This window comes from Ostrinia nubilalis, chromosome 14, assembly GCF_963855985.1.
Source record: "Ostrinia nubilalis chromosome 14, ilOstNubi1.1, whole genome shotgun sequence".
Taxonomy (NCBI): Eukaryota; Metazoa; Arthropoda; class Insecta; order Lepidoptera; family Crambidae; genus Ostrinia; species Ostrinia nubilalis.
Genome location: NC_087101.1, coordinates 7,732,552 through 8,824,484, shown reverse-complemented (window position 1 = coordinate 8,824,484; position 1,091,933 = coordinate 7,732,552). Strand labels below are relative to the sequence as shown.

Below are 1,091,933 nucleotides of genomic sequence, written 5' to 3'. Positions count from 1 at the left end.
TAAAGTGATCTCAATCGTATTTTGCTCAATGAGTGTATATTTTTTTCTTTGTATTTCTTACTTTATTTAATAACAATGTGTATTATGTAGAGTTGCAAAATTTCGCTACAGGCTTTTCCAATTTTTGAAATGGAATCCTTGGGTACACTTGAAGGAATCTCTAATGTCATGTGGCATTGTATTTTACTAAGAAAACTTTGGCTCTTAATAATTTTGGTCCCATATGTAATGACTTGAAAGATATTTTTTTCAACTTATTGATTTATCATGAAAAAAGTCCCACTTTTAAATCTGCCAGTCTGCTATATAATGCTATCTGCATTAAATAAAGTCCTTGATAACTAATCTTAAACCTTTTTATAAGCAATTATTATTGTCTCGACATGTTTATACAGGGTGTCCTAAAATTAGCACGTCAAACGACACTGGAGGTAGCTGGGCCTAAGATGCATCGAACAAGCCTAATGTCCATAGAAAAGTTTCAATTTTAGTTATTAATTTCCATGTAAATTTTTGATAAGTTTTGAAATATGCCCCATATTAGTGAATTTTTAAAAAGGAACTTATAGACTTGTTCGATCTGTCTTAGGCCCATCTACCTCCGGTATTAGAGTGACGTACTAATTTATAGGACATCCTGTATAAATTAATTTTGTTTCAATTTATAGCTTCTTTAAATACTTTCTGCTCAAAACTCTAGTATTAATAAGAGAATTCTTTTTTATTATTATGAGTACGCAGCCATTCCTTTTCATTGCTCAATATATTATCATGGAGTTGTATTAATTACTATTTACGGTAACGAAACAATAATATTATAATATTAGAGTTGTATGTAAAAGGTAAATATAATAATATTATATTATTAATATTTATATAGGTGTACATAACTTTATGTAAAGTTTGCAAATTATAACAGGGTTCCTAATCAGAATCCAAATGTTAAAAGTTTGTTTTAGCCATAATATAATATCTATTTATTTCATTGTGTAAATTATAAAATAGGATATATTGAATTGTTGTAAGAATTTCAGGCTTTATAGGAAAATATAGTACACGCCTAGGAAAACGTATTAAATATAATCGGTAAATAAAAAATCCTTAATATATCTCTCTACGTGAATTTCGTGTTAAGAGAGATAATTAAATGATGAATTATTAATAATATTATGTAAAATGCCAAATAATAATATGTAAATCCGCACCTTTGTTTCATATTTTTTGTACATATTGCAATAAGAATTTTGAAATATTAAACAGAATAGAATATTTAGTTGTATTTTAGTGAAGTGTACAGTAAGTGGCAACTTATTGAAATATCAATACAGTCAGGTGAATTTTATATTATGTTTTTCAGCTGTCATATTTTATAAACACGCGGAATGTATGAAACTGTTGAATCGCGACATGTTGCGTAGTTGATATGTTTGTATGGTAGTGTTTTGACTTTCTATGCGGAATTGTGATGATGATTTAAAGTATTCTGTTTTTAATTAATTGTTTTATTTTAAAATACCCTATTTCTCATAAACTGGATAATCAAAAGTTCTGACTTCATAAACAATTGATTGGAAATCTTTCCTTATTTAATTATGGCTCAAAGAAAATAACAACCTATTAACACTCTTTTAATTAGCTTTTCGCAAAGCCAACAGTACCTTCTTCAAAAAATAATTATAAAATTAATAATCAAACTTAAATATTATATCAGAATAATGCTCTTCTACTTTCTGAAATAGGGTTAATTAATATTACGTAATAAGTAGGTCACACAATCAAATTATCAGCCTGTATTTTTGAAAAAAAAAAAACAAATAAAATCAATGCAAAGCTAAAAGACAGTTCGCAAGCGAACAGCATGAACTTAACAAAGTGGAACAATACAGAAATAACAAAGTTACAAACAAACTTTGACTTGGACAGCCACACCAAGAAGTAGGTACAGTAGCGGACACAATGCGATCGTCGTTTTTGTCTTCAGCAAATATCAGGGTACACTTCTCTTTGCTGTAGCGTATTGAAGAAACTAGTAGAAGTAACAACATCAGCTATTTGGAGTATCTCAATTTATTAAAGGTGCCGCTTTAAGTATTGTAGTGTAAAGTTTTTGTAATTGAGCAGTTACAGAATCATTATTTTTTGTTTGATCCATACTTAAAGCGACACCCTGTATAAAATCCATTTTCTTTCTGTGTTTCTTGGGGGAAAGAAGCTAACTTAAGTTTTGCGATTTTTTTCTTTAATAAAAATAAATTCTCAGATATCTCTTACGAAAATACGTCTCTGTTAAGACGCTATATTACTTTTATACCTAACTTAATTTCGTCTATTAATGTACCATTATTTTCCTTTATAAATCACTTCGCTCACGGTTGGATGAGTAAAAATAAAGACGATAAGTAGCTGCGTTAATAAATTATTATTATAAGACGTAGTATATCCTCAAGACTCAGATAAATTGATTAGACCCAGGGGAGATTAATGTTTTCTTTATAAGATTGATTTGTAGGGAGATTTTGGCACCTTATCGAAAAGATCATTATGGAATTATCCACATTAATATGAAGCGTATTACGTAAATAAGATACTTTTATAACTAGTGATTTATGTTGCTCTGAAACAAGATCAGTATAATTTTATAATAGTGAAAAGCAAACTGGAGCAATTCCAACAAATTGTGGCAATAGACTATTTGACACCATTCCCTATAATAATTCAAAATCTTAACTTTTTTAAAAAAGGCACCTCATTCTGGTCTTAAAAACTTAATTAAATTTAAATTACCTGTAAATTAAATTTTTGTTTGCATTGTAATTGAAAAAAGTAGTTTAATTGAGTTGACAAAATACTGACGTCACTTGCTTGCATTGCCATACAAAATCTATGGGAGAGTCTCGTTTTCAATCGTTTTGACAGTATTAAAAAGTAGGTCAATTGATTGGTGGTGTTAACACGTCTATTGGCTTTTAAATAAATTCATTAAATGACACTATTTAATAATTTAATAAATAATTTCAATAATTGTTAACTAAAAATTATTTAAAAATTGTTTAACATCTGACGTCAGATCCGGCAACTCGCTTAGTCGATTCACTCACTCATTCAAGTTCAATTAACTACTCATTCGGTAGTCACTTAATTGTAAATAGAGCAACGGACAGTCAGTCGCTATCCAACCTCCGCCGTAAACGGACGTCTCGAGGAAAATAAAGTGTTTGTGGTGTGTTGGTGGAAATAATGCAGCTCGAGCAAACCGAGGTTAGTTATTTTTTATGTACAATTATATGAAATGGAATATTAGTGATTGTATGATTTTATTTATTCATTTCAAAACTATGTTGATCGATTTGGTACGGGGCTTTAACCCGCGCCTCTCGTTCCCACCGCTGCAACCCCTCCTACATCGTATGTATATTTAGACGAACCACTTGGAGCCACTTTTGATCCCTCATCCCTCTAAAACTATTTCGCATTAACACGTTGAGTGCGAAACCAGGTCTATAGACCTTGTGTACGTCTCGCTTACCGTGCGGCTAAGAAAATTATAGTCTTCCTTGTCGTGCGAAAGGCATAACTTCAATTGGGTCCGGTGTAGGAAAGTGATGAATATATATCTATGATGTATTCTTAAAATAGAATCCAATGATGTACCTACCTTAATACCAGGTTTTTAGACCTGGTACCGCACGGAAGTAATAAAATGTCTTTACAATGCGAAACCAGGTCGAAGCACCTTGTACCCTGCGCACCTGGTACCGCACCTCACGCTAGCTTCGTGCAGCCAGTGTTGCCTCGCATTCGTAAGAAACGCACATGTCGACATGGCGTCAACAGAAACAAACAAAATCAAAACTGCAAATTGATTATAATTTAATTTGCTACACGATTTATTGCTTATTTAAATAATGTTTTTCGTGACAAACATTTGAAGTTGTAACTAAATGTTATTAAATAATATGTTTTCTTTAAATATAGCTTATTTAAGTATTTATGCACGTATGTCTTATTTGTAAAATATTTAGACTAAATTATTAAAACATCTTTGTTTGTGACTTTTTTAAATTTTGATTAAAACATAATTTAAACTATCGATATTTGTATTTCACATCCCTAGAATACCCACCAGACTTCCCTACTTCAGTGCGGTACAGGGTGCATAAGCCTTGTATTTTGAATATAGCTATAATTTTTATACTAAACAAGTTATTCACCAACGCCTTCAGGTGTATGTCAATAAATGCATTATTATTAATATTCAAAGAAAAAAAACACAATATCTATTAACATGAAGCCAAAAATAAAATTAATATATCTTAAATATTACAAGGTCTTTAAGCCTTGTGCCGCCACAATGTAAGTTTTAATACCAGGTTTACAGACCTTGTACCGAAGGAATGGAAAGTATTAGAAAGTTACTGCCGCAGCAAAGGTGCGTCAAATTTGGCTCATGTGTTGAGACTTGCAAGACAAATATTAGCTTCAAACATAAATATACCTCTACACTGACACTAAATATCGACACATACATAAAGCAGACAATACGCTACACACGGAAAGAAATAAACGCCATAATAATACACCTACTTCAGCTATTTATGGCCAGTCTAAATAAAGTATATCTAAAACTTATTACATCTTTAAGGCAATGCATCAACTCACTCTCATGTAACAATAGTTGAGAAAATGGTCCGTAAGATGTTGAATTGTACGATCTGTGATCATACGAAGGAAAGCCGCAGCCTGGAGATAATGCTGGCAACACCGCCTATTGTTGCGTCTCTAAGCGGGTGTTGTGTGGAGTGATTCTACTTTTCTGTTGTATGTGCTCTGAGGAGCTGGCGACAGCGTTTAGAGTAAGAAAAAAAATTACAACGTTCGTTTTTCAAATATTTTAACACCGCAAGTCGTAATAAAATTATATCTTTTGTGCGGAGTGATTCTACTTTCATTTGTGCTCTGAGGTGCTCTAAAGAAAAAAAAAGACTGTTCTCTTCTCAAAATTTGAAACACCCAAAAAGCCAACCATCTTTCTCTGTGGTCTCAAAGTGCTGTCAATAAAAATCTTTCGTCTTCTGGTCGATAGAAACCAAAGTGATTTTAATAACTTCTGCTGAACATAGGGCACTAGGTAAGTATAGCAAAACCACTTTGATCACAAATCTAATAATAGTAACGTGACCAGACATAGAAGTTCTCACTAATATTTTATAAGTAATAAGATTTTTGAGCCGCCTTCTTTTTCATGATCCGCTGCAAACAAAAATCACCTCTAAAGTATCTCATACTTACATAAAATGTAAATTCTTCCATTTCGAACCAAAACAAACGGATCAAATATCTCTTAGAAATCGTATTAAACTTATCATTTATATTTAATATCGCCTCAGTTTAAGCCTTCAGCTCCACCCGTCGGATAATGGTCGAGTTGTCTCGAATCCCGAAGTCAATTCCGGGCATATTGTCCCGGGAGAAAGGACTGGGATGACGTCCCGGGGGACCCACACTAAATGTACTTTCATGACAATTTTATTAGCCGCTGTAAACTAGACAGGATGTCCCGGATATTGTGGACGTAATAATGAAAATATCGTAATTTATTATTGTGTTGCTTAAAATTTTCATTTACCCGTAAACGTGCTTCAATAAAGTTTTACATAAGGCGCTTTATTTTGTTGTCTCGTAAAACAGGTCAAAATAATCCAAGAAACTACACAACGTACCTACTTCTGTTCAACATGTATAGGATAAGTATATTACATAATCCCAACTAATATTATAAATGCGAAAGTAACTCTGTCTGTCTGTCTGTCTGTCTGTCTGTCTGTTACGCTTTCCCGCTTAAACCTCGCAACCGATTTTGATGAAATTTGGCATAGAGATAGTTTGAGTCCCGGGAAAGAACATAGGATAGTTTTTATCCCGGTTTTTGAAACAGGGACGCGCGAGATAAAGTTTTTCTGTGACAGACAAAATTCCACGCGGGCGAAGCCGCGGGCGGAAAGCTAGTACATAATATTTATTAAGATGAAACAAAATCTTTTTTTTTTCTGAACTGTAATTTACCGAAAAAGAATTAGAAGATTAGCCATTAACTGCCTTAACTTTAAATCTAGATGAAATCAAAAGACAAAGTTGCAATAAAAAGATAAAACAACTGCTACTTTTCAGTCGCAAAAAGAATTTCAAACTTGAGCTCCTGAAAAGAATATCTGAATATTCTTTCAAATAGAGTTAGCAGAAAATATTTTTCTTGGTGTATTTTCAGAAAACTAGCCTAACCTATTAAAACAAATAGAAGAAATAAATCGATAGGTATACAGGGTGTTAGGTAAATGGGTATATGAGCCGACACTAGCCCATGTTAACATGGTCATATAAATGGTATGGTGAAATCAGAAAATTGATATCTTCGTTTTAATTATTTTTATTTTCATACAAATCGGATTTTATAAAATTTATTTTTTATTTACCTAACACCCTGTATACCTATATTTTTTCATAAATTAATTATTTGAAGAAATTCGTGTCTTTCAACGGTTTAAACCTTCGGTACGGAAAATAAAACCTTCATTGGTTCACAGAAAGAAGTAATTAAAACATTGCATTTTCATATTACCTTTCTTGCAGAAGAGTGAAGAAATCAAATTTAAAATTTCGTTCTTTCACCACTTTTGCCTTTTAAAACTTGTGCTTGTGTTTTTAATGCAAAAAGTGAATCTACAACACAAAATTGTCTGTCAACAACAGAAAATTGAAAAGCTGAGTAGTGAAAGTATAAGTGTAAGAAAATGCACAACGGATTAGTCTGAATTTTACATCAATTTATTTTTAATACCAACTAGAAACATAATTGCTGTTACTGATTGTAGGTATTCTAACTATAACTATAAACTATAACTATTTCTGAATAGAAGCTCCCTTAGCAGCAAATTAATTTCATTATTATTGCTATAATTTCACTCTAATATAATTATGTTCAGATTATCACGTTTCATATTAAATTGGATTAAACTAACAATAGGCAGTGTGCATGTTCCACGCACAGAAAGGGATTTAAACCAAGATCAAATTCATTTTAGATATTTATTGATATTATACTAAATATATCCAATTACCATTTAATGTTAATTGTAGTGTAGCGTAATTAATACCACGTGTTTTAATTGTTCAATTAATACTCCTTCGACCAAAGTTCAATCCCAACTAATATTATAAATGCGAAAGTAACTCTGTCTGTCTGTCTGTCTGTCTGTCTGTCTGTCTGTTACGCTTTCCCGCTTAAACCTCGCAACCGATTTTGATGAAATTTGGCATAGAGATAGTTTGAGTCCCGGGAAAGAACATAGGATAGTTTTTATCCCGGTTTTTGAAACAGGGACGCGCGCGATAAAGTTTTTCTGTAACAGACAAAATTCCACGCGGGCGAAGCCGCGGGCGGAAAGCTAGTATCGAATAGTTTGAAGTTCGATAGTTTGAAGTTGATCTTGGTTGAGTTTGCTAAGCCGTCGTTTTTTTCGACCTGTGCGCGCCGTGATATACTTTATCGATGTCAAAATATCAAAATCGATAAAATGGCGTGATAATCGCTTATCCCGGCGCGCATCCTAGGCACAGAATAAGTAATAGTACAGGTACAGAAGGATTACTCCGCAAGACGATTTAAATAAATGCGAGTCTTGCTACGACGCGATACAGTGGAATTCAGCTCGCACAGCACTAAGTACCTACAATTTTATTCACCTACAAGTTTTGTCTCTTTCTATCGCGTGCCTCTGAACTCTTCTTACGCTGTTAGGGTTGCTGTCTAGTAGTGTCTAGTAAAAAAATAATTAATCTACTTATTTGTAATGAGGTACGTATGTAGGTAAGTACGCATTGATTATGGAAAACCTTGGGAGAGGCCTTTGTCCAGCAGTGGACGTTATTTTTGGCTGAAACGAACGAACGCATTCTGAGCAGTAGACATGGTAGGTTAGGTTCCTATACTATCCTAAGTCGTAAGAGGCGACTTAGGGACTACACATCAAACAGAGAATGGGCAGCAGCGCTCTCTGAAAAACATCAATCTTTTAAACTGCGATCTCCAACCCGCCTGCCTAGCGTGGAGATTATGGCAAAACCCTCCACTATAGTGGAGGAGGCTCATAGTCCAGCAGTGGACTGTAAAGGGCTGATGATGATGACTATCCTAAGAATTATTGATTACCTACATGGCCAACATACCTTTCAGCATCTTTGGGAAGCGAAAAAAAAGATAAATCCGGTAGATTTCTTTTCGAATTTAAACACCCGAACGCCGCACAATAATATTTCTTTCTCTTTATGTCCATTTTTAAATAATACTTCGATCATAGAATTAGGTAGGTACTACAACGCACGCCAGCGTCCTGACGGGCGCGCGCGTGACACTCGACTGATATAATACCCGCCGGCGGGGCGCTTCGCTGTAGGTAATTATCGGATGTACCGCGCGGAGTGAGCCAGGCCTGTCCTAGGCCTACAGGCCCAATTTGAGCTTCGTAGAAGGTCCTAGTTTTTAAATTTTTGTTTTTCCGGCAACTGGGCCGACCGTTAGACTAGACGCAGACCACCGATTTTTAGTTGGCCGATAGTTGGGCCCGATTTTAATTTGTATGAAGAATCGGCCAAATCGAATAGGCGTAATGTGCGCACATAGGTACATGTCCATACTGATCAACTGCCCGACTAAACTATCGGCCGACGAAAAATCGATGGTCTGCGCCTAAGCTTAATGTGCTTAAAAATGTCGGCCGCTTATAGCAGCTATGTTGAACAGAGTTGATACTACAGAGCTTGTAGAAAAAAAAACACGCAATCAAAAAGTCATGATTATGATTAGGTACTCTGTGAAGTCTGTGGCTAATGCATCGTAGGTACAAAGTGTCTAATAAAAATTAAGTGTAATGTGTAAATCGTTAATCTTTGACAATGCGCTTCTTTTGTTTAACAAAGGACGCCTTGAGGGTGTTTCTGCAAAAAATCGTTGATTTTCACCGAGCCGTGGAACCTATTGAATATGAAACATTTTTCCCCCTCAATTTGGTGGGCACCGGGCGTGATACATTTGCTTCTTAACTTGGTTACTTCATAAATGCTGGAATTTTTGAACTCACCCGTATCGACTACAAGCTTTTGCCCGTGGCTTCTCCCGCGTATATTAAGTTTGGTGTAGATCTTTATAAATCATAGCCTATGTTATCTGTGAACTGCATTCGACTGGAAATAAAGCTGTGATAATTAAGTGACAGTAATACCGTATCAACAATAACCATTATTAAAATACATAAATAGAGATTTAGCACGTTCCTCTGTAACTTAAGCCTTATCTTCATAACAATTTGACTTGATCCCGCGGTCTTTAAACTTAGAAGGACTTTATTATTGTTTCCTAGAGCTATCTAAATGGAAGCTTAGGGACACTTTGGGACACATAGGGATTTTCAGAAGTTAGTGGCTACTACTACAATGAAAATTATTCAGGATTAAAATTCGGATTCTGGTCATAAATTATCGTATTTCAATTTTGGAGAATTAACCTAAAATGTGTGACGATATTTCAGTTCTTATGGTTATGTAATTAAAATAGCTTGGTGCTCTCTGCTACCGTTTAATAAATTACGATAAATATTATACATAATCATACATTATTATTATTATAGCCACGATAGCCAAACGGTGAATGAGTCGGACTTGCCGACACGAGATCCGAGGAACGCGGGTTCGAATCCCACCGCCATCGACTATTGTGGTGAGCCCACTCGTAACACAAGCCTTATTTAGCTTAACACGAGGGGCTAACGGGACTATTAGTAATTTGAGCAATACCAATTGCTAATAACTGAATAGGTTCATTCAGGAAGGTTGCAAACTCAAAAAATTACTCCTCACAAAAGGTGTTATTATTTATTGCATGAAACTTAACGATTTTAATTGGACAATAATCTTAAAGAAATACAAGCAGTTCTAAAACACATACTCCAAATTAACACTAATGAAGTAATTATCTGACAAGGTCATTGTATAGACCATAGAGTTTTGACAGAGACTCCATAGCTAGACAAAAGCTGTCCTATCTTTTCTACTTTATTATTTATAAATTAATGATCATTAATCAAGCTGCCAGCGCCATCCCGTTCTAAGCACTTCGCCACGACTTCGCCAAGTACTCATCACTGACACTATTTTCTTAAGCAGTTAATAAAGTAGGTACAGTATCTACTTTCATTACTCCACTACATAATCCTGGACTGCTCATTAGTGCTTATATTTTCACTTCATTACCGCCATATTTTGTTTCTCTCGCAGCCTCGTATTTTTACGAGGTGCCTCGTGAATAAAATTTGCCTTAATTAAAATATGGCTAATTGAGCCCGTAGCAAGTTACACCTGGATGTTTTTATTTACTTGTTGATGTTTGGCTTAGGGATCCGTGGGTAAAGGTAGTAAATAAAAGCATTATTAGCTACCTCTGTTCGCGGTAAAGAACTCTTTTAAGTGGGTAAATATGTTTGGACAGTAAAAACAAGGAAGGGACTTTTTCATTTCAATTGACTATCATAAAAAGTGTGCTATTGTTCTTCTTAAGATATTTTAGGCCTTGTCCAGGGGGGCGAATTTAACTAAAGAATTTCATGGTTTTGGATGCAGTCTGCAATCAGAAAAAAATTAACGTATCCAGAGAGAAAAATCATATAGAGCAGGGTTTCCTAACCTTTATTTCTCTATATGTATAAATGAACCGCCTCTGTGGTCTAGTGGTAAGACCACCTGCTTCAGTCGCAGAGGTCCCGAGTTCGATTCCCAGTGGGGGCAGATTTTTCTGTTCGGTTTGGTTGGTGGTAGGGCTTGTTCTAAGTCAGCCCGGCTAGCTACCACCATCTTACCTAAGTCTGTCGCCATAACAACAATGTTAACAGCATTGTTGTGTTCCGGCAGTTAGAGATAAGATAGCCAGTTCCTCCGTGGTTGAGGATTCCGGGTGAAGCTCGCTTCCACCTTCGGTCTGATCGTCACTTACCATCAGGTGAGATACAGGCCAAGAGCTTCCTTGTTGTGGATAAAAAAAAACCTAATCTAGCAAAACCAAAACAAAGCATGCTTTGAAGAATTCTCTTCCAGTCAGTCATTGGTCAGACAGTACCACTAACTTTGCAGTCAAGAAGCTACATCTAACCAGTCTCTACACTTACCGTAGCCACCGTACTATAAGTAGTTTCAGATTGAATCAACGCTTAATTCAATCTAGCAATATTAATCATGGCTCAGATGACAAGGGTCCTTCATAGTGTTCATTAGATCCCTTGTTCGGCGAGGCGCGACTAAATTACAAACTATAGTTGAGTTGCATTGCAATAATTATGCACAATATAGTATTAGAGGTTATTCGCTTAATTATGACTTCAATTTATAAACAAGATTTAAGGATATACAGGGTGGAAACGATCAGAGATCTCACTCGATTACTTCTAAACAAGATATCGAAAAACTGGTAACTGATCCTGAAAGGCTTCACGGGTTCTATCAAACGTTATCAACTATCGGTTTCAGAATAAACTGGATCTATACGAAAATTCAATGTTTCAGGCAGACAGTTTTCACCAATAAAGTGTAAATACATCAGAATTATACGAGTATATTGACAACCCCTAAGAATAAAATAATACGACCATATTCGAAAACCTCGCAATAAATTAAAAATCCTTTCGCAGAAGCCATTTACCCAAAGGAGCAAAATTAGCCTGGAAATTATTGTTCTACAGGGACGTAACACGGTTTTTTATCATATTACCTTATTAACGTGTTTAACAGAGCCGCGATAGGAGGTCCCACGGGTATAATCAGGAGCGTATATTGGACAATTTAACGTTTTACATTTATTTTTACATCGCGAAGGTTACATAAAATATTTTGTATTTGTTTCACGCTCTGGAAATTACATGAATCATTTTATTAAACGCTCGGGTGGTTCTGCTTATCAAAGAAATACTAGGTCGTCTCTTGGGAACTATAATGTTGGAAAAAGGCAACTGATTCGGCGGCAGTCTTTCAGACATTGAAAAAAGCCTTCGTGATAGTTAAAGGGTGATTCTTTGAACTCGGAGGTTCTAGGTTCAATTCAAATCAAATAAAATCATGTGAAATTATTTATATTGAACAAAACAAATAGGTACTACGAAAGTCTGAGTAAAATTTAAAACCCAATACCTACAACAAAAACACTTTTTAAATTGAAATGTCAAGTGCATGGATAAAATATTAAATACTCACGACATAAAGGTTTATGTACTCCCACATTCATAATTCTACTAATCTCTTTCAACTCAGTCGTTGACTTCAACTAGAAAAACAAATTTCACTTAATCCAGTGCAAAGCTCAGGCAGCTCTGAGTTAGCTAGAAAAATGCAAAATTGAATCTGCATCTCAAATCGTTTTCGCTTGCAACTGTCATTTTCCTACCTAATTGTCTGTTTCATTTGTGAGCCTTTGAGCGTTTTAGCGTAAATTTATTTCGTTCCATGGAAATCTCTTTCGTCGTTACTTTGATATTCTGTCACGTGAACAGCAACAGTCATGGGTTTTAATCTATTTTTTTGATAGTATCATTTCATAATATTACTAGCTGTGTGTGCGACTTCGTACGCGTGAATAACCCTTATCAGTTACCTAGGGGTATAAAAAATAGTTCTCGTCTTATCCTCAGAGGCTCAGACCGACTGAATTTCATAAGAATCGGTCAAGCCGTTTCAGAAGAGTCTTGTTTGGAAACACTGTAGCTGAGATTCACCGACTTACTTTAACCTTAACTATATCAATAACTGGTGTCTTTTGTAAGAACTTTGACAGATTTTTGACGTTTGTTAAAGTTAAAGTAAAATGTTGCAACTCAGCCTGAACATGAAAATGCTGATATTAGAAATATTTCAGTTTCATACTGTTATGAAGTCATAATCATTCCAATCCGCGGAGCAAAAATTCAAATTAAATTTTGTTTCATTTAAAAACTAGTTGCCTTATTTTAACGAGAATTCGCTGTTTCTATTTAATAAACTTATGAAAAAAATAATTAGGTAGCGAGTTCTAATAGAGAATTAGTTAGATACGCCCGTATTCACAAACATTACTATGAGGTCTCACACTGCGCGTTGACGCACAGGGTCACAAACGAAAATCACAGAGCTCTATTCAACTCGATTTGCTGCTTCACTTAAGCAAGCATCGTTTGTGAATATGGGCGTTAGTATCCAGCTTCATCCACTTTACAGAAACATTGGCAATCCTTTTGTTTTAAACATGGGGTAATGTTTCGCATTTGAATATTCGCCCACATTTTCCTTTGCCGTCAAAGTAAATGCAAAATTCTTCGCGACCATGCTAATAGCGGGCCGCAATATTTGGTTTATATGGGCAGTGAGAGCCTATGTACATAATACATTCCGTATTTATTTTGCCATTGCACAATGCGAATAGAAAAGCTTGGCCACTTGAAACAAACGTAGGTACCTCATCATCATCATCATCATCATCATTATTTCAGCCATAGGCCTCCCAATCATTTCCACGATGGCCGGTTTGTGGCGGCCTGCATCCAAAGCCATCCTGCTATCTTTATGAGGTCTTTCGTTTCAGCCAAATGACGTCCACTGCTGGACAAAGGCCTCCTCCAAGGTTTTCCACAATGCACGGTCCTGCGCTGCCCGCATCCAGGCTCTTCCCGCGACCCTTACGAGATCGTCGGTCCACCTAGTAGGAGGCCTGCCCACGCTACGTCTTCCAGCCCGTGGTCGCCACTTGAGAACTTTTCTGCCCCAACGACCATCGTCTCTACGAGCTAAGTGCCCCGCCCACTGCCACTTGGTTTTAGCAATTCTGCAAGCTATGTCGGTCACTTTGATTCTCCTGCGGATCTCCTCATTTCTGATTCCGGAGGATTATGGCCCGCTCCATCGCCCTTTGAGTGACCTTGAGCCTTCTTATGAGGCCCATAGCCCATAGTAAGCGACCACGTTTCAGATCCATAAAATTTTACCATAAACTTTATGAGGTACTTACCTATTAAATTAAAATAGTGAAAATGGTTTATTTGTACCATTATTTGCATCATGGATTCTGTAAATGTTCTTTTTAAAAGTACTTTTATACCCCAGTGTTACTTTAGCCCTACCTACCACTGCATAGGTAGTACCACTGCAAGATAAGAGGAAATATTTTAACATATTTTTACTAGTAAATATAAATCAATCCAAAATATGAATTTTAATGTTTCTTTGTTCGCTAGCTATGTGGATGCTAAGCATCTAAGCAAGCGAGTCAACAACACTGTTTTTTCTTATTCATCTGTTCTGCCAATAAAAATCGTATTATTCGGTAATCAGATGTAAAAAAAACTAATCCCACTCAATATTGAGTCTACGACGGACGAAACATTTTCCCAAGTGACGGAAAAGTACCGTACCAGTGGCGCTTCCGTTTGGGATGTGGCCAAAGGATGAATATTCAGGGACCGGACTCCTGAGGTCGTCAGGAGGTTAGACACACCTGCCATGTTGCGGATTAATTTCAATGGAGAAAGCATAAAATTTCGTGTACTCGGTACTAAATTTACCTCAGGTTTGGGATCCCGATCCATTAATTTGGGTCCCTCTAGTTTGATTATGATTGCTACTACGTAAGCTTTTAGCCTAGACACAGACCACCGATATTTAGTCGGCCGATAGTTGGTCCCGATTTTAATATGTATGAAAATCAAATTGGTGTTGTGGGCACTTCCATACATGCCCAATGTCCATACTGATTAACTGCCGGACTAAACTATCGGTCGTCAAAATCAGTGGTCTCAAAATCTTCTACTTGGGCTTATTGAGATATTCTGTTTTCAGCCAGATCCCGTTTATAAGTATTCGTCAATTAAACGTTCCCACAAATATCCCGTTTGCAGTTGTTGTTGTTGTTCAGCCAAATGACGTCCACTGCTGGACAAAGGCCTCCTCGCCGTTTGCAGTACCTTGTAAAAAATCGATCCGTTCGATCCATAATTACTGTATTACTTAATCCTGCAAAACTGTGTTGCCGTGGGAGCAAGCCTTTGATGAGTAACTCTAGATTTCGTTTTATTCCATGTTGTTCAAATGAGCGCTCGAGTAAAAAAGTAAAATAAACTTTTTTCACGATTTCAGCCAAATCAAAATTGATTCAAAGTTATCGCGGTCGACTGGCCGACCGCCTCAACCTTAAAATTACTTCCAAGATTTATGTTGCCAAAAATTCACTATATCAAATATTCCACCAAAGCCCGAGACACGAGTTCTGAGTAAAAGGAGTCGATAGTTATTCGTACTATCTATACCGAAATTTGCAAAAGCTTTTTGCCGCAGAACCGTGCCTAAAATTCCTTAATGGGTTGTGGTGAGCGGCGAAGACATCCCTTACATATTTGAGTTATTTCAGTATATTGGACTATGGAGAATATAGGTGTAGGGCGTAAGGGACAGGTTAGCAAAAACTGTTGTATTAGTTTTTTGGATGGATTTGAAAACTTAAGGGCATTTTTAGTAACCTAATTTGTATCACCATAAAAAATAGGCATTATTTGTAAAATGCATAATATTTAGACCTGATTGTACTTTATTAAAATAAGTTAAGGGTGTTTTTCAACTTGTAATCGAACTTATAATTAGATTTTATTCGTTAAGTAATAAATGAGATGAGTAAAATTAATTAGCAATGAGACAGATATTGTTACTAACGTTTTTGTATTTTCCTGGCCACAATTTTCTTCTTTTGCATCAAGAAACCATAGAACACATTCAGTCTGACAAATTACGGACAGACGGACATGTCATTCGACGTAATTGATCTACCGAAGTCTTTATAGTCGGCGGATTTTCGGAGAATCGCCTATTTGTCATTTTCACAATTTCTTTTGGCCATTTATCTACTGGCTATACTTAATATCTCGGTTTAGTATAATCGGGATTAAATAGACTGTCTATCTGTCAATATGTGAAGTAAAAATTAAGCTTACTCAATAACAAATGCCAATACACCTGATTAATATCAACGGCTAACATTTGCTCTTGAAAGCACATTGTAATACTGGTTCTCCACGGCGGCAACATTTTCAGAGTCTGCTGGGTCGAGCGATAAAATATCCAAGTTTACCTCCTCGTAGTCACAAAATATAACAGAAGACAAACTCCATACTAAACGCGCTCGAGCCACGCACACATAGACACCGCTCGAGCAAGACTGTCTTGGACGAATGCGAGCGCGACGTGGCGCGACAGACAGACGTTCGCCACACGTTCCCTGTGGTTCGCTTGAGTCACGCGCCGGTCAACCGCCTGTGATATTATTTTGTTTTGCGCAATTGACGAAAATGAGTGAACAGAAAAAGTCGTATTTTAATTGTTCGGTATTTGGTTGCTTAAACTCATCATTAAATGCCGAATTTTCATTTTTTAAATTACCAGTTGATTCGGGGAGGTAAGTAAGTTATTTATTTGAATTTCAATTGAAATTGAAAGCCAACTCAATTATTAGGAATATCGAATTGTTTAGAGAGGTTTTAGGAATTATTAGATAACTAGCTTTTGCCCGCGGCTTCACCCGCGTGAAATTTATGATAGTTTTAGTTTGTCACAGATCGTCATAAATTATAGCCTATATATTATTCAGGGTTATAAACAATAATACTGTAAAGTTACATCAAAATCCGTTCAGTAGTGATCGCGTGAAAGAGCAACAAACATCCAGACATCCAAACTTTCGCATTTATAATATTAGTTGGATAATAGTGTCAACCACTCAACTAAATACTACTTCCTTCTCGTGTATTTGTTTGCAAACTATTACTATAATAACGTACTAAATATAAATAAGTATACGTGGATATCTGTTATTGTCTTTCTTGCATAGTATTAAGAGTTACATTTTTCTATCATAACGAAATAAACGACATGACAAGACAACCCTAGCGCGACGGCCGAGCGTGCGAGCGAGAGAGGTATGCAAAGCGAGGTACATACATGAGTAAACTCATGTATGTACCTCGTTCCTTCTGTTATATTTTGTGTCGTAGTCTTTGAGTGTAGTCACTAGCTTGTTTTTACGCGCTTGAAGCATGTCCTCACCCGCCGCAGCCAATAGAATTGGATCATTGACGAAGTTCTCGATACGTGTGATTGTTCCTTTGAGGTTACCTCGTTTGTTCCGCAAGCGTCTCAAATCGTCGTCCGGCATTGTAAACCCAAATCTGCACCACTCTTTCCGACTTATTGATTCGGATGTTCCAAGGGGGGCTCACGAAAATGGCCCACGCACCGACGCTCACACTGCTGAAAACGTGCACCACAGCACTCAGCCTTTCTGACACTTTTTCGTTGTGTAATACTTTTGACGATAGCTCAATTGCTCGAAGGACCACTCAGTCTGTTCAATAAATGAAACAGACTGGAATTTAATTAAACTTATAGAGTTTATTTTGTAAATTTGGTTTTACAGGAATGTGCATAGGCACAGAGAAAAATGGCAGAAGCGACCATTGCCAGCATGAAAAAATACATTTTGTATTTCTTATAGTGTTACCATACTTAGAACTAAAAATAACTACTTAAATATTTTATGTTCAATAATTTATTTGAACAGCTCTTGAATACATAACTTCTAATGTACACATTAAGGATTTTCTCCAACGAAACCCTAAAAGGTTCCAGCACGAGCTCGGAACTTTCCCAGGGCGAGTGGTTAAAATGCAGAGGGTTCCCTTATAATAAATCGAGGGGTGACCTAGTGACCCTGCTGCAAGGAATTCCCGTCATAGCCAAATAGACGTGACGCGGAAAATATTCATTGCCCGATTATTTAGAGGACTGCTTTAATTAAAAAGCGAGTTCATAATACTCGCGATTTATCAAACACAATGACTTTGCGTCACTTAAATGAGTTTTTTTATGCGGGTCGCTTGATGCAAGTGATCAACACCGCCCGCGACACCTGAAAATAATGTGTCGTTTACGGCTTTTTTTAAAGAAATTCGCGGGCTTTGTTCTATTAGATCTCAATACTGCATTGGATAGGTTTATAGAAGTTATTTCACACTAAGAGTACGTATTTTCTCTGTCTTTGTTTTTAGATGGTTCTTAAAAGGTTGAAATATATTAATAGTGATTTTACAATATTCAAATTTCAGTTCGCTAGATAAACAAATGAAAAATATATGAGCAGTTTCTGTAATTGCATGTCTTTGAATTTCGCATTTTATTTCTCTGAAACTATAGAAACTAAGGAACCAACCAAGCCAATCTTAAAATTCCAGGTAGAAGCAAGTATATGATGTCATACATTTGATAAGTTTAACTCGCAAGAGAATTTCCTTTGCAGATGGCATTTTTGCTTTGACTTAAATATAAAATGGGGACGAAAAGAACAATAATATTCGTTTGTCCTACACTCGTTTAAATAATAGGTACCTATTAAGATAATATTATTGTTAGTTACTTATTTAATATTTTTTACTCATCTTACTACCTTACCTACCTTACTAAAAAGTTAAACACGCGTTGAACAGAAGTTTAAAACGACATTTCTAATTAAATTAGTGTTGAGCTTGTGTGTAGCTGAAATAAAAATTAGTAAGGAGATTAGATACAATGTTAATGAATTAATATGCCCAGGCATAAACACTTGTACGTATCACACTAAAACCTCGCCTCGGGTTGCCTCGATCAGGATTCAAACCCGCAACCGCATCTTGCGTCATTGTCCGGTCCCGGGCAGCCGTCAAACATCCATTGTGTCTCGCTACAACGATTCTAAGATTATTATGCATGTTTTACATATTTGCGGGATAAGAGTTTCCCCTGTGACGGTTCGGGCTGGAATTTGTACAGTCGACGGCACATCAACCTCCCATAAAACGAGAAAATTCTCCATTCCATTTTGAACTTTATGTCATTGACTTATGACTCAAAATCGATTGAGGAAATTTGATATTTTGTCATAGATTGATGTGTTGAACACTGTACGTTATCCTTATGCGTAGAATATTATGTGAGGTATTTCGAGGTACGTTTCATGAGGTAAAAGGATTCAGCTAGTGATACAAGGTAGTAAGAATAACAAAACACGCTGTTACAGTTTTACTCTATCGCTTTTATTTTAGCCTTTTAACCCAACAGATGAGAGGAATGTATTTTGTATGAAATTGAGTTTAAAACGAGCAGTTAGGATCTCTGCTTGCGTTAATGTGCTAACCTTAGATACTTAGCAAGTGTCTAATTTTTAGCAATTCAAATAATAAATACTCCAACCTGAATAAGTCCATAAGTCCGTCTCTTCTAGAGTTGTAAGAAACTCGAGTCTTAAGACTCGGACTCGTTAGTCACACGAGTCCGAGTCCTTTGAGTTTTCTGAGTCCTTTCGAGTCTTTTAAGTTCTTTAGTTTGTTTTATTTACTTCAAACTACAGCTAAGGATTTAGAGGACTCAGACATGAGATCTTTTAAAAAACTCAGTATTTGAGTTCTTTTTGGCTCGTCTTTTTACAAAAGTCTCAAAATTATGAGGGACTTGAGCTCTAAGTTTTATTTATAAGATTCGAGTCTTCAAAAATAAGATTCTAATAATCGTTTTTCTTAAAAACACTGGTATTTTCAACGAATTTTGAATAAGAAATAATACCTTGTTTCTTAATACAATTGTCAATATTTTAGATAATTCGATATTCCGTCAGCCTGTGAAACACAATACTGCTTCTTCACGTCTCAACGTCGACCTCTATCAGCGAAATAAACAGTATTATATTATTAAATAAACACTAACATCTTTTGGAGTTGTAAAGGGTGCTATATTGCAAGAAAAAAATAATATAGTCACGATGACTCTACCAATTATGAATAAATCTAACTACTTAAATATTGGCAATAGCTTGGGAACAAGACATCCCATCTTTAGCAGGAACTGTTTTTTGCAGGATACCGTTTAGTAGTATACGTATTTCAATATTCACATTCACACGAAAATCCCATTTGCAATGTCCAACAAAAAATCAAATTTCAAACACTCATGTTACATGTTTGTTCGAGTTTTGCAGGATCCTGCATTACTGGATACCGCAGAACTGGATTCCCAGGGGAACGAACTTTACACTACGCTCCTTCGCGCAACTCAGTTCATTGAGAACGGTGTGCTGACTCACTTCTTTAAATTTGGAACAAAGCGCAGGACCAGAAGAATGCAAAAGAAAGGTATTAAGTTGTGAAATTCCCTCAGGATTCAATAAAATTGACTTATAGAGTCGGCACCAAACAATCTTTATGTCCAATTCGCAAAATGTCCAACAGTCCAATTCTCAATAAGTCCAGTTCGCATTTGGTTCAATTTGCAATTGGTTACAGTTCGCACTTGATCCTGTTCGCAATTGGTCTAATTCGCGATTAGGGGCGTCATATACATATTTTATTTATTTTTAAGTGCCAGTTACATTTCCATTTTGTTACGCCACGGCACAATTTTGAGGTAACTCAATGGACCAAAGCAGGATGCTGCGCCAGAGTGACGTACATCTCTGATCCGAACAAGGCAATATCCGAGCTATTGACTCCATGGAATCAAACACGCCCGTTGCGTGTAATGCCTCCTCAAGGGGTCACTTTGCAATAATTTAGTCCGCACCACGTCAGTGGGCGGAGTCAGGAGTTTATTTGAAAAATCTACTTTGAAGCTTGCATTTGAAATAGGTATCTTTGCAACATGAAGGAATAAAATTTTCAGTTGTAAGTATTTGCCTTTCTTCGTAGTGCAAAAAATAATAAATATTTTAAGTGGTTTAAGTATTTGCTGATTAAATTCTGTAAGATTTTTTTAATAATAAAATTCACAGTTTATCTCAAACATGCGTAGAAGTGTAAACCTTAGACAAACAGTTGATAAGATAAGAGGAGATAGTATACTTGCTTACGTAACGTAATAACCGATTACAATAGCAACAATAAAAAAACAGTTTCTTAACTGCAGTTTTTTTTTTCATATTTGAGGCGTCTAGTTTCAAATCCCGCTAAAACGATTTTCATAAGATTTCGAGAAATTGAAAAAAACCGCTTATCCATATAGCTTTGGCCTTAGGCAAAAAAAAAAATTATACGAATTATTATTGTAATCTGGCAATACTAACAGTAATTGCTATTTATCTTTAAATTAAATATAATTTGAATTATAATGAAAACTATTTTCATTTTGGCGTATTTTGTTACGAACATTCGGTTTTGATGGGATTTGAAACGGACATGTTGTATTTTAGCGGGATTTGATAAGAGCAAATTATGAAGCAACCACGTTATAAAAAAATCTCCATACTGATTTCGCAGTCACGTGACTAAAATACCGTGCTACCATTGGTCAATCAACTTTTAGAGGGTTTTGAAAGAAACGGACGGCGTTTTAGCGGAGTTTGTAACACAAACCTAATTTTAAGTGCTAGTTTAGTGGTCTTTTCGTGTATTTTGATCGAAAATGATTGAACAGTATGATGAGAAAATTGCAGTAGCATCATTTGAGGATATAAACAGAAATTAGTTGCAGGAGCGTTTTAGCGGGTTTTGAAACTAGACGACTCATTTAAGAATAAAGTGTATCAGTAATAAGCGCCCTGGAAAGGGCCTAAGTACTAAATAAAAGCTTTGACTTTGTAGAAAATCCATAATTTTATTTATTTATTTATTTTTACCAACTTATATCAACTAATATATCTAGGCATATCTACCTAACTATTGGTAAAAATAACTGTAAGAAAAAAAGTAATTTAAAACCATTTTTTTACTTAGTCGTTACTCTATAACCCACATTCACTCGCCAACTTTCTATTTATCTCGACGCTATATTTGCGTTGCTTTCAACACATCGCCCGTTTCCCCGTAAATCTATAGGGCGAGTGGCCCATTTGAGGCCCTTACTCCGCCCCTGTCGGCCCGTCTTGTTTACTAGCCTCCTGGGAACTTTCTTTACGACCGCTCTACGAACGCATAATTGATAATGAAGCTGGAGGAGCCCCTCACTCACACTTATGAACTGCCTGTCAGTTATTTAGTGGGATTAGTTTTATTTAGGTGTTTAATGCTCGTTATAAGGTTAGTGGGATTTGGGGGATTAGGGGAATGGGGAAATTGCAAGATTGCCTTTAATAATAGACGACGGTACGTCAAGATAATCACTGTAGTATCTTGTGTAGTTGTTACATGCTATTTTGCAACAAAAATGAATAGTCTGATGTGCTGCTGCACTTTTAATGTATGTAAAACTAGCTTCCGCCCGCGGCTTCGCCCGCGTGGAATTTTATCTGTTACAGAAAAACTTTATCACGCGCGTCCCTGTTTCAAAAACCGGGATAAAAACTATCGTATGTCCCGGGACTCAAAACTAAATTTCATCAAAATCGGTTCAGTGGTTTAGGCGTGAAAGCAAGACAGACAGACAGTTACTTTCGCATTTATAATATTAGTATAGATAGTATAGATTTGTTTTATTTCAATTACTCGTAGAAAATGCCAAATGAAGTATTTACCACCCGTAGGTATTCATAACGATGCTTGCTTAAGTGAAGCAGCAAATCGAACGCACAGCGTTGAATGGAGCTCTGCGATTAGTTCATGTGTCGCCCTGTGCATCCACTCGCACTGTGAGACCTCATAGTAATGTTTGTGAATACGGGCGTAAGAGTCTGGTAAAAATAACTGATGAAGTGTTATAACTTATAAGTGTCCAGAATAGGTAGGTACTTAATTTCATTAAACATTTGACAACTCCAAAAGCCCAACCCTTCGTATCCTGATTCACACTTGACGAATTTTGCTACTCAATATTATAAAATCGCTCCAATAGTTTCAACTTGGAATAACTCCAAAAACTTATTGGTCTTTTGAAATCAAGGGAACTTCTTTCATCGCTTCAAGATTTCAATTTGAGCATTTTAATCCGATCCCAATCAATTGATTCGTCAAAGGACCTCTCATTTCGATTACGTGCCTTTTGTATGATTACTTTCCTATTTCAAGTCGATTTGTCCCACTGAAAATTGATCAGTCGAATCAAAATTGGAAACAGTGGATACCTAACGTTTTTGAGAATAAAGTAGATAGTATTTTTATACTTATTTAAGCCTAAAATACCTATACAGTCAAGTAGGAAGTGTTTTTTCGAGTTTTTGAAGGTATGGTCTCTTTGGAAGTTTAATTACATATCGCACCTTTAAAGTTAAACCGTTACTAAACGAATTTTTCGCAAAAATGAGTTATCAACGCCATCTTACTAAAGGACACGTAAACTACAAGATAAAATAGACCACTTCTTCAAAATTGCCTTCTAACGCCATCTAGCGTTAAAGCATAACGTTACTAAGCCAAACTTTGAACGGCTCGCTAAATACAATAACGGGTCTATGCAAGTAAGAACGTGTTTGTTGCGGAGTGATGACGAAAGTTTAAATTCATAGTGTGATTATTTGGATAGTAACGGCCGTTCGTCACAAAAAAGGTAAGTTGTTTAGTTTTTTTAATGAGTAAAGTGTGACTATATATTTAAACACAGTTTTCGTTTAAAAAAAATACACAATTCATTATAAAATTTCTTTGGTAAACGGTAACAGTTGGTATAGTCACAGTTTGCCTTTATTTTTTTAGGTACTTATCTAATAATATTTATCACTAAAGGGTGCCTATTTCGTTAATTACAGTTTTTCAATAAGCAATGAGTAAATTTTATGATAGGTATGCCTAGTTACAATAGTGAAACATTTTTTTTAGTCTATAATAAAATATAGATTAAAAGCATTTATTTGCTCCAGGTGATGTCGTATTTCCGGAACCCACGTTTGGCTCGCATTATGGAAGCTGTGGACGCTGAAAAAGATTCGTCATGTTTCGAAGAACCCAAGCAAACATCTATGGACGAACTTAATATAATTTTACACAAGATGCAAATCCGATACGTCATTCCGATCCGCGGCTTGCGCCAGTTCTCGTTCCCGAAGGAGAGCGGCGTGAGGCTTTTGTCAACTGCCGCAACATCACGATGCATTCCGCACTCATTGGTAAGGAAATAATCCCTGAGACTGCACACTTCACAGTTGTGGAGGTTCTTGGCATTTAAAAAGCCTCGACCTCCCCACTTCCGTGGAATATACAGTCTCATTACAGATGAGCGCGGATTTAACATGCGATGTTGTGTGACTGCTGACGTACCTTCCTATCCAGGGCGTTAAGCTCAGTCAGAGTCCATCTTAGTATGCCGAAGGAGTATATTAGTAGAGGCATCACCCAACCGTTGAAAGCTCTTGCTTTGTTGCCGCCAGACAAAAGGCTATTAAGAACTATTGTCAGTCGGCTACAAAAGCGTTCTTTCACCGATTTTTTTATGTCTTCTACCGATATACCTAACGATTCTGACATACCAAGATACTTATAGGTCTCAGTTTCGGAGAGAGATTTGAGTGTCATTGTCTCAGAAAGTTGTAAATTCGGAGAATTCACAACTTTTCCCGGTCTACATGTAAGACCGCACACTTGTCTACAACAAACTCCATCCTGATGGCGTTGCTAAATACCTGTGTGGTTTTTAGCAACTTCACCAGGTCTTGTCGTTTTGTTGCGAACAACTTGAGATCATCCATGTAGAGCAGGTGACTAATGACCTCACCCCCTCTTCGTAGCCGATAACTAAGCCCTGAATCCTTTAACAGAGTGCGAAGAGCATTCAGTGCTAGGCAGAACCACAAGGGACTCAAACTGTCACCCTGGAAATGCCTCGCTCAATCCTTATGAAGTTCAATGGATCAGGAGACCTCTCACCACCACCTGGCTGCCGAAGGACTGTAGTCCACTGCCCCATGCATGAGCATGAGCGTAAAAAGGATCTCAGAGTTGCATCTACTTTATACAACTCTAAGATCCTCTCCCGCCATGATTGAGGCACCGAATCATAGGCCTTCTTATAGTCAATCCAGGCAGCAGAGAGAGCTTTCCTGCTCCGCCGAACTTGTTGACTAATGGTTATTTCTATGAGGAGGAGCTCTTTAGTACCACGAGACTCAACCTTACATCCATTCTGAGCAGTGGCCACAAAATATTGTTCATTATTTTTATTATTCAGTGATTTAAGGTAGGTATGTGAACAACCTTTCGAGGGTAGGGAAATAATGCTGAGATTGTTACTTGAGTTTAATATATCTTTTATGTATTTTTTGTAATTACTAGGTGTGTTTTTTTCTTATTCGTTATCAGTTATACTTCCTATGATTTAAAGGTACAAAATGTCTTAAGACTGATTAATAAATAACTAGGCTAAATGCTTGTATGGATATCTTTAATTTGTAATAAAATATTGTTGATTTCGAATGTTTGTTATTTTTTAAATATTGTAACATCATCACAAATACCTACTCTATGATATAAAATTTAAATGTATAATAATATCACCATTATCATTGAAATTTAAATAGTTTTCAATATAGTAACATTATTTGGACTGCAATTTGAATACTAATTTATTTAAAAATGAAAAAATAGTAAATGGTAAAGTGTTACTATAATTATATAAATCAAAATAAATAATACTATACATAAAAATATTTTATTTTTGTAAATCACATAACATAGCGTTAGCACATATCTATCATATAACTCATTAAGAAGCCTTAAAATACTATTTCCTTTGACTGTATTGAAAAAAAACATTGACTTTTTTCTTATTTTGGCTCTCCTGCAAAATTTCATAATTTCGTTTAGTAACGGTTTAAATTTAAAGGTGCGATATAATCTTAGTACATAATTGTACATGGATGATAGGGTATTTCAGACTCAAATTAACCTGATAGTCTAAGAAATAGTATGTTATTTCGTGCTTCAGAACAGAAGGCACGGAAGCATGGTCGTTGGAGAAATTGAGTTGACCCCAATGAATCGCTGCTAAATAAGTAAATCTTAACTAAGCTTTCCAACGAAGTCGCGCCCCACCAATTTTTGGTTGAGGGAAGCGCGGAGTGCGGGGAGTTTGATCCGAATAACCCGAGCGTCATTATTGTAGTGTGCGTGTTACTCATTACTCATGGATAATTTTAAATTTAGCGTGTACCGATAACACTCAAACATTGGCGGAAGAATGGTGGGGCGCGTCTTCGTGGATGAAACAGTTGTTAGCAATAGAAAATATAGGCAGGTTCTATATGTGACTCAGAATTTAAGAATGCAGAGTCAAATTGACGTACTACACTTACCTCTTCTATGTTTGTATGCACATTTTCTCCCAGTCAACTTGAAACCTTATTTTGTCGCACGTATCCGCGTCACGATCCCGACGTCGCATAAAATATTCATCCGCAAAGCTGGAAACCTGTGAGGTACGGAACCCAAAGAAATGCGGTCGGGCGGTGCAACGGTGTAAATTGCATCTGATACGTTACTGCATCTCGGATGGAAATATTGGATTGGCACCCCGCACTGAATATCAACGCGGGAAATGTCAGCTGGTATTTTATTTGACATTTAATCGCGTGTTGGATATTCCAGCTGAGGTTTTGAGCTAATGATACATTTTAGTTTCTATCGAGCTGAGAGAGATAGAGCTGAGAATTAAATTATAATCTAATTTGTTTGTCTGGTATTTTTTTAAGATTTCCGTACAATGAGGGTTTTAACGAATGAAAAATCCGCCAGATGGCAATACGTAGACGCGAGGTCCAAATGCTGCATGTTTGGTTATTTTTGACATGACATTGACAGATATGTCAAAATCCACCAATCACGCAGCAGTCAGACCCCACATCCACGTCCCGCCATCTAGCGGATCTTTCATTCACGAAAACCCTCATTGCTTTCACGATTTTGATCTCTAATACAATATGGTCGGTATATTGTTTTTTAAAACAGATTTTGGGCTGTTTTCCAAGTTTAGAAAGTTATTGTTTCATTTTAATGATACAATTTTAAGTTTTAATCAACTTAAGATTTGCTCCACTTACGTTTACTTGATATACCTACGTACGAGTATTTACCCGTACAAATATTTTTTATTTAATTTTTAGTCACTTAGATGAGATAGAATTAGATCTTACAAATTACTCTTCATTTATTCAAATGCTTAATACCACCACAGGAATATTCTAATCAACACCAAAATACATAATTATTACTCTTCTTATAGGATCTTTGCATTGATCCTGAATTTAAACCCAGATCTTCGGTACTTATGCATTGTATAGCGTTTAGCAGACGCTGAGATAACTCCATAATACTATGATCTCAGGGGAAGTCGCAATTTCCCGTCAAGAAACCACAAGAATGCAGCTCTGAGCTCTGGTTGGGCTGGCTTAGTGGATGCACACGCGACGCTTGAAGCGGGACGCTAAGCGGTGGATGAGATATAATCTGATGTTGCCGTCACTACCTACATAGATAAAACAAGATAACTTTAAAAAAAATTAAAACCGACTTTAAATGCGCGAATACAAAAAAAAACTAAAAATTAAAAATATTGCGTATAAAAAAGTTCATCCCCAATTTTCCACCCTTGGGGGTGAAATATTTTCTTCAAATTCGCATGAAACCACCCTTTTGATAATACCTATTCAACAAAAAAATAATCGTTCAAATTGATTTATAATCGGCGGAGATATTGCGTATAAAAAAGTTCATCCCCAATTTTCCACCCTTGGGGGTTGTTTTTTCTATTATTAAATTTAAATGGGACCACCCTTGAGGTATTACCTATACGCCGAAAAAAGTTTTGTTCAAATCGGTTCATAATTGGCGGAGTTATCGCGTAACAAACATAGAAAAAAAAAAAAAAAAACATACGGGTCGAATTGAGAACCTCCTCCTTTTTTTGAAGTCGGTTGAAAAGAAAGAAAGATGCACACAAAAGAATCATAAAACAAAGTTCTCCGTCGTGTCTGTCTGTCCTTAGGTGATAATCTCAAGAACTAATTCAGAGAATTTAGTGTGAGTTTACATTAAACGTCGTCACTAGTGAGCGCGAAAAAATGTCATTAAATGTATGACGGATTGTACAGCGCCCCTAGCGAAAACATTCAAGAACTAAAACTTTCATATATTTTTTAACGCGCTCACTAGTGAGGACGTTTGATGTAAACTCACACTATGCCCTCAGCAAGTATACTTACTGAACTGGTTTTTATAAAGTTGGTGACTTGATTCATACGGAAGATTTGACAAGAAAAAAATCATAAGCCGGGCAAAAATAACTTACGAAAGGAACACTAAGCGTTTTCCACATTGTTTGACCTTTAAGGAAAATTTAAGAGAACTAAGGCTGGGTTGCACCATCTTACTTTAACTTTGACAAACGTCAAAAATCTGTCAAACTCCATACAAAAAACCGGTCATCCTTATAGTTACGGTCAAAGTTAGGTGGTGCAACTCAGCCTATGACTTCCACACTATTTGAACTTTTACTAACATTTAATATAACTAAGCTGATAAAGGTATTAAAATACTTACACAAACAAAACGCTATCCGCTTATGCCAGATCGCGGCCTTAGATTTAGACTTGGCTAGTGCTCAGGAATCCAAGATGGCATTCGCTTATAATTATCCGCTGCTTGTAAGATTTTGTGTGCTGCAGTCTAGCTTTTGATAATCCAGATTTAGCTAAGTTCAAAAAGATTATTTAATTTCGTGAACTTTTCGTGAAATTTTATCAAAGAACCTAATAGGTTTGTATTATTGTTAGGAAGTTTGTATTAATTAACAATCAATTACCTACTCACTTTTTTAAAGGATGCAAGTTGCTACCAACCGGTCAATCAAGAAATCATTGTGGAGACCTAATGTTTAGCAGTGGACGTCCTGTGGCTGAAAAGATGCCGATTATGATGATGAAGATTCACTAATTCGGCATAATTCAATAGCTGCTGTAAAGTAATAAATACACACGATTTAAGTAAGTAGTCTCTCTGCTGATTCATTATCATCATTTCAGCCATAGGACGTCCACTGCTGAACATAGGCCTTTGAGACCAATGTTAACAAAAAAAAATTACTGAAAAAATAGTTATCTGTCATAGTATTCATTACTTTCTACTGCCTGGTACACGGTTTAAATCCATTTGTTACAAGTCTTTCATAATTTTTTTGTCGAGTGATTTCGGGCTTTTGAGTAGACCCGCAGTTTTAACGGCCAATTTTAGAAGAGTGCGCAGACTCTAGCGACCCAAGCTTTACTGGCTTACTGACAAATTTAGTAAACGAGGCTTTCCTGGAATGCCAGCTCTCTGGCGCAAGTTTTCAAAAAGTTATAGCGTAAAATGTTACCCTGGTCTACTATAGTAGTCCGCGCGTGTACTCTAGTGTTAAATCTATTCTTGAGTTTAGACTCCGAGTTATCCGTTAAAAACGCCCAAAAGGACAAAAGCTATTTTTGGAACATGCTAATGACATAATTATGTATTAATGTCCACTCCTTAATTCTTGCGAAACGTGAAGATTCCCACGTCCCTCATGATCCCCTAATCGGAGTGATTACGCGTGACCGATAACCAACAACCTTACGACCATTAACGTTGTTGGTGGATGGCCTAAGTCAACAGTTGACAGGGCCGAGGGACCGATATTCATAATCGCCTAGTTTGCCTGCGGTAATTCACGCCAAATGTGTGGTAATGGCTATTAATAATGGCTCCATCTTGGAATAATTAATTTTGAGTAACCAGATTAGGTTTCACTTAGTTACACTTGTAATGGAAATTTCAATTTGGTTACATAGTAGGTCTGTAGGGAGAATTCACTAATGCTTGAATGATTCAAATCGAATACAAAAGATCAATGAAGTTGTCGTTGTTTCCTTTTCAGTATTTCATTTGTTTTTATTAAAATTCAAAAGGTATATTATTAAACTAAGTAAAATCTAATATGTACCATAAAAATATCACATCGTATCATAAATACTCACACAAAACACTTTCAGAAGCAAATCTATATGGATTTTCCTGTAAATAGCTCCTTTTTATGTCTCTGCGACCTTGTGAATACTTACTCGAATAGAGTTTTCCACTCAATATAAGTAATTTCTTCTTGCTGTGATTGGCCTACACTAGTCATACCAACCAAGACAAATCTTATCAATAAACTATACAGTGTGTCTGCTGATTTCGGCTTGACACTATTTTTTGGGATACCCTGTATAACTAACCAAAACTCTGAATAGGGTAATATTCCATACAAGCTCTAAACCAAATTGAAACTACCAAATTCGCATTTCAAACCTGCCCTTTCAGCAAAAGCCGTTAAAAATTCATGTTTGGGGTCGGCTGCTGAAAGATTTTTTAATAAACGCAAACCTTTTGTCGAGTTCTCATTGTAAATTCAATATTTGTCGCGTTTGAATTGAACGCGGCACCTTTCTTTCTGAGCATTATTGTTGAGCGAACAATACAGATATCTTCGCGAGCCAGAGTCGGCTCTTACAATAGTTCTTCAAGAGAGCAAAAGGAAATTTTAAGTGGTAATAATGGTCTAGGCTAGGATTAAAAGATAAGATCCAATTGTCGATGAAATGAAAGCTGTTAAGAGTGAATGCGCTTTAGTTTTTGGATTTGTTATCTTAATGGAGATGACACTAGTTTAAACTTGAAATGTCTCATTTCTAGGTCAATCACCTAAGTGATTTTAACCAATCCAATTGGCTGATACTTCACTTCTGATACCTCTCAAGGAGAGCCAAAGAGTATGATTTCAAGCTTCATTCTGATGAAAAAAGTGGCTGGCAAGACCAACATTTGGCAAGTGCTAAGAAAAAGCGCCGTAGTTATACCTACGTAGTGTCCATATTTAAATTCGAACTTTCACCATTATCATCTTTACAGTCCACTGCTGGACTAATGAGCCTCCTCCAATTCGCACTTTGTTCCGTCACAAAACACCTGAAAACAGGTTAACACGTGGATTAAACAAAAAAAACTTGTAAAGAGTACGGGGTAAGTGAAAACGAAAGCCATTCGGAAACTATGAATGCGATAATGGGGTCATTCAGAATAGCGGCAGTAGCGCTGAAAGGTATCGAACCACGAAAACTAGGAACTTGACTGACTTTTAATAGCAAACTTATTACTGTTAATTGTGAAAAATATAAAACGTTAAAATAGCGGTATCGTTATAGCCAATGAGATGCTGTCATAGTGACATTGACAATACGTCAATGTCACACGAGAATCAAACGTCAGAATAGAGGGACGCGCGGAGACGACTCCGCGCGCTTTTGTGCTAAATGATGAATTGTAATTAAAATAAGGCAATATAATGTGAAAGATGAGTATCCAGTGTTTTATTTATGAGAATAGATCGACTGGCCTTTAATATTACTAATAATAAGTCTTTTAACAAATTGTTTATTATTTGATAAGTGGCCTGTATTTAGTACTTCCCGCGACTTTCTCTTATTCGTCGGTTCGTCTAGTGGGAGGCCTGCTCCCACTACATCTTCCTGCCCTTGTCGCAACTCGAGGACTTTTCTGCTTCAACGGTCATCAGCTCTACAAGCTATGGCGTGTCTCGCTGTGCTGAATGCGGTTGCGGGCAGCCCAGATCCTTGACTGAAATGAACGAATGACGTTCCTTAACCGTTAAAACTGTTAGGCTGAGTTGCACCATCTTACTTTAACTTTGACAAACGTCAAAAATCTGTAAAACTCCATACAAAAACCACCGGTTATCGTCATAGTTACGGTCAAAGTTAGGTGGTACAACTCAACCTTAATATTTTGATGTGGATGTTGTTAATTTTTCTGGCATTTGGCACATCATTACATTGTATAAAACAAAGTCGCTTTCCGCTGTCTGTCACTATGTATGCTTATTATCTTTAAAACTACGCAACGGATTTTGATGCTGTTTTTTTAATTAGAGTGATTCAAGAGGAAGGTTTTTAAGTAAGTATTATACATTGTGCCTGTGCGAAGCAGGGGCGGGTCACTAGTAAAAATATATTTTTAATAATGTATTGATTTGATCTGGTAAAGGTCGCGGGAAGAGCCTGGATGCGGGCAGCGCAGGACCGTTCATTGTGAAAAACCTTGGGGGAGGCCTTTGTCTAGCTGTGGACGTCATTTGGCTGAAACGAACGAACGATTGATTTATGTTATGTCAGAGAGTAGGGTTCGTTTCATATTTTGTCTTTTCACAGGTTCTTGGTTTTAGTGTTCTTTTATACTTTAGAGGGTCTGCCAAAAAGTTTAGTGCTGAATTACGAGGAATTAATTAATTGAATTCCGTTCAGAAGGCATTCATACTATTCAGACACACGACTTTGTTCTTTCAGTGAACGAGTAGGTATGTTTATTTTTTGTCTGTAGCCAAATAGTTTTAGGCCAGGTAGTGGTGCTGGGTAGTTCATTTGTTTCTCTTTTAATCAAAATAAATGTATGTACAGATGCCAGCACATCAAGCTAACGCTGTGGGTTCTTAACTAGTTGTAATAAGGTTCAGTTTGCAAGACAAATGTATAATCTGATGCGCTGTTGTCTGTACACTAGAGTGGAATTTAAGTAAGACCTTTTTGCAATACATAAAGAATGTCCATTAATCTAAAACGTTTCGTCGCATCATTTTACTTGTTTTAAGTTGAATCAAATTGTAATGTAGGTATCTAAAATACAAATTAGTCTCAATTTTTGTGATCAAACATTTAGAAAAATTGTTGCAAATGCTTGGTATTATACATTTGGCAAGAAATCTAGTTCGCAAATGTTGGTTAATTTGGAAGAAGTGAGCCAAGTTTATAATTAAACCCTTCCACGAAATATTTGGGCAAATGGTAGTGGTAGTTTTGAAGCTTTGTGTCCCAAATTTCCCTCGGGCGAGTCCGATCTAGCGGCTGCTCTTAATCCCGAATTCCAATATTTGGCAGGAAAACGTTTCGAACCCTGGCAAATTTTTATTCCAAGTGTAAGGTCTGAGTTATATTTGATGTTAGAAGTTTGTTCACAATTTTTAACTCCTTTAACAAGTTGCGTTCTTGGTGGAGAATTTTAATGACTATTGGGATTGTTTGATGTTGCTCTTTTTTACACGTGGTTTTTATGGTATAATCTAGTGTTTCCTGTCCTATCCTGAATGTAAATTCGTGTGCCATGAGAATGAGAACGTAATCATTGCTATTAAATTTAAGATTTTAATATTAACTGGGTTTTTTTTTTAGAGAGAGCAGAATAGATTCTCGCAATTTTCTACGAGGAAACTGAAAAGGCCAATACGCGAGACAATTTTACTAGAATGATGATGATGATAATGATCTAACAAAGTAAAAATCCTGTTAAAACTTAAATTAACTCTGGTGATAAACTACAAGACAGAAAAAAATACTAACGGGGTAACTAATAACTGCTGGATGGAGTAGTGGCGCTGATATTAAAGTCTATCACTCTAATAAATAACTCATTTTGTTATTTACAACAAACAATTTGTCATACAAAACCCCTCAAATTGAGAGTTCATTCTCCAAGTTTGAGGTCTTTTGTATCGACATTTAGTAAACGTTCGCAACTCAATCCAAGAGTTGAGTTTAGTTGCTGTTTGACTTCCTTACCTGATGTAAATACGAGGTTTTGACACGGAAAGCCTTTCTGAATTAGATTTAAGGGAACTCGCCTTCGTTGTAGAGTTAACCGGTGGAACTTCTTTTGAACTACGTGAATTTTAAGGATTTGAAGAAAGTTTGTTAGGGAGCACTGATTTAAAACTGTTTACCTTTTTGTCTGAGACTTTTTATTCAATGTTAAGTTAAATATCATTAAAACTTTCCTATCTCTGCGCTTCTGCTAGATAAGTTTAGGAGTGAATAAATTGTTATCAAATGGTCTGATATTATTTCGATGGCTATAATGAATAAACATAAGTCAAATTAGAAATCCTGCACTGCAAGTCAAGAGCTTCCTCGTAGTGGATTAAAAAAACTATGATTCTCAGTATAGACTGAGAATAGACTGACTGAGAATAGACTCAGTATAGACTGAGAATCATGGTATGAGTATACCGTGAGTAGAGGGAGGTCTATAGAGACCTGCCTCTACTAATATGCGAAGTATCAGCAAACACGCAACCAGTTTTACTTAAATCTTCTCAAAAAATGTTAAAAATATTATTTAATGTTAAGTAAAGATTGGTATTATTTTAAACATAAGTTAATAATTAGTCAAAACTTTCACAATATTCGCTAAGAAAATTCAAATATTCTCAGAAAAGTGGAGTCAAATGTACGAGCCCCTGATAATACATCAGTGTCAAGCGTTCCTACAATCCTAGTCTCAGTGTCCTACTCATTTGTTCTAACCCTTTTCAAGTAGAATAGACTCTTGTCGGCTAGGTGCTTGACTGGATTTATTAGATTTGTAAAATATAAAACTGAATATAAAATAGTCTTATTTTGATAGTACACTCGCGAGCAAAACTATGGAATCACTTACATGAAGTTGTTTCCACGGGAACTAGTGTACTAACGAATTTGTTAGTAACAAAAAAAGTGGCACCATTTTAAAGATTAAACTTTTATCTTTAAATTGATACCAAATTCATTTAAATCACACCAGTATTTAAAAAGATATCCCGGCTGATGTGAAGAAGTAACGAAAAAGACATGTATGAACTGTTTGATACGTCGCGAGTTGCGGCCTATTTACCCCCTATAAAAGCACGCGTTTTTAGATTTTTGCTTTCATACGTTGATTCATACACATCTCCGCTTCTTTTGACACTTTACCTGGGATTCTACACCTTCAGAAGCAGCACAAATCGTTGCACTATTGCAAGAAGGGCTCAGCCAGCGGGCTGTCGCACGTCAGCGCCACATAAGCCAGTCCTGGGTTTCGAAAGTTTTAAGACGCTTTCGGGAGACTGGTGGCTTTATCCCGAGACCAAGTTCTGAACAGCGCCGGCGCACGTCGCAGAGGGAAGACCGTTTTTTCATGTCAACCTCTCTATGAAATCGTCATTTGACTGGAATCGATGTCCATCAAGAGCTCAGAAATGTTCGTAAGATAGCTGTTAGCGAGTGGACAGTTCGTCTAAGATATAAGTAAACAATAGAATTTGACTCCAAAAAGGCCTGCCACAGGCTCGAAACTGACGGCAGGTCACCGATAAACACCCTTTCAATTTGCTCGTACACATCTCGATGGTAAGGCGAGTAATGGAGGCGAGTTCTGTTCTCCGATGAATGCAAACTGTGTTTGCAGGGCAGCAGTCGAAGAGGTCGGGTTTATAGGCGGCCTGAGGAGCGATTTCTGCAGTGCTGGTTCGCTGAAACAGTGGCTTATGGGGGTGGCTTGCTGGACTTAATATCGAGATGTGTACGAGCAAATTGAAAGCGTGCTTATCGGTGACCTGCCGTCAGTTTCGAGCCTGTGGCAGGCCTTTTTGGAGTTAAATTCTATTGCTTATGTCTTAGACAAACTGCCTACTCGCTAACAGCTATCCTACGAACATTTTTGAGCTCTTGCTGGACGTCGATTCCAGTCAAATGACGATTTCATAGAGAGGTTGACATGAAAAAACGGTCTTCCCTCTGCGATGTGCGCCGGCGCTGTTCAGAACTTGGTCTCGGGATAAAGCCACCAGTCTCCCGAAAGCATCTTAAAACTTTCGAAACCCAGGACTGGCTTATGTGGCGCTGACGTGCGACAGCCCGCTGGCTGAGCCCTTCTTGCAATAGTGCAACGATTTGTGCTGCTTCTGAAGGTGTAGAATCCCAGGTAAAGTGTCAAAAGAAGCGGAGATGTGTATGAATCAACGTGTGAAAGCAAAAATCCGAAAACGCGTGCTTTTATAGGGGGTAAATAGGCCGCAACTCGCGACGTATCAAACAGTTCATACATGTCTTTTTCGTTACTTCTTCACATAAGCCGGGATATCTTTTTAAATACTGGTGTGATTTAAATGAATTTGGTATCAATTTAAAGATAAAAGTTTAATCTTTAAAATGGTGCCACTTTTTTTGTTCCTAACAAATTCGTTAGTACACAAGATCGCGTGGAAACAACTTCATGTAAGTGATTCCATACTTTTGCTCGCGAGTGTAGAAGAAAATCTAATTTTCCAAGAAAAATAATTTATTTGGCTGAAACGAACGAACAAAACAAAATTTCTTACCTCGTTCAGCATAAAAGATTGTCCTGTGAAAACTCTTGTAATTTTTCAGCAAGTTGAACATTCTTCTTCTTCGTCACTACATTCTGATCGTGTACTTGTTGCAGTCAAACTCATTAATCGATCAAAACCACTAATTGACTGCAAAAATCAGTCAAAAGTGATATTAACCAAGGGCATCAGCCAAAACCACTTTTGACTGGAACATACTAAAGGTTCGCACAATCGTGTACTAGGGGTTCATTCATACATTCGTTTTCATGGGCAAAACTATTTGAAATGCGCAATCAAAAGCGTTGATTAAACACACTCTAACTTCGAAGCACCACATTTAAAGTGTGAAGTAGGTACTTAATAACAGCCCTATTTCACAACAAGGGTGCCGTATTTTCCAAAGACCCTACAGAATTCAGATCAAAGCCTAATAGCACATAATTCGTCACATCCCATTCGAAAGCTTGTCACGCGAATGTAGGCTTAACCGTATGAAACTAACATACGAGATCGTACTTAAATGTAATTTAATTAAAGAGGACATAATATATGCGAATTAAGCGGTGGTTGTTAACTTAACGACATGAATGGATTAGTAATATTCTTAATGGGCACAGTGTAGACTGTGTAACAGTAACAATAACGTGTCTATTTTGTAGGTAAAATGTTTTACCTATTTAAAAGTAGGCTAGGTTCTGAAATGAAAATGTGTACATTATCTGTGTAGGCCGGTGTCGGCACCGGCCCGGTCAGGGTAGAAACCGCGGCGGTTCGTCAAAACACGCACTTACCGGTACTTATTGTGATTATATTCATAAACTAGTTTTACCCCCTTAGGGGTAGAGTTTCGTAAAATCCTTTCTTAGCGGATGCCTTCGTCATAACATCTACCTGCTTGAATGCCAAATTTCAGCCCGATCCGTCCAGTGGCTTGGGCTGTGCGTTGATAGATCACTATGTCACTCAGTCAGTCAGTCAGTCAGTAGTATTTGAGTTATATGTATATATTTAGATACTTGTTATTTACGCCGTACTCGTTTTACAGTAATTATTATTTCTGAATTCCTCTTAAATAGGACCTGAAAGATTTCTTAGAGAGTTGATTACGAATTACAAACTGAAGATATTTTCTTTGAATAAATTGTTTATTTAGATATCCTGATAACTTACTGAAACGAAATATTTTACTGTGGCACTGCTATCGCATTCATTTTCATTGTAACGCCATTAACTCATATTAACGAGACTAGTTCGGGTAATTTATAGAAGTGGAGAAACGACACCCATTTTCAGCACAGGTAATTTAAATTGCTTAATAGACTGAAGACAATAATTTAATTGCAGTTTTTTACAACGTGGGCAGGCCTTCCACTAGGTGGACCGACGATCTGGTGAAGGTCGCGAGAGGTGCCTGGATGCGAGCGGCGCATGACCGGTCTTTGTGGAAATCCTTGGGGGAGGCCTTTGTCCAGCAGTGGACGTCTTTCGGCTGAAAGGAACGAACGAACGTTTTAGAGTTTTTATTTGACCTTGACTAACCTTGTTTAGCAAGCTATGAAGATAATATAACCTAGTAGAACTAAACATCCAATTTTAATATAAATTGTATCTAGAAGTATCGTCAAAATTTGCATGATCCAAGCCACCTGTATCTCATTCAATCATTTTTCGTAGTAAAATATCAAAAACTAAAACATAATAAATTATTGTCAAATTGTTGCGATACCAAATGCGAAGAGAAGTCTGACTACTTTAGGTATTGGCTTTTTCATATTAGAAGCAGCATATGGTCCCAAGAATTAATCTGCTTTGCTTGTTAGAACAAAACAAATACCAGCCCAAAATCTATGCTACCAAGGAAAGTAGTAAGTAAGGTCTAAAGAGACAATAATTGCTTGCACGATTAAGTAGCAAGCTAAGCTGTAACGTCCAATAAGATCCGGCAGAGTGCGACTAGAGATTGCAAATATTCGATAGTTTTCTATTTCGAATATTCGAATATTTTTTCAGTGATATTCGAATATTATTCGAATATTCGAATACTTTAAAAAAAAGTAGTTAAATTATCAATGTTTTATTGCTGGTTTTATTGCTTTAGGAACTATATTTTAACTATTTAACAATATAGTTTTTAAAACAGTTATAAAATTCTCATCATCATCATCATTTCAGCCATAGGAAGTCCACTGCTGAACATAGGCCTCTCCCAATGACTTCCACAATGACTGGTTGGCAGCGGCCTGTATCCAGCGCCTTCCCGCTACCTATATGAGGTCTTCGGTCCACCTTTGTGGGTGGACGTCCGACGCTGCGCTTTTTGGTAGGTGGTCTCCACTTCAGAACCTTGCTGCCCCATCGGCCATCATTTCAGCGTACTATGTGATCTGCCTATAGCCACTTCAGCTTGCTAATCCGTCGGGCTATGTCAGCGACTTTAGTTCGTTTACGGATCTCCTCATTTCTGATTCAATCTCGTAAAGAAACACTGAGCATAGCCCTTCCCATAGCACGCTGTGCAATTTTGAGCTTATTTATAAAGCTTATTGTAAGAGGCCACGTTTCGGAGCCGTGTGCCATCACTGGTAGAGGTAACACACTGATTGAAGAATTTCGTCTTTAGGCACTGAGGTGTTTGGACGAAAAGATGTTGTATAGTTTCCCGAACGCTGCCCAGCCGAGTTGGATTCGACGATTTACCTTTTTCTCGAAATTTAATCTACCTAGCCGAATCGTTTGTCAGAGGAAGACATACTTGTCAACACAGCACAACAGTCTCGAGAATCGAGCTCCAACCGAAACATGGACGTTGGACCTAAGCTTCGTTTTGTTCATGTTCATCCGAAGGCCTGCCTGTTGAGAGACTTGATTAAGGTCTTCGAATATTGTGCCGAGGTCTTCAAGCGATTCTGCCATGACCACAATATCATCAGCAAACCGAAGCTGAGTGATGTACCTATTCGCTATTGAAAGGTAATTATGCCTAATCCTTTCCATTCAAAGAGCTTGAAAGCGTCTTCCAATGCAGCGGTCAATGGTTTCGGAGATATAACATCTCTCTGCCTCACGCCTCGCTGCAGAGGAATCGCCCTCGTGCTCTGCTCCTGTACTCGGCTCGACATGGTAGCGTTTCTGTACAGGCATTTCAGCATCTCGATATACCGATAGTCAATACGGCACCGCTAAAGAGACTGCAGCACTGCCTAAGTATCGATCGAATCAAAGGCCTTCTCATAGTCTAAGAAAAGCATCACCACGCTTCTATCCCATGCCTCTGGCGTTGTTCCTTAGAGTAAGACGGAACGAGTTTCGGTGTTCCACCCGCATTCAGAAGCTCCCAGGTTATTCCGTCATCACTCGGTGCCTTGCTGTTCTTTAGCTGTTTGAGAGCCTTCCTAATCAATCTCGTATAGGCTGATATACGGGATGTCTTTGGTATAGTGTCGCGTTAACCTAGCTCTTGCATCTGTTGCGGAGTTATTAACAGGTTTGGAGGTATGTAGCTGTCCATAAATCTTTTCGATCTCACCCAGAACCTTGGCTTTTGTTGACGTTACCGTCCGCCGTCTTCAGCATCGTTAGCTGACTTTGCTCAATAGTTGTCTCTTTCAGGTAATTAGGAACCTTGGTTTCGCAAGACAACTTAGTGTTCACCAATGAAGTCGGAAGCATCAATGACTAGTTCTTTTAGTTGGTGATATGTATTTGATGCCTCCGACCACATTTGCAAACACTAAGTTGTCTTCGTTCTATCTTTTCTGTTTATTTTTTTAATATTCGAATATTCGAATACATGTTAATTTACTATTCGAATATTAAATTTGGAATCTAAATTCGAATATTCGAATATTCGAATATTCGATTGCAACCCCTAAGTGCGACACACGGGCGTTTTGCACGCCGCGCTCGTTAAGAAATCGTCAGCGAGTTTACACGGTTCGATACGTTGACGATTTGATTATGGTTCTATTAAGTAGTTATGTGTACCTACCTAGAGACAGGTCAGCAAATTCCACTCTGGAATCACCTACATTGTGGTTCACATTGAATAGAAAAACGTGAATTTTTCAGAAAGATAATGATGTTTTACAACTTTTACATTTCATAGCTCACGACATACCCAATGTAATAACAAGATTTTATTTCGATGTAGGTAAACTAAGTACTAGTATCGCTCTGTGAAGAAATGTGATAACGATTTTGTCAATTTAAACAATGATAACCGTTTCAACAAGAACTCAAAGCAAGTGGGCATTTATAAAAACGCTCATACCACTTTTTTCAAGTATCAAATTGTAAAATAATAAAATCGTAACGTGTAAATGACACAATAGGTATTTAGTTGGGTGGAACCAATTAGACGAAGCAGCTTCTCCGTCGTATAAACATTTCTGCACTACTTCTACATTGCACAGATGTATTTACTTAACGGTATCAACGCCACATGTTGTCATTTGTACATAAAATAATATGTTTCTATAACATTGCATCGATAAATTTTTTCTTAGTACATAAAGAACAATGTAAATGTTTTATTTTACTAGCGTTTTCATGACTCATTACAATGTCTACTAGGTACTTACAATAATTTATGTAATATTAATAACCATGAACACGTATTTTGCATTTTCTTGTTTTCAAAGTTTTTATTTACTAAGAAAATAATTTAAAAAAGAGTCACTTTTATAATTAAAAAAGGCAACAAAAAACAATGTTGTATGGTATTAACTAAATTAAATTAGTAAGTAGGTAAATAAAAAGTTTAATTCAGTTACTACCATACAAATTGATGCTGCTCGCTTCACGACATCTCAACTAATCAAATAACTATTTATCTACAGATATTATTGAAAAAAACTATAACCTGAGTAAGGTACTTTTTATTGAAACCACGATAGCTGCAGGTGAAGGGGTTGGAACTCGCACTAAGCCCCTGAAGACCGCGGGTTCGTGCACCGCCACCGCGTCGACTAATGGTGAGCCCAATCGTAGCACAACCATTTAGCTACTAAGCTGAATATGCTAACTAGGGGCTAAAAAAATACTTGCTAGTAAAATTCAACGTAGGACTTTTGCTGGTCCTATTCTCGTTAAGCATTTCGTCCTATCGTACGAATCTAAAACGCCCTTTACGCGTACCTAAACCCTTGCATCTGGGCATCTGTGAGGGATGTCGGCGACAAACGACCAACATAAATTAGGGACTTACACCCGGTTCGGAACAAGCCTGCTATAGGTATGAAGGATACATCGAACGGTTACCTTGGATTTATGGGGCTTCGGGAATAAGGTCAGGACGACATGAGACCTTTATTTGCGCAAAGACTTTAGGCAGGATGATGAAAATAGGTATGTTTACCTGATTATGTAACTAACATGAGTACCTAATCGTGAAAAACTTTATACGATTAGGTACTTTTAGTTTCCGATCATCCACTAGACCTCTTCCCATTAACCACTATTAGTAGTACGACATAAACACATTTCTACGGCTACTACTCATATTTATAATTCGCCATCATCATCATCATCAGCTACAGGACGTCCACTGCTGAACATAGGCCTTCCCTTATGATTTCCATAGAATTTTGAATTGGATGAGTGCTGTTGTATGGATAACGTATCACAGAATAATAATAAGTACTGAACGTATTCACTAAATAAAAGTTTATCAATCTTTTTGCTCTACAAAAAGGTTCCAACACCTCCTTTTTAAACCACTGTCAAGTCCTAATGACATCCTTGTCAAGAATTTCGGCCATGTCTCACGACAATGCCACGCTATTTTTATTTATTGTGTTTACTACTTGCCATGAATGGGGCATTTTGTTATGATTATATATCTGATAGAAACTCGCAGAACAATCACGGGAGACGATTAAGCAAAAAGTTTAGGAACCAAAAGGCAGGTGACAAGCGATTCGTTCACAAAAATCGTCCGGAATATGAAATGGCTGAAGAAAAAGAGCCCTTGGCCCAAATCGACGTAGCCAGCTTTATACAGAAGCCAGACGAGTATTCCATTGATGAAAATTTACCTTATGAACTTGAAAATAAGGGAAGGTATGTGAGATTTATGAATAGTAAGGATGATCGTAAAACAGACTACAAGTTGTCATGATATCAGGTTTACCACTAGTCCACGGAGAAGTATACCTAAAAACTCGAGTCATCATTATTGCGCCGCATTCTCAAATACAAAATTAGCATAATAAATTAAACGTTTTACGTATTTCTAAATGCCTATTATAAAATATTTCAGGAATCCAAAGTTGAAGCACGAAAACGACTACGGATCTTTATTGGGATATAACTCGGAAGGGTACATTATGAAGAATACCAACAGAGGCCCGTATTATTTGAACTCCAATTCAGATAGCTCGTTCGATTTAGGCCCCAACCCACTTCGCATAAAAGACCCGTTTAATTCGCGTCATTCGAATTTAGATTCTATGTCGCTGTATGGGCTGGGTAACGAAAAGTTTGCGAAGGATTCGGAAAACAAGGCCTATTCAAACAATTACAAGAACGATTTATATGAGACGAACTCTAATCTCATTCATAATCCTGAAAAGAAGTGGTAAGTGGGACTTTAATTCTTATTTCAAATGAGTAATTCTACTTAATTCTAAATATATTGTTCCCAAAATTGTTTCCACTTAGACTCTAAAATAATTTGCGCCATTTTTTCAGCATAAGGAAATATATGAAGTTCCCGTTTTTTTCCCATAACAAAACCGCCACGACAAAACCGAAGAAAGAGAAGAAGAGAAAAGTATTCTGCTTTAACTGCTCTAAGAAAGAAAAATCAAAAGATCAGAGTGTAAGTATCGTGATTCGTGAAGCAGCACTAGTGTATTAGTAGTTTAACCCGGTCGCACAAACCGCGTAAATATTTATTTCTATTGTGTCTCGATTCGCGGGGCTTGAAGGGCTACATATTAACAATTTAAGATGCCACAGTCTTTTTTGTATTTATGTGATGGTTCCATACAAGAATATTAATAATATTTATTTGACACGAAAATACAAAATAATGAACCAATAAAAGAAGAGAAAAGATTTGAGTACGTAATATACTACACATACATTAACTTAGACATTGTGTATTTAGCTCTATAGATACTAAAATACTCATTAATACTTTTCAGAATGACCCTAAAGAAATAGGAAAGGAATATAATCTAGAAACACTTAATAAGAGTTCCATGAACGACCCATCTGACAATTTAGAAAATCTTAAAACTAAATCAACTAGAGGCAAAAGAGATGAACTATCAGACGCTAGTGATAGAGAAAGACAATTGAAGGAACTTGATGAGATACAGAGAAAAGTAGACAATTTGGAAATTACGTCATCATCATACCAAAAGGCTCCATAATTTTTTAATGTAATCCTATATAGTCAGTGATTTTGTTTTAGAAATAAATGTATTTAAGATTAACAAATCTTTTTTTTATGTGTCTCATTGTATGGGCGGGCGCCTTCAAATTAGTGCACAACTACAATTGAATCAATGTTAATACCTATGTTATCCTTGAAATTGTAACTATTATAATAGCCATTGAAGCTATTGATGATGAGGTTCTGTGCGTTATTCGTAAGTCATACAAGCCTCGTTTTATTCATCTCAACCATTTCACTTCTAGATCCACAGGACATAATAATATATAAGCATGACAGGTACTTCATTAGGGTTTAGGACATTGGGTTGGGTGGTAGTTATGCCTGAATTATTTTAACCTAATTGATTAAATAACAAGTGGTTTCTAATAGTATGTCGACATAATTTTGAAAGCTTAGTAATATTTTATTTGTTTACCTTAAGATATTTCAAGTGATGCTATTTCCAGAAGAAATTAAAAATTGTAGGCAATAGGCATCTCAAGGGTTACAATTTGTTACTTCTCTACATTAAGACGCCAAATAGTATGCAAATATTTTGTAAATTCCAATTCAGACACCAATAATAACATTTTGTCCATTAAAAATAGTAAGTTGAATCAACGCTTAACATTTATTTTTGTAGGTAATTCATTTTGTATCTACAACTTTTCAACAAAAGTGGCAAACGACGTATCCAAAATAATAATATTTTCTTTATTAAAAATCACATAAAAATCAACATTAAAACTGAAAAAATAAGTATATTTTATACTTTGAAAAAAAAAATTGAAACGTGCCCATTTTACTGCATTACAAACTTGCTTGGTTTTTACTGTAAGTACTACACATAATTTAAGTTTATATAAACTTGCTAATTAATTCTTATTACATACAACTTATTACCTACTTGCTAACAAAAAATTACATAAAATAACATTATTTTTACGAAAACTTAAAATCCGAAATTTTTGTCCCTGCCGCTAAGCAAACATTTTCTAAAGAAAATGGTCCATCTGAAAAAAAAAGAAATAATATTATGTAAGCCTCATCAAAAACCTTATTTAGCATACTAAGACAACAGATCCAATAAGCCAATATAATACCTATTTCAAACCAAGTGGTAGTTGAGATTCCAGCATCGGATCTTGCTGATGTCATTGCTGCTCTTATAGCCAAAGGTACTGATACTGACACACACATCGGCGGTTCTCCAACAGCTGTAAATTTAAACCAAAAATCAGAAAAAGATCAAAATTATAATTTGAAAACACGCAAACAGTAAGTACACTTCAGGCTTTGCCACACTGGATGCTTTCTGCGGGCAATGGTCAGGTCAATGTGAACGCAGCCCGCATCATACAGGGTATCCCAAATTAGCACGTCACACTGACACTGGAGGTAGCTGAGTCTAAGACGCATCGAATAAGCTTAATCTGTCTATAGAAAAGTTTCTTAAGTTTTAAGATATGACCAATTTTATTTATCCATTTCTATAGAAAAGTTTGTTAAGTGTTGAAATATGACTCATATTAGTTATTTTAAAAAATGGACTTAATATACTTTTTAGATGCGTCTTAAGCTCATTTACCTCTGGTGTCAATGTGACGTGCAAATTTTGGGACACCCTGAACAACATTGTCGGTCTCGATACATTTTATATGTATTATACATTATTATTAGATATTATAGCAGTCACGTATAAAGATACATGAATGCTGCCCGTAGAACGCACCCAGTGTGGCAAACCCCTTCATTAAATAAACGCTACCTTTCGATCCGAAAATAATTGTTTCGCCATAAGAGTTCTTTCTGAAGTAAACCCTAAAGTCTTGCGGTATATCTCTGGCTTGCGGTACGTGATAGTTCCAAGTTCGGTCAGTTAATATTTCTCCAGTATCTGAATTGTATTCTAATTTTTCCGTGACCCAATATCCTAGACCCATGATAAAAGCACCCTCTATCTGCAAAAAATAATAATATTATATAATTGCAATTTAAATTATTAATGAAAGAAAGAAAAGTGTAATTACAGCTGTAAGACTATTCACTGAATGTGTTTGGCTTTTGCTTTGTGTTTATATGATATTTCTATTGACAAAGCCATATTTTGTTCTAACAGTTGGCGACATATTAAGTCATCAAGCGATTTCACTAACAAAGTGAATACTCTGACACGTTGACGACTGTTTAATAAATAGGTACTTACTTGACCAATATCAATTTCAGGACTAACACTGTGGCCAACATCTTGTACAACATCCACTCGTAAAATTTCTCTTTCTCCTGTTAGTATATCCACTTCAACTTCCGCTAAACCAATCGCAAATATATTATATTCCAATTCGCTTTCAGAACCAGCAAATCCTTGTACTTGCAAGTTGACGTTCGAATCAAATGCTTTTTGAATGAGTTCTGCCCAAGAATAACCTGTTTCCATTTGCTCCCGAATTGGCTTTAATCTTTCTAATAATTCCAAACAACATTTACGAACACCAATAATTGCATATTGAGTAGTCAAGCTTCCACCAGAAACTGACACATTTGGGGATATTGTGGTGCTATTTGGTTTAACTTGTATCTTGTCTAGTGGAAGATTTAAAAGATATGCACATACTTGTACAGCTTTAGTATTTATACCTTGACCCATTTCTATACCACCATGTGATATGATAACAGTGCCATCACCATGAAAAACTGATAATAATACATTAAAGTATCGAGGATTAGTTTGAACCCATTTTAAAAGGGAAGCTCGTAGACCCCTTTTCTTCCATCTATTCTCTGTATTAAATTTTTGTGTGGCTATTTGTCTTGTATTGTATTCGGCTCGATCTTTTATAATGCTAAGTACATCCAATATGCCGTTAGAAGCCGATTCGTCCAAATTTAATAATCGAACTTCAAGTGGATCCAAGGACATTTCATATGATAAATGATCCATTATAACTTCCACTGTTGACACAGCTTCCAAATGACCTGTTAATGATTTTATTATTGTTAAAAAATTGGTATTGTAACCAGATAATTATTATTTATCAGAAAAAAATCATATCCAAATAGGATAGCTAATTACCTGGTGCTCTGAACCAAGAGTTTTTTGCAGTATCGGTAAGAGTATCGAAATTTCTGTATTTCCATCGTGACGGATTATAACAATTATTATATGAGCCTATAGCTAAGAAAGTTAAATTTTCATTAACCATAAATCCATGGTCTTCGAACGTATCTAAATTCATGTACTGAATTATTCCTTGGGAGTTAACCGCAACCTGCAAAAAGTATAAAGAACTTATTAACATTTTCGAAAGGTCTAAGAAAAATAGTGCATAAAAAGAGATTAATACTACGGTATCAGCACATTTTATTGAAAAATAAAAATAATTATTCAACTCACTTCGTAATCAGATGAACAAGGGAACCTTTTGCCTAAGGCTCTGGTTATCGAGGTTAAGGGCATAATGAGCCGACAGGGTCGGTTCAACTTATACGAAACGAGACTGCAAGCGACCGCAGAGAGTGTGTTTCGAGATATTTTCAATCCAAAAGAACCTCCTAATCGTCGTACATGAACATCCACCCTAAAATTATGATTTACTGTTGTTTATTAAACATGAATACAATAACTATATTTAATTAACAGATTTTTCCATTTATATTCCCATACCTGTTTTGTTCAATAGCTAAAGCTCTTGCTATCATTGACTGAGGTGCGTCCATCCACTGGGTAGTAGTATGAACTTCTAAGCCTTCTTCGGTTGGTTTTGTTATACAAACAATTGTCTCCATTGTTATATGAGCCTGTCCTCGGACTGTATAGTTAGCTTTAATGACTTTATCGACGTCGTTTCCTGTTTCCGTTGCATCAATTTCTTGCTTTAAACTGACTCTGCTGGAATCGTTTTTAGCAATTTTAACGTCAATAATCGGCTTTTGAACATTTTTGTATGTAACATCGACCATTTTAGCAATTCTATTAGCTATATGTTTCTTCTCAGCAGCAATCACACCAATGGGTTGGTTGAAGTATTTTATTTGCCCACTCGAAAACATTTCTTCGTTTGTTAAAGCAAAAGGATCTTCAGCGGGTGTAAATGAATTCAGTCCCGGTATATCTTTGGCAGAGTAGAATGCGATTGCTCCTGCTTGTTTCTAATAAACATAGAACGTTTTATTCAAACCTAACGATATGATTATCCATAAAATAAATAGCATAAATAGTATTTACTCTTTAAATAATACAAATAGTCTTACCAGCGCACGACTTGGATCTATAGATAAAATTTCACCAGTTCCTACTGTACTTAGTACGAGTGCTGCGTAGACCTCATGAGGATAGGTGGCGTGATCTTCTGTATATAAAGCCTCACCTGCACATTGAATCTGTAAAATTCAACACATTGTAGCCGTTTCAACATTAATTTTGTCTTTAAAACATCGACATTAATTATTATATTTAATTTTTAATTGAAAGTGAAGTATTAAAACAATGAATAGTACATAATATACCAACCAATGCCTCAATTTTTGGTATAGGCTGAGTAAGTGGGTACGTTGACGGATCAGTGTCGAATAGCTGTCGTGCTTGTGACACTGGCCTGGATTCAATCAGTTTTGATGCTCCTGATTGAAACCTGGGATTGATCAATCTTGCAGGACATAATGACAATAAACTCTGAAAAGAATTAGAAGAAACTGTAAAATATTACACTGGTAATGTTTAACAAGCTAAATTACCGGAAAATAAACGAACATCAAAAACAGGCGAGGTAAGAAATTCAAAAAGACACAAGTCATCGATAAAAATATTTAGTAGTTATCTACTCGTACCTTGTAGAACAAGGCAAGAGCCAACTGCTTTCGGTATGCCACTGAAGGTTCACCAGGAATCGCTTCCACCTTGAGCTCTGTTTCCAACATTTTTAATGCGGACTGTAACGTATCATTTGTAAATAATTCCTTCTTGAATAAAAACAATTCTGTAGATTTAGCTCTCGTGAAACTAGGTGAAAGTCCACTGTAAACGATTCTTGATTCTAACACTTTGTTGTTAGAGGCTTGGTATTTATAAAGGAATCCAGCATTCACCACTGCATGCGCGTTTTGAGCACGTGGCATTATCTACAAGATATACAAAATTAAATATTAATTATTATTGGGTCCGTGGCCGAGTCCCCCTGTGTTCGACGCACCCGTGGTCGACGCCCCCGGTCAGATAGAAGCAATTTTTAATAAAATGTACAGTCAGTCACAAAAATATTTATAAACGAATAAATATTTATACTGATAGTACAAATAAATGTTTAATATTATTTTACCATAGTGATACCTAAAAATATAATAGGTTTTATTTTAACCTATCATATTTTATCATAGGTTTTATTTAACTATAATAACATGTAAATCGTTTTATCTAATCAAAATAATTGTAACAATCAGTCTTTAAAATAACTCTACTCTCTCTACATTTAACTAACTACAAATAAAAGTTTTAATTATAAAAGTATTAAGTATTTTTAACAAAAAAATAAATACATCATTTTAAATAGCGTCAAACATGCATGGTTTTCGTTGACTGTACTTAGTGCAAAAGCCGAAAAAAATATGATATTAAATTTATTTAAATCGGGGGCTTCAACCACGGGTGCGTCGAATACTGGGGGACTCGGCCACGGACCCTTAATTATTGTCTTAACTGATTCCTTGAAGTAACTCTTAATAACGATGTAAAATCATACATAATTGAAATAAATATATCAGTTGATACGTTGACTATAGTTATGAAAATAATTTGAAGATCGCGTTAAACGTGGGTGTTTCTGTACAAGCTTCGAGGAGAGGAATCATTTTGACAGCTTATAGAGTGTATCTCAATTGACTGGCGGTGTTCAACCCTCGTATACCTTACCTTATATGTTACGACATTATACATTTCGTCATTGAACGGAGGAAAAAGTACATTTAAAATTACTTTTCCTTTCATATCTGTATTTAGAAATTGCTGCATGGTCATTATTTTTGTTACTTTTGGAGAACACACTGAAATTGAAAATGACATCATGAATACTGTGAAAAATACACGGTGCTACTTTGCATCCTTGCCATATTCACAGAGATAAAAGTAGCGAACAATACCTATTATTTTAGACAAACAAGAGACTCACATAAAAAAAACACAAAGTGTTTAGTAAATTTGGTTTTGCAGTACAAATTGGAATAAACTATTTTTTTCTCGCACGTTCAACAGACGCAATTGGAATAAACCTAGTGAGCGTCAGTTTTTACAAAAGTGTAATAATGCAAAGTAACATCGTGTATATCCCAACTAATATTATAAATGCGAAAGTAACTCTGTCTGTCTGTCTGTCTGTTACGCTTTCCCGCTTAAACCTCGCAACCGATTTTGATGAAATTTGGCATAGAGATAGTTTGAGTCCCGGGAAAGAACATAGGATAGTTTTTATCCCGGTTTTTGAAACAGGGACGCGCGCGATAAAGTTTTTCTGTGACAGACAAAATTCCACGCGGGCGAAGCCGCGGGCGGAAAGCTAGTTGCCTATATGTAGGTAAATCATTTTTAAATAAATTTCAAGACAGAAGAATCCAATTATTCTTACCTATTGTTACTTGCGCACCAACTGTTTCAAGTAATAGGTAAATATCTGACGGAAATTCATTGTGCTGATGTTTAATCATCAAATTGCCTCCAATAGTACCCAACTAGAAACAAAATGTAAATGAATATTTTAATAACTTTATCAATAGAATGACCTTCAAAGAAAAATGTAATTTGCTACAACCATTCATACTACCACTTAAAAAAGTGTTTATATTATTATAAACTTACATTTCGCACTGGAATATGTGCCACCAAATCCAGATGATCACGCAGAACTCTTAAATATTTAAAATAATTTTGTTGTGAAAATTCGTCAAATATTTTTAGCAATGCTGTAAGAGTTGTGCCCGAACCACAAACTAAATTTTGATCTATTTCATATGTTTTTAGTTCTTGCACGTCACTTATATCGATAATCATATTTGGATATTCTTCTATAGGGTACGCACCTGAAAATTCAATAATAATAATATTGTTCTCAAATTAATAATTATCAAATATTTGAATTCTTATTTAAAGACTTAATTTTATTGTCTTACCCTTTGCCGTATTTCCAGCCACGAGCATATAAGAATCTGTTCCTTTTGTTTTAAAAATATTAAAAATATCGTTAACATTTTGTACTCTGTACCAACATTTGCCATCCTCCAAATGTATTTCTTGTATATTCAATTCATCTACATCATTGTGTGATACAACACACCAATCATCATCATCGCATTTATGTTTACAAATGATCCCTTTCTTCGTGCATATGTGCAGGTCTTCTATATCATTAATATCTTGTGGTGCTGGAGCATCTTTAGCAAATGTTTTAAAAGCCTCAAGAATGGGCCGGTATCCAGTGCATCTACATATATTACTGCCTAAAGACTTTTCTATTTCAAGCATTGTTATATCCGGCTTACTTTCCAAGAGGCTAGAAGAAATTACATTTAGTTTGTTTCAAGAATAAGGTTAATGAAATTTATTTAAATCTTCGTCTTTCAATCGAAATACGTCTAATGCTGGACAAATGCTGCTTTGCACTCCCCCTGAGCCATTTACAACTACTACGCTAGCTATTATCTTATTTTATTGTCTATTTACGTACTTACCAATACATAGACATAACCCATCCTGGAGAGCAATGCCCACACTGTGTGCCATTATGTTTCGCCAGAACTTTCTGAATTGGATGGTACCCATCCAGCCTGTTTCCCAACTTTTCTATGGTTGTTATGTCCCAGTTCTGGCATGAAAGTATAGACACCATGCACTGTAAAATTCAGATTAGATATTACACAATTTTGTAACCCAACCAGTGTCATTATCTGAGTTATCAGTATCTCAATCTCTGGGCCCCGGTCATCATGTAGCACCATAAAGCTTGGGAAGTAGAATCCAACGAACCCAAACTCGATAAGTTTCCTCCGCTTCGTTTAGGAGTCCCTATGGCCACCTCTTGACTCCATCATCAGGACCCTAGACACCATCTAGCACTAAACTGCTCGAAAAGACAAATCCAACGAACCCAAACTCGATGAGTTTCTGCCGTTTCGTTTAGGAGTTCCTATGGCCACCTCCCGAATCCATCATCAGGACCCTGGGCATCATCTAGCATTAAAGTACTCAAAAAGACACATCCAAGGAACCCAAATTCGATGCGATTCCGCTGTTTCGTTTAGGAGTTCCTATGGCCACCTCCTGACTCCATCATCAGACCAGCTCAATGGTACCATAAAATTGCATTGTCATCGTACTTACATAAGTGTACCAAGTTTCCGCTCAATCGGTTGAGGAGAAATGGTCTTAAATTCAGTTGCAAGATTTGTCCCACACATACTAACAAGTGAAGTCAATATAAAGCTTGTAATAATAATAAAAAAACAATCTCCCTAGTTTCTATTTAACTATTTATAATCATAGCATAATTATTGCTCGGAAGACCATGTAGCCCTTTGTATACCTTGTTATAGTAACCTACTTGTGGTTCTCAATAATTCCAGATTAGATCATAAATCGTTTTGTTCGTGTCATGCTAGACTGACAGATTCGGGATTCGAACCCACACCTACGCTGTGTATGATTCCGGTACACGAGCTGCCCGGTTTCAGAGAGTCTCCAAAGTTATTTATATACAACAAAAATAAGAAACAAAATAGGTACAGAATTCACAGCCTCCGGTGTGCAGCCTTCGCCTTTGACGACGCTGACAATGCAAGCTCCGCAGCCAGCCTCCAGACACATGTACTTAGTTCCGCGAAGACCCGCTCTGTTCCGCAGGAACTCGACCAACGTCATTTGGGAGTCCACATCGCAACCCACTGTGAAAAACAAATGACAGTCTTCTATAAACCATCTTCTGCATCTCGTCCCAAAACGGGACTATTCCTACCTCTCGTTCCCACCACTGCAGCTCCTGCGCAGCCAGGATCTGCAGCTGGACCGCTTGGTATTCATTCATACATAATGCTGTTAAATTCGAAGTTAGAAGCCTATAATACAACGCATAATATGTACTTAACCCACTTTATACTACCGTCGTTTTAAAACAACACGTAGAAACAAAAAATATTGGAGAATATGTAGGTACTTTTGTTTTTATTTATTTATGTTACTTGACAGCGGAAGGCTTTGTCGTCTTAGTCTATGTGGCAAATCTTAATAATTCTTTAGGTTCTAATTAATATTTACTAGTTTATTTAGCCATTTTCAACGATGAGTTTTTCAAGATAAGTTATAATAATAAGTTGCACAATTTATTGAGATAGTTTATATAAATCGTGATGTTAGTATCATAAACTACATATAAACATCAAATCACACTGATTCAGAACCTTTGGTAAGAAGTTATAACGAAACATAACTGGTGTTGTTTATAAACGCCAGCAGTAAAATGTACTACTTTATCTTTCAAGAAATTATTCTTTTATTTTTTACTGTAGGACACATTATCGGCCTCTGAAGCTTCATGAAATCGTCGAGGAGCTGGAAAATGACGATAATTTTTCAGTGCTAGATTGTCTGATCATTATCGATACAGTAGTTAATACACATTATATAGATATAAACAATAACAACACAACTAGAATAAAAACAATCACTGAGCCACTGCCCCAATAGGATTATTCCACTATGTTCACCTCGATGATATCACCTGGGTGAAGAAAGTGTTATTTTTCGTGTTCTCATTTCACCTCAGAACCATTTCACCCCCACCCAGGTGATATTGTCCAGGTGACTTAATTTGACTAAAGCAGTCGCTTTTGTTCATCTAGGAATTAATTCACCCAGGTTTTCGAATTTGTTTACCAGGGTGAATTAATTCCTAGGTGAACAAAGGCGATAGTTTTAGTCGACGCCATCCACCTGGAAAATGAAGCTAGGTGAAATGGTTCCGAGGTGAGATGAGGACACTAAAAAGACAAATAAATATTTCTATTTCTATTTTACTTTCTTCACCCAGGTGAACAAAGTGGAATGAAATGATCCCCCCCCCCCCCCCCCCCAATAGGCTCCCCGCTCAGCATTTATCCTGACATTCTCGTAAGGACATGTCAAGAAGCTGGTCTACCTAGGACACGCTTGCTTTTAGCATCGCACATCCTTTCGAAGAGACATCGACTCGAGTTCGATATCCCTCAAAAGGGTGCGCAATGCAGGGAAATATCGTGGTACCTATCTCACGTTATGTATTTTTACAATTAAAGAAACAAAAGATAATACCAAAAGTAATAAATTACTTAGTTTTGTCACAAAAGCCAAATAAAATAAAGGACGGTTTACTTTATGCAATGCATACCTCAAAGTAGTGCATTTTACTACTGTTATAAACGACACCGCTTTTCCGAATTTCCATGAGGGAAATATTTTTTTTCTTATTTTTCCCATGTTATTTGTCAGTTTTTGAGCCTCATATACAAATATCATTAACTTTGGAGATAGTAAAATGTTTCAGGAGTATCTGGGTTAAGATTCATGTTTAATTTGTAAAATATATAATGTTGAACGTGCACCTGGCAGATAACTAAATTTCAGCTCGTAATTTTAAAATGTACCTACACTCGACGTCAAATAAATCGCACCTCCCGCAACAAGCATTTTCAAACGTATGCATCCCCACTTCCCACCAATATTGGTACCATTTAAAAGCCTAGTTCTAACCTTCATTTCATTAAAGAAAAGGTTTTTACCCCAAAAATGTGTCTTTAGAAGGATCCAGAGTCACTTCTTCAAAAAATAGGTAGTTACGCTAGAGCCAACTTTTATGGCTATAAAACTGTTAAGTTGGGTTTAATTGCTATCCATCTGTTAAAGAGGACACGTGAAATCATTATTTGGTTTTATAACCATAAAAATTGGTCTAATTGATCCCATAGGTGGGCCCAAAGTGAGGTATTTTTTCAAGTTACATTTATGGTATATGTTAATCATTTATTAAGAAATTAAATGTGTTTTTCTTTAAGCATATTTATTGGGCTTTCAAATAACACCAATATTGTTGGGGTACCATGATTGTGTCAGAAGAAAATCGTTAAAGTTCGCGTCGCGGAAGGTGCGGTTTATTTGATGTTGAGTATATTTAAATAAAAATGAGTTGGCAACTTAAATACATAGAATGGCAAGGTTAATTATAGGTAATTGTTTTTGCTAAAAGAAGCTTAGTTTTATCAGCGCCGAGAGATTGTATGCAAAGTGTTTGAAATAACATAACTCTTTCATACTTTCGTCTTTATCATCTGGTATAAGCTATATTATGTAATTGTTTTTCTGAATAAAATAAAATTTAAAAAACTGTAATCAGTCAGGTAGATAAACATGAAAGTTTATTTTTTTCAGGATGTTTTCCTTGCGAATGTTAACGTGTCTCCATGTAGCTTATCACATCAAGCTATAACATTTTGTTGCAAAATAGCCCATAAAAAACTACGTATATACGTAGTTTTTTATGGGCTATTAATATGCTACAATGAAAGTGAATATTTTTTTTACACATCAACCAAATAAAATAGTGAAAAATAAAATTTTTCTACCTATCTATTAAGACCGCCAAATTATTATGTCATCTCTTTTGTGTATTTTTTCTTATCTTGTCTTGTGTATTCTATTTATCTACTTACAGAAGACCCCACGTCGAGCTAAGCTCTATGGCATCAGTGTTATCTAGTATATCTATAAAAGCGAACGGTCACTAACTGACTGACTGACCGACTGACTCACTCACTCATCACGAAAACTCAGAAACTACAAATCACTCAGGAGTCTCAAATTTTTCATTGGGATTCCTTTTAGAACACTAATGCCCGATTTCACCATCAATCCCAAAATTTTAAGTGACCCCTATTTTAACACTTAACAGGTATTTTGTTTTCAAAGGGGTCACTTAAAAATTAGGGATTGATGGTGAAAACGGGCATAATTTTAGACGCTCACTAAGTTGGGATTTTGCAAAATTCATCTCTAATTGGGTAAAATGGGGTCTACGCGTATGAAGTCGCGGGCGGCCGCCAGTTTATTTATTTATTTATTTAACATACACTGGTCATCACAAAAATCGACCCTCCCGCGACAAGCACTTTCAAACTTATGCATCCCCACTTCCCACTAATATTGGCACCATTTAAAAGTCTAGTTCTAAACTTCATTTCATTAAAGGAAAGGTTTTTACCCCAAAATGTGTCTGTAGAAGAATCCAGAGTCACTTCTTCAAAAAATAGGTAGTTACGCTTGAGCCAACTTTTATGCCTATAAAACTGTTAAGTTGGGATTAATCGCTATCCATCTGTTAAAGAGGACACGTGAGATCATTATTTGGTTTTATAACCATAAAAATTGGTCTAATTGATCCCAGAGGTGAGCCCAAAGTGAGGTCGTTTTTCAAGTCACATTTATTGTAGGTATATGTTAATCGTTTATTAAGAAATTAAATGTGTTTTTCTTTAAGGATATTTATTGGGCTTTCAAATAACACCAATATTGTTGGGGCACCATGATTGTGTCAGTAGAAACGAGCTTTCCTGTAAAACGTAGGTGGGCCGATTTTTGTGATGACCAGTGTATTATGAGATATTTTTGCAACACAAACGTATAATGTATTGTAATCTGTAAAATGTATAATAAAGTCAGTACATACCAGAATACGGCTTGCCATTTATCTTAAACTGTACTTTTTCCATGTCTTATTCGGACCAGTCGATAACAGTTACTGGCTAGAAACAGTTTACGAAATCTATTTATTATCAAAAAATCCGCCTAGTGCAAGATACGTTCACATGTAGTGCAACATTAGCACAATATGATACGAAGATATTAACATATTTTTTATTCTTGTTTGAAACAAAACAGAAAGTGTCTTTTAGCGCTCCTGCACACGACGCCGTCACCGCGCCGTCGCCGCGCCCCTACACTGTTCATACGCGCCGAGTAAAACCGCCGCCGCGCCGCCACCGCGCCGCCGTCAAAGCATAATTTCGCCAGCAGCGTGGCGGCGGCACGGCAGTGGCGCGGCAGCGGTCTTCACGCGGCGCGTATAAACAGTGCAAAGGCGCGGCGGCGGCGCGGCGGCGGCGTCGTGTCTCGTGTGCAAGAGCAACAAACAAATAGAGACATCTATTTGCTGACTGATTTGATACACTATTGCCCTAGCTAGAGGTCGTATTGCATACCATCGTCATAATTTCAGCTACTCCGTCTACTGCTAAACATAGACCTCCCCCAATGATCTCCAAAATCTAAACACGCGGTAGCGTATCAAGCCAAGTTCAAATAACAGAACTAGCGAGCAGCGCCGAGTGTAATATTACACAATTAAAAATAACTTAATTTAACAGTGGAGAGAAAGTTTTGTAAATAATATAATTCAAAAATTTTTGGATATTTTTTTAATCTGATATCACTCAAAATACTTTCTAAGATTAAGATAATAACGGTTTAACAAGTCATAAACTATAAACAAAAACCTACTCGATAATTGTATTTCCATAGATATAAGAATACATTTAATAGGGATTATAAAGGGAAATCCCTGCAATACCCATCCCTAATTACAAACAGTTTTAATAAAAAAACACACAGTACAAATTCTATTTATTTAAATGCCTTAATTTCCTTGCTGATTACATGCTCGTGTTTGAATATTTACTTAGTTAACTACATCGAATAAGACAAGGCCATTTTAGGGTTCCGTAGTCCTTACAAGGAACCCCTATAGTTACGTCATGTCATGAGTCCGTGGTTTTGCTTGAAGACTGTTATCGTGTGATTTTTATGAACTTTTACGGAAAAACATAGATCAGTTCTTTTAAGAGTGATTCGTTCGACTTATGTATTAGCATAACTAATAAAAAGCTTTAGAAGAAATATTTAAAGTTGTGAACATAAACTTAATTAATTACGAGTAGGTATAATACAGGGTGATTGGGATAGGTACTAAATTTATTCGTTAAAAGGGGTTATACTAGAGGTCAAAAATAATAAATTAAGTTAGAAAATAAAGACGCCCTTTTAAATATACTGAGGTAACGACAGGCAACTACGGAACCCTACAATGTGCGTGACATGACCCGCATTTGGCCGGTTTTTTTATGTATAATTATGGACGATCAAAAATGGAAGTGTTAAATTATTGATACTTCCGCTAACAATCCCACATAAATAATAGGTCTCGGTTGATTAAATACAACATAGTTGAAGAATTATAAATATTTATATTATCTATTAACCGCTTGAGTCCCAGACGGCATTCCTTAATGTCATAACAATTGATTATTCTATTGTGTCTAGATTCGCGGGCCTTGAAGGATTAAGGTACACAAACTCTTAAAATTAATGAAAATAAGGATGTAAGTAGTTACGTAAACTTAAAATTCTCAAATTTTGTTTCTGAATACATGCATATTTTGTCCAATGTCCAAGATCCATCTGAAAAAGAAAATAAAACCTTCACTGGTTGAGTTTCATTGGAGGCCAAGCTTTAGATCCTAGTTATACAGGAGTTGCAGTGGTGGGAAAGTACCTAGTCTGGTCATAAGTTCTGTCACATGATCATAACTTTTGAATTTTGAATGAAGGTCTCAAAAATATTTATTAAATTAGATTTAGAATATTTAACGAAATTAAAAATGTACACGTGCAATGTGCAATGTTTTTAATTTTATTTGTTTTAAAATATGTAGTGGACGCATAAAGAAGACCGAACATCAGTTGTCACGCTGCATTGGTGCGATTACGCACCAATTGTGCTGAAAAAATTGAATTAAATATCAATATTACGTTTATCGTTTTATCAAACGATATAATGAAGTTTTAAGTGTAGAAGACGCAAAACAAAAGTAATTGTCCTTGCACGGTTAGGACTCCAGCAGCGTTAAAAGCTGCGAAGGCGCGAACTCAAAAAAATTCCATGCGTTAGCAGACTTTGCCTGCCCTGGAGGTAGGCTTAAGCACAACCAGGGTGAAATTGGTATTTATGAAGAATCAAGGCTTCAAACTTTTTGAATAAAAATCAAAAATTACTTTGATTCGCGTTTAAAAGACCTGAGATTGAAGAAATCCCACTTTTTGATTAAGCGGTACGCGGGAAAAAAGTACCTTTAAATTTTTTTTTCCAATTTTTTTTTTACCATGGAGGAGAGCTACAAAAAAACAAAATGGTAAGTTGGATGCGTACATCAATGAAGAAGCACCAGCTTAATTTCGGCTGTCCAGCTAGGCCAGTTTTTATCGTCACTCAAGGTTTGGTAACATGTCTCAAAATTGGGCTTTATTGAGGTATTTTTTGTACGAAAGGCATAAAAACGAATGCCATTCTGTATCAAAATTCAGTTCTCACAAAGCTTATGGAACCTTTTTCACATACCATGCTCAATAACAGACACTGGAAGTTCCAGCAGGATTCTGAGCCAGCTCATAGACCGAAAAGCGCGCAAAACCCGCTCGTAGGACGTAAAATTGACCTCAGCCGGCACGAAGTCTGGCCCTCATCCAGTCCAGACTCTAATCCGTTGGATTACAAAATACGGCAACATTTAGAGAGGAAGGCCTGCTCTATGCTTCATACTGATTTGGAGTCCCTCAAAGCATCCTGTATTAAACCAGCCGCCGATATTGATACGAAACTCGCTCGTGTTTCTAGAGACCACTGACCACGCAGTTTGAACCCTTGTATTCATAATTGCGAGGAAAATTTGAAATATTTTTTATAAGCATAAAATTTTTGTTTTAGTACCTTTCTATTGGTATATAAATGATTACCGTTAAAACAAATATACTATCAATTATTTCACTACTAGCTTTCCGCCCGCGGCTTCGCCCGCGTGGAATTTTGTCTGTCACAGAAAAACTTTATCGCGCGCGTCCCTGTTTCAAAAACCGGGATAAAAACTATCCTATGTTCTTTCCCGGGACTCAAACTATCTCTATGCCAAATTTCATCAAAATCGGTTGCGAGGTTTAAGCGGGAAAGCGTAACAGACAGACAGACAGACAGAGTTACTTTCGCATTTATAATATTAGTTGGGATAAACATGTGACAGATATTATGACCCGACTAAGTATAATTAGATAGGTCCTGATTATTTTCTCTCCGCTCCTAGAGTAACTTGGCATAATGTAAGTTAAACGTGGCATTTCATACAATTTGACAATCGACTCCTCGCGTGTTAAGCGGGCTACCTTTCTTTGAATAGAATAGAAAGTATTTATTTGTCTCAAAATGACCACACTACGTCATAATAAACAACGTCGGGAGGGTAAATAGGTACAGGGTGTGGTTTTGTAAAACAACGCCCAGTCTCAGGGGTGGTAGTATACACAACACTGTTTTATTTTCATAATCTCATTGATTTTATATTTTCATTGAAAAATCCATGAAAGGCCCCTGCTCTCCCGGGGCGGCGGCCACATGTGCCCTATGGTGTAGCGAGGTAAGCGGGAGTGGTGCGGGCGGTAACAAGCGCATTCTCGAAAGTTTTAGGAGACGTTTGAACAAGGTTTTTTACTAATGAAGTAATAGTTATAATTTTATTTATATTTTTCTTGTAATTACTTTTATGTGTGCTATCACCCCTGAGATGGGCGTTGTTTTACAAAACCACACCATGTATGTATATTATGTTTGCCTTTATAAAAGTGTTTTGTTGCAAAAATCACTTAACAGTGATAACTACATAATATATTTTATCATTGATAAATTGTATGGAACGCCACGGCGCCGCGCCGTCTCTACACTGTCGCCTGTCGCCGAAGATTTGCATTTATACAATTTAATTATTAGTTTTATCTGTTGCATGAGTAATTAATTTGATTTAAAAGTCATTCAAATATGCCAGTTTTGATGTACGATGTAATTGAAACATCGAACAGTATCAAAGTGGTAATGATCTTACCAATTTCGAAGTATTGAGTCTTGGGTATTTTCATATCGTAACGAGCTGAGGTAATGGCCTCTCTTAGAGCATACGTTATTACGTTTGCCAGACACGCCGGTGGTTCGCCAACAGCTGCAAATAAAATAAATATAATTTGTTAAGTACAGACTACGTATACACTGTGTAATTGTCATAACACCAATAATTTCGCAACAAAGTTATTTTAAAAGAGACCCGAAACTTTAAATTGAATAAGTAGGTACAATCCAGATAGTAAAACCACAAGGCAAAATCAAGGATAAAAAAGACCTCTTAAGAAGAAAGCAGTGGGCAGGACCTACGAATTGCATAAAACTCTTAGGCTGGGATGCACCATCTTACGTTAACTTAGACAAACGTCAAAAATCTGTCAAACTCCATACAAAAAACAGAACCATTAAAGTTACGGTCAAAGTTAGGTGGTGCAACTCAGCCTTACATAGATAAATTAAAGCGAATAAAAAATCTAAACTTAAGACTGCGATAGGTTATGAGTTAATAATTAAAATGTATCAATTTACATTTGGTTCCCAGGATGGTGTCGTTGCTGTAAGAATTTTTCCTCAAGTATACCCTAAAATCACGAGGTATGTCTTTCGCCTGTGGCACGTGATAGTTCCAAGTACGGTTGGTCAGAATTTCACCCGTCGTCAGATCTCTTACCACGTTCTCAGAAGTCCAATATCCTAAGGCCATTACAAACGAGCCTTCAATCTAAAAATGAATGTTATTAATCTCATTATTATCAATTTCCCCTTATTGATGGCTTTGCATCTAGCGGCTCCAAAAATAGATAATAAATCAATAAATAAACTTTAACATAATTATTTTACTTCATTCATAACATCACAATGAATTTACTAATTTTATCAATGGATTCACATAAAAAAAGACTTGAATGTTTACCTGACCAACATCTACTTCAGGATTGACGGTCCTTCCTACATCTTCCAACAAATCTACCCTCAGCACTTCATGCTCACCAGTCAGTATATCAACTTCAACTTCAGCGAAGCATACGCCGTATATGTTGTAATTCTGAGCGTCTGAAAAATTCACGAAACCATGGCTTTGAAGATCGATACCCTGATTATAAGCAGCAGTAATTATTTCTTCCCATGTCGCGTTAGGTGTTGCTTCTTTCACTGGTGCCAACCTAGCATTTAATTCTTCACATGCTCTTTGTACTCCGATTCCAACATTTTGAGATGCAAGGCTGCCACCACTGATGAATGCATTAGGTCCAATAATAGTATTATTGCCTTTAACTTTAATTTTTTCGACGGGTATTTTGAGGAAATATGCTGCAATCTGGATTGCTTTAGTGTTTATTCCTTGACCCATTTCTATTCCAGAATGGGTGATGGCAACAGTGCCATCACCATGGTACACTGATAAATTCACGTCCAGGATCAAGCCTCCTACTGGAGTCCATCTCATGAAAGCAACTCTTAAGCCTCGTTTCTTCCATCTGTTTTCAGTATTGAATTTCTGTACTGCAGCTCTTCTTTCCGTCAAGTCAGATTTGGATTTTAATGTCTGATACATTTCTATTATATCGTTATGTGTTGTTGTACCTATCTACATTTGCAATACGCACTTCAGCAGGGTCAAGATCTAGTTCGTAGGAAATGCGTTCAAGTATATTTTCAGCCATAGCAACGGCTTCTAATGTTCCTAGAAATGAATATCATAAAATATTGAAATAATGTAAATATGTTTAAAAAAAAAATTATATGTAAAATCTCAAAGTACCTGGCGCTCTACACCATGTGTTTTTATGGGTGTCAGTCAGAACGTTGTATCCTTTGAAGGTCCATCGGGAACTGTCGTAAAGATTGTAGTATAAATCACTCATAAGCAAATAGAAAGTTTCATTAATCTTGTATCCCTGATCTGAATAAAATTTGTAATCCACGTGTTGAATGACACCAGACTTGTTCACACTCACCTGTAAAATATTTTTTGAATTCCAATAATTATTATTGTATTTAGGTAGTTATCCTAATTGTTAATTCCCGGATATTTTATCTAACATATTTATGCTAAGTTTATACTCTATATTATTATGAATTCTAGAAGCCGATAGTGAAAATTCTCTATCATCGTTTTTAGAAAAATGTTACATAAAATTGATCCCTGTGAAAATATAATAGCAGTTACTTAGTAAGACAAATTGAGTTGAAGAAAAATTTGTGTCTACTTTAAAATAAAGTGGCCAAAATATCATGTTCTTAATAAAATACTTGATTATTTGTGTTCTTGAAGATAATTCAATGAAATTGTGTAAGTCCTATTTAACCAATAATTATGTATAAATAAATTACCTCGAAGTCAGTGGAACAAGGTAATCTTTTTCCCACTGCTCTCATATTTGTGGTGAGCGCCTGTATGAATCTTACGGGACGGTTTAGTTTTACCGCGACGAGACTGCTTGCTATTGCGAGTTGGGTGGAGCGCGATATCTTTATACCATACGCACCACCCAGCCTTCGGACGTAAACATCTATGCTGAAATAAGATATTTGAGATATTAAGGAAAGATGCAGTGCTACCATAAAAACATAGTTTTTTCACTAATAAAAAAGCTGTTTTCTGCTAAAATCCACAAAATTATTAATTTTCAGTAGGTTGTCTTTTTAGGAGCACTTTTACGTGTACCTTTAAATCGACCAACCTATCCGGCCATCGACCCTACTTTGAACTCTGTGCTCGTTTAGTATGAACTTTGTTTGATTAATATTTTTTTCTTTTTATAACTAACCTGTTTGAATCTAAGTTCAACGCTCGCGATATCATGATTTGCGTTCCGTCCATCCACTGAGTAGCACTGTGAACTTCAACACCATCCTCTACTGGTCGAGTCACGCAGACCAGTGTCTCCATTGTGAAATGGTACTGAGAATAAATCGTGTTCTCCCCTTTGAACGTCTTAGCGATATCAGTGCCAGTATTCGTTGCTTCATTTGAGGCAAACTGCGTCAACCGATCCGGATCTTTCTTTGCTTCTTTTACATCAAGTATTGACTTCTTCACATTTTTATAAGTAGCATGAACCATCTTAGCAGCTCTATCAGCTAAATGTCTGCTATCAGCTACTATTATCCCTATAGGTTGGTTGTAATACTGAATAGCGCCGCTACATAACACTTCTTCGTTGGAGGAGTAAAGGACACTGTCGGCTGGTGTGAAAGAATTCAATCCTGGGATATCTTTAGCTGAATAAAACGCTATTACTCCTGGCTCACTCTGCAAATTTAAATCAAATCGTATACTCATATCATTTGATATGATTTAAACATTACGTATCTATTGAAGCCTTACCAAAGCCCTTGAAGGATCTATGTTAATAATAGTTCCAGAACCCTCTGTCGAGAGTACAAATGAGGCAAACACCTCATGTGGGAATGCAGGCAAATCCTCCGTATACGGTGCTTCGCCTGCGCATTGAATCTGTAAGATAACATTTTTAGCTTTATGAATTACAAAACTAGAATTAGTTCTCAAATTCCATTTTGATTTTCATTTAACTTAAAATTACGGATATTGAAGCCTCCTGCAGATTAGTACTTCATGGTGTGTTTCGTTTCAACTAAACGACGTCCACTGCTGGACAAAAGCCCTAAGGATCTCCACAAAAACCGGTCCTACACACCGCCCACATTCAGGAGCTTCTCGCAATCTTCAGCCTACCCAGTACCTCTATTCAATCCAAAAAGCTCTAATAAACGCAAACTGCCTACGCTTCGAAACAAAACGCCAGGATAATTTTGTCGTATGGTGTATTGAAGCTTGAATTTCAATGCACCAAAACCAGTATGAAAAGCAGTCATCTCTTACCTATTTGCTTCCCTTAAAATATTAATATCATTTGATGTTAGATTCAAAGTGTTTGAAGGTAAGCAGATTATTTAAAAACTTTCGCTCACACCTACCAAAGCTTCTACTTTCTGCAGTGGCTTGGTGAGAGGCCACACAGACGGGTTGGTGTCAAAGATCTGCCGGCCATCGGAAACTGGTCTCGTTTCGTGTATTTTGGTTGCCCCTGATTTGTAGAGAGGGTTCAGAATCGACTCGGGGCAAAGTGCAAGTAGGCTCTGAAAAAGAACGAACACAGAATGTGCTGGCATTGTAAAAATAATAACAAATTAAATAAAACAGTCAGCGTCAAATTAATAAGTTGGCAACACGTGTTTGTTGCAATTGGAATGAGGTTGTGTTGTCAACTTTTGGCCACTTTTGGCTGACTGTACTTATAAAATATGTGAGTTTGTAAACTGTTTGCTCTTTTTTTTTTCTCTTGATAGTTATAATATTTTCACGAACAAATTACGCCTTATAACACTTTAAAAACAGATGGTAAACATTGTTAGTTGCATTCATTAAAAATTACAATTTCATTACAAATTGGATAACATGTTTTATCGTGACTTACCTAAATACCTGTTTTTGTACAAACAGATGAAACAAGTGAATTAACATTTTCTTGATAATAATTATCTGCCTTTTAGAGTTCCATCATAAGACTACATGGAACCGTGAACGGTACTTGAAAATAAGTAATGTCGTATGTATTTACAATAATTATAATGCCCACCTATTTAGGCTATACTATTAAGATGAAAGGTGTACCTATGTGTGAAAGACGAGTACGGAACCCTACATCGATTGACCCGACTCCCACATGCCTTTTTATCTGTCATGCTTGCCTTTTCTATCTTATATGTGCAGTGCAACCTGACTTGATAAGAAGCAAAACATTTGAGCAACTTAATGAGTTCATGTTTTTCATCTAATTTTTAATGAACTCTCAATTCTACGACGAATATCCGTTATCATAGGAGTTTCATCTACATATTAATAGCCTTTTTTAAGTCAGAAAAGATACTTCCGTATCTTTTACAAACAAGTATAATTAGTCCATGTTTGTCATCTATTTTTCTACTGTTATCTAAATAGGTACCTAAAGCCTTTTTTGCGTCAGAAAAATGCATTAATCGTACAAAACAAGACGTATTTTTAAGATAAGTTAATTAGGTCATGTTTTTCACTTAATTTCTAATCATTATAGTATCTATCTATGCGAAGTATTTGCGTCAGAAAATGGATTTATCAACAGAACAGAACATTAGTCCATATTTTTCATCTAATTTTAAGTGCTCAATTCTAATCCTTCTTTAATTTTTGTTGTCATTGTCTTTTTCGCGTCAGAATAAAAAAATAACGCATTTAAATTACGCCCTATACCGTGGCATAGCCGTTAAGTTACGCGTAGGTTATGTTTTCTGAGTTTGATCTAAAATAAGAATAAGAATAAGAAATTTATTCATAATGTTCATTACATGTCAAATTTTCAATATATTTTCTTATTAATAATAAACAATTGCAGTATTAATAAGAAAGAAATACACATCATGTCCAAATAAATTAATAATACAAATAGAATTAATGTCAATTAAATGTCAAAATAAAAAATAGTGGGTAACAGTGTCAATAATAATTAAATTCCAAACAGTTCGTCAATTTTATAGAACGCCTGCTCGATCAACCACTTTTTTAATTGAAATTTGAAAGAATGGATTGATACCGCTTCTTTCACTATTTTAGGCAATCGGTTGTATACTTTAGGCCCCAATACGTGCGTCAAAGAGTCAGACTTTCGTAGTCTACCTGCAGTCGATACTAGTGCTTCGGCGAAGCGAGTATTATAGTTGTGACGATCCCTATGTCTCACAAATGAGTCCAGGTTCTCGCGCGTGTATATAGCTACCTGGTAAATTACTATGGACGGCAGGGTGAGTATACCTAGGTTTCTGAAGTGAGGCCTAACAGTTGTTCGCTGCGATACCTGTACAATGGCCAATGAAATAGGTTCATTGAAATACAATAATACATACAAACCTTATAAAACAGCCCCAGAGCCAGCTGTTTCCTATAAGCTGGGCTAGGCTCCGGTGGATTTTCCACCGCGACCAGTTCATGGGATAAAATGTTCAATGCTGCTTGAAGAGTTTCATTGGTGAAGATCTTTTTTCCAAACAGGTACTTTTCAGTGAGGGTCGCCCTAGTGTATGGAGATTGTAGTCCACTGTAGACTATTCTGCACTGCCTCAGAATGTTGTCTGAAGGTCTGATGCGGTAGAGGAAACCAGCATTTACTATTGCATGGGCGTTTTGAGCTCTGGGCATTATCTGAAAAAAAAATTGGGTATTTATTGACAGCTGTTTACTACATGCATGATTGACAGAAGATAAATAATATACAGTATAAAATGTAGTATTGAGGATGTCACGCACTGTATAAACGACGAAGACGTTAACATAAATCATTTTAATGAAAGGTTTATTCATCTCTAGGATATAAAGCAAACAATATGTAACTGAAGCTATTGTAACATGACTATAGCTACCGTGACTACATGAATGTCTTTAACCATACAAATCATACAAAAGACTTTAGTTAATTAGCACTATAATGCTTTATTTCTCTTTTTACTAAAGAAAGAAGATCTAGAGAAATAAAGTACTGTAATTAATAATAACAATCTCAGTTCAATTTCAAAACACCATATTAAATAATTATCGAAGCTTATTTAATAAATACTTACTTACATCATTACTTATTCAAAATTTACCTCATCTGATCTAATTTCTCGACTTACAATAATTTCATCTTCATGCTAATTAGAATGTCAATATTAATTTAGTAGAGCGTTACCTAAAGATAATTGACGTCAATTAACTGCGAATTCGGTTTAAATGTGAATAGATTATGTAGGTTTGATAATTATCGCCAATTTGATACATATTTTGCTCAAATAAATATAAATATCCCTGGACATTTTACACTACGCTTCTAGTCCCAAACTAAGCAAAGCTTGTACTATGGGTACTACACAACGGATATAAACATACTTAAATACTTTTTTTTGTAAATGCATACACTTATTATACATACATAGTAACACCTAGCCTCATCACAGAAATTAAAATTCATCATTTAAATTTCTGCCCAGCCCGGAATCGAACTCGGGATCATACGGAATAGTAGTCCGTTCCGAACCATTACCCCAAACGGCCGACAAAAAATCAAGTGGCAGTGGGCGGGGCACATAGCTCGCAGAGAATGGCCGCTGGGGCAGAAAAGTTCTCAAGTGGCGGAAGACGTAATGTAGGCAGGCCCCCCACTAGGTGGTGAAGGTCGACGACGATCTGGTGAAGGTCGCGGGAGGTGCCTGGATGCGGGATTTATCTACGGTCGCGGGAGGTGAAGACAGCGTTATGAAACAATACTGCTATTTAAAAAACCGTAATCCGACTGACTGACGTTTTCCAACCATTTAGACTAGGCGCAGACCACCGATTTTTAGTTGGCCGATAGTTGTGCCCGATTTTAAATTGTATGAAGAATCGGCCAAATCGAATCGGTGTAATGTGCGCACTTCCATCTGATCAACTGCCCAACTAAACTATCGGCCGATAAAAAATCGATGGTCTGCGCCTACTCTTAATTAGATTAGCGATAACGCTGCCTGAACAATCTGCGTCAGGATTTTAAAGGCAAGCGTTCGCGTGGTGACTTGGAGCATCGGGCGGTCCCGAAACGCCAAACGCTTGGAAAATGCTTAGTGCTTCAGCAGGAAAAGGACTTTTTCCTGCTTTATTCTTATTGCCATATAGTGGTACTCATACCATGCCATTGGACATTCTTTGCCAGTTAACCTTTGGGTTTAAAATTTATTAGATGATGTAGATAAATTTAAATTATAGGTTGTGAAGTTCAGGCAATATAAACTTGTTCTATCAATGATTGATTCAATGTTGAGCGAAGGATTCATCGCATAATTTTCAATAGAGGGACAAATTAAACGCTTGCATTATCGTGAACTCGAGTGTCATTTTACTATAAAAGGAACTTCCAATGAAATGCAACAAAATTGGCAAAACATTCAGATAATTTTATGCCAAATTCCAAACAAACGTTTCAATTAAAATTCATTATGTGTATCATGCCTGACAGCCTAAATTTGAAAGCAGGTTTAAGTCATTATCTAAGTGTGTACATACATTATCATTATTAATGTATACGCACATATAGCAATTATCTTGCACTTGTGAAATACCTACGGATTTAGGTCACTTACACCACGTACCTACTGTTGAAAATATAGTGTGTTACGACACACACAGAATCATGAGGTTCTTTCTGGGAAATTAATTTATTAAAGCATGTTAAAATGATTTTTCTATCGGATACGAAAATCCGAATCACGAAAACGTGAGAAAGGGTGTACATTATTAATTGTGACAAAGATAAAATCATCGATATTAATGGAATGTAGGTACTTACTTTGTATGTCTTTACTCTATATTCTTTGTTTAACGGAGGTAACAGAACATTGAGAATGACGCTTCCCTTCATGTCTGTTTTCAAGAAATCCTGCATTGTCACAGTTTTTTTGAATCCCCGTCGTGGATCTAAAATAAATTAATATTAAGTTACTAAACAAATCAAACACAAATGTTAAGACTCCCGCAGACTACAGTACCTCTAGCATGAACAACTTTCGTCTTCGAATCTTTTGCATATTCGACTAAATTCGATACTCAACCTTCGAATTAAACGGTAACGTGACAATTTTTATTGTCAAAATAAGTTTCTTGCAACCCTTTCTACTAATAAGTTCACTTTACGACACGTTCACAAGGGCGCTGTTGTAGTATCCGTACTAAATCTTTAGATGGCGATTCGAATACGCAAACGATTCGAAGTCGAAAGTTTTTCGTGCTAGAGGTACAGACTTTTTGTCGGCCGATAGTTTAGTCTGCCTGTTGATCAATCAGTATTAGCCGATTCCTCATACCTACTGGAAGCCTACCAAACTTCGACCGACTAAAATCTATGGGTTGTCTAAAGCCGTCTGTTAGCTTGAACTTACATATCGTTAATTGGGCACCGACAGTTTCAAAAAGAAGAAAAAGGTCTGAAGGAAATTCGTTATGTTTATGCTTTATCATGAGATTTCCAGCGATAGTGCCAATCTGGAAGGAAAACGACATTGTTTAATTTGACGCACAAAAAAAAGTTGTATGTGATTAAATAAACAATTTACAATCATTAACACCATTCAAACGATCAATGAACTGGTACACACGTAAGTAATTTACGTATCCGTCGCGTCTCAATAATAAAATATAAGTGATGTTTTAACTCAATAGGTAGAAACTGAAAGTTGTTATTACTCGAAAATTATTAATTCTTCAGGGCAAACCGTTTATTTGGTATCTCTTTTATTTAAAAAGTTCTACTTAGTAGGAATACAAGACATACTTTGTATTGTGTATTCTATTGTAATCCTATTGTAAAAACATATTTTACTTACATTTCTAACAGGAATATGGGCAACCAATCGGAGATGATCATAAAATGCACTCATATAAGTAAAATCGTCATCTGTGCTGGCGGCTTGGAATATGTCCAACAGCTCACTCAGTGTAGTCCCTGCGTTCACTACTAAGTTCTGGTCCTTCTGCCAGCCTTTTAATTCCGATACTCCGCTTATGTCAATCAATGTTGAAGGGTAGTCGTCTATGGGATAAGCTCCTGAAAAAGCAGAAAAAAATTACGACTCTATTACACCCACCTCCTCCTTAGTCTAAACTACTTTTTATTCAGGGTGGAATTTTGTCATGCCACCTGGAGGGAAAGTACTCTTAATACTGTAGGTAGATAGAAAATGTTAGTCAAAGAAAACATTCCTTTATTTTTGAAAAGAAATAGAACTGGATTCAAAGATTTGTAAAAATTTGCATGCCACATCCGGGTATCGAACCAACTAAAATCTGTCAAAAATTACATCCTGTATTTTTATTGCATCGAACGTTAGGGTTAAGTATAAGGATGAAATCTCTTTAACAAACTTGATAAATCAAATGAAAGGAAAACCATAAAGTCTTAAATTATTATACATTCATTATTTATTACATATCGTGCAGACTACAAACTTTTTTATCGGCCGATAGTTTCGTCCGCTTCTTATTTGAATGATGAATTGGCCCGGCCGGTACCAAATCAGTGTACCTAGGTGCTGTGCGCACTTTCATATTTGTCCACGCTGATTGACAGCTCGACCAAACTATCTGTCGACAAAAATTCTGTAGTCTGCAAGGACTCATAGAGTTAGTTACTCACCCTTTGCTGTATTCCCAGCAACAAGCATGTACGATTCAACTCCTCTTCTTTTAAATACTTCAAATATATCACGAATCGATAAAACTCTGAACCAACATTTGCCGTCCTTTAAATCAATTTCCAATATGTTTGGATAATCCTCTTTTGTAATAACGCACCAATCGTCTTCATCGGTACATTTTTTAGTACATGGCGATCCGTTCTTTTTACATTTGGGCATGTCTTCTATATCTGCCAAATTGATACGTTTCGGTGCATCTTTTGCAAATTTTTTGAAGGCATCCAAAATGGGTCTGTATCCAGTGCAACGACAAACGTTACTGCCAAATGACTGTTCAATTTCGAACATGGTAAGGTTGTTTTTACTTTGCAGAAGGCTGTAAAAATACACGGTATTATGACGCCAAAGATTCGAACTACTCGCACTTGTATATTAGGTATGTAAATCAGTTCATAATCATAAGAAGTTTACAGTGGATCATAAGACTGGTTTTTGCTAGCATATTTCTTACTTATTTCCTACGATTCAGTCGAATTTTGATCGCAATTATTTTACTACCAAAAAGCTCAGGATTTGCCTCACTGGATGCGTTCTGTGGTCTGTCAGGTTAAAGTAGACGCAGCCCACATCATGTTTGAACAACATTGTCAATCTCTATACATAAACATATTTTGTATTGTTGCGATCTGACAGGGCGAGCATGAGCAAAGAACGCAAACTGACAGGTACGTGCTGGTTTTTTACTTGAACGCAGACCGCAGAACGCATCCACTGTGAGAAATGCTTTAGGGCTTAAATTATGGTGTCACTTTTAAGTGACCACAGAGTACCGGTTGAGGTCGAACCCGTAATCAGGGCACTCTCGCGCACTGACCGAACGCACTGCACTTTCATTTTGAGGATAACGATCTGATGGCGCATGTATCCGTCATATTATTAAGTTCTGTGTTTCCAAGTTGAATCAATTCAGAAAAAAATATCGAGTTCAATTCAAAAGACATCATTCTGTCTGACCCCAAATGTCTTAAAAATTATTCGACCTACAACTCAAGTTAAAAAAACAACTTGATGCTTTTCTTTTTTTGAAATTCAAAGGCATGCCTACCTACATTTTATTTGAAATCAATCAAGTACCTACGGTACCTATACCACGTTTTAACTTAGTGCCTAAAGATAAGTATAAATTGATATTTTGGAATGGAACTTGCCAACCGTTGTCAACGATGAAGATTATTTATTTAATTTATTTACTATGATGGGATAACTTTCATAATTACCTATATAAAGCCATAACCCATCCTGGAGAACAATACCCACATTGACTACCATTGTATTCCGCAAGGGTCTTCTGTATAGGGTGGTAGCCGTCATGCCGGTTCCCAATCTTTTCTATGGTAGTGATGTCCCAGTTGTAGCAAGAAGTTATCGATACCAAGCACTGTGGAAGAGAAACCATTTCATTATACTGTTGGATCATCCAATTGAATTCACATTTTTCGGAGTATTTAATTAAATCGATGCTGAAACTGTCATTAAACTTTCTTATCTGCATCTAAAACTAAAACACAGTTAATAATCGCAAGGATCCACCATCAGCATTAATGGTATACAATACATATAATTATAATAATTTGTGCTTAATATACCAACGACAGCAAAATTCCGTTAAGGTCATTTGAAAGTTAAGTAACATTGTTTTCTCACAGTCACAAAAAGGTTACTTTCGTACACAATTGCCAATTAATTAGTAAAGGGAAGCGTACTGTAACCGCGTTAAAACAAATGCATATCTAAATTAGGGTATTCTTACAGCGTTAACGGAGGTTGGCGCGGCACCAGGTGTTTTGACTACAGACACTATGCATGCGCCACAGCCACCTTCTCTGCACATGTACTTAGTACCGCGCAACTCCAGGTAATCTCTCAAGTAGTCCAGTAATGTCACATGAGAGCTGACCTCGCATCCCACTGTAATAGGTAGGTATAATAAATTAGTTCATTAATGAACATACTGTGGCGGCTTTTATTTAATAACTAGCTTTCTACTCGCAGTTTCTTCCGGGATTTTTCCGGAAATTTTTCGAATTTTTCTTTTCTTAAAAACCATCCTTGGATTTCAACGAAAATTAAAAAAAGGAATTGGTAAAATTGGTCCAGGCATCTTTAACGCATAACTCATGAGCTTTTACTAACGCATTTTGCGATTCATTTTTATAAATAAAAGATTACAATTTAAGTGCGATTTAGCTACAAAAATATGTCATCTGATCGCAACAACACAAGTAGAAGTTCATTTTTTGTCCATCATTTCCAGTGGGTAATCCAGTTTCAACAAACTAGTCTAGAATTTATGAAAGCAGTTATCTACAGTTAGTACACACTGATGTATGATCTGTATAACTGTACTGCTGCTTTCTCAATGTCCAAACATAAAACAGACTATACCTATACCTACATATTTAATGACTATTTTTTAATGAAAATGTTTTTTCAAAAATGTAGATTTAACTCCACGCAGCTAACCTATTAATTTATCATCATCATTTCACCCATAGAACGTCAACTGCCTAGACCTCCCCCAATGAATTTTCTGCGCCAACTAATTGTTAATTACAAAATAATGATTGTGCTATTGTAGTGTTAATTAGTTTACGTTTTGTTACACGAGTTTACGCATGTGTAATTTTTTGTCCTTGTAAATTGTATTTCTTGTAAAAAAAAATACTACCTACCTTAACAAATAATTATTTGTACCTACTTACCTAACTTATTTCTACCTCGAGAATAAAACTTTTATCTTTTTAACTTTTACATTTTGTTAATGCAATTTATTTTTCTACTTTTGAGTGCACTTTTTGGAGTTAACTTAAATTTATTTATTACTTGCTTTTTATTTAACCTTGTTGTTAACATTGAAAAGGCATAACATATTATAACCTTCACACATAAATAAAGAATTATATCTTCCTGCACATTTATGTACAATTAAATGCTGCTCAAACATTGTTAAACAAATAAAATAAAATATCACAAGCAATTTTCTAATTTTTTGAAGGACAGGAATCTGCCTGATCTAAAACTATTACGAGTTGTAAAAAAGTTTAAAATTTTAGAAAACTATATCGTGACTTTTATTAATAAAAATTAATCATCTAAATTGGTTAAAATCGACGTATAAAATTGGGAAAATAAATTTTACAAATGCGTATTTTCAGGGTTCTGAAACTTCGAGTAATTGAAGAACATAAAAATATTTACTTTTTTTTATTTCATTTAATAGGTAAGAATTGAACCCACGACCTACGACACGCCTACTCTTACCATTAACCTACGGACATTGGTTAACCAATATTGAACTGATTCTTACGCTGCAACACCATTTTATCAATGCAAGGGTAAAAACTACATGACACTGAAATAAATTATTAATTAATGCATTCTGAATTCAATGTTTCAACATAGTAGGTAATAGTACTCATTCAATATTAATGTTTGAAACACAGACTAAATATTTACAAATAAAAAATAATACGTCCTAAATGGCTGTCCAAACAACGCGACATGGTGCCCAGAATGCTGGCTCAATATTATAAATTAACATTTCTATCCCTAAATTACAGTTATAGCTACGTATGACACAAAACTTGATAATTATGTTTATATTTTTTTATTTTATTTTTCCTCGCAAAAGTGTAGGTATAATAATGCAGTGCAATTATTATAAGTATGATAGATAATTCACGTAATATTCTAACCACTGCCTTAGTTATATTAATATTTATTTTTACTGGATATTTATTTTTTACCGCATAGATAGTTTTTATGTCTAGTATCGAACTTAACAAAACAAAAAAAAAATGCTAAAAATTAATAACATAAACAAAAGTTACATAAATAACCGCAACAACATCAAAGCTGATTATCTCGTTAAACATCTCCTCAAATTAATTAAAAATCCTTGATTAATTAAAAAACAAAAACTTACCGTAACACTTCACTCCGTTCACAGTGAAGTATATCCTGTCCATGACTGAGTGATTCCACCGTATGTCGGTGACTGGTTCATACAAAAACTTTAACTTGATGCATCCAACGAAAATGGTGTAAACACACGCCTTTAAAATGCGTGCCGGCCCGCTGAATTTAGCGTTACAATAACAACGTGTATAAAAAGTATTTTTTGTCTAAAAAACTTAAGCACGTCCAGAAAATACTTTTAAAGTTTTCTGAAATCAATTCTCTTATAATAATATAAAATATTACCTTATAAGTAGTAAAAGAAAGGTATCCTGCTTCCTACTAATATTACTTATAAATGCGAAAGTTTGTATGGATGTCTGGATGTTAACATGAGTTTGTTACTCTTTCACGCAATAACCACTGAACGGATTTTGATGGAACTTTACAGTATTATTGTTTATAACCCAGAATAACATACAGGGTGGAAACGATAAGTGATTTCACTCAATCATTTCTAAACTATACAATATATCAAAAAGCTGGTTACTGATCCTGAACGTGCTTCACGAGCTGTTTCAAACGGTATCAATTATATCTTACAGAATAACTTGAACTATCTGTAAATTCAAAGTTTCTAGCTTTCCACCCTGTATAGGCTATAATTTATGACGCTCTGTGACAAACTTTTCACGCGGGTGAAGCCGCGGGCAAAAGCTAGTAGAAAATAAAACAGTTTCAATGTATGCTAATGTTAAAAAACATGTTTATAAACCGCGGCTTTTATTTACTCCATTACAAGTGGTCTAGGTATTTAATAGAATTTATTATGCATCTAGTAAAACGTCGACGAGTAGGTATTTACAATATTATATAGGTTTTTTATATGGGAACAGTGCGTCCCTTTACTGCATTTCTGTGTTATTTCAAAGAAACTCTGTCAAAGGACACAAAAATTCAATTAATTTGATTTGTTACAGAAACACGCTCGTGAAATCTAATTTTATTGCCATACAGGGTGGAAACGATAAGTGATCTCACTCGATTAGACTTGTTTTCATGGATATATTTGGCACTATATTCCAATTCAATTCTTTGTTGCTATTCCACACGTTTAAGGATGTCCTTTTCAAGTCTTTTGCGAAAAATAATGTAAATCACAAGTGTAAAATTGTAACGGAGAAAATTATATCCGCATTAATATTTCCACAGTCATGTTGTGTGACGCATTTTCTTTAACAGTTCATAAACTCCTTTAAGTATGTATGTAAAAATGCTATTGACTTGATTTAAGACGACTACAAAGATAGACCGATAACAAGCTTACGTTTTTACGTAAAAATGCGTTAAAAAATATTTGCCAACAAGTCGACACAAATCCTTCAACCTGCATTAAATCGTAAACTGCAGATCTTATCACTCTTCTTGATAACGACAAAAACAAATATGAAAAATAATGTTTACAAATTCTTTCATGAAGGCACGTGGAAGTTTATAAGCGCGTATGACACTAGGCCCGCTTACATTAAAGGATCGTTCGTTCGTTCGTTCATCATTTCAGCCATAAGGCTGCTAAACATTATAGATCTCCCTAATGATTTCCAAGTTGATCGATTGGTAGCGGCCTGCGTCCAGCGCCTTCCTGCTTACCTTTATGGTGTCGTCGGTCCACCTTGAGGGTGGACGTCCCACGCTGAAAAAGTTCTGAATATGTCGCAAATAATTATTATTACGGATTTTATTTATTTATTTCAAACTTATTTGCACATAGAACAGTGTAGATAAGGCGGACTTTTTTTTCGGATTTTGTATTAAATGGGAAAACACATTGTATAAATATGTATTTTATTGTGCTTATGTTATGTCTAGAGTTTGTGTTTATGGTCATGTGGTCAAAAGTTGAATAATAGTATCTGTGTAAACATAAACTATTATTTAAATAGGAAATTTAATTTGTTTACATAAAATAGACTGGGTAATCCTACTATTGCAGCATCATTATCATTATCATCATTACATCTAGTTATTTAAAACCAAGTCGCTTTCCTGTTTGTCTGTCCATAATGTAAGATCTTTAAAACTACAGAACGGATTTTGATGCGGTTTTTTTTATTACATAGAGCGATTCAATAGGAAGGTTTAGTTTAGTTATATTATAGAAAAAAAAAGCCGAGAAATTCCATTGCAACCGTGCGAAGCCGGGGCGAGCCACTAGTTTAGTCATAAATTTTACCTTAGTGCATAAAGTTTTCTTTAGTTCGGGGTTGGCATTCAAATTGCTCTGTCACTTGTATAAGAAGTTTGTAAGCTACAATTCGAATTTTTCAACGAAAATAAGTTCCGTAATTAACCGAAAAACGTGTTTTGAACAATACGGATAATTGTAATGATAACAAAACTACGGTTGCGTCAATTCTTTCGAAAATTAGAATTATTGTGTTTACAAACGATGTTTAAAACAGTGAACATAAAATAATAAGTAGGCAATTCCTAATAAAACGTCATGGTCGAAGTCATTGACCGAGCAAGTCTAGGTTGTAATAAAAACAAAAAACAATCGCACTTAACGGCCAGTGAATTAGAGATTAAGTTGCCTAGTTATAATCTACTGATAACTTTTTTGTTTTTAGCGTCTAGTTGACTTGAGAAACAGGTTTCATTCGTAAACATACTATTAATTTAAACACTGGGTTTACCTCTGGTGTACTTTTTTTTTAAGGAAAAACAAAATTAATAAACACTGATAATATTCGAGATCATAATCTTGATCCACTGTAAACCAAATTGTTTCAAGACACATTGTTAGCACTGTGTAGTGTACCTATAACTTGAAAAACATTGGAATCACAAAAACAAGTTTTTTTTATCCAAAATTTTGAAGATCATCATTATGTATTTCATAATTATTGACTCGTATAGTTTAGGTTTCATTGAGATCTATAAAGAAGTGCAAATCTTTTCTTAAGCCTTTAATGCATTATGTTTCCAAAAAAGAATTTGTAATCTTAGTTAGAGTTGAGAGCAATGAAAAAATTGGTTCATTCAAGCAAATGTCAATGGGAGACGGTAATCGCTTAGCGTAAAACAGCTCGTGGTATAATAACGATTTATTTCCTCATTATAAATTATTTCATTAATTATGAGAGAAAAAAACAAAAATATGCTAGTTAATTCTCATCCAAAAAAATTTACTTATTGTGTTTTAATTTATTCTAACACTAATTAATTCACTAGTTAATTAGGTATATTTCTTTCATTTTTTAATAACACAATATTTTCTATCCGTCGTATTTAAATGGTTTTCAAATAACTTTGAGAACTCTCCTTGTAATAGGTACTACCTAATATTTGCTAATCAGTATTTGAACAAAATGTTTTACAACAGTTTATTTTTTTTGTTTTACTGAACTTTTTCTTTTTATCGAATGTGTATTTTTTGCTTTTCTAAAAAAGTATCATGCATGCGTGCCAATGGTGAGAAATCAATTTGATGCAATATGAGTAGTGTAATAGTATTCCGAATGCGATTAATATCGTGATTATACCTACTATTCGGAACAAATTGCTATGTAAAATGCTTGTCTTTATATCCTGAGATTTACCTCATTGTTCAATGAACATAATTATTTTTGTTAATTGTATTCGATGAATGCCGTTGCCTCCCTAACACGTCTGGCCAGTCCAATCCCCCATTATCTAGCCTCTGGTAATGATTTTTATTAAGAAAGAATATTTGTGCGATATAGTATCGCACAATTAATACTAAGGATTAAGCAAACTGGATGCGTTGCATGAGCAGGGGCGTAGGTACTAAGGGGCAAGGCGGAGCAGTGCCCCGGGGCCCCCAAGCTCAGGGGGAACAATGTTTCATCACCTATGTTTATGGACTGTTTATAAACTTTTTACAGAGATGATGAAAGATTGTTTATGAACAGTTTATAAACAGTGTTTATCAACAAATGTTGCCTAATGAATACATGGCTTAAGGCTCATAATTTATATAAGTCCCATTTAACTTACACACTCAATAGGTTCACCATAATAGCCCAGCGGCGCGGTGGGGTTTACCAGCATTCCCGGATCTCAAGTCAGCCAATCCGAAATCTTCACCATAGAGCTATTGTTTTGTGAGTCTCTTGGAGTGGAGACTAAAATGATGATGATGAAAGTCGTTGACTATCCAAGGATGCGCGTCATGATAAAGTCTTATCGATAACGACAAATGTATGGGCTTATCGTAATAAATCGATAAAACACCACGATAAAAGTTTATCGTATCGCGTCCAGGCCTACTCGACTCTGTATGTCAATAGAGGACTATTATTTAATCAGTGGACCTTATAGAACAAATGCTAATGAAAGAACTCACCTCCTCATACTCGTAACAATTTAGCTTACATCTGGTCAAACAATAAAATAAAATATATCCTTTACCTGTAATTGACATAATACGCAACATGTGTTAACCGTGTTAAAATGTATGAACTGTATGTAACTTTGTTGGTATACCTAATACTCGTAGTCCAGTCATTTGGTACAAAATAATGGCTTTACCTGGAAAGTTTTCCAGAAATAAACCGGAAATAAAAATTGGTATTTCTATAGATTTCAATGTGCTCTTTACTTTCAACTTTGCGACCTCGTATGGTTGCCGCTCGCGCCGCCATATTGGAAAAATGTTTTGGATAAATTTTATTTCAAAACATGCTTAGAGAAACTAAAACTAGAGAAAATTTCCTATTTTTAAAGTCTATGTACCGGTATGCACAATATTTTATCTCTGCATATTTATTTTGATCACGTTCACAGTGTCAGCACATTTATCACGTATAGTGTTGATGCTGTGACGTCATTTACCTTTAATCTATATCGTATAAATACTCACGTAGTTCACGTTAATAAACAGACTAACAACAACTCTTGTCTCATTCATACGGTCCCCTAACATGGCACAAATTGGTGACCCCGACGAAGAAGTCGAAACCGACGAAGCCGACAAAGCTGCCGAAGAGGGCACAAAATGGTGACCACGACGAAGAAGATGAACCAAACGACGATGGCACAAATTGGTGACCCCGACGAAGAAGACGAACCCGACGAATCTTCGTGCCATCTGGCACAAATTGGTGATCCCGACGTACCCGACGAACCCGATGAAGCCGACGACGAACCCGACGAACGACGACGATGTGCGACGTAACCTCCATCACCACCATCTTCAGCATCAGCCTCCGCCATCCTCATCATCTCTGCCATGCCTCAAATTGGTTACCCCGACTGAACAGAGCAAACGCCTCTGTGTCATCAACATCAATCAGCAAAAATTATAGAAGTCTTAGCAGTCAACGACAACATCAGCAAAAATTCAAGACCAAACAATGGAAAATGTGCTAACTCAGCTACAATATGTGCAAATGGAATAATAATTGTGCCATGAAGAATGACCGTGAAAATTTGCGACGCAGCAGTTACAGGGGTATTTATATCGTCGAACCAAAGGCCAAGGTTGCCCAGTCAAGTAAGAAGATTTTGCCATCATCATAATTTTAGAAGATATACAGAAAAATGCGAAAAATCATGTGATTGGAAACAAACGAACCAAGGAAATTAAAAATCGCACAGCCAACATGGCCTCTGTGCTATTCCGTCTAACCGCCTCATTGTTACCGACTGAAAAAGTGGTTTGAGGTTTTTTAATCGACACGGGAGCAACATATCAGGAACAAATCCTACAGTAAAGCAACAATGCCAAATAAGCAATATGTTATATACCACGAATGGTTCAAAGATAAACACTTACGGTGAAAAAACGCTGACTCTTAACTTGGGATTTCAATCATTTAGAAAAATGTGAGTCCCTCCAGAGCGAATAAAATTTCTTAGGTTATCCGATAACGAGCCAAAAAATCGCCCAACAGAGCAGAAATACAAAGCAATCGACGAATTGAAACACAGTTAGAGTAGGCGCACACCGTTGATTTTTCGTCGGCCGATAGTTTAGTCGGGCAGTTGATCAGTATGGGCATGTATGGGGGTGCGCACACTACGCCGATTCGATTTGGCCGATTCTTCATATAAATTAAAATCGGGCACAACTATCGGCCAACTAAAAATCAACGGTGTGCGCCTACTCTTAAGGAATTGAGAAAATTACGCAGCCGCGTATCAAAGTATTCATAACTAGCGGCCGCCCGCGACTTCGTACGCGTGGATCCCGTTTTACCCCCTTCATCTATCTTACGCGCGCGGTTTAGATTTTTTCATACAATTGTTTTTTCCCGCTAACTCGATTTCCCGTGGGAATTTTGCAATATCCTGTTGTAACTAAGCTTTAAATTTACTAAGGTAACTGCATGCCAAATTTCAAGCGTCTAACTTAAGCGGTTTAGATTTTTCATACAAAAGGATTTTCCCGCTAATTCCCGTTCCCGTAGGAATTTCGGGAATTCCTTGTTGTAATTAAGCTTTCATGAGTGACGAGTTAATGAGTGACTTTTTTATCTAGACTACTAATACATACATCACATACATGTCATCTTTTCGTGTCGACAACAAACCTACACAGTGTCAGCCCAAAACTCCGCCACAAGAATGGCGTTGTCAGCAGCACTCATCAGATCCTCCTGAGTGCATAAATCCATTTATCTTACGGTAACTACCTATTTATAATTGCACATTGTACTATAAACTAAGTCAACTGTCCTAATTCAATTTAATTTATTTATTCATAAAACTATACAGTCATCATTTATAATGTTACACCCAAACCTCTAACGCCTCTTAGTAATTCAAAGATGTTTTTTACTTTAAGATGAAACCTTAACTATTTAAAATAGGCGCAAGAATTTTCATTCAGTTCAAGCGTTTATGTTTTACAATAAAAAGCAATACATGCGTGTACTCAACTACCATTTTAGGCAATAGTCACTTCTGGTAGTAAACTTCTCTCAAGCAGCACAGTGGACAATCTCTCGCATTTTTTATAGCACTGACTATCCTATCTTCATGAAGATTTTAACCCGTATTGAAGTGTCAAATATTGACCTTTCCATATCTCGCTGAGGTACAGTCAGAGGGCTTAGAGTAGGTTTACATCAAAAGTCGTCACTAGTGAGCGCGTAAAAAAATTACATTTTGTTTATGACGGATTGTACAGCGCCCCTAGGGGAAACTTTCAAGAACTAAAATTTTCATATACCTATTTTTAACGCGCTCACCAGTAAGAACGTTTGATGTAAATTCACACTCAGCCCTCGGTAAACCAGCTTTTTTGACAAGTCCTCCTTAGGTTCTTAGATCCGGCTCCTTTTAGGTCTTCACTGGTATGGAACCGGACTAAGTAATTGCCTTGAATTTTCTAAAAGGCGCATTGCTTTATCTACAAACGTTACTGCAAGTCGGCCAAAGCAAAATATTAGGTATTATGTTACATAGAGCCAATATAAGATATTATTTCAGATATGTAAGGGTACCTACATGAACCATGTTAGTATCAAACAGAAAGTCGAGAGCTAGATAAAAAACTCCTTTCATTTTCCTTTGTAGTAAAGTCGAATATCTAATACATCAGGATTACTTATCCGGAATAAAATATCCATTCAGAAACTACGGAGGTGAAGGTCGGAACTATATCCTTTCTTGTCTAGTATCGCTTGGACCATCTTCGCAGAGTTATCCGCTCCAAAACCACCAAAATTTTGCTTCGAGTTCTCTAGGAGAATAATAAAATGCTTAAGATTACATAAAGATGAATCCTTTTTATTTAATTTTCTCATAATACACATATTACATATTCATACTTTTAGGAAGAGATATGGTATTGAACGTTTCATCCACGAAGACGCGCCCTACCAATTTTTGGTCGAGGGAAGCGCGGGGTGAGGGGAGTTTGATCCGAGCAATCCGAGCGTCATTATTGTAGTGCGTGTGCACTCATGGATTTAGCGTGTACCGATAACACTCAGACATTAGCGGAAGAATGGTGGAGCGCGTCTTCATGGATGAAAAGAGCTAGTAGGTAAGTACGAGTATACTCCTAGATGAAAACTCGGTCAAAGAATACGGATTTTCGTGGAGATTACGAATTCCAATCTCGCTTGGGTACATAAATGTAACCGTGATAAGCATAAGCACTTAGATATACACGACGCCACTGACGTGTATTGTATATTAAGTGATATTATTTAAGTATTTTTGCTTTTCAAATCCCATACTTATGCTCTATTTACTTTAGGGCTAAGATAAGATTCGTATGATAAATTAGTCATCATCATCATTTCAGCCACAAGACGTCCACTTCTGAACTGAGTTCTCCCCCAATGATGTAGAGACTGGCCGGTTGGTAGCGGCCTGCATCCAGCGCCTTTCTGCTACCATTATGAGGTCGTTTGTCCTGGATGGATATACTACGCTGCCAATACGTAGTCTCCATTCCAGAACCTTGCTGCCTCTTTGGCTGTCAGTTTTGGGTGCTAATGTCTTTTGCCACTTTAGCTCGCTTTATCAGACTATATCAGCGAATTTAGTTCATTTGGCAAAAGTGCTATGACGAACCTGGATAAGATCTGGGAAGAACAGTGGTATTCGTCGTACAACTAAGATACGATTGGTCCGAGCCCTGGTATTCTCCTTATTTATCTCGTATACGGTTCCGAAACTTGGAGCCTGAGAAGCCGCGATAGCAGTAAGATCGATGCTTTCAAGATGTGGTGTTGGCGGAAATAGCTCCGCATACCCTGGAGTTCCATGCGAACCAACGAGTCCATATTAAAAGAGCTCAACATCACCACGCGGCTCTCCACTATATGCCTAAAGCCTAGGTACCCTCTGTTTCTTTGGACATATTATGCGGTCTCCAAGGCCTGTTCTGGAGAAACAAATTCTCTTGGGACAAATGGAAGGCAGACGTGCTCGGGGCAGGGCACCGACGAGATGGTGAGGAAGGCGGTGGGCGGGAGTTTGCATCGTGCGGTCCACACAGCTTATGACCGCAGTCTGTGGAGGAACACTATCTGTGGTCGCGATCCTCATCAGTGAGGGACCGAGGAAGAAGAAGAAGGTATAACATGAAAAATCTAACAAGTTGAATTATTGTTACATAACAGTTATATTATCTGTTTATACAGAAACTGAATAAACAGACAGAAACAGACAAAACACACAGTTATTTGAAATCCATTGTTACTGATCTAGTCTGCGCACAACAAAATGTCAGGTGGTATCAACAGCAGGGCCTCGCCTTACAATTACTGGCAGTGAGTACCTTCAAATTGATAGTCAAAGCAGCTACTTAGCTGAGTCACTATCTGGAATTAGTGTGAACTTTACGAGAAATATAGAGTTGTGGGATGTCAATTAATTGTCTCGTGTTTGATTGCCTAAGCGTAGGAGTAATTTCCTTATTTTGCAATAGAAAAGGGAGTACTTTGAGCCCGACAAGTATCAGTCAATAGTGATAAGTATAGGAAGCGACAATGCTAGTAAAGTCTGACAAATTTAGGAAGCGACAATGCTAATAAAATCTAACAAATGTAATTATTTGGCAAGTCGTCTGGGCCAGTGGATCGTCTGTCGGGTAGAGACTATTTGGGAACACCTCTCGTTCCCACAGCTGCACCTCCTGTGTAGTCAGGATCAACAGCTTGACCGCTAATAAAAACCCAACCAGTGAAGGTCCAGGAAGCTCCAACAACTTATAACTGAACTAGGCTAAGTTAAAGAAAGAAACGAATTTGAATTAGAATTTGAAGGGGTTGCATTGAACATTTCTTTATCCAAGGATATTAACCCACTTTTTAATACTTTTAAGTACAGTACTGACAACAATTTATAGTTGGTTTAAATAAATGTTTTAGGATTTGCTTGTCATTATTTTTTAACATAACATGTTGACATACATATCAATTGGTCAAATCTAACTCTGACTGTGACCTTGACATTATTCTCACGAATTCAAAGTCTAAAGTTATAATGTTAAGAAATGATTAAACCAAATTAGATCACGATTCCCTTTTTAATGTTGTTGGTAATACGTATTATTTCCTGGTTTCATAAAATGAAACTTCAGTAGGTACAAATAATTGCTTTTTTATCTTTTTAAAAAACTCACACAATAAGTACCAACATGGCTTGAAACATTGGAATATTCAATTATAAAATTACACGGAAGAAATAATAAGCAAAGATAATTCACCGTCATTATTTAACTATAAATTGTTATTACTATTGGAAGCGGCCACACAACAAACATTAGGAAGATTTTAATGCAAAATATTACAGACATTTTAGGATGAAATTCATATTATTTCATCTACTTAGCTCTGCAATTCGCGTAGAGAACGCACTATTTCCGCTTTTCTATACCAATTTGTAGTGATATTCTGTTCTACTTCTACCATAGTCCTTAGTTCTTCTGACATTTTATTTATTTTATTATTTCGTACACTTCAACGCGTAATATGTCCAATCTGCTTCTGATTGAATTGTGTGTGGATTTCAGAGTCCAATACAAATGGGCTGGATGGAGGATCTGCTGTAAGTATATAAATCTTTCCATTAGTTTCACTCATCGTAAATCTTTGTTCCAGGTAAACTATTTCCTGTTGATATATTATTATTTTGTCTCGTTATAGTTTACTACTTTTGTTATACAGTTGATTTAGTGATAAATCAAGCAATGTCTACTAGAATGTCCAATCTAATATTGAAAATAACTTACACATGATTTATTATTCACAAAAATAATAAAAACTGTCAGTGGATACATTGTATTCTGTCTTATCTAGAAGCTTTTTACTTGTATAAGTAAGTACATTTATAAAACCATTTGTTTTTCTAAAAATACCTATGCCTATCATAATTATGCTGAAAATCATCAAGAATATACGTTATGTTGGTCTCTTTTAATGTCCGACTTCGTAATGCCTGTGGACTCCGAAAAACCCAAATATTTTACGGAACCCTATTTTTTAAATAAAATTAAGCCTATGTTACTCGTGGATAATGTAGCTTTCGAATGGTGAAAGAATTTTTGAAAACGCTACAGTAGTTTTTGAGCCTATTCATTACAACCAAACAAACAAAGTTTTCCTCTTTATAATATTAGTGTAGACAAGGCAAGGCTGGTATTTGACCGCTGTCATTTGCCAAACTCAAACCTGTGGTGATTTGAAACCTCAGCATTCAGTGACGTTGCAAAGGATCTTTGATTCCCGTTCAGATTAGCTGGAACCATCGATAAGACTCGAGTGCGATGAGACCCAGAGGGTGGACGCCGCCATATCGATTGCCTTTGACACCCGATCAAGAGAGGCCCCGCTAGAGTATCTTTGTAAAACATCCATGAACTTTTACATGTGAAAAAGAGTCTTTATGTAAACCAGTCTTGTACTTACTATATTTTTTAATTATATTTATGTACCCCTCCCTGACAATCCTTACTTAGGTAGGTACTAAAATATTTTTTTTGTTATCCTATATTTTACTTGCTTCATCTGAAAACTCCTTAGGAAACATAAAATCATCACCTTGAGCAGCTTGTTTGTATCCTTACAATCTTTTCCATTAGGTCGACCTCTGTCATGCTAAGATTTATTACATCAAAACTGTTTTGGTTTACTTATGTATGTTTTTCCCACCTTTATATTTCATTTAATTGAGTCACTTCTAATTATATTATGTTTACTTTATCTTAATGTGTTTTAGTACATTTTGTAGGCTACAATATGTTACATACAATATGCTAATGTACAAAAAATTTAAAGTCACCCGTTTACCGCAACCATGCATACATTTCGATTGGATTAACCGATAAGGAGCAACGTAATCCCCTTTTATCTTAAAGTTAATTTCCGAGTGGTATCTACTTTAGTCGAGGATCTCCTTATTTGAAAAAAAATCACAGCCTTATTTGCTTTGGCCAAAATTATGTAGAGTTTAGGAATAGAAGGGCTAGGTGTAGAATTTCAATACTTTGAAACCCAAATATAATAGTTTCATATTATGTACCTAAATGTTATATTCAATGAATCATAGTCTTATTGAACAATTGTTTTTATACGTAACTATAGTAAAATTGAATCGGCCTTATAACAAAAGCGAATAAATTGTCATAAGTTATTCGACTAAAATGAGTGCGATATGAACGCCAATTATGATTACAAAACCGTTAGCTTCAGTAATATAAAGTTAAGTGTGGAAAACTTAAGCCTAGGTAATTAAATCATCATCATCATCAACAGCCCTTTACAGTCCACTGCTGGACTATGAGCCTCCTCCACTATAGTGGAGGGTTTTGCCATAATCTCCACATAGGTAATTAAATAAGTCTTAACAATTCATAAAAAATATTTGCATGAAGTTTGCAAGTGGCTCTACCTCGATTGCTTTTATGCATTTATTGAAATTAGTTCAGAAAATCATCAAGAAAGTTTTGGGGACATGTTCAATTTTTACATAAGCTTCGAGCTGCGTCATTCTTTTTCGAACAAAAAGTCGCACGTGAAACAGTCGAATAAGCTGTAACAGTGAATCAGAGCAGCGTACGCGCCGACGCGTCACCTCATTGAGCGACTGTCAAGTTCACTGGCAACCGTTTTTGCGGTGTTGTGCAACCTTGCCTTATGATCTGGTACAGTAGACAGCAAATCAGGTGTCCATTTTTGTCGCAAAGTCACCCTTATTATAACTACAGAAGATGCCAGTGTTTATATTGTTAGGCCATTCGTACAAATTCAATTGTAATGTTGTGCCAGGAATAGGGAAATAGGCAATTGAATATGTTATTGAAATTTTAAAATTATTATAATATAGAACCCACTGAAATTATTACAGTTTGAAACCAAATCTAAAGAATCTAACTGAAAATAAGTAAGACTCATTCAGCATGTAACCGCAATCTTGAACTTATAAAATAATAAATAATAATAAATAAATATCTTTGGACAATCTCACACAGCGCCATCTAGCCCCAAAGTAAGCAATTAATATGCTTGTGTTATGGGTGCTAGCTTAACGGATATACTACTTATATACTTTTTTTTTAAATACATACATATTATACATAGTAACACCCAGACCCGTCACAGAAATTAAAATTCATCATTTCAATTTCTGCCCGGCCGGGAATCGAACCCGGGACCTCTCGGCATAGTAGTCCGTTCTGAACCACTACACCAAACGGCCGACAAAAACTTACTCGTACTCAAAATTGGATTAAGACTAATCAAAGTTTCAAGCTTTTTATTATTGGGTTTAAAAAAATCGATCAATACGTAATACAATAGTTATCGTTTTAGTTACCTATCGTTTTATTTCAATCACTTTCCTTATCTATAAAACCAATCGCTCACAATGATTGAAATAACCATTAATCACAAACAAAAACATCCAACAAAAGTCAATATTGAAGTAACTCTACATTGTTCCCATTTACTATTATTAGCAAAGTAAACCAAGAATAAGTCTTAACTAGAACTTTAAATCAAAATTACCCCCATTAATAGTCAAACAACAAGTCATATTCTCAATGGCACACAAGTTTTGTAACCAAGTCGCGTGACACGAGACTAGTGACCGACCGAAACATGTTATTTTGCCGAAACCGAAACCGAAACCGAAGGTTCGGTTTCATTGTAATTTCGGCCGAAACCGAAACCGAAACCGAACCTTTTATAGAATAAAAAAAAAGTCCTTAAAATGTCGAAAAAATGTTATAAGAATCTCATGGCAAATAGGGAAAATAAACTTTGTTGAGAGCAATACTGGGGAAATTGGAATAAACGATCTTGATATTGTTTAATTTTTTACTTTTATGACTTTAATATTAATGAACATGAAGTACGAGTATACATTTTAGGTAGGAATGTGTATGAAGAATGTAGTATACATAGGGTTTTTAACATAGGAAAATGTCTTGAAAAATAAATAAATCGTATATTACTTTAAGTAACTAATTTTATTATGAATCATACTTTTAACTTATCACTTCATTCAAAACTAGAAAACGATTCTAAGAACTCCAATTGCATTTCTTGTTCTTCAATAGATGATCAAGATAAAGAGGTATTGTAAATAAATTGCTCTTCCAGCATTTCAATGGAGAAGTTTCCTGATGTTAAAAACACTATATTTCTCTGAATGGGATTAAAATATATACTAAAACTAAAAAGACGGTGAATTTTTTTTTAAATCGATCAAGAAATGTCTGGGAAATTAATTATTTAAATTACCTACATATTTTCGCGTGGAACTGAAACAGGCGGTGCCGTTCTTTTTGTATATGGCCAGGTCTGGGATATTTAAAAAGGTTACAAAATTTTACTAAGAAAGAATCTTGAGTGACCCTAGCTGAAAAATTAAAAACTGCTAGATTTAAAAAAAATGGATCTGTCAACAGCACCGGATTAGGGGTGATTTACTGTTTGTACTCCGAATGACTGTCGTGAATACACCGATCAAAATGGCGTGAATAGTTATGCGCAACTTTAGGGCCCTGTAACTTATTCATTTGTAGAGATATTTTCATGATTCTTTCACAAAGACAATTATTATTATTAGTTTTACTTATATTTATTTCAAGTTTATTTAAAGAAAAAATTGGAAACTTCTCCATTATTCAATCTTGCTTGATGAAATCTTTTTCATTTTTCTTTAAATGGTCATAACATTTTCCTCTGCACCAATTTGTGAGATATACCTGAAAACCCCGATAAAGCAGCTATTAAGTAAGAATAATATAATAAAAAACATAACCCTCCTTCTGACGCAGTTGGGTAATAAACTAAATGTATCAAAACATTTCAGTCCAACTTACTGTCAACTCGACGACGCGCTTTAGAATCAAAGATTGACTTTGAATTATGCCTCATTTTAAAATTCACATTGAAAACAATATGACCTGCTTGAGCTTTTTCGACTTTTTCACAAAAATAAGAAATAGTCAAAAAGAGATTACAAATTTTTTGCAGCGGCTGACAGATTTCATAATTTTCATTGACAGGTGACAATTAAACCATAGACAATTGCCATAATTATGAAAAACACACTTTTCCAATATTTTTGTTTGCCATGAGATTCTGGTAGACCTATAGTAAGCCCATTTTTTTCTAAAATTAATATCTCGCCGACCTATAATTACAGGTTTCTACTTTCAAAGATTTATCACAATGAAATTTCAGCACAGTTACAGAGGTTCTGTTTGAAAATTTAACTACCCTAAGGTACGATGTTGTAAGTTTCGGCGCGGCCGAAAGGTTCGGCCGTTTTTGGCCGAAACCGAAACTCGGACCGAAACTTGATTTTTTGGCCGAAACTGGCCGAAACCGAAACCGAAACCGAAATTTCGGTCGGACACTACACGAGACACATTGCATTAAACTAAACATAGTGTGTGAAACTTTTGTAAACACCACTGTAACTTCGAAGTTGGTGTATTGTGGAGTGTATCCGAACTTCATGCGACTCATAAAATCTTGAATGGTATTAGTCAGCTAACCGAATTTATGTTCTGAATTGGAGTAATTTAGGTGGCTACTTGGACGCTGTATCGGATATTGCCTGCTCTTGTAGATTTTATTGACTTAAGTTGTTATTAGTTTAATTAACTTTGCTTAAATGTTGACTATAGGAAAATGAAGTCCAATCATAAAGTAGGTATATTAATATTTTTTTAAAATACAGAATTAACAAAGTTGGCTCTCGATCGAAAACTACCATCCTCCTTGTGAAATATCATAATATTTTTAAATATTGATACGCCGATTGTTCGGAAAGTAACAAAATGTAACCGTTGTGACATAAATCTTACAATAACTGAAAATATATTTTAGTGATCCTATAAAATATACTACTGTCTAACTAATACAACCCTCGTAGCTTCTATAAACGGCGGCAAATTCCCACGTACACTCAACACATATTCCATTATCATAGTCCTTACACTAAAATTAGTAATGTTCCATTGATAGTATCAAAAGTGTGTTTTGATCCTCATAACACCAGTGTTTCTAGAACCTCCAATTTGTAGCTCATTAAGCCCCAACTACTTAAGTTAGTGCGAGGGGTTACAGAAATACACTCGTACGTATTTGATTTTGATGTGTGATAGGCGTCTGATTCCCTTACACGTGTTTGGATTTTACCACCTAAATGCCGAGTGGAGGCCAAATTAACACTACTTTAATAATATTAAGGGAAAAGTGCCTGTTTCGGAATTCAGTCTGTTTGTTAAGTTTTTACGCCTAAAGCTAATTAATTTTGATGAATTTTGAAGTATATATTAACTTTGAGGGACATAGGCAGAAAAACATGAAGGGGAGGGATAGAAAAACAGCGAAAGATATACATAAGTAGGACATAGGTAATAACCAGATTTTTGCTCGTTGAAGTCCTTCTGTGATAGCCCATGGAACCTAGCGGTCGCATGAGACCGCGGTAACAATTGATTTCTTTTGTGACTCGATTTGCTGGTACTTAAAGGGATAGATGGAAATTAATTCTGCGAAGTCGCGGGAAAAAGTTAGTACTTAATAAATTTTTTACTTAAATTATTAAAGAACATTGTTTTCGTGATATAACCCCAAAAAGTGACTAATAGGCGTGAAAATTGTTCTTTTATAGCAAACACACTCGAAATAAATGCAAGGATGTATGCCGTATTTGTAATAGCAGTATTGTACACTTCACTGTTCGTGAGAACTGTTGCATAATGGAATAAATTACCAGCTGTTGAATATTTCATTTGTTAATTTATCAAAACGTATTAATTAAAATACGTTAATTAAATTGATATAAAATGACAAGCTTCTGTAGTTTTAAGTACATTTATTTTTAAGTGGAAATAGATAACATTAATGATAATTGAAACAACATAAATTCATTTCAACTATAGGACATCCACTGGAACCATTTTCAGATTGGACGGTTAGAAGCGGCCTGCACCCAACCTTTAAAAAGACATCTGTCAATCAAAATTTGGGTAGACTGCCCCGTAGGCCGTCAGTTCTGCCTGCTATGTGCACTGCCCACTGCCACTTTAGCTTGTTTAACTTTTGACATATGAATGTTTAATTGGGATAATAACTGTATCAACACATAGGAGAACTTCGAACTCCTCCTATGTTTTTCATTGCGGGTCTAATGACAGTTTAACTTTCCCCCGAGACAAACTTGACCTTCACTGGGTGGGTTTTTATTTATATTCGTTTGAAGACTAGTACTTACCTACTTCCAAACAAAACTAATGCTCTCCACTCTAATCGTGCTACAGATTCCTTAACATAATCTGTACCTATAATAATTGTACTTTAATATTATTATTATTAGCCTAATATCTCGGAAACATAATCATAGAGAATGATACATTTAATGTAACCTTTGAGCTTTATCTCTAAGAAAATGCCAATGTTTTGAACAAAGAGTTGTATGAATCACTAAGGTCAGTAGGGCGTTAGTAAGTAAAGCAATGCATAGTAGTATAGCACTTACACAATATGTACGGAGTTAGCAATAGCATAGCAATTTTTTATCTTTGTTTACTAAAAATCTATACTTATAATAAATCTGTAGAGAGGTCAATTCTGTACATGAAATATATTTTCAAAATAACTGTCAGGGGGTGATTAGTGATCGATACTGATGCCAAAAATGCAATCAGTAAAATTTTTGTCTGTCTGTCTGTCCGTCTGTATGTTCCTTATAGAAACAAAAACTACTCGACGGATTTTAACGAAACTTGGTAAAATTATTCTTCATACTCCTGGGCAGGTTATAGTATACTTAGGAATTCCCACGGGAACAGGAATTAGCGGGAAAATCTTTTTGTATGAAAAATCTAAACCGCTTAAGTAAGACGCTTGAAATTTGGCATGCAGGTACCTTAGTAAACTTAAAGCTTAGTTACAACAGGATATTGCAAAATTCCCACGGGAACGGGAGTTAGCGGGAAAAAACCTTTGTATGAAAAAACTAGCTTTCCGCCCGCGGCTTCGCCCGCGTGGAATTTTGTCTGTCACATAAAAACTTTATCGCGCGCGTCCCTGTTTCAAAAACCGGGATAAAAACTATCCTATGTTCTTTCCCGGGACTCAAACTATCTCTATGCCAAATTTCATCAAAATCGGTTGCGAGGTTTAAGCGGGAAAGCGTAACAGACAGACAGACAGACAGAGTTACTTTCGCATTTATAATATTAGTTGGGATCTAAACCGCGTAAGATAGATGAAGGGGGTAAAACGGGATCCACGCGTACGAAGTCGCGGGCGGCCGCTAGTATATCATAATCATAGAAACGCGTAGGGGTAGAAAAGTTCACGAGCTGGATAAACAGTAGGTAGTCCTTCTGCTCGGTGGACTAACAATCTGGTGGAGGTCTCGGGAAGGACCTGGATGCGGGCAGCGCAAGACCGGTGGTTGTGGAAATCCATGGGACAAGCCTTTGTCCAGCCTAAGCCTAGGCGCAGACCACCGACTTTTAGTCGGCCGATAGTTGGGCCCGATTCTAATTTGTATGAAGAATCGGCCGATGCCAAATCGGTGTAATGTACGCACTTTCATACTTCTCCATACTGATTAACAGCCCAACCCAACTATCGGCCAACTAAAAGTCGGTGGTCTGCTAAGCTTAAACGACATTATGTCAAATTGAGTATTAAACTTTATAGATTAATTTATTCTAATATCGCTTTCAAACTAATCATAATCTGCTAGTTAAAAGTTTAAAAGTGCACCGATATAATTTGAATGAAACTTTAGGTACTTCGGTAGTTCAAAGTGTGTTAGGTTTCCTTGTAACATACTGCTAAGCTTACAATCGATAAATTGCTCGTAGCAATCCAAGGTGCAAACTCTAGTAAAACTTTCTTTACGTATTCATTTAAAGACACTTTTCAGTGTCGTCAATTCAGTGTCTTGGAAACACATCTGACACAATTCGAGTTGTTTGTTTATATTAAAATCAATTTCTTGGTTCTAGACCAAACAACATTCGTCATAGATTTCCTTGATAATGTCAACATGAGATGAACTCCGTCAGTTTATAATAATGAGATAGTAACCAACAGTGTGTTGGGTTAGGTTACAATGTAATCGAACTTACGTCAGTTTATAATCTAACGGGATTCACAATTTTACGGTGACAATGACATTTCGTACATCTTCTGTTATGTACAAAACTTGAGAAAATGTCACGTGTCTTACGCTACCTACAATCTATCTTTGTTCTATGTAATTACACTGACAAGTAAGCAAATATGTAAATTACACTTGTTACACAAACTAGCATGTGTCCTAGTAAACTTAAATGTCCCAAAGCTATGGTCAGATGTAATCTAAGTTATAAACTTGCTAAGTGCCTCGTACAAGCCTCTACTACTTGGAATTACTATTACGATTCAGAGACTAACTTCAACATTAAGAAGACATTATTCCCACTTGTTTTAGGGATTATAGACAGCTTTTGAGATATAAATGATCAATTAATCAACATAAGAGCCAAAGCACACGATGCGTTGCGTTGAAAAATTTCGCCATATCGCGCGGCGCGCCGCACCGCTCGTGTGTCCTCCACAGATATTCCTACCTATGTAAGACGACGCAGCGACACCGCTCCGGCGTCGCATCGCCGCCGCAAAGTATCATGTGCTTTCACGCTAAGTCCAAGTAACTCTAATATAATATTTTGGCGCATCCACACATGCCGGGCGGCACCCGGGCGGCGGCCAACCCGGCGGCCAAGACGGCACACGGGCAAGGCATTTGAAAGCCAGCGGCAAACCCGGCGGGATAAGCCGGCGGCATGTGTGGATGCGCCATTTGGATTTAATATAGTCACATTAATTTACATGCCTACAGTTATTTGAATAGTCACTTCCTACGACATCACGGGAAGAATCCTTTTCTGTTCTGGCAGAACCAAACACCCAAGACCTGGGAAATTCTTGGGAAACAAAGCAGAGCTTTGAGCGAAGGTTGCTCTTTATCATATAACTTAAACGGATATACGCGGTAATAGACACGTAATACTGATCAATATTGTAGTATCCAAGATCACCAGTAATTGTCCATAATAACCCAGCTATGATTGATTTAACAATAAATTACTCAGTGATGTAAGTAATATGTTCCCATAAGGGTATTCGGCTATTAATGATTCACCGTTCTTAAGTGCTATTACGGTATTACTTAAGTAATAACCGAATTAGGTGTTTGATTTTCCAGTCACTTCATATTCCTTTGAGCCAGACATTGATTTGGGTTACTAATTACTATTAAGACCACTGAACTATACAAAGAAAGGCTCTATAGTTTGACGTAAACATGAATAAACCTTTACATGAGTAATAATAATTAATCGGTAATAATTTTCCATAATAAACTTGTGTCGGTCCTTCAGTTACGCGTGATCAGCTCATCGTCCATCTACCTGTATTATGTCGTCCGTTCTTTGATCGTGTTATCTCATGATATACAGGGTGATTTTGCAAACAATATCTTTAATAAGCTCTATAGAACAATTTAACAATACTACTTTATCTTAATTATTTCTAATCGTGGTATTTTTCGCAAAAAAAAATACTTATTTAAAATCGAACTCTCGGTTGAAGGTTAAGGCCTATTTTCTCGCACCATTTTATCTATTAAGCTTTGCAGTTACTTGTGTGTACTTTTTTTTCTATGAACGAAGTAAATTATTCACCTGTGCCAATTCTGACACCGCGGCATGACAGCGAATAAAAAAAAAAAAATGAAAAAAGAAAAAAAATATTTACGTAAATAAATTTATTCTGAGTCGCTCCTAAAAATTTGGACACTGATTGCAAATTCACCCTGTATCTTATAAGAGGTCCTTATAAAATCTCTCTCACCTCAGATCCTCAGCTCATTGCCACGTCCACTTTCTAAGCTTTGGCGATTAAACCTAATCAGCTATAAGGCTAAACATAGACAATGGACACATGGCGTATCTAAGCGATTCGCCGGAGAGCCCCGTGCTATGGAGTTAACCAAGGTGATTGCCGCCGAATATTCACACACATGGTAATGATTGTTGTGTGTCAAGGTCAAGTGCGTACGCCACTAAATGTTTAGTTCCGTTACACCTGCTCCTTGAATAAAACTGCTACTTCTTTTAATTAGTGTAGATTTACTTTTCAAGTGCAGCTGACTTAATAGTGGCTCTGGATTTGATTCCCAGATGGGATAACAACATCATGTGTTTGTTCCCTATTTGGTTAGGATATCATTTATCGCGACAGTAACTTACGTTAACGGTCCGATTAAGCCATGTCAGATGCCTATAATTATTTATTAGGTGTTACAATGTACATGAGAGAAGAAAATTAGTGAAAATGTACATAATAATAGTTTTGTTCGTTCGTTTCAGCCGAAAGACGTCCACTGCTGGACAAAGGCCTCCGCCAAGGATTTCCACGAAGACCGATCCTGCGCCGCTCGCATCCAGGCACCTCCCGCGACCCTCACCAGATCGTCGGTCCACCTAGTGGGAGGCCTGCCTATACATACATACATAAATAGTTTACTTACAGCATAAAAAACCGACAATAGGCGGAGCACAGTCGAGCACGAGCACATTAATGTATGAAAGGCGCTCGTAAGTCGGACCACACTACACGAATTTTGGCTCATCTCGTCAAGATTAGACCTAAATAAGACCATCATAGTATTTGCTATGCACTTTCGAAATTCGTGCAAACACAAAGGATTCCTATGCAGGTACGGATGCCTGTACCATCAATAAGTACCTACCTAATACAACGGACAAACAAAACATGACCTCAAAAAATGAATCATATAGCGTACTCTCATAATATCCTAGATAATAAGAGGTTTAATCATTTAATTGTAGGTATCGCTAATAGCGGTTGATCCTACGGGTGTTATTAGGTACTTAGATAACTAACACGGTCATTCTCACGATTAGGCGTTCTTAGCCTAATTACCATATTATTTTTGAAATTTGGCTTAATTGACTTAAACGCATTTAAATATGAAACACATGAAAAGTACGAATTTAACAATCGTTAAGGCGTCAAATTATTCCAAGCGGTTTTCGCGTAAATGAGACCCAAAAATTTTATGGTCACGGTAATTAGATAAGGCTAATACTTAATCTAACGGCAATTAGAAAAAATATGTAAAATAGCAAGAAAACAATATCTTGCATTGATAAATTTGTATATAAATATATAGCGTCATAAAAAACGCTGTAGGTACACTTAATAACCCTTTGAAAAAAGAAAAACACTCATTTCTATTATTTATTGTATCAAGATATTTTCAGTATACTGCAATAATCGAGGCTATAACAGGAACACTTAGTTTCGGCCAGAAGGGGCTACGTGTCACATTTTTTCATCAAAATCTTAATCATCATTTATTTGATTTCAATGTGATACAAACGATTTAACGTACAGATAGTGGATCAGGAGATCTCACTAATTTGATTTTTCGGATATGCATATATCGAAAAATTAATTAATGATTTAAGTGATTTTTCCTCTTTTTAATCTATCTGCGATCAGCCATCACCCATTATCAGATTAAATTGAATTTGTAATAATGACAGTTCCAGCTCAGCATATCCCATGATTTGTCACCTCGATTCTTTTACAATAAGTTTTCAGATTGATGCTATTCGCTTTCTCCTGAGCCTAAATGCAGAATTCTTAGAATTTAGAAGGGATGCAGCAAATATATTGCATGAAGGTCTAGTCTTTGGTTGTAAGCTTTACAGGATTTTCCACACCCTCTTTGACGTTTGGTATCACTTCAGTGGACTTTGTAAACCAAGGTGCACAGCTCAAGATTTTTAAAACTTTATTTTGAAAACGTTAAAGTATTTCTACATTTGCGAGGCTAAGTCGATGCCATATCTACAAGGGTTTTAGGATCCATTTGTATTAGTTTGTTTTCCAAGCTTCTTCTGTCCAGTACCCATTGCATATCACGAAGTTGTTTCTATGCATAACAAAGCAGGTAGGATGCAGTTTAGGATGGTACAAAGTGCCTATACACTCTTGCCTTGAAAAGTCCCATTGTCTGTTGATTTGTTCTCTTTTGTTCTTAATGTGATCACGCCAGTTAAGTGTTACTGTTGGAAAATCTCATCTTCTTAGAGCAAAGGTATTATGGATAGATGTTAATGGTATTATATTAGAATTAATTAATGATTTAAGATGTTAATATCAATTATACTAATAGTAGAAATAAATATCTGGTACGAGACATGTTTCATGCATTTTCATCTCCTGGCCATCAGAAAGCCCCGATTTCACTCCAGGTAACTTCTTTTTGTGGGGTCACCTTAGGGGTTAAAATATACTCTTAAATCCAACAACCATGCAGCAACTGAAGCTGAACATTTGTCATAAAATCGAATCTATTTCGAGGTTACTCTAACGAAAGTTTTTTAAAATTTTTATTGTCAGATTGGAAGAAAAGTCCGTACAGTTGTTATGCGAAAGTCTTGGTATATTTCATATTTTATCATCATACTTATTCAATCGTGAGTGCAATTTGTAGGTAATAATTTCATACAACGGTGATTATAAATATACGGTAATTAGTACATGGAAATTATAAAACGATAGTTTTTCTTCAAAATCTCCAAAATCTTCAGCGTATGCAAATACTGTCTTACTACAACGTATGAATGCCAAAGTACTGAATCTATTTAAATTAACAACGTGGATCTACCTTCAAAAATCGAGTATAAAAATAAGGACATGGTAAATAGAAAAATTGAAAACCAAAGATATGGTAATTATACTCTTACGCAATCGACGGTACGCCAACGCAATAGACGTCTACTTGCTAACAGGTCTTAGAACTAACTAAGGGCTCGCGCCGCGCGCGTAAATGATGTGTCAAATATTATTATTTAGGCTTGTGTGCCCAAAAACAGAAAACGTCACGGGAATTAGGACTTTCGCTCGGACAAGCAGTTTTTTAATTCTAATTATTTACAGAATGGTTCTATTGAATAGATATTTTGCTATGCGTAAGACAATCTTTTGTACTCTTTAAAATGTTGAATGGAGTAAACCAAATCTATACGACATAAAAATTACAGCCTAGTTTTAACATTAAGTCGGTGTGCGGACGCGTAACGGTAATTAGAGAACAGAGGTTCATGAAATTAATTAAGTCACAAATACTTAAAATAGAGGCCTATGATTTAATGCACAACTGGATGGGGTTGTTAAGTAACATATAAAAATATTTGCATGTCTCTAATTTGTCATTTTTAACGATTTAACAGCCCGGACACGCAAAAACTAGCTCATCTGAGAATGGCCGAACAACATCTAAAGATACCATATTTCAGTAATCTTACTAGGTACTTTAGTAGATATATTAGAGAATAGAGAATCTTACTACTTACTAGAGTAGATAGATCTGTCATATTCATTTAGTATAAGGTTTCTAGTGCACATAGGCACGTTAGAACATTAAATTATTGTTTTTAACATGACATTGTTTAGAGCTAAATGCCGGCGCATGATTGGGAAAGCCGAACCCGCGTAAGGGATAAGTAAGGCGAGGCAGAAGTGGAAGAAGATTTAAGCTGACATTGTGAAGTAAAAAAAGTACCTACTTAATCCACTAACTTCAAAACAGCTTTTTTTTCATAATTAAATGTATTGCTTATTTTAATATTCGGAAATGAAAATACAAACGGAATGGAAATGGAAATGTCCTAAGTATGTTTTTACACTAATCACATTCTCTATCGGCCATTGGTCTAACCCTAATTACAAAATGCAAAGGTGACCAAAATACCACTACCGAAGAATTTCCAACAACGCCATTGACCTTTCCATTATCTCACAAAACAATAGGATCGCGACTGACTATTTTAGGGGCTTGGCCGATCACTTCTTTCACCATTTTTTGCAAACTTACTCCAAGGCCTGTAACAGTACATAAACTCACCAATTCTTCAACTGTAATTAGGTACTTCTAATTAAGTAAACAACTATTTTCGACGCAAATTAGTGAGAGGATTTTTTTCAGTAATTAGCCCAATTTCAATAACGTTTTTGTTTGTGCGTTATTGTTTTTAAATTACGCGGAAAATAATTAAGATTTCTAGATTAAAATCATGTGTTCTGATTTTTGCAAGTTAATTGAGATATTTTGCAAATTATTCACATTTTATCTGTAGAAATATGTGCGTAGTATTTTTATTCTACTTACAATATAACTCGTGAATTATACACATTAAGGGATATTAAGTTACGTTAAGATTCTCTCTAACTCTCACTATGTATCTTTGGTAATTAAAATGACTTTTTTCAGGAAATTATTCATAACTATTTTAATTATTCCTTGCTAAGTATCTTGATTTAAAAAGTTGAGCTAGTTCTAGATCACAGCTAGAATAAATCTAACGTTCTTAGGAGTCGCGGATCGAACGATTTATCATGCGATCGCTGCGAAACGGTGGTAAGCTTTGATACTGTTTCCAATGAACATTACGACCGACTATTGTTATTGAACCGTAAAAAAGACGTTAATAGAAATTTTGGTGTAAGTAAAAGCGAGACCACCGATCTAAATTAACACCAGCATAACTCAGACCAGAATTTGGGAGTCTGAAAAAATATTGTTTCGTTTCTGATTTCAATGGAGAGAGGGTTACCTCGTCGTCGTCGTCGTTTCAGCCGAAAGACGTCCACTGCTGGACAAAGGCCTCCCCCAAGGATTTCCACAAAGACCGGTCCTGCGCCGCTTGCATCCAGGTACTTCCCGCGACCTTCACCAGATCGTCGGTCCACCTAGTGGGAGGCCTGCCCACGCTACGTCTTCCAGCTCGTGGTCGCCACTCAAGAACTTTTCTGCCCCAGCGGCCATCAGCTCTTCGAGCTATGTGCCCCGCCCACTGCCACTTGATTTTAGCGATTCTGCGGGCTATGTCAGTCACTCTGGTTCTCCTACGGATCTCCTCATTTCTGATTCGATCACGCAGGGAAACTCCGAGCATAGCACGCTCCACGAGGGTTACCTACTTAATATTAAAGAAGGCTTCGAATGGATCTATCACAAGATGTAAGGTACCTTTCAAAATCATAATATAATTAGGAAAAACCTACATGAAAATGACGAGATACAAAAACCGGGAACAAATGAAAACACGCTCTTACCGCGTGATATCATCGCGGATCCCGTGCCCCGATAGCAGAAGCGTTACTACGACGATTCTCACTCACAAGTGCTGTAAACGACCTATAAATCGTCCTTCTAGCTAAAGGCCTCCATAATCTATACTTATAATAAATCTGTAGAGAAGTCAATTCTGTACATGAAATATATTTTCAAAATAAAATAATTAGTGATCGATACTGATGCCAAAAATGCAATCAGTAAAATTTTTGTCTGTCTGTCTGTCTGTCTGTCTGTCTGTATGTTCCTTATAGAAACAAAAACTACTCGACGGATTTTAACGAAACTTGGTACAATTATTCTTCATACTCCTGGGCAGGTTATAGGATACTTAGGAATTCCCACGGGAACGGGCATTAGCGGGAAAATCCTTTTGTATGAAAAATCTAAACCGCTTAAGTTAGACGCTTGAAATTTGGCAAGCAGGTACCTTAGTAAACTTAAAGCTTAGTTATAACAGGATATTGCAAAATTCCTACGGGAACGGGAATTACCGAGAAAAAACATTTGTATGAAAAAATCTAAGCCACGTAGGATAGACGCTTGAAATTTGGCATGCAGGTACTTTAGTAAATTTAAAGCTTGGTTACAACAGGATATTGCAAAATTCTCACGGGAACGGGAGTTAGCGGGAAAAAACATTTGTATGAAAAAATCTAAACCGCGTAAGATAGATGAAGGGGGTAAAACGGGATCCACGCGTACGAAGTCGCGGGCGGCCGCTAGTTGATAATAAATTAGTTATCGTACCTAATGATAGAGTCTAACATAATTATCATTGTCGATTTACACCACCGTTTCCAGGTTCTTGGAGATCGTGTTTACGTAAGATTTGTTTATTGTAGACAATGTCTAACCTCTTACAATTAGCACAAGGATCTTGACAAGAAAATCTCTGACATAAACTAAATAAGAACATTAATTCCGATTCCTTACAACACACAATGTGTTTTGAAAACGTTCTCAATAATCAGGAATCGTTTGAGATTTGCCCTTTAACACCGAGGCCACTAACTCTATTATGCTGTTATCAATCTGTTACTGATCGTAAATGTAAATAACAGCGCTGTAAAAATAGTTTAAAGCTTAACTTCTGTCATTAAGAAGTGGACAAAAAGTCGACATATCCGAGGATGGCCACTCTAAGATCACAAAGTTTATTAATTTTATCTATTAAATCATCAATATTGAGTGGCGACCACTAGCCGGAAGACGTAGTGTGAGCAGGCCTCCCACTAGGTGGACCGACGATCTGGTGAAGATCGCGGGAGGTGCCTGGATGCAACCGGTTTTTATGGAAATCCTTGGGGGAGGCCTTTGTCCAGCAGTGGACGTGTTTCTGCTGAAACGAACGAACAAACGATATTAAATCATCACTTTCCATCAGGTTAGATGTAGGCTAAGAGCTTCCTCTTTGTGGTTATAAAAAACGTGTACTACCAATAAATACCATGAGTTCTGACGAAGTATGATAGAACTGCCCCCAGTCGTGTAAAACTTGAATAAGGGACAATACGAACATCAGGCCTCCCCAAACCATCTAGCCAGTCGGGGAAGTGTAGTGAAAATTTAAATTGGCCTCTGGTAAATTACAGAGTAAATACTCAGTCAGTTATCATTTGTGTTCTGAACCAAACAGGATTTCCTACTGAAGACAAAATAGATTAAACTGTAATTATTTAACTTTTAATCCATTTTATAAGATTAATCAATCTACCGGCTTCGACTAAAGACCGGATAAAGCCATCACTTCAGGCAGATGGTCGTCCCACGCTTCGCTTTTCGATGCGCAGTCTCCATTCAAGAATTCCATTGAATGGGTGATCCGACTAAAGCAACCAGCATAGAGCAAGGAGCCATTTGACTACATGCATGTATGTTGTGTATATCGGACAGAGTAAAACTTAATAGAGAGTACTAATGTCCAGCACTGGCCGGAAGATGTAGCGTGGGCAAGCCACTTGCTAGGTGGACCGACGATCTGGTGAAGGTCGCGGGAGGTGCCTGGAAGCGAGCGGCGCAGGACCGGTCTTTGTGGAAATCCTTGGGGGAGGTCTTTGTACTGTAGTGGACGTCTTTCGGCTGAAACGAACGAACGAACGAAGTATTTATGTTGACAATAACCGAAAAGTGAAGGTAACAGACTGGCCGTCTCGAGATCCGAGGAACGCTGGTTCTAATCCTGCCACTGGACTACTGTGGTGAAGTTACAAAAATTCTTTCTCGATTCAAGAATCATAATACTTTCGTCATTGTCTCAGCTTAATAGTAGGGGTAATCGGTACGTAACAGGAACATTTTCCCATTTACCCGCGATCCTTTGTATTCGATCTTGGTGGGCTCGATAAACACACGACCGCGCCTTTGTGATACACCCAATTTCTTTGCCATCGTATTTCAGCTCTTATCTGTTTTGGACTCTCCAACGCAATACATTATGAGAGACAGTACACTAATCCTGAACTCTTAGAGTTCAAGGTCGCAGTAAATAATGTTATTTTTTACTTTTAGCATTGTTAAGCTCTATGATTTTAGGGTAACGCCTCCATTTTTCATTCGTTAAATTAAAATTTACTGGTGTATGCTCATTAGCATAAAAAATTCTTACTTGCGTGTAAGCTAAAGTTCTACAACCTCTTAAATGCTTTGCAAAGAAGATAGATGATAAAATATTCAAAATTCTGTTCTAAATTGATATAAACTGCACTGTGAAACTATTCATCAGTTCACAACAAAGATATCGCTTTATGTTGGCTACTTGAAGAAAACCTTCCATTTGTTTACTCACACACAAAATCAGGTCATCTTCTCAACTTCATCCAAGTTTGGAGTTAAGGTTCTAAGTTGCAACAAAACAAACATTACGTGAAGGTGTGAACAGAATACAGCTCATAACTAGAGCGACCTTACCAAGGACGCGTGCGCACCGATACGGCTTTTTGTTCAAAAACCTTATGTCGGTGTGAGGTGAGGTTTATTCACAAAAAATGACAATATACTTTGACAATGGACGGTGTAGAAATCTTGGACAAATCAATGCCAGCATTTTCCCATAAAGTTTTGTCCACCATATCGTTGCTATAATGATCAATCAACAGGGTTTTCGTTCCTTCCGAGGTTACATCGTTATAAATTACTTTGTTAGAGTTACCTAAACATAAAAAACATTGCCGTACAGTAATTAAGTTATATTTAGTCAAGTTTTCGTCATATGACTTATAAAAAAAAACCAATAAGATCGTCAAATTAAGATAATATTATTATTGTTAATATAATATTATACGGGATCAACTCAAAAACTAGCTTAGTAATTAATTTTTGTAAGTTTTTGTGTTCAGCGTTAGATTTTTGTTTTTGAAGGATGATTTATGGGCGAAAACTATAGGCTTAGTTTTTTTATTTTCTTCCATAAATTTTTATGAATGTAAATCTGTTTATTATAAATGAAATAAATTATGGAGGTCGGAAACGCCTTCAAATTTTTTGAAGCAAAATTGTTGAAGAATATTTTTTAAGCAAATAAAGAAACGGTTTCTGTTGATCGATTGATGGATAGGTACTACCTCACAAGGCTGGAGGCCTCAGGATAAAGATGAAATATGGAATATGGATATAGATGGATTACAAATTCTAGATTTCACAAAACACGAATAACGCGTCGAAGAAGAATCCAATACCTAGTTGTTGCGTGTTGCGTAAACCCAAGGAAGGCCTAACAATCCTACAGCTCTATCTCCTAATGGGATCTAGGAACATATTGCAATTAATACAAACAATGTCTGCGAACGCAACGGTTCCTAGTATGGGAGGGATAATCGTTGTGTCGAAACACAATTTTGGCTTGCCCCAGATTGAAATTCTTCAGACAAATCGGACTTGTTTGATGATTATTCTTCGAAGGGCTGCGTGGATTTGACCGTTTACTCTGCTATTGCAAAAGGTTAGCATTGTTCGAATGAACTTCAACGATTTAATTAGCACAAAGAACCTTTATGAAACCCCGATATAAACATGGAGACTGTAAGATAAATCTTCATCAGGTTTATTTTCACCGAAAAAATGATCCCCCAATAACAATTATTGTGGTATGAACTTACAATAAGAAAATAAATGGAAAATTAGTTTTTAGGGTCAAAATACTTTTTCTATAACATTGTTTTATTTTATTTTAAAAAGATTTCAAAAAAGGGGAGGTTCTTAATTATTCATATACAAAATAGTGTTTTAGATGACAGGCTGAAGAGGCAAGCATTCCTAATATTTGGAGGTTGACTACTTCTAAATCTAAAACCCAGCTATACCGGTGTCCCTTGTTACAGTTTTTTCTTCACCGAATCCCCTATGCATACATACATACACCGACACCACCTGGTACCTAAGATTGCAAACAATTTGTTCCAGTACTATTAATCTACAACTAACTAGTACTTAACTTGCTAGTTAGTAATTTAATTAACTTTATCTAACACCTCCAAGCCATGATAGTCATCCATTGTAGTAATAAAAACGACCCAGGTCATCATAATGGGCTACATTATTTAATTTATAATGGAATAATCATTTTGTGAGTATGAATGTATGACAGATATGGATGAACCAGGTGTCAAGTTGACACCAAGTGGGATTATTTATTACTTCGATGCATTTAAAGTGCAGCATTATGCTGTTGAAATTAGATAAAAAGTTTAATTTACTTATTCGGATTTCTGATTCTACTAGAGCTCTATGATTTAAGATGCTCTATGTTGAACGAAGCGGTCGGTATTTAGGTATTCATAAAAGTTCCTGTTAAAAGTTAAACGTTATTCATTATTAAAAGGTTAAAATTTTATTAAATTTTTAACTTCTATTTAAAGGATACTTACTCTATTTCCTACTTAAAAAAAGTCAAATACCTGTGAAAAGCACGAATGTTTGCAAAATCTATTATTAGATCCCTTTTTGCTAATAACAGATTCAAAATTTCAAACTTCAAAATTTTAATATCCACTTTTAATTATTACAACCGACATATTCGTCACGACCCTTTTTTAATAAGCGGGGAATAAGTAATCAAGCACTGGGATTGTAATTAAGGCAACTTCCGCTTTATTGTTTTAGGTTAACGACTTAATTAAGCTTAAACTTTAATATTAAAAAATAACTTCCAAGCGGTAGCTCGTAAGAGGAATTGAAGGAAAGCAAAGACTTACGAACTTAGGACTTCTATTTTTAACTTTTTCAGTTTTGAAAAGCTTCCTTACCTAATTAATTACATACTGCTCATTAGAGATGAAACGGATAGTGGTTTGGCCGGATACCGGATACCGGATATCCGGCCAGCTGCTAGGCCGGATAGCCGGATATCCGGCGGCCAGATAGTTAGCCCATTGTCTCGTTGCATGTCGTGACGAGTTTAGCGCCGCACAGGTGCTTCTAACGCGATCAGTATCTATTAGTAGACTAGACTAGTCACACTTTTAGAAAATCGAATCAGTCCGAATAGAATGTCAGATTTTGCCACTTGTCTAGGGGGCAGATCAATTCGGGCGATTTCGGTTGCCATCGTGAGTGTATGATTGAATAGCGAAAATTAAATTAGTTTACTTGCTGCGTAATCTGACTGAACTGCATCATGATAACATCAGATCATCAGTGAAAAAAAGATCGCCTATTTTATTTGGCAATATTTCGACTTAACAGATATTTACTATTTATGTATTCGTCATTGGAGTGAATAGCCCAGAAAAAGAAATTGGTTTTTCTAAAGGCCTTAATTATGGCTTTTTCTAACTTTTTGGACTTAATAAAAGCCGTCATTATTATAAGCCATTTTATTGATGTTTACCTCAAAGATTCATTTTAATAATAGGAAATTGTCGTAGTTTTTTAATATCCGGTATCCGGCCGGATAGTGAGTTACTATCCGGTATCCGGCCGGATAGTAAATATAGGCTGGATATCCGGCCTACCGGATAGTTACCGGATATCCGTTTCATCTCTACTGCTCATCGTGACGCAAATATTAAACCTAAATAGTTAAAGATGAATAAAGGGGTCCCACGTAAAAACTTACATTATATACCTACTAAAAAGCTGTTCTGGTCAGGGATAAGACTTGTTGATTTTCATGAAAGAATATCCAGTAAATCCTGAAAAATAAACATAAACAACTGGGTCTACCACCCACACGTTTTCCCACAATTTCTTCCGAAGATATCCCTCGAAATCTGTTTATTTTGCAGACCAATATTTTTTTGTTACCAATGTGTCCTTTATAAAAGCTTCTTTGCTGTTTAATCGGTCTTTAAAGCTTTACAATATTAATTCAGATCATCTATACGCTATCAAAAGAATCACATCATCCCTCACGTAACTCCAATGCATCAGGTATCCTTGGCAGCAGAAAATGTACAAACTTCAGCACATCAAGCTGAAACAGACCATCTTATGCGGTTGCAATAGTTTCTATTTTGCAACAAAATGTACAGTGTGGTGTGCTTTCGACTGTACAATAATTGGCGCTGTACACTGGCCGCTTCCAGCACATAGTATAAAAGCAAACTGCGCTAGAGCCTGTCATCAGTCAGTCAGTGTTCAGTGCTGTGCAACTACCTAAACATACAACATGAAATTTTTGGTAAGGATTTGTATTAAAATAGCGGCAAACATTACACTAAAATCACACCAGAAAAATATGTACTAACATTTAAAAAAGTTTAAATAAAAACAATATCTCACATTAAAAAAATATAACTTTTGCTTATTTTTCGGTAATTTTTATTTATTTTGAATTTTTGTGGCGATATGGTCACAAAAATTGTATTACATAGCCATACACATTTATACCATACTATATTTTAAATACAATTTTATTAACATAACTAATTATAATATAATTATGTATGTAGTAGGTCAATCAAAATACGCATTTAGGACATAGGGCGCCGCGCCCTATGCGTGATTGATTGCAGAAAATAATATCGCGATATAACCCACAATTAATGTATGTACTAACGTACAAATAAATTGAACCACTTCCTTTCACAAATCATGCCTTAGCTTTGACATTTGAACTTTTCCAAATGTAAATGAAACTGAAAGTTTACGGTAAACTGAATTTATAAATATTATCCTTCCTCAAAAGTTAACTAAAGATTAGTTTAGGTGAATCTTAACAAAACAACTTGTTGTACGTAACTAATAATCATATTGTTGCATGTAACTAATAATTGTCTTCTTCCACCGAGTCAATTTCTTACATCGCATCAATTTGTAATGTATGCTATAAAACATTAAAAAGTTTCATCAAAATCCGTCCAGTTGTCTTTGCTTGAACGTATAATAAAAGCTCTAAAGCATTCGCCTTTACAATGTGAGTATAGTTTAATATGTATTATAGTAACAAAAAAATAATTAGTAATACAAAGTTCGCTGTATGTTCGATGTTATCTATCAATTTATTAGATTCAAATCACTTTTATCGCACTAAAGTATAATCATTACTTATCGTAGCATATCATAACCAAAAAAACATTGCGGTTTAACAAAATAGATTTGTAAAAAATCTTATCGCCTCAAAGATCTTGTTACAGTAACTATAATGTGTATTCTTCTTTATAATTTGAACTCAACAGAGCATAAAATAACATAATTTTGCTAAGATCTACCAACTGTGCCATAATCTAGATAAACTAAAATAGTTATTAACTGCTTGTTTAAGATCTAAGATAATAAGCTGTCAAGAGCAGAATGTTGTTATTTTGGCATCTTAACTATTGTTTAAAAACTTAACTGGTAGTTTCAAAGGTTAATTGAAAACCAAAATTCATTATTTTCGTTCAACAACTTTCTTCTTTCATCTTTAAAAATAGCTTATAAAATTATTTTATAAATAGTCGTGCCCACGACTTCGTACGCGTGAAAATAGTTTGAATAGTTATTCCCGTATTTGCAACATTTTTCATTAATGGTTCATATTTTATAAACTATAAACGTTCCTATTGGTGGTAGGGTGATACTATTTGTACGTATAGCTATCAATCTATATAGCCTTACTCAATAAATGGACTAATATATAACAGAAAAATATATTTTCAAATCGAACCAGCAGTTCCTGAGATTACCGCGTTCAACCAAATAAACTCTATATTTTTAAAATAGTATTAGTATAGCTCAACATTTACTTATTTATACTAAATATTACCTACCAGAGCCTGCCTGCATATCTTGAATAGGGTGAAAAAGTGCATGCTAATATGCATCGAAACGACAATCACACGTCTATTGCGATATCAATCATGATTAGCCGTAGACAATCACAACAAAGAGTTAATTGTCTGCACCAACGGTAAGGCTTTTGTAGCCTCATATTGTCCTTTGTCTAAGTATGCATCGGAAGTGTGGCGCAAGCGACAAAAGTGTCTGGTAAGGTGACACACTACAAGCTGTTGGCACATAGGCTTCAATGGTAATACCATACCATATCCAAATAGCTGTGGAAATGTAGCAGGCATGAATGAATTTGCAAATGATTCATGATTGTAGGACTGTATGTACGTACGTATTGGCAGTGATTTCTGAAACTAGCATTTTACATAGCTCATGTATGCTCATAATTTCAGCCATAGGACGTCCACTGCTGAACATAGGCCTCCCCCAATGAATTCCACATCGCACGATTGGCAGCGGCCTGCATCCAGCCCTAAAATAGTACACGTTGATTGGTCAAGACAAAACTATTCTGAAAATATTTTTTTCAAAGTAGAGTTTCGTACCCTTAAAAAATAATTTCACTCTTTTAGGTTTTCAAAATTGAAACTATTTTTTCTAGATCCAATCTACTACGAGTATGAGTATATTTCAAGATTAAGATTATTCAAAATGATGTCTGTGTTTTGTCTGATCGTGAAACATATCATACAGTGGCTAGTAAAAGTTACAGTTTGTATGTCATAAATGTTAAAAACCATGTCATATATTAAAACCCTGTGATTAACACCGCAGAACTAATTAATAGTAATATTTCACTTACAATAAAGTCACGGACATTTTTAAACGCATACAATGCTTGCTAAACTCATAAACATCATCAAGTTGAGATTTTAAATTTACATGCAAATCAAACCCCATTGTAATTAATGTTGTCTTTAATTTCAATGGATTCAATTATAATTAAGTGTCCTCTCGTGGCACGGAATACAATGATTGCATACCTCCAGCAATTAATTAATTAGGAATTTTTAATTACTGCTGTGCGTATTTCTGGTTATATTAAATTAATTTGTCATCATTGTCATTGATAAGACAATTTATTGTTTCTGAAATAGGTTATTTTTGTTTTAATAAATTAAATGCAAATCATAAGTTGTTTTGTTAATAATTACTAAGAAATTCTGTAGTAATTTATATCTTTTTAAATTAAATTTCTTAATGCCCGTTTTCACCATCAATCCCTAATTTTTAAGCGACCCCTGTGAAAACAAAATTCCTGTTAATTATATGTTACCATAGCGGTCACTTAAAAATTAGGGATTGATGGTGAAAACGGGCGTAAGTCTAATAAAAATAGGCTACCTACCTATCTACCACAAGTCCACAACTAATCTTGAAATGGACTAATAAAGACTTCAAGGCAATGCGATCTTTGCATCCAAGGAAAATTTTCTAGATCTAACATAACTCATAATATGTACCTAGATCATTAGTTACTTTCATTTATTTCAGTTTTTTTACAAACTGCTAGATGGACAGATGCTTAAATGCTTAGGAACATTACCCTTATATACTAAAACAACCGCTTCTTCCAACAGATCGTAGCCGCTCTTGCCATAGCCGCCGTGTGCGCGGAAGAAGCCAAGAAGACAGAGAAGCGAGGACTAGCCGGGCTCGGCTACGGAGGCCTCGGCTACGGCGGCCACGGCGTCGGCTATGACGGCTACGGCTACGGAGGCGGCTTGGGATACGCTGGAGGCCTCGGCTATGGCGGTCTTGGATATGGTGGATACGGTAAGCCAAACCTCACTAAATCATCGCCATCATCATTCAACCGCCTCTGTGGTCTAGTGGTAAGACCACCTGCTTGAGACGGTCCCGGGTTCGATTCCCAGTGGGGCAGATTTTTCTGTTCGGTTTGGTTGGTGGTAGGGCTTGTTCTAAGTCCATGACAACAACGTTAACAGCATTATTGTCTAATTTATTTGGAGGCAAATGTAATTTAACCAACACTTCCCGCGCCTGGCAGGTTTGGGAGGCCTAATGTTCGCATATTTGTCCCTTCATCGTCTTTCAGGATTTCCACGGGTAGAGAAGCTATTTTATTCCAAGGTCTGAACAACACATTGAAAAACCTACGAAAATAACACACAAATTCCACTAGTACCTGAGAATAAATAGTATTTGTTGAATAACTTCTACAAGCTGATTTTCTTACAAATTTTATAAAATACAAAGGAGTAGCATGTTTCGTATAACGACGTTACCGCGGTACAGCATAAAGTGCTACCTTAACCCGATTTATAGCTGACATCTAACTTTCTTCTAAGGCTTTTTACAGGAAAAATCTTATATTATTAAGGCGGAAACTTACTAGCATAGTTCGTGATTCAATTTTGAATGAAATGAATCTGCAATTTGTAACAATTCAATTGGGGAACTACTCTTAAATTCCTTGGATATCTGTAAAACTTGAGTTCGATTCAGTTCAAATTGATATTGACCAAATGCTTTTAGTTCTGAAAATTTGATTTGGAATGATTAATCTTTAATTTACGCATTTAAAATTACTCCAAATACTGTGAACCTACGAGTACGTTCCTATTTACACCAACAATTTCAATTTCACACTAATGGTTACTCGATTGCAACAGTTCGGATCTCCGGCAATTAAAGTTCGAAGTAACGTATAAATTTTAAAACTCAGATCCCAAAGCGAACAAGGGATACGATAAACCAACATTAGTAGTGCAATAAAACAGCAGTTAAGTGCACTGAGAGCAGGGCAAATCGTTCCAAGAGATTAATACCGGAGCAAAATGAAATGGCCGTTTCCAGTGCTCATTATCTCTTGCGAACTATCCCGATCGCGGACAACGTTTTATTCCACTTTAATCGCTATTTCGAAACAATAAGGGTGTGTTGAACGCGATTCAGAAACAGGGGCAGCGGTAATGGTCGGACATTAGAATGATTGCTTGTCATCCATACTTACTATTAGACATTAGACGACTTCATGAACGTGCTCATTATATACGGCTTTGCTTTGACTTCCACTTATCAAAAGGTGAAAAATTTAACTTTATCAAAAGTTTAGGTACCTACCTGCATTCGTTTTTATAACTCTGTCATTCGTTATTTTTCTTTTATGAAAAAGATAGTAGACTATCTTTCTTCCAGGTTAAAATTATCAACATATCAAATGTATAGGAACAGCAACTTTGATAGTAGAAAAACTATAGATCCTTGGTTGGGACCAGGTTTTGTACGTTTCTTCAATAGTAAATTTCGAGACACGACTGGTAAAATATCAATTGAGAGGTATTCAAGTAAAGCCAACTAGGTATTAAATCACTGTGGGGGCATTTAATAACTGGAACAAAACAACTTAATTAATTCATACATTTGTAATAAGCTTAACCACATCTAGAGCAGTTCACGAGCAGATTACAATGTAATGATATAATTTCATACGCAATTTAACAACTCCTTCATTAGAATTCATTGCATTCATGTAATCCTGATTTAGCGCCTTCATGTAATTGGAATTTTATAATTTAATGATCATGGGAATCTAATATGACAAAATGACTTGTCATCGAATGATTGAAGAGATTCAACTTCAATGAGACTATGAGCTTAATAAATAATCATTATTTTACAACATCTATAAGGTCAGGATGACGTTGATGACGTATTTTTAATACTTTTCAGAAAACCATTGGATTAAAATTTTTGTTTTTGGGATAAATTCTTAACCAACAGGACACATCTTTAAAAAAAGTTTAGGCTGAGGTGCACCACCTTATTTTAACCGTAACAATTTTTGACAGATTTTTGACGTATGTCATAGTTAAAGTAAGATGGTGCAACTCAGCGTTAATTATGTACGGGGCATCCTGTATAATGGTTACAAGAGTTACAAGTCCCCGCTGACCGCCACCGATACAATGTCACAAGGTGTAATGACATGTCGTGGGAATATTACAATCCTTGGCATACAACTGGCATAATTACAGAGTGACATAGTAGCGGCTAGATAATTTGATTTTGATGAATTGTCTGTTTATTGTCATACTAGCTTTCCGCCCGCGGCTTCGCCAGCGTGGAATTTTGTCTGTCACGGAAAAACTTTATCGTGCGCGTCTTTGTTTCAAAAACCGGGATAAAAACTATCCTATGTCCTTTCCCGGGACTCAAACTATTTATATGCCGAATTTCTTCAAAATCGGTTTAGTGGTTTAGGCGTGACAGACAGAGTTACTTTCGCATTTATAATATTAGTATAGTATAATACCTAACTGGAAAACGGTGCTGTATTGATGGAAACCAGTGGCCTGAAATATGGTAGTACCTAGGCTAGGTACTTATTGCAACTAAAAATATGGCTATGTCCCTTTAATATCCGCCACGATAGTCGAACGGTGAATGCGGTCGGGCTGGCCGACTCGTGATCCGGGGAACGCGGGTTCGGTCCCTGCCGCCGCTCGACTATTGTGATGAGCTCACTCGTGACACAAGCAAGCATATTTACCTTAGTACGAGGGGCTAACGAGAGTATTAGTAATTTGTGTAATAACAAATACCAATAATCTTTTTTTTATAAAAAAAATATGTAATAAAGCCATTTCCGGGAAAATAATTTTATCAGTATCCCGGAAATGGGATTATTATTTGGCTAACAAATTACCTATTGACATTTTCATTTTCTACGTGTAACTTCTGAGAAATTGATTGGATTGTTTATCCAATCATAAAAAACAGAATAATGCTTTCAATTACCTAAGTAATTCGTCAATGAACAGCTTGTATAGTCACGTGCAAAAATATTATACTCCAATAGAATTTAGACCTTATTTTATCGGGATAAAATACGTAACATTAACTGCTCGTGACTGTACCTGAGTATCTTTTGTTTAAATTACATAACCTTACAAAGTACAGCAGCGGTCACGCGAATAAAATACAATCTATTAAAACGTTTTTCCGGTTAAAATTTTGTCGACCTTCACATTGGCTATTCGATTATACAAATTCGGCACGCTTTGTTCTCCTTCACGGACACTTTAGCTTAACCTTTCCAAGAATTTCTACCTGAATGAGATTCAGGAAGTAATAAAAACACTTTTAGACGGTTCCTAGGATAGTTTAGGTCGTAACACGCTTCGGTTACTTTAATTAGGTCGAAAGAAGACTAACTTCGAAGAGTTAAGATAGCTATCAGTTTTTGAATATTGTCTTGCTAATGGTCTGTACTTATACAGACAGACTTTACAGTCAATCCGTGCCGTCATCTCCTCACTTGTAGACTATTTATTTGGGATGATCAACTTTCTCATCAACTTTTGGGATAAATTCAGTAACTAAGTGTTACTGAAAGAAAAAAAGAACAAAACATTCACTTTTAAAACCATGAAAATTCTTTCAGCAGCTGCCCCAGTGGTCAGCAAGGTAGCGTACACAACCAACCACGGTCTCGGCTACGGCGGCTATGGCAACGGCCTCGGCTACTCCGGCCTCGGCGGCTATTCTGGCCTTGGTAAGTATCCAACGTAGCGTGGGCAGGCCTCCTACTAGGTGGACTGAAGATCTGGTAAAGGTCGCGGGAAGAACCTGGATGCGGGCAGCGCAGGACCGTTCATTGTGGAAAACCTTGGGGGAGGCTTTTGTCCAGCAGTGGACGTCATATGGCTGAAACGAACGAACGAACGAAGTATCCAACCAACGTGGGAACCGCGTGAGACCCTTCAGCACAATGCTACATATACCATTCAACCACATGAGAACTCTATCAACGCTTCATCATCATCATCATCATGTCAGCCATAGGACGTCCACTGCTGAACATAGGCCTCCCCTAATGCTTTCCACATTGATCGATTGGTAGCGGCCTGCATCCAGCGCCTCCCTGCCACCTTTACGATGTCGTCGGTCCACCTTGTAGGTGGACGTCCCACGCTGCGCTTACAAAGCCATATTGTTTTAAACAACTGACATTGTTTGCCTGGAATCCAATTTTAACAGTCGAACTTATTTACGTGCACGGCCTATCGGTAGCCGAATTGGACAGGTACCAAGGACCGAATTCGATTACGTTGCGTATCCGTAATTAGAATTTGATCCGATAACTCCGATTGTTTTGGGGCGGGCGATATCATCTGGCCGCTGAACGCGTGATTGGTATCTATGAACTGGGGTTGGACTGTCGCTTTCCATTGTCTTCAGACAGTAAATGAGCAGTCTAATTGTTCTTATTTACTTATGTATTTGAAAATAATACTTTTTTTTTACAATTAATATAAAAACCTACTCAGATATACTAAAAAATACAGAAATTTTCTTTAACCTAACTATGGCGTTATAGAAAGCAGTGTTAGTACGATTTCATTCATTAATCACTTGTAGTGCCTCAATTATCTGGTGATTTATAAGTAGCCAGTAAAAAGGATAATAGTTGTTGCAATTCACGAAGGAGAGTGAGCATTACATGTGTGGTGGCTGGTGGCTCGCTACTGTTCGTTTTTCAATAGTTTTGATAATTTTCAAACGTTTTGATACATTACACTATCGTTATGTGCATGTACACGTACACACGCAAGTAAAGTCACTCGCCTTCGTGACTTGGAAGAACTTATACCTTGAAAATAGTGCGTTTGTCCATCATTAATCTACTCCGATCATTAATTGGTATATCATTCAACAGGCTACGGCGGTAACGGCTACTACGGCGGCCACGGCTACTACGGCGGCCCCGCTGTCAGCTACGCCAACCAGGTCGCCTACCCCGGCTACGGCGGCTACGGAGGCTACAGCCACGGCCTCGGCGGACTTGGCTACTACGGACATCACTAAACAATCGACTAAAAAAAGTGTTCTTCAAATTAATTCTAATACTCAACTATAAATCAAATTACACTGCCACGTAACTTATTTACTAAATGCACGATCTTTGGCCGGCTGCGTTTTAATGGGCTTAAATCAACAAATATCTCAAGATCGTCACAGCTGGCCAAGGGTAGTCTCGAAACGAACACTATTTTATACAACGAATTGTACGAGCTTTGTAAATATTATATGAATATACGATAATGTAAAGTACTACGAAGTTGTATTCCTCCATGTGACCCACAATATTGGTATATTTTTTCCATAATCACATATCGATACTTCATGAAAACCCAATTATCTTGAGAAATTATTCACATACCTATTGCATATTGCCAAGAGATCAAGAAGATTGATTTTCATCAATCTTTTCAGATTCAAATTCTCTTAATGCTCCAAATAAGTATTTATTCTGCATACCTATTTACACGTGAAGTAGGTACATTTCAAACAACAGAACTTGGCACGCTAAGAGACCATAAAAACAAAAGTATAAATGCCGGGAAAAATACTCCAAACAGAACTCAGAAAGTAATAAATAATGTATTATTAGCATAACAATATTATCTTTCACCACGTTTCCAGCCAATGCCCTGGAGTAACCCTTCGAAAAAATGTGGGAAAAAGTTTTATACGACTACTATTTATCAGATTTAATACAAAATAGGCTGTCCATCAAGCTGTCAGTATGAAATTACATCAGGCCATATTCAGATCGACTGTATCTAACTCGGCCCGGGTGTGTGGCAAACGGTGGATTAGCATAAATGAATTATTGACACCATGCAAAATAAGCGGGTCTCTAAGAAAAAATGTATTATTCAGAAAGGTAAGCCGCGAGTTGCGGATAAAAAGCGGGGTAAATGGTGTGTGGAGTACACTAAAGAGAGTTTGAAGCCTTCGAAAGTTCCGAGTCTACTGATATTCCAACAACTTTTGCGATGTTGAACTGTATCCTTCGAGTGGCCCATACCGCATTGCTGAGTACACTCGTACGAGTGTTTTTAAGTATATCTTTGATGTGAAATTGCGGGTAAAATTGCAGACTGCACGCTTTTATCTTGCAAAGAGCAGCGTGTGGCAATTTAATAAAGTTGGCAGAGTTTTTAAATGGAGCTGTGTAGCTCAGCAACAAATGCGCATTCTGCATCTGATGCACGTAGCAAGAAAGAAACAAGTCTTAATGAGGACTAAAAAAACTGTTTTTAGTTTTATTTTTTCATAACCTTCGTTTTTTCGCAAAAGTTTAAATAAATCGCACTAAACTAACATTGCCACTGACTTATGATTAGGTGCTGTAAAATATCGCAATGAATTAAGAAGTTAGCTCATTTGTTTATGTTTAGTAAAAATATTGGGAAACAAGTTTAATAACTCTTTATTATTATTACCTAACATTATAATTTCAGGCATGAAGTATGCTTTATTTATCTAGGTACAATTATGGAAAAGAATGTCAAAATACGGTACTTGCTCGCTTCTAAAGCAATTCTGACAGTCAATAACCTATCTCAACACTATAATATTGAATTTGATCTATCGAGACGTTAGCGTAAGCAGTTCAGGCTTGTGTTTGCGTTCCACTTGGTTTATTAGCGCAGCATACAAATCCCAGCGCAAACTGAGACCACTTGATGCAGAGGGTTGATATAATTGAATAAACAATATTAATTAATAACTCAGCGATAATGTAGATGAAATGTAGCACTTTCAAAAGCTGATTTAGCTTTTAACTTAATCAATTAGTATGATATACCTATAAAATATAGTTAAGAGTGTTTTTCATAAATGCTACTTTTGCCATTTTAGTAGCATAGATTACTCCCCGGTTCAATTTCAGATTTTTTAGAAGAAAACTGCTCTATTGCACTATTTAAAAGCTAGTCAGTACGAAACTATGTAAAAATGTTGTTCAAAGTACCTAGCTACGCAAAGGTTCGTTGAGCCTCTAAAAAGGTGACTGTGAAACTAACAACGAAAAAATACTCAAACACTAATGTAAAAGAAACAAAAGCTTTAGAGATTAGCATCGCTGGAATAACACAGGGGAGATTGTACAAAATACGGAGCTACCACATTGGCAAGTTGGCATGCACGCTGGCGATATGATAACGCCTGAATAAAAATAACAGGCAAAAACACGTTGGGAAAGAGCGAGAGCGTTCTCACCATTCTCACAGGCGCTTGTAAAACCCGTATGAGATTTTTTTAATTAAACATGTGTATGCACTTCTAACGTGCACTGAATTGAATTTCAGTGGCAAATTGCTTTTCCGACCGGTAAAAAGCCATGTTCCCGTACGGGTGTTGCTGAAGGATCTTTTCAGTGGATTTTTCTAGTCGTTTAGAGCTCTTTCGAAAAAAGTTCTTTGATCGCGTTGATCGTCGCACAGTGCAACCACAAACTCGGTAGTGACGTTTAAGAAGCAACAGGTTGTGTGGTTTACATTTTACAACGATATTACTCAACAGTTAAGTCCGAAAAACCTCTCTCATAAATACGGAAGCGATTAATTCAGCTTTCTGTTCGTCTCCACCTCATTTACGAGAATAAATTCAATATGCTTAAGTCTAGATCATTATAATAATATTTGGATCGCAAAAACACGTCATTAGAGACAATCCATTCATGTTAGCATAACGACCATCGTCATGTTTGTCGCCGAGATAACTCGCAAAAAGTATCCTGTTCACTTAGAGAGGCGACAGCGAAAATGACTCCGACACATCAATGTTACACGCCATTAACATTTGGAATATCTTTTTTAATATTTTACTCGAATGCTCAGGTTAAGGAGATAGTATTTCAAAGGAATGCTTTTAATATTATTATAATGAACCTGAAATCCCAATTGCAAGTACTTTTGTTTTACTTTGTAGTAAAGCATTTCAGCTAAATAGTTTTCCCGATAAAGTAACAAATACTTTACTTATTTTTAGTTTTACTGAAAAGAATTAACCTGTATTATTACAAGACAATTATGTGATCGTATTCAGGTAGGACAGTTATTAAAAACTTAACGTTAAAAATTTAATAAGAATAGAACTCGTACATTTACTATCTTCCAATATTTAACAGCTTTAAGCCCAAAAACTCCACTTCAGCTGCTCTCATTTTGCAGATAAAAATAACGAATAGCAATGAACTGCTTATAAATTAAACTCAGGTGTTGCCATAGCCTAAAAAATGCACTGTTACCGTAACATTTTTAATTAAATTTTCACATGTCATTCCGTTCCGTGCTCGGCTAAAAGGGTTCATAAAGGCAAGGGTTGATAAATTACTACCCGACCGCTTTATTTAGTTACTAGTAAAATATAAGGGCAGTAGGGTCGACATCTTACCGCCCCCGTATATTAAAAGCATCCTGGTACGTTTATTGCTCCATGACAGGTAAACACAAAAAGGTGCTTGACTCGACAGATTTTATTCGTGCCTTTGATGAAATCTAAACTCATTCTTTTTGTTTTGGACGCCTTTATCTTTGAGCTTTAATAAAATATATTCGGGTTTTGAGGGCGTAGTAGGTATTTAGGTGAGGATCAGGGACAGATTTATTATTTCGAGGTAGGCAGTTTCAGGCAGTTTGTCATCAATAATTGCAATTATAACGCTGCCTAATTAATTGTATTCTCTACTCATACGCATGCCCTTAGTAGGGGCTTATGCTTTTGTAAAATAGAAAATTCGTAGGTGTTAGGGATATATTAAGTCCGCTACAGAGCAATAAACACAGTGGTTGGTAGTAACATAATAAATATATTGGTATCAAAGCACACGTAGAATATTTACAATAGAGAGTTCGGCACAGCCATTACACAGCTAAAAACAACATCACATTTGAATATAAATGACAGTTCTATCATAGCGGTTCCAGCTAGCCAGCTCTACGTTATACAGCATGAAGGTGCTCATCAACACACCCCCTCAACTCATGCTTTATACAAGGCACTAGAGTACGCGCAACCCTAACCCTTTACTCAGCAAGTGATGCCTTATACGAGGCAAAGGTTTGGTGAAAATATCTGCCAGCATATTTTCAGTTGCCAAATGTTCTAAAGTTATCGACTTATTGTCACGCAGCACATCCCTTATAAAGAAATGCCTAATGTCGATGTGCTTACTTTTCGCGTGATAAACACCGTGATCTTCAGCTAGACAGATAGCAGCCAAGTTATCAGCATGCATGCTTACCTTAGACCAATGGTGAAGACCAAGTTCCTTCAGTAAGCCATTCAAATACACTGCTTCTTTCATAGCTTCCGCTAAACTTACAAATTCAGCCTCACAAGTCGACGTCGCAACGATGCGTTGCTTTTGTGATGCCCATGAGATACCTGCTCCGCCTAAAATGAAAACATAGCCGGTAAAAGATCGTCTATCTGTTTCACAGTTACCCCAATCTGCATCCGCATAACCTTGAATGCACTTACCCATCGGTTTAAATGTTAAACCCTGAGTAATCGTACCTTTTAGGTACCTAAGGATCCGCTTTGCAGCTCTCCAATGAGTTTCCTGAGGATTCTCTGAAAATTGTGCGAGTTTTGCCGTCGCGTTCGCGATATCTGGTCTAGTCGCTACGCTCAAGAACATAAGTGCTCCTATGAGTTCTCGGAACGGAAAAGACTTTCCTCCTTCATCCTTCTCTTTGCCACTCATAGCTATCTTTCCCATCTCCATTGGAGTTTGTACAGGATTACAGTCCTCCATGTTAAATCTCTTCAAAATGGTCTTTACATATCTCTCCTGTGACATGTGATATTCATTACCATTTTTCTTTATGTCGATCCCTAGACAAAAGGTTGCTTGGCCAAAGTCCTTTAGTTCAAACCTCTTTGCCAGTTCCTGCTTGAATTTATTTATGGTTTCTCTCTTGCGTGAAGCAATTAATATATCATCAACATAGATAACGACAAATAGGTCTGCTCCATTATTGTCACATTTATGATACATACAAGGTTCACTCACTGCTGGGCCCATAACCCTTGTTAGGGATATATTAAGTCCGCTACAGAGCAATAAACACAGTGGTTGGTAGTAACATAATAAATATATTGGTATCAAAGCACACGTAGAATATTTACAATAGAGAGTTCGGCACAGCCATTACACAGCTAAAAACAACATCACATTTGAATATAAATGACAGTTCTATCATAGCGGTTCCAGCTAGCCAGCTCTACGTTATACAGCATGAAGGTGCTCATCAACAGTAGGTAATAACGAGTACATAAGTTAGATTTGAAACTGCGCAAACTGTGTCAGTGTTAAAAATGAACTAAAACTGTTTAAAGCCTTATTAAAATTAAATTCATTTAACAACCTTACTTAAAAACATAATTGCTAATGTGACGCTATTAACCCTAATTTATGAGTAGTTAATTCACACAATTTTCAAATTGGAAGCAATTTGCAAAATCCTGCATCAATCAGCTTATTTTATGCATAATTTAATTTTAACTAGCCATTGCAAAAGTAGAGTTAGCTATATAAGATCTAGACTTTTACAGTCTTTCAAATGTAATACTTATGGAGAGTTTAACGAACAGAAACCTACAATTTACTTTCCGTACATCATTGAAGCTTCCTAATTAAAAAATCTCGTAACAACTATTCCCAAACCGTCAAACTTTGAAAGAGTTCCGAATTACAACGCGAAAGCGCCCTGGAGGCCCATTTGCAGAAACAAACAATACGAATGTAAATTAGGCATCTATATTTAATAATACATCACTAGTCTCGGTGGGAATTTGTAACGGACAGACGCAGGCCCTCCAATTTACGGGGTATAAAATATTGCAGTGTTTTATTATCGAAACAGTTTCCTGGGTAATGCGAGAACGCGAGCGTGAGGCGCGGAAAAGCACTTGAGACAAGATTTGAGGCCACTAAACACGTGTTTAAAGACGTGTTAACTAAAAATTAGTTAAACGGCAAAGAAAATCACAAAAAATACTCAAATTCCACTGCTGAACACAGGCCTCCTCCAATGACTTCCATGATAACCGGTTAGTATGTTCGGCAGTGGACGTCCTATGGCTGAAATGATGATGATGATGACTCAAAATTTGGGAGGACCTTACAAACTATCGTTGCAAACTTTGCAGAGTAACACTTTATCGTTTAACTTTTGTAAAATTTAATATTGCATTTAATACTCCAATATAATCTATATACCTACCTACTTATAATAAATCTGTAGAGAGGTCAATTCTGTACATGAAATATATTTTCAAAATAACTATCAAGGGGTGATTAGTGATCGATACTGAAGCCAAAAATGCAATTAGTAAATTTTTTGTCTGTCTATCTGTCTGTATGTCTGTCTGTCTGTCTGTATGTTCCTTATAGAAACAAAAACTACTCGACGGATTTTAACAAAACTTGGTACAATTATTCTTCATACTCCTGGGCAGGTTATAGTATACTTAGGAATTCCCACGGAAACGGGAATTAGCGGAAAACTCCTTTTGTATGAAAAATCTAAACCGCTTAAGTTAGACGCTTGAAATTTGGCATGCAGGTACCCTAGTAAACTTAAAGCTTAGTTACAACGGGATATTGCAAAATTTCCACGGGAACGGCAGTTAGCGGGAAAAAACATTTGTATGAAAAATCTAAACCGCGTAAGGGAAGGCGTAAGGGTAAGGCGTAAGATAGATGAAGGGGGTAAAACGGGATCCACGCGTACGAAGTCGCAGGCGGCCGCTGTTTAACATAAAAGTGTATCTATAGCGACATAGCAAAACGGTCCTGTTACATTTTAACTTAGGTGTAGAGTTTATTAAGTTATGTAATAAGCTTGACTCTACATGAGATGATAATAATAATATATCATTGCCACCACTTTTAAAGTTGTAATATTTTTAAATCGCTGGTTTTGAGGCCACTAAACTAGCTCCATATTGTGCTTTACATGCGGCGGTAAGATGCGGTCTCTGCCACGACGCTATATTCTAAATCAATTTCAAATCAAGAGCAATGTCGCCTGATAGCGTTTTTGCGGAGTATTTTTTTTACTTCGATAGGATGTCTTATTCAGTTGATAAGTTAGTTGTAGTAAGGTGCTGTTAAGTTCAAAGCCAGTTGAGGTCAAATGTTAGTGTGAGAAGTTCGAACATTCATTCCCGAAGCTTTGGAAGACTTGAATTTTTAAGTGTGTCTATCAGTTATCCAGTTATCATAGAGATTCTACTTAGTAATTGGTGTGATATTTCATGTTCATAATTTATAATTTTTTAGCTTTATTTGAGTTGAGTATTTTTAGTTCAATTTAGTGTTAATTCATTCCACTATCTTTAATCGTCGTGCTAATTTATTCAACTATAGCAGACATTAATGGATTGAATAACATACGAAGACACTTTCACATCTAAGATTAGTATTATAATCTACCTAACATAATATATCACAAATTATCACCCTATTCACAAACGATGCTTGCTTAAGTGCAGCAGCAACGCTGTGTGAAGTAAAACGCACAGTGTTGAATAGAGCTCTGTGATTGGTTCGTGTGTCACTCAACCACTCAAGTATTGTCTATGAATAGGTCTTGGGACCCTGTGCGTCCACGCGCACTGTGAGACCTCATAGTAATGTTTGTGAATACGGGTGTACCTATGTGTTTCCTCCATTACATGTTGATAGCCGGCTCGCAACTCCAGATGTCTGGATCATCTTCAATACTAAAATATTCAAAATAGTAGTTCCTATTTGTACCTCTTTCAGACAAATAGTCAAGGCTCTTAAAATACATAGTTACTATTTATAGTGTCGCAATTGAAACTTTCATATGAGCAGGGTAATCTGGCACAAACCTAATTTACCGGCCTGCATCCTTCGTTATTTATTACGTCCACTATTGCATTTTGCGGAAGTGTCCAAGGCGTAAATTGCAGCGAGTAGAGCAATAAAAATGTGGAACAGGTAATAATCAATGTAATCTGAAGATTACATATTCAATAGTATTACGAGTATACAAGGTGACAGGGAAACTCGACCTATTCCTTAAAAGGGATTATACTAGATTAAGTCCAGTGAACCAGAGGTCAATGAGGGGATGCTGGTGATGATGACTAAGTTATTTGATTTTATAGAAATTTCTGACTCGTTACCAAAAACCATTAGGTAATTATGAATAAACTACTCCACTTTAAACATTGAATTGATACTTTTCTGAAAGCTGAAAAATTGAATGAATAGATCTTGTTTCCCTGTCACCCTGTATGAAACATGCTATGAGTTATACACATCCTTTGAATTGAGGTTTGGTCATTTCATCACCTACAAAGGACTCCATTTGCTGAACATAGTGAGGTTTAAAGTTTTATAGAGAAAGAATTTACCGACAAGTTTTCCCTATACGATTTTCAGTAGCTCATGCAAACCTTTCAGCACGTAGTACTACTAGTACTACTTTGTACTTACAATTAGTTGAGTCTAAAAGATTTCTTATAACTGCATAAGTCGGTGTCTTAGACCACACGTAAACTTTTACCTGGCGAGCCACTTTCCTTGTGAGGGCGTAATTTAGGCCTTGTCATAAAGCCAAGAGATCATATTTTGTTGATCACGTGTTAATTTACTACCCCTAAAACAATAATAAATACCTGCATGTAATCCACTATAGTGGAGGAGGCTCATAGTCCAGCATTGGACTGTAAAGGGCTGTTGATGACGATGATGATGAAGCATGTAATTCAAAATTACTTACCAAAGGGGGCCTTTTCATATAGTTAAAATTGTACGTGACACTTAACTCTAATGTTATTTATTATTTTCTACTTTATTTATGAAATCGTACATAAATAAAATAGTGTAGCAACTCTTAGTAGCTTAGAATAAGTTAATAAAGCTGGTGTAATATACGCTTTAAGACTATGCTGTAAGGGTATTAATCTCTTTATCTCCATACATAAATTTCGCGCCAAAGTTAAACACTTGTAAATAATTAGTTTCCAGGGCAGAGAAAAAGGCAAAGCGAACGTGAATTGTAAAATTAGTTTCGCCTGGAACGGGTCGGAAAAAGGCGGGATAGCCTTAACACCGTTGTGTAACAATTAATTAGAATGTGACTTATACAATTTACACTTTAGACGCCTCTCTTGGTTTTTATTAGACGACATTTGCTTATTATGAGATAGATATTCTTCTACGATTGCGCAAAATTTTAACGGCACCATTGGAGAAGCTTTATAGCAAGGACGCAATCTCTTTCAACCAACAGTTAATTTGAGTACTGTGGATGACCTAGTAATACTAGAAGATATGATTTCGTAACAAAAATGTAAGTATAATCTGATGATTGGTCATACTTATAAGAAGCCTATGTCCAAGGATTAAAATTTCAGTATGATCGTTTTATGGCTTAGGCGTGAACACGGATCTATACAAGCGAACAAAATGACTATATTTACAATACCCTAACTACTTAATGAATTACTCTCTCTGTATAATATTGCGGCGTCTCTGACACTGCTTAGTCTAAGAGCAATTAAAGCTAAGCTGAATCGCTATATTTTTAAGTTCCACATTTTTTCTCAGCGACTGCGAGTTCACGTTGCTTAATTTATGTAAATACAAACTGAGGGAGCTTGTAAAAGTTAGTTCTTTCCGAAACAGCGTGACGCAAAAAACGCAAGCTCAAATAAGATTAAACTGCAGTTTATCAAGGAAAGTTTAGCAGAAAATAAATAGAGATTAGCAACTAAATGCTTTGAATGCAGTCAAATTGGTAAATATTGCTAATTTCCCGTTGGCTCTATCTGCACATCTTTCATACTACAGTCAGCGTCAAGTATTTCGTGACACCCGAAGTAATCAAAAAGTTAGCAACACGTCTTTGTTACACATTGGAATAAGGTGCTATCAACTTTTGGTCACTTTGGGTGTCACGAAATATCTGACGCTGACTGTACAAGCGTTTAAAATCCCAACGCTGGTTCTTCTTCTTCTATGTTGTGAATTGTAATACGGTGTTCCGTATCGTCTAATCCAATAAATATATGTCTTTTATCAGGTCTTCTTAAGTCGCAATTTCAATGCATACTCAAGATTTTGTAATCACTTACTGAAAGTTAAAACACATTGAAATCATCAAGTCAGTCACATTGAAGTATTGACTTTTTATTCCTATTATAATCCGATTCGACTCTCATAGTCAATACATTCCCACCTCACACGTAACACTGGACTAGTTGCACCACAAATCTAATTGGCAGCGGGATCAGAAAGGTCTCCGGACCAGTAAGATCTCAATTTAGGTCCGTGGCATTTCGCATTACGACACTGTTAACATACAAAAGCACGCATGTGGGCACATGGCTGCCACGCCTTGCAGGAAATGTGTAGGGTACGTGCGGTGGGGTGGCCAAACGATTTGATTTTATAGGACAAAACAAAAGTTCGTACGTTCGTTCGTTTCAGACGAATGACGTCCACTGCTGAAGGCCTCCTCCAAGGTTTTCCACAATGAACGGTCCTGCGCTGCCCGTATCCAGGTTCTTCCTGCTTCCAGGACTTCCAGGATCGTTCATTGTGCAAAACAAAAGTTATTAGAGTAAAAATAAATCGTTCGTTCGTTTCAGCCGAATGACGTCCACTGCTGGACCAAGGCCTCCCCGAAGGCTTTCCATAACGACCCGTCCTGCGCAGGTTATTCCCGCAACCTTCACCAGATCGTCGGTCCACCTAGTAGGAGGCCTGCCCACGCTACGTCTTCCGGCCCGTGGTTGCCACTCGAGAACTTTTCTGCCCCAACGGCCATCGTCTCTACGAGCTATGTGAGTAGTTAGAGACTGTACCTACATTTCTGTGTATTAAATTATTAGATGCCGATTAATTTTAAATAATTCATTCAAACCTTCGCAATACACGCTGTTATCACAAAGACGAGAATTGCTAAGAAAAAATATAAAAAATACATAGGTAGTTAATTGTCGCCATGTTAAAAATAATAAATGAATTATTGAACTTGGCTTGACACGCTGCCGCGTGTCTAGATGTGTGTACGTAATTTCTTGCATATAATTGAAAACATTTTCTAAATTACAATATTGTGGTTACCAGAATATGCTATATTTAAACACATATGCAAAACTAAACTGGATTTTATATAACTGACTAGACAGGACTAATGGACATTATAGCGTCGATTTATACATCTTTTAGTGCATAATCATTGTTACTTTACATGATTAACTTTTCGTTAATGAACATATACAGAAAAATGCAAAAAAAATGCATTAGATCTGTGGGTCTTTTTTCATATTTTTAACTTTGTAAGAAAGGCTATTAAAATTCAGCTCCATCAAAACTATTTTACTTACTACTTTTTACCCGCTGGTTATATCAGTGGTTTTTATCTCTTTTGACAGGATTTATAATCCCGTGTTAACTATAAATGTAGTTTAAATACCTAGTACCTACCCCGAGTACTAAAACTAGTTCAGTAAGTACGAAAACTAGCCATTATCTGGAGCATGTGAGCTCCCCGTGTGCTAACCACAACATTTTCAAGCTCTAAGACCGCGGAATGTTCTACTCAATTTCAGGGTCTACGTAGGTATCTTTAGCTTAAACGTTCGTGAAGGTACAATAACTTTTTAATGTATAATTTTGTAAAATACAAATTTTACCAAAGTTATTTAATTTTTAGCGTTAAGAGTCGCATCTTAAACTAATTTGAAAATTATAAATAACTTGAAAAAATCGAACTGGGTGAATCGTGGGTTCAATCCGCCTTAGGCAGTTCGATTTTTTCAAGTTATTTATATTTTTCATATTATGCCAAACTTTAGTAACTTATAAGTCATTCATTATTTACTCTTTTGATTGAGTCAAGAGGTACATGTTTTACTTAAAATCTTTATTTATATGAATTTATTTATGATACCGATTTATGGCTTCAAGAATATAGATACAACTGAGTCCGTGACTGACCTCAATCTCCCTGTAATTGTAGGTTCTAAGATGAATCACGCCTGCCCAGTAAGAACCTAAGAATTTACTCGAGATGCATAGATGATAGTTATTAAAGGAATGCGAAAAGCCTGAAACTGTTAATAAACTCCTGTATTTTCAATGCTTTTCTGTTTCCTTTCCTTGACAACATTCTTAATTCTCTACAGTTAGATTAATGACTTCTCATACAGATATAAATATTCAGCAAACTTATAGAACATGCCAGTAACGGGTACGGGAACGTGTTGGAAGTTGGAACAGAACTTTCAATTATTTTTATTTATTTAGAAACTTAGTATAATCTGCAGACCCTTTTTTTAGTTTAAAAATTTTTGAAGCTTAGATTGTTACATAAAGCTTTGCTCCTTAGGTGGTTATAGAGATGGTGGTTTGTAAATCTATCACTAGTGTACAAATCGCCTTTTTATTTTTTTAACAATGTTAGCTTAAGAACTTTCCATTTCAGCAGCAAAAATACCAGCTTTGAATCCAGTTCCCATAATCAACCCTAAGTTACCCTGTGAAGTGTCTATAAACAATTCCAAACACTAACATACGACTCTCGTTCGCTAGAGCCCGTTATAATTTTACGGACGATAAGCCCAGGGCCACTTTATGAGACAACTCCAAGTGCGAGCTTACTCCCGAATTACGCCCCCAATTATACCCACAACTACACTTTATTGTTGTTACGATACCTCTTAAGATGTGTATATTATATGCATATGGCGAACGACGTCTTAGTGCCTGTAGAGTCAGTAGTGTGGTATACACACTGGATTAGTGTGACTCACCTGAAAGTATGGTGCTGCTTTCATAAGTTTATAGAGATATATTGTTTTAAACTTTCACGGTCACTTTCATAATTATTATTACTGACGGGATTGCTACCATGTACCTTAATTTTGAGTTTCCGATATTTCGGCACTGTTGCATGCGCCATGGTCACGGAGTAACTGAAGAAACTTGCGGGCGAGATGTTATACCCGCAAGTCAGTTACTCTTAAGTTTCTAGTAGTCTGGAATATAGACTAGTGACTTACTCTCTGGACTCTGTAGTCCTATTTTAAATAAGGTCAGAAGAGTAACTAATACCCATTACCTACTAACAAAATTACGAGTAGGATTAGCTTAGATTACTTACATTTTTTACTAATAAGAAACACAATACTAAGCTGTAAATTGAAACAATAACTTAATTGGAAAAACTAATTATTTTTTCAATTATTAATGTTCTAATAGGTAGCTACTACCATAGACCACTTGAAAAACGGTCATAATTATACCACTTGTGATTAGTGTAGAAAATTCCGTAGCACATTTTCAATATAAAAAACGATTGTTGTAGGTAAGTTATTATGTTAGGTATTATGTAACATATTATAATATTATGTTAGGCTTTTACGATATCACTTATAACAAAAATGTATTAAATACTATACAAATTGAAGAATTCTTGAAAGAATATACATAATATTATGTTATGTTACCTGTGGTGTCCTGGTGGACAAACAAAATTAGAAACGTAACGATCATAAAGTTTTTAACAGAACCCTCAATCACTTAGAACTCCAAAAAACTAATTCCATTTTTCAATTGAAAAAGTGTCCCTTTGGTGTAATAATTTTCTACGAATTTATAAAAGAGAGAAATCTATAACACTCTTTAGATTAGATTTTGAAGTTCAATGGAGACTTTCTTTCGTCCTGAAAATAATAATAAGGCTAAAGTAACGACCGAAATTATTGAGATTGACAAGAGTGACAGGGTCAAAGAATGTAAAAACTTATTGCTACATTGAGAGTTAATAAAAAATGACATATAATTTTAAGATTTTAATAATACTATGATTGTAAGGAACAGTTAATTTTAAAAACCGGCCAAGTGCGAGTCGGACTCGCGCACCGAGGGTTCCGTACAAACCTGCAAGGTTTACAAAGTTCGTTCATTACGACAATCGAGTCATAACTATGGTATTTTTATTGCAAAATGAAATTCATAACATTACAATGGGGAAAGTAACTACTTAAAAGGAGAATGCCCAAAAGTGGTATCGCTCGAAATCTAATTGTACATTGAGGGTACCACACCGTAAATTCCTTTCTTCATTTGTAATGATTTGCGAAAGTATTAAGAAATTGTAAAACCTCCGGAATAAAATCCGATTTTAATAAAAAGTATTGTAACAATGAGCTGCAATCAGCAACACCTATCACCGAGCAACGACACTACGTAGTTCGCACGGTTGTCAATAGATGGCGCTGTTCGTAGTTAGCTCGCGGTATCATTTGATTTTTTCCTGTCCTTAAGTAGTCAGGGCTAACCACAAATCCCTTTCCCCTTGCAAAATGGTATAAATAACATTGGTAATATTGGTATGCACGCAAGATTATTTTGTGTTTATAATTATCTGATCCTTATCAAATAACGCTAGCTTTGGCGTAGCTAGGGTTTTTTTTTAGGCAGGGTAACTATCTACAAATATAAAACAAGTATTCTAAGGTAAAACCTGTAGCTATGCCAATGGACACCATTCATTTCACTTAAACCAAAATTACGTCAAAGTCCGGAGTTTTATAAAAAAAAAATATGCGGTATGATTATTTTTTATTTATTTATTTTTCCTATATTTGCATTATAGGTAGGTACCTACCTCAGCGTTTTGAATTTTTGCGTTGATTTAGAATTTCTCACAGTTTAGAGGCAATTAGATTTAAGAAGTGTGTGATATGAATTTCAACTTTAATATCTCTACGCGTTCATGTGAAAAAGGGTAGGTAGTAAGTTTATAATTATTAAAAAAATATTTTATGTCATGTAAGCAAAAATAATATTTTAAATTTTATATAACTTCAAATTTATCATTTTCGCAATTTTTCCTTTATCTGTACTATATAACGTTGCTTCGTGCCGAATTTCAAGATTCTGAGTTCACAGGAAGTACCTTGTAGGTTTTGATTCCCTAGCGTGTGACGGAAATTCGTCTAAGGTGTCGGTATAAACTGCTGTATCTTTTGATCGCGTTAACTTAGAAGTTTGATTTTTTTACTTCTTAAAGGGACAATAGATTTAGGTATTTGGTATAAATTTCAATTTGATACCTTTATTCGTTCGTGAGAAATAAGGTAGTAAGTTTCATTTTATTAAAATATTTTTATTATATTATATAACTAAAAAAATGTAATTTTCGCAATTTTTCCTATATTTGCATTATATGACAATGCTTTATGCCAAATTTCAAGATTCTGAGTTTACGGGAAGTATCCTGTAGGTTTTGATTCCTTTGCGAGTGTCGAAAATTTGTTGAAAATATCGACATAATCGGCTGTATCTTTTGATTGGCTTGGCTTAGAAGTTTGATATTTTCACAGCTTAAAGGGACAATAGACCTGAGTATTTCATGTGAATTTCAGCTTGATACGTTCACGCGTTCTTGAGATAAAGGGTCTTGACAGAAGGACGGACGGACAACAAAGTGATCCTATAAGGGTTCCGTTTTTTCCTTTTGAGGTACGGAACCCTAAAAAGAAACAAAGCTATTAAAATACTTGTGCAAACAGACAGCACGTTTGAGCTAATCACTATGATAACTAAATAAGCAGTAAAAATATTCAAATATTTACTAGGTAAGTACTTCTTATTCTGAACCGCAATCACAGTCAATTTTATTGTCCTGCCAAATGCGTAGAGATTGTGATTAATAGATACCCAATACTATGACCAAACCAATTAACAGATTAGGGTTTTGACAGACAGCTATCTTTCCCACTGGTATCTGAGCAGGCAGTTTCATAATTGTAAAAAGTTATCAACTAGATCCTAAATAAGCAATATCATAAATTTTTGTTACCTTTGTATCATGGTAGTCTAAACGAACAGCATTACTAGATCCATTACCAAAGTATCAATTTCCGCGAAAAACTAAAACAAAAGGCCCACTTGGAAACAATTACACGGGTCATAAGAAACTGATTATCGACATGCGCAATGCTCTTTCCAGAAAACGAAGCGACTTACACAATAACGAAGAAAATCAAGTGTAGATTTCTGATTTTACGAGTACCTATTAAAAGGTTGTTTCGTATGGACATTTTAAAGGAGATTTATTTTCAACACATTTTCAGTACATTGACTATAACTTTAATCTGTACCAATACCTTATGTACGTCTCAAAGGGCTACTCTAGTACATCAGAATTTATCAAAATTGATTCAGTGGCTTAGGGTCGATTGGACCAAACAAGAGTAAATATTAATCTCAGAAGAAATCGTCAGTTTTGACATATTTCCCATACTGTCAATGTGCCAGTTATACCAGGAGTTATTCTCGGATAAAAGTTTGGTCGAATTGGGCCTTAGGCGTAAAACAACACATGGAGGGACAGAGTTTATCTTGCATCTATAGCATGGCACCTAAAGCTAAAACTAGTTTTCTTTTGCTTTTAATGATTTACCATACCAAAATAGACTGTACATTATAATGTAACGTAAACCCTAACCTAACGTAAACCCATGGGAAACTCACTGTATTTTATTTTTCCCAATACCTAGCGTATTTCGAACGTGCGTGGCTGAGCCGGCCGCAGAGATACCGAATCAAATTCCACAGTTAAAGAGAGTTTATACAAGCCTTTGCCTGAACTTCACCTACAACAAAAAGGTTCAATATTGGGTCGAGAAGCTTCAATCATGGTAGCGTTTCATCCTATGAATATTTTTGCATAGGGCAGACTTTGGCTGAAAGAAATAGCTTTCAATATGATATCCAAGTACCTCAAGGGGGAAGAAAGCGGGAAGATTGGGAAAATATGTGCGATAATATTTAGATCATCTGTCTATAAATTCATGCCAAAGGCTTCACACGAGTGTTGCTTTCCAACACTAGTATGATCCTACTTCCTACTAATATCCTTCCTACTAATGTTATAAATGCAAAAGTATATGGATGTCTGAATGTTTATAACTCTTTCACGCAAAAACTACTGAACGGGTTTTGATGAAACTTTACAGTATTATTGATTATAACCCAGACCGATTTGAAAAAATATTTGCTATTAAAATCCTACATTTTCTACTAAGCATAGGCGGTACGAAGTTCGCCGAGTCAGCTAATATACTTTATAAGTAACAATGTTCGCATGCGTTCAGATCAGAATCAAATGGCTGAGAGTTGTCTCTCGATACTAGGTACGATTCCCAAGTAGGGCGCATTTTATAATCGTTCATTTCAGCCGAAAGACGTCCACTGCTGGACAAAGGCCTCCCCCAAGGATTTCCACAAAGACCGGTCCTGCGCCGCTTGCATCCAGGTACTTCCCGCGACCTTCACCAGATCGTCGGTCCACCTAGTGGGAGGCCTGCCCACGCTACGTCTTCCAGCTCGTGGTCGCCACTCAAGAACTTTCCTGCCCCAGCGGCCATCAGCTCTTCGAGCTATGTGCCCCGCCCATTGCCACTTGATTTTAGCGATTCTGCGGGCTATGTCAGTCACTCTGGTTCTCCTACGGATCTCCTCATTTCTGATTCGATCACGCAGGGAAACTCCGAGCATAGCACGCTCCATCGCTCTTTGGGTGACCTTGAGCCTTCTTATGAGGCCCATAGTAAGCGACCACGTCTCAGAGCCATACACCATCACTGGCAACACACACTGGTCAAATACTTTTGACTTGAGACACTGTTTGACGTGAGAATTTCGCGAAGCTTCCCGAACGCTGCCCAGCCGAGCTTTCTCGAAGTTGGACCTACCTAACTGGACTGTTTGTCCCAGGTATACATAATTGTCAACAACTTCGAGTATAGTGTCTCCAACCTTCAGAGGAGTGGGTACAACACGGGCATTTGACATAATTTTTGTCTTGTCCATGTTCATTTTAAGACCCACTTGTTGAGAGGCTCTACTGAGGCCATCGAGCATTGTGTTTAGGTCCTCCACGGTCTCAGCCATGACTACGATATCGTCCGCGAAACGAAGGTGGGTGATATACTCGCCGTTGATATTTATGCCGAATCCGCTCCAGTCCAGAAGCTTGAAAACATCTTCCAGGGCGGTGGTGAACAGTTTCGGAGATATGACATCTCCCTGTCTCACCCCTCGCTGCAACTGGATAGGTTTCGAGTTCTGATCCTGGAGGCGGACCGACATTGTGGCGTTTTCGTACAAGCCCTTCAGCGCTTCGATGTATCTATAGTCAATTTGGCACCGTTGGAGAGACTGTAGCACTGCCCAGGTCTCGATCGAGTCGAAGGCTTTTTCATAGTCCACAAACGCCAGACAAAGTGGCTGATTAAATACTCCTCGGTCTTCTGTATAATCTGCCGTAGCGTATGTATGTGGTCTATGGTACTAAAGCCTTTTCGGAAACCGGCTTGTTCGGGAGGCTGGAAGTTGTCGAGCCTGCGTGCGAGACGATTCGTGATGACTCTCGAAAACAGCTTGTAGACATGGCTCAGAAGTGAGATGGGTCTATAATTTTTCAACAAGGTTTTGTCGCCTTTTTTGAAAAAAAGTATCACCACACTTCTGTGCCATGCCGTAGGCGTTTTTCCCTCAAGTATGACGGAATCGAACAGCCTCTGAAGAGCCTTTAGTACCGGCGTTCCGCCTGCTTTCAGAAGCTTAGCCGTGATTCCATCATCACCCGGTGCCTTGTTGTTTTTCAGCTGTTTGAGAGCCATTCTAATCTCGTACAGGCTGACGTCCGGGATATCTTCGGTGTAGTGTCGGGTCAGTCTAGCTCTTGGGTCTTCGGCTAGATTTGTGACAGGTGTACGCACACTCGTGTATAATTTTATAATAACTTTTAGTAATCAACATTTCTAATTAATAGTAACAACTAGGCCACTCTTTCAAACAAAATAAAGAAGAATATGCTCGACACTTTAGTATTAGTAACAAAAGCAACAAGTTTGTTTATTTCAAAATGTATCACTTATTAAGTAACACTGCCACTCTAGATAGACTAACTGATGGACTTTTTATTCTAGTTTCAGTCTAGTTTGAGTAATTTTGTGATAAAATCTAAATTTTAAGTGGTTCACGTTGAACACATGACCTTCAGATTAAAAACAAACTACATTTAAATGCTAAATTGGATTGGTAATAATTATGTTACAAATACCTATTGAAATAATACAATTATTGATAGTACAATCATTATATTATAATAATAATATAATAAACAACGTAAACATGCTATTATTAACCGACTTCAAAAAAGAAAGACGTTCCATGTTCGACTAAGTATACGGTTTTATTTACAGTTAGTTTTGCCATTATAAGAAAATCAAATTGGTTCACCATAGATACAACTATTTGTACCTATAATAGCTTATACCAGATACAACTTTATTGCTCTTGACCCAAATAAATCCATTATCAAATCCGTCTACTAATTTATAGTGGAAAAAATATCAGAAACCTGTCGCTAACGAGTCTTCTAGAGATGTAAAAGTAAACTTGCGGTTAAAATGTCTTACATAACACTTACAATTACTTACCGGTTTCGAGTTTCATACATTACACTTGTGATGAATACCAAATGTAAAGCGTATCGTGAGAAATTACGGTTTTATGAGCCCATTAACAAATTGCCAGATTAAACGTAAGCAAACCAATTAAGGCTTAATGGCAGATGTTGCAGCATAAGGGCATCCTAAGTTAAAATTACGATGTTTTTCATTTAGTCACTGCGGTGCTGGCAATTTATGTTAGTGCCACTGCCACAATTTTAACTTTATATATTGTTAGATAGACAGACTTTAAAGAGTTAATTAGTATTTACTAGATAATGTAGCTCTAGACCAAAGTGATTGAGTACATCTGATCTCTTCTCTGAAAAGGGTAAATTGAAAACTACTCATCCATTCTGTTTTTATTTCTGTCAAATCTAAATATAAATAAAAAGGTAGCTCGTGTAGAAAAATAGCTCATCCAATTATTTAAAAGCATTTTATATTTTTTGGCGATCGTCAAGTTTCTCGATAAGGAGTCAATAAACCGAAATTCATTGATCATTTACAGTTAAGGCCCTTGTCACACTGACGACAATAAATTATAAAAAAGTAGAGTTACAACTGAATACGAGTTGGCGAGAAACAAGTGTTTTTTAATCCGATAGATTTGTCGCTGGGCTAATGAAAATATACGGGAAATCTTCGCTATAGAGGTTGATCTCTTTTAGATTATTCTGACCACCAAGCGAGTAGGTACTATCTTTGAAAGCTCTTGTCACTGCGACAGACTACTAGAGACGAGAATCTTAGTTGGCCGTCTACAGCGATCAACTATTTATGTCTCATAAATAAATACGGCATATCAAGCTAATCAAACTTTTGTAATAATTTGATGTGCTGTCTTTACGTTGAGCCTTGAGCGACAAAATAATCGATAGTAAGTCGCTTTCTTATCGGTTGAACAAGTGCCATAAAGATAATAAATCTCCCGGATTCAGGGAGCTCCGGCCTTCTAAAATTCGACAGACCACCAATCTGGAAAATTCGAGCCAGTGATCTGTTAAACTATATAACTCTTTTTTCACGCAACGCCAGTCCGTGAACAATTTCAAATATCACCATTTTATTTGTAACAAGATTAATCCTTTATTTTATCATACGAATTGGCATTGCATTGGATGTACACGCGAAATGGTTCACGCTCACTTTATACGTTTGTTTGGCAATAGAACTGGATAATGTTATCTAACATAGAAGCATAAAGAAGTTTGTTGAACTGCCAAAAAGGTGCAATAGCAGTCTTTGGATATTGTATTGGCAAATAAGTGGTATTATGCGTACGATCAGGTCCTGATTTCAGATCATGCTAAATGCTCCTAAAAATAAGCGCTTAATGATTTGAATTTGCATTAAGCTGTAGTCTAGTCTGAACTGATGTCAAGTTACGATAAAACTAAATAATTTTAGATTTTAAAAAAATGTAGTTAATTCCAGGCAAATCTAGACGCTCCTTATAGGTTTGTTAAAATACTTTCTATATATTTTTTACTTCAAAATATACCAAAATATTTTTATTAACTTTGTAGGTTTTCTTCTAGTCATTTCTATCGCATAGAGGAATGCAAATCCGCCTATAAATAGTTTCCTACCGAAAATCCTCTAAATTGCGTAACCGAATTTAGTCCGCCTTGTTATGGGGACAATAAATAGTGCAAACGTACTATGTAATTAATTACATTGCGTTAACGTTAAACCAAATAAAACTTTAGGTACATTTAATTGTGATACGTAACTAAATAGGTATGTATATTATACTAAAAACTTAGAGGAGTTTTTTATTATAAAGTGGTTTAGAATAGGATGTCATTGGCATGCATGGGCAAACTTATCTGTGATCCAGATGTTTGATTAGGTATACCTAATAGGTTCGTAGAAGGACCATGTATACGAACTACACCCGAAACTACGAGTAGTCCAAGAATAAATAAAATGGTTTAATTCTATAGAAAACACGTCAACCTGGTGGTTAATTTGACTATACTATTAAGATATCGTTTTGGCTTTCCCGTTTTCAAAAGATAAGTTTTTGCAGTAATAAAAAAAGTTTCCATGAAGATAGTTGGCAACTATAAATGGAAGTGTATTTGTAGCTCCAAATATTTACTCCTGACATTACGACCCACTTATTTCAAATACGTTATTTTGTGTGCTTATTGTAGTAATGGAGGAGACAGTACGTAAGACTAGTGTAGACATTACTTTGATTTACTGGGTATAAATTGAATGAAAGTACATTTAAAGTGTACCCTCTGGTTTACCTACTTGTGTCACAAGTGGCTAAGGAATATAACAGATTTATATACATCATTTGCAAATTAATATAAGCATTTTTTTAAAACTCCGAATATCAACTTTATCAAATTTCCCACTCAGCTTTTGTCAGGGACCACGACATCAAAAAGTTGCGGCGCATGAAAAATAAGCACTTATTCATAAGAATTTCTATTAAAATCTCTACGTGTACCCATGAGTTTATGCCAAAATATGTGGTAGTAAAACGGCACCAGCCGATGTCCAAAAATAGATTTATCAATACCACTTCAATTTCTTTGTGGCACACTATCGAAAACACAGAAAAAGCCTTTCACCTATCCACAACATTCCTTTCGCTCCTGCTTCCAAATAGACGGCAGAATTGAGTTATAGCCGATTCGTCGATAGTCGATACGTATGCTGTTCTCCGATTGTTACGTCATCGCCAGCTTCACGCCAACTAAATTGAAACATGTACGGACTTTTACACAAACTCAAAACTAGTTTGTTGACAAAAAAATACAATACGAGATGTAACAAATCGAGTTCATTGGAACTTTTCTTACAGTCCAATTATCAATGGTAGAGTAGGTACAGTATTAGACACGACGACGACGCAATGTCCTAAGAATCACATTTCTATTCTTTAGGTTGATTTAAACTATTCCCTAATAAAAACACAAAGTGATTTTCATGTGTCCTATTTGGCAATCGATTCCTGGACCTCCAAACTCAAGAGAACCAAATTCTGAAACCTGTACCCTATTTTCGCCGTAATGGGATCAGGAAGCCCATTATACCCTCTATGTCTCTACAGAGGCTAATTAAAAAAATATTGTACAAACTCACGCGTATAAAAAACAAAAGGCATTAAAAACAGCACTTTTCATTAGCAGTGCCATGTCTTTGCTATTAACTCTGCCAAGCTTTTAAGTACTAAAAGTAACAAGTACCTAACGGAGTAGAACACTGTGCTTCCAAATGGTATGGTGCATTACAGCACTACTTATGCCATTTACCAAATGCTCGCACTAAAAGACTTTTAAGTGAAATGCAAGTGAATCACAGGTGCAAAAATCAGGTTCCCAATGACAAATCATTAAAACAACAAGCACAGTCACAGATTTTATCAAACTCTATTCAGATTCTATCAGATCAGAAGGCATTTCGACAATAGTAGCTAATTTACTAATCTCTATCTTAATCAATCGCTGTGACAACATAACTATGAGACACACGCCCGGCTTTGCACAATCGCAAAATGAACCAAATATGATGATTTTAATGATTTCGTTTATTGAAATACTTTTGAAACGTTGATGTAAAGATTATTTGGTTAGGTTGTTGACTAACATTATTGAAATCGTCTGTTATCGAGCCAAAATTAACTAGGTTACCTATAATGACCTGATTGAAAGATTCTAGTTGACCAAAGAATGACCTAAGAACAGAAAATTGTGGGAAAGACTGAAGGTAGTGAAGTAATGATCTTCCAAGTATAATAAGAAATTGGATAATCAATCATTTTCATACGAAGTGACTGGCAGCAAATGAAAAAACTGGTAGGGTACTGGCGTGTCTTGGCGTATTATGTCTTCACTAATTTGTGTTGAAACTTCAAATCTATACTAGAGACTAACTCCCGTATTCACAAACATTACTATGAGGTCTCACAGTGCGCGTGGACGCACAGGGTGACACACGAACCAATCACAGAGCTCTATTCAACGCTGTGCGTTCGATTTGTTGCTTCACTTATAGTGAATACGGGCGTAAAGCAAGTTTCAACTTATTTCATAGTCCGGTTTTCGTGGTCCGGGTCACATATTATTCTCACAGTAAATAGTAACTTTACCTTAAATAACCGCCTTTAATTTTATTTGCCCTAAACCACAAACTGTATTCCTCCATTTTCAATAAATAGGAAAATAATTACTCCAACCACACATTACTCCTCAAAGTTCAGCCTCACAAAACCATTAATTCGTGTTAGAGCATGAATGGCAATCATTTAAGTGTATGAGAACGTGTGAATGTCCACATTAATCACGCCAACGTGACATAAGCAGGAAGAATTAATCTTATAAGTAACTTGTAAGTAACATTACTTAATATGTTTGTCACACAGTTATATTAACTATCGAGATTAACCAATAGGTTAATTATTTTGTATGTTATGGGACTAGTTTCACTGCTAGGAATTTTGTTTTAAGGTTATATGAATGGGTCATTTTCAGAATAAGTAAAGAAAGCAATTGAACCTTTTAGCTTGTGAACTTTTGAGCGTTGAAGATTTCCCATTTGTTTTATTTTTTTATGCTTGAATAACACTTATGGTAAGTTAATTTTGCAAAGTTATGAATAACTAGCGGCCGCCCGCGACTTCGTACGCGTGGATCCCGTTTTACCCCCTTCATCTATCTTACGCGGTTTAGATTTTTTCATACAAATGCTTTTTCCCGCTAACTCCCGTTCCCGTGGGAATTTTGCAATATCCTGTTGTAACTAAGCTTTGAGTTTACTAAGGTACCTGCATGCCAAATTTCAAGCGTCTAACTTAAGCGGTTTAGATTTTTCATACAAATGTTTTTTCCCGCTAACTCCCGTTCCCGTGGGAATTTTGCAATATCCTGTTGTAACTAAGCTTTAAGTTTACTAAGGTACCTGCATGCCAAATTTCAAGCGTCTAACTTAAGCAGTTTAGATTTTTCATACAAAAGAATTTTCCCGCTAATTCCCGTGCCCGTGGGAATTCCTAAGTATCCTATAACCTGCCCAGGAGTACGAAGAATAATTGTACCAAGTTTCGTTAAAATCCGTCAAGTAGTTTTTGTTTCTATAAGGAACATACAGACAGACAGACAGACAGACAGACAGACAGACAGACAGACAGACAAAAATTTTACTGATTGCATTTTTGGCATCAGTATCGATCACTAATCACCCCCTGATAGTTATTTTGAAAATATATTTCATGTACAGAATTGACCTCTCTACAGATTTATTATAAGTATAGATTTACTGACAGAATGTAATGAATGTATTATCACACACAAGCTTTTATTTCTTCTTCCTAGTCGGTACACTCTTGTCAGAGTGGTCGTGGACCGTGGTCATCATTGTGTATAACGATGGGTGATGTTCTTTGCAATACGGCGCCATTCCTCGCGGACTGCTGCTTTCCGCGCACTTTCGTTAACCGAGTACCTACTTAGTTGCGGCCTTGATCTGGTCTGTCCATCTCATTGGTGATTTACCACATGGTCTGATAGCTTTTATATAGTTTTTTTTTTTCTGGCGTTAAGAGTCGCCTCTCGATCGATTTTTTTAAGTTATTAAAAAACAACACACTTAGAAAAATACTGGCACACAGTAGTAGCTGTGGTATTAGTTACTACTACGAGTATAAAGAGTAAACACAAAATCTTGTTTGAAAGACGCGGTTATTAAGTCACCTAAATGCACTTGATAGTTAAAATGCCAGGTCATTACAACGTTACAGAAATCCCTAAACACGTTGCAGATACACACGGGTACGTAAAGGACATTGTCAGAAACCGCCTTAGATTCCTGGGCACAGCAGTAAAGTATCAAAATTAATCTCTTACTTTTTGAATACTTAAATATTAATTAGATTGTAACGGACACTTGAGGATTAGAAAATGAAATAATAAAAGTCTTTTATATGTATTCCATAATACTATGACGACATCCGGACATTTTAGGGCGTGGCCTGCTCCATATCCTATGAAGTTCCATAATTTGTGTCGATAAAATCTATGTAAAATCGGAACAAGGCAATGCCGTACTTCATTGTTAGGAATCCATGTAATAGTGATGTTGACTGCGGTCATCATAGACAATAAGATACCGATCTTGTAAATAAAATAAATCGTCCATATTGCTACAGTATGACTAGATTTTAATTAAAAGTTAAAAAATATATTGCACGATACTACAAGAAGCTATCTAATGTGTCCAACTGGTCGAAGGTTATGAATAAAATAAAAATAATTGTGATCATAACACTGATATAGACAATGACAACAATATGGGATCATCTTTAATATATCTGTAACAGTTTCAAAATCCGATGAAAAATCCAATGCCGCTTAAAGTGAGAGAAATGTCTAAAGTTCTAATAGAATTGAAAGTTTTATTCGCTCAAAATGCTTATAACAATAATTGGTAATACATTTCAAATATTAAGTACCTTTATAATGTATCGATAGAACCAAAATGATGTCCTCTCAGCTTGGAAAGGGAAAACCCAGGATTGGGGGAGCGCTCCAGGCAATGTTCAGAACATTTCATAGGTAGTAGTAAATAATATTTATTTTATTATTAAAATTGAATATTTTGATATTGATAAAATTGAATATATCTTTCGATTCAAATACCGAATATTTTTCAATCGATAATAATTATCGAGAATTGTTAATAATATTCAATTAAAAGTTGTTCAATCCCTAGTCATGCATAGACTAAGACGGTAACCATGGAGATAGTTAGTTTGGTAAGTCACGTGTTAAATGTCAAGAGTGGAAAGTAAACATAGGATTCATGTTATTTATTTACGTGCAAAATGTAAGTAAGTAAATCATAAAAGTGGAACGCCGAGCTATTTCCAAAACCCGTCCAATATTATAATACAATTTGGCTGCGACAACTACAATACAGAACATCTCCCAAATCGATGTGCATAAAATAATATAATACAATACTAGTAAGTAAGAGGTTATGATAACAATATTGCTATCAATAAGTTTATAGAATTGGTCCGCCAGGAATAATTGTTCTTACATAAAGATTTGTGTCATTTAGAACCTAGAAAGTATTTTTTCGGCACTGTTGATCTAACGGCGAACAATGTATGGAGAACGAACATTGTCCTTTCGCAAAGAGGTCACATATCAAAAATAATACAAGTAGACTAACTAGAGCGCTGGTAGAGACGCATGCCGGTCGCTGGTATCGAGTGACTGTTACTTAGGCACAGTGGACTTTGACTAGCCGTGATAGCGCCTCATACGCGTGACATACGCCCGTATTCACAAACATTACTATGAGGTCTCACAGTGCGCGTGGACACACAGGGTGACACACGAACCAATCACAGAGCTCTATTAGCTGCAGCAACGCTGTGCGTTCGATTTGCTGCTTCACTTAAGCAAGAATCGTTTGTGAACACGGTCGCTATAGTTTCCAGCCAACTAAGACCTCATGTGAAACACCTAATACGAGTATAAAACAGCTTCCAGTAAAAGCATAAAATATATCTGAAACTAATATTTTTACGTAACTAATAAATCATATTATTGTCATGTGACTACTCTATTTCTTTTTGACTGAAAGTAATGAGAGAGGGCATTATAAATTCTTCCCTTTACCCAAGATTCTTCTGAATAAGATCTGTCATTTTAACATTTTATCCCGTTAATACGATTCGCACCAGTCATAAATAAATTCGCAATTAAACAGTAATAAAAGTCACAGCTGAGAATATTTGAGTGACCTCCCTAAGCTTGGGGACCGGTCCGGTTGCAGCGATGTGCAGTTATTAAACGAGAATCTTTTGAAACTAATATGACACATCATCCGCATCGAAATTTTAACTACACATAATAAATGTATTAGGTATAGTAAGAAATATTGTATTATGTATTAGGTATAGGTATAGTAGCTCGTATTCTGAAATTATTTTTACTGAAGGAACTATTAATAATACTTATCACTGACTGCATCTGAGGTTGACTTTGAATCGGGTTTTAAAGACGTTTTCGATATAGAGCCTTAATTTTACCAGTTAATCTCGAAAACTTACAATAAAGGATAAACAACATCAAAAACTCCAATCCAGCAAACGCAGCTCACTTGGCCTAGGCCCGTGAGTCAGCCGTTAACACCGGAGAAATTATCTTTCTTCGAGGTTTAATAAAACTTAACAATAAATACTCTTTATTGCACATCAAAGAACAGAACAGAAAGAAAAGGAACACATATGGTACAACTAGGCGGTCTTATCGCTATGAAGTGATCTCTTCCAGACAACCTATGGAGAGGACAGTTACTAGGATCTAATAAACAAGACTTTGTGATGAGTAAGTAATCCATTACATCACTCTAGTTAATACCCAAAACTATCTATGAAACTTTAACTAACAAGTCTATTACAATTAAAACTAGGCCAGTGCTTAAATGCCCGATCCAGTTTTTGATAATTTAATTTCCAACTAATCAACCAAACATCATTGCTTCTTGTATTATTCGGTCAGCGAACATAAGCACAATTACCATTAATTTTGCACAGTTATAAACCTGCCACACCTATGTGTATAAATATTTTACATAACCGATGAGCTTTCGTTGAGATCATCGACCCGTTACGACATAATATCATAAAATATGTAGAGCACTTTTTGCTAATATACATCACTCGTGCGCAACAACTTATGTGACGATACCGAGGTTTAACATCGCGGTTTTTGAAAAATCTCATCATAAATATTGTGATAGAGGTAAAAATTATTATGATTACATAATATTTTTTTAATTTTAGTCTGCACTTTTAGTAGACTAGCATACTCGTATTTACTTGAAAATGAAAAACTCTCCTTGACATAAAAAGTAAATCTAAGCTGATAAGTTTGTGAGACTACAGATTCTAATGTTATAACTCCTTCTCGCAAAAACAACTGAACGGATTTCGATATAACTTAATGATAATATCGCATAAACATCAGAATATCACTTAGAGCTTACAATTAGTAACTATGAACTACTTTTTATCGAAATCTATGTCACGGACAAAAGCTCTAAAGAAATGATGATGATTTAAATAACGCGCTTTAGGTTTCGCGCCTACTATCACCACATTTGTTACAATTCTTTTATTACTTAGGTTTTAACAGAACACAATTTCAAAGCCTCATCATTTCTGATACAAAGACCGATGAGGTCTGAAAGTGACCTACCTTGCTGTTTACTTCGTAGAAACGAGCTTTTAAGTAAGTTTCCACCTGGCCAAGTCAATTAGCGATGAAGAACGACAGACGAGAGCTTGGCGGATGTTTGGCAACGCGGCCACGTGCTTGGCAGTCCGACTGGCGTGGATTGGCACGAGTTGGCGTTAAGTAAATTAGGAATTGAAACAAGTGAAGTGAAGTGAAGTTTGAAGGGCCAATAGTAAAGTTACTTATTAGAACCTGCAGAGTCCTACAAACGGACTTTTATCGGCATTTAGTTTAGTCGGGCTGTTATCTATAAATAAGTTTAAGTATGCACATTACACCGATTCGGTATCGGCCGATTCCTGATACAAATTAGAATACTACCAAACTATTGGCCGACAAAAGTCTCTAGATAGAAACAAATGAAAGATACATTTACAGTCAAGCAAGAATCTTCGTAAAACGGCGTAGTAAAGACTTTATTTTAAAAATGGAAAATCGAATGATGGAGTATTCATAAATGAAATTGTCAAACGATAGGCCGATTGAACTAAGTGGAAAAAAGGTAAAGTGGTTCGGCCCTTCAGTGTGAGTGGTTTGAGACGCATTAAGTGTACTTGTGCCTTCGAAGATATTAAATGAAAACACACTAAAACCCTTATTCGCAAAGTTTTAAATAATACGAAATATTTTATTTAAAATCGATTAACAAAACATGTTCATAATTGGCAAGAAATAGAGAAAAACCATTTCTTTACTTTCTCTCCGCTTATATTCAGTATCAAATTAAAATTAACATAATTTGGTATTAAATCGTATTCCCATTAAAACTAATTAATTCCAAATCCAATTATTTTCTAGGGATAAACAAATGTTTATTATTTAAAGGAACTACTCGTAATAGTTTTCTTTCTAGTGCCAATTTATCACGGAGGTTTATGTTAAGAGGCAGAGTGCCAAGTCTCACGAACACAACTTTTTCGTGTTGTCTGCATTCATCAATTACACTCAGCGGCATCTTTCTCCAGTATTAGCAGACGTTCTGTAAAGCCTTTGCCACACAGCTGTGTGACATTTTCATACAAATTACCTACCCAGAACCCTGTAGACGAAGTTAATTTTCATAGAGCCGCAATACTACATTCTGTTCGCATTGCAGTCACAGCTGTATGACAGTACTTTTTTTAACAAAACTAAATAGAGAGAGACAGTACACACTACAATAGTACATCACACAATACAAGAAAAGAAATAAACAAAAGAGACGGCACAATTTAAGCGTTATTATAGCTATAAAGCGATCCCTCCCAGACAACCTAGGGACCGCTGTATGTAATACATAAGTTACTTAATAAAGCCCTACAATTGAATCCTATGTAGACAAGCCTTCTGCTGGGAATAAGAAACCCTTCAAGGGTTATCTACATAATACCTACGTTACAAAATTTATTGCCCTTAGTAGAAGTTGTTCTATAAGTCATCGTAGGTATACATAAGATCCTAAAAATTAATCTAACTGTATAAAAATATGTTTAAACGGCCATTCCATCCAATCCTCAGTGCACCACCCTATCAACCACTCCCAAGAGCATATAAGCACGTCATCCCACCCGGCGTGCGCAAACACAAACCACACGCGAAGCTGCGCACGCGTCGCATCGAGTGCGCGTAATCGAGTGATAGTGAAATGAAGTTGACGGTTAGTCGATTCCTTTTTTAGCTCAGTGCAACGAAAGTATCTATGTTTGGGTTGCGTAATTCTGATATAAGACTTATAAAGATGTTGCGAATTAAGAGCGATTTAGGTGCAGTGATGTGTTAATAATTAAGCATAACAATCGTGATAACAATAACAATGGTAGATGATGGTTGTTAAGAAAGTTGACTTCTGCTAATTATTACTTTTTAAAGCAAAAGCTTTTAAAAAATATCAAAGCTTTCATTCAAAATACATATCTTATGCGATGTTAAGGGTGGTACAATATTATAGGTACAGTGAGTGCGTTTTCACATTTCCCCGCTGAAATCCATTTCAGGTCAACAAGTTTCAGGATATTATAATGTATCATGATGACCTGATTAAAACTGAGAGGGCGCTCTTTCCACGGATAATTATTTTCTTTTGAGTTTTTAACTTTAAATCAAATCAAATCAAAAATATTATATTCAAAAACCAATATTTTGCCACTTATGATTTAATTAAGTTTTTAGATTGAATGTGTGTGTCAATAGGTATTTTAAGTTTAATATTGACTTTAATATTTCATTACTCAAAGTTTGCTATAATGTTCTTAATGTTGCATCAGGTGAGTTTACTGCTGCTGGCAGCAGTGGTGCATGCGGCAGAAAAGACACCTTCTAAAACCAAACAGAAGACAGAGGATGCTAAGACTGACAAACGGGAACTAGCCGAAGGAAATGCGGCAGTTGAGAAGAGAGCTCCAGTTTTGCCTACAGGTAACTAATTTACACTTTATAAGGCTGGGTTGCACCATTTTACTTTAACTTTGACAAACGTCAAATATCTGTATTAAATAAAAAACACCGGTTATCGTCATAGTTACGGTCAAAGTTCGGTAGTGCAACTCAGCCTAACATTTGATAATGATGTTTTAATGATAGGCTATAAACTGATAACAGGTCTAAAAAGTTCCAATTACAATAAGTAATATCAATTTGCATTGTTATTAAGACATTTGTGTATTTTCAGTAACTATCCTAATGCTAAGTTTAATCATGTAAAGTTAAATAACTAACAATAATGGTATAATTATTCAGAGCGAATGTTTACGATGTTTATATTGTTTTTTTTTTCTTATTTTATAAAACATACAATCCATTGGTTTTAGCTCTACCACCAGTGACGCCGGGCATCGAATACGCTGACACCAAAGATTCGCAATCCGAAAAGTCTCCGTCACAGGTAAGCAATTACTATTTTTTATTGAAAGCATTTTTTATCGTCAGATAAAAAGCACATGTAGCAAATACATATATTTGATCTCTTTGGAGCTTAGTTTGATAATTTGTTTTTATTAGAGTTTTGTCTTGTCAAGTATTTTATTTCATCTTTAATTCTTAACACCAAGTAAAGAGTCAATAAATTAATAATTCCCATGGTAAAAAAAATAATTATAAGTAGTATAAAGTGATTATGGATCAGCCAAGTTCATTTGTTTTTCTATATTTACTGAACTAAACGAATTAATACACCAAACGTCGATTAACACATAAACCTTAATTTGTTCTACCGAATAAATAAACTATAAAGAACTTCTAATGATAAAAATCAAATCGGACTCAGCCAAGTCAATAGATTAGTTTAATCATCCATTATTGCTTTCGAGTTCGTCACACTCCTTTGTATGACATATGTCACCGTAAGATTATAAACATCGTTTGATTACAATCTATCTCGTGAGATTGTAAACTGTCGAAAAATTGTGAACCGTAACATATGATTGCAATTTAACGCATTATTTTTCGCTTTATTGTAATCTATCGATGGGAAGCGGTCAAATTGTGATCTCAGGCGCTGATTGGTTGAACGTTATGTGCCCCCCCGCCGCCCCGGCACTCGCCATATTTGTTTGTTATTTGGTTTGTTGTTAAATGTAAACTATGTGTTTTTGTGATTATAAATTAATTTCGTGTTAAAAATAACATATCTATTTAAATAATTAGTTATGTAAAATTATTGTGGACGTAAAAAAATCTGTGATAAACCAACGAATTAGTGCTAGTTTCCGAACATAACGTAAATTACATAAATTTTTCGTGTTTAATATCTGTATGCGTGTGAACTTAAGTGATCTCATTGAATACTATTTGCCATGTCGGATATTGAGCCTGGTCAACAAAATACCTCTGAAAAAACAGGTATTGTTAATCCGAACGAATTTACCATAGACGTACAAGAATATTACAGTGGACATAGTGAAAATAGTAAAAAATTAGAATGGACAAATCAAAGAATACAAAGTATAATAAAATTGTTAGACGAGTACAGCATAATTAAATCTCAAGGTATTTTAATTTGTGTTAGAGGACAAAATGATTGATTTTTTATAAGTTTTTTTTTTTATAATTTCCCAATTTCAGTTCGTGTTTGAGGACAAAATAACCATTTTTGTGGTTAATTTTATTTTTTGTTACATGACAAAATATTTTTTATAAAAGTGTTTTTTTAATATTTCCAATTTTATTTTGTTTAAAGACAAAATAATTGTTACCTACTAAATAATAAATAAATACTTGAAGAATTTTTGAAGTGTATTTATTTTATTTAACTAACACCTCTATTTCATTTCTAACTCTGTGGGGACAAAGAACGGCTGGTCGCTCTTACAATAAGACCGACCAATCAGGAAGAGCTTTCGGACAGTTGACAATTTGACGCGGGACAGATTGTAATTTTACAGTTTCACTTCGATAGATTACAATATAGCGAAAAATAATGCGTTAAATTGCAATCATATGTTACGGTTCACAATTAATCGACAGTTTACAATCTCACGAGATAGATTGTAATCAAACGATGTTTGTAATCTTACGGTGACATATAGGTTCAAAGGCATTCTCAAAGCGTAATATGAAATAATTGAATCTATGAAGGCATTCAGTCCATGTTTATAATGCTAAGTTGTTCTTGACACATGTTGATAAAAAATTTAATAGATTTTTCCATTCTTCACCCACGTAACTGTCACAGAAAGTCTGTAATTCGCATCAAATGATCAAAGTCACATTCTAAAAGCATGAATATTAATTTTGTGACAGAAATAGTTACTTTTGCATTTATAAAACCAGTAAACTAAGGACGCCAACATCAACTTTACATAAAAAATTGTTTCATCATAGTTTCATTTAACTCATCAGGTGTGATTGAAGTCAAATACCTGCTTTGTTCTGCATAAAAAAGTGAAAGTATTGAAGATCATGAAAGTACTTTAATATAAGTTTTTGCGTTTTAAGAATTTGAATTGCTAAAACTCGTGTTTTTAAAAGTTATTATACTTAAAAATCCTGCACATTATAGTTTTAAACTTACTCATATAAAAAGCTTTTACTGACGTGATTTCTGCAGTCTCTCTTACTGAGAGTTGGCTTAATAAAACTCTTAAAGTTATAAAAATATGCTAATCTGGAGCCATAAATTTGTGCGTTAAAAGATTTAAGCGTTTTTATATGGGTGATAAAGATAGTAGAAAAAAGATAAGTACCTTTAGATATTTTGGTACAGCCCATATTACTACCTACTTGAAATTCTCAGCCAAATAATTTACTGAAAAAAGGGCTCGGTTCGATCTAGATTAGTGTAAATTGGACCTAAAGTAATTTTGTACAACCTTCTTTTGGAAAATATCTAGTATCACTGTAATAAAATATGTAGATAGATAGTGGGGCCAATCCTAAAATATGTTACACTGATGTAAAAATACTATTAAAATTGGGTTTGACATTTTATACGTCATATTAAGCTTTCGTAGACAAAAGTACAAAAAGTTAATAAGTTTAACCAAAGAACAAGAGCTGGCACTGGTCGCATTAACCCATTAGAGGTCAAACACAAAGTACAAACATATTTATAAAATTTTCTTTATTTTCATATTGAAATCAGAGCAAAAAAACACAAGATACAAGAAAATGCTGAAAAAAAGTTATTTTCATGAAATTACAGGGGTGTACTCAATTGGGTACAATGACCTCCTAAGTATGCTAATTTTCAAAATGCGCCTTTGCAACCAAAAATGTTTTAAAGGGACTTCTTATACTGCCAACACACTGTTGAATGACAGAGAACATACCCCAGCTCTTTTTCAGTTTTTATGGGATATTTTCCAACACAATTTTGAAGGAAAACCATCAACTATGTGTACAGCCAGGCGAATTTACTTTGTTTACTTAGCATATCTCTTCATCTAGTGACCAGTAAAGTACAATACACTGTCTCTCGAGGTAGCTTGTGGTACTCAGATAGTACCAAAACCCGTAAATAGGGCTTTATAGGAATCCCAAGTGTATTGTGTTGATTGGATACTGATATGATTATAGCCAAAAGAAATATCACAGTGATAATGAGAAGCATCGTAGTTATCTATTGGATATAAAATATGGTCAGTATTTTTTGTTTTTTCAAATACTGTGCAAGTTTGAGGCCCTTCATAAAATATAGCAAACTTATCACCACAGACTTTACGATTGAAGAATTACGACTTTTGATTGGGTGCGGATTCAGAGCGGATTTGTGGGAACCTTTCGTCTTTTTTTTACGCCAGCGGTTCATTATTGCTGTCGTCCTATAAACTGCCTTTGCTGCCACTATTCCTTCTGTTCATAAATACCCGTTAGTACATCTTATGGTATGAAACACGCTGCCATATTTTTTTTTCAGTCAACGCACTTGTATCAGGTGGTACAATTATTAGCCAAAATACATTCATCGTCAATAACTATCCTGTAAATGGCTCCAATAATTTCTTCAAGTCCCTTTTAGCTCTTTTGAGCTGTAAAATGTTACAAAAAAGCAAAAAAATTATACAGTTTTTTTACTTACATATGTTGTCATTGTACCCAACCGAGTACAGTAACTTTTACATGACCCTAGTTTTATTTGAGATGTAAATATTATATTATATTGTGCCATATAACTTACTCTGAAATGTATTCTAAAGTAATTAAATAAAAAAATCAACTTTTGAGCAGTAATTGTTATAAAAAAATTAAAAATTAAACATCTACCTCCACTACGTTTCAGTGACACAACTTCAACTGATACTTTTTATCAAAAAAAGTCCCACTACCCGCGTAATTTTTGTCAATATACTTTAATAGTGTCATAATGACGTAAAATAACAAGTCAACCCATGTTAATTTTGTGAGATTTGCAATTAACACGTAAAAATATAGCTGTACCCATTTGAGTACAGTGACCTCTAATGGGTTTAATCAGTGATACTGATCAGACATAATGAAGCAATACAAAGGCGAATACCCAATAAAACAAGCTGTTTACCGATCGTTAAATGCTAGCACAGTAACCAATACTCTCGCGTACGATAATAATCCATCAGAGTCGAGTTTCACCTTTATCGTGCCACTTGCCCTCACGACTCCACGTCAATCCAAATCTGATCACTGGAAATCACTGGTGAGATAGTAGACCTGTCACGTTCTCGCTGACACGATGATAACAGCAAAGTAGGACCTGTGTTAGTAGTCGTGAATTTCTAGATTTACTGAAATAACGTGTCAATGTACATAGTGGTAGGGTTGAAATTTTGAAATAGAATTTACTTGGTAAGCTAAAGTGTCTAAAGTATATTATAACTAAAAAGGTGCTTACGCAAATAATCTTATTACCTTGAAATTCGCGTAATCTCACAAACAATGCTTTTATAATATTTCGTAAAGAAGATGAGAACTTTAATGTACAACATTATTAAAAGGTTTCAGCTTTGTTTTACTATCAACGACGATCTAATGAAGGTCGCGGGAAGCACCTGGACCCATATAGCACAGGACCGGTCGCTATGGAAATCCTTGGTATAGATCTTAGTCAAACAGTGGACGCCGTTTGATTAAAACGAGCGAACAATATTATCAAAGATTATTTAGACTTTGTAGTTAAATATTATGTTCTCAGTTTGAAGAAATTCTTAGTAAGGCTTTTTAGACAAAACAATAGTAATTAAGGAGCAAAAACAGCGTTTTAATTGCCTTAATTTGCCTGAATTTTATAACTATAAAGTTGTTTTAAAATCAGGTTAATTTCGCGGAGGAAGCTCCAAGTTTTGATGCGCAGTGAATCTGCACGGCGCCGGCTCATTCGGAGTTTCATTACTTCGGAACTTGCTTCTACTAGGAGGTTATTAAATTATTCTTACAAAGTCATCACTTTCAATGAAACAAAACGTACCATCCATTTATATGCTTGGAATTAAAGTTGCCGGGCGATTTACCTTTGACTGAAAAGCATATTTTATGCTTTTAATTAAGCGTATTTTGTGACCGATTCTATTAAGTCAAGGAATTGAGCTTTCAAAAACTATATAGTTTAAAAGTGTTAATGTAAAGATTCAACACAATATTACGCCTCTACAATAAAGCTATCATATTACTAGTCATTCCCGAGAAATATTCCTTTATTTGCGTGTCAATCCAGACCCGTAATTTTTCTTCGTTTTCCCTAAACGCACGTTCCAAAGACGGTCGATCTACATTTCCATGACCTCGAAGAATGACATCGGAACAATGCATCAACTGGCATGACGCGGGCACCTCAAAAGGAGACTTATGAGGGAAGTTTCGACCAAAAGAAATTTAATATAAAAGTTGTTGCCGCGCCTCAACTGGGCCGATAAATTTTTGTTGCGCAAAATTTTTACGGCTGCCAGTTTTATGAGCGTCGTCGTTTTTAATTTTCGCCACGGTTTGAATAGTTTCGTTTGGTCTGCAAGACGGAGTTTGGTTCGACTTCAAATTAACTTTATTTCAGTTCCTAAAATTATCTTATCTATATCTTATTATGAATATCTTTGTATGGCATTTACATGGACATAGGAACTGATTATAAAGAAAATACAGTTTGCGAAAAACAAGCTATGTTTTGATTTAAGCTAGTTTTTCACACGTAACAATTTCCAAAACAAAAACCTATGCTTTGCCTATTTTATTGCCTTATTTTTTCATCTGCAATGAAAGCTTGACTGATTTAGGCAGCATAATAACAATAAAAAAGCTAACAAATTCCCATATTCCCAGCCTGAATATTGTGAAAATAAATACAAATATATACACAACATCAAGTTGCACAGTTTATTCAAACAACATGCATGTTCCGATATGTTGGAGGATCCAATATAACGATACATCGTTAATCCACAAGCAAACAGAATATGATACGAGTGCGCCGAACGAATTGTATAAAACATTTGCACCCCAAAAATTTGATCAAAATAAAAACTAAAATATTTAACACGAAACAAGTTCCCAAACCTAAACCTTTGAAATGAAAATTCCTTTGTAATAAAAATGAATCGTGGTCAACAGAGAACATAGAGGATGCAACTATTCCCAAACTGCATTGCTGACTTTTGTGAGGCTAAAGAAGAATTTATAAGCCCAACGAATGGTCGCTGCAAAAAGTCAAAGTCAAACTTCATGCGGCGCTCTTTTTTGCAATGTGAACGGATCACGCGGGACTTTTTTGCCAGAAACTATCAATCGAAACCTACGTTATGAATTTCTTTGTTATTCCAATTTTTGATGCGTGTGTACAAAGTTGGCTAGGAATAACGTGTACACAAGCCGCTATGGAATATACAAAAAAGATAGAGCTGGTTTAGCAAAAATATTTTGAGATTTATTCGAGAATAAATTTTATAATAATACATTAACTTAAAATGACTTAAAAACTAAAATTTAAAAATTTTGAGATTGTTTTCGATATTCTTCGATCTAAAGTAACAAAACAATGCCTGAATGATTGTTTCTTTTATTTTTTTAATATATTTCTTAGGTAATACCTCTGGTCTGCCCGATCACTCTATACAATGTATAGGGATATGTGCAACCATAAAAACATAGCGTTGCCAACTAATGACACATTCTCCAAGAACTGTTCACAATTGTCGAGGTTAAAAAGTAACAGCAATGGGAACTGGCACATAGCTACAACGTTGATAATTACTGCCAACACAATAATAAATGTTACATTACCATTATTTAGGTAGAAATGTGACACATAAGTTCATGGTTTGTACAATAACGCCTGTATTCACAAACGATGCTTGCTTAAGTGGAGCAGCAAATCGAACGCAAAGCGTGGAATAGGGCTCTGTGATTGGTTCGTGTGTCACCCTGTGCGTCCTCGCGCACTGTTAGACCTCATAGTAATGTTTGTGAATACGAGCGTAAGTAACAGTCACTAGTGCAAAATATTTTTTTTATTGTCAAGTCGCATCTACTTTTACCACATTAAGACTTTTAAAATATGGATTTCAGTTTTAAAATTGCTTATTTGATACTTTTGTATCAGTTACACCATTCGGCATCGAGTTCTCTACCCAACTTTTACAAAGCACAAAACGTTATTCAAATAATATGCTGAAATGCGAAGAGTTTATTGGGAAAGGATATGTATAAATAAATCCCATTGTAAGTGGCAAACCCCTTCAATTAATTGAAATAGCATAGATTAATTTAACTTTTCCGGAAACGGATGTGTACTCCCGAATTTCAAGATGGCGATTAATTATGAGAGAATTCGCTCTGTTCTCTATTAGAATGACGTAATTGAATTGCGTAGACATTTTTAGCCATTTGAGTTTTACCTACTTGGCCCTTGATAACGTTTAATAAAAGTTCAGAAATGAACCGCTAGTTAAATAGACATTGGTTTTAAATTTCCCAGAAAATAGTTTTCTATTTTTTGGAGGTAATATTAGATTCTTTGTGAGATATTTTCAAATGTAATTACAAATTCTAGTCTCAATGATGAGACTTTTGTCTCAATTTTGGCCACCAAAAATTCAAGTGTTTATTTTTCAACAATGTCAAAACGGTATTCACGTCTCTACAATTATTTCACTACAAAACTCTCCCTTATTACGTCTGAAATAAAGGTGACCTGAAGGTTCAAATAATAATTCTGATGTGCGTTCTACGTACAGGCGACAGCACATCAAGGTTAAATACTGTGGCATCTATGTATTTGCAATAAGGGCGTTTTTGCAACCAATATGTTGCTGTCAACTGTACAAGGACGGCCATGATGGATCATGCGATCATATTATTGTTCACTCTTTCCTCAACTGTCAGACGGAGATTACAATATGACGGTTTATTAGAAAAAATAATTAGCGCAGGACGGGTAAGGATTCTCTGAAAGGGAGGTTCAGATGCTTGATGGTTGTTACTATGATTGTGGCTATGTTGGTAGGTGAAATTCCTGTCCTATACTACTAATCGTTAATAATAATATGTGGTAAACAGTATAATATTTAAGACAACTTTGAGGGCTTTTGCGGTAACTTCAGTTATAATATTATCAGACATATTCAGAATATAAATGGAATCTCATGGTTATTTTGATACAAACTCATTATGAATCTAAAATACTCTTCAAAACCTAATTAAGCATGTTTTAAAACTATCGTGGCACTCATTAACTTTTTTACCGACTTCAGAAAGGATTCAGTTTTTAATTCGACTGTATGTTTTATGCCATCAAAATCTCTTATGTCTGGTGAATTTCTTCGTAAAGCGGTAAATTTCTCCGTCAATATCCCATCCACGATTGTGGCCAATCACTCACCCGGTATATTAAAAATAAAATGATGAATGGGACAGAGAGGTCTGCATTTTTGAATCACTGTCAAAAAGAAAGCTTAATTACCGGAGCTCTTACTGTTATTAAAGGGCCTATAGAATAATCGACAACAATGCTCATTCCACGATTTTAATATTCTGTTTTAAACATGAAATAATTATGTATGTTGGATTAATTTCATTAAGGTACAAATCTCACTGAAGTATGTATATCCTACCTATACTTTAAAATTATCAACAATTTGTGACTTTAATTTATTATGACAACTGAATTTTGACTCGATGAGTAGTTGAACGTCAAGATACCTACTTAAAATAATTTCAGACAATAGGTAGGTACTGAACACGAAAATATTTTAAAATTTACTTAAATGGAGCTGAAATATCGCTTAAATTCTTATTTAAAGTTAATTGGTTCAACTGTTAAAATCTTTCCATCGTTACAAAATAATTAGGTACACACATTACACAAAATATCCAAAGCAAATAGCAAATTACAAAGATCGTTTGATCTGAACAGCCAAAATACCAGTCTAGACTCAGATCGATAGTTAGCCTTAAAGGTTCTAACCTTTATCCATTCACGAATGCCATCACATTATACAATCTAGACTCAAAGGTAGCCCTTCTTTGGAAGATGATACAAATATCGTTTTACATAGTTGTTCAGAGCATAAAGACCGCCACTGAAGGTACTTTAAATAGAGAATGAGAAAAATTTGACATTATTACATTGTATTTACATGGCCATTATGTTCTTACATACTTGTTATTTTTTAAATTCATAGACCAAATTAATGTTCTTATTAAAAGTTAACTTTATAGTTAATCTGTCGTAAATTAGTGTCTGCCTTTTGAATTGAATGAACCTACGCTGCGACCTTTCAGAGAAAATGTTTCTTCAGTACTCAGCAGCCTAACCTAGCCAAATGCTATTTAATAATTTGTAGAATTCGATTGTCGATAACGATGACAAATCGAGTTGAGGTAAAAGACATTCGCCAATTGTAATTTCGACTACGAGTAGGTATATCATTTTCATCATTCAGTTATAAATGTGATGTGACACTAAATTAGTCGACTAGCTAATTCTACATTTTTGATTTGGCAAAAGCCGCTGATTATTAATCTCAAAATCCCTTCATAATCACTACACAACTACACTAAATACTGTAAATAAATCTGTAAAGCAACTGGTAGTGAAATTATTCGCCTGGAAAGTGAATCGTAACATTACTTTTTACTGCTGACCTGGAATTAGCCGCGAGAGTGCCCATTGAAATAAATGTCAAAAACAACCCTCAACTTGTTCCGTTTGATCATTTAATTTGTGATAACGAAATAAACTGCTAACACAACTACTTGACCCTCTGTCAGAAACAATGTGTGTCAAGCTAGAACCGTTCCTTGGCTAACCCCTTATTTGTGTTTTCACTTAATATAATAAGGCATCTTTAAAGTAGACAGTTTCAAGAAAAGCAATTATATTGTTATCGTTACAAAGGATTCCACATCTAACGCATGTAGGCCTTTGATGCAAATCGCGAAATTCTAACGATACAACTACGCACACTTAGCAACTATGATAGCCACAATTACTATCAATATTAACTAAGGCTCTGGTCAATTCAATTCTACAATAAATTCCTAATTAAAATTTGAGGGCTATGCCCAGCAGTGAAAGTTCTGAAGTGATGACAAAATTACAAACTACAACGTGTAAAAGGTGGCCGATAATGACCCTATAGAAAGTATTAGAGTAGAGCACCAAAATTGCCTTTCAGACTGGACAGTGGTTTTACATTCTATATGTCGCAGGCAAATTGTATGATTCCGCATTTTACAAACGGCGTCGTCAGTTCACAAACGCTCGCTGTTCTATGAAATGCCGAAGGCAAATTGGCGACTCGTTCAATTGATAATTTCGACTATGATTGTTACAATAGGGTGACCATCATAAAACACATGTTGGACAAATCAGACTTTATTTTAGAAACCAGGAATCTATGTATTCAAATAGGACAAACTTAAAATTCGTGCTACTCCTAAAGTAATTAAAATATTTTCGTAACAAAAACAATACTAAACTAATTTAAACTGATGACGTACCTAAGTAACAATAATACAACTTATAAATAATATGGTACTTTCGATTAAAGACAAACAGATAGGTAGGTACACAAAACTATGACACAAAATAAGTTACGATAGTCAGTTCTTTAATTAAGTCCTAGACTGCATCCCACTTAACACCAGATACGATTGTGGTTAATTACCTGCCTTGTTATGCATAATTTTTTTTTTAATTATACCTAGAAGAAGCCATAACACTATATTTTTTATACCAATAATATTCCGCAGCAGTCCTCCGAGCACCAGATTCCATTGTCACCTTAGCGTTTTTTACGTGCGGGACTTTTTCATTTGTCCACGGCTTTTTCACTGCTCCTATTTGTGAATCGTAAAATTTCCTCAATTCACTATAGTAAATGTCTTCAAAACAATGCTTTTTTTGTGAAAAGTCCTTAGAATAAGTACGTTTTCTGTATCACAATACCACTACTCGACGCCATTTTTCTTGTTATGATAAGCAGCGCCTCGCGTGGTAAGAAAAAGAACTAAATACTTCAATTTGCCGCGGCATTTTGTAAACGGCGATTGAATTGGCTACCAAATTTTGTGGCATATTATAAAGTGCCAAGGCAATTTACATTTTGCCTTCGGCGTTTCATAGAACAGCGAGCGTTTGTGAACTGACGACGCCGTTTGTAAAATGCGGAATCATACAATTTGCCTGCGACATATACAATTTATGGAAATTGACACATACTTATTTATACTTATACCATAGTGTGCGGCAGTGAGCTACGTAACCCAGTAACCCCGCGTTCCCCTGATTGCCCGCGGATCCCTACGCGTATACACCTGTCAGTTATACGTAATTGGAATGAGTTAGAAACTTTGTGCCTACATTTAACATGTTTGCTTTCACGGCTCGACTTGAAAGACCGACTTTATCAACTCTAATGGGTTAAGGGACCTGTAAACGAGAATTTAAAATGTTTCTTCATTTGGTTCGTTTAGAAGCCCTTCTGTCTGGGGGATTTAAAATTCAGTATCATTATGAAGTCGTATGGTAATTATGTAGATCTAGTTATCTATCTTAAAAGTCTCTGTCTGGCAATAATGTTCAAAAAATACATATGTTTTTGATCCACTGAGATTCACACAATTCATCTAATCACAAAAAACATACGCTCATACAATTCCACCCCATAAAGTTGACTGAATCCACTCACCATCAATCAATCTGAGTTAACATACAGCTGGTATATTGCATTTTTTACATCGCAATATACGATTCGACTGAGAACCGCCTATTGTATGTAGTGATATATTCTCTGATATTTATGTAAGCGCTGGAACTTGAGTATTTATTAAACTGCTGAAATAAAGTGAGTGTTTACCCGATTGCATTGAGAAGGGTCATGTTTGACTTCAGTTTGGTGGTAGGTAATAAGACCTATAAGAAAAAACACGGTCAAGTAGTTTTACCAACGCTAAACTGTGTAACTAGGTGGTGTTGTGAGGAAAAATACCGCCATTGTACTCTCTGGTAGAAGGTATATTTCCATCGCATTGCAGAATTTGTAAATGTAATATGTTTTCGTAGTCTCTAACTAAGCCAATGCTGAAAAAATCCCACTTCTGAATATGTGTATACTTCGTCTAATTACCTTACAAACAGTAGTTTTCCTACAAAGATTAGGTTACGGCTTAGATCCCCATTTTTTTCCAAAGAGTGAGTACATTCAGAGTCTTCCGCTAATAAACAATTCACGCGGCTCTTTTGATACGTAACATGTTTTCCCGAAAATTGTATTAGGTGCTAAGTAAACATCCATCTACATCTTTGGCAGTATACTCGTACTATGTACAATCGACGGCACATAAAAATAAACACCGTGGCATTTTATGCTTTTGTAATAAGTTCGATTTTGCAAAAACACTGCAGTCTTATGTGCTGTCGACTGTACGAGAATAATAATAAATGAATTATTATGCTTCCGGGAATACATTTATCCTTCTTAAGTGAGAATAAGGGTGATTACAATATACTGCTACTTTGCGTGACTCGGCGCTGCATCTGCTATCCACGTTGTGCCATATTTCAAATAGTTTATCTCACATATTTTCATCAAATCCTAAATCTGACGTTTTCAGCTTAACGAGCAGAAACTAAATTCTAGGGTATGCAAAAAGCACCCTTCGTGCTTATCTATACTATTTTCAGGGGCGATTCAACTGAGAAAAACGATCGCGATATTTATATGTTTTATACTGGTTAATCTTAATTAACCTTTTAATACCCGCGAGTTTACCTATAATACTATCATTAAAAGGGCATTGTTTTAAACTGCAACGCAGCGATTTGTTAAAGCAGAAATTTTAAATTACCTTAGGTATAACTAACAGATGCAAGTATCAAGTGCCTCCCGTAGGACTTACATCTGCTTCTACAACCCTGATGTACTTTTACTATTTGACTACGGTTCAAATGTAACTTTAACTTTATCTTTTAGGGCTTTTTGAGCTTTATTCTAGTATTTTCACATTTTCCGTTTCAAGTAAATACTTTATTTTACACATAAAATTAACTTCGTAAAACTTCAATCAAAGGATGGGACAAACTAAGTCACGATAACAATGCAAAATGAGTGCACAATTTGTTTCACAGAGTAGTCGTGTACAGAAATGATCGATTCTGATATTTTACTAGTCTTAAATATACGAGTAGGTACAGTATGAGTGTTATTTTGATAACTAAATCCATCGCCAACCTCATCCCCCATCGCTCGCAATTTGACTCGAAATACGAGCAAACTCATGATAGCTATCACATCCTTCATTGAGCAATATTTTTGTTCAGCACAGCCTGTCTTTAGAACAACCTAAAATACTTACTGCTTACGTCATTTTCTTATTACCATCGATCATAATTAAACACCATAACACACGGCTGCGCGTACGCCGCTAGTGCGCAACACATGACCGGTACCACTTTCACAGACACGCCCAGATCTGTATTTGAATTGCTCATATGTTGATACAGGGTGTGCGGTAAATTGAGCCCTTAAACGTTAAAGCTTCTTAATTAGGTATCCCAGCATCTGTCGCAATCATTTTCAGTTTAGGATATCCTGTCCATAAGCAGCTAATACAAATCACTACGAATGTGTATAAACCAGTATAATTTAACTTCGCCCGCGGAATTTCAGTCTGTCAAAAAATGTCATGAAACTTAATATGAAAAGGCCACTTTAATTGAAAATAAGCTGAAGCTCAAACTAATTCTCATTTTAGGGACAGAGTCGAAAAACTTCAAAATCTTTAACAGCCTACAACCACTGGCATTGTAACAATCTGAAGCTGATAAATCAATAAAAACATTCGGCATTAAATACACACTCGTGATCATTTTGTATGGATTCTTTCATTTCTCACGACTTCGATGTTGCTTCCATACAATCAGCTTTATTCGGCTGTAAAAACTTGACTTTTTGCATTGTTGTATTGTACTGCAAATGGGTAATCGTGAATACTTAAATATCACTTACCTGCTATGATTAGTAATCTTATAGATGTTGATTTTTTGCAAAATTACCATATTATGTGACATTTTTATATTCGAAGTTGCATGTGAAGGAAACATTATAAGCACTTACTTAGTTACGAATGAAATTTTAAATTAGTGATAGTACTTGTGTGGTACTTGTCTCAATATTATGCAACTATACATTCTTTTTCGAAAGGTCGTCTGAAAGAGATCGTTTCGGTCCCTCCAAAAATTCCTAAATTATGTAACTTTATATCATATCTTATTAACATTACACTAAAGATCATTCTCAATTGCGAATTTAGGTCATCCTGTACTATATTTGTCAATCATATGGTAGCTCAAAATCATAATTAGATGCTTACTCCATTTATGTTAATAGAATCTACTTACAGCTAATCAAATTAAATTCGCCCACTTATACTCGTAATAACATCAACATAGTATACGATTGTGTAACATGTAGGATGTGATTCAACCGAACCAGTTCTGGTGGACATGTCGATGAAAGTTTTTATTAACATTACACCGTTTAATTACCACACATGTATGATTCATACAACCGTGTGATCAAAGTTGAATGTAGACATCATGTACTTACTAACCCTACGCAATTTTATATCTGTGTCATACGACATAAACACCCGTATTCACAAACGATACTTGCTCAAGTGAAGCAGCAAATCGAACGCACAGCGTTGAATAGAGTTCTGTGATTGGTGCGTGTGTCACCCTGTGCGCACTGTGAGATGTGTGCGATGTGTGCGATGTTTGTGAATACGGGCGAAAGTTCACATCCTATCAATTAAATTGTAATAAAGTTTTAAGATAGTATTCGCTACAATAAATTTAATTTATAACAAAAACACATGGCTCCGTTAGTATAAGAAATAAATAATTTTATCAACATATACAGAGCGATTCAATAGATCTTTAGATAAAATGGGCAAAAAACCTCCACCTTTTTTTCTCAGAAACAATGAAATCCGGTGCTACGTTTCCAGCTCTGGCTCAGCTCTGTAAACATTTAACGCTTTAATAAAACCGTCTGGTTGATTTACAAAACCAGCCATCCCTCAGACTAATTGTCTTTTTGGGAGATAGCAAAGAAGTCTGCAAATAAAGCACCGTTTGTGCTAAAGAGAAAATGCATGTGCAACAAAGGGAACGTCAGTTGAAACTAATTAAAATTCAGCCCGAATCGCTCGGGAACCTCAAGAACTCTAAAGGATAAGCACGCCAGGAACAACAATTTTAATGGGAACAAAAAAATAAAATGACTGCTCTGGTATCTGGGAATTAATTGTGCAGCTTTTTGGGCAGGCTTAATTAGTGAAGTTAGAGTCCAAAGAAGTACAAGCACTACATTTTACACACTGTGCCCAGGTTCCTGAATTGAAAATTACAGCTAGAGCGTAAAGTTCATACTTGATTCGAAGGTGTATTTATCTTCTTCGCTCAAGCTTAAAATCTCAAATCAGAAACCGGAAAATGTAGCATTTTCATAGGTCCATAGATACTAATAAAATTGAACAACGAAACTTCATATAAACCAAAATATCATCAAGTTTGAATTTGACTATCGCTAAAACAGTTTTGTGCTTACATTTCCTAAGAATTTGTTGCTTTCCATTATAATTTGAAATGTTAGTGACGTTAACATTAAAATATATTCTTGGATCAATTTATAATTCAAGCATTGTTTAGAGATTCTCTCTCTAACTTTATGTCTATCAAAATAATAGTATCCGAGATCCTAAACTCCAGACAGGTGGAGGTTAGGATCTTCTGTCTCACGAATAAAATAATATTGCTGTGACAGACTGAAATGATGTTAGCTTAAAGCATTCAATGGGACCTATCCCACACTTTCCCACCACTAAGACTCCTATATAGCCAGGATCTACAGCTTGCATGGCCTCCAATGAATCTGGAGACATTAATCCTTAAAAGCCTTAAAGTAATTATTAAAATCAGCTAAAGTGACTATAAATCACTGCAATAGGCATGCCTGTTTGTTGCATAGTCACATCTAAGTCAATGAACCAATTTTAATGAATTTAGATGTCAACAAGGATTAATTTTACAAAGTTAAATCTTTGAGAGAAGGGCTAACTAAGTATTGATGGCAATCGGGAAGACTTCATAAGAGGAATCTTTCAGTTCTCATTACCTAGTTATGAATTTAACATTTTAACGTTGCTTATGCTGAAAATGCTCATGGGACGCTAGACAATCACTTTCTTCCAGGGATTTTTAATATTAATTAGTAGCTAAGTATTGAATAAATAAACTGTTCTCTCTTAACTTTGGCGGTGCTCCAAAATACCTAGCAGCGTTTCTGTGAATTTGTCACTGGCCACCGCCAGACGGCGCTGCGATATTAACGCGCCCTTTTATCAGCGCCTCGTCGGAATTCTAGACTGATGAATTTTGATGAATCCACTGAGAGCGCCCTCACTCAAATATATTTGACAAATTGAAAAACATATTACTGCGTCGCCCCTTTGAACTTCCTACGGCACGCTCTGTGTTATACTCAATGATTTTTTCCGTAAATTATACGTCTAATCATTCTGTTTCGTGTTCCGGTTCAGCATTTATTCGCAAATACGAATTAGCAAGTAATTTAATTTTGTCTTTTGCATTCTTAAGTTGTTTAACAGAATTTAAATTGTCTGTTTTAAAACTTGCTAAGGTAGCTTTGGCTTAGTCGATTTCCTAGTCGTCTTTCAGTATTGTAACATAAAAACCAAAATTACGGAACAAATGTTCACGGTTTTGCGGCAAGAGTCGTTTCATTGAGTTAACTACTCTCTATTACACAAAAGGGGAAATCATTGATAAACCTTTTTAAGTAACTACGCCTCTGAGGTTAATATAATCATGATGGTACTAAATATCTATTGACTTTCCGTACCGCCCTAATGATATAATTAATTATCCTCTCTAATGGTTAATAAAAATTACACCCGAACACGAAAGAATGCTGTGCTGCGGTAATTATCCCGACGAGGGAGTAATCTCCCGGATCTTTTTTCGGATAAATCTGTCAATTTGTCCGGTTTTCTGCACAACACACTCAAACTCGATGCAAAATACTTAATCCCTTTATTTATTAGTCAGAAGCACATATAAAATGAATCAATTAAAGAAGTCAGAAATTGTGAAACATTTCGGCTTAAATGTCACATAAATGTGTTTGAAATGTCACATTAACTTGATGTAACAACACTTACGCAGATCATAAAACTTAACAAGTACCTACTCATATAAAACAGAAACGAATGTGAAGTACGTAGCTTGGTGAAGGGTAACGTAATTTGCCGCCGTTATGGCTCCGGGAACCCCAATAAAAACACGGCCGTTAACCAAAATTCACACGATCACTTTATGAATTACTAATGTCACTTACAAATTAGCAATGCTATGAGAATTTTCCTAACACTCTTTTTATTATCTCAAATCGAAAGTGCATTCGAAATTCGATTTTTATTCCAGATCCGGATCGCTTCGCTATGTCCCTAAATTACTTAAACGAACGACGGCATATCAAGCTTAACGATGACATATTTTTATTTAGTGGTTATGTGCAATTTTACAACAAAATAATAATAATAGCCTGCCATCTGCTGACTGAACAAAACAAAAGAAGAGCGATTCTACCTAACTGAAATCTCAATTTTTATTGAATAGAGTCACACAGCACAGCCTATAGAAGAAAATGTGCAACGATTCGCAAAAGCATTTGAATATAGACCGATATCCCTCGCAGCTATATTTTAATCAGAGGAAAATTAAGAGGTCTGCCGGGCATAAAGTCAACTGTGCATTTTCGCTAACAATGATGTATTATACACCCAGCGCTTTCATTCCGACTCGCAAAGAGAAAAAACGCCATATGCAAGCACTTGAAAAATATTTTCCATTTTCCTCCTCCTACTCGAACGACAAAGGCAAATTAAAATGGTTATAGAATGTAAAAGCATCCAAGGTGATTAATTAATTATACCAGGAAGGATTCCCATTTGTATTGATTAAGAGCGAGCTTCCGCTTTTACAAAAGCCTTAATACTAAATAAAACAAATCCACTTCCAAGGAAACTCGTATTAATTCGTACAAAGGCACACTAAGCAATATAACCCAAAGAAATTCTTCAGCGCCAAATACTCCGTTGACAAGACAGACAATACTCCAATAAACCTACATGTGTACATACCAACATTTTCGACTTGACAAAATTACAATAAGACGATGTCGGCATTCATTAAACAGACGTAGGTTTCACCCTATCCCTTGTCATTTGCTATAGCACAAAGCAGTCTTAATTAATTTCAAACTGTACATTTGTAGTCTCCATTTAAACGATTGTTCGAGGAAAATCGTAAATTAAGCTGGATCGTTCTGTCGCATCAAAGACAGATTTGTAAGACTATTTTTATTATCAGCCAAGCCCGTATTTCCTTTTTTATCGTGAGTACATTCTCCGCATCTGCCATCGCTATTATTTTTTAGGGTAGTCGATACGTCGATACTTTAATGTATTTTAGGCCCGTTATCGGCTGTACCGTTGGGAATTAATTGTGCCTACTAGACAGTTATTTACAGCAGAAAAAAATCACGATCCTTTAAATTCTCAAGAATTGTTTACGCAGTCTTACAATCCTTCAATTAAGAAGTCCCAATGTGGGCTCATTAGAACTTTTTTCACCCTTCCCGTTATTTCAGGTAGGTAAGTACATGAATAAAATATAATCAGATGGTCTGAGGAAATGTGGTCCGTGTAATTTGCGGTACGGAAGGCGAAAATCGCTCGAGCACTCCCTCTCAAAGATTGCGTCATAATCCCTCAGAGCGTCACGGCCTCTGCCGTGCCCGTAAACCCTGCTAGTTATTGCACTCCACCAAAAGAAATCCCCGTTCCAACGCAATTTCGGCCCGAATAGCCCCAACTTTACAACTGGGTAGGGACAATTTGGCCCTCATTGTCGACTTATAAGAGCTTTAAACGGTTATCTAGTGCGTTATAGGCTTAGTGCCAAATTTTGCATAATAAGAGCTCGTTTACTTTAATCCCTACGGTCCGCATTCGGGATTACGTGGTCACTCGATGATGTTTTAATGATACGGCTGAATGTGCATTCCTATGTCAATCATGATCATCGCTTCATTTTGGAAATAATGATTTATGCAATCAGCTCGGATGTTCCAACAATGCAGGTTACCAGTTCAAATCCCTCAAGAGGCGTTTGTGTGATGAGGTAGATCAATAACGTATAGGTATTTGTATACTACTTGCTTTAAGTATTATGCTCTGTATAGTTTGGATAAAATGATTATAAGGAAATAATCGCTTGCTCTACATAACTATTCATAATTATCGTTGTTAAATTAATTGTGCACACCTTCCAACAGGTTTAAGCTTAATTTACACCAGTTCCGAAACGCACAACTAAATTAGAGTTGAACTGCATCTTTAGAAATTAATTATCTTACCTGCTCTATTCAATCGTCTGCAGTCTCTGCAGTTTTATGCTTGAACTCTTATTACAAACACCTGAGGGGTCAATATTGAATGAGAGGACAGTCGAACGTTACTGCTGGCTTGGCTGTGAACCTAGATTTCCCTGGAGCTGGAATTATAATGCTATTAGGAACCGCAACGTGGCAATTTGTGGCGGTCTAATGTTTGCCCGATTGTTCCCGCCAGTTTTGGTCAGTGTAATTTTAAAGGACTGATCTGAAATGTAATTCAAAATTGGCGTGTACGTAGATATTGAGTTTGGTCGTGATTGCTGAATTTTCGTGGTTTTTATGCCCATGTTTCGTTACTCTGCCCCTACCGGGCTATAAGATTTGCAATATTGCGGTTTGGTTTCTCAGAAAATAGTAAATGCCACATGTAATTATCCTATACCTAATGGCACAATCACACAGAATAGGGTATCCTCTGATACATAAGATTACCATTGAGTACGCATAACGCCGTTATGCATACACACGTATCTAAAAAAATAAAAGAAAAACGCTTTTCCTTACTTTTCTTAAATGGAAAGTCACTTTTACGCAATTGGCACACAAATCACGGAGAGGCGGTCGAAGGGCCGTATGCATAATCTAATCTCAACTTTGGACAATTTCACATTTACGAAAAAGATTCACCGCTCCCAATTTTGATACATAATAATTTATTTTAATATTCAGTAGGTATAAAAAATAAATTACACAAGAACCTTAATTCCTATGTTTCTTTAATTAAGATAATCAAAAAGAACAATACTCGGTTTTACCTTGTACAGGAATAAGGCGTTTCGTAATAAAGTATTTTTTTTTTCATAAATAAAATTATCATAATACCGAAAAGAGAGAACAATTCACGTCTCTGCTTATGAATACGGATCCAAACAACGAAGTCTAAAAAGATTTCACGTCGAAAAATAAAAAGGAGACTGTACTTAATATAAGTCCCTAAAAAGCTCTGTCCATTTACATCCAGATTGATAAGGGACAATCAGCCTACTACAACAATAGTTTACTAATAATAAGGGCCTATAAATAAGTGCTTAGTACTAATAAGACCCAATCAGAAAAATTACTGTAAGTTCTATAAGAAATAAAAATATTCCTTATTTATTCGACAAAAAGGTTCGATAAATATTGTTCTAAATAAAATTTGTATTCCACGGAATTCTTGATAATACTTACAGCCAGATTTCCGAGTACGTAACACCCTTTAACTCACTATGTATTTTAAACACATCAAATATTTTTTAAACCTACCAGTTATGAATCACAATTGAATTCAATGAGGGCTATCGTTTTTATACTTCACAGTTGGCACCCCTGGCGATTGACAGGACCTTACTCTACAGTGGCGCCATCTTGATGAGTGCAAATGCGATAGTCCTCCTACCACTTTCGCGCTCACCAGTTGGTGCCACTGTCTTCGCTACTAGCAAGTGACAGGACCTTACTCTACAGTGGCGCTAACTGGTGAGCGCTAAAACGATAGCGCCCTCATTGAAATGGTACAGTGAAAAAAATATTTGAAAAAAAAAAAGAAAAAGAAAAAACATTGTTATTAGGGCAGGTTCATAAACAAGAATACCAATATACCCAAATACAAAAAAAGAAATTGTCTCATATGCGACAGATTCTGTATACTTAATGATGCTATAGACCTTGTACCAGTGTACCATATAACCAGCAAGGCTACGGCCCGTTTGGCCGCACACGTCCAGCCCAAAGTTCGAGTAACGTTCCAGGTTTAGTATCCTTTGTGCGTGAAACTTATTAAAGTGATGACTCACAGTTTTCGCTTATTAGGAATTCCGCAGGCGAAATTCTTGAAACCTAATTTATTGCCTATTACGGGCTAGTACTTAAATAAGCTTTGAGAAAATGTTTACTTAATGATTGTAGCTCTACAACGGCAAAATTTTGACAGTGGGCCACTTAATGAATAAGCTATTTATCAAAAGGGCCAATCTAGTTCCTACAATATAAATCTTATAATTTATGGCCCGTATTTTGGATTTCTTGAGTGGATACTTCATTATATTTGAGTGAGAATTATGAATGTGATTAGGAAATAGGAATTAAATTGAACACAGGCTTGAGTATTGAGTGATCTTTCAAAATACAAACTTTCTTACTTTAATAATATTTAGATCATAGGCAATTCCTATACGATCATCGCCTTGTAAAGTTTGGTACACCAAACATACAAATCGCGTGACCTGTCATTGGTATGATGGCGCCGCCGGTGATGTCGATCTGCACGCGTTGGTGTGGTTGAAGCTTTAGTAATTTAAATGAATACATATAAAACATCAGCTGTTGCAAGATATCTTTTTTATCTCGGCCAGATACTAAAGAAATTAGTTCACGCCGACAATCCTGGACGAGTTCCGTGACACACTCCAGCCCCGGGTGTAATATTATGACACTAATCGCCTTATCTTGCCGGTGGTGGAAGGCCCTTCGTCCGCGCCCGGCTCGCCAATGATTTTCCCGCTTCGAAATAAATTTAACAGCTACGACATTGTAAAGGTTCTATAAGAATTTTATTTAGGAATTGGAGCTATTAATAATAATAATAAATCAGAGTCAATATGCAAAAACAAAGAGCACACTACAATAGTCCGCTTTACATCATGCGACCCATATATTTTCCACATTTGCCCCCTATTTCTATAAAGAGAGAATTCAATTCTATCAAATATTATTGGAGTATTCCCACTAAAAGTTATGTCGTGATGTTTCATAGGGGTGAAATTGAAATCAAGCTATAAACATAGGCTCAGATTGAACCGCACTGCTCATAGATATGAAATGGATGAAATATAAAACTCATACAAAATATTTTATCCTCGTTATTCTTTACGTTATGTTTCCACATAACCAACTCACCATTTTTTTTCCATATTTTACAAAATTGATTTATAATCGCCTTTCTTTTCTCTAGCCATCTATTATATAACTAGCGGCCGCCCGCGACTTCGTACGCGTGGATCCCGTTTTACCCCCTTCATCTATCTTACGCGGTTTAGATTTTTTCATACAAATGTTTCTTCCCGCTAACTCCCGTTCCCGTGGGAATTTTGTAACATCCTGTTGTAACTAAGCTTTGAGTTTACTAAGGTACCTGCATGCCAAATTTCAAGCGTCTAACTTAAGCGGTTTAGATTTTTCATACAAATGTTTTTTCCCGCTAACTCCCGTTCTCGTGGGAATTTTGCAATATCCTGTTGTAACTAAGCTTTAAGTTTACTAAGGTACCTGCATGCCAAATTTCAAGCGTCTAACTTAAGCAGTTTAGATTTTTCATACAAAAGGATTTTCCCGCTAATTCCCGTGCCCGTGGGAATTCCTAAGTATCCTATAACCTGCCCAGGAGTACGAAGAATAATTGTACCAAGTTTCGTTAAAATCCGTCAAGTAGTTTTTGTTTCTATAAGGAACATACAGACAGACAGACAGACAGACAGACAGACAGACAGACAAAAATTTTACTGATTGCATTTTTGGCATCAGTATCGATCACTAATCACCCCCTGATAGTTATTTTGAAAATATATTTCATGTACAGAATTGACCTCTCTACAGATTTATTATAAGTATAGATAGATGGCTAGAGAAAAGAAACTTTTAGTGGGAATACTCCAATAATAATTGTATACCTACCACATGAATTAAAGCAATTTATAAGCGAGTCTTACCAAAGTCTTTTTATACATTCGTAAGCCATGCCATATCCACTGATTCGGTACTGTTTTGGTACATCATAACTCTGAAGGCAGTTTATTTCGAATGTGCCACATCGCTTCTGGAGCGGTTGCTTTTTATTTTACACTTTGAGGTAATGTAATGTGACAGGTCAGGTCGCAGTTGGAATAACTTTTTTTTATGTAACTAGTCCTCTCAAGGAGTCACGACTTTTTTATATTTATTGAGCGACCCTTTTGCACCCATTCAAGGCTGAATTTACCACAGGATCTTTTAGTAGGGGCAATATAAGCTAACGTGTGTTTTATTGTAGTTGCTTTTCGGAAGCACGTACTTTTCTTCACATACAATTTGCTTCCCGCGTTACGTGGCAACAGACTATTAGTGCTATGTGTATCTACGGCTGTTTTATTACGACAACCGACTCTAAGCGCGCGTTATGTTAAAACAAAAGGTGAATTCCGCTCTCTTTTGTTTTGTTTAGTTTTCCTTAAGTACACCCGATACGATTCATTTCTGTGTCAGCGGAAAATTTCAAAGGTACAGATGAGATTTTCGTGAGACCAAGTCAGTTTGGGAACGTTCTGGTTGTGACATAAATGTACGTGGCCGAAACAAAAATGAACATTGGACCGTGAAATGGAACAAACGGGGCATAAGGCAGCGCCGGTGCCGACGTGCCCACTCTTCGGTAATTGCCTTAAAGGATCCTTTGCTTGACGACTAGGAAATGATAAGTTAATTCATTGCGATGCGTTTTAATGGAAAAACTAAAAGGCAGATTTTTTCATGTAACTAGGTAGTTGAACTTAAGCTGTTTTAGAGATCGTCAAGAACTAAAAGATTGGGCCCTAGGAATAGGCGGATAAATCGTAATGACTTGAAATGTATTTGCGCTATAAACGAAATTTAGGTCGTTGGTGATCACGTTAACAAGGGACAATGGATTAGTAAATTTATTGACTCTTGAAACCTCGGAGTTACCGAAGCGTACCCACAAAAATTTGCATAGAATTTTATCACCCTAATCCCATTACGAACGCAGCACCTCTGCGCCTTACTCTAACTTGTCTCTTGTGTTCACTAAAATAGAGTTCTTGTTACAGCAAATCTACGCGACTCCATTGCCTCAGATCGCTAAGATTTCTGACTTGCTGAGTGGACAGGGGCCTCCATTCCAGGCCGCTATAGCGAGCCATCTCTACGCGCCCGTGTCAGTCTACCAACCGAGGGTAAGTTATTGCCCCATGGCATAAACATTTTTACTGCCAATAAATGCTGATAATGGTGCTTTGAACCCCGTATCCTGTAATGCAGTCGTAGTCGTAGTTCCTCCATTGATTTTCCTTATCTTGTACATTTTTATGAGCTTGCAATCTAAATCAATATTAGTTTATCTACGTCCTTCTTCCAATTCATCCTAACTTTATGACTATCATAAAACATTATTGAGATACTTACTTGTTCGTCGAATAGAGGAAAAGTCTTACGTTTTATCAATAGCCTACTCTAAAATGTGTGACAAATTCCAAGTTATTCCCAACAATAGATTCGCAAAGTTTCAAAACAGTTCAGAGGGACATTCAAAGAGCAACGAACTTTAAGCAGCATTAACTAGCGAAGCTTTCTTGTTTATCTTCTAATCTAAACAACTTTATTACAGCTCAGCGCGCCGACAACTTACCAAGTATCTAATCCGATACCATCGCAATTAGCGTACAGCGAACACAAGATATCGTACCAGCCGCCACAAAACGCTATACAGTACAGCCAGCCGGTTCAATACAACCAGAAACAACAGGCCCCTAAGCAACAGAACTTTGCCAGGCCAATTAATTACCAACCTTACCAACAACAGATTTTCGTTCAACCGCAGCCAGTAGCTTATACTCAGCAGCCGCAACAAATAACATACTCTCAACAGCCTCAACAAATTGCTTACTCTCAGCAACCTCAGATTCTGCAGATCCCTCAGCAAGCCTATCAGCAAATACCCCAATACCAATACCAAGTCCAGAGGCCGATACAGTACAGTCAAGATCCTGCCCCACAACAGTTTGTTCAGCAACATGCGTACAGTTTACAGCAAAACTTGGTCCAAGTCGCTCCTCAGCCAGGGATCACATATGCTCGCGAAGAAGAAATTGAAGTCCAGATTCCTCAAAAACGGCTGAAATCGCAGGAACAACGTCAAGAAACCAAGTCTGCTGAACAACAAGCACCTGCTCCTCGGAAGGTACACAAATTAAAAGTTTTTAACAGACTGTATATTATAATAACACAGTGGACTACTATTCCACTTTGTTATTCTGATATACATTCTGTTCCAAATCTTCCTTACAGAGTCACGTCTGGATATATTCTTAAGATTCTACAGTAAATTATAACATAAGAAATTACTCAAAAATATAATTCCTCCTTCCTTCCTTGAATATTATTATACCTGGTTGATTTATTGTGATTTTTAGGGGAGCATATTACTTTATAACTATCAATATCAAAACAACAAAAACATCTAACGAAATATTATTTATCTATCTATTCCAGAACTACAACTCTCAACCCCAAGGCGCGGTGAGCTACGCCAGCTTCTCGCTCAGCCAGCAACCACAGTCGTTCTCTCAGCCTGAGAGATCGCAGCCTGCACGTGCTCAGTACCAGTCGCAGCCTCAACCTCAATACCAAGCCCAGCAGCTGTACCACCAGCCTCAGCAACAGCCTCAATTACCCGCCCAATACCACATCGAAGTCCAGCCCCAATACCAAACCCAGAATACCAAACAAGAATCAATTGCCACTGCAGCAACTAAGTCCCTCCCTGTTAACCCTGCGAGGCAGATCGCCTACTTCAGACCAGGTCCATCTATTCAACAAATTCAGCCTCAGTACCAACACCAACCTCAGGCGTTTCCCCAAGAACAGGTCCTTATTCAGAGTCCCAATCATGCTCCTCAACCTTACGCAGTAGCTCCTTCGTTTCCGCCAGTTCAGTACTTCGGAAAGTTCGCCCATTCCATATTTGGTGGTCAACAACATTAATATCAGCTACGAGTAATACAGTCTTTTGCTATTGCATAAGCAATTGTAGTAAAATAAACATAGAATACGTCATATCCTTAATTTATAGACTGTATTTATAGGTAGTTAGTTAAGTAAGTTAAAATGCGCATCATTTTGAAGTAATGTAAAATTAAATGCAACAATATTTACGAAAGTATCGAACAAGAAGGGTGCTAAAGTAAATACTAAAATTTTGATGCCATATTTTCTTTAGTTATAAGTGTTTTTAAGTAAAAATTGAAATCCAAATTATTGTTTCATTAAATAACTGAATCTACGCAACGCTTTACAAGGGGATTATAACTCCATCCCTTGCTTCGACAGTAAATCAACATTCCACTGCACTATCAGGCCATCCTAAAACAACAGACTATCCGGAACACAACAAAGATTGTTCCTAAGTTCAAAACAAAAAATCCTTGTAAAAACTTTGGGAGCTCCGTATTTATCGGTTACTTCGAAACTCGGTCGATTTATCCCAAACCTATCGGGAAACTTCGAGTTCCGGGTCTCCTGTAACCCGGAGGGTAGTTACGGGTTGAATTTACCCCAAACTGGATGGAACTTTAGTAAATCTCCACGTGGCGCCTAAGAAAATCTTTATTGCTCCAATGAGTGGGTACATTGTACCCATCTCATGTTTGATGAGGGTAATAATACACTCCTTTTGTTAAAAAATAATCACACAGAATGATCTCCTCATTTGGTTCAAATTTTATCATTTTAGTGGCATATAAAATCTTTTGTAAATGTAAACTGTAAATGGTTATGGTTAGGCCTCGACTACACTGGATGCGGGCGGCGCAGGACCGGTTGTTGTGGAAATCCGAGGCTTTTGTCCAGCAGTGACGTCATTTGACTGAAACGACCGAACGAACATTATCAAAAGAAACAATCACAATAAATAATACGTCTAGAAGAGTCACGTAATAAGTAACTAAAATGTACGAAAAAAAAAACTAAAATAAAACTAAGAAGAGCTTAACCGTAATTACCAAATATAAATTAAGTTCTTAGACAGGAGTACCTGTACATACTCTATAATAAACACGTATAAATAGCGTAGTGGGAAATCGTACTATACTTGCTGTCCACATTATAGGCTGTCTCAAAAAAGTATCTTACTGGATGTGTAACGCGTATCTGGAAGAAGCTTGGAATGCAAAACCTACATAGGTAAATTGGAGCTATATTGTAGCGGATAGAAATACCTAGTATCTATCTATTTAGATCGAAATTTTACAGCACATACATGTAATACATAATATCGTCTTTGTTTGGGATTAAACCCGTGATTTATTGGTCAGAATTGGTCCTCGGGCTTATTACTCATTCATGGAATTGTAGCGGTTGTAATAACAAAAACCTGACCAGGACCATAGGCAAAATCTTCGGGGCACTGAATGCGAAGTACAGATAATAGAAATCCCTTTCCCTTTGTAACATTGAGCCAACAGGCAATTTAGACGAGCCAGTGAACTTGAACATTTACTATTTTAGCTAAAAATTATAAGTAATTTCATCTAAAACAATGTTATTAATTTTACAACTCCCACTTTTCAGTTTTTAGTAGCAAACTAGCGGCCGCCCGCGACTTCGTACGCGTGGATCTCGTTTTATCCCCCCTTCATCTATCTTACGCGGTTCAGATTTTTTCATACAAATGTTTTTTCCCGCTAACTCCCGTTCCCGTGGGAATTTTGCAATATCCTGTTGTAACTAAGCTTTAAGTTTACTAAGGTACCTGCATGCCAAATTTCAAGCGTCTATCTTACGCGGTTTAGATTTTTCATACAAATGTTTTTTCCCGCTAACTCCCGTTCCCGTGGGAATTTTGCAATATCCTGTTGTAACTAAGCTTCAAGTTTACTAAGGTACCTGCATGCCAAAATTCAAGCGTCTAACTTAAGCGGTTTAGATTTTTCATACAAATGTTTTTTCCCGCTAACTCCCGTTCCCGTGGGAATTTTGCAATATCCTGTTGTAACTAAGCTTTAAGTTTACTGAGGTACCTGCATGCCAAATTTCAAGCGTCTAACTTAAGCGGTTTAGATTTTTCATACAAAAAGATTTTCCCGCTGATTCCCGTTCCCGTGGGAATTCCTAAGTATCCTATAACCTGCCCAGGAGTATGAAGAATAATTGTACCAAGTTTCGTTAAAATCCGTCGAGTAGTTTTTGTTTCTATAAGGAACATACAGACAGACAGACAGACAGACAGACAGACAAAAATTTTACTGATTGCATTTTTGGCATCAGTATCGATCACTAATCACCCCCTGATAGTTATTTTGAAAATATATTTCATGTACAGAATTGACCTCTCTACAGATTTATTATAAGTATAGATGTGCCTCCCTTTGAGAATAAATAACTACTCACACGTTTGTTGGTGTTTGTACAGGTTTGGATCCTGCTGAGATCAAAAAGTTAGATTTATTAAGCACAAGCACTTATACCTGGAGTATATTCTTATGTCGCTATGTATAAGTAATGTCTAATTGTGACCTATTTACCTTAGAACCTTAGAAGCTCTGATTAATATGTAAGTAATGTAAATTAAGATAAAATATATTTTTTGTTTCATTAATATCTGGTGCTAACTTTACATAAATAATAGATCCTGTTGAAATGAATTCCAGAATAAAGTTTCTTATTAATAAGGTACTTACAGCAACCCTAATGCTTACGTAGGCGAAGCTAAATAGGCCCATCTTAGAACTATCGCACTAAGACCCACACCTAGATTTAATTAAGCTGATTGAGTTTCAAGCGAATCACAGCGTCCCTAACGCGGGAGCGAAAAGGTTTGGGCGCGATCAAAATATCATTCTGATGCTAATTGTACAGGCAGCACATGATCCTATACATATTTGATGCAAAATAGCACTTATTGCAAGTAGATAAGATGCCACAGTATTGAGCTTAACGTGCCGTGGTTCCTACGCAACCCGTCCCTCCCAACAATAGACCCAAGACAATATGCAGACCGCTTATATCGCAAATGTCTCATAGTATAGTAGACTAGCTTTTGCCAATGGCTCCGCGCGCGTGAAATTTTGTCTGTCACAGAAAAACACTATCGCGCGCTCCTTGTTCCAAAAATCGGGATAAATACTATCCTATCTCCTTTCTCTACCAAATTTCATCAAAATCCGTTCTGTGGGCGTGATAGCGTGACAGACAGGCAGAGTTACTTTCGTATTTATTATTATTGTGCCGAGTCGCACTCCGTTAAGCTCGCGTGGAGTGTTGACACTTAAGTGTATTTCTAGTGCCTCGGCTATTTGTTGGTACCTACTTGGGATTAGCGGGATTTGGGATTTTGATTCTCAAAAACCCAGTGTCACGGAAATGATATGCTGAGAGAGCAATGTTGGTAGATCAAATACAAAACAGCAAAAATTTAATGCTAGTCGTATAACTTTAGATTGCTTCAAAGTCAGAACTCTACGTTTAAATAAGTAATTAATTTAAATCTGCCCTAGTGTAACAGCAATAACTGAGTTTAAAATGCTTAAATATCAACTACTTATAAATGTAGATAGTAGGTACACCACATTTTCAGGCACCGTTGATCCGCGTTGAGCCCGAAAAAAAGCACAGAGCTTAATGAAGCCGAGCGTGCAATTTTAATTCACACGTTTTTCATAACGCTGTTCAACGAAATACCAAAAAATATTTAATCAACAATGTAAATTATATTATCATTAAGCCGTCAGTCCACACTCCTTAATAATGAAGGTAGCAAAATCACACATTTGGAGTCAGTGGTTTTGCATTTGAGACGGCGCTAAGTTCCATTTGCATTGCATACAATTCTAATCCACACCTACCTCAATATTGCGATCCGTCACCTTGCTTATGCGCACATGCTAAATTCTAATTTAGTCCTTTTAAGAAAAAAAACTTATTTTGAAAAAATATTCTGGTATCTGTGATTCTTATTGTTTCATTTATATGTATTTTCACGCACACAAGACATAGGTCTTCTTGTAGGTATATACCTACCACGTATACTACATAAGATAACGCAATAACGACGCGGCGACGATTTTATTTGACTGAATAATTAACTTTTTTTTGGTTTCATTACATTAGGCATTAGGTATAAACATAACAAATATAACATTTCTATTGCTAACTGTTATGCTAACTAATTAGCATGCGATTAAGCTCAATCTAATTGAAATATTGGTGTTATTTCTGACTACTTAGAAGCTTTCAAAAGTAAATCAACAAGCCGTCCTTCTAGATTCAATTTGAAATAAGAGTTCAATTTATTAAGTAGTTGACATTTCTATTCCTTTTCGTGCTTAACGCTCAAGTAGAATTTTATGTTAGCTAGTTTTGCTTCAGTTTTTCATCAAAATAGAACAGCACTAAAACTGGCATAAAGCCAGGTGAACAATTTATTTGTCAAAGTGGACAGTTTTATTTATTCTGCGGACAGTCCTCAAAGTGTTACTGGTGGATGCATGCGGCTATTTTATCTTGCGCCTGAAACAGCTTTATTTTTGTTTTGTAACGATATCGAATAAAATAAATAGCTTACATAGTAAAAATAACTAAAAAGTTACATTTTGAAAGAGCATATTATTTATTTACAAATAAAAATCTATGATAAAAGTTCACGAAAAGAATACCTATTTAAGTTTCTAATTTGCTGTAAAATGCGATATTCAATAAACAGTCATTAAGTTAATAGTAATTTCATTGGCCATAGGTTCCGTAAGCCACACAAAAACCGGTTTTGACAGCTTATGAAAAGTAGGTAATGTCAATTGACAAGTTATTCTAGCAAACTACCCTTTACTTCTTGTAGGCACATACTAAGTTATACTTATTTCTGTAATAAGTAGGTATGTACTTCCATTTAAAGAAAGTGTTGTTTTCCAATCCTACATCCAAATGAAACAGAGTCCTCTATGAATTCGATCTTATGAGATTATCTTTCGCTTTCGCTTGTTTCCCGCAGACTTTCCCAATCCAAAGGTCCGTCCCTTCCATAAGTTCACCTCTGCGTTGAGCGTAAAAACGCGGCGGGCACCTGCCGTTATCAAATGTTTATATAGTTACATGCACATACTTTTTAACCTTTTATCCTGATAATGGAGTGGGTGATGCGATAAATAAAAAATGTATTTTACGAGTCTACAATTTAAATGCCAGTATAAATTTTCTCTCTGTCTTGTCCGTTACGTTGGATGAAACCGCTGAAAGTGATTTTTGTAGAGACGGGTGAGCACGGTTTTTAACACTACATATAATACTCGTATTGGTAAACACGGATGATGACTAGGTACTGTGTGCTTATCATATGTTTACATTAGGAGAGGGTAAGTTCGCTAGCAACTGCTAAAATCTTCAAGAACTAAAATCTTCATAGATTTCTTGACGCACTCGCTAGCAAGCACACATAACGTAAACTCAAGCACAGTGAATCTTATGGCGTCAAATTCAAATTCAAATTATTTATTGCATGTCACATGGGTAAGGGTTGACAAGAACATAATATTGAACATGTGACGCCTAGTGAAGGCGTTGCAAAAACTTAAAAATAACATTAAAATAGAGAAATATTTGTCAAACTAAAATAAAATTAAATAAACATTAAAATCATAAAATTAAATAAACATTAAAATTATAAAATTAAATATTATAAAATTATACAATTACATTATTATTATTATTGTATAAACAAAGACAGACCATTACATAATATTTTCATTAAAAAATTCAGAGATGGAACAATAGCTTTTGAGAGTGAGAAACTTCTTTAATTGTTTTTCATATGATGATATTTTATCTATATTTTTAATTTCATTTGGGATGTGGTTATATATTTTTATTAACATTGAGTGTGGCGCGGAAGAGTATAATTCGAGTTTAGTAGTTGGTACCTTCAGTTTGTTTTGATAACGATTATTGCGTCTGATTAATTTAACAGGGGAGTAAAATTCAGGGTGTCTTCTTACGAACTTACAAGCTTCAAAAATGTATAGGCTAGGTAAAGTGAGTATATTAAATTTTATAAAATGGGGCTTGCAGGTGTCAGTTTGTTCTATATTAGATAAAATTCTGATACATTTTTTTTTAAGTATAAAAATTTCTTGGATTGCACTGCTATTTCCCCACAATATGATGCCGTAAGAGAGTCGCGAATGGGCATATGCATGATAGGCGGAGAGAGCAGTTTCCAAGTTGGTAATCCGTTTTAGTCGACCCAGGGCATATATGAAAGATGACAATTTGTTTGATAGCTTCTGGATATATGGTTTCCAATTTATATTTGTATCAATGTCAATACCTAACATAGAAGTTGAATCTACCGTTTCTATTTCCTTTGATCGATACTTAAAGTTAATGTCAAGGGGAGTTTTTTGGTATGGTCTGAATTGAATTAGTTTGGTTTTTTCAAGATTCAAGTGAAGGTTATTATGACTAAGCCAATCCATAATCGAGTCCAGTGCTACGACCAGGTCCGTCTCAAGCGTGACTGTATTTTTACATGGCAGGATAATCGATACGTCGTCTGCAAATGAGACACTATCGAAGGGAATTTTCTGAGGCAAGTCATTCACATAGGCCAGGAACAGAACACAGCCCAGGACGCTTCCCTGAGGGATAGAGCCGGTGATGGGGATAATGTCTGATCTTATGTGTTCAATGCGTTTCGTCTCAAAATCTGTATTTTCCACCTCAACATACTGATACCTGTTTCTGAGGTATGATTTGAACCAATCAAATGGCGTACCCCTTATACCAAGTCCGTAGAGTTTATCTAATAAAATTTTGTGATTTACTCTATCGTACGCTTTACTCATAACGAGTAACAGACCCACAGCGTATTCTTTATTATTAATGATGTCTAGTATTCTCTGCACGTACTTATATATAGCCAAAGTAGTAGGTACTTCTATTTTTTCGAAAGCCATATTGGGTATCGTTAAATATTTTAAATTTTTCAAAGAATGAGGTAAGTCGTTTAGCCATTGCCATTTCCAGTATTTTAGCGGATGTTGGTAGCAACGCGATTGGGCGATAATTATTTGCATCGGATTTGTCTCCTTTCTTATGGACTGGCTTAACCAATGATATTTTTAATGCATCAGGAAAGCAGCCCTCCATGAATGACTGATTTATCAGTAAGGTATATGGATATACTAGTTCATCAGCGCAATTTTTCACTAAGCATGGGGGGATTTCGTCTATGCCAAAACTTGTTTAATTTTTAAGATCATTTATTATTTTACGAGTTTCACTTTGTTCAATTTGTTGCAAATAGAGGGAGTTTTGTATAATGTTATTCTTACTCAGGGTCTGAAAATTACCTATAGGCTGTGTATTGCTTATTGTACTGAAATAGTTGTTAAAATGGTTTGCTACTATTTTTGGGTCTTTGTGTAGTGTTTGATTTTGTTTTAGGATAATGTTTTGCTTAGGTGCTCGGGGTCTGGAATTTATCTGGTTATTTATAATTTGCCACATAGCCTTACTTTTATTTTTTGAGTTTATATATTTGTATGAATTATTTAACTTTTTAGACATATAGAAAGCCTTTCTTAATATTTTACTATATGATTTATAATAATCGTGAATTATTTTACTCTTTGTTTGTGATTTAAGGTATTTTAAAAGTCTTTTATTATGGCAAGACCTTTTTAGGCCAGGAGTCAGATAAGTTTTTCTTTGTTTGTTGTACGATTGGTATATTGTTTTAGGGATGTGCCTATTTAAAAGGTTTTGCAGAGTAGCATTGAAGGCGTTGTAATTACAGTTAACACTATTTCCAGGTAAGAGTATATCGTTCCAGGCAATAATTTGAAGTTCGTTTTTAAATTTCTTTATATTTTCATCGCTAAAGATTCTTTTTACCGTTGTGAATTTTTTTGGGATTTGTGTACATGTGGACATGGTAAATAGAATTCCCTTGTGATCAGAACACCCATAATCTTTTACTTCTAATATATGTTTGTCATCCTTATAATTCAAAAAAACAAGATCGATACATACATACATACAGCGTCGTAACGCTGTTGTAGCATTGCTGACCATACATTTTGACAGAAACAAAAGACGTGTTACCGCCCAACGCAGCGGATGGCCTAAAGGGCGTAGCAACGTTTGGTGAACACAGCTCTATGTTAATTCAACGCGTATGTAAATCAAAGTGACCTCCCTTTCAACAAAGTCGACCTCGCCATTCTTTGTCCGATTAGCTTTTGGACTAGGTAAGTAGGTTTTAAGGTTCGCAGATTGTGCGACAGCTTTTAGAGATATTCAATAAATAATAATAGAGGCCATTACTGTCATGTAATTTAAAGGCTTCGCCAAATAGAACGCGTCTCCGCGCTTATAGTTGCAGAGCGTTGCGTACTGCTAGTGCCGACTCTGTGTTTGACATGAAATTATCCATATTCTACCAAATCAACACAACACGACACGGCTAACGCTTTGCGCATGCTAAATACGCATTACATTTGGCAAAGCCTTTAAATAAGTAAACCTACAAGCTGTCCTGTATCTGTCAATAGGCCGTATAGGCCGCGGCCTAGGGGCGGCAGATTTCAGACGACGCTTACTCGATTTCAGAAGATAAAAGTTAAATAAAGATCCAATCCCACCCTAGCCTACGGGCGGCAAAACCGTAAATCCGCCACTGCCTAAGTGTATTTTAGAAAACTGAAAAATTTTAATCTTTTTACTAAAATGGTCAGCATTCATTTACATAATGGAAGAGCACAAGAAAATGATATCTTAATCCTTCATTCCTTTTACTACCTCGAAAGCAAAAAGCCTTCAGTGAGGAAAATCTACCACTCTACTTAACAAGGTTAGCCACTGGTAACGATAGTAGCGTCTAAAAAGTATTTAACATAGAAAGGTTTCAGCGAGCATGCTTAAACTGTGGGTCTAGACTAAGTGCAAATTATAATCGCAAACCAGTCGATAAGTGGTCGAAAAGCCCCTTTTTTGTATGGAGTTTTGACGGATTCGATTTTCGATTCGATCAAAAAGTGCGTTTGTCTAGGGGGCAGGTTTGGTTTTACTTCTAATGACAATCAAATTTTAAGAAATTCGTTGCATTAGTGAAAATATTTTAGCATTTTTCAGTAAATATAGGTCCAATATTATCCGTATTTACGAGTACATTCACGCAGAACGTTGAGAAAACTTTAAAGGAGAAAAATATTACAAAATATTTCAAATAGGAAAATGCTCTCTTCTGATATACCAAAGGTATGGAGGGAAATGCATTACTATTCTGCACTCACGTTGAACTGAGGAATCGAATAACACCCAGTACCGGATGAAATTTTCATCGGTAGAGTGCGAATGCAAAAACGGCCGGAAATGAAACTACGAGCCGTAGCGCAATAGATACTTGCGTTAGCGAGACCGCTTGTTGATTTCTTAATTATTAAAGCCAAGTGCGAGTTACATTCACCTAAAGGAGAGTTCTGTGCATCATCAGATTAAAAATTTGCGATCGCAGTCCAAAATTGGCTTTATTCCAAAATTCAATTTATGTTTTACTAGTCTTCTACAACACCTTCTATTCCAAGATGGACATGATGACATGACATGCATGCATTATAAAAACTTTACCTGTGGGCAAAGAAAAACAACGGAGAACATTCATGATTTTAATTAACAGTTCAGACAAATATTTACATAATTAATTCCCAAGCTTGGCATAAAAAAGTACACCAATTTCAAACTACCCATCTCATATTTTATGTTGACGTAGCTGTGTTACGTTTTGTAACAGAAAATCGATGTCAATTAATATGGAAACATGACAACATAGCGCCAGTCGCCGCTTCCGACTGACGTATCAACACGTAGTACAGGCGGAGATAAAATTTTCATCGGCCGACTGCAAAAAAGAGCGGAAATGAAACTGAGGCGCACTGCAATAAATGCGTCGGACAAGATAAAAACAATCGCCCGTCTGTTTGGATGCGGGAGTGCTCGGTGGATTGACGACTGACGTTTTATTATCGAGGTTAAAAGTTGAAAGAGAAAATGGCGGAAGTTTTCTGCACAGATATTTTCAGCACATGAGTAATTTTTTATGTGTTTTCTGTATCGAATTGGCTTTGGAGACCATTTTATTTTGAAGTTACTAGCAGTGTAAATAGATTGGCTAAGAGCTAATTTGTAGTAGTATTTTTTTGCCATTTTTCTACTAAGACCTAAGTATGAACTTAAGAACATTTGACTACTATAGTAGTCGGTAGTAGAGAACATAATTTACAAAACTTCTAATCAACTGCACTGCATTATAAAGGAATGTAGCACTTTTTACGCTCTTATTCATCTATGAATAATAGGTTTTTTCAAGTTAATTTCTTTTAAATTGTTGTGATTACAGAAAGAGTTCATCCTATGTTTTAACTAGCTCAAACAATTTTGACTCTACACTCGTCTATCCAAATATATGCACGTACTATGGAAGTGAATTTATACCCAAATCGAGTACCAATTCGACCTGAAGGACAACCGATATCGGCCTTTCCCCAACACGTCGCCAGCTCTAGTTAAGTGAGGCCACTAAGTGCGTCGGAAAACAACAGTTTGGTATATTAATAAAGGTAAACAAAATACGCAGTTAGTCTTGCTCTTCCTCTATTGTGTAGAATAACGGCGAATGTCAAGTTTTATAAGCCTTGCCTTGATGATCGTCAGTCATCAAAGTCGAAGTTTAACAATCTCTACGATTTATGCCAAAACTGATGGATGCATATACGTACAATTGAATCATATTCAGTTGTTTGTGCATATTTTCTTTAGCTTTTTATTTACCTTAACATTTGTTAAGCATCTACTGTATGTACGCACGTTAAGTAGTTTTCTATCACTATGTTACCTATTTTCTTTACATACCAAATCTCTGGCGGCATCTTTGAAACCCATCGTCAAAAAAGACCGGTAAAATGTAGGTTTTCGTCAAATACTTAACATACAAGCAGCATATTTTAATGCTAAATCTAGTAATTTCCTTCTCAACTAAGCTTGTGACATTTGCATTTAAGTATTAGACTGGTCTTAGTACCTAGTTGCTCTAATCTAGGAGTGAGTTAGGCCCAAAAAATACAAAAATTGTGACCCACACAGCAAAATAATGATTGTTGTGAAATATGTAATAGCAAGTGCCGATTGCGCGGTGAAGTGATCGATCAATCCATTTGAAAGTAGAATCGATTTGAATGAAGGCTTAAAAACAAATATCGGTGACCTTCCCTTGCTGGATGTTATGTTTGGTTTTCATTAGATGTAGGTAGATTTGACAAAATGTTTTTACTTTTAGATCCTTCATTTTCACGGTCATGGCATTGTGAAGGTAGTAGATGGTATCAATAATTTCGATAACACTGACACCATTTTGAAAATCTGTTAAAAGCTGACCCAGAATTGGCAACAAAAGTGGAATGTAGCCCAAAAATAAAAAGACAAATTATCGCCCAATCTATCTTTTCGATAATTTCGGATACAACGGCTTAAGCTGCAGTGGGCTATCCGTTAACTGGAACCAGTTAGAATCAGTGATAAATGTCCAGCGGGTCGATAAAATATAAATTTGTATCCTCAAGAGTTGTAGCCCCACCAAGGTGGCCGGCACCCGGTCGGAGTCAAACCGCAGACGCCGCGCGCGTGAGCCGGGTGCACCGCCAGATATTTTAAGAATGTGACAGTTTTAATTAAAATATTTTTCTGTTATCAAGAAGTGTCATTGTTTTGAAGGTGCACTTTTCAACGGTGAGTGATAACTAGCGCGGACTCTACAGTCATTCATAAAGTCGGTAGCATTTGGCAATAAAATAAATTATGATAAAAATCTACTGAATCAGATAATAAATTGAGTCAGTGTTATAAACATGAAGTATAAACTTCACTTCGCAATCAGCAATAGGTTTCTTAATGTCCTCTGGGCACATAGACCATTCGGTACTAATTTGTTTGCAAGATTGCCAGTTACTATTGTCGTGGACTCCCATCACTACTAAGAGTAGTTACTATGTGCCGACTACAGTTAGGTACATCAAGGTAAACAATGTAGCTTCATTTAGTTATTTGCAGTGCGATACTTATTGCAACATTAATGTGTAGTCTGATGAGCTGTTGACGGTACAAATGCATGTCAATCCAAAAATGTATAGCTAAGTTACGAGATTAATGGACATGAGACTTTACCCCTACCAGATTACAGTCTTTTATAAATTAGAAAACATGGTTGACAGGTCGATTTACTGAAAACGATTTTCGTGCGGTCAAAATTGCGAGCACTGCAGCTAATCTTATTAAACAATATTAAATGGGTATTGTACTTTCCGTCGCGTTTTTAGTAAGTTAATTTTACGAGCATTTCTATCTTTATGTATTGTTTACATCTAATAAGGTAGGTATTGTTCAATTAAGCACTTGATTAAATCGTTAAAATGAAAATAGATCAATGCCTGTCGAATTTATGCAGGAGGCCCTATTAAGGACTTAAATACATACTTAAAATTGATTCAATTTCGATCCGATATTAAAGGCAGCCATAAAATTCGTCGCGGATGAAAATAAAACCTTATCTTAAAAACAAATTACGCACTAACCTTTGTAATTTCGATAATCCGTACATTTTTGTACAATCGTTATCATTCGCAAACCATAATCTCAGGATTAACCTATGGACTTAAGGCACACTACTTGTGATTAAATCCTACTTACTCGTAATTACATAATATTTTTAAATAGTACGGGTATCATACTCCTTTATTAACCCCTCTCGTCGTCCACTTTATATTATTAACTAGCTGACCCGGCGAACTTTGTTCCGCCTTAATGGCAATAAATAAGCAAACTTTTTTTTTATTTCGAACGGGATAAAAAGTATCCTATGTCCTTCTCCTGCCTCTAAACTACCTCCCTGACAATTTTCAGCTAAGACAAGGTTCAGCCGTTCTTGAGTTATAAGTGGAGTAACTAACACGACTTTCTTTATATAGATGTATGTATGTATTAGTATAAGTAGTATTACAGTATGTTTATGTATCATCATCATCATCATCATCATCATCATCATCATCATCATGTATTTTTTTTCTATTTGTATAGTTACTATTTTGCACCGCCTACTCAAATTCTCTGTTTAGCTTAAAGGTTAACTGGTAGATAATGCCACACGGCATTAAGTTCGCATTTTCTACCGCATTTTTTTGTGTGGACATTACACCAAACACTTGTTACCACCGGGAGTCGAACCTAACTACTGTTATATTTATAGTTAATTACAAACCTTGCACCCGTCGAATACACATCACACATAATGGAGCTATCTGTTAAACATATATCTACATATATTTACAAATAGGTACAGCCTAAAATCCAATTATCATTTACCTAAACTGCCTATCTCACACATACCCGAATTGCATGCGACCGCAAATTGACCAAGTAATCAAACCCACCTGGAATCCTTGCAATACCTGGGTATTACCCAGTATACCTAGACGGTAATCAAGCATTTAATACCTCTGATCGGATTAACTGGAACTGAGAAACTTTGATGAGGGTAGGAATTCAATATAGAGTATTTAATGGTTAACTATTACCCTATTACCAAATAGCAGTCACGAAGTATGTTTATATTTAGTTGCTGACAGTGATATCAACAAATACATAAAAGTAAACCTACCTATAAATAGAAGTGATACTGTTTGAAAATAAGCATAGGTATTCCACATCCACTTTTTTATACAAACCAAATTGAATTTGGTACATTAGCTTTAAATTAAAAAAAATATGTGTGTCACCAGGACTGGCAGAGTTCAATAAAATATGTTTTTCAATGTTTCCTATGAATGTACTCGTACTCGTATGTTACCTAAACTACTGCGTACTTTTATTTTATTTACATTGTTTGATACCATATTACCAAAACTGTAGATAACAGAAAACTAGTCCAAAACTAAAAATCAGGGATACGTTTTATTATGATTAGAACTTAACATTAACCTTTACTAAAGTCTTTTAAAAATTAGAGCTTTTTAGTTAACTAAAACCTGTGCTAAAACTGAGAGTGAAGACAAAGTTTATCCCAAAGAAAAGTTTAACTATCATTGTACGCTACAAAACTTAATAAGGGTTCGAAACTTTAAGAATCGACTCTACAGTCCGTTACTATAGTAGTATGACCTCAACCTTGATGCTCGAATGGATGCAGCGTGTCCCTTAAGGTACAGCATTCCGCATACACCAAATACGTAAAATTGAGATCTTTTAATATCGGTATCAAAGAACGTCCTTGCTTTTCGACCGTCGAATTTGTAAAGTAGAGCGCCAAAGCCGTTCGCAACCTGTTTGTCCGATCCATTATTATTTATGCTAATATTAATTACAGGCAATGACACCGAACGGTGAACAGAGGTGATATATTGTTGCGAAAATAAATCAAAATAGAATGGTGTAAGTGTGAAAGTTTTAAAATTAACTTATACACGACTTTGCACTTTCTTTAGTACGTTTAAGTTTAATTTACAGATTTCTTGCATATTGATGAAGTAGAAAAGCTGCCAGTTCTTTGAAATTGTATTGTATTCTATCTAATATCTATTAGATCTTGATATTTAATGCCAGGCAAAAAAAAAAAACATAAAAATTTTATAATTGTAGATTTCCATTCCCACACGAAATGGCACAAATTACTCGTATAGGTAACTTTAATTTTAATCCAAACGACCAAAATCTCCATTTGCATTAGTAATTTAGAGCAGTGGAGACCAAATGACTTGATGACAATGATCCAAAAATATCCGACTGAAAAATGCTTGTTTACAAATAAAGCACAATAAGGTACGCACTTACGCAGTAATGTCATGTTTGACCTTTGATCATAACAATTACACTTGATAACGATTGCAAATCGCTTCTCTTGTGTGATTCAAGCTGATAACGAACCAATCGCTATTGTATCCAAGTGTGTATCGATAACTATTTTGATAAGTGATAAATCAAATAAGTAATTCATAATAATGATAAATACAAAATTTATTCCATATTTTACTTGTGCTGGCTGTTAAAAGGCCTAACCGTATGTTAGGGAAATGGTAATTTAATCTACAAAGGTACAGAGAGACCCGACTACCAAAGGGCTGGATCATAAATAATGTAAATGCTTACTACGACGACTCATCGGTTTTTCCATAGATCTTTGAGTTATTATTTACCTACGATTTACAAGGAACTTCTGTTCGAGACAAGACTAATCCTTATTTTTGGGTAAGGACAATTGCGATCTCTTAGCGATGCCTATAACCTAAAATAAGACAATATGTTAAGATAAGAATCCCAAAAATATATAAAACCTTCAAGTTCATTTAAGGAGGGCAAAAAATTTAGCCTAGCATTCCTTCTCCCAGGTTCATTTGTCCTATTTAAATTATTGTTTATGTATGTACTTGAAAATCACAATGTTTGAAATGCATGCTCCAGCTGGGAATCAAAGTCAGAATATACAGACAAGAAAGTAAAATGCTGTAACCAGTAGACTACAGAAATATTACAACACATAAATAATAATTTTAGGACAACGTTCTTACGTCACATTACACAGATAATGACGTCTAGCCTGACCATTAAATACACTATATCTGTAAGAAATACTAAGCTGGTTAGTCCCATTAAAATAATCACAGCTCGTTTGTATTAATAACAGCAAATTACATCAACTGCCGCAACAAAAACGAAGTCTAATTACTTACTCCCAATTTATCTGCATGTGTGAGACAGGTTAATTATTTCGTCTAGTACTTAAATATGGGGCATAATATTGTATTCAATACTTAGGTTGAGTTGCACCACCTAACTTTGACCGTACTAGGTAACGATAGCCGGTGTTTTTTGTATGGAGTTTGACAGATCTTTGACACGCGTTTGTCAAAGTTAAAGTAAGATGGTGCAACTCAGCCTTAATCTCTTTTTAGTCAAGTTGCGCACCTATTGTCCTAGGTAATACTAAATATCTATTAATTGTTTTATTTATAACAAAACAGTAAGGACAACTTAAGAACTCAAGTAGGTAGGTTCAAAGTTGATTTAGTTCTTATCCAAAACATTATAAATAAATATTATTGTCCATTGACAGTCGTGCCCGCAACTTCACGCGCTATAAATCGTTGTCTCTAAGTATTTTATTATCAAGGATTTTTTTTTGTTTACCAGTCTACCGATTATGATATTATTGCAATAAGGACTAATCCCTACCCTCGTTCCCAACAATGGACTTCGACAATTTTATAGTTACCTACATTCAACAAACCAAACCTAAGAACATACTGATAAAATTCCTGGGACTAATCAGTGTCTCATTTTTAGTTAAGACAAGTTTTATTATGAGTAAAGATAAGTAGGTACTAATAATAAAACTGTTTGCAAAATATTTAATCAGAAATCGATACTGAAGATAAGACTTAGATAGCAAATTAAATCAATATACTAAAGTCCACACCACCTAGTTATAACCAAACTAATCAATAATGATAACATTGATGTGTTAAACACTTGTGTTTTTCCTTACAGATAATGTCAAGACTCATAGTTTTGCTGTTAATTGCGCATTTGCAATTAGTTATCAACGTGCCTCTAAGCCCCAATGAGAAGCAAACACAAACCTTCAAGATTGACCATAGCAACCCACCGAATGCAATCCCAAGTCACAATAATGAGAAACTCCCAATACTAGTTCCTGTGGTCCAGCTCCATCACGTGACGTTCGTAGAGCCGAAACTGACAAACGTCAGAAAGAAGAAAGGCCCGAACTTCCCTCTAATACACCACCATCTTCTGGCACCAACGACTTTGCATGTCATACCGATACACTCCAATTTTCATCAGAACTCTATACATGCTGGCATCAACCACATAATTTCAAACAATAATGTGCCTATCGTTTCACATTCGTATTCACATGGTAGCTCAAACGCAACTCATCCCACACAATTGATACCAATTTTGATACCGATACATACACACCTGGTCCCGTTGCATGATTTGACGGTCATACCATTGCATAGAGATGTGCATCATGTTGAGCAAAAGCTGAGCCATTATAGAGCTTCCATGGAGAAGAAGGACGCGGATGAGGAAGAACCAATAAACAGATTTAGGTCGTTCTATGGCGGTTTTGGGAACGGACTCTACATCGGAGGCCATGGCGCTGGTCATGGATTTTACTCCTATGGTTAGGTTAATGTATGAAATAGATGAATATGAAAATAATTCAACATGAAGTTAAAAATATGAATAACACGTGAATTTGTATGTAACTAATATATTTCTATTATTGTCATATTGATGCTCAAACTTTTTAAATTAGCTTAGTGTAGTCAACTACAATAAGTACGACGCCTACCGACCACTATAGTTGACTACTTTAATCTTTAGACAACGTTGATATGTAGTAAAAGAAATAGATCCTATCAAAATATTTAGAAACCTGTCTGAATTTTAAGTTTGTAATTAATTGTTAATTAGTTTAAGTATTTATTGAATAAAATGGTTAAAATATCTGATGAATCATCTTATTTCACCTCAATAATACTTTGTAAGGGCACAGTAATCGATTAACTATTAATATTTCAAAGTATAAAGCTATTAATGTTTCAATACATTTTGTCCATAGATGGATTCACTTTCAAAAACTTTCATTGGCATGATAAGCTTATTTGTTTCAATGTCATACCTACTTATACCTAATGCACTAACCTTGCTGATAACATGATAACAACAATCGCAATATCATGGCTTATGCGGGCTACTATAAAAGTGTGAAATGTAACAGTTTTCTAGCCACTTTAGCGATGACACAAGATAGGTATAATGAATAAAAATTTATTCCAAACATACAGCTAGAAGCTTTTTTATAATCAATATTTTTTTTATTATTTAATCTTTGCCTCTGTAGATACTAAGTTGAACTTTGTGCAGAAAGTCATTGATGGCTGCATTTCTGACTCATCTATTGATAACAACATAATATTTTCCTGAATTAGTTCAATATCTACCGATTACAGTGATAATGATAATCGAATAATATCAAAGTCCACTGGAATAAACAGTCAACATCAACACAAAATATAGATAAACTAGCTGACCCGGTGAACTTTGTTCCGCCTATGTTCATTAGCAATAATGGTAGTCCAGAACGTTACTAAATAAGTATTTCAAATACTGAAAAGTAGCTTAATTTTAAACTTTTAAGTGGCTTTTAAGTACTACTTTTGGGAGTTCAATTCATGTCAGGGTTTTTTGTTGAGCATCAGCTAGTTAAATTGCTGTTCTGATATCTAAGTGGAGACTTTCAAATCTACTAAGTTGAGAATTGAACAAAACGGTACTGTCGTGTCTTTGATTCAAGCTAGAAATAAATTTAGAAACAGGGGGTACACGAGAAAAATAGTGATAATACCAATCTGTTGTAGAGAGACCGGAATTAAACGGTTTATCAAAAAGATTAGACTTTGATAAAGATTGCCTTCATAATCATGAGTCGCATGAAATATTATTTAATTGAAGTACAGTTATCACAGCACATAGGTACGTCGCTTTAGTTAACTTATTTTTATTCGGATTTAGTCGTGTTAAAACATCACCATGATTACCATAATTATAGTATTGATTGTCATCGTTACACTTTATCTTTATAACACAAGAACTTTTAACTAACTATTGGAAAAAACTAGGCATAAAATATGAGAAGCCTACAATATTTTTCGGGACCATGGGCCCGACATTTCTAAAACGAAAAAATGCCATCTAAGGTTTCATGGAGCTATACAAAAAGTATCCAGAAGAGAAAGTCGTTGGATATTTCAGAACTAGTAACCCAGGCTTACTGATCAGGGATCCGGAGCTAGTTAAACGTATTCTAATGACTGATTTTGTACATTTCTATGAGCGCGGAATCCATCCTAATAAAATGGGTATCGAGCCGATCCTAAGCAATTTGTTTTTCGCCGAAGGAGAATATTTGTGGCGTTTGTTAAGGCACCGCATGACCCCTGCGTTCACGAGCGGCAAGTTGAAGGCGATGTTCCCGCTGATAGTGGAGCGCGCAGAGCAGCTGCAGGCGCGGGCGCTGGACGCCGCTCGCAAAGGCAAAGCCATCGACGCGCGCGACCTCATGGCGCGCTACACCACCGACTTCATCGGCGCCTGCGGCTTTGGCCTTGATGCCGGCTCCCTCAACGAAGAAGAATCCGCTTTCAGGAAACTAGGTGCTGACATTTTCAAATTCGACCTCCGTCAAGTGGTCGTTAATGTACTAAAAGATAATTTTCCGCGTTTAACTCGACAACTCAAGTTTTTGGGTCATCTAGAGAACCAAATAGTTACAGTAGTAAATGATATCCAGAAACAAAGGAATTACCAGCCTTCAAATAGAAATGATTTTATTGACCTGTTATTAGAATGTAAGAAGAAAGGCATAATCAAGGTAGAGTCATTAGAGAAAGTGAAACCTGATGGTAGCCCGGACTACGCGACTTTGGAGTTGGATGACTTGCTGATTGCAGCTCAGGTGTTTGTGTTCTTTGCCGCTGGCTTCGAGACGTCCTCGTCGGCTACTAGCTACACCTTACATCAGCTTGCATACTATCCTGAAGTCCAAAGAAAAGTCCAAGCAGAAATAGACGAGGTGTTAAGCAAACATGATAACAAGTTATCGTATGAAGCTGTGAAAGATATGACTTACCTTGAATGGACTTTCAAAGAGGGTATGCGAAAATTTCCATCACTGGGATTCTTGTCACGAAGATGTAGTAGGAAGTATACCATTCCTGATCTAAACATGACTATAGATGAAGGTGTAATGATTGCAATCCCCTTGCAAGCTTTGCAAACTGACCCTCAGTACTTCGATAATCCGACTGAGTTCAGACCTGAAAGATTTGACCCTAAAAATAAATTGGTGAAGAAGTTCACATATTTACCGTTTGGTGATGGACCACGAGCCTGTATTGGTATGTTTATTTTTATTTAACAAACATAGTTACACCTATTAATTAGTAGTTAACCGTATTCAGGAAACAATTAACATTAATGTTGCATTTAAATAGATACATTTTATTAACTTATAAATGACAGTGAGAGCCTTCTTCCTTCCCCCGATGGCTGATCTGATTTTATCTGGAGAACGCTTAGGTTTCATGCAGTCTCTGGCCGGTATGGCGGCCATCTTGTCCCGGTTCAGCGTGGAGCCGGCGCCCGAGTCGCACCCCGTGGAGCCCAAGTTTGACGTCGTGCAGAGCATCATCGATGGAATACCGCTCCGATTCGTAGAAAGGAAGAAAGTAAATTAAATCATAACATAAGTATTACAAAAATTGTATGATTTTAATTGAAAGGACAATGTTCGTTCTCCATACATTGTTCGCCGTTAGATCAACAGTGCCGAAAAAATACTTTCTAGGTTCTAAATGACACAAATCTTTATGTAAGAACAATTATTCCTGGCGGACCAATTCTATAAACTTATTGATAGCAATATTGTTATCATAACCTCTTACTTACTAGTATTGTATTATAATATTGTATGCACATCGATTTGGGAGATGTTCTGTATTGTAGTTGTCGCAGCCAAATTGTATTATAATATTGGACGGGTTTTGGAAATAGCTCGGCGTTCCACTTTTATGATTTACTTACTTACATTTTGCACGTAAATAAATAACATGAATCCTATGTTTACTTTCCACTCTTGACATTAACACGTGACTTACCAAACTAACTATCTCCATGGTTACCGTCTTAGTCTATGCATGACTAGGGATTGAACAACTTTTAATTGAATATTATTAACAATTCTCGATAATTTTTATCGATTGAAAAATATTCGGTATTTGAATCGAAAGGTATATTATTATTCAATTTTATCAATATCAAAATATTCAATTTTAATAATAAAATAAATATTATTTACTACCACCTATGAAATGTTCTGAAAATTGCCTGGAGCGCTCCCCCAATCCTGGGTTTTCCCTTTCCAAGCTGAGAGGACATCATTTTGGTTCTATCGATACGTTATAAAGGTACTTAATATTTGAAATGTATTACCAATTATTGTTATAAGCATTTTGAGCGAAAAAAACTTTCAATTCTATTCGAACTTTAGACATTTATCTCACTTTAAGCGGCATTGGATTTTTCATCGGATTTTGAAACTGTTACAGATATATTAAAGATGATCCCATATTGTTGTCATTGTCAATATCAGTGTTATGATCACAATTCTTTTTATTTTATTCATGACCTTCGACCAGTTGGACACATTAGATAGCTTCTTGTAGTAATAATAATATATTTTTAACTTTTAATTAAAATCTAGTCATTAGTCATACTGTAGCAATTTGGACGATTTATTTTATTTACAAGATCGGTATCTTATTGTCTATGATGACCGCAGTCAACATCACTATTACGTGGATTCCTAACAATGAAGTACGGCATTGCCTTGTGCCGATTTTACATAGATTTTATCGACACAAATTATGGAACTTCATAGGATATGGAGCAGGCCACGCCCTAAAATGTCCGGATGTCGTCATAGTATTATGGAATACATATAAAAGACTTTTATTATTTCATTTTCTAATCCTCAAGTGTCCATTACAATCTAATTAATATTTATGTATTCAAAAAGTAAGAGATTAATTCTGATACTTTACTGCTGTGCCCAGGAATCTAAGGCCGTTTCTGACAATGTCCTTTCAGCATAAAATTATTCGAGTCATACAACTAGGTACTGCTTACTAAAAATAATATTAGGAATTTGCACTTGATTAATAATAATTAATTAAAGGTATAAATTCAGCAGACGATGTCGTGTCATCACGACCCTGGTCTTTTAGGGTTCCGTACCTCAACAAAGTGATCCTATAAGGATAGGATCGATTAGCAATAGACAAATTCTAATTTAATGGCACCGTGCTCTTTTATTTTCATTTTTAAACATATAATTCGAAAGCCTTTTGTTTAACAACAAATTTTAATCTTTGTACCATAGACTTATCTATTGATAAATCTGGGGGCACGGCAGTGCCCCCACCAAGTCGAGCAAAAAAGCGGCACGGCCGTACCATCCTTTTCTCGAAGCAATTCAGGCCATTTTCGACCGCCTGTAACTTCGTTGTGGATAAAACTAGAAGGCTGAATTTTCATTAGCTATGCAGGCATTGTAAAGACACGGTATATTTAAAATTTCATTCAATTTGAACCAGTAGTTTAAGAATTATAACGGGTCAAAGTTACTTAATTTTGTCACTCACTGACTCACTGACTGACTCACCGATCATCAAAATTCTAAGGCACTTCTAGCAGACCTAGAAGCTTCAAATTTGGAATATAAGTAGTGTTTGGTGTATGAATCAAGGAAAAACTAAAATATTTGGGGGCACGGTAGTGCAACCGCCAAGTCGAGTAAAATTTTTCAATTTCGGTCCAGTTTTCTAGATACATAACTGCTGTCTACAAAATACAAAAAGAAATGAGATCCCATCAAAAACAATACTTGTCAAAAAAACCAAGTCTCGCAACTCAGTTGTTCTACGGTAAAAAGTTGTGAGATCCATGTAATACCAAGTCCAGGCCAGGAAATCTTTAACGTTTTACATAAATATATTGACTTGGCCATCGCATGAAAACACGTGTAAATTAAATTATTTAGTGCGATGGCCAAGTCAATAATTTATGTAAAACGTTAAAGATTTCCTGGCCTGGACTTGGTATTACATGGATCTCACAACTTTTTACCGTAGAACAACTGAGTTGCGAGACTTGGTTTTTTTGACAAGTATTGTTTTTGATGGGATGTTTTACTGTTATGTAAGTAGGTACAAATTCCATATCTGATAGTGGAGGGAGATATGATAACAGGATGGAATAATATCAAAGTCCACTGAGTACACACGATACTCGTAAATAAATCACAATAATGATTACAAGATAAAATAGAATTTGTCACAAAATGTTACATAATGGATAGATCCTAGTTTTTTTATTTTATTGACTAGGCACACAAAATCATAAAGCATGATTTTTTTCCATTTTCTGGCTAGGGATTTGCCAAAATACTCGTAGAGCCTTTCAAAATTTCCGTATATTTTACTACGGTCACAGGTTTGCTACCGTAGACCGTATATTTACTTTCAATTACATAATATTGTCCAATTTTATAATGAGTACTCGATGAGTACATTGCGGTAGCACTGACAACGCTGCAGGTATTAAAATGACCCGCTTCACGCAGATTTTACATAATACAAGTGCGTAAAATACAGAAGAAATTATCAGTGATTAGGATAATTAATAAAATTGATAAAAAGCCAAGAGTACTTCATTATATGATTGAAACTGTTGGTTATTATTTAGTCGGTGAACAGCTATCACAATATCAATACGTCAATTAAGTTCTCCATTTACATTCGGATTTAATTGTGCCCAAAAATTACCATGATTAACATAATCATAGCTTTGATTTTTATTGTTGCTGTTTATTTTTATAACGTAAGAAATTTTAAGTACTGGGAAAAACGTGGAGTAAAATATGATACGTGGGACACTATTTAAGTTGTGAGCCTAACTATGAAAACAAAGTAGTTTATTATTAAAATGGTATTGATTGCGTTTATTGGTATTGTCTTTCATGATTTATGTACTTTTTAATGTGTCCGAAATACTTTTCATAGCATTTTTTCCACTCAGCTTGAGGCACCTCTAAAGCATGGTTTTTGACCGCACCGTCTGTTGCTTCTGGCTACATAAATCGCTGTTCACGCATTTAATTTTAATATATGGGTACCAAAAGAAGTGTTTAGATTCCAAGCAAGAATTTTGTAGCGTTGGACCTGTTTATTTCATATTTTGAGTGTTCAAATAGTCAGTTGTTTGACGAGACGTGTAAAAGCTCACATTTTCGTCACGAATGGCGATTCGACTAAGCTGGTCAGTTTCCCTTATTAAACTGAAGACTTTTGGGAAAAAAGTGGCTGTTTACTATTAAGAATTAACCATTCTAAATTTCTCTAGTGACGTTTCTGTCACATAATCGGATATTTCGGAAAAATAGGCGACCGTAAGTTTCAAAGTGTTCCGAGCGCATGGGACTTTTGTTGGAATTGGTTCATCTTAAAACACCTCCATAGTCGATAGCTGTTTATTTTCAGGATCATTATGCATAGATCCTTAATTCGTCAACTGTCACAATTTTAAAAACGGCTCTTAAAGCTTTTTAAACTTATTTATCAAACATTTCCAAGGACTAAACGACACAAGCGTCCTATTGAGCGTTTGAAAAATTTTGTGACATCCAGCGAGAAAAAAACGTATTAACCATAATATGGTCATACAATATTTTATTACTGCTGGTGGAATTAATGCCTAGGATTATCTCAATCCTACGATATATCACATGACGAGGTTTCTCTTCCATTATTCTGACAACATCAATGTTTTCCGCCACAATTATTCATTTTGGACGACTTTCGCAAAATTCCCTGATGAGCCAATGACGAAAAATATTATACTTCTTAAACTAGCGTTTTACAATGGTAAAGGATATATCTTTATCACCAAAAGTGAAATTTAGCTGACCGCTTCAGTTTTGTATTGATTAACCACGTCGAAAGTCATAATAAATCTTCGCGCAAAAGTTTCCGCAAGTCAATTCCATGTTTTTGTAGTCAAGATAATTTTCAATTCAATGTTAATAATACAAAACGTGCTCAAATGATAAAAAGTTTTGAATAAGGTTATAGTCAAAAATGTCAAACTTTTCATTAAAAGTATCAGATGTCGTCTAACAACACGTTATGTTGTCGAGGCTCACAACTTAAATTGTGCCCTAGTAAACCTGTAATCTTTTTCGGTAGTGCTACCCAGACTTTATTAATGCGCAGAAGTATCACTCAGACCTTCGTGGATCTATACAGAAAGTACCCAAACGAAAAAGTTGTTGGATTTTTTAGATCTAGTACCCCAGGCTTACTAATCAGGGATCTGGATCTTATAAAGCGAATTCTTATGACCGACTTCGTGTATTTCTATGAGCGTGGTGTACATCCTGATAAAGGGGGACTTGAACCACTTCTCAGAAATTTGTTTTTCGCTGAAGGAGATTTGTGGCGTTTGTTAAGGCAGCGCATGACCCCTGCGTTCACGAGCGGCAAGTTGAAGGCGATGTTCCCGCTGATAGTGGAGCGCGCAGAGCAGCTACAGGCGCGGGCGCTGGACGCCGCTCGCAAAGGCAAAGCCATCGACGCGCGCGACCTCATGGCGCGCTACACCACCGACTTCATCGGCGCCTGCGGCTTTGGCCTTGATGCTGGCTCTCTCAACGAAGAAGAATCTGCTTTTAGAAAACTAGGCGCTGACATCTTCAAATTCGATCTTCGCCAAATTGTCGTCACTGTTCTAAAAGACAATTTTCCACGTTTAACAAGACAACTAAAGTGTTTGGATCATTTAGAGAATCAAATAATTACACTAGTAAATGATATCCAGAAACAAAGGAATTACCAGCCTTCCAACAGAAATGATTTTATTGATTTGTTATTAGAATGTAAGCAAAAAGGCATAATCAAGGTAGAGTCGTTAGAGAAAGTGAAACCTGATGGTAGCCCAGACTACGCGACTTTGGAGTTGGATGACTTGCTGATTGCAGCTCAGGTGTTTGTGTTCTTTGCCGCTGGCTTCGAGACGTCCTCATCGGCTACTAGCTACACCTTACATCAGCTTGCATACTATCCTGAAGTTCAATGTAAAGTCCAAGCCGACATAGACGCAGTGCTTAGCAAACATGATAACAAGCTGTCCTATGAAGCTGTGAAAGACATGACTTATCTTGAATGGACTTTCAGAGAAGGTATGAGAAAATTTCCGTCTCTGGGATTCTTATCACGTAAATGTAGTAGGAAGTATACTTTTCCTGATCTGAACATGACTATAGATGAAGGTGTAATGATTTCGATCCCCGTGCAAGCTTTGCAGACTGACCCTCAATACTTCGATAATCCTACGGAGTTTAGACCTGAAAGATTTGACCCTAAAAATGGATTGGCGAATAAATTCACATATTTACCTTTTGGTGATGGACCACGAGCTTGTATTGGTACGTATCTTTTAAAATTATTTAACATCTAGCTATGTGGATTTTGTATTTTGGTAATTTAATTTTTAATGCAGAAAATTTGTATTTAGTAGGTCGAAGTTATTAATGAGGTTTTTATTTTAGTCTACAATTTAGTGTCCAAATATTTAATTTGAATTAAATCAAGTAATTTTCTTCGTAAAAAAAGCATGCATAAAGTTGAAACATGTTGAGTCTGATCTTGATTTATCTATCACCTTTCTGGATGTAGGTAGGTGCCTCCCATGTTTCTGTGCAAATAAATAAATAAATTAACTATTTTTATATTCGTTGCAGGAGAACGCTTGGGCTTGATGCAGTCCCTGGCCGGCTTGGCGGCCATCTTGTCCCGTTTCAGCGTGGAGCCGGCGCCCGAGTCCCACCCCGTGGACCCCCCCGTAGAGCCCAAGTTTGACGTCGTGCAAAGCATCACCGGTGGACTGCCACTCCGATTCGTAGAAAGAAAAAAATTGGAGTGAATCGTGAAACTTTCAATTTTAAAAGTATTGTTTAAATGACATCAATATTGAGTATACTGCTACGCTAAGTAATTTAATATTATGCTCTTTCTTTCTGCATCTCATTTTATTCATTGTCGGTTGTTTTTAAACGGGTCTATTCCACTTTGATCACCTGGCTTTGATGACCCAGGTGATCAAAGTCCACTTCCAGCGACAACTTAGTGTCCTTTGATCACCCACGGATATGATGCCCTGGGTGATCAAAGTGGACTCCAGTTAAATTATTATTTTAGTGTCCTTTGATCACACCTACATACAAATCACACCTCCTCTGAATAGACACGACAAACATTTTCTTAATATACAGGGTGTTAGGTAAATGGGTATATGAGCCGACACTAGCCCATGTTAACATGGTCATATAAATGGTATGGTGAAGTCAGAAAATTGATATCTTCATTTTAATTATTTTAATTTTCATACAAATCGGATTTTATAAAAATTATTTTGTATGAAAATTAAAAAAATTAAAATGCTGATATCAAATTTCTGACTTCACCAAATCAAATCAAAATCAAAATCAAATCAAAAAATATTTATTCAGTTTAGACCACAAGTGGCACTTATGAACGTCAATAGAAAATAATAAAAAAAGAAAAGGTAGCCCTTATGGGGCACTTTACATGTCTCCTTATCTTTTGGGCCCTACCAGCGCTTCGAGACAAACATATGGCAAGTGCTGAGAAGAAACGCCGGAACAAACTCAGTCACCACTTATTGCCAGGAATTATCTAACGGTAAGAATAGTCAAATTTAAGTACATCAAATATGTGCAGACTGAACTGACCACGCATCCTTGTCATCAATATAGTCTCGAACCTTGTAGTACCCTTTGGACATAAGGGTATTTTTTATATGTATCTTAAATTTGTTTATTGGCAATTCGACAAGGTTGTGTGGTATTTTGTTAAATATGGTAATACATTTCCCCAAGAATGAATTACCTATCTTATGCAACCTAAATGATGGAACAGCAAGTTTATTCTTATGTCTCGTGTTAAATGAGTGGACGTCACTTTTCTTAGTAAATAAATGTATATGTTTACGGACATACATAATGTTATCAAATATGTATTGCGAAGCCACAGTCAATATATTGATTTCTTTAAAAACTTCTCTAAGCGAGTCACGTGGTTTAAGACCGTATATTGCCCGAACAGCTCTTTTCTGTAAAATGAAAATTGATTCTATGTCTGCTGCTGAGCCCCACAGTAAAAGACCATAAGACATAATACTATGAAAATAACTAAAATATACAAGCCTTGCTGTTTCAACATCAGTCAAGTTTCTGATCTTTCTCACCGCAAAGGCAGCTGAACTAAGTCTTCCCGCCAAGGCAGCAATATGGGGGCCCCATTGTAATTTACAGTCTAGGGTAATACCTAGAAAGACAGTAGAGTTTATCAGTTCAATGCGTTCATTATTTACTGTAATATTAGTATTAACTTGTTTGACATTAGGCATAGTGAATTTTAAACATTTAGTTTTTTTTGCGTTTAATAGCAAATTATTAGTTGTAAACCAGTCTAATACTTTGGAAAGAGCATTATTCACGTCGTCAAATATTTCCTGACGCCTGTCAGTTTTAAAAATTAAAGAAGTGTCATCAGCAAATAATACTATCTCACAAAGGTCCTTTGAATAAAAAGGTAGATCATTTATATAAATCAGAAAGAGCAATGGTCCCAGTATTGAGCCTTGGGGCACTCCCATTTTTAGGGGGGCGCCCGAAGAGTTAGTTCCGTGAATATTTACTTTTTGTAATCTGTCTGAGAGGTAAGAGTGTAATAGGCTTAAGGCCTTGCCTGATACGCCATAATGTTCTAGCTTAAATAACAGAGTTTGATGATCAACACAGTCAAACGCCTTCGATAAGTCACAAAATACACCAATAGCATCCTTTTTCTCCTGCCAAGCATCGAAAATGTGTTTGATAAGAGCAACCCCTGCATCGGTCGTACTTTTCCCTTTTGTGAACCCATATTGTTTTTCATGAAACAGTTTATTTAAGTTAAAATGAGACAGTAGTTGATTGAAAATAATTTTTTCAAATATTTTACTGAGCGCAGGTAGTATCGATATAGGTCTAAAGTTGGATGGGTCACTTTTGTCTCCTGCTTTAAATAATGGTATGATTTTACTATGTTTCATCAGGGTAGGGAACTGACCTTCGTTAATACATTCATTAAAGATATGAGCTAAATGGGGAGCTATAAGAGGAATGATGGGTTTTATTATGTCTGTTGATATGCCCCATATATCCTCTGTCTTTTTTATATTTAGTTCTTTGAAAGTTTTTATAATAACTATGGGGTCTATTTGTCTAAATTTTAATGGGCTATTGCAAACATCAACACAACCCTCGAGAAGAGACATTGCCTGATATGAACATGAATTAAGATTGCTTGTTGTTATGATTGGTACATTTGAGAAGTAACCTTCGAATGCGTTTGCTACCTTATCATTGCATTTAATATACTTATTATCAATTTTTAATGCGAATGTGTCATCCCGAGATATAATTCTACAAGTTTCTTTATTAATACAATTCCAAGTAGATTTAATTTTGTTGCCAGAGTTTTTAATTTTGTCACGTATGTAAATAGATTTTGCCATGGTACAAACTTGTTTAAAAACTTTTGAGTATTTTTTTACATATTCTATAAAGTCCGGGTCGCTACTATAGGCTTTTCTACCATATAATTCAAACATTTTTTTCCTACTAATATAAATACCTACTGTAGCCCAGTCACTGAATTTAGTTTTATTGTTTTTAATAATAATTGTTTTCTTAGGAAAAGTTTTATTGAACTCATTTTTAATTAATTCAAATAATTGCTCATATAAAATATTTATACTACAGTTAAAATAATGCAAAAGTGGGACCTTATTAGATATTTGAGATTTAAATTTGTCTTTCTGGGATGCAGTGACTGGTCTATATTCTATTTCCTTGCTCGATGGCACAAAATGGTGTTGAAATGACACTATTTGACCGCAATGATCAGAATTAACAAAATTTATTATTGATTTCTCTAGCACTAAGCAGTTACAGAATATATTGTCTAACCATACCATTTATATGCCCATGTTAACATGGGCTAGTGCCGGCTCATATACCCATTTACCTAACACCCTGTAGACAATATTTTTAGCGTAAAATATTTTAAAGCGTTACTTACCTAAATAATGTTTGTCCGTACATTAATATAAGAGGTAGGAGGCTTAGTTACAACAGAATATTGCAAAATTCCCACAGGAACGGGAGTTAGCGGGAAAAAACATTTGTATGAAAAAATCTAAACCGCGTAATCTTACGCGGTTTAGAATCTATCTAGATGAAGGGGCTAAAACGGGATCGAAGTCGCGGGCGGCCGCTAGTTGCTTATAGGTATTAGTGTGTTAGTCACAGTCATAAATACAATCTTAAAGCTCTCGTGAGCAGAGCGGGTCGATAGGTGTCAAGTAGGTTTGCTATCGTAGAAGTCGTAAAGGATGATGGGCACTTTTCTATGGAATCTGGGCGTAAAACCAACAGAAATGTAACTACTATTATTTGTTAGGACTTAATATCAGAAATATATTTTCATATAAATAACTACCAAAAACTCCCGGGTTTGCTTGGAAATTGACATAATGTGTAATAGTAATAGGTGCTTTATTACGCAAACAAAAAATATTATTAATTAATATACTTATCTACTTACAATTTTAAATACATTAGGTTATTTATCCATTATTATGACCAACAGTTCAGGAGTGGGGCCAACAAATGGTTTATTTAAACCATGTTCTACATTATAAGCGTAGGACCATATCTAGGTACCATTTAGAGAAATGACATGAACACAGTCATGTTTCAATGGGATTTCTACCAGTTAAGTTGTTGTGTTGTCACATAATCGATCACGGATCGATATTTAATCGAATTGCCAAAATACGATTTTTCGATTAACAATTCGATTAATCGATTTTATTGATTACCATCATTACTATCATTTAATTGTTAATTCAATTCCTTATTTTCAGCAATATAATCGATTATTGCAATCGAATAATCGATTATGATTTATTCGGTATACATACTTACTAAATCGATAGTAAGATATGATAAAATACTCTCAATATGATCGATAAAAGCAATGTAATTGACCTAATACTATTTTTATTACCCTAATGTGATGTGAAATACTATGGAAACTTTGCATATTCAACGACCTCTATCTCCGTATCCCCGCGTATTTCAGGGTTGTTGTCGTACTATGAAATGAAGTACTAGTATTAAGCTTTAATTTAGTATACTTTTTGTTTCTGTTGGTTTAACGCCCAATATGCCCATCATCCTTTCCTTTTAATTATGTCTAATTTCCGTAAAACACGGCAATCATCTTAGGAAAGGCAACGCTGCAGGGAATAAAATAGTTAACCCGCTTCATGCAGATTTTTACATGTACCTACGTATTGTAAGCGTGCAAAACACAGAATAAGTTATCAGAGTGATTAGGGAAATTAATTGATAACAGCCTTGATAATGATTGAGACTGTTTGATATAATTTAGTCGGTGTAGAGCTATCAGAATACTTATACGTTGATTTAGTTCTCTATTTTCATTCGGATTTAGTAGTGTTGAAAAATAACAATGATTACCATAATCATAGCTCTGATTTTTATCGTTGCAATTTATTTCTATAACACAAGAAATTTTAAGTACTGGGAAAAACGTGGAGTAAAACATGATAAACCTATTATTTTTTTCGGTACTGGTCGTGAGACTTTTTTAATGCGAAAAAGTATTACACAGAGCTTTGTGGATCTATACAGAAAGTACCCAAACGAAAAAGTTGTTGGATTCTTTAGATCTAGTACCCCAGGCTTACTAATCAGGGATCCGGAGCTTATAAAGCATGTTCTCCTGACAGACTTTGTGCATTTCTATGAACGTGGGATACACCCGGATAAAAGGGGTCTTGAACCACTTCTGAGCAACTTGTTTTTCGCCGAAGGAGATCTATGGCGTTTGTTGAGACAGCGCATGACCCCTGCGTTCACGAGCGGTAAGTTGAAGGCGATGTTCCCGCTGATAGTGGAGCGCGCAGAGCAGCTGCAGGCGCGGGCGCTGGACGCCGCTCGCAAAGGCAAAGCCATCGACGCGCGCGACCTCATGGCGCGCTACACCACCGACTTCATCGGCGCCTGCGGCTTTGGCCTTGATGCTGGCTCTCTCAACGAAGAAGAATCCGCTTTCAGGAAACTAGGTGCTGACATTTTCAAATTCGACCTCCGTCAAGTGGTTGTTAATGTACTAAAAGAAAATTTTCCGCGTTTAACCCGACAACTCAAGTTTTTGGGTCATCTAGAGAATCAAATAGTTACACTAGTAAATGATATCCAGAAACAAAGGAATTACCAGCCTTCAAATAGAAATGATTTTATTGACCTGTTATTAGAATGTAAGAAGAAAGGCATAATCAAGGTAGAGTCATTAGAGAAAGTGAAACCTGATGGTAGCCCGGACTACGCGACTTTGGAGTTGGACGACTTGCTGATTGCAGCTCAGGTGTTTGTGTTCTTTGCCGCTGGCTTCGAGACGTCCTCGTCGGCTACTAGCTACACCTTACATCAGCTTGCATACTATCCTGAAGTCCAAAAAAAAGTACAAGCCGATATAGATGCAGTACTAAGCAAACACGATAACAAGTTGTCGTATGAAGCTGTGAAAGATATGACTTACCTTGACTGGACTTTCAGAGAAGGTATGAGAAAATTTCCGTCTCTGGGATACTTGGCACGGAGATGTAGTAGGAAGTATACTTTCACGGATCTCAACTTGACTATAGATGAAGGTGTAATGATCTCAATCCCCTTGCAAGCTTTGCAGACTGACCCTCAATACTTCGATAATCCTACGGAGTTCAGACCTGAAAGATTTGACCCTAAAAATGGATTGGCGAATAAATTCACATATTTGCCTTTCGGTGATGGCCCACGAGCCTGTATTGGTATGTTTCTTTTATAAATTTTTTTATGTCTAACGTGATTTTGATTTTGTTTAGTTTTTTTATCAGTATACTAAATTTATATAATGTTTCATGACTATAACGCAAAAAAAATCCGTGGAGTACCTATTTATTGAATGGCTTAACATTTTAGGGCGGATTTGTTAATCAATTAAGTAAAGTAATATCAATGTTTCTAATCATCGTTATCTATCACCTTTCTGTATGTTTCTGTGCAAATAAGTAAAGTATTATTATTATATTCGTTGCAGGAGAACGCTTGGGTTTGATGCAGTCCCTGGCCGGCTTGGCGGCCATCTTGTCCCGGTTCAGCGTGGAGCCGGCGCCCGAGTCGCACCCCGTGGACCCCCCCGTGGAGCCCAAGTTTGACGTTGTACAGAGCGTCATCGATGGACTGCCTCTCCGATTCATAGAAAGAAAAAAAGTGGAGTAAATAAGAAAGATTTATAATATTTAAAAGTATTGTTTATAATTTACAATAAAAAGGTACAAGTTGTAAAATATTGTTGTAATGCGGAAGTTGTTATTCTATAGCGCATTCATTTCGATTGAAAATTAAGATTACGCTGTAATGGTTTGTTTCCTTTTTTGTTGTGCCTGTATTATTGTAAATGTAGCAGGCCTAATGTAGTCATTTAGTCATAGATACAGACGTCTCTACATTATATAGATACGTACCTACCTAATTGCAAATCTTATCTACTGATTGCAAAATATATTTTTCCATTAATAACTGATTAAGGAAATAATCTCCTAGTTTCTCTAGTCTAGTCTACAAATCTACCTCGTCATGTGATATTTAATACGAATATCTTAGTGATTGTTACATTTAATTTTTTTACAATCTTCACTTATCGGTATATAATAATTAAAGTCTGCATGGTGTAGTAATCAGGCCCCAATCCTGCTTTTTCAGCCAACTATATTCTTGAGGTCGTCGGTCTAACTTGCAGTTGGACATCCTATAGCCTACCTATCTACGTTTGCCGTGATTAGGTGGAAACCCAGTTTTCCCACATATTAATACCTACTTAACGACCTTACCTACTTTCAATGATTTGATAGGCATATTAGAAAAACACATGTTTCAAAGTAATTGCATTGTTAAAAGCATTAAAGTGTATCACACACAGTGTGAGTACACGCATAAGAGGAGCGGATCGTTTGTAGCTACTCCTTTTCAAGGTGTCAGTATTTTTCATGAATGAGCAACAATTACCGCGGAATTTATAATGTCAATAACCTTGATCACTGATCAACGAAACTATTCAAACAGAGAAAAAAAACATTATTGAAAGATCGAAAACGAAAGAAAAGAAAAATTAAACTTTTCAAAATCGTTTAAAATGTTGTAAAAAAAATGAAGACAACCGTAGCCGATACCGTTCTGCATCCGACCCGCACACTCTTGTGCGGTCCTTTAACTTTTAGCGGTGCGTGTACTTATACTGACAAATCTAATACCGTTTACTCGACCTCATCCCGCTCCTGCTTTCAGTATGTGTAGCGCCTTATTGGTATCGCAAATATCGCAAATTCTGTCATGTCCGTGACTTATGCGGGTTGGATCATTTTTGCAATACTTTACCTGATATTATCACCCTACATAAAGCAAAAAATAGATATCACCTGCTCCAAACACCGCTCAAAAATGGAATGAAGCTGTTGGTTTCCAAAAAGGAGAGATTTGTGGAGGCTTCAATACGGTTTACAGTAAGGTAAGGTAAAGTAAATTGGAATGTTGAACCGTTATCCCAACGAGACTTTGCTCAGTTGACAATCGCTTTGTCTTACGGATGGACCTGTGAAAGAAAGTAAACACTCGAACGCGAAAACTCGTTCTGCTTACACCGAAGCTAAGTGTTGGTTTCCAAGGTGGCAGGGTCACAAATCACTCTTTGTAATTAATTTAATAACATCAAGACTTTTGGGTAAGTTATTGCTTTTAACTACTGTTATTTTAGAATGCGGTCAGATAAAACGCTTTTTATACTGTTTTGGTTCGGACGATAGCATATAAAAGCTAAACACTGTGTCCTCTTATCATTTTAATTTGTGCGTATTTAGAACTAATTGTAATTAAGTAAGTCTACTGTGTTGTCGAATGTATTCTACTAAATAAACCGAACATTTAATTAGAGATATTGGAAAAGTTGGTGTCAAAAGAAAAAATATCTGTGAAAAACTGAAAGTTAAAATTCAACTTTATTATTAGGGGAAGACAATTATTTCCTGCTGCAGTTAGCCCTCAAGCAAGCTCAAAATACTTGTCGGAGCCCCTCCATCGAACTAACAACATGAGGTAAATGACAAGTTACAGTAACATTAAAGTGCCTATTTGATTTATAATAATTAACATGAAACATAAGTAAGTTAATTTGTTTCAGAACTTTTGGAACATTTATCTTTCTAGTCTCCATTGCGTCAACTCTTTGCGATGTTCCAAAAGGTACGAATTATAAAAACAGTATTATTATAGTACCTATAGTTAACACAACTATTTATTACATTATCAACTCTAGGTAAATAGCGTTTAGTTACATGTTAAAATAAGTGCATTCTATTAGAGCGATACAAAACTTCGCGATAACCGCACGCTTTGATAACCTTTGAGAATAACATAACAACAACCCGACTGTTTATTGTTATTACTTATTACCTGTTGTAGTATAATGACGTCACATAATATTTACCTATTTTCGTTCTTTAGATTACATTGGAAACCCAAATGACAGTCATGGGTACAAATTGATGTATCATGCCAAAACATGGACGGAGGCTCGGGATGATTGCGCCAATATTGGAGCCAAATTGGCGGTGCCAAAGACCAGGGTTTGTATAATAAATTATTTTCCTTGATTATTATGCAGACAGCCTACTTAAAAAGCGTCCTACTTCTGAATGAATGGTTTAAGCAATTGGCATGACGGTTCCATGCTTTATTCTCATACAATATGTAGAGCATCTCCAAATAGTAAATTATGGATAGGTACATTTACGATTGATCGAACGAAAACCTTTTTTTTTATTTTCTTGTAGGTACAAGAAAATAAAAAAAAAGGTCGAGTATCGTTTACACAGAGTAAGGTACATTTAAATTTGTAGAGATACTTAAATCTGCGCAGGTCATTTCTTAACAGCTAATTACTGATAGGATCCGGTTCGTATCGTACCTATCTCTAGCTTTATCTCTTTTATTTACGTTCGATAATAACAATCTTATTTATTTTCAGGATCAATTTGAGTTTATCCAGAAAATAGTTAGGAGCATGCAGTACCAGAGTATTGTGGGCACGGAATACAAACTCTTAGTGTGGCTTGGCATTAGCAACCTAAAAAACTATCAAGTCTGGGCGAATGTTGACGGTAAATCTTGAATTTTACTAGTAGGCCTACTTTACTGTATTTGGCTTAAACTCAAGCTAAAATCCGAAATGCCTAATTGTTTATTTTTGGTAACAGGTGAAAACATAGAAGACACAGAATTTCACACTTGGGCTGGACAAAACGGATTGAAAAGGTAATGATGAATTACGAGTAAAAAAAACAAATACATACGAACATATGGCATAGGTACACACATGCACATAACTTATATCTTTATCAGTAGGTAACAACAGAAATATTTTTTTTAAATCCGTCGTTTCGTAAAAATTTCAGATGTGCCAGAGCAAATTACTAATTTGTTTTTGACCTACTTACATATTTTTAACAAATAACCAGCGAGCGCAAAAAACAAAAGAACATGCGTAAGAAAGAAATGATGCAGGTCACACGTAATACGTAACATCTCATAATTAAACAACCCAAATACTGCAGGCATTCGGTTCACATTTGCCTGCACGCAGCATCCTGCATCTCTTACAAATAACATAAAATTAAGATTGGTTTTTCAGTGAAAACCCTGCGGAGCCGCATTGCGTTGGGATGGACTCTATGAACTTCGGACTTCGCGACTGGTGGTGCCACCAGCGTCAGCCGTACATTTGCGAAATACTAACTGTTCAGAATGCAACACAATAAATTATAAATATCTTCCTATCCAGAAAAAAATATATTTTCTGTAATTCTTTCTAAGTACTGATATCTATCCGTTGATTGATTCTAAATAAACAAGGGTAAAATACTTGCACGAACGGTATTATTAAAACACTTTAGGTACTATCTACTTATTTATCTTTTATTTACTTACCACCTTTATGAAAAAGCACATTGTGTAAGTAACTAGATTGTCTTTTTAGTAAACTTAATAAAAAGACAATCTACCTAGTTAGTTTTAATCAAGTTTTAATAAAGTTTAAGATTAACTTGTGAAACTTTCTTTGTAAGTACCTACACAATCTAAACTCAAACTCAAATCACAAAAATTTAAAGTAAATAAAATCATTAAACTTTAAATAATCCTGCGTTGATTTACGGGCATAAAGTAAATTGATTTAAAACTTTAAATTATTTATCGCGCCAAAAGCAAAACAATTTAACTTCTTCTTTTTTTTGTTTAGAGCGAGAGAGATTGTCTTCGTGAGGTTTGCATATTAAAATTTGATCTTGAGAGAACTTGAAAAGATATTATGCACTGTTTTGTTTCTATTGCCTACACTCATGCACATTTTAACTGCTAAACACTAAACACGATGCTTCACTTTCTCGCCAAGTCCCTTTTTTATTAGGTCAAACCTTACTGGTTAGACTTCTTTGGCTGCAGACGAAAAAAAAGTAATGAAACGTCAACGTCAGTGTCAAAAAGTTAAGCTGTCAATGTCAAAATTTTAGGTTATGTTGTGACCCATTGATATTTTATTTAATATTTCTGTAAAAACTGAACAAAATTACAATTAAACTAACAAGGTAAGTATTGAATTGATTTTAAATGTAAAGTCATACTCGATTACATTGTATCGAAGACTACTAATGATAAAAATGGTTTTTAGATGAACGTCCTCAGGAAAGGGCTGTCGCTTCTTTCAGTTGGTATTAAATCTCAAATACATCAAATAAAAGGTATTTATACAATCAGTTTTACTTAATAAACTTACATGTTCACAATAATACTGTGTGCTAGTTAAAAAAAAATCTGGTAAGGTACCTACTTACCAATAGGTATTTCTATTTTTAGTTCACATTTAATTATTGTCTGATTTCTTAATACTAAATTAACGAAAGTTTAATAACAATAAATCTTACTTCACTATTTTTACGTACAACACTGCAACTAATTTCAGTTCCCGTTCCACCTTCATTGGCCTCTGTTCTGCCGAACCCCATAGCTCAGATTGCTCCTGGCCAAAGTCTGTTGTCCAGGGCCATGGCATCCCTGGCTCAGATGCACAGAACTGGACCCCACATTAAGGATAGGAAATCAAGAAACCCACTCAATGGAAACCCATTTGCAAAGGTATACAGATTTTATTAAAAATCATGAAATAATCATAGATTAATAATCATGAAAACTTTAATTACAGACTGGTAAATAAACCTGGTAAAACTTAGTTTTACTTGTAGTTTTTTGTTGTAGAGAAACATTATATTACAAATTACCTACCTAATTTCTGATAATCAGAGTAAAACATTATCACTTATTCCAATAAGATGGTTCTAAATGTTTCAAAGTTCTACAATGCCTTGTAATATCTATACTTTAAATTTCAATTATTATTAATAATAAGCCAAATGACTTCTTATATTATAATACTTATGCATTTTAACAAAAAAATTGTTTGTATAATTCCTGTAAATTGTAAAAGATACCTGACTGCTGCTTAAAAAAATATTCTGACTGTCTTTATCATTCTTATCTTTTTAATTGTTACACTAATTGCTGTCTCTAAACAAGCATATTAAATGTTTCCAGGGTGTAGTACTGAAAACATTAATCAAGAAGCCCAAAAAACCCAACTCGGCCAACAGGAAATGTGTGCTGGTACGCTTATCTAATGGTAAAGAGATGGTGGCATACGTCCCCGGCATTGGACACAATCTCCAGGAGCACAATATAGTTTTAGTTAGAGTTGGCAGGTAAGAAAACGAATCAATCATAATTTAGTATTTCATAAGAATACAATAACATTTATTGAATATTTTTTTTGATGTTGATAATTTTCAGGCCACTTTGTACCATTTTCAATAAGTTGACTTACTTAATATTAGTGGATATTTTTGGTATGATATTTATATTTTATGTAAGTAAATAAAAAACAAAACTGCAACAAACTTTTGTGTTGCATTTATTAGTTTACACAGATCATAGCTAGATGGCGCTAACAGTCTTCAAGGGTTCGCGCTTTGCACGTCGTTTGTTGATAATATTGCAACAAGAATTTTATTACAATAGCATTCTTGTAAAAAAAAATGAGTTTTCTTCATTTTTACGAATGACGCCAAAATACAATAGTCAAAATTAATTTACCTATACGATTTACATTATTAGCTGGCACACAATGGCCCAATCATGAGGCTAAGTGCGGTATTCGATTGCCCTGCAAAACTAATTAGTAAATTATTGGTTGATCTATCCACAACTTTTGTAATGCCAATATTTTTAAATGGCTTAAAATTCAAATCAAGGCACTACCTCAAGTTTTCATATTTTTTAAATGTTTCTCCTCTCAATTCCAGGCTAAAGGATTGTCCCGGAGTGAAGCTGAAGTGCGTCCGCGGCAAATACGACCTGGCCCACGTCGTCAAGCAGAAAGTATAAAGTAAAACCACTTTTGTTACTTCGGTTTAGTCAAATTATATAGGAGATTAGTTTAAGAGTACACACGGTTTTTTATTTTCAATTTCCCAGATAGGTAGTGTTTGGGATTATACAGTGTGAGTCACGTTAAAGTGTACATATGAAAAAAGATGAAACTAGACCTATTTTTATCGACAAAAAAGAGGTCAAAAAATTTTTGAGATTTTTTTTTAATTTTTTATAGATTTTTTTTTCTTGAAATTACTTATTGTAAAGAAAACGTAATAACTTTTAAACTAAGCGGTATATCCTGATAAAATAAAAACAGTACTAATGCTAAATAACGGGCGATACTAAAAAAATACATAAAATACACAAAAAAGGCCAACAAATAATAAAAAATTATACTTTTTGAAAAAAATCTGCTGAAAAATTCGTGTTTTTTTGGTTATTTGATAAATTTCTCCAAAAAATGCCCCTATAACCGGTGGTTTTTATTACTTTGTATTATTCTCTATCGTATTGTCTTTGTAAAACCAAAAATCACATGTCTCTATCCCTATCACAACGTTTGCAATAACCGTTTGAACTAAGCCTCTCCGGGCGCGCCATTCAACGCTTCGTTAACAACAAAACTGAAAATGGCTCCTGATTTGTAATTTTGATAAAAACAAGTTAGATTTCAAATAAAAACAAAAGATTTCGAAGTAAAATAAGCATTTTAGTTAAAATTAAAATTGTCTCTACCTGTAGCGGAGAATAATGTTGTGGCTGGCCTTTGTTCAAACGATCATAGCAAATGTTGTGATAGGGATAGAGACATGCGATTTTTGGTTTTACAAAGACAATACGATAGAGAATAATACAAAGTAATAAAAACCACCGGTTATAGAGGCATTTTTTGGAGAAATTTATCAAATAACCAAAAAAACACGAATTTTTGAACAGATTTTTTTCAAAAAGTATCATTTTTTAATATTTGTTGGCCTTTTTTGGGTATTTTATGTTTTTTTTTTAGTATCGCCTGTTATTAAGCATTATTACTGTTTTTATTTTATCAGGATATACCGCTTAGTTTAAAAGTTATTACGTTTTCTTTACAATAAGTAATTGGAAGAAAAAAAATTCTATAAAAAATTAAAAAAAAATCTCAAAAATGTTTTGACCTCTTTTTTGTCGATTAAAACAGTTCTAGTTTCATCTATTTTCATATGTACACTTTAACGTGACTCACACTGTATTATTATCCATAACTTTTAGCCTAGGCGCAGACCACCGACTTTTAGTAAGCCAATAGTTAGGCCCGATTTTAATTTGTATGAAGAATCGGCCGATACCAAATCGGTGGAATGTGCGCACTTCTATACATGCCCATACTGATTAACTGCCCGACTAAACTATCGGCCGATAAAAAATCGATGGTCTGCGCATAGGCTTAAAATCGGGCACACATAAGTACTAGGATTTCATTAGATCAGTGGTTCTTAACCTTTAAGTCACGAGGGACCATTTTACCAAATTTCTGTCTTGTCAGGGGCCACTTTTTTTTTTTTTTCAAAATCCTATGAAAAGGGAGGTCGATTTCTCGCCCACTGTGCGCCGTTTGCGTTATGTTGACTCGACTCATCACGTCACATCACTTGTTTATTACGATGTCTTCGTGGACCACTTGGAATGCCTCCAGGGACCACCATTGGTCCGCGGACCACCGGTTAAGAACCACTGCATTAGATAGTATCTATCTTGCGATCATTGCATTTAGTATCTAATGCAACAAATAATGGAGGATTACAACGACATCTTTTGATGAACATTTTGACCACCTGCACCTGTCAGTTCGCATACAGAATACAATGGCGCGCTGCGGTTGCGGGTTTGAATCTTGCAGGAGGCAAATAGATTTGTGATAAGAACGAAAAAGTAGGGTATGTGCCTAATAAGTCGTAATGATTTAATACTATTTATTGACATGATAAAAATTGGGCCTAAGTAACGTTTTTACAAAGACGAAACATTTCATAAATTCTACTTAAATTATTTTGATAGGTTTTCTCATGTTCTAATGTAAGTTTACTTGATCTGATAATTCTAATTTAGGGTTCAGTTTTAAATCTGCACTTACCGACTTGTACATAATAAACTCTTTCCACCCTTTAGCTTACACAAAACTGTATACAACAAGTAAATAGGAAATTGCAATAACTGTCAATATAGCGGACTCGCAATGCGAAATCTAACATCTGCATCAGATTGGCAGATGTATATTCACACACTTGCGATTTAGCACCCTCTGTGTACTACATAGAGTATGTTTTGGCTGTGGTCATTTTTTGCACAGTGGTCAATAATAATATTTGTTGGTCGCGCGCCTGTCATTTGGAACCCTTCCGCGTGTCCCGGATTATGTCCCCGGAGATTTGGGATGGCAAAAAAAGTAGAATTCGAAACTAACGTAATGGAACCGTTTTGTTTGGGCGCCTTAGAAATATAACACCTAACGGTATTGGTGGCGATAAGTATCGCTTTGTCTTACGGATTTAGTGTTTGTGTGTTGTTAAAACATTCGTGGTCTTAAGAACACCTACAATGTTACGTGAATGCCAAGTTAAAGTTATTTGCAAAATATTAAAAAGCGACGTGGTCTATGTAGACACGTACTAGGTACGAGTATATTTGTACGATTCGTCAATGGGACTGTTAGCAGATTGCATAATCTATTAAATCTTTCTATGCTTCTTTCCTAACATATCTCAAGGTTAAATAAATAACTTAAAACTTAAAAAATCTTCTGCCATTTATGAACTTAATTTGTTCTGTAAATGCAAAATGTAGGATGATGATACCTGCTCAAAGTCCAATGGAACTAAAATTATAAGGATATTACCGAATGATATCGATAGCAAGGTCTTATTTATGCCTTGTTATATCTAAAAGTCATTTTACAATCAGTATTAAAAACAGTTGTAATTACCTACAAATACAACTGTATTTACCACCTCCCTACTAGGTTTTATTAACATAAGATTCATTTCCTGTGTAAGCCTGTATGCTATCTTCTATCTACTAATCTAAATAACAGCGCATTGATAACTGGTAGGTAATTTTACACTGTATTTTTAGTTCGTGTTGCAAAAACAATACTAATAACGCCTTAAATCGATAAATCGTCTGAAGAGGATCAGCTTCTAAAATGATTTATATCTTAGAAATAGGTTCTACCATTTCCACAGTAGTATACATAATATAACAGCAGATACAGAATAGAATGAGCAAGCATCCCGAACTGACCAACACTACAAATCCTCACCATTCACACCTCATTGTGAGCATTGTCGCTCTTGCATGACTTGAGATTTCCATTTGCGATTACGTACACCAATTTTGGAGCCTTTATATTCTTTGAACGCAAATTTGACTCTTACTCACAAAAAATGTTGCGAATTGGTAATTCCTTTCATATTTTTCATTCCAAAAGAGATTGTATGGTCAATACTCTTCGTATTTTGCACTATGCGGTCATTTGACGAGTATATTTCTTAGAATATTAATTTATGAATGGTTATTATTGCAGATGCTTCATACACCTTGCATTGTTTAGGCTTAGCACTCAATCCAAAAGAACTAAATGACGCATTTCATAATTTTATATTAATTTTAGACCTAGCGCCAACCTCTGAAAAGATAAACTTATTTTAACGCTTGCTTTCTTCTCAACTCTGTTGAGAAAATCTTTAAGACTAAGCTCGTCCAGATATTATTTAAACTTTACTAATATTTAAAGTCGGCCTTTTGGTGTAGTGGTTCAGAACGGACTACTATGCCAAGAGGTCCCGGGTTCGATTCCCGGCCGGGCAGAAATTGAAATGATGAATTTTATTTTCTGTGACGGGTCTGGATGTTACTATGTATAATATTTGCTTTGCCCGCGGTTTCACCCGCGTGAAATTTAGTGTCACAGATCGGCATAAATTATAGCCTATATGTTAACTGGGTTACAAACAATAATACTGTAAATTTTCAACAAAATCCGTTCAGTAGTTTTTGCGTGAAAGTGTAAGGCTGGTTTTAGAGTCACGCTGACCGTCAGCGCTGACAGCCGAAATGTATGAAGCGTCGGCGCCGAGCCATCAGCGTCACTCAGGAACGTTCCCTTCAATTACATACATATTGATCTGTCAGCGCCGACGATCAACGAGCGGTCAGCGCGATTCTAAAACCCGCCTAACAAACATCCAGATATCAAGACATCCAAACTTGACGCGAACTTTAAAGATTTTTTTCTGACACAATCATAGTGCCCCAACAATATTGGTGTTATTTGAAAGCCCAATAAATATCCTTAAAGAAAAACACATTTAATTTCTTAATAAATGATTAACGTATACCATAAAATAATGTGACTTGAAAAAGACCTCACTTTGGGCTCACCTCTGGGATCAATAAAGTTGGCTCAAGCGTAACTACCTATTTTTTGAGGAAGTGACTCTGGATCCTTCTAAAGACACATTTTTGGGGTAAAAACCTTTCCTTTAATGAAATGAAGTTTAGAACTAGGCTTTTAAATGGTGCCAATATTGGTGGGAAGTGAACGTATGCATCCCACGTTTGAAAGTGCTTGTAGCGGGAGGTGCGATTTATTTGATGTCGAGTGTTTAAAGCTGTCTTCAGAATAATGATGAAAACTATATCAAACTAAAGTTATCTTCTTAGATTTGAAAAGTAACTACATTAATTTCAAAAATAATATTTTACAACCATAACTAAACCCAAATTGAAATCAAACGTAGGTAAACGATCACCATTTACAAAAATAAACCCCTTTGACTATTTTCTCTACCGATTCCCGTATACAGTTATGTGTGGTCGTGGGACCTCCCCCGGCCGAGCTTTCTCATAAGCTCGCATCTTTCACATGAAAGCTCGCATGAAGCGCAAGTGATGCTTGGCTTAATATCCGCATGGACAAAGCTTTTTGTGTCCTATTAATACGGAAGTTTGTAAATATCTGTTTATAAATAGCGGGAGGTGGTACTTTTGTATTTGTTTTGTCGCTGCCCGCAGCTTAATGATGGCATTCAAAAGGCATTGAATGTTTAAATTACTTATTGACAGAAAGTTGTAATGTAATATTTTGTGTAGTGTTATCATGACCTCTAGATTCTATTACAATTAATGACATAACTTATTGTCTTTTATAAATAGGTATTCCTTCAGGAGAATTTTAGAACCGTGATATGAAATGACGTATAAATATAAATGCAAAACCTCCAACTGCCGAAACAATAATTTTATTAACGTTCTTATCTTAGTTGTAATAGCGTCAGACTTGGTTAAAATAATGGTGACTAGGCGGACTTAAAACAAGCCCTACCATCGACTTATTTGAACAGATTTTTCCCCCACTAGGAATCGAATCCGGGATCTCTAGGTCTGAAACAGGTGATCTTACACCTGATCAAAGAGACAGCTAAACTACTTTACTTGCTTTAGATAATCTTTTTAGTGCCTAATTTCAAAATTGCCATAGTACTTACCAAAATTCATTTTCTCATTTGAACCCAACAAAATAAACATTTAAGATCCTTAAATTAACTCAAATTACTTCTATTAAATAATATCGTACCATTATTTTGAATAACTGCAATAGAGACAATTGATACTAATTATCTTGTTTGTCGAATCCCTGTCAAAACACTTTAATTTCCTAATGAGCTTTAGTTATTTTCAATCACAACACTGCACCGTACTTAATTGGCATTAAGTACCTACTTTTTACAGAAAAACAAGGCTATTAAGAGCCATTTTACATTTTCGTGCGAATTTCTAAGATTTTGGAAGCATGAATTACTATCTTAAGCAGTGGCGGGGCAAGACCTAAATTTGATGTGGGCAAGACAGATTTCGCGAGGCCTTGTTCTGTGGCGACCTGAATACGGATTTTATGAAATAATAAAAAAAAACGGGTCAATGGTCTATTCATTGACAGTTTCTGATTTCTTGATTCAGTGATTATTTTTAAAGGAATTTTGCGCCAAGGAATAATGTTTGTCACTTAAAACCGTGTTGTTGCTTAATTTTGTGTCTGATTATGGCTGAATTTGTTTGGATAAAAAAAAATGTTTTAACTACATTGTTTAGCTATCAATAATTTATATTTAATAGTCAATGTCTATTCGCGCATCGCTTGCAGATGGACGTGCCATCTGCTATTATTGTTTAATAATTATTACAATGCAGACAACAAAATCTGTGTTAAAATAAAACTGTGCCGGCGCATGCACTGTCATGCACTTATGACACACTTACCTAGTGCAGTGTTGTTAATTGAATTTTAATTAAAAATGGAGTCCCTTTAATCGAAGTACAATGACCAGCCGAAGCCCGCCTCCACCACAGAGAAGACCAACTGAAGAAGATTCTACTCCCGCGACATCAATAATTGAAGTTGTATCGACCGAAGAAATCCAGAAATGGATATCCTCCATTGAGAAATGCCTTAACGACATATGCTATACATCAGGAGAAGGTAAACTGAACACAGAACAGAAGCTGAGAATCAGCAACACAAGCAGAAACGTGTTGGGTGGTGTCTCTCAATTGGCTGTGCAATATCAGTCACTAAAACAGAAATATATCTCAGGCCAATCAATGATCAAAACATTAATTGATCAAAAGGAGTCATCTACCGCACTAGGAGATCAGATCGAGGACCTAAAAGTATCTATTCGCTCTACCCCAAAGGTTGAACAACCGAATGTATCTTTTGCCGACGTGCTGAGAACCAGTAAGAGCTCTATAGTAAGACCACCAAGCACCAGTAACATTGCTATTTACCCAGCTAGCAAAGATAAGACCAGTGAAGAGACTAAGAAACTTATTCAGACCATCATCAAGCCGGAAGAATTAAAACTGCATATCCGAGGGATGAGAAAAACCAGAGGTGGGGGTATTATAATCAGCGCTGAAGGCAAAGATGACCTTGAAAAATTGAAAAAATCAGAACTGCTGAAAACATCAGGTCTCAACGTAGAAGAGACCACAAAACGTAGGCCCAAAGTGATTTTGTTAGGAGTGCCCACCAACACATCTGAGAAGGATGTTTTTGAATGTCTCTACGAGCAAAACATCTCGGGTAAATATCAACACATTGACCGCAATAAGTTCTTAAGTTCTATTAAACTAAGCCACAAAACTGGCAAAAAAGACGGGCCCTACTGCAACTATGTGCTAGAACTTACTTCAGAACTGCGAAAAATTTTCATAGACCAGGAGAGAGCATACATTAATTGGACCTCCTGCCCAGTTAGAGACTATACACTTGTTACAAGGTGTTACAAGTGTCATCAATATGGTCACTCAGCAAAATTCTGCAGAGAAACTGAATCCACTTGTGGACACTGTGGCTGCGCTGGACACACAATCAATGCAATGGAATGCTCAAAATTACTAGCACCTTCGACCTGTGCCACGTGCCGGCGCTTCAATAAACCAAGCCAGCACAATACGGGAGCAGAGAGCTGCCCTGCAAGAAAAATTGCTGAAGCAAGATACATGAGCTCAATTGATTATGAGGGCGCATAGGGCGCCGCAAAGGCCGTTTACTTAACGCAGTCCAAAGATGTGCAATTACACTCTTAGGAATATTTAGTTATGTGACTCGCGATCGTATTATTTGTTTACACACAGAAACTATTTCAATTGTAATAATTATTTATTTTAAGAGTAGGTCAATGTAAAAATAATGCTTAGTAAGTAAGTAGTTAAGTATAGCAGTAAACTTACTTATTCTGAGTTTGATAATCTATTCCAATATTGTATAGTCAGCACTTTTTAAACAGATACCTAAGATACAGGCAATAAATTTTGCTTAGTTTAGGTATCATTAATTACTTACGCACACTAACCTTAATTTAATCGAAACCAAACTTGTACGTGTTTAGGCTAAGTTTTTATACAGTAATAAATTTATTCTTAATGTTTCAAAATTTTTGATGCGCGAGGCCCCTTGTTCCGCGAGGCCGTAGGCGGTGGCCCACGTCGCCTACGCCTTACGCCGCCTCTGATCTTAAGCAACACCCAGATATTATTGAATAACTGCGAAAGATAGGTCAATCCTTAGTGTTGACCATTAATGAAACGGATTTACTAAAACTCTTTTGCTTAATTCTCAGTGCCCCATCTCCCACAACCATTTTACGGAAAAATTGCCGCAGACTCAATTTCAAAGTCCTGTATCTATTATTTATGCTCATATAATAAGCTTAAAAATATATAATAATCATCGGACATATATTCTTGTTGTCCATTAATGAAATGGATTCTTGAATTTCACTACCATTATTGAGTAAAATTTAAAAATAATTTGGCAAATTTGAAGATTAACGTCACATTTTGATCGTGGTTTTTGGTTCAAAAACACAGCAATAACTGCAATAAAAGTATCCCAAAATAAAGAATATGCATTGTAGAATAGATTTCTACAGTTATTGTTTAAATATTAGTAACCACTTTGTCAAAATATTGATGTGAATATCAGTATAAATTACAATACGCAAGCCGACATCGATTAGTATGGCGCGAGCGCCCGTCAAGGCAGGACCTGTGTCACTTTTCCCGCCATGACGTTTACGTGCGTTCGTGTCGTGAAATGGTGATTTATACGGCGACCAAATACATTTGATACTATGCCGAGAGGTCCCTCCCTGTTTCAAGTCGGCCGTTTGGTGTAGTGGTTCGAAACGGACTAATATGCCGAGAGGTTCGATTCCCGGCCGAGCAGAAACTGAAAGGATGAATTTTTTTGACGGGTCTGGGTGTAACTATGTGTATTATGTATGTATTTATTTTAATAAATAAATTATTAAAAAAAACCGGCCAAGTGCGAGTCGGACTCGCGCACCGAGGGTTCCGTACAAACCTGCAAGGTTTACAAAGTTCGTTCATTACGACAATCGAGTCATAACTATGGTATTTTTATTGCAAAATGAAATTCATAACATTACAATGGGGAAAGATGGAGGAGCATAAATTTAAGACAAAGATCTCTTTATCGTTTAAGTAATCCTTTATTTTATAGTATTTGATATGAATTTCAACTTGATAGCTCTACGCGTTCATGAGGAAAAAAGTAATAAGTTTATATTTATTAAAAAATATATATTTTGTAATGTAACTAAAAATTTAAGGTTTTCGGAATTTTTCCTTTATGTGTGCTATAAAACGTTGCTTCATGCCAAATTTCAAGATTCTAGGTCGACTGGAAGTACCCTTTAGGTTTTGATTCCCTTGCGAGTACTTGCGAGTTTCAAAATATGCAGCTTAAATTGCTGTTTCTTTTGATTGCGTTGACATAGAAGTTTGATTTTGTTACAGCTTAAAGGTATTATAGACCTGAGTATTTGGTATGAATTTCAATTTAATACCTCTACGCGTTTATGAGGAAATGGGTAGTAAGTTTAAAATTATTAAAAAAAAAAATATTATGTGATGTAACTAAAAATTTATGGTTTTCGTAATTTTTCCTTTATCTATGCTATAAGACGTTGCTTCGTACCAAATTTCAAGATTCTGAGTTCACGGGAAGCACCCTGTAGGTTTTGATTCCCTTGCAAGTGTCGAAAATTTGCGGCATAAACGGCTGTATCTTTTGATTGCGTTGGCTTAGAAGTTTGATTTTTTCACAGCTTCAAGGGACAGTAGACCTGAGTAATTGATATAAATTTCAGCTTCATACCTCCACGCGTTCCTGAGAAAAAGGGTCTTGACAGACGGACGGACGGACAACAAAGTGATCCTATAAGGGTTCCGTTTTTTCCTTTTGAGGTACGGAACCCTAAAAGTATGTAAGTGGTATACTTATCTGTTACGGTTAATGTGATAAATTGAAAATTATGAATAATCGCTGGTTAGTATGAATAATTACCGACAGGCGAGGTAAAAGTGATAAAAATCATCACATTTATCAGTGATTATTTTATCATGTAATCTTAATACTAACAAATATCATAAAAGAGAACACTCGATCGTGTACAGCGCTCATGTACAGCCTCACATTTTGAACATTTTGATATCATTTATTAATATAATTTGGCATAGTGAGTTTGGACTTTTTTTTGCGTAACGTTACTTTCCCATAATGCCTATAAAACATTGTTTTGATTTAAAGTGAAAAATAAGTTAAGGAGCGGCGGGGGTGGCCCTTGGGCCACCCCTAAGCCGCCTATTTAGATTTATACACACATAAATGATCTCATATTAATCACATTTACCAAATCATGAGGTAATTATTCATAATAACCGGCGATTATTCATAATTTTCACATTTATCATATTTACCGTAACATTTATATTTTATGCATAATTAATTTATTAACTTCTAAAATATATTTTATATCCTATTAATACACTAGTCATCATAAAAATCGACCCACCCGCTACAAGCACTTTCAAACGTATGCATCCCCACTTCCCACCAATATTACTATACTATATTACTATTTAAAAGCCTAGTTCTAAACTTCATTTCATTAAAGGAAAGGATTTAACCCCAAAAATGTGTCTGTAGAAGAATCCAGAGTCACTTCTTCAAAAAATAGGTAGTTACGCTTGAGCCAACTTTTATGGCTATAAAACTGTTAAGTTAGGATTAATCGCTATCCATCTGCTAAAGAGGACACGTGAGATCATTATTTGGTTATATAACCATAAAAATTGGTCTAATTGATCCCAGAGGTGAGCCCAAAGTGAGGTCTTTTTTCAAGTTTTTCAAGTCACATTTATTGTATATGTTAATCGTTTATTAGGAAATTAAATGTGTTTTTCTTTAAGGATATTTATTGGGCTTTCAAATAACACCAATATTGTTGGGGAACCATGATTGTGTCAGTAGAAACGAGTTTTCCTGTAAAACGTAGGTGGGCCGATTTTTGTGATGACCAGTGTAGATTAAGTGCTTCGTATTTTAATAAAATTATTACCTGACTAGGTTAAAAAGGTGTACAATGTTATTTTGGAGATAACTTGCTTCCATAGAGAGAGATGCTAAGTAATGCGCTGAGTTCGAAACTCAGTGTCGCATTAGAAATTCACACACACAAAGAAATCAAATATGTGCTCATTATCCACTCTGGTATTAGTATTTAACGTTCGAATAATCTTTAGTACTATGCAAGCAATGTAAACTGTTTACATTATGACGTCGCTGCTGTCATCATTGCTTTCACAAGCAATATGTTCTGTTTTTGGGCATATTGTTGCGACACCGGCTCAAGGCTCAAGGGGGCGGCTCTTGTCACATCTCCCTTTAGTTTCTGTGATCTGTGCTTGCTTCTAAATTGATGTCAATTAAATATTCCTTAGAGCTTTTGATTTAAATTATTTTTTTTATTTTGACACGTGTTTGAAAAATCAAGGTCAGATTGCAAGAAAACGTAACATTGCAACTCGATTGTAAAGTCTGTATTCGTTCCTAGGATTCCCCTAATACCATCAAATTAAAGAGAATTCAAGAGAGTGCAGTTTCCCATCTCATGCTTAGGGGCCACGGTTTAAAATAGCGTGGTTGCATAGAGCCTACAACGGGCAATCACGTGCGCTGCTCATACCAATTTTCGATACAAAAGCAAGTGTTGGCGCCCCTCACGAGTTTTAGCGGAGTGCCATATGGTAGCGGGAGTAGACTTAAGGGAAATCTATGCTTCTCCGACGGCCAGTTGTATGTAGCATGCTCCAGAGTATGCGCACAATTCTGGTCAACGCTAGGGATGGATAAGTGTCGCTGTCGCTGGCGACAGGGTCTTCTTGTTCAGGGTTCATGGCGTAGGTCTCAGGCAAAATGAAATGCACTCGTAGAAATTAATAAACTCAGTATATTCACGAGAATAATTACACACAGCACTAGAGTCGTATCGGAACTGAGTGAACCAACGGTTTTGCGATAGGAACGTCCGACCCGAGTGATAGTTGAACACAGACTGCCTAGTACTGCTGTGCTGTACTGTAAAGTTTCATCAAAATCTGTTCAGTAGTTTTTGCGTGAAAGAGTAACAAACATCCAGACATCCATTCAAACTTTCGTATTTATAATATTAGTAAGACTAGTAAGAAGTAAGATAGATGAAATATTTTAGTTTTTGTTTAATAATAATAATTATTATTTATTTATTTATTTCTTAGCTCTGTCTGATAATGGATCTGGAGGAGTTGCAATGGCCACCTCCATTGCAACTCCGTAACAAAACAATAGAACCCCATGGAGTTTGGGCTTGTGTGATTCGCCTTGACGAATACTTCGTCCCTAAATGATATCCAGGGCCCGATGATAGAGCTGTAAGAGGGCATTTTTTTCACTATGTGACTGTCTTTATTTTGTACTTAATATATATTTTACATAATAATATTATACCTATTCGTGTTTCATTATTATTAATCGAAATATAAAAATTTTTGAAAGATTGTTACATAAACTCTATTAAAATTTTAAATTAATTTATCAAGTTTTAATACCTTATTCTACCTTAATATTAATAACTTATATCAAGTCTTAATACGGTCACGGCTCAAGATTTTTTTGTCCATTTCGGCGTTCTTTTTACTCTTTTTACGTTGCGTTGACAGTTTGTACCTAAATTCGCGCGGAACTTTTTTGTGAAATGGCTCTTAAGGTTTTTCAATAGATATGCATATTGTTTGTTTGTCTAAAAAAGACCACTGGGCTTTTCTATTCACCTTTCAACAGAATAGTTGAAATCTGAATATGAATATTTATGGTGGTTAATGGTTTACTGTAACCTACCTGGTGTCACAGATTAGTTTTTTGCCGGGACTATGCCCGCTTAGATTCCAATCAGCCGAGGTTTTTTATCTACGTCCAACGATAAAAAAAATATGTCCGAATCGCAAACTTTTTTCCAAATTATTTAATGTAAAATATTTCATTTACACTACATGAAATTGCATTCTTGAAAAAGTTATGTCAGGAAAGAATAATTAGTTATTTTGAATAAAAATATCACTTATGAAGAAGTCTGCATGTCTGGCAGAACTTAAGGCTTTCTCAGAAAAATATAATTTCCAAAACTAATCCTTCGCACGCAGTCTCCTACTGCGTAATATTGGTTTGGGATTAAACATTTATAATAACTTGTTATTTGTTATAACCAAACTGTATTGTAAGTAGCTGAATCGACAATTGCGAACGGAGAAAACTGCACAATGGTTCCCTGCTTTTATCAATGTACTGATAAACTTGTGTTTTTTTAGAACTCCTTACACAAATATGATTTACGACGTTTCCTAGGAAGGCACAATGTACCGGTGGCTCAACTCTTGCCCATTGTCATTCAAAACTTGCAGTATATTTTGAGCTCTATGCCATTGTAATAAGTGGGATGAGAGCGGTCAAAAAATAATTTTAGATCTGTCCGTCATCTGTGGACAATGCCCACTATTAGCGGATTATAACCCGCAAAAAGAGCAGGTATGGTCCATAATTTGCACTTGCAAAGTATAAGCGGTGGAGGTTTTCTTCGTCATTTAATTTGTTAAGTAGGTAAGAAGGATCTATTTCAAATTGGCCACTTTAGTCTTTCCTTTAGTGCCTAACAGGGACCCCATGGCTTGACCATTTCACTTGAGTTGACTCTCTCTCACCGTTGCTCTATGACATTCATTGATGGTCAGCCATGGTACTTTTTCAGGATAATAGTAAGAAACCAGGCTACATATCGATTAGATATTGTCTTTTTCTTGCCCATTATTTTCTTATTTCATCTCCTAAGAATTGCAGCTGTTTTTGAAAAGTAAAATTAGTTAAATGCACGTAAGATAGAAGTCCGGCCATCGAATCACAAAAATAACTCGAGAACCTTTCGTTATTTTCAAAGGTATTATTTAAACGCATTTTAGTTACTAGTGACAAGCCCATATAAAATACTTGTCATATCTAAGCGCAGCTAGTTTAAACGCTATCAGACTAAAACTTGTCCCAAACCAAACTTCGTTAGCAGATGCAAAAGCCTTTCGTCCCACGGGACAGTCTCATCCAAAACAACGCCGCTGGTCACCACAAACGTGACTTACCGACCAACATTGCGTTTGTTATTTTACTGGTTACCCAAATAATTTCAACTCCTGAAATCTGGTTTGGCTTCTTAGAAAATATTCAATTGTCATGGATGTGAAAGAGCCTAAATAAACATCAAGCTAATTTATTATTTATGAGATAAATGGTAACTGGAAGCAAGATTATCTTCCAGCGCTAATTTCGGCTGTTATTTGTAGAAATTACCCGCGATGAATCGGTTCGGACACTTTGATTCTTAGTACGATCAATTATTTAAATATCCTTTATCTATTCGAATTGTGCCTGAGTGTATTTCAGTTGCAATAAATATTATATCAGTTAAAAGTTAGAGAAAAAAGTTCTCGTTGGAACATAAGCAATACTTGGTGTTTTAAAATTTAATTACAGTGCTATATTGCCTAAATGGTTGTGTAGGATATGAAATTGAACCTACGTTTACCTAAACATAGAAACTGGATTAGTGATTAGTGAACTAGAAGCTTAGACTACAGATAAATAGCGAACAAGTACCTAACTTAGCAATCCGCTTACATTTCATTTTCCCTAAATATCTAAATTGAGTCTAAACTCTCAATTTTTTTCAACATTTCCTATACCACTTGCAATGGGCTCACAGCGGGCGACGTCAATCACACATCACATCCCGCTATCTCGCGCCTGCGCATCAAATCGCGCCCTCGAGCCTTCAATGCGCTGACACAATCGGTGTTACGGCAACGCCTCACAAATGCTGCAATTGTTGCAAACAATTTCATTTAACGCAAATCCACGCCTAACTGTATTCTTTTAGAGCTATCGAACACAATGCATGCTCATTTTTCTGCAGTTTCTGCAACCCTTTTGGATTAATTTTTAGGGTTGCGTTGAAAAATTGCGAGACCAACATGTTCCCAGACTCTAGGCAAATGTCTATAACACAGCTTTATTGATCTGCATTAAACCCATGTTATAAACTGTGCTAGGTAACTTTGTTTAGGTATTGGTATGATATCGTAAATGTCACGTATTTTCTGAAAATAGACTTTATAGGGCTTTTACAAATTGTAATAACATTTTCATACTATACATACCTAGATATCGCCAGACTTCGCTCTATTTATGTTTAAGTATCGTAGATCCTGACAGTACCGGTACTGTCAGGATCTAAAGCCCGGGCTTTATTCGGAACCTCATATCAATCATGACTGTGTGCACTTGGCAGCTTCTGAAAAGTGCTTTACAATTTCACAATTTATAAAAATGGATCGTGTGTACTTCACTTAAAGTTTGATTTTGTTTATCTTTGTTTGTAACCGCAGATAATGCTATCCAAAGCTGAAGGCTGTATCTGATCGGTGGATAATCCGTGACTCTACATTGTGAAGTTTATCACCTGCGGATTTGTGAACGCCTAACGGTATCACGAACCAGTCTCTTCCTAGTTTTATCAATGGAATTTATGAAGAAAAGGCCTAAATAGTTTAATCGGAGATAAATCTATCGCCTATCCTCTGTTTAGCCTCATGATTCGCGCATCTAGCGTAGCTAGAAGAAGCGTAAAGAATATTTTAACAATTTTTTTTTTCAAATTTTCGTATAGCTTAGGCCCGGTTTTCCACCAATGCCGAGTAGAGCGGAGCAGAGCGGAGAAAATGTCGGGCCGTCAAATTTTTCTAAGAATTTGACAGCTGCGGCGGCGCGGCTCGGAGCCGAGAGGAGAAGTGAAAATAATTAAATCTGATTGGTTATTCAAAACACTTCTCCGCTCCGCTTTGGTGGAAACCGAGCCTTACGCTGTAACTTTTTCACTATATTAGTTTACTATAACAGCGTTAAGCTCTTTTCAGTTTCAGCTCATAATTTTCCTTGAGTTTCGGTAAATAAATATGACTTGATTGAATCGAATCTTTGAACGTAATGTATCCATAAATTACTTAATTCTAAAATGTATTACCTAACTGGAAAGTGAATAGGTACTACTGCTCTATGGTTTTATAATATCAGTGTTACTGAAAAAAATATTTATCTAAGTGTAACTTTATGTGAGTAACTGACTAAACCTAAATGTCTGAGGCAGGTCAGGAATTACCAACCACTTTCTGATACATAAGTTTGTATTACTTAATTATACTTTTATTTTTATGATTATTATAGTGTTTGTGTAGTGTAGTGTGAGATGTGTAGCAAATATGTTGATTGGATTAATTATTTATGAAAAGCAATGGGTAAATGAAAAATATTTATATTTTTAAGTGAAATTGTATTTATTTACAATTTACATGATCAGCTTCCTAGACTAGATTTACCTTATAACTATTTTATAGACTTAATTCTAAATACCTAATTACATGTACCCCTTTGGTACCAAGTACTTAAGTACTAATACATCAGTCTTTATAAATTAAATTGCACAATATCAATATCAATTAATTATACATTGCAAAAACTTATTACCTCTACGGTATTATCAAAAATATTACAACTATTGAGATTGCACAAGTCATGAGTAGTTTAGGTATACAAAAGTCTTAACATAAGCAAAGCGCTTGACATCGACTGCAAGCTTTAGACGCCAATTTTGCTTTCAAATTGGCAACTTCGTTCTTGAGGAACGACACTTTCAGAGCCAAGTGGATCTCCCTCATCTTCCTCCGGTCCCTGCTCTGCTTGGCTGCGTAGTTATTCCTCTCGCGCTGCTTCCTATACGCGTCGTTGGCCGAGTCTTGGTTGGTGGACCGCACAGCTCGACGCATCCTTGGGTTGTTCCCAAGAAGTGATCCACCATTCTTCTCCGCCATAGCCCTCAGCGCATCCCTTTCGAATGCCTGGAAGTCGGGATCGTCTGACAGCGCGTCCACATCCATACACAGACGTTTCGAATTCGCTAACGGTGATTCAGGCGGCGACGGCGGTCGAGCTGGGTAGTTCCCGTACTGTGGACTGCCAGAAACTGGCGGCACTGGTGCTTCATAGCTGGAACAGGTGCTGCCGCCTGATATCGGTGATATCTGAGTTTGGGGCACCACGAAGTCATGTCCAGACACCGGCGACGGATGGGTTGGCGGCACCAAATAGTCACGAGTGTAATAGTAGCCACTGTAGTATGCTGGATGTCCAGCAGGCACCGTCGGATACGAGTGATATCCATATCCGTACACTGCAGGTGGAGCTGCACTTTCGATGCTCGGAGGCACCTCGGGCTCCGGTTCCTTCTTCACTTCGGTTTTACTGAGATCCAAAGCGACGTCGTCAGCGTACGGTGTCCACAGTGCCATGGTAGCAAGGAATTGCGTATGTCCGTCTCGAAGCGCAAGATGCGAGTAACTAAAGCTTCACTTGCCCAAGCGTCTCTCGGTTAGTTGGGGGCGTGGCTTATCTCGAGGGGTGGGTTTACCCCCGCCGGCTCCCTAACAAAGGGTTAGTCCGCTACCTGCACCCCGTTAACGGGACCGCAATAGATAAGAATGACCACGAGTCACTGTTGACATTTGCAATTTCCTTACCAAAATTGCAATCTAGACTTGTTTTTATTTAGGACCTTTGACAAGCTTACGTCTGCTAACGTCGGTATCGAAACAAATTTTAAATAATACTGTCAATGCGGAGCTTATAAATATACCAATACCCACTTAGAAATTACATATTTTGTTTACTTACATGTAATTAACGATCGGCGTAATGAGTTTGTTTGTGAAGTTGGTCTCATCCTTAAAGCTTTAAAACAAACATGAAAATATAACACGAATCAACATTAAGAGATTGCTAACGGTTGAAAAATTATCTTAGGGATCATTTCACCATGCCATATGGCATATTCCCAGAAACCATATTACACAATTAAATGTCCGTTTCCTAATAAGTACGGAAAGGACAACTCTGGATGGGTGACCATGTTTAGTATATAAAAACATGTGGAATTAGAACCTTCGTGCATTGGTTTAAGAGCTAGATCATTTACCGTGGCATGTGTAGGTAATGATGCGAATGTCCAGTCCAGTACAGTCATTGAATGAAGTCGTCGATGCGTTATTAACGATGCAACTGTCGCTATGACGGATCTATTCGGCGCATTGTACCCCAGTGCAACTTCCGGAGATTTGGAGTAACTCTTTACTGTGACCAATAATGATGTCACGGTGGTCTGCCATAATGTTATTCTGTTATAAGGAGCCGGATTTCGTTATTGATACTGTATTGAGACGGATCTTCTTGAGTACAACTCGGAAGATGGAGCGACATTGTCCGACATGAATATCAAAATGATGACAATCGCTTCAAATAACGTCATTATTATTACATGTAGAGAAGAGTTATTATAAAAAGATGAATAATAGCAACCCAAAAGTTTCAATTAACTAAACCGCTTAAAAGGGAAGATACCTAAATAATTAGTATGCTCAATTTAGCCCTATTAATGTATTAACATTTTAATTGTTAATTTTTACCGTACTAAATAAAACTCATAAAACTCATATCATACTCAAAATTTCAAACTCAAGTTTAAATAAATCATAAACAAAATAGGTTTACTAATACATAGTTATACCTACCTAAATCTAGAATCTAGCATAGGTTTAGTAATAACAAACGGCAAAGAAACAACACCTGCGCCTGAGTGAATGGACAGCCCTGTCATAAAACTGGGACCTTTCAGATTACTGTCTCCAAAGACGCAGTCATGCGGGCTCATTATTCATATTTCGTTACTTCAATACCTTTTCCCAAATGCGCAAACTCAGTGCTCCTAATAAACAATAGACGGGCCCAGGCGCAGGTAGATAGCGGCGGCCGGCGCGTGCTTCTGAAGTCGCGGTAAAACACTCATAAAGAACTGATAACAATGCCACTGTGCAATAAAACTCGCCCAAAAAGGATTACATTCAAAACAGATTAACAGTTAGGGAATTCTACGGGAGCTTATTGTGTGCAGCGATAGTGAAATAAAGGAAATTTTAATCCCTGCAATAAAATGTTCGTTAAATGCTATTTTAAGACCACTTCAGTGTTTTGGGCTTTGTCTAGGGGCCATCCATAAAGTACGTCACACGAATTTCGTGATTTTTTGACCCCCCCTCCGTCCTTGTCACAGGTGGTCACATTTCTGAGACCCCCCCCTCCCTAGTGTGACGTCACATGTTTTGCAATTTCACATCGAAAAATTATTAAATTAACAGCAGTTCCGAAATTAGTTTTATTTCCATTTAAATTAAGTAAATTTTTTTATGAAATCAACTTTACATAAAATATTTAAAACAATTGAAATGTGATGTCACGAAACTTAGGACCCCTCCCACCCCTTGTCACACCATGTCACACTTTGTCAACCCCCTCCCCCCCTCTTTACGTGTGACGTACTTTATGGATGACCCCCTAGTTTTATAGCAGGATGACATTCATTAGCAGCCTAGTCCACATTTGTTAGCACTAAGTACTCACGTCTATTCTGGAAACTTCTAAGATAAGTTGTTAGCATTGATAATTACATTATTATCTACTGGCTCTTTATAAAATGTAATAGAATTTATTATCTACTGGCTCTTTATAAAATGTAATAGAATAGGTATATAAACCGTCACTTCTAGAGTTCCTACACTGATTGTGCCTAAACAATTTTATCACTTGTCCGTTCCTATTTTGTTTGGCGATATAAATAAAGTCAAAATTAATAAATATGGAATACCTAGGTACTAACCGAAAAGAAAGGTCTCTAAAGTAAATTCTAAATCCGGTCTGAGTCAATGCAATGAAAATTAATGTTAAATGACCTAACCGAACCGACCGTTTAGGGAGGAACCGTTGTAAATCAACACTCAACAAAAAAGTATGGTTCCTTTACCTTACTACTTTTGATATGAGAATAGAAACTTGTAATTTTTTTATGTAACGATTCGCTAGTGACCTTTTTGGGCGTTTATGCGCTAGTGATACTTGACAGTTATTACCGTTAAGTGTTATTAAACGTCTCAGTAAATATTTTGAACCTAACTGATTTAGGATAATAATTTGGGCCAGTTCAATGGTGAGTAGAAACAGCTCAAGAAATTATATTGTCGGTCTGTTTTTCAATTTTTACCAATATGAGCAAGGCAGTCATAATATTCTAAGATTTTGTTTACTATAGTAAAAATTCTCACTGAATAACTATTAAATTGCTATTTCCTGGACCACCAAATGCAGTTGATGTCACATCGACTTTATTGTTGACAAATCGATTGATCAATCAGTCTGGCACTTAGGTAACGGTACACCCAGTGTGGCGCTTACATAAAGGCGGGCGATTCAATAGGTATTTGTGGGGAGGGTGCGCCCGCGCATCCCACGTCTCTGAACATAGATTGATGAAGTGCGATCTGACCACACGCAAGATTATTGCGATTATTACAAATTTTATTAAATGCAGGAGTTACGTAGCTTTGCCCTATTTCAGAACAGAGCTTAAAGCTCAAATAAATTGCAAGCATAGATTGAGGCTTTTGATTTGTGGAACCAGATTTTAACTGATATTGAATCGAATTTAAATCGATGTTTTTTGTATACGGATCGATAAAGTTATTAAGAATAAACTTTATGGTTTTGTTTTTCCCCCATTTTGAAAATTACGCTAGTACGAGTAGGTAAAAAGCACACGACGTGTTCGCAGATTTATGATTTGTTACAGTTTTTCGATATTTTATGTTGTCTCGATTTGATTAATTACAAGCTATACCTATTTCGGACCTACTACTTATAAATGTCTTGAAAAGGGTCTGCATCACAGGTTTACTATAGTGAACCCATTTAAATACATTTCTTTGCTGACGATTCTGTTTTTTTTTTTCTATGAACTTTTGGCCAAGTCTTTTGCCTGTTGTAAGCCGTTATAGGCCTATTTATCATATTTCTAGGATAGTGACGAAATATTTAAGTTAAAGATGACGTAGGTGGTCAGTTAAAATCCCGTTGTGAGTTGTGTCTCGCCTTCAAAAAGCAGTTTCGCAAGCCTTAGAAAAAAGCCAACAATATGCAAATAGCATCGCATTTCTGCACATTGTCTCTGACATTTGCTACGGATTATAATACAAAAGGGTTCCTTGCCTTTCCTATAAACAATGCGGGCGTCTGGAACGATTCGCAAGGCAACGGTACCCGGAACAAAAGCGTCGCCATTTCTCGCCGATATGCAATCCCTTGGAGGACACCCCAAACAAAGAACCCTTTCTTTTCACTGCGAGCAAAGTTTTAGGAAGTTGTGCGTAAATTGGGCTTAATTTTATTGCACTGGACCTGTATCTGAGGAATTCATAATACTTTTACTACGTGTGGTATTTTTTGATGTTTTAGTAACGGTACTTCGGGTAGGTAGCTGCCTGAGTGATAGATACTTTTATCCCACATTAAAACATTTGACTGGCGACTGCTGTGCAATGTAAGATTTAACATACAGTTATACCTACACAAAAATGCAAAGTGCACAGGACATATTTGTAGGTATTTTAGTTTACTAATTACTGTATTTGATTGAAAAAGAGGCTGACAAAGGTGACCGAGTTTCTTCCGCCACTTCTTCTCAGCACCCAGCCCATATTATGTTGTCCCGAAGTGCCCTGGAAAGGGTCCATGTACTGAATAAACTATTTAATTTCATTGCACTCGTATGATTATAAAAAACATCAGCGCGTTAGCAAAAAGCTTTAATTTTTTCTAATTTCAATTTCATTACAGGCCAAGAGCTTCCTCGTTGTGGAAAAAAAAATTGCTTCAATTTTTTTGTTTATTATGGTAGCTCATCCACTTCACCGTTCTTTTGATACAATAATAGCAATAGGCCAAAGGTCTCAAGTGTGTGACCCCGCAATATATTGTGCATGTTTTTGTGAAGCTGCCAACAATAGCTGAACATAAAGTTGTGCAACGCCCTTTTTAAAACGACCCTACGGGGCGAGGGGCGGTGTCTTTGTATTTTCAACCAATAGAAGTGAGATTATAAAAAGCTGCTATGTAGAGCTTTTTTATTTCACATATGAAACTAATATGATTGAATACGTGATCGATCCTTATCGATTTCAGTCTAATCTATTCATCGTCATCAATAAATTATAAGTTTTACTTAATAATATAAGTACTTAATTAAGTAGGTATGTGTTTTTAAGCAGTCTTTAACTCCCATAATAACAATGCAAAAGTAACTTCGTCTGTCTCTAAGTTTTTCACATTTAAATCACTGAATCGATTTAGAGGTATAGAAATAGTTTGATACCCAGAAATAAAATGGAATAATTTTCATCCAGTTTTTTAAAGGATGACGCGTGATAAAGTGTTTCTATGGGATACCTAAATTCACTCTTATTTATATCGTACAAAATTGTCACGGAACTAAAAGTGCGGGGTCTATCTCGGCCCAGGAGCCCCCATCACCCTCGGAATTGGAAGGGTTACGTATTAATTGACTGACGCGAACGCACCCCTGCGCAACACAGGCACCCCACGACAGAGTTATGTAACGTAACTAACTTATCGATCGCTAGATAATATTGCACACTCTTATTTCGTCTTTTCTTCGTCTATCAAATTTATAGGCTGATTTTTCAACCATCGGACAACTTTTAACTGACAGTTTCAGCATGGCTAATATGTCAAAATACCAAGTATTCTTCAGTAAGAAGATATCTGACGATTTAAAAATCAGGCCCAAAACAACTGAACTTAGAACCCTAATAACATACTTTACGAACCGCAATATGCGTCTCCAGTTCTCCACTCGTATTAATTAGTACGGACTTTCATTACTTGACCAAATATTATGGTGTGGTACTATTTATTTCCTTAATTAATTAATGTTACCTACTACGGCCCAGATCTTTTAAACGTAACTACAATGCAAGAAAACATAGAAAATTCTATGTGATCTGCAGTTATGCAGAAAGATTTGCATCGGCCGCTCCGCTACATCTGACATGACGTAGATGTCACTGTAGATTTTTTCCCACAGCTGCGAAAGATATCAGTGGGTCTAGACAAAGTGCAATTATAATCGCAAACCAGTCGAAAAGTGGTCGAAAAGCCCCTTTTTTGTATGGAATTTGACGGATTCGATTTTCGATTCGATCAAAAAGTGCGTTTTGTCTAGGGGGGCAGATCTATTGTAATATCATTTTGGGCACGAGAGCTGTCGTGTGCACAATCATAATAATCCTTTTGCAGGTGCAGTAGAACCCGTTGTTTTTATAGCATGCCGCGCGGACGGAGCCGCGTGCCAATGTTGTCTTTGTGACTAGGAATATGAGATGTGACAGATATTGCGGAGAAAGAAAAACTTTGTGGAAGCTTTGAAACTAAATATTTTTGGTGCGCACGCGTAGTGAAGATCAATTTCATCATCATAAGCCGGTCCTTAGTCTGTAATTTACCGAATCAAAGAATCATAATAAATGATACCTATTTAGTTTCCAGCTGAGCAGACATATCATAGAAACTCGTTACCATTGAAACAAACAAACGTTCATGAAAATGGATAGATTTAATCGTTTAACATTGCGAGAATCGAACCCGCTACCAGAATATTAATAATTATTATTACCTCAACCCGCTACTCTTAATGGTATTAAAGTAAATCTATGTCTAGACTCAGATCACATAGTTATGTGCCAACTTCTAGATAGGAACATAAAATTAACGCCATTTCTTCGATTACAATCATTTATTATTAAAAAATATTATGGTATTAGATCGCAGAAGTTAGTAATTTCGCTACGAGTATGTAAGGTGGCATACACGGTGGGCGCGGTCTGCGCACACGCCTCCAACACACACACTCGTCGCGAATCGCTACGGCTACGCGGCTACGACGCTACGATACCGCTACGACGCTACACGGTGTTTTAGGGGTTTTTCAGTCATTAGATGATTGATGATCTAATCCGAAATCCGTGAAAACTCGTACAAATTAAAACAATACTACTGCTGCTTCTAATCGACATTTACGGATTCGGTTAAGATGCAGTTATCGATCTAACGATAGCCAGATATCCATTAGCGTAAGTATATGAATTACGTGATCGAAACAATTTTAAATTAGTTACATTAACAAGATCTTTTTTATATGAACTTAGCTATGTAAATTTCGTTTTCATAGATGATAATACTAATTGATTTTTTATTTTATTTTAATAGACATGTAGGTAGGTATTATGCTCATAAAATAAAACAGAAAGAATTTTTATCAATTAATTTATTTACAATACATTTTTAGTAATTTCTACAAACTCACAAAAGATACATTTTTCGTTGAAAAATATTTACTTAATATCACAATATTGTAACATTATTTCCACACCAATTTTATGGGCATATGTATCAATTAAAATTAACAATAATTTACTAAATCTTAATTTTACATGTATTGTAAGTTATTTTACCCGTAACATTTTCAAATGCGACTTAATACGACTAGAAATTCATTCTGCGACATCGTTATTAATTTAAAATTTACTTCGCTAATCGCTTACATTACAAACATTGCACAAAACCAATTTCATACGAGTAAAATCAATTCATCTTACACTTAAAATTACATCCACTACAAAAGTTTATCCATTTCAGCACTCGCACACTTATTGACAGCGACCACAAACCCCGGCGGCCAGACGCGCTCTCAAATCCGCCATTTTCTTCTTCAAGAAAGTTACTTGAAAAGCCAAGCGAACTTCCCTCAGCTTCCTTCTGTCCCTGCTCTGTTTCGCGGCATAGTTGTTCCTTTCGCGCTGCTTTCTGTACGAGTCGTCAGCCGTTTGATTTGTCTGCACAACCCTGCGCATGCGAGGATTGTTACCGAGAAGTGAACCTCCATTCTTCTCAGCCATAGCGCGTAAGGCGTCCCTCTCGAAAGCCTGATACTCTGCGTCGTCATCCAAAGATTCGAGATCGTACAGCTCAGGCGACTGAGGCGGCGATGGCCCTGAACTTATAGACTTCTGGCGGTACGCTTGAGGAGACCAAGGAGTACCGACGGATTCCGGTGAAATCTGAGCTGATGGGACACTGTACGCTGCCGGCGGCTCCGGATAGTTAGCGTAGTATGGAATGGAATTCACTGTCACTGGCAGCGGCTGCGGTGAGACCGGGAACTGATGATACACGTACTCGTTGTAGACCGGCGAAGTGTTAGTCACGGGCACTTTTTCCAGGACCGGCGACGCCGGTTCCGCCTTGATAACGGGTGCGCGACTCAAGTCTAAAGCGGTTTCTTGAACGTACGGCGTCCAGAGAGCCATTGTCGCAAACTTGTCAACGGGAGATGCAATTCGCGTAAACCGTAAGGAAGGATTGAAGCACTGTTGCAAAGCTTGCCCAAGCGTCCTGCACGAAGGGGCGGGGCCTCGAGTGGTGGGGATGCAGCGTGCCCATTGCAACGGTGCCCAAAGGGTTGTTTGTTACCTGCTACGCATTAACGGGATTTCGCAAAATGACGCATTTGTTTTTTTAATTTTGTAAGTATGAAGATTGTTTTTCTCAAATTTAATTAATGATAACATTTGTTAATACATATCCTATTATTTGTTTCTGGAAAATATAATGCCACAAAAATACAAACAATAGGTCTTAATAAACAACATTAGCTAACATGGTTTTTAGCTTAAAATAATTGAAATCTACTTATCTTACAACTCTTATGTAGGTAAATAAGTAGGTAGGTAGGTAACTATGCACATTTTAAACTTATAATAAGTACTTATATCTATTCCAAGGATTTTTGTGTTAAATAGGATTAATACAATTAAAGCTACCTACTTGAGTTCCTACTAACCCTAGTCATAATATTCCTAAGAAATTAAAAAGTGCTAAGCTATTGACACCGTTTACACTCTTTGACAAATTTAAATTTGAACTAGTGACCCGCCCTGGCTTCGCACTGGTGGTAAGAATAACATAATAAATCTACCTCTTGAATCACTTTATCTATTTAAAAAAAACCGCATCAAAATGCATTGCGTAGTTTTAAAAATCTAAGCTCACAGGGACTGACTTTTTTATACTATGTAGTGATATAGCGATATTAAAACATTGTTAGTGAAAATGGTACTTCTTTTAAAACTTTGTTTATACATTTTATGATTAATGTTTTATAATGAATCAGTGTTTTAACTAAATAAAATTACGGTCTACGTAAAATACCATAATCTACAGAAGCAATCCCGCATCTTCCGTAGTTTTGCAAGTGCAATAAACTCAGTTCTTAGTGCAGTCAGTCAAAGTTAATCCGAATGAATGCACATCTGAGATTAGGGATAAAGTGTCTGTCACACAAATGCTAGCTTCGCCTCACTTGAATGGATAATTCGAGGCTTTTATGCCTTTCATGTGGGATGACAATCAGACGGACCACCGTGACATCTTGTTAAGTATTTAAAGTTTGGTAGAGTTGCCCAAGAATGGCAATGGCACGGAAGTTGGTGATACAATGTTAGAGCAAAGAAATTGACAGTCATCTCTATTGGTTTTTTAACACTACAGTGAGTTTTATAGATACCTACATACAACCCTAAGGCTAAGAACTAACGGCGCGATTTTCACCCGCGCCCGCGGCGGTTAAGTTGTGGAATTGCGGTTTTATTTCAAAACTCACGGGAGCGGTTATTTGCGCGGTTATTCTAAGAACTCACGTGAGTTTGTGCATTAGTTTTTACTTAAGTATCTGCATTCAACAGAAGCTGAGGGCCCGCAACCGCCGCGGGCGCATGTGAAAATCCGCGCCATGAGTTCTTAGCCTAAGTTGGGAACAAGCGTAAGTAAGTAGGTAACTAAGTAACTATATTAAATAACTAACTCACTAGCTAATCTCATCTAATCTTCAACTACGAATAATAACGCGAGCAAAAGGTGGGTTGTAGGTAAAAATCATTGGGGAGGCCCTTGTTCTGTTCAGCAATAGACGTCCTAAGCTGTGGCTGAAATGATGTATTTTATTTATTAGGACAACCAACAAGACAAACACGCATACATGGAATTACTATAACTAAAAGTGCTTAAAACTAAGTGTTGTCTTAATTAAAGGTAGCCTTTCAAAATAAGCGTCACAGACGCAGCGTCTTTAGCTTTGGTCTTGTGCCACCAACGCCGCGTCACTAACTCGCTTCGAAAGGCTAAAGACGCTGCGTCAGTGACGCTTAGTTTGAAAAGCTACCTTAGAGGCTGCCACGGCATGCAATGTGGACAGTTGGATATTTAAAAAATAAGAAATAGAAACACAATGATGATGATGAAGACCTACATGCTCCTGCACCTGTATTAGCAGTAGTTCGGTTTTTAGTCCAGTTGACCGAACTACTGAAACTTTTCAGTTGGTGTTTTCGTGTCCCTTACATACATAGCAAGTGATTAGTAAATATTTTTTTCTAGCTATCTAGCACAGTGTTATGGTTATCGCCTTAGCTAAAAGCGAGGCCTTACTTAATTGTAATATTCGGCCTGATCGTCACTTACCATCAGGTGAGATACAGGTAAAGAGCTTCCTCGTTGTGGATTAAAAAAATATTTATTTAATATTAAAAATAAATAATAATTCGAAAACTGTAACCTCATAAACCGGGCGATTAGGATAATTATCATTGGGGATCATCAATATACCTAGGCCATTTTCAGCACTGCTGAATCAGCAGTAGGTAAACATCCTGTGACTGAAATGATGATACTAAAAAATTAATTACCTACACTAACAATGAATTTATTGTGTTCTGTCTGTGGTTCTGTTCCCTATGTTAACTTGTTCAACTATTTCTTTTCAAAGAATAATAGAATAAGAATTACAAATGTGGCGATTCACTAGAACCTCAAATGTTGCACTGATTTGTTTTATTTGCCTAAACTGGTGCATAATATTCACGAACACATAGTTATTAAAGTACCTAGTTAATACTTAATCCACCAGTTGTAATCATTAATAGTCGGCGAAATTTTTTAGAAAATAAAATTACAGAACAATGCGATTCCTTTACTTTCCCGCCAAAAAGAGCCAGCTAAATGGAGCCATTCTTAAATTAAATAACATGACGATTTAGGAGGGGACCCCTCTTCTCCTATGTCAACATGTCTTATTTTTTCTTACAAGCGGGTGAGAGGTTCTTACGTAAGATTACAAAAATGCGCAAAGTTAAAATTATACTTTGAAAAATGCCGAGTTGCGCTCGGATGAGTATGTAAACGATTTCCATTTCCATAGCAACGGACGGACCCACGCCACCTACACTGCGCCTCCCGGGAGTTCCCCGTTTCTTTTTTATTATTTTTCCAAAAATACGCTTTTCTCTTAATCTTTTCAGTTATCCCAACTTTTTACTGAATTCATTTTATTTATTTTATTTTATTTATTAGGACAACCAACAAGACAAACACGCATACATAAAATTACTATAATTAGTTATAGTAATTCAACAAAAATTAGGTTTTTTTTTTCACCTTGATCCCGTGATTCGCACCCTTTCTAAACTGGCTAAATACTCAGAACTCCTGGCGAAATTTTTACAATAATAAAAAAGTAAAATGACAAATTTGACAATTGTATTGTTGATTGTCAATATTGTCATTTTCGGGGTTTTTGTGACTTGTTCAAAATTGTTTACATTGATCAATACAAATTAATTATTTAACGTTTTAATGATAATTACTTAACTTATTAAGTTCATAAAAAAGTACAACTAAAAGTGATTAATATGGATCTCAAGCTGTGCCGCTTATGTGGAGAAACAGTCGGAAACGTAAATGTTTTTGATACCGACCAAAGTGGTGTCTCGATATGTTCAAAAATCATGCATTGCTGCTCCAAAATCAAAATAGAAAATTATGATGGACTGCCTTCTGTTATTTGCGTCTGCTGTGAACAAAATTTGGCTACAGCTTACCGATTTATATTGAAATGCGAGGCCACTGATAAGACTCTGCGGTCTCAATATTTGGAATCCAAACACAACACTGTATTGACTAAAATAGAAATAAAATCTGAAGATTATGAATTTAATAATAGTGATCATGACCTGTCTATGAATTACAACTCGTATGATGAATTAGATGTGCCTCTTGCAGTTGTAAGCAAAAGAATAAAACTGGAAAATACAAAATCATGTAAAAACAAAAGTAAAGGTTTTCCAAAACGTAAAAAGAAAAGAAATAAACAGAAAGGTCCTGAGAACTGTTCCGTGTGTGGAAAGGAATTCGCTAACCCTTCCACACTGTTAATTCACATGCGATCTCATACTAATGAAAAGCCCTACCAATGCGAATTCTGTGATAAAAGATACAAAAATGCGGGTAGTCTAAAAAGACATTCAGTCAGAAATCACATGAAAATAAGAGCCAGGAGATTTATCTGTGAGAGTTGTGGCAAAGGGTTCTACACAAAGACAGATATAATAATCCATTTGCGGACGCATACAGGGGAAACTCCGTATTCCTGCTCAGAGTGCCAGGCTGTGTTCACCCAGCTGAGCTCGTTGATAAGGCATAAAAAGAATCATCTAGGAGAAAAAACAGAAGCTTGTGATGTATGCTACAAAAAGTTCATTACAAAAGACTCACTAAGAAGACACCAAATGGTTCATACTAGCAGTAAACAATATTCATGTAATATTTGCCTAGGAATATTTAAGTATAAACAAAACCTCACCAAACATTACAAGGTCCACTCTGAACCGAATAGTTTTGTATGTAATCATTGTGGCCGTACATTTAATTCGAAAGGGAACCTTAAGACTCATATGGACAGACTACACTCGGAAAAGTCTGGTTACTGCAATACATGCTCTAAGATTGTTTCAAACCTTGAGGTGCATATGTGGAAGCACACTGGAGAAAGGCCACTCAAATGTGAACTTTGCACTAGAAGTTTTTGTGAAGTGAGAGCGCTTGCCCACCACATGAACTTCCGTCACAATAAGACTGATAAATTCAAATGCACAGTTGAAGGCTGTCTATGTGGCTTCCCATCCCGCCCAATGCTCGAATATCACATTGCCAAAGTACATGAAAGTTGCTTTAAATATCCATGTGACAAGTGCTCCAGAGGTTTCTACAGAAAAAATGATTTGGTCAGGCACAAAATAGGAACTCACAAGGAAAAGTTGATGTAGTTATGATTTCTTGTATTTGTTTAAAGAAACAATAAAATTCCAAAATAAAAATGTACCTATTATTATTTTTCACCTAATCATGTACATAAAGGTCTCATAAAGTACTACACCATTACCACAGTACCACTACCGTGACTACACCCTGTATTTTAGGTTCTCAAAATATGACATCCAACAATACATTGTAAGTTTAATTAGGAAATGTAAAATTTATTGTAGTGTAGGATCTAACTTTGCTTTATTCCCATTGTACACACCAAGTTTGTTGTAATGTAATGCTGTTTTGGCGATCATATGCGTAGATCGTATTAGCACCAAACTACTGATTTTCATGAGCAAGCCCCCTATTGATAATAATTTGTATAATGAAAATAAAACAAAATTATACTATACAATAATATTTATTTAGTGCTGATGAATATCATGATCAAAAAATAAACCATATCACAGTCCACCACAGAACTAAAGAACAGAATCAATAGAAAGAGAAAGAAACATTGAGTACTTCTATACAAATGATACTTTGTATTGTTGATTAGTTTAAAGGTGAAATTTATAGACAATTAATAATATAAATGGTTCAATATAACAGTAATTCCATAATAACATCATCATGGACTGCTTAATAATTATTTTTATTACATTCAAAAATGTATTTATGTCCTTCATAGTCATTTCATTTATTAATTTATTATAATATTATCAACACAATATCCTGCATGTTTTGTACAAAAACAATAGTGTTACCTTATTACAATATTTATAGTAATAAATACATTGCATTCTAGTCCATTATTTACATGGAATCTATATAACATTTTGTATGTAAATAAAAATAAAAAATTGCACATGTTACAATCAGATTTTTGATCCAGTCAAAATGTATAATCGATAGTTTAACCTAAATAAATAAATCATACGCAAACATCATAAATTATTCAATCATCAGTCAACAGATTATACTATCTAATTACATCAACATTTATAATAGTTACAAACAGACGCAATTGTGTATAGTGTTACAGGACAACAATCACAAAGACAGGACAAACTATCTGTAATACCGATTAGGCCGTCGGACTCGCGTTGATCCCGTAGTGACTTCCTAACTATGTACAATACCACATTAGTTGACCAACATAACAACAAGAATTCTGGTAAATTCAGAGCTGATGCTCTGGCGTCGCATCACAACCGACACTTCGTCACAATCCCGTGATATTTCTCTACATGGTACACACTGGCAAACTACAGCTAAGCATGTGGTTTGTGTCATTTAAAAACAATTTCTTGTAGCCCTATTTCATTATTACTAAACTAAACCGAAGAAATGAAATGTTAGCACCAGAGAAATTTATGTTCATGTGTAGTTTAATAGTATTTTTCGATTGGCCGAGTCGAATCGAGTTGTGTCGTTGTCACCGATTTTTAGTTCATGTTATAAATTAACAATACTTATAAATATGTATTTACATTAACATTAGCGTTTGTTACAACCAAATTTGAATAACTATTATGTATATTAATGAATCCTAAATGGTCAGACGAATTTAGCTTACAACCTCCAATAATTAATTTGTATTTTAGGTTAAATTAAGGCAACATTTCTCTAGCTCTCATTTCTTTGTCAAAATAAGTATACATACAATACATACATCTATTAAAAGTTAACCATATCAACACCCATACTTTATAGAAAGCAGTGATTTAAATATGCGTTTTGATAATTTAAATGTAAAAACTCAGGGCTAGATAATTTGTATAGAGTATATTTCAGAGAAATCCCATTCGTAAGACATAGATCTATTGGATTTCAAAACGAAATCACTGCTAATAAATTCATAATATCTATAACAATATAAAAACATATCATAAATTAAAACATTCTTAAAATAACATGCACATTGCAAACCAGCTCCCTAAATATTGGCAGTAGCAGTCTATATTGCTATTTTATTTTTTCCCTGGTACTGTCCACGCATACAAGCATATAAATTTCGTTGTCAGTGAACTACTAGCCTTAACGTGGAAGATACATTATTGTGAATTTCATTAAAAAATACAAGTAAACATGTCATAGAATTAATTTAAATTGCTTCACTTTTGAGACAGTATAATATAATATGTGCAGTATAATGCAAACATTGTCCATGTATATGAATAAATAGAAAAATAATCTATTTAATTTAAATTCTAAAGTGGAACTATACCTACACCAATACATTTTAAAAACTGACTTGTTTGGAACTAACATCTACTGAACATCGAAGTGAAAATTCGATCAATAGGAAACGCCATACGTTATTGTTTTATACATTATAAAAACTTCGTCGCCAAAAAAGCGTAGTGTCACTATAAATCTGCTGTAATACGTTTCCTTGATTTTATATTTTGTTATTGTAGTGTTTCTAATAGTCAATATCATGTTAGTCCCAAAAATCAAATCAAATTATGGTTGCAATCCTTTTGTGCCATTTCCTGAAATTCTCTCCCAATCAAATGACAAGAGACAAGACTATCAAATAACTGTTACAACAACCAGAATATATGTCTGTTTGCTGTATTAAAACGTTCTCTATAGGCTGCATCAATAGACTTCAGCAAATTATTAAAAAAAATTTTTTATAGAGAACTAATGTTCTTTACATTTTGCAAATGGATTGCAAGATTGCTTACTTCTATTGGTGCGGACAATAGAAGCTATTTGACAGCCACAACCTGTCTTTTGTCATACCGATCATAGAAAGTGTTGTTTACCTTTGTCTAGCACTGTATCACTCAACGCTAGTTCCACAAACCCATCAACTGATCGTTTCCATTGGGGCTGAAAAGTTCAAGTTTATCTGGCACAGGCTAGTTCAACTGCCACCGATTTCAACATCCTCAAAAATGAGATAATTTTAATGTCTGGCACCGAACTAGTTCAACTGTCCGATCTCATTTTGCCCGCTGGCGCTTAAACAGATTTCGGAGTTGGGACACTAAACTTGTTACCGTTCCAACCGTCCATAAAAGTTCCATTGGTGCTAAAAGAGCTGTATACTGGCTTCTCACTCACCAGCTCAATTGATAGCTTGTTCCGTCATCTGCAGACACAGCGCATCCAGACTCGAGTAGTCGTCGGACAGGACGGACGCGGGCGGAGGGGGGCGGGGTATCGCGTGAGGGGGGAAGGGCGGGTAGGAGTTGGACTTGGGCCGCGGCAGCAGCGGCCCGCGGCAGGCGGGTGCCCACGTCCGCCTGTGGATAGGCTTGTAGCCGTTGTGAGTGCCGACGCGCCATCTGTGGAGTGGAAGAGGCAACGGTGAGTAAAATTTCGATGTAAGACTTACCACCTCGGCCTAATAACAAACTATGTATTTTAAATTCTGGAGTAAATAGAAGATAGAAAAAAAATATGTTGTTACAAAGCATTGAAGAAAACAGTATAAGTATGGCCAGGCCTGTTCATCTCCGCGAGTTTACATCGAAAACAAAACACGCACGATGTCCCACCTACAGGATACCATTCGACAAGGCCTCACTGTCATACGAGCGAACATTGACTCACGCACGCGTATTCTTGACCTGAATGTCTCCAACTTCCTCATTGGCCCTAGAGCAATTCCAAGTATACCATCAATAAAAGCCTAATTAGAGTCATCAAACCTCTCAGTCATTCAATTAGAGCCATTAGAACTTCATAACTATGAGTTGTTTTCTGTGTGTAAGCTGAGGACACGTGTCCCCAGCTGACACATCTGTATCTTCGTAAATATTTATGCTACGATAATGTATTATACCTCAAAAATTACAGTCGAATCCAAATAGTAGGCTTTCCAATTTTCAAGACTTTAGCTCAAATACTGTTAAAACCACGATCAAAAAACTATGTGCGAGCTGGAGTACCGTGTCTCCAGCTTACACATCTGTATCTTTGTAAATATTTAAGCTACATCAATGTTTTATATCTCATAAATTAAAGTCGAATAAAAAAACCCGACTTCAAATCTTTCAAAGCTTTATCTCGAACCGTTTTCGAACTACGAACCGATATGTATGTGTAAGCTGGTGACACGTAACACACGGTGGATTATTAAAACCGTATAAGTTAGAGTTGCGTTTTAAAGATCAAATAATTCGTTATAATTAAAGTACACACGAGACATAATTTCAAATCTCTAGGCCTCTTAGTTTCAGAATTAAAAGCCAAAACCTATTTTCCCGCCAAATAATTCAAATAATGTGGGTCGACTGCGACGTTGCCGTTCCGTGCGTCCACTAGAGCAGTCGAATTTGAACCTAAAAACTAGTAGCGTTTGAATCATTTTTATTTGTAGTTTAAATCATTTAATTTCGATTATAAGAATTTTAGACTAGGAGCCGGCTGATTTGTGTATTGAGTACCTAATAACCTATATTTTATAAATAAATAATAATAATTATGGTTGAGTCCCGGGAAAGGACGTAGGATAGATTTTATCCCGGTTTTTGAAATATGATAAAGATTTTCATCATCATCATAAATCATCTGAAAATTATAAATAACTTGAAAAAATCGAGTATTCGGGTAGCCCTAGTGATACTCTACCTCTGGGCTTCGGCTTGACAGTACTTTTTGGGAAACCTTGTATAGATGACCCACGCTGAATCGGTAATCCGGTATTGACGGTGGCGCCCCACTGTCAATGTCATCGACAGGACAGTCCAGTATAGTTCCAAAATACTGGACTGTCCTGTCGATGACATTGACAGTGGGGCGCCACCGTCAATACCGGATCGCTGGTTCAGATTTTAGCCATGTTGGAAACCATATAGTTGAACGATGGTAGCGCCCCCCTGTCATTGAGTTTGGTGGGACAGTTCAGCGTGGGTCATCTATATTTTGGAACTATATATGTCGTTATGTTTGCTTATTCTTGTAGTTAATTTTTTTTTATTTGATTCTTCAACAAAAGAAGAAGAATTCAATGAGGGTTTTCGCGATTGGAAAATCCGCCAGATGGCAATACGTAGACGCGAGGTCCAAATGCTGCATGATTGGTTATTTTTGACATGACATTGACAGATATGTCAAAATCCACCAATAACGCAGCATTTGGACCTCGCGTCTACTTATTGCCATCTGGCGGATTTTTCAATCGCGAAAACCCTCATTGTCAACTGTGTTTGTCATAGAGCAAAATCTGTTTGTAACCATAGAGCAAAATATAGTTGTTGCCCATTTTTGCCACTTGACGTAGCAGAATCGTGGGACTTCACGGTATTTAAATAAAAATTAAAGTGGTTGCGTTTAGAAACGCCACAAATATTTGAGCCTTTGGAAACAAGTTCGTTACTTGTATATTAAAATATAATTTTGTTTTACCTAGCTTTTTCTTATTAATAAAATATAGGTTATTAGGTACTCAATACACAAATCAGCCGGCTCCTAGTCTAAAATTCTTATAATCGAAATTAAATGATTTAAACTACAAATAAAAATGATTCAAACGCTACTAGTTTTTAGGTTCAAATTCGACTGCTCTAGTGGACGCACGGAACGGCAACGTCGCAGTCGACCCACATTATTTGAATTATTTGGCGGGAAAATAGGTTTTGGCTTTTAATTCTGAAACTAAGAGGCCTAGAGATTTGAAATTATGTCTCGTGTGTACTTTAATTATAACGAATTATTTGATCTTTAAAACGCAACTCTAACTTATACGGTTTTAATAATCCACCGTGTGTTACGTGTCACCAGCTTACACATACATATCGGTTCGTAGTTCGAAAACGGTTCGAGATAAAGCTTTGAAAGATTTGAAGTCGGGTTTTTTTATTCGACTTTAATTTATGAGATATAAAACATTGATGTAGCTTAAATATTTACAAAGATACAGATGTGTAAGCTGGAGACACGGTACTCCAGCTCGCACATAGTTTTTTGATCGTGGTTTTAACAGTATTTGAGCTAAAGTCTTGAAAATTGGAAAGCCTACTATTTGGATTCGACTGTAATTTTTGAGGTATAATAAATTATCGTAGCATAAATATTTACGAAGATACAGATGTGTCAGCTGGGGACACGTGTCCTCAGCTTACACACAGAAAACAACTCATAGTTATGAAGTTCTAATGGCTCTAATTGAATGACTGAGAGGTTTGATGACTCTAATTAGGCTTTTATTGATGGTATATTTGGAATTGCTCTAGGGCCAATGAGGAAGTTGGAGACATTCAGGTGTATTCTTGTGTATGATGGAAGAAAATAAATAAAATGGTGTACTAAATACTGTGCAGTATTTAACTGCCTAAATAATAATAAAAACGCAGAATGTACTTTTTTAAGTTGCCTCAAGACTCTGAGAGGTAAATAAGTAGTTAATATTATTCATGATAATTCATGCTAAATCATGTATTTCCTCCGCTATTTTCCGCAGTTTGGCACCTCACGTCACATCATTTTACCGAAGTCAGCCCTATAGCTTCGGCGCAATACCGATCACTGACGTTTGTCAACAAAATGGTGCTTGACTCTTGATACAGGCTAAATTACACCATATTGTTAATGACTTTGAGCATAATTTTTTTTAAATACCTTCGCGAAGTAAAACTTCTGCACGTAGTACCAGGCCTGTTCATCTCCGCGAGTTTACATCGAAAACAAAACACGCACGATTGCCCCCTACAAGAGTACTATTCGACAAGGCCTCACATACGAGCGAACATTGACTCACGCACGCGTATTCTTGTGTATGATGGAAAAAAATAAAGAAAATGGTGTACTAAATACTGTGCAGTATTTAACTGCCTAAATAATAATAAAAACACAGAATGTACTTTTTTAAGTTGCCTGAAGACACTGAGAGGTAAATAAGTAGTTAATATTATTCATGATAATTCATGTTAAATCATGTATTTCCTCCGCCATTTTCTGCAGATTGGCACCTCACGTCACATCATTTTACCGAAGTCAGCCCTATAGCTTCGGCGCAGTACCGATCACTGACGTTTGTCAACAAAACTTCTGACAAACTTGCTTGACTCTTGAGACAAGCTAAATTACACCATATTGTTAATGACATTGAGCATACATTTTTTTAAATACCTTCGCGAAGTAAAACTTCTGTACGTAGTACTTATTATTATTTTGTGGTAGTACTTATTATTATTCTGTGGTAGTACATACCTGGGCTTGGGACACCGCCTGTTGAGCGGCATGTCGCTGACGTGGTGGAAGAACTGTCGCGGCGGCAGGCGGTGCCGCAGCCGCTTCAGCGCCGCCTGCAGCTCCGGCCGACTGAACGCCTCGTGGTGCAGCGCCTGGGAGAAAGAAATCCATTGGAGGACGATGGATAGCTGGAGGACTTTGGATAGCGTTGGCTATCTATCAACTATCCTATAGTCATTATGCTACAAAACTCTATTAGATAGTTGATTATGACGGTTAAAAAACTGGAGGACGTTGGATAGCTGACTATGGTGGGTATCAAACTGGATTGGAATATGTGTTAAAAAAGTGTGTGTGTGCTTATGTTGAGTTTAAGACTCAACATAAAACGCAGAGGACATTTGAGGTATTGAGGATATGGATTTTATAGATCCAGGAGAAGAGGTCAGAATTAAAGCGAATACAGATACGAATATCCGTAATACCACAAAATATAACAGAAGGTAAACTCATGTATGTACCTCGCTTTGCATACCTCTCTCGCTCGCACGCTCGGCCGTCGCGCTAGGGTTGTCTTGTCATGTGTTGCGTTTATTTCGTTATGATAGAAAAATGTAACTCTTAATACTATGCAAGAAAGACAATAACAGATATCCACGTATACTTATTTATATTTAGTACGTTATTATAGTAATAGTTTGCAAACAAATACACGAGAAGGAAGTAGTATTTAGTTGAGTGGTTGACACTATTATCCAACTATCCAACTAATATTATAAATGCGAAAGTTTGGATGTCTGGATGTTTGTTGCTCTTTCACGCAAAAACTACTGAACGGATTTTGATGTAACTTTACAGTATTATTGTTTATAACCCTGAATAACATATAGGCTATAATTTATGACGATCTGTGACAAACTAAATTTCACGCGAGTGAAGCCGCGGGCAAAAGCTAGTTATCTAATAATTCCTAAAACCTCTCTAAAACAATTCGATATTCCTAATAATTGAGTTGGCTTTCAATTTCAATTGAAATTCAAATAAATAACTTACTTACCTCCCCGAATCAACTGGTAATTTAAAAAATGAAAATTCGGTATTTAATGATGAGTTTAAGCAACCAAATACCGAACAATTAAAATACGACTTTTTCTGTTCACTCATTTTCGTCAATTTCGCAAAACAAAATAATATCACAGGCGGTTGACCGGCGCGTGACTCAAGCGAACCACAGCGAACGTGTGGCGAACGTCTGTCTGTCGCGCCACGTCGCGCTCGCATTCGTCCAAGACAGTCTTGCTCGAGCGGTGTCTGTCTATGTGTGCGTGGCTCGAGCGCGTTTAGTATGGAGTTTGTCTTCTGTTATATTTTGTGGTAATACCCCCAAAGGCCCGGTTGCGATCAAGGCAGAGCGGAGCGGAGAAATGTCGAACGGACGAATTTTTCTATAGAATTTGAGCTGTGTGGAGTGGATAAAAGATGAGGAAATAACGAAATCTTATTAGTTATTCAAAACACTTTTCTGCTCCACTTGGTGGAAACCGGGCCTTACCCGGTACCATCACATAAATTAAATTAAATATAGATTTACAACACGCCTATGATTGTTACGAATAATATTTATTTAGTTACCTTTTCCACCAGCCAGCAGTGCAGCGACAACGGGTCGACGGGCAAGTCGAGCTCGCTCTCGTCAGGCGGCGCTAGCGTCGGCACGCGAGCGGTCGCGCCCGCGCCGTTGCATAAACTCTTTGATGCTGGAATTAACGTTTAGTTAATGGCTGATTTTACAATCATCAGTTAACTTTTAACTGAAGAATAAACTTGTCATTTTGACATATTTCCCATACTGAAACTGTCAATATGCCAAACTTATTCTTCAGTTAAAAGTTATCCGATGATTGAAAAAGCAGCCCTAAATGTAATTTATTGTCTATTATAGCTAATAGATCTTTAAATCGTAATGATTAGCAAGATTGACAATTTTGGTTCGGTACTGATGAGACTCAATACCCAATTAACTGAGATGTTTGGCTGTTTCTCTGTTTTTTTTTTTTGCAGAAATTTTAATGGTTACATCTCACATCTTCTAAATGTACATAAATTAATCATTTATCAAACCTGGTCCCAGTCACAACACAAGTAATAGGACAGCAATCTACAAGTTGTTTTGTAGTATTTTTTTGTAAGTCAAATTAATTACTTGCTTTAAAAAAAACCACTAACCTATTTTAGATATAATGAATTTAATTTACTATTAAATTATAAAAAAACTATTCACCAGTGTCCAAAGCGCGTACTATCGCGACGGGCAGATCCGAAGTAGGCAGCATAGGGCTCACTAAAACCCCCCGGAGGCGTTCGAGAGCCCTTGCCGCGGCCGCCGCCGACACGCCTGAAGATAACTCCGTCTCCACCGCTTCCAATGTTGCTAGGCGTTCGTTTAACTTCTTTATTGATAAGAGCAATTTGTGGCGAGCACCTTTTGTTACACCTAAAAGGATAAAAAAGTTAGATTTTACCATTTAGTAGTTAGTTTTGAATTTTTTAGTAATTGTTAAAACACTCACCTAATTCTTCAAGGTACTTCTCATCTATAGCCATCATTTGTTCATAGGTGATATTCGTAAAAAGCCAAACATATTTGTGTAACCTCAAACTCTTTAGCCACTGTGCAACGGTCGACATGCCAGGATGTTCCGTATAATTATTTGATTTGAGCTCATCTAACCTTGTTTCGCTTCCTGTCGTCCCGTACATTATACTTATTGGCCTTATCTGGCCTAAACTATGCTCACTCGAGAGTGAAAAACTTCGCGGTTTCTGCACGAAAGGCTCGTCACTCAGATTCTCGGCAGAGGAAGACATTTGCATAAAATTTGTTGATGGAGGAGTTAAACTATTCGATCTTTGAGATTTCGGCTGAGATATTGCCGCGTCAAAATTCAGTTTTTCACCTTCTAAACTAAGATCTACATCCCTGCCATTTTTGGAAAAGGATTCCTGTAATATATCTGTATAACATGACTCTAATGTGTCAAGCATTCCTCTAAATTCAACATTTTTGCCTATTGTCCTCCTAAATGAATTGCTTGTGCCCCAAATGTTTGTTTCTGGCAATAGGCAAGGCTCTATTCGCTGTTGCCATACTGATTCTGTATTTCTATTGCCTGAAATGTGATTCTCTAGGTAACGTAGCCATTGTGTTAATGTACTGCAACAAAAAGAATATTAGAATTAGCAATTCTAATTAATGAACCCAGTCCTCATCTAATTCCATTCAAAATACAAATAAATAAATAAACTAGGTATTGTAGGTATTTTTCTATTACAAAATGCAAGAGTCAACAATAATGACAATACCTTTGGTCATGAGCCGTTAAGGCTGGATGGACTAGTAGGTACGAAAGTAGCTGTCGACAAAGTTCGGGTGCCACAGACGACCGCCGAGGCGCGTCCACGCACCTCTGAACGAGGGCAGGGGTGGCAGTCATATACACATCCTTGCCCCGCTCATTGTCGGTCCGGAGGAGTGGCAAAAGGGTCAAGAGTTGCAGGAGTTGCTCACCTGCGGAAATATAGATTGGTCTTAGCAGAACAGTAAATAGCTAAAACCGACATAAAATCTGACACAACTAGGTACAAGTAAATTAAATTGTTTTATTGAAAGATGTAGAGAATGCTTATAAATTGTTGTCTTTATAATGTTAAATGTTATTTCTTTTAATATATAATAATAATAATTTAATCATAATGATTATGATAATGTTAATCTGTCATTTGAAACATAGCTGATTATTATTTAGAATTAACCAACTGCATTGATAAGAGAGTTCATTGATAACATGGATTATATCGGGTGAAATCTGTTCAAACACTGACAAACAGGTTTTACATAGAAATAAGATGTAATCATTTAAACATAGCATTTTATTGCACAGGGAATAACATTTTCACCAAAATTTTTTATTAAATAAATTCAAAATCTACCTACACAAAAAAGATTAGCAAACTGCACATTTAGACTAATATTAGTTGTAAGTAAATTAAGAAGAAATATAATGGAATAATATGTAGATTTGAACCTAGGAATATCTCATCAGATTTAGACTGAAATAAATAGGTTTTTTTTATTTTTTGGTAAATCAAGTCTTACCCTCATCCTCGTTATCATCCGTCCTAGGCGTGAGGAGGCTCGCCAGCAACGTCTCGTCGTTCGCGTCTCGCTCCAGACGCTCGTCCTCGACGTGGTGCTGCAGAGCCGCCTCCACAGCTCGCTGCACCAGCTTCAAACCTGGCCACGGCACTCTTCGAGCTAGGGCACAAGCTAACACAGTCTTCTCACATGCCCCCCATTGCTCGAACATCCCGGCTACGCCCCCCAGCTGCTCGTAAAACGTGCCGCTCATCTCGACAACAGCATATCAGCCCAACAATATCAGATTTGTTTGTGTTCTACACGTCAAAGGTCCCTGACAGCTGATCGTCGAGGCAGGATTCAGCCCAAAGTAGGACGATCCTAAACTCGAGCAGGTACGTGGACGACTGGCACGAATGTTTACCGCTAATTCAAAACTTATTTTACACAACAAAATTACAGGTAGATCAAAAAACATTACTTTCGGTTGCTGTTCATTATATATCGAAATCCAAAATGGCTGTCCACAGATTATCGAATGATTATTTTTTTAAATCAAGTGATTTTGTCATTCTGTCATCTGATACTTTTAAGGGTAAGTTCTTCTGATTACGTTATATTCAATAAAATAACGTTACTGGATTTTTTAATTATAACAACTTTCCTAATCAATATTTAGAATAAACACATCCATTTCGTAAAATTATTTTTCAAAACAAAAATTCTGACTGACTGAATCTAATTCTAGCTTTTATTTCGATGGATATTCAGTGTGTACAGACAGCGCCATCTCTTTAAACTAATGCGCGGCAAGATAAGTTGAATTCATGCAAGTTTTGCGACTAAAGTCAACTAAAGTTCTAGACACGCGGGTCGCGGTAGCGTTTCAAGCCAAGTTCATTTAAATATATCTAAAAAAATATAAAAACTTTTTTTATGAAAGCAGCAGTTTATTTACAATAATGGCTGAACAATAGAAACAACGGTAGACAGGCGATTTATAGAAAACAAATGAAAATGTTTCATCTTAGTTCCAGTTGCTATCGATTTGATTAAATTTTGAGTTATCTTTTTTCCTGGAATTTCTTCCGATTGGTCCTGGTTCTTGACGTAATCTAAAATATCTTGCGAGGCTTTTATTTTGCACATGTTAATAAATCCTGATAGCTGTTGGTACGTTTCGAATGGGAATACTCCTGGAATAATAGGCACATTAATTCCGGCGGATTTAGACCTCTTGATAAAGTTCTCATATATTTTGGACTCGAAGAAGGCTTGTGTTAGTACGAAGTTAGCGCCGATGTCGACTTTGTGTTTTAGTTGTAGTAATTTTTCGTCACTGCAGTCGGGCAGGCCTGCCACCCCAATGCAAAAGTAATCTCCTGTTTCATTTCTGATTGTTTTGATTAGTTCTTCGCTATTTTGAAAGTCTGACGATTGTGGATTGAACCCTTCTGAAAATTAAAAAGTAGAAAGTTTACTAGACTATCCAGTTACATACCTAAGAACAGGGCAGAGCGCTTATTTCGAAGCTTCTCGTAGTAACGAGCTGATATTTTCACGTAATAAAAAGTTTAGACTTTATTGGGCTTTAGGCGGTGTTGGAAAATGTAGGCAAGTCGGCCAGACTATCATTAGGTACAACTTGCTTAAACTTGCATAATAAATCCTAAGCCTACAATATTACCTACCTACCTCTCATGTGGGTGGCTTCGCTAGATCTGTAAATAAAACATTGTACTTACCACCTAAAACAACAAACAGGTTGCAAACTTTTATTTCCTTAAAAGTATCTAGTAACTGGAGCAAGAACTCCTTCCTGAGCATATCGCACGACAGATGCATCAGGACCTCTTTATTTTTATTTCTTAGATATCTCGCCAATCGCAATGGGGCGATGTCCAGGTTTTCATTCTTATGGGTCTTCGCATGCCAAGTTATGGAGTAGAACAGTGGCTCTATGGATAGACTGTCCAACTCTGATGTTGAAACGTCTGGGGTCACTTCGATAGAGAATGTCACCTTCTGTTGGTAGCAGTTTGCTATCAAGTCAGCGACTTTTGCCATTTTCAATTATCTGTAACATGTTTCATTATTTCTTATTCTATACGAGTAGGTAGTAATGCTTAAGAAATAGTTATTTAAGTAATTGTAAAACATCTAAAAGAAAAAAATATCCACGTTTCACCTAAACTAAAATGCAGATCGTAATACTAAACCATAAATCCGTCTTTATAGATAAACCCAATCGATAAATAAATTCCTAAGTTAGTTAATTAATCTAAGCCTAAGCCAGTGCATTTTATTGAGAGAAAAAGGTTTTGATGAGTTAATTAATTCCAATTCACTGTTACTCCACTGCGGACAACAGGAATCATCAAATTAAAAGAGGTACGACTTATGTTGCCTTTCACTAATCACAAACGTTATTATGTCTGAAAATCACTATCTACCACCATGATCTTACCTAAGTTTTTTCATTTTGTAAGCATGTTATATTATTCACTAAGTAAACAAATTACCTATCTCCATGCACTTGTGCAATTGCCTTTAAGCATGCAGTAAGTACCTATGACTTGTCTTCCTAAAGAGCTATAAAATGGGATGTTCTCACAAGTTGTATTGAAATTAAAGTCACATAAATAAGCTAACTCTACATTGGTATATAATTATTGAAAAAACTCACCGAGCAGAACAACCGAAGCCACAAACACGCCGCAAGAGTGACTGATTGATAATGTAGTAGATCATTAATGACAGTATTTAACAACTGATAAGAACGTTTATATTTTTGTGTATCTTAATACGTACGAGTATGTGGCCGATACCGCGTACCGACATTATTGTACCTACGTCTGAGTAAAATTACTTGCATTTCCTGAATACCTTTATTGTACGAAGAATTCTACACAGGATTGGTTAGGAAAAAGGTGCGGAATATTATGTGAAATAAAAATCATAATTATTAATGACGTTCTGTATTATGACTGTTCCATACAAGATATCAATCAGTCATCATACATTATCACAACCAAAATTACAATAACGTAAAAAAACATTCGAACCCACTACTTAAAAGTAGTTAATAAAGCTGCTTAAAAGCCGTGTAATTATTTAATTTGTCTAAATATTATCGTTTATATAAAATTGACTACTTATTTAATCATCTAGAGAAGATTATACTGCGATTACCACAAACATTGCTTGGTTATGACGGACTATATTACAATGACAATATTACTAATATTGTGTAAAAGCATCCAAACACCTAACACTACGTTTGTCTAATACGACGTCTTATTGAAACTACTACTATTCTTACGTATGTAAGTTATTGTTACTGTTTGGTAAAGCTTCGTGTGGATCAACGAACCAGTCACTGATCGATGGCAGATAATACCTACATAATCTACGTAAGTATATTGTATTGCGTCACGCAGTCCCTTTAAAAATAGGGAATAACCTGAGAGAGTGACTACACTATATTCAACTTCTATAATCGTCAGTAACGAGGTAGTGCTTGACGAGTGGTTAGGTAGTGGTAGTATGTAGTTGTTCAAGAGTGAATAAAATAACTACGTGTAGTTAAAGTACTTCTCAGGTACATGACATTAGACGCTGGTAGAAATTATTAACTTCATAAGATAATTTTCAAACAACGTACCAAAGGTAGGTAGGTAAGTGTCTGGATAAGTAATACATTAGTAGTTCTTTTTACCTTAAAACACTACGCCTTTGGAATGTTTTAAGTATTTTATGCCTATCACAACGTCATTCAGAGCCGAAATATGGAATGCCAAGATCGTTATCATTTACCCCATGTTATAAAAAACCTTTTAGCCACTTGAAAAAAAACAGAGTAGCACAGAGAAACACAGACATTAGAAATAGTAGGTACAGATTTTCACACCTTAATTACTTTAAGTAGCCTTAAATCTCTACTTAAGTACGAAAATGTACTTTTACATTGTGTGTGCTTACTTATACGACAAGAATTGAGTAGTACCAAACATCACACATTAACAATTTAAAAAATAGTGTGACAATTAACGACAAAAACAATAGAACCGTGAAGAAAATTACAATAGTCTAATTGTTATTAATATGAACAGATTAGTTACACAGATTAGTTACTAAATGGACAGTAACAATTTAATTAGGTGCTGAACATTTACTTTCTCGTTTATATTTTAATTACTGGCATTATTTAACAGCCGTGACAATTCTAATTCAACAACAAACACTACTTATGAACTAAATATTATGTAGTTTGTTAAAGCCATTTTCTGCTTTACATGTTATACATGCCTTATTACATATTACCACACGACCAAGACGTAACAACTAATGTGTTGTGATATGTCTAATTGTCTAATTAATTCTTACACTAATTTTATAAAACGGTGTTTATATTAACAGCCACGCAAAGGAAGTGTGATAATATTCATTTGCCGGGCTTTGGATGCTATACGAAAGGTAGACCGATTGAATTACACGAAATAAATTATACCGAACTAATAAAAATATTTACGTAATCATCTTACACAATTATTATTAAGCTTAAGATACGAATTAGCAACAAAATAAATAGTAATCGCATAGTAACAAAACTTATTAGAAAATGCTTTTTGGTCCTCAATAATTTTAACACATTTGAATTAAAATACTTTCATAGGCAGTATAACTTTCACAGGCAGTTTTGTTTAACACTGTGACGTTGTTTTTTGTCTTTTTCTTGAAAGGGAAACGCTACAATTTTAATGTATTGTATTTAGCAATATCTTTGGGAGCATTTTAGCCCAGCTACGATTAAGGTACAAAACGTTTTAGTTATTTATTCGGCAAATGTTTTAATTTAGTGCTCCGTCAGATTTCCAATGACGCTTGCGACGGTAACTGTCGGAATTGACACCGCATTCAGTCTTGTCTTCAAAAGTAACTTTATGAGAGGTAGTTTTATTTACAAGGGCTGTCCACAAGGCGAAAGTAACTCGAAATGTATCTTACAAGCGTAGCTTTCGGTGGGAATAATACTTAATATTAGGTTTTAACACCAATTAAAATCAAAACCACTCTGAAAAAGAGCGGTAGCGATTTAGTCCTTAAACGGTTACGCGAAATAATTCAGTTACTTATTCATTAACTTTTTGTACTATATTGAACCTACTCATTTAAAATATGACGTCATAATACTTAATGCTATGTATTATTGCTTAATTGCTTCGTGAAAACTGTAAAAAGCAGTCTCATTCACGTAGTGTGACGTAGTCGCTTCGTAGCGCTCTGTCGTAGCACTATCTGTCGTAGCCGTAGCCTCGTAGCACACTCGTAGGTCGTAGTTGAAAGGTCGAGGTATTGTAGCTACGAAAATCTAAAGACGACCCAGATTTTTTTTATTATGAAAACGTAATATAGGGTGTTATAATGAGAGTTTTAATAATAAAAAATTAAATAATTGTGTTTTAATAATAAAAAATCCGAACGATTATCTTAGAATTTCATCAGATGGGTCATAAAATTCGAGAGCACGACACCTGAAGTTATTTTACCAAGTAAATACCCGTTGCCTTGTCAGTACAGCACAAGCTCAATACGAGTAAATTAGTAGATTTATTGGCGTATTAGAAGCTGCAGAAAATTTAACAAAAAACAAATGAATGAGTTACGGACGCTTAACAATGCGGTTTCTTCTCACTTACGTCTAACACAGCCAGTAATAATAGACTTAAATTCATTTCGGTATCTTTGATTGACGAATGGATTACGATAAAGTGAATGAGTCGCAGTTATTTTTACTACTAACACGAATCTGAAAACGCAAACATTTCAAGTGACTTTCTCCTTACTTTACTGAGCCACTGAAACACGTTGTAAGGAAATAGCAGTATGTAAACAATATGTACAGTCCTATCAACTTAAGCTGAGAATTGCATTTGTGTGAGTGATCGCCAAAAGTACCGTTAGTAAAACACATACAAATAAAATTAATGTTTTATTAAAAGGAAGTCTATAAAACACTTGCTACCAATTGGGCCGATGTAACGACACTTGACACATCCTTTTAATTAAATAAATAAATAAAAACAGGTCCTCGCTTAGCATATGCCAAGGCACGAAGTACCTCGACGCTGATATTCTGCGAGCACCGTTTATAGAGAGGGCGTCCAGCCAGCCTTATAAAATACAACGAAAAGACTTGAAACTTTATAAAATTACAAAATAAAAACAGACTAAAAACTTTTCGTTCACACCTTTAAAATACGTATTCAATTTGCATAAAATTTCTTTCACTTAATGGATTTCGTACAGGAAATTCACTTACAGTAGGAGCCATTTCACTAATATTTGGAACACAATTACATAAAATTACACGTATCTGCTACCAGTACCGGGGATGAAGTGAAGTATGTGAGCGGCAAGGAAGCGGTGCGTGGCGGACGCGCCGCGCTTCAAGCCGCTTGCTATAAATAAACCGGTTTAAACCATGCGCGGGACGCGCCGCGCTTCAAGCCGATTGCCACTCTACACTATCGGTGTGCACTCACACAAATGCAATTCTCAGCTTAAGTTGAGAGGACTGTAGGTATAGTAATACTAACTTCTTCCAAATTTTTATTACAAACGTTACAATGTCAATTAACTTTGAATAATTGTTGTATTAATATCAAATGAGTATCAAACATTTTGTTTCGTGACTCAGTTTACAAAACATTTGATAATTTATTTTGTAGCTTATCCTAATTTGATATTGTCTCATCGTTTATCACTAATTTAGTATAACTTCTAATTTTATATGACTTATTATAGTGTGTTACTAATATTACGTTTATAATATGACGGTATGTTAAAATGCTTATAAAGAAACTAAAATATTTATCGATAGTGAAATTGATGTATAGAATCTACTTAATTTTTATTGGCTTTTTTAACTATTTATTGCAGTTTTGTTGTGTTTTCAAAGTTTGATGTTAAATGTTTGTATCTGTACGAAAATATTTGAATCACATTGGCAGCAAATTATAATCAACATCTAAACCACTATTACTGATGTTTATATAAATTTATTTAATACGAAAGAGTAAATAGATCTAAAATATGAAAAGACTAAACAGACACACACTTACATTGTTCTTTAAACGTAGGTAGTGAGCTGTAGGGCAACTTCCAATCAATGGTTTCGTATTTGCTTACCTTGCTTTCTTTTTTACTCACATAGAGATACTGACATGAGTGACAGAGACAAGCTGACCAAACATATTGAAACAGATTAGGGAGCCCTACAGATCATGTGAGACTAAAATGTACAGGGTGTAGCAGAAAACAGTGCAAGCCTTGAGACTATGTAAAAAATTGTATAATATGAATGTAACTGCCTGTAATTATTATAAAGAGCTATGGACGTTTACATTGTTTTCAATCATAAACTTACTAATATGTAGTCGCCATAATACAAACTATTATAATTTAATTTTGCTTGCACATTGCATCAACATCTAATCACACAGTTTCAAGAACTGCTTTATTTTCTTTATAGTTCTTGCAACTTAAAGGCGAGTGAGATTTACTTGTATGTGTACGTGTAGGTACATGCACATAACGATCTATCAAAACTTTAGAAAAACGAACGGTAGCGAGCCAACACACATGTAAAGCTCACTCGCCTTCGTGAATTGCAACAACTATACACCCTGTATGCTATTTCTTTCGGACACAAAAGGCAATGTTGCCAACAGAAGCGTAACGTTCTACTTTCAAATGGACTCCATCTGTTCGGTCAGCTCGAGGATCGGGCTCTCGCTGAGGGGCAGCATATTGGTGGAGGGAGGCAGGCTGTGCCCCTGCCAGTTTTGCTGCAATAGACAATTTTTTGCCTTTAATAACCATTACCTTACCTGCCGGTGATATACACTTATCGATGATTTTAGACGTCAAAATGTATGGGCTTATCTTATCGCGTAAAATCGTGAAAAAAACATCCCATTTCGAAACTTGTCAGTATGAAACCTGCTTTGAAGTGGGGTTTCTTTTTTGCACTTCGTAGCCTGCTACGAAAGGCTACGAAATGGTTCAAAATCTACCTTTGCGACCTCTCGCAGTGTTGCCAGTGGGGTCTTGTCAGAAATTACCAGAAATATAAAAAAATGTAACCTTTTTGAATAAAAAGTAACCTTCATACGGGGGGGCGGGGGGGTGCGGAGCGATTGTGTAAGGTTGTTCATGGATAGTTCATGTTTACCTAAATTCGAAATTTTGTCCATTCCATGAAGACCGAAAAGTGACCGTTTCATGGATTTGCGTTTTATTATCGAAAAACATTCGCTAAAACTCATTGTCTTTAACAAATAATAAATCAAATTCATGTTTAAATGCAGTTTATGACATAATTTTTAAGTTGTCACTATTAATATTTTTTACTGAATAACCTGTAAAAGTTAATTCTACAATTTCTGAAAAATCACCTAAAAGTAACCTTTTCATTAGTGTAACCTAAAAGTAACCAATGCAGTTCAAAAGTAACCTAAAAGGTTACAAAAGTAACCCTTCTGGCAACACTGACCTCTCGCGACCCCCCTATAGAAGCTCCGCGACCCACAGGTTGAAAAACACTGCTCTATCTCATGCTTGATACCTGTGATAGATCGATCTTCATCACAAAATTCTCTAGCATAATAATTAATTACAAAACGACGGGGATGTTTTATATTCCTATTTATGAACAACATTAATTTTCTTTTCGGTTTATTCCAGCCTGTAATATCATAAGCAAAGAAACAAGTTATAAACACTCGTAAGTGGTTTTTAATTTGTGTACTTATGCCACTTGGGAATCGAACCCAAGACCGAAAGACCACCATAAGACCACCAAATTACTTTTATTACTTTTAGTAATGAATTTAATTTAACTTAATGTTCTTTTGACAGAACAGGGGCAAGCGATGTGGTCACAGTAAGCAATCACCGACTGCAATCGTTGGCCTCTTTAGGTATATCAAATAATACTTATGTTTCAAAATATTCACTGTTCGTTTCATGCTCGTGTATTGCTAACTACTTTCTCAATATCATGCGCGACAGCTACAACTGCAATCTAGGTCTAGCAAAACGAAATAAAAGGTGACGAAATAAAACAAAGAGCTATTATAAATTTTACAAGTACTTGTATTTAAATAAACTTGATTCTAAGTAAAGCTATCACATCTTACATAAATAGTTTTATCAGCAAATAATAACAAAAACTATACAGACTTTTACATAAAGTACAGAGTCATAATTCATAATAATAAATAGATATCTAACTTATTATAATGGAGTAAAACAATGGATATAATATTATGTAGGAACATTCTCAAGTGATGTTTAAGTAGTAAAGGTAAATGTATAAGTATTTAGTACATTATTCTAAAAATTATACATTGGCAAGTATCTTTGCAAAATGTGGAATAAATCATGTGCACAGTTTCTACAAACATCCATTTTAGGAATGAAAATTACAACAATTGTATATTGAGTAAAAATTAATTTATTTCTTGAGTGCAAGTTCAAAGTTATTGAACACACATTAATATTACCAAAACTTCCAACGAATCACTTGAAAATTACTTTATTTTCTAGCGGCAGTTATATCTATGTAGTGTTTTACTTTGCATAATGCTATAGTGTAATACACAATTTAAAATCACTAATTTATTGTCATGCACTCTACCGAATCCATCGATGCGACCATACGCATCGTCCACACAACGCTTACGGCTTAAACTACACGAGTAAACTACAATGAGACCAATCGTCGATCTAGCGTATGTTTCAGCGCGTGAAGACCGAGTTTAAAGCTAAGATTACGATCTTACGCTGCGTGCACACAATTGACTACGACACTACGGCTCTATGCTCAACGTGGGGCTACTATAGTCTGGTCTGTGAGCACGTAGAATTTTGTCCAATGACCCCAAGCTACCCATCCTTATCGCTCGCGCGTAATTATATTGCTGTCGCGACTGTGCGACGGGCGCCGGCAGTGAGTGAGCGAGCGCGACAGCAACATAATTATGCGCGAGCGATAAGGATGGGTAGCTTGGGGTCATTGGACAAAATTCTACGTGCTCACGGACCAGGCTTTAGTTGATCTGTTGGAATACCTGGAAGCAGGGCTGCGGCGGGAACAGGCCGGCGCCCCACTGGCCCGGCCACAGCGCCTCGCTCGCGTCGCCCTCCTCGCGCGTCTCCCGCGCCGCCTCGCGCCGTCCCAGCTCCGAGATCTGACACGCGCTCTGCAAGCTCGACGGCAAGTTAGACCAGTTCTCGCTCCCCAACCTGTCCTTGTTCATTATGCTTATCTCCATCGAACCCTGATAAGCAAACTTCGCCACCTCGTCCTGCTGACCCTCCTCCGCTTTCGGCTTCGGAGACCGATTCGGACCCTCCACTATCGCCTGGAAGGCGAGCAAGTCCCTGTTCTCGGTCTCGGTCAACGGCAGCGGCGGCAGGATCTGCTGCTGCTGCGCTATCTTGTAGCTCTGCTGACGGAGCATCTGCCTCCGGCTGAGCCCAACTTGGAGATTGTGTAACGGTCCCATATCGTGCGTGGGGACATTCGGGGGAGTCATCTGTTTTTGCAGAAGTTGTCGCTTTTGTTGGAACAGACGATGCTGCATCAGCTGCTGCTGGAGAGGAGGTTTCGGGCTGATTTGGGGCACCGAAGTACCGTGAGGCAATTCTGAGGGCTCCTGGAGCTGTGCGACCATCTTAGGACTGGCAGGCATCGGCGGCGAGGTACTCGAGTAATTAAACGTTTCTGGAAGACTGATCCGTTTGGTTGGAGTTTTTGACTCTATAAAATGTGGACTGAAACTAGCCGCAAATTGATTGTGCTGCATTTGTCTTTGGGTCATTTCTTCGGCAGGGAGCGTAGACTGGTACTGAGTTTTCAACTTCTGAGCCTCCTTTTGAACCAGATGGAGTTCTAGAACACCTTTGGCTTTGCAGTTTTCATTGAGTCTTTGACTATTAAAAGCTAAGCTGTTTTTTTGTGATTCGTTCGATTGTGCTGCTTGCTGTGCCACCAGGCCATCGCTGGCCCGACGCCCTTCCCTGAAGTCAACAGGGCTCCGTGTAATAGCGCGAGGGCAGTTTTTGTTAGCTGATTGATAATTCAATGGGTTGTGTCGCGCTATAAATCCAGTGCCACTAGGCTTATTATTATAGGACGATATATAAACGCATGGATGCATTGGACTAGTATTTACTAATGAGCTATTCTCGTAAGCCAACTTATCCTCGTTAGACGTGCAACTGGGTAAACTGCTGGCCAGTTCACTGGAACAGTCCGATGATAGTTGGTAATCCAAACTTTCGAACGTCGAAAAATTACTTTGCGATGAATCACAGCTTAGGTTTTGGCTCAGGCTTTTGTTATTAAAAAATGTAACGACTCCGCTGCTCGAGCTGGAGCTGGCATAAGAACTCAGTCTGTTCTGCACCCCACTGGGAACGCTCGCTACGTCCTCCATGTCCGTCTCACAGCCTTCGTCGGTCGACGATGAATACTGTTGTTGAAATTTTGTCGCTTCAGCCGGATTTGTCTGAAGATTTTGAGTATACGTTTGACCCGTAGTGTATCTGTTCAGCGAAAATTTACTGTCCGGCCGGTACAATGAGTTCGGAAATAAATCACCCGCAGTGGAAGTAGACGTCATAGAAAAATTTGTCTCAGCTGCGTTTGAAATGGGCGGCAAAACTGTATTTTGTAAATAGGAATAGGCTGGAAGATGATGATTCATGTAGTCTTTGAATGGGGGTGTACTTGTTTGCAGTCTACTGAGGTCCTGCTGCTGGGCCTGTGAAACCAGCCGGCTGGATTCCAGGGGCTTCGGTTGCTCCAAGACACCCGTGATTTTTGTGTCAGTGAGTTGTGTTGGTATGGGACTAGTACTAAGGTTCACGGTGCCTTTCAGAGGTAAAGGTGACTGTTGTAAAGTATTCATAAGTTTAGCAGCTTCAGAGCACATAGTAAAAGTTGTCGAATTGGGCAGTTTCATAGTGTCTACGTTGAAATTGGTGGCCGACGCCGAATTTTGGAGAAAGTTAGCAATTACGTTGTGGTCAGTCGCAGATGAGCTCCGGCCCCCGTCTATCGCACACTTGGAATCGAAACTAGATGAGGTGAGTAGTCTAGTTCCGTCATTGGTGCTCTTGAGGGTATCAGGGCCAACTGTAGTTGATTGCTGTAACAGCCGCCTGCAGTCCTCGCTGGACTGTTTAAGTATGTTTTGTTGCTGCTCATAAGTTGAGGTGAGCAGTCTATGAGTGGGGACGGGGGCTTCGTTCAGTTTGGTGCCTATCCTTTGGTTCGACTGGGACACTTCAACGTTCCTCATTGAGAGGAGCCTCGTGGACTCGGACTCGTGGCTCCTGCTGGATGCGGCGTCGATGCTTCCGACTAGAAAGCTCCTATGCGTGTCCGACGGGTCGGAGTTTCGCTGGAGCAGTCTTTGTTCAGTCATGTTCACACCCGCGAGGGACAATAGCCGCTGCGTTTCAGCAGACGACGAGTCGGCTGGGGCAGCAGTTATCGTGGGTGTCGCCCTACTAAAGTCTCTTGTTTGAGAATCACCGGAATGGAGCAACCTGCAATTGACAAAATATTTCTCATTAGTACATCTGAAGTCAAGAATTTATCTAATGTAATCTCTATTTAGATATGAGTAAGGTCGATATTTACGGGACTATTCCCACCTCTCGTTCCCACCACTGCAACTCCTGTGTAGCCAGGATCTACAGCTTGACCGCCACAAAAACCCAACCAATGAAGGTCAAGTTTGTCCCGGGGGAAAGTTAAACTGTCATTGGACCCGCAACGAAATTAATCAGAAGAACATAGGAGGAGTTCGAAATTAAGGTTCGACTTCCCTCCATTGCAAAGCGGATGACAGGTGACAAACAAAGGTTTAAAACCTTTAAGAGCGTTGTCACATTTTTCATGCAGAAATCGAGAATTTGGCAGATTTCGAAATGATTTTAGTCATATAATTTATTGTTATAGCTTCTTTTGAATTATATCATCGTAATTATCATACGTTTTTACGGAATGTCTATTGACAAAATCTCGTTCAAATTGGATTTTTGCCTACGAAAACAGCGAATTTCGAAAGCCCGATTTCCAGGTAACTCGCGAAGGCACAACTTTGAACTAATATTACAACAAATTTATTTCTAAGTAAGAAGATAGAATGTATTCATTAGAATAAGCATACCCTGAAGAAGAAAGTGTATTGAGAAAATTTTGATGTTTAATTCATTAAAATGCATTTTTATCATGTCTAAGATAGTCAAAATTCGAGAAAATTACTGCAAGAAAACAGGTCACATCTCATAATCTAAAAGTCATTTGGCAACATAAACTACTTTATACTTAAGAAGAAACATACTACTATTATTGTGTGAAAAAGAAAAAATATCTATCTTCAATCTTCAAATGAAAAATTAATTTGAAAATACTATAAAATCGGGTGCATCAAATGGCATAAATCAGTCGTGCTTTGGCACTCGTAGACGCCGGGTCTATGTCAGTTGACTGCCCACTGACGTATATGCGTCACGCGTGATTTTTTCGTAAATTGTAGTATGATTGAGTACTTTTGATCCGCAAGTATTTTTAATTTATTTGTTTAGGTAAATTGGACTTGTAATTTCTTTCTTTTCAAACTTTTTATTATTTTACTTACAGAATATGGGTAGAATAGACAAAAGATATTATTATGGTATCTGTTTGATCAGGAAAAAATAAATGACTGATAAAAATTTTAACAGGGTCTCAAAACATAAGTCTATGCTATTGTGTTTCTACCAACATAAAATATACTCTTCCTTACTAATAAAAGTTGAATAGCGTCTGTATGGTCACACAACGCTTCGTCATGTTTTTCCGAAAGTTCAATTACTGACGACTGAATGAAAGAAATTGGTGCGTAACTATTCATCTGATATTTAACGTTTAGTAATAAAGGGGTAGGTCAGGTAAATGGCAAATCCACCAGCGGTCACTCGATGACACTTAGACAAATAGTTTTATAAAACGTCAACTAAGTTGGTTAGGTATTTGTATTGTAGATACTTATACAAATGAACGTATAAAATGAGTTTATTTTTAAAAGTATAGGTACAGGGTGGAAACGATAAGTGATTTCACTTGATTTTTAATTATACAAGATATCGAGAAACTGTTTACTGTTCCTGTAAGTGCTCTTTAAAACAATAACAATAAATAGGTCAAAGAATAAACTGGACCTATGAGAAAATTCAATGTTTCCGTATTTCATTCTAAATGTATGCCGCCAGCCATACCTACCATATTAGAAGTGTTAATTTTTTAAATTTAAATTTTTAATTGAGTAATATATTATTATAATAATCAAACAACGAACTCGTAAATTGCATTCTTATTTAAATTATTTACGGAAAACATGATTTTAAGTTTAACTTGCTACAATATCATCAAGAGATACTAATTAATAAATACTAAATAAACAGATAAAGGGGACGGCATTAAGGCACTCAGAATTCTCAGAAACCATTGATTTCGTGTTTGTTTGTAACTGTATTAAATGTATGAAAGCTGGAAATATAGGTTTTTTTAATAGATTCAGTTCGTTATTAAACATATTATTGATGCCATTTGCTAGGTCTCATGAAGCAATTTTTCAGTAAGTAACCATTTGTTCGACATCTTGTATACCTACTATAAGAAATATTCGAGTGAGATCACTTATTGATTATTTTCGTCGTCCTTATTTGTATTAAATTTAATTAAAATACACTAAGGCTGAGATGCACCACCTAACTTTGACCCTAACTGACAATAACCGGTGTTTTATGTTAGACAGATTTTTGACATCCAAAATTTAGATATCAATGTTAAAGTAAGACGGTGCAACACGGCCTAACAAATGTATCGTAGACAGTACTTTTTATTTTCTTCATAAATCTTTCTTTTCTTTGTAAAGCTATCTACAAGCTTTTATTTACTTTGACATATGGAGTTGTAAAATCTTGCAACTTAAAATTTACTTACTTCCCGTTTTCCCATTGAGCTGAAATTTTGCATGTCTACACAGGCATGCAAAATTTCGTTTCATTTCGCATTAAATAATTTAATTTACACGTGTTTTCATGCGATGGCCAAGTCAATATATGTATGTAAAACGTTAATGATTTCCTGGACTGGACTTGGTATTACATGGATCTCACTACTTTTTACCGTAGAGCAACTGAGTAGTGAGACTTGGTTTTTGACAAGTATTGTTTTTGATGGGTTTGTATTACAGAACGCATGTGTACCTAATGGGATAACTGTTTAAAAACACGATTAGATAAATTTTGCTCTATGGATAAAAATCTTAAAGTTACCTCTGATTTTTTAGCATTATACGACCGTGGTTTATAATAATAAATTCTATAAAATCACAATGATATCAGTATTTACCTCTTTGATTTCCTGACTTGTTTAGATTTACAAAAACTAAATATTTATTATTAACTTTTAGATAATAATGTGAATGGCGCTTACGATGTTTAGTTACGAGCTCTTTGATGGACAATATTATAGATAATGTTTAAAAAATGGCACGCTCGTTTTCATACATTTCATTCTATTTATTTAACCTATCCATATTTATGTGACGTTTTTATTATGTGCGGAAACGTCACAAAATCAGAATAAATTTTAATTTTTCCATCCCGCATCATAAAAACTAAAAAGTCAAAAGTAAAATTTAAATAGTACCTAAATATTTTTCATAAACAAGCTTTTGATGCTGTAAAAAGAATAAAATAAAACATAAATTCTTTCAAACCCATCAACTTATTACTTTAATCAATTTAAAGATTAAAAACTTGTCGCGGGATTTACTAGTGTAAAAAATACATTAATTACGTAACTTGATTTTGCTAAAAGTCTGATCTGAGAAAAAATCAAATAGGTAAATTATACATTATTTCTTTATTATTATGTATGATGTACTGTCTTAGGTACGATACAACTACGGATTAAGATCGTTTAGTCGACGCAGCGTTGAAATTGTACAGATAAATGCAGTTTGCGCACTCACTACGCGACGTCAAGCAATAAAAACCTAAAATTCGAATGCCAACTTTTTGCTACAACGCTCTTAAGAAAAAGATTATGCACCACGGACAATAAATTAAATTAAGGGGGCCTATCTTATGAGCAATTAGCAACTACCTGCCAATAATATTTTTCACAAAATCGCTTAAAAGCACGGAAATTTTTCACGAATTCAAACTAGTTCCGTCTCCTTTTTGCGAGTGTTCCACTGATGATGTCAGTCATGAGCAGTCTGCCCATCATATCTTGTGGGAGTGTGATCTTTGGAAACATGAACGTGATATAATGCTTAATTCAATAAGGTCGATATTTACCTGTGATGTTCTCGCCTGGCATCGTGTGCCTCCCTGGCGAGTGCTTGGTCAGCTACAGATGAGGGCCGGCGAGAGGGCCTAGTGCGGGCCTCAGAGGTCGAGGCGTTGGCTCCGCTAGCTGCCCGGGCCCTCAAGCGTTCCAGAAGCAGGAGATAGATTGCCGCGTGGTGGTCATAGCTATTCGAGCGAAGACTCTGAAAGAAAAAGACCAGTTTTGAATTAACCTTCATGTGCAGATGCGGTATTTAGTAGATACATACAACACGTTATCGCTAAACCACATTACGTTAGTAGATAAAGAAAATAAACGGAAATTGTGTGTCTGTCGCACAATGTTTTTTGAATGTTACTTTTAATGATAAACAAACAGGTAGTTAACTGCTATTAACTGCTAAAATATAGATATATTTTGTTTTATATGTTTTATGCAAGGATTTTCCCAAGATAGTTAAGATTGTGTAATTTCGACATGATGTATCATAAAGTTAATCATGTCAAATTAGTTCATTGTTTGAACGCGAACACGATATGCAAGCTTACATAACTAAGATATCCAGAATCCACCGCAAAAATTGTATATTTTAGGAGATTGTTTACAAAAGCCACTGGTTACAAATTGCAGATTTAATAAACATATATCGAACCACGTAACTCTTTGTCCAAAAAACAATGGTACAATGTAAAGACAAAAGAATATAGCCTTGGACACAATATAATTACATCATTAAATTATAATTTATTAATGATTACTCATAATGTCAAAAGATCGGGTCACCGGAGTTCATTTTAAACTTGTGTAAAATAAATTCATTCTCTATGCAGTATTTACAATTTACCTTATAGACTCATACTTTTTTATCCTCGTTAGGAAGCGTTTGACTTGCATTTCACCTGATGGATCTAATCTCACCCGGAATCCTCAACCACAGAGAAACTGGCTATCTTACCTCTGACTCAAGTGACAGCCTCAATTTAAACTATGCCACTATGTACTCGTGAAGGTTTATTGACATCGAGTGACGTCAATCAAGAGTTTTTTATGCAGAAAAAATCAATCAGACCTGATTTTAAGTGAGCTGCAATCTAGGATGGTACAGCCAGCGTCAAACCAAACATTCGTGACACCCAAAGTGGCCAAATAGTTGACAACACAAACTTATTCCAATTATAACAAAGACATGTTGCGAACTTTTTGACTACTTTGGGTGCCATTAAGTTGACGTTGACTGTACCCTACTGTAAATGCCTATGCACTCTGGGCCTTTAACGGGCCCGGAATATAGTGTCTTAGAGACATACCTCCTTGGTCTTGACAGGGTCGATGCCCAGGCTCTGCATGAGCCGGAGCACCTGGTCGCTAGGGTCGAGCTGCGCCGGCGCATGGGCAGGGCTCCGCATCGGGTCCCCGGCCGGCGCGGGCGCCACGTACGGCTCCGCTGCCATCCAGCGGTGCTTCTTGATCTGTTCTATGGTGTACCGCTTCATTGGCTCCAGTACTAACATCTTCCGGATCAGAGATTCGCAGTCTGGAACGAAGGACATTTTGAATTTAATAAAGGCCTTATATTTTACTGAATACTTAGGCATACATACTGACTTAGTCAAACAACAATTAATATTTAGAGAAGGAGACAAGAAAGTATGGTACACAATAGGCTATCCTGTTGTAAAATTACAAATGAATCTTCTATAGATAAGAGAGATTTGTCGTATCCCAGCATTTCTAGGTAGTAACGATTTGCGATACTATACTATGATAAAACCGTTTACAATCAGAACAAGAGGCCTTTGTCCAACTTAGATAATTTCTAATCCTCTATAATCCCATCCGAAATCCTACCTGAAATAATAGCAGAAAGTGCTGCAGCAAACTCAAGCTATAAATAAATCTACAAGTCTAACTCAATACATAATTGAACACCTAAGTTCGTCGCCGGGGAGTTCTGAAATTCTTCTTTGAAAAGTCAAATTTATTAATGTGTGAAATGTACTAGACCGAAAAGGTTTGTTTAAATATTTAATGGCCAGTAACCTCAATAACAAAGGAAGGACAAAGAATTATACATTACGCACGCTTTCGTCCGCAGACACAGCACACAACAGCTGAAGACAGCGTGACGTAAATCGGACGACTGGCGTACTTACTACGTAACGACATCGGCTGGACGCACATACAAATGCTTAATTACCTGTTCGTTTAGGGAGGTAACCCCGAATGAGGTGGGCAACCCCATACGACCTACACCTACGCCTAACTTTAGAATGTTTGCTATTTAGGGTTGACACGTGACCACAAACTAACACAAACTGTAAATGGCAAAGGTAAACGCGTTACCTGCCTACGTGTACAAGCGAACAAGTATAGAAACCGTCTTCTCAATTCAATTCCATTTGTATAAATAACTCATTACCTAACAACGACCCTGATTATGCGAAAACGTGTTTGTTTCCCTTACTTTTCTGTAGGGCAAATCAACGGATGTGCTATTTTTATATTATTATCGTTAGTTAGGGAGAGGTAAGTTTCATCCTGTGGCTGAAATGAGGCGAGCTATCTTTGAAGAAGACTGAAAATTGAAAAGAATGCCGGGAGTAGTACCTACTTACAATTAACTGCGTGCGAACCGTCAGTATAAGATATGACAATAATATTTGCCATCAACATACATTCTAATTTGACCCTACATTGCATAATAGGTAGCGATATTCGTAAATACTGGCAATGTCAATTAAAACTCTCGATATTTCCATTCCAGCAAATGAATGCAAATGTATTCTCACTGTTCAAACATATCCGTTCCATTGCACACAATCCTACCTGTGTAAATAGTGATGCGTATGGCTATATGCGTAAGTATACGGTGATATCGGTTTACGTCAACGGTGGTTAGAAAGTACTGAAAGGTCACGGGCTGGGGTTGCCTCTAACGTCACTTCGGCGGCGAACGTAGGTAGGAAACGCAAGGGAACAATTTCTTCCGCCAATTCAATACGATAGAGACGGGTAGGTAGTTCAGCACGTGACAGAGCAGTGTTCGAGGAGAATGTTTCAAAATAGCTCAATCGCCTGAAAGGTAAGATACCTGAAAGGAGCTTTAATCTTGGAAGATCATTTTACACTTATATTTTTAGCAATGAAACTGATGTAGAGACTATGAAAATGTAAAGCTAATTTATAACGTTTTCTCATGTAGAAAGAAATCGAGCAGACGGTCTACTGATTTACTACTTTAGTCACGCGTCTGGCTCGGATCTTGTCACGTCTCGCACACACCCCACTTTCATCCAAACAAAGATAAGTTTAATTAATAATTGATCAAATTGCAACCGATGCAATGTAAACAGAGATAAGTTTTACACACGTCTCTACGACTTTCTTCAAGGCTGATATTAATGACCTTCGTCGCATTATCATTGTAAACAAATGGAGTGCAATTGCGTATGAATTACTTACACTATTACCTATTCTGTGTTAATAACTTCAGAGTATACGAGTACCTAGTATGTTAATAGGTACTTGCTCGTAACCTCTTCACAGCATTATGGTTACATCATAAAAACAAAATCTTGAAGTCGCAGTCGTGAAAGAAAGTACCTGTCTTTCAGGCATAAGAATAAATATAATATGTATAATTTATGCTTCGCAAGATGTTACTTACATTTTTTAGGTTTAGTTAGATATTCCTACTTCCATAATATTTATTCGTCTCTATTTCGAAAAGTACGTAATTTTTTGACAGTTTACTGTAAAATCAGACATCCTTCTAACAACCAGATACCTACAACGTGACCAGACTTTGCGTTTGCGCAAGTGTGGTTCGTTTCGTTCCTATAGACGAAATTACACGTACCTAGTCTAATACCTATGTCATTACCGCGAGGATCTTACCTACGTCAATCGCACGGCGTGACCGTCAAGGTCTGGTGACCGATACACGGAAATACCTTACTACTATAATAGTACAGGAACTTGGATAGAGAATCGGTAACAGCAGGACAATGCAAGGTGAGCTTAACAATACGTATGGTAATACGCAAAAAGTACGCATCACATTCAATTTCGCGGTAGCGACTCAAATTGAAATAGGCTAACGACCCGTGAAGAGTTTAGTTGGTGCCAATTATATCGATCATCAGTCAGAAGAATGAGCGCAAATCAACAGCAAATATTTTTTTTATTCCGTAGGTACATATTTTTTACTCATCCGTTATTGACAAAGGACTTTTCAAATTCGTCTTTCACAAAACATCGGGGTCATGCGTCATTTCACCGAGAATACGAGTAATTGCTTTCATGTGTCGACAGAGTGACGCCCGAAAATAATCTTATGTAAATATTTTATTCATACCAATCGATCTTTACTTAGCTTTAACAAACATAGTTGAGATCTGAGTGACGAATCCGATTATAAATATTCGCTTAACCTCAGCGCGTCTGGAAATAGCGCGTCCGAATCCGCGCTGCGAAAACAAAACACGGCGCGCATCAATCCAGAGTAATTCCTCGGATACTATTTTATTTACCTTCGTTCAGTTCTTTCTAAAATAAAGTCGATGAGTACAGTTTTCGCCAGGCGATTCTATTAATAATCGCTCGGACGCAAATATCGCGTGCTTTGCTTAACCATTGACGCAATCGAGTGAAAAATGCGCGGGTGTTATTTAATAGAACGGTGGAAAGTTGGGTGGGCGCTAGCATCCGTGAACTTGGTCTTGGCGTCGCGAGGCGCATGCCTTGCTGCCTGCTGCCAACCCGGCTGCTAATTGCCACCCATAAAACCCATGTAAACACGCCAGACTCGATGACGCATGTTGAACGACATCAGACGCTGAATATGTTTATGATAAATTTTACTAAACAGATCGCCATAGGTAAACATTCTTGCACTTGTTTGCTCTCTCGCTGAAGGATTTCAGCGATAGAATGTTGCATATACCTCTAGCTTTACCGTAACTCTTATTCGGATTATTAAACCATATACCTAACTATCAGAAATATTAATCTACATAAATCATCAATAATTTAGTGTTAGGAACTAAGTACGATCGCACCGCTTGACTGGTTCTCTTCCGCCGGCATTTTCTATTTCTTTTATTTTGCTCATTTACATGAATTAACAACTTTGTAGACTAGTCTCAAGAATGTTATGTTGTCTCGCCGTGTTTTGTTTGTATTAACATATATGGATTAGCAAGCGCTTAGCTACAATTAACTTTGTGAAATCCAAGTCTACCTTATACGCACTTCTCGTAGAATTCTAACTTATACAAATTAAGTTACAATTTGTTTAAACTAAATAACAAGAAAAGTAAATAAATAGTCGTGCGCACATCTCTGTTAGCATACCAGTGGCTAACCGTCAGGCAATGTCATAAGTTACATATCATGCTCAGCAAACAGTCGTCAACAATATTCGTAAACATCAAATAAAGGACACGAAGGAGACTTTTCTCAGTTTAGCATTAATATGAAACGCTAATACGCTCCGAGAATGACGTCAGCGCCGACCGATCGCCCGTTCGCCCCTGAAAGAACCGACACTTTTCTCAATATTTTCCGCTATAAAGTTATCACGGCATACTACGTGCGCACTCAACCCCGGCTGCCATTTTTGGAATGTACTTACGCACAACCTTATTTCACAGGTATTTGGCTTTTAAAAACACATTCTATTTTTGAGCTAACGTGTCGGGGTCGTTAAGCGTTGCCCAATTTGGTATTTAGCCTGCTCAAATACCACGCGACTATAGTATGCCTCACATCGTTAAAAATAATCACTCGCCTGAAATGCAGTAGGTTATTAAGGTTAGTTACACAATTATAAGTAACAAACGTTAAAATAATACGCAATTGTTACGACCCCATTTTGATTTTGCGTTACACACGTGACCTTAGCAAACACGGATATAATAACTTTCAAATGTACGCAATAAAAAAATAATTACTGTACGATCATCTTTAACTACCTTAACAGTAAATAGATTAAATTGATTTACGGTTTTTACGTCAAGCCATATGATTGAACATTCGTCATTAAATCATAAATATTAGTTACACCAGATACATTATTGTCTAACATTTACGTAGGTATAATGTAAATCTTTGAAAGAATACGTAGGTAATGCAATGTACGTGTAAATTGAAAAGTGAGTTACATTCACCATAAATACACTTTCTGACACTGCAATATAAAAGCACGCAATCCAGTTTCCTGTAACGAGGTTCATCACGCTATTGTAGGCAGAAATAATTCTTTACTACAATGTGAGGCATACTTTGTATAGAAATTAAGTTGTTATTTCTTTACTCCAATGTGAAAAGCATACCTACTTTGTAGAGATTAAGTTATCGTAAACATAATTTTGAGTAAATAACAACGCTCTAGAATTCGCATCTGGGCCCAATTTTGGTCCAGATTAAAATCAAAAGCAAGTTACAATCTGTATTTAATTTGTGTACGAGTACCTATGTTAGAGAATTCGTAGACTAATTAGCAATAGGTATCAAATAATGTTTGCTCTATATTTCGAATTAGTAAAGACCGAAAAAAGTATTTTTATAAATGGTTATAGATGGACATCAACATTAAACATTACCCTCGTAGGAAGCAGGGAAGCGCTGGACACAGGCCGCTACCAATCGATCAACATTGGGGGAGGCCTAAATTCAGCAGTGGACGTCCTATGGCTGAAATGATGATGAGACTCGTAAACCTAGGTTAATATTTTAGTTTTAAACGTGTCCTAAGGAAGGCAGGTGCAAGTGTATTTAGTCGTTAATTAGGTAATTTGTAACGGAACTGCAATGTTATGTTTCGTAATGAAGCGTCACTGTACTCATAGTTAATTATTGGGTTACCTAAATCATTCGCGTTATGGCCGGTGCTCGCCGGATATCCGCGGTTAAACACGAACTCTTTATGCTCTATCAAGGATAGATTGCACAATATCATGTGTGGATAGTACGATAGATTAGACATGAAACAATCATACGATTTCAACTTATCTTGAAATGTAAGTTGTATGATACGCAGCATCTTTTTCCAGACAAAGACCTACCTATACCTACCTACCTACACTGTAGCATCATTTATGTAACAGGAAGGTGCATTTAGCAAAAAATACGAGTATTATGATCTGTCCATTGTATATAATGGATACTTGCATTGCTTATGCATGCGATGACTTTTCGTAAATGCTTTCATAATGTGTTTGGCGTCGACGGCCGTTAACAAAGAACTTTGTATTGAATACTTAATGGAATCAGTAATTCCAGAATAGCAAATCGTATTTTCAGTTCAATGCACAGGTGGAGTCAACATGGTAAAGGAAGTGGGTTCTCTCCCGGCGACAAATCGAGTTAGCACAACTTGTTTGGGTTCGTGCGATCCAGCGGGGATCCTTTAATATCGTCACCAATAAACTCTCGAAGACACGGCCGAATTTTCCGCGACGCGAACTTTCTATTAGGTGCCTGAATAATTCATAAAATCGTGCCAGTTGATACATAAATATAAGCTCGTTATCGTTAGACTTTTATCAGCGCTGACATCGCCTAAGTGACAGGCAACCCGTAAATTGCTTTACGCGTAAGTAGGTAATGTGCGATAATATTAACTGTACCTATATGCTTTAAAATACGTCCAAATGTAATGGTAGAGTCAAGTTTTTTCACTGTTACTGGCAGTTATTTGCATTTAAAGAATACTGCCTAACTTTGCAGTACTAATTTCTCTAGACCTTAATCTGAGGCGTACGTGGTACAATGATAATCATCCCTGCCTGACCTGAATCCTTTAAAACGTAGCTAGGAGCGAAACTCCGGCGAAACCTCTCGTTAGCAACATCGGACGATTTCAGCAAAACGCAAAACCTCGCTCCAATTTGAAGATCTTAATTTGCGCCTAGACGAAATATTAATTATTCAAAACACAGACGAGTGCCTCTGTAAGCTTCAATTACGATTCGTTTTAATCTAATTAATCTGAAGTTTAAACAGATATCATTGTGAAAGGTTTTCATTTAATATGTACGGGCCTAGATTCAGATGTGCCCGAGGTGAAGGCATCCAGGGCGACAAGGGCACAGATGAGGTGGGCGGAGGTCATAAATACACGGGACAACAGAATTTAGGGACAGGTCGTATGCTCGACCGACTAAATAGGACGCCCAAAATACTTCGTAATTAAAATAAATAATATTGTACTCCAGACACAAAGAAAGTAGATAATTACATTTGAAATTACGTTGCGTTACTTAGAAAAAAATGGATAAAGAATATAACAAGTACACATTTATGTATTGCCAGCTGCTTACCTGGACTATACCTAATATGTAGGTAATTTATTTTACTCTCCTTCACTATCATACAAACATTTGGCATTTAACATGAAAATAAAAGAAAATTTCTACCCATTTCTTTCAGCATACAGCCCTTCATCCTTTAAAATTCTCAGCTGTAGACAGTAAACTTTGAACTTAATTTGTGCTCATAACACTAAACTATTACTGGCTGGTCTGCAAGGACTTTATGTCTTTCTACCACGAACCTCCTGAATAAAATAACTGTATCGTGAGACGTATTGTTACCGCAAAAATAACATTCGCATAATGAATAAGAACTAAAAGCTTTCGCACATTCACCTTCGAGACATCTTCATTATCTTTGTACAGACGGCACCTCAAGGTAAATGCGAGCCTCTTATATCCTTGTAAAAGAGGCGATTTTGCAATAAATGTTTAGTCTGATATGCTGTAATCTGTACGAGTACTACTTGCTGCAAAAAATTACGAAGTAGCAAATAGCAATGTCCTCATTATAACGTTATCCATCTTAATAAACAGTTTTATTTATAAAAATACTAAAAACGTGAAGCGGCATGTGTCGTGATATAAAATGTACGAAAACGTTTTTGTTTGTAAATAAAAAAAAATATAGTAGTTATAACGATAACGCAGTTTCAACAGGGGGTCGACAGGTCACCTGGGGCAAAAGTGATACAAAAATTACATTTAAATAAATATTTTTCGTGCTGCGTTTCTTAGTATGAATAACGGATAACTTATACATGTTATTCGTAAATCTGTCATTATTACTTGTGTACAATTAAATAAATTATGAACAAAATCTTAGGGTCACTTATAGCACCGTGATTAAGCTTTAAGTTTATAATACCAATGTTATATCCGTCGAAATACATGAGTATTTGAATTCGATAGACCCGAAACGATAATAAGCTTTAATTAACTTTGAAAATACATGTTGGGTTCTCTTAATGTGACATCAAACACAAATCGACAAATCATAAACACTAGAATATTTGAATGTAGAAGTGTATGGATACGTGGAATCCTCTATTCATTAAACAGAGCTCATACACATAGTTTAGAGGCATATTATTATTATGTTGCGTCAAAGGCCACCACAAAATCTATCGACAAATAACTTTGTGGGCATAAAATATGAATATAACACATATCACTATTCCTGGCACACTCGTAATTATCAGTCTGTATAATTGCTAACCCTATTCATTAAAAATTAAACAGCTTTTTACCTTTTTTGAATTTTTAGCTAATGAATGCTTGAAGTATTGAGAAAAAAACAGTTGTTTTTAAAATGGCCTTTGAGACTATTTACTTATTATTTTTCTGTGCTATAAATAACGGGTAGGTACCATCAATAATGAAGGAGCTTACTGAAATAAAGAAACATATTGTTTCTTAGAATTCCACAATAGATTCTGCAAGGTTCTGTTACCTACTTCTATATCTAGACTACTCAATACCCGAGGGATGCGTAGTTCTTATGTAACTGAAATTCAGGTGTAGAGAACAAACATTTTATATTAGAAACAGGTAATAGGACTAAGATAAAATTCTATATTTCGATTGTGAGCTATCTTTAAATTACACGCTCCAGATTATAGTTCACTTAGCTACCGTCTAGAGACTAACTTTTCAGTGAACACCCTCCACCAGATGTTTTCTCACATTAAACATTTTTTTAAAATACTTAAGTAATAAAATAATTTAATTATAAAGACCAGAAAGAAACAATCCTCGGTCCAAATTCTATCTGGAGTAGGCACTTATTAACAGACGTCATTTGATCATAATACGTATGTAATAAAGATAAGTTTTAAGGATTACAATTATCTTGTCTGTCTCTAATCGTACATAGATATAAACTTATCTTTTTAGTTACAAAACTGAATGAAGGCAACAGTAAAGTAGGTATTCTACTTTGATTTCTTTATGCAGTTGTCATAATGTACTTGAATATAATGCAAATGGTAAGATTGATAACACACGTTACGGATCAAAATCGTGTATAATCCCTTAATCACATTTCCATTTGCGTCACTGGTCGGAATCGAACCTTGAACGTGACGACGGTTCCTAATCACAACGATAAACAGTTATCAATCAATCACAAGTTAATTTTATTTCTGTGTTTACCATAATATGAGGAATTCCGTCGAACAAAAAAATGGAATCGATAAAAGGTTTATTTCAGGCTTTACGTAGAATTTGGGGAAAATAAGTAATTTCATACCTTTTTAATAACATTTTCATTTTTCCGCTTACCACCTCCGCAACTCGACTTATCCTAATTCGTTTTACGACGAAAATATAGGTAAAGTAGAGTTTTCCTTACTTACACAATTGTATAATGTAATAATGTGTAGGAAATATCTACTTATGGTTTAATTTTAATTATTAAATAATTTATTAAATAAAAACCGGCTCTTGGGGAATAAAAAAAAACTTAACATTATTGTCCTGATTAATCCTTAAAAAATCAATAGATCAATACTTTTTCCAAAGAACTGCTAAAAATCGTGATATTATTTCGACTAAACATTTTTGTGAATATCAATTTTATTAGTCAATCAAGTTGCAAGATTATTTCCAGAGCTTTTACAAAAAGTCCAAAATCTAGAATAAAAATTGATTCTACATGTCATGTGGTTCTTTGGCAATCAAATAAATTCAACTTGTTTGAGAGTAAACAATTCATAGTTTTTTTTGGTTGCTCCCAAAGTTTGCTTTTAACCGACAGCACTCTCTGTAACATACTCTGTAACGATAAAAGTTAGCTGTCGGAAGTTAGTACAGGATGGCTGTGAGTTTCAAACCTGGACATGCATTCCACATAATGCAGTTAGTCAAGTAGTTTTCAGGCTCGTAAAAAACAGATTGAGGGAACCAACAATTGTAACTACGAGTATACATTTGAGTAATTCTTTCAATCGATATTTTCATAAATATAATGAGGGAAAGAAACGTTTTCTTGTGTGATTTATACATGCTACAGCTACGGTGGTATCTATTGGAAAATACATCGTATCGCCGTAACCAAACCCGGGAGAGCGCGTATTTTCCCGCGGCTCTACGGTTTAGGTAACTTGCGGCTACGACACACATTACGGTGCGTTTCTCCGATATTATATGTCGATGAAGATAATGTCACTTGAAAGATAGAATAATAGCTAAGCGATAATAGTCTCTATATACTAGGATGTAGGGAAACAGAATTCTTGATGTTCGTAGCGGTATTCGCTACGCTTCGTCCGACCACGGGATGCATGATTGAACATGCCTATGACGCAAGCGGCTGTCCCCTTATCGATTTCATTATTTTTTATCTTTCATGTCCGTGCACTCATTTCTAGGCTAGTTTCAGCTGTCTAGGTAAGTTTGATGGTTAATTAAAGGCTTAGTTGGTAAAACTTTTCCCACTCTACTTATCTGTAGAAAAATTTTGCTAAACGCATAAGTAGGTATAACAGACTAATAGTTTAAATGAGTAATGACTTCAGTATTATTTCAAAACAAATATGAGCAATTTATTGGCCTGACACTTGTATCAAAATTAAAAGACCGCGCAGGATCTTATTGCTAAAAGTTATTGTGATCGAGAACCACAAACATTAGGTACGTTGCATTGTGGTTTGGCGTTCATATCTACGTTTTACTAAATATCAGTGAGATATGACAACAATGAACTAGGTAGAGCTGTATAAATGAACGGTGGCGGAATTGTATTATGCAATAACCACATTTGGCCGGAGTGCCGAGATATTTGCTGTCTACCTTGTACTCCTGTCTGGAATGTTCGGGACGTGAAAGCTATGTAGACCCGAACTAATATAGCTACATTTCTAGATTCAGATTTTTCTTTATCTAAAGGTAATATAATTTAAGTTTTTTTTAAAAGACATCAAAAACAGAACTTCCACCCTATTTTGTTATTCGTGCGTTATCCAATCCAACTCGTAGTCCAAAATTATATGAATTCTTAACTATCACTTTCATTAAATTAGGAAAAAAACCTATAAAAAGCATATTCCATAATTTATTACACAGAGCGTAGAGAAATTAATCTTAACAAGAGCTGTAGCCTTTGTATACTAACTTAGTGCGAAGTAGGACAAGCCGAGATATTTGTTGTCTCTGAGGAGCACTCCTTAGGGGAATGCTTCAGGCGTGTTATTAAAGCTAAGTCCGTACTGATGCAGGGTCGTCACTTAACAGATAGCTGACCCGGCGAACTTTGTACAGCCCCAAGTGAATGGATCTTATGAGATAGAAGAACAATTAATTTGTGACATGGTGTCAATTGCCATGGTGTCAAATATTTAAAAACATTACATGAACTAAGTTTTTTGACGACCTTTTTTGAAAAGATTCTATCGCCTATGTTCATCAGGAAAAAAATTGACTTCTAATAGTCACTATGATGAGAAGCCAATTATTAAGTGAAAGCATTTTTCAAATTGGTCAAGTAGTTTCGGAGCCCACTCAATGCAAACAAACATTCCAATCTCTTCTATTAATATTCGTAGTAAATGTTCTAAGTAATTCGAGCTGTCACTTACTTTAACCAAAAGAAGTGTTTGCCGACTAGTCTGTGTCAAGTAGAAGTCGACAAATATTTGATTTATTACACTATTTAATAAGACTGCTAACGTAATTGGAGTCCTGATAAGAAAGACAAATACACGTCAGACTAATATTTTAGCTTTTACAAACAAAAAGCTATCTCACTCGCGTAATATATGTTAACAATTATCAGGTTGTCACGGTGAAGATAATTTGATATATTAGCACATTTTCTACAATCGTCTGTAATAAATTTCGAAGAACCATTACGCACAAGGAATTTTAAGGAATTCGTTTAAATTCTAATGTGTAACTGATTGATATAAAATTTTAGTATGGCATGATGATTGCATTCTCAAACAAAATAAATTTTAAAGTATATTAAACTTTTGATTTTTTATTGTATTTTTGAGTTCACTTCACTTCGCAGACGATACACAGAAAGTCTAAAAATACTTAACTACTGCATTTTTTATGTTTTACTAGTTTTCAAGGCTCAAATCAACCTGAAAATGCCTTTCTGCTTACGAATTCTTCCGCGATTGAGTCGTATTGGATGCTTATGGAATCTTTAAATTTCTAGATTGTTACAGTCGATAAAAAAACTTGTTGTGACGGCATAAAATCTGTTGGCACTTTTCTGTTCAACTGTTTACATAATACATGCGTCTGTCAAATTTCAGACGCTAGTTTTTTGACCTAGCAAATAGGTACCTACTAAGGAGACTTGTTAAACAAGTAAGCAAACATTTGAAATCTTGGTATTTGTTTGTCGTCATTTATTAGAACCTAGGTTCTAAAATCTAACTTCACATAACTAAAAATTCCAAAATGAGAAAAAAATAAAATTGATAATTTATGATTTTGTATTAAAACTTTATAACTGTTACACAAAATACATCTCTGTAAAAAACCTTAATGATATTGTTGAACAAATAACTAAGGGAGACCTTTGTCCAGCAGTGGACGTCTTTCGGCTGAAACGAACGAACGAAATAACTAAAAAAAAATAGTTCGAGTATATTGCTTGCATGATGTGTAAAAAAGTTCATTCGTTTCCGGGATATCTAATGACATCCAATTTTTAAAGTGGTCATTGTTAAAGTTTTTAACAACCCATCCCTTGCATGCATGGAATGGCGAATTCGAAATCCGAAGCAAAAAAGTTTTTTTTTTAATTTCAAAAGAGATTTTTTTTTAGAAACTTGTAAAAGTTCTGATTGGCAGCCCTAATGCGGCGGGTTGGGACCGTTCCTTGGACCACCCTTCAAAGCCACTCTCGATGTTTATTCTGAGGCACAAACGTGTTTTTCACAATTTCCAACTTGTTGACATTAAACTCGCAAATGGAGCAAAATATTTACGCCGAATTTATAAATCAAATATTCGTGACTGAAAGCTGTTTTATTTTGCTGAATTTATGAATTTGGCTTTTAGAAAATGAATTGAGGATACACATTTCAGTCTTTTCAGGAAGGAAGTAATGGAACATACAAAATCAATCGACACGTTTCATACACGTTTTCAAGTTTGAAAAAGTGATAATACTTATAATCTACATAATAACATAATGTAGTACATTTGTAGTACTTAATACATTTTTAGTTCACAAAAAATGTGGAAATATGGCCCACGGCGTGCTTGACGAAACGTTTTATACTTAGACAGAATTCAATGAGGTTACATAAGAAAGCTCGCAAACGGCCTAATATTTTTTATAAATGAAGCATAATGATACAAATATGTATTAAGTCAACGCTGTTTGATTATCCAGCGAAAATCGTATTATATTAGACACTGCTCGATATTTCTAAAACAATTAACATTACATCACTACTGCGGTAATGAGGAACGCATGCTTGCGTAATAAACCGAATTATGAACCTAAAATTGGTGTAATAAGATCCACTTTACGAGCATGGGTGTTGAAATTTACGTGCATGTTGTGAAGCGAATAGGGTATTTATGCACGAACAATTAAGTTACATAGGTACGTGTTTATTAAAAATTGATTTCAGAATTAAAGAAGTTAAATTCAATTTGTTTAAGAATAATTCTACGCTCGCGTGTCAGCTGAAATGTTTTGCGTTGTAATTTAATACAACCACAATAAAATAGCAAAAGAATTTGCGTCTTATGCTTAACATTTTTTGCCTTATGTACCTAGGCATTCGTAATGTAATCGTTGAGGTCAAAACGGGGTAGACGAGCGTCGACACAAAAAAACTCGAATTAACTTTGGTTATTTTATTTTGACTTTCATGAGCTCCGACCGTCTTATTTATTATGGAACGAAAATTCCATTCATGAAAAATACATACACTTTCCTTAACAAGTCACGAAGAAAACTGGTCGATTAAACAAAAAATTTGTTCGAGATTACTTCGAATATTTTCGGGGCATGTAAGTATCTTTTACGAGTGGAAAGGATCGGGGCAATCTTCAGCGAATCTTAATTAGAAGGAAAATGGGCGAAGTTGGTCTGACCGACCGCCGTTTAATATCTTTCTAACACTTTGAGAGCCGCTCGCTCACTTTCATACCAAATTACTTGCGTCAATAGCTCCGGCGCGTGATCGCATTCAAATACGACCTTTAAATGCATAATTCAGCGATTTTCTAATGAAATCAATCTTCAACTACCTTCGGTCTGCCCATTAACATCAACTCAAATGGTTTAAGTGAAATAGTCTGATTAGCATACGTGTATTTTCTTGGCTAGTTAACGGTGTAAAAGCAAACAATACCGTAAACTCGGAGTAGTTTAAACAACACCGTAGACTACTGCGTTTGTAAACATTGAAAATGACAACACGCATATTAAAAACCACTTTACAGCTTCCAAAACCGTATTTGAGTTCTCAACATCCCACCAAACTTTGTTTGCGAGGCCTAAAAAAGGTAAAAATGTTGCTGTAAATTTTATGTAGCACTTACCTTCGCTCATAAAGTAAGGTATCCTAAATCTTCCCGAGAGCACTCGATCCCGCAACGACTGCAGTGTAGAGCCATCGAAAGGTAAAGCGCCGCACACCAACACATACAGCACCACTCCCAGACTCTGCAACAAAGCTCATTAGTCAACCATTTGCGGAAGGATAAAACGGGACGCCTCCACCAGTCCCACATCAAAAGGCAACTCATTTAAACACGACGATTGATTTGTCAAAATTAACGAGACCTTTTCCAAAGTTAAAACTAAACTACGCTGATTCCGTCAAACTTCACTTCACACGGCAACCATATTCTATATATATAAAAGAAAGTCGTGTTAGTTACTCCACTTATAACTCAAGAACGGCTGAACCGATTTAGCTGAAAATTGTCAGGGAGGTAGTTTAGAGCCAGGAGAAGGACATAGGATACTTTTTATCCCGTTCGAAATTAAAAAAAAGTCTGCTTATTTATTGCCATTATAAGGCGGAACAAAGTTCGCCGGGTCAGCTAGTTATTCATAGAATTGAATAAAAACTAACCGGCTCGTTATCAACTATGCATGAAGGCGTATTAGAAATACGATTACGTCAAACGTTTTTGTGCTCGGATCAATTTTAATGAATCATATTTCGATTCGATATTTTTATTAAGTATGCCCGCGACTTCGCTCGTGTGAATTTTATGCTTGTTCGTTTGTCACAGAAAGTATTTATCCGCGATAAAGACTTTTTGTCACATCACGCGATCAAACACACGACGATCGTAAAGTGTAAAATATTCTGAAACACTTTTTCTTACTAAAAATATAGTAAAGTATGAATCTTCTGCTAACACTTTGCTTAGGTCCTTTGCTAAGTAGGTAGGTATCTCGATACCGAAATTGATCAAAATTACTTTTAGACGTGAAAACGTAACAAACGAAGAAACAAATAGAGTTGCTTTCGCATGTATAATAAGCATAGATAAGTTAGAATATAGTGAGGCTATTTTAAAATCGTGTTATTTTAAGCAAAAATATCTTACCCAAATGTCAATTTCGGGGCCAGTGTATCTTTTCCCCTCGAAGACTTCGGGCGCGGCGTACGGAGGCGACCCGCACCAGGTGGCCAGGAGTTCTCCCGTGGCGTAGTAGTTGCTGAAGCCGAAGTCTGCGATCTTGATGTTCATGTTCGCGTCTAGCAGCAAGTTCTCCGCCTAAAAGCAAATGAGAAAATGTAAATAAACGATATTAGCAAACTCTAAAGTTCTAATAAATCAATTGCTACAATTTAAGAGGTCTACCTATAAATACAGGATGTTTTTTATACATAGTTGATCAAACAATAAGGCTGTATAAAACAATTTCGTTAAGCAGAATTCTAGTCATAAACTGTCTGATCCATCATCGATCTAGGGAAATCGGCAGTTAAACCAGGCATCAAACCGTCTCCGCCTAAATGGAAAAAGTTCCCTTGTTCACATGTCATCGACTCCTGAGTCGATGACTCTTGAACGGTAGAGCTCCGTCTTCATGTTTATTGGATATAAATAGGATTAAGGAGTTTGGCACTCGAATTGTCTCAGAATTCGGCAGCTGAAGGAAGGTACACAATTTAATCCTTCCCTAAGTATTTTGTTTACAGAAGGCTTTGTTTTGATTGGCATTATGCTACGGAAAAACAGCCTATCAAAGTAATCTTAAAAAGCAGTGTTCGTTCCATTTTACTGCAATATTTAATAAGCGTATTGAAATAAATTACTATATTTATGTATCCTGTCTTTCAATATTGTAAGAATAGGTTGAACATATTAAGTATGAAACTGTGTTCAGTATCATGTTCGTCTCTATAAACTGGTGTAATACATATGTTTCCAAATGATCGCACTCGAATAATCAAGGCTTTGGCCAAATACCAAATGATAGAGCAATTGAAGGTTTACGCGGGTCATATACTTTCCTCGGCTGAAAGACGCAACATATTTATAGTAAATTGCTTGTCTTTTATTACGTTGTAAGCATACTTACTTTTCCCTATTTTATTTTATATTTGAAGGTGACTCATTCATAAGTATTCTTAATATTCAAACACATTCAAGCTACCAACAAAAGGTTGACAAATATTTGGTATGCGAATTATCAACTTTATTATTACTATTGTTCTGTTCATTAATAAGAGCAAATACTCCCACTCTAGCATGGACTGATATCACTACAATATTTCACACATAACCGTCCTAGAAACAAGGTTAATAAAGACATATACGGCACCATTTGTCTGTCGGTGTTCCGGTAAAGGGAAGCTACAGCTACACGTCTTGATTAAGCGAGTATCCACTAGGCCTAGGATGCGCGCCGCGATAAGTTTTAGTCGCGCAACTTTTTCGACTTTACGCGATAAGCCCATATATTTGTCGCCTCTGAAACCATCGATAAGATATTATCATGACGCGCATCCTAGCTCGGGTTTAGTGCGTGAAAGTTATGACGTACCTTGAGGTCTCGATGGACGATCCGCCTCTCGTGGCAGTACTCCACGGCAGACAGAATTTGCCAAAACTTCCGCCGGGCAGCCTGCTCCGCCATTCGCCCATAGCGTGCGATGTAGTCTGCACATACACGCAATCACATTTAATCACAATATTATTGAATTATATTGGGTACAGTAAATGACATGTTGTAAGTATGATACAGGTAGGAACATCTTTCTGAAAACACGTTTCTAATTTCGGAAAATAAGTTACTAAGAAGACGGTGACGACATGCAATACTAGAAGTTGAAAAAAGCGGACTGTATGCAAAGCTCTCGAGATGTTTTATAACATTTTGTGGAAATTTAATCACATGTCCAAATTATATTCTTTTTATATTCCGAGTAGTGCATTGCCACAAAACCACAAACTTAAATCCGGTTAGTCGTCTAGTATTTGAACTTTAAAAGAACCATATAGGACTTTCCAACGTATTTACATTGCGTTCATAAAAAACACCGACGTTGCGTTTGTAAAAACCATTCATTTATATCGATAGTTTTTGCTTGGCTGAATGAAAACCCGAGTTTGCATTTTTTATCTCTCTATTCAGTGTACTGGGAATGCATAAAACCAGTTTTCTGAATAAGCAAGCAACGAAACCGAGTTTGCAATCATTTACGAATTTAAATGCCACTGCTCCCCTTTGTTAAGTTGTGTAAATAACGAAAATTATTCACTTTATTTACATGGTTCCCTGGAGTCACGAATATCAAAAAGTGGAACGTCAAGCGATATTTAGGAGACTTTTAACTCAGTGTTATTTTAACTCAACTGTTTTTACGTTATTCTAAAGCAGTGTTTTACAACCTTTTTCATGACACGACCCCCCTAGTATGAAAAAATATTTGGCGACCCCCCGACCGTTCGCTTTTTTTTCATGCATTTTATAATGTTACAAAGATGTTTAGAGTGTTAATTAGATTTCGGATAAATCTGTCTTTATAAGTAATGTTTTTTTACTGAAGTAGTGTTTACGACCTCTCGCGACCCCCCTATAGAGGCTTCGACCCACAGGTTGAAAAACATTGTTCTAAAGAATATTGATTAAATACATTTATAATTTTATAATAGGTGCGTGTGGTGCTGTAATAAAATGCAATTTTTTACACAAAGATTAGGGTGATTAAAAAGAACGTAATAAAAAATGCCCTTAGTCTGGACTAAAATTAGAATCTTATTAAGATTATGAGGAGTGATTTCGCATGTTTTTCCATTAATAAATAAATTTATTTATATTCAAAGACGGAGCTAATTACTTGTGAAATCCAATTATCAAGCAGTTGCTAAGGTAACCTTCAGCCTAATACAATATGTACAAGAGGTAAGCAGTCCTTTGTCAAAAGTTATTACTCTACAATGTGGGTGTAGACTCTACACTGACGCATTGTGCCAATTAACAAGTTTTTTACCTATAGGTTTACGGTATTCATATTCCACGTGCCTTCGTCACGAGTTTTTGATGTGAATTAATTAATATTGGAAGATCTTTAGCACTGATATAAGAAATTAGGAGTTATCTATTTCAAGCAAAATTGAAACCAGGACATTGCGATTCTGTTTGAGTCTTGCTCTTGTCTCGGCGAGATGTATTACCAACGGGACTAAGGTCTCGCGACATGTCTTTGTGTCACTAAAGTTGTCAAGTGACGTCACACTCGCACAACAAGTTTCGTGACATAAAAATGGACGAGCAAAGTCAGAGGCAGCGCCTGGGGATGTATGTCAGAGAAATTTTAGCCAAAATAAAGCTTTGAAAAGCCGACCGATCAACCTTTCTTTGAACAAATCAGATCGCATTGAAACTTCAAATGATTTTGCGGTAAAAAAAAATAAAAAAATTGACAATATAAGCTGTGGGTAATTCTATATTTTTATATTGCTCAATGTGAGGTAGGTGTAAACCACGAATGATAGAAATAAATCAGTCTTGTTCTAGCCAGCTTGTTTCACTAACGCGCCCCGTCCCTGACACTTTAACATGGCGCAGTCGGAGGTCGTAAAATACGAAAAGAACTTATGTTAGCATTAACATAATGCAATAAGTGAGAATTGATGAAGTTCATATGTGTTATAACAACATTTATTATCAACAAAGAAGCCTCAAGCAATAATTATGGAGTCAATTCTGCAACCACCGCAACCGTTTATTTTTGAAAATGATATAACGAACGTTACTTCTGGAAATCTGAGTAAGGATTGGGAAAAGTGGAAAAATGCCTTCAAGATTTATTTCGAAGCCTGTGAATTACAGAAAAAGGATAATAAGGTACAAATAAACATCTTATTGCATATCATAGGCGAAAAGTGTCGTGAGGTATATGAGCAATTCAAAGGCGACATTAAAACTATAGAGGATTTATTGAAGGAATTCGATCGATTTTTCTTACCCAGAAAAAACATTACGATTGAACGTCATGCATTCTTTACCCGGAATCAGCGAGAATTGGAATCGGTGGAACAATATGTTTTCGAATTGAACAAAATAGCGGCAAAATGTGAATTTGAACAACTGAAGAGTGAATTAGTACGAGATAGAATGATATGTGGAATAAGGGATGGAGCTTTACGTGAAAGATTATTAAGAGAAACGGAATTAACATTGTCAAAAGCGGTTGACATTTGTACTTTGGCTGAAATATCAAGACTACAGGCGAACAGCATAAAGACAGACACCCAGATGCATCATGTCGACGAAATAGTATCTGATCAGCGGCAAGATGAGACCTGTGTACACTTTGTTAGACGCGGCGGACCGCGTAACTCGCCAGCAGCTACGCATCGAACTTCAAAATGGCGGCAACCTGCGCGACGTCGCGATAGCGGCTCCGGTTCCGCGCAAACGCAAGTGTCAACGCACAATCAACAAACAGTGAGGCGGAAAAATGTGTTTTCAAATAATTATGAACAATCCACATCCAAAGGCAATAAAAACATAATGTGTAGAAAGTGTGGAATAAATCACAACAAATTCAACTGCCCAGCTTTTGGGCAACGCTGTATTGCTTGCAATAAAATGAATCATTACGCAAGAATGTGCCAAGTTTACGAGGTCCAGGAGGAGTCCAGTGATCAGGTAATTTATACAATAAATAACAATTCTAGTAATAATGACTGGTCAGTTGTACTATTGATAAAAAATACACCAATCAACTTTAAATTAGACACTGGAGCCGATGTTAACATCTTACCAAAAACTTACTTAAAAGATCTCAACATTTTAGACAGGGAATTAGCTAGGACAACCCTGAAATTACAAGGATATGCTGGTAGCAAAATTGAAGTACTAGGCAAATGTTTTCTTAAAGTTATTTATAAACAAAATGTATACATACTGAGATTCATTGTTGTTAATACTCAATCCCCACCAATATTGGGAAGGAGTTCTTGCGAAGAAATGAACCTAATTCAGCGGGTCATGGCAGTTAAACATATTACAAACACCAGTGTCAACATTTTAGATAAATTTCCAGATTTGTTTTCAGGCATAGGTTGTTTACCAGGCACTTATAAAATAGAATTAAAAGAGGACGCACAACCTGTAGTGCACGCTCCTAGGAAATTACCAGTAGCTTTGAAAGAGCAAGTTAGGAATAAATTATTAGAAATGCAAAAGGACGGGATTATTCAAAAGGTTGAGGGTCCAACAGACTGGGTTAACAGTATGACAGTCGTAAAGAAACCCAATGGTGACCTCCGTATATGTTTAGATCCACGTGACCTAAACAAAGCAATTAAGAGAGAACATTTTAAGCTGCCTACTTTTGAGGAAATAGCAGCTAGCTTATCGGGTGCTAAGTACTTCAGCACATTGGACGCCAAACAAGGCTTTTGGCACGTTAAATTAGATGACAGCTCTACAGACCTATGTACGTTCAATACGATATTTGGTAGGTTTAAATTCTTGAGAATGCCCTACGGTATAAGTTCAGCTTCAGAAATCTTTCATAAGAGGCTATACGGACATTTTGATGACATAGAAGGAGTAATTCAATTTATTGATGATATTTTAATATACGCTAAAACTAAAGAAATTCACGATAAAATATTATATTCAGTCTTACAGAGGTGTAGAAAAATAAATATTAAATTAAACAAACAAAAATGTAAAATTGGATTAAATGAACTAACTTATCTTGGTCATAAAATCACAAAAAATGGCATCAAACCAGACGAGAAACATGTTTTAGCAATAAAAAACATGCCCAAGCCGAGTAATGTAAAAGATGTTGAACGATTTTTAGGCATTGTAACATATGTAAGTAACTTTATCCCAAACTTTTCTGAAAAAACTGCTCCTCTTAGGGAATTGTTAAAAAAAGATATAGCATGGCATTGGGATCACACACACGACTATTGCTTCAAATTAATCAAAGAACAGTTAACAAGTCCTCCAGTTTTAAAATATTACACATTACAGAAACCAGTTGTTATATCAGTGGACGCTAGTAAAAATGGGTTAGGTGCATGCTTAATGCAAGACAGCTTGCCTGTATGTTACGCCTCAAAGTCGCTTACTAAAACTGAACAAAACTATGCACAAATAGAGAAAGAGCTGTATGCGTGTGTATTTGCATGCGAAAGATTCTATATGTATATTTACGGCCGCCACGACGTAGTCATAGAAACAGATCACAAACCACTAGTAAACATTATAAACAAACCGTTAGCGAGCGCACCTCCGAGGCTACAAAGGATGCTAATGCGATTGCAACCCTATTCATTCACGCTAGTGTATAAACCAGGTAGGTACCTATACATAGCAGACGCGCTGTCTAGGGCAGTCGTACCCGGCAATTACAGCAACACGTCGCCGCGCGACCATCTCGATGCGCAGGCGCAAGTATGTGCAATATCGGCAGATAATCCGCTCACCGACTCGCACTTCATACAAATCCAAAAACACACGAAAGAAGATAGGGAACTACAAGAATTACTTAAAGTCATTAAACGTGGTTGGCCTACACATAAAAGTGAAGTAAGTGATATTGTAAAACCTTATTGGGATAGCAAACAAGATCTCACAATAAATTACGGCCTGGTATGGAAAGGTAGCAGGATTGTTATACCTAAGTCTATGAGAAGTGCAATGATTAAAAGCATTCATGTGGGTCATTTAGGAATAGAAAAGTGCAACCTTAGAGCTAAAGAAATTATGTTTTGGCCGAACATGTCATCACAATTAAAAGATCATTTATCACGTTGTCAAGCTTGTTTAACTTATAAAAAACAAAACACAAAAGAACCACTTATATCGCATGAAGTACCTAACAGGGCGTGGTACAAAGTTGGAACGGATCTCTTTCACTTTGGCACGAAATGTTATTTAATAGTCATAGATTATTTCAGTAAATTTATAGAAATAGTAGAATTGCGTTCGACAACGTCAGTAGAAATTGTAAAACAGTTAAAACAAATATTTAGGCGTCAAGGAATACCGCAAATTGTCATGTCAGATAATGGTCCTGAATACTCATCAAAAACTTTTAGAGAATTTTCAATAAACTGGAATTTTAAACACATAACTTCCTCACCCAGATACCCTCAATCAAATGGGCAAGTAGAACGAGCGGTTCAAACTGTTAAAACAATGATGAGGAAGACGGCCTATGATAATTCAGATTTCAATTTAGCACTATTAGAGTACCTAAACACACCAATTAATAGCGACTTGCCCTCCCCCGCTGAATTGTTGTATAATAGGAAGTTACGCAGCATTATTCCTTGCACACCACGGCTTTTGTTACCTAAGGTACATAAAGATATATCAAATAAACTAAAAGAGCGTCAGGTATACCAAAAGAAATATTTTGACAGAGGTGCTAGAAACTTAAAACCTCTCAAAATAGCACAAAAAGTAAAAGCCAGAGTTAACAATCAGTGGATTTCTGGCACTGTGGAATGTGTTTTGGATAATAGGTCATATTTAATTAGACTAGAAACTAACAATGTAATTCGTAGAAATAGGAAACATATCATAATCGATTGCCAGGAGCGTGCACGTAATGAGTATAATCATAGCTATGATGATATAACTGTCAACTCCTCAGTTGCGTCCCAGCCGTGTCAGCGCAGGGAAGGCCAGCCCGCGCAGGCCCCAAGCCAAATAAACACAAACATAGGCTCCAGCGTTCAGTTAACATCTCTGTCACCGATATTCAGTGATAATAACAATAATCAATATATAACTCGTTTTGGCAGGATAGTGAGACCACCTGATCGCTTGGAATACTCTCATCCTGGAATTCCAATACCAAGGTAATGATGCAAGCATTTATGGTAGATATTCATTTAATCTCACTTGCAAAAATCTATTTATTATAACTGAAAAGTATTATTTTAGTGTTATTGAAATTTAATTATGTATAAATGCAATATTTTAAATAAAATATTACACTATTAAAAGTTAATTATGTAAATGTAATGTTTTGAATGGAATACTGAATTATTGAAATTAGTTATGTAAATGTAATATTTTAAAATGGAATATATTTAACAATGTACCTATTACAAAACATCACCAATATACACAATACAATCTGCTCACGATGAAATGTTTCAATTTATCTTATGTATCGGAATATATTCAAAAATGTACCTATCATAAAACATCACCTATGTTCACAATACAATCTGCTTACAATGAAATGTTTCAATTTATCTTATGTATCACAAAACCAAGACCTCTCCTAACTTTAAATAACTTATGTAATGGCGGAGTTACATTAATAAACATAAAAACGATAGCTCGTTCGCACGCGTCGAGGCGATGGGCGCGACTGGTCAATAAGGTCGAGTTTCGCGGACCACAAAGCGCGGCGGCCGTTGAAAAGAGCGCGCCGGGTGAGCGCGCGAACCCGCGAAACTCAAGCCCGCCAAAATGCGAATCCGAGCGTCAGAGCACAGATAATACAATAGTGTTTGGAGGGCCGTTACATACTCCCCCTCTAGTTCGAACACAGCGTCCTCGCGTTCGGACTAGGACTATACCTGCGTGGGCGTCCGCGCCTACGCTTCTCCCTAACAGGGGCCTCTACGTCACCGATGAATGGGCTTAGGTTGGATGCGTGATAGCGACCTATAAGTTCGCTGTTCCTAATCCCCTCCAGCAGGTAAGTCGTAGGACTAACAACCTCGCGAATGCGATAGGGTCCATCCCTGCGGGGTATGAACTTGGCGGTCTGGCCAGGTGCGGCGTCGTTGGGCCCTTGGGTCTTTAACAAAACAAGGTCACTCACCTTATAATCCGGGGCTGCGCGCCTACCTTCGTCTGCGCACGCCTTCTGGGTGGCCTGCGCGCGCTCGTGCACGTCGTGGGCCTCCAGCAGCGCGGTGGACAGCTTCCGCAGGTAGGGTGTGATGCTCGCCACGAAGTTGTCGCTCTCCGCGATGGCCTTCATATCAGCCACCGCGTCAGACGGGGCTCGCAGCTCTCTCCCGAAGGTGAGGTAAGCTGGTGAATGTCCAGTACTCGCCGTTACAGCGGAATTCATCGCGAACCTGATGGCAGCGAGGTGGGCATCCCACGATGCGTGGTCCTTCCCTACGAGTATCGCCAGTTGGGGCTTCAGGTCGCGGTTCTTTCGTTCAACGGGGTTCGCTTCCGGGTGGTACAGCGGCGTCAGCGACTGTTTGATACCCATCACGTGACAAGCCTGCTGCATTACTTCACCGACGAACTGCACTCCGTTGTCGCTGATCATCCGTCGGGGAACTCCGTACCTCAGGAACACTTCTGCGACGAGGACCTCGGCACACTCGGCGCTAGTGGCGCTCTCCAGGGCAAAGAGCTCAACCCAACGGCTGCAAACATCTTCAATTATCAAAATCCAGCGGTTTCCCTTCGCGGTCTTCGGTAAGGGTCCGAATAAATCCACAGAGACGACTTCAAATCTCCGGGTTGAAGCAGGGGTCTGGAGTAGTCCGGCCGGCTTCCTGTTGTCTGCCTTGTAACGCTGACATGCAACGCACCGTTTGATGTACTCGGTAACAAAGGCTCTCATGCCTGGCCAGAAGTAACGGCTCCGGATGCGTTGTAGAGTGCGATCGACGCCAAAGTGTCCTGCGGTTGGAGCGTCGTGTAACTCGGCGAGTATCTGCTCTCTCTCGTGTTGTGGAACTACGAGACACGTGCAATCTTCATCGTCAGACTCAGGTAAGCATCTATACAGTATACCGTCGGATATCAGGTATCCTCGGTTCGACCAGTTCCTCCCCCTGAATGGATCGTCGATCTCTTCCAGGTCTTCGATTATCTTCTTCAGCTCGGGGTCCTTCAGCTGGTTTTCACGCACGTCAGCTGGTGTCCTGTGCGGTACGTCGACGGTCACCAAGCATACTTCGCATCCCCCTGGGTTTTCTTCGCAACAGGCGGGGCGGCTCAGTGCGTCGGCTATGACGTTAACCTTCCCGGGCGTATACTGGATCTGCAAGTTATACGCCTGGAGCGTCAGCGCCCACCTCGCCAGGCGGCCGCTGGGTGATTTTAAGCTCATCAACCAGCGCAGGGGTTGATGGTCGGTCTTCACGACGACTTCCGATCCCTCGATGTAGCCTCTAAATTTGGTCACCGCCCAGACGACGGCAAGGGCTTCTCGCTCGGTGGTCGTGTAGTTTCGTTCTGCAGGTCCTAGGAGACGGCTGGCGTATTCTACGGGCCTCTCGTCGGGGCCCTCCCCCTGCATAAGAGCGGCTCCGAGGCAGTACCCGCTGCTATCCGTCCTCAGGGTAAAAGGCTTCGTCTCGTCCGCCTGGCGCAGTATCGGCGCGGTGACGAGGAGCTCCTTGATCTTGTTGAATGCAGCTTGCTGTTCTTCGTTCCACACCCACGTGCTGTTCTTCTTGAGAAGGTCAGTCAGCGGCTTAGCAACAGCAGCGTAGCCTGGTATAAACCGCCGGAACCAGCTGGATGTGGCCAGGAAACCCTTCAGCTGTCTTTCATTCTTCGGGGCAGGCATGTCTGCGATCGCTGATGTCTTCTCCGGGTCGGCTCGTAGGCCTCCAGGCACGATGATATGGCCCAGGAACTTGACAGAGTCTCGGGCGAAGCAGCTTTTCTTCCTGTTTACGCGCAAGTTGAACTTCTCTAACCTGTCGAGTACTGCTTCAAGGTCTTCTAGGTGTCCAAGGAACGATTCTGATAATATAATTATATCGTCGAGATACGCTAGGACGTTTACAGGCCTCCTTTTCTGCAGAGCAGCGGTGCCTCCTCCTCTGTCCTTTAGCTCAGCATTATCTCCGTTAACGAACAGGTTCGTTTTGAATCTGTCGATCAGTCGCTGGAACGTGGCGCCAGAGTTGCGAAGTCCCATCGGCATCCTCTTGAAACGGTAGGTACCGGACGGCGTAACGAAGGCGGTGACGTCACGGCTCTCATCAGCGACGGCCACTTGAAAATAGCCAGATTGAAGATCTAGCGTTGTCATGAAGCTGGTGGTCTTGGCTGCATGAAGAACGTCCTCAATCCTGGGCAGCGGGTACCGGTCGGGTTCTGTCACGGCGTTCAGCTTGCGGTAATCTACGCACAAGCGTACTCCACCATCTTTCTTGTTGACAAGAACCACGTTCGAAGCCCAGGGGGACTCACACTCTTCAATAATATCAGCCTGCAGCAACTTCTGAAGCTCTTCTTCCAGGATCTCCTTCTTGCCTTGTGACAAGCGGTAGGGCGGTGAGGCGATAGGTTCCTGCCTCTCATCGACCCGGATCCGGTGCGTAGCGTAGCTGGTAGGTGGGCCAACCTCGGCGAAGCGGTCGGCGCGGCGCGCTAGCAGCTCGTTCAATTGTCTTCGCTGAACAGGTGACAGCTTACAACCCTCGTCATCTCTCAGCGTCAGGGCCGCGGCATCGAGGCGCATCAGCTCTGCGGCGTCGGCGGTCGGCGGGGGCGCTGGTGTCAGCAGGTCGTAAGTATCTACAAAAGAAAACTTCTGTTCAGGTAAATTGGAAAATCTCCAGCTACGTTGTGGTATATCTAACATGACGTCAGCGCGCACTATAAAATCATGACCGAGGAGGGTACGATTCTCAGCCCCAAGTATCACGTAGAAAGTGGTAGGTATGCTGCGCCCAGCCAGCACAACGGCGGTATTACAAATCAAAACATCTCGTACCTGCGAGGTTCCATCGGCGAGTCCTACTGTGTGACGTGCGGCGTGAAACTTAACACCATTCTCCAGAAGGATCGCGTACAGTCCAGGGCTAGCCACGGAGTGAGTAGCACCGGTATCCAGCATCGCGACACCCGCGCGGCCGGCCACCGTGATGTTAACCAGTGGGCGCGCGGCGCGCGTGTTGTCAACAATAACATTCTGAAAGTCAACTTTGTTACTTTCCCTACTCACACTCGCACTTTTATTCGCACAAGTGGTACATTTAGAGCGCACTGTACCTTCCTGACCGCATCCATAACAATATAACTTACCTGCCGGTCGGTTATTAGGAACAGGTGGTGAAACATTCGCTTTAGCAGGTGTAGGTTTCGATCTACATTCATCGGTGACGTGCCCAAAACGCTTACAGACATTACAACGTGGACGATTACGTATAGATTTCGCTGTGTTCGTACTAGAAGAGGCCGTGCTATTATGATTGTTGTCAACATAACTAGACTGAGCACGGGATGGGTTAACATGTATCGTGGTATTGGATTCACGCGAAATATCTTCAACACACCTCGCCTGCGCGAGTAAACAATCAAGGTTAACAATATTGTTGCGCGGCACTAATTTTTTAATGTCATTATTAAGTAGGCCGTACACGATGTCAACTTGCACTTCGTCATCCAGTTTGTATGGTAATCTCGAGAGATTAGCGCGCACTCGCGATATAAACGAATCGGCGTTTTCTTCGCCTTGTTCCGAGGCGAAAATGTCCCGGAACACGCGGTAGGCGGGACGAGGGGCGCCGTACATGAAGCGTAGCCGGCGTATCGCGTCGTCCCAGGTCGTCACGGTGGTCCGTACGCCCTGCCACCACACGGCGGCGTCTCCGGTCAGCAACATGGCGAGGCCGCGCAGCGCGTGTTCGTCACTCACTGCGGCGCATTCTTTGTACACGACGATGTTCTCGATGAACGCCTCCAGTACCTCGGCGCTCCGGGTGGCACCGTCGAAGCGTGCGGTGCACCGTGTGAAGTTGCCGCCTTGCGGCGCGGTCGCGGTCGCTGCCGCGGGGTCGGTAACTCGGGTCGGAGTCGCCGGCGACGGCCCGTGTAGGTCGCCGGCCGGGGTCGGAGTCGGTAAACCTCTGATGACATTGGTGATCAGTCTCGCCAACTGGTCCTCTGTGATGCCGATGACGTCGTTGCGGCTGGTAGTAGTCGGCGTCGTCGCCGAAGCTTCGCGGGCGGGTATGGCGGCGCCGGGCCCCGCGTTCACAGTCGCGTCGTCGTTTTCGTCATCGCTGGAATAATATCTCTCCTCTTCTTGGCTATCTTTAGCCGTGCCTCGGCGTGTCTTCGGTGGCATTTTCTCACTTCAACACAATTTTCAATCAACACGACTCACTGGGGTCGCGGTACTTGTGGTTTCTCTCGAACGTTCTCGAAGTTAGAACGCGAGGCCACTCGTTGGGCGCAATTGTAATGGCGGAGTTACATTAATAAACATAAAAACGATAGCTCGTTCGCACGCGTCGAGGCGATGGGCGCGACTGGTCAATAAGGTCGAGTTTCGCGGACCACAAAGCGCGGCGGCCGTTGAAAAGAGCGCGCCGGGTGAGCGCGCGAACCCGCGAAACTCAAGCCCGCCAAAATGCGAATCCGAGCGTCAGAGCACAGATAATACAATAGTGTTTGGAGGGCCGTTACACTTATTATTTAAAGTTGCCTTAAGAGGCAACACAAATTAATGTGAAACAATAATAATGTAATGATAGTTAATAAGTTTAATAAATGAAAATTCCCAAAATGTGATAAAATTAATATAATAAATAAAATCTAGAAACAATACTATAAGTTAACATTCAAATAAATACGAGTTAATTACCGTTAACTAATTATTTGTAATTAATTTTGTTGTAATAAAATTGCATGATCTTAATTTAATCATTATTATTTAATAATATGTAGTGATAATTGCATGTTTAATATTATAATTTGATGAATAAGCCAATTCTGTAATGTATTATTTATTTATTCGATTTAAAATCAAGGTGTACAATATATTTGTGATATTGTTAATGTGTAACTAGTTTGAAAGCAATAACCAGAAAAATTTATTAATTATTAAGGTGTAATTTATTCGTTGTAAACTCAATCATAATATTAATGTGAATTAGCATCTGTGGCTATAATAATATAATCACAAGAATGCATTCTATGTATTTCATCCAAAGTCAATTAACTATAGTGCTCACACATTTCATATTGTTGCATTCCACAATAACAAATTTTTATATAGTTTTTGTTTGGAAGGATGTTGTGGGTAATTCTATATTTTTATATTGCTCAATGTGAGGTAGGTGTAAACCACGAATGATAGAAATAAATCAGTCTTGTTCTAGCCAGCTTGTTTCACTAACGCGCCCCGTCCCTGACACTTTAACATAAGCCGCTCTACCTCTAACTCTAGTGTTTCGATTTGTTTTAAAAAGTACATAACAGTAAGCAACTGCCATGTATAACATACCACTATAACGATATGTTATGTTGCATTAGCTGCAATACAAGGAAGGAAGTTTTGTCCCCAAGTAAAAATACGCTGAATAATTTCAACAGAACGGTAAGTGCATCGACGTAGCAGCCCCGATAAGATTTATTCCCGCGAAAAACGTCCCCGATCTTTTTCATTCAGTAAAAGCTTGCTTTGTATCCTATTTTATAAGAAAAGAGGACGACGAAAAGAACTTCGTAACTAAAGTGCCTATAGCACTGTTAATTAATTAAGTAGTAGGCGCGTAGATTCATTTAGAACTTCTTAGATTCTTTGTGTTACAAGATGTTTACACATACCTAGTAAAAGATTGTTCGACTGCCTTCAGAAATAGGTTTGTAATCTTAAAAACAAGAGACGTATCACTTCCATATCTTATAACTGATCGTTCGCATGGTAAGATTAACTTCACCTGAGACTTCGTTCATATTAATGTTAATTTTAGTATTAACATGCACGTCTAGGTAAGCAGTATATTAAGTAGGTATTTCGTTCATTAACGAGCAACGCGCGTGACATCACCTGCCTTCAAGCAGGTGGAATATAATCATGTTCCACTCAAAGCACCTGTTTATAATTCGACGTTATTAGCTGTTTTGCATCAAAGTTATTAAGATGAGAATACCATAAAAGAAACACCACTTATGTTAAGATACTCCGGACGAAGTGAAGATAAACAGGTGCGGTCAAATTAAATTAGCAATTTAGAGTTGCATCTTGCGTGTTATCAAGTACAGAATTAAAGATGGGAATCGCTAAAATTATTTTCAATTACAGAAGAATATACTTTTTTAATCTTTATTGGTTGCGTCAGTCTCATAATCCGACTTAAATTTTCAATGCGATGCGTACGCACGCGGACGCAAGTCATCCCGTGATATTTTCAAACCGTTTATATTCATGGAAAGATCACTCGGCTTTTTGGGACGAATGTAGTCAGCTGTGCGCGAAATTGCTTTCCCCACCCCCTCACCCTTCACAGCCCCCGGATCCCTGGCCAGTGACGTCACTGACGCCGTGCTTACGTCATGGACGGGGCGACCACGAACCTACACGCGGCCTTAATCGATTCCGAGGTTACAATAATGCGCCCGTACAATGCTAAGGAGATTTATGAACGCCATGTCGCTATGTACAAAGTACATAAATATTGTGTACAGAGGGAATTTTCGACGAAAAGCCGCTTAGGAAAAGACCGTTAAGGAAAATTGGTTTGACTAAAAAGTCTATATAATATTACGTGGCATAAGATTGTAATATTGTTATTTTAGGGCGTCAAGTTAAATACGCAGAGTTCAACCCTCATCACTATTTAAGTGGATTTGATATTAATATTCGAGTAAGCTTTTGATATTAAGGTTTAATTAAGCGGCCTACTTTTAACGAAAAAACCCAGATAGAATACGAAAGGCTTAATTTATTAATAAAAGTGTATCGTAAAATAAATTGTTAAAAAATTGGCCAGTGTAAGCGACACTGGAGAATAATTAATCAATCTTTTTAACCGTTACCGGCCCAACCCTCTGAAGCTGAAAGCCGCAACGGCAGCGTTACGGGCCGGTACATTTCTAATTTTACGGGAAAAAAAGAAATAATCGCCATATTTAGGTACTAAACCCTATTTAAGGTACCTACTTAGATATAGACAGTCATATTTTTGAAGGACCCAGAGGCAAAGTATTAGTTGACTAAATGGTTTGTTTTGGAGGAAACTTACTCTATCATAACAAGTTGATTCATTGCATGAAGGTTGGGTATAAGACGCGTGATCAACTAAACTGTACAAACGCCTGATGGATGCTATCCGGCTGTGCCACACGTTTCACAACTGATCAAGCAAGCTTAGAATGGAACTTACCAAAAATTTCTCCTTTACTCGCGTACTCTGATACTATGTAGATCATATTTTTCGTCTCCATGACCTGAAAAGAAATACATGAATAAGAAAACTAGTTGAGTACATACGAATACATATAAGTATATGACCATTTTTGTTTACAGTGGTGTGTCAATATGTCAATTAGTGTACTTAGAATAATTAGATTCGTTCACACTGACGATGAAGCAACAGTTGTTGCGAAATAGATAAATACCCTATTGTTTTAATCCCACTTATTTCATGGCATTGACCCGGTGCCCTATCTGCGAAATGTATTGTTCAATCATACCCACTCAAAGATGATAATGTAATAATGAAAATAATTTTATACGTCTTTGATGAACTTTATCTGAATACCTACGAAAAACTGTAATGCGTACTGCCTATTACGATTACTATAATGTCATATACATATTTTGACTAATATGCAGACTTTGTATAGTTAGGACTGGTAGAGTTATGCCCGTTTTCACCATCAATTCCTAATTTTTAAGTGACCCCTATGAAAACGAAATTCCTGTTATGTGTTACCATAGACGTCCACTGCTGAACATAGGCCTCCCCCAATGCTTTCCATGTTGATTGATTGGTAGCGGCCTGCGTCCAGCGCTTCCCTGCTACCTTTACCATAGGGGTCACTTAAAAATTAGGGATTAATGGTGAAACGGGCATTAGAATCTTGAATTGGCTCTACATAAGTCATATGGCAACATTTTACATGAAAATCCTTTTGGTGAATTAACATAAAATAATCGCCAATCTGTTTCGAAATAATTTATACGTATAAAATGTTGTAGGGAATTTTAATTTACATCCAGTTGAATTGGCAATGACTTACTCGTACACAATTCACGGTTCACATGATATTACACACATACACATATTTCTGCCAATAAATTTGCATTTTCAGCTTTAAATAGCGTATCATGGAAAACTATTATCCTTGAAAATTTACCATTAACACTCCATGAGCGTACATAATTAACTACTTTGCAGTGAATTTACATACACGTTTTTTGCTTGTCCGTTTCCGTAATCAATCCAACTAATGAACTTTGTAGGTGTAATTACTAAAGCTAAGATTGTCTCTTCCTTGTATAATTCACGGTATAACAGATAGTGCTTTAGGAGCGGCCACTCTACTCTAGAGCTCTTAGCTGTAATTGAGTGGATTAACAAGAATGGAGCTAGAAGGCGAAGATTCGAAGGAATGGATTGACTTTGATTTACTTGCATTTTGTAGTCTGTAACTGTTATTTACGTACATTTTAATGTACTGGAAGCGTTAATGAAACTACATCATGTGCAGTCTACGTTCTAAAATAACCTTACTAAATTACATAACGGAAGGCAACTGCTCAAAAATTGCTCGAATGATTTTCCGCAAGCCATTAAAAGACGCCAAATCTATAAATACATCCTTGATTTCAATTCCAGCTGTATTTCCTGTTACTGTTTCCGAATATATTCTCGATGATCTTGGCTTTCTAAAGTAAAAAATAGTGTTTTGTTACTAAGAACATCTATCTACTTATAAATAGTCATACTCTCACATAATCTGTATTAAAATTAGTTGAGTAAACTCACTTATCGTAATGTGTTATAATTATGTGGAAATAAACTCAATAATATAGGTTACAAAACATAAACATATTACAATTAAATACCTAAACAAAACATATTATGTAGAATTGTAGTTATTTTAAACTATGAGTCGATGACACTTTCAAATTAAACAAACCAGGAAAATTAGCTACATTGCTTGAAAAATGATTACTGCGCTATTAAAAGTAATATTGATTGATTAATAGGTACAATTATATCACCATCGTAGTTAATCAAAAGAGAGCTATTTATGTTTCATACTGTGTTATTATTTTGTTGTCTATTACTCATTGCTGCACATTAGACTTCTCGGGTATTTATTATTAATACTGCGTAATAAACTCAATCAAATGTAAAACAATTTTCAATTCAAAACAGAACAAAAGACGCTCTTCATGGAAATAACTGAGAACAGTTTGGAAGTTTTCAAGACAAGATCATATTGCTTTTACTTTGATGGACAGAGCCCCGCAATAAATCTCTAATATAAAGTTTTGTGAATCCAGGATTTCAGGCCAGCTGAAAACGATTTGAGTGTTTCAGGAGTAATTTAAAAAGTATTACGTAGTGACACTGCTAAGAGCTGTTGAGTTGTAGAAGATCGATTTTGAAGTATTGAGAATTTTCTTGAGTAGGTAGTAGTAGGTCTTACGAAAAATGCCTTCCATTAAAAATGATTCGCACTTTTGCAGCAGTATCGATATGTATATTCGATTCTGATACATCAATAACGACATCAGCGTTTTAACGCGTTATGATTCTGTCGTAGAAGGCAACTACGTAGAAAATGCGAAGTCTGTTATCGGAAAATGAGCAAGCAAGTACTTTTTATATCGACATTTCACGCACGAGGTAAATAATGATAAGTAAGGAAATTGTATAATAGGGTAAACCGTATAGCTATTGCCCACTTACGGATTTCAAACAAACTGAGATGAAAAATTAAAGAAAGTATTTTAATTATCGACCATTTATGACTTTTTTCTTATAACTCAATAAACTGTTAAACAGAATATTAACAGTTTTTAGTTAAAACTTACGTAATTTAGAAAATATTGAAATAAATTTAAAATCCTCCAAAAAGTACAGTCATTGCCCATTACTTACACTAATTGCCCACATCAAAGCACAGTAATTGCCCAGTATCTTAAAACAAAATAATCAATTTTAAAATGACAAAATATGCTTTAAATAAACAAAACAAAACATTAAACTTAAATTCTAGTAGTACAGTCTTCAAAATTTCAAAATTAATTGCGTTTGGCCTTATTAACTATGTCGGCTCGTCAGGGATTCGAACCTCAGATATTGTGGGCGAAATAGGGTACCGTGCAATGAGAATGAGACTTGTGTTCGAACACTTTTAATAATCGTCAAACAGAGTTCAAAATCAGCACTTAGTTCTTAGTACTACAATCTAGACTTCGTCGAGCGATAAAATAGGCACTAGGTGAAACGTGGGACAGTTCCGTGACGATGTCTTCTCTTGTCGGCGTCCGGAGCGAAAGTGAGTTCGATCCGTCCCGCCGTGACCGTTACGACTCTGTCGAAGCGCGCCAAAGCGGTGTTGCACCGATTCGCCGCTAGGTGGCGCACTTGCGTTTCACTTTAGTGTCCGTACTCATGACCGTCTGCGACACGGCCATCCTGCGTGTCACACGTCCTCGTGTGATCATCTGAAAAAAACCAAAAGAACAGCACAGTATCCGCTCGGCCAATCCTATTTCAAGCAACTTATGTGCTTTCAGAAATGAGGAAACTAAACTGTCAGTACTACTAGATACTCTTTCTACAACTACTAGTTACTCTTTCTACAACTACTAGTTACTCTTTCTACAACTACTAGTTACTCTTTCTACAACTACTAGTTACTCTTTCTACAACTAGTTACTCTTTCTACTACTAGTTACTCTTTCTACTACTAGTTTACTATACTCTATCCACTCTTCCAAATAAAAGCCATCCAAGTAGATGTCTAGTGTTTCTAACTAGTAACCATAGCTATCTATTAGAAACTACCTAGCTTTTAGGAATCCAATCACTACTATTCACAATTCCTAATAATTGCTACATTGAAGTCACTAAGACCATGTGGTAAATCATCATTACCAAAAATTACTTCAAAAATTGAATGAGTCCCAGGTATCACAATCGCGGTCAACATTTTGCTACCCTACCTCGGGAGCCTAAGTCAATCAACCAATGACTTTATGATCTTAGCTACACACTGCCAGATCCTACTGCACCACCCAGAACTATCGCACTACCGAATTCCCACGGACTACTCAGAGCAGATACCAGTTTCTAATAGGCTACGGCTACGGCATCCTGGTACAATTTCCGACCAAACAATTGAGAAACCTGTGCTTGTAATTAATTAGATGGAACTTAGTCATCCAACTCGTTTCCCTCACAATCTCAATAGGTACTGGGCCTTCAGGGGTCTTCCTAACACGATCATGTGAATACTCAATACACGTTTGTTAATTAGGGATCTTAAAACATAACGGTCACCATCATAGATTTCCACAATTTGAAACGAAGGTAGATGGGTTGACTCATTATAAAGTGGGTCTGACATGGCGGGAAAACTCGAAATATTCGTCTCTATTTGCAGTATAGACGTCTATTCCCACAATCAATTAGAATTGAATACGAAGTAATCAACGATCAGTTAGATTTTAACGGATGACTATTCGGAAACACGTACGCTACTATCTACCTAGCGATCGCTTGATACATTATCAAAACACAATAGAGATTAAGGTCCATCAAAACTCAATAAACTACATCATCATAATAACTAAGGTCAGCAAAGCAGTAAACAATACTCTTCATCTCCATCCGATTGTTTCTTACACCATATCACAAACATGGGCTACCTCCATCCGGTACCCGAATACAACACATCATGGGCTACTTTCATCCAGTACCCAAATACAACACAATCATGGGCTACCTCCCTCCGGTACCCGAATACAAACAATCCGGTGGACTCACAGCGATCGTTTACACCTCCCCGCCAAACGCATGCCATTCACAGTCATGGCCGCACTGCTACGGGAAATCAGGCCCGATTTACGCTTACGACTACGAATGCACGGGAGATGCAAGCAATCTGAGCGACTTGCATACTACGATACTGAGAAAAATAACTTTAAAATAATTGAGTTTTGATCGACTAATCCTACAACTGGTTTAAGGTCCTTCTCCATATGAATGTAGGAGATTCATTATCATCCATGAAAAAGCAATGTACCTCCATCAAGTACACTCATCTACCAAATACTTTATCTAGCATTTTTGTACTACATTAGACACGTCTACCTCAGGCGTTCTAATTTCATTGCAATCCAATGTTCATAATTACACTACCAATCGCTACCATAATCACTGCTATTAAAACATGAAAGTAAACTAACTCAATCCTAATTATTTTCTAAAATCGACACTTTTTAAGAACATAGAAGTAGCCAGGGCTATGTAACATGATCATTAACTTCAACACTTCAATAATGTTAGTCACTAATAAATTCGTAGGACACTCGAGTATCTCCATATGCCACAGTAATCACCATTACTGAAACTGTACCATTAAGTACCATCACAACACTGTGTGCATCACCCACGGACTACACACTACGGTCTACCAAGACCACGTCCTCTGCCACCGTGTGCATCACTCACCGACTACACACCACGATTTACGGCTCAAGAGCAAACTCGAGTTCCCATTACAGAAAAAAATAATCCTCATCACCACAACTGTGATCAGCATGTACCTCGACTTCAACTTTAGACTGGTACATAACCCTATGGCATTCTTCTCAATTGATCATGAATAGTAGGTACGCAAGTGCAAAGTGGCAAGGCTGCTACTTTCCTAAGATGAAATCTTATTTTAAGCTCACCGCCCGTATTCTACTAAACGAGTAGGTACCTACAAGGTAAACCGACAAGGAATTCAGGAAGTCTATTTAAGCAATTCTAATAGTTTTAGTCTATTTACATCCGTCACGTACGTCCGTATCGATAATATTCACATCAGTGGTGAACCTACCACCTAGGAATCAAATAATTTACAATAACATCTTCATTCAATGTAAACTCAGCTGAGGTCACGCGTGATTGAGCACGTGACGTAATTTATTGCATGTTCTTAACGGCCCCCTTTTTTTGATACCATTTGTACCACTGAGCCAAACCAAAAATTATTTTGAATTAAGATTAAATTATCACTCGATTGGACGTAATACTAATTGGCAAACAACTACCTTCTACCAGATGGCAAAACATGAAAATTCATCAACTGAAAACTACCTTTGTCCTATAAAACGTACTTTAACGAAAATACTAGAGAAAAGCCAAAAAGTACAAGTGCCTTTTAGTCAAATTTAAAGAAATCATCATGAATAGTAGGTATGTAAGTGCCACAACTTTGAAAGCCATCCCTGTGACTCTCAAAATGAGTGAATGTTATCCCTGTAACAATCACTAGTAATCATCCCTGTGATTACAATTGCAATTATCCCTGTAACTGCACAATACCCAAGTCATCCCTGTGACTATAGGTTTCAAAATAAAGTAATCATCCCTGTGACTACTATTGCAATTATCCCTGTAACTGCACACTACACCCCAAGTCATCCCTGTGACTATAGGTTTCAAAATAATGTAATCATCCCTGTGACTACATTACTAATCGCAATCATCCCTGTGATCACGATATCGTCATAAGTCGAAAGTCTATGGTCCGTCATCAAGTCAAAATTATGTAATCATCCCTGTGATTACATCACACATCGCAATCATCCCTGTGATTACGAACATAGTGGTAGTCATCCCTGTGACTATCACTCAGTGGCCTCTACATCACTAATATCATTACTCAAATCATCGTTATTACTAATCAATCGGCACTCGACTGATGGGCATTCCTCCAATTCGATCGTTAATCATTAAACAACATAAAATGTATTCTGTGCAGACTACTTGTGTTTGACCTATACCGGTCATTATAGTAACATTATTGAAACGTCTGCCACTCAATCTTGGCGACAATCTTTAACCAACATCAACAAATATTCAGCAAAAGAATCAAATGAAAAACAATATCGCTCACCCTTGTGATCTAAAGTACTCGCGGGCAACCTCGTTCCGCGCCGCGCCGGTCCAGTGTCCTCCACTTAACCGCCGCCGCCGTCCATTGCTGTGAGCTTGACCACCACCCCGCGCCAGTCCAATGCTGTGAGCTTGACCGCCGTCCTGCGCCGGTCCAACGCTGTGAGCTTGACCGCTGTCTCGCGCCGGTCCAACGCTGTGAACTTGACCGTCGCCCCGCGTCATCTATCCTGATTCTTCATTCTTCTGGCCAGTTATATTCCGGGCATACCCTCAGCTCGACTTTGACACCACTGTTCCGCCCTCAGCGCGGTACTAGCCCACCGGGTGAGACGACATTGGTCGAGGCCCAGTGAACGACCAGCGAGCGAGCGGTTCCTGGATGCCAAAGGAGCTTGCCGGTAGTAGGTATAGGTAGGTATGTTCTTATTTTGTTGGTCCAAAATAGCACGTCGCAAATGTTGGCCTCTTCATTAGCGTGTTGGTTCCAATATCGTTGAAAGTGATCTCAATTGCACGATTCGATCCCAATTCTGATGTCGGCTCGTCAGGGATTCGAACCTCAGATATTGTGGGCGAAATAGGGTACCGTGCAATGAGAATGAGACTTGTGTTCGAACACTTTTAATAATCGTCAAACAGAGTTCAAAATCAGCACTTAGTTCTTAGTACTACAATCTAGACTTCGTCGAGCGATAAAATAGGCACTAGGTGAAACGTGGGACAGTTCCGTGACGATGTCTTCTCTTGTCGGCGTCCGGAGCGAAAGTGAGTTCGATCCGTCCCGCCGTGACCGTTACGACTCTGTCGAAGCGCGCCAAAGCGGTGTTGCACCGATTCGCCGCTAGGTGGCGCACTTGCGTTTCACTTTAGTGTCCGTACTCATGACCGTCTGCGACAACTATATTATCAAATATTTCTTGAGCTGATGTTGATGAGTCAGAATCGGTAGAGACAGAATCATCTACTTCAAAACATAGATGACGCAAAAATTTGAATTTTATAATATGTAGGTATTTATTTTTTATCTTCTTTGATAGCAGTTCACGTGGTTGCTCAGAATGTTCAATTAGCTCTTGGTTATTCTTCCCTAAAGTTGTATCTATTTCCTTACAATTAACATTTTCACTAGTAGATTTAACATAGGATTTTCATTTTTTGTATTTGCGTTTGAATTTTTTTTAATTTTTCAAGCCAAACCATATTTTTCAGCTTTTTAATTAGCTTTCAGCTTTTTTATCTTGTAGATAAATTGTTGGATACATCTTGTACAGCTTCGATCGCTTTTTGCAAATTTTCTATGCTATATTGAACTTTTGGAGTCTTTGGCATACTGAAAATTAAACATTAAAAGCCATTTCAATATTTATGCCTGTAAATTGCAAAACAAGTCTAGCAATGAGCAACTTAAACACTGCTACTGCATGGTGGCAACACTCTAATAATAATTGCCCTGGGCAATAACTATACATTAATATATGGCAATAACTGAAATGATGGTGGGCAATAACTAAAAATATACATATTTACGTGCAGTGATTACCCACCGTTAAAATGACCGTTAGAAATCAAAATTTATCAGTTATTTTCATTGATAATGGAAAAAACACTTATAATTTCATCATGACTATACACCATTAGTTGAATATTAAATAATTTGTAAAAAAAAATTAACCTCTAAGCAAGTGATTCCTTAGTAAAATCGTTAAAGTCTTACCTGTTTGAGTAACATTTTCACCCGTCTTGACAAAATCCGCCATAACTGTTTTTTTTAGTGTTTCCTATTGTAAATTTTAAATCTACTGTACATTGATCTCGGAGCCATCTACTTAGCAAATTCAAATCTAACTAGAGTGACTCAAAATCAGCACCTGACAATATTATTCTTAAAGCGGGCAATCACTACCAGTGGGCAATCACTCTCTGGTTTACCCTATAATACTTTTTCATGTTATTTTCCAGTTACCATGGTGGCTGAGATGAAATGACGTAGGCACAAAACGCGAGACGAAAATATACTTACACAGAAATAAAATTATTCTTATTCAATTGATGAAATTGCTACTGAGCAATAGGTAATCAAAGTGCCTTATTAGCGACAAATTGAGTCCATTCATCAATGTCTATAAAGAGACAGGTAAATTGTTGCTGAAGCTGAATTAAATTACTCAAACAAATACATCAGGCACGGCCTAATGAACATCGTTATTACATTAACATAAAAATGCGATTGCTATTCAAAACTCATTTAACTTTGCTAGGCTTCTGTATTGTTATCCCATTTGTTCAGGAAACCTGAACTTGTGATTGTCAAAAACTTTTGAATGAACCGAAACCATTAAAAAATGGTTGGACGGAATGTTTGTTTTAAACACGCCCGTGAACCATTCACGGCCGCAGTAAAAATGTAAACTGCCACTAAAAATATCCACAAAATGTTTGTGAGTCACGAGCGCCGTCCGTCCGGCAGACGCTTGAGGAAGCGCTCTGAAGTTCAACTACTAATTCAGCCAATTAATTCATTAATCCAGTATCTATAAAAACGAGATAATAAATACAAGTTTGTCTTTCGATCATACAGAAGGTTGTTGTAGTTATCTTCCACCTACGTTACATTGCACCTAGTTAAATAGAACTTTATGGATTATTTATTTTGTAGTGTTGTCATTGCCCACAGTTTCACTCGCTTTTACAGCAGTGTTATATGACAATATTATGTGTACAAATAACTTTTTTAACCTTTCGCAAAGCTGTAATAAACCGTAATACAGCTGCGCGTATGGTAAAACATTTAACTGTTTATAACCAACGTTAAACCACAATAAAAACCGGTAAGTTCCCTTTCGCGGTTAGTCCAAAGAAACAAACAGTGTTTCGGTAATTAAGTAGCTACAAACAACGGATATGGTTACATTGTTCTATGCAATCGGAAATCCCTTCAACAACGAACCTGCTTAGACATACCTAAATTATAGAGAACAATGAATGAACGATTGTATTAAGAAGTACCTACTACCAAGCTACCAACTAGCCCTTTTCTTTGAGAAGTAGTTAGATATAGGAATTATTAAAGGTGAAGTGAAAAAGTCAATATCTCCGGTAATTCTGTACGGCTATATTTTCTTCTCTGAAAGTGACTCGTAAAGACACTTTACATAGCTACATTTACAACAGATTTCTCACATAATTCAAGGAAATTAAAAGAAACATCAATTTGTACGTTATTTATTTATTTATTTTATGTGACATGTAGTATATAGGCAAACGAGCAGACGGATCACCTGATGGTAAGTGATTACCGTCGCCCATAGACACCCGCAGACCCAGGGGCGTTACAGATGCATTGCCGGCCTTTAAGGTGAAGAACGTACAGCCAGTATAAAAATTAAGATCTTAAGAGTCTAAAACGTTATTTTTACATTGTATCTACCTAGTTGTCTTATGCTCGTTTTAACCATCAATCCCTAATTTTTAAGTGACGCCTTTGAAAACAAAATTTCTATTATATGTTACCATAGGGGTCACTTAAAAACTAGAGATTGATGGTGAAAACGGGCATTATTTACCTATAAAAAAGTAGAGTCTGATGTTCTGTTAACTGGACATACAACTACATAATAGGGACAGTTGCTTTCTTTCTCACAGCAGCCATTCAAGATGAAGTCTGTTTGAACACAGGGTGTACCCCATTGAGCTTATAATAGTAACCCATTCATACATCGGCACGTGTTACGAAATGTTATGCAAGAGTCATTGTTCATACGGAATTGTTGTGACCTATATAAGATTGCTTACCATGTAGAGTTCATAACATGCCGATACGATGGGTCATTGGTGGGAGCGCTTGGTCAAATATAACTTTGCCTTTTGGTTTACTACGCTCTCGGTAAAACCTTTAGTAGTATAGTCGAAGATTGTTACAATTCTCTACAGGTTTAAATCAACTTATTTTTTTTAGATTTACGACTGCTAATTTTAGTCACAACGCTGACGTCATTTGCAAAGTTTATAGGAATTAAAGTATAAGGAAGCTTATTTATTTAAGTAAGGACCATAAAGTTCAACGTACTCCAATACAACCTACTCACAATTTAGTCGATCCAATAAAACACGTCTCTACCTACAAGAATGCTTCAAATTAATATTATATTATGTTTTAGGCACAAAATATTGTATGGTTCTGAATGTAGGCTTATGATATTTTTAATTACTTAACTTATACAATCTTCTTACATTTTCCCAACAAAATAAACACAATATTGTTACCTACTCTCATTGTGGACACTTCAATCGTCACTCAGACTCAATAAAAACGTGTTGATAAGCACCATTGTGTCCACAAAGATTTCCCCCGGAAAACACAGGGAGGTAGAGTTTAACAACATCGTATCGAATCAAAGGTTATAATGATTCTTGTGTTGTCAGGTGACGGCCACGTGAGTGAGGTAATGCGGGCGTGTGACGCGGCGAGACTCATCGATTGTATTAATGTTGGCCCGTCACACAGTTTTGATTCCTACGCGCTATTAATAAGAAACTAGACCAGGCGATATGCAAATAACTAATTTCTCTTTCGAAAAACAGGTGGAAGTTGTAGGTACTTTTCCTTTCAAATACGCCGTTTAGTTTAATGATCAGCAACAGTTCTGATTATTGTGGAAGAAAGTGAAACCATAGCAACATTATCCCATTCTGATACATTAGGTAATGATAGGTAAAAGATATTCGTGAGACAATTTATTCTGTTAATTGTGTACACAATACAAAATATTACATTACAAAATATTTGAACAGTTTCGTTATAATAATGGATTTATCCAGTACTTTGCTCATCAACACTTACCGCATAACAATGAGTTAACCACAAACAGTTACACTAGTAATTAACCCTATATGTTGTTTCATAACAAAACAAAACCGGCTATTTAACAATAATAAATTGGAGGAACACGTATAACGAGTGTCGATTACGAGGTCCATAACTCGAGCCACTCCAAATACATACTTAATGTGATGCATATTTTTGTAACTCATCCAGTTTACGTGAACTATTAGATTGCAACAAGCGAACGTAGTAGTTATATAAAGCCTTTTAGCATCGCCTATGAGGTCATTAGGAGTTGTGACAAACATCGTAATTTTTCGGTATGCGTGTAACTATTTTCATGTGTAAGTGGATACGTCTGTATGACGTCAAAGCCTAATCCTGACGAACGGACAAAAGTAGATTGTATTGTATAGCTTATCGTTTACTCAATTGTATGATAATTATTTCGTCAAAAATTCATTAGCATTTGCTTGCGTAAAATACTAAAATGAGCAGTCCTACCTCCGGCGTTTAACAAGTTTGAGGACTTTAGTTAACTTATTACTGGACTTTACTCCCAAAGGCACGGGTCCACCTACCGGTGATTTCAACTTCTAACTAGATGTGGAGATGACAGGCGAGTTTCGAAGCCAAATACAACAAATTAGCTTGTTATAAAACTTTCTAACTTTCAATAAATTACGAGTTTGGCTACGTACGGCCTCGTAGTCAATTCCCGTGAAGTTCGTAACGGCTGAACCTCGTAGTCGGCAAATTGAACACATTACGGACATTTACGGACGCATTCGGAGCAAGTCGCGTATCGACCGTGTCCCGTTTGTAACAATGTAATGTTACACATTACACTCGAGTGCTGCTAGTTGTCACTGTTCTGTAGAGTTGGCTCCACCAGTTATAGAGTAGTTTCTCCTTTGTGTATTGACCTCTTGGAATTGTAGCGCAAGCGGTAAATTGCCGCATGAGGTCGGAGACCTTAACGATCACGAGCCCATAAGACCTAGTATATGTCATGTAAAACTCCACTTTAGCTAAACTTGTGCAAACTCAGTTAAAGAGTTTTAAACTTAGTTTTTGTCTTAGATTAATTCTTTTTTGGGCAGAAGAATAAATAAAAGGTGCGTATTAGAACACGTGTACATAAATTACAATAAGAATATTGAGCTATTTTTAAACTTTCAAAATACTAGTAGCTATGGAAAATTTGAATAGAAAATGACCAAAGAATAATTTACTATTTATGTGTTTCGTATCGCACATAAAATATGTAGTAATTAGTTAGGCTAGTTACTTAACAAACTACTACAACAATAACTCTCTTACCAACCTAAGTTCTAATTTCATCAAAACTTTCAGAAACCTTTCACACTGGAACAACTTCGGTATGCCCTTTGAGGATCAAACTAATTATGTTGACTACAAAACCGAAGCTCGTGCTTGTTTGATACCCAATAACGAACCAAATACATGTTGTTGCTATAATACGTCTGTGACAATAAATATTCCATTGAGATTTATTCGAGCGACGTAATCGACCACGATTGAAAGATAACATTGAATTTTTATTGGCAGAAAAGCATTATGTCTTCTCAATACAGTCTGATTAAGCCCTATCCAATCTTGTATAGAAAGAAAAATATGAAGTTTCGTTGTAGCGAAATTGCCATCTTCAATGGGCTCTGTGGCCGAAATCTTCTGATATTGGAAATGTTATGAAAAAGAAACCAATATAGAAACAAAATAAGTTCACTCACCTGGTAAAGCTTAATAATATGAGGATGGTCCAGCCTCTTCATGATGTCGACTTCTCGGTACACCTTCTGAAGATTGCTGGCGTCTAATTGCGATTTATCTATTATCTTAATTGCTACCTGTAACAAAGAAAGAGAAAGTTCAATATTATATTTTTAAACTAAGCACATTTTACGCATCTCTCCAACTAGGCTATATTTTATTCATTGCACACGGGCACTCTGAAGCGAAGCCCTCTATCAATTCAATAGACCTTTTCAGTAAAGTAGACCCTTTTTACATTTTAACTAACTACATCGTAATTGACTATTCAAATACGTCATGTATTGGGCTGATTAGTTTAAGAGTACCTACTCATCTCCTTGAATAGGTACTATAATTTTATCTTTGGATTAAACTAAGTTAGTTATTCCAATCTTATACCTCATCACACTCAAACAACAAGGAACGTAAAGTGCTGTATAAATATTTTCAAGTATTAACCCTTACTTTTTATTACCATGTTATCTGTATGTATTTACTTAACGTATATTTTTTAAGTGTCAACCAGTATTATTTAGTAGTTTAAGTACATTGTTCAATGCTCATAACGGAACAATACCGTTGGTTTCCAGACAGACAAAACGCGTATGACGTCAAGCCAGCGTCATCTCTGAACGATTTGAGCCAATTGACGTGATTGGCGCGACCGCCGCGCCACAGTGCAGATTGGCTCAAGTATAACGACCTAGCTAGTTGACGAATCGCACGTTACGTTACAGTATCAAAAATAACTGCATATTTTTAGGAGTCACTTATGCAAAACTGAAAAAATATATGTAACTGCGATGGTAGAGTTCGAATAAGGCAAGTCAACAATGTAAAAACCTTGAACCACTTTCTTAAATGAGAAAACAATAGTTTTATGCAGAAAAATATCCAACAACTACAAACTAATTGTTTCTCTTAGAAGACACTTTCCGTATTCTCTGAGAAAAGTAGTTTTTTGTTCACAGTTAGAGGTCTTGAATAAAAGAGAAAGAAACTATTGGAAAAATCAATGGGTTTTAAATATTTTTAATGTTTGCAAAATAATATAAAAACTTGGCAAAAAGTCTATTCAAGTTTCACGCTGTAGCTTTACTGTATTACTACACTATGGCTACATTCCTCATGATAGAAGTGGGAAAGAAAAGCAGTGGAATAGATCGGGGAAATGCTGAGTTCCACCAAGTGGAACGTGACCGGGGAACACGTGAGCAAGTGCGCAGGCGAGCATCGAGCGACCTTCGTAGGAAGATGGGCTATTAATAAAACCTGTTGTTTATGGGTCATCAAACACATAAAACCTTCCGAACGACTTTCCAAAATGATGCCGGTAGAGTTTGTATAATTGAGATACCTTTTTAGGGTTCCGTAGCCAAATGGCAAAAAACGGAACCCTTATAGATTCGTCATGTCTGTCTGTCCGTCTGTCCGTCCGTATATTTTTAAACAATAAAGGTAGTTTTTGTTTGTTTCCCGTTTTCCCTCAACTTTCTTAAAGTATTAGATCTGGTCAAAAACGCAAACTTAATAGTACTTACGATACTAGGAGTTAACGTTAAAGATTACGAGTAATGCCAGAGGCTGTTGCAAGTTTAAGTCCCGCTAGGGGCCAAACCAATGTTAGTAATGGGCACGTGCAGTTACAGGACCTACAGTCAGCCGATTTATTATAAACGAGTTTATTATTGTTTTGACATGGTACCTACAGCAAGTAACATAAGTTTTGGGCTAAGTAAGTAGTTGGTTTGGAGTATAGGTAATTAATATTCTGAAACAAATTATAAAATTAATTACATAACAACTTATTAACTGGATGTTTTTGCGATTTAATATTTATTTTGATTAAATATCGAATTATTGTTCTAGCAATTAACCAAACAAATGGTTTACCGTTCACTAAGTACGTACGTCAGTAGAATTAACACTTACAAACGTAGAGTACCTCCTAACAAGCGAACACTTACGAAATATCCACTTGCTGTTATAAAAGATGATAGAAAACAGGATGCAGATACGTAGCTAAATGTGTAATTGCAGCAATATAGTGATCTACCGGTCAGCCGAACCGACATTGACCTCATTGCTGCGATAGCGCATTACGCACATCTTTACGTCATCAACACTCCAGCTCAAGACCCTCGTTAACAAAATAAACTCGAAATTATCTGCCGAGATAAAACAAACGACTGTTGCGATGATAGGTGGGCCCTGGCCGCCTCACGTGACCCTGCGCACGAGGGTCACTCTTCGCGGCATTCGAGACTCGAGAGGTGCTTATGAAGTAAACCAGTTAACCGTTAAAGATGCGCCGACGTCGGCTACACTAAATACACAGTCATAGTGCATTTAAAAATATTCTCTAAATAGACTTATAAATGCTGACATACAAAGTCAAACTCAAAGTAACTTACAAAGCAGTCAAGGATGAGTGAGTAAGATAGTCTTCAGTTGCATAATATGTGCAAATGCCTTACAATAATGCTTATTTAAACTACTTAGATAAACATACATAGTTGTATGATATTATGATTTTCTCTCATTATCGACATTATTAGCGTCTCTACATTTTTTATAAGTAGTCTTAGCTAAAAATGAATAGAGCGAAACACTTGAGGTCTAAAACCTTGGCTTGATGACTCGGTCCATCCGGTCGTCTGACGGAGGTACTAGCCAACATTTTACCTGACCTCCTGACGAAGCGTTTTCCTTAGTCGTTAAAAGCAATAACTTTAGGCCATTGCCCCAATGAAAACTCTGTTGAGGATAACGGATGGGTGAGTACCTACCTATGTATACCAAATGAGGTCAATTTATTTGGCTGAATAGAGAAAACAAACATTTGTCTAATTAAATTACCCCATGGTATCCGAGTACAAAATGATAGATAACGGTCAGTAAATCATACAAATAGTAATTCTCCGACGTGTATCAGACTTTCCTCATTGTGTTTCGTATGATCGTGGGCATGGGAAACGAAGATTTTCACTCGAACCGACTTCACAAGTTTAATCATTTATCAACTCTCTGAGCAAAAAGTTCTTAACAAATCTAACATACAAAAGTTGGTAATAATTTATTTAACACCGTCTGAGAATCAGACACCTAATAAAAAATCACAAGCAGCTAACAGACTACACATTTTTGTAGCAAAATCTCACCTCTTACAAATGCACAAGTTGCTACAGTGTTCAGCTAGCCTTGATGTGCCATTGTCGATAGTTGGTACTGAATAGAGATAGTAAGTAAGCAGATACTTTAGTGTCTAAACAAGTCTCATTATTTTAACATAGGATGAAGAATAAAACGGACTTTTTGTTACAAGACTCTACCATACCACTTCGGTTTTCTTTTACAGGAGCACAATAAAATTAGTGTGTTAGGTCACCGGCAATTTGATGCCACAGATTTTTAAATCTGATGCTGTTTTTGACGCTATCATTGAGACAGTATATGAAAATCTAGCGAGGCACAGTGTTTGCTAAAACTAGGTAAGTACATAAGTAGTTGAAATGGATAAAACAATGGCATAACACTCCGAAGTGTGTAATTCCACTCACAATAATGAGGAAAATGCGTAAAGGAGGACAAAAAACAAGAGTTTTTTTTAAGTCACACGGTGCACGTAAATACGTGTTTAACTCCATCGCCCCGTCACTCGGTCAGTAACCTAATGCTATTGAACCGACGGTTTTTAGCGTATGACGGCCATATCTCAAGCGATACGCGCAAGCGGATACACTTATGTAGTGGCTTTTTAAAGATAAATTCGTAAGTAAACATGCTTAAGAAGTATTTAAAGATTTGCTTGCAAAAAACAAGCAGGCGAATCACAAAGTTATATGTTTTGATCAAAATCAACCGCAGTAATGTAATACGCGTAAAATATGTGAATTTCCTGAAAAGAAAATCTTGAAACTTGACATGCAATTATTATCATCAATGGGTACATACCTATCCAATATTTAACTAACTAGGTACATACATAACTGATTTACAGATAGTAACAAAGTGGCCTACATAATAAAGAGATCAAGCTAAAATATCTAAATCAGGCGATGAAGATTCTCTTTCGCAGTAACCTTCAGTATAGACATGCGAACTATAATAAAATACACCTTTGATGCGATGTTATAGATGCAGTTGATAATAGAATCTATGATAACAAAGCATTACTTGTGTTAGTTTTTATTTGCGTCAGTTGATATCTTTTAATTATAATGATTGATAAGTGATAAGCCTATGAACGCACAATTTATAGACGTACATTTTCAACGAAGGTACGGTATACCTGCTTATTACCTACACGTCACTTAGTGGGCATAACCTACCTATCTCTGTGTTTTTATAAATTAATTTTGATATAGATAGAGCTTTGTAGGATCAAAGAATTTATTTATTATTTAAAATATTTGACTTCAGAAAAACGGCCATGCGTGTCTGTACCAAAATTAACGCAATTAGCATCTACCCACGCCACGTGCAGTAAGACCGTGAAATAAAAGTTCATTTGTGTTTTTTCTGCCCAAAGCTGAATTTAGGGACGTCATGGTTCACCCTCGAGTCGCGATCAACAAGTCTAGACGGCGATCAATATAGTCGGCAAAGCGAGACGGGGCGTGGGCGTAAAGAAGATAGATATACCGCCTGCTTTTCCTCCTTCACAGTAATCACAAAGCCTCGCGTGAGTTACACCAGTTGAAATTATAGGACCCGTGAAAGACGTGAATTGACATCTGCCTGTACTCTCCAATAACGCCACTTTATTCCTAACAGGGGTTAAAGGTTGAGATCAAAAAGGAATAGCAGCTTAGAGCTAGTTAAAACAATAGAAGACTTAAAATAAACCCATAAAGAGTAAGACCGTGTTTATTCAAGCTAATATTTAATAATAGCACTCTCAGTTAGTGTCTCACTAGATCAGACGGAGGAAAATCCACCTCATTCCCACCCACTGGCAAGGTTCTACGAATTGTAGGGTTGCGAACGTAGTATCCCCCGTTCTAGTACCCCCCTTCCATCACTTGTCGTCCCGGGCACTCCAGACAACTTTTTTCAAGTATTAAAGCAGATATCACGAAGAAAATACAATTTGTCGGCATTATTTTGTCGATACGTATTTGGGGCCAGCATTTTAGCAATTCGAGCTTAGATTAAATCTATGATTTCGAGAAAAATTAAAAACAAGTTGTCCATATCGTTAAAATATTGAACAACAACAAGAATACAACAACAATAAGGTACAACAAAATACGTGTTTCATTAAAACAAAAGTGTTTAATTATATTATCAATTAATGTTAAACTAAGATGTTAAATTATCAAATTCAAATCATCGTGCAAATCTTTAAAGCAAATCATCTACGGATTTAGCAATTTTTTTTAACAAATTCGTAATAATTATGTATTACTTACTCCAACAACAGTCGTAACATTTTCTAGCTTTAATTAATACGTTCGATACACATGGACAAAATTTTTAACAAGTTTTTCAAAATTTGAAAGCGATTACAAAAATTAAAAAAATATAATTATGTCACGCACGTCACTTCCGGTGGTCAGCTTGGAAATCTTCTCAACAATAGATGGCGCTGTTTAAAGATTCCTATTTTCATTAATAATAATAATACATCGGCAATACTGAATAAACATTTTTCTTTATTTCTTTCTTTTAAAAGTTCAGCAATGATCGAATTTAAAAATATTTTTAGAAATGTATCGTTTAATAACTTTCCACCATTTTTTGTAATAATCGGATAATAATATCAATAGTCCGGGAGCCCATACCCAATATTCCAAGCACTACAATAGTCATTTTTATTATTATTTTTCAGTTACGTAAAACGTAATAATAACATGACTCCTAAACGAAGCGGTACGTCCGTCCGTCCGTCTGTCTTCTTACAGAAACTATCAGACTTAGCAGCTGTCAAAATACTTATTACTTACTTTAATAGTCGGCAATGTCTTATAGTCATCTTGATTTGAAAACCTTTTATTGAGCAGCTTTTTTAAGCCTCCTACAGCAATGGTCTTTCTTTTGACACAAAGTAATGTCTTATTTCATTCAATATGTTTGGATGTATTTGCCAATGATACTTTTACCTCTTTCTTGAGTCGGACAGCCTCAACTGTGCATACTGTTAGACTTTACTTGAGTTAAATGGTTTGAGGTAAGTATTGTGGATAAAATAAGAAAAAAGACCTCCATGTTATAAGTATTTTGCTCAATACATAGTCTTACGAGCCTCATAAAGAACTGTTATCAGCTCCTCGAGATAACCATCTTGAGTCTTAAATGAACGATTGACGTCATTCCTCGAGCGTCACAGTAAGAGGTTTTTCTTATCAAACAATAGTCTATCTTGTTATTATTTCGAATATTAAATACATTGCTATTTCTCTAAAAGCAGCTAACACCAGCTTCATAAAATGCTAAAAAGAGTTGATACTATAAATGTGCGTAACATTTATCTCATCTGGAGTTTGAAAGTCGCTGTTTGATGTATGAATCCGTCGCTGCCCGAAATACATGTTGGCAGAAACAGACGTCTAATATGGTGAAAGTCACAAAAAATTCAGATGGCATTCGGAGGGTGACCGCCAGACTGCAAAACGCAGATAACACCGAGCTACTGACGCAGAGCTCCAAAATAGATAACGCATTTGCGTCAAGCGTACATTTTTCAAGCGGGGCCCAGAGCAAACTCAGCACGTGCCATACGAAATGATTTCCTGGCAAAATATTTGCCAGATGTATACCTGCTCCAAAATGTTCACACACACTTTTTCTAGAAGACTAGACTAGACTTTCAAAATTTATAACAATTTTTTTTATAATGACCTGCCATCTTTCTCCAAATGCATTGTCTCAAATTCTAATTTTGAAGTTAAAAGATGTGCTAGAAATAGTTGAAATAGGCACATCTTTTTTTGTGTAACAAGAATATCCTCCACACAATATTTATTAGTACCTACCGGTTTAACATATTTACATAAATTATCACATTTATTATAATATGAAAATCGATACCTTTTATTACCAAACAAATAATAATTAATATTAATAGTGAAGAATACATTAGCGAAACCCTATTACCTACTTTGTTTTGTACGATATGTTAATGTTCATCACAGAGCTATTAAACATTACCAAGGGAACAAGATTCCTTTACATTCAGTACACACAAAATGAGTTAACTTTGGATTTGTATTAGTAATTTACCGCCTTTTGTTTTGTCTTTTACATTGTGGACAGAGGTGATTAGGTTATTGATGGCACTGCATATTATGCTCTCTCTATGAAGCTTATAAACAAGAAAACATTCCATCGACACATCAAAGACGCACTCAATCAGAGAGTGACGAAGGCCGAGGGCGTTCGTTGTGTTATTTTGGTGCATTCATTCAATGTAGCGTCCTCGTATACTTTCTGTTATGCGTCATCACTACTGAATTTCCCAAACAATCAACAATGGTTTTAATCTTCGTAATGTTTTAGCTTCAAAACGCACAAAGTTTTCCTATAAAAAATAATCACAGCATTCAGGTGCTAGAAAGTCGTCCATCCAAACGCACGCAGTGAGTCACTTGCGACGACGCCACAGTATTCGGCCAATGACCCACTTCGTTGCCGTAGGTAGACTACAGCTAACAGTAACAAACAGTAGTAATAAAACCATTTAATATGTTGTAATAATCATAATGTTAATATTGTGCCGCCTTGCTAAGGTTCTAACTAACAAGTTGAGATAGCTACATACAATTTTGAGTGAAGAGTTAACAGTTAAACAGCAATAAGTGTAAGATGGCAGTAGGTACATATGTATATTCCGCAAGATGATACGTAGATAACTATTGTAGAGTCCATTCTAATCTTAATTGAATGCAGGTTGTCTGGTGGATTCAGCTCCTAGTTCATTTTCAGATAATCTATTTAAAAGTAGGTCATACTTACCCATTACCTACACATCAGCCACGTAACGCACAGCACGCCACAGTAAGTACAAATAGAAAAATGACCTTTACAGAGACGTTTCGCGACTCTACAGTTCTTTTTAGTGTAGATCCCTATCTAATGCGCAGGAGTGTTATTATAATCATAGACACTTTATAAAATACTTTTTAGAACGGAGACAGTCTCATTTAAAGTGGGTATAAATGAAATAAATATATCTCAAAAAATCCTATACTATGTAGGACTATATTTAGGTACTTTTAGATTTTTTCGACTGCCTTCAGGGCTTCTGTCGTTAATTTGAATGATAATAATTTTATTTTAGTGCAGATATCCCAGGCAAGTGTTTAGGTCTTTAAAATCTCATTTATCACGTGTTGACTGTCGTTATCTCGAATGGCCCCATTGTTTGGAATGTGGTAAACTGGTAATTTACACCTGCTTGCAGCAACGTAAGATACCATAAGGTAACATAAAGTATTTATCAAATTGTTTAACTCTATCAGCTCATGTTGTAATGTGTTTTACCCTTAACTGGATTCGTATAATATACCCGGGTAGATTAAAATAAGGAATTCCTTGATTCAAAAACTTTTGTGTAGGTGTTTCTTTCTTCGAATTCCCAAAATATAGTTGGGTGTAGGCACTTCTTAAGTTATGAATTCCTATTAGACTCTGATAAGACTCTGAAGTCTGGTTGATTAAATTCACTCTTTGGTGCGTTGATAACGTTTGGTGTTTAATGTAGGTAATAATAATATTCTAAATTATTAAGTTAGTAACATTATGAATACATAGTAGGTATTATTAACATATTTGGATATAATATTACATGGGGTCAAAAGAAAGACTAAAAACTTGTAGGGAGAGTGATGTGGTTTATTAAAAATATTTCGCGGTGAACATAATATGTATATTTTTGTAGCCTTACCTCAGTCTTCGTTATTCGATGTCGTGCTAATTTAACAACAGCAAAATTTCCCTTGCCAATGGTCCTCTCGATGTCATAAAAACCCACCCTAATGGGGGTTTTCGCAGGACGTTCCCGATCCGCCATTGTAGATGTTTATTCACCAACTTAAATAGATTCTTTGCATTACACTGAATCTGAAAATCTTGAAACTATGTCACAATGTACGGACACATTATGTTCATCCATTAGTGGTTAACACTACTCACACTGGCGTATTGGTTAGGTGTACTATTTATTGCATCAGGGTCTACAGTTTCATGGATTTAAAAATCAAATTTTCATCACTAACCCGTTTTTTAATAAGTACACTGTTATTTTCATTTACCAAAGAGACGTCTTGCATTTATTCATTAGTAAATAACGTATCAAAGGTCCGCGTTTTATGTTGTTTCGAATAACAAAAGTTAAATATTGTTTAAATAAGTTTACGTGCACACCTAATAATCTTGATTAAAGCAGAACTTGCTATTGTACACAAGAAATATTTACAATGAGTAGAAAATCGCGCAGAGGCGGCGTGCGCGTATAATACGATAAGGGCACCACGTCACACCGCCGCCTCACCGGCTGTCAACCGGGTACTGAACTCGAGTCCGAGAGCCGAGTCGATCGCGTCGAGTACGTCTTCAAACTCTACAAAGCGAACACACTAGGTACCTGCGAGCTACGACACGCGCGCGCTTTCAGCAGCCCGCCATGTTTCTCCTGGCCGTGACGTCAGCAACACGATAAGAATATCATACATTTATCAAATACAGCGGTAGCTTGCATACATTATAGCTATTTGTACACAATAACGTAGTATTCAACTAATACGTATAAAATAACAGATTTAAGCAGTTAAATTAATTTACAAATAGATCAAATAAGTGAAAAAAAAATTGTATTAAAGTAAAAAAACGCTCTATAAATATCTAAAAATAAACAAGTCTCACAACATAATCTGAGGTTCTGACTCTGAAGTAGTTTATCCTAAACGGAAGTAGAATAGTAGTTACAAACAGTGGGACTACTCAACAATAGATGGCGCTTATTAACAATAAAATAAGGTTACCACAGTACCACACTTTTTGCACACATTGCATGAATTTTGAATTAGTCACCGTCCATGACATCGAAATTCGTCGAATTTTCTCTGTGGCAGAACCAGAACTGAGGACAGAACTTACATTTGAGATTTAATCCAATTTGAGCGAAGAGAATTTATTTTCATTTACATTTTTTTTGTACAGAAACTTTCATGTTCTTTCACGAATCTCTAATATATCATCAACAGTAATATATATTTTTAACAATTTTAAATATACATTAAGACGTAATACAGAATTTTTCATAAAAACAATCAACTTTTCCAAACAACAAATCATGGAATGCATGACGATCATGACCATAGATGACGATTAATGATGATTGAAAAACTTAGCTAAAGCACAATACCCAAAGCTACGATGAACAATAAAAAAAAACATATTCGACAAAGTCAAATGTCATTTTTCCAAGTGGTAACTCGCCTCGCAATCGCATTTTTTCCAATGTGATTGTGGAAGGCGAACTAATTGCAAATTTCTAATATTTTCAAGAACTATTTTTTCATATTCTTGTTTCTATTTCACTGTTTTAACAATCCTTTTCAATTTATAACCTAAGAAACGTACATTTAATTTGGTACATTGGATCGTCTTGCTACCAAAGTTTACACTGTACTTGGCAAGATGTCGGTGATACTCTTCTGCAATTTTGACAAGGAAAGAATGTATGTATCATCGTAAAAGCTTTTATTGGATTTTATATGAGCTTATAATCGTGTGAATGTGTAAATAAAATAGGTAGAAATACGCCAATATGCATCAAGTCGCGGATGGTAATGTACAAAGCATCAAATGCAGTCAGATGAATGCGAATGCGAAAAGCAAGAGCAAAAAGGCCAAAGATCCTTCTGAAACGACTGACGATATAAGTATATTGGATCAAGAGAAGCTAAAAGAAGTTTTAGCTAATACTCTTCATATTAACAATTTGAATAATAGTAACCTAACTAATGGAACAAGTGATCACTTGAATAAAAATGATGTCTCGAACAGTTCGAGTGTGATTCAAGCTCAAGACGATGTAGTAAGTGATCTTTCGAAAGATGTAAATAGTGTACAGTGTAGTGATGCTGCCAGTGGGCAGACTGAGGAACCTGCTTCTGTCAGGCACCCTTCAGACACCTTAGAAAGCATGGAAGACAGTGCCGACACGCATGACGAAGCTCCAAGAGAAGAAATCGAAATAATATCGTACGAGTCGGAGCTTCAAATGCCAGAGATTATGCGACTTATACAAAAAGATTTATCAGAACCTTACTCTATCTATACCTATAGATACTTTATTCATAATTGGCCTAAACTTTGCTTCTTAGCGACTCATGAAGGGACTTGCATAGGTGCCATTGTTTGTAAGTTAGATATGCATCGCAATGTTGTCAAGAGAGGCTATATTGCCATGTTGGCGGTGGATGAGAAGTACAGGAAGAAAAAGATTGGATCTAGGCTAGTTCGGAAAGCAATACAGGTAATACTTTTCTCATTTTTTATACAATAAGTTACCTTTTGTATAGTTGACAGCTGTTAATATTGGTTTTAATTGTATACTAATATTAGTTTTCAATTTCAGGCAATGATAAATGACAATGCAGACGAAGTGGTCTTAGAAACTGAAATCACAAATAAACCAGCTCTCAAGTTATATGAAAATTTGGGCTTTGTACGGGACAAACGCTTATTTCGATATTATCTCAATGGTGTAGATGCATTGCGATTAAAGTTGTGGTTAAGGTGAAATAAGTAGGTAACTAATGGGAAATTCTCAATGTTGTGTTATTATACTTGTGGAGGCTTACTAGTCTCAAGCATATTTTACATATAAGTGATCCCTACTGTTGTTATATGGTGTAACCTTCTATTGCCATGAGGATTTTAGCCAAATGTATAGTTTTGTTTCAATTATTTTAGTCATGTGATATGTTTATTTTATGTAATTTATGTGTTGAAATTGTTAATGAAATATTTTCCTCAAATTGATTTTATATCTTGTGTATAAGATTATAAATGGTTCATTTCCATCCAAAAAATACACAACTTTGAAGAATTAAAATTATAGTCAGTGTTTATATTTTCACCCTTCACTTGTAGCTTTTGTCACAGATGTAAGAATATACTGACTGAATTTATCAATTCTTTTTAATACTGATTTGTATTGTGAAGTCGAATCATTGAGTGAATTGATAGTAAATAGTGTTCAAAACATCTTCTAAAAGTTTGTATCATTTAACTCAAATCCATACTAATCTGTCTTGATTCCTTTTCATGCTGAAATTACTGAACAAATTTTAATTTAGTTCAGTACAGATAAGTAATATTAGATACCTTGGAGTTGGATAGGCTACATTTTGTCTTAAAAGTAAAGCTTGAAGGGGATCAAAGTTTGGAGAATCAATCATCCCTCATGTTTGCATTACGAAATGTCATTAGCTTTTGTAACAATAAATTATGTTTATAAGTCGGCAATTGATTGCTTGGGCGATAAATTTTCTGACTAGCCCAAACCACTATGGTCAAGCTATAGGCAAATTAGTTCCCAATAAATATTTGAAATATAAATAAATAAAATGCATCTTGCTTCACAATTTATTAATTTTTCTGATTAAAAAGTAAATGTTGCAGTGTTAGTTGAAGATCCATCATAGATAAACATGTTATTCACTGGCTTATATTGTTTGGTGATTATTTTAATTGCCTCATGTGCTACACAGCCACCTAGAAATGCTGATACACTGTGTATCTCAGCTCCACCATACCGACACATTTCATGAATATGATCATCTTTTGGGAATGGAGAACATGATATATCACTGAGTAGTTTAGTGACGCATGATTTCAAATTAGAAATGTCACTTTCAGGTTCCCAGTCACCTGGGGCTCTACAGTGTTGTGACCGGAACATTTCAGCTGCTCTCAGTAGGATGTAGTGCACCATCATGACATCTGGCTCTTCAAGATACCGAGAAATATAAGATGCCACTGTTCCCCCCAACTGATATTCAGTAGCTATGTTAGAGCCTATGATTAAATACAGATCATGGGCATGTCTACAAAATAACTTAACATCTGTCTCGCTAATACTGTCACAGTGCAGCTGGGCAACAATCTGTTGCACTTTTCTGTATACTATTTCTGCATCCATGGCAGCTTGAGATCGGTATATGTTCTGCAGCTTCACGAAGTGCTCTGTAGAGGCAGTCATGTCTGGCAGCACACCTCTTACAGGCAATTTCCCTTTGCCTTCAGCCTCAACGAATCCCCTCAATGCTGAACACATGATCCAAAATGGGGAACTGTCCTTGTTTAGGTTTGTAGCAGAACTGCAGTACAGTAAATCTTGTATCTTCACTGGTAAGAATGTTGGAACTAGGGCAGTATTGACTGCTCTAAGTGCCTCTTCAAAATTCTCCTCACTTATAGGTACACCATTCTCATCTTTCCTTATAAATCCTTGAATAATCTCTTTTATTTCATTTTTCTCTTTTCTACTCATAGGCCAGCTATTAGAATTTGAAGTCTGCCATTTCTGAACAGCTTTGTACAGAATTACAATCCATGGTATATGCCCATGATCTTTCAAATCTAGTGCTTCAATATCAAATGCATTTAAATAGTCAGCCAAAGGTTGGAATGGAACATCCAGTCGTAAATCTACTTGTTCATTATCAGGATGAGTTTCAATAACAGCATGTTCTTTGAGCTGTATTCTAAACGATCCCAAAAAGCCAACAGATCGGCAGAGAATAAAAGGGACATTTATATCCCATAAATGTTGTGCCAAATCTTGTATAGTTTTCTCACTAAGTGCTGTAGCTATGACTACACTGAATGATTTAAAAAAGTCTGGGTTTTCTTGAAGTATCTGGTCCGGCGGCTCTTGAACAGCATGACCTTGAACAGCAGGATTCAATTCTATCAGTAAACGGAGAGCTTCTGTTCCCCTGTTTGAACCCTTACTTGAACATTCTAAGAAGAAGTTACTGCCAATATCTTCGTCACTAACAGTGCTATCGTCAACGATCGTAACAGAACCCACGCCAGGGAGGACTATGGATTTAATTATTTCTGTACCCAAAGCATTTGCATTAATCAAACAAATATGACCATTTTCAAGAGCAGCTTGCCCATGGTCACCCCAAAGTCGAAGTTGCCGGTCGTATTGTTTCGTTTTCTCATTTTGTTCAGGAGATTTCGGAGATGGAGATGCCATGGCCACGTAAATTATATTAATATCAGTTACACTTATGAATAATTCTACGCGCTGTTCAGTACTTTTTCTTTTAAAATCAATTCAAGATCTATTTTGGAGTCTTTTTCCCCAAATTCGATTTTGCAAATTTTTTGACATGCACTGGCTGACAGATTAGACTTTTTACAAAGTCTACTCAAGCCCAGAGAAAAGCAGTTTAAGCTACTTACTTAGCAATGGCAGTGGAGAAGTCATAATAGCCAATTCTCTTTTAATTATTATGACGGCAACTTCTGTCTGTCTGTATGCCTTTTTATTTGTAGATAAGTCGATTTTTTCACAATTAATTTTTATTTCACACTTCTAGTTTTTGATTGATTAAATAAATCATTTTGTGTGAACAAATGGGTTTCTTAACAGAACTCGTTAAGTTTTGACGTCTCCCTTTGTGTCTATCTACTAGTTCATACTCGATGTGGTTTGTATTTTTATTGACCACCGGCTGCTTGAGGTGCTCAAAGCTGTAACTGTGTGAACTAAACGGTAAAATAAAACTACAAAGATGTCAAACATAATGTCAATCTGTCTGTTTGTCTTTTGCGGAGCAAAAAATAAAGTGAATTCATGATCTTAGTTTTGTAATTTATTCTCAAGAAATTATTTTATGTTAGTTTAAAGTTAAAGGTATTTGTTTAATATATTATCACAATGTCGTAATACCGGATGCCATTTGTTAATGGGGTCAATTTCAATTATGTTTGTGATTCCAGATTCAACTTGATGTTTTGAGCTATTACAAATAAAACCAGTTGTTAAAGTGAAATGGTAACAAATACATCTGGGGCGAATGTGCATGGCAATGAATTTACAAACGTTATTTCAGGATTTCAATCCTAGGTAACTATAATAAACTGATATGATTTGATGGATACCCTTAGATTAATAAAACCTATGTAGCTTTAGAGTGTGGTGATTGTAATTAATTAAATTACCGTTTCAGTAAGTTCGTGGTGCACACCTGTTTGCTAATATTCACGGCGCTGTTAGCTTTGAAGTTAGACAACTCAATAACATGGTCTTACTGGGCAGTATTCACACCCATATGGGTCTGGAAGTTTCTTGTAGTCCTGGGGGCTACTGTCGGTACATATGTGTGGTGGCAGTACCCTCATTTCAGGTCAGTAAGCTCAAATTAACCATATTATAAGATAGACTACACTTATTCTTGTATAACACATGAAATGGCATTAAAAAGGTTTTAATATTATGCCAATCATTTATGACCTTTCACTTTAGAGATGACCCTGGTCATAAGTCATAGTCAATGCTGTACTCTAATAACCTGAAACTGAGCAATGAGGATCAGTACTGTTGTAGAAAATTCAATAAAACTAGTATCTACGTTAATCTTTAAGACATAAGAAAGATATATCTTTTTGAATTATCCAAATCGGACCATTACTTACGAAGATATTAAGTAATAAACATAGGCCGTTTTTGCCGCTAAAAGTCAACGTACGCAAGGCCGCGTGACGTCATTATATCCGAATCGAGCGCAGCCGGCGTACTAATGGGATGGAAAATATTTTTTTCCGGCTAAACTATCAGTTTTAGAAAAAAACTTTTAATAACATTTATTCTTCAAAATAAAGTAACCTATCGACGAGTAATTTTTAAAAATAAAAATTGTGAAAAATAAGTATTACTATGTCCAAAAACCACATTTTCATAGGATTCGATGCAATGCGGAGACGCGGTTGGGGTGAGTGTAACTTAATGATTGTTTGTATTGAACATAATAATACATAATATGATGCTAATACCCAGTTTCTGGCCTGGGGGGGGGGGGGGATAAGTCATACCCAGCTTATAGCCTGGGGGGAGGGGCAAGCCTTACCCAGCTTCTGGCCTTGGTGGGAGGGGGGAGAGGCAAGTCATACCCAGTTTCTGGCCTGGGGGGGGGGTAAGTAATACCCAGCTTCCGGCCGAGGGGGAGTCATACCTAGCTTATGCTTATGGACTGGGAGAAGGGGCTAGCCTTACCCAGCTTCTGGCTTGGGGAGAGGGGGGGGGGGGAGGGGTCAAGTCATAACCAGTTTCTAGGGCTGGGGGGAGGGGCTAGCCTTACCCAGCTTATGGCCTGGGGAAGGGGGGGGTCAAGTCATACCCAGTTTCTGGCATGGGGGGGGGGGGTGTCATACCCAGCTTCTGGCCGAAGAGGAGTCATATCCAGCTTATGCTTATGGCCTGGGGGTAGGGGCAAGCCTTACCTAGCTTCTGGCCTGGGGGGAGGGGGAGGGGTCAAGTCATACCCAGTTTCGGGCCGGGGGGGGGGGGGGGGGGGGGTAAATCATACCCAACTTCTGGCCGAGGGGGAAGTCATGCCCAGCTTATGACCTGGGGAGAGGAGAGGGGCGGGGTAGTCATACCCAGCTTCTAGGCTAAGATTAAATAGATTTCCAGCACGGAGCGGCTGTCCTTTCCTGCAGCAGCTGGCCCGCCCATGGGAACGGCGAATAGATAGGTAGGTGCGTAGGTTTAACTCAGAAAAACTAAATAACAGGTAGGTATTATATTAAGTGTACATCGAAATGATTTTCATAGCAATGTCTTATTGTTAGAAGTTATACCTTATTGTTAGAAGTAAATAAATGAATACTTATACATTTTTATATTTTACTTGGAAGAAGAATGACTCTAACAACACTTATGTACACTTTATTTGAATAAATCGCCAAATATACCACCGCGGAGACCCCAATCGCGTCTCTGCGTGCCATTGAATCGTATGAGCGTATGGATTTTTTGCGTTATTTTTCACAATTTCCATTTTTAAAAATTACCTATCGATAGCTTACTTTATTCTGATAAATAAATGTCATTACAAGTTTTTCTCTAAAACTGATAATTTGGCTAGAAAAAAATATTTTCTATCCACGCAGTACGCCGGCAGCGTTCGGATCGGATATAATGACGTCATCGTCCCCGCGCCGGGCGGTCAGTGAACTTTTTTAGTAATTTGGCCATAACTTCGTCAATTTTTGTCGTAGAACAAAAATTTTTGCACTGTGTATTAATGATTTCTTAGCCCTATAAATCTGCATTCACAGCTAAAAATCGAAATGATCCTCATTTACTAGTGTACTAAACTTTACAGATTTATTGTTTTTGTAGGTGACCATTTGTTATAATTATGTGATTCTGAATCTCACTATGTTCAATCATTGAAGATATCTATCATAAACTAACTTGCACAGTTTCTGTAATAGAAATAACCATCTGAAATAGCAATTACAATAATATTTATCTGTTTACAGGTTAGAAGGTGAAGCCTACATTCACTACAAAGCCATGCTGATCAGTCTTGCCATACATTTGATACTGCTGATGTTCGAGCTACTTGTGTGCGACCAGTTGACCACCAAGCGCCACATATGGATACTGGTCTTTATTCCGCTGATCTTCATTAGTATAGTCTCAATAGCTATATGTATATGGTCAGTGAAACACGACCGTAGCTATGAGGTAAGGATAATTTATGTTTAATTAATAATTATGACTCATTAAGACTAATAAAGTACTATTAGTACGTACATAAAGTACTGTAAATAGACTGACACTAAGGTTGAGATTTTAGTTGTTACTTTTCACAATACTAAGATAAGAAATAGATCTACAAGTTAAACAAATTAGAATGATTTTAGAGTGTATTTGTATTTTTTATCTCTTAGACTGTGAATCTTAGGCCCCACTAACAATAGAAGATTTTGGGCCATACTTTGTGGAATGCATAGTAGACAATTCATGTCATGGTCATTATACCAAAGAAATACCTTGGAACAATTTTACTTAATTAAGAATACAATGGGCATGTTTGTGAACTTCCACATATCAAATTAATAATTCTGTCATAATACATAATTTAAATAATTTACATCTATTTTCATTAAATGATCTTCTTTTTATTTATTTCAACCATCTGACTGTGGTGTCTGAGTTTGTTGTGGAGCTTTTTCTCAGCACTTGTCAAATGTGTATGGTCTTGAAGTGCTGGTAGAGCAAAAAAAGTATGAGACATTCTGTAAAGGTTCCATAAGAGCATAACATTTTTTTTATTACTCTTTTTTATATATTTCACTATTTGTAAGCTCCATTTAATAGTCCATACAAATAAAGACATTTTTGACTTTAAAAATTATAAATAACATGAAAAAATCGAACTGCCTAAGGCGGGAATTGAACCCACGACCTTCCGCTTGCCGGGAGACTGCTCTTCCAACTGAGCTACTTAGACACTGGATGAACCTGTCGAAATTTTCAAGTATAATACGCTGTTACGGCCAGCGTTTGTTTCATCAATGTTGGGTATACCTACCCTTAAACATCTAACAGAAATTTTTGACTGTGACTCTATTTCCAGTTGGAGCTGTTCTGCGCGGTGAACATACTGCAGTTCATTTTCCTGGCCCTGAAGTTGGATGACTTCATCAACTGGTCGTGGGAGGTTGTGTTTGTGCCTTTGTGGATACTCATGTGTCTCAGCCTAGTAGGTGAGTGTATGTATTTCTTTTATCATTTACCATTCATGTTTAGTATTGTAGACTAGTGAAATATCACATGCTTTATATTTTGCACACAAAATATTTGTATTAATAGCTAATATACTTATAGTAATGTAAGTAAAATCTGTTCGTTTCAATACTAAATGTTTCACTTTTTTTTATGAAGTAGAATCTGTTTAGCACGACGTCGCATATAGCGATCGACCTCTTTTAGCGACGCATATGCGGCGTAAATAACTTCTTTAGTACGACGTCCGTATAGTGTGACGTAATATCATCGGTCCCTTGAGTGTCGTTCGTATTAAGGCGATTAGAGTCCTCAATGACCTTGGGCGTTTGACCTTCACGCCGCGAGCAACACCCGCGTACCCCGCACCAAAAACTCCGATTTGACACCGGTCAAAAATACACGGGCATAGGTAGATACAGAATAGAAGCTCTTTCTTCATACATTACTGCCTATTATTTTAAACTTAAATTGATGAACCTTGATGTCGGTGTCATTTAACTCAGGCGTAAAGGTATTTAATAAAAATAACAAAATCCATGAACATTTTGTACGGGATAAAATTTTATTTCATTTTTCGTAAATTTTCTAATGCTTTTGTCGGTTCAGTCGTTCTCGAAATTTGAACAAACCTATTGGAACGCATTAGTACCTAGTATTATCCATGGCCTAAAAAAGCAAATGTTTCTGCTTTTGTCTATTGTCATTCTCTCTGTGTCACTTATGAAGAATAAACTGAAAATGTATTAATGTCTTTTTATTAGAAATCCTTCATCAATTGATTGAGTTAAAATTTCGGATATACATGTAATTCGGGTGACAATGCAATATTGTGATGACATGGAGCTGATCTGATGGTAGAGCTGGAATGCCAGTGGCCCCATAGCAACTCCGGGATTAAACGATTCCATCGAGTTTAGGCTCGTTTGATTTGTATTTATTTATTATTATACCTAAATAATTTCATTACAATTTTCTAAAAATGCAGAAAAACTTAAAAATCTTGAAAACGGTGATATTTTTACTGGGGTCAAAATTGGACGTTAGGGAGACCATGGCGAGGCCTATCGATGGTTGAAGGGTTATCCATTGTTTTTGGGACACCCTGTATAAGCAAGTACCTAATGTTATGTAAGTACGCTACTTTGAAAATCATGAGTCTTCAATTCTCTAAGGTAAACTGCAGGGTCTGATGATGGATCTGGAATGTGGCCATAAGAATAGGCTAGTTTCTTAAAAAAAGACTTTTGGTCCGTCAATTTTACATTATCAAAAAATATTGGACACAGGATATTTTTATTTGTCAATTAAACAAGTAATTACGAAGATATGATGCGATGAAATTCCGCGTGACGACACAAATCGCCACATTTTTAAGCATGCCTTGACGTCATGTGCCTCATCTTCTGAACTTTGGTGCGCTTCATCTCTTTAAATTTTCATAAGTTTAAAAATGTGAAAAATACATTTAGAGTTTGTTTTTGGTAAGTTCACCGACGGACTAATTCAAACTCTTGCTACTTTCTTGCTTTATCCACGAAACATCCCTATTCTTCGAAATTATTACGATCTACAAACGGAAAATCTCTGCCACTACGCCGCAGTAAATTCCCCATCATAAATAAAAATGTTTTTTTTTAAAACAAGCTCTTGTATGCTAATAATTTTGGTTTCATGACATGCTCTTAAAATTCATCACCTTATAAGAGGATTTCAGTTATTATCTGCGAAACTTTTTAATAATATAGGTACGTTTCATGGTTAGGTAATTTAGGGAAGTTTATTTGCACTTAACATGAAAAATATGGTATCAATGTACTGTGTACCTATGCACCTTCAGTGGCAACAACAAGGTCTACTGAGTACCTATAGTCTACTAAAGGCATGAAATAGATTAATTTCACTAAAAATTAAAACCAACTCCAAAACGACTCACCAAAAGGTAGGCTGCCACCGACTCCGAAAATGGCTAATTTTGTAATCAGTATCCAAATTTTTTAATAAGCTCTATAGAACAATTCAATACCACTTTATCTTAATTTTTTTTAATGTGACAGGAGGCAAACGAACAAACGGATCACCTGTTGGTAAATGATTACCGTCGCCCATAGACACCCGCAGACCCAGGGGCGTTACAGGTGTTATTTTTAATTGTGGTATTTTCGCGAAATTCTTTTTTATGTAAATGAAATTTGATAAGTTTGATTTATAATTTTGCATGCCAAAAGGTGGAAGATACTAAAATACTTGTAATACCTACGTTTACCCATGTTCGCAAAATAAATATATTTGATTTGATTTGATTTGATTTGAAGAAACATACCTATTGAAAATATAAATTGTTTTCTTCACGTAAATCGATTAAGTTACAGATTCTGACTAGCTCCTGATTTGGATACTGATTGCAAAGGCCTAACTAGTAAATAAATAACGTAATAATTTTTCTACTTGTATTTATCTAGTGCAGTTGTTTTGGAGTCAATTATAGTTTTTTTACACTAATAGATTCTATTCAGGTAGAAAATAGCGTCTGAGCGCGTCATAATTCAATTGTATCATCTGACTGCACGTACTCTATGAACAATTCTGACATAAAATCTATTGTCGAACAAAAGCTGGGTTGCACCATCTTACTTCAACTTTGACAAGCGTCAAAAGTCTGTCTAACTCCATACAAAAAACACCGGTTATCGCCAAAGCTACGGTCAAAGTTAGGTCACGTCAGGTGGTGCAACTCAGCCAAAGAAAAAATTCATTTTGATCGCTAATGTCAGTTTGCAGCGAGTGACACAACCTGCCCGTCTGAAGGCCAGCGGCCGACTGCCGCCCGCACCCCGCGAAGGCCCCCTCAACAGCAAAACGTTCGGAATTTATCAAAAGTAAAATTTATGAATGAAAGTAATGTTCGATTGAAAAACGCAACGTGTCATTTAAAGATTAAAGAATTCCTAATCTATTCGTGCAAAAATCTTTTAAATTAACATAGCCGTTTTGGAGGAGTAGGGAATTTAAGTAAAAAATCGATGTCCCGTATTTATTTTTTTAATCCAAAACAAAGAGACGTAGCGAAAATTCAAACGTCACAAATGTAGTCCTTGAACTGTTGTATAACATATATTTTTTTCAACTATTTCTATCCAGCAGTAAAAGAGGAGTAGGCTTTACAAAATGCCCATTTGGCGCGGATTGAGGACTCTAATCGCCTTAACATAAAAAACTTTACTTGCTTTGTCTCACATATTTTTTTTAGTGTCAGCACCATGTAAACATTTTCAATCAACTAGGGGCGACTCTAGGCCTCAAATTAAACAATTATGTTTTCAGGTTATCAGAAGTTATGTATGAGCCACAATATGTGAATTAGATGTGATGTATGACACCATAATTTCAGTATTTATGACATACCATAGGCGAATTCCACATCTCGTTTATACAGTAGGTTTATGTGTCTTGTAAAACATGTAATGAAATAAATTCACATGCCAGGTGTGCTAGTGAGATAAGCTGCCCTTTTCTCTATTATAAGACCACTTTTGCGCTGCAATATATCTGTGAATAAATAATCTTTGTACTAAACCTAATAAAAAGAACCTCTACATTCTGCAAAAGTTACTTATCAATCATTGTAACATGTCACTCTTGAGAATCGATCCCTGACTCGCCATAAGGGTGCTGTATAGCATAATCCTCGCCATAACTAACGGTGACAATGTTTCCAAGGGTGCTGTATAGCATAATCCTCGCCAACGGTGACGATGTGTTTCCAAGGGTGCTGTATAGCATAATCCTCGCCAACGGTGACAATGTTTCCAGGGGTGCTGTATAACTGTGTTAATCTGGTCGCCATTCTATAATGTTCACTCGGACCGAATTGAGGGTGTCCAGAGAAAGTTTCTGAATATTCTTTGCTTCAGATTGGGTTTGGGTCGCGAATATAGGTCATACAGGGCAAGGCTACAGCGCTTCAAAATGACGTCTCTGGCCTCCAGACGTGAATGTCTTGAACTGGTCTGTCTGCACAAGATTTTGCACTCTGAACTTGATTCACCAAATCTTCTTTCCCTTCTTAATTTTAACATTCATTACAAATCCCGAAACCCTATCAAAAAATTATTTTCGCTCCAAGTCTACAAAAACAATACCTCTTTTTACAACCCTATAACCAGAATGTGCAGACTTTATAATGACACTGTCACTGAACACTCTTCTTTGGACATATTCTGTTCTAAGCTATCCAAATTCAGGAGAGATATCCTGAATATAAAGTCAAGTTGTCCTTTGTAAACTTTAATAACACTTATTAACATTAAATACTAAGCATAAAATAAGTTAAACTAACACTACTTACCCTCTTTATTTCATTATTTTCAATTCATTCTGTGCACACATGTTTAGAGTTGCGGTTTAGATTAATCTATGGAATATTATCTGTGCCTGAATATGACTGTAACTTGTTTTGTGAGCCTTAAATAAATAAATAAATAAATAAATAACATAATCCTCGCCATAACTAACGGTGACAAAGTTTCCAGGGGTGCTGTATAGCATAATCCTCGCCATAACTAACAGTGACAATGTTTCCAGGGGTGCTGTATAGCATAATCCTCGCCATAACTAACAGTGACAAAGTTTCCAGGGGTGCTGTATAGCATAATCCTCGCCATAACTAACGGTGACAATGTTTCCAGGGGTGCTGTACAGCATAATCCTCGCCGTAACTAACGGTGACAATGTTTCCAGGGGTGCTGTACAGCATAATCCTCGCCATAACTAACGGTGACAATGTTGGCAGGGGTGCTGTATAGCATAATCCTCGCCATAACTAACGGTGACAATGTTGGCAGGGGTGCTGTATAGCATAATCCTCGCCATAACTAACGGTGACAATGTTTCCAGGGGTGCTGTACAGCATAATCCTCGCCATAACTAACGGTGACAATGTTTCCAGGGGTGCTGTATAGCATAATCCTCGCCATAACTAACGGTGACAATGTCTCCAGGGGTGCTGTATAGCATAATCCTCGCCGTAACTAAGGGTGACAATGTTTCCAGGGGTGCTGTACAGCATAATCCTCGCCATAACTAACGGTGACAATGTTTCCAGGGGTGCTGTACAGCATAATCCTCGCCATAACTAAAGGGTGACAATGTTTCCAGGGGTGCTGTATAGCATAATCCTCGCTATAACTAACGGTGACAATGTTTCCAGGGGTGCTGTGTAGCATAATCCTCGCCATAACTAACGGTGACAATGTTTCCAGGGGTGCTGTATAGCATAATCCTCGCCATAACTAACGGTGACAATGTCTCCAGGGGTGCTGTATAGCATAATCCTCTCCATAACTAACGGTGACAATGTTTCCAGGGGTGCTGTATAGCATAATCCTCGCCATAACTAACGGTGACAATGTTTCCAGGGGTGCTGTATAGCATAATCCTCGCCATAACTAACGGTGACAATGTTTCCAGGGGTGCTGTATAGCATAATCCTCGCCATAACTAACGGTGACAATGTTTCCAGGGGTGCTGTATAGCATAATCCTCGCCATAACTAACGGTGACAATGTTTCCAGGGGTGCTGTATAGCATAATCCTCGCCATAACTAACGGTGACAATGTTTCCAGGGGTGCTGTATAGCATAATCCTCGCCATAACTAACGGTGACAATGTTTCCAAGGGTGCTGTATACATAGCATAATCCTCGCCATAACTAACGGTGACAATGTTTGCAGGGGTGCTGTATAGCATAATCCTCGCCATAACTAACGGTGACAATGTTTCCAGGGGTGCTGTATAGCATAATCCTCGCCATAACTAACGGTGACAATGTTTCCAGTAGGCCTAAGATGCGCGCATCGACAATGACATGATATGATAAGACAATTTTCGATCACGTAGATAATTTTATCATTTTCCCTAACATGGGACCATCGATAGAAAAGTCTATCGACCGCTATCGCGTGATAACCGAATTATTGCCATATTAAGAAAAAATTGCGTTATTATGTTGGCCAACCTTGAAATATTTTAGCTCATTCGTTCAATCTCGTTCATTTCTGCTACTAATTCGGCTAAAAACACATATCTTAAAGCAGTGAGAACGTCATTAAAAAAAGTTATGTCAATTTTGTTGACATTACATGACTGCTTGATTGTATTTTGTTTGTGTTTTTAAAATTGTATTTTTATGTTTCCAGTCTTATTTTTAATATTTCTAAAGTACGGAAAATATCAAACGAAGAGATAACCAAGTTAAAGAAAAACAATGAAGAATTCCTAATCATACCGATAGTATTAAAGAATGAAGTCTTCAAAATTAACAGAATAACCGAACTCCACTACCTACCCCATAATGCGAGGTTTACAGTAATTATTCAACTTACATGAAGCAGTCAGAAAGTTTATTGAGATTTGAGAAATAAAGTACACTCATAAGTAGCAAAGTAAGTACCTAAAGTCTAAAATATTAGCTATACTCCGCAGATCTTGATTTTCATAAGTAACAGCACCGGAGAAAAGGAAAAATATCTTTATTCCTACAAATAAGCTTTCACCTTCTTTCCTATATTTATTTCACATAGTTCTTTCACCGTGTAATAATACTGTGATCAATATTTTGTATGTAAACTTAAAATACAAATAGGATTAAGTAAATGTTTCTATTTATGAACTGTTTATGTAATTGTAATATTTATAATAGTGTTTAAATAATATTCTTTCTTTTTTCAGACAGTGGATGAAGAAGTGTGGGATTATGAGTGATTATTTCATTCTAAAGCAGACATAATCAAGTCTTGCTCACTATCATGAAAATTTACAATAACAATCAGCAAGAAAAACTTCAAGGGGCTAGGCTAACTAATTCATGGAATTCTGTTTGTATTTGAAATTATAAATAGCTATTGTAAAACAAAAGTTTTCCAAATAAAGATTTTGTAAATAATGGTTGAATTATTTTGAAATTACACTGCAATAATGAATTTATTGCCTGCGTCCAGCGCCTTTCTGCTACCATTATGATGTCGTCGGTCCACCTTGTGGGTGGACGTCCCACGCTGCGTATTCCGGTACCCGGCCACCACCCCAGAACCTTGCTGCCCCATCGGACAACATGGAAAGCATTGGGGGAGGCCTAAGTTCAGCAGTGGACGTCCTATGGCTGAGATGATGATGAATTTATTATAATGGAATAAATTGTACAAGATTATCATCCTGTCACATTAAAGCCCTTAAAAAAGACCACATGGAGGAATTAGATTGATAGTAATGTGGAATGTATGTATGGTATCACCAAGTTATAAAATTAGTAAAATTCATTTATTCTCATTGTTATTATAGCAAGTTTGATTACACATCCCACCCAATGCTAATTTCTGACAATGACCTTGCCACTGTTTGATGTAGACACAAGAAGCTCGGTCACCACATTCCGCCCCATTTTCAATAATTTTACAAGATTATGTACAGATGACAGTAGGTACTTAAATCAAGCTAAACACTGTGGGGTATCTCACGACATTTGCAACTTAATATGTATTGTCTGATGTACTGTTGAATGCCTACCTAAGTAGGTAAGTAATGGTTATTTTACAAGGTAGGTAATGTAATAATTAATATGTGGGTGGGACTGTGGGAGCACTAAGATTTTGCAGCTAGCGATTATAAACTGTCGCAAGATTCGCCTCACACTTAATCTAAGCTCACACTCATAGATGTTTTATTAATCTAAGCTCACACTGATAAACTCTTGAACTAGAACTCAATCTCCACCTAGAAGTAAAAGTATCACAAAGGTGCTAGATTCCTTTCTTTGAATTTTACTAGCCTCAAATTAGTCGTAAAATGTCATCTACCATTATAAATGATAAATAAATAGAGTTAAAGTAGCTTGCAAAAAAGTTAATCTCCTATCGTCTTGCTAATCGTGGGCAAGGATCGAGGACGATAAAAACACCACATCCTATCCTATCGTGATGTCAAAATATGATATAGTTAGCGCTTCATGTTAGGGCTTGCCAGGTTTATCACAAAAAAAAAAAACAAATCTATCACTATCACATTTTGACAGATGACATGATAATTTTCGGGGTGCCATGTTAGCGCCGGTAGATAAAACGATATAGTGACGTCAAAATCGATATAACGCCGCGATAGCAGTTTATCACGGCGCGCATCTTAGGCCTGCAGGGGTGCTGTATAGCATAATCCTCGCCATAACTAACGGTGACAATGTTTCCAGGGGTGCTGTATAGCATAATCCTCGCCATAACTAACGGTGACAATGTTTCCAGGGGTGCTGTATAGCATAATCCTCGCCATAACTAACGGTGACAATGTTTCCAAGGGTGCTGTATACATAGCATAATCCTCGCCATAACTAACGGTGACAATGTTTCCAAGGGTGCTGTATAGCATAATCCTCGCCATAACTAACGGTGACAATGTTTCCAGGGGTGCTGTATAGCATAATCCTCGCCATAACTAACGGTGACAATGTTTCCAGGGGTGCTGTATAGCATAATCCTCGCCATAACTAACGGTGACAATGTTTGCAGGGGTGCTGTACAGCATAATCCTCGCCATAACTAACGGTGACAATGTTGGCAGGGGTGCTGTATAGCATAATCCTCGCCATAACTAACGGTGACAATGTTGGCAGGGGTGCTGTATAGCATAATCCTCGCCATGACTAAGGGTGACAATGTTTCCAGGGGTGCTGTACAGCATAATCCTCGCCATAACTAAGGGTGACAATGTTTCCAGGGGTGCTGTATAGCGTAATCCTCGCCATAACTAAGGGTGACAATGTCTCCAGGGGTGCTGTACAGCATAATCCTCGCCGTAACTAAGGGTGACAATGTTTCCAGGGGTGCTGTATAGCATAATCCTCGCCATAACTAACGGTGACAATGTTTGCAGGGGTGCTGTATAGCATAATCCTCGCCATAACTAACGGTGACAATGTTTGCAGGGGTGCTGTATAGCATAATCCTCGCCATAAATAACGATGACAATGTTGGCAGGGGTGCTGTATAGCATAATCCTCGCCATAACTAACGGTGACAATGTTGGCAGGGGTGCTGTATAGCATAATCCTCGCCATAACTAACGGTGACAATGTTGGCAGGGGTGCTGTATAGCATAGTCCTCGCCATAACTAACGGTGACAATGTTGGCAGGGGTGCTGTACAGCATAATCCTCGCCATAACTAACGGTGACAATGTTGGCAGGGGTGCTGTATAGCATAATCCTCGCCATAACTAAGGGTGACAATGTTTCCAGGGGTGCTGTACAGCATAATCCTCGCCGTAACTAACGGTGACAATTAGAGATGAAACGGATAGTGGTTTGGCCGGATACCGGATACCGGATATCCGGCGAGCTGCTAGGCCGGATAGCCGGATATCCGGCGGCCGGATAGTTGGCCCATTGTCTCGTTTTATGTCGTGACGAGTTTAGCGCCGGACAGGTGCTTCGAACGCGATCAGTGAGTCTAGTAGACTAAACACTTTTAGAAAATTGAATCCGTCTGAATAGAATGTCAGATTTTGCCACTTGTCTAGGGGGCATATCAATTCGGGCGATTTCGGTTGCCATCGTGAGTGTGTGGTTGAATAGGGAAAAATAAATTAGTTTACTTGCTGCGTAATCTGACTGAACTGGATTACAAATGTTTGGCCAAAAAACGTTTCCCAAATTATCACATCGCAAACTTTTAATTCGCAAATGTCGTTTTTGGCATATTATTGTTTAACAAATTATTGTTTGGCAAATTGTGTTTTGCCAAATGTTTCATTTGGCAAAAATATTTCACGATAAACTATTTACAAAATAATTTGATTGGTGCATAGAATGGATTACAAATTAGCTTGTGGTTATTATTTTGTTTAGTGGGTAGTTAATATAAATTTTGTTCTAAATTAATTTTCATATTTCGTTATTTTTATCGAAATTTCCAAATGATTTATTTACTATAGAGGTGATTCTAGCGCTCGGCGGCCGCTGCCGCGGCACGCTCACTTCGCTCGCTCCGTTCGCTCGCCTTCGCGCGTTAAGGGTCACTGTTCTAACCTAACCTAACCTACTATTTTCTGCAATACCTACTTTTTGCAACCATACTATTTTCTGCAATCTCTTTGTTTTACATAAAATTCTTGAAAACCATGATCATGTGCCTTATGCTTTGATTTGTGGGTAACGGTGGGTAAGTATGTGAAGTGTCAATTTGACCAAACAAATTATTTGGGATATAATATTTGGCAAAATAAAACATTTGCTATGTAAACATTTGCCAAGTAAAATTTTGCCAAATGATAATTTGACCAAATGAATTATTTGCGAAAAGTACAGTTGCTAAAAGTTCATTTGGGAAATAAAACTTTGGCGATAAGTTGTTTGCGAAGTGAAATTTGAAAAGTAATTTGGCCAAACGGAAGGATACCGACTGAACTACATCATTTCATCAGACCATCAGTGAAAAAAAGATCGCCTATTAAATTGGCTATATTAACCCGACTGCGCCAGAAGGAGGGTTGTTTTTCGACATTAACAGATATTTATTTATTTAGTATTCGTCATTGGAGTGAATAACCCGGAAAAAGAAATGAGTTTTTTGAAAGGCCTTAATAAGGCTTTTTTTGTAACTTTTTGGACTTTAAATAAAAGCCGTCATTATTATAAGCCTTTTTATTGATATTTACCTCAAAGATTAATGTATTTCATTTTATTAAAGGAAATTGTCGTAGTTTTTTAATATCCGGTATCCGGCCGGATAGTGAGTTACTATCCGGTATCCGGCCGGATAGTAAATTTAGGCCGGATATCCGGCCTACCGGATAGTTACCGGATATCCGTTTCATCTCTAGTGACAATGTTTGCAGGGGTGCTGTATACATAGCATAATCCTCGCCATAACTAACGGTGACAATGTTTCCAGGGGTGCCGTATAGCATAATCCTCGCCATAACTAACGGTGACAATGTTTCCAGGGGTGCTGTATAGCATAATCCTCGCCATAACTAAGGGTGACAATGTTTCCAGGGGTGCTGTACAGCATAATCCTCGCCATAACTAACGGTGACAATGTTGGCAGGGGTGCTGTATAGCATAATCCTCGCCATAACTAACGGTGACAATGTCTCCAGGGGTGCTGTATAGCATAATCCTCGCCATAACTAACGGTGACAATGTCTCCAGGGGTGCTGTACAGCATAATCCTCGCCATAACTAACGGTGACAATGTCTCCAGGGGTGCTGTACAGCATAATCGTCGCCGTAACTAAGGGTGACAATGTTTCCAGGGGTGCTGTACAGCATAATCCTCGCCATAACTAACGGTGACAATGTTGGCAGGGGTGCTGTATAGCTTAATCCTCGCCATAACTAAGGGTGACAATGTTTCCAGGGGTGCTGTATAGCATAATCCTCGCCATAACTAACGGTGAAAATGTTGGCAGGGGTGCTGTATAGCATAATCTTCGCGGGTATCCTGCTTCGCACGCCGGAGGTCAACGTGCAGCAGCGCCGGACAAGCTTCAACTCGGCGCTGGCCTACACGTTCACTGTCGTGCCCATTTTGGTGTTCCAGGTATGTCATCATCATCATTATCATCATCATCATCATTTCAGCCATAGGACGTCCACTGCTGAACATAGGCCTCCCCCAATAATTTCCACAATGGCCGATTGGTGGCAGCCTGCACCCAGCGCCTTAATGCTACCTTTATGAGGTCGTCGCTCCACCTTGTGGGTGGACGTCCTACGCAGCGCTTACGTCCTACGTTCCAGTTATGTATGGGCTGAAAATCAATCATCAAAAATGTTTGAACACAATATAGTCTTCCGCCGATATCTGCCTAAGTTTGGGACTATACTAGATCAGAATAGCAGAAGATAGAGGTCAGTAGAGAGACTTGGAGGAGGCCTAAGTATGTCAAGAGAATCAAGAGGCACGCCGAATTGCGAGGACACCTTCCTGATACTATAACAAATAAAGTTGCAAAGAAAATTAGCAGAGAGTAGGAGATTTAGAAGAAATGGGGTTTATTATTATTATTTAATTATTCCTACAAGTTACAATATCTATCTATCTATTAAATATTCATTTACTCACATAAACTACGAATCTCCCTACCTCGGTATACAATATGATAGTACTCAGAAAGCTGTCGAGGCTTTTCTTCATACTACACTTCGCTTCGTGAGCACTTTCATAAAAGCTATAACAAAAATTTCGCAATGTGAACGTTTTAGCGTGAACAAAAGTCACTCAATGAACGTTTTCGGACTGATAGTAACTTAATAATAAAATACTGAGAAATTACTATTAATTACAGTAAGAAAGATGACGAAAACATTCAAAGTTAGTCTGTGCGTTTACCAATATTTGAAGAATTTGCTTGGTTTCCAAATAATATTTTAACAAACCCATGGCAACCATTTTAGGCTAACAACGCCAACGAAACTTGCTGCATGTACTAATTTGCGTTTTAAATGTTAATTTACGGGTTTTTTTTTTATTTAGTTTTTGTTAATAAATATTAAATCTTTTGCAGGTGCTATTGACGAATAAGTTGGACGACGGCCTCGCGTTGTCATACACCGTGGTAGTCAGTCCTTTGTTCGTCAGCTACGCTACATTGATTATCATGTCGTTCAGCTCAAAAGGGGGCAATAAATGTAAGTGCCCATTCATTATTGTTGTTCACTTGTTTTTTACGGTTGAGCGGCGGCATTCAATTGTTTTATTCAGTGTCATGTTCTATTTTGTTTTGTTATTTATTTTATTTTCGGCCATTGTTTTCTATTTGTGTCAATCGATAGTTTGCATGGTCTACATTGTGCATCATGCTTTTATTAAGATTGCAATGAGATTAAGAAGTATGGAAATTCAAAATTAGCTAACTAAGGTATGTTTGGCTTTTTTAAACATTTGATAATGTTTATTTTCAACAAAAAATAAATTATTGTATGATAATTCTTTTTATTTTCAAGGTTTTTTGAATGTTCATTATGTTTAACGAAAAATAGACAAGATTTTCTACATTTAAAAGATGAATACAATGGAACTTTAGGATGTAATAATATGTTGCATGGACTAGGAAAAACAATTTGATTTGTAGTTAAATTTAAATTTTCCATAATTTTTAAAACAATCTTTCAACCGTTAATTAGTGGCTAAATATAGTTTTGTAGCATCTTAAGCACAAGTTGCTTTACATACCATAGGATTACTAAAAATCCCAATGAAATGTTCCAGGGTGGTTCGGCATCAGGAAAGACTTCTGCCAGTTCCTGCTATCAGTGTTCCCTTTGCTTCAAGAGTACGCAAACATAGCTTACAACAACGGAACACGCGCGTCCGAGCCCGCCCCGGAGCCCTACCGCGACGAAGAAACCCACAAAGTCAAAGAGAAAAAATCACACAAAAACCAAAAGAAAAACGAACACATGAAACCAGTAGTGCCTGTTACGAGCATAGACATGCCAGATTGATTCGCGCCGGGCTTAAGCAAACTGTGTGTTCACTCGTTAGTTATATTGTAAATATCGGGCTTCTAAAACGCAACGGAGCAATATTCAACGTTTGTTAAGTTTGTATAAGTGCTAAGCTGTTCCGTGAGTAGTTGTAGTGTAAATTGGTAATCTAACGGTATAGTTGTAGGTTGGTTTGTTAACTTTTAATACTGTACAGTTGTTTGTTGCAATTATTCGAAAGCTACACGCTAAGCTTATTGTTTGAGTCGATCTGACTTCTGAGTTGATTAGGGTGTAAAATTACATTTAACGAAGTTTGATATTAGGCATTCGTTTATAAAAATCCTGCTAAAAAAATTACGACTACAGAATATACGACACAGGCAAAAAGTTTTGCCTCAATGTGTGGAACCAAATTATTATGAGACGGGCATGAAATTATTCGTTGATCTCAAGCTAATGTTAAAAATAAACAGATATTCTATTATATTCATTCGGAGAAACTTAAGTTGATCTTATTTCAAAATATGAGAAGCCTTCTTTAAATATAATTTTACACCCGTAATTTGTGATAGAGTATTAGATAACTAAAACCTGGTCTTTGAGCACGTAGAATTTTGTCCAATGACCCCAAGCTACCCATCCTTATCGCTCGCGCGTAATTATGTTGCTGTCGCGCTCGCACACTCACTGCGGGCGCCCGTCGCACAGTCGCGACAGCAATATAATTACGCGCGAGCGATAAGGATGGGTCGCTTGGGGTCATTGGACAAAATTCTACGTGCTCAGAGACCAGACTATAGTGATGATGAAATTGTATTGCCACAAAATGAAATAGTAATCTAGCTGGATTGTTACACTATTTGTTATTACCCCAGTTTTACTTGTTTTAGGTAACTTAAGTAGGTGCTATTGTTATTTTTTAAGCTTTATTTCCCGTGGGCGTTAGAATCAGATGAAACGTATCACCAGGCGATAATGAAGTGTTCTATAGATAAAAAAGTTAGTATGTTAACTGTACGTAAGTCATATCAATGAAAAGCAATCGTATGGGTGTGTAGACGTAGTTTCGTCGTGAGTAGAGTATGTTATGGAACATATCGCTTTATATTTCGCGTTAGGAAATCTCATATTCGCTGGTTCATATTGTGTACTAAACAAAACACTAAGGCCCAGAACAGACGGTGAAACGCAACGGAGAGACCACACATGACTCGACCAGTTTGAAACCGGTTAGAACTGGTCAAACTGGTTGCGTCATGTGTGGTCTCTCAACGGACGCTATGGCAGAAACTTAGATGCAACTCAAAAGTAACTAGAAGTTGCAGTTTCATTGCAATTGCGTTTCACCGTGTGTTCTGGGCCTTACGTGTAGATATTGTTCTTAATAAGTGCAAAACCATTACCTCCCGTGAAAAAGGATTACCAATGTATTTTTTGTACATAATTTGACTGTGTTTTGTTTTATCGAATATAATTAAGTATTTCTCAAAGTAGTTTCGATGGTTAAAACTTTATTATTGTTGAGGCTATTGTTCAAATCTTGAATATTATTATTGTGAAAGGAACTACTTCTACTTTTCCTCACTAGTTTCATGATACTAGTTTTATTAAAATACTAGTACGACTAGTAGACCCAGCTGTTCATTCGTAGGTACTGGGAATTATTACAATTCTTGCCTTCTTCTCTCAACTTTTGTTTCTAAAGAAGTTATATCGTTAAATTTTGACAATACGCGAGTTGTTCGATGTTAGTGATAAAACTATACAAGGGCAAATGGGGGCCTTTGTAATTGCGTTAAGCTATTATGAACTCTATTATAATGAGCAAGTGTTCCAAATTTCACTGTCGTTCGTTAGTGTTTGTAATGAAATTTAGCTGAATTTGAGTGGTGTCACTTTAAGTATTGAAGTTTAGTTATTATTTTGGGTGTTGTATTAGCGTGTTTAAAAATATAAAATTAGATGCAAGTGTTAAATGCACTTGCCTTTAAAAGATTATTTATTCTAAATCATGTTTTTTAAGACGTCTTCTCTACTTCATTAAAAAAAAGTATTTTATCAAAGTAAATCACACGTGGGAGACTCGAGTAAATAATAAATTCATAACAAACATGCATAATGGAAACATTGCAATATATTTTGATATAAAATTAAGTTTTTGTTACTTTTTTATCCTATGTTCAACATTATTTGATTATAATTATAGCAAAAAATACTATACAGTCTTTTGTTTACAATATTCACTTCAAATTACAAATGATTTATCATTTCGTGACTACCAACAGTAAAACCAGGCGGAATAAATAAAGGGTGCGATACATCAAACCGTTCGTGACGAATATCTCACAATAAATGTCGCCGTATACTATACCACGTACTATACACTCACGCACTGTATACTGAATGGGTTGTACGCTTTGTTTTTGTTTTTTACATCAAAAACTCTGATTCATAAAAATAAAATAGTTTCGTAACAGCGTTTTAGAGTATAAATTCTCCATCACTTTCTGACAGATAATCACTTCAGTATGTTAAACAAAGACAACAGTATTTTTAGGTAAAATCATGTTATAAAAATGTTTTGCTTTTTATGAATATGGAGTCAAATATTTGTCTATAAAGTGATTTTGTTCTTCCTATTTAAATAACTATGGTTTGTAGATAATTTTAGTAGACAATAAAATCAAGTGCTTTATCATTGGATTGTATAAATTGAGAGCAATAAATTAATAACAAATAATGCTAGTAAATTATGATAACTAAATTAACATATTTCTAATTGTTTCTCATTTTCAAAATACTCAAGCTGTCTCATCAGTTTTTTTGTTTCTTCCTTGACTAAAAACGATGAACATGTAAATGCTCCGATCATTTTTATTCAAATATAAATTGATTTGAAAAGAGTTAATCCCACTTATTTGTATGATGTAACTTAATTTTACTGTTACAATTAACAAAAATACATCATGTATTTATTTTCACTGTGATAATATACTCTTCCTATCGCCTATTACAAATGAATTGAGTACCTATTAGCTAAATATTTTATTAATAAAACTATTATTTTTACTGGATTATTGTTTCGTCAAAATTAAAAGTTTCAACTGTACATGATATTTGCGTTTTTGTTACCTAATTCCTGTATCTAGACTAGAACAATGTATGTATGTAGGTAATCAACTTAATTTATTAGATTTCTCATTTGCATTTTATGTTCTACACTTTACGATACCGTCTTGTGTCTATTGATGTATGTGTGTCTATAACATTTGTACCAGGTCACATAAACTATTAATTTTGACCTAGTTTTCCCAAAGCTCGTGTTACATTGTGCTATCATTTACGTCAAAAGTGTTATATAATTTTGCGCTATCCGAGGGCAGCCGAGCCTCGTCGCCTTGACCTCTCTCATGAAAGTATTATCTCCCTCCATAATCGATCGTATGCTAATGCGGCAAGATTTATGTATTCTATATGCTATCGCATAATGATCGTCCAAAAATTACGACGGTATTTCAGAAACGAACACATTTGCAATAACTTTTAGTTTGGCAGTCGTAACTTTTACCAATACCACTTTGGTTTTCGGATAATGATAAAAATATGTAAAGCAGATAAAGGATGTGCGTAAATTGTATTATAATTCAGATTGAGATGACAAGCATTATCTAAAAATCTAGAAAATTAGGACATGATTCAAGCCTAAATTTAACCAATATTAAACCACGTAGGCTTGAATGTACTCGTATGTTACGAATTTAAATCTAATTTTGAGCTTCGTTTTATAATAAGAGCCTTATGAGTCGTAAATACCGCGGAGCCAAGTATAAAGATACAGCAGTTACATTAATTTACGATAGCCATACCGGATATCGTCCATAAAACCCAATTTTATTAGCGTAACAGCTGATATAAAAAGCCAAAGTTTACTAAAGCACAAGGAAACTCCGATGAAAAACCCTTGCAATTTCCCTGGCACAAATAACACTAACTGTTAATGAGTTTATAAGACTACAATACGAAACGCCTAGTCGTAAATTGAAGGTCGACTTTGAACAGCGATAAAAAAGTTTAATGGTAGCAATTCCCGGTTGTCGTACAAGCGCTTCGACGCTGCCCGACTGGCACCGACGTCGCTACACATCGATTGGCCCGCCGCTGCAGCAGTCGCCACGATGAGCCCTGCAAGTTAACACACCCCAAAACATTTTTGTTTACTTTATTAGATAGATGACTTAATATGTCCGCGAAGGTGCACAGCAAGAAATGGATCAGCGAAGAGACTTCGGAGGAGGAGGAAGCCTTCAGCCATGGCAGGGAGATGGAAGCGATCTGTTATGCTGTCACCAAAGTCATTTTGGACTTGGATAACAAATGGAAAGGCTCCTTGAGGAAAAGCACCAGCCATACCTTATCCAATCGTAGCTATATTATGGAGTTAGTTAATATACAGGTAAATGGAAAGTGTGCTTATAAATTAGGAGTGACTTAACAGCTGACGCGTTTATTTGAAGTTTTTTTTTTGAGGAAAACATTACACAAGGATACAAGATGTGTTTTGGATAACTTTTCAAGTTTCAAAACCTTGAAATTTCAGGTACTAGATCAAATAATAGAATATCTATCGAAGTTAGTGAAGTCATTCTACAAATTGAACCCGAAGTTGGCAAGGTTGAAACGAGACAATGGCCTGGTGGAAAGTAAACACGAGCACGCGTTCGACCAGCTGTGCGGGTCCCGGTTCATCATGCTGCAAGCTGTGAGCGGGCTCATCACGACGATACTTAGCACGTGCCTGCATAGGGAGGACTCTAGGAAAATGATTGAATGCTGTTTGAGGTAAGGACTGTATTATTTAACTTGTGAAAGGCTTTTCCAACCCATCACGCTCACTATGGAACTAATTCGGACATTAAAATCATTTTTTGACAATATGTATATGGCGACGGGCAATTTTCGCGGACGCTTTCGCAGACACTTCTATGTATTTATACAGTGTGTCTGGTCACCGGTGTCCGACCCGTTAAGGTGCAGTAATATGATCAATTTTATCGACAAATGCACTGTAATAACTCATTTTGTCCCTAATATTAAAAAATTACAGCTATTTTTTTAGTTTCTTAGTCCGAGTGGATTCATTTTAACGTCCTCCAAAAAATTTTCTAAAAGCAGAAAACTACCAGACATTTTAACTTATTTTGTTTCAGCTTAGTATCAATATACAATCACCTGATTGGGCTAAGCTCGAAAAAGTTCGCAGCCAAATTCAACGTGTGCAGCAATACCTACCCAAGCACAATCAGCGAAACTAAAAACATCACTCTAACTAAAATAGTTCAAGTAAGTCGCATTTTATTCAAACTTTAGTCTAGAAAATGCTCTGAACTATGTATGACTCATGTTAGAGTATAGTACTTAAAACTTTTGAAGCTTGAATTTCCTCATGACCTTCTGAAGTCTTCGTCTTGCTAATTGTTTTGAAATTTTGTAACGTCGCTGTTTTGATTAGTTTACTTTTTCTATTTTCAGATTCTTGCCAAAAGTCGCGTAGAAATCAACTGCCACCGACTTATAAACTGCCTGGTAAAAGTGTATAAGCCCGAAGATAATTCTGATAATGAATCGAGCTCAAGCACTGCTGAAAGCTTGGAAATCTACCAGTAAGTATATTTTACTCCTCCCATTTTTTATACAGGGTGGAATTTTGAAATGCCACCTTGAATGTTTTCTTTGAGTAAAATTTTCTATCTACATGATTAAGAGTACTTTCCCTTCAGGTGGCATTACAAAATCCACCCTGTTAGTAGGTATAACATACCTTATTTAATGAACTGACCCGAGCCGACCCGGCCGAATACTTGACGGTTTCTCAATTTCGAACGAACATTTACAACCATTTAGGTAATATCAGTAATATTCAAAGCTAACTTTTTATCATAAGTTTATTCAGAACGGCCATGAATTTTAAACTAAATGGGAAAACGCCACTTGGTCTTGTTAGAATGACACTCAGAATCCATAAGGGTCTAACAAAAAATATTTCAAGTAAAAAGATATTTCAAGTTATAAAAATTATTTCGTTTCAGCACCCTAACAAAACACATCACCCCGCCAACCTCCACGATATCCCGGGAAATGACAGTCGAGAAACGCCGGGAGGCCTTCATAGAGAACAAGAAAGCGAAGATGAAGCAAGCACAGAGCTTGATTGAAGTTAAGAACAAACAGAACAAAAAGTTGAGCGATATACTAAACGCGCAGAATTCCGATTGTGATATCACGTACGCGTCTCTGCTGACCAACGAATGTGTGTTGGAACACATCTTTAGTAATGAAGGTATGATAGATTTGCTTTTTGTATAATTATGTCCCTAACACCTTTGGTATGATATCACTTTTCATCAGGTACGATGGCTGGCCAAGAGCTTCCCCTTAGTGTTTAAAAAGCATTCGTTTTACCAGAATTTATCCTATTTAAAGTAGATGTCGCCACTATGTTTTATTCTTGTTTCTGGCTTTCGTGTTTGCGTGCAGACAAAGTTGCATACTTTTTTGATTGGTTACCGTTAGCTACATGATTTTACGTTTTGACGTCACATAAACTAAACACTGGCATAGAGAACATTATCTTGAGCTACAAATATTGTTTTATTAAGTACATTAAATTATTATTCCACAAAAATAATTGTCTGTAGTTAAACTTGATAACGAATATTGTATGTGATTTCAGAAAATGTAAATGGCATTCTGCAGAGCGAGGAAATGTATATAGAAATTCTACTGGACACAGTAGCTAATATGTCTGCACCATTACTGGGTACTAATGGAACTAGAAAATTAAAGTCAGGTAAATAATCCAACTATCTTTACCAGAAACTACTGTTATTTTGTTATAGTCATATAGTCTTCTTATTGGATCCAATGAAATGTATACAGGGTGTAGTAATAGGACAACTTACGTTTTAGGTAGTCTTCATTACTTTTATCATCCTCCAATTTCAAATTATTTCAGGTCGCATTCAAGCCAGCAAAAAAGCTGCTCATAAAGTAACAGAATATTACCAAAACATACTGTGGGGAGACGTGGGCAGCTGCTTAGAACATATTCTTCTTTGGTGGTCGTCATACCCTTTAGCAATAAGGTAAAATTAGTAACTTGCAATAATTATTATTAATAGCATAAAATAGCGAACTATGTATTAACTCTGGCTGAACCAAAATAACAAAATACAATTTTATTGTTTTTTTTAGATCTCCAAACACCAGTCAAAATCTACGTGAATGGTTATTTGGCACGTTCAACGTTCATAGTAAGTTTAAACTTAACTTTAACTTTATTTTCAGTTAAGAATATGAATATTCAAGCGTAATAATAAAAACTCTGGTAATTTTTCAGATACACCCGAATTGATTTTATCTGCGTTGAGGATACTGGCCGATGCTTTAGGATGCCACGTCACAACCACATCTTGGGATAAACATTTCGGGTATGTATTTTAAAGAATAGTCCTTATGTATAATGTTTTTAAAGGCCTAAATAGTACATTATATTATTATGCAATTTAATTCAAATTTCAGAGCCACATTGACGACCAATCTAACAGCAACTTCTCTCAAACTGCATCCTGAATTATCACTGTATGTTACTGAGGTAAACAAAACACCAATTTTTGAAATCATTAGATTTTCGGACATTTTCTCATATTTTTTTTCTTATATAGCTAAAAAGTCCAGAAAGACCTTTATTCAGACTATTTTGATTCTTCTAAAAAAAACTTGAATGAAATCCATTATGCTTAGATTCATTTGTGAGAGCAGTTCTTGTATTTTTTCTTTATTTTTTTTTGTTCACTGATTATTTTGTTTGAATCCAGAGTACGGTCTCGGGATCAAACTTCGCGTTGATGCTGCATGAGCTGGTGACCCTCAACAACCAGTGCGAGGTCACGTGGGACTACATACTCGGTGCGCCGATTGAAGACCTGCCCATTGTTGAGCAGATACCCATACTGCATAGATTGGGTGAGATAACGTTTCATTTTGTATTTGGAAAGTTTTTATTTTTATTGTACCTCACCTCTAGGTCTCTTTATAAAGATGATTTTAAGGTCGATTCACACATATCAGGGAAGCCAGTTCCGATGCCGTACCGGTACACTGCGAAATATTATTTCACACATTCTCTATGTGACGCAGAGATCTGATTTCCACCAAAGTGGTGAGATGCGCTTGAATCATCAATCACATTTCCGAACCGAAGCTGAGCGGAGATTTTTTTTTATCTACTACGAGGAAGCTCTTGGCCTTGATGGTAAGTGATGATCAGGCCGAAGGTGGAAGCGAGATTCACCCGGAATCCTCAACCACGGAGGAACAGGCTATCTTACCTCTAATTGCCGGAACACATCAGAACAATGTTTACAGCATTGTTGTTATGGCGACAGACTTAGGTAAGATGATGGTAGCTAGCCAGGCGGACTTAGAACAAGCCCTACCACCAACCAAACCGAACAGAAAAATCTGCCCCCACTGGGAATCGAACCCGGGACTTCTGCGTCTGAAGCAGGTGGTCTTACCACTAGACCACAGAGGCGGTTAAAATAAAAGATGATGTGGAAATAAAATCTCATCTCTTCTCAGTTCTCCTATCCGCTTTGGTGGAAACGGGCTTAACCCACCGCGCCTGATCTGCGGTCTCTATCGGAGCGAGAACGAAACGTATGTTCTAAAGAAGCTGTGTTATTATCTATCTATATAAATAAAAATGAATTGCTGTTCGTTAGTCTGATTAAAACTCGAGAACGGCTGGGCCGATTGAGCTGATTTTGGTTTTAGAATGTTTGTCGTAGTCCAGGGTAGGTCTAAACGGTGAGCAAATAAGGAAAAATTGCGATGGCTTATTTATTGCCTTTAAGGCGGAACAGAGTTCGCCGGGTCAGCTAGTTGGTAAATATTATGTTTACCTGTTCCAGACCACTCCATCCACACCTACCGTCTATGGTGCTTGGCAGAAACGCGGCGGCTGGCCGGGCTATGGGCTGTAGACGACTTCTTCCGCGTGGCGCACAACGACATGCGCGCCTGCATGGAGCAGCTGCTCGGGCTGCGTTTCGCCGACCACGGCGCCGCCATCGAGGCGGGTGAGTGGGACCGTGGCCCACGCCCCACAGTGGGACCAATGTGGCCGGACTGTGGGCTGTAGACTTCTTCCGCGTGGCGCACAACGACATGCGCGCCTGCATGGAGCAGCTGCTCGGGCTGCGCTTCGCCGACCACGGCGCCGCCATCGAGGCGGGTGAGTGGGGCATCGTGGCCCACACACCCCGGCTTTGGTGCCACTGTGGCCCAAACGCCTCGGCCATGGTGAGAAGAAGATGCGGCGGCTGACCGGGATTGCGCCGTGGACGAGTTCTTCCTTCTTTATCTTTAGGGCTTGATTTCCAACAACGGTGACGTCGGTTGCGTACGAAAAAACACTACGTTATACAGGGTGTCCCAAAAACAATGGATAACCCTGTAACCATCGATAGGCCTCGCCATGGTCTCCCTAACGTCCAATTTTGACCCCAGTAAAAATATCACCGTTTTAAAGATTTTTAGGAGGACATTTTTTTTACACGATGGCTGATCAAAAGTGCAAGACAATGAATTAATTTTTCCTTCTTCTCTGCAATTTCTTAAAATTTTCATACTTTTAAACTAGTTTGTTGAATTTTAATCTTTTCTTTTGATAGCCCAACTATCCCTTGTGATAAGGAAAAAAACTAGATTGAAAAGTATCCTCATTTGTAGAAATGGCATGAGAAAAAGTAATCGCAGGTGGCAATTTTCTATAAATGCACAAAAACTTGAAAATCTTGAAAACGGTGATATTTTTACTGGGGTCAAAATTGGACGTTAGGGAGACCATGGCGAGGCCTATCGATGGTTACAGGGTTATCCATTGTTTTTGGGACACCCTGTATAAGACACCGTATTGCGACGCCATTAGCGGCATTTTTCTATGTGCATGACTGACGTACGCGTCCGCATCCGCGACTTTAGGGTGACGTTGGTCGCGCATACGACTACAGGGTGGAAACGTTAAGTGATCTCACTCGATTATTTCTAAACTATACAAGATATTAAAAAACTGGTTACTGATCCTGAAAGTGCTTAATGAGCTCTTTCAAACGGTACCAATAATAAGTTACAGAATAAACTAGATCTATCTGAAAATTCAATGTTTCCAGCTTCCATACTAAATGTATGCCAGACACACAATATTAGAAGTGTAATTTTTTTAATTTAATAATAAATACTTAAAATAAACTCGTAAATTGTATTCTTATTTTAAATTATTAATGAAAAACATTGGTTTTAGGCTTTACTTGCTATAATATTGTCAAGAGATGAGTGTCATGACTGTGGTAGTACTAAATGTATGGAAGAAGGAAACATTGAATTTTTGGTTAGATCCAGTTTATTCTGTAACTTATTATTGATACCATTGGATAGAGCTTGTGAAGCACTTTTAGAATCAGTAATCAGTTTTACGATATCATATGTAGTTTTTAAAATAATGTGACTTTACCAAATGTATGGAAGCTGGAAACATTGAAGTTTCGGATAGATCCAGTTTATTCTGTAACCTATTATTAATACCGTTTGATAGAGCTCATGAAGCACTTTCAGGATCAATAACTAGTTTATTGATATCTTGTATAGTTTAGAAATAATCGAGTGAGATCACTTATCGTTTCCACCCTGTATACATTATACATTGGGTGTATTTACATAATATTTAGTTTACTTACTCAGCTTCTTATTTCAGGTAAAATTGGCGTTCATGAAAACGTGTGCGCAAAAATGAGGGAAAAATTGGTTTCTGAAGTAAAAGTTAACATACAGAAACTGAAGGTAAGAATGAAATACTTGTCACATACAACCTTCTCATACGTTGCATCATCTTATTGCAAATCGCTCACCACGGTGTCACGGTGTTTAACTTATGATAGCTATCTGCTGCTGCTGATACACATAAATATTTTAATAACCCTTATAGCTTCTTCTTCAACTGTTCAAATAAATTCAAATCATTTTAGGAAGCGACAGAGGAGATAGTAATCGTGCTATCATCCGTATGCGCGACTACAAGTCTAGCGCACCTCACGATGATCTTCCCGCGGCCGGCCGCCTGGCGCCGCGTCACGCACCCGCCGCGGCTGGATCACTCCATCTACGTGCACGAGTTCCTAAGTGAGTCTAGACTTATATCATAGACGACATAGTGTCTATGGATCGCGATAAGCGGTGTGTGGTAGGTACTTCATGAAGCGACAAAGAGACAGTGTTCGTGCTATCATCGGTATGCGCGACTACGAGTCTAGCGCACCTCACGATGATCTTCCCGCGGCCGGCCGCCTGGCGCCGCGTCACGCACCCGCCGCGGCTGGATCACTCCATCTACGTGCACGAGTTCCTAAGTAAGTACAGACTTATATCATAGACAGCATAGTGTCTATGGATCGCGATAAGCGGTGTGTGGACTTCATGAAGCGACAAAGAGACAGTGTTCGTGCTATCATCGGTTTGCGCGACTACGAGTCTAGCGCACCTAACGATGATCTTCCCGCCGCCTTCACTCCATCTACGTGCATGAGTTCCTAAGTATGTACGAGTACACTGTACAGATTTATATCTACACATAGATAACATAGAATAACGTCACTAACGTCCTGAAAATGCTTCGTGAAAAGGAATATCCTACCTCTCGTTCCCATCATTGAAACTTGCGCTGCCAGAATGACATGTTGATGTTTGTTAGCGAGTTAGCAACCCTACCCTTGTTCAACATGAACATGACCGAGGAAACTCTGTGCAGATTCTGCCATACAGAAGAAGAAACGGCCATGCATGTTCTTTGCTCATGCGGCCCGCTTATGAGCAAAAGAAGTATCCATCTCGGGCGACACATCATGCACCCGGATGAGATAGCAGATATCACGCTCCAAAGAATCTGGAAATTTATAGACTCAACGGGACTAAGCAGTGAACTCTAAAGACAAGGGCTGCCACAATAGATCAAACCGGGTCGAGCTGGAGCAAATGAAGGCCCAAAAACCAATAATAATAAAATACTCTTGTTCCCTAATGAATTTTCTCACTAGTCCCGATCCCGGTCGTCTCCCCTAGCTTCTGAGTGGGAATTTTTCCTGAAAAAAAAAAAGATGACGGCCGGGAATAATCTCCCGGTCGCACAGTGATTCGAGTAGAACAAGCTAGCTGGACAATATTATTTTTTTACTTTAATGGGTTTAATACACGCATTACTTACTTTTTTGTGCAATTTAAGATTAATTAGGCTTGTTATTATAATTATTATAGGTAGGTTTAAAAAAAATTTTTTTTTTGTAATAAAATATTTATTTCCTAAAATCAAGAGAAACAGACTAAAAAGGACAGAAGAAACTAACTTTACAGTATAATAATAATTGGTCTTATGATGTATTAGGTGTTAAAGTATGAAATTCCCGTTTTTTATGGAGAATTTAATGAAAATCAATTTTTCGATATAAACATTTTTGCGATTTATAATGGAACAAAGAATCTCAGTTTTTTTTAATTTAGTGGGTAAACTGGGACAACATTAATGACTTGCCAAGTTGCTGTGGCCAGCAGACATTTGCGCTGCAGCTTCAGCAGCCAATATCAGTTCTCAAGTACTTCTTGAGGAAATGAGGTCTAAAAGTCTTCTTCTTTTCGTCTTTTTGCTGGACTCGTCGAACTCCTTGAGTGGTCGTCCAGGTGTAGAATCTTTCGACGTGGAAGACTGAACTTTATGAACAGAAACATGTAACACTATGGCTCCGGGAATCCACTCAGTTTTGTTTTTCATGAAGCGTTCCCTGTTTTGCCGTATTTCGTCCATTGAAATGAAATTGAAATGCGACTGATGCTATTCTTCAACTCTCTCAGCGAATTTTCGTGATCCCAATACATCACATTTTGAGAATATAAATTAAAAATCATGCTATTCTGGTCACTTTTTCAATGTTTTAATCATTAATCAAAAAACTTGATTTTTTATTAATCTGAAAAAATAAAATTGTTGTGCAAAAGTGTGCAAACTGAAACTGGTATATTTGAATACTAGAGGGTTACAGCTACAATATATATAAATTCCAGACTGGGGTCAAGTGGGGGCATACAACTTCTAGTCTTCCAAACATAAAATTTTGAGAAAAATATAAAGGTCAACATTTCGCCATACTTTTTAAAACTATGTGCATAATTATGCACCTTATTGTACAGAAAATAAAAAGTACTTACTCTTATCTTCAAAATCCATCACACAAATATTTGGTCACCATAGTAAAAAATAATGTCAGGTGTTGTCGAAAGTCGAGCAAAATTAGGAATTAAAAATTACACTATCCTCATATCCTCACTTACCCTGTTAATTACTCACGACTAGGTAATTAACAAAGTAAAAAATTGTGGAATCCTTAATGTCTGGGATGTTGTTTATCGTTTTTTATAAACGATAATCAGAAATTCAACAATGACTTTTGTCCAGCTAGCTTGTTCTACACGAATCACAGTGGGTCGTCCTGATTTGAAGTTTTTTTTCGTGTGTATTAGTGCTCATTTTAGTTATCTGTTTTAGATAAAATGCTACTGCCAGTTATCAAAGCGACTGATGATATAACGACTTTGAACATGGTGCTAAGAATAATGTGTGAATCCTGGCTGCATCACATATACGTAGCCAAAGTTAGATTTAGGTAAGAACCATCACTAATAATACGTTTTACTTCCACAATTTTAAAAGACAATTAAATGAAGAATATAGATATTTCATTTATTTTAGTCTTATAACTTCTCTTTCAGTAAAGAAGCAGCAGCGCAACTACTAGCAGATTTCAACGAAGTGCGTAACTGGTTGAACGACTGCAACCCGCTGTCAAATTTAGCCAAGAAACAAATGCTACAAAACGAAGTCCTCAGGTAAGAATTCATTACTTTAGCATGACCAGCTTTCTGCGCGAAAAATGTTATGATTAAATGCCGCTTAAGACAGTAGACTAACAGGTTACCAGACACAATAACTGAAGTTTAAACTGTTTTACTAACAGGCGGTGCGAAGGTGTGGGACGGTTACTTTTACATGCGCCTGGCGACCTCATCTCCATGCAAGACTCCACTATGCAGGCCTCACAGCATGTACGAAAAGACGGTAAGTTCTTTCCATTCCATTCTATATAAAAGTATAAATAGCCTTGCCAAAATGCCTCAATCTTATGCAAGACTGTACTTAAGTGTGGTAAGTACAATAGTCAAAAATCTCGGTCTTTATCTAGATTCTAGCCTCAGCTGGACAACCCACGTATCTGAGATAAGTCGGAGGGTCGTCGCCACATTCCGCTCCCTTTGCAGACTGAAATACTTCCTTCCAATTAAGACCAAAATCTCCCTTGTCCATACCCTTATTTTTCCGGTCATAGATTATGCTGATGTATGTTGTCCTGACCTAAACTAAATTCATGTCAATAAGCTAGACCGGCTCCTCAACAACTGTATCCGGTTTATATTCTGCTTGCGCAAATTTGACCACATTTCCTCATTCCGGTCTAAGCTTCAATGGTTACCCTTTTCTACGAAAAGTCAGAATCCTTTTAACACTTTTTTCAATCTTAAACAATCCAAATTCTCCTTCTTACCTAAAATCCCAATATACGCTCCTCAGTTCGACTCACTCTCGTCAACTACGTTCCTATAATACGCTTCTTCTTTCCACTCCTCATCGTACTGGTTTTCTTTCCAACTCTTTTCTTCTACATTCCATTCGTCTTTGGAACGGTCTCCCTGAAAACGTCAGGCAGGCTCCCAGTAAGTCCACCTTTAAATTTCATGTGCGCAAACATTTTCTCGCTAGTGTTTCATCTTCATGATTTCTGTTCAACCTCCTTTTTTTCCCTTTTTTTTTCTTCTCTTTTTTTTCTCCCTTTGTCATCCATCCTATTATTATATTATACATATATGTATGTGTCTATGTATGTATTCATATGTTATTTATATAATTATTTTTTTCGAAATTCATAATAATTCTATACCGCCTACTTTATTCTCAGTTTGGCCCTAAGGTTGACTGGAGGAAAATGCCGAAAGGCATTAAGTCCGCCTTATGTACACCGTTCTATGTGCATATAAGTTTAAAATAAATAAATAATAAATAGTAACCGGTCTCGTCTCAGTAGTTGCCCAGCATTTGTGGTGTAACCCATGCGCTTTGATACGGATTCAAACGAAAGTGACGTACGTTTTTTCAATAAACCAGAAATTATGATGATGCACGATGAACACAAAAATTTGTTTTCATTCAAATCAAATGCAAAGTATTAATGATAATATGCTCGTGTTTGTTTTATTGCAGACAAAGAAAACGACTCACCCGAGCAGCTAATGCCGGCAGAGATGTACGTTCCAAACCAGAAGCAATGGCTGACGTTACGCGCCGGGCGCTTGAGCGGCCCGCTTGCACTCACTTGCTGCGTGGCTCTCAGTTGATAAATACACTATTCTTATACATTCTGTTGTTTCATTGAACCTATCTAACTCCTCACCTAATCCTCTAACAGTCCAAATATTCTAAGATATATCACGTCCCAACCAGAAGCAGTTGCTGACTGGCTCTGCTGCGTGGCACTCAGTTGATGCATACACCTCTATTCTTATACATTCTGTTGTTTCATTGATTGAACCTGTCTAACTCCTCACATAATCCTCTAATAGTCCAAATAGTCTAAGATATGTCACGTCCCAACCAGAAGCAGTGGCTGGCTGGCTCACCTGCTGCGCGGCGCTCAGTTGATCAATACACCTCTATTCTTATAAGAATGTATACATTCTGTTGTTTCATTGAACCTATCTAACTCCTCACATAATCCTCCAACAGTCCAAATAGTCTAAGATATGTCACGTGCCCACCAGAAGCAGTGGCTGTTACTCACCTGCTACGTGGCACTCAGTTGATCAATACACCTCTATTCTTATATTAATTATTTTGGAAATTAAAGATATAATTCGAGCAAGTATTTCATCTTTTAATCGCAAAGTATCACATTTACCTCTTAGTGCTAGATTAAACTTAAAAGATATTGATTTTGTCAAATTATAAAAATTTATGTGATTTGAAATGTTTGCTTAAAATTACTTTCTTGAGAATTAAAACTTAACTATATCACATCTACTACGCGTAAACATAAAAACATATTTGATTATGAGCACTGATTAAAAAGTCTTCTGAAATTAAATTTTGTGAAATCTAAAAATCGTCATCGGATTCCGACCGCATGCACTTCTCCTTGAGTTTATCGTACTCGTTGCGCCTGATTAGGTCTTCCTTCAGTCTCTCCATATCGCTTACTAAGCTGCTGACTTTGACATCTTCTAACCGATCTGTATTAGTTTCTGTGTCGCTGTCTAGACCGGAATCGTCTCCGGACTTAGCCGGTTTAGCCTCGTCGTCGGACAGAACCGGCCCGCAGCTTTCGTCCGAGCTGTCCGATTGTTGTTGGTCCAAGCGGTACGCTTTGGGCACCCTGTCGTCCAACTTCATGCGCTTGAGCGACGCCTCTCGCTCCGATAAAGTCGGACTGGCCCGATCTTTCTTGGACTTCTTCCTTTTTATACTCTTCGCGATCACCCGCTTCTGATGATCCAGTTGCGGGAATAACTCTGTGAATGCAAAATTGATCTATTAATATCAGGTAAATAATACATTTTAACACACAAGCCATACATGACAACATTTGTGATTATTTATAGACCAAACTGAATATTAAAAAAAAAACACTAGTAAAGTAATGCGCTCTTATCCTCCTTACCACTCCTTCTTTGGACACCCTACTAATATTTACACTCAGAAAATTATAAATAACTTGAAAAAATCGAACTGCCTAAGGCGGGAATTGATTTATAATTTTTAAATTAGTTTGAGATGCATCTCTTAATGCTAAAAATTAAATAACTACACTCAGAAAGTTGTTAATTTATGTTTAACCGCCAGATGCATACATTCGCTTTATGCACTAGTATGTGATTACCATGCTGCTGATATAAGGCACAGTCCTTTCCCTGTGTAAACGTTGCTCTCAGGTTCTCCGTCGTGTCACAATAACATAATAAAAGTACATACCATACGCTAAGTCATCCTGGTTGTTCAATACCGACTGTCGTCCGGAGTTGCGACCGGCGCACGCCTCGCGTTTCGCTGCCGCCACTACGATCCAAATCGCGGCCAAAACAAACAAAACAGCACAGTGTTTCAGTATGAGAGCCAATCAGAAAGAGATCTAAACGATGGTCGCCCGGGTAAAGTTAGTGGCTGTAGGCAAGGAGGCCTCTTGAAGTCTGCCGTCGATCTTTCTCCCTGATTAAGTTCAACAGTTACTTGGTACTACTACTATGGTGTGAAATGAAATTTTGACTAGCTAGTGATACAGGTGCAGTAACACATACCATGGGCGCTGTGGAGAGTTTAGATACTAGTCGATTCTAAGTTGCGTGAGATTTTATCGCTATTACCTTACCACGCATATACAGGGTGCAAACGTTAAGTGATCTCACTCGATTATTTCTAAACTATACAAGATATTGAAAAACTGGTAACTGATCCTGAAAGTGCTTCATGAGCTCTTTCAAACGATACCATATATGGTGCAATAATAGGGTACAGAATAAACTGGATCTATCTGAAAATTCAATGTTTCCAGCTTCCATACTAAATGTATGCCAGCCACACAATATTAGAAGTGTAATTTTTTTTATATAATAATAAACATTGGTTTTGGCTTTACTTGCTATAATATTGTCAAGAGATGAGTGTCATGTCATGACTGTGGTAGTACTACCTAAATGTATGGAAGAAAGAAACATTGCATTTTTGGATAGATCCAGTTTATTCTGTAACCTATTATTGATACCATTGGATAGAGCTTGTGAAGCACTTTTAGAATCAGTAATTAGTTTTACGATATCATGTGTAGTTTTTAAAATAATGTGACTTTACCAAATGTATGGAAGCTGGAAACATTGAATTTTCGGATAGATCTAGTTTATTCTGTAACCTATTATTAATAACGTTTGATAGAGCTTATGAAGCACTTTCAGGATCAGTAACTAGTTTATTGATATCTTGTATAGTTTAGAAATAATCGAGTGAGATCACTTATCGTTCCACCCTGTATTAAGCGTACGCATTACGGGATACTCAGTAAAGAACTTGCGTGCAAATCCCTTCAACCCAAGACCTTTAGAATATGGTTTATTGTCTGAGCAAGCCCGGATAGTTACAGAAAAAAAATATTTTTGGGTAAATTAAGAAAACCTGTCAGATTCAATTTTTAGAAATTATAGACGCCATTATTGTATTTTCATTTTTATGTTTTCATCTTTGTTTTATTGCGTAACCTAAATCTATAAAAACTTCTTAAACGATTAAATCAAAAATAAACATTCATAATTAAAGCAAGAAATAAAGAAAAATCTTTATTTGCAACAAATATACATTCAACAATAACAAAGAAAAAAAATGTTGCCAAAAAGGTCACCCACTCAGTACAAATACCTCCTTCTTCAACGGTGCTAATTTTTACCATTATCTAAACAAAGCGCCTAAATAAATACATACACACATAGACATCAGCCTCTTATACTCCTGCTTGCATGCGCATGCCATACGTCTCGCTCCCATCGGGAATCGAACCTGTGACGTACGGTACCGTGGGCACTATTTAGCGCTTCCTCGGCGGCGTTCATCTTGGCCTCCTGAATGAAGTGGCCGACCAAGTACACACCACACTGTATACAGTCACGTGTTCTACCACCCACTTATTTAAGTAATACTCCTCTTGATCAATAAATCCAGGCAAAGCGTCTAAATAAAATATAGACATAAACAAATACATACACAAACGTCAGCCTCCTATACTCCTGCATGCGCATTTTTGACGCTCCCGACGGGAACCGAACCTGTGAGTTTACGTTAGGTGTGCTCGCTAGCGAGTACGTTAAAAAATCTATGAAGATTTTATTTCTTGAAAGTAGCCGCTAGGGGCACTGCACAATAGACTAAGAGCTAGTGAACGCCAGACCTACGTCATTTTATAAAAGCTGAAAGTTTGTCAGCGTAGGCGTATAAGTTATACCAAAGCTGATTTTTATGTATAGTATTTGGGCAATAATTAGAAGTAGTTTCTCGCGTTCACTAGCTCTTAGGCCCAGAACAGATGGTGAAACGCAACTGCAACGAAACTGCAACTTTCTGATGATTCTGATGAATGAAACTGAAACTGAAAGTTTCAAACTGGTCGCGTCATGTGTGGTCTCTCAACGGACGCTATGGCAGACACTTAGATGCAACTCAAAAGTAACTAGCAGTTGCAGTGTCGTTGCAGTTGCGTTTCACCGTCTGTTCTGGGCCTTAGTCTATCTACAATATGTCATTCATTTAATGTCATTTTTACGCAGTTAGCGAGCACACCTAACGTAAACTCATGTAAGCACACTACGTACCGTGGGCACTGTTGAGCGCTTCTTCAGCGGCGTTCATCTCAGCTTCCTGGATGGAGTGGCCGCGCGACTTGATTAATTGCAAATGATACTCCTCTTGATCAATAAATCCAGGCAAAGCGTCTAAATAAAATATAGACATAAATAAATACATACACAAACGTCAGCCTCCTATGCTCCAGCATGCGACGGGAACCGAACCTGCGAGCTTACATTAGGTGTGCTCGCTAACGAGTACGTCAAAAAATCTATCAAGATTTTATTTCTCCGCTAGGGGCGCTGCACAATATGTCATACATTTAATGTATTTTTTTGGCCAGTCGCTAGCGAGCACACCTAACGTAAACTCATGGTAAGTATATTCTACGTACCGTGGGCACTGTTCAATGCCTCCTCGGCGGCATTCATCTCGGCCTCCTGGATGGAATGGCCGCGCGACTTGATTAATTGCAAATGATACTCCTCTTGATCAATAAATCCAGGCAAAGCGTCTAAATAAAATATAGACATAAATAAATACATAGTACATACACAAACGTCAGCCTCCTATGCTCCTGCATGCGACGGGAACCGAACCTGCGAGCTTACATTAGGTGTGCTCGGTAACGAGTACGTCAAAAAATCTATGAAGATTTTATTTCTGCGCCAGGGGCGCTGCACAATATGTCATACATTTAATGTAATTTTTACGCAGTTAGCGAGCACACCTAACGTAAACTCATGGTAAGTACACTGTACGTACCGTGGGCACTGTTCAACGCCTCTTCGGCAGCATTCGTCTCGGCTTCCTGGATGGAGTGGCCGCGCGACTTGATTAATTGCAAATGATACTCCTCTTGATCAATAAATCCAGGCAAAGCGTCTAAATAAAATATAGATATAAATAAATACATACACAAACGTCAGCCTCCTATGCTCCTGCATGCGACGGGAACCGAACCTGCGAGCTTAGATTAGGTGTGCTCGCTAACGAGTACGTCAAAAAATCTATGAAGATTTTATTTCTCCGCTAGGGGCGCTGCACAATATGTCATACATTTAATGTAATTTTTACGCAGTTAGCGAGCACACCTAACGTAAACTCATGGTAAGTATACTGTACGTACCGTGGGCACTGTTCAATGCCTCTTCGGCGGCGTTCATCTCGGCTTCCTGGATGGAATGGCCGCGCGACTTGATTAATTGCAAATGATACTCCTCTTGATCAATAAATCCAGGCAAAGCGTCTAAATAAAATATAGACATAAATAAATACATACACAAAAGTCAGCCTCCTATGCTCCAGCATGCGACGGGAACCGAACCTGCGAGCTTACATTAGGTGTGCTCGCTAACGAGTACGTCAAAAAATCTATGAAGATTTTATTTCTCCGCTAGGGGCGCTGCACAATAAGTCATACATTTAATGTAATTTTCACGCAGTTAGCGAGTACACCTAACGTAAACTCATGGTAAGTATACTGTACGTACCGTGGGCACTGTTCAATGCTTCTTCGGCGGCATTCATCTCTGCTTCCTGGATGGAGTGGCCGCGCGCCGCCGCCAGTCGCGCGCCGCGGAAATACACGCCCACTGTGTAAACGCGGGTGTTGGTCGGGCCCAGGCACTCGATCACTCTGCGGAGTTTTTAAAGATAAAGATATTTATTTGCAAGAATAGGTAAGTACAGGTTATTGTTGATGTTACATGTATTAAGGACTCTATTCTGTTAAAATATATTAACATGCAAATTTACGGGTAAGGAATTCCCGAAAACTGTAGAAACAAACAGTAGTCAGCCATTCGCGAAGCTTTTTCACCATCAATTTTGTAGGGCCATTTTTATATACATCAGGAATTTTGTTATGAGCATATAAAGTTTTGATAGTAATAATGAGACTTAGGGAGTGGTCCAACCGCCGACGATGAACGAGAAACGAGTAGAACTATTAACGAGTTGGCGATCAGCGGGAAGCGAGTGTGTAGTTTCGATAGTTTTATCGTCGGGCTATAAGCGAGTGTGCGAGTGCGACAAGCGATTACTCGCGCTACTCGCCCGCGGTCGCTCAGTCCTGTGCAAAGCTTTATGATCAAGCGAGCGAGCATCGCTGAACGAGTATCGCTGAGCGAGTTTATTTATGAAAAACAAGTCGTCGCCGGCAGTGAGAACAGTCAGCGATTAACTATTTGTATATGCATCTCTTTTGTTCACACGGAATGGATATCTTTCGTACGTTTCTTGAGCGAGAAAATAGCCGATAGTTAGTCGTTTACTCGCCGGCGGTGGGACCACTACCTTAAGGCCCGGTTTCCACCAAAGCGAAAGAGGAGAACCAATCTTCTGTGTATTCCTGTATAGTTAGTAGGGCCTACAGTTTGGCCTCCAATGAAACCAGTGAAGGTTGAGCAGTACCGAACACCTTACAGCTTAAAGAAAAGAACAACTGATAAAGTGCGTTTAAAACGCTAGTGTTGTGCCACTATCGATATCTTACTTGTAGAGCGGTATGTCGGGCTCGCCGCCCTCCATGGAGCGCAGCGTGAGGCAGCACTGCTGCAGCTTGGACTTGGGGTCGTTCCTGCTGGTTCATGGTGAACTGTGTCCTATGCTACTAGTGTTAAGGTAGCAAGTGGCAGCAGCACTCACTTGTAGAGCGGTATGTCGGGCTCGCCGCCCTCCATGGAGCGCAGCGTGAGGCAGCACTGCTGCAGCTTGGACTTGGGGTCGTTCCTGCTGGTTCATGGTGAACTGTGTCCTATGCTACTAGTGTTAAGGTCGCAAGTGGCAGCAGCACTCACTTGTAGAGCGGTATGTCGGGCTCGCCGCCCTCCATGGAGCGCAGCGTGAGGCAGCACTGCTGCAGCTTGGACTTGGGGTCGTTCCTGCTGGTTCATGGTGAACTGTGTCCTATGCTACTAGTGTTAAGGTAGCAAGTGGCAGCAGCACTCACTTGTAGAGCGGTATGTCGGGCTCGCCGCCCTCCATGGAGCGCAGCGTGAGGCAGCACTGCTGCAGCTTGGACTTGGGGTCGTTCCAGTCCTGGTTCATGATGAACTCCTGCAGACGTGGGAACAGGCACGCTGCGCAGAACGCCTGGCAGTATTCTAGGTTCTGTAATCAAGTACTTGATAACATTAACACTTTAAGACAAGCGAATAAGGTTCAAATTGTGGGAACTATATTCCCACTGCCTTAGAAACGAATCTCTTTACTAAATCTCTGGAAAAAAATATGTCGATTGACTATAATGTCCTATCTTATTAAGTAGGACACCCTAGTCTAGTTAGTGTAGATCCTGGATACACAGGAGTTGTAGCCATGAGAACGAGATGTGCAATGATGTGCATATCAAACGCTAATAATATTATTATAATGCAAATATGTATTTACCAGTCGTCACTGCACCTACGAGGGGCGGCTGAAAAGTTTTGAGCCTAAGTATCTTCAAGTGTTATTATTGACTCGCACTAAATTTAATTAATTTGCCAATAACCTTCTTAGTATATGTACAAAGTTTCATTTCATTAGCGTCATCACGTTTTTAGTAATTAATCCGTAAACATCATCATGTCTCAGTCATCCGCGCAATGTACGAAATTGAAGTACACAGTTGTCATAAAATGCCTCACAAAGAAGAACAAAACGCTGACGGTAATATTTGCAGAGATGTCGACAGTTTATGGGGAGTCTGGGCCTTCATTTTCCACCATGAAAGATTGGATCCGATAATTCAAGCATGGCAGGGAGTCGCTAAAAGATGACCGCAAGTCAGGGCGGCCAGATTTCGCCATTAACGAATAAAATAATGAAAAGTTAAAGAATCTTGCTCTAGAGATCCGCGAATTAAGCTGTGACAGATAGCTGAAGCCATAGGCATTAGCAAGGAACGTATCGGCGATATTTTTCATACTCATTTGCACATGAAAAAGGGGTGTGCATGGGAGTCAAAAATGCTCACGCCACTCGACAACCAGCATCGAGTCACAACTTCGCAGGAGTTTTAGAACATCTTTGGCCATAATCCTAGCAATTTTTTTTCTCTCATTGTCACTATTGATAAATAATAGATCCGGCAGTACAATTCAGAGTCAAAACAAGAGTCAATGCAATGAATTGAAAAGGGAAAACGCCGCCGCGGAAATTCAAAGCGGAGCGATCGACACCCAAGCTCATAGCCACTATTTTTGGGATTGTGGAGGAATTTTATTCATTGACTACCTACTTAAAAAAACTACAATAAACGGGGATTATTTTCCTGTACTGTTGATAAGAGTGCGTCAAGTGGTTGTCGAAATAATAAGAGGCAAACTGGCGAAAGGAAATCTGTTATTGCCAGACAATTCGCCCGTGAACACCGCGCATGTTGCACGGCTTGCCCCGGGTAAAACTGGATTTCAAGAAATTAATCGCCTACCACACAGTTTAGTCCGGATCCTTAGCTTTTTTTTCTAATTCTCAAATTGGAAAAATGACCTCCAGAAACGAAGATTTTTGAGTGACAAAGAAATGAAGGCGGCGTTAAAGGCTCATTTCGGAGGCAAAGATTGCGAATTTTTTTTCAGTGGGTTAAAAGCTCTTTTACACAAATGTAAGAAGTGCGTTGTAGTAGAGGGAGATTAAATAGAGAAATATATTTTTTATACTTTTCTATCGGCATTTTTAATACCCTAGGCTCAAAACTTTTCAGCCGCCCCTCGTACACCTGCCTTAATCTCCATTAAGTATACTACAAAAGAGGGCGACAATGATACTCTAAAAATTATTTAATAAATATAGTTCTTAGCTTACCTTATCAATGAACAAGGCGCCCAAAAACGCTTCAAGCAAGTCAGCCTTATGCTTCTTGGTGGTCGGCTTGGCTTTAGGATTGTTGTAAATGGCGTAAGCGGACATGTTCAGGTCGTCGCACACCATTGACTGCGTGCGGTTGTTGACTAGAGACGAACGGAGCAACTAAAACATGTATAATAGAGATTATGTTAAAAATTAATTAAAAAACATACAGCAATACAATTCTCGCTCATTAGAAACTAAACATTTACTGTTTCTGGCAAGTTACGATACAAAAACGATTTCTGACCGTTAAAAAAATTAATAGGTCGCTTTCTTCTGTTTATAAAATGAACAACTCTTGCTCTGACGCAGTCCAGAACACTATGTAGTTTACGATTAATCAATTAATTTCATTTACAATACACATCATTATCGTCATCATAAATTCATACATGGCAGGCCACTTTCTAAGCCAAAGTAACGCCATAAAGCATGTTTATCACCTCAGTTTTTATTATTAATAAAATCGTCAGTCCACCTTACTTAGATGGCACTGGCAGGCCACTTTCTATGCCTCCCCAAGGAACGCCATAAAGCATGTTTTTTTCATATAGCTTCTATCACCTCAGTATTTATTTATTTATTAAATCTCAGTTCATCGACTTTAAAGTTACACAAATATACTCACCGACAGATGCCCTTCGTGGTGGTCCGGGAAGTGTCTGTACAAGCGGTCTGACACCACCAGCTGTAGGACTGTATCCCCCAGGAACTCCAGCCGCTGGTTGGAGCCTAAGGTCAGGTGGGTGAACCCTACGGAGCGGTCCGTAAACGCTCTCGCTAGGAGACGGATATGTTTGAATTGGACACCTGTTTGAAGATGATAAGACATGTGTAAGTTTTCACAAAGCCGTCAATAAAGCGAATTTACATAAAACGGTCATGGATGGTGTTTCCAAGGTGTGATGCAATAAAAAAATAACAGGACGAGAAAATTTAAAGTAAATTAAATTCAAATGGTCTCGACTAAGCTAAGTCCATATTCTCGGTGGATAAAACTTGGACCATTTACTTTTTTACTTTATTAGCTTGACGCAACAACAAAATTAACTTCAATGAAATATTCTAACAAAGTACTGATTAGGAGCGTTTAGCAGAAAAAAGCGCTTAAAAGCAAACATTATTATGCTAACTTCAAGAGTGACGTGTTTCATTCAGTTTTTATTCAATGACAGTGCTTACCGCTTAGCGATCGGCATTTTTCTTATAAGCGCTTTTTTCCACCAAACGCACCCATTTACTAATAATGAAAATACCAAATTATTCTCAGGAGACTGAAGTATATTTCATTAAAATCAACTGGACTTACCAATGGAGTCTTCAAACTCGGTCAGCCGCTGTAGAAACTCAAAGTCCTTGATGTACTTCCGATCGCCCAGCGGTTCCTGCTCTTGCAATGGATGCGCGCGTTCCTTGGACCACACCTCTAGCATTTCCTTCTCGTTGTACCAGAGGGCCAGCGAGAAAACTTGGTCTGCCACCTGTGTGAGAATTTTTATTATGATTTATTTACAACATTTTTGTCCATCTATGGTGATGGTTGGTTGATGAAGCTATAAAGTAAGATTACAACTCTAGTGTCAGACTTCAGGAGCCACCATCGTGCCACTATCTTGATTCAAATTGTACTGAGTTAAGTGTTGTCAATCACATTTAGTTTTAAAAAGGCTTGATCTACTCACCAGAGTAGATCATAGGAATCACAGGTCCTCTAGTCAACAATGCGAGAGCATGACCTTCCCTATCTGACAACTCATCATCAGGTGGTCTAGACAAAGTGCAATTATAATCGCAAACCAGTCGAAAAGTGGTCGAAAAGCCCCTTTTTTGTATGGAATTTGACGGATTCGATTTTCGATTCGATCAAAAAGTGCGTTTTGTCTAGGGGGGCAGGTCATTTAGACACCACTGGCGGAGCACGATCGTCTCTAATTTGCCAGATGCAAGGGTTGGAGAATGGAGAGACCCGATGTTCGCATATTTGTCCCGTTGAATCCATAAAATGGGCAGTGAGTATCTATTCTACGCTGTTGCTACTTTTGGATATAGCATATAAATTGACAACGTATCAACAATTACGGCTTAAAATAAACGTATAAATTAATTAATGACTCCCATAGTACCCAGCAATGCTGGGATAGGCCCAGCATTCATTGCCAATGTATCAACAAACAAAAAGGCCTAAAATACAGAGCATTTAACTTACATCAATACCAGCATCCAAGAACAGAGCGCCCATGAGCGCCTCGAAGCAGTTGGCCATCGCGTGCCGCATCACCACCTCGCGGCACAGGTCCGAGCCGTGGGCATACAGCATGTACTTTTCCAGCTCGATGTTCTGGGGAAAGGAATGCCATAATGTTACGAAAATATCTCTGTCTTATGCCTGTTTTCACCATCAATCCCTAATTTTTAAGTGATGGTAACACATAACAGGTTTTTTTTTTCATAGGGGTCACTTAAAAATTAGGGATTGATGGTGAAAACGGGCATTACACTATTAACCTGTCTAGATCACACGCCATAATAATTGAGACATGGGACCTAGAAGAAAGACAGAAGCTCCATTTTATTTTATAGAAGGTGAATGTGATGAAATATGTTTTAGTAATAAATAAAATAATAAATAAATCTTTGGACAATTTACACAGCGCCAGCTAGCCCCAAGCTAGAATATGATGTGTATGCCCACCTGCGTACTTCTGCGTCACAAAAACTCCTCAGTGTCATGGAAGTCGAAGTCAGTTACGCATTGGCATAGTTAGTTAGGATAGGCTGATTCCTATTCCTATATTTTCTCTGAACTCAACTTTCTTCTCCTTTTCACTACTCCTAATGGATTCTGATCTGAATATGTACTGAGATCAAGAGCGTATTTTAGACAATTCTTTTCTTCGCCTATTAAATAACTTACCTTTGCTAGCTGCGCCAAATGCTGATTCTGGACTATCGCAGCCCTATAGGTAGCCAGACCACCCTCAGCTAAACCCGGGAACATTCGGAACAGATGTATAGACGATAGGAACTCCACCACCGCATCCCCTAGGAACTCTAGACGCTCGTTGTGTTTTATCTCCGACTCTGTCTCGCTCCGTTTGCCGAAACGGGACATGATGTTTATGAGGGTCACGATACCTGAAACGCAAACAAATATTTCCTAAGTCCTGACTTTTTAATCGCCAGATAACTTTGGATGTTCTCAATTTTTACAAAGAAAAATTTCAGTTCGTTTTGTTAGCAGCCTCAAGGGGATTAGGATTTTAAAAAGTGAAAGTTATTTTAATAGTTGAGAGCCGTCGCTTCAACTGATTTACGTCGACTGCTGAACAAAGGTCTTCCCCAAGGATTTTCTCAACGACCGATCTTCAGGAGATCGTCCAGAGTCAGTGATGTAGTTGTAGATTTATCCTTTAAACTTTCGCTATGACAACATTATATCTCATGAAGACCTAAAAGCTTGCCAGTTTCATCGTTATTCCGTAGTACATAAAGGCCACAGGGAACGTCGCTGCTTGCCACTTTTTCTTCCAGCTATCTTCGTACGGTCGATTGAGCAAGTCTCCAGTCCAACTAGGTAACATAGCCACTACAGCATAACCTACCTTTCTTCCTCGTATAATGTATCCTCCTGTCCCCATATTCGGGCTGCCTAATACCGCAGTTGGTGAGACTGTTCCTGGCATGATCAGGGTTGGTCCCGAAGTTCTCCCGGTACGAAGGGTGAGTTAGGGCAGTCTGAAGAAGCAGCCTTTGCTTGAACACGTAGCCCATCTTGCGTTCTAAGCTATCCAGGGACTTGTGGAAGCGTAGGTGACGGACTAGTACTGGAATTAACATTGCGTGCTGGAAACAAAAGACGGAGGTTTTTATTACAACAATAGATACGCGATAAAAACCACTAAACGAAGTTTTTGTTTGTTAAAAATGTTTTTTTTAATAAACAAGGTATAATATTTACGAAATAGACAAACAGCTTTTGCCCGCGGCGTCGCCCGCATTCGGTTCGCAGTCGATTTCGGTCTATGCAGAAAGTTTTTGGGTTTTAGACGTAAAAAGGTATTTAAAGTTTTTTTAATAGACCAAATAAAAGTTTTCACAAGATCTTTTTTACGTTGAAACCTTTTTCAACTTCCTGATATATGAGTATGCTGATCTTTATGAGTGTACTGACCCATACCTTTGACATGAAACGCGAAAGTTTTTTACTTCAATTGAAAACTTTAAAGACTCACTTGCACAACGTCACACATAAGCCCCGTAGTGTGAAACCCTTCTGAGGATATCGCGACGGTGACGTCCCTTTTCATCTTGCTCTGGGTTCTCATTTCTTGCAGCTTCACCTCCTTTGCCGTCAGCTTCTGACGCTCCTTGAAAGACGGCTTCGCCATGTTAGCGATTAGGTGACGATACTTGACGTAGTAGCGCCAGGCTTTTTGGTATCTGAGAAAGAAAATGTTGACTTTAGGACTGTGATATTTTTGTATCATTAATGCAGTTATGCTTCAACCACACCAACGCGTGCAGGTCGCCATCGCTGGCGCAATCACGGCGCGATCATAGGCCAATGACAGGTCGCGCAAACTGTCATGGGTCGCGCGACCTGTCATTGGCCATTGATCGCGCCGGTGATGGCAATCTGCTCGCGTTGGTGTGGTTGAAACTTTAAAGATTAGCTAACGCTGTTATAAATAAACCTGAATAAGAAGTTGCAATATCTATGTATATTTCATTTTCTGAACATTTTGAAGTTTTTTTTTGTGTTTGAGCTAATCCACTTTGCAAACAATAGTGGGCGTGGTTTAAATGTACAAGATACCGTATCATGAAAGTTTCAAGTAAGCATAGACAAGACTTTGGCATGCGTCTTAAATTGCAAAAATTCTAATAACTAAAGCATAGACGCGGTTTTACCAGAATTCTATCTCGCGCTACAAAGTCGAGAAGAGAACGTGATATACATTACAAACAATCCCAGCAACTGTCTTTTAAATATTTATATCTAAGCCTAAAAAAATCATAACTCACTCTGGGTTTCCAGCGTAACTGAGCTGGGGTGGTCGGATGCCAAAGTGCACAATTTCAGGGTAATACATCTTCGGGTCTCTGGGCCTCTTTTCTTCAGAACTGGCTGGCGGACTCCTGTCTAGCTGATCCACGCGAACGGAACACGGCTTTTTGCCGGGATACGTCACTATCATGCCTGAAAAAACAAAAGAAAATTAGACAGCTATTTAAAACAAGGAGTTACATTATTTTGTGAAATTAACAATATGATATTTTTACCTTTGATTCGGTCAACGAACTTTTGCCACGTATAATGATCCATTCCGTGTACATCCGCTAATTTTTCTGGAGGTATTAACAAATCGCTCTCATCAAGCAGATACTTTAGTACCTCACACATTGAAAGAACCTATAAGTAAAGCATACACAACTTAAGTACAGTTTTTAAATAACAATTTACAATCGTATAATGAAAGGATTCTTACCTCACAACCTCCTTCAGGTAAATACCGCACAAATCTTGGCAAGAAATGGAATTGAGAACAAGAATTTTCTGTTGCTTTACCCAAATCCAAGTCAATCAGTTCCAATAGTTCATAAAATAGATATTCCTCTGGAAAACAATAAAATATTAAATAAATAAATATAATGAAGGATAAAGTATTTAACTCCACATGTTTTTATGTAAACTCACCAAATAAATCCAATTCCCGTACGGTAAAATTTTTCGGCGCCGGTTCCTCGACATACAGTATGGTGTATTCAATATTGAACCTTATCACTTTGCAAGTAGGTAGCTTTGCCAACTTGTAGTGTGAGAACATAGAGAAACCGGAGAATAGGAACTCGTGCTCATCGTGGCCGATGATCGTTGGCGCTTTTATCAAGAAGTTCGTTGGTGGAGATACTGTGATTCTAGAATCAAACATAAATAAAATAAGGTTTTATTTACAGTGTAAGGAAAGACAAGAATCATGACGTGATAGAAAAGTAACTCGATGGTGGATTTTGAAGGAATAATGGTCAGGTATGTAGGTATTCCCTAACCAAAAGACGCCCACTACTGGACAAAGGCAACAACGATCGGCGGGGTTACAACCGGTTTCTAATTGTACAATAAATTGCAACGCGACTGCGAAAAATGTATGGAAACTAGCGCCATCTGTAATTTAACGCGGCGCTGTCATTGATTGGCGTAGCAATCGCTATTGTAAAACTAGCAACTGGTAACATCTGTAATGCTTCAACCACACCAACTAGTGCAGATCGCCATCGCCGGCGCGGTCACGGCGCGATCAAAGGCCAATGACAGGTCGCGTGAACTGTCATAGGTCGCGCGAGCTGTCATTGGCCTTTGATCGCGCCGGCGATGGCGATCTGCACGCGTTGGTGTGGATGAAGCTTAATACGCATGCGGGTCTGCGCAGTTTAAGCGCAGTTTAAAAAAGCTTAATAAATTGTAAAGGCGATTACAATACCTGTAATGATACAAGCGGTCAGCATTGCTCTGGTCGGGTATACACTTAGGATAGGACTCCTCGCCGGTGTACACGCCGTGTCGCATGCCGAAGCGTCGCGCGCGCGCGCTGCATCGGCAGAGCGGGCCGCCGTTCATCTCGCCCGTATTGTTGAACCTGTAAGGTAGAAGTTGCAATGGCAAGGCATGTTTAACCCCTCAGGTCAAAATCGAATCGAGAGTGTACTTGCTAAACTTGGTAGACAGGTTTATTATATCGCCACAGCAATGTAACAACTAGGATAGTTAATACAAAGGTTAAATACGCGTGTCGCTAAAACTTGCACACCGCGATGTAACTTGCACAACACAGCGACATCTATTGACAGATTTGCGAACTAAATGCTTAGAAAAATTTAGCTTAGCACTAATGTGTGTGGCTTTCTTAGCAATAAAATAAATTCATTAGACAGCCTAGTTTATATGAATGTTGCATTAAGTACTTTCAAAGTTTGTCAAACAGTGACATACCACATTTCTGGATGCAGTCTCCTGGGGTGACTTTGTTTCCTCTGCAACTCCAGCATAATTCTGTCAGTGTATCCCTGCAATCCATCTTCATCAAGTTCGTCCTCTTCACTGTCTGATGATGAAGAACTCTTGTCTTCCACTGGAATTAAGGAAAAACCACTTCTCAAATGGGGCATGTTGTTTGGCTGCAAAGTTGTTATCTTTCCAATATAAAACTGTTAGGCGGTTATCACACTGCCCCGCGCTCCGCCGCGGAGCGCGTGATTTTCATATAAAAAATCACGCGCGCGGACGCGTTGTCAGTGTGAAGTGCCGCGCGTGTTTTCTATACAAACTGAGGTACTTGCATACAATGATTAAATCTGTCGCCCCGCGGAGCGCGGCGCAGTGTGATAACCGCCTTAGATAGCTAAATGACACATTTTTATTTTATTTATTTATTAACAACATTTCACTGCCATGACTGGATAAACTGTGACAGTGAAGTAAAGGTATTTTGTTTTAATAACTTACATCTATGTTTGCACATTTTTGCCTTGGGTGGCTTCAGAGGAGGCAGTTCATCAACTGCCGGCCGAGCATTTCTACCTCTTTCTATGAGGTTCTTGAAGAACTTGTCACAAAGTTTTGTCAGTTTGGCAGTTTGTTGGACCCCTTGCTTCTCTGGAATTGCTTTGTAATACAGTTCAGCTGGTGAACTCCTGTACCACATCTTTGGTGTCTGAAATCATAATAATTACAATGAAAATAAAGATAACATTTGAAAAATGTTTGCTTTTTATTTATAACACAAGTAATTCATATAATAAATTACTTTTACTTAAGTTTTAAAATTAATTTGTTCCTGTAAAAAGTGTGAATGTTTACTTACTTCATCTTCATCTGAGTTATGTTCCCTGGACCATTGCTCTATCTTCTCAATGAAATCTTCAGATGTTTTGCAATAGTTTTTCCTAAACAATTAAAGAGTTATTTAACAATCACTTTACATTATAAAATACTGAAAATAAAGAAAATACCACTGATCTCACTCACCTATATTCCTCTAGAATTTTCTCCCTGTCTGTTAAAGGCTTGGGAGGTGGGCGCACAGATGAGGATCTCCTTGAATGCTGAGATAATTCTCTAGAATGACTAGGTTGACGAGAGTCCCTACTGGGAGACCTGTAGCTGTGCTTACTCGGAGATCGGTAAGTACTCCTTTCTCTTTTAGGCTCATGGCTTCTGCTCTGACTTCTGTAATCCCTAGGAGGACTATGCCTTCGTTCATGTTCATATCTTCTCCGTTCATATTCCTTTTTCTCATAATAAGCTTTGTCTTTGTAATACCTTTCCATGTCTGCTTCTCTATGACTGTGCCTCGATGGGCTTCTACTGTAACGAGATCTGGGTGGAGGACTATATCTTGAAGGACTTCTGCTATACCTGCTTCTGTGCGATGGACTACGCCTAGACCGGCTCTCATAATACCGATCCCTCTCGTATCTTTCTCTGTCCCTCTCATACCTTTCCCTGTCATAACTTGCCTCCCTGTGTGGAGAGCGCCTGGGTCTGTAGGCTGAGCAAGTAGAATGTGCTCGGGAAGGTGCTCTAAAATGTGGTTCACAAGATTCCCTGGATTCTTTTTTGACTATAGGTTTGTATTCTTTGTAACTCGCGTAACTTTTTTCGGATCCTGTAGGCGAGTCTGATTTCTCGATTTTGATGTCGTGCAACAATTTGGCGGCTGCCGTTTCGAAGCTTTCCAGGGGTGGGGGTACTAGGTAGGCGGGTTCACGATAAGTGTAGTCAGGAATCGGCGGCGGTGGGTACGGCGGGGGCATGGACGGCGGCGGGACATTCACATCGGGTGCGGGGTACGCGGCCATTGACGGGGGAGGCACGTTCATCGGAGGTAGACACACCGAAGGATGATATTGACTTGGATCCATAGAAACTGGTGGCGACGGAGTATAGGGAGGAGGATGACTGAACATCGGAGGCGGCATTGAGGGAGAGTTAACAAGCCGCGGTGGTGGCAAGGAATAATCCATCGGTGGTACAGACATCTTTCGTTATAACATAGGCTGCCTGTTTTAATTATGCTGATATATGTACCATAATTTTAATTATTTAGCACGATAAAGGTAAACTATTGTATACATTTCGTCAATTTTTCACAAATTAATCAATACCAAACAAAATAAATTTTCCCTGCCTGCTGATTGTCAAAGTCAATGTCAGTTGTGCTGTCAGTGTCAGTGCAAATAATTTGTTCCTTTTGTAGGCCAAGGCACTATCTTATACGGCCAAGTTTTCAATTTTTATTTTTTTCCTTTATTGATAAAGTGATTTATCTTATAATTAATGAATTAAATTACTTTGCCGCAGTCAGGATTTATTTTAGTATTTTCATTCGACTTACATCTAGGATTCTAAGAGACGATACCCATTGACCGGCGCGCGTCGGAGTGCATTTACACGGCCGTAAAGAATTAATTACAGTTCTTTTCTTAGAGTCGTAATTGCTTTTATGTTACAACTGATTAACTGACATTTCAATCCGGACGGATGCGCGAGCAGGCGTCAGAAGCCGGTCGAAGATCTAAAAACTTATCATCACAAACTAGACAACTCTTGCAAAAACCATATAAAACTACTAAAATAAAACTAGTATAATTGTTCAACAACAAATTTAATTTAACTATGACTAAATTAACAATTTATTAACTATTTACCTACTTGGGTAGGAATAATAACAGCACAATCAGCACACCAAAACAAGAATTATTTAAAATTAATTAAATTATGGCATATGTTTTTTATTTTTGCACTACCAAGACATTCGCCGTCTTTGTACAATACACCAAACTGACCCTCTGTGATAGCTCTCAAATTACTTCCTAGCAATATAGTAAGCCCTTCTGCATTCTTCACAATTCTACAGGAAACCAATGGCTTTGTATGTTGAAACCGAAAGTAACAGTTAAAGATATTATTGTCTTGTAATTCTAGGGGTTCACTATGGATCCAATGAGGTTCTCCAGTGAAGCACAAATTGTTCCATATAGCCGGATGTTTTGTGCCAGGTACCTGAAACAAATAAATTAAAGATTTTAAAACTACTTGGGCAAAAAAATCAAAAAAAGGAAATTATTGTTTTTTTTTTACATATTTAATTTAATTTATTAATATTGGCCTGTATATAATCCAAATTCTATGACTATTAGAATTTGATAATTTATTAATTACTCTCAATCTAAAAAGAAATAAATAATTTGTAAGTTAATTTCTTATCAACAGAAAATTTCCACATACCACATAAATATTGTTTGTCTCTAAATCTTTCTTTAACACAAAGTAAGCATCTTTGTGATCAGCTAGACAGCATCTTTGTCCAACAGTCCATTTGTGTAGTCCTCCATGCTGCCCTACTACTTGTCCCGTGTCTATATCTATGAAGGAACCTTTCTTGGTTTCAATGTACTGTAAAAAGAAAAACATGCTGATTTTACAAGAGATAATTTAAGGTACTTCATATTTTCTGTAACCATTAATTTAATACCTCTTCAATAAAGTCCTGAAATCTCTTTTTCCCAATGAAACAAATCCCAGTACTATCCTTTTTATTAGCCACATTAATTAGACCTTCAGCTTTAGCTATCTCCCGAACCTGACTTTTCATAAGATTTGCTATGGGAAACATACATCTTCTCAAAGAAAATTGTTTTACTTGTGATAGGAAAAAAGTTTGATCTTTGTGCTTGTCAGCTGGCTGTAACAATCTTACACCTGAAAAGAAATTTAAATTAACTTATTCTTTTGCTTTATAACAGTTTCAATTTTTTTTTTATAAAAGTATAGAAACAAAATATGAAAAACTTTAAATAGCACTCAATACCTTCATCTTCCGAATACTGTTCAAGGAAAGGGCCGAAGGATGTATTAGCATAGTGACCAGTTGCTATAGCATCCACCCCTAAGTTATTCCTGCAATGTTCGAAAAAGCTATCAAATTTAATGTATCTATTGCACAGTATATCGGGATTCGGTGTCAGTCCCGTCTGATACTCGTTTAACAACACCGTAAAAACTTCATTCCAGTACTCTTTGATGAAGTAAACCCTATGTAGAGGTATTTGTAGCTTACGGCAAACAAACGTTGCATCTTCGAAATCTTTTTCATCAGAACAAAAACCGGCTTCATAATTATTATCCCAATTTCTCATAAATACTCCTTCTACATGGAAACCTGTGAAATTACAATGTTTTATCTTCAGATCAGACATAACCACACTATTTTAAATTTATACTTAAACTACAAGTTAAAATTAGTTACCTGCTCTTTTTAAAAGAAGTGCTGCTACAGCACTATCTACACCTCCCGATATACCTAAAGCTACTTTTTTAATCATTTTTTAGTAATTATTTGTACATTTTTAGACTAAAATTCAGTCACAACAACATCATAACCTCACTTCTGCTTCGATTGTCAATGTCAATCAGTGACATTTATTTTTTTTTGTGTCGTAGTGAGCGAGCGGTAGTGAGACACCCCGAAACACTCCCACTCGCCCTATCTCGTGGTCTCTCTTTCGGCTAGAGTAGCCCAATCTATATGATTATCAAGTCTCTGGTACTAGTATGTAATTACTTTTATTAAAATAAAAAAATCTTGTCTATGGAATGAGTTGACAAGTTTGTTGTACAAGAAAGGTTAATTCGCATTTTGTTTGCAGTTTTTGATTGATATTACTGTAAGTTTTTGCTAAAAATGTCGAACATCAACTTACAATGTTTGCTGGGTATACAATGCAATGATTTTGTTATGATTGCTGCTGACCAAACCAACAGCCACAGTATTATGGTCATGAAAGATGGTAAGTCACTCGAGAATCTACTTTTCTTTTACGGTTTTTATTGAATTTGCTAAAAAATACTGTTTGATTTTAGATGAGGAGAAGATATTTAAGATTTCTGATAGACTGGTGATGGGTGTAATTGGTGATTCTGGGGACACCACTCAGTTCGCTGAATATATTGCCAAGAATATTCAGCTGTACAAAATGCGCAACGGCTACGAATTGGGTCCGACGGCTGCAGCCAATTTTACTCGCAGGAATCTCGCTGAATATCTGCGGAGCAGCGTAAGTATACTGAGATTTGGAAGTTTCATCATGACTTGCCAATAAGAGTATTTAAAAATATAAAAGGGGAAATATACTTCCTGACTTGATTCTGTGTCAAGATGAATATAATTTTATACTTAAAAGAAACATTGAAGATAAAATCTTTGATTCCAGACTCCATACTTTGTCAATTTGCTGATGGCTGGGTACGACAAGGAGAATGGCCCAGAACTGTACTTTATGGACTACTTAGCATCGAGTGTGAAGGTTCCATTTGCTTGCCATGGCTTCGGCGGGTACCTTAGCTTGAGTATTATGGACCGTTATCACAAGAAAGGTTTGTAAATATAAATTGTGTCATCATCACTTCAGCCACAGGACGCCCATTGCTAAACATGAGAATCCCCAATGATTTTCAAATTGGCCAGTGGGCAGCATGAATATTTTATTTTTTCTAGACCCTTCAATGTATGTCTACCATTACTAAGATATTTTGTTTTCAATTCATAACTAAATTTAAAAAAAAAGCTGTATCCAATGTATTGTTATACCTACACTTTCAATGTTTTATTGTTATTTTCAGATGCAACGGAGCAGGAAGCGTATGAAATACTGAAGAAATGCATTACAGAAGTCCACAAGAGACTGTTTGTTAGCCTGCCCAACTTCCAAGTAACAGTTGTCACCAGGGATGGCATCAAGACATTGCCTGTTATCAACTCTGCGTCACTAAAATGATTTTTTATTTTTTAAGGTTAAATAAACAACAATTTCATAAATATTTTTGTTTCTATTGTTTTAAAATCCCTAGAAACTAATTTTGGCTGACATTAGCACTTCGCGGCTAATAGGTACGTTATTAGAGTTCGATCTAACGAACTATAGGCGATATGCCGCTCTAAGTGGACAGTCCATATAAGCCTAGGCGCAGACCACCGACTTTTAGTTGGCTGATAGTTGAGTGAGATCGATTTTGATTTGTATGAAAAATCGGCCGATACCTTATCGGTGTAATGTACGCACTTACTATACTGATTAACAGCCCGACTCAACTATCGGCCGACAAAGTGTAGTCTGCGGCTTAGCTAATGGGGACACGGCCTGAGTCGCCTTGTGTTAAAATCACGCGTCTGTTTCATGCCACTGATACATGGGAGTTTAACTAATGAGGTTTTATCTATTGCTTTATTATATTGTGTAAAAGACGAACTTAATGCCATATGGCATCCTCTTCCAGTAACAATAACAATTTAATGAATACTAGAAATATAAAAAATACTTTTATTAAACCTTACTGTAATATCTTACATTATTTGAAGTCTACTTAAATAACTATCCACCAGCTTTACTTCTGTCAGGGCTTGAAGGTCCTGCATCCTGGTTTTCAGACTGAGATGCATTTGGGTCATTATCGCCACCATTATCACCTTCATTGTCAGATTGATCTGAAAGAAAATTCATAATGATTACAGTCATTTAGAAATGTCAGTAATGCTGATATATCACTGCAAATATACAAAAATGTGGTTAGATGCAGCTTTGCTCATATAATGCTGCATAAAAGGAGACAAAAATGTGGTTGTCTAGCAGCAAAATAATGTTTGTATCCTTTTATGAAGCATATCACCACAATTGCTTCAGACAAATTGATATAATTAGTGTGATACTCAACAAATGCGTACCTTTCTTTTCTGTAGGCATATCTTCAGTCCGGTTAGCTACTTGGAAGTGGTATTCCAACTCATCAAAGTCAAACACTTGATCTGTTGGTAATAGGCATGGGAGGTATGCTGGAAATGTTGGCTTACAGGCAATCACTGGAAGAATAAAATGCAGTATGAGATAAAGTGTCTGTATAAACTTTCATAATTAATTTGATGTTGTTTAACACTTTCCATGACAGTGAACTGCTATAGCAGTCATAACAATTAAACTTCTATTGTTGTTTAAGTGATGTTTTTTTTATTCTATACTCACATGGAAAGACTGTATTATCTTCAGTATTAAATAAGTTGTGTGTCTCGCTGGTTTTAGCTAAGAACTTTGTCAAAGCTCTTTCAATGTCCCTCTTCTGTGATGCTGCTTTTTCCCTAATCGCTTCATATTCTGTGACTGGTTGTTTATGAGTCTGAAAGTAAAAAATATAAAATTAAATAATGTGACCATATTAGACCCATTATTTTACATCCAGCTAGACACTGCTATCATACAGTTGTTATAAGATTGACTTTCAAATATTAATCCATGGTTTCATTCATTTCAAATATTAATTTTCAACAGATACTATCTAATCATAATGTGCTATTGCTATACAATTGAATACTTCTGGAATAATCCAAAAAAGCATTTATAGAGCCACTTACAGGTGTCCTAATATAGGCATGAGGATCAGGCAATGCTGGCAAGTGGAAGGGTATGTGCGGTGCTGGCTTTGCTTTGGAGCCTGCAGAGAGCATTGCGGGAGTTCTTGGGGCAGGTGCCTGCTGTGGTGGCTGAATCACATGTCTATTTGGACGGGCAGCATACTGTTCTATGCCTTGAAGACTTATACCTGAAATTGTAGTACCGAATTAAAATCTACGAAAATAAATAGATGTAAAATCCAGATGTTTCTCGAGAGTAGAATATTGTTCATTATTTATAAATGAATCGTGGTTGTTAAATAATTACTGACCACCTGTTCTGGATGTTAATTTAATCCCAAACTACTTACCCATGTTAATAAGTGCCATTACAACATCACCAGGAACTGGCTCAACTCTCCCAGCTAATTCACAGTATCCTTTTGCTGAGTTACCAACTTCTGTCAGAACTGGAAACAGAATAATATGAAATGTAAAAAACTATGTAGAGAGAAACTTAGTTTAGCTAGTATTTTCATGACAAAATAGATAATTTTGTGAACAAAGATTAACTTACAACACTGAAGCATTTCCGTTAGTGTTTCTAATGCCATTTTGTCAGCAGAATCAAAGCCAGTCTCCAAGAGAACTGTGGAAACCGCGATGTTGAGGATCCGTCGTCGAGCATCTGCGGCATTTTCCACTTTTTCAGTATTTTCAGACATCTTTGTTACTTTATGAGATTAAAGTAATATTGTGAACAGTTTTACTGATCTACAATCAATAAAAATACATTTTAAAATATTAAACAAACCAGAAAAACTAAAACTCAAACAAAATTGTTTTTTCTGTGGTGGTTTTTTTTGGAGCTTACTGTCAATGTCATGAATGTCACGCACCACAGATATGGATTAGAGTAGATACAGCAAGTTGATCGTCAAAGCGTGCCATTCCGATATGTCCAAATGGACATACATGGTCGAGTGATGTTCATGTAATCCGATTACAACAATCGGTTACGATGATTTTACGAGGACAGTAGTACGAACACGGTAGAAAGAAGAAATTATTTACGGATTGAGAATTGTAATTAACAGCACAAGTAACAAATAATTAATTAGAATAAAGTAGCAGTAGAAGAAGTGTAAAGTAGCATTGTTTTTAATACATATCCTGCGATGTACTCTTAAGAGTTAAAACCATGGTCCCTGTATGTGGTGCACTCATACCGATCCCAAGGAACCGTACTTACTCATAACAATAAGAAACACACTGATGCATGTATTCATGCACTTGACAAATTTATGTCTTGAAACGCTGGTAGGGTAAAAAAAATAACGAGATTTGACGATTTGTAAGAATTAATTTATTTTAAAAAGGTAAATAAAGATGTTTTTGGTTTTGTATTTAACAAATTATCAGTTTTATCGGAATTAATTAATTTTCGAATCGAGTCACACGATATCATTCGATGACTTTGCAAATGCAGTACGATGATACGATTACTTTTACGTTGCGGCAATCACTAAAATTCGCTAAAATGACACTAATGACGTTTAAAAAGTGGCACGCTCGGCTTCATACAATTTTTGACACATGCTGCATCTATCCATATCTGTGGATAGATTAGATTTCTTATTGAATGAATGATGAACGAATGACTCAATAATAAAAATTGGTATTCTCGGTAAAATTAATGAATCTTTTACTGGCAACACTAATCTGGAGATTGAGCACCGATCGTTAAAATAATAATCGGTCTATCATTCGCTTGGCTACTTCATTCATTCTTTTTTTACACAGATATGGATTAGAGTAGATACAGCAAGTTGATCGTCAAAGCGTGCCATTCCGATATGTCCAAATGGACATACATGGTCGAGTGATGTTCATGTAATCCGATTACAACAATCGGTTACGATGATTTTACGAGGACAGTAGTACGAACACGGTAGAAAGAAGAAATTATTTACGGATTGAGAATTGTAATTAACAGCACAAGTAACAAATAATTAATTAGAATAAAGTAGCAGTAGAAGAAGTGTAAAGTAGCATTGTTTTTAATACATATCCTGCGATGTACTCTTAAGAGTTAAAACCATGGTCCCTGTATGTGGTGCACTCATACCGATCCCAAGGAACCGTACTTACTCATAACAATAAGAAACACACTGATGCATGTATTCATGCACTTGACAAATTTATGTCTTGAAACGCTGGTAGGGTAAAAAAAATAACGAGATTTGACGATTTGTAAGAATTAATTTATTTTAAAAAGGTAAATAAAGATGTTTTTGGTTTTGTATTTAACAAATTATCAGTTTTATCGGAATTAATTAATTTTCGAATCGAGTCACAAGATATCATTCGATGACTTTACAAATGCAGTACGATGATACGATTACTTTTACGTTGCGGCAATCACTAAAATTCGCTAAAATGACACTAATGACGTTTAAAAAGTGGCACGCTCGGCTTCATACATGAAGCTAAAGATAAAATGGAGGGCAGAGTTGGAACAAAAACTTGAGTCAAATACCTACTTATATCTATCTCGCTCTCTGCGGCCCTACCTCTCTTTTTAGTGTGAACTGTAGTATTGCTATCTTCTGATTTAAATCTCCTTGTAAATTCTTCGAAATAGCCAATTCACTAACCAAATCAGAAGTTAAACAAATAAATAATTAATATTTGAAACTAAGATTACCTAGTTAAATAAAAAATCACAAAATTGTCGGCCATTTAGGCTTAATGTGTTGGCGAATCAGGGAATTACAATCCCAATTCCTGGGTAATCGGTACCATGATGGCAACATCGGCCCAATCCGGCCCATCATGGCGGTTGTTTACTATTTTGTTTATTAAGCAGTTAATTTCGTTTGAGATTGTTTACAGGCAATAATCATTGTTTTATCACAAGAATTGGTGCAAAATTTTATAGTGCGTGGTTGCGGTAGTACGTGGTGTCCTGGAAGTGACATAAGATTCCACGCGTAAGTGTTTATTTCGTGATTTCCGACATTGGATCATTGTAAACATTTTTCACATTTTTTACAGTAATTTCTTCCTAAAACGTTTTACCAGTAATTACACTTATCATTTTTAATGATACCTATGTCAAGAAATAAAGATTTTACATTGGTTTCATTGAATTTGAGCAATTTTATATTTTTTGTTTATTTAGAAAGAGCGAGTCTGCCCACAGAGAGCGAGATAGTGATACTTAGTTTGTGCTTCAAGTAGGTATTTGGAGTGTGGCCTCCATTTTTATCTGTAGCTTCATGGCTTCATACAATTTTTGACACATGCTGCATCTATTCATATCTGTGTCACGCACACACGCTTGATGGCAGTTTTACTTTTAACTATTCACCCCAAATGCTGTACTACAATGTAAATCAAGGTACTTACTGATGAAAACATGATTTTCAACAAGTTTTTTACCAAGCCTTCTGCGCTTTTCGGCCGTAAAATTTTGTACAGCACAATGTTGCTAACAAACAAAAGGCAAGGAATCAATTGGGGTGAATGATGAGCTATTTCATTGTTTAAGCATTTTTTTTAATGTAGTTGCAATCTTGCAATGCTTTTCTGAACGTAACCGAAAAAAAACACTGTCAGAATTTTGACATTCATGACGTGACCATTGACGTTTCTTCTGCGTAGCTCTAGCCAAGTCAGCTTCAATTTAGAATTTACGAAATTATTTAATTATTGTATTAATAATTTGCACAAATAATAATTTATTTAATATTTCCCTGTAACAAGCTTATAAATACGTGAGTATATGTCAATATTATTGTAAATAAAACAGATGTTTGGTCATGAGGATTAGTCACTTTCATTCAACAAAGCTTTCACTTTTAATGCAATTTTTGTATCATCCCTAAGATTCACAGAAATAAAATACATTGCAAGAATATTCAGCGAAAATGTCAATTTCAGAAACAATCCGAAATTGTAATTTTAAATTACACAGAATAATATTATATTATTAAATACTCACTAAAATACCTGCTAAGCACTTTATTGCTACACCTTACTTATTTTTGAAGTACCAATGTAATACTTAACCTAGTGCCACAAAATATTCAATTACCGTTTTGTATTTTTATTGAACAATATATTTCTTTAGATGTGGCATTTAATTATTGACTCTTCATTAATTACCTTTTTGAATTGAACTTTCAGATTCTGAACACCTCCACTTAAGTTCAAGATGGTGAAACTGTATGCGATCTTAGTTCTTTACAAAGGAGTTAACAGTGGGACACTGCTCAAATCTGCCTATGATTTGCAAAGTTTCAGTTTCTTTCAGAGAAGTTCTGTGCAAGAGTTTATGATGTTTGTCAGCAAAACTATGGTAGAAAGAACACAGCAAGCTTCCAGGCAATCATTCAAAGAAGGAGAATACATGTTACATGTGTATGTGAGGGCAGACAACCTTGCTGGTGTGCTTATATCAGACCACGAGTACCCAAACCGAGTGGCCCATACTTTGATTACAAAAATTCTCGATGAATTTAGTGCTGCAGTACCCGCTAGTAATTGGCCGACTGCCAATGAAGCTACAGTGGACTTCCCAATCTTGCCCCAACATTTAACTAGATATCAGAACCCCAAAGAAGCTGATGCATTAACTAAAATACAGAATGAGTTGGATGAGACAAAGATCATATTACACGACACAATAAAAGCTGTTTTGGAGAGGGGAGAGAAATTGGATGATATGGTTGCAAAATCCGAGAGCTTGACTATGCACAGCAAATTGTTTTATAAAACGGCTCGCAAAACAAACAGCTGTTGTAATTTCTGAGGAATTTATGTAATTCCTTATTGAGAATGGCCATAACTGTTACGGCAAGAGGAATTTAAAATAGGAAAAATGTTCTATGTACCTTGTTAATCTGTGTGTTTCATGAACCATATTAGCTTGCATAGGTGTGATTCAATATGTCCATACATAAATGAACATAATTATAACCTGTATGGGATAGTTATACACATTTTTTTTACTTGAAATTATAATATTTAGCCACATTATTTAGTTTTTAGATTTAATGTATTACAATGATATTGTATGGTAATGTGAATTATTCAAAGTTATATAACTTGTTAATGCTTAGGTTACATTTATGTTATTATATTTTTCCAAATGCTAGAGTGGTGGACCTATATTTTGATAAGACTATTTTATCAAGCATTAACTTTGAATGTAATGCTAATAGTTAAATGTTATTACTGTGCTAATTTGTAAAGTAATCAAATGTATGATGGCAATGACTGAAAGTATTGTATGGGTCAGAGATTGCTTGGCAACTGTTATACAATGGTGAAGTATTAATACAAGAGGAACATAAATTTAACAAACTTGAATTCTTACTTAAATATACAAAAAAACTAATCAGATTGTTGTCTTTATAACAGAAAGTTATAGAAACATCTGAATCATTCCTCTGTCTTTCTTTAACAATTGTCAGTGTAGTCAGAGTGAATCATTGCCTAATCTAATTAGTAAAAACCATTTAAATATTACACGGTACTATTTATGGAATGTAATGTAATTAACCCTCAAATTGCCAAGGTCAAGAATGGAATCTATGAGTTAGAATTGGTTTATAAAACATTCCTGTGAGAGACTTCTTCTTTAAGTGGCCTTTTTTCAATGTCAGCTTGCATTCACAGTGCACACTAACTTAACAATAATAGACAGTTAAGGGTACCCTAAAATGTTGTGTGAGCAAAAGCCACTGCTTTTCTAGAGTGGTAGTAAATTATTTTTGCCAAGAAAGTGGTATTAAAAAAAAACTCAAAATTACACCTTTGATCCTGTAGACAACATAGCATTTTTGGGTAACCCTTTTCATTCATGTATGGTTATTAATTTAATTAGGAGCTTCATAATGATGCTGAATTTTTGTTAGCATTATTTACATTACTGCAACTATTTTATCAAAGGTATCTTATTAGTACTATGTGTAGAGTGAGAACAAAGATTATGAAATTAAGTCGGTAACATCACACACACGTGCTTATAAAAACATTATTACTTATTTTATTTATTATTTCTGATTTTTAATTTTTGTTTGTAATAAAGCAGGAGCGCAAAGTTAGCATTTATAGGTATCTTAAAATGTATGTAAGAACGAATGGTGAAATAATTGTGAAAACCTGAAACACAAGGGTATCATCAAGTTGAGATTGCATATTTCGAATATAGTCGATAAAGGTCTTCTACGCTGCGTGTGTAGCTGATTCCGAGGGTGATACATCCCTCGGGCAACGTAGAGGATTTTTACGTTCGCCCACAAACAGTCGTACGTCATCGGTCCACGGAATTCGCTCCACGCAGCGGTGGACATATTTTTTTTACCTAACTTTCAGTAACAAAACCCATTTCGTTATAACATGATTGTTCTGTCAGATGAAACTATTGAGGTATGATTATTTTAGCAAAGTTTATAATGAATGTTTTATTTAGGTCTGCTCTGTGTATGTAGCTAAATTGGTCAAGCAATAGCTTTTACGTGATATTTGTGATCGTAAATAGTTATTTTTAGTTAGTTCAGCATGCAGTAGTTGTATGCATGCACAGGTCGTTTCTATGTTCTCGAATCAACGTACTTCATAAATACAGGATGTGAAGTCGGCAAAAACTATTGAAGTCCAAACACCCACTGCCCGGAACTCGTTATCTTTTTCGGAAATGCAAGTAATTTCTCCTTATTTTTTCTTTTTCGCACTGATTACTACTTCGATTCTTTAAAATAATTCACTAAAGTTTCACCAGTTTTAAACTCAGAAGAATGATCTCCTGAAATCAATGTTATCTAAAGTTTAGATAACATTGATTAGATTCTAAACTTTTGCCAACTACCTTACAGTCTGTATTTTTCTCGCATATGGTAACGCCATCTACATCACTGAATTTGAATCGAAGCGTATCTACGCCCCTCGGCGCTTTATCAGTTTGTTGTTTCTTCTTTCTTTCTTCTTCAATTAATAAATTAATATTCCAACTTTTTGTGACAGATGATATTTATTTTACTCGTACAAGCGACTGCCACCGATTTGCCCCACCACACGCTGCTCGTTCAGTAAGCTTCAGATAACATGTTTATAATATACTATTAGTAATGTATAGAAACGTAGCAGTATTGGTTGGCCTATGTTTAAAATTTACAGGGAAAGATCACCCTGTGTATAGTATTTATCTGTTACAATATTCGGATCGATTGATAAGTAGGTATTGATGCTGTTGCGTGCATGACATACTACTTTATATCCGAAGGTTTTTACCATTGTGTATAATCTTTGTAATAAATTGATGTATGTTGTATGTCGATGTATGTGGGTTTTGACTATTTTGAATACTTATGTAGGTATTCACTTTGAAAGTGTATTATAAAGTTGTATACTTATGCTTGGACGTGTTAGTAAATAAATAATCGATATTTACTGTTGAATCAGTTGTTGTTATTTTGAAGGCAGGGTATCGCTTCTACTTTAATAAAAGACATTTTGAAATAAAAATACATATATTAATTACATCAATATTAAATTACAGCCAACATAACTATGTAGGTTACAATAATAAAAATATACCTATATAATTTCCATTGAAACAAAATAAATAATAAAAACAAGGTATTTTTTTTTCTTATTAGTAAACCTATCCTAAAAATCATTTGACTAAAAAAACGTGATTAATGAGGTAAATTCCATTTAAGGTAACAGGTTTATTAAAAAAAACAGCTACAAGCAAGGGAGAGCTCACTTATAGTAACATTATTATTATGGAATTCACTCATTAATTCTAATAATTAATAGATAATGAGTAGCAATGTCAGCGTAATCTGCGCACAGGTAACACGATAAATGGAATCAAAATATTTATTCAAGTCGGTATTTAATGAAATTCTTGTTTCTCTAATCTGACTATGGTTGTTTCAAAGTCCAACATCGGTGGCCGTCCATTTTCACCTTTGTCTAAAAGTGCCTTATCGAGGTCTCAACATAAAATATGATCATTATTTCAATGTTAGGGCTTTCTTACAACAATAGGCACGTTGACATCACCAATCAATGGACACTTAGGGTACCTTCAAATTAGAGACGTAGCCACAGTGGCGCCACTGCAACGCTTCTTCTTCACGCCTCTAATTTGAAGGCGCCCAAATAGTCAAAACAGTATTTTAGAATCAAAACATTTTTTTTTATGTAAGTACAAAAACTTTAAGAAACCAGAATGATGTGCCAGTTGACTTCAAAAAATTATTAGGGTGTCGTCACTTTTTTGTCAATTGGCTAAAGAATAGTATTTACTAACATGATTTTGAAAATAAACATTTTCATTTTTTCTTTTGAAGATAACATCTTTGGAATTTAATGTTTATGGTCTCAAAATCCCTATTGAATAAATATAGAACAGTTGGTAAATCATGCGCAAACTCCGCTGCCATCCGTGTAACCTAAATAGAAGGAAATTTGTATCTTTACTGAATAATAGAATTTTTGCAGCTAAATTTTTGGCATCAAGCAACGAAAAAAGAATAGATAAAGAAAGCTTTGGAATAGACAACCAGTGAGATTGTGATGATAGTAGTTATTTTAATAGCGTTGTAAACGGCTTTGGTGGTTTTAAAACTTCGTTCTTTATTTAACTTTTTCATTGCTGCATAATACAGTATCAAGATGGGGTACTTTGTATGGATATATTGAGTTTTTCACCATCCCGTACCGTATTAAACGTGTGCTCTCATAGAAATGCACGCAATGTTACATATTAAGATTGTAGGAGGAATGTAAATATCAGTTCCCATCGAACGCAGGAGCATTCGAAATAAACATCTAGCCGTTTCAGATGCCTTCTTATTAGGATAATGATCTCACTGGCAAGAACAATAATTTATTAACATTATCAAGACCTACTCACAAAAATAAGAGTTCTATGTACAACATAATTTAATATACATCAACCGAAGGACAGACGAACCTAATTGAGAGATACATTGTAAGAAATAGTGAAGACAGAATGAGATAGGTACAAATTGCAAACGTATAAATGCCCTTTACAAACATCCACGCGGGAATCACAACGTTAATATAATAAATCTTTATTTCATAAATCCGCACTACTTAAAAATTATGTTTCTAATGATAAAGAGATTTCACTATGACATTCATACAATATATCTCTTTGCATTCAAAGTGTTTTTGTTACATCTATGCACTAATATTACATTCAAATATGTTACAATGATCCCACTTGTTTATTTTTATGTTGGCTGACGCAATGGAAAATAATCGCAATGTGGTAAGATCCGGAATTGACACAGGTACTGGACAAAACAACAAATATTTCACTTCTGCAAAATCAGTCTTTTTGTAAAAGTACTGAGAGCTCTTGCGAATTCAGTAAACCAATTTGAATGATCGAAGCCAAAATGCAATCGATAAATCAATTCCTTTAAAGGCATGGTTTTATTATCTTCATTACAAATACAGGCTAAGCTTAGCCAGTTCATACAAAATAAGTCTACTGCTGACAAACGGCTCAAATGCATTTTACAGTATGGGATTCATAATACTTGTATATTCACCACCACGGTAGAAGTGATGGCAAAAGTGAGCATCAAGATTTTAGTTAAAATTTTTGTGATGAAATTATTTTGACTATATATTTACGTCAAATGGCTGTTGTATCTTTTGTGGTAATACGGTGCTCACTTTTGTATAAGAAGTGAACACGGTATGATTGTAATGCACGCCTCAACTGGCCTGCACAGACACTATTCACAATGACGATTTTGTTTCATTTTCTTAAATAATAAAAGAATAATTTAATATAGACTCTACTTTTATAACAGTTATAACAATTAAAAGTAAATTGTTAAATAAATGCTTTTTTAAAATAGCCAAAAAGAAACTTAATCGTAAAACAAAATCGTACCAGCCATACAAGTTAATGTTACAGACATCTGGCACTCACACCATTTCAATATTAATGCTACCAAAATGAGACAAATTGGGACAAGTTACGTCCCGAAGCAAAAGGAAATATATCGCTATTACCACAATCATGAGTCTATCGTCGATCATGATTCACTTACAACTACTTACACATTATAAAAGGCATCCTTTGATAAAAAATATTCATCATAAAATCAATCGAATACAGCAAATCACTGTTTAATATACATTAAAGGAATATCTACTGCAATCACGACACAAGCAAAGTAACGACCAATCGGCGATCACTAAACACAACGATACTGACATAAATGGCGCGGGTCACACATCTACGTTGCGCCGGACCGTCGCTTTGTACTAAGTGGGGGACACTACACGGCCGCCGCCGGCAAAGAAAACTCCGTAACGTAACTTTGGTGTTCGTTCTTAGAAATTACTTATAAAAATGCACCCACGGTTCGGCTCGGCCGGAGGGCTGTCGACTTGATCCAGGGGTCCCGGGGCCGGGTTCATTTGTTGGGGACGTGGATCTTCTTGGATCGGAAGTCGTAGACCTTGCGGCAGAAGAGAACGAGCTCGGGGGACACGGAGGGGGGCAGCCTGACGTCGTTGGGGGCCAGCGCCGGGTTGTAGTCGGCGGCCGGCAGCGGCGGCACGATCGACGGCGCGATCGTCAGGCCCTCCTCGGCTGCTTTTAGCCGTTTTCTGTATCTGTAACATTATTAAAAGAACGTTAGTTATGCTTGTTTTTAGTGCTTGTGAATATGAACGTTACTTCTACTTTCTGTGTAATAGATTATTATTCTGTGGTAATACTTAGTTATGCCTATACTACGGAATGTGCCCAAGCGCAATGATACGTGCATAAAATTGCGTTCTTCCAACTAAAACATTGGACAATGATGTTGCTGGCACCAACAAAATAGGAATATTGCCGCTACCAATATGTTGACCATACTTGTTATGAACTGTCAAAACGCATTTCTCGCAATACATTTTGTTAAGCAATATGACGTCATTCGTTAACTTAATAGATATGACACCTTTTTATGAGTTTCTTAATTTATGCCGGCTGTACTCAATCGCAGAGAGCCCACGAGACAGGCTAAGAGTGTACAGGGGAGCTCTCGCCACCTCTCGGGATGTCTCACTATCGCTCCCGTGTTGGCATATGAGCTGTCTCGCGAGACATTTGGATGAGTCAGGGCGAGAGATCTCGGATGAGACTTTGACGAGAGTGATACAGCTGGTATATTGGTGGTTGTAACGTGGACTCACCGACAGTACTCGTTGAAGGTGAGCACGTAGCACTTGTCCTCAATACAGGCGACGGAGTTGGCGTCGCGGTGGCGGGACGCGAACACCTCGTCGGGCGCGTCCACCGCCTGCCGCCCGTGCTCCGTGTGTTCCGGCCGGTAGTACCACACAAGGGACACCATCATCTCGCCTGGAAGGGATAAGGGACTGTTAGTTTGTGTCATATGTAAAATCTTCTTGCTATGTCTTTCATCTGGTAATCTGTATAAACTTTTTGCTATGTCTTTAAAACTCGTCTAACGTTAAGAGCCAGCGCAGACCTAACGAGGTGCGAGGAAGAGACCAAGAAGAAAATTCGTTCACTACTCCACTGTTGGCCAAATGCCTTTAAGGATTTCCTTAACGACCGGTCCTGCGTTGTCCATAAGAAAAGGACCAAGGAGAAAATTATTGAAACAAAGCCCTATTTTTGAAATCATACGGGATATCAAGCGAGAGCCGGTACACGACTACTCCTGCCGGTGCCGCGCTGACAGCTCCTCCCAGTGAAATGCGCCTGCGACGACGCTCCGCTAGGAGGCTTTCGACTAAAGCCCGGTCTGTGAGCACGTAGAATTTTGTCCAATGACCCCAAGCTACCCATCCTTATCGCTCGCGCGTAATTTTATTGCTGTCGCGACTGTGCGACGGGCGCCCGCAGTGAGTGCGCGAGCGCGACAGCAACATAATTACGCGCGAGCGATAAGGATGGGTAGCTTGGGGTCATTGGACAAAATTCTACGTGCTCACAGACCGGGCTTTAAACACTGTGTAGTGCCTCACCGTCGTCGGGGTTCTGCCACAGACTCGCGACGCGCGCCACGAAGGGCTGCGCGCGCGCGAGTGAGGCGCGCAGCAGCACGCAGTCGCCGCGCGCCACGCTGTCGCCGCTCGCGTGATCTCAGCTGTGTATCAACTACCTACTACACATGATTTAGTGACTCACCGTCGTCCGGGTTCTGCCACAGACTCGCCACGCGCGCCACGAAGGGCTGCGCGCGCGCGAGCGAGGCGCGCAGCAGCACGCAGTCGCCGCGCGCCACGCTGTCGCCGCTCACGTGATCTCAGCTGTGTGTCAACTACCTACTACACATGATTTAGTGACTCACCGTCGTCCGGGTTCTGCCACAGGCTCGCGACGCGCGCCACGAAGGGCTGCGCGCGCGCGAGCGAGGCCCGCAGCAGCACGCAGTCGCCGCGCGCCACGCTGTCGCCGCTCACGTGATCTCAGCTGTGTATTGACAGTGACTCACCGTCGTCCGGGTTCTGCCACAGGCTCGCGACGCGCGCCACGAAGGGCTGGGCGCGCGCGAGCGAGGCGCGCAGCAGCACGCAGTCGCCGCGCGCCACGCTGTCGCCGCTCACGTGATCTCAGCTGTGTATTGACAGTGACTCACCGTCGTCCGGGTTCTGCCACAGGCTCGCGACGCGCGCCACGAAGGGCTGGGCGCGCGCGAGCGAGGCGCGCAGCAGCACGCAGTCGCCGCGCGCCACGCTGTCGCCGCTCACGTGATCTCAGCTGTGTATTGACAGTGACTCACCGTCGTCCGGGTTCTGCCACAGGCTCGCGACGCGCGCCACGAAGGGCTGCGCGCGCGCGAGCGAGGCGCGCAGCAGCACGCAGTCGCCGCGCGCCACGCTGTCGCCGCTCACGTGATCTCAGCTGTGTATTGACAGTGACTCACCGTCGTCCGGGTTCTGCCACAGGCTCGCGACGCGCGCCACGAAGGGCTGCGCGCGCGCGAGCGAGGCGCGCAGCAGCACGCAGTCGCCGCGCGCCACGCTGTCGCCGCTCGCGTGCGTCATGCGCGCCCAGCAGCGCGCCGTGCGGTCCAGGCGCGAGTCGTTCTGAAAACCCACAATACTTAGTACCTAATCCAGTCAGTAAAATAACCCTAGATACGCCAAGGGCCCAAAGGACCCCAAGGGCACAGAATTTGCCACTAGCCTCGATGCTATACCTAGTTACACCACTGAAATCAGTTGGAAACTATTCCAGCCAGCATGGGTACGATAATGAGTGTCCTATTTAAAATCGGAATTTCTTGACAATAAACATAAGCATCTACTGTGTAATCGTAGTTGGCTCGAGAACTCTAACAAATACGAGTACCCATAGGGCACCAACATAACTTATTTGAAACGAGATTAGAGCTTCGTTTCATTACTGTCTCAAATTGCAAAAAACGGTTCTGTTTGACGTGACGGCAACGGCATCACTCATCTCTTTTTATCACACAGTGTTGCTGATAGTGACATCTCGCTCGGTCAGTTCTTTGTTAACTGAGGTTACCCTATTCCGCTAGGTATAATAACTTTGTATCAAATCAAGAAAGTCTCTAACCATTGGAGCAGTCTGGCGATAATGTCATAATTTGAAAAAATTAAGTGTAGGTTATGTGATACTCACATTGAGGTAGACTTTGGACAAGTAGTGTTCGCCGTCGAAACTCCAGCCGTTGCTCCAGCGAGGCGGCGCGCGCGGCTCGCTGGCGGGCGGCGGCGGCGGCGCGGGCGGCCGGCGATGGCGCCGCACCACCAGCCCGCTGCGCCGGCGCCGCGTGCGCCGTACCGACCCGCTCGTCGTACAAGCGTCTTCCACCACCAACGCAGCTTCATCAGCCTTCAGCCCCGGCTTCTTTGACACCAGCAGTTTCACCACCTTATCTTTTAACTCCCCCTTCCCCTTTCTTTTCCCCTTCCCCTTATCCTTCTCTTTTTCCTTCTCCTCCTCCACCTCGCTCCGCTTCTGAGATTCTTCGGCGTCCGTCTTCAAAACCGCCTTCGCTTTTGGCTTCTCCGCTTCGACTTTATCCTCCTTCGACACTTCGACATCCTTAACCGCCTCCTCGCTCTTCTCCGGAACCACTACGCAGTCCTCGGACGACCGCCTCTCTGAGGGTTTGCAGTCGTCCTCCGACGACTTCACGGTGGGCGTTTTTAATACTGATTTGAGGTTGTGCGTTATCTTCGAGTCGATCTTCTCGACTTTGCAGGGGTTTTTGTACGCGAGCTTCTTCCCTATGAGCTGGCTGACGGCGGCGATGGTGTTGGGCCGCACGCCGTTGACGGGCGCGTTGGCGCTGTCCACGACGTTGTTGTTGATGTTGGTTTTCTTCGCGCAACTCTGAGCGACGTTCTCGTCGGGCGAGAGGAACAGCTCCGCCGGATTCAGATTTCTCTCGGACAAGCCCTTCGCGTCAGGCCTGTCGATGCTGTTCTTTCTGATGAGGTTATCCAGCAGCAATGCACTCTTAGTTTTCGGCTTAGGGGCCGCAAGGTCTTCGGGGACAGCGGCTACATTCTTTAGGCGCGGGTCTTCGTTGGCTGTCTCAACGAGTGCCTTCTTTGCCCGTGATCCGGCCGCCACGCTCTCCAGTTTTCTTTTGAGCGGTTTCTTTTCTGTCGACGGTGTTTTAGGCACTCTTTTAGCCGGCGACGTTTTCTTCTTAGGCTCCTTCGTTATAGTTTCCAATCGAACGTCAGTCTGTTCCCCTGATACTTTTCTGCGCTTTTGCAATTTCACGTGTTCCCCGATGCAATTCGTTTTGCAACCATCCTCCAGTTGCGTATCCTTCATGTCTATTTCCAGCTTCGGCCTGGAATATCGCCTTTTGACTGCTTTCGCGGAATCCGTGACGTCCATGTTTTGTTCAGAGACTGCTGTGCAGTTGTGTTCTCTGAGAGCGAGAGCGTCGGTTTTACGCAATAGCGCGTTAGTGGGGCCCTCGTTTTCTTTTTTGACGTCAACTAGAGGGGTGGATCGTTCATCGGAGGAGGAGAGATCAATGGGAGCGCAGACTGGGGGTGAGATCGCCATGACGTCATCATCGGCGTCGCTGCTGTGGACCAGCAGGGGAGCTTGGGGTGCGGAGAGGAGTAGTCCGGTGTCGTCGCCGGCAAGAGATTTCCGCGCCATGTCCTTGCCTAGGCGGGCCCGCCTGGGAGCCGCGGGGGGCGGCTGGGGAGCGCAGGCCCCCGCTGAGCCCCTCGCAGGGGAGGGCGGGCCAATTGGCTCAGCGGGGCCCGGGATGTCCCCCACCAGACGGAGGTTGTCGCGGACGTCGTACAGTTCGCGCTTGGGTGATGCGCCTCCGATAGCTGGTAGCGGACAGGGGTGTGGAGCGTCAGCTGCGGCCGGTGGTTCTGACTCCAGCGGAGGGTCCTGGAAGAAACGACTGGGTTAGTCCAGTACTCTGTAGATCCTCTGATCCTCTCCCTTAATCAGTTTCTCTTACTAGTGGAATAAATGGAAATAGATTAGAGTATTATTTACGCAAGCACAGAAATCAAGGCATATAAGTACAAGTTTGGACAGTCATAATAATTAAATTATGTAGGTAAAGCCTGGTCCATGAGCACGTAGAATCCCGTCCAATGACCCCAAGCTACCCATCCTTATCGCTCGCGCGTAATTATATTGCTGTCGCGACTGTGCGACGCGCGCCCGCAGTAAGTGTGCGAGCGCGACAGCAACATAATTACGTGCGAGTGACAAGGATGGGCAGCTTGGGGTCATTGGACGGGATCCTACGTGCTCATGAACCAGGCTTTAGATGTGTTACCTTCCCGCTGCCGTGTGTGTCAGCGACAGCGTCGAGGGCGCACGCCCGCACCTTCGCTCGGAAGGCGCCCCCGGGCGGCGCGAGGGCCGAAGGGACGTCCGGGCCGCCACCAGCTGGGGCTTTACCAGTAGCGGGCCCAATAAGGACGTTTTTTGGACACGCGTTTAGTGGGCACGGGCATCCGCGATATTCTGAAACAAATCAAGTTTTTTTAAGTAATACATGCGATGGGCATCGCAATAAAAAATAAAAAAAAACACTATGATACTAGAATTGTAATACCTAATTTAAAATTCAGTCGCACGGAAAAACATAATTGCATAATAAAATCAGTTAAACACAGTGATAAATGCTAGAAAGCCTCGAGTCTACATTATTCATTAGCTTTCTGACCTGCGACAATAAATTTCCTGCAACCCTACTAATTCACATGTAGGTCGAGTTGATTAGGAATTGGATAGATAGCGCTAGCGTACGGAATTTTTTCAGGCTTTATTTAGCTAACAAACAATTTTCACCGTGACCTTAAACATCGATTGAATGAAAGGTTTGCGTGACAATAAGCATGATTTTAATTGCGTAGATATTTCGTTATTCAACCGAACGTTATCTAATCAGTAGTTTAATTATACACTTTATCCGGCGATATAATTATTGCTTTATAAATAAGCACAGTCTGAAGATTGCCAATAGATCAGCAGTAACACGCGGCTAAATGCATCCACACGTTGTCGCGTCGACAGAACGAGTAACTATAATTACTTTAATGGAGCATAGATAGGTGCACAGCGAGTGAATCATTTATGCCGAGGGTGATACATGTATTGCGAAATATTGCGCAGTGCATCCTTGCCTACAGGATAATTGCAGGATATTGTTCAGATTCAACCGACCGTGAAAGCCATCCTTGACCTATTGGAATATCGAACTATCTCAGTCTACCAGTCTACCGTATGTTATTTAACGATTAAACGGTTGATCAATCGTGGTCAGAAGCTCTACAATTTCGTAAATGGATATAACAATTACGATGTCGAATCATGTCGGATGTGTGATACAATTTATGGACTGCGTTAGATCGATATGATAACGATACAAATCTTCATGATTAAGCTACAAGCCATATATGGTGCCGGCTCCGAGACTATTGTTGCGGAAGGAAGAATGTGTCAGTCAGATATTAATAGTAGATTCGCCTTTTGTGTTGTGTCTGCTAGGCCAAAATAGGTCGTCATTAGCCAGCGCAAATAGATCGCCTGCGCACCGATGGACCGTGGGAGGGAGCTATTTAAGTAGCTCCATTGTGAATTGTCCATATGTTCGGGAATAATTGCTATTGCCAGGATAAATATCCGCACTTAATTGATGTTATATTTCAATTAACGGGTAATAAATATTTCCAAATATAATTAACGTTGCTCTGTGATCGTAATAAAGTAAACTAACGTGAAAATTGTTTATTTGTTCCTCGATGAATGTGATTTGTAGTCGCCTTTTGTTTGGTAAAAGAATTATTTATTGGATCAATCAGCTCGAAAGAAAAAATGTGTGTATATTAGCTCAGAAAAATATTGGTTGTGGAAATAAAACAAATACTTTACCACGTGTAGGTAAAAGAGTAGGATGATGTGATTACTGACCTACGTATGGTATCCTTTGCGGCGAGTGTTGGTAACATGGGGGAGTACCATAGTATTGTGGCGGGGGATAAGGTTCGCTGCCTACCCCTACCATCTGTAAAAAAACAATAACAATTAGTTAATTAATAACAACACATAAAGTACCTACAAGTTTAACAAAATGTTCTAGTGGAACATAAACCACAGACAGTGACAGTCCGTTAGCTAGAGTATAAAGTGAGAGGCGTATTAGGTACGGGAAAATCATCTAATGAAATCTATGGCTTAAGTTTCCAATACGATTAACGAAAATTTTGCTTGGCTAATAAACAAATCGGCAAGCACTTTCCAAATTGCGTGTGTTAGGCACATTTCAAACCACTTTGCAATCTGCTAACTGATTTTAGTGTCGATTTCCACCAATTTGTCGACAAAATTAAAAGGATAGACCCCCTGAAAATTGCGCACTCAGGGGAATCGGCAGACATCCCGCCCCTTCAGATTTGCGCCTGGGGCGATTATTCAATCGAGTCTACCCTACCATCGGTAAACAGTTAGCGATTACTCATTTCTTAGTTGACAAATTACATGCGATTAGTTAGTTAGAAGCCAAGATTCAGGTATGATATGGAGCATTTATATTTTGTAAAGCGATAAAATATTGGCGGGAAGAATTTTCAACATACAACTTAAAAAATAATCTATAGGGTTATAGGATTTGATAAATATAGCTGCGGTCATAAATGAGAAATTACTAACGTTTCGCTATCGGTAGAGCTCATATTCTTTAGATCTTATGTCAGCGAACTGATACCAACATCAAGTGAGTTTATAATTTTTAAGTATTCACTTAATTAATGTAAGTACGAAAGACGCGCGCAGCGTGAAAAGGTGGACTGATGACCTCATAAAGGTAGCAGGAGGCAGGTTGCCACTGTGGCCGTGGCCATTGTGGAAATCATTGGTGGAGGCCTATGTTCAGCAGTGGACGTCCTATGGCTGAAATGATGATGATGATGATGATGAAGTACGAAAGAAGTGGGACTTACTGGAGCATCGGGCTGTGGAGGCGGCATGTGGTATGGTCCCGAAGGCCTGTAGTACCGGCCGTAGCATAGTTCTGCCGCCGGATAGTACGGGGCGCCGTATTGCTGTAGCACCTGCGAACAACCATTTCATGTGATATACGGTTACCAGACAATCAAACTCTCTGAACGAGGTTTAAACAATACCAATATAGAAGGTAAATTCTGTCTAGGTCTAGGTTCACCTTTACCATTTTCTGTATTTGGTAACTCCCGACTTTCGCAACCTCTGACCTACCTTTACTAATCCTATAAGTATTTAACGTTATGCTTTGGCCAATTCAATAGTACCTACTTAATTTGTTCATAAAGACCTTTCAGTTCTTAAATGCATGGTCGTCACTGCGGATATCATTCGAAAAAATCTTGTAATCGAAAATATTTTGGGATTGATCTGTACAACTTGTCTGCCTGTAAAATATTAACACAAATTCTACAATCTACAAGATTTGCGTTTTGACAGCTCATAAACAATATCTTAAATCTCAGTTGACTCAAGTACGATGGCGTTAAGCTGCCTTAATTAGCTGGCAATAATCTTACGACATCCTGCCATTTAAACTCGTCTAGCCAGCGTGGGGAGTGTAGTTGAAGTTCAAATCTTTTTGGCTGTGGTAAATTAGAGATCTCGATGTTGTCACTGATCTGATTTGAACTGATGATGCGATTGGCGGTCGAGCTATAGATCCTGGCTACTAAGAGTTGCAGCGGTGGGAAACGGAGATGAGAATAGTCCCGAATAACGATGGTGGTACTCACGGAAGGGTGCGGCGCGTGGTAATGCGGCGGCGGGTGGTAGCGGGCCAGCGCGCGCTCGGCGTCCGCGCCGCTCTCCTTGATGAGCGGGCCCGCGGGCTGGTAGTAGCCTGTAACAACAATGAAAACACGTTACAATGGGTTATACTATGCAACTATAATTATATTTAAGTTAAAATAGCTCAAAGGTAACGGGCCGGCTGATTCGATAGACTAGATAGTAGATACCCGGTAAGCAACCGCTGGACTAAGATTAGAGCATTTTACGTTCCCAGACTTCACCTTTTCAACTGCCTTTAGATTTAGAAAGCCCCATCATCAGTCATCTCCCCAAGATATTGTTTACTAGGTATAAGACCGTGCCGTTCCAGTGTTTGTAGTAAGTGTCAATTTCGTGTAATGTAGATGGATGCCTAATTTTCCTTTCTAAACCATGCGGCTACGGTTTCTATGGTTTTAATAATCTTAACTCTACTAGGTAAATGTTTTGTCGCGGACGTTTTTTTCGCAACTATAATTTCAATTAAAATGCGTTATAGAAGGAAGTTATGTACTTATTTCAATATTACCTTGAGTTATCGTTATTTTTGTAATAATTGTAGCCAGCGGACGGGAAGTGCACAATCGCTCCTGCAGAAACAATGCGGTTGCAACCGCTTCCCGTTTCGCAATGACGTTTTTCAGGTAAACCGTAGTTATTTAATTATTAACAATAACTACACAATTTAGGTAATAAGGTCCGGTTGCAAACAAGTCTTTCCAGCCTACTCTTGGTATATTTATGTTGTCAAAATTGGATAGATAGAATGCAAGAATGCAATTAAGGATTGGGTAGTCAAATCGAAAATATTGTAGATGATGTAGATTGGACTCTAGCTATATGTATAGAGTATTACTTATAAATTATTATTTATGAATATCAAGTTTTGTCATTTAAACCGTAAAACATAAACTAACTCTAGGGCGCTTAAAATTGCTTAAAAAAGTGGCCCAATTAACATACATAGTACATAGTTTTAAGCGAGAGTTTCCTGGTCAATCAATCGTATCAGAATCCCAGCGGTCAAGGTTGTTCACTCATTTCGCGTAAACGAGCATTTTTATTTGATAACGTTATCGTTTTTCCACTCGTTGCAAAATATCGCAGCTTCGTGTTTGTACCACGTGACGTCCGAATGATAAAGTTGCGGTCGCGACCGCTTCCGTTGTGAAAACTAAATGGGTTTTCGTTGAAATAAACTATTCTTGTAAATTGTTGTTGGCCTAGTTATATCATGGTTGGTTTTTTGCGGTTTTGTTTTTTATGAACGATGTTTTTATTTGATTACGAGCAAGTGCTTACTTTTCTGTTTTGTATAAAATATTATTTGAACGCTAACTTTTTACAGCTTATTTCATTCATAAATAATTCAGGCAAGACAGTTTATTTTTTAAATATGAAGGCTGAGAAGACCTAGCTGTAGGTAATAATTTAGAAACAAACAAATGAACTTCATTTTTTTAATTTTTAAAAACACTCAAATTCAAAACTTCATTCTAAAATAATTCTGTTAGTTCGAGCAAATTCCGCAGCGCTAGTGCGCCGTCACCGTTACGCGCGCCGCGAGAGGCGGCACTAGCTTGGACCCGCCTTCGATCACGAAATCATTGCCACTCATTGCGGAGTGTGAACAGCTTTTAATATCTGCGGCGGCAAAGTTTTGATACTTTTGATATTATCACTTTATAATGAAGCAGGTTCTAGCAGCGATTAAGTGCTTGTTTTATTCGCGATTGCAGTAAGCGGGTATTAAATAATTACATTGATATTAGATATAATATGATTGCACACTTCGCAGAATTGTTTGAGTAATTTCTGTGAAAAGATAATAATTATAATTTTAAGACTATAGTATACGTTGAATAAAATTATTAAATCAGTACAACATCGAATGGACTTGTGTTTTTGTATGTTGTAACATTAGGTAGGTAGCCAGCCACTTATTGGCAACTTACTGTTACTGTTTGTACTTAAGTTAAGTATAACTAATTATCTTTATCTTGAAGTTAAAATACAAATTAATCATTAATGAGCAATAAACAAACAAATTCCACAAATTATTTCTGTTAGTCATGCTTATCATTTCAAAGTAGAGCATAAACAATCGGCATCTTTACAAACTCTTCTAATACCTTTTGGGATTTGCCAGCTCGTTTATCGAAAACAAATTCCCCACTTGAAGTAATGAATAGAAATCGCCGGGACATTCCTCGTGGAACAATAAACTGGCGTAACAGCGGGCCGTTAAAGGATAAGGACAACACTAATTGGCGCCGGCCAAGGCGAGAATGCACAGCAAAAAGTACAGTCGGACAAAGCAAACAAATCGAGTTGACGATTGGTAGCCGACTCTCTCTAGGCTAGAAGCTATAAGAGACGCTAAAATTGTTAAGCAATAAGACACTGTACAATCTAGACACTAACCCCTTATTAATAAAGAGTGACACCTTGTTGAACACTGTTTTAAAGTGTCATTTCCATACTAAACGTCACTTTAAAACAGTGTTCAACTAGGGTGTATTAATAAGGTTGTACAAGCTTAGTCTTAGGAGACACAGTGCCGATTGACGGAAACATGTATCGTAGTTTATGTTAAAAATGACTTGCATCTTTTTAACGAATTCTATTAACAGTAACCAACTGGGTTTTGCATTATCATCGTCAATTATGTTAATTAAAACAGTTGACACTCTTCTAGTGCAAGATTTGCGTTTACAAGTTCCTGATAAAAAGGTTTACGAGAAAAGTTTTATTATTTCAGTTTTTAGTAGTAACCTGGTTTTAAATTCTAACCTTGAGATCATGGAATAAAAAACACTGATGAATTCCATCTTTACAAAATTAAACACGTTTATTTCCATTTCTGAGGACAACTAAAAGTTTTCTCTTGATGCAACCGATCAGCTCTTCTTTGGTAAGATTTCTGTTCGTTAACTTTAACCGACATAAGCAGTTGTCAAGTAACTAGACCTATTACACTAGATATTACTCGCATAATCCTTTATAATCTCAGTAAATATTCACAGCTAATTGCGGAGGTCAATATTCTTACTTTATTGCCTAGATAATTTACGGATTTAGTTGATCCGCTTACGATATGGATGCGGTAGCCGATGCAAAGGCGGACTTGAAAAGTGTAGCTCAGATTAAGGCTGAGTTGCACCATTTACTTTAACAGTAACCATAACTTTAACCGGTGTTTATTGTATGTATTTGACAGATTTTTGACATTTGTTAAAGTAAGATGGTGCAACCCAGCCTAAGAGTAGCTCAGTAAGTAAGTGCAGCTCGCAAAGTTAAGTGAAAAGCGGGACCAGCTTGCGCCCCGCTCAGATGGTGCTTAGCTGCCCATTAAATCTGCAGGTCAGTCTGTGCACTAACTTTTGCAGTAACTTTTTATGTATAAGACGAGAAGTTTCGCGTAAGATTCAGCTGATTATGATAATCATAAGAGAAGAAATAACTAGAAGAAAACTCTTTCTAGTGACGTTTTTTTCGTTTACTTCTATTGGAGACCAAAGCGCAAAGGTGTTCTCTGTAAGATTTTGGAAAATCTAAGGCCTCGGGCCTTGTAGTAGAGATTGGGATTTCTTGGACGTCACGTTATCTGCGTTTTCTAACCAATAAGTTATAACTAGTGTCATTTTAGGTATGCTATCTTTATCTAATGCACGTCCATTCATATTTTCAGTATCAACGTGTACTAAGACAACATCCCGTCCGCTCAGATAGTGTGCATCAAGATTACGATACAATCTTAAAAGGGTTTCAAATGTCACTGAGTCATCATCATCACAATAAATAAAATACCATCTACTTTAATATTAATAACTTATTGCACCGGCCGTGTCCATTCATCCAGATCGCAATCACGCCATTAAGGCATGTGGATGTAAAACGAAATGTGCGATGGACGAAAGAGATGGCTGATTTATTTAAACATCGCGTCGGAATGAAACGGCAACAAAAAGCAGGTGCATTCAGTAATGGCAATGAAAGAGGCATCGGTACTATTTGACGAGACTACCTAGGTAAAAAATGAGATATCTACTAATAAATCTTCATTGCAAATACTTAGACAGATGTTAGGTTTAGTCGTTAGTTTAAACTTTAAAATACTTTGTTATTTTGTTAGATATTCTTCTTGTATTTTTAGTAAAAAAATTGCTGCAATTTTTTTTCTTTAGCTTTAAAATCACGATTTTTAAATACAAATTGTAAATGTACTGGTAATTACTGGTTTATACTAGCAAGGCAGGTATGCCACCTATCACGTAGAGTTATAAATCACCCGACGGGAGCATTCGGCGTGTTCAATCAGAAGTAGGACAAGCGACATTAATAGCAACGATATGATCGTTTAAAAATAGCAGGACTGTTATTATTACCCAAGTGTTTTAATTAGGATTGGTTTATGATTCGATTTGATATGAATTTAATTAGACACAGAATAAAATTAGACACCATTTTTTAACACAAAACCGCATGATTATTTTAAATTTTAACAAGTTCTACATGGCCTCAAACTTACGTAGTAAATTAAAATTTAATGAAGTGTTTTGCAAGGATGTGTTAATAAAGAATAAATCAATTTACCGATTACAGCTGAATATAAAACTTATTTTCGATCCATTAAAATTACCGGTTAACGTGGGATCGATCATCGCCACTCCATAAATAGACTCGAAACTTGTGCGCGCCATTGTAAGCTCTAGATACTTTAGAAAAGGAAGAAAAAAAATCTCGATTTACGTTGCAAAACATGGCCTAAAAGAAGCGGGCGGTTTGCCTTGAGCGGCAGCTGCGAGGGGGTTATTCTGAGACCGCTTCTCGAGTCGTTTATCTGCCGGCATTGTGCCGGTTGCTGGACGATATGTGCTAATCGCGTGGTGCTAACGGAAATCTGATTGTCAAGATGAGCCGAGGGCTTTGAAATGTTATTGTTGACGTGTTACACGGAGAGTTGTTTTGTTAGCAAGGCTTTTTTTGTCTTGTTGTGTCGTGTATTTTAGCAATTTATAAGTAAAGTTATTTGAAACGGTTAATAGACTTTAACAGTCGTCTTTGTGTAACAATACCTGACACTAAAGGAAAAATTTTACTAGTTTGGTGGGTGCACCTTTTTGTGTTTGTTTAGCGACAACGCCTTTTGATGTTAATTTATTATTTTTTCCTAAGCATAATTTTATTTAAATAGCTCAATCCCTTTATAAAAAGCTTTAAAACCAAGAATTAATCCAACAAAGAGAGTGAAACATAAAATGTTTGATTAAAATTCTAAACTTAACCCTTTTCCAGGCCTGTGTAATGTAACATTGTTTGTTAAGGTATAAATCGTTGCAAAAATGAGTTACGTCGCAAACGAGTGAATCGCGAATTGTTTTTCGGTTCGCGGTCGGGTTGGTTAGGACTTAGAGCCCTCGACTCGTGCCAAGATGTTAAGACAAATAATGGAAGTTTTATTGCCCTCAGCTCATAAACACGCGAAAATGTTGTTCCGTCGTAACTCGATGGTAGATATTTGTTTTTATTTGTTGACTCCGTAACATGAGTGAGCGAGCTGAAAATAAAAGAGTAACTTTGTAAATGAGATTGATTTGTATCTACCATACGTTTGATAAAAACGTCGACTTTGTTTTTTTTTGGGAAGCTTTAAAGTAAACTTTTAAGTTTGTCATTGACACGTCTTTTGCATGTGTTCTGTAAAAAGGACTTTTCAGCGATACCAATAATATTCTAACAAATGTTACAAACAATATTTTTGATGCCGATTAATGTATTAGCGAAAAAATCAGTGCCCATAGTAAAAAAGGCGCGTAATCGTTTAACAAACACGGCAAAGACTGGTTGCGGGCAACCGTTCAATTAGACACCGAGTGTGCAATTAGGCCCGCCGCACACCGCGCCGCAAAAACCATTGCCTGGCCCTGCAAGGCGATAGCGACTGTTCGATCGCTATTCACCACCAAAAGCGTCACAGTAAAAACGCTGACAGTAGTGCTTGCGAGAGATGAAGAAGAAAATGTTTGGTTTCCTTTAAAAGTCATTGTAAAGCTTTTACTGTCAGGTCAATAATGATTATTCGAATCTGTATTTGTATATGTATAACTTTCACTATGAATAACACTACAGAGTAGTAAATTATATCGGGATGTCTACCATTTTGTCTTTTCTCGATTAGGTGTAACTAATTAACAATTCAAATATTTATATCACTAAAAGTATTTTGTTTCTCGCTTAAGACTGGAATTTGCTTCCTGATGCTTGTCTTATTGAATAGCCTCCGGCTGGCAATAAATAATAAACGGCAAGTTTGGACGCGTGTGATTTACACTAAGTGGTATTTTGTCAAAATACAGAAATCTTTTAACGAGATTCGATCATCGGCATTTCTCACTAACCAATCTCTTCAGAACATCATGTTTAACATTTCAATGGTATAAATTTCAGTTTTCAAACCAATTACTCGATTGGACGTACGAAGAAGGGTGCAATTAAGGTACAGAAAGCAAAACCAAGGGTGCAATTAAGTTAGGGCCGCATTCTCAACGGGCGATCGTCCGATAGCCGCCGGTAATTGGAGCGGGTTCCGTTTACTGATACACGTGATACACTGCAGACACTGGGTTTAGTACTAAATAGTACATTAATTGGGCAAACACGAAAAGCTTATCGGACGGAGACGTGCAAGAAGACCTAATCGCTATTTAATTAGAGCCTGCTAGCTTGCTTTGTATTCTGAAACTACACTCAAGTATGAATGTACAAGGATAGATTCATCATTCAAACCTCCTTGGTCTAAATTATAAAATCACTTGTAGGCTCATTTAAGAAACCAAAACCACCACAAATATTCGTGCAATAAAAAACTTTAACCAAATCGTCGAAAAGAAAGAACGAAGATGCGCAAAAGCGGAAGGAAACTGTAGAGGCTGTAGAATTATTTGGAAGGAAAAAAGTTATGGAATCCCCAACATTTAGAATAACTTGGCAAATTACCTTTCAGTGGAGACCAAGTTCGGTTCCTACCTGTTGTCAGAGCCGTTACGGCGAAACTTCAGGGCTGAACAACTTTTGATTGTCCGCTCAAATGTTACATCCGTTGCGTGTTACGCAGATAGTAAGTATTTTATTTTGAGATGGATTTGAATAATTTATTAGGTTAAGTAACACCAAATGAAGATGATTACTTTGATACGTCCCCAAATAATAAGATAAGATATCAATATTCCATAACATAACTACCTTAGTAAAGTTATACCAATAATAGAAAGACAGTGTTTGAGAAAGTCAATGAAATTGAGCAAACAAAAGCACCGATAAAAAATCTTTTAGTAGATTCGAATTTCAAAGCAATCATAGGCACAAAACAGAATGATAATAATCGTAACGATGAACAAAGAAATTTGAAATTGGAATGCGCTGGATTCTGTAGTTAAATTACTGTAACCGAGTGATTGAATGGAGGAACGAACGGAGGCGTAATGGGTCCCTACCACGGTAGCCATCTCGCAACCGGCATTTTAGAGAATAACCTAGCCTCTCGGAGAGCCAAGGCGTAATTTTTCAAATGCGGATTCGTAACGGTCACTAGTAGCATAATGCACGGACCACCGAAGATGATCATACCCGTGACCGATTCTAAACATTAGTGTAATCGATGTCGTGGTTATTTCTTCAACAAATACAAAACGGAGTAAGTGTGCGCCATTGGCATTGTTTCTTTTATTATTTTTAAAATTTTAACATTAACTTTTCTTCAACTATCCTCGTCTTGTGTGTATATTCATTAATTTCATCTAATGAAAAAGTAACTCACGCTTTAACTAGCGTTCAAAAAGTGTCGACACCATTTGAATTTTAAATTTATTCGGAATAATTTGATTTGAATTTAGAACGGCGCCACAGATTTTATTCGTGTATTAGTAACTAGTAGGCTTCAATACGTCAATCAATCTCTGTGTTCAGTCGTGGTTCAGTTCCGGAACCATTTATGTTTTGGGTTTTCGTTCGTTCGTTCGTTCGTTTCAGCCGAAAGACGTCCACTGCTGGACAAAGGCCTCCCCCAAGGATTTCCACAAAGACCGGTCCTGCGCCGCTTGCATCCAGGTACTTCCCGCGACCTTTACCACCGCGTTTTGGGTTTTATTGTTTACAAATTGCTAGTTATTGACATTTAACTTTAAAATATTCAGAAAAGTTTAGCAGATTATTCTAAAGAGGTTTTTAAACAGACATATTTTTTTTAAAGTAAATCCAATATTGATATTGACTTCCCGGGAAAACAGGAAAGCGCGGGAATAAAAGGCGCGAAACATAGACCGTTGTGTCTGTTTATTCATAAACGTTACGTTGAAATGTGTAAGGTCGATAAGGCCCGAGGCACACGGAAGGTTAAAGATCGATATCGCGGGCTCATTAGGCCGTGAACAGCTAAGTGTTAATTGAAACGTGTCCCCTTTAGTTAACTTTAACAACACGAGCCGTGACTAACTCGTACTAATTAGTTTTCGCCTCTTATGAAAATAAGACCGAACCGATTACCGAAACAGAATGTGTTACGTAATTATGTTGACCAACAGCACTATAACTGTGCCTATTTATAAAAAAATTCACAATGTAATCAAAGATTAGGCTTCAAAGTACAACTGCAGTTGTAAAGTTGCTTGAAATAAAATGTAGTGACATGTTAACTCGCATTTTTATTTTCACTTAGTTAGGCGTCAAAACACTGAAAAGGGTGCGTTAATAATCATAATTAATAATCAGATACAAAACGTACAATTAACATTAAACAAGTGCGTGTACTCTGGTAAAGACAACATCTTACAAACACTTGCAGATATAAAAAATAATTGCAGAAAACGCTTGATATTTTTGCAGTGTTAGTTAAATGCATTTTTAGTCGGCAATATCAATTTTCACTGTCTAATTGTAATTACAGTAACACTTCTACTTAGTTTTTGCTGGTAAACATATTGATCTTGCGTGTTATGAATAAAACAGGCCGGTCGTCCAATGAGGTTGACTTTTGTGGTGGTAATTGGTTTTTTCTAACGGCCGTCCCACTCCGGCGGGTATTCCCACGGGCTCTCGACCGAGACCGCGCTATTAGCCCACAAACTACACCGGCTATGGAAGTCGACGCTTTTGAGGATTCTAATGGGGTCATCACTGTGACAAATTAGGAACAAATACATTTTGTAGGATAAACAAAGAAAACAGAAAGGAATAATAGATAAGGTCACCTTCTTCTTTTGTTTAATGGCAATCAAGTAGCTATGTAATAGATAGCTGTCAAATGTTTCTGGGACAAAACTTAGCAGTAATTAAATAAATATTTAAAATGACTTGAAATTATTATTAAGAATAGAAAACTTATTTACCTGCAAGTAGAACAGTTGCCTGACTTTCTGCTACAAATACAAATCATCAGTATATTAATTAGAGACAAAAACAGAGACTCACAAGAATTTTAGTAGGTATTAAGTATTCGTCCCTGATGGGACTGAACACATGAAAGTTCGCGAGATTTTCCATTAATTTGTTCTCAGAATTTGTCCCATACAGTTAGCATGGTGATAATTTGGGGATAGGAATTTCGTGCATATTATTCTGTACCTGGAAAAAGTAACTTACTTCTTGCGAGTCAAATCTAATAACACTTCTTACACGTGTAGGTATAATCCTTCCTTTTCTATTAGTAGAATGTTGAAAGCAGTTAGGAAAAGGTTTAAGCAATAAGCATTCATTCCGTAGAGAGTCTGGAAAAAGAAGAAGAACACTTATCCGTAGGGTTTCTGCTCGAGCTTTCTCGAACTCGAGAAAACTCGAGAAATTTGGCTTCATTCGAGACGAGAAAAAAATTACCGGAGCTCGAGAATTCTCGAGTTTCAATTTTGAAGCTTTAATATTCTTGAAAGCCTATTTTCTTAGACAAAAGTAAGTTTTTAATTATTTAATAGGTCAACGTTGCTTTTAGACTGGCCTAGTCTTTCCTTTTTTAACTGATTTGATTTGCAAGTAATGATCTCAATCGAAACTAAGTAATAATGTTCACCAACGAGTATAATATTTGTATGTTTAACTCTGACTGATTTAAAGACTGAAAATTTTGTTAACTAGACAGTTACCTTACCTAACAGACGTTAGGTTAGGTACTCGTGCCTCCTCGTAAAGTTTATTCAAGTCGCTATCTGTGACAAATTTAAAAATTTATTAAAAAGTTTTTTTTTTGTTCATAAAAAAAAATATTTATCGTAATTTTGCTATTTGGACTTGTGTTCTTTAGAAAACAAGTGATTCATTTGTAGCTCCAGATTTTTATTGTTATTTATTCTTAAAGTACACGCGGCTTAATGACTTTTGTTATGATTATTAGTAAATATTAAATATGAAAGAAGATTTTATTTTTTGTTTGTTTCCTTACCAAAATAAGTGGTACTAAATTCTAATATTGATTTTTGTGCATAAAATTAGGTATATTAGATTAAAAAACCCCGTGTTTTTATTAAATTTCAACCGATTTCAGCAGTTTTCATTAAAAGACTCGAGACCCGAGAAAACTCGAGACTTTGGCCTCGAGAATTCTCGAAACTCGAGAAAAAAAATAAGTCGAGAAATCAGAAACCCTACTTATCCGTTTATGTAGCCTACCTACTAGCTTTCCGCCCGCGGCTTCGCCCGCGTGGAATTTTGTCTGTCACAGCACAGAAAAACTTTATCGCGTGCGACCCTGTTTCAAAAACCGGGATATAAACTATCCTATGTCCTTTCCCGGGACTCAAACTATCTCTATGCCAAATTTCATCAAAATCGGTTCACTGGTTTAGGCGTGAAAGCAAGATAGACAGACAGAGTTACTTTCGCATTTATAATATTAGTACAGATTTACGAAAGCAATGATAGAGACTTGATAAATTTTTTGGGTAGAGATATTCACATATTACACTGGTCAACAGTGGTTTTGGTGCCAAGGAACTGTATATATTTTTTGATTAAGGACCTTATACTGGTTGCTTTAGTAGCAAATTTGTTGATTTCCTACGTGTGGTTTTCTAGATTTTGACATGTATAGAAAAATACAAAATTTCACCAAAATCAGCGTTTATAATATTTTGAAGTGCTTAAAAACTTTCTTTTCCACGACTTTTGTGAATGAGGTGTAATGGAACTATCACGTTACATCCTCCAGCAGTAATCAGCCATCATATAGCTATCCCATCTGCCTTGGTACCTCTCTTCCAATGGTTTTTAGGTCTTGATAGCATCGCTCTCCCTGTTCTTAGCTATAGCATGCTATAGTGACCCAAGATTCTATGGGAATTGGTCAAGATGACTGTGGAGGTAGTGCCCTTTGATTTAAATTATTACATCCTGAGTTTTTAGGGCATGTCTCACAATTTCATAGTAGTTACTAGTCCTGTGATTTCCGAAAAAATTTTTAGTAACTTCAACGAACGAAGTCCACGTAAATCGTTCCAAACGTCCATCAAAGTTAAGAAATCAGTATCTTTTATTAATATTCTTATTTGTGGGCCATCAAAAATTTACTGCTTTAACATTTTTTTATGCTCAATCCAGGATTTTTTTTTGTTTTTTCCTCACTTTTTCCACTCTGAACTTCATGTTATGGCTTCTTTGACCATTGAAACATTGCCTCAGTGATCACAGCAGATTATACAAACAATTTCGGGTATCCACAGCTTGAATACAACCACAATTTCCGACTTAAAGTAAAAAAAATAAGCACTTTTTATTAAAATTTTGTCTAAATTTTTGAAATTCTTAACTGTGTACACATCACAAATGTAACAAATTACATTTGGATCGTTGAGGCAACTTCTTGGCAATGCAGACATGATATTAAAATAAATTTCGTTATAAAAATATACCGATAACATTACAAACTGTGCAACCAAAGTACCGATTAAAGCTAAAATTTAAAACTGACGGTAGATCAAAAACTACACGTAGGAAAAAAAAAAGAAAAATATTTTTATTATTACTAATACACACCTAATAATAAACTATCAACAGAATCTCGGCACCATTTTAATTTTGATATTTTGTTGACCAGTGTTATCAGACAGATATCTGACAGCTTAGAAAACTTTAAAACACAAAAAACGGTAAGTAAACAATAAAACGAAACCTCCGATTCTGTTGATATAATCGCAGACTATAACAGCATCGTAATTGATTTATAAGTGATATTTGGGACGGAGTCGGGTCACCGCTGTCAATGACCGCTTGTGCGATCGTACGGCGAATAAATTATACTAACCGAAAGCAAATACGGAATAGGACATTTCCATTTAGTGCTGGACAATGTATTCATCGGGAATGTTTAGGGAAGTTATTATGTCATCCGTAGTAGGAATTTCATGTATTTGTTATGCAAATATCTCGTTTAGTACCTACCTCCTACCTACGAGTAAATGATAAAGTTGCGGTGAAATATTCAGATAATATGTTTGTTAGGTAGGTATAAGAAGAGCTGATGAGCAATGTTTGTTACGAGCAAAGTAAAAAAACTGAGTGAACATTTCATGTGTTTGTGTTACAACAATGCAGCCAGGTTTCATTACGTATTCAAAATAAAAAGAAAAAAAAATCAATAGATGAAAAAGTATCACACACCGTTCTAAAAACGCGGGAAATTCCACTTCAGATTAAAAGGCACAGACAACCACAGATTAAACGAGGCTCGGCCGCGACCAGAGAGCAGAAAAGAATTGTTTGGCGCGCTAATTCGCGAGGTCATCGTCCCTGGATCAGTTAGACACGATCAACGCTTGTTTTTATAGTGTTTTTTCTTTGTGGTTTTTGTCGCGCTCGCGTGCGTTACCCCCGTCTATTTGATCAACATATTGGGTCTTCTTTACTGCAACATAGGTAGGCTCTATTGTGATCATATCTGTGACCTTTGAGAGTTCGCTAAGTCTTACCTCATCATCCATCAGATTATTTGTTTTACAAAAACAAACAATGGCGTGTAGTTACTTTCTAAAGGATATGGATTATCTTTAACAGTACAGTATAAAATAATTTATCACATAGGTCTCTATTTATTTATTGTAGGCGGTACTATTAATATTGATGGAATTGGCAAAGTGCCAATCATAGACGCCAAATTAACAGACGCGTGTTGGTAAGTAGGTAAATGCGATAAGTATGAAAGTGTTAGAAAACCTCTATAATTTGTTAAAAGTTAAAATAAGATCTGTTTGTTTCTGAGTGATTTATATTCAAATTAATTTTAATCAATTTTTTCTCTCACGTTAATATTTCAAGTCCGAACTAAACTTGTGTTCTGCATCATGTTGGACAAATTATTTTTATGTCAGACATCATCATAGAGATCTTTTAAATTAGCTAGGATACCGATTTGTTATAATGTTGCAATAGGAAAATCAATACTTCGTTATTTAATGGAGATAAAAACAATTCGCAATTACGCTTTATAGAGCACGATACTACGAGAAAATCCTTAACTAGCGCCTTATCGCAGATGTCATATTTACAAATCGACGCGCAGTAAAAACAATTCCGATGATCACTGTTTCGCGGAAACGTTCATAAAAGTCATTCGGTGAAGCGAAACGAACGGTGGAGTTCATACATTTGCCTCATGACTTCAGAATAACCCACCGAAGGCGACACTAACTTGGACTGCCGTTTTATGCATGGCTAGGGTAATTGCGCCGGTTTTCCGTCCAGCTCCTGTTTTCGTCCATTTGACCGACTTGCCACAAACAAATACGGAAAATTAGAATACAAACCTAACTTTCCGTGCAAGTTTGGACTTGTTACAATCTATAATATCTAAGTAACAGTTCTGCCTGCATGAAAATGTAATTTGACAAGTAATAAATCCAAAAAAATCTACGGAAGTTGCTGCTGCATACAGGTGAATGGAAAACGTCGTCTAGTTAGAAAAAAAACGTGCCGGTAGGGAACTTTCATGGAATGTTTAATTACTGTTTTAGCTACTTTACGTAATGTTTTTGGCACGTATGTCTAATTATTAGCATAATAAACACTATTTTAAGGGTTTATTAAAGTTTTTGTATAGAAATCTTAGATAATTAAGTGGACTAATACTAGCATAACAATTTTGCAAGATTTTGGTTTTCGTCCACGTGGACGGAAACCCTGACACCTAGTTAATATTTTTAATAATCATTTTACTTCAATGGACCTACAAAATACAATGTTTTTTCTTCCAATATGATCTTTATTGCTATTACATTAAACATTTTAGTTTACGTCCACTTTTTAACAGTGATAAACCCATAAAAACCGTTAAAAAGATGTGGACGAAAACAAAAAACAGCTTTAAACGTTGTTGTGTTTTCGTCCATGACGTCATGAGCAAGCACTGGGGTGGACGAAAACCAAAATTAGCTATTCCTGTAGATTAGTTTTCGTCCATTTGTCCTTCGACATATTGAAATATTTTCCTAAATTTAGGTAAGAAACTTATTTAAATCTTTTTGATATCATTTGAAAGCTAACAAAATTACCTTTCAAATGATATACCACAATCCATATTTACTGTATTGTAGAATTCGTTTTAAGTTAATAATTCAACTGCACCCTTTTTTCTACACAGTGGTCGAAAACTAGCGTACACTAGGACGAAAACTGATTTTTTTGGACGAAAACTAGTGAAATCGCCTCTTTTGCATAAAATATTTTTTATAAAAAAACCCGTGGTATTTACTTATTGTCATATAATATTAACGTAAAGTAGACTATATAAGGACTAAAATGACATATGATACATATGAGTAAGGGTATTTTAAGATATTCATTTCGCATCACAAAGTTGGCAACTCCGATAATTGGACGAAAACTAGCGCACTTACCCTACTTACTTACTGCGTCGTTCTTAAACTCGATTATTAGGATCCGTCCGTTACTTGGAAAGAAATTTTGAAAAAGAAGTTTAATTATATTTTTGGCGGTTTTAAAAATAACCCCTTATCTTCAGTGAGCTAGGTACGTGTCATGTAGAGTTGAGTTATCTTAACTATTTTACATAATTAATACAATGTTACAAAAACACTATGTATGTAGGTGTATAGGTACTTGTAATTATTCTTTCACTTAATTTGTAATTCAAAATCAAATGATAATAATTTGATTTGTAAACAATTCGACTCCAGTATAATTAATAACGGTACGATTATCATTAGTCAAAACCATATAATATAGATTGCAACTAATAAAAACGAAACAATAAATAAATGAAAGATGATTCACAGTACAATTTGTTATACATAAACGTAAAGTGCATTGAAGGTACCAACCAACCATCGACATACAAATGTAGGCGACCAGCTATGTGCACAAATAAAACAGAATTAAAAACTCATCGTAGGGTCAGAACTTAGTTTTTCGTTCTTATGTTAACGGTGTTAAGGTTTAAATTTGTGTATTTAATTGTTGGCTGCCAGTGCTCACCCCAGTGACCTTGAAGCGAGGGGTGGCCCCCTTAGTGCAAGCCGATTGAAGAGTGATATTTTCGACGCAGTAAACTCTACCAGTTTTAAAACGATCAAGCTTTTTTGTTGCCTAAATCTTCAAATCCTAGCTAAACACTATTTATTTTTTCTTCTTTTAGATTACATTATTGCCTCTAGAGCTTGACAACGCATGAGTGATAAGACTTTTGATGATTATGACTATGTAGAGATCACGTTCGCTGCGTTACAACATTTAATACGAACACTTCAAAAAATTGCAAAACAATAGGTCATGCTCACAATTTTATTGAATGGAAATCTATAACAACTTTTACATTGTCTGAAGTTCTGAACGTACAGGGCTTAAAGCGCTTTTAAAAAGCCTAACTTAAAAAAATCAATAGCTTCGACTTTTACAGCTTGCTATTGAAAAACTAGGTGCATGCAATATGAACTAGAGCTTAGGTTAGGTGATGACTTAATAAAATAGAAAAAAAAAGACGACGACAGGGAAAGGTCTTCGACATATCTTCATGATTTATTGGAAACTCTTAAGGTTAGCCTAGGATCGTTTTTCATTATCTAATTCTTCATTAAGGTAGAGCCAAACATCCTTATCAGATACCATAATAAAACACTTTCTTAGAAAATTCTCCTGAAGAAAACTCCCGGAAAAAGCTTCTGTACTACTTAGGGGCTGTTTCCATGGAAAATTACGCAAAAGTATTATGTTGCTCTGCCCGCTTTCATAAAAAGTTTAGTTACCGCACAGATTTATTATGGCTTGTTATTTTTTGATACAGTAAAATACCAGACGTCTATTTTTAGCTAAATATCGAAGCCGTTTTATAGAACTTCGTCTCCTGGCGTTACTCCAGAAATGTAAGAGTTATTTTCTTTAGACACACAGGTATTAGTTTAATTAGAGACAGCATAGTGTTTGCCAACAACCACAAGCTGTTGTGATGTACTAAACAAACATGGATGCCAATTAATATGGTGTGGACAAAGCCAATATACAACAGGCACAATACGAAAATTTATTTAGGCAAGTAACAAAGCGACTTGGTCCTTAAATTAAATAGTAGATTGAATAAATAACATTGTTTGCGTTAATTTTGAGTTAGACTTGATAATGATCCGTCAAAATATCCATGAAAAACAACAACGTTTATGAGCTCAGCTGCCGAGTTCCGAGAATTTCTGACTCTACACGTTCATTAGAAGATATCAAAGTACATAATATTATTATGATTCTAGTTAATTCGTGGCTGATAAACGTTCGATACAGATAATATACTAATAGATATCGACAGCAAAGAGAATTGGTTGAGAGGGTGCTTCGCAAACAGAGCATTAGTGGCGCGCTCGGTTTGCGGTCGGCGCTGACTGCTGCGTTCTACGAGCATCTAATTGACTGCGTTGGTCGAAAACGGGTAATTGTTTAATGCAACCATCACTTTGGGCATAGGAAAACACATACAAGTAAGTACAGTCTATTTATCAGCGTATGGGGTGTCAATTTAATTACGCATGATCTAACACTTTTGTTAATTCAGTCAGCTAAAATAGACTATGGTTTCTGAACAGAGATTTTTGACATGAGCGTACTCATCTTCTAATCAAGTGTGGACTTTTCATATTAAGCTAATCCTTAGGTAGACGATGAGCACGCTCAAGCTGATCTTTGCGTTAAGATATAAAACAGTACCATCAGTGTTCGCCATTATCTAGAAGTTTCTGTATGTAGCTTTATTATTCAAGTTGCTATAAGCTTTAGGTGTACCTATGTGCTTCAAACACAATGAAGCCGAACTCAGCGTAATAAAACCGAAAAAGGGAAGTATGCCAACGACCTTAGTCTATCGACTAGGGCTGCCGGCCGGCGAACTCCCGAGGCGCCGCCCTGGCCTATATCCTGGCCAGGGTTGACAACCTGTTAAGTGACTGCGAAAAGTAAGATCATAAACATGAAATAAGATAAAGTACCTACTTATTTATTGACTACGAAAAGAAAACTTGAACAAAGATTCTTCTCTTTTGTATTTCTTATTCTGCTCTTGAACTGACATAGATAGGCAATTAGATATTCTTAGCGCTGTGAACAGTATCAAAAGTTTAAAACGTTGCTAAATATTTAACTTTTTAAATCTCAGATAAGAACTTTCACTTTTCACATCAATTTATTACTTCAACAGCAATTAAGAACAGAGTCGAGACTTACGCCCGTGTTCACAAACATTACTACGAGGTCTCACAGTGCGCGTGGACGCACAGGGTGACACACAAACAATCACAGAGCTCTATTCAACGCTGTGCGTTCGATTTGCTGCTTCAAATAAGCAAGCATCGTTTGTGAATACGGGCGTTAAATTATGATGTTTCGTACTATTTAAGTAAATTGACAGAACATCAAATTGTAATTTTTGGAAAATACTACCTCTACATGCCTCAGAACTTAGCTTCCGTACTTGTTATACAGAAACATAGTAGCAGCCCTACCAAAGCAGACACTTGAGTGATCAGAATGAGCTGAGCCGCCACAATGCCTATCGCAGTCAGACTGATGCCTCACACCGCTTGCTGACGCTAATACAACGTCAACTCCACAAATTACTTCGCCACACCATCCGGATGAAAAGAAATACGTCATCGAGGTATCACAGATAAAAAATTCAGTCTTTTGAGATTACGGACTGTTTTTTGATATGGAAATGGGGCCGCGTCAAACAAGGCCAAGGGTGAATTAGTTTACATTTATTATGAAGTATGTACTCGTAGACTACTTTTTGATAGCAATTTAGTTAATAATGTAGAGTGGGAATTTTTGCTATTCAATGCTTGAATTAATTCATAACAAAAAAGCTATGCTGTTTAAATAAATTCGCATTACCGAATTCTATTATGAAGCAATACATTAAAGAAAAATAACTGGACTGATCTTGAAATAATCGAGAATATACCTAATCCGGTCTATGATACAATTCAGCAATACATACATTCTGAAAATGACAAATTAAGTAATATTGAATTGTATTTAAGAGATTTAGGCGGTAAGTTAATCATAAAGCTAATTCGATAGCGTGGGGTGAACCGGCAGGAAAAATATAGTATTCTTGCGCAATATTTTTAGGCTCTTGGACCAATTACGCAACTTTATTAAGCCTATTATGACAAAACATAACCATAAAATGCGTTGAAACGTCTCTGATCCTCCGATAATATAATGATTGTTTCGCAATAAATTCGCGTTCCCAAGGCCGCGGTCAAACACTTGTACAAACAACTTTTCGCAATTCTTTGTTCTGAACGAGTAACTGAAGTTTGTTCCTAGGCATTTTGCATTTTTAAGTACGTAAATTACATACATTTATTATAAAACAATTGGTGATGTCGCTTTTGGCGGCCATCATTGCCTAATAGTATGTCTCTATGTAAATATAACTGGTTAAAGCTGGTCTCATTGCCGGTCCTTTTTACATAATTGCAATAATAAGAATAGGCCCATGGTCAGCCTTACATAATAAGACCAAAAGTAAATCATTATACAACAATGAAAAAAGTTATTGATAGTTAACGACATTAGGAGTTAGAGCTACCAAGAAAACAATGTTATTTCAATCAATGTGTATCAGTTCGCAGAATCAAACAGCTTTACCGACAAATTGTTACTTGAGTTGTAGAGTCGACGAAAAGGTTAATAATGCCAGCAAGTCGAAGAAATAGTTATTGAATGAGGTCTAATTCGCACAGGCTTTCAACGTAAAACTTAATCAATTATACAACGTAATTTACAAAGACAGTAAAAATAGTTACACAATTTTATTAAAAGTAAAATATTCTGCCTGATGTCGACAATTTCACCAAAACCACATGCTCTCTATTCAGAGAGATTCATAAAGTATCTGTAATCTGTATGTATATTGACATAGATTTTGTACTTGTACCTCATTTGTACCTATTATCTTTGTAAGAAGGTAACAAGACAAGTACTGGCCAACTTTTAGAAACTTTGGTAGAGGTCTCTACGTTATGTAGCGGATTGCATTCCAATTTCGTGGCTGACATTTGTGTTGTATGAACGTAGTCATTATCTTCTTGTACAGTTCGTGCATGGGCCATGGGTACGATTATTACGAGGCCGCGTTCTAGTTGTAAAGTTTATCTGTGTTACCGGGACGCGGAGGCGGTTACTTAGTCCAAATTAAACACTCGCTCCATACCGAACACCGAAAGCGATGCCCGACTCGTTGATTGACTGCGTGGGTGTTCAACTTCTCTTTGTATTTTTGCAGTGACACGCAAAATTAGGTTGACAAACAAAAACGACGGAAACACCCAATACAATATTAATGCGTCTCTACATTATTCTAATCAAATTATGCAGTCAATGCATTATTTAATGTCGACGCTTTTTGATCTAGAACTTTTTATCCTTTTTGAATATTGCATGAAGAAAGCACTTCGGAGAAAAAGGAATAAATAAAATATGACTTCCATATCCGATCGCAAATTGAATGCAACGGTCGATCTCTCCGAATCGCGCCAAAATTGACCGAACTTTTTACGGCGAGTTCTTCCGTTCGCGATCGTTTTCGTTTCCAGTGCGAGTAACAAGCAAAAACGACGCATCAAATTCATTCAAATCAAGATGGTGGATGTAAAAAAGTATTAAGAATTCCGAACGCGCGCCGAAGTGCCAAATCCGTGACGGGCCGCGAATTTTAAACGCGCGGTTATTGATAGTTCGCTGGTATTTTATTTGACATTTTGATGCTTTAAAACTGTGTTAAACCTAAAACAAGGTTATCCGGTATTATTTTAGATGAAAAAACATAATGTTGACACGTGTAGGTACCTTATTATTTAGCATTCGCGAAAGCAAGATACCTACTCGTATCCCTGTTCATATCCAATTAACTTTTGAATCCACTGCAACAATGACAAAGGTTTAATGGCTTGTCCTTTGTAAAGTAATGGAGAAGGAAATACGTGTTCCTTGCTAGACATGCGATTAAGGCGACAAGGTCGATGCGCGGTGGCGGAATGGCGGCATTTACGAAGAACGCACAATGCGCTCGCGCAGAACATACTTTACTTACAGCCCAGAGCGCACCCGGACACAGTGTAAAGTTGCTGAAGCAGTAAGTATTATTAATATGAAAGTGACACTACACACTCGTAGAGTAATTTTCATATTAAATGATCATTCAGCACGATTTGCAATGCAATAAGGGTTTTACGAGTGGCCTGTAATGTAACATTGCAGTTTAAAGCTACATTCTAATCTAGCTTTTTCATTTTCTACTGCCCTTCTAATTTAGCAACTTTTTTTATTGTTTCAAAAAGGTTAGAGCTGAAAATAGAGATTTGAACGTGGCGCAATCGACCTACTGAATCTTTAAAACGATAAAAAGAAGTTACAGCACTTCTGAAGTAAATGCTTATTAAATAGTAAATGCGTAGTCGAGAGTATTTTTTTCCATAAACTGTCTAACGCCTCTAGTTATAATGTTGGCTGAGTCATTAACAAGCTAGAGCTACTGCTTTAGACTATTTATACTGTAACCATACTTTATGAACACAAAGCGCGCCGGGCCGTTGTCAAGAAGTGCTGCCATACGCGTTTATCATGTTAACAGCCTATTCATTAAGGTTGAGCTTGACTCATTATTATACTCCACTGATTCTTATCATCCAATAATATTGCCATTTACTTCAGTATTTTATTATTTTTAGTATTGATACTCGCATCAGTGCGCAGCTAATAATTGAATCGCCGGTAATTATACATATTTTAAACCCCGACAGCGTTCTACTGATACGGTCGAAATTAAACGTTTGAGTTTAAATAATTGCTTTGTAAGCTCGTTCTAAAAAGAAAAGAATGAGCGAAGGGCGATGTATGCAGAACTTATTTTTATTAAACTACAGCAACTTTTAGCATTATCATTTTTAAGTACATTCCATTTTAGCATTACTTTAATAAATTATAAGAAAGTAGAATTTAGAAACAAGAGTTTACTCAAAATAGTTTTACTTACCTATTTTTATTTTTTAGGTTTGCGAGTTGAAATTAATTTTGTTTAATAAAACATTTATCTTATCTCACGGCACGGTTAAAGGTTAATAATACCACGACCTGTCGTTGAAGTTGAATGAAGTCTAATAGTAGAGAATAAACCAAAGCACATGTAAAATAATATGTAAAGAATTACAATTTGTTACACGCTCAATATTGAAATAAGTTCCGCATTACAAAACCATCGCATGCTGACATTGCCGAATTAAAAATGTGAGTTGCAAAAATGTTAAAAAATCACAGTTACATACCTAGGTCAGCACTCACTGCACTTATGCTATTGACTAATAAGTATTGTGAAACTTCGACAAGACTATTCGGGCAGGTCAAGATCCAAACCTTGCCCAATATGCAAATAAACAAAAGAAAACTTACTCGCAGCGAATTTCTTCCACATTTGTTTATACACAACGTCCACTCGCGAGGAGGTTCTAGAGAAAAAGCGTCGATCACAGAACTGCGCATATCGTGATATCGTACTGATAACCGCCGAGGTCGGTTTTCGCGAGGTCCCACCGACGCGGCCTTCGCGAAATTAGCGCGATTACATGACTTAACTTGTTCGCACATCTGGTTGATAACGCGCAGCTCAACAAGGAAGCAGTTGGCCTGCCTTCATTCATCTTGCGCAAACGCCACCCTATGGGCAAAACGTTCCAAAGACTAGTTCTTGAGTAATAATGCATTTCGCTAATAAGAAGCACTTTGCATTTCTTACCGTTTACTTTCAGCACGCAAAAAACGTGTTTGATTTTCTGTTGATTGGTAATACACACGAATCGCTTATTCTAATGATACTTCTTTATAATCTACGACTCTACGTGAATATGCAATTATTGTTTTTAACATTTTCTTTGTATACAATAATTATTGTTTAGGTATCAAGTTTAAACTTGTTGTTGACCAAGGTCAGTAACTAGATTAATTCTAGCTTCTGATTTTATAATTACTCGTTGGTCAATTGCCTAATCTGTGTGCGTAATGAAGCGATTTAACCTACATTCTAATTACCAAATTCCACGCCTTCAACTTATGGTCATGACATTTGGCTGCATTGCTATCGCTATGTACGTTTTATTTATCAACAAAAATATTCCGTCTGGGCTCATTTAGTTACATATCTGCGAGACTGACGCATTTTTATCAATACTTAGAAGCAGTAAAGTCCAAAATAGATATTTTTATATTGCCAGATGGGCGATAAACCGATGATCATTAAACGTTGAAGAGACTAACCAAATCACAGTTAGCAGACGAATAGATCGAGCCACCAACATCTAATAGTCTAATTATATCAGTCAATCGAGAGTGTCGCATGCACCGCTATTATTGTGCCTGTAGAGATTTCAATTATTTATTCCGTGCGACGAGTGGTAGAATACCGCCCCTGCTCCCGGTCTTCAGTTAATATTATTTATGTGCGCGTATGCGGGCCAACTACGCACTGGGGAACTTATTCATTATTTATATTGATGGTACAAAACGACATTTAACCCATCAAATGCCGTAGTGCCAATGTTACGCTTGCAACAAGTCGATGTTCAAACTGACTTGGAATTTGATTACCGTTCACATTTAGCCGAGCAATTAGCGTGCGGGATTATTGGGCTGACATCAAATTGGTATAAGCCGAGACTGATTGAGACGTGGGGAACATAATACACGTACTGCTCACGAAGGTCGGAACGCAATCTGTGGCGTTTGCATTGGAACGTGAAGGGATTAGGATTGTGGTATAGATATTTTTGATTGACTTTCTAATTTGGTTAAAAGGTCGATTGTAACGAAGGAATGGAGGATACGATTGTATAATACGTCTATACTCTTGGACGTGAAAGTCTAATTTCCAGTGACGACCGAGTTTTATTTTTGAACAAAGACGGAGTAGATATGATAGGGGTGGAATATTTATTGGTTGCTTTTTAAAGTCGGTTGTATTTGTGAATAATGTAACATGGGAACGGCGGGAGCATGCGGGCGACGAGTCGGAACGCCCCGCTGACCCAGTCGCCTGCGCCACTTGATTACTGCACTGAGGATTCAATTGAACAAAGGCTGAAAACGCGGCTAATGCGATTATATCCATAACGCTCCGTTGCGCCGACAGAAACTGCCAGCGCGAAATATGCAAATCGCGTTCCGTATTTACATCCCTGTTCTGACGGCATTGGTTTTAGTTAACGAAAAGGTGAAGGTCGAGGCTGTTGGCGATGGCTGAAGCTTACCGTACGGATAGCGCGTCATAGTGTCGCACAGTCTGCAGGTGCATGCCGCCTTACCTGGAACAAACAATCGGACTTCTAAGTAATTGTCGATATTTTATTGACACACACAATGAGGCTAATAAAACTAAACACGACAGCTAAGTATCTGACGAAAAGTATACCCGCCAGTTCTTGTAAATTGTGACCTATGAGCATTAATATGTGAACGTAATTACTGTAAATTAGCTAAACATGTAAAATATAGATAGATAGGTAGAGTAGGAATTAAAACTACATATTTACTGGAAAAATAAAATATAAGGCCTTCATCCGGTAGGCTAAAATGAAATAATTATGTAATTTATGTTTCGATTTCGTGTGCGGCGTAATAAAACACTTTTTATGCAATAATTAATGACGACAGTGATTGATTTAATTTATATTTCTACGGCGACTCTACTGAGCTATTTATTCTGTTAAAATATGTATAAACTATTTTAAATCACTCATTAATAAGTTATTTTTATGAAACACAATAAAATAAGATTATCTGTGAAACAAAACACTGGCGTTTTTTCTTTGTGCGCAAGAGTTTTACCGATTGCGTGAAATATCGTAGACGAAAAAATAAATCAACAAAGATGGCCTTTTTAAGATGGACTTTCTAAAAGAATTGATTGCGATGTTTGTAGTGTTGTGCGGTAGAATCGTCGCGGTATCGAGTAAACAAGCGATCGCTGTGATTCGCGATAAATAATTCACCTGCCAGCGACATCGGGCCATTCAATAAACACTTTATGTTTTCATAGCTTTTTTCTGTCCACTAAACTTGTGTTTTATTTTTTACACAGTTTTTGTAAGCCAAATGCTTTTGTAACTTTTATTGATGCTGTTAGCTGAATACCAGTCAACTGTCGCTTGTATTTATTAACTAACATTTTAGTCATGCCTTTCAATGTGGTCTTTTGAATGCTTCAGATTTTAATTACACTTACATAAGGAAACAATTCTATTAGAGTAAAAGTAGATATTTTGGAAGGGAAACCGAAACTGTTCGGGAAATCAGATGGAGAATAAAGTCAAATTATTAATCGGTGTAAGTAGGTACATATTATGTTTTTTATCCATGATATTCTTATTCACGCTTTTCTTTTTTTAGGAACAATTCTATTAAAGGTGTGTATTAATGTAATGAAATAAGTAATGTAGGTATGTTGGATGCAATTAAATAGGTATTAATAAGTAAAATTACATTACTATTGAGATGAGCAAAAACATTATTTTCTCCCACTGACGTAGACGGTTTTCCGCATTTGCGTCAATGGATAAGTGTTTTGTGAATATGCAAAATACCTACATAAGGTGTTATTGTTTATTGCATTACTACAATATTGTTGTTTAAAATATTTTTAGTTTTGTACACAGATATTTTTTTGTTTATTCAGGCCATAATAAGAAGGTGTCTATGAATAAAAGTAAGTTTAAGAACTAGGAATTTCAATTTAACAACTAATCCCCGTTTTCCGAATTGAGATTTTAGCTTCAGCGTGCAATTTTTTATTTAGCTTGAACTTCAGGTTACAAATCTACGAAGATAATATCTAAGGCTGAGTTGCACCAACTAACTTTGACCGTAACTATGACGATAACCGGTGCTATTTGTATGGAGTTTGACAGTTTTTTGACGTTTGTCAAAGTTAAAGTAAGATGGTGCAATCCAGCTTATTACATCTCTACAACACGTAGCTGACTAGTACAACGTAAATACACCACAGATAGACACAAAACAACACTAACTAACTGACGCTGGGCGAGGGGTGCCGCTCGGCTGATTATTGTTTTAGTTAACTTTTTATAGCCCGCGCCGCCCCGGCTTTGAAGGGTTGAGCCACTTGTGCTGCGAGTGTTAACTGTTAACGCATGGACGTTAAATTAGGAGGCGAGGAATAAAAGATAAGTGTTCATGTAATAATGTACAAGTTTTTTTACAATAAGTACATTGATTCCATTTTGTGATCAGTTCGCTTTCTTATGTTAGGGTCCGATCGCCAACAGATGAATTTTAGTAAATTATGATGTTAGAATGTTATCTTGTCTAGATTTTACAGGCCTCCCCACTAAAAGAAATCCCCACTTTTTTCTATTTTTAACAAGGCTGTTGTTTTTCCATTTTTACTTGACATTTAATTTTTATGTGCGATTAATTTCGTGCGAAGAAACAATAGCAGTCGATTTTGATGATTAATCATTTACTTGGTACTTATTACAATTGATTTATATTTCAAGTTTTTTACCGTATATTATCAACATAACCAGCCATAAAATAAAATAATTGATTAATTATATTATATCTTTAATATGAATAATTCAATTTGTTTCAGCAACGTTGCACAAAACAATGAATGGTACAACTGAAATCACTTTAGTAGTTTAGATCACGCATTTTAGAAATAAATAATGTATTAAGTAGGTACTTATTTATAAAAATTACTTCTTTTCTTATTACGAGATTCACAAAAACGACCTAACAAACATACAATACAAGTAAACCAAAAACACGTAAGACCAGTTCACTATTGCGAGTGTATTCCAGATGCTACTAGAATAGTCTCTAAGTTCTCCAACATAAGGCGTGGAACGTTCCCGTACGTTCTCGGCGTTCCTTGAAAGATCCCACAGCTAGTCGTAAAGCACGCTTCGCCTAGCCTCGGCCGAGAGGCGGCATTAGTTTGGAGCGGCCATAACGAATGAGATTTTCATATTGCCTAATGCCTAATTAGTCCAGTCAATAAAGCATTATAGATGGAAAACCGTGGAACACAATTTCTGACTTCGAGACTTTATTTAGGTTAGTTGGGAGGTGAACATAGCAAAAGTCCCCGCCTTTTGCCCTTGAGCCGGCGGGGAGAGGGGGGTTTAAAGGTACCACTTTTCGGTTTTTCGCTTAATCCTCGGAAACTATGCGTCCTAGTGACATGACTACTATGAACCAAAAAAAGCTTATTCAATTTGCTACAGGTGAGATACTCAAGTTTTTCTATATCTTGTATAGTTTTCGCGGCATCTGCTCTAGAAGGTCTGTAATATTGGCAATTTTATTTTTGTCTTACATGTTCCCATCAGGAGAAAATCGACTAAATCAACATTGAGCTAATATTATAGACACGCGGGAGCATGTTAAGCCCAGTTCCAGGAAGGGGACTGCACCGTGCGTATATTTAGACGAACCACTTGGAGCCACTTTTGACTCCTCATCACTCAAAAACTACTGTGCATTAACACTTCAAATTTGGCTCATGTGTTGAGACTTGCAAGATAAACATCAGCTTCAAATTTCATAAATATACCTCAAACGGTTCTTTAGGTATTGACGTTCAATAATCTATATGTCTGACCTATAGACCAAATTCTAACCACTTCCAGATGACCTTGAAGGTTCAAATTTGGCATCCAGATAGGTAGTTGTGTAAATACAAAGGAACAAATAAAAAACCAGTAAATTTTAACATTTCACAGGTGATAGACAGATTTCAGTGTCCTAAATGTCGATATTTGAACGTCAATACCTAAATAACCGTTTGAGGTATATTTATGAAATTTGAAGCTGATGTATATCTTGCAAGTCTCAACACATGAGCCAAATTTGAAGTGTTAATGCACAGTAGTTTTTGAGTGATGAGGAGTCTAAAGTGGCTCCAAGTGGTTCGTCTAAATATACGCACGGTGCAGTCCCCTCCCTGGAACTGGGCTTAACATGCTCCCGCATGTCTAGAATATTAGCTCAATGTTGATTTTGTCGATTTTCTCCTGATGGGAACATGTAAGACAAAAATAAAATTTCCAATATTACAGACCTTCTAGAGCAGATGCCGCGAAAACTATACAAGATATAGAAAAACTTGACTGTCTCACCTGTAGCAAATTGAATAAGCTTTTTTTGGTTCATAGTAGTCATGAGACTAGGACGCATAGTTTTCGAAGATTAAGCGAAAAACCGAAAAGTGGTACCTTTAAACCCCCCTCTCTCCGCCGGCTCAGGGGCTAAGGGCGGGGACTTTTGCTATGTTCACCTCCTAACTAGTCTAAATAAAGTCCGGAGGCCAGAAATTGTGTTCCACGGATTTCTCTCTACACCGTCGTTAAAGCATTCATTGACTGGACTAAATCATTAGTTATTTGGTGCGTTTCTATTGATATTTACTTTAATGTGCATATTAAAATAAGGTATTGTAAATGAACTGAAATTTTCAGTAGGTAAGTTACTTTTTTTCTTTTTGCAAGAAAATTACAGATAGGAAGATGTAGCACCAGCACAACAAAATAAGATATTTTTGAGTTAACGCTAAAAATTAAATAACTAAGATATTTTTGGCAAAACAACACCTATTTATGACTTACATAGGATGCCATTGTGTTAACCTTGAAGTATCGTCATAATAGACAATAGGTACGATGTTAATTTTAGACTTGACCCGACCTTTTACTAACTTTTGCAAAATTACCAATTTCTAATGCCGCAGAATACAATAACTATACAAAAATAGATTACCGACTGAAAAAATATGAATTTTAAAAATAGCAACAAAGTTGTAAAGTTTTGTAGATTTTTGTCTATCTCGAGTCAAACTAAAAATGTTAGCTTATCGAGTTATCGACTCTATAATGTAGAATCGAGTTAATGTTTTTAAAATAAATTATGTTACTTGTCTTACGAAATATGCGTTGAAAACGAATAAGTTGAGTATCAGAGATTAGCTTACAAAGCTTTTTAGTTACGACCAGTTTCAGAATTTTTGTAAAGAATGAACCTGAATTTTATTTAAAACAACGCAGAAAATTTTGAATTCGTAGGCATTTAGGCATCCCCTTCAATTCTGAGAATGTAAGAAGATCCACTAGACCCCTATTACGTACGACAATGTTTTAATTTCGGTCTTTCTATTCGTCCCTTTCATTCATAACAAGATGCAATGATGAGTAAGAGCGACAGATTGAGTTAAGCATTCGAAAATAGGGTTTCGGAATAGTAGCCCTTAGGTATAATACCGGCTGCCCGCGGGGACGTGATGACTCACGGGCGCGGGAGAACCCGTGACGTCATCCGATTTTAACTGCGCAGTTAGCGACTACGCGCCACTATTTTTGGTACAGCCAAATTTTATCTGAACAGTTAACTAAGCTGACATTTGTTAATTATAGAATTCAACAACTCAATTTGGAAATAAGTTCTACCGTCTCAAAAGACTAAATACTTAATTTCTAAACTTTTTAAGTTAAAGAAAGGTTAAATAATATTTATAACATTATTGTAATTTAAATTGTATTTTCGCATAAATTTTACTTTGATCAATGTTATCTCAAGGATGATAACTTGATAAGATATAAAAGAAAACGTGATCGGCACTTATCAAGGTTAACTTTACATACAGTAGACTCGATTTTCATAATGGAATCATTTGTAAAAAATAATTAAAGTTGTTCTAGTTAGTTAACTTTAACAAAAAGTCTAATCCTGTGATCCTGCCTAAACGATGGCACTTAATTACTCCACTTTATCTCGGACTGTGACGAATTAATTCAGATGTCTTAACAACAAGATCTTAATCAAAAGGTACAAAGTTCCATAAAACTAACCTCGTCTCAAGTCTAAACACCATAAACATCGTTATTACTTGTTTATTTACCTTTTATCAGTAAGTCAATATTTATCAGACAGATTTAAGAGCCGCTCTAAATCCGATAAGCGTAATGAAAGAAAGTGTCCTTGATAACTTTGTGAATTCAATCTAGCTATCTTCACGATTGGATTAGCATTGATAAATGTTTATCTAATTTATACATTATGTATTGTGTTGCGTATCAGGAAGTCAGAGCTAGGAAGAGGTAGAGAAACCTTGCTGACAATTTAACTCTCATGAATCGTCCTCGCTTCGGTCTTCGTTTGTTTTTGCTGCGAATTGCGATATTTTGGCACAACAATTTGCAACTTTGATCTTTCTAAGTACTACGATTTTATCTACTAAGTATCTCCGCTTTGGTTGTATTTTTCGAAACTGTAATTACTTTGACATTTACGACGTCTACTTTATAACGCGCTGAAAAATGAGGTCATCTTCAAACGTTATTATCTCGCGTTGGATATTTTTTCGCTTAGATATCTTATGTAAGATCACATTCCTGTCGACTCTATTAAGTAATCTGCATACTAAAATGCTTTTTGAGGTAACTTACTTATTCAGGATGACATAGCAAATCTCAAAGCGTACTCGGTCCACTAATAATGAATCATTGCCCTCCCTTGGTATTTTTTATTACGTTCCCAAATAAACACAGCTACTTTTTCTACAACACTATCATGTCTCAGTTAGACTACTGTAAACCTCAGCTAGTTACTGGATGATACACACATAAAGCCGACAATAAAACACATGCTAAGGCCGTCTTGTTTGGGCCGCGTTATTGGGCCCATAAATTCGTTCGACACCAGCGCAAATCCGGATCGGATCACGGATCTATCCGAGGTCGATACTCTCGTCTAGCAGGGCTGGTTACAATAATTGCGATCGAAATACACGGATGGAGGTAATATTATACCTACATTTCAAGATAATATTTAAGGATAATTAAAAAATGTTCTCGTGCGACTGCTAAAGAAGTCATAATTTTTTATTCCTGATATTTTTTGCACTTCGGTTGTATTCCTCAGATAAAGATATTCAACAATTGAAAATCGAAGAAAAGCTATTAGTCCCTCAATCAGTAGGTATATCAGCTCAATAACATAGGCAAACTTTTTCACCTAACTGAAAAAAAGATACATGTAAAATTTTATTTTGTAGAGCTCGTGTAGAAAGTCGACTAATATATTAATATATTGTATTTTTAATAATTTTCCCGAATGAAGATTATAATTATCAGTTTTACCTATTCTTTTTCCTGAATTACATGAACTGCTTTAAATCAATTTCAAAACACTGACAGAAGCAGCGAAATTCAATTCAAACGCCAAGTCTAGATTTTCCCATAAGTGATTGTTAAAAATAGTGCGGTCGAGCAAACCAGCCGGATATTAAACGTCTGCCTATCGATAACTTATATTAAAACTTGTCCGCAGAATCGCACCAAAACGGAAATTTTACGAGCTGTTTTAAACGATACTTATGACTGTTATTGGTAAACCTCGTGCAGCAAAACGTAGGCTTGAACATTCTGGTGTTAAATTTTATAACTCATTCCAGTTTCGAATAACTGACTGGAGGAGTTAACTGTTTTTCGGTCGGAGAAACGGTAGTAACTATTATAGATGTTGATTTTATATTCACATTTCAACTGCCTGAGATGCGCGATGTAAGTTCGCGGTCGCACTGATCGAAGAATGAATAAAAGCAGTAGAAACATCAAAATACAAAAAAGATAATATGCAGATAAAAGTCATGTATCTACTCGTAGATTATATGTAATACTTAGGGTGGGTTGCACCATCTTACTTTAACTGTGACAAACGTCAAAAATCTGTCATACTCCATACAAAAAACACCGGTTATCGTAATAGTTACCGTTAAAGTTAGGTGGTGCAACTCAGCCTTAGTCACTGAATAAGTAGATACAAGATTAGTTTCATTCAATATATTCCACAACACTACAGGTATAGTGCTAGTGTTAATTTCATTAATAAGATGGGTACCTACATCCTACATTATACTGTCTACGTGTAGGCACACAAGTCAATGCTTCGTTTGTCTTCGCATTAGACGATGATGTCATCGTAGACCATACCTGTCACATCATGGAAAAAAGTTTAGGTAAATTGCCTCCTTTTTCTCTTCATTGACGCAAATTAAATTTCGCATTTAGCGCAAATGTTTAAACAAATGACGTAATTATTTTACACGTATTATCAACAGTTCAAGCATGTCACACCTACAAACTGATATGATTTCAATTTAATTTAGAGCCCGAGTTCAAATGTAGTAAATAAATTACCTATTTATAGCAGGTTACAAATTAATTTGAAAACATTATAGGTACTTAACCTTTATTAATAAGCATGTTGATTTACGTGGAATGAATATTTCATCAACCAAAATACCATCGAGAAACGTTCCAAAGAGAATGTAGAGCGGCACTGGCTCAAATTCAAATTATTACTCTTACAATTCATGCCTCTGAAAAGCATTAACTGATAACCCACAAACATTCACCTTACATAATACGGCCTTGCAAATACATTGAACTAAACAAAAGGGTAGCTGACACACTAGTCAATTAAAAAAACAACTTTTTATGAGCTGTCAAACACAACTCTCCCTCCTAGTAAAGAGGATTATGGCATCACCTGACCAGTTAGCGAATTAATGCATCTTGTTTTTTTCAGGGCTAGATTGAAGTATTTAGAGAAGCTGTTTCTTGGTTGAGATCTAATTGGTTAATGAGTCAACTACCCAATTAGGTATGCTAATACTATCGTATGTTAGTGAGTGTTAATCAGTTAGTGGTACTCCGAGCGACGTGCACGATACTCACCGCTGGCGTAGTAATCGTGAAGCGTATAGAAGGGATAGTCACCTAGTTTGAGCAGGTACGCCGACAGCAGAACTGCATCGTGCCGAGGATCTGGCCTTGCCGGCAGAGCCCCCGGCCTCATCAGCGAGGATATAGAAAAGTCCGTCGTCTGAGCGGGCCCACCCCACCCGTTCACACTACACAATTTACACTCCTCCTTCATTTTAAACACTAATATAAATATCTCTATAATCCGTTTTTTTTTGTACTCGGTTTGTACTGGGCACTGATAAATCACATATAAAAATATCCGTGGGCTGGCTCGCACATCACAGAAGATATCACAGCGGCGTTCGGCATCGGCGCCTGTAATCCATTTGGTAAGTTAACTTCCACTTTTTTGACAAAAATAATATCATCTACTAAACTATTCGTTTGTTTACCATCTTGTTTCTTAGTCACGTCTATGATTGCAAGTCAAATATATTACGGTATGTAAATTTGTATACAGTCGAAGCGAATCGGTTTATTACTTCACATTTATGTCGACCTTTTAATTCGACGTTACTCTAACTTGAAATGTGAATCTGATGCGAATCTGTTCAGTAGTTAATGGCTTCAATCTAATGCCAGGTTTATTATGTAATTAAAATATAATGGTGCAGGAATTTGTTCTAATGTAAATTGAAATGAACTGTAAATTATCATAATTACGATTTGACGATAAAATTATCATAAATTGAAATTACAACTAAAGCGATTTGGGATTCGAATAGGAAAACAGACGTTGAAATAAACACGAAAGAGAATGCGCGACAGAATGAATTACACGAAAACAGGAGAGAAATGCGAATATTAATATCAAAGGTTGTTTAAAATTCTTTGTCAGTTTTATCCGGGCATAAAGCTGTACAGCAGCGCGTTGTAAAGCCAATTAGGCAAGTTATTACGGTCGGGAAGGTTTATTAAGAGATGGCAGCGATTATGCATGTGATGGTAAACAAACGTTGGTTGTGGTGCCGGCGAGCGCGCTGCATTGCGGGTGCGGGTCAGAGGTGCAATGCCGTCGGCGCACAACACACCGATGCGCCATTGTTTCCTACATTTTTAATAACCGATTAGTAACGTCACGGCATTGTGGTACTGAGCCCAAACTTGGATCTCAATGTCTTGCTCTAATTCAGCTGGTGATGTTGGCGTCTATTTTTAGAAACCCCTTTATTCTTTTGTTAACTTGTGTGCGGTTTACAAATGAATAATCAAGCATTTAAAAGATATTTCCATGCTATGAAGAACTAACAAGATCTAAAATTATTCTACGCTAACTTCATAAGCAAAAAAAAAAAAACGTTCGCGTCGATCTATATTTTGAAAGATAATAAAAACTAATAAAAAGCAGTCCAAGATTTATACAACCATATCTTATCGCATGTAAAGTAAGTTATCAAAATCAGTTTGTATAAATTAAACTAAATTTGTGATTGTATAGGTTAAACTAATTTCAACGAATTGGTGGCTGAATATTAAATTTTTATTGCGTCTCAAGGTGATTGACGATTCTTTTGACCTATCGTACTTTGACGTCAATCCGTTTGTTTATTACTGACACTAAAATATTTTATTGGACAGCCTGTGCTACTGTGCCCATTATTTTGTAAAACATGTCTTAATTAACTTCTTACAATTTAGAAGTTAAGTTTAAGCTTGAGCTTAATAATGTTAGGACTAAACACCAATGGATAAAAATATTATCTTTGGCACACGAAAACCGTTAATCCTTTAATAGTAGTGCATCTCTACTTTCTCTAGTAAGAGCAACCACAATCCTAGAAGCAGTGTTTTGTTTATTCACGGAAACTTTTAATGCATGTTCAACAATATATTCTGTTTACGCGAGTCCCTGTTTGTTCCCTAGAGCCTTGACGTCTTCTTGACCCGATTGCTCTCAATAACGCTTCGAAATAGACCGCTCTAGGTAATAACCCACTTCGAGTGACACTTACGTCTTACACTTACTGTTGTGGTACTATTAATAGATCAAAGAACCCGCTCAATTCTATAGTAGGCCGTTTTATAACTGATTTACTATGCAACATTAGGTAGAGTTTGTTTGGCAATTTGTCTCATGTAAACGGATTATCTTGAAGATACTTGAATGCGATTAGGATCGCATGAGCCGATAAATTGCCTATCTATGCTGATTACTTTAGATAGCAGAGATGCTTTCATGTAAACAGTTGCTATAAGCTTTGAAAACTTAAAATAAAAAGTTTCCAAAACAGTTGAATGCAACCTTTTTCTGTGATTTACAACTCTGAGAAGCTTTTGTGTCCGAATACTCAGACCTCTTAACCTATTGATGATCGTGTTTGCTTTGTTACAAACATTTGCTAACCGTTACATTAATAACCGTACAAATTATCCACGCGCCGCTAATATCCAGCTTTAGACTAATTTCGAGTTTAATGCAAATTGAACAAGCGAGCTGGAGGTGTATTGTGCTTGTTCAGCTCAAAGTGCACATCTGCGGCTAATAACAATCATCCATCAAGTTATAACAGAGCCGTGTTTTGATGTAGCATTTCATGCCAATGATTCCTTGAATTCTAAATTATGTAGTGACTCATCGATTTTAACAGATTATTCTGGATCTAATGCTTCACTGTTTGTATTTCAAACCTGGCGCGTAATAGATTGTAATTGTACAAACAAACTTATTAATGTGATGAGTTTGTCAGTGTAAAATATTTATGAGTACTCTAAAGTAACATAGCTAACTAAGATTTGATAATTTTGACGTTTTAAGTGCATAGCTACAAGATTTATGGCTTCCTAACTAACCGCCACCTATTCAAACCTATTTCCAGTTTGCTTTTTAAAAGGATGTGTTATTTTGTATTCAGCCAGCACAACCACTTTATAGTTTTTTTAATGGCCAAGTGGCGGGTTGACTGATGACGTCACCGGGTTGACAGGTGTTATTTTTTCGCGCTAACGTGCACCGAATATGCGGCGCAGTGTGCACGGCCTTGAGCCGGTAAACAAACGTCACGTGTTCCGATCGGCTCGTTGTGGAAAATGGCGCGGGTCTATTGCGCGATCGCATTTTGTTTTCCTCATTTTTATTCAAACGCTCCATGTAAAACGTGAACGCTTCCAGGAAAATACGCAGTTTGAACAATCATATTAGGGAGTTTTGACGAAAAATATTAAGCTGGTTATTGTGAACAATGGACGGAAAATAAATTCATTCCTTATTTGGAAAAAGTTAAAATTTTAACAGAACAACAGAATTTCATAAGTCAAGTTTGATAGGTCCTAGACTCCTAGTCTGACTTCTTTTGCTAAAAACAGCAACAAATATCAAAAGTCCAAAACTAATTAAAGTCGTGACACACCTTATTATCAAAGCCAACGTGCCATAATTTTCAGTTACATTAAACACAATAAGCACGCATACTTATAACGTATCCTTATTCAATCGCGTAGAAGGGTCGTTATTTGTATTAAATCAGCGTGTTTAAAGGTGCTGGCAAATCCTTTCTCACCGGGAATCTTCCGGAACAATTCGAAGACGTAAAAAATTTACCTTAATAATAGGTGTAGCCGCACGTGCGCCGGCGCAGGCAGCTGCCGTGACAGATGTCGCCCCCCGGCCCGCCGCCCCTCGCTCGCCTACCTGACTACCACCGGCAACATCAATTCTAAACCATAACATAAACAACCGACCACTTAATTACCGATCCTTAACGGCGATTAATAACACATAATATACCAAGATGATTCAATCTATGTAAGACAAAGACTAGTCATTTAGTCAAGCTGTACAACACGCTTCAAATTATTGACAAAGCTGAAGGATCAAGGAGTTTTTACCATAATTTAACATCAGACCTTGCAAATTACTTCGGACGTATAAACAAAGACAATGTTTGCTCGTTCATTAATCTACATTGCCAATGTACACAATGCAGCATTACCATTATCAAATTTTAAATGAAATAGGGACGTTCTTACAAGGAGATTTAACGCGAGTTTACGTCGGTTAAAATTGTTGGTAAGCCATATAAGAGTTCCATTCCAATGTTGGATGTTAGCAGTTTCAACGCCGTTGTTAAATATTTGGCAATGTTTTCTGGCGGACACCCAGTCCGACGACCAGTGCTCAATATGGTTCATATAACATCGAGTAATGCCCACCATTACGGCCCATATTGCCCGCGTAACTTGCTGGATATAGGTAGAGTTTTAACTGAAATTTGGTGTAAAGAATCAACGCGCCTATTCGTGTTGGCAGCTCTTGGCAGTTGGCACATAGCAGACACAATGATTCTTTTCGGAAGTCTTACAAGTGTAATCAATTCAGCAGATCATAAGATCCTGTCAGAAACGGTTTAACAGATGCTATCAAGCGACGGAAAGGGCAGCTTTCTTGGATGCAGTTGGCAGGCGGCGCTGGCGGAGGCCCAATTGCGCCAACTACGGTCGCGACTGGAGGCCGATACTAGATTATGCTGCTTGATGGATTGTTCGCTATCGCTAACTACGGATAGCACCGCTAATGGAAACTAATAGCGTGTCAGCCACGATATAAATCCGATAAGTAGCTAACACACGCATAATTTCAGAACTGTTTTACATCTTGAAGCGAATATTACTGTATTTACAACAAAAAAGAAAATTCCTTCGACGACCTTATCATGGTTAGTTATTATCAATATCGATTACCATATCGTGACAGCGCGATAACTTGATAAGCACATAATGTAATCTAGGTAATACTTTCTATCGGACCACCTTTGATTTAGCAAAGCCGACCCGTTGACTTGAATCGTTTGTCTAACGTAAAAATGGCTCGTAAATACCATTAATCAACCCGAGATAATTGGTGTTTTCAAAAGAGAACGTTGAGTTGAGAAATATGTGGCAACTGAAATTTAGATTTCAATGCTTTCGCGATACCTTTCATAACGGCATCACGCACTCATTAATCATTATTACCAATTGACCGATGCGGACTCTAGTTCTAACCGAGACGAAAGCGCTCGTTCGTTTCACAAGAATCACCAACTGCTTACATAAGGCTTGCGTAAACCGACTTAGGTGCAGAGCTAAGTTGGCTTTAAGTTCACGTACGCTGGGCCGTGTGAAATAACAAATCGATTATCTCGCTCCTGCACTCGATTGCCCAATCTCGCAAGTACTTATTCATATTCGTTCCTTCAACGCGACCTTTGTTTTTGCAAATTAATGCAAATGTCAATTCATATTAACGCAATCCTTCGCTCTTTGTTTTGTTTCTTCAGCATTGTCCATGTCACTCATTTGAACTTTTACGAAGTCCTCTAAATTAAATATGTCATGCATGTGTAAACTTAACCTTCTGGTACACTACACAACCGTTGTGCGGCCTACAAGCGGAATTAGTTATAAAAAATCGGATGTCGAACCAATAACGGTCCCCTTTATACAATAGACATGAGCCGTTGCAATTATATTATCAACAAACAAAATTGTTCGTTTGAGCTTGACAAGATTGATTTTGTTTGGACGCGTGTGGGAATAGTTAATGCAGATAGATATTGCTTTACATTTATAACCTTCTCTAAACCGTTTTAACAGCTAAACGATCGCACCAAGTTTGTCAACTTGAGTAACTGATGCGCTTCTAATAATATGCGAAGGTCTTGCGAAGGGAATGTAAATTTATTGCCGCCTAAAGTTGAGAAATTCCAGCACTTGGCTAAAGCGACGCCCTAGAAGGAATTATAGGCTAAGGAGTTAGTTAATTGAGTGGTGTATTTATGTTTTATTCACTAACTAGCTTTCCGCCCGCGGCTTCGCCCGCGTGGAATTTTGTCTGTCACAGAAAAACTTTATCGCGCGCGTCCCTGTTTCAAAAACCGGGATAAAAACTATCCTATGTTCTTTCCCGGGACTCAAACTATCTCTATGCCAAATTTCATCAAAATCGGTTGCGAGGTTTAAGCGGGAAAGCGTAACAGACAGACAGACAGACAGACAGACAGACAGACAGACAGACAGAGTTACTTTCGCATTTATAATATTAGTTGGGATTGTGCGTGAACAATAAAACCAATTAACCTTAATTATTGATAAATAAAGAAAAAACTGTTGAAGAGTTTGATTTAGTTTTCTAAAACAATTTATCCGCGTAATCGTTTCGATCGCTGGTTGGAGAGTGTGAAATTTTGCAATAGAGCCATATCGTGTGGAGGGCCGCAGGGCTAGAGAAAGTGAGCCTTTCACTCGCCGCTACGCGCCGGGCTAATTTAAACAATAGCACGCAATCATGCCTTTTGTTGCTTCCACTTATTTATCCTGCGTTTGGCGATTTGAAAATATTGCTTGTAGCTAGAATTTAAAATCGCGAGTAAATGACAGCATTGTCATGTAAAAACTCATACACATAATTTTACGTAGCTTCCTACAACTGATTTTATTAACTTGGTGCTTTGTTCAACATTTCCTCCTGGATCCAACATGTTCCGTTTTCATGTTATACACAATTAGGTGAAAGAGACTATTATGCTTTTAAACGTCGTAAAGCGCATCATCTTTCGCTATAACTTTAATGCCAACAAATAAATGCAGTTACATGACTGTTTGTAAACAAAGTCCGCTTTATATCTGTGTTCAGGACAACTTCTCAAAGGCAATCACTTTACAGAGCGAAAGTGAACAGTTGCTTTATCGCTCAATCTAATCTTGTAGAGTTGGTGTGTAAGTAAATCCAGAACACGGTTTCGGCGGCTCACCTAACAGAATTATTGTAAACGTGACGCATTTTCTTACATGTGTCAGACCTAATCCATTTATGTAAATGGCGCGATAAACTTGTAGAGAACGTGTTAAGTTATGACACGGTTGTGTTGAGGCGTGAATTTACTGGATTGCCGTGCAAACAAGCTAAGTACGGGATTATCTCGGGATCCTCGGGGTTAAGTTTGAGGACCGCAGAGGATTGTGTGCAGCCTGCACTGATGGACCGCAAGCCCATGAAGGCGAGTTTATTTGTATTCGGGTTTAATATTCGTTTAGAAACAACTCAAATTGGTGAAGTGCTATTTGATAATTTTGGTAGGAAAGTTTTTTGTAGTTGGAAGTTTCAGCTTAAAAGACTTTCTAGGACTTATATTTTGGAATGCTCTGAGGCTTATAATGAGGCATTAAAGTCAAATGTTATATTTCAATACTTTGCCCCTTTTTATTCAAATTACTCGTACTTATTACCGATCACAATAATTTAATTCTGGATACTATCCAATAAATATTGTTGAATGAATGAGAAGACTATTTTTACCTTCTGAATATTAACATAATGTAGGTAGGTAGGTATACTGTTTACGAATGTTGTTCGTTAGTGAACTTTGCCCTCTCTAGTCTCTACCTACATAATCAGGAAAGTTTTTAAAGATGTAAAAGTATGTTTTACATTGATTGGATAAATCAAAAGCCTAGTATCGGAAAGTAGTAGGTAGGTACGTCTATATTTTATATCTAGTTAACATATAGCCTTGATAAACAAGTAAGTTATCAGGAACGTCTTTTTATGTCGCTATAATAAGGATTTGCGGTTATCTGGTTTACGCTCAAGAGTTACGCGCGCTATGTGGTAGGCAGATATCATCAAAAAAGCATCTGCTCGTATTAGCATAACAAGTCTGAAAGATGGATGATGATTTTGTTTACACAAGGCTCCCTGTAGCTAATAAACTAGCAGTTTACCTGCGCTTGTTTATTACTTTTATTAGCTAACGAATTCGTTGTTTGTCTGATAATTACGTCGAATTTGATACAATTAGTGTAATACAAGGAATGTGTCTGTCAATGGAGTGGGCCATTTATGGCCGGTTCTCTTTACAAGGAGCCGATTACTTGGGTGGTGTATAGCCAATAACAGGATTCCGATTCACCCCTGTGTTGGGCGTAATAGCTAGTTTGCTGGCTTTTGTCTATGTAGGGCAGTGCCACGATGGCATTAATTGATAGCATTGACAAGCCGGCTCACGGCAATCCAGACCGCGCGAAGGCGGGATACACTGCGCCAGGGATCTCTACCAGATCACACGGTTTAGTCGCCGTAGTATAATGGTCAATCGTGGTGAAACATATCTCAATTAGCTTAAATTATTGATGAAATTTGTGTTGTTACAATTTAATAAGCAGTGTAGGTTAAAATATTAAATCTACTTAACGAACTTATTTAAATTGTGGCTTCATTAATTATAATAATAGTTATACCCACTTGTTGATAACCACACGTTATTCATGAATATTCAATAAGATAACATTATAGGTTACGCTAAATACCAATTTAGTAGTGTTATGAAATGTAAAAGATAATCATCACGATTCTGGACAACTGAACAGATTGAACGCAGTTGTGCGCTGACCGAATGAATATTTAATGCGTTGTTGACATTTCGTGAAAATGGTAATGTGACACCCTCGGGCTATCTCCGTTTGCGTTACCGAACTGAGTGTCGAACGCCGATAGCATTTAACATCATAGACGACGAAAGCCGGCCGGCGGCATTCGGTAGCCTTATGTAGATTCGGTAGCTTCAGAACCGGACGCAACCCGTTTCGCACAATACCACAATTTCTTTTCGCGATCTGATCGACACTCGCCGGACACCACACCGTGAGATACAAGTGACATTTATTTACATGCACACGAAGTTGCGTTTCTCGATCCACACACGTCTCAAATGATCCAATGGTTTGGCACAACACTACACTGCGGAATGGACGCTGAATTCAGGTTGAGTCGCGATCGGAAGCGTGCAGATAGTGCGTCGTGTTTACAGTTGCGCGGCGTTTTGGAGCGTAGGGTACGTGCGCTCCGTTCAGCGGTTGACAGTCGACTAGCGGCCGGCGGCGAAAGAAAGCTGCGTCGTAGCAGTGGGGATGTGGGGGGAGGCGGAGGGGGGCGGGGGGCGCGGCGCACCTGCGGGTCTCGGCTCGAGCGAGCTTCCCGCTGCTACGCAATAAACGCTCGATAAACTTTCTCATTAGGCGCGCCTAACCGTGTGACCGTAAGCTCGTTTCTGCGTGCACATTAAATGAAATGCAATACGACAACACTCGTGTAGGTACAATTCGCACTTCAGGCAGCGGAGCTTTCGGCCTGCGCGCGAGTCTGCGGGCGCCACGCTGCGCCTGCGCACTTTATGAAATTTCACGAGCAAACGGCTAATTTGACCTTTTACATAATGAAAATGGCTAATTACGTCGCTTATCGAAAAATATTGTTACATAAAATTAATTGTTTCAGTTACCTACTAATAATTACTATTACAACTTTCTTCTTAAACTTTAGAGCTTTTACTGCCTTGCCTTGATTAAATAAAGCTCTTGAGTTCCGTAAAATTTCTACTTTTTAACTAAGTAGGTACCTACCTAATTCTTTCACATAATAATCGTACTATATTGATGCACATTGCACACACTAATACACAGTTAATCATGACATGTTAAAGAAATCCCATGTACAAATTCTTAAATCATCGCAATTATCCGAGTTTTGTAAAGAGCTTTCTGAAAAGCGCTCTCATTTTCAGCTAAAATAGCGAAGCTCTAAATTCTCATAAACACAGGACCTCATTTTAATGCCTATGCTTCGCTGGAGTGGCTAAATACTGGGTCAGATTTTCCGATACGTCGTTTTGTGCCGAACGCCAAATGGGATAGCTGTCAGTCCAAACGTAGCTCTACTTTTTGGCATGTCTATCGGATTTCGTTAATAGTCTTGACCTAGATCTAGGGCAAAAGAATATTAAGGTTAGGGCAAGAACTGTTAATGTAGTTTTTCGGGTGAGAACATGTTCGTGAAAGTTCGCTACGTGTTTTAGTTTAGGAGTTAATTACATTGAGGAACTTGTTATTTTCTGAACGTAATTAGGAATGATGATTAGGTCTTTTAAATATAGGTTTTTCCAGAATTTAGAGTAAGCACTGAAGATTTTTAGAAAAACACCTTCGCAGTTGGCTCTTAAACCTAAAATCTGTGTTAAAATAAGTTATATTAGTAGTTCTTTAATATTCTTATCTAATTTTCAACAGTTTTGATGCTGTTATTTTGTGTTCTACCTTATTTGATATTTGGTACAATATTATGAAGACTTTAACTTAAACATGATGAGTTACATCAGTGCAAATCGGTCCCAGTAAAATGATAAAAGGTCAAAAGTTTGCGTTTTGCAAGTCTGCAAATAACATATTTCTATAATGTCTCGCTCGTAGACTCGAGCGGCATTTCTAAACCAATTTCACGAAGCTTGCATTTCGTTGTAAGTAGGTATATAACGATATTTACGACATGTGACTTGCATTCATTTTGATGCATTTGCATTGATTTTTCCGATTTTATCCGCAAAATATGTTGTTTAGAAGTTTTGTTACGTTAACGTTTTTTCCTTTATTCTCTCTCTCTTAATTTTTTCAGTAATGTGGTTATCAAATAAATAGTTTTGTTTACACGTGCTCATGATATACGATACTTTAGCGAGAATAATCATGTGGAAAGATGTTTTTAATCACTTATTATTTTTAGGAACCAGTCATCATTATTGGTGTCGTTTAATTTAATATATTGAGGTAGTCTTTTGGATTTGTCCGTTTAATAATAAAACATAGGGTCATAAGTTACGTTTTCAGTTATCTACTTATAATTATTAACACACTTGAATCGAATGCTCTATTGTACGTAATAATATAAAAAAAATCAATACGAATAAAACTAAAAAAGGTTTGTTACGAAAAATCAAAGACCTTGAAACGGCTCTACCAAGTTTATTCTGTTCAATAAATTAGTCGGCCAGTCACCCAACCACATGAAATAAGTTTATGTTGTTTACCGCGTCACAGATTACCACACCATGCCGACTATCAATTTCGGGCACAACATAATGAAACAATATCCGTAAACATTGTTCGGCCATCAAGCGTGGTGCATGTAGGGTTGCCAGGTCCAAAAACACAAACTCGGTGCTAAAGCTGGACATTCATGGGCGTAACCCGCGGAAAATATTGTTTATGTGCTAGCAAATTATTTTGTGCTCTTTTTGGTGCCCCCCAGTGATCCACACGTGATGCCCTTTATTTTGGTTATGGGAAAATCCGGCACTGCCTACATGACTCGTTAGGTGTAATGTCAGTGTCTTCAAAACTTAGCACTAAAGGTCCTGCAGCCACATAAAATGCCCAACAAAATCCGGACAGGCCGGACGAGAGAATATTTGGCCGGACACGTCCGTAAAGCATGTCCGGCTAAAGACGGACACCTGGCAACCCTAGGTGGACGGGATCTCGGAAGCGGATCTAATTTTGCTATTAACTCCCGAATTTCGGTCAAATCCGTTTAGAGACTATGGCGTAAACAATGTACGGCTTTTTATGGGTTAAACGTTTGAACTTGTTGGTTTATTGTTACGCTGAAATGAGCTAAATAATTATTTATAGCACATTGTAGAGGTAGAGTTCAAAAAGTTTAGTGTAGGATATTGAGTGAATTAGTTTTTATGATATTTTTTTTTAATATTATTAATTGTTTCTTAGAATAAGTATTTACCTGCTTTGTTTCGTGTTGCAGCAAAACTTTTACAATTAGTAATAATGAATTTACGGTTTATGTAATGAGAAACTGATAACATCTGCAATTTCTTATTGTGGTTGTAATAATTAAAACTAATCTGAGATTAAGGCTGGGTTGCACCATCTTACTTTAACTTTGACAAACGTCAAAAATCTGTCAAACTCCATACAAAAAACACCGGATAACGTTATAATTTCGGTCAAAGTTAGGTGGTGCAACTGAGCCTAAGTTACAGAAAGTTAAATGTAGAGTCACTTCAATTCATATAAGAAGGAAAATAATCGTATATTAGCTTAGAGACGGTTATTAGGTATACGTGATTTTACAAGGTAACTTATCGGAAAATGTTTTGAAACTTTTTTTCCATATTTTAATTGTATCGCTAACTTTCACTCGATTTTCTTCTTTTTTTCAAATAAATTATCATCCTTTACATATTTTTTAAGGATTCTATTCGCTATTGCATTTTATTCTAGATCTAGGCACAATGTCGGGCGCGGATGATCATAAAAATACTGCGTACCCTCGCACGTGGAGAGGCCACGTGGTCTGTACACGTGCGCACGTCGGTGTAGTGTTGCCATATTGCGAGTAGGTATTTGTGATCTAAGGACATCCCGCGCTTAAGCTACCACATTAAGGTTCAGCCAAACCAACGCGATCAGCCGCGTGCAGCGATCAATGCATTTAAGTCTGATCGCCATCGCTGGTTTAGCGTGTGCCGGCACAATAACAAACCAATTGTTCTAAGTGCACTGCTATAGGTAATCTTGGAATTTACTATTGAAATTAAGCCCTGGAACCAATATTCAGAACTTTGTGAAAGCAATTTTCTTTTCGACAAATAGGCTTTTGAAAAAGCTCTGTTATTGACCCTACCAGAACTTAACCATTAATTCGTAAAGTTCACATTAAGCATTTGGTGACAGTCACTTAATGCAAACACTTAGAGCTCATTTCATTTGTTATAAAGCACAAAATTGCTGATAGCCAAAATGAAATATTGGCAGCCATGTTTCAGAGCCACTTGAACCATCGGAATTGGCAATTTTAGTGCATTGAAACCGCAACATTGGCCCGTTCAGTCAAGTGCAGTTTATTGCACGTGAAGGTACAATAATATTTATGAACTACCGATATGAACAGCATAAATGACTGCTGAAGTGTTTGTACACATTATGTGCTCAGGTTTTTTCATTGATGTACAGAGATGAATAATTAGTAAGTATTCGTATGATAAAATTTTGGCAGTGTTACATCTCTTATCTAAATTATGTGGAAATATTAGCTTTACATTCGTAGGTTTTAAGTGCAGTAATGATATTTAATGAAACTTTGTAGACTTTGGAAAACAAGCATTTTTTTATTTATCTGAAATACTTATCAGCAAAACAAGGATGTAAGTTATCAGAGAAAATAAGAGTTTTATAAAGAATAACTATTTCTACTCAACTGACTTTTCAATCAATAAACTTAGTGCATCTATTGTCTAGTATATTGTTATAGCAATTACCAGTATTTATATGCAAATGTGTTTATATTCCGGATATTGCTTACATATTTATTACATTAATATTAATGGCGAGAATAGAACATGTAATTCCACAAGGAAACAATCAATAAATCAATTGTAATAATGTTCTTTACGCGGATATAAAAATGAAATAATTAGTGCTGCAGAAAAACAAACAAATAAGATAAGAAGAAATGCGGAACATTATTTTATTATTTGTTTAGAGATTTAGAAAGTTCGCATTTCTGCGGTCGTTCTTTTCGAGTCTATCAGCAGGATATGGACTAGATTATGTTATCTATTGATAGCCCGTCATTTATTTTCTCTTGCAGATATCAAGGTTTAGATTTTAGCATTGAATCCTAATTGAAAATTCATGAAATTGAAAAACGACCCTGAACCATCACGGCGATGTATTTCTAAACAGAAACCTTGTAAAACGTTGCATTTTGTTAATTGTTTGCCAAAGTAGTTACGTGTGAGCGTACTTTATAATAATTTACTTAATAGTTAATATTAAACCAGTGTTTCTTCGCTGACAACTGAGGCCATATCAAGGCTCTGTTTGTTCCTCTGAAGAGAAACTTGTAAACAAGCGAGTTGCGAAGTTAGACCGAACACCGGCTGGAAAATAACTGCGACAACAATTCGTGGGGAAATTGAAACATCATGGATAAATATTTATGTGGGGGCTTATTACTTCCTATTTGCGTTTCTAAAATTAGTTAAACCATAACCTTCTCAGCCTTTCATTAACTAGGTATAATTCTTCGTTGATGTAACTATTAAAAGTTGTTAATTAAAAATCTTGTTCACGCGACACCTATGGACCTTGATTAATGGCATAAATATTAATTAATCAGTTGACAGTATGCTTTTCTTATCTTGCTAACAAGTAGGCTTTATGCTGTTATCTTCATGTTTATGTCAAGTCATTTGCAGTTTTTAGTTTAGTTATTAAAAAGAATAAAAATTTCTTTATCAGGTCGTCACCGTATTTGATTGAGTCCCTTTGATTGTTTTTTCAGCAAGAAACGTTTATTATGCGTAGGCGCCTTAGCTACCAAGATATTTGCTGTATGTACTTAATAAAAATATGTCGAATAACAGTAAACTGGTATTTAAAAGCAGGTCAAGTAAACAGGTGCACGGTGTTATTATGTTAATAGAGCTCTCATGTGACATGAATCCTTGTTCTACTGTCATTAATTAATGTGAATATAAAGTACCTATGTATTATTAACGCATTACAAGGCTTTTAAGTTACATTTTTTATAAAGGGGGGGTAAATGTTGATGTACCTATTATGTGATTAATGATAAGCAGCAACTGCTAGAAGTGTACAGAAGAATTAAGTGTTTCAGTGTGTATTAAAATTAAAATTTATTTTGCAAGTGATTTAAAATCGCAGTTAGACAGAATAGGAGTAAACAGACTAGTCTACTTTTTATTCCAAGAAGTAGTACCTACAAGCAAGAGTCGCCGCGTGCAACGGGCAGTTAAAAAAACGCATTTGATCAAAGATCCCCGCCGCTATGTAAAAACATGGTTTTTTTCTTCCCTTTCCATAACATGGCGTAATGAGTTATGTCTTCCTTATCTGCTTCGGAATGTGTCTTGTCGCCGTTTTTGTAGTAGAGGCGGTGTGTAATGACAGCCGCTAATGTTTTCATCGGCTAATCAGCTGTATCATATTGTAAGGTAAATATGTAGTAGGTATACATACACATAGATCTTTTACACCCAATACTACTATTTCAGGACGATATTGTGGGCCAGTAATGAGAGAAAACACTCAGTTACTGTTATCAGGCATTTTGGTCAGGGTCAACACATATTTTGCAAGTATTCTTCATAATAAAATGAAAATGGCGACATTTTAAAAGTTAAAAACGCATGCGATTTTTGACATTTTAATAGGCTTAAGTCAATCGATCATTTCAGCTCACTTCAGACTGTTCCAATTGGTCAATCGTGGATCTCAACCGCTCAATTATTCTCGATTAAATAATTTTGTAAAACCAAGCAGAAACTAGATAAAACGAATTATAAGTAAGGTTTACTTAGTATATTCTTTGCTTTTAAAATTTCTGTTAGAAGAGGGAATACGAGTAAAACATCTGTAATAAGATATGATGCGTTACATCCGCCCTTCCTTTGAATGAATATTCAATCCCTTCAGCCCGATTGCAGTGATAAACTCCCCATCCCATTTTGATTTTAAAATTGATATCATAAAACAATTAATTGTGGCCATTGGAAACCATTATTCCCACAAATTACGGGCCCGCTAAGGCAGAAGCATATAATTCAACACGCATTCTACTGAGACGTATGCTTCATTAACATTTTCCGTTCCCATTACGGAAACAGGCACGGGCTGTTCGGAGCTAAACTGCGCGAAACGAACCTCTTTTTTTCTGTGGAAAAAGAAAAAAGTATAAAAACACAAAAGTTCCAGCCAGCTGCGCCCGAGCATCCTGTCGACGTCACAACCTTTTTGCGTCAATTGATTACGACGAACCATGCCTGTCCTTTGCTGTCACATGTATTCGGGCTGTGTGTGAGAGAGATGACAAGTGGCTGCTGCACGTGAGATAATAACGGCAGTCTTCCGCAAACCGCCGTGTTCTCTGATAAGTGTTCTGTTGGCAGGCTTGTTAATTTTTAATAGTTAACTAGTTTTGGTTGGAGTATTTGAAATTGACAGATAATATCATATTCTCACTTACTTACATAACCATGGTAGAGCCATTGCTTACCAGTTGGCAAATGTTCAAGAGCCTTTATACTCTATGTTAACTATTCTATTTCAAGATGAATTGTTATTTATAAGTATATCATACCACACATTAACTAACAAACTAAACTGTTTTTTGGCGACATTTTTTACTTTATTTTGTTATCTTGTTATCAGAATTTAGACGTGTTATCTTTGAACACAAAGTCTTGTACAGTTGTTTTTTGTAGAAAGGCTATTCTTATCTAGTATTATCAAAATATTTGTTCGCAGACTTGCCCTCCTTCCCGCGCTTAAACTTGACCGATATTGGTTGACAGTGACAGGGTCGCGCTCCCGCCGCCAGTCGACCATTAATTGTCATTGTTGTGACACTTGTGACAGACCGACTCTCGAATGTCCCGTTGGAACCACCCGAAACACCTTTACAGTCATAACATTTAACGACTTCATCTTGGGTTGTGGGCGACGGGTTTTATTTTGTTGTTATTGATTTTGGATACAATGTTGCACTGCGAGAATATGAGGAAAAAGTTACAGACACATTGACACACAACTAAAGAAGCAAGCTCTTGTAGTTTTTGATTTATTTGCATAATGAAATCGTAAATAACGATAGTTTAAAATGTAGAGCAAAGCTGAGCGGGCAGAGCAAATTTTCCTCAAGAACTTAGTTTTCTTCAAAAAGTTTTTAATTTTTTTCACTAATTGAAAACTAACTGCCGTCTCCGATTCATCATCATCATCATCATCATCATTTCAGCCATAGGACGTCCACTGCTGAACATAGGCCTCCCCTAATGCTTTCCACGTTGATCGATTGGTAGCGGCCTGCGTCCAGCGCTTCCCTGCTACCTTCACGATGTCGTCGGTCCACCTTGTAGGTGGACGTCCCACGCTGCGCCTTCCGGTACGCGGCCTCCATTCCAGAACCTTTCTGCCCCATCGGCCGTCAGTTCTGCGTACTATGTGCCCTGCACATTGCCACTTCAGCTTGCTAATTGCCACTTCAGTTTCTTTGCGAGATCGAATCAGAAATGAGGAAATCCGTAAACGAACTAAAGTCGCTGACATAGCCCGACGGATTAGCAAGCTGAAGTGGCAATGGGCAGGGCACATAGTACGTCTCCGATTGTCTTATTATAAATAATAGCATAGTTAACCGTTATGTAAGGCGTTACGTTTGTCAACAAAAGACAATAGGCGCTTAGTTACGAATACTTTTCACACACTCGTGTACCGTACAGTGTACTCTTAGTACACGAAGCTAACTTAGTTCAGATTAACGTAGGTTAGTATTGACATTTGTTATACATAAGTGACGACAGTAAGATAATATATTTCGACATTGAAAAAATAATCTTTACGCGTCAGTTTGTCGCCGTTTAGTATACAAGACGAAGAAGGTGTAAGCTAAATTAGCTGTCGTGGTATGAATGACTACGTGGACAGTAAGGTTCAACAAGTTATTTCGTTGAACTTTACTGTCATGTCAATTAGTCAACAGTTTTGAGTATCTGCGTAGCTTTTCTTTGTAGGAAAGTTAATAAAGAAGATAGAAACTATGAAAACAGTTTAGAGTCGGATGTTACAGAACTATAAAACATGGAAAAATGTGCAGACGGCGAACTTACACACTAGGCACAGGGCAGACTTTGGACCAATAAGGAATTAAAGTAAGTGGAGCTTTAAGCTCTTTTGAGACTACAGCCGTTGATTGTAAATCAAACAATTCCCTGTAGTAAATTCATTTAACACATAGCTGTAAGTAGTAGCACAGAATATTAATAAGTACTACGTAGCAGTCTCAGTTTTGCACGTAAACTTTCTAGTACGAATTCAAGTTAAATTCCCGTTTTCAGAAGCACTTGGCATACCGCTGTAGGTTTGAATAATAAACGCGTAGTATTCTTGGAAGCAGCGTTCCACTGAGTTCCAATTCCATCAAACTCGCCTAAATCCCATCATGAATCTGAGTACCGTTTATAGTTAGCCTTTGATACCTTGATTATTAAAGGCATTTTAGATAAACTTCAATCACTTTTCAATTAGCTGTAAAATTTGATTTTCCATAAAAGCAATAAATAGTAATAATAGAGTTCGCAAATTAGTGACGTCAACGGTTTTTTGATTTTTGCAATTTAAAATCTATGGATGCGTTGCACTTCCGGTTTTCAAGCTGACAAAAATATATGTCTTTTCAGGACACTATACGTCCCTTAAGCTTTCCCTACCACCACTTTGGGACAACATATGGTCTGGTGCTGAAAAGAAGCGGCGGAAGAAATTCAGTCACCTTTGTTATCAATTTGTCTCTGGTCATCTTCAACGTTACGATCGTAAATTAAAACAAAACACGATTGCAAGGACTATGATGATAAATTTTGAACATCGCTGTTTATACTTGACTGATAGTGCCGCGGTTAAGGTCAGTCCGTATCTTTGTGTGCGGCGCACGCGCGTAATAAATGCTCGTGAGTAAGAAAACGGATGACATCAAAATGGTTATTAGATAAAAGATAAAGAAAGTACCTACGTAATTAAAATAACAGATTTTACCAGAAGGGATATCCTGGGAGTTTTTGATTCATGACATTCATCTATAGAAAATGTATGTTCTTGGGAAAACCCAAGGAATACCTACATTTGGAAACTATGATATAGGTACATGTAATAATTTACAATTTATCATTAGACCTTTCTGTAATAGTCGCTTCTTCAAAATATTCGCAAGTTTTAATATAATGCTTCAAAAGCTAATTTTCGTTCATCATTTTACAATAAGTGCATTGGACCTACCGTACATAGCATATCTATAGAATCAGTGCAAAACGGGGAAGAGGAAGCCACTATCAATCAAGGCGAGGCCCATTGATTTATCATAGTAATAGTAATGGATGGGTCCGCGTTGTGCGGTGTAAACAATCGTGCTGATGTGTACGATGACGTTATGGGTCCAGAAATAAGTGCTTTATTACGTATAATATTAGTAGGATTAAAGGCAAGTCTTGTAAGCATCATCAAGAAAGAAAGAAAGAAAAATTATAATTTGGTCCAAAACAAACAATTATTATTACAATTTTACAGTTAGAAAGTAAGTACTTGTACACATGTTTGAACCAAAATGGCATCCGCTCAGCATTGTGTGAGGTAGACCCCAGAACAGGACGCTGTTTGACTTACTTTACTACAAGACATACCTACACTGTTTTAGAAAATATTTACATTCTAATTTAACAGGTTAAGTGCCATCTTAATTATAGGCGTTACACAAAAAGCTTGAATATATTATCGGATGTTTAGTCACTCTGTGATTTACCAGAGGCAAATTACCTGTGCTTGTAAGTTTAATATAACGTAAATAGATAACCCTATTTGTTTGATAAACTTATGAGCATAAAAGCAAACTATTAAGTAGATAAGATGGAAAATTCGCGAAGTTTACATGGACTTGAAACTATCTCTATGAAAAAAGTAAAAAGTTATTTATTACACTGTGAAGCTATGTTGATATGTTTGTATTATTATGAATAAGCATTAAGCAGCAAAAAACTTATGTAATTCTTCTCATACCACAGAATATTACCTCACAATAATCTCCCCGTTGGAGTAACTTAACATCACACACTATAAACTATACCTGAGTACTAATCGGTTAATCCAGTTCTGTAATACCATCACACGTATTAATATTACCCCGAATCAGGTCAATTTGCCCGGGAATAGACTGCATTGGCCGAAATCGTCGTAATTCTGCAATAATTACCCGAACGTCGGCCAATGTCAATCGAGCTAGTAAACACTGTAATTTACGGCATACAAAACGCCCACTTAATAGTAATTCGAACGAAGTAAATTCCATAATTGGGAATCAGGGACGCCAACCGGTGGTTCATCGAGAAATCGTTATGTAAAAAAGTCGGTTAAAAAACAATATTGACAACAAATAGTACCTACCTACCTACATTTTAAAATTGCGTAATGCGCAAGTCAATTTTTTTTTCGGAAAGTAAAAATTAAGATCCCAAACATGTTATATCTCGGGGAGTTTTATGATACCGAAGTAAATCTTTCACCAATGTTTCTAAAAATAAAAATTAGTCATCATGCCTAAAAGTGACAGTAAACATTTTGCATATCATTTAATAACTACTTATAACACTTTTGAGGGGCGGCAACCCTATTCGGAGGATACACCAGTTAATACTAACGAATTATGGTATTGTGCCGGTTAATAGGTTTAAGTGTGGGTTGTAGTAAGTTAGTTCGATGTGTCTCGGTCAATAGTATGCAATTACTTTACTACACACACGACAACGGATGCGTTTTAAGGGCTGAAGAAGTTTTGTTGCTTTAATTGTCGCAATCGGTAAACGAGTCATCTACAATAATCAAATCGGTAGCGTATCGGATGCAATTTAAAAAGAGTAATCGAGAAATCGTCGATGTTTGACAGATGATTAACTGCGAAATCATTCGTCGCTTTGCCGACAGGAGCGAGCTTATAATACCGACTAACTGATACAACGATAAAGCTCAAAGACGCTTGATGCTTCAACATAACGGAACATTCAAACTCCGTTTAAAAAGCTCTAAAATTACACAGAAGCTTGAATTTTGCATCGATTTCTGAATGAACACGAAAGCTCAATGACGCAAAAAAGCTCGATAAATGGTTGCGAGTTTAAAAGTTTGAAAAGAACACGTTTTGTGGATGACGTCAGTCGATATGTATTCATAAATGCAAGATTTTGTTTTGTAACTTGAAGAGCTTTTTGTTTTAGACGTTGAATGAAATTCTAAACTTCATTTACATTATACATTTCATCAGAAGCTTGATTTGACTAAGTAAGTACATTTCAAAAACTGCTTTAAATATACTTTTTTTTTCAGTTGAAATTGATTCATTCTAGATTTTACTAGTTATTGAGTTCTAATAATGCCGCATTTTTTAAATAGCGGGCTCTTCTTTACAGCATTAAATTGGCAAGATTAAAATTATTTTCTTTCAATTTAAATCTTTCCGTTTACTCTGAGAAGTTGTATCATTAATTATTGATAGTGCTACATGTGAATTATTGATAATGTTTCAGTACTAATGATTGCCGATAATAATGCATACATCCATGAATAAATTATTGACCACTCGCTGCTAAGTAGTCTGAAATCAACTATGTAATTTACCTCTTGGGGAACTATTATTGATATTTTACCTATCGTCTTTTTTACGAAAATATTTTTTTAAATCTGATATTATATTACCAGAATCAATGAATTTTTAATCGGATGTTATTATGAGGTTTTAGTTTTATTGATTTTTGAGAGAATATTTTATAATAGTTTCTCGCAATTTTCTACGAGCAAACTGATTGAACATCTTTGTTATTTTAACTAGGATAATTTAAATACACCTAATCAATTACGATAAGCAAAACATCTTAGGTTTATTAACACTTACCTAGTCGATTGATTGAAGTGAAACATCAATTTTGAGACAAAAGTAATGTCTTTGACTACTTTATTAGTGAATCAATTGACCCTCTAGTTATAATACGTACCTAATTGTAATAAAAACTATGTAACTAAACTATGTATGTCTGTATCTTTCATATCGCGAGTCATCACATCAATGCGCCGGAGTGATGCGTCTGGCTGTGACAAAGAGGGATGCGTTTTTACTCCTCATTGTGACACAAAGAGTCCAATAATACCAACAATCGAGCATTCACTCCCAGAGCTAGGGTTGCGCCCCTGCCCAGAAAATAGTTTTAAAAAAGTTTTTTTTTGCTTGAGAGTAATTCGATTTTTAATAAAAATTTGGCCAACTTGTACAAGCTGTTGGAGCACCTTTTGATAAGTTAATAAAAAGCTCAAAGGACTTTTCCTTCTAGACTAAGGACATCAAGTTTCATATGAGAAAGATGATTCCTTGTTTCTGCGTGAGAGCGTTAAGCCTTTAAGCCGTTTGCCCCGGTAACTGCCTAGATAGTGCTAGATACACACAAACTGTTGTCGCCCTATGTTGTCGCTCATAAAGTTTACAAGTAGGGCTGCTACAGAAGGCTTGTATCTTTCTTGTACGAGTATTATCTCGTACATGCTATAGTAGTGTGGAGAGTTACCAATATCATCGTATTAGCACTGGAGTGGGGATGCATTTGAGCTTACATATTATGTAAATCAATGTTACTTTAATTATGATTAAAAACTTCATTCATTTTGATAGATATGTGTTGTAAGAAATGCAAATAGTGATAAAGCAACATTCTGTTTAAAAAATATCGAATTCACGTGTGGCAGCCCTGAGCATCGCCAACTTTTCTATAGGGCCGGAAAATCACTGCGACGCCGCCATAAAGCGCGGCGGATATCCGAACTTCGCAGCGTCCAACACTCTAGGACCACGTGCATTATGATAATGCTTTCTGAACGACATCTTTGATTTGCGTATTCTAATATTGAAATTTGGCGCGTAAGTGGAGCTTCTTGTTTATGAGATACTAGCTTTCCGCCCGCGGCTTCGCCCGCGTGGAATTTTGTCTGTCACAGAAAAACTTTATCGCGCGCGTCCCTGTTTCAAAAACCGGGATAAAAACTATCCTATGTTCTTTCCCGGGACTCAAACTATCTCTATGCCAAATTTCATCAAAATCGGTTGCGAGGTTTAAGCGGGAAAGCGTAACAGACAGACAGACAGACAGACAGACAGAGTTACTTTCGCATTTATAATATTAGTTGGGATATAGTTGGGATACTATGTGTAAGAGTAGGCGCACACCGTTGATTTTTTGTCGGCCGATAGTTTAGTCGGGCAGTTGATCAGTATGGGCATGTATGGGAGTGCGCACACTACGCCGATTCGATTTGGCCGATTCTTCATACAAATTAAAATCGGGCACAACTATCGGCCAACTAAAAATCAACGGTGTGCTCTAACACGTCTTTTGTTACTTATACGATTCATAAAGCAGATAGTACGAGCTCGCAGCGGCCACCACTCTAGGTCCACGTGCATTATGATAATGCTTTCCAAACGACATCTTTGATTTGCGTGTTCTAATATTGAAATTTGGCGCGTATGTGGACGTTGGTTTTTTATAGGGTACATACGTCTTTTGTTTGTTATATGATTTGTAAAAGGAAATACCTAGTAGGTACGCGCTAGCAGCGTCCACAACTCTAGGTCCACGTGCATTATGATAATGCTTTTCGACGTTTTCGACCGACATCTTTGATTTCTTGATTTGCGTTAGTTGAATTATTTTATTCGGTGCATTAATTCATTAGATTATGTTCTCCCACTTCTCTTGAGTTTCAGTTATGATGTGCTGCTAATACTTATGACGTTTAAATTGAGCGATTGCTTTTTATTTCAGTTAAGTTCTTTAGATAATATTAAGATTCGTAAGGCTGATATTACGGTATGCACTTTTCGATTGATGATGATAGCATCGTAAAGAGTAAAGATCTTAAAAAGATTAAACTCATGTGCAAGTGCATCCTAAGCTAAACAATATGTATGTATCTACGTAACTGTGTTTTGGTAAATCATTTAGTATGATTTACTGATGAGACTTGTCAACTAACCGCAGCAGTTACACTTAAAATCTTATGACAAGTTGTTATTTTTTATAGCCGTAATTAGCCGTGTATTAAGGACAGTATACTTGTTTTTTAAATGGTAAAATTAATGTTCAATATATAATTTATTGCTTTCATAAAATATTAAGTATAAATCTACCATTTCTATGAATACGCGAATATTTTTGAGCTTAACTTGTAATGCACTCTTGAAGAATTCCTAGTTCGCAATCGAATTTTGTTTGGTGCAAGAATTGAAACTGACACAGGTAATAATACTACCTAATCATGTAACATTTCAATTAGACACGAAATTTAAAAAAAAAAATGTAAATAAAGGAGTGACGTGCTCACTCTTAATAGCTATGACACAGTTACTTACGTACTATTGTGTGAGTCGTATTGCATTTGCATGATGCAATCTTAATATGGCATACTGAAGCGATCGCATCGTAGTTTTATTAATACACACTACTGAAGGTTAAGGTCAAACGCACAGATATTTATAAAGATTTTTTCTTTTGTTACCTACTTCGTGTCAGGGAACAAGGCCTAAGAAAAATTTTCAAAGACACCCTTTTCTTTAAAACAATCAAAATGTGTTTTCACGTTCACAAGTTTCAAGTGCGTCCTTTTGTACAGTTACCTTCATCCGTAGGGTTTCAGCCGGCGCGATTTTTGTCGACTTACCTGTAACAAGGAGCATTGTAATTAACACGGGAGAAAAGGAAAATGTTAAATTAGGACCATGAGGATATTTTTCAAGGCCTACTCTTAAGTAGGGTAAGATTTTGATTTGTTCTTACTTCTTGGTCAACTGAAACGCTGAAAAGGCAGATATCAAACATTTTCATTCGAATTACTACAAGCACACCATGTTTAGCAAATAAATATAGCGTTCATTCCATTACATTTCTATTACTCTTTCCTTTAATCAAAGTTTCAACTTTAAGAATTTTTGAAAAAATTCAATTGGAATAGCCGTTTATATCAAGAATTTGGTTAGAGCAGTGGTGGCGAATGCAGAAATATTTTTATTTTAAGTTTCACTAATTCAACCTACATGAGATAAGACCTGCATGTTCAGTTAATAAATAAACCTTTTTAACATAGTTGATTTATAATGAATATTTACACATTTAAGTTCTTTTGCTTGTAGATACTCGCATAACATTTGTGGCATTAAAAGAACCGTTCCTTAACATACGAAGCTTTTGTAAACTGTATTTTATCAAAGAGAGAATAACAGTTTAGTGATATTGATATTATCATGTCTACAATCCTGTGTAGGAACTAAGGTTTGACCTTATTCTCTCAAGCATACTTATCTTTTAGGCAGCTTTATATTACCGGGAGGCTTCCAAAGTGGGTATACGTAAGAGGGCGCCGACCCTCCGAATACCTAGTTCGTTGACCTAATATGAGTTCACGGAGTTTTAGTATTATTGTAACAAAGCTTTAGGAGGCAATGTACTATGTTAGTATTAGATATAACTCATTAAAATTTGTACAGTACGTTCAACTCGCTGAAAGTTGTTTTTCATTCCAAATATCCTGATTACATAATTAATTTCTGTGTGGATAAAGATAACAGGTTCAGATTACTAATTTTAGGTAGAGACTTCTAAAGGTAGGGATATCTTACCCAAATTAATAAATTAACGCTTTCAAAATATCTATTAAATCATTTATAACTATCGTAATGTATGTACGAATGACACGAGCAGTGGACACATGGCACTTCAAACTAAACCTGTGCGTACTGCTATATACCAATTTGCCAATTTGTGTTAAGTAAGTTTCGCCCGTATTCACAAACGATGCTTCCTTAAGTGAAGCAGCAAATCGAACGCACAGCGTTGAATAGAGCTCTGTGATTGGTTCGTGTCACCCTGTGCGTTCATGCACACTGTGAGATCTCATAGTAATGTTTGTGAATACGGGCGTTTGTTACTCACTAAAGTCAGTCTTAGTAAGTTCGTTTTCTTCATAAATCTTTTAGGAAATGATTTTCACACTGTATGATTAGATGCAAGCACTGTTAAACTAAACGGTATGCTGATTCCTTGATGATAATAACCGAAGCTCTACGAAGTCGCGGACGCAAACGACTTTATAACTTTCAGCTGCGTTTCGAGTTGCTAGTAAGGACTAGATCACACGGTAGGTTTAAGTGCAGTATGTATACCATCATCATCATCATCATTTCAGCCATTGGACGTCCACTGCTGAACATAGGCCTCTCCCAATGATTTCCACAATGGCCTGTTGGTGGCGGCCTGCATCCAGCGCCTTTATGAGGTTCCTTTAGGAGGTCTTCGGTCCACCTTGTGGGTAAACGTCCTACACTGCACTTTTGGGTACGCGGCCTCCACTCCAGAACCTTGCTGCCCCATTGGCCGTCAGTTCTGCGTACTACTAAATGTAATACTATATTATAGTTATATAATACGAGTTTTTTTCTTTAATTTTGCGCACAGGTCCTAAACTTTACCACCTACCAAATAAATATTTTTTCTTTCTTTCTTTCTTACTACTTTTCATATTAGCTTTGATAACCTTCCACAGAAATAAGCAAGCATAATTTTGATCTAAACCATTAAGTTGTCATATCTTATGATAAGTATTCGAAGTCTTGTTGGGATTGGCTATTAATCTTAGCTTTTATGGTGTAATAGACGTTGGGGAAATAGTACTACTGTTGAAACTTACAGATATCTTTAGTTAAGTAATATTAGTTTCATAGTCATATACCTACCTACAGATGTCTTTTATGTTCATACACCACATTTGACTGATTGAACTGAGAAGTATAAGAAACACAAACAGTTGGAGAAAAAATAGCTTTCTTATTTCTAGGGGAGCATAATTTGTAAAGAGAATAGAATTAAAAGTTCGGAATTTTTATTGTTTTTTTTTTTCAGTTGACGTTTCAGTAGAGACAATTGAAATTACAGCTGTGCATGTGTTCCAAGCTTTAAAATGCATTCTGAGCTTGTTAAGGCGGTATCATAATATTTATGGTAATCTCTCACGCGAATCTGCACTATTACAAAACGAATCGAGTGTGTGACAGTGCAGCCTTTTGTTTATCGCCATATTCATTACAAGGAAGCCTGTAATTTGATTTTGCGATAAACACAGAAGTTATTTTTAACTATGTTTGCTTGTGGTAATTGATTTGACCCTTAATGGGCATGAAACTCGATCTTTTGCAAGTTACGAGTACATTGTTTATTTTAAGTTTGGGTATGGAAGGTCTTGGAAAATTCTGTTACAGTTATTAGGGAACTTTTCAAGACCTTGTAATGTTAACGGATAGGATATGATTAACATTATTCAGCTTTAGAGATGTATTTTATAAACGGGAAAATTTTTGCTAACACATTTTTAACAAGAAACATTGATGGGAGAGTATGAAGTATCCAATTAAGCAATATTTACGTTTTCGTTGTAACAACCTAACTATATTTCCATTTACCAATATTTCTCTATAACCTAGGTACATACCTACTTGCTCTTAGTTTGAAATGGAAATAATAAATTGATTCAAGCTTGTTATCCAAATATTGAAACTCAAACACTCACAGGCTCAAATACTTAATATTCTTGAGTTTCGATTTCGTAAACGACATAGATTCGTAAACGACAGCAAATTGACTACATATTATTGTTGCAAAAACATTCCTATTACAAGTAGGTACCTACTTTTTTTTTTTTATTTTTTTTTATTTGTGTTGAGCGGCTATTCTAGTTCAATAAAGTCCTAGTATCACTGCGACCGTTATCGATCTATTGTGATCGCCGCTGTTTTCCTTACAGTTCGCCTCCGAGTCCTGCATCCATTAGGAAGTGCAGTATCTTTTGGGGGGCGATATGTTTTACATCTTGTGGGCTTAGGATGTGTTTGCCCAGGTGTAAGCTCCGCTTGCGCATCAGAGGTCCGCAGTCCGTGAGCATGTGTAGTGGCGTTTCATCTGCCTCTTGGCACATCCTGCACGTTCTTGTTTCGGACAGTCCCATAGTGGACAAGTGCTTGTTTAAGCTGCAGTGTCCAGTGAGGGCTCGAACTAAGATGCGCATTTTGGTCCTACTCAGTCCTATGATCTGCTTAGAGCTTTTTCGATCATAGGCTTTTATGAGAGCTTTGGAATGAGTTAATCCTGGCGTGTCTGACCATGCCATAAAGGATTTGTTTAAATAGATGTTCTCCAGGGTCATTCGAGCGAGACTTTTGGGAACACCACAAAAGGGTTCTGGACCATATTGTGTTCCCTCCGCTCCCGCTCTGGCTAGTTCGTCGGCATTTTCATTGCCCTCGATTCCCGCATGACCTGGAACCCATCTCAGCGTTACTCTGTTTCGTTCTCCTAGAGTATTTAGTCGACTCATGCAGTTTTCTACCAACTTTGAGGTGATTAAGTTGGAGTTTAAGGCCAGCAGCGCGGCCTGACTGTCTGAGTTAATGTAAATTATGTGGTTGGCATAATTTTTTCGCAGGTTAGCTTCCGCACATTCAATAATGGCGTAGACTTCTGCCTGAAAGATAGAGGCAAATTTGCCCAGGCTTTGAGATAGCCTAAGCTTCGGCTGCTCTCCATACACGCCAAAGCCTACGTTAGGGCCCATTTTTGACCCATCAGTAAACCATATAAGGCTGCCCTTCTCACAGGTGACTTGCTTGTTCAGCCAGTCCTCCCTGTGTGGTATTTCCACTTTGTAGTTCTTTTGGAAGCTACAACTTGGAACCATGATGTCAGAAGTCATGCAAAGAGTAGGTGTGCTCTTTATAGCCTCCAGTAATGTTCTCATTCTCTGGGATATGCAATGGAAGCCCCCCTGAGCGTCTATCCTGTAGGCACTTGCTTCCGCCTCCTTAGCAATGTGCATACTTAGGGGCGTTAGGCACAGTAGTGCGTTCAGGGCCGCCCCAGGTGCGGTTGACATTGCCCCAGTTGCCATGAGACAGGCAAGCCTTTGCAGACTACCTAGTTTAACTGTTACTGTCTTTTGGCTGGTTTTGTGATACCACACTACAGAGGCGTACGATATAGTCGGCCTCACGATAGTGGTATACAGCCATAAGACAGATCGGGGATTCAAGCCCCAATTGTTGCCCATCATGCGGCTACAGGAGCCTAAGGCAATTTTTGCCTTTTGTATGATGTTATTAAGGTGAGTATTCCATGTTAGTTTCTGGTCGATAGTGACGCCCAGATATTTGACTTCCGTGGAAAACTCGATCTCTTTTCCATTTAGAGAGGGTTTGACTAGTTTGTTCAACTGTCTACGCCTGGTAAATGGAATAATGACAGTTTTATCAGCGTTAACTGATAAACTGTTTCTTTTGCACCACCCACCTATGGTGTTTAGCGCTCTTTGCATTATGGAAGATATTGTACTTTGGCAGAAGCCCCTTACTATGACAACAAGGTCGTCAGCGTACCCTTGAGTGTCAATGTTGAGGTCGGCCATTTTATACAGTAGTGTATCAACCGCCAGAGTCCAGAGAAGGGGCGAAAGCACGCCCCCTTGCGGGCATCCTCTGGTGGTTGTAACTTCCATAGTGGTTTGAAGCAGAGATACCTTAGCTCTCCTGTTGGAGAGCATCGACTCCACCCATCTCGTGGTCGTCAGGTCAAGGCTTTTTGCAACCAGACCTTCGACCAGCAGTGTAGTAGGAGTGTTGTCAAAAGCTCCCTCTATGTCTAGAAATGCGCAAAGCGCGATTTCCTTGTCTTCCAGTGCCTTTTCGACCCTGTCAATCAGGCTGATCAGGGCTGTTTCCGTAGATTTACCTCTGCGGTACCTACTTACCTACCTAAAAGCCACAGGTGTTTCAGCTTGTGGGTTTGGTCCCAGTATTTATTGAATTAATTGTTCATTTTCAATTACTTATAAGCATTATTAGTGTTGAATCGTATTAACGACTATGAACATGCTAGTGGTAATTATTACCAGTGGTAATTTATCGCCGATCACTTGAGAAACTATGATTTATACTTAGATTCTCTAAGATTTGCGCTTCGATGTTTTTTTTCTTCTTGATGTAAATTGGTAAATTACCAATAGTTAATTACTACTTTGCGTTGACTCTATTTAACATTGATTGTCGAAATGTGTAGTTTATAATAAGCATTATCATCACCCAATTCCGAATATTATCAACCCAATTAACATTCGCTGAACAGAGCTGATAATATCGATAAAAATACCAATATTAACATCATATCGAGTTATTCGACAGCCCGATTGCGTAACATTTCACTTTCGTGTTGAACGTAAAGTCGAACAAAAAATCTGGGGTTAATTCAATGGAGTAGACAAGCGAGGCGCCGCATTCAGTATTCAGCTACAAAAATATTTATTGTGGGAAGTCCCGGGACGCTCCGGGAATTCCTCCCGCATTCTGGAAGCTACCTGCGCGGTAGGGTTGCCACGTTGCCAGCGCCGACAATCGCCCGAGATTCGAGATTATACACACAATATTGTAAGGGCGACAACAGATTTTTTTTGTCAGAGGTTTGGACCCAAAAAGGTCCGGCGGCAGATGTTTGCCGATGATTGTTTTTTGATTGAATGAAACGTATTGTCTGTGAGGAGAGGAAGCCAATTAGAAACGCAGCAGATGACAAATGGTTTTCGAAGCAAGTTTGAATGTGTCTACATATTTCTAATGGTCACTTATACAGTTAACACTCTTCGAGTTATGTTTGCATCACATAAAATGTAAACTGTGATTCATTGACTGAGTAATTTGGCAGACAAACTGTAAAGGCCTTAACTAAATAAAAACTCATAATAATGTTCTTAAGACATTTTTTGATTTTGAGCTGTAATCTAGCAACCCTAAAAGTATCCGATCGAGAGAGCTTGAGCGACTAAACCATCGATAACACTTAGTTCAGTGTCTTGAGGAGCTGCAAAATTCGGATTCAGCGGTGTTCTGAGGTGCAACCGATTTGCGCTGCAGTCGGTTTACGCCATATCCAGTTGAGTTAAGGTCACACACATCAATATCGTGTCCAACAGGAAGAAGATATTGGATTGCGACCCGGGTTACAGCCATCTGTTAAATATCACACATAAAAGGGGAATCCCAGGGAAGACATGTGTAAGCTTTTTAAGTAAATACTAAGAAGTGATAAGGGTATACTGGATCTATTGATCCACTTCATGGAATGACGAAATTTATGTTATCTGTAAAGTTTTAACATAAAAATTGTCTAGTTGATGTTATGCTAATTTGGCGTGTTACGTCGATGATTTTGTTCTTTGCCGTATAACTTCGTAAGTTCCTTCAAAGAAACGAGCAATCGCACGTGTTGGTTTGCTGAGCGACCTCGAACAGATGAACAGATGCAAAAGATCATAATAAATATTGCGTGTCAACGTTTCGATTTTAATTCCAGTTTAAAATATAGCTTGCATAACTAGGGGAATTGTGACCAAATTTTTCTTGATCGGAGATCAGTCCAGTCTCCTACAAAAATCTTATAGTAAGTAGGAACAATATTGGATGAACGAGTGTCGATGAACTACTTCGGAAATTCTATCTCGGAAAACAAATATTGTTAGCAAATGAAATTAAAGGAGACTAATCTCAACACCATCACGAATTGCATTGTATTCGTCGAGTTGACATGACAGTACGAGTACGAACAGTGCAGCGTGACGCACGATACGATTCCACGATTCGTCACAAACCTGCGCCTGCGCATCGCATCTAAAAATAACTTGATTCCTTTTGTAATGTTTAATTGCGCAAGATTACATTAATGGAAGTGCATTTGTTACATAAGGGCATAATTTCATAGTAATCAAAGTGATAGACGTAAGTAGCAGGCGATTATCATAAAAAATGGTAAATAGTTGAGATAAAAAAATTTAAAAAAATGGCATCAAACTTTACCTACTAAAAATCATTTCTACTATCGAATCAACGAAAAAACGTGAGTGCACATTTTTCAGTAAGATAAAGTCTGTAATTAAGATGTTTCAAATGCAAAAGCGAATAATTATTAAAAGAATTACCACGATAGACATTGAGCAATTATTACAAATATGTATCAAAATTCAGACTAAAAAGATACTTAGTTTCTTTTTATAAAAGTCAGTTCAAAGTGAATGCGCCAATACGGTAATGTAATAAATGATTGAGTTTTGAAGTTTGAAAGTCAAATAATTGAGTGTTAAATTAAAATGAACGCAATAGGCATCCGTTTATAATGTTCGATCCATCGCATCGGGCAGACTTGCCAGTATAAATAAAAACAAATAAGAAAAATAAGGTTTGATTAAACGAAACACTAACGCCCGTATTCACAAACGATGCTTGCTTATGTGAAACAAATCGAACGCACAGCGTTGAGTGATTGGTTCGCGTGTCACCCTGTGCGTTCACGCGCACTGTGAGACCTCATAGTAATGTTTGTGAATACGGGCGTAAACTACGTATAATCTTCTGTGCCCGGCACCCTCCCTTGGGGAAATCACAAATAATACTCGTGTTTAGTGAAAATGACTCACGTAGATAAATCTGAGTCAGAATATTATCGTATCTGTGGCTGGTAACTGCCTGATAAAAACATATTTTGGCATATATTTTTACAAATAGGAAATAGAATGAATCATACTTATCCGAGTACTAATTAACCCGATAAACTTCAAAGTTCAATTAAAAAAATTGGCGGTTCTTAAAGTTCTAAGTTAATTGCAATATAAATTTCTAAACAAACATTTGACAATATTAGCTAGCTAATAATTTTGTACCGAACTTTGTTATAGAAGTTTTCATATGGATCCCTAACTTTTTTGAAAATACATACTTATTCTATCGCCTTTGTTTATCAAGGACAATGTAAGATTGGCAGGGCACATTGCACAGATGAACCAGGATCGCTGGGCCAGAAAGACCCTGGAGTGGAGACCCCGCAACAACACCAGCGGCAGGGGAAGACCGCCTAAACGATGGACAGACGATATCCGGCAGCAGGCTGGAGTGAACTGGATGCGCGTATCAGGGACAGAAGTCGGTGGAGGGTTGAAGAGGAGGCCTATGTTCGAAGGCGAACCCAAAGGCTGACATAGATAAAGTGAAAGATTTTTTCAAACCGTCTTGTAGTTTTAAAGCCTATTCAATACTAACAATTATGGTATCAATTTGTGGTAAAAGAAAAGTAAGTGAAGCCATCTTTAAATCGGTGTGGTAATCTGAGAAATGCGTAGTAAACATTTGTAAGTTGCACTTGAATGAGTAAGAGATATAGAGTATTATACATATACCTAGGAGGCGCGTGTACATAATTTATTATTGTAATTTACGCAATAATGTAATTTCCCGTTACATATAATTGCTTAGTAACATGAATATAAAGAGCATACTGTATTTGTAGAAATTCAAACAATGTTATTACTCTCTTGCTCTACTATTTTTTATTATGTTATGTTATTACTGTACTTACATATCCATAAGTAGTTCATCAATTTTATCGCCTATCATAAGGAAATAGCTACTAAGATTAAAGAACTAATTAAAAGTATATTATCAAGATAAAATTACCTTTATTTACATCACTTGACATCAACCCTGCTGTTAGGTATCCCACAATCAAACAACACGAATCACTTTCGTATATCAAAACAAAACCCGAACCAACTGCGTCTTAGTAACTACGACTTTATTCGAACGAGTCGTACCCCGGCGCGGAAAAACACAGAAAAAACACGTCCCACAAAATCCTGGAATCGCGCACTTCACAGATAATGTATTTACATAATATCTCACGTCAATGTAACAAGAGTATACGAGTAAAACCTCTTTTTGCGCTATTCACTTTACTTTGTTTATTTTAACCGCGAATGTCCCAGGTCCAGAAGCGAAGAGCACGTGGTCCATCCAACGTAGTCGACACTACACTGCTACAGTATTAGTATACTGTATACTACACGAACAGCATGCTTGTGACTCATGCCCTATATCTGTGTGAACTGTGATTGTGTGCGTGATTGAAAAATTCGCGGAAAGATTAGCTTGACTGACCTTGGTATAATACTGTAGGGTCCTGTAGGCAAGCAACTTATTACGTAAAACGAGTTTGTGTTATACCAAGTTAACTACCAAGTTGGCATTTTTTATTTTTTTTTATCTTGTTCAGTTGACACACATCTATTTTGTTAGCATTACAATCTTTATTTTGTATAAATAATCTAATCGATCTTTACCACTCACATCGATTCAATATTGAATTATCAATTCAGACTATTACTACACGTGTAGTTACTATTCCATTCTAGCTCCGATAGAACAACACATATTTTATTCAAGATATTCAATTGTAGCCTTTTCCTTCTGAAAAGAATATGAAAAATCAAATGCACTTTGTGTTGTAAGAGCACTTAGGGCACGCTACAAAACAAAAGGGGATCAGAAATAAGGTGGGAGTTTGGAAGAGAGGTAGCAATAAAATGATTCTTTTACCTATTCTGGGAACTACTACAGTTCTTTACTATGCAAGAGTTCTGGATGTCTAACTGCTTATTTTTTAACACGTCATTCTACAAAAAGCATGCAATCATTTATTAATTTTGGGTAGGTACCAATCTATAATCACAAGTATCAAAATGCGCATTTGGGTGAGATCGTTTTTGGTGGACCTATCTACAATGAATGACTCATTCTAACGATAATTAAGTAAGTGTATTTAATGTTATTTTAATACCTTGGCCACACTTTATGTTTGTTTAACTCTAGCTAGAGCATAAATATAAATTAGCAGATACTTGTTTTCTTCGCAAACAAACAATTTTATTTCTAAGCCTTCTTTTGAGGACGCGTGTCGCAAAACATAGCTCTTCCCTAATATCACGTCAGGGACTATAATCGGCGGGTGATGAGAAGAAACGACGCCGTAAGGCACAGTCGAAATTACATCAGACTATATTTTTTTGCGAATTCACCCCTATTACAGCTTAATAAGATTCCACAGTGTTTACCTTAATGTGACGTCTGTACAAGTCAGTCAAGCCTTTGTTCGTGTATCAGCAGGGCTACTCCGAAACGCTGTTTGCGTAGTTTGGAGTCTATCTGTCACCGTCGCTCATGCTGGCATCCCGCTTTGCGTGAGAGGAATGACAACATTCGAAATTGGATAACGCTTTTCGTAGTAAACCCTCAGAGGCTTATTTTACATCGAGTCGTTTGCATCACGTAGTACGGGCTCGAACAATTTACAATTTCGAGCCGACCGGTGAGCTGGCTGCTCGAAGCTGTGCAATATTTATCGGCAGCCCCAACGGGCTCTCTATAAAAGATGATAGCGATTCAAAACGGAGGCGCAGGTGGAATACCAACTACATGCACAGCTTCCGAGTATTTGCATGAAATGCCTTTTTCGGGGGTTAGCAGGTCGTTCGAAAATAAAATTACTTTGATTTTTAGATGAAAAGGAAAGGGTTCGGTCTCGCCAGTGATGAGAAATGAAAGAACGATATTCCAGTCTTGTTACTAAACGTGTAGTGTATTTCAGGAAATGTTCTGGTAGAATTATCCAACTTTGGCAGTAAGAAATGTAAAAAATATTATTCATTTTGATTGCTTTCCAAATCCGATCGACAAAAAGCCAGAGGATTGATCCGAAGGTCCTAGGTTCGTATCCGAATTGGAGTGATAAATTAAAAATCACTTGACGTTTCTTGCGTCCAGCATTGAACTAAATTAAATGACTTGGTGTTCGGTTTCGACAAGGACTGACACTAGGGCTACCTAACATCACAGTTGAGAACAGTTTGATTCACTCGATAGTAAGTAAACTCATCTAAATGAGCAGATCTATTCGATAGCGTTGTCGTTCACCGACTTGAGAACAGCACTTGACTTCATCAAAAAATAAAATGTTCTTTTCTCACTTTAACATTTTCCTCGGAAGTAGAAGAAACAACTAAGGTTTCAGTAAAAGTCGAGGTTATTGTAGTACTCAAGACACTTCTATTTTTACACGAACTGTCAATGGCCCGGCGAATCCCGGGCTGGTTGGAGGAACAAAGCTTTGATAAAAATTGTAGAGGTTCTCAACTAAGGAATAAATTTACAATAGCCCGCGACACAGCTGACGGAGTTTTGTGACTGACAAATACTGAATTGTAATTGGCTTTAAGGGAAATGTGATGTCGAATGAGATAAGTGGAAGAGTTTGTTACGTAATAACCAAATTTTATCCTTTGCATTACATTTTTCATTATGTATTCAATTCATGAGTTTTAACATAGGTACTTTACTAACATAGTTGACGCGTTACTTATCACCGAGGGCGATATCTTCCAGTTACACTACAGATATTTCAGTAAATATAATAGTCCATCTAATCTAAATAATATAGAGCTTGAACAAAAGATGGAGAAGTACAATCGTACTAACAGACCGCAAATGCAAAGTTGGAACTGAATCTTCTCTTTCTAATAAAAACATTGAGACGTCTTTCCAAAGGACTGCTCGTGGCCACAATAATATACCAGCTAAGGTTTCAATTGGAAATCGGGGTCATTCAAGCCGCAATTTTCACTGGAAAACCTGAATCCCGGACAGTTACTATCCGGACGCGTCCGGCGTCGCCGGGCAAACGGGCCGGACTCTGATAAAAATTGCAGTGGTTTTAAATCACGGTCCGGCCCCGGGGCCAGTTTACGAGTGTTCGCTATTGTTTAGTTCCGTTTCGCTCGTTTATTTGTTAATCGCATTAACTAAGTGAAGCGCAGTTACTGAGGAGTGATACTGCGGTTTGTTTGGACCCGCGTTCCCGGTTTTTGTACACTTTTTGCCATGCGGAGTACGGGTTAAATAAGGCGCTGGTAGAAAAACGGGAAGGTTTTTTAAGTAGGTACACTGAAGTTTGTGGAAATCCTTGGGGGAGGCCTTTGTCCAGCAGTGGACGTCTTTCGGCTGAAACGAACGAACACTGAAGTTATTTAAGTAGGTTAAATTTAAAAACTATTTCGCAGACAACAATTTATAACAGATGTGCTAAAAAGGTTTTTAAATTAAATATGCAGGGAAATAACAAAATTAGGCTTAAAAAACAGCCTTTTCAAGTTCCAATATAATTTAAGCCTACCATTATTACCTCAGGATAATAATTTATGAACGAACGAACGAATAATTTGTGCAAGTGCTGAGAAAAAGATACAAGAAGCAAACTCCCTTTTGATAATCCTATTAGTTATTAGTGTCTCAATTTAATATTCGATGCTTGTCTAACTAAAATTATGTGCTATAACTGCAAGTAAATAACACAGACACAAAGTAAAGCCAATAATATTTCGCGCATGTGAACTGCAAACCAAAACAAACGAATGTGTTCGCTCGTGCATTTTAAACTGCGTTGGCGCTGCGTTTCTATCGAATTAGCGCCGTAGTTAGCTCACATTGTTTCGTGTCATTATACATGCCTGCCACATATTTGTAGCTAGCATTTAGAGGTAAATAATACAAAAATTTAATACATATAATGTTGTAAATAATAAGTAAACTCGTATTTTGATGACTGTAGAGGGGGATAATTGAGAGTGTTGTGTAGAAGTAGAGTTTTAAGAAAGACTACATATTATTTTATACTCGTCTTATTCTACTCTGCTTTTTTACTCGTTCTAAATTTCATTTACTATCGATTTCCCTGCAGAACTGTAAAGTAACTTTTTGGGCTTTAACTTTTAGTAAGCAGGTTTGATAGAAAAAAAAACTGTTGCTCTACCAAGTGGTTTTAGCAAGTAAATTATACCGATCTTTGTCTTATTATTAGTCGGTTACGCTTTTGTTGTTTGTTGTAAGTGCCTCAATTAGTAGTTGAATGAACGTAGTATTTTCTAAGTAGAGTAAAGTTTTACAGTCGAAGTACGAAGTTGCTGAACTCGACCGCGCTAAATAGATAACCGAAGCAGGATTTAACCCTGAAAAGGCGTTTGTTTCGACGGACCCCGCCGAATGCATTGTTTCTAGTTTGAGAGTTAAGCTGTGGATATTTTATTTTATACGAAAAGTCATTTTATAAATATTTGTGCTTTGCCTCGAAGTTTATGGTTCTAGGTACTACCGTACTAACCGCACATGTTTTTGTCCGCCAGAGAGATTCTAGGTATGTGTGTTTTATGCTGAAAAAGTAGAGTATGGATGACTATAACGTAATAGTTTTCTATTGGTAAAAATAAGTATTTTAGAAACGGACGAGTAATTTGAAGATGATGTGCGGGCGGGTAAAGCGGTTTGATGTGCGTATAAAGATGTAAAAAAAGTTAACTAGCGAATAAAGGTCCAGTAAATGAAATAGAGTAATACTTTTTCGTAAATACTTGCAAACATTGATTATAGATTACCCATATAAACAGACAGGCCAGGCTACCCAAAACTATGCTAAGAACACTATTTTTAAGGCCCGACCCAACTTATACTTTTGACTTTTATTCCAACTATTTAATTTATTCGTGACCGGCTCAACCGACACTAAGCTAACCGGTGTTAAGCCGGGTGGTCGGCGGCAGATAACAGCGCGGGCTTAACCCAAAGGAGGCGTGCGGAACCGCCGACTTTTTCACTGAACGGGTTAAGTGTTTGCTGACACAATCGCGAATCGATTCGATTTGTTTTAATTATTGGTATATAGTCAATAGAACATCAGACCATACATTTTATTCGCAAAATAGCACTTATTACGAATACATAGCAGTGTTTTACCGTCGTCTGTACTGAGCTAACCGTCGTTAAGCCGGGTGGTCGGCGGCAGATAACAGCGCGGGCTTAATCCTAAAAGGAGGCGTGCGGAACCGCCGACTTTTTCACTTTGAACGGGTTAAGTGTTTACAGACATAATCGCAAATCGATTCATTTTGTATTAAATATTGGCATTAAATACAGTCAACAGCTCTAGGAGTTTTGTTGCAAAATAGTCTCTATTATAACTACATTACATGCCACAGAAATCGATACATGTTTCAAGTAAACTTAGCTGGAAATCATGACAATCGTTCGTGTCATGTCCCAGTGCATAATTTGAATAAAATACCCAATAATTCAAACTAACTGAACGCTCATGCAACTTCTCTGGAATTTCTCTACAAAACACTATCGTTGTGCTTATTTTAAACTGCATCTATAGATGCCACAGACGTGTACTAAAGTTGCCCTTTGCAAATCTGCATAACAAATACCAGAGATTTGAATTCAATATGAATGTGGAGGGACATGAAGCCGGGCTCGACTATAGCTTGACTAGTGCTTACAGAGAAGCAATACATGAATTATTTAAATTATAACCATTAGGTAGAAGGATATATTGCATCCTTTACCAAAAACATAGGTTTCTTAATTTAGATTTGGTTTTTTTATAATAATATCAGCATCCTGCTCCTGACTCAGATTTTATGAGCCACGTGATGCTTCAGACTAAAATTTAAGAAAACAAGGTAAATAATGTGCCTTTTTTAATAAAATATACATTCTTGGCAACAAAAATGTATCAGATGAGCTGTCGATTATGCATCGACTCACTGGTGGAGCTGATTCATTTCCTTAGCATTTCTGTATCTTTATGAATACCCTAGATGGTCAAGGCTCATTCCAAGATTAGGTAGTAATGTCCTAATAAAAGAGTGAACTTTTCAGTTTATTTTCCCTCCCCGACGCAAAACACTCGTGATTAAGCAATCTAACTTTTTTATCACCGTGAACTCGCTTTATTGACTCGCGAAACAAGTGTGAAGACTCCTTAAAGAAAATTAAATCTGTTTTAAACCAGTTTCGGATGAAGTCATTAATTAGAAAGTTACATAACCGAGTTTTGTTAACAAAAACACTTGAAAAACAACTTTCTTACTTCAAACGAACAGTGGCGAGATTAAATAATTGCCTACCTCCTCTCAGAGTCCATTAAACAGAGATCAGAACAAATGGCGCCGTATTCCTTTACAAAAAGATATTCTAAAATGTTTTCTCTCTGTAACTAGGATACGGAGGAAATATCTGGTTAACTTTATTCCGTATTTTTGTGACTTCAAGGCTTAATAGAATGTTGATTACTTTTATTTTGTATTTCCTATTTCATTTTGTATTGAAAGGTGATCTTCACACAAAATTCAAAATCAATAGAATTACAATTTATTAGGTACCTACTTACAAGATTGTGTTTGATTTACACTTACAGTGTAAGTTCTAGTACTACATCGTATTTAATAATTATGTGCCTAATTAATTAGTGTTTAAAAGGATTGTGTAAATAACATACAGTAAAAACAGAACTTACTTTACTTTATTTTCATCTACTAGCGCGCTTAGGTATATTATAGGAAAATAAGGTTTTTAATAAATTTTGTTGTTAGTTGGTGATGATTTTCATATTTATAGAAAGGAGTCCATCGAATTTATCAGCGTGAAAGTCACTTGAGATGACACGTGGGTAATACGAAAACCGCAATAAATCATCCATGTATCTATGTCACTCACAATTTAACACTTTCATCTCAGCTCCAAATCTCTATTCAGCCTATATTTGTTTTAGAGCGAAAGTATGGCTCGCAAAAACCGTGTTTAGATATTCCACCATTGTCGCAAACAATAGTGCTGCTGTCACTCATACAATGGCACACGCACGCCCCCTGGCGGAGAAAGTAACTTTATACGTAAGCCATCGCCGTTATGAATCAGACCGTGCTGAATGGACGGTTTATATTCAAAGATCACGGCGCATTCGAGTTTCCAAAGGGGCTTTTGGCAGGATTTTCCAGGATGACGAATAGGGAAGTTCCGTTGTTCGCCGCCAGATGGTTAGCGGAGTAGTATGCCGGTTTGTGAAAACTTTACGAGTAAAAATATAATGCAAACCATACTTCTGAGTACTGTAACTGTACCTGAAACAATAAAATAAATAAATTATAATAATAACAAGCTTTTACTAATCTGTATGTGTCACGGATACGAGGCCTATGTCTGTTTTCAATTAATGTACTGTAATGTACATTCGTCAAAGGTTTTGCAGATAAAGCATATTGTATGTAATGTATTTAAAAGTCAACCTTGTACAATGTAGAATAAGTTTAACTTTGAACTTTAATTCTTTCAAGATTCGTAGTCCTGCGTATAAAAGACTTCAAAATTAAAAATATCTTTCGTGAATTGAAATTCTCTAAACAAGATGCAATTTCGAGAAACAATTCGCACGTTGGTATTGAATATTACAAAAGGCGGCTCTCATTGCCCTTCTTACCTTACGCAAGAAAAAAATCTATTGTGGGCCTCCGAAAGCTTCCACAACTTTTAATTATACAGAAAGCTAAATTAAAAAGCACCCGCCCGTACTGCAAAGGAGCTTCGCTATTCTGCTAAATGTCTGTTTGTTGTTTTTTACAAAGCTTTTGTGCGAACAATTGGACAAGACGGTAAATAGCCGTGTGGTTGGAAGATAAGCTCAGAACGCAATGCGTGAACTGATTTTATTATTTTACTAGCTTTCCGCCCGCGGCTTCGCCCGCGTGGAATTTTGTCTGTCACAGAAAAACTTTATCGCGCGCGTCCCTGTTTCAAAAACCGGGATAAAAACTATCCTATGTTCTTTCCCGGGACTCAAACTATCTCTATGCCAAATTTCATCAAAATCGGTTGCGAGGTTTAAGCGGGAAAGCGTAACAGACAGACAGACAGACAGACAGACAGACAGACAGACAGACAGACAGACAGAGTTACTTTCGCATTTATAATATTAGTTGGGATTACCCAATTACATTCGTTTTTTTTTTTTTTTTTTATGTGATAGGAGGCAAACGAGCAGACGGATCACCTGATGGTAAGTGATTACCGTCGCCCATAGACACCCGCAGACCCAGGGGCGTTACAGGTGCGTTGCCGGCCTTTAAGGTAAAGATACGCTCTCCTCTTGAAAGCTTGCAGGTCGTATCCGTCCGGAAACACCGCAGACGACAGTCCATTCCACAGTTTGGTTGTACGGGGCAGGAAGTTTCTAGAGAAACGTACTGTTGTGGACTGCCAACCATCTAAGTGATGGGGGTGGAAGTGCTGTCGGGTAGATCGGTGGCGAAAAGTGGCGGCAGGAATAAGTCCTGATAATTCTTCGGAGCACTCCCCGTGATACATGCGATAGAAGATGCACAGTGAGGATACATCTCTACGCAGCGCCAAGGGGTCAAGCCGATCCGAAATGTCCTGGCAGTCAACGATTCGAGCTGCTCTCCGTTCAATGCGGTCCAGAGGGAGAAGCTGGTACTGGGGCGCACCTGCCCAAAGATGAGAACAGTATTCCATATGAGGCCGAACCTGCGCCTTGTAAAGTTGCAGACGATGGGCTGGAGTGAAATACCGTCTCGATCTATTGAGCACACCAAGCTTCTTCGAGGCTAATTTAGCCTTACCCTCTAAATGACCACGGAACTGGACTTCGCTCGATATGTCGACACCAAGGATTCCGATATTGGCTGAGGCAGTTAGGGGAGTGCTCTCGAAACAGCGGGATACGACAAACGGCAACTTTTTGGCGGTGAACGCGCAAACTTGTGTCTTTGTAGGGTTAAATTGGACCAAATTGCGTCGACCCCAGTCTGAGACCTCCTTCAAGGAGGTTTCAATTTCGGACACAAGTTTGTTACGGCTCTCAATGACGTTCTCCCGAGAGATATTTGCGCGGCCGGTATAAGCGGCATCAACCGTGCTGTCGTCCGCATAGCAATGAATGCCGCTAATTTGCAGCATATCATTGATATGCAGAAGGAAGAGCGTAGGCGATAGCACACAGCCTTGGGGGACACCAGCATTCACAGACATAGAGTCTGAGCATTTGCTGTCGACAACGACCTTAATGCTTCTGTCTGCTAAAAAGCTGGCGACCCATCCGCATAATTTCTCGGGAAGCCCATAGGAAGGGAGCTTCGAAAGAAGCGCTTTGTGCCAAACCCGATCGAAGGCCTTCGCCATGTCCAAACTGACCGCCAATGCTTCCCCCTTAGTCTCGATCGCCTGTGCCCAACAATGTGTCAAGTAGACCAGAAGATCACCAGCCGAGCGACCTCCACGGAAACCGTACTGTCGGTCACTTAGCAACTGGTGGGCCTCTAGGTACCGAAGGAGCTGGCTGTTGATAATGGATTCCATTATCTTCGAGAACAAGGAGGTGATTGCTATCGGCCTATAGTTGGACGGATTTGAGCGGTCACCTTTTTTAGGGATCGGGTGCACCAAAGCTGTCCTCCATGAGGTCGGGACTATGCCAGAGAGGTAGGAGAGCCGAAAAAGGCGCGTTAAAACCGGTGCTAACTCTGGAGCGCACGTCCTCAGCACGATAGGAGGGATTCCATCGGGCCCACTCGACTTATGGATATCCAGGGAAAATAGAGCCAGACGTACTGAGCTTTGGTGGAACCGGATATCCGGCATACAGCTCTCACACCTTGGTATAATCGGTGGCTCATGTCCCCCGTCATCCAGTGTCGAGTTGGACGCAAAGAGTTTGCCCAGAAGATCGGCTTTCTCCTTTGCATCGTGGGCCAACGAACCGTTTCCCATGTGCAGGGGTGGAAATGATGGCGTGCAGAAATTTCCTTGGATAGCTTTGGCAAGAGACCAGAACGCACGAGTTCCAGAAGGAAGGCGCTCTAGCTTCCCACCAATTCTACCAATGTGCTCCGACTTCGCCCTTGCAATGACTCTTTTGAAAGACCTAGAGGCAAAGTTAAACTCCTTTTTTAATGCGCTGGTGTTTTCATCCCGTAGCTTCGCTGCATTTGCCCAGGCTTGGTAGGATTCCTGCTTCCGGCGTAAAACCTTTTTGCAGGATTGACTAAACCAAGGCTGAGATTTGCCACCAATGGGAACAACAGAAGACGGTATGAAAAGTTCCATACCCTGCAGCACCACATCAGCAACAAGATCAGCAACGACGCTGGGATCATCCTGCGTGAAGCAAACCTGCCTCCAGGGGTAAGATGCGAAGAAGGACCGCATCTCATCCCAGTCTGCTGACCTGTAGTGCCACACGCGGCGACTGCATGCAACTCGTGGTCGCGGCGAGCACGTGAGTGGCACCGTACTCCGGATAAGGCAATGGTCCGAGGAGCCCAGAGGGGCGCCAACGGATAGCTGATAGCCATCCGGATGGGAAGTCAGCAGAAGGTCCAACAGTGAAGGTTCTTGGCTCTCTACATCTGGGATTCGCGTGGGCGTAGTAACCAGTTGTGTCAAGCCATATGCGAAGGCGAAGTCGTGAACAGATCTCCCTGCATGATCGGTTTGGGCCTCCGGTACCCTCACTCACTCGGCGAAACACAACACAAGTGCTGCTTCACGCCGGTTTTCTGTGAGGCCGTGGTATCACTCCGGTCGAGCCGGCCCATTCGTGCCGAAGCATGGCTCCCCACGGATATTCTTATTGCATCCCATTGCCATTTACATTTAAATTACATAATGCTGAATGAATGTTTAATCAAATTCTTAGCCAAGAGTTACCTCTTACATATTTTATAAAAGCTTTCACAAAACTGAAATTCAGTCTTGAACTTATAACGGAAGCCGTTTGCTTCCGTAAAAACAACTTGAATGCACCGAATGCGTAACAAAATCCCAACTAATATTATAAATGCGAAAGTAACTCTGTCTGTCTGTCTGTCTGTCTGTCTGTCTGTCTGTCTGTTACGCTTTCCCGCTTAAACCTCTCAACCGATTTTGATGAAATTTGGCATAGAGATAGTTTGAGTCCCGGGAAAGAACATAGGATAGTTTTTATCCCGGTTTTTGAAACAGGGACGCGCGCGATAAAGTTTTTCTGTGACAGACAAAATTCCACGCGGGCGAAGCCGCGGGCGGAAAGCTAGTATTACATAAATCACCAGTAGTTTACACGACGCTAAATGTTTGTTTACATAGGTGTTCGTACAACTTGCAGGATACAGGGAAGGAGCGGGAATAATTTATGGCCCAATTAGGGAACCCTTGTCGGGAAAAAATACCAAAATCTGACCTTAACAGACCCGATAATTACTTATTTAAGGGAGCGCGGGACTTGGGACGTGATGGCCTGGTATTTGCGTTGGTGGACTATAATATGAGGTATGTTCATTACACGTACGTAGTTACGTAGTTAGTGTTAAATTGATATTCTATTGTCACAACATTCACTTTGTTACAGTCTTTCATCGCTAGAGCTAGAGGTGAGAAGAGCTGCCATTGTTGTTAATGGATGGGACGTGTATATTAATTATTGTGACTGTTTACTCGACTAAAATAACCGTTGTGTTACTTCTTACAGACAATTTACATAACCATAAAAAAAAATATAGCTTGGTAAAAACCTATTATCCAGTGCTTTATTAAAAATGTAAAGATTACTTAAGCCTTGTCTAGTAGGGTACTAGAGCAGCGTCTACTCAACAGAAAGTATCGAGCATTAACATCGCAACAGAAGCATCGAATTCTCGATACTACTCAGGTGAAATTACACCACTTTTTGCGGATACCGTAGAGGCGTATACCGCCCGCCCGCGCGGCTGTTGTGTCAATATTGCTTTCTCCTTTTCGCGACGTCGGAGTTCATAAAATATTGAACTTTGTTGACCTGCGACCCAATTGCGTAGGCCGGCAATTTAGCAACTGTAAACTTCGGAGTTCATGACTGTCAAAATTAAAACGATTACGATCCGAAAATTAACAAATGAACACGGTAACTGGTACAGTAATATTAAGCCTATGATACTGTAGGTATACGGACGTTAGAGCACTTTCTCATTTTACAAAAACAGTACCTGCAAAGCACGGCATACTGCCTTATGAGGGTTAGTAGTAGTTTCGCACGAAATTTGTTCGCACGAATGTGCGAAACGTCCCCTTTCAATTATAATATTTTTAGTAGGTGTTTCGCCCGGCCCCGGATCCAGTAAGTAATGCAGGATTCGGCAAAACTGGATTGCTGTGGGAAAAGGCCCCTGTGGTAAACACTGTGTTCATTTTATGTACCTAGTTGTAGTGTGTAGGTACTAATTTTCACTATTTTCATAAATAATTTTACTATTTATCTGTAAATAAACCATTTACATGTTGCTACTTTGCCAATACAAGTAGGTACTTCAATCTGTTCAAAACCTCGGATCGTATTGTTGAACTCGAAGAAAAGATAGCGTGACCATTCGGCAAGTATTTTAGAGCATTGCCCGAAATAGAACTAGCCAAAATAGCTTTTCAAACTATCCTTGGCTGTAAGTTTAAGGTTAGATAAGTTTGTATTGATATTTGTTATTTCGTACACACAGAATTGTAGTTAAAACATAAATGATCTTTTAACTACATTCTTCATAAGGTTTAGAGATCACTTTTGCCTTTCGAGTGCTCTTCAAGTCTCTTTCAATGTTAGCTATAAATATGTAATTTATATGCAGTTATATAAATTAAGGTGAGTTTCTTTAGAACGATATCCTTTACATTCGCTTGTTATAGTTTCCCACAAGATAAAAGAAGAACATTCGTAACTACTTAAAATTAATAACAGACAAACAAAGTTCTTTCTTTGCAAAGCTATCAGTGATTGGTTTCGAGTGATTTACGACTTATTAATGTTATTAGATCAACATCACTCAACTAATAAGTGAGATATTAATTCGTAATTGATTAAGTAGGTATTTAGGTATTTACTGTTTACTTACTCATGAATTATGTTGGTAGTTGAAACTTGACTTTTCCTTATCTTTAACGCTTAATACGTGTATAAATGTATGCGGTCTATTTATTTAACTATAAAATGCAAAATAATAAATAATCCTCCTTCTGGCGCAGTCGGGTAAAAAACGTGTTAGTTCTGTCCAAACTTAGCTGGGAGATGTTTTCGTGGTTTACTTTTGAACCAATAATGGTTTAAAATGGTACAAATAGGTACGAATCTGACTAAAATTGGTACAAATTCGAATGCGATTAATATTCGAATGGTGCAAAAATTTATCTCCTGGTCGTACCGTTTGCAGTTTTAATGATAATTTACTGCTGTAAGAAGGTTTGTACTAATGCAGAGCGGATTGTGCATTACAATAGGATTACATCGGCTTGTGACCGCCGCATTATTACTGTTGGAATCGGTATGACCGGTTGTGCGTGCCGTATCACTTTTCAATTATGCATAGGGTTTACTTTTGGGTTACAGTACTTTACTGTGACTACTTTGTTTTAAGGCTAAGCATACCGCAACTTGAGTTTAAAACGAATGTAACAGATAATAAGCTGTGTATTTTCGTATTAAAGTCAATTAACAAATAAATAATTGTTGTTTATTGTAACATACATATTTTATGGCAACCAATTGACATTATTACAAGTATGTTAGAAATCGAAAATATTTATTTGAAAGAAAGAATTTTTGAAGTAAGTATAAGCTGTAATTACAGCTTTATCTGTAACTAAAAATAATAAATTAAACATTTCAGCCTCACTTAATCGCTGTCTCATAGAGATTATCACCAGGCATTTAAGTTGAAAAATATTCCTGATGCATAAAAGACTAAATCAATCAATCAATGTTCTTCCAGTAGTCTTCAGGAAAAGATTAATCCTTGTTTCCGCAAAAACAGTAATTAAGCTCGGAATAAGCAGGCCGAAATTGATAAATATTTACTGGCCTTAATGGTTTTTCTACGGAAATCCATACAATAGTCGGGTTCTCTGAAGCTATCAGTAACCCCCAGTCCCAGATGTGTCAACAGTTTATCTGCAGATTCTTTTTGTGGTGTGAAACGTTGGCTTTATTATTTCCGATTGCTGCTAAAGCTGCACAAAGATTATCGACAAAAAATATGAGATTCAAATCTAGTTTTCTATTCTTTCTTACTATAAACTAATGTATTTATTAATTAGATAAGTGTACGATTGCTTAGTTAAAACCTAAGTATATACTTACTTACCCTAATAAAAGAGTTTAGTCGGCCGTTTGGTGTAGTGGTTCAGAACGGACTACTATGCCGGGAGGTCCCGGGTTCGATTCCCGGCCGGGCAGAAATTGAAATGATGAATTTTAATTTCTGTGACGGGTCTGGGTGTCACTATGTATAATATGTATGTATTTAAAAAAAAAGTATATATATATAAGTAGTATATCCGTTAAGCTAGCACCCATAACACAAGCATTAAGTTGCTTACTTTGGGGCTAGCTGGCGCTGTGTGAAATTGTCCAAAGATTTATTTATTTATTTATTTATTTAAAAGAGATTTATAGCAAAGTAATCTATACTAATATTATAAATGCGAAAGTAACTCTGTCTGTCTGTCCGTCTGTCTTGCTTTCACGCCTAAAAACCACTGAACCGATTTTGATGAAATTTGGCATAGAGATAGTTTGAGTCCCGGGAAAAGACATAGGATTGTTTCTATCCCGGTTTTTGAAACAGGGACGCGCACGATAAAGTTTTTATGTGTCTCAAAAATACACGCGGGCGAAGCCGCGGACGGAAAGCTAGTATTTTTATATTTAAACTTCCTCCTTGCCATAATCAATTAGGAATGTTTTTTTTTAATTTTTTCACTTGAGTTCCTCAAATCAAGTTACAACCCAATCTAAACATAAGTTTATTTTATCAAAAGTAGTTTTTCAACTAAATATTTATGTACCGCATGTGAGACAGAGCGGGAGGCTGGCCCATTGTGACGTTATATGCCGTCAATGGAGATAAGATAACGTTGTCTATTGAAGCCCACTCGCTAAGCTCCTGATAAGTGACTGATATGATTCTACTGACAGATAGCAGTCCTTTCAATTTAAACCACACACAGTTTGACGTATTTTTTGGGTCCTTCCACAGATAAAAGTTAATGATATGACATAATCGGTTTTGAAAATTCAAAACATCGTAGGTTAAATAGTGATGTATCTAAAATGTTACAAGTCAATTGAAATCCCCAACCCTAATATTATTTCTAAAAACCGACCTAAAGACTTTAGAGTCTTTGTTTGTTTTTCTGTCTGTCTTTGTCTGTCTTTGTTTAGACAAAGACATTATTAAACCTGGTAGTTACGTATACGAAAAATAATAGTAATTATAGGCCCAGTAAATGTAACCCACAATTTAACTGCGAGGTGGAGGACAAACTTAGAATACATTATTATAATGGCTTGTAAGCTCCGGTTATTATTCCAAATCAGAAGTTCTCGTGCACAAATTATCTGTAGCCAATACATCATGTAAACGATAGCGAACTAGACAAATAGGTCATTGGCATAACCGATAGATTACTTGCTATGTCTACAACGGATATAGACGCAAGAAAAAATCATAGAAGCGGCTCTAGCTAGTGGCATTAAGTAAAAATCAGGGTTGATTGGCAATTTATTTATTAGGTATATACTACAGTTGACAATCAAGTTTTGTTAGTACATAGATACTTAAGTACACATGGAACAATTTTTAAGTAACTTCAGCTATATTCCTGAAAGGAAAACTACTTAAGTACTTATTAACCTGCTGCGGTCTACGACGACAACAAGCTGAGTTGCACTATCTTAATTTCTAACAAACGTCAAAAATCTGTCAGTACATACAAAAAACACTGGTTACTGTCATAATTATGGTTAAAGTATGTTGATGCAACTCAGCCTAAGCTAGAATCTCTACAATCTTATGTAGAACTTATATTATTGTCATAGTTACAAGTCATTGGTGCTTCGTCAATTTTGGTTTGATTAACATCATGCTTTGATTTGTAGAAAAAAATTGGAGGAAGCCTATGTTCAGCAGTGGACGTCTTGTGGCTGAAAATACGATGATGGTCATGAGGATGATGTATCTATACATGTTGTTATAGTCTGGTCCGGGAGCACGTAGAATTTTGTTCAATGACCCCAAGCTACCCGGACCAGACTATATCTATGTGTATCGAAATGAATCATTTGTCATTAATATACTTCTATGCTTTTTCAACACGATTATACAGTTCAAGTACGCCCATACAAGGCCTAATTGTCCTTTGTGTAGGTACTAATGTATATCTGTGTATATGTATACTATAATTGTATATCTTAGTTAATATTATCTGAAGCAATGACCAACTACAACAGCACGTGTGCGCTTGGGAAACACAAATCATTTGTAATTGTTGATATTGTACATTAATTATTAGATAATTAAATAATTAAGAGGCTATTATGCTACCAATAACGGAAAGAACAATTGATATGAAATTGAATTAGCCTTAAATATACGTAAAAAAATAAATGACAAAAGTCAAGTCAATTAGAAAGTATTTTGCAATTCGGAATATCTAGATAACTATTCTACAAGTTATTGTAAAGTTAAGTTAGTAAATCACTTATTTAGAAATAATATAAGTACCTCATTTAAGTTTATCAAAATAGAACTTTAAAATGCATAACCCTATCCTAGTTAGAGCTTACAACAATCGTTAAAACTGCTGAACTTTTAAAACTCCAAACTAACAGGTTATTATCCAAAGCATAAACGCCTTCACGTTTAACTAACAGCGGCGATCCTGATAGGATTCCATCGACTGGGACCGCAATTAACTAGGACCGCGGTCCCAATCGCCGGATCCATAAAATTAAATAATTTTCTTACGACGACTGGGACCACTCATGAATTGTAGTAGGCTGTACCGATTTTGGTTTGATATTTGTTTTAAGTATTATCTATGAGTGGTCTTAGTCGCTGGAAGAAAAATAATATTTTTTAATGGATCCAGCGACTAGGACCGCGGTCCCAGTTAATTGCGGTCCCAGTAGCCGGAAACCTTATCCTGGTATCGCAAAGTTCGTTAGCACCTAACATTAAAAGTCATTGCAAGTCGTCGGGAAGTTTAATTTAATCAAACGAAATATTGCAATAAGTTGGTTATTAAGGGCTGAGGGAACGAATAAAGTTGTGTTACATTTCGGCAGGGGGCCAACGAAGTTGGATGCGATCCGACTGAGACTCGCGCCGAGTTCGGAAGCGATTTGGAGAACTGCTTGAACGATGGAAATGTTTGGAGTTTGCAGTGTAATGATTTGGTTATTTTCTACTAGCTTTCCGCCCGCGGCTTCGCGCGCGTGGACTACATTATCTACATATCTTACAGAACCCTATTTTTTTCCTAAATAAAATTAGCCTATGTTACTTGTGGATAATGTAGCTTTCGAATGGTGAAAGAATTTTTAAAAACGGTCCAGTAGTGAGCCTATTCATTGCAACCAAACAAACAAACAAAGTTTTCCTCTTTATAATATTAGTATATAAGTATAGATTATGTGATTTAGAATGACGTCTGCCTGGTTTAGTGGTACGCGAATCGGACCAACTATGCCAGAGGTAGCGGGGTCGATCCCCGCACAACAATAGCTGAAAGAGTCTGTATTAATCTTTCCTTTCCTAAAAAATATTTTAGTAAGACAAGTTTTGCTCATTTAGGTCTAGGTACTTACCCAAGTAGCATTTTACTCCATTTAAGAGTTCACATTTAGTTCCAATGTGTACTTAAAGCATTAGTACAGTTCACTCGTGATGTATAAGCTGTATTATTGCAATTAATTACACCTATACCTGTCTAAGGGACTTATAGGAGTGTAGACTAGTGTAGAGTTATACTTTTATACGATTGTTGGTGTTATAATACTCTAACAACTATCCTTTAGTCAGCCATCTGACTAAGAGCATTATAGGAGGGTAGACATACGGTAACCGCTGTTTAACGGCCTACTTGTACGATGTTATAGAGCTAGCATTTTAATAGAACACACGTGGTCATTTATAAAGCCAAATGCTGTTATGTTTACTTGTTTTAGACTGTTATACAGCTAGTAGCTGTAGTAGGACTTGTTTGTGATAATTAAAATAACCTTTTTTTACTATCTGTACAAAAGTGTTTCAATGGTTCGCATGTACACTGTAGGCTGTTAAAAGGACTATATGTGTTGTCCATTAACATCAATAGCAGTTTATTTGTCCACAAGTACTACTCTTATTTGCTTTAAGCTGAACATGAATGTGATATTCTATTACACATTTCCCCAAGCCTGTTTTTAGTTGTTCATGGTGGTTCTGTACATGATGCAGAGGAAAATATTATGCCTGAACCTGAAATTTCCCTTCAAAATATACAGATATCAGAGTGTAATGATTGCAGTTCTAGTGATAGTGAATATACCATTCTGATTTGGACAATTATTTAACCTTTCGCAAAAAAATAAGAACATGGGCTATTGAAAATCGTATTCCTCATTCCGCTTTGAATAAATTGTCAAGCATAATAAACGAATTTAAACCGAGAACACTACCGTCTGATGCTTTAGGTATTCATACTTGACTATTAGTACCTGGGCTAGGCGATTTAACGGACATTAATAGTTTTTATTGCGGATCTCTAAAATTTCAGTATTTGAAAGAATTAAAGATACACAATTGACCTGAACTAGGTACATCTTAAAGCTGTACATAAGTTCACATTAGAATAAATTTATAGACATTAGCGCTGTAGTGGTACAAATGTGGAACTTTATATAGATAACAGCATTCTAACAGAACACATGTGAACCTAATATACGCTCACCGCATTAAATTGGCGTTATAACAGTTCACATAGCCGTATTTCATTTCCACCATTTTGTTCTACATAACCTAAAATATTTACCAAATAAGTCTCCAAAATTAATGCAGATTTATCACAAAATTCGCAGATAGAGCGATTGAGTTTTGGTTTCATGTTATAATTAATTACCGTAATATAATTATAATGCCAATCCAATATCAAAAACTGAAAATTGTAGATTTCCTCTCAGCCAGTTTTAAATATTTTAAAATGAATATCGCGTTTTTACAGAGGCGCGTAAATATTTTAGCTGTAAATATGTATACATTTCACGATAAAGTTGCATTCCCAATGGCATTAACATTATTAAGTATTTAAAACCCGTGTTATTATTTGCATAAATGATTATCCGCCCGAGTTGTTTCCCTCTTGGCACTCACGTACAAATACCAAACTAATATTAAAATGTGGAAATAATTTAAGACACACGTGAACTTTAGGTAGCATTGGAGTACTTTTGTCGGACTTTATAACTTTGAAAGCTGTGCATTTGGCCACTTGTTACTCTTTATTACACTCACGTACGTTGTATGGTTCACACTGCGTCCCATATAGTGCCGTAAGTCAGCCTTAAGTCCGATGTTACTACTTAAACTGCTATTATAATGCTATTATACTGCTAATGTACAGCCATAGTGAACTTAAGGCTGTAATTTGTGCCCAAACTGGTTCTATAAAAGCATTATAGCAAGCTATACAGCTCGTATACAGCTGACATACACAGCTTGTGGAGTACATGTGAACGACTATTGAACTCTTAAATGGAGTAAAATGTTACTTGGGTAGCGCCGTGTAAATTTTCAAGAATATTTATTTGCTACAAGATATTGTTATCTATCATCCAGATGTGGTTCATTAGCTCAATAAGTACTTGAAGACAGTAAGTAAGCTTGCTAGCTTGCGTATACTTACTTAGATGGTAAGTTAAATAACAGCTTCCTCCAGGCAAACGCTAAATAATGATGCCCTGACCATGTTATACCATGTTGGATATAAACAAAATAAACTTAAATGACTACGGAATTTTAATACGAAGCGAGTAGGTATCGTTTTATTGATTTAACCAGTGATGTCATATAAACGTTATGTGTTTGCTTACCATCTTCCATTTATAACAAAGACTTACGAATGACTTATTTAGGCTTGTTTCCTGTCCTGCGATTGTTATAAATCTATCAAATGCAATGGTTACTCTTTCTGTTTTTTATTATTGTGTAATTATAGTTAATTTATTTTTCAAAATCCGAACTCCGAGATGGAGATTAAAAAAAACCATTTCTGTTTGTTTCTTTATTAGGTTTAGGGCTGATTTTTCAATCCTCAGATATCTTTTATCTGAAGGATTTCCTTGTCATTTTAACATATTTCCCATACTAAAACTGTCAAAATTGCCAAACTTATTCTTCAGTTAAAAGTTATTCGCCGATTGAAAAATCAGCCCTTGCACGTCTAACTGCCTTATTTTATTAATTTTGGCATCGAGATCTATTAAGCTAGACAGGATTTTTAAGCCCTAAAGAAAGTTAAAAGTCTAGTCTATATTAGGAGTAAAGATATAGTAGATTAAAGGGTGATCTCTACACGTACGAAGCTATAAGCTACATACCTTTATTAGTATTATACACCTCTTTACAAAAGTTTTTCGATATCTAGATAGTTAATAGTTATCTTCATTCAATACACTCTCGCGAGTCGCACAGCATACAAACAAACGCTAGCATAACTGAAATTAGTTTTACAGTTCGCAGTAAGTTCCAGTAAAAGTTAAGAGAGTGGATTAAACGTTTGCTGTACCGGCTAAACATTCACTAATTCATTATTTTTCTCATCTTTTACAGCGAATGCACTATGTGATTAATTAAGTACTAGTGCATTTCAGGGAAATATTCTTCATAAATCATGATATTTATCTAGTAAGTACACGGTTAATGAAGATAGCTTAATCAGTAGTAGCTTAGGGCATACAGTGTTCTGCAAGGATTTTGGTTTGTTAATAATATGCCACGAGAGAGATGATTTTCGTATATTGCATGCTAGAACGTCTGGGGGGAAATTCAGATTTCAGACTAATAAAAATTACAAATACCGCCGACCCGCCGACATGAGTCGTTGACTTTTGACATGTTGTCAAAAAACCAGAAGTCTTTTCTACACTAATATTATAAAGAGGAAAACTTTGTTTGTTTGGTTGTAATGAATAGGCTCAAAAAGTACTGGACCGTTTTTAAAAATTCTTTCACCATTCGAAAGCTACATAATCCACGAGTAACATAAGCTAAATTTTATTTTGGAAAAAAATAGGGTTCCGTAAAATATTTGGGTTTTATGGAGTCCACGCGGGCGAAGCCGCGGGCTGAAAGCTAGTTTGAAATAAAGCCGCCGACACCAAGCCGGGCTTGTAGAGCCCTTCATAGAGACTTATTATTTGATAAAACATGCCACAATACATGCCCACGATAATCTCTACATAAGTACTTACGTTAAATCTTTCATTAGCCAATTCTTGTGGGTCGTAGGGACCCTCGTAAAGGACATTATTGGCCATTCATAACATCCAACGTTGGCCTTGATATTTACGATGTTTGAGTTTTCCACAATTGGTTGTACGACAGCACGTCGGCATATACATTTTTGCTGTAAAATGACCCTTATTACAAAGACCTAAGGCCTCAGTGTCAAGCTTGACGTGCCGTCGTCTGTCCTCCGCGTGGACGAGGTCACATTTTTGTTTAATATAACAGCTATTCATTAGGTTTTAATATGATCGGAATTTCGAATAAGTTATAAACAAGGCGTCTACTATAAAAATATGCTAATAAGATATGTCGGTGAGCTTGAATGGACACACATTTTGATCCACAATCAAATAAATGTTATTGATCCACATTTAGGTAGGTTAGTCTCCAATGAAAATGATACAGACTTTAATATTTTTTTGAACACACCAGTTACCGACTGAAAATTCGTTGCCAATAAACGTAGATACAGTCAGGGAATTGGTGTCAATGACAAAGCTTCTCTGAGAGCATGGAAAAGTGGACCCTATTGTATAATGATGTCTAACATTCAAAGAATATTTTGCAATAACGCCGAGTGGGCAGTCGGGTCGAATCGCGCGGTGTGGTGACGACAAGAAGTTAGGGTTGCCTCTTCTGGATGATAATATAAAGCTGGTGTGTTTATCAACATTTTTATTCGTTTTAAGCTTAGTTCGTATTAAACTTCAACTTGTTCTTTATTTGTATAAATTTTGTTGATGATAACAAGCACCATATTAAAATTACCCTATGATCTACATATTCACCGTACCTACGCCTCTGTAAAAACAGTAAACGACGAAGATCTATCACATTCTTTGCCTTTGAAGAAACCCAATAAGTGACTGATTTATTTGGTAAAGCATTCGAAAATCTAGGAACTTTTACCCTGTCCGATTTTTTCCCACGCCTGGCAACCCTAAGCGGGGCTAATCCGCACGTCACAATATTTGGGGCGGAAGCGCCATCGGCCGATCCGAATTGGATTTGCAAATGACAAATACGCTTCCACAGATCTTGCTTTGGCATGTGCTTTGGCTTATGTTGTGATCTATGTGTGCTTGTAATCTTTTTATTTCACTAATACAGCCTCCACAAAGAAAATGGTTTTAGTAATTTCTAGTGTTTTAATTATTATTATGGTATTTACAATTACAGGCATTAAAATTATTGCCAAAAATTTTCAAAATACAGACAGTTTCAAAACAGATTTTAAAAACTTCAAACTTATGTAGTATCATAATGTTAATGTACGCTTTTCATGTTTTCGAATTTAAATTTATGCATTACATACATCTATTGTTTTAATAAATATACACATGCATTACATACATCTATTGTTTTAATAAATAAAGTTACGTTATGTTACTTAATTTAAGAACTTAACAAATATTTTATTTTATTTTATTTTATTTGTTTAACAATGTTTTAACAGCATTAAATTGTACATAAATGTGCAGGAAGATACAACTTGAACATAAGCCAATTAAAGAAACACATTCTATTACTAAAACATTTTTAAATAAGTTAACGTGGGTAGGCAGGTGAACACTAAAACAATTCAAAACTAAGTAAGCAAATTACATGTGAACTGGGTGTGAAATTCCGAGTCACTAATCAAATAATAATTATGTATTTACATAAACTTTATAAATGTGAAAAGAAATATTATAAATTAAATTAGACTAAATTAGATTAAAGTAAATTAAACAAGCATTATCGCATGGTCAGTGTATTGCAAGTGTGTAGTGTATGGTAAAGTGTCATAGTGTGTGTGATGAGGTGTTACGGTGTTAGGTGTTAAATATGTTACAATATGGAATTAATGGTGATCAGGTACATTTTTTTTAAAATATCTTTGTACAATTTCACATAATATTGTTTAGTAGAGCTTAAGATTCAGCTGGGCTTTATCCTTAAATAAATGTGATTTTTACAAAAGCAACATATTATTAATTAAAGTAACTAAGTAATTTTCTTAGGAATCCTAACTCAATTAAGCCCCAGCCCAGCGAGCCTACGTTTCAGCTAATCTAACTTATACTAACAAAACCTCGCTAATCAAATTTGTTCAGAACTGACTTTAACAAAGTTACTTGTATGAAAAACTAAAACAAGTAAGTTATAACTAATAGAAGACGTGTGGTGTAAAGTTATGATATAAAATAACAAAGAGAGCCATTATTTTATCGAATATTCGCCGAGTGAATATTGAAAAGCCTTGTTAGTTCAAAGTCCAATAGAATTTTCGGAATCGGACTATTGAGTTGAGACCGCGAGAAGCTGTTAGTGACCCTCTTACGTCAACACTCGACACTCGAGCTAACAAAAACATTCTTGTAAAATGTAGGACGAAATATCGGGTTCAGACCTTTGATTTTGGTCGAGTTCAATTACTTTGGTTCAATAGTTTTATCAGAAAGAGGTTATGTATCAATATAAGTTTTTATCGCTAGTTTTTGCCTTATATTACTAATATTATAAATGCGAAAGCAATGATGTATGTTTGTTTCACGCAAAATCTACAAAACTGATTTTGATGAAACTCTACACTAAGTACAGTATTATTGTTTATAACTCTGTATATCTATCATAATTATATGTATAGGCTATAAATGTTAACGATATGTGACAAACTGAATTTTACGCAGGTGAAGTAGCGGGCAAAAGCTAGTATTATAATTATCTATATTCAAACTATAGCTATAGGTATACACAATCTTTGTTTTGTTTGAAGTCCGAATTGGTAAGATACTAGATACAAAAACATTTTGACGTAAAATTTAATTTAATTTATTGCCACGCAAATCACAATTCCTCAAAAGAAACGGCACTTGTTATTTCCAATGATCAAGTTGTTTAATTAAAGTACGTAATTAGTAATTGAGTGTGATAAGCGAAAGTACGAGTAGTTAAAATATACCGCTCTTTTCAAATTACCGCTACAATCTAATTAACAATATATTTTACAAACAGTGTAATTGAGTCAAATTAGTTTACAAATTGGTGCAGTAAACACTATCAATTATTATAATAGGAGAAACATTAATTACGTAATTGTACTTTCAGTATTTTTGTGACTTGTGATCCAAATAGTGATGTTCTAGTGACAATTAAACGACTTTTAAACTTTTATGTACGAAACAAAAGTATCGTTAACACATTTCATTTTCCGTTGTTTTTCAGATTATTAGAAAACGCAATTAATACTTTTACAATGTACCAAGTAGTAAAAGTTGTTTACAAGATCATTAACAGATTAATAAACAATGCATTAGCAAAGATTTCTAACGTCTGAAGCACTTTCACGTACCGGACCGTAAACAATATCTAAGGCGCCACGCACACTCAAGCAGCGGCCATCAGATCAAACCATTTGTTATTAATAGTTATTAATAGTAGACTTCAACTTGCAAGCGATAATATACATATATCTGAGTTAGAAAATATGTATTGGCTTTATAATTTTATTGACGTTGTTTATTCTTATAGAACAAAACACTGCAAAACAATTTGTTAGTTTAAATACGCCCAAGCAATTAAATTGTAGCACTGGCCAATTGATATATTGGTTGATATTGCTTTTATTAATTTAATGCCCTTGTAAATAAATGGAAAATTAAAAGCGTCAAGATATTGTCTTCGCAAAGCATTAGTTTTAAAACTGGTTTAAGTCTGTGAAAGCATTGACAGTAAATAAATTCGATTTAATAAGAGATTATTAGTTTTATAAATATGGGTTCCAATAATTTAAAGTAATGACAACCATCATCAGATCATTCAGTCTCCACTGCAGGAGCACGACCTTGTCTAACTTACTAGAGGCAAATGGAAGATTTGGCATGCACTCCCTACGCTCTGATCAGCCAGGCAAAATCTTATCGACAATTTTAGACGAGATGTGCATCGTGCATAATCGATAAAATGCCGCGATAAAAGTTTATATCGTGGCGCGCATCATAGGTCTACTAACGCGTTTGGGGAAACGTTAATAACAATATTTCTGATTTAAAAACTAGTATTTTTTTTCTCAATAAGTAGATTACTAACCGATGCTGTTGAGTAATCGTCGCCGCAGGAAAATACCACTTAGGTATTTGTGATCGTTTGAAGCAGCGGCGTAGCGCTGAGTCACTCAAATAAGATGATCAAATGAGGTCAGTTTACTAAATTAGTTTATCAATATACAAACATAAACGCAGATTTGAAAGGGAGTTTGTTATGATTACGAATTTCATGTTAGGCAATTCTGCCTATTCCTTCGGCTTGCTCATCTCTTTCCATCAGGTGAGTGAGATGCTAGCCAAGAGTTTCCCCATGTTGAAACAAAGAACTGACAAACTGAAAAGTAAACTAATAGCATTAAATTAAATAACTCTCAAACCATTCAAGTCTCTCTTCAATACACAGCATAGAGTCTAAATAAAGAGAAAATAAAATAGAAAATAAAATCTGCTAATTGATTGATAGTGATAGATTCAATTCCTAAAGTGTTTAGTGTGCGGCCTTCCGAGCGGGCTAATGGAGTAGTGGTGTTCCAATGAGAGCCGTCACGGCACCAGATCCACTGATAAACTCAATCGAGACCCGTTAATTTCTTTGTTACTGTTAGTTTTGTTCTAAATTAAGATGGTTTTAGATTAATCTAGCTGTAGCTCGATGCTTTGTTTTAGTGGATTTTGTTAGTCACTTTAAAATTAATGTAACTCTAACCAAAATACTCTCTGACAAAGTATGTCTAATATTACGTAACACGCAAGTAACTTTTACTTTGCCAACAAGTCGAAACACCAAGCTTTAAATTTTGACACAAAGGTACATGTAGTATCATATTTTATTATTATAATCTATATGTTAGTAGGTAGGTAAATGCGAATTAAAACAGGAAAATATTGCTAAATATTTTCCTGATTACTAAATCACATATTTTTTTCAAGGTTACAGTGTGGTCAACTTTAATAGTATAGTTTAACCCTTTATAGGACGGCCCATACAAAGTGGCCAGTAAACTGGACAGTCACTTTACGGACGATAATTCAATGATTTTTGTAACAATGTCGAACCTTATGATCATAAACGATTGCTAATAAAGCACACTGGCCTAGAAAGGAGCCAGCGCTCAAGGACGTCACACGCAATCAAAAATTCGCGCTCTTTTTTAAGGTGGCCTGTCAACTGCCCACTGTGCACATCCGTACTAGTATTTGCTGCCATTGCAAGCAGACGATACATATTTCCGAGTGTAGTTCAATGTAAAAACATATCTTCGTAAAGAAGATGAGTAAAATAATAATGTTATAGTATATACTTTATCATCACGTGAAAATATAGTCGAAACCCTAAAAATAAACACGTTATTTTTGCAATTAAAAACAGACTAGTGTGTTGAAAAAGCCTTATGTAGAAATTACACATGTGAATTTGAGGTGGTCTCATATTTATATATTTTGATTTTTACACACAAATTATATCGTTTTATACTGAGTATATTATTAATTTTTATAATACAATAACATAATAAGCCCAAATATACGGGTTCGGTAGTTATACCCCATTATTATAACTGTTTAGGTATTTTTTCATACAAAATTAGGTATATTTGTGCATAATGTGTATAATAATCCTGAGTTTATTGAGTTTTCATTCACGTTTTTTTATTTTATAACATAATGTTGTCTCTAAATTATTATTTAATGTTTAATTTAGTTGACAAAACTTTTAATTTTGTTTGTTTCATATTATTTTTGGCTCAGAAGAAGAAATACAATCATTTTATTTGATAATTTGTTGAATATTATGCTTTAAGGCTAATTAAAGATTGATAATTAAATACGCAATCATTTTATTAAGTTTAATAATATGTTATTTACATAAAAATAACCCGGTTTTTTTATAAGTGTCCAGTTTACTGGCCAGTGATTTCACAGGAATAGTGGTGGTTTTAGTGTTGCAGAACGGTCAGTGGTCAGTATACTGACCACTAGTTTTTTTGGATTTTCTCGTAAAATATCTAGTTTCTGATAATTTTATTAATACATGTTGTTATAAATAACGCTATAGAATATATATCCACATAGAAATATAGCAAATTCAAAAAAAAGTTAGGGTGTGCGTTAAAGGGTTAATATTAAGTTCTAAACACCGTTTATTTATTCCAGGCTACACAGACAACTAAAAAACTCTTTTATGATCACATAATCGGCCATATTTTAACCACAATGGTTTCTGATATACTGAATTTTACATTTTATTTTATAAGATTCAGCCATGTATCGAATAACTCCAATGAAACTGTAAGCCACAAAACTTACCGCAAATTACTGAGAAAAGCTTTTTCAGATGTAAACATGTTCGTCCATGCCTAAATGCTTTTGTGAATAATATTCTTATTCCAAATACCTTTGTTAACTCTTAAGAAAAGAAATACGTAGGTGTAGGATATTAATAGGCCTTTCATTAAAATGTTTTTGTACTCTTTTTGGAATTGTTTACCATTCATTTTCGTAGATAAAACCTATCATAACGTAAGTATTCTATTGTCTGATAAAAATGTATCCTAATATTTATTTGTTGCTAAATGTAACAGACTCTACGCAGCAATGCTTGGTAAAACTCATAAAAAAAACTCAAAACACATTTTATTTTTGCAAGTACACTTTCAAAAGCATAATTTTACACGTACTCGGTAGGTTTTTAGTTACTGGAATCACGACCCTTTAATCGTTTGGGCAATTTAAAAGCTCACATAGATTGATTAGCTTTTAACTCGCGGACAATAAAGCTCAGTTAAGCTTGGCAGTGTAAAGTTTAGAATGGAACAACATGGACTGGGTTTGTGCGTTTCGGAGCGTTTGTTATCAAACACGGACTCAATAACGTTGGTGCCCTTTGAAGTGCCGTTTATTTAACAAGGCTTAAAGCTGGCGATGTAAATGAGCACCTATTAACATATTACGCTACGCGAAAACGGCGGGCAATAGTTTTTAGGCCTAATAGAGGTACAGATTGTAGATTTAGGAAAATATTTATGGGAGAAAATAAAATAAAAAGCGAGAGTGTTTGAAAATAACTTTGTATTTAAAATTTAGATACATATAAGTATTTAATTATATTATTTATTATAGTTATAAATCATATAAAATGATATTTATATATTTATATTTAATAACATTTTGTTATCCAACCAAATATTCTATGTATCAAGCAATTATAATATTATAATTATAACAACAGTAAATAGGTATTGCATTACATAATACAATTAGTTTACCTGACGAGCTCCGTCCGGGCCCGCAGTCGGCCAACAACTGACCGCCTCTGCTTTTTTTTTTTTTTTTTTGAAGGGACGCGCGCTGGTAGCTTGAGGAGCTTTTCCAGCTTCCCCGCCTCTGCGCGCTGCAGGCGCTTTTATAATACGATACAAACAAGCGGCAAGGCAAGGTGGGGAGAACACGTAATGCTTTTTGTCGTTGGAATAACAAGTCGTTTGTAAACTCCTTGTTTAAATTTAAATTAAGATATTTTTTTTAATAAAATAAATTAATCTCCCACACGGCCATACTGACGAGCAGCCGACACAGTCAGGCTCGCGAATAACACTTTGCAAATAAATTATTTAATCATTTTGATATATCAAGAAAATCAACAACATAATACAATCATTGACAAAAATGTGATCATTCACATTATTTTTAAATCGTATGTATCAAGTTCGGCCTCGGTAAAAAACGCCGAATTATACGGCACAGCCATTGATGTGGGCCTCGGTAAAAACGCCGAATGTACGGCACAGCCTCTTTTTTAATGTGTGGGCCTCGGTAAAAACGCCGAATGTACGGCACAGCCTCTTTTTTAATGTGTGGCCTCGGTAAAAAACGCCGAATTATACGGTACAGCCATTGATGTGGGCCTCGGTAAAAAACGCCGAATGTACGGCACAGCCTCTTTTTTAATGTGTGGGCCTCGGTAAAAACGCCGGATGTACGGCACAGCCTCTTTTTTAATGTGTGGCCTCGGTAAAAAACGCCACAAGGGCACGGCCAAAAATTTACATTTGTGCTCATTACCCTGTATACATCCAGACATCTGGCCAGGATTCAAGGAGTATACAAAACGATGAGCTCAAATCACGAAACTTTAAAAAATATAATTTTCAGTACTCAAACTAATTTCAATTCCCGCCTTAGGCAGTTAGATTATTTTTTTCAAGTTATTAGATATATATTTTTTTTTTCAATGCACGTTTATCAAAAAAAATTTTTTTTAAGCTATTGCTCTTCAAACATTTTAATCAAGGCAACCAAAATAAATAAAAAGAGCAGAGGTGGCAGGAGGTGTTCGATGGCACCCGTCAAGTGGCTGGAATGTATTGAATAAACTATTTATTGCTCATTTGAACTGTTGTAACCACATCTTTCCAGCCCCTTGCCGAGGTGTTTTAAATAAGCGTGAAGCAATAATTGCAGTCAGAACCCTCATAAGACCTTAGACTTGGCTGTTTGCGTGCCTGACACCACTAATTTCTATTATAAAATGAAGTTCAATATTTATTTATTTATTTATTGGGCTATCAACATGTGATACAGTATTAAACACAACAAAACAAATAGACCATATTGTGGCAAAAGTTTCACAATTCCTGTGCCTGTGTGTGTGATGCTGCCTAATTAAACTTTGTACAGATGTCCGACAATAAACCGTCCCAGCAATACATTGACAGGAGGGCGCCAATGACTATACTAAATTATTAGTTACCTATTGTTATTACTTAAAACAGTATGACAGTCCCTTTGAAAATGTCTCAGTTAAAAACATCTTTGGAAACATTGATGAACATTATGTTACACTAGATAAGTAGGGGAAGAGGTACAACGATTGGTAGTGCCAATGACTAGGATTTCGAACAAATACCGGGAATAATCAATGGTTCCCGACTAAAAACATATTTCCAACTACTTGTTGTAACAACTGATTTTGCTATAAACGGTTCTAAATTTACCTATCAACTAAAAGAAACAACACATCAACCAATTTTAAATCATAAAAATTGAATAGCAAAAATGTGTTGGTAAGCGCATAACTCAACAACGCTTGTACCAATTTTGTCCAAGGATGGTTTTTAAGACGGAAAAATTCGAATAATTTCCGGAAAACCTCTAAAAAATAAAATCGAAACTCGAGGTCGCTAGTATCAAATAAAAACAAATTTGAAACTCATCCAGTCTAAGCAAATTTTCATTATATTTCGCGAGAAATTTGACGTAGCGCATCACCATGACAGAAAAGATATTTTTCGCGGTATTTCCAGTTATTTCGTTATCACTATTTTGTGTTGTTACTAAATAATAAATTCTTCATTTAGAATTTTTTTTTCTTATTTATTATTTATTAGTCAGTGAACCTTAATATTTGCATAAAAATCTCGGAGTGCTGATCACTAATGGGTGCCAGCATTAGCACCCGTTTCCCTAATTACCGCGCCGAGGTGTTGCCACTGAACTTAAGGCCACAGCCTTAATCGTAGCTCTAGTCATTTCAGTGCTCTACGTGACGCGGATCGAGTGACACGGGACGAAAAAATAGCAAAAATGGGTAAATGCGCAGTGAAAGAGTGCGATTCAAGATCACAAAAATATCTGGAATTACTTTCCACATGTAAGTCTATTGTATCTGTGTTTATATCATAGTAAAAACACAATAAAATGAGGAATTGTTTCTTTTAATATTAATTTCAGTGTTTCCACTAGGTAAGAACCTAGTTTTAAATGTTGTAGAAATCGAAAAAGAGATACTAGGTGCAATAACTGAATCGCCGTTAAAGCATCAAATGAGGAAAATAACCACCACAATTCACCGTTTTAAAAAATGTATTGACTAGAAGACTAAGAAAAATTAAAAATATTCACAAAGAAAATGTCTTAATTATTTGAATAAACTTCTAATACACATTCAATAAGAAATTTATAAAATTATTTCACTTGACGTTTAACGTCTTTTTAAACTTTTTTTTTATGACTCAAAAAGTTAGGTAAACTTTGTCATGGGTAGGAAACCTCATCGCGCCATTACATGTCTTAGGGCACAGAATAAGTAATAGTACAGGTACAGAAGGTTTACTCCGCAAGACGATTTAAATAAATGCGAGTCTTGCTACGACGCGATACAGTGGAATTCAGCTCGCACAGCACTACGTACCTACAATTTTATTCACCTACAAGTTTTGTCTCTTTCTATCGCGTGCCTCTGAACTCTTCTTACGCTGTTAGGGTTGCTGTCTAGTAGTGTCTAGTAAAAAAATAATTAATATACTTATTTGTAATGAGGTACGTATGTAGGTAAGTACGCATTCATTATGGAAAACCTTGGGAGAGGCCTTTGTCCAGCAGTGGACGTCATTAATTTGCTGAAACGAACGAACGCATTCTGAGCAGTAGTCATGGTAGGTTAGATTCCTATACTATCCTAAGAATTATTGATTACCTACATGGCCAACATACCTTTCAGCATCTTTGGGAAGCGAAAAAAGAGATAAATCCGGTAGATTTCTTTTCGAATTTAAACACCCGAACGCCGCACAATAATATTTCTTTCTCTTTATGTCCATTTTGTAATAATACTTCGATCATAGAATTAGGTACTACAACGCACGCCAGCGTCCTGACGGGCGCGCGCGTGACACTCGACTGATATAATACCCGCCGGCGGGGCGCTTCGCTGTAGGTAATTATCGGATGTACCGCGCGGAGTGAGCCAGGCCAGGCCTGCTTAGGGGAGGTTACACCAAATAAAAAGATATTAACTTTGACAAACGTAAAATATCTGTGAAACTCCATACAAAAACACCGGTGGTCAAAGTTAGGTGGTTCCACTCAACCTAATTGTTTCTATTGCATTGTAATATTATAATTGCGAAAGTTAGTATGGATGTTTGGATGTTAACATGTAAGTATGATTTTTTTCTCTTTCACGCAAAAACTACTGAACGGATTCTGGGGAAATTTACAGTTTTACTGTTTATAACCCAGAATTAACTATAATTTATGAAGATCCGTTGCAGACTAAATTTAAAGCCGTGGGCTAAAGGTATTCTAGTGGTTCCAAGCTATGTCATCGCGTTTCAGTAGCAACATTTTTAACACATTTTAATGAGGTTTGTTTCTCTAGTTAATAAATAGCTCAATGTTTTGCAACGCTGCAATTTATGTTCAGATTCCATTTCTTTACAGGAATAACATGATCACGATCAGCATCAGACACTGGCTATTTACGTTCGTAAGAATTCAGGCTTTGTATTACTTGAGGTAGATAGACTCAACGAGACTAAGCAGTGAACTCTAAAGACAAGGGCTGCCACAATAGATCAAACCTGGTTGAGCTGGCGCAAATGAAGGCCCAAAAACCAATAATAATAATAATACTTGAGGTAAGGTTTTAGGTGTCAGTCGCAACAAGTCCGATCAAATATGAAAGTCTGACATACCTGGTATTACGGCTTCCACCAAATGCGATTCAGTCACCTCCATGCCAACTGCCTTCATTTGCGAGTTACGTACTCTGCTAGGTTGCTCGCCTTATCGCTAGTGCTTGAACCAGCACTTCGGCCGGCCAGCACCATGCGTGCTGGAAGCAGGCCGGTGGCGCTGAAGTCCAGGGTCAGGTGACTCAGGCGTCTCGGCTGCATCATTCAGGCTGATGCTGTTGACTCGACATCGTGCTGCGTCTCTGAAACTCGTAAACAAGAATATATGTGAGCAAGATGCCCTAATTTTGTTCAGATCCCACTTCTGATATGGGAGAAAATAAAATAAAAAGCGAGAGTGTTTGAAAATAACTTTGTATTTAAAATTTAGATACATATAAGTATTTAATTATATTATTTATTATAGTTATAAATCATATAAAATGATATTTATATATTTATATTTAATAACATTTTGTTATCCAACCAAATATTCTATGTATCAAGCAATTATAATATTATAATTATAACAACAGTAAATAGGTATTGCATTACATAATACAATTAGTTTACCTGACGAGCTCCGTCCGGGCCCGCAGTCGGCCAACAACTGACCGCCTCTGCGCGCTGCAGGCGCTTTTATAATACGATATTTTTGAAGTAATGTTGATAAAAAAAATGTAAATAGGACGTGTAATAGTGCTTATAGTAAAGCCTTTTAAAAGCTAACTTACAGTGTTATTTTGTAACTTTCCTACTTTTCTGAATAAATCAATATTTAACCATTTTAGTCTCCCTGAAAATCAGCATCTGGTACTTCCCATGAAGTTATGTAAAAGTGTAAATTGATAAGTAGTGTTTCGTGACGAGTTTTACAAGAAGTGGGTTTTTTACGATTCTAGTTTACTCAATCGCTAAAGATGTCAAGAAATTATAAGTCCCACATTATCCTGAACCCTAAATATGATTTAGCAGTAAATTTAGGGCAACTATTTCTAGATCCCAGGGGAAAGTAAGAACAGACAAACAGGGTAAATCGGATCATAACTTATGGTCCCACGGGATCTGGCTGATCGGCTAATAGCTAATGTTGATTTAGCAAATAACACACCGTGTTAATATAATTAGTGTAATTGTTTCGCCAAATAAGCTTCACAGAGCTCTACAAAATGTTTGCTTCAAGTCATTTGTTACTTTTATTTGTTAATTTTAAATTATCAAAAGAAGACCTTTAAATTAACATTGTATATTTTCAAACATAACAGTCTAAAATTATCTATCTAACTCATTCTTGACAAAGCAAATGAAATTTAGCTTTAAACCTCTGTCACCATTAGGTACAGTGGTAATGACATCATCATCATCATCGTGTCATCATTTCAGATAATTTTTGATGTCGGTCATAGAAAGCACGATCATATGAAAAAGCGAATCTCTTTTCTTACAGTTTCTGTCAGCTATCTTCTTGAGATAGCCAGTCCAACGTGCGTAGGCGTCCTACACTACGTTTGTCGTAAAGTCGTGAAGAAGATCCATTCCAGTGGTAGAGAGGCGGGACGCAACTCAACTTTAAAGTAAGTTTTTACTACATTTTTAATTTAATTTTCCACTTGAGGTAAGAAAGTACACAAATAATGGCTACAAAAGTTGGCAAATAACCGGGGCTTGGGCAAACAGCATCGATCTCGAGGAGTGCATAGTGTAATGGCGCGGACAAAGAGACTCCCGTATTTCGTATCGGGTTCATAACCTGACAGGGTTGCCAAACATGTTGCCCCAAACAAACACTTCAAATCTAATAGAAACTACAGCATACCTACTATACGCTTTAAAAGAGAACAAAATGCAAAAACTTTCGTAACACTTTGAAATGGATAACTTCCATGTTTTAACAGTTAGTACCCAAATAGAACTTAATAATAATGCAATCGATCTGGTAGAATCTACTGTATTTCTGGGAATTACCCTGGATTCAAAACTCCAGTGGGGCTCCCATATAGAAACTCTGGCGGGAAAGCTCAGCTCAGCGGCTTTTGCAATAAAAAGGATACGGTCATTAACCGATGTTTCAACAGCTCGCTTAGTCTACTTTAGCTACTTTCATAGCCTAATGTCATATGGAATCATGCTATGGGGCAAAGCTGCAGATTTTGAAACAATATTTATTCTGCAAAAACGTGCCATAAGATACTTGTATAAAATGAAAGCAAGAGCGTCCCTTAGAGAATTGTTTAAAGAAATTAGCATTCTCACGGCCGCTTCACAATACATCTTAAACTGTATTCTATTTATTCAACAAAATATTAATGAATTCAAAAAGAAAAGTGATATTCACCAAATCAATACTAGAAATAAAAATAAATTGGCTATACCCGCTTTTAGACTTAATAAAGTGTTTGCCACCTTTATGGGACAAGGTATCCATTTTTATAACAAAGTCCCTGATAAATATAAAGAGCTACCGTACAATAAATTTAAAGGTATAGTTAAAGATCACATGCTTAAAAAAGCCTATTATACAACTCGAGATTTTCTTAATGATAAGTCATCCTGGGAGTAGGATTATGGTCCTCTCATGCTCGCACTAAAAAGAATTAAAATCGTGCTATGAAAAGTAATGTATAAACTAATCTAATTTTCTAAAATGTTATAGTGTCATGCTTCTCAATCTGGACTGTTACTTAGCTTTATTATTGTTTTTTTTTTTTCTCTAAGAGATAACTTGGTATTGTCATTCTCACTAAAATGTCTCTGGGGTGGTGGCGTAGTGAGGCGGGTCGTTACATTCCCTCTAATATGGTCGAGTGAAGCGATGGCTGGTTCACTCGTCATGTCTGTGAACAGGCGCTGCTTTCGGGGACTGGTCAATCCAAGTTATTCCAACTTATGTATGCGAGTCATTTCTACAAGTATTTAAGTATGTAATCTGTAAGTCTAGATATTAGCACGTCACTACCTTGTTTAATATACCACGCAATTTTGTATACCCATTCTTATAAGATACACTATACAAGAATGCATGGTAAATTCAGTGAACTGCTCCTGAATCGAATGTACCTACTACTGCTATTTCTATTTATTTATATTAACCGGCAGACAGTGGTGACTGAGTTTGTTGCGGCGCTTCTTCTCAACACTTGCCAAATGTTGGTCTCGAAGCGCTGGTAGGGTAAAAAGATTATGAGACATGTAGAGGCTCCTTAAGAGCAAAATGACGATTTGTAAGAACTATTTATTAGTCTAAACAAATAAAGAAATTTTGACTTTGACTTTTGACTTTTTTATTACCATTTGTGGACCCTGAAGCTTTTAAATGGAAATATTGTAGATAAGCCCTATAAGTTTATAGTTACCATTCCAATATATTAGCTATTTTCGCTACGGCGATAAGCACGCTGAAATCTTTTGCTGAAACCTTTCCAGTTCATAAAGAATATCTATAAAAAATTGAATGATTTACCTAATATCATCAATGTTTTGCTATTACGCCCTAAACCTTGTGTATATATCTTGGTCCTTCTACTACTAGAGCGGTAAAAGATAATAAATTAGTAATCCTGGACAAGAGGCAGCCCTGCGCCGGCACGTCAAATAAATTACCGGTCAGATTGACCCAGAAACAAGAACAATGCGCTACATTCGAACTAACAATGTTATTCGGGAATACTCGTACTGCCACGGCTGATCAACGGCATTAGTGAATACATACAGGTTTTAAGCATAAAGGTTTTCCTAGCTGGTGGTTGGGATATACCAAATGTGGTTGCGGGTTTGAATCCCGTTTGGGGAAAATATTAGTATAATGAGCATAAGTATGCAAAACTGACTGCCGATGGGGCAGCAAGTTTCTGGAGTGGAGGCTACGTACCGTAAAACGCAGCAAGAGACGTGGGGCAAGGAGGACTGACGACCTCATAGAGGTAGCAGGAAGGCGCTGGATGCAGACAGCTACCAACCAGGTAATATGGAAATCATTGGGCGAGGCCTATGTCCAGCAGTGATGATGAGTCTATTTTTTTACACAAAATCTCACTGTGTTAAAAGCTTGATGTATCGTCTACTTCCGTACAAAAAGCACACCAAAAATTGTCATGTATTTATCACAAAGCGTGCCTCATTTAAAATGAAAACCATTAATAACTTTCAAGTATTAACAGCAACAATGTTTTGTATTTGTATCACATTGTAATGAACTGCACGTTACTCATTATTCATACCAGAATAAAGCTCATTGTCCCGATGACTAATTCAATTGACAAATTGACCGAGTCTATGGCTTCGACACAATGAACTAGCATAACTTTCAATTTAATAAGTGTTATTTATAGTGGCATATTCTGTGACAATGTTTAATAGACTAAGAGCTAGTGAACCAATATACAATATTTGGGCAATAATTAGAAGTAGTTTCCTCATCAGCCAGACAGTTTTGACAGTTCCAGCTCCTGGCCAGACAGTTTTTTTAGGGTAGCTCCCAAAGCCACCATGACCCAAACTTCATAATTCACCAACATTCTAACCTATATTGGGAGCATACGCTGACAAACTTTCAGCCTTTATAAAATGACGTAGGTCTGACGTTCACTAGCTCTTAGTCTATGATGTTTGTATGGGAAATACGGAGGGTGTAATCGGTGAGTTTATAAAACATATTTATGTAGAAACAATAACATCTGATATCTTAAGTACGATACCTAATAATGATTACTCATTATCTTAAACTATCATAAACTATCTGTGCCCGCGATTTCGTACGCGTGAAAATGGTTTGATTCCCGTTTTTGCAACATTTTTCCGTAGGGTAATATTAGCCTAAAGCCTTCCTCAATAAATGGGCTATCCAACACAAAAACAAATTTTCAAATCGGATTAGAAATCAACAACAACAACAAATCAATCTCTTCAGCTTTTTTAATATTGGTGTATTTTATTCCTAATGCCCCAAATAAGAAATGTTTTTTAACACTATGGCGACTAGATGCCGGATGATGTGATATTTTGTCTTCGGTGAGATTTGGACCCATAATAGCAGGCCTTGTAGTTCGGTAAACTATTAGTAAGTCGGCCGTTAAAATAATGATGTAAATGTGAAAGTTACTATCGACTCTGTGTGTGTGTGCGCGTACCTTTGTCCTTTTTTGGTTTCATTTGTTTTTCTTCGGCTCTATACAAATACACCGTATCGAGCGTCGTTCACTGCTACGTCTACGTCTACGTTCATTTGTTTTACGCTAAAGCCCCGAGTAAAATTATTTCGACGTTGCTATTTTGAGAACAGTTTCATTCAGTGATATAAATACGCTTGCTTCGGGCACGTGATACTCAACTTTGTCGCCTGTTCTGATGCCGTTTACAAATAAATTGCTATCGGTGTTTTAATGAGCAAACAATGGCATCAGTGTAGCAACCGCTTATAGGAAAATAAACTGATTTCGAAGCGAGCGGAAAGTAGCTCCGAACGTTTTAAGTGCTTCTTTGACAAATTTGGGTCGAGTTAACCATAAGAGTATTAGGAATTTGTGATGATTGACTTCTTAAAGTAATTTAATTGTAAACAACGGTAAGAATTAAATACTTTTAAAGAAACGGAATTAATTTACCTAGCCCTAAGTACTCATCTCCCATGATATCCTTATTAACGAAACTTAACACAATATTGTTTTATTGTAGGTAGCTGCACAAAACGTTTCGCCTGTGCCAGTTTGCAGTTGTTGAGCAAATTTGGCTTTACAGTCTGTAACATACGGTGTAAAATGTAATCCACTGAATGTATGAGAGATGCATGAATAATGTATGCTTTTGGCGCGTAATAATATTACGATACGCCGCGTCACTTCACTTACATAACGCATCAATGTATACGCTCAATATGCCGCATGCCGGTGCTCCAAGGGTTAAGTTATTGTTATAATCTCACTGATGTTTTATTAGGTATCTCTTTTTCTCAAGATTTTTTTAGGTTTAGGGGTGAAAAGCATTATGATAATAGAAAATTCTGATATTATAAATTTGCTAAACCACGGCCTTACCGCGTGAATTTCCTAGAAAGTAAAGACTTACTTTTATTTATTTCGTACTCCTTACATGAGAAATAATGGGGTTCCTTATAAAACATAATTGTATCTTCTATTCAAATTATTTTTAGCGATAAATTAAAAAATAGTCAACCGAAAATCTGATCTGAGATTTTCGGTTACACTTTCAAGTAAATCTTCAGACCATATTCTTTTTACTATAACACTATAAAACAACAAACTAAGTTTCGCCAAGTCAGTTGTATTTTACACAAGTATACTTTACAAGTTGTACGCAGTTTAAAAAGTACTTTGTCATAGTTTGCGAGTTTCGCGTAACAGCAGAGCTGATGGGCGCAGGTACGTTGACTTGTTACTTTAAATTATAGTTTCTGTAACAATCATAGTTAAAAACATAGGCTTTCTAGTTTTTTTTTTAAATGACAGATATTCCTACGGCTATTTTTGAGTAGGCTAAAAGTTCTCTGTCGTCTTTATTTAACTAATATTAGCTGTTTATTTTAAGAAACACACTACGGATACAATTTATATTTTACGAGTATTAAATCGATACATTAATACTACTTAATGCTTGAAATTTAAGAAGATATAACACACAAAAGTTAAAAAAAGACGAAGCTAGAGGCATTAATTAGCATTTGTAATTTGTTGGTAATTTACAGCAACTCAGTTCTGAATAATTTCCCCATATACATACTTAACTACATACTTCAATTTTGTAAGAGCCATAGAGACAAAGCAATATGAGCATTCACATACGTATTTACAAAATTAATATCACGATTAGCAGCTGCACTTGAGAGCATAATCGTTACCACAACACGGACGATGGACCTCGTACTCAAACAAACAAAATTGTACTACAGCCAATGAAACCGTAATACGGGGCTCGTATCTGGAATGAGCACGGCCGTAGGTATATTAGTGCCGACGTAGTGTAAAGCTGGTTCCACACAGTGTTACAAGTATCTTAATTTCGTTTCAGCCGAAAGACGTCCACTGCTGGACAAAGGCCTCCCCCAAGGATTTCCACAAAGACCGGTCCTGCGCCGCTCGCATCCAGGCACCTCCCGCGACCTACACCAGATGGTCTCGGTCCACCTAGTGGGAGGCCTGCCCATGCCACGTCTTCCTTCACGTATCTTAAGTTAAGCCGTGGCAATGTATCACCAGAGCTGCATGTATTTGCCTAAGTTCATGCGTATTGCGCTCACTTTACGTTCATCGGCTAAATCTATGAAGGTAGATTAACAAAGCTTTAATAACTAGATATAAATGTAAGTAGAAAATATAAAATTATGGTGGAAAATAATTATTAAATTGCCACGGTCTAGACTGAAAACCATTTTACAGACAGACAATTAAAATATTTTATGCTGAAAATGGGAATCTAAATTACTATTTAACTAAGATCACTAGTTGTTAACGTTGTATGAAATTCCGGATCATACTATTTTGAAATGTAATTTCGAAATATAGAATGTTAGACGTAGAGTTAAAATATCGGTTACATTAAAAAATCATTTCACGTAAAATGAAGACTAACACGTCAGTGATACAGAATTACAGTGATACAGTATTACAGTGATACGATACGCCCACGCGGAGTGTGACCTTAGCTTTACTTCAGAGGGGGGACCGTGGGCGGGTGACGTCCGCCGCCCACCACCAGCGAGATTAGTTCTCTTTTTTAATACTTTTTTGTTGATATCCAACCCATACGGCGCTAAAGCCGTTTTGCAGCGATCACAGTTCAATCTAATTATCATTCAGCCGTTTTGATATTCGCTATGGGGAGAATCACTTTTTGCTAATGAAAACTCGGCAGTTATGTAACCGGTTTATTTTCCACTGAAGGATTATTTTGGAATACGAGAATAGCAGCGAAGTTTAAGTTAAAAGAGTACATACCTACTTATGAAACGAGTACCTATTATGATTTGTATTAGAATAAGTTAAATATTGTGTAGGCTAGGTATATTTAAGAAGTGCATGTAATTTGGTGCCAAATAAACATTTTTTCTTTCTTTCTTTCTTTCTTTCTTTCTTTCTTTCTTTCTTTCTTTCTTTCTTTCTTTCTATGCGGTAGATTAAATCAGGATCTATAGCAATTGATCTCGTCAGCTAAATCCTTTTGCAATTTATCACCGCAGTAGCTGGGAAAACATACCTGTAACAAAGAAAGATTTTGAATTAGTAAGATAAATTCAATGATAAAACAAAATGTCTGCTTTTGTGCTTCATACATACTCGTACCTACCTACTTATTTGTCGACTCACAAAAAAATATATCACAGTTTTAGCAACCAAAATCACAAACACCTTACGATCTCAAAATCTAATAAAAATATGAATAAAATCAAGCCAACAGGTAAAAAGTTGACAACTACAAGGTGTTTCATCACGGAAAATACGATTATAAAATAACAGGAGCAGCTAGTCCTGTATATTGCCATATATTTTATCCTGATGGAATCAAATTAAGTTTAGCTTTGATGTCATGACAATTTTTAAAATAACTCCACCTGCCGCTCCATTAACTGCCCTCGTGAAAAATATATTTGTAAAATTATATCGGGGAAGTAAAATTGAATAAAACACTTGTTTATATTGAAAGGTTTGGTCATCCAATACATATTCCGAGGCATTCGAGCGAGTCCCAACGCTAACCAAACTTTGTATATTCCATTGTTAGTTGTTCATAGTTAAAATCTGGTTCTGGTTTTTGCTGTTTGTATTTTGAATTCCAACAATTGTATTACAAATGTGAAAGTGAGTTTGTTTTATTTACGCAGCACTTGTTTATGTGTTTTAAATTTTGTTATGTTAATGGAGTTACACTTCGGCGGCTCAGAGGGAAAAATACAATTCAAATTATTTTCATTTATATTTTATCTGAAACGAGCTATTTGTTATTCTGAAACAAAAAGCTTCACTGTTATATAATTGTGTCGCTAAGCTGCTTACACCCGTATTCACAAACGGTACTTGTTTTAGGGCCGATTTTTCAATCGTCAGATAACTTTTATCTGAAGAATAAACTTGTCATTTTGACATATTTCTCATACTGAAACTGTCAATATGTCAAACTTATTCTTCGGTTAAAAGTTATCTGACGATTGAAAAATCAGCCCTAAGTGAAGCAGCAAATCAAACGCACAGCTTTGAATAGAGCTCTGTGATTGGTTCGTGTGTGAGCCTGTGCATCCACGTGCACTGTGAGACCTCATAGTATTTTTGTGAATACGGGCGTTAGTATATTTCCAAAGAACCACAAAGTAAAGAAATGTTAAATAAATAAATTCTAATATCCCGCTTTTCAAATTCGCCAAATACAAATACACTAGTCTTTCAATAATGTCCCAGTAGTTCAGTTGAGTCCCTTTGAGCCCTCGTTTGCAAAACATTGAATGGGGAGCATCGCTGTAATCCGATACGCGGTATTGGATACTAATCGGAATCGAGTTGAGCCCTGCTCATCACGAACTGGCGACTGTCGTGAACTAGTTCCCATGCACAGTGTAAATAAACAAGCTTGGTATTGCTTTTGTATACGAGTATGTCAGTGATATCGTCGTTTTCCATTATGTCTATTATGTTTGATATGAGCCTCCGTGGTCGAGGATTACAGGTGAAACTACAAACTTCTAGAACCTAATTGAAAATGAAGATTAGGACAAATCCATCTTTTCGTCAGGTTCTAGGAGCTTTACAGTTGTGGTTAAAAAATATACCTCCGTTATTATGGTGACAAAACACACATTCAAAATTTAAATTCGTACGTTGATGCCAGCTTCTTCGATAGTTTACGATGATACTTACTTTGATCAAAATCAAGCTTAAACGAGCAAGTATTGACAATAAAAAAAGCTTTTGGAGCGCGATAATTTAAATAAAAATAAAAAATAAAAAAGTGTAAAATGAGCGTGTAGCGCATCTTCTACTCCTTTGTATTTTGTGTCGCTGGCGGGATGCCGAACTTTTGTTTACTTTTCGTTCGTACTGTTTATAATTTACATCAGCAGGATTAAAATTTTCAGTTGCAGTTTGTGATTCAACTTCTAAACGGGTATTACAAAAGCTGAAGTGACTGTTAACTCCGTTTTCACGAGTTTTACAATCAAAATTAAGGCTTATTTGGACTGAAATTGCTGTTGCGATACAAAAATTTTAGTAGCAGCGTAACCAAAATTTTAATAAAATGATCAAGGTAAAGTTAAAGTTATCATAAAGGCTTGAACAAGATTTTGGAAAATACATTAATAAATAATTATGGGAATTATCTTCATTCCGGTGAATTGACGATTTTATAGTGGTACAGGTTTATGGGAATACATTTTTGTATCGGTATTAGCCCTTTCCTTGGAAAACCTTGGAGGAGGCCTTTGTCCAGCAGTGGACGCCATTTGGCTGAAACGAACGAACGATTGGAACGATCTTTTTTCAGCAATCTAACTAAAATATTAGATAAAATATAAATGAAAAATGGGCTTAAACTTGACAAAATGTATTTATTAACTTTTAGCAACTCGTAACCAAATACAGAACAACCGCCATGACAGTTAGAGAGAGAAGACGATATCTCTGTCTCACTCGCACCTAGACCATATTACATTGCACATTATTAACTTTTCATAACACCCCCTCTCAATGTAATAATCTGGATACTTAATTACTATTAACTTAAACTAAATTATCTACTGAGAAATGAACTTTGCAATGCAACTACTAAAACAATAGGTACTCTAATAACATTCTATGCAGTTGAGTTACTTTAAACCATACATATTTACAAATTTTAACAATGTATTATTTTTCAAAGGTTTGGTCAACATATCAGCAATTTGCTCCTCAGTTTTCACATATTTAAGACATACTTTTTGTTTCTCAATAAGTTCCCTAATAAAGTGATACTTAATATCTATGTGTTTTAATCTCTTAACAGTGTTGGTATTAGCAATAACCATGGCAGACTGATTGTCACAGAATAAGATAGCTGGAGTTAAATTTTTTATATTAAAATCGCACAACATATTGCTCAGCCAACATGCCTCAGCTCCTGCCATACTCATTGCTACATATTCGGCCTCGGTGGAAGAAATACTAACTGTGCTTTGCTTCTTTGAGCACCAAGAGATCAGGCAGTTTGCATACTTAAAACAGTAACCTGTGGTAGATTTCCTATCTGTCAGGTCTCCTCCCCAATCAGCATCACAAAATCCTACCAACTCCTCATCATTACAATTATAAATCAATTTATAGTCTAATGTGTGTTTGATGTATCGCAGAACTCTTTTCAAAGCTACTAATAACATGTTACTAGCTCTATCTTGATATCTACTTAAGATTGATATTGTAGCACAAATGTCTGGTCTGGTACCACAAGCTGCATACATCAAACATCCAATTATTTGTCTACATAAATTTTCAGTTTCAGTTGAACACTTATTATTCTCAAATTCCTTTACATTAAAATTCTGGTCCATAGGTGTGCTAATTTGTTTACATTCATACATATTGAATCTTTTAAGAACATTTTCCAAATAATTTCTTTGACATAATACTGTAACACGAGTTTCTAAATTTTGCTTTACATTAATTCCTAAAAAATCAGAGACCAGACCCAAATCTTTCATTTTAAATTCCTTTTTTAATACTGACTTTAAATGTGACACAGAATCTTCATTACTACCAAAAATCAATAAGTCGTCAACATATATAAGTACATAAATCTTTTCAGTTTTATTACATTTAGAATACAAACAAGGATCACATTCAGATCTTTTAAAATCTTCTCTAATTAGCACAGAGTTGAACTTATCATTCCAGTACTTTGGTGACTTCTTTAAGCCATACAATGCTTTATTTAGCTTTACAATACAATTGGAATTTTCATAGGCTCCATCAGGTAATTTGATGTATACACTTTCATTTATTTCCCCATATAGAAATGCTCCCGTAACGTCCATTTGATATACAGGTAAGTTGAATTTTGTTGCAATAGCTATAAACAGTCTAAAAGTAGCCAACTTAGCCACGGGGGCATATATTTCACTATAACTCAATACATTTTCCTGCTCAAAACCTCGTGCTACCAACCTAGCTTTATATTGAATATCATTGTTGTTTTGTTTTATTTTAAATACCCACTTAGTACTAATTGCTTTCTGATTACCTGGTAGATCACTTACTGTCCATGTATTATTTTCTTTTAATGTTTGTAGTTCCCTCTGGATCGCTTTCTTCCACTCAGATGCCTCTGGACTCCTCATAGCCTCCTCATACGATTTAGGCTCACAATCTTCTACCAAAACATTATTACAATTAAAGAATTGAGTTTGCTTTCTGACACGCTTGTTTTCATGGTTTATGGGTGGATTTTCATAATTTTCGCCTTCACTACTATCACTTGGTTCATATAAGCTGCCCTCAGAATCACTCTGCAAGGTATTCATTGTGTTATCATCTTCTTCAACAAGTTGCGCTCGATCTTCAGCATCCTCCTTCCCTGCATCATCCGGATTGAACTCCTCCACTTTGTTGTATACATATGGCACTGTTGTCGACTCTGGTTCTTGTTCTTTATTTTCTTTCACAAAAACAATATCTCTTTTTGTTTCTACAGTATTCAAGTGTGGGAAAAATACTCTGTATCCTTTAGTTGTCTCTCCATAACCAACTAAAATACCCTTTTCACCTTTAGGGTCCCACTTACGCCTCTTTTCTTTCGGTATATGGACATACACTGGAGTACCAAACACTTTAAGGTTGTTGATATCAAATGTTTTGTTTGACCATAACTCATATGGAGTTTTTCCATCAACTGAGCTTTTTCCAGTTCTGTTAATTACATATGCTGCTGTATTTATCGCCTCTGCCCATAGTTTGGTAGGTAAATTTTTTGCAAATAACATTGATCGGGCCGCTTCTAATAAAATTCGATTTTCTCGTTCAGCTCGACCATTTTGTTCTGGAGTAAAAGTAGGGATTGCAAGTCCCGGTACTAAGGAGTGTTACTGAATTACCGGTACCAGGTCTAAGCCAGTACCGGGAAAACCGGGAAATTCGGGAATTTCGGTACCCACGTGAATGGTTATTAAAACAAATTACCTAATTTGTACGTAATTTTAATAAAAATGTGAATAGGTTAACAAAAATATTAAACTTTTTCTGTTCAGTTCAATTGGTCGGTTACCTTAATAATAAATCAGTCAAAACAGTTACACAACACGACAAAACTAGTTATATATGCCCATTAAAAATCGTAACCGCCATATTCATAAAAAGCAATAGGTAATCGTTGTAATCAACCTATTTTAGTTAAAATATGATTTCTCACTTTCTATCAATGTCAAATACTGGCAGCGACAAGAGTTAGGGACAAAACATAAATTTACTAAATTAGGTTTATAAAAAAACACGCCATCATAAGAAATAATAAGTAGTACCTAAGTACAATGAGTTAGATAAAACAAACAGTCTTAAAAGGATAGTAATGAATTAAATAGTAAGTGTTGACGTAAAAAGATGATGGCATCTAGTCAAAAAATTGTTATTCAAAAATAAATTATTGAAGTCCCGAAAGTACCGAAAGTCTCGGGAATTGCATCGTCAGTACCGGAACTAGATAAAGGATTAGATTATCGGGAATTCCCGGGAAAAATGAGTACCGGGATTTCCCGGGAGCAAACCCTAAGTAAAAGTCACTGATGTTTGATGTACTATTCCTCTTGCCTGAAACATTTCTCGTACCTCGTTATTTACGAACTCAGTTCCGTTATCAGTACGAAAAATCTTAATTCGGTTTCCAGTCTCATTTTCAGCTCGAGCAATAAAATTTCTAATACACAGTTTAATTTCATGTTTTCCTTTAACAAAACACACTTCCCTGTATTTTGAAAAATCGTCCTTGAACACGACGAAATACCTCGAACCCCCAATAGAACTCTCTTCCATCGGTCCGCATGTATCTGCATGAATTATTTCACATGTCCTGGAGCTAACATTTTCACTTCTAGGGTAAGGCAGACGGTGAATTTTACCCTTCATGCAACTTTCGCATGTCGCCGAGTCGGACAATTGAGTACAAATATCAACTTTATTGTTCTTCAACACTTCTTTCACATAAGTCATGTTTTGATGCGCCATTTTTTCATGCCATTCGTGCAAAACTGAACGCTTTATTTCCGCAACGTTGGCTTCGGACGTATTATGGTAACGAAAGTTCAAATAATACATGCTCCCATTACGCTCAGCAACTGCCATTACCATATTTTCTCTATAAAACTTGCATTCATTTTCACTTGTCACAATAACATAACCTTTACTTGTTGCGCGGTTCACAGAGAACAAATTGGTTGACAGTTCGGGAACATGTAGTACGTTGTCTATGGTAGTGTTGATCCATTCGTTCCCGTTCCATACTTGTACTGCCACCTGTCCGCTGCCCTTGACACTAATTTGCGTTCCGTTTCCCACAGTTACATATTTACCTTCTACGGAACAATATGAATTGAATAGTTCGTAATCACAACACATATGTTCGCTTGCACCCGAGTCCACCAGCCATTTTGTTTTATTAAAATATGCACTAGATTCACTAATTTTGTCCATGACCACGAATGCATTACCTTTTTTGTCCTTTCTAAAACGGCACTGACTTTTTATATGTCCTGGCTTATTACAGTAATAACACCTCACTTCCAAATGATGATCCTTGGAATTACGAAAGTCATCAGTCTTATTAAATCGGCACTCACTTATATAATGTCCTAGTTTATTACATTTAAAACACTTGACAGTTTTTCTGTTTGTTTTTTTAGCCACAAACGCTGCCGATGATTGCGAGCTTCCGCCTTTTTCTTTAATTCTCTCTTCTTCTATTAACAACCTGGCGACTAGGTTATCATAGGTTTGCTTATCGTCTGGAGCGGATTCCCAAGCCGAGACAAAATGTTTATAATCTTCCGGTAACGACATCAAAATCTTAGTTATAACAAACTTCTCAGATATTGCTTCGCCGAGCTGTTTCAGGTGGTTTTGTATCTCCTGTATCTTCGATAAAAATACGGACATATCTGAATTTTCATCGTATTTGAATTGGAAGAAACGTTGTTGTATTATGTGGATGCTTGTTTCGGATTTCTGTTCATAGACACTCAGTAATTTCTGCCACATACTAGCTGAGGTCTCACACGAAATGATATGTAGCATGACTTCTTCCGACATTCTTGTGACCAACAACATTTGAGCTTTCGCATCCTGAGCCTCCCAACGACTTCGTTGTACTTCATCCTCAGGTTTAACTGAAGTTCCATCCACTATATTGTAGACACCTTGACCCCGCAGTAATACGGACGTTTGAAATTTCCATATGTTCCAATTTCTGGCACCTTCCAGTTTTATAGTAAAATGATTGTTCTGTACGGACTCCATTTTCTTCCTTCCTGTAGACTTTCCTGCCTTGTTGAACTTTTTCGAACAAGTAATTTCCTTCCCGACTTAACCTCAAAATTTTTGCTGCCAACGCTCGCCGGTTTTTGCACTATTAAACTACAGTATTTACTTTCCTTTTAAACTCTTACATTTTTCTGTTTTAGTTCGTTACCTGGGCCCATAACCAGATAAAATATAAATGAAAAATGGGCTTAAACTTGACAAAATGTATTTATTAACTTTTAGCAACTCGTAACCAAATACAGAACAACCGCCATGACAGTTAGAGAGAGAAGACGATATCTCTGTCTCACTCGCACCTAGACCATATTACATTGCACATTATTAACTTTTCATAACAATATTACTTTAGCTAAAATCATCAGGCAGGAATCACATCAGCGTAATGATGATGTTGATTAAATGCTGGGTGATGGAATAAACCCAAGACGCACTTCTAAATAAAAAATTAACAGGTATTAATAGATAGATAGATAGATTTTGTCGGCCGTTTGGTGTAGTGGTTCAGAACGGACTACTATGCCGAGAGGTCCCGGGTTCGATTCCCGGCCGGGCAGAAATTGAAATGATGAATTTTAATTTCTGTGACGGGTCTGGGTGTGACTATGTATAATATTTATGTATTTAAAAAAAAAAAAAAGTATATAAGTAGTATATCCGTTAAGCTAGCACCCATAACACAAGCATTAAGTTGCTTACTTTGGGGCTAGCTGGCGCTGTGTGAAATTGTCCAAAGATTTATTTATATTTATAGATAGTCATTTATTGTCAAAACTGTGCATACATTGTTATTAAATGGATGTTAAATAACACAGGAACCAATAGTTAATGGCGGTATTAACAATAGTTCAAGTCTCATTAGCAGAAATAAAAATCTCTCCAGACAATTGAAAAGCAACGTCTAGTTGACTCGATTGAAATCTTTTAAATTCTAGTTAGATTTGCGAAAATAGCGCAATGCAGCAAGAAAATGTGAAAGTTCGTTACGTGCAGGATCCTGACTGACCTTTCGCGACGTGGGCGTGCACGTGTACGAGAAAAGTCTGCCTTTAATGCTTTCAGCTGCTGCTGTATAAAATATGCCTTATAGATAGTAGACAAATAGTATCCATGATTTTCCAAAAATGAGAGGAAAAACTACATAGAGCTGCAAAGCCCTAATCATTTGAAATAAATATGATTACTTACTTCATCAGAGAGTGTGAGTACGGGGTAATTGTCAGACAATTATAGCACATAACATCAGATATCAATTTTTTGAAGGGACGCGCGCTCTGGTAGCTATAAGAGCTTTTCCAGCTTCACCGGGCAAAGTGGCGAGTACAGAAGGTACTCTAGCCGTCTGCCGATCGTCGGTGCGCATGGAAATTTTACGATACATACGATAGAAAATTCTAAGTATTCGCCGACTCTTTGGCGATAACTGCCTAAGTTTGTAATAGGCGAAAGAGCTTTTTATTTATTCGTTATTTACAATACGACATACATATTAGATGCGAACAATATACCCATTTCAAAGTCCCCGTATTAGAACATTACGAAATTAAAGACCGCCGAAGGCATCTTATCAGGTAGATAAATAGCATAATCGATCGTAAAAATACGCGGCTCCATTATTGGCTTGGTTTATTATAATTGGTCCACCCGTAATAGGTTTTAAGCCCAATTAAGAGCTTACGGGATCGTGGGCGTGGGCTCACAGCTCACTGGTGGCAGTGTGGGCGCTTGCGTTGATTTAATACTTCGGTCGGAAAATAATGACATTGAATTGTTTGTACAGTAGTTTTAGTTTGTTTAAATAGATGACTAAAACTTAAAACGGTGAAGCACCTACTATGATTGATTTTCATACTAATTAAGTTATTATAGCTTCTATCAGATGAGCTAATAAGACCGCAGGTCCTCCAAAGATTTTTGAGTATGTCATTAGACTTCGTATACCTATGTCTAGGACTACATACTGGGCCTGGTGTTAAGTGAGATGCAGTCAAGGATGGTACATTACCTGCCCTGAAAGTTTCTGTTCACTCTCGCCTTGAAAAGACTTTCGTCGTTTGAGAACGACTGCAGCAGGCAGCAGTAGGTCGTAATTAAGTAGAAATAATACACATTTATTTAAATATTCGGACATAATTGTGGCAAAATATCCTTAAATCTTCGTTCTTGTTTCAATTAAAGCGTCTTCTAAATTCAGCCAGGTGTCTTATTGCCATCTGAATCAGCCCTAAGTACTTCCGCTTATAAATATTTGAAAGGAAGCAAATTAGGCTGCTTCAAGATGATGGCGTTATTACTAATTAAAAGGCATACATTGTATAATGGCGTGTGGGTGTGGGCGTTCTAAATTAGTACTGACATTTAACCTCAGTGAGAGAATCTTAACTCGCTTAACATGGAATAAATGGTTTATAATGTGCTAGCTTTTGCCCGTGGCTTTGCCCGGATTTTGGAGCTTAGTTTGGGAATAATGTCGCTTTCTACTGGAGCAAGAGTTGTTCCCGAGATTACTTCTGATAAACAAACTTACATACTTTACTTCTTATAATATTACTTGTGCAAACTCACATTGGTTCTTTGTGGGGTTGGACACCGCGACAATAGATCGTTTCATCCGCGAAGACGCGCTCCACCAATTTTTGGTCGAGGGAAGCGCGGGGCGCGGGGAGTTTGATCCGAGCAATCCAAGCGTCATTATTATAGTGTGCGTGTGCGCTCATGGATGATTTAGCGTGTACCGACAACACTCAAACATTAGCGGAAGAATGGTGGGGCGCTACTATTCATGTATGAAACGATCTACAGGGTGTTAGGTAAATGGGTATATGAGCCGACACTAGCCCATGTTAACATGGTCATATAAATGGTATGGTGAAGTCAGAAAATTTATATCTTCATTTTTATTATTTTATTTTTCATACAAATCGTATTTTATAAAATTTATTTTGTATGAAAATTAAAAAAAATACAATGATGATATCAAATTTCTGACTTCACCATACCATTTATATGCCCATGTTAACATGGGCTAGTGTCGGCTCATTTATACCCATTTACCTAACACCCTGTATACTACTGGCCTTGCAGTCCCTAGCAAAATTCACTAATCAAAGCCGTTTAAAAACTGACAATGAGCCGTATTAGAATTCATCACCATTGCTAAATATAAAGGATTCCCATTATTTTGCGAGAAGAAATCACAGGCCAAGATGAATTTTATTCAGTAGCTCCAATATCGTGTTGAAGGTTATTTATGAAGCTTCGTGACAAAGTGTCTAAACTAATTGAATTATTGATAACAGAATTAGATTTTTGTTTGTGCAGCTGATTGATAGTTTGCAGATGGAAGTTTTTAATTGCATTCGGTCTTGTATCAAGAAATGTTCTTGATTTGAAATTACTGCATTGTTCGATGTTCAAAGATGCTGTTGTTATAAGGACGTTCCCTCGGAGACGTTTTTTGCAGGAACTGTTTTTTGCAGGACCCTGTTAAGATATGCGCGGGACTCTGCATTACTGGACCCCCCAAATTTGGATTGCCATGGGAATGAGCCCTAACAATATTTACATAGTTTTACTAAATAAGTGATTTTGTATTTGCCCAGGTATGTAAGTTAAATCAAGTTAGTAGGTATAGAACCTTATTGACTGGTATTAAGGGTACCCTTTTCAGCCTATCCAGGCTATGAAGGGTTAATAGCCGAAACGCGGCGTAAAAAGCCGCGTGAATAATAAAGGGTACTCGAATAATACTCGTACTACAGTCACCCCTGATTTAATTTAAAGCCGTTGACCTTTGTATTCGCTCAATTTGATAATTGTATTCATGGCCGTCAGTGAAATGTCAGAGTGACAGTGGGCTTAGATTTATTTTGTGTAAAATAGAACCTTATTGCAAGGACACATGGTTTCTGTTTGTATCCAACGGGAACCATCCCCGGTGGGCCGTAATTAACAGGTTAGAAGCCCGACCGTGGGCGCTTGCGGTCAGCGTGGGCTTTTCATTGTTTGTTTTACGTTTGATTCACTGTGGATGAAGATATACCTACTGTTAATAACTTAATATATTCTAATTGATAAGTGCCATTGCCATTTTTATAAGTATTCCTTAATTTTGCATAACAAAAAAACGCAATTTAGTGCAAGATCAAAATAATGTTTTTGCGCAGATCAATTGGAGTTATAGAAGCCCAGTCGTGGGCGTCTACCGACAGCGTGGGCGATTCAGTGTTAGAAGTCAGTGCACTGAGATATATTTTTGTGCAAAAAACAAACACGTCCAATCCGACCGAGTTTACATAGATATACAAGTTTTCGTTTCAGCCAATTAATTTCCACTGATGGATAAAGGCTTATACAAAGATTTCCAAATTGACCGCTCTTATAAAATTGTTCAATACAAATTTTAATGGTGGCATTAAAATAATGTAGGTATGTAAGTAGTTATCTTATATTGATCTTCTAAATCTCCTGAAAGTAAACGCTTTCGGCTGTTGGCTTTGGTTGGATACGTTTATAGCGCGTGGGCGTTTGCGGTCGGCGTAGGCGTTGCATTGTGTTGTCTACGTCGAATCACTAGGATGAACATAGTTCTGAAAAAAATTACGTCCATCCATGTTGGGAAGCCACTAATATTCGTTAGGACCCTAACAATCCATCCATTTTCAACAACTAATTTGAAACAAATGTGTAATATGCGTGTCAGTTTTCTGCTTTTTAATTTTCCCAAAAATAAATCTATCCACTTGATTATAAAGACTTGTCGGCATTTAGTTCCGCGGAGTATGGTCAGTCGTACTGAAAACTAAAAAAAAGTTGTTAAATTCGAGTATTCAAGTCATTATGAAGGGAACTGTATCTCTAGCATGAACAGCTTTCGTCTTCGAATCGTTTGCGTACTCGATAAAATTCGATACTCAGTCTTCGAATTAAACAGTAACGTGACAATTTTGATTCTCAAAATAAGTTTCGTGCAACCACATCTCATATTAAGTTCACTTTACGACACGTTCACAAGGGCGCTGTTGTAGTTTTCTTACTAAATCTTTTGATGGCGATTCGAGTACGTAAACGATTTGAACTCGAAAGTTTTTCGTGCTAGCCGTACTGAATTTTTTTTTCGTCGAATTTCTTGCTCGGTAAAATTTAATCCCAAAATATTGGGATATTACTCTTTAGTTGATGCAGAGGATGAGGAAATAATATTAGATTTTTTTCGACTGAACTTCACAACATTGGCTTTCTTCTTTAACTTCCTTAAGGTGGTCTTAATACGTGAACCTAAAAGTTAACAGCCTTCTATCATTAACTTTTCCCCACTTAAGAGGTGGTGGCTCGTTTTAACACCAGCTTGAGCTAGATAGAGATCAAGCTATAAAGTTTTATAGTGATTTTATTGCCGCTTCCTCAAACCAAAGACATTCGTCCGTAGTCAAAGCGCTCTTAATCTGGACGCATAGAGAATGCTTGTTCTCCACCATTCTCAGTCCCATGTGCTTTGGATTATCCCGTCGGATAGAATTCACACTAAATACTGATGGCATCTGCTAGTGATGTGTTATTGTGGTATCTACAACTCGATAAAAGAGGTCACCTGTCATTGACAGAACTAGAAGCTTTGAATCGTATGTTTAAACGGCTGTAATAATCGATTTTGTTCTATGTTTATTTAGCCTTTATTGACATGGTGTCATTTGAAGGATATATTCTACCCTGTCAGGTTAATTAGGCTTTAGATAGTCCTCCGTCCAGTTTGTTTACTATTTATTTATCAATTATCATACAGAAAACTTTTCAATGGTATCTTATTCCATTTCATTCATTCTGGTTTCTTTTAATAAACACTGACTATTTTTACTATGGATATGACGTTGACTCTTATCAAAACACCTTTTTTAATTGATTTTCTATATTGGGTATCCCGTAGATTGTATTGAATTTATTAAATTTATTCACAATCCATCGATAAGATCTATTAAAACAATCAGTATCTACGCTTTATAAGATATCCTGTCGTGTCAGCACACCACTAAAGCCAGTTCTCACGATAACGATCGGATAAAGGTTCGCTGGTAATCTTACTACCCTGCCAATTTCAGGAGTCTTGTAAGAGTGAAAGCACACTATGCGTTGCAGCGCGGCACCGCAAAGATTTCGCTGTATCGCGCCGCACCGCTCGTGTGCCACCGATATTTCTATGTAAAGCTTCATCCACACCAACGCGTGCAGATCGCCATCGCCGGCGCGATCATAGGCGAATGACAGGTCGCGTGACCCATGACAGTTCACGCGACCTGTCATTCGCCTATGATCGCGCCGGCGATGGCGATCTGCACGCGTTGGTGTGGTTGAAGCTTACAGCGATACCGCTCCGGCGTCGCACAGCCGCCGCACCGTGTGCTTTGGCTCTAAGCTCGCTCTAGTGACAGGACCGCCAAGGGCTACGCAACTTGGACGTGTAACATCGGAGCCGGAGGCATCGCCTGATGAATTTGATGAGATCTTGATAATGAGATCTTTATAAAGATAAGCTAACTAGTGGGAAGGTTTTATGGATGTGAAGGAGGTGGCGATGGGAAACGGATGTAAGTGTTAAAAATATATTTTAATTTACAGTGCGTAAGAGGATGAAAAATCAATGATTCACTTTCTATAGACTAAAGAATGTGGCAAGGTTGAATGTCAACACGCACTTTTGTATCACCACGAGCTCCGGAATTACATTCTTTACATCTTTATGTAATTAGATAAGACACATCCTTCGAGTCGAACTCATCAATCTGGAGGCATTTATAACTTAAAAGATTCATCTACTGAACAAACCTTTAGGGTTCAAATAAAATTATGTGATCAAAAAGCTTCTTCAAGTAAGTAATTTACTTAATCATGTAAACATCCCATTAAATAAGATCGCAGGTCATTGATCTCGATGAATGTACATTGTGTACAAGGAGCTTAGGACTGGGCCTAAATAGCTTTATTGGAAAGGTCAGCTTTACTTAACAGAATTTGCTTTTATAGATAGTTTCGTGGAATTTAAAATATCTAATACAGATTTCTATGAATTATATTTGATCAGTCATAGAAGATTTATCAAGGTTACATAAAGTTATGTTAACGGGCAAATACCTCATAATTATTTTTAATATTAGATGTGAAAGTGACGCTGTCTGTCTATTTTTGACTTTTTTACACAATTTTGGTACAGAGATGAATGCCCCCGGAAAAGGCCTGAAAAGTCACAACGCTTTTGGTGATAGTCTATATACATATATAAAAATGAAACCCGTTTTCCGTTGTCACGACATAACATGAAAACGGCTTGACCGATTTGGCTGATTTTTTTTTTGTAGTTTTCTAATACTCTGTACAAGGTTTTTACGGAAAAAAATATAAAGAAAATCTCTCAGAAAGATTGAAAAATATACATTTTATTTTGCATATTTTAAAAAACGCGCGTAACGAATGTCAACGTCATTCAATTTAAAACAAAAAATCTGTGGTAATCTGTGACACCACATCGATAACCGCGCTGACAAATGTCAATGTCATTCAATTTAAAACAAAGTAGTGCATCAAAGCTACGCTAGAAGCGCGGGAAACGTCAAGCTAGGCGGTTGTCTCAATTTTTGCTTTTGCGATTTTTATAAATTATCTAGTAAATAGAGATCAGTTAAGTAGTGGAGTGTAGTATATTTATGTTTATCTTTCTATTTATTTATTAGTTAGTGATTTTGGCAGTGCTCTGGTAAGTTTTTACCTTTTTCTCTGGTTACATGAACGACCCAGACGAACCTGGGGGCTCTGTCCCCCAGGTTTCGTACAATGTCACTATAGCTAATAATTATTCAGCATTAGATACTGAAAGTTCATGCACGGATGGCTCCGAACATTCTCAAAATAAATCTAAACGTTTAAAACGGGCCTCTGTACCTAAGTATTGTAAACACTGTAATAAAAAGAGGAGACGTCATCATAAAAGCTCTACAGTTCCTTCGCTTGATTCATGTGAATGTCACTCGGAATCTCATTCCGACATGCTAATTCAGCCAAAACAACAACCAAACAATTTCAATGATACTATTGCTAAAAAGTCTGTGCCAGTGTCAAACTCACCAAACTCACTTGATGTTGAGTTTGAGAACAATAATTTGAATTCTCAGCGTCTACCAATTGGTAGGAATCTTTACCAGGCATCTGATGTTTCTCCATATGTCATACACATACAAAAAGAACAGACAACTTCCAATCAAAATACTTCAATTCACCCGGTTTCTCTTGGTTTGTTTTTGAAAAAGCATGGTTTTAAAAACATAATAAATGGCAGTTTAAAACGTATAGGCAGAAATCGTGCAGCTATTTCCTTTTCTAATTATGAGGATGCCAATACATTCATAAGTAGCACTGTCTTGACCAATAATCACTACAAAGCGTTTATTCCAACATCCAATGTTACTCGCATGGGAGTAGTGAGGGGCATTCCAACCAGCTGGACTGATGAGGAAGTCATACAGAATATTACAGTCCCTATAGGTTGTGGCAACATTCTTAAAGTAAGGAGATTGAAAAGGAAAACTATTGGAAAAGACACAGTTGAATACATACCTATAGAGACTGTAGTTCTCACATTTGATGGACAAGTACTTCCAAGGAGAGTATTTATGTGTTACAATTCTCTGCCCGTGGACTTATACATTTTCCCCACTATACAATGTTACAAATGCTGCAAATATGGTCACATTAAATCACAGTGTAGATCTCTTCCCAAATGTTTTAAATGTGGTCATGACCACTCGGGTGACAGCTGTTCAGTTGATGAAGAGTTTGTTAAATGTTGTCTGTGTACAGGGTCTCACTTTGCAACTAGTAAAAAATGTCCTGAGTTTTCCCGCCAAAAGCAAATTAAAGAGACAATGGCTAAGAATTGTATTTCTTATTCTGAGGCTTTAAAATTACACCCTCCTCTTGGCAAGTCTTATGCTGATGCTTTGACATCAGTAGCCCCAGTTAACACAAATAGACCAGTTTTGAAAAATTCATCTGATAGTATACCCAGCAGGAGTTCATATAAAAAAACAGTATTTCTTAAGCCTAGATCCCCACCAGTAATTAGTCCTGGATATGATAAGGCCTCTCATGATGCTCTTACTAAAGACTTCAACATAAACTTTCCTTCATCTGGCACTGCTTATAAAGATTCAAGTAAAGACTCTTTACTGTCTGATATTATGTCTGTTAAAGAACTTATTATTACACTTATTAATTCATTGTCTCATTATAATTCAAACTTCACACCGCCCAACGCTGCCTCATCCCAAAACCCTGTAAGTGACAAAAATAATTATTCATTTGATAGTAATTTTATAAATAATAATGAATTCGGTGGTAATTCAATGGAATTGCCGCAGTATTTACAGTAAGAAATCTGATTTGTTCCATTTGATAAATAAATATGACCCGTTAGCCATTTCTCTCCAAGAGACTTGGCTTAAATCTAGTAGTTGTTTTAAAGTGGCAGGCTATGCCTGCATTAGAGAGGACCGTCTAGACGGTTATGGCGGTGTTGCACTGCTGGTCAAGCATTCTTGGCCTTTTAAACATATTCCTATTCCCGTTCATAACGATGATTATTCCATTATAGCAGTCTCTGTAAATGGTATTTGTTTTGTTTCCATTTATATCCCACATCCATCCTCTATCATATATGATGAAATTTTACTTAATATTTTACCGTCCCTTCCAAAACCTATTTTAATAATGGGAGACTTTAACGCCCAGCATGCTTCTTGGGGTAGTTCTTCCTCTAATTATTATGGTTCAAGAATCTTAGATTTTTTAGATGTGAATAATTTATGCTTACTGAACTCCGGGGAACCTACACGTCGCACTGCTAGTTCTGAAGGATTCAGCGCTCCTGATTTATCTATATGTTCTCCTTCCTTAGCGTCATCTTTAACCTGGCACGCTCTTAGCTCTTCATATGGCAGTGATCATTATCCTTTATTTATAACTTTACCATTTTCTGACAAATCAATCCCAATCCGTCCCCCTCGATTGAAGTACCAATTGATTAATGTTGATTGGAAACATTTTAAAGAAAAAGTGGAGGAAAGATTAGAGTCACTTCCTTCCTTACAATTAGACAATCATAGCAATTGTGCTGATACTTTCACTCAAGTTTTAATTGAGGTGGCGGACAATATTTTTCCTGTTAAAAAGAATCGTAGTAGATATATTCCTCCTCCCCCATGGTGGGATGAAGAATGCGCTGAAGCTATTAAAAAAAGGAAATTAGCCGAACGTGCGTACAGAGCATTTTCCTCTTCAGAAAACCTAGAAACTTTGTCTGAACTTATAAACAGCACCCGTAAGTTATTTAAACAAAAAAAATGGGAAGGATGGAAATCATTCTGCACTTCGATATCACCAGACATTTCCCCATCTGAGGTATGGAAAAATATTCGGAGATTTAGATCTTGTTTCCGAGAGAGCACTCCCTCGTTCATAGATAAATCAATTGCTGATTGCTTTCTAGATAAATTAGCGCCTCCTTCTGTTCCTCCTATAGATATAATACATCATGAATTAAACTATCCTATTTGCACTGAAAACCTTACAGATTTAAATGCTCCATTTACTTTTTCTGAATTAAAAGGCATTTTGTCGTACGTGAAAGATTCGGCTCCTGGTATTGACGGTATTCCTTATTCTTTTTTCATTAATTTAAGCGATTCTTGCCTTTCATATTTTTTATCAATAATTAATTCCATTATGATTAACGGTAACATGCCTCCGTCATGGAAATCTCAAGAGGTAATTCCAATCCTCAAACCGAACTCTCCTGTAGGTAACTCCACTTCGTATCGGCCTATTGCTTTATCGTCTGTTCTTCTCAAAATTGCAGAGCATTTAGTTAAAAATAGATTAGAATGGTATTTAGAAAGCAAAGGTATATTAGCTACTACTCAATTTGGTTTTAGAAAAGGGAAGAGTACTATGGATAGTTTAGGAATTTTTACTACAGATATTCGCTTAGCCTTTACTAATAACCAATGCCTCCTTGCTGCCTTTCTTGATATCACAGCCGCTTACGACGGTGTTAATTTATCTATACTTAAAAATAAACTGGTAAAGCTACAAGTACCGATTACCCTAATCAATTTCATTATTAGTATGTTATCAGAAAGATCTATTAACGTTGCTACTCAAGATTCAACAGTTTTGACCCGAGTTCTTTGGAGGGGATTACCCCAGGGGTCTGTTTTAAGCCCATTGTTGTATAATGTATATACGTACGACCTTGAATCTGTTTTTATTAATAAAATTAATATTCTACAGTACGCTGATGACCTTCTTTTGTATGTTTCTGGTTATTCAGTAAGCGAATTATGTCATTGCTTAACTTCAGCTTTAGGTTCCCTTAAAAACTGGTTAGATAATAACTGTCTTTCATTATCGGTCCCCAAAAGTTCTGTGGTACTTTTTAGTAGAATGCGGATGCCACCTCCGATTTTTGTTTACTATGATAATATCACTATCCAAGCTTGTAAGGAGGCAAAGTTTTTAGGTATAATATTAGATGACAAACTATCAGGGGTTCCTCATTGTTATTATGCCACGGCCAAATGTGAGCGTCTATTAAATATTTTGCGCTGCCTCTCAGGGGTCTGGTGGGGTGCTCACCCTTCCTCCCTAAAACTTCTCTATAACGCCATAATACGTAGTGTTCTTGATTATGGAGCTTACTTCTTGGAACCTTGCAATCTAGTCGGTCTGAAAAAAATGGACAGCATCCAATCAAAGGCTCTTCGTATTATTTCTGGTACAATGAAATCTAGCCCTATTAATTCTTTACAGGTTGAATGCACTGATCCTCCTCTTAGATTGCGCCGTCAATTCTTATCTGACAAATTTGTATTTAGAGTTTTACAATATTCAAATCACCCCCTATTTTTAAAATTACAACTTTTATCTGATTCTATTGGGACATCTCCTTACTGGGCTCATAAAAACCTCCCCTGTCTAGTTTTAAGTTACCGTAAATTTATATCTTTTCAAGCTCCAACTCACAGAACTCCAAAATTTCCCATATTTTCTGCTAGTTTTGAGTCGTTAGTTCTTTCTCCTGAAATAATATATGATTTAGATATCCCAAAAAATTCACTTGACGCTAAATATAAATTTAACTTAATTATTGAGGATAATTGGGCCGATTGGCATCATATTTATAGCGATGCATCCAAACACTCCAACGATGGTGTGGTCGGAGTAGGGCTTTTCCATCATCAGTATGGTATTCATGAAAAGGTCAGATTACCTCCTGAAACATCAGTTTTTACCGGGGAGTGCTGTGGAATTTATAAAGCCATAGAATATGTCCAAATTATGAAACTGAAAAAAACAGTAATTTTCGTAGATTCAAAGAGCGCTTTACAAGCCTTAGAAAGATTTCCATTTAAAAGCAATAGTCAATATCCAATCGTAATCCAATGCAGGGAATTGCTTCATAAATGTTCTACTTTGGGGTTCAAAATTATCTTCGCCTGGATTCCGAGTCATAGCCATATTTTTGGTAACGAAAAAGCAGATAAATTTGCAAATGAAGCTGTTGTGAATGGTGATATGATCAGTTATAAAAATTATTGCCATGACCTTTTGTCCCTCCCTAAGTCCTACTTGCGTGAATCATGGGAATTGGATTGGGCGCACAGTAGTGCAACCAAAGGAAAATGGTATAAGTTCATTCAACCTACCATTCCTATAAAACCATGGTTTTTTAAAATGAAACTGGGAAAGGTTTCTACCTCTAATATTATCCGTATGAGAATTGGCCATGCTTGTATACCTACGCATCTTTTTAGACTTAAAATTGTTAATTCTGATTTGTGTGAGTGTGGCACTGGCACAGGTGATTTAAATCATCTGTTTTTCATTTGTCCATTACATGACCGATCCTCTTTCATCGAATCCCTTATATCTTTAAAAGTACCTTTTCCCACTTCCATAGCCTGCCTCCTAAACATGCATGATAATATTGATATTTATAATACCCTATCTATATACAGGGTGTCCCGTAATGTAACGTCAAGCCGGAACTGGGTGTTGAGGCAAGTTGTGCTGGTTATCAGAAAAATATAAAAAAAAATCTATGTGGCATATTTTAAAAATAATAGGCATTTAAAAAAAATCAAAAAATTCTACTCCAGGTGACGGTCCTTTTGCTCGTGTTGCCACAAATCTTCACTTTTTCCAAATTTTTTTTTTGTTATGTAACCCTGAATAATGCTTCTCTAAATTGTTATCAAAATTACAAAACCAGCTGCTCCAGCTTGGATGAAAAAAATACATTATTCCCAAAAAAAATTTCAAAATAAAAATTTTGCTAAGTTTAAACTGACTGTACTGAAAAAAAAATGTACTACGCGAGTGTGGCAAGTGACGTCATAATTTGGCGCATTTAGTAAGGATTCCAAAATGGTATAACACTTGGTAAATTTTTGCTATAATTGTCGACAATTTTTGTTTTTTTGGAAATAGTCCCGTTTTTAACTTTATCTACCTTGGTTAAAAATTATTATTCTAATGTGCCCAAAATTCAAGTTTCTGTGACTGACTACCGTACAGCCAGTCACAGAAACTTTTGTCACCATGACAGTAATTAGTAGTTGACATACTGTGACAAAAGTCACCCGTGCGCGCGCGCCTTTACTACCTGCTCTGCCTGCACTTGTACTTGGTAACAGGGATAATAAGGATATGAAGTTTCGGTTATGGATACGGTTACGGATATTAGAATAATATTATACCGGTTTCGGTTACGGTCACGGATATGAAATCATTTCAGATTATCCGAAAGTTTCGGATAATTTCGGTTACGGAATTATTAGAATTTCAAAAATGTAGGTATAATACAAATAGCAAGATGCTGCGTGAGCGTGACCCACATAGCTACTTTATGTACCAACTAAGACGACACCTATGTATGATAAAGGTAAAACAGGCTGGCATATTAGATGGTGCCAGCGAATGCCAGACAAGTTGGTAACAAATATTAAGATTTAAGGTACAATTCCAAGACGGGCCGCAGACCGCAAACTGCAACCGCAAACTGCAAAACTATGAAATCGGCAGCGCGGCATTGCAGCTGCGGCGTGTATACTGCAGATTTCATAGAGTTTTGCAGTTTGGCCTTTATCCGAAACTATCCGTAACTTTTTAATCAGTTTCGGTTACGGTTATGGTCATTTTTTTATTTCGGATATCCGATAGTTTCGGTTACGGTTACGGATATCCATAACATCCCTGCTTGGTAAGATGGCCCTCTCCGTCCCGCTCATACCTTTTAAAATGGCTTCTCCACCTCACTTAAGCCAGAAACTTGAATTTTGGGCACATTAGAATAATATTTTTAACCAAGGTAGATAAAGTTAAAAACGGGATTATTTCCAATAAACAAAAATTGTCGACAATTACAGTAAGATTTTACAAAGTGTTATACCATTTTGGAATCCTTACTAAATGCGCCAAATTATGACGTCACTTGCCACACTCGCGTAGTACAATTTTTTTTCAGTACAGTCAGTTTAAACTAGGCAAAATTTTTATTTTGATATTTTTTTTGGGAATAATGTATTTTTTTCATCCAAGTTGGAGCAGCTGGTTTTGTAATTTTGATAACAATTTAGAGAAGCATTATTCAGGGTTACATAACAAAAAAAAATTTGGAAAAAGTGAAGATTTGTGGCAACACGAGTAAAAGGACCGTCACCTGGAGTAGAATTTTTTGATTTTTTTTAAATGCCTATTATTTTTAAAATATGCCACATAGATTTTTTTTTATATTTTTCTGATAACCAGCACAACTTGCCTCAACACCCAGTTCCGGCTTGACGTTACATTACGGGACACCCTGTATATGAATAATAATAACATTAAAATTTAATTTGTTATGTAATTTAATTTTTATGTTTCCGGATTATTTATCATTTTGTTCTCTCCTTTATTTTCCTGATCCTTTGCAACCTTTTTTTTTCCGTTTTCCATTTTTACTTTCCTATACGTTTCCCAACCTTTACCTTACTTCGTCGTGGCTGACGCACAAGCCGTGCATGCCATCATAGGAAAAAAAAAAAAAAAAACGCTACGCTAAGGCGGTACGAAGTTCGCCGGGTCAGCTAGTATGCAATAAAAATTGTCTGTGAGAGACCAAAATTCACGCAAGTAAAACATCAGGCACAAGCTAGTCTTACTGGCGAGGAGAGTCTCATTCAACCCATTAGTCGTCTCCATCAGCTAGTATAAGTAAGCATTTCCCAACGTAAAATAAGTCCTAAATCCTCTTGACACATCACTAACACATCTACACCTATTCGCAAAAGTGGGTGAGCTCATTAAAAGAATAGCCCAGACGTCATGAAGTGGTGCTGACACATTTTAATTTCCTGAGCGTGGGGCGATAAGAATTATTAGGGCGCCTAGCTTGCGCTGGGGCTAATTCACTGCGAATGGGTGATAAGATGAATGCCCTGATATCAAATAGAAAATTGATTGTAGAGGAAGTTTACAGGGAGAAAGTAGAATTGATCATCAGTCTGATAGAAAACGACAAAATCCCTAAATTAATCAATCTTATAATAATGACTTTGAGTTTAAAATCCATTGGCGAAATTCGGCATTTCGTGGAAGATTAATATCCTGTAATCTGTAAAAAAAGCCCTTCTTCCTGGTATTGGCTTTATAGAGACATGAATTTAAATTTTTCGGCTTCTTCAACCAAAGTGATACACAAAGTGATTATCTTACACTATGTGTTACTTTGAAATCAAACCTCTAGAGCCTTCGTAAGGTCTCAATCTCTTAGCGCTGGACCATAGAGGAGTCCTTAATAAGTACCTACCTATATTATTTTTATTATGTGCGAATAGGCCCTAATGCTCCCTAATTAAACATCATTGTTCTTTTACAAAGATCAGTCTTCTTAGTAGTCGAATAAACAAAACCAACATCATAAAGAAAGCAATATTAATTCACCAGAAGGCGGGGGCTAATTTAGCTACCTATTATTTTCTTTTTCATTCCCAGAAGCTACTAACAAAGAAAAGGAGCGTAATGTTTCAGTAAGTGCGACAAGATTTAGTGGGAAACCAACTGGGGCAAGTTAATTCGCTGCAAATGGGTAATGGGAAGAATGTCCCCACCGTTTCGCCCCGACTTCGGGGAAAAATTGGGCGCGCCTGATTTAGATGTAAAAAGTTTTTTGTATTACGTTTTCCGGGAATATTTTGATTGACGTTATCATGAGGATGAGATTATTATTTATTATAAGAATGTTTAATTACACGCAGCATATTTTATCACAAAATTTTTATTTCCTCTCGGCTTGAAGGTCATGGGATCGATTCCGAAATGGGATAGGCATAGTGTTAATTCACTTTGAGTAACTATTTGCTTAGTCAATCTTGACATTGCTATTATCATATGTATATCACACATTGTGCTACAGCGTCTTTCCGTTCTATACATGGCCAGAACGCACCCATAGGAAACTGCTCGTGTATATTTTGTAGTGCCCGTTTGTAAATCTGTGACTCCAAACTATACACGAATTTTGCGTACTGATCGTGTATAGTTTGGAAGAGCTCAGTAAAAAAAGTCATATCCAAACTATACTCGATTAGTTTCTACTACACCACTTACACTTGACTAGAGTGTGTTTAGTTAATATTGATTTAGTAAAATATGGAATTATATTTAAAATTACATATATTCGATATTATTACATAAAATATTATTATTTTACTGAATCTATAATAAATCTAGATTTTTAACACTATTGTAAGTGGTTTTTCAAATTAAATTGATTAGGTAGATTTCAAATTAAATAACAATTATTAGTGTAATCATAAATTCATTTAAAATGAGAGAGAGTGAGAGAAGAAAGTTTAACGTGCATTATTAATACATTATGCGAGACTTTAAATGCTAGGTTTGTATTATCGGCCGTTTGGTGTAGTGGTTCGAAACGGACTACTATTCCGGAGGTAGCGGGTTCGATTCCCGCACAGTACAAATATTTGTGTGCATGAACATTTTATATTTGTTTGTATTGGACTGGGTGTTTTCTATGTATAGTAAGTATGTATTTACAAAAAAAAAAAGTATTTAAGTATGTATGTTTAATACTTAGTATTATGTACAAGCTTTGCTTAGTTTGGGACTAGAAGCGCAGTGTAAAATGTCTAAGGATATTTATTTATTATTTATTTTATTTATTAACTTTTATCTCAATATTTCATACCTACCTACATAATTCTTAATTTAAGAGTTATTCGAGAATTGGTGAAAATTAAATATCAGCCCCAAAACAAATATCTTTTATAAGGCAGAATACGTGTCGAAAGATGATTCAATGTTTAAAGTAGACACGCAGATATGAATTAATATGTAATAGAAAGAGAGGTCAATAAGACAAAATGACTAGCATGCAACTACTCGCGTATAAATTGTAATCACGCACTTATTACAATACATACATGATTAGTCCGTATGCGTACTGGCGATGTATATTTTGGAGTAAGATAATTGACCTAAGTCACTACAAAGTATACGCGAGCAGTACGCAGCATATGCGTACTGGTCGTGTATAGTTTGGAGGAGCTTAGTAAAAAAAGTCATCTCCAAACTATACTCGATTAGTTTCACACCCTTGCGTTCTGGCTATGTATAGAACGGAAAGACGCTGTGCTACAGCCCATACGATAAAGAACGAACCTCTTTTATTATTACGTGGAACCTAAAACCATTTCACAAATGATATGCAAAGCATACAATTTAAATAACTCAGTCCACAACAAATGACCGCAAAGAGCTGAGAATTATGCGATATCTCATCTAAGTCCTATTAAATTATCTTGAGGCGAAAGCTCAGGCCATAAACAGCCAATTTACAGGCGCAGCTAACTGATCTACCTAGGGCGGAGTCTTAAATGGAGCTGGAGATCTGGAGTAGATCTTAACGCGACCGGTTGTAATTGTCTCGACATATCGAGTTATAGTGATGTGGCAACGTTCTGGATTAAGGGTTTCGTACCCAAACGGAGTCTTCCAGTGACTTCGCCCACTTTTAGTCCACGGGCCATGTCGCTGGATTGAACTTCAATGTTTTTATTAATAAAATAAATTACCATCAGGTGAGATACAGGCCAAGAGCTTCCTCGTTGTGGACAAAAAAACCCTCAAATCAACAAAAATCTACTCTAGAATCTTAGATTCAGCCCAGTTGTTGCAAGAAAAAATATTTCAAAATTCAATTCAGTGACTTGGCCCGTGGACCAAGCTAAAAGTGGGCCAAGTCACTGGTAGACTCCTCAAGAGGACAAGGATAAGGAAAGGGACATAGAGAATAGGACCCATCACTTAGAAGCAGTTGTTTGTTCGTCTGTGAAACGTAATAGATGGACAGAAATAAATACCTCTACTTATTAACATTATTTTAGTCGGCCGTTTGGTGTAGTGGTTCGAAACGGACTACTATTCCGGAGGTTGCGGGTTCGATTCCCGCACAGTACAAACATTTGTGTGCATGAACATATTTGTTTGTATTGGACTGGGTGTTTTCTATGTATAATATGTATGTATTTACAAAAAAAAAAGTATATAAGTATGTTTATATCCGTTGTCTAGTACCCATAGTACAAGCTTTGCTTAGTTTGGGACTAGAAGCGCAGTGTAAAATGTCCAAGGATATTGATTGATTGATTGATTGATTTTTGACGATTAGATCTACAATATCAACGCAAAACAGAATAATGGATTTCAATCTTATTTAGGTACGTCTATTTTTATCACAATATTGTTATTTTTTCACAGATTTCGAAGAAACCAATTGTTTCTTTCACTAAATTCTTATTTTTGATTCTCTCTAATTAGGCTGATGTTACAAACAAAAATTGTCCTCTTTAGACTGAACACATGCTCGTACCAGAATATTGTTACCTTTTATTACTGTTTTTGGAAATAAATGTTTCAACTCAATTGAACTTGAAATGTTAATGATTCTCACCACAACACTAGTCGTCTGTAATTGAATAGCGCGAATATTTGTGTGCATTACAAACTTCCCATTAGGATTATAATTTAGTTGTATGCAATAATTTACTTTAATTATCGCTTAGCGTTGCAAATGACAGGCTATGATGGGCCAGGTGTTGTTATGGTGGTTTGACAACCTTATATTATGTGGATAATGTTGTTCCGAACACGTTTGATGTAGTTAGTTATGTTAGTTATTGCCTGTTAATTATTTTCTGCCTTAAGCAGAATGTAGTGTGATTAAAAAGCCGAAAGATTGATCAAGTAATTTTTATTGACTCCCTATTTAGATAGATGATGACTTCAATGCCTTCAATAAATGCCCTAAACACATCAGAAGATTTATAAAATAGTGTATAAAAAATCCCATGTTTTCAAGTTCAATATTAATAACTCATCGGATAGGATTTAAAGACCTAATATGAAATAAACACATTCATCAGGATACGAAAATCTTCTAATATTCATATTTTGTGTCCTTGTCAAAGTATGATAAGACACATAAAGGTCACCGCGACCTGTCCTGTCTGACCCAGGACGCCCGATTAATACCGCGAAAAACGACGAGTGTATTCAATTTCATGTCATAAAGACAGAACAATACCTCTGAATATAGCCTAAAAGGCGAACCTTGTACTAATAAAACATAGAAAACAATGTGCGGGAGGCGGGAAAATTCGCGCGTGAAATTCGCTTACTAGCATGATCGACCATTCGAGTATGAACTCTATTGTGGTCTATCTAAGTTCATAATGAATTTCGATGCTGCAAGCCAGTGTGTGCGAGCATACAAATTGGGTAACATATCGGCGCTAGCGCACTTACAATGGTGTGGCCGTTTCTTATCCTATTGAACCAATGCATAACGTTCCTTTTGCTTTCTCATAAGTTTTGGATTTGTATAACAGCAGGACACCAATAAATCAATTAATGAACTTTTTAGATGGTGTTAGCATGCGACTCTCATAGATTGTGTACGAGTGTGTGCAAAGGGTACATCGTCATTAGTTCTCAAAATCTATGAAGGTTGAAGTTGTGCCTTGGAATTATTGGTCAATGGTGTAACAAAAGTTTTTTCAACCGACTTCAAAAAAGGAGGAGGTTCTCAATTCGACCCGTATGTTTTTTTTTTTTTTTTTTCTATGTTTTTTTACGCGATAACTCCGCCAATTATGAACCGATTTGAACAAATCTTTTTTCAGCGTATAGGTAATACCTCAAGGGTGGTCCCATTTAAATTTAATAATAATAAAAAAACCCCCATGGGTGGAAAATTGGGGATGAACTTTTTTATACGCAATATCTCCGCCGATTATAAACCAATTTGAACGATTATTTTTTTGTTGAATAGGTATTATCAAAAGGGTGGTTTCATGCGAATTTGAAGAAAAACTGGTCATGGTAGGTACAACTCCTTAATGCTTAGGAGTTGTAGGATAATTCTTTAAATATTATAAGTACAAATAGACCAACAGTTGTATTCTTTCATGTTTTTAAGGTGGGCTGACGGTTTAAGGTCTTTTTAGGTTTCCTATATGGTAACCTGTATTTTGTAGGGAATATTATTTTACACTAGACATTAAGAGTATGGTCTCAATGTACTGCCTACTTTCAGTGGTAACATCAAGGTAGTAATTAGTTAACTAAAAAGCAAGAAATAAGTAAAATTTTATAAAAAAAAATAAAACCGACTGCAAAAACCCTACACTAAAAAAAGTAGAAAAATAATTACTAATTACCTACTTATTTATTAGGACGAAATATTAATATTTATGTAGGTATACCATGATTGATACTTTTGGAGTCGGTGCAGGCAAACTTTACATGTTTCATAATCTTGGCACCGACTCCAGAAGTATCAATCATGGTATACCTACATAAATATTAATATTTCGTCCTAATAAATAAGTAGGTAATTAGTAATTATTTTTCTACTTTTTTTAGTGTAGGGTTTTTGCAGTCGGTTTTTTTTTTTTTTCATCACAACTTCACAAGTAATAAAAATTTCTGTCTTTCCAATCTACGAGATGCCCTAAAACATTATATTCATCCTTACATCATAATGATTGTCAGATCTTTCCTCTAGCTCGCTACTACAGCTAATATAATACAATCAGCTGCCTAACAATCGATTGAGTCGAGTTATCACAGTTTGAATGGATGTTCCGTTGTATTGAGGCGCAGGGCGGCCGAAGGTCGGCGCGACCTGCGCCCCAGCCAGCAGTCAGGACGTGACCTTCGAGGGAAAGTGTTGCTTTAATAGATGGCTTTACGATTGTCGGAGACACGAGATGATAAGTACTTAAGAAGTGGCGTCAAAGTTTTTATAACGTGAGTTAAATGAATGTCAGAAGTTTAAAGACCTGTGTTGATGTAAAGTTTCAGATAGAGGGTAAGTCTTTGTTATATCTATCGTATTCGAATCGGCATTCACGAGCTAAAAAACGAGTCGCTAAATTAAGTATCTAAAGTAACTTGCAACCGTGAAGCTTAAAAAGTAAACAAACTTTTTTTGTAAGCGATAATTTAATGTAAGCCGAGAATTCTTACCATAATACAGTCAAAAACTTTGGCAAGAAACTTTAGGTCTTCTCGGAACCAGGAACTGTAAGAAATCACGTTTGCAACTTGTACAACGAACGAGTTTTCCAAACATTTAATTAGGCTTCATAGACATCAGTTACAGAACAAACTTCGTTTCATATTTAACTTCCCAGAACTCCAGAAAAGCTGATGATACGGTCGTCAACATAAACTTTACCAAATAAACAAGGCCCGAGTCAACCGTCACACTCGTGATCGTAAGATTTTTCGCCGATCCGCGTTATCTGTTGCGAGCGTTCATCCATGAAATGTTTGTCATTTCGTTCTACGTAAATCGACGCGAAAATACTCGCTCCACATTGTAAACAACGAACGACGCAACAAGTCGCGGGAGAGATTCGCCCCATGCCCACACGACCTTCGCTCTTTTACGATCGAGGATTGAAACACTATCCCTAATGAGGGTTAGTGACGCATCGCTGTCACCGCCCCCGGCGTCATAACATCTCCAAACAATGCTCCGCAATGACCTTCAAAACGAGCGGAGTTTACGCGCGAACCACAATGCGACTGCAAATGACGCAGCAGCATCTGAAAGGTCACGAAAAGTTCATACGTATTTATCTGCGCAATTGCTCGTACGTGGTTACTTACTACGTCATAGCATACGGGTGATATGTACCGTTAGAGTGGTTGGCGGCGTTAGGAGTGCGTTGCGCGTTGCAGCGGGTGGTGTAAACTTCCATCGCGCGCATTGGTAGAGGCGGGAGGTCAGCGATCATGGTGGCAGGACGCTGCGGTCGCGGGAACTGGCGCGGCGCGCAGGGCCGACTGGCGCGCAGTACGCGGGAAAGGGACGGGTAAGTGTACGCCTGCGCGGACAAAACGCGGGAAGCACGTTCTAGAATACGCTTCCGCAAACATCTAAGCCGGTAGCGGGTAACCGCGGGAGCGTCGCCGATGCGGTAACGGCCCACGCATTGGAATTCGTTTCATCGTTTGGTGGTTGCTGTTTAAAGGCTTTAAATTTTACAAGTAGTGTCGTATGTCGTGGCTCTACATGCGTAGGTTTCGAATGTGTTAGATTGGTACAAGTAGGTAATTTTTATTGGCGTCAGCATTTTTGTACACGAGTTCCAGTTTATATTTATTGATCTCTACATTGTGCAACAAAATAGATTATAGTAAACTCTGTAACAAATGGAGCAGAAATATTTTTATTTCATAATCGTGTGGTAATTTCATAACAATTATGTAAGTATGTATGACAAAGTTTTTTTAACTGTCAGTAGGTACTAAATAAATTTTCGCGGTCCAGAATTCAGCCTTTTAGACTCAGTAGTATTGAACTGAAGAAGTTGAAAGACCAGTGAGCAAGTCAAGATAAAGTATTTCATAAGTATAATATAACACGCAATATTCCCGAACTCCATTATATTAATCTTTCATAAAGCCGCTAAACCCAATCCAACACGAGCAAAGATTGCAGCGAGAACTTCTATCGAAAATACTCTTAACTGATTTTATCTGAGCAAATTAGGAAAGTTCGCGGGTAGCAATGATTATGGAAAACAATTTCCAAGGAAAACATAATTGATTCGTATCAACTGTGGGGAATTTCCGAAGGCTGTCGCAATAAGTAGGACAGCGGGTCAAGGATGGCTCCTGTCCCGCCTTCCCTGTTTTATTAACCCTGTAACTCCTCTATACAGCTGTTATAACGACTATTCCACCCTTGAGAGTTACGTAAAGTTATCTGCTTGAATATGCCTTTTAATAACTTAATTACGAGTGAACGCGCCTTTTGAGAATCAATTTACAAGACGCTCGCCAAACGTAGGGTTGGTAAAAATTTCAACAGTAAACCCAAATTACTGTAATTAACTTGATACCGTTAGACATTTTAATGAGAAACTTTGTTTGTTCATCGCATTTTTATTCCTCAATTACATCATTTTATGTACCGAGTGAGTCACGATGTTTACCCAGTTTTTAAGTTGAAAGACTGGAACAACAACTGAAAAGAATAAAAAAACTATATTGTTTAGGCAGTTTTATCGGTAGGAAGCGATCTCTTCCAGACTTAAGATTGATCGTTCGGTTGATCGAAAATTTTCTTGAGATTATCATAACGAACTTAGTCGTTAATTTCGTGACAAGCTTAAAACTTACTCTTAAATAATTAAGATTAAGTATAATAATGATCTTTATTGATACATGAATTAATTAGCGAGACTAAACACAAAACCAAAATAACTGTGAACCTTCGATCATTAAGAACAATCTTAAGTTCTTCGAAGGTACCCGACAGATGTAGATGTCCCTTAATCACCACTTAAGCCCCGCTTAAACAGCACAATAGCTCCAAACGGCCTTAAATAAGAACACAGCGATTTTATCACACGTCGGGCCAAATTATCTTTTGAGCCGTCTCGCTGAGTGGATCGTAAAAGACCCACTACAGTTATATTAGGGTAATATCTGTGATCTTGGTCATGCAAAAAGACCTTTGGGGATGGCATCTGAAGGAGATTACTTAATACGGGATTATTAGTATTTTTGCAGAATATTATGGGGACAACTTCATTGGTTAAGGTACCAACGTACTTACAAAATGAGAAAAAAATAAGCTTTTTTCGGGTAAAAGAAATAATGATATCGAATTCGGAGTGTGGTCCAATTGCTTACATAACTTTGTAACAGTTATATTACACCTATTAATGAAGACTTTAATAAGTACTTATACTTTATGGCGATAAAATATATTTTACAACGAATCAGTATAAAGTTTCTTTTAATTATTGTGTCCACTAAAATAGATTATTACTTCGCGTAACTTTATACAGCATCAAGTTTCTCAAAACAAGCAAGTCATGATCATGAGCCTAGTAAGATTGTTTTTAGGACCTCATAATGTCTAAATAGGGTAATTTAACTTCAATTACCTACTTGTAGATTATAAATTGCAAAGAACATTTACCCTTTTTATAGACCACGTCCATTACCAGTAGCTGATAAGATACTGTAAAAGCAATAAATTTATGTAATTTATGTAGTTTATCTTTAATTTTGCCGTCTAAATTAACCCTTCAATAGGGGAATAAGGTTAAACATAAGGTGGGGTACATCCCTATTATTAAGGGCTAAGTCGGTAAATCGGTTTTCCTAATATCGGTAATCGTCCGACCTTCAAACTCGTCATGGAAAGAGAAGAAACAAACAGTTCTCGCTCTTAATATAGATCCCATCGCTCAAATTACACCCGATATAGACCGAGGGGGGATATTTTTGTCCTCCTATTAATAACTTCATTTTCATTAGGCGCATTGTACACGATTAATCAAGACTCTTCAACGAATATTAGAGACTAGCTTTCCACCCGTGGCTTCACCCGCGTGCAATTTTTCGGTTTTTTATATAACCTATGACTATGTGGTTTTCTATTGGTGAAAGAATTTTTAAAAACGGTTCAGTAGATCCCGAGATTATCCCTTACAATTTAAAAAATAATACAAACACAGAAACTTTACCTCTTTATAATATTACTAAAGATTAGTAGAGTAATCATCATTACACTGATTTAAATATTCGGATTTAGATAAGTGTTTTAGGTTTTTTTTTTTTTATATTAGTGCTACTGAAATGCACATGCAACTGGTGCTAACGGTTTACTCCAATTGCAATGCGGTGTTTTAGATGGAGATTTTTTGGGTGTTCATTTATTAAAATCTTTCAGGCTGTTTACTATATAGGTTATGTATATTTTAAAGCTATTGGTAGTTTCTTCTTTTTTGGTTATATCTATTAGATTGTAAGGATTTACGTTAAGCAAGCGAGAAGTGGTTTCATGGATGTGGCGTTGTGTGACGAATCTAGGGCATTGTGTAAGAAGATGTTCCCATGTTTGTGGCGTTTGGTCGTCACAAGGACAGTGGTCATCTGCGACGATGTGGAAACGTTTTAAGTAGCTTTTGTGATATCCGTGGTTGGTTAACACTTGGGTAATTGCGAAGTCCGGTCGGATGATCTTTGTGAACTCCCGTAGGGTGTTAAACGAAGGCAGGAGAGATCTTGTATGGACACAGGTATTAGGGTCCATATATAATTTCTCGGCCGATACTTCGCATATGTGTCTATTATGGTGTTTAACCAGGCTAATAGGGACGGCTCGGTAGTCCGGTGATTTATGCATCTTGGCAGCAGCCTTAGCCGCCGAGTCTGCCTCCTCATTGCCGTCGAATCCAGTGTGGGCCTTGATCCACGCGAATTCGATGTCTAAGCTGGATGAGCGGGCTTGGTATAGCAGTCGGTGAATATCAACGGCCAACTGGTTATGGGTGCTGCCATTTTGCAACTCTGTGAGGCCGGATCTGCTATCAGAGAGTATGAGTGCGTTTGAGAGTTGAAAGTCAAGTATGTATTTACAAGCCCTCTGTATAGCGAGCATTTCTGCTTGGAACACTGAGCAGCCACCATGAAGTTTGAGCCTCTTGACGACTGGTGGTTGTGAGTTGGTTGAGTCTTTGACGACAAATGCAGCCCCTACGCAGTCGTCAATTTTGCTTCCATCAGTATATATGAGCCAGGTATGATTGGCACCAGCCTGATTCAGATCTGATGAGGAGGTGATTTCCTCAAACTGAATGCCGATCCTTTCAGACGGGTGGAGAAATTTGGACGGATGACAGGGTTTCTCGATGTTGATATCTCGGGGTAGAAAAGATGTTGTACCAGAGAGTTTAGTGGTCTCAATATCAGCAACCATTGCGACCTTTGCTGGAAGCGGGGTAAGCTGTGAGAGAGTGATTGCAGCGGCGGTGCTGACCGTTCTGAAACCCCGGATGATCTTTATTGCGAACAGTCTTTGAATAGAAAGGAGGCGTTGAGTAATGTATTTATATTTTTGGGCACATGTCCAGATTCCCGCCCCGTAGCAGATAATGGGCTCTATGACGTGTTCATAGATTGTACGAACGTTCTCTGAATGTACGCCCCAGGTTGGCCTTATGAAGATACTTAGTTTGTTGTAAAGGGTTTTAACCTTATTGATGATATAATCCACATGTTTTGTAAAAGTGAGTCGCTTGTCTATTATAATGCCGAGATATTTAATGTGGTCCGTATATGTGAGCCTAAGGCCCTTCATGAACAGTTTGCATTTGGCGGCTTTATTTGTAAATGCTATTGTTTGCGTTTTGTCTGGCCCAAACTCCAGCTTGACGCTTTCGCCCCAGCTGGTAATTCGGTCCAGTGCAATATTGATGATATTTTCGAGTATGGTGTGACTTTTAGAGTGCGCTATTAGAAATATATCGTCAGCGTACGCCTGGAGATGGCATCCGTCCGGTAGAGGTGTTAAGAGCAGTTGGTCCAAGATAAGGTTCCACAAAGTGGGGCCAATTACCGAACCCTGAATGCATCCCCTAGACATAGTCTTGCTAACTTGACTGTCCGCGAAATGTATACCAATTTCTCGTTCCTCGATGTAGTTCAGGAGGATGTTGTATAAGTTGCTGGGGCAGCCAGTTTGAACAGGCTGTTTTATTTTAGTGTTTGAAGTCGAAGAAAGAAAACACGAAAACATTTTTTTAAAAATGGTGTGATAATGGGGATGAGTGAAGCCCACACTCGGCCTCGTCGGCACGCGCACGGACGATCGCCAAACGGCTAGAGTTCCTTCTGTACTCGCCACTCTGCCCGGTGAAGCTGGAAAAGCTGGAAAAGCGCGCGTCCTTTCAAAAAAAAATGGGTATGAGTTTGTATGACAGTTAAATTGTTGGTTCAACTCAAATCAATATTCTCTACTTGAACTTGAACTAAAAGATCACTTAATTGAATGTCTATCAAGTTTACGCGTAATACTATTCAAATATTAGCAGATGTCGATAGTCTTTGTTTGAGAATACACACAGGCAGCGCCGCGCAACGCTAATAACTTATTTATAAACATATAAGCTTAACTGAATTAGAGTTAAATAGAAAAACGAAAGAGTGCCTTTTTATTCGCACCGCGGTGCGAAGTTGGGGCGTGCCGCGGGACCTTTATAGAACCTACAAAAACGTGTTCTCATTGAAACATAAACAGACAGTTATTTACGGCTTCTTCGGATAAATAATGGGATCGGTAATCGCGATGGCTTGAGACACCTTGCGCTCACTCGTGAGTTAAAAAGAATAGGGATGCATTTATTTGTGTAATATTGTCTTTGAATAATTTGAAATAGACGAATATGTTCCAATATTTTTGAGCTTACAAATGTGGCGAATATTTGCAAAAAGTAGAGTTATTAAACTTACTACAAGGGGTAGAGTTTATTAAGCTCTCTAGTAGTTTATTTCTAGCCTAGAGAGTTACTTTGCGAATGCTTTCATATAGTTGTGTATTAACTTAACTAAACTTTTAAATAATGCATAATGCTGTAAATTAATACGAGTGTAATGAAAAAAGTAAATAAGTAATCGAGTAATAATCGACACATCACTAAAACGCTTCAGCGCATCCCTAGCGGATACTATTTTGAGGGATCCGATGCTCATGATCACGTAATGCTGCGATTATGGATCCGTCGGCTAATGTTAGGAAGCACGCCTCGATTGCTTCGCCGACTGATAAGATTGTTGTTATCAACCATTATCGTGAAGCTAGTGGTTAATGAGGGAAAGGGGCTATTTCTAATGATATCATTTCGGTTGACGGCGTATGAGTAAAAATTTACCTTATCACCCATTTGTGTTCTTTTTCTGTTAATATAAGGGGGTGACCTACGGGACAGAATAATAGGGAGGCCTATTGAGACGCCCTATGGCTGAAATAATGATGATGATGAATGCAATAAAAGCACACGTACTTAGGTAATTAATGCTTAATTCAATACAACATACATCTGTTTCCGCAATTTATTACACCGATCTTGTCGCGACAAGGAAAAATTTCCGTGCTTTTAAGCGATTTTGTGAAAAATATTATTGGCAGGTAGTTACTAATTGCTCATAAGATAGGCCCCCTTAATTTAATTTATTGTCCGTGGTGCATAATCTTTTCTTAAAGGTTTTAAACCTTTGTTTGTCACCTGTCATCCGCTTTGCAATGGAGGGAAGTCGAACCTTAATTTCGAACTCCTCCTAATATGTTCTTCTGATTAATTTCGTTGCGGGTCCAATGACAGTTTAACTTTCCCCCGGGACAAACTTGACCTTCATTGGTTGGGTTTTTGTGGCGGTCAAGCTGTAGATCCTGGCTACACAGGAGTTGCAGTGGTGGGAACGAGAGGTGGGAATAGTCCCGTACTTAGGTAATTAGACATTAAAAAATCATTTCTCGAGTTTTAAAAACATTTTACATTGATGTGCCTCTTGGATGATTTAGGTCAAATGATCTATGGTCGAAATCGATTACGTAGAAATATTATCGGATTGAGATTGAAATTACCTACAGGACATTGCAGAATCAAGTCTCGATATTTATGTATAATAAACAAAAGTGTCCTTTTCTTTTTTTTTCATATAAATCGGTGTGTTTCTACATTGTCATTAATGTTTGCAGGTATGCGCTTATGGAAATAAAAACAAAATTATGTTACACTCACCCGAATTGCAAATCGACGAATTATGAATTGGTCAACAACGGCTTACCTGCAACAAAAAATTAAAATATATAGCGATATTATAACAGAACTAAGAAATCTATGAGTTGTTAGATGCGCATGCAGTGGCTTCACTTGGTCTAGATCAGGACCTAAGAAAAATAGCATTGAACGTTATTTACTTTATTGTAAAGGTTAAAAGCAGCATTTTTAGGTTACTTTCAAATATTCGCTGAGATGGAGGAAGGGTTTTATGAAGAGAAAATACGACTTTTTTTATTTCATACAAGTTGATTCGACTTCGTAGGGAAAGCTGCTATTAGAATCTAGACTATGTCACAGCGTATAATAGATAGATTGGACGTTTGAGAAAGAACCAGTTTACCTTTTGTTACAAAGAACCTTGAAGGGAGTGAAAAATGACTTGAAAGTTTATACGGAGCACCCATTATAGCTGTGGGTAGGAGCTAGTCTATGGAACTGTTAGAAAAATCACTATCACTAATTCACTACATATTATAAAATTAAGTCGTTTTCCTGTCTGTCTGTCCCTATGTACTTATGCTTAGATCTTTAAAACTACGCAACGGATTTTGATGCGTTTTTTTTTAATAGATAGCGTGATTCAAGAGGAAGTTTTATAAGTATTATGTATAAAACATGCCTGATAAAGAAGAGAAAAGTCGGGAAATTTCATTGCAACCGTGCGAAGCCGGGGCGGGTCGCTAGTAAATCTAGTAATGGTATAAAATGGGTATCAATGTCTAATAATGCAGTTTACCGACGACACAATATGGGTCATGTTTGCTTGACGCCTCTTGAGCAAGACGTCAAACGAAGTCAACCGGCAATTAGTTCGACAAGTGGACAGACAGCTGTGATATAATGGCCACAGGATTTACGTTCATAGGTGTTAAATGTTAAAGGTGTGTTTACGTTTGTTTGTTTAGTATTGTAACTTACGTGTTATAGAAAATAATACTCTACCAATTTGTCCAGAAGATAGTTATTTGCATGAACTGTTTGAGACCGAAACTATAACTGGCGCTAACTTGGTATTATTAAGCAAGCTATCAAGCGGGCAGTATGTCCAAATGTCCATGAGTAATTTGTCTAGAATGTCAACTAATAAAACAGTTTAGACCTTAACTACTATTAAGCAAGAGGCTTTTAAGTCTTTATTATACGTATTAGTTCATTAGAATATAAGTTTGCCACTAGTTAAAGTTTGTGTAACTTGCGATTGACTTTCAAAATCAAAGACTTTAACCTACTTGACAAGAATTAACTCTCAATCGACTAAATTATTGAACTGTGGATAATTTGCTGTAACTTGTTGAGCAATTTCTCAGTATCACACAGCCTATCTAAACATGTGTTTAGATAGGCTGTGTGATACTGAAATTAATAAGTCCTTCTATGTAGAAGGACTTATTAATTTTGACTACGTTTTGACACATACGTGATACTACTGTGTTAAATTTAACTGTCACATCCAATAAACCGGGGGTAACGAACTGTAACCGGGAATCTACATAAAACAAATCGTGTAATAACGAGGGATTTCAACAATCGGATTGAGCAATGGATACCGATGTTACGGAAATATTCGGTTTTCTTTCTTACGATAGGGTTAATTGGAAAGTCTGGATGATTTTCCATTTATTTCCGTAGTAGAGACCTTGGCTTTTTTATTTATAAATCTAGGTTACAAGATAAGAACTTGAAAAAAGCTTTTTAGATCCTCAAAAGCTTAATCAATTTTTAATCTCATGTTTTTTATACTAAAGATTATTTTTTACAATTTGGGCGATAGTTGGAACAATTAGGAATAGAAATAACTTTTTCCACTTAGTTAAATACCTATCAAGTTCACTGTAATATCTTTAGTGGATAGGAAATGTTTACTTCCTTTTAATTTTTCAGTATCGATAGGAAGTAGGAAAATTTTCAAACATACTTTTAAATTATGTATTGAAACTATAACCTTATTTACACAGCGCCACAGGCATTTACATATCGATACCTCTGGGCTCAAAGGTCGTAAAGGACAAAATACCGAAAATGAGTTTTTTACACAGTTGTACTCAGAATTTAATTCTCTATCGATCTGTATATTTAGTTTGTCGAAATTCTCAAAAAAAGTGCCTTTACGACCCATCATATTTGATAAGCTAAACAGAATTCATCGTGAAAATTGGGATGTAAATACCATTTGATTTTTTAGTACAGTTAGCATGGTAGTAAAGAACAAGTAAACACAAATTTTTGGGCGTATAATGTACATGTAGCATAATCTATTGTCCTATACAACCTAAAATTTTCATACCAAAGTCTAAATAATTTGTCCTTTACGCCCTTAGATTATCTAAACAAATATTTCAAAAATCTACAAAGAAAGGATATTAAAACAGCTGATTAAGTTTATTTTATAGGCGTTTCTTATTTTATTTAAGTATGTGCGTTTAGAACAAACGAAAGAACTAAAAAATCATCAAAAATATGTTATACAACTATTTTAGACTGTAACGTTTATGTGATTTGTACATTAAAAAATGATGACATCTATCTACATCGGGTAAAGTAATGATGCTTTTTATTATTTCTCATATTTGACGAAACTAGGCATTTGTCAGGTCAAAGGTAATTAAAAGATAATAAAATATAAAGAAATGAAAACATGCTATAAAATAACGTATTACCTAATTAAGAAAGGATAGTCATCATACAAATTTGAAAAATGAAGAAGCTAGATGAGAAAAAGAAGTCACCTTACTGTAGTACCATAAGGTGTCATTATTACCCGACTGCAGAAGGAGGGTTATGTTTTTTCGAGTGTATGTTTGTTTTGTATGCATAAATCACACAAATGCTACGCTTTACAATTGTTTGTAATGATTTCCTAGTAATTTTGACTAATGTTCTTTTGAGTTTTGACTGTAACAATTACGTATACCTAATAAATAAGTATAGTTTCTAAAGTTATTTGGATCAGCTAATAAAGTATAACTATGTAGTAGGAAAAATATTTACGCTTAACATGGGAAAATATGTGAATGCACTTTTTTTCGAAGTTATATTTTTATATTAAAAATAATTTGCTTTTAAAAACTGTATTATGTAAGAGTAAAGTAAGTGGATGTACTTTACTGGAATGAAAAACTTGCTACTTGTAATCTTACTTACCTAACCTTTCTACTTTTGTACCAAGTACAATGACATAATTTCAAGCTATTATGAATAACAATGTTTAATCTATGTAGAATTTAGAATAATTATAGTTTAGTTTTCGTTTGTCCTTAATAATTATATCCTATCTGCAGTGTCATAAGGTCAACTGGTTGACAGACTGCCCTATGGAATTAATTCCACCATTTGTAGTTTTTCGAAACAATAATAATTAATGATTAAATAAATAAATAAAATGAAATTGGTTTCGGCTTTTCGTGTAAAGTAGACATTATTTTGAAGTTTTATTTAAAAACTTCATAATATTTATTTTCTAAATTCGTTCTTATATCAGAAATGGTATCTTATAGTTCGAAGATATCAAAACTTCTGCTTGCTTAAATAATAGTTTCATAAATTGTGTGCATTAAATTATGAAGCCACGAAAATTCATTTTATTTTATTTAAAATACCATAATTCATTAAAAATATGTGAAGAAATGGTATATTACATATCAAATACCATAAAACATTAAATATTTAAGCTAAATTATCAATTTGCCCTTGCATAATACCTTACCCGGGTGTTCCGTTACGGCCTATGAAAACCTATAAAACTATGTAAATTGTCCTTTATTACCTTGGTTTTGTAGTTTTGTAAAATAAAAATAGACTTACGCCCTGAGTAACTTGCCTAGGACGAATATTTTAGGGGCGTAAAGGTCTTTTTATTGTAATTTTGAGGGCGTAAAGGAAACCTATCTCAGTAAATACTGCCCTAGTCCAGTTTTTCAATACTTCCTCGGAAAATGCTGTGAATTCTAAGCACTTTCTTCTTAGGTCATATTTTAATAGCACAAAAAACAAAAAAGTTATTGTCGAATAAAAAAATAAAAAATCGTTTTTTGCTTCTCCTGAAAAGTCGTACTTTGTCCTTTACGACCTTTGAGCCCAGAGGTATCGATATTTGGTAAGAATAATTGATATGACAACTTCGATATGAATATCGATAAAGTCAACCATTTGCATAATAACCCGATTACTTAATATTTCAAATATGTACATTAAACACGACCACATAACTCCGATGCATGTAAAACGATTAAATCGAAACCAATAAAACTTCAACTTCTTAGGAAATTATAGGAAGTATAGAACTTAGGCTGCCTGTCCACTGAAGCGGAGTGAGGCTGTGGAGCGGGTGAGGCTGTGGAGCGGAGTGAGGAAGTAATGCGGAGAGGAGTTGTAGACTGTGTCTGTCTTTAGACGTGGAGTAGAGCTAGGAAGCGGAGTGGAGAACGTAAGCGTTATTGTAAGCGTTTCTCCATACGCGGAGCCAGGCCGCGAGCACGCGACGAGTCATTCATTTGTTTTCCCCGCTCCGCTTCTTGATTTTGGATGAATTTTCAAACTCGCAACTCCTTGTCCACTGAAGCGGAGCGGAGGTTTTATGCAACTCTATCGGTGGATTTTTCCGCTCCGCTCCGCTGCTGTGTACAGTCAGCTTTAAAGGGGACCAAAATACCGAAAGTAGGTAAGTGGAAACGGCAACATTCCGGGCTCCCAAACATAATTTCCATTTCCCAGACATTTGTGGGTCAAAGGTCGCTCCAAAAAGTCTATAAACCAGGAGATATGGCCGGTATCGATGATGTTTGTTTAGGCCCGCCGTAAACTTAAATTGCTTCGCATGATATAGTGACTACGCGTGGGCACTCTCGATAGAGATTCAATTACGTGATCCGTTAGTTCAAGACATATAGCGACCTCTATTTACACTGTAGTAGGGTCTCATTAGAGCGGATTGGCGGAATGAATAGTGGCGTAGTAAAATATAAGTTTATGAGAGACCTACGGGCAGTTTAGTTTATTTGTATGCTAAAGTCACGAGCAAAGTTGCTAAGGAAAGCCTTCACTACTACGATGAGTAGGGTTTCTGCTCGAGCTTTCTCGAACTCGAGAAAACTCGAGAAATTTGGCTTCATTCGAGACGAGAAAAAAATTACCGGAGCTCGAGAATTCTCGAGTTTCGATTTTGAAGCTTTAATATTCTTGAAAGCCTATTTTCTTAGACAAAATTAAGATTTTAATTATTTAATAGGTTAATGTTGCGTTTAGACTGGCCTAGTCTTTCCTTTTTTTAACTAATTTGATTTGCAAGTAATGATCTTAACCGAAACTAATAATGATCACCTACGAGTATGCTATATTTTATTAAGTTCGTATAACTGACTGATTTAAAGACTGAAATTTTTTTGTTAACTATCTGTTAGTTTAGGTACTCGTAAATACGTTTATTCAAGTCGTTATCTTTAAGTTTAAAAATTTATTTAAATGTTTTTTTTTTGTTTGTAAATGCAGGTTTATTATCGTAATTTTTCAATTAATTTGGACTTGTGTTCTTTGGAAAACAAGTGATTCAATTGGAGCTCCAGATATTTATGGTTATTAATCCTTAAAGTACACGCGACTTTATGACTTTTGTTCCTTTAGTTAATTACTAAGTTATAATTATCCTACTAATATTATAAATGCGAAAGTTTGTGTGGATGTCTGGATGTTTGTACCTTTCACGCAAAAACTATTGAACGGATTTTGTTGAAACTTTACAGTATCATTGATTATTACCAAGACACATTATAACATTAATAAAAACCCGTGTTTTTATTAAATTTCAACCGATTTCAACAGTTTTAATTAAAAGACTCGAGACCCGAGAAAACTCGAGACTTTGGCCTCGAGAATTCCCGAAACTCGAGAAAAAAAATAAGTCGAGAAATCAGAAACCCTAACGATGAGTTAAATTAATTAATAAATAAGGTTTTTTTAGGTACCTATCTATACAATTTATAATAATCAAAGGTGAGGTTGTTTACCACAGTAAAAGTGCTTTAATACGATGTAAATAAGGGAACTTCTCAAGAGAAAAGAACTCATTTGTTTTCACCACTACGAGTAGCCAATGGCCAGTAGGTCACAGGTCAGATATCAATGGCGGACGTCACAGCGCAGCGTCACGATAAAAAGCGTAATTCCCCGAGTAATGGGCCCTGCACCCGACAGGCGGCAATTACAAAATCATTAACAAGCACCGGAATATGAAGTGGGGAATAAAGCCCGTTTTCCACCGCTAAAGAGGAATGAACTAGGAATGTTTAGCGAAGCGGTCTTCGTGTACATACACACCTGCTTTTCCACGAAGAAAGAGTTCGGGAGTACGAGAGATTCGATGAGCGCACTCATTTTTATGGAGAGGACTATGCTTGGTGTTTCTTTATGAGATCGAATCAGAAATGAGGAGATCCGTAAACGAACTAAAGTCGCTGACATAGCCCGACGGATTAGCAAGCTGAAGTGGCAATGGGCAGCGCACATAGTACGCAAAACTGACGACCGATGGGACAGCAAGGTTCTAGCATTCTAGAGTTGAGGCCGCGTACCGGAAAGCGCAGCGTGGGACGTCCACCCACAAGGTGGACCGACGACATCATAAAGGTAGCAGGAAGGCGCTGGACGCCGGCTGCTACCAACCGGGCAACATGAAAACCTATGTTCAGCAGTGGACGTCCTATGGCTGAAATGATGATGATGACTCATTTTTACCATTTTTGCCCTCTTTGTCATTTTCATGTGACTCTTTGTTGGTGGATACAGATGTATGCATTTTCATATTGCGAGGTAAACAGAGTCATGAATGGGCCCGCTCCGCTCGCGATGGAAAACGGGCTTAAAGTAGAGCGGTCAAATTGCTGGATTGCGGCTGTGGTTTATTTGCGACGGAATGTTGTGAATGTGCACATCAAACTATACATTTTTGTTGCGAAATAACTCTTATTGCAATTACATAAGATAAATCACAGTGTGTTGCTTGATGTGCTGTCGTGTAGGAGGATTATGTTGCGTATCTCGTGCAGTTAATAATTAATTATTTATTACGTCAAACATTTGGGCCCCAGACGAGCACCTAATTTGTAGCAAAAGAATACATAATTATACAACATTTCGCAATTTACATCAGTCCACCTTTTTGTTGCAAAACCGCACTTCGATTATTTGTGCTACTCGTAACTTGTCTCCAACCCTAACGTAAACAAAGTGTAGCTCTTGACTCTTTGTAGATCCCTTATCACAAAGAGCGCAAAAGTGCAACACATATTATTACCTCATATCCGTGCAAAGGGGATTTCTGATCCGGCATAAGAAGTAGGAACGGCGAAGTGGCGTTATAACAAGCTCAGCGGGGCTACGTTATTCGAAGTTTTCAATGCTTCCATCCTTCTCACGCAAATCGAGATGTCAGCATGAGTAACAGTGACAGATAGACCCGAAGCTACTGTTGAACCGCTTAGCAAAATGCCGCGTGTACACTTGGTTTTATTGAATACTTGGGGGAATTATTTGGAGATTTCGGATGACATGCGATTTCGCGGTGAATTTCGAATTGATTAAACGTTCAGTAGTCAGTGTCATGAGGTATTTTATCGATTTTAAACATCATCGGCTTAATTATTTGTCGTGTCTAAAATCGTCGAAAAATATCATAATGGCGCGCATCCCAGCCCGATTATGAAGTAGTCAATAAAACGCTACAATTATAATAAAAGGTGTAGGTTAAGAAGTACAAACAACTCTTCTTTATTGATTTAAATGGGTTACATTAGTAAGAATAACAGCACATTATCAAGATAAATACAGTACGGTTGCAACTTATGAAGTTAAAATAGGTAGCTAAATGCTTCTACTAAAGTAACAAAAATGTATGTTTCTTGCCATTGGAACTGTACCATATAATCTGCGAGGAAAATTTTTGATCTCCGGCTTAAGAAGTAGATGGTACGAACGACGTACGAGCTGTGATGTTATTACGGGCTCAGGATTGCGAGGCGAGGTCTGTATTCATATGGGAGGAATGCCGCTTGTGTGAATACCTCTTTATAAAATATTCCGCGGATTTGTTTTGGAACCTTCGGATAAAATACTGCGATTAATTCTGAATCGATTATACATTTGGATCAAGCTTATCTTTGAACGATACGTTGTAATGTTTGTGTTTCGTTGTTCGAAGTGTTATTTACGTTTATGAATTTAATGGCATGATACATAATTTAGGATTTAATATTTAGAGCATTATCTAACAGTTAAATTCTACCAAATAGGTCATATTAATGTTAAAGTAGATAAAAAATGTTATTATTGAATTTAAAAATTAAAGTTTCTAGGCGCAAAACTCGAGAACGGCAATTTTTTTTTGCTTTTTAGGGTTCCGTACCTCAAAAGGAAAAAAACGGAACCCTTATAGGATCACTTTGTTGTCCGTCTGTCCGTCCGTCTGTCAAGACCCTTTTTCTCAGGAACGCGTGGAGGTATGAAGCTGAAATTTATATCAATTACTCAGGTCTACTGTCCCTTGAAGCTGTGAAAAAATCAAACTTCTAAGCCAACGCAATCAAAAGATACAGCCGTTTATGCCGCAAATTTTCGACACTTGCAAGGGAATCAAAACCTACAGGGTGCTTCCCGTGAACTCAGAATCTTGAAATTTGGTACGAAGCAACGTCTTATAGCATAGATAAAGGAAAATTTACGAAAACCATAAATTTTTAGTTACATCACATAATATATATTTTTTTAATAATTTTAAACTTACTACCCATTTCCTCATAAACGCGTAGAGGTATTAAATTGAAATTCATACCAAATACTCAGGTCTATAATACCTTTAAGCTGTAACAAAATCAAACTTCTATGTCAACGCAATCAAAAGAAACAGCAATTTAAGCTGCATATTTTGAAACTCGCAAGTACTCGCAAGGGAATCAAAACCTAAAGGGTACTTCCAGTCGACCTAGAATCTTGAAATTTGGCATGAAGCAACGTTTTATAGCACACATAAAGGAAAAATTCCGAAAACCTTAAATTTTTAGTTACATTACAAAATATATATTTTTTAATAAATATAAACTTATTACTTTTTTCCTCATGAACGCGTAGAGCTATCAAGTTGAAATTCATATCAAATACTTAGATCTAATTGCCTTTAACCCGTGAAAAAAAAACATAGTTATGACTCGATTGTCGTAATGAACGAACTTTGTAAACCTTGCAGGTTTGTACGGAACCCTCGGTGCGCGAGTCCGACTCGCACTTGGCCGGTTTTTTTTATATGTTCGTTATGAACCACGAATTGCTTTTCGTTCGTTCGTTTCAGCCGAAAGACGTCCACTGCTGGACAAAGGCCTCCCCCAAGGATTTCCACGAAGACCGATCCGAAAGGCTTTTATAGAGAGAAAAACATAAAAATTGCGAACTGTGAGTACTGTGACAGAACGAAGTTCAAAGCTAGTCTAGTACGCAATGAAATATTTCTGTTAAGTGAAAATAAACTATTGGAATTGAGATTTACAGCTTGATCGTGCTCATTTTCTACTGAATTATGAATTAACAGGCTAGAATAAAATAAATACTAAGAATGTGGAGATTATAACTTTATCCTTTGTTATTTCCAGTCACTCTACATCAGGGATGTCCGCCCTTTTCCCAGCTAATTAGCGTCCATTATTATTTATTTGTTTTCCTTTCCTGTTATCGCCATTTCTTTGAAACGGGAAAATGACCCTTATTGCTTTGGAACATTTATATCAGTGTTATTGAAATTATTTATAAACATTTTATTGGATTTTCCACTTTGAAACAAGAGAAGAGAATAAAGGAATAAAGAAAAATAAATAGTTTAAGTAAACATCTGTTGTCCGCGTTTACAGAAATAGACGTCGATTTTATGTGTTTTTACATAAAATGTTTTTTTTTTTGGAAATCGGTCAAAAAGCAACTAAGGTTTTACTAAAGTTATTGTCGTGATTTATATTGTGATGTTTTTATATTTAATTTTAAATTGAATGTTGAGCTCATTGAGGCAGCTTAATGGCTACAAGAAAAATGACATTTAGATAACGGTAACGTACATACTATTTACATGTAAAACACTTTAAAAAACTAAGGAAAATCAAAACTGACAGCAAAAATACCAATGTATGTTAACGATCACAAAACCGTAACATGCCTGCCTATTCCATTTGCTATTCGTAAAATGGAAAAATACTTTCGAATTTAAAGTCGGCGTGTTTTTGTCTTTCTCTTTTTTTCGCATAACTCACGAAGTTTTCAGTTAACAGTTTTCCGATGTTTAGAATTTTCGTAACACAAAATTTTTATAATTGCATTGCTAGTTAATTATACGGTGGCTTTAACTATGCTTTGCAGGTAAATTAACGATGTTAACCAGTTACTAATTTTGGGTGCTATAATATTAAATAAATGTGAAAATAGTTCTGTCTGTCTGTAACATTTTCAGATGTTAAAATTGCGATAACTATTTTGAATTTGTGGTATGAAGATAACTGTGTGCTTACCATGAGTTTACGTTAGGTGTGCTCGCTAGCGACTGCGTAAAAAAATGACATTAATTGTATGACATATTGTGCAGCGCCCCTAGCGGCTACTTTCAAGAAACAAAATCTTCATAGAGATTTTTGACGTACTCGCTAGCGAGCACACCTAACGTAAACTCATGGTAGGTACACTGGCACTTAGGTAAATTCGTACGGAGAGTCTGTACTGAATTGTCACAATTAGTGAAATAATTAAGAGGATAAAATAATGAAGAAGACTATATGATAAACCAAAACCAATAATTGCTCAAGAGTATCCTTTGATGAGAGATCAATAGTGTGTTTGATCGCGAGCAGCTTTTTCAGACAGGCCTAATATTTAAAAGCTAGTGTTCACGTATTATCCTAACCGCACTGACCTCTAAACATATTTCATCTGGGTTAAATGTGACTTGTGTTCAATGTCCAAAGCCATAAAAGAGAAAATGGCTCAATTGAAATAAAAACAAGCCAGTGGCAATCACCACGTAGCCACCGCCTTTAATCCTGCGGGAGTAAAAATATTTATTTGGTGTGAAAATTTTACGGCATGAGCTGTTATAAAGTCTTTGTGACCGGCCAAAGGTAGCCATTGAAAAAGTCGTAATTGTGTGACTTGCGTGGGCAGAGAATCAATTTAAGAAGACTAAAAAGTTACTTAAAGATTTAGAGCATTTATGCTTAAATATGGTAGCTCGTTGAATTCTTATTTTTATCTGAGGTAATCTGCGTAATCACTTAAGTTTCAATCATTATTTTAATCGTGCCCGAATTTCGGATTGCATTTGAAGGCGCAATATAAGGTAACATGGAAAATACTGACTAATGATTTAGTTGTTAAAAATTCAATTAACTAGATCTAGTAACACAGATTTTGCGTTCAAGGCTTCAAGTGCTTTAGGACTCTTTGTTCAGTCTTTGTCAAAAACCGCTTATAACTACTATTATTTTCCTCATATTAAGTTGATGCAACATAGCTTAGCACCATGCTTAAAATCTTACATTATCCATTAACATTATCTACTCCATTAGGTTAAAGGGCTGATTAATCGTCGAATTACTTTTAATTGAAGATTACAAATTGTTATTTTGACATATTTCCCATACTGAAACTGACAATGTGCCAAACTTATTCTTCAGTTAAAAGTTATTGAAAAATCAGCCTTTAATAGCACAGCATTAACAGATAAAACCACCAGAGAGCGATGTCACCGAAATTACCAGGAAGCGACCCGCCGATGTCATGATACGTGTAAATATCCACCGAAATGAGATTTGCTGCTAATGAAGTTTGGGCCTAATTCAGCGGATTTCGGCCAGCCAGCGCGTTGGAAATTATGCGACAGCGAATTTAGATTTAGTTAGTTTCAGCTGCAGAAATAATGATCTAAAATGGCAAGCAATTCCTAACACATTTAAGATCACGATTTTACTGCGTTTAAAGATAAAAATAAATATAAATTACCTTTGTTGCCTATGTTAGACCTTTGTCATTATTTTCAATTCAATCTTAACTGCCAGCTTAACTTTGCTTTTTGCTAGGGTTGCTGTACACCAGTCTTTGCCAAAGTGGGCGATAACGCCCCCTTGTGGGCGCTGCAGGCTTAAAGGGGGCGGTAAGAGACCCAGAAAAAAATCGGGACGTTGTGTAGAGGCTTGGGAGGCGTCATCTACTAGGAGGACTCTTAGACACCGACTGAGCTCGACTCTTGACTACAAAACTGGGGGGCGCTAAAAATAATTTATTCTCAAAGTGGGCAGTAGACTAAATAAGTTTGGGAACCGCTGCTGTACACTTTTTAAAGTATAAATAACTAAACGGCTAAGTTCAACTTACAATTGATTTAAAATTATTATTCGACTCAGTGTGATTATTTAAAAATTTATATGTTTTTTTTTGAAATATTTACATTGAATTAAACATTGTTGGCAATTCTCTCTGGTTGAGTCACAATTTTGTCTTGTTATAAATAGAAATGCGCAAATTATAAATAACTCGAGTAGAGAAAACTGCACCTATTAAACTCGCAGATTTCCATCCGTACAATTGAATAACTTTTATTTATTACGTTATTCTTTCTACGTCAAATAAACTACCGCAGTAGCGTTTCAAGATCAAGCGCAAGTTATTGTTGTGTCCCGATTGAATGGCGATAGCAAACGGCACAGTCTCACGACTTAACCCGCAGTATATTAGACAATCTGTCACATTTACTCCAATGGAAAGCTAACAGAGGTAAGAGAGACGGAAAAAGAAGGCTTAATTTGTTTTCAAAAGAAGATTTTTAAGCTCTAAAATACAATTGGATTTTTGCGCTTGCCTCGCGTGCTCTCATAAATTAATTAACTTACTTTTTTAGCATCTTCCTAAAGGCACTAAAGGGTTGCAGTCAAAATGCCACAAAGTGGAAACGTCACACTTTTAAAAGATCCAAACATTGAAAGTAAATACGCCACAAACGTTTTTAAGAATGCGTCAATGTCGTGAGAAATTTATGAGGTGTGACAGGCAGGGTGTCGATTCTATGGCAAATTGAGAATAACCCAGTTAAAAGTGAACCAACTGTTCGTACTTCCAGTACCTATGGTCTAATGGGGAGATAAACTACAACTAAGCCATTCCGTAAAAGTAGGTGGTTGCGGACACGGGACACCATCGTGTCGAGCACACCACCCCACGGAACCGTGGCTGCAGTGTTTTGTTTCGTTTCTAAAGAATAATATTTGCTACCTATTGTTTAGAAGAATTTCTGTATGGGTAAGTTTTAAATGCAACAATTTATTGAAGATAACTAAATACAACTTACTAAATTTTATGCTGTAATTTCATTTGCTTACAAAATAATAATGGGTGTGTCACGTAAGAATCTATTCTAGAATTTTGTTATTTGTGATCGTTGCAGCTGTGAGCGTCTTAAGTGGAAAATATGTTTAAGCTCTTTAACAATTAACAATAATGTCTCCTCTAAATTAAGTGCAGAAAGACAATGAATATTAAATAACTTTGATTTGAATGAATTTTTGTTGTTATCCTATCAGCTAGCCAATAAGTTGAAAGAACAGCGTCAGCGTTGGAGCATTATTATTATTACAAATCCGTTACCCGGCTCTGCATTCTCAAGTACATCTCACCTAATAAGGTAAATAGCACGTTCAACACAAACAGGCAACGATCAATGGTATGAGAACAAAGCCACCATTATCACGGGTTATCACGAGCTACGCCATAATTCCGTCCAATAATCCTTACGATGAAGTGTTGAATAAGCGGCTGGCGTGTTATGGCATATTCCTGAACGTCGTTTCCTCAATAATTTGTCTCTGACTAGGCCCAGGGAGCGTACTGCTGGAACTCGAAGCTGACTCGAAGTGCATGCGGTTGTTTTGGTTACTTCTCTTTAGTATTGCGAAGAACAGATAAATTAAGAAAGAGAAGAGACGAATAATTTTATTAGCTTTTTTGAACAGAGTATTTTCAATAATTAAAGTTAAACTCGTGAATAATTTTGTACTTGCATCGAATCAATACTTTTTCTTTCTTTCTTTCTTTCTAAATTAATTTTAACGACGATAACGGCTTCTTTAAATCTACGGCTCTACAGTTTTGATTGTCAGCGTTAAAAACAAAATTGTTAACTATGACAAAAATAAAAGCAGCTGGCTACTTATTCAAATAAAACAAATGCAAAGTAAAGGTCACACTCGCTAAATAATTTTTTTATTTAAGTCGTCTAGGCAAAGATATAGCCCGTTCCACAGATTAACAGCGCTCCTTTGGCGGGAATACGAACAAACGTCAGGGGAAGTGATCAATGACTCCCGCAAGGTCGGCCGTTAACAATACTCGTACGAGTGTTTGCTCTGTACGTGCACTGGAAAATTTTGCAATGTGCAATGTGCAATAACATTATGTTATGGTGGTGACTGAGTTTATTTCGGTGTTTCTTCTTAGCACTTGCCATAATGTTTGTCTCGAAGCGCTGGTAGAGCCCAAAAGATAAGGTGACATGTAAAGTAACCCTTAACTTTTTTTACTGTACTTTGACGTTCATAAGTGCCACTAGTGGTCAAAATTGAATAAAATATTTTTGATTCTGATTTATGATGCGTGAATGATGTAGAGAGATTATTCGAAATGCGTGTAGACAGTGTGACGTTCGGTTCCCGTTCAAGATTGCAGGCGCTTCGCTATTTCGTCTTCACAAACATTGTTTTGGCTTCAACCTAGCAGTAAAGCAAAAAAATACTGTGACACGATTGTTAAGAGCTATAATTACAACTTGACATCTAATCATTCAATTACTCCATTTAAAAATAATGCCACAGTCGTTAACTTTTATCGAGTTATAACAGAAACCAGTTATAAATCTGTTGTACAAATTAAGCTAAACTGAAGTGCACCAAACTTATCATGACTGCAACTGAACTTTCAACTTACAAATTAATTTCAGTTTCAGCGAAAAAACAAGAATCGCAACGTAAACACGTACGAAGTTCAGTATCCAAGTTATAATAGCCAAGTGTAAGACTTGTATGTGTGTTTGGCGTTTATAGAGACGACTATCGCGAAGTTAGACTGTGCTATGTGGATTGTTTAAGTTGGGAATACTGAGATACTGTAAGCTTTCGATATTAAGTTAGTGTCGCGGTAGTTTACACTTGTGAACAAAGGGATGTAGGTCTTTATGGTTAATTTAAAATAGGATTTATATCGTAACTGTGTACTAACTTAGGTCTTGGTTTGTACCGCGTGGGTTTTGAGTTGATAAAAGAATATGAAACTACGTAAAACGTGAGCTGACAGAAATCAAGATGATTGTATTATCGATACTAACTATGAATATACAAGTAAATGTTCCGATAAAAAAAGCATTTTATGTTCAGTAATTTTAAAAAATCTAATTACGGTGGCGGTGTCGAAATCATCAACAATCATTGAGCTTTTTTCTAATAAACTGAATCGTATTAATTATTTTTAACCACATCGAACTTGACTACAAAGAGACAATAAAGTACGAGATTTTTGCGAGTACAGAAACAATGGTACAACCAAGGGGTGTAAAGGGCCGGAGAGGCGCCTACCCTTCGCCACTGGGTCAAGCGTCACTGAATCTGGAGCCAGGGAAATGACTCCCTAAATATATATAGGATAACGATAATAGCCCTCCGCCGTCATTATGAGGACATTGGGCCACTTGTCACGGCAATATTGCTCGTTGGCATTTTATTGTGGCAGTGTCAACTTGTTAATCGGTTTACTATTTTACTAAACGATATTAAAAATCTTTTTTTAATTTTCTTTCCTTTAGTAGCATATCATAAAGAACTTGTCTTACAAAGCTTATGACAATATGCCAAGAAGTGTACACTTCTAATTTCCTTGGCTTGCTTCCTTGTATGAATATACATAACCTAATGCATTTATTGAATTGCATCTTTTTCTTATCTTTTACACTAGACAATTCATCGGGAACTACCTACCCAGTGACGTTTTTACGATAGAGCATAATTTCATGCGCATTGTGAGCTTACATTGCATTTTATGAAGTTGTAAATTGGTGCCATTTTGCAAACATACAGTTTTGTTAGGAGTATAGGAGTCCAATCCAATGTCCGAAAAAATAAATTATGTCAAGAGATTTAGTACCATAAACATAATTACGAACTCACTGAAAACATTTAAAGGAAATAAAGCGATTCCCGCAAAATTCAAGACTTTAGCTAGTCAAGGATATAAATCAGGAAACGCTGGCGGCAATAAAATTAAGCTCCGTTTTCCATCAAGCTAAACATTTTGTCTCTTACGTAGTCGTAATAAATGCTATTTTGGAACAAAAGTTTTCATCTGTTGACTGTACTTTGTATCAAATATTTACGAATTCCGGCGATGGGCCGAAAGTTATGAAGCGAAATACTCGTATAACCGAGCGATATCTGGGTCATTAGTTAAGAGCGTTGTCACATTTTTCATGCAGAAATCGAGAATTTGGCAGATTTCGAAATGATTTTAGTCATATAATTTATTGTTATAGGTTCTTTTGACTTATATCATCGTAATTATCATATGTTTTTACGGAATGTCTATTGACAAAATCTCGTTTAAATTGGATTTTTGCCTACGAAAACAGCGAATTTCGAAAGCCCGATTTCCAGGTAACTCGCGAAGGCACAACTTTGAACTAATATTACAACAAATTTATTTCTAAGTAAGAAGATAGAATGTATTCATTAGAATAAGCATACCCTGAAGAAGAAAGTGTATTGAGAAAATTTTGATGTTTAATTCATTAAAATGCATTTTTATCATGTCTAAGATAGTCAAAATTCGAGAAAATTACTGCAAGAAAACAGGTCACATCTCATAATCTAAAAGTCATTTGGCAACATAAACTACTTTATACTTAAGAAGAAACATAGTACTATTATTGTGTGAAAAAGAAAAAATATCTATCTTCAATCTTCAAATGAAAAATTAATTTGAAAATACTATAAAATCGGGTGCATCAAATGGCATAAATCAGTCGTGCTTTGGCACTCGTAGACGCCGGGTCTATGTCAGTTGACTGCCCACTGACGTATATGCGTCACGCGTGATTTTTTCGTAAATTGTAGTATGATTGAGCACTTTTGATCCGCAAGTATTTTTAATTTATTTGTTTAGGTAAATCGGACTTTCTTTTCAAACTTTTTATTATTTTACTTACAGAATATGGGTAGAATAGATAAAAGATATTATTATGGTATCTGTTTGGTCAGGAAAAAATAAATGACTAATAAAAATGTTAACAGGGTGTCAAAACATTAGTCTATGCTATTGTGTTTCTACCAACATAAAATATACTCTTCCTTACTAATAAAAGTTGAATAGCGTCTGTATGGTCACACAATGCTTCGTCGTGTTTTTCCGAAAGTTCAATTACTGACGACTGAATGAAAGAAATTGGTGCGTAACTATTCATCTGATATTAAACGTTTAGTAATAAAGGGGTAGGGCAGGTAAATGGCAAATCCACCAGCGGTCGCTCGATGACACTTAGACAAATAGTTTTATAAAACGTCAACTAAGTTGGTTAGGTATTTGTATTGTAGATACTTATACAAATGAACGTATAAAATGAGTTTATTTTTAAAAGTATAGGTACAGGGTGGAAACGATAAGTGATTTCACTTGATTTTTAATTATACAAGATATCGAGAAACTGTTTACTGTTCCTGTAAGTGCTTCATGAGCTCTTTAAAACAATAACAATAAATAGGTCAAAGAATAAACTGGATCTATGCGAAAATTCAATGTTTCCGAATTTCATACTAAATGTATGCCGCCAGCCATACCTACCATATTAGAAGTGTTAATTTTTTAAATTTAAACTTTTAATTGAGTAATATAATATAATAATCAAACAACAAACTCGTAAATTGCATTCTTATTTAAATTATTTACGGAAAACATGATTTTAGGTTTAACTTGCTACAATATCATCAAGAGATACTAATTAATAAATACTAAATAAACAGATAAAGGGGACGGCATTAAGGCACTCAGAATTCTCAGAAACCATTGATTTCGTGTTTGTTTGTAACTGTATTAAATGTATGAAAGCTGGAAATATAGGTTTTTTGAATAGATTCAGTTCGTTCTTAAACATATTATTGATGCCGTTTGCTAGGTCTCATGAAGCACTTTTTCAGTAAGTAACCATTTGTTCGACATCTTGTATACCTACTATAAGAAATATTCGAGTGAGATAACTTATCGATTATTTTCGTCATCCTTATTTGTATTAAATTTAATTAAAATACACTAAGGCTGAGATGCACCACATAACTTTGACCCTAACTGACAATAACCGGTGTTTTATGTTAGACAGATTTTTGACATCCACAATTTCGATTTATCAATGTTAAAGTAAGACGGTGCAACACGGCCTAACAAATGTATCGTAGACAGTACTTTTTATTTTCTTCATAAATCTTTCTTTTCTTTGTAAAGCTATCTACAAGCTTTTATTTTCTTTGACATCTGGAGTTGTAAAATCTTGCAACTTAAAATTTACTTACTTCCCGTTTTCCCATTGAGCTGAAATTTTGCATGTCTACATAGGCATGCAAAATTTAGTTTCATTTCGCACTAAATAATTTAATTTACACGTGTTTTCATGCGATGGCCAAGTCAATATCGTCGGCTGATTGCAAGAAGTCATTAACTACAAAAAGTCATTAAGTGTCCATACTAGCATGGCGATATTGGCCGCGACTTATACTATATTATGCAAGAATCAGTAAATGGATATCTGCCGTACTTTGGAAGATTTATTTTTGTAAAACTTGATAAATACAGTTTCGTAAATTTTTATAGCATTAAAGTAATTATTGTCCATTAATGATTTTGTGTCGTAACATAGTCGATACACACACTGTTTTGACTAACTGCCAGAACTTAATAAAGATTTATAATGCGCCTATCCTTGTTCATCCCAGCCGTTCCTTAACTGCGTTTGCTGCACCTCTTCTTAATCTTGCCAACAGAGACAGTGCAGTGTGGATGACATAGAAAAGACAACACATGAGATGTTTTCTTCATGAACATTTTCTACACGGTAGTGTCTGAGGGAGGATTATTTTGTGCTCGTTTATACCGTATTTTTATCTAGCAATTAGCATCGGTTATGTAAGAATTCGTAGCTACTGATTTACAAAATTATATCATCTGTAGTTGCGAAAATTTTGCGACAACACACGAGATGTTTTCTTCATGAAAATTTTCTACACGGTAGTGTCTGAGGGAGGATTATTTTGTGCTCGTGTATACCCTATTTTTATCTAGCAATTAGCATCGGTTATGTAAGAATTCGTAGCTACAGATTTACAAAATTATATCATCTGTAGTTGCGAAAATTTTCATGAAGAAAACATCTCGTGTGTTGTCTTTTCTATGTCATCCACACTGCACTGTTTCTGAATTTTTTGTTTAGAATGTGACCCAGAAGATGACAGGTCATAATACATATTTCGTTATTATGATTGTTTATTATATTATTTTAAACGTAATTTAACTTGATTTAACATGTATCACGGTAATCCGATAAAGTAAAAAGTAATTACTTCTTGGTTTGTTATAGTTGGCCGTCAGTCAAAAGACATTAACTTCATATTTTGATTTTTTTAAAATACTGTGTACGTTATTTTGAAATGCCAGTAACTAAAAATTTTTACTAAGACTTATTTTTATGTATCGGCATTTTCATTGCGGCGCTACCTATTATATATTTTTTTTAAATGGCTTTTTTCTCTCCAAACTTCATTAAGCTATTTCTCGAAATCATGTTTCTGCTAGTTAATGACTTCTTGCAATCAGCCGACGATATATTTATGTAAAACGTTAATGATTTCCTGGACTGGACTTGGTCTTACATGGATCTCACAACTTATTACCGTAGAACCACAGAATAATAATAAGTACTACGTACAGAAGTTTTACTTCGCGAAGGTATTTAAAAAAATGTATGCTCAATGTCAATGTCATTAACAATATGGTGTAATTTAGCTTGTCTCAAGAGTCAAGCAAGTTTGTCAGAAGTTTTGTTGACAAACGTCAGTGATCGGTACTGCGCCGAAGCTATAGGGCTGACTTCGGTAAAATGATGTGACGTGAGGTGCCAATCTGCAGAAAATGGCGGAGGAAATACATGATTTAGCATGAATTATCATGAATAATATTAACTACTTATTTACCTCTCAGTGTCTTCAGGCAACTTAAAAAAAGTACATTCTGTGTTTTTATTATTATTTAGGCAGTTAAATACTGCACAGTATTTAGTACACCATTTTCTTTATTTTTTTCCATCATACACAAGAATACGCGTGCGTGAGTCAATGTTCGCTCGTATGTGAGGCCTTGTCGAATAGTACTCTTGTAGGGGGCAATCGTGCGTGTTTTGTTTTCGATGTAAACTCGCGGAGATGAACAGGCCTGGTAGAACAACTGAGTAGTGAGACTTGGTTTTTTGACAAGTATTGTTTTTGATGGGTTTGTATTACAGAACGCATGTGTACCTAATGGGATAACTGTTTAAAAACACGATTAGATAAATTTTGCTATATGGATAAAAATCTTAAAATTACCTCTGATTTTTTAGCATTATACGACCGTGGTTTATAATAATAAATTCTATAAAATCACAATGATATCAGTATTTACCTCTTTGATTTCCTGACTTGTTTAGATTTACAAAAACTAAATATTTATTATTAACTTTTAGATAATAATTTGAATGGCGCTTACGATGTTTAGTTACGAGCTCTTTGATGGACACAGATATTATAGATAACGTTTAAAAAATGGCACGCTCGTTTTCATACATTTCATTCTATTTATTTAACCTATCCATATTTATGTGCGGAAACGTCACAAAATCAGAATAAATTTTAATTTTTCCATCCCGCATCAAAACTGAAAAGTCAAAAGTAAAATTTAAATAGTAAATATTTTTCATAAACAAGCTTTTGATGCTGTAAAAAGAATAAAATAAAACATAAATTCTTTCAAACCCATCAACTTGTTACTTTACTCAATTTAAAGATTAAAAACTTGTTGCGGGATTTACTAGTGTAAAAAATACATTAATTACGTAACTTGATTTTGCTAAAAGTCTGATCTGAGAAAAAAACAAATAGGTAAATTGTACATTATTTCTTTATTATTATGTATGATGTACTGTCTTAGGTACGATACAACTACGGATTAAGATCGTTTAGTCGACGCAGCGTTGAAATTGTACAGATAAATGCAGTTTGCGCACTCACTACGCGACGTCAAGCAATAAAAACCTAAAATTCGAACGCCAACTTTTTGCTACAACGCTCTTAAGGGATCGGTTCAACGATTGTGAGTGTCCAAGTTTATAACTTATAACTTGATAGCGGAATAGAACGGTATTTGTGAGAAAGTTGGGAATCGACGTAGGGGAGAGGGGGGCAGCTTTGAACAATTTTCATACTTTATTAAATATCTTCCAAACTTGAACGATTTCATTAATTTTTTCTTCCTAGATAGAGGTCATGGTTATCACACAACAAAATAATGATGTTCTTCTTAATTATTCATGAACGCTTATTAAGATATTTAGATTTTTGCACAGACCTGTAAACGTTCAAAACTGCCCCGTAGTCGGGGCAGCCTTGAACACGCCTGGGGCAGTTTTGAATTAGTATTTTTTTCAATGAAATAAAACTGAATATTTATGAATGTGTATTTTTAAAATAATAAACAAAATTTTAAATGAACAGTGTCATTTGGGATCAATTTAACATGTTTATTTTATTTTACATCACTCTGTACAAAGTAACACAAAACTTAGGGATATTATTAAAAAAAAAGTAAATATAAGATATTCAATTAACTAAATAATAATAAACTTTCTGTTTAATGACACATCAAAGACAATAAACAAAATTTTAAATGAACAGTGTCATTTGGGATCAATTTAACATGTTTATTTTATTTTACATCACTCTGTACAAAGTAACACAAAACTTAGGGATATTATTAAAAAAAAAGTAAATATAAGATATTCAATTAACTAAATAATAATAAACTTTCTGTTTAATGACACATCAAAGACAAAACTGCATAATTTAAAAAATATCAATCACCTACTAAAACTAGCTTTTGCCCGGACTTCACCCAGCTTGAAATTTTATCTGTCACAGTAAAGCAATCTGCTTATTTTTTATGTAAAAACCTTCTACGAAGTATTAGAAAACTTAAGGTTTCATAATACCACTTAAAAAAGAAAATTTATAAAGTTCAAAGGTGCCCCAACCATTTCGTTCAAAGCTGCCCCATGGGTATATTTCCAGAAAAAAACATAAATTTAATAACGGAACATACTTTTATATCGCAATTTCTTATCAAATCTTCATTTAAACTATTTAAACTTCCATATAGTAAACAAACCACTCACTATTTTATAAAACTACGTCCACAAAAACCTTAGAACCAAAATAAAAAAGTGCGAAATTGGCAGTCAAAAACAAAAAACCACTTTTGCCGGTTAACCTACAGTTAGATATTAAAAATTAGATGTGACGGCTATGCGCATCAGTGCTGGCAATTTAAATTATGATTTATACCATTGTAGCCTAAACCAGTGATTTTTAAATTCATTTGTTCTAAGCTGCCCCTGTCCAAAGCTGCCCCCCTCTCCCCTAGGTAATATTAGGAAATATGTAAGACTAGCGACCGCCCGAAACTTCGTACGCGTGGACTCCGTTTACCCCTTTAGGGGTGGAGTTTCGTAAATTCCTTTCTTAGCCGACCTCTACATACCATAAGGAACCTATCTGCCAAATTTCAAGTTCTTAGTCGGTGTCATAGTTTCTGAAATTTTGTGATTAATCAGTGAGTGGTATTTCGCTTTTAATATATTACATTAGCCACATACACAAAACACTTTGATTGAAAAAAATAATAGGTACCTACTTATGCAACAACAGACATTGAAAACAATTATACCGAAAAGCGGATGAGATTCGAATATGCGTAACATTTTCACAAAAGTAAATACAATACATGATAACAGTTTTTTACATGGAAACTTTCACGAAAATCACTGCGTTGCGCTTTTAATACCCTTACATAATACGTTATTTATGAGTACCTACATGTCAATTCTGATTTCTCTTTATAACTGGTAAATACTTAAACTTATGTATAATTAAGATGAGGTATGGGAAATTAATCATTTTATGTTAGCGAAGTAAACTATCGTTTTGATGCATAAAGTGTTTATGTGTGTGCAATGTGCATGTGTTTATTTTGAATGGTCCATCGTTTGCGCGATAAAGACTTTCTTCGAGTAAAGTAACGTTTTTAACAGTTCTACTTATAACTTACGTTATGATACAGCTCTTTCTAATAATGTTGGTATCCCCAAAAGTCATGGCAAAAAGTGCTAAGTGAAAATAAATCAGCAAACACTAGCCGATAAAGTTAAACCGCGGTTTGCGTTCCGTTTCAAATATTTACGCGCCACCAAAAGCTGTTCCGACGGGGTGAGAATTGTGAAGCGCATTAAATTGAACGGACGAATGATACTGCGGTTATACGGTATCGTTTTTTTAACGAGCCATTGAGACCGTTTTCCGGGGTACTTTTAACTGACTTTGTAACGATACACAAATTCATAGAATATTACAGATTTATTTTTATATGGTTATTTGGTTATACGTATAAAATTGTTTTTATTTTTTGCTAGCCGGCATAGTTTTTGATTTATGTGTTATTTTGACGTGTTAAAACATTGTTAAGTTTTATCAATTTAGCGCGATGGATTACTTAGACAGTATTGGGTTGGTTCTGCTTTTGGCAGATATTGGGCTTGTTTCAAGTAAAAACATAATCGCAAAGAAATAACATAATCGCTTTTATTGTTTGTTAACTTAATCGACAAATGGTGTAAATAGACAATAAGGATACGGAATTAGAAGAGTACGAGTGTAACATGTGTTTGTTAAACTTCCGATTAGTTACTGACTCGGAAGTTATGTCTCACTTAGTTCGAACACAACTTACCATTGCATAATACAGTATTAAGTAGTAATTGCGTTGTATTCCGGAACGCGTATTCAGCCAACTATTTGCGAAATCAGTTTAATTTTAAAGTATTTTTGATAGTAAATCAACCTTAAGTGATCAAAAGGGTAGAGTTGCCATATAGGGGGACTTTACCCTAATAATGCCACTTCAAGCACTTCATCATCTTGCATCAGTTAGAGCCAAAATCCATGCAAATCTAAGTCAATTCTTGTGTTTTGCGGATTGAATCAACAAGCATAGGCGATAAAGTAAAGCCGCGGTGTGCATGTGAGCATGCTCCCATCAAATATTTATGCCCTCGTTGAAAGCGGTTCCGATGGGGTGAAATTGTGGGGTGAGCACAGATTACTTGTTTTATAGAGGCCTCATCATAACGAAAAAACTAGGGAAAAAAATGCTCTCAAGCCATATCAATGGTGATGGTAAGTGACGATCAGGCCGAAGGTGGAAGCGAGCTTCACCCGGAATCCTCAACCACGGAGGAACTGGCTATCTTACCTCTAACTGCCGGAACACAACAATGCTGTTAACATTGTTGTTATGGCGACAGACTTAGGTAAGATGGTGGTAGCTAGCCAGGCGGACTTAGAACAAGCCCTACCACCAATCAAACCGAACAGAAAAATCTGCCCCCACTGGGAATCGAACCCGGGACCTCTGCGTCTGAAGCAGGTAGGTAGTCTTACCACTAGACCACAGAGGCGGCTTGGTATATGCCAACTGTTAAATAAAATAAAATGTAATGAAAAACGGATTGCGAATTAATAAACTGAAAATGATGTTTTAATTTAAAGCCGTAGTTGTTAAAGCTGGTAAGCTTTTTTTATGTAATGATTAATTTAAAATCAAAAAGTTATTTCTGAAGATGTTAACTTTGTTTACACTATCACATAGTCACATTGAATTATTTGGCACTGTTAAACGCCGTCTAATGAAATAAGTGGTCTGCAGAAGCGAGCCACCAAATTGATGGATAATATTTAGGCAAAAATACTCTGCGGGTATGACGTGTTAACTAATGAAACGATATCATGGGGATCAGATTATGCCGATTTTGTTTTACTATTCGATTGGGAGGAGGAAATTTCGCACACGAGCGTTATCAGAGCCTGGCTTTGTGCGATAAAATTTTAATAAAGTGCTGCGCTACCACACATACTAATTGAGTAAAAATTCTATTATAACAAAATTGAATCTACTCGAGTTTTCGTGAGTTTTTTTTATGAAATAAATAAGTAATTGACTTTGGAGTCTATATCTATAGTTGTGCTTATAGCTAAATTTGACTTAGAGTCATATAATTTTACACCATAAATCCAAACTAAGAGCCAACAAATCTGATTTAAAACTCATCAAACCTTGAATACCAAAAGGTTAATTAACCATTCCATTGCAGGTTAATCAAGTACATATTCTAAAAGATGACACACATAACTATGGTAACCTTACGGGCGAAGATATGAAGTGGCTATAACATACCACTAATTGGTAGTTTGATAGATTATTAAATCTTCTGCTGATTCACACGGCTTTCTCCCGACACTGATTTACGATGAGAACCGCCCGAGGCTTTATGGGAAGGCGTTATCAAAATCACAATCGTCTTCACGTATTACATTTCCCTTTCACAAAAGGTAAATAAACTGAAACGTTCAGTTACAGCAAAATCCTCATGACACGATCGTATCGGCATTTACCCCCGTTTTGGGGAAATAGTTATTGTGGGGCAACTACGCCGTTCCACCGGCCGAATCGCGTAGAATTTATTCGGAAACCGGCTCATGTAATTGACTAAGAGCCAGTGAACACCAGACTTACGTTATTTTATAAGTAAAATTACAGTTTAATAAATTATATCATAAAAGCTAGGCCTACGTTTTACCATAAAAGCTGTTGTTTGGGAAATAATTATATGTTTAATGTTTCCTCATCAGCCAGATAGTTTTGACCGTTCCAACCCTTTGCCAGACAAGAATTTTAGGATAGCTGTTAAAACCAAGATGACCCAAGCATTATGATGGTCCAACGACTTCTATGTTGGAAGCATGCGCTGACAAACTTTATAAAATAACGTAGGTTTGGCGTGCACTGGCTCTTGTTCTATAATTATTACAAGCCCGAAAAGCCCAGCGGCATCCATAACGCAATCAAGCTCTCTGTTCCATTCCGTTAACTATGATTTGTTTACGATACTTTTGTTTATTGCTTGTGGAAGGAAAACAGCCAATTAGTTATGTTCGTGTTTCTTTATTTAATAGCTGTTTATACTTTAATTATTTTCGCTGCTGAAATGTTTACGCACCCATATTTTAGTCTAATTCCTAGTTCCCTTTTGTTATTCGCTGACCCATTTGCGTGCCGTACCTTTATTTTTACCGGTACTGACTGAATAACAGAAAAACAAACTTGGGTAAGCGGAATACATATTTGTTTTTGGGTCTAACAACATCTAAACTACTTTTTTCCCAGAATTAAGCCTACTCAAATGTTATGAACTCGTTTATTTTAAACAAAAGTGCCGGTGCCGTTTCATGTTACTCGCCGGCGAATTAGGTTTGGTTAACTTTTTGTTTGTTCATAGATCTAATTACTTGATAGCCAGCGCTAAGTAATATACGAGTGTACTAATTCACAGTGCGCAGTCGGCATTTAACTTTCAACCGTTTATTAGACGAATAGTAATTGCTTTAGGGGGGGTCCATTCGACCATTCGGGACCTTAGACAATTAAACATTGTTTTCGTCGTATGAACATTTGTTCATTCTGTTATGTTTACAAAATAAAAACCTACAAGATTAAGATACCTACCAAAATGCATTTTAATTTACTTAGGCCCGATTCACTATGAACCAAAAGCCCAATCTAGCTGGACAAAGAGGGTCATCGCATATCTTTCATTCGTTTAGCAAAAACGATAGCTTAATAACCAGAGGTAACGATTCAGCCATTATTTTTAGCAACTATCCTCTGATAATTTAGTAATTTTAAGACGAACTTGAACAAGTGAGTATTTTACGATCAAATTATTCACTTTCTTGAGGTTGATATATCAGTGTCTCCTGATTAATTCTAATAAAATTGTGAAATTTTTTGTTATGGATCGTGAAGTAGAAGGTACGTGTTACATATTAAACCAAAAAAATATTCCTAAAGCCTATTAATTAATTAAGATACATGTGGAAATAAAATGAAAATTCGTAATTTTTCACGTTTTTCTGTATTTGCGAGACCAGGAACTACATGTCCCCTCATGTCCCCGGGCTGGATTTTTTATATGAAGTAGCCACATATGTGAGCTTCAAAAAATAGTAGGTTGTAGACAGCACACTGAAGCACAACTTTGATTTTTTTGCAGAAAACGTAGTGGCGGTGACCAGAAGCGAGTTTTATTACGAATGGTTAAAACACACAAAAACAATACAATTTCAGGACTATTCGATTATTTCTCAGCTAGATAAACTAAAAAAAGAGGTTATGGAGTGTTGTTTAAGAAACATTATAAAGAATTTAGTCAGATTAGCTCAAAATTAGGCAAAAAATGGGTTCAGTTTGGTAAAATTCGGGACGATTTTGTGACAAGGCCTATTGGTGTTGAATGGCTGAATGGTGAAAACTTCAAATTGATACACGTATTTTGCATCCATCTACGTCATCTTCAGAAAGTCAATCTAGTACTTCAAGTCCTGGTCGCCCAAAGATTGACTTCGTCCAAGCCGCGTTCAAAACAAAAAGAAGACGCAACGAGTTGACGATTTATTTAAGTCCTGCAGTACCTACTGACGATTTGGTAATGGCCGGCCAGGTATTGTTATAGTTTTATTTAATTTCCATTATTTATTAACCAGCTGTGCTCGCGTCTTTGTATGCGTAAAAATAGTTTGAATAATACTTCCCGTTTTTGCAAAATTTTTCTTTACTGCTCCACCCCTATTGGCTGTAGGGTGTTATATCGACTAATGCCTTTCTTGATAAATGGGCTATCCTATACAAAAATATTTTTTCAAATCGGGCTGTAGCTTAGTTCCTGAAATTAGCGCGTTTAACCAAACAAACAAGGTCTTCAGCTTTGTAGGTAATTTTCAGTATAGAAAGCCACCTATAAATGTACTTAGGCTTAGGTTTAGCATTATACCTTAGTACTTTTACAAAACTAATGCAAAGATGTTGAAATATCAAGCACCAGTATAAAAAAACAATAATTTACCTTAATTAACAAATCCAGTTTAACTAGACCTCCAGACACATACAAAATGTTTAATAAAGAGGGTCAGCTTATGCTGGTTTTTAGTTTTATCATTATTAAAAGCTTTCTGTTCATTTTTTTAACATTTATATCAAAGTAAGAGTTTTTAAAGCGTTTAGTACCTATTCCAAGCCTTAAATAATTTTGTCCAGCTAGATTGGCCTTTTGGTTCACAGTGCGATTCGGCCAAACTTTTATCCGAGAATAACTCCTGGCATAAGTGACACATTGACAGTTTCAGTATGGAAAATATGTGAAAATTGACGATTTATTCTGAGATTATTAATATTTACTCTTGTTTGGTCGACTCTCGGATAAAAGTATGGTTGAATCGGGCCTTATGGTTCACGAGTACCTAAGTTAAACATACCAAAAACTTTTTTGAACATTTTTCTTCTAGCGTCTACATTTTAAACTTCGCACGGAAAGTGCACTATTATGAACTATTGTACCTAGTTTTTTCGTATTTAAAATCTAACAATGATGAATGTACATTTTTCGATTGTTGATTAAATAAAAATAAACATTTACGAATCAGTAAATTTTTAAAACTACAACCTAAAAGACCCAACCCGACCAATTCCGCTCAGATTTGCGAGCGGACTTTGGAAGGTTAAATATAAATTCCGTTCGCGCGTATATTGCCTTCATAATAAGGCTCGCCGGACATTTTTATTCAGCACTCGTCGCTTCATTATTTTAGACAAAGGCTCTATGAATGTATAGTAAGGGCCGTTAGAGGTTAATTACTCGACGGGGTTTGGCGGGACTTTGAAGGGTTTTCGCAGACGGTCACCTGATTTGGGTTTCTTTTATAAGCTAGAAGAATTTGTGTGAACAGTTTGTTTTATCTACAGACCGCTAATGGAATAGTTTTAAATATTATACAAGTAAGGACATTTATTTACAATTTATTAAAATAAACAGATAATTTTACAACAAACGCAAATATAACTAAATAAAGAAAAATAAATTATGCATAGAAACAATCGTTAGTTTGCAACAAACAATATCTACAAACAGAAATGCGTATCGTGTCAATAGTCAGAACACGTTTTGTGCTTACTACTTAATTAGCTGTTTAAATTAAGGCGGCAATTAATAGAAACATATGAATTAAGTGTTAGAAATCCAGTTAAGTTACCTTTAAATTCTGACCAAGTAATAGAGATTAAGTCGAATCTAAATTCTGACAAGTGTAATAGAAACAAGTGATTCGGTTTTACATTAATATGTTAATGTAAATAATTATATCCTTAAGTAAATAATTCCTTTCCACACTGCGCCATCCAGCCCGAAGCGAAGTAAAGCTTGTGCTATGACGAATCACTGCCGCAAATATTCGGAACGAACGACTAGCACCCAGCTGGTTATCACGGAGCCACGAAAATGTTAAGTATTTAGCGCAGAATACCTTTAGGGTCTGTTTTGATAAACAACAGATTACAGCTACGTCACTAACTAGGTCTTTATTTTGTAAAAAACGTGGGGTTTAATAGTTTTTTATTAGGAGGTTCTTGCAGTCGTCTTATTTAAAAAATCAATTTATACAGGTTGTGGTTTTGTAAAACTTGACACTGATGCCAAAAAACATAAAAAATACCTTTTTTCATGAAGATACGTTTGAACAACATATTTATATTTGCTTGTAAATACTTTCATGTATACTATTATCATCCCTGAGTCGGGAGTTGCTTTTCAAAACTAAGTACACCCTGTATATTATTTGATGTCCTTTTATAGTCTTTATCCTGATAATTAAATCCTAATATTTACTAAGTAAGGAATAAGTCTGTCGCAAGTAATATAATTATTTATATTATGTAATTAATTGAGTTTAGTGCAAAATTATAATAAAATCGAGTAGTATCGAATAAACTCGACTAATTAAAGGAACCTCTAATTGGGCGTATAAATAACGTTAATAAGTTTTGTAAATAAATCGTCGGAAGTAGTTTTTACTCAACGTGTTCACGCGGATACGAATAACTAGATTTATTTATACACTACACTGAATATTACAGAAAATAAAAGCAAGTAGAAATAAGTACATTTATTTGGTGCTGTTATTTGGCTTTACTGTTCTTTGGCTGCTTTCAAAATGAAGTAATTTTAATGCCATTTCTGGCCGACGGAAACAAACATCAACATAAAATTAAGTAAAACTGCACAACAAGTTTATTGCGGCGTAAACATTTAACCGAATGAATAAATACTTTCTATTACTATTATTAACTCAATCGAGTTTTCAAAAGATTTTATTGCTAATTCAAAGTTTGTACGAAACCAAAGAAAATCCGCTCCACTTACAGAAAAGTCAGGGTTGCTAGCATCAGGATGTTAATAGATTTTTTCAGAAAAGACTAACCATTTTTGCAAGTTTAAAAAGGTTTCGGAGTAACGAAAGATTTCCTTTTCGTGCGGCGTGCGGTTAGGGTTGCGAAACGCCTTTATTAAATTTTAGCTAGTATTATGAAACAACTTTTAGTATGAATGAATGTATTTTTAGATTTAGGCGGAGTAAACTCTACTATTTTTTAATTAAAAAAATTTAAACAATGGGGTGGAATTCCTATCAAACTATCAGTGTGGTAAGGTGGCCATAATATTAACATTCGTCAAATCCTATACATATTTAAAAGGGCAGTGATTTATTAATGTCATTGAAGCCTGATTGACCCTTTTTAGAAGGATTGTATTTTTATCTAAAAGATCTTTAGCTGAGCTACCTCAAGTACAGGTATGGCGTGCCACTTTTGGGACAACCTGTTTTTATAGTCTCATTTATTTTGTAAGGTGGCAGCCCTACCAAGTCCCAGTTTTAACATTCGGAAGCGCAAACAAGTCTCGGAACTAGTTCCCGCTGCGGGACCACGGGCCGTGTTTATTGCAAATAGGAGCTCAGCTGAGAGGCCTCACCACCTCTTGGGTATGGGAACACTGGATCTTTGTTTATGAAGTTGACTGGTAGAATGTTATCTTGTTCTTAGGCTAGCTAAATCGCGTATTTAAAATATTAAATTCTAACTTCTCTGTCTTCTTCAGCAGGCTATTTTTTTTAATCCACAACGAGGAAGCTCTTGGCCTGTTCTCACCTGATGGTAAGTGAAGATTTAAATAGAATTGGACCCTTAAATCTAGAAACTAGCTGACCCGGCGAACTTCGTTCCATGTATGTTCATCAGAAATAATTTTGGATTCTAATGGTGAAAGAATTTTTAAAATCGGTCCAGTAGTTTCGGAGCCTATTCAATACCTACAAATAAACAAATCTTTACAATAGTGAAGATAACTTCTTATAAACATTATTTACTCAATCAACAAACATCTTACTGCTACAATATTGGTTGATACTATCCACATAATATTCTATCAAAACAAGCAATAACCCATTTACTCACGAATATGTTACGTTACAATAAAATCCATTGAAGGTTAAACAAATAGTGGCGAGATACTCAAATCAACAAATACACTGCCAGAAACTTTCCTAAATAAACTTTGAAAATTTCCTTATGTGCCCACACAAGGAAAATTTCAAAGTTACGGCTGCTCTCTCGATTATTATTTTATTTTCTTGATGGATATTACTGTATCCTCATCTCTCAAAGAGATAAACAAAATCTAAAACACCGTCGGCCTTTGAACTTTGCGATTTGTTTGCTTTTACTTCAACATTTTCTGTGAAAATTTTATACGGATGTAGATTTATGTGACTGATAACTTTTTATTTTAGTGTTTTATTTGACGACTTTAACGACAGTTGTGGTAGTGGGTTCGAAAACTTGCTAAATGTGAATGTGATGAGCATGAGCATTGCATGGGGAAATAGGCATTTTGTATCCAAATAACATTTATTAATTAGTCTGAATAATTAGTTCGAGTCTAGGTAAATGCTTATCATAATAGAATTTATTTAATAACAAGCCTTTTGAATCGCTCTAAGTATCATGATAAGTATTGATGAAAACCGTATTAAAATCCGTTGCGTAGTTTAAAAGATATAAACGCACAGATAGACGGAGAGACTTTGTTTTATTATGGTTTTGTTTACATTAGTTTAACTTATCAGATTGTTACATTTACTTCTTACAAATTGAACTCAATTTAAATCTAGTGTCGCTCATAATTTAAGTCCCAACAACGCTATTGTGTCTCCAGCGTTTAGATTCAAAAGAACCAGCTTGTAACACGAAGTTATCTTTAACAAAGAGCACTAAAAACTTTGAAACGAGATATTTTCGTTCCACTTTGTTCAGTTCTTTCGTTATAAAGTTGTAAGACTTGTTAGCTCTGTGCTCGAACTTTGCTTGATTGGATTCGCGAGCGTCACACTAATCCGAGGTTAAGCCAACAAAACAAATTAATGGAGTTAAGATTTTAAATGTTAAAAGACAAGTTTAATATTTTAAGTTGGAGTGACTTATTCAAAGAGGCTGCAAAGAATTAATTACTTAGCCGACTGTCGGCGTTCCGTCGCTAGGGCTGTGTCTGCTGCTAAATTGGGAACTGCCGGTGCTTATTTTTCACTTTGCTCGAAGAGTAAGTAGTAACTTGATAATGAGTACATTAAGGCTGGGTTGCACCATCTTACTCTAACTTCGACAAACGTCAAAAATCTGTCAAACTCCATACAAAATACACTAATTTATCGTCATAGTTACGGTCAAATAAACAGTTTTATTATTGAGTTAATAACAAATAGGGTTTTTAAATATTTGTAATATTTTCAGGCAACGTACCTATTGGCAGTTCTCTTGGATTTTGTCTGCTGCGAATCAATGGGCAGTCGTGATTGTTTACTGACATCAGACTTAATTCCCTTTTATAAAATTATTGTTACTGGATTGTTGTAGGATCAGATACATCAATTATATTATAAGTTTAGTGGACTCTATAATATTGCTCTTGTTGAATTGACTCTACAATATTTCGACCAAGTAAGTTTTTATCAATTACATATTACATTGTCACTACCTAATCTTGTTTAAAGCACAAATGAAAATTCCAATTCCACAACTTGAACATTATGATTTATAAACTACTTAATCCCAAGTTCATTCTTTGTCTTACTCCAATAGAACTCTCTGAGGAATCCCCAAAGTTGGCAGATATGATTAAAAATAATCCATGACGTCATGACCTACTACACTATCTATCGCCGAAGTTAAGGAGGTATGTACCAAGTTTATCGTCTCTAAGATAGGTATAACATTCTTGGTTAAATTATTAGTTCTTGATTGTTATTTGGATAACAATAGATTTAGAATCAGTGAGGCGAAATAATAATATAGTCGTTGCCCGAATTCATATTAAGTATATTTCTTAATATTGTTATGATAATTACATTTTTGAACATTTTTATATCACCATCTACTTCTAAACTAAGAACATTTTGTACTGTGCGATTTGGACAAGATGTTTTTTTTCGTAAAATTGAATAATTATGTATGTTTTTACAATTTTTAGGTACTGAAATAAACGTTAATAAATACCTGAGTTCATAATAATTTGGTTTAAAATAAATGATTTTTTTTAAACATAAAAACCCAACCAGTGTTGGTCAAGTCCCGGGGGAAAGTTAAACTGTCATTGGACCCGCAACGAAATTAATCAGAAGAACATAGGATAGTTCGAAGTTAAGGTTCGATTTCCCTCCGGTCCAATTGGGAAAATATTTCCCTTTGGCATTTCCTTCAATCTGTTCACTTAATACCACACTGAAAAGCATTGACTTACCTGGTTCATGATGAGCAGAAGGCGAGGGCGCCGAGAAGGCACTGGAGCACCCGGCGGCGCGGCGGGCTAGGCCTCCCAGCTCTGGGACTGTGGACAAGAGGAATATTAATAAGGTCATATCATATAAGATTTGAAACTTCACGGTTTTTAACGCGACGTTTATTAATGAGTTACATTACAGACTCTGACTCAGACTCCGCCGTCTCCAGTCTGCTTGTGACCACGGCTGCAGCATCGCAGCCGAAACGTCAAGCCGTGAGTACATATTTAAACATTATTATTATTATCATTATGTTTGTACGCTTTGGAGCTCACGGGTCAAAAGTGGCCCGGTCCTTTATAAGGCTTGCGTGGGGATACAGATCGTCGAGTCAACATCCCACATGGCGGTCACCTCGTGGGCCAAGTCAAGGTATTTGCTTTGTTTTTCCTTCTCGGCCTTCACGAGGTTTTCGTCGTGTGGGATGTTGACTCGACAAACGGGCTAATAGCGAAGAGCTTCGACCAACATCTAAAGAAGCTCTCGCTAGATGGTTGGCTCAAGGGTCAGATTCAAAAGGCGGTGATCCTCAGCACGGCACGCATTGTCCGGAGGTTCCTCAGCCTGTGACCCTGACCATTATTATTATTACATAATGTAACTCATTAATAAACGTCGCGTTAAGACCCGTGTCTTACTATTTTAAGGTCATATCATGTTACTATCAGAAATGAGAAGATCCGCAAACAAACTCAAGTATCTGACATAGACGAATTAGGAAGCTGAAGTTGCAATGGGCAGGACTGAGGACACATACCTAGTACGCAGAACTGACGGCCGATGGGGCAACAAGATTCTGGAGGCCATGTAAAGCGCAGCGTAGGACGTCCACCCACAAGGCGGACTGACGACCTCATAAAGGTAGCAGGAAGCCGCTGGATGCAGCAGGGCGCTACCAACTGATCATTATGGAAATTATTGGTTCCCCCAATAATTTCCATTCCGCCGCAGGCTTCCGCCTATGTTCAGCAGTGGACGTCCTATGGCTGACATGATGTTGATGGTGATGATTAAATAGCTTATAGCGCCTAAAGTGAGTAGGTTCCTGCAGTATATTGGAGCTCATATTTTCATTATTTTTGTAACTTGTCAAAGTCCGTGTAGATTTTTGAAAAAAAAAAATTGCCCTTCCGTATTATACTCGTAAATAATAATTATGTGCTTGTCTTATATTATGTTATAACCTAGTGAAGTTTCATCAAAATCCGCCCAGTTAAAGAGTAACCAACATCTAAGCTTTGATCTTCACAAACTTACATGCTTCTCGTATCTATGTATTTTAGTTGATTTGATTCTTAGAAGAGTTTAAAACTTTTACATCAGACTCTGTCTCCTATGTGTACCCGTTGCAAGGACTTTAGCAAACGGGGAAAAAGTAATTTTGTTCACTACCTACTCCAATCTCTCGTTGCAGGGTTAAGAGTAAACTGAAAATAGGGTAAACTTATTCGCAACTACAAGTCGTTTGGAAATGAAACCTCTTACTAACATCTCGGAAGCTATATCATCATCATTCTAATAAAGAGGAAGGATTTGTATTTATGTATGTTTGACGTTTGTGACTAATAAACTCAAAAACTACTGGACCGATTTCAAAAATTCTTTCACTATTAGAATGCTACATTATTCTTGAGTAACATAGGCTATAGTAAACAGAAATTCACACGGCAGAAGCCGCGGGAAAAAGCTAGTAACATAAAAGTGTCGTCAACATTGAAGATCTACAAGTATTCAACAAACTGAAGGGCTGGGTTGCACCATCTTACTTTGACTTTAACAAACGTCAAAAATCTGTCAAACTCCATACAAAAAACACCAGTTATTGTTTTAGTTACTGTTAAAGTAAGATGGTACAATCCAGCCTGAGTCTCTTTGCAGATACATAGCGATATAATTTTGCATCATTTGACCTCTAAAAGGAGTCTTTGACCCGAGTTTATTAGAGCAATGTGATTCGACTGCCAGAGGCAGATGAATAATATTTGAATCAATAACCCGCTGCGGTTACACCAACATATTTACTGATTTCACAAATCTGTGGACATGATTGTCATCATCAAATGTGGTTACAGTCAATATGCGATTGGATTTAAATAACGGTGTTTTACTACACCAATATGACTGGTAGCGGATCGTTGGAACAACACTAGTCGACTAGTGCATGAATATTCCGTGAATAAATATGTTGGAATCTGTTGGAATTTACGATTTGGCTAGTTATTTTTTTTTAACCACAACGAGGAAGCTCTTGGCCTGTATCTCACCTGATGGCAAGTGACGATCAGGCCGAAGGTGGAAGCGAGCTTCACCCGGAATCCTCAACCACGGAGGAACTGGCTATCTTGCTTCTAAATGCCGGAACACAACAATGCTGTATAGTTTTTTTATTAATCTATAGTGCGAACAAAATCTTTGAATAGCCGTACATGTACAGACGACGATAGGTACGTAATAGTAACAATATGGTATTTTATGGGGTTATACAGGCTGTAGTTTTCATAATCACCCTTTAAAGTGCTGCATTATTCAACAAAAATGCGCAGTCAGAAGTGCTGTCGCTATTATTAGTAGGAAAGTTATTGTATACCTGCACATAAAACATTTAATTAACTTTTCTCCTTTTATAGGTTTATTGCCAGGATAAGATCATTCGCTACTTCATTACTTTAACTTTTATTTAACTTATCAATCTATTTAATCTAAAGGCACATAATAGACGAGTCATTAAAACAAAAAATGCTACTTACTTATCTTGAATTATTCGTTAAGAAAGCTTTTTGTATTTGATGTTTATTTAGTGTAAAACAAATAAGAATTTTTAAATCATTATTGAGTTAAATAATATAAAAAGATTTCAAAGAAGTTTAATTCTTCAATCTTGCGATACAAATCAAAATACTTATTGGAAATGTTTACGATGATATTTATAAGTAAAATAGAAATGTTTTTATCGTAAGAAAATAACAAATGAGTTGTAGCTCAGCCATAATCGGTTTCTGCGAAATAGGATCCCGTTAAGCTATGAAAATTAAATGCTTCTCCAATTGGAATTACTGAGATGAGAATTAAATAAATTCAACTTGGCCCGCGATTTAAGCCTCAATTTCAGCAAACTCTTCTTTATTTTGACTACATTATGAAGTCGGCTTATGAATTTAATTTTTCTTTGTTTATTTCAAGTTGAGTTCGCTTGAGACAAGATGGCTGTCAATAACTAAAATATTTTACCTAAGTATCTAGTATGCTAAAGTAAAGTAAATGCTTAATTTTTTTGTTGTTACTCGTATTAATTTCAATAAATTGTAACATGTACTCGTATGTGTATTGTTGAGCTTCGGAGAATCAAATACTTAAATAGAAATACTGTCCATTTCTTTGTACATTATTTTTTTTGCAGATGCAGAAAAATGAATATTTTCTTGACAAATATGAGCAAATAAATTGCCGCTAGCAATCGACTAGTCGGTTTCAAGATAAGATCTTTTAATTCATACATTAATTTAAACATCTTTCCCGTAAAGCCGTAAACATATCCGAAAGAATTAATTGTAGACCTAAATCTTGATAGCCCATCTCAGGGCTGAATTTCTTTGCTAGCGTAAAGATGTTATCATTTAACTTTTATGTTTCTTCACGATCATAAAATCTAGGCATTAACTTAAAAGAAAACCAGCGTTGTAATGTGAATCAGACATAACTTAAAGCCAAAGCACACGATGCGTTGCGGCGTCGCACCACAAGCATTTCGCAGTATCGTTTGTGGCGCTCACCGCTCGTGTGCCCGCCACAGATATTTCTACGTAAGGCCGGTTGGCGGTGAAGCTGGCAAGCTATTTCCACCAAAGCAGAGCGGAGAAGAGCGGAACGGTGATGGAGACAACAGGAGATATGTGAGCTGTGCGAAGCTATCAGCTGTCAATCTATTGCTATCTATGAAACACCACACCGCTTCGCACATCTCTGCACCGACGCCGCTGACAAATTCTATTAAAAACAAGAGCGTCCGACACTTCTCCGCTCGATCCATTTCCACCGAAGCGGATCGGAGTGAACATGAGCAAATAATGGAATCTGATTGGTTATTAAAAAAACTTCTTTGCTCCGCTTAGTGGAACCGGGACGCATCCTCCGGCGTCGCATCGCCGCCGCAACACATCGTGTGCTTTGGCTCTAATAGCTTTGGTAGTTGAATAATAATGTCTGTATTTAATAGGACCGCACACGCTCGGCTCGGTAATTCATAAATTCAATTAAGCCTCGCACATTGGGCTCGAATAAAATTAAATTGAATATCAAACAGCCAGTATTGCTGATTTGGAATCTGGACGGCTGCTTAGATAAGTGGTGGCTATTTAATATCTACGGGATACGGGCGTAGTGCGAAGACAACGGCCAGAATATTATGAAAATTCTTTTAAAATTATTAACTATCAAAATTCGACGCTTAACTTAACACACACAGTTTAAAAGCTTTCTAATGGTTGTTACAACTTTTGATCTGCTTTTTTATTTTATTTTAGACGCCATACTAGTTAGGGAGAGCGAGAAAATGTAAAAAGTCCAATGTAGGTAATATGGCGCAGTGTGAAATGTCCAAGGATATTTGTTTATTTATATTACCGATATTGTAGTCACGAGCATAAATAACGCATTTAGATCTTTGTAAAATCTTAAGAAGCAAAAAAAAAAACAAACCAGCGTTGTGAAATTGGCTGTTCTCCCTCGCTTATGTCGTTTTAGTTGGAATCGTGCCACGGCGAACCACGAATTACAATGAGGGCCGATTCTGGAGACGGAGCGGATGGTAACTTCAACCGCAATTTTCAGTTAAACAACACAACCTCTACGAATACTACCTATTATTTACGTGTACATTTAGTTTAAGTAGAGCTAACGAGCATTAATTTTATGGAAGTTTGAATGAATTTAGAGCTTCTGCTATTTTATTATTTCTGTAAATAAATAGGCGACTAAGGTGATCTTTAATTAATGTATTATTATTTACCTGAAAACTTTTTGTTCTTGAAGAAAATAAGAGCAAACCTGCAATGCATTAGGTATAGATAATTTGGTAGGTACAACCTTCCGGGAAAAAAGTGATTTTAAGTACATGTACGAGTATATGTATATCAAATTAAGGCAGTAGCAGAAATAATAGTGATGCACGCCTTCGCGTCTAACGTAATATGGACTCTAAGGCTGAATTGCACCACCTAACTTTGACCGTAACTATAAAGATAGCCGGTGTTTTTTGTATGGAATTTGACAGATTTTTGACGTTTGTCAAAGTTAAAGTAAGATGGTGCAACCCAGCCTTAGATTAACAAATACTTAAGTAAAATCGGGTCTTGTGTAAGTAGTATAATGCCTAACATTAAATTTAGATTTAGTAGATGCAAGAACGTATATTTGTAAACATAGAGCAGCAATTGGCGTGTGGATTTGACATTATTAACTTAATCATTTACTTAATGAAATCGGTAACTAGGACAAAATACTTAGTACAAACATTGGCAGGATTCCAATTTATCATTCCGTTATACCCGTAGTTAACTAAACCATTGATTTGTGTATGATTCGAAACTAATCGATTATTAAATTAAATAAACGCTCTATCAGATCGCTAGTACAACTTCATAAATTATTCCAACAATGTTAGATTGAGCGTTATTATTTAACCGTTATTAATAACTCACAATTTATGTACGATTCCACAACAATATCAATACATTATTTATTAATACCTTCAAATAAGTTTTTGAAATATTGTTCTATTGCTTTCTGTATCTTTAATTAAACATAAAATATTCTTCTTTTTAACGAAGATAAGGTTTAGCTCATTTCTTACATACTTTTATCATCAAAGAAGTTAATTGGTATAGGTAGTACTAGTAGAATTTGACTGAACTGATAAAGGTAGCAGGAAGGCGCCGCCGGATGCAGGCCGCTACCAACCGGGCGGGAGAATGTGTTGATGAAATTATGATGATGTTTTGACTGGAAACCTATCATTATAAACAACCAAACAATTACTACATTGCAGAAACTGTTTTTGTAATCTGCTATGGAATAAAACTGAAAAATATTATGTTAGTGAAACATTTCTCGGCGCAGTGAACCTTGAGAAATAACAATGTTGAAACTAAATTGCTCGATGGTAAACTGCCGCCTGCTCCGATACAAAACCGTGTAGTAGTTAAAAGTAAGCTACATCGGGCTGTTACAATTCTCCAAAGTTTCCCGGCTGCAGGGTTGTCACGAGGCGAGCTAAAATATTTTAGCTTTTCAATTTGGAAAACAACTAGGTTTCAAAATTAGAATCAATGAGATTATGAAAAAGATATGATCCTGTGTTTAAGATCGCCTCCCCAAATTCAAATATTTATTTGCACAATTTTGGGAAAACATAATGATCTTAATAAGTACTAGTATAAATAGAGCGCCTCATCGATTGATTAAGACGATTTCTGCGGCTCATGAAAACGACTTAAAATATTTTTGTGATCTTAGACTTAACTTTAGGGTAAGATTTGAAAATACAACATTTTTAAAGCAAAACAGCATCAATTGCAACTTATAACATGATACATTTACATTGAGTGTTGTTGTCTGAATTTAAATAATCTTTGCTTTGAACTTGGGCAATACAATAAATTGATGTTCTTTCATACTGTTATTTTAAATTAAGTCGTGTGAGAAATAAGAAATAAGGTTACATTATCACTTCCTAGAATTTTATCAATAAAAGGTAACATAAAGAACATATTGTGATAGGAAATACCTACAGCAAGACACTAAGCAGAATTTTACCCTTACAAGGAATTGAGTATTAGACCCTATTTCTTATTAAAGGGTGCTCAGAGAATTTTCCAAGAATTACTGTTAGGTACACGAAATTCAAATTGTTCCGAATAGTTATTATATCAACACATCTCAGTTCTGAGTATTTAGAAGAATTTAGTTCAAAGAACTTTGCAAACAAAGGTTATTAATTTGTTAAGTACTTTAATTAATGTTGTCTCATTTTCTGAAGGTGGTGAGCTCGTTTCATCAAAAAAGGTGACTCCACATTACTAAAAAGCCTTTAATTTGCCCGCTACGCGTATTAAATAATAGGTAAAATTCCTTTTGTTTTCTTATTTTTTTGTCTTTCCTTTTTGCTTTACAGTCAACACCAAATATACATAATATTATGTAATAAATAGTAATTGTAAGGCGTGGAATAGGTATTTAAATAAATAAACTTTGTTAGTTTTTGTGCTAGTTTGGTAGATTAGTTTACTAATCATTATGTAAATGCTACTTTCATTATAATATGCCGATTTTAAGCGAAAAATGTTTTATTTTCTTTAGCGGCAGCCCTACAACGCCCGACCGAGCAGTTGTAGGGGATTAGAAATTTACTGGTGTCCACACAGTTAGCTCAATTTGACACTGCGATATAAAGCTTGTTGCCAATACTGTTCGGTGTTTGCCGGCTATTGGTGAGCTCGGCTGTTTCCACTTTTGGCAATTGTATGCCTGCACAAGTGTTTGGATAAAGGAAATAGAGCTAGTGATATTATTTCAAACTTGAGTTCTGAAAATCGATTTGGATTGTGTACTTGGACCCACGATCTTTCGCTTACCGGGTAACTGATTCACTGAGATATTGGAAGACCCGTTCTTACTGCTTTTGGGGTGAGAAAAAAATATAACGCATTTTATTGTTCTCATTTTATGAAGCAATGTAGACTAGGTACCAATAAAAATTATATTAACTACTTATCTTCTTTGGTACATTATACTAAAGATTAAAATATTCAGGCGTCAAAATGCAGTGTATTTATTTTAACTCTAGCCTATTATTCTACAACGATTTTCCATTGCGCAAGTTAATGGATCTGTGTCAGGTCTAATCTTGTCATTTTCAAAATTAGAACGATTTAAAATTTTAAAAAGTTTGTCATTTTCAACTGCGAGCGGAAAATAGCTGCAATTTTATTCGTTGGACTTTACAAGCTAATCTTTTAGCTTGTTATGGTTGAAAAAACTTCACAAAAAGTTTAGTTTTTTTCTCCTTTATTACTTTAACTTTTACGTTAATTATCCATTTAGGTACGTAAGATAGATTTATCACTAAATAAGTAGGTAATAAATGTAATTGCTCTACTAAGTTCAAGAATTACTCGCTCATTACGGCCAATACAAATGCAGCGCGCATCCGAGTGAGAAACTGCTTCTGGTGTGAAGGACATTAATTAGATAAGTCGCTTCAATAAGATTATCTTAATAATAGTTTTATTATGGAATGGATTCTATGACAAGGAATGAAAGGAATGATATTTCTCAGAATTTACGAGTATGAACGGTTTATTTGAGTTCTAAGTGCTTTTATTTGTGTATTTGGAATTGCCAATTAAAGTTCTGTAGTTGACAAATTGCCTACCTACGTGATATAAGCATATTATTATTATCTCAATTAAATAAAGTTTAACAAGCTTTTGCCCGCGGTTTCACCCGCGTGAAATTTAGTGTCACAGATCGGCATAAATTATAGCCCATTGTTAATCTGGGTTACAAGTAATAATACTGTAAAGTTTCATAAAAATCCGTTCAGTAGTTTTTGCGTGAAAGAGTAACAAACATACATCATGACATCCTAAAATCCATACAAACTTTTGCATTTATAATATTAGTAGGACTGTAGGATAAAGATTCAGTGTCTGTAAATGTTGAATAGGTAGGACAGACAGGACTTGACGACTGTATAAATTTTACGAGTTAATGTATTAACTCCTGAAGTGGTAAGAAATCAGCAGAGCGTGTTAACCAGAGAGCTAATCCCGCGTTATAGCACCGCTATCCGACCTGCATCGACATCTGCACTCGGCTGGCAGCGCGCCAGCCCTATGATGTTGTGGACGACTGTAATTCAGCTTGTCAGTGATAAGGTTTGTTCAGTATTCAGTATATTGATAACCGCAGCACAAGATTTGTGGTTTGCCCACATCATGCACTATTAAGACCGAAGTTATTACTGCACGATTAAGTTGTATATTGCAATTAAAAGCCAATTAGTCGCTGCTCTATTACTAATAGTTTACAGCTATTTAGCGGTTTTATGGTAATTAATTTGCATAAATTATTTACATTGGCTTAACTTGTAAGCAGGTACTTAAACAATTGTTTATACGGGCTGTATTTTAGTGTGGAACAGTAAAATCGGCGTGGAAAAACAAGCTTATATCCGAAAAGCGTTATAACACCGCTATCCGACCTGCATCGACATCTGCACCCGCTGCTGGCTGCGAGCCAGTTCTAGTATGGTGTTGTGGACGACTGTTATTCAGCCTGTTTGTTGTTGGTATTGATATCGAAACTGTGGTTCGAATAATACATTACCTAAATAAAATAAAAGCTTTACATTATATTATTGACAGGTTAAAAAAGACAAAAGGTATTTATCTATATGAGGAATAACTACTTGAGATTCTAACAGCTTAATGCTAACTAATTGCTAGCTGGCTAGAACCAATCTAACTTTATCTCGGTGGACTTAAGTACTTTTTGCATTGTCATCAAACTCACGTACGTGCGGTTCAGGTAGGATAACGGGAACTAATTCAACGTGAGCTTTCAAAATTCGACCCAAACACTAACTAATAACTGAATTGACCAGTAAAGTCATAAAAGCTTGCAATGACTTAGCCAAACGATACCGAAAGTTAATATTAAATCTATTAAGGGGTAATGTTAAAAACGTAAACATACTGTAAAAATAGAGTCTTGCACATTTTTTGTGAAGGAGGACCTGCCTGAAAAATATAATATATACGAAAAAAATAGCAGCTTGTGATTACAATTGAAACTTTGCTGAAATGTCCTTTAGTTGAATAAGTAAGTAAAAACATTATGTGTACCTATTTACAATCGCTAATAAATTCTCTTGTTTATACAATTCTACTAAATACAATTTTGACCACTTTACTATATTTTAGTAAAATAAAACACAAGTTTGGTAAGTTAACAAGATATTCGGCTGGTATTATGCTACTTGTGTGTTTCTGGCGTCGTGCCAGCGCTAGATGATGTTGTGGACGAATGTAATTCATTCTGCGATTTGGGTACGTAGGCATATTGACGTTGTTATTGTATATTAACGTCGCGGCTTTATTTTAATAATCGTTTCATCATCATTCATCAAACAACGGCAAAGAACAACACTCGCAATACAGCCTTACTTGTTTTGCACGTGGTTGCTGTCGGTAGCTATCTATCCAAATAAAACTCTATGTCAGATAATGAATTCGCCATGCAGTTCAAAAGAGTCCTTGCACATGGTCCTTCGAGCCGGATTCCTTCCCTGGTAAGTAACGCGCGCTTGTTTGTGGCTATTATGACTAGAAAGTTAATAAACTTACTTTAGTACTTCTAGAATTTTTCATATAATTTAGAAATTACTGTCGAGTAATCATTTAGTAAACTTCAGAGATAATTTATCTTAAATTTTTGACCTGTTAAAGTAAGTACTTATTACGGAATGTTGTTTTGATAAATAGAATTATACCTAAAGTAAAAGATAAACTTATTTTAAGTCAAACCGCAGTGACTCAGAAAGGTTGTAAATAATTATCACTCTTTACTCAGCCTAATAGCGCGTGGGCGCTAATCTTGTTACGCTTACAATGTAAACACTGACGCTAAGTACACCGACGGTCATATCACGGTTAACACTGTGGTATCTTATAACGTTGTAATAAAGTGCTATTTTGCATCTAAAATGTACAGTCTACCGGGCTGTTGACTGTAAGTAGTTCATTAAGCATTGAAGACAATGTAAGTCGATCTCATTAATGGACATGTTTTATGACGAGATTGAGATACAATTTGCATGGTAAGGTGTCTGTTAATTGATTGATGATTTGTCAGTTTGAATAACTTATGGTAATGGCCGCTTTTAGAATCAATTTAAAGTGATTATTGCTTTAATTTTGATACGTTCTGACTTAGATGCTTGCTCTTAGTGGGATTAGAATTTAGAACCCAGTAGATACTGTAGGTAGCTCTGTCGCCACTTCTATTGTCCCGAGAACGTAGGTATAGGGCAAATTAAGTAGGTATACTTAGAACGTATTTGTGTGAAGTAAATAACTAATAAAAAAAATGTAGACGAACCACCAAGTCATGCGGCCGTCGAACTAAATTGAAAAAAAAAATGTGCGATATAAATAGCTGAAACATTTTATTAACTTCAAACAATAAAAGTTAACCATAGACAGTTATCTTTTACGGTTCACTTGTTACAATCAAAGAATTAATTTACAAAGGCAAGCTTTGATGTCTGGATCAAGTAAAAAACACAATCAAATGAGCTACATGAGTTTATAGTTAAAGTCAAAAGTATTTTCGTTATTAAAATGTTTTTCGAGTAATAAATTAAATTCAGTCGAAGTGTTGGGAAGCTTTTGTGGGAACACACAATCTGTTCCGATGGATGAAAAAGTTTTTATTTGGTGTTCGTGTGTTGGATGTTGTTGTATCGTGTTACACCAAAACTTGACAAAACCATTTAGGTGTGTTTACGTTCTCATAATATAGGGCCATACCATGTATGTTACTCTTTTAGGTGTAAAAACTACAGAATGGATTTCGATGAAACTTTACATTGAATATACCAAAATAACATAAGTATAGGCTAAAATTCGTCTAATACAAACTGAATTTCACGCGGAAAAAGCGCTGAAGCTTAATATGTGATCAAAACTTACATTGCGTGTCAACAACTAAAAAAGCTACCAAGACTAAAAAGTTATTGATATTCAATACAAATCCTCTTATAATAGCCCAAGGACATTCCGAGGGTGAAATTCAAAGACATGTCCGAAAGAGGTTTACGAATCTCGGTCAAACCTGATATTCTTTGAAGCTTACGGCAGAAAACTTTAGTGGCGGTCAGAAAATCCTCTTACTTCATAAAGCGTAGCTGTGAAAACCTTTTCAATATTTGTTATTTACAATGTAGTCCGATACGAGCATCGATCGATTCAGTGTGCACAAATAACGACGCCGAGTGTGCACGGTTTAAACGTTTTTCCTGTAGCTTTTTGTTTGAGCCGATGCAATGGTTTTTCTGTATCTCGTCGACTTCGTATGTGATCGTTTTCCTGACGAGAGTCTGTTAGGATTTTACTGAGTTTTTAGTAGTTGAATTATTTTTGAAGGAAAGTTACTACTGTGTCACTATTCTGTAAACTTATTTGTCTAAAGAGATAAGTATACTCGTACACTAGAGCATTTTCTCGACCATTTCTATGTAAAGTAACAAATGGTGCAATACAGGTAAAAGCTCAGTGTGTCTACCATGAGTTTACGTTAGGTGTGCTCGCTAGCGAAAACGTCAAAAATCTCTATGGAGATTTTGTTTCTTGAAAGTAGCCGCTAGGGGCGCTGCACAATATGTCATACAATTAATGTCATTTTTTTACGCAGTCGCTAGCGAGCACACGTAACGTAAACTCATGGTAAGCACACAGTTTTCAAAGCGCGTTTGATTCGCGAAAGGGTGATACTTGAACATAATATATCATAGGACAGCGTTGTTCTGTTGCAAGTAAATTCTCTACTCTATACCTACTCACTTTAACGCAAGCAGAAATAACTTCCTATAATATTACTTTATAAAATGTGCCTTTGCTAAATATCGTTTCAAATTGGATTAAATTATTGCGATGAATAAAAAATTCAATACGCATGATCCTTTGTAATCAATATTCACTATGACCTGAACCCTTGAAACCACCTGACTTAAGAAGCTGAATTCGAAGGCGTCAGCTTATAAGAAAAGATTTTTCGACAAAGCCGAATTACGCAGGGAACTTGAATAGGGGACTTAAAATCTGTCGTTTAAGTGCTAATGAATATTAAGTAGTACCTAGACTTAAAAATTTTTTTTTTTTTTAAATTCAAGTTTTTTGCGTGATCAAATCAATGATAAGGATGTTCATTTGGTACACATACTTAGCACTAAAAGATTACATATCTTAATAATGTTATTACCTTATACTATTGTACATTCAAAAACCTAGTCTAGGATCTAGGCATCAGGATGTGGATACACAAAGGAAGATACAATGTACATACCTGGATGAGGATGATTATGAGCGTGTTCCGCTGGTGGCTGCATGGAAGACAGAGCTGATAGTGGAGTGTACCGGGAGCCATCCTCACGCGAGCAACCCTCCTAGAGAAATACACCACAAATTATTACAAGGTCAATAAATCTCCTCTGCAGGAGCACGACCCTCTGTAATTTACCAGACGCTAAATAAATAACCAGAGGTACTGAATGCCAATAAAAGAACTGACTTTTGCAGAGACAAACAACTTGCTAATAAGGCAAATAAGCGTCGTGCTCATTAAACTAAAACTGTCTTAAGGTAGATTAAGCCGCTTTTTAACGCAGAACTTTTCAGAGTTAAGCCACATTCACTGTGAGATTTAACGCGTCTGACTAATAGTTTTTGTTTCAACGCATAATCCATTCACGCGTAAAAGTTTACACCCCAATTGATACCACTTGCCCATTCCAAAATCACCGTTTGGCTTAATGCAAAAGGGCTGCTTTTCTCGCCGAGGTAAAGCTGGGAAGGATAATGTAGGGATGAGATCCCTAGGCGTGTTTACATAGAACTTACTTCATTACCGGGTATTAATGAGACCCGACGCGCCAACGGGATCCGATCTTTATTACTAACAGCATTACACACACCAATTTGCCGACTTTTACCCAATACGGGTCTCGTATTATTGTTTTTGATCCCAACAAGTTTCCCCAAACACATAAAAGATTCAATTTAATTAATTGATCCGGAGTTTTCAATTAAGGTTAATGTGTAAACGTTGGGAAATAATTATAATTGCAATTTTAATTCTTACCTTTTCGCAGTTTGCTGTGGCCGTGGTCTGCGTGTGGCTCGTGGAGGAGATTCGGTATTGCATTGCGGTGCAAAACCCCTCGTGATGAGTCGAGTACACTCCAGTTATGGTAACGTCAGTGTCTTGGTTGACGATCACCTCAACCTTCTGTTTCCTGTCTGTTAACGAGGCCTCATCGAACTCTTTTTTAGTTTCTTCTAATTTACTTTCCGACTTCACGCCGGAACCTACCCCGTTTTTTGGCTTCTGAGAAAAAGACTCATCACTACAAGAATCTGATGACGTGTCATCTTTACTAGATTTAGGCGATCGTTTCTCATAGCTAGCAGCTAAGATCGCCGTCGCATTCAAACTAGCCATCCGTTTTTGTACTACCATGTCCTTCAGATCCATCACTACTTCATTACGATTTCTTTTCTTTTTCACAGGGGCTCCAGGTGATTTTTTCATTTTTGCTGGAGGTTTCTCAACGTCAGATTTTACGGCCGCAGTTTTGGTGATAGTTTTCTTTTTCTCAGGACTAATGGTTTTCTTTTTCGTTTCAAGCTCACTATCTTCGCTGGACGAAGTCGAGGACTTCGGATCCCAGTATTTACCCGCGCTGCGGATACCTGGGACCCCACGCAGAGTGCGTGAAGGAGGGTTGTCATCAGAACTTTCAGAGCTCTCATCTTTTTTCTCAGCCTTCGATTCATACTCGGATTCCGAGTTTGAAGTCGTAAGTTTTTCTGACTCTTTCATCTTACAGTCTTTCTTTTTAGTAATTATTTGTTTAGACGTACCTGGAATGGCTTGTCTATCAACGGTCTTCATCAAACCTAACTCCATATGTGTACGACTTTCATTTTCGTATAAGCAATGTACTTTAGCCATAGCATTAAGAGATGCCATTCTATGTTTTTTAGGCCCAGCCCACATAGATAACAGTTTGAGCCGTCTTTTACTCGGTTTTTCACCTAAGAGCAGTGAGTTATCTTTGAGATCAACTAAGGAGTCTTTAGAAAGTTCTTTTAACTCCTTTGATGTTGTTGATTTCTTGGCAGTATCAGTTATTCTTTTATATTTTTTATTTTTCATTTTCTTGGTTTTAGGTGTATCTGAACCGGAAGACTCTTTGGTATCATTGTCATCGTTAGATTCATTAACACTTTCATCTGAAGAGGCATAATGAAACGAAGTGTTTAAAGCGAATTTGGAAGTATCAATCTCTTCATCAGATATGCTTGGTTTCTTCTGCTGCTTTTTAGGTTTAGGAGGTGGTTTCTTTGTAACAACAGGGGAAGTAGTCTTCGGTGATTTTTCCGTTTTGCTAGAAGTTGGCTCTTGGTACAAAAATTTTATTGGGCTAAATGGTTTTCCTGTCACACTTGATTTACGAGCCACCATTTTATATGATTTACTTACAATTGGTTTTGGATTATCTTCTGAATCTTTTTGTTCATTTGCCGCCCCTGACTGATCATTAGATGTACTGATTGGAATTTGTGTCGCAGAGGCATTAACTTCTTCGGTCCTTTTGTAAGCTTTCAATTGTTTTACGACTTCTTCTATAGGGCGATGAGGCGAATACTTTTTCTTCTCGGATTCTGTCTTTTTATCAATGACAGTCCCTTTGACTCTAGCTATGGGCCGTACTCTTCCAACGTTTTTAGTAACAGGACTGCGAAAATCAGATAATATACTTTTTGGAGAGTCAACCTTTTCAGTGAAGGTGTAAACATCAATATCAGGGCCTTGAGAGACTAGCGTATTTGATGTACTTTTTTCTTTATTGTCATCATCAGTTTTAGTTTCTACTTTCATAGATAGAAATCTTTCTGAAACAGATAAATTTCCTTTGGAAGTTTTACAGCATTTAACATCTATATCAACAGTTCTTGGTGTTCTGCTGGAAGTGAAGAATTTCAAGGGCCTTTCTGTTTCAGTTTTGGGCGTATCTATTGTTATTGTTGACACATTCGTAGAAACATCCGTAGCGCTTGTTGGTGCAGTTTTGGTTTCTACTTTAATTTTATCTTCAAGATTAGTCTCCAATTTCTCAGTTACTACCTCTTTACTAACATTAGGTTTTTCATCATCTTCATTTTTGATCGAATTATCTTTTTCCTTATTTTTGTCGCAGTCTTCTTTTTGTTGCACTTCTGGCTTATTATTAGTTGTAGCTTTTTTCTTTTGACTTATTGTATTTACTTTTTTAACCACAGTTTTAGCTTTACATAACTTTGCGGGGGTCTTCTTAGCGGCATCTACATTAATTTTGTACTTTGTATCATCAACTTTTGTTTCAGCTTTTTTGATGTTTGAATTTTTGTTCGCTTTTTTGCCAGATTTGGTTGTCTTTTTAGGAGGTTTCTTGGCAGCTACTTCCGTATTAGTATTAGCCATATCTTTCTTTTCTTTGGGATCCTTTTTAGCTTTTTTCGCCGGTGATGTACTTCTAGGACTTGATTTGGAAGGGCCAGGCTTGGAAGTTTCAGGAGGTGATTCGTTTTTGTCTCCTGAAGAAGGTTCTCCATCTTTTTTGTTAGAAGTATCATCTTTAGCCAAACTTTTCTTAAGGGTTTTTGCTAATGTTTTATTAGCAATGTTTTTGACCTTCTTTTGCGTTGCAGCTTTCTTCTTGGCCTGTTTGACATTAGAGCTTGCCTTAAATTTTGTTCTACTTACTGCCCCTTTCTTAGGTACAGGTTTCGATGTTTGTGACCGCATTGTTTGTTGTGGTCAGATGAATGTTACCTTCATTGATGGATCGGTGGTAGATTCCACATTCTGAAACAAAAGAAAAGCGCAATTTAATAACGATTTTCATATAATTGTCTCAATTGAACTAAAGCTGCACGAAGCCGGCTGTGTTATGGGTTTTTTATTCTTAATTTATCAAATGAGGCAGCGGTCCGAGGTAAAGAAAAAACCTTTTGTTGTACGATTCACCCCACAGCAGATGGTCGTATAATTATTAGGAATAAGTCAACGGAATTCTACAGTGAGTTTTTAATGTAATATTGTTATCTGTACCGAGTACCTCTACTAGTTACACTAGATTGCTTATTTTGATCAATCTAAAAGACACTTAATTAAAATATGTAGCTCAAATATAATTAGTTTTAAGTAACCCAATGAACGATACCTATTTCATATAATTATCTGAAAGAACCAATTATTAAAAAAACGCCAGATGAATTGTCGGTTTGTTTATCTCGCATTGTTAAAGAAAACATAAAATTTGACATAGTTTACGTATTCGTTTATCGATAAACGCTGATGGCGAGTATAAATTGGTGCCAAAGCAAACATCTGTCGGGCGTGCGCCCGCGCATTCAACGCGGTTTACTTTTTGTATAAAAAAAGGTCAAACTAACCGAATTTATACCTGCTTCGATCGCACGTGCCGGGTCACCATTAGGGATAAGATAAAGAAATAAAACTTAAGTGCCAAGAAAAAGAAACATCTAAATGTGTCAAGATAACGCGCATGTTTACGTTTCGATGACCATATTTTTGAGCAGTGATAAACTACAAAGTTCATATAATTTTATCTGGTATTGTGTAAATATGTACATACCTACTTGTGTTTGTAACCTATATTGATTCAATACGACTCAAAGCGAAAGGTGAATTTAATTAATTTATACCACAGTTTTGGCACTCGAGTCTGCGTGCCTTCCTACTTCACGTTTTAAATTACATGCAAAAATATACGTCATAAGATACACATTCTTACTTTTAATTACAAAATCAAGACGATCTCTGCGCACGATTCGTTACGAATTATGACGTAATCATGCGAATTGAAATACACGTTGTACACGTCTTGGCGGCATTTTATTTGCGCCTTGAGCAACAACGCGTAAGGAGCACCAGGGGTCCAATATGTTTTTAAACATCTCGTGTTCATAATTACCACGTAATTGGCAGTACATTTGACTGGGGTAATTAAAATCAACGGGCGAATAAGGAACATGATATCCAGTGATGGCTCCCGATAATTTGTGGTGTATTTGCGCTTTTGAGCCGGTTAATTTTAAGTGTTTTAGCAGTAAATTTGACGCAAATACGAGTAATTGCTGAGGTATTAATTGCTTGGTAATTTTATTGGGCCAAACAACACGACAAGTACTTAAGTGAAGAAGTTCAGTAAAACGGCTTCCGACCAACTCTGGCGAAACAAAACACAACATTTGAAAACAAACATTCCATCGCTGAAATACGTTAGAACACAGCCAGAAGCGGATAATATTATAGCATTATTTAACAGCAGAAACGGCAGCGTTCAAAAACTTTTATTGGAATAGTTTCGGCGGCGTTCACCGCTTACGTCCAAATCTACGCTCTCAATGAGAATTTCTCTTTTTACGAGCCCGTTGCGTTTCATGACGGCGTAATTTGTCTTGAATACATTTTCGAGCTGTTAATTTTTAGGGTTACGCAGTACAAACAGTGTTAGGTTTCAATGTTGTGCTTTAAAATCGACCTACTTTATTACCAATGTACCTAAAAGCTAAGAGCCTTGTTATTTTTGTTACAGATTTATGATTTTGATGCGTTTTGGTATTGATATACCTACTCGTAGATTTGATTTTAACGAGAGTAGACTACCTTTCTTTTTGCAAAAAATAGGTTTGTGGTGGAAATTTCAATTTGGTGATATACAAGAAGTACCTAAATAATGTTTCAAAATAGTTTCACTTTCGTGTGATGCGCTATTCTTAAAAATACTTTCTGTTGCAGACCGGAATAAGCGCTGGATAACGGAAGATGCATTCAACGATGGCTTCCAGGCAAACAAAGAACTGAGGTGGGAAAGGCACTCTATTCCAAAATGTTACTCAAGTTTCAGACGTAAAAACCATGAAGTAGAGTTAATTTTCCTATTTGGGAAGAGAAATTAATGCGGCAAAAGTATTTGTGCTGTAATTGATTGTTAATCTGTGGTTTTGAGTTTGACAGTTATAACGTCAATGTCACTTGGTTTCGCGCTCTCTTGCTTGGGAATTTTTCCGGGGCTGGCCACATTTCCACGCTTTCAGATGAATATAATCTACCAAACTTATATCTATCTTTCAATTAATTATCCTGCAGTACTCACTTTAGAGAGAGGACAAAACATATCTACTTAAGCATTTTGCAGCTTTTTTTACCATAAAAAATATGGTTCTATTGAGCCTTCCATCATAAAAAACTATTTTTATTCAGATCAACAAACTATTACATAGATAAATTAGTTATTAGTAATATGTACATTTTGTACAAGTAATTTACAAACTTAAAAACTAAACTATATACAAAAAAAAAATACAAAATTTACAAAAAAGGAACTCATAATGCTCAGCTCGACTTCAACTTGTCCTTTTTTCGAGTTGCGATTTTGTTGTTTATGGCTTGTTCTGACGTCATAATGAGATTTACTTGCCCATAAAAGTTAATGTCATCTTACATTTGTGCGATAAATATAATAATTTGACGATGCGACATCGGGATGTTTGATAAAGGATATTTAATGAGAATGCGTTTATTATTGTTGTGTACCTATATGTAGGTACAAAATACAACTCCTATCTTAAAATCTAATTTTGAAACCAAGAAACTAGACTTTATAGCCATTGAATGACTTTTAAAAAGTGCCCATAAAGAGAAAATTCTGATAAATATTGTGTGTAACACTGACTCAGCTAATCTATTAAATACAAAACACATAATAGCAGCGATTTACTCGTGTTATCGCTTCAATCGAGTCTTGGCCCTATCGAAGTGCAATCGATTAGATATTCAGTCTGCAGACTCCGAAGCGACTCGATTGATCGCCGATAAATCGAGAGTTGAGAGTGAGTGGACAAAGTGTCAATCATTCTCGTCGATTTGATGCGTCGACACTTCGCTGGCGTACAATGTATCACCTTTAGCTTAACACTGTGGCATCCTATTTACTTGTAATAGGTGATATTTTGCTACAAAAATGTACAGGCTGATGTGCTGTCGACTGTCATGTCGTCATGTCTGTGAACAGGCGCTGCTTTCGGGGACTGGTCAATCCAAGTTATCCAAATTTCATTTCATTATCATAATCTGTAAGTCTAGATATTAGCACGTCACTACCTTGTTTAATATAGGTACCACGCAATTTTGTATATCCGTTCTTATAAAATACACCATTCAAGAATGCGTGGTAAATTCAGAAAACTGCTCCTGAATCAATAATGTATGTAGGTACCTACTGCTATTTCTATTTATTTATATTAACCGGCAGACAGTGGTGACTGAGTTTGTTGCGGCGTTTCTTCTCAGCACTTGCCAAATGTTGGTCTCGAAGCGCTGGTAGGGTAAAAAGATTATGAGACATGTAGAGGCTCCTTAAGAGCAAAATATTTGACGATTTGTAAGTACTATTAATAGCTTAGTCTAAACAAATAAAGAAATTTTGACTTTTGACTTTTTAGGGTTCCGTACCTCAAAAGGAAAAAACGGAACCCTTATAGGATCACTTTGTTGTCCGTCTGTCCGTCCGTCTGTCAAGACCCTTTTTCTCAGGAACGCGTGGAGGTATGAAGCTGAAATTTATATCAATTACTCAGGTCTACTGTCCCTTGAAGCTGTGAAAAAATCAAACTTCTAAGCCAACGCAATCAAAAGATACAGCCGTTTATGCCGCAAATTTTCGACACTTGCAAGGGAATCAAAACCTACAGGGTGCTTCCCGTGAACTCAGAATCTTGAAATTTGGTACGAAGCAACGTCTTATAGCATAGATAAAGGAAAAATTACGAAAACCATAAATTTTTAGTTACATCACATAATATATTTTTTTTTAATAATTTTAAACTTACTACCCATTTCCTCATAAACGCGTAGAGGTATTAAATTGAAATTCATACCAAATACTCAGGTCTATAATACCTTTAAGCTGTAACAAAATCAAACTTCTATGTCAACGCAATCAAAAGAAACAGCAATTTAAGCTGCATATTTTGAAACTCGCAAGTACTCGCAAGGGAATCAAAACATAAAGGGTACTTCCAGTCGACCTAGAATCTTGAAATTTGGCATGAAGCAACGTTTTATAGCACACATAAAGGAAAAATTCCGAAAACCTTTAATTTTTAGTTACATCTATATACAGTGTGAGTCACGTTAAAGTGTACATATGAAAATAGATGAAACTAGACCTATTTTTATCGACAAAAAAGAGGTCAAAAAATTTTTGAGTTTTTTTTTTAATTTTTTATCGAATTTTTTTTCTTCCAATTACCTATTGTAAAGAAAACGTAATAACTTTTAAACTAAGCGGTATATCCTGATAAAATAAAAACAGTAATAATGCTAAATAACAGGCGATACTAAAAAAATACATAAAATACACAAAAAAGGCCAACAAATAATAAAAAAATATACTTTTTGAAAAAAATCTGCTTAAAAATTCGTGTTTTTTTTGGTTATTTGATAAATTTCTCCAAAAAATGCCCCTATAACCGGTGGTTTTTATTACTTTGTATTATTCTCTATCGTATTACCTTCGTAAAACCAAAAATCGCATGTCCCTATCCCTATCACAACGTTTGCAATGATTGTTTGAACTAAGCCTCTCCGGGCGCGCCATTCAACGCTTCGTTAACAACGAAAATTAAAATGGCTCTAGATTTGTAATTTTGATAAAGACAAGTTAGATTTCAAATAAAAACAAAAGATTTCGAAGTAAAATAAGCATTTTAGTTCAAATTAAAATTGTCTCTACCTGTAGCGGAGAATAATGTTGTGGCAGGCCTTTGTTCAAACGATCATAGCAAATGTTGTGATAGGGATAGAGACATGCGATTTTTGGTTTTACAAAGATAATACGATAGAGAATAATACAAAGTAATAAAAACCACCTGTTATAGGGGCATTTTTTTTGAGAAATTTATCAAATAACCATAAAAATACGAATTTTTAAGCAGATTTTTTTCAAAAAGTCTCATTTTTTATTATTTGTTAGCATTTTCTGGGTATTTTATGTATTTTTTCAGTATCGCCTGTTATTTAGCATTATGACTGTTTTTATTTTATCAGGATATACCGCTTAGTTTAAAAGTTATTACGTTTTCTTTACAATAAGTAATTGGAAGAAAAAAAATTCTATAAAAAATTAAAAAAAAATCTCAAAAAAATTTTGACCTCTTTTTTGTCGATAAAAATAGGTCGAGTTTTATCTATTTTCATATGTACACTTTAACGTGACTCACACTGTATATAAAAATGAAACCCGTTTCGCGTTGTCACGGCATCACGTGTGAACGGCTGAACCGATTTCGATAATTCTTTTTTTTAAATGTTTGTGGAAGTCCAAGGATGGTTCTTACGGAAAAAAATATTAAGAAAATCTCTACGCTAAGGCGGTACGAAGTTCGCCGGGTCAGCTAGTTACAAAATATATATTTTTTAATCAATATAAACTTATTACTTTTTTCCTCATGAACGCGTAGAGCTATCAAGTTGAAATTCATATCAAATACTTAGATCTAATTGCCTTTAACCCGTGAAAAAAAAAAACATAGTTATGACTCGATTGTCGTAATGAACGAACTTTGTAAACCTTGCAGGTTTGTACGGAACCCTCGGTGCGCGAGTCCGACTCGCACTTGGCCGGTTTTTTTTTGACTGTACAGATGACGACACATCAACCTAAGCGCTGCGGCATCTTATTTTAGCTGTATTAAGTGCTACTTTGCAACAAAATTGTATATTCTGATGTGCTAGCTGTGAATAGATATGAATGTAGACGTAGACGCAGACGATAGACGTCTCAAGGTTAACAATTGGACGGCTGATTTACGAGTCTTGATTTGAGATGATGACGCTGGCCTGCATTTATAAAGATACTAGCTGTGCCCGCGACTTCGTCCGCGTGGAATAATGACTTTGGGTAGGCACTTTTAATAATTTAGTCTAATTATTTTACAAATAGCTTTTGCCCGCGACTTCGTCCGTGGAGAAGTCGAAAACGTTCTCATACGATTATTTTTAAATGTTTTAACGTTATTATCTAAATGTTTGAATACTTTTAAAATATAAAAATCAGGTTAAATAAACATGAAAATATTTTTTTCTTATATTTTATGAATATGCAGCTCGGCCTTTGATCCGGTGAAAGTTACTCGGTGGTATTATTTTTTTACAACGAAATCGAAAACTACACCTACCGCAGTATTATTGGTAAACTTTTTTTTATATTTTCCTACGGGTGCTAGAATCACCAAGCTTCCAGCATGCCACTGGCCGTGGGAGAAGGAGCTTTTCCTCAAGACTACTCCCACTACCTCAAGGGCCTCCGCCAAAACTCTTGCGCGAAAATGAGTTTATGTATACAGCGTAAGCAGGTGCACGCAGCGGACACCCACTCCGAGGTTAAGTGGAGGCCCCTAGAGTATGGTAGTCGTTAACATGACGTCATGATTGTAAAAAAATGCACTAATGAGTAATTAATATCAACTTTGAAGCAAATCACCACTAAAATAACTTTCTACCCCTTTTTAACATAGTTAGGGGGTGCATTTCACTAAAATACGAAACACGTCTTCCATTAATTCTGATATAGAATGCTTATGCAAAATTTTAAGTAGATTGGACGAAGGAATCTCGTTATTTCATACAAACTTTGCCCCTCCTTTTTACCTCCTTAGGGGTAGAATTTTGGAAAATCCTTTCTTATCAGAAGCTTACGTCATACAAAGAACACACCGTCCAAGCACGTCCAAGTTTCAGGTCTTTACGATCAGCGGTTAAGGCTGTGCATTGGTCCATCAGTAGCGCGCGTAGTACTTGATCATTATTTTGCTGCGATGTGATTTTAAAACTGCGATATCTCCTAAGATATTTATTGAAATCGAATGGTGTAAAGGGCAAGAATGTTTAAAATTAAATACTTGTGGTGAATAATTTATTTATTTGGATAAGGATTAATATCATGTTTATAAAAACGGTTACTATGAGCCAACCTTAAAAGATAGACATATGCTACCGCGGACTTTTTTAAAGAACTTTTAAAGGGGAACAATCCTGTCATACATGATTTTTGCGAAACTTTAACCGTTTACGCAGCGTCAGCTCTCAAAAGGAAAAAATTCACTGATTTGAAATATTCTTGATTGGTGCTCCGCTCCTATTGGTCTTAGCGTGATGATAAATAGCCTAAAGCCTTCAGGAACTAACGGGCTATCCAACACAAAAAGAATTTTTCAAATCGGTCCAGTAGTTCCTGAGATTAGCGCGTTCAACCAAACAAACAAACAAACAAACTCTTCAGCTTTATAATATTAGTATAGATATTAGTATAGATGTGTTTTGTTAGACCTGCCAGTGAGATAGATTCACTAAAGCTTCAACACCAACGCGTGCAGATCGGCGTACTTACAGGTCGCGCAACCTGTCATTGGCCTATGATCGCGCTGGCGAAGACGATCTGCACGCGTTGGTGTTGTTGAAGCATAATAAGATACTTATTGTTGTGATCAAAAAACTATTTGGTGTTTTTTTTTTTTGGTAAATCTACTCACAGCACAAGCATAGGTATAATTAGTTTCCTGCGAGGGGTTAATGGGACTATTAGTAATTTGTACAACACAATTACTAAATTTGTTAAAAAAAATTTTTAGATGAATAAATCATTTGTTAATAACTTTCTAACTAAAACTCCCAACGAACTAGTAACTAATCCAATCCAAAAGAAACTGAAAATAATATAATTCCAAGAAAACTACAGCTAAACTATTGATTAAAAACTTATTACGACGATGTTAAAATTAAGATTAAAAAATACCAACCACTTAGTTGAAGGTAAGTAATTAAAAGATAACTCGAAAGACTTCGTCGAGATAATACAATAACAAAAGTAACCAGAGGGCGCCACTCATTATTGTTTCAAAGACTTACAAGTGGGGGGTAGAGGGGAGGAATTATAGTATTTGTTGTTGCATCTGAAGTAGGGATGTTAAGGATATGAAGTTTCGGTTATGGATACGGTTACGGATATTAGAATAATATTATACCGGTTTCGGTTACGGTATGAAATAATTTCGGATTATCCGAAAGTTTCGGATAATTTCGGTTACGGATATTAGAATTTTAAAAATGTTAAATTCAAATAGCAAGATGCTGCGCGCCCCACATAGCCACTTTATGTACTACAATTAATTAAGACACATAATTATGGTAAAGGTAAAACAGGCGGGGATATTAGATGGTGCCATGGAATGACAGACAAGTAGGTAACAAATATTAGAAAATATTAAAATTTAGATTCCGCCTTTATACGAAACATTTGAATCGGTTACGGTTACAGTTACGGATATAAAATGTAAATAGATACTGTATGGTTAGTTTTTAAGTTATTATTAAGCCTACCTAGATTAAGTTATGCTATCGCATTAGGTTTTAAGTACCTGTAAAGATAGTGATAATGTGTGTGGAAATAAATAAATAAATAAATAAATAAATAAATATTTTTTTATTTCGGATATCCGATAGTTTCGGTTACGGTTACGGATATCCATAACATCCCTGCATTATTGTTTCAAAGACTTACAGCTAAGTGGGGGGAACAGGGGAGGAATTGTAGTATTTGTTGTTGCATCTGTAGCGTTTATTGTAGTTTTAATTTCAGCAGATTTGAATGCAAATGAACGATCATGCGAGAAACATTTGTTCCGCGGTGAAAAGTAATTTGCGGAACTGCTTTACAACTTCGAGCGCTTTTTTGAATGAAACTTTAAAGCTGTGTTCTGCGAATGCGGACTTTTGCAGTAATGTGAGATTTTAAATTTTAATATTGTACAGAAACTGGATCACTTTTAATGTACAAAGTAAGCATGATAATTTTATGAGATACTTAACATTGTTAAGCTACTTCGTACTTGTATGGTTTTGGTTTTGATGGTATTTAAAACATTAATACCTTACGATTGAATATTTCTTGCAGGGTGTGAGAGGCAGGTCGATGAAAACTTAATATCGTAACATAAAGACCAAGAGTCCATGATTCAAATTAAACTTTTTATTTAAATTAATTTAGGTACTAGTAGAAAGGTATGTAAGTATATAGGTCAAATAATAAAAGAATTTAATAATTCTAATTACTCTCCTACCTACTAACTGTTGCATATTTAAAAATAAAAAAGATCTTGTTTACGTTCGTTACTTTTAATTCCTGAGGTTTTGAACAGAACTTGCCATTTTTACCTAAATCTTTTATCCGCTTACAAACATTGTATCCTTTGCCAGTTTATGCCCACCATAGGCCGAGGACTCACGCTTACAGGGCGGGAGGGGCGCCCGTATCGATCGGCGGGCCAGCTTCCGTCCGCCTGAGATTCACTTTTACGCCACTTGCCCGTCAATTACATCGCGATTCGTGTGCACTCCGCTTAAGGTCGCGATGCGTTTCGAAAACTAAATACAAAAGATCAAGGGAACTGGACTGAGTTTGACACCAATTAACGTCAAATTTTGACAGTGATTGGCGTTAAAAAATAAAATAAAAAATATTTTGATAAAAAAAGAAGTGAAAATTGTTTTTTACAGAAATCGGTATTCATTTTATTTACCTCATAAATAAAATCAGCCGAATTTAAGCTGTAAGCAAAAACGAAGGATATCGGATTCGGATAAGAATACCTACGTTTCAAGTTAACAAAAAAATGAAACGCGAATGTTCAAAGTAATTAGAGCCACTTCCAATAAAATCGAAATGACAAAAAATACGCCCATTCCAATAATAATCATTTTAGCAATCAGATGATATTATTGCCTACAAAAAGAAGCAATACGATTTATAAAAACATCGATGTAAATTTCCTTTACCGCGGTTACTGATAGTATCATTAACTCCAATAAATAACGAATGAGTGCGATTGAAATCGAGCGTAAACTAAAATATGAGAGACACGGACATAACTGTCGAACAATTACGGTGGCGCCTTAATAGCGGTGTTGAAGTGAAACTAATTGAAACAGGTCTTGGATTGACAGTTTAACGTTTCATTCTGCTTAAATGTTTTATTTCAATAATAGTCCAGACAGTGATGGAGGTGAGAAGAGTGGTCTTTAGGTGCCTGTGAAAGGAATAACTCAAAATTAATTTATAAACAAAATAAGCTCTGCCAGTTTGTTTACACGTTTTAGTTTTGATTGAGTATTTGGGTTTAGAGATAGATAAACAAGTAGAAAAATAAGGTCATTTTACTGCAAAAAAAAATTAAGAAAGGTAATTAGGAGATGGAGAATTATTATTGTAAGGGAAAGAATTCATTTATCATTTTATTCGGAGTATTTTCTCGACTATCTGGTTAATTCAAAGATAGATACTGTTTTGAAAATCCTTGACAAAGTGGTGGCTGACAAAGATAACTTGAGTTTCTTGCGCTGTTTCTTCTCTGCACTGATTGGCCCGAAGCAGTGGTACCTAGGGTTTAAAAATAATTACTGGGACAAAAGCGCTTTACAAAAGCCTATTTGCAGAAAATAAATGACTTTATGGAAAACTTTTTTTATTTATAAGTCTGGGCATCGAACCTTAGTACAATTTATGATTGTCGAACTCTTTGACCACTAGACCACAGAGGCGTTACCACCAGACCACGAAGGTGTAATAACTAATATTGCAACGCCTCATAAAATCTTTCCAATTATTTATATTTGTAAAAATGTACCCTAAAATTTATTAAGCTCGTTAGGCTAATAATTGCATTGTTAAGATTCCCTTTAAGACAGTTTTTCAATCAGCGATTAGCGATTAATTAATATTTTTAACACATTATACATCCGTAATTTATCATAGATAAGTAATACCTACAAATAGATGTATAATACACAAGTACACATAAAATAAAAATTATATCAACAGCCTAACAATATTATGTTTGAGCTTAAATAAATAATTATCGCACAACCCTAGCCCAGTTAGAATTTATCTTTGAAGTGCCAACTCATTACACATCTTGAAAGATTATTACCTTCATTCATTCTTCCTTAATCATGAAAGTAAAACCCATACCAAATAAGTAGATAGGTTCTAAAGTCAAAACTCGGTCAGGAATGTAAGAAAATAAATGTACATTTCCCGAAATCCTAATCCCAGAATGTTTAAATGCGAAAGCGTGTTTGGGCGAAGTTTTAACTAATTAGTAGCAGTCAGAGTGCCGGGATTAACAAAAATACCAGCGCTAGTTGATACCATTTCGCTATAGTTTTACTAAAACTTTAATCTTTCGTTCGTTCGTTTCAGCCACTGCTGGACAAAGGCCTCCCCCTAGGCTTTCCACAATGAACGGTCCTGCGCTGCCCGTATCCAGGCTCTTTCCGCGACCTTTACAAGATCGTCGGTCCACTTGGTAGGAGGCCCACGCTACGTCTTCCAGCTAGTGGTCGCCACTCGAGAATATTTCTGCCCCAATGGCCATCGTCTCTACGAGCTATGTGCCCCGCCCATGCCACTTGATTTTAGCAATTCTGCAAGCTATATCGGTTACTTTGGTTCTCCTGTGGATCTCCTCATTTCTGATTCGATCACACAGGGAAACTTTACTTCATCGAAGAACTTTAATGCTGAGAGGTTTTAATTTACGATTGGGTGGTATTTGGCGTTTCTCTATAAGATCACAAGAGAAAGGAATGGATCAGAGAAAAGACGGGGGTCAGCGACGTGGTGGAAGAGATTGAGAACCGTAAATGAAGATGGGCAGGACATATTGCACGGATAAACCACGATCGCTGGGCCAGAAAGACCTTGGAGTGGAGACCCCGCAATGACACCCGCGGCAGAGGAAGATGGTCAAAGATGGTCAAATGACATCCAGCAAGCTGGAATAAACTGGATCAAGTGGCCAGGGACATATTAAGTCGGTGGAAGGTGAGGATGGAGGACCTCTAAGGCTGTTATAGATAGATAGATTGATATAGTGGTGGTGGTGATGGAAACCATACCAGCAGGACAGTGCCATGCACATATACTAGATAAACGGTGTGTTTAATTTACCAAAAGCACATAGAAGGTTCGGCCTATATTCGCCACGCTGGCTATGTATTGTATTTATTGATCATTTATTTAGTTACAAAATGTGTAGTAACCCTTAGAATATTTAACGGAGACAATATTTTAAATTGAATTACTTAAAGGAAATCAAAAACATTTTAAAATATTGTAGATACGGAAATGAATGGCAATCGAATCTCGATCATTAAGCCACATTGAAATAGCTATGAGGATAAACGGTGTGATAAATTTTAAATGGTTTAATTTGATTTGCAAATGAACCGGCGAATGCAGATCATTTCGCGTTTCAATTCCAATTTAAATGATTTCCGTCTACATTTCTTAAGAAATTATTTGCTGCACTTATTATATTCAAAAATTACCTCTACTTACAGTTATGTACACGGAAATAATTGATGTATAACTAGGTACCTAAATATATCATGTAAAAATGTTTGTAGCGAGTTCAATACCTACCTACTTTTTAAAGTTAAATTCCGTTTCGGTTTGTTTTGAGTCAAACTGGTATTTTAAGTTAACTTGGGAAAGCTGTAATTAAAACTTTAGTTAAATAAGCACCAACCATTATTTTCAGTGTCATTTAAAAGCGGCGGTAGCGGTGAAACGTTAAAGCGGAATCGACGACTGCATGTTGACTCCATAATAAATGCGGTCTGCTCTACCTACTCAAGTATTCATTATCCCTGTTCCATTATTTACACTTCAATCTTCATCGAAACTGACGTGAATGGGAACTTATTAAAAACGCAATAACGTGCCAATGTGAGAATTACTTGATAACCACAAATAAAGGATGCAAGATGTATGGGCGGTGAATAAAGAAATCAAGTTTCAAAATTACAAGCCGCGAGCGAAGTCTTTTATCATGGAATGGCAATGGTCGTTCATTTTATACTTCGAAAGCGAAGCTCGTCTCCCGACGATTTTTCTCCCTTTTTGTGACGTAGTGCTTCAGCAGACGTGAATTCGACACTTCGCTCCACATACCACTTACATTCACGTCATAAACATGGGTGGAATTGTCAGTTGAGTTAATTTACCAACCATGGATATGATTTTGTGATTATGTAGTATGATAATATAAATAAAAAATGCCTAAAATATCTACGCTGGTACTTACTGGCACATTAAAACAAAGAAATTAAAAACTATATATTTACTATGTTCATTAAATTCTTCAGTAACCGGTGCCAGTACTTATATCAGCGTTTCAGCTTGAAAGTTCAAACGGTTACCTAACTGGCGGATTGGATTGTGTTATACTTTTTTGTAGTCGACCTACTCAATTAGTTATTCATAGAAGTTTAAATAATAATTACAAAAATTCAATTGTGAAATTCAAACGAACATCTCACAAATAAATATTGTTATAATATTCTCGGAAAACGACAAAATGTTTTTCATTGTTACAAAACACTATTATGTGCTACGGAAAGTTCGGGAAAAACTACTGATGTAACTGTGTACATAACGTGCTAGTCGTTTCCGTATTTGACTGGGTTTCCGTAATTTAACTTGTCGTCGTTCCATGAATTACGTTTTCAGGTCACAATGCACTTTGGGATTTGGATTTCGCTGAAACGTAGGTGGAATTGGCGTAGGTTTTTCATTTGTTTTTAATTTACAATCAGCTTTTGTGACTACGATTTCCGTGTAACAGTTTTTCAATCTACTGTAAGTATACCCAGTTAAAATACAAAATCAAATGAAAAGCATAGGTACTATTATCTAGCCAATGAATAATAATTATTAGCTCATTGTAATTAGATTCAAAGAAAGGAAAAAAGTACATCTGATAAAATTATTCATTACGCGTTATGGGCGCGAGCTTTACTTATCGAAAAATATAATTGTCTACGAGGAAATTTAGATTTTTATCGTTTAGGTACCTACTATGTATTTTATTTATTTATTTATTTGTAATAGGTATACAAACAGTTTACAGTCTGGGCTTCATCGTAAAGAAAAAGTGTTAATTACATACTGGACCGTAAGCCAAAATTAGTATACACAGCATGATAAATTAAATTAAATTACAAGTACTATCCAAAAATAAATACAGTTCTAACTTAACTCTAACAGTTACAACACAATATTATGAAATTTTATTAGATATTTCATACTAATTGCGGTGATTACGACGGAAGCAAAAGATTACCCAGAAGACATTACCCACCGTTCCCACCGGGAGACGCTGTCGTTTCGTCATTTTAGAAGCTTTGTATTAAATTAAGTCTCTTCTGTGCCCAAAACCTGCCTTTACACTGAACTGATACCCATAAACCCTTTTTACTATTCCCTGCTTTATTCCCGCGTAAATTCCTCAACTTCATTAATCGATGACAGCTCATGTCCATCGCAAACCCAACAAATACCAATAAATAAAAGTTTTGCTGCAAGCGTGCTTCAAGACAGGTGTTTAAAGCTATTACCGCATAAAAAATGCACGCCGCCAACGGCCATCGCCTCCGATAGAGCCTGACGGCACGTTCTATCGGCAATTGTCTTGTGTGGCCATTTTGTCCTGCGGCTCGTAAATATGTCATTGTAATGGTAATTATGACTTTAATTGACTAATAACTGGGTGCAGTTTGATCACCGGTTCACGGTGACACTTCTAGTCCTGTTCGTAATCTATTTCAATAACAGTATGACTTTGATCAACTGGACATTGACTCAAACTGGGGATTTCTTTAAAATGAAGTTCGCATACAAATCGTTATCTTTGATTCTTTCTTTTCATTTTGATCCGTTTTTTAGATTTTTATTTCATCTCAAAATAAACAATGAAATTAAATTATTATTTCAACCCTTTATTATCAGTAGTTACATATTACAATTGGTCTCTTCTTCGCCGATCTTGATTTAATAATCATCAGGATAAACAAATAATAACATAACTTGTAAGTACCTTTCCGTGTTCTTGAATTCGTTGAACACGTAAGTTACTTACAGAAAAAGTGATCCAATAATCCTATCCGAGATTCCATCTTGCTATCTGAGACTATTATTTCAGGCGAACCAACAAGGAAATCTTCTATGAATTATTCCCGAGTCCCATTGATCTGGGGACTCCGTAATCCGCCTTTTAGCCCTTTCCTTTGAAAGATTGGCCCACATTGCGGCGATGTGGGGACGGAATAATAATTTCAATATCGTTTGACGAATGAACACGTCGATGAACTACGAAAACTGGACCTGAATGTTGTTCACATTTTTCACTATATTGTTTTGTTGTTGCTGAATAGGATAGGATGTATGAATGTATCTTTTGAATCGGGGGGTGAGCGTGGCGTGACATGAATGAGCGTAGCGTAAAGTTGTATTACAAAAGGCTTACAAAAAAAAGTTACCAAAAAAAAGCTGTGTTTTTTGGTAACGGTGAAAATGTTGAGTTATTCATTAAATGATTCAAATCCCTTCTTTCTTTTCTAATTGTCCTTGTTTATAATATGAGATGTCAGCCTTAAAGTATGGCGTGGCGTGGCACTAGGCCAAGGTAAGGCCATGAAAACATCGCACCACGCGCAAGGCACGTTCAAAAATTTTATGTAGTCGGGGAAGTAAATGTGATACAAGAGCTATGTTGAAGAAATAGAGTGGTAAGAAAAATGAAGAAGTGAGATTTTAAAGAGCATTGTTACGTTACATACCTACTTAGTTACTTCTTACCTATCCTATGCTATTCTATTTAATATAAAAAGTAAATATTATACAAATTTATTATTTACTAGCTTTCGCCCGCGGCTTCGCCCGCGTGGAATTTTGTCTGTCACAGAAAAACAATATCGCGCGCGTATTTGCTCACCGTTTAGACCTACCCTGGACTACGACAAACATTTTAAAACCAAAATCAGCTCAATCGGCCCAGGCGTTCTCGAGTTTTAATCAGACTGACGAACATCAATTCATTTTTATTTATATAGATAGATAGATAGAAGATAGATTACATTATTATACAAAGCATTAAAAGTACGGAACAGTTTCGATGCAATAAATACATAAACATCGCGACAAGTAGAGTGGAAATATGGTTAAGGTCGGGAATCCGAACGGAAAATAACTTATTTATAAGGGACGGAAGCTTTGTTACTAAGTTTATATAACGGTACCTAACGGGGAATCTACAGCCTTGCCAACTTTATACCATTTGTTGGATTTGCCTTACCGAAATCGTGTTTATAACCTTAGGCTGTTTATTGACTGACTGTATACATTTACACTTTATTTTACAAATACCAATTGGTTTTTGGGTAAAAACAATATGATGTTTTGTCTACAACGTTTCTTAGAAAATCATAATAATCGACGAACATTTCTGGAATCATCTTAATTACGCTGCTGACTTTATAAGAATTAAGTAGCAATTAAGTGTATTTGATCAATTAGTTAGGCACTTAAACCTCTCTAGAAACGATGAGTTCATAATTTGAGAGTATTGTTAGACTTAGAAGCTTTTCATTTCAATCAAATTATCAGAAGTGTTTGTAAACAAATTATAAAAATGTACAAAAATAAATCAAATTCAATCATTGTTATTTTTTTAAGAAAAATATCTTATATGAATTGTACTATGAGAGATTAAGTTAACTTTAAGTTACGTTTAAAAATAATCAAATCTCCGATGATTCGTTTATTTACCCGCATCCTCGGCAGCGAAAGCCGCGCACGCAATTATCCTCAGAAATTGCTGCCATTACCCGATTAAGTTAATATACAATTAGTTGGAGGAAATTTTAATTAACGTGCACGGTCTTTCACGGTTGGGCTTACACGTGGGGTAAGTCTAAACGCGTGTTAAAATGTAATCTCGTGTACACAACTTCCAAGTTTATTCGTTTGCTTGTTATATCTGTTAGAAGTTATCTTATATCATGATTTTCTTTACAGTTAATGTTATAACTTAATGGTTTAGCTCATACAGTTAATAAGTATTACAGTTTTTGATAGAGCTCCTTAAAAAATAACGATAAAATATAGCCTCACGTTATGTCTCTTAGCTCACATAAGAGTAGAGTCATTTAAAGTTTACCTGTAACTTATCAGATTTACAGATTTTATGTACTCTATCTGGTTTTATAACACATGTAAGATCATTTATCTATGATATACACAAAGCAAATGCATAGAAAATTGCAGGTCTCACCACGTAAAGCTATTTCTTCATTTCTACCTACAAGAAAAACTCATAACTCTTCTTTAATAAGTACTCATTATGCGCAAAAAGTATATCCAAGACATTTTATGGAACAACGTCTACCAAACCATAACATTGCAATCGCGACGTAACCTTTTTCTAATCCAATGCATAATTCATAGCGTTATAAAACATGATAAAAATGCTTCAAAATATGATAAACAACAGCAAGAACATACATTCCTGCATTTTATAAGGGCAATTAAATAGTTACGGAGGGCAGAAATGACACACATTGAATAAAAAAATGTGTTGGGGAGAGCTAATAGGCGGCGCGAGGGGACCATAAAACAGAATTTTAAAACTTTTTCTCTCTTTACTACTCGCTTTTTCAATAAGAGCAAATTGTTACGGAATGAAGGTTGGTTTACAATTTAATCCTTTGCTTAAAGTTTTAAAGCATAAACATTTTTTTTTCTTCTTTTTAACGCTCGTGGATTGCGTAAAAACAATGTTGATTTAAAAAAAAACGAGTTAGACATTTATTTTATGCCTAAAATTAAACTGTTTTGCAAAAAGTTACACAAGGAATACTTAAGTAAGCATTTTATAAATAGTCTCACAAGTATCTACTATTACGAGCTACGCTATTTTTATCCGACTTGGTCTGGTTGTTTTTCAAATATGAAATCATATTTTTCCTCTCTTTTATAACATTGTTGTGCGACAAGTGGCTAAGCTGCTGTATTAAAATGATTTTAAATAAAGTCACAAGTGCTACGCCTGACTGAATGCATGATTTTATATCCAAATTCAGCACTACATTGTGCTGAATATAAAAATAGCGTAGCTCGTAATAGTAGATACTTGTGAGACTATTTATAAAATGCTTACTTATCGTGACCCATATAAATATCGCGTCAGGCGTGTAATGTGAAGAATAACGACACAAGTGACCGTTTTACAGTCTATTTGTTTAGCAGTTAGAGTTAATGGGGCAATTATAACCGCAGTGTCGCGTTTAAGGACACGCGGCGTGAAACTGATGGATGGGCCATCAGCAAGATGCATGTTGCAAACTGTGACGTCACGTAACGTCCGCAGCTCGTCTGTTGCCAGCCCTGTGACGTAATGCCGCTCGTCCACTGTGTCAGCCCTGGCGCAGGGCAGTTTGATGATGCAACAATGAAAGCACTTTATGACAATGATTACGTCATTGTGACGTTAGATAACTGATTTTAACCTCTTTACTTAAATATTTGTTTCCTTAAGTGAAATTATAGATTTTGTATTAAGAGATAAGTGACTAATGTTTTTTTTAACTGAAACAGGTGATAAATATACAACGCTAAAAATACAAAAGTGAAAAATTAAGAAGAATGTTAGTAGTTACGACTACAAATAATAATAAATCACCATCTCAAAATAAGTGTAACGTGTTCTAATTTATTGACAGTAGTAAAATAATATAAATCCGATTCAAACACGGCAATATAATGACAACAACAAGTTCCAAACTGACAAATGAGCAGTCATTCAAGTCGGAATCGAAATGGGACGGCGTCCGCGCATCCGTCGCGTTGTCTAGACAGTTCTGACGTAGGGCTGTCAGCAGGGACGGATTATAAATAAAAAATGAATGAAAACCTTACTCAACAAATATTGCGTATACTTTCATGATCATTTCTTTTTTGTCTATTTCCTGTTGCACAAGAGTAAATGTTGCAGGATTTATACAATTTTAAACTATTTATTGTTGAGATACAGCTAAGGTAGAAAAATATAAATATCAGGCCTCTCAACCTGTCTGAATAGGGTAGGACATAACCTAGGACAATCATTTGCCTCTTAGTAAGTAGGTAAATTAAAGAGTCTTCCTGATGAAATTGATTTAAACATACATATTTGCATGTGATCACGGTAAAACTGCAGCCAATGTGAGTAGGTGTTAACTGCTGTATAAATAGGACTACCCTCTTTCAAAGCCTTTTACTTCACTTGAAACTTTACGTTTGTAAGTTCACTTGAACTTGTTATGACAAAACGCTCGCTAATAAAATGCTTAAGAGTATAGAGCACAATTTGTGGTGTGCCAAAATATCGCGAACTTAACAATGAAAGTATAAACTGGAACCAGTGCTTACCATGAGTTTACGCTACTTTCAAGAACTAAAATCTTCATAGTATTTTTTAACGTAGTCGCTAGCGAGCACACCTGACTTAACAGCACACTGATATAAAAACTTGGTATATAAAAACTATTATAATATGCCGTCTTTTATAAATAGGTTAAGCTTAGAAAAATAAAATCACGAAATCAGTATACAACATAGGTATACAAAGATCTTTCGGGTAGAATTCTGAAATATAACAGTAAACAAAAATACTTGGTATGTCGAGACTTAGCTTCCAACCTAAAAAACCAATTACCCAAGTCTGTCAGACATATCACTTATGTAAATTACATTACATACCTACTAAGCATTTTCTTCGAGAACATTTTTAAACAAATAATATTTGTTGTCAGTGTTTAGTTTACCATATTATGGTAGATGAAAGCTGATAAAACAACTCTACATAAATGCAACGAAGTCGCAAGCCCCCATTTATTAGTGTCAGAACTGACAACGTTGTTCTTTTCTAAGTCAATTTGACAATCTTTCCACAAACTCGGCCAAATTGAATGCGTGCAGAGTGACGCGGGCGCTCGACTGGCGTAATGACGTCACTTCCGCTCCCCATACTCGCCCTAAATTAGGGTTGGCAGTTTGGCACTGACGTTGTTGTAATTGATAGGCCAACGCGGTTGCGTATTTCCGTTCTATACATGGCCAGAACGCACCCATAGGAAACTGCTCGTGTATATTTTGGAGTGTCTCTTTGTAAGTCGGTCACTACAAACTATACACGAATTTTGCGTACTGATCGTGTATAGTTTGCATCATGGATGGATTCCGTCTTCGCTCCAAACTATACTACACCACTTACAGTTGACTAGAGTGTGTTTAGTTTATTTGATTTAATAAAATATGGAATTATATTTAAAATTATTACATTTATTAGATATTATGCTCGTGCTTTGTCCTCGAGATTAGAAATAAGAACTACCTATGTAGATCACGTACGGTGATGCCATTTTTAAATTCATTAATTATTACATAAAATATTATTATTTTACTGAATCTACATATTATTATAATAAATCTAGATTTATAACACTAATGTAAGTGGTTTCTGAAATTAAATTGATTAGGTAGATTTCAAATTAAATAACAATTATTTATTAGTGAGAGTGAATGAAGAAAGTTAAACGTGCATTATTAACTAAAATTGTCGACCGTTCGGTGTAGTGGTTCGAAACGGATAACTGTTCCGGAGGTAGCGGGTTCGATTCCCGCACAGTACAAACATTAATTTGTGTGCATGAACATATTATTTTGATATTTGTTTGTATTGGACTGGGTGTCTTCTATGTATAATAAGTATGTATTTACAAAAAAAGTATTTAAGTATGTTTATATCCGTTATCTAGTACCCATTGTACAAGCTTTGCTTAGTTTGGGACTTGAAGCGCAGTGTAAAATGTCCAGGGATATTTATTTTTATTTATAAGCTTTTATCTCAAGAACAAAAATCATTTTGACATACATAATTCTTAATTTAAGAGTTATTCAGCCCCAAAACAAATATCTTTTCTATGGCAGAATATGAAACACCAAAAAGCTCTTTATCAAAACAATGGCACGTGTCGAAATTGATTCAATGTTTAAAGTAGACACGCAGTTATGAATTAATATGTAATAGAAAGAGAGGTAAATAAGTCAAAATGACGAGAATGCAACTAAGTACTCGCGTATACATTGTAATCGCGAACTTATTACAATACATACATGATTAGTCCGTATGCGTACTGACGATGTATATTTTGGAGTAAGATAATTGACCTAAGTCACTACAAAGTATACGCGAGCAGTACGCAGCGTATGCGTACTGGTCGTGTATAGTTTGGAGGAGCTTAGTAAAAAAAGTCACATCCAAACTATACTCGATTAGTTTCACACCCTTGCGTTCTGGCTATGTATAGAATGGAAAGACGCAACGCGGTTGTCCGAGATTCATATTTGGTTCAGTTACCTTGTTAGGGTCAGTGCCGGTTTATCGTTATGGTTTTAGATAAGCGGCCCGTAACAATTCATTTGACCCTTGTTCGGCAATGCAATGACAGATTGTGAATTATGGATAAGTATTTTTTAAATTTGGTTTATACGTTTTATCATCGAAAGTGTTAGTAGATATTAGTGATAGAATATAAAAACGGGTCTTTTAAAGGGCCTTAATTCTGGATTGGTAGCAAACTTTCCCAAATAGAACACCATAGAAGATACCTGCCAGAACAAAAATTGAAAGTACCTAAATGTGCGGGTGCAATTAGCTTTCAACTTGCACCATAAATGCCGTATTATTTATTTATATGAAGAGGCTTATATGCCAACCCTAGAGGCCGATGTCATCTGCCGATGGGCCGTCCCCGCGGCGACAATGTTTCCTATACTGTCGTTTTGTGTCTCGTTTGTCGCGCAACAAACAGCGTTAACCGACATAACAGTTTATTATAATTGGCGGTGAGGGTTCAGCTTTCCGAAAATATGCTTTTTCGTCAGCGGCGAATGTTTGGGAAAAATTGTGAATGAGTTTTGAGTGACAAAATCTCTCTCAATCTAGGGATATCTAATTGAAGATAACATATAGGGAGAGCGTTTGTTTGGTAGTTTTTTAAAGATTATTTTATAGTAATTTGTTATTTCACAAATTACTAATAGTCCCGTTAGCCCCCCTCGTACTAAGCTAAATATGCTTGTATCACGAGTGACAATAGTTGAGCAGCGGGGACCGAACATAATGAAGTGTTGAATTAGTTGAGTGATCTAAAATACATTTATGTTTTTTAATAGAGCCTAAATGGCACGTTACGGTAAGAATAAAGACAACAAGTTAACAGCATTGTTGTGTTCCGGCAGTTAGAGGTAAGATAGCCAGTTCCTCCATGGTTAAGGATTCCGGGTGAAGCTCGCTTCCACCTTCGGCCTGATTATCACTTACCATCAGGTGAGATACAGGCCAAGAGCTTCCTCGTTGTAGATAAAAAAAAACCACAAAACATAGTTTATCTTAGAGTTTCTATTTCAGAAACAAAAGTAGGTATCAAAATACTCGAGTGTTAGTCATTTCGCTTCGCTTGCGGTAACTCAAGCGACTCAAGCGTTTCAACTAGGAAACGAAAAATCGCACCAGGAAAGCGAAGAGAATCTATTACAAAGTATCGGATATTTAATAACTCTTAAGCCGTCCGTCAAGAGCTTAAAGTCTTAACTAAAGGTCGTGCTATAAATTTTCCGGCTAATAGACCATTAACACCGATGCGACCAGGCTTGAGTGAAAGTTGTGCTTCAACACGATCTACGATAGTATGTTGTTGTACTCGTATGTTAAAGTTACTATGATGCCTTCGAAAGATCAAGCCAATAAGCAAAATTATTTGAAACTTCATTTTCAAACTTACTTAAATGAACTGAAAGTAAGATGATACCTATATATCCAGTGTTATTCTCACAAATTGAGACGAATTCAACGCGTCTCAAAGTAAAAACCATCATGCTGTCTAAACTGCAGTGTGTGAGTGAACACTCAAAAATAAAAATATAACCCTCTTTCTAGTGTTTTGTCCAATAACTCGTAGCCGTCCGATGACTAGAAGTTACCCTACCTCTGACATAATAAGAGCAGTCGCCCGTCAAGCGAAAAGTCATGGATTCGAGTCCCTTTTGAGGCACACATCCAATAATCATGTTTAAGCTTAATGTAGAGATGACCTTAAGCCGCTCGTCTAATGGAGCGTCAAGTGTTGGATGGACTGCACTCAGGGTTGTCAACTGATTGTCAGGTAATACGAGTATTTATTGGTACTAGAGCTCAAGAGTTATTATCTCCTGTAAACACATGCTTATTTGGTAAGCAAGAATATTTAATTTATAAAATTTTTTTAATAAAATTGTTCACAGTTTGGTTAGAATATTAAATAACATTAATGTTCAAGTTTGCATGTGTAGCTCGACTTACGATGTACTTGTAAGTTAAGACCAAGAATCTGATGGTCGCAATGGGTTACAAAATATTGATAGTAAACTCTTTACTAAGGTACTAAATAATTGAGGTTAATACTGAATTAGAAACTAACTGCAAGGGTCTGACGTAAAAAACAAGATATTTTTATTTACATAAGTACCATAATAGCTTTGTAATATAGGTAACATGAGTGCCCTTTCGAATGCATTATTACATCGTTTCTTATGTCCTTACCATAATCATCTTATTAAACTAATTGTATCAATTATGTCAATAGTGAGATGTGTAATAGAGCCAGCCCTGCGGGTTAATGCTGCCGTTAAACTAATTAGGACGAGAGTAAGCAGTTTACGTAGCAGCGATGACATAAGCGCACTATTTGCATTAACTACTCGTTTGATTTTAACTATTTACTAGTCATTTTAGGTTTTATTTGGGTTAGTAGAAATTAGCTTAATAGCCGGAAAAATAAATAAAGTTTGGTTTGCCTCTAAAATTAGAGACGGTCGTGGTCGTTCGCAGTGAAGACTAAAAAGGGTGATAATGATTTTAAAATACAGTAAACGTATCTTCTACAATGAGTTGGTTATGGTTTATTTATTTACTACTTCGTCGTAAGAGGCGACTTAGGACTACACATCAAACAGAGAACGGGCAGCAGCGCTCTTTGAAAAACACAACCTTTGAAACTGCGATCTCAAACCCGCCTGCCATGTGTGGGGATTATGGCAAAACCCTCCACTATAGTGTAGGAGGCTCATAGTCCAGCAGTGGACTGTAAAGGGCTGTTGATGATTATGATGATTTACTACTTAGCTGAATCAGCGAACTTTACACCATCATTTCTTTTTTCTCAAATAAATAATACTTGTTCTGACAAAAACGAGCACAAAAAAATGGAATTGTCCAATTAGGTGCACTAGTTCGGAAGTTATACGAGTACCAGCATCTGGGGATTAATTTTATTTTACGTAGGTCACCTACTTTCACTCAGTTATTGAGTTAACACTCAATTACACCCCCTGTTTCAATCATAATGCCAGTTCCAAAAATAATCCAACGGATGCTGTTTAACGAGAGCGAATTTCCTCGACTCAGATCGTTTGATTTGTAATCCGACTTGAGATTAGGACTGTGGAAACGCCGATATCCGAATTGTAAAGGTCCCGAAATGAAATCACTTGTTAGAATCGCCGAAATGGAATCACTTTTCCGCCACTTTGCGGACAGCGAGCGGGTTAGCGTGTGTCACGGGATAGGGTTGGCAGGTCTAAAAATATATCTGCCATTTTTGCCTTTTCAGTCACAGTTAAATAAAAATGAACAAAAGAAATATTCTTTATTTCTTGGATAAAGATAAATCAGCATTCTGTTCAACGAATGTTTCTTTTTTATTGATGAAGTAGCTTTTGCCCGCTGCTTCGCCCGCGTGAATTTAAGATGTACATAAGTAAATTAGCCTTTAAATATTTCTATTTTTGGAAAAACTGTTACTATGATCCTAACAACATTTTCCATTTGAGTGTTTCCATTTTGATTTCCCAAGGTAATTTTAATTCCAGAGTTGAAGAAGGTTATATCAGACCACAAGGAGTCACAAAGGCGCGATCACACTGTAAGTATTATCCCGGCGGTTGGCAACCCTACACATGTCGCATCTCCGATATTTCGCATTCAGGCTATAACATGTCAAGTGGCTTATTCAATTCTTTGATATCACATATTGGGAGCGGCAAGACTTATATTGGAACGGACGGTATGATTTTGTTGCGTACTTTCGGTGACTTTAAAAAATAGGTTATACTTACGTGTTTTCAGATAAAAAGGTAATAAAAGATTGTCACGTGAAGGTTAGCAATTAACTGTCTAGACGTTTTGTTTGTTTTTTGTTTACTACATTTTTAATTGATTGATACGTTGTTTCAAGTGGAAATTTGTAAAAATGCAAAGAGACTCAACAGCTCCCGTTTACGCTAGCGAGTGCGTCAAAAAATTCTATGAAGATTTTAGTTCTTGAAAGTGGCCGCTAGGGGTGCTGTACAATACTTATGTTCAGCAGTGGCTGAAAAACAGACTCTTTCAATTTGAGCACCTCCACCTACTTACAACGAATTTCGCTTCCAAAAACTATGAACCATAAATAACAGAAGCCTTAAAATGAAAGTAATTAGTCGCACTTGTAACTTGTTTCCCCAACGATGTGCGAACTTGGAGATGAAGTCGTAAAGCCCCGAACTTTTGCATTCCGCATTTTAAGAGACTACCCCCCGTCAGGCTTTTAAATCCGATGCTTGGCAAAGTGTCAAAATGCCGGAACAATTACGTACGAAGCCTGTGAGGATTATGTGTCATGTCACCGCGCATGTATACAATGTATAGAGAATTTGAGTTGGCGGGAATCGGGCTGGTAGAATGAGAAATTCCTCAATATCATGAAGCACAGAGATGTACAGTTGATATTACATTTGACTTCACATTTTTGATGCAAAATGGTCTGTATTACAACAAGGAAAGACGTCACTGTGTTGAGCACGATGTGCTGTCACCCGTACTTCTCGACCATATCACAAATGCAAAAAGTTGTCATGTTTCATCGTGGTTCCTAAAACCAAGTCATTGCCAAAAATAAAAGAAGAAGTTCTCCGTTATTCGCATAAAAAGAACCAAGACTTCCGAGCAAATGAATACTCACTCACTAATCTGCTAAGCACTTACTAACTCACTCAGTGAACTAAGTCCGCTGCTCTACTCGGATTCCGTGCCTCTTTGTTCGAAGATAATTGTCAGGTATCCACTACAATATCCAAACGTTTTCTATAGAAATACCTCAGCCATTTTCCACCCGAATTTCCAATCCAATTTTGCATTGAAATACATACCTGGAACAAAACAAAAGTTGCATTTAATTCAATATGTCACGAGTCACGGCGCGTTAGTGCGGAATACAGGTATTTCTAGAAATCACGGCTCGGGCGGCTTTCACAGTAAACCCTATTATCAAAATCCCATTTTGTAGTAAAAGAGAAAAGCGTAGGCTCTATTTATAAATGAGGAGTAAATAATAATGGACTTAAAAGAATGTATTTACTTTAACCTACATAATATTTCGTTTGACACACATACAAGTTGATAAGTCTTCTGAAAGTATAAGTGCTTTAGTAAACTCAGCTAGAAGAAATAGAATCTTACACTTTAAATGTTGATCCGATTTTGAGTATTAGGTGACGTCCTTGACAATACCCTTTGTTCGAAACGCTACTTAAATTCTACAGTTCAAAACGATTTGAGTGTTGTTCAAATAAATAAACTAGAAGTAAAATTGCCAGAGTAACTCTAACAGATTCTAAAAATACCTCATTCTTGAGCATAAGTGCCAAGGCCTGCTCTGATGACTTACATTAACGATTCAAACCATTACCCGACCAGTTACTTGTTTGAACAAGCAGTGATACATTAATGAAGGTGATTAGAACATAATCTACTGGAGGATGTACTTTTTGCTCTAAGCTTATGTTTATTTCCAAAGCAGGCAGATGTCAAAACATTGTACAGGCACGCACAAGATACAAAGTACGGCGGCTTTGGGAAATACTCGTACAAATACGTGTTCAATTACATAATTCACTGACATACGAAATGTTTGTGCTTCATTTTTATTTATCTTGAGGGGATTTTGAGCTTTGAGGTAGGATAAAGCCACAGGGGATTCAAGGAAAAGGTTTATTATCAAACTTCTGGCCTCGATTTTGAAATAAGATGTTGTTTATTCTTACTCCGATTCCTTAAACCTGATTAAATTACGCGATTATTGATAAATATGATACATTTACTTCCTACTTATTTTTAGTCTGAGATCTATCTCTCTATTCAAATTCAAAGTCAAAGCTTTTATTGGCTCTTTTCAAGGCGTTTATACACGTCCCAAATATAGCTTGCCAGTAATAACGTACAAAGTACAAAATGTGGCATCATTAGTAGTTGGAATATAAATTTTCTATTTTTCAACAAAAAATGAACCGTAGTTATGTGAACGAATCTTTTATGAGATACAATCACGACGAATGAATACTAAATCAGTTCAACTAAACAATCTTCATTTTTCGGGAACAACAATAATCCGTTCAGCACATAGTTGGTCTACCTCACAAATCCAGCGGAGCCGGGCCTTGTAATTACGTAGACAACAGCACATCAGGGAGTTTTGTTGCAAAATCGCCCCAATTGCAATCCACATAAGATACACAGTTACCTCGATGAGCTGTACAAGGGAGCCTGCCGAGGTGTCTTTATGTAAATTATATCGCTGCTTGTCGACCATCCCCGTAATTTAGTCCAGTAGAATTAGCTTTTAAATCGGAAATAATTCCTACAAAAGATTTTATTATTTTAATGGCTTCATTGGTTGCCCATTAAGACTCTCCTAAGTTTTCGACTTCGACGGAGTTGTGCTTAAGTGGTGGGGGCCCCCGAAAGAGGCATTTTTTCGGTGTTCCGGTTATACCGCGTAAAGGACTTACCCTATCAAAAAGTGGTCTTCATGACGGTTGAAGGGCACTTAATCCTGTATTGAATAAGACCAAATTCATATGTTTTGGACAAACCGTTCTCGCGCTAAAGTTCGGCAAAGTAGAAAATATACGTATAATTAATGACCCTCTCCACGTCCAATGGTTTGTTACCCACAGGCTTCCAAGTCTTGAAAAGGGCCACCTCAACCAGTGTAACCCTATCAAGGCTTACGAGCTTGATGCGCCTATCCTTGTTCGTCCCAGCGTTCCTTAACTGCGGTTGCTGCACCTCTTCCTGACACTCACCTGAACGACTCTGTGTTACCTACTGTGGCTGCCCCTCTTCCTTGTATCCTCTTGCATGACTACGTTGCCTAGCCGTATGCCTGGTCTAAGGTTCGACGCCAAAAATCAACAACAACAAGTTCATATTAAAACGCTGAAGAGTTTTTTGTTTGTTTGTTTGAACGCGCTAATCTCAAGAATTACTAGTTTGATTAAAATCATTATTTTTGTGTTGAATAGCTCATACATTGAGGAAGGCTATAGGATATATACAATCACTCTACGACTAATAGAGGCGAAGCAGTAAAGAAAAATGTTGCAAGCACGGACAATAGTATTTAAACTATTTTCACGTGTACAAAGTTGATTTTGTGGCGTCGAACCTTGGACCAGGCATATAGCTAAGCAATGCAATCGTACAGGAGGGTACAAGGAAGAGAGGCAGCCACATTAGGTAACACAGAGTCGTTCAGGAGAGTGTCAGGAAGAGGTGCAGCAACCGCAGTTAAGGAACGGCTGGGACGAACAAGGATAAGCGAATCAAACTCGTGAGCCTTGTTAGGGTTACACTGGTTAAGGCGACCCTTTACAAGGCTTGGAAGCATGTGGGTAACAAGTCATTGGACGTGGAGAGGGTCATTAATTATACACATATTTTCTACTTTGCCGAACATTTGCACGAGAACGGTTTGTCCAAAACATATGAATTTGGTCTTATTCAATTCAGGATTAAGTGCCCTTTAACCGTCATGAAGACCACTTTTCGATAGGGTAAGACCATTACGCGGTATAACCGGAAAACCGAAAAAACGCCGCTTTCGGGGGCCCCCACCACTTAAGCACAACTCCGTCGAAGTCGAAAACTTAGGAGAGTCTTAATGGGCAACCAATGAAGCCATTAAAGCAAAAAAATCTTTTGTAGGAATTATTTCCGATTTAATCAATTTTTGTGTTTAATTCTACTGGCCTAATTAGCTGTTTGTCAGCGCTTAAGCAGCGTTTAGTGTTATGATAGACAAGGTTGTGTTTTTCTTTTGCGTTTTTAATTTTGGCGATTTAACTTGTAGATGTGAGTCAAGTTAAATTTTATTTTGCCTAATTAAGGTGCGATATAAGTACCTACATTAAAATAATGTTGATTGGAAGAGATGAAGTATGTGCTCTATCTACACAATAACTAACTTATAAAAACTCTACGTAAAGATAATTTTATCATTACATAAGTACTTCATCCATCACCTTAAAATTCATCTACACTCAGCATTCGATCAGATTGTGGTCAAACGAAGACGTTATGCGGGTATTTGACCACAAACTGATAAAAAAACAAAAGAATATAAAAATCAAGGTAGCAAATTGATTCCGAATTTGAAAATTGGTTTTAGAGTGGCAACACAAAGAGGAGCCAAATAACGCGTTAACGCGCAAGTGAAGCCGCAAAACAATCGAAAGCAGACGGATTCGAGTGCGTACAGTCAGCAAAAGTAAACATTGTTCAATGTTGAACCTTCTGTCCTCTCAATAAAGTATACCTATACATTTAGTAGGTATCTGCTGTACACAAATAACGTATAGGCACTTAACCATCAAACGGCGCAAAGTCAAACAAAAAGGTATTTTAGAGCGTGAACCGGTCGTGATACGAGTTTACCGTGGAGTGGGCAGTTAATTAATTACGGTAATTAGCCAGCGCGATCGGCGTGCGGTCTTCATACGAATTAGTCACAAATATGACAGATTAATAAGAATTAAAATTGGGTGCGAGCGTGGCGTGGCAGGAATGTGGCATGGCATTTTCGTGATATTTTACTCGTAGCTTTTACTTTTACATTAATTGTAATTTGATATAGCAACGTCATGTCGTCGTTGAACTCTACATTCTTTTAGTAAAAAGTGAATGTAGAATCAGCTAAGATTTATTTGCATAAATAACTATCTTATAACGTGGCAAACAAAACTTTTATGCTTAGTTTTTTTTAAATACCTATGTAAATAAGTTTATTATTTTTACATATTAATAAATAATGAATGAACTAATCGTTTTTCCAAACAGTCGTTTTCTACAAACACATAATTATCAGTAGAATCTCTCAAAGTCAAACAGTAAAATCAAACAAAACATTTAAACTGGAACCGGTCGCGATTCGTCCGAGCCCATCCGTGGAGAGGGCAGTTAATTAATTACGGTAATTAGTTAAGCCGCAATCGCAACATCTCTAGCGATCGCCGCGCCATCCTTATTTAACGATCGGCACAAGATGATTGTTTTGGGACTTCTTGGCGGGAAAATGAAGCGCCATATTTAGCAGTTTTAACTCATTTTTTAAGGCTGGGTTGCACTATATTATTACCTTACTTTAACTTTGACAAATGTCAAAAATCTGTCAAATCCCATACAAAAAGCACCGGTTATCGCCATAGTTAACGTTAAAGTTAGGTGGTGCAACTCAGCCTAAGAATTTAGCCAACTATTCATGTGTAATAATGGTGGATTAATATTTATTAACCATGAAGTGTTCTTGAACGCGCATGAGTTTAGGCAAATGAAACAAAACAGTGCAACATCAGTTTTCAAGTTTCTTCAAGAAGTCCGCGTCAGGTTTCAGTATAATGCCACATCTTTGCTGAAGCTCAAGGGATAGGGGGGGCATATCATCTCATCTATCATTATCATTCATTATTCCATCAATTAAATATTAAGTATAGATGTATTTTATACTTAAATCAATTTTATACTTGACACTGGCTTTATGCGCAAATCGCACGAAGACAAAATTAACTCTTAATTGCCAGTAATTGTTCTGTTAAAACAATTGAAAATGGTGACGCCCGAATTTTATTGAAAACATCAAATTGAACAAATATGTTAGCGCCTGAATCACCTGAATGCTGTTATCAAAATAAATACGTGTTCAATGTTTAAATTTTAACACTGACTGCGTTTACAAAAACGAGAATTTAAAATTATTCTATGAGTATAAACTGAATAGTGGTAAATATTTTTGTTTTATTTAGCGATGTGTAAATATGAAACGTTAAATACAAAAGTTATTTTATTAGGTACTAGCTTTCCGCCCGCGTGGAATTTTGTCTGTCACAGAAAAACTATATCGCGCGCGTCCCTGTCTCAAAAACCGGGATAAAAACTATCCTATGTCCTTTCCCGGGACTCAAACTATCTCTATGCCAAATTTCATCAAAATCGGTTCAGTGGTTTAGGCGTGAAAGCGAGACTGACAGACAGACAGACAGAGTTGCTTTCGCATTTATAATATTAGTATAGATTTTCACCTGTTTCATACATGTCTAACTTTTGTTTTTAGGTGAAAATAAATCACCTTCTTCATTGATTATTGTGTTATCTACACACCATTGTTTCGTGCGCTTTTATTCGAGCCATTAAACGGTCAATGGATTGCTTTGTCAGCCCTCGCCGTACAATAAAATGATTTTTGTGATCGTTAACCATAGACCACTTACATCTTATAGACCCTGCAAAAAGAAACAAATGACAGTTCTTTCTTATGATTGACTTTGGGTTTAGTGGCACTGACGGATAACTATGTAACGTTGTCAAAAAAAAAAGAAAAAAAAACTTGCTAGCAGTCTGAGTACCTAATCTCAGACAGTAAAGTAAATAGTGAGTAGAGTGTCATTAACACTCATGTATTCATACCAATATATACTTCGACGTTCGATAGCAAGTATGAAACCCTCTCAGTGGGTTAACATAAGCGTTTGTCTTACTAAAGCATCAAATCTGATATGACGTAACGCAATCAGTGGCGTGCTCATTGCTTGCGACCTACGTGTCATTGAATGACAATCTATGACACCTATTGTGTACGTTAGTCGCGTCACGTAGCGTCGTGCGTCGCTGACGTAAGATATCGCTTGAGCTAACATCTCAAAAGTCAAAATCCTACGCAACTATTTGCATACGTCATGACTTGCCCGAGCTAGATTTCACCTTTGTCCTGGAGTCATCCTAATCACAAAGAAATCTAACGATCTGCCGCATACAATGCGGCGTCTATAAAGTCCATTTTCCTGCGCCGTCAACACACAATACCGGAATTGTCGTATTGTGGCCGACAGCCATTGCAGGAGTCATTGAAAGCATCGGTTAATAATTGAAGTAGCCCGCTGATATCGAAATAACAGGGCAGCATTTTCCCCGTGGCGTGTGGTTTTTGTAAACAAAACTCCATTTATTATAGACCTTTCGTTCTTCGATTACAGAGGAACGTATTCGAACTATTTGTTTCATAAGCTTGTGTTTTTGCTAATGATGATTTATGGGTTCTGGCCCCCTTTTTCTGCTGCCTCGGGGTTAGTTAGATCAGGTATGTTATTTTCTGTTCCGATTTGATATTTTGAGGTAAGGATTAGCATAAAAATAACTTAGTACTTATATTATGATGTTGATACAACTTTGTAGCTAGAGACTGGAATTCGCTGCCTGCTGCTGTCTCTCCCGAACACCATAATCCAAGCCTATTTAAGGCGAGAGTGAATAGGTGTGTACCAGGGCAGATATGTAGACTAAATCCTAGACTGCACATCTCACTTAACACCAGGTGCGATTGCGATCAAATAACCTGCCTTGTTATGCATTAAAATATCATTGTCTTAAGACATCTGTTTGAAATAGCAATTTTTACCTAAAGGCAATGAAAAATAATAGAGCTTTTCTGGAATCCGATTAAGAATATCGAAATAACCGGATTAATGAGCGTCTTATTTTATTTTCGTCTAATAAATACAAAAAGCCGTACTAATCTCTTTTAAAACAGTAGGACGACCCAGCAGCCTTGTAAAGGATTTACGTGGAAATAAGCTCAAATTACGTATTTATGTTGGTTCACGCAATAATAGGCTATTGTTAATGACACAAATTCACGAAGAACACAGGCGTGAGCTCGTACAAAGGTAATACGTATCATGTCACAAAGCCCCAATTCCCGCTTTGTATAAATACACGGCATTATCTGTCTCCCCGCACTTAATTGGCGGTATACATCCAGACAATAAACACAGTATACTTGTACTTTATGTTGTAGGAATACGGTTCAAAATAGATTTGTAGCTTATTAGCCGTGGAAACTGTGCGTCATTGTACAATATTGGTGCAGGCGCAATATCCTCGATTAGTTGCACCCTCGTACGGCGTGAAGCCCGATAGTGTTCAAACAGAGGATTTTGGGGGCTGATTCTGTTAGTGAATTTAATTGTGAGTGGAGCGATGGTGTGAGTCTAGAGGGATAATAAAGCATTATACTCACCCTCTCAATAATGTCTACATGATGATAATATTCGTTGTTTGTGTAGATAGTTGCGATAAATGTATTTGTCCCAGTAGCTAGACTAGTACGGTCCTGTCACTCACTAAGCCCGCGCAAATACGGATTACGGCATTTTCACTCACCAAGTTGGTGCCATTGGCGAGTAAAGTCCTGATACTTGCCAGGTTCATCCGCTAGTGAGAGCGGTAAATACGGTTCGTTCGTTCGTTTCAGCCGAAAGACGTCCACTGCTGGACAAAGGCCTCCCCCAAGGATTTCTACGAAGGTAAATACGGTAGCCTTTATTAATTTTTCCTTTAACACTTTCTTTTTACGAGGAAGCCCATGGTCTCACCTGATGGAAAGATTTTATCAGACCAAAGGTGAAAGAGAGTTTCACCCAGGAATCCTCTAACCCAGAGGATTATCCTATTTATTTCACTGAGGGAGACCAAAACAACTGTATTTACCGTTTTAGGCCCTTTTAGTTTTTGTAAATAAAGGTGTTAATCGTCCCTATGACCCAGTGGATTAGACTAATAGGATTCGAATTAATATTATTTACCGCTAATGACTATTTATGCTGATTTTGAGTTGCCAGTCACAATTTATAACGCTTCCATTTAATATTCAGCGTGGAAGTTGAACGGGCTTAGTTTGATTAACATTATGTTATGATTAATTTTATTATTAGTTCACATAAGTGGCTTATGTTGGTTTATGAAAATATATTTGCGGTTTCAATATATTAATAAATATATGAATGGATTCAAACGTTTTATAATCTTAACTAATAACTGCGATTAACAGAGTTAAATTAACTGGAATGTTATGCAACTGGATCATCTTTCAAGGATGCTCCCTGTAAGAGCCAATTGATATGAGAGCTAGGAGTCACTTTACGAATGCGTAGGTAGCTTGTATAAATCATCTACATAATCTAATACTAGATCCATCACCATAGCACCATCTTATTTTAACCGTAAAAATAACATTATCCGGTGCTTTTTGTATGGAGTTTGACAGATTTTTGACAACTCAGCCTAAGTAACTAATTAAAATTCATTAAAATTCTTTCAGCCGTTTAGGCGTGAAAACATTCAAACATTTGTATCTACATACTCGTACAAAGAAATCGTATGAATGTAGGAATTTCTCATAAAACAAAAAACATATTATGTACGTACGAGTATGTTAGCTCGCTAAGCTCAAGTCTTAGCTAAAACACCGCGACTGTACCACCCACATTCTATCGTTAATGACCACTAATCATCGCAAAAAAGTAGCTAAGTACTACTGAATAACGACCTATCTACAACCTATAATTCTAACATTCATACTTTTAAAGTCCATAATTACTCAACAATCGTTTTAAAGATGTGAATTCAAAACATTTGTGTACGAATATACGGTATAACGAGCTAAGCACATAATATCTTAATGTAATAGAAATAGATGCTATTTTCCAATAAAAATTTAAAGTTTTATGTGCCGACAACTGTACAGTCTTAGCCTATTTGTAATTTAAAATAACTTCATGAATTAAGGCGTAAAATTTGCCAGCGGCTAAAGGCGGTGCCGGTTAAAGCGGATAAATTTCATTCCGCTTATTACTTTTTAATGCCTTATTAACTTCAGTTTAGACACCCTAATGGTAAAAACGAAACGTGAAAAATTCATGTAATTAATTACGTTAAATAATCGTAATCCGAACAATGGCGAGGCAACATCAAGGGTTTTAAGCCGGTCAATTAATTCATAGAACTTAACTAGTTAGTTAATTACTGCAATTAAGTTTCGTAAAAGTAGGAGCGCGAAGTAGAGATTTAGAACTTTTGCACGGGTTGCTCATAACCTATTTAAGTAGCCGTATTTAAACTAGGTACTTTAGAAGTAGGGAACTGTAAAACATACAAGCATTTAAATTAAGATGGTTGCGGGCTGTGCCGTTCTTTATTTTTATTACCCAAAATACGGCTCACATTAAATTATCTCTATTTTTATAGAGTTAGACTTTGGTAATTACTTCTTATAAGCGAAAGCTTAAGCTTAGTGGTACTTCTAATCGGTGGCCTACAGGCTGTAAAATATTCCTCATTCAGTCTTCACAAGCCACCAAATATGTCTAATATACACATATCAATAACATATCAAATGTACCTATAAGGTCAGCCCTATTTCCATGGAATAAGATCGACTTTTTAGCTTTACGCTTGATTTGCCGTCTTTAGCAAGGGGTGCTAAAGCTAATAACCGTCACTTATCCGTCATAGCAATTTTTATCCCATATCGTTAAACAAAGATAAAATATTGTTTTATCATAACATAATTTGTCGGCAGTTCATTATACTTGCTAATGAAGTTACTTGATCCCGAGAAGGAAACTCGTATTTCATAGAGATCCAAACAATATTTATGACGTTCGAGTTAATTGCGGAGCTGTTGCGAAAAGTAAATGCTGTATCGTGATACAAGTTCCTCTGAACACAAATTAATTTATTGCTCCAACTATCTATTCTATGTGTGTTATATTTACGCTGGACCAATTTCGTTTTGTTTTAGTATGATTGGTCGTGACACCCAAAGTAACCAAAAAGACAGAATAATCGAGATTCTAGTGTATATTTTAAAGCCTGTAAACCTTTGAAAAAGAGGCTGACAATAGTGACTGAGTTTCTTGCGCTGCTTCTTCTCAGCACTGGCCCATTTATTGTCCTGAAGCAGGGGTAGGGTTAATACTGGGACGTGTAAAAGTGCTTTTTTAAAGCCTATTTGCAGAAATAAATGAGTTTTATGAGTTTTTATGAGTTTTTTACATCACAACCTTATTTGAATTGCGAACTTTTTGGCTACTTTGAGTGTCACAAACTGTTTTACGTTGTCTGTGCCGTATTGGAACCAGAGTAGAATGAACCATTTCACTTTACTCGTAGATGTGGATGTCGTAAAGGGACCACGAACATCAGGCCTCCCCAACCCTTCTGGCTAGCATGGGGAGTGTTGGTCAAATACATTTACCGCTCTTAATTAGGTATAGAGGGGTGATCCTGCAGTTAAGATTAAATGACCTGCTGATGATAATGATAGAGATTGATTGTACTTGAGATAAAGGTTTTATTTACGTCCTTGAGCCTTTTGTCGCTTGAGAAACTCAAATTGAAATAAGAGATCAACATTTCTATTATGAATGACCTAGCTTTCATGTTAGCAATAAGTATAAATAAATAACCTTTTACGCTTTTTTCCCTGGAAAGTGTTCTTGATAGCATCATTATTTTGTAATGCTTTAATTCAATTGCATATTCAGTGATGTGTTTGATTATTTCACTTCAAACGTAATGTTTGCGTTGGCACATTAAAGTTTACTTTGAAGTTAGAAACTCTGATGTCGCGACTACGTGGAGATTGCAGAAGTAAGTTGCGTCTCAAACTTGAGTCGTGTATCAAACAAAAGTTGTGTTTCGTGGCGGATGTATGCTGACTCGGCGAATTTGGTTTAGAACGGTTTACAATGTCCACATTTTACGAGCTGTAATGTTTTTCCTATTTGTATTGGATTTTGAGCACATTTTCACCGAAAGCTCATATTTGTACGTTAAATATAGCTCTTGTATCTTAAATCAGTAAATTCAAGTTTCTTCTGTAACTCACTCGATTGCTCCATTTTGTTGGAGGAGCAGAAAATTATAAGGCAAATGAACATACTCATTGACTTAACAGCTTCTGAAGGACGAACTGTTAGTAAAAATAGTACTCACGTCAACAAAACCCAATAACATAGTGCGGTTTATTGAAATATAAGTGTGCCTGTGAAATATAGGTAACACGTACTTCTCTCTTCGCATGACAGTTAAAAGATGAAATGGAACGTAGACCTTGAACAAAATGTGAAGGTTAGCCTCTCAGTTTACTTGCAAAGAAAATATTGTTGTAGTCGTGAGCTGTGGTGATGTAACTGTTGCATTGTGCATGCACTCGTCACCCATCAATATGGAGGCCGTATATAAATACGGACTATTTTATTTACAGGCCTGTAAAGTAGTCACGCGGGTTAACGTAGCGAAATACGCAACGCTACAGCTACAGTTTCAATTTCGATGCGCCTTGTCGCGTTGCGTATGAAATCAAACTGTTTACAAGTTAACCAATTCCGTATTTCTGTGGTCAGAGCAGTCGTATGGCAAGTAGAAGGTCGTAGAGTTTACCTAGGATAGTCAATTTCTGAAAATTAAATGAATGAATTTAAGATAATATTAAAAAAAACAATAAACATTTATTATTGTTGAAGTAAAATACTACATACCTAGATAGAGTAAAACGACTCACTGCTGTAGTTGTGTCATTCATTAAAACGTTCTCTCAATTTCCAAATCTACACTCTCACTCTACTTAGCGAGAATCTAGCTTGATTGACAGCTCTATCAGTCGTACAAAGTTGTGGTAAAACACGTCGTGTTCAATAAAATCTTCAGTAGTAAAACACAATTCAGCTACAAAAGTAAGTAATATGATTGTAAAACAATAAAGTATTTCGCAACATGTGCAGGCACAGACTCGCGCAGTTTGCAGCAATGTGTCCACTACAAAGAATTCCGATTCAGTAATAAGACCGTTTGAATATATTACGCGAACGGCGCCACGGCGCGTGCACTGAAAACAAAGCCCAAAGAGAAAAACTTTGTTATTGAAGCTAAGCTGTTTGTTTTTAGCACAATTGAATATGACATGTGATATTAATAAAACAGTAAATTATCACATCTGTCAGATTTACACAACAGTAAATTATTACAACATGAAAATTAAGGCTTATGTTCAGCAGTGGACGTCCTGCGGCTGAAATGCTGATGATGATAATTATTCAGATTTAATACGTTTATCCAATATTTGTATATCTAAAAATATTACTGGCTTTATCAATCAACGTATTTGTGCTCCAAACAATTTTTTCCAAAAATTCTCTTAATTTATTTAGGTCATATTCAGCGTGGACTGGTTTTCCTCCCCGGGCTGTGATCAAATAAGCTACGGTGATGAATAGCTTGTTTTGAACCGACTCGTTTATTAGTTCCATTCTTTGTAATTCTTTATTTTAATATTTCAACGTTTTACCAAACTGCTGATAGACATTGTTTAATGCCTTTTATTCGTGAGCAAAATTGGTTTATTTTATCGGAAACATGTTTTGAAAAATACTTGAAAAGTTTGCTACAAATTTTTCAGTTCACATCGCAATTTACGCGCGGGTAAAATAATATAGGTAGTCTTGTGTTAAAATTTTTAAGTAAAAAGTTAAAGTAGAAACCATTTAAGAGTAGGTACCTAACCTTTCAAACTTTCTCACGAATGATTCTAGTCATGAAAAAAGTTTTGATTGTGTACTCAACTAAATATAATTATAGAGATTACTCAAGTTTCTTTCGATAAAGTAATTTAACTCATAGTACTTAGTCTGAGTGACTTTCAAAGTTTTAGCTCATCCAAGCACGTAATAGAGTAACAAGATTTAACAAAATAAATTAACTGTCCACAACAAATACCTTAGGTATTCTTATTAGGTATTCTTTACTGCGTAGTTTCGTAGAAAAATAAATTGCCAGTATATCATAGAAGACAAAGCTTTTGAATACCGATGAAACAAACAATATTAAAGGCAAAATAGGCGAGATATAAGATTATAAAGAAAATCCGTCAGTTCCACGAAAATATGTTTTTCATAGAAGCTGTATAATGGACCGGCTTATATTACGTCACCTTTCTTGGCCTTCTCTGTCTAAACAGTGACTGAAGCTTTGCGACATAGAATAATAATATTATGAGATAGGTAAATATTGTCTAAAATGGTCCATAGTTGATAATAAATGATTTAACATTGATTTAAAATTGTACACGACTTCTATTTGTGCTTACCACTCCAAGCGAATGAATTTGCTGAAGTTGAACTCTTATAAATATTATGAAAATATTGTGCAAATGCGGGTGGGTGAAGAAAATTCATCGCGCCTTAACAGACCACGCTGCATCTCTTCAGTCTGCCTGCAACCATGACTCGTGCAACCGAGTTGAAATGTCGGGACTAAATATCTGTTTACCTTTACTTATAATAGTGTTTTGTTGCCGAATCCCGTAATAATGATAATTTATAGTGAAAAATGCAACATAAAAGTTTAAAATATTATAACTCCATGCCGTGTAATCGTATATCGGCAATAAGATAGTGCCTACTATCCAATATTGTTCTATTCATCAAAGTGTGTTTGATATGAAAGCTAACAATCGAGTTAGAATCACATTAGCCACCGTTCAAGCTTAACGTTATGACATCGTGCCATCAACGGTAGATGTGAATACATCCTCAACACTCGGTGCCAAAGTTGGCCATATTTGCTTGCAAGGCTGCCAAATTTTATTGGAACGGACTATAAATGTCTGACGTAGCAAATTTACACCTCACCACCGACTAAAAGCTTCCACCTGCGTCCGTTTTCACTCAAAAATAGTAACTCAGTAGCTTGATAAAAAAGGCACATTATATTTTATAGCTTCATTCTTCAGATATTATTTACCAGGTAGTCCCTTTAAGCTACTAGGCGACTTCGCAAAATTTTTAGAGACTTTTATTCAGTCTAATTAAAAACAAAACACGTATGGTTTGTATTTTAATATAAAAAAGTATCTTATTTGACTACTTTATTTCTTCCCCCTCCAATAACCCTACCGCCGTAACAGTCGTAACCGGTACTACAGCTCATTCCTTTTTGCGCGCGGCGACGAACGCACCTCTCAAAATATATTTGCATATAAAAATAAGTAAAATAAGTGATTTTACAAAAGTTTTTGAAAACCAAAATGCCAAAACGTAGTGCTGAAGAACTAATCAAGCATTACGAAAAGAAAATTGCAAAAATAAGGAGAAAAGAAATTACGCCAAGTGTATGTGAAACCGATGACGACAGTTTTCTATCAGGTATGTGTACTAAACCAGTGTTTTCTCCTACCAAAACGCCTCACATGTAGGTGTAGAGCGTGTAGACCCAGAGTTAATTCTCAAATGAGATTGACCGAGAGTCGCTGTTGTTTACAACAGCATTTACTTACTCAACCCAGAGCCAAGTATCTTTCGAAATTCGAGATCGGCCGAGAGTTGCCTAAATAAGTAAATTATGCATTTTAGCAGACCCAAGAGTCAATTTTTTCCAAATTGACCGAGAGTCAAATCCTTGACTTACCTTTTAATAAAATTTATATACCTACCCACTAAAATACTTATTAGATATTTAAAATACAGACAACAGAATCAATATTTAGCAATATTTTCATGATCTAAATAAGGTAGTATATATTAAAAAAAAAAAGTAATTCTTTCCACCTTCAACATAGTTAAAATAATTCAAATTGTAAGAATTTTAATTAAGTACTTACATAGCTTATTTCTACTTTTAGTTCCCGAGGAGAATTCACCTCCTCAAGCCGATAACACGGTTGAAATCCCCTACGAGGAAACCTTTGAGATCCTGCCAGAACCAAACCTGGAAGTACAAACTACTTCAGAGCCTACACAAGAACTAACGAGTCTTGTTGAAAATGTCACTTCGGAGACAACAACGCCACCAGACTTGGATCCAGAGCTGCTAGCAGCATTGGGAGACCCGACTGATGACACTCCCGAATACGGGAGCGACATACACGAACGGCTGGCCAAATTATGGCAGCCTCTACTTAAAAAAGGCCTGGACAAAGAAGCAAAAGACAGGATTTACAAAGAATACACTACTCCCAATAACTGTAGACTGCTTCAAGCCCCGAAAATGAACCCCGAGATCATGGCGGCCGTGACTGACGCAAGGAAAACAAAAGATAAACGATGGGCCACAAATCAACAGCAAATAGGCTCGGCTATAACAGCCATAAATAGGGCCATGGAAAAATTAATGACAAGCGACGACAAAGCCTCAGCTATAAAACATCTAAGCAACAGTTGTCGAATGCTGTGTGATATGCACGCATTGTTCACGAAAATCAGAACTAGAGTTGTCTGCACAGGCCTAGATAAAACCACACTAAGTGTTATAAATAACACAGAACGAGACGAATTACTCTTCGGGGCCAACCTGTCGGAAAAAATAAAGGTGGCAAAAACCCTCGAAAGACAAGGCAACCAAATGAAAAGACCTAATCAAAACCAAAGACAAACACAGCCTTCAACATCACGTCCATATTCGGAAAACTGGCAGGCCCCTCCTCGTTACCCATCAACCAGAGGACGAGGAGGATACAGGAAGCCCACGCCCAATGCTCGACGACAGTACGCGCAAACCTCGATGATACCACCACCAGCTCCACCTCTCCCAAGGGGTCCACGTCCTGCACACCAGATGCGCCCGAGGACATCACAACAATAACTCAGGTACATGCTGGCAGATTATCTCTTTTTCATGACAATTGGACACATATCACTTCCAATACTTATGTATTAGACTGTGTTAAAAATGGTTTACGTATACCTTTTTGTAAAGAAGTAGTTCAATATAACATACCTCCATGTAATTTCTCACATGCTGAATATCAAGATTTAAATATCGCCTTAAACAAACTTATAGACTTAGGAGCTATTGAAAAATGTACACCTCGCACTGACCAATACTTGTCTAGCATAAATATTTTTAACACCAAAACCTAATGGCGACAAACGTTTTATATTGAACTTGAAAAAATTTAACAAATTCGTCTCAAAGTCTCATTTCAAAATGGAAGACTATTAGAACAGCATGCAAACTTATTCCAAAAAATGCTTATCTGGCAACAATAGACCTAAAAGAAGCCTACCTTTGATCCCTATTAATCCCGAGGACCGAAAATACTTGCGTTTTCAGTGCAAAAAAGCCTCCAATTCAATCATTGAAACATATGAATTTACTGCTATGCCCTATGGTCTATCAGTGGCACCCTGGGTGTTTACAAAAATTATGAAAGAAGTTATTTCTCATCTCAGAAATCTCGGCTTTAAATCAGTGATTTACCTAGACGATATTTTATGCATTAGAGACAACTTTATCGATTGTAAAAATAACGTTAATGAGACTTTGAGACTCCTGCGATCCTTAGGTTTCGTAATAAACTTTGAAAAAAGCTCTCTGCAGCCAAATCTCATGTGTCGCTTTTTAGGTTTTGTTTTCAATACCAAATCATTACACATTACATTACCCGAACAAAAACGAAACAATATTGCTCAGTTGGTTAAAAAATTTACAACTCTTACCAAATGCTCGATACGAGAATTTTCACAATTAATTGGGGTATTAGCACAGAATAATAATAAGTACTACGTACAGAAGTTTTACTTCGCGAAGGTGTTTAAAAAAATGTATGCTCAATGTCATTAACAATATGGTGTAATTTAGCTTGTCTCAAGAGTCAAGCAAGTTTGTCAGAAGTTTTGTTGACAAACGTCAGTGATCGGTACTGCGCCGAAGCTATAGGGCTGACTTCGGTAAAATGATGTGACGTGAGGTGCCAATCTGCAGAAAATGGCGGAGGAAATACATGATTTAGCATGAATTATCATGAATAATATTAACTACTTATTTACCTCTCAGTGTCTTGAGGCAACTTAAAAAAGTACATTCTGTGTTTTTATTATTATTTAGGCAGTTAAATACTGCACAGTATTTAGTACACCATTTTCTTTATTTTTTTCCATCATACACAAGAATACGCGTGCGTGAGTCAATGTTCGCTCGTATGTGAGGCCTTGTCGAATAGTACTCTTGTAGGGGGCAATCGTGCGTGTTTTGTTTTCGATGTAAACTCGCGGAGATGAACAGGCCTGGTATTAGTCGCAGCCTGCCCAGCCGTAAAGTACGGTTGGGTATACACAAAGATATTGGAAAGGCAAAAGTACTTAGCCTTACTTAAAAATGATAATTACGAAACAAACATCATACTCCCTATAGTCATACTAGAAGATCTTAAATGGTGGTTAAATAACATCTTTAAAACCTCTAACCCCATGCGATATTCAAACTTCGAACTCGAAATTTATACAGACGCGTCTAGTACAGGGTGGGGAGCTACGTGCGGAAACAAACGAGCTCATGGAGCTTGGAAAGCTGATGAACAACAACACCATATTAATTATAAAGAACTGCTAGCCGTCTTTTTAGGATTAAAGGTATTTGCTAACCAAATAACCAACAGCGCAATATTGTTACGTGTAGACAATACAACAGCCATAAGTTATGTAAACCGCATGGGAGGCATTCAGTTTCCCCATTTAAACGATCTATCTCATCTTATTTGGCAATGGTGCGAGAAACGAAATATCTGGTTATTTTTTTTTTTTTTTATGTGATAGGAGGCAAACGAGGTTATTCGCGTCTTATGTTAATACCAAAGAGAATAAAGCCGACCCTGCATCTAGAATTATAAATCCTGACACCGAATGGCAGTTATCCGACTCAAGCTATAAAACCATCGTTGAACAGTTGGGTCAACCCGACCTAGATCTATTCGCTTCTCGCACAAATACCAAATGCACTAAATTCGTATCATGGAAACAAGACCCAGACGCAATCGCAGTAGAAGCATTCACCCTAAACTGGCAAGACGTTAATTTTTATGCATTTCCTCCCTTTTCGCTTATCTTAAAATGTTTAAGAAAAATCGTAGATGACAATGCAAACGGAATACTAGTATTTCCAATATGGCCTTCGCAGCCGTGGTTTCCATTTCTGCAGAGCCTTGTAGCCTCTAAAATAATATACTTAGGCCCACATAAAGGACTTTTGCAATCTCCTTTCAGAGAACACCATCCATTGCACGAGACTCTTACCCTGGGTGCCGCGAGGCTCTGCAAGAAGCATTCATACGACGAAAAACACCACTAGAAGCCATATCCTTAATGTTAGCCTCGCTGTCTGACAGCACTTTAAAGCAATATAACGTTTGCTATAAACTATGGTGGCATTTCTGCGAATCTAACAAACTAGATACCTACGAACCGACAAAATCTCACATCTTAGGTTTTTTAACTGAACAATTTAATAAAGGCTGTTCGCATGCATCTTTAAATAGTCATCGATCAGCACTGTCCTTATTATTAGGTAATAGTATTGGCAACGATGAATGCGTTAAACGATTACTTAAGAGCCATTTTACATTTTCGTGCGAATTTCTAAGATTTTGGAAGCATGAATTACTATCTTAAGCAACACCCAGATATTATTTAATAACTGCGAAAGATAGGTCAATCCTTGTTGTTGACCATTAATGAAACGGATTTACTAAAACTCTTTTGCTTAATTCACAGTGCCCCATCTCCCACAACCATTTTACGAAAAAATTGCCGCAGACTCATTTTCAAAGTCCTGTATCTATTATTTTTGCTCATATAATAATCTTAAAAATATATAGTAATCATCGGACATATATTTTTGTAGTCCATTAATGAAATAGATTCTTGAATTTCATTACCATTATTGAGTAAAATCTAAAAATAATTTGGCAAATTTGAAGATTAACGTCACATTTTGATCGTGGTTTTTGGTTTAAAAACACAGCATAAACTGCAATAAAAGTATCCCAAAATAAAGAATATTCATTGTAGAATTAATTTCTACAGTTATTGTTTAAATATTAGTAACCACTTTGTCAAAATATTGATGTGAATATCAGTATAAATTACAATGCGCAAGCCGACCAGTGTTGCCAGAAGGTTACTTTTGTAACCTTTTAGGTTACTTTTGAACTGCAATGGTTACTTTTAGGTTACACTAATGAAAAGGTTACTTTTAGGTGATTTTTCAGAAATTGTAGAATTAACTTTTACAGGTTATTCAGTAAAAAATATTAATAGTGACAATTTAAAAATTATGTCATAAACTGCATTTAAACATGAATTTGATTTGTTATTTGTTAAAAAAAAAAGAGTTTTAGCGAATGTTTTGTTTTTCGATAGTGAAACGCAAATCCATGAAACGTTTTTATACGACCGGTCACTTTTCGGTCTTCATGGAATGGTCAAAATTTCAAATTTAGGTAAACGATTGATGATCAATTGTTCATTTTCCATCCATGAACAACCTTACACAATCGCTCCCCCCCCCCCCCCGTATGAAGGTTACTTTTTATTGAAAAAGGTTACATTTTTTTATATTTTTGGTAATTTCTGACAAGACCCGACTGGCAACACTGAAGCCGACATCGATTAGTATGGCGCGAGCGCCCGTCAAGGCAGGACCTGTGTCATTTTTCCCGCCGTGACGTTTACGTGCGTTCGTGTCGTAAAGCGGTGATTTGTACGGCGACCAAATACATTTGATACTATGCCGAGAGGCTGTTTCGAGTCGGCCGGCCGAGCAGAAATTGAAATGATGAATTTTAATTTCTTTGACGGATCTGGGTGTAACTACACTCGGCATCAAATAAATCGCACCTCCCGCGACAAGCACTTACCAAACGTATGCATCCCCACTTCCCACCAACGTTGGTACCATTAGAAAGCCTAGTTCTAAACTTCATTTCATAAAAGGAAAGGTTTTTACCCCAAAAATGTGTCTTTACAAGGATCCAGAGACACTTCTTAAAAAAATAGGTAGTTACGCTATAGCCATTTTTTGTGACTATAAAACTGTTAAGTTGGGATTAATCGCTATCCATCTGTTAAAGAGGACACGTGAGATCTTTATTTGGTTTTATAACCATAAAAATTTGTCTAATTGATCCCAGAGGTGAGCCCAAAGTGAGGTCTATTTTCAAGTCACATTTATGGTATATGTTAATAATTTATTTAGAAATGAAATGTATTTTTCTTTAAGGATATTTATTGGGCTTTCAAATAACACCAATATTGTTGGGGTACCATGATTGTGTCAGAAGAAAATCTTTAAAGTTCGCGTCGCGGAAGGTGCGGTTTATTTGATGTTGAGTGTATGTATAATATGTAGGTACCATGTATTTAATTTAATAAATAAATTATAAAAAAGTATATCCATTATGATAGCACCCTTAACACAAGCATATTGGTTGCCTACTTTTGGACTAGATGACGCTGTGAAATTGTCCAAAGATTTGTTTATTTAATTATCCGCTTTGAGTTTTGTTTCGTGAAGAAGAAAAAGAAGCGTTTTGTTTTGTTGTTAAATCTATACTAATAAAAGAGGAAAGATTTAATTGTTTGTTTGTTTGGAGGCAATAGGCTCCGAAAAAAAATTCTTTCACGATTTAGAATCCTAATTTTTTTCTATGTAGGCTATAAAATATTTTCAAAAACTTTAGTCCAAAATCTTTGATAAAATTCGACGTTTAATAAATAAATTAGATAACATGTTAATACTTTTTTTTTCAGTACGATTTTAGTACTTGTTTTTCAGAAATTCTACGATTTAACTAAACTTCTAAAGTGTTTATATTTTATGCATAATTTATTAACTTCTAAAATATACATATATCCTATTGATAGATGACGTGCTTCGTATTTTATTAAAATTATTACCTGACTAGGTTAAAAAGGTGTGGAATGTTATTTTGGAGATAACTTGGTTCCATAGAATTATAGAGAGATGCTAAGTAATGCGCTGAGTTCGAAACTCAGTGTCGTATTAGAAATTCACACACACAAAGAAATCAAATTATGTGCTCATTATCCATTGCGGTATCAGTATTCAACGTTCGAATAATCTTTAGTACTATGCAAGCAATATAAACTGTTTACATAATGACGTCGCTACTGTCATCATTGCTTTCACAAGCAATAATGTTCCAATTTGTCCCTTGTCACATTTCCCTTTAGTTTCTGTGATCTGTGCTTGTTTCTAAGTTGATATCAATGAAATATTCCTTAGTACTTTTGATTTAAATTATTTTTTTTTATTTTGACACGTGTTTGAAATTTATTTATTATTATTATTATTATTTTGGAAAGTCTGTATTCATTCCTAGGATTCCCCTAACACCATCAAATTCAAGAGAATTCAAGAGAGTGCAGTTTCCCATCTCATGCTTAGGGACCACGGTTTAAAATAGTGTGGTTGCATAGAGCCTGCAACGGGCAACCGCGTGCGCAGCTGCTGTGTTGGCGCCCTCACGAGTTTTAGCGGAGTTCCATATGGTAGCGGGAGTAGACTTAATGGAAATCTATGCTTCTCCGACGACCAGTTGTATGTGGAATACTCCAGAGTATGCGCACACAATAGCCTGGTGATTTTAGCACCTGAAGGAAAAACAAAAAAACATTGTTTACAAAGAAATCTGCGGCAGGTGTAGTGTTTTAATTTTGTTTTAGAAAGATCTCATAATTTTGTAAGTATTCAAATATTTAAACATAATGATGTGTAGATTTTATATCAAAAAATATAATCATTTAACAAAATTAATTTTCTTAGAATATTTTAATTCTATTAGAACCATTTTCCACTTCATCGCAGAAGAAGTCGCGGGCAAAAAGCTAGTATGAAATATGTAGTATTGCCCGCGGCTTCACCCGCTTGAAATTTAGTTTGTCACAGATCGTCATAAATTATAGCCTATACATTGTTATTCTGGTCGACGCCAGGGATGGATGAGCGTCGCTGTCGCTGGCGACAGGGTCTTCTGGTTCAGGGTTCATGGCGTAGGTCACAGGCAAAATGAAATCCACTCGTAGAAATTAATAAACTCAGTGTATTAACGAAAATAATTACACACAGCACTAGAGTCGTATCGGAACTGAGTGAACCAAAGGTCTTGCGATAGGAACGTCCGACCCGAGTGATAGTTGAACACAGACTGCCTAGTACTGCTGTACTGTACTGTAAAGTTTCATCAAAATCTGTTCAGTAGTTTTTGCGTGAAAGTGTAACAAACATCCAGACATCCACACAAACATTCGTATTTATAATATTAGTAAGACTAGTAAAAAGTAAGATAGTAAGATGAATTATTTTAGTTATTTGTTTACTTATAATAATATTTATTTATTTATTTCTTAGCTCTGTCTGATAATGGATCTGGAGGAGATGCAATGGCCACCTCCGTAACAAAACAATAGAACCATATGGAGTTTGGGCTTGTGTGATTCGCCTTGACGAATATTTCGTATCCAGGGTCCGATGATGGAGCTGTAAGGGGGCAGATTTTTTTTTTCACTATGTGACTGTCTTTATTTTGTACTTCATATATTTTACATATTATACCTATTAGTGTTTCATTATTCGTATCCAGGGTCCGATGATGGAGCTGTAAGGGGGTAGATTTATTTTTCACTATGTGACTGTCTTTATTTTGTACTTAATATATATTTTACATATTATACCTATTCGTGTTTCATTGTGAATCGAAATATAAAAGACTTAATAAACTCTATTAAAAATTTAAATTATTTAATCAAGTTTGAATACCTCATTCTACCTTAAAATTAATAACTTAAATCAAGTCTTAATAAGGTCACGGCTCAAGATTTTTTTGTCCATTTCAGCGTTCTTTTTACTCTTTTGACGTTGCGTTGACAGCTTTTACCTAAATTCGCGCGGAATATTTTTGTGAAATGGCTCTTAAAGGAGCATTCAAACTAAGGCCTAGCTTACCCAAATATACCTATACATGGGACCCACAATTAGTTCTTAATCACCTTTCAAAATTGTACCCCAATACCGAATTAACGCTGGAAAACATCACTAAAAAGCTAGCAGCACTATTGGCAATTTGTACAGCTCAAAGAGTACAAACGATCTCACTGATAAAACTAAGTAATATAACTATTAATGATAACATTATTAGAATTATAATCACGGACATCATTAAAACATCAAGGCCGGGCCATGAACAACCTATATTAAATTTGCCTTACTTTCATGAAAATATCAAAATTTGCCCAGCTACTACCCTAAAGGATTACATTCTTTTAACGCGACATAATAGAGAAGATAATTCCGGTAAACTATTATTAACATTTAAACCACCACATAGACCAGCAACCACACAAACAATTAGCCGCTGGGTCAAACAAGTGCTGGCAGATAGCGGGATAGACATAAGCATTTTCACTGCACATAGCACGCGGCACGCAGCCACATCAGCTGCGAGTCGCGCGGGATCTAACATAGAAACAATTAGAAAAGCCGCAGGCTGGTCTAACACTTCAAGTAGGACCTTCGCTCGATTTTATCATAGAAATATACAAGATGACGGCCTGTTTGCAAAATCTGTATGTTTACCTAAAAGGTAGCCGATTTACGATTCCAATTACTGATTTACAAATTGTTATTATGAATAATGAATAATTACTATGTAATTTAAATTCTAACTTATATTGTACAACACAAATTATGTGTTTTAACCAATAAATAATTATGTTAAGATGACATCCATGTGTAAAATGATCTATTTGATAATTAACCTTATTGATAATAAGAAACAATGTGTTCATTAGAATTAAGTATTGATAATGAATAAAGTATAAAGTAATTATTATACATTATTCAAAGGTACTCCCAACACAAGTATCTTACGATTACTTTCTGGGAGACCCCGGTAACTTTATTGTAAATGATTTACAGAAATAAACAATTTTTTTTTTTTTTTTTTTATTATTTTTTATTATTTGCAAAACCCTTTACTCTAAATATCTACCTGGTAAATAATATCTGAAGAATGAAGCTATAAAATATAATTGATGATTAAACGAACTTCGAGTGAAGTTCGATCATAATTATATGAATAGCTTCATTCGAAGATATTATCACCCACCCCCCCATATACCCACTGAAAAGGTTTTGCAAAAACTATGAAAGAATGAGCTGTAGTACCGGTTACGACTGTTACGGCGGTAGGGTTATTGGAGGGGGAAGAAATAAAGTAGTCAAATAAGATACTTTTTTATATTAAAATACAAACCATACGTGTTTTGTTTTTAATTAGACTGAATAAAAGTCTCTAAAAATTTTGCGAAGTCGCCTAGTAGCTTAAAGGGACTACCTGGTAAATAATATCTTCGAATGAAGCTATTCATATAATTATGATCGAACTTCACTCGAAGTTCGTTTAATCATCAATAATTTATCATGCGAAAACAGAATAATGATAAAATATCACCTACATAAGATTAGGTACCTAAGTCTTAAATATTCAACTGTTTTATGTGGCGTATAGTGGTCATAATTTCGCAACTTTTATCAAATGTTGATTGATAAACGACAGCTTTATCAGATTATGAAATTAAAGCTAAATTCCAGCTTTAACAACTGGGTCTGTTTTGGCAGAAAACATCTCGTCATAATCGTTTCAGGGGACCGCAATTAACCAAATTTTCTACAAGAACCATTTATCTGTTTCTCTGTCGACAGACTGACGGTTAATTAGTAATAAGTTAAAATGACTTCGCCTCACAGTCCCGGACTTAAGTCCCTATTCGTAACGTTAAAAGTCTCTAACGCAGGGGAGGTTGACGGGACTAGGGTTTACACGAGTCTTCAATTAGCAAAATTAATTACTGCTAGAAGTGGAATTTATTAGTGGTGACAAGTGATAGTGGTGGCATTTCTGGAGCACTAGTATCTATGTTAATAAGCTAACAAGCCCTCTTAATTGTTTCTACACAATTTCTTAATAAAATACTTTATTTCTTTGGAATTTTAGTCCTCTTGAAACTACTTAGTTTGTAAGAATACTTCACTTTATCTCTCAAACAAGACTTAAAAATATTTTTCACGAAAACAGTTGTCTGTTCGGTCGACAGAAAGTAATGGTTAATTAACAACGTCGTCGTCCGTCCTAGTTAAAAGTATCTAAGCGCAGTTGAGGACTTCTGACTGGACAAAGTATTAAGTTGAATTTTTGTTACGGATTATCAATTACTCATTTCCTGAGATCTGCTTGTTTATTTTTAAGCTATGTTACATAGAAATAAATGTAACTCTTTTCAAATGAAAGAATAGAGCGTATATTCCAGTTCTTCACAAAACAAGCTGAAAATGATGACTGACTTCTAGTGCCACTTCACGGCACTGGCCAATATTATTGTTTGGAAGATTTAAAGCTAAGTATATTGATTTGCGACATGTATAAAAGAGATTCTAAAAGCCAAATAATTAAAAAATGTATCATCTTTTCAGCCATAGGCGTCACTGCTGAAATAGGCCTCCCCCAATAATTTCCATAATGACCGGTTGGTAGCGGCCTGCATCCAGCGCTTTCCTGCCACCTTTATGAAAAAATCTACCAAGTACATCTTAATTGATAGAAGTTAGTGGTTTGAAAGTAAGCACTACTGCTAACTATCTAACTGCCTACGACGAAATCAAACTAGTGCTCGCCCACTGCTCTCACCTTGTAGTTTGACCTCGCATCTCTGTGGCATAATAGATGCAACATTGTAGTCGCGATAGTATCTTCGGTTATTCATGATACTTTGTAAAGACTGCTATGCACTAATAGACAGGCTGAACTGAGATATTGCTCACTTTGTTGTTGATGGTATAAATAAATAAAAATTTTACTTGATTGGGATCGAGCGAAACGAGAACTGATGCAATGGAGCAGCAAGGTTCTGGAGTGGAGGCTACGTACCGGAAAACGCAGCGTAGGACGTCCACCCACAAGGTGGACCGACGACCTGATAAAGGTAGCAGGAAGGCGCTGGATGCAGGCCGCTACCAACCGTGCTATGTGGAAGTCATTGGGGGAGGCCTATGTTCAGCAGTGGACGTCCTATAGCTGAAATTATAATGATGATGAAACGAGAACAAAAAGACTAAAATTGGGTTAGAAAATCAATTTTAATGTGAATGCGGGCTCTGATTAAAGTATTTGGGTTAATTTAACTAACCGCTCTATATTTTTAACACTCTGTTCTCGTTTTGGGTGACATGATGTTGGCTTGTTACTAAATCCAGTCCACGAACGTAACGTAAACATTTCTTTTGGATATTCATAACGTTACGCAAGGTGTGCACGTAAATTGTAATTTGCTGTTTCAAGATATTTTAGGCTATCGGCGCACGCGCACGCTGTGATACAATTTTTATTATAACAGCTTGTCTAATAGGATAGTTACAAGTCTTTGGTTGTTTGTCATCTTTTTCTACCTATTTGCTCTCATTGACAATTTCCTTTGTTGTTACGTTGTCATTGTAAACGATTTGTATTGGATTTCAATGTATGGTTATCAGTTTCATATTTTTAAGTATACCCTGAATATACTATTACATGAAGTAAGGTCAACACAAATAGAATTCATTCATTTATCTTGCTAACAAATAATTGTGTTTGATACTCCCATTTATGTATAAATAATAAGTAAATATTATTGTAAAGTTTTTTTTTTTTTTTTTTTTTTTATGTGATAGGAGGCAAACGAGCAAACGGATCACCTGATGGTAAGTGATTACCGAGTAAAATATTGATAGTACTGAAACAGTGCGTTTTAAGATATTCTTACGATATTATGTAGGAGATTTTATGGGCTTTATAAGTGAGGTGGGAGGTGTAGAAGTACTAAATTATATCACAGAATAATAATAATTACCTACTATTCTTTATAACTTCTTTTTCGAATAACTTAAACAATTGAGAAACAATAAACAATCGGATGACGTCACTAACTTCTTTGAACGAGCGCTTCATTGCATTCACATAACTCTTTCAGAACTTTTTATTAACGTCTATATTTAGCTCGGAAGTTTATATGATCGTTACCATATTATGACATCGAGGCGCGGATGATTCACATTATAAATACACTGCCAGCGTTTACATAATGATAAGTGTATTGCAAATATGTACATACGTTAGCACATCAACCAATGTGACACCTTATGCAGCTTTTAATAGGTACGGTTTTGTAATAATACCTACGATTAACTGATGATATACGACTGTACGTATTAAAATATTTGCGAGTGACATAACGCCTGTTGCTTTACATTGTGGTGCAATGTAATTATTTGTTCCTTTAAGGGAAACTATTAGTTAATGTTAAAGGCAAAATTGCCTTCTGATGGCACAACATAACTTTTAATTTATACGCAAATCCCATTTTTGCATAAAGAACGTTATAATAGTAAGTAGGACAACGTGCATTTTCATCACATGATGGGTAAAATGCCTGAATCGTCCAAAAACATATTTAAGTATGTAGGTGTTAATAGTTTTAAAGGTTCTATAAGTACGTTGTTGCATTTGGCTGAAACGATGTACTTGTGTTAAAATTAAGCATAAAACTTCTCCTTAATTATTAAATTCCGCCTTAAACTTCTCAAGTTATGAAGTAATTTAACACAAAGTTGCAAACATGAAAGCCATTGCCAGCGTTGCTCTATTTAATTTCAATTTGGGAAGAAATTCCGCTTATTTGTATCTGTTTCCGAAATAAATTTGCTCCAACACCGAGTGCTGACGTATTGTAATGTTCATTACGCTTGCAGCGTTAATAGACGCAGAGCTAGTAAACGCCAGACCGAAACAGATATTATACATAAAAATCAGATTTTATGGTATAACGTAAGTCTAACTTTTACGGTGGCTTTTTCTGTATATTCAATAGACTGTAATTCTACCAACGTTATACCATAAAACCTGATTTTTATGTATAATATTTGGGCAATAATTAGAAGTATTTTCCCCAAAAGCCAGACAGTTTTGACAGTTGCAACTCCTTGCCAGACAGTTTTTTTAGGGTAGCTCCCAAAGCCACGATGACTTTGTCATTCTAATAACTAACATTATATACTAATATTGGGAGCATACGCTGATAAACTTTCAGCTTTTATAAAATGACGTAGGTCGGGCGTTCACTAGCTCTTAGTCTATAACTGCTGAAACTTTGCAGACTGCAGATTCAATCTAGAACTTTTATTGCATGTAATAAGTACCTACACATAATCGTGTGTTAATTAATTGTACTTAAAAGGATAGGAGGAAAATATTTCATTATTTGTTTTAATGGAGTCAGTGAGCTTACAAGAAGTGTTAAGTTAGTGATGTAGTTATGATATCCATTAAGGAGCTTAATCATCGTTTTACAAGACTCGTAGATTGTTTCGTTTTCGATTGGAATTGTTGATATCAATCGGAATTCGCATTTACAATCAACTACCTATCTTTGTTTCGTTATTAATTAATTAAATCAGAACAGTAGGGATTTCTCCAATAAGCTTAATTTAAAATGGTTTCGCCAAATAATATGCTAAACACCACCTATCATGTTTGCTCTGTTCTTTCATTAGCACAACATTAAGTTGGCTAATTACAATGCTATTGGGCCAAATTTTCAATAGTGAACTCGCTCATTTGCATTAGTCACCACAAGCGAATTAATTTGCCGCTCGCTGCGGGCTCGCTGACGTATTGAGATGTCCGTTTACGCTTGCAGCGTAAACAGCGCATTTGCATCGAGTTCGAAAATCGCGACAGCATCATAGGGTCATGTCGCCTGTTCGCGTCCATAGCTCTTTTCGCGTCATAACGCGGATTTGCTATTCACCGACACATTAAAAAAACTGAAAGGCTTTTATGAATGGCTTGATGTTTGAGAGATGACACTTGTAACTATTTTCCACTAGTTATAAAGAGAAGTCCGTGTCTTTTGGACGCAATCAGGTGCTATATCTCTTGCTGCCTAGAGGCAATGGATCATTGCGATTTTAGTTCTGTATTTGCACCTGGTACCTAGATTTCAATTTAAAACAGTGGAAAATATCCATCATATCATAACAAACCAAGCCTTATTTATACATAAGTATGAGTGTCTGAATTTGATTCTGAAACTCCTCACTACTTTCCACTTTTAGGAGTGATCGATCCGTCATTTGGATGCGAATAAGGTGGACGCAAACTGGCGTTATGACCAATCAGGCGCCATATCTCTCGCTGCCTACAGGCAATGGATCATTGCGATTCCGGTTCTGTTTTCGCACGCGGCAGACTTCAAGTTTGATTCATATCGTGGATGGCTACAGGAATGTAGACCATGCTTCCTTATCTGAAATCGCAACACATAATTTTGTCGAGTTCGACGAATCTGGAGTTAATAATAATATTTAACGTATTATTGATATACCTACTTGTTTGGTTATAGGAAAGTGGAAAACTGATAACATTGTTTTATACACTTTAGGGAAAGTTTTAGCTAAAATTCTAGAACAACATAATACCGAACGTCATACTGTAGAGTGACGATAGGTATTGATACTTATGTTCGTGGTAGTGGATAGAATTTAAAAGAAAAAATATACACAGATTGGTTTTGGTTGGTTAAATATCATTATTTACATTTTAGACCCATCACAGGACAGATTAATCTTGTGGGTTCAAGTCCCGTCTCAGGCAGTTCGATTTTTTTAAGTTATTTATAATTTTCAGATTTATCTCACCCTCAAGTTTCCTGTTACTTCGTGACCATGGCGCTAATAACAGTGCCGAAATATCGGAATCTTAAAATTAAGGTACATGGTAGCAAATGTAGCAATCCCGTAAATAATAATTATATCTGATTAATAAGACTCAGATGGAATCTAGTTTGAGCATTGTTTTGGAATTCGGACATAGGTGCTCTACCAAACCAGATTTATTTCCACCGCGTTTTATCGAGCTGTCTTGCTGACAAGTTGAGATACATTCATTTAACTGCACGCGCCGCAATTTGGTATGGAAACGATGTTATTACTAGGACTGTATAAACCGGTTCAATTGGTACCAAATGAAAACATAGGAAATGTAGGAGAAACACTTTTTTTACTATGGGAGTAAATTGTAATAGAGGAGAGTTGTGACATTGTCGATTTTTTTAACTTATTAACCACTAGGTGGACCGACGATCTGGTGAAGGTCATGGGAGGTGCCTGGATGCGAGCGGCGTAGGACCGGTCTTTGTGGAAATCCTTGGGGGAGGCCGTTGTCCAGCAGTGGACGTCTATCGGCTGAAACGAACGAACGATTAAAACCACTAGCGAGCTGGTAACAGTCCGCGTATTTTAGATAGAGCTCGCTGATATTAATAAGTTTCCAAAAATCGACAATGTCCCTACTCTCCTCTATTACATACAACTCAATTCGGTCTCCTCTACCTAATACAAAAATTAACTTGAAAATAATATAAAGCCGGCAACCGAAATCAAATTAACAAATATCGAGCTCTCCGCAAACAGTTTTCCTCTTTTATTCAAAATACACTTCCTCTTTACCCGATGTTGAGTTATTTTTAAAATACCATAAAAATTTTCGCTCATATTTTTTCAGTGTGGACTCTTTGCACAGGCTTTAGTAACTTTATTTCGTTTCAATTTTCACTGTACAGCTGGATTTATAAATCCGATAAATAAATTGAATATGCCGGTTTCGAATATTACTTTTTATGAAATGTTGGTAAATAGCGATATATTTATCTGGCTTTGCGAATAATTTATCTCTTTAAAAATACGGCAATAAGGTTTTTTGGCTCTTTTCGGGTAATTTTAAAAGAGTATAATAAAATTATATTATATTTACCGTATGTACCTATTTAATGCCTTCAATTCACATTCGACTATGAAAACATAGTTGTTAACACACGTAATTTAAATGGACGAAAGATTTTATTCATTTTAATCAAGAAGATCAAGAAAACAAATGTTCATTTATGTATTTGGGTTAATACGACTAACTGCGATATAATTTTATCGCAATTCTTGTTCTCGTTTTGGTTTACCCGTATATTGTAGGCTTGGGGTTACTAACTTCAGAACGTAAACATTTGGCATTTTGTGAAACGAAACCTACTTAATTAATGAATAATACCTACTTCAGTTGTTATCAACAAAATTCATTACGAGTACATTTAAAAACAATATTCGAGTAAGCACACTGATAAAACTGTTTGTAAATAACTATTTGTTGTTTTTTAGCTAATTAATTAACTTATTTGCCTTAACTAAGTACATTTTTTTCTTATAAATCTAGATAGGATTTTTTTGTATTTATTAGATTGGAATTTAAGATACTAGTTACGTCTTGAACTTTTAGATTAACTTTTTCTAAGTTTGAAAACAAGCATGAGTTCTATGTAAACGTAGACCCACAAATGTCACTTCTTAACTATTGATTTCAATATAAATCAGTTTGGCCATTAAGCGCGGAAATGCAGCCAGCATTCTGGGCACCATGTCGCGTTGTTTGGACAGCGATTTGGGACAAATTTTTTATTTGTAACTATGTTACCTAATTTGATAGTGAATTCGAGTAGCTTTGATTTAAAATTTAAATATTTGAGTTCTAAAAAAATATAAATTAAACTATTACAGAAATCTCAAACCAATATAGGTACCTAATGAATGACGCAAAACGTGTAGCCTCGGTCTCGCTTGACACATCACTCTGACCACGGGACTGCGCTCGAGCGGAAACCAACGCGATATCAATCACTAATAACTTACTCGTTAAAAACGAAGGCAATGGAATAAGTAATTACTTGTCCTTAGAATAGATTTGTAATTGCTTGTGTTGTTACCTTAAGCGAAACTTAACATAATTTAATTTCGTTTAGTTTATAAGTACGACACATTTGAGACATTAATTTATTGTTATGTCACTCAATTTGCAGCACAAAGCAGTGCTTCTTTAACTTTAGTGTCAATAGAATTTTACGAGTATGATCCCCAATCCTAATTTAATTTCTTGTTATATGCGCAGCGTTGGGAAGTGGTTTTGTTAAATTTTAAAGTATAATTTGCGGTGTATGTACTTAACACTAACAAGTACCTAATTGGGTAGTGCTTACCAGTCAAGAAAAGTTTAAAGCTATAACCTGAAGACTACAACGATTTATTTTTATTGGTACGAGCTTTATAAATAGCCCATAAAATACTATAAAAACTACTGAAATATTGTTCAATCAATCACATCACTTATACAAACCAATAAAAATGATTTACGGCAATTCTTTCGACGCCAACCGCTCGAGTTGAACTTAACTCAACATTTGGGGGGTCTTTATAGCTTTCAAGTTGGTATTTTCACGGTGCTTATTGTGGGCAATTAAAATTTATGCATTTCAATAAAACTTGCCCGTGGCTTTTATTTATGACGTAATTTGTTGTTAAATTGCTGAAATTAAAAGTTCGTAAAACTTATTTTTACGGCACTATAATTTTTCGTTGATATTAATTGTCGTAACGCTTAGTTGGCGCCGTTTTGTTTCTAGTTAAATAAGATTTTTATAATAAGAAAAGTCGTAAACGCCGCGCCGATCAGACCCAGGGCCGGATTAACCATATCGGGGCCCCTAGGCACAGCTCGTTTCGGGCCCCCCTTTTTTTCGTTCGTTTCGGGCCCCTGTCCACAACAACGCAATTTGGAAATTTTTACTGTCTACTTACCTAGTCCAGTAGAATTAGGTTTAAAATCGGAAATAATTCCTACAAAAGATTTTATTGCTTCATTGGTTGCCCATTAAGACTCTCCTAGGTTTTCGACTTCGGCGGAGTTGTGCTTAAGTGGTGGGGGCCACCGAAAGGGGCGCTTTTTCGGTTTTCCGGTTATACCGCGTAAAGGACTTACCCTATCGAAAAGTGGTCTTCCTGACGGTTGAAGGGCATTTAATCCTGCATTAAATAAGACCAAAATCATATGTTTTGGACAAACCGTTTTCGTGCAAATGTTCGGCAAAGTAGAAAATATGTGTATAACTATTGACCCTCTCCACGTCCAATAACTCGTCACCCGTAAGCTCCCAAGCCTTGTAAAGGGTCGTCTTAACCAGCGTATTCCTGTCAAGGCTCACGAGTTGGATTTGCTTATCCTTGTTTGTCCCAGCCGTTCCGTAACTGCGGTTGCTGCACCTCTCCCTGGCACTCTCCTGAACGACTCTGTGTTACCTAATGTGGCTGCCCCTCTTCCTTGTACCCTCCTGTACGATTGCATTGCTTAGCCATATGCCTGGTCCAAGGTTAGACGCCACAAAATCAACTTCGTACGCGTGAAAATACTTTAAATACTATTTTCCGTGCTTGCAACATTTTTCTTTACTGCTTCGCCTCTTTTAGTCGTAGAGTGATTGTATATATCCTATAGCCTTCCTCAATTTATGAGCTATTCAACACAAAAATAATTATTTCAATCAAACTAGTAATTCTTGAGATTAGCGCGCTCAAACAAACAAACAAAAACTCTTCAGCGTTTTAATATGAACTTGTTGTTGTTGATTTTTAGCGTCGAACCTTAGACCAGGCATACGGCTAGGCAATGTAGTCGTGCAGGAGGATAAAAGGAAGAGGGGCAACCACAGTAGGTAACACAGAGTCGTTCAGGTAAATGCCAGGAAGAGGTGCAGCAACCACAGTTAAGGAACGGCTGGGACGAACAAGGATAGGTGCATCCAGCTCGTAAGCCTTGATAGGGTTACACTGGTTAAGGCGCTCCTTTTCAAGACTTAGAAGCCTGCGGGTAACGAGCCATTGGACGTGGAGAGGGTCATTAATTATACACATATTTTCTACTTTGCCGAACATTTGCACGAGAACGGTTTGTTCAAAACATATGAATTTGGTCTTATTTAATGCAGGATTAAATGCCCTTCAACCGTCAGGAAGACCACTTTTCGATAGGGTAAGTCCTTTACGCGGTATAACCGAAAAACCGAAAAAGCACCCCTTTAGGGGGGCCCCACCACTTAAGCACAACTCCGTCGAAGTCGAAAACCTAGGAGAGTCTTTATGGGCAACTAATGAAGCCTTTAAAGCACTAAAATCTTTAGTAGGAATTATTTCCGATTTAATTCATTTTTGTGTTTAATTCTACTGGCCTATACATTACGAAATAGAATGAAGGATTTTTTTATGCATAACAAGGCAGTTATTTGACCACAATTGCACCTGATGTTAAGTGGGATGCAGTCTAGAATGGTGCATATCTGCCCTGTAAGTGCCTATTCACTCTCGCCTTGAAAAGGCCCGGATTATAGTCTTCGGGAAAGACAGCAGCAGGCAGCGAATTTTATTCCAGTCCCTAGCTGTTCGCATTATAAGAGTCATCGAGACGCTTAGTGCGAGCTGGTGGAATGTCAACAATATAGGGATGGTACGCTAACCTGCGTCTGGTTCCCCGATGATGGAAGGGGGCTGGTGGAATTAGTTTGTGTAATTCTTTCTCACATTCTCCGAAGTGTAGCCAGTAAAACGCTTCGACAAGGGTGGGGCTGTCGATAAGTCTTCTGGCACGTCTTTCCACCGAATCCAGAGCAGCCAAATGTTTCTTGGCAGAGCCATCCCAGAGGTGGCAGCAGTATTCCATGCAAGGTCGGATCTGTGCTTTATAAAGCTGCAGCCTTTGCTTCTTGGAGAAGTACTGCCTTGCCCTCGAGAGGATACAAAGTTTTTTGGCAGCAGTTTTTGCTATGGATTCGATGTACTCGCCAAAGTTCAATAACTTGCTGGACATTTCAAGGCCCAAAAGTTGCAGTCGCTCGGTGATTTTAACAGGCACACCTCGGAATGTTGGAGCCATAAGGAATGGACTTCGTTTGGCGGAGAACAGACACGCCTGTGTTTTTGACGCGTTAAATTGGACCAGATTGGCATCGCCCCAGGTACCATCATCATCAACAATGGACTTCAGTCATCACATTGCAAAGGTATACGACGCCTTCATTCAAGTGAAAAGACTTGCCACAATCTACAGGACGAAGTATCGGAGTCATTTGAAACAAAATGAAACAAAGAATAGGAAATCTAGGAATCTTGCATAATTATTTTTATAAAACAAACATAAACATTAAAAAAAAACGACTCCAAAAAACCTGCACCAAAAAGTAGAAAATAATTACATTAATTTATTTATTAGGACAAATGTATACCACATGATTGATATTCTCGGAGTCGGTGCCAGCCGTTTGTTGCTCTTTAAGACTATCCTAGGTTTTCGACTTCGACGGAGTTGTGCTTAAGTGGTGGAGCCCCCCGAAAGGGGCATTTTTGCGGTTTTACGGTTATACGGTGTAAAGGACTTGCAGTATAGAAAAAAAATGATCTTCATGACTATTGAAAGGCATTTAATCCTGCATTGAATAAGACCAAATTCATATATTTTGGACAAAACGTTTTTGTGCCTATCATCGACAAAATAGAATATTTAATGACCCTCTCTACGTCCAATGGCTCGTCACCCGCAAGCTCCAAAGCCTTGAAAAGGGCCACTTTAACCAGCATATTCCTGCCTCGCGAGTTGGATTCGTCTATCCTTAATCATCCCAGCCGTTTCTTTACTACGGTTGCTGCACCCCTTCCTTGCACTCTCTTGAACGACTCTGTGTTATCTACTGTGGCTGCCCCTCTTTCTTGCACCCTCCTGCACTACTACGTTGCCAAGTCTTACAGCTGGTCCAAGGTTCGACTCCAAAAATGGGCGACAAGCCATTGGACGTAGAGAGGGTCATTAATTATACGTATATTTTCTACTTTGTCGAAGAACAGTCAATGTCAAAGTCAAACATTCAATGCAGGATTGAATGTTTTTCAACCGTCATGAAGATCAGTTTTCGATACAGTAAGTCATTTGCGCGGTATAACAGTAAAACCGCAAAAATGGCCCTTTCGAGGGGCCCCACCACTTAAGCACAACTCCGCCATTAAAACAATAAAATCTTTTGTAGGAATTATTCCGATTTAAAATCTAATTCTACTGGCCTAAATGTTACGAAAATGAATTAAGTTGCACAATATCGAAATATGACGATTGAATGTGTAAACCAAAATAGGGCGAAGTTTTGAGGTGGTTTGAGTTTTGTTGCATAAAAATAATCTTTAACATGTTTTTTTTTATTTTTTAATTGGGAGTGCTGGGCCCCTGGTCATAGTGGGCCCCTAGGCACTGGCCTAAAGTGCCTTATGGATAATACGGCACTGATCAGACCATTGCAATGCATTGTAGCTTCACTAAGAAAATTATTTCGATATAATAATCGTATAGTTTCGTCTCTTTTTATTTAGTACATCACTGGCTGCTGGCCAGTAGGTGTGAGATGAACGGAGCGATATCGAATGGTTGCATAATTAACCCCAGGCTGTAATATATCGGATATTTAGCTTCACGCCTGACTATGCGATATTTATTTCATTACTACGCAATAATAATTCATTATTTATATTGAAGTCTTTGAATTTGTTAAATTTATTCAGACGGTGCTTATGTACCTAAAACTACCTAACATAAATAAGCACCTACCTAAATTTAGAAAGAAACGATAACTCTCCCTAAGATTATTATGAATAGGTACGAGTACTACGATTATAGCTATGATACTTAGTGAAAATTTTAGGTAGAAGGTACTGAATTATAAAATGATACTCAATCTTTATACTTTGAAGCAAATAACAGATTTCATATCTTTAATAAAATGTACTTAACCTTTAACCGACGAGGTGCGGTCTCACAGACCGCTCCGGTTTTTGAAATTTCTGGATTGCAATGTTCTACTTACTCCCGTGTCCCGAGCGTCTCAGTACCTTCGAGTTTAGTTGCACATACGCCATTACAGGTAGTGGTTATTTCGATGAGGGCAGTTTTAATAAGATAATTCGATTTAAAGTTCAACAGCGGTCTGTGAGACCGCACGTCGCAGACTACGTAACTTTTTTTAACCATACTAAAACTTGCGTTTTTGTTTTAGACGACTGATTTTTCGTAAAAATGATGGATCTTGGGCCATCACAACCTAGAAAAAGACATTTCCTAATGATACATTGATATTAGGACATAATATTATGTAAAAGATGGTAGTCTGTAAAAAAATACAGCGGAACGGGTGGTAAAGCAAACAGTGGCATTTATTCTAGGCTCTGACATGGAAAATCAGCCTGATGTTATTGCACCAGCTGCAAAAAAGACGTACATTTTAGTCCACCTAAATTGAAAACGAAATTATCTTACAGGTGTTACCTATGCATACCGAAAATGCTTGGCATGCGGTAAAAAAATATGTCCTGATTGTGCCTAATGTTTACCCTACGTCAATTTTTTTTTTGTTCATTATGTTCACTATATTTAGGAAGGAGTATAGTTTTTTTTGCTTTGATTAAAATTAACAAGTTATATAGGTATTATTGAGCTCTAGTGTAATTTCAATGAAATTAAGGGTCAAATAAGTTGTAGCCATATTTAAATAAATAATATACATTGATTCCTCACAGATTATACGTATGTTTATTTGTAATACTATAATGTTCTCAAAAAAATATAAAACCTATATACTTTTATACCAAAAATAATTATTTTTTGAATAAACAGTATAGCGGTCCCACAGACCGCACGTCGCAGACGGCGTGACAAAAAAATCACGTCGTCGGTTAAAGGTAAACGAATCTCGGATTTTCTAGTCTCAATAGAACGCAATTTATGTCTGCTTTCCCGTCTCAATGGTGTTTTGATTGCAAATAACATGAAAACACACTAAAGTTCATGTTTTCCTTGTATGTGATTCCTTTACTACCTTTTTATGAATCTGTAATACCTAACGATGGAATACTACTTCGAGAAATTCCATACGTCCTTCAATTATACCTAATCAAATATTAACAACTCTCTTCATTTTAATGGAGCGTATTGAAGCGTTATCAATGACACTTGATGAAAGTAATTTTCAAGATTTTAATGCGAAAAAGCAATTTATGAGAGCTTAAACTTAGATAGGTTCCATAGAATGTAAATCGGATTTACTTTGACGGAGTTTGAAAATTAAATATAATATTTGTAAGCGATACTTTATATTCTTCTTTCAAGGGTCTTCCTTTTGAGATATGTTTATAAATAATAAATCCAAAGTGGAAAATCAAGTAAAAATCACATTACCACTTTGGAATACGGCAAGTAACAGCGAGAGGGTATGGGATATTTTATTATACAAATGATCCATCCACAAATTATGTTTAACCAAGCTAGTGAAAGATTCAAACAGCATTTCGGGTAATTTTATATCGTGTAGGTAATGGTATGAAACTCAACATTTCGGAAGAGTCGTCTTAACAAGAAAAGTAAGTATCAGAGACGAGTATTATACGTCAATCAGAGACTTAACTAGCACTTTTACTCAAAATGCCAACATTTTGAGTAGTGACCCAAACATATTTAAGAAATAACACATTTATAATCATTTTCCCTATTCCTTAAAAGCTGTCGAATTCATAGCTACGTAGTTTCTAAGTAATTTACCAATATTTTGATCCTTAAAGATTACTAACAACATTATCAAGCCTCAAGATCGTTAAATAGTTTCTCCATAAATTTTCATCATCCCAACTTTAGCGAAAGGGAATGAATCGGGGAGTTAACGTCTAACAATAAGTTTTAACGCCGCGCATAATTTAACACGTAACCATAAACTATAATGAATTAAAAGCCGGTCATAAAGTTATTAAAGCTATGGTTACAACGCCGGTGCTTGATTCCGTAATAGTCGACTCTACTTGAATTACAGGACGTCTCTCTCACCCCTTGATGAATGAAAAGGGACAGCTTAAATAGTTTGCTACCGTTTTTTTTTTGCATGCCAGCTACAAGTCAATTTCGTTCATTCGTTTCAACCTAAGGACGTCCACTGCTCGATAAGGGTATCCCTTAAGGATTTCAAAACGACTGGTCCTGCGCTCCTCGTACCTATCTAGGTGCTTCCCATTACTTTCACAAATCAATTTACATTCGTTTAAAAATATTAGTGTTAAAAGAAAAATAAATTCACTTAACTAATTATATTAATTAGCTATTTACAATGGCAGATGGCCACATAAAAGAATTAATGTCTCGTAAACTGAAGCGTCCAAGAAATATGAATTATTTATCAAGTATACTATAAAATAAGACAATGCAAGCTCAGAACTATGACAATAAAAGTTGTCCAACGTCAAGCGACAATATGATCCATGATATCTCGCTTTTGTTCCGGGTTTATGTAGCGCTGTATAGCGCTTACAAGTTACAATAGACTTAGGTAAGCAGCTCAGGAAAGCGCTAGCGCTTACGCTTTTCTTGGAACGTGAACATACGAGATATGATGGCAAGGCATATAGGTAAAAGGAGGTAGCGATGAGTGAGACAATAAGTGAAAATCTAAACACTCACTTTTATAGTAATTACAGTAAAGTACAGTGGCAAGGTTTTTGGTTAAGTCCGTTCATATTTTAAACAAATACTTAAACCACACCTACATTATCCTCACCGTTTATAGCCACGATAGCCGAATGGTGAATGGATCGGAGTGGAGTCGACTCGAGATCCGAGGAACGCGGGTTCGAATCCCACCGCCGCTCGACTATTGTGGTGAGCCCACTCGTAATACAAGCTTATTTAGCATAACACAAGGGGCTAATGGGACTATTAGTAATTTGGGCAATACAAATTGCTAATAACCTTTTTAAAAAAAAGTTCATTTTGCACCTCTCTATGGTGACCCGAATTAATATTATGAGGACTTCATTCTGTACGTATCTCATAATCAGGCTATTTAGACTCCAGACTCCACTGCAGGAGGACGACTGGACGACCCCTCTGTAATTTACCAGAAGCAAAATAATTGAGGATTCGGCCTAAACTCCGCTGGCTACACAGGTTAGGGAGGGACTATTCCCACCTCTCGTTCCCACCACTGCAACTCCTGTGTAGCCAGGATCTACAGCTTGACCGCCACAAAAACCCAACCAATGAAGGTCAAATTTGTCCCGGGGGAAAGTTAAACTGTCATTGGACCCGCAACGAAATTAATCAGAAGAACATAGGAGGAGTTCGTTTAGGTTAGGGAGGCCTGATGTTCGCATTATGTGTCCCTTAATAAGCTAGGCGACGTCAACGGGAAGAGTGGGGGTGATCCTATTTTACTCCACCGAAACCACACAGCTAATAAAATGTACCATAACAAAAGCTGTGAACTTCTCTAATTCGCACATCATATGAAATTCAGCTACACAACGCGTACAGAATTTGTCCCTATTTTGTTAAGTCTCAAGAGTCAAAGTTGTGGTCGGAATTTATAATACATTCCTAGACTTGTCTTAAGTGTGCGCCCGAGCTGCGAACGTAAGCCGGTGATAAATTAAAGAGTATGAACGGGGTTTCTAAATCTTCGCATGGGTTGTAAATTGCGCTATAAAATGTGGCCAAAATAATTGTGTTTCGCCCATAAGTTGTGTTTACGTGCACATTTTATAACTTTAGAATTTTGTTATCACTATCGTGGAATCTACTGGGATTTATGTACCTACTGTTTTAATAACTTTTTATGCAGAATACAACGTAGGTAAAGAGTTAAACGTTACTGAACGTTACTTGAAGAAAAAGACATCCGTGTCCGTGATTAACGTTAGGCGTTACGGTAAATAATTACTTATCTTGATTATTTGTTACTTTATGTATCGGGAAAACGTTTCAATATGCATAAAGGTTCCTAACATGGAAAGTATTACCAGTTACCTCAACCACGCAAGCTGTTTCACTGTAACATACGCGTAGATTGCGCTGTGAGTTCTTTTGAAATCCAAGATCGTTTGTGCTTCATTTTATGGGCAGCTTTAACGTGAGCTCGTTGCAGTTTGTTACCAGTAAACGCTTAGTTGATATATCTTTACCTATATCACTGTTATGTTGCGTTATGTCACTTTTTGTGAAAGTTTTCTCATCATCAGTACAATAGGCTCTTACAGGGCAGATGTATCATCCTAGACTGCATTTCACTCAACATCAGGTGCGATTGCGGTCAAATACCTGCCTTGTTCTGCATAAAAAACGTATTCACATTTTCTTATCATCAAGATTAACTTCAGTTCGAAGCCGTGGCTCGCAGTCGCACGACGCGCGCATTGCTCGATCCCAAAACCGGTTTGCTAAGCGGTCTCGCCCGTGCCGTGCGTCAGTGCAACTATACCTATCGTGCTGTTTTGCATGCGATGTTGTTTATAAATGACTAGCAGCGAAGATAACGCAGCGGACAGCGAGATCTTTGATGTGAATACATATACACAAGAATATAGTGAGATGACATGTAGCAGGGAGTTAATGAGTACGAACATGGAACAAGACGAGGATAGATCGTTAAAGAGAAATCGAGAAATGGATAGAAATGAAATATGGACGACAGTTATGAGAAAAGGCAAACGCTTTGCACGCGTAGCAGGTGACAATGACTTAGATCGGGTCCCAGAAGATATTATTGAGGTATGCGTCAGTTCTGCCACCGAAAATTTACCGAGACAGTTCAAGTTGGCTAAAATGCTTAAATCAAATAATATACAGGATGTTATCAAAATAAAGTACATTAATTTATTCAAGGTATTAATACAATTTAGTAACGAAGATAGTTGCGAAAAGCTGATGAATTGTCAATTACTTAAAGAAAAAGGTTATAAATGCTTTAAAACCTTGGAAATAAATCAGTCTTATGGAGTCATAAAAGATATTGATATGGATTTAACTGAAGAGGAAATTCTGGAAGGTTTGAGCAGTGAGACACAAATTATCGACGTAAGAAGACTTAAACGCCGTAATACTATTACTGGCCAACGAGAACCGTGCGAGGCAATACGTGTATGCTTCAAAGGATCATCTTTACCTAGTTATATACATATGTTTGATACTAGGGTGAATGTTAATCCATATGTATATCCCGTAACTCAATGCTCCCGCTGCTGGCGATTTGGACACAGCTTAAAGATGTGCCCCTCAAGTAGGGTGGTCTGCCCTAAATGCGGTCGCGATCATCCTAATTGCGAAACACTGACTTATAAATGTAACAATTGCTCCGGCAATCATATGGCACTAGCTAGAATCTGTCCAGTCTACAAGAAAGAAAAAAGGATAAGAGAACTAATGGCCGAATTTAATTGTTCCTATAAGAGAGCACTATCTATATACATTCCTCCGGAGCCCCATACACCTAAAGAATCTCCAAAAACCTTAAACCATCCTAGCGCAGACATGTATGACAATAATATGGACAAAAGCACAACACAAACTTCTTATGCCGATATAGTTAAGACTAATAATGAACCCTCAACACCTAAAACTACAAAAAAGAAAACAAAGAATCGAAAAAGTAACCAACAAAAAAACAAAACGCAAGATAGTGATTGGTTTGAGCTAACGTCCGAAAGTGAAGAATTAAGTAAACAACCGAGGCAAGTTCAAACTGGGGAAAATTTTAAGAATAAAAAATCATGGAAAGAGTTGCTGAAAATAATGAAGGATAAATTACTAGATAGAGAGATGACATGGCAGGAGAAAGTTAAGGACTGTATTAATATTATTATGGATTGGATTATATCATCGGTCTGTGCATACGCGTCTAATTTTCCTTGTTTTGATGTAATTTCATCATGGTTGAAGACTTCCTAAATATACTCCAATGGAATGCACAAAGCATTCGCCCTAAGACCGCGGAATTTGAACTTTTATTAAATCAAGAAAAAATTCACATTGCCATTGTCAACGAAACGTGGCTTGATCCAGACAGCAATTTCAGAATAAGTGGATATAACATATACAGAGCCGATCGAGACGACGGATATGGGGGAGTTGCAGTGCTAACACACACTTCAATAAAGTCTCAACAACTCAACATTCAGATTTCGAACTCTTTGATTCAAATACTTCACATTAGAATTTTTAATTGCAACAATATCGAAAATATTATATCTATTTACTGCCCGCCTTCAGTCAACACTTATAAAAGGGATTGGGATCAAATATTCTCCATATGCCAACGGAAAACTCTTGTAGCCGGAGACCTTAACGGACACCATACCAACTGGTCTACTAGAACAGACACCAGGGGAGTACAAATCTTTGATTCTGCTTTGGAAAACGATTTTGTTACCCTAAATGATGGTACCTCTACTCGAGTCAAACTTGTTAACGGTGCGTTACAGGAGACAAGTCCAGACTTAACGCTGGCTTCGATAGATGTGGCTTTTATGTTTAAATGGAGAGTCTTGAATGAAAATCTAGGCAGCGACCACCTCGTTATGAAGATTTGCACAGAGAGCTACAGCAATAACACTACAAACAGCAAAAGAAGGAATTTTAAAAAAGCTAAATGGCAAGAATATAAAGAAGAACTAGAAAGGACATTGTTGGATTGGAGAATGGATGAAGACCAGCAACAATCTTATGATAGTTTTATAAATTTAGTGAATCAAGCAGCTGACAAGTTCATCCCTGTTATTAACCCCTGTGTAAATCCTTTAAGACTACAAAAATTCAAGCCCAAACCATATTGGGATCAATCGCTTTCGCGTGTAATAGCTGAAAGACGTTTGGCACTAGCTCAATTTCGAAGAAACCCCACACCCCAGAATCTTATTGTATTGCAAAACAAAACTAAAGCAGCACAAACTTCAATTCGTGCAGCTAAAACTAAGTCTTGGCAAACCTTTTGTGATAGTATAGGGGAAGCTACATCCTCAAGCGATATGTGGGCACGAATGAGATGGTTAAGGGGTTATAATGGATCTAGAACCACGGTAGATTTAGAAAGTGCTAAGTCGTTATTACACAGTCTGACCCCAGATTCTGTCACTCCGCAGTCTCCTGCTTTTTCATCGGAAAACGTGAGTCTTTCCAGACCAGTCACATTACAGGAATTGTCAAACACTATTAAATTTAAAGATACTACTCCAGGGGATGATGGTATATCCTATTCTATGATTAACAATCTCCCGGAAATAGGTAAGTCCATACTCGTATCACTATATAACAGATTTTTGTTTTCTGGTTTCGTCCCACATCAATGGAAAAATATTAAGATCGTTCCGATTCCAAAACCAGGCCGTGAAGTTCAATCTACGTCAGGAGTAAGACCCATAGCACTGCTCTCATGCCCTTGTAAGATCCTTCATACTATTATCAATCGAAGACTAGAATGGTTTCTTGAGAGGAATCATTGCTTTTCTGATGAAACAACAGGATTCAGGAAATCGCGTTCATGTGCAGATAATTTATCACGATTAGTTACTCGCATTCAAATGGGATTTACTAAAGGGATGTCAACAATTGGATGTTTTGTAGATATTGATAGTGCATACAATAATGTAAACATAAGTGGCTTGTTACAAAAACTGGACAAGCTTGGAATAGGTTCAATTTTATGTAAATATTTGTGGGAATTCTTGCATAGTAGACGTTTATTTATTAGATCTGCTGAGAATGACACTGTGATATGCAGGAATACAGGACTAGGTATCCCCCAAGGAGACCCCTTATCACCACTTCTTTTTAATGCAGCTACTTCAGACGTTTGCAAGAATTTATCTGATATTTTTGTTTCGCAATATGCAGACGATTTTATTTTATACACGACGAAAAAATCTATTTCAGATGGCTGTAATGACATACAAAGATCACTAAACATGTTTAAAACTCTAATCAGTGAGATAGGCCTATCTTTATCATATAGAAAGACTAAAATTTGCTTATTTAGTAAAGGATTCAATAGAAATAGTGTTAATATAAATATCGATGACAATAATATTGAGCAGGTAGATACCGTCAAATATTTAGGAGTTTGGTTAGATAGGTCGTTAAGATGGGGTAGACATGTTAAGGAAGTTAGGGAAAAGACAATGCGATTCCTAAATGTTTTTAAGGTTCTTGCTGGGTCGAAATGGGGTGTACATCCTCAACATCTTAGACGTTTATATATTGCTATCATAAGAAGTAGGTTAGAATATTGTAGTTTTTTGTTCCATAATAGTGCTATTAGTCATTTAAGTAAGTTGGATGTAATTCAGAATTTGTCAATGAGAATTATTGGTGGATTTGTTAAAACCACTCCGATTCACGTAATGGAAAATGAGCTGTGCCTACAACCACTACACATTAGGAGACGATATCTTGCTGGCAAATTTTGGCTTAGATCTAAGGCCATTAATAATAATATTAACATTGATGTCATTGATGAATTATCTGGCCTAAGTCAAAATCATCATTACTGGGTAAGGAAAAAAGTCCCACTGTTAGTAGATATACACATTACCTACAAAATGATTCCTATTCAAACTTCCTCGCTAAATATGTTTTCTTTAGACATTTGGCTTAGTAACATAGATTTGTCCAAAACAATAATTAGCAAAATAGATGGAATAGATACAGCCAAGAGAAAGATTAGCCAATCTAAATTAAGAGATCATTGTTATACTTTTATAAGAAATGTATATAATGAATATTATATGCTGTTTACGGATGGTTCGAAAGACGGAGTTAATTTAGGAGCAGCGCTCTTTGACTCTCAAGAAAATCTAAGCTTTAAATTCAGAATTAATGTTAACATCTCTATTATGCACTGTGAACTAATAGCTATATTTGAAGCCCTTTCGTACATAGAAAGTTTAGAAGGAAAATATTTTGTAATTTTTTCCGACTCCAAGAGCGCTCTTCAACATTTGGCTCGGCTAACCTCGAGTTTTCGAGGATACCCGATAGCCTACTCGATTCTGAAAACTATTTGTAAGCTGCAGTCTTTAAATAAATCTGTGAAACTTCAATGGATACCATCTCACGTCGGAATCATGGGTAATGAGAGGGCGGATCTGGCAGCGCGTGAAGCAGCAAGCGACGGCGTAGTATACACGTGTTTACCACTATACACAGACATAATAAGTAAACTCAAGGATGACTGTATTACCAAATGGCGTGAACGATTTCATGAACAATCACAATCAAAAGGGATTTGGTACAGAACGCTTCGAGCAGAGCCCTCACACTACCCATGGTTCGACGGAGTTGACAGGAGTAGACAGGAAATAGTGGCTTTGTTACGGTTACGTTCTGGACACATACCGTTAGGCAAATTTGCCCATTTAATGAAGAATAGAGACTCGCCAAACTGTTCTGAATGTGACGTAGTCGAGGACGTTCAGCATGTCTTAGCGGAGTGTGTCCGGAACGAGTCTCTCCGTCAACAATATTTCGGTAGAACCACGCTTGATATTGGTTTCTACAACAGTATCCTAGCTGTACCTATAAGCGAGGAAGCCCGAAAATTATGCAAATTGTTAACTTCCCTATGTGGAAGAAATAGTTGAATTAGGCACATAACCATAATTATTGTAATAGATTCTAAGAAGGTGATTACGGGGGTGACATAGTCACTTTGACAAAACCCCCTATAAACAATAAAGATTAAAAAAAAAAAAAAAAAAAAAAAGATTAACTTCAATTTGATTCCACGGCTATACATTTATACCCACTTCCAACTGTTGGAAAGAGGCCAACAGAACGACCTTTTAGATTTAAGTAAGATTTGATCTTTTAATTATCTGTTTTATAAATATTTGCTACTTTTTTTTTTCTAGATGGAATGTTCCGCTGAAGCGCTCAGTGCGCCACGCAGTGATTCTGCCAATGTCAAGTAGTTAGAGAGATAGACATGACTTAACTCTTACTTAACTCTTATTTTTAGTTCAATATCATCATCATCATCATCATCTCAGCCACAGGAAGTCCACTGCTGAACATAGGCCTCCCCCAATGCTTTCCATGTTACCCGGTTGGTAGCGGCCTGCGTCCAGCGCTTTCCTGCTACCTTTTTGATGTCGTCGGTCCACCTTGTGGGTGGACGTCCCACGCTGAGTTTTCCGGTACGCGGCCTCCACTCCAGAACCTTGCTGCCCCATCGGCCGTCAGTTCTGCGTACTATGTGCCCTGCCCATTGCCACTTCAGCTTGCTATTCCGGCGGGCTTTGTCAGCGACTTTAGTTCGTTTACGGATCTCCTCATTTCTGATTCGATCTCGTAAAGAAACACCGTTTAATCTCATACAAACGTAATTTCATAAAAAATAAAACTACTTTGGACCCAAAAATGTCACCCAAAGCTAACGTAAAACTGTCTAAAGTGTACCCACTTGAACTTGGCGACGTAGAACGGTGATAAATCCCCGGAGCGAGTGCGCGAGGTTAGTGATTCCGGCAAATGGCCCCGAAGTGACTAATGCCCCGGCATTCCTGGGCGATTGTCTGCTTTCTGTATCGTTTCGTCACTAATTCACTGAATAAGTACAAGTGTCGAGTATATAATATGCACTAGGTTAACAGTGAAAAGTTCTTCTTTGGTTTTTTTTTCAGTTAGCACTTTTTGTTTCTTGATAATGCCCGTTTTCACCATCAATCCCTAATTTTTAAGTGACCCCTATGAAAACAAAATGCCGTTTATGTGTTACCATAGGGGTCACTTAAAAATTAGGGATTGATGATGAAAACGGGCATTAGCCCAACGAGTGCGCGAGGTTAGGCACTCCTGCGCTACTGTTAAGGCGATGATGGTCTGCTTTCTGTATGGTTTCGTCACTGCTTCACTGAATATGTGCATGGGCACTAGGTTAACAGTGAATTTGGCACTATTTATGTTTATGTTTTTTGATAGTAAAGACTCGCAAATCCCCAGAGCGAGTGCGCGAAGTTAGTGATTCCGGCAAATGGTCCCGAAGTGACTAGTTAGTGTACGTTATGTGCTTCTGGGTTAATGGTGAATTTGTGATATTAATCTTTTGTGTTTAAAGCAATTTTTTCACAACAGGATAGCGAAAACATTATTTGTAGGCACGTCTCAATGGCACGTGTAAACTATGTAGGTACTAGAAATAATAATTATTGCGTACGCGAAACACTCATAATCAGAACTGAAAGTAACCCAAATAACCGCGGTGTGTTGCAAAACAGGAAAATGAAAAATATTATAGGCAGGGGAAGCACGGAAAACAACTTTTTCATCAAAGTAAATTGCCGGTGGAAAATAATATTTTGGTAAACTCAATGTTTTCACATTCCAACGGACTGTAATGATCGAAATTATACAGGTTGATCCAAAAGATCGTTCAATTTAATTTTTAATTTCTTTTTTACATCCATAAAATCCATCAATCTTGGCATCTCACATTTAAGGGTTTTGGATAGTACTAAAATAATCTCTAGCTAGATGTTGATAGACCTATCTTTAACTTTATGAATTAATTATAATAATATTGAAAACGACATCATAAAGCATTGGGGGAGGCCTATATTCAGCAGTGGACGTCCTATGGCTGGGATGATGATGATGATGATGATGAATATTGAAGGGTTTAATCCTAGATTTCGTGGTAGTAAGGTTCGACATATCTACTAACGAGTATTAGTACACTGCAATGACCAAACGAATTTACGTCATCTACAAAAAAAAAATACCGTATCGTTTGAACCAGCCTGTATAAATTAAACCCCTTTTTACTGTTCCAACAAATCGTGCGTGTAATACAAATAAAACAAAATAATATCAATTCATTGCCGGCCTCAAATAAACGAAAGCAGTCTACCATTTTCGGTATAACCATAATCTGGGGGCACGGCAGTGCCCCCGCCAAGTCGAGCGCGAAGCAAACACTGCCGTACCATCTTTACTGGAACCATTTCGCCGCATTTTCAGGCCCCTATTTGAGAACCTCTGGATAAGACCAGAACGCAGAAATTTTCGTCATCTAGTAAGCTATAATCACATACTTAAAATCCAAAATTTCAAGTCTGTAGGTCATTTAGTTCCGAAGTTAAGCGAAAGCAAAGTTTCGCATTTACGACACTCACTCACTCACTCACTCACTGATGATCATCAAAATAGAACTAGTACTTCCCATAAACTCAGAGAGCTGAAATTTGGTACAGAGTTAGGGTTTAATGGCCACATAAAGGGAAAACTATAAAAACTAGGAAAATCGAAGATCTGGAGTAACACCACATTCATAATCAATACTACTCCGGCACCGTGGTGTTCGCCTGTATCGCTCACCGCTAGATGGCGCTAGCACTAGCAAGCGGTGTCCAGATTTTTTTCCTTTCTAGAGCCCCCCGTCGCGTCGATTAAGTTGAATGTTGTGTAATTTGCATTTCGTTGATTTCGTTTATTATATTGTAAGGTTCGCTAAGGTTATGTTATTAAAACAATTCTCATTCGTTGTCCATTTTAAAGGTCGTTGAGTTTATTTGTGTTTAATATCGTAAAAAAAATCGATAAAACCACGACGTTAAATAATTTTGCCACTTTCTACAAAAATAAGTGAAATCCCACCAAAAACATTCTGTAAAAAACTAGCCAAGTCTCGATGGAGCTGCTTGTTTATCTCTAAAAAGTAATGAAATCTAGACAAAGTCGTGCCAAGTCTATGGTTCCTTACTGCGAGTTCTTTATTATTATAGTTAATGTTGTGTGACTTGGCCGTTGAACAAACTTTATTAAGATAATCATACATAAGTAATATTGAAATACGCAGCTTTATTAAACCTACAATTGACTGGTTATTGTTGAATCAACGTTTTCCAAGTGGCAATTTTCCATCGTCAATGGGTAGCGGTTCTGGCGACAGATTGGTGCAATGGTGTCATGGAGCACCTGGTTTTGTCACCCTTCAACGGCCAAGTCAAACAACATTAACTACACTCGCGAGCAAAACTATGGAATCACTTACATGAAGTTGTTTCCACGCGAACTTGTGTACTAACGAATTTGTTAGTAACAAAAAAAGTGGCACCATTTTAAAGATTAAACTTTTATCTTTAAATTGATACCAAATTCATTTAAATCACACCAGTATTTAAAAAGATATCCCGGCTGATGTGAAGAAGTAACGAAAAAGACATGTATGAACTGTTTGATACGTCGCGAGTTGCGGCCTATTTACCTCCTATAAAAGCACGCGTTTTCGGATTTTTGCTTTCACACGTTGATTCATACACATCTCCGCTTCTTTTGACACTTTACCTGGGATTCTACACCTTCAGAAGCAGCACAAATCGATGCACTATTGCAAGAAAGGCTCAGCCAGCGGGCTGTCGCACGTCAGCGCCACATAAGCCAGTCCTGGGTTTCGAAAGTTTCAAGACGCTTTCGGGAGACTAGTGGCTTTATCCCGAGACCAAGTTCTGAACAGCGCCGGTGCACATCGCAGAGGGAAGACCGTTTTTTCATGTCAACCTCTCTATGAAATCGTCATTTGACTGGAATCGATGTCCATCAAGAGCTCAGAAATGTTCGTAAGATAGCTGTTAGCGAGTGGACAGTTCGTCTAAGATATAAGCAATAGAATTTGACTCCAAAAAGGCCTGCCACAGGCTCGAAACTGACGGCAGGTCACCGATAAGCACCCTTTCAATTTGCTCGTACACATCTCGATGGGAAGGCGAGTAATGGAGGCGAGTTCTGTTCTCCGATGAATGCAAACTTGTTTGCAGGGCAGCAGTCGAAGAGGTCGGGTTTATAGGCGGCCTGAGGAGCGATTTGTGCAGTGCTGGTTCGCTGAAACAGTGGCTTATGGGGGTGGCTTGCTCGACTTAACATCGAGATGTGTACGAGCAAATTGAAAGCGTGCTTATCGGTGACCTGCCGTCAGTTTCGAGCCTGTGGCAGGCCTTTTTGGAGTTAAATTCTATTGCTTATGTCTTAGACAAACTGTCTACTCGCTAACAGCTGTCCTACGAACATTTCTGAGCTCTTACTGGACGTCGATTCCAGTCAAATGACGATTTCATAGAGAGGTTGACATGAAAAAACGGTCTTCCCTATGCGATGTGCGCCGGCGCTGTTCAGAACTTGGTCTCGGGATAAAGCCACCAGTCTCCCGAAAGCGTCTTAAAACTTTCGAAACCCAGGACTGGCTTATGTGGCGCTGACGTGCGACAGCCCGCTGGCTGAGCCCTTCTTGCAATAGTGCAACGATTTGTGCTGCTTCTGAAGGTGTAGAATCCCAGGTAAAGTGTCAAAAGAAGCGGAGATGTGTATGAATCAACGTGTGAAAGCAAAAATCCGATAACGCGTGCTTTTATAGGGGGTAAATAGGCCGCAACTCGCGACGTATCAAACAGTTCATACATGTCTTTTTCGTTACTTCTTCACATCAGCCGGGATATCTTTTTAAATACTGGTGTGATTTAAATGAATTTGGTATCAATTTAAAGATAAAAGTTTAATCTTTAAAATGGTGCCACTTTTTTTGTTCCTAACAAATTCGTTAGTACACAAGTTCGCGTGGAAACAACTTCATGTAAGTGATTCCATACTTTTGCTCGCGAGTGTATAATAATAAAGAACTCGCAGTAAGGAACCATAGACTTGGCACGACTTTGTCTAGATTTCATTACTTTTTAGAGATAAACAAGCAGCTCCATCGAGACTTGGCTAGTTTTTTACAGAATGTTTTTGGTGGGATTATTGTTTCTCGAACTAATGGTTGTGTTTAGGCTATTAATTGAGCAGCGATTGTTCATTTAGAAGCCCCTTAACTCATTCCGATCGCGTAATCCTCCAGAGGGCCGGTAATGAGTGCTTTATTAGGACCTCCGCGATAAAGATCGAGTCAATACATTTAAGTAGTAAAATAAACATTGCATGTTTACTTATTCTGTGACAATAGAAATTCTGACAAAAACTTTTTTGTCAGATCAGGTTCATAATACTGCCAATTTCTTGTGTACTTACACAATCACAGAAAACTGAACATAGCATCGCTTTGCAAGCGAAAAAGATTTATTAAAATCATAGGCAGCCTGGTTGGAACAAATAAACCAGCTTGTACCTATTTATTGGCGCGGAATACTGCTATGTATTCCATTTTCAAATAATGACTTTTAAAATTAAGTTTTTACACGTACTGGCCACTAAAGTTTTTTTTATTGTTTTCTGTAAACTGTTTAAAGAATAAAAAGAACATTGTATTCAAAAATAAAATCTATATTCCAAGTTCAAAACGGTACTTAACGACGAGCTAAATGACGTGTTTTTGTTTTGATTTGTATGCAGATTTCTGGTTGCTTATTTTTAAGAAGTTCTTTAAAGGTATAGCTTTTAAGAGCCATAAGGAAGATTGAAAAAGAGATAATCAATCCTAGTAACCAATGAAAAAGCGATATCCCAACAGCAATCTAAAGAAACGAGTAATTATGATCTACCGACATATTACGGCTTTGTTGGTTTCGAACTGAAAATAGAAAGGAAAGATTAGCTTACTCACTGTAGCGCGACGGTGTGGAGTGATTACCTACCGCTTGTAACCAGTACAGTCAGCAAACAGTTCGTGAAACCCAAAGTGGCCAATAAGTTGACAACACAACCTTATTCCAACTGTAACAAAGACGTGTTGTGAAATTATTGGCTACTTTGGGTGTCATGAACTACACTCAACATCAAATAAATCGCACCTTCCGCGACGCGAACTTTAAAGATTTTTTTCTGACACAATCATGGTGCCCCAACAATATTGGTGTTATTTATTTGAAAGCCCAATAAATAAACTTAAAGAAAAACACATTTAATTTTTTTATAAACAATTAACAGGTACCATCTCTCTGGGAACCTCTGGGATCAATTAGACCATTTTTTTTGGTTATAAAACCAAATAATGATCTTAAGTGTCCTTTTTGAAAGAAGGATAGCGATTAATCCCAATTTAACAGTTTTATAGCTATAAAAGTTGGCTCAAGCGTAACTACCTATTTTTTGTAGAAGTGACTCTGGATCCTTCTAAAAACACATTTTTGGGATAAAAACCTTTCCTTTAATGAAATGAAGTTTAGAACTAGGCTTTTAAATGGAACCAATGTTGGTGGGAAGTGGGGATGCATACGTTTGAGAAGTGCTTGTTGCGGGGGGAGGTGCGATTTATTTGATGACCAGTGTATTTGACGCTGATTGTACTTAGGCATGTCAGTTAACTCCTCTTCCTTTTACGAGTATAAAACCTATCTAGGCTATCTAATCGTGCAGATGAGCGATAGGTATTTGATCACGGAGATGAGATAAGAATAATTCTATTAAACTGAGATTTACCTGTCTGTCGTAAAGATCTTAATTTTATTTCACTCCGCAATCAAAGATAATAATATATTTTGCTTGTCACCATAGAAGAGGAAAATAATTTGGTTTTCGAAAGGACTCTACACACCAAGCCCGGCGACTTTTCCAAATTAGTAAAAAAATATGGACGGCGACTTTGTCTGTGAATTTTTATACATATAACATTTCAAAATTCGACGACTAATATTTATTTTACTTTATAGCCACGATAGCCGAACGGTGAAGGGGTCGGAGTGGTCGTCTCGAGATCCGAGGAACGCGGGTTCGAATCCCACCGCCGCGCTCGACTATTGTAGTGAGCCCACTCGTAACACAAGCTTATTTAGCTTAACACGAGGGGCTAATGGGACTATTAGTAATTTGGGCAATACAAATTGCTAATGATCTTTTAAAAAAAAAATTAAAAAAATCGGCGGCTTTGGTGTGTAGACTGCTTAAGTAATTTTGCATTAAAAAATAGAAGTTAGATTAATACAAAAATTTTATAAATTGATGCTATTTCCATGCGCTAAAATATACAAAATCAAATACAGCTTCATTACAATTGAGTTCACAATCGCATCGCTCCATGAGATCAAGATTCTAAAATTAACACATTCAAATGAATACCCGATAAAGCGTTTTAATATTTAATTTGTATAAAGACCCAACGAACACGCGCTATAAATGGAATGGACTATGTTGTCTAATTATACTTTAATGAGCACATGTTCGTACGCGGTGTGATATTATACAGAGCTAGCATTAAAACATTTATTTTATGGTGTAGTAAAAAATAAGTTTATGCAATTGAAAGTAACAAAGGATCTGTGGTACGGAAAAATAAAACATTTTTATTACGTTAAAAAAAGGTATTGGGATTTTGAGATCGAATATTTGGGTTGTTGCCGATTTGCCATTGCCACAAAGTCGATTAACCACACTTTTGTAAATTCCGCAGGTTGAAAGTAAATTCGTCATACACATGATATAATAGATATATTAATATTCATGGATAATTTTACACTGCGCCTCTAGTACCAAACTAAGCAAGCTTGTACACTAGTATTATATTGTCTGTGCTTGTACTATGGGTCGATATGTATATGTTACGGTCAAAGTGATAAATGTGAAAATTATGAATAATCGCCGGTTATTATGAATAATTACCGCATGATTTGGTAAATGTGATTAATATGAAGTCATTTATGTGTGTATAAAACTAAATAGGCGGCTTAGGGGTGGCCCAAGGGCCACCCCCGCCGCACCTTAACCTATTTTTCACTTTAAATCAAAACATTATGTTATAGGCATCATGGAAAAGTAATATTATGCAAGAAACATTCCAAACTCATTATGCCAAATTATATTAATATATGATATCAAAACGTTCAAAAGTTTGGCAGTACACGAGCACTTACACAAAATGTAGTGCTCTTTTATGAAATTTGTTAGTACTAAGGTTGAATTATTAAATAATCACTGTTAAATGTGATTAATTTATCACTTTTACCGCGACTGTCGGTAATTATTCATAATAACCGGTTATTATTAATAATTTTCAATTTATCACATTAACCGTAACATATATGTCAATACTCCAAGATAAATTTCTACAAGATAATAAACGTGTGACGAATTTACTCATGCTTTTTTTCGTGACGAATCGACTTTGTGGCAAATCGACAATAACCCGAATATTCATACAGCCAGAACAGGGTTAGGTATACATAATTGTTGCAAAATAGAGCCTATTGTTTACTAAATTAAGACTGTTATTGTGTTTAACTTTACCGCCTCGTCCGTACACGTTGTGCCACGCCCCAAACAGAAACAAATATCCAAACTTTCAAATTACTATACTTACAAGTCGGATAAGTATTTGGGACAGTAACTTAACCGGTGTATCTTAAGAAAACGTTATTCTGAGACTTTCCTTAACTTTTAAAGATTTTTGGGATTGCAAGAAAAGTTTACATATTTTTACTGTCATTCGACCGTTGTTTAGAAAAGGATTTTAGATCCTACCTATCTTTCAGGCAAACTCTATTTAGAGTGCTTTTGTAATCACACACAATGTGTATTTAAGTGTGTGTTCATTTAACTTATGATGAAATATCCAATACCCGGTGATTAAACTTGTCAATAGTAACAGAACAAGTTGTATTTAAAACCTAATAATTATACCTAATGTCAATAAACAATTAGATACAGATATCATGTTTTATCGGCAGAAACATTGATGCGTTATGTAATAAATTGAAAGTGATGTTACGTGATATCATAACTTCATAATGTTGAAATGATAGCATATTTATGATAGTAAAATACCTAGAGTATTATGGCATTCCGAAATGAAAACAATACTTATTTATATGATGCGAATTATATTTAAAACCTGACCCAAACCTTAGAATTGATCAAGTTGGAAGTCTACGAAAAAAGTCCGCATCACTGTCTTCAATCCCACAATTGAGGGCTATCGTTTTAGCGCTCACCAGTTAGCGCCACTGTAGAGTAAGGTCACAGTAGATAAATCAAACAGTACGGAAGCTTCATACAAACGCTCGAAATCAGACTCACGCACACAGACGCACGCTTTACACGAGCTCTAAGCGAACCTCGCAGTCCATCCGTTGCGAGTGTCGCGCGCGTTGTGTTTTTAGTAATAATTTTATTGCATGCACGATCCGCTGTATTTTTAAAAAACATGCCACGAGTGTATTGCGTAGCATACGGCTGCTTGAACTCGGCATCTTCAAAACCAGAACTTTCATTTTTTAAACTTCGTAATAATTCTGAATTGTAAAAATGATTAAATATTACTTTTTAAATAAACTGCTTACATCTGATTTTGTAATAGTTCTTTTTAAATTACGTAATTACGCTTTTTAACAATTTATGTGTTCTATTTGATAAAGTAATTTGCTCCGCGCGCTTTTGTACTAAGTGATGAACTGTATTTAAAATGAGGCAATATCTATGTGAAAGTAAGTATCCGGTATTTTATTTATGAGAATAGAATATCTTCTACCGGCCTCTAATAATACTTAATCAATTTATTCCATTATGTATTCGATCATTATAGAACCTAATTAACGTTTTATTTTTTTGTTAACTACATACTTAGTCAATTAATTTATTCCATTAGGTATTTGATAATTAAAAAACCTAAATAAACGTTTTAATAAATAAGTAAGTCAGAACCTTATTAATTTTATAAAGATTAAGAGTGCCAACCCTAACACTCAGTTGAAGTGTAGGTATTTAACTCGCCGAAAGGGCTAAGTTTCCGTACTGCTTTAGCTCATATATCTACTGTGGTAAGGTCCTGTCACTTGCTAGTAGCGAAGACAGTGGCGCCAACTTGTGAGCGCTAAAGTGGTAGGAGGACTATCGCATTTGCACTCATCAAGATGGCGCCACTGTAGAGTAAGGTCCTGTCAATCGCCAGGGGTGCCAACTGGTAAGTATAAAAACGATAGCCCTCATTGGATCTACTTAATTAAGCCAAAAAACAACTAGATAATCTTTGTTTGTGGATGCAGTAAATAAAAAAATACTCAGTATACCTAAGTGAAGATAAGATTTGCGTGCCAAAGAATGAAGCTTAGTTTATTTTCTATTCAATACAAAGTGGGAGCTAGCCCGTGGTCAGCTAAGCGCGCTTTTCCAGGGCCGTCTTTAACCTAATGGATGTCCTGGGCCCCTCTGCAGCATTTAGTAAGCCTTTATGCGTCCCACTCACCCTAACTGTGGGGAAATTAAACCCTTACGTCACCACACCGACGTAGCACAGATTGCTATACTTAAGGCCAATCCTGATGCCAACTGTTATCAAGCCCGACCATAAGCCTAGACGCAGATCACCGGCTTTTAGTTGGCTGATATTTGGGCCCGATTCTAATGTGTATGAAGAATTTAGCCGATTTCAAATAGGTGTAGGTAATATGCGCACTTTCATACATGTCCATACTGACGAACAGCCCGATCCAACTATCGGCCAACTAAAAGTGGATGGTCTGCGCCTATGCTAAGGCCTCGGATTAAACTTATTATTATTAAGTAATATCCCATTGAAATGATTCGAAAAAGTAACAGAAAATTATTCCTAGGGTAGTATTTAAAACTTACGGTTATTGTAGAGCTCAATCAAATCAATAATTTTGTCATTCAATCAATAACATATTAAATAATGGAACAGCTGCACAGAATTTTTAAGAGCAGGCTAGGGGGCCGCTTACGCGAGCCCTTGCCTAGTAGAAAAGAGGGCCCTGCCTCGTACAACGAACAATAACTTATTCAACCCGCTCTTGCAGGCACGTTTAACGAGTTAACTAGAAAACTTAATAGTACACTTGACGCGTCGTATTCATTATAGCTACTTATTTAATGATTAAGGCTGAGTTGCACCCACCACCTAACTTTGACCGTAACTATGACGATAACCGGTGCTTTTTGCATGGAGTTTGACAGATTTTTGACTTTTGTTATAGTTAAAGTAAGATGTTACAACCCACCTTTAAGCTTTCATGGTCACTAACGTTACAATAATTGTTATTTACGGGATTGCTACCATGTTCCTTTTTTTTACGAGCCTCCGGATATTTCGGCACTGTTGCAAGCGCCATTATTCACCGACTATTTAACCGACGTTGAATTAATAAAAAATATTTTATTTCAATAATAACTAAGATAATCAACCTGCGAATTTATCTGAATTAAATCACCGAGATAATATCAACCTGTTAATTTTATCTGACTCAAATCGTCGAGATAACGACATGTGAAATTTATCCAACTTAAATTGTTCAGATAAAATCTATTCATCAATTTATCTGAGATACAATCGACTTGTAAATTGTATTATATGTAATTAAACATTTATGAATGATGTTTGTAATTAAATAGAATACGTAAAAGTCTAGGCTTTTTCTACGTATATACTAGTATTTAAAAATAAGATAACAGCATGTAACTCATATAAATAATGTCCCGTTGAGACCCGTATTTCTATATGCTAAGAAGATAACAGGAGTTTTACGTCTTTATTATTAATAGAACTTCTAATAAAATAAGAACAAAAGAAAAGATCTTATGATAACGGCTAAGACTGGTTGTAATTGTTTAGTTTGTTAAAGTTTCAATTTCACTATAAATAATACTTCTTTACATATTAACACAGTTAAATAATTTGTTTAGCTAAATAATAAACTTCTCTACGGATCCATTAGATAATGATAAGTGGCATAAAGTCGATGTTTATCTCGATGATAAAGCCGTTTAAGAAAACTCGCTATTGTGAGACCAAATTAGTCATTCAATATAATTAGTCCTCATAATAGAACGCAGAAGTCTTGCCAAAAGTGAATTTTCATTATTTCTTTGTCTTCAACGTTAAAAGTGTAAAATTAACTTGTCACTTTTGTTAAACTTCAAATAATCGCTGTTTATCACATATAACAAACGCTACATACTTACACGATTAAAAGTTAGATTAGACTTACATTTAACGTAACATACTCCGTAATCTGTCTCTAATTCTTAACTCTAATACTAAAATATTTTTGATTTGAAATAATAAAGCACAAACTTACATTGATATTCATATTATAATTACTTCAGTCAGACCCATTCTTCCGCTCTTTAATTTTGAAAATCGGAAAGTATGGAAGTTAAATTTGTATTTTTGTAGGTACATAAGATAAAGCGTTAAATGGACTCTATCGATAAAAACAAACGTAAATACTTATCTTTAAAGTAACTAAAAATACATAAAGCATCGGAGAATTTGATTAAAACTTGAGATAAGTACAATTGTACTGTCAATAGTCCATTGAAGCCGCGCGCAGCCGCGACAAATGTATTTAAAAAGTCTCACTTTACTAGAAAGTAAGAAAATAATGCTCGCATTCACGCAAGTGCCTATTGAAACGTAAGTGACAATAAATAACTTCAATGGAGCCCCGAGGAGGGGAAATAGGTTGAAATTAAATGCTGTGCAAATGTATAACCGCTGGAACTCTCTAACACTTTTGGACTTTTTGGTCTGCGCTTCAATTTCAATTTTTACTTTTAATAGCCCAGTCACTGGACCGTTTATTTGCGTTTTTTATGACCTTCATTTCGTCATATCGTTAGGAAACTTTTTAATACTGTCTAATGAACGCTGCATTCATTATTTTAATTGATTTCTTGTGACTTTTACTTTTTTCAAACTCTACATTCAGTCAAAATTGTTACTTACGGACTCTGCTGCTATGTGTTTTTAAAGTTTTTCTTGTAAACGATTTTGTTCGAATCTTCGAATATAAACTTAAGTGTACGCAAAGTTTTAGGCTGCTATCACTTTTGCTCATAAGCTTAAAAAAAAATAAGCGCTACAGTACCCTTTGTACTGATACAAGGACACAAAGGGCAGACGAGTTGACGCCTTAAGGTCGCTGCAGTCAACGCTCTATCCTTAATCTAGTACTTTCACTAAATGTTAAATAGCTTGAAAAATCGAATTGCCTAAGGTGGGAATCGAACCAACTCTCATCGCTAAAAATTTTAATAAGTAGTTCTTTCATATTTAAAGTAATTGTACAAGACTTGCGTTTCAATTTCAAAAATGCTTCTTATTTAGTTTGAAACTTACATTCCATTGCCAAGCTGCGGCAAACAAGGAGCTTGTGAGTTTGGAGTAGCGTGACGTCAGAAGTTGTTATCGCGCTAGGTGTTACGGCTTTGTTCGGTAGACTCAAGAAATACTATTCTGACGACGTATCTTGTAGCTAGAGCAATAGTGGAATTTGAATGAATATTCTCTCATGTTAACCACACAAATCAAATCAGTACCTCTATTACGAAAAACTTTCGAGTTCGTTTCGTTTGCGTATTCAAAGTGCCATCGAAAAATTTTGTATGAAAAATTAAACAGCGCCCCCTATATTATAGCCGCCCTAGGGGGCGCTGTTTAATTTTTCATACAAAATTTTTCGATGGCACTGAATACGCAAACGAAACGAACTCGAAAGTTTTTCGTAATAGAGGTACAGAAATGAGGAGATCCGTAAACGAACTAAAGTCGCTAACATAGCCCGACGGATTAGCAAGCTGAAGTGGCAATGGGCAGGGCACGTAGTACGCAGAACTGACGGCCGATGGGGCAGTAAGGTTATGGAGTGGTGGCCACGTACCGGAAAATGCGGCGCGGGACGTCCACCCACAAGGTGGACCGACGACATCATAAAGGTAGCAGGAAGCAGCTGGACGCAGGCCGCTACCAACCGGGCAACATGGAAAACATTGGGGGAGGTCTATGTTCAGCAGTGGACGTCCTATGGCTGAGATGATGATGACGAACCACATTTTATATTGTATTATATTGTAATAACAACTTACGATATCATGGCAATATACCAGTTATGGAATACCAAATACTTGTTCAGATACTCAGCCAATTTAGCTGCTCTACAATTATTTAAGCACTTCGTAGCTCCGTGACACAGACGGTGTACTTTGTATTCAAGCAAGTTTGTCAACTTGGGGGGTCTCGGTGCGGCCAAGTATCGCGGCAGAAATATGTTAATTCTCTTCTTGGGCATAACTGATCAAACTTCTATTTGAGCCAGTATCGACTTGTTCATTATACTTGCAGTGTTTTTCTAAGTTTTAATGGCGTAGCTTTTTATATGCAAAATTAATATCGCGCTCACAGTTTTGAAAGGTTACAAAACTTTAAGACCCTGTTTCAAGACTTTCAACTCCTTAGGGGGTGAATTTAGGAAAAACCTTTTTTAAAGGCTGTAAACGTCAAAATAACTGTCTGCGTCCTAAATTCAGCGAAATCCGTTCAGTGGTACCTACCTACGAGTTGTGTGTTGATAGATCTTACACACCTGTCATTTTATGTTTGGTTTTGTTGCTGTTATTATTTTTCGTTTCACTGAATAAACCGTTTCATTTTCGTTTCTGATGAAAACACTGAATTTTGTCTTCACTTCATCATCAGCCTAATCCAGTCAAAGTAAAAGTAAGTTATTTATTTACTTTATTGGCCATCTTCAAACGATTTAATAACTGCCACTAAGTACTAAAAGGATAGAGCTTCTTGCACTTTGAGCGTTTGAGCTTTGACAAAACCAATTACTTTTCTGATTCATCAAGGCGCCTTTAGAAATCTATTTCCAAAATTTGCTTTGATTTCCATTTGAATACCGCAATTACGTTTACATGATCGCATTTTTATTTACTGAGTTATTTATTATTACTTTTATAACGTCGCGTGAGGTGTGAAATTAGTGTGCAATTGAATTAGCAGCTATTTTTATGTTAAGTTACTTATTAATGAGATTGTGAGATTGTGACGTAAGTTTCTATGGCCAAAAATTTGTTTAGGTTTGGAAATCCAAAAAAGCGGTCAAGCTTGAGTTGGACTCGTGTACTTGAGTTTTCGTTTTTGTACCCAAGCTCAATACCTCCATTTTCTCTAACACTTTTATATTGCATTTATTTCTGAGACCTCATTAACATTGCTGTATAATTATTAAGTTCGATTCAATAACATAGGTATATTATTACAGTTCTTTGATACTTTCATCCTAACTTTATACATATTAATAGGTTTGCAATGGCAAGAAACGTAGGTACTTTACAATAATTGAATTTTTCCGTTTCTTTGTTTTGTAACTTGCTTTGATTCTGCAATCAATAAATTTCTCAAATTGCATTTGGTCTACTCGACCGTGATTCCTAGTTTCTGTTTACAATCATATAAAAACAATTAAAGTACCACTTTTACAACCCTGATGATTTCCAACTATCCCTTAAAAATACACTTTTGGCCAAAATGGGGGCGCTATGATAGTGTTTCATTTTATAGCCCGAGTATAAAGTCAGAATGAAGTTTGAATGGTACTCAAATGTTTATATCCCCCAAATTCCATTCTGTTTCGTGTCGGTTTGCTTTCAACAACTCGTAAAAATGGGGAAACATGGAGCAAGTAAAGACGCGGCGCAAACATAAACGCGGTGGGAATAGATCATAATCATATTTGTTTGAATGTTTTTGATACGGTACAGATGGCACATCAAGCTGCACTGTGGTTGTAATACTAGGCTATATTGCAACAAAAATGTGTAGTATAACTATTATTCTCTTAGGTTAGTTACACCACCTAACTTTAACGGTTACTATAACGATAACCGGTGCTTTTAGTATGGAGTTTGACGGGATTTTGACGTTTGTCAAAGTTAAAAAAAATGGTGCAACCCAGCCTTACATTTGGAAGAATTGGGACAGTTCTTAAGTGACACGCATACAAGGAACAAAGTAATTACGTAGGCATTGTTAGGATCATTGTTATCCTTATCAACTGACATTGTACATCTGTATAATGTTTTAATATTGAGTCCCACTTAAAAAATCTGCCCGTTTTGTCATAGTCCGCAGAACAGAAGTGAATAAGAGCTTAAAAGCGCCGAAGGACTGCTATCACCCCAAGCAGAGACTTATAAAAGTGTAGAGGCGATAAAAACGCTGTAGAGCTAAATCATAATCTTGTTTGTTCCCTGGTCGTTTTAATGCTATTGCCGATAAACCGCAAATCGCTTTCATAGCAAATTCTATTAGCCGAAGCTATTTGTGAGATTGATAAGAGTACCTGTGAAATAATGTTCATTGTTTGTTGTGGTTGCTTCGGATCGTGGAAGCTTATTAACTACATCTGTCTTCTCATAGGACTTTTTGCTACTTAATTCTATAAATACATATAAAGTAAAAGTACCCGCGGGCTTCATAATCACATTGGAATGAGATAGAGTGTAAAGCTCTACATTCACGGTCAGTTAAACTGATCAGTTGAACTAACCAAAAAAACTGACAAAGTACAATAAATTTCACACACATGGTCAATTTTTGGATCTACATCTGCATCAGTTTAACTCATCAGTTTAACTAACCGTGTATTCACTTTAACTAATCACTATTTACAGTGTAAAAGGGTTAGTCTTATACATATAACACAATTTTAAGTTACGTTATCCATTTGGGCAAGAGCAGTGTATATTATACACCACTATGACCTGATTATGCACCCGCATTGCAGTTCTCAGGGGAGTCCGATATTCTTTGTCTAGTTAAATTAATTCTTGCCCAGATTGATATAGACTTAGGTGAGAATTAATTCATATCGGAGAGCAACTCTGTAACTGATCTGTACAACTTTTTATGCTTGTGACGCTGTTAGTGAAAAATAATACTGAAAACTGTCGTCTCGCCAAATGTAACATTTTATTTTTATGAGATTATATTTACTAAACGCAAGGGAAAATATTTACGGCGTTTTAGTAAACACATATTCAAAAGCTTTTTCATGGACTTTGAGTGAGATTATTTGAAAAAGATATTAAATTTTATTTTATGAAAGCTTCTGGAAAATACCCACTTAATATTACTTTATAATATTTTGTTGACAAACAAGATATAATGTAGAGTGCTTAAACTTAACTTTATATGAAAAAAGTGTTACAAAAGAACCAAATGCTACAGAACACTGTCTCCTTTTATAGGAAAATCAGGACACAGAAAAACTGCCCCATTCAAGGGCTGTTGTCCCAAAGACTCCTCGTCAGCTAAAACAATATGTTACAAAACTGACGTAGCGAGCGCGTAAGCCTCGGGCTATGTAACCTGTTTGGCAAACAAAACGGCTATCAGTCCCGGGCAGGCATTCTGATTGACAAAAACAATAGAAACGTTTCAACCACGTTTCAACTGACGTGCACTTCAGAGTAGTTCTCAACTATTGAAAAAATAAAAACTGTGCCGGTGTTACCGGGAATAGTGCTGGGAATTGGAATTTAATCGGTCTACAGTCAAATTTATTTAAAACTTTCTTCGGATTTTAAGTCGAATAAAAGCTCTTAATACATTAATTAATAGAATTTCTAAAAATAACCTTACGATCTGCATGCTACGAAGTTATTGTTCTTGGATACTGAATACTTGATAGCTTAAATCTTAGAGCAACTTTTGTTTTAATATTGTTTTTGAATTAGTTAACTTTTAGACTGCTACAACTGAATTGCAATCTATTAAATTCAAATAATGCAGGAATATCACGCAACAAAACCAGACACCAAACAAGTGCCAACGAACAATTCGTGAAACAAGTTTTATAAATTGTATTACTACTATTTATTGGGTAAGCAATAAATAATTTACGTTGAAACGAAAATGAACTATTTCACAGTAAATTTTTCATATTCAATTACTCAGTACTGGAATGCAGAGGCTTTACAAAATGTAGACTTCCTTGTAAAATAATTGTTTTATAGTGCCTATTAATACAAATGGACAATATCGCAATAAAACTGAATGATATTTCATTCTTTTTGATTGCAAAGTATTGTATCAAGCTAACTACATTATTATACTTTAGTTGTCTGTCTAGTTTGAATATGTCTTTTGGAGGTTTTTGTAACCTTAATTATCACTTTTTAATACCCATGATTGGGTAGCTAACAGACTAAAGATTTTATGGATTGTCGAAAAATAATCCTAAAGATATTATACTGTCTAGTAGGATTAACAAGAAATCAAGAAATGACAAAAAAAAATTTGTACCATAATTATTAAGAAACTACAGTGACAATTATTTTGGGGAGTTTTAAAACTTTGAAACTACTCGTATTAACTGCCTAACTCGGTAGCATTTCACTGTCACAAAGTTTTAAATGTTCTATGTAAAGTTTATTTATTCAAAAGTTCCAAATAATATAATTGGAGTGCTCCAGGTGCACTGCGCTTGATTCTAACAGCAGAACTACAGAATAAATAATAGTACCTACTAGAACAAGTATATTAACCTTAGAACTAATATTATAACAATATTTTAACGGCCTCTGCGCTTAAGATACAACAATATTGGCCAAGAAAAATGAAACAATAAACTTTGGAACAAATGACCTAACATAGAATTACAAATGAATCTGAAATGGTACGTCTGGAACGTTAAAGAAAATTATTGAATTTGAAATTGACTAAAATAAAGTTTGTCTACGAAATCAGTGATGTGTGCTATAGGCAAAAACCTACATTATTCGTAGTAGAATAACAATCTGATTTTTTACGATTGAAGTCACTGTTAGTAAATGTCATTGATGCGAAGGAAAATCGTGCGAAACTACTAAGTACTAACCCATAAAATAAAGTTAAGTAAAGCTTTCAAAGAAAAGCATTAGGTTTAAAATATTTTCACAGTCATAAATTAATGCCAGACTGATAACAAGTCAATAACTCAAACATTAGAAATGAGGGAAAAGAAACCACAACAACAGACATGGCAGCACCTGCTCGTACTCGTATCACCAATGAATTCATTATCATTCCATTCACTACAATCACACGAAGGAATGCAATCTCGATCCTTAAACGTCTCGATACATTTCTATTCGCTATTCGTTTACAGGATAATCGATTGTTCGCCGTAAATGATATCCGAAGCAAGAAATTATTGCCTCGTGAAATATCGAGGCGGCAATTTATTAAAGGTTTCGGATTGAAAGTAATAAATACAGCTGCTTTGGGGTAACGGATGATGCTGAAGGAAGTTCGGTGAAAAATGCAGTTAATCTTTTCTAAGCAGATAAATATTAATACCTCTATATTCTTGGCAACTTTGGCAAGAATGGGGTAGTGATTTAGTTTAGGTGCAGTATACCATGAAAAAAGTAAATTTATGTGCCAACAATTGCAGTTGATACAGTATTTTAGTTTTATGTGTTGTAGTCCGTCAAATATCGTTCAAGCATATTGAAGGATTTTGCCCGTAATTTAGTTGCTACATTCAAGCTCTACTAAGTTAGAAACTTCGTAATTGGTTGATAGTTGGAAGACTTTATTTGTTTATGTTATGTCAACAGAATTGATATGAACCTGACACATTAACTTAAATATAATGTATTGCCTGATAAATAACAGATCGTTCATTAATCTGGTAAATACGACTTCGGATCTTTGAAGTGGAAAAAAGGAAGATAAGCAGCGTAGCGTAAAAAAGATAAGATTACCCACGATGCAACACCAGTATGCGTATTTAAACTGTGTCATATTTTTTTATATCTATAATTGGCTGCTGATTGAGTTTGACACATGATTTGTTACCTCAGTGTGTAACAAATACCGTAGAAGTAATCTTAGTTATGAAAAAAAAACGATAACGATAATAATATGGAAAAATAAAGAGGTACTCTGTGCCAAAATAAAGCGGAAGAAGAAAAAAGGAGCATTGCCCAAAGAATAATATTGTCAGATGCTTATGTTTTAAAAATAAAAACAAACACTAAAACAGAACAAGCCCATTAAGAATTTAACAAAGAAACGGAACATCTTTCAGGAAAAGAAAAAGGTGCCGTAAACTGAAACGCTAAGTGAGAAATGTAGGCAGATGAGCGCCATTAATTCGATGTTTAATAAGGCAAAGCCGAGGATGACAACAATAATAAACGCCAGCACGTATACCATGTAGGCATTAGTGGAATACAAACGGATTACCGTAACATGTGCCGGGATATTAAAAGCATTGCTCTGATTAATTAACTTTATTATACCTGTCAACAACAGTGTAGAGCTAACAATATTGTAATTAGCGTAGGTAATCACCGAATCACTGGATTCGCTATATCACAATGGATTGGCTGAAATAGACCCGGCAAATGATTAACATCCTGACACTGAACGGGTTATTCAATATCAATCTGATCCGTATTGAAATTGTGCTCTTAAAATTATAACACTTTGCGTTGTAGATTTAAACTCTATCTGAAACTACTACACCTATTTCTATGTTTGTTGAACGTTTTTTGTCAAAAGGAGAATATTTTAACTTCTGTAAAGATTGAAATGAAAGCCCATTACAAATACAGTAATTTTATTATAACTGAGCTCTGTAAGCAGATCGATGGCCAATCTCTTTACTGTGAAAGACGTTCATATTTCAACAAAAATCTTATCTGAGGTAATAAAGAATCCACATTTAATTTGTCTCTTTTGTTTATCGTTCGAAGTGATCGTTTGATCCAACTTTTATGATTCAGTTTGCTTGTGTCAATGTCTTGGAAACGTAAATATTGCTAATATTATAGTCCCAATCTGATAGCCGTGATGTGAATTGGAAGGAAATGTCGTTGCCGTTTGAAGTTGTGGAGAAAATTTTCCGAAAGTTATGTTTTGGAAGTTGTAAATCGTTTCATTGTTACTCTTTCCTTCTTTCTTGGGCGAATATTCAATGTCTCCCTTTCTGGCGTATACAGCGAGATGATATTACTTACTTGGAATAAATTTGGAGTCATTATTGTTATCATCTGCATAATTCCGCGTTTTGTTTTGCATAATGAGTTCAGACCCATGAATGACAATATTCTCTAGTGATATTACTCAGACACGCTTATGCTGAATTGTACAAATCTAGTGTTTATGACTTGCGCTCTAAATGCTAATATTCTTTATCGGAGTACAAACGATACATTTTGTTTTCAACTGGAAATATTCCTTGTGAATAAATTTCAACTTTCTAAACAAGTGCAGCTTTTTTACAGATTCTGAGAATGGGTTAAAAATTGACAAATTTACTTACCTACTCAAACCAGATGACAAAACCCAAAATGTGTGTCAACAATAAAATTCACAAAATCACTTAAACTACAAAGCTACTACTTTACTACATCTCCATAGCACATTGCCTAATCCTATAAGGTTCGAAGTTAATGGTATTGACAGCACTGAAACCAACTAACGGAAACTTAATAACCGTGAAGGGTTCAATCCCATCTGTCTCCGTTTGGACCACTTGCCGAAACAATGGAATCGCGGCAAATTGCCCATCGGGCAGCCACGTGCGTCGCGACGCCCACCGAACTCCCAACTGCGCCGACTGGATGCGCAGTCCCCACAGGTACCCTCTTATTAATACAACCTCGACCCTCAAACAAAGGACCTCCAATCAATCCGCAAACTCTGCTCAATCTCACCAATTTGGTCACCTAAGATCGTCTGTACACTTTCACGAACTCTCCAAACTACGCTCATGCTTCAACACTGGCATATGACGCGGCAAAAGAAGAAAAACGCGCAATATGCGCCCGACAAGGACGCAAGTACGCAGATTGGTGGAGCCCGAAAGGGACAACTTCAAACATTTTGTAAGCTGATAACCAGAAGCAGCGAACAGAGCGAGGGGAACCATATTCTCGCGCGACTCCGCATGAATGTAATGAATTAAGATTCAATGGTATAAGCATGACTTTGTGCGTGCGTGTGAATCGTTTTGATGTAAAGCTTTATGTCTTGGAACTGCTATGTATTTTTTATGTTCTAATAGAGTTTCTAACAATGAACTTATAAGACTTTATAAGAAACCAATTAGAATTTAATTACTTCAATTTAATATCTTGTTTTTTGTAATCTGCATACAACTCCCGATAAATGGAATAAAAACATCAACATTTAGACCGCACATTACACAATGAAGCGCGGAGGAAAATATTTCGTAAGAACCATTCAAGGTCCGACCAACCTCATTCTTTAAGATAAGGAAACTAGAAAAATGGAAACCTCGCGGTTTGGTCGGCTCACGTTATCCTATCGATTCAAGGATACATCCTTACACCGTCCAAAAGCGGACTTGCACTCTTAAATCTGAGAGAAGGTTTTAAACAAAGCGAGCGCGCCCGAGCCACGTCCGAAGGCACATAGTGGCCTACACACGTAAGCTGGAATAAAAATTGACAAGTGATTTTTACCTATACATCCATGAAAATGCAATCCATCATTGGGTCCCGTGTATCCACGACCGCGGCACGCACACCAGCGCGCGCCGCACACTATGACACCGCACCTCCTCACGCGAAGGGAAAATCTTCACACACGACACAGATAAACATGTCAACTGCTAGACATTGTTACCCTAAAGTCCTTTCACGTTTTTCACCACTAAATCACCATTATGCACAAATAATAACACAGACAACATAAACGAACACAGAAACACACAATAATTTCGCAATATCACCCGCGTCCGAGTCACGAACACGACGGTTTCGACAAAAATACGCGTAAGTATTGTAGTGTCGATTCGGCAACTGTTCTCCCCGCCCTGTTCCAGAGGCGAATGGGGCCGCCATATTGAATCTCGCTGTGCCAGCGCACAGTGGCGCATCTACCGGTCGAGCTCGAAACTAACTTGCTCTACAATTCGTAGCCGAACTCTAATAATACCTTTTCTGCCTGAATGTTTTAACATAAACTTGAAAATGTATGAATTAAATCTTCTACTACTTATGTACAAATAAAATTCCTCATAACTTTTCATTGAAATTGTGTGGTCTTTTTATATTTCGCCTAAAAAGTTTTTATGTAGAGAACTCGCGCCGTGTAGAGTCTGCTTATCAGGAACTAATGCAACTGGTGGCCGATAGATAGCGTTGTGGTGTGTGTTACATTATGTAAATAACTGTGGTATTTATGGTTATATACAGTGTGTTAATACGTTCAATGCCACGCGCTTTGCCGAGCTTTATCTAATTAAGACGCCCCAATTTATTACGGCTTTTAACAAAAATTGTGCTCAATGACTTTATTTAACCAAAAGTATTATAACAACGCATAATTTAACCACATTTAGCCGTGATACTTAATAAATTGAGTATACTTAGCTTGCTTCCTTCGTTCGTTGGGTAATTAATTTCATAAACCATTAGATAATTATCTGACGTACATTTCAATTAGGATTTCGCGCTTAGAGAGTCAAGATTGAGACAGATTAATGAATCAATATTTGTTTTCTTCTGATACCTTTGATTGAAGTTTAAATTGAAAAGGTATTTGATAATGAATTCAATGTAGAGTCAATGGCTTGACTTTAAACACTCAGAAATTATGATAGTCTCAATTTCTAAAGATCGTTTAAAATTAATGAGTATTTAAGCATAATTAAGTATATTAGTGTCCAAATAATATTAACAGCTAAATGTTTTTTAAGATTCTTACAATGGGTAGTATTTACAAATATAGTAGATATACATAAATGCCTAATCTCAATTCTAAATTATTCCATCATTAGATTGGTCAGTTAACCACTGTGCAAAATAAAAACAGTCATAAACGTTGCGGCAACCACAGCCCATCAAAGCATCGGAGTCTGCCACATAAAAGTAGTTGCGTAGTTGCGTACCTACTTACCCTAAATTCGCCATATCAAATGATTATTGCCCAAATAATGTGACGGGTCCACCACCGCAATCATACGCCAGTTACGGATTGAAGCATTAAATCAAACGCGTAAGGTTGGATAACATTGATTGCGGTTGGCCTAAATGTGCACTAGTTTTATGACCACTGTGCAAGTACAGTCAATCTGGACAACTTTGGCCATCAGTTTAACATTTGCTAAAATATCACTGCTAATTTAGGTAGTGTTGTTATTCATCACCATCAATGATTTCCATAATGGCCGGTTGGTAGCGGCCTGCATCCAGCGCCTTTCTGCTACCTTTATCAGATTGTCGATCCACCTTGTAGGTGGACGTCCTACGCTGCGCTTTCCAGTGCATGGCCTCCACACAATCGACCGTCATTTCTCTGTACTATGTGCCCTGCCCATTGTAACTTCAGCTTGCAATTTTTTATTCACTTTGATTTCATTCATATCAATTAACCTTTGGATCTATAACTCGTTGTTCACAAAAAATCAAAGCGAAAAAGTACTAAATTCGTAATTATTTATGGCCACAATTACCCAGATTGACTGTACCTACCAGTGCTCACTCACTCATCGCATTTCGTCTTACTGGGTAGAGTCTAGCTTTAGAGCTATTACATGGAATTCAAGTTTCGCGAAAACGTTGCTTACGTACGAAATTAAAATTTGTCGTAGTAGTTCATACGAAATGCTTTCTGAATATCAGGTTCTGTGTTAAGAGTACTAGAACTACGTAGAAGCGCAGTAATGTGATTAAAGAAAGAACGTTGTGTAATTTATTGCGCATTTAATTCGATTAAATCTAACACATATTTTGGTGCAATGATACACATCATTAAGTTAACTGGTATTTTTATATTCGCTAAATGTAACGACAGATTTCATCGAAATTTCTACAATTTAAAAACTGTATTATTACCAAGAATTAAAGATTCAGTTATGTATGCCCTGGTCTATTGCTACATTTTTCCAACCCAAAAAAAATTAAAGAACTAGGAGAGAATAATGAAAGTCTTGTTTTTCATTTTATTCTTTCAGACTATACAAAACATCAACAAACTCGGTATTTATCACTTAGCCGCTCTAATTGAAGTTACAAGCAACGAAGCAACTTTAGTCATTGTTTGCCTTGGTTGAATCACATTTACCGTAACATATACATACATTTGTCTATTAGTAGACATAATGATATTTTTCTTTAATCTTTAATGTTGTTTAATAAATATTTTCCCATCAATGTAATATCAATTACTTGAATGTATAAGTTGAGCAAGCAATGCAAAATGTTAACAGCATTGTTGTGTTCCGGCAGTTAGAGGTAAGATAACCAGTGCCTCTGTGGTTGAGGATTCCGGGTGAAGCTCGCTGCCACCTTCGGCCTGATCATCACTTAGGTACCATCAAGTGAGATCTGTATCTCACTTGATGGTAAGTGATGATCAGGCCTGGCCTGTACCAGGAGCTTCCTCGTTGTGGATAAAAAAAAATTGCAGTATAAATCCTTTTTTATTCAATTTAGGGTAGATTCTTAATAAATTCTTTAAAAATAACTAAAGACAAAAAGCACCGTCACGCTACTGCGTTAAAGATATGAATGTTCCACGGCTGCAATTCAAACAATCAAATTAATAGTATCAATAAACGCTTGTCGCTCAGCCCATCACATTTTCGACGCGATGTGTTGCGTGAGATTAGAGAAAATAAGGAATAGAAAACACTTTCACAGAAGTGTTGCCACGTTCACTTGCGCCACTAAATGATTGTGAGCTGTAAAACATATTACATTTATATGGGCTAGGTACAGACAGAAAAAACTAAGTGAGTGAATATCTAGATTCAAATAATTTTGGGTTATTTGAATAAAAATTAATCTTTTAAAAATATTGGCAATGTTGTAACTCTACCTAGATAGGTACGACTTTTATAAAATACCTAAGTACCAATTGGGAACTTTAAGTCTAATAAGGTCTAATTAATTAAAAAAACTAATCGAAATCGATCGCGGATGCAATAAGTAGGGGGTAAGTAGGTAAGCGTCTTTCCGTTCTATACATGGCCAGAACGCACCCATAGGAAACTGCTCGTGTATATTTTGGAGTGTCTCTTTGTAAGTCGGTCACTACAAACTATACACGAATTTTGCGTACTGATCGTGTATAGTTTGTATCGTGGATGGATTCCGTCTTCGCTCCAAACTATACTACACCACTTACAGTTGACTAGAGTGTGTTTACTTTATTTGATTTAATAAAATATGGAATTATATTTAAAATTATTACATTTATTAGATATTATGCTCGTGCTTTGTCCTCGAGATTAGAAATAAGAACTACCTAATGTAGATCACGTACGGTGATGCCATTTTTAAATTCATTAATTATTACATAAAATATTATTATTTTACTGAATCTACATATTATTATAATAAATCTAGATTTATAACACTAATGTAAGTGGTTTCTGAAATTAAATTGATTAGGTAGATTTCAAATTAAATACCAATTATTTATTAGTGAGAGTGAATGAAGAAAGTTAAACGTGCATTATTAACTAAAATTGTCGACCGTTCGGTGTAGTGGTTCGAAACTGATAACTGTTCCGGAGGTAGCGGGTTCGATTCCCGCACAGTACAAACATTAATTTGTGTGCATGAACATATTTTGATATTTGTTTGTATTGGACTGGGTGTCTTCTATGTATAATAAGTATGTATTTACAAAAAAAGTATTTAAGTATGTTTATATCCGTTATATAGTACCCATAGTACAAGCTTTGCTTAGTTTGGGACTAGAAGCGCAGTGTAAAATGTCCAGGGATATTTATTTTTATTTATTTAATTGTAATTTTATCTCAAGAACAAAAATCATTTTGACATACATAATTCTTAATTTAAGAGTTATTCAGCCCCAAAACAAATATCTTTTCTATGGCAGAATATGAAACACCAAAAAGCTCTTTATCAAAACAATGGCACGTGTCGAAATTGATTTAATGTTTAAAGTAGACACGCAGTTATGAATTAATATGTAATAGAAAGAGAGGTAAATAAGTCAAAATGACGAGCATGCAACTAAGTACTCGCGTATACATTGTAATCGCGAACTTATTACAATACATACATGATTAGTCCGTATGCGTACTGACGATGTATATTTTGGAGTAAGATAATTGACCTAAGTCACTACAAAGTATACGCGAGCAGTACGCAGCGTATGCGTACTGGTCGTGTATAGTTTGGAGGAGCTTAGTAAAAAAAGTCACATCCAAACTATACTCGATTAGTTTCACACCCTTGCGTTCTGGCTATGTATAGAATGGAAAGACGCAGTAGGTAACTATTTATTGCAAATATCAATTTACATATTTGCTAATACTACCTAGTCTACTCATTCGGACTTCTATGTGCTCCTTATCAAAATTGGATTGCTAAACTAAGTACAGTTTCGTTTCCAAATAAAGCCCTTAGAGTTGTAGCACACTGATTTCTCAAGCCTACAAGTACACACCTGCAATATTTCAAACTACTTTCACCGATTGCCTTTTGTTAGTCCACAAATGTTTATATCGGCAATAATAGTCCACCGACGTGTTATATTGGCTAGTTCAGGTAACTGTGATACCATAAAAGTTTCATTCAGAATGGAGGTGACCTACAGCCAAGTCTAGCTCCTGGCTGGAAATAGTTATGCGGTCTTGCCTTTTTTGTAGTTTTTTATAACTGATTTCTTTTTTAAGCTTCTAAGTTTTTATGCGATGTATTTTAGACTTAGTATTTTTTATATCGTTCTGTCATCTAAGTACCTTAATGTTGTTGTTTAACACTTTATGCTTAAATATGAAAAACCTGCCATTGATCTCTGCGTTACCTCAAAGTTGACTGGTAGATAACGCTACAAGGCATTTGGGTGCATTAAAGTTTAAATAAATAATTACACACATACATAATTATATCTCTCGATCTCTCACACTAGTAAGCACGAAAGGAATTTAAGACTGTAAATATTTCTCTGAGATGGTGCGTGATGGTGATGCGTTAAAAATACATCATCGCGTGCGCAATATTTTGTTTAAATTGATGGAATTGACTGGCATCCGTGTCGAAGCAGACACTTTTATTGCCTTCATACATCGGAGAAGTCAAACAAATAATTCCTTCGTTAAGGTGGAAAATTGCTCCGTCACGCTGCAACGGGGGCTGGTTTCAAATAATTTCTCTTTGGTTTCACGATAATGCTTTTCTGTCGCACTCTACATACGGCCAAGTGTCTACTAGTACGTAACGGAAAAGTGTGAAAATAAAATTAATAGTAGTTAAACTGAAACGGAAAATATTGGGGACTATTTTACTTAACTTGTATTGAGATTTTATATAAAATTCTCTGAAGCATTTAAAATACATCATCAATTTTTGAAGTTTTGTTGTAACATTCATCATTAACTTATACTTTATAGGATGCACGTTGTTAGGTTGTTAGGTTACAATTTAGTCCATAAGCTTACGTGCTATACAATTTGTGAAACCTTAATTGTAATCTGTTTTGCGTCTTTAATAAATGAATAAATAAATAAGTGCAATGTAACTATTTTTACTTGGGGGAGGCCTTTGTCCAGCAATGGACGTCATTTGGCTGAATGTTTATTTTTTCAGAAACATGAAATTAATTTACAGGAACCATGCTATTTGATTTATTATTTTATATCTATGTACTATTATGGAAGCAATAAAGATATTGAGTATTGGTCCTAAAAACAGTCCAAATGTCCACTGCGACCGTAGCATAATGTAACAGTTTTCAAGTAATAGGTATAAATAACTGAAATGTAGAATAACGTATAATAATAATAAAACTCGTGATAATTATTAATTAAGGCGATTAGAGTCCTCAATCCGCGTCAAATGGGCATTTTGTAAAGCCTACTCCTCTTTTACTGCTGGACAGAAATAGTTGAAAAAAATATATGTTATACAACAGTTCAAGGACTACATTTGTGACGTTTGAATTTTCGCTACGTCTCTTTGTTTTGGATTAAAAAAATAAATGCGGGACATCGATTTTTTACTTAAATTCCCTACTCCTCCAAAACGGCTATGTTAATTTAAAAGATTTTTGCACGAATAGATTAGGAATTCTTTAATCTTTAAATGACACGTTGCGTTTTTCAATCGAACATTACTTTCATTCATAAATTTTACTTTTGATAAATTCCGAACGTTTCTTCTTCTTCTTCTTCTTCTTCTTCGCGGGGTGCGGGCGGCAGTCGGCCGCTGGCCTTCAGACGGAGAGGTTGTGTCACTCGCTGCAAACTGACATTAGCGATCAAAATGAATTTTTTCTTTGGCTGAGTTGCACCACCTGACGTGACCTAACTTTGACCGTAGCTTTGGCGATAACCGGTATTTTTTTGTATGGAGTTTGACAGATTTTTGACTTTTGTCAAATTTAAAATAAGATGGTGCAACCTAGTCTTTGTTTGACAATAGTTTTTATGTCAGAGTTGTTCATAGAGCACGTTCAGTCAGACGATACGATTGAATTAAGGCATGCTCGGACGCTATTATCTACCTAAATAGAATCTATTAGTGTAAAAAAATCGACTCCAAAAAAAAACAGCAGTAGATAAGTAAAAGTTTAAAATATATTCCGTTATTTATTTACTAGGCCTTTGCAATCAGTATCCAAATTAGGAGCGAGTCAGAATCAGTAACTTAATCGATTTACGTGAAGAAAAAAAATGTATATTTTTCATACTTAGGCTCGACGCAAATGGGCCATTTAGAATTAGATTTTCAATATGTTTCTTCGCGAAAATACCACAGTTAAAAAAATAAGATAAAGTGGTATTGATAAATTGTTCTAAAGAGCTTATTAAAAAATGTGGATACTGATTACAAATGCCCGTATAATATCATGATTGATATTTTCGGAGTCGGTGACAGCCTACCTTTTGGTGATTCGTTTTGGAGTTGGTTTTAATTTTTAGTGAAAATTAATTTATTTCATGCCTTTAGTAGAATGAGAGGTACTCAATAGACCTTGTTGTTGCCACTGAAGGTGCATAGGTACACAGTACATTGATACCATATTTTTCATGTTAAGTGCAAATAAACTTCCCTAAATTACCTAACCATGAAACGTACCTATAGGCTATAATAATTAAAAAGTTTCGTCGATAAAAACTGAAATTCTCTTATAAGATGATGAATTTTGGGAGCATGTCATGAAACTAAAATTATTAGCATACAAAAAGTTGTTTTAAAAAAAAGGTTTTTTCTTTTATTTTATGTTTTTATGATGCGAAATTTGCTGCGGCGTAGTAGCAAAGATTTTTCGTTATGTAGCTCGTAATAATTAAGAAGAATAGGGATGTTTCCTGGGTAGAGCAAGAGTTTGAATTAGTCCGTCGGTCAACTTACCAAAAAATACTTAAATGTATTTTTCAGTTTTTTAAACTTATGAAAATTTAAAGAGATAAAGCGCGCCAAAGTTCAGAAGAGGCCCATGACGTTATGGCGTGCTTAAAATTGTTGCGATTTGTGACGTCACGTGGAATTTCATCGCATCATAACTTCGTAATTACTTGTTTGTTGACAAATAAAAATATCCCGTGTCCAATATTTTTTGATAGTGTAATTGACGGACTAAAAGTGTTTTTTTAAGAAACTAGCCTATTCCTACGGCCACATTCCAGCTCCATCATCAGACCCTGTTTGCCTTTGATAATTGAAGTAGGTAGGTACTCGTGATTTTTAAAGTAGCTTACTTACATAATATTACTTACTTATATTTATATAAATAAATAAATACAAATCAAACGAGCCTAAACTCGATGGAATCGTTTAATCCCGGAGTTGCTATGGGGCCACTGGCATTCCAGCTCTATCATCAGATCGACTCCATGTCATCACAATATTGCATTGTCATCCGAATTACATGTATATCCAAAATTTTAACTCAATCAGCTGTTGAAGGATTTCTATCACTTACCTTAAATCAGTCATGATAAATTTATCTCAAAACAATCGCTCCAAAACTTTATAGTTATTTACGTCAGTGTACTTATAAGACTTGGACAGTACTGCGACACACCTCATCTTTCAAATGTTGCACATAAAAATTGTTTACACTACCCACATTAGTAAAAATATGTATGTAAAAACTAGCGTTCTTTTAAAAGAACGCTAGTAACAAGTGGGTACACATTTTCAGTTTATTCTTCATAAGTGACACAAGGAGAATGACAATAGACAAAAGAAGAAACATTTGCTTTTTTAAACCATTGACAATACTACTATGTGTTCCAATACCTACAGTTGTCGTCAGGAAGTTGGTCTAACAAATTCAGCTTGCAAGATTCCACCCGAAGTTACCTACATATTACATGTTCAAATTTCGAGAACGGCTGAACCGACAAAAACATTAGAACATTTACGAAAAAATTTAATAAAATAAAAAAAAATATCCCGTACAAAATGTTCGTGGATTGTGTTATTTTTATTAAATACCTTTACGCCTGAGTTAAATGATACCGACATCAAGGTTCATCAATTCAAGTTTAAAATAATAGGCAGTAATGTCATGAAAAAAGAGGTTCTATTCTGTATCTACCTATGCCCGTGTAATTTTGATCGGTGTCAAATCAGAGTTTTCGTGCGGGGTGTGCGGGTGTTTCGCGCGGCGTGAAGGTCAAACGCCCAAGGTCATTGAGGACTCTAATCGCCTTAAGCGATAATATTATGAATGTATGCCAATGTGACAATTGTAACAATCTACGTATAACAACTAAGCACTATTTCATTGTTTTATTAAATGCTGACACGTAATTATTTAAAATCTTGAATTAAACGATAAAAAATTGGTACAAAGTTGTAAATGAATACAAATAATTTTGTCGACTTGTACCAAATACAAATTATAACATCGGAATGTTAAACACCAATTATTTGGTTACTATTTATTTATTAAACTCTCTAATTAGCTGTTTATAGAGATGAAAGCCGCGTGTTTAAACAAGAGCAACAATGACTTGCCTGTGTAAAGTTCTATAACATAATTTTATGGAATGTATGAGTTGGAATTAAAGTGAATATAATTCCCGTTATGTTATAATGAACTTTTCATGTTCAGAAACTGTGTTTGCCAACCACCATTTTAGTGGGCAAATTTTGGTTTTTTGCACGAACCCGATTCGCACTTCTCCGGCTTTTAAAGAGAATTTGCAAGATGAAAAGATAAACCTCATTGGATTTGTCGCATGTTTGGTTTAACGATTTAAATCTCACGCTGTAGTCAAGGTTTATATAATAAAGAAAATATAGATTAATCCACACTCTTTTAACTTGGTCCACTACTACCAGTCACGCTTCATTTGCGCCGGCGCAATTTGCATGGTGTTCGCGGTTCGTCCGAGTCGTAACGGGACCCTGATTATTAGGTAACGCATAACTTCCTTAAGAAATAAGGATACTAACTACACTGGACTGCAAAGAAAAGGGTCGGTTAGAAAATCTTCAATATCTTCAAGCCTAATTTAGCTACATGAATAATGACAAAATCAATTCAAGCTTTTTACTTTTATTAAATGTAAATAAAAATGCATACTTTTTCCATTGTTTCATAAAGCTAGGCAGATACTTTTGAAGATATAGAAGATTTTATAACCGACAATTTTTCTTTGCTGTCCAGAGTATTGGTCAGATCTTAGTACCGGGTTTTCTGCTAAATATAGGCCTCCCCCAATGAATTGCAGGTTGACCAGTTGATGGTTGCTACCTTTATGTGGTCTTACTAATTACTTTTTATAAGTTAAAGAGCTGAATGGAGACGCAATGTAGCTATCACCACATTTTTATTTACGTTTTAAGGTAAACAAAAGTGTTTTTTCACATGTTACGAGTGTTCCTCAAACTTTTACTAGCAACAATCAATACGATCAAACCACAAATTGTTCACTTTCTCGTTTCCCCCATCAAAAAGTCCGTTAAGTTGATGTCTTGCGCACGCTCATTATGCTATGGCGATAGTCGCGGATACGGGCTTTGAGTAAGACAGTCGATCAAGAGATCTTAAACATGGTGATTAACCATTTCACTGCACATAACAATACACAAGTTTCAAAGAGTGAATCAGTTAGGTACTCTAATTGGCTCAATGAAAAGCTACTCGTAACTATGTATTTCCCAATTTCTAAAATGATGATAAGACACCTCAATTCAGAAACCGGGCATTACGTTGGTGAAACATTCGGTAGGAAGTTGATTGGGGGAACAACCCAATAATTAGTGTTACATACGTGACTTCTTGATACTTACCGTGATTGAAAACATTATACGATACGTAAATCGAGTCAAAAAGTCACTTTACATGGCATAGGTAGGTTTTTTAAGAGTTTTTGTACACTACACTTGCAATAAAAGCTCCAGTTGCAAGGCTGGCTTATACATAGGTTATTGATGTTATGAAATATAAATTACATGTACCTACATATCAGTAACGCCCACGGTTCAATTTTGTAATTAATTATGCGTGAGGTCAGGTCATACGAGTAAATAATAATTTTTAAAACTCGCTCAATGTCGAGCGTTTTTACTTTCACAAAATTAAATACAGTGTCAAATAAAACTCGATGTACTAGTACTAGTAGCCTTATACGTTTGAAGGCAAAATTTAACATGCCTCCTCCAATGTTTTTCTGATTGTCCGGTTGGTAGCGGCCTGCATCCAGCGCCTTCCTACTACCTGAGGTCGTCTGGTAGCGGCTTGCATCCAACGCCTTTCTGCTACCTTTATGTGATCGTCTGTCCACCTTGAAGGTGAGGTCCTACGCTGCGATTGCTATCGATGTGGCCTCCACTCCAGAACCCTACTGCCATATCGAACGTCAGTTCGGGGTCTTACCCATTGCCATTTTAACTTGGTAATCCTAGGCTATGACTTTAGTTCGTTTACGGATCTCCTAATTTCCGATTAGATCTCTTAAAGAAACACCGAACTAGCCGCTAGCTAGCCCTTTCCGTAGCACGCTTTGCCACTTTGAGATTCTATAAACGAATAATAATATGCGCTTAATATTTTTTGGCATTGATATTAAATTAAAGCATTTTAATAAGCCTGAAATGCCGCATTCCCTCACCTATGAGTGAAGTAATTCCGTTTTAAAAGCATGCAGGTCATACAAATATTAGCTTCATTGCCATTGCAAATCCCAAAAATCATTATTGATGCTAATAAAGAAATTGGTTAGGTAGTTAATACCAACACTTCCACAAAACATTTTGTCTAGGAAGAAAATTATGACGTCACAATTGATTTGACTAAATTATTAATTTCAGAGTATTGACAATCTAATTTTAACTAGTCATTGAAAACTAATTGGATTTTTATTTCCTCCATTTCCCTCTGATAAGTTAGAATCGTGCTCCTGCAGTGGATACTGCAAGTGTATGCCTGATGACCATCATCATCAGATGATGATAAAGTGTCTTAAAAGTGTTTATAAAGAAGTGCTTTAGAATTTTATTGGTAGATGGTACAGTCAACGTCAAATACTACGTAACACCCAAAGTTTTCAAAAAGTTCGTTACACGTCTTTGTTACAATTTATAAGGTAAGTAGTGTTAGGCTCAGTTGCACCATCTTACTCTAACTAGCGCAGGACCGTTCATTGTGGAAAACTTTGGGGGAGGCCTTTGTCCAGCAGTGCACGTCATTTGGCTGAAACGAACGAACGAACGAACTCTAACTTTGACAAACGTAAAAAATCTGAAGTCAAACTCCATACAAAAAGCACTAGTTATTGTTATTGTCGCGGTTAAAATAAGGTAGTGTAACAACCTTAGTATTGTCAACTTTTTGGACACTTTTGGTGTTACGTACTATTTAAAGCTGACTGTATCAACTACTTACTTAGTTTTACTCAAGCAAACTAACCTTCCTCAAATTAGTGGTTTCTGTTCCATGTGCGTTGAGAAATGTAAGTGGGCTGTGGTAACTGATTGAACCGAGGTTTAACTAGAGCAGACGTGGCCGGTTAATTAGAACTTACGGTGACATTGAATTGTGAATGAGGCTGTCACTAAATATGTGCAACCAACTAGTTTTTAAATACAAAAAAATAGTTTGTTCGTGTATCTATTGCATATAACATGTATGTATAAATGACCTAACAGCAAATTAATAGCCTTCACTTTAGTAGATTGTAGGTTCGATTCCTCCAAAATCTCCCAGATGGCTAGATCATTTTCAAATATCTTCAACAATCATCTTCATTACCTACTCAAAATCTTAAATAAATCATCTAATTTTTCCCTTGAACCATTCTATAACTATTGATAAACACCGCGTCAGTACTTAAAATCCTTTACTAGTATAATAAATGATCTAAACCTACAGATAGTAGACGGAGCGACTTTGTTTTTATTATTAAGTAGAGATTTAATTATCAGCTAAAAATGAATGTAATGTAATCATCCTTAGGCTAAGTTGCACCACCTAACTTTGACCGTAACTCGAAACGATACTTAACGGTGTTTTTGTATGGAGTTTGACAGATTTTTGACGTTTGTCAAAGTTAAAGTAAGATGGAGCAACCCAGCCTTAGACCACGGTAATAATATCATACAGTATTGTAACTTCATATAAACAGACGAAACGAGAACTTTCTTTCGAAATTCAAATCTCGGTATGCGCTCGGTATGCAAAAGTCGGGGGTGTCGCGAATGTGCCGAATGGACGTCGGTGGCCAAGTGTTAAAAATGACAAAACTAATTGAATTTGACTGACCGTCATTTACGGTCAAATTGGTCAAAAACTAGTCAAATTGACATTTTCAGTCAGTTTGATTTGAAATGAAAATTATATTGTATCAAACCAGCTTTTGCCCACGACTTCGCCCGCCCGAAATTAAAGTAACAGATCATTATGATTATTAAAGTTTCGAAATTATTTAAGTAGTTTTTACTAAATTAAATCTACTAATCACAAAACGACACACATTTTTAACCTATTTCATTCATAAAGTATTTTGTTTGTCTAACTAAATAAAAAAATACAATCACAAAACTAGATAGAAATTCTAAGTAGGCAGATGTAATTAAACCATTGAAGTAATATTACTACGTATAGAACAGACATCGCGAACAAAATATGTACAGAGCGGGGTGCGGGGCGGGAATTTGACGGACAGCTGTCAGTCAAATCCATGACTATCAAGTTTCATAATTTATGGCGATAAAATCTGCACCAGAAAATGTCGTACTTCATTGATAGGATTGCACGAATAGTGACGTTCCTGCGGTCGCCTCATCATAGACATTGTGAATCGATTGTGAAAATAAACAAATCGGCTAAATTGTGTTAAATTTTCATGGTGCTCAATAGCAAAAAGGTTCAGCTACTTACATTATTTTCTTTTATTATATTGTGCGTTTCCTGTAATGTAATCTAAGCTCCCCCCCCTTAGACTAAAATTAGCCCTCCTAGACAAGTGACAAAACGTAGCAGTTGAAACATTCGAAATCACTTCGCTCTGCCGTTTTTTGGTGTTAGCACAGATATATAATACTAGGTGTTAGTTACTTCACTCTGTGATGCGATTTTAAAATTACAACTGGCGATTCCGAATTCACAACTGAGGGGACTGAGGCTAATCGTGTTACTTGTGCTACAAGTGCGTATGGGCTTCATACTGATGCTTAAGCCATTAATTATTTTTCTTCCCGATTAAAATCTAATGTAATCGATAATCGCCTTGAGAATCGTTAACTGGTATTTTCTAATTCGATAAAAAAATTACCCATCTCTAGTTTAAAACTGTCATCCAACAGCGCACGAAATATTATGAGTTATAGATAATGATACCATTACAGAGGCGACACTTCGTTTACGTTTAGTTTCTGCCTATTGAATTGGATACTGTAAGGAAATATCGTCATCATCATTTTAGCTACTGGACGTCCACTGCTGAACAAAGGCCTCCTCTAATGATTTCCACATCGCCCAGTTGATAGTGGCCTGCACCCAGCGTCTTCCTGCTATCTTCAGTCAGTCCATCTTGAGATTTTAGAAAAATTCCCACTCGTCACGGTAGGAACAAAGCTAGGGATGACCCTCGCCTTCACTCTAGAACCAATAAAATAACTGAACTGTCTCTATTGTTAACTATCTAAGTGGTTGAGTACACGTATAATAGCAGTGAGGTAGAAGTTACGGAACTATTCCCACCTCTCCTTTTCACCGCTGCATCTCCTGTGTAGCTAGCACCTAGACTAGTTGATTTAAAGCCAAGGTATATCAGTTTTTAGGTAATGACTTAGTGCATCTAAAAATGTAAAACATTCTAGTTTTTTGTAACATTGAAAAATCTAAAAAGAAGCATCATTTTTTTTACGTTCAGGTGTTTCTAAGAAATTTAAATGGAAGCTTTTGATGACAACGTATTGCTTACTTTTTCAGCTGTCGAACGAATCACTTTTATACTCATAGGTCCTGTACATCGGTAGATTTGGTAAATAAATGAATCCATCCGGACTCAGAAACTAAAAAAATTAAAATAGCTGTAATTTTTTAATACTGGATTTGTCGATTAAATTGATCATATTACTGCGCCCTAACGGGTCGGACACTGGTGACCAGACACACTGTACAATTATTATAATTTTAGCCTATCTCGTGAGCTAGGTGTCAATAATTAGGGTGATTTACTAACTAACCAGTCGCATACGAACAACAGCAGTGAGATTCAAACAAGTTTGATCCATGATGCCGCACGACTATTGTGTGAGCCCACCCGTAACCCAAGCTTATTTAGCTTTTAACACAAGGGGCTGGACGGGACTATTAGTAATTTGTGCAATACAAAGTGCTTATAATCTTTAAAAAAATCTTTTTATTGCTGTATTTAACATTCCTTTCGTATACTAATTTATGCGTCAGTGTCAAGTCTGCGATTTTTATTCTTTGAAATTTTCGTAAAATGGCTGCCGCCGCGGTGACGCCTTGTAATTAACAAATTAAAATTAAATTAGTGTTTTAAAGTGCATAAATGTACAACTTAATGGTAAAAAGTCATTCCTTGATTTTTACTTAATATGTATCTGGAGTTATTTGAACAGTATTTTCGTCTATAGGATGGCATATTTCAAAAAACAAAACTGCACTCAAGCGTGTTGTCACAGCAACCGCTGAGCACATACTAATTGAATTTCGGTCCATGGACCTATTTGCGTGCCAGAAACAGTCTAGTTGACATGTCTTCTCTAGTACGTAGTACATTATAACTCAATGAATTAAACTGGGTACCTACTGTAGGTGGGCAGCCCTACAGCATGTTGTCATACTGTGACGTACCGCTCGACTGTTGACATTTATTTAAAAAATATGGCCGAGTTGGAATACTGTATAGATAGTATTACCGTGCTTAGACTATTACTACTACAAAAGAAAGAATAGTTTGATATACTGTCATTTTTAAGTAGATATATTGTGTATTATTTTGCAATAAAACTAACTCATACTTTGAGTACATAACAATATACAAATATCCGGTGCAATTTACTATCTAATTAGTTAACCAACCGGCATAATAACCACAATGGTCAGTTTACCTAATATCCATTTAAATTAAATTCAAACATGAAGCTCGGCAATAAATCAGCAAAAACAACATTAGAAGTTAACCGCCTAACTAATTTACTTCATAATTACCTATTACTTTTGTTCTTTATAAACTGACCAATTAAAATAAAACCTAACTAAATGCAAAAACTTGTGTGCAGAAGTTTTTGTACATTTTGGAATTATTAAAAATATTTTTACACGTTTTTATTTAACTGGTCATACAATTACAAAAAAAGCTTTCTTTCCTAGTGGCCAATCAACTGTTAAAAAAACACAGTGTATACTTTTTGGATTAAAATCTAGTACATCAGCGGTCGTAAATACCTAAAAATAAATAAAAATGTTAATTTCATTTTAAATATTGATATAATTTTAGAAAAAAAACTTTGGAGACACTAAGTATTATACCTACTTAGTATAGAAAATATAGAAATACACTGTCCTAGTTAAAAAAAATACGTCTACTCTACACATGGCGTAACGTATTATAGCGGATACATATAAAAACTACTAATTCCTATGGATACATAAATGTACGTTTAACATCAGATATTACTGTTACCAATACCTGACTAATAAAATGGCGCCTAATCAACTTACAGTTCGTTCACCTGCCACTACAGTCGACGAGGGAAAAATGTAGCAAATCTTGCAAACAAGTAGGTAATGTCGAATAACATGGACAACTATTTTTTATGTCATTATTGATATTGGATTTCTAAGTCTAATAATGTTCAGATCATAATATTGTTTTACTACTATTTCAACTCATGTTATCAGATAGTGTTTTTTATTTAAATTTGCTACATTAAATTATAAGTGTTGACTGTACAGATATTTAAAATTTCGGGGATTTGATTTTAAAGTCGAAAATTTTAATCAAGATATAAAAAAGCTAAAAATAAAAGATAATAATCACTCCAATATATGTATTTAAAACGTACCTACTAATTAAAAAGCAATTAGACATTTGGTTAAGAATGCAGCAAACTAAATTAGGTGTCAAAGCATATTAATAATAATATCATTATCAAAGTCATTAGAACCGAGATTAAAATAACTTTCATTTTCATACGATTTAAATTGCAATTCATCTTATTACTTTTAATTCATATTAGATGTCAAAACAATCACAATAGCGCGAGGGAAACAATGCTCTAATAGACTAAGAGCTAGTGAACGCCAGATCTACGTTATTTTATAAAAGCTGAAAGTTTAAAAACGTTGGTGCATCATGAAGTTTGGATCCTCGTGGCTTTGGCAGCTACCCTAAAATTATTATCCGGAAAGGGGTTGGAACGGTCGAAACTCTTTGGCTGATGAGGAAACAACTTCGAATAATTGCCCAAATATTATGTTTAAAAATAAGCTTTTTTGGTATAATGTTAGCCTAACTTTTACGGTAGTTTTAACGGTATATTATTCATTAGACATAATTATATTTACACTAGCAGCCGCCTGCGATTTCCTACGCGTGGATCCCGTTTCGTAAAATTCTTTCTTAGCGGATGCCTACGTCATAACATCTACCTACATGCCAAATTTCAGCCCGATCCGTCCAGTGGTTTGGGCTGTGCGTTGATAGATCACTATGTCAGTCAGTCAGTCACCTTTGAGTTATAATATTTAGATTATATAATAAATGCTTTTATAAAATAATGTAGGTCTGGCGTTCACTAGCTCTTAGTCTATGAGCACTTGTTACATTCCGCAGTGGATTGAAACCAACAAAAAATTAACTAAGAAAAAGAAACAAGAATGATACTGTTAATAAGAATGCAGCTAACTTTTTATAGCTTAGACTTGTATGTAAAACAATGGTAGACTATGAAATCTTAAGTCGTTAATGAGCCACCCAAAAAAGGATTGGAATTTGATCAAATCTAATTTTAAAACAAAACAGAATGGATCAAAATGGATAGGACACTATTGTAATCTTATTATTCAATCACTTAATAAAAATTACTGAATGAAATTTTACCTTTACTTCATAACTGACCATGTTAAAATGTTCCTTCATCTTTAGAAATTTGATGCCAAAATGACGTGAATTTCTCTTAGATTTGCGGAACACAGCCAGTTTTAAGCGAACGCAAGAATTTTATTGCATCCTATACTTAAAACACCAATACCCTGCATTAAACCGGCTGTCTGGTGGACTAGCTTTACCATAAAATAGAAAGATATAGAAGGCTTCCCTTTAGGAATTCTAGAAGATTAATGCCCGTTTTCATCATTAATCCCTAATTTTTAAGTGACCCCCATGTAAACAAAATTCCTGTTGTTACTATAGGGGTCACTTAAAAATTAGGGATTGATGGTGAAAACGGGCATAAGCCGTACATAAGCTTCATTATTTTTATGAAACATTGAAAAACTGCATAAACGACATCATTGAGAACAGCAAGTTATAAACAAAAAGCTTTTTATGAATGCATTATTCAAAATATCGTAAAGAGAGTGTAGGTTTTTGACTCGGCTATTTTCACGTTCCTGCTCTGTTTCACATATAAATTACCTGCATTTCAGCTTCGATTACCTAAAAATGCACTTACTGTACGTACATTATGTTCTTGGCTGCAGTTCCGCATGCAGTGGGTACCGTAACTGTGGCAGGTTATACAAAAATCCTGCTTTATCCCTTAAAGGAAGCTTGCTTCTAGCGCTTCCATCTTGGAGTCAATGCACTGCATACCAGATAGATTAATATAAAGAGGATGCATATTACAATAATCATCCTTTAAAGCAATCCAATATTCATCAGATGCATCTGAACGAAAAGTAAGGATATTTTGATAATTTTTTGTGCAGCAGGATGGAGTGAGAGTCTACATTTTAGTGTTGTGGTTTGGGAATCATTAGGATTTAGTGGCTATGACATAAGAAGGATGATAATGACGAATAGTAGACAAAAGAAAATGTGGGCTTAGACTGCAACCAGATTGCACCAATACATATTGTTCTAAACACTGCAATGGTGTCGAGTCTGTAGGAGGATGACTACATATTGGGATGATTATGTATGTACCTCCTACCTACGTCTGCATGTAGGTACACAATAAAATAATTTAAGTTAGATTTAGAATACCTAACGCAGATTTTTTTTAATACCTACTTTTTTCATATTTATAGAACAAAGATCAAAATTTTTTCGTGCCAATTTTGTGCCAGAGACTAAAATTGCTTCCGTAAAGTTTTACATTATTATTATCTCTACATGCAATCAGGCAAATGCGAAACTGTAACGATGAATATTGAGATAATAACATAATAGTATCCAGTACATTAGTTTCGAAGAAAATCCGAAGTAACTAGGCCTAACTAATCAAATTATACTCTACTTGTCAACGTGAATCATGAAATCCGAACTCTATGTATAATTTTCACTTGTTCCTCTTTAAAAATCGCGAGTATGAAAAAGCGGCTTTGTTTTTTATACCGGCATTTCTTGAACAAAAAAACATAAGCAGCTGAAGTTGTATCACGGCATTCCTTGCAAGGCAGCGCGATCGACGATTCAGAAAATCAGAGAGTCTTGACTCAGTTCGAAAGTAGACGCACGGTGGTTCGGACGGCTATACGCTTCGCGACAAGGCGTAAGAACGCGCGCCATACGTTGACATTCTAAATTCAAATCTGACAGTTCGAAATTTAAGTTTTCAATTTATGTGAATAGTGCTGTGATTCAAATCATTAGATTGTGATTTTTCACCATACAATTGGATATTCAAACTCTATACCTACCTGGATTGTTGATTGTGTAAGTATGTATTTGTTAATTATACGAAATAACGAGTAATCATCATCAAACATATCCTCGGTTTACGTTTCATACTTCCTTTTGTGTTACTTAATTTAGACTGATGTTTTAAGGACGTGGCTAAACGCTGGTGATTTTACGTCCATTTATTTCAATTAAAGGTTTATTATTGTACCGCGTATACCACTTTCATAATGCAATTAACAGCTTATTACAGTAATTGTTTACAATAAATCTAGTATAAACATTTTAAAAAATACACGTCTCACTCCAAAGCACAAGCTTAACATTAATAAAATATCAGTGGTTATGTAATTAATTAATTATTTTTATCTTCGAATTAAGATCGTATCTAGGGTTGACTTGTCAGTTTTGAGTGATGGCTAGATACTACGGTAAGTAACTTTTACTTGCGTAAAATTCTACGTTTAAAGTTACTCGCCTTAACGAGTTGTGAGCATAACATAAAATATTTTGACCGCTTTAGCAAGCGAGCCGTGCGGTTTCTTGTTAATTTTTAATTGTAAATGTAGCATTTACATACGTAGATCTTAGATCTATTACAGAACCCAGAACTATTACATAACCAATATTGTATTTTTAAACGAATTCTGTATCAGCATAAGGACCTAAATCGACTTCCAGGTGGGACCCAGCTCTTCCAGCTTCATAATCATCGTCATCATCAGCTCAATCAATGTGCGTTCCAGCTATGTATTATTACGTCTTTTATCATTATGCATTTTTACACCATTTGGCTGCAGGGATCAGTACACAGGATCTACGATTGCCATTGGAATGACATCAAGTCTAAACACAAAGTAACAATAGATTTCGATTTGATATTGTAATCTCTTTTCTACGTCATAAGTTACGTTATCTTAATGTCTAACAAAAGAGTTCAATTTACTTATGTATATAAGATAAAAGGTGGCAAACTGCTGGTCATACCTAAGTATTTAATTCTAGAGTTACCCATAAATTAAAGAAGTAATTACACGTAACGCAATTTTCATAGGAAAATCACTTCGCAATCGCACAAGTATCGTTGCGCTTGCGTTTCGTTTACGTTCCCCCGGCTACTCCGCGTCGGGCGGTGTTTATGTAAACAACGTACGTAAAGCACATCAAGCTTACCTTAGTGTCCACAGTGGCACCTTAACTCGTTGTAATACGGACTAGTTTGGCACAAAAATGTACAGTCTGATGTGCTGCCGACTGAACAGTACCGGCCGGTAATTATACGACAGGAAAGCTATATTTTTTGCGCTGTCTTGAAGTATCAAGACAGCAATTAGTAAATTGCTGTCACATTTCAACAGCATGCAGCGCCTGCGTTATATCAGGCTTTTTGGATCTTATTCGTTTATTTGGACTAGATTTATCTGTTTCTTAAAACACAAGATTTTGTTTTAAAAGAAAATTAACGATTATCCGCAGTACCTTATCACAGAAATCCAGGCATCTTCTATTTCGCCATGACGGCACCTATATGAAAAAATTTTTTCTGAACTAGATATTTATTACTAATTTGTTTCTTCTTGGCTTTAGAATCTAGACCTTCCAAATAGAACGAAATTTTACGCATATGGGAATGCTTATGGCCTAATAATAATCTTAGTCAGTCATTATTATCTATTCTATAGATCAGTACAAAATAAACCAGAACAAATGACTTCAGCCTTTTCACATTCCTATCCCCGTTTATATTTGCATTGGAATCAAATGTTGAGATTTCTATCGCAGCTCGGCCTACATGCGGTGTGCACGAGAAATGCTAAATAAGTGTAAACCGATGCGGTGACCGGCATCGCTAAAGTATGTGACAAGTACTCCGGTGAGAAAGTAATTTGATCAATATTCACGAATTGGTGGAAGCCTATGGTCGAAGTTTTACGAATTGATGACTTTGTAAAAGGACGAGTTCATTTAGAGTTCAAATAGCACCTGCACGAATAGCACTATCGATATTTTGTTCTCTCTCTCTCTCTCTCTCGTAGACAAAAATGAAAAATAAATTTAATCCACGAATAGTGATATCGATAGGTGCTCTTCGTAGTCTAGTCCAGGTGCTATTCGTGCAGGTGCTATTTGGGCGGGTGCTCTAAGTGGTACGTCACTAATGGTTCTTCGAAATAATGTTCGTAATGGGCAACATATTAGATACTTTTACAGCATTACAGTCGACATCTTTTGTTGTAGATGTTGATATCTTTTGAACGCTGAAATATGCTGGGGCTTACGCACTTTTTTCCGTTATCTAATAAAACCTCTTGAGTTTCTTGAATAAATAAATTACAGTTCTACAATAAATGTTATTGTTTCAGTGTGATTTTTCTTTTTGCTTTCAATGTTCACAGTTACCGATTCATAAATCTTTATACTTATCCGTATCTTTCTATATCATACGTCTTTAACAAAACAAAACTGAATTCATAAACAGAGTTGCTGAAATATCTCTTAACTCATCAAATACAATTCTCAGCTGACATTGAGATTCTAGCAGGGTATAATAATATTAATAATGACTATAACTGACTGTTTTTATCGCATGCTAGTATCGAATAGCCTCGTATCGAATATTTGTGCCCAAAATCGACCTAAACTGACTAGTCATGGCTATTAAAAATCGATTAACCTTTGTTTTAAGTTATTTCAGTCTTTAGTACTTGAACATTCTTTTAGGCTAACTTCTGAAGCTAACTTCTTTGATGTTCTTATTATTTTGACACAATTCTTAATTTCCTGTAAATATTGTTTAATGTACCGAAATCTTTTACATGTCAAAACAAATAAGACGCGCTCTATTTGCTGCCGTGTACATGTAAACTATTAAAATGGTGATTTATCGTGATTTTGTAGCACCAGTTTGGTAGCAGGTATGATATTTTTTTAACTCCACAGCTCAACTGAAAACAGACACATCGTTATATTTAAAAGATAACTATTAAATACCGGATATTTATTATATGCCCAATATGAACGTGCGCATAGTGTTGACTTAACACAGAAAATGCAATCTGAATGACTGACCAATAGACACCAAATTATAAAGGTAAATGGTTAATTACTGAAGCTTATTACTTATTAGTCCGAATTTGTTAAGATGCTCAACAGGAAAAATGTTTTTGTATTTTATCCTTGCTGTGCACATAAACGGTTCTCTAGGTATATCTACAAAGTCCACAACTACCTAATAAATATCTTTGGACAATAAAACTATCTTTGGCCATTTTACACTGCGCCTTCTAGTCCCAAACTAAGCTTGTACTATCGGTACTGGACAACGGATATAAACGTACTTAATTCGGGACTATTCCCACCTCTCGTTCCCACCACTGCAACTCCTGTGTAGCCAGGATCTACAGCTTGACCGCCACAAAAACCCAACCAATGAAGGTCAAGTTTGTCCCGGGGAAAGTTAAATTGTCATTGGACCCGCAACGAAATTAATCAGAAGAACATAGGAGGAGTTCGAAATAGACGTACTTAAATACTTTTTTGTAATCATCATCCTCTCAGCCATAGGACCTCCACTGCTGAACCTAGGCCTCCCCCAATGCTTTGGAAAGTATGTTGCCATGTTTTTTTGTAATTCCATACTTAATATAGATGGAATGTACTGGCGCTTCTATTTAGCGTGTGCCAGAACGGTTTCCAATTAAGTTATGCGGAACGAAGCCAGCGTGAATGCATGCGGTATATCATGGAACGTTCGCCGGTATCGCTCATCACGATAATATAATGACCGCTGTCACATCACTAGCATACCATGTCCACGATAACTAATCTGTTAGTCAAATTGTTTGGTAATTAACACTAGAAAATTACAACAGTTTTCTCTTGGTGTGATTGGCCCTTAAAATATAAATGTACATTAAAATTAATGCTTTAAATTGAGCCTACATGCTATTTTATTTTACCTACTACAAACAGCTTGTTATAAATAAATTAATTAACGGATTTAATTGACGACATTACATTAAATCGGCTCTGCCAATTCTTTTTACACATGCCTAATTTCCAGAGCGAGTAACAGATATGAATATTGCCAAATATATTCATTTTATATTGGCAATTATTTATAACTTAATAAACTTGTCCTTCTCGCAGCTGCTACAACTTCGGTCCAAGCTGCAACAAAATGAATATTTTTAAATCGTCCGGGATATTATAAAACGACGAAAACTGATTATTTTTGAGATTGCTACGAAACACCTGGATATCGGAGCAGGTGTATGCAAATTACACGTTTTAAATCTTGGGAAACATCTGTCTGTTACTTTGGAAGTTAAAAAGACAAGATTCTGTTGGTACCTATATACTTTTATGTAAGTATCAGTTTCTTTGAAATACTTAGTTAAGTGTAAACCTGTCTTTCCTTGATATGGGCATTTCTACGGGGACGACCGATCGACCTACTGGGGCGAAAAAAGTACCTTTAAAATTGAAGTACGGACTTGAAAAAAATCACACGTATTTATAGGACTCTTGACTTGATGGAGAGCATATTTAGAAGACCGCCAGGTTTTACATCTCGCCTTGAAAAAATCCGAAAGTTCAAAAACGGGCGAAATTTGGCCTAAAATGGAGTGTCCGGTTTCCAGAATTTACTCGTTTTTGCTTCATAACTTTTGAAATAATAACTTCCCCATTATGAAACCCACATTCACAGAACAAGGGATAGTTAATAAAGCCATATAAATGAGTTTCTTTATTGCAAGTCCTTGGGTTTTAATACAGTAACACATTTAAATTTTGTCCGACGAGTGTGCCTCAATTCCGTGATTTTTACTTTTGTGCTCCTATATCACTAACAACGCACAATACGAATACCCACGCCTGATTCCCATAAACTAGCAGTTGCACTCGAGTGGTCGAGCAGTATAAAAGAGGGATCAGTCGCTTTGAGGAGCATTTTTCAGTGGTTTGAAATCACTCAGAATTTTTGGTCACTGGTCATTTCTCAAACCGGTGTGCGACATTAATAATGTTCATGAAGTATTTAATGAGATTACTGCTGTATTAATTAAGTATTTAACTGATATCTGCCATTACGTTTGGTAGAAATCGTTGTAATTTATAATATTTTCGAGTAATTTGATGAAATGTGATTTTTCCTCAATTCCGTGGATCTCAATTCCGCGGAATATGGGGCATCGAATTGAGAAAACACGTACACCGAATTGGTATTAAATGAAAATAGATACATTTATTGTGCTATAAATTGTTTTGTGTAACTTAAAATAATAATGAAATCAATAGAGCATAATAATAGGGTGAACTACCAATCACTGGACCGTACCAGTCATTGGACAGAAGACAATAAAACAAATTTTTTGAGGTTTCATTAAAAAAATACACTGCTATTGCTATCTTATTAAAATAATTCTTCCAGGTTCTTCCCTCGACCTTCACCAGATCGTCGGTCTACCTAATGGGGGCCTGCTCACTGGTCCGTGGTTTCCACTCGACAACTTTTCAGTCCCAACAGACATTATCTGTACGAGCTATGTGCCCCGCCCACTGCTACTTGATTTATGCAATTTTACGGGCTATGCCGGTCACTTTGGTTCTTTTGCCGATATTCACATTTCTGATTCTTATTAGGCTCATAGTAAGCGACCAAGTTTCACATCCATACACCATCACTGGCAACACACACTGGTAGAAGACTTTTGTCTTAAGACGCTGCGATATTTCAGACGTAATAGCGAAGCTTCCCGATCGATGCTTAGCTGAGTTGAATTCAGCGATAGACCTCTTTCTCAAAGTTGGACCTAACTATCTGGACTCTTGTCCCAGGTATACACAATTGTCAACAACTTCGAGTGTAGTCTCCAACCTTCAGAGGAGTGGGTGCAACACGGACATTTGACATGATTTTTGTCTTGTCCATGTTCATTTTGAGACCCACTTGTTGAAAGGCTCTACGGAGGCCATGACTCCGATATCATCCCCGATATCGCGACTCCTTGGTCTTCTGTATAATCTGCCGTAGCGTACCTGTGTGTGTACCATAATACTAAAGCCTTTTCGGAAACAAGCTTGTTCGGAAGACTGGAAGTCGTCGAGTCTGCGAGCGAGATGATTCGTAAGGACTCTCGAAAACAGCTTGTAAACACGCCTCATAAGTGAGATGAGTCTATAATGCTATCACCACACTTCTGTGCCATGCCGGAGGCGTTTTTTCTTCGAGAATGATGGAATTGCACTGCTTCTGTAGAGCCTTTAGTACCGGCGAAGCTCAGCTACAATGCCGTAACACCTGGTGCTTTGTGGTATTTCAGCTATTTGAGTGCCATTTTAATCGTGTACAAACTGACGTCCGATATAATATCTTCGGTATAGTGTCAAGTCAATCTAGCTCTTGGGTTTTGCAATATTTGTTTTATGTTTAAGGTTAAGAATAAATAAACAAAGAGACCCTGTGTTATGTATTTATTTGTTTTATTTAAATAAAATTAAAATAATATATAAAAATTAAGAATTTATTATAGTTCCTTATTAAAAAATTAAACATATTGATTAGGATTTTTGTTTTATTCCATTGGTATTTCAAACACACAAACCTAAAATGAACCATCTAACTAATAGACCAGCAATCAGATATAGGGGAGACCGGGGATAGTTGACTAATTTTTTACTAAATCATACATATTTTTTGTGTTTTCATCCATACAGACAAATAAATCGCATTAATGGATAGAAGAACTCTTAAACTAATAAAAAACAATAAAACATAGTTCATTATTAAATATCATCATCATATTTTAATGCATTTTATAGAACATCAACTCTTAGTCAATCTACCCCGGTTCCGGGGTAGATTGACTATATGCCCGGGGTAAGTAGACCTACGTATCATTAAGCAAGAAATTATGAGAAGAGTCAAGTAATAAAACGCTATTTTCAATTTAATTGAACTCTTTATTCAAAAACAATTATAATCAGGTACAGACATCTTTAATAAGTCTTTAAAAAGTATATACTCTTAGTATTTAAACTTCTTAAACTAAAATCTTCTTCAGTCTCATTTTAAATCACATATCACTCTTTGTATACAGGGTGTCCCAGATGGGTGAATCAAACTGATAGGGGAGGTAGTTCTACTAATGTACTATCCCTAAAAAATATGAAAAAAAAAACAAAGCACATAAAGACACAATTTTTTTTTAAGTGAAAATCAATAAGCTTTGCCTAAGTATCTGGCTATAATTGCTGCGTTTGGAGTTTATTTGTACTTTTTTCTTACCAATATTAATTGTACATGATCGCTTCGTTTATTTGTAAACAAACTTTTGAAAATAATGACTAGATTTCGAGTTCAGAGCAATTTATTTAAAAAAATCCGAACTCAAAATTTTTTGTTTCATATTTTTTTGAGATAGTATATTAGTAGAGCTACCTCCCCTAGCAGTTTGATTCACCCATTCTGTGACACCATGTATAGTACTTTTACGTTTCCGAGTATGTCTTCTATTATTATCTAAACGTGGCGCCGCTTTAGGAAAGGGTCTTATTTCTTCATCGTTTAGTCGTCCGTTTATAGATCCTCATCGTGCTGTAGCAATAAAAAGAATGTATGTATTAAGAATCGAATAAATAGATAACTTTAAAGATATTTTAAACTCAAAATGTTATTGGGGTTGGTTTATTCAACCAGCCCCGAAAGAAATTAGTCTACCAACCCCAAACGACATTTTAAGTTTCGATGGCATGGATAACCTACACACTGCCACCTAATAAAGAAAGAACACAAAAAATAATATCAATGTGGACTCATAAAACACTCTGACTAATAGGCAAACGGTTAACATAAAATGTATAGGTACCAAATCAAAAAATTTGCAACACGAAAATATTACTTACATGATATGAAAACAAATCACGGGTCACTACTCGAAAACGGCGTGTGCCGGCGACGCGGCGCTACCGACGCCTAAGCGGGCGGCGGAGAGTGATGCGCGGCTGCGCTGGGATCACGCAATACTCAAACCGTTGGCGAGTTTTTGGCGGTTAGTCTACCTACCCCTATAGGCAACCATCCCCGGTCTCCCCTACGTTTTAAGTACCTATTTATTATATTGATTATTGAAATACATTAGGTATTTCTTCATAATGTCATCAATTCTAAGTTTGCGGAGCGATTTTTATATTTGGAGATTCATTTCTCAATTCCGTGATTCATTTTCTCAATTCGGTGCTCTCTCAATTCGATGCTTAACATTTCTCATAAACCACTTCACAATATTTAGTGACAATGCTATTTTTACATTCAGAATGGAGTAACATTATTTTTTTTGTATTGAAACTACTTAAAAAACTAAATATAAATTTTAGCACCGAATTGAGAAAAAATACACCGTACAGTAGAAATGCCCATATGCGTGACTTGGAAAACGTGGATAATATGCGTGAATACGCCTCCGTGTTCTAGAACCCAATAGAAGTTTTGAAAACTTGAAATCTTTCGCTAAGAAAGCTGTTAGGTTGGACTTCCAGGTGTGACACAAAAAAATAGTTAATTGGCGTGGCAATCAATCAATTTTCTGAAAATGAATTCTGATTCTGTGCTTCTTTTTAGTAAATTCCGTTGGATTATCGACCCATTGTGATTATGGCATTAAATAAATAAAATCTGGGATCAAGGGTGTGACTTCAATATTCATCCAACAAAATATAATACTTTACACTGTAAAGTTTACAGAATAAAGCCTCTACCACAGTAGAATCTCTTTAAAACTCTACTTCCATTATGAATTGGTTTCTCTATTGGGATAATCGAAACAATGTTCATTGTTTAGGCACAAATCAGTTAAATACTTCAGTACTACGAGTAGGTAATACTCGAGATCCATCGTACCAGTTAGCGTTCATTACCCAGGTGATTTAACTATGATGTCATGCGCAACAATGTTACGGCTACAATTTGAATGAGTGTATTCTCTTGTACATAATGATCCGAACATTTAGTTCAAGCCAAGAGGTAGGTACTTAGGTATACTCGTACATAATGGCGTTCCCACCCTGAGGTTACTGACCTTCAGCAAAAAAGTTAAGATAAGCTACCGTGTTTTGTAGCTAATGGATAAATGGCATAGACATAGCTGTGGCTCAAAAATACTTTCTCAAAAATATAAGTATACCTACTATGTAGTTATACGTACTAAGGTTTTCTATTATGGAAAATATGGAGGTACCTTTTCTAGTAAGTTTTCAATAGCAAGTTTAGGTAGGTCCTATTCCAAAAGAGTAGACATGACTTAAACCCAACCCTTTTTGGACGCTCAAAAAAATATAATTTCTTTAAAAGTAGGTAGGTGCTACGTATTCAGCTGATACTACAAATAATATTGACTGTAAAATCGGCTAACCAGTGAAATCCACAAGCAAAGGCGTTAGAAAGTATTCGCAAACGTCAACTTTTTTAGCACCAAAACGAGCAGTGTCATTTTCCGGCTCCGTAACACTAGTGCTAGTGCTGTGGCCCCTCATCGTTATCGGTAATTGTTAATCGCTCGCTAATCGGAACGGCCACGGCGAAAGACAACTGTGACCCGAATAAGGCTTACTCATGGTGCCGATATTGGCACGTCACGGACACTGTGGGGTCTTAAGCAATTGGAATAGAGGCGAGTTTGCAAGAATAATGTAAAGGTTGAAGTGCTGTACTTTGTAGGTCGAGTTAGGGACGACAGCGGATAGTGCTAGTTAAGTAATTAGGTCATCGGTTTTAACACGATGTCAAGATTCTAAACGATTAATAAATATTCATTTTTCACCTACTCTTCATAAGGTTCAGTTCCTAGTTACGGGTCAGTAGCGTTGACATACTTTACCGTTCAAATGACATCAAAACGAATATCATAAATAAGAAAGTATTGTGTGTGTTACGTTTTCACACCTAACTACATACATATTTTTTATGAATTGTGGTACAGATATGGACTTAGACAAAGAAAATAGTTCTTTTAATAGAGGGAATAGAGAGGAGCATTAAGTCCGCCTTATGTACACCATTCTATGTGCATATAAGTTTTAAATAAATAAATAAAAGAAAATGAAAATTTATAAACCATCTCTGAAGTTATAGAAAAGATGAACAGATATGGCGGGTCATTTCAGGGACATAAAAATTATATTATCTACCTATTTATTTTCAAAAAACCTGAAAAAAATCTAATTGCCTTAGGTGGAATTAATTTGAAATGTCTCTTAACTTTAGAAAATTTTAATAAGTACCTATCTATTTATTAGTGCAAAGTAGACCAAAATATTTCTATAAGAATCTTCAACACAGTGCAATGTCCCCATAGCGCCTAACCTCTTTCCAATAGGTACATCTGTAGCACAGTCTACATAAACCCGGTACCAAACTGGTCTCATGTCCTGACTTGGCCCGGCACCGTTAAGCCGACCGTGCGATTTGTCGTGCTCAGTAAGTACGTGTAAGCTGTCTGTAACGCAGTGGCGGATTTACAAATTTGCCGCTAGTAGGCCATTCAATTTTTGCCGCCCCTACTAACTTTTGAAATTCAATACGTTAGTTTAATCCCGTTTTTAGTATGATTGTGAACTTAATGATATTTCTGTCAGTTACTAGATTATAATTGCAACCCGCTATGTACTGAAGAGTTTAATATTGACCTAAAAACAGCAGCATGTACTAATCATAAGGTGGGGAAAGGCATGACTTAAAAATACCTACACTATATGAACACAGACAAAATAATGTGTGGTCACATTGTTTTTGTTAAATATTTTTTATTGCGCTTAACAGTTTAAAAACAATACAAACAATTCTATTAAAATATAACATGTTAACAATCCAGTTAATGGTGACAGACAGTGTTGGCAAAAAGTTAATCTGCTTAATGATTAAAAATTAATGATTAAAAATCATTTTTTTTTTATTATGATTAATTAATCATTAGTCAAAAATTTTGATTAAGATTAATTAATCATAATCATTAATCGTTAATTTGATTATTTGATTAACTATCTACTATTTTCATAAGAAAAGGGTTGGGAGTGTATGAAAAGGTACCCGCGACTTATAAAATATCTAGCAAAGGGGGGATCTGGAGTTGTACTGTCGTTTTCCCAAAAAACTGCGTCAATTTTCACTACTCAAAACACTTATCGCACTAGTTTTGTTTCTCGCAATTCTTTCTATTCTTCCGGTATCCTCCAGCAAAATTGGGTCAGGATAGAAGTTAAGCGGGCTGGCTGACGATAGGGGAGAAGTCCCCCCCCCCCCCCCCCAAGGTAGGCGCAAGCGTGGGAAAGGTGGGGTTGCTAAACTAGGACGTTTTGTGTGTTGGGGAGGTGCAGGAGAGTTCGTAACAGAAGTTTCGGGGCTCCCCCCGAAACTTCTAGGCCTCCGCCCACGCGTGGGCAATTCAATAGAAGGGTGGGGTTGCTAAGCTAGGAGGTTTTGCGTGTTGGGGAGGTGCAGGAGAGTTCGTACCAGAAGTTTCGGGGGGAGGGCCACGCGTGGGCAATTCAATAGAAGGGTGGGGTTGCTAAGCTAGGAAGTTTTGCGTGTTGGGGAGGTGCAGGAGACTTCGTACCAGAAGTTTCGGGGAGAAGCCCACGCGTGGGCAATTCAATAGAAGGGTGGGGTTGCTAAACTAGGAGGTTTTGCGTGTTGGGGAGGTGCAGGAGAGTTCGTAACAGAAGTTTGGGGGGAGGCCCACGCGTGGGCAATTCAATAGAAGGGTGGGGTTGCTAAACTAGGAGGTATTGCGTGTTGGGGAGGTGCAGGAGACTTCGTACCAGAAGTTTCGGGGGGAGGCCCACGCGTGGGCAATTCAATAGAAGGGTGGGGTTGCTAAACTAGGAGGTATTGCGTGTTGGGGAGGTGCAGGAGACTTCGTACCAGAAGTTTCGGGGGGAGGCCCACGCGTGGGCAATTCAATAGAAGGGTGGGGTTGCTAAGCTAGGAGGTTTTGCGTGTTGGGGAGGTGCAGGAGACTTCGTACCAGAAGTTTCAGGGGAGGCTAGGGGTGGGGAGCAGGTGGTGGGAGTGTGGGGTTGCAAGTAAGTGCTGGAACGGTAGGGGAAGTGGACTGATATCCTCCTACGGGAGGTCTGAAGACTGCACCGGAAGTTTCAGCGAGGGAAGGGGGCGGGGGGCAGTCTAGGTTACCTTATATTTATCTAGGTATGACCTGTCATAGAATTGTAGCCTAAAACCAAACATCTAATATTAGAATTCAATGTTTTAACATTGTTTTCGATAGAACATTTAAGAAGTTAATCAAGTTAATCAAATTAATGATTATTGATTAATGATTAACAAATTAATCATGATTATGATTACTTTTTTAATCATGATTATTTTAATCAGGATTAATTTAATCATGATTAAAATTAATCAAATTAATTAATTGATTAAAAAATTAATTGATTAGTGCCAACACTGGTGACAGACAATGAGATCAAATAAGTTTTACATTATTTTCTTGCGAGATTTTAAATTTGGAAAATCATTAATTATAAGAATCGTAAGAAATCTTTTTCATAAGATGTTCTGACTCTATGCACAAAAGAGATAAAGCATTATAAGCTTTTCTTGACATAAAGTAGATCGTAAGTAGATAGTTTTTAACGCGTTTTAAGCAAGAAAAACTTCGCACCTGAACAATTTGTCACCGGTGTGCACAGAGCCATGCGAAGTGCTATATCCAGTATATAATTAGCTGAAGGGAGGGCTAAGAACTACATAAAGGCAAACAGAAAAACCAAGGCTTGATAATACAGACAGGGTGGCCCAGAAGAATATTCACTTTTGAAAATTCAAGGAAACGAAAACTGTACATTTTTATAGAACTTTAAATATTGCAATTTAAAGAAAATTTAATGCAATTTGTTTTTAAATTTACCTTTATTAAATAACATCGCCCAGGAGATTTCCTTACAACATTTGATCAACATACATCAAAATCTTGGAATGCGTTCGTCAGAATTACCTCGAAACCTATTTTCAATTTTTTGCCGAATGCTCAGCTTCAGTTGCTACGTATAATTATAAAATTTTTTCCTGTAAAAAAAAATTGCTAAATTTGCCGCCCCTCTAAATCTGCCGCCCTAGGCACTGGCCTACTTGGCCTATTGGTAAATCCGCCACTGCTGTAACGATTTGCAACTTAACGCCTTTCCGATAAAAGATGTCAACAAAACTGACAGGTAATTCGTGTTATTGATATTATTTACCGATACCTACTTTAGTTAAATGTATTAATTAAAAGAGAACTCAACGTTATTTTTAATTATTGCGATAACTAAACAGATAGTGACAGTCATGGCACATTGTGGCTGAAATTATGATGCATTATTCTTGTAAAGTTTCATCAAAATCCGTCCGGTAAAAAGTTTTTTCTTCAATAAGGATGAATCACCATTCGTCTTCACAAACTTGCTAATGTTATTTAATATTAATCTATCTACACTAATATTATAAAGAGGAAAACTTTGTTTGTTTGTTTGGTTGGTTGTATTGAATAGGCTAAAAAACTACTGGCCCGTTTTTAAAAATTCTTTCACCATTCGAAAGCTACATTATCCACGAGTAACATAGGCTAAATTTTATTTTGGAAAAAATAGGGTTCCGTAAAATATGTAGATAATGTAGTCCACGCGCGCGAAGCCACGGGCGGAAAGTTAGTAATTACTTAAAGTGGTACTCTAACGAGGTAAGATTTTCTTCCTACATTACATTACTGAGTACTTCTTTATATTGATTCAGTCGATTTCAAAGTGAAATCCTATCCGAGAAGTGTTTAGAAGTCCGTAGGTATGGTAATAGATTCGTGCTGGCATTCCGACGTGATAAATGTTCTAATCTGCCCATGGCTATATTATAACTGTGCATCTAACTGTTCACAATATTGTGGGATGATCACAGTGTTGTGGATGATCACAATGAAACGAAGTAGTGCGTCGTAATATTATAATTATCATTATTATCATTGCAATGAGAATCCGCAGACAATGAGGCGTAGGTTACTCGTCTTAAATGCTTACATTTCTCGAGTCAACGCGGATTCGTAGGTCAGAAGTTCATTACAAATTGTTCTGTAGTACAGTCGGACGTATTTATATTACTGTCCACATTCAGTTTTTTTTAAATAGACCAAACTTTTTCGGAGTCTTTGTTGCGAGTCTAATGCTTGATAGAAGTAAAATAACCACCTAAATTATTTCTCATTCATACATGTAGAGTAATGATAGAGCTGCATAGGTAATGCTTTAGTTTTCTAATAATTAAATAGGAAAGTCTTATTTTCCGACCAATTAACGAGATATTGGTGATCGTGGTTAGCAAAAGCTATAGCTTTACTCTTCATATGCCATAATTATTATCAAAGCATATCAAACTGTTTCGTATATTTTGGTAATAGAAAGCCTACGGCTATCAGTAGAACCAATGCGGTCGAATTTCATACAACAATCTCCAATGTCAGAAACGCTCGAATGGATGTACCGGCTCCAAGGCTTTAAAACGTAAAAAAATACTCCGTTGACGATTCGCCTCACTGTACAATGTGAATGAACTACAAAAGCTTTGGCGTGCGAACGCTTATGGTACCAGAGGCCGGTATCAAGGCCGGTGTAATAACATCTCGTAAATCATCACCACACAAAAAATACCGGTGTTTTTATAAAATACCGGTGTTTTTCCTACACTGGTAATGTTGTCGAATTTAACACTGGCAACGCTGATCTGTATCAGTTGTCAAAGGAACCGCTGACGACTCATACGCGCACAGTAGCATACTGGTACCTATTTAGTTTGATGGGGCTTATCTTGCATCACCTTCTCACCAGTAACTCCTTGATAGTCTGGATCTAGTTTGACCGCTAATGAAAACTAGAGACGTTGAGTAATGCCTGGAAAAACTGGCTGTCTTAGGCCCGATTCGACCAAACTTTTACCCGAGAATAACTCCTGGTATAACTGGCACATTCACAGTTTCAGTATGGGAAATATATGAAAACTGACGATTTATTCTGACATTAATATTTACGTTTGGTCGAATCTACCCTTAGATAGAAGCACAGCGAATACAATAGTCATGGATTCCCATGTACTATAATGTAGATTCCTGCATATAATGTTTTGAAAGTTATTTTTAGAAGAACCTTAGTTCTTAGTTTAGCCTCAGTTAGCCCAGTTGTTAGAAAGTTGAACTTTCTCAAGTTCTCGACTCAGGGATTTTATTTTCGATTCAGCCAGTTGATTCAGTCATACTCGTATAAGTACGCCTAAAATTACCTTGAGCCTTTTATTTCAAAGTTATATACTTTTAACCAGTTGGATTTGCTAGAGTAGCTACATTAGTACCTGCCTAGTTATGCTTCGGTAACAATTTGTCGTTAACATCGTGATTCCGAGCAGAAAGCGGAAAAGTCGGCAGGTGGGAGGCGGAACGACGTGCCGCCATTGCGATATACCTGAATACGTGACAAAATGCGCAAGCGCCGGCGGGAATAAGCGCAGGTAATGGGAACATGATTAGTTACTATGTTTATGGTCAGATCACGATTGAGCTAAATTCTGTACATAAAACACCATAATAGGCTAACTGAGCGATTATCAGGTAGACTGGAAGGGTATTTAACTATGTTATGACATCATAGCGTGTGTTACATAAAGTGTATTTATGACTGCATAAATATTAGTATGCAGTCATTTTAAAGGTCATTCAGCTATATGCCTTACCTTAACTAGTCGAACATTGGGAAACTAGATGATTATTTTTATAAACTAACTTCTAATTAAACTTCTTTCTGAAATCACTAATTGCATTTCTTATTTTAAACAGATATTCTAAGGCTTAAGCTTGAATCGAGGTTTTAGTGTCATTTCATAATACTTACTTAGCCCCAGGAAGTTTTTTAACACAAAAGGATCGTCTTTGTCTTACGTAAAAAATCGAGGTTTACTAAATGGTGGGTAATTTCAGAACTTTTAGTGCTGTCTCGAATCTTGCATAACTAGCGAAAAGTCGTTTTGTTTGTGAAGTTATCCAAATTCGGTGCTAAGTTTATTGAATATGGCTATTGGTTAACCGGAACGGATGCCCGTTAAATGTTATGATACGGTTATTGAAGAACCGGCTGATCGTTGCCTGCTATAGCTATTTTACAAAACAATCACTTGTTTCGAGTATAGTAAACAGGGGTTTCTTCCACCATAATCTCTCCTGCAATTGTTGCAGTCTAGGAAAAACATAAGTTCACCTGCAATTCTTCTTCACTTACATAGATTTCATCTAATTTTGCAAATTAATATCTTTATAGGGGGCGGTCATTGTAAGGAGTTTATAAACTTTTGGAAGGAGTTTCTTTTAATGTTTACATCAGCCATTGAAAAAGATAACTCCTTCCACTATAAAATATTAGAAGGAAACGTGCACTCTAAAATAGGCTCTATGTAATGATCCGAAAACATTGTTTACTTTTTAGAAAACTTAACGTTTTTCACAAAATATTACGTTTGCACCTCAGATACAAACCCTATGTTTCATATTTCCGCATAGGTACGATTTGTTGTAGAAACTCAATCTTTAACACAATAATTTGCTAACAAATTTTATATGATTATACGATTTCCACGGTTGCATCGTTTGCAACACCGTTTATCGCTAATTTCAAAGACGTGAGACAATAGTTGCTAGTTGCCAATAACGTTTTGCACATTCGTTCCGAGTTGCTCTCGTTGCGCAATTCTACTTTTCCAGATGTGTGGCGATTGCCGATGAGATCGCAGTTGACTTGGAGATTCTAATCGCTGTCTTATGTCAACCGGTAATAAAGGTAGGGTTACATGTCTGTAAATTATGTCACTTATAAATATTTAGCCTTTGACTACTTTAATTAAGTTTACAGCACATCAGATGTATGTTTTTTGCAAAATCGCACTTACTAAAACTAGACAAGCTATGCTTTACTTGATCAACCTAAGAGCTCAAGTAAATGCTGAATTTTGTAGATTTATTGATGCCTTTAGTTACACTCCGTAATTTACGAACAAATATTTTGCTTATAATATATTTTTCTAAATAATTTCATAAGACAATAAAGAGAAATTGTCTTACTTAGATGTGACCTGAATGAGTATCTGTTTTTATTTTTCTTCAAATCAAATGGCGTAACAAATTACAAAAAGGAAAAAAACGTTATTAGAAAACTCATTGACAACCCGCAGAGCGTGACCGCGTCAAAGATAATAGCGACTGAAACTTGCCATTCATTAAATAATATTGGCATTCGATTAAAGTGTCATTGCACCTGTGTAGACAGTGCCTTAACGTTACAAGTAGCATCGTCATAAATAATAAAAGTCGTAAAAGTAATTTAATTTCTGCAGGCTTTTAAAAAGCACTTTTACACGTCCCAGTATTAATTAACCCTACCACTGCTTGCAAAAAAATGGGCCCTGGAAGAAGCAACGCAAATAACTCGATGACCATGGTGGAAACTAGACGAGAATTAAATTATGCATTTAAATTTTGAACACATAAGAACGTAAAAGCCGCCAAATACTCGTTTATCCTTAGGCTGGGTTGCACCATCTTACTTTAACTTTGACAAACGTCAAAAATCTGTCAAATTCCATAGATAAAACACCGGTTATCGTTAAAATTACGGTCAAAGTTAGGTGGTGCAACTAAGTCTTAGACACTGTGCCCACATCACTTCAGACTAATGAATAGACCCATATAGAGTAACCTAGCTATAGTTAAAAGTGAAGGTTATTGAGGGTAAGCTATATCTAAAGACTTTTGTAAGCCAAAACAGGTATTATTCTCTCGTGAAAGCTTTAGACAAATAGAATTCATTAGTAGAATACCGCTAATTTCTATCTAAAGATTCCAAAAGTAGGTATTGTTAGCAATAACGGACATTAAAACTAGGACGTGGCTCAAAGCTATCAACTATTCTAGTTTTTCCAGGTTGGCTGGATGGTAGCAGTCTTCATGGGTCTTCCTGAAACCTTTATGGGATCATCTGTCCCCCGTGTGAGTGGATATTTGATAAGTCCCTTAAAATGATTGGTGTATGCTGTTTACCCAATTTTATCGACAAGAATCGACGTTGCCTTGCCAGAAAACTTCTGGATAACCTAGAAACCACTTTCTTGCCGATCATTAGGAAGTTATTACGTGCACAATAGCGCCGTAGTAGTAACCTTGGCATAGCGACTGTTTACCTATTCTGAATGAATTGCCTTCAGCCGCCGTCACGTATAAAACAGGCTGATAGTATGTGTATTGCTTCCGACGTAAAAAAACCTTTCAGGAACACGTAATTTGCAATTAGTAGTAAATACAGTGATAAAGTGCATCTGCAATTGGGCATTGTTTGATCATCATCATCATCATCATCTCAGCCATAGGACGTTCACTGCTGAACATAGGCCTCCCGAAATGCTTTCCATGTTGCCCGATTGGTAGCCTGCGTCCAACGCCTTCCTGCTACCTTTACGATGTCATTGCTTGATAGAATTTGGTTAAAGTAAACATTTGAAACTTGTTACTATTTTAGACTAAAGGTCGCCACTCGATGGTAGCTATAATTATTCTGATATTTTTGTCGTAAAGCTCATTGTTAACACTAAATTAAACCCCGACTCTATGATTCATGCTTCTATTGATCTAACTTTACTATTATGTTATGGTTAACCTAGAGCAACTGCCACTTGTGAATGCAATGATTCATCTACATTAAAAAAGCAAGTGGTCTCTTTAATTTTAGGGTTTTTAGGTTTTTAAACCATTGCAGAGTAACTGACAACTTGACTCTACCAAGCTACACAGTAATCCTTACCTATTTAAATGAATACGTGCGTGACTGCAATAAATAAACGATAGTATAACTGCTATTTGATATTAAACTTTACTCCGATGGCGATAAGATATAACAGTAATTACATGTACTTTTTAACCACCGGAGACACTGAATAGGTATGAGGGTTATTTATAACCGTTAGTCATGGCTGTTTCCGCAGACTTCCATATTTAAAACTAGTATTACAGAATAATAATAAGTACTCTAGTATTTACATTGTATAATCTATGGTGTGCATTGTTTTGTCAATCAGTCATTAGCAGCTTTTGGAGTTCGTCTTCGAACATAGGCCTCCTCTTCAACCTTCCACCGACTTCTGTCCCTGGCCACTTGCATCCAGTTTATTCCAGCTTGCTGGATCTCATCTGTCCATCTTTTAGGCGGTCTTCCTCTGCCGCGGGTGTCATTGCAGGATCTCCACTCCAAGGTATTTCTGGCACAGCGATCGTGGTTCATCCGTGCAATGATTTTAAACGGTTTTATAATCTGTAATCAATATTAAAGTCAAAGCAACAAGTCCGACTTGTCTGTAACACGATTATTTTACTATTACCTAACTAAATTGCAGTCTGTAAGTTTACAGAAACGTGAATTGTTTGTTTTGCCAGCTATTTGTAAGAGCCAGACAGATACAGGTCAATTGAGAATGCGTAGAGCTGAAACATACGCCGTGGTTTTTCTGGTCGAATACGAATTTCATAACAGAAACGGATTTTGTCTCTACAAAGTTTTGTATCAAACTTGAACTGACAAGAATATCGCCACTATTTCAACTACATAAAGTGCAAAATGTTTAGCTTGAATTGCCATCATCCATACCAATTATATGTATGTACCTATGTATATGAAGATACACTTACCTGGTGGCTTCCAAAGAGTTATGATCAATTGTTAGCGTTAACGGGTTTTGACAGATTTGGTTCACGTGTTCTTTTGTTTTGTTTTTAACTAATGAAACAGTAAAAGCCTACCTTAAAATTAAGTGTTTCACACTTACAAATGCATGTGAATCCGAGTCTACAATGATTTATATGAACATTTCAAGCGGTTGATTTCTTTTTCAATACTACAACACTAACATTTTATATTCTTACCTGTATTTTTGTTAGAAGGCTGAATATATTAAGTGTTTTTCACACCACCAGCACGACAATGGTCTATTACACGTCATGCAAAGCTAAAGTAAGTCATTACAGAAGTAATAATAATGTTCTTTAGCCCATATCATCCCAAGCATACATAGACTTTATCGATTTTAACGAAAATTTTATCATAGCACCTTATTATGTATGTGAACATAAATCAATACTAAAAATTTTTTTTTTAATTACTTTTGAAGTTTTGAAACCGATCGACTAATCGATCAGTAGGAATATATATGCATGTAATGTTCTATTGTGTAGGTTGGGTGATTGAGAAATTAGAAGCGGTTTTTATTTATATTTTTATTAATTTTAAAACAAAATATTATATACTTTTAAACATTTAGAATTATTAGTAACAAGAAAATATTTAGTACTTTTACCATATTGACCAATTTTTGTACCCAAACCTAATGGGTTTTCCATGTATGTGCTGCTTCGCTCCATGTTTCAGGATAATATTTCAGCCATCTGTAATGAGGGCTATCGTTTTAGCGCTCACCAGTTAGCGCCACTGTAGAGTAAGGTCCTGTCACTTGGTAGTAGCGAAGACAGTGGCACCAACTGGTGAGCGCTAAAGTGGTAGGAGGACTATCGCATTTGCACTCATCAAGATGGCGCCTCTGTAGAGTAAGGTCCTGTCAATCGCCAGGGGTGCCAACTGTTAAGTATAAAAACGATAGCCCTCATTGAGAAGGTTCCAAAGTGGACGAACTTTACCGAACTTATCGTTTGGTGGTAAATTATTATTATCAGCGACATGAATGTAACGAAGTAAGTCTTCAAATCTGTTTCTTTACATGAGCAATGCCACGGCTTGAAAGCTTCAATCAACTTGCTGTTCCCAATACATACGGTACCTTGGCACGCTGTTATACCCTGACAATAACAGTATTCCGATAAAATGTTTCATTTCGGTCAGCGACACCCTAAAACCATGCTTGCCTTTCTGAATTGCGTTTTTTTCTGTTTCTGAACGCAATAACTCAAACACCTCGTCATCAAAAAACAATTCGAAGAACTGTATTGGCGTTTCAAAATCTTCTAAAAACTAGGTAAATTAGTATCTTTTTCCTGTTTTTCTGAAATATCAATAGCCCTCCAACGTCTAGATGCAGGAGCGCGCCTTGTTTTCGTCGGCGGTGGGTTTGCTGACGAGGTACTGGGTACGGGTTCGAGAGGTTGATGGTCAAATAAACTGTCTTCAATATAAATACCGGTATTTGAAGCAACGGTAGCCCGAATTTCAGCTTCTGCCAACAGTTGGTGCCTTGACAAATTATTTATGTGGGCCGACTCCTCATCACCACTGTCTTCGTCACTTTTATCATAATTTTCTGGTGGGGTGATAAAAATATCTGCCGCTAAAACGTCCGTTTCATCCTCCAGGTGCGAAATAATTTCATTTGCAGACAAACTGTAACAAAATAAATAAAAATATCTAAATAAAAGCAAAATCGTAATGCATAACCGTACACGGGCATATTATCCTACTGATCGAAAAATCGATCACTTCATGAAACATCCGCATATCTACCCATATTCAATTTACATTCATTGTGACATATTACAACATTGATACACACACTATAATAAGTATGAAATAATAACAATACATGAGTAATAAAATAATGTGATAAAAATACTTACATTTTACGACGAGACATTTTTTTGGTTAAAAATTGCCGCAATTACACTCGAACTACACTGAAATTGGCGCCAATTGTTAAACGTCAAAAATATATTTTGACAGCTATTGGCATCAAGTTTACCAACATATAAAAAATAAAAATCAATGCGTTCCGTTTTACTCAGAAAAAAATAAAAAGTGAACCGATCAACTAATCGATCACTAGGAAGATATGGGTTAGAATTTCAATGTAAATTGTACCTAGCCGTAGAGCAATAATTTGATTTTAATTTTAACGTCATAAATGTATGAAAAAGTAGTGTTTTATTTAAAAGATTTTTTTCGCCGATTGGCTTTGCACGTCATGTGCATTGCCAACTGTCAAGTAAAATTAAAATAAATAATTCAGAAAAGAAATACAAATGCATGATACCTATACACTTTTTATTCCTATTCGTAATTTCTACGGACTACTATTGCTACGGACTACATTATCATTAGGTCCAATAATTGTAGAGGCCGGGTAGGATCATTAGTATTTTTAGACTTAGTGTGGAAAACAACAAAAATATCTACATATAATATAGACAAAGATGCATCAGGCATCATGGCGTCACCAGGGCTCGACCTCCAGACGGTCGCCACGCCCCAGAGGCCGCAGATGTTAGTATATTTTTATCGGGTTGTCTGTCAGTCAACACTTTGGAGGAAATGCGTGTAATTGTTGTTAGCAGATTTGACGATATCTTGAGTAACTACAGTGGTGGACATACTTGGTAAAAAGACAATTTTAACGACAGTTAATGCAATCTATAACCATATCTTATGCAGCAAAAATTTTACTGTTGTAGCTAAATATGTAAATCTTCTTCTCTTCTTCATCTTTTCCATAGCCCTTTTCCCATTATTTGGGGTCGGCTCGTCTTGTTTTGAGGAGTTCTGTAGTAAAATTTGTAGATTAATTCATACTTCTTACTTACTTCGCCGCTCTACAGTTATAAAATCAATATTTTAAATAGACTCGATGCAAAGACTTTTTCGGTACCTACTCAAGTTACTATAAAAGTTGTATTTGTAACCAACATCAAGTGGGTTAGGTATTATCTGGCCCACCGAAAATTTGGTCCGCGGACCAGTTAATAACTTTTTAAAATACTAGTCTTCATCTCGTCCGAAGGTCCGGGCCAGATAATACCTGTAAAATCACTAGGGTATAACTCGCCCAATCTATAGTGAGATTTAACAATCTGTTCTTAGTTAAAGGATTCGTGATAAATTGTTAGGTAAATAGCCAAATTCAAATTTCAAGCCCTTAAAATTTTAAACTAGGTAATGACTTAGTGCATCTAAAAAGTGGAAAAAAAAGTTACGTTCACGGTCTATTGTTTATACCATTGAAAAATTTAAAACAAGCATCATTTTTAGGGTTCCGTAGTCCTGTCAAAGAACCCTTATACATACTTTCGATATGTCTGTCGGTCTGTCCGAGGTTTTGCTTGGAAACTATTGAGAATAGAGAGCTGTTATTTTGTGGAGGTATGCATATTAATCACGCCGACAAAAAGATAAAATAAAATTTAAAAAAAAAAAAAAATTTTTTTAGGGTAGCTCCCCTACATGTAGTGGGGATGATTTTTTTTTTTCATCTTCTACCTCATTGTTCAAGTCCCAAAAAATATCTTGAGAAGTAGGCGAAATAAAACCACTATCAAGATTCAACCACAATGTGTATATTTAAAAAACATCATCTCAGACTACTTATGTAAGTCAAAAAATACTTTATCACCGCGTGTTAAAAGCCTACAGCGCCATCTAGCGGTAAGCAGTTGAATTACATAGTACGCACTACGCGTATGTGCTAATATTATAAATGAATGGCGTAAACACTCATCGTGTGGGGTATCGTTAGATAGGACTTTTTGATTTAGGGGTTTCTAATGCCCGTTTTCACCATCAATCCCTAATTTTTAAGTGACCCCTATGAAAACAAAATTTCTGTTACATGTTACCATGGGGGTCACTTAAAAATTAGGGATTGATGGTGAAAACGGGCATAAGACTATTTTTCCTTTTAGGGATCCGTTTGCAAATGATTAAAGTTTAAAGTGCCAATTTTTGTTCGAGTAGGGCCTACTTTTAAAAATTGCAGTTTTTTGGTTTCTGTGTCTGGGTGTATTAATTAATTTAGCAATATCTTCGATGTACAGGACCTATAAGCATAAAAGTAAAGTAAATTCGTTCAACTGCTAAAAGAATATGCAATAATTGACATCAAAAAGTCTATCAAAAACTCTCATTGAAATCTTTATGAAACACTTGAAACATAAAAAGGATGCTTGTTTTAAATTTTTCAATGGTATAAAAAAATAGACCGTGAACATACCTTTTTTCCACTTTTTAGATGCACTAAGTCATTACCTAGTTTAAAATTTTAAGGGCTTGAAATTTGAATTTGGCTATTTAACTAACCATTTATCACGAATCCTTTAACTAAGAACAGATTGTTAAATCTCACTATAGATTGGGCGAGTTATACCCTAGTGATTTTACAGGTATTATCTGGCCCGGACCTTCGGACGAGATGAAGACTAGTATTTTAAAAAGTTATTAACTGGTCCGCGGACCAGATTTTCGGTGGGCCAGATAATACCTAACCCCATCAAGTAGCTTATTATTATTATTACTAGTACCTACTTGTTTTTTATTTCAAAATATGAAATGTTAACCTGCAACCTTATTGAATTAGTAAGGCTCTGTAATAATTGCCGTGATCCATTTTTCACGGATAATTCACTTCTCTATGGTATTCAAACAAACACGGTGCTTAGTTGCCGTGTTAGTGCAACGTCTTGCGCAACTACGAGACCAATATGGGCAACAATGTGGATTGGCCGACTAACATTAAACGAACTAAATTCCCATACTGAGTACACTAACTTATTGGTGTACCTAATGTACTTATTGGTCTATTAGAAAGGGAATTGGAACCGTGAAACAGGTAAGTGTGTGGCATCCTTATCGAGAAATACGTTCCTTAAAATACTTAATCTTTATTAAAACTCTACTTACACTTTACTATTTAAATAAATAAAATTTAATAACCTCGGTTACCCAATTATAACGAAATCTGTTTTTGCCTGTGAACCTTGGAAATCTTGGAATACAGATTCACACAGGGAAACCTAATGTAGAAAACAATGCAACATAGTAGTATCATAGATTAATAATAACTTACTGAGTACTGAAAATAAACAATGTTTTAATTTTTACATCTTATACCAATCGGAATCAATTGTACCGATTTTCATGGGACTTTCACTAACGGATGTCTAATGTAATAAATAAGTTGTATGTAATTAATGAAGGCTATTTTTCGTAGAGCAGACATTTAAATCACATTTTTAATGACTCTACCATTGCAACGCTTCATTACTAGTTCACAGTGTCATGACATACATTAAGTACGTGATTATTGGCTATGCTCGCATAACGAGTAGCGTTACAACATTGAATTAGTTATTGATAATCATGACATGTTTGAATAATTAAAGTGTAACTAGGTTTATTACATATAACAAGTAAAATAAATACTCTATCTATAAAGCGAAAGGTCATCTGAAGGATCTCACTCATCACGAAATCTCAGACACCTTATAGGGTGTAGACATCCACTAAGAACGGATTTTACGAAACTCCACCCCTAAGGAGGTAAAACGGGGTCCAAGCATACGAATTTGCGGGTGCCCGGTAGTAATTTTATAAAAACTAAAAAATTACAAGATGATACTTTCAAAAATCACTGGGGGAGGCTTATGTTCAACAGTGGACGTCCTGTGGCTAAAAATGATGATGATAATGATGATGATTTTCACAAATATAAAACAGCAATGAATCAAACTAAACCGTTCTTTAATAGCCTAAACATCAATTCCCAAACTGCGGAAAATGTTATTAATCCGTTTCCCTTCTTTATTTTGTAATTAGACCGATTATCGCACACCTACTGCATAAGTAGTATGATGTACAACAGCACATGAAACTATACAAATATGTTGCAAAATAGCCCCTATTTACAAGCCATTAAAGTCCCATAAATTAACTTGGACGTGCCATCGTGGGTACTTCACTAATTAAACAATAAACGGATGTGAATTCGGTATCAGATTGCTATAAAAAAGAATAAATACTAATTTACGCAACAATGATATGAAACTAGGTATTGCGGGAGTCCAAAGGTTTTTGTAACATTTTTATGTTTGCATTTTATTGAAATCCACTTCTAATCTACGATTATGTAATAAGTTTATAAGTAGGTACATATTTAAAAGCCAAAATATTTGTGATACAGACATTTTTAAGTCAGATTTTTTCTAAACTATGTACTTACGTACATACTTGGAAAAACAATATTTAGGTCTCTTAGGTTCAAAATTGGAAACTTATCAGTAGAAACTAGACTCAAACATATCGAAATTAATGCTCTTAGCAAAGAGTGCTTATTAAGAATTTAAATGCTTTTATTATATTAACTTCGTGATATATTTAGCTTTATCTATTTCAACAAACAATTACTTATTAAAACGGTGCGTATAGTTCACGCGTGGTTTCGGTCGATAAATCACGGCTGTACGAACACTGCGTATACTTATTATGAAACAATGAGCAGATATGAGTAATTATCGTTGTAATTAAACCTTTTGAAGTTTACAAATTATGTATTAACTTATTCCAGCTTACACCCATACGTTTATTTTTATTTATTACAATAATTATCAGAAGTAATCTAAAACAATGTCGTTTTAGTTTTATTTGAAATAAGTATAATATTCATACAAAAATTGGAAAAGCTCAAAATAAAAAACTTTTGACTTAAAGATGCGTATTACACATAACGAAGCTCAAAAGTCTAATCAATTTCAAGCATGGATTAAGGATTTGGAAGGGTTTAATATTTTCAAAATTTAATTAGATTAATAACAGAATAAGTAGAATCTATGATTAAGGCTTAAGTTTATTAGGGCTGTTTTGTAATACTTCATTAAAAGTTTACGTAGATACCCATTACAGCTAATTCATGAATTTTATTCTCATAAAGCATTCTGTATGAATAACGTACGCTAACTGACATTAGATAATACCCACATATTCCAACGTAATAGATTGGAACGCAGAATATTTCAATCGATTACGATAACCAACCCAATTTAACAATACTTACTGTAAAGTTAAAACGTTAATCACATATTTCAACCTTAAATCCCAAATAGATGACGGCGGGCTGACTATATAAATAGTCCAGGCGAGGATCATCATCATCATTATTTCAGCCATAGGACGTCCACTGCTGAACATAGGCCTCCCCCAATGCTTTCCATGTTGATCGATTGGTAGCGGCCTGCGTCCAGTGCTTCCCTGCTACCTTTACGAGGCGAGGATAAAACTCTGAAAAAGTAACAAGTCATCATCATCATTTCAGCCATAAGACGTCCACTGCTGAACATAAGCCTCCCCCAATGTTTTCCCTGGTAGCGGTAGCAAAAAGTAGCACTACAAAAACCCTTCAGCCTTCATATTATAATCTTTGCGTGCATGTACTTAATTTAAGATAATTCCGAACTAGATACGTGTTGTTGAATATACTTACCTGATTAAGGGCATAATCATCGTGTTGCCTTTAGATCATTATTATAATTTTGTTTAGGGTCGATACATCTTTGATGAATAAAAACCTAGAACCTAGACGTACAGATTTGAGTAGAGTTAGACTGTTTGGTAAGTTTCATCATCTGTCTTTATCTGGGGGCACGGCAGTGCCCCCACCAAGTCGAGCAAAAATGCGGCACGGCCGTACCATCCTTTTCTCGAAGCAATTCAGGCCATTTTCGACCGCCTGTAACTTCGTTGTGGATAAAACTAGAAGGCTGAATTTTCATTAGCTATGCAGGCATTGTAAAGACACGGTATATTTAAAATTTCATTCAATTTGAACCAGTAGTTTAAGAATTATAACGGTTGACCCGTTACTTTATTAGTTACTTAATTTTGTCACTCACTGACTCACTGACTGACTCACCGATCATCAAAACTCTAAGGCACTTCTAGCAGACCTAGAAGCTTCAAATTTGGAATATAAGTAGTGTTTGGTGTATGAATCAAGGAAAAACTTAAATATTTGGGGGCACGGTAGTGCAACCGCCAAGTCGAGTAAAATTTTTCAATTTCGGTCCAGTTTTCTAGATACATAACTGCTGTCTACAAAATACAAAAAGAAATGAGATCCCATCAAAAACAATACTTGTCAAAAAAACCAAGTCTCGCAACTCAGTTGTTCTACGGTAAAAAGTTGTGAGATCCATGTAATACCAAGTCCAGGCCAGGAAATCTTTAACGTTTTACATAAATATATTGACTTGGCCATCGCACTAAATAATTTAATTTACACGTGTTTTCATGCGATGGCCAAGTCAATATATTTATGTAAAACGTTAAAGATTTCCTGGCCTGGACTTGGTATTACATGGATCTCACAACTTTTTACCGTAGAACAACTGAGTTGCGAGACTTGGTTTTTTTGACAAGTATTGTTTTTGATGGGATACTTCTCTTTTATGATATCATAGCCTCTAATATTATCATTAGTATAATAATACCTTCGTACCGCAGCAGGTTTTCTATGCATATGTATGTAGTACCAGTGACCTTCTCCATTTGAGGAATGCGACCTCTACCTATCATGCATAGTGATTCGATTCTTTAACCGTGTCCATTGCGTTACGATTTCGAAATTTATTCGAAAGTGCAGGTTCCATGGCATTCGTTTAAGGGTTACATGCTTGATAATGTAGCATTCTTAGGAACTAAATCAAGTTGTATGGAAGAGAGCGCTTTTCCGTGATAAGACCGCCTAAATTTTGACGTTTCAGTATTGCTTTTATTTGTCAGTTTTAGGTGGTGTGCTATAGGTACTTAAATAGTACCTACTATTATCTGTGAAAGTAACTGAACTGCTTACATCTCAACAAAAGTAACACAATGTCACCATTCAATTTCTTTTTAATTACTTTACTTATTAAAAGAGTTTAATTATCTTCAAAATTATGCACATTCTTTAACTCTAAAATAGTTATCGCACAGAAGTTTACTAGTTTTTTTCACTGACAATGCGGCATCGAACAATCGAACAAAGTCCCTGCGAAGGAAACCGCGTACAATGGACCTATTGAAAATATTTGTTAGTAAACAACGAGCGTCAGTAGTTGACCTACATCCACTTGAGACAACTTGTCGTACTACTTGAAGACAGGCTGCATTGAACTTTAACGGCGTAGAGATAAATCACAAAATGCATTATGGCCGGTTTGGAAGATTAGTTTCACTTGTAACTGCCATTATATAAATTCAATCGGCAATCGTTGGACTTCATTGAGTCGGAGAAAGATGTAAGATTTAAGCTAAGTTAAATTACAAAATTACATTTCAGTAATTCGTCTGAAATTGTCATCTTGTATAATCATTATTTTAATTATCCATACTTGCATTAAGTCTTAATTCTCGACTAATTTTATTTTCAGTTCTGTCTTCAAGTAGGGTATACCTATATTTTTTTAAATATTTTCTGAATAACATTACGAACTCTTCTTATCCTATCTTAACTGCTGTAACTACTGAAGTCACACCTCTGCTTTCAAACTCTACCTGCTGTTTGACAAGCTCAACCTGCCCTCTAAAGTTATATTTATTGCCTCGAAACCAAAACAAATAACTATCTAGCTAACGGAATATGAGCATTAATATAGAAAAAATATACCTAAATAGTGCATCATAGAAAACCTTTACGTAGGTACGAAATCCAAGATCATCCATTCACCGTATAATTTATATCATTATTACCAACACTTTAAACTGCCAACACGAATAATCCTTCTACAGCAAACATAATTCAGGAAGCCAACTGGCAATATCGCACGCAAATGCCAATTTTCCCGCCACAAATTGAATACCAGAGCCCAATCGCGTGACAACATGGATAATATGAAGGTACGATGTGAACAACCTATTTGCTTAGCTAAAGAAGTTGTGGAAAACTTTCCGCTTCCATCTTTAGGTAATTTTAAACGAACTGAACAAAATAATCCTTGTCTCCAAAGAGCAAGTAATTAGGTATTATAACCAATTATTTCAAGTTCGTTACAAAAGTACGAGTATACAATTAAAGTTAATAATAAAAATAAAAGAATGCGGGCTGTATGTTAATTTGTGACTAATTTGTAACAAAGAAGTTTCCAAAATAGAAGAATTTCAATGTCGTTTTCAAACAACGCCCAATACTGGCTGAAAACACAGATCGGAATGTACAAACAAAAAAAAGTATGCACAAACGTTCCGAATTTAAATCCTGTATCGTGTAAAACAAACGAAAAACAGTTTGAGAATTCATTGTTCTAAAACTAAATTCAAAACTGTAGTTAGTGTGAGGCAAGGTGGCATCGTAACTTTCGACCTTGCCAGTACTCGTAGATCATAATTACATGTAATAATGTCCCACGGGGCTATTGGCTCCGTGAACGATTACAGCGCCAACTAGCGTCCACAACTTTGTGGGCTCTGTCACATTGACATTTAGGTCGTATATTTGTGAAAAAATATCGAAATGAAAAAATAACAAATATTTTCAACTAATAAATTGTTGTGATACCACGATTTGGGTGGAAAAAAGCTTTTGAAATCATTTTGGTCATTCAAATCAAATGAGGTAAGTCCAAAAAGTGTGTTTAATTTTGATTGTGTCAGGGTTTGTTTACTTCATTTATAGTTGTAGTTTTACAGTAAAACAAAAAGAAAAAGCTACTTTAACGGTTTCATTATATAACAGTAAATATATTTAAACGTTTCTGTATCGCTAGTAATAAATTAAATATCGTTTTCAGTTTGAAATGAGTATTGTTTTGACGACCGGGTTTGTGAGAGTTACAATATCAAATTCCAACCACAAACCGTATTTAAAGAAAAGTTGTTGGTATTGGCTGGACAAGTCCGAGATGTAGAAGAATTAAGAACAAAACAAGGGCAGAGTTCAATAATTCACGCTCTCATCATAAGGCAAACATCTGTGCACAACAACTACAAGAGCTACACTGTTACAGATATATTAAAGATGATCCCATATTGCTGTCAACGGAACGGGGCAACAACGACTAGGCGCTGCGGAGACATTTGAGTACATACGCGTGCGTGTGTGTGACGAAGTCCTTGCGAGCAAATCCGTGGGTTGCGGGCGTACGTTAAAAAACCCATGCCAAAGCGGGAATACAAATAGATACAGCAACATTCATTGTAACGTACCTACTAATTATTATGGAGTACTGTAGATGTAGCGACCCGTTGATGCATAGTTGTCGATATCTAGACAATAAATACATCGACGTTCGATAACAAAACATTCATTGTAACGTACTAATTAATATAGAGTACCGTAGATGTAGCGACCCGTTGATGCATAGTTGTCAATATCTAGACAATAGATACTTCGACGTTCGATAGCAAGTATGACACCCGTGCACAACAACTACTGTGACTCATTTTTGTACCACCACGTTGTATAGTCTAGTTATTTCCAAATTGTAAACGGCTATTAAAACAGCCCTATCGAAATACAGTCCACTCTTTTATTTAAGTTCCCAGTAGGACCCTTTTCATGCGATTAATTAATGATATTAAAATGTATTATGTAGAATCGCTTTGCCATTGACAGATACATCTGATGACAGAGCTTACATTATTTCTACTTTTGACCACCATGAGCGCTGCGATAGATTATGTTACCCCCACCTAGTACTTCGCACCCAGCGAATAAGTATTATTGCAGCCGCTTTGATATTCAGTATGCAAGCAGAATAACCGATGATTGATCTATTACAAACCTTTTTATTTATTAAAATGCAATTATTCTGACACATATTGAATAAAGACTGATTTTATGGAGCGTCTCGGGCCTTGATACAACTGGCCCCTCGTGACAGTACGTAATTGATGAAAAATTACGGCACTTTGAAATAACTATGCCTTTGGGCCATATCAGTTCATTGTATTAAGTATTTATTATTCTGTAATCGTAAAATGGAAGGTTAGAGTTAATAACCGCTGCAGGCTCGTAAGTTTTTTGATTAGAATTTATTAAAATAATTTCAAGGCTGGCCTGCGGTTTTTAACCACACGTAGATTTTTTGAATCTATTTTAACATTATGCAAAGATTCTATTTTCATTCTGTTGTAAATGTAGGTCGTTATGTAAGTGATTTTTAGATCTTTTAGCACTTCACGCTGAAGCTATTAACATTAAGACTTTTAAGGCATTTCTCAGAGATTCTATCGAGTTAAGTGAACGTCGTATATTTTCGAATTTCTGGTCTCATTCGTCTGTTACATAGTCTAAGATCCGGTAGCTAATTGTTGTGGGTATAATTTTATTGGAACTCCATTAAAAATCTTTTCATAGCTTACATCATAAAAACTATTTTACTTTACTGTAAAAATAGGAAATTGGCAACTCTATTTTATGAACGAAGTTGTGAACATTTTAGTATTGGATTTTCGTAGAGCGTGTGCATTTCACAAACTCTGTTATTTTGTTCTTTGTATGTGACAATGATGAATGACTATGCTAATAAAAAAAGTCTACAGCATAAAAAGCTATCTCTACAAAGTCGTAAGTCCAGTCTTAGGTCATCCAAGTCTTATTTAACTTTAAATAAATGTAAATGCCTCATTTACATTTCCGCGTCAGAATATCTTAACTCATTCTTGAATAATTCCGTTATCGTGCCAACTGCATTTCATAGTCGATAGCACTGTTTACACTTTCTTATGGACTTCCTGCTCGCGTTACTTCATGGCGGTTTTATACTCACGATGATTAGTTAACACCTATAGTTAAATTAGCGTTGGATAATTTCCTTGTCATCCTTTCAGGGGAATATTTACCTTGTTGTTTACATTTTAGATTTTAACCAAGTTACACTTTAGCAATCCGTGTCTGTAAAAAAGTACTTACTTTTTTGATAAAGTCTGGCATTTATTAAATAGGTCTCCATCGTAAAATTAATTAAAAGAACAGTTCAATCGTTCGCTTCAGCCAAATGAAGCACTACTGGACAGAGGAACATGCCTGTGTGACTTTTTGCATACGTTTTCAGTGTTGTGTGTACGTAGCTAGTCCGTAGCAAAGCGACTACGAAATTGAAATCATTTAAATATTTAGTCTTTCCGAAATCAAATAGTTATTTTTTGCAAGATTTGTGCTACAGACTGATAGATATTTAGTCCATTTTGTCTCAAACGACATCTCACGCTCTGTTTATGGGCTATCCGTTTTAGCGAGGACATTTTTTTCCCATTTCAGCAACACACTAAAACCATTGAGTTTAGTTTACGTAGATAAAAATATCTATTGCGTAATGTTCGTTTTTAAATACCTATACACATTATTCAACTCATTTTGCTTGTCCAGTTCTACAACTGTATTCTGTGATATATCACATGGTCAGAATATGGTATTACGAAATAACTTGATTGGGTAGGGTGTGCTATGGATCAAGTGGCATTTACAGTTCATTAAGTCAAGTTATCGGCCATCTTCTAGGGTTCTGCGACGAGTGGAAAGGTTCAGTACAAATTAATAGGTATTTTCATTATACATATTTGCATTTTGCGAATGAATCCGAAATGGGGGAGGATTGTCACAGCACAGGAGTGGACGGCATTCGGTTGAAATGCGCGTTATGTTTATTCCCACAACTGAGTGAAAAATTCATACTTTAACAACATTATTTTCTTATTGACTGTTGTTCTTACCTAGTAGGCAAGTAGAAACTTAAGTACGTCTAGTTAGTATGTCCCTTCGACATTTGTACTAATACAACACACACCACACTGCATACACCTTAGAAGCCTGAGAAACCGATAGGGCAAGTACGGTCAGAAAATAAAATGGAAACCAATATCGGCTCTTATTCCCAGACCCATAAGAGGTAAAAATAATTTGTTACTGGCTACAAACCTGTATGTTCCATCACGTTTAAATGTGTGTCAGCATCGGAATGTATGGGAGTGGCTGATCGTCTACACCGGTTTAAGTTACTCCATTTTGGACTTTATTGAACTGTGATAGAGGCCAAAGATTTGAGCTCACCGCTAACGATTGAACTAAGTGTTTGCTCACGATATGTGCTGCACGCGAGCCGAAACATTTGGTGAAGTAGCAATAGCTTTATGTATTGTAACGGAACACCTAGCACGATTTATGGGTACGAAAACGACGACCTTATTTGGCTTCAATTACTTTAGATTGGGTTTAAGTGAATTAACTTTGAAGTATCTAACGGGTACTGTTAGTAAAAAAGTAAAACATTAGAATGGAAGATAATAGGCGACGATTACCTAGGTTCAATGGAGCATAAAGTGGGAGGTCTTTGTGAAATGAATGTATCTTTCTTTTTTTCTTTCTATGCCCAGCAGTGGCTGATAGTGCAGCACTTCTCAGTACTTGGAAATTGTTGGTCTCGAAGAGCTGGTAGGGCAAAAAGATTATGAGACATGTAAAGTCTCTTATGACATCATCAAGGTAGCAGGGAAGCGCTGGACGCAGGCCGCTACCAATCGATCAACATGGAAAGCATTGGAGGAGGCCTATGTTCAGCAGTGGACGTCCTATGGCTGAAATGATGGAAGTCTCCTATTATTGGTATTTTTATTATTTTTTATTTTTACTATCTAATAGTCCATGCAAATGATGAAAATAGTGTTACAAATCTGAAACATTTCACCCACAATTTCGGGCACTCACTTTCAAATGTTTATTATTTACTTACGTAAACGGCCGACTCTCACAATCGTAGCTTTCCAACAAACTATAAATAAATATTATTGGACTGTCAGTGTATCGAAATAATTGCCTTTGACGAAGTCATTTGAAAAGAATATTATTTTAACACCTGTCTGGACAGCAAAGAATTTTGACGAGTTTATGTATTATTAACTAGACACGAATGATGAATTCCTCGGAACTAATAAATTCTGTCAAATAAACTTACATAAGTAGAGTTTTTATGGCGACTAGATAACGTTTAAACAGATTAAAATATTTGCCCCAGCAAGTATCCGCATCCTCAAGTACTTTAAATAGTAGTTGGTCAGGTGAACTGCTAAGCCTAACCATCTTGCAAAGGCGTGGTGATATGTAATAGAACACTGATTAGTGATGTGTATATTAATGCATCGTTATTCTATAGAAATGAGAATATTGAATTGTTAATACACACGTCATCATTAATACGTGAATTAGCTATAGCTTAGACCGCAAAAAACATATCACTGTAATTTCTCCTCCAGTCCAGAAGTGTATTTACTCAAAATTAGTTCAGTAATCTATCAAATTAATCATTTAAAAAGTCCGTACGCTTCACGGCCATTTTCCGCCGTACAAATAAAGCGCTATAATGAAGCAATTACTTTACTGCAATCAGTAATTAGCTTTAACAGTTAATTAGAGCTGTAATCGTTGACCGTGCCCACTTATGGACAACAGTATAACTAATGACAGGCGGCTGGGCGGTCAGCTGTGGCATGAGGGTAGTTATGAAGCCAATGGAACAGTGTGTGGAAAGCGTGGGCAAAATAAAGTATGGTTTATTGATAGGTCATGTGGCCACTCATGCGCATTGATAAAGCTCGTTTCACGTGAGAAAAGATTCGGGGAAATGCAGCGTTATTGTGTTTAAGAACTCGATCGTTGAATCTTAACTATTCTGAAACACTCTTTATTCATCCAATAGCATAAATGAAGTTTTCATGTCTGTAATTTAAGAAAACATGGTGGCCGCGCAGTATAAATTCCCATCTATAACTGTTACAAGTTTCAAGAATTTCAATCCTTCTTCTTACATCTGTCATTGCTTAAACAAAAATCTTTCAGCATTATGAGTAAAATCATTACTATTATACAAACAAACAGAGATCTTTTCGCATTTATATGAATGTAATTAGTCGGGTTTTTTGTAATATTCTAACTCGCCTTTCTATCGATCTATTTCAATTAGTTTTATCAAGTTATACTGCACATTAAGGAAAGAAATCAAGAACGTTGATATGTCAGGTTTGAAAACCCCTCGTCACTAACGTCATTAATGGAAACTATATGATGACTAAAACGATTAGATTTCCTTCCTTACTTTCAAGGCTACTCATCAGACTAAGTAAGTACTTATATTATGTGGAAATTAACTAAAGTAAATACAAAGCTATAATCATAATTTGTAAAGCAAACAAATAACGCCATTGTGCACTGAATACTCAGTTATTGACTTCTTAGCCAACGAGTTTGGAATTACGTAAAGGTTTCTTTTCGTTTGTTCATTTGTTCATTTGTTGGGTAATGTGTAAACAAACAAGTGCGCAACGAACAGAATAGAGCTGGCTGGAAAAAAGTAAATCATTAAAAAGGTTGGCAACGAATTGTATTTGACCAACTAATAGGCTAGTTTGGAAAATAAGTGAATAGGCAGACAGATATGTACCATCCTAGACTGCATCTCACTTAATACCAGGTGCAATTGCGGTCAAATATGTCCTGCGGTAAATCCTGCCTTGTCATGCATGAAAAAAAAGAAAAGGGTGCAGATTTTTTTAAATTGTCAAGTCCTACCTAGGTATCAATGATATTTCCACGAACTTTAATTTTCTAAATTAGAAATTCCTTTGTTCCTTTTTTATTGATGTTAATCATCATTATGGTAATCAAGGGTCATTGCATTGCAATTAGTCACTTTGATATACAAGTTAAAGATTTTTTTATTAAATTGTAATTAATTTAGAAAGGCAAAGAATATTTGAACAAAGACATTAAATATTCATCGAAGACCGTAAATGCGTTATTAAATTGAGGAAACCTGGTGTTTCCTTTTGTGTGAGTTACTGCATGTAAGTAGAATAAAGATTAAAAATGTAGGTTATTCGATAATAAACCTCTCAGGACTAAACCTTTCTGTTTAATCATCAGTGTAATCCTATAGAACTATCCATTAATTTAGGGTTGTTGATTGACATTGGAATTAAGACGTACCATCATAAATTAACAATTCAATTAGGTCATTTTTAAGTCCATTGCAAAATGAAAAAGAACTCTTATGACTCCTTTATCTCTGCCTACAAAATATTCCAACTGCTAAAACGTGACCAAAATTACTACGAGATAGATAAGCTACGGTCGCTTCAACAATGGTTTGACGCGAACGGCATCGTGGCTGCTGAAGTCATTATAGACCTAACTTATATCATTTTAGAACGTAACAACAATACGAGCACCAAAACACTCTTATGTCATCCGTCTGGTGAGTGCATCACACGTGGTTACACTAGGGTTGTGAGTCAGAGATCGCTTTTTATTTCTTTTTACCCGACTGCGCCAGCCGGAGGGTTAATTTTTAATTTTAACTTTCGTGTCGATTAAGATTTCTGCGACGCTACTCGGAGGTTAATGCGACGCTACATGGGCGTTAATGTGACGCTACACGGGGGATAATGTGGCGCTACACGCGACGCTACACTACCACCGTATGTGTAATCCCGAATTCAGTCAGGTTAATTTACTAAAAGAGCGTATTAAATTAGTAACACGACTTTTAGCTTAAGCTAATCTATTTTAGAGTTCAAACCAGAACTATTTCTTAATTTTACCAAGTTTAGTAACTTGGAAGGAGCTTTGATAATCGGTTTGATACAATTTATCACGCTTAATTACAAGTCAATTCAAAGTTTCGACAGATACATTGGCAATACAAGATCAGCGCATGATAATTAAGTTATATGACCACTGAAAAAGGATTTTTTTAATCTTTAATTGCATTTACAACTTGTGCCCCGAAGCCATATAACTTGTTTAACAAAACTGGTATCAACTCATTAAATATTTTTTTATTCATTAGGTCGTTTATAATAATGGACTGCAGTTATGCATAACCCTGAATTAAACAGCTGGGATCTGTTTTGACGCATTCCTAAAAAATCTGGAGATTTTCCAGCTGTCGGTAAATACAAACAGACTATCCAGAACCCAATGATAGATCTGCATTCTCCTATTCAAATAATTACCCGCAAGAAAATAGCTCAGTTCATTTGTTACGTTTTTTTCCCCAGCAACTGAAGCAATATTCATGATATTTGCCAACAATACGTACTATTTTTCAATTAAATTATAAACTGAATTTCACGCGCACAAAGCTGCTGGTGCTAGTAAACCTCTGTATCATATTATTTATGTTTCCCTTCTTGGGCAATACAAAATCACCTCAATTTCGAATAGGAAGGCACTTATAAAGGTACAGCCCTACACTTTATAAATACATCCGTTCTGATAATGACAACGCCCACCATTCTTCGAAGAATAACCTAAATCCTTTGTATCTCGTACAGCTAACGAAGGTTAAGGCATGATAAAGCCCGAACAAAAGTTTAACCTTATTTGAATTTGAATAGAGGCACGCTATGTGGACCAAAAAGGCCCCACTGAAGAGGTGGTTCAAAAGAGCTTCCTTTTGGTACAAGATTTTTTTTGTTACTTTAAATTATTTATCAGTTAAAATGCTATAGATTTGCGCTTAACTCAATTTAGTGCCTGAGGTATGGGAGCGCTGTTTTTGTAACGTCAAACGTCGGCGAGACTTCAGATCTTCTTCAGATTTATATGCTTCTGCTCATAATATCAATGTCACCCTTCCCGAGCCGCTACCTAATATACTGATTGAATAAAGCTCTAGACCTATGGTAACTGATGGGGAATTAAGCGACTGATTATTCTGACTGATCAGCTTAGTCTTAATGCCTCTGGTAAATTATCTACTGCAGTGAAGACTAAATGACCTGACGACGATGTTTGAGTGAGTTCTGACTTACACAAGCTGTAACAAGTTATTCAGTACTAGCTTTCCGCCCGCGGCTTCACCCGCGTGGAATTTTGTCTGTCACAGAAAAGCTTTATCGCGCGCGTCCCTGTTTCAAAAACCCGGATAAAAAAACTATCCTATGTCCTTTCCCGGGACTCAAACTATATCTATGCCAAATTTTATCAAAATCGGTTCAGTGGTTTAGGTGTGAAAGCAGACAGACAGACAGAGTTACTTTCGCATTTATAATATTAATATAGAAGTATAGATGTATTGTTAATTACTTTGGGAACATATTTTTATATCAAACAATAACAATCCAAGACAATGTGCGTTAGTTGCCATTTAATAATCAGGTCTAGAGTCTAGACTAAGTACATCTAATTGTCAATTTATATTAGGTACTTGTCCTGGTTTAATAAAGGTTGTTTTAAAGATTATTGTATAATATTTCAGTATTGCATTTATGATTAGATTACGAATGAACCTGTGCCCTTCTGCATACCGAGCCGTCATTACAGCATATAGGCCTGATAGGCTGCGCCTACGCATTTCGAGGACGACCACCTCCATACAGTTAACCTTGTTTAAAACATAAAGACGGAGTTGTCCTTTTTTGCTGTATAAGCTTAGGTCATTGGAGAAATAGTCCAGTAGAATTAGATTTCAAATCGGAAATAATTCCTAAAAAAGATTTTATTGCTTTAATGGCTTCATTGGTTGCCCATTAAGACTCTCCTAGGTTTTCGACTTCGACGGAGCTGTGCTTAAGTGGTGGGGGCCCCCGAAAGGGGCGCTTTTTCGGTTTTCCGATTATATCGCGTAAAGGACTTACCCTATCGAAAAGTGGTCTTCCTGACAATTGAAGGGCATTTAATCCTGCATTAAATAAGACCAAATTCATATGTTTTGGACAAACGTTTCTCGTGCAAATGTTCGGCAAAGTAGAAAATATGTGTATAATTAATGACCCTCTCCACGTCCAATAGCTCGTCACCCGTAGGCTCCCAAGCCTTGTAAAGGGTCGCCTTAACCAGCGTATCCCTGTCTAGGCTCACGAGTTGGATTCGCTTATCCTTGTTCGTTCCAGCCGTTCCTTAACTGCGATTGCTGCACCTCTTCCTGGCACTCTCCTGAACGACTCTGTGTTACCTACTGTGGCTGCCCCTCTTCCTGAGTATCGTGTATAATATGTATATCTATCTATTGCGTACAATTTACAAGTAGACAAAAAAGTATAAGAAGCGTACCTATTTCTAAGCCGACTGTACTCACAAGGTCGTTGCTCTGCACTCTCTACTTCAAGATAGGATAGGAGGATGCAGCATTGGACTGACTCGGCAACTTTTAGAAATTAAATAAGGTAGGTAGCTACTAACAGTGCAAGTGCGAACTAGACTTGAAAACTTTTCTATGGCCGTTACCATATTATTAAACCAACACTTCTTTTATGAATCTTGCAAATGTTTTACATGCATGACACTTTTATATTATCTTATTATGTTTTTCATTTACAATTTTATTTTCTCCGTCTTCTATATTTTCACCGCCAGAAATAAATACATCCGAATAGACAACAAAATATTTTTCAACTAATTTATGTCCATCGGAAGTTTGTTTATCATATTTTTAAACTGAGGCAATAAAATCTGATTAAGATAATTAAACGTTAATATACATCCTACGCGTCGTCGCCATGGACCGAATTGAAATGCGTTTTGTTATGTGCGGATGTGTCATCAACTTTCCCGCCATATTCGCCGCCATGTTTGTCTTATAACGATTTGGGAGAAAGCGATCGGGTTATGTAATTAGGCATAGGTCAATCCTCTTAGTACATATCGTCTTAGAATATAAATAAAAGGTGCTTTATGTGCTAAAACCACTGTGTTGTGAAAAGAATATGAAACTTTTAATTAGCAGCACTGAAAGTCTAAGCATATTTTTGGGAATGGAACTTTAATCTAAATCTATGTAGGTATAGATGAGGCAACAATAAGCTTACAGATTTTGTTTCAATATTTCAAATGAGTTAGTACTACTTATGTCGTATTCGTGAAATTGCAAAAATGAAAACTAATTTAACGGCACTTGAGATTGAGATGCTACCTTTTTTTTTTTTTTTTTTTTTTTTTTTTTTTCGTCGGGAAATGCTTTGCGCATACCCACTGGTCTATGGGGACGGCCAGTGGGTTATGTGGGACTCTCCCCACCTACCCACTAAAGGCGGGGCCTACCCACTAAAACCCGACGGTTTCCACCAGAGCCCAAAGAAACGGAGCCGCGAGTTATTGTCCTGGTTGGACATTCGTCCGCAGCTCCGCCTCAGGCTAGAGGCTCGCCTACGAGCAAGCCTCTCTGGCTTCGAGGGAACCCCCAGTCCCCTCCTCCAGTTGTTTTTTATAGAGGTTTTCTCCTCGCGGCCCTGGTATAACAGGACCCCCGGCCCGCCGTAGCGGGTTACGGTCTGCTCTATGCCGCTGCTCGGTCAGCTCTGCTGATCAGAGAAGTACCGAGAGCGGCCCTCCAAAGAATGGGCCCGGGCAAACGCCCCGCCAGCCCCCACCTGTGGGGGTTTTTAAAGATGTCCCCTGCATCGTGGCCCGGGCAAATGCCTCGACGGCCCCCGGCCCACTCAATTGTGGGTTACGGGTTGCCCGACAGACCCGCCGAGTTGACGAGACCTGCCGCGCAGGTGAGAAGTTAGCCGCCCGCGTGAACAGACCACGCGGACGTTGCCCAGGGTGCACCACGAGGAGGTCGCTCACCATCGCACCCCAAATTGAGATGCTACCTTAATGTAACCTTAGTTAACGTGGACCCACCCTCCTTTTTTTAGTCTTAAACATTATTATATATGACAAATAGCTGCCTAAGTGGTGTCTAAAGCACAAAGTTCCGGCAATAAACCATTTGCCCGCAGTTACGTCTATTCCACTGTAAGTCGTTCTAACACCTAAATAGCGTCTGAAGCCCAATTCTCGGGCAATAAACAATTTGGCCGCAGTTACGTGTGGTGTATCGTAATCGGATGTCCAGCCAAAAGGCGGGTCCTTCACTTTCTTCGCGACTTTCACCGCGGGCGCAGCGTCGCGGCTGCGCGCCCATATGAAGGGATCTATGCGTGAATCGCTCGACTTGGTGTGCGAGAATTTTGCGAAAATAACGGTAAAGGATGCAGGCTGCTACCAACCAATTCGACTAATCTGGAAATCATAAATCATTCGAGGAGGCAAGGCATCATCATCATCATCATCATCATTTATTCAGCCATAGGACATCCACTGCTGAACATAGGCCTCCCCCAATGCTTTCCATATTGTTTGATTGGTAGCGGCCTGCATATTTAATTTTATTTATTTTTTATTGATAAAGGTACAGCAAGTACCTGAAATGATGATGGACGATAACATCACGATTCTAAAGTAGACGACTGAGTCTTTATCACTAGCTCTTATTACCCCAGAGCAACAGAGGCAGATTTAGCGGAATACTTCGAATTACTTGCTTAGTGGGTGTCTTTACCGCAAGCAATAGAATGCAATTATTGTTCGACCAATGTGTATAGAAGACAAGTGAGTAATTAATGATGTTTGCATTCCATACTAATAACACTAATGGAATGTTGAGCTCAATAAACAGTGCATGGGTGTTACACGTAAAATGGTGTAGGTAATTAGATAAAAATTAAACCTTTTTTAGGTAAAGATTGAAGATGTACCTAAAGAAAAATTAAGAATGATCTATAGATAAGGATGTTACCAGTCGATCGATTGAAAAATAGTACCCCAACAACAATAGAAAATTGTTACGACACATCCATAACAACTAATGCACTCATTGTAAAATGAGATTGCCTTATTCTTTGCACCCATTGATACACACATAATTAGAAAATAATGACAATAACAATATCCTTGTAACAATGAGTTTCGTAACACCTACCAAGTACCTACTCCAGATAATGCTTCCTTATAAGTTTTTAAAGTTAATTGCCCGGCTAATTGAAATTATTAAATATTATATTAATAACATTAGCTTCCGACTATTATTTCGTTGAAGTAATTTCTGTTTTAGTTGAAAATATTACATACTTACCTGCACCCACCTTAGGGGAGAATCTGAAATTCAATCATTTCCATCAGTGATTAAAAGTCGCAAAATCACTTAAGTGGCATCGCCAAAGTCGCCAAAAAAATATTTATACTTATGACTCAATATCTTTATTGTAACTACGAGCTACGTTACAATCAATAAACATTAGGCGATCATTAGGGACTGTGCTATGGCTGGCACAAAAGTACAGACGAAGGCTTATACTCGTAAAGCCAATCTTCCCTTCTATGATCTGAGAGCCAATCACTGCTGGACTTTATATGTTGTTGAATTAGATCGATTTTTGTAAAAAAAAAATAGTCTACCTACATGTCCTGATAACTGTACAAGAGATAGAGGCTATTATAATCTTTATTGTAGCTGGGACGCAAAAAACTGTGAAAACTGCGTAAGCACAAAGTACAAAGGTGTTATTTTGTATTTACAAATTGGCAATGATAACTGGCGTTTAATTCTACACGTATGTAATAGAATAATTACTTAATTGTTTAAATCATATTTAGATGTAAATTTCTTAAGCAATAAAATTATCATAGGCGTTATTAACAAACTTGACGCAGAATTTAGTTAAGCTTTCGCGATTTTCACTTTTGCCAACACTCGAACAATTACATACTATTGCTAATTGAATTTTGTTTGAATAAAACAGTTTTTTGCATAATGCAGATGTGGCGTCACGGTCCGTTAGCGCACTCGTTAGTTCACACATTGGGTAATTGGCTTAATGGATGCTGATGTGGTTTGCCATATTTGTGCAGAAATATTTGCATTGTAGACGTCTCCTGGTCTACTTAGACAATTGGATTGGAGGTGGGACACAAAGTGGCAATATTAACTTCTGAAAGTTCTAAACAGACCATTACTTTTATACGGATTAATAAGATTAAAAGGACTTTGGTGTTACAATGGCTTCATCATTACAGTCAATGGTATTATATTGGCCCCGATTAAAGTTGGGCGACCTCAATCTCATTCCCTTAGCTCTAATACGGGTGTTAGGCTACGAATGGTTCCAAATAGCCTCAAGAGAAGCCTTCCAAACTAGAAATACCAGCAGTGTCTATCATACTTTTTGGACTAAACAATGCTGAAGGCTGAAAAGCCGCAAAAAGTGTCTATTCTGCCCAATCTGCTGCAATTCTGCTGTGTCAATTTCTGCCCAATTTTGAAGCCGCAAGTGGGGCTATTCCTACCAAAGAAAACCTCACGGTGCCCTCTGGAGCATTTCTCTTCAACCAAAAGACGTCAATTTGCTGGCGGAAACGGCAGAATTTGGGCGCTAAGAAGCTATCTCTTTAGCCTTTGACAGTTTGACATTTAATTTTGTTTTATTGACATCTAACAAAACATTAACTAACACGCACACAGTAGGAAATAAATTACTTAAAACAAATGAAACTCTAATAAGTACTGTCACGGAATATGCTGATTTAACAAAAAAACGAAAGTGACAAGTAGGAAACCATTTTGAAATATTTCCTGCCAATGTCTTTAACTTTAAACACTTTTAACTAATTGCCGACGAATGCTTTGAAGAGTTTTTGTGTACAAAAGTGAAACTGGTAAAATATAGTTACGCACTTATGCACACTCATTATTTTATGTTATGGACCTTGTGCTTCGGTAATAAAAGCTATTTGTAATTTGGACGGACTATGCATGAGTGCAGTCTTGTTAAATATTAGGTAACATTAGAATGGATCACTCAAATCGTCTTTTTGGTCTGTCTGTGAGTTAGCACGTTCAAAGCAGCTTCTATTGGAAGGCAATTAATTATTATGTAATACCTACACAACACAATTCAGTAATTTCAATGTTTATTTATAAAATGTGCGTAACATTTTTCTTTAATGTTTACATTACTCTGATTTATAAATTATAAGTCTATTTTCGTCAAGACAGTCTACATTAATATGTGCTTAATTATTTCAAAAAATATCTACTTAGGTTTCTAAAGAAATACGACCGGTGTTTTTAATTTCACTAACTGCTTCAATTAGAAAAGAGAGATTTCTAAAATCATAGATAACCAAACCGAAGACGTGAAATGACTTTTATTTATCAACTTTTTAAAAGAAATCCGTTGTAAAACACACACAATCGATCTTTAACGATGACTGCATGTAATCCGCGGATTTTTCTGCCCCAAATCCGCGTAGATTTACTGTGAAGCAATTTTATAGCGCAATTAAAATAATAAAGATTCAATCTGTAACATTCTAGACATGCTCTGAAAACCGCAGCACATTATCGGTTGTGAAACTGATCGGCGGTGCATTATTGTATGTACAAGACGGCACATTAAGCTTATCACTGTGGCTTCTTATGTAGTTACAATAGGGGTGAATTTGCAAACAAAATGAATAGTTTAATGTCGACTGTACGTAAGTATAGCTTATCATTTCGCGACACGTGCGTAGGCGCAGACGCCGCCTGAATATCAATAACTGTCAACTTAGTCGGAGTAAGTCAGGAGCTGTTTTCGGATTATATTAACATAATACCTTGATTCACCGATATATTAGTCTAATAAAGGCAATTTAGATTGCATAGGTAGATAACGGCTATACAAACGGCATACCAAATTACCTACCTATTTGTTGACGTAACTTAGATTTTAGATAAGATATAATGTATTGGTACTAAAATCAGTAATAATTTGATCAGGACGGGTGATTGAAATTACTCATTTACTCCCGGTAGATGCATCTTTGGTTCATATTTTTTGTGTGTTAATATGTATTAGTAAACAGGCGAGCACATAAGCAGTTGAATTAAATTCGTCAGTCATTTAGACTCCTCTGCAGGACTCTCTCTAATTTTCCAGAAGCAAATGGAGGATTACCTATACTGCCCATACTGGCCAGCGCCAGATGGATCATGCAGTTTCTACATTACTAATTTCAAATTGCATATGAACAAGCATTATTGCTAGAGCAATGAAACTGATTTTCAGGCCATTAAGCTTTAGAATTTTAATTCATATCAAATATTTTTTCTCACAATATCCAGACACTCTCAACTGCCCTGTTCTTCAGACACTTACATCTTGTACCATAACCATCACTGTCAGTGTTGGGCAACAGTAACGTGCGTATAACGAAATGGTTCGCAACGCTCGGCCGGCGCCGCCGAGCCTGCGATTGCATGCTAACTCCCTAGTGTGTAATTTGTGCCTATGCTAAAGAAGGTAAAGATGATTGAAGTTTCATTGATTACTTTCAAACAAGTAAAATTGTCGTTCACATTTTACACAGCCTCGTCTAGACGAATCATTTTGTAAGAAACTATACATTCGTCCAAATGATTTGTCCAATTTTGTTTTAAATGTGTAATCTAATTTACCGATCGTACAATATCCACACCAAGCAAAGTAAAATTATGTCAGCAAAAAAGTGCAGTTTATTTCGCAGATTACGCATAAAACTTGTCATGATATGTGGTTAATTAATATCATGTGTCCTGAACAGTCGTTTGAAGAATTTCAAACAAGAAAAGGTGCGGCTAACTTCAAACTCAGAAATCTTAAAATTACATTTTATTTCCAACAAGTTTAACGTTATTTAATTGGCAAGCTTCGCCGTCGGCTAAAAAAGCAGTTCCAAGCTCACTCTAAGAAAATGTTGCAACTATGCCAACGTTCCTTAATAGGCGTCCATGTACGCTGTATATAGGTTTGTAAATGGCAACTTAAATCACAATTAATGATGTTAATTAAATAAAAACGCGACGTAACACTGCCGTTCATGCTTCATTACGTTAGGAACGAGCTAACTTACAGAATTCGTTACATAGCTGCTTAAAATTGATAGTACCTCGATGTAAATCAATAGGTACCTATTTGATCAGGTCGATTAAACTCTCGAGACCTTTTTGAACCCACGAACGTGACTAGATGAAATGATAATGACGATGCGCTTATAAAACTGAAAGAGAAAGGTTTTACACAAGTTATTGGCGATAACCTACAGAGAGAAGTAAAAAGGTTAAGTAAACATATAAATATTTAACTGCGAAGAACTAATACTTGATCTAGTGGATAAAGAGACCTCAGCCTGGATAAAGAAAAACTCACTACAACCAATTAAATTGTAATTGGCCAGTAAACAAATGAAGAGAACGCTACCTTCTTGCATGTAAAAATAAGGAAAAATAAAATAACGAATAAAATACATGCACGTGAATAGCCAATTCAGTTAGCCATCAGTGTCTTGCGAATAACAGACTAAAGACGTAACAAAAAATTGATAGGCAATGGACAAGCGAAGATATGTCCATTCTTCTGAACAATGCCGCCTTCATAATGGCTCATTCAAAATAATCACACACGAGGCATTCTCTCGCATTCATCTTAGCCTAACAATTGCTACGCGTTCCGTGACAAACGACGCGAGAACAATATTGACAGAATCAAACAAAAACATTATTAAAATCTATAGTACGAGTAGGTACTCGCGTTTTCGCTCTACTTGTATCGGCTCTGGTTTTTGTGGCGAGTTCCCACCGGTGTAATATTACTGATGTGTCGTAAACATTTCCGCGTAAGAAGTCTTTTTCAATCTAAGCACTTTGTAGTTACTATTGTTACAAAATCTATTACTTCTACTTCTTCTTCTGCCTCGCCTTATCCCGTTACGAGGGGTCGACTTTCCCAATCATGCGCCGCCATTTAGTACAAAATCTATTTAAATTTGAATTTTGATGTTGTTGTTATTATACAAAAATGTAAAGCTAGAAATGTGGACCATCATAATATTAGAGCTACAAACGTCGGGACTCCAAATTGGCAACAAATAAAAAGAGCATTTAATTTGAACACCAGATTTGATGAAGAGGCAACAGGAGACCATGGCAATAAGTAAATTTGTGCTTACATTTCCAAACAAATGTTCTGAAGAACTTGCATACACACCGATATTTATTGGTCCAATATGGAAGGGAAAATTAACCTGCACCATGAGTTAGAAAATAACCTCAGAAAACTATTAGCCATGAATGGTTACGGCTATTTAAAAGCGGTTAGAAATAAACCTGACTATCCAGAGCGGTGTCACGAAGACATTGCGAAACCGAGCAAAACGACAAGTGCCTGTATCAGCGTACAGCATGACGAACTTTATGCTAATTTTAGAATTCTCGTGGCATCCTGCCTTAGGGGGTGTTCACAACAAACAATTAGTCCTAATTGAACAATTAGAGAAACATTTACGATTATATTTGCTTCCAGAAAACGAAACAAAACCAATAGACAAAGTTCGCGACAATTTTGAAGGTGATTGAAATCTACTGAAAAAACATTGAAGTGTCTCAATTTTCAATCCATTTATTCAAAAAATTCGTTTCTTTCACTAAGTAGGAACATAAAAAGTTACCTTTTTTGTTTGAAAAATTTCCAATGTACGCGGAAAATACCTTAGAGGCTTAGATAATCAAAATCTCAGTCGATTTAATTTTGTAGAAGCTCGTAGGCAACTCACGTAACTGCACGGGTGTTAAGGTATACAACTACAAGTTGCTTGCCACTACTTTCTATTAGGTGTGCCGTCAACACTACAAATTACCTGAGTGAACACTCCTTTATTCAAGCAAAGTTTACAACAGCAATACTTACTTTCTTTTATAAAACACCAACCAACAGCAAGCAGTTTGTCACAACATAAAAAGTGCAAATTATTTTCTCCGTCGTAAAGCTTCATGTTCCTTGAACGCAATATCAGCCCGCTCCCCGCTGGCAATCAGGGTGTTAACAAATGAATACGCAATTTTGGCACACATAAAACACTAACCATCATGTGAACACCCCTCTACCGTTTTATTTTGCGCTTTATAGCCGGCACTGCTGTTTTAGATCTCCTTTTGTACACCATCGCAACGATAATAGCACAGCCAGATCCTCCATAAGTTTCAACCTTACTGCCTTACTTTAAGACACTCGGTAGGATATCGTTTATTTCAAGATTTACATGTAATGCTGTTACTACACCCATTTTATAGGCGGTCGCTGCCTTCGGGCCATCAGTTGTTAGACATTATGTTCTTGAAGGAATGATTTTGTCAGCGCAAGTGTAGTTTGTATGAAATTAAACAGTGAACTATACAAAGAAACCTGTGAAGAAATAAATAAAGTTTACGTTACTGTCATTTTTTAAAGTCCTTTCAACAAAACATATCAGGTTAATCACAGGGTATACAAAACCTGTCGCCCTTGAAAGGTCGATGTCGAAATTCTTTGTAATTTGAAGCAGAGCGCGGCTTCATACCGTAAATTGGGCAAATTGGTTCGGTGTAATTGAATTATCTACCTCAGAAGCAACTAACATAATAATACACATAAGATCTTCTGTGTTTCTTCCTATCAGAGTTTAAAACGATTTCATAAAATAAATTAACCTGGTGAGAACTGGAAAGTGTAGCTAAAAGTATCATTTTAAGACCCTATGAAATCGATTTTACTAAAAATGTATTCTCACATAAATTATACCTAATATACCTACTTACATACCTATGTAATAACATAATTATTTATGTCCTACAAAGAAACCTTTGATAGCAACGACCAAGTACCATTCTCTGTTATCTTCCTAAACTTATCAGTGTCTTTGACTCCTTTATCAGATTACCAGAATACCTATCTTCTAATCAAAACACAATCCAAACCTAAACATCCTAGATAATTCAAGATCCCGCGTGTATCCCGTCCCTGATCTTCATTAATCTTTACAAAAACAATGCGAGCGGTTCTCTCACGTTTTTATCGGCGAACGTGCAGCTTGAGTCATATCGCGCAATGATAGCGATCCGAGCGCGATTATAGCGGGTTCTTGCGAGGGTATAGGGTTGACACTGAATTTGTTAACCTTTTTGTTGTTATCGCCTCGTAGAATTTGACGCGTAAGTCACCTAAGCTCCTAATAAGAAACTCGATTCAAATTCTGTACTTTTTGTTGAATTTATATTTGGATATTCTCAGGCACTAATATAGATGTTCAGATTTCACAGGCTCGAATCTAAGTATTCTTGTGTATGAGATCATACTTGGTGTCGTTTTATTAAAAACCAAGGGAAAGAAAATTAGATAATGCCTTCCAGGTGGAATGAGTTTTTCTGCTGATGGAAATCATTGGTTTGAAGTTGTAAGCTGGGCTCTTACTGCTCTATGCAGACAAGAGCTTTTACAAGATTAAACTGATTTTTTTATGTTAGTGTAACCCAAGCCAATATCAGTCATTAAAATGAGGCATAATATGACATTTTCTTATCTTCAGAACACGTCCATGCAACTTTCAAATAATTTCAGGAAAAACGTTCATGTCACATGAAAGTTTTTCTGTCAAACTTTAAGTATTTTCTTTAACTTTACGAACCCCTAAGAACGAATTTAAAAAGAAAATTCATAGTGACAGTGGCAGACTGGCAGCCCTAACCACTACTAATTGTCGTGTAGTCATGTCATGTAACCGCTTTTTGTCGCGTCTTCGCTCGTGGTGCTCGATAATCATCGTCGATACCATTTATTAGACGAGTTTTTGCTCTTCGCGGGAGAATCGTCACCTTATCAACACCTAGATGCTATTGGCATTCTACCGGTATTATCGCGATAATTGATGTTGATGAAACTAGTATCATAGTTGAGTCATAAACTTGGGATGGAATTTATTGCCTCTATCCTTCTTCTTCTGGGCGCTTACTGTACTATAGGTGAGGATATCCACAACATGAGATTCGAGATCAGGATAAATCAGTCAACTTAGTTTATTTTTTATCCACAACGAGGAAGCTTTTGGCCTGTATCTCACCTGATGGTAAGTGACGATCAGGCCCAAGGTGGAAGCGAGCTTCACCCGGAATCCTCAAACACATAGGTACTGGCTATAATATCTTACCTTTAACTGCCGGAACACAACAATGCTGTTAACATTGTTGTTATGGCGACCGACTTATTTAAAATCAACATCCAATACCAATTTATTGCTTTCATTTCATGAGGACCAAGTCAATCTGACTTGGGTCAATCTCAATTTCACTACTGCTATCATCATCATCTGCTAATCACCTATCTAGGTTGACGATGATAATAGCAGTAGTGAAATTGAGTAAGTATATAATTGAGAAGTAATAAGTTTCCTACTGATATGTTATTAAAAGGAAAAACTGCATCGTATGCTATTCTCCGAGGTGCGAATTTGCAAGAAAATGCAGTGTCATTGTTGTTGATAGTAGTAAAGACCTCACTACTCGGAGTGAAGAGAATCACGAAATGACATTTGACACTCGTTTTCTCTCACTTGAGATTAAGGCGATTAGAGTCCTCAATGACCTTGGGCGTTTGACCTTCACGCCGCGAGCAACACCCGCGTACCCCGCACCAAAAACTCCGATTTGACACCGATAAAAAATACACGGGCATAGGTAGATACAGAATAGAAGCTCTTTCTTCATACATTACTGCCTATTATTTTAAACTTAAATTGATGAACCTTGATGTCGGTGTCATTTAACTCAGGCGTAAAGGTATTTAATAAAAATAACAAAATCCATGAACATTTTGTAGGGGCTAAAATTTTATTTTATTTTTCGTAAATTTTCTAATGCTTTTTTCGGTTCAGTCGTTCTCGAAATTTGAACAAACCCGACTTTATTACAAGCTTTTATTTAGCTTGCAATTTATGATGTATGTAGGTAATTACATAAATGTTTGTTCGGGTGGAATCTTGCAAGCTGAATTAGTTGCAAGCTGAATTAGTTAGACCAACTTCCTGACGACAACTAGGCTAGATGACAAAATTTCAATTATTTGTCCGCCAGACAGATAATTAGAAAATATTAGACTCATATTTTTTATTTTCTTTCATAATTAAATAATAACAGTGCTACATCGAGTTGAAATGGCGCGATACGCCACGCTTGAGTAGAATTTTTACTCAAATGTGACGTCACGCGACATTTCAACTCAATATAATACTGTAATTATTCGATTATGGAAAAAAATAAAAAATATGAGTCTAATATTTTCTAATTATCTGTCTGACGGACTAAATAGAATTTCGATTTCATTACCCAGTCATCATCCTTATTGGAACGCATTAGTACCTACCTAGTATTGTCTATGGCCTAAAAAAGCAAATGTTTCTGCTTTTGTCTATCACTTATGAAGAACTAGCTTTCCGCCCGCGGCTTCGCCCGCGTGGAATTTTGTCTGTCACAGAAAAACTTTATCGCGCGCGTCCCTGTTTCAAAAACCGGGATAAAAACTAACCTATGTTCTTTCCCGGGACTCAAACTATCTCTATGCCAAATTTCATCAAAATCGGTTGCGAGGTTTAAGCGGGAAAGCGTAACAGACAGTTGGGATAAACTGAAAATGTATTTGTCTTTTTATTAGAAAAATCCTTCATCAATTGATTGAGTTCAAATTTCGGATATACATGTAATTCGGGTGACAATGCAATATTGTGATGACATGGAGCTGATCTGATGGTAGAGCTGGAATGCCAGTGGCCCCATAGCAACTCCGGGAATAAACGATTCCATCGAGTTTAGGCTCGTTTGATTTGTATTTATTTATTATTATACCTAAATAATTTCATTACAATTTTCTAAAAATGCACAAACACTTAAAAATCTTGAAAACGGTGATATTTTTACTGGGGTCAAAATTGGACGTTAGGGAGACCATGGCGAGGCCTATCGATGGTTGAAGGGTTATCCATTGTTTTTGGGACACCCTGTATAAGCAAGTACCTAATGTTATGTAAGTAGGTACGCTACTTTGAAAATCATGAGTCTTCAATTCTCTAAGGGAAACTGCAGGGTCTGATGATGGAGCTGGAATGTGGCCATAGGAATAGGCTTGTTTCTTTAAAAAAGACTTTTGGTCCGTCAATTTTACATTATCAAAAAATATTGGACACAGGATATTTTTATTTTTCAATTAAACAAGTAATTACGAAGATAATGATGCGATGAAATTCCGCGTGACGACACAAATCGCCACATTTTTAAGCATGCCTTGACGTCATGTGCCTCATCTTCTGAACTTTGGTGCGCTTCATCTCTTTAAATTTTCATAAGTTTAAAAAAGTGAAAAATACATTTAGAGTTTTTTTTTGGTAAGTTCACCGACGGTCTTATTCAAACTCTTGCTACTTTCTTGCTTTATCCACGAAACATCCCTATTCTTCGAAATTATTACGATCTACAAACGGAAAATCTCTGCTACTACGCCGCAGTAAATTCCCCATCATAAATAAAAAGATTTTTTTTAAAACAAGCTCTTTTATGCTAATAATTTTGGTTTCATGACATGCTCCTAAAATTCATCACCTTATAAGAGGATTTTAGTTTTTATCTGCGAAACTTTTTAATAATATAGGTACGTTTCATGGTTTGGTAATTTAGGGAAGTTTATTTGCACTTAACATGAAAAATATGGTATCAATGTACTGAGTACCTATGCACCTTCAGTGGCAACAACAAGGTCTACTGGGTACCTATAGTCTACTAAAGGCATGAAATAGATTTATTTCACTAAAAATTAAAACCAACTCCAAAACGAATCACCAAAAGGTAGGACACCGACACTGACTCCGAAAATGGCTAATTTTGTAATCAGTATCCAAATTTTTAATAAGCTCTATAGAACAATTCAATACCACTTTATCTTAATTTTTTTGTAATGTGACTGGAGGCAAACGAGCAAACGTATCACCTGTTGGTAAATGATTACCGTCACCCATAGACACCCGCAGACCCAGGGGCGTTACAGGTGTTATTTTTAATTGTGGTATTTTCGCGAAGAAACATATTTAAAATCTAATTCTATTAAGTATGAAAAATATAAATTGTTTTCTTCACGTAAATCGATTAAGTTACAGATTCTGACTAGCTCCTAATTTGGATACTGATTGCAAAGGCCTAGTAAATAAATAACGTAATAATTTTTCTACTTGTATTTATCTAGTGCAGTTGTTTTGGAGTCAATTATAGTTTTTTTACACTAATAGATTCTATTCAGGTACAAAATAGCGTCTGAGCGCATCATAATTCAATTGTATTGTCTGACTGCACGTACTCTATGAACGATTCTGACATAAAATCTATTGTCGAACAAAAGCTGGGTTGCACCATCTTACTTCAACTTTGACAAGCGTCAAAAGTCTGTCTAACTCCATACAAAAAACACCGGTTATCGCCAAAGCTACGGTCAAAGTTAGGTCACGTCAGGTGGTGCAACTTAGCCAAAGAAAAAAATCATTTTGATCGCTAATGTCAGTTTGTAGCGAGTGACACAACCTCCCCGTCTGAAGGCCAGCGGCCGACTGCCGCCCGCACCCCGCGAAGGCCCCCTCAACAGCAAAACGTTCGGAATTTATCAAAAGTAAAATTTATGAATGAAAGTTATGTTCAACTAGCTTTCCGCCCGCGGCTTCGCCCGCGTGGAATTTTGTCTGTCACAGAAAAACTTTATCGCGCGCGTCCCTGTTTCAAAAACCGGGATAAAAACTATCCTATGTTCTTTCCCGGGACTCAAACTATCTCTATGCCAAATTTCATCAAAATCGGTTGCGAGGTTTAAGCGGGAAAGCGTAACAGACAGACAGACAGACAGACAGACAGACAGACAGACAGACAGACAGACAGACAGACAGAGTTACTTTCGCATTTATAATATTAGTTAGGATTGAAAAACGCAACGTGTCATTTAAAGATTAAAGAATTCCCAATCTATTCGTGCAAAAATCTTTTAAATTAACATAGCCGTTTTGGAGGAGTAGGGAATTTAAGTAAAAAATCGATGTCCCGTATTTATTTTTTTAATCCAAAACAAAGAGACGTAGCGAAAATTCAAACGTCACAAATGTAGTCCTTGAACTGTTGTATAACATATATTTTTTTCAACTATTTCTGTCCAGCAGTAAAAGAGGAGTAGGCTTTACAAAATGCCCATTTGGCGCGGATTGAGGACACTAATCGCCTTAATGATAATCAGTTTGGCCCTAAGGTTGACTGGCAGAAAATGCCGAAAGGCATGAAGTCCGCCTTATGTACACCGTTCTATGTGCATATAAGTTTTAAATAAATAAATAAAATGAAAGCACTTTCATGTGTTCAGGTAAATAATAACATAAATAGAAACTTAACAAATCAAATCAAATCAAATCAAAATCATTTATTGCATAATGTAGGTACATATTATAGGTCACATAAAAAATATATTGTTCAGCTACATCATACCATATCGGCATGCAACAGAATCAATTTTTCGTGATTCAAGAAATTATACAAAAGAATTAAATTAAATGTCACAATAATAATTAACAATGTCAAATTTAGTAGATAGAATTTAATATTACATTATATACAATCTCGAGTTAACTACTAAAATTACTGAATCGATATTCAAACTCTTTTTATGAAAATAGAAATGAAGTCGTACCGTATCCTATCACTATTAGTCATGTTCAGAAAAACGAAATCACCATATTTTTCTCTATACATATTCAAATGTCTATCTTTAACTTCGTTATTTATGCAAATTATCGTAATTATTATAGCTAGCCGACGAACATGTTTTCTAAATAAATGCGTTTTCTAAACAATAACACGACAGTATTTAAATTAACGGATGCATTTTATTTATATCTATTATTATTGAGAATCAAAGAAACGTAAGAAGGCCGAAGAAAAGTCCTATGGCTGAGATGATGATGATGATGAAGAAAACATGAGCTGATGACATAACACACAAGGCAGGGAAAAATTAGATGCATGTAGCTAGCGACAGCTGAGGGAAAGGTGGAAAATGATGGAGGAGGCTTTTACCCAAATGGGGTCACAAACAAAGGAAATATGGATAATTAAATAAAACAGTTATGTGGAAATCTGTGGAATGTAAAGCTCTATTAATAATAAAATTATTATTGAAAATCGGACATTCTGCAAATAACATATGACGGGTCTCCGGTATATGAACTTATTGTTTTGTTTTCTGAATCCGCGCCGGCCTTGTTGACATACAAGCACAACAGCTTTGAATATCATAACATCACTCAACGTACGGACGACAGCATATCACAGTAAATACTGAGTCTTAGGCAGTTGTTATAGGTTCTATTTTGCACCAAAAAATGTCCAGTCTGGAGTTGTTGATTGTACCTTAAAACAATGGGTGAGAATAAATATCTTGGATGACAGTCGCATACCGGGGCCATATAATTAATTTATAGTGACTGGCTGGCCTCTGTTTAGGCAACTGAAGCAGAAGTCAAGTTCAGTTATGCAGTTAAGTTTTGAAAAAAAAAACCAAGCAAGTAATAATGATCACGACTTCAAGAAAATTAAGTAATTATTACTCACTTTACTTACCTACCTACCTACGTTTTATGTAATTACGCTTTAAAACTACCTTCTTACAACTTTGCATGCCAAAATATTTTTCTACATTGTCTCATGTCTTCAAGCAATCGACTGGCTGTGAAACCAAACTAGGGTTTCTGCTCGAGCTTTCTCGAACTCGAGAAAACTCGAGAAATTTGGCTTCATTCGAGACGAGAAAAAAATTACCGGAGCTCGAGAATTCTCGAGTCTCGAATTTGAAGCTTTAATATTCTTGAAAGCCTAATTTCTTAGACAAAAGTAAGATTTTAATTATTTAATAGGTTAACTTTGCTTTTAGACTGGTCTAGTCTTTCCTTTTTTACCCGACTGCGTGACGCAAAGGAGTGATAATGTGTTTAACAGCCTATGTATGTATGTTTTTGAAGCACTATAGAGACCAAACTCCTGGGTCGATTTTTATGATGAGTGTCACTAAAGACTTTCGTTAGATTTGTTTTAACTGTAAATACCTATATTAACATTGCCGATTTTTGGCGCTATAATATGCATTAAAAAATATCTCAAAACCTATCGAGTGGGGTATCAAAATAAAGGTTTTTTAAATATCTTGCAAAATGTATGTTCTTTAACTAAAAGATTAAAATAAAATTATTATTGAAAAAAAAAACCCAACTGGGTAAAAATTAACTGAGAAGATAAAAACAAGACAGTGTTCACAAATGCAGTCGGAAGCATCAAACACTTATCATCATCATCATCAACAGCCCTTTACAGTCCACTGCTGGACTATGAGCCTCCTCCGCGGGAAGAGTAGGGGTTGGTGACAAATGTATTCTATTCTGCCGTCACCACACGGCTTATCACCCACTACTTATCACCAACAAAAAAAAAAGTCATTGATGCCTCCGACTGCATTTGTAAACACTTTGTCTTGTTCCTATATTTTCAGTTCATTTTTACGTAGTTGGGTATATTAGATTTAAAAAAAACCTGTGTTTTTAGCAAATTTCAATCGATTTAAAAATTTTTATTAAAAGACTCGAGACCCGAGAAAACTCGAGACTTTGACCTCGAGAATTCCCGAAACTCGAGAAAAAAAATAGGTCGAGAAATCAGAAACCCTAAACCAAACCAAACTCTTTTACCAATTCTTTTTGTTTTCCTCGTGCACATACAAGAGGATTAAGCATGCGTCGCCGGCATGTTTTTTTTTTTGACGCGGAAGAAATGCTTTGCGCATCGTTATTCGTCACCACTGCCGGGGGGAACAGGGTGGTATGTGAGATTCCGGCACCCTGAAAAGGGCCTCCTAAAAGGGATGGAGTATACCGACTAAAACCTCCGCGGCGTTCCGTCACCGACCGAGTGGAGGTGTCGGGAGTATCGGGCCGTAGCCTTAGACTTGCCATCATCATCATCGTCCACTGCTGGACTATGAGCCTCCTTCACTATAATGGAGGGTTTTGCCATAATCCCCACCCTTAGCAGGCGGGTTGGAGATCGCAGTTTAAAAGATTGATGTTTTTCAGAGAGAGCTGCTGCCTGTTCTCAGTGTTTGATGTGTAGTACCTAAGTCGCCTCTACGACTCCCGCGGAAATAGTAGGGGTTGGTGACAAATGACAAATGTATTCTACTCTGCCGTCACCACACGGCTTACGGCCTAGACTTACCATAACCTTGTCTAACGCTTAACTTTCTTTGTTACAGCTATACAGAAGATGTTCGCCCTGTGAGCCATGGACCCACTAACGTGGCTGTCGCTGGGCCTGCAGCTGGCGGCTCTGTGCTCCATCGTAGGGGCGCTGCTGCTGTACCTGCTGAGAAAGGTCCGCGTGGCTGAGGTGCTGCCGGTGGACAGCGCGAAGACTGTGCTCGTCACGTCTGTGGACACCGCGCTGGGGTTGCAGGTTTGTGGAAAAAGCTATGATTTCTTTCTAATAATTAAGATAAAATAAGAGCAAGCCTCTCTTAGTTAAAAAGCCCCTCCTCATGTAAGTAGTAGAACCACAGATCTATGTTCTGTGAGTAGAACTAAGTATTGTTTCCCCAAGCGTTGTTAAGTAGCAACATTGCGTTTATCGTCCATTATCAGAAAGTGAGAACCTAAAAAGTCATAATAATCCCACGCGGCCTTAATTTAACGCACATACCTTGTTCTACGTCATATACCGTCTTCGGCTTCAGCAGTTTGTTGATCTAACTAAGGGTAGAACTGAATTTTAAATAAGCTTAATTTTTTCACAAATAAAGCTGAAAAATTAGCTTTCAAGTTAACATCGTGCTCGTTAATGCAAAGCGAATCGCTTCCCATGGATGCAGGTCTAAATATGTATAGACCAGCTTGTAAATTATCGAATGTTAAGAATATCCAATCCATTAATCTTTGCAGATCGCAACATACCTTAGCGGTAGAGGCTGGCGCGTCATCGCGGGCTGCCGGCCAGGTGGACTTGGGGCCAGGTTGGCAGACTCCTGGCTGCAAGCTCACATAGCCTCGGCGCCGGAAGACCAGCCCCCACCGAGGCTGGCCACCCTTGAGCTGGATGTGGCGAGGGAAGACCTTTTAGAAGAAGCGGCAAGAGCTACTGCGCAGCACTTGCCTGCGGGAGAACATGGTAAGTTCTAGACACGTAATTTAGCAGCATACCTTAACGGTAGCTTCTGGCTGGCTAGGAGCTAGGTTAGCGGACTCCTGGCTGCTAAGACTAATTTCGGCCTATGGTAACACACGAACTCAATCTTGTAGTAAAAGTAAATATAAACAGTAAACCGAAGAAGCCGTGCATTAGGATCTCATGACCTCATCTAAAATTAAATAAGCACTCATAATTTATTATGCCCATTATGGCAGTATCATAACACTGTTATTATTATCTATTAAACATTATACAACTCCCGTTCCTTGACCTAGAATATTCACGCTTGTTTCCTATAACGGGACTAAGCACATAGTAACTACTATGTGATCAGTTATGTATTAGCGATCTAATTAGTACTAATCTATAAGTAAGAACAAGTAAAATATACAATTAAATTGTCTGTTTGTTATGTTAAAATAACAGCTTTTTATTCAATAAATGCTTGAGAAAGTTCATACATAAAAATATTCTGATGAAAAATCAATCAGAAATGTTTTTATTTTGTTTTTCTTTCAGTTTGTTTCAACTTATCTGCAGAATGGCTGGAGTTTGAAGGAATTGATACTGTAGCGGAACATTTCTGATATGTAACATGTTAGGAAACTTTGAAAAAATAACTTGGATTCTGTGCAAAAAATAAAATCCGTGAAGGAGAGGCGAAGCCGGGGTCACAAGCTAGTATCATCAGTCTGTCTAATCAAGACAAAACATCGTAATCACTTTTAGATATTCAGTCATGATGAATCAATCAAAGCATATCCAATTAAATTGGTCGTTTATCTTGAATCAAACTCGTCCAAAGTGCCTATGTTAATAAAAATCAAAACACGGACTAAGATAAATAGTAAGAAATTTCAATTTACCTGCATGTACGCAATTTGTGCTTAAATTAATGAAAATAAAAATAAATTCATATCCAATCACTTTTATAATAATAATACTTGATAAGTATTAAATTATGTATAGGAATTCAAAACATCCAATCCATTCTTGGTATCAAAATGGAAAAAAGAAAGTGCACTGCCCGGGAATCGAACCCGGGTCGCAAGAATGGGAATCTTGCATGATACCACTACACCAGCAGTGCTTGCCATGAAGCGTTGAAATTATTGTACTTAAGGACTGGTAAAAATAAAATAAAAACATTTAAAATATTAATAAATACAAACAAACAAGGTGAAAAAGTACCGCTAAATGATTTTATGCAACATTCATAACAAATCTTTAAAAAAAATGCACAACTGCAGCGTAGTCCAACGCCATCTATTGGCACCTTTAGAACTAGCTGTCAGTTGATTAGCGCTGTCATGGTTTCGTCAAGCCTTGGTAAACAACCGACTGTTAACTTGATGTTTGATTAGCTTCTGTGTAGATGGCGCTTATAACTTGATCCTTTGAATACAAATTTTAGGCTCTTTATAAAAATGCAATTTCAGTAAGCATCTATTTGTATCTTTGATTAAATAATTTATAATAAAGTTATAAATTTATAATCTTGTGTGTGTATATTTTTTTTATTTGGAAATTGAAATTAAAAAATATGAATCTGCCGTTCCTTAAAATTTGCCGCCCTAGGCTTTAGCCTACTCAGCCTGCTGGTTAATCCGCCACTAAGTAGTTATTTTTGTTAAATGTAAAAAATTTGGGCCTATGGGCCTCATAAGAAGGCTCAAGGTCACCCAAAGGAGCGGGCTATGCTCGGAGTCTCCCTGCGTGATCGAATCAGAAATGAGGAGATCCGCAGCAGAACCAAAGTAACCGACATAGCTCGCAGAATTGCTAAAATCAAGTGGCAGTGGGCGGGGCACATAGCTCGTAGAGACGATGGCCGTTGGGGCAGGAAAGTTCTCGAGTGGCGACCACGGGCTGGAAGACGTAGCGTGGGCAGTAGGGTGTCCCGTCGTTGTATGGGAAAATTTTTTTTTTGAGCTACGGTTACGCAAGAGGTGTCAAAAGTTGCGTTTTGACATATAGATTACGATTAGCATTAAATTTAATTAGATATCTGTCACCTTGAGGCCTCTACCTGTCCTTGAAATTTTTTTAAATTGCTATTTTAGGGGTTCCTAACATAAACTAAAATAATACAAAAATAGCGTTTTTATGAAATTTGAGGGTACACAATGAGTCACAGCAAGGTTTAAAATAGTTTAAAAACCAATAAATCCATAAATACTTTAAAAACAGAATTGGCTTTTTGACCAGAATTAGGCATTTACGCGCGCGATTTTAATGTATTCTTAATTAATCCATGGGTCAGCCAAGATATCGATTTAATTTGAGGATACTCAATTCCCTTCTCACAGCAGGTTAATAATTTTACTACGCTATTATAAAACAATGATTGGCATCTCTAAGTGGAAGCTAACAAAAATGGCAGTCAATTTTAGAAAATCAACCATAACTTGAAAACCATTTGTCCGACTTCATTACTTTTTTATTTAAATCAAAGCTCTACGTATGCGCTTGATATTTTGTAGTAAAAATTGTATCGATAAAATCAACCTTTAGTTAATTTATTAAAGGAAAATTGATTTTTTTTACATTGTTGTGATACTACTTTTTAAATCATTTTTTTTACAAAATGTCTTATACTCTACTAAAAGTTTTACACGAGCCAAAGAAGTGTATTAAATTGTCTTTAATTTGATATATAACATGTATGCGTTTCATAACTAAAAATATTTTTTTACTTCCGTTGAAGTTCACCATTGATAAAAAACTGCGTACAGAACAAAAAATTCAGCTAGAAAGTTTATGTAACGTACATAAATAAATGTTATTTATATTTAATAGTACGCTAAAACTATTTAACATGTCAATTAGTATTCTGTTTAAATATAATATTTTAAAGATTTTTGCCAAGGTAGTTTTTACCTGAAAAAAATCAAAAAGTATATTACTACCATATGTTTGCAAAATTTTTGTTAAATTTATGCTAAAAGTATGTAATATTATAACAAAAAAGTGCGGTGCGATACCTTACAGCAATAAAACCTCAACAGAAATAATACCAACAGCCTCGCCGAAGAAGTAGAAAATTTGAGAAAAACAAGTCAAAATATGAATTCTGCTAGTTCGAACCAAACCTATTCCTCACTGGAAACAGTATGTCATTGCCTGCAAATCATATCTTAGGGTTCCACTGCCACTGTTATTACAAAATAAAATTAAATAATTGTAAAAAAAATATAATAGATGACAAACAGTGAAGGGCTGATTAAGTGATTTTTTGAGAAATAAAAATGCCAATAGAGCCCTTGAGACATTATTTTATATATTTTTAATTATTTTTACGGTAATCTACATCTTATGACGCAACTTTTGAGGGGTCTTGTGTAGCGAAAATATAAAAAAAGATATTTCGGGACACCCTAGTGGGCAGGCCTCCTACTAGGTGGACCGACGATCTGGTAAAGGTCGCGGGAAGAGCCTGGATGCGGGCAGCGCAGGACCGTTCATTGTGGAAAACCTTGGGGGAGGCCTTTGTCCAGCAGTGGACGTCATTTGGCTGAAACGACGAAAAAATTTTGTTAAAAAAATAACTACTCAGTGAACGTGTTAAGTGGGTTTAATAACATAACGCGGACGACGTAGTTCGAACTACCATCGAATCGGCAGTCCATCACTGACACTCTTGGAATTATAGTGGCCTTAGAAGTGTGTTAAGCCTTATGTAAAACTATTGATCATTGTCGCAGGTATCTGGGCGGTGATCAACACCGCTGGCAGCAGCGGGCGTGGAGGCGCTGCGTGCTGGGAGGGCGCCCTCAGAGGGAACGTGCTCGGCGCCCTGCGAGTAGCAAGAACCTTCTCGCCTCTGCTGGCTGCAGCTGCCGCCGACCACCCTCACGCTGGCCGACTGTTTTACATCGGTTAGTACTTGACAGCTCCGTAAAATGACACCAAGTTTGGCTATGACATTCATCATCACAGCAGCGGGAGTGGAGGCGCTGCTTGCTGGGAGGGCGCCCTCAGAGGGAACGTGCTAGGCGCCCTGCGGGTCGCAAGGACCTTCTCGCCTCTGCTGGCTGCAGCCGCCGCCGACCACCCTCACGCTGGCCGACTGTTTTACATCGGTAAGCACACAGCTTCGTAAAACGACACCAAGTTAGGCTACGACATTCGTCATCACAGCAGCGGGAGTGGAGGCGCTGCTTGCTGGGAGGGCGCCCTCAGAGGGAACGTTCTCGGAGCACTGCGAGTTGCAAGGACTTTCTCGCCTCGCCTCTGCTAGGCTGGCTGCAACTGCCGCCGACCACCCTCATGCTGGCCGACTGTTTTACATCGGTTAGTTACACAGCTCCGTAAAACAACACCTAGTTTGGCTACGACATTCATCATCACAGTAGCGGGAGTGGAGGCGCTGCTTGCTGGGAGGGCGCCCTCAGAGGGAACGTGCTCGGCGCTCTGCGAGTCGCAAGGGCTTTCTCGCCTCTGCTGGCTGCAGCTGCCGCCGACCATCCTCACACTGGCCGACTGTTTTACATTGGTAAGTACTTGACGGCTCTGCAAAAGGACGCCAAGTTTGTCGATCATCACAGCATCGGGTGCGGCGGGGCGGCGTGCTGGGAGGGCGCTCTCAGAGGTAACGTGCTCGGCGCCCTGCGAGTCGCTAGAACCTTCTCGCCTCTGCTGGCTGCAGCTGCCACCAACCGACTGTTTTACATCGGTAAATACACATTACACATATTTGTAAAACAACACCAAGTTTGGCTACGACATTCATCAACACAGTTTTACATCGGTTAGTACATCATCATCAGATCGGTCGCCATCACCTATAATTTTATCACCAGGTCATGAAGTATCCATTGCAGGAGGAAGGCGCTCCAATTTCAAAGAGGCAAATGAGGGGAGGATTTTGCCTACACTCTCTAAGTTGGCCAGACCGCTCCGTACCTACCCATTTTGGTTACGACATTCATCTTCGGAGTTTAAAGGTCCACAGCTGGACATACGCTGGTGGCATCACAATCTGGTGACCCTGAGGTGTCCCAAAAATATTTTGTTTTTTGGGGAGGGCAATTTATCTATGTTAAAAAAAAGTTATCCATCTTACGTTCAACAAACTCTTGATCTTTTTTTCAAGTAAGTAATTGCATGTTTTAAGAAATATCAACAAAATTCCAGGACTAACATCAGACACAGCCTGCGACAGCTTATCCCGCGTTGAAGCAGGCGACTCTGGCGAGACGAGCGCGGGCGCGGCGGCAGTGCGATGGGGCACGTGGGGTGCTGCGCGTGCATTGCGCGCGTCCCTGCGCGCACGCCGCTTGCACGTCGTGCTGCTGCACGCGCCCGACTTGTCGGCCGCTGAGATTTACGCGCCGCCTGTACAGCTGGTAGCACCGAGTCAGCCTGCGAGGTTAGTTGAGTTTTGCGTTCACTGCTGGACAAAGGCCTTTCACAAGGTTTTCTACAAGGACCAGCGTGGCACCCATCCAAGTTGATCCAGGTGCCTTCCGCAACTTTCACCAGATCGTCAATTTATACTTAATACTTACCTAAATAAGTAACCAATCACAGGTTCGCCACAATTCTTGAGCCAAATACAGACTTAATAGGTTTTGAAAACAAATACCTACTTATTTAAACTTCCAAGAAAATAATAGTAAGGCCTATTGCAGACGTTTGTGTATTTTCTTATAAAAGGTGTCTCATACCTATCACTTTATTCTTCCAGCCGGCCTGAAACCCCAAGCTCAGACGTGAGCACAACCACAGCCAGTTGCGCCGTGACGATGCCCGGCGAAGCAGCAGAATACAGCGCCAAGGTTCTCCCCACCAGCGCCCTGAAGGTCCTAGAAGACGCCCTCACCACCCCCGCACCCCGGGACTCATACTATCTTAAGATGAAACACGACTCGTGGTTCACTAGGATGCCATCTCTGAGAGTGGCATGAGAATGCAATCAGACCGATGTATGTCCCTTGAGGAACTTCGTAATCTTCTTTCGCGTGACGTGAAAAGAACTGTTTCAGTGATTGACTATGAAAATGGAGTAAACAGATTCTAGCTGATTTCCAAACCCATAAATCGACGTAATACTTTCATCATCATTTTGTAATGGTTTCCTTATTGGACAGGATTAAGCATTTAACATGTTATTTATCAGTCGCAAAGATATTCATATAAGGAAGGAAGAAGGGATCATTTCATAGATAGCAAAAGCTATAATAACAATATCTTTTTAATAACTTAGTGACAATAGACCCTGTAATCATTCAAATTACAAACTGCTTGTCTTATTTGATCATCAGCTCTCCTCTTGTGAGATTAGGAAGCTGGGTATCAAATGGGTGATCTAAATTAAAATAATGAAGCACATAATGATACTAGGTTGTGTGAAAATTTTACGAGTATACAATTATATTACGCATCATATTATAATCACATTTTCTATGCTTTACACCTTAAGTTGGTAATAAGTTTTGACGACCTGCTAATCCCCATTATATCGAAGGTTCGGGATAGCAGATGTGGTGCCAAGCTTTGGGTACTTACTTACTCGACAACACGGAGATGATGCTTATGGGGTACTTATGAGATTTAATTTGTACGATGGTGATGGATTCTCGCCTCCTATCACACTTCGAATATTCGCAACCAAAAGTCATAGTATTGTGCAACTTTTGCTTGTGTTCGTGAGATTTGTATATAGCATGTTGGACAAGCTCACAATAGTGCCAATTATTGAACTTTTGTATGTGTTTTTAATAAATTATGAAACTGTAATCTGCAATTATATTCGTTAACATAATCCAGTGAAGCCAGTAGCTTGATTTCGGTTTCGTAATAGATTTTAGATTTGGACGTGTTCAGGACATGAACAATGGTATGATTATGTAAATAATTTCTTTGTTGTATAATAAAATATCTAAAATATTTCGAGCTTTTATTTTACTTATAAACTCATACGTTACTTTGCCCGTGGTCCTACTGCTCACTGCTCTACTGGATATCACGGGTAAGTTTTCCGGCGCTTATTGTCCAAAACAATACCACACATTTATCCCCGTCAATTTACCGGATAGGACAAGCAGTAGGGCCACGAAGATACTGACATCTTCCAAACAAACTTAGCACACCGGTTCTTTAACTTTAAAGTTGTCAAAACTTTGCCAAACAAAGAAGTTATCAGCACACAACAGTAGACCACCATATCCTGAAGAATCATCAGGCAATCCCGTGCACACCCAGTACTGGTCTTTACCAGATCTCCCGGATCTCTGCCAGTAAGCTGCAGTGCTCACAGCAAAAGTATTCCGATCTCGTCCCTTATTGATGTAGTGGACGTATTCCACCGACTTCATGGATATTTGATCAATGATTCGTACGCTGAAAATATAACATGGAATAAACCAATATTATAGTTGGGTCAACTACAACCCGGTCGAGTTAACTGCGCACCTGGCAGCCGTGACGTCACATCGTCGCGACGCTTTTATCTGGAACACGGGGAGATGTGCGGGTAAATAGAGGGAGAGTCGCATTCCAACGAGGTGCGCAGTTAGCTCTTTGGGTTGTATCAATGTTCTAGGCTTAATTATTTTACTATTTGTTACCATTTTAAATTACCTGAAGTTACTAGAACAATACGGTTTTTGATGATCATTATGACCGTACACATCTAAAACCAAGTCCATGCTTTTGGCGAATGCAGTGTAAAGACACTTCTTGTCTCCTGGTTTACGTATCAACACTTTAGCTCGCAGTGTTCTGTCTTTCGTAATGAAATCCAAAGACTTTTTCTTTGATCTGAAAAAAAAAGCGGGTACTTAGAAACAATACACTTTACTTATTTGATTCCAAAAAAAATGTTTAAACTTTAACTTGTAAGATGTTAGGCTATGCGCGTACGGGTGACTTTTTGTCACCGTCACCGTGACAATGATATTTATCTTTCTCTTTTACACTTTTATAAAGAGAAAAAGAGAGATAATGTCAATAAAAAAAATCAAAACAATAATTTTGCAAGTAGTCTTTTAAAAATCAATTTTACACGTAGTCTCATTCTTATCTATGGAGAGACATAGTATCACGGTGACAATAGTCACCCGTGCGCGCGCGCGCCGTTACTGTGATAATTACGACAAAACATGGACAAAACTTAAGTTTTTCGTGTAAAAAAGTGTATAAAAGAAATAACTTTGAGTTAGAGCGCAATTGAAATAATCAAAGTCAAGTGAAGTGTGAAGTGAAGTGTGCGTGTGGTGTGAAGCTGTTTGCAGATGGAGAACAAAAAGGTACGTAAGTACAATCACTATACCCTAGTATGACACGTAGATACAATTTAAACCACATACCCCTTCGGCTTGAGGAAACCAGTATACTCCAGAAAGTTCCAGTCAGGTAGATGAGCGCGCATACGTTTAGGCACCTGAATGCGAGTGAACCGTGGTGAGATTTCCTTGAGGGAGATGGCTAACTGGTTCAGGGTGGGAAGGTCTACGGATAGGCACATCAGTAGGTGTCCATTGGCCATTTCTCTTTCGGGGAAAGACGGGTAGTTTTCTGCAAGACGTAATAGACATTTTTTTTTACCATCGAAAAGAAGAAACTCTGGCTTGCATGTCACCTGATGGAAAGATAAGAGGATCAGGCCAAAACAGAAACTGCTGTGGGCTCTAAACACGTCTTCAGAAACTCTGCTTACCTTACTTAGAAACAGAAAATGCCCAAACATAATATTATTTTTAAAACCTTTGGGCACTCTCACCATGTAAATCTCTAGATAACAGCTATGCTAGGTATGTTAACAGTTTGACCAAAGAATGCTACTAACTTGTAAAATTCACGAGACCCGGCACCGTATGGCCTATCCATACCCCGCCGTGGTCATCTGCCATTAAAATGCCCAGCGAGGGGTGGTTGAGTATGCTCTTCTCTTCGTAAGCCACCACGGCCAGGAAATCTTTATAGCTGGGCTGAAAGATGTAGTAGTTGAATCATTATGTAAGTAAAAAATGGGAAACAAACATAATAAACAATATCCTTGATCATATTTTTGCACTGTGCCATCCTGGTTCATCTCTTTTTTTACCTTTATTGAAATCTTCACTCCAAAAGCCCATTGCATTGTGTCAACAATATGAGCAATTCTGACTAGCGCAAGAAACTCAGTTAGGTACCTAATTGGTATATTTTTAAAAGGATTAAAGTGACCAAAATAGTTCAGCGGCTAGCTTTACTCTTTACGTAACGTGGGCTAAGGTCTTAAAAGCTGTTTCGTAAAAGCGTGAAAAGTTTACCCTGAACATAGGCGCTAAAGTATGCTGCAGCATAGAATTAGGTGCGATGTGACGACCCGAGTGCATCCAACGCTCGGTCTTGTCCGAGGAGATGAATACGAAGTCTTTCCCCAATTCTCGCAGCGGAGTCACTTCCGTGGGAGGTTTGTAGATGTACCACCTATTGGAATTTAATTATCATAGATTTGATAAAATCAAGCACCGTTATTGATGGAGCAGTTTCATTATGAGGTCATTAATTCTCCACTGCAGGAGCATGGCCCTCTTTTGTTTACCAGAGGCAAATGAGGATTTGACCTACACTCCCCAGTCTGGCTAGACTGGAAAATGGGGAGGTTTATGGTTCGTCGTGTCGTTTTGTTTTCACCTTTTACGACATCTACGGGAAGACAGGAAGTGGACCTACTTATATAGTTTCCAAATCTTTGTAAGAGATACTATCCCATACTATTTTTGCAAGAAATGCTACTTTACATATTTAGTAAAAAAATATTTATGTAAATGCATTGAAGTAACGAAAACGCTAATTGATTTCGAGCAACAAAAAACATTAGTTACCAATCCACTGGTCGGTTGTCATTATCTCTACAGTGCAGATTGATATAGTACTCCCACGTATCCATGCCTTTTGAGCTAAAACTTATTTTAATAAAATACGAAAACACAAAATATTTGAACAACATTTCACATGACTCCCCGTGTCCCCGTGAAAACAATACCATGAAATATGTGTAAGAGTCGTAAATATTTTATTGGTTAAATTGTGTAACATAAACACACATACCCTAACTGTTACCGTGAAAGTTTAATTCTATTTAAAAAATGAAAGTCGTGTTTATTTTTTGTAAAATTTATTTTAGGCTTAGCTTATTTAAATTAGCACTATTCTAGTCTTATCATTTAGTCTAAATTACATAGTAATTAGAACATTGGTTTATCAAGAAGATAGTTGCTAAAATATGTACAAATATATCGAAGATCACATACACATTTTTACACACAAACAGTTTACATAGATGGAATAAGTTTATTTAATTTTTTGTGAGTATTACAATTGGTCATTTCATTTTTTCTTGTCATAAATAAAGGCCCTACTGTTTAAAACTAAGTTTTTATTAACTTGCCTATTTTTACTCATATCCTATGATCACAGTTTATGACCATAATACTAAAACGACTTTGTACTAAAGTAATACAAGTTTGTGACGTGGTAACGGGCTTGTAGTTTCAACATAAACTACATAAATATTTATATCTATGGTAGATAAAGAATGAAATTGAAATTGTTCGTTGCTAGTGGCTATAAGTTCTCGAGCTGAAAAAGCAAGGAGCCTTTAAAATATTTGTTGAGATCTGCTTGTTATTCCTTGCAGAAACAAATTTTTCTTACAGCATTGTAGACGGGTCAGTTTATATTAGCTATTTATTATATCAATCAGTTGCATGTTTGTACCGACTCAATGAGATGAGCGAAATTCCCCCATAAAATGGGTCCCGATGTGCACACCGTGCCTCCGCCACGCGATTCTTGTGGTAGCTGGAAACAAAAATAACTTTGTTTAGGCACTTGATTTTCCGATACAAGGAACGCAAATGCATATAAATGTGTATTTTTTTATTCTATTTTTAGTATTCCTAAATCCTAAACCAACCTTATCTTCAAGACACAAATAATGTTATTTTAGATTTCATCTAAGATATGGAACTCAATGAGCTACATTGAAAAATAACATTAAGATATCTCTACATTTTCTAATACCTAGTTCAGTACCCTGCTGACCTATGAAGGGCTTCCTATTTAGAATAAACAAGGGAAAAGACTGTTTCCACTGTTTCTTAACTTCTGTGTCTTCAGACTAATTAGCCAGGCGACAACGTACACAAAATGGGTGGTAAAGCCCGGTCTGCGAACACGTAGAATTTTGTCCAATGACCCCAAGCAGGCCTGGCTCACTCCGCGCGGTACATCCGATAATTACCTACAGCGAAGCGCCCCGCCGGCGGGTATTATATCAGTCGAGTGTCACGCGCGCGCCCGTCAGGACGCTGGCGTGAGTTGTAGTACCTAATTCTATGATCGAAGTATTATTTAAAAATGGACATAAAGAGAAAGAAATATTGTGCGGCGTTCGGGTGTTTAAATTCGAAAAGAAATCTACCGGATTTATCTTTTTTTTCGCTTCCCAAAGATGCTGAAAGGTATGTTGGCCATGTAGGTAATCAATAATAAAATTCTTAGGATAGTATAGGATTCTTCTTTTTTCTGTAATAGTATGTTTAATTTATCTGTCTTATGTTAAAATAGGTATGAATGAAGACATTGTAATAAAACAAGTTTTTTTAATCCTAATTAGGTATATTTGAAATGTTATTTTTACAAAGGTAAAATAACAGTAATACTCACTTACCTACATACGTACCTCATTACAAATAAGTAGATTAATTATTTTTTCACTATACAACCCTAACAGCGTAAGAAGAGTTCAGAGGCACGCGATAGAAAGAGACAAAACTTGTAGGTGAATAAAATTGTAGGTACGTAGTGCTGTGCGAGCTGAATTCCACTGTATCGCGTCGTAGCAAGACTTGCATTTATTTAAATCGTCTTGCGGAGTAATCCTTCTGTACCTGTACTATTACTTATTCTGTGCCCCAAGCTACCCATCCTTATCCCTCGCGCGTAATTATATTGCTGTCGCGACTGTGCGACGGGAGCCCGCAGTGAGTGTGCGAGCGCGACAGCAACATAATTAGACGCGAGCGATAAGGATGGGTAGCTTAGGGTCATTGGACAAAATTCTACGTGCTCGCAGACCAGACTATAGACGTCTAAAGAGAATAGTCTCCCTCCTAGCTGACTGTCTGATGATGATGATGAATGATCAGTGAAGTGAACTAGTTTGATGATGATGAATACTACTGTTAAATTACTTACCGCTCTATTAATATCTCCGACGCAGACCCAGTAATCTGCCACCTTCGTGTCTTGGCTGTTGTGCATCTTATGCGCGACCGCCACCGCCCACTTCGAGTGGTCGTTGTGGGAGGTAAACGACATCTTTGCGATCGGAAACTTTAGCCGCTCGATGTTGCGCACTCTGAAAAAGGAATAAAATTGTATATCAATAATGGAAATTATGAGTAATCGAAAAAAAATCCTTCTCAAGCTGCAGACACTGCTAAGAAATTGATCTTTATCGGTCCGATTCCTGTTGTTCTGGCCAATCTTATCATCTTAACCTTAGAAAGAACTTTTCATGCTGTTTTTTTTTTTTCAAAATTTATCTAAACATCCTTCACCTCGATGAACCCACGACCTCAAGAAGTCCCCTTATTATTGTAATGTCATGTAGATGAAAGAAGCAGGAAACCATGCTTAAGGGCGTGTGAGCTATCATCATCAATTTATTTATTCATAAAAATAAACAAAATTGTACAGTTTATGTATCAAGAATGTATCAACATTGGTACAATGAAAAAAAAATAGATTCGATTCTTGTGTTGTTCGCAGTCAGTAGTAATTACTCGTATTTATTTCCAAAAGCTGCCACAATCCTAACCTAAATCTCGATGGATCGAGGACCTCACTAGGGCCATCATCATTTCAAATGTAACGACATCTTTAGTAACGCTCCTCGGAGGCTAAATTCAGCAGTAGATTGCAACGTACTGGCAGTTTCTACTGCACTCCGAGTCCAGAGTGCCCGGGCCGTTGGTCCACGACTCCACAAGTAGGTCTGACTGCAAGACTTCGGCCACAAGCCCGCTGTACAGATCGTCGTTGAACATGGCTCTCTTGGCATACCTCCAGCAGTGGACTGCCATCAGCTGAAATGGTGATCTAATCCAATGCAACTTACTGGAAGTTTCTACTGCACTCCGAGTCCAGAGTGCCAGGGCCGTTGGTCCACGACTCCACAAGCAGGTCTGACTGCAAGACTTCAGCCACAAGCCCGCTGTACAGATCGTCGTTGAACATGGCTCTCTTGGCATACCTCCAGCAGTGGACTGCCATCAGCTAAAATGGTGATCTAATCCAATGCAACTTACTGGAAGTTTCTACTGCACTCCGAGTCCAAAGTGCCAGGGCCGTTGGTCCACGACTCCACAAGCAGGTCTGACTGCAAGACTTCAGCCACAAGCCCGCTGTAAAGATCATCGTTGAACATGGCGCTCTTGGCGAACGAGAGAAACTTGCGCCCGACCAGAGTCTCGAAGCTTTCTATGTGGTACCTGAAAAAGAGGATAGACATCCGTTTAAATCTCATAAATACGTGACGCCATCAATAGAAGTCATAAATTTTGCAATTACGCTTTTATAAAGCGCTTTTGTATGTCCCAGCATAGTTTCGCCCTACCAGTGCTTCTCAGAAGATTATGATCACTAGAGTCAGTGGAGCTTAGGTTGTAACCTAAATCTCATAACGATTGTATGTCGAATTATAAATTTTCAAGTTCCATTACAATTGAAACTGAGAACAACGGGCCTCAAACGCGACTCGTGTAGTTACTTACAGCTGTTATTTTATAGCTGTTTTCAGTTTCAAATGCTTGTCACTTATTTCATGCATTTTATGCCTTTCATACGTGTAAAATGATACATTTAAAAATGAATCACTGTAAATGTGTCAATAGGTTTGCTCTAGTTACCTTACCAGACATAGTAATGTTACAAAGCGATGATGCTGATAATCACTATCAAAACATCTAAGTATAAAAAAAATCGTTAATTAATCGCTAATCCGTTACATACACTGAAAGAGTGGGGGGGCGTCCTATCACAAGTAAAATTATTATTAATATCATCTAATAGGAAAGACTGATTAGTCGACGTAAGAAATAGGACATCAACTTATTACTTACCACGGCGATGCGTCTATCGTCTTATTATTGACAACGTCGAGCAAATTGGGCAACTCTCCCTCGAACTCCTGCGGTATATGGTGGTGCGCTATGAGCGGCTCGTTGTACTTCAGCTGGGTGGCGATCTGGTTCAGTGTGGACGTCTGGACCGACACACAGAGGAAGGACTGGCCATACTTCATGCCCGTTGTAGGGTAGTCGTACGAGGTCACGTTTAGGCCGTGCACTGAAATTGGAATATGATGTTTTGTTATGAGAATTAATAAGTATGTATAGTAATCGCGTTTGGTTTCCCTATAGAGTTATTTGAGTAAAACATTTTTTATTGTTGCAACACTATTTATTATCAGTGAGAATGTTACGTTCAAAGATTGTGGTAGGCATTGATTTTAAATAAAAATATAAAATACTAGCATCATTAATATAATGATGCATGACGATAACAAATAGGTAGCTCCAAAACGACAAAATACGTTTATCAAAATATGTATGTGGTTTGATTGTTTCTAAAGGGTGCGTATGCGCACTGCGGTGAGAGAACGTCGCGATCATAATTATAACTCACAATAAATTGTTTATAATCTATTGCAATTTTTTATGTTATTAGATTGTCATTTTTTAGTTAGTTTTCAATGTCTATCTACGCCAGAGTCTTTAGAGTAAAATGTGCAATATTACTTACTGTCAGGCACCGGCGGAAACCTTGGCACAGAATGCACAAGCCACAGCGAGGTGAACTTGTCGCCAAGTATCACTCCCTTGGTGTGGCCGCTCTCCACTCGGGTCTTCATAAACTTGGAGTGCATCTTGCACATCTCTGCCAAGTCGTAGTCGTCGTAATACTTGTCGCCAAGTTTGAACTTTTTGTACTTTTTTATGCCGGCCTGCTTCGTTTGTCCTGAAAAACAGACAGACAGAAAAGCGACTCAGAATAGTCTATCTATACAATCTACCTCTATAGAGAAAGAAGATAGTTGAAAAATACATCAAACAAAACGAGGTGTATAAAAATGTATTTTCATGAAACCTTGCAACAACTTTTTAAGACATAGACAATATTATACATTAAAGTATATTTACCTCGTTTGCTTTTGGAATACATATCGGCTACTGACTGTAGAACGTCGGGTTGATTTTCCGTAGCTGGGGGCTGATCATTGTACACTAAGGATATGATATTTTTGTCCTGGAAATAATTTGAACAATTTTACAAATGCAACAATACCTCAACAAACTTTAAGTACCTACTTAATTATAAATTACTGTTTGATAGCTTTTTTTCGTGATAATCATGTGGGACCGGCAGAGTAGAAATAGGAGCAGCCCCTCTCTTCTCGTTCCCCCTTCCTTTTGCCTCTGGTGTATTAGATAGATAAGTTAGTGGGGATCGTCCATCTACAGTGGAGACTAAACGACCAAATAATGATGATGATTACGAAGGTATTTAATCGAAAAAATAAAGCTACACCTTTTTAAATATTTTACCTGATACAAAGGAGCCAAGGTCTTCCCGAGCATGGACCGGGGGTCGCTGATGGCCAGATCGGACATGATCCAACCCCCCCTAAGCTTAGAGGGGGTGAGGTGCATATACGCGACCCCCCTGCGTACCAGAGGGTTTAGGTGATTCTTCTCCCGAGGCAGCTTGTAGATGTAGAACCTGCAAAATAGCATTTGTTTGATACTGAAAAAGCTCCTTAGAGATCCTATCAAATCCTACTATGTAAGTAATAGCATACTTACAGGGTAGAATTTTGTAATGCCACCTAGAGGGAAAGTACTCTTAATACTTTAGATAGAAAATTTTACTCAAAGAAAACATTCCTTTAACAAAACCTGTATAATAAAACAAACCTTGTGTTTTATTATACAGGGATATAAATCCCTGTATAATAAAACACAAGGTCAGATGGGAGAGAATGCCACAAGGCATTAAGCTCGCCTTTTTGTAGTGAACATTTTTATGTGTTTGCAATAAAGTCTTTAAATAAATAAATAATATTGTAAATGTGAATATTTGTGAAGATGGATTACACTTTATTGCGAGAACTATTTTACGCCAACCATTGAAGGAATAGATGTTGCTGCTGGTTTAAAATTAAATAATTAGATGATAATCATAAAAAATAAAAACAAAATGTTAAAACACTTATTAAATTAATTTTAAATCTTGAATGCTTATTGTCCGGTCCTGGTAAATATTAGTTTTATATTGTTTACAGTTTACACACATAACAATTTGCTAAAACAAATATACTAGGGGAAAATGTTGAATTCAAATGATAAATTAATAATAAATATGGAAATATAAACTTAAAAATAACAAATTATCTGAAATGAAACTGGCCTTATACAAATATTAATTATAATTAATATGAAGAATTATTGTTATTCATCCAGTTTCTTGAGGTGAATCATTCAATTTAATCATCGATTCATTGAGATGAATCACAAAATAGTAAGACAAAATTAGATGCCAATATAAATATTTCAAACAAATTAATTAAATTTTACTTAACTACTTTTATTTAACTTATTTTATTTATTTATTTACTTACCAATCCACCGGTTCCCCCTTTTCATTTCTGCACTGAGGCGTCAAGCTGGCTCCACAAGTAACAAATAAAGCAACAACTAAGAACACAACGTAACACATCGCGCGTGTATTGTCCGCGAAAATCGTCCCGCAAGTAAGAAGGGCCGCAGGAAGTCGATGTTACGATTGTTTATGATGTCATGCAATATGATCATAACGTCGCTGCGAGTGTCAAACAATCTAAATGTTTACACAACAATAGAACGGTTTCCTTCGATAAATATCCCTTCGAGACATGCATTCATTCAAACCCGAAACGTGAATGATCAAAAACTAGTTTTCGTCCTTAGAAACTTCAAGCAGCTGCGCGAGCGGCGTTTTTGCGTCTCTTTCTAACGGTGTTACCTAGAAAGGGACGCCCGATCCTTTGTTTGGTGGCTGTTTATGTTTTCTATGACTGTATCACATTGTGATAACACCATGTATTACTGTTTTGGATTAGACGTTGAATCATATTAAACAATTAGATCAAGTCTTTGTTTATTTGAATCTTATGCGTATGCACAGTATTGCAATAAGTGGGTACGTAATATTAATAATGCGTACTAAATTATTCATCGTACTTTTGTTGCAATTTTTAAACGAAATAAGTTGTTGTATAATAAATATTATATGATTAAAAATAATACATTGTCAGACACTTAGAAAAGAACTAGGAAAATAATAAAAACAAATAGAATTGATAAACACATTATTTATTATGCATAATTAACAAGGTGAATATTAAAAACAACAATAAACATACATATTGGAAGACTTCATTTACGAGTAGGCACAAATATCTTTAGGGTATAAAATAAATGCTTCATATCATTTCTCCTTAAATTACGTAAAAAACGAATACAAAAATAATGTCAATTCCTGAGATGTTTACATACACTTATTATCTGTTGAATATTATTGTCTATGACAGTTCCATTACCTCCTTCAAATCAATTTCAATAAATAGTATTATTATGCTAACATTTTTTCAACAAAATTACTGTTGGGTGGGCATAGACACGGCTGCTTTGGTGTGAGATACGTCGCTCTGTCTCCAGAAAGACACGACTGTTTTCAATTCAGTGTAGAAATCAAGACCTTGTTTACCGCAGAAGTGGTTCGTTCCCAGGAAACTGCCCCTTGATCCGGAGAAAGAGAACATGGATAACGGGACAGGGATAGGAACATTTACGCCGACTTGGCCGACGTCGATTTCGTGGGAGAATTTCCTGGCGGTGGCTCCGTTGGTAGTGAAGATAGCTGTTCCGTTGCCGTAGGGGTTTGAGTTGATCATTTGTATGGCCTCGTCTAGGGTGTCGACGAAGAGGCAGACAAGTACGGGCCCGAATATTTCCTCCTTGTAGCATTCCATGGAGGGTGTGACTCCGGTAAGGATGGTAGGGCCGACGAAGTTGCCTTTTTCGAAGCCAGACACTTTGACGCCGCGGCCGTCGAGAGCCAGTTTCGCTCCTTCTTTGACTCCTGTTGGAAAAAATTTCATTTTTGAGATAAGTCACATGGGTTAAATCATAAGAAAAGGACTATAAGGGAACAATATTAATGTTATAAAAGGTTCGTATTATAAGTCTTGAGATACGGGATCCATTCTTTTTTTTTTTCAAAATGTCATAGAATTCTAAATGAATGAATAAAATATTGCTCCCACTTTATCACGTCTTTTGCTATATTCAATTTATAATACAATAACTAATTCACTACACTACATAACTGATATCAATTCTAACTACTGCTACTACTAACGTTCACAACTAAGAGGATTCAACATACGAGTACTATGACATGATAACATAAAATTATTACTAACCATAATAATGTTATATTTCACCACCATTGATAACATCATCATTAAATGTTTCAATGAATGAAATGATAGTCTTTTTGTAACAAATGTAGCTTTATGAGGTTTGTTACTTGTGTTGATATTATTTCAATTCTAGGCGGAGTCGTTTTCCGTGCGGTTTCTTAGAATTATAATAATAAATGTAAGACCTTATCTACACTGTGAAATACAATAAAGTATTGAGTACTGTACCAAAATTTTATTAATAAAGGCATTCACAAAAATACAACAAGGTGAATGCGAAATTGTTTTTTATCTTCCTTGGCTAAAACACTCACATTCACGTGGTGAGTTTTAAACGACAGATGTATGATGTATGTGTTATAGTCAAACCTCGAAGTTCCGGCACTCCTAGGTTTGACTAGTCAATCCTCAGGTCTGACTAGAAGTCTTAGTCAAAGCCCAAACATTTCGACCTTTGACTAAATAATGTTAGTCAAACCTAGGAGTAACTAATTTGGTCAGGCAAAGGTCGAAACTCAATTTAATGAAATCGGGGTTTGACTAGTCAAACCTGAATTAAGGCTTTAAACTAAACTATACTTAATTCTGATCTCGAACTTATTGCATAGGCGTTACGACGGTCGGTTTTCACGCGCACGCGCAGCTATCTCTTTAGGTGAAGGTACGAGTAACTAAACTTATACAGTACTGAGGTTGGTTGTCGGTGTTTCTAGATCGATCTTGATTAATTACCAATTTTTAGGGTTCTGTTACCTTAAAGGATAAAGAGTTTACACCCTATTATTATGACTTCGCTAATGTTGTCTGTCACCAGGCTCGTATCTCATGAATCATTCACATAAAAAATAAATAATTCAATAAAATACTTAAATATTTAAGGGGGGCTCCCATACAGCAAACGTGGCTTGTTGCAGTTTTTTACGTGATATTAATTAAAACGTAAACAGGTGAACCCTTGAAATATTCACATAATTTTAGTTGCATTTTAAAAATAAATCATAAAATTAAAATAAAATAAATATTTAAGGGGGCTCCCATACAACAAAAGAGTCACACGGAACCCTTCGTGAGTGAATCCGACTCACACATGGCTGGTTTTCTATTTGCCGTCTACTTTTGACCGAGTCTGTCAGTCGTTTCTAGGATTGACTAGGCAAAGCCCGAAACAGATTATTTTAGTTTCGACGTTTGACTGAACTGTTTAGGCACTTCTAGGTTTGACTTAGTCAAAGGCCGAAATAAGAATTTACTTCGGGGTTTGCCTGAAGGCCTTGGTCAAACCTAGGATAGACTAGTCATTCCGCGAAGAGACTGCATATCGACCTTTGACTATGACATATGTACGAATCGATAAAAATATCTTGTGCATCCATCCAATGAGACTAGGATGTTTAAAAATTTAATTCCCAGTTGCTACCACAAAAGGGAACACCGGTGGCAACTGCAAATTCCCAGTTTACCCCGTGGGGCGATACCGGTGGGGGCAACTGGGAATAACCGCTGCTAATGATGATAGTGATGGACATTATATTTTTACAAATACCCAGTTTCCCCTGTGGGGCGATACCGGTGAGGGCAACTGGGAATAACTGCTGCTAATGTTGATGGACATTATTTTTACAAATTCCTAATTTCCCATGTGGGGCGATACCCGTGGGGGCAACTGGGAATAACCGCTGCTAATGATCATGGTCATGGTCATGATTAATTAATTTCTTAGCGATTAGAGTCGCTTCATCCCGCCTTAGGCTGAGTTGCACCATCTAACTTTGACCGTAACTATGACGATAACCGGTGCTTTTTGTATGGAGTTTGACAGATTTTTGACGTTTGTCAAAGTTAAAATAAGATGGTGCAACCCAGCCTTAGGCAGTTCGATTTTATTTAGTTGTTTATTTAAAATTTTCATTGTCATGATGTATGATAGTAAGGGCGTATTACCTGACTCCACAAGGCGCAGGATCCTGTTCTTGGCGTTGGCAGAGATGACGGGCCCGACGTCGGTGCCGGGCACGTGACCCGCGTTCACTTTCAGCGCTTGCGCACGCTGCACTAGGTCCGGGATCCATTCCTTTGCTTCACCTTTAAAAGAAGTGTATGGTTTATAGGCGAGTAAGAAGTTAGGCGGGAAGCGTTTGTTGGGCCCCGATTATTCTTTTTCCAAACGTATGAGAAATAGCTACTTCAATACGAAGTTTGGTCAGAGTCAGGTGGCCTCCGATTTTCCGTCAAACCGATATTGACTGACCTAAGAATAGGGAAGTGCTAAGTATCATGGAGCGCTGCTCCGAGGCCCCGAAGGCGGATCTAGCGAGCTGGTCTACTTAATTAACATTCCGAAGGCGTGAGATTTGATACGTGACTATTCCCACCTCTCGTTCCCATCGCTGCAACTCCTATGTAGCCAGTATCTACAGCTTGACCGCCAATAAAAACCCAACCAGTGCAGGTCAAGTTTTTCACAGGGGAAATTTAAACTGTCATTGGACCCGCAACGAAATTAATCAGAGGAGTTCAAAGTTTTTGTTTGACCAGTGCAAAGCGGATGACAGATGACAAAATATTGAGTAAACCTTTAAAAAAGAGATTTATGCCCGTTTTCACCACCAATCCCTAATTTTTAAGTGACCCCTATGGTAACACATAACAGAAATTTCGTTTTCCCATGAAAATTTAATTTATCCCTATGGATCACTTAAAAATTGGGGATTGATGGTGAAAACGGGCATTACACAACGAACAATAAGCATCAATTATCTATCTTGTGAGTTATTAAATTCAATATGGGGAGCCCTGAAACTTACCTACGAATACGGCAGTGCTGAGGGCCATGCAGCGTTGTCCCGCGGCCCCAAAGGCGGCACCGGCGAGCTGGTTCAGAGTATGCTCCTTGTTGGCATCAGGCATGATCACGCCGTGGTTCTTGGCGCCCATGTTGCTTTGGACTCGCTTGCCTGTGGAGTTAAAAAATAGATTATACAAGAATCTTTAACAATAACATGAGGGTATTGAATTTTGTGCCCAGAGTTACGAAAACGACCCAATGGTGAATGTTCCTGGCGATGCCTATAAAAAAACTGTGGCCAAATTACATAAAAATCTGCAGACCTAAATGCGATAAGAAATCTCTATTTGCATCCAACATGGTATAAGGGATTTTTTTAGATAATACCAGCGCAATGTCATATCTGATAAAGCAAATATTTTTGTGTTAATTTGATTTCATAATAATTATGATTATAATGTTCCACAAACAAAACACCCAAAATCATAGAGAAGTGGGTGTGGCTTTGTCTTTGCTTCGTAGTTACTAGCATCTACTTTAAGAGCCCCATCTGATTTTTACCCTCAGTTTTGGGGACCCAGTCTTCATTTTTTTTTTTAGATTTTGTTGTTTAAGTATTCCTACATAATGTCGTCTGTCGCAATAACCCTTAATAAGGCAGTGGGAATATAGTTCCCACCATATTTTTAACCTTATTCCCTTGTCTTTACGGTTTAAAAAACATCAACTGACACCAAAGATAGTACTAACCTGCAGCAGAAGCGCGGTTATAGATATGTTTGCCGGCCGCATCGCCTCCTACGAAGGACACGGCTTTGATGTCGGGCTCGTCGCAAATGAAGTTCACTGCGTCGTGGGTTCCGTGGATGACCTGATAACAAAAATATAGTACATATTTGTATTCTAGACAAATTGTAATGGCAACGTGTGGCAATTTAAATATGGTAGTAACAATGTTGTAGCAATATTGTTTATCGTAAACGTGGGCTTACAGGTGTTGTCGTGTTGTCTCAAATTGCTACTATATTAACGCAAACTAACACCAAAAACTATTTAACGTAGAACTGATGGCCGTTGGAGCACATAAGTTCTCACGTGGTGACCACGGACTAGCCGAGCTAGCTATTATAAAATCTTATCGACCATTTTAGACGAACGACAATAAAATATCAATTTTATCGTGGAGTGACAAGACGAAATGTAGACAGGCCTCCCACTCGGGAATCGACGAATACGAGCAGCTCAGAATCGTTGTGCAAATCATTGAGACCTTTTTCCAGTTGAAGACATATTTTACTTGAAACAAACGAACGAATTTTATAAACTATATCTAAGCCAAACTCACATTGACGACACCAGGGGGCACTCCAGCCTCAGCCAAGAGCTCCATCATCATGACGGTCGCGCCGGGGTCCTGTTCTGAGGGCTTGATGATGCAGGTGTTACCCGTCACGAGTGCAGGAGGGAACATCCAGAGTGGAATCATCACGGGGAAGTTGAAGGCAGCCACACCTGGCGAATTAAGAGATCATCTTTATTGAATTTTAGATTTTTAGAGTAGGCGCACACCGTTGATTTTTCGTCGGCCGATAGTTTAGTCGGGCTGTTGATCAGTATGGGCATGTATGGGAGTGCGCACACTACGCCGATTCGATTTGGCCGATTCGATTTGGCCGATTCTTCATACAAATTAAAATCGGGCACAACTATCGGCCAACTAAAAATCAACGGTGTGCGCCTACTCTTATGGCCTTAGGAAGCTGTCAAATGTCAATATTATTTCAAAGAAGGATGCTCTCATAATGTAAAAAAAAGTCATTTGACAATTGAAGCTTTTGTATTTGTGAATTATTAATAACTAGCTGTTGCCCGCGACTTCACCCGCGTGAAATTTATTTTGTCACAGATCGTAATAAATATGTTATTCTGGGTTATAAACAATAATACTATAAAGTTTCATCAAAATCCGTTCATTCAATCGTAAAAAAGTAGTTTTTGCGTGAAAGAGTAACTAATATCCAGACATCCATACAAACTTTCTAATATTAGTAAGATAAGATATTTTGTATATGGAAAGCATTGGGGGAGGCCTATGTTCAGCAGTGGACGTCCTGTGGCTGAAATGATGAAGATATTTTGTATTTTGATTTTTTACATAAAGTGTAGATTTTATTACGGGACACTGCACATCACTCTAAAATCTGTGCATCTTTTTCAATGTGTAAAAAGTGTCACTTACATCAATCATCATCAGTACTCGCAGTTACTTACTACATTAACTGCGATGATGATGATTGACGTAACTGCAAGGATCCTGTGACCCATTGTGAGCGGCGACCCCATTATCAAGCGAATAACAAACATTGTCCCCGTCTAAGAACATTGTTACAGATCGAACATTTTCCAAATACTTATTAATTCTTTATTGTAACGTTAGTGTGGCTAGAAATTTTCCCCCAACAACGCCTAAAGCATCTCAAGAACATTATCACAATGTCTCAAATATATTTCAAATATTTATTTATTTATTCTTCTTCTTGTCGTGTCGACAACAAACCTATACAGTGTCAGCCCAAAACTCCGCCACAAGAGTGGCGTTGTCAGTAGCCTTCATTAAATCTTCCTGCGTGCAGTTGTTTGGGCACGCAGGGCACGACATCATGTGCTTCTTCGACTAGGGAACAAAACCACACTTGCACTCCAAGATTGAACCATCCAAGAATCCCCACTTGAACAGATTTATTTATTTTGACTGTTTAAATTGATAATTTAATTGGCTTACCTCCAACAACTCCCAAGGGAACTTTGTAGCTGTGTGTGTCCATGTCCTTAGCGATGTTCTGGATGCTATCGCCCAGCTGAAGTGATGTAATACTGCAACAGTGTTCCACCGATTCTGGGGGCAAATAATTTGGTTTACTTGATAAATGAAACTTTCGGCTGAAACGAACGAACTTGATAAATGAAATCTAAACCATTTTTTTAATTTAATTTGATCAAATGCCGGTAATGTAAAGATGAGAAATCATCATCATCATTTCAGCCACAGGACGTCCACTGCTGAACATAGGCCTCCCCCAATGATTTCCATATCGCGCGGTTGGTAGCGGCCTGCATCCAGCGCTTTCCTGCTACCTATATGAGGTCATCGGTCCATTTTGAACGATGAGAAATTTAATAACAAATGACAAACGTGCGAAAAGCTTTTTGTTTATGGCATTACTTTGATAGATTTTTTTTTATATTAAAAAAAATAATTTTTATTACTTCCACTATTAAAAACTTACGGATTCCTCTAAGCACATCGCCCTCGGCATCAGCGATGGTTTTGCCCTGTTCTTCGGTGATCTTGGCCGCCAACACGCCTTGGTTGTCTCTCAGCAAACGTGCGAATCTGAAAGAAACAAGTTCCTAAAAGTTAGACCTCTCTTTCGTAATTTACTTACCAGTTGAAAATGAATAGATGGCCTGGGTTAGTAACTTGTGGCTTTACTCGTAAAGTAGTAACAAGTTTACATAGTAGAACGAGTTAATTTGATTGATTCTCAAAAACTTATTTGTTCCAACTGCATCTTTTATTATTTGCAGAAAAGATGAAGAAAATGACTATAAGTTGTGTGTGTATGTCAAGGAATCCTCTCTTTTGCCTCTAATAAATTATAGAGGGTCGTCCTCCTATAGTGGAAACTAAATTACTTACCTTTTTTTTTATTTTCTATTTTTTCGAACTTCACTGTAAGTTATTGGAAAAAAAACTGATGGACCTGATGATGACGATGTCAAAAAATTTAAAAATACGTACTTGAACATGACCTGCTGGCGGGTCATGATGGTGCTCTGACTCCATGACTTGTAAGCTTTCTTGGCTGACTCTAGAGCGGCGTTCAACTCCTCTTTGGTTGCTTCTGGCACTCTGTAAACAAATAAATAATAATAAATTATATGTAGAAAACAGCATAACTTAAAAAGAATAATAAATATTATAAAAAAGAAAAAATATTTAAATCTCAAAAAAGACTAAATGAATGCGGGGTACCACAGGGTAGTGTATTGGGACCCTTACTCTTTATAATTTACATCAATGATATAGTTAAATCGATTAATCATCCAATGATACTATTTGCCGACGATAGTACTATCTTTATAGAGTGCAAAAACGATGATTATACAAATTATGAAAACGATATAAACAAGACCATAAAAGATATTATTAGGTGGATGGAACAAAATAATTTAAAGGTTAATTTAGAAAAAACAAATATAATGCATTTTTCTCAGAAAAAAATTTATCCTAATTTGAATATTAACTACGGAGATTGTAAAATAGAAAGAACCAATGGCACAAAATTTCTTGGCATATACATAGACAGCAATATGTCATGGGAATCCCATTCTATTGAAGTTTGCAAAAAAATGTATAAATTTTCATTTGCACTTTACAAGTTAGCTAAGACTGCTAACCGTGATACAGTATTAACGGCTTACCATGGTTTTGTTGCCTCGACTCTTCGTTATGGTGTAATATTTTGGGGCAATTCTACCTACAGAGAAATATTACTGAGGGCTCAAAAGCGATGTGTTAGGGCTATATGCGGTCTAAAACCTATAGAAAGTTGTCAGCCATATTTTAAATCACTGAAGTTATTAACTTTTCCATGTATATATATTTTTGAACTGTGTGTATTCGTAAAATCTAATCCAGATTTGTTTAAAAAAAAAGATCACATACCTAACCTTCGCCCTAGAAAACCCGAACTTTGCACAAATAATAAATGTAAAACCGCACTAATGCGTAAAAATGTCACAGAAATGGCTCCAAAGGTTTACAACAAACTCCCAGAATCCTTGAAGCAATTTAATTTAAATAAATTTAAATTATTTTATCAAAAATGTTAATAGATAAATGTTATTATAATATGAATGAATATTTTAATGATAGAGAATTGTAACCATTAATATAAATGTGATTGTATAATATGTAAATTTTTAACTTTTATTGTGTTTATGACATTGTTTTATTATTATTATTATTTTATTTTTTACTAATCTATTATGTTTAAATGTAATGTAGAATGTTTATTCAATTATAATATGACTGCGATTGATCTGACATTATTTAAGTGAAAATTCTTTTTTATGTAAATGAAATTTGATAAGTTTGATTTATAATTTTGCATGCCAAAAGGTGGAAGATGGAGATACTAAAATACTTGTAATACCTACATTTACCCATGTTCGCAAAATAAATATATTTGATTTGATTTGATTTGATTTGAAAAATGGCCCGAATATTTGTCTTCAATGAGATTCGATACCGCAACCGTAGCCGGCTTTGTAGTCAGATTGACACGCGTAACACCTGACCTGTCGTCATATTGATAAGAGGTCTGGTGATATTATTACCTACATAAGACTATCCAGGTTATATAACTACAGAACCCTGCACTGCGCGTAGCCCCATACAGTCAGTTTTTCGAATTTTTATGAACTTGACTTTTTAACTTGATTTTTTTTATGCATAACAAGGCAGGTATTTGACCACAATCGCACCTGGTGATCATTATGATCAAATTTTAAAAGTTTACACAGGTGCAAGTGGTTAGCAGCTTGAGAAAACTATAAGATAATATTCATATAACCACATGACATTCTTGGGGCGTGTACCTACTCGTGTTTCTACGCGAACTCAGAGGCTTAACTTTTAAAACAAATACCGCGACATGCCTCTAAAAGTCTCGTAATAATAATAATCTATACATATTTATTTATTTCTTAACTTGGCTATCTCAAATCAGAAAAATGTTTGCTCATAATTTTGTCCCTTTTACATAATTCCTTACATAATCTTGCTGAAATATTTATACATTTCATATCACAGCTATGTCAATTTAAATGATAAAACCACAAAACACAAGATACATGATACAATAAAGTCATTATGTTATCTGGCCAGATTTAATACTAGGTGCTGATAAGAAATACACACATTATTCATGTACAGAATACAGGGCATTTGTAGAAGTTTATAAAATTTTATCATAGTAAAAATTGAATTTATTAAAAACATGACCATAAGTATGATAATATTTTTCTATGAAAAGAAATCCATACAATTATCTGAAATTATTATGCCATTATTTGTTAAGCCTTCTTAATTAGGATAAGTACCTACTTACCTACCAAAATATTAATTGTCAAGTCAAAAGCATTATCATTTTTATATTAATTAGTACTTATCAAATATTAAAGTTATAAAATATGAAAATATACCTTCCAATAACTTCGTTTGTTGCTGGGTTTGTGAGTTCGATCCAGTTGCTTGTTTTAGAGTCTACAAACTGTCCATCGATGTACAGCTTTGTGGTGGGTGCAGCGCTGCTATAACTTCTGCGCAGCAGTACCGCTGACTGAGGACAGAATTTATTTAATTTACATTAATTTTCATACATTATTTGAGTATTGGAATATTATCAAAAAAGGAAATAAGAAGTTAATAATTTTTTATTCGAACAGTTATGATTATATCACATAATAAAAATCTGTGATGACGATTTTGTAGTGTTCCAAATATTACTATAATAATATTTTACAGAAGGAAAATACTTTTTATAAGTGTAGGTATTTTTTTTTCAGCCTGGAATTAATGTTTACACAGTTGATCCAATTTTAAAGTGCTGAACTAAATAAAAACTAATGGTCACACATGTGATTGTGTGTATCTTTAATCTGTAACTTTCTCATTAACATTAGACCTGTTACTGGACTCATTATACAAAATGTATATTTCAACTACAAAGCAGTAAGTTGATTTGAATATTGCTATGTCATAGTATAAGTTGAAAAAATAAAAAATGCTATGTTTCAAGTGGCCTTGATTTCAAAGGAAGTAGATAGTTAAAAAGTGAATAATTAATTAGATAGGGTAGTTTAAAAGTGAATAATTAATTAGTTGTGTGTTGTTTTTTTTACCGACGGATGTTTTATTTCAGATAGCTTAATTAAAATAATATTATTCCTCCAGCATAAGACAGAGAACTAGAGTTGTAGGTCATAAAATATAATAAAAAAGAAGATGCATGCATGGCTTTAACAGACCACAAAATCAAACATTTTGTTGAAATACATACTAACAGAATATAAGCTTTGAATCCAGTTATAAAAATATCATACCACAGTATTTCCTGTAACTATTTTAGTAAGAAGTTCTAAAATAAACATCAGTCACATGCTTTTATGATAAAGTTATTATCATCTAGACTTTTTAAGTGTTTAATGAATGGAACTACTTATACTTTTATTCATAAAATACACATAGCATAGAAACCTTCTCTAATAAACTTTAGTTATGATAAAACTTTGACTAAGGACATAATCTAGGCGTAGGGCCAAAACTATTTTCACCGGCTGATGAGACGTGGTTGAGAACACAGAAAATAGTTGGAAAACATTTTAAATTAGGGAAAACATAATTTCAATCAATAAGTATCGTGATAACAAACTTACCTCTGATTTCATCAACTTCAGCATTGCTGAGGCCATGGCTGCGACTAGATAAGCTGACAAGAAGATAGAGTCACTACACGGCTGGAGGCGGGTTGGGGGCCAAGCCAACTGATTAAAATACGACGAATATATTCGACCTTGATTTGATAATGATATTATTCATTGTCGTCACTATGCAAATCTCGTGTTGTTTTGAAAAGGTTTAGTCGTTCCGTTACACAGATACTATTTATAAGTGTCAATGGTTTGTTTATTTTATTAAGTAATTATGGTATGATCCTTGTAAATAGCTTATAATTGTTTACAAATAAGAGTTTGTTTTCGTCAAAGTACTTTCATAAAATAAACAATCTAGTATTATTACAAGTAACATTGTTATTTGTTTCATTAGAAACACTTTCTGCTTGAAACAGAGCGCTCATTTATGACAGCCATAGCGTCAAATAATGTGTTGCCCGATTGCTATTTTCAAATATGTACAATTATTATAATAAATTAATAAATTAAAATCATAATTTTTACAATTAAATTACTGTTTTACCTTTTTGTTGATCAAGTTACAACAAAATAAAATGTTTCTACGTGACTAAAATCCGATTCACATTTTTTAATTTAATTGCGAGAAATTACGGGCCTAATAACATTTTGAGTCCTCCTTCTAAAAGATTTAACTTTATAAGTTTTTGTAATGCAAAAAGATACTATAGGGGCATTTCACGCGAAGCGGACAGCGAAAATCAAGTCAGGTTTTGGATTTTGTTCATATTTGGATTAAATGTACTGCTATATAATCTGAATGGATGTGCATCATTATATTTTTTTTATGAAGCTTAGTTTATTTTTTATGAGTGTTCAAAAAATTGGTAAAATTTTAGGAACAGATTTTTCTGAAGCTATTACTGCTATTATTACATTTGATTAAAAACAAACTGACTATTGGACTTTTGAGAATAAATAACTGTGTTTCTTACTATTTACTACAAATTTGAAATTTCTTTTTTGTTCACATAGAAAACCGGAAGTAAAGTTTTAAAATCGAATTTTACAAAACTTCGGTATTTTAAATTTTTTTTATTTTTATTTTAAAACATACCTAGTAGTCTATAAATAACGTGTGTAAAGTTGTAGAATGGAGTCTGTATTGGTTTTTGATTTAGACGCAGTAAAGTGCGAGCGCGCCGCAATGAGCGTCATACTGGCTATCGACATTTGGCTACTGTATAAAAATTATTTGTTCGAAAACAACTGAAACGTTAATATTGTTGCATGCATACTCTTAAACAATTATAATTTTGACTCGGCGAACTTCGTACCGTCTAACAGACAATGATTGTTGGCATTGAGATGGTATTACGTCGCAGACCACCCACAACTTATTGGATAATACTATTAAAACATTACCCTTCTTTTTGGGTAGTCGGGATATGTTAGTCCGGGGTGCCAGTTAACTTCATGCCAAATTTCATTAAAATCTGTTCAGCCGTTCTTTGTTTTATACATAAAACAAACTCGTGTTAATTACACGATTTATAAGTCAAGAACGGTTCGGCAGATTTTGATGAAATTTGATATGGAGGTAGCGAGCCAACTACCTAAAAAAGAAGATATTATGTTTTTAGTGTATTATTCAATAAGATGTGATGTGGGTAGTCCGCGACGTAATACGCACCATCTCAATGCCAACAATCATTGTCTGTTAGACGGTACGAAGTTCGCCGAGTCAAAATTATAATTGTTTAAGAGTATGCATGCAACAATATTAACGTTTCAGTTGTTTTCGAACAAATAATTTTTATACAGTAGCCAAATGTCGATAGCCAGTATGACGCTCATTGCGGCGCGCTCGCACTGTACTGCGTCTAAATCAAAAACCAATACAGACTCCATTCTACAACTTTACACACGTTATTTATAGACTACTAGGTATATTTTAAAATAAAAATAAAAAAATTTAAAAATACCGAAGTTTTGTAAAATTCGATTTTAAAACTTTACTTCCGGTTTTCTATGTGAACAAAAAAGAAATTTCAAATTTGTAGTAAATAGTAAGAAACACAGTTATTTATTCTCAAAAGTCCAATAGTCAGTTTGTTTTTAATCAAATGTAATAATAGCAGTAATAGCTTCACAAAAATCTGTTCCAAAAATTTTACCAATTTTTTGAACGCTCATAAAAAATAAACTAAGCTTCATAAAAAAATTATAATGATGCACATCCATTCAGGTCATATAGCAGTACATTTAATCCAAATATGAACAAAATCCAAAACCTGACTTGATTTTCGCTGTCCGCTTCGCGTGAAATGCCCCTATATGTAATTATTTACTATGTATATGGTCTGTAAGCTCTCCGTGTGAAAAGGAAAAAAAAAGAAAGAGGAATACAAAGATTAACTCAAAAGTTTAAGTACTACATCATTAATTTACTCTTTCGCCCATGTATAATAAATTAAATTTTATTAATATAAACAGACTTCCCTGTGACACTGTTCTTAAGAAAATTCGATTACAGTGGACCCCCGGTAGTCCGACAAACATTTTGCAGGGCAGTGTCGAACTATCGAATTCGTCGGATTATAGAGTACTGCCTAAGACCCCCTATAGTCCGGATTTTTTTACAAAAGAGTACCTTGTAATCCGACAAATTACAGATCCAATGATATGATTCTTTATACATAGTACATACATATTATATACATTTATGTACATATATGTACTCTGAAATACTAATTATACTTCATTAGGTATGTCAAATTTAGTAAATTAAACAACAATAGAGAGCTTACGTTTTATTATAAAATTAACGTCATTAATGCTATTGGGAAAGTGCACGACATTAGCGCCATCTGCCAACGGAACTTTATGGGGCATATGTCAAAAAATATAACAACAGCTTTCTTATTTTTATTGATTAAAGTAAATAAAATATAATTTAAAAGACAATAAGTGGTACGTTGAATTGAATTTGATAAAAACTGTTTATGGAGAAATGGATGTCATTATAAAAACTGGTTTTGAGTGTGTAAAACACACAATATGTTTCCAACCCCAAACTCAGCTAAAAGGAAAAAAATTGGTGCTAGCAGAGCATGTGAGGAATGTAGAAGAGCTGAGAACTAATGGCAATAGTTATTTAATATGAGCCCCCATCATTCGTCAAACATCGGTGACCTCGACACCCTATAAAACAAGTTTAAACGTAAGTAATCTCCTAACCTAAAAATATGACTAAAGATTTAGATAAAGTTATATAAAAAAATAATATTCATTGCATTTATTACAGATCGATCATGCTAGGGTTATCACAGGAGTAAAATGCAGCTGCGTTTATAACCAGAGCGGCAAGTGCAAACATGTTGCTGCTTTAATATGTTACATTAACAACAAAGTTAGATTCAAAAACGAGCATCGAACAACAATGGGGAGAACCCAGTATTCGTTAATTTGTACCTTGTAATAATAAGTACTTGTATTGATTTCCAGAAACGATCCTTTCCTGGAAAATATATCTCCAATTTATGCTAACTTCTTATGTTTGGATGTGTTACAGTAATGATACTGATAAGAAAGTGTTAATTTAATATATAATGATAATAATATAAGTTTTTAAACTTTGTAATATAAGTGCAGAACTTTATAAAATAAAAAACAGTTATGTTCTTCAAAAGTTTAATTTTATTTACCTCTTACAACAGTATTACTCTTGGAAAAGATTGGAGGCTGTAAATTAACTAAAACACAACAGATATGTACAATATCATCAATACTATTTGTTATGTATTAAAACCAAGGGTACAAGAAAGATTAATTTTATAAACAACTATGTAGGTAGTTTGGTATTTCTATTAATAAATCAGTTTTGCTTCAAACCTCAATGTGGTTGTTTACTTTATTGGCGACTTGGAAAATTAATTGTAATTGTGTGGACAATGGCATCTAATATTGCAAATATTGTGTTTCCTGGACAGTTTAATCCTAAAAGTGACAAGTGGCGTGATTATAAAGAACAGTTATTGTGTGCTTTGGACGCGGCAGGTTATGACGAAAAGAATTGTGACAAAGCTCGTTCTTTGTTCCTTTCTCAGTGTGGAAAAGACACTTATGCATTAATTGCGTCATTGTTAGTGCCCAATAGACCAACTAGTGTGACTTTTACGGAAATTTTACGTGTTTTGGACCAATTTTATGAACCGGAAATTAACGAAATTTTGCAAGCGGGAAAATTCCACAAACGTGTACAATTACAAAGTGAAAGCGTGCAGGACTATGTAGCAGCGATAAGCCTACTTGCCGCCAGCTGCAATTTTGTTGACTTAAAACGTCAGTTGAGGGACAGATTAGTGCTCGGTATACGTGATGATCGCCTGAGAAGAGATTTACTTAAGACGAAGCAAATTACGTATGAGATTGCCTTACAGACGTGTCTTAATTACCAGGCGACATTTCCTGATTTATACCCGGAGAACAGTACTGAAATGAAGCAAACTCCGTCCAATGTTTCCGAACCTATGGAGATTGGTAGAATAAAGTCCAACGAGTGTGTGCATTGTGCCCGTATACACAAGGCTGGAGAACGATGCCCCTTCACCAAAGCGAAATGCTTTTATTGCAAGCGCTTTGGACACATATCGCCTGCTTGTGATAAGAAAGCAAGGAAGGTGCATCAAGTTAAGGAGGAAGGTGTAAGCGATAAGACTTGGGAACCGTCAGAGAATATGAATGGTGTCTACAATTGCACAGAAAATTATCAGCCACAAATAACAGCTGAGCTGACCATCAATGGGGCGCATCTGAAAATGGAGATTGACTCTGGCGCCTCTAGGACGATTATATCAGAAGATACCTATAAGACACTATGGTCTACACCTCCACCGCTGCATTCTACCAATGTGAAGTTGGTTACTTGGACTCGGGAACCCCTGAATGTTATTGGGGTAGCAAACGTACGGGCGACATTAGGCAACAAGGAAGCCCAATGCGAATTGATGGTGGTTTCTGGACGAGGCCCCAGCTTGCTAGGGAGAAATTGGTTCGAGCCCCTGGGTGTGTACGTTGCGGGATTATGTTGGTCCAATGAACAGATAGAACCTTTTAAACAAGAGTTTCCAGAATTATTTAAGGAGGGCTTAGGACGATACAATGGCCCTGAAGTTTCATTGAAACTGCGTTCTGATGCTGTACCAAAATTTTTGAGAGCCCGGCCAGTCCCATTTCCACTTAAACAGCAAGTTACGGACGAGTTGAATAAGATGGTCAAAGATGAAATTATAACACCGGTCAAGTACTCAAAATGGGCCACTCCATTAAGGATTGTAAAAAAGGAGGATGGCTCACTTCGCATCTGTGGTGACTACCGGTCTACAGTGAATGCTGCCATAGATAGCGACAGCTATCCGTTACCAACCTCATCAGAAGCTTTTGTCAAACTCAGTGTTGGAAAACTGTTCAGCAAGTTGGACCTGAAACAAGCCTATACTCAATTAAAGGTTGATGATCAGACAGCAGAGCTACTAACACTAAATACACCTATTGGACTTATGAAAATGAATCGCCTGGCGTTCGGTGTCAGCGCGGCACCTGGAATATTTCAGCGGGTGATGTCTTCGGAGCTCGCAGGCATGGATGGCGTTGCTTGTCTGTTGGACGACGTGGCTGTCACAGGAACCACAGCGGATCAGCACAATAAAAGACTTCGTGATGTGCTAAGCGTATTAAATAGGATGGGTTTTCGTCTGAATCTGCAAAAATGTGTGTTTGCGGCTGACAGTATTAGTTTCCTGGGACATAAGATTGATGCCGAAGGTTTACATCCGTGCCCTGAAAAATTAAAGGAAATTAAAGATAAACCGGCTCCGACAAATAAGGAGTCACTTCGTGCGTTTTTGGGATGATACAATTTTTATGATAAATTTTTACCAGATAAAGCCACCATCTTAGAGCCATTATACCGGTTACTGGAGACCAAGACTCCGTGGTCATGGGGACAAGCAGAAGAGACTGCCTTTAAGAAGGCGAAAGATCTTATTGCCTCGGATTTAACATTGGTCGGATATGAATTAACTCGTGAATTGATTCTTATTTGTGATTCATCAGAATATGGATTAGGAGCTATCATTGCTCATATAATGGACGATGGAACAGAGCGACCAGTGATGATGGCATCTCGAACTTTGCAGCCACATGAGAGACGATATGGCCAAATCGACAAGGAGGCTTTGGCTATTATGTTTGGTCTGTCTAAGTTCCATGAATATTTAGCTGGGCGAAAATTTTGTATCGTAACTGATCATAAACCCTTAGTGGGGTTATTCAACCCAACAAAACAAATTCCTGACCAAATTTCACCGAGGATGTTGAGATGGTCATTGAAACTCGGGTGTTATGACTATACCATTAAGTACAGACCTGGCAAAGCTATAGGAAATGCTGATGCTCTTAGTCGTTGGAATGCTCCAAACACATCTGCTATAAAGGACGATTGCATAAGAGACGTCTTGTTATTAGAAGAGCGTCCAATCGGCTGGGATTTGGATGCAAGGAAAATTTCCAAAGAGACTGCGAAGGACTCGTTGCTGCAAAAAGTAGTATTTTTTGTCCTCCATGGTTGGCCCCGCGCTAATGTAGATCCCAATTTACAACCATTTTGGAATCGCAGAGAGGCCCTTTCACTCAGTAAAGATTGTTTACTGTGGAGTAATAGGGTCATTATACCGAAGACACTCCAACGAGAAGTCTTGGAATTATTACATACTCCGCATGCGGGTATCGTGCAAACGAAAGCATTTGCTAGAGGGTATGTGTGGTGGGTTGACATGGATCGAGAGATAGAAAGAATAGTGGCAGAGTGTGAGCAATGTCAGGCCGTAAGAAACAATCCTCCTGGAGATCCACAGGTATGGATCCCTACAGAAAAGCCCTGGAGCAGAGTACATGTGGATTTCGCAGGCCCGTTTCAAGGAAAAACTTTTTTGGTCCTAATAGATAGCCACAGCAAATGGTTGGAGGCTGAAATTATTTCATCTATGAGCAGTGGAACTGTCATTACAATTTTGAGAAAAATATTTGCATCACAAGGATTACCGGATGTGTTGGTGTCTGATAATGGACGGGCTTTTAGTTCAGAGGAGTTTAATATATTTCTTAAGAAAAACTCAATAAAACATCTGTATTCGCCCCCATACCACCCGGCGACTAATGATCAAATCGAAAGAGCCATCCAAACCCTTAAGAACAAGCTGAGGAAAATGGGTGATGTCGATATGCCGTGGTCAGAAAAACTACCAAAAGCGTTGTATTACTTGCGTACGACACCTAACTGTAGTACAAATAAAACTCCAGCAGAGATTTTAAATGGACGTAGATATAAAACGGCTGTTTCTGCTCTTCACCCTGATAATACTCAAAGCATGGCTGATTTACAACTGGAAAATGCAGCACAAACACCACCTAGAAGGATTTTTACTGTGAACCAACCGGTTTTGATAAGAGCTTATGGTCCAGGAGAAAAATGGCTTAAAGGCATTATAGATGTGGTTGAAGGTCCTTGTTAATATAAGATAAGGACGGAGGATGGTCAATGAGGATCATTTCGATTTTTAGCTGTGAATGCAGATTTATAGGGCTAAGAAATCCTTAATACACAGTCCAAAAATTTTTGTTCTACGACAAAAATTGACGAAGTTATGGCCAAATTACTAAAAAAGTTCACTGACCGCCCGGCGCGGGGACGATGACGTCATTATATCCGATCCGAACGCTGCCGGCGTACTGCGTGGATAGAAAATATTTTTTTTTAGCCAAACTATCAGTTTTAGAGAAAAACTTGTAATGACATTTATTCATCAGAATAAAGTAAGCTATCGATAGGTAATTTTTAAAAATAGAAATTGTGAAAAATAACGCAAAAAATCCATACGCTCATACGGTTCAATGGAACGCAGAGACGCGATTGGGGTCTCCGCGGTGGTATATTTGGCGATTTATTCAAATAAAGTGTTCATAAATGTTGTTAGAATCATATTATTATCTTCTTCCAAGTAAAATATAAAAATGTATAAGTATTAATTTATTTACTTCTAACAATAAGGTATAGCTGAGGCAGATACACTCTGCCTAGGCTCTAAGACATTGCTATGAAGATCATTTCGATGTACACGCAATACCTACCTGTTATTTAGTACCTATCTATCTATTCGCCGTTCCCATGGGCGGGCCAGCTGCTGCAGGAACGGACAGCTGCTCCCTCCTGGAAATCTATTTAATCTTAGCCTAGAAGCTGGGTATGACTCCCCCTCGGCCAGAAGCTAAGTATTACATACCCCCCCCCCCAGGCCAGAAGCTGGGTAAGGCTAGCCCCTCCCCCCAGCCCATAGAAACTGGTTATGACTTGACCCCTCCCCCCAGGCCAGAAGCTGGGTAAGGCTAGTCCCTTCCCCCAGTCCATAAGCATAAGCTAGGTATGACTCCCCCTCGGCCAGAAGCTGGGTATGACTTACCCCCCCCCCCCCCAGGCCAGAAACTGGGTATGACTTGCCTCTCCCCCCCTCCCACCAAGCCCAGAAGCTGGGTAAGGCTTGCCCCTCCCCCCAGGCTATAAGCTGGGTATGACTTATCCCCCCCCCCCCCCCCCTCCAGGCCAGAAACTGGGTATTATTAGCATCATATTATGTATTATTATGTTCAATACAAACAATCATTAAGTTACACTCACCCCAACCGCGTCTCCGCATTGCATCGAATCCTATGAAAATGTGGTGTTTGGACATAGCGGTACTTATTTTTCACAATTTTTATTTTTTTAAGTTACTGGTCGATAGGTTACTTTATTTTGATGAATAAATGTTATTAAAAGTTTTTTTCTAAAACTGATAGTTTAGCTGGAAAAAAATATTTTCCATCCCAATAGTACGCCGGCTGCGCTCGATTCGGATATAGTGACGTCACGCGGCCCTGTGTACGTTGACTTTTAGCGGCAAAAACGGTCTATGTTTATTACTTAATATCTTCGTAAGTAATGGTCCGATTTGGATAATTCAAAAAGATATATCTTTCTTATGTCTTAAAGATTAACGTAGATACTACACTCGCGAGCAAAACTATGGAATCACTTACATGAAGTTGTTTCCACGCGATCTTGTGTACTAACGAATTTGTTAGTAACAAAAAAGTGGCACCATTTTAAATATTAAACTTTTACCTTTTAATTGATACCAAATTCATTTAAATCACACCAGTATTTAAAAAGATATCCCGGCTGATGTGAAGAAGTAAGGAAAAAGACATGTATCAACTGTTTGATACGTCGCGAGTTGCGGCCTACTTACCCCCTATAAAAACACGTGTTTGCGGATTTTTGCTTTCAAACGTTGATCCATACACATCTCCGCTTTTTTTGACACTTTACCTGGGATTCTACACCTACAAAAGCAGCACAAATCGTTGCACTATTGCAAGAAGGGCTCAGCCAGCGGGCTGTCGCACGTCAGCTCCACATAAGCCAGTCCTGAGTTTCGAAAGTTTTAAGACGCTTTCGGGAGACTGGTGGCTTTATCCCGAGACCAAGTTCTGAACAGCGCCGGTGCATATCGCAGAGGGATGACCGTTTTTTCATGTCAACCACTCTATGAAATCGTCATTTGACTGGTATCGACGTCCAGCAAGAGCTCAGAAATGTTCGTAGGATAGCTGTTAGCGTGTGGAAAGTTCGTCTAAGATATAAGCAATAGAATTTGACTCCAAAAAGGCCTGCCACAGGCTCGAAACTGACGGCAGGTCACCGACAAGCACGCTTTCAATTAACTCGCACTTATTTTGATGGGTAGGCGAGTAATGGAGGCGAGTTTTGTTCTCCGATGAATGCAGACTGTGTTTGCAGTGCAGCAGTTGAAGAGGTCGGGTCTATAGGCAGCCTGGGGAGCGATTTGTGCAGTGCTGGTTCGCTGAAACAGTGGCATATGGCGGTGGCTTGCTCGACTTCCCATCGAGATGTGTACGAGCAAATTGAAAGCGTGCTTATCGGTGACCTGCCGTCAGTTTCGAGCCTGTGGCAGGCCTTTTTGGAGTCAAATTCTATAGCTTATATCTTAGACGAACTGTCCACACGCTAACAGCTATCCTACGAACATTTCTGAGCTCTTGCTGGACGTCGATACCAGTCAAATGACGATTTCATAGAGTGGTTGACATGAAAAAACGGTCATCCCTCTGCGATATGCACCGGCGTTGTTCAGAACTTGGTCTCGGGATAAAGCCACCAGTCTCCCGAAAGCGTCTTAAAACTTTCGAAACTCAGGACTGGCTTATGTGGAGCTGACGTGCGACAGCCCGCTGGCTGAGCCCTTCTTGCAATAGTGCAACGATTTGTGCTGCTTTTGTAGGTGTAGAATCCCAGGTAAAGTGTCAAAAAAAGCGGAGATGTGTATGGATCAACGTTTGAAAGCAAAAATTCGCAAACACGTGTTTTTATAGGGGGTAAGTAGGCCGCAACTCGCGACGTATCAAACAGTTGATACATGTCTTTTTCCTTACTTCTTCACATCAGCCGGGATATCTTTTTAAATACTGGTGTGATTTAAATGAATTTGGTATCAATTAAAAGGTAAAAGTTTAATATTTAAAATGGTGCCACTTTTTTTGTTACTAACAAATTCGTTAGTACACAAGATCGCGTGGACACAACTTCATGTAAGTGATTCCATAGTTTTGCTCGCGAGTGTAGTTTTATTGAATTTTCTACAACAGTACTGATCCTCATTACACAGAAGACATGCTGACCAGATTTTAGCAAGAACAACGGCACAAGAACAATCTAATGATCAGCCTAGGCCATCATGGGACCGACCAGACATTGAATCAAATTCTGGGCAAATTTCCCCGGATCCAATAGTTATACCTAGTTCTGATTTATGGCCAGATATAATTGGAGTACCTAGTAATTAAGAGTTAAATTTGATTTAAGTTCATAGCAATTATTATGATTCAGTTTTGTGTTGATTATGTAATAACAGTTATTTTCGTTTATAAAGGGAAGGTATGTTATGTATTAAAACCAAGGGTACAAGAAAGATTAATTTTATAAACAACTATGTAGGTAGTTTGGTATTTCTATTAATAAATCAGTTTTGCTTCAAACCTCAATGTGGTTGTTTACTTTACTATTGAATAAATTAACACAATCACATTAAATCAGAACAACATTGACAATGACAAGACAAGTTTGTTTGCTTCCCTTGCCCGTTTTGTTACACATTTGTGCCGCGACGAGCGCAGCGATCGTTTTCTTTACCCCTTCCACACACTTCGCACGTTCCCAATAGAACTTACAAAAAATATGCAATAACTTTTCATGCTTAGCGAATACGTTTTCAATAATAATAGACTATGTCGGATTACAGGGGGCGCCGGATTAGACAGGGGCCGGACTACCGGGGGTCCACTGTATTATTTAAAAAAATCCGTCCACGTATCATCATGTCGTCCTAAACACTAGATTTATATACTAAAATAGTAGCAATTACCTATATCATGGCAACATTAATTCGTTTTAGTATGTTGGTACAAATGAAACAAATTGCCAACATACAGCCAAAAATTAACATTTCCGTATCCTTGTTTTCAAACATTACTTTTTGACACAAGTTTATTTCAGGCAACAAGCAGTCTCAAACAAAGTTGAATAGTTGAACTTTTTTATTACCTAAAATATGCAATATCTTGTCTTGATTGACTTATTTGTGTCTTTAATTAAGAAGAAGTATTCCCGCGTATTCAGTTGTCATTGTGTACCAAGATAAACACTTATCTTTTGATAAAATGGTCACAAACTGCGCTGTCATGCAGCAGTCAGCACAACTACACAGCATACTTTGTTGATATTGCATGACAGATTCGTTAGATAGGTATTTTTGTGTAAGCTGCACGATCGGCATCCGGTGGGGTTGCAGGGTTGGGCCACAAAGACCGCGTTGACTGCTCCAACAACGGCTGCTCTGTTGTTAGTCAACACTTGATCAAACATCACGTAAGTGTTGTGCTATGTGCCAGTGTAGTCAGATGGCCGTAGGCACAATACCTAATAGTACAAAGAGACGACAGCACATAAGGTAAACTGGGGCATCTTATGGACTTGTGATAAATGCTATATTGCCACAAAACGGACAGCAACCTTACAGGCTTTATTTAGTTCTGATACATTTCTGTGGGCTGTTTAAACATTAACTATATTTACTTAGTTTAAGTAATAAATAACAACACTTCAAAAACAACTTTTTAATTCGAAATCAGTGTTAAAGCCATTATTGTTCTCTGGTAGGTTTCTTTCTACAGGAAATGGTAGGTAGGTACCTAGTTATTAACTTTTAAGTACACCATCTCGTTTACCTTTAAGCAGTCATAAAAAGGAAATATACTCATTTTGAAACACAGAATCTACAATTGTAATAAGTATGTGATAAATCATTACTTCCTTAATTACCTGCCTTGTAGTTAGGTACCTAGCCTACGTAGTTATTTGTAGGTAGGTACTTTTATTTATTACTATAGGTATTTGTTAACTTACTTATTTAACAATTATGTATTAACTTTTTCCGTAATATTTGTATTTCCTCAGAATACTCTGAAAACTGAATTCCTCTGAAAGCTGGATAAATTATAAGCATAAAATTTTTCCTTTTTCCCGAACCTGTTGTTCGGAGGAGTTGTTAGTCATCTTGTATGGGAAGTATTGGCACAAAATTACTTTTATTTATTTATTATTTTCTATTTTATGGTGATGGCCTACAGTCCTACACTCCCCATAATAAGTCATCTTCCATTTGCCTTTGGTAAATTAGAGAGTCCTGACTCCTGAAGTTTCACTGATAGAGAGCCAATAACTTTCAGGTCAATACACCTCATTAATCCAACACATCCAATTAGGTATTTTTATATAAATAAATATTAAACACATATTGACTGTAAAATTAGTTTCTTTAAATTAAAATAGTTTCTTTCATTCACTGTGACATAAATAATTACCTAAGAGTTAACAAAAAAAAAAGTTTCTACTTCGATGGGCAGTGGTGACGTCAATTAATTATAATTAACGGTATAACAAATTAATTTCAATGGTGTGTACATGAAAGGTACCATACAATTTTGAAATGGGGAAAAGTATAGGTACCTATCTAAGTAATAATTTCGCCTAAATACCAACTTAGGTAATAACTCAATAGCATGTCATGCATGCATGCTATGGTGCTAGATCGTGGAAAATTTCCAACACCTAGTTAGGTACGCATGAAAATGTAAAACGCCATTTTTGAAACGCGGTCTGCGCTGGCGCACGTATGCGAGTAGCTGAGGTGGTTGATAAGGGGGTCGATGGCCGAGCTATCGGTCACACTGCGGTGGTAAATGCTGGTAGCCTACGCATAAATTATAACATACTTATTAGTAAACAATTTCTATGTATTGCTCTAACCATATGAACTATAAAGATAATGATACTTTAGCAAAGTTTCTAACAGGTAGAATAAAATCCATATTTTTCTAAATTAAAATAAGCAACGAGTTTTTGTCTACTAAAACAATAATGGTAAATCTACTTCTTGTAGGTGACTGAAGTAAGTTTCTTCCTCAAGTGCCTATTTTCAATAATTATGTACCTACTAAGTAGGTAGGTAGGTATATCCTAACGATTTGGTCTCGACTTGACACAACCTAAAATTTTAATTAGTCATCACAAATGATTTTTAACAATGTAAAAAGAACTAACTAAGTAAGACCCCAATCAGAAACTGCTAACATGTAAATGAATACAGAACATTACAATAAAATTCATTCAGTCTAATCCAACAGGAAATTAAAGAGTTTTTCTTGATAAAAATGCTGACTAAAACATGATGTAGGCGTTTCAAATTAAACGTGGTGCTCTACCAACTCGTAAAAGTTGAATTTCGTTTAGAGAAATTAACGTACAGTTTTGCCTGAACATTTCAAGTAGGTATCCTAAGAAGCGGTATTTTTTACTTCAATTTAGTTTCGTTAACATGAAGAAAACAAGATCTATCTAACCTCACACAATTAGAATTTAAAAAAAGTTATAGTTAACGAGCTCAGCTTACCAACTAGGGTAAAAAACACGTATCTTTATCCTATTTACTATGCATAGCTATTCTTATCGGCAAAGTAGAATAAGTATCGATAATCGACCCTCGAGGTAAAACAATGTCGCAAATAAATTAATAAATCGACGTAAACAACAAGCGTAGTGCATTGCGCAATAAGGCTTGAGATAACTTGAACGAGTAGTTATTCTAGAATTGTCAACACAACACAGAATAAATTAAGTACAAATGTATAAGAGTAGGCGCACACCGTTGATTTTTCGTCGGCCGATAGTTTAGTCGGGCAGTTGATCAGTATGGGCATGTATGTGGGAGATTAATTTATTTTATTAAAAAAATATATCTTAATTTCAATTTAAACAAGGAGTTTACAAACGACTTGTTATTCCAACGACAAAAAGCATTACGTGTTCTCCCCACCTTGCCTTGCCGCTTGTTTGTGTCGTATTATAAAAGCGCCTGCAGCGCGCAGAGGCAGTCAGTTGTAGGCCGACTGCGGGCCCGGACGGAGTTCGTCAGGTAAACTAATTGTATTATGTAATGCAATACCTATTTACTGTTGTTATAATTATAATATTATAATGGCTTGATACATAGAATATTTGGTTGAATAACAAAATGTTATTAAATATAAATATCATTTTATATGATTTATAACTATAATAAATAATATAATTAAATACTTATATGTATTTAAATTTTAAATACAACGTTATTTTCAAACACTCTTGCTTTTTATTTTACTTTCTCCCATATCAGAAGTGGGATCTGAACAAAATTAGGGCATCTTGCTCACATATATTCTTGTTTACGAGTTTCAGAGACGCAGCACGATGACGAGTCAACAGCATCAGCCTGAATGATGCAGCCGAGACGCCTGAGTCACCTGACCCTGGACTTCAGCGCCACCGGCCTGCTTCCAGCACGCATGGTGCTGGCCGGCCGAAGTGCTGGTTCAAGCACTAGCGATAAGGCGAGCAACCTAGCAGAGTACGTAACTCGCAAATGAAGGCAGTTGGCATGGCGGTGACTGAATCGCATTTGGTGGAAGCCGTAATACCAGGTATGTCAGACTTTCATATTTGATCGGACTTGTTGCGACTGACACCTAAAACCTTACCTCAAGTATTATTATTGGTTTTTGGGCCTTCATTTGCGCCAGCTCAACCAGGTTTGATCTATTGTGGCAGCCCTTGTCTTTAGAGTTCACTACTTAGTCTCGTTGAGTCTATCTACCTCAAGAAATACAAAGCCTGAATTCTTACGAACGTAAATAGTCAGTGTCTGATGCTGATCGTGATCATGTTATTCCTTTAAAGAAATGAAATCTGAATATAAATTGCAGCGTTGCAAAACATTGAGCTATTAACTAGAAAAACAAACCTCATTAAAATGTGTTAAACATGTTGCTACTGAAACGCGATGACATAGCTTGGAACCACTAGAATACCTTTAGCCCACGGCTTTAAATTTAGTCTGCAACGGATCTTCATAAATTATAGTTTATTCTGGGTTATAAACAGTAAAACTGTAAATTTCCCCAGAATCCGTTCAGTAGTTTTTGCGTGAAAGAGAAAAAAAATACTTACATGTTAACATCCAAACATCCATACTAACTTTCGCAATTATAATATTACAATGCAATAGAAACAATTAGGTTGAGTGGAAACACCTAACTTTGACCACCGGTGTTTTTGTATGGAGTTTCACAGATATTTTACGTTTGTCAAAGTTAATATCTTTTTATTTGGTGTAACCTCCCCTTAGACATGTAATGGCGCGATGAGGTTTCCTACCCATGACAAAGTTTACCCAACTTTTTAAGTCATAAAAAAAAAAAGTTTAAAAAGACGTTAAACGTCAAGTGAAATAATTTTATAAATTTCTTATTGAATGTGTATTAGAAGTTTATTCAAATAGTTAAGACATTTTCTTTGTGAATATTTTTAATTTTTCTTAGTCTTCTAGTCAATACATTTTTAAAAACGGTGAATTGTGGTGGTTATTTTCCTCATTTGATGCTTTAACGGCGATTCAGTTATTGCACCTAATATCTCTTTTTCGATTTCTACAACATTTAAAACTAGGTTCTTACCTAGTGGAAACACTGAAATTAATATTTAAAAAAAAATTCCTCATTTTATTGTGTTTTTACTATGATATAACCACAGAAACAATAGACTTACATGTGGAAAGTAATTTCAGATATTTTTGTGATCTTGAATCGCACTCTTTCACTGCGCATTTACCCATTTTTGCTATGTTTTCGTCCCGTGTCACTAGATCCGCGTCACGTAGAGCACTGAAATGACTTGAGCTACGATTAAGGCTGTGGCCTTAAGTTCAGTGGCAACACCTCGGCGCGGTAATTAGGGAAACGGGTGCTAATGCTGGCACCCATCAGTGATCAGCACTCCGAGATTTTTATGCAAATATTAAGGTTCACTGACTCATAAATAATAAATAAGAAAAAAAAAAATGCTAAATGAAGAATTTATTATTTAGTAACAACACAAAATAGTGATAACGAAATAACTGGAAATACCGCGAAAAATATCTTTTCTGTCATGGTGATGCGCTACGTCAAATTTCTCGCGAAATATAATGAAAATTTGCTTAGACTGGATGAGTTTCAAATTTGTTTTTATTTGATACTAGCGACCTCGAGTTTCGGATTTTATTTTTTAGAGGTTTTCCGGAAATTATTCGAATTTTTCCGTCTTAAAAACCATCCTTGGACAACAACGATAATTAAAAAAAAAAAAATGATAAAATTGGTACAAGCCAATGATATTATATAAAAACAAAAGCAGATATGTTATAAGCGCTCGCGCTGTGAATACTCAAATACGTCCCAATTGGGACGTCTTGTGTTTAGTCTTCGTGTGGCCTGCGTCGTGCGCAATCGCGTGCGTACCACACCGTAAGTTCCTGTGTTCTTACCAAAATAAATAAAAAATGCCATCGTGTGTGTTTCGAAAGTGTACCAATTATGACTCTAAAGTAAACAAAATACAAGGGATCTCTTACCACATGTGATTATGCAAAATTATTTAGTATTTATATTTTCAATTATTTATGCAAACAATCAAGACGCCATGCGCCATGTTCAAGTTAAGAAAGAGAAAGCGATCTTGTTTTGACGTTAGAGCGATAAGGATGCGTGCGCTGCGGACATAGATTAGTTAGTGCAGAATCGTTAAAACTATAGCTATCTCTTTCATTTGCGTGCTATTTCGTATCTTTTGTTTCACTTATCAGTTACATTTGTCAATGTGTGCAATTTGGAATAGCTCGGCACGGATTCAAATCGTAATTTCTATGAACGTAACATATCTATAGTTCTATAATATCATTGGTACAAGCGTTGTTGAGTTATGCGCTTACCAACACATGTTTGCTATTAAATTTTTATGATTTAAAATTGGTTGATGTGTTGTTTCTTTTAGTTGATAGGTAAATCTAGTACCGTTTATAGCAAAATCAGTTGTTACAACAAATAGTTGGAAATATGTTTTTAGTGGGGAACCATTGATTATTCCCGGTATTTGTTCGAAAGCCTAGTCATTGGCACTACCAATCGTTGTACCTCTTCCCCTACTTATCTAGTGTAACATAATGTTCATCAATGTTTCCAAAGATGTTTTTAACTGAGACATTTTCAAAGGGACTGTCATACTGTTTTAAGTAATAACAATAACTAATAATTTAGTATAGTCATTGGCGCCCTCCTGTCAATGTATTGCTGGGACGGTTTATTGTCGGACATCTGTACAAAGTTTAATTAGGCAGCATCACACACACAGGCACAGGAATTGTGAAACTTTTGCCACAATATGGTCTATTTGTTTTGTTGTGCTTAATACTGTATCACATGTTGATAGCCCAATAAATAAATATTGAACTTCATTTTATAACAGACTAATTAGTGGTGTCAGGCACGCAAACAGCCAAGTCTAAGGTCTTATGAGGGTTCTGACTGCAATGATTGCTTCACGGCTATTAAAAACACCTCGGCAAGGGGCTGGAAAGATGTGGTTACAAAAGTTCAAATGAGCAATAAATAGTTTATTCAATACATTCCAGCCACTTGACGGGTGCCATCGATAACCTCCTGCCACCTCTGCTCTTTTTATTTATTTTGGACGCCTTACTTAAGATGTTTGTAGAGCAATAGCTTAAAAAAAAAAATTTGGATAAACGTGCATTGAAAAAAAAAATCTGTTATTATAAATAACTTGAAAAAAATAATTGAACTGCCTAAGGCGGGAATTGGACATTAGTTTGAGTACTGAAAATTATATTTTTTAAAGTTTCGTGATTTGAGCTCATCGTTCTGTATACTCCTTGAATCCTGGCCAGATGTCTGGATGTATACAGGGTAATGAGCACAAATGTAAATTTTTGGCCGTGCCCTTGTGGCGTTTTTTTACCGAGGCCACACATTAAAAAAGAGGCTGTGCCGTACATTCGGCGTTTTTACCGAGGCCCACACATTAAAAAAGAGGCTGTGCCGTATAATTCGGCGTTTTTACCGAGGCCCACACATTAAAAAAGAGGCTGTGCCGTATAATTCGGCGTTTTTTACCGAGGCCACACATTAAAAAAGAGGCTGTGCCGTACATTCGGCGTTTTTACCGAGGCCCACACATTAAAAAAGAGGCTGTGCCGTACATTCGGCGTTTTTACCGAGGCCCACATCAATGGCTGTGCCGTATAATTCGGTGTTTTTTACCGAGGCCGAACTTTAAGATGCATACGATTTAAAAATAATGTGAATGATCACATTTTTGTCAATGATTGTATTATGTTGTTGATTTTCTTGATATATCAAAATAATTAAATAATTTATTTGCAAAGTGTTATTCGCGAGCCTGACTGTGTCGGCTGCTCGTCAGTATGGCCGTGTGGGAGATTAATTTATTTTATTAAAAAAATATATCTTAATTTCAATTTAAACAAGGAGTTTACAAACGACTTGTTATTCCAACGACAAAAAGCATTACGTGTTCTCCCCACCTTGCCTTGCCGCTTGTTTGTGTCGTATTATAAAAGCGCCTGCAGCGCGCAGAGGCAGTCAGTTGTAGGCCGACTGCGGGCCCGGACGGAGTTCGTCAGGTAAACTAATTGTATTATGTAATGCAATACCTATTTACTGTTGTTATAATTATAATATTATAATGGCTTGATACATAGAATATTTGGTTGAATAACAAAATGTTATTAAATATAAATATCATTTTATATGATTTATAACTATAATAAATAATATAATTAAATACTTATATGTATTTAAATTTTAAATACAACGTTATTTTCAAACACTCTTGCTTTTTATTTTACTTTCTCCCATATGTATGGGAGTGCGCACACTACGCCGATTCGATTTGGCCGATTCTTCATACAATTTAAAATCTGGCACAACTATCGGCCAACTAAAATCAACGGTGTGCGCCTACTCTAACACTTTAACATTGGCTTTGATAAATGATAGACCGACGACCTCGTAAAGGAAGGCGCTGGATGCAGGCCGCTACCAATCGGGCGATGTGGAAATCTTGGGGGAGGCCTATGTTCAGCAGTAGACGTCCCGTGGCTGAAATGATGAAATGATAGAGATCTTTTAGATACTTCCAAATTCTTTCCTTTGAAACAGGTTCTAAACGAAAGGTAATTTCTGTATGAAAAGAGAATTACAGTCATGAAAATAAAAAAGTTGTTATTAGGCACAATAAAAAGAACGATTAACTACTTAGTGAAACATTTCCTTTCAAACATGTTTACTGCCGTATATTACCTAGAAACGCCTACGTAGGTAAATATGTATAATACATACATACTTAACGTGCATTGCGATGGCGAAAGTACGAACAACAGCACAACAACCTTCACACTGACTTTTCAACAGAAAATGTAAAATTCTAGGGTGCTGAAAACTGTACCTAGAAAATGGAGAATAATTTTTAGTCGTACCTACCTACCTACTTAAGTACAAAAGTTAGTATACAGAGAAAGTAATAATCGGGCATTGGTCCCGAAAAATAAAGGTCATCTCGTATCTTTTATTGTAAATAGCAAACTAATAGGTGCCTCTATCTAAGGTTAATGAACAAGCTTCGATAAAATTCGACAATAATATAAGTATTGTTCTAAATAAAAATGGAAATTTTATTGATGATAGTGTATAATCATGATTATTGAATTATTCGTTTGTGTCATAACTACCTATATTAGGAAAAACGCAGCTGTAACTTAATTAATAATGTACGTAAGTTGACTTCATAATTTCATAACGTGTTGACTCCAATCGATTCAGTTTGATAATCTACTTTACATTAGCTTTGATCGATCCCGCATTATATCACTCGTTATAAGCAACATAATACATAATAACGAATGCCAAATACACAATACGGTACGTAAAAAGACAAAGTAGTACACGTAACCGCATTGTCATTAATGTGGACTTATCCTGAAAAGCGATCTAATAATTGCGCGCGCGCCTATCGGGGTGTAATCTACGTTCTCTATTTCAGCGAGGGCAACGACCACTGTATAGCTCATTTAGCCACAAACAAAGTTTATCGAACGCATACAATGGCACAGAACATTAAAATCACCTACAATACGCTTGAGGTAATTTTTGAAGCGAAATAAGAGCCAATATGCACGCGGAACAATAGAAGGGAGCTGGCTTGTATGTGTAACATTTAAAACATGTATAAACTTTCAGGCCGATGGTAAACATCAAGATTAGTATTGTACTTAAATGTTTAATTATATTTTTTATTTCCAGGTAAGTGGTGGGTCTACCAAGGCGATGGGAGCTCTTATCAAAAAGGTAAGCAGTTTAATTTTTGGTTGATGATACGGACTCATAAGATCATAAGATTTATGGATAAAGATAATGGAGAGATGATGAATAACATTTCTGATTCTGCAGAAAAATCGCATCGAAGCGGAAAAGTAAGCAGTTATTGTCGAACTCATTATAAAGGTCGTCGGTTCAAGTCCCAATGGAGACAGTCTATTTTTACAAGTTTTTATTTTAAATGAAATTAATGTTATAGGTACTCGTAATAAGAAATACCATTTATTTAATAGATACTAGCATTTTCCCGTAGGGGTCGTCACTCTCGGAGTGTACAGCTCCTTTTACATTTTATGGTAACATAACTCACTGAGTCAACACTGTGGTGGTATTACCAACCATAACACTTGATTAAATATCCGTATTGCCCCCATTTTGTTTCATAGAGTCATAGAGTCTTATGGTTGGGTCACCACCATGGTTCGAATAGGTTGCTTGTAAAAATTAGAACTGTAAACAGAAGACGTTACTATGGACCTGCACGATGTTTAAAATGCAGTCTTGTTTTACATTCTCTACTCAATAACTAGGGTCCCGGTAGATTTTTAATAAGTAGTCAAGTCAGCACAGACTTTGTTAGGTATGTAATGTAATATAGTTAGCTTACATAGCTCAACTTCGTGCATCCTGCTGCAACAAGGTTTCGAAATAATGATTTTCACGCTCTTCCAGTGTCTGTCTGACCTGTTTCAGGGCAGTACTTGCCACTGCCCTAGACTTCGTATCTTTCTTCAATGTTGAATTCATAACTGTGAAGGCATACCTAAAAATGTAACTGATGTAGCGACGTCAATGTTATTTTTTGCAGCTTAGTTGGCGATTGTAGGCAAAACCGATTCTAAATTATAATTTTAACGTTCCAAACAATACTGGAATGTGGAATAAAGCCATACGAGTTGAAAGTCGTATTAATCACCGCGTCTAGGAAAATGTAGAGTACGCGTATAACTCACGCCTCCACAAACAATGGTATGATGAAGTGACAAAGCGCCAGCCAGCGCCAGTGCCACCAAAGCAGTGTTTGCCTCCGCATACCGGCCACTAGTGATGTCAACTAGTCGATATATGCAGTCGATGGTACGAAAGTACGATAATATTTTATCGATAAGGGACATTAATCACTTTTTAAGGTAAATTAACCCATTTTCATTCTTCATTATTTATATTAATAATGAATAATCATGTAGAGTACAGCACAGCTGAGTAGCATGTGGTGTGTTAAATTATCTCGATACTTTTTATACCGGTATAATAGCTCTGCGTGAGATAATAAGTACACCGACACTCGACACAGTCCCAACCATATCTGGTAGAGTCACTGTTTGTTGACAAATGCAAACACATAAAATATTTCTTTATTGTAACATTATTTAGCTCTGACAAGATTTCATGAACTGATAAAAGATGTCACTTAGGTCAATACTTACCAACAATGCTCTCTCTTGATGACTTACCAAACCTTCGTGTTTATTTACACTTAAATCAGGTAAAAAATGAAGTACCTATTTTTAAAAATACAAAACATCTGCGTTATGCTATTTGTTAGGTACAATGATAAAGTGCTGGGTATTTACTGTGAATGTAATTACTATGTACTTTTAATTTAGTCGGCACATTGACCCCATCGCTTTTAAAACAACTGATGCGTCACTATTTATTTATCATACATACGAGTAGGTATTGTACAAAAACATAATGTAAAATGTCTATAAATTTAACTTATTTTTTTTTTCCAAACATTTAATTGTTCGCTGTGCACATTAATTTTATTCATTTAAATCTCAATTTGCTAATGACGAAAATCAACTATGATCTTTACCTTTTATAATTATTTATTAACAAATGGGTGAATAAATGTATGCGAAAGATAAGGTTCATTAATTTGCTTATATTTATGGTTAAAAGTGTGATATACTCGTACATACATAATATAGGGTGTAGAGCTGAAAACTGCTACTTTTAACTCATAGTTGCTAAATCGTGCAGTGTATGACATCTTCTACGCAAATAGGGGTGTATTTGTTAAAATATCTCGAAGTAAAAGTCTTTTTTTTTATTTGAGAGTTCAAAGCTTGGCTCTACATGAGATCTGATAACTGGTTCGTCTCAACTACAAATTGTTTTTGGTAGGATTTATTATTCTCAATTAGTCGACAATCGAATTCTATAATCTCTAAATGGCATTTGGCTAAAGCTTTTCTTTCACCCTGTATAGCAAAGCTGCCCCTTGCGTAAAGGGTAATGGCTAACGCAATGCCACGGATCAGTGCCGTCACTACTCACTTACTCTTTCTTTCGACGATGAGTAAAATGGAATTTCAATGGTTCCATGAACTTCCGACTTATTACGTGTTAAACAGTAAACGTTATAATCGTAGCCGTAATGGTAACTTATGGGCAGCGGTTAGATGTCGAAAGTGCTGGCCAGTGCTAGTGCTGGGATGACGTCGATAAATATTTGTTAGAAGCTGGTGATAATGATGATTCGTTTTTCACTGATATAAAGGCTTTTTGTCGGCCGATAGTTTAGTCGGGCAGTTAATCAGTATGGGCATGTATGGAAGTGCGCACATTACACCGATTTGGTGTCGGCCGATTCTTAACAACAAAACTAAAAGTCAGTGGTCTGCGCCTAGGTTTATGCACACAGACAGATCAACCATTATTCATAAAAACATGAACAGTGCTTTAACAAAGCTATTTAATGCTATGTAACTTTCTGTTATAACGGTATTCTAGAACTTAGTTTTATTTAAGGGAGTCAGTGTCAAGAAGACTGATGTCTCAAAGTCAGGCGATGATATCTATACCTACGTCACTAGTAACTGCAATTCGATCGTTTTACAACTATAGCGTGCTCAAGTTGATATCATCTATTGCGTACTGTGCGGTCAAACACGTTAATGCATTACACGTTATTGTATTACAGCTAGTTTTGTAATTATTAGCTGTCTGTAATTGGTCTTATTAATCGGATATTGCAATTAGTGCTAATATTCCAAAAGTACAATTATTATTGTGCTCTAATATTGGAAATTTCCAAGTCTTGTTTATTTACGATTGTCTGTTTTTGATGAAGTAATCATTTTGGACAGTTAACAATTATTTTTTTGCGTAATTTGCAATTATTATCAAATGGACTAGCGCTAATCGGATAAAAACACTAAGTTATAATTTTAAATTCACCTGAGGCATGGCTGAGTTTCATATCGTAAAAACTAGTAAGTAATTAAATGTAGTCGTTAGTCCATTTCGATACAGTATAAAGTTCTTCAAAAGTCAAGGCTAAGTAAACTGCGTATTCAATAGCTCAACGCATCAACAACTCCCCATGTCATGTACCTACTATGTAATTATTTATGTATCTTTATATTTTATATATGTCGCTTGCTCTTTACCCTTCAATACGTGTTATAAAAAATCATCTAAAGAGATAACCAACGATTTTTGGTTAATCTTCGCAGACGATTACCCAACAATATAACGAGAGCTATCCATTCTACAGATTTTTTGTTAAAAAACTATATCGCCTTGTTGTCTGAGCAAAGTTGCGCGGGCGCAACGCGAGAACTGGTCTTTGGAACATTAAATTTTTATTTTAAGACTTGCGCAGTTTGCGTTAAAAGCCAGCAGAGAGAGACGAAACATAAAAATGCGTTATTTCCAATAATTTAAAGAATAATTTTATGAGATCTACTTTATGGAAGATCTGATCGTCGTAGATAAGTTATTCAGTATCCTTTTGCAGCTAATGTAAATTTTTAAAAGTCAATAGTTTTAAACGTTTCCATTAGCTGCAAAATCGAATCTTAATTTTTATGGCAATATACTAAATTAAGCAATTAGAAATTCGGAATAATAATTATAATGTAGACAGTACTAAAGCTGAAAAGATTTAGAGGTAGCCCTAAACACAGTGGTTTCAATTGTAGCTCTACATTTTGTAGTTGTAGTTTGTATTGTCGATGGTCCTACCTCAATCGTCAATAAACCTTTAAAAAATAAGAAAATGATTTGTGAACTGCAAAGATCCTAGTGTCTAACTACCTACCTAAGTATCTACGCAAATAATAGGTACGGAACTTACCAAAAAACAGATGCTAGTAATCTAGTGATGATGGTAGCTACATAGGGTTATTGTTTAAAAAAATATGAAGTGACGTTTAAAAGATCTTTATAAATATCAACTCATACTGAGAATAAATGAATTATATATTTTTTTACCGGACCGCAATCATAAAAATACTATGTCATTAATAAAACTGGTCGCTCGCTTTAAAGGTAAACAGGAAACAATAATGTAATATGTTGCTTCTTCGCGAGGGAAAGATACAACAGGTTTTGCAAAGGAATTGTCGCAGCTGTGATCAATTTGCCACATATACATAATATACAAATACACATACTTCGTTTGCAATTTCAAGGACCAATAATATGGGTACATCCATTCACAAAATTCGAAACATATGTATTTATTTTTACAATGTTATGTTTGTAAATAAATTATAAATGATTTTTTTTTGCTACAGCATGTTTACATAATAGTTTTGGGTATCGTGTACCAAATTAACAACTTCAAAACATAATTCTCTTTCTAGCGCAGTCAGGTAAAAATAATCATAAATTCAGTTTTTTGATGACACGTTTTCTTATCAAATTAAGTAATTATTTACCTATCTACACTGTACCAATTTTCTTTCACAAACAATGAAACGTAACTGATAAAGTTATTTATTCATTGATAAATTTCTATAGATACGAGCACCTAGCATAAACAATAAAATTGAGAAATTGAAGTTATTTTGTTTTGTATTTATTATCTTGACTTTACAGCTTTGGCTACATAAAAATTAATATTTAACATTGTTTTAATTTGTTACTATAATTAAAAAGGGTACATTTCGAAAAAACAGGGTAAACGTACATAGCTATGGTTGCGTTCTCGTGCTCATCATAAAAAAAATTGTCAAAGCAGATATTTAGTACATACTTTAATGGATAGTACTAAATTGAATAGACTTGCATATTTTTAAAAATTGGAAGTAAACGTTTTGCTCGCGACTGTATCGTGGTAAACAAGACACCAGAAGTAATTATGCATCGCATTTCGCCTTTTGAGGGTGCCCTGCGGTTTAGTCAACACAACATGGAAAGTTGAGGATTATAGTTATTTTCTAGCAATTTCCATGCAGGAACCTTGAATGATGATACAAAGGCGAATGGAAATAGCGGTCAAACGGTCGGGCAGATCAAGGACAAGTAATTATTACTTGGCCCAAGCTGGCATTTGAGTCATTTTGTTCATTTGCATATAATTTTCGAGTCAGTTTTGAGGGTTTTCTTTATGATTATTTAATTTTATAATTAACTTGCACGTTCTTTGTAATTTTTAAAGATTTTTCCTTTTCATTGTTTTTAGATCAACGTATTATCAAACCCTTATCATCCGATAATATTAATAACTCTTAAATAAATGATGATATCAGGCGATTTATCAGTCGTTATGTCTACATACATACATAGGTTAGGTATAGCTACGCTTAATCCCATATGTCCAGTCTTCTATATTTGTTTCGTAACTTTCAAATCATTATGATAATGTATAAAATCTAACCATCGATATTTAAAATACATGATACATTTTTTAAATATTTATCCTAAAATGAGTCTGTGCTCTTTTAAGAATACAATTGGTAGTAATTTTGATGTCAGTTAAGGATGAATTCTATTACAGCAGAAACTAACTGAGGCATGAGGGGGAAAATTGATTCCCCATTAATGTTTGATTTAATTTATCAAAATGAATGTTATAAATGTTCAATGATAAAGTATGCCCCATTACCAACAATCTTTTGTATTTTTTTGGTCTAGACAGGTAGGTATTTACTAAAATGCGGACATTACTGTTATTTCTCAATTTATTTATATCAAAATGTCATTCGAAATTATCTCCAAAAGGGAAAAGTTTTAAGTACATTAACGATCGATTGTAGGTATCTTATCATTCTTAAACGATATTTTATCATCGTATGATGGAGTATATTAGGGCGGCTTTACTCAATCAGGAAAATTGACCACTGAATGTTTTTAAAGTAGCAAAAATTTATAAAGTTGTGAAATAGCTATTTAGTCATAACAATGCGTCATGCATTCACACAGATAATCTAATTGGACATGGATTTGGATGCAATTGTAAACCAAATGTAATATTATGTTACTTAGAACTAATATCTAATTTATGCACTATTTTTTCTTTGAAGTTTCCTTGTCAACTAGGTTGATACAAAAGCCTTTGCAACGATTTGAGGGGTCTGGAATTGAACCCATTTTAGAGTGATGGGGCTTGGTAGTTGTTCAAACTGATACTGCTGATACTTCTGGGACTTACTATACTTTACTTACGTAATAAAATTAATTAAAGAAAAATCTCTCTCAGGATTTGCTTAACCCATTGTTATTTGTATACTTTGTCTTTACCTCATTAATCTTATTTATCTGAAAATTAATTACGTACTTTAATAACACAAGAAGTACATTAACCTTTGATTTCAACTTGTTGCATCATTCAAAAACGGAATCAATTCGAAATACCTAATTTCAAGATTTAAAAAGTTTGTGGTGCATAAGGTCAGTGCTCTTTATTCTGCCGTTTCATTTTGTAAGTGGCATGGAACATCAAGGTAGGTAACATGATCTAAATTGTGAATATCTGCATATCGTTAGATAACAGCATGCAGGTATACATACACGCAGGTCGGCGTGTGGTATGCGGGTGCGTCGATTTTACTTGGTGTTTTTATCTGGCTGTCGAAGGCAGGGACGTGACCTGACTTTACGCCCAAATGACAATCACACTGCCTACGTGGGTTTCCAAGCGATATTATTGTCAAACAATATGGAAAGAAGTATTCACTTTTACATTTCTTATGTATTATCAATTAGTCATTCAATATTTCAAATATCGCTTGCCTACTTAGTTGTAAGTAAGTACTTCACATTACTCACATTGTCGCATACCTACTTAAAAAAACTCTATTCAATTTTGAACATAGCTTGAACTCCTGTCTGGATGTGAAATTTAATATTTAAGACTGAAAATCAACAAGGCAAGTTTCGAGCCGTTTTGTAATACGGGCCTTAGTCCTTAGATTTTAAGTTTGCAGCGCCCAACAGGGTCCTTAATGATTCCCAAATATTATATGTAACACCTAAATGTACTTAAGGAAGCAATAAACATATTGAGTATTGAGTATTAAAACCGACTTTACCCCAGGATGGCATAGGTAGCAAAGTGGTGTCCGACACAAAAATATTAAAATTTACATTTCATAAATTACTTAGGATTTAATATTCATTTTAATTAAACCCTAGGAATTCTCGGCACGAGCCGCCAGCGGCTATTGTCTGAAAGTAGTAAAAGGTTTTCTCAACTCCTGTCCTATACTGGCCTGCGCGTGAGTGCTTCAGTTACGTAAGGTAGTAAACGGCGATACGTCGCGTATCTTTACGAGCCTTTGTCTTGATTGCTGCCAACCGTACGGGTACAGGTCGTGACAGCAGCCTTAGATTATATTTATTTTGTATGATTATGACAGTGATAGCGACTGTAATGAGATCAATCTGGAAAATTTTACTCGGGAAGTGTGGGTAGAGAGTTAACAGATTAATTACCTACATATCTAAAATGCACATCGTCCGTCTACGACGCAAATGCAAAAAGAATTCTATCAAGGTACCGACGAGTATGACAGGCTCATAAAACTTCTATATTTAAGCGCAGAACATTGAGTACTGATTCCGAGACCTAAATTAAAAACTATTTTTGGGTATGAAGAAGTGGAAGTAGGTTCTCCTAAATAGGTAGACTGAATATAAGATACTGGTCTATGATTAGCGCTTGTCTACACGACGATATAGGCGTCAACAATAAAAATTATATCGCGTTCGGCCCGGTAGCAAGTGGCCTTACTGAGTCACAGATCACAGTTAACAGCCATCCAATTTGAATGTGGAACTGTGGATCCATCAATATGAACCAAACCAATGTTTGGCTGTTTAATCTTGATGATTTTGTTAATCTTTGCTTATAGGTCGGTGGAATTATGTCTTTGCACAATTCAGTAGCGACCGAAGTATTAATATCACAACATAAAATTCTTGAAAGTTCGAGTACCTAATCATCTGTTTCAAATAATTACGGTATGTAATTATCTCTATCAATTTTGTTAATGTTAAGTATACGTTTACGTCATAAAAGGACCAAAATGAAGTGCATTTGCTGTACTTGTTGCCCTGTACTAGGCGTGCCCTGTTAATTGCCATTCTCTAACGCCACGCACATTAGTAACCGAGCCTACCTCAATAATGAAAACATCCGTTGAGTCGGCTGAACCGAAATCGATTCGACACGGAAGCGACAAGTGTTAGGGTAGCAATTCCAGTAATTGAAACCAACAAGAGTTTATTGGATTGATAACTTTTAGTAGGTCAGCTGTTATTGTTCTTTTACGTTTATGTTTGTTGGCAATGCTTGGCCAGGAGGATAGCAATGCTTGGTTGGTTGTTAGATACTAGGGTTGATTAGAACTTAGGCTGAGTTGCACAATCAAAACGTTTTTGACGTTTGTTAAAGCTAAAGTAAGATGGCGCAACCCAGCCTTAATGTTGGTAGCGCTAGACCGCTCCTTCATCCACTGTCATATTGCCGTTTGCATTAACCGCCCTATATTTAAAGAGTGATAAGTCTTTTGGACTTGACGGACTTTGGTGGTGGTGGACGCAAACAGGTGATATGACCCTATTACTTATTGATATGTACAGCCACAGCACATCCATCATACTATACATTTATGTTTCAAAGTAACACCTACAACAACATAAGGTTCAAATTGTATTAAACCACAGAAGTAAATACTTACTTGGTAAAATTAAAGTTCCGTCGCTGAACAAAATTACAACATTATTTGTTTACGTTTCGTTTGTAGTAAGTAGTAAGATTATAATTATAGCTACGATGAGGAAAACAGTAAAACAATTAAAAATTAATTTAATCAATAAAGTCTTTACCAGCAACTTAACGACTTCCGATGCCTGCTTACACGAGTGTCAAAGTAATAAAATAACAAAATAAATTTAATTAACTCGACACAAAACTTATTAATTCAATATTGAATTAACTGTCGAGAAAGGGAAATGATGATTGATTGATCTTTCTATGATCTGAGATTGATACCTACTGCATTTTGTTTGAAGGCTTCAAATGGATGTCTTAACTATTGGATTTGATTGTAATATACAGTCATTTTGCCTTTACAAATGGGACTATAAATAAATACCACCGTACCGTACCTCACGTAGGTTGTTAGCGACGTCAACCGAGAAAATACGCTAATTTATTAATTAGAATTGATTAGCAATGTTAACAGACAGAAAATGTTGTAAAATAATCAATTAGAGTCGATTAGAGATAAATTACATTCCATCTCTTTCTCACATTATCTTGTCATCTCGCTTGCACATCAATTACTCTTCCACACACTTCTGGAATATTCGAGAGAAAAAGAAACGGGACGGCAACATCGGACCTCTCGCTTCGAACATTCCAGAACTATGGTCCAGAACATGAGAGACAGAGACAGGAATATCGGGAGAGAAAGGGATGGAAATAGCCCGGGGCCCTATAAATACGGAGCGAGGCGCTCCGGGAGACAAGTTTAAGTTTATGTGTTGTTTTGTTCAGTTCAGAGAACAAGTGCTCCAAGCAACAAGTGATCTGAAGAAGCAAGAACTGAGAAAAGGAAGCGAATAATAAACGCGAGAAGTCTCAGCAAGTGAAATAGTGGTTTTATTCCTGCAAGTAGCACCTACTAAGCCTGACATAGTAAGGGCAAGCTCTCAACGGCAGTCATCATCGTCCGGTCAGCGCTCTCGAACACACACAAACGCATACAGTCCACTGCAATCCACCACATTTTCCTGGTCCTTCGAGCCGGATCACCACATTTTCCTGGTCCTTCGAGCCGGATTACGGGAATAGCGAAGATGCCTGTCACCAGGTCGGAGAAGCTACGAGGTGCCGCCGCCGCGGCTAGCGCCGCCGCCGCAGGGAGAATTACGTCGCCGCCGGTTCATGGAGGAAGTACTCCGACGGAAACCACGGATACTTCATCAACGCTGACCCCGTATCCCGCCGGGGGCGCGTCCTCACCGCGCATCGCCAGGGACCACGCCGCGCCGGCTGTTAGCACCCGGGTTATGGGAGAGCCCGGCGTGCATTTGGGAAGAGGGGAACCAGCACCGTGCTCCTACACAGAGGAGATAACCGCCGACGTCACGAAGCCACACGAAGCACTAAGGGCCCGTATCGCGGAAGCAGAGAAGAGACGTGCCGCCGCCGCCGCCGCCGCCGCCGCCGCCGCCGCCGCCGCCTCCACGCCCACCGCGGCCAATGTTGCCGCCGCCTCTGCCGCCGCCGCGACTCCCGCGACTACGGTGACCACCGTGCCGACTGTTGAAGGACAGTACGCGCCACCCACGCCGCAAGTGCATGAACAAACGCCGCGACTGTCACGAGTGAATCAGGACACGCGCTCCGTCCGCTCGTCAAGAAGAAGGGCAGAAATAGAGGCCAAATTAAGAGTGGCCCGCCAGGAACTGGAAGTTGCCAAAGCGGAATTGGAGTTGGCCCAATTGGATTCCGACATGGAAGAGGATCCAGAAGAAGTGCAGTACAGGCAAATGCAGGTCGAAAATTGGTTGGACCACTCGAACACCATCGCCGAGAGGGTCCCGCCGGAACTACAACCGATACCGCCGCCGCCGCCCGCCGCGCCGCTGCCGCCGCCGCCACAAGTTCTACCGCTGCCGCCGCCACCGCCGCCGCAAGTGTTGCCACCGCCGCCGCCGCAGCCGCTACCTACGGAAGGGAGAACAGACATTCAAGAGTTAGCCATGGCCATCACCAAGCTGTCACAGAGGGCAGAGGGTGGCCTCACGAGACAACTGGTCGACCTCCCAAGTTTCAATGGCGCATGTGAAGAATGGCTCGCGTTCAGAAGGTCATATGAAGACACCGCGCGCTCCTTCACGCCGGCACAAAATTTGGCGCGACTACGAAGGTGTCTCCAGGGGCACGCGAGGGAGGCAGTCAAGAGCCTCCTGTTCACCGCCGAGGATCCAGAAGAGCTGATGAAGAGCCTGGAGGTCCGGTTCGGCAGACCTGGAGCCATAGCCCTGGCGGAGTTAAAGAAGATGGAAAGGCTGCCAAGGGTCAACGAGTCATCAGGGGAGATCTGCATGTTTGCCAGCCGAGTCCGCAATGCCGTGGCCACCATCAGGGCACTCGGGAAGACGGAATATTTGTGTGCACCGGGGGCCGTGGAGTGTCTTATAGAGAAGATGCCGCCGACCATGAAGTCTCGGTGGCTCATTTACCAACGTGAGCGCCGGGCAGAGGGAAAACCAGCGCTCGAACTCATGTACGACTTCATGGAAGTTGAAGCAGATATGAACAGCGACTACGCTCCCCCAGAAGTGTCCTGGGATCAGAAGAGGAACACGTTCAAGAGGCCGATCCACCACGTCCCACAAGCGGAGGGATACTACGAAGATCAGAAGACCGACGTGAAGAAGTGCCCAGAATGCCGAGAAGATCACTGGCTGTACGAGTGCAAGAGGTACAGGGAATCCAGTGTAGACGAAAAATGGGAAATGGCGAAGAAGGCAAGAATGTGCTTCAAATGCCTGCGCTTCAAGCATGCTAGAAACACATGCCGGGCACAGCCGTGCAAGAAGTGCACGAGGTGGCATCACATCAGTCTTCACTCGGAGAAGTCTGCAGCAACGAAGACTCAAGAGAAGCCTGCCGAAGGAGTTGTATCGTCGGTGCACGTCACGAGCTGCGGAAGGACCTACTTGAAGATGACGCCGGTAAACCTCTACGGGCCCAAGGGGACAGCAAGAGTGCTCGCGCTCCTGGACGAAGGATCCACCATCACGCTGCTGGACTCATCAGTAGCGAAGAAGATTGGGGCGCAAGGGAAGCCGGAAGCCATCACCATCGAGATGGTTGGGGGGAACGGAATGGTGAAAAGCAACTCTCAGAGGATCAACATGAAGATCAAGGGGGTCCATTGTAGAAATAAACTCAACATGGAAGCGAGAACTATCGACAACTTGAAGTTGACGAAGCAAGGTGTCGAAGAAGGAATGCTTCAAAACTGGAAACACCTGAAGAAAATTAAGAAGAAGCTGGTCTACGACAAAGAAGTACCTAGACTTCTGATTGGGCAAGACAATTGGGGGCTAATAGTCACACGGAGACTACGCAGAGGGAAGGCCTCCGAACCAGTTGCCTCTTTGACCAGCCTTGGATGGGTCCTGCATGGATCCAACACTGGAGGAAGTGATCCAGTGAAGTTAGTGCACCACAGCAGACTAGTAGAAGATGGAACGGAAGCCTTGGTTCACCGACACTTCGAGAAAGAGGACATCGGAGTGGAACCACGTCGGCCATGCAACGGCGCCGACAAACCGGCTCGAAGTGTCCTGAAGAAGACCAGCAGAGGGCATCAGGCACATCAGCGTCCCATCAAGAAGAAGTTGGATGGTCATCCCACCTGGATGTCTCAACATGGGAGGCGCCTAGGAGAGAAGGGTCCGCACGGTGAAGACGACACTAATGGCCGTCCTGAAAGAAAAGACATCACCGGAAGAAGTCCTGCACACGCTCCTCCTCGAAGCGGAACACATTGGGAGTTCGCGTCCACTTACCTGTATCAGCGCGGATCCCAACGACGAAGAAAGACTCCCGCCGAACCACTTCCCGAACGGAAGATCCTGCGGAGCGATGACGCCGGGCGTGTTCGAGGACCGCGACTTCATCGGGAAGGCGAAATGGAAGACAGCGCAGCGCTTGACGGACCACTTCTGGCGAAGATGGCTAAAAGAGCACCTGCCAACTTTGATGCCAAGGAAGACAGCCGGACGGGAAACAGAAGACCCTCGAGTCAGCGACGTCGTTTTTATAGTCGACGTATCGCTTCCAAGGAACACTTGGCCACGAGGGGAAGTGCAGAGGGTATACCCCGGTCCGGACGGAAGAGTACGAGTCCTCGACGTGCGAACACCCGGAGGAGTGCTACGGCGACCGACGCGACGAGTGGTAGTCCTGGTTCCTACTAAGACGTCGCATCCAGAAGAGGGAGTGCTTCGCACTGCGGGGGAGATTGTTAGCGACGTCAACCGAGAAAATACGCTAATTTATTAATTAGAATTGATTAGCAATGTTAACAGACAGAAAATGTTGTAAAATAATCAATTAGAGTCGATTAGAGATAAATTACATTCCATCTCTTTCTTACATTATCTGTCATCTCGCTTGCACATCAATTACTCTTCCACACACTTCTGGAATATTCGAGAGAAAAAGAAACGGGACGGCAACATCGGACCTCTCGCTTCGAACATTCCAGAACTATGGTCCAGAACATGAGAGACAGAGACAGGAATATCGGGAGAGAAAGGGATGGAAATAGCCCGGGGCCCTATAAATACGGAGCGAGGCGCTCCGGGAGACAAGTTTAAGTTTATGTGTTGTTTTGTTCAGTTCAGAGAACAAGTGCTCCAAGCAACAAGTGATCTGAAGAAGCAAGAACTGAGAAAAGGAAGCGAATAATAAACGCGAGAAGTCTCAGCAAGTGAAATAGTGGTTTTATTCCTGCAAGTAGCACCTACTAAGCCTGACATAGTAAGGGCAAGCTCTCAACGGCAGTCATCATCGTCCGGTCAGCGCTCTCGAACACACACAAACGCATACAGTCCACTGCAATCCACCACATTTTCCTGGTCCTTCGAGCCGGATCCCCACATAGGTAACGTAGAGTAATATTATAAACCATTGATGATGCGAGCTCTATAAAAATATTAATAATCCTATCAATCAAATGATAAATTAGTGTAATAAAAAGAACAATTTTAAAATAATAAATTGAGTATTTTTTAAACATCTCTCATCTCATCTTTCATTTACTGATAAATGAATTTTCAAAGAGAATTCATGAATGATAGTTAAAACAAACATTCCCTTAGGCCGGTGAGTTGATAGGACAAACTTCACTGACATCAACTAAATGTCCAAATCTAATTCAAATTGAGCCACACCTATAAGTCTACAGAAGAATCCTACAAAGTTACACTCGTTAGAGTTTTGAAGTGTTATCATAATAATCCGTTTCTACACTTTTGAAACGTCAACACGACATGCGTGTACTACATACTTATTTAAAACTTGTAATATAGCTCTACAAAATATGGTGAAAAATAAGTTATAAATGTTCACTGAAAATCTTTCTTGTTCTTCTTTCAGACAGACCCTAGTCAAAGTCTGAGCTATGAAACCCGGAATTATACCTGAGTTATTATTTTTTATATGAAATGGTTCCAATATTAAACATAAGGAACCCAAAGCCTTATCGCCCGCTCGCCCCTCGACTAAATCCATAAATACACACGGAAGGACCGCAAACCAAACGTTTCGAATGCGAATTTGTGATTTCCTTTTTGACAACTACCCTTGAAAACGTGACTTTCCAAATATCTCGGTCTTTACAGGGCAGGAAGCGGACGTGTAAGTTTCACCTCTATCTGTTTATGCCAATATAAATAACTTTGAGTTCATAACGTTCACATATAAATTAAACTGCATACTTTCGAATGGCATGCTCAAATATCCACTTGAAATTGATTTTTTATTACCACTCAAAATTGGGTTCAACCATTGAATTAAAAAAATGTCCCAGTGTTAAAATGCTCATAAGAGTTAAAATATTCGAAGTGAATTGCGACCATTGATAATTCATATAAGTATGTATGTAGGTAAGTCATATGTTTGGATGATTATACATATACATATTTGTATTTTATTTATGAAAGTAAGAATTTGTAAGTTCTATGAATGATTCAGTAACTACTGAATCATTATGGTACTACTGAGTTCAGTAGGTAGGTACTTAGGTAGAGGTTAGTCTCTACCATAGAGTTCCCTAAACAAAAATAGTTTCGTGGCTCTTGGATTTGATACATCTTTCGGTTTATCTAATCACTTGGCCGTACAAATATTAGATAATGTACGCCCTTATCACACCAGCAGCAATTATTACTATCAGTGAACTAACAGCGGGCTTAGTATTTGCTTTTTCGGTTGATATGTGTCGAGTGATACCGACTACATTCACGAATGTTATATTTAGATGATTTAGCTGACAATTTAGTTTCAACTTGAATACTGGAATTTTTATAACTATCTCGCATTTAAATGCACTAATAATAGTGTTTCGCAGAACTAATAGGATGTTGAGGTTACCTGTTCTTTTATAATTTTACTCAAAAATTCAGCTACATAACTTACCATCCACCACAGCGTTGAAAATACCCACGTCAGAAGAGTTTTAGCCTGAAAATTGAAACGTAGATGAAATATAATTATCAGGAAGTAAGTAGTAAATACACTTTTAATATTTGTACTGTAGCTATAGGTAGGTAGGTGTGTCAAAACATTCGGAATTTCAAGACAAAATAAAACAGAATACTTACAATGTTAACCATTTATCGGCTGAAAGACAAATTAGTGAAACAATTAACTAGGTAAGAAGTGTTTTACTTTCTTTATAATTGTTAACCCGGAAAAACTGTCTAATGATTTTTACTATTCTATTGAACATTTCATGCGTTAACATTTTTTCGTGATAGTTTCCTCAATAATTTGACTAGTAGCTCACTAAAATCATGTCATGAGAAAATTACTTGTTGGAAATATCGCTAAGTTACGAGCACGATAATTTGTTAATAGAACATTTTCAAGTTACTATCGAAGAATTCAGTTTCTTTCTAATAGAGCTAATTTCAGTAAGTTATTGCAAACGCGCTATTTCTGTTAGTTTATTTTTTGTTATTTTAACGCATTTTTACTTTTTTGTTAGCGGTGTAATTATTTTTATGTAGTTTAATCGTGCATACTGCACTAATTAAGAATGTTCTTTTGACCTTTTCGTACAAGCTAGTTCATTATTTCGTTCAGCAGGCTCCAGATTATAACATCCGTTTCACATCGGTACACTAACAATTTTATCAGCACGTCGGTTAAAATGGTGGTTAATTAATTTCGACTTTATTGTTGAGTGCTAGATTTGAGTTTGGAGTTGTGTGGGCGCATAAAGGTTGTTGTGGAACGCACAAACTGCTCTGTCAAGGCCACTTCTTATCTGAGCGTTGGGTTACAAGAGTCGCCGACTCAGCGTAGGATTCGAGGCGTTGGATCAGCTTACCTACTTTATGTTTATTGACGTCGCATTGGGAGTTGGGACGTTACGAATAGCTTCCATGCCAACTTAAGTATAAAAATAATATTCTATTGTACCTACCTAATGCGTCAGTTGCTGTGGCTCAGTTATATCAAAGCGAACACCGCTTAGTTATTTACCTAGCCTAATTAGGGTACCTAAAACATCCATTAGTTTAAATAGTCAGTCAACATTTTATCAATGAAACCGAACAAACAATGGGAATGTAATAAAATTTTCAAATCCTTGTAACTAAGCTATAGAACTGCCGAAAGTTTGGATTCTGCTGGGTGTTGTTGTTTTACCCTAATCAGAGCATAACATTTACATAATTTACCTACTTGTCTTACCTACCTACCTTCGTCCTACCTAATTGTCTTACCTATGTAATATCCTATTATACCTAAGTAAATAAATAAAAAAGTGTAATCAAATGTAACAATAAAAAAAATTAAATAATAAATTAAACTAGACAAAGAAGTAAGTTATTTAGGTATTCATTCCTGCTCCCATTTGCGGATTTAGCTGTTCAGTGATAACAAGTCATTGTGTCACTGATAAAAGAATCATAAATGAATCAATATAGGTACCTACGTAAAGATAAATGTAGGTCAAATATATTTATATCGAAATTTTTAAGCCAAATGGCATAATTTTTAGGCTTTTTATATCAAATGCAAAATTAAGATAGTGTCACAAATTATTTTATCACCAGAAGTTATCTTTGTTGATATCTACGTAAATACATAATAATATCATTTGAAAACCGTGTTTTTTTAAAAAGTGTGTTACCAAAGTGCCTGTTTGTCTACCCGTCATAGTCTACATTTTAATGACTACCCACCAAATAACGCCTTTACACTACCTCCTAAATTGTGTTATTGGGTAAATTACTTACCTTGGTGATTGTAATTTATTTTTGCTCACCGCGATACAATAATTAAGATGTTAAGAATATGCAATAATAACGATTAAGTAAGTTATCTTTGTCATTGGAATATTCAGGATTTTCATTTTCTTTTAGGCCTACACCTTACAAAAACTCCGAACCACCACGTTGGATAAAAATTATTTTATGTGAAAGATAGGGATCGAACCCAGTAGAAAATGTTCTATTTATGTAGTGAAATCCGTAATACATTCACCAACCTCAGAGACTTAGGCTGGGTTGCACCATCTTACTTTAACTTTGACAAACGTCAAAAATCTGTCAAACTCCATACAAAAAACGCCGGTTATCGTTAAAGTTACGGTCAAAATGAGGCAGTGCTCAGCCTTAAGATTTGGAAATTAATTTGGCAGAACGAAAATAAGTTTTCATGGAAAATACTTATGCCAAAGAGGATTCCTCATTAGCGATCATATTCTAGGAGACTAGGAGCATTAGAATTCCAATATACTCAGCTTTATCTACAAATTTATTTACATAGAAATTAAATACAAGATACTTACACTTTTGTGACTTTACCTTTAAATCAGTTTATTGGTTGTTCTCTTTGTACACTCGTGGCGTGGACATCGTAATTGATGTAGGGACAGTGCTGCCACCTTCTTTTTTATTCATGGGTGTTATTAGTTACCGCAGCAATAAAGCTATAATTATAATTATCTGAATTAATTCTCTTGTGCTAATTTAATTTTAGTAATCTTAGATAGATATGAATGAAGCCTTTAATTGGTAACACACAAAGGCTAGAATAAAATATAAATCTAGTTACTGGTTATTAACTCAAATAATAATTGTTTTCTACCTACTAAACTAAATGAAATAAACTGGACTGGATTCAACACTGTTTTAATAATAGCCAAATAATTGAAATGTGTCATGTCATGTTAGAAACAGTTGAAACATTAACGCAAAAAGTATATTTTTAAATTATTGTTTTTTATATCTTGTCAATTTTGTGTGTGTGTGTGATTGATATTCTGAATAGGTTTATCAAATGACATTTTACACATTTCTTTCACTTTACATCATGCAAAGTTGACAATTATCTAGTTTGGTATTGTAATGATAAATGCTTCTATGTATTTAATATTTTGAAAACTACTGTGTGTACAATACTTTTGTGTTGGTTTATACTGAATCTAAGCCACATCTAAGCTATGTAAAATTAAGATTTGATGAAAATAAACAAAAATTAAACCAGTTGTGTTTTATGTTACATTATTAAACTCTATGCCTGTTTCAACATGTAATGAAGATAAGGGAAAGAAAACAAAAATAAAAAGCAAAAGTAACATATTTTGACTATAATTCAATAAAAATGCAGATGGAAATAAGGAAAACTTACAAGAAAAAAAATGTCATAAACAAGCTTTAGCCTTAATTTGTTTTTGTCCATAAGAAATAGAATACGTAGTCAATTTTTGGAAGATTAACTTATAATTGGAATTAAATTAAAAAATTAAATACTTAATTACAACTGACATAGGTACTAGAGTTTTAAACTAATGCTTGTTACATTAAATGACTGATGATATATTACTAACATTAAGTTACAATATTCGTACTTAAATGACGTTTAAATACAAAAGAAATTAAATAAATCAACTTTAATGGTTTATAATTCGTAATGAACTGATAATAAATAATATTCGCGAACTTTATGAAAACGCTTACAACTAGGATCCTTAACATTAGGTACAAAATTATTATCCTTCGTGGTCACGATACGTCTCTCTTTAGACACGGAGAAAAACTGAAACTAAAATAGTAAAACAAAACAAAAAACACCGTCTCGGTTCTATGAGCTGTCAATAACAAACACAAAACCACTAGTGGTCAAATGCTATTTTATTGGATGGATACAATACAAAATCGTACAGTACATCTGGTTACAAACAGTATAACAAAATATATGTATGTGTGGCGCGAGGATACAGTCTCTTGGTAAGAATCGAAAGCGTATCTACTTATCTGTCTGTTTCTATCAGAATTTCTCCTAATCGAATCACTTATATTGGTCCCTTAATTAAAACTTTAAACTTTGTAATATAAATATTATAAAATATCACACTTTATTCAAAGAAGAAACTATTCTACGTCCAAACTAATCACTTAGTTCTGTCAAAGTACAAAAGTAATAACTGTGCCAATTTGAATTTTATATTCAAAAGAGACAATAAATAAACAATCAATCTATCTCGATCAACTAAAAATTAAATATTATAATCGATTTATTTTGTTATAAAGTAAAAGGCACTCTTTGTAAGGGATGCGGGCGCGACGGGGGAAGCGCGCGGGGTAAGTCCGTCGGCCCGCACCTAATATAAACATGCTTCATGTTACCGTATTCAAGTTATATCTCTATAAAAATTCATCGGCACGAAATCTCGGGAGTTCGGCGGGCGTTTTCTCAGGTTTCTGTCATTTTTTGCGAGCGCCCGAACGCAATCTCGTCGGGCATCGGAGCGAGAGGGACTCGAGAGTGCGCTTCGAGGACGAAAAAAACAATCACCAAAACCCAAACAGGTTTCAGCTCGCTGCCCGCCCTCCTCGCACGACGCAAAACGAAAAAATCCTGCGCAGACGAGCCGCTAGCGGCGCGCCGCAGGATTACATCGCCGTTCTCAAATGGGCCGCGGGTGATTGAGATCGCTAGCGGTGTCGGCCACGGGTGAGCACGCCGCCGCCCGAGAACGGCGCGGCGCTCGGCCCAGCGAACTCCCGAGATGTACGAGTAAATCGATTGATCACTTCCCACTGGACGAGCTGGTCGGGGTAATGCATTGAATCTGGGAGCGAGATCGATCGATCCTTGTTGCCAGAGCCACGTCCCGGTGACGCGGGCCCCGTCCGTATGCGGTGCGGCATCGCAGCTGCTAGTACGTAAAAATAATTATTACAGTTAAAGAGACTCGAAATAAATAATAAATTATTATCTTAAACCCTTAAAAATAGATCACGAGCGCCTTCTCGCGGTACGGTACCGAGCGCGGATAGGCAGTACAAAATAAATAAATGTTCTATAAGCTAACTTTACAGAGACCACCGCTCGGCGGAGGATCGCATCGGGAAGACTTCCGCGAGCTACGCAATAAATATCTAACAATATAAGGTGCCATTTACAAGTGCGTGCCGATAACTAAAGATGTACGTAATCACTATATTCACACCGCAAACTTTCGAGACGCCAGTAAACTTCTTTAACTTTATAAATTACAGGGCGAAGTAATGAGAAGAATCGACAAACTGGAGATCATTCGTTGAGCGAGTGTGCGGATGCGCGGAGCGGGACGGCGCTCGGGCGCGGTCTGGAAGACGTCGAATAGGCACTGCGGTGACAGACGGTCCTTACGCTATGATCGGTATAATTTAACTTAAGACTAGGCGATCGCAACGCCCTAGGCGATGATGAGGTCGCCGAACGCGGCCGAGAGGCGGTTGAACACCGGCAGCCGCTCCTCCTCGGGGTCGGGCGACTGCGTGCGGCGGAACGCGAAGGCGGTGGCGCCGGCGGGCGGCGACAGCGCGGGCGGCGAGTGCGGCGTCAGCGGCGACTGCGGCGTGAGCGGCGAGTGCGGCGAGCGCGGCGAGCGGGAGCCGTCGCTCATGTACGAGCCCAGCGACACGCCCGAGGACAGCGAGGCCACCGAGCCGCCGGGCGACGGGGGCTCGCGGCGCCGCGCCTCCTCGGCGTTGTGCACGAAGTGGCAGCGCGGGCCGTAGGGGCAGAAGCCGACGGAGTGGAAGGTGCGGCACAGCTCCGTTTTGTACTTGGGGTGGCGCTGGAGGTTGCGCAGCTCGCGGATGCCGTGGGCGAACTGGCACTTGTCGCCGTACTTGCAGACGCCGGCCTCCTCGAAGGGGCGGCAGAGCTCGGTCTTGTAGCGGCTGGTGGCGGGCGGCGGCGGCGCGGGCTCGCTGGCGGTGCGCTCGAGGCGGCGGTGGCCCAGGCGGTCCAGCAGGCCGGCCAGCGCGCGGTGCGCGGGCACGGACGCGGCGCGCGCCAGCGCCGGGTGCTGCTCCCAGCCCGCGCCGCCCACCACGGTGCTGCCGCTCACGGGCGCGAGGGCGCTGTTCATCGTCTGCACTGGACGAGTTTGATTCTGGAATAGAAGGAAAAGAACGATTTAGTAAAAGAAAACAAAAATAGTAAAAAAAAAAAACACAAAAACTAGTGCAATAATAAATAACGTATAAAAATCTATGGTTTTTGAGTAAACTAAACGTAAAGCAATTACGTACGAAAACTTTTCTTTGGCTCTTAGCATACTATTATTATGTAAACACAAAGATGTGCCTATCTTTTTTTGTGTCCTACAAAAACTACTCATTTTGGACCTTATTCCAAAAAGGTTTCTACACGCTTATCTTAGTTTCACAAATCGTGTTTTTGTTATATAGAAAAACGTAAAATCTGCTCGAAAGCCCGGTACCTGCCAGGCGAACAAAAAATGTACCCCTGAAGGGAGGCTGATTTCATCGTCTACCTGCTCTGGCACATCTCGTTTTCACTAATGGACTCCATGTTAAAATGGTTAATATTTCCAATTAACCGAATCTCAAAGTGGTACTTTAGAGCCCTGGGGTGAGTAGAATTTTAATGGGTACTTTTATAACGACCAAACTTCGTCCGGTGTACCATTATGAATTATTTATTATGTAAAATTCGGGATAGGTCCCACCATCGATATTATGCGAGTGTGAAGGGATTGGTTCTAGTGTGTTTTCATGGAGACGCAATTGGCCGTGGCACGTTGTGGCGTCTTTTGTTTTCACGGAGCGTCGAACCTGGCGGGCTGCGGCGTATCACCATAACAATGCTGGTGTTCACGCGAGAGGCAGTTGACACGAGCCGCGGCGAGCACAATCGCGGCGATTGTATACTATTGTTCGAACGTCGCTCGTCGCCGCGCGGGGCATAATTGTCGCCGGGCCATTCGACGACGCTGTCATGCGAGGGGCAACGGTCGTGTATCGTAATAGGTAACAGTACTCCTATCGTGATCTATTCATGATCTGTTTGACTCGTACACACCTGCAAGTCGTGCTGTGCATGAGCATTACATAATCTAACTTCAGCGTGCTATGGTGCTATCAATGACTAAAATATGAGGACATCTTGGGCGACTTGAATGATTATTCATGAATGTGAGGCAGTTTAATATGCAAAAAAAATATATTATTTAGAAATATCGGCGGGGTGACGAGAGCACCATGAAGGTCGGATCGGATTGGAGCTCGAGGCGGAACACGAGCTCTATACATAATGTATGATACACCGCATCTTGTATGCGGCCTCAATCGATGTGAATGACACGTCATTGTATATTCTATTCGCCTCCGTCTCGTCCGGAGATCGTAAACACGCAAACACTTGTGTTTTGGAATACAGCGTACAAATTAATTCGAAGTTATTTGTCTAGCTAACATGATGATACGATAAAAGACTTAATTACCCTTTATTATAACAACTACTTACTATCCTTTTAAAATAGTAAACAATTGAAGTACTTATTGATTGTTCTGGTCATGCATTAGGTAGGTATTGAGTGTACGTTAGTCTTGTGGTTTACAGTAAACGGTAGGTAAACAATTACACACGAATGCTTTTAGTGGTGCTATGAGTAGCTATTGTTCCGTGCGTGGGCAATAACCGGCGGCGGTAAAGGTTGCTTCTGCCACTTGTCCTTCGGCGGAGATTGTTCCTCCTGCGCTCGTACGGGTTAACATCATTTACGTGACTAAACGAGACTCAGACAACATGTCGTGATTTACTACCAGAGCACTGTTTAAGATAAAGAGAACGAACATTTTCTACACACGCACAGAATGCTTTATTTAAAATAAAATAATTTACGATGATCCCAATGCATGCGCTTAAGCGATTTGGTCCAAATGATGGTCCACAGTCCAAAATGAGGTGTCAGAGAAAGAGGATCAGATAATTAATAGTGCCCAATATATCTGTGCCTCTTGGAACAATGCTGCTTGGAGTGGAAGCCTGTCAAAGGCGAAAGTGTAGCAAACGAATGAGCGTGGCAGTGCAATCTCGGGTGAAATGTACCAGTGAAAAGCCAGGGGTTAAGCCGGTGGTCACCAAGTGTCGAAGGAAAACGGCCGACGCGTAATTAGAGAGTTATCAGAGCGGAACATTGGTTAAACGCTGCTTTCCATCGGACGTTGCGCCCGCGCAACCGAGCTCCAGGGAAAATTGTAATCACTGTCGATTTCAAATGGCCGCGGTCGTTGCGTTTGAAACTGAGGGCAGTCAGACGCAGCGCCTTGCAGACCACGATGCGGGCTGTTTATTATAATAACATACGTTTAGCCATTAGCCCAACGTCAACAGTTTACATTTTACAGGGTAACAAACTAATCCATAACAGTAACGGGTGTTTGTTTGGTAAATATAATTTTGGGTAAAGGGTGGTGTAACGAAAATTTCCTAAGAGTCGGGCACAGGTCACACCTCGAGTGAAGTTGTGTGCCGTTTTGGTTAGCGGCTGGCGTTGTCAACGCGACAAACACGAAGCTCGAGCCAATTCGTTTGCGCTGTCAATTATATGGCCGAGGCGACTGTGAAGCCTTTGGGGCCGCACGTTGTTTGACTGCTACAAAGTGCAACACTTCAATAATAGCTCGTGTATTAAGTGAATCTTGGACTGGTACACGTCAAAGGCGTACGGTTAAATTATACAATACACCTACACAAAAACTATTAGCAACAACAAAAAAAAAATATAGAGGACGTAAGAGAATTCAAAATGGAAGAACATGTTTCACACGGTGACACATCCGCAATTTCCATCATACCTACGTTCAAATCACAATGTACGCATAAACATTGAAATGATGAATTTTAACTTTGAAAGTATGACATAAGCATCCCAAATGACAGCCGTAAAATATTGAAAGAGTAAACATTAGCGAGCTATTCAGAGGTTTATATGAGCGGCGAGGGCAACGACTCCACGGCAACGATAACATATGTGGAACCTTTGTGAAACGTTCAGAATGTGGAGGTGCAAACACGGATGCACAATGGCCATCGTTACAGTAATGAGCCGCACTTTAAATTGTTTCAAGTGTGCCGTGAACAATGTTGATAGTTCCAAATATTCAACGATTCATGGGAGTGTAACAGTGTATCGACCTCCGCGAACAACATTACATCTTGCTTATTTACGTATAGTCCAGTCAATAAAGCATTATAGATGGAAAACTGTAGAACACAATTTCTGACTTCAGGACTTTATTTAGACTAGTTAGAAGGTGAACATAGCAAAAGTCCCCGCCCTTAGCCCTTGAGCCGGCGGGGAGAGGGGGGTTTAAAGGTGCCACTTTTCGGTTTTTCGCTTAATCCTCGGAAACTATGCGTCCTAGTGACATGACTACTTTGAACCAAAAAAAGCATATTCAATTTGCTACAGGTGAAATAGACAAGTTTTTCTATAAATTGTATAGTTTTCGCGGCATCTGCTCTAGAATGTCTGTAATATTGGAAATTTTATTTTTGTCTTACATGTTTCCATCAGGAGAAAATCGACTAAATCAACATTGAACAATCATTCTAGACATGCGGGAGCATGTTAAGCCTAGTTCCAGGGAGGGGACTGCACCGTGCGTATATTTAGACGAACCACTTTGAGCCACTTTTGACTCCTCATCACTCAAAAACTACTGTGCATTAACACTTCAAATTTGGCTCATATGTTGAGACTTGCAAGATATACATTAGTTTCAAATTTCATAAATATGCCTCAATAGTAGGGAATTTAGTGCAATGATTTGTATGGAGACCCCTCCACTTTGGTATAGAAGGCTCATTTTTGCACCAGTTGTTCTTTGGGTGCTCCTGAGTGGATTTCCGTCGGTAGACATCGGGAGCCCCCCCTGTGGTAGCAGGGGGAGGGGGGGCAAGTTTCCTTCTGCCGCGCTTCACTTTAAGGCCCATATCTTCAAAACTATGGGTATTAGGGCAAGTGTGGTGTCATTTTCGGATAATTAAAGGATGGCGAATTCATTTCTAGAACAAACTTTTTGCCTTTTCATACAAAAAAATAGAAATATGGAGTAAAATTCACAAAAACCAAAAAGTATTTTTTTAAATAAACGTCGTTTACTTTTAAACCACTGGAGATAATCTAATAAAAAAAATATGTCCTGAAAGCTACATTTATCAGGATTATAAATATGTACCATTGTATGGTACTTTTTTTGAAAAAAGTAGGTGAAAAAAATTTTTTCTTCAGGACACAGCGGGCGAATTTTAATGCGCGTCGGAAAAAAATATTTATTTTATCCATTAATTCATACTATTTGGTTCATAAGCAAGTAAAGATTATTATTTTAGAATTTATTTAGAGTTCCTGTCACATCATGCTACCATGATTTGTATTTTTTCTTCAATTAATTTTGAACTCTATGTGTAAGACATAAGGTTGAAAATAGTTTAAATACATTTTATTATTGAAAATATAAGAAGAAAGCACTAAATAAAGAACTTGAATTTGTCTAAACGTCTAATGATTATTATTATTATTTTAATTAACATTTTTATTTCTACATACTATTGTACCAGTGATAACGGAAAGGAAAGTGTGAGGAAAGAGAGGATTGATATTATCATAGTACGGGAGATTATTTTTAGCACAAAGGCTACGGCTGTGACCATTATAGTTGTTTTTTCAGACAGCAGCAGCTTCTGCACTACTTCTTTCCAGGCAAGCTTCGGCAGCTACGGGCAATTGGTCCAAGTAGGCTCCATGTTGCTATCGATTCTGGTCCACCCCCAACCAGTCGGGTAAAGGGAAGACTGAGTCGGTTGCTTGCAACTGACCCTATACGCGAACCCATTGAACCAACTAAATTTTAAATAATTTGAAAAAATCATGAGGACATAATTACTGCCCTTGATACACTGATACAAAACTGCCTATAGGTTGGTGGGCACTTACAGCACTCGTTCATAGTAAAGCATGTAGTAATAAACACAGAGGTTTGTTACAGTATTTCAAGCTGAATTCTACGCTATAATTATGTGTGCATTAAAAACAGGGGTGTAAGAAACGTAATATTTACATCCTTAGGCAGCACTTAAACAAAACCATCGCCTCAGTGACGGTTGAGTCTAGAATTAGGTATTCTAGATGCAATCTTAAAGATGAACAAACTCTGAAGGCATGACAAAGTGTCCCTAATGTGGGATACCTGGACATACACGGATCGAATGCAATGAGAGAGCCGACAGTCTAGCGAGACAAGGGTCAGAGACGATACCTATTGGGTCAGAACTGATAGTAGGTACCTTTATCTAAAAGCTTAGGTACCTCGTGGCCATAATATGGCCATATCTAAGAATAACAGGGCTGAATGGGAAAGCTCCAACGATATAAGCCTCTCCAAATCATTCCTAAAAGGAAATACAGGGTCATGAAGAAAACTTTTCAAAGGTATGCCCAAGCAATTACAGTTACGCAAACTGGGCTGGGCATTATGGAACGAATCACATGTCCCAAAAAATGGGCCTAACAACAGAAGCTCTCGAGCATGTGGAATACAATGTGGAGTCCATGAAACACTTAATACTGTAAGGATGGGTCTGCTTGGGTCAGGATATCCGGCATCAGAAGACTATTAGGTGGCTTTCACTCAAACGCTTAATTCACTTTACTAATGGATAGGATTATTTTTGATGATAGGGAATAAAAAAGGGAGAATAAAGATCCTAATGGGTCGCTGTGGACTACGCTTAGGTGTGACCCTACATAAAATAACCCAGAGAGCTTTGTATCAGCATTGGCTACTGGCAGTATATCAAGGGGTTCGCGTATAGGATCAGTTGCAAGCAACCGACTCAGTCTTCCCTTTATCCGACTGGTTGGGTGTGGACCAGAGTCGATAGCAACATGGAGCCTACATGGACCGATTTGCCCGTAGCTGCCGAAGCTTGCCTGGAAATGGTGAGATGTAAGTGCAAGAAGTAGTGCAGAAGCTGGTGCTGTCTGAAAAAACAACTATAATGGTCACAGCCGTAGCCTTTGTGTTAAAAATAATCTCCCGTACTATGATAATAATCAATCCTCATTTTCCTCACACTTACCTTTCCGTTATCACTGGTACAATAGTATGTAGAAATAAAAATGTTAATTAAAATAATAATAATAATCATTAGACGTTTAGACAAATTCAAGTTCTTTATTTAGTGCTTTCTTCTTATATTTTCAATAATAAAATGTATTTAAACTATTTTCAACGTTATGTCTTACACATAGAGTTCAAAATTAATTGAAGAAAAAATACAAATCATGGTAGCATGATGTGCCAGGAACTCTAAATAAATTCTAAAATAATAATCTTTACTTGCTTATGACCCAAATAGTATGAATTAATGGATAAAATAAATATTTTTTCCGACGCGCATTAAAATTCGCCCGCTGTGTCCTGAAGAAAAAATTTTTTTCACCTACTTTTTTCAAAAAAAGTACCATACAATGGTAGATATTTATAATCCTGATAAATGTAGCTTTCAGGACATATTTTTTTTATTACATTATCTCTAGTGGTTTAAAAGTAAACGACGTTTATTTAAAAAAATACTTTTTGGTTTTTGTGAATTTTACTCCATATTTCTATTTTTTTGTATGAAAAGGCAAAAAGTTTGTTCTAGAAATGAATTCGCCATCCTTTAATTATCCGAAAATGACACCACACTTGCCCTAATACCCATAGTTTTGAAGATATGGGCCTTAAAGTGAAGCGCGGCAGAAGGAAACTTGCCCCCCCTCCCCCTGCTACCACAGGGGGGGCTCCCGATGTCTACCGACGGAAATCTACTCAGGAGCACCCAAAGAACAACTGGTGCAAAAATGAGCCTTCTATACCAAAGTGGAGGGGTTCTTGCACTAAATTCCCTACTACAAACGGTTCTTTAGATATTGACGTCCAAAAATCTACATGTCTGACCTATAGACCAAATTCTAACCACTTCCAGATGGCCTCGAAGGTTCAAATTTGGCATCCAGAAAGGTAGTTATGTAAATACATAGGAACAAATAAAAAACCAGTAAATTTTAACATTTCACATGTGATAGATAGATTTTAGTGCTTTAAATATCGATTTTTGAACGTCAATACCTAAATAACCGTTTGAGGTATATTTATGAAATTTGAACCTGATTTATATCTTGCAAGTCTCAATACATGAGCCAAATTTGAAGTGTTAATGCACAGCAGTTTTTGAATGATGAGGAGTCAAAAGTGGCTCTAATTGGTTCGTCTAAATATACGCACGGTGCAGTCCCCTCCCTGGAACTAGGCTTAACATGCTCCCGCATGTCTATAGTGTTTGCTCAATGTTGATTTAGTCGATTTTCTCCTGAAAGGAACATGTAAGACAACAATAAAATTTCCAATTTTACAGACCTTCTAGAGCAGATGCCGCAAAAACTATACAAGATATAGAAAAACTTGACCGTCTCACCTGTAGCAAATTGAATAAGCTTTTTTTGGTTCATAGTAGTCATGTCACTATGACGCATAGTTTCCGAGGATTAAGCGAAAAACCGAAAAGTGGTACCTTTAAACCCCCCTCTCCCCGCTGGCTCAAGGGCTAAGGGCGGGGACTTTTGCTATGTTCACCACCTAACTAGGCTAAATAAAGTCCCGAGGTCAGAAATTGTGTTCCACGGATTTCTCTCTACACCGTCGTTAAGGCATTCATTGACTGGACTAGTAGTCAATCTGTACGAATTTACACCTTTGCCCGCTGTTGTTATCTGAACTCGAGGATTCGCTAAAAATATACTTCAGATAACCTCAGAGGGCAATGGCATCGTTATAACAAGGAAAGAAGATGTAGGTTAAGAGTTTTCAGCAGCATCATAAGTTAACGGTCGCTTTTGAAATTCAATTTGAATGACAGCCTCATCACCAATACAGAACCAGGTTGAGCTGAAACACAGTTTCAAAACCATAAAAATTGCTTCTAGCTACCGTTAATAATGAAATTATGTGTGGCAATATTTCATAATAAAATAATGGTTATAGAGTTTAGTTGGGTGATGATGACCGATGATGAATTTACATCAAAGTAGAACAAAGCAATAACGATCATGAATTCAAGCTATTATGGCACTCGCTCCACTCGATTGAAACAACGGCCGCGACTCATGGACGGCCGGCTGGCGACTCAAACAAGAGAACAGCTTAATTGTCGTTTAATTGGTTCTAATCAAATGCGTTCTATATTTAAATGAACTTTTAACGATTTATAAATTGCTCCTCGAATGGATTGTCAGTGTTTTTAAAACATAAAAATTAATCTACAAGTTTTATATTAAAAGCATGATTACAGTTACCAACAAAAATAAGAAATTCGTTAATTATTCAGATATTCATAAATATCGGTATCGAAGTAAGGAAGTACATCCTGGTGTTACGAGGTACAGAACTTCAGACTAACGGATTTTTTTGCCGAGCAAGTCTCTCTCGGTATCGTTGTTAAAGTTGATCCTGTCGGGAAATGTAGCCAGAACCTCACATTCAAGGTATTTTCACAATCCTACGGAATCAAATACGAGTTGGTCTCATATCTTTAACAGTCAGTAAAAGTACCTATCAAAGAATCAGAACTATACGAAACGAACTTTTTTATAAGGAATTTCTCAAGAAACTAAGATCATTTCATTAGCTGGTGGTTTCAGCGAGACGATACTGTGTACTTGTGTAGCATTGGGGAGTGCGAGTACCACAAACGTACTACATAGAAATTGGTCCCATTTCTCTGATGAGGCAACTGAGGGTCTTGTCGATTACCATCAAGTTTATTGAATGATTGCGCGAAATAAACCAGCGCCGAGACGGTGGCCCCCTCCCAGCAGTCTCAGCGTCTTGCGACCTCCGGGACCTCCCGGTAATGGCGGTATAGTCATTAACCTTTCAATGTTTTGTTTTATGATTTTTTTTTTGGTAAGCGCGTCAATGCTCTCTGGTAAGAACAGACACCAACAAATCAAAGTAAACTGCGGCATCTTAGATCGTTGTAATTGGTGCTATTTTGAAACAAAAATGTTAGTCTTATGTGCTGTCGACTGTACTTAAATTTGCATTAGTCCTAAGTACAATTTGCCTTAAGTATATTTCTGTAAGTACCTACTACTGTTTCCTTTAAAACTTTCCGCGTCGAATAATTTGACAAAATAATTCTGACTTTCATGTTTTTGTTTTTAGACAAAAGATTATAAAGGCGGACATTGCTTGTGATAACAATATTATAAACAATGATGATGAAAATTACTTTACCTATACACCAGTTAACGCATCAAAAACATTGGCTGAAAACACTGAATCATCAGGCCACAATAACTTTAACGCCTATCTTGCAGTTGTGTACAATTATGTGACGCATTTATACCACAATTGAACGCAATAAAAACATATGCTACGATTAATATTACACAGATAAGCAAGTACAATTAGACGGGTATGAAAATAACGTCGCGTTCGTTAGTAATAGTGTCGTGCTCTCCCGCGGAGTGCGATACCCTTTAACCATACATCTGGGGGCACGGCAGTGCCCCCACCAAGTCGAGCAAAAAAGCGGCACGGCCGTACCATCCTTTTCTCGAAGCAATTCAGGCCATTTTCGACCGCCTGTAACTTCGTTGTGGATAAAACTAGAAGGCTGAATTTTCATTAGCTATGCAGGCATTGTAAAGACACGGTATATTTAAAATTTCATTCAATTTGAACCAGTAGTTTAAGAATTATAACGGGTCAAAGTTACTTAATTTTGTCACTCACTGACTGACTCACTGACTCACCGATCATCAAAACTCTAAGGCACTTCTAGCAGACCTAGAAGCTTCAAATTTGGAATATAAGTAGTGTTTGGTGTATGAATCAAGGAAAAACTAAAATATTTGGGGGCACGGTAGTGCAACCGCCAAGTCGAGTAATTTTTTTCAATTTCGGTCCAGTTTTCTAGATACATAACTGCTGTCTACAAAATACAAAAAGAAATGATATTTGGGGGCACGGTAGTGCAACCGCCAAGTCGAGTAAAATTTTTCAATTTCGGTCCAGTTTTCTAGATACATAACTGCTGTCTACAAAATACAAAAAGAAATGAGATCCCATCAAAAACAATACTTGTCAAAAAAACCAAGTCTCGCAACTCAGTTGTTCTACGGTAAAAAGTTGTGAGATCCATGTAATACCAAGTCCAGGCCAGGAAATCTTTAACGTTTTACATAAACATATTGACTTGGCCATCGCATGAAAACACGTGTAAATTAAATTATTTAGTGCGATGGCCAAGTCAATAATTTATGTAAAACGTTAAAGATTTCCTGGCCTGGACTTGGTATTACATGGATCTCACAACTTTTTACCGTAGAACAACTGAGTTGCGAGACTTGGTTTTTTTGACAAGTATTGTTTTTGATGGGTACAAGTTTACGTCTTGTGTTGTGTTGTTTATAATATTGCATGAAAACTAAAAAATAGTGCCTTTGTCTAATTTGACGAAAGATAAAGACGGATAGGAGATCAGGATACCCAAAAAAAGAAATATTTTAAAAGGCTGAGATTCCTTAAATGCTGAATTGAAGATCTTGCTATAGTAATGGGTGGTGCTTTGAATTCGAATCGTTTGTCTTCTTGTTAGCACACGAATATTGTTATACGGCGGAGTGTATTATGGCAAATGTTCACACATAGTTAGCAACTGTCAGATGAGTAAGACCGGACGCTCGGCGTACAGTCCGCATGCAGATTGCCCGCGCGGCGCGATTACCATGCGAGACCGCGACGCCTATGGTATAAATGCCATCACATGTCCACCGACCGTCTTATTTATAACATAAACGAATGTACTGGTCGCGCCGGTCAGAACAATGGTGAATGTATTTGAATTGTTATCACGGAAATATAGATTCAAAAGAAAAGCCAATGCGTAGTTGCTTTAGTATGAGTTGTTTTGTATTTTTGAAGTCAAACTGGCGGGTGTATATTTTGGCACGAGTTGAAAGAGTTTACGAACATGCAAGGAGCACGCGGGCAGACGTTCACCTCAGTCGAGACGCGGGTGCGGGCCAGCTCGAGGAGCCTGGGTGGGAGCGGTGTTTACGACGCACGCTATAAAGCCGGCGAGCCGAGGTGGAGCCGTAAAGCGATTGTCAACAAAGGGCCACGTTCAAGCTGAGCGTGTTTACCCCTCGGCCGCTCAAAGCGGAGGAAGCACGTCCCCCGGCCGGGCCGCTTTTAGCACCTCCTTATTTATAGATGCAACAACGCCAACAACAGAACGCTGCCCAGAGGCCGATTTGCAGAATCGAAATGTAAACAATGTTGCTCACGACCGCGGTTGCAGCGCTGGCTTTTCTCATTGTGGGTACCGAAGCTTTAAGTGCTTGCATTTGGGATTGGCGACTATGACGTTGCTATTATTGCGACGTGAGCGTATAATTATTGAAATCATAACCCATGAGTGTGGTTACGTGCGCTCCGGCGCATCATTGTGCGGCAGCGCTAATGGTAGTATCTAGTGGCACCAACTAAGCCCTTACGTCAGGCTTATACCTGGCAATTCCTTTGTCCGTGCAATTTTTATTGTTGCGTCACACTGCCGGGTTACACTTTCCCCGCCAATCGAGGATGTGAGTCACACTGCATTATAAAGTGGAAAAACGTTTTCTGCGCAATATACCTACATTATTGTTTGCGCGACACAATATAAAGATACACATTGAGAGGTTTGCCTCGTTGCTCTTAGAAAGTGACATTATCAGGTTTGGATAGATAATTGTTTTGAAGATTGTTTGAGTGGTATTTTTAAGTGGACAATAGTATTTAGTGACTGCTTGACTAATTACTGTTGAAGTGCTGGCATGCTTAGTGGCCATGCTCGGAACAAAGACGTCGTTGTGCGGCAGATAACGCGTCGCTGTATCGTACGTTAAATCATCCAGGCTTATATTACGAGGTCAGTGTAAAACTGCCTTTTGCGTTCAGTCTGAATTTTGCTTTGTGCTAAATGCTACTTCTGTTGAAGGCTGCAATAAAAATAAAATGATTTTACTGTCTGCGTTTATTTACACGTTTAAATGTGATCAAAACTGTACCTACATAAAAAGTGAATTATTGCCATTTGGGTTAGTGCATGAGTAAAACAAATTGATTAATTTCGATGTTGAGATTGATGCAGATCAATTTGTGTTTACACAATAGTAGTATCTACATATTTGTGTATTATAATACTCCTGGAGCTGAATATTGGAGTTACTGTTTGTATCATTTCAGTTTTTTTTTACAAAGTATGTTCTTGAAAGATTGAGTAGGCTTTTCATAACACTGACTGTTGCCAATTCGAAAAAGTTCAATGAAACAACGTGCAATCTAAGATAATTAAGTTGTATTAAATGAACGTCTATTATAGCTCTTCTGCCTGCGCGAGATGATTTTCTATTGTGTCTGCTTACATGAATGTCGACGTATTAAATAATATTTTAGTTCGATGTTTAATATATTTTATACACGACGGGTGATTTATTAAATTGATATCATAATACTCTACACGTCTTCGATCTCTTCAATACTGGTTTGTACAACTACCTTTAACGACCCTAGATAATAAGCCAATACTTGGCCAGTACTTGGTGTAATTTTAATTTTCCATCGAGGATGGTAACTTTAACTTACAATTGCAGTTAATGCACCATTGTCAAGGTAGTCTGGGCTCACCTGTAAAGAAGAAAAGAGTTTCGTTAGTCACATTAATAAATATTCTCATAATAACATTTCAATTTAATGGTCCTATTTAGTAAACTGAATCAGAAATTTTAAATGCTGTGGGATATGTTGTTACGGATCGATATGTAGATGGAGGTTGCTGCTACCCTGCCTACCCTGAGCTATCATTTCGTGTAATCAGTATGTAACCCGTTTTATTGCCAGTACCTAATGACGGTATCCTCCCACAACGCGCCTGACTTTAACTTGGGCCCGAAGTCAATAACTGGCGAGCAGGCTCACCGACCGGTCTCCGTTGAAAGCGATAGCACTTCCTACAAGAAAGTAAAACTATACCCCGCTAGCTGCCCGGAAAACTACGGCGTACCGGCATTACTGCTGATCGGGTTAGATACACTAATGATACTGCTCATTGCTAGATAATTCACCGAGGAAGAGCACTAGTGATGTCAGATACGTGTTGCGCGCTTGTGCAATGACAACGTTGCAATCAAGGAACTACTTCTGGGTTGAGATACAGGTTGTGGAATCACAAGTATCTCAATTATTATAGTTATAAATTATTCAGAGAAATGAGTGCATGGAAATTACCTACACAAGTATCATTGCATAAATTAAGATCACGTTGGACTGGTCAGCTTAATGAAACTACCACTAAAGATTTTCTACTAGGGTTCCTACTTCACAAAGGGCATATTATGTGTGGTGTGTAGATAAATTGACAAACTAGCTAACAGCAGAGGACGTCATTCATATCAAAGACAAAACAGTGGTGAACAATTGACCGTAAAATGTACGTGTCTGCCAAGTTATACATACATAAACCAATGTGAGTGAACCTACTATTTACAAGTTAAGTTCTACATTAATGTGATACAACAAAGTCAGATAGATATTAGTGACAAGGCACTGAACGCGTCTGACACAATACCTTCTGAGATAACTCCGGCATTGACCACACAAGTTATTGGAAGTTAGTGTCACCGCGACATTGCATTACGTCGTAACATCCAATGTGCGAGTTAGTTACAGCTCTGTGTGAATGTCCCAAGTCACGTCAAATGTACAACGACGTCATTATTAATGCTTTTATTGATCACCTTTGCTATTCATATGTACAGTATGTACATTTCTTATTAATTCTTGGTTTTTAATACTACATGCATACGCAGTGATTAATGAAGTTATTAATTTCACAAATTGCTCGTAACTACCTGCAAGAAATCTATCATGCACACATTTTTGCGCAACCTATTCCGCGTGGCGGCAACTGTTAAACTATAAAGTATAAAAAACCTACACTAAAACGTAGAAAAATAATTACTAATTACCTACTTATTTATTAGGACGAATTATTAATATTTATGTAGGTATACCATGATTGATACTTCTGGAGTCGGTGCCAAGATTATGAAACATGTAAAGTTTGCCTGCACCGACTCCAAAAGTATTAATCATGGTATACCTACATAAATATTAATAATTCGTCCTAATAAATAAGTAGGTAATTAGTAATTATTTTTCTACGTTTTAGTGTAGGTTTTTTGGAGTCGGTTTTATTTTTTTTAATAAAATTTTACTTATTTCTTGCTTTTTAGTTAACTAATTATTACCTTGATGTTACCACTGAAGGTAGGCAGTACACTGAGACCAAAAAAAATTGGTTCATAATCGGCGGAGATATTGCGTATAAAAAAGTTCATCCCCAATTTTCCACCCTTGGGGGTGAAATATTTTCTTCAAATTCGCATGAAACCACCCTTTTGATAATACCTATTCAACAAAAAAATAATCGTTCAAATTGGTTTATAATCGGCGGAGATATTGCGTATAAAAAAGTTCATCCCCAATTTTCCACCCTTGGGGGTTGTTTTTTTTATTATTAAATTTAAATGGGACCACCCTTGGGGTATTACCTATACGCCGAAAAAATATTTGTTCAAATCGGTTCATAATTGGCGGAGTTATCGCGTAACAAACATAGAAAAAAAAAAAAAAAAAAAACATACGGGTCGAATTGAGAACCTCCTCCTTTTTTGAAGTCGGTTGAATTACCAAATGCCAGAGTGTTAGTTTGTGTCCTTCACACGTAGCGATAGAGCGCGATAATGCCCACATTTTCCGGCTCATGTTGCCTAGTTACCAGCACCGCATCCATACACAATTAACTACAGCATTGCACGTGGAAATTACTGACAACAATACGTTTATTACGCCACCGCGTTTGGACGTGCGGTGTCACGACCCGTCTATATAATGGGAGACGTCGTTTCTAACGCAACCGGGTGATCTCTAATTGAACCCGGCAGCGCGCGAAGGTCTTGCGCGGATCACGAACCTTCACAAATACAATCTTATTAACCAAAAGAACACCGCCTGTTGCAGAATGACAGGCGATTATGACGAAGGCGGGCATTAGGCCACCGACCAGGAAGATTTTGAAGACTTAATTGTTGATGCGAGTTCTTATGTCCATTACGAGACAGGTACTAATCTTGGATATGTTTCGGAATATTTTTGATGAGGGTAAAATTGATGTTCATAAGTCGGCATTATTTAAATCAACCTTTTCTTGATTTGCGAAGCTATACAGAATGAGAAAGAGCGGTTATACGATTTCATTTATTACTGGTAGTGGTGGTACGTATGTAAGGCGCCTGGCTTTGCGACGGACGTCGGGCTCGATCAACGAAGCAATCGGGGCCACTTGTGCTAATGAAACACTTCAATTGAATTGGGGACATTAATTCAGCGGTCGTATCGCGACACTGTTTACACTGGTTCGAAATAAAAACGGCTCTACAACATCATCATGCACTACATTCCTAGCAAGGAATATTACAAAATAAGGCATCAGAGTTTCATTAGAATAGTGAAGTCCTCGAAAGTTCGAAACTAAAGTAGTCTTTTTTAAAGCACTCTTTAGTACCTACCTACTTATAAACATTAACAATAAACATTTATGACTATAAGTACTTTGTCTTGGTTCCATTACCAAGAGATCATAATGTAGAGTCATCCATGTGGTAGCAATATTTAAAATACATTTGAGCAAAATGGCACAGACACCTCAACTCAACCTCTGTTTGTTATTATAATGTAATTAATCACTTCAAAGTATGTTTAAATGTTTATTGTACCCAAGCAGGATTAAGCGAACACAATGAGGCCTTGCTTCAAGTAGAGACGCAGTAATGACTAAGCATTAGCTAGGCGTTTACTGATTGCAATTAATATTTCAAAGGCAACTGAAGTGAACGACTCCTCCAATAATAGAAATGACATTGTGAATTGAAAAACCATACCGCAATGTTGCGTTGCGATGCCGTCAAAATGTTTGATGGACGATAATTATATTCCACTCGAATCAATTGCTGCTCAATTGTCTTAACCTTGCAGTTTGAATTTGAATATCTTTCAGTTGACCAGCAAATGATAACGTTCACTTTAACTGCAACTTTTACATTGCTAAAGTGTTTATGATTTAATTAACAATGCAATAAAGCCAGTCCTACATAGTCATTAGCATGGCTAGCTGATTTATTAGTACCTACTATAATACGAGTTTGCCTTGCATTGCAAGAAACCAATGCTTCATTAATATAACCCAGTTTTACATAATAATAATGTTGAAATGAATAGTAACTGTGAATATTTATACAAGTTTAATATTATAATGAATTTAATAACTGATAGTATCAGAATTATGACAGTATAAATTATACTGCTGCTCAAACTGCTCATGAATCGCAAGTGATGGTAGGTAAATGTTATATTTTTTTCCATTACCCGAATTCCCAAATCTTTAATAGTCTTCATTACAATATTGTTCGTAGAGTTTTAAAATGAGCAACCTCAAAGCCTCAAACCGAACTTGTACGAAACAACTGATCTTAAATGCAAATGAACATATTTCTATTAAATAGTTAATTCTCTAGAACTAGCTACACGAAAATTCCACCATAAGAATAATAATAACAAGCAAACAATAACGACCAAATAATTCGGAATGGTAAATCGCTTTATTTAACGCTTAATGTACATTTACAAATAATAAGTTCACTAGCATAATGATAATCGTCTTATATCCGGCTAAGCCAGTCAGCGTAATGTAATCAAGATTACGTTGCTTCTCGGAGCTCGTTTGAAAAAAAGTTAGAACATCAAAATTTATTCTAATTGACGCATCTTGATTTAATCTTGAAAATCGGCTTAGACCGTCCACTGTGTGACCTTGGAGCTACAAAGAGTTCGCCGAGCAACCAAATGTTAATTAATTATTTATAACATAACTCGTTTGGTGAGTCGTGGCTAGCGTGTTGATTCTCCACTCTACAGCGATCCACGACCAATAAGTAATATTGATTCGTTTCGATGTAAAAAAATGTTCAATTATAATAATTTCGTGGAACGATGATTCAGCATTAGTTGAACTATTGTTTGAGGAAATATCTGAACAAGACACATGTCAGTCTTAGCGCGTTGCGTGCGATCTTCGCATATACAATTTGAAAATTAGTTAAAAATATATGTTATGAAGACATCACTGCGGATTCACGGTATGTTTGGCGCAGCGTCGTGACACACGCCACCGCAAATGCATCGAACATGCACTCTGTCACGCGACCCACTGCAGTGATACCTATCACGAGTTCACATATAGTTTTATAGGCTCAAGTTGATAAAAATATAGTTTATAAAAATATACACGCAATCCACGCATAAATAAATTATACACAATTCGAAATCGTGTGACCATCTGCACCACGTTAAAAGCTGTTTCATGTATAGTCTGAATAGATACTTATTATTCCTCTTGATATTATTCCTCCGCTTAGAAGTTAATAAAGTAATATTAATGTATGCACAAGCAAGTACTCAAGTTCGTGTTTAATGGTAAAACTTTGATTAAATCAATAAAATCACTGATTGAATATTCCCGCTGCACTATGGATCGAAATTGCGATTTATGGACATAGCGATTTTTTTCACAATTTCTATTTGAAAAAAATACTTATCGATAGGTTACGTTATTCTGATGAATAAATGCTGAACAAGTTTTTCTCTAAAACCAATAGTTTGGCTGGAAAAAAATATTTTCCATTTTCGTTGTATGGAATGAAACATAAAGTGGTCGATTTCGACTAAGCCTTGACAGATTTTGCTTTGAATCTACTTGAGCCTTGATCTGTGGCTTGTTGACTATAATATAATCCTACACTAACAGCGCGCGCACAAAGTTGCCCGTTCAGAAGTTATGAGGTTCCGAAAAATGAAAATTAAAGTAAGTAAAAGTATCTTTTTTTGGGACATATCTTTAAAGATTCAACTAAAACATGAAAATTCTATACTTTAGTAATGTAATTAATCTTTCTCTTGTCGTCTTATCTAAAGAAAAGTCAATTTTACTTACTTTAATTTTAATTTTTCGGAACCTCATAACTTCTGAACGGGCAACTTTGTGCGCGCGCTGTTAGTGTAGGATTATAGTCAACAAGCCACAGATCAAGGCTCAAGTAGATTCAAAGCAAAATCTGTCAAGGCTTAGTCGAAATCGACCACTTTATGTTTCATTCCATACAACGAAAATGGAAAATAATTTTTTCCAGCCAAACTATTGGTTTTAGAGAAAAACGTTTCATAATATTTATTCATCAGAATAACATACCCTATCGATAGGTATTTTTTTCAAACAGAAATTGTGAAAAAAATATCGCTGATTTTATTCCTTTGAATTTTATTAAAATGTGTTTTTAGCAGTAATTTAAGGTTAATTCACATTATTAACGTATAGAATCTTTATATTTTCGTTAAATCTTTAAAGATATTCCAAAAAAAGTCACTTTTACTTACTTTTTTAAAAAATTTCAGAACCTCATAACTTGTGAACGGGCAACTTTGGGCGCGCGCTGATTGCGTAGGATTATAGTCAACAAGCCATAAAACAAGGCTCAAGTAGTTTCAAAGCAAGATCTATCAAGGCTTAGTCGAAATCGACCACTTTATGTTTCATTCCATACAACGAAAATGGAAAATATTTTTTTCCAGCCAAACTATTGGTTTTAGAGAAAAACTTGTGCAGCATTTATTCATCAGAATAACGTAACCTATCGATAGGTAATTTTTTCAAATAGAAATTGTGAAAAAAATCGCTATGTCCATAAATGGCAATTTCGATCCATAGTGCGCTGCAGCTACTTGATTAGTTGAAAGTTATAAAGCAAGATGTTTAATTACAACGTGTAGACGCATGATTTTTAACAAATCATTACCAGCTATTGGTATGTAATTAAGCAGTTGGGAAAAGGCGCCATTTACGCAACGCGATCAGGCGGATAAGGGCTTGCCGAGCGTCGACCTTCGAATTTCCTAACACTTTCGAGTCGATGTATCATTTTGAGATCATTGTAATTGCTGCTGGCGTAAGAAGATTTATTTAGATGATTTTGTCCGAAAATAAAACGCCATGTGCAACTTTCAAAGATACTGACTTCGATTCTGCGCGACTTTTACCACGTGCTACGATGTGAATGGTATATTGCGGCATTTGCGGCATATTAGAGCAAGCTGAGAGCTTTTCTGACTGCATTATTTTTCCTCCTAACTAAAATCCTCAAGTTTATAGGTTTATTAAACTATGCTAAGTGGTGCGGTTGAACACGGAGTTTTTATGACAACCGGAAACCTTGACATATAGGAGCAGCAAGCAACAAAACAAATGAATGATACCCATTAGACATTTGACCACATTTCGGACGTTGCACGAAATAACGATAACGACTGAGATTGTAGGCGCGGCTGTCTGTGGATCCCGGAAGTGATCTGTGAAGGTCGCTCGGCGACACGGCGGCCTTGCCGGCGGCTGTGCTACTTTCTCTGTGCAGTTGAAAAGCCCACGTGCGTTGTGCGTTACGTACCGCGAAACAATGCCCGTTGCTCCGCTGTCGAATAAAGAGATTCTCAACATTTTGGGACAAAGCCACCCACTTTTTCTCAGACTATTTTGATTGGAATAAACATTTCGAGAATGGGCGGAACGTTTTAGAAATCTGAACGGGTATCATTAGATCTAAAAGATTTAGCTAAGCGACTAAAGCTTCTAGCGAAGCACACGCATAGCCAAGTTTGGCGCCAGTGCGCCAACCCAGAGGCACGGTTACACCGACGCAGTCTTCGGAACAGCTGACATAATCATCTGAAATTACTCGGTTTCTATATGTGAGCCACGCAAGGACAATTCAGATTACATAGCTGCGTCTTCGAATGGCATTGTTAATAACAAACAAAGCCTTGGTCTCGGATTGTGACCACGGGACATTCTCTTTCCATAGTTGTTATGACCCACTCAGTTTTGTAATGATGATACCATTAGGTAAACGACCATAGCTATAAGAAATATACGAATGGCCGCAGTTCTACAATTAAGCATTACTAAATCCCAAACAAAACGTAGGTTTAAATTGTTTCCTTCATTGATGCATAACACTAATTTAAAGCCTGAAGCATATTATTTTTAATTGCAGTGGGTTTTTACATTCATAATTATAAAGTAACAAATGACCAATACGAATTCGGCTACCACATCATGACGCATTCTAATTTGTTAATAAGACAAGCGTTTAAATAGCAACTGCATACTTCCGAAGTCATACGTTTTGTACATCACATTAGTCTGTTTAGGCATGTTATTGGTCCCCGACGTTTAGTCCGTCTAATTGTTCTAGTGTGACGAATAGAACATGAAGCGGCAATTTGAATGCATGCATAGCAATGTCGTGTTGGCATTCAGCAATTTGTATTATAATACCTGCATTGCGGCCACCGAAATGTAGACCCATTACCTAATAACTAACCACACACAATAAACCGCCAATGCTGGCCACATCGAGGTGTGAAAAGTGGGGGTAAGCTTGATCTTATAGGTGTTACCTTTGTGTAAATATGAACCGTGGCCGAAATCGATTTTCGCGTATAAACGTTAACGCATAATGGAGGAAATCGAAGGTTGTCGGAACGCAATGGTGGCGGTTGCAGGCGAGGTTTCAACAAGTGCGGTACGTGCCAAGGCGGCAACCGTCTATGGTTGGGCAACGTTTTCACAATTCCGCTGAAATAGTGGATTAGCAACATTTGCCACGCGGCCGATACGCCTACCCACCGTTGCGGATTATTGCTATAGCGGTTAAATCTGCATTTTTTGCATTCGTTTTATATGCTACTGGAATACACGTTGAATTTACTGAGTAAAATAAATTACTGCGTCCGATATTTCTGGGGCATGTCATCAGAAATTTATCAGCGATATTAATTTTTAATTTCGGCTACCGGTCAAGACACCTGATTCTCGAAAAGAAAAAGTTACTCACTTATCGCATCAAGCTCGAAAGTGGCGTAAATCTTACCTGCAACAAACGGAGGGGACACATTAATAAAACTGTCAACAATTTAACAAGAACTGGAATATAACTACGTTTAAACACTAACAAGAACCTTTAACAGTGTAAGAACAGTTGCAGACTTGCAGCTAGGATCTCAAAAATATATGGTCTTGTTATAGATGGCTACAAGAAGTTGGTAAAGATGGAAATTACTTCGAGATTACTTTGAAATAAATCCTATCAAGATAACTATTTTGCTGTTTGTTTTGGTTTGTAATTCACTAGTAAATAAATATTGAATTCAATCAGCTGTGTTTAAGGCCAGGTTTCATCAGAAGACAAACTTGCGCCGGGTCGGTAGGTGTGAACCGGTGCCGCGGTGGTCGGCCTTCGAGGGGCAGCGAACGGGCTCATCAGCGAGTCGGAGACGCTCACCGCGTTTCATAAACATCATTAATTGTCCTATTTTTGTAATACTAATAATATTCATTATGTTGATGTAAATGCCAACTAGTTTTTTTGGAAATGTAAACTTCAAATTGGTTTAAGTTTTTGTTACTTGATGCTATAAAACACTACAAAGTTTCGTTTATTTTTGTAATAATAAACACTTAGATGGAAAAACATTCTATTCAAACAACATGATTAGGTACGCACTACGCTATTATTCCGTGAGATTTTAGAATAGAAGTTCTTCAAAGTTGTTTTTAAATGTCAACCTAGACGTCACAGAAATCCATATCCTAAGAGGATTACCGGATACCTTCTACGTAAACTAGCCATATTTAGTACATGATGCCAGAAATAAGTGGTTTTTCAATTATAGGCACAACAACGTCTACAACAGGCCTAAAATAACGTTGTCCCCATTCGAAGCAAATGATATGATTGGGGCTCAATTATATCTGTTGTGTGCAATGAATCGAGGATGACAGATCGCGGCAACATTGTTGCAGGTTTCGTTGGAGTACAGTCGACGGAAACGACCCAACGTGCGGGACACATTGTGCGAATGCGAGTGGCTGGACCTCGTCTCCGGGCTAATTACTTGTTATTATGTCTCCACGCAACAGATGTGCAACATCCGCTCATAACTTGCTCCTTTTTTGACGTCTCGCTCGCTACTTGCTACGAAACTAGTCAAATGCCATTCAATTCGCATCGCACACAATCACACAACGAAAACTCAAACGTATTGCAAGTCGCCTACGCGATTTTAAGAAAACAAAAACAAATCATATTCACTGAATGCTGTGGGTGTTAAATCATACAGTGCGCTTGGTAGACGTTACGAACCGTGAATAAATCAAATTATTTATGTCTATTTCGTTAAAGTACAAAAACATTACATGCATAATGGGGACATTCATGACAAACAATAGAACGATGAAAACTTATTGCAGTACCAAAAAGACGATGTTTTGATAAACTAAGCTATGCAAATGTAAAATTTTTGTTTAAGAATAAACGGCTACTACAAAGAGAGCGGCAACGAAGGTAGACTATTAATCTGAAGGTAGTCCGAATGCGTAGATTATACGATAGGTCGGATGGGTTAGTAGCGAGAGTCCATAACAAAAATAGAGAACAAGCGATTACGTCTAGTTTCACTTTCGAAGGAGGCGCGCTTGAGCTCGCGATGCATCGAGCACTCGGCGTGGCCTCGTAGTGCAGTTGCATTATTATTACATTGTGCAAAGATGCAACGCTATCTCGCTGGAATACGTTTACTATGATACTCGCACTGCCTACATTGTAAACGAGTTAGTGTTAGGTAATCTTTACAAAGTAAAAGGTTACGATACTTTGACAAAATATTTTGCCATTATGAGTTGCTCAATTAGACGAATGATAAAATGAATAACCTATTGCATTATTATTGATAACTTTAATGACGGCAACAATATCACTTTCATATCTCGACAGCACATCAGCACAACATCAGTCTGGATATTATTTTCCAAAATTGCATCTATTACAACTAAATAAGATGCCACAGTATTTAACTTGATGTGTCAAGGTGTTCTCGTACTTTCTTCATTAAAATTATTATAATCTGATAATAATTATTTCTTGGTATTCACCTCGAATTAAATTCGATTATTTATTACGGTACTTCTCGGCCTTATCTTTTGTTTTAAGAAAAAGTACCTATCACCATTACGGAGCTCAATTAAGATTATTATCAGTGTTAGCATAGAATGATCATTACCGTGTGAATTTACGACATGTGCATACCAGCGCTCATTGCAGCAATTCAGAGAAAGACTCGGAGAGGCGGATGTGGTAGTTAAACGATTATTATTTTTAGCCGGCCGTCGCCAAGATACTAATAATATTGTAAATAAAGCCCGGCGACGAAATATGTATAATACAAGTTGAACAAACTGCCGTTAACGAGCGCTCGAGGAAACTGTATCAGCGGCCAGGTCATGGCTTGATAACTTCTGAACCTGCTGTGGTCTAGTTTTGGATAAGTTATCGCCGATACTTGCGTCACACATTGTTTATTTTTCGTTCAGTCATTTTTAATTAGACGGCAGAGTTATGAGCAAGAAAAGTGGAGGTTAGGTAAGCGTTTGATTGTGAAAACTGATAATTAGAAAGAAAGGTAGCTAGGTTAGTTATCGTGGTCGTTTTCCATGGGTATCGGGCGCTGGGCACCGGAGCATGGCCGACGTCATGCCATAGACCACCCCACTTGTCACGGTGATGCCCCTCGCCCATCGCCAGGGGTTCAGCAGTGGCGTAACGTGTTACGAAATGTTTCCATTGTGAATGTTTGCGATTTGGATTGTCACGACTGCGCCGATTGTCGCGACCCTGTCATTAAAGGGTGCTCAAGATTTCTGTTAAGATAGCATTCGGATCAAGACGACCGCGACGCGAGACCGCGACTCGAGACCGCGACCGGCGACCGGTCGCAGGTCGCAGGGCGACAGCTACTTACGAATCTTCGCGACACGAGTCGTGCGACCCATACGAAACTCAGTATGTTTGCAGTTACTAAACTAAATGGTTGTATTCCATCCATCTGTAAACAATAAAAATAAGTACCTTTTCTAATAAAAATATGTATCATTTGAACTTACTTGTTTTATTTAATGCTTTTCCAATTTTTTCCCAAATATTGTCTCTCACAGTATTATCTTTATAAGCTTAAAGTCTCGTATCGAATACAGGTGCGTTTTTACTTACTAATTCTATTAAAATTTCGTCTTCGTGCGAAGAAAACACGGCCATTTTGCATCTGTCGCGCCACGGCACTGCCTTGTGAGCGACCGAGTCGCGCGACGCAAGTAGCCGGCAGGCCACGCCCACACGTCGCGCGACTCGGTCGCTTGCATCCGTCAGCACTTCCTATTAATTCATATAAAGCAGTGGGTCGCGGTCGCCGGTCGCGGTCTCGAGTCGCGGTCTCGCGTCGCGGTCGTCTTGATCCGAATGCTACCTTTAGTGTTATCTTTGAATAGACTCGATACGTAACCGACTGTTCAAAACTATAATTTCCGGCAAAGTTCTTTTCAATATAGGTATTATAAATAGGGGAAACGTGGAAAGTTTGAACCGAGTTAATTAATGATATCTAGGTACATAATGTATGTCGTAAATTAAAATTCCAATAAAAACCACATATTTCAGTGTTGAATTAAATCACAAAAAGTATGATTTTTGAGTCTAAATCATACGTAATGCAAGTAAGGTAATTGTAAAGTAACGGCTATCGGGTTTCTTTTTATTACGATGCGCTGCAATATTTCACGTAGTGGTGCATTTCACGGACCCTTGGGCACGCAGGTACGTTCCGCTGTTGCACAGCGATGCACCGCCGCTGCACCGATTCGATACTGCACAAGGGTTACCAGAACACCCGCAGATTTTTACCCGATGTCTGGTAAAAAGTCAAGTGGAAAGAGACTTGTCCCAAAGATCAAAACATAAATAAACAAAGCTTTAAGAGATCTTTTTACCCATGCATGTGGCTAAAGATAGCCAAAAAAGACGACAAAATCATGAAAAACAAAATTTGGAGAGATGAGTTAAATTAAGTAGGTATACCGCTTAATCTAATCTGAACATCTAGATTCTCTCGGTACGTGAATTAGGAATAGAGATCTCAAATGAGGAGTGTTTTAGAAGCTGGCATCCCTGTCACAGCATACTGCACGGCATTGTTGCACATAATGCAGTTAGGGCGACCGCCACCTGTTCACGACCTGTTATGTTAAAGTCGCCAACTAGTCAACTTATCGGTCCGTGAAATCAAAACAAAAAAAGTTCCTCTACCAAGAACGTAATCGCAACTTTTACGATAGGGCATTTCATATAAAATAATTTAAGTTACTATTAAACTTACTAATTAGTTAGACGATAACTTCAAACTTTTACCGAGAAAGTTAACCTCGACTAAAATACGTAAATAACTTAAATCATTGTAAATAGACCGACTACAATCTCTTTATTGCATCATTTATTATACTTTTCGTTAGTTAACTAGAGCTATGTTAGGAATATTTAAAGTTTATCTTTGACGTTAATTCACAGAACTGTAATCTTTCATGATGTTATATTCAAGTCTAGTATGTATACTTGGTTGGTAACAACACTAACAACGCGAACGTTAACATTACGTAGGCTTTGTCGTAGTTTTTGTACCAGTCGGTCAAACCACGATTAAGGTCATGCTCATTGAAAATGTAGATTCTAAAGCAAAGTGCTCACGACTGAAAGATAAATCTCATGTTATATTATTATGTACTTATTATCATAAATATACATAAAAGTAATATAGGATACTACAACCAATACAGTACTTTATGGATTTCAAAGAAGCAATAATTTTATAATTTATTGAACTTCATAGCCTTTTTCTAAGTAAATTAAAATCGAAAATTCGCATTTCGAATGCATAACGACGTTTTAACTGCTTTTGGTACAATTACAATTCACATAACATCCACCTTACGACTCACATTAACAGGCACAAAAAAGACACCGCACCGTCAATTAAGTGCCGCGACGCACTCGAATAAGCAAGAGCAGCAGTTAACAGAAGAATTATTTCAGTCGTCGGGTATTAATTAAAATTTATAGTGCGTGTGCCCCCAGCTTAGGGAGGCGACCGCCTCGGCCGCGCGAGCAGGAAGCGGCCTGACTGCCTGAGACCTTGCGAAGTTCAACGCCATTGGCGATGACGATGCCCACGCGCACTCTTCCTACCTCCACGACATTTTATAACGCTTCCTGCTTCAGGAGAAAACTGACCTTTCAACTTTGCCCTTAGCATATTTGCGACATATCAGATGTTGCGTTTGCAAACATGTTTCATAAAATAACCGTTTATAGCTTGCCCGTTTCTTCGCTAATCGTCGCATTGCTAAAGCTAGTGTTAGGACATGACTGACTATAATACACCTATATCGAGTGTGCCTAACTAGCATGTCGTAATGAGGAGTCAGGCAGCTTTTATTGCAAGATACTCGGAGCTTTGCTTCATCCATAAGCTGTAAGTAAACTATTTGAACTTAAAGCACATTAGTAAGACTACCGTCCACCACCCTGACGACGAAGTCTCGGTCAAAATATTTTAAAAATATTTTTAACGCTATCGATCTTACACACGTGCAAAACGTAGTGTCCGAAATTGGGCACGATGGATGTGCAGCAGTATGACACGAGTTATGTAAACGACCGAACGACACTGACCTACCGGCCGGTCGCGCCACTTTCCTTTCTTATTGACACACAATCTATCCATAGGCTGTTTGCACACTCATTATTATTGTCAATAAATATTTCAACGCCGCCGGCACAAATTAAAAATAACAAAGTGATTTGAAAAAGAATGAGGGGCAATTAACTTCAGTTTTATTTCGCTCACCAAACCCGAATATTAACGATTGTTAGATTGCAATTTCATAAATATTATTATTAGCCCTGTCTTCCCCGATGTTAACGGCTTTATTTCAGCACTTAAAAATAAGTAATATTCTTTGTAGGTACGAATTATGTTTTTAATTTAATCAATAAACGAATTTACCACTTCTTAAGGTTCAGCCAAACCAACGATGGCGATCAGTAGAAATCAGTAGGATCGCCATATCGCCATCGCGCATGGGCTGCACGGCTATAAAATGCTACTCCGACAAACGTTACTTCTACATTACCTGCTGTACGACTGTACCCGAGCTTAAATCAAAATAAAGAGATTGAGATTTTTCTGGAATTTATGTCTAGCCGCTGCCCACTACTCTTATTTGATGTCCTCTTTAAACTAAGAAGGTAAGACGAACAGTTAGTGAATGATGATAGTAATCAACAAAACGATTACTATGACGCTTACGAATATAATAAAACTGAAGCGGCTTAACCCTGTCCTGTAGGCCTTTTGATGTGCTGTAGATTGTACAGTAGGTAGCTGACACAACACAACCATGGTTGCCGGTCAGTGGGTGGCAAGGCTGCAACTGTTGCAAAATATTACACGGCAATTAGGAACTCTACGTGACGTAGATCTTAATGAGGCACTTGGCCACTTTGATATTACTCACGAACAAGACAGCGAGAGGAATAATAATAATGTTATGATTATTAAATATAATACACACCGCGTCATGCCAGTTAAATGTCTATGAAGCTCACTGTCTATTCTTTTCCTGTTTGTCTTAAAACCAGCTTGTCATGTAGAAATAAATTGATAATTACATACAATTATTGTTCTACCTATTGGATGAGTAAGCAAGTAAATAGATATAGGACAATTTAAATGTCGAAGTCGGATCCATTACTAAGTAGCTAGCCGTGAGTTTTAATACAATGTATCAGGTGACACATCCAAAACGCACCGCATGTCTGATAGCGTTCGAATTGCGCAGTTCGTTTTAAAATTCAAAATAGACCCGGCAACGTACCACCCGTCCTTGTTATTTTAATTAAATGGGTATGTTAATCAGCAGGAACATGCTAATAATTAATTCGAATGCCCTATTTAACTACTTACATAATTCCAATTGTTCTTCATTGTTTGAAAAAAAAACGACACCCCTCTTTTGAGAAACTTGAATTAGATATAGGTGGGAAATAGAAAATGAGGTGAAACTTCTATGTAGGTTACTAACTAAACCGCAAAGAAGTAGGAGTGTTACTCAACATTAGTTTTTTCGCGGTTAGTGGAAAGTTGAGCTAGGTCATGAGATTGGGCAATTTTACAAACATTTCAACAACTTATCGTGCATAATGAATGTAATATGTGGCATGGTTGCCAAAATAAAGCAACTGGAGTGATGTAGAAAATACTTGATCGAGAGATGTGAGTAGTTCTCGTTCTTATTAGTGTGTATGGTGGTACCATAAAAGTGAAAGAGTTCGAAAGTTCGCTTCCTGCACCGAGTGCATAAGATATCGCGGCACGCGCGGATTATAATCGCGCTGTAATACCTAACTCCGCGTTTGTGCAACGCGCTTATGCAAACTGCAATCGTGCGAATCATGCGCAACGTGTGACGCGCCTACTTGTATGTTAAAACAATCCTCAACTCCAACACTTCGACATGCCTCTCGCTGACAACGGATAGGCCTTATCGGCGACATCGCGTACTGAGACGGCTTCTCGAATTAAGAACTCTTACACACCATGAAATGACAAAATATTGGACATCGCAACAAATAAGACACGCATAAGAGCCGTGCTATTGTTAGAAAGTCACATTAAAGCCTTGTTTAATGGGTAATTGCCGGCGATGACCTGCGTGATTATTGCGAATGACTTTTCCTGTTTAATTTGTCACTGGTTTAATCTTGATTGCATAAATTGCAGTGGCACGAGTTTCCACGTTGCACAACGCGTTGTGGTGCATCTGTCTCCTGCGCACGTGGTTTATACGGTTATTAAGCATCGATAAGGAGGTTGTGAAACGGCGCCAGCGGTGTTGCGGCGCCGGGGCGACAGAGCCTCTCCGGTCGGCCGTATCATTACGAAACAAGAAAAGAAAGTTAAGAATGTTTCGACTCAGAGAATGTCGCTCCATCGCCTTGCCTGCAGTACTGTACGGTACTAAATCCCGGCATTCTGACCGATCCGTGACGTAATCGAGGCTTTACATCGACTTGCACTTTTTGTTTGTTTACACAGATCTGGCACAGACGCCCCCGTGTTCTCCATTCGGATTGAGAACAGTATCTCATTACTTCGGATATCAGAGTTCATACTTATGCTGTTATTGTGTAACACATTATCATTTACACCAAAACAACGTGGTCTTGGAACCGGTTACGTGAGATCAATTGAGCTTTGTAAGTCAGCTAGCAAGACTATCTTGAAGCTTTTCAATTAGGTTCTTACAAGCATTTTATTTCACTCGCATAAAGTTAAAAGAAAGCACTAACATAATGCATAATTTAGTCCTTTTAATGATATAACTAATAGCAGCAATAATAATTTGACTCCGCATATACAATACTTTAATTACATATTAAAACATTAAAATAGACCAGTATATGAGACAGTGACCCCGTTTGGTGAACTCAACCAGAATATTAAATGTTGTTTTGCTATTGCGTAAGTTGTGTGTTCTTTACGAGCAATTATGTAAAGCGGTGGATCAGGCAGAAGTAGGCGAGGCGAGGCGAGAGGCGGCCGTTGCCGTGGTAATGGTAAAAGTGTTACGCGGTGTGCTCGATTCTGCGCGCGCGCTGTGATGCAAGAGCGCCGCGAATGTGTGCCAAAACTGCAGTCGAGCCTTCGATATTGATGTCGAGATAAACACGCACCACGCTAATGGCCACATTAAGCGAGATCCATGCCTAGATGCAGCTTATTAGACTCTAAACGACTACGAACAGTCATTTACCTGGTAAAGGTTCCATGAAACGGGAACAAAAAGGCAATAGTAATTGGGACCAAGGTCAACAAGCAATAATCAAAGAAAAGAAACATTTATTAGAGCTGATTCAAAATGGAAGATGCACAAGGTTATGGAACTTTAAAAGCATTGTAATACGAGTAGTATGTAGATTCTATTCACAAAATAAGCAAAAGGCTTATTAAGAGAATAATCAAAATGGCCGTTGGAATCTCTGAATAACGAGACCATACCTTTGTAGCGAGCATAAAATATACTGGCCATTAGGAGTTACACCATATTTGTGAGATATCTACCCGACGGGATCGTCTCGGCATTCATACAAAGCAATAGTAAATTGCTATATTCTTTTGCAAAAGGAACTATGCTCGTTGTTTCTTTTGATGCGCGAGTTGATAGGGTATAATTAAAATCGAAGTAGCCGGGTGGTGTTTCTAGAATCTGTTATGTAAATCAGTTGTACAGCAGTCTAGAAGTAGAGGTAAATAGGCACATTGTTATTTACCACAACACTAATGTTCCGAGCGCTTATCAGCCGTCAGATAAGATACAGTACAGTACCCTTTTGTTTATGCACTGCACTCCAGCCAACATAAGACCTTAGATAATGCATTATCTATAATACATAAGTACGGTAAGTTGTATTTGCTTACTCACTCAGCACGTCTGCTCTTTGTCTGTTTATTATATTTTCAAAGGTTCTATGCAGAGTTTACTTTCAGGAGTCTCGACAAAAGGTTAAAAACACATACAAGGACACGTCTGTATAATGTATAGATAATGTTGCGGTTTACTCATGGATAGCTACATCAGTAAATATAAACACTAAATCTTTAGTTAGAGGATTTAAATTTTAATTTAGATTAAAATGTAGGCTCTTGAAAGAAGCAAATAATAATTCAAATATCGATCGATATCTTTAATCGTACTATTAGCGGACGAGTTGTTATTATTTTGATGTTCGATAAGTAGCACATTGACTTTACGATATCATTCGATGTGATGCATTATATTGTTTCCTAATCGTGAGATTAAATTTAACCCATTTAGACCGATAATTATTTTTGTAAATAAAAATTGATTTTTCAGCAAAAACTTACAAAGGGAAGCCTAAAAATCGTGAAAAAAATATTTAAAAAAATTATCCATGAATAGGGGGCCGTGGGGAGCCCGTACCATATAGGGTACAGTAGGTCCATAAGCAAGCAAAACATAGTTGTTGTTCAAAGAAGATTTTTATTTATTTTTGTATGATATAAAATAAAAATAAAATCATATAATCACTAGTATCACACATGGCATATCTTTTGAGACGTTTTCTGTGATACTAACCACATTTGGTTCTTTTTTCCTACCTTCTCTGAAGTTAGTGAGGATAGCTGAAGAAGACCTGGCTTCTTCTGATTTGTTACGTTTAGTGCTATCCATAATCGCATTTAGCAACACGACGATGGAAATTTAGCAAATCCATCGAAGAAAACTCTGAGGGTTATTATTTACATTGACACTATCTTTATCACCTAAATCTTCGTCAGTCTGATCATCATTAGCGGTCATCTGACAAGACAGCAGTAGAAAAATACCAAAATTGCTTTATGTTTGCTGAAATTATCAAATTTTTCATGATTTGTGGCAATAAAGTGAAGCATCAATTGCCTCGAACAAATAAAAATAATAAAAATTAAATTGTATTTTTTCACACGATTTGCTCATGCATAGACCTACTGTACCTCATACGGTACACCTATTTTAGACTGGAATAAACCGTATAAAAATAATCTCAATAATATTTTTTTTTGTAGTCATGATATCTATTGTACTCTATTTTTTAAATAAAATTGATAAATAACATAATTTACCATGAATAATAAGAAATTATACCTTCTTAAATACATTGTTAATATTTTTTTTGTTTTCTGTCGAGGAATTTCATAAATATTTCCGAAACCACTTGTTAAAACATATTTTTAAATATTTTTATGTAAAATAATCACTTTAAGCTTACTGTCACAATCATTTTTACAAATTAATAACAGTTTGGTACTTCGAAATATTTTCAAAAAGATACCGTACCACATAGGGTACGGTAGGGCTAAATGGGTTAATTTGTGTTTATCTGCAATTAGTGAGATATAAACGGAGTGTATATTTCTTATTGTTAATGTTGTTACAATGTGCAATAAAGTTACTTATTACGTATTCTAACAGGGTAACGTGTTGTCTATAAAATTTGCTTTACCACTAATTGAAGCTTTATTTTTAGAACACAGTCACAACTGTGAAACGCATATGAAGATAACAACAGACCGGATATTGTGTGGTCCATGCTATGGTTATTGAGGAGTGAAACTAAATGAAGCAACATTAAAATGTACAAAGACATCATTGGAAAATAAATGAGCTGGCTTGTGGGCGGTGACACGTCCACAATGCCGCTTGGCCGGCATTGAACCCTAGCATTTGCTCTGCCGAAACAATTAGCAACGCGCCGCGAATCTAACGAGACTATTTACTAACACAACGTTTTTATCTGCTTAGTACCTACTATGGATTTCAATTTACATCGCAACTGCCTTACCAACGTGATGACCTTCACCACAGGACTTGTTAAATTAGCAATGACATTATAAAATTTAATTTGGGTTTTAATTATTTCTTAAGATACTTGTGAAGCTCCTAAATGACATTTCGTCTAGATAGAACATCTCAGTACAAATATTTGTAAGCATGATTTTGAATTTTAAAGTTTATCGCAAATACGAATCGAGATCGAGTATTCTGCATTTGAATATTGACCCCGTTTTACCTCACGAAATAACTATTCGTTTTTTTAAGTTACTAAACAGCACTCATTCTTGATGAAAAACCTGTTTACTTTAATGACTTACAGAAATAGCTATGAGCCAACAATGATAATGTGTCGACCCGTACAATTCTAAGGTCAGGCCGTTTTATTACCATATCACTGAATACAGAAAACGCGAACAGTTTCAAGATTGTCAAAATATTTTCACAATAGAAAATGAGACTATCATTTTCATTGTTATTCTCTTGTGTGAACTGCAAACCTACACGTTCATAGCGATAGGTACTGGCTTCCATTCGTTCGTATAGGCGATAGACAAGCCTTTAATTATTTTAAATTATCGACTGTTTCCTACAAAGCAGCTACGTTTTCCAAGACTGTCAATTGATCATTTACAAACATTTGGTTAGCTGTCTGAGTAAATTAAATTAAATTCAGCAATGACTTGAGTTTAGCAGATAATTAAGATTCACCGCAATGTGGGTGGCAAGGCGATTGCCGCAACTTCTTATGACAGGGTCGTCGTGTGAAACCTCCATCTACGTTAATTCAGCGTCTAGTGTCTCTGCGAGCGAGCCTCGGCGCATAATGGCATCTCTAAGTTGAGCAACGGATCTCCAAGGTGAGCTACATATTAAAACTAAACAATATTCACGCATGTTTGGAAAGCGTGATACCTTGAATAGTTGACCACACATTGGTCTTGCTGCGGGTGTCACGTTCTCACTCTCGAGGCCGTTGCGCTTGGAGGGAACAAAGGGTTGACTCACGTCCGGACTCCGCCGTCGGAGAAAGGAGCCGGGCTAAAAATAGTCCAGTGGCGGTTAATAGTGCGGCCGTTGGACCTGGCCTACGCAGCTCACTCTTGCCCTCCTGCCTGACGCAAGCTCAATCATCTCCACGACAGATTACAGCCAATGAACGCCGTCGTAAGTACTCTAGCAATCGGACTGTGCCAACTAATCGAGTAGGATTTTCCGGTACGCATGTTTGAGATGTAATTACCTACACGCTCAAACGTTTATCTGATCAATAGCAGGCTCGGGCAAGCTCTGTGATGTCGAGCGAAGCGTTAATCAAACAGCGTCGACCGGTTGCACTCAGTCAACTGTTATAGAAGTGTACTTTTCCACGTGTGTTTATTTCGTTGCATAAGCCTCGCGGAGTGACGTGATAACATCGTCAAAGGGCTGAGCAGGCGCAGATACATTGTATGCTCGACGGTTTATGAAGACAGCCGAGTTGCACCTTGATAGCGAGTCGATGCTACACGAACCACACGGGATCACATTTCGCCAATCGAGCATGAGAGGAAATATTCTAAAATTACTTATTGTGTACATACAAACGCTGCGTTGGCACTACTAAACTCCCACGACCAGCAATTGTTTGCGTTGCACTCGAAGGTTTCTGCAACAGCTAGGTGTTGAGAAACGGCGGAGGTGTCGACTTTAACTTAGAACCGGCTATTTGTGAAATCTTTCAAGTTTTCATTGCGAAAAGTATGGAAAGTTTAAAAGCAGAAATGTATCATAGAATTAATAACATGCAAATAATAGCGCACAGATTTATTACGGAAGTTTATGGTTTTCTTGCGACAATATTTTGAATCGTGAGACGAACGAAGCCTTTATCAAGTCCACGTGAAAAGCTAATCGCGTCACGTGACGACTTTTTTTCTATGGCACAGCCACAGCACACTTGTTCATTATTTTTAACGACATGGCCAGATAATGTTACAGGAAAGCAGCAATGGCATTTCACCTGAATCTTATTTCCTTATTCGTCGCTTTATAATTCAGATCCTTGATAAGAAATGCTGTTCAATTACCAAGCTGTGCGGAATAATTGGGCCCGATACCAATCTGGAGGCATGTTTGATAAAGATAGATGGGCTTCCTCTTATTACTCGTATGACCGATGTGCAAAGTAATAGGTAATAACGTGTTAGGTGAGCAATACAGCGAGTTGCATGCGAGCGTGGCGCGATTGCACGCTCCGCCGCCCCACGTGATTATACGCCTTACTGACCAACTAACAACTAGCGAAATAGGTAACACAACAAATGGCTAGTTGCTATTCGCGTTAAAGACCGAACCGAACTCGGTGGCAAAGTTGCTGGCTCACGCAACAACCAAACCCGAGTGACTTAATCTGCAGTTACTAACAAACAAATAGCAACTAGCTAGCTACATATTAAACGTTTCGTAAGGACTTTCAATTAGTCAGAACCGGAGGGCCACTTGCATGGTCCTTGTGCCAGTACTAGTTAGAAATGGTATACACTTACAACAAATGAGCTATTTCCCTTACAAGACGACTTTGCAGAGATTATCCTGTGATGGCATTAGCACAATAGCGAGTTTTGAAACTATTCTTGTTTGTTGTTAATTATTTATTTCGCAAACGTTAATTTACCAGAACAGGTTAACAAATTGGTGCTTGATTAGGTAGTCATTCCAGCATATTATTATTATTCTATCTCATACGACGTAAGAATATTAACAGGCCTCCGTCACTCGCCTATGCCGGCCGAGATAATTACCTACAGCGCGCGACAACTTCAAGTTGCAAATCAGTCAGGGCCGCCACGCGCCTGTGAGCACACGCGTATTTCTATACACGCTCGGTCGATCATCGTCACAATCAAAGTTTATTGTTCCAACAGCACTGTTATCCTTCTTTAATGGAAAATCGTAATATTTAGGAATAATAATTAACTGTAGTAATTTAAGTAATTTAAAGAAACTACACTTTTTAAACAATTTTGAAATACTTTGACAAAAAACTGTAGTAAAAAAAATATTTTAGCTAATATAAACATTAACTTTACTTCACCGTGTCTATTTTCCGACACTACACCTTTTAAATCCGTTTGTCCAATTTCAAATTATCGCAACACTGAAGTTTATTAATAGGTACTTTAAGAGATGGTACGATTATACAAACACCACTAGATTAAAGTTTACCAATCGTAAATACAATAAATGCTTCTTTATTTTATGTTTTTATTTATTTTACTTTGCTTATACAACCCTGACGCTTGAGCTGTGGCGTAGATCAATTCTGAACACAAAAAAATTGCTCTCTTGCGAGCGTAGTAGTAAGGTGCGATTTCGAATGCACCATGTGCGTTGGATATTTTGCATTATTATTATTACCGTTAAAATGTCGGCATCCGATCCTACACAAAGGAGTGCAATTTCTGTTGCTACTATTATGTATTCTGTGATATTAATCAAAACTCAGACTCAGCTCACATACATAAACATACTTGCAACTTAAAAGTGGTCATACCACTAACACACACATAAAGATATTGCGAACTCAGTATGAATAACAACGGACTGTTATCGCCACGGAACCCTAAACATATTATTCTGCAAGTTAGCGTCTGTGTTACGCCCACTGGTTACGTTTCAGTATAAATCCTACATGAACATTTAACCTGATCTGATGCCACATTGCAATAATTCTTAAGCTACGAAGCCTAAGGGTCCCCACAAACTGGGACTACGCTTCAATTGTGTTAGCACAAAGAGAGATATGGGACAAAGAGCTCTTTATCTGATGTGCTGGGCACAAAAAATACATTCGACGCAATGGTTAAGCATTATTACAGACAAGCGGCAGGTAGACGGTTGTAGGTGTATTCACAAGTCCAACGGTTAAGTTTTTTTTTTCTCCGAGGATCACTACCAAAACTTTCAAAAAAAGGAACACCTTTGAAAATTCCCACTGCGAATTTTATTGTGCCACCGAATAAAAGCAATGCAAAAGTTGTAAGTTAAAGGCGAAAGATGTGGTGATAAGTGAAAAGAATAGCAAAACATAAATTATAATAGAGTAAATAATGATAGTTTCGATAAAATGTAATTTTATGCGTTCGTTAAATCGTTCTTCGTTTTTATCTATGTTCAATGACCCAACTCGCTCCGAAGTAAAAGATAAATTATGGCAAAACCTATTAAAATAAAATATTAAAATTTTTACTAATATTGCAAAATTATGTAGAAGTATCTTTTGTTAATGTTGTTGTTTATAATCGTAAACAAAAAAAAAATATAAATAATATGTATCAGTCAGTACATAAGAGCACAACCCCAAGCAACAAGTGTATGTTATTTAAGGAAAAGAGTACAAAAACCTGAAGCAGGTAGCGTATGAGACGACGAACCATTTATAACTATGTGATTTAGCCAATAGAACCGGTTTTACATCGTCACCGTAAAGATAGGCCGAGGGTCGGGTACACCACGCGATTGTGATCTCTACTTGGACAGCTTTAGATCCGTTTCAAAGAGCTCTTATTTCGAGTTTTGGTAAGAACAACCACGTATGTATGGCGAGACACCCCTGCCGAGATTCGAAAGGACCATAATAAATAGAATGTCTGGAGAATACACGTTTTGTAAATTAAAAACATAGCCCTCCTTCTGGCGCAGTCGGGTAAAAAAGGATTGTTATTTAATTATGTTTGGTACCTATACCTGACAAACATACAAATTGCATGTAGGTACCTATTTATATTCTTGTATGCTGATTTTATTTAACAAGTGAACATTTTAAACTACAAGTCACATAAAAGTACCTACCTACCTGCCTGAGTGAAAATAATATTCACGTTTCCAAGGTCAAACTTTATAAGTTCATTCAATTCTATGAAACTTATTACACATGTCTCCAATGAAAATTAACGCATTTGTAAATAATATAAATTACTTATTATAAGGAAACTGTGCACATATTAAAGTTTCCCTTGTTGTTGATGCATTGAGTAATAAGTTGAGATGCATCATTAAATTGAATCTCGAGTGATTTTTAATTATACACAAAATCGTGATGGCAGTTAGTAGATACAAGATAGGGAGGTAACTAACTAATAGAGATTAACTTTGTCAGTCAGGTTAGCTAGTCCCATCACACGGTTACACGCAACCAGTACTGCAACAGGTTTGAAACTTATTTTCCGTATGGTGCAATTACCAGGAACATTGACTTGCGAAGTATAATATCTATGTACGTGTATGTATTATGTATAAATAATGTACAAAGCTGTTTCTGCCGTTTACTGAGCACATCTATCTTTTCCAATATGTTAAACAAGACAGAAAATGTCCATTCCATTATCTAGCCAAGCCAGACAGTGCTATGCTATCTTAAGCACTATGTTAATACCATTATTATTTGATATTAATTTAATAAATTCGTCTTACAGATCACAAATAACTCGCAGCCTGTGAATTCATTTTAAAGTTAAAAATCGATTTTAAATAATATTTTTATAGGGTAGATTGATATTCTATTATTGCTACTTTGTTCTTTGCTTTGACGAGAGATCTCCTGGTATTGCATTGTTTGAATGTTTGAAAAGCAAATTAGTAGATAAACTGAACTGGACAACTCGTAGTTTGTATTTAACTGCACCACAGTCATAATAAATTCTAAAAAGTTTAGAAATAAATAAAATAAATTCAACATTGATTTAATATTCTACAATGATTGATATTATTACCTCAATAACATTGAACTTGACAGTGGTGTATAGTTTGTCGATGTCATAACAACCGTCGTTATGTAACAAAGAAAAATAAATAAACGTGTAGTAAGTATGTATAGTAGGTAGGTAGGTATTATACACATTACTAAATGATGTAAATTTATATTAAGAAAAATGCAGACGCGTGTTATAGATAGATTCTGCAATGTTTCAATATTATTCAACATAAACACGATGTTTTATAATAATAATATTAGGTAAGCGTGTATTTCAATGTACAAACAAAAAAATACGAAATAAAATACCTACTTAATAAACACACAAATAAATCAAATATTAGGAGTTACGTTCGTTATGGATGAGACTGACATTGACCAAGTTTTCGGAGGTAGAAACTTATTAAAATGCAATGATGGAGGTGTCGTCATAATTATCTATGTTTTTAAAACATATTATTATGGTTGTTAATTAATAAGATTATAGCTATTTTTATACCTACTATTATTTTACAAAATTTAAAAAATAAGTAAGGCAAGTCAATCTTATTATGAATAGGAGGTAAATATAATACAAATTATGCCATACCAAGCCTACCTACGTGTACCTACCTCCCAACAAAGTAAATAACTACACACCTACCTATCATTCACTAGATTTATTAATATTTTTACATCGTCGTAAGGCAGGTATTTAGTAGGTTATTAAATACATACCTACTGTGGATAGCCTGAATATTATTGTCATACTTTGAGGATTGGTGATAAATTATGACGATAAAGTTTATCATAATAAAAAAAATTACAATTGCCTATTGTAGGAAGGTCTCATGAATATTTTGGTAGACACCTTAACTTAGTCTGGCTGCAGTAGGTAATTACCTAGGTACCTACTTATATTCAAAGCAGCTGATTAACAAGCTAGGCAGGCTGTTACTTCGTGAAGTAGTAGATACCTAGCAAGGTACCTTAATCGTGTAACACAACAGAACTGGAAATTATTGTAAATCTAAATTTACTATCGTTACGTTACACAAACAGATGTAGTTTTAGGTAGGTAACCTGCTTAGTACTTAACTCAAACCCGTTTAGCAATCTGAATCTCTGTAAGTTTACCGAATATTCGAACTCATATTTTTGGCCTAAGGATCAGCTAGACACACAAAACAGTGAGGGTACGAAATTCAATACATTTGGCTGCCGCCTGGCGGTAAATAATAAAAAATTAAACAAACATACCTTCAAGAACAGATCACCAAAGTCGTACAGCGCAGACTGATGCATTATGGCAGTAGACATCATGCAAAACTAGCTCGAACACTCAATCCAGGTTTCTAATTTCTTGGGTAAAATCTGCGAACGTAATCACTGAAGCACGAATTTGGAAGGTCGACGAACTCACTGTAATTTTTTGATAAGATTTCGAAATGTCCACGATAATTCTGTACTAGAATTTTATGAAAACTTGTTTACATACATAGAGATGTTTTGATAATTTTGCAAGTCGTTGCGTGTTTGTTTTTCGTTAGTTGACCACAGATTGTGTCCGAACTAGTTGGCTGAGGGCTGTATTTTTTACTATGCCCTTTTCTAAGCAGCCAGATAAAATTTTTGAACACAATTTCGCAAATGTTGCGAAAATGTACAAAACAGTCCTTTGTTTCGAAGTCTTCTTCACTTTTTAATTTTTGCGTCTATACGGAAATACACAGTTTTGGTCAAAATTCTGCGCGAACTGCATAAAAGTCAACTTTTCAAATAAATACTTTTTAGTTTTACTCGAAATTATACTCCAAAAGTTTTTAATTCTGGCGGTATAAATCGTTGAATTAAAAAAATAAATCGCAGAGTCAATGTCCGCGCAAAACGCACCACACGATCATTCCGTATCACGCTAGCTCGCGCACTGAGCTCCTTGGTGCGGTGCGCGCCTTCGCCCGTGAATCGCGAGCCGGCGCGGCAGCGGGCGGGTGGATTTTGTTTTCAAATCAAACAGCACAGCACGATCACGTTTTGGAGCGAGATTTCCATTCGGGTGTATTCGGCAGATATCGGCTGTTCTCGGGTGTTTTGTTGTTATCCTGCCCGCCGCGCCCGTACAAAAGTTTGCGATACTCCCTCAAAGTTTTTACCCCATGCACAAAGTTGTTTTAGTACTGAAATTTCCGATATTTAGTAGCAAGGTCAGTCAAAACTTAAAATTAATACAAAATACAAATACAAATACAAATCTATTTATTCAAAAGTAAGTACATGCATATAAAAAACAAGCAACAAATGTTTAAGTACAGACATTAATGTATCTTACAAAATATTATGATTCTAAAAACATTGAGCTTTGCTTCAGTAGCGGCGTAAGGGGGGGGCGGTGGGGGCGGCCCGCCCCGGGTGCCAAGCATCAGGGGGTGACACAAGTCGCGCAGATTAGTACTCACTGGCATATCTGCATGGCAAATCTGCGGTCTATGTCATGATACGGGGGGGTGGGGGGTGTGATTGTCTTTCAATCTTCGAATCGGTAGGTAACCCCAAAATCCAGGGGGTGCCATAGGACTTGTGACGGGGGGGGGGGGGGGGGGGGGGGGTGATCGCCCCGGGAACCAACCCATGCTACGCCGCCACTGCTTTGCTTCCTAAGTTAGGGCAGAGCCACAGTAGATAAATCAAACAGTACGGAAGCTTCATACAAACTAGGCATGGAAATGATTGCTATTTTCCGTTCATTTTCATTTCATGAAATGATGATTTTTATTCATGTGATTTCACATGCGAAATTTCACAGGCAATGATTTTTATTCGCAGTGTTAAAATATAGCTCTTTCATATAATGTGCTACTTTTAATGAAGTATGAATTATGATGAACGATTGCTAATTAGCTACCTATATTGAATGTGACTTAATATCTGTTTGATTTTATGTCGCACAACAAAAAACAAACAGTTCCACAGCACAGTATGTATGCAACAAAACAATCACTAACCGCGCGACAACCATTACTTGCTCAGTGCGCGCGACTAGTGAAAAATCATTCATTTCATCTGCCTGCTATCTAATGAAATCATACGAATTATGACAAGGAAATCTAAACCTTACTCCTTTGAGTTTAAAGTTCATATTTAAAATGCTCAGTTTCGTTCGTCATCACATCTCTTGTCCTTTTCTAACACGCACATGATCAAATCATTCCTTCTTACTCGCTCGGTCACTTATAGGTGTACCAGAATCTCATGGCAAACAAAAATATTGGAAAAGTGTGTTTTTCATATGGCCATTGTCTATGGCTTTACTGTCACCTGTCAAAGTAAATCAAGAGATCTGTCAGCCGCTGCAGAAATTTTGTAATCTCTTCATGCCTATTTGTTATTTTTGTGAAAAAGTCGAAAAAGCTCAAGCAAATCATATTGTTTTCAATGTGTATTGTAAAATAGGGCATAATTCAAACTCAATCTTTGATTTTAAAGCGCGTCGTTGAGTTGACAGTAAGTTGGAGTGAAATGTTTTGATACATTTAGTTTATTACCTAACTGCGTCAGAAGGAGGGTGGGTTATGTTTATTTTTAAATTATTCTTACCTAATAGCTGCTTTATCGGGGTTTTCAGGTGTTTTATTTTCATACATTGGTGCAGAGGAATAGTGAAAAAGTTATGACCATGTAAAGAAAGTTGAAAAAGATTTCATCAAGCTAGTTTGAGTAATTGAAATGCTGAAAGAGCGATTTATATTATACAGGGTGGAATTACATCCTGTATTTTTATTACATCGATCGTTAGGGTTAAGTATAAGGATGAAATCTCTCTAACAAACTTGATAAATCAAATGAAAGGAAAACCATGAAATCTTAAATTATTTTGATAATGTTACAGAAAATTGTATAGTATAGTAGTGAATTTTCGAAAAAAAATCGAAAATCTTTGAATGCAGTTCTCTTTTTTTTTTTCAAAAATTAAGGAATGTTTTCTTTCAGTAAAATTTTCTATCTACAGTATTAAGAGTACTTACCCTCCAGGTGGCATTTTCCACCCTGTATAATAAACCTCTTTAACTTGATCATCTATTGAAGAACAAGAAATGCAAGTGGAGTTCTTAGAATCGTTTTCTAGTTCTGAATGAAGTGATAAGTTATAAGTATACAGATAAGATATAAAATGTATAGGTAGCCATTCGTACTTCATGTTCATTAATATTAAAGTCATAAATAAAAAAATAGATCGTTTAATCCAATTTCCCCAGTATTGCACTCAACAAAGTTTATTTTCCCCATTTGCCATGAGATTCTGGTACACCTATAGCAGAGCAGCGCTCACGGACTTCGCTCGAATGATTGAACGAAATTCATGTGATTCGTGATTTCGTTGACTGCGAAATTATAGCAGTCTATGTGAAGAAAAATAGCAGGTGTGATTAATGAAATTCATTTCATATGATTTTTCACCTGCTATTCATGAAATGTTCCATGCCTAATACAAACGCTCGAAATCAGACTCACGCACACAGACGCACGCTTTACACGAGCTCTAAGCGAACCTCGCAGTCCATCCGTCGCGAGTGTCGCGCGCGTTGTGTTTTTAATAATAATTTTATTGCATGCACTGTCCGCTGTATTTTTAAAAACATGCCACGAGTGTATTGCGTAGTATACGGCTGCTTGAACTCGGCATCTTCAAAACCAGAACTTTCATTTTTTAAACTTCGTAATAATTCTGAATTGTAAAAATGATTAAATATTACTTTTTAAATGAAGTGCTTACATCTGATTTTGTAATAGTTCTTTTTAAATTACGTAATTACGCTTTTCAAAAATTTATGTGTTCTATTTGATAAAGTAATTTGCTCCGTACGTTTTTGTACTAAGTGATGAACTGTATTTAAAATGAGGTATGTGAAAGTAAGTATCCGGTATTTTATTTATGAGAATAGATCTTATACCGAGATTATGTATTCGATCATTATAGAACCTAATTAAGGTTTTATTTTTTTGTTAACTACTTAGTCAATTAATTTATTCCATTAGGTATTTGATAATTAAAAAACCTAAATAAACGTTTTAATAAATAAGTAAGTAAGAACCTTATTAATTTTATAAAGATTAAGAGTGCCAACCCTAACACGCAGTTGAAGTGTAGGTATTTAACTCGCCGAAAGGACTAAGTTTCCGTACTGCTTTAGCTCATATATATACTGTGGCAGAGCCCTGTATTTTAGGATAAGCAAGCGCTCTTCCCATAGCGAAATTCGCAAAAAGATACATTTTATAGCTAACTAGGTAAATGTAATTTTTGACACTGGTAGGTATCTCGAAACAAAACGTGTTATAACAAGTTTAACAAAATTAAAATCTATTCACATTACAATGCATTATAAAGCATATTTCCCTTGAGTATACAAAAGCCATTGTAATTTGTAATATAATAATGCGTATATTTTTGCTTTTATTCCATTAGGTTTTTCCTGCGCTGCGCTTGCGCAGATTTTGGTTTATTACAAAAATACTATGGAATGAACTCAATTGAATGCGAGTGATAATAATTTCACGATATAGGTAAATTGTTTTATACTTTCATGGCCACTAACATAATTATTATTACTGACGGGATTGCTACCATGTAGGGTCATTGCGCCGGTTTTCCGTCCATCCAGTTCCTGTTTTCGTCCATTTGATCGAGTTGCCACAAACAATTAATACGTAAATTGGAATACAAACCTACCTTTCCATGGAAGTTTGGACTTGTTGCAATCTTTATTATCTAAGCAACAGTTCTGCCTGCATAAAAATATAATGTCTCCAGAAAAAGCTACGCAAGTTGCTGCTGCACACAGGTGAATTGAAAACGTCATCAGGTTAGAAAAACAAGTGCCAGCAGGGAACTTTCATGGTATGTTTTATTACTGTTGTAGCTACTTTACGTAATGTTTTTGTCTTTTGTCTAATTATTAGCATAATAAACACTATTTTAAGGGTTTATTAAAGTTTTAGTATAGAAATCCTAGATAAATGAAGTGGACTACTAGGATAACAATTTTGCAAGATTTTTGTTCACGTCCACGTGGACGGAAACCCTGACACCTAGTTAATATTTGTAATGATCATTTAATTTTTACTTCAACGGACCTACAAAATACAATGTTTTTTCTTCCAATATGATCTTTATTGCTATTACATTAAACATTTTAGTTTACGTCCACTTTTTAGCAGTGTTATACCCATAAAAGCCGTTAAAGATGTGGACGAAAACTAAAAACAGCTTTAAATGTTGCTGTGTTTTCGTCCACGACTCCATGAATAAGCACTTTGGTGGACGAAAATTAAAATTACCTATTCCTGTAGATTAGTTTTCGTCCATTTGTCCTTCGACCTATTGCGATAAATTCCCTAAATTTAGGTAAGTTTATTTAAATTAACTAACAAAATTACCTTACAAATCATATACCACAATCTATAGTTACTATATTGTAGAATTGGTTTTAACTTAATAATTGAACTGCGCTCTTTTTTCTACACAGATGGTCGGAAACTAGCGTACACTAGGACGAAAACCAATTTTTTTGGACGAAAACTAGCGAAATCGCCTCTTTTGCATAAAATATTTTTTAAAAAAAAACCCGTGATATTTACTTATTGTCATATAATATTAACGTAAAGTAGACTATACAGTGTGAGTCACGTTAAAGTGTACATATGAAAATAGATGAAACTAGACCTATTTTTATCGACAAAAAAGAGGTCAAAAATTTTTGAGATTTTTTTTAAATTTTTTATAGAATGTTTTTTCTTCCAATTACTTATTGTAAAGAAAACGTAATAACTTTTAAACTAAGCGGTATATCCTGATAAAATAAAAACAGTAATAATGCTAAATAACAGGCGATACTAAAAAAATACATAAAATACACAAAAAAGGCCAACAAATAATAAAAAATTATACTTTTTGAAAAAAATCTGCTTTTAAATTCGTGTTTTTTTGGTTATTTTATAAATTTCTCCAAAAAATGCCCCTATAACAGGTGGTTTTTATTACTTTGTATTATTCTCCATCGTATTATTTTTGTAAAACCAAAAATCGCATGTCTCTATCCCTATCACAACATTTGCTATGATCGTTTGAACTAAGGCCTACCACAACATTATTCTCCGCTACAGGTAGAGACAATTTTAATTTTAACTAAAATGCTTATTTTACTTCGAAATCTTTTGTTTTTATTTAAAATCTAACTTGTATTTATCAAAATTACAAATCTAGAGCCATTTTCAGTTTCGTTGTTAACGTAGCGTTGAATGGCGCGCCCGGAGAGGCTTAGTTCAAACGATCATTGCAAACGTTGTGATAGGGATAGAGACATGCGATTTTTGGTTTTACGAAGGTAATACGATAGAGAATAATACAAAGTAATAAAAACTACCGGTTATAGGGGCATTTTTTAGAGAAAGGACAATGTTCGTTCTCCATACATTGTTCGCCGTTAGATCAACAGTGCCGAAAAAATACTTTCTAGGTTCTAAATGACACAAATCTTTATGTAAGAACAATTATTCCTGGCGGACCAATTCTATAAACTTATTGATAGCAATATTGTTATCATAACCTCTTACTTACTAGTATTGTATTATATTATTTTATGCACATCGATTTGGGAGATGTTCTGTATTGTAGTTGTCGCAGCCAAATTGTATTATAATATTGGACGGGTTTTGGAAATAGCTCGGCGTTCCACTTTTATGATTTACTTACTTACATTTTGCACGTAAATAAATAACATGAATCCTATGTTTACTTTCCACTCTTGACATTTAACACGTGACTTACCAAACTAACTATCTCCATGGTTACCGTCTTAGTCTATGCATGACTAGGGATTGAACAACTTTTAATTGAATATTATTAACAATTCTCGATAATTATTATCGATTGAAAAATATTCGGTATTTGAATCGAAAGATATATTCCATTTTATCAATATCAAAATATTCAATTTTAATAATAAAATAAATATTATTTAAATTCAAATTCAAATTCAAATTCATTTATTCACAGAAATACACGTCCATTAGATGTTTGTAAATAATCAATTTCGTTACAGTGTACCTTGCCATGACTGGCATGTGAAAGTTAATTAGGAGAACATGTCAAAATATTAATAATCTTATGAAAAGTCATTTGATAAAATCATAACAATGTCAACAATCCAATTATACTAATCATTACAATTAAATGTCAATTACATAAAATAACACACAACCAATATTAATACATAAAATTTCACAATTATTTAATTCTAAAAAAACTCATTTACAGAGTAGAAACATTTATCGAGCAGCCACTTGTGCAATACATTTCTAAATTCAGGCATAGAAGCTCCCTGTATATAAGCTGGCAGTTTATTGAAAACTCTTATAGCCATACAAAATACATTTCTTTTATATAACGTTAAATTAATTTTGGGCAAATACAATCTGTTCTTGTGGCGAGTAGTCTTTTCTAATACCTGTTCATGCGTCTTAAAATTATCAGGATGTTTTTTTACAAATAGGCATAATAAACATGGCAATGGCAATATTTTTAATTTTTTGAAGAGTGGCTTACAACTATCTCTATAGCCTGCCCCACACATCGCACGCATGCATTTTTTTTGTATTTTAAATACTTTTTCGGAATCAACAGAGTTCCCCCAGAGAATAATTCCATAATTTAGTATAGAGGAGACATAACCGTAATATGCCGACATCATTGCTTCATTGTTTGAAACGTATTTTAATCTTTTTAATACAAATACAAATCTGTCTAGTTTATTGCACACATTATCGATATGTGGTTTCCATGTGCAGTGTTTGTCGAGAATTACACCTAGAAATTTAGTTGTTTCGACCTCATTGATAGATTTATTTTGATAATGGATATTTAATTTAATGTCTCTCGATTGAGTTGTCTTAAAATGTATCCTATTTGTTTTGTCAATGTTTATTTTCATATTATTACTATCTAACCATGTCATCAATGTTTTTATTGTGTTGTTTATTTCAGTTTCAAGATCATAAGTTTTATCTGCTTTAATTAATATTGTCGTGTCGTCAGCATAAAGTAAACATTTGTGTCGTATTGTGTCGGGAAGATCATTAATGTACAATAAAAATAATATTGGACCCAAAATGCTTCCTTGGGGGACTCCAGTATCATTTATCACACAGTCAGAGAAAAAATCCTTTTTATAAAAATTCTGTAATCTATTTATTTTAGTACATTGCATTCGGCCACTGAGATAACTTGTGAACCAGTCATTTGCAATACCACGAATTCCATAACTGTGCAATTTATTTAATAGTTTTGTGTGGTTTACAAAGTCAAACGCTTTACTCAAGTCTAGGAAAATTGCCACTAAGGGAACCCCGTCGTTGATACTCTCGGTGACATATTTCATCAAATTAAAGCAGGCAAGTGTTGTTGAGAAACCTTTTCGAAATCCGAATTGTTCGTTTTTTAAGATTTTTTCTCTGGTTATATAATTATACAGCCTTTCAAACATCGCCTTCTCAAAAACCTTCGAAATAACCGGTATGAGTGTTATTGGTCGATAGTTGTTTAAATCAGATCTATCGCCTTTTTTGAAAATTGGATTTATAATACTGCGTTTAAGTTGCTTTGGGAATAAACCTTGTTCAAAAGACATGTTGATTAGGTAACTAAGTGGGCTACTAATAAGTTGTGCCACTCCTTTCAATATATCGGTCCGTATACCATCGTATCCAAATGACTTACTGTTTTTAAGCGATCCTATAATTCTAATAATTTCGTGTGTATCGGTGGGTGTAACGTAAAAGCTGTTGTGACCGCGTTTACTATTATGTAAGTTAGATGAACCATTCGTGCTGTTATTCAACGGTGGTTTATTAGTCAGTTCAATAAAATATTCATTAAAGACTTGGCATAAGTCATTTGGATTCGTAAAGATTTTATTGTCTTTCTTAATTTTTTCTAAGTTTTCTCTAGGAAGATTGTTGTTGGTATTATCTTTTATCACCTGCCATGCTGCTCTACATTTATTGACGCTTTTATTAATGTAATGGCTATTAACCAATTTTTGAGCTTTGTTTAAACATGATCGTAATAATCTATTGTAATTTTTATATCTAATTCTGTTATCGTATCTGTTATTGGACGAGTTTATGTATGCTAGATATAGATTCCTTTTTTTATGACAAGATTTTCTAATACCTTTTGTTATCCACGGAAGCCCGACTTTTCTATTAGAGTATTTTTTCCGTATGAATGGAAAACAAAGATCATAGAATAGTAAAAATAAATCGTGAAACTCTTTGAAGGCCTCGTCTAAATTATCCTTCATATAAACATCTGAAAATGTCAAAGCTTTTATGCATTCCCTAAATTTAAAAATATTATGTTTTGAATAATCTCTATGATCCTCGTACCAATATGGAATATCGTTTGCTGCTTTGCATTTGGTTTTAAATGAAAGAGTCTGTGCAGTTTCATGATCTGACAATGCCAAATAATGGATATTTCCCTCTGCATTTTTTATATTACATGCTATTAGATCTAGGCATGCTAGTCTTCTAGTGGCTAAATTAATATTAAGGTACATGTTGTGGTTTTTTAGAATTGAACTTAATTCTTCTGAGTATTTGTTAGCTTTTAACATATCTATATTCCAATCACCACAAATAACAATTTTCTTATTACTATTTTTCTTAACGATGCTGTGTAGTAACATTGTGAGCTTATCATAGAATACGTTAACATTTCCAAAATTAGGTACCCTATATATGCATATTATAATAAGTTTTAAGTTAATTATTTCGATACCACAGCATTCAAATGATGACTGGGATGCTAGATCCTTTGTTATTTGTAGTTCTTTAAAGTCTGTTATATTTTTCTTTATTAGGATGCACGTGCCCCCTCTCTTCTTGTTGGTTCGACAATAGGTAGCTGCTAATTTGAAGTCCCTGAATTGTATATTGCTTTCATGACCTTTTTTCAAGAAGGTTTCACTCAGGCATATTGCTTGCACGTTCAAATTCTTTTTTTGTTGTAACTCTTGTAATGCCATTTCTATTAAGTCTCTTTTTTTGAGTACCGATGCGATGTTCTGATGCATAATTACAAAATCATGTATTTGTTTCGTCTCGAAAAAACATTTTTTCTGAGACCTTGTCAATATCCTTTTTATTATGGCATAATATGTCGTTTATCAGTTGATTCAAATCCGTAAATATTGTTGACATTCCATAGTTGTTTACTTGGCCTGATCGGTGATAAAACATGCTATGGTCATAGTTAAGGTTTAAGTTGGAGTCCAATATGTAGGCATATTCATGCATGAGGTTATCTAGATGAAGCAAATTGTTGAAGTTTTCAATCCTCCAGTTTAGCATGTTTGCGTAAGGATGGTATTCAAAAGTTGGGAGACATATAATTATGTTAGTGTGAGAAATTTCCTTAAGTGTTTCTCTTATGTAGAATACGAGGTCGATGTTATTATGTGTTCGCTTAAAATCATCCTTTCCAATCATTATAAGACAAAAGTCATCCATAGTGAAGGTTTTCAGTTTTTCATTAATTCCGTTGAGTAGTAGTTTTATTCCGCATCGGGGTCTGATATAATGGCACACTTCAAAGTTTTCCAACTGGTCCCTTGCAATTGAGTGTATTTTATTGGTATTATTAGCGCTTAGTATACATATTTTGTTCGATCGGTTTATTTTCGGCTTTGTATTTTGTAATCCACTACACACATCACGTTGCGTTACTTTGTTTGGGGTAGGGGTAGCTGCTGCACTATGTAGCCCTCTGGATGTCTCTCTTCGGGTTGGTGTAGTGGACGGTGGAGAGGAAGTCTTCATATTTCTTGTAACTGGAGAACCATTATTGTTATTTAGGCTTTTCCTGTTTCTTTTACTATTACTGGCTTTTAATGGCGTCGTGGCTTTGCATAGTTCTTTTAGTTGTTTAACTTGCATATGGCAGCCATCAATTTCTTTTTTCAGACATGTATTCTCCTCTATTAAGTTGATAACCTCGTTTTCAGTTATTTCCAATTTTTCTTTCAGTTCAAGAATAGTTCTCTCCATTTCTTGCATCTTCTCATAATTAGGGTTACTTAAATCAGGACAGCTTCTTGCTGATTTTAAGTTGGTGGCTGACGTACAAGTTGAGTTAAAAGTGTCATCATCAGTCAGCGAGCTGTCAAATGAACTTTCAGGAGGTAAGTTTGTCCTATGCTGAATGCGGAAGGTTACATTGTCATGTGATGGTGATTGTTTTGGGCTCCTCTCAACATTTCCGCAGCATGTATCACATTTAAACCTTTTTTTACTCTCTGTTGTCATAAGATAAAAAAGTTTCTCGCTAATACTAGTACAGTCCAAGTGGTAACGACTATGGCAAGAAGCACACACCAAAAAATCTCGTCGAAGAATATCTTTTTTGCACTTTTCGCACGTATCTGCCATCCTGTGTTATTTTTATTTTATACTAATTCAAGTTCAATATCCGTAGAACGCGCCCTCTAGCGTCGAGTAGTGTTACTAGCCAGTAATGTTTTTTCATTAAACAACTGGTTTGTTTCTTACAAACTTGGATCTTAAATGTTCATGTCAAGTTCAATGAAGAAATAAATTGTCTTGAAATAATTTACAAAAATTTGCACACGGTGTGGATTCGATCTCCCGACTCCGAACTTAGCACGGCGCCGCAAACAGATACGCCATCAAGTCCGTTATATGATACTGTGAAATTATCAGTCCGTTGTTCTTTACCAATAATCGTTTACTGGCACGTAGTTCAAATTGGAGTTAATTTTCGATACACCTTCACTGTTTACACTTATTCAGTTTTTCTTGATTATTATAGTTTATTGATTTAAATTTAACTTTGTTGAGTAGTCAAATAGTGTTTTTGTCATTGTTTTTGCACTATTTTGCACACTTGATGTTTTTGTTTCACATACAGTATTTTCGTCCCAAACACAAATAACACTTTTATAGTTTTCGTTACAAACACTGTCACTGAATATTTGGCCAATGTTTCACACGTTTTTCACATTTTTTTGTCAAAATGATAACTTTAAACATTTTTAAATTATAAAAGTTCACGGAGCTTATGTTTACTCTGGCAGTGGCGCCATCTGTCTGTCATCTGTTTACTACTACCTATGAAACGTTCTGAACATTGCCTGGAGCGCTCCCCCAATCCTGGGTTTTCCCTTTCCAAGCTGAGAGGACATCTTTTTGGTTCTATCGATACATTATAAAGGTACTTAATATTTGAAATGTATTACCAATTATTGTTATAAGCATTTTGAGCGAATAAAACTTTCAATTTTATTAGAACTTTAGACATTTCTCTCACTTTAAGCGGCATTGGATTTTTCATCGGATTTTGAAACTGTTACAGATATATTAAAGATGATCCCATATTGTTGTCATTGTCTATATCAGTGTTATGATCACAATTCTTTTTATTTTATTCATAACCTTCGACCAGTTGGACACATTAGATAGCTTCTTGTAGTATCGTGCAATATATTTTTAACTTTTAATTAAAATCTAGTCATACTGTAGCAATATGGACGATTTATTTTATTTACAAGATCGGTATCTTATTGTCTATGATGACCGCAGTCAACATCACTATTACATGGATTCCTAACAATGAAGTACGGCATTGCCTTGTGCCGATTTTACATAGATTTTATCGACACAAATTATAGAACTTCATAGGATATGGAGCAGGCCACGCCCTAAAATGACCGGATGTCGTCATAGTATTATGGAATACATATAAAAGACTTTTATTATTTCATTTTCTAATCCTCAAGTGTCCGTTACAATCTAATTAATATTTAAGTATTCAAAAAGTAAGAGATTAATTTTGATACTTTACTGCTGTGCCCAGGAATCTGAGGCGGTTTCTGACAATGTCCTTTATCAAATAACCAAAAAAACACGAATTTAAAAGCAGATTTTTTTCAAAAAGTATCATTTTTTATTATTTCTTGGCCTTTTTTGTGTATTTTATGTATTTTTTTAGTTTCGCCTGTTATTTAGCATTATTACTGTTTTTATTTTATCAGGATATACCGCTTAGTTTAAAAGTTATTACGTTTTCTTTACAATAAGTAATTGGAAGAAAGAAAATTATATAAAAAATTAAAAAAAAATCTCAAAAATTTTTTGATCTCTTTTTTGTCGATAAAAATAGGTTTACTTTCATCTATTTTCATATGTACACTTTAACGTGACTCACACTGTATAAGGACTAAAACGACATAATTATGATACATATTATTATAAGTAAGGGTATTTTAAGATATTCAATTCGCATCACAAAGCTGGCAACTCCGATTTGGACGAAAACTAGCGAAATGACCCTACCTTAATTCACATCTCACCAGCAACCCGCAAGATTCCTCAGTTACTCCGTGGCCATGGTAGAGCAATCCCGTCAGTAATAATAATTAATTTCACGATAGCAGCATTCCACTGCATTGCAAATTATTTTTTGAAAATTGAAATAACATTTTATTTTTGTACTTATTTTCAGTAGGGTATCACTAGTATATGCAATACTACAATGTGCACACAAAAAGTACCTAATTAATTTAAAGTCAGATCATTTAAAATTAAAATCGGTTTGTTTCACGGAAATCTGACACTTCAGCTCCTAAAGTTTTCTCCGATAAAACTCTTTAGGTATAGGTTTCGGCGAGGAAGTCCTAAAAAATAAGTGGTCGGAGCGGCGAACAAAAAGTTGTAATTTTAGAGCTGGTTCCACCAATCGAGATGACCGCTGCCGCCCGCGCCCGCACCCCGGCAGCGGTCACGGTTACGAGCTGAGCGGGTGACTCAGCAGAAACTCGGGGTGCCCAAACTAACACTCGTATTCACAAACGATGCTTGCTTAAGCAAAGCAGCAAATCGAACGGACAGCGTTGAATAGAGCTCTGTGATTGGTTCCTGTGTGACCCTGTGCGTCCACGCGCATGTTTGTGAATACGGGCGTAATGTCCAAACTCCAAAGCACCAACGTAACGTAACATGCTCTAGCCGACTGGCCTCCTTTCCCGCCTAAATGACCAATGTCATCATTGAACACAACATTGGATTGAGTTCAACCAGTGGTTATGTAAAAGTTCTTTTGAGTTACAAGTTGAGTTGATGACTGCCATCATGACATGTCACATATCACGCAGATAATGTCAGTCGAATATCTTAATTTCCACAAATTGCTCTGATGTGATGTAACTAAGTACACATTTAGTATTTCAACTTGCAATCTACGTTTACATTTTCCTAATCCTGTCAGGAAAATGTGAAGCGTCCCACTGAAAATTTAAAACTGTAGATGTTCTCATTCAGAGTTAGATTGATCTCTAATTAAGTAAAATGGAATTTATAGGGCCTAACTTTAAAATGCATTGTATTCTTAGGAGCTCTCCCGCTACCGCTTATGGCGATTGCCGCCAGCGTATACTGGGCCCGTCGCGTCCCTCGAACAACTTTTTATTATGGCATTCGTTCGTTGCAAACTCGTTTTACGGTTTAGTGTTATGCGCTATGTTGCACACAGGCTTACGGGAATCGGAATCAGCTTCTGATACCCAAGTCTTACCTAATAACCATCTCAGGAATATAAGCCTTTTAAAAATCACTTTAACGAGGTAAGCGCCTGTAAAAAAGAAATAATATTATACCTTTTTCTGATCATAATCTGGTCGCACTGGGCACATAAACACGATGACGCTTTAAACATTTTTAATCGATTCAAATCCTGTAAGCTCGTCCACAAAATAAAATATATTTATGAGTAAATTATTATGGAGATAGTAATAAGCAGCTTGTCCCCCTTATGTTATGTGAGTATTTTTTGTAATGTTCGTTACTATACTAGGTACTTGAGAAAAATACTTAAGTAACCCGCTGACGTTTATTCAGTCAGCATAGGTACACCAAAAGTGTAATATGCCCACATTTAATTCCCTTACACGTCTTCTTTATTTTCAGTAAGTAACCACTGATGACTTTGTTGTTCTGTGCTAGTCTTATTAAGATGGTCACTCAAAATATCAAGACTGTAGTTGATTGGACTATTGGTCTAAAAAGAAAGTTTTCTTTCAGTCATTTCAACTCTACTTCTTTAAGCTCTACATTACGTACGAAAAGTACAAAAAAATGCTACATTAATGCTGATAACATGTCTAAAAATATTATTCTGACCTATTAACCTAACTTCCTGTTCTTAATTAGACATACAGCCCATACTTATCAATTTATATGCATGCTAAATTAATACAATAAAATATTCATTAGAGCATTTGACTTTATTATATGTATTGTAAAACCGACTTACTCGTAAGTTATTAATAAATAATTACTTTTAATGTGTCAATAGTTGTTTTTTAGTTGTACAATAAGCAAATTCTGCAAGTATTCTCGCTATCACGTAGTCATGTGACAGTATTTTTCCTATATTTTTAAAAATCGGCAGAATTAGGTTAGGTTCTAGTGTTCTCTCATGGGAAATATTTTGAAACGCGAGCTGAAATACTAACTCCATGACATGTGGTTAGGGTTCCGTGCCTAAAATAACTTGAAGAAAACCAAGTAGAGTTTTGTAAGTATCGCCACAGAATAATTATACTTCGTGTATCGCGTCGCGTGTGAACTTATCAATATACTGTGCTATAGTTTTTTCAGCCCGTGGTAGAGAGCCATATAGAGCTTTATACATAAGTTTCAATTCGATAAAGTCGCATTGGACATTTACTCCATATTTTGTAACGAGACTTTTGAATCATGCTAAAGGTACCTACAGCTTTATCTGGTGATAACATCCTATTTTGAAACTCAAGACCCCAAGCTCGATGTGGCTTTTATTTTATCACACTCCTGTCAAGATAGCAGTTACAGTCGATGTCAGTCAGACTTTTGCTGAACATAGTAGGACTTAAGCAATTTACACTGAAAAATATGTTTAGTAAATTACAAAAAGTGACTTGCCAACTGAGTGTTAACTAACCAAACCAAGTTTAGCTCACTATGAAATGCCTAGTTTGTTTAAGGACATCATCCATTTTGGTCCAAAATCAAAAGTGCCGGCCAAAAAATAAAAGTGCTGTATTCTGATAGAATACGTCCGCCTTAGCATTTATTACTATGGCACCAAAGCTGTAGCACTACTGTGCATCGTAGTATTTGAGCTCTAAAAATATATGAAACGACTGACTTTGATCTCAAATACTACGATGCACAGTGGTGCTACAGCTTTGGTGTCATAGTAACAAATACTAAGGCGGACGTATTCTGTCAGAATACAGCACTTTTTTTTTATTGGCCGACATTTTTGATTTTGAACAAAAAATGTATGAATCGTCGATGAATTTTAGATCTCAAATACTCGACGCACAGTGGTGCTACAGCTTTGGTGCCATAGTAACAAATGCTAAGGCCGACGTATTCTGTCAGAAGACAGCACTTTTTGTTATTGGCCGACACTTTTGATTTTGAACAAAAAATGTATGAATCGTCGATGAATTTTAGATCTCAAATACTCGACGCATAGTGGTGCTACAGCTTTGGTGCCATAATAACAAATGCTAAGGCGGACGTATTCTGTCAGAACACAGCACTTTTTTTTTTATTGGCCGACACTTTTGATTTTGAACAAAAAATGTATGAATAATCGATGACTTTTAGATCTCAAATACTCGACGCATAGTGGAGCTACGGCTTTGGTGCCATAGTAACAAATGCTAAGGCAGACGTATTCTGTCAGAATACAGCACTTTTTTTTGTTGGCCGGCACTTTTGATTTTGGACCAAAAATATATGAAACGTGGGTGATGTCCTTTGCACAACATTTTATTCCTCATCATAACCAAAGTTAATAGTAGTAACCTCCATTTCGCAAGTCACTTTTTTGTGTAAATGGTAACTAAACCATTTCAGTGCAGTAGAGCGAGCGCAAGCTCCTCGATTATTTAGAGACATATCTTCGATACTGCAAACCCCGTCAGTTATTTGTCTATAGTTGGAACCAGTTAAATAATTATGCAAAAATAACATACGGAACCAAATATGCAAGTGTGCTTACGTACGTACCCATGACCGGTTGTCATAATGGGTCAGTGTCAGGTGACGGTCACGTAGTGCTTACTCCTAAACTTATGGCGCTTGGTAATACAATACATTGTGTGCAAACACCGTCAGGAGCCAGTGTTGACCGTGTGATGTGTAATCACTTGCTCAGCAGTATTAACAGGTCGATGTGGACTTACCTAATGATATTTTATGCTTGTACTTTTAGTAGAGTAATTATTTTCAACGCCATAAATTAAATAAGTCACATTGATTGTTCTAATTGAAACTTACTGATGTCTTAGGCTGAGTTGCACCATCTAACTTAGACGGTACCTATAATGATAACCGATGGTTTTTGTATGGAGTTTGACAGATTTTAACGTTTGTCAAAGTTAAAATAAAATGGTGCAACCCAGCCTTAGTGTGATTACGATTTATAAACCTTCACATTCTTGGTACAGTCTAGTACAATAGTAAAGTAACATATTACGTATCATCTACTACCTAATATAGAAAAAATGTTGTCACCTAATTTATTTGTATGTGGTACTATTCGATGTTTAAACAGATACGAGTATATTTTAACTGGAGAGTTGTTTGTTTTAAAGACATTTTATTAGACACTAAAAATATTTTATTTTTATCTTTTAATAAAAAAAAACGTTAGACGCTTATTTGGGAAACAAAAGTTTAGGGATCAGCGTTAAAAATGATCAATAAAAAATATAACTTTACTAAATGTAAATAACTTAAAAAATAAAATTTAAGAAGAACCGTAAACGAGTCGAACAAAGCAGTCACCTTTCGTGTAAAAGTTATTTTTCGTAATAAACCATTGTAGAAACAACAAAAGTTAAACAATAGACATAGGTATTACTAAACAGATAATAGGACGCTTTTTCTATGAATATGAATGAATGGTTGGAAACAGAATTATTTTACTGTCTCCTGGCCGTTTACCCCTTCGTGTGGTATTTGTTTGGAATAGTTGAAGTTTAAAATTGAAGAAAGCTTACAGTTGGCTTGTACAAGCTAAGAGATCAGGGGTATTTTTAAAGTTTCTTTTCTTAGGTTTACGTCTAGCCTAAGCTTAAAGATTACATTGAATCAGGTTTCCGAAAGACTAAATAAATATTTTAGTAGATGTTTCAGTATACTTTTCTGAAGTAAGTAAGAACAAAAATTATACTAACTGTTTCTCTGAATTGTCAAAATTGAATGCTAATTACAGATTGCTGAAAAAACGCAAACACTTATTTTGGTGTGGGTGTGTCATATATTTTATGAATGGGTGGGTTGGTTGTTAGTATTATTCAATTTATGCAAAGTTTTCGTCTGATAAATATATTTTAATATCAAGCCTAGGTAGTAGGTAGTACCTATGTATCTGAGAAGATTGCTTGTATCAAAAAGGTAAAGAGAGAGTCACGTGCAAAACTTTAGTAGAATTACAAGGGTTTTTTTTATATGTACGGAACTCTTATAAAATGACTTCTTATGCATATTACAGATAAGCAATTTCAAAACATTCGAAGAAAACTTGTACTAACAAGTATTCAGCAGGTACCTTGTTATTTTAGTAATTAACTACCTACAAGGAAATAGCAAATAATAACACATAAAAACAGACATGCATATATCGCGATAACAAAGGTGACATTGTTTTTCATAACTTCATTACTAAGTAGACAACGCAATTAAACAATTAGTTTTACCTGAAGCAATGTACCTACATACCAGCTAAATACATTATCTAACAATTTACTATTACGATACAAATGAACACGTGCCCTTCACTTGTCGGGCACTTAAATGTATTGGTAACATAATTGTTTACGCAACCATTTAAATGTTTGGGTTTATAAACTAGAACTAGAACCTTTTGTCTCTGTATCTAAAAATAGGTAGAAATAAAGTACTAGTACTATATTGCCGAAATATTGCACACCCCTTAATCAATCTTAGAGTCTAACCTCTACACTACCAACACTGCACTGATGCAACTGACGAATCCACATCACAGCCATACTTAAATTTGTAGTACCTCCCATTTTGATGTATTTATGTACTCGTATGTTTGTAGCATAACCTGTGGTAACCTTAATTAACTTAGCTTTTACTGAGATTTTTTGTTTGGTTTGATGATTTTGGCAACCTTTTATGGTTATTGGTACATTCAAAGTTAATATCTTCCATCGGAGACAGTGACAAAATGTCCAGCCACAGATCGTTATTAAAATAACTATTCTGGCATACTACACTATTCGTAAACTATTTCTATTATAATAATAATTACCTTTGTGTTTTACACTAAGCGCCAATATTGTTTTATCTTATTGTAAAACTGATTCAGCTGCGTTACACGTCACAGTGCGTTGTCTAGGACCGAGTAGGTTTCCTACAAAGAATGGGGCCGTATCTATACCGAGCTTCCAAAACCTTTGTTCAAAAACACTATCATGATTCGGTGCCTAGTCTACAGAACTGTCTTATCGTGATATCCTGACTTTCACACGACACATAAAGACGTAAATAAACATACAACGGATATAACTAACAAATTATGGTGAGTAAGTTTTGTTAGGTAGGTGAGTACCTAATTTGAAAACAACGTCGCATATTTACATCGTAGAGGGCGGATATCAGGCGAAAGAAATACGACACTTTATAAACAAAAGAAAGTTCAGGGTCAAGTTACTTTTGACAGCAACTCCTCTCGAGAATGTATGGTATAATAATGATGACTCTACTAGTCCTGGGGTGGATATTAGAGCTTATCCTGCTCTGAGGAGTTCAGTCAGAAAAATCCAAATATAGTAAAGTAACAACAACTGTTGATGTCCATCGTATATCTGAGAAAAAGTATCTGGAAAAATGTATATGGAACCTTTTTGAGGCGATGGTATACGGACATTATTTTCGCTCTACATTTTTGACATTTCAAATATATCAACTAATTTTCTCACACCAAGATTAGTATATTAATACGAGCAAATGCGTTTATGAGATCATTCGCTCATTCACTCACGACATATGGTATCACGACCCCGAGCACGTGCGACGTGATAAATGCTGTTCACTTCCCTGTTCCAATAAACAAAGCTCTACCATTACTGGTGGCCTACCTGTATTAGCAGAAGAAACGTAAAATAATAATTAATTATAAGTTATAGATATCAAATCAATAACAAACATTGGTAGAACAATAACAAAAATATGCGCATGAATGACTATTCATTGAAAAACATAATGTACTTTGTAGGACTCTCTCTCGCCAGTCTGTCAAGGTGATCTTGAGTAAAATGTTTTCCTTTGATAGTAACAATCTCTTATTTACTCTTGCCAGTGAAAGGCGTGTCCTTTGAAAGGCAGCTCGTCAATATTTCCGTAAATATACCTAACAAGGTACAGCAACATAATGTCTCAAGCGATTAACTGCAAACCGAGATGCCACAAATTGAATGGCGAAACAAGCTGGACTTGATCAAAACCGACGGCTGAATACTACGTAATGCGTCGATCAGTTTATTTACGTGAGCAAAATCTACGCACCAAACCATCGATCTTTACTACAAGTGAAGTGTTACCGGTACTTCATTCTACATGCCTGTGCCGTACCAAAGGGCCGCCTGCCCTCGCCTTGCCTCTGATTACTGCCGGGTTCTGCCCATTAAACACATTATGTATGAATGGATTATCGGACGAAAGGCCAAATGCAACGTTACGACGTATTTGGTAGATCAGGAAGTTGTATGCTGCACGAGCGGGACAACTATCAATGTGAGTCAATTGCTACTTGACAGCAATGTTTCAGTTGAAAGTGATTTCCCTTCTCTGCCAGTTGGATTTTGTAAAGCTATCTTTAGCTGGTATTTTGCATACTAACGCTATCATTAAAGCTCGACCTAGAGCTACTCCACATTGTCTAACGAGCCACGCGCTTCATTACCGCGATTGTGCAATAATTACCACACGTCTGCACCACTTACTTCGTATCGTGAGCGCACGCATCCATGTGCAAAAAACAAAAACACAAGTTTACATGTCTGCCCGCAATTAGTCTCATGCATGCGACCGTGCTCGATCGTTTCGTCATAGATTACTTTAATCAACAATACCATTCGATATTACAATGTTCCACCAGCTTGGCTTAAGCAAACATTACTCTTACTCACCACCAGTAAAAAGAAGTATTACAAAAACGTTTTAAATTAATGATCTCTGTAACCTTGATCCGTGAAACACGTTTTTCATGAGCTTTATAATTACATGTAGGTATTCAGCGAATAAAGCGTCCATTTACGCTACGACTCCAGACTTTTTACAGAAGCGTAAATGTTTAATGATATTATTTTCAAGGGCAAGTAAAAACTTGAAGCAATTTAAATCCTCGTTGTAGAATTGTAACTTCTTAGTTAAGTAACTTCTTGCGAAAAATACAAAATACTCGTTTTGCAATGAGCGCCAGCGCGTCACTCTTGTAAATTGAAATGAAAAGCGTTTTCCACATGCACAACAGTAATGTATTGTACGTTAAATGTACCATCCCGATGTTGTTATCCAACTAATTTCATAATTCGTTCACGCAACGTTTCTCTGGTGCACTGGGCTGCCGGAACCACGTGAAGTAACCGCGCAAACCCAATCAGGTAATCAGTTGTTTCTTCCGAACCAATCATCAGATGAATTTCTGTGATTACTCATGCATTCACTCATGCATTCTTCCGTAAAGATTTCTGATTGTATTTCGTTTACAAAAGATAAGGTGATGCTTCTATAAATAAATAGTAATAAATACGAAATTAATTCTATCTATTAAATGTATATTTTGTGTCCTGCTGAAACATTTTTTATTTTCATTCCTTTTATACGATTACCGGTACGGTACCTTTCCTTAATACGGGTTCTATTTAACATTGGCGTGGGTCTTAAGTTATATATTTTCGCAATACAATGTATTCAGTGCTAGCAAGCTTGTGGTTTTTGACGTAGGGCCGACACAGGGCCGTCGACGAAATGTCACACCGCAGAGGTTCGTCCCATGGTGCCATTACAATGCATAAACTTGAAGCTACGTAACCGCAGAAACACATTAAATGTTTCATTTCAGTTCAAGTTTAGTAATGCAGGGCATAAAATTGAAGGGCAAGAGAAAAAAAGAATCTGTTGTGATCTCAGTATAGTGACTGTGCTGCAGCAGTAAAGGTTCGGTGGCTTACCTAATAGATGTCGCTGTACTCCAATTAATCGCGCTAGCGTCTTATTCTAAACTCATTCATACGAATGTATAAAAAACTATGATCTATCAACGTCCACAAGTAAGATATAGAGTTTATAGAGTCAATGCTGCCTAGTTCTTGATAAAAAACCTACGGACTGCATCCAGTCAGAGCGGTTTACCGGATTGGGCTGGTACCCGTACCAGTCGCGACACACCTGGCAAATTGTAATGAGCACTCCAATAAAACAATACCGGTCATTTGCAATTACCAGTTCTTGTCCTGAGCGGTTACGGTATATTAGCTGCAAGCCTTGATAAATGGACTTGCCTTCATATAGCAAAAAGACAGAAGTTAATATGAAAACATGGGTGTGTTGGTAGAGGACGCTCAATTATACTTACAGCAGTGACAATCTTTAATAATTGTAATGTTTTTATATCTATAAAACCTTTTTTTTATGTTTGAATGCTGACCCAAGAAGGCGCAGAAAATTTATGCTGCAGCCCACGTATCTTCTTTCTAAAATTATCACTCGATTTTATTTCTACCAACTCTACCCTATTTTTTGTAATTGATTTTTCCCTTATAATTAAAATACTTACAATTTGGCAGCCACTAATAATATTAGCAATAAAAGAAACATAGTAGCAGCCTGCAGAACTTTCGCATGATTAAGCATTATTGTAGGGCTACTGACCGTATTTTGAATACCATCCCATCCACATCCTTATTTATGAGCAATTTTTTTTATCTTTAATGTACAATGTCATATCTAGTATGTTTTTTAAAGTCGATTATGAAATAGTTTAGGGTACATTTTGCACAAGCACTTTGTTCTAGTTTTTTTTAGTGTTGTCGCTGTTGTCTACAATTTTACCTATATGTAGCTGCATTACTGCACGTCGACATAGTACAATACAATTTATTTTATTTGTTCTAGGAAAACAGTAAGCTCAAAGTTTTTTTGTAATAACAGTATTGTTCGCGATCAATGCGGTTTTCCGCTTTATAATAAACAACTGATTATATGCAGTGCTACTCATTAACCTATTTATTTTGTTCTAACTTCGAGTAGGTATATGGGGAGTAATGACTTTAATTAGGTGAATTGTCATGTCTATGGCCGTGTCGTATGACGTTTCCATGGAAACGGATTGTGTTGACTAATAAAATGATAGAATATCAAAGTACTTTATTATTTAATAATTGGCGATAAGGACATGGAAATAAATAAACTAAAACGCATTAGAGGAGCCCTGAAGGGCCATCTCACGCGTATACAGAATGTCATAAGTTCAATTACCGAAATTTCTGATGAAGAAATTACACTACGTATTGAAAATTTGAATGACAACCTACACAAATTCAAGGAATGCCAGACTAAAATTGAACAAGAAACAGATGATGAGGAGGAACTACAGAATGAAATCGACTACAGGTTTGAATTTGAGGAACTTACAACTACATTAAAAGCGAAACTACTACGATTTCGAACACCCTCTATGAGCCACCAAACTACAACTACAATAGACCCCAGAACAACCCCTGCAATTCCGAAAACGCAATTAATATCATTACAACTAGAGAAAGAATCCTTCAAAAATTTCATCAAGCGATTAGAGCTACATCTATTAATGAACAACATACATAACCCACAAACTAAGGTATACATTTTATTATCTTCTTTACCACCTGAGTTACATGAGAAATTGTATGACCTTTGCTCACCAGAAAACCCGACGCACAAAACATTTCAAGAGCTGACTGAATTACTAGATGAATATATTGACCCAAGACCAAGCATATGGGTACAACAACACAAATTTATATCAAGACTTCAGAATGAGAACGAAACTATCACTATGTACGCTTCAGAATTAAAGAAAATGACCAATTCTTGTAACTTCAAGTGCAACAATTGCGAAAAATCAATATCTGACAACTATTTATGCCTACAGTTTATAAGAGGATTACGAGATGATGACATACGAACAAAACTTCTACAAGAAAAACCATCAACATTTTCGGAACTACAGAAAATTGCAACAACAATTGAAATGAGTAAATCAGAAAATCTTCATTTATCCAAACAAAGACCTTCATTTGCGGACCCGATTCATAGAATTTCTACATCAAATAAACAAAATCCAGCCCAAACAAATGAAAAATACTTTCGCCCACCAACTACAATTGCAGAACTTAAAGGCAAATGCTACCGCTGTGGAAAAACTGACCACAGAGCTGACAAATGCGGAAGTATTAATGGCACGTGTCATCGATGTAAACGCAAGGGGCACTTAGCAAGAGTATGCCTTCAAAATAAAGAGAAGAGAGATACAAATCAAGTAGTCAATTCATCTGATAGTGAGGAAAGCGTCGGCGACATTAACATCTTACGATCAGAAATACCAGATAAATACATGATCACATTGGCAATAGAGAACAGAAAGGTGTCAATGGAGTTCGACACAGGAGCAGCACTTTCATCTATGTCATTCAAACAATTCAAAGAACTGAACATTGATAAGAAAATATTCAAGACTGACATAAAAATGCGAACTTATACAGGCGAAATTATCAGACCAATTGGAGTTGTTTACGTAAAATGTACATACAAACACCAGATTTTCTACAACAAGTTATACATAATTAAAGAAAACGTAGATTCAATTTTTGGTCGAAGTTGGATGAAGGATATTAAATTGGAACTGGCTGATATTAAACACATACAAACCGACTGCTACCCGAAACTTGATAAATTGTTAGAAAAATATTCAACTACAGTTTTTAGAAATGATTTAGGAAAAATTCCAAATTATCAAGCCCATCTAAACTTACATGAAAATACACAACCGATATTCGTAAAACCTCGAAGAGTACCTTATGCCCTCAAGAGTAAAGTTGACGAAGAAATTGACAGACTTTGTGCCCAAGGGGTAATCACAAAGATAGAACAATCAGAATGGGGAACACCTATTGTACCGGTCGTAAAACCTAATGGAAGTATTCGATTATGTGCCGATTACAAGGTTACACTTAATAAAGTGATCAAAGATGAACAATACCCAATTCCTATTATCGAGGATATATTTGCTGAAATGAATGGCGGTGAACTATTCTGCACGCTTGACATAAGCCAAGCATACCTGCACATGGAGATGGATAATGAAAGCGCTCTTCTTCAGACCCTCAGTACACACAAGGGAACTTTCAAAGTAAACAGACTCATGTTTGGTGTCAAGGTGGCACCAAACCTTTGGCAAAAGTTTATGGACAGAACGCTACAAGGCATCGAGGGAGTAAAATGCTTCTTCGATGATATAATAATACAAGGTTCATGCGAAGAACAGGTACTACAACGCCTACAAGTAGTTTTGGATAGACTTCAAACAAATAACTTAAGAGTCAATAAAGATAAATGTCATTTCTTCCAAAAGAGCATCAACTACCTAGGACACATCATCGACAAGAATGGATTACACAAGAACAAAGATAAAATAAAAGCAATAGCCAATGCAGAACGCCCTTCAAATATCAATGAACTACGTACATTTCTTGGCATGGCCAACTTTTATAATAAATTCATAAGAAATCTCGCTTCAATTACCAATCCATTAAATGAACTTTTGAAGACAGGAGTTGAATTCCACTGGTCAAAAGCCTGCGAACACAGTTTCAACAGAATTAAGACCGAAATTCTAAGCGAAAGCGTACTTGTACATTTCGATCCATACAAACCTCTAGTACTGGCCACTGACGCTTCACCTACTGGACTGGGAGCGGTCCTATCTCACAGATTGAAAGACGGTTCAGAGAGGCCCATAGCTTTTGCTTCTAGAACACTTTCTAAAAGTGAGAAAAACTACAGTCAAATTGATAAAGAAGCGACTGCTATCTACTGGGGATTGAAGAAATTTTTCCACTACTGCTACGGACGTAAATTTATTCTCGTTACGGACCATAAGCCTCTCACTACCATTTTTCATCCACAGAAGACCTTACCTACAATGAGTACAATGAGACTATTTCATTACGCACATTTTCTATCTGGTTTCGATTATACCATTGAATATCGAAATTCGTACAGTAACAGCAATGCAGACTATTTATCAAGATTTCCCGTAGACAAAACTACTGTAAATAAAATTGATCGAAATTCTATGTACCAAAATCATGTCATACAAACTTTGAATATCAACCCAGAATTAATAGCCACGGAAACTGCTAAAGATCCAGAGCTACAACTTATCCTGCAAGCCTTAAGAACTGGACGATCACTTAAAGAATTAGGATACCAGGATAATGAAATGACGTTACAAGATAATCTAATATTTAAAAGCTGCCGAGTAATGATTCCCAAATCTTTACGTCAATTGGTACTAGACGAATTACATGCTGGACACATGGGAATTGTTAAAATGAAACTACTTGCTCGAAGTTTCGTATACTGGAAGAACATTGATAGTAATATCGAAGAGAAAGTGAATTCTTGTCGTGCTTGTCGACTACAACAAAAAGAACCCACCAAGGTTCCAATACATCATTGGGAAACTCCTACGGAACCATGGCAAAGAATCCATATAGACTTTGCTGGCCCTATCCATGGACAACAACTTTTTATTCTTGTGGACTCTTTCTCGAAATGGATTGAAGTTATACCAACAACAACAACTACAAGTACATGGTGTGTAAATAAGCTAAAAGATATTTTTACTACATTTGGACATCCCAACATTTTGATATCCGATAATGGACGACAGTTTACATCATTGGAATTTGAGAATTTTTTAAAGGAATCTGGAGTAACACACCGAACGTCAGCTCCATACCATCCGGCAACAAATGGACAGGCTGAAAGATTTGTTCAAACTATCAAGAAATCTCTTAGGAGCATGCAAAATAATGGTGGAAATTTACAAGATAAATTGGGAATAATAAAGACACAACTAAGACAAACTCCCAACAGTTCCGGTCAAACCCCATATAAAATGATGTTTGGGAGAGAGATCCGTACCAAACTACATGTTATGTTTAAAAAAAATACATCACATGGTCTGCGAGCAGATGAACCCATAATGAAAACCTTTGAACCAGGGGACAAAGTGCAAGTTCGTTCATATGGTACAAATAAATGGGAATTCGGAAGAATATTAAGTCGCATCGGGAGGCTGCACTATGAAGTAGCCACAGAGAATGGAGGGGTGGTGCGGCGTCACGTGGACCAAATGCTCCAGGCACGAGCAGTCACCATTAACTGAAGAATTAACGGGGGAGGACACTGTCATGTCTATGGCCGTGTCGTATGACGTTTCCATGGAAACGGATTGTGTTGACTAATAAAATGATAGAATATCAAAGTACTTTATTATTTAATATGAATAATGTGATTTTATCTAACTTTTAATTTTATTTAGGCATGATTATGAGTTTTGTTTTCAAAACATTTCAAACAAGTAGTGGCCGCTAGAAGATTCTAGGCATAAATTGAAAATTATAACTTCTGAAGTAAATAAAATTCAGACTATGCGATATAGCCAAGGTTTTGAAGAAGAAAACCAACCCACCCAGACATCTATCTTCTATGTCAGCCTTTGGGTTCGCCTTTGAACATACTCCTCCTCTTCAACCCTCCACCGATTTCTGTCCCTGGCCACACGCATCCAGTTCACTCCAGCCTGCTGCCGGATATCCACCCAGACATAAATCAGTTTAAAAATGACTTTTCCTATATTGCCTTTACCAGAAATCTAACCTAGAATCCAATACTCCATGCCGCCAACTACACCATCAGGTTGTCGACATAGGAAGTATAGCAAGTTAAGTTCCCCGCGGCAACGGGTATACCATCGAGTAAAACACCTTAATTTACTACGCTACAAGCGCATACACATGTCTAAAATCAGGTCCGGCGTTAGATTGCGTACATTTTAATATTACCGCTAATGAACTCGGCGACTGCGGACTAACGATGAAATAATGACTAATATTATCATGCGGTTTCTGTAAACCTTAATAAACGTGTAATGAGAGCGTTCATTATTGAGGGAAATTCATTAGAACTAAATGTGTAAACTAGTGTGACTACAAAGTTAAACCGGTTACACAAGATTGTTTTTTATTTTCGGGTAAAAATGTAGAGTCATCATTGTTTGCTAGACGTTTCCTTTGACATCAGAATTCTGACAATAAACATGTTTAGGCCAACCTTCTCTACTGGATAGGTACCAAGTCATTGTCAAAATGCGAACTTAATGTCACATGTCATTCTCTTTCAGTGAACGTTTGTTCTTTTGTTAGAACAAGCTGCAATAAGGTGGTGTTATGGTTTCAGGTCTTTTCAGGTGGAGGAGGAAAAGAACCTATGACCGTGGGGTTGAAAGACGCCAACTTTCTAAACAATTATAAGAATCACAGAAGCGTTAAAGTGAAACTGAAAGGTGAACACAAACGAACTATTTCGTTCTCCTATAGATTTCTGCGCCACAATTTATCTATTACTCGGGTTCTTTGCTTGACTAATACGAGCCGTGAAGTCTCGGGGCGGGTCGAGCTATAACTAATATCATATAGCGCCAATAACACCGATCGCCTTCAAGGAAGTGAGGACCGGTTCTAGTGTCGCCTTCGAGTCACATGTGCCGTTTAGGGGAGAACGAGGAGAGTTGTTGTAACAGAGGAGAGTTGTGTCACTGTCGATTTTTGGAAACCTATAACTATCAGCGGGCTCGCAACAGCGCGTATTTGTTACCTCGAGACTTGAACTGAAAAACGCGCACCGTTACGAGTTTGCTAACAGATAATAAGTTTAAAAAAAATAATTAATCATGCAGAACAAGCCAGGTATTCCGCAATCGCACCTGATGTTAAGTGAACCTCACCTTGAAAAGGCCCGGATAGCGTTCGGGAAAGACAGCTAGCTGTTCGCTTTATAAAATAGTTATCGAAACGCTTAATGCGAGCGAGCTTGTGGAATGTCAACAATGTAGCGATGGTATACGCTAACCTGCGTCTGGTTCCTCGGTGATGGAAAGGGGCGGGTGGAAATGTCTGGTTCCCCGGGGTTGATGGAAATCGACAATGTCACAATTCTCCTCTGTTACAACTCTCCTCGGTCTCCCCTATTGTGCCCCATGCCGACGGCTCGCACTAGGAAGTCAGCGAGCGAACGTCACCAAGTATTATTAGCTCGATCAAGCTCAGGATAGCAGGCCAAAGGTTTCGATAACATTTTGTTTTTCAACTCTAACGATAAGAGCTATCTCGAACCCATTATTCCAGTTAATTCTTTTTTATTTCAATTTATCTGGGGGCACGGGAGTGCCGCCGCCAAGACATGCCGCATATTTTGACTAAGGTGTAGAGTTAGAAACTTAGCTCTACATGAGATCTGAATAACTATTTCTCTTCTCTTCCATGAAAATATTTTTGGTGGAATATTTTTATCAATTTGTGTTATTGAAGATGTTCGTGATTTAAACTCCAATGGCGCCTGCATAAATCAGGTTCTTATACTTAAAACATAGATAGATGGTTCGTATGGTAAACGTCTATGCATGTAGAGGAGCCCTCCTGTGGAGAGTAGCTAAAGATAATAGGTGCCTGTATTTTTTCACTTAACAGAAAAAAATATTTTTATTAATTAAGTGAAATAATTTATGGATACTTAAGCTTTTAGATATTTAAGTCATTAATTGCTTAACAGTGTTTCAATAGTAATTATTGTCACAACAACCAACACAGTAGGTAGTAGCTTAATAATGTAATTTTTCTCTTCCAATTTTGTTTGCGATGAGATATTTTTGATACTAGTTGCGTTTTGAACTCTTGGTAGAATTGTGGCGTCTAAAGTGAAAGACATAGGATCAACAAGCTATCAAAATAATAATATACGAGACACGAAGTTTGCATGAAGGAATGTACCCGAGTCGTGTGACCTACGAGCCCACGATCGTTGGACGCGACAAGTTATAAGTCCGTCCACAACCAGAATCTAAAATTAATATGCACTAAAATAACAATAATAGACAATTACACGAAGCGCTGAAGATAGTCTCAACCCGAGAATTTATGTTCTCGTAAAAGTGGACACGAGACAAGCTAATTGAAAAGCTTTATAGCTTGTCCGTGCTGTGCTAAGCCATTTAATGTTTAAGATCACAATCTGTTATAAGGTTATATAGCTTCTACTCCATAGTTTCAATGCCTGTTATGGTGCAGGTCTTGTTTTAATTCCGTGTAAAGATTTTTCTTCTAAATCGGAGTTTAATCATCACACTTTATTAGCTGGGCCTGGAGGAATGGTATTATATCGGTATGTACGAGTTGCGTTATAAACTCTATTTGGCTTGAATTGAAAGATTGGATGACCAGGGCTATCAGGGTGTCCCCACACTACGTTCATTGTGATTCGACGCGACACGCCGTACCGTGTTAATATGGAGGACGCTTTGCCGCGCTGCTAGCTGCTACTGCAGTTATACGTATTGTGTGGCCGAGGCCTTACACTGAGATTATCCCGTCACAGACAAGAAAAAAATAACCAAGTCGTTTATGTCGCCAGAATGTTATTCTTTATGTTCCGCTTGCAAAAACGAAGACACTGATGTGCGTCTTTCCAGAATTCTTACGTCTGCTTCGATCACGATTTTCCAAAAACGGTGATTAAACAGGGCTCAGCTCGAGGGCCCTAATCGAAAGGCGGGACTCGAATTATAACAGCACGCACTAATTTGAATAATGAACAATGTTAGCACTCGACCGGTTTGATCACGCGAGTCCGGACTGACCACACGAGGTGCAGAACAGCCGTCACATGCATATTTAATGGAAAGAGAATCTGGTATTCTAAAGAAACATGTAGCTATCAACCGTTGGTAGCTTTGGTTAGTCTCAGAACTGCATTATATGACGTTTATCCGCGAAACTCCGCGAAAGCTTTTATTAATAATAAAAATCACAGGCAATGATTAGACTTGCCCGTGTCAGTCAGAGCGAAAGAGATTTACTTTAAAAGATTTTACTGAAAAACATCTCAATCTAATAGCGTCTCTATTTCTTGTAACAAAACATTTAACTTTTTGGGTGGTTCTAGAACCTTAAACCGGTGTAAGCTGGCGTATCTATTTGAGCTTTTGCCTGTCTGCCCAGAACTGCTTTATGGCAAGGGATCTGCACTATAATAGCGTACTACTAACTCCACAGTTGGATTGAATACTAAGTCATGAAATTAAACTTTGGAATACTCACTCACCTTGTGATGAAAGCAAGACTTCATTTAACCCTCGCTGTACGAGGTGGGGTGTGACACACCCCAGTCCTTTAAAAATAGCCACAATTTTAAAAATTTGCAAGTGCTGAATTTGAAATTCTCAGTAGCTGGAATTATGACACTGCTGCTTCGATCAGCGTTGCAAAATCAGTCCAGCGGTGACTACCAACTGAGTTACATGCCTTTAAAGTGCGTGTGGGTGTCACACACCCCACCTGGTACGGGACGTTGTTAAAAAGTTTTAAAAAAAATCTAACAGTTTTGGTGTAATTTATATATTTTTAGCTTTGTCAATTGAATAAAATTCAATACAAATATTATTTTTCGTGATTTTTACGGTATCTGAAATTTTCAAGCACTTTTAGTCAAATGAGATGACTTTTAGTGCGAATCTGGAAGTTTAGTACTGAGATCCGAAGATGTATGTGAACATACACTTATGGGCTACAATTTATACTTGGTGATACAATTTATGGGCTCCTAAAATGGAATAACATATTTTATAAATAAATAAAATTGTTACGCTCCCATTTTATGCATTGAGCATACTCATTTTCTTTCATCAGAATTGTGGTAAATTGAAAACCGATGATCAAAACAAATTTATACCCTTCCAGTTTTTAATTTACTTTTAAATTATAAGTAATACTTGTACTTTGTTAAATAAAAACGGTTGTCATAATTAAAGGCACTAATTAAAAATTATACATAGGAAACTGATTCCTAAATCACAAGAACAACGGAAATTGTGTCTTTTTGTTTTTTTATGATAAAAATGTTATAATACATATTTTCAGCTCAGAGCATTTCTTAAACCTAATTAGCATACGTAAATAATCAATATTAAATATTGAATTCCACCTAAAAAATGTTGAATGAAAATTTTATCACTTTGTATATTGGGGTGTGTCATACCCCACCTGGTACGGGACGTAACTTTTAGTCACCTCGTACACGGAGGGTTAACTCCAATTCGTGATACCTAGCACTTTGTCTTTTACTTATTTTATTACTTAAGATTACACTTTTAATACTGACTTTATTAAGAAGAAAATATAACTAATATACAATACAATGCTACGTTTGTTTTTTGGCATAACTGGCACATTGTCAGTTCTGAAAGAATTTTGACGCAATACGTTTGAAGCTCAGTTTTTCTAACTTATTTTAATAAATCTAGTCATGTTCACGTTCGTTGTTCAAAATGGTTATAGGATTCATCAAAATACAACGTTGTCAGGCTAATTAAGATACCGTCATACTTACGATCGTACGTCGAAGTCCACACGAATAAAAAATGAGCAACCTCCTTGAGGCGAGCTAGACAACGATACATCATCGCTCGCTTGTTTTTTTCTAAGATTGATATACGAAGTTACATAATTCAAGAACAAAAGGGTCCCCGAAAAAACACGACGCCCGCCGAGTTGGGACGAGAACAAAGCACATTCGCCAAGTTATGTTTTTAAGTTAGCCTAAAGTGGGCCTGGCAGTTTAAACTGCCACATAAATTGCGTCCACTGAAGAAAACAATAAGGACAGACATTTATGACTTTTTTCTTCGACGGAATAGGCTAGCGGGAGGTTGCGAGGCGATTCAATTCGAACAACTCTAATGGCGAAGTTTAGTTCAAGTGGGATAGTGCTCTCGCTTTGTACTTTTAAAACAAGTACATACTTACAATGGAAAACAAGAAAACTGCATCAAAATGGAGTCCTTAAAATTACATGCTTACAGCAAGTACAATTGTGTAATTTTCTCGGGATGTTTGATATACTGAAATTATAAGTAGTTTAAGACACTGTAAAATACAGGATATCACCCAGATGAGAGAAATAGGTGGATAAATAAAAACTTAAAAACAAACACTTACAAGACTTTGACGAATTAAAAACCGAGTGAAGCCTTCAGGGGCTAGTCTATCTTTCTTCTAGGGGTAAATAAAGGAAACAAAGACATCAATTGCAAAATAACTTTAAACAACCATACCTATTCTAATCTAATCTATTCTACATAGAACATCTTAGGGACTATATCGCGACTGTATTTGTATCAATTAGTTTGGCAGTGCATTTGTGGCATCGGTCACTTAAGTTAATCTAAGATAAATGAATAAGTATCGCCATTACTTACTTCGGCCATAAAGTGCTTTTAGTGCGAAGTGCTAAAACATAAACCATTTTATGTTTTAGTTAGTCCGTTGTACTTGTACCATTAATTAAGGACTAGTACTACCACTATCGTACCACTTTATGTGAAAACACGAATACCAGTTATTTACTTACATTGTTGCATTAAATAGAGTAAATAAGTTTATAAACGACTTTATACATATTTCTTATTGATTGTGATTACAGAAATGTAGGTACACATGACCACACTGTTAACTATCAATTTCCGTTTTTGCTCTCGCTCTCATCAAATGGTGATTCTTTGCGATAGAACGAGACGACATGACAGGCAATGTATAGTTAACACTGTTGCCAATGGTACATATTTACAAGAAAGCTATATTTTTCATCTCCATCCTTGAAGCGTTTCAAATTGATTTATTTTGCAAGTAGGCTTTTAAAAAGCTCTTTTACACATCCCAGCATTATTTAACCCTACCACTGCTTCGGGACAATAAATAGTCCAGTGCTAAGAAGAAGTAGCTTAAGAAACTCTTTTATGTATAATATATTACAGAAATTAATTTAATTGTTCAGTAAATAGTAGGTATGTAATCATTATCTACGTACTGATCTTATCAGATATTTATAGTCTACGTCAAAAATGTAAATCTTTATTCGATAAGCTCGTACTCGTAGGTGACATCATTGATGAACAACGTCACACCCGCTGTCATTTTTGCTGTCATACGACTGTATGTCGACTGACAATGCTTACATTTTTGTTGCAAAATCAATCTTATTACGACAGTATAAGATGCTGCAGTGTCTATTTGTAACTTGATGTGCCCCCGTCGTTTATACAAAAAAAGTAATTCTATTCACATGTCGCAGTCGTGTCTTTCGTTCATGTTATTGTGCCAATAATTTGAGTGGGCAGGTCAGCACGTTTTTGACATTCTTCAACAAAGGGTGGTTTTACATTGAAAAATGTATGAACCTCGACCTCCGTAATGTATGATAGGTATTTTAAACAACCAACACAAAAAGGTTTCCAAAAAATATGCAGTGTAGATAAATACACAAACTACCTACCAGTAAAATAATACTGACCAATAATTAACTAGCAAGTCTAGCAACTGTTTAAAAACTGTTTTATTTTGAATAAGTAGGGCTCTCTATCAAGTAGAGCAACATAATAAACCTCTTAGTTATTTTATTATTATCAATATTTATTTCAAAACAAAATCGTAATCAAATATTTGGCTACCAGGAAACTTGACGGTTAAGTAAACATGATTTATCTTCGGAACCAAAAGGTCTGTTTTCTCTTTCGTGGAGATAAAGCGACGTAATAATAGTGAGTTTATCGCCGACACCATTAATTAATAAAGTTATCAGTGTAAAGTGGGTTGGTTGGAGCGATACTACGAGTACCTACTAAGTGATTATTAAATCCGTCATAATTACGAGTATGTTGTTTCTTGGGCGCTGGGATGGGCTGGATTTTATGGCAAAACTAATTAAATACTAAAGCATAGTCTTTTGGTTTGTTTAAAAACTTACGCAGAAAAAGAAATGTATTAATGATGAACCTAATAACTAATGCTCTATTTTGATTCAAAATCCGTTGAGATATTTTTGCGTGACAGAATAAACAACCTCCAATAACAACATGAGCATACATTTGAACTACATAAATCGTATATTCAGGAGTCTAAACCGTAGGTATTGAACAAAGGTACACGTAAATATTATTGAGTAAATAAATTTAAATCACATAATTAAGATAAATCGTACAAGCTTATCCCCGCACTAATTATGTCGAGCAAGTATCCTGCTAGAGCGGAAGTCGTCGTCCTTGACCCGCGATATCGACATTTTAACAGGAACACAACACTGTTCCCGTAATAATGTGTATAAATTATATAAATAGACCAGCGCAGGCGCTTAATGACCCTCAAGTTCTAGCCATTTGAGACGCTTGAGAAAGCTTTCGGCCTATTCTGACGGGAATCAGAAGTTATATAAGGATTAATTTGGAATTTTACTCAACTAGAGGACTTTTAGGAAGGCGTATAATTAATTATATACCATTGTTTTTATAAGTGAGGGGTCATTTTATATTGTTTATACTTACACATGTTATACAAGTTTCCTCATAACACAGCTTGAAATAGAATAGAATTTATTATGCATGAATGTGGTACAGGATAAACTTCATAATATTCTTGGCCCACAAAAGTAATGAAAGTAAACAATAGTAAACATCGTATTTTCTTGACGTAGATAAAATTCTACTAATAAAGTTATTATTTTGTATGTAGAAGGTAACCTTAATCGTCCTGATACCTGTTCCACGTCCCGACTCTGTAATTGTCTCAGACCCATTAAATATTTTAAACGGGCAGATAAAATGAATCCAATTTGAATGCAACAATGTATCTGAAGGGATGGAAGTCCCAGATAAGATCTGAGATTCAGACTTTTTTAAGGTCAATGTAACACGCTGTAGATGAAATTAAAAGATGAACACTATATTGCATCTTTCTACTTTAGTTTGAAACATTGTTGATCGGTAAGTTATTAGATATTACTGAATCAAATCGATAGTCCGATATGAAATAGAGTCCTTAATACGAACGTTGTGCTATCCGTGGGAAAAGAGTCTGACAAAACAATATTTATACAAATATTCTAAATGTTTAGTACCATATTAAGACATTCATAAAGTAGAGTCAATAGGAAAAATATTTTGAACAACTTTCAAAAGAAGTCATTAGAGCTAAGTGGAATTAAATATTGACATGGCAAGTGCTCTTTGTTTTAATAAGGCATGTGATCCCGTTTCAAAAACAGGTCACAAATGATGCTGGCTGTTGACCTAATTAACAAAGATATTCGAAAAATTAGTGATAATTTAAAAAACCACGAGTAGGCCTAGGATGCGCGCCGCGATAAGCGGTTATCACGCCATTTTATCGATTTTGCTCATACATTTTGACGTCAATGAAGTATAATATCACGGCGCGCATCCTAGAGGTCACAAATATTACTGGCTGGTAAGGTTTCGGCCTAATAATAATAAAGATGTTCGAAATTTAAATGAATAATGATTAAAAACCGTCAGAGTGCAACGAGCGAGGCTGAACGATAGCCCCATTATCGCCGGCCACACCGCGAGCGTGATAGCGTCCGTTCATATGCTGTGGCCTCGAAGAGATCACTAACTTCTGCGTCACTTCATTATTAGTCAGTTTTATTAGTATTTTTAACAACTGCTACGAAATAATAACAGCAATTTACATTGAACATAATTCATAAATCTTATTTGCTTACGCTATTAAATATTCTAGTCCTGATTATAATGCCACACCACTGAAATAGGTACAGTTAAGCTATAGATCTTCGACTTTCCATTACAGCCAAACAAATCAAGAAACCCTAAGTGTATGGTCTAGTATCAATTAATGTCTTGGGCCGAGACGCTATCAATCAATCTCAAGTTGTATATTTGTCCGAAGCTGGACGTTTGCTCTGTGCCAATATTTTAATCACGCATGTGTCATTAAGACTGCGACACTACGATACAATTAATCTTTACGATCATGATTTGTGTGTAGAGTCTGCAATAAATTAAGTAGTATGAACAAGCCGTTAGTTCGCATTCAAAATTATACTTTTTTAATGTTTCCTGCGTGCCAGGACGTAGGCTCCAATGTAATTTCGTCATAAATCACCTGCTACTACAGAGTAATTGTCATAATCAACGCCCAATCTGATAAGATTTGATATACTCATACCATGAATATTTTGTAAATTGCATTAAGCCTGAGATTTTTGACTAAGAGCCTTAGCTCTTCTCTTCTAAACTGGCTTTTCAAAGCCAGTTTATGTTTTTTAGTGACTTTCATGACGTATCTAAAGATGAACAGAGACAACGTATTTCTTTATCGTTCATTAATTTATTCATTTCAATTCCGCCTTAGATTTATCTTTCCAGAGAACACTAGTATCTCTTAATGTGAACAGCTGATTTTGTAATGATCAAACTGATTTTTAGGGCAGTCGAATACAAGCGTCTTTTGACTGACATGTTGGTGCTGAATATGAAATTGTTTCCAAAAATTCCAAATTCGTTCCCGAAGAATTATTTTTTTATTGAGTCTTTAAATTATTCCATCTGAAACATCACAGTATTAATACTTTTCGTTACTGAAATAGCTTTACCACAAGCAAAAGCTTAAGAGCATCCTGAAATATTAATCTACATTGATGAATGGCCTGAAGCTTGTGATTGGTTTAATTATTAAAATGTAACGATAATCGAATCATCAAATATGAATCTACATAGAAGCCAGTAATTGGTCTGATTATAGAAATAAACGAAATTTGAATCAATGCCTGAGTTTGAAGTTCGTTTTGGGCGTGGTCTTAGAACAAGCCTTTATTTTTCTCTGTGTCTGCGCTTCTCAACAGCACTTGGAGTAATGGGCCAATGATCTTATTGCAGCCCAGACGGCTGGGGGGACGTGTGCGAGCGCCCTAAGTAGCGCGGGCGCATCCAATCCCAACAGCCCGCCAATTGACCCGCGCAGGCGCCACATCACGTGTCCCGCGGCTGACCTTGTTCCTCGCATCAGCCATGGGTATCGTGATCGCAAACTTTGTCTCAATTCATCGTTCAAGTTCAATTCTGCGTACTGATTTGGTACTGAAAGTAGGTACCTAACGGTTGACAGTAAATCAGATTTCACATTTTTGTTGCAAAACAGTATCTATCAGATCCAAATAAGATGATATAGTGATGGAGTACTCTATACTAAAGGTAACTTACTGTACTCTCATCATCATCATCATTTCAGCCATAGGATGTCCACTGCTGAACATAGGCCTCCTCCAATGCTTTCCATGTTGATCGATTGGTAGCGGCTTGCGTCCAGCGCGGCAGCGCTTCCCTGCTACCTTTACGATGTCGTCGGTCCACCTTGTGGATGTGGACGTCCCACGCTGCGTTTTCCGGTACGCGGCCTCCATTCCAGAACCTTGCTGCCCCATCGGCTGCACATTGCCACTTCAGCTTGTTAATCCGTCGGGCTATGTCAGCGACTTTAGTTCGTACTGTACTCTACTCTATACTAAAGGTACTTGGCCTGATAAAAAAAATACATCTAATTTATAGAATGTATTTTTTCCTTCAGCTTAAAGCTTAAAAGCTTTACACCGCTTATTATGTTCCACAAAGTTAAAGAATCTAAGATAATTCACACAAGCGAAGCCGCGCGGCATTTATATTTTAACTAGGTACTTACGTATTGCATGGCCTGAAGAAAAATATTGAATGTCAAAACTTTACTAGTCGGTACAAATTGAGTTAGTACGTGTTATGAAGTGATTCAGTTCATTGCACATGACTGACTTACATAATCTAAGTGGTACAGCCAAGCTGTCGGCATTTACCGATTATCTTTGGAAATTCATGTTTTCATTTGAAAAATATTTTTCATTATGTTTTTGTTGGTGAATTAGATTCTAAAATGACGATTATAAAACGAGCCGGAAGACGTAGCGTGGACAGGCCTCCCACTAGGTGGACCGACGATCTGGTGAAGGTCGCGGGAGGTACCTGGATGCAAGCGGCGCAGGACCGGTCTTTGTGGAAATCCTTGGGGGAGGCCTTTGTCCAGCAGTGGACGTCTTTCGGCTGAAACGAACGAACGAGATTCTAAAATGAATGATAATATTGATAATACCTAAATAACATTTTCAGCGGTAGGTAATTTTATAAATTAGAGGAGCGTTTAAACGCCAATTTAGATCATGGTTATGGGAACGATTCAATTGGACTACAATAAACGTGTAGTTAATTCAGATCGTTAGTTTTCGATTCAAACAAGGAAGTGTGAATATAACTGAACTAAAGCCTCGTTCGTAATTATTATGTCACAAAAAACTATACCTTGCTTTTGTAAATAGACTCGTTAAATAATGACAGCAATAACCATTATATTTCTTAATCCAACGTAATGAGAGCAGCTTATTTTGAAATAAATAAATAAACTTCTGCAGTAGGTAATTAATTACTCATTAGGAGTTGTTTTGCCTACCGGTGTTATTAGAGCGAAAGATGATTAGGCTTCAATTATACAAAATAACAAACACATTTACTAATGATAAAACAATTTCAATTGATAAAATTATATTGTTAAAAAAATATATTTTATTTTAATATATTTTGATATTAAATGCATTAGAGACGTCTGCGTGACTGTGTTTGTAGAGTCGTTAGGAATTTGAAACTGAACGTCGCGTCGTTTTATTTACTGGAAAATTTCTGCACTCCAGGGATGCTGTAACACAATGGCGTGCAGTGCATTACACAGATGGACGATACTTACATAGGTAGGTATCTTATTGTACCTATACATACGTAGGTAGGCAAAAGACCTAGGTCTCTTCTACATCTAGAAATAATAATATCTTAAGACCAAATGCCTCTCCAAAGTAACCGCAGTACCACTAGTTTGCAGCTTACCACTCAGTTAAATCAGTCGTAGTTCCGCATTATAAACAAGCTACCGGTATGCTCCAATAAGCCAGTTTAGGTAACTTGGTTGCGAAACCATTACAAAAGGTCTGAGTGACAATCATTTATTTGCGCACTCTAATTGAATAGATACTTGACTTACGCCAGGAGGCGTATTTTAGAAGCGTTCGACTCGATACTTGATTTCGTACACTGAAACAAATCATGTAACAAAGAAATTAATTTCAGTTAAGTATTCCCGATTTTTCTTTTACTAAAATTATTTAAAAGCAGTGTCTATTGAAAAGAGTTAATTAATATGATATTTAAACAATAGTTAAATCTATGAAACTGAAAAAAAAATAGGACTCAGTTTGCACTGCACCGGTTTTCTTTGGATTCGGATTCAAGGTCAAGTACGAAATGTCTTAAAATTAAGTTCTTCGTAATCTTCTGCGAATTTTGCGTAATCTATATGCGATTCGGATTCGACTGCTTCCGAAATACGTCACCTGATTTATTGACTTGACTCGCCATTAGGAAGTCGAACACTCAGACTTGTAAAACAAGTAAGTATCTCGTTTAAAGCACAAATAATAAGGTATGTTCACAATGATACGTAACGTGTGCGGTGCATGTAGAGCACGTACCAAATTGCCGTGGGAAAACTTCAGGGCTGAATTTCAGGGGAATCCCTGGAGCTGGGTGTACCGTTCCTTGTCAAGACAGATATCAGATGATCCGTGTAAGTTACATTTTCTTCTCCATCGTTTCGATCCTGTCAGAGTATTTGAGGACATGTCCAGAAGTCCATGTCAATGGTAGAGATAAATACCAACAGTCCCTGCATCTCCTGCCATTTCCTTTTTGGTAGACTGTTTGAAGCAGTTACTTCTGTAGATTTCACGGAAATATAGCAGGTCACGTAGCAATGTCTGAGTACCTACGTGGTGTCTTGTCATTTTAAATGTAATTATGAAACAGTTTCAGCTCTTACTGTTAGGCAGTAAGTACCTACTTTTTTCATTTCCTGTATAGGTAGGTACGAGTACTTGCTGGGTTTTTTAAACAATGTTTCTTGATTTTTTTTGACATAAAAATCGTAAGTAAGTATACCTAGCTTGTACCACCACAGTAGGCCTACATTGAGATGAGCGATGACTTTTCTCCAAGCATAAATATACTTCGCTGGAAAATGCTACACCGTACAAAGACTAATGTAATCATAAGGAGAAGAGGAAATCGAGAATTATGGTACAAACTGGACCAACCCTGTTAATTGTAGATAGTGACAGCTCCAGCCCACGATAGTATGGCCTTGTTTGCTAAATAATTACGCATTCGTATAACAAATTGTAGGTAGTAAAGGATTTAAATAAGTTTAGAAACTGTGTTACAAGATAAAGAACCCGTTAAGCTGATTAAATATACTTGCATTTTGAATAGACAAGCGTATTAAAATGTATGAGGTTAAACATTGTTTCGACCAAATTTCAAGGAAAGAGATAAATAAAGATGTAAGGCTAACTAAATTAAAACAAGATGAGCAAGTGATTAACTTTTGGGATGAAGGTTTTAATAAGTAGTTCAATAACAGCAACAATACAATGTGCTACACAAATGTATGTTATAAAAGGCCTGTATGAAACACTTAGCTATTGCACTTTAGTGAACACACCCATAAATCTGTTGGGTCAGTTCGCAGGATTGACAGTAACTAATGAGGCTTTCATATCAAATCACACGATCCATAATCAATTTCCGCCCATAATCTCCGCAATCCCTTTGATCTACATCCAGTTTTTGCAATTGGAACGTGGAACTCGCACGATATAGGCTGTGACATAAAGGCCACCTTTCACTGCGCCGCCCGCGCGGGCGTGCGGAAGCTCAGTTACGTCACGAGCTCAGTGGGCCACCGGCTGACCGAAATGATCGCGACACACTTACCGCACACGAAAACAAGCGTTGCGTCAAGCAACAACATGTTACATAACACAATTTTTGGGTATTTTGATGCTATGATATTATGTATCTTCCTGGGTCATTTCCGACGGTTGCGATTGCGCCAACTGACAATCGCGAAAAGTGCACGTTTCGGTCTCGGTGTGGCTTAATCCCGTCATCATCATTTGGTGATTATGAAGTATTGCAAGTTATGGCACAGAGAGTAAAGAGCTAATGTTCGCTCTTGTCGTTGAGGTTTTATATCTCAGTCATGAAGATGTACTTAAAGAAGAAGAAGAAGTACATAATAGACGAAGGAAGTTGACTAAAAATCAAATATGCATTTATTTGATTTTTAGTCAACTTCCTTCGTCTATTATGTACTTCTTCTTCTTTGTCTCTTTTGTTCTTTATTTCACACCGTATCGTTACCATCTTCACTCATCGGTAACATTACAAGTTAACTTACATTTTCCTTCTTTCTCGCTGATGCTGATGGTGTTAAATTCGCAAATTGCACGTGGACTTTTCCATCGCCTTGTATAACCTTTTACGTATGAAGTGTCAACTGACAATTTGCCTCCAATTTGAGTTTTGTACGGTTTTCCATTCCATGTTGACCAAAAGCTAACAATCTAACAAATCATGTCCAGTCATTATTATTCTTGCGTGTTTTCAAATAACCCGTCATGTCATGGCATACCTATTTGTCCATCATTACATTTTCTTCTCGTAACATAGAGTAAGTTCGGTAATTATTATGTAAGTATTTTTTGTTAATTTCAATTTCACATTGGGAATTTATCTACGCACATGCTCACGCGCACATGTTATTAATTACTAATAGTGTAAGTTAATTAGCGCATAACGAGAATGAGCTTAACAAAAGAATAACAATGCCATGGAAAATTGTAGGTATACAATATTTTGACCCCGGAATTAATTTAGCAACCTCAAAGCTTACGAAAGCAGAACGCGTTGAGGCATTAAATTTGACATGCGTATTTTTCTACATCCACAATACGGGTATCATATTGTTAAAAACTGAAACATGCCCTTTCGTTAGTGGCATGACTGGGTACTATTAAGAGCTTTTAGTGGCGTTGAGAGGCAAAAAGTGTAAAACTGAAATGGACTGGGTCGGCCGAGCGTAGCGGGTCGAATCGCGCGATGCGTGGCGCTCCACTTGGCTGCGCAGGAGTGTGCCAGTCATGGGTCCCTGGAACCTTGACATACCTGCCGCAATTGGAACAGCTTAGATGTGGTGATTGTTACATTTAAAAAGTCTTGGCTTGTAAGCTTTTGGCGATCAGCGCGCGAGAACTTCCGAGTGTGCGAGTCGATTTGATATATACGATTTGACAGCCATAATGCATGTGTGCGTAAACGACTGCTGTCAAGCACTGTTGAAAGAAAACGTCACGTCACGCCCGCCGTTTGCCAGAGGCTAAAAGGTTTGGAAATTGATTAGTTGTTGGAAAGTTGGAAATCCGAAACAAAAACCGATTAAGTAATCTTTAAGTACTTATACGAAGAGATCTATTAAACTAACCAAGAGCTGTTTATTCATAATCTATAAATAAATATGTTTTCGATATGATGTACAAGGCTGGGTCTTAAGTAATTAAGGTTATATAAATTAAAATAAAAGTTGTAATCTAAATACACGGCGATCAGCGTTAACAAGATGAGCCTCGTTGCCATGCATTTAGTCTTAATTAGTTTGCTTGTTTTATTAATAAAAATGGTAAACAGACGATCATTGAGTCAACTGATGCTTGCGGAGGCTTCTCACAGTCTATTATTAATGCCGAACACTCACCCGCCATGTTTTATCCCACATAACTAATGATCGGTATGAGTACGATCCTCGCTCGCAGACATGTTGAGACTACGAATCGATACACTGTCTCTGTAGTCAGTTAATTGATAAAATGTTACAGTAGGTACCTATAAGCATGGAATGTCTTTGTCTCGTTAGGGACACCTGTAAAAAAGTCTTGACCCTTTTTTGATTTCATTACTTTAGAGACTTAGGGTTGAATTTGACAAGACATCTTTTCATATAATTATCGAAGGATTACCATCTCTAAGTTCAAGCAAATGTTTTAGAGAGGCTAGCTGCACCTTTTTCTCAATTTACGTACTCAATTAGAGAAGCTATTTGCTAGTAAATAAATATGGTTAGGGGGCGTCCATAAATTACGTGAGACAATTTTGGCCATTTTTCAACCCCCCCGCCCCCCTTGGTGAGATTTGGTGAGATTTTGCCTGACACTCTCCCCCACCCCCCTAATCTCACGTGATATTTAATAAAATGCCTATTTTGCAATGTCTATGCTTCGAGTCTATTAGATTTATATGAAAAAATCAGTAACCCAATGTCGTGCCACGCGCAGTGCAGGGTTCCGTAGCTTCCCGTCGTTATTTAAGACAAGCAATTGCTTCAACCTAGGACCAGTTTTTTGATTCATAGTTAAAATAACTAATTGTTAAATTTTGCTACTAATGGTTAAATATTAATAAAATGTAAACTAATAGTTAAAAAATGTACTAAAAGTCAAGTTAAACATTGTTATAAAAACATTTTTTTCTGTTATTTAACCACTTGTCATTTGACATCTGTCAAATTTGACTATTGGTTACTTTAACTACAAATACATAATATTTTCATACGTATGTAATGTCATTTTTTAGGGTTCCGTAGTCCTGAACCCTTATAGTTTCGACATGTCTGTCTGTCTGTCCGAGGTTTCGCTTGGAAACTATTGGTACTGGGGAGCTGTAATTTTGTGAAGGTATTTATATTAATCACGCCGACAAAACGGTAAAATAAAATGTTCATAAAAAAAATCTAGGGTAGCTCCCCTGCATGTAAAGTGGGGATGAATTTTTTCAAGGAAAACTATAACGGTTAAGATACATTACTTAGTTTAAGAGTAATAGTCATTTGACTCATGTATTATACAATTTCTTAAGCAGTAAAAATTCCTTAGAAGAAAATATGAAAAGTGACTTTAGATGAAGTAATTGCTTGCTTCTGAAATATATTGTGGTAACGACAGACAACTACGGAACCCTACACTGCGCGTGGCACGACACGCACTTGGCCAATTTTTTAAGCAATAGCGATGTCGATGACGTTTTTTTTTTAATTTCGAATTTTCTTAATTTCGACATTTATTCTGCATCTTTAGTGTTCACAAATGCAGATGGAGGCATTTTTAGTTTAATTTGATTAGACGGTTTAGAATAAATTGGCATGATCATGAAAAAAAAATCTTTTTTTTTTTTACTTCAATAACCCAGTTTTCTGGCAATTTTACTCTATTTCTTGCGGGAAAAATTACGTGATATTTTCCGAGACCCCCCCTCTCCCCCACGTGAGATTTAGTGAGGTTTTCGTTGACCCCCTCCCCCCCCTAAAAGCCTCACGTAATTTATGGACGCCCCCTTATAGATATTACCAAACTTTAGAGATTATGCAATCTTTTAACGTTTAAATCTATCAGTTTATAGTACTAATTTAGGATTAATAGAGTAAGATAAAACCTGTCAATAGCACGTCATAATGCAATACATTATTCACGTATCCAATAATAATTCACTTGCGTACGCGCACTCTTAATCAATTAAAGTCGTCAGTTTAATTGAATCCAAACAGTGTGATAAAACTCATTCAATTTATTACGACACATATCAAGTTTTAACATCTATATACATTATTGAATATTGTCAAGTATTATTGATAATTAAAAATATTAAAGTAAGGACGCAATTTTGATCTATCGCCCTTCATGATCTAAATAGCATTCACATATTTCATAACAAATAAAAAATCTCATTATTATATGACCTACTATCGATGTACTCTTACAATCTAATCATGGTGGAACTTATTTAATTGAGCGTAGATAGACGTAACAAAAAACCTCTTGACTACCGAGGTGACCTATGGCGCGGCCGTGAGTGCGCCCGCGCCGTTCTCTAGCACGTCGTTAAAGCTCCTCCGAACAGCTATCATTATCCAATGTTTATGATTGTTACTACCAACAAATTATAACTGGGCTATTCATTCATGAAATAAACACGCGAAGCCTCTCGAATATACATTTTATTGGTAATTATCATAAGTGTAACGTGTTAGTGGGCAATATTAATAGGCGCAGTAATAAGTAGGTAAGCGCGGCCGGCTGGTATTTGCGCAACGATACGCAATAGCGCGGGCTTGTTTGCGCAAGCGCACGCTTCAGTAAAAGACTTCAACGCGGGCGCGAACATCTTCGGGGTGGTTAAAACACCTGAATATTCTAAAAAAATACATAAAACTAGTGCCATGGCCTATGTTTTCACCTATATCTTCTTTTTGTCATTAATTAAATGCATAATTTGCATTAGCATCTCTTTTACTACAAGCGTATTCGCAATCTCATCGATGTGATCAGAATATATTAGACCATGAATTTATTAAATAGATAATAAGTATAAGTTTAATAAATAGGGCATTAATTCATTTAGAAGTGATTTACGTCCGTATATTTGTCGGCGATCCGGACATGACAATCACGTGTTTCCGCATTCGTCTATGGAATCCAAAAACGGTTTATTTCCTCATTAGTCCACCGTAGAACTTAATGCGGAATTAATAACATCTAGTACGCCTGGAACTTCCTAGTTGTTTACTTGAAAACCAGCATCAGGCCGGCCGCTGCCGACAGTGAGAGTGCGGCCGGATTACGTCACGGCGCACACACTCACACTTTCACTGTTCTCTGTTAGATAATACTCGCACACCACGCCACTGCCTTACTTACACACACAATAGGAAGCAGTTCTAATGGCTAGTTGCTCTGATGGATGGCTCAGATTTTGCGGGGCCGATTGCGGGCGAATTAACCGCTTCACATTGAAAATGTTAATCATTTATGTGTTTTGACTTCCTTTTGCTTTTTGAGCTTTATTGAGCTTTTGGATTTGGTTATGTACCAATTATATCATGCCTTTTTTATTTAGTACTTGAGATATTAAAACCTTTTTGTGGCCAGGTAAGTAGGTATTTCCCTAGAATTCATATATTTGGAAGCAGGTAATGTACTTTTGCCCAATTGATTTGGACTTCCCCGCAACCGTGTCAAAGTCGAAAATATTACTGAAAGAAACGCTAATTAATACACGTCTAAGACTTAGGGGTATAGAGTAATGAAAAAAGTAAACAATGAATTAGATGTTCATAAAATCAAGTTGTATTGTGATTGTAGAGTTAGCAACACGTGAGCTTCATCTGTCCTTGTTGACACGAGATTAATGACCGCTTGGCAAATGGACCGGTTTTGTTAGATGACGTACGTAAAGCATACTTGCACGGAACTACCATTGTTTTGGAAAAATCCAATACTTATTTATTTTGTTTTTTAATCTACCTTTTTTAAATTCGGGTATCTTAAAAAAGATATCGGCCCTATTTATAACCACTTATAAATTCAAGGTCAAGAATACGAATATATTTCTATAAAATGATATAATACTCGTACAAGATTAAGCATTCTGTGCGTAAATGGGCTTTATTTAAAGCCTATAAATAAATTACTTTTATTCGTAGGTCCTCTTTACAGCTTTTCAGTCTAGCTAATTGTTTCTCATAGAATGCTGTTCAAGAGATATATCTTCCTTCTAACTTCCATCGTTATTGCAAATCTATCAATAGAGAACACTTGGAGATTTATAGACCTTGTTTCTAAACAATACCATTCCAGACTCAACAGACAACCTGGCTGTGGTCCCATCAACATTTTCTCATCAAAATCTATCCTAGAGATTGTAAAACCGAGTTGTCGTCGGAGTAATTGTGATTTTTATCGGTGACCGGTTTCTCATTAGATAATAAGAACTGGGTTGTATGGAAATCAGGGGCTAGACGAGAATCGAGAATGTTGCCCACATTTCGTTGCGTCGGCAACTGCGCAACAGGCAGGAAAGTTCCCTTATAATGTAATTCTAATTTATTAGCGCTGTGTTAACACTTGAAATGTATTATTAATTGGTGCTGCATTTCTTCGGCGGTTTATTTGTGTTGTATTACTGAAGTATGCGCGAATGTTTGAGTAGAGTCGGTGACAAAAAAAAACTAAAATAGAAGTAGTGTTATTGACACAAATGTTCATCACAACACAATCTAGAATGCTTCATGGCAAGCATTCTGCTTTTGCAATTTGGGTTGGGGGAAGACAATATGACAAGATATCAAAAGAGGCTTTATTTCAATGGAGTATTTTGAAACTACCATAGTCATCAGCGCGTCTCTACCATGTAGAGACTACTGACGTGTGGTGCGTGCAGGCAACAGTTCCTGGCGCAGCGGTATTTTTTTAATGAAAATTACTAGGTTGCAACTTGTAAATAAATACGTACGTAGGTACATATTGCCGACCTAAAAATAAAATGTATATACTCGTAGCCACCCTATTTGTATAAAGTGTACGACGCAAAAGTGCGTAGTTGGGCTTGTTTTTATGTGAAGAAATAAAAATATTCATGAGCGATGGTAGAAATACTTTAGAGTCTGCGACGGACTCTGTGGGCCGGCTACACAGCAATTGAATATTAAGTTCGGTATATCCGCGTGTACTGTGGCCTTGGCTCCGTTCGTAATATTATTCTGTACTTAGTGTTCCGTATCGTGATGATGAAAATAGCACACGTGCTCATGAATTGGTTATTACGAACTCCTCTGGTAATAATACAATTATCCTCAAATGTTAAACAACAACTTGCTATTTTTAACTACGTGTTAAATGTTCTAGAAACACTAACTAACTAACTATGTAGTTGATAACCACGCTCAGTGTAACTGGAGGGGAGACGCAAAAAATTAACCAATGATGTAACGCGAGCGCGACTGAGTGGAATGTCAATTATCGAAACTAGTATTGAACTTTTGACATTAAAAATCCAGATTTTATTTCAGTTTGATTTATAGCCAGCCGGTTTTTAATTGAAGATTTTTTGCAAGTTCGTATGCGTGAGTTGAATTTTCTTTTTGCTATGACATATAATAAAATAAAGTTACAATCGTTATTAATTATTTCACTGACAATTTAACATAGCACACAACCGCAACGGGTCTTTAATTATGGAATGTTTTTATTATACAGAATGAGGTTATATTTCAACTCAAACAATAATAAAGTCAATATGTTTTGCTGACAGAGGCAACCTGTTTTTTTGCGTAGATACAGACAGGTGTTTACGAATTTCTTGCGTATAATATTGGATTGCATGTTTTGTCGAGCTGCGTGCCGCTCATAGTAACCGCGACGCCATTTTCTTTTTCGGGACCCATTTAAAATTACACGCCTACTTTTTACAAAGCCCACAGATTGATCACGAATACAAGCAAAAAGTCTATCGCTGAATCGCAACCTTGATCTTTTGTTAGTGAATTAATTAAGCTATGTAGAATTAATGTGATCATAGGTACGAGTACATGGAAGATTAAACACTTAACAATTTATTATTTAATTAGGTATTGAGTAAATTTTACATCTTAAAATTATGCCATTGTCATCTAAAGTTATTTCTTTGTTGTAAACTTAGGAACAAAAGGCCATCTTGCAAGCTCTGTTTTGTTACTCATAAAACAATATAATATATCTTTGCAAGAAAGGCAAGATAATGCTAGAGTTGCGTTATGTAAAGAACTAAGTATATAATTTCAGCCATTTCTGCCGAACCGTATAATGTGGAATACCCTACTCACAATCCACAATGTTTTCCATTACAAATAGCAGTTATTTATTTTTATTCACTTCCATTAACGAAAATAAAGACAGAAAAATGTATGATGTGATATTTACATGTTAATTGAATTCAATAATCGGGACGTAATTACTTTTATTGTAATACTTATTAAAATTGATGATTGACTACTGGAACATCGATACAAGTGGAAAGCGTGTCTCAAACAGTTTTAAAGGTTATCGGAAAGTTGTAAAGGCTAGATAAGAATCGGATCTTAATTAATTTCCGTATTATTTCGAGAAAATCTTAGCATATTCCCTTTGTCGCTACATGGCGAGAAGTTTCCCTGAGAATTTCGCTGAAAACTCATTTTGGTAACGGATCGGACATGTTCCTGCGCACTTATTATGATCTTATCAACGTATCGTTTAGTATAATCGCTCCCTTGGCCGGCGAGCCACAACCCAGAACAATGAGACAACTCAACTTTACATTCTACGTTATTATGATTGTCATAGTTAAGTGGTAACTGGTGACTTTCGATTGGTAACTACTTCCTTCTCTCAGGACGAAGTCGGTCATCGAACATTATCACCGAGGTAGAGATGCACTTTATTTCAATCCACATAAGCGAATTTCGGCTTTAATGATATTTTTATATAAAAAGTAATTTATAAAAAGTAATGTGAACTAGTTTGATAAAAAACTAGTTGGAGCTAGAATTCCTCTAACTTTATTTCAATAATTAATTATACGTTACGTTTAGAGTTAACTGGCCGATCCACCCGCGATGTGGCGGTAACGGACCTCCATTGGTTAAACAAATTTACAAAATTATGCGGACCGTTATTCTGATTTTGAAAACTAAATGTTATACATATAACTCGTTGATCAATTCCGTACCTGCTGTGATTTATAGAGCCGTTCTGAGATCTCTCAACACTGCCACGTTTATCGGTACCGGAATAGTTTATGTAGAACAGATTATACTTACAAATGTTAAGTATTCACCTAATTATTTGTATTTAAAATAAAATTTAGATCTGTATACTTAATAATCCCCGTTTTAAACCGTTTATAAAAACTAACTCCACAACTGTATGTATTTCCAAGTTGTATTCACGCAGTTCTGCGAGAAATTCTTTGAAAATAATAGACACCTGCATTTATCGAATAATAGGCGTATTTATACTCCATTCAAAATATGATTGTTAACAAATGTCCAATTTGTAAAGCTGTAGGAGGGAGAAAGTACGCTGATTTATTTAACGATAGCCAATAAATGGAAAATTGTGAAATTCGGGATTCGATTTCACTTGTGCGAATGCTGGTGAGAATACCAAATCACCGGGGGGACTGCTCATATGTTTTTCAAATGTGTGTTTTCAGAATAATTTTTCGAATCTCCATTGCAATCGGAAAAAACCGTCCCGTTTCTATAAGCAGTTTTAACGAGTAGAATACCTAGTAGGTACTGCTAGATTGTTCACTTGATACAAAGTAAAAAATGCTTGCAGTTTATCAAAAAGTTCAATTAAATTATTGAACCCAGTGATGTTGTGAATGTAAAATGGATATTACAAAATATTTCCTAGTTATGTATCGATGCATTCGTCATTATTATTGCCTACTCTCCGTTTCATATCGATAGTGCGAGTAGGTGTTGTCGTAGCGTTGATTGATAGTGCGTGCTATTCTCGGGGTCGACGCACGATAAACTTCATTAGTGTTTATCAACTGCATATAGCGCGCTCGGTACTCGTATCTGGTAACAACTAAGACAATGTAATCGGCTCCTAACGACTATTTAAACTTTGGTGGATGGCCTTTTATCTGGCTGACGGTGTGACTCAGACAGCCGGGATGGGAAGCCAAGAGCCAAGAATTCCCATAACGAGAGCGCGGTTGTAGTTTACTGTCACCCTTTTTTGAACAAAAGCAGAAGTGCGGTCCATGGTGGTCGTTGCAAATAATACTTAAAAGCGCGCACCCCAAATGTTTAGTGCATGCGGGTCGCGTGTGCCGCGCGTGTCCGTCATACCACGCAAATTTAAACATAATAAAAAGCTTAAACCGACACTCGAGACACGAATGAACTGCTGATGAGCCATTCGAATAGATGGCGGAGGGTGACCCGGGGGAAGGTGTGAATAATCCGCGCAGCGCCAAAAAACAACATTTGCATAATTAAGTTTATTTTGCGATGAGTACACCGGTTGATATTTACAAACCGGAATAGTAACTCCACATTAATAGATTTGAGATCTTTGTGAATAAGATTAGACTGACGTCGGTGGTTAAATGGTTTTTACCGAGTTTTGAATTTGGTCACGCGTGGTCGTACGTAACTTTGTTATAATTATAGGCTATTCGGAAATGTTTTTGTTGGCTATTCGAGATACGTCAGCGTGAACTAAGCGTAATGTGTTATTAAATATTCTGAAATATGGTTATTAGTTTTTTGCGCATTTTCTAATCTATTTTAATAAAATTAACTTATGTGTAGGTATACCTAGTGTAGCTCATAACTTCAAATTTAGAGCCGTTTGAAAAATGCCTCTATAACTCTTTTTTGTAATAACGAGCGATAGAAAAAACAAAGTTCTGTGTTACTGTTACAGTAACAGTCCCTAGCAAACGTAGGGGTCCACCCATGTGAGCGGTTCTAGTGGGTAGATAAGTGAATTCGTTAACCTTTGTGCCACCCTCGTAGGGGTGAGCATGACCGTTGATTTTAAATTGACATCCTCCGATGATTTCTAACGAATCTCACCCGTCAATTGCTAAATGTTTTAATAACGACTACGACACATAGTCAAGGGATTTTTTGAAACTTTGTATGAAATATCCAAAGGTCCAAAGCGAAATTATAAATTCCAGAGTTATTAATTACTTACAGTGAAGCAGTAAATATAAAATATAAATTTTATAATTTACCAAATAAGGTGGTTTAGCGATTTAGCTTTTAGAATTAGTAATTTACAATCGAGCGTACTAACCAGTTTGTTGAAAGAAACAGAGTTAAACGCCAGAACATGCAAGTAATTCTTTCCTAATTTATAGCGTTGCTTTTAAAGGATAGTGCCAGGGTCTGGACCAAGTGTTGCCCAGAATCAACCTATAGTGCATTTTGTTCCTCAGGCCTATACTAATGTGTAAACCGAAGCGCACTGAAATCTATCCCTGGAGTTAAGAGAAAAAAAGAGTTTTGTTTTGAATTATTTACATACAAAATATCATCGATGTATACGTACTACGCATAAGATTTTGCGATTGTGGCATTAAATAACACTCGCTATGTTGAACTTAACCATACTGCATCCTTACATGTTACTTAAGTGCGATTTAGACATTCTTTATAAACGATCTAGCGCTGTTTTAATTGTTTGGTAAGTTGACAGAAATTCATTTTTTCGAAAATGAAACAAGAAGTTTTAGTTCTCTATCCTTACAAAAAAACAATTTATTGGTGTATTACAATCGATTATTAAAGTTATTGTAAGCTAAAACTTCTTGCTCCATTTTGGAAATAATTAATTTCTGTCAACTAACCAAACTACTGCAACAGCGCTTGATCGCTTATAAAAAATGACGAAGTCGTACTAAAGTAAGTTGTACGGATGCAGTATGGTTAGGTTCAACATAGCGAGTGTTATTTAATGGCAAAATCGCGAAATCTTATGCCTAGTAGGTATACATCGATGATATTTTGTATGTAAATAATTCAAAACAAAACTCTTTTTTTCTGTTAACTCCAGGGATAGATTTCAGTGCGCTCCGGTTTATACCTATATTAGTATTGGCCTGAGGAACAAAATGCACTATGGTTTCATTCTGGGCAGCACTTGGTCCAACTTCCATACATTGATTGGCACTGTCCTTTCATAATGCGTGTACAATTTATCTTGGTCTATCTTTATTTACAACAAACATAATTTTTTAAAACTAACGCCAACTTAACTCTAAACATTTATCTTAAACCATTCGAATTACGTGCAAAAAAATTAGTGTCTCTTATAATTTTAACGTTAATTGTATTTTCGTCAGTAGTTCTCGTAGTATAGAATAAAGGTGTCAAACTTGCGTACGTAGCGTCACTCACTATATTCCTCCCACGGAAAAAGCTGTATTGTTAAAAACGTCTCGTCAGGTTTACGCTACGCCACTCTTACATCACGCTACGCCACACTCGTCTGCTATTTGTCAGGGGCTTAACTAACTTTTTTAAAAGACACTATTCCACATATCGTTCCCACTGCTGCAATTTCTATGTTGGATCTAATGCTGTATAAAAACATATTTGAAAAACCAACCAGTGAAGGTCAAGGTCCCAGGGGAAAGTTAAACTGTACTTGCTACGAAATTAATTTCAAGAAAATAGGAGGAGTTCGCGGCGTAACTGACAATATTTAAACGCAAATAATTGCGGAACTAGAGACGGCTAGTTCTTTGTGACTACACAACTGTTGGAGTATTAACCAAGCGTTATTATAATATTAATGGATGTTCTATAGGTCGTTAAGTGACGCAAATTATTATAGGCAATAGTCGTGAGATAACGCGGGAACTTACGTGCAGTCTATACGTAATGTTTCATTTCGTAGATCGCTTCCGTAATACGTAATTGCTGTGCGGCCACATTGTCTATGTTACAGCAGAAATTTCAAAGCGGTATCTAAGCAAATCGGCTGGTTTATTTGTGAGATATCTTGGCATACTCGTAGTACCCAAAATGTAAACAGTGTCTTGTTCAAAATATGACGGCTCTATCTGGTTTTCATGTATCCGAAAAGACGTGTGTGGACAGAGGCGGCGTAAGGCGTAGGCGACGTGGGCCACCGCCTACGGCCTCGCGGTACAAGGGGCCTCGCGCATCAAAAATTTTGAAAAAATTTATACAAGGTGGAGATGACAATATCACAATACGAACATTGACTATTAAATATAAATTCTTGATAGCTAAACAATGTAGTTAAAAATAAAAATATATTTTTTTCCAAACAAATTCAGCCATAATCAGACACAAAATTAAGCAACAACACGGTTTTAAGTGACTAACATTATTCTTTGGCGCAATATTCCTTTAAAAATAATCACTGAATCAAGAATTCAGAAACTGTCAATGTATAGACCTTTGACCCTTTTTTTTATTATTTCATTATACAGGGTGTTTCTTGTAAGGTGTCAAGCCGAAGGCAGGTGATAGGTGAGGACTAGACCTATCGATTTCACCCCCATGTATGTTCTACGATTTTTCATAGTTTAGAAGTTATCGTTAATTTTGTGATTTTTTCAAATTGTATGACCCAGTAGGCTTTAAATTTTTTTATCTTTTTTTTTGGGTCGACTTTTCTCAGATTTCTTTTTTTTGACAGATTCCCTATTAATTGCAGACTTTTGAAAAAAATAATCAACTTCCTATCTTTGATGCAAGATACAAAATTTTTGCTAGAAACATAAAAAAATATGCTTTTAGCGGAACATCCTAAAATTTTCAACTTAAAAGTAAAAAAAAAAAAAAGAAATTCCATAGGTCCAAAATAATTTTAAAAACTGCGCAGTTTTCTGCACTTTCATAATAACACAAAAAAACATGTACTTAATAGGCCATTATTTTCTGTAATCGCTCCACTAAAGTGGTAAGTCGGAGATTCCGTTACATGTTTTTGACTTTCTTAGGACTAACTAATGTTTGCAATTCTCTAAGTTTACGTTACGTAGAACACATTTAACCCTACAGTGGTCGCGTGGATTACACCCGTAATCCACTCGTGCAAATTGTCGAATATTTTGAAATCGGTCAACGCGATCGTTTTGATACTTCGTGTACTTTAAGTTGCATAGTCGAAGATCACACTTAATGACATGTGAGCGCCAGGTCGCTTGTGGATGTGTCGCAGGAGCCCCGTAAATGCCGATGGTCTACCCGTGTAATCCGCGCGACCAATTACGTAAGTATTTTTTAAGTTACCTTTTTTACTTAATGTGTTTGTTTTTGCATTATTAGAGTAAATTAATGGTTTATAATAAATAATTACGGCATAGGTATGTATTTACATTTGTGTTTTCAATAAAATCATTGTATTTCAGATAAAAATCATGAACAATAGACAAAAAGCACAAATTGCAGAATGGCTAGAAGTAATTGACAATGAAAGCGTATCTTCTGGCGAGTCTTCGGTTTCTGATGAAGAAGTGCACATCCTTCCACAAGAGAACAAGTTTCTCAGACCAGTGATTAGCTATCTAACTCAGAACCATCACAGCGGAGTTTTTTAGGTCGCTACTTTTACTGCGGAAGAAAGCGAAATCAAAGTACTGGAAATACTTGTAATTCGTGGAACAAATTTATTTGTCCTTATCATTCCATGATGGCCTGTAGCTCCTGTTCAAAATATAAATAATAAATAAGTGCAATTAGTACTGGATAATTTCTAAACTGCCAAAGTTGACATTTTCTTGATGAAAAATGATGATTTTTATGTTTTGGTTAATTTATAAAAACTGAGAAGAACTGCTCGTTTCTTTGTTTGATTATTTCATTAACTAATACATAACAATAAATATAAAAAATAAAGTAACATGTTTTTATAAAGGTATGTCTTCTTTTTTTACTCCATAAAATGGCTTACGCATGTAATCCGCGCGACCATTAACGTAATATTTTAGAGCGCGACCACCGTAGGGTTAAAGACAATAACTGAACAGAACATTTTTTTATCCACAACGAGGAATCTCTTACCATTCATCTGACCTGATGGAAACTGATGGATGATCAGCGAGCTTCACTCGGAATCCTAAACCACAGAGGAATTGGCTTTCCTAAATAGGTGGCCTTACCACTAGACCACAGTGGTGGTTGTTACTTTACGATTAAATTCGATATACCTACATATTAGAGTGTGAGAGAAAGGGAAAGCGTTTGTGTGTGTGTGTGTGTGTCTGTGTGTGTGTGTGTGTGTGTGTGTGAGAGAGAGAGAGAGAGAGAGAGCAAAAATGGGTGTAATAATTTAATTTAAAGTAAATGTTCAAAATGTCCGCCGTTGACCTGAATGCACATTCGACAACGACGCAAAAAAATTCTTTGTAAAACCTTCTTCTTCATTTTAATTTGGTTTTGTGCTTCAGTCAGCTTTGTCCGCAGTTCATCAATATTTTCATATTCCCTATTGTATACCAGATGAAGGGCAAGAGCTTCCTCGTTGTGGATAAAAAATGTTCTTTTCAGATATTGTCTCTAAATGTGTTCTACATAACGTAAACTTAAGGGATTGCAAACATTAGTTAGTCCTAAGAAAGTCAAAAACATGTAACGGAATCTCCAACTTGCCACTTGAGTGGAGCGATTACAGAAAATAATGGCCTATTAAGTACATGTTTTTTTGTGTTATTATGAAAGTTCAGAAAACTGCGCAGTTTTTAAAATTATTTTGGATCTATGGAAGTTCTTTTTTTTTCAAACCTTTAAGTTGAAAATTTCAGAATGTTCCGCTAAAAGCATATTTTTTATGTTTCTAGCAAAAATTTTGTATCTTGCATCAAAGATAGGAAGTTGATTATTTTTTTCAAAAATCTGCAATTAATAGGGAATCTGTCAAAAAAAAAGAAATCTGAGAAAAGTCGACCCAAAAAAAAGATAAAAAAATTTAAAGCCTACTGGGTCATACAATTTGAAAAAATCACAAAATTAACGATAACTTCTAAACTATGAAAAATCGTAGAACATACATGGGGGTGAAATCGATAGGTCTAGTCCTCACCTATCACCTGCCTACGGCTTGACACCTTACAAGAAACACCCTGTATACAGTGTGTCCGGGCATGTAGTGATCAAACTTTAAGGGCGTAATCTATGGACAATTTTATCGATGAAAACACTTCAAATTTGGGGCCTGACCCATTTCTCGAAAAATTACATCGATTTAAGTTTTTAATTTTAAGTTTACACCTATTCTTTAAAAAACAAGTGAAAGCGTGGGTAGTTTAACATTAATAGGCAAATATTTTATATCATGCGATAGCCAATAAAATTATCTATTAGTAGAAGAAGAAAGCAGACTCAAGTTTCATACATTTTATGGGAGTAAGAATGGATTTAATTAGAAATATACATTACTTTTTTCACTTCTTTTTCAGTTATTTTCCAACACAATAAAAACCAGGTCTTTAAGGTATGTTTTATTTGCATTGTATTTTTAGTATTTGAGCTATTCTACAAAAATAATGTAAATTTATTAGTCTACGTCCATTAGTTTCGACGTAATTGTTGAACAAATGTACCCCTTCCCAGCGGTTTCCATAGCGCACGCGACATGCGAAAATGCACTGCCTGAAAGAATCACACAACCTATTCCGATTACTATGGAAACCGCTGGGAAGGGGTATCTTTGTTCAACAATTACGTCGAAACTAATAGACGTAGACTAATAAATTTACATTCGTTTTGTAGAATAGCTCAAATACTAAAAATACAATGCAAATAAAACATACCTTAACGACCTGGTTTTTCTTGTGTTGGAAAATAACTGAAAAAGAAGTGAAAAAAGTAATGTATTTTTCTAATTAAATCCATTCTTACTCCCATAAAATGTATGAAACTTGTGTCGGCTTTCTTCTTCTACTAATAGATAATTTTATTGGCTGTCGCATGATATAAAATATTTGCCTATTTATGTTAAACTACCCACGCTTTCACTTGTTTTTTAAAGAAGAGGTGTAAACTAAAAATTAAAAACTTAAATCGATGTAATTTTTCGAGAAATGGGTCAGGCCCCAAATTTGAAGTATTTTCATCGATAAAATTGTCCATAGATTACGCCTTTAAAGTTTGATCACTACATGCCCGGACACACTGTATAAATCCGTCTTCAGGTCGCCACAGAACAAGGCCTCGCGAAATCTGTCTTGCCCACATCAAATTTAGGTCTTGCCCCGCCTCTGTGTGTGGAAATGCATGACCTTCAGGGATAAGAAAATGTACCTAATTGTTTGTTTTCATCAATATTGTTGATAATTGATATTCAAATTAGCATAATTCTGTATGCCAATGCTCAATGTCTCTGAGGGTAAACAAGACACAAGATACCTATATTGATATTTAACTTTGTAGTTAAATTAATGTAGAATTAGCCATCAAAAGTCATAATTTATACGAATTTGATCCAGAGCATAACTTTTCTGTTCTCTGTCAGGCGCCCTCAAGTATAACTGGACTCGATCTTTGTCCGTAACACACTAATATATTCGTTAAAAAACGAAATGAAGGCAGCACTCCGAAGTGATCATGGGAGTGAGCCTTTTTAATCGAGGAGCGGCATTCCTCTGTAATCACGCATTGAAGTTTCCTGTACAGTAGCTGTACAGGGTGGCTGGTAAAAAAGGGAGGAAAAATACTTATTGGTTTGCTTTTAGTCGCACTAAATACAGGCCTGATTTTAGTAGGCCTTTACTAATTTTATTCTAAAGTAAGTACTAAAGTCAGTTATTTCACGGGAATAATAAATTCAGTGTTTTTCGAAAACAGCTCGAACTTTTTGCGTGTAGACTGTATTGTTCTTGAGTCGGACATCGTGAGCCAATACGGCATCTGACATTTATAATATACTAAAAATAGACCACTCATCAATACCGAAGTGGCGTTACGGCCACTAATTAGGGCCCAGCAAAAACAACACGAGTCCCACGTTCGGTTCCCATGACATCAATCTTCCCTGTTTTGATTTGAACATTAACGGCAGATTGCTGAATTTATGTTCACAGATTTAATTATTGACCTCTACGCTGCAAAGCATAAGGTCGAATATGAGGGTGATTATTAAAAAACTCGCTGATGGGAGAACCCGCATGAGTTACCCCACACTCAGATTATGGTTGCCATGTCGAGGGTGTACACCCCTAATCTGGATAGGTTAAAGAGCCAGTAACATATGAGAATAGTGATAAAAGTGTCACCTGGTTATATGCGTTAACTCTAAGTTCGCAATATTGACCCATTTCACTGTTATTCCTTATTTACTTCGCTTCAGTAGGTTGGCTTTTAAAAACCAATTTTTAGCGTTAACCGTTCGATTTGACAGTTTTAAAACTATGCATGATGTTTAATATTTTAAATAACAGAAAACACTTCTTAGAACAGAAATCAGTGAATTTAGCGCCATTATTATCTGGATTTACAACTCTACCTATAATATAATAAACAAAAACGTGTAATGCAAAACTGCAATAGGGGTCATTAAGTCATGACTGCTCAGGTTGAGGTCTATAATTGACCCGCCCGGGGGCTGCGATGCGGGCTGCTATCGCGATTCACCGCATGACTCATCGAGCTTCAATTACTGTTTCAATTCACCAAAAAAACAATACAATTTCTCATACTGACACACGCAATTCATATTTACAGGCCAAAAACGGCCTGAAATTAAAACGTTCATCAATCAACCAACGTCATTATAAATTATTTTTAGTCTTTGTTAAGTAATTATCATTAATTCACTATTAACACCGCGTATCATGACTTATTTCAATTCAGTTTAAACGTTGACGCTGGCAGATCGATCATGCAAGATAATTTTTAATTGTAGATATAATTATTGTCGTTGCAAGTAATGTTGAAAATATATGATAAATATTGCAAATAAAAACTGCAAGTGTATTAACATTTATGATCCCGGAAAACAGTTAACAACTAATATGTATCTTCTCATCGATAAGCCACAGTGCCTTCTATTATCCTGATTCTATCATTCATCCACTATGCTAATACATATCTATATACAAGTAGTGAGTACTTGTTTGAACACACAACTAATTTATTACTCAAACGTTTTCCGTGATGGGATTACATATTACATATTTGTGTACTCTTTGGATAAATCCGAACAAAGAAGCTTTGGCTCAAGCAGAGCGGAGTTAGCGAAAACAAGACGAATCCGAATAAAATAACTGAGCTAAATGCCTGGGGGTAATTAAACGTAATTTTATGTTATAATTTATAACACACGCTTCTTATCTGGCGAAATCTGTATGGTAATCGTATGAGTGGCCGCGAACGGTCCGCCGTAAAAACTTGGCTTGGCGTCGGGCATAGGGCTGGTAGAGCAGTCTCAAGTATCGACGTTTATCGATACTCGACGAACATCCCTTAAAGTGTAGATATTTTACCGAAGCTGTGTTCATTAGTTATTGGGATTATTGTATATTTAATATTACTTATTTTGTATATTATGTATATTTATTTGTTTACTGAAGACTTACTACCAATCGATCAACATGGAAAGGCCTATGTTCAGCAGTGGACGTCCTAATGGCTGAAATGATGATGATGATGATGATGACTGAAGACTAACAGTTTTCTCCAAAACGTCAACCAGGAATAGTTATTAGGTAATAAATAATACTAGACATAATTAAGTAATCAGTATTTCTCTATTATTATCTAATACAAAAATTTATAAGTAAATAATATGTCATTCAACTTTTACAAACTTGGTCTCTACACAACATAGCATAATATTAATTTCAAAATTATGTGTTAGGTATTTGGCAATAAAAAAGATAAATGGAAAATCCGATATTTGCTGTGTATAAAGTGTTTGTATTAGTTCAGTTGTTTCCGTGTAAATATTGTAATTTGTCTTAGAATCGCACCATTGACTTGAACGACCATGACTTGTGACACATACTGTCTGACACTAAAAGTGAGCCTTCGCATATATTTATTATCGTTTTACTTGAAAACAATAATTGCAACAACAACTTCGCAAGTTAGACTGTATAGTCTTTGCACTAATTTAATTTTCGACATTTTTAACAATATCAATTTGATATACCTATTGTATGAATTAATGTTGACACTGCCACTAAATACGAGTGTTTCATTGACTCTACATAATAAAGAAGCATTAATTTATACACTATTGAATTGTTGAATTCCAATTTCAAATGATTAAAACTTAAATGTACGTAACTGCTATTACTATTTAGAGTTTTTTTCGTCAGTCCTCGTCACCAGCTTATATGTTGTCCCGAAGTGGTGGTAGAGCAAGTTATACTGGGCAGTGTATCAGTGCCCTGACTAATAAAAAATTTGGATTTTAATTAATAAATAGAAATGCGTTAATAATAGCAAAATATCGATATTGTTATTACTTGCCCCGTCCCTAGCGGGTGAGTGTGGTAAGTGCCCGCATCGGGGCTATTAGGAGTGGTGCGCCAATCTGGCCGCGCTTCCCCTGCCTTTCAGAGGGTGGCGGGCGAAATTAACCGTTTAAATGTCAAACATTGTAATAATAAGTATGCCGGCTTTCAATTGCTTAATTGTTTTTTTAAACGCGATGTTGAACTGGTATTTCAAACTTGTTTGTTGTAACAAATGAAAAACGCTTATGAAACGGATCGATGATTATCTGACACGTTACAAACAAACATTATAGCAATTTAATATACTATTTAATATTATTATTAGATCAATGTACGTGTTTATATGGTCTATCAAAGTGTGGCATATATTTTTTGCAAGTTTACTAGGTAAGTAGTTAATAATGAATTTTAATTTCAAAACATTGTTAGGTGAGCTCATAAAATATAATTAAGACGTAGGTTCCTTTGTTATTTTTTTCAGTAATTTTATATAAGGTCATCTTTAGAACTGAGTCTTTGTTTAATGGTCTTTGGCTAGTAGATAAAAATTACCATTCTTTCCGAACGAACGATATTTCCAAATATACAGTCGGCGTCAAATAGTTCATGACACCCAAAGTAGCCAAAAAGTTCGCAAAACATCTTTTTTACAATTGGAATAAGGTTGTGTTATCAACTCTTTGGTCACTTTGAGTGTCACGAAATCTTTGACGCTGACTGTACAAGGAATAATAAAACCACTCATACGCATGTAATAAAGCGTTAATATTTTAATACTAACCTACTTCTATGTACAACAAAACAAGTGTGCGACTATAATAACCGACCGTGTCGTTGCTCGGATAAATTATATCCTGTGTAGATAGTTACTATCTAGGGCTGGCAGTCCTGTAGGTTAGGCCAGATTTAGCGGGTTAGTAGTAGTTTCGCACGATTTTCCTTCGCACGAATGTGCGAAACGTCCCCTTTCAAAAATATTTTATATTTTAGAAACGCCTACTAAAAAAAATTTTTTTTTGAAAGTGGACGTTTCGCACATTCGTGCGAAGGAAAATCGTGCGAAACTACTACTAACCCGATTTAGCGGGAAATATTCCTTTTATTTTACAAGCAGTTTGAGATCGAAATTAGGTTGATTGGTTTCTTGAACACCACTACTTAGTATACTTTACGTGCTACTTAAGCAATAATAGAATCAAATGCACACAATAAAATAATTGTATTAAAATGATCCACTAAACGATTTGTTCTACAACATACTTATCAAATACTAGTTTTCCTATTTAAAATTGTACCCAAACCACAAAACTTTAACTTCATTTTATAGCGAAAATCACTTTTCTTCCTACATGCTTAACTTAACTCCTGATTTATTCCCAACTTAAAAATATCTTGATAACAGTTACATCTGAAGAGCGTATTAATATTATTCATCCATTAAATACATTCTGTGGCATAAAGACAAACGCAATGAACAACCCTACGCATGTTTATTTCGCAGCGCTCCGACGGGCGCACGTGGTGAAAATGAAGGAACTTTTTGTTCTTTTTGTCCTATATTTATATTTTGTTCGCTGTAGCAACATTAGGTTACAATTTAACTACTGAATTGTATTTGTGGACAACTCCGCTGCTGTTTATAAACTGCTGTAACATGTATAAAGTTTGTTGCCGAGTCATTAGAATAAAACAGAGTAGAATGCACTAATTAAACTATACTCACTATATTATTATGTATAGCGAAGCAAATAGAGATGATTTCCTAATCTTCCAGCCAACGTCTATTAAAAACAACTGTAAAAAATTTGCTATAACATTCAATTATAGGGAACCGGAAATTAATAATACTTATACTAACAAAAGTCTGAAGATACATGAACGTAAAGCTTAACAATCGTGGTAAGTTCCAAGTTATTCGCACAAGAGTTTAATCCGTCACGATTTCGGGCGAAAATTATTAAAGGGATTGCAAAAATAGACGTCGCAAGTCACCGCATACGCACCGTCCCCCAGCAAAAGTGGAAGTGGTCTAAATTTAGACAATTTGCGTGCGTCTAAAGTGCAAGTCACGCCAAAACAAAGCGACCACCGAGCACTTTCCGAGAACGCTCTCCAAGCGTATTTAGATGCTGCCACAGCTTTTGCGGGAACAGAAAGTTTGTTTCATAGTCATAACATGATACATAGAGACCAACATAGACAGCAAAAATCAAATGACCTTAGTATACTTATTAAGCAAGATCATCAAAAGTTTCAGTTCTTGCAAGTTATGCGCGAAGCATTGCAAGCGCGTAGGTGGTGTTTACAGGAACCCATTATTAAGTTAATTCTGACTGCATTTACTTAATCAAGTAGAGTTAGACTAGGTAAAACTTTTTATCAAAATAGCACGCATACAAAACTACACAGTGTCAGTATTTTCTGTGCGTTGATTGAACTTTTCAGATCTTTTTTGTAATCAATATTTCATGGGATGCAACTGTTTGTAGTAGATTGATTGAAAATACTCAATCCCAATCGTACCTTTGCCTGTTCTATCTACGCTGTGCTGGCATCAACACAGCAAAGTAAGAAGTCCCACTGTTTTACGTTATTATTTTTACATTTGTAATTGGCCCTGAGCTTTTGTTCCTTTCCTTACACGGAAGCAGTTCTCTACGGTCGTAACAAGTTTGATTCATGGAACCAATAATTGGCTTGTTATCAAGACGTTAGTTGCTGGTTTTTCTTGTAAGTTATTAATAACAAAGACGACCATCGCTGTGTTCCAGTAGTTACATCATTAGAAGAAAAGGTCTCATCATGAATTTCCTTTCAAAATCTCAACAATTGCTCAAGTTTTTCTTTCAGAAGTATTAAGTGAAGTTCCGAACCGTTGAACTGGTACGAAAACTTCTTAATCGAGCAAAATGAGCATCAAACTGTCGAGAGAAACAAAGGAGATGGATCTGGGTAAACTTTGGAGTTAATTGCCATTGTTAGCCGTTACGACGATTTCACTAACCATTGTTAATTTCGTCGGCTCGATTCGAAAAGAGTTGATGTTGACATTGCAATTAATAAATAATTGCTTGTTTTTTGTTTCAGAATGAAAAACTAGCAATTTTATGCGATGTTTGTAATAATAAATTATACTCGTACTGATTTGAAATAAAATAACATTAATTTGTCCTTTTTAATTTATCATTTTATTGTGTAAAGAATCATGTTTATTTACCACGACAAGTTGTTTGGATTAATAAAAATTGATATTAGGTATTTACAATCTCTAAAATAGCTCACTTTATCAATTATAAACAAGGCCTAGTCATTTCAAGTAATGAAATAATTACTTTCGGATACCTAAGAATTTTTTATCACCCACATTGAAAACATAGTTAGCAACCTAAAATCTTTCAACAATTAAAATTCTAAATCACGTAGGAGAGAGCAACGCGTAAACCGATAGCGCCGCGCTCTCTCTGAAATTCAAAATGCCCAAATTAAAAAAAAACTATTTGTAGGCACAATATACATACATAGTCGTAGTACATCTACTTTTACTAAAATCGATCCTTGAAGCTCTTCCCTATCGAATGAGTGTTTGCCGAGTTTGTTTGTGTTTCCAGGTGATAACTTGGGCACACACCGATACGGACTTAAAGAAACGTCAAGCTAATACATACCGGCCTTGTTGATTTAGGTGTTTTGTACACTCCACCGCACATCAAATGGTACGTTTTTGCCGCAAATTCGTACTTATTACAACCAAATAAGAAGCCACAGTGTTAAACTTGACGTGACGCCGGCTGTACATACCTGCATAATGGCTAACTGTGCCTTCGATCGAATTTAGTCGCGTGAACTTAGGTAACCTACTAAACGAAATTACAACTTCCTGCTTTATGTAATTTTCTCTTTTTATTCTTTTATGTCTCACATAGGTACCTTTTATGTTTTGTACCTAAGCCTAGGTATATTGAATTTAAATAAATTGACATTTTGCGTCAACTTATTTGACACAATTTGAGGCAAATTGGTCACAATACAAGTTTTAAGTTTTTTCCTTGGACATACAAACTGTGTTTATAAATACAATAATACTGACACAGATATAATATGTAGGAGTAGGTACATAATTGTTGAGTTATTAGTTGTTTGTTGGACTCTATTTCGTGGTGTTAAGGGTGAAGTTAACCAAGTGATATAGGAGTAATGGAGAGGTCGGGGCTATCTGCCGATAAGCCCACGCGGGTTGACTGAGTCCAAATAACAATATCATCGTTGTGCTATGGCATATTTAATATTTATTTTCATGTCAGGGAAGAGGGATTTTTATCAAAGTCCCTGGGAATAGATAAGGGAGATAAGAAAATCTACCCCATATCCGAACTCCCCAAAAATATATACGTATACATATTTTTTAATATGTAGGATAGAATATGGATCATTACGGAACGATAAGCGATAGCAGGTAGTTGGAAATTTTAATAAGTCATCATGTTCATAAACGTAAACCGTCAACATGCTCGATGAACTGACGATCAAGAAGATGAACTACACAGGCTGGATGCAAAAAGCAAGAGATCATGCTTGCCAGAAGCTTTTATGTCCAATAATGGACTGCCTTTGGTCTCTGCCAGTGTGCTTAAAATTCCATGCCATATGGTTTTTCTAAAGCATTGTGTAAATAATAATAGTGATGGTATACAGTTTGAGACTATTATTTTTAATAGAAATAGATACATTATCAGTAATAATAACCTAACTCAATCCAATTAAATAACAGCTTTTAATTAAAAATAGATTTGGGAGGTCAAAGTGATATTTAAAAGCTAAAAGGCTTCTATAAGAAAAAGAAAATGAGAAACAATAAATTGCCACTGCAGTTATTTTACATTGTTGCCAAGTTAGCAACAGGATAATTTGCATAGAATTTAGATAACCAAACTGGATATGTTAAATGTTTAACACATCTAACATTCTGCTAAAATTTAACACCACGCGAAAGTAAATATGCCAAACCTGATTTTGGAGTGTTCACGAGATAGTTTTAATTATATTAAATTGCCTTTGTTATGTGGATGATAATAATGTGACCTGTGCTGTGGTTGACTGGTCGAGAATGCCGCCACTGTACAGTGTTTATGTGCAACAAGTATAAATAAATTAATATTACTTATGTATTTTTAATGAAAACCAGTTTTAAATTTTAATACAATTATTAAGCCTTGAATACAGTAAAGGAGCGACATTTTGCAGATCATCATATTATTATTATCGGAAGGCGCCAATAGACAGTAGCAAATTGTACACGATTATAAAATGTGATCAAAGTTAATATAACTAACAGGAACTCATTGCTGCAAAATGTGGAAAATTTTACAAGGTTTAACCGAAATTTTATTTGGTAGGTGTTAGGTGTGGTAGTTAGTAAAGTGAGATTTTCACAAACAAGAAATGAACATTAGTTGAAATAATAACTTGTTATTTGAAAAATGAAAATGAAAATTCTTTCTAAGTGCTCGAAACAAGTAAACATATTAAGATGGTCAGAAACATAATAAGGTTATAGTTTCGCTATACCTACCTGTAATAATATTTTAATGGAATGCAATCTAAAGTAGTCAAACTCAATATGCGGCTCAATATGTCGACATTTATATCCTGGCCAAGTAACATACATAGTTAAAAATATATTAACACCTAAGTAAATAAATTCACTAGGGCACAAATTTTCCTCAGCACGTGTTGCTAAGACTAGACAGACATTATTCGAAGTCGTATGATATTATATATATACTATATTTTTTGTGCTTTTTAGTTGTCAAATAAATAATTTTTCTTTCTCTCTTTCTTTCTTTATGATGTCGCACGATGTCGAGTACGTAAGCACTCCAATTATGATAATATTAGTAACAAGTTAGTGCTCTTATAAGTTAATACAGTACCTCTAACACGAAAAACTTTAGACTTCGAATCGTTTGCGTATTCTAATCGCTGTCAAAAGATTTAGTATGAAAACATAAATAGTGCCCCTGTGAACGTGACGTAAAGTGAACTTAGTATGAGAAATGGTAGTACGAAACTAATTTTCACAATCAAGATCGTTACGTTATCGTTGAATTCGAAGGCTGGGTATCGAATTTTGTCAAATACGCAAACGATTCGAAGACGAAAGTTTTTCGTGTTAGAGGTACAGAATCAAAACCTAGTATTTAAGACTATTTCCATGTACCTATCGACTAAATACAACGTCTCTCGTACTAGTTCTTCGAACGCACGATGCAGTAGACGAAGCAACCACCACTTATGCTCTTTACATAATTGTGCATTACGTAATAAGACGTTGTGCAAAGTGTGCTTAACATATTCCTTCTAACGACATGCGAGAAAAATGCAATTTATTTATAATAGAGATGCTATGAGCCAACGCTAAGGACACCTGAGTCACCTCGCAAGCATACAATATGTGCGCCGTGAAGCCGGATATATGTATAGGTATGAAAAAGTATCAAAGATGACAGTAAAAACAACAAAACTCTCCACTCGTATATTTCCAATAATGGATATTTTCGGTAGAGCAAAACTGAAAAACAAAAGTTTTCTGTTCTAATTTGACCCATCTAGACAACTAAACTTAGAACTTACTATGTTCGTAGCGATTGCGTAGTCATAGCCTTATGTATCGAATAGCAATTATGTTTTATGCAATAGAGGATCCTTTTCAAGAAATATCTCTCTCTACCACGATAGAATTTATAGCGGCATTAAGTTTCCCATTTGTTCATCTCACATTCAATATAGATTGTTATTACTATCTAAGCGTTACAAACAAGTTTTATTATACCCATCCAATTCAATGAATAGAATTTAGGTATGAACGAAAAACCTTGAAACGATCAATGAGCGCAAAGCTCCAAACAGAGATACTCTACTTCGAACGTAGAGGCGATAAATCAAATATTAAGTAATAATGTAATAAAATCTAAGACAGAATAGCGTTCACTTTTACTTTCGTTGCGACTGCGCCGTCCTCACTTCCCTCTGCTAAGAGAGGAATTACGAGTCCATCTGTTCGTTTCTCTCGCACGCGTGCTAGCTTGGATAAGTCTGTCGCACATCAACTTCCCTTTTGCATCCTCGTATACCAGTTTTGTATGCGCTTAGTCATCTCAGGTCAGAGATAGTGGTTGGAAATGTCACTGCAATCGGTCTCAATAGTACGGCGCAATTTTGTACAAGTATACGTAACGTTTACATACAAACGGGGCCTGTGAAATACCTAATACTTGATTGACGCAATTCCCCGACATGGTGCCAATTGATATGATGTGATTACATAGTCAATTTGATATGCTATAGCTAATAAACCGATATTATATGCCATTGTTTGTAATTAATTATGCAGATAAAGCATTCTCGACATTATTGGTTCATATTTTGTACTTACAGCTATAATAAAATAGAGCCTGGAATGTAGTAAATGGTACTCGTATTCTTCGAATTTATAAGATGCGCATTTATTTCATTCTTTTAGACAAACAATTCATAAAATATTTATTTCCCTGACATACAAGATGTATCTTTAACAGCTTTCAAACGAAATTTGTTACAGTTAGGTAATTCTTCTTACTCTACACTCTACATAAAATATTACTTGCATAAAACGTCTGCAAAATAGCATGGTTATTATCAGCGTATCTTGATAAACACTGCATGGTAGGATGTTTGTAGATGATCGGATAAGCCATACAATAAATCGTTTAAAAACGTTAAACTTGCATTCCACTACCTTGTTTCGAACCACACATTACTTTGGTGGGAAAAATTCTACGTCGGTTTTTTGCTCATCGACACATCGGCTAGCAACTATACTCTAACGCCTACTAGTTAGCATAATAATTTATAACACAATGCGTATCTAATGAAACTTAGATTTGCGATTGTTCAATGTGAACTCTACGTGTGCGTACTACACGTTTCATTTAGGGGGTATTATTGTCCACTCTCGTAGTTCATTTTTCGTAGCACGTAATCGTATCACTATGAAAACAAATTCGTATGGTCGATATCCTTTCTGACATAAAAATCTTCTATTCTCTATCTATTCAATAGAGTCTATTGGATCAATCCTTGTAAATAGCTACACTATAATTAACCTGAAAAATGATGCAATTATTACTGTAGCAAAATCAATTTTCAATCACAGCTTCTTTTATATTGCGTTGATTTAAAAATCAATGATGTTTTTACCTACCATAGCACATAGTTAAAAAATAAAAAATACTTATCTGTCGTATGTTGTAAACATATCCAATCGTTTCGGACATGTTGAATCTTGCAAGCTTACAGGAAAACGGAGTTTATCATGTATTGCCTACACGTTTTGGTGGAATATCGATTATGAGGGCCCCCGCGTTTTATCATTCATTATGTAAATAGTCAACAGTTTATGTATCACAACATGGATCTACGAACACTGAAGTGTGAGGATGTTACTCACAAGATAAGTTTTTTGCTTCTTTTTTCACTGATATTTTTTTATCGTTAAACCATTAAGCTGTACGGTCGTTAAGATACGGGTTTTCGAGAACTGCGGATAAGAATAATATTTAGAGCTTCAATAGTTTTTTGTGTGTGTAATCAATCAAATAACGAAAACATCATTTCCGGATGAAAAATGACCTCACTCGTCATATGCCGTGACCTATCTAGACTTTGGTAGACTTTTTCGAGGCCCAGTCAGTGTATCAACGTGTGATAAGTATGATAGCCTAATCAGCGGTCTCCGCGATTGATCTGCTCACTTCAATGGATGTTACCACCACCACATTGTGGCGTGCTCTGGAAGCTTTATCGGTTACTAGTTCTTCGGAGGACATCACTTTCATACCGAAAGATGTTGTTAGTTGTTTCAAATTAACCACATCAGCTGATATAATTTCTAAGTTTACTGACGTTCTGAGCGTTTTAGATACAATAATATCGATTTATGTAATAAATAGCAATACATTAAATTCTCCTATTACAAAATATTATTTAATGAGCATTAGAAACTTGAGCTTTGGATACCATGATTAGTTGAAATAAAAGCGGTTAAATCATGTCAGACACCAATTAGAGAGTGGCTTGCACTAGCGATATCCACAACACATGTTTAAGCTTAATGATAAACTTCAAGAGCTTTCGTAGTACTTGTCGTAATTACTATGTTCAATGTTGTACATTGACTGGGTTTTTATCATTATTTTTATTAAAATTCTTACAATTATTTCATCCAATCATAGGTTTATTTAGAGAAGCTTTTAGAATAAATTTCTAGAAGCAAAACACGTATAAATGTATAAAGCACTCAATCATAACTTCTAGAAGAATTTTCCATGAGAGTGCTTGTTGTGGATATCGAATTGATATCAATTTCCTACATTCCTACTCTTGATTACTAGAGGTAAATCACTTTTCATGTACAAACTCTAAGAGGTGGGCTGCAAAATAATGCAAACGCAATCATAGGTTTCGATAGATACACTATTTAATCTTTTTAATTTCCCTTTCTGGTTACTGAAAGGAAAAGCATCTTTTGTCGTCGTGTTATGGGATCTAACCTTGTCTTGAAGCTTATACAGTCAGCGTCAAATAGTTCGTGACACCCAAAGTAGTCAAAAAGTTCGCATACGTCTTTGTTAAAACTTGAGTAAAGTTGTGTTGTTAACTTTTTGGCCTTTTTGGGTGTCTCGAACTATTTGACGCTGACTCTACATTTTCTCAGGAAATAGGTACGTAACAAAACAAAGATCTAAAGATTATACTTCCATGGCATATGCCAAGTGAAATTGTGTTGGCAAACAAAATCTGAATATGAAAATAGGTGTTGACGTTTATAAATGACAAATCCAATGTATTCAGAGGCGACGCAATCGATCTGCTCTCAATTTTAAATTAGTAACGGCCCTGTTGCATTAATGTTATAGTTATCGTGTGATGGCGCACAATACGCCGTAAACTGTCTCAAATGATGTTAAAAAGTGAAACCATGGCTAATATTCGTCGCAGTTACGACTAACTTTGAAGGGCTTTTGGGTCTTCTTGCAAAATATAGCATGTTATTATCGGACCCGTAGCATTTTTTCTTACGATACAAATATGTACGAGTATGTAATTCAGCTAAGTATCAGCTTATACATATAAAATTTCAAATCTACTGGGTACTGGTAGAAAGGCAGGTCTAGTTACGATGTAAAACTACTAGTGTGCTAATATTTTCGATCGAATTTATCGGTCAGTAGGTAGAACCATTTCATCACAAGTCATGATTCTGGCATCTGTTGAATGTAATATAATTTTTACACTACCAATTTACCACTTCGTCATCTTGACTGTTGAGTTTTAGCAATAGATAAAATATGTATATGATGAATATGATGATTAATAATTGAGTCCATTTGATCGTCTTCTGTATGAGTCACGTGACCAGTGCGGGCGCATCCAGCGACAGCCGCGATTAGTACGCCGCGGGTGCCCAAGGTCAGTTGCCCCACCGACCATCACTTCCTCGTTGGCAACACCAGCGCTTGGGCAACCGCCTCTCACCAGAATCGGCCCGCTTGCGACACACACATTGCAACTTACCTGTCTTAGGTGATACTCCTGAGTGGAATCGGTGAGATCAATATTTCTTAATGGTGTCATGACATGTACTCAAAGGTGGAAAACATGACTTACAGATTACGTAGCACCACAGAATAGATAATAGTAAATGTACTATGTATCAGTTGTTAATATTTAGATATTCTACTACTATAGTAAGGCGTTATAGCATAAAATCGCACAGAAGTAAACTCAGTTTTTTGTCCTCGAAATCACCGCGTGGGTTGTACGTTCAACTACCTACCTAACCTTACTTCTTTTGTTAGGCTACAGCGCACTAAAGTATCAGAATCCGAAGACCACCTGTGGCAAAATATTACAAGTTTTAGTAAACCTGCAGAAAGTTCCACCGATCCTATTCAAACTTGGGTACTTTGCACAACGGCGGGTTTCGAAGTCCGCCTCCGACGTACCCACGTTAACAGACATTTCTGTCAGTTTGCAGACCGCGGTATTGAAATCGGTTTGTCGAGAACTCCTATTATTGGCCTAGGTAAGTATCACGTTTTTCAATTTGCCGACGGCAAACTTTAAAACAAAACTATGTAGAGGAACCATTTTTGCAACATAGTTTAAATGTATTTTTGATGTAATACATAAGTATTGCTATTTTTCGTTGTTGAACTTGTTTGCCAAATATACTTGTGTAAAGGTGGGTTGCGTACGTTATTTATTGTAAGTAAACGCACCGTACCATGAGCGTCTTGTCATACGTATTTTGTAAATAATAATAAAATTAGTCGTTTGATGAAAAGCCTAGACTTAAATATATACTTCCCCAAACCAACATGAAGTGCGATATAATTAAATAAAATGTAATTAGAAAAATTACCTTGTGTGTAATAACAACAATAGAATCTTTGTATGTTAACAAAAAGCAACTAGGTTTTAATTAAATTAATTATTGTTTTCCCTGCAAAATGTATGTAGCGATTCTACTAAACTCTAAAATGTTATTTTATCCGGTGGTCCGTCTTCTTAATGTTAATTGTGTTGCACTTCATTTATGTTTATCATTTCTTGAATTTTGAAATTACAGCCACATGGGCATTACAAATTATTGATGAGTTACTCAGTTGTTTTCATTATGGCGTAGTGGCCGTAATAATTACACGAGAGCGGTGATAATGAACGTATTGTTTAGTAGAGGTGCGCCATAATTAATGTTGGGCTAATATACGGAACGCTACGGACGCCGACTGTTCTTACATACTTCGGAATAATAATTACGAGTTCATAATATTTACATAATTTTCTCGAAAACAACTTTAGAGTTAGCTCTTTGGGGCTTAATGAGCTTTAAACACATAAAATGCAATTGTGCAACGCATTTAATATCCAGCACACCAAAATTAGCAAGGCTGTACAGTTACGAAACTTATTTTGATCAGTTATAACCGATATGAGAAATAGGAAGACCTTTCTCTTATAAAACATTAACAACGGCTAATTAAATTTAATGTCGCTCGTAATTGTAATGCTTTAGAAACTGATTTCCCAGGACTTAACAGGCCAGACAAATAGACGTTTACGTATCTTTGCCCGAATCTATACTTAAGTAGGTACTATATTATTCAAGACTCTACATTACAATACAAGCTTTTCTATTATAGGTATTCGTCTATCAAGGCCCATTTATTAATATCACACAATCACATCACATTGTCATCAAATTCTCAAAATATAAAACATTATCATTTATTACTTTGTTGATTCATAGGCGAACTGTCTAACTTAGTTTGAAATACAACAGCAGCAATACAACATTGTCATAATAACTTATTCCAGTTTTGATATAGTTTTTGATTGAAGTTGCACATATTTCGTGTTTGCATAAATATCGGGTTGGAGTTGTATTTTATCGGCAATGTTATTCAAGGACCGATGTCAACTTGTCCGGCTGATAAACTAGGAACGAGCTGTGGACAGACGCAAATAACTGACCGTGCTTTGTTAAATTGATCAGTTCTGTTAAAATTTTATACTAATCTGTACTAAATACAATATAAAGCTGAAGAGTTTGTTTGTTTGGTCGAACGCGCTAATCTCAGGAACTACTCGTACTTACTGGTCCGATTTGAAAAAAATATTTTTGTGTTGTACTTATAGCCCGTTTATCGAGGAAGCCTTTATAACATCACCCTACATTCAATAGGGGCGGGGCAGTAAAGAAAGATGTTGCGAAAACGGCAAATATGATTCTATTTTCACGCGTACGAAGTCGCGGGCACAGCTAGTGTAAAAAATAAATCGATTGTAATAAAAAAGCGATCGCTGAACTAGATACAGTTAGCAGTTGGTGCATTAAAGAAAATCGACAAGATAATAAAACTAATATTAGTACATAATTGGTGTCTGAAAGCCACTGAGATTAATCCTTGGCCATTTCCTTTTAGTCGCTCTCTAATATCGAATGTAGTAATAAACATCTATAAAGTTACTTAATAAATAGAAAAACATGAATTTATAATTAAAAAAACTAAGCAGCATTCCGTGTGTGTAATAATGCCCTTGCTATTTAGCAAGGGCATTAATACATTGTGGGTTCGAATCCGCTAGTGGACATTTGTCCACCAGCGGATTCGGAACGGGCAGTCATTTAAAGTCCAGTACTAGAACCACTAGGTCATGCTGTCAAAACTCGGCTTAATTTATCTTAACGACTTCTTTTACATGTTAAATTGCACGAATATGAACCTAATTTACAGATGAATCTAACAATAGGTACCTACAGAGTTGGTAGATGCTACTGACCTCTTAACAATTAACCTAACAATTATGTACATACATTGCCTTGCAAGTTGCGACACTAGTATGCAGTTGTGCTATAACCACCGTATACAGGGCGGCCAGGCAGTTGACGTTCAAAGCTAAAATTTAGATTCCTTACATCAAGGTGTATCTAAATCACCCCCATGTATATTCTACGATTTTGCTTAGTTTAGGAGACAGAGCGAATTTTGTGATTTATCGTTATCCTCACCTATAGTTGGTTTTTAACTTTTTTCTCACTTTGGAAGCTTCTCTAGCGTAAGTAAGTAAAAACAAACTACAAGTGCTCGCAACGCCAGATTAAGAAAAAATTAAAAACCAACCATAAGTGATAGTTAAGGATAAATCACAAAATTAACTCTATCTCCTAAACTAAGCAAAATCGTAGAACATACATAGGAGGGGTGATTTAGATACACCTTGATGTAAGGAATATAAATTTTAACTTTGAACAGCCACCCTGTATAATGTAATAACATAATGCTATAATTTACAATTACCTATTAGAACCAGTTGCAAGTGATCTCTCGTAAAAAGCGATTGCGATACAAAATATAGGGCGTTTTTTACAGCAAAAAGAACACGTCTTTATTACTTGACTATTAAGACAATGTAATATTTAAGCAATAGTTTGAAAGGTGATATTTATTCGTCAAGGCTTCTAATTACAAAAAAAATATATCAAAAAAGCTATAGCATTCATGTACATTCAGAAGAAAAGCTTTGGTACATTATTACAATGTATACTTTTCGTAACAAAGTAAAGGGACCGGACGTTTGGTCAAAACACACATCCAAAATAACACTAGTGTGGTCTCATTTATCGACTCTGTTTAACAAAGGTGGTCTTATTGAAATTATAATTAGAATCGTTTCTAAATTTTGATTTGAATATTTTTAAACGCGGCCTACGACTCAGAAAAACAAACAGAAATCAAAATGTAACATAGGATAGGGAAACAAAACAGCCTTGCCGGTAACGTATGAAATTACAATATTTACATGAGAACTGTAAACAATCTACACATTAATAACATATTTTGTTGTCCTGTCTGACTGATGAATCAACACAGATACACAATAAAAAGTTATTTTGGTCGTTGTATTAAAACTGTCTAAGGATATTTTGAAATTTCCCTGCTGAAAAAAAATTTTAAACATCTGTATAAAAATATGAAAATGCGAATGCTAAAAATGCTATCATATTTTAGAGACCATATCAAACAGCAAGTAATACTCATAAATTTACGAGTATGTTTAGTTAGGTAAGTATCTGTACTAAAAATAACTGTAAGAATCATAAATATTATTGAATTGTTATTTAGTAATGTATTTACTAAAGCAGGAAAATCATTTATATAATAATAATTTCTCTACTTACATGTAATTATTGTCTATTGAACGAACAATTGAATATTAAGGTGTCAACGCGGCAACGTAGTCGACTCACACAATGGAAGATGAACGCGTCGCGTGCCGCATGCGGATCTGCCCACAGTAAACAAAGGGTTAAGTACGATTAAGATTATGATTAGAAAAGTAATTGAATTGAATTGAAGTTATAGTTTAACCCTTTGTAAGACGGTGGAAATAAAGATCGTTCCATATTTTTCATTGCTTGGACCCCTAGATAGAAAAACGAGGAAAAATTGGAAATAGCGCCCTATCAAGTCAGAACAACTCATAATAAACAAAACCACAGTTCATTGATGATTCATGATTACAAGTCATCTACGTAATTTCCTACGTATGATAATCGTAGTCGTCTCCAAAATAATATCACCGATTCAAGTTATATTGATTTAAATTATTTTAGCTCTACCAACACCTTTATTTGGTACCTCATTTACTCGAATTGTTACTTTTTAAGTAATTTTCATATTCCCACCAGCTATTTTGTTATCGTCAGACCAAACCCATGTTAATGAACTCCATATTAATCTACGATCTGTTTTTTCTCAGTTCAGTTTGCATTCTCCCCATTTAGAGTGAACAATGTGCACGATTTGATCTCTCAAAATGGTATTAGACACTAATTTGCGTAACAGAAAACGGTGAACAGTTTATGACTAACCAGTCGTGCAATGGTGATCATGACCCTACTAATGCAATTTAGTAATTTAAAGCAAACCAGTTAAATTAGCAGTACCTTCACATTAAGGCACGCAAATATGTACTTGGCTAGTTGCTGAAGATAATTTTCTGAAAAATAGAAACTTCTACAAGAGGCAGTCTAATCTTTGCTTTTATCTAAATAGAGCAAGCTCATTTCCTAATAGCTATCTTAACATTGTAAAACAGAAAGTGGTGTATTACAATGTTTCTTCAATTTTACTACAAATCAGACTGCGTTAAACTATTTTTATAAATCATAGTAATTATTAAGGACATTATGAGACAAAAGACTGACGTTTGTTAACCCAAGCTCACGTCTTTCCCACATATCCCCAAGTTATGGTAAAATATCAATGACATAAAGTCAGTTATTAACATGCAGGAAATGTATGGATAATGGAATTGCTACGGAGCTACGAAAATGTCCTTTGTCTGCGATTCAATGGGACGAGTATAGCGCATTCCGATACTTGCTTTTAACTCGTTAACGTTATTGTATGTGACAGGTGACATACCCGCAACCCGTCCGAGCCTTATTGGTCAACGATTGAAATGTCGAGAAAAAAACGATTCGCATTCACACTGTTAGTAAACAAAGTTACCTGCGCAACGCGCATATTGCGTAGCAACGCGCGTCTACCCATTTGCATATTTATTGTACAGCTAAACATATATTTATACATATATATTTCGATATCAATATTCGACATAATATTACGTGTATAGCCCTGACGCGTTAAGTAAGATTTTAGGCAGCGACATTTGGAATTTCAAATCATATTCATATTTTTATCATATTTGTGACCTTTGAATTTAGTTCAGATTTAGATGAGGTTAATGGCATAAAGATCCATGAACATCGTATCATATTAAATATTTATGTATGATACAAGATATGTTAAACACAATATGTATGTGTGTTTAAGTCGGACACAATTCTTTATTATACAAATAATAATAATTCAAGACTTTATCTTTGGGCCTAATAAGGGCCAATTTCGCCGTTTCTTGATAAAGTTTCAAATAGTTATCTGACGTTTAACACCATCTAACAATTAAGTTTGCTATTTAGTTAGGCGCTATAATAAAATTATCTGCTACATAACCGAGACCTAAAACCAAAAAATCATTGAAAGATAAGCTTATTAAGCTTTCAGGGACTTTATCATCAAACAGTGAAGGCCCTAATCTTGTAATTGACTAATCTAATGCCAGGTCTTCTTAGCAGATGAATCGATTAAAAGTTGCACAGCAAATTGTTGCAGACAATGGGCATAATTACAGGCTTCTGACAAGAAGATTGCCGACCTCTTATTTATGTATTTGCATGGCACATAATCGCAAGGTTTTGATAACTCTTATGATCGTAAAAACATCAATGAATGTAGAGCAGAATTATTGAACCAATCAACGGAATGTTTGCCATTCAACAATCAATCGACTTTTCAGTGTGCGTATTTTTTTCGATGTTACTAACTACAATTAGTACAACAATGTTTTCCTTGTAATAAATCGTTAATTTCCACTCATTTATGCCACTCAACAATAAATACATTTTTCTATTAGACTTACTTACGATACAAGTTAAGTATAATGTCCGTTTGTTGTTATTCTTGGTATCTCGAATATTAAGCTTCACGATAATATTCGTAATTATTAACGACCATTCGACTTCAGAATAGTCCCCAAAGAGCAGACGATAAAAAAACTTGCGTGTCTGATAGCAATGAACTGAAACTGTTACGCAGGTCACGTGATTCAACTAGATAGATAAATATAATGTATGCTATACTAGCAGTCGCCCGCGGCTTTGCACGCGTAGTCTTGTTAAAAACGCAGTACCTACCTATTATGTATTTAAAAAAATTTAATTTTAAATTAAAGTAAAAAGCTTAGTCTCTTATTTAAAAATCTTTAATCTTATAGTAAAATATGTGCGGTAAAACGTTAAAAAATCTTTATTTTCATTGACATACCTATTAGGATGTAGCGATTTAAATTTTCTGAGTAAAGTACTTTTGGCTGATGAAGGACCAGTTATAGAAGGACCAGTTATAAAGACAAACTAATTTATAAGTATAGATAGATATCTGCAATTATGTTTTTATTATCATATGTTAATTACGAACAGGTAATTAAAACAAGTTCTATGCTTGCGGTCTGCTACACAAGACGAGTGTAGGAAAAGTAATAACCGAGTACTTACATAGATATTTAATTGTGTAGGTTCGAGTGCAAAAACATGTATCTTTTGATTGAAAAATTCATATTAATTTGAATTCATTTCAGTTGTAAGTGGCTGTCTATTGATTAAAGGAAGTATGTACTACGTACAGCGACAGCACATCAGTCTATTATTTTTTTGTTGCAAAATAACAGTGAAGTAAGTTTGCGAGGAAGATTACTTCCTGAAAGAAAGATATAGCGTCGTTCAAAAATAATATAGGTAGCTTCTATTGGTAAAATTTTCATAATTATGAAAACTAGATTACGAAAAATTACGAAAAAAGAAACTATTATGAAAATTATTTGTGAACGACGCTATATTACACCGAAAAGCTGCAACTAAAACTTCGTGTTCTAACTTTTCAAATCAGTAGAAAACATTGGTATGTGACGAGTTCAATTTCAAGTCTTCAGTGCTAAAAAAGTCTAAAAAAATGGCTGTGACATACGGACGGACAGACGGACGGACAGACAGACAGACATGACGAATCTATAAGGGTTCCGTAGTTCCGTTTTTTGCCATTTGGCTACGGAACCCTAAAAAGAGTCTAAAACTTGAAACCTAGTGGTTGCAGAAGAGGTCGTTGGCTAGAGCAGTGCAGACAAAAAATTTGGTGGGCCGCAAATCCTTGAAGCGCGATAAAAAAAATTCATTTTTGCCACTCGAGCACTTCCTTGTTTTTTACGCATACAAATAGGCACTTTATGAACGTAATGTTGCCATACAAATGTAATAAATAATCGAACATCCAGGTCACGATAAATTGTATATTGCAGAGGAAAATTCCACGTAAGTGTAATGAGCACCATGCCTTACCTGCACTCTTTGCTCAGTTGGACGCTAATTAATTTTTACATCACACAGTAATTACTTTGTGGCTGATACCTATTCTTTGTAGAATTTGTCGTATTTGTTTAACATAAATTAGCACATCAAGATATCGAATATCCTTGGATGGATTGAAGGATTTTATGCTGTCGACTATACAATCCTTTATTTTAACCACATTGTACGATGCCATTCACACCATTTGCTAAGTTGACACTGATTCTATATTTCGCATGACCCAACTAACTATCTGTAAAAACCATCGCAATGTTTGTCAGTCATTCACAACTGACCACTGACAGGTTTGCACTCGTAGTTCCCTTCACTTTTCGGTAGCAGTATGCGTGAAAAATCTGAAAAAGTCCTGGGGGAGTATGACCGAGTTTGTAAAATAAAATAAATCAGTGATCAATGTAAGTAAATGACTACAATTAATTTTCTGGTGACGCTCTTAAATACCTAAATTAATACACATAAAACTTATAAAACTCATTTATTTCTGTAAATGGGCTTAAAAAGAGCACTTTTACACGTCCCAGTATTAACCCTACCACTGCACATAACATGATACATTCATAACTTGACAGTAGGTACACTAGATGTTAATCACCACAAAAGTCTATGACCTGAGATAAGTAAGATATCGTTATCTCAAACAACATAATTATGATATGCAGGTGTTAAGACCTCATGTAGACACATCAAATAAACAAAGATAAGTAATTTCATATTCAAGGAAGGTAGGTAAATTTATTCAATATTATGCAACAATTTTACATAATTACGACCATTGTCAGAAATAAAATTATAGTAGGTTTTTGCTTTTGGACTAAATAATGCAAAAGTAGCACCAAATTCATTTTGTAGCCCATAAAAATACATATTCCTATAACTTCCTTATGCGTGGGTCACAACAATACGAAATACTTGTATAAAAATTCGTCGAAACATCATTTTGAGCTATAATTTTCAATTTTTGCATGTAAATAACGTAATAAACCACAAAATTTATGGGTGGAGTTTTACAAAGGCAAATAAATAATATTGCATTAGCAGTCACAATATCCACAAGGCTTCGGCTTGCGCGACAGTTGGGCAACGTGTGCCACGGAGGTGATGCCAATGAAAGGCAAACATAATAATGCTTTACATATTTGAGTAAAACTATTGTTTGTAAAACAATTAGATTCTCTTCTCTCGTTAAACTTAGATGAAAACCCCACGACAACGTTTATCTCTCAAGAATAAAAATAAAACTAATCAGAACGTATTTCCCTAAAGTGCATGATGACATGGTGCGTTTATAATGTGATCAATCTTGTTTGTATTCGTTCAAAACTTTACTAGTTTGAATCCTAAATATAACCCTGACTTAATTTATATTTTTTCTAACTCATGTTTAGTTGGAATTTTTAGATATAAATTTGTATTGTATTGTTTTGTTGTGAGCACAATCAAAAAGTTACCTAATTCTTCTAAACAGTTCATTGTTGACTGTTGTGCTTTAGAAATAGTGTGCAATTATGATATAAAGGATCCAATGAAAGAGCACACTGATATGACTTTAAGATAGCGTCCATGAAAGCGTGGTGGCATTTCAAAGTTCAGTGGTTACACAACGCATTCGGCGGGCAGGTTAACTAATACACATAAGTTACATGAGCTGGAGAATACTCAATTATTAAATACACTTCCAACTTCATTCCTATCAACAGAGCTTCAGTTTTGTCAGGGCTATAGATCGTCAACAGGTTATTTAGCCTTAGCCACTGCCTTAGATTTCCCATAGAGACTTCGATTTATTTAGAGTTTATTGTTATAGAACGAGTATCATAGAAAATCTTTCACTATTTAAGTATTGTGAAATAAGGTAACGAGAATGTATGTATTCTAATAAACTGACTTTATTATTAGTGGTAGCAATTGTAGAGTCATTCCAAATAATGAATTTTGGCTTTACTTAAAGTTACAAGAACAACTTTTGACTTGAATAGGAATTATATGGTTGATTTTTCAGAGTTTTGGCCATCTTATCAGAATACAAGTCTACAAATCATGAATTCAGAATAGGTAGTCGTCGCAAAACGTGAGGCTGGCAATCGTCGCAACTGCCAAGGCAACCCGAATGCTTCGTAAACCATAAATATTACATTGTAACGTTTACTCCGTCGATGCCTAGTCGTTACGTAACCGCAGAACGCCCACGATTGTCTGCCGATGATATATTAGACCATATCCAGTATGACACACATACGTCATCGAGCTATTATTACAAATTGTGAAAGTACCGTTCTTACCTAATCCTAACCTAACCCAACAATAAACAAACGCTACAAACTAATCCCAAAATACAATTTTAATCAAACATACAGATTGTTATGTATCGTAACAGAACTAGACAAATTCGTTTTCAAATTGCGTCATTGTTTTGAGACGAGTTTTTGTTTAGGGTCTAATTTTTTGTCAGCTTAAATTTTGTTTTGAGCATTTTGTTTTATTAACTTAATTGGTTTTTAAGTTCCGTACTGTCGACTGAGTTAAATACACGTTGCAACGTTTCTTCTCGTCTATGGAGCCCTTAGCGCTCGTTAGCGTTAAAAGGAGCATTCCAAGGAAACAGTAAGAGTTGAAATGCCGTGAATTTTTGAGGCTACTTACGCAGAAACAAAAAGGGCATTCCGTCACCAAACAAACCCGAGCGCATGTTGAAATTAATTAAAACACATTACGGGCCGATCGTTGCTAGAGGCGAAGGTTGCCAGCTCCAGAATTGGAGAAGTATTACGTATTCTGATGGCGACTCTACATTTTGAAAAGCTCAGAAAGTCAATTTTATTCTCATTATGGTGGGTGAGATGTTATTGCCCTAAATTAAATGACGGATCATTGCTATAATGTATTTTGTAAGCGGGGTAGTGGCAGTTATTGTATAGCACGTAGCTCTAGTGCTTAGTTAGAAAGAACGGCAAGTCGGCGACACATCTAAATAAACACAATGGCATCTTGAGCAGCAATAGATGCTTATTACTAATATTATAATATCATGTGCTCTCCAATGTACTAACATAAACAAATCATAAAGGAGCCGCCTCAAAAACCATTTAAAACCAACCTATAGTACGATTATTTTTATTTTAAGTTTTTCTTTGCGTGTTTACGCAACCTCCCATAACTCGCTTTGGAGTAGTTATTCCACCCCAGGTATACCTAAGTCCGTAAACATCGTCAGGCTGGAAACCAGTTTCGCGCCCGTAACGCCCGCCAGTCTGCGCCCAAACGACGTACGCGCAAAAACGTAAAAATACCTACCTACTTTAGACCCCGCGCACACTGTGTTTTAACTTTATGCGGAGACGACGTTGAAACGTCGTTGATACTTCATGGAATTATGACTTAGCTTGAGGCTTTTTTGGCTCATCAAGATGATACAGATGTCCTTCTTTAGAAAAGGAGTCTAAAAAATTAGATACTATAGTTAAAACTTCTCTTTTTAAATAAATAAACTCAACCATAAAACATAAAACGCAGTTAATACTTAGTTATTCAACGTTCAATAGACAGATACCTCCTTCAAGTCATTCAATAAACGTGTTGTAAATCAATAGATCGATACAAAAGCATTGATGGTCATAGTGCATAAAAAATAAGAAAAAAGCGACATCGCAATACGAGGATACGGGAAAACTTCTCGTAGCAATTACTTCAAAATCGAAGCTGACTCAACAGTTCCCATTTGTTGACTCGTTATGAATCAACGACACGTTAGTCACATTATTAACGCCTCTCTTGGAACACAATTATTTGAATGTAAGTTATAATAAATTGACTTGGCTTCGCTAAACGTGTTATAGAGTAGGTAAGTCAGTTTAAATTTAAATAAACGTTTTAAGCGTTTCTGTGTATGATCGAGTCAGTGAAGTGGTGAAAAAAGCACGTGGTTTTCAGAGGAAAAGGCAAAGAAAGTTTCTGAAGAAGAGTTGGTAGAGACAGTTTTCCCAACGGTCCGAATGGCCTGATAAGATACTGAAGGAAGAAGAATGTAGGAAGAAGGCTTATAATGACTTAATTCGATGAAGCTTTTCTCAATATTCACATGAATTTATGTAGGTACAATACAATAGACATAGGTCGTATTGCATCTTTTGTCTTAATCTTTCTGCATTTGATTCATTCCAAACTTATCTACTATATAAAAATAAGTCGGGTTTTCCTCCCTGACGCTATAACTCCAGAACGCACGAACCGATTTCCACGGTTTTGCATTCGTTGGAAAGGTCTCGGGCTCCGTGAGGTTTATAGCAAAGAAAATTTGGGAAAAGGGGGTAAAACGGGATCCACGCGTACGAAGTCGCGGGCGGCCGCTAGTTGTAGTTAAATATAACCAGTGTTCGTGCTAAAACATTAGTAAGAGCTTAAACCATAGTTCATAAATGAAAACAGTGTCGGGAAACTCGTAAAACACCATAATAAGTATAAAAGCGTAGGTATCATTGCAGCAAAAGTTAGGTACTAATTTCGTAGGGGTTTCTTAATGTTGAATACTTTTAATACGTGATAAATGTGGTGCTAATGCCACTATTTGCGGAAGAGGTTCATCATTTAACAAATATTTAAACAAGTTATCATACTTTATTAAATGTTACTCTCAACAAAACCGACAGAACTTGCTAAAATTATTTGCTTCCGGTTGGAATATTACGAGTAAATATCTACTCTGCTCATTGATGTTCATGTTTATGTATGTAGATTATATTTGGATACGTCTATAATAAAATAGGTGACACATTATGTTTGCGATGTCATGGATATATCACACATACGATAGCACATCAAAAAAATTTTTATGTTGCAATATACTCGTAGTAACTATTACAACTATGTACATAACATCCCACAATATTTTTGATGTGCCATCGTCTGTACCTACGGTATAGTGAATACGCAAGAGCTGGTTGTAAAGCCTCCCTATATGCGGAACCCGTATTTTGTAGGCATAAATTACGATAATTAATATTGATTGTTGATACAGTTTATTAGCAGCGCGGCTCGGCACGAAGCGTTGCACCCCGCTGGAACCGGTATGAGTGCTTTGTAAGGGGCCCGTGGTGAGGATAGAAAACCCCTGGCTTGGACCAATGAGAAACATGATGAATCTATAATCATCATCATTTCAGCCACAGGACGTCCACTGCTGAACATAGGCCTCCCCCAATGACTTCCACATCGCACGGTTGGTAGCGGCCTGCATCCAGCGCCTTCCCGCTACCTTTATCAGGTCGTCGGTCCACCTTGTGGGTGGACGTCCCACGCTGCGTTTTCCGGTACGTGGCCTCCATTCCAGAATCTTGCTGCCCCATCGGCCGTCAGTTCCGCGTACTATGTGCCCTGCCCACTGCCACTTCAGCTTGCTGATCCGTCGGGCTATGTCAACGACTTTAGTTCGTTTACGGATCTCCTCATTTCTGATTCGATCTCGTAAAGAAACGCCGAGCATAGCCCTCTCTATAGCACGCTGTGCAACTTTGAGCTTCTGTATAAGGCCTATAGTGAGGGGCCACGTTTCCGAGCCATAAGTCATCACAGGTAACACACATTGGTTGTAGACTTTCGTCTTCAGGCACTGGGGTATTTTAGACGAAAAGATGTTGCGTAGTTTCCCTATAAGGGTTCCGTTTTTTGCCATTTGGCTACGGAATCCTAACAACCTAAAACTTAAAAACTTCGTTACTAATGTAATAAGTAAATAGATAACCTAGTTGAAGTAGAAATTGAAGTGCTGTTGAAAAAATTAAATTCCATTTTAAATGAATTATATTATTTAAACTTCTTACCTACTTCCTTCCTACTTACTTACTTCCTGAACATCGCTGTAGGTAACCTACTTTGTAAAGAAAAGTATGTTTCAGAGATATCATTGATAAGACCCAATCAGTAGTGGAATAGTTTTTAACTGAAACAAACTCATTAAACTTAACGTGACAATTGTTAACTGGAGCACAGAACAAGTATATTTAACGGTAATAACTGCACGTCAGTTTACGACCGACTTACCTACACTTTTGTGTAACTTAGTGTCCAACTGGGTTAGTAATAATAACAAAGGTATTTCAAATTGTAATATGAATAATACTAGCTTTTGCCCGCGGCTTCACCCGCGTGAAATTTAGTTTCACAGATCGGCATAAATTATAGCCTATATGTTAATCTGGGTTACAAACAATATTACTGTAAAGTTTCAACAAAATCCGTTCAGTAGTTATTGCGTGAAAGAGTAACAAACATTCAGCACACAAACTTTCGCATTTATAATATTAGGAAGTAGGATAGTAGGATTTATGTTACAAGTGATCATAAGTTCGGTTTTATCATGAATCTACCTCTACAATTAGATGAACATACAGTTAGTATAGGCTATCTATCAATCTATTACGAGTACCTAAACACACATTCGAAGTTGCATAAGTAAAAAAATAGTCATACACTGTGGTCATACAGAACCACTCAACGAAACACGTGTCAACATTCACATATTTTTTGTAAGCTGTGTGTACACACACTGCACAGCCTTATTTAGTCGTCAATGTAGTCGGACCGCGTCTTTTTGTCTTTTTGATTTGTGGTTGATAGTACTTTACAGTCACTTTGCAGCTAAATGCTGTTAGTGTATTACTCTCTAGCCGTAAAAAACTTTTTTATACTTTTATTTTTTATTGCTCTTTTATAAATGCCATTACGAGGTGATGTACGTTTTATAACCTCTTGTATAGTTAATAATAGCAGAAAAAGTTGGCAGTTTTTATTTTTAAACAAGCATTTACTTTGAGCATGCAAAAAGCTTCGTGTTTTTTCATACTTCGACAAGAGTGTGAGCAGACATCAATTATCCGGGTGGGCTGGTTGCACGATTTTCCAATTATTTCAAAAAAGCATTGATTTGTTGGTGCCACCTAGATAGAAATACTAAAATAATACTTACTCGTAAATTGAAGTTCAATATCAAGAGTTGATTAGCAATATTAAAACACCATGACCATTTAATTACTTTAAAAGAACTTGAAAACATACAAATAAATAAATGATGGTGAATGCTTAAAAGTTTTAACTTTCATTTGTATTGTGAATTTACTAAATTCAACTCAAGACATTTCCAGTCTTACTTTGTTCAAAATTCAGATATCGTAACGTTTATAAAATCAACAGAATCCCTGTGACAATTTAACGACCAAAGTGTACACTTAGCTCTATGTTCTATAAAATTATTATATCTGCATTAAAAACTGTATCGTTGCACTCGCGCGTCACCAGGTTGCTCTTTGTGACTCAGTGGTCACCGTTACTCGAAGACATGGAAGGTCTCAAGTTCTCAGTGCATGATTCACAAGATACGAAAGATGATGAAAGGAAACCGTAAATACACTTAGATAAAATGAATAAAGAAAGGTGTTGCTTACTTACACTGTGTCATCTTACTTACGCAGCTACGCTACAATGGACAAAGATCTTATTGCTTGGAAAATAAAAACCATTGCGAGAGATAACCATTACTCATTGGACTTATAGTCATAGCTGTCCTGATCAAAGTCCATTCATTCTTTATTGGTGTTGACAAACTTAAATTGATTTTGGGTTTAGAATTTTTGAGTGGTAGGGAGAAATTTTAAGTACACGTTTCTGAAAGTATATTTTGAATAGGTGTTTAAATAAGTAGGTACGACATTTATTCTTACATATTTGGAACTTAAAAACATTAGCTCAATTAAAGCAGTACGAGGAAAACTAATTTTGCTTATTGCATTACAAATCGAAATTCACAAGTTGGTGGCAAAAAAAAAAAAAAAACCAAAAACTCGTGGTGGGCAATTGGGCATCAAGAGCACGCAAAAAGTCTAATCTGAAATGTACATCGATGACGTTATACCTCAGTCGTGTTTTCGTAAGTTCACGCCAGACTGGTTTAGCTTCTCTGCATAGTGGGTTTTTCCTAAAGACGCTAAGTGAAATTCGTCGGCCTTGACTTTGTCCTCTTTCCACAGGTGGATTACATCAGCGGTGTAACAGTGGCACACACGTCCTAGCTCTTACAAAACTGCGGGTTAGCTAGTTGTCAGTTGACATATCACACCGCCGTACGTGCCTCGAAACAGAAGTTGGACATTAACGAGCGAACGAGTGATTGGTAGAGACCAATACGCATGTGGAATCCATTTCTGTGTCTGTATTACCAACACGTTATTCACTTTTAAAGTAAAGTGAAATGTATGTAAACACATTATAAATGTTAGTCAACATGTTTATTTGACTGTGACGAGAAGTCGTGGTTCATGCTAAACATTTACTTTTTCTAGGAAAATATTTAACAATAGGTAATCACAGTGTAAAGTAATTAAGCACACAATGTTATCAAGGTGTCCGATCCACACTAACATCTGATATAATAATAAGTACGTAATTTTTATATGATTTCAATTATAAAACAAATTCGCGCTATTTCACTTAAGAAACCACAGTAACGGTCCTAGTTTTGAAAGGTACTATCAATCAGTTTTTACTAAGAGCATACGAAATCGAGTTGGCTACTGCAACACACGAGCAGTGAGTGACGAAAATGTACAATCTCCTACTGAATTACTTACAAGATCATTACGAAAATCACTTGCAACAACTACTGCCTACCATCCGAAATTTAATGTACAAATAGTTATCGTAATACATTAGTTGGTAATAGTTTCATAAAAATGTGTCGAGCGCCACTATCAACAGCGGAAAAGATTAACCATGTCCCTGATAGCAGTAGTTAGGCCATAGACAGATAGGCAATGGGGGCAGTGATAAAGGAGCTACCTATAGTGTCTGTGATAGAGATATAATTAAATCGTAACTAAGAGACATAACCTATCTTTTGAAAAAGTTTCTACAAACTTACTACTTAGGCTGAGTTTCACCACCTTATTTTAACCATAACAATAACAATAACCGGTGCTTTTTGTATGGAGTTTGACAGGTTTTTGACATTTGTCAATGTTAAAGTAAGATGGTGCAACTCAGCCTTAGTTAAAATTACTTTTTTGGACGCGCTACTTATGTAGAGTTACACTTCTGTTAACTAAAAACAACTCTATTCTGCTTTACGACGACTTTTAGACACATTTTTAAATTAAAACAAACACAACACCCTACCATACCATTTAGGGAACTATGTGAACTAGACCCGTCACGAAAAAACGTCGAGGAAACCATTTAATTTGACAGTTCTAATTTAGAAGCAAGCCCGTGTAGCCTTTTGCACTTAGGCGGCACTTTAAAAGCTACTAAATCCTCATTCTATTTTATTTATTTATTCTATTCAATCTAATTTGTATCATTCTATTTTAAGTACCTATCTTCTTTCTATCTTTCTTTCTTTCATTCTATCACGATAAGTAGTCACCAAATAGATTTTCGTTGTAAATATATTTTAGACAATACTATCTATCTAAGTATATCAGCCTTTGGGGTTCGTCTTCGAACATAGGTAGGCGTCCTCTTCAACCTTCCACTGACTTCTGTCCCTGGCCATTTGCATCTAGAAAGACCTTGGAGTAGAGACCCCGCAAGACCGCCTAAAAGATGACAACAACAAGCTGGAAATAGACAATACTATTAACAGATAAAATGACTGATTATTAACTTTAGGTCAGTGAAATCGGTCTTAAATAGGCATTTAACTAAATGAGCTCTAAACTAAAACATGGCATTCAGGTACACTAGTCCACTAGTATCCAGCTGATGCAGCGTTTACGCAAACCACCGTATTGCTTTCCTGCTCAGCGAGTTGCTTAGATTGTCTTGCGGCAGCAGGGGCGGACTCTACGGGCAACTAGCAAATTTTATTAATAATTCACCCGTTGTAATACCAGACGTTAAATTAAAAATGCCAATAGCTCTACATACATACAAGCTTTATTTATTGCTTTGGATTCAGTGTAAGTACCTTCGTCATTAGACATATCCAGCACTAAGTAGGTGTTACATAGAAAGTAATATACTATATGTACTGTGTTTTAAAAGCAAAAAAATTATTCTGTCCTCAAAATGCTTAATATGAATCCCACGTCTATTAAAAAAAATGTAGCTACAAAACTTAAACGATGGTCCACCTCGTCCCATTCTATCAAGGCTAAGTGCGCTTAAATGTACGGTTCCATCGGCTGGCGTTGTTTCAAAAGGCTCATTATTGCACGTAATTAGCCGCCGAATACGCGCCTGTGCGCGCTGACACCTGGGGACCGGTCGCACTCGTTCCCAGCCCACGCAGCGCCGGCCCTGGCCACAGGTTCTCAACATGAGCAGCTAAGATATCCAAAAGTGTGTGACCACTTACCCCCTTCATACATAAAAAAGCGGCCTTCAGTAGGCACAATGATTTCATCTCAGATTTTCGTGTCTTTTCATCTCAGTGAAAACAATATGTACCTATTTGATAGAAAGTCACACATAGAACATTTACAAGTTAAACGTAAATGGTGTTATTACAAAAAGCTTTTTGTAATAAGCCCCTAAAGGTCTATGACTGATCAGATAATTTTTACTTTATGGTGTAAATATATTTTGGTACCTATCTGAATACAATTATGTAGTTAAAGATTTCGAAGATCTCACTTTATTCATAAGGCTCAGCAAAGTCTTTATGACTATAATTTGGATATCGACTCAAAGTTTGAGTACCTATGCTCTACCACGTCACTTGATACCGTCTACCAGCCAAGCCGCACTGCAAATTACTAAACAAAGCCGCCATGCACCATATTCATTGAGGACTGACTTACAGGACTTCATTTACGTCTTCGAGTACTTACATCGATGGACCTCGCTCAAACAATTAGACCCGAAATTCCGTCAAGAAAGGACAGGATTTTATAAAAGCGCAGGTTCTCGACTGGACACCTAATAACCACAAGTTAGTTTACCAAACTATTTGCATCTGACGGTATTTTTCCTTGAAATGCCTAGGCTTTAATGGTACCTCATATTTTAGACTTGCCTTAACAGAAAGTTAACGGTTCTTCGGAGACATAAACAAGGTTTCTTAGTAGCAGGCGCGTTAACCGTTTTGGTAGCTATTGTTATTCTGAGTTCTAATTGGAGTTTAATTCCTAAATCAAGTTATAATGCGATTAACAAAAGCTTTCAAAGTGACGCTTTTTGTTGGCGTTTCTATTACACTGTATTTGTCTTGTTACTTAAAGACAGAAGTGTCTCGAGTTGGTATTACAAATTCAGTTTCGGCACACCTGCGCTATTAAACCATAAAATACACGAAATAGGTAGGTTTACTTTAGCAATATTGAAAAGCTTATTTGTTATTCCATGCCTACATAAGCATGCTTGAAGCGTAGGTACTACAAGAGCTTATTTCTTTACGTAGCACTTCATAGGTTTACCTCTACAAACAAGGTTTAAGTTGGTTCAAGACTAAAGGTTAGTAAATGATAAGAGCATCTATGGTGTCAATTAGATAAAATCTGAACGATGCCGTTACTTAGCGGGCGTTCCCTTTATTAGAAGACAAAACAAGCTACTAACAAAGCACAAAGTAAATACAATGTAGTCAATACAAATTCCGAGAATAACTAATATTGCCAAGTCGTCCCAAAAGCGTGCCTAAAATATTTTAATGTATCATAAGTATCAATATAAACAAAATGGCGTATAAATACTCTTCAGACGATGATCGGAAGTTCGCGTCACAGTTCCGTCTCACAGAAATATAAATAACTAGTTATTTTTAATGATGTGCCAACTTTATCACATATCAAATTGAGGAAGTCGGCGACTTCAATTAATAATTAATTATATTTTTGAATAATATTCGTACTCGGATGCTGTTCCGAGTATTGATAGGTAGTGTTTTAATGGAGACTTAGGCCCGAAACTGCGTTAAGCGGACGCCCGCGCAGTTTCATACGAAATGGGTGTCCTTAGCTTAACACAGTTTTGGGCCTTAAAATACCAGGCCCTAGAGTCTAGTGAAAATTGAAGACTCTTAACCTAAGGCTGCCCCAATGGAAGTTAAATTAACGATCTTCTCATAATAACTAAACGATAACTTATTACAACTGTAGGTTATTGAGATCTATTATTTAATTTTGATTTCATATTAAATATCGGTAGAGCAAGAACCAGTGGAAATTAAATGTTTACTGGATACAACAAAACAATTCATCAATATGAAACTAAATTTCGAAATTCCTAGAACTGACAAAAACATAGCGCAGTTGCAAAATCGACTGTAAATTTTAATACCCACAAGGTATTTCCAATACCTTCTAGAATACGAATACAATTGACACAAAAGGCCGATTTCGATGCTTTTGCCTCCTTGACCCATTTACAAAATGTTTTGGATGAATCCATCATGAAAGAACAAAGAAAATTATATTTAGGTGCGCATCCAATTCCGTGTTGTTTTGCCAGCAAAGAAAGGGTATTTGGGTATTTTTATGATGGTTAAATTTAACTTCACTTTCAGCTAGCTAGAACTAAAACATGAAATGCATTCTTTGTTTATTCGTCGTGAAGAAATGAAGTTTACGCTTTATTTTTAGTAACCAAAATAACAAATATTGCATGCAACTCTACAATTTACCCGCCCACGATCAATTCAAGAGCTCTAATAGAAGACGTCTTGTTATTTTTTGTGTACCGAAATGTCAAAACAAAGCCAAAAGTGTCAATAGCATACGTCAGAAGGCGATAAAGCGGACGTGAGTGCGGCCTCCGAGCAATAGGAAGCTGGGCGCGGAAGCGCCGGCGCAGCGCGGAACCGCGCGCTTCCGACCGGCCTCAGCTGTGACCTGTGGGAAATTTACATTTGTTCTCATATATGACTTTATGTTTATTATAATTAGGTAGGTACAGAAACTTTTGGGCTTCATGTAAAGCTAGTGAAAAGATAGTTGCGTATTACTACGACTTTTATCACTTAATATTTCGTGAAAATTCAAAGAAAATGAGCAACTTTTATCTGGTATTATTATGATATTCTCTCTTGAAAATCGTACTGTATTGTGGTATGGTATTCGCGTTTAGGCTATTACCGATACACCGATAAACATCATGTATAAATGTTTGCCAAAACTCTCCTTCTAGAATAAAAAAAATCAGATATTACAATGTACCTATACCCAGGGATGCGTTATTTATGACATGTTTTAAACATTACAGTAACTTGCGACGGAGTTGCGGCTAAACATTATTCATTCAATCTCAAATCGTGGTCCAATACAAATAGACTTTTCCTGTTAACGCGTTGTGTATTTACAACGTTTTTAGCGAGCTAAAGTAACAATTGGTTTCCTTTATAATATCCGAAGAGCGTTGCGGTTGAAAGTTCGTTGAACCTAGAGTTTTGCGTCTGTCGATTCACCAGAAATATCCGATAAATATTTGCGAGCGCGCACATGTAGCGCCGACCAACAAAAATATGACGCGGATGGCTGGGCGTGCTCCATAAAGGACACTAATGATGACACATGGCTCAATTTGAGTTTAAGCATTCAATCCACCACTGTTTACACGTCTACGAGGGCGTCTGTCTTACGCAGGAATCATTAGCTTTTTACAATGAATTTGGATAAGCTTGGTAGTTTAATTTACCTACTAATGTTTGTTCCAGATTGGTGTAAGGTGGAACAAATGGTTCTTAGGTTAAGAGGACATCCATCATTCATCATCATCATTATCTTTTTCGCTCTCACATCTTTCAACCTTCTTTCTGGGTATGACCAGAGTCCTAATAAAGGACACGGTTCTTTAACTAAAAATCATTCCATTTAGAAAAACAAAGATTATGCGTATCATCTACTACCAAGGAGTTTGAATGCATTTATCCAACAATTTAAGCCAACAACAAAATAAATGTTTGCCACACTTAGTTGGATTTTGACATTTGGTGAAACTCCGATCGTTGCTGCTCTCTCAATTTCCTGCCCAGCGAACCGAACCGGGCCTTTGTTGGCGCCCGCTTTCCGCGTCGTAGGTCAGGACCACAAGCCTAATTAAATATCTGTTGAAAACAGCCCAGTAATTAAGTAACGTAAACAGAGAAATTCGGCACATTGTTTTGATTTTACGGTGCATAATTACTATTGGATCCACATGTCAAGAGCTCAACATTTATCTAACGCCCGTATTCACAAACGATGCTTGCTTAAGCGAAGCAGCAAATCGAACGCACAGCGTTAAATAGAGCTCTGTGATTGGTTCGTATGTCACCCTATGCGTCCACGCGCACAGTGAGACCTCATTCATGTATGAACCCGGCGTTAATCTTTCAAGGCGTGTCAAAAGACTTTAAAGTTAATTAAATTACCTCATACTTACATTTCTATTACTTTTCTAATATCCTGCTGCCAATGACATTACCGTTTTAAATGACCTAGGACTTTAAATGTTTAACAGTCTGAGGTCATTACCTTTACTTCCTAAGATTGTATCAAAATATAAAATTGTGCTTAAGGTATGCATATACAGACGAAAGCACATGTAGCATGTAGCGGTATTATATCTTATGTACTAGTATTAGATGCTATTTTGCAACAAGGCTGTATAATCTGATACGCTGTTGCTGTCTACCACTTTATGGGAACTTCGATTCGAACATAATATCAACGTATACAAATTGCGAACGTGTACCAGGATGAGTTGCAAAGTGCAAACACCTACGAAGCATAAAACGATACCACGATACGATCAAAGTACAAGTAATACGGATCGTGGGATTTAATTTGTAATTTAACCTCTTGAATTTTACTGACAAAGCTGCATTGAAATTCAACCTATTTTTATTGCTCAATGCATATTTCACCTCATTTACAAGTATAATAAATCAGCAGTTTTGATAAATAGATGTGACTCTACCTATGATATGGTGTTTGAAATAAGACCTGTAAGAATCTTTCTTACATAATGATGAGATTAAATCTTTAAATATTTAGTATCCGTGGCATTACATACATTTTTTTTTAAATAATCCAATCCAAGTTCTTCTAGTAAAATGGAAACTTTAACACGTTGAGTGCGAAACCAGGTCTATAGACCTTGTGTACGTCTCGCTTACCGTGCGGCTAAGAAAATTATAGTCTTCCTTGTCATGCGAAAGGCATAACTTCAATTGGGTCCGGTGTAGGAAAGTGATGAATATATATCTATGATGTATTCTTAAAATAGAATCCAATGATGTACCTACCTTAATACCAGGTTTTTAGACCTGGTACCGCACGGAAGTAATAAAATGTCTTCACAATGCGAAACCAGGTCGAAGCACCTTGTACCCTGCGCACCTGGTACCGCACCCCACGCTAGCTTCGTGCAGCCAGTGTTGCCTCGCATTCGTAAGAAACGCACATGTCGACATGGCGTCAAGAGAAACAAACAAAATCAAAACTGAAAATTGATTATAATTTAATTTGATACACGACTTATTGCTTATTTAAATAATGTTTTTCGTGACAAACATTTGAAGTTGTAACTAAATGTTATTAAATAATATGTTTTCTTTAAATATAGCTTATTTAAGTATTTATGCACGTATGTCTTATTTGTAAAATATTTAGACTAAATTATTAAAACATCTTTGTTTGTTACTTTTTTAAATTTTTATTAAAACTTAATTTAAACTATCGATATTTGTATTTCACATCCCTAGAATACCCACCAGACTTCCCTACTTCAGTGCGGCACAGGGTGCATAAGCCTTGTATTTTGAATATAGCTATAATTTTTATACTAAACAAATTATTCACGAACGCCTTCAGGTGTATGTCAATAAATGCATTATTGTTAATATTCAAAGAAAAAAAACACAATATCTATTAACATGAAGCCAAAAATAAAATTAATATATCTTAAATATTACAAGGTCTTTAAGCCTTGTGCCGCCACAATGTAAGTTTTAATACCAGGTTTACTGACCTTGTACCGAAGGAATGGAAAGTATTAGAAAGTTACTGCCGCAGCAAAGGTGTTAAATAAATTACTAGGTACCTAATAAATTTAAACCGCAATGCATTTTAGTTTGGCACGCACTTATAGGGAAAACACACGATGTTATGTTTGGTGAAACTTATATTTATTTATCTATTGCTACTGCCTCCATATTGTGGTGGATAGACGACGCAATGTTTCCTCAACATGGGCACTTACTCAGTGGCGTAGCTTGGGGGGGGCAGGGGGGGCCATGGCCCCGGGCGGCATATGAAAGAGGGCGGCGGATAAGAAAAAAAACATTGCATGAACAAGAAAAAAAAAGTTATTCCAAATCGCGTCGTAATATGTTACGTACCGGTAAAGCGAAACGAAACGCACAAGTGTGCGCAAGAGAGGACGATAATCAAGCGATTATCGGTTTAGTTTAGAGCCAGTCGCGCGCCGACCAAGCGTCGGCGCGCGACTGGCTCTAAACTAAAGCTGATAAAAAATTACCTTAGGTCGACTATGTCTACGTTGAGACTAACAAATCTAGCTATACTGGCAATTGAAAATGAGATACAATTTGATATCGACGATTGTGTAAAAGATTTTGCTTTGAAAAAAGCACGAAGCACATTTTTAATCTATTTTTTTAAGTAATACATAGTAACAAAAATATTTAAGGAGCTTACTTACCCCTCTAAAACTTGCGCCACAGATAATCTTTCGTGATTTCTCTTGTTACAAACCGAAATAAAAAAGTGGTTTGTAAATAGTTAAAGCCATATCTAAGCTACTTTTAAAACCGTGTATTTATTATATTCTGCAAGTTCGAAATTCTAAATTAGCTAAAATGGTAACTTTTAGCAGTAATTAAATCTGTAACTTGCTGCAAATATCTAATGAATTCAAACAAATTATTTAAAAAAAATAGCTTCGATACATATTATACATTTTTCAAACCACTTTTTTAATTTCGGTCTATAACAAAAGTAATCAAGAAAAAATATGGTGGCGCTGGTTAGCTAGGGTACAACCCTTAATAATATTATGCACATATGTTATTCCTTCTAAGTTCAATGAGCACTATACAGGATGGAAACTTTAAGTGATCTCACTCGATTATTTCTAAACTATACAAGATATTGAAAAACTGGTTACTGATCCTGAAAGTGCTTCAAGAGCTCTTTCAAACGGTACCAATAATAGGTTACAGAATAAACTGGATCTATCTGAAAATTCCATGTTTCCAGCTTCCATACTAAATGTATGCCAGACACAATATTAGAAGTGTATTTTTTTATTTAATAATAAACTCGTAAATTGTATTCTTATTTTAAATTATTCATAGAAAACATTGGTTTTAGGCTTTACTTGCTATAATATTGTCAAGAGATGAGTGTCATGAATGTGGTAGTACAAAATGTATGGAAAAAGGAAACATTGAATTTTTTGATAGATCCAGTTTTTCTGCAATCTATTATTAATACCATTGGATAGAGCTTGTGAATCACTTTTAGAATTAGTAATCAGTTTTACGATATCATGGTGTAGTTTTTAAAATAATGTGACTTTACCAAATGTATGGAAGCTAGTAACATTGAATTTTCGGATAGATCCAGTTTATTCTGTAACCTATCATTAATACCGTTTGATAGAGCTCATGAAGCACTTTTAGGATCAGTAACTAGTTTATTGATATCTTGTATAGTTTAGAAAGAATCGAGTGAGATCATTTATCGTTTCCACCCTGTATATAATTTAAGATAATATTTACTCTCAATTGACAAATAAATACTTTAATACTTGTTATTATTGTTTATTGTTATACACCTAGTGTTACATAATAAAGCTGAGCTATTTAAGAAAATCAAACTTCCTGTGGGTTTCAAGCAATTGCTTCTCTTTAATGTATTTTCCTTCTGAAGCAGTGCGTGGTAGTTTATTTTGACTTTCAACAAATAAGGTGAATAGTGTACCTGAAGTCCATTCAATATAATATTTAAACTTTAAAATATTTATAATTAAAATAAAGGGCGGCGGATTTCCGGACGGCCCCGGGCGGCGAAAAGCCACGCTACGCCACTGCACTTACTAGATCGAAATCATTCCATATTAGTTAATTTATTCCAATTATAATGAGACTGTCAAAATAAATGGACAAACGACAGAAGTAGGTTTGGAGAAAATGACAGGTTTCACTAGATGTAAACATGGTAAAACCATCATTATCTTTATTTGTAATAAATAGTAGACGTTACTCTATATTTCCAAGTAGAAAAAAAGTGAAAATGTTCGTAGAGCATCTGAAAAACGAATAATCACTCAGGCTTTGAGTAATAATAAAACTGAAAACGTTTCAATAACAATCGTGAGAATAAAACTCTCCTGGGAAATCACCGCAACAAACATTCATATATTTTTAAAGAAACAACGAATTTTACTTGGAACTCCGAAGATAAATAGGTTTGAGCGCATGCGTAACGCTCACGCTTCAGTTACTCCACGTGGAGAAATACAAGTCGATGTTTACAATATTTGCTACTGTTACAAGGAGCCGACTATGCTAGATGTTTGTAGTTTAAACCTTATAGTTCTCCCTCTCTCATTCAGGTTTCAATTGTGAGTGAAAGTGACAGATAGAGCCGACAATCTGCAAATCGCAATGTTGAGCAGAGCCGATGCTACAGGTACAGTCGCTATTCCTGAGTGCGCACAACAAGCGTGGTAAACCGTGGATCAGGTTGCCGCAACAGGAAAGCACACGTAACGCGGTTTCTTGCTGAGTTTCGATACAATCTCTTTAATACCTAGCGCGTTAAATGTCCGCGATGACGTAGCCGTTGCGTCTTTCCGTTCTATACATGGCCAGAACGCACCCATAGGAAACTGCTCGTGTATATTTTGTAGTGCCCGTTTGTAAATCTGTGACTCCAAACTATACACGAATTTTGCGTACTGATCGTGTATAGTTTGGAAGAGCTTACTAAAAAAAGTCATATCCAAACTATACTCGATTAGTTTCTACTACACCACTTACACTTGACTAGAGTGTGTTTAGTTGATATTGATTTAGTAAAATATGGAATTATATTTAAAATTGCATTTATTCGATATTATTACATAAAATATTATTATTTTACTGAATCTATAATAAATCTAGATTTTTAACACTATTGTAAGTGGTTTTTGAAATTAAATTGATTAGGTAGATTTCAAATTAAATAACAATTATTAGTGTAATCATAAATTCATTTAAAATGAGAGAGAGTGAGAGAAGAAAGTTCAACGTGCATTATTAATAACTAGTATTATATTATCTGTGTTAATACATTATGCGAGACTTTAAATGCTAGGTTTGTATTATCGGCCGTTTGGTGTAGTGGCTCGAAACGGACTACTATTCCGGAGGTAGCGGGTTCGATTCCCGCACAGTACAAACATTTGTGTGCATGAACATATTTGTTTATATTGGACTGGGTGTTTTCTATGTATAGTATGTATTTACAAAAAAAAAAGTATTTAAGTATGTATGTTTAATACTTAATATTATGTACAAACTTTGCTTAGTTTGGGACTACAAGCGCAGTGTCAAATGTCTAAGGATATTTATTTATTATTTATTTTATTTATTAACTTATCTCAAGAACAAAATCATTTTGACATATTCCATACCTACATAATTCTTAATTTAAGAGTTATTCGAGAATTGGTGAAAATTAAATATCAGCCCCAAAACAAATATCTTTTCTATGGCAGAATACGTGTCGAAAGATGATTCAATGTTTAAAGTAGACACGCAGATATTAATTAATATGTAATAGAAAGAGAGGTCAATAAGACAAAATGACTAGCATGCAACTACTCGCGTCTAAATTGTAATCACGCACTTATTACAATACATACGTGATTAGTCCGTATGCGTACTGGCGATGTATATTTTGGAGTAAGATATTTGCCCTAAGTCACTACAAAGTATACGCGAGCAGTACGCAGCATATGCGTACTGGTCGTGTATAGTTTGGAGGAGCTTAGTAAAAAAAGTCATCTCCAAACTATACTCGATTAGTTTCACACCCTTGCGTTCTGGCTATGTATAGAACGGAAAGACGCGTAGCCGTTATATCACAAACTTAACCGATTTCTGACGTACCATAATCATTTACGTCTGCGGATTGTTTTTCGATAAGGCGACGAGTTAATTGACCTGTGAACGTGGAGATAAAAAAGCTAATTAAGATATAGGGTTTTAATCATAACAACCTTATTGGGATGGGATGTGACAAACTTGTAAAATGATAATGTTAAGTATTTTTAAAAGATACACATGAAACATTTTGTAAATTCTAATCTAGAATCTTGATCACATACAGCCTAGAATCCAGGTTAAATACGTGATCCATGAACCTGCATAATGCAAGCACTAATATGGCTTAGATCTGCAATCAGGCAATGCGCTGAAGCTTAGAGAGCACCGACAGCCGAATGGCAGCTCAAATGGTCTGATAAGACACCCATTTGCCACATCCTTATTCCAAGGACAGTCGCGTAGTCCGCTCGACGACTCGCCAACGTAATGCTAATTCGTTCGCTACGATGAATACCTTATGCGATCTTAAAAACTACCATACCTACATGTTGGACTCGCCATAGGAAAATGCCGAAGATAAATACGGCACACGTACGCATTCGTATGCATACATACAAGGATGTTCAATTACACTCGTTAATTTGGACATGGACTTGGACATACATCGTAAACTGGTTTTCGCGATAGACGCTTCTACGAGCGTCGCCAAATACGTCGAGCTTAAGGCCGGGTAGCAGAGAAAATGGCGAAAATGAGGTTTTCATTTTTCATTTTTGAGGTACTAAACAGTAAAATTAAAGGCTAAGATTTTTATTGGGCATAGTTGAGGATATTTTCTAGGGCTATTAACGGATGGAAACACGATTTGATGAAGTTGACTCGATAGAATAAATTCCCAAAGTTACCTCTATTCGTTTTCTATTTATGGTTTTATTTTTAAAATAAGCGATTTGAGACTCTAAATCTTTTACTAAACTAAAGTTCAGAAATAACTTGAGGGCTTTTAACGGATGAAATTTTTATATTGCGTCTTATTTAGTTACTATGTTAAAAAATGTGGAAAAAATCGTCCATGACGGCTTGGACAATCTCAATCAGTCGCGCGGTGGCGCTTACGGAGGACGGACGCGTGTCAGTTTTTTGGCCGTGACAGTTCGCGATTTGTCAATATTTTTGACAATGATGACTTTGATGAGTCACAGTATAATAATATCAGTGTTACTGGAGAAAGCTTAAATTTTTGATAATTAAAAATTATTAATTTTGTCTACCTATTGAAATTTAAATCGTTCGCATCCTTTTAAACGAAGACTCTACTCATGATACATAGTACATTCCTCAAATATGAGACAAAACCAATGAGTTAAAATTACATTTTAATAGTACCTACATACAATCGTCTTACACTCTTTAGAAGACCACACTGACACAAATAAATAATAAAAAATACTGTCTAAGGTCTGTAGCTAAAGGTCTAAGCTGTAAGATAGAAGAATCTTCTAGCCAAAAAGGTGGCAGATGCAGCAGATGTCAACGGATTTAAAACTGGAGTTCATATGACTCCTTGTAGACTTGAGTCTCTAGAGCGTCCCTTCCTCCACCATGCGTAAGAATTTTCACAAAAATACTGTCTAAGGTCTGTAGCTAAAGGTCTAAGCTGCAAGATAGAAGAATCTTCTAGCCAAAAAGATGGCAGATGCAGCAGATGTCAACGGATTTAAAACTGGAGTTCATGTGACTCCTTGTAGACTTAAGTGTCTAGAGCGTCCCTTCCTCCACCATGCGTAAGAATTTTCACAAAAATACTGTCTAAGGTCTGTAGCTAAAGGTCTACGCTGCAAGATGGAAGAATCTTCTAACCAAAAAGATGGCAGATGCAGCAGATGTCAACGGATTTAAAACTGGAGTTCATATGACTCCTTGTAGACTTGAGTCTCTAGAGCGTCCCTTCTTCCACCATGCGTAAGAATGTTTCAAAAATACTGTCTAAGGTCTGTAGCTAAAGGTCTAAGCTGCAAGATAGAAGAATCTTCTAGCCGAAAAGATGGCAGATGCAGCAGATGTCAACGGATTTAAAACTTGGAGTTCATATGACTCCTTCTAGACTTGAGTCTCTAGAGCGTCCCTTCCTCCACCATGCGTAAAAGTTTTCCAAAAATACTGTCTGAGGTCTGTAATAAAAGTCTAAACTGCAAGATAGAAGAATCTTTTAGCCAAAAACATGGCAGATGCAGCATATATCAACGGATTTAAGACTGGACTGGCACCACCTTGCAATGTCATCCTCTCATTGTTATCTGTAATGTAAATTATTTTTAAAATGTATTTAAAAAATAAAATGTTCGTTTTATTATTTCAATAATCTGACCTCTCAACTCAACTACACTACACAAACACCTTTGTTCGCAACTGTACTGACGAAACCTCGATATTATACCGTTCATTTAAGATGGCAAGCTTTTTGCTGCGGTAATGCACTCCAGGTAACCGTGTGTGATGCTTATTGCTCATAGTGATTTTCGATACAGAGCCCCGTACATACATTATACATAAATTATGGAAATAAAACACCCAGACCAATACAAACAAATATGAATGCATTTTTTAATGAATTAAAATCTAAATTTATTGTAATTTATTATAATTGTAATTTCGTTCGTTCGTTCGTTTCAGCCGAAAGACGTCCACTATAACAATTGTAATTTATTATTATTGTAATTTATAATTAATGTAAAATGAATTTATTTTTATTATTGAATTTTTATGGGGCTTTTTTGTTTCTTTCTTTTTGTTTGTTTTCTCTTTTTCTATTGCGCCCCCCTGCTGCGTTCTCCCTGCTGCCGGACTTGTGGACTCCTTTCTCCTCTTGCATCTCCGTCAGCAGGGGTACGCCGTGACAACAGAGGGCCCCCGCTGAAAATCAGTTTCAAGACAAGCCCTGGCGGTCTTGATGTACGCTGAGCAGCCTTTTTGTCAGAGGGGCACAAGCAGTTAATTGTCCACTTGTTTATTTCTCTCTGTTTTTAATCTATGTCTTACCTGCTTGTATACCATTCTTGCAAATAAAAAGTTTTCTATTCTATTCTATTCAATTTTAGTATGATATTTTTATTTATTAATAAACAAAAAGACTGAACAAAATTGATGCGTGTACTGATTAATGTAATTAACCACATGCAAAGCTTTGTGAATTGCAACAACTATAATTTATTATCCAAGCTCTAAATAATCGCTACTACGAGTAACTGATCATAAAATGTTTTTCCAATCGCTCAAGCTCCCGAGGATCTACCGATAGGTCGGGTGACGTAATCTTGAAATTCTTTTAGCCGGCGCGGAACTTCCGGAAGGTCGGGTGACGCCACGCCTCTTTGAACCGTGTTTACTTTGGCAGTTATATTCTATATTTATTCGATTCTAAAATATATTCCCAAAAATTTTGAAAGTTGTTTTAATTTGTATCACTTGGATATGATTTGTATTAGAAAGTGCTGTGAGTGTGACGCTTGAACGGAAGGAAGTCAACCTAACCTAACCAACTGCGTATTTCTAAACTGCGTATTTCTATACTGTGTAGCCGCGAGAGCTCTTTGGCGCGCTGTCTTCGGCGAAGTATTGCGCGCGCAGATTTTGACAGCGCGAAATACCTACTTTAGCAGAAATACCAAGCCTTAAACGGATTTTGGACCGCGCTGACCTAATTCCTCGGACGAAATAAATAGAACGAGCTTTATGAATGATTTGATGCGACTATCGTTTACTACACTCTAATCCGCTAATGAAGCGAACGAGAAAACAAACAAGAGTGGGAACTTTAAAAGCAGGTCGTTGGCAACGCGCTACGTCGGGATGCGCCAAAAATAAAGTCCTTGACCTTCCGTGCCCGAATCTATCTCATATAAAAATAACAATAGCCGTGAACTTCTTGAACGAATTGCGCGAGTACATCGCCTGCATGTAGGAAACTCGTTGTTGGTGATCCGGGTGGCCTTCGGTGGTTCACGAGCAAGGCTCCTGTCAGATCCGCGCGCGCGGGCGCAGCGGCGTGCGTCTGACGTATATGGCTTCGAATTGAGGAAGGGAGTAGGTACGTGAAGAATAACCACCAGTCACTTAGATAACTTTATGGTAAAACATGCTCGCTTGGATATAATTATGATGTTAATACTATGGTAATGAAAACTGTACTTAAGAGATTAACTCTAAGATTGACGCCACTATAAACTGCCAGTTGTAAGTTGCTGTACTAAGATTTATTATAGAGTTTTCCGAGTAAAATATAATTGGTAGGTGTGTACTCACTAATAGCACGAGGAAAAAACGGTTGCATGTTTGTGAATTTACGAGCTGGCTATAAACAGAAATACAATTTAGCAATATAGCGATCATTGGCGTTAACTCTTAGCGAAATAGGTTTCGTGTTACGATTTACGGCTAAAGAAATTCCGTTTAAACGCTGTTAGTTGTTTCCGAGAAGTTGGCGGCACCAATTAAGTTTGGAACAACTCGAGAGCCGAAACATCGAGTTCTTTGTCTCTCGCGGAAATTTGGCACGTCCTCGCCGTACGCGCGATCTGATAACAAACTTGTGGAGACAAACAAAATGCTTCCTTACGTAGACTCATCACTTTTGGGTATGTGAACGAACATGTGCAAGGACAACATTTAAACAATAAGATTAACTTGATAGCGAAGGTAGAGCCACAATTTTTTTCATTCCGATAGATCAGAAACAGAAGAATTTAGAAACCATAATAGCAACTAATTGATGATAACTAGGATATTGTCTTAATAATGCTGAATTTACCGAAATAGTAACGTAACTATAACATACTTTTGTAACTAAATAACAAAAGTATGCTTAAGTATTTCTTTAGCTAATGTGAAATACTTTCGCGAAATCAGTGGAAGAGTAATTTTTCCTGAAACTAAACTACAGATCAAAAAAAGGGCCTTATCCGCACTTTTAACACATCAATTTTTTACCAGACACGATAGGTGCGAGTACATTAATATGGTGGGTCTTGCCCGTTAATTACCGAAAACATTCAATCATATTCCTAATCAGCAGAGTTCAGTCAGTGGTTATTAGCTCACGGCGCGCGCGCATCGGAAGGACGTCAAAGGAGCCGCGGCCTGTAGGACCAGTTTTTAGGTCCGCCTTTGAATAACATACCCGAAGGCTGTTGAGGCAAAAAACTGATATTTTAACTAGACATCTCGTTTAGCTTTTATTGTACTTTTTGATTATCAAATTGGCACGTACCAACAAATACGAGGAACGATAGCAGTATAATTTTATGTTTATCGGAGCGAAACTTTGAGCAGTGAACTAAAATTGAGTTAGGTTAAAATTATGGATTGTTTTAAGGAGCTGAAAAGAATCACTGTTTTCTAAAAGACTCAAATTCGTCGTTCCTTATTTTGAAACGTTGCTACTAAAGCTGACACACCAGACAAGTATTTAATATGCATGCAACAAATACATTCGTCTCCGAGTTACTTAGATACAATACAGCATAAAATAAAATTAGTATCCACAAACATTTCAGAGTTAATTACCTTCTCCGTAGCCAATTACCTAATTTTCGTTTGCAAGATAATTTGTCGGTGCATGTTGCATTATTACTTCGCCAAAATAACAAGTTATGCCTATGTATGTAGGAAACAAAAGATTTCCTCAATACAAATTACACGAAAATTCATGGAAAGTCCAACGATGTAAAAAATGACGCATAGTTTTACCCAGTAATGTAGAATGCTAAATAAAAACTTATTATTTTTAAATCATAATTCGAATAGCCCCTTTTTGGAAATACCAACCTAAAATTGACCTAGGTACAGCAATTTTATTATACCTATTTAAATACAAACAAAATATTAAGCAATTCTGTGATAATACTTGGATTTGCAAATACATTATAACCTCATAACCTTGGGTTGAATAGTTAATGGCAAATGTCGAACTATAAATAGATGAACTGGGACAAGAGTTAAGTTAACAACTCAAAGTGCACCCAGACAGTTAGTTACCTAGAATCGTTATCGAGAATATCTAGATTCTAACTCAGGTCGTCCTGCGCCTTCGGCGAGCTTTTTACCACGAGGCTGAAACGATTACATTCAAGGTCCAAAAGTAAATCTTTGTTCAATGAATCAATATTGAAACAAAGTCGGAACTTGCCGCACCTTACAGATGTAGGAACTAAAATAAACCGCTTACCACGATGTCTTCCTCGTGCGAATATAGCCGAGGTCGCGAGTCCTTCCTGAATAATAAACTGTATCATACCATACTTTGTTTCCTCGTCACCCATCATGCACGCTAGTCTATGGTTTGGTCTAGCCAACCGAACATTTGCAACAATGATACGCCATATTAATATGGCATCGATGAGTAACGTTTCCTTGACTTTTGATCGTAACTCACACATTGTCTGCCTCTGAGCATTGTAATTCGGTTTTCTGAAAATACCTACTCACCACTTCTGAAAATGCACAGCACTAATATAACCCTGTGTGAGTTGTCTTTTGTTTTCCAGGAATATGTGCACAGTTCCCGAGGGATGAGCGATGTGTGCAAAGTTTTAACCGCCATTAACGCTGACAAAACAGCAGGATAAGTTTGTCTAATGTAATATTGCGAAAGCACTATGATTAAAGGAATTCAAATATAGGTAGCTATGAAATTATTGCTGTATTCTTTACATAATTATTGCTATATACTTTAACTTTTTTGGATTACAATCTAGATTAAAACTGTATTTATTGTTGCTTGTAAATGTACCTTGTTGGTTGTAATTTGAAAGCACATGCTTTATTTTCATTAACTTCATGTAAGTTACACTCGTAATAGTGTTATTAAAGGCACATAAAAGTTACATAAAAATTTCAAATTGTACATTAAGCTCACAATAAATGTTAATAGAGGGCTCTCCATTAAACACTGCCAACTCGATTGTAAGGTACTTCGTCATTTTCAGTATTTGTAATAATGCTGTAAAGTGATACTCCGTCTGCCTACAGAGCGGGACAATGCGATGGGACGCGTTTAGGGAAGTGCGTGACCAGCTTTACAACTTGGCTTGTGTAGTGATGGGACAAAACAGAATTTAAATAATGTAGGCACTGTCGATATTATTTAAAAAGTTCAAGACTTTGACAGTATTCTGGTCACTATTAGTAAGTAAGTAAGTAAGCATTTATTTGCTGCACACAAAGTCACATACAGTCGTGGTCAACTAATTAGGGACATTATATGACTAAAACACAAGACCGTCTCTCCAGTCCGAAAAAAAAAATCTTCACGAGGCTTTGTAGCTTGTGCCTATTAATAACAAGTAATTTGGCTAGTATTCTAAATATTTAAAGGCCAGAAAAGAAACTAGCTAGTTGCGATCAATATTTTTAAAATAAATAAATCATTGCCACCTACACATTTATTGACCTAGGGATGGACAACTAATTAGGGACACGTAACACTTTCACTGTAAATGTAAATAAATTGGAAATTATTTAAGTGTTTATTACATAAAAAGTTTTCATTAATAAATATAGAATACAAAACAAAATCATCAAACGTATTTTTATAACCAATATGGTTGGTTTTGTTGGTTATAACCATTTGACATCGGCGCGGCATGGATGCAATCAAATCATTACAGGTTTCTAAAGAAATATTATTCCAAACATCATTAAATACCACGAAATGCTGATTTTTAGTGCCAGTACGTTAAGCTGCAACTTTTTCCTTCGTTTCATACCATAAGCTCTATAGGGCTTAAGTCTGAGTTGTTTTCGGGCCAATCTAGTACCGTCACTGACTGTTGCGCTAGGAACGAATTAACAGAGTACGCGGTATGTTTTGGGTCGTTATCGTGTTGAAATGTTCATGAGACTGGTAAGACTTCTTCAGCATACGATAGCATCGTTTTCTCCAATATTTATTTGTATTGGAATTGCTCAAGTTTAACTTCAGTTCTTTTTATAGGTTACACTCTATGTCCAGAAAAATAGCCCCAGATTTTTATATTGCCGCCTGTATGTTTCACCTGCTTCTTCGTTTACTTTGGTATCATTTCGGACTTTACAGGTCGTCGCACGTATTGTCTGTCATCGGATGAAATAAGATTTATCTTGATCTCATCAGAAAACAGCACATTAATCCATTGAGCAAAAGCCTAATGTCCATACTTTCTTGCAAACGCCAATCTTGCTTCTTTGTGTTCCATCTTCAGTAGTGGAACTTTTCGAGGAACTCTTCTTACAAGCTTTGCCTCCACCAGTCGCCTTCTGACGGTCCTCGCAGATACTCCAACAGTCGGTTCTGGTCCAAAAATCTCGCTCTTGATCAGAACGGAACCCTTAAAGGGGTCTCTCTTTGCGAGAGTGACCATTCTGCGATCATCTTGTATGGTTGTTTTTATTGGCCTCTTCCTTTTAAGCATACTTTCTGTGGTTTCATGATTTTGAAATAAGCCACTGCATCGTAGATTCATGTTTTTGGAACATTTCAGATGATCTGCAATTTACCGGTATGGCCATCCACACTGATAAAGATTGATTATAACTTAGCGCATTGTTGCTTTTCTTTCAGCCCATTACCTTTAATAATTTGATGAGTTTTTAACTCGCAAGATAAGAATATCGCTTTTCAAATTGATGCCGAAATTACAAATGAACAGAATAAAAGTTATTACTTTTTATTTTTTTTAATTTAGAAGGAAAAACTTAAGCGTCCCTAATTAGGTGGCCAGACCGTCCGTACCATAATTACCGATTCATGTGATTTGATCAAATTTTTTTATTAAGTTAGTAAGTTTTTTTTGTTGTTATTGTATTCTGTTAAATAGATTACTTGATAGTCAATATGTTTACAAAGTAACAGTCAGTAATATCGAATGAAGCTCACAATAATAGGATATGAACACTTAGTATTGCTTAGTATTCTGTCTGTCCCTAATTAGTTGACCACGACTGTACATAGTTCAACAAAATAACATAATACAATATTTAACATGCACATTCAAAATTATAAAATAAAATAAATAACAATGAGAAATGAAATAATGTGAGCAGAGTTGCGGCAGCAAAAGGACTCCGTCTCAGCATGTGTCAGTCATTTATAAAAAATGAGTGTGTAACGTTTTTCCTACCTTATTAGGTATAGGTATCAATTACGTTGATAAATAATGTAGGTAAATACCTACCTACATTATTTATCAACGAAATTGATAGCATTAACTTATATCGAATGATCATCATTTTAGCCTTAATGGTTAAACATTCGTTTCAACTAATTCCGTCTACAGCTGGATTTCCACAACGACCGGTCCTAAGCTGCCCGCATGCAGCTTCTTCCCGTAACCTTCACCAAGTCGTATATACTCGCATTTTTAATGCACGATGCAGTGACTAAAATATCGATATCGATATCTGAAACTAGCCTCCCTACTGCAGTAGGCTTCACGCGGCTAGCATACCATAAAGGTGCATTGTACACCTCTTGGAAATCTCGCTACGTCATCTGTGCTCGAAATTTACATACGACTCTGGCGACTAATTACATTCATAATAGTGTATAAAGCTCCAAGCTTTACATAAAGTCATCTTTACATACTCCAAGCTTTATAATTGTGTTTTTATAGCTATAGATAAAAAATAAAATCGTTTTTCTTATCACGGTTTTACTCACCCCTAACGACACTTAGAGGATTTAATAGATTTTTATGCTATTTAATTAACGAAATCATAAATTGGCATGTCCACTTTAAAACTATGTTTTCTAGTGCTATATTATATTATTCTGTGCAGTAGTCGTCATCAATTTACTATTTCATATTTTTTTGCCAAATCGAGCTAATAACACTAAACAGGTTGTAATAATATTAAATCTTTACCAAATCGAGTCCAATTGTCAAATAACGTGACTCTTAAAATGAAATTAAATGTGATTGATATAATTATTTTAGTTAAAATAGATTACTACAGACATCGTAATCGTAAAATAAAGCTGAACGACTAACACAATAGTTCATTATAACAAGGGCGTAGACAACATATCATGTGCTAGAATAATAATAATGCATTAAAAAAATAAAAATAGCAAAATTAATATTTTATTTTCGAAACGTTCGTTCGCTGTCTCATGTCATGCGCGGGCGCACGTTTATATGCAACACTCGACCTCTTCGTTTCGGAGAAACAAACAAAACGACTGCTATAGGATGCGAGTAAAAATTCAAAAACCTGTCTTGACTTATACTAGCTATTGTTCTACAACTGTTATTTAAAATCCAACGATATCGTTGTATATTTTAGTATGATACTTGATTGAAATAACTCGCGTTTTTTTATATCAATTGATCAAGGAAGATTGATTGTAAAGCTCAAATAATTTAAAATTCCGAATAAGGCAAAAGTCATTGTCAGTTTATTCGTCGCACGAGGTAGGAAGCTCCCGATGGTTTCAAGAATTGATGCCTTTTAAATGTTAATCAACATGATTCGCACGCTATATATGGCTAAGTACATTATTTATATGAGATTATTATGCTAATACACCATTTAAATTACGAATATAAAGTGCAAATCCACACTATAATTTTGAACCTAACCAAGACTTGTAGAACAACTCTACATAACGAAGTACGCTTTGTTTATAAGGAAACTCTTGTGCAATAGGCATGATTTAAATATGATGAAAGAAGTTAAATAAAGATTCATTATGAATATGCGTATTTATATTAGACTAGCTTTTGCCTGCGGCTTCACCCGCGTGAAATTTAGTTTGTCACAGATCGTCATAAATTATAGCCTAATAGTTATTCTGGGTTATAAACAATAATACTCTAAAGTCTTAACAAAATCCGTTCAGTAGTTTTTGCGTGAAAGAGTAACAAACATCCAGACATCCAATCGCATTTATAATATTAGTAGGAAGTAAGACTATTATAAACTAGCGGCCGCCCGCGATTTCGTACGCGTGGATCTCGTTTTACCCCCCCCCCCCCCCCCCCTTCATCTATCTTACGCGGTTCAGATTTTTTCATACAATTTTTTTTCCCGCTAACTCCCGTTCCCGTGGGAATTTTGCAATATCCTGTTGTAACTAAGCTTTAAGTTTACTAAGGTACCTGCATGCCAAATTTCAAGCGTCTATCTTACGCGGTTTACATTTTTTCATACAAATGTTTTTTCCCGCTAACTCCCGTTCCCATGGGAATTTTGCAATATCCTGTTGTAACTAAGCTTTAAGTTTACTAAGGTACCTGCATGCCAAATTTCAAGGGTCTATCTTACGCGGTTTAGATTTTTTCATACAAATGTTTTTTCCCACTAACTCCCGATCCCGTGGGAATTTTGCAATATCCTGTTGTAACTAAGCTTTAAGTTTACTAAGGTACCTGCATGCCAAATTTCAAGCGTCTAACTTAAGCGGTTTAGATTTTTCATACAAATGTTTTTTCCCGCTAACTCCCGTTCCCGTGGGAATTTTGCAATATCCTGTTGTAACTAAGCTTTAAGTTTACTAAGGTACCTGCATGCCAAATTTCAAGCATCTAACTTAAGCGGTTTAGATTTCTCATACAAAAGGATTTTCCCGCTAATTCCCTTTCCCGTGGGAATTCCTAAGTATCCTATAACCTGCCCAGGAGTATGAAGAATAATTGTACCAAGTTTCGTTAAAATCCGTCGAGTAGTTTTTGTTTCTATAAGGAACATACAGACAGACAGACAGACAGACAGACAGACAGACAGACAGACAAAAATTTTACTGATTGCATTTTTGGCATCAGTATCGATCACTAATCACCCCCTGATAGTTATTTTGAAAATATATTTCATGTACAGAATTGACCTCTCTACAGATTTATTATAAGTATAGATGTATTTAAATGCATGTTTATTATTGTTTTTTATTTTTATTCTAATTTAACTTTTTTTCAATCGTCTTAATTGATCGTCTCAAAGTGCAAAATATTATTATTATAAAATATTCAAAAACTAAGAAAACAATCAGCCTTTGAGTGATTCTACATACATAGCATCAACATGTAAAATATTAATACACTACCATTAGCAAACTTAAAATTACTCGAATCTACTCGATAATAACAGTTCTTTAAAGTTTTAAAACTTGAAAAATTTAACGAACCTCACCCAGCACTCAGAAGTCTTCCTGAAAAATACCATAAAAACTTAATGGCAAAAGCAATTTCTACTGCCAAGTGGTTATTTATTGAAAACCACACAGCCATATTAAAATTTATGACCCATCAGGGTATCTACGCAGTGCTCTAAGGGCGAGAAATTCAATAACATTCAAACTGTTCTTAAGAAGGGCCCGAAATTTTTCCGTTGTCACCGTATTAGAACTACGTTTTTTGTATGTCCCGTCAACCCCACTCACTTAGAAACAAAACAGAATAGTGATGGGACGGATGTGGCAGTTACAAGTCGATGCTTTTAAAATAAAAATTTGGATCAGTATTCACTATACTCTTCTGCACCTAACTGCAAGGTGAAGGGTAGAGTAAGGAAGATGCTGAAGAACTAACAGAAAGCCTAAGTTATTCGGTTGTGAACACCACTATTTTTTATATGATTACGAAATGGTTTTCATTTTGCCTTCGTGCGGATTTGTAGACATAGCCAATGGATTATAATATTTCAAATTAATATACTTGATTGATATGATACGTATGATAGATTTCTCATTAACTTTGAGAGAGAAATTAAACAATCGACTTTGAATTGTCTTCTCTAATGTTCCACATCACTAATCCTCTTCATGCGGGAGTCAAATCACAAGTGCAAGGTTGGGTTAGGTCAGGTGCCACGCTGGTGCACGTGTGCATATAAGAAAGACACATACATCCAAACTTTACTCTTGTTCAATGTAAATAAGGTTCAAAATCGAGAAGCGGCTCTATGATATAGAACGTAATCGCACACAGAAATGACACAAACAATATTTTACGACTTCACCCATGTTTAGGGGTTTTTGTGTCCTTTTTTCAGTGCATATTGTGTGGAGAATTTGACAAGCACAATCGTGTCCAACTCTCAGCGTGTGCAATAACGTTACTTGCATATTTTTGTAGACAAAGAATTGAAAGCTCACCTACAAATAGCTCTAGGTAACGTATAATTACCAGACGAAAAGTTGACGTTTCTCTCAGTAGCCCGAGCCAACATTTAATTTGCTGATGTCATGCTCATAATCCCAGACAGAGCTCTATGTAAATTAAATAACTAGATATTCTTACAATATTTTATGTAGAGTCACTTATGTAAATAACAATGAAACAACAAATGGTAGAGTTGGTAAATGAAAAACACAGACAGTGCCATTATTTATATTTCAGACAGTCTAATTCAATAAGAAGCAACTACCCTTCAGTCTATACTGTAATGCGAGTGCTTTGTATAAATATTTCACAGAATCGGCTAAAGAGGGGACCCCGAGGGTGTCTGGGTGTCGGGTTGCGGCCGGCAGGTGTATAGTATCTGCTGGAATCCCCACAAGTGAACTGAAGTGATTGTGCCAATCTAGTGCACTCTTTATAAGGATATTTGCTTCAATTAACGATTACTGTTTGGATTTAATTAAATGGAAAGCAAGCTTTCTCTTGGAAATCCTCTTTGTTGATGAAATCTATGAAAAAAGCTATATTGCTCACACACCTACATCTTTGTAGACAATTTTTAAACAATTATGCAAATTAATATGTCAAAGTGTATACGAAACAAGTTAATGAAAAATAGCTCTACCAATGAAATCAATGAACATATGAGTACGTCGTAAAGTTTCAGAGAACAACTTCTTATCTGACGAAACATTTCAGCAACTTGTTTCCATCACTCACACATCAGCGTGTGTAAAGTGTAATCTCTCAGCGGAGCTTCACCACTCATCCCTTATTTCGTAATTAGAATTTAGGCTCAAACAAACAAACGGCCATGTGTCGGCGCCGCGTGACAACGCATCTCCACAGATACCCATTTTCCCCTTTTAATATTTCATTAATCAATTACACGTCGGTCAATTAACGTTGAGCCGTCACTCCTGAAGCCTTAGGCGTGAACATGCGACACGAAAAACGCGGGAGGTAATAATTCACCATTTTACAATGAACTCTGACATCTACCAATCTCAAATCACTCCCTAAATGAAAACGCTAAAGAATAGCTCTTACAAAAATGGTCGATGCCACATGGTACATATCACAGCGGGGGTGAGGAGGGCTGGGGCGTGGGAACGTCGCAAGCGCACATGTGGACCGCAGCTTTATCTTACATGGTGTATTACGCGACATGTATAATAATAAAAACTTTTAGTTAACGCAATCTACATAGTATAGCTCATAATGACTGGCCGCTCGCACATTTAGATAATGTTATGAATCGACTGCGGCTCGTTACCAGTTATGTTTACAAGCTACATTGCGATAGGCTCGCCTTGACTGCTCCACCAATATACATCTACGTACAATTACTAGTTACAAAATTGTATGCTAAATACTTTAGCTTAATGGAATGCCATTGCTATGAAAGAACACAAAGGCTGGTTAATATTCAGGTCATTGTAATGAACCTAAGTAATCTGCGGTGGTTTGGTGCCTGCATACGAATACACTCGTACGACACAGTATGAGGCATGAGGAACATTCAGAGTCTAAGCTGGAAGAACATGATTTATGCAACTTCCTTTAGAAATTTCTGGAACCGACCGCTGTTTATTTTATCTAGCGAATCTAATACGACGTTAGGAATATTTATGTAACATCTGAGAGACAGTAGTAAAATAAAATTGGCACTGAAAATAATGAAGGGACTCAGGAAAATATTTATCTCTTGACTTGCCTGTTGCCTGGGCAATATTTCATAGCGTTACATGAGCATTTGCTGGGCTGACAAGCTGTCCGCTGTCCGCTACTCCGGTGTTTTTCCCGGTCTTACGTGTCAAACGTCAATGAACCGATTCAAGTCCAAGGCGAAGTATTTTGAATGATCTAACTACTGGCCCTAATCCAAATTCACGCGGTATTACTACGAACTCCGTTGAATACAAAAAAGCTCAATTTTTTTTCGGTTTTTCCTGCTTTGCTAAAACGCTTTGCGCAATTTAATTATGAAACTAATTAGCTTGTTGTAAATTGAAATTATTCTTGGGACATTCAACTTATTCATTGCTATAAGTAGGAACATTTTGAGAAAGGTAAACAAAAGATAAACAAAAGCACCTGAAAATGTAAATCCAGATAATTTATTAAGACGGTAAAAGGGTGTTATTAAAATGTAAGCTCTCTGGGACAAGGCACAGGTGCGGTAGTCGGCTTAAAAGCCGCGGTGGATAATTTTGAGCCATTGTCACTAACGTTGTTCAACCACAAGTGTTTAGCGTCGGCCGAGTCTCGTAAGCACGCTCCAGGCGACGTTACTCACACAAAGCCCTCGCGACAATGCCTTAAGTCGACTCTGTCTAACAGAGGTGGATCTCGAAAAGGGTGGAACACCAAGGAACAAGGAAGGTGACGTGTATTAATGTATGGGCATGTATACTATACAGGTTCGTCGCGGTCTCGTGCAATTTACACTCGTCTTCATATCTATGTGCAATATACCCTACGTATGTGATACTATCACGTAGGTATATGTTCAAAATGTCACTAGGAGTTCGCTTTAATCACCGGGATACTTGTCAACTTAAGACGAACAGACCCTCCGTTACCTCTTTGCTTAATTATAATAGTTTAGTTAATTCTACGGACCAATAATTGGCAATTAAATACGAATTGAAATTATCTACCTAAATAAATCGTTGGACAAGATATTGCCATGTAACGAAATGCATAAGATATGTCAGTGAACAATCTTTCCAATATCAATTAATCGACTATTGCCCACTATTGCCACTCGCGCGTACTTCAACTACGATTGGCGTAATGCAAATGAATGCCTACATCGTTACAGTTAAAGTGCTGTTTTAAACGCAGATATAACTTGATAAAAAACTAGATACTTCTGTATCCTTTTCATAAACTTGATGCTTAACTATAGACATTTAGTATTATTACGTTGTTGACAACGTAGATATTAGATTACTGAAGACGTTTTTCAGACTTATTAAAAGCTAGGTACCTACTTACATTAAGATATCCGATGTTAATTGGATGATAATAATCACAACTCTGATAATTCTTTGTGCTTCTCGTTGCTTATATTTTCCCAAAATAATGATAAAGAACGCAATTTTGTTAAAAAAACAAGGGTCCGAACATTGGTTTCGTTAATTAACTTTTAAAGTTACGATGTCGTGTTGTTAATGTCATTTGCCTGCTTGGGCATCCCAAAATGGAAAAGTTGTTCCCTGCTGGGAAACGACGACAAAAAGGGCTTAAATCTTTGGCTCTACATTTTTTGCTCACATGATAAATGAGCTCGGTTGCAATTTATTTATAGGTCCGCGCCCGCAATGAACCTTGTCTATTATAATTGTCGTAGGTGCAAGATCGGGCAATGCACTTGCACTTTCGCATATGTGCTCGGACGGTTCAACGCACTGGACCTACTCGTACCTATGCCAATGCCAGAGTCGCTTGCCAATAAACTTAGTACAAGGGTAAAACGTAACATTAATAAAATGCCTATACAGTATCAATGTACTAAAAGTAGGAATGTTAGTGCTACTCAAAGTAAATTGATTATGATGAGATCGATCGGTATTGACGTGGATAATAGTACAATAACATAAGCGATAATCAACTCATTTAAGCCAAATTGTATTAGGAATAAATACTATGTAATAATGATTTCATATTGAGATGTTATAGATGAAAAAACGATTGAACAGATTAGAAGGTCATCTACTACGAGTATAATAGATTAAATTTCTTACGGATAACTATAATAAAAACCATACCTATTGATTGTATAAGTAAGCAATTATTTGGTTAGTTTCTTATGTTGGTTTTTGCCAGCAAACTCGTTACAATACGTATCACAATCATTCATAGGTTTGAAGCTGTTATTACCGGTCGCATAGTAACGTCTGAAACACGTTTTCGAACTTATAATGTTTCCATATAAATTTCTGATTCAATCATACGAGTAAACAAGCACTTATCCTGCTAACGAGTTAGCGATCCCGCTTATAAATTGTTAATCAGTTGCTAATAAAGGTAAAATCAAATTAGTAACGCTTCCATACGTAATTAAATAAATTATTACGTTACGCCAAAATCCATTACATGAACGATTTTTTACGAATGACTAAGTAGGTATTAGTGATCCCGGGGGCTTCGCTTGGGATTACTGAGCACTCAGCTCAGAAAACTATTTTCGCTGATTTAAAATACTTATTGTCTTCTTAGGGATTCTTAATAGCTTTCTTAGAATAGAAACATTTAATTAATTAGATTAATCCCTTTCTATTAATTGTTCACAGCACAGCGGGGGACTTTAATTTAAATAGTCATACTTAGACACGCATTGTTCTGAACAGATTTTGCTTAAGAAGCAATTTTCGTCCTGATATCAGTTTGTGATATACCTACATACATATTAGGTATATATATTTTGCTAGTGTTGTGTTTCTCATAAAGATTCTCAATTATTTTTAACAGACAGGGGTACACAGCTTTTCTCCTTAAATTTTAATTAAAAAATACAGCGTGAAGTTAATTTTCATTAGCCAAGATTAATTGCCGCTCTTGATAAACAATGCACATAATAAGACCGGCTATAAATAATATCCTTAACACTATATATTTATTCCGCTGTTTGTTTACAGTCTGTTATCAGTGTCGGTAGAGGCATTTACATATGTACGGGATTCATGGTGATACTAGCTCAGTAGGTAATGAAAATACCTACTTAACTTACTAATAATTGTATTGCAAACGTCATAATATTATAGAAAATATCTTTAATATAGACAATCTTTAACAGTGAAGGTGTGTGTGAATTGGTTTTAATTTGGTGTTATTTTGGTACATGGAGCCAAAATTTCAGAAATCTTGTGAGCTCGTTATCATTTCATTCCGTCTTTAATTTATAGCACTGTCAAATAATGTTGTTGGTAAACTGCAGAATGCAATTAAAATACCCATTCTTGCTTTTTTCAGTTGTAAACCTCGAAATACTCGAAATACCTACCGGTAGAGTGGAATTTTCGCCGAATTTAAAGAACTTCAAAATCTTACAACCAAAGTAAGTGATCCAGTACAATGACATTAAAATGACAATATGAATAAGTGTGATGACCTCTGCATCTTCTGAACCCCAAATGGTATGAAATCGTCAATGCGTTCGCGCAGTTCACTGAGAATGATAACGTGCGAACGATGCGGAAGGGTGGTGGTGTTGGCCGGCTGCCCAGCCCGAGGATCGTGGCATTGGGCCAGCCAGGGTCAGGAGCGGACGATGCACCCGCCCGTCAACCATCACACGGTGACACGTTTATCACCTATCAAGTTTAACCACAGAATAAAATTAAATTGCCTGCACTCCAGGACTTTTACGTGGCCCATCTTATTCTTGACGCAACTTTAGATGCTAGTTTCAAAGAGTCTATTATCAGCTCAGTTAACGATTGTCATTTGTAGCAATGTTGTGTAATGTTGTAAGGTAGAAAATTAGACGATTTGTCCATCTCTACATTTGCTCCCATGTTTTCGTTGCAATAAAATACAACAACTGAAACCAAACTACTGCAACTACTCGTACTAATGCAGCGTCTAGACTGCAGAGCCCCTGGAGTAAAACTAAGGACACTTTTTATACGAGACTTCAGATATTATCTAAGGCTTAGTAGTTGTCGCTTTGCGGATAAGATAACCAAAGGGGGGCTTATCTTGAGTCCCGAGGGGTAGAGGCGAGACACAATATTTAGAAAGCGCTTTACGCCGAAAAAAATATTTGGTAACGAAATCTTTCGTGCATCCCTTTACCGTGCAGCAGGTAGAGAAACAAGTTTTCTCCGTCAAATTGTTTTATGAAGATGAAACAATATTCTTTTGGCAATAACGCTTTTATGAGGTTGGTCCTCCTGCAGTCGGTCTCGGTCGGACGATGGCTCCGAACAAACACATGTTGGCCGAAATGTTTATTTAGGCGAAATCGTAAAATATTCTGACAGGATGTGCTTTGAACCCTCAAGGTTGTGTAGGTTATTTTGAATTACCAACACATTTTTTGCCAAGTGCGATTTCCGTCGTAGGGACTTAACCCTTCATTTGGCAAGACACAAATTGTTTGATTTTTTCAATAAAATCTATTTAGACCTAATTGTTACTATCAAATAAAGTTAAGAAAAATAATAAAAAAAATATTTGGTTGGTATTTTCGCGAAAAACGATTGTTGCTTATTTACCACATTGCCAAATAGGGGTACTTAAATATAACATTGAGATATATTATAGAATTATTTTTTTATATGAAAATCATAAAAAAAATCAATCGTATTTCACATTATATGCATTAAACTATTTTTTGGCCATTTTCGCAAAGTCGACAACGACCTTTTTCTCCAACATTTGATAGATGACGCATGTCATCTTACTTCACGATCAATATGCCGAGCCAAGGTTGGCTTTTTATTTTCTCTTTAGCTTCTGAAACTGGTATGTTACCGTTATCTGCTATAGTTGTTGACTTCAACGCAAGAAAAATGTGTTTATCATTTAAATCAGTTCAGCGGTATAAGCTTGAAGACAGACAACACAGAGACAGACAGCAAATTCTTCCTCTCTCCTAAAATGATGTGCCCGACAGGGTCCATAATTGCATCAAAAGTAATTGTATACCATCTCTATAACATTATTCATGTAATACATGATTGATTTATTGGGTATTGACACTTTTTTGTATTAACAAAAAGATAAACCTATTTTGTTAGATGTTTGGCACTGATGCTTCTAGGCAACATCGAGGTTCGGAAGCATGTCATATATTAGAAAACACAGTTTCTACACCAAATATTGCTTTATATGATTAGTTTGATTTATTATGAATAAAATTTAGACAAAACAAAAACAATTAGAGATGACAAAATAGTATAAAATCATAAAACTTCCGTCTTTGTTATTCTCATTGCGCGTCATCTTGGCGTCTGACAGAAATATGAATATGAAATCACTCAAAACTCAGTCGACGACCGATTTACTAGTGTTTTGCTGAACTAAGCTTCGTAACAAAATCGAATGATTTGCACAAAACTTATTATTTGGTGCTGTAGAAATATTCAAAGTGGTTGTTGCTTAAAAGCATCACTGCCAAATGAAGGGTTAAGTTTGCCTAATCACTTCACGGTCTAAACGTGCTCTAATTTACGTTGTTACTACACAAGAAAATATAGTGGATTATTATGAGCATCGTTTGTGTTATTCGAGGATACACGCTGCGTGTAATAACAGAGCGAGTTCTGTTAGTCTTATTAGAGCTCTTATTATAGTGCTCGGTATGGCCCGTTCCAAAGTATCCGCTACAAGTTCAGCGAGTATAGCCATATTTCGCCCTGTACCGCGGGGCATTACTAAATTAGTCGGAATGGTCGAGGAGATCGCGTCGTGAGCCTTTATTTACGCGCGAGCTGGCCGGCATCCAGGATCACCAAAATAGCGCCTTCCCGATGTCATTGTACTAGAACCGCGGCCCTACGCCGCTGGTGACCACCCTCGACAAGTATAAGTCCTCTTTTAAGCCCATTAAACAGTGCTTGTATCTGCTTATCAGATACGAGGCAATGTCTTCGCTCTACGCTTATTTATTGCGACCATTTTGCTCGGCTACAAACTGTTGACGCCTGTAATATCCTACGCCCTACGCCGTGCTCAATTTTATTTGTGTGTACGCATAGACATAGAACACATACGAAAGGAAAGTTTATAATAGCTTATGATGCAATGAGACTTTATAGTTTTGGGCGAGTCCGAATTAAAAGTGTCCCCTCTCGCATTTCCTTATTACCTTAATTTAAACTAGATACTTAGGTGTGTAGATTGCCTAAGTCACTTTTTATCAAACACGAACAAGATTGATAAATAAAAAATAACAATAAATCTTACACGAAACAAAAAGCTTCACTCCAAAACTCTATATCTACCAACACACAGTCTAACATAAGCCGATTCGTTATTGTAAGCAGATATCTCGAGCGACTACTAAAGAATCGTCTGAGACGCGGAACCAACCAAACCCTTTATCTAACTCGACGCACCAAATTGGAAGTAGAAAAAGATGGCCGTCGAACAAAAAGAGACGATTCGTTCGGCCAACCCTTTCATTTCGTCGGCCGTTCTCTTTTTACTTTTATTCTAAAAATATCGCATTCACGAACCAATTTCGAAAGGAAACGTGGTGCGGGCCAAGGTCAAGAGAATTAGTATTCGCATGGTGTGATCGAGGTTTGACCGGACACAAAAACTTGTTTACACTCCTTGTCGGGTTTTTTTCTAATCTTGATTGGAGTTGCCTGTTGCTGCGAGCGTCTTTGTTGCTGCTTTTTTACGAAGCTGCTCTCACGCAGGTTTAGACACTCGACTTGAAACTTGAATTTTGAAAACATCAAAGTATCTGCAGTACACTTTAGTAGGTTACTGTAATATAGTACACGGTAATCATAATTTTCAACTTAGGTACCGTCGTTCATACAATTCAAAATTACTGAGATAGAATAATAATTGTAACATGTATAAATTTTTTTTTTTTTTTATCCACAACGAGGAAGCTCTTGGCTTGTATCTCACCTGATGGTAAGTGATGATCAGGCCGAAGGTGGAAGCGAGCTTCACCCGGAATCCTCAACCACAGAGTAACTGGCTATCTTACCTTTAACTGCCGGAACACAACAATGCTGTTAACATTGTTGTTATGGCGACAGACTTAGGTAAGATGGTGGTAGCTAGCCAGGCGGACTTAGAATAAGCCCTACCACCAACCAAACCGAACAGAAAAATCTGCCCCCACTGGGAATCGAACCCGGGACCTCCGCGTCTGAAGCAGGTGGTCTTACCACTAGACCACAGAGGCGGTTGTAATACTACAATCTAATTGACTTTTGTACTTATCTAAGTAGTCGATCTATTCCAAACCAGACACTTCCGTACTAAGGAGGCCTACAGGCACGACGACATTCACCACTGCTGCCGTGTTAAGATTTATATGCATTATATAATAATTACCTATAGTTATCGTAATTAGAAGTGCACTTACGTAGGTACTTCACTGAATATTATGTATGTTTAAAAGTACCTACCTACAGCAAACAGACTAGATACTCACAATTAATTTTAACAACACTCTATTATAATGAAGCATGATCTAATAAATAACCAAAATGTAGAGTCAAAAACAAACATCTGTTGTACATTAGAAATAATAATTTAGGACACTAATTATTCTAGAACTCGAAACAACGGACGTTGTTAATTTTATCCTTGCGCTAATATCTGCGGGAGACAACAACTAACACAATAGGAAACGTGGTCGCTGCCTCATGCTAGTTTTTGCCCACATGCATATTAGTTTGCATTTCCAATGACGCAGACGGGTAGTCAGTGGACTTCGAACCCTCCTAAATAATTACACGTCGCGTCGCTGCATCTGATCAATACTTACAAATAATTCAGGGATGTCAGTTACGAAGAAACGTGACTCATTTCATCGATGAACGATCCTAAAAAGAACACGCGGATGAAATGCCGCGTCATTGCACCCATTCATGCAAAGAAGCTGCTTCGACGAGAGACGATTACGATTCTCGAAGCGTATCTTACAATGTTGCGTAAATATAGACCCTTCACGCAGGTACGATCTCCCAATCACCCCTAGCCCGGGACCTCACTCGTACCCACACAAATCTGTAGAATGTTATTTTCCGTCCAAACCCGATTGCTCAACTGACCGTTCCAGCCAGCATTCGATTACATTATTTGACCCTCTACCAAAATACATTTTCCATTTCATTTGATGCCAATTTTTTGTTCACACACTGTGAATACCTAAAGGGTCGGCGGCGTTAATCAATGTCGCGCTAACACGTAATACGTATCAAGTTAATGCGTTATATGAGCTATGTAATTAAAGAGAATGTTATGTTATTGTTGTTGTCAGATGGGCTGATGAAAAATAAGAGCCGGCGTCGAAGTCATAACCTCAAAAGTCGGGATAACCGAGGACGGGGGAGCGCGCAGCCGCTCAATGTTGTGGCGCATGCGCGCTGGCGCCGCCACCGCGCGCGACGTCGCTGCACAAAGCACGAGAGCCCGAGATGCCCCGCACCGACGTCTCTCGTCGTTGACGCGCTCCCGAATACGTTTGCGTATCGTGGACTCTCACTCCAGTGACTAGTGCGAGCATGTGATAGGAACTCACGATACGACCAAACGTAGTGTTTCTTTTCGTGGTACGCCGTATCCGCTATCATGTACAAGACGGTGAGACACGGTGAAAATAGTCTCCAATACACTATTCTTCCGCAAACGGAGGAGGTGCTAAACAACAGCGGTCTCAAAGGAAAGGGCCGCGACTACAGCCCCTCGATCCACGTTCGGCGGTCCCGGAGATCTACCGTGAAATATGTTTTACTGATTATTTTTGGAATTATAGTTGCACTCGCTCTCGCATCTGTTCCGCTTTATGTTATGAACGGTGCGTTGTACGCTCGAAGGAATCAGCAGGACAATCATGAAGTGATCACAAATGCGCCTCTAGCTCCCGCTGGACGGGAAATAGTGAAATCGCGAAAAAAGGAACTTAAAATCTCTCCAGAAATCATATCCACTTTAGACGCAAAAGTCGAAACAAGTACTGTGACAACGTCATCCACTTTACCTCCTTCGACTACATCAGCTACAGTGACGAGCGAAAAGCCAACGACTCCACCATGGACTATGCCTGCTCTACGGTCCTGGAAGAGTTCGACAGCTTCTACTACGATTCGCCCGATACCAACGGAGGGTAATGCAGAAATTCCACTCATCGGCACTCCATCAGGCGGCATACGCCTCCTCGACAACTACATGTCGGTGAAGCCTTGGGAGAAGGACATAATAATTCGTCCAACTGTGACTCCTGAACCTATCACATTGCGCAATGTGTTCAGATATTACTCTCGTGCGTTCGTGCCCTCGGAGAAACCAGTTGCTCAGAGTACGAAAGTGTTCGACGACGTATTAATAACTACCAAACCGACCACAACTCGGACTCCAGTGACGACGGAATTTTCGACGAATAGCGAAAGGTCAAAGCTGAAGGACCTGAAGGATACTCTACTGTCTGTGGACGACGACGATGACTTTAAGGAGTCGCTGGAGGTGGACGAGGTGTTTTCTCTACCGCCGTCGAAGCCGGACTCGTCCAGCTCGGACTCGGACGAGGTGACGGTGCTGAAGGCTGGCGAGAGCGGCTGGTACGGCGCGCGGTGGCCCTTCGTGGACACGTCATCGTACTTCCAGTGGACAGTGAGTGTTACCTAACACGTATAATATTGACACACATATTACGTCAAAGTTGTAGCGGTCGCGTGCACAACACACTTTATTCGTAACCGTTTCAACCGTAAAGCTGAAACATTTATAAAATTATGAAAACAGACACGAAAGGCGATAATATTAAGTGTGACATGCATGTCTATTATTCTATTTTTCACTTTAATTGAGTACTTAACATGTTTGATGAGTACCTAGTTGACGGATTGAACTGGATTGAACTCTATACTTAATTACTTATACACTCTACTTATAAGCTTGTTAAGCTCGTTAAAATGAAGTTTTAAAAACGACAATAGTCTAGGATCGTTTTAAATCCTAAATAATTACCCTTCCTAATATGGTAATTGCTTTATTTATTAAGCTCCTCTGTATTTCTGAGCACGGTAATCAACTTTGACCTTAACTTAAAATTAAGTCATCTTCAGCAGGCGGATGTGCTCCATTGCAAATATTCTAAGATTATTCACACGTCACACCTATAAATCAGATTATTCTACAAGCTATAAAATAATAATATTAACGCACAGTTTTTCCCACTACAAAAAAGCGGTTTTAGTTCCGCTTAAAATGATAATAATCTAATAGGTAGGTAGGTATAAGAACAATCACCTATTAAAATTACCTAATTTTGAATTTCAGTTTTATAGGTCAAGTAAGGCAAAATTTTGTTTGTTTTTCGCTTCTCAAACATAGAACCTACTTATCATAATCTATTATGAATAGGTACTTACTTATCATTGTTAAGACGGTTTTAATGGTAGAGGTCACATAAAAGTGTGAATAAAACTTTTCGTTTTGGTTTTTGTGCAACTAAATAACATCCTTTTTCATCTTAGTAATTTAATTTCACATTATTACACAATATGTTGAAAAAATTTAAAAGCATGTTCAATTCGTTCGTACACGTTCTTAATTTGTTTAGTTAGCCAATATCTTGGCCTATGGCAAGTCGCTAGGGAAATCCAGCGAGATTCTTCCCCATCGATATCAATAACAGGGTAGGTATAGGCGCATTAACTATTCAGCAAGTTAATACATATCGTACTACTACGTGACCATAATATTATCCTTATTGAATACTTGTTGTAGGTAAACCTACATAATATACCTACTAGACTAATTTAATTCCAAGGAAAATAAGCCTCCTTCTGGCACAGTCGGGTAAAAAGCTGTGATTGGTTAGGTACTACCTACCTAAGGTAGGTACTTCCCATATCCCTTTTTTTTTAACAAAAAGGACATTTCTATTGCTACTATTTATCTTTATTCAAAAACAAAACACAAGCATTTTAACAAGACTCATTGTGTTGAAGTTTTATAATTAATCTGTTTGAATATTTTTATTTAGGTATAATAAATAATACTTAATTATTATAAATACCTATTCAACCAGAAACTTTATTATTACAGTAGGTACTTATTGTGTGTTATTACATTAGTCAGTATTATTTAGGTTAACTAACTCCTGTGAGTGAGCCATTGCAAATAGGTACCTACTTACTCTCGAAAGAACTACGGCTGTAATAAGGCCAAATGACTCAATTAATCACGCCGAGGAAGTCATTGTGTATCATTCGGATAACGACTGGTGCTTTTAAGAATGAGCAGGAAAAATATTCTACTTATTTAGGTAATTTTCATTAAGCTTCTTTATGTAACTTTTTTGCGTCTAGCAAAAACCTGAGGTGACATTATCGTTTACAGTCCACAGACTGATCTAATCTTGGTAGATATAGATATTTCTGAATATAAAAATTCAAACAAGGTAAATGTAGATCATAAGGAAGGATTTGTAAATCTAATCAAAATTCGTTTTAATAGCCGCTCTTTAAATAAAAAACAATTTAAAACCGTATCTACATCGCATTAATTTATTCATCTTTGAGTCATCGCTAGCTAAAAACAACAAAAAATACAAAACACCCGGTTATCTTCACACTGATAATAATAAACTTGGCAAACTTCGCCATGATTTCAATTTGTTTTGAAATGATCCAAAAAGGATAAAGGTTTCTGTACTACGCACTTCGCGATTCGCATACAAATTACTTTATGGTAATTCAATAACAACCAACTGCGCAACACGACTTTCATACTAAAAACATGATTTTAATTCACCTTAAGTGACGGTTTGGAAACTCACCTATGATTGAAAAGCACTTATACCTAGATGTTGCGGCATTATTTGTGAAATAGTAGTAGGTCCTACACTACAGAGGGCTTTTTTTCATGTAATTGGTTTTACTGTAAGCGTACCACCCTTACCACGACCTAACCGTAAAAGTTGCCAGTCAGATAATTATTACCCGTTCCAGTAAAAGTAACCGTTCAGCTGAAAACAAAACAATGTTAGGCCATGACGACAGCACCACTAATATTCCTTAGAAATAATTTTGATAGTTTCTATTACACCCACAAGATGAACAGATAGCCATAAAGGTTGCAGGAAGCCTCTGGATGCAGGCCGCTTCGAACTGGCCATTCTGAAAATTGTCGCAGGGGAAGTCAAGGAGGGTTATTCTTTGGTTGAAATGATTCACTTTTCTTTATTGACAAGTTGGCTAATAAATCACTCCTCCCAGTAACCAGTCATCTTGCTAGTCTATGAAACTTAACTGTCGTTATTCCAGGGCTACTCCCCCGGCGACAACTTGCTGCTGCCGCTGCTGGTGGCAGCCCTGTCGTCCATCGCGCTGGTGCTGCTGCTCGCGCTGGCCGTCAGGCGCCGCAAGAGGGCGCACACCGCCACCGCGCAGATTGGGGTATGTATAGGCCCGATTCGACCAAACTTTTATCCGAGAATAACTCCTGGTATAACTGATACATTGACAGTTTTAGTATGGGAAATAATTATGTCAAAACTGACGATTTATTCTGAGACTAATATTTATTTAGTATTTACTCTTGTTTGGTCGAATCCACCCTAAGTGTATTTGGGTAGTGGACACGAAAAACCAGTATTCCTAAGACATACCTAATTTGGCTGTAAATAAAATTATATTTTACTCCTTTTGAAATCAAGAATTGTTTACAGTCAACTGAGTTCGCGACCTGATTTTGACATGGGAATCTTTCAAATCTACCCTATGGAAAAAAGTTTGTGATAAATCCCTGTTTGTTTAGTTTCGGCTTCGTACTTACTCGATTGATTAATAAAGGTGCGGTTAGATCAAAGAGCGCCATAAGCCTTATCTTCAGATATTACATCACGTGGTTGAAACTTGGGGAGCTCTTCTAACTACGAAGCACGCGGCAAAAAGAAATTCTGAATAAATACCTATCGAGAAAACAAAATGTCACCTCCAACAAAAGCTGACAACTTCATTTGTTCCAGAAGTTAACCGCCGAACTTCAGGCTGACGACAACACCAACCTACTGACGGCCGAGAACCCAGACGACGCAGAGGCCGAGGAGTGAATCCTCCCGCCGCGCTTCCGCTTGTTCCCAGACCGACTAAGAATGTCTCATGTGCACTGTGCAGACCCTTGAAGACATGTTTGTTTACGTTTGGAAACATATTTTGCAACACGCATCACACGAACGCACATAAGGCATTCTAAGCACCTTGTAATGATTTAGCCGGCTTAGAGTAGTTCCCACTACAGCAACGGAGCACCAGCTCCTTCTCTCCAATCACATTTCAGACATTCAGTGCCTATTGTTTGTATATAATGAACGACTCGGTAGGCCCTCGGATCAGAGATGGCCAGATGTGAATTCCATATTCAGAGATACGATATAATATGTAAGTATATTTTGTAAACGCACTAGATATTCGACTGTAGTTTAGGTACGTACGTGTCAAATGCCAAAGTTGCTAAAATTTATTTTTGTTACGAAATAATCTACAACGTATGGAATCATGATGTCGTCGAGACGATTTTAGATATAGTAACGCCCTCATGAGCTTGCTAGTAACTTTATCGGAACCATTGACATATAAAATATGTTCATTCATTAATTTCATACTGGCAATTACAAACAGATGCTCAAGATCTTCGTCATTTGTAAAAAAGCATGCTTTTTGTCCTTATCAAAGCGTTAATGTATTCAAGTCGAGCAGCACAATATAATCTGTAGTTTATTTCTTTAACATACCTACGAGTGAACTGCGGGTGGTCTTAGAGTTTGTGCTATGTATATCATATCTCTGAAGTTTCGATTGTATGACTCGTCAGTATTAACAAAACCCTGTGGTATATAAATGTACTTGTAAGCATATTTATTTTTGGTGTAGTCTGATAGGTTAAGGAAATATCAATTTCGGTGTAATTGGACGTCACTTTCAATTTCCATATATTCCATATTTGCATCATTTTAATATAGATATAAGACTGACGTAAGATTGAGTTACGATTTCAGCTAGTATTGAATCGTGATAATGTTATATGTAGGGCTATTCCTTTTAACGGCACTATTTGTTTTTTGATTGTGACAAGAACTATCGGTGTGTACTTAATGCATAATTGTTTATGTATTTCAATGTTAGATTACACGAGTGTTAGGGGGAGGGAAATGTTCTAGATAGATATTGAATTGTGATACCTCGTAGTATCTCGAGTGCGCGGGTCCCCTGTAGAAGGAATTGCGAGGCCACGGTTGCACGGCTGTCCGCAAGCCAGCACAGTCTTTGGGCAATAGTGGTCGAATATTTAACTGACGTAATTATAAGTATAAAACCTTATTATCAATCATGCTAGAGACATTTTATATCATGCGAAGTCAAAGCACGGTTACCTATAGAATATATTAGCTTTTGTGTCCAATTAGTATACTGTGGTTGCCTCGAGCAGTGTGATTATTTCGTATTTGCTGATAACACCCATCATGTACATAAATAATGAAATAAATTATGTTTTCCCACCCAACCTGCCTTTTTCTGAAGCTTTAACTGGAGCGTACTTACATCTAAAAATGAAAAACAAGAGTTACCGCAATTGACTTATATTTCATACTATAATCAGACCTATTGTAACAAAAATTTACAATTGAACATAAAATAATACATACTTAGTAACAACATAAATAATAATCCTTGACTTTATGTATCATACTCAATATATAAAACTCCCGCAACTAGGCGCGTAAATGAAGTTGATACAAAATAATATGTAAAATGTAATATCAGCAATCACACTCCAGTTTTGATTCAAGTCAATAACTACTAACAGACCAAATGACATGTCTGTCACATAACGTTTTACATTGTTTACGATTTTAACAAAAACCGAACTGCATTAATATCTTGAGTAATTAAAATATTATGTCAAAGAGGAAAAAGTAAGTAGAGCTTTGTTTGTTAAAATGCACAATGTCAAACAAGGATAAAAGGTTCAAAACATCACTGCTAAGCCAACAGTTCACGGGATTTCAGAGAACATTTTTTTACCGTCCCAGTTTCATGAAATACATCATTTTTTAATATTGTAGTTTGTTTTGATAAATTATTTACAGATACTAAAAAAATATAAATAATATACTTTTTTCATGCAACAAATACAAATAAGTATACATTTTGTAAATATCTGTGGAACTTAAATAATTACGGCTTATTCATTACGATGTTCACACTGGCTAAATACAAATGTTTTGAAATAAATATTAAATAATAGTTAAAAATATTAACATTTGTTAAATCAATTCATAGTTCCATTAAGCAATAATACCAAACATTTTGTATCCGCCAGTGTCAGTGCCAGAAGCACCGTACACAACACCAGTACGTATTTAGAACCAAAAATCAATTTATTTTAAAAGCTCACTTTTATATTATTAAATCAACCTCTTTTATACACTGAGAATATTTTTTTAAATCTTACAAAGCCATTCAACATAAAAAGTTGTAATATGATTTCATTCTTATTTTTATTGTTCGTAGATCCATTTAACATTGTGTTAAAATTATATTGAATAAAATTAGGCAAACAAATTACCAACATAAAATACTTATGGTCGATTACAATAACAATAGTATAAATTGTTAATTTGTAGCGGTTTAGCGTATTCTAAAAACTGTATGAAGTTTTGTGTGAAAGTTGAATACTGTTTCGAACGTTTTTCAACGCCACATGTATGAATCTTACTTAATAAATATCCCGAACTGCGAGGCAGCAATATATTATATAAAAAAGTAAAACCTAATAAAATTACGCTATTTCTTAAAGCACATTGCACATGTTTCGTTCGGCCCATATTGTCGTGTGAGCGTATGACCATCACTTTGCCATTTGCAAAGTTCGTAAAATAATCGAGAATAATCTTTATGGTTAAAAATTCTGTTATAATCACTTCATGTGATGTGTTTTGATGGTAATCGGATCAAGGGGAGCTTATAAAGCTAAGGATCTAGTAACTGTTTCTCCTTGTGATGAAAATAAATAATTTCATTCTTGAAACACCCAAGAAATAATAAATGAACACGCCTTTCAGAATATGTAATTATTTATGAGAAAATCATATAGTCAATTACTGACAAGGTCAACAAAAACCCGAGTCTAAGTGAATTTATTCACAAAGGCATGTCTGTATTATTTTTAATTGGAAAAAAAAGATTTAGTAAATGAGAGCCCAACTACTCTGTTACTACACAATGGTTTCACAAATTACTTTCTTATCGAGCGTTACGCTATAACGCGCCATCTAGCAGGATTATTCTACACTAAGTTTACCTCTAGCTAACGTTGCTACGGCGGTGGGTGCGCTGGTCTGAGGATTCTGGCAAGTACGTGTCTCCCGCCAACCAGTTTGAGCTGCTGCCCGTCCATTAGTACGCTGCGGACGCCGCTAGATGTCGCCGCTGTACTACTGCTTGCCGCTGACGTCGCCTATCACAAATACGAACGTTAATACGAGAACTCCGAGGATGTGAGTGAATTTTATTCCCCTCTTTTTCAGTCCTGGGATACTGGTCACTCTAGCTGGTAGGCACAATATATTGAGACTGTTATGCGGAATTGAACTAGTAAAAATTGTTATCATAAACTAAAATGACATTTTGAAAACGACAGGCTGCTATTAACAGACAGTCAATATATTAACCACTTGCTTGCTTGCTTTTGGATTTTCGAGGGCCCTAGTTTTAGACATATATCCGTTTACTGTAGCTAGGTACTATGCTAGTATCATTAGAGTCAGCTTTTTCCAGGAAAATTATGCACAAGCTCATCTTTAGCATTACAAAGTGTTACCAAGCTTGAATATTATGATTGACAAATGAAATCTGAACGATTTGTCAAAAAGTTTTCTATTTTTTGTAGTTGTTGAAGGTATATGCAAATTAAGTACTATGGAGCATGTACTGTAATATTATTACACTATGATTATGTTTCATTTGTAGTTTTAAATCTATAGCTTATTATAACCAGTGTATCTTTCAAGATTATGTAGGCATAATGCAGTTTGGCAGTGTGGTGATGTGGTGGTGCATTAGCAAAGTGTGCAACATGTGATTTCATAGTGTAGTTTTTGAGGTCAACTGTACTACTCAATGACTTATAATCCTCGTGGAGAAATAATAAATTATTTAGCTTCATCAGTCAGAAAGATGCCTAAAAGGATAACGAAGCTCTAGTCTAAAGCCAAAACATATCTTTTATGCATCCAAGGACTTACTAAGTGCTGTGTTTATTTCTTAACGAAGATTATAATGTAGCCTTTGTAGACAATTTGTGATTAGATTTGTTTGTCGATTACTCAGTGGAATTATAAAAATACCAAGAATAAATGTTTACTTTCTAAAGATTTTGATAAATAAGATAAGAATGTTATCTATTGCATGTTATTTCCTTGGAAAAGATAAAATTAGAACCATATTATACCCATTCCAACTAAGCTGTTGTCTCAGTTATGGCCAAACTCAGTAAATGATTGCACCAGTCACTCTGGTTCATGCAAATGCATAGTATGAATAATATAGATCATGTATTTTAAACTGATGAATGCATATTAGGAGCAAGAACATGTGCACTTGCACTCGTTTGAGTAGATGCGAGTGAGAAGCAGTGTTGCTTGTCACTGCAAATTGACGACCATAGAATCTTGAAGACTATTCCTGCCTTACGTTACAACTATTTTGTAGCCAGGATTTAAAACATGACGGGCAGATAGGGAAACTTCAAAGCCGGCGTGAATTACTCAAAGGAAAATTCCAACTGGTAGAATCGACATCCGGACGATTATATTCATGTAACGAATGAGAATTTTTATCTATCCGATCTACAAAGTCAAGCTCTTAAGCTTTAATTTAGATGAAAAAGTAGTGTTTTCAAATTGAAACTAAATTAACCAAATTACATTGTGTGATGTCTATAGATATTAATAGTATCTCGATCGGTCGAGCCATTCGATTAGGGCACATTCACATTCATCAGGTTGAAACACACTATAGTAAAGTACATGCTTTATCAAACTACAGCAATCACTCCTTGCACTCAAACCATGCATTGTTCACCTGTTGTATTTTAATTCCCTGCGCGAGTTTTACTTGCTGTAATGGATTCACCTAAAATGTAATTGTTTTCTTTGTTATAAACATCTAATGAACACGTAATATAAAACAATAATGTGATAAAGTTTGAGTCATGTGCAAGATTAATCAGAATCGAGTGTATTTGTGATAAAATACTATTTAAAAGTATACATACCTGCTGCAGTTTTAAGACAGGAGTGGTTGTTGAGGATGTGGTAACTGCTTGGGCACCTAGACAAAAAAAACAGTAAATTTTATGTTTAGGATCGGAGAGTTAATAAATTGGTTAGTGTTTAAGAAATATAAAACTTACCTAAATTACTTAAAACTATAGTTTGTGAAGGAGTAGCACCACTGCTTGAGGTCACACGAATTGCGTTGCCATCGCCTTGCTGAAATGTAAACAGATATTTAGTTATTCTGATGAATTCGATTTCGCATTTGGGAAAAGATATCTGTACCACTGATTTACGAATCAGCATAAGTATTTGGGATTGTAACTATCATCACAACTCAACGTGTTCTTGAGTAAAGGCTATCATCAGATCTGACAGCTGGATAACCTGTGGATCTTTTTGCAGTCGACAGCGCATCAGATTTTATTTGGACTATCTCGCGGATTTATTGCCAATGTCAAGTGTTCAAGGAGACACATACAGATTTTTGTTGTAAAATGATTTGTATCACAAAAAGATAATACGCCACTGTGATTGTCACATAGTTTAACATGCTGTCGTCTGTACAAGGTAAATACAGTTTCTGGCAAGCTAGCATGAAAAAAATGCATGGACCAAATACAATGAGGGTTTTCGCGAATGAAAAATCCGCCAAATACGTAAACGCGAGGTCCAAATGCTGCATGATTGGTTTTTTTTGACATGACATTGACAGATATGTCAAAATCCACCAATCACGCAGCAGTCAGACCCCACATCCGCGTCCCGCCATCTAGCGGATCTTTCATTCGCGAAAACCCTCATTGCTCACATGAATGGTCCTTCGAGCCGGATAAGTCACATTATTGTTCTCTGTGCCGGTATGCACAATACTTAATCTCTTGCTCATACATGAATGGTCCTTCGAGCCGGATAAGTCACATTATTGTTCTCTGTGCCGGTATGCACAATACTTAATCTCTTCATATCTTATCTTGATCACGTTCACAGTGTCAGCACATTTATCACGATGCTGTGCCGTGTTGATGCTGTGACGTCATTTATCTTTAATCTACATCGTATAAATACTCGTGTAGAACAGACTAATAACAGAGACTAACAACAACTGTTGTCTCATACGGTTCCTAACATGGCACATTCTCCACCGCCTCGTACCTGCAGGATGATGTTGTGCAGCGGCTTGGCGGCGGTGAGCAGCAGCGGGCGCGCCGGCGACAGCACGCGCACGGCGGCGCGGCCTCTTCCTCCGGCCAGTTGCAGCTGAGGCACGCCGCGGGCGCCCACCACTCCCTCTAGCGATATCATCTGCCCCTAGAACGTGGGATAAGCACATAAAATCGTTACTAGTGAGCGCGTAAATAAAATTGCATTAAGCCTAGACCATCGATTTTTCGTCGGCCGATAGTTTAGTCGGGCAGTAAATCAGTATAGGCATGTATGGAAGTGCGCACATTACACCGATTTGATTTGACCGATTCTTCATTCAAATTAAAATCGGGCCCAACTATCGGCTAACTAAAAATCGATGATTTGGGCCTAGTCTAAATGTATGACGGATTGTACAGCCACCTAGCGGAAACTTTCAAGAACTAAAATCTTCGTATATTTTTAACGCGCTCGCTAGTGACGGCGTTTGATGTAAACTCACACTCAGCCCTCAGTTTCAAAGAAACTTTCTTTACTTTAAAATAAGGTCCGTACGATAAAAGAAGGACGCTTGAAGAGGTTATTGATTAAAATAGAAATAGCTTTATTGATGTAAATACACTGTAACATTTTATCTTAAAAACCTGGTTCCTAAACTAGTGTAAAATGTATTTCAGGAGCCTGTTTGATGATTAATTGTGTGTATAAGACAATCCCAGTACAAAATGTATGACTGAGATTGAATCGGGTTTTCTGTAAATAAGCATTTTTAAGCTTTCAATTAAAGATCAAAGATAAATGACAAGATTTACAGGTGGTGCTGGATTAAAATAATATCCATCATCACTAAATTGTCGCATTGTACATAAAATACAATTAAACTTACTTGTGCATTCGTCAGTAGTTTGGCGACGATCGGCTGCGCTGGCTTATCGCCCGTCGACTGACTCCTCACCACTTGAGTGATTTTCGGCGCCGGCTGATTCGCCAACTGAACCGTCTGCCCGCTAGCCAACTGCAAAGTCTGCCCACTGGATAACTGGACAGTCTGCCCACTGGACAGCTGCAGGGTCTGGCCACTCGGCAACTGAACAGTTTGGCCGCCCGCCAATTGAACTGTCTGCCCCGCTATTTGCACTGTCTGAGATCCCAATTGCACACTCTGCCCGCTCGGCATCTGAACACTCTGTCCGCTGGGCAACTGAATGTTGGACCCCAACTGCACAGTTTGGACGTTTCCACTCGCCAACTGAACGGTTTGCCCACTCGGCAACTGCACGCTCTGCGACGGTATAACGCTCTGGCTAGCCACTTGCACGCTCTGTCCACTCGGCAGTTTCACCGTGTGGCCCGTCAACTGCACACTCTGTCCCGCCAGTTGAACGGTCTGGCCCGCTATTTGAACCGTTTGTCCCGATAACTGAACCGTTGAAACAGGTATTGGAACAGCTTGGCTAGTTTGAACAGTTTTGATCGTGGGTGAAGAAGGGGTGGCGCGAGGACTTGGGTTTTTGACTGCCGTCGTCGATACCGCCCTCACAGCTTGCATGGTCGGTGATGCTAGTTGAACAGTTTGGCCACTGGGTAATCGGACACTGTGCGTTGGGAGTTGGAGCGATGAGAGTTGGAGGGTGTGTCCTGATAGTTGAACCGCCTGGCCGCCAGGTAAGTGGACAGTTTGGTTGGCCGCCAACTGCACTGTTCTGCCGCCGGCCAGTTGAACCGTTCGCGTGGATACCGCAGACGTTGCTACTGTAGGCGCACTGCTCACAACTGACGTTCCCGCTGCGGCCTGAAACCGAACACAATTATTATCTCTAAATCATTCTACAATGAGGAAGTGTAGTGGATAAAATGTTCATTATTCTTATTACCTGAGCCATAGTAGTAACAGACGTCGTGCTTGCAACTGGAGTACGTTTCTTTGCGGCAATAGCCGCAGGAACCGTCGTAGCACCTATTCAACAAATAATTAAGTGTCAGATATAAATTTAAATCCTTTTAAAAATACGAAATACATAGAATTAATCGTTACCGGCATGACTTACCTTGTTGTAAGAGAGCTCGTGGTGAAATTAGAGATTTCCCTGAAGACTGCGTCGCCGGGCTTAACACTCTAACCACACCACGACGCGAAGTAGGCACCGCCTGTTAATAAGGTTCAGTTACTACCGGTTTTATAGGAAAACTCAATAATGTCACTAGTAAAAGAGAAAGATTCATAACATCATTGGAACTAACAGTTTGAAGAGCGATGTATCAAAATTATACAAGAGACACTCAACGATGATATTATATTACTCCTTTTCTCAACAATATGTTATAACACTAAAAACATTTCCATTATATTTTGAATATTTGCAATGTTGGGATGCATGATAGTGTCATATTTACACGCAATGCGTTGGGATTCGTGATTATGTAAATCCCATCCACGCACAATGAATGAGGGCTATCGTTTTTATACTTAACAGTTGGCACTTGACAGAACCTTACTCTGCAGTGGCGCCATCTTGATGAGTGCAAATGCGATAGTCCTCCTACCACTTTCTCGCTCACCAGTTGGTGCCACTGTCTTCGCTACTAGCAAGTGACAGGACCTTACTCTACAGTGGCGCTAACTGGTGAGCGCTAAAACGATAGCCCTCATTGCGATGCATGCGATGTTATTCTATCGGCCGAAGTGTTAACTATCCATTTCCGTTTTTGCTCTCGCTCTCATCAAATGGTGATTCTTTGCGATAGAACGAGACGACATGACTCGAACACTTAACACTAAGGCCCTTTTCACACGTCCCGGTTGCCGGCTAACCGGCGCCGGGTATCCGGTGGTGAAGTGTATGGGCATGGTACGTAGCCGGATGCCGGATTAATTACGCCGGAACATGTGAAAGCTACGTACCATGCCCATACACTTCACCACCGGATACCCGGCGCCGGTTAGCCGGCAACCGGGACGTGTGAAAAGGGCCTAACACTGTTGCCGATAGAATAGTACAAAGGTGTGCAACGAACCTGTGTGGTGGGCGTGGCGGCGGCGGTGGCGGTGGTGGGCACGGCGGGCGGCCGTATCAGCAGCGAGCGCGTGCCCTGCACCAACTACAAATCATCCCACTGTTATGTTACATGTTCCACTAACATCTATTGGGGAGTCTATTCGAAAAGGGATTTTTCCACACTAAACAAACACTCAGTAAATTGAAAAAATCTCTGCATAACCTTTATAGTAATTAGCACTTTTTGAGATAGCATTTTGATCATACTTGAGCATAGAGCATGCATTATGGGATCTGAGATTATGACATGGACTCGAAAAAAAAGAGATCGTCCAAACTAGAAAAACTCGCTATGAACAGACACTCCTCAATACAGAATACATACACTATTTGATAAGTTGTATAAGCTACATCTTAGATTTTATTTATCTTTTTTCATAGAAGACACAACAGGCGGAGGAATGTTGTGTAGACATGATCAGTCGTAAGCTGAGTGGCAGACAGTATAATGGCATGTAACGTCATCATATTATTATATTAAATGTCAGCAAATAGTGCATTCTAAGATTAAGTTGATTAATAAACGAGCTACTACTAGTTGATGGTAAAAACAGTTTTAGTTAATTTTTCATTAAAAATTACCTTATTATGAGTTTGTATCGTTGAGACCGTAGGGACTTGCTGTATCGGCGGCGTAGGGGCATGAGAGGGCGTGGCCGGTGCCGAAACCTTAAACAATGGAAACTATCAATTATATTGTACAGTAGTAACTAACATAAATAAAAATTGATGATGATAGAGAAGCTTTTTTTTAATAATCTGTGCCAAAAGGTAATACGTACAGTAGCCTGTGGAGCCTCCACCCGCTGCATGGGCCTCTGCTTGATCAGCGGCGACTTATGGGGTGGCGTCACCACAGACGGCAACGATTTGGATATCTGAGCCACCGCCTGAGCCGTGGCTTGGCTCAACTGTACCGGCGCACTCTTCGGTTGAGCCGGCTTCGCTTGAGGCACCACAGTTTGCTTCGTCTGGATCACAGTAGACTTCGGCGACTGAGCCGGCTGTTTCGTCACGCTCACGTGTTTCGTTTGGATCACGCTCGTCTGCCGCGGCGGCGTCTGTTTCGGCGTCGGAGCCGGCGGCGCCTTCTGAGCGGCGACGGTCGTTTGTTTCGGCGTGACATTCGTTTTGATCGTCTGCAGGGGCGGGGCCGATTTCTGCGCCGCCTGTTTAGCGATCTGAGACTGTTTTACCGATTGACTCAGGAGGTTAGCCTGTTTTACAGCCTGGCTCATCAGCGTATGTTTAGCGGCTTGGCTCAGCAAGGTGGCCTGTGTAAAGATTTTAGAATTTAGTATTTTAGAAAAAAAACTCAATTAACTATTAATTAAGCATTGCATTTGACTACTTCCGTATCCGGGCATGTCGTCGATACGAGCCGGTCGACTTTGACGAATGGAAGGGGAAGTTACTTTTATCGCTGGCATGCCGCCGGACAAGCAGTTCGATTTGAGCGTTCGAAGCAAGAGGTACAACTAGATGTCGTAATGTTGAAATTGTGTAAATCGGTGGTGCTAAATACATAGTTAAACAGTCTACAAGTGAGTTTTATTATACCTGTTTCGCGGATTGAGTCATCAGGTTGGGTTTACTCGTCGTCGGCTTTGGCTGGGGGCTGGGCTTGGGTTTGGGCGTGGCGACGAGTTTCCCCTTGGGCTTGGGTGCAGGCGGCGGCTTGGGTGGCGCGGCCTGGGTGGCAGCCATTAGCAACTGGGCCGCAGATGATACGTGCGGCGCGGCAGGCGCCGACGTGTCGTCAACGTCTACGTCACTATCCGACGCGTTTTCGACCACTTCTTCAACGCTGCCTACTTCTAATTCCATCTGCAATAAGGAAGTGACAGATATCAGAGATGATGATTTATGCAAATGCCGTAGTAATTTGATGCGAAGCCAAGGGAAATGAGAGCTAGAATTTAAAATAGACCGATGCATCATGTCTGTACATCATCCTGACATTATAAATTGCCTGTTGAAAGGTTAGTGATGATGAATGCTAATTTTGGCAGGAAATGAATAATAGATCGCTCTTTTAATAACTCCGTTTACCTCGCAAAACTGTTTCCACCAACGCCAGACAAAGAGGGCAAAAAAGTAAATGCTTGCTTATCGAATCAATACCTAACTTATTTTCGGTGGAAATGCAATCCTATTTTATACACGAAGACCGCACCGCTAGACATACCTTGATCATTCCTCTTTGGCGGTGGAAAACGGGCTTTATCTTCTGTAGTACCACAGAATAATAATAACATAAGTACTACGTACAGAAGGTTTTCTTAGCGAAGGTATTTAAAAAAAAATATGCTCAATGTCGTCAACAATATGGTGTAATTTAACTTGTCTCAAGAGTCGAGCACCGTTTTCTTAACATACGTCAGTGATCGGTACTGCGCCGATTCCATAGGGCTGACTTCGGTAAAATATTGTGTGACGTGAAGTGCCAAACTGCGGAAAATGGCGGAGGAAATACATGATTAAGCATGAATTATATTTTGTGTTTCTAACATTATTCAGGCAGATAAAATACTGCACAGTATTAATTAAACCTCCGTTTTTTTTCTACTTTATGTAGTTTATTGTATTAAAATGCAAATGGGTGAAGAATACACATGCGTGCGTCAGTGCTCGCTCGCTCGTGAGTGTCCTATCGATTAAGTATCCCAGTAGGTGTTGTCGCGCGTGTTTTGTTTTCCATGCAAACTCGCGGAGATGAACAGGCCTGGTAGTACTTACAGCAGGCTGCGGCGCCGGGTGCGGTGCCGAATGCGGCTGTTCGCGCGGCTGCTGCGGCGGGCGAGGCGGCGGTGGTCGCGGCGGCGGCGGCGCGGGCGCTGGTTCCGGCGTCGCCGGTGCCGTGGACGCCGACGCTGCCGCAGCCGCCGCGGCCGCCGCAGCTGCCGCCGCTGCCGCCTTACCGCCGCGCCCGCGACCCGTTGTCTTTACCCAGTCTTCTTCAGACCTATTGAAGCAATACTGGGTGTCACTGCGCAGTTTCATTACGATCATTTGGCGTTCCTATTGAGAGGCGTACGGCAATAGGTCGTTATCAAAATTACAACTCTAGCGTGTCATTAGAAAGGGTGTCGATAAATATATTTTTTTTAAGATTATTAGCAATTTGTATTGCACAAATTACTAATAGTCCCGTTAGCCCCTCGTGTTTAGCTAACGAGCCACCAGCCGACCACTTCACCGTTGGGCTATCGTGGCTAATTTAACGGTGCATTCTTAGCACTGAGCTAACTGAAGTTTACAGAAAGTGCCTATGTTGGTTGATTGGTGGTTTCAACAACAAGTGAGTATAGTAGCTATTGAAATCACTGTTGAAGCCCATATAACTAAGCGGGAATTCTAAAATCTTAAGTGACAAAATGATTTTCTTTAAACGAATATTCTATCTAGCCAGAATGACACTGTTACTCTATTCTTAATTATTGTAACAGTAATGTAACCATACTGACCTATTCCTATGTAAATACGTCCACACAGCAGTTCTTTGGTCATATTTAACGACGGGATCGCGTTTCGCAGAGTGCAACCTATCCAAAGCGGAAGAGAGTGCGCTGAGGAGTGCCTGGTCGTTGCATGAGCCGATCCATTGCGACATTCTGAAAGAACAATACATTTGATTAATTGTCACCTCTTGTCTTTGTTCTAATAAAGACGGCGATAGTGATTCATAGTTTAACATCAATGATGGCATAGACCTAAATAAGTGGCGAAAGGGCCATTTATTCACGCCACTTGCTCACGTCACTAGTGAACTTTTTGTACGTATCTATCCGGCTCGAAGGACTTCAAATATTTGGAGGTTCAAGACAGTTTAAAATGTTAAAATCAATGCATCGCAGACGGGGACGCGTGTAAAATGTAAAATAATGTTCAATCAAATGACACCGAATAGCTGTCAATAAGATCGATTTTATCTTCAACTTATTAGAGCAAAGTGAGCAGTCAATAAGGAAGATTGTACTGTGTTTCCGGTAGAACAGAATAGGATTCCCACTCTTGTTCATTCACGGATCCTAGGATTTCTTGCGCTGCCCGTTGAGAAATTCTCCATTCGCCTCTAGTAAATTAGATGGTTGTGGTCGTGCAATGGAAACCAAACGACCTAACGATGACGATGATGCGCACTCACTTGAAGATGGTTGTGGTCCTGCAGTGGAAACCAAATGACCTGACGATGATGGAAATGTGTATAGATTGTTTCATCCACGAAGACGCGCCCCACCATTCTTCCGCAAATGTTTGAGTGTTATCGGTACACGCTAAATTATCCATGAGTGCACACGCATACTACGATAATGACTCTCGGATTGCTCGGATCAAACTCCCTGCACCCCGCGCTTCCCTCGACCAAAAACTGGTGGGGCGCGTCTTCGTGGATGAATCGATCTATGCTCCCTTGAAGATGGTTGTGATCGTGCATTGGAAACCAAATGACGTCATGAAGATGATGGGCACTCACTTGAGCAGCGTGAGCACGTCGTGTCGCGTGCCCTCTCCGTTGGGCAGGCGCGCCACGGCGTCGCGCACGAGCGCGATGAAGCTGGCGTGCCGCGGCCGCTCCGCCGCCAGCAGCGAGCCCTGCGTGCCGCACGCTGCCGGTGACTATGACGTGCACTCACTTGAGCAGCGTGAGCACGTCGTGGCGCGTGCCCTCTCCGTTGGGCAGGCGCGCCACGGCGTCGCGCACGAGCGCGATGAAGCTGGCGTGCCGCGGCCGCTCCGCCGCCAGCAGCGAGCCCTGCGTGCCGCAAGCTGCGGATGCGCGCACGCACGGGCCTACCACCGACCGGTATCTGAAGAAAGAAGGCAATAAATGCTCGGAATTAATACCATATAAATCCACAAACACGAAAGAACGAAAGGAGAAAGAAAGTAACATTTATTACGATGAACATCACTTAGTTAAAGAGAAAGAAGGTATAATACCCGTTCGCGCTAAGTTGGCCGGTCCGTAGAATGCGCGTCCCCTCCCCCAACCGCGATTAAACGCAATTATAGTCTTTTTCACCTAAGATGATCCGTATGACGTTTCGAGTTTGAAAGATTTAGAGATGTCACATAACTAAACCATTGCGATTTATCTATCGATTTTTTTCGAAGAGTTAGTAAAACCTACTTTTAGAGAAATATTTTGTATAGGTGTTATTTAACAAAAAAAACATGTTTTTTTTAATTACAAATATTATTGTAACAATTTTTTATTGATAATATTCAAATTTCATGGTTCGTGTTCAAAAAAACGATTCCTAAAAAGTACTGGTTCTGTTTCTTTAAATTAAAAACTATTAATTTATTTTCAATGCGTTTATTAAAGTCAATAAACGAAAAATATAGTTGATTTTTGTGATGTTTTTAATAACTAAGTATTTACTGCAATCGATTAATGAACCGCGGAAATAATCGATTTAATTATACAAAAAATACCCCAGCACTAAATCTATTCCGTTTCACACATTGCGTACATTAAATAAAAAATATTTTTACATCGTATTTAATTAAAATATAATCAATAGACTCAGATTTTACTATATATTTCAAGACAAGTCTTTAATATTTTTTTTATTATATTGCTAATTTAAAACAAATATTTTTTCAAAAATATTCTGCATATGTAGTATGCGTAATATGGATAACCTTGAAGTGTCATACGGATCATCTTACGTGAAAAAGACTATAGTTAGTGATTAAACGCAATTAATGTGTCTTATTTTACGCAACAACACAATTTTTATCAATAATAATAAATTAAAAATATTTTAAATATAGTTTGATAAAGTTATAGACGATTCCCTTCGAGTGAGGTCATATCGCCAGCGGCAAACTTAAAGCGAACGGATAGTACGACAGAAATAGCACATAAATATTACCTACAAGGAAATAAAAAGTGAATCGAGCAGTGCCACCCTGTCGCAACAGTGCAGCGATACCCATGGCAATGAGACCCCATTCAGCATATGCCGTGGCCCACGGTGAGGAAGGCAACGACGCTGGTTTTCAGTGTACACTAGAGATAGATCTTCAACAAAAGGGTCAACGATCCACTGCGCTCCGTTCGGATCCACAATGGATCGTACACCTAAATGCCTCTAGGGATCGGAACGCGGTGGATTATCCGGATCCGCGGTGTGCAGAGAACCGCAGCTATCCATAAGGAGATTGTTTGCCCCACATATCGGACCCTACTTCAAGAGCTGTGAAAATACTTTTATAATTTGTGTTACCTCTCTCTCTCTCTCATTGTGGATATAGAACAGAAAATTAGTAAAAAAAATATGAGGAGTTGGTGGAGGAGGAGGTCCTGAGTAGGAGTAGGTAGTACATCGTATGTACCTCTCTCCTGTATAATAAAATAATAGAATACATACCCATGCTGAAGGTACGTAAAGGGCTTGGCAGCGGCGGCGAATCTCCGTCGCTCTTGAGCCCTGAATTCTGTAATCTCCGCTACTGTCGGCGCACGCATCACCCACGATGTTGGATACCTATTCAAATAAAATTCACATATTTATCATAGGTAATATGCCACTAAATATTAGTATAGATAGAAATACAGTGAACTAGTATTGCGTTTAACAATAATATTATTTTTTGATAATTACATTGTAAAAAGAAAAAATTAAGAACAAAAAAGAAAAATGAATAAAGAAATAATAATAATAATAAAACGTTTATTTCAGACATACATCCATAGGTGTTAGTAACATGATAATCTTAATCAAGTGTTAGTAATGAGCTAATGACAAGTAGGTAGATAATTATTTATATAATATGGCTTCCAATGTGACTCCTGCGCTATTGGTATTCATAGCGAGTGACCGGAGCATGAAGCTGCAGCCAGCGGCGCATCAGCGGGGAGTCCCACCGGTCAGCCAGCTAGTTTAGTTGTATTCCAAACATTTAACGAAATATGAGTACAATAAAAATTAATTCTAAATCTAAGGGATTTACCTCGGCGGTGGGGGCTCACTGGTAGGCGGCCCAGGGGAAACGGCCCGCAGCCATCGCTCGCACAACCGGCCCAGTATCGCGTCGCAGTCGCGGCCAGCGCCGATCCACTGGTACATCTAGACGAGAAAACAACATACTGTTGAACTATGAAGATACGAGAGGTAGAGGCATAGCACATTCGTTCGTTCGTTCGTTTCAGCCAAATGACGTCCACTGCTGGACAAAGGCCTCCTCCAAGGTTTTCCACAATGCACGGTCCTGCGCTGCCCGCATCCAGGCTCTTCCCGCGACCTTTACCAGATCGTCGGTCCACCTAGTAGGAGGCCTGCCCACGCTACGTCTTCCAGCCCGTGGTCGCCACTCAAGAACTTTTCTGCCCCAACGGCCATCGTCTCTACGAGCTATGTGCCCCGCCCACTGCCACTTGATTTTAGCAATTCTGCGAGCTATGTCGGTCACTTTGGTTCTCCTGCGGATCTCCTCATTTCTGATTCGATCACGCAGGGAAACTCCAAGCATGGCCCGCTCCATCGCCCTTTGGGTGACCTTGAGCCTTCTTATGAGGCCCATAGTAAGCGACCACGTTACATAGCACATTACTGAGTGGATTCTTGCATAGGTAGAGCGGTGCGGAATAGGTGACAAGTGACGTAACAGAACTGTCACTGTATACTCGCTCGTGGCACTTGACGTAACAAAAACAGTGTGTTTTCCCGGTGCATCGATCCACATCCTAATCAGGGGGCTAGGCGAGTAGTGAGTTTACATCAAACTTATTCAATATCGAGTGCGTCACAAAAATCTAAGAAGATTTTAGTTCTTCAAAGTATCCGCTAGGGGCGCTGTACAATCCGTCATACATTTAATGTTATTTTATAACGCGCACTCACTAGTGAAGGAAGACGTTTGATGGAAACTCGCACTAAGCGCTCAGTTATGAGGTATCATGAAGTGCGAACTTACTTGAGTCTCTGGCAAAAACTGTAGGTACGGCACAAAGTCGTCAGGATGCGGTCCTCTCTCCCCAGATAGAAAATCTAGGGCAGAATCTAACTCGGAACACCAATCGTCAGATACTGCAAAAACATAAAACGCATGTTACAGAGAATGAGAATGTCTATAATAACTCATAGTCATAATCTACAGGGTATAGATAAATAAGTATGGTTTCTGCAAATGAGGGCTACTATATTAGCACTCACTAGTTGGCGCCTCTGGCGACTCACAAAGCTTCACCCGACAGTGGCGCCAACTAGATAAGTGTAAACAAATGAGTGACTATCTCCCGCCAAACTAAGCCTAGGCGCAGACCATCTATTTTTCGTCGGCCGATAGTTTAGTCGGGAAGTTGATCAGTATGGGCATGTATGGAAATGCGCACATTACACCGATTTTATTGATATTCTAACTAGACATTGCAAGTACACCTGCACTAGTCTAATACACTGGCCAAGTCAATAAAAGTTACTCACAACTGTACCAAGTGTTGAGCGGCGCTATCGGCGACTTCATCACAGCCGCGCACCTCGCGTGCAGCTGCTGCTTCGACGCACGATGAGCCGCCCTCGCCGGGAACAGAGCCCGCACCAGTTGCGTGCCAACTTGATGAGTGCAAATAATAGAGGGGCTATCTCCCGCCAAGCTTATACCAACAGTATATCCGCAACATTTTATTTGGCTAATCCACGTCCAGTCCAGTCCTAAACTGGTGGAAGGCGCATTGGCGCCTGCTTAGTTTTGTTGTGGTAATCAAGGTGGGTCCGCACAGCGGATAAACTGAGCATAGGTGGAACTCGGGTTAAGGTTCGCTACACCGGCAACTCCCCTATGCTCAGAAAGAAGGACACTGGTGGATTTTTAGTGGGTAGGCCCCTCCCGTCTGGAGGGGAGAGCCCCACATAACCCGTCGCCTGAGCACAGCGGCGGGTATGCAGTTCAATGCATTTTTTACCACCTAAAAAAAAGTCCAGTCCAGCGTTTGCCAAGCCACCTGCACTATTAAACCAGTTGCGCGCAACTTGATGAGTGCAAAAATAGAGGGGCTATCTCCCGCCAAACTTATACTCTAAAAACTAGCAATATACCCGCAGCATTCTATTTGGGTATTCCAAGTCCGGTCCAGTCCAGCTTTTGTCATGCCACCTGCCCTAATAAATCTGGTTTTATTAATAAAAAGTTACTCACAACTGTACCAAGTGTTGAGCGGCGCTATCGGCGACTTCATCACAGCCGCACACCTCGCGTGCAACTGCTGCTTAGAAGCCCTGTGCGCTGCCCTCGCCGGGAACAGAGCCCGGACCAGACGCGTTCCAACTTGATGAGTGCAATAATAGAGGGGCTATCTCCCGCCAAACTTAAACACTAAAACTAGCAGTATACCCTCAGCATTTTATCTGGTTATTCCAGGTCCAGTTCAGTCCAGCTTTTGCCAAGCCACCTGCACTATTAAACCAGTTGCGCGCAACTTGATGAGTGCAAAAATAGAGTGGCTATATCCCGCCAAACTCATACACTAAAAACTAGCAGTATACCCTCAGCATTTTATCTGGTTATTCCAGGTCCAGTCCAGTCCATCTTTTGCCATGCCACCTGCCCTAATAAATCTGGATTATTTATTAATAAAAAGTTACTCACAACTATACCAAGTGTTGAGCGGCGCTATCGGCGACTTCATCACAGCCGCGCACCTCGCGTGCAGCTGCTGCTTCGAAGCCCTGTGCGCTGCCCTCGCCGGGAACAGAGCCCGCACCAGCGACAAGTAGTTGGCGTGCGTGGTCTCCGTCAGCGACTCGTCGGCGTCCACCACTCCGTCGCCCTCGCCAGACGTGTCCGCCGGCACCACCTCGCCCGAGTCATCCGCCAGTTCTACAGGCAAAGCCATCATGTCTGCAAAGATTACAAGTTGTTGCGTGTGGAATAAGGTATGTTATTGAATGGTTGGGGATTGACTTCGATGCAGCTTTTACGATACATTATGGCCTTATGCTTCAACCACACCAACGCGTGCAGATCGCCATCAGATCATAGGCCAATGACAGTCGCGCGACCCACAGTCCGCACGACCTATCATTAGCCTATGATCGCACCTCATCGCGCCGGCAATGACGATTTGCAAGCGCTGGTGTAGTTGAAGATTAAGGCTAATTACACATAACATCGCGGCTACTGCACCGACTGATATGCACGCTCTTTGCGGTGGCCCAGCCGCTAAGGGTGCAGTGTCGTGTGTAATCAGCCTAAGGCGACATTATTATAACAATCTTATTTTCTAAACGTACCTGGGAATGGACAAGCTATGAAAATATTGAAGGTCAATGTCAGTTTGTTATATGTATGTAAAATGAATAAGTAACTTGAAATAAATAATGTGAATTAATAATGCACATAAAAAGACATCCATAAACAAAAAGGCAAGTGGTAATTTCAACTATAGAAATCAACAGATAATGTCACCACCCTTGTTACACAGAAGTATACCCATTATTCTCAAGTTCTAACATTTTAATAAGTCTGATTTTACTTGCACTTACCTATACCATCTAAATCTTCTAATTTTATAGGAACTGGTTGGATTAGCCTAGATGCATTTTGAATTGCTAGAGTAGGGTCGGGTGGTTCTTGTTTTATCATATGCTCTAGTTTAGCATCACTATAATTGATACTGGAAATAAATAAAATTGCATTAACAATGCAATAAATAAATAAAATATTATTATTTATCTTCTTAGTGTGAATACTTACTTTTGAATATTAGGATACTTGGGGTCTATTATTTCTTGCTTAATATCTGAGTGGTCCAGTAACTTCTTGCCAAGCTTTGGACTTGTCACAGGATCTACAAATGATGAGCTTTCAGAGTCAGACTCTTCTTGCTCACATTTAATTTTAATATTTGGTAGTAAAGGTCTATTCTCCACACTTTCTGTAGGTTCCTCTTTACTCTTCTTGATGGCTGCTTTTGATTCTTGTGTTTTTCCTTTGCCTGATTCTTTTCTGGGCCCTCTCTTGAGTTTCTGTATAGGTGAGTCAGTTTTTTGTCCTCCAAACATTAACTTTTTGCTACCATTTACGAGAGCTACCCTTTGCTTGATATCATCTAAAGTTATTCCAGCTGTATTCAGCTCTGGATGATTCTAAAACAAAGAAGACATTATTAATTAAGCACCAGCTACTATTAGTTTCATAGCATAATAATTTATTTATCATCACATACTTCTCTGTATTGCCTTCTTATTCTATGAGAAGCCAGTATATTCTTTAGACAATCCATAGAAGTGGCATGGGTGGTTTCAGAACCCCCAAGTGTTCCGGAGACATTACCATCAGCATTCTGAAATACATAAATAATAAATACAGTAAGTATTTATTTTACTAATTAAATTCTACATGTATTCACTTACTTCTAGTTACAAGGCAACAACAACTTATGATATTGTATCAGAATAAAACAATACAGACTATGACTGTATTGCTTTTGTTTTTGTTTTTTAGATGACTAACTTTGTTTTTACTTACTTGGCCAACATTTACTTGTTTTCTTTTCCTCATGTGCAAGACAGGTGGACCTTCTGGATAATTTTCATCTTCTGATTCATCACCACCCACTTCACCCTGAATTGCAGCTAGCTCTTCGAAATATCTTTGTTTTGCTCTTAAATGAATTGATTTATAGTTGCTCCTAGCCGTAGGCTTCGGTGGAAGGGGCGGAAGATGTGGAACCAAACCTGGAGGCCCTGCCCGGGCGGCTGCCAATATTCTTTCTCGGGATATCAACACTTCAGGCAACAGTTTAGCAAAATATGCTTTTTCCTGAAAATATACAAATCAAATTTGAGTGCTAATCTCATAAAATGATGATAAAAAGCATGAAGAATTGACTATAAACAAAGGTAAATACCTTATGCTTCTGCTGCTTGTGTCTGGCTTTGGACAAAAACTTTCTCATCTTGGCAATGTCTGGTCTATAGTTCCCCTGTCTCAAATTGTTATAAAAAGTAGTAAGAGGTGAAGTAAAATGAAATGGTTCATGATTGAAGAACATCTTTATTGTCTTTTCTGTTTCCTCTTCTTCATTTTCAGTAAACTTGGGGAGATACTTCTTCAATTCTTCTTTATGGTGATCTTCCAGTGATTCCCAAGTTTTCATTGAAAACAACTCTTTGAATATGGTGTAGTCTTCACAGAGATCTTGTGGAACTTCCAGTGTTTGCCCCATGACTCGAATCGGCTCCATAACTTCCTCGTCGGCATCTGAGCTACCGCTGGAAGTATCTGAAGAGCTACTGCTGCTCTCCCCACTAAAACTCTGTTCACTCTCCATCTTTTCATCCATGATGACCACGGAGGAAAATCTTCAGGGGCTTTCACTAAATGATGCCTAAGATTTTCACTCACAAGCGCGTAGATTTTCCAACAGTTGCTAACGATGAATTTTCGCATTGATATGATCCTGTTGTTTACGAAAAACCGAAGGAAGAGTATTGCAAAGTCGAATCAAGGGCCATGAAGACTTTTACTCAGCCGTCAAGTCTTGTCTAAAATAAAATAGAACGCACACGCCAAAACACGCTGTTTCATACATACTATGCGCCAGAACGGCACATTACGATGAGAAAATAGCTTGACAATCCCGAACAGCGACATTTTGATCGTACGCAAACCAAGATTTTAAAATAAAAAAATTGCTTGTCCATGGATTGTAGTCTCTACCTTGTCTATGGTAAAAATCATAGACTAAAGATGAGCAGCTGAGGCTTAGCGTTTAGTTTCGATTTATTGTAAGAACAAATTAGGGGTGAAAAATTATATCTAGCATTTTCCTTTAAATTTTTAGAACAGTGTGAGCGTTAGAACTAGATTAACTCATTGGTAGTAGTAAAAAAATGCATAGGGATTCCGTACTCATTTAGGAAACTTCATGAAATTTGTAACAAAACGCACCAGCAAAAAACCAAAAACAAGACTCGGCGGGCGGCAGTGGGACGATGGTGGTGTTTGTCGGATTTGACTTTTTGACGTAAATTATTCGTGTAGTAAATATGGCTGACGAACTCAATGTTGACAGTCTAATTCACAGACTTTTAGAAGGTAAATTATCAATCTTATTTAGTTTTCTTAGCCACATAAGTAATATAACACATACTTGATACGTTGAGTAAATGATCCATGCTCATTATGTTCTTAGTTGCGTAATTATCATTGAGTATGTAGAGGTATAGAAACGTCAAACTCATAAATAAATCGATTATCCTCAATTCTTATCTGAATCTACTTTTGATGTTGCCTCTAAGAAGTGGACGATAGCTATTTTCGTCGCACGTACAAAGCCAACCTAATTTACTTAGCGGTTTGCTGAAAATGCGCTCCAAAGCAAGGAATGTTAGGCTCTATAGCATGGAACACTTCTCTGGTCATATTGTTCTGCTTTATGCACATTATACTTGATTTAAACATGTTTATTTCACTTTATTACGCTGCTAATTGGTGGGTTACAACAGTGTACAGACAGCAGCAGGAAACAGCGAGGAGAAAAGGGAAATTGAAAGACATCTTTTCAGGAGAATGTATGGTTTCATCCAGATTCTTGTGGAAGTATTGCGCTAGATTCTTTTTGTTTTTATTATTCCTTTAGTAATATATCCTGACAAACAATCCAAACCCAGGAGTATACATAAACTCCCCAAATTGTAGCTCCAGAGTTGCTACTACAGTTGAGATTTGACATTTTGTCATGAATATCCTGATGTGTTCACCTTATCAAATTTGTCATTATATTACAACAAAGGCAATTAATTTATTACAGTAATCAGTTTCAAATAATTTATGAAATGAAACTGAGCTTGTGGATGTTATAAACAAAGAATATACCTTTATCAACTTATTTTTTAATACTGTGGCATGTACAACAATTTATTTTTAATATTATTTTCAGTATACCCTACCAAAATATTGTGTTTGTGTCGGTATGAAAATGTGAAATCGTCAGAATGATCTGTCGGAACCAACATTATCTTATTTTGGAACTAGCTTATGCTATTTAGGCATGCTTTTTATAAATTCAATTATGTATCATTTAGTTTTGTTTGTAATTAATGCGTATGAATGGTAATGGTGTAGAACTTGTGTGTGTTTCTATGTTGTTGAGACAAATGATCATAAAAATCAATAATATGGTCATTGCATTTAGTTTCATCATGCTTGAGGCTGTCATCATCTGTATTCTCATTGTAAGTAGTATAAAATAAATCAGAAATGGTATTAATTTCAATTGGTTTACTTTTATTTTGGGGATCTACAACATCAGTAATATAGTTATAATCACCTAAAAATATCAGATTACCTCTTAAAGTGTTAACAGTAGTGTTTTGATAAGTGATATGAACACGATTGTCGTAGTTCGAGGATGCAGGCCCGGAAAGACGGTGCAGATGTCAGAGTCGGAGGTGAGGGGCCTCTGCACCAAGTCCAGGGAGATATTCCTGCAGCAGCCAATACTACTGGAACTGGAGGCACCGCTCAAAATTTGTGGTATGCTATACACATTTATTTAAAATTATTATTTTAATAAGATACATACCACTTATTAGAAAACATAAAACTAATTAGAAATTTTAATCTGCAAAATTAACTCTTCAAACTGTCTTGAAGGCCGAACTTGCCTTTTATTCATTCATTCTTGTCCTATAGTATTGTTTCATTGTTACTTTAATGATACCATTCAACATATAATTGGCTTTTATAGCTACAAGGCTTTGTTTGATGTGCATTAATTATGACTAATCCTTATGAAGTCTCATCTTAATTTTCGACCTCTATCACAATATTCTGAGTTTACTTTAGTAGTCTTCTGATCTTAAAATCGTAATATTTATCATATTTGTGATGCAAATGCGTGTAAAAGCTAATTATAATGTAATTGTCGCTTTCCATGCTTATTTCCATCTAAAATACTTGCACTTCATAAATTGAATTGCATGTAATGTTCATCATGCTACAGTCGCATAATACCCTATTGTTCTACTATTGACTATTTGTACTTGCAGGTGATATTCACGGTCAGTACACGGATTTATTACGCCTGTTCGAATACGGCGGGTTCCCGCCAGAAGCTAACTACCTATTTCTGGGAGACTATGTGGACCGTGGCAAACAATCTCTTGAGACTATTTGTCTATTGCTTGCATACAAAATAAAGTACCCAGAAAACTTCTTTCTCCTCCGAGGCAATCACGAGTGTGCTAGCATAAATCGCATCTATGGTAAGAAAACACTTCATAATTTTTATACAATCAGATTTACATTTTAGTTCTCTTCTATCAACTTCTTGCAGCTCAAAACTGAATGAATTCACAGAATCGAAATCAATTATTTTCTAGTGCCCTCTTTGTTTCCTCTTCATACTTTAGATTTGTTTTTCCCTCCTCAATTTGTCATATTTTAATTTGAACAGGTTTCTATGACGAGTGTAAACGCCGATACAACATAAAACTGTGGAAGACTTTCACGGACTGCTTCAACTGCTTGCCTATTGCCGCCATCATCGACGAGAAGATATTCTGCTGTCACGGCGGCCTCTCGCCAGACTTGCAGGGCATGGAGCAAATTAGACGGATAATGAGACCTACTGACGTGCCTGATACAGGTATAATATAATCAACTTTTTTGTTAATTCATTATGAAAGATAAGATAGTATCAGTAAATTCATTCATTCTTCAGATTCTAGGAAACCTGATGAATCTGTTTAAACTAAGCCAGAGTCATATGCCAACTATACTTGTAACTGTAAAATAAAAATAACAATGCCATGACCAATTGGCGATTTAATAGGATACGCGCTAAGACAATTAAATGAGTCACAGTAGTTGCTTTACCCTGACGACAGATAAAAATAACCTTGGTGAATAATATACATTATTTATTACATAGCTCAAACCTGGGCTCACATATCCTAGGCTCTGATGAAATCTCTTAAAAATCAAACACAATAACATTGAAACACCTTAGCGTGACTAAGAGTCAGGGTTCGAGGATATATATCAAGGGATATATATCAAGATATATATCGGATATATATCCGATATATACTCAACATCAAATAAACCGCACCTTCCGCAACGCGAACTTTAACGATTTTCTTCTGACACAATCATGGTGCCCTAACAATATTGGTGTTATTTGAAAGCCCAATAAATATCCTTAAAGAAAAACACATTTAATTTCTTAATAAATTATTAGCATATACCATAAATGTGACTTGAAAAAATACCTCATTTTGGGCCCACCTATGGGATCAATTAGACCAATTTTTATGGTTATAAAACCAAATAATGATTTCACGTGTCCTCTTTAACAGATGGATAGCAATCAAACCCAACTTAACAGTTTTATAGCCATAAAAGTTGGCTCTAGCGTAACTACCTATTTTTTGAAGAAGTGACTCTGGATCCTTCTAAAGACACATTTTTGGGGTAAAAACCTTTCCTTTAATGAAATGAAGGTTAGAACTAGGCTTTTAAATGGTACCAATATTGGTGGGAAGTGGGGATGCATATGTTTGAAAATGCTTGTCGCGGGAGGTGCGATTTATTTGACGTCGAGTGTATATCAAGCCGGTTTGGATGATATATATTTTATCAACTTTTAAAATTTGTTACTGTATTTGTACTTTTTGACAAGATTTTTATTTTTTTAGTTGATTTTGCCGTATTTAAAAGAATATTTTATGTTTTTGCTTTATTTGTCTGATTTTAAGTTTAAAAACATTAAAAACATGTTTATGTAACACATATGCAATAGTATTTATGAATAATACAATAAAATAATACTATGGCTTTCATACAAAATTGATATATATCAAAGTTGATATATATCGGATATATATCATAAATATCCGATATTTTGATATTTATAATAAATATCGGATATTTTCGAACCCTGCTAAGAGTCCATTGTTCTGGTGCTGCTCAATACATAACATATAAAATATGATTTCAGGCTTACTTTGCGACCTGCTTTGGTCAGATCCGGACAAAGACGTACAAGGATGGGGGGAGAACGACCGCGGCGTGTCCTTCACCTTCGGCCCAGACGTCGTCAGCAAGTTCTTAAACAGACATGATTTAGATTTGATTTGTCGCGCCCATCAGGTAAGCTTATGTTACTCTTATTTGGTATTGTGTAGACCAGATTTATATACCTACTTGTGTCCCAATTGTTCACTTCCGTGAGGTACCTACCAGCATAGCAAATCGTAATCAATTTACATTACACCTACATCACAAAAGTATTGTGGCTATTAATAGGCCACAGATGACAACTTGGCTCCATGACGCCAAATGCAATTTTAAAGTGTGTAAAGAAATATTTCTGCTATATTTATTTCATGGTTTATTTATTATTATTTATTTATTATAGGTGGTGGAAGATGGCTATGAATTCTTCGCGAAGCGACAACTGGTGACATTATTCTCTGCACCCAATTACTGTGGAGAATTTGACAACGCCGGCGGAATGATGTCCGTTGACGAGACATTAATGTGCTCGTTCCAGGTAAATATTTATTGTCAGCAATAGTAATAAATAATTAACATCTGCTTCTTATTCATCTTTTTTATTTCTTTTAGATATTAAAGCCATCAGAAAAAAAGGCCAAATACCAATATAACGGCATCAACAGCGGGAGGCCAGCCACACCTCAGCGGTCACCACCAAAAAAGAAATAACTGACATTTGGGATCCAGTGTGCTGCACAGTGAGAGGAATGCTACAAATAATTAATTATATCATGTATTATAATTATTATGTTAGTGTAGTCATTGGACAGAGCCGAATAAGTCGCATATTGTTAAAATTATTTATCAACTTGCTTGTGCCTTCTTATTTTTAATTTTGAATTAATGTGAGTGATATTAATTTATGAATTTAGTTCTACAGAGATGTTGTGGATATTGATCGGACATGAACTATTCGGCGGTGCCTCGGTGACTATTGCTTTTTCGATCCCTGATATTATATTGCAGCCTTAGACCTTAGATCAGTATAATATACCTGTTGTGTTATTGTAACATGTTGATGTTCTAGTAAATTGTTTTGTTGACTTTGAAGAGTTTGAGGTGGTAAGCGATCTTAAAGATGCGGGCATTGGACACGAAGCGTCGTTACATTTCATATTACTACTTAATAAGTTGTAGTGGATCGAAAGCACATTCGCTTTGTTTATTCTGTAACTAATGTGCCTATAAATGTAAAGTATATATAGGTCTCGTATAAGTAACGTAAATCGGATTTTGATTTGTTTGGAAATTTTAGTTTTTTATTATTAGTGAAAATTTGTTAACTAAACTTCGTCCATCCAATAACCTTTATTTACGTTACGTATTTTTAGTGCTCTTATGTTTATTTATTTTCTAAAGACAAATTAATCCCGTCATGGAGCTGGCCTAAGTCATGATATTAACCTTCACTTGTTTGTATCTATCACAAGTCTCCATAACGAAAATGAATGTTTAGGAAATGAAGTATTCCCAGTGAAATTAAATGTTAATTTGCACTCAGTATTATTCCTTAAAATGCTAAGTAGACATAATAAAGTCTAGAATTGGTGTGATCTCCATTGAGGCTATCTCCTCAGTCTGCAGTTGCAAGTCTCGGAATGAATTCATAATTTTAATTAATGGTGGTAGTAACAGTGTAGTCCTCGCAACAATAGTGCAATTGCTATATTATGATTATAATAAAAAATTATATGCAGGTTATGCATTGTACAATTTTATTTTTTAGCTATGTTAAAGACGTCAAATGATTTTCATTAATAAATATTACTATTTAAACTAAGAGGTTTATTTTTGTTTCATTTTGGTTTGCATTTACAATTATAATTGTAACTTTGCTATTGTATAATTTATTAACTAATGTACTTTGCTAATAGGATATCATTTTCATCTATTAAAGTTTTTTCATCTTTCTTAATGCTTTATCAATTTTAATATTTATGGAGAATATGTTGCTACTAAATCTAAATATCTTTGCTCTCTGTATGTACAATTCAAATGTATAGCAGTCATTAGGTAGCTGGTAAAAAGAATGCAGCAAAATTAGATTTTTATGTGCTTTATTATCACTTGATAAACTTTATTCTATTTTCATCTACACTAGTAAAGATAACTTTCACAGTATATTGAGTTAAAATATAATTAAATTATAATAAATTTCGTTGTACTTTTTCTCAGGTGTGTACAATTTTCTGAAATATAAATTTTATTCAAATAATCTTGCAGTGCATTATCAATTCTCAATTTCTAAATCTTTTTCTATCCAATTCATCTCGCCAACATCTTGTTTAATTGGTAGCATGATTTTGGTTAAATTGTGATGATTTTCGATTTTTTCATTGATTTTCATGATAAAATCTTCATTCTTCTTTTGATATTTCTGTATGTCTAGTTGGAGAGCCTTGAGGTATCCTCTCTTGGCAGACACTATTTTCTTGAGTCTATTTACCCTGCTTTCATACTCTTTAGCCAATGACTCCAGTAGGGCTCTCTGTTTTTGCAAGTTACCTACATCACTTGCTTTTAGTTGTGCCTTGACATCTCCCAGTTGTGGCCTCCTGTGAATTCAAATGGCATGTTGTGTAAATACACTCGACATCAAATAAATCGCACCTCCCGCGACAAGCACTTTCAAACGTATGCATCCCCACTTCCCGCCAATATTGGCACCATTTAAAAGCCTAGTTCTAAACTTCATTTCATTAACGGAAAGGTTTTTACCCCAAAAATGTGTCTTTAGAAGGATCCAGAGTCACTTCTTCAAAAAATAGGTAGTTACGCTTGAGCCTACTTTTATGGCTATAAAACTGTTAAGTTGGGATTAAACGCTATCCATCTGTTAAAGAGGACACGTGAGGTCATTATTTGGTTTTATAACCATAAAAATTGGTCTAATTGTTCCCAGAGGGGAGCCCAAAGTGAGGTCTTTTTTCAAGTCACATTTATGGTATGTTAATCATTTATTAAGATATTAAATGTGTTTTTCTTTGAGGATATTTATTGGGATTTCAAATAACATCAATATTGTTGGGGCACCATGATTGTGTCAGAAGAAAATCTTTAAAGTTCGCGTCGCGGAAGGTGCGGTTTATTTGATGTTGAGTATAGAAACTAATTTCTTTACCTCATGATAGAACTCATAAAATTGGAAAATAACCCAACCCTATGACCGAATAAAATTAGTTATGGATGTGCAGAATGATTATTATAAACCTACTTTTGACTTTCCCAACCAACACATGGTGCTCTAGTCTGACTTAATCAAACCTCATTAAAATATTGAGCCCACATAGTCATTGACGGGCTAGGAATATTTACAAAAATACGGTATGAATCTTTGAATGTAATGCCACATGCCTACCATAAAGTTTTGTCGGTATTAGTGTCCGCATATTTTTCCTTTTGCTTTTCTAGGGTCTCGATTTTCTCTTGCATATTTTCATACTGCCACATAGCACTCAATTCCTGTATCATTTCATCCAAAATACCCTGCTTCAAACAATTAAACATAGGAACCCATTTAACTCTTTTTAGCTTAGCTTTGGGAACAGTTTCAAGGAAATCTTCATTTCTGGAAGAGATTTAATTTTCATTGTTATTGAGAAAATAGAAATGCGACAAGCAGTTTCAGGGAAATAAATATAAATAATACATACTTTACGAGGTTTGCAATGTTACTGAACTCCTTCAAAATAGTAAGATTATCGAAAGCAAGTTCAGAGTTGTTCATCTCTACATCACTCGCTTGGTCTTCCATTTGTTCGCCCATTTTGTTAATTAAGGGCGTATTTAATTAATGTAAATTATCGTTTGTGTGTTTCAATCACTGCTTAAATTATTCTGTTTCTGCTATTTCTTTTAAAAAATAAATAAACAAACCACTTTCGTAACGTAAAATTTCAAAGTGGCGTTCAAAGATCACAGACAAAAATTAAAACGTCAATAAACTTTTTAAATTTTGTTTCACGGCCTTGGGCACGCGGCGGCGGTAGTCCTGCAAAACAAGAAAAATAATCTGCGGTCCAACTAGGGATTTTATGATGTTTCTCCTTATTCTTCTTTTTTGATGCTGGCAATACACGACGAGGCCGACTTGATTTGTGCCATTTTCGAGTTTCAAATGAGACGAGTTTTAAAATAATATGTAGGACAAAGTGGAATGGAACTTGGGTTAATTAAATGATAAAATGAAGGATGATAGATGATACCCCTTCCCACCCTTTGAGTCTCAGTAAAGTTGTGGTGCTTTACTGAGACTTCATAATTATGGATTACTTGAGAGAATCCAAAGAATCACGCTGCACAGTTTTATTTCATTTGCCTACACTCATGCACGTTTACGAACACTTAATGGTTAATTATCCACCATTCTTACACATTAATAGTCGTCTAAACAATAATTTTAGAAAATAAAACTAAACCGATAACGTAACGCTTCACATTCCCGCCAAGAAGTCGATGTTTCATTTTGTTATCGACTCCAAAAGGAGGGAATTTGTGGAGATTCCTTAGCCATATTTTGTTTTCACTGACTACTTACTGGTTATATTATCTTAATTAAATGAGTCATTCAAACTATTAAAAGGTCGGCAAGCTTGTTTAAATATGAATATTGGACTCAGTAAATACTTCCAGCAGACAGAATAAAAGCAGCGTATCGTCAAGTTATGGTAAATAGTTATTAAATTGGTTTAAGGATTAGGGTTCTCCTACGGATCTCCTCATTTCTAATTCGATCACGCAGGGAAACTCCGAGCATAGCACGCTCCATCGCCCTTTGGGTGACCTTGAGCCTTCTTATGACTGACTGACTGACTGAGTGACTGACATAGCCCGCAGAATCACTAAAATCAAGTGGCAGTGGGCAGGGCACATAGCTCGTAGAGCTGACGGCCGCTGGGGCAGGAAAGTTCTTGAGTGGCGACCACGAGCCGGAAGACGTAGCGTAGGCAGGCCTCCCACTAGGTGGACCGACGATCTGGTGAAGGTCGCAGGAGGCGACTGGATGCAAGCGGCGCAGGACCGGTCTTTGGGGTTTAAATCCTTGGGGGAGGCCTTTGTCCAGCAGTGGACGTCTTTCGGCTGAAACGAACAATCGAACGAACGAAGGATTTGGGGTGTGGTGTGTTACCCGTCCTTTTCTTTTTTCTTATGTTTAAACTGAAGAAAATTTGACATTTTATTTTCATTTCAATTAGGTAGGTAGGTACTTACTTACCTATAGCAAAACCTAGATGTTCTCGAGTGGTGACCGAAAAACTCGTGTTAGTATCATGTGAAGGTCGCAAGCGCCTAGAGTTAGACAGAGTAAGGGTTCTTACACACGAACAGCAATTTGCTGTCGACGCATGTAACTGCAGTTGACGTCAGAAGGCGACGGCTAGCTGTCGACATGCCGCCGGCGTGCTGTCGACGCGTTCGCGGCTGCCGCCCGCAGGTGGCGACAGCTAGCCGCCTCCGCCATTTTAAAGGTCAACTGTCAGTAGTCCAGGAGCTTACACGCACACCTAATGAGTTCCGAACAAATTGATTCGGAATTGCTAAAAAATTAGTGTTGTAAAAAACAATGAAATAATAATATGGAACTCGAATTTAGAAGGCTACTTACTATAGTAAAACATAAAAAAATAGAGCATGGGCTTCGGTGTGTGTAGCCTCGTTCTCTATTCAATAACATTCCTTAAACCCACAATGACCGGTTTTTACTCTTTCGTCGACGACGACGGAGTAAAAGCAACAACAGTGTTTCTTCAATGAAATCCATTTTCAACTGGCTCCTGTACAAAGACGTACGCCGACACGGTCGTCACAGCAAGCTGTCGATACGTCGACGTCTGCCGTCGACGTGTCGAGGGCACGTGTCGAGAGCTTGCTGCGGGCACGTCGACGGCTAGCTGCCGACAAGTGACGGCGACTGCGGTCGCTTTTGCTGTCGTCAATGTGCTGCTCGTGTGTCTTGAGCTCTAACTCACAGAACAGGATAAGTTTTTTGAAATCTTTTGGTTGAAACGAATGGACAGCAAAAGAAAAACACCCTTCTGAACGTGACACTCTTTGCTATTTCTTTTATAAAGCAGAACATTTCCTAACGTAGATAGGTAGGTATGTAATAGTAGACGTAGAAAACGAAGAAAAATAGAGATCCCTAAGTATATTAATTACCCCAATCGCCCCTATTTTTATCCTCTTAAATTACTAGGAGCTAGAAATTGAACGATGTTTTTCATTAACTTTCAGAGAAAACTATAACGGTTAAGATCAGTTAGTAGAGTAATAGTAATTTAACTCATGTATTATAAAATTTCATAATTAATAAAAAAATTTAGAGATGAAACGGATATCCGGTAACTATCCGGTAGGCCGGATATCCGGCCTAAATTTACTATCCGGCCGGATACCGGATAGTAACTCACTATCCGGCCGGATACCGGATATTAAAAAACTACGACAATTTCCTATTAATAAAATGAAACACATTAATCTTTGAGGTAAACATCAATAAAATGGTTTATAATCATGACGGCTTTTATTTAAAGTCCAAAAAGTTAGAAAAAGCCATATTAAGGCCTTTAAAAAAACCAATTTCTTTTTCTGGGCTATTCACTCTAATGACGAATACATATAGTTATCTGTTAAGTCGAAATATTGCCAAATAAAATAGGCGATCTTTTTTTCACTGATGGTCTGATGTGATCATGATGCAGTTCAGTCAGATTACGCAGCAAGTAAACTAATTTAATTTTCGCTATTCAATCACACACTCACGATGGCAACCGAAATCACCCGAATTGATCTGCGCCCCCTAGACAAGTGGCAAAATCTGACATTCTATTCGGACTGATTCGATTTTCGAAAAGTGTGACTAGTCTAGTCTACTAATAGATCCACTGATCGCGTTCGAAGCACCTGTGCTGCGCTAAACTCGTCACGACATGCAACGAGACAATGGGCCAACTATCCGGCCGCCGGATATCCGGCTATCCGGCCTAGCAGCTGGCCGGATATCCGGTATCCGGCCAAACCACTATCCGTTTCATCTCTATAAAAAATCCTTAGAAGAAAATATTAAAAGTGACTTTACTTAGATGAAGTAATTGCTTGATTCTGAAATTATATTTTGTTAACGACGGACAACTACGGAACCCTACACTGCGCGTGGCACGAGTACGATACGCACTTGGCTAATTACAAGCTTTTATTTACTTTCACATGTCTGGTGTCGGCAAATCTTAAATTTTTATATTCTATTTTTAAAAGCAATAAACTAATTTTATTAATATTCTCTTCATTCAAATGAACAGTTGAATCACAGGTTGAACGTAGACGAACAGCAAGAAAGTTAATATTGTCGCCGAGCGTACAGATGGCGTTAGCAGCTGTGACTACGCGACTACGGCGTAGTCTCTCTAGGGACGGCATTTATTTTAACAATTTTAACGTGAAAAATGTAAAATTACTTGACTCCGATCGATCGTAGACGTTGTAGCGCCACGTAGACATTCTACCAATGTACTTCTCGAAGAAATAGCCCATTATGAATGAAACGCAAGAGATAGGTACCTACATAATTTTGTCTCAGTGCCTAACTAGGTATTTTAAAGACCAATTAATTACATTGTAATACTTAGTAACTGTTGTAATACAACTGTTGTTGTAGTCTCTAACTATTGTTTATGAAAATGTATAATAAAGATTAATATATTCTCGTAGTACATAATAGTATAGGTACTTACACCTATGATAATAGCGTTTGCACTTTTCATAGCCGCATTATAGACCATTCATTCGTAGCATTCTTAGGCAACGGTAGACGGTAGTTAAATAAAATAGAACACTAGGTTTTCTGATTTTATTGATTTTTTTCTTTTTTGGAATACATAAAAATGTTTTAATATAAACAAAATTTGTAACAAGTATTCATTTCCGCGGCAGTGACTATGTTATTGCAGTCTTTAGAGATCTTCGGTGAAAACCTTTTTAATAATGTCCATTATTAACTGTTTCTTTATTTAATCATCCTTTATTAACATAGTCAAAGTTAACAGACGAATGTTTATAAAATAATAAATTAGGTAGAAAGATGTTCATTACTTAAAATAAAATGGGTTCGAAGTCAGGCCCTTAAAAAGCAGCAGCTGAAAAGAAAAATAAAGCATTAGATGAAGAAGCACAAACTACGGTCTGCAACTACCTGATGGAATGACAGTCAATATTTAATTTATGATTTTAACTAAAGTTCATCATAAAATATTATTCTTAAAATTACAACATCTGAAGGAAATTAAATGAAGTAATCTTTAGTAAATAAATATGCGCAATGAATTATAATGTTATTTATATTATTTGGATATAGTTTGAATTATTCATATTATTTTCCGCTTAATTTACATACTCCATAAAATCATAGAAGTGTAGGTAATGTATTCAATTCCTTTTTTTCGTATACTAGATCTCCGACCGGAAAAACTTAGAAAATAGTGCAATAGATAAATCAATATCGAGGTAAAAATAAATACCATAACTATAATCCTTAATTTTTATCACCTCATTAGATTACTTTTGTAAAGCCATTTTTATTAAATAACTTTCTTCTTATAAGTTAAATAATAAAATGGATAATAGTAACGTGTCGTAAATCAATAAAAAGTTGGTAATAGAATAAGTTAAAAATTATTTTCATTAGTTGTGAATTCATAATGGTTTGTGCTTATGTAGAGGTTGCATCATGGGTCAGTGTATGAGTAAATTTTACTTATGTAAAAATTAATAATATTTTCATTCATGAATTTATGTCAATATTGGTAATGAGTCGTCTCCATTCCGTGAATTCCGTGCTTAATTAAGTAATGTGGTGTTTATGAGTATTATTTTAATGCAAAGATGACGATATGAACCTCCTAAATTTTTCTATAAAGTGTAGAAATGCTATTTCTATTAATGGCTATTTCTAAGATTTTGAAAAAGGTTTCAAACATTCTTTAACACTAAAAGTAGATGCATTGAGATAATAAAATATGATACTTGAAATGAGGATGTGGTGCCATGAATTAGGCTGTTGTCACATGGATCGACATTAACAAATTAAACTACAAACATATTTTCAGCCAAACGACGGCAATTCCATTCATCCTGTGACAACAACCGTATTTAACTCTACAAAATGCATAGGATATGTGCTGATATCAAAAGGGACTCTATCTACGTGAGGAACGTAGAGTCGGTACCTGGATATTTGCATTTTATAGACTACGCATGAACGGTAAAGTCTTGCTTAGGTCATCCACGGTGAGCGCGTCAGCCACCATTAAATCTGCCGTAATTAGAACATCATTATCATATCACATATTATCCACAAGTAACTGTTAGAGCTTTCTGTTAATTGAAATCGTGATCGGATTGCAAGCTCATTGTACAGCTCGTGAATAAAGCCGTAGTGATAGTTGGCATAATATACAGCGCCGACTAACCTAGAGGTCTGATCGGGTGCTTGTCCCAAAGGAAGGTGCGTTTGACTGGCGACAGGTAGGAGTCGCGGATGTAAGAGGGGCTGCGGTCCCATCGCGCGAGGGGCTTGAGCTCCGGCCAGTCGTACCAGAAGGGGTCCCGAGTGATGGCCGAGATCGGCAGGGACGGGCTCGGGTTGAAAATGTCGGCCCAAGGCCTGCGCCTGAGCCCGCCGGCGGTGTACAGCGGAGCACCTGCCACAACTGCTAGTTAGAACGCGGTCAACAGACACAAATGCCTCTCTGGTCTTCGTCATCGCCCGAACAAAGGGAAGCGAAAAGCGATCGGCATGGCGTTGTACAACAAGTATGAAAGCGCAACGAACAATACCAGTTAGGCTCTAGTTTTGATTTTATTTACGAGCACACTCAAAATTAGGTACTCTCTATAATCTTCAAAACAAATTATTCAGCACCTCTAAACAAAGTTACATTCGTGATAGATTCAACTTCGTGATCGCTTCGTTTCGACTTCTTTTTGTCCTGTAATTGCTTCTCTCCGCGAACCGACCTCGCAATTGATTCTTTCACAAACCGCTACTTTGTCTTGAAGGAAAGGCTAAAAACTTCATTTTTCAGTAATAAAATCAAAACTATTCAGCGAAAGCACACATGTTTTAATCAAATTGATATTTTAATCATAAATGTACAAATTTATATGGAAAGACTTTTCATTTTATTCAAATAAGTATTTATATGTATTTATAGTGTTAAAATTCACCAAGCAAGCAATGCACATGCGGTTTTATGCAGTCTATGATAAAGAACACGTACACTCGTTGAGTACAGAACAGAACAATATTTTTGTTAAACTAACTAGAAGTGAGGTGTAGTGAATGAAGATGTCAGGTTCTTATTCACGCCAGGAAAAGCTATTCCCAAATAGACTTTACAGAAATTACAGAACTAGCTACAAATAATATTATTGTCAAGTGAACTCTGCACACTGTGAGAAGACAGAACTAAACAGGTACTTTGTTTATGGGTTGGTAACAAGATATAGTGGCAATTTATATAGCACCAGGAGAACAGAGGGTCGAGACGAAGATAGAGGGAAGGGGTCTGTTGCCCTTACCGTCGGCATCAAACGCCACCTCGCAGTCGCGAGGTTGGCTTATTCTCGGCTTCACTGGAGTCGGGGACTTCCCTCGGAGTGAGCGGTCAAAATCTGACCATCTTTCGGCTTCCGCGAAAAATGGGTCGGTTTTGAACACGTCCGATATCTTCGATGGCCACGCTCCTTCATTACAAGTCTCATATTCAGTACCAAGCTCAAAATTAAACAACAGGGGACCCTCAATCGTAACCTTTTCAATATTGACACGACTCTACTTGTGTATGGAATGGAGTGTAGTGTTCTTGGGCGTTGATGGTAACGTCGAGTGCGTTTGCAGTTAATGCTGCTTGCATAGTATGTACAATGCATGTCATGCATTTTGCATTACATATCGTAATAATAAAATCAACACCTCATCATCATCGTAATCATAATTTCAATGTAACATTATAGCGGACTCATAATTTATTTATAAATAAATGAATTAGAGAGGTTCTACTCTACTAAATCAAAACACCGATTGGACTTTTATGTTTGTTTTAATATAAAAAATACGTAAGTTGTGTTAGTTCAGTGTAAAAGTTTGTACTATCAAGTATTATTATGGAGTATGTAATAGTGTATAAAATACCAATATAAAACATTATACAATCTTATGGCGATTCTACTCTATTTTCAGTTATGTTTCTGGGTTGTTTACAATGATAATAAATTAATGACTAGTTTTAATTATGCCAAATATATTAACTTAAAGTACGTTATGTACACACATCTATACTTATAATAAATCTGTAGAGAGGTCAATTCTGTACATGAAATATATTTTCAAAATAACTATCAGGGGGTGATTAGTGATCGATACTGATGCCAAAAATGCAATCAGTAAAATTTTTGTCTGTCTGTCTGTCTGTCTGTCTGTCTGTCTGTCTGTCTGTCTGTCTGTCTGTATGTTCCTTATAGAAACAAAAACTACTCAACGGATTTTAACGAAACTTGGTACAATTATTCTTCATACTCCTGGGCAGGTTATAGGATACTTAAGAATTCCCACGGGAACGGGAATTAGCGGGAAAATCCTTTTGTATGAAAAAACTAAACCGCTTAAGTTGGACGCTTGAAATTTGGCATGCAGGTACCTTAGTAAACTTAAAGCTTAGTTACAACAGGATATTGCAAAATTCCCACGGGAACGGGAGTTACCGGGAAAAAACATATGTATGAAAAAATCTAAACCGCGTAATATAGACGCTTGAAATTTGGCATGCAGGTACCTTAGTAAACATAAAGCTTAGTTACAACAGGATATTGCAAAATTCCCACCGGAACGGGAGTTAGCGGGAAAAAAAATTGTATGAAAAAATCTAAACCGCGTAAGATAGATGAAGGGGGTAAAACGGGATCCACGCGTACGAAGTCGCGGGCGGCCGCTAGTAACAAATAATTTTGAATTTTGACAATAAATATATTACAAGGTCTTTACAGTATTTAATAATTACATGATCTTATAATATACAAAATAGATTCCTATGTAGTTATGTGTATTTAAATGTAATTACTTGACTTAAAAGATGGTAGACTATTCAAAAATTTGGATTTTCATACCACACAAATCAGGTTCATTTTAGTATGAACCTGACAGGTAAATGATATCCTGAATTTCAGGTTCCATGTTATATGCAACTTCTGGAATGTTCTGATACGAATTTTTACAATTAAACAAGTCAAATTATACAGAATCAGAATTTCTCCATAGCCAACTCATAACATGGACCACTTAAATGCTGAGATTCACCGTTTCGTGAGTTACAAAACAAGCGGTCTAGCTGAGACACCGCAGGAGACCTCGCGGCTTGCCCGTAGCAGACGAACTGGCCAACCGCAGCACTGCTTAAAGGTAACTTACACTAGTATCGTGCATGTGGACGTGTTAGTATTTACCTGTTCCCCAGTGCGGCTTGTTGTCGGGCTCATATTCGATGCCTTTTAGGCTCTTGGGTTCGGTGATGGGTGCGCTCAGGTCGGTGATGGGGTAGGCCCTGTCCTTCAGGTAGAGGCCGTAGCGAGAGGGGTACAGGCGGTCGATGGCGGCCAGCCTGTCCAGGTGGTCCTGCCACGCCTTGTGCGCGTCGAAGGGGTCCACGCCACGTCGCACGCGCCTGGGCACGTGGTATACTGCACGAAAACAATCCAAAGTCACAAAGCGTCACAGACACGAGAACGCACGATTCGTCCACTGAATCATTGCAAGGACAATCACAAAAAGATCGACAGTTTCATATTCTTTCTCCTTTCTGTAGGAATTTTACTGAAATTGGTCAATAGAAATATTTGGTGGGCCTTTTCAAAAGGAATTAGTACAAACACGGAAATAATTCTGATATTGTGATGTTAGTAGTGGATTAGGAGAGCAGAGCAAAAGCTTTATTCAAAATGAAATGAAATTAGAGACAGTATAAATACAGCGCATTATAGAACTCACCTCGTCATTAATATCCCGGAAAGGCTTGACAAAATATTATAAACGTAAGTTAAGGCTTCATTATGAATTGAATATTAAAGGGGAATAAAATAAATAACAATAACGTGTCACCTGACAGATGCTAGAAGATTGGTTTATATTACAGTGAAGTCGACGTAACATCCATGGAATATACAGTGTGATGGCCTGATGTATCAGAGGTGACTTCTATCGAATGATCATGCGATTATTGGCGATGATTACAAGTGAAATAAGTCGAACTTGCGCAAGCAACAACATTGAAACTAATAGATTTACTGTAACAAATAAATATTTCTACGTCCTAAGTCAAAGCAATAATTATGGTATAATATGAACTCAACGAACTGAAGTTGTGATCACGAATACGTAAAATAACAGAAGAAATTTAAGAAAATCTTAATAATACACAAATAACATTACATACAATACGACGAAATGTTTTCCGAGATTAAAAACATCGTAGAGTCGATATTTTAATGTGTTTATGAGTGTCACTCCATGTAATGTTAGATCGATTGATCCTTGCTACATCTCCGAGCTTATGACAGGCTACACGAAAACAAAAGCTTTCGAAGTATTTATTTATATTAAAAAATCTTTAATACAAAGTAATATAATACAAGAACAGTCATATAGATTTGATGTTGACTATGGTATATTTTACAAGATGTTCATTTTCCTACTGTGATTGTGAATGAAAGATGTTTTGCCATATTGCAGATACAGAAATTAAGCGATTTGCAGAAAAGTTGCAAAAAATGCAACAATATAATTGCATCGTTTTTAGTAGGTAAGGTATTTTTAAATTCGTTTATTTTTTAGACTGCCCCCCGGCCTTTTCTGCTGAAACAATTGAAAACTAATACAGTCTATTAAGGTTACTAACAAACCTAGCAGTACTTTGACACCTGCGACAATTTAGTAACATAGCGGTAAAGCATTAATCTATATCATTAAATGTTAACAAGTTTGTGTGTATTATACAATGTAGCGGTGATGTTTTAAATATCTACAATGGTTAGGATATAAGTGTAAGTGTGCCTATCCGTTATACAAGGCAATTTATAAGCTGCAACTGTAAATTATTGTAAGTTAACAAAGAAACAAGTCGTTGTGTGCCAGATGATGTCTGTGAGGTGCTCTTGTCAATCAAAGTAAAGGTGCACTCGCGATCTTTCAACGCTTCGATCTAATTCTGTTTGGACAAGACAGACACTATTGTTCGATCTCCTGTCAGATTAGATTAAAAGTTTGTAGCTGTAGATAAAGTTGCTACGAGTAAATGTTGACGATTAACATCATATTTCATTAATCAGCAAACTAGGTCTAGCAATCAGACACGTTTCATTGCTCAATCTCTAGTTCACATCTTCATCTTCGTCTCTTTACTTGCTAACTAGCTTGAGAGCTCATGCTCTTTCAGTAGGGATAAACTAAATCAATGCTAAACGAATCCTTTGAGATCACTAACTTTTCTAAGGAAACTTAAGGTCGTCTAATTTGTGATTGACAAGAGCAAGCGTGTGCGTTTGTGTGAGTATCGCTGGCTTACAAACCTGGCCGGTACCGGTCGAGGGAGCGCGAGTAGTTGTGAGCGTAGATGGGGCGTGGGGAGTAGCCGTAGACCTCCCGGTGGACGGGCAGGTAGCGGTAGCCGGGGACGGTGATCCTCTCGGCCGCGGCGATGGGGTCGTCGTAGATCGACTTGCTGTAGGGGTAGGAGGAGGACAGGAGTTCGGGGAACACGCTGCGGCGCGTGGGCCTGTATCTCTCCTCGGCCCTGATGTCTTCAGATCCTGCGGAACGTTTAGGGTTAGGTCAGGTAGAGTCTATGCCTATTCGTATCGATTTAGAGTTTCATTTATTTCATGGGACATTTTTTGATTGCAACCAGAAAGTTCAAGTTAAATTAATTTCCGAATTCTGAATATCTTACCTTTTAGAGATCGCACGAAAGATTGCCAGAATCTGGCTTTCTTTGATGGCGTCTCGTTTCTGCCAATCATTTCTAAATGACTTTTAAACATTTTGGCGGTTTATGTCGAGCTCGTGTTCTGTAACAAAATTATAATCGTTGTAGCTCTATCTACTTATCAACATAATCAAAAAGGCATCAAAGACTTTGTAGCATCTAAGGAAAGTGCCGGCAGCGCGTAATGTTTTGGATCTGTCGTTGGTAACCTTGAATACGGGAGTATTTGCGTACAAAAAGTATGTCCAGGTGACATAATTGAGTACAATAGCGTGCGCGTCCCTCGTAAATAGAGCAATGACGTATGCAGCGTTAGCAGCAGCCCACAAATAGCCGCCTCGGTGGCTGCGTCGTGTCGAATGGCCCGTGATCTTGGCGCTGCGCCAGCGCCGCTGTCCGACAGAAACTTGAAAACGCCCGTTTTTACGAATGTCTGCTCACCGCTCAGCTATTTTCGATTTACACGCGACCTTGTTGCGAGTTTCACCGTGGATAAGTCAGCGGCCTGCCGCAATTTCTAATTACGTAAGGTCTCAAGTATGCGAAGACAAACTAATGAGGGTTTACGACTCGGCCTCGCGTTATTTCAGGAGTTTCGACACGAGAACTTAAAAGTTTCCTATCGTTTGCTGAAAGTTTTATAGGGGTTGTGATTCGAGGTACTCCAATTATATAGCAGTTTAGAGTTGGAGCTGGTGTGGTGGTTAGGATGTCGTGATTTAGTTATCGAAACTTTAACTTGTAAAACATACAGCGCTGTTGAAGCAAGATTCACGGATCTATTTTCGCGTTTTCAGGACTTATGATGTAAACTATACTAATGGTAAACTTCCACCCACGCTGATTTTTCTAGAGTGATGTAATATTTCCGTTGTGAGTTAAATGCTGGGTTGTATAATGTTTATTGGTGTCTGATGTGCGTCAGAGGCGTCAGCCGTATTTCGAGGGCTATTCGTCAGGTTCGAGTTGAGCCTGACGAGATATGCGCGCGCAACTCGCATGCACTCTAGATCGCCGGAATGCTCGGTGATTCATGCAGTTATGAAATTAATAATCGTTTAGATTAAACATATTTGTTTCAGGTGGTCAACATTTCAGTTTGGAATTAAAAAAAAGAGATTCGTAATAAATTATACAATAACAATAATAATATGTTGTTATTGTAATATGTTGTTATTGTTGATGTCTTCGAATCGAAATGTTAACATATTTCTATCAATGAGGAAATTCGAAAATCAATAAATATTAAATCCATTTTACAACTGCAAAACTAATAATGGTTTAATAAATGCTGAAATTTTATTTTTATGGACTGAAAACTAACTTTCAGTTTGTTTTGACTATCTTGACTTGATCGAATCTAAATCAAGATATTATACTCGTGTGTATACCAAATCATTTTAATTTATTAACAGTTGGTGTTAAATGTATCATTTAATAAGACTTGCTTCCAACACCTAATGAATTTAAGATTGATGTTCATAAACACTAACGACCACCGGGCCAAACAACATTATCAATAAATCTGCTATGAGCCGACAGTTTCCGATGTGTATGATTTTTATCATCACTTAATTCGGGTCAAGATCGAAGGCCAATGTCAAATATGTTTTGCCATATATCCTTCTGCACTCTATAATAACCTGGTCATCTATTTTGGCGTTAGAAACGGTGTGAAAAAAGGTTGTGCTATTGAGAAACTGTTACAAAAATACGTAGGCGCGTCGATTTGGCGGGATTGCAAATTTGGCGCGGGGCGTGTGGACTAAAATAGCGCGCGGCTGCTCGGATCGAATTCACAGCATTCCCAGTATTGTCGTCCTGGGGCACGAGGATGCACTCTCGGTGTCTCAGGCATAAGCCATGCTTCGTAGGTAGGGTGGAACATGCTAGACCTAGGACACACTGTGACAAGGGAACGGAATATCAGATGATTACACACACGACTCATGCCACTTTTTGTAATGTAGTTAGTTTTACTCAATGTCACAACAAGAGATTTTAAATTAAGACTTACTGATTAATTGTCACAATCTATTTATTTTAAAAAAATAGTGAAAGTTAATTGATGAAGATGCAGTATGTCCTGAAACTGCAATCTTATGTCCATTACCCGAATGAAAAATATTTCAGGCACACAAGCGTTTAAGGCGTCTTTACTTTACATTAACACTTTTAAATTATATGCGTAGAGGTATCAAAAATGTGTTACTTAATAAATATGACTTAAGGAAATCAAACATTTTCTGTTGACATTCCACTGAAAGGCATGTAGATTATCTTCACGGGCACTGTCAATAACATTGTTGTAACTTACGTGCTGAAGCAATGTTACCCGGTCAAGATGCCACCTTATCTCGGCTAAACACCCGCGAAAATGCGAACTAGATATCAGGTGGCGGCCTGAACCAGCCGAGCGAGACAGACGATACTTGCGCAACAACAGAGTGGGACGGTAGACGGCGATAGGCACTCGTGAAATCGCGCGCGGCGGGCGAATCGCCCTTCGATTACACTTTTGGCACAGCCCTTAGATGCTTAGATGTAACACTGGGCAGAATCAGTGGTGTCTTACCGATTAAAATAACGGTCGTATAATAATAGGGTTGTGTTGTTTCGTTGACGAGCCGACGTCGAGTGTCGGACCTGGGCGGGCGCGCACTGCCCAGCGCGGCCGCGAGCGCCTCCGCCCGCCCAAGCCCCCCGCGCCCACCCGCCCAGCGGTATAAACATTATTTCGCTCATATTTTACTACTTCACGTGTTTCAAACACGGATAAGTCGTTTTCCACGCACGTTCTATGACAACATTATTTTAAGGTTAAAAGGATTCAGCAATAACGGAGTGTTTACATTTTTAAAGAGATATGAATGTCACATGAATTGGTTGTAAATGTGGTAACGCTTAAAATTACATGTTGAGTATGTTATCACTATATTATAATGGACAAGAATATTATGAATACTTAGTTAGGTAGACAGTGAATAGGCAATTTTTAAATTATTAAAGGTTACATTTTATCTTAATTACAATTCAAAAATACAAGGTCCTTCCCTATCATATTTTAAATAATAATTATTTGTTGACGAGGCTAAGTTTCAGAGAAAATTTTGATAAAATTACGCATGAAATACAAAATACATTGGTATTGCTTTGGTCTTTGTCCATTTGTCACCGTAATAACCTTTGTTATGACTACGTTAATGCATTAGTATGCATTTTACTCAAAATATTACTCTACCACGCTGTAATTTCGTATGTGAATATAAACTCTCTTGAAACAGAAAGTTCTTGAGGTGTGCAATTAACCACCCACACATGCAAGGCGAATGATTCTCCCGTTTTAACTGGTAGGTGTTGCACCTTAAAATCGGGTTGTAAAGATCAATGTTGCGTGGAAGAGTTGATTAAAGCCAGAAATGCAAGATCTAAAATAGTTCCAGTGGGTAGATACTACCTGGGATTCTCAAGTTCATAGTTAGTTAAATCTAGGTGTAGAGATTTCCAACATCTGTAATACCTTTAAAATAAGAGATCTATTGACACTAGTGTAAGTCTTAAACCATAAGAGTCGATGTAGAACTGCAACAGCATAAACACAAACCTTAGTGGTTTCCTGAATGCTGTTTAAACAAATAACTGTCTGTAATTTTATCTGGTAAATAAATGAAAAAAAAACTTATAGTCGCCTCTAAAACCACTCTTAAAATTTATTCAAACCCTAACATAGATACTACAGGCCCTAGACTCAAATCCGTCATTTTTGTGGGAATAAAATTTTTAAAAAGCTCCTAAATCAAGTAAGCCTTCTGGGCACATCGTTATTCATAATTTATAGCCGGATGTTTGTAATATACCTCGCATTAAATTCAAACTTTTTAGAAAAACAAATTATACGAGCATCAAACTACTTTGATGCTTGTAAGATTCTTATAGCATCCCCCGCAAGGTCGAGAAGATCCGCTTGACCTCTAATCTTGTTGGTCTAATTATACATTTTCTGCTTTCTGTATCATTATAGAACGTCGGCAATTTGTTCCTGCACGTCATTATGTTGGCAAGAACTGTGTTTTACGACGTTTTTCATAAAAACATATAAATCATCGTTGTTTTGAATACTATCAGTATAAATATCATTCGATAGTTGTTTGTTTGTTGATAAAATCAGACCGTATCCTTCCATTCAACTCAAGTCTTTTTATTTACTTAAACTTTAAACAAGTAAGCAGGTGGTGCGTATATAATTTCTGATTACTATTTTAGTCAAATCATGTACTTACTACAATAGTCCAGTCATTTAAGCTTAAATTAGGTAAGAATCTCGGAATTCGAGATACCCAGCTGTAAGTCTGTAAATACTTGTATATTGACACCCTAAAAGTTGTCTCAAAACCTACATATGGTAGGGTGTAAGCAACTATTAAATTTTAAGGTCAAAGGTCACAAATATCGGTTTTTTGCGCTTTTTTTGGAAATATCTCATTTCCTATGGTTTTTTTGCTATTTGTATTTATTATCAATATTGTAGAATACTAAATTCTCTACAAATTTTGTTTTAAAACTTTTTTTATACGGTGAACCGTTTTCGAGATAGAGGGCGGAGAGCGCGCGGTCACTGCATCACTTCAGGTCAACTTAAGTGGTTTAGGTTTTTCATACAAAAGGATTTTCCCGCTAATTCCCGTGGGAATTTCGGTAATTACTTGTTGTAAATAAGCTTTAAGTTTACTAAGGTACCTACATGCCAAATTTCAAGGGTCTAACTTCCGTTAAGCGTTTAGATTTTTCATACAAAAGGATTTTCCCGCTAATTCCTGTTCCCGTGGGAATTCCTAAGTAAACTATAACCTGCCCAGGTGTATGAAGAATAATTGTACCAAGTTTCGTTAAAATCCGTCGAGTAGTTTTTGTTTCTATAAGGAACATACAGACGGACAGACAGACACAAAAATTTTACTGATTGCATTTTTGGCATCAGTATCGATCACTAATCACCCCCTGATAGTTATTTTGAAAATATATTTCATGTATAGAATTCTGTCCGTCTGTATGTTCCTTACAGAAACAAAAACTACTCGACGGATTTTAACGAAACTTGGTACAATTATTCTTCATACACCTGGGCAGGTTATAGTATACTTAGGAATTCCCACGGGAACAGGAATTAGCGGGAAAATCCTTTTGTATGAAAAATCTAAACGCTTAACGGAAGTTAGACGCTTGAAATTTGGCATGTAGGTACCTTAGTAAACTCAAAGCTTAGTTACAACAAGGAATTCCCGAAATTCCCACAGGAATTAGCGGGAAAATCCTTTTGTATGAAAAATCTAAACCGCTTAAGTAGACCTGAAGTGATGCAGTGACCGCGCGCTCTCCGCCCTCTATCTCGAAAACGGTTCACCGTATAAAAAAAGTTTTAAAACAAAATTTGTAGAGAATTTAGTATTCTACAATATTGATAATAAATACAAATAGCAAAAAACCCATAGGAAATGAGATATTTCTAAAAAAAGCGCAAAAAACCGATTTTTGTGACCGTTGATCTTGAAATTTAATAGTTGCTTACACCCTACCATATGTAGGTTTTAAGACAACTTTTAGGGTGTCAATATACACGTATTTACAGACTTACAGCTGGGTATCTCGAATTCCGAGGTGAACTTACTATAATGACTGGACTACAACTACACGTATTAATTGAATATCTGAGAGTAGCTTGTAGTGTACAAGCATTGTACCTACTAAGACTGGAAAGTGAAGAGTAAAAAATGTTGTAAATGAAATTATTGTTGTGGCATTTTGTACATTCATAGATGTCAAGAGAAATAACGTTATCATAACAAACTCTACAATTTTATGTCGCCGAATCTGTAAAATAGAATTAATCCAACTGCGTCTTGTTTTTCATGAACTGGTATGTTAGAATGAATTAAGCTTTTGAGAGTACATGCAAGCGCCTACAATAAATTAGAACACCAAAATAGATAACTGTGATTTCGTTCACTCTTCTCATCTTCGAAGATCTCATCTCATCTTCAAAGATAAGAAGTTAGGTTAGGTAGTTAGCAAAAATAATACTTATGTCGATTTTATTATACTAAATTGAATATTAGTCTGTAAAGTACAATTATAGTAACTTGAAATATTCAGATCCAAGGTGTTTAGATCGAAGCCATGTCTATTATGTATCATAGATAGTTTAATATCAATAAATGCATCACGGTGAAAAGTATATTCATTAATATTTGCTTTCTCATATTAATTAACGGTTCACTTACAAATTATATTAAAATAAACTACTCATAGGCTTAATAAATTATCATTTATTTTTGTAATAGCATTAAGAGTTGTAAAATTCCAATTAGCAATTTAGCTCTATCACCGCGCGGATTCGAGCGACGAAATAGGTACCGCGCTGCACCGATGCATAGCGTCATAGTCCTGCTCAAGCACACGGTATGACTGTAGCCTTACTGAGTCAATCCGTTTCAGTTGTTGATAAACAAAAATATACCAAACCAGGACGCCAAAAAATCTTCAATAACGTTAGGTAATATTATTTTTCGTTTTTGCGCTGTCTGCGAGCTGTCGTCACTCTTCCCACGTGCGTTGTCCTGAAATCACGTTTTATCGAATTTTGGCTCATTATCAATATCTATTTTTACGTGGGCCAGCTGAATATCGGCGTTAAACAAACTTCCGATGATACGGGTTCGATGTATTTCCGTAGCTTATGTATTGCCTATTAATATTTAATAAGCACTAACTTACATAATAATTAGTATGGATACCTAAAACACAGGCAAACATTTTTGCTTAGTTTAGGTATACTACCTTAATTAACATATTGTTACTAACCAAATAATTTCATAGTCCCATTTAAGTTTCTTGTATTTAGGCTAAGTTTTTATTCAATAAATTTATCTTATCTTATCTTATCTTATCTTAATATCTCTATTTGCTTCGTAACAGTATTTAGTACCTACTAATCTAGATAAATCTAAGCAAGGGTATAAACATAATGATATCTAGCATCATAGTGCTATCGTTTTCAAATAGATTGACGATAACATTGGTTTCTAGAGATCCCCAAACCTGGTAAACAAAAGCTCGTGCTGATATCTAAGTACCCGGTATCAAAAATTAAATCATCCTACGAGTATTAGGTATGCTGAAGATTTTGAATATTTGATATTAAAATACACATCTAAAAAATAATAATATCAGTGCAAATCACTCTCTAAAATGCGAATCAGTAGTTACTTACCTATTCGACTATTAACAATAACACCCAAAACCTATTAAATCAGTCATTACTCATTAGTACTCATCACCCCACAAACACCTGGCTGACGTTTATCAACAAAACAGGTGATCTGTATCGACTGCAACGTACCTACACCAGCCGGATTTAGCGCAATGAATATCGCCATATTTGCTCATCCATGACGTCACGGGTCGGGTTCGCCAAATCAGACCATCTGCACTGATCAATGCGTCTATTTATTTCCCGGCTATTTTAGAACGCGACAAATCGTTTCCACCCTCGCAGACTGTCAACTGTTTAATTTTTTTTAATTAGGTAGGTTGTACATTTCATTGAAAGAGAGCCAAATTCTCATAATCATATCACAATTCATCAATTGTCTAGTGCTGTGTACACTGAAGGCATCATAGCGGAATGCAACTGTTTGAACAGCTATGATAAAATCTAGAGTTCAAATGCCTTCAATGCTCCATTTACCTCTAGCTAGAAAATTAGAAAGCTGCATGCCTGAAAAATGACCTGATGTGTTGGCTTTACTCATTCTGGTCAAGGGTGGCACATGGGATATTAAAATTATCATGTACATCTCCAAACTTACATTGTAGTAGAGGAGACTATTGCCGACACAATTTCCTTAAACATAGAAGTAAATATTTGTTGTGTAAGTTAAATGAAACAATGCAGAAGTGGCTCGGTAGGTAGCGATGATTAATAATGATAAGATACGAAATATTCTATTGTTTGGATACACGTGTACAACTGCTGATTGATATTGTTAATTATTTCATTACATGCGTTAAGAAATTTAATAATTTTAACGAGCTTAAAATAGTTTTCTCAACTGAAAGTTCTGAAATGTAACATTATCTAAACATAGGTACTCGTAATTCCAAATGAATCCTTGTAGTTTCAACCTTATTCAATTTCTAAGCACGATCATTTATTTTTTTATATTAGTTTCAGGCAAAAATACAACATAGTACACAAAAAAAATAGACAAAAATAAAAGTCAGCCTTCCGCAAGACCACGGAGTATTCGCGATGGCCGCAGAGAGCAAACAAAACATTAAGTAGAGTTGGCACCAAGAGCGAGATTCGCAGAAAAGCCATAACATATGCTCATAAAAGTATTTATTGGGATGCATCCCTCATTCCGATTGATTGGAACAGCTATCAGGAACTGAACCGCTTAATGGGAAGATTTAAAGACTCAATAAATGCATATTATGAGGGTTAAAGTGATTTTTTCATATTTTAAGGTATTTTATAACTTGATTTGTTACAGCTCACACGAATGACGAAGAGTTTTAGTTTAAAACAATATGCTCTATCTTTTGCTTTGTATCAAATCAAATCAAAAAGAATCCTGTAAAATATCTTTCTTCCTATCATTCATGACATCCAGGAACCGTATTTTATGATTAGGTAAAACGACTCTTCATTGTTATGTATCGAAAGTCTGGTACTACCTATTTGTTTTAAATACGTAAAAATATCATAATATTCATTCGTTTCAATACATACTATTTTCCAACTTTCGATAGTTCTTACAGCCAGAAATGATAACAATGTTGCATTTAATAGCAGCGTAAGTGAAACAAAATTATCAAAACAACTGACAGCGCGCGCACAGTTTGCTAAATATCAATAAATGCCTGCGCGAGAGCAATAAATCTTCGCGCAATGCGGAAACCGCGCGCCATTCTCGTTATAGGAAAGCTTTGGGAGCTTTTAACGACTGCTGAATTAGCAGTAGTGAATCTCTAAGATAAACAATCAATCTTTTAACCAGCTTTAAGTTTATGTCTAGGTTTTTAGAATATTTTGTGTTTTTAATGCTATTTGCTAAGGCCAGAGTCACTCCACGTCCAACAGATTTTTAATTAAAAGTTGGGGCTACCTTCTGAGTTATTTTGTACCTACTCGTAGTAAAGAACATTCGAAAAGTAATGAAATCTATAGAACTTTACTAACCATTTAGAAAACAGTGATGATAACACAAGTGCTCTGTTAATTATTCTCAATCTGATCTCAGTGCACAAACTTTTAAATAACATCGAAACACATCTTCCAATCTGCAATTACATCTTTACGTAGTTTTTTTAACGCAGCACGAGTAGTATATTTATGACCAAAAGTACGTGAGCTTACCTACAATTCCAAGTCAGTCCAAACATAGCCAGTGTTGTTTACCAACAAAAACGAAAGCCGTCTGAGTTAATGAAATGATGACTCTACACGCTCGCTCTTGGCAGATCCGGCTCGGCACGTGAGTATGGGAATAGCGATGACTGAGCCACGTACTCTCTCGTCTTTACGTACTTACATGGTAATCTAGGGTTGCCAAATTAATTTAGTTTTCTCTAGAAGATCTATAAAAAGCTATATTCATCGGCAGAAAATTCGTCGTGTTGCCCATAAAAATGGGTTACAGTAACAATACAAAAGTCAAAGAATTGTTTCACAAATCTCTCAACCGACATTTAACAAATGTTGGATTTGTCTAATAAGAATGATTGTTATGTTTGTAAGACCATTGATGAGTAAACGGACCTAATAGTTAATTATTTATATGTTACCGAGCAATTAAATACTTATGACATCAATTGAAAATATGTAGTGCTATGAGTTTATACAAGTTTATAGTCAACCTCTGTTTTAGATTTTTTTCCATTTGGCAATAGATACGAGTATTACTTACTCGCACCTATATACTCTGATGTGAGGAAAGGAACACTCTGACAGCTGCAATTTATGAAAACAAGCAACGCTAAGGATTCATTAGGTATGTATTGCACTTGGCATTTGGCATGTAGAGTCGTTTTTTTATAAACTTCCACTGAATTTGGCTTTGAAACAAAAGAATGCATAAATTTGTCATACCTCCATGAATCAGTGTCGTCAATTACTCAACGCATTATCTTCTTTGATGTCAGAAAACGTCACAGTTTTGGAAATGTTCCGTTTCGACAATCTTGTTGGAAATCTATCATAATCTTAATTGTATTACCTACTAACCCAATCAAAGTTTGGTTTTAAAGGGGTTTTGATTTAAGAAAAAATTATATTCTTATAAGGCACTCCCATGCCTTTCCTTCTTATTTGATTTATCTAGAAACCTAAAAAATGCACACAAACACAATTTATAATAACGTTCGATTAGGTTTTACCATTTTACACGGGATTCGGATGGTACCTACATGTTACCAACAGTAACTAAATACAATTTTTACATCTTAAAACTTATTTGCTACAGCTTTTTCGTAGCAGTCCGCTACGACGGCATTCCGACGCCTGTTATGCGGTAGAAATAAAAACAATGCCAAGACATCTTCATGTATTTTTGTTCCTTCGTAACGTAATAAAAAGTCGTCTGTTACGTGTTTGATTTTCTAAGACCCCGCCAATAAAAGGCGTGTTTATCCGCTAAGGATGACGCCGGCGCGTGGGCCGCGTACACAACGCTAACTACGTAACCTCGCCAGAACCCGTAGAGCTTCGGTACCTCGTAGCCTGGTTCAGGCCACGGTTGAAAAGGGAAAGTGTATGAAACAGAAAGGTTCTAGTTATATTGGTGCTTCGCTGTAATACAATATCGCCTGACCTTGCTGCGAATAGTCCCGCCTACGGGCGATCGCAAACGACGCGACTGCTCGTGTGCGTAGCGTCCGTCTAACATTTTCACCTTTAATTCGAAAGGTATAAAGCGGTAATTCGGAAACGATTTCACGAAGATTCCTTAGTTCAATTGCTGAGGCTGAAAATTCTAAAAATAAAACTTTTATTTTTAAATAGGCGCTTAAATATTTGAAACTGATGACTGTCTTCTAAGCAAATAAGTACGAGTATCATTTACTCAAAAATGTATCTACCATTTATTACAAATACATACATCTTCTTTTAAATAAATAAAGTAGGAAGTACGCTACCTACTTAAGGGAGAGTCCGCTAATTTGGACCAGTTTTTTTCAATCCCATTTTACACATAGTTTTCTTTTGTTTTTGCTAATGTCCATAGTATATAATAAAAGATACATTATTCAACTTACTATTTCATAAGTATTAATTAACATGATTGTTGTATATTTAGCACAAATCAACAAAGTACGAGTTCAGAGCTTCGGTCCAATTTAGCCAACCGGTTCGATAATTTGTACCACAGGGTTTCTAAATTGGATTTCAATAAATTTCAAGCCTTTAAAAAACTATGGCAAAATATTATACGATACATTCTTAACAAATTAGGAAACGAAGAGGAACAGTAGTTAATAACATAGACAATCGATATTGTTTTACACGTTATCACGATTTTGAGTACAAGTTTTGTAATTCCAATTATCGTAACGCACTGTGCGTATTATAACTGACCTATATATAAGTTTAAATTTCTTACCTCCTCCAAAAATTTTGTGACATCGTCAGTGGCGGCCCTAGGGCGGTGCGAGCGGTGCGACTGCACCGGGCGCCGGTTATGGGGGGCGCCGAAATCAATCGAAACGCGCCCGCTTTCGCCACACGTCACCGAAACGATTATTAAAAAAAATCGTTATTGACCGACGATCCATCTGGAGCGCAAACGGGCGGCGGCAGCGTGCAGGGCGGCTTTCTTTGATAACAGAAGCAGGCAGGCGACGTGCGAGGGAGAGAGGTGAAATTTCTTTCGTCCGTCGGTCGTCCGTCTCGTCACTTCAGTTGTGTGCGCCGGACTGCGCCGCGCCAGTGTCAGTCAACTGCAGGGTGAAGAAACTTCCATACAACGGTCATCAAAGTGAAACTTGCTTCCAAACAGCGACATCGGTGAATAAATTCAAATAAGTACTTTTTAACTACCTTAAAACGCTCTAGATGTCGCTGCTCCTGTTTCCTTCATATTTTCATTTTTTTCTTAATTAAAATATATTTGAGAATATTGTTAATTACAATGTGAAAACTTTTTTTAAATGAAATTAATTTGTTTTAATTTAAAACTGAACATTGACATTTTTGTTATAATTTACATAATAGAGTAGTAGAAATTACTATTTAACATATGGCAACTTTGTTTTTCCTCCAAAATGGCCGGTGTTGTTTTTGTTAGGTTGAATTGAATGCATTATTGTTTTCTTAGCCATCGTTTATGAGTTCTGTGGCCCTATTAAAGTATTGAAGAGTCGAGTCAAATTCAAGTTCATTCCTTCGTACCTGCTGCTGTTCTGGTTCATCGGAGTTTTGTTCGTTCCTTCGTGAATCGCGAAGAAACTTTCTGTTATGTTCACAAGTGATCTGAGTTTTCTCAATGTGCTGTGTTCTGTGTTGAAAACTTTGCGAAAAGACGCTTTTGGTGTATAATATTATGTGTGTTCATAAATAAAGTAAAATTATTAAATTCAAAAGTTTTTGTTTACTTATTTGCATTTCCATGTGCAATGTAGAATTTTTCCAAATACCTTGTTTTGAAAATACGTACACCATAAAGATAAATATTTTCAAAATAATGGATTTGAAAAAATTCTACATTGTACATCATAAAAACAATAATTCTTTGAAGGTTATGAGGGCCTATGTGTGCGTGAACTGTGTGTATGTGTGCGTGGACTTTATGTATGTATGTGTGCGTGTACTATGTATGTATGTGAGCGTTACGTACGTAGGTTAAGTACAGGGAATTTAACACCAGGCTGTCAATTAGTAGGCTCAAAAATTTGACAGAGAGGGTTCTCTATTTCCTATGTATTACTTTTCTCTATGGTCAACTGTTAGTTGCTGATGCTTCGCCAGCCTGTTGTCATTGTTTATTCTCGCGCAAGTGTATTTATTGTGTATTTAGCGCAAAGTTACTTGTATTATTGCTATTCTATAGATTAAACTCAAGGTAAGTACTGTTGCAGCAGGTCGTGTTCGTGTTCATGTAAGTATAATGAATGTAGGTACATAAGTCTACGTCATTTAGCGATATTAGATCTTGGATGTATGTAGGTACTTAATTATTTGTTTTTATATATTACCCGACTGCGATGAACCCTAAAGGAGTGTTATGTTTTCAGCTCGTATCTTAAGGGTATTGCAATTTGCAATGCATTCTAACAGTAGTAAGCGATTGTTAGGGCAGGGTGGCATACGACCACGGCTTTCCTCTGAACATCATTACATATACAGTGTGTCCGGGCATGTAGTGATCAAACTTTAAGGGCCAAATCTAGGGACAATTTTATCGATAAAAATACTTCAAATTTGGGGCTTGACCCATTTATCTCAAAATTACAAGGATTTAAGTTTTATTTTTTAGTTTTCACCTCTTCCTTCAAAAACAAGTGAAAGCGTGGGTAGCTTAACATTAATAACCAAATATTTTATATCATGCGATAGCCAATAAAATTATCTATTAGTAGAAGTAGAAAACAGACACAAGTTTCATACATTTTATGGGATTAAGAATGGTTTTAATTAGAAAAATACATGACTTTTTTCACTTCTTTTTCAGTTATTTTCCAACACAAGAAAAACCAGGTCGTTAAGGTATGTTTTATTTGCAATGTATTATTAGTATTTGAGCTATTCTACAAAACGAATGTAAATTTATTAGTCTACGTCTATTAGTTTTGACGTAATTGTTGAACAAAGATACCCCTTCCCAGCGGTTTCCATAGTAATCGGAATAGGTTGTGTGATTCTTTCAGGCAGTGCATTTTCGCATGTCGCGTGCGCTATGGAAACCGCTGGGAAGGGGTATCTTTGTTTAGCAATTACGTCAAAACTAATAGACGTAGACTAATAAATTTACATTCGTTTTGTAGAATAGCTCAAATACTAATAATACAATGCAAATAAAACATACCTTAACGACCTGGTTTTTCTTGTGTTGGAAAATAACTGAAAAAGAAGTGAAAAAAGTCATGTATTTTTCTAATTAAAACCATTCTTAATCCCATAAAATGTATGAAACTTGTGTCTGTTTTCTACTTCTACTAATAGATAATTTTATTGGCTATCGCATGATATAAAATATTTGGTTATTAATGTTAAGCTACCCACGCTTTCACTTGTTTTTGAAGGAAGAGGTGAAAACTAAAAAATAAAACTTAAATCCTTGTAATTTTGAGATAAATGGGTCAAGCCCCAAATTTGAAGTATTTTTATCGATAAAATTGTCCCTAGATTTGGCCCTTAAAGTTTGATCACTACATGCCCGGACACACTGTATATCTGTGTATAAAAATAAAAATTGTATGTAAGTTGTCTACTTAATAGATGATAAATATTAAATAGTTTGTTGAGAAGAATGTCTGTCAAGAATATTTTCTTTTTCTATACTTTTTAGAGCGCGACGCGAGCTTTCCATAGTCGGGGTGTTTTTTTTTTGTTTTAGTTATTAATATTTTTTTCTTTTTGTAAAGCGAACCTAACTCTGTGATTTGTTACCGTGGAAGAAATGGACTTTATGTAATCGCAGCATATAATAGGTGTATTGTATTACATTTAATAAATTTATCTTTTACAGAAAAAAATCATGTCACTGCCTCCAAAAAAATTATCTGGTGCTCAAAACTTAAAAAGAAAACGGAAAAAGCAAGAAGAATCTGAGAAGGCAGCTAAATTATTATCGAAATTTTTGAGACCTGAGAAATCATCTGAATCGTTATCATCAGAACTAGTTCAACTCCACCACGCAACGGAAGAAGACCTACTTAATAAAAGTTCTTCAGGCGAAGCTCATGAAGATGAAAAACAACACATTCAAGAAGATTTACCTGGTTCTCTATATTTTCGTTGTTGCTAAATTTTCATTCACTTTCCAAAAAAATACCTATTGGTGTTATTAGACTAGCAGCTTCAAGCGTAATTTCATTTTCCAACTAGTTCAGTGGCCAAAATCATAAACATGCTTAATTTAATTTGGCGTATATTCATTTGTCACTGCTAGATATAGGTCTCCCCCAAAGCATCCGACAACGTCCCGTCTTGCGCTACCGCGACCTTCACCAGGTCATCGGTTGACCCTGAGGAGAACCTGCCCGCGCTGCGTCTTCCGGTAGGGACATGGGCGCCACTCAAGAATTCCAATTCCATTCTATCCTATCCTGAAGCTTAAAGACGTCCTCCAATTCGGTCTACAAACGCCAAGCACAGTAGCAAGTGAACTATGTAGTTGGAATATGAAATTACGCTTGAAGCTTTTAATACAAATTATTCCCTCACCTCGTTCGTTTCAGTTAGCGAAATGTTCATAATTCATAATTTTTTCGTCTGGACTTACTTTTTCTGTATTTATTTAGGTATTCCAGGAACCTCTTCTGGATTTCAAAATATTTCGGAAGAAATTATATCCGATGTACAATCATCATCATCTCCTTTTAGAAAAAAAAAATATGATGATATTTCAGAATGGCCATTCATTGACTCTGCGACAAGAGATGAAATAATTACTGAAGGCCCTGTAAGTAATCAAATGAGTAACGAAAACTACCCAAGGAAACTTGACGGTCGTCATTTTTCAAATATGCATTTTGAAAGAGTAATGCCAAATGGGGAAACTTTCAAAAGAAGATGGCTCGTGTACTCTAAATCTGCAGATAAAGTACATTGTTTTTGCTGCCGTTTATTTAATACAAATCCCCAGTCTAGATTGGGAAAAGAAGGATTTGACGACTGGAGGCACTTATCAACGCGTCTCAAAATTCACGAAACATCCTCAGATCATCGACGTGCTGTGAACAATTGGATAGAAGCGTCAATTAGATTAAAGAACTTCAGTGGAATAGACAAGCACTTGCAAAAGCAGATTGAGAGTGAGAAAACACGATGGGTTGCTATCCTCGAACGAATGATGTCAATAGTATTTTTCTTAGCAAGCAATAATTTATCGTTTAGAGGGAGTTCTGGAGCGGAAACTTTATACACTCCTAATAATGGTAATTTCCTGGGTTTAGTGCAGTTACTGGGAAAATTTGATATTGTAATGATGGAGCACCTTCGTCGTGTTGTAAATAAGGAGACTAATGTCCATTATTTTGGCAAACGTATTCAAAACGAGTTAATTGGCTTACTTGCAAGTGAAGTCCGAAATAATATTTTGTCTATGGTAAAATCAGCTAAATACTTCTCTATCATACTGGACTGTACTCCTGATGTAAGCCACGTTGAACAATTATCAGTAACATTCCGTTTTGTCGATACTAATGAAGAAGTCGAAGTACGTGAGTGTTTTGTTGCTTACAAGCCGGTAAGTGACTCTTCGGGAGCAGGACTTACTGGAATCTTTCTAGATACAATTGTGCAAGAGTTTGACTTGGACATGAACGATTGTCGCGGCCAAGGGTATGATAATGGAGCGAATATGGTAGGAATAAATAAAGGTGTCCAAACCAGAATTTTGAATCAATATCCTCGAGCATTTTTCAATCCATGTGGTTGTCACAGTTTGAATTTAGTGATAGCTGATGCAGCGAAAACTTCCGTTAAATCAGTTTCTTTATTTGGATTTCTCCAAAGACTGTTTGTTTTATTTTCCGGATCAACAAAGCGATGGGAAGTGGTATCCAAGCACATTGAAGGGTTATCCCTGAAAAAAGTTTGCGAAACTCGCTGGGAGAGTAGAATTTCTAGCCTTGCTGCTGTTCGCTATCACTACTCTTCAGTTCGTGATGCCCTTCTGAATCTTCATGAAGAAACAAATGACTCAGTCGCTGCATCAGAGGCCTTGTCTCTAATTCAATACATGGAGCAATTTGAGTTCATAGTTACAATGGTGGCTTGGTATGATATATTGTTTCAAGTAAACATTGTAAGTAAGGCTATGCAGTCTGAATCTATGGATTTACCAAATGCGTCGCAATTGCTGAAAAACTGCTCAGAATTTGTGAAACAGTACCGAGACTCTTCATCTGCTCTAATAACAGCTAAGGAAATAGCATCTCAGGCTGAGATAGACCCAATTTTTAAGGCTGCCCGATCCCGAAGAAAGAAACGATTATTTGAGTATGAAGCCGTAGATGAGACACCATCTGATCCTGAAGAATTGTTTAAAATGAACGTTTTCTACCCTATGATTGATACAATTGAGAATGCCTTAGTCACTCGATTTAAACAACTATCAATATTCAATGATACATGGTCATTTTTATACAACATGAAAATAATTCCTGAAAGATCCATATTGGAAAAAGCCTGTAGTGATTTGCAAATCAGTTTAACAGATGGGGAAAAATGTGACGTGTCTGGTTGTGAATTGGTTGAGGAACTTATGAGCTTGAACCCATTAATAAAAGATCTTCAATCAGCAGAGCCACTTAAAGTTCTCCAACTTATTAAAAAGAATGATTGGCAGGATATTTTCCCAAATGTGTGGACAGCACTTCGCATCTTGCTGACTATACCTGTAACTGTCGCTAAAGGGGAACGAAGCTTCAGTAAATTGAAACTTATAAAAACTTACCTACGTTCTACTATGTGTCAGGAAAGACTGTCAGATCTTGGAATCTTGTCCATAGAAAATGCTATTGCTCAGAAGCTAAATTATTCCGAATTAATAAAAAAATTTGCAAGCGCAAAAGCCAGAAAGGTAGCCATTTAAGTTTTTCATTAAAGTGGTTGTTGGAAGTTTTTTTTTTTAAGACTGTATGTAGCCTATCAGTTTGAATAAAAGTTGTGAAACAAAATTATTACTTAACTGTTTTTATTTCTCATCTGTACAATTTGCCTCAGCAGGGCATGAGGGTAATACAAGCGGGATTGACGTCATTTTTTTTATTGCGAATGAGCAGAACAACTGCTATGACAAGCACGATAGTCATCATTGTACTTGCCTCATATATCTATAGTAATTTGGCAGATCTAATACTAGTAGGTAATCACGGATAAAGTAACTACATAGTATAGGAACAACTCGGGGCGCCATTTTGAGATTTTGCACCACCTAAAACTTTTGCTAGGGCCGCCACTGCGCACACTTGTACCTAATCTACTTTGCCAGTCTTTTGCTTTCATTTATTGTTAGTCAAACATTAACTAACTACGCTATTATAACTTCAAAATATGATTTACTAAAAAAAATTTCAAAATCCTTTGGTAAAGTTCCATACAACTTGATGTGGTACAATTTAGCCGACTAGGTGATAGTGCTTTTCAAAAAATCGGTAAAAAATATAGCTTATAAATACCGAAAAATGTTTCAAATAATTGGAATCCACACTAATTTACGCTTCTAAATAATATATTAGAAACACCCTGTGATTTTAAATTTAACAAAATTACAATCTAAACATGTATTGTCAAAAGTTACTTGAAAACAATGAAAAAATACTTTTCAAAATAAAACACACGTGTTTGTTGTCACGGCAAAAACCACATGGCCGATATTAATTGATTTTAGTTGTTTATCGCTGAGTGTTGCAATTACAGACATTCAATAAATACTTTACGAAATATGAGGGTGGTACAATTTACCCGGCGGTACAATATATCGAACTCTCCCCTACCTACCTGATTTTATAAAAGCAGCTCTTACTAGTACTTAATATCTTAATTAACAACACATTCTTCTACGATGGACATTGTTTGCAATAACAAATCTTCTATGTTGGCAAAGTTCTTTTAAAATCTTTTCAATGTCTTGGCAGCATCGATATCATGGCATTTTCCGTTGATACTTTTTAATTCTAATCACTAATTAGAATCTAATATCGTTTGCAATCAGTCTTCATAATGTTCATAACATACGAGTATAGATAATACAGAATACAGATACACCAATTGCTAGGTTAACAATACTGAATTGAATCAGACCTGCTTCACACTTCTTATTAATATTTGCAACAAATGTCCTAAATGTGCGGCGTTTTTAAGAAAATCTGTAGGCAAACTGTAATTCTTTTGCTTTAAAAATGTATGTAATTATTAAGTAAGTAATATTCTGTGTGCCGGTCCGGTAGTCGCTGAAACAGTAATTCATAGTTAAGAGAACACCATTGTATTAACTTTCAACTAATTGTCAATAATCTTTTCTTGTTTCCTTACTGACCAATATTACAAGCCTAAGTAAGTAAGTATTATCTACTTATTAGAGGCGTTCAATTTAATCGAAAAACAAGATCAGTTTGATGTTTGAGATCATGACAACCAGACGTTTATTTCTCAATATGTAGAGTCATATTCTCATTTATTCCCCCTGAATTCGAAGACGTTGAGTCATTATGTGTATTGAATCGACTTCAAATGAGGTCAGCGCGGCCGCACTCAGCGACCCTGGCCTGATCGCTCAAGTGCTCCACAATCATACATAAATGTATGTGTCTGTATCTGTAAATCAAACAAATTGACCGTTACAGTTTATTTAATCTCATTACACATTGCTTGTAATTAAGACAAATCAACATTCAGTTCGAATGGCCGATTATAAATGTAAATGGATAGGTGTGATCGTCTGACGATAAATTAAGGTAAGTGCCCCCTACTTCGGTATATTAAGGCTCTTACGACTTTAACATTTTATTTAAAAATAACCAAGCATGATAGCAGTATGAAACTTTTGTATGCTAAACTTTGGTCTTTTGACAGTAAGTTAAGACATAAATCATAGTTATATAGTTTGAACTTTTTTTTATATTAATTGTTCTGCGGACCTCTTGTTTGGATCCTGTTTCGTGATAAAATTTTGCTCTGTTTCTTAGTTCGTGAACTCATGTCCCCTATTTCGGGATAAGGTTTTATGCATCGAGTTATTACATTTTAGTAATGATTAAGGGTTTAATAAATGTAAAAACTATAATATAAATTTAGAATAAAATAATTATGTGAAATTGACGATATTACTTACCTGAAATATTCATGAGAAATAATGTGAGTCTAGCTAGGTACGTACCTATGTATAAAATTTTGATTTATTAATTGTAACAATATGTGAAAATATTTATATAACCATTTGAGAAGTGGGAGGTCTTACCTCCCCCCCTTCATACCCATAAAATTTTGATTTGATATTTCTAACGATAAGTATGGAAAAATATTTACACCCCCCCCCCCCCCCCCTCCCCATAATCCCACCCCTGGAGCTGTTTCAAGTGAGGGTAGACACCCCCCCCCCCCCCCCCAATGAAAATAACCCCAGATATGCCAATGACTCATAATAAAAAGTAAGTAATTAACTAATTTCTTTGATAGGTAAGTATTAGAAACTAAAAAATATGTCGATTGTCGATATCTTTGATAGTATGTGTCATAAAAGTACCTAACACCATACATTTACATATCACGAACTTGGAAAAAAGTAACTATAATACTGTTCCTTGTTTCGTGATACTGATTATTCCAAATTCCCCAAGTAAAATTCATAAATTGTTGTCAAATTGTGTTAATTAACTATTATCCATCCCATATTCAATACAAATAAACAAATATAAATAAAACAAATCGAAATAAAACCAAAATTACGCTGGTAGTACTTATGCTAATTTGTCTTAAAATTGGTCATTTCTAAGAACTTCAACCTCGTGTCATATAAATTCTAGTGAACAAAACATATACCGAATTTAGGTCACGAGAAACTTAAATAAATGCATTATTTGTTTCATAACTTGCATTTAAATTATCATAAATAATTATTTAAAAAGTAAGCATCAAAGTGTTATCCATAATATCCTTGAATCGGTAGTGTCACGAAATAGGGGACACCCGAAAAATAATATGTACGCTATTTCGTGAGTCAATTAATCGCAATTTTAAAGGAATTCTTCGTTTTCATATAACTTTTTTCTAAGCCAAATCAATTGTCAAGGAATACATGAAACCACTATTACAAGTTTTACTCAAATGGACGTTCCTTCGCCTTTTTATAAGCTTAAGAAGTTGGAGCGCTAACCTTACGGTGAGAGCAACCTTTGCACGCCGCATGGCTGTTTTTGGCTCTCTGAGAGTTTGAAGCTTCGTATTGCTCTCATTTTTGGCGCCACAATGTTGGTACTTGGTTTTTTAGATAGCTTAAATAATAGAGTTTTTATAGTAATGAAGAATTTTTATAAATAATATTCCATTTGCTTATTATTTGAGCTAGAAAAAAAACTTACGAACTTACGTGCTATCACGAACTAGTAGCCGTTTACCTTAGTGATGGTGTGTCTAGATGAGCTCTCAAATTAATATTTAGTAGGGAGCTTCTCAAATTAATAGATAAAGATTAGACAGCACATAATATATCTTTGATTATTTATCCAATTTATAAGGCTACTCTACTCGTATTTATACACACCGGAAAAGGTTTTGATAAAGTTCCTGAAAAAAACTGTAGGCAACATTTTAACAAATTAATAGACAGACACTTAGATCTTATAAGGGTAAATTTTCAGTTATATGACACTCATAAAAGATACCCAAATGTATGTTAGTTATTATTGGCACATATAATGTTGATCACAAGTTATTTTTAAACCAGAAGGGCAAGGGCAATGCAAATAGAAATTACGTCAACATGTTTTCGAGAAGCAAATAAATCTTCTCGAGAATAGCATGAAAGTACCCTCAAGGAAACTCCAAGGCTTCCCCTACGAGCTGACAGCTCGAGACTTTTTGAAGAGAAGCCGGAAACACGTCAGTCGATCGGACAGTTGTAGATGGCGCCGCAACGGCCGCTGCGAGCCTGCGGAGCGAGCGCACTTCCGGCCGGCAGTTCCGCGCATACAAATGGCAACATTACATATTGTTACACAAAACTTTCCCGCGTAATTCTCTTTAATGCGCACTCCAACCGTACTTGGCAATTCCTCCGAGTTCGGAAAATACTCAAATACTGGATTTCGCTTCAGCAAATCTGTGCTCCAAACAGTGTAAGCACTTACATAAAACTTTACTCGTTTAGGATGTATTCTTTGTACAAAAATAGAGTCGTAACATGCTCTTCTTTTTTAATCGTCTTTTATTTGCCTGGCTAAAATATTTAAGACTGATTTATAAATAGCCGCTAACAAAACAATAAAGAATCTTCTAATTGTCTTTTTGACAGCATAATCCAATGTTTAATTGAGATAACCATTATGATTGTATACGCCAACATAAATAGTATAATTAGCCATTATTAACGGTACATGACTTTTATGAAAAATTATCGGGGCTTCATGATTGGTTTAGTTAAATTGATGCAATAAACTGTGAGCTGTACAAGTCCAATGCAAGAGCTCCGCCAATAAAATACTAAAATCATATCTATTTCAGTACGACATTTAATAAAGAAGAAAACAAGGAGGATTGGTTTATTTTATAGCTCCGTAAAATATTTAGTGCTTCGAGACAGTTCCGTCGCGAATAGATTGAGAACGAATGCATTCTGTATAAAAGTACGTCAGCTAAGTAAACACAACTGCAGAAGCGATATAATTAGTGTAATAATTCAATCAACAGTGCACATTCGGAGTGGTTCCCAAACAATTTACCGTTTCGATTCGTTAGATTTCGGTCGCTCTATTTTATTTGTAACCCGCAAAATGCAATGTTTCAAGGTTTCAATGTCAAAAGATGTATTACGCTGTGTCAGTTCGTCACTGTCATCATCCGAACACACCTCAGCAGTGCAAACGCACGCAGTTAGCGTAATAGAGCAATCGGCAGTGCACACAGGGAGCGGTCCGCAAACATTTGCCGTGTACACCAACGTTTGGCGTTCTCACATCGATGTTTGTTCACTTCGAACGGTAATGGCCCCTCTAATTGCTTCCCGTGAGGTCAAACACTGTTTGTGTTTCTGGATTGTTTCAATTGATCAAACTGGCGGACTGATCGGATTCTATGTCTACGTGTGCTATGCTATTGTAAGCGATAATAGCTCTCACAGCACAAACAGTGATAAAAATTATAGTTTGAAATCATATAGATACTACATTTATTTTATTGCTTTCATAATAAATTATAACGTAAATCCCTAAGGCCGGGGCTGATCATAATAATTATGAAGAGACTGAATTATGACAGTGAATAAAGTCTGAAACGTTTGTAGGTAAATATCTAGAGTTACGTTGGCATTACCGAACTGTCTTATTGTAATATTTTAAACTCTACTACACATATAAAAATAAAACAGTGATGTCAGATTTGAATTACAAAATTACCTTTTAAAAAGCAATAATTATTTTTAATCGAGTCACACGATATGTTTGCCCATTCGCGGTCGCTGACGTGACTTTAGCTTCAAATTATAGTCATCCTGTGAGCGTCGTGCGTTAATAACACATTCAACACGAAGCTACGTTCCAGATAATTATTAAAAACATTAGCGCAACAGATAAAACAATCACGGTATACCATTTCAGGGAGAAAATCGTAAAAGTCACACAATTTTACAATGGAAACTCGGTCATTTCCTTTTAACTATAGAGTCCAAAGTTCATTTGAATTGGTGAAAAATGGGGTATTTTTTCATGTGTAGCAATACAACAATAATGTTGTAGGGAGTAACGCATAGATGGCGGCACGTGTCGCGCGCGTGTCGGAAGCGGCCGGAAGCGCGGGAGCGCCGCGCCCTGAAACAATACGAAAGTGTAAATTGAAATAAATTGATGTTCGCGCATTGTTCACTGCACAATAGCTTTCACAGGTCATCCTTGAGGTGCTCACGGTGCTATAAAGGCGCTGCGCTTAAAGGTTGATGACTTTAAATTACAATGAATATGCTTTCTAATGTTACAGTTTTAGGTTCATAAGCAATTAAAATTAAGCGCTTTAAACGCTTAATTAATTAATTTGTCAGTACAAAGAATATTTATTGCAGAACAATAAAAATCACCTAACTTGACTAAATCATTTTTAAATATTGCTTAAGTGCGTATTTATATTAAGTAACTAGTACTACCAAGTATGTGGTATAGCCTACTAGATTCTTATAACACTAAAATACCGCAGGACATGTAACTAAAACTAAATGAAAAGTAATTTGATAGGTAAAAAGCGATGGGACACGGTAATTAAAAGTTCTCAGGGGAGTTTTAGCGGAGGGTGGCGCACTCCCGCGCCCTCTGTGACTCGTCGCGCTAATAACGCAATCAGTTCTCACAATTACGCCTGACACCTTGCCCCGGCTAAGTGCAGTCCATTGTTGATATCACCAATATAAGATTTAAAGATAAATTAGATGATTCATTCAAAAACTATTCTTGGTGTGCAGTAAGTAACAAATGGATTAAACGTTTCATGTTTAGTAACAAGCATATTTTTTTTCCTGTAGGCAAGAAACCACACAAAACATAGCTTAATATTAAGACATTCAGGAAACATCAACACTTTCGGGAAATTACAACTAAATCAAAAAATATTATAATATCACAAGCAAGGAAATGAATGCTCATGTATTTGATTTTTGGATGCTAGATCACACAATTTAAATGTTTGTCACATATGTTAGAATAATAAAATCATACCTAATTGAACATTTTCAAATTCAAACATCATAAACAGTTTTCATATGTTTTTAGTGAGTTCAGTGCCTCAATGATATACAGATGTCACGACTCATTAAACTCAACCTGAAAGCTTTCCAGGTCCGCGACGAGGGTGGGTTTGTCTTAATAAAATTAATTGCAGCCCTCGTTCGCCGTAACGACGTGTTTGTAACCAAACGGATTGTGACACAAAATACCAATTTGCACAGTAATGCTGTGGAGACGACTGTATTTTTTTACTAGCTGAAAAAGAAGAGGAAAGCAGCTGTACGATCGCAAAGATAAGTAAATACAGACCTTATAGTTCGAGTTAGTAATATAATGGGAAAGTGTTAAGTATCTTATGTTTTTCAGTTGTGTAAAAGAAACTAGAACTAGTTTCAGTACATTAAATTTTAGGTACAATTATTTAAAAAAAAACACTAAATAACTATCATGAAAATGCCATTTAATCAAGAGACCATGAAGGTCATTAAGGTCATAAAACAATTTAATTTTTCACAGTTATGTGCGAAATATATTTTTGCACGACCGCTCATCGGTTTGTTATGATTTAGAGATGACAAATACTAAGAGGAAGCGATCCATTTTGGAGGGAAACGGTTCGCAGGAAGTGGATCCGCCGACCGCGAATGTGGCGCCACCATCGGGCTGGCAGGGTTGCCATGTTGACGATATCTCCGCTGCTCTAATTTGATTAACGATGTGGAAAAACCCAAATGCGTAAAAAGCAATCTCAAAACAAATAAAATTTTGATTTTGTTATTACAATTAATTATCTTTTAGTTTTTCATTCCCCGTCAAAATACTAACCTACACTTCATTGAAAAGCAGTTAGATTACACAGAGTATGCCGAGCAGACTAACAAATTATCTACATTAATGCGACTCTACACACACAAATTTGAATCCTTTCCTCTTGGACAGACTTGGAACCCTAAAAATGAACTAAGGAAAATCCTTACTTCATTTTTAGGAGCTTTTACGGTTATTTAAATGCAAAAGTTTTAAAGTTACAGTTCGATGCAAAATGGCACCATAAAGTTTTCTTCCACACTATCCCATTGTATTTGGTGGCATCAAAATATATAAACCACAAGATACCGCTAAGGGTGACTGCAGCTGGCTCCAACCCGCCTCTACATCTGCACATGTTTAAAGAACTACTTAAATAACATTTGAAGATCACATAATATAAATTAAACAATCATATTGACAAATAGGCGCGTTGCGAATCGAGTCAAAGGGAAGCCATTGTAGCGCGGGGTCGCGTGGGCCAGGTGGTTCAGAGTCATTCCTCGATGACAAATTATCATTGTGTTCTTTAGAGGACCGGATCTGGCAACAATAGTCATAAAAATGATGACACTTTTTAGTGGATGATATTTTATCTATTGTTAGAACTGAAAACCTCGCACTGAAGTTGAAGGATCAAAAGATGAGTGGAATTTAATGCAATCTAAAATTAGATGGCATTGCTTTGAAAGATTCCGATATGTTATTAAAGAAAATTGTGGAAAAATACCTACTGCATCTGCGTATTTCCACTGGTGAACGATCGATCATGTTTTAGGACTGATTGCCAACACTCAGACGCACATCTTGTTTGTGCTTTTTATTCACAAAATGTACAAACATTATTTTTTACAAACGATTCATTGATAACTACGCAGATATCCTACTAATATTATAAATGCGAAAGTTTGGATGTCTGGATGTCTTGTTACTCTTTCACGCAAAAACTACTGAACGGACTTTGATGAAACTTTACAGTATTATTGTTTATAACCCAGAACAATATCTAGGCTATAATTTATGACGATCTGTGACAAACAAAATTTCACGCGGGTGAAGCCGCCGGCAAAAGCTAGTTATAAATACATCTTACAGTATTTTATTTCTTTACGTTTTGTTTTTGGGAGATATCTATAAAATATTACTTTCATGCTGCAGATATTACATCTTAGGTATTTATTAGGAAAGATATAATTTTAGGAATACGTGCCTTTTCATCGGCTTTAGACCAATGAAGGCATTTCATTGAGGCTTAATTGAAAACAAACATACTTTTATGTGGCAGTATCAACGTGAGTTTCCTTTCAATTACCTTGTAATTGCCGTAGGCTCAAGTCCATTATTTTCCCTAGGCCCTCACTTTCTTGATGCGTTCTGACGGCAGCCAGTTACCGCGTTACTTACGAACAATTAACGTCTGATCGTCTGGTTTGCGGTACACATACTAATCAAAAAACATCTATTGATCCATCAAAGAAAAACAACCTCACAGACTAGTAAGCATACGACTCAGTATTCCATCTTGGTGACTCTACATTACTTCAAGTTTAGATATGTAAATGAGAAATTCTATTAAGAGTTTTAAATCATGTTTTTTATTTTATAAGGCAGCTGTTCCTCAAGGCGAGACGATAGCTGTATAAAATTAGAATGACTTTAAACTGACCTATATTATTCTATAAAATTCAGAATTCATTTCAAGATGTTTTCAGGAATACTAAAACAATTGTTGGTTGTGAGATTTGGCACAATTTTGCTATTATTTTCTATTTGATATTGAATGCTAGTGCTAGTCACATTTTCCGAGTTTTCTTTTGAAATAAAGATACTTAAGTACCTACCTAAATCACAGATTACTTAATACTACCTAGAATAATACTTCTGAGCACTTAACTAAAAGTATTTTATGTGTCCTTACAGAATGTATTTTCTAAAATGCCGGATCACCTCCGCCTACATCCTGTTTTTCTGCGTTTTACAAACGTATGACTTCCCATAGCTCATCTCATTAGCCGCTTCCCTTCAATGCGTCCATTCTTACGACGCAACGGTAGCTAGCTTTGTGGCAGCTTCTTTGTCGATGATATTAATCGAATAAACATTATTTACTTCCGTCCTGTGAAGCCATTGTTGAGGCCGATTCGACATGGGCGGACCTCGTCAAGAGCTATTGCCGACAAAGATTGTACAAAAGTCGCAATTTTTTCAGACGGAATGTATTCAAAAAGAGTCGGAACTATGGATATACTCGTATCATAATGTGTTGTAATAGTTATCTGAAATAAATATTTAAACACTAGCCCCCTTACTAATAAAACTTACACGCTCGTTGAACAGTGTTTTAAAGTGACGTTTAGTATGGAAATGTTATTTTAAAATAGTGATCAACAACTGTGTAACTTTTTATTAGTAAGGGGGTAGGTACTGAATCGTTTTGAAAAAAGAAGTTTGATAAGAAACAAGTCACTTAAGACCATTTATTAGATAGTCTAATCATATCTTTTTGCTACTACTTAATAAGATTGAACAATGATTTTCACGCAAACAACAGGCACTTGATGATTTGATCGTATCTAACATACTTGAAAAAATTACTACTTATCCAGTAATTAATGATTAAAATAGTAAAGCGAAAGAACTAGTATTAGATATTAAAAATACTATTATTTTACAATGTAATACGTATATTGATATATATAATGCTCACGTGAAATTAGAAGTTTCCTGAAAGGTTAATTCAGTTAAATCCTAACTAACCCCTCTAATGCATGTAGTAGATAGGATAAAGTTAACAACGACTTGAAAAATCAATTCTTTCTGACAACATCCCATCACATTGTTGCAAAGTGAACCTTTTGTCTGGCGACCCATCATGCAATTAGGGGTGAACACAACATAGTATGTGTCAGACACGTAACTTCCTTCGCTATGCATTGCTGAGTCTTCGCCCTTATGACTGTAAAGTTTACTACAGACTAAGCGATGGTTGCGGTTGAACTAAATTTGATCGTAGCTAGAGTTGGAATTTATATCGTCGTGGTATTAAGCTGGTTTCACATTGTCGGCTAATTACACGGTGTGCGATGGGCGGCGTTACGATATGCGATAACAGTAAAAGTCCCATAATGGCTGGCGACGTGGCTTGTGTCAACTTTGCCACACTTCCTTAATTATCTACACGGATTAATTGGTCGGCACTATAAATTGATCCAGTTTATTGGCAGACATAGACATTGAAAGGGTTTGCTTTATTACACTTACCTATAGCATTACTTATATGGTTTGCTTTATTTCTTTTATGGCTTTGAATTGATACAAATGGACCTTACTACGTTTGTAAATTGTAAAATTTCTAACAAAAGGCTTCTACACCTGTGTTTATACGAGTGCGTCGTCAACAGACAACCAGTTTTTTCATCGGAGGTACTACAGCGAGTTGAAAAGTTCCGAAGTCATTTCCGATTGTCCGTAATGACCGATGAGCTGTACTGCTGACTTGTGGGTGGAAACATCCCCTTGCGACAAACGACCACTCTTTGTGTCGCGGACGTTGCGTAAAAAATCCATCTTTCGCGTTTGTCGGCGACGGCACGACGCGAATCGCATCCGCTCTTCCGACTTTTGTCGGCGGAAAGCCCATTGTCGAGTCCGATATTTTTGATAAAATTACGTCACACAATGAGACGAGCGCTCAATGGCTTGTTGTTCGATTGTTGTAGCCTCATTGAGCGGATAATGTATGGTCCACTTTGTTGCGTGCTATTCCTTCCGATCTCATTTGGTCGTAGTTGCACAATGCACAGATATTTGCTGAGCATCACATTCACATCGTTTCTACAAAAGGTAATGGTTTAATAGTTTTTAAATGTATTTTTACATAAAAATATCTATGTAGTTGGTAAAAATTACAGATTATTCATGGGAACTGCAAAATGTCACAATATTTTAGCCGACCGTCCTCAAAGCAACCCTTTCGACAGCTCCACCCGCACTTTGTCAGACTTAATAACCCGTAAACGCGGTCGGGTAAACCGTGCACCGACTTTTTTGATTTTTCAGATTGTTTTACGCGTTATTTAACTGACAATCCAATTACGTAAATAAGATTGAGAGGGAGATTGTTTACGTTACATTCTTGTTTACTGTTATAGTAATTATGCATGCTATTAAAATGGAAAATTGAATTGCTTTAGTTCTCCGTTTTATTATAGCTATTACGGAAGGTGTATAAAAAACAACGCAACTAACCTTTGATTATAAAAGGCTATCACTATCACTATCAAAGGAGTACATTACACGGCTTACAAAATCGATACTGTTTTGCAAGCTGCATCGTATCATTAACAGTAAAATAGGTTTAACTTTATTAAACAAGTAAACAGCGCAAATCTCTTTTTAGTGGAACATTGTAACAATGGGGAATCAATCTCGTGGGGTGAACAAACGCGATGAATGCTAAAACAACTGGCAGTTAGTAGGGTGTGAAGGCGGGAATGATGAGGCAATATCCTGCCCTCCGCCCGCCCTCGCCCTCGCTACATCTTACTTAATGCCTTCACTTTGATCGGACATCTGATTTTGGGTAACCGTTAGTGTATTAGTTTGGCTTTCGATGTGGAGCTAATCTGATATCGTGATAGCTAGTGGTTCAAATTTGAATATCATCGCTGGATTTGAATTAAAATTTCAAAAATTTAATTATGTCGATTATGTTTTTAGGTGCTTCAAGAACTTTTAGGTAATTTTAGTGATCGACTATCATTAATGTCCTTATTGTCCGTCAATACAACTTATGTTTATAAAATGTTTAATGCAGTTTGAACTTTGAATGAACAGTGTATTTATTCATTTGTTATTTTATTTATCGAAATTAGAAAATATGATTCTAAAAATTTTCAACCAACTGTAACAATTTTTACAAAATTGTTTAATAAATATTTTAAATATATTTCTCATTTGGGTGTAAATATCTTTTTGTTCAGCTTATAATTAAGACAAGAAAATGATTGATCGTTTTAATTTCTTCGTCCAATTAGCATGACAAAGATTATAAAAAGTTCGCTTGCTTGACATTATTAAACGCAATTTTAGAACTATGGAAGCCAGTAAGCCGGCCGGACTAAGTAGAGCAATATTAAAGGGATCCATCACGGCGGCTTAGCGGTGTCGCCCCAGTCGGTTAATTACGCAGTCATTGTCACTGCTTGAGGGTTAACTGTTTAATTTTTAAATCTGCGACTCAAACACAACTGTCACTTTGGCGTAATTGGATTTGGGACATGAAAATCGTCCATGCATGCACGCCGTAGCTACTTTTCCGCTATGTTTACGTTTATGTCTAACATTAAAGTGATATATGCACCCAATGCACCCATCTATTCCATCTGTTTTCTTGTGATGGTTATTATTTGTCTTAAATATTGTTTTATTATCTCTTAAAAATGTCTGACTATAAAATACTTAAAGCGGAAATTGGCAAAATTGTAGGTTACGTACCCAAGGCAATTTCTGGCATACCTAAATAGGTACGTAACTGTGCTCAATACTCAATCCTATTGCAATTCACGGTGTGTACAAGGTCTTATAGAGCATTAGTTACATTTTCACATTCCTACAAGCTTTAGCAATGCTCCAAATTTTCCAGGCTCTATTTCAGTAGAGTTATATCTTTTTCACAAAATAAAATTAAATTCTATTAGCTCGGACAAGTATCACAATATGGTATCTGCATTACAAAATCAGCCGCATAATACAACGACGTGTTAATGAAGTTAGCTTCAAGCGAAAGCCATCGGCGGACAACAGACACGGCGGATTAGCGGCAAATCCGAGCGTGGGCTCGCATACAGGAGGGGCAGGTCTAGCTTCGCAAGTGGGGGCACAAGTCATGGCAGATAGCAATAGCTTCTTTAGGAAAAGGAAAAATACAACGGACGAGTACGTCTAGACAATGTGACGTTTGTTAAAGTTTGGTGAGATAGAGGTGACTTGAAAGAATCGAAACATGTGTTGTTTAGTGAGATCATAGCGCACCAGAAAATGCAAGATTAATCACCAATCACACTTTTAAATTGAATTCGAATGTTACCATTTTGTCGACTGATATGTGAATGACGCTATGAGAATAACTTGCTGCTGAAAAAAAGCCACAATTTAAGAGTGCAGATAATATTTAAAAGCTCTATTTTTGTAAAAATAAAACAGTCCACTTCTGACTCCTGAAATGACTGAATATAAACGAAATGCTATTGATGAAACTACGCTGTAACTGCTGAAAATTCTAACTTTTTATAAGGAAAAGTTACGTTTTACACCAGCTGCAGATTTTTTACAAAGATTCTTGTCCTTCGGTTTCGCTTATGACTTGCACTGCCTGTCAAAATGGTAGGGTGGACGCAGAACAACAATCAAATAGTACCGGCGGTTTTAATATTGTCGACGATTTATAAGGATAAGTCAGTGAGAGCGATATTAAATTTGTTAGCGATATCGCAGATTTAGTGGGAGGGCCAAGCCGGAGGGTGCTTCCATATTTAGTTTTTATTAGGTGAGTGGAACGAATGCATATTGTTGAGATTAAGTTCAAATCTTTTGTGCTAATAAAACTCTAGCAAATCTACTATGCGTTTACTAAAATAATAATGGCGAGACTATGGCTTACCGGTTATTTGCTTATTTACCTTTCTTCCTATCCTATCCTACTGATTAAAAATATAAAAGTTTGTAAGGATATGTGTGGACGGATATGATGTTTGATAGTTTGAGAGATACTTATATTAAGTTTTATTTTGCTTTTATCCCGGTTTCTGGAAACACCTTCTGTCACTGACCACAATTCGTGCGGTCAAAACCTTGCTCCTCATTTGGATACCGTTAAATCAAGTGATCTAATAAGTACTTTATTCTTATGGAAGAAAAATTTGAAATTATTAAATGAAAATTAAGAAAATTGCTCAGAAAATTAGATATTTTCAGGACACTTACGTGTACAAAGTCGCAGGCACAGCTAATTAATAAATTGAGATGTATTTTGACTTACATGATTACATGTAGTATACTACACACAGTCCCCTGTAAACAAGAGGTCTTGATTGTCAAGAAAGTACTCATGAATGCAGCGTTCAAGCCTAAATGCTGAAAATCGATTTTCACACAATCATACGACGATAAGACCTTAGCTACTATGCATAATGAAAACATCAATCCTTGGCTTATGAGCACTACTCTAAAATATCCGTATCCCACTGGATTTAATACTCTCCCAACATTTTACATAACATTTATCCCTCTCATACCTATACATCTGTAGACGTGTATATCAGCACAATATCAGCAAGTAGGTAGAAACAATGGAAATAAGTTGCGTCGTAAGGCTTCTCGTAAGCATTCCCTGTACAGTTTTCAGCTAAAACTTGTATTCTATTTTGAGATTTGAGGCCATAGTATTAAGAGTCAAAATGTGTGTGCCTTTTGCAGACTGCACATGGCAGGAGGCACATAAATCTTCACATATTGCCTCGCCCGAGTATCCAGGTCTGTAAGAGAAACAGCCAACCCTTGGCTGCCTCGTTATTGAGCTCTCACTCCTATTGTTTCTGTCCCTCTCGTGCTGGAACAAAAAAGCAAAGTCTCCTTGCATGCCGTCTCACTCCAATTTCAATTTACTCGAGACGGATTTTCAAGGCTTTATGAGATCGCACGCTACAGTATATGCAAAATTTTCCGAGCACGTAGAACAAAAATAAGTACCTATTGCTGAAAGACATTGAGTTGAAAGTTATTTAATTTACTTTCAGTAGAGCCATTTAGTCGTAATTTAGAGTAAGTAAAAATATAGTTTATTCACTTATTAATAATATTTTTTTAAATTCAAGTTATCGGGTATTTTTGAGAGGTAATGATAAAAATTAAATCAATCAACTATAAAGTTACATTATGAAATTGCAAAATTAATCAATCTGTTGTTCAAAATATTGAATGAAAGCTACACCTCACAGTTACAAAGGTTTGTGTTAATGCATCACATCAAGTACCTACATGACACAGTTTCATAAAAATCACTACACATTCATATTATGAATTTTCGCTCAAATTAAGTAAGTTCTTAACTATTTATTCATGTGTACATTTCGTGTTTACTACACGTCTACGTCCAAGATATACGCTCCCTGCTTCCGCGTAGGTAACTTATAGGGACGACAGTCTTTTGTTCTTGTTAACTGTAAGGACCGTGGCTGAAAGTCTTGCCCTCCTGCTCTTTCACATATCTGGGAGATTAAAAAGGCTAGATCACAAAATGTTGTTTAACAATGAAAAATGTTGCGGAAACGGGAAAAAATATTCAAACGATTTTCACCCGAACGAATTCGCGGGCACAATATTATTTGTAGTTTGTCTAACTAATAAAAGCCATAAGACGTTAATAAAACTGAGTTCTTTGTACATTTGCGCAACGTTAAGAAAAGAATCTCGGTCGCATTAATCAGGAGATAAGAAAGGATACAATATATCCCGCCTAGCGATAGGCGGGGCAGCTATCATGCAGAAGTGGGTGTGAGGCTGTAACGGCAGCCGCCTAGCGTTGCGGGTTCGACAGACAAACGTTTGCGTGGAATAAAACATCAATGGGAATCGAAAAAACGACGAGCAGATGTCTAAGGCGTTATCAGATATTGAATAAAGCATGTCTGTTTTTGAATGGTTTTCGCGGTTTATAGGTGTGTTAGATAATTTATGGAAATATAACAATTCAAATATGTATTATGAAAACTGACTTACATCTAGGAAAAGACATGATTCTAGGGAAAGAAAATTCACTTTATTATTGCGTATTTTCAGAAGCATAATTTTAGATGATATAAGTTTGAGAAGTGACAAAAGTTCTGCATTTAGAGCTTTAAATTACCACCTATGTAGTGTATTGTAATATTATTGTTGCTAGCTTTTCTTTCCCAAACTTGGGCGGATCCCTGAATCCTGAGCCCCCTGAGCTTTCGTTAAAAGTTAAAAATAGAAAAGTATTATCATTATGAAGATTATTTTAGACTTAGGCAAGGTTATTTTACATTAAAGGTGACTATCTTTTCATAAAATAAATGAAATTCATGTAAGCCGATGTGATTAAGTATTTTTTAATAAAAAATGTTTTAAAGGTGACGTTTGCAAACATAAACACTTAAGTTATTACAAGGATGTAATATTTGTATTTTTTTATTCCATACTCAGTCATAGCAATAATTTATCAACGCAGTACTCGATCGATGCGTTTGCGCACCAAGTGTGCGGTCTCCATTCACGGCCGTCCCTCATTGTGCATTGTGGCACTGTCACTGGCGACCTAAACAGTCATTCTCTCTGCGCAGAAAAAAACACAATGTTTACCTTTATACTCGAGCACATATTTTTATACAAAGTGTGGTTTTATAATGAGGAGCGTTTACAGAATAACGCCTGTCCACAATGGGTGCGGAATTAAAGGTGCGCTGATGAATGGACACTATGATGTGCGTTTGAGTATGGCAGACGGAAAGTACGGGTCTCATTTGGCCAAAATATAGGTACCTAACTCAGACACAAGAAAACAACAGTTCGTGATATCGAGAAGCTTTGATTCAACGAATTTAACATAAAAATTCCAGACCCTGAACATTGTTTTCGCTTCAGTGTAGAAATCAATAAAAAACATTCATAGTCGAGGTAACTGAAAATTAAAAATAATGTGACCGTCAAATAACAAGAACAGTGTATATTGAAATAAAGGTCGAAGAAATGTTGGCACGCATCACCGATGCCACGGGGCATAACTAATACCGACGTAACTCAGAAATGTGTGTCATTGAAACTATCAATTAAACTTAAAAGATGTTTTCCTGACAAAATATTTTGTTAGTCTGCCAAAAAGTTGAAAACTTAAAAATAAATTACACCCTGATCGATATTTCAAAATACGACAATAACAAATCTTTATAGAAAATAATTTGTAAGCACTTATTAAGGCCAGTATTGATAGCATTTTGCTACTTACAGTTTAGATCTAAAATTGATAGAAAATATGAAATCATACCGAAAACAATGATATTTTTGTTTTAATGGACAACACATTATCGTCGATCCCAAAGATCGTAATTTCAAAATACAAATGAACAAATTGAACTCCTTTTCATAAAGTCGGATAAATTGTAGAGTCGTACTTTCGCCGAGCCATAGACCAGCGTAGTGGCTACTCGAAGCAGGCTCTATGGGTGGTCGCGCTCCAGCCGCTTTGTGGCCAGTGTAAACAGCCTGCCACAGATTACACTTCCGAACGGATGTCCTGGAATCGGACCTTTGATGAAATTGCAACTTGCAGAATAGCTCCTATTGGAAATGGGATTAAAAAACATATTAAATTAACATTGGAGTAAATAAGCGTTTGTACCACGTGAGTGCTCAGGTAATTTTTAAATGGAACTTTTATTTTACTATTCGGTTGGTATATTATGGTTTGTTTCTTCAGACAGATAGATAAAGTAGACTTCTAAATCCATATAACTGGTCGTATATCATACACATAAGTGTCGATCAAAAAGATTTCATTTTAATCAAAACAAATGAAATCAGGTACAAAATTTTGTAACGTTGAGTATAGTGATCATATAATACTGAAGATTGCCTTGGCATATTCATATAGCCCTTGAAGAGGCACACTTCATTCAGCAGTTGATTATAAGTTAGAAACAACTAATATACCGACAAAAGTGTTCTATACCACGAATTTAAAGCAATTAATTAACTCTATGGCACATACTGCTTCTTATCTGCTCAGTAACAACGTCTGTCTATGCCTAACTTACTAA

At 36.7% G+C, this 1,091,933-nt stretch overlaps 37 protein-coding genes, 4 long non-coding RNA genes, 1 other non-coding gene and 1 pseudogene across 57 annotated transcripts; 21 read left to right on the top strand and 22 right to left on the bottom strand.

Annotated features, from left to right (window-relative positions):
* Positions 1-41,908: 41,908 nt before the first annotated feature.
* Positions 41,909-43,593, top strand: LOC135077854 (uncharacterized). The gene is made up of 4 exons (XM_063972391.1): positions 41,909-42,213; positions 42,413-42,730; positions 42,844-42,973; positions 43,302-43,593. The coding sequence occupies exons 1-4, from the start codon at positions 41,924-41,926 to the stop codon at positions 43,530-43,532; spliced, it is 969 nt and encodes a 322-aa protein (XP_063828461.1). The 5' UTR covers positions 41,909-41,923; the 3' UTR covers positions 43,533-43,593.
* Positions 43,594-44,225: 632 nt separating this feature from the next.
* On the bottom strand, positions 44,226-56,331 carry LOC135078109 (probable aldehyde oxidase gad-3). The gene is made up of 17 exons (XM_063972685.1): positions 56,269-56,331; positions 52,302-52,459; positions 51,251-51,411; positions 50,693-51,072; positions 50,382-50,602; positions 50,152-50,254; positions 49,443-49,573; positions 48,365-48,655; positions 48,048-48,209; positions 47,789-47,917; positions 47,202-47,686; positions 46,932-47,115; positions 46,611-46,806; positions 45,744-46,513; positions 45,306-45,498; positions 44,641-44,754; positions 44,226-44,550 (listed from the first exon to the last, which is right to left on the bottom strand). Exons 1-17 carry the CDS (start codon positions 56,309-56,311, stop codon positions 44,480-44,482), a joined length of 3,792 nt encoding a protein of 1,263 aa, XP_063828755.1. The 5' UTR covers positions 56,312-56,331; the 3' UTR covers positions 44,226-44,479.
* An 878-nt stretch (positions 56,332-57,209) lies between these two features.
* On the bottom strand, positions 57,210-74,817 carry LOC135078110 (uncharacterized; annotated as a pseudogene).
* Positions 74,818-107,424: 32,607 nt separating this feature from the next.
* LOC135077853 (glycine-rich protein-like) lies at positions 107,425-116,166 on the top strand. 2 transcript variants are annotated; one of them, XM_063972390.1, is made up of 4 exons: positions 107,425-107,491; positions 110,664-110,859; positions 114,497-114,604; positions 115,769-116,166. In XM_063972390.1, exons 1-4 carry the CDS (start codon positions 107,480-107,482, stop codon positions 115,915-115,917), a joined length of 465 nt encoding a protein of 154 aa, XP_063828460.1. In that variant the 5' UTR covers positions 107,425-107,479; the 3' UTR covers positions 115,918-116,166. The 2 variants fall into 2 exon arrangements, with proteins under 2 accessions (XP_063828460.1, XP_063828458.1); XM_063972388.1 differs by having other exon boundaries at positions 114,494-114,604.
* Positions 116,167-146,220: 30,054 nt separating this feature from the next.
* On the top strand, positions 146,221-174,115 carry LOC135078098 (transcription factor SPT20 homolog). Its single transcript, XM_063972672.1, has 6 exons — positions 146,221-146,328; positions 146,936-147,086; positions 147,479-147,552; positions 171,913-172,038; positions 172,470-173,042; positions 173,354-174,115. The coding sequence occupies exons 1-6, from the start codon at positions 146,317-146,319 to the stop codon at positions 173,843-173,845; spliced, it is 1,428 nt and encodes a 475-aa protein (XP_063828742.1). The 5' UTR covers positions 146,221-146,316; the 3' UTR covers positions 173,846-174,115.
* An 11,357-nt stretch (positions 174,116-185,472) lies between these two features.
* Positions 185,473-191,427, top strand: LOC135078099 (uncharacterized). The gene is made up of 2 exons (XR_010258566.1): positions 185,473-185,632; positions 190,439-191,427. It is a non-coding gene; the product is annotated as an uncharacterized LOC135078099 (long non-coding RNA).
* A 1,046-nt stretch (positions 191,428-192,473) lies between these two features.
* On the top strand, positions 192,474-194,255 carry LOC135077852 (cytochrome P450 6B6-like). The gene is made up of 2 exons (XM_063972387.1): positions 192,474-193,878; positions 194,060-194,255. The coding sequence occupies exons 1-2, from the start codon at positions 192,684-192,686 to the stop codon at positions 194,215-194,217; spliced, it is 1,353 nt and encodes a 450-aa protein (XP_063828457.1). The 5' UTR covers positions 192,474-192,683; the 3' UTR covers positions 194,218-194,255.
* A 3,223-nt stretch (positions 194,256-197,478) lies between these two features.
* Positions 197,479-207,327, top strand: LOC135078095 (cytochrome P450 6B6-like). 3 transcript variants are annotated; one of them, XM_063972668.1, is made up of 2 exons: positions 197,479-200,021; positions 200,337-200,595. In XM_063972668.1, exons 1-2 carry the CDS (start codon positions 198,704-198,706, stop codon positions 200,516-200,518), a joined length of 1,500 nt encoding a protein of 499 aa, XP_063828738.1. In that variant the 5' UTR covers positions 197,479-198,703; the 3' UTR covers positions 200,519-200,595. The 3 variants fall into 3 exon arrangements, with proteins under 3 accessions (XP_063828738.1, XP_063828739.1, XP_063828737.1); XM_063972669.1 differs by lacking the exon at positions 200,337-200,595 and adding an exon at positions 206,830-207,327 and having other exon boundaries at positions 198,788-200,021; XM_063972667.1 differs by lacking the exons at positions 197,479-200,021; positions 200,337-200,595 and adding exons at positions 205,106-206,560; positions 206,830-207,327.
* Positions 207,328-207,428: 101 nt separating this feature from the next.
* LOC135078097 (C-type lectin lectoxin-Phi1-like) lies at positions 207,429-210,746 on the top strand. The gene is made up of 6 exons (XM_063972670.1): positions 207,429-208,880; positions 208,966-209,027; positions 209,289-209,410; positions 209,812-209,944; positions 210,041-210,098; positions 210,475-210,746. The coding sequence occupies exons 1-6, from the start codon at positions 208,876-208,878 to the stop codon at positions 210,599-210,601; spliced, it is 507 nt and encodes a 168-aa protein (XP_063828740.1). The 5' UTR covers positions 207,429-208,875; the 3' UTR covers positions 210,602-210,746.
* A 566-nt stretch (positions 210,747-211,312) lies between these two features.
* On the top strand, positions 211,313-213,336 carry LOC135077851 (small ribosomal subunit protein uS12m). Its single transcript, XM_063972386.1, has 5 exons — positions 211,313-211,426; positions 211,510-211,579; positions 211,801-211,973; positions 212,430-212,593; positions 213,194-213,336. The coding sequence occupies exons 2-5, from the start codon at positions 211,510-211,512 to the stop codon at positions 213,273-213,275; spliced, it is 489 nt and encodes a 162-aa protein (XP_063828456.1). The 5' UTR covers positions 211,313-211,426; the 3' UTR covers positions 213,276-213,336.
* Positions 213,337-229,016: 15,680 nt separating this feature from the next.
* LOC135077849 (thyrotroph embryonic factor-like) lies at positions 229,017-230,819 on the bottom strand. The gene has a single exon (XM_063972385.1). The coding sequence runs from the start codon at positions 230,589-230,591 to the stop codon at positions 229,845-229,847; it is 747 nt and encodes a 248-aa protein (XP_063828455.1). The 5' UTR covers positions 230,592-230,819; the 3' UTR covers positions 229,017-229,844.
* Positions 230,820-237,905: 7,086 nt separating this feature from the next.
* On the bottom strand, positions 237,906-238,565 carry LOC135078321 (transcription factor VBP-like). The gene has a single exon (XM_063972920.1). It carries the CDS (start codon positions 238,563-238,565, stop codon positions 237,906-237,908), a length of 660 nt encoding a protein of 219 aa, XP_063828990.1.
* Positions 238,566-241,885: 3,320 nt separating this feature from the next.
* Positions 241,886-245,598, top strand: LOC135078094 (zinc finger protein OZF-like). The gene has a single exon (XM_063972666.1). The coding sequence runs from the start codon at positions 242,001-242,003 to the stop codon at positions 243,411-243,413; it is 1,413 nt and encodes a 470-aa protein (XP_063828736.1). The 5' UTR covers positions 241,886-242,000; the 3' UTR covers positions 243,414-245,598.
* A 6,262-nt stretch (positions 245,599-251,860) lies between these two features.
* LOC135078320 (protein Smaug) lies at positions 251,861-255,283 on the bottom strand. The gene is made up of 6 exons (XM_063972919.1): positions 254,702-255,283; positions 253,909-254,113; positions 253,116-253,759; positions 252,827-253,039; positions 252,178-252,302; positions 251,861-252,004 (listed from the first exon to the last, which is right to left on the bottom strand). Exons 1-6 carry the CDS (start codon positions 254,952-254,954, stop codon positions 251,861-251,863), a joined length of 1,584 nt encoding a protein of 527 aa, XP_063828989.1. The 5' UTR covers positions 254,955-255,283.
* Positions 255,284-263,837: 8,554 nt separating this feature from the next.
* LOC135078093 (serine/threonine-protein kinase SIK2-like) lies at positions 263,838-326,908 on the bottom strand. Its single transcript, XM_063972665.1, has 9 exons — positions 326,200-326,908; positions 317,291-317,407; positions 303,965-304,028; positions 289,413-289,528; positions 287,966-288,136; positions 286,943-287,066; positions 272,417-272,643; positions 271,118-271,311; positions 263,838-267,307 (listed from the first exon to the last, which is right to left on the bottom strand). Exons 1-9 carry the CDS (start codon positions 326,323-326,325, stop codon positions 264,799-264,801), a joined length of 3,648 nt encoding a protein of 1,215 aa, XP_063828735.1. The 5' UTR covers positions 326,326-326,908; the 3' UTR covers positions 263,838-264,798.
* An 821-nt stretch (positions 326,909-327,729) lies between these two features.
* Positions 327,730-329,538, top strand: LOC135078092 (N-alpha-acetyltransferase 30-like). Its single transcript, XM_063972664.1, has 2 exons — positions 327,730-328,794; positions 328,897-329,538. Exons 1-2 carry the CDS (start codon positions 328,084-328,086, stop codon positions 329,059-329,061), a joined length of 876 nt encoding a protein of 291 aa, XP_063828734.1. The 5' UTR covers positions 327,730-328,083; the 3' UTR covers positions 329,062-329,538.
* A 357-nt stretch (positions 329,539-329,895) lies between these two features.
* LOC135078090 (NEDD8-activating enzyme E1 regulatory subunit) lies at positions 329,896-331,703 on the bottom strand. The gene has a single exon (XM_063972663.1). It carries the CDS (start codon positions 331,531-331,533, stop codon positions 329,926-329,928), a length of 1,608 nt encoding a protein of 535 aa, XP_063828733.1. The 5' UTR covers positions 331,534-331,703; the 3' UTR covers positions 329,896-329,925.
* Positions 331,704-332,093: 390 nt separating this feature from the next.
* LOC135078101 (transmembrane protein 185A) lies at positions 332,094-352,676 on the top strand. Of its 2 annotated transcripts, none has more exons than XM_063972675.1 (8): positions 332,094-332,196; positions 332,283-332,409; positions 332,513-332,689; positions 334,830-335,037; positions 335,933-336,062; positions 347,540-347,670; positions 348,638-348,761; positions 349,342-352,676. In XM_063972675.1, the coding sequence occupies exons 2-8, from the start codon at positions 332,360-332,362 to the stop codon at positions 349,575-349,577; spliced, it is 1,056 nt and encodes a 351-aa protein (XP_063828745.1). In that variant the 5' UTR covers positions 332,094-332,196; positions 332,283-332,359; the 3' UTR covers positions 349,578-352,676. The 2 variants fall into 2 exon arrangements, with proteins under 2 accessions (XP_063828745.1, XP_063828744.1); XM_063972674.1 differs by having other exon boundaries at positions 335,933-336,068.
* Positions 342,070-343,025, top strand: LOC135077848 (uncharacterized). Its single transcript, XR_010258524.1, has 2 exons — positions 342,070-342,525; positions 342,812-343,025. It is a non-coding gene; the product is annotated as an uncharacterized LOC135077848 (long non-coding RNA).
* Positions 352,677-353,802: 1,126 nt separating the features above from the next.
* LOC135078319 (uncharacterized) lies at positions 353,803-365,132 on the top strand. The gene is made up of 20 exons (XM_063972918.1): positions 353,803-354,015; positions 354,106-354,401; positions 354,770-354,902; positions 355,092-355,222; positions 355,649-355,899; positions 356,293-356,409; positions 356,575-356,704; positions 356,814-356,872; positions 356,959-357,049; positions 357,141-357,213; positions 357,437-357,584; positions 358,535-358,731; positions 358,764-358,857; positions 360,376-360,461; positions 360,647-360,800; positions 360,887-361,027; positions 363,211-363,328; positions 363,435-363,551; positions 363,680-363,780; positions 364,978-365,132. Exons 1-20 carry the CDS (start codon positions 353,803-353,805, stop codon positions 365,109-365,111), a joined length of 2,784 nt encoding a protein of 927 aa, XP_063828988.1. The 3' UTR covers positions 365,112-365,132.
* Positions 365,133-365,626: 494 nt separating this feature from the next.
* Positions 365,627-383,126, bottom strand: LOC135078089 (ribonuclease 3). Its single transcript, XM_063972662.1, has 19 exons — positions 381,956-383,126; positions 381,792-381,873; positions 381,434-381,641; positions 380,921-381,059; positions 380,412-380,567; positions 379,628-379,848; positions 379,419-379,546; positions 379,213-379,342; positions 378,955-379,129; positions 378,162-378,369; positions 377,532-377,772; positions 376,844-377,064; positions 376,136-376,267; positions 375,239-375,410; positions 374,558-374,739; positions 373,885-374,049; positions 372,047-372,207; positions 370,587-370,732; positions 365,627-366,281 (listed from the first exon to the last, which is right to left on the bottom strand). Exons 1-19 carry the CDS (start codon positions 382,966-382,968, stop codon positions 365,869-365,871), a joined length of 4,293 nt encoding a protein of 1,430 aa, XP_063828732.1. The 5' UTR covers positions 382,969-383,126; the 3' UTR covers positions 365,627-365,868.
* Positions 383,127-383,577: 451 nt separating this feature from the next.
* LOC135077847 (mitochondrial tRNA-specific 2-thiouridylase 1) lies at positions 383,578-385,397 on the bottom strand. The gene is made up of 5 exons (XM_063972384.1): positions 385,239-385,397; positions 384,801-385,151; positions 384,465-384,691; positions 384,218-384,385; positions 383,578-383,992 (listed from the first exon to the last, which is right to left on the bottom strand). Exons 1-5 carry the CDS (start codon positions 385,312-385,314, stop codon positions 383,687-383,689), a joined length of 1,128 nt encoding a protein of 375 aa, XP_063828454.1. The 5' UTR covers positions 385,315-385,397; the 3' UTR covers positions 383,578-383,686.
* Positions 385,398-385,588: 191 nt separating this feature from the next.
* LOC135077846 (proteasome subunit beta type-2) lies at positions 385,589-386,809 on the top strand. The gene is made up of 4 exons (XM_063972383.1): positions 385,589-385,779; positions 385,853-386,046; positions 386,203-386,365; positions 386,612-386,809. The coding sequence occupies exons 1-4, from the start codon at positions 385,674-385,676 to the stop codon at positions 386,764-386,766; spliced, it is 618 nt and encodes a 205-aa protein (XP_063828453.1). The 5' UTR covers positions 385,589-385,673; the 3' UTR covers positions 386,767-386,809.
* A 486-nt stretch (positions 386,810-387,295) lies between these two features.
* On the bottom strand, positions 387,296-389,238 carry LOC135077845 (transcription initiation factor TFIID subunit 8). Its single transcript, XM_063972382.1, has 6 exons — positions 388,948-389,238; positions 388,742-388,840; positions 388,392-388,579; positions 388,006-388,156; positions 387,711-387,845; positions 387,296-387,473 (listed from the first exon to the last, which is right to left on the bottom strand). The coding sequence occupies exons 1-6, from the start codon at positions 389,093-389,095 to the stop codon at positions 387,361-387,363; spliced, it is 834 nt and encodes a 277-aa protein (XP_063828452.1). The 5' UTR covers positions 389,096-389,238; the 3' UTR covers positions 387,296-387,360.
* A 2,776-nt stretch (positions 389,239-392,014) lies between these two features.
* On the top strand, positions 392,015-395,836 carry LOC135078087 (synaptobrevin homolog YKT6). Its single transcript, XM_063972659.1, has 2 exons — positions 392,015-392,149; positions 392,562-395,836. Exon 2 carries the CDS (start codon positions 392,590-392,592, stop codon positions 393,184-393,186), a length of 597 nt encoding a protein of 198 aa, XP_063828729.1. The 5' UTR covers positions 392,015-392,149; positions 392,562-392,589; the 3' UTR covers positions 393,187-395,836.
* A 53-nt stretch (positions 395,837-395,889) lies between these two features.
* Positions 395,890-400,664, bottom strand: LOC135078088 (bromo adjacent homology domain-containing 1 protein-like). Its single transcript, XM_063972661.1, has 3 exons — positions 400,585-400,664; positions 399,621-399,789; positions 395,890-399,053 (listed from the first exon to the last, which is right to left on the bottom strand). Exons 2-3 carry the CDS (start codon positions 399,782-399,784, stop codon positions 398,852-398,854), a joined length of 366 nt encoding a protein of 121 aa, XP_063828731.1. The 5' UTR covers positions 399,785-399,789; positions 400,585-400,664; the 3' UTR covers positions 395,890-398,851.
* A 467-nt stretch (positions 400,665-401,131) lies between these two features.
* LOC135078318 (uncharacterized) lies at positions 401,132-697,091 on the bottom strand. Its single transcript, XM_063972917.1, has 10 exons — positions 696,745-697,091; positions 598,840-601,608; positions 598,045-598,144; positions 584,883-584,969; positions 407,667-407,773; positions 406,872-406,982; positions 405,844-405,937; positions 404,204-404,394; positions 402,049-403,803; positions 401,132-401,486 (listed from the first exon to the last, which is right to left on the bottom strand). Exons 2-10 carry the CDS (start codon positions 601,546-601,548, stop codon positions 401,298-401,300), a joined length of 5,343 nt encoding a protein of 1,780 aa, XP_063828987.1. The 5' UTR covers positions 601,549-601,608; positions 696,745-697,091; the 3' UTR covers positions 401,132-401,297.
* Positions 642,040-643,592, top strand: LOC135078317 (uncharacterized). Its single transcript, XM_063972916.1, has 2 exons — positions 642,040-642,157; positions 642,634-643,592. Exons 1-2 carry the CDS (start codon positions 642,040-642,042, stop codon positions 643,590-643,592), a joined length of 1,077 nt encoding a protein of 358 aa, XP_063828986.1.
* LOC135078316 (uncharacterized) lies at positions 662,140-662,637 on the bottom strand. The gene has a single exon (XM_063972915.1). It carries the CDS (start codon positions 662,635-662,637, stop codon positions 662,140-662,142), a length of 498 nt encoding a protein of 165 aa, XP_063828985.1.
* A 19,248-nt stretch (positions 697,092-716,339) lies between the features above and the next one.
* Positions 716,340-781,754, top strand: LOC135078102 (uncharacterized). 2 transcript variants are annotated; one of them, XM_063972677.1, is made up of 6 exons: positions 716,340-716,580; positions 774,306-774,505; positions 774,988-775,213; positions 778,939-779,112; positions 780,371-780,605; positions 780,924-781,754. In XM_063972677.1, the coding sequence occupies exons 2-6, from the start codon at positions 774,335-774,337 to the stop codon at positions 781,141-781,143; spliced, it is 1,026 nt and encodes a 341-aa protein (XP_063828747.1). In that variant the 5' UTR covers positions 716,340-716,580; positions 774,306-774,334; the 3' UTR covers positions 781,144-781,754. The 2 variants fall into 2 exon arrangements, with proteins under 2 accessions (XP_063828747.1, XP_063828746.1); XM_063972676.1 differs by having other exon boundaries at positions 716,343-716,576.
* On the bottom strand, positions 776,254-776,324 carry Trnag-ccc (transfer RNA glycine (anticodon CCC)). The gene has a single exon. It is a non-coding gene; the product is annotated as a tRNA-Gly (tRNA).
* Positions 781,755-782,121: 367 nt separating the features above from the next.
* LOC135078105 (uncharacterized) lies at positions 782,122-782,993 on the bottom strand. The gene is made up of 2 exons (XR_010258567.1): positions 782,819-782,993; positions 782,122-782,578 (listed from the first exon to the last, which is right to left on the bottom strand). It is a non-coding gene; the product is annotated as an uncharacterized LOC135078105 (long non-coding RNA).
* A 2,332-nt stretch (positions 782,994-785,325) lies between these two features.
* On the bottom strand, positions 785,326-792,260 carry LOC135078100 (deoxyribonuclease-2-alpha). Its single transcript, XM_063972673.1, has 8 exons — positions 791,913-792,260; positions 790,840-791,014; positions 790,435-790,540; positions 790,037-790,252; positions 789,355-789,580; positions 788,542-788,724; positions 787,427-787,589; positions 785,326-786,028 (listed from the first exon to the last, which is right to left on the bottom strand). The coding sequence occupies exons 1-8, from the start codon at positions 792,008-792,010 to the stop codon at positions 785,927-785,929; spliced, it is 1,269 nt and encodes a 422-aa protein (XP_063828743.1). The 5' UTR covers positions 792,011-792,260; the 3' UTR covers positions 785,326-785,926.
* Positions 792,261-792,629: 369 nt separating this feature from the next.
* LOC135078086 (probable methylmalonate-semialdehyde/malonate-semialdehyde dehydrogenase [acylating], mitochondrial) lies at positions 792,630-804,243 on the bottom strand. Its single transcript, XM_063972658.1, has 10 exons — positions 804,046-804,243; positions 802,813-802,949; positions 800,345-800,455; positions 799,830-799,936; positions 799,325-799,438; positions 797,888-798,054; positions 797,293-797,413; positions 796,562-796,711; positions 795,699-795,839; positions 792,630-793,414 (listed from the first exon to the last, which is right to left on the bottom strand). Exons 1-10 carry the CDS (start codon positions 804,079-804,081, stop codon positions 792,930-792,932), a joined length of 1,569 nt encoding a protein of 522 aa, XP_063828728.1. The 5' UTR covers positions 804,082-804,243; the 3' UTR covers positions 792,630-792,929.
* Positions 804,244-808,520: 4,277 nt separating this feature from the next.
* On the top strand, positions 808,521-811,595 carry LOC135078315 (uncharacterized protein K02A2.6-like). Its single transcript, XM_063972914.1, has 2 exons — positions 808,521-809,919; positions 809,965-811,595. Exons 1-2 carry the CDS (start codon positions 808,521-808,523, stop codon positions 811,593-811,595), a joined length of 3,030 nt encoding a protein of 1,009 aa, XP_063828984.1.
* Positions 811,596-843,596: 32,001 nt separating this feature from the next.
* On the bottom strand, positions 843,597-886,570 carry LOC135078103 (protein TIS11). 3 transcript variants are annotated; one of them, XM_063972680.1, is made up of 4 exons: positions 885,840-886,570; positions 867,426-867,461; positions 859,009-859,050; positions 843,597-846,410 (listed from the first exon to the last, which is right to left on the bottom strand). In XM_063972680.1, the coding sequence occupies exon 4, from the start codon at positions 846,384-846,386 to the stop codon at positions 845,706-845,708; it is 681 nt and encodes a 226-aa protein (XP_063828750.1). In that variant the 5' UTR covers positions 846,387-846,410; positions 859,009-859,050; positions 867,426-867,461; positions 885,840-886,570; the 3' UTR covers positions 843,597-845,705. The 3 variants fall into 3 exon arrangements, with proteins under 3 accessions (XP_063828750.1, XP_063828748.1, XP_063828749.1); XM_063972678.1 differs by lacking the exon at positions 867,426-867,461; XM_063972679.1 differs by lacking the exons at positions 859,009-859,050; positions 867,426-867,461.
* A 122,956-nt stretch (positions 886,571-1,009,526) lies between these two features.
* LOC135077844 (uncharacterized) lies at positions 1,009,527-1,015,618 on the top strand. Of its 2 annotated transcripts, none has more exons than XM_063972381.1 (3): positions 1,009,527-1,010,719; positions 1,013,380-1,013,511; positions 1,014,087-1,015,618. In XM_063972381.1, exons 1-3 carry the CDS (start codon positions 1,009,682-1,009,684, stop codon positions 1,014,165-1,014,167), a joined length of 1,251 nt encoding a protein of 416 aa, XP_063828451.1. In that variant the 5' UTR covers positions 1,009,527-1,009,681; the 3' UTR covers positions 1,014,168-1,015,618. The 2 variants fall into 2 exon arrangements, with proteins under 2 accessions (XP_063828451.1, XP_063828450.1); XM_063972380.1 differs by having other exon boundaries at positions 1,014,084-1,015,618.
* A 60-nt stretch (positions 1,015,619-1,015,678) lies between these two features.
* Positions 1,015,679-1,036,209, bottom strand: LOC135078314 (nuclear factor related to kappa-B-binding protein). The gene is made up of 23 exons (XM_063972913.1): positions 1,035,459-1,036,209; positions 1,035,077-1,035,370; positions 1,034,775-1,034,891; positions 1,034,303-1,034,694; positions 1,034,092-1,034,222; positions 1,033,196-1,033,447; positions 1,031,525-1,031,637; positions 1,030,562-1,030,677; positions 1,029,979-1,030,095; positions 1,028,233-1,028,406; positions 1,026,335-1,026,443; positions 1,025,156-1,025,422; positions 1,024,378-1,024,869; positions 1,024,178-1,024,264; positions 1,023,555-1,023,638; positions 1,022,588-1,022,687; positions 1,022,414-1,022,496; positions 1,021,426-1,022,331; positions 1,020,549-1,020,704; positions 1,019,531-1,019,609; positions 1,019,393-1,019,448; positions 1,019,200-1,019,250; positions 1,015,679-1,017,574 (listed from the first exon to the last, which is right to left on the bottom strand). The coding sequence occupies exons 1-23, from the start codon at positions 1,035,891-1,035,893 to the stop codon at positions 1,017,434-1,017,436; spliced, it is 4,752 nt and encodes a 1,583-aa protein (XP_063828983.1). The 5' UTR covers positions 1,035,894-1,036,209; the 3' UTR covers positions 1,015,679-1,017,433.
* On the bottom strand, positions 1,026,498-1,028,158 carry LOC135078085 (uncharacterized). Its single transcript, XR_010258565.1, has 3 exons — positions 1,028,073-1,028,158; positions 1,027,063-1,027,209; positions 1,026,498-1,026,560 (listed from the first exon to the last, which is right to left on the bottom strand). It is a non-coding gene; the product is annotated as an uncharacterized LOC135078085 (long non-coding RNA).
* Positions 1,036,210-1,036,513: 304 nt separating the features above from the next.
* Positions 1,036,514-1,042,394, top strand: LOC135078082 (serine/threonine-protein phosphatase PP1-beta catalytic subunit). Of its 2 annotated transcripts, none has more exons than XM_063972655.1 (7): positions 1,036,514-1,036,648; positions 1,037,059-1,037,124; positions 1,037,957-1,038,088; positions 1,038,604-1,038,819; positions 1,039,011-1,039,202; positions 1,040,556-1,040,707; positions 1,040,976-1,041,149. In XM_063972655.1, the coding sequence occupies exons 1-7, from the start codon at positions 1,036,600-1,036,602 to the stop codon at positions 1,041,132-1,041,134; spliced, it is 966 nt and encodes a 321-aa protein (XP_063828725.1). In that variant the 5' UTR covers positions 1,036,514-1,036,599; the 3' UTR covers positions 1,041,135-1,041,149. The 2 variants fall into 2 exon arrangements, with proteins under 2 accessions (XP_063828725.1, XP_063828726.1); XM_063972656.1 differs by lacking the exon at positions 1,037,059-1,037,124 and adding an exon at positions 1,041,185-1,042,394 and having other exon boundaries at positions 1,036,515-1,036,648; positions 1,040,976-1,041,110.
* A 260-nt stretch (positions 1,042,395-1,042,654) lies between these two features.
* LOC135078084 (uncharacterized) lies at positions 1,042,655-1,044,544 on the bottom strand. The gene is made up of 3 exons (XM_063972657.1): positions 1,044,268-1,044,544; positions 1,043,973-1,044,182; positions 1,042,655-1,043,169 (listed from the first exon to the last, which is right to left on the bottom strand). The coding sequence occupies exons 1-3, from the start codon at positions 1,044,378-1,044,380 to the stop codon at positions 1,042,845-1,042,847; spliced, it is 648 nt and encodes a 215-aa protein (XP_063828727.1). The 5' UTR covers positions 1,044,381-1,044,544; the 3' UTR covers positions 1,042,655-1,042,844.
* A 3,904-nt stretch (positions 1,044,545-1,048,448) lies between these two features.
* LOC135078081 (uncharacterized) lies at positions 1,048,449-1,058,329 on the bottom strand. 7 transcript variants are annotated; one of them, XM_063972650.1, is made up of 7 exons: positions 1,058,219-1,058,329; positions 1,055,608-1,055,725; positions 1,055,228-1,055,467; positions 1,053,110-1,053,343; positions 1,051,190-1,051,354; positions 1,050,079-1,050,309; positions 1,048,449-1,048,746 (listed from the first exon to the last, which is right to left on the bottom strand). In XM_063972650.1, exons 2-7 carry the CDS (start codon positions 1,055,696-1,055,698, stop codon positions 1,048,733-1,048,735), a joined length of 975 nt encoding a protein of 324 aa, XP_063828720.1. In that variant the 5' UTR covers positions 1,055,699-1,055,725; positions 1,058,219-1,058,329; the 3' UTR covers positions 1,048,449-1,048,732. The 7 variants fall into 7 exon arrangements, with proteins under 7 accessions (XP_063828720.1, XP_063828722.1, XP_063828719.1 ...); XM_063972649.1 differs by lacking the exons at positions 1,048,449-1,048,746; positions 1,058,219-1,058,329 and adding exons at positions 1,049,565-1,049,921; positions 1,057,961-1,058,170; XM_063972648.1 differs by lacking the exon at positions 1,048,449-1,048,746 and adding an exon at positions 1,049,583-1,049,921.
* An 11,771-nt stretch (positions 1,058,330-1,070,100) lies between these two features.
* LOC135077843 (52 kDa repressor of the inhibitor of the protein kinase-like) lies at positions 1,070,101-1,073,550 on the top strand. Its single transcript, XM_063972379.1, has 2 exons — positions 1,070,101-1,070,640; positions 1,071,163-1,073,550. Exons 1-2 carry the CDS (start codon positions 1,070,397-1,070,399, stop codon positions 1,073,457-1,073,459), a joined length of 2,541 nt encoding a protein of 846 aa, XP_063828449.1. The 5' UTR covers positions 1,070,101-1,070,396; the 3' UTR covers positions 1,073,460-1,073,550.
* Positions 1,073,551-1,091,933: the final 18,383 nt, after the last annotated feature.

What these genes read in the sequence shown, in the direction of transcription:
- LOC135077851 (XM_063972386.1), top strand. Translation starts at nt 211,510, where the DNA reads ATGAACGTCCTCAGGAAAGGGCTGTCGCTTCTTTCAGTTGGTATTAAA. An exon ending in TCAAATACATCAAATAAAAG is followed by an intron (nt 211,580 to 211,800) that starts GTATTTATACAA and finishes AACTAATTTCAG; the next exon opens with TTCCCGTTCCACCTTCATTG. An exon ending in GTTTTAGTTAGAGTTGGCAG is followed by an intron (nt 212,594 to 213,193) that starts GTAAGAAAACGA and finishes TCTCAATTCCAG; the next exon opens with GCTAAAGGATTGTCCCGGAG.
- LOC135078317 (XM_063972916.1), top strand. Translation starts at nt 642,040, where the DNA reads ATGCCAAAACGTAGTGCTGAAGAACTAATCAAGCATTACGAAAAGAAA. An exon ending in TGACGACAGTTTTCTATCAG is followed by an intron (nt 642,158 to 642,633) that starts GTATGTGTACTA and finishes TTCTACTTTTAG; the next exon opens with TTCCCGAGGAGAATTCACCT.
- LOC135078086 (XM_063972658.1), bottom strand. Translation starts at nt 804,081, where the DNA reads ATGGCCTCAGCAATGCTGAAGTTGATGAAATCAGAG. An exon ending in TGCCCCCTGGTGTCGTCAAT is followed by an intron (nt 797,414 to 797,887) that starts GTGAGTTTGGCT and finishes TTTTGTTATCAG; the next exon opens with GTCATCCACGGAACCCACGA. An exon ending in CCTGCGCCTTGTGGAGTCAG is followed by an intron (nt 793,415 to 795,698) that starts GTAATACGCCCT and finishes TTTTTCCAACAG; the next exon opens with GAGTCAAAGAAGGAGCGAAA.
- LOC135077852 (XM_063972387.1), top strand. Translation starts at nt 192,684, where the DNA reads ATGGAGCTATACAAAAAGTATCCAGAAGAGAAAGTCGTTGGATATTTC. An exon ending in TGGACCACGAGCCTGTATTG is followed by an intron (nt 193,879 to 194,059) that starts GTATGTTTATTT and finishes GAGAACGCTTAG; the next exon opens with GTTTCATGCAGTCTCTGGCC.
- LOC135078316 (XM_063972915.1), bottom strand. Translation starts at nt 662,637, where the DNA reads ATGGCTCCAACATTCCGAGGTGTGCCTGTTAAAATCACCGAGCGACTG.
- LOC135077846 (XM_063972383.1), top strand. Translation starts at nt 385,674, where the DNA reads ATGTCGAACATCAACTTACAATGTTTGCTGGGTATACAATGCAATGAT. An exon ending in CTGAATATCTGCGGAGCAGC is followed by an intron (nt 386,047 to 386,202) that starts GTAAGTATACTG and finishes CTTTGATTCCAG; the next exon opens with ACTCCATACTTTGTCAATTT. An exon ending in GGACCGTTATCACAAGAAAG is followed by an intron (nt 386,366 to 386,611) that starts GTTTGTAAATAT and finishes TGTTATTTTCAG; the next exon opens with ATGCAACGGAGCAGGAAGCG.
- LOC135078087 (XM_063972659.1), top strand. Translation starts at nt 392,590, where the DNA reads ATGGTGAAACTGTATGCGATCTTAGTTCTTTACAAAGGAGTTAACAGT.
- LOC135078090 (XM_063972663.1), bottom strand. Translation starts at nt 331,533, where the DNA reads ATGGCATCTCCATCTCCGAAATCTCCTGAACAAAATGAGAAAACGAAA.
- LOC135078092 (XM_063972664.1), top strand. Translation starts at nt 328,084, where the DNA reads ATGCATCAAGTCGCGGATGGTAATGTACAAAGCATCAAATGCAGTCAG. An exon ending in TAGTTCGGAAAGCAATACAG is followed by an intron (nt 328,795 to 328,896) that starts GTAATACTTTTC and finishes TTTCAATTTCAG; the next exon opens with GCAATGATAAATGACAATGC.
- LOC135078093 (XM_063972665.1), bottom strand. Translation starts at nt 326,325, where the DNA reads ATGGCGGATCGGGAACGTCCTGCGAAAACCCCCATTAGGGTGGGTTTT. An exon ending in TCGTCCATCGAGACCTCAAG is followed by an intron (nt 288,137 to 289,412) that starts GTACGTCATAAC and finishes ATTTGCTTTTAG; the next exon opens with GCGGAGAACTTGCTGCTAGA. An exon ending in ACCTTACTTTATGAGCGAAG is followed by an intron (nt 272,644 to 286,942) that starts GTAAGTGCTACA and finishes CCTTCGTTCCAG; the next exon opens with ACTGCGAATCTCTGATCCGG.
- LOC135078098 (XM_063972672.1), top strand. An exon ending in CCGAAAAGTCTCCGTCACAG is followed by an intron (nt 147,553 to 171,912) that starts GTAAGCAATTAC and finishes TTCTTGTTACAG; the next exon opens with CAAATCTACGCGACTCCATT. An exon ending in AAGCACCTGCTCCTCGGAAG is followed by an intron (nt 173,043 to 173,353) that starts GTACACAAATTA and finishes TATCTATTCCAG; the next exon opens with AACTACAACTCTCAACCCCA.
- LOC135078101 (XM_063972674.1), top strand. Translation starts at nt 332,360, where the DNA reads ATGTGCATGGCAATGAATTTACAAACGTTATTTCAGGATTTCAATCCT. An exon ending in TTTCAGGATTTCAATCCTAG is followed by an intron (nt 332,410 to 332,512) that starts GTAACTATAATA and finishes TTACCGTTTCAG; the next exon opens with TAAGTTCGTGGTGCACACCT. An exon ending in TGCCCATTTTGGTGTTCCAG is followed by an intron (nt 347,671 to 348,637) that starts GTATGTCATCAT and finishes AATCTTTTGCAG; the next exon opens with GTGCTATTGACGAATAAGTT.
- LOC135078094 (XM_063972666.1), top strand. Translation starts at nt 242,001, where the DNA reads ATGGATCTCAAGCTGTGCCGCTTATGTGGAGAAACAGTCGGAAACGTA.
- LOC135078314 (XM_063972913.1), bottom strand. Translation starts at nt 1,035,893, where the DNA reads ATGGATGAAAAGATGGAGAGTGAACAGAGTTTTAGTGGGGAGAGCAGC. An exon ending in AGTTTTTGCCAGAGACTCAA is followed by an intron (nt 1,030,678 to 1,031,524) that starts GTAAGTTCGCAC and finishes TTTCTCGTCTAG; the next exon opens with ATGTACCAGTGGATCGGCGC. An exon ending in TGACTCAATCCGCGAAACAG is followed by an intron (nt 1,024,870 to 1,025,155) that starts GTATAATAAAAC and finishes ATCTTTACACAG; the next exon opens with GCCACCTTGCTGAGCCAAGC.
- LOC135077844 (XM_063972380.1), top strand. Translation starts at nt 1,009,682, where the DNA reads ATGTACAAGACGGTGAGACACGGTGAAAATAGTCTCCAATACACTATT. An exon ending in CATCGTACTTCCAGTGGACA is followed by an intron (nt 1,010,720 to 1,013,379) that starts GTGAGTGTTACC and finishes TCGTTATTCCAG; the next exon opens with GGCTACTCCCCCGGCGACAA. An exon ending in CCGCCACCGCGCAGATTGGG is followed by an intron (nt 1,013,512 to 1,014,083) that starts GTATGTATAGGC and finishes CATTTGTTCCAG; the next exon opens with AAGTTAACCGCCGAACTTCA.
- LOC135078315 (XM_063972914.1), top strand. Translation starts at nt 808,521, where the DNA reads ATGAAGCAAACTCCGTCCAATGTTTCCGAACCTATGGAGATTGGTAGA. An exon ending in GACAAATAAGGAGTCACTTC is followed by an intron (nt 809,920 to 809,964) that starts GTGCGTTTTTGG and finishes AATTTTTACCAG; the next exon opens with ATAAAGCCACCATCTTAGAG.
- LOC135078084 (XM_063972657.1), bottom strand. Translation starts at nt 1,044,380, where the DNA reads ATGGGCGAACAAATGGAAGACCAAGCGAGTGATGTAGAGATGAACAAC. An exon ending in AACATTGCAAACCTCGTAAA is followed by an intron (nt 1,044,183 to 1,044,267) that starts GTATGTATTATT and finishes AATCTCTTCCAG; the next exon opens with AAATGAAGATTTCCTTGAAA. An exon ending in AATACCGACAAAACTTTATG is followed by an intron (nt 1,043,170 to 1,043,972) that starts GTAGGCATGTGG and finishes TTGAATTCACAG; the next exon opens with GAGGCCACAACTGGGAGATG.
- LOC135077843 (XM_063972379.1), top strand. Translation starts at nt 1,070,397, where the DNA reads ATGTCACTGCCTCCAAAAAAATTATCTGGTGCTCAAAACTTAAAAAGA. An exon ending in CATTCAAGAAGATTTACCTG is followed by an intron (nt 1,070,641 to 1,071,162) that starts GTTCTCTATATT and finishes GTATTTATTTAG; the next exon opens with GTATTCCAGGAACCTCTTCT.
- LOC135078321 (XM_063972920.1), bottom strand. Translation starts at nt 238,565, where the DNA reads ATGGCTCTCTGGACGCCGTACGTTCAAGAAACCGCTTTAGACTTGAGT.
- LOC135077853 (XM_063972388.1), top strand. An exon ending in TCTTGGATATGGTGGATACG is followed by an intron (nt 110,860 to 114,493) that starts GTAAGCCAAACC and finishes AAATTCTTTCAG; the next exon opens with CAGCTGCCCCAGTGGTCAGC. An exon ending in CGGCGGCTATTCTGGCCTTG is followed by an intron (nt 114,605 to 115,768) that starts GTAAGTATCCAA and finishes ATCATTCAACAG; the next exon opens with GCTACGGCGGTAACGGCTAC.
- LOC135078088 (XM_063972661.1), bottom strand. Translation starts at nt 399,784, where the DNA reads ATGATGGTGTCCCTTGTGTGGTACTACCGGCCGGAACACACGGAGCAC. An exon ending in ACCTTCAACGAGTACTGTCG is followed by an intron (nt 399,054 to 399,620) that starts GTGAGTCCACGT and finishes ATAATGTTACAG; the next exon opens with ATACAGAAAACGGCTAAAAG.
- LOC135078320 (XM_063972919.1), bottom strand. Translation starts at nt 254,954, where the DNA reads ATGAGCGGCACGTTTTACGAGCAGCTGGGGGGCGTAGCCGGGATGTTC. An exon ending in GGATGATAACGAGGATGAGG is followed by an intron (nt 254,114 to 254,701) that starts GTAAGACTTGAT and finishes ATATTTCCGCAG; the next exon opens with GTGAGCAACTCCTGCAACTC. An exon ending in GAAGTACCTTGAAGAATTAG is followed by an intron (nt 253,040 to 253,115) that starts GTGAGTGTTTTA and finishes TTATCCTTTTAG; the next exon opens with GTGTAACAAAAGGTGCTCGC.
- LOC135077854 (XM_063972391.1), top strand. Translation starts at nt 41,924, where the DNA reads ATGCCACGCTATTTTTATTTATTGTGTTTACTACTTGCCATGAATGGG. An exon ending in GAACTTGAAAATAAGGGAAG is followed by an intron (nt 42,214 to 42,412) that starts GTATGTGAGATT and finishes AAAATATTTCAG; the next exon opens with GAATCCAAAGTTGAAGCACG. An exon ending in AAAAATCAAAAGATCAGAGT is followed by an intron (nt 42,974 to 43,301) that starts GTAAGTATCGTG and finishes AATACTTTTCAG; the next exon opens with AATGACCCTAAAGAAATAGG.
- LOC135077849 (XM_063972385.1), bottom strand. Translation starts at nt 230,591, where the DNA reads ATGGCACTGTGGACACCGTACGCTGACGACGTCGCTTTGGATCTCAGT.
- LOC135078103 (XM_063972678.1), bottom strand. Translation starts at nt 885,902, where the DNA reads ATGATGTCTACTGCCATAATGCATCAGTCTGCGCTGTACGACTTTGGT. An exon ending in TTGGTGATCTGTTCTTGAAG is followed by an intron (nt 859,051 to 885,839) that starts GTATGTTTGTTT and finishes TCTTCTTTACAG; the next exon opens with GTGAGCCCAGACTACCTTGA. An exon ending in ATGGTGCATTAACTGCAATT is followed by an intron (nt 846,411 to 859,008) that starts GTAAGTTAAAGT and finishes CTTCTATTCCAG; the next exon opens with AATCAAACTCGTCCAGTGCA.
- LOC135078318 (XM_063972917.1), bottom strand. Translation starts at nt 601,548, where the DNA reads ATGCGGTCACAAACATCGAAACCTGTACCTAAGAAAGGGGCAGTAAGT. An exon ending in CCACAGCAAACTGCGAAAAG is followed by an intron (nt 598,145 to 598,839) that starts GTAAGAATTAAA and finishes GTATTTCTCTAG; the next exon opens with GAGGGTTGCTCGCGTGAGGA. An exon ending in TCATAATCATCCTCATCCAG is followed by an intron (nt 584,970 to 598,044) that starts GTATGTACATTG and finishes TCTTGTCCACAG; the next exon opens with TCCCAGAGCTGGGAGGCCTA.
- LOC135078097 (XM_063972670.1), top strand. An exon ending in TGGCGGTGCCAAAGACCAGG is followed by an intron (nt 209,411 to 209,811) that starts GTTTGTATAATA and finishes ATTTATTTTCAG; the next exon opens with GATCAATTTGAGTTTATCCA. An exon ending in AGTCTGGGCGAATGTTGACG is followed by an intron (nt 209,945 to 210,040) that starts GTAAATCTTGAA and finishes TTTTGGTAACAG; the next exon opens with GTGAAAACATAGAAGACACA.
- LOC135078319 (XM_063972918.1), top strand. Translation starts at nt 353,803, where the DNA reads ATGTCCGCGAAGGTGCACAGCAAGAAATGGATCAGCGAAGAGACTTCG. An exon ending in CTCTAACTAAAATAGTTCAA is followed by an intron (nt 354,903 to 355,091) that starts GTAAGTCGCATT and finishes TTCTATTTTCAG; the next exon opens with ATTCTTGCCAAAAGTCGCGT. An exon ending in TGGCACGTTCAACGTTCATA is followed by an intron (nt 356,873 to 356,958) that starts GTAAGTTTAAAC and finishes GTAATTTTTCAG; the next exon opens with ATACACCCGAATTGATTTTA.
- LOC135077845 (XM_063972382.1), bottom strand. Translation starts at nt 389,095, where the DNA reads ATGTCTGAAAATACTGAAAAAGTGGAAAATGCCGCAGATGCTCGACGA. An exon ending in AGATAATACAGTCTTTCCAT is followed by an intron (nt 387,846 to 388,005) that starts GTGAGTATAGAA and finishes TTATTCTTCCAG; the next exon opens with TGATTGCCTGTAAGCCAACA. An exon ending in TATGCCTACAGAAAAGAAAG is followed by an intron (nt 387,474 to 387,710) that starts GTACGCATTTGT and finishes ATTTTCTTTCAG; the next exon opens with ATCAATCTGACAATGAAGGT.
- LOC135078100 (XM_063972673.1), bottom strand. Translation starts at nt 792,010, where the DNA reads ATGTGTTACGTTGTGTTCTTAGTTGTTGCTTTATTTGTTACTTGTGGA. An exon ending in CCTTGGCTCCTTTGTATCAG is followed by an intron (nt 790,541 to 790,839) that starts GTAAAATATTTA and finishes AATTATTTCCAG; the next exon opens with GACAAAAATATCATATCCTT. An exon ending in ACGATAGACGCATCGCCGTG is followed by an intron (nt 788,725 to 789,354) that starts GTAAGTAATAAG and finishes CCTCTTTTTCAG; the next exon opens with GTACCACATAGAAAGCTTCG.
- LOC135078089 (XM_063972662.1), bottom strand. Translation starts at nt 382,968, where the DNA reads ATGTCTGTACCACCGATGGATTATTCCTTGCCACCACCGCGGCTTGTT. An exon ending in AAAATTCTAGAGGAATATAG is followed by an intron (nt 381,874 to 381,955) that starts GTGAGTGAGATC and finishes TTAATTGTTTAG; the next exon opens with GAAAAACTATTGCAAAACAT. An exon ending in AGACTGCATCCAGAAATGTG is followed by an intron (nt 380,568 to 380,920) that starts GTATGTCACTGT and finishes TCTACCTTACAG; the next exon opens with GTTCAACAATACGGGCGAGA.
- LOC135078102 (XM_063972677.1), top strand. Translation starts at nt 774,335, where the DNA reads ATGGACCCACTAACGTGGCTGTCGCTGGGCCTGCAGCTGGCGGCTCTG. An exon ending in ACACCGCGCTGGGGTTGCAG is followed by an intron (nt 774,506 to 774,987) that starts GTTTGTGGAAAA and finishes TAATCTTTGCAG; the next exon opens with ATCGCAACATACCTTAGCGG. An exon ending in TGGCCGACTGTTTTACATCG is followed by an intron (nt 779,113 to 780,370) that starts GTTAGTACTTGA and finishes ACAAAATTCCAG; the next exon opens with GACTAACATCAGACACAGCC.
- LOC135077847 (XM_063972384.1), bottom strand. Translation starts at nt 385,314, where the DNA reads ATGATTAAAAAAGTAGCTTTAGGTATATCGGGAGGTGTAGATAGTGCT. An exon ending in ACTTCTTTTAAAAAGAGCAG is followed by an intron (nt 385,152 to 385,238) that starts GTAACTAATTTT and finishes GTAATTTCACAG; the next exon opens with GTTTCCATGTAGAAGGAGTA. An exon ending in ACAGTATTCGGAAGATGAAG is followed by an intron (nt 384,692 to 384,800) that starts GTATTGAGTGCT and finishes ATTTCTTTTCAG; the next exon opens with GTGTAAGATTGTTACAGCCA.
- LOC135078095 (XM_063972667.1), top strand. Translation starts at nt 205,201, where the DNA reads ATGATTACCATAATCATAGCTCTGATTTTTATCGTTGCAATTTATTTC. An exon ending in TGGCCCACGAGCCTGTATTG is followed by an intron (nt 206,561 to 206,829) that starts GTATGTTTCTTT and finishes TATTCGTTGCAG; the next exon opens with GAGAACGCTTGGGTTTGATG.
- LOC135078082 (XM_063972656.1), top strand. Translation starts at nt 1,036,600, where the DNA reads ATGGCTGACGAACTCAATGTTGACAGTCTAATTCACAGACTTTTAGAA. An exon ending in AATTCACAGACTTTTAGAAG is followed by an intron (nt 1,036,649 to 1,037,956) that starts GTAAATTATCAA and finishes CGATTGTCGTAG; the next exon opens with TTCGAGGATGCAGGCCCGGA. An exon ending in TGATTTGTCGCGCCCATCAG is followed by an intron (nt 1,040,708 to 1,040,975) that starts GTAAGCTTATGT and finishes TATTTATTATAG; the next exon opens with GTGGTGGAAGATGGCTATGA.
- LOC135078109 (XM_063972685.1), bottom strand. Translation starts at nt 56,311, where the DNA reads ATGGAAAAAGTACAGTTTAAGATAAATGGCAAGCCGTATTCTG. An exon ending in CTCTTGCCTTGTTCTACAAG is followed by an intron (nt 48,210 to 48,364) that starts GTACGAGTAGAT and finishes AATTCTTTTCAG; the next exon opens with AGTTTATTGTCATTATGTCC. An exon ending in TAGATCCAAGTCGTGCGCTG is followed by an intron (nt 47,687 to 47,788) that starts GTAAGACTATTT and finishes TATGTTTATTAG; the next exon opens with AAACAAGCAGGAGCAATCGC.
- LOC135078081 (XM_063972648.1), bottom strand. Translation starts at nt 1,055,698, where the DNA reads ATGTTTAAAAGTCATTTAGAAATGATTGGCAGAAACGAGACGCCATCA. An exon ending in CAAGCCGCACTGGGGAACAG is followed by an intron (nt 1,051,355 to 1,053,109) that starts GTAAATACTAAC and finishes CTTGTAATGAAG; the next exon opens with GAGCGTGGCCATCGAAGATA. An exon ending in GCACCCGATCAGACCTCTAG is followed by an intron (nt 1,049,922 to 1,050,078) that starts GTTAGTCGGCGC and finishes TAATTACGGCAG; the next exon opens with ATTTAATGGTGGCTGACGCG.